The sequence below is a fragment of the Homo sapiens genome, chromosome 18 (genome assembly GCF_000001405.40).
Source record: "Homo sapiens chromosome 18, GRCh38.p14 Primary Assembly".
Lineage (NCBI taxonomy): Eukaryota > Metazoa > Chordata > Mammalia > Primates > Hominidae > Homo > Homo sapiens.
The window spans coordinates 5,692,894-6,714,975 of record NC_000018.10 but is presented as its reverse complement, the minus strand read 5'-3'; the positions used below and the strand labels follow the sequence as shown (position 1 = coordinate 6,714,975).

At 40.0% G+C, this 1,022,082-nt stretch overlaps 2 protein-coding genes, 7 long non-coding RNA genes, 2 other non-coding genes and 4 pseudogenes across 58 annotated transcripts, besides 25 other annotated features; 6 read left to right on the top strand and 9 right to left on the bottom strand.

Annotated features, from left to right (window-relative positions):
* The first annotated feature begins 67,812 nt into the window (after nt 1-67,812).
* LOC107985176 (uncharacterized) lies at nt 67,813-145,997 on the top strand. Of its 5 annotated transcripts, none has more exons than XR_001753338.2 (3): nt 67,813-68,491; nt 76,744-76,832; nt 145,918-145,997. It is a non-coding gene; the product is annotated as an uncharacterized LOC107985176 (long non-coding RNA). The 5 variants fall into 5 exon arrangements; XR_001753340.2 differs by lacking the exon at nt 145,918-145,997 and adding an exon at nt 94,545-94,758; XR_001753339.2 differs by lacking the exon at nt 145,918-145,997 and adding an exon at nt 87,609-89,327.
* Nucleotides 108,617-109,429: an enhancer, noted in NCBI's record as "NANOG-H3K4me1 hESC enhancer chr18:6605546-6606358 (GRCh37/hg19 assembly coordinates)". NCBI's record gives its function as "activates a minimal SCP1, AML or CMV promoter by ChIP-STARR-seq in primed H9 embryonic stem cells {active_cell/tissue: H9 hESC(primed)}" and the evidence as "EXISTENCE:reporter gene assay evidence [ECO:0000049][PMID:30033119]".
* On the bottom strand, nt 113,140-113,436 carry RN7SL282P (RNA, 7SL, cytoplasmic 282, pseudogene; annotated as a pseudogene).
* Nucleotides 124,323-203,560, bottom strand: LINC01387 (long intergenic non-protein coding RNA 1387). The gene is made up of 6 exons (NR_120518.1): nt 203,366-203,560; nt 201,250-201,337; nt 138,872-138,986; nt 126,109-126,165; nt 125,501-125,529; nt 124,323-124,441 (listed from the first exon to the last, which is right to left on the bottom strand). It is a non-coding gene; the product is annotated as a long intergenic non-protein coding RNA 1387 (long non-coding RNA).
* Nucleotides 138,772-138,998: a silencer, noted in NCBI's record as "fragment chr18:6575977-6576203 (GRCh37/hg19 assembly coordinates)". NCBI's record gives its function as "represses an EF-1alpha promoter that drives an FKBP-Casp9 reporter gene in an ReSE screen in K562 erythroleukemia cells {active_cell/tissue: K562}" and the evidence as "EXISTENCE:reporter gene assay evidence [ECO:0000049][PMID:32094911]".
* Nucleotides 143,114-143,904: an enhancer, noted in NCBI's record as "NANOG-H3K27ac-H3K4me1 hESC enhancer chr18:6571071-6571861 (GRCh37/hg19 assembly coordinates)". NCBI's record gives its function as "activates a minimal SCP1, AML or CMV promoter by ChIP-STARR-seq in naive H9 embryonic stem cells {active_cell/tissue: H9 hESC(naive)}" and the evidence as "EXISTENCE:reporter gene assay evidence [ECO:0000049][PMID:30033119]".
* Nucleotides 143,782-157,502, bottom strand: LOC105371972 (uncharacterized). Of its 2 annotated transcripts, none has more exons than XR_935116.4 (3): nt 156,574-157,502; nt 156,307-156,398; nt 143,782-146,443 (listed from the first exon to the last, which is right to left on the bottom strand). It is a non-coding gene; the product is annotated as an uncharacterized LOC105371972 (long non-coding RNA). The 2 variants fall into 2 exon arrangements; XR_001753341.3 differs by lacking the exon at nt 143,782-146,443 and adding an exon at nt 148,282-148,450 and having other exon boundaries at nt 156,574-157,262.
* Nucleotides 143,905-144,694: an enhancer, noted in NCBI's record as "NANOG-H3K27ac-H3K4me1 hESC enhancer chr18:6570281-6571070 (GRCh37/hg19 assembly coordinates)". NCBI's record gives its function as "activates a minimal SCP1, AML or CMV promoter by ChIP-STARR-seq in naive H9 embryonic stem cells {active_cell/tissue: H9 hESC(naive)}" and the evidence as "EXISTENCE:reporter gene assay evidence [ECO:0000049][PMID:30033119]".
* Nucleotides 156,929-157,622: an enhancer, noted in NCBI's record as "OCT4-NANOG-H3K27ac hESC enhancer chr18:6557353-6558046 (GRCh37/hg19 assembly coordinates)". NCBI's record gives its function as "activates a minimal SCP1, AML or CMV promoter by ChIP-STARR-seq in naive and primed H9 embryonic stem cells {active_cell/tissue: H9 hESC(naive and primed)}" and the evidence as "EXISTENCE:reporter gene assay evidence [ECO:0000049][PMID:30033119]".
* Nucleotides 157,623-158,316: an enhancer, noted in NCBI's record as "OCT4-NANOG-H3K27ac hESC enhancer chr18:6556659-6557352 (GRCh37/hg19 assembly coordinates)". NCBI's record gives its function as "activates a minimal SCP1, AML or CMV promoter by ChIP-STARR-seq in naive H9 embryonic stem cells {active_cell/tissue: H9 hESC(naive)}" and the evidence as "EXISTENCE:reporter gene assay evidence [ECO:0000049][PMID:30033119]".
* Nucleotides 232,270-232,329: an enhancer, noted in NCBI's record as "active region_13061". NCBI's record gives its function as "activates an Ori minimal core promoter by ATAC-STARR-seq in GM12878 lymphoblastoid cells {active_cell/tissue: GM12878}" and the evidence as "EXISTENCE:reporter gene assay evidence [ECO:0000049][PMID:35858748]".
* Nucleotides 251,947-252,866, top strand: RPL6P27 (ribosomal protein L6 pseudogene 27; annotated as a pseudogene).
* On the bottom strand, nt 259,908-260,014 carry RNU6-349P (RNA, U6 small nuclear 349, pseudogene; annotated as a pseudogene).
* L3MBTL4 (L3MBTL histone methyl-lysine binding protein 4) lies at nt 299,717-760,259 on the top strand. Of its 31 annotated transcripts, none has more exons than XM_047437914.1 (21): nt 299,717-299,773; nt 402,920-402,978; nt 403,320-403,422; nt 413,019-413,073; nt 450,938-451,029; nt 470,388-470,492; nt 471,547-471,682; nt 473,527-473,618; nt 475,104-475,258; nt 476,936-477,012; nt 499,141-499,226; nt 501,717-501,827; nt 543,034-543,148; nt 576,680-576,782; nt 621,448-621,621; nt 634,025-634,095; nt 668,222-668,248; nt 745,414-745,583; nt 754,820-754,882; nt 757,413-757,533; nt 758,589-760,259. In XM_047437914.1, exons 3-21 carry the CDS (start codon nt 403,351-403,353, stop codon nt 758,717-758,719), a joined length of 1,956 nt encoding a protein of 651 aa, XP_047293870.1. In that variant the 5' UTR covers nt 299,717-299,773; nt 402,920-402,978; nt 403,320-403,350; the 3' UTR covers nt 758,720-760,259. The 31 variants fall into 31 exon arrangements, 25 of the variants coding, with proteins under 25 accessions (XP_047293870.1, NP_001352694.1, XP_011524059.1 ...); XM_011525757.2 differs by lacking the exon at nt 299,717-299,773 and adding an exon at nt 300,065-300,175; XM_011525759.2 differs by lacking the exon at nt 299,717-299,773 and adding an exon at nt 300,065-300,268.
* Nucleotides 300,023-300,562: a silencer, noted in NCBI's record as "silent region_9267". NCBI's record gives its function as "represses an Ori minimal core promoter by ATAC-STARR-seq in GM12878 lymphoblastoid cells {active_cell/tissue: GM12878}" and the evidence as "EXISTENCE:reporter gene assay evidence [ECO:0000049][PMID:35858748]".
* Nucleotides 331,059-331,844: an enhancer, noted in NCBI's record as "H3K27ac-H3K4me1 hESC enhancer chr18:6383131-6383916 (GRCh37/hg19 assembly coordinates)". NCBI's record gives its function as "activates a minimal SCP1, AML or CMV promoter by ChIP-STARR-seq in naive H9 embryonic stem cells {active_cell/tissue: H9 hESC(naive)}" and the evidence as "EXISTENCE:reporter gene assay evidence [ECO:0000049][PMID:30033119]".
* Nucleotides 331,845-332,631: an enhancer, noted in NCBI's record as "H3K27ac-H3K4me1 hESC enhancer chr18:6382344-6383130 (GRCh37/hg19 assembly coordinates)". NCBI's record gives its function as "activates a minimal SCP1, AML or CMV promoter by ChIP-STARR-seq in naive H9 embryonic stem cells {active_cell/tissue: H9 hESC(naive)}" and the evidence as "EXISTENCE:reporter gene assay evidence [ECO:0000049][PMID:30033119]".
* MIR4317 (microRNA 4317) lies at nt 340,551-340,615 on the top strand. The gene has a single exon (NR_036205.1). It is a non-coding gene; the product is annotated as a microRNA 4317 (primary transcript).
* Nucleotides 351,097-351,156: a silencer, noted in NCBI's record as "silent region_9266". NCBI's record gives its function as "represses an Ori minimal core promoter by ATAC-STARR-seq in GM12878 lymphoblastoid cells {active_cell/tissue: GM12878}" and the evidence as "EXISTENCE:reporter gene assay evidence [ECO:0000049][PMID:35858748]".
* LOC124904240 (uncharacterized) lies at nt 356,720-358,456 on the bottom strand. Its single transcript, XR_007066272.1, has 2 exons — nt 358,368-358,456; nt 356,720-357,044 (listed from the first exon to the last, which is right to left on the bottom strand). It is a non-coding gene; the product is annotated as an uncharacterized LOC124904240 (long non-coding RNA).
* Nucleotides 358,930-359,129: an enhancer, noted in NCBI's record as "active region_13060". NCBI's record gives its function as "activates an Ori minimal core promoter by ATAC-STARR-seq in GM12878 lymphoblastoid cells {active_cell/tissue: GM12878}" and the evidence as "EXISTENCE:reporter gene assay evidence [ECO:0000049][PMID:35858748]".
* Nucleotides 454,042-458,232, bottom strand: L3MBTL4-AS1 (L3MBTL4 antisense RNA 1). The gene is made up of 3 exons (NR_110765.1): nt 458,103-458,232; nt 456,180-456,322; nt 454,042-455,816 (listed from the first exon to the last, which is right to left on the bottom strand). It is a non-coding gene; the product is annotated as a L3MBTL4 antisense RNA 1 (long non-coding RNA).
* Nucleotides 495,714-495,763: an enhancer, noted in NCBI's record as "active region_13059". NCBI's record gives its function as "activates an Ori minimal core promoter by ATAC-STARR-seq in GM12878 lymphoblastoid cells {active_cell/tissue: GM12878}" and the evidence as "EXISTENCE:reporter gene assay evidence [ECO:0000049][PMID:35858748]".
* Nucleotides 568,182-568,682: an enhancer, noted in NCBI's record as "H3K4me1 hESC enhancer chr18:6146293-6146793 (GRCh37/hg19 assembly coordinates)". NCBI's record gives its function as "activates a minimal SCP1, AML or CMV promoter by ChIP-STARR-seq in primed H9 embryonic stem cells {active_cell/tissue: H9 hESC(primed)}" and the evidence as "EXISTENCE:reporter gene assay evidence [ECO:0000049][PMID:30033119]".
* Nucleotides 658,872-659,166: an enhancer, noted in NCBI's record as "tiled region #6254; K562 Activating non-DNase unmatched - State 24:Quies". NCBI's record gives its function as "activates a minimal TATA promoter and a strong SV40 promoter by Sharpr-MPRA in K562 cells {active_cell/tissue: K562}" and the evidence as "EXISTENCE:reporter gene assay evidence [ECO:0000049][PMID:27701403]".
* RNU5F-3P (RNA, U5F small nuclear 3, pseudogene) lies at nt 697,137-697,253 on the top strand (annotated as a pseudogene).
* LOC121725015 (uncharacterized) lies at nt 725,602-819,249 on the bottom strand. 2 transcript variants are annotated; one of them, NR_172505.1, is made up of 3 exons: nt 818,890-819,249; nt 729,877-729,973; nt 725,602-728,006 (listed from the first exon to the last, which is right to left on the bottom strand). It is a non-coding gene; the product is annotated as an uncharacterized LOC121725015 (long non-coding RNA). The 2 variants fall into 2 exon arrangements; NR_172504.1 differs by having other exon boundaries at nt 729,877-729,967.
* Nucleotides 734,562-734,651: an enhancer, noted in NCBI's record as "active region_13058". NCBI's record gives its function as "activates an Ori minimal core promoter by ATAC-STARR-seq in GM12878 lymphoblastoid cells {active_cell/tissue: GM12878}" and the evidence as "EXISTENCE:reporter gene assay evidence [ECO:0000049][PMID:35858748]".
* Nucleotides 734,852-735,021: an enhancer, noted in NCBI's record as "active region_13057". NCBI's record gives its function as "activates an Ori minimal core promoter by ATAC-STARR-seq in GM12878 lymphoblastoid cells {active_cell/tissue: GM12878}" and the evidence as "EXISTENCE:reporter gene assay evidence [ECO:0000049][PMID:35858748]".
* Nucleotides 749,497-749,997: an enhancer, noted in NCBI's record as "OCT4-NANOG-H3K4me1 hESC enhancer chr18:5964978-5965478 (GRCh37/hg19 assembly coordinates)". NCBI's record gives its function as "activates a minimal SCP1, AML or CMV promoter by ChIP-STARR-seq in naive H9 embryonic stem cells {active_cell/tissue: H9 hESC(naive)}" and the evidence as "EXISTENCE:reporter gene assay evidence [ECO:0000049][PMID:30033119]".
* Nucleotides 750,356-750,856: an enhancer, noted in NCBI's record as "H3K4me1 hESC enhancer chr18:5964119-5964619 (GRCh37/hg19 assembly coordinates)". NCBI's record gives its function as "activates a minimal SCP1, AML or CMV promoter by ChIP-STARR-seq in naive H9 embryonic stem cells {active_cell/tissue: H9 hESC(naive)}" and the evidence as "EXISTENCE:reporter gene assay evidence [ECO:0000049][PMID:30033119]".
* Nucleotides 772,623-773,131: an enhancer, noted in NCBI's record as "OCT4 hESC enhancer chr18:5941844-5942352 (GRCh37/hg19 assembly coordinates)". NCBI's record gives its function as "activates a minimal SCP1, AML or CMV promoter by ChIP-STARR-seq in primed H9 embryonic stem cells {active_cell/tissue: H9 hESC(primed)}" and the evidence as "EXISTENCE:reporter gene assay evidence [ECO:0000049][PMID:30033119]".
* MIR3976HG (MIR3976 host gene) lies at nt 800,569-966,177 on the bottom strand. 11 transcript variants are annotated; one of them, NR_172498.1, is made up of 12 exons: nt 966,012-966,177; nt 953,929-953,988; nt 952,503-952,678; nt 945,110-945,213; nt 921,234-921,389; nt 847,658-847,863; nt 838,592-838,723; nt 836,357-836,533; nt 834,208-834,405; nt 827,254-827,455; nt 825,803-825,896; nt 804,727-806,025 (listed from the first exon to the last, which is right to left on the bottom strand). It is a non-coding gene; the product is annotated as an MIR3976 host gene (long non-coding RNA). The 11 variants fall into 11 exon arrangements; NR_172503.1 differs by lacking the exons at nt 847,658-847,863; nt 953,929-953,988 and adding an exon at nt 811,344-811,553 and having other exon boundaries at nt 827,254-827,342; NR_172499.1 differs by lacking the exons at nt 804,727-806,025; nt 847,658-847,863; nt 953,929-953,988 and adding exons at nt 825,455-825,703; nt 829,335-829,490 and having other exon boundaries at nt 827,254-827,342.
* Nucleotides 813,783-814,982: an enhancer, noted in NCBI's record as "MED14-independent group 3 enhancer chr18:5899993-5901192 (GRCh37/hg19 assembly coordinates)". NCBI's record gives its function as "activates an origin of replication core promoter dependent on BRD2, BRD4, P300/CBP and CDK7 cofactors, and independent of MED14, by STARR-seq in HCT116 cells {active_cell/tissue: HCT116}" and the evidence as "EXISTENCE:reporter gene assay evidence [ECO:0000049][PMID:35650434]".
* TMEM200C (transmembrane protein 200C) lies at nt 818,802-832,904 on the top strand. 2 transcript variants are annotated; one of them, NM_001080209.3, is made up of 3 exons: nt 818,802-819,121; nt 819,496-819,946; nt 822,819-832,904. In NM_001080209.3, the coding sequence occupies exon 3, from the start codon at nt 822,913-822,915 to the stop codon at nt 824,776-824,778; it is 1,866 nt and encodes a 621-aa protein (NP_001073678.1). In that variant the 5' UTR covers nt 818,802-819,121; nt 819,496-819,946; nt 822,819-822,912; the 3' UTR covers nt 824,779-832,904. The 2 variants fall into 2 exon arrangements, with proteins under 2 accessions (NP_001073678.1, NP_001382329.1); NM_001395400.1 differs by lacking the exon at nt 818,802-819,121 and having other exon boundaries at nt 819,454-819,946.
* Nucleotides 823,149-823,676: an enhancer, noted in NCBI's record as "H3K27ac-H3K4me1 hESC enhancer chr18:5891299-5891826 (GRCh37/hg19 assembly coordinates)". NCBI's record gives its function as "activates a minimal SCP1, AML or CMV promoter by ChIP-STARR-seq in naive H9 embryonic stem cells {active_cell/tissue: H9 hESC(naive)}" and the evidence as "EXISTENCE:reporter gene assay evidence [ECO:0000049][PMID:30033119]".
* Nucleotides 824,194-824,413: a silencer, noted in NCBI's record as "silent region_9265". NCBI's record gives its function as "represses an Ori minimal core promoter by ATAC-STARR-seq in GM12878 lymphoblastoid cells {active_cell/tissue: GM12878}" and the evidence as "EXISTENCE:reporter gene assay evidence [ECO:0000049][PMID:35858748]".
* Nucleotides 846,482-846,531: a silencer, noted in NCBI's record as "silent region_9264". NCBI's record gives its function as "represses an Ori minimal core promoter by ATAC-STARR-seq in GM12878 lymphoblastoid cells {active_cell/tissue: GM12878}" and the evidence as "EXISTENCE:reporter gene assay evidence [ECO:0000049][PMID:35858748]".
* On the bottom strand, nt 874,143-874,281 carry MIR3976 (microRNA 3976). Its single transcript, NR_039772.1, has one exon. It is a non-coding gene; the product is annotated as a microRNA 3976 (primary transcript).
* Nucleotides 981,060-981,592: an enhancer, noted in NCBI's record as "NANOG hESC enhancer chr18:5733383-5733915 (GRCh37/hg19 assembly coordinates)". NCBI's record gives its function as "activates a minimal SCP1, AML or CMV promoter by ChIP-STARR-seq in naive H9 embryonic stem cells {active_cell/tissue: H9 hESC(naive)}" and the evidence as "EXISTENCE:reporter gene assay evidence [ECO:0000049][PMID:30033119]".

The following is a 1,022,082-nucleotide window of genomic DNA, read 5'->3' as shown; positions in this document are numbered from 1 at the left end:
TAGATGAAGGCTAGGGCCAGAGGTGCTAACGTCCTACTTCAGAAATGTGATGCCAATGGAGAAAAACAGAGTAGAGTGGGATGAAAGCCCGGAAAAGGGCAATCTAATTAAGTGGAGAATGAGGCTTTATGAAAAGAAATATCAAGATGATAAATCAATCAAGAAATGCAAATTTTAACGGGGTACAGATTGAACTCTATCAGTTAAAATATATATTAAAAGAGTCATCAGCCATTATTCAATCCCACTCAAAAAAAATTAAGAAGTGAGCTGGAGGACTCAGAGGTTTGATTCATTGTGCCAATTTTTTTTTTGACCGAATAAAACCCACGTGATTTCAGAAGTGGCACAATCCCAGGTATTTGTGTGTATTGTATGTGCTACAGGGGTGGGCAGGGTTTGTGTTTACTGGTGTTGCCCAAGAAATGTCCCAGCAATAGGGCATCTGTTTTCAGAACAGACACCAGTCAAGATAAGGTTTTCTCCAAAACATTTTAAAACAAGATACTGAGAGAACCCAGATGAAGTGGTGGAAGAGTACCCATTCCCCAGTGAAACCACAGTATAGGGGAACTGTCCACATGGAGCATTCATAGAAAAGACTCAAAGAGCTACAAACTGACACAGCCTCCCCTTGGACGGACAAGGCTCAGGACTCAGAGTAGGCTTTGGGCAAATGTTTAAGAAACGGATTAATTTTGTACCAGAGACTTTGACCCAAGAAGCAGACATCTCAGGACAGAGCAGATTTTGAGTTATGGCAGCAATGTGTGGCATGCAGCAGAAAAAGTGGCTGGAGCCAGCAATGAATCACAATGGATAAAGCACTGTCATCAGTTCCTCAGTGAGGAAGAAACAGATACCTGCATAAAACATTCTCTGCCTCCTTTATAGTTAATTTTCCATGTACTAAATCATATGGAGATCTTATTATAGAGTGTGGATTTAGTCATCCTCAATAAATGCTTTTGATGCTTCCATAAACATCCAAGTTAAATATCCCTCTTTGCATGTATTCTGACTGGTTATTAAAATCAGGTGTCTGGTAAAGAAGCACTTGCAGGATTCTTCTCTTTTTGATGAGTACACTAAATGGGCTATATTTATTTATGCCTCTAACGCTCCCATTCCCTATCATCTTTCCAAGTGTGCAATCTCACAGTGGTTCTGAATCTCCTGTGTACCTAGGCTGGGGATGTGGCTTCCTCCGTGTACTGCTCCTGTACAAGTCATCATAGAAGTTCCCCATAGTTGTGCCAGTACTGTGCTGAAGGTGGGTTGTACAGGCTCTGAAGGGCTGTTTGTTTTGTTTTCACTCTTAGAGAGGACATTTATCTCTTTATTGAAGAAATATGTACTTTCTGGACTCTGCCTATTGGCCCTTGTTGCTTTTCATAATTTAAAGAGAGCTTGGCTTCAAGACTGCTACAGAAAAGAGAAAGCAGTAATAATCAATTTATTTTTTTACAGTTGAGTGTTTTTAAGGATGAATATGCACATATCACATTATCTGTGCTAATCAAGAAAATCAGTGTGTTGATCCAAAACTTACTAGCTGTGGCTTTGAAATTATTTTCACACATTTGAAAAAAGATTGAAGTTTGTGATGTTTACAAGAAAATAATACCTTTTTTTCTTTTTACTTTTTAAGAGAACAATATAGCTCACTGGTTAAGGGCACAGATGGAAGAACCAGAGTACCTGTATTTAAAACCCCAAACTGCAGCCTACTAGCTCTATTAGTTGTTTAGATAACCTCTCTGTACTTCAGTTTCTTGACCTGTGAAATGAGCATAATAATTGAATCTATTGCATTGAGTTGTTGTGATAATTAGGCTGGTTGATATATCTGAAGCATTTAAAACAGTGCTTGGCACACAGTGAGTGCTGTATAAGGTTTGACATTTTAATCACTACCATATTACCACCACTGCCACCATCACTACAATTGCTGCTGCTGCACCTGCACAATGTAGTGAATTCAACTGACCTAGAGTTAGTAAAAGTAAACAGTGAAAAAAATCCTGACCTTAGATTCACTCTGGTGCAGAAAAAATTAACTTACCAGAGATCATACAACTTCCATGTTAAAATTGAAAGCAGACGTTACATCTCCTGTAAATATATTCTATTGTTAAGTTGAATGGCTTCTTTCTGAGCTATTGTACTTGAATACATATCTTAGTTAATTAAGCAGTCATCAATTTCCAGATGCTATATGGGTCTTTTATGAAAAAGAATGCTTTTCTTGGCTGAGCACAGGGGCCTGTAATCCCAGCGCTGTGGGAGTCCAAGGCAGGAGGATTGCTTGAGGCCAGTTCAAGACTAGCCTGGGCAACATAGACCCTGTCTGTAAAAAAAAAAGTCAGCCAAGCCTGGTGGTGCATGCCTGTAGTTGCAGCTACTTGGGAGGGCAAGGCAAGAGGATGTCTTGAGCCCAGGAGTTTGAGGCTCCAGTGAGCTATGATTGTGCCAGTGGACTCCAGCCTGGGTGATACAGTCCCTGTCTCTTAAAAAAAATAAAAAGAAGAAGAAGAAAGAATATTTTTCTCCTGCTACAGGTGTATTGTCCAACATGGCAGCCACTAGGCACATGTGTCTATTGAGCATTTGACGCATAACTAGTGCATACTGAGATATGCCGTTAAGTATAAAAGCACATGCCAGATTTGAAAGATTTCATTTGAAAATAACATAAAAATGCACCATTAAAATTTTTCCATTGGTTACAAGTTTAAATTATAACATTTTCGATATATTGAGTTGAATAAAATATTTAAATTAATTTCACCAGCTTTTTATTTATTTTAATGTTTCTAGAAAACTTAAAATTATATATGTGGCTTGCATTATATTTCTTTTGGACAGAGCTACTTTATACAAGACAAATCTTCATGTCCAACTTTGAAAGCTGAAAACATTGCTCCATTTAGTGAGTCTAGAAGTGTTCTTTGCCTCAGTTGGGGGCACTATCATCCACCTAGTCATCCAAGCCAGAAATCTGAAAGATGCTGCTGACTTTTTCCTCTTCCTGTATTCCCCACTCAATAATAGTTGACTCATTTTCAAATCTGTCTATCTCCATCTCTTCTACCAGTGCAGGCCTCACCGTTCAAATGTAGATATTACAAAAGCCTTCACACCAGTCTTCTTGGTTAACAGTCTTGGCTCCCCAAAATCCTACCCCTACATTTCTGCTGGAGTAATATATCTAAAACACAAGTCAGATCACACCACTCCACTGAGAAAAGCCCTTCCATTGGTCCCTATTACCAAGTTCACTAGTGTAACATACCAGTCTCCCTGCTCCCCAGCTTGGACAGTGATTACTCATCAGCTTCATCTCATCTCCTTTTACATTCTGTCTTTTGAAGTGATATACAGAAATTCTTAAGTATGCATATTTTATTGGGTGCTGGGTTGCAATAGGGGTTGGGGAATGGAAGAGAATGAAGAGGAAGACCTGAACAGTGGTATAAAATTATCACTTATTATATGTACTAACTCATTAGTAATTTGGGGAGTATTCTTTTTTTTGAGATGGAATCTCACTCTTGTTACCCTGGCTGGAGTGCAGTGGCACAATCTCAGCTCACTGCAACCTTTGCCTCCCAGGTTCAAGTGATTCTCCTGCCTCAGCCTCCCAAGTAGCGGGGATTACAGATGCCCACCACCACACCCGGCTAATTTTTGTAGCTTTAGTAGAGATGGAGTTTCACCACATTGGCCAGGCTGGTCTTGAATTCCAAACCTCAAGTGATCCGCCCACCTTGGCCTCCCAAAGTTCTGGGATTACAGGCATGAGCCACTGCACCCGGCTTTAATTTTTTTGAATGAGATATAAAACACAGATTCAACATCTTACTGGATGTCCTGGCCAGTGCATTAAAACAAAGGTGGAGACAATCTATGTATGCTTTTATCAGGTACATTTTACTATAGCTCCTCTAATATCTTCAGAACCATAGCCTCCTAGACCTATAGAAGAGGAAAATTATACCTAAGTTATCAAGTTGCTATGACTAGTAAATGAAATCATATATAAAAAGTATAACATAGTGCCTGGGATATAATATATATTTAATTCACAATTACTATTGAAAAATAAACTGAGGCACATTAAAATATTAAAGAGTGAGCAAATAGCAATGCTTGAAGCAGACAACTCCAGACCACAAGCAGTTCAGGACACCTCAGGGAAGCCTTTTTTTTTTTTGATAGGGTGAACTCAGAAGCAAAGGCAAATAAAATATTTGATTGGTTAAAGTAAAGCAGTAGTCTTCTTTGGATCATTCCACTGGAAATTTCCTGTTAGAGGTTGGTTGGTGGTTTCTGACTAATAGTTAAGCTTAAGTTTCCTTTTACAGTGTATATTGTGTTGGGTTTCGCTTTGCTTAGGCAAGTCCCTATGGCACTGGAGCCGCCTCAGTGAAATGGCCTCCCAATTAATTATTTTAACATCACTTTCTAGCTTTTGGCTCACACCTCACCTTCACCAACCCCATCTCCATCATCAGGGATCTTTAGGTGGCAGCCTAGAAGGTGAACATTTAAAAAATAATGGCAAGAGATCACTTGCAAAGCCTTTATGGGGATCACAGACCACCGATTACTATAGAGCTTAAATAGATGTTATTGTATGGAAAAACCTTATTTGTTGAGAATAATGCAGACAGAAAAGAGCCAAGGAGGCAAAGTAAGTAATAATTAGGAAAAAAAGGAAAAACACTTTATGTCTGCTTTCCTGACAAATTAAACAAATAATAAGAAACCATGTGATGGCCATTGTTTATATTTCAAAAATTATATATCACAACATATGGGGACATATTGGAGGATTTCACTTACCATTGACATGAAAATTTCATCTTGTTGAAAGGTAATTTTTTTTCTGGCTAACATTCTCAGTAACTATCCTGCTCAAAAACTAACTTCATTGTCTCTAGTGAATTCTAGAAATTGAAGTGTAATTATATATTGACTGACTTAAACATTTATGTAAAAACCAGTAATTATGAAAACATCACTGGCTCCTTGATGAAAATTGCCATTTTCACTTGAATAATTCCTAAATTGTTTTCCTTCAGGGGTGGAGAGTTAAAATTTTTAATCTTTAAGATTAAAATAAATTTTTAACAATCATCATCCTTGTGACTTAATAAGATTTGTACTCAGACTGATGGATTATTTGAAACAGATCATCAATAATTATTTGTACTATTACCCAAATTAAGATTCATTTACACAACTGAATTTCTCCATTCTGTGACAGTCAAAAACAAACATTTTCATATACTGTTTAAGAAGCTGTCAGTATTTATGGAATCTGCAAGTCTGAAGAATATTTAGAACCCATCAGGCCAGGCGCAGTGGCTCAGGCCTGTATCCCAGCACTTTGGGAGGCCGAGGCGGGTGGATACCTGAGGTCAGGAGTTCGAGACCAGCCTGACCAACATGGTGAAACCCAGTCTCTACTAAATAAAAAAAAAATTTAGCCAGGCATGGTGGCACATGCCTGTAATCCCAGCTACTTGGGAGGCTAAGGCAGGAGAATCGCTTGAACCTGGGAGGTGGAGATTGCAGTGAGTTCAGATTGCGCCATTGCACTACAGCCTGGGCAACAGGAGCAAAACTCCAACTCAAAAAAAAAAAAAAAAAGAAGAAGAACCCACCTAATCCACCTTCAGACTCAATTTGGGCATTTCATTCAATTCATCAAGAGATTTTTCCCTTTTGTTCTCAGATCTAATACATCAGACTTTCATATAATGCTTGCATAGCCCTTATGCTTCCTGTAAGTTTAACCAACAACATGACACTACTGACTAAATTACCGAAGAGGATGATTTCCAAAGTCAGAATTCCCCATTTTGGGAGAGTTATGGCACAGGGTGGGACTTACTCATAACTGCATAAAGATTACCCAAATTTCTGGAAGATTTAGCATTTACTATTCCCACTTGGGCAAGGCAAAAATGAGATCATTCTTCTCTGATTCCCAGAACTCTTGTTTTTCAATAAAAAAGGTCAAGAGGATTCTGATCCAAAATTTATTCCTATAAAATTATAGAAATCATGTTATTTCTATAAAATTATATAAGTGGTAACAGCCATACTAGAAGTCTTAGCTTTTGAGGGTTCTAAAATAGAGACAATGATGTTACTTTGACTTTTGTCTTTACTTTGTAGACGTTGCTGTACTTCTAACACCTTATATCCCCACTTGCTCTCCCACCCCAATTCTTTAATTAAAGCATTGGTAAACCAAGACACATGGGCCAAATTCAGACTGCCACCTGTTTTTGTAAATAAAGTTTTATTGGAACTCAGCCACACTCATTTGTTTACATATTATCTATGGCTGCTTTCATGGTACAATAGCAAAGCTGCATAATTGTGAAATTGTATGATCTGCAAGCTTAAAATATTACAATCTGAACATTTAAGAAAAAGTTTCCTGACCCTTGTTATAGGAGTTATCTCTGAGTCCTCCTATCCCTTCCTCCCTGAAACACACCTGGGGTGGATGATCCAGACGAAGGAATTCTTCCACTTTTTCAAGAAGATGGCAAGTACTTTCATGCCGTGCAAATGCTGCCCTTTGCTAGAAATACCCTCCTTCTTCACCTTCACTTTGTTCCTACTCATCCTTTAAAATCCAGCTACAGTGTTATTTCACTTGAGAGTCTTTGACTATCTCATGAATAACACTCTTTTGTATCATCTTACTACATAAATGCATTTATCAGATTTTATCCCGCCACCACACACACACAATTTTAAACAGAAAGATACCTATAGTATAAAAGTCAAAATATGGGAAAAATATTTTCTGCAAGCCTAAATCAAAAGAATTCTGGAGTGGCTACCAGACAAAGTAGAGTTCAGAACAGGGAATATTTCCCAAGAATAAAGGATATTTACAATAATATAAAGATTAGCTGGGTGCAGTGGCATATGTCCATAGTCTCAGCTACTTGGGAGGTTGAGGTGGGAGGATCGCTTGGGCCCAGGGGTTTGAGACCAGCCGGAGCAACATAACAAGGCCCCGTCTCCCTCTCTCTCTCTCTCTCACGCACACTCACATATGTGTGTGTGTATACACACACACACACACACACACATATATACACACACATTGATTATATATATAAACTGATTATATATAATTATATATAATATCTATTAACGGATTATATACTATATATAATTATATATAAGATATATAATCAGTTTTTAGATATATATGTAATTATATATATATAAAATCAGTTAATCAAGAGGACTTTATCCTAAATGTATATGCACCTAATAACCAAGCTTCAAAATACATAGAACTGAAAGGATAAATATATAAGTCCACAATTAGAGTTGGAGATTAAAACACTTGTCTTTCAGTAATTTACTGAACAAGACCAAAATTAGTAAGGATATAAAACACTTGAAAAACACAGTTAACCAATCTGACCTAACTGACTTCGGAGAATACTGCTTTCAAAAACAGCAGGACACACGTTTTTGGTAAGTGTACATGGATCAGTCACCAAGATAGAACGTATTCTGAGCTATAAAACAAGCAAGCAGTGTATTTAAATGGATTGAAATCATACCAAACACGTTCTCTAACTACAACTGAATTAAATTACAAATCAATAACAAAAAACAATTTGGCAAACCACCACATATTTGTAAATTGAACAAAACACTTCTAAGAAGTGTTTCTTCTAAGAAGAAACCTCAATGGAAAGTTAAAAATATTTAACCAAATGAAACGGAAAATACGACTTACCAATTTGTGGTATACAGATGTACTTATAAGGAACTTTAGAACATTAAATGCTTATAATTGATAAAAAGAAAAGTCTCAAATCAATGATCTAAACTTTCACCTTACAAAACTAGACAAAGAAGAGAAAATTCAATACAAAATAAGCAGAAGAATGAAAAATAACAATGAGCAGAAATAAATTAAAACTAGAAAAACAAGATTGGGCCAGGCAATGTTAGCTCATTCCTGTAATCTCAACACTTCGGGAGGACAAGATGGGAGGCTCACTTGAGGTCATTACAGGAACAGCCTGGGCAACATAGTGTGATTCTGCCTCTACAAAAACAAACAAACAAACAAAGAGTGACAAATAAATGAAATCAAACGTTGGTTCTTTTGTGAAAATCAATAAAATTGACCATTTTCCAGATCATAAGAATAAAAGAGAGAAGATGTAAATACGAATATAATGAATGAAAGAGGAAATAGGACATCATTACAGATCATACAAACATTTAAGTCATAATAAAAGAATATCAGGAATAGGCTAGGCACAGTGGTTCACGCCTGTAATCCCAGCACTTTGGGAGGCTGAGGTGGGCAGATTGCCTGAGGTCAGGAGTTCGAGACCAGCCTGGCCAACATGGTGAAATCTTGTCTCTACTAAAAATACAAATATTACCTGGGCATGGTGGTGGGCACCACCAGCTACTTAGGGGGCTGAGGAAGGAGAATTGCTTGAACCCAGAAGACGAAAACTGCAGTGAGCTGAGATCGTGTCATTGCACTCCAGCCTGGTTACAAGAGCGAAACTCCATCTCAAAAAAAAAAAAAAAAGAATATCAGGAATAATTTCATGTAACAGGTTTTAACAGGTTTGATAGCTTAGATGAAATGGAAAAATTCCTTGTCAGACAAAAACTAGCTCACTAAGGAAGCAATCGATAACCTAATTAGCCCTATATTTATTAACCACATTATATTGATAGGTAAAATCCTTCCAACATAAGAAACCCCTAGGTCCAGATAGTTTCATAAGTGAATTCTACTGAACATTTTTTTTTCCATTTTAAAGTTTATAGAAAATATCAAGTAGCCAGAAATTCTTGGGTTAAAAATATCTGTTTCTTATTCCCAATCTTTCCAAAATTCTCAAATCTAAAAAGACCCTCAGAGCAAAGATCAAATCTACTATGGGATTATATGGTCTTCTGTTTAGACCTCAGAAATATTTTATTTTTTGTTTTTTTATATATATTTATATTTTTATTATACTTTAAGTTCTAGGGTACATGTGCACAACGTGCAGGTTTGTTACATATGTATACATGTGCCATGTTGGTGTGCTGCACTCATTAACTCATCATTTACATTAGGTATATCTCCTAATGCTATCCCTCCCCCGCCCCCCACCCCACGACACGCCCCGGTGTGTGACGTTCACCTTCCTGTTTCCAAGTGTTCTCATTGTTCAATTCCCACCTATGAGTGAGAACATGTGGTGTTTGGTATTTTGTCCTTGCAATAGTTTGCTGAGAATGATGGTTTCCAGCTTCATCCATGTCCCTACAAAGGACATGAACTCATCATTTTTTATGGCTGCATAGTATTCCATGGTGTATATGTGCCACATTTTCTTAATCCAGTCTATCATTGTTGGACATTTGGGTTGGTTCCAAGTCTTTGCTATTGTGAATAGTGCCGCAATAAACATACGTGTGCATGTGTCTTTATAGCAGCATGTTTTACAATCCTTTGGGTATATACCCAGTAATGGGATGGCTGGGTCAAATGGTATTTCTAGTTCGAGATCCCTGAGGAATTGCCACACTGACTTCCACAATAGTTGACCGAGTTTACAGTCCCACCAACAGTGTAAAAGTGTTCCTATTTCTCTACATCCTCTCCAGCACCTGTTGTTTCCTGACTTTTTAATGATCACCATTCTAACTGATGTGAGATGGTATCTCATTGTGGTTTTGATTTGCATTTCTCTGATGGCCAGTGATGACGAGCATTTTTTCATGTGTCTGTTGGCTGCATAAATGTCTTCTTTTGAGAAGTGTCTGTTCATATCCTTTGCCCACTTGTTGATGGGGTTGTTTGTTTTTTCTTGTAAGTTTGTTTGAGTTCTTTGTGTTTCTGGATATTAGCCCTTTGTCAGATGAGTAGATCGCGAAAATTTTCTCCCATTCTGTAGGTTGCCTTTTCACTCTGATGGTAGTTTCTTTTGCTGTGCAGAAGCTCTTTGGTTTAATTAGATTCCATTTGTCAATTCTGGCTTTTGTTGCCATTGCTTTTGGTGTTTTAGACATGAAGTCCTTGCCCATGCCTATGTCCGGAATGGTATTGCCTAGGTTTTCTTCCAGGGTTTTTATGGTTTTAGGTCTAACATTTAAGTCTTTAATCCATCTTGAATTAATTTTTGTATAAGGTGTAAGGAAGGGATCCAGTTTCAGCTTTCTACATATGGCTAGCCAGTTTTCCTAGAACCATTTGTTAAATAGGGAATCCTTTCCCCATTTCTTGTTTTTGCCAGGTTTGTCAAAGATCAGATAGTTGTAGATGTGTGGTATTATTTCTGAGGGCTCTGTTCTGTTCCATTGGTCTATATCTCTGTTTGGTAACAGTGCCATGCTGTTTTGGTTACTGTAGCCTTGTAGTATAGTTTGAAGTCAGGTAGTGTGATGCCTCCAGCTTTGTTCTTTTGCCTTAGGATTGTCTTGGCAATGAGGGCCCATTTTTGGTTCCATATGAACTTTAAAGTAGTTTTTTCCAATTCTGTGAAGAAAGTCATTGGTAGCTTGATGGGGATGGCATTGAATCTATAAATTACGTTGAGCAGTATGGCCATTTTCACGATATTGATTCTTCCTATCCATGAGCATGGAATGTTCTTCCATTTGTTTGTATCCTCTTTTATTTTGTTGAGCAGTGGTTTGTAGTTCTCCTTGAAGAGGTCCTTCACATCCCTTGTAAGTTGGATTCCTAGGTATTTTATTCTCTTTGAAGCAACTGTGAATGGGAGTTCACTCATGATTTGGCTCTCTGTCTGTCTGTAATTGGTGTATAAGAATGCTTGTGATTTTTGCACATTGATTTTGTATCCTGAGACTTTGCTGAAGTTGCTTATCAGCTTAAGGAGATTTTGGGCTGAGATGATGGGGCTTTCTAGATATACAATCATGTCATCTGCAAACAGGGACAATTTGACTTCCTCTTTTCCTAATTGAATACCCTTTATTTCTTTCTCTTGCTTGATTGCCCTGGCCAGAACTTCCAACACTATGTTGAATAGGAGTGGTGAGAGAGGGCATCCCTGTCTTGTGCCAGTTTTCAAAGGGAATGCTTCCAGTTTTTGCCCATTCAGTATGATACTGGCTGTGGGTTTGTCAGGAATAACTCTTATTATTTTGAGATACCTCCGATTAATACCGAATTTATTGAGAGTTTTTAGCATGAAGCGTTGTTGAATTTTGTCGAAGGCCTTTTCCACATCTATTGAGATAATTATGTGGTTTTTGTCTTTGGTTCTGTTTATATGCTGGATTACGTTTATTGATTTGCATATGTTGAACCAGCCTTGCATCCCAGGGATGAAGCCCACTTGATCATTGTAGGTAAGCTTTTTGAAGTGCTGCTGGATTCAGTTTGCCAGTATTTTATTGAGGATTTTTGCATTGATGTTCATCAGGGCTATTGGTCTAAAATTCTCTTTTTTTGTTGTGTCTCTGCCAGGCTTTGGTATCGGGATGATGCTGGCCTCATAAAATGAGTTATGGAGGAGTCCCTCTTTTTCTAGTGATTGGAATAGTTTCAGAAGGAATGGTACCAGCTCCTCCTTGTACTTCTGGTAGAATTCGGCTGTGAATCCGTCTGGTCCTGGACTTTTTTTGGTTGGTAAGCTATTAATTATTGCCTCAATTTCAGAGCCTGTTATTGGTCTATTCAGAGATTCAACTTCTTCCTAGTTTAGTCTTGGGAGGGTGTATGTGTCGAGGAATTTATCCATTTCTTCTACATTTTCTAGTTTATTTGCATAGAGGTGTTTATAGTATTCTCTGATGGTAGTTTGTATTTCTGTGGGATCAGTGGTGATATCCCCTTTATCATTTTTTATTGCATCTATTTGATTCTTCTCTCTTTTCTTCTTTTATTAATCTTGCTAGTGGTCTACCAATTTTGTTGATCTTTTCAAAAAACCAGCACCTGGATTCATTGATTTTTTTGAAGGGTTTTCTGTGTCTATCTCCTTCAGTTGTGCTCTGATCTTAGTTATTTCTTGCCTTCTGCTAGCTTTTGAATGTGTTTGCTCTTGCTTCTCTAGTTCTTTTAATTGTGATGTTAGGGTGTCAATTTTAGATCTTTCCTGCTTTCTATTATGGGCATTTAGTGCTATAAATTTCCCTCTACATACTGCTTTAAATGTGTCCCAGAGATTCTGGTATGTTGTGTCTTTGTTCTCGTTGGTTTCAAAGAACATCTTTATTTCTGCCTTCATTTCATTATGTACCCAGTAGTCACTCAGGAGCAGGTTGTTCAGTTTCCATGTAGTTGAGCGGTTTTGAGTGAGTTTCTTAATCCTGAGTTCTAGTTTGATTGCACTTGTTCTGAGAGACAGTTTGTTATAATTTCTGTTCTTTTACATTTGCTGAGGAGTGCTTTACTTCCAACTATGTGGTCAATTTTGGAATAAGTGCAGTGTGGTGCTGAGAAGAATGTATATTCTGTTGATTTGGGGTGGAGAGTTCTGTAGATGTCTATTAGGTCCACTTGGTGCAGAGCTGAGTTCAGTTCCTGGATATCCTTGTTAACTTTCTGTCTCGTTGATCTGTCTAATGTTGACAGTGGGGTGTGAAAGTCTCCATTATTATTGTGTGGCAGTCTAAGTCTCTTTCTAGGTCTCTTAAGGACTTGCTTTATGAATCTGGGTGCTCCTGTATTGGGTGCATATATATTTAGGATAGTTAGCTCTCCTTGTTGAATTGATCCCTTTACCATTATGTAATGGCCTTCTTTGTCTCTTTTGATCTTTGTTGGTTTCAAGTCTGTTTTATCAGAGACTAGGATTGCAACCCCTGCCTTTTTTTGTTTTCCATTTGCTTGGTAGATCTTCCTCCATCCCTTTATTTTGAGCCTATGGGTGTCTCTGCACGTGAGATGGGTTTCCTGAATACAGCACACTGATGGGTCTTGACTCTTTATCCAATTTGCCAGTCTATGTCTTTTAATTGGAGCATTTAGTCCATTTACATTTAAGGTTAATATTGTTATGTGTGAATTTGATCCTGTCATTATGATGTTAGCTGGTTATTTTGCTCGTTAGTTGATACTGTTTCTTCATAGCATCGATGGTCTTTACAATTTGGCATGTTTTTGCAGTGGCTGGTACCAGTTGTTCCTTTCCATGTTTAGTGCTTCCTTCAGGAGCTCTTTTAGGGCAGGCCTGGTGGTGAAAAAATCTCTCAGCATTTGCTTGTCTGTAAAGGATTTTATTTCTCCTTCACTTATGAAGCTTAGTTTGGCTGGATATGAAATTCTCGGTTGAAAATTCTTTTCTTTAAGAATGTTGAATACTGGACCCCACTCTCTTCTGGCTTGTAGAGTTTCTGCTGAGAGATCAGCTGTTAGTCTGATGGGCTTCCCTTTGTGGGTAACCCAACCTTTCTCTCTTGCTGCCCTTAACGTTTTTTCCTCATTTCAACTTTGGTGAATCTGACAATTATGTGTCTTGGAGTTGCTCTTCTCAAGGAATATCTTTGTGGCATTCTATTTCCTGAATTTGAATGTTGGCCTGCCTTGCTAGGTTGGGGAAGTTCTCCTGGATAATATCCTGCAGAGTGTTTTCCAACTTGGTTCCATTCTCCCCGTCACTTTCAGGTACACCAATCAGACATAGATTTGGTCTTTTTACATAGTCCTCTATTTCTTGGAGGCTTTGATCGTTTCTTTTTATTCTTTTTTTTTTTTTTTCTAAACTTCTCTTCTCTCTTCATTTCATTCATTTGATCTTCAATCACTGATACCCTTTCTTCCAGTTGATCGAATCGGCTACTGAAGCTTGTGCATTCATCACGTAGTTCTCGTGCCTTGGTTTTCAGCTCCATCAGGTCATTTAAGGACTTCTCCACATTGGTTATTCTAGTTAGCCATTCGTCTAATCTTTTTTCAAGGTTTTTAACTTCTTTGCGATGGGTTTGAACTTCCTCCTTTAGCTTGGAGAAGTTTGATCATCTGAAGCCTTCTTCTCTCAACTTGTCAAAGTCATTCTCTGTCCAGCTTTGTTCCATTGCTGGTGAGGAGCTGCATTCCTTTGGAGGAGGAGAGGAGCTCTGATTTTTAGAATTTTCAGTTTTTCTGCTCTGTTTTTTCCCCATCTTTGTGGTTTTAACTACCTTTGGTCTTTGATGATGGTGACGTACAGATGGGGTTTTGGTGTGGATGTCCTTTCTGTTTGTTAGTTTTCCCTCTAACGGTCAGGACCCTCAGCTGCAGGTCTGTTGGAGTTTGCTGGAGGTCCACCCCAGATTCTGTTTGCCTTGGTATCAGCAGCAGAGGCTGCAGAACAGCGAATATTGCTGAACAGCAAATGTTGCTGTCTGATCATTCCTCTGGAAGTTTCGTCTCAGAGGGGTACCCAACCATGTGAGGTGTCAGTCTGCCCCTATTAGGGGTGGTCCCTCCCAGTTAGGCTACTCAGGGATCAGGGACCAACTTGAGGAGGCAGTCTGTCTGTTCTCAGATCTCAAACTCCATGCTGGGAGAACCACTACTCTCTTCAAAGCTGTCAGACAGGGACATTTAAGTCTGCAGAGGTTTCTGCTGTCTTTTGTTTGGCTATGCCCTGCCCCCAGAGGTGGAGTCTATAGAGGCAGGCAGGCCTCCTTGAGCCGTGGTGGGCTCCACTCAGTTCGAGCTTCTGGCCACTTTGTTTACCTACGCAAGCCTCAGCAATGGGGGTGCCCCTCCCCCAGCCTTGCTGCTGCCTTGCAGTTCGGTCTCAGACTGCTGTGCTACCAATGAGCGAGGCTCCGTGGGTGTGGGACCCTCCGAGCCAGGCATGGGATATAATCTCCTGGTGTGCCGTTTGCTAAGACCACTGGAAAAGCACAGTATTAGGGTGGGAGTGACCTGATTTTCCAGGTGCCATCTGTTACAGCTTTGCTTGGCTAGGAATTCCCTGACCCCTTATGCTTCCCAGGTGAGGTGATGCATTGCCCTGCTTCGGCTCACGCTCAGTGTGCTGCACCCATTGTTCTGCACCCACTGTCCAACAAGCCCCAGTGAGATGAACTCAGTACCTCAGTTGGAAATGCAGAAATCACCCATCTTCTGCGTCGCTCATGCTGGGAGCCATAGACTGGAGCTGTTCCTATTCGGCCATCTTGGAAACGCCCAGGAATTCTACCGAACATTAAAAAATATTGCCAACTCAAAACAAACATCCAGAAAAAGGAAGATATAAAACTTTTCAATATTTTTTGTGATATCTGCTTTACCAGAAAGGAAAACCAGGAAAAAACATATAGGAAAAGGAAATTATATGATGATTTCCCTATGAACACAGCCACAAACATCTTTAACAAAATTTTATCAAATTAAATCCAGCAATACATAAAAGGAATAATACATCACTACCACATGAATTTCATCCCAGGGATTTAAGGTTACTTTAGCGTTAAAAGATTAGTTTAACTCATTATATTAAAATGTTAAAAAGGAAAGCCATATGAGCATCTCAGTAGGTTCATGTAAAGTATTTGACAAAATTTGACAGTCCAGTTTGACAATTTGATTTAACAATTGGATTCATATTAAATTCCACATCCATTTTTTTTTCTTTTCTTCTCTTTTTTTTTTGTTTTTTAGACATGGTCTCACTCTGTCATCCAGGCTGGAGTGCAGTGGCACAGTCTCAGCTCACTGTAGCCTCTGCCTCCTGAGTTCAAGTGATTCTCGTGCCTCAGCCTTCTGAGTAGCTGGGACTGCAGGCGTGTACCACCACACCCAGCTAAATTTTGTATTTTTAGTAGAGACAGGGTTTCACCATGTTGCCCAGGCTGGTCTCGAACTCCTGACCTCAAGTGATCCACCCACCTCGGCCTCCCAAAGTGCTGGAATTACAGGCATGAGCCATCACGCCTGGCCTACATTCAATATTCAATCCCATTCATGACAAAGACTCTCAGTAAATTAGGAATAGAGGGAAAACCCCTCTACCTCATTAAAGGGCAATTATGAAACACCTACAGGCATCACCGTAATAATTAATAGTGAAAGACTGATTGCTTTACTCCTAAGATCAGGAATAAGACAGGGACTCCTGCTCTCACCACTTCTATTCAACATTGTACTGGAGATCCTAGCCAGTGGCATAAGAGAGAAAAAAAGAGATAAAAAGCAGAGACTGAAAAGAAAGATATCAAAGTATCTTTATTCATAGACAATATGATTGTCAAGACTTGGTGTTTGCTAAATCAGTAGGGTGACTATAGCTATCATTAATCTGTTGTACATTTCAAAACAGCTAGAAAAGAATAATTCAAATGTTCCTAGCAGGAAGAAAAGATAAATATTTAAAGTGATAGATACCACAATTACCCTGATTTGATTATATGAATATGTCAAATTATCATATGTACCCCTAATATATGTACATCTATTATGTATCAATAATAAAAATGAAAATTCTAATGAATCTAGAGAAAAAAAGCTACTAGAATTAATAAGTGAATATAGCAAGGTTGTAAAATATAAGATTAATATATTAAAATCTATTGTATTTATATATACTAGTAACAACATTTGGAATATAAAATTTAAAAAGCATCTTTTACAATAGTATCAAAAATATGAAATATTACAGAATTCAACAAAACATGTACAAGTCATGTAAACTGAAAATTATAAAATATTCCCAAAAGAAATTAAAGAATACCTATACAAATGGAGAAATGTACTATGTTCATGGATTCAAAGAATCACGTAAAATGTCAATTCTTCCAGAATTGCTTTATAGAATTAACACAATTCTGATCAAAATTCAGAATCAAAATTAAAAAAAGCTTTTTTTTGTATAAATAGACAGATGATTTTACAATTTATATAGAAATGCTAAGGACCTAGACTAGCCAAAATTTTTTGATAAAGAAAGAGGTTGAAGCACTTACACTACCTGATTGTGCTAAGTGAAAGAAACCAGACATAAAATACTACATACTCTATGAATATATTTATATAAAATCCCATAAAGGCAAACTATAAGAAACCACAACAGTAGTCGCCATGGACCAGGGTCAGAAGAAGAATAGCTGCAAAAAGACATAAGGTAACTTTTTAGGGTAAAGAAAATGTTCTATCATGGGCATAATGGTGTTTGCATATGGTGTAACATGTAGTGATGTCACATTTTTCAAAACTCATCAAGTCATACCCATAAAACTGGTCAGTTGTATTGTTTGTAAATTTTATATCACCAAAGCTGATTTTTTAGTGGAAGAAAAATCACTTTAAAATTTAGTTACATATATGAGAGAAAATAGATGGAAGGTACAGAAATAGAAGTTTGAGATATCTGAATATACCTTATTTGGTGTATGTACATATTTTAACATAATTATAAAAAATTAAAAAATAGTCCCTAGGAATTTGATGTACAATAAAACAATCTAACTCTGTATTCACTTGAAGGCATAACTCTCCTTGGGGAACTATTCTATGTGACTCCATAACACAGTGATTTTATTATACATTCCTAGTGGGGCATAGTAATAAAACAAAAATATATCATTTTAGTCTTTTTTTTTTTTTTGAGATAGAGTCTCACTCCGTTGCACCCAGGCTGGAGTGTAGTGGCATGATCTCAGCTCACTGCAACCTTCGCCTCCCCAGTTCAAGTGATTCTCCTGCCTCAGCCTCCCCAGTAGCTGAGACTACAGGCATGTGCCATCATGCTTGGCTAATTTTTGCATTTTTAGTAGAGACGGGGTTTTGCCATATTGGCCAGGCTGGTCTCAAACTCCTAACCTCAGGTAATCCGCCTGCCATGGCCTCCTAAAATGCTGGGATTACAGGCATGAGCCACCACACCCAGCCCATTTTAGTAATCATATTGTTGATGGCCATGTTATTACACAAGCAGCTCAAAATAACTACTAAATTTTATCAAAAGGTAAACTCAGGAGCAAATCTGAATAATCCCCCACTTATCAAAGATGAAACAATATTATATCAATAAAGATAGTAACTGTAATGCACTGAAACACATTAAATTTCTTTAAACCAGTGAATTATTTTTTAAAAAATCCTTTATTATGAAGAGTAGTAAATGAAGGAAAATAGTTTAATATTTATGCTGCCTATATCATAAAAATTGTACCTCAGGATAATAAAATAATTGATGGGGCAATCTTTTCTTATAGAAGTATTCCAATTAATAATTGAAGAGGGAATTAACAGAATTAAATTTTTACTTCTTTACAACTTCTAATGAAACAATGAATCTAAGACAATAATCATCAGTGGCTACTAACATCCCAAAAGAGAGAAACTAGACATTATGTATTTCCTATTAAAGATAAATCATACTACCTGTATTAGTCTGTTCTCATGCTGCTATAAAGAACTGCCTGAGACTGGGTAATTTATAAAGGAAGAGGTTTAATTGACTCACAGTTCCACATGGCTGAGGAGACTTCAGGAAACTGACAATCATGGTGGAAGGGGAAGCAAACACATGCTTCTTCACATGGCAGCAGGAGAGAGAAGTGCTGAGCAAAGAGGGAAAAGCCCTTTATAAAACCATCAAATCTCATGAGAACTCACTCACTATCATGAGAACACCAGCATGGAGTAACCACCCCCATGATTCAATTACCTCCCACCAGGTCCCTCCCATGACACATGGGAATTATGGGAACTATAATTCAAGATGAGATTTGGGTGGGGACATAGCTAAACCATATCAACACCTTTGAAGTATTCTTGTAAAAAAAAAAAAAATCCTAACCTAAATCAGCTCAATCTAGATTTTACTCCCAATGAAATGGACAGAAGAACATGATAAATGATACAATGGGGATGTGATCAGTGGTATCCAGACAAAGGAAAATGCTTCAGAACAAAGACCTGCTGGTTTTTTTGTTTTGTTTTGTTTTGAGATGGCATCTCACTCTGTCACCCAGGCTGGAGTGCAGTGGCATGATCTCAGCTCACTGCAACCTCTGCCTCCTGGGTTCAAGCGATTCTCCTGCCTCAGCCTCCCTAGCAGCTGGGACTACAGGCACACAGCACCACACCCAGCTAATTCTTGTATTTTTCGTAGAGATGAGGTTTCACCATATTGGCCATGCTGGTCCGGAACTCCTGACCTCAAGTGATCCACCCACCTAGGCCTCCCACACTGCCTGGTGCAGCATTTTTTTGAGAAAAGAGAGAGAGAAACTACAATCATCTAACTTTTATTACAGTATATCATCATAATTGTTCTATTTTATTAGTTACTATTTTTAATCTCTTACTGTACATTTTTAAATTAAACTTTATCATAGTTATGTTATGTATAAGAAAAAAATAATATATATAGGGTTTGGTACTATCCTAAGTTTTAAGCATCCAGTGGGGGGTCATGGAACATCCCCCTGAGGATAAGGGGAGACTACTATATAAGGAATGACTGTTAAGTTGAAGGAGTATAATGATGGTATTGGGATAACACTTAAAAAGAGTAGTGTCTATCTTAGCAATACATATAGAAATATTCATAGATCAAATGATATAGTATCTGCGATTTGCACTAAAATAATATGGAGGTGGAGGGGATATAGGTAAATAGTAGAGAAAACAAAAATAGCTATGAGTTGATCATTGTTGAAAGGTAAATGAAGTTCTTCATTGTACTATTTCCTCTACTTAGTATATCTTTGAGATTTTAATTTTATATTGAGACTGAGTCGCACTCTGTCGCCCAGGCTGCAGTGCAGTGGGGTGATCTCGGCTCACTGCAACCTCTGCCTCCTCGGTTCAAGCAATTTTCCTGCCTCAGCCTCCCAGGTAGCTGGGATTACAGGCACCCACCACCAGGCCCAGCTAATTTTTGTAATTTTAGTAGAGACGGGGTTTCATCATGTTGGCCAGGCTGATCTTGAACTCCTGACCTCAAGCAATCCACCTGCCTTGGCCTCCCAAAGTGCTGGGATTACAGGCTTGAGCCACTACGCCTGGCCTTTGAGATTTTAAATAATAAAAAAAGCTAAAAGACACTTGCTGTTATAAAACTATACAATGTTGATTAAACGTAAAGAAGTATAACTAGGAATGATTTTCAAATTCTTTTTGGAAGCCATCTTATACTTGGGATTTATCAAATGAGTCTTTTCAGTGGTGCCACTACATAGCAAATCATTCTCTCAGATTCAGATATTTTTAGAGTACGTTTTAAATTACAGAATCAGAATTGTTTATGAAACTAAGATGGCACACACAAAATGTAATTATATTTTTAATTTGGAAATAGAAACATCAAGAACTCAGAAAGGTACCAAACAGCTTTTTATAAAGCCAGTTACTAATCTTGGTAGTCCCAAAATAGTACTTATTTTCTTACAATGCTGTAGAGAAGAAAGCACTTATCAGGTTGCATTATAAGTGAGGCAAAACATCAAAGCTGAGATCAACTGTGTATTACTGTGTTCTTAGGAGGTTCACCATTGTAAGAACAAAGAATACGTTCTACAGTGAGTATACTAAGTTGAGCTTTGCTAAGGAAAGTAACCTGAAATGAATTTACATAGGCAGCTGCAACCCTACCTATGGAATCAGTGCTATTTGACTGATGTGGGTAGCAGGTGCAATCTTCAGCCTTTGTGGTTCTCATGGCTTCAGGTGCTTCATATTCCCAAACACTCAGCTCCTCTGCTCCATTAAATTCAGCAGAATAGGGGGATTTTGCTAAAATACACCAGATTAGAACCAGCAATTTAACATCAAAACAAGCATTCATAGTTTGCTTCCCAAACCTGTTGATTGATTTCCTTATAACTGAACATGTAGTGCTGTACTGTATTGTCTGGTATTTTTCAGAAATAGTTGTTTTTCTTGTACCCACTCCCCTACCACAAATGCCCACACACCAACAACAGCACATGACTTCAGGGGAGGTTCAATGTGGTGCCTCCATTCACACTGAGTCACAAAAGCAGATATGAAATGCTCTCACTCTACTGTCCTTCATTAAGTTTTCCCAGTTTTACTCAGAAACGTCTCAGACAACAAGGGCCTGGCACGGGGAATGTTAAGGGCTTTTCAGACTAACAGGTTTAGTTATTTTCATAATCTCCAATCAATCAGGCCTCCAAACAAGATTTAGAGATTTCTGTAATAAGGATCCAAATGATAATTTAGTCATTTAATACTTATCCAAAGAAATACACAACTGAAATTCCATCAAAAGTATTTTTGTTGCTAATTATGGGAAGACTTTTACTTAATACTTATTTTGTACCTACTATGAGCTAGGCATTTTTCCCAGTACTTTATAAACATTAATTAACTTAATCTCATAAAACTGTAAGGTAGCTACCATTGCAATAATTTCACTAAACAAGAAATTGAGGCATAAAAAGATTAAATAATTTGTCCAAAGTCACATAGCTAGTAAGTGGCAAAGCGGGATTTGAACTCAGGTTTGGGCTTAACTAAAGTTCATATACTTAACTACTATACTCTGCTGCCTCTCTATTAAACTCCTCTGACACTTCCACTATGCTACAGATCACGACACAGGCTCCGTTTCTCTCTAGAGTCAAATGCTGTATTTTAAAAATATCTATCAACCTAAGAATACGTCAATACAACATGCAAACTGGTTCCTGGAAGACTAAAGGAGTACTACTCCCAGACAGAATTTTAGAAGTACATAGGGGAAACACAGGCCACACTTCCAGTACATGCCCATAGAAAACACACGTGAAAGCCAGTTAGTATGCCATAGCGGAAATTTTGTAAAGTGTAATATGAGCATAGTCTGCACATTTGAAGACAGATTATGTTAGAGACAAGTTATATTGCTATATAATTCACACTTATGTTAGCTTGCTTTACAATTAGTTTGAGAAAATGGTTCAGTGACAGGGACAGTATCTTGTACTTCTTTGTAGCTCACCAACACTCTTCCTACTATCAATTAACTTTCCTACCCCTAAAGACTAGCAATGCCTGAAAATAAAAATATACTAAAGTTTATTTAAATTTCAGGGATTAGACATAGGACTATTCTTGTGCTAGATGGAAGTATCCAATGGGAAAAAAAAGTCTTCAAGAGTCCTGTTCATTTAGACATTATAAGAACAATAGAAGAAGTGAGTAAAATTTCTTAGGTCATTAAGACAGATATAGGGTGTTCTCAAGCAAAGTAGAAGTTCTCTTTACCTTGGGAAATAAAGGGAAATTTAAATGGTCTTAGGGAGAGACTCTTGGAACAAAGGTGGAAACTTTAAGTGGTAAAAAAATCCATTGAAGGTTACAGAAAACCAATGATTTGACTTTTTAAGAAAGAGAAATATAGAATCAATTCACCTGCTCTTAAGATAAAACCTATTAAAAATGTATTTCAGTTCAATATTCAAGCTAGACAAGGGGAAAAGATGATAAAAACTAGGAGAAAGAAAAGATCATCACCTCAGGCCTACTCCAACGATAATTTCTACAATGATAGCAACCACATATTGTATATTTTCTTGAACCCTTCTAGTTTCAAATAGTCTCTATTATTGTTCAGACATGTTCATTTGCATTTATCCACGTTCTAACTGCTAGTTTGGAAAATTGCTGTCAACTGACCTACTTCTACCCTGGCGGCAAATTCACTCCTGCCTAGTCCTGGTTCCTCCTGTCTGACCATTAGCTAGACAAAAGCAATCGTTTGCTTCCCCCTTTTATCATTCCCCTCTTCTTCTTCCCTACACCCAACCAGCCTCCAGCCCTAATCTTTTTCGGCATTGTAATCTTACAAGCTTCCTTCTCTCTAAGGTAGCCAAGATTCCCAATCTGGCCTTGAATTGCGCTCGAGGCTATAAATCCAATCCCTTTCTTACCTCAACTGGATACACTTAGTGTGCTCGGCTCTGTGCCATGGACTCCCTAGTATTCCCAGGTTGCTGCTTTTTTGCCCACAAGTTCTCCTTTTACAAACCTCAATCAAAAATTATTTCTTGGGAATTTACTTCTGCTCATCCAACTAATTTTAGTTCCTCCTTCTCTGAAGCATTCTCTTTCAGTACAGTGAAGATGAGGAAATACTGATATGAAAATCAGTTCAATTTCTCTATCATTCGCTGAGCATATGTTCCATGCAAGCACTACAGTGTACTTGCTGGTGGGGGATGGAATAGACATACCACAAATAAACAAGAAATTTGTTGTTCTCAAAATGCTTAGAATTGAATGGGTGGGGGACAGGGTGAAAAATTATCTAATATATAAGGGTAATTTTAAAGCAAGATTAATCTGGCTCCAACAGCAAAATGGATTGCAGGGGGAAAGAATGAGGTAGGAAAATATTCTTGTCTATGTTGTGAGCACAAAAGAGGAAGCAAGTGCTTCTGACCAGAAGACTGGGAAAGATTTGTTGTGGAAATGGATTTTGGACCAGACCTGGTGGGACAAAGTAGGATTTCAGTAGTGGACAATGAAAGAAAGTACCAAAGAATGCTCTTGGCATCCTTGCCTATGTTGTTATGCCATAAAATCTATCTGGCCACTCTTGCCTATTTTCCAGTGAGGAAGTACGCTAATTTTCTAGGACATGTGGTACTTTCCATAACAAAGTACTACAAACTGAGTGGCTTACATGATAGAAATTTATTGTCTCATCTGGAGAAGAGAATCCCAAGATCAAGGTGTTAGCAGGGTTGGGAGCTTTTGCAGGCTGTGAGGGAGAGTCTGTTCATGCCTCTTACCTAACTTCTGGTAGTTTGCTGACAATCTTTGCTATACCTTCCTTGGTTTGTAGAAGCATGGTCCTAATCTCTGCCTTGATCTTCACATGGCATTCTCCCTGTGTGCAGGTCATTCTCCAATTTTTTCTCTTTCATAAACACACCAGTCCTAGTGGATTAGGTCTGTCCTAATGACCTAACTGTCACTTGATGTCCTCTGTAAGGACCATATCTCCAAATAAGATCACATTCTGAGGTATTGAGCCTTACGACTTCAACATATACATTTGGTGGTAGTGATGGACAGGGAGGACATAATTCAACCCATAGCAGAAATATACTAAAAACATATAATAATATATAAACATTACTAGTTAACATTAAAATATAACACACTGATATGTCAATCAATTAAATCACATGACCAATATAATTATATTAGTACTAAATACATAATAATTATAAATAAAATATGTAATATAGACATAATGATAACAATAAACTTTACTGACAATTTACTATGGTCTAAGTTATTTTTTTCACCTTATTTACTTCTCACAACATTCTATAAGGAAATTAGGACCAGAACTTGCACGTTCATTACACAGTTGCAGATGGCAAAGTTGTACCAAGATTGTTCTATCTCTATACGCTGTACTCTAATAACTACACCAAGTATGGTATTAATGTACATGTGCATTTACAAATGGATAGCTGTAAAGTAATGAAATGGATTCTTCTGTGTAGCTTTATGAAAATCTTTGTATATTTACTGTATATTATGTAGATAAATTAGAAAGTTTACTTGTAGCACAAAGGCATTTTTACATTTACAACTTTTTGTTAGGTAAAATATTGGTTATATTCAAATTCTTCACCTCAAATCCCACAGCACCTTACAGAAACACCTCAAGTTTCATGTTTTTTAGATTCTCTATTTCTGAATCAAAAGAAGGGCACATTTTATGTCTAGGGATTCCAAGTCCACAAACGACTTGTTTTCTTCCCATGAGAGGTAAATGAACAATGGGAACAGATAATGCATTTTGGTACAAACAGAATCCAAATAAAAACATTAGAGAGGCTGGCTCCTGAACAAGTGATAAGATTTAATGCCATCTACTCTTACTGTAAGTACTCTTAATAGGATACCAAGTTTAAAAGGGAGGAAAGCAAATCAGGGTATTTTCATCTTTCCATCAAGGTAACAGGAGTTGTATTAAGACGGAATCATAATGACAATAATAGTGTTGATTTTCATAGTGCTTTGGAATTTTCAAAATGCTCTCACATATTTTATTTCACTTGACTATAACAATCCTGTTCGGTGGGCAAAATAAGTGTAAACGACCCCCGTTTTTCAATAAGGACACTGAAGTCCACAGAGGTTAAGTGGTCTCCCAATGTCATCCAACTAATAAATAGCAGGAAACACAAATAATGTAGTCTGCACCTTCAGAACAGCTGTTTCTTAGCCTTTGGGAATGCTAGCCTTTGAAAACAGCATGTAGCATGGCAGTGTCAAAACTGAACTGACTTAGGAACTTTTAACCTGAAAATCTGTTGCAAAAATATTTCATTGGGAATTTTGTTGGGAACTGTTTGTTTGTCTTTTTAATACTTCATTTTTAAGAGCAGTTTTAGGTTCATAGCAAAATTGAGAGGAAGATACAGAAGCATCCTATGCATTTCCTGCCCTTGCACCTGCATAGCCTTCCTAGTTACCAGCATCCCCCACCACAGGAGTACATTTGCTACAACTGATTAATTTACATTGACACATCATTATCCCCCAGAGGCCACAGTTTACATTTAGGGTTCATTCTTCCTATTGTACATTCAATGGGTCTGGACAAATGTTTAATAACATGTATCCACCATTACAGCATCATACAGAATAGTTTCGCTGCCCTAAAAATCCTCTGGGCCCTGCTTATTCATCCTTATCCTCCCTATCCCCTGGCAAACACTGATTTTTTTTTTTTTTTTACTGACTTCTTAGTTTTGCCTTTCTGAGAATGTCCTATAGTTGGAATTCTATAGTATGTAGCCTTTTCAGATTGACTTCTTTCTTATAGTAACATGGATTTAAGTTTCCTACATATCTTTTCATGGCTTGAGAGTTCTTTTTATCAGTAAATAATATTCCATCGTCTGGATGTACCACAGTATATCCATTTCATTACTTAAGGACATCTCAGTTGCTTCCAAGTTTTGGCAAATATTAATAAAGCTGCTATAAACATCCGTGTGTGGGGTTTTGCATAGACATAAATTTTCAACTACTCTGGATAAATACCAAGGAGACTGGGTGCTGCATCACATAGTTACAGTATGTTTACTTTTGTAAGAAACTGCCAAACTGTCTTCCACAGTGGCTATATCATTTTGCATTGCCATCAACAATGAATGAGAGTTCCTCTTGCTCCACATCCTCATCAGCATTTGGTGCTGTGAATTTTTCCCATTCTAATAGGTACGTAGGGGCATCTTGTTGTTTTAATTTGCGTTTCCCTGATAACATATGTGGAACATCTTTTCATATGTTTATTTGCCATCTGTATATCTTTTTTGACTAGGCGTCTGTTAAGGTCTTTGGCCCATTTTTCAATCTGGTCATTTCCTCATTACTGAGTTTTAAAAGTTCTTCATATATTTTGGATTTCGATAACAGTCCTTTACCAGTTATGTCTTTTGCAAATATTTTTTTCTTGTCTGTGGCTTGTCTTTATTCTGACAGTGTCTTTCACGGAGGAGAAATTATTCTATTCTCTTCCATTCCATTCCATTCCATTCCATTCCATTCCAAGACAGAGTCTCGCTCTGTCGCCTAGGCTGGAGTGCAGTGATGCAATCTTGGCTCACTACAACCTCTGCCTCCCGGGTTAAAGCGATTCTCCTGCCTTGGCCTCCTGAGTAGCTGGGACTACAGGTGCACACCATCACACCTGGCTAATTTTTGTATTTTTTAGTAGAGGTGGGGTTTTACCATATTGACCAGGCTGGTCTTGAACTCCTGACCTCAAATTATCCGCCCACCATGGCCTCCCAAAGTGCTGGGATTACAGGCATGAGCCACTGCACCAGGCCCAGAATTCTTAATTTTTAAAAAAGTACAGCTGATTAATTCCTTCTTTCAGGAATTGAGACTTTGGTGTTGGATGTAAAAAGTCATTGCAGAACATGAGGTCTTCTAGATTTTCTCTTATGTTATCTTCAGGAGTTTTATGGTTTTGTGTTTTACATTTAGGTCTGTGATCAATTTTCAGTTAAGTTTTGTGATGGGTGTAAGGTCTACATTCATCTTTGTGCATGTGGATGTCCAGTTGTTCTGGCATCATTCTGAATTGTTTTTCAGGACAAAATGTTTAATAGCTGTTCAAGCTGGTCCTGATAGAACTTTATATTATTTCATGAATGGCTGCCAAGTATCATATGTAAACAATGAACTACAGAAGAAATAAAATAGCAAAGGACCTAACCAGTTCTGAGATGCAGACTTATGCATATAATTGCCATATTGACATCTCCATTTGAACACCAAAGGTGCCTTTCACAGTGGGAGAAAAAAATTGATTTCTATCACTTCAAATTTGGTCATCTTCCAGGTTCTCCATTTCAATAAATGAAGTACTTATCCTTCATTTTTCCCTTCCCTTTATTATACATCCATATAAAGATATTAGCAAGTTTCTATCTCCAAAATATATGCTATAATCATTCCCTTCTCTCCACCTTTATTGCTACCACCCTAATCCAACTAATCAAGCCCAGAGAAGTTCACACATTTCCTAACTAGAATCCCTGTTGCCACTTTTTCCCTCTTAAATCCAGTTCCATATGGAAAACAGAACGTTCCTTTCAAAATGCAATTCAGATCACTTAACTACCCTGCTTAAAACCCTTCAACAGCTTTTCCTTTTAGATGAAATAAAATTCAAACTCCTTAATATGGCCTACAAGCCTTTCATAACTTGGTCCAAGCTCACCTCTTTGACATCATCTCCGTTCATATTTTTCTACCTGTGGTAGGCAGAATAATGCCTCTTTCCCCCCTCCCCCACCAAAATATCCACATCCTAATCCCTGGAAACTGTGAATATGTTATCTTACATGGCTAAGAAGAATTGAGGTTGCAGATGAAATCAAGGTTACTAATCACTGACCTTAAAATGGGGGGATTATCCTGGACTATCTGGGCAGTCCAATGTAATTAGAAGGGTTCTGAAAATTGAATAGGGAGGCAGAAGAGTCAGAGTCAGAGAAGACATGATGATAGAAGCAAGGCCGTCAAAGCGATGTGGTGTGAGCATCAACCCACGCCACTTGCTTTGAAGATGGAGATGGAGGGCCATGAGCCAATGATTGGGGGCAGCCTCTGGAAGCCAGAAAGGGCAAGGAAACAGATTCTCCCCTAAAGTCTCCAGAAACGAATACCTTGGTTTTAGTCCAGTGAGACCATTTCAGACTTCCGACCCAGAAATGAAAGACAGTAAATCTGTGTTGTTTTAAGCCAAAATTTTGTGGTAATTTATTACAGCAGCAATTGAAAACTAATACTAAGACAAGTCCCACTGGTCTATTTCATGAATCAGTATCTGCCTTGGAGTTTTTATCTTTGTTGTCACCACTACCCTGGAATGCTCTGTTCCCATATGTTAACATGGCTGACCTGGCTCCTTCCTGTCACTCTGATCTCAGCTTCAGAGCATGGTCTTCTCTGACCACCCAATTAAAAATAGCCTACTACTGGCTTTCTATCACATTGTTTTATTTTCTTCATAGCACTTTAACTATATGAAATTATCTTGGACATTTATGGATATCATTGCTTGTCACCTAATTCCCTACTCTAGAATATAATTTCCATAAGAATAGGCTCCTTGGCCTTGTTTACCACTCACTGTATGTATCCTCAGTGCCTGGCACAATGTGCATGTTCAATACATAAATATTGGCCACTGAATGAACGAAAACCCCTGTGGGTGGTTTCACAGACAGTGATGGGGAGAGAGGTGTAAGAAGAGGCTGGAGAAGTAGACTGGGGCCAGTATCTTTGAACTATGGTAAGAACTTTGACCTTTATCCTAAGAACATTGATAGGCCAGGGAAAAACTATAGAAAGGAGAGTGATGTATTTGTATTTCTGATTTAAAAAAATTTGTTGGAGACAGATTGGAGGGGGAACATGGTGTATGTGGATATAAGGAGAATAGTTAGGAAGGATGCTGGTGGTAGTCCAGTCACAAGATGATGGTAAAGTTGGACTGAGGTAATGAAAAAAGCTAAAGTAGTAGAGATACAATTTGAAATTAAAATCAACAGAACTAGATTGCAGACTAGAGTATAAGAGGTCAAGATGAGTTGGTCTCAAGAATGACTTCCAGAATTATAGTCTGAGCAACTTAGAAGACTATGATGCAAATTTCTAACTTGGGAAAAATGAAGAAGAAACACATTTGAGTATATACACTAAGGAGAAAGATAGTTCAGTTTTGGCTTTGTTAAATTTGAGTTGTCTCCAGGATATAAAAGTAGAGACATCATGTAGGCAGTTAAAATTTCAGCCCAGAACTCAATTTAGAAGCAATGGTGGTAGATAATGTGTTTTGAGGATAAAAACACTGAAAGCCATGGGATTGGATGAAATCATCTAGGGAGACAGCATACAGAAGAGGGCTCAGGACACTGCAAGTTCTCCTGCACTGAGAAGTCATCAATCTTCCCCATTGCAACCCAGAAAGCAGACCATCATCCAGCAGGAAAGACGGCTATTTGTAATACTTTGAGACCTTGCATAGCCCATTCAAACTACCATGGATGGAAGTTCCTCCTTCCTACTCTCCTCTGGACATTTAGGCAGAGGTGAAGCCAGTAAAGAAGACTGAAAAAGAACAATCAAGGAGGTTGAGGGAAATCAGGAGAATTTCACTTCATTGAATTTATAATGCCCCCAAAAATGAATAGATAAAGAAACAGTGACTTTTGTGGGATAAATTACTCCTTCCTTATCAGAACATTATGAAGCCAAAGACTGAATACTAGCCTCTCATCCTAAATTCTTACACCAGGAGAAGACTTAGGGAGCATTTATATCATGGAAACATAATTCTTGATGAAACTGCTTCAAGTTTTCCTACAAAAATATTATCAAAAGAATGATTCATCAAAAAACCTTCACCTCCAGTGTATGCTACAAGGCAGGAGCCAAATTCAAGCACCTTGACTTGCTTTGTTGTGGTGGTTGGCTCACTCCTCTGAACTTCCTAATCCAGAGGTTCTCAAAGTGGGGACCCTGTCAGGCAGTCTACCAAGCCAAAACTATTTACATAATAATGGCAAGGTGTCATTATCTTTTTCAGTCTCATTCACTCTGGGGTGGATGGTGAAGTTTTCTAGAGTCTATATGGCTGATCACAACAGACTGAATGTTGAGATAAGAGAATATATTAAAGAAATTTGCAAAAATGTAATATAATGTTACTCTTCTGTTCTGGAAAACAAAGTTATTTTTCAAAAGAATGTTCACATGTAAGGGGTTCATTACTGTTTTAAATAAGGCCGGGAGCAGTGGCTCACACCTGTTTGGGAGGCTGAGGCTGGTGGATCACCTGAGGTCAGGAGTACAAGACTAGCCTGAGCAACATGGTGAAACCCCATCTGTACTAAAAATACAAAAAATTAGCCAGGCGTGGTGGTGGATGCCTGTAATCCCAGCTACTCGGGAGGCTGAGGCAGGAGAATTGCTTGAACCTGGGAGGCAGAGGTTGCAGCGAGCCGAGATCGCGTCATTGCACTCCGGCCTGGGCAACAAGAGCAAAACTCCATCTCAAATAAATAAATAAATAAATAAATAAAAATAAACAAATAAATAAATTGATAGTTTCAGATTTCTCCCTTTTAATTTGTAATACAGTAAATACTGATATATAAAACCCATATGAACAGAAGTTCTTTGGGGTCCTCAGTCATTTTTAAGGATATAAAGAAGTCAGGAAACCAAAGTTTGCAGTGGACTGTCCTAAATGGTCACCACAAGGGTTTTGAAAACTGGGACAATGAACAGCAGATTCGATTCTCCTTTCCTAATATCTAGCTATTCCACCGTATGGATAGGAAGCTCCCTTTGTACTAAAACGTTGGGATTTTCTCCCCAATCTCCAAACGGAGACAGCTGTACCTCTGCACTGACGCTGATCTTGCTTGAAAACCTCAGTTGACTCATGCCTGGTCTGCATCTCAGATCCTCAGCCTCACTTATATCCAAGGTCTCCAGCCTCCGCCCAGCCTACATCTCTGGACACGATTCCCAGTCGTTTTTATGAGAGGGACCTGGAACTCTGTTAACTCTCTTGGAAGGAATGGTACAAATGGGGGAGAAAACGCAGTGGATGTCTGGTGGCAGGGGTAAGGAGGCCCTGAGCTTCAAATCCAGTGCCCAGGAGTGACCGCCAGCCTGGGGCTTACCTCCGCTGGCCCAGGGCTCATCAGGACACTCCCACAGCCGGATCCAGGTCCATCACCGCTTGATCATACTCATTCGGGTATCAGGGCTCAGGAGTCACCCAAGCAGGGCTGTTTTTGTCAATGGCCATCTGTGCAACTACAAGAACGACTTGTCCATACTGCAGTTGGCCCCGTGGCCGTCCTCAAGGTCGGCTTTCTTGAAATCTTGAAGGAATATTCGGGCCCACTGGGTTTGGCAGTTTCGTGGTTCTCTCAGACTGTTCCCTCTCCTCATCTGACTGGACAGGAAAATACGTGGAAAGGTACACTGAAAGCCACACAGTCTGTGTCAACGTGGTGAGGTAGGGACTGACAGCCAGGCACAAGGCTTTGAGTTCTAGCCAAGCCGATTCGGTGGTCAATGGCGGCCTCTGCCTCTGCGCACCAGAGGCAGCGCGGCCCCACCTTCCACTGCCTGCCCAGGGTGGCTGCAAGTGCGGCTGCGCAGAAGCCAGGGGCGGGGCATCCTCAGGCAGGGGCGGGGCACCCTCTCCTGGGAGTGGATTCCAGAAGTCAGGTTCTGTTTAGTGCTGATAAGATTGGATTGATAACAACCGGGAGTATATTTTTGTTTTGTTTCTGCTTTTAGGGGGAGAAAATGTGTTTTAAGATTAGAAGCAAATACTCTAAGGAGCAGAGCATGTTTATACAAGCGTGTATAAACAATAGTTTGAAAGAGAATTGAGCCCGACTTCCCACCTATGGGGCCGGGATTGGGATGAGGGAGACGCATGAGCCGCTGCTGAGTTGGACAAGAACCACGTACGGAGGAGCGGAATGTCAACACTGTACTGAGTTCAGCTGCTGCCAGCCAAGCCCTGGGAATAGCTTGGGGGCAGCCGGTGCCCACTGGTTGTCAGCATCTCAGACATAGCAGTCTGTGGCCCCGCAGGAAAGATTCCTGTCTGCACTTAGGGACTTTTCTCAGCGTGGATGAGACAGCACTCTTTTCACGGCTCCCGGACACTCCAGTCACAGTGGTGATGTGAAACAGAATGCCCCTACACACTGCACATGGGAGGGAATTAAAGGGCCCAGCTCAAGATTTATACATCATTTCTATCCCAAGCCCAAGCTAGAACACTTGGCAAATCTCCCTCCATTACAGGGAAAGGGGCCTGAGCCCAGCGGATCCATCCCACGAGGATCTGATGACAGGCCAAAGAAAGAGCTGTAAATTCAAAGGAGCTAATCAGGGTAGAGTTGACCAGTAGGTTCTGGGAACTTGAGTTGAAAAGGCAGTGGAAACCTTTAATAACTCTCAGAGCAAAAAGTGCTGTGTCACAAATTCCAGACAACTCTGATAGCCTTTCTACCTCCACCCTTGACATTTTCTAATATTATCTATACATCTCTGTACCATCTAATTTAAAAAGAAGCCTTTCTTACAACTTGGCTTTCAAATGTTCAGTCTAGATTGCCTGTTAAGATTTTTTTATATAACTTTTGATGGCAAAGAAGGGTACTTTCAGCAAACCATACTAAGTTCAGAACGATTAGGAAATAACAAATTATAGTTCTGATCCTTCTATTGTTAAGTCTGATGATTTTGTGTAAACAGGGCTATTTGACAGGTGTGTATACAAGTGCCTCTTGAAGTATGATGGAGTTACTTCCAGATAAACTCATCATAAATGGAAAATATCATAAGTTGAAAAGAGCAGACATTGCTGCATCCTAAGTAGTGGAGTGTGCTGAATGTGTATTGCCTTTGCACCATTGTAAAGTTGAAAAATTGTAAGTCAACTCATCGTTAAGTCGGGGATGGTCTGTATATTTAAATATGTGCAATTACTCCCCAGAGTGACATTTACATTTGTTGAAATTCACCTTTTCATGTACCCATGGCCACTTGTAGTGCTAATCAGTGCTAAGTATCTCACATTAAACAAAATAATAACCATATCAAACAATAACCTTCACATCAAAAAAGCAAATCCTAGTTAGAAATTCCAGGGTCAGCTATTCAAAAGCATATGCTTGTGTTTAATATCAAGGCACAGTACAATGCACCTAGCTTTAATGCACAGGAAATGTGAAGGGAATAGCAGGAGAATCTCTAAAGTGCATTCCAGAATCTCATAAAAAGCACTTGGCAACTTTTCAGTAAGTTTGGAGACTCTCAAAAGTTTACCAGTTCTCCATGCCCACCAAGAATTGAGTGATGTCAGACTATGTGTTATGTTCAGTCCTGTTCAACTTTTTCTGTGCAGTTGTATATGAGAATGCAGTAAGGAATTTAGAAAGCTATGTCACAATACATATTTTGACATCTGGGGGACTCTTTTACCTCATCATATTACAAACATTTCAGACACCATTGACAATGACACAGAAATTGTCGAATGTAGACAGATGACTGTGTTCTTAAAGCACAGAAGCTGAAAGAGCAGGCAATTTATCATACACTGCAGAGTCAGCACAGCATCTGGGACTGATGGTGAGCTTTGAAAAGTTTGAGATCAAATACCAGTTTACACAAGAGAAATACTGTACCAAGTCCATGAGGTTTCTTAAAAAATGAGAATTGTCATTGGGTTCTGCCTCTTAGGTTAAACATCATCAAGTAATGATTGATGCAGAAGAAGAAAACTGAATTGAGAGGGAGTGAGAAAGGTGAGAAAGGTGCACCAGAACAGGAAGCAGTATTCTTATTTAGAGATTGACATGGCTCCAAGGTAGAGACTTAAGGCAAGTGGCATGATGGTTAAGTATCAGGACTTGGGAGTCAAACTGCCTGGGTTTGGATCCTGGTCTTCTCACTTCCCAACTTACAATTGGGCAAATTAATTTCAACCTATTTAGTAGGATTATAATGATCGTATCATAAGGATTAAATACAGAGATGCATATAATGCATTTAGCATAGTGCCTGGCACTCAGTACATGCGCTAAAAGGTAGTTAGCATGGAGAGGCAGGACAATGCCACCAGGAGTGAAGTTCTAGACTTAGCCCATCTACAAGCATTAAACTATGCTCATCTCAGCCCCTTGATGGGCCAGACTGCTGTTATAATGGAAGTAGAAGTGACATGATCACAAACAGATGAACATTAGAAACTAACGGTGGATTCACGAAAACACAGACTTTAACATAAGACCAAGTGACAGATTGTCATAGATTATTTGGACTCCATGAGGAAAAAAATGTTGGTGGTACATGATTTTCTCAGCCTTACCCACAAACCTGTGACAAATTGTGAAGGTGTCAGGATGATGTCAGGAAATCTGAACTCTCCACAGCTCTGTGCCATCTTTTAGCTCATTTGATTTTAGGAATGTCACTTAACCCTTCCACTTCTTCAGCCAATAAATGAAAATAATAGAATTTTGACCACTTGTTTAATACATTTTGCTAAGAATATAGAAATAATGATATTGAAGTATTTTGGGAAAAATGAGTTTAGGAGATACAGAATCAAAACCATAATTCGAAGGTTTATTAAGAGGTCAATAAATATTCTTTGAATTGAACTTATTGTGGGTATAAATTTACAGATATGCATAAATACAAATATGAGAAGAAGGTAGAGACCTATTTATGCAACCAGAGCTACAGATTGAGAAGCAGATGGCCGGGTTCCAATGCTGACACTGACTAGCTTGGTGACTTTATTTTACTTTACTTTTAATTTTTTTTGTTGAGACAGAGTTGCTCTCTGTCACCCAGGCTGGAGCGCAGTGGTGCAATCTCGGCTCACTGCAACCACTGCCTCCCAGGTTCAAGTGATTCTCCTGCCTCACCCTCCTGAGTAGCTGGGATTACAGGCACGTGCCACCACACCTGGCTAATTTTTGTATTTTTAGTAGAGACGGAATTTCACCTTTTTGGCCAGGCTGGTCTTGAACTCCTAACATCAAGTGATCAGCCTGCCTCAGCCTCCCAAAATGCTGGGATTACAGGCATCAGCCACTGCACCTGGCCTAAAGCCTGGTGACTTTAAACAAGTTAATTAACCCTTCTTCTCTTTAGTTTTGTCAGCTGAGGAACACAGGTGATAAATTCCTCACTCATGGTATTATTTTGAAAATCAAATATAAATGATTGAACAGTTTATGATGTCCTCTAAAAAATACAAATGTCAGTAATTTATATTAATAGGATATTAATGTGAATAATTGTTTTTTTTTGTTGTTTCTTATTTGACACTCATTTTCCTCACCCTGGAGATATTTTAAGTTTCACCCTCTACCAACTTTTATATCTTCCAATATGATTCCTTTCTCACAACCAGCCTGACGAACTCATTTCTTTCACATCAAATGCAACTTTGCTTTCTTCTAAGAACAGCTGGTTTCTTAACAAAATGAGGAGCATGACAGTAACTATAATAGGCTAGTGCTGTACCAGAGTGACATAAAAAGCCTTTTAACAAATTCAACGTGATCGATGATGGAGTCTCTTAATTTAGCTGTGCAGAGAGAGATTGCAACGACTTGGTTGTCTGTCACTGTGTTCAGAGAAAAGCCACTATTCACAAGAGCTATCATGTCCATTATTATAATTTATTATGTAGCCTACTAAGGTTTACTGTCTCTGTTTTTACAGGGAAAGAAGCTAGCCTAAAACAGAAAGCTATATATATATATATATATATATATGCTATATATATATATATATATATGCTATATATATATATATATATGCTATATATATGCAACTGCTTATTAAAATAGAATTATCTAAACACACATACATTCATGTCATTTATTGGATGTAGTACTCCATAGAGATTAATTGTTGCTTTATTTCAAGGGTTTTTAAAAATACTTACATTATTTTCACCCTTTGTTAGTGAAAATACTTTCCTGTAGCTTTCAACCTTACTGCAGAGAAAAAGTTTAAAGTTTATCTCAAAATCTTTCCAAATAATTTCCTAGAATTGTTTAGATTTTTAAAAAATCTCAAATAAGGAAACACCACTATTTCTTTCTCAGTTTTTGTTTATATGTGGTTTGAACTGTTTTCTCAAATGAGAAGCACATTGAGATACAGGGGATGAAATGAATTTGAGATGAATATCAAGCTGCTTCTAGGGAGAAGCTAGGCACTTGTTTCCCTCTGCAACGCTCTCTCCCAGCTTGAACCAATCATTTTCTCTGCATATTTTAGTAAACTGGCATGAATGATGCAAAGCACAGTATGGATTGTAGTCTGAAAGAGATTTCTTTTCATGACTAGTTTATCACCCTCACCTAGAGGGTGAGATGGTGAACTCCCTCTGTGGGTGCTCAGGGGTCCTTCTCTCTAGGCTCACCCAGTGACTGGGACAGCCTAGCCACACTCATCCTACTTTCTGCTGCTTTGTTTTGAGGCTACATCTATAAAATGACCTCTTTTCAGGGATGCTTTATCTGCTGTGCCATCATATCCCTCTAAGGAGAGTGGAGTACATCCTTCAGTGAAAGGGCAGAAGCAGTATTGCCCCAGGAATCTCCCCATGTCAGAAATAACTATTGCATATATTTCTCTTCCATGCTACCAAGAAAGATGTTCCCAGTCTTCCTGCTCCTAGGAAAAGGAAGATGGCTTAGACCACCTACATGTATCAGACACTGGTTTCCTTCACAGAACACAGGCAGGCTTGTTCCTGGCCTGTACTGTCTGGCATGAGAAAAAGATGACTTATTTCCCCCAAACCTGGTGCTGCTAGCCCAATACTTTGCAGGTCTTTTTGTCCACATCATGCTTGATACTTTTCAATGTAACTTACATATTTTTTCTAATTATGAAAGTAATCCATATCCTATCTGTTGTCATCTATCCCAGGGAAAGAATCTGATATGTGGTTGAATATTTACAACTTTATTCATTGCATCATTATTTATATCAAGAAACTGGATATAATATTCGTGTCTCGCCATAGGGTAGTAACATTTAGCCTTTGTTAAAAATGATGTTTTGAAAGTTACAGATGAGCAAAAAAGCTCCCCATACAATGTTAAGTGAAAAAACAAATACAAAATGAAAATACATGACTTAACACCCAGTGTGAACTCAGGTCTAACACCTGTATGTTCATATCTGGCTACATGGAAAAAATGGAAATGAAATATAACAAAATGTTAGCAGTTGCTTTCTCTAGGTGATAGGGATGCTAGGATAATCTTTGTCTCCTCCATAAACTTATTTCCGTTTTCCAGTTTATCTACAATGGTCTTATATTGCTTTTATAGTCAAGAAAAAAAGCTTTAAAACATTTGGATGTTTGTCCTCTACATTGAACCTCATGTTGAAATTTGATCCTAATGTTTGAGGGGGTGCCCAGTGGGCAGCGGTTAGGTCATGGGAGCAGATCCCTCATGAATAGATTAATGCCCTTTGCAGGAGTAAGTGAGTTCTGACTCTATTAGTTCCCACAATAGCTAATTGTTAAAAAGAACCTGCTATTTCTCCTCTCTTTCTCTTGCTTCCTCTCTACCATGTGATCTCTGCACACTCAGCTCTTCTTGGCCTTCTGCCATTAGTGGAAGCAGCCTGAGGCCCTCACCAGATGCCCAGTCTTGAACCTGCCAGCCAGCAGAATAGTAAGCCGAATAAATCTGTTTTCTTTAAAATTACCCAGCCTCAGGTATTCCATTACTGCAATACAAAATGGACTAGGACAAAGTGTAATAAAAAATAAAGTAAAATTACCCATAATCTCACCCTCCAGAGCTAGCGGCCATTAAAAAAAAAACACCTAATGTATTTTCTTCTGATCTTTTTTCCATAGATACAGCACTATACTATACACTTATTTGGGTTATTTTAACTGAAATGGAAAGAATTGAATCAGCCTACCATTGCTGAGCATATGCCACAGGATGAGTGTTAGATGAGAGGTATGAATTTATAGGCTTTCTATAGTGCAAGATCCTCACCATGCTCAATGTCATTCTAGAGTTTTAAGATAGTTGTGTCATTATTGTTATTGTTTTAATATAGCTACTAAACAGAAACCAACTAATTTACTTGCTGTTCAAATAAGAAACAACAATCTGTTCAAATGTTGGACTTACTGATTAATGGTACTACGCTTACTTCACAGTAGATTGAAATAAAAGTGATTTTCCAAAGATTAGTTTGATTTAAAGCAAATTTCAACTTGGATACTGACACACAGTTATGAGTTACACGTGAGCCACAACTCCACCACCTGCAGCAAGGTCTCCTGGATGTGCCCTGGAAGAGTCAGGGATGTGGTGTTGGGCAGCACTTCCTGCCAGGAGGCTCTGGGCTCTGGACAGCCATGGAATGCTCAGGTGAACCCTCAACCTTCACTGCATGCTCAATACTTAAACAGAGTTACAGGGATAAGCCCGGAACTTCTTGAGGCCTAAAAACTCTATAGGAAAAAAATTGAACTCTGTTTAGGATTCAGGATCAGACACCCACAGATGTGTCTTCTGGACTAGTGGGGTTGATAATAGAGGACTTCAGGGAGAGGCAAGAGGCATCCTGAAAAGCCTCTGATAAGGCAGAAGGCTGGCAGGAAAGATAAGACTCAGGGACAAGGCATCGGTATTGCAGGAGCCCATTGGGTCCAGGTTAAATGTGTGTGTGTGTGTGTGTGTGTGTGTGTGTGTGTGTGTGTGTGTGTGAAAACTCATGGACTCAGGGCTTCTCCCTTCTTCTCAGGAGATGCTGATGGCTATGTAGAAGAAGAATTTGATATAAAATAAAGAACCAGACTACTAGGAGCACAAGCCTTATCCTGTAGGAGGAAAAGTGAGAAAGAGAAAGGAGTGAGTGTCAGGACTAACCAGAGAGAGAAACAAAACCACTGACCACCCAGGGAGGGGAGCAGGGAGTTCATGGGCCAGGGACAGCGGATATGAGAAGTCAAGAGCAGAGTGGCACTGCATGGGCACCCCAGGAAGACCAGCCAGTGACCCCCACACACCAGGAGGCTTGGGGCAGGGGCAAGGAAGCCACCTGTGGGCGGCAGAGGTTGGCATCAGCACAGCCACACCAGACACAGGGGCCAAAGGGTGACAAGACAAGGGCACCAAAAAGGGTGGGAGCAGGGAGGGACATCAGATCGGCTGGTGACAATTCGGATCACCCCCTCCCACTCCCTCCATACACTCACATGCACACCACACCCACATCCACACACCACATATATCACATACTTATACATTCGCATATCACACACCACACATACCCTCACACATCATGCACTCTCACATACACACTCACACCCCACATACACTACACACATTTGCAAACTCCTGAAAAGACATGGGATAGGGAAGTACTGAGATTCTGTAATTTGGTGGGAAGGCAGCTCCTATTCCAGCAAGACGACCCTGCTTAGGATATAGACATGAACACAACTGATGAGTCTAGGAAATGATAGGAGGATGAAACTAGACTATGCTTACAGGAGAGGTTCATGACATTTCTATTTGAAAAAGTTACTGTAAATGTGTCTATATTTATGCTCACTCACAGAGGACATGTTTAATATCCACATCCGTCCCTACATCTATACACACACATGCATATGGTAGCAGATACTGTGATTTCCCCCTCCATCCCGATTCCTGCCCACCTTCAAGACAGGACTGAGCGCTCACTGCCCAGCTGCTGAGAGTGTTGGTGGCTAACAGCTCTTAGCTGAGTCCCTCTGTGGACATTACCCTTGGGCTAAAGAGAGCCATTCACCCAAGTTTATGTCCCTGCTATGGTCTGAATGTTTGTGTCCCCAAAATTCACATCTTGAAATATTAACTCCCAGGATGATGGTATTAGGATGTGGGGCCTTCGAAGGGTGATTAGGCCATGAGGGTGGAGCCCTCATGAATGGAATTAGTGCCATTATAAAAGGCCTGAGGGAGCTCATTTTCCTCTTCCACTAAGTGAGGGCAATAGCTAGAAGGTGGCCTCTATGAGGAACAGGTCTTCGCCAGATGTCAAATCTGCAGGTGGCTTGATCTTGGACTTCCCAACCTCCAGAACTGTGAGAAATCAATTTCTCTGGTTTATAAGCCACCCAATTTATATTTTTATTATAGCAGTCTGAATAAACTAAAACAGCCCCCTTTCTAGGCAGCTTAAATATGATAAATTTTTAGTGGAAGGAGATAAAGCCTGGCACTCCTGCCTGTCTTGACTCTTGGAAGGGCCATTCCAGCTAGAGAGCTCTGCGTGGGATCCATGGAGGCCTTTGTTTTTGCTGTATCTTGGTTCAATTTCTTGCTCTGCTCATTCCCCCTTCCTTCAGTCCCCACCACTCTCCATCCCCAGGGGCTCTCACCAACATATTTCATTCACACAAATCGTTGTCTCACAGTATGATTCCTGAAGAGCCTGGTCTGCAACAGTTGCTGCCAGAAGTGGTTTAAGGAAACAGACACCAAATGGGATTGGGAGCTGGAGCACCTGCTGACCAGCGGCCATGAGGTCCCCATGCTAGGGTAGTAGCCCTGGTAGTAGTAGCAGTGTTAACTGTTAAAACTTTCAGTGGTGGTGAGCTTGGATGGGTTTTGGTGGAAGGTAATGAAGTATTAGGTGCAAGATATTAGGGATTTGAGAGGTTGGGAAGTCTTACTACCTAAGGACTATGGAATTGGATGGCTGTTGCTGAGGGCTGTCACAGCTAAGTTTTCAGAAAGACGGTGAAAAGTATTAGCTTCCTATTGCTGGTATAATGCATTGCTATGAAATTGGTGGCTTAAAACAACCCAAATTTATTACCTTAAAATTCTCAAGGTTAGAAGGTCAAAATGTGTTTCAGTGGGCTAAAATCAATGTATAGACAGGGATGCATTCTTTCTGGAGGCATTAGGGTACACTCCATTTCTTTGCCTTTTCCAATTTCCAGAGGCCGCAGGCATTCCTTGGTTCCTGGCTCCCAGGCAGCAATCATATGTTTCCAACCTCTGCTCCCACCATCCAGGCTCCTTCTGTGACCCCGACCCTCCTCCCCGCTTCCATAAGGACCCTTGGTATTACATTGGGCCTACTCGGATAATTCACACTAATCTCCCATCTCAGAATCTTCAACATCTCAACAACTGTAAAATCTCTTTTCTACAGGTTTCAGGGATTTGAATGTGGACATCTTCAGGGGTTATTATTTTGCCTACCACAGTGATTAATCATTAATTAAGGCTAAGTGTGAAAGCCACCGGGCCTCCTTTGTAGCATATAAAGAGACTCTCATCATCTGCAGCCAGCAGACAAGAAAAAACTGAGTAGGCCCACGACCTAATTAGAATACTGTGCGAGCTACAGAGGAGGTTGACTTCTCAGTCAGACCTGCTACACCCAGGCCAGGCCACAGCTGGAAAGGAGTGTGACATGTTACAGGGATATCTGAGTTGATGCATTTGATAATCTTGAACTCCCAGATTCTCTGAGCCCTCTGAACCAGTACAAGTGGCCACTTTTCTCTGCTATAGGCCTGTGCTATACCCTTTATCTGAAGATGATGAGAGATCTCTGCCCTGCAAGGCAGCACATGCTGCCCACGGTGTCTAACCCCATCTTCCTCCCTGGCCACCAGTGACCTAACTAGAGTTAATCACAGTATACTCACTAGGGATGTGTTGTATTCTTTAAGAGAGAAAAAGCATTATACGCAAAAAGAGCTACAGGATGTAGCTATCACAGACCATGTGGAGCCAAGGGAATATGAATGGCTCTGTGTCCTGAGGGTGATTAATGAAGTGGGCTGGAACATAAAAGTCAGATAAGGAAGATTTTATCCAGAGATGGTGCTAAACTCTGCTTCATGCTTCTAGGGCAGCACTTCAAAGCTTGGAGAAAGCAGTGCTCCACACTGAGTGAATTAGATATGCCAAAATACCCATGGCAGAATGTGGAAGAAGAGATCAAACAGTTTGGAGAGCAGGACCTTCTGGAGTGAATGTGCTATGTAAGGGCTGAAAACCTACCTGACAGCTTTGCTCCAGGAGAAAACCTGGAGGACACCCCATACACCAGAGTGATAAGGAATGCACCCCAGAGAGGCTCGGAGGTGACTATCTTCTACAGGCCAGCGCAATGATGGAAGATGGTGTCACAGAACTGTGCTCCCCGACAGAAGCTTGAAATAAAAGAGGCTAGGTGGCAGTGCTTCAATGCAGAAGAAAGTGGGTGCCATTATAAGTGGCAAGATCACGATTTGTAGGCTATGCAAGTGGCTAACTGAACATGGTACACCTCAAGTATGTTAGGTGGTAAAACAAGGGTTGTCTCAATCTATACAACCAAAAAAGAATCAAGGAGGTATGACCAAAAGACTGAAGGCAGTCATCCAAATAAAAAGTTATAATCCCTTGCCCAGTTTCCAGAGCTGAGCCAGTTTCAAACCCATAGTCCATTGTCTGAATAAGAGCTTAGGTCCCCAGGAGAAAGGATCTTTCAATAGTAAGTAGAGCAATGAGTCTCCTGGTTCTTCCTCAAAGAGACATATGGCTACTTACTCAAGTAACCGTACATGGCAAAAGGGAAAGCCAAAAGTTTCAAGCATTGTTGGACACAGGGTCCGCACTGACACTGGGATAGGAAAACTCATCCCAATCCTCCTGTTCGAGTGGAGTATGAGAAATTTGGAGTCTTGGCCAAGATCCAGCTCATAGTAGATTAGGTAAACAGACCTCACCGTGGTAATTTCCCCAGTCCAAAATTGTTTAATTGGAATGAACACAGTTGACAGATGGCAAGAGCCTCACCCTGGTTCCTGAGCTTGTGGGGTGTTCAAGGCTATTGTAGTGTTCAAGGCTAAGTGGAAACCTCTGAAACAGTCCCCAGTCCTCATCCATGCCATCACATATACACACTGTCACCAAACAGTATCACATTTTTTAGAAAAAGCAGAGTTAGTGGCATACTTAAAGGCCTAAAGGATACAGAGGTGGTAAACCCCTTCTCCATTTAATTCACCACTTTGAACAGTTTAAATGAATCCTGTCAACAATAGACAAAAGCAACTTTGTAAATAACCTGAACACTTCAGTTTAACCAGTGGTAACTTTGCCCTCCTACCTATTGGTTAATTTTTATAGGTCAAATATCAGTGTCATATATTCTCCACATAAATTATTAACTTTATGAATTTAAGACTATGGAGAAACCAAGTCACCTGGTCTCATGAAAATAAAATTTGACATGATATCTCCATATCAACTAGAAAAATAGATTTATCAGTCCACTTTACTGTAATCTACTCTATTTTCACACTTTTTAAAACAGAAATTTTTCATTTCTTCAAAGTGGCTATTTCCAATTTTACTTGAGGACACAAGACTAATTTATATTCTAGGAGAAGCTGTCTAACCAGATGCTATCATAATTATGGAAATGGAAACAATGGGAGTAATTAAGTCTTCAAGAAAATGTATGGACACAGAGAGTGCAGGGATACAAGAGCCACAGAGAAGAGAAAATAGCCCATCAGATTGCAACTTTTTAAAATCGTACTTTAAATTTTATCTTTTGAGGAAAAACCCCTCAAAAATCTTAAAAATCTTTAATGATTTGGTATCAATGTCCTTACAGCCTATGTAAGTCACAGAACAGTGATTATGAGCCATCACTTTGGAGTCACAGACCTAGATTTATCTCAGCTCTACCATTTAGTAGCAAGATACTTAAATTTTATGGTCCTCAGATTTCTTTTATTTTCTTTTTTTAGAGACAGAGTCTCACCCCATTGCCCAGGCTGGAGTGCAATGGCACCATCTCGGCTCACTGCAACCTCCGCCTCCTGGGTTCAAGCGATTCTTCTGCCTCAGCCTCCCGAGTAACTGGGATTACAGGCGCATGCTACCACGCCCAGATAATTTTTTTTTTTTTGTAACTTTAGTAGAGACAGGGTTTCACCATGTTGGCCAGGCTGGTCTCGAACTCCTGACCTTGTCGTCCACCCACCTCTCTCTCCCAAAGTGCTGGGATTACAGGCATGAGATAATGTTTGTAAGTACTTAGCACAATGTCTGTACATAAGAAGTGTCCAACGAAAAGTTAGCTATGGTTGATGAAATTATTCTGATGATGACAATGATTCTCTAGAATGAGGTTAAGAGTTTCTAGTCAGCCAGGTGCAGTGGCTCACACCTGTAATCCCAGCACTTTGAGAGGCCGAGGCGGGCGGATCATCTGAGGACAGGAGTTCGAGACCAGCCTGGCCAACATGGTGAAACCCTGTATGTACTAAAAATACAAAAATTAGCTGGGCGTGGTGGTGCGTGCCTATCATCCCAGCTATTCAGAGGGCTGAGGCAGGAGAATCACTTGGACCTGGGAGGCAGAGTTGCAGTGAGCTGAGAAAGCGGCACTGCACTCCAGTCTGGGCCACAAGATCAGAAAAAAAAAAAGGAGTTTCTAGTCCAAGTGTTTTTCAACTAAATAAAAGAAATCAAGCTTTTGATTTTAATTACTAAAAACCATATCATTCCTTTTTCATTTGCAGGAAAATTGCAGAAAGTAAACTTCTAATGCAAGATTTAAAGCAGTTATATGAGAGGAATAGGAATTCCTTGCTGAAACAACATTGTGTAGTAGAAACATTAGCAACTATTTCTCTTATAAATGATTCTATTTGGCCACCTCATAAACTGTAATGCTGTGACAAAAATTGTCATGGAAATCTTTTCAGTATTTCCACATGGGCTCTGTAGCTTTCAACTTTATATAAAAGATTATTGAAGCCAATAGGAATTGGGATTTGAGAAAGTGTTCTTTGGATCCTAAAGGAAGATAATATTTCTTTTCATGGGGAATGAAAATCTATCTTGAGTGGGCAAAATCTAACTGCTGATGGTTGAGGGCTGAATTTGAGAACTAAACACATTTAAAAAAAATTATTGTGACTTACAATTTTTTTTTTTTTAATAGATGGAGTCTCGCCCTGTCACCCAGGCTGGAGTACAGTGGTGCGATCTCAGCTTACTGCAACCTCTGCCCCCCGGGTTCAAGCCATTCTCCTGCCTCAGCCTCCTGAGTAGCTGGGATTATAGGCACCAGCCACCATGCCCAGCTAATTTTTTTTTGGTATTTTTTAGTAGAGACAGTTTCACCATGTTGGCCAGGCTGGTCTTGAACTCCTGACCTCAGGTAATCCACCGCCTTGGCCTCCTAAAGTGCTGGGATTACAGGCGTGAGCCACCGTGCCCCTGCCTGGGACATATAATTTAAATACACAACAATACAAAAACAACTAGCCACCACCCAGGCCAAGAGATAAAATTATTACCTGGGAAACATCAGATCAGGAAAGAGAAGATTGCCCTAGAACCTGTTCATATCCTGTCTCAATCATAACACCACACCTTTTCCTCCTGGAGAAAACTATTAATCTGATGTTCATTCTTTCAGCAGAAGATATGATGGTTTGCTCTTAATCCTAGTTGGCCATTTCTGGAAATGGAAGGTCTGGATTAATTTTGGAGATCCTTCTTAAATCTTATCATTAGCAGCGGTCAATATGAATACACTCCTGTATGGCTCTCTAACAAAATAAGAGAGAGCTAAGTTGAACTGAAGGCCAAGGACCTCCTTTGGACATTAGACAAAACTCAGTTGACTTGAATGAAGAGAAAAAAACTTGAAAAAAATTATATAATATTCATAAATCTCCCCCCACCCCAGATAAAGTCTAGTAGCTTAGGGAATTATTCATGGCTTGCTCTTTCCTTGAAACTGTCTGATATTAATAAAACCTCCTTCCCTCCCTCTCCTCTCCTGTGCCTCTTCAAATCTCACTCACTCACTCACTCACTCACTCACACTCAGCAATTCTTCAGGGAGCTCTAGCTACTTACTGAATTTTACTTCTGAATTTCAAATTCCATTATAAACAAAGACCCCTTTTCCTATTGATTTTTGTCCCAGTTTTCTGGAAGCTCTAAATGATTCTTGGCTTCGCTACATCAATTTCAGTGTACTCTCTTTTTTTCTCCCCCTCCTTGGAGCTTTTTAAAACAAATCTGTATAATTGTGTCTACTGACTCCTTTAGCATAAAGACTTCATTCTAGTCTTTAAAGCCACCCAATGATTTTAGAAATGTTTTCTTTAGATTTTTGTTGGCTCTTTATTTTTAAAGCAAGTAAAAACAAACAATTCAAATATTTAATTTATTTTTATTAACAAGAAGACCCAGAAAAGAAAAAATCCTTCCTTCCTGAGAGGAAAAGGTCTAAGTGACAATAACATTATTGCTTCAAACATAATTTCTTAAAATATAAGACTAGCCTTTCTTAAGAGACAAGTATACTCAAAGCAGTCCTATTCAGCTGCACTGTGTTAGATGAAATGTATCTCTCCTTCTCTCCAAGATCAATCTAATACCATGCACAAAAGGAAAACCAAGTCCACGTAGACAAAAAGGGAATTTTTCAGAGGGAATTTTGAAACATTAGAGGTTCTGTTTCTTGTTGTAAGTATATGAAACATTATATGTTCTGTTTCTTGTTATATATATTATATATATATTATATATAGAGTCTGGAATATATACATTATGTTGGTGCAAAAGCAACTGCAGTCTTTACCATTAAAAGTAATTGGAAAAATCACAATTACTTTTACACCAACCTAATATTTACAACAAGAAACAGAACATCTAATGTTTCAAAATTTCCTCTGGAAATGGCCACACAGATCCTTGCAGTGGTTGCTTATGATCATAGACAATGGTCAATGTGTCAATTCTACTTTCCATGAGAAAAGAAAAATCATTGTTTGGGTATGTCCAAGGTTCTAGCCCATAAAAGAGATGTTCTGATAGCTTCCCAGAAGAAAAGAAGTCAGATTTGAAAGGCACAATAATGTTCACCACAGTATTTTTTAAAAATCAATAAATCCTGGAAGCAATTTAAAAAATCCATTCATAGGCCAGGCATGGTGGCTCGTACCTGTAATCCCAGCTACTAAGGAGGCTGAGCCAGGAGGATCACTTGAGGCCAGAAGTTCAACACTAGCCTGGGTAACATTGTGAGTCTCTAGTCTATAGAAAAAATCAAAATCAAAGAATAAAAATCCATTAATACAAAATTGATTAAATAAACTGTAGCCTAGCCATATATTCCAATACTGTGTAACTCTTTGATAGATGATGTATATCTATATTCATAGGCAGAGAAAGATTTATATAACATGGTGATTTAAAAGCAGATTATGAAATAATTTAGATAATTCTATTTGTTTGAATTGTGTGCTTCTATATACATATGTGTATGCATAGAGAAATACTTAGAAAGATGTTCCCTCACAAGTTCAGGATGCCTAGCTCTGGGTGGTAGGATTAAGAGTCATGTTTACTTTCTTCATACTGTTTTGAATTTCTTTGTGTGTGTGTGTGTGTGTGTGTGTGTGTGTGTGTGAGATGGAGTCTTCCTCTGTTACCCAGGCTGCAGTGCAGTGGCGTGATCTTGGTTCACCGTAACCTCTGCCTCCCCGGGTTCAAGTGATTCCCCTGCCTCAGCCTCTGGATTAGCTGGGATTACCGGTACCCACCACCACACCTGGCTATATTTTTTTGTATTTTAAGTAGAGACGGGGTTTTACCATGTTGGCCAGGCTGCTCTCAAACTCCTGACCTCAAGTGATCTGCCCACCTTGGCCACCCAAACTGCTGGGATTACAGGCGTGAGCTACCACGCCCAGCCTGTTTTGAGTTTCTTTAAGGTTAAAATTAACTGATTGTTTCGTGACATAGATTTCACAAATATTGCAGTCCGCAAAGGAGTACCTATATGGATTTGATTTTCTCCACAAGCACATATTATACATAAAAATCAGGAAAAAATAGTGAAGTTGCTTTATTTTAGAAAAGAAATATCTAGCTAATTGATACAGTTCTTTATTTTGTTTCAATATTACCAAATTGGCTGTAAAGTAAGATACAGGGATTTAGTGGAAGAATTGCCTTCAGTGTGGACAATGGACAATGGACAATGTCCTAGATAAGCTTATGTACTTCAATTTGTCCAGAAATATTTTACAGCAAATTTTGACTTGGGTATTTCTAAAAAGTATTTTAAAATTTGCATTAAATATAAAAGACAAAATGACAATGAAACAGTTAATTATTACTTGATATTTCTAGAACTATATTATTGATAGATTGTAGCCTTAGCAGAAACTTAGTATTAAAAATGTAAAAAGCACTTTGACTTTTTGTCCTCTTGATTGTTCTATGAAACTATTTTGAAAGACAGCCAAGCATGTGTTCAACACATGTTTTATACTAGAAATGTTTTGCCATAATCATAAACTGATTGAATAACCATGATAATTTCAGTGTTCTTTTGTCCATATGCTTCAACGTTTTGTTCATTTGCTTGAAATATGTACTTTGTTTTTAGCTAAAATCAGGTTCCTATGTGTTGAAAATAAAGAGCTGTAGATTTCTATGGCCATATTGTTGTAACATGAGATCTGTAAAAGATTATGGAAATAAGTTAATAACCACTTGGCATCAAGTGAAAAGAAAGCTATATATGGAATACGTTTTTATAGTAAGAACATTTGATTTTGGTCAAATCCATGTCAAAGAAGAACAAGAATTAATTTTAACTTTGGTATGCCCAGAATATGGACAACCAAATTATCTTAATTGGAAACATATTTTCACATTCAGAATTGCTTACTCTCAGGCACAGAGTTTCCATTTCAAACCTTGCAGCCTCATACGGCAAACCCCTCATTTATCTGAAAACCTCAACTATCCAGATTACCATTGGGAATCAGGAACAAAGTAAAAACAGGCTCCTGAGCACCAAAATAGAAGTCACAAATCCTCCCTGCACATCAGCCCTTCTCTTAGAAGTCTGTAGTAGATTAAGAGCCACAAATTCAGAAAGGAGTCTTAAAAGTCAAACTGAAAATAGTACAAAGTAGTGACTCTTGACATCATGACAGTCAGGGGAATAGCAAAGCCACGCAACAGGCATCATAATCTGGGGCCATTTCATTTAGGATCAACACTCTCTTTAAGGGTGGTAGTGATGACTACAAAGTACAATCATGGATACTGATGATTTGCCCCCCAAATACATATCTTCCAACTGTGTTTCTTGGTTTGTGCCTCCTATGGTTCTCAGTGCTCCAGTGGATTTTGGCTGTGACTTGCTGCTTATGAAGTACACGGACAGTAGTTCTAAAGGGAAGAATCATCCAATTATCTACCCTCGTCAGTTATCCTCCTGTTATCCTCACTGCTGGTATCTCTATGAATTAATAGGATAGAAATATCAAGAACACAGTTTCAGTGCATAGTAACTTACAAGTGAAAATAAGGCTAAAACAAGTGTATATGTGGCCTAGAACATTTTCATATTTATAATGTAAGACATTTCTAGGTTTTCTTATGGAAAAAATTCAGTCAACTAGGATATAACCAGTTTTTAAATATAGCTCACTAAATTATACTGTGATTTTTGTGCATGTATTATTAGGTTCCACTAAGAGAAAGGGGATTTGGGTGAGTTTGCTTTCTTTTTTTTCCCCTGAGATGGAGTCTTGCTCTGTCACCCAGGCTGGAGCGCAGTGGCATGATCTTGGCTCACTGCAACCTCCGCCTCCTGGGTTCAAGCAATTCTCCTGCCTCAGCTTCCCGAGTAGCTGAGATTACAGGTGCCCGCCACCGAGCCCGCCTAATTTTTGTATTTTTAATAGAGACGGGGTTTCACCATGTTGGCCAGGCTAACTCCTGACCTCGTGATCTGCCCACCTAGGCTTCCCAAAGTGCTGGGATTACAGGCGTGAACCACCACACCCGGCCTGGATAAGTTTGTTTTCTAATCAGCAAAGGCAAGTTGAGAAAATGAAGCAGGGATCCTGTCTGGACTTTGCAAACAAGACTTTCTTGTTTAGAAATCACAGAAAGTAGAGGTGAAAGCTATTATTACCATCATTACACTCAAAAGAGCTCACAGACAGCAGGGGCATCTCCCTGAACATGAAGTTGTGCCCTCCTGACCTCCCTGTGTTAGCCACAAATGACAAAGCAAGAGCATATGGGAACTGGTCAAATAAAACTTACAAAAAAAAAATAAATGAGTAGTCACAACAGATACTCTTTCCTTGAGGAATTTTTTTTTTTAAGTACGTGTCTTTTTTACAGAAAAAAGTGAAATTTAACTTAAAAGTGCATTTTGTGGGGTTGAAATTTTATAATGGAAATGTTTAGTGATTGCCTTCTTAGCAATTGCCTTCTGCTGTTGCAGGGGAGGATAGCAACATCTTTCTTTTTATAAACTGGGAATTCCTAGCAAGTGCTAACAAAAGCAATCTCTTTCTCACTTTGCTCTTGTGTGGGTTGCATAACCCTGGATTAAGTGATCAAGTACTACAGCCTGTCTTGGTAAGAGGTGAAACGTGGGTTTCACATGCCTTGGTTTTTATATTGAGGATCAGTTTGGAGCTTACAACAGCCTTGATCAAAATCATATTATTAATTTTTTGGATGAAAATACTACATTCTGAATATTAAGACATTTTTACAGAAAGTAATAAAATAATGAGTGCGAAGAGCAGCCTCTAGCATGTAGAGCAGGCAAGAGTGCTGAGTGAGTAAGACTTACAAGCATCAGAGTGCGCTAGAGAAAACCTACACATGGCTATATTTTTCTTTTCTTCTTTTGAGACAGAATCTGACTCTATTGCCCAGGCTGGAGCACAATGGTGCGATCTTGGCTCACTGCAACCTCCACCTCCTGGGTTCAAGCGATTCTTCTGCCTCAGCCTCCCAAGTAGCTGGGACTACAGGTGTGCGCCACCACGCCCAGCTAATTTTTGTATTTTTAGTAAAGATGGGGTTTCACCATGTTGGTCAGGCTGGTCTTGAACTCCTGGCCTCAGGTGATCCATCCACCTTGGTCTCCCAAAGTGCTGGGATTACAGGCACGAGCTACCGTGCCTGGTCAGGGCTATTTTTTCTGAATATACTTTTCTCCTTGCTTCCCATTACTTAAGCTGCCTTTTCTCCCCAGTGGGGCAACACTGAGGCTGTCAGACACGCTGAGATGACCAAGAGTTTCACAGTAGGCACTTATTCCTGATATGAATTCTGTCCCTGAAAGCAAGCCGGAGTCGGGGTGCAGAGAAAACAGAAACAGAAGAAGAAAAAAGGACAAGAAGTAACAGGAAAAGAATGCGTAAGTTATATTCTGAAAAGTATATTCTGAAATGTAACCGTTCAGACTAACAGTGTTGAATATCAATTCACAGTGATCAAAAGTCCTTTTAAAATTATTGATGCTTGAAATGCTAATTCCAGATTCCATTAGCATATATTTGTAAATATTATTTATACCAGATTTGTCAAGTACACTATTTCCTGCTTCAATAGTCAGAAAAACATTAATGAGGACTTGCAGTACTTCTCTGAATTAATTTTTTTTCTAATTTGTATTTCTCAGAAACAATTAGTTTCCCTGAGCACACATCCCAACTCTCAGAACTCTCAACTAGCTCACTCCTCTTCCTCATCCTCCAGGTCTTCCTGCTTAGATGTCACTTCTTCTAGGAAGATTCCCTGAATCCTCAAGTCTGGACACAGATTCTAAGGGCACGCTTCCTTAGCAACCTGCTCTTAGCCTGTCTGAGCCCTAGCACGCTGTGTTGTAATGTGCTGTCCACTGGTCTCGATTGATCCTCAAACTCTAAGCTCCCTGAGGACAGGAAAGTGATAGTTACGAGCCTGGGCTTTGGAATAATAAAAAGCACATCGTAGTACATCCTATAAGCCAAGTGTAATTCCGATTATTTTACATATAATAACGCACCTAATCTTAACATCCACGTAGGAAATTGGGGCAGAAGCAGGTTATCTTTCCCAAGGTCACATAGCCAGTAAGTGGCAGATCCACAATTTCAACCCTGGCCATTGTTTGCAGAGACCATGCCCTTTCTTGTAATAAGGTGTTGCCAATCAGAGCGGCTTCGTTTCTAGAAAATGTTAGCTACTTAATGACTCAGTTGACCAGGAGTAATTACTTGTTCTAAGTGAATCTCATTTTTCTCATCTAAAAAGTGGGAATAAATAACAGTATTTACATCAAGGAGTTGAGAAGCTTCCATGAGATAGTGCACCTTATAGAAAGTAGATAGTGTACTCAGCATAGTACTTGCCATATAATAAATACTCAATAATTATTTGTCTGCTGACATTTTGGGTTTATCCTATTCTTGTTCTTCTCATTCTCTTCCCTTTCCTCCTCCTTTTTTTTTCTTTCTCTTCTCCTCACTCTTCAGCATTGTGTCTGAGCAGAGGGTTGACATATAGTGGACATTAACAAACATCTCATGAATGAAGGGGTAAAAGAATGGATGAGTGAATGAATGAATGAAACAGCAGGCAGACTTTCTCTAAAATCAATTTGCATCTATCTTCCTTAGCTCTTCATCATATATCTTCCTCTACAGCAGACAGAGGGAGACATCTGCAGCCCTAGATTGCTGGCCTGTTGGGCAGTGACACCATTTCTCCTTCACGACAGCTTGAATTTATACAAAATCTTTACTCTTTTGAAGTCCATAGTTCTAAAATAGCGTCAACATTTTTAAGCTGCCAGATTTTATTGGGCTAAACATGATTAGCAGACATTCCTCGCTGAACACACCCAAAGGTTAAACACAAGCCAGAAACCAACACCAGATGCAGGTCAGGAATTCCTGAATCAAATTCTTCAGTGAAGGAAAAATGATAAAATCTCAGGTCTTCTCATTCTTGACAAGTACTCCTACATTTTCTTGACTAGTGTTTGTTCTTAGGGGCAATTTTTGCGTAAGAGGAATTTCCTATAAAGTGGGAATTTCACTGCTTTATATTTTTTACTACTCCAAAGGAATTTCACAAAACATGTCATTTCCTTCCACAATTGATGGGTAAGATTCCTACATCATTCACACCTGTGCCTGTGTTTCCCTGTGCATCTGGTACAGAGATGGGCATAAGGAGCACCTGTCTTGGAGAGATAGCATGGGGGAATTGGGTCATCTCAGCTGTTTTCAACTGGGGTTTTGCCAGTTCCTCTTTGTCTTTTAGTTCCCTTTGTTGCCCCTGTTTTTCATATGGTTATGCTGCTGTTGTTTCTTGTTATGGTTGTTGGTGGTGGTTTGGTGTTGGGGAATATGTAGTTCCTGGCATTCTTTTTTGGCTTCTGAATCCTAAATAACAAGCCAAAAGGAATTCAAGTTTGTGTAGGGACCACAGGTCTCTTAGGAAAGTCCCTCCCCAGATGGCTTTTCTTGTCCAGGGGGAGCATTCAGAGCCACTGGCAGAGACCGCTCTCGGCAATAAGCATGTTGTTGCTCCTATCAACAACGTTAATGAGCCAGAAATGAATTCTGTGTTTCCAGTAGCTTCTTTGGCATTTTAAATGGGTCGATTCCTTTCAGAAGAGTTCATGTGTTTTAATTCATATTTTGCGTATTACTAAAGAAATTTAAGATTTGCCTTCAGTTTTAGTTTAATTTTTTGGATCCATCCAGAGCCTTGAAAATATGAAGGCAATAGAACTTCTGGAAAAAAAGAAAGAAAGAAGTCATTGCGAGTCAACTTTAAACGTATCAGGTTCATGGAAATTCTTTTTTTTTTTTTAAACCAGTGGAGTATTTTAGAGTAAATACCTCTGCTGTTTTAACAAAAAATCTGTTATCTTTTTTACAAAAAAATCTGTATCGTTATCTAATAAAAACTCAAGCAATTTTCAAACTCTTCACCAATATGTAGAGTTTAAATTGCTTTTTATTATAGAAAATAAAACTTGATTAGATTAATTAAATTAATTGTTTAATTAAACCACAGTTGATGACTTCAACTTGATTTATTGATGTAAATAAATGGGCCATGGGCCAGACCTATGCTAAATTTAAAAATATACCTTAAAAATTAAGTTTAGATAAAAATAATAAAGTTGTGGAAATTGCAAAAAATAAAAACCGTGTCCAAAGACATTCTCTGGAACATGGTTAGTCACAAAGTGCAACGCTTTACTGTACTATGGTTGAGTGCAGACAAATCTCTTAGAAAAGTAAAGTTTCCTGAAATTGGAACTATATTATGGAGAAGAAATTTATAGAATGAAACCTCTTCAGGGTATGTAAGAAATGTACAAAACTTCTGTTTACGTTAAATAGTGTCTAAAAGAAGTGCTAGCAAGTGAATAAAAACACAAAAACTTTAAGCAAACAAATTGAAATATTACTGCATCTGTTCCTGAATAAGTGTTGTGTGTCTTTGGCTGGAAACCTGATCCCTGGACAGTATGTAGGGATAACAGATGTGGCTCTTGAGCAAGAAGAGACATGCTGGAAAGGGCACAAAGGTGAGACCTCCAGCGAAGTCTTGATATTTATAGCATGGGCTTCTATAAGCCACCCGACTCCTCCTTGACACACACACACTTTTTTTTTTCCTTCTATGACTTGCAAACATTTGGAGTCTCTTAATCTCCAGTTCCTATTAATTCCTATCTGTTGTTATCCTTCTCTTAATTCACATTCTTTCTGTTAAAGGTCTATGTATTTATTTGAATATTTTTCTATAGCCTTTTAATTTGGGACTTGTTTTATGCAGTAACTTAACTTTTTCTCTCTTCTCAACTTCCATCCTGTTGGTCGCAGAATCTCAGTGTTGCAAGGGGTCATTAAAGAGATCTACTTGAAACTCCTGCTCAGTGAGGGCTTCTTGGCTTATTATATCCCTAAAGAAGAGTGTTAGGATTTGGCTTCGTTGCTTAGAGAAGTGAAAACTCCCTCAACTGCAGGCCCACCCAAATCTCTGTTGGAAAATCCTGTGTGTCCACTTCTCCTGTTTTCGTTTTCCTTTTAGTCTTTTTGTGGTCTACTACGTGGTTTCCTAAGGTAATATTTTTCATTATGTTATTGGCCATGTCCCTTTCTTTCTCCAACGTTTTCCCATTTCGTTCTCCACCACCCCTTTTAAAAGATTTTAGAGGCCGGGCGTGGTGGCTCAAGCCTGTAATCCCAGCACTTTGGGATGCCAAGGCGGGTGGATCACCTGAGGTCAGGAGTTCTAGACCAGCCTGGGAACATGGCGAAACCCTGCCTCTACTAAAAATACAAAAATTAGCCAGGCTTGGTGGTGTACGCCTGTAATCCCAGCTACTCGGGAGGCTGAGGCAGGAGAATCGCTTGAACCTGGGAGGCGGAGGTTGCAGTGAGCCGAGATCCGAGATTGCGCCACTGCACTCCAGCCTGGGGAATGGAGACAGAGCAAGACTTGGTCAAAAAAAAAAAAAAAAAAAAAAAAAAGAACCTAGAAGTCAGCGGAAGATGGGAGGAGTCTGAGAAACAGCCCCGCCAGACCCAACCCAACCTACCCCCTAGACCCCACTGCACATTAATGCACATTAACCTTCACCTTGAGTGATAAATAAGCACCTGTAGTCTACTGAGAAGATGAGATTTAGGGGATGTTTGTCACAATGGTTATCCTACCCCTGATTAATACAGAAGGTTACTGAAAGTCCACTAGGAAGTGGATGAAGGGACATGTTCCTGAAGATAGTGAGGATTGCTAAGAAGCACATCTATGGGACCAAAGACATAGGAATCCAAATAGGAGCATTTAGTCCTTAATAGGCTAGGAAGCCTGCTGCTTCCAGGTTCCAGCTCCCCGCTGAAGGGCAGATGAGCAGCTGCGGATGTATATAGGAGATCTTCTACACAAAATTGTTCCATGCAGCTGTGCTTTTCCTGCCCAAGTGGAGAGGAGCACATAAAGGGAAAGCCCATCTGCTTGGGGACCGTTAACGTGCCTCTGGGTTCCTAGGTAACACATACCTAAAGAGGGAAGCAGAGAGACTATAACGGTGAGACCTAATTCAGCTTTAGAATGGGGTCTGAAATCCATGGCCCCCTACTGAGATACACAATTCCAAGTCAGAACTTTTTGTTTTAGTAGTTTAGTACTGCTGAAATGATAGGAGTGTTACAATTCTGGCTTACATTGGCCTTAAATTAGTGATAAGTTGTTCTAACCACAAATGTTGTCTTTTCTGTAAAGACTTAAAATTGTTGTTACTTTCTTGAGTGATGCTTAGTGTGGAGGCAACTCTACAGAGGGTTTCTAAGGATTTGGCAATTTGTTGAGATCATTAGGAATAAGGGAAGAAATGGCATAATAGCCAGCGCATTACTTTGGACTTTTTGTTGTACTCATTATGGGGTTGTCTGTAATGTAGTAATTTAATACAGAATGTTTTAATGTTAATGATGTTATTTCCTGGGTATTTGCCCAAAATGAGCAAGTTGGTTCTTACATGGTTTCGGTTTCACAAATGAGACTCAAAATGGTAGGAAAGTGAGCACTGTGGCCCTGGTGAATTTTGGTCCTAAGAAAGGCAGAATGCACCACAGGGTGACAATTCCAGCATCTAATTCCATCCCAGTGGCACAATGACTAGAAGTAGTATAGACCTCAATTTATACAAGGAAAGTTTTTTTTTTTTTTGCTTTTTTTTGCTTTTTTTTGTGGGGGGGGGCGGGGTCAGGGTCTTGCTCTGTCACCCAGGCTAAAGTGCAGTGGTGCCATCATAGCTCTCTGCAGCTTCAAAGTCCTGGGTTCAAGCCATCCTCCTGCCTCAGTCTCCTGTATAGCTGGGATTACTGGCTAATTTTTAAATTTTTTGTAGAGATCGGGCTCTCACTATGTTGACCAGGCTGGTCTTAACTCCTAGCCTTAAGCAGTCCTCCCATCGCAGCTTCCCAAAGTGTTAGGATTACAGGCATGAGCCACTGCACTTGGCCCAAATAAAGTCCTTTGAGTAATTTATTTTAAAATATATGCTCTGCCTCTTTAAATAAAATGAGGAAGAACAAAACAAAGACATGCATTAAAAGGTTAATAAAAGAGAAATAAATAATCAAGACCAAAGAAAGAGAGTTTCCATAAGATAAGCACAATGACTTCATAATGGCTGCTATGGTCGAGTCAGATTTGGCTCTGAGCATCTGGCACTGAAAACAAAGAAGATTTGGTAAATTATAAAATCAAGTTCTACTCAATGGAGCATTCACTGGCCTCCTACTCTAAAAGAAAGTTTGAATCTGGAACTTCCTTTGGGCATCATTGGATAACACAATAATCTTCTTACATACAATTTTATTAAAAACAAAAATTTAAAAACCCACACCAGACTTTGTCAAGGAATATACATAATTGCAATTCAATGAAAGTAACCTGGGGAGGGGAAATTCTAGTGATTCCACCACCTAAAACTTTTCCCAAGACAAGCCCACTAAAATACACATTAAACCATACCCACTGTTTTCTTTTATGATATCTGAAGCAGAGTTTGACTTAAATAACTGTTTATTTAGAATATGATAGCAAATACAATTTTAAATAATCCATGGAAGTTCATTGATACAATTGGAAGTGTTATTGAAGCCCAGGCTATGTTTAATTGCTTAGGCACTGTCTGTGGAGAAATACACAGAGATTCATTGGAAATGACGTATCAGTACTCTATTTCTTTCATTTTTCTTAACTTTTATTTTAAGTTCAGGGGTACATGTACAGGTTTGTTATATTGGTAAACCTGTGTCATGGGGGTTCGTTGTATAGAGTATTTCATCACTCAGGTATTAAGCCTAGTACCCATTCGTTATTTTTCCTGATCCCCTCCCTCCTCCCACTCTCTACCCTCCAATAGACTCCAGTGTCTGTTGTTTCCCAGAACATGAAGTATTTGGTTTTCTGTTCATGCATTAGTTTACTAAGGATAATGGTCTCCAGCTCCACCCCTGTTCCTGCAAAGGACATGATCTCATTATTTTTTATGGCTGCATAGTATTCCATGGTGTATATGTGCCACATTTTCTTTATCCAGTCTACCAGGGATGGGCATTTAGGTTGATTCCATGTCTTTGCTACTGTGAACAGAGCTGCATTGAACACACGTATGCATGTATCTTTATGGTAGAATGATTTATATTCCCTTGGGTATATATCCAGTAATAAGATTGCCAGGTCAAATGGTAGTTCTGTTTTTAGCTCTTTGAGGAATCACCGTACTGCTTTCCACAATGGTTGAACTAATTTACACTCCCACCAACAGTCTGTAAGTGTTCCCTTTTCTCCATAACCTCACCACCATCTATTATTTTTTGACTTTTTAATAATAGCTTTTCTGACTTTTATGAGGGGGTAACTCACTGTGGTGTTGATTTGCGTTTCTCTAATGATCAGTGATGCTGAGCTTTTTTTCATGTGCTTGTTGGCTGCATGTATGTCTTCTTTTGAAAAGTGTCTGTTCATGTCCTTAGCCCACTTTTTAATGTTCTTTTTTTCTTGTAAATTCGTTTAAATTCTTTATAGATGCTGGATATTAGGCCTTTGTTAGATGCATAGTTTGCAAATGTTTTCTCCAATTCTGTAGGTTGTCTGTTTACTCTGTTGATAGTTTCTTTTGGTGTGCAGAAGCTCTTTAGTTTAACCAGATCCCATTTGCTTTTGTTGAGATTGCTTTTGGTGTTTTTGTCATGAAACCTTTGCTCGTTCCTATGTCCAGAATGGGTCTTGCCTAGATTGTCTTCCAGGGTTTTTATAGTTTTAGGTTTACATTTAGGTCTTTAATTCATCTTGAGTTGATCTTTGTATAAAAATAACTTTGTGTAAGAAATGGGTCGGGTTTCAATCTTCTGCATATGGCTATCCAGTTATCCCAGCACCGTTTATTGAATAGAGAGTCCTTTCCCCATTGCTTGTTTTTGTCAGCTTTGTTGAAGATCTTACTTGTGGTCTTACTTCTGGGATCTGTATTCTATTCCCTTGGTTTATGTATCTGTTTTTGTACCAGTACTATGATGTTTTAGTTACTGTAGCCCCAGCTTCATTCTTTTTGCTTAGGATTGCCTTGGCTGTTTCAGCTCTTTTTTGGTACCATATAAATTTTAAGATCGTTTTTTCTAGTTCTGTGAAGAATATCATTGATAGTTTGATGGAAACAGCGTTGAGTCTATAAATTGCTTTGGGCAGTCTGGCCATTTTAACCATATTGATTCTTCCTATCGATGAGTATGGATTGTTTTTCCATTTGTTTGTGTCATCTCTGATATTTTTCAGCAGTGTTTTTTAGTCTTCATTGTAGAGATCTTTTACCTCCCTGGTTAGTTGTACTCCTAGGTATTTTATTCTTTCTGTAGCAATTGTGAATGAGACTGAATTCCTGATTTGGCTCTCAAGGAGGAGTGAAGAGTGTAAATGTAGGGTTGTGGTGAGTCTGCCTGCCTGGCCGAGGATCCATGCAGGTGGGGTTGTCCAGTAGGCAGTTAAATGTGCATACCCGGTGCTCTGGAGATACAGATGTGGAAGTCACCAGCCTGTATGCACATCACCTTCTACAAAATGCTGTTCAAGTATAGGTTCTATCTTAATGGCATGTGATCTGTTCATATACTAGTGAAGCTCTAATCCAGGCAGGTCATTAAGTTTACATTCCTCTCCAGAACTATGATTCTGGGATGCTATGTTTCAGTGTTTTTTTTTTTTTTTTTTTTTGAGATAGAGTTTCCCTCTGTCACCCAGGCTGGAGTACAGTGGTGTGATCTTGGCTCACTGCAACCTCCGCCTCCTGGGTGCAAGCGATTCTCCTGCCTCAACCTCTTGAGTAGCTGGGATTACAGGCACCCGCCACCACACCCGGCCAATTTTTGTATTTTTGGTAGAGCTGGGATTTCACCATATTGGCCAGGCTGGTCTTGAGCTCCTGACCTCAGGTTATCCGCCCACCTTGGCCTCCCAAAGTGCTAGGATTACAGGCGTGAGCCACCACACCTAGCCCAGTTTTCCTTTTTGTCTTTCACTCCTTAGGAAAAGAATTGGTTAAAACATTTCCTTTATGTTCTTGAATTTCTCATCTGCTTTCAAAGAACTAAGCATATTGTTATGGAAGAAACGTCCCCTTTTAAAAATAAACCTGTAAACACACATAAAGGCCTATAAAAATCAAATAAAACAAACACATAGTCTGTCTTGTTGCCACCATATGGTTTTGGTATTTCACCCAAAATAGGCTGTAATAAATTCAGATTGAGAACTCTAACTCTACCCTCCTATTATTAATCCTTGCTGTCATAGAAATTCATGGTTTGGGAAAAGTCTCTGGTTTATAGAGGGCTGAGATGCTTATTAATGTGAATGACCAGATCTGCAGAACCTCCATATTGGGAGGGAAAGATGGAAGAAGCAATCTACATCCTAGGCAAGCTCAGCTAAGGAGAGCAGACAGAAATACAAGCCGAAATCATGTAGTGGGAGGGAATTGATGCCAATATGCCCTGCTAGAGCCCTGTGGTCTTCTGATTACAAAGGGGTAGCCTGCATTCTACACAATGGAGAGTACTGCAGAAATCTTACGAACAACTGCTAAAAAGCAATGCATAGAAAATATTCAATATTAATTTGTATGTCAAAATGTTCCCAATTTTTGTTCTAAAAATAGATAACCTCCAGGTCAACGAAGTGGGTCATTTAAAGCATTTCTGTTTGCAAATTTCACTGCCTCCCACTACCTTCTTTTTCTTTTTTCATCTAGACTTTTGCTCTGTGAGATCTGCTTGCACTGTTGTAAGCAAGCCCACTGCAGAGAAGGACCTTGGCATTTGTCTCATCTGGAAGAGTGTGGCCAGGGCACCATGAGCCAGGTGACCTCTGGGCATGAGCTCAGGCACATAGTCTCCCTTCCAGTCTAGCTCCACCTGGGCCCGGGTGCCAGTGAGACCTTGCACCCTCACTCCTAACTTGCCCCAGTGTTGGCTGAGTTCCAGGGCAGCCAGCCAGGCTTTGCTTCCTTTCTCAACTATAACTCTGCTCCTGAATTCCTACCCCTGAATTTTGTTACAGCTCCTTCCTTCCCTCCTTCCCCGACAGTTGTTCTCCCACCTGTGGGAAACCCCAAGGACAGCCTCCCACAAGCAGTCAGTTCAGGAACTGCTGCTGAATGAATCTCTGGCTTGGGAGATGAGTTTGGCCTATCCAGAGAAGACTCACTCTAGAAAGCCACTTTCTCAATCAACAGCACCATCTAATAAAAGTCTGGAAGTTTGCTGCAGCATCTCAAACCTAATGATGTAAGGCTTAAAGGATACCTGGATTCCAATAGCCAGATTTGCTATTTTGCAAGATAAATCAGGAACCTGATTAGAGACATGTAATTAGAGGCACATTTAAATCTAAACAGCCATATTTAAGCACCATTCTGCAAGGGATGCTATTTTCTGAAAAGCCACTCTGGGTGCCAGATTCCACATCAATTGCTCTTTAAAGAATGAAGATAGACGAATAAAGACGGGAAAATGTGAGTTGTCACAAAATCACCTTACCAGATAACATTCAACTGGACATCTCACTCTTGCAGACTGCCACAATGCTGATCATTAAATGAGTCTCAGCTTTCGGCAACGTGGCCTCTTTTGAATGACATGCTTTTCAAGAAGGTTCTCAATTCTGCCTATGCCTAATTCTGCCTAGGTCCTCCTGAGAGTTTTCCCACATGAGCCATCTGTCCACTGTCTATATTCCTTTGGTCATCTGACCTACCTTTGTGTACTGAATACGTCTTCCTTCTTTCTCATGAGCTCCAGCCATGAGTTTCTACGAACAGCCTGGTTCTGACTACTCTACTGCTCAGTGTCTTTGTATAGGAAGTGTCCTACTTATTTTTTTCCTGCCCTGCTCTGTCCACCAAAGCCACTCCAGGCAAATGCTTTCTTCTTGACCTCCACTCAGGCCTGCCCTGGACCTCAGCTCAGAGTAGCTTGAATGTAATTGGCAGTGATCTTATTTCAGATGACCATCATTCAGAGTATGCTATGGAGGTGTTTTTCTAGGAATTCTATTCAAAGGACTAAACAGCTAATTGAAAGATGAAAACTACTAAAATAACCTTACAGAATAAAGTATATACAGTTCAATATATACTTACTTCTGCCCAAAAACGGTAAATGTGTTATGATGTGAGTCAGGTATTGTGTGTCTTGCTGAAATGCTCAGTTAGGTTTAGCAAAGAAAATTGGGCCTCCGTCATATCCATACTTTCCTGTGTGTTCATGACTTTGTCCCCCATCCAGTTCCTACTCCCTCATGATAAGCACATGCTTTATGCCTTTATACTGACTCTGGGGGAATCCTCAGCCTCTCTCATACTGCAATTTTTCAGTGTTGAGACTTGAAGTACAGTCACTTCATCAGCCATTCATATAGTTTAGTTATCCAAGACTCTACAAGCTATTACACAAATCCCTGCAAATCTCAAACTTAATTGCATTTATTTCCACCAAATTGCTCTCAGCAAAAACATTAGCAGGAGCTATGTATTACTCAAGGATAAATTCTCCACTTTCAGGTTGGATTCTCCTCAGTCCTAACACTTTCTGAATTCCACTACTGGAAATAGTCACTGGGCCTGGCAACCTGAGGGTTTGCTACTTACTCATCTCATATCCAGGTTTTTCATGCTTCCCTGTAATTCTGTTTACCTGATTATGTGAACCAGGAAATTGGCTCCTTGGTGCATGTTGAGATTTGTCTGTGGCCCCAGCAGCAGATCCCCTTGTTCCCACACTCCTACAGCCCTGGATGCTGCTGCCATTGCCTCATCTTCTCTGCCTCTTTTATTTCTAATCTGTGACTTGCTTTTTTCTTTTTCTTTTTCCTTTTCATTTCATTTCTTTTCTTTTTTTTTCTTTTTGGTAGAGATGGGGTTTTGCTGTGTTGCCCAGGCTGGTCTTGAACTTGTGGACTCAAGTGACCTGCCTCCCTGGGCTTTCCAAATTACAGGCATGAGCCACTGAGCCTCACCTTCCCTCTTTTATTTCTAAAAGCATAGCAACTTCTTCCAAAATGCTAAGGAACAAAATAACAAAATGTGAATTGCTAAAATGTTGCATGTTCTCGCATGTAAAATACTGGAGCAGGGATCTTTTAGACACTACCTAATGTGTTCTTTCGGCGGTGTGCTTTATTTCAGTTAAACTGTCTCCCCAATTAGCATGCCAAACACATGCATATGTTACAATTTGATTTGGGTGCTATCATTTTAACACAAACTAGCATAGTTTTTTAAAAACTGAATGATTATTGGTTACATACATGGGTGTGATTTTATATTTTGCCAACCAGCTAAAGATGTGTGTAATAGTGAGAAAATGCAGCTTAGTAATAAAGATTTTTGTTTTACAAGACAACGCCCAGAAACATTGCCATGCCACTGCCAGAAACGAGGAGCAGTGTGGCAAAAATCTTAACAATAGGAAAGTCTCAACATTCTCTGGGTTCTCCCAAAATCAAAAGCTAAACAAAGCAAAGCTCTGTGCCAGTGTTCTATGTGGAAGTGCAACCTCAGGGAAGAAGAGTGAAGGGGAAAGGAGAGTGAGGAAGGGAAGGAGGGAAAGCAAATTCCAGGCTGATTGTTACTCTGTCTCATGGGAACCAGCCAACTCGCTGTTTGAAGCCACCATGTCCACCGGGGAGAAGGAGAGCACCCATTTTGTGACCAGGCTTTTCTCCAACTCCAGCCTGTCCCATGAAGGCTTAACGTTCCTACACTTTGGGTTATGGAATTCAGCATCTCTGGGAACTGCTGGAGACCAGCTCCTCCAGGGGTCCAAGCAGGGCGGACCCGCTGCGGGTCTCACTGCAGCAGGTGCATCAGAGATCATGCCTCAGCCTGGCTCTCGTGTCCCACAAATTCCTGGAAGATTACTGCTGTCAGAAAATGAGGCAATGACAGGGATGGTTCCAGTGCTTTAGGACTGTGGGAACAACACAAGCTGCTGCAGGGGCCATGCTAGCCCTAGTGGAATCCTGGGAAGGCAGATGGGTCGGAACAGATGTGAGAAGAGTCATGAGCATGGCCCGATGCATGAGCAGAGCAGTGCGTGCTCATCATTGATCCCTTGCTTGTCGCTATGTAACCTCGAGAAGGTCAGGTCATCTCTTTGTGCCCCAGTGGTTGGAGCTGCAAATCCTCAGACAGGGAGAGGGAAGGAGCCAAACACTGTCCCTGTGTGAAGGAACAGGGCTGGAAGTTCTCCTAGACTCACAATACTGGAAGGTGATATGTGATAATCTGGTCCAATGCCTTCATTTTCTACACAAGAAGCAGTGTAGAGGAGGGCCTAGTTATTTCAGCTATTTTTCAAGTATCTTACACCCATTGAACATTTAGATTTGACAAAGAACTCTCACAGTTATGATCTCATTTGATTCTTTTCACAGCCGTTAAAGTAAACTCAGTAGATATTATGTGTATCTGACAGTACCAGAAATGGAATCTGTGTCTGGACTGCAAAATAAGGATCTTTCTATTACACTTTCTGTCCTATTTTTCTTGCAGTCCTTTTCAGCTGGACGTGGAAAGGCTTTCTAAGGCATTCTAATCAACCTGCACTTTGTTGTCTAAGGAGCCCAATGGTTTCCTTTCTGTTAACTCATCCAGTACTCAGTGGATAATACATTCTAAGTGTTTTAAGTATTTTGGACAATGTGTTTAATCTGTGTTTCCTGGCAGGGAGTCAGGGTGGATTGGCCCAGGTGGTGTTAGTCCCATGAGCTACATTGTGACAGAGGGAATAGCAATTTGTTATTGGCACACATACAAATAGTAAATATCGATTGGGTCCAAAACAGGATGCCAAGAATCAGAGTTGGAGAATCGTATTTGGAGATGAAATATAGCATCTAAGCCAGCAATGTAAGAGGTAGGTTTTAATGGTTAGAGGGCAGAGCCAAGGGTTCAGGTAACAAGAGCCCAAGGAATAGGGAGGTTGAAATAAAAGAGGAGAGAGATCTGAGTAAATGAACAAGAAGAGATGGTGGCAGGTTTTTGACGTGTTCTGAGAATATACAGCATGGCTGGGCTGAGTCCATTTGAAGAGCCAGACACAGAACAAAAATAATGCATTTTCTGCTGTCTAGTGGAAAATTCTCAATTTGATAATTCTTTATTAAGTGCTTACTTTGGCTAAACATTTAAGGTTCGACTCTTAAAGTGCTTACATTGCATGAAGAAATATAAATTGTATACATATTCCTAAATCACAGGATAGTATAAGTTAAGTACCACATGAATAGTATAAACAACATACTCTAGTTATTCAGAGGAATAAGAGGTCTTTGAAGAGAAGAACATCATGCTTTGTGAATATTTATCTGGAGGCAGAATACAAAATAGATTGCAGATGAAGTGACTGAGATAGAGAAATCAGTTAGGAGATTATGGTAATAGTCCAGGCATGAGAAGAGTTTAGTATATGTCTTAGCAGTAAATATGTTTTGGATTTATCCATTTAAGTTCATCTTGTTTGACTTATTTCCTTAAGGAAAAGGGCAAATATGAAGTACATTTAGCTCATTAAGTCCACACGTAACTGAATATCTTTTTTTTTTCTTGAAACGAAGTCTTGCTCTGTTGCCCAGGCTGGAGTGCAATGGTGCGATCTCGGCTCACTGCAACCTCTGCCTCCCGGGTTCAAGCAATTCTCCTCCCTCAGCCTCCCAAGTAGCTGGGATTACAGGTGCCCGCCGCCATGCTCAGCTCATTTTTGTATTTTTAGTAGAGACAGGGTTTCACCATCTTGGTCAGGCTGGTCTGAATATCTTTTGAGTCAACCTCTCTTCATATACTGGATGTTGCTTTGTTCAGAAGGGCTGGAAATTAGCAGGCAGGTGCCAAATAAAAGAGCAATTGTTTTTGGAGGAGATGGTATGGTAACATATTTGTGCCTACATAAATTTTGAAATCAGACACATCTGAATTCAAACTCCAAATGTGTTTACCAGTTTGTAATCTTGGGTAAATTACTTAAAAGTTATCTGAACCTGTTTTCTCATCTGTAATATGGGAATAATAATATCAACCTAGTTGTCTTAAAGTAAAATTTAAATGAAAGTGCATTATAGCTATCTCTCTGGACAGCCAAAACTCTAGAAATATAAACTCTTGCTACTGTACAATTATTTAACAGGTCACATTTCTGAGTCATCTTACAGGCTAATGATGACTCTGGAAGATGAGCTGTAACTGTGGAGCTCATGGAACTACATTGGGCAAGACTGTATCCTTTTCCTATTATGCATAACTGAAGTTGTTGTGAAAACAAATATTGCATCCATCTATTTCATGCCATGAAGTTTACTTTAAAATCGTGGTAAGTTCCTCATTTTTATACTTGAAACTAAGACTATCAACTCAATAACATATATATCAACACAAAATAATGTTTAAATTCACGTTACCTTTCTTAACAGCTCTAACACTTAAAAATAGTTTTGAAAGGTTTAAATGAAAATACCAGGTACAAAAGTGTATGTTTGCCTTAGCATCTTTTTGAAGGGATTTCTTCTGTGTGTGTCTGTGTGTGAACATGTGAATGCACATAGTTTTGCTGATTAGATCTAAGACATGTCTGAGAATAATTAGGCCTCCAAGAATGTGGAAGAGGATTACCTGTTTCTCCTTAGTTTCATGTGACTAAACCCAATGAAGAAGATAATATCCCTGAAAACACTTTGATGCAGAATTTAGGCTATGAAGGAGGAGGGGGACACGCAAAGCCGAGAGAGACAGAGGTTTGTTAACAGAAGTGGTTGGTATCCGTCGGGTGTTCTGGTCTTTTACCCTGTGATGGCTAAGTAAAATAGACATCTAATGGAATTCAACTGTCACCTTTGGCATTTGCAAGCCCTTCATTAGGGAATCTTTATCCATTCTTCTTCTTCTTTCCTGACCCCCATAACTGGCTGTAAATATCAGCACCCATATACACACAAAGACAAAAATTCTTAGATTAATATCAATCTGAGATTACAAAGCCATTTATTTTTATAAAACAGCATTGGGATTGACGTGGTTTGGCTGTGTCCTCACCCAAATCTCATTTTAAATAGCAGTTCCCATAATCCCCATGTGTCGTGGGAAGGACCAGGTGGAGATAATTGAATTGTGGGGGTGGTTTCCCCCATGCTATTCTCATGATAGTGAATGAGTGCTCATGAGATCTGATGGTTTTATAAGGGGCTTTCCCCTACTTCATTCAGCACTTCCCCTTGCTGCTGCCATGTGCAGAAGGACGTGTTTGCTTCCCCTTCTGCCATGATTGTAAGTTTTCTGAGGCCTCCCCAGCCATGCTGAACTGTGAGTCAATTAAACCTCTTTCCTTTATAAATTACCCAGTCTCGGGTATGTTTTTATTAGCAGTGTGAGAATGGACTAATATAGAGATTCATCCAGAAAACAAAAATGAATTATCTACAAGAACCTACGGTTTTAAACAAATGTCAAAACCCCCTCTTCTATGAGAAGAATGAGGAAAAACTTTAACATATAAAAATATAACTTTTTGGGCCAAATCAGGAAAACTTCAAAAACATGGTAAACCTGTTGGTTTGCAGCACATCTCCAGGAAGCATCCTTCAGACCCATTGGCTCCAGTTTGAGGGGATAGTACAGAAAAGAACAACAACAAAAGAAACTCCCTGAAAAAACTGGCTTATTAAACAACTCACTGAATACTAAGGATAAGGCTTAGTGATCTGTGACTCTACCAGGCACAGACCACCTAGCTTGCATCAGCAAATGCCTTTGATTAGCCTGGCCAGCAGAAATAACCTACTGAGCCTTGAGTAGACGTGGCAGACAGAAATCTAAACATCACCCAAAGCAGTGAAGTCCCAGGCATTAATCTTCAACAAATATTTATTGAAATCTGGCAGTCCAGACATGCTTATTCCAGGAGAAGCTGACAAGTAAAAGAGGGAGAAAGAGAGACAGGCATGCGACCAAGCACAGTTTATTTTCACAAGCTGCATGCTAGCGAACAAAGACCTAGGAGAGCACATCAAAAAAGGCAATATGTTCTGGCTGGGGGCTTGGAGCAGTCTGGAAGAACTCACAGAAGTGATGACATTCAAAGAAGGCCTGAGGAAGTAAAGAAATTCACCGGGCAGAGAAAGAAGGGAAGGACATTTTACATCAGAGTGGGAACAGCACGAGCATATCATGGCAGCGAAGAGCATATGGCACTTTTATGATAGAACGTAAGATGCAGAGGTGGGAAGGTGGCAGAGGACATTCAAAAGTGACGTTGCAGTCATATTCTGAGGGATCTGACAGATGAGCTGTTAAGAAATATGGACTCTGTTCTATCAGTATTATGAAATCATTGAATCATTCATTCATTGAAATGGTATTTTCGGAGGACTTACTATGTGCTAAGTACTGTGTCAGCCTCTGAAGATTAAAATAAAAAGGAAGGCCCTCCAGGGACTCACAGTCTGGTAGGGAGAAAGGCAGGCAAACAGTCACAGTACGGTAAGTTACATGCGAAGACAAAGGGGGTTGTACTGCGGAATTGGGGAGATGAGATTTAGTCTGCCTAAAAAATTCGGGAAGAATCACATAGACTACTATGTACACAGGTTTTTGTGAGTGCTGGGAACTGTTGTACTGCACATGTGCGTATATTCATTTAATTGAACAACCACGCATGAGGTAGGTTCTCTCGTATTCTCATCCTGGTCTTATGTAGGTTGAGACAGAAAAGAGAGTTTCAGTGAGTTGTGTGTTCACATGGCTTGTGGGCAGTAGAAGCAGGATTTTAAGCTGGCAGCCTGGTTTCAAGCCTGGACATTTAAAGACTGCACCCTATTGTCTCTTCAGGAAAAGATTAATTTGATATGAGATTTAGGGTGAGAAAGTTGCCGGCCTTTTGCCTTCGTTCTTTTCTCCTGTCCCTTCCTCTACCTGTCTCCTTCTTTCTCCCTTCTCTCTTTCTTGCTTTCTAAATCCCAAACTACATTCCTCCAAATCCCAGGATTCTCAGAGGTAGGGGCGTGTGTGTGTGTGTGTGTGTGTGTGTGTGTGTGTGTGTGTGTGTATTTAAGTAGACGAGCGAGGCAGTTGGTCGGGGAGGTTCAGAGTCCAGGGAAGTCTCTTCAGCTCTTTGATCCTCACTTCCCAGTTTATGAAGTCAGGGTGGAAAGTGGATCAGAGGAGATGGCCTCCGAGGATCCCTAAGACATTTTGTGCTTGGAACACAAGCTCAACAATGAAATAAAGCTGCTTCCAAAGTAATAATGAGGGAATGCTAATACCTTTCAAGGAAGGAAAGTGTATTATCATCTGCTGAATGTGAAAGAGACTTGGAAACAATAGCCGGTAATCTGCAGGGCCTCCTAGAGATAAATTCTACAGTTTAAAATGAAGGCACCCCTCAAACACGGTGAAATACATGAAATTGAAATGGCACCACACACCTCTCTCAGCACCTATCCTACAGCCTACTCTTTCTTCCAGCTAGCAATCAGCTCATTCCCGTGGATGTGCTAAGTGATGACAGCAGGGAGATTTACTGGTGATGAGGAACTCTTAAACATCAAAAAAACCTCTAAGATCAGAGGGAATAACGGGTTAGTAGAGTGAATCCAGGCATGGTGATGGGCATGAGACAGATACTTGAGAGAGAGGAGTTTGCATAGCACCATTAAATTTATATCCCGTGGAGGGCTCCTAATATGTCTACGTGTACTGCAAGCCCTCCACAGCCACTGTGAATCCTCTGCGTGATGAGGTGGGGCATAACAAAACAAATTCTTTAATTAACCTATTAATATAGTTTGAATATTTTTCCCCACCCGAATCTCATGTTGAATTGTAATCCCCAGTGTCGGAGGTGGGGCCTGGAGGGAGGTGTTTGGATCATGGGGACAGATCCCTCAGGAACAGCTTGGGCCATCGCCTTGGTGATAAATGAGCTCTCTTTCTGAGCTCTCAGGAGATCTGACCATTTAAAAGTGTGTGGCCCTTTCCCTCCCCCAACTCGTTCTCTCTCTCTTGCTCCTGCTTTTGCCATGTGAAGTGCCTGCTCCCCCTGTCCCTTTCACCATGAGTAAAAGTTTCTGGAGTTCCCCCAGAAGCAGATGCTGCTATGCTTCCTGTACAGCCTACAGAACTGTGAGCCAATTAGATTTCTTTTCTAGTAAATTACCCAGTCTCAGGTGTTTCTTTATAGCAGTGCAAGAATGACCTAAGGCACCTATACATTCACATGCTCAGAAAAACTTCAGGATTTCCTGGGAAGACAAACTTGTATTTCAAAAATAAACTTTGGAGCTTGAAAATAAAAGCAGTTTGCTCCTTTCCTGCATTTGGAGGTGAGCCTACATCAGCCCGTGGCCATGAAAACAGGCTCCTGGGAGTTGGTTGGTTTCACAGGATACTGATGGTGGAGAATGACTCCCAGGCCACCAGCACAGGTGCAGGAAGCACAGGCAGTTCATGTTGGAGGGGGGTGTTCATGGCAAAACCTACCAGGGGATTACAAAGTAATACAACCTCATTTATAAAGAAAAGATAAATACAGTGATCTTCAGGCATTTGCTTCAGTGCAGTAAAATAGAAACTCAGTAGCCTTGTTGGCCATAAGGTGAACACAGAAAAGTCCCTTCATCTCTACTAATGTTTTGTTGCCCTAGACATGATGGTTTGCTGGGGAGGAATTTTGTACTAAAAAGCCCCCTTCTTGTTTCTTTTTCAAATCCGGGAAAGGAAAAATTACACATAAGGAGATTGGGTTTCAAAAATTCACAGGTTTAAGTATCAGTTAGCTTTTGCTGAATAACAAACAGCCCCAGAAATTTGTGGCTTAACAAAACAACCATTTACTTAGCTCATGATTCTGTAGGTCAGTAATTTCAGCTCATCCAGGTGACCCTTTGGGTCTTGACTGGGCTCCCTCATGTGTCTAAGGTCAGCTGCCAGATGGGCAGCTCAGCCACTGGGGGCTTCTGGCTGTCAGCAGGGCCAGCAGAAAAACTGCAGGATAGCCTGGGCATGCATATAAGGAGGGGGAGAATTGTGCCTATTTTTGCAACTAACACTGATACTATTGTGTGCCTCTATAATAAGACACAAAAATATTGAGGGTGGAAAAGAAGACAGAAATCTTGACATTACAGCTATTTCTTTATTACTGTTCTTACTGACAGAATCAGTTTCACAAGAAGCTTATTTTCTTTTCACCAGCCTAAATCACCTTAGCATATAAGATGATATAAAATAATATATATTATTATCTATTATGTGTATATAGGAAGAAATATATTAAATATATAGTTGGATTTATATATTATAGAAATATATAATGGATTTCTATATTATAGAAATATATATTTATATGTTTACTATATTTCTGCTTTAATATGTATTTAAAATCTTTCTTCTCAATTATAAATATAATAATTATTATATATTATATATTATAATTCTTATTATAAATATATTAAGAAATAAATTTCTTAATATATAAATAAATATATTAGATGAAATAAATGTATATATTATGTTAATGTAAATATATATCTATATATTATTTAAATCTATTATATATAGTGTGTAGTATTACATTAAAATATACTTTTAGCTTGTTTTCCTTTCTTCCTATGACTTCACCTTACCATTGTCTTTCTAGTCACTTCCATCTAATGTCAAGATTGGGCTATCATTGGAGAGAAAAGAGGGATCAAATTAAAGATTAACATGTATAATTCCTGCTAGCAATGGAATTGTTCATTTAATGCTTAGAAAACATAAACAATTTGTTCAAAGTTGTTTAAATGGGGAAAGAGTACTAAACCCCAACATCTTGATTGTTAGTTTAATGCTCTATTCTTTATACCATGCTGATTGCCTGAGCTGATTTTTATGAAATCAACTTAATGATGTAGTTATTTTATTTTTCAGGGGGCCAGAGTGTTCATGAACGCAGTCTCAGGTCTGAAGGAGAGCTCTGTGCTAGAATAAAACAAAATCACCCAGTAGATCAGAATCTACTCACGAATGCTCCACGTGGCTAATGCTGCTTGCTGGTTTCCGTTGCTCTCGTCAGCTTTGGACCCTCCCCCTGTACTGTTGGCGAGAGTTCTTGGGGGGTTTCGGGGACATTGTAGCTGGCAGTAGTGTTCATGCCTCTACTTTACTGGCAGTAACAATTAGAATTGGTCCAGGCTGTACAAAAGAGAAATCCACAAATACCAATTGCATGAGCATCATTTTCTCATGAAACTTTTCTCGCATCACAGAAGATGAGTTAGGCAGACAGGGCTGGGAAGGGAGGCTCGTAGGTTCATTAGCAACCCAGATTTTGTCTATCTGCAACTTTAGCTTGTCATTTCTATCCTCAAGGGCATCATAAGCTTTTAAAGCTCCAGCCATTCTACCTGCCATCCAAGCAGTGAGAAGAGGAGAGAGAGAGGAAGACAAATAGGAGAAGAGCTTTCTATACAGCATTCCTGGATGTCTCGTCCAACATTTGTTGGATGTTATTGGATGTTCCATCATACTTGTGGGCCAGGACTTAGTTAAATGGCTACACCTTGCTACAAGGAAGTCTGGGAAATACAGTCTTTCAGCTGGATACATCCCCCTGGCCTGAATAAAAGCTGGGTTCTCTTACAAAGCACAAAAAGGGGATTGAATATTGGTTAGGCACCTGTCAATCTTTCATATCAGCCCACGTGAGATAGCCAGGGTTTGGTGAAATAAAATGCTGTTTCTCCTCAAAACACTTCTCTCTTCCTGATTGGGGAGGGACCCTGTTCTCTGCAGAGAAATTCTTTCTCATGACAGGGCCAACATGTCTGCCAAAAGACAGCAATAGGACTTCCCAATCATTCTATATATTTAAGGGAGACTTTTTAAAAACTACAATACGGTTGAACTCATGTGATTTTTTTTTTTGCCATGAAGTTTCTTGTTAAGCATTGAACATTTAAAAGTAAATTTTGACTAATGTGAAATAAAAGAATGTTACTTGAAGCAACAAAAAATGCTAAGTATCATTAGTCATTAGGAAATGCAAACTTTAATGAGATACCATTATATACCTACTGAACTGGCTACAATGAAAAATACTGACTCTGGTATTTTAAAAGATTGTTTATTAACAGTTGTCCAGGGGAGCAATTGGAACCCATGTCATTGCTGGTGGAGAGACGAAATTGTACAGCCATTTTGGAAACCTGACTGGTGGTTTTAAAAGATTAAACTCATTCTTACCATATAACTCCAAAATTCTGCTTCTAGGCATTTAGTTCTTTCCACACAAAGTCTTGAACACCAGTGTCCATAGCAGCCTCAAACTAGAAGAACAGGTGTGTCAGCAGGTGAATGTGCATCAACAGGTGAACAGATAAACAAATTGTATGACAGCCACACAAAGGAATATTACTCAGCACTAAAGAGGGTTGAACTTCTGCCATATGCAATGAAAGTGGTGAATCTCAAAAATGTTAAATTATACTAAGCAAAAGAAGCTAGACACAAGAGTACACACTGTATTCTTCCACTTACAGAGCATTCTGGAAAAGGAAGAATTATTGCAAGAGAGAGCAGATCATTTGTTACAGTAGGCCAAGGGTTGAGGAGACTGATGACAGTGTAATAAGAATGTTCAAATCTTAATTGTGGTGGTAATTATATGAGTATATTATTCGTCAAAATTCATTGAATCGGGTGTAATTTATTGTTTGTAAGTTATACATGAATCAAGCTGATTTTCAAAAGTGGCATCAGGATACTCCGTAAAAGAAGTTACCCACTTGCCCCCAAATAGTCTGTCATTAGCAAGCCTCTTGGTGTCCACTCCAGAACCACATGACCCCTATTAGCTCAGGGATCCTGGACTGCAGAGAAGAACTCCACTTTCCCCAGGAGCTCGGAGCAGTGCAGGTAGTGCCCCAAGGTGCTAAGTGTGTGTCATGGACCGAATTGTGTCCCTTATATTGTGTCCCCATATATTGAAGCCCTAAACCGCAGTACCCCAGAATGTGACTATATTTGGTGATAGGGCATCTTAACAGGTGATTAAGCTGAAATGACACCATTAGATTGTGTCCTAATCCGAGCTGACTTATGCCCCTATAGAAAAAAATATTAAGACACAAGAGACACCAGCAAAATGCACAAAGCAGGAAGATGACTTAAGGTCACAGGGAGAAGGCAGCCATCTACAAGCCACAGAGAGGTCTCAAAAGAAATCTACCCTGCTCACCCTTTGATCTTGGACTTCTAGCCTCCAAAACTGTGAGAGAACAAACTGATGTTGTTTAAGCTACCCAGTCTGTGGTATTTTACTATGGCAACCCTTGGAAACTACTACAGTGTATATTTGAGAGTGGTTAATGAGACAAATCCTTCAGCTGATGTAATGGGAAATTAGCCAGGGGCTGCCTGAAAATTAATTTCTGAGTAGACACCACCCAAAGGACTGTGTGCATGATCATAGCTGTTTCTTTAAACTCTATCTAGCAAGAGTCATGAATGACAAGACTGTCAAATGTTGGGCATAGAAGTGACTACTGGACGCAAGGTATGCAAATGGGCTAAACTCTGGGGCCAGGATGACTCCTGAAGTTTAATGACAGCATCATGTGAACTGCTTACTCCCAGGTCCTAGACATCGTGTCCAAGTGGGGGTTGTACCAGTTTTAGAAAAACTCTAAAGAAATGAGCTATCTGCTTTATACCACTGCGTCTGTCTTTGCATATATTCTTAGGAGATTAGTAAAATCTCTATGACTATTGAAGTGCAGGTGAGCTTGTGGTATAGGTTAAAAGCAACAATTATAGTAACATGGAGATGGGAATGGAAATGATCTTAACTGTGTGGTGTTGACTCATTAAATCAGCTTTTCCCCAGGCCCCACACTTGACTAGGTCCTAGAAGGTCAAATGCATTTGGGAAATGCTACATATTCTAATGTCCTCTTGCAGATTCACAGAGGATATTTGCACATTAAAGAAATTAAAGAGTGCTGTATTTTAAAACTCAAAGACAGTATTTCCCAAACCCTCATGATCAGAACCCCCTTTTTCTCCCCTACCTTTTGTTTCTCACATAGGACATTTTACAATTCCATGAAATGTACCTTAGGAAATACTACATTAAATGAAAAGTTGATTAAATCGCTACAGATGTACTTTCCAAAGGTCACTGCTATATTGGTGTCACATGCATGAAGTGATAACATGCTGATAGGTTTTATGTATGCATTTTACCTTAATTCAGTAATTTTATTTCTATGAAGGTAAGATATGGATGCACATTCAAATACAAAAATTAGTTTCTACATGTAAGGTTAATTTTACAGAGTATAAATTTCTAATTTGCATTCATAATTTGTCCATTTGCAGATGCAAAATTTGGTACCAAAATGATCATGTAGGAAAGCAGTCCGATGCTGGCAAAATAAACTACTCTGGGTATAATTAGCCACCTGGCATTCAATAAGTGCAGTTGACTAACTGGCTGGCTTACAAGTGGAGGCTGGAACTATTTCACTCTGTTTCCTCCCTGATACCATTTGCGGAGAAAATTTTTTAGGCTTAATTTTAAGGGCAAAAATAGGAATACGAGGAAAACATATGAAATCTCCCAAAAGTAGTTGCTTGGTCATCCAGGCTAGAGTGCAGTGGTGGTAACACGGCTTATTGCAGCCTTGACCTCCTGGGCTCAGGTGATTCTCCTGCCTTAGCCCCCCAAGTAGCTGGGACTACAGGCAAGTGCACCATGCCTGGCTCATTTTTGTATTTTATTGTAGAGACGGGGTTTTGCCATGTTGCTCAGGCTGGTTTCAAAATCCTGAGCTCAAGCGATCCTCCTTCCTTGGCCTTCCAAAGTGCTGGGATTACAGGCGTCAATCACCTTGCCCTAAAATAATTTAATGACTGGCAGAAACTTGTTTTGGCCTAAGCCATTTAAAAAACTTTCAAAAGTACAAACAACGTATTTGCTATAGCATATTTATTCCATAATTTTGGTTTTCCTTGTCAGAAGAATATATAGTTTCTCCATATTTATCTGAAAGGGATAGATATTTAACCTTGTTGAGGGGCACTTAAATGTAGTTCCATGATTTATTTTTGTGTTTATGTCTTTAATTTTAAGATCAGTTCATTACGATCATTGATTGATTCCTGCCAGTGGCTTTGGAAAGCACATGCCTATTAAGTCAATAAAGGAACAATGCTAGGATGACCTGAATATAAATATTTAATTAGTTCAAGTATAATCTTGGTGCGGCTTGCTTTCTTAGATCTGGATATGTCTGTGTTTACATAACCATGTAAAAGTGGCCAAAATATGCTTTTCGAAGTTATAGGCAGCTGGTTATGTTCCCTAGTGGCACTCAGAATTCCCAGCTGTTCTGGTACTAAGCCAAGTGTAACCCTGAATTTGATTAGAAACATTAATATTAGAAAAACTGACTACGTGATTATGTCCAACACTAGGCATTACCACAGACCTCGGACAACTCCAATGAGAAAGAAAAAGTCAATTGAATGAGAAAAGAGTAAAAAGAATCAGAGTTAGGAAGCTCTTAATAGTCCACAGTTTTACCGAGTAGACATTAAGTCTTATACCCCTTATCCATTATGTGCAGAAATAACATTACTTCTATCCAGTGTATGTGAGGATGTATAAAAATTTACTTAGATTTTGCATGAAGTCATAACAGACATAAAACACATACCAAAAATTTAGACATTTCTTCCATATCATTTAGGATAGCTGAGAAGTCCGTATCATTTTCAATGCTACCAATGGATGACTGGAAGAAAGGAAAGAATTGGCAGTTTGGACTTCACGCTAGGGGTAAGAGGATTTTCAAAGGGGTTCATTAATTTTAAAAAATGCTTACAATATTGCCTCCACTGAAATGTGTTTATAATTACTCAATCACTATTTTGTGGTTGCAGTGATTTTGAAATATGTAATATGCTTTACACTGGTGCCCTACTGCATGTAGACTCTACTCCAGCTGCTCATTGGAATGGCCAAGCAGGGCTGAGAGTCATGGCTCATACCTGTAATTCCAACACTTTGGGAGGCGGAGTCAGTCAGATCACTTCAACTCAGAAGTTCAAGACCAGCCTGGGTAACGTGGCAAAAGCCCAACTCTACCAAAAATTACAAAAAATTAGCCTGGTGTGCTAATGCATGCCTGTGGTGCCAGCTACCTGGGAGGCTGAGGCAGGAGAATTGCCTAATCCTGGGAGGCAGAGGTTGCAGTGAGCGAAGGTGGTGCCACTGCACTCTAGCCTGGGTGACAAAATGAGACCTAGTGTCAAAAAAAAAAAAAAGGGAAAAAGAAAAAGAATGTCTCAGGGGCCTTTGAAAGGACACCCAGGTACTCCACTACCTCTGCCAGAATAATTAAACCCTCACAGAGGGTAAGCACCAGGCAGGCCTCTGCATTTTCCAAAGATCTGTCTACCCTGCCCTGTGATTCTGTGACCAGAGGGAATGTAGGACTGCTGGACTATAATTCTCAACATTAAAGAATTATCCCATGCAGCCTCATGAATGCTAACCAATAATATTTATGTCTATTTGAGACACTCTTCATTAGAACAAGCTAATACACATTTTAAAAAGTAAATGATGTGCTTGAGTGGATCACAAGGGAAAATCCTAAAATACCCCCAGTAATTGCCCTCATCAGTTTGCCCTAGATTAATTTTCAAAAAATTGAAATGCATATGTTAATGTGATATAAGTCTATGTAAATTATATAACCACATACTTAGCATCTTGAGGTTCTTTGCTAAGTTTCTCTTAAGCTATAGCTGTGAAGCTAAAAATTCTAAAACTGGCTGCAGAGGGAGGATGGTTTCCAATTAGGGTGTTTTCTCTTAACTAAATCATTAAGAGCTCAGTTGATTTTAACAGCCTGTGGGTAAGAAAAGAGAAAAATGGTAATGTCCTCATTAGGGAATAATATGTTCATGCAGGAAAAGAATTAAGAATTCACAAAGATGAAAGAAAGAGAAATGGAAATGGTTTCTAAAGTATGATAGCTCTTTAGTGGAATTCTGTTCCATGCCATCACTTAAAGAGATGAAGAAGTTTTGGCTTCTTCATATATTTGATATTAATCCAAAGTGGTTCATTCTAATTCAGAATGTATCAACTCATTTAGATCTATAGAGATTCAAGGAAAAAACATGTATTGGAAGTAAAATATATTCTCTACAATGTATTCTTTTTTTGTACTAAATAACTGTCCAAATATATTCATAGAGTGAGTTTACTTAGCTTTGACTTTGAGTCACTTAAAAGGGTACACAGTTATTCCAAATATTGCTTATTAAGCTTTAGGCTTTTCTCTAGTTTTTGGCTTCCTTTTTGGATCATATTTGCCCCAGCTACTTTGGGAGATTACGAAGCCTCACACAACCAACTGCAGATTTAACTATTTTAGAATATTATTTATCAGCTGAAAATAATTTTAGGCCAAAAATTCTTGAAACCAGAAATCTCTTTGAATGTGCCAGATTAATTTCAAGGATGAGCTATTCATTGACAGTGTTCTATAAAGGATTGTGGGTTAATTAAATAACTCATCTGATAGAAATCCTGGAATTCAGAGGACACAGTTAATCCAACTTCAAAGAATATGAAAAAATAACATAAACAAGAGGAAATGGAAAATAAATGAACATAAAATGATGCCATAGTTTCCTCCTATAAACTGGTCATGGTTCTTTTCAAATGTCACTTGGTGTCTTTTTCATATTTAGGATGAAAAGATAAGACAAAAGCAGAAAACCCACTCAAGTAGTTAAGTTTCAATGATATTTAAAAGCAGAAGACTACAACAGAATGCTGATGTGGCAGAGTTTAGAAAAGACATGTGCCTCGAGACAGATGTCCAGTTAACAAAAGTTGCCCTTTGTTGTTTTGGTTTTTTGATTCTGTTTCATCCCGAAGGCTCAGGAAAGAAGACAAGAATATTTATGAAAGGAAACAGATCCTACCCAATGATCTCTCAACAACCTTTATTACATTAAGATATCCTTGATGAAAGAGCCAAGTTGACAACTCCGAGACATTTAGGAAAAAATGTGATCAGATTTGAGACTTACCGCAAGAGGCTTCCCATGCAAGATGTAGAGTGAGCCCCAGGTCTCTCTGAAAATTACCAAAAAGATATTTTGAAAAGTATACAACCGTACATGTGCCGTTAGTAGCCCAGAAACATTAAGGAATACCTAGAAGATAGAAGTGGATGGATAAATTTAATGCAAAAAGAAGAGGAAACTGTAGCTAAAGTTTCTGTAGTTAAAGAAATAACACTACCAAGAAGAAGCAAATCTTTGAGGAAAACTGAGAACAAGTAATAGAAAGACCAAGGTGAAAAATCCTCATTACTAATTTCAGAGAAAATAGAATTTGTTCCATAAACAGAATAGAACCTTAAAAATGGTCACAGTGTCTCAGAGAGACTCTGATCTAGAGGATATCACAGTAAAACATGTGAGAACAGGTTATTTGCTTATTTGTTAATTCACCAATTTGACAAATGTGTATTAGTGTCTATCACGTGCCAGGCACCATTCTAGATGTCAGGGATAAGGGAGTAACCAAAACAGAAAAAAATTTCTGCCTTCTTTAAAATTAAACAAGGGCATGATATCCACCAATTAATCAATAAGATGTGGTATATCATCAGTACATAAAATATTATGGAGAAAAATAAAGCAGAGAATGGAGTAAGAGAGTGAACAGTAGGGTTGGAATCTTAAATAGAAGGGCCACAAAAGACGTCGCTGAGATCTGAATGAATTGGGGAAGCAAGTCACACACATATCTGGAGGAAGAGTATTCCAAGTCTAAAGGAGAAGTGCAAACGCCCTGGGGTGAGTGTGGTTGAAATAGAGTGAGGGAGAAGGTGATGTGTCGAAGACATGATAAAAGAAATAGTGGGGGTCCCTATCAAATAAGACTTAGTAGGCCACGGCAAAGACTTCAAATTTTATTCTGAATGAGATGGGAAGCCACTGGAGTATTTTAGGCAGAGGAATGCAGTGACGTTACTTACATTAAAAAAAAAAATCACTCTGAACTTCTTCTAGGTGGAGAACAGACGCTGGGGACAGGGAGGGCAAGGGATACGAGGAGTTAGGTTATTTTCATAGTCAGTTGAAGGCCGGGCGTGGTGGCTCGTGCCTGTAATCTCAGCACTTTGGGAGGCTGAGGCGGGTGGATCACAAGGTCAGGAGTTCAAGATCATCCTGGCCAACAGGGCGAAAGCCCATCACTACTAAAAATAAAAAATTAGCCGGGCGTGGTGGCACGCACCTGTAATCCCAGGTACTCAGGAGGCTGAGGCAGGAGAATCGCTTGAACTCAGGAGGTGGAGGCTGCAGTGAGCCAAGATTGCGCCCCTGCACTCCAGCCTGAGTGACAGAGCGAGACTCTGTATCAGAAAATAAACAGATAAAAATTAAAACAGCCCAGTTGAGGGGTGATGTGACTTAGATCTGGACATTATAGATAAATAAACTTGGTGAGAAGTAATTGAATTCTGGCTAGGTGGAAGTTTGAATAAAGTGTGCTTGGAACTAAAAATATATGATTTCCTGAAACATACATATATAGGTTCGTTTATACATACATCAGTGGATGGGCTGAATTTAAAAACTAGACAATTCATCACACTACTCAGAATGGAAAAAAAAACCGGAGATAAAATTATTAATCTAGAAGGCAAAGTTAAGGAAACATCCCGTTATAGTACCCAAAGACAAAAAGATTAAAATTTAAAAAAACTTTAAAAGCCATAAAGGATAGATGCAGGGGATTAAAAATATATCCAATAGGAATTTTCAGCAAGGAAGAACAGGGAAAAGAGGAGAAGAAATAAGGAAGTAACAGAAAGAAAACTCTTGGAGATTAAAAAACAGAACAGGAATCTTCCAACTGGAATTTCAAACACTAAGCCAGGCTAAGGAAAACAACAAAAAGCTTCTTGGACAGAGAACTCTAGAGAGAAAGCAAGGTCTCTTATAAAGGAATGAGAACAGACTAGCATCAAACTTCTAACTGGAAACCCTAGGTATTATACATTAAAAAAAATTCAAAGTTCTGAGGGAAAAAAATATTTTGATTCTAGAATATCTTCATTCAGTCAAAATAATCAAATGTGAAGGCAAAACAAAACACTTTCAGACATGAAAATTATCATCTTGGGCACATGGATGAAAATATCGCTCTACAGTGCTTGTTAGGAACAATGAAAGGTCTGAGAGTTTACCCTGCTTGCAGCTCAGTTAGTCTACCAATTTCAGAGATGCTGGCAGAAGAAATGAGACTCCCAGTCAGAGACAAACAACTTCATTATTCACCGCACAGCAGGCAGCATGAGCTTCCTGTTTGCATTGGTACCTTTGTGCCTCCATAGGGGAGACGCAGGGCTGCCCGGGCTGGTGCTGTGTTTACAGTGGGTCTGCATTCACAGCCAAGGATCCCTGAGTTTAGGAAACCCCCAATCTTAAGAAGTCTGCCAGTAAACCCAGCCAACTTTTCCTATGGAGGAAGAAGCTATCTTTATTATCCTGGTCAGGAATCAAACTTGCTCTCTGCCTCAGAGGAAGACACTAATCTTGCTGTACAAATGTCCTTGAAAAGAGAGTCTTGGATAACACATGGAGAATTGCCTCCCACCCCTGCAACAATATTCTAGCGAGATAAAGGAAGAATCCAAGAAAGAGGACAATACAGGATACACTTATGTAAAAATTAGTTACAGTTGAATATGACCAGGAGAAATGTATAACATTAGAAAGAAAATAAAATGGAATTGCTGTGAGATGGTTGGAAGACACTCCCTTGACCAGCAGAGTTTAAGTTGCATAGCATTACGTTTACATTTCATTCTATCTGGCTTATGGATGGAACCACATTCTAATTCTATGATGAATAAAGTTTGCATGACTTTTTAATGTGATAAATAATATTTATTTGGTTTGCTTATTCATTTTTTTTTAAAGATTCAACCTTCAGACCAAATCTGGAAGTTCTAATTACAAAACACAATTGCAGCATTACAAACTTAAACTTCCACAGCCAGATGTGACAAAATAAAAAGGATAAAACTTAACTTCCCACCACAAAAAACTAGACAAAAAGGTATGAAAAAATTGTTTCAGACACTGACCAGCAGGCAGCCCAGGACTATGATCTCTAAAAAAGGGGAAAAAAAAAGGAAGCCCTATGATAGTCCCATATTTCTGCAAGCAATTTCCCAAATAAGGCGTAGGTAGGGGAATTCCAAACAGGGCCCAGTGGCCTCAGTGGGTTGAGGAGACAGAGATCAGGGTTAGGAGAGGTTGAGGTAGTCAGAGTTTGAAGGGCAGAGACACAGAAAAGAACAGAGTGATACCGAAGTGAAATTACAGAAATCTGTGCAGTTATGCTGCAGAGTCTTTGCTGACTACTGGGCCATGCCTGCATAGAGGACCTCTCTACAAAGTAGTGCAAAAAATGACTAGGTGAGCTGAACATTTCCAAGATCTCACAGCAGAGAGAAGTTCTAGATCAGAAAGACCAGAATGGAGAGTACTCAGTGATCCCTTAGGACACTTAGTAAAGACCTCAGATGGGTCACTTGTTGGCAGTAACAGAAAGGCTGCACTATTCCTGGAGTAAAACATACTGCATGCTTCTGCTACCAAAAGCTTAAAAAACAGTCCCTGAAGGATCAACTGCCATGTGTGGAAGTTAACTGCATGCCAAAACACAGTTCAGCTCTCTTAAAAGGAAAACAATACAATTTAGAGACTTAATAAAAATGTGCAACCTCTAGACTTACTAGATACACCAAGAAGCAGGAAAATGCAACACATTACCAGAAGAAAAATCAGAAAATAGAAACAGACCCAGAGATTATTGCATTGATAGAGTTACCATACAAGGACATTAAAATAGATTTTATAACTATGTACAAGTATTTAAAAGAAATACGTTCACATTGAACAGAGAAATGAGAGACATAAAGTAGAAGAGAATGGACCTTCTGGAGATGAACACTACAATATCTGAAACAACAAGATAGCTGGATAACATTAATAGCAGATTAGACACTGAAGAAGAAAAGAACGATGAACTTGAAGGAATAGTGATAGAATCTATCCAGAATGTGGCCCATAGAGTGGGGAAAATTCTGAAAAAAAAATGAGAAGAGCCTCAATGACCTGTGAGACAATATTCAATAGTCTAACCATGTATACCTGGTGTTCCAAAAATAGAAAAGAAGAGGAAGCAGAAAAAAATTTGAGGAAACAACGACCAGAAAATTTCCAGATTTGTTGAAAACTTTAAACTCATAGATCCAATCTGTCTTGAATAGATTAAATACAGTGTCCTTTCTCTCTCTCTGTTTCTCTCTCTGCCTATAACACACATACACCCCGAGTCATTTCATAATCAAATGACTGAAAATCAGTGGTAAAGAAAAAAAAATCTTAAAAGCAGAGATAGTTATATCAGCATTAAAAGGAGACATGGAATAATTTCTTAGAACCTTGAAATAGAAAAGGCCTTTCTAAACATGACATGAAATTCAGAAACCATTAAAAAAAGTTGAAAAATTTGAAAATACTCAGTTCTGTGAAAATGATACCATGTTTGCAAATGGTTTCATTTTTCTCCTGGGTGTGAAGAAGACTATATTTCCCACCTCTCTGACAATTTAGGCCAGTGGAATATGGACTGCATTGACATACACCATTTCTAGGACTGGCCCATAAAAGTCTCCCATGCACGATCACAGTCCTCTCCTCTTTCTCCTTTTACAATAAACTTGGAGGTTTCCTGTTGATAATGGCAGTGTCACAGATGGAAAGAGCCTGGCTTTTAAATGACTACAAGTTTCAGAGTCCCTATCAGTGCCCCCCTCCCCTCCTAGCAAACAGTATTGACTATAATGAGAGTAAGCAATAAATTTTATTGTACTAAGCTAAATGAACTATTCAGATCGTATGTTAACAGCAGCTAGCATTTTTTTTTTGCTTTTTCCCGAGACAGAGTCTTGCTCTGTTGCCCAGGCTGGAGTGCAGTGGTGCGATCTCAGCTCACTGCAACCTCTGCCTCCCAGGTTCAATCAATTCTCTTGCCTCAGCCTCCCAAGTAGCTGGGATTACAGGTGGAAGCCACCATGCCTGGCTTTTTTTTTTTTTTTTTTTTTTGTATTTTTAGTAGAGATGGGGTTTCACTGTGTTGGCCAGGCTGGTCTTGAACTCCTGACCTTGTGATCTGCCCGCCTTGGCCTCCCAAAGTGCTGGGATTACAGGCGTGAGCCACCGCACCTGGCCAATAGCAGCTAGCATTTCTTACCCTGACAAACATGCATAATATTTTTAAACTTCTACATGGCAAAAGGAAGATACAAATTGTAAAAATGTGCAATATATATCTCAAAGAGCTGAAAAATCAGTAAGAAAAAAACCAACAACACAATAGAAAAAGAGGCAAAAGTTATGAGCAAAAAGTTTGCAGGAAAAAATGCAAATAGCATTTAGACACACCAGAAGATTCTCAACCTCACTCATCATGAAATAAATTCAAATTAAAATTGTATCGTGGCTTGTATTTTTTAAAGACTCATTTTAAAGCTCATTTTTAACTGAAACAAATACATTTAAAATAATAATTTATAAATTTCAAAAATAAATAAAAATGTCCCTCCAAAATATAAATATGTACTTAGACATATGTTATTACTCTAATATAAAGTCATATCAGGTGAAGTTAACATTGTAAAGTGTTATTTAAGACATTAAATAACATTAAAATTAGAAGCATGTAATTAATCTTGAAAGCATTTTAATGCAAATATATTATTGAATCTTTTAATGTACGATCTTAAGAAAGAAAGTGAATCACAGCACCACTGTTGAGTCATTGAGTGGTATATTGAGCAAATGTGTTCAGCTGCTGAAAAAGCTCTTTCTAACCTCATACCAATCTTGGGATGGTGAGCAAACAGCATTCCAGATATCTTCTATGAACACCATCATCTTCAAACACCTCTATCTTGTTAATATACAGGAGACATTTTTCAACAACTTTTTTTTTTGGTAGCAGAGACTGCTATATTTTCATGAGTAGGAAACTGCAGTCCATCTCTGATTCATCTTTGATTTATTTAATTCCATCAACTAGGGGTGGAATTTCCAATATATTATCAGCCGCAGCATTTTCAACATTGCCTCATTGGTGATTCAATTCTTTGGAAGTCTCTGAACTAGAGTGAGGCTTACGCTTGCAATAGAAGCTTTGTAACGTCGTATCAGACAATTTTCTGGGGCTCATGAGGCCTCAGTCCTATCTCAACTTGCACAGCATATACTCTTTTTTTGAGGGGGGATATAAATTCATATAATTATGTGATTCTGAATTTAGAATGATTCACAAAAATAATGGTTTTTTTGTCATCCCATACCATATTTTACTACTTTAAAAGCACAATATGCTGGAAAATGGGATTAGAAAAACCTAGCATTATAACTTCTTTCATTTTCATATTCTGTAAATTGGCAGTAATAACTCATAGCTTTTGTGGGAGGATTACAGAGAGGATGAAAATAAAATATCTGGTGCACAGAAGGTACTCAATTCATCTTAGTTTGGTTTGTTTTTCTGTTTTTTAAATAAAGATACCAGTACTTCTATAGGACAAATTTGAGGTGGTACAAAAGAAAGGTGGAATTTTAGTCATGCTGGATGTGTACTTCGATCAGCAGTGTTCCCTGCTGAAAACAACACTGTTTTAACAGGGTCTTGTCAGCTCTGTTGAGACTTTCTTCAGTGATGTGTAATATCAATAGAATTGCCCCAGCTGGGCTCAGTGGCTCATCCCTGTAGTCCCAGCTACTTGGGAAGCTAAGGTGGGAGGATCACTTGAGCCCAGGAGTTCGAGTCCAGCCTGAACAACATAGTGAGACCCCATTTCTAAAAAAATAAAAAATAAAGTAAAAGTGTCCCAATAGCAAAGAAAAGGGAGGCAGTTTAAGTCAGAATTCAGTGGTGTTAAAGCTAGGAGTCAAGTTCTCATCATGGTTTTGTATAATTAGAGTGATTTTGGTTGCAGGGATCATCTTACTAAAATGGTATTAATCATGACACTTGCCAAATCTCATTCTCTCTCTGTCTCTGTCTCTCTTTGCCTCTCTGTCTCTCTCTCCCTCTGTCTTCCTCTCTCTCTCTCTCTCTCTCTCACACACACACACACACACACACACATGCTCTAGTGTAAAGACAATTGGTAAATTCATGGAAAGATTTTAAGAAAAGTTAACGTATGAGCATAGTTCTTAATATCATATTTATCAGGAATTATTTCCAAAGATTAAAGAAAAGACAATTTACCATCAACTCGGCCTGATTCAGGACAGACTTTTCAAGCATTTGGAATCAAATTTGAATTTAAGACCAAGGTAGTTTCAAAAACTTGGCTGTCTTGAGTTATCATAGCTACAAGCATGTTCTCACACTGAGACCCTCAACCCCCATCTTACAGTCTATCACAGCTCAAGTAAACAGCACTCCCCACGGCTCACCATATAACTCCCACAGTGTGCTGGTTAGGAAAGAACACCCAAGGCCTGGCAGAATGACAGCAAACACTTCTCCTGTTTTCCCCAACACTCCAGGGATGAATAGCTGCTCTCAAGGTCAGATCTCATTAATAATTACATATTTTAAAAAATTTAAGCAGTTTTTTTCTGCATGACCTTTAATAAAATGGCACATAAGTGATAAAAGCAGGGCATCCTAATAACTCAGAGAGCCACAGGAAACAGCCCAGAACCTGCAAAGGACCCAGCTCATCATGGTCAGTTGACATAATGTTCTGAGTAGAGGAATGTCTTGTTTCAAACAGTCAAACAGTGGCAGATGGAGTTCAGAATAGATGCTATGAAAAATACCCCTAGTCGCAGAGGAGTCCTAAGGAAATTTCAGATCACTTGCCCTGCCACATCTCCATCTATTTTTGTCCGGCTGCACTTGTGGTAACTATGCCACTGGAAACCCCCCGTGTCCTCAGCTATATCTGCCATGCTCCTCTGCTGGCAGCTGGAAGCTTCTGGAAGGAATGTGCCGAGGTCCATTGGAATATCTGCTGACATTATGTTTCTTGTTACTGGAGTCCCAACTCTCAAATCAATGAGTCAGGGTGAAAAATCTTAGGGCAACATACTTCTAAATTGTCATATGAGTATTTGACCTCAAATGCTTCACAAGGGAATCTGTAGGAATTGGAGGGGTTACTAGCTGATATATTCCCACAGAAATGAGTACTTGAATGTTTTGACAAGAGGGGATCTGTAAATGCCTTCTACTTTATTGCAAATTTGTTTTCCCTTTTTTTCTTTTGTTTTTATTTCTTTTTTGTTTGTTTTTTGGCTGGTTGAAGACTGCTTGTCTCTTTTCTGGGGACTCAGGGTACGATCATAATGGGTATGATTTTTATTTTTTAAATATAAAATTATAATATCGAATTTGCTTTACATTGAATATCTTTTTTCTTTTCTACCATTGGATACATCAATGTATAATTTTATATAATTTTCATATACATTTCAGACAATGTAGCTCAAGAGATATGTGGGAGATGATACTGATGTTTTTACATTTGTCCAAAGAAAGATTGAATGAGAAACTTTGATGTGGTCCATATCCTCATTTTATTGGCGGCTCAAAGCGCATGTTACTTGAGAGGTAGAGGCGCCCATGGTAAAGAACAATGACCCAGGGAGAAGCTATCTGGAGTTTGACACCGTGACGATGGTACCTGCCTCCGAGTTGTTTGAGAGTGGCAACTGAGAAAGCATTTGGGAAAACACACGGTTTTTTGCTGGGGTCTAATAGCCGTGAAAACTCAATATACGTGCTTCCATTTACTATTCAACACCACACAAGGAAATATAGGTGAGTGAGAATTGAAACCCGTATCTACACAGAAGACCTGGGAGATGACCTGAATGTTTGCAGAGTCTGAAACATAAACTAGAAATGTTCTCTTGAAGACAACTCAAGTTCTTGTGTTTTGTCACCCTTGGCTTTTTACTCTGTAAACAGAAAAATACTCAGTTATTTGAACTTTCTTGTTACTGAGACTCTAGATAATTAAAGTTTCATATATCCGTCTGGAAAGATAGACATCAGGTACCTTGTTACATGGTGCTTTTCTTGATGGCTATGTGTTTAGTAACATCAAAAGCATGTTTACTAAGCAGGGAAAGGAGAGGCTGGATTGATGTTGGAGTCAGACATCGCTCTCCAATCTCCTCAGAAGGGTGCGGTGGTTTAAGTGTGGCTCAGAGAGTCACTGGAATTTGGAAACTCCCGAATTAAAGTAATAAGCATGTTGGGATTCAAATTTAGGCCGAAGAGAGAGGTTTGTCTGAGAAAACTCAACACCCTATGATATCTACAATTCTGCTCTTTGATATCATTTCATTTTGCAGTTTCATAAGGAGTCTGTGAAAATTCAGTCTCAAGTCAAATAAAAAGATTTTAAAAACAAGACTATATCTTGAAACTGTTTGCAAGTGTTACCAGAACTGGTGGTTCTGAATACTGGAGTTGAATTTCTCGCAGAGTTTCTATTGTTAATTTCCACTGTTAGTTTTACAATTTTGTTCTAGAGGCCTGTTCTGGCCCAAACCTGACCAACAGGTTCCCAATTATGTGTAAATTGAAAACGTGAAGGAGAAACAGCCGGCCATGATTTAGTACACATTTTCATGCTAAAACCAAACCAAACCAAACCAAAACAATGCTAGAGATTGCAGAAACAGAGTGTCTGTCTAGGAACACTGGGATACTTGTGTTTAAATGCAGGCAAGCAGACATGTCACACATGATTCCCATCCACCATCTCCATCCAGAGAGCCCGTGGTGAAGATCATCCCATAAATCAGAGATGGAGGATTTCGAGGCTGATGAGTTTCTCAGAGCCCTTTTGCTGATTTAGATATGGGTTCTGTCTCTCTCCAGTTAAACACTTTCTATTCTCCATTTCAGGATTTGGGGAGATTAGGATTTGGGTGTCTTACCAGGTTCAATACTGTGTACATGCTACTGCTGCTGCTGGTCACTCTACATTTAAGCCTTCTCATAATTCCTTTGATTAGAATTCAGACAGCTTTTTGTGGCCATAAAAAAGAACTGAAGTCATATCCTCTGCAGAAACATGGATGGAGTTGGAGAACATCAGCCTAAGTGCACTAACTCAGTCAGAAACAGAAAACCAAATACCACGTGTTCTCACTGGAAAGTGGGAGCTAAATAACCGGTACACATGGACATAAAGATGGAAATAACAGACACTGGGACTCCAAAGGGAGGAAGTTGGGTGGGAGGGCGAAGGCTGATAAATTACCTCTTGGATACAATATTCATTATTTGAGTAACAGATATTATAACAAGCCTAATCCCCACCAATGCAATACACTCATGTGACAGACATGCACATATGCCCCCTGAATCTAAAAAAAATAATTTTTTTAATATCTAAAAAATATTCATATAGCTTTTGATTTAAAATAAACAAATATTTTCTGATCAAATTACTTTTCTTCATTTTTATTTGTTTGCTGTCTCCTGCTTTGTTGAGCCCAAAAGAAATGAGTTTGCACTGTTTATTTTTTATTACAGCCTCTGCCCCATTTATGCAAACTGGCCCTCCTCGGCCTGTTCTTTTTTTCTAATTTTTCTCTAAGAAAAATGAAGCACATCGTGCCAAGAAAAATATTTCCTTTACTGAACATCTTCCAAGAATCTGAGTTTTTGCTTCTAGTTTCTAAATTATACTTCAGAATCTCAGGAAGCCTCCACATTCTATCTCAACCTTCCATTTGGAAACCTTAGTGCCTTTATCTTTGCTGGAGCAGCAGTTTCCAAATGTCAAGTACAGTTTATTTCATTTTAAGTAAAGGATTTCAACTTAATATCTTTTTTCAAATCTTTATATCTCTTGGCCAAAACTATAGCTCTCCCTTTAATGATTCTTAGATGTGAGTAAGCCTTTTCCCAGGCTTATCATGTAATTACTGACCCCAAAGAACTCTTCCCTGCTCTGCCTTCCCCCACCTCTTTATTCGTCAGAGCTGAAATATCATAGTGGCTAGAATTCCATTCGGTTGATAACATTTGCTCCTAGTGGGTGTTTACCACATGATGATCAAATATTATTGCCAATAGAACTCGATGACTTTGAAAAGGTTTGCAAATCTAGCTGCAGTATTTGAAATTCAAAAAGAGACACATTCATGGATCCTTTTAGAAGGACATAACCTTCTCCTTCTCCAGCACGTTTTCTGTGTGTTTGGCTAGCATGGCAAGAGCTCCCACAGAAAAGGGAGAGATGAAGGAGAGAAGATGGAAAACCCTAAAAAAAAAAAAAAAAAAGACAGAGGCCTAATGGGCAAATATCCAAGAAATGAGGCAACTGTTGGAAAAAGGCAGTCGAACTTTGAGGATTAATCATTCCTTGTCCTCATTTACATATTGCTCATTCTTTGCTTTGAGCCCCTAGCAGGCTAATGTAGACGAAATGAGATACCTTCCTCAGCACTTCTGTCCTGGTGACATTCCTATGATCTTCTCGTGGAGCAGGGACACTGCTCCTCCCCTGTGTTGTCACTGTGGGCACAGCCACTTCAGGACCTACGCCTTTATACCTGATGCTATTGCAGATGGCACATCTAAAGAATGTTGCTTTAAATTTACCCCCTTCAAAATAAGTCTCCACTGGCCGGGCACGGTGGCTCACACCCGTAATCCCAGCACTTTGGGAGGCCGAGGCGGATGGATCACCTGAGGTCAGGAGTTCGAGAGCAGCCTGACTAACGTGGAGAAACCCCATCTCTACTAAAAATACAAAAAAATTAGCTGGGCTTGGTGGCACATGCTTGTAGTCCCAGCTACTCGGGAGGCTGAGGCAGGAGAATCGTTTTGAACCTGGGAGGTGGAGGTTGTGGTGAGCTGAGATCATGCCATTGCACTCCAGCCTGGGCAACAATAGCGAAACTGTCTCAAATAATAATAATAATAATAATAATAATAATAATAATAATAATGTCTCCACTTTCCAATGGATTGTTAGAACATAGATGGAAGGATAGGATCCTCTGTGCTTAACATTCCTGAGGCTGAGCTGTCTGCCTATTGTCCTGTTTTGGTTTCTGTAGTGTGTGCTTCTCAAATTTGGTTACATGACCTCTGGGATATGAAGCAGTCCACAGGATAAATGGCATCAATTTTCCTCAAAAATGTGGGAGGGTGGGGGAGAAATTAAAGCAATATAACTTGTAACTTAAAATGTTTCTGTAATAAAAAGCACAATGGTTATATATTCAGGTGGAATGCAGAATTCCCACTTTCTGTAATAGAACACAGGCTGCAAGGATGATAATAATGTTCAGGAGGTTTGCTTAGAGATGCTTTTCTGATGACTTCGGCAAAAATATTTCAGTGACACTGACTTAAATCAGCATGGCTAAATGCACGTCTTTAGTTATACTTATTTATTAATGGGTGGCAGGTTAAATAACTCTTTTAAAAAAAAGTTGTGATCACAAAGGAGGGAAAAGAGTTTGATGCTGGAGGAGCTGATGTTTCTAGAGGCTGATGGGTGATAGAGATCCACTGAGAACTGTGGGGAGAGAAGAGTTGTTCAAAGAATAGAACCTTGAGAGTAATTTTCATTAAAAGAAAAAATCTACGCCCTCAAATCCCAGGAGCTGTTCCAGTGAAATGAGATCTTACTCCTTTTCATGTACAGTTTCTGGTGGTCTCTGCTCTGCTGTATTTTTATCATTATTTTACTTAATTGGATGTGTTAAAACATTTTCTAATACTTTTTGGCTAAATGTACAATTGCAAATGGTTTACTGAGTTCCTTTGTGATCTCAGGGCCAATTTATTTTCTCTTCATGGAACACAGTGTTGAAATTAAATGTCAATTGAAAGTACGATCCAATTTACAAAGATTTATACTAGATTTCCGCAGAAATTTTATTTGCATTAAGCAAGGTGGCCAAGAGGTGCCTGGGCTTTCCTCTGTGGCTGCTCCCGCCCTCCCACACGGAGGTGCAGGGCTGCACAGGGGACAAAGGATGACAGGACACTCTGCCCCTCTGTGTCTCAAAGTTCTCTTAGGTGGTGTGATTTGAGAGGTACCAGGATTTAGGGGGCAGCCTGTGACCCTAGTTCCTCTCCTGCTGATGCTTCATTCATTCCTTGAAGCTTCAATCAATCCTCTTAAAAAGAAAAGGAAACAAAAAAATTTATTAACATAAATATGTGGAATATATGTGGACTTTGGTGTTATTGACAAATATGGTTTGTATTTCTGATACACCACTTGTAGCAAAGACTTTGTACAAATTGCCTAATCACTTTGGATGAAAATAAAGACTCAGGCTGAGACAGGACTGAATGGTGGTTCTCACCATGCTCCTGGTAAAGGCTGTGTCGTTCTCTAGATATGAAAATAGAGAAGTTTATCAGGCTCTCTTTTTTTCCTGCCATTATAGAGTCACATACTGTTCAGTGGAAGAGGAGGATGAGTAGGAGGAAAGGAACTGGCTCAAAGGCTACGGAAGGATTCAGAAAAGACTTGCAGAGACTAATATCTCAAGGGTGAAGCTTGAGCTGAAGTTTCCATTAAAAGCTTCCATTGAGCAATGACCATGCCAATACTTCATATAGTAGTTTATTGATTCCTCACAGGAACACGATGCAGTAGATATTGTCATGATCATCCCAGCTTTCCAGATGGAGAAATGGAGGCTTCACGAGTTGAATTGGCATGTCTAAAGTCAGCCTGCTCATAAATGGTGAAGCTGTGAATTCAAATCAGACAAGCAGGTGTCCGAGCTTCTGGCTGCCCTGCTGCCACGCTGAATAACGACTGGCCACCCCAAAGTGCCTTCAGTCCCTCTGCAACTGGTTGGCCCAGCAATGGCAGGTGGCCATTTTTGTCTATGTCCAGTGACACCCATGAACTGACCTACTGATGTCCAAAGACAGGAAGACAGAGGAGGAGATGGAAGGATGGGGAGGGCAGAAGGCATGACATGGATGAGGCAAGAATAGCTGGAGTGAGAGACCACAGAGATCTTGGGACCAGCTGGGGCCCTGTTCAGTGTAAGGATCAAGTAGAGTCATAGAGTCACGGGACCCAGCCACGGGAAGGAGCAGGCTGAGGTTCACATTGGCACCTTGGCCCTGATTTGGTCAGAGTTCCTGCAGGCCTGAAATAGAGGGGGAAAGGAAGCCTCCATCTGTCAGAAGCGCTTCCACAGTGGAACTGTAAGCAGCCTCAGGTTTCCTCCTGGCTTCTCTAGTGTTTTCTTAGCACAGACTGCCAATTTTAGCTGTTAAGGAAAATGTATTTTTTTTAATGGAAGGACTTAGATTCTTATTCTTTCTAAAGGTTTTTGTTCATCTTTTGTGATATTCTTGAACATGCTTAGCCTTTTATTTTATACAAAACTCACCCTCTCGCATACATGGAACGTTAAAGTTGTTATAACAGATTATAGATGGGTGTTTTGTTTGTTCTAATGTGAAGTAAGAAATGCATTGGGATGGTGCATTATTTTATTATGATGTAGCTACGTCACATAACAATAAATGTTGGAAAATAAGGGAAATATTAATAACTTCAAGTTACTAATATAAAGACTGTTATAATTTTGGTCTTTTCCTTCCAGTCTATTTTTTTCATATACATGTCATCATAGTATTTGCATAATTTTACACTTCTCCTTTTTTCACTTATTATGTTGAAAGTATGGTTCCATTTGGATACATAGTCCTCATGTTATCATTTAAAAATACGTAATATAGCATTAAGTAGCTACAGCTTTTTCTTAACTATTCTATTATTGGAAATTAAGTGGTGAGGCAAATTTTGATTAATAATATTTGTGGCATTAAAAAAAGACATTGTGACTTTAAGGTAGAAAGCAAAAAATTCTTTGTTAGCTACACTAGACAGCTGATACAGAAATGCTTGTGAAAATAAAACCATGGAATCCTTCTATGGTAACTACTGTTTTTCTTTCATAAGTTACTAGAAATTACAAACAGCTTGTATTTATTGATCACCTACTATGTGTTTGGCAGTAGTTTAAGTGCTTTACAATATTAGCTAATTCATTTTATCCCCACCCTATTTAAGGAAGGCCCTATTTACAGCCTTATATCGATACACATAGATAACACCTCTGAGACACAGAAGGCTGAGTTATTTGCCCAAGTCTATTCAGCTAATAGATGACAGAGTAGGGAACCAAACTTATGCTGCCTGGCTCCACAGTTTATGTTCTTACCACTGTGTTTTTCTTTTATTCTATATTATTTTTCAATTAACAAGTAAAAATTATATATATATATTTATGGAGTACAACATGACATTTTGGTAGATGTACACATTGTGGAAGGGTTAACTCAAGCCATTGGATATAAGCATTACCTCAGAAACTTACCATTTTTTTTTTTTTGCAGTAAGAAAACTTAATGTCTTCTCTTCAGAAATTTTCAAGGTAACATTACATAATGTGTTCTTATTTTTTGCAGTCAAATGAGGTGCAATAGATCTCTTGAACTTATTCCTCCTGCCTACCTGAAATTTTGTGTCGTTAGATCAACATCTCCCAACCTCCCCACCCCAAACCTCTGGTAACCACCATTTTGTCCTCTCTTCCTATGAGATTGACTTTTTTATACTCCATATATAAGTTGGGTTATGTGGTATTTGTCTTTTTGTGCCTGGCTTATTTTACTTAATATGATATCCTCCAGGTTTATCCATGTTGTCACAAATGACAAAATTTCTTTCTTTTTGATGGTTGAATAGTATTCCATTGTGTATGTACAGCACATTTTCTTTATCCATTTGTCCACTGATGGGCACTTAAGTTAATTCCATATCCGGGCTATTGTAAATAGTGCTGCGATGAATGTGGGAGTGCAGGCATCTCTTTGATATACTGATTTCCTTTCCTTTGGATAAATACCCAAGCAGGTGGATTGCTGGATAGTATGGTAATTCTATTTTTACTTTTTTGAGGAACTTCCATGCAGTTTTCCATAATGCTCTACTAATTTACGTTTTCACCAACAGTGTACAAGTTTCCTTTTCCTCCACATTCTCTCCAACATTTGTCACCTTCCATCTATTTGATAACAGCCATTCTGACAGATGTGAGGTAACATCTCATTGCGGTTTTTGTTGTTGTCATTGTTGTTGTTTCTTTCTTTTTTTTTTTGAGATGGAGTCTCGCTCTGTTGCCAGGCTGGAGTACAGTGGCACGATCTCGGCTCACTGCAACCTCTGCTTCCCAGGTTCAAGCGATTCCCCTGCCTCAGCCTTTTGAGTAGCTGAGACTACAGGCGTGCACCACCACACCCGGCTACTTTTTTGTATTTTAGTAGAGACGGAGTTTCACTATGTTGACCAGGCTGGTCTCAATCTCCTGACCTCGTGATCCACTGGCCTTGGCCTCCCAAAGTGCCCCAAAGTGCTGGGATTACAGGTGTTAGCCACTGTGCCCAGCCCTCATTGTGGTTTATAATTTGCATTTTTCTGTTCATTAGTGATGTTGAGCAGCTTTTTCATATACCTGTTGGCCATTTGCATGTCTTTTTTTGAGAAATGTCTATTTAGGCTCTTTGTCTATTTTAATATCATGTTATTTGTCTTCTTACTATTGAGTTGTCTGAGTTCCTTATATGTTTTGGATATTAGTCCCTTATCAGATGCATGGTTTGCAAATGTATTTTCCCATTCTATGGGTTATCTCTTCACTCTGTTGATGGTTTCCTTTGCTGTATGGAAGCTTTCTAGTTTGATTTGGTCCTATTTGTCTATTTTTGCCTTTGTTGCCTGTGCTTCTGGTATCATATCCAAAAAATCTTTGCCTAGACCAATGTCATGGAGCTTTCCCCTTATGTTTTCTTCTAGTAGTTTTACAGTTTCATGTCTTACATTTAACTCTTTAATTCACTTTGAATTGATTTTTGTATATGGTGTGAGATTAGAATCTAATTTCACTCTTCTGCATGTGAATATCCAGTTTTCTCAGGAATATTTGTTGAAGAGACTGTCTTTTGCCCAATTTTGTGTTCTTATTGCCATCTTCATCAAAAACCAATTGGCCATGAGTATGTGGATTTATTTCTGGGCTCTCTATTCTGTCCCATTAGTTTATGTGTCTGTTCTTATGCCATCACCATGCTGTTTTGGCTAACATAGCTTTGTAGCATATTTTCAATACATGTAATATGATGCTTCCAGGTTTGTTCTTTTTGTTAAGGATTGCTTTGGCTATTTGGGGTCTTTTGTGGTTCCATACAAATTTTAGGATTGTTCTTCTGTTTCTGTGAAAAATGTTGATTTTGTATCCTGCAACTTTACTGAGTTTGTTATTAGTTCCAACAGCATGTTTTTAAATTGGCAGAAAACCTGTGCACATTTTTAGAAAGAGCTTGACTTGGCGGGTTACACAGATCTGGATCCAGTTTTGACTCTGCTTCTTATCAGTTGTGAGTGCTTCGGCAAGTTACTAACGCTCTATGAACTTGAGTTTCTTTAGCCATAAAATAAAATTAAATTAATAAATGTGCTATAAGGTATCAATGAAATAATATAAGTAAAGTCCTTGGCACAGTAGTAGATGCCCAACCAATGTTAGTCCCCACCTTTTCCCTGATTACCAGTCTGATCAGCAGCATGAGAAGGAGTGAGAGGACATTTCCCAAAGCTGATAATAGATGCTAAAGAAGCCTAAGCTTGGCCAGAGGTTGACAGCATGCCCAGGCAGTCACCTATTCTTCCAAAGGCTGCTCTGAGATGACTTTTATTACCTAAGGTTTTTTTTATCTGAATAACAGGACAACCTTAATCACTATACAACTCCTCCCCTTACCCCCCTATAACTTCCCCATAGTTTGTCACCCCTACCCCTGCCCCCCAACAACCAGGAGGAGCCTCAAACTCCTGTTCTTTTCAATAGCTCAGGATGCAATATAAGCTTCAATCATCTGACCCTTCTTTGAGTCTCATATTTTTTGGGTCTCCTGAGCAGGGATATGTAATTAAAATTGTCTTTTTCCTCTTGTTTATTTGCCTTATGTTAACTTACTTCATAGCCTAGCCAAAGAGCCTGAAAGGGTGGATGGAAGTCTGTTCGTATTCCCCTACTCTCTTCTCTGGTGGTTAAGACAACTCATTTCTCTGAAATGATTTTATTGTGGTTGTTCCTAATGATAAGTGACCCCTAGAAGTTTGCCTATGGCCTTTTCTGGTCCTGAGGTCAGAAGATTCCACACTAATGTGAGCAGAGATCTAGGGGGTAATTTCTCAGGGATATTTCTCTTCTGGTGTCTTAATCTATGCTGAATGATGGGGTGGAGGTCCTCCTAGGAAGAGGGAGCCACGCTCCAAAATAGGCCCGAGTGATCGATGCTCAGTTTGTTTATGTTCAGACCCTTCATGCTTTTGAAGGATAGCCTTGGCCTTGGGTTGGGCCGGGCTCTCCACTCTATTTTAGAATTGCCCACGACCTTGTGCCATTGTTCTGCTCCTCCTAATCTGGTCTCATACTTCCATGAAATCATGAGTATTTTCTATTTTCAGCAGAGAAATGAACAATGCAGAGAATATTCTCATTCTCTGTAACATGTAAACAAGCAGAGAAGAAAACCGCAGGGCTTTGCCCTCATTTCACTCCAGCCACATCGGCCTGTTTTCTGGTGTTTTCCTTGAGGTCCTTTGCTCATGCTGAAGTGCTTTCCCCTGTCTGGCTCCTCCTATGGTTGGCTTCTTTTCCTTCAAGCTTGGGCTTAGCAATTACATCCTCAGAGAAGTCATCCCTGACTTCACGACCTAAAAGAGTGTCAGGGCTTTATTAACATGTCATAGCACTCAGCTAGATGCCTTATTAGTACTTACTCAATTTGAAACTAATTCACTACCTTTGTGTATGAAAGTGCTGATTTTTCTGCACGTGTCCGCAGACAAAGAGAGGGTGGAATCCGTGTATGTGGCCTTCTGCCCCATCCACCCAGGTGAATGTCATGCTGCAGCCTAGAGAAAAATATGGGGTCCAGAGTGGCTCCCAGCCATGTCAGAGACATTATGGAATGGATGCGGCATGGATTCAGATTGAGTTGACTCAATTAGGAAGTATGAGTTAGTATGCTTTCATTTTAGATTCCGTACTTTTTGATAAACCTAGAAAGAAAGAAACAGGTGAGAGGATTTTATAGCAATTCATATATACTCATGGATTCTTTCGCCACAGTCATATTTTAAAAATACAGTTTTGGCCGGGGGCGGTGGCTCACGCCTGTAATCCCAGCACTTTGGGAGGCTGAGGCAGGTGGATCACCTGAGGTCAGAAGTTCAAGACATGCCTGACCAACATGGCGAAACCCCGTCTCTACTAAAAATACAAATTTAGCTGGGCGTGGTGGTGCATGCCTGTAATCCCAGCTACTTGGAAGGCTGAGGCAGGGGAATTGCTTGAACCTGGGAAGCGGAGGTTGCGGTGAGCTGAGATTGTGCCATTGCACACCAGCCTGCCCAAGAAGGGTGAAACTCTGTCTCAAAAAAAAAAAAAAAAAAAAAAGTACAGTTTTGGTCATGTCCATTGTCCTGCTGAAAATCTTGGTTATTTTCCATCTCTGAAAAAGCAAGTGTGAGACTCACTCCTTCTACATGTGGCAGTCAGTGGGATGCTGCTCCCTGGACATCCCTACCTCCCCTCCTCTGTCTCTTTGCACATGGCCTGCTATTTGCCCAGAGGAGCCTTCCTCCCATTTTCATTTGGTGAAATCTGTTTGTCTTCCAGGGCCTATTTTACTCACAGTAACTCTTCATAGTCTCCCTGATCCTTCAGCTAGGAAATGAGATGTTCCTAATCCATTGTCTCATAGGAAAAGAAAAAGATAAAATGTATTGAGTTTGACTACATATCAGGGGCTATTCTAGTTTTACATATGTTCACAGATATAATTTCCAAAACAACCCCATGAGAGAGGAACCAAGGAGGACACCGAGGCACAAAGAGATGAAATAAATGTCTCCAGGTCACCTAGCTAGTAAGTGGTGGGTTTAGGATTAAAGCCCAGAGAGTCTGGGCCCTTAATGGCTCCCCTTCACAGGCCGAGCATGGTGGCTCACGCCTGTAATCCCAGCACTTTGGGAAGCTGAGGCAGGTGAATCATGAGGTCAGGAGTTCAAGACCAGCCTGGCCAACATGGCAAAGCCCTGTCTCTACTAAAAATACAAAAAATTAGCTGGGTATGGTGGCACGCAGCTGTAATCCCAGCTACTTGGGAGGCTGAGGCAGGAGAATTGCTTGAACCCTGGAGGCGAGGTTGCAGTGAGCCGAGATGGCGCCACTGCACTCCAGCCCGGGCGACAGTACAAGACTGTCTCAAAAAAAAAAAAAAAAAAAAAAAAAAAGACTACCCTTCCTTGGGCTTCTTGGTAAAGTTTGTATTGCCTTTTCCCCCTAGCTTATGGGATTTTTGAGGGCCTGGACTATGTCTTGATGCCTTGTTGATCTTTTTATTTTTCAAGAGCATGCAATAATTGGGGGCTTATAACAGATGATCACTAAATTGCTTAAATGAACACATTAAGTAATATTCAACCTCGGAAAAGCCTAGGTTGAACTTTTCAAAATCACATGAAATATTCAGTCTTCATGTCAAATGTTCTATTGCTCAGGCTGATTCATTTTCTTTTGCCCCCAGGCAAGCTTTCCCACTTCTGCCCAGACTTGGTATTCAGAAGCCCAGACGATGAAGCTCAGCCAGAGTAATAACAGGGGAACAGAGACAAAGCTCCCTCTGACCTCTCTGAAGGAGAGCAGGGATTTTGCTTTGCGGGGTTGGGGGTGGGGGTCAACAGAGTCCTTGCGGTTGTTCTACTCCTCCTAATCTGGTCTCATACTTCCAATAATTTATGAGTATTTTCTATTTTCAGCAGAAGTCTGAATGTTTGTGTCCTCCCAAAATTCATATATTGAAACCTCCCCCCACTCCTCCATTGTGATAGTATTAGGAGGTAGAGCCTTTAGGAGGTAATTAGGTCATGCGGACAGAGCCCTTGTGAATGGGATTAGTGCCATGTGAAGACACAGCCAGAAAGTGCCATCTATGAGGAACAGGCCCTCATCAAACACCAAATCTGCCAGTGTCTGGATCTTGGACTTCCCAGCCTCCAGAACTACAAGAAATAAATGTGTGTTGTTTATAAATCACCCAGGTCATGGTATTCTTGCTGCAGCAACTCAAATGGGCTAAGACAGGCCTGATCACTGACCCACTTCTCCTTTGGCATTTTCATTTTTCTTTAGACCCTCAGCATACTTGGTTCTGCCCACTACTTTCAGGAGTAATTCCAGAGTCGGGATGACAAATGTCTGGCAAGATATTGCCAGTCTTCATCCAACTGTCTTTTTACAGAGATCTCTGATCAACCATAGATCCTCTCTCCTGCTAACCTTTAACAAAACCTTAGAAACTTTCCCAGCCAAGCCACTAGCAATCTAATTGAAATTGACACACCAAATGAAATATATTTGCCATCACTAGCTAGGCTTAAGCAAAGCATTTGGAGGAACCCATTCATGCAAGTAAGCACTACAGTGGCAGCAGCAGATCCTGCAATGTCCTGCCCAGACGCCCCTGTTCTTACAGTTTCAGTGCATGCTTGCTAGATATCCATCTGCAGGCCCCTGAGCTTCTCTGCTTGAGGGTCTTCAATAGCTAAAGGAATCCACTTTGTCATCTCCACACAGTAATCTAGAAATGCTAGGGGATTAATAATAAATGGTTGAATGGCTTGTGAGAATTGGGTATATAAATACCCCAGTTCCCTCATCCCTCACGTATAACAACTGTGTAACGTAGCTCCTGGAGTACTCCAACAGAAGGATTTATGCTCCAGTTACTCAAAGTGGTAATTTGCTTGATAATGAATGTTATTTTTTGGTTCTTTTGCTTTCCTATTTTACATCTCTACTCCCCTACTGTGTTGCCTGGGATTGCCTCCCAAACGAACTACTTGCATTTGAATGGTGGTTTTAGGGTCTGCTTAGGGGAGTACCCCAAGTATCTAAAGAATGACATCACTGTCATGGCCCTCATTATGCTCAAGAAATGTTGATTGGGAGATAAGTGCTTCTGATGGGAGCTCATGAGTAGGGAAGAATGGCATGGGAGGGTGAGAACAAAGGAGGCCTAAAGTCAAGGAAAGTGAAAGGTCAAGGGGTTTGTTCAATAAGTTAGTGCTACTAGAGGTTCAGGGACATGGAAAAGTAATTTGAGCTGTGTAGAGGACAGGAAGCCTGCAACCAAATATTGCCTCCTGGGAAATCATGAAATCTGACTGAAGCAGTCATCCATAAGAGCTCTTTTTTGCTCTATGCCTTTTCTTCTTGGGGAGTTTGCATATTCCCTAAGAAGAGAGATATAAAGCATCTTGAAAAACATTAAGAAGTAAACCATCGTGTAATGCCATTAGTTTTGAAGAACAAGAATTCTATTTTCTTATTTCCTTTGGAAATCTAATTGAATATTCCTTATGAAAAATTGCTTGAAGATAGCGCTTAAAATCTATTGCTCTCCACCCTGCTCCTAATGTTTTCTTGTCATTATTTATGTATGTGAAAAGCATATAGATTAAGATGATGACCTTGTAGCTGACAAGTGAAATTGTATTATGATTGTTTTGATTTGCTCTATTGAATGTGCTGTAGTCTTTACTATAGAAGAAATACCTAGGCCCAAATAATTGCCTAAAAGTCACTAGATCTTTTGACATAAAATGGCAACATCTTTTAATAGTTGATATAATAAGACCAAGTATAAAGTGAGTTCAACAAAAATCAATTGCTATGAGATTGAGTTTGTCTACTTTGATGTTCCTTATCTTTTCTGCTGGGAAGAGGAACAGATATTGTACCAAAACTAAGGATGGAGAAAGCACTGGGGGAGTTCTTTTGTCTTCTTCTGTGCAGGCCTCTCCTAGAGCCTCTTTCTCCATGTGCCTGCGATAGGAGCCCAGCATGCATGTCCATCCTAAGGGAAGGACAGTCTTGGTATAGCTCTCTGTGGAGAAGGAGGCAGGCATGGGGACAGGGATAGAAGTATGTGTGAGAAGATAATACATACTTCTTCTCATGCTAGGGAAAGGGAAGGGAGGAAAGGCAAGAATGGGGAAACCGGGGAGTTGCATGGTAGGGCTTGTAAAATGGGATGTTTGCTTTGGGTTGGAATAGTAAGAATGCGTGCAGCTCCATAGTACATGGTGTGCCCACTAGGGCACACTTCAGTTGGAAGAGCTTAAAGAATGTGAGGAGGGCCACCACGTGTAGAGAATGGTCGAATTTGGAGTGATTTCTGCAAACGCAAGTCAAGCGGATTACCAGTAAGGCTAACAGCACTACCTGGCACGTATTTCAGTGGGACTTTTAAGGTGAAGCTGGAGAAACTATACCCAAAAGACCTTATCTGTGCAATGACTGGGGTGTCTCAGAACGAGCTCTGGCTTGGAGAGAAGCAAAGAGGACGGAACAAGAGGCAAGCTAGAATTACAGAGAACTCTCCCCAACACTCGGCTTAGGTTGATTCCCATCTCGGAAGAGTCAGACTGTGGCATCAAAATGTACAGGTGAGGAAATGCATGCCAGATCACCAAGGTAATGAGTGGTGGAGGAGAAACTCAGCCCAGAACCATCTGGCCTACGTTAGTGCCTCTTCTACATGGCAGTAGAAAAGGTAGAGAGAAAGCTGTAAAATCCAACACAAGATGGACTTGGTGAGGATGCACGCAACCCTGAAGCGTGATAGGTACATTGCACTCCCAGAACTGACCATGGACTGTTGAGCTCTACCACCAGGGGAGGGAGAAGGGAAAGATGTGCCCCAAGGGTGCAGTCTTTGAAGGATCACAGGAGATGGTGGGAGGAAGCGAGGAGAGGGAGCCTCTGGATATCAAACTTGGTCCCCATGTTTTCTGGGCATCATTTTTTCACACAAGTGATAATCCAGTAATAACATGTGCATGACAGACCTGGAGAAAGTGTTGAGACTTGTGAATACATCCACCAGCTCTTCTTCTACTGCTGCTCTTTCTCCCGCCACCCAGAGCACACTTTCCACACCTCCCACACCCTTTGCCTGGCTGGCTCCTCCTCCATGACCTAGCTTGGACTTCTCCTTCTGGAAGCCTGGGCTCTGGCCTCCCATATCTTCACATGTCAGCCTTGATTCCATTATGCATGAGATGGGCATTCTGAATTTCAATGTCTGTCACCTTTTATAAACCTTGAGTCCCTTTAGACCAAGGCAGTGTCGTCAATGTTTGTTTCCCAGCTTTATTGCATAGCAAGTGCTCAACAAATGTTTCCTTTGAACTGCATCGAACTACACGACCTCTTCCTTCATGTACTTTTCATTTCTTCTTTGCTCAATGGAAGAAATAACTCTTCAAAATGATGCTTGTGGCTAGGCGTGGTGGCTCGTGCCTGTAATCCCAGCACTTTGGGAGGCCAAGGCGGGCAAATCACCTGAGGTCAGGAGTTTGAGACTAGCCTGACCAATATGGTGAAATCCTGTCTCTACTAAAAATACAAAATTAGCTGGGCATGGTGGCACATGCCTGTAATCCCAGCTACTCAGGAGGCTGAGGCAGGAGAATAGCTTGAATCTAGGAGGCGGAGGTTTCAGTGAGCCTAGATCGTGCCATTGCACTCCAGCCTGGATGACAGAGCAAGACTCTGTCTCAAAAAAAAAAATGCTGCTTGTGTCCATCATTTTTTAAAGACATTAACCATGATTGTGATCTCAATGTGCATTGACAGAAGGGGTCCAGGCAGATCACTTCACCCAGACACCAATACTTTCATTTGTGTCTCAGACTGGTGAATTTCCACAAAGCTCTTCCCTGAAAAATTTGACAGTGACTTCCCCAGTGCTCAATTACACATGGAGCTTCTGAGTGCAACTTCACAGTCACACCTGACAGATAACTGAGGACCTAGGGGTGAAACTCAGGCATTGGTAGTTTTTAAAGCTTCTCAAGTTATTCTGAGGTGCAGCCAAGGTTAAGAAGTTCTACTTAGACTTAGTCCCTTTGGCTTGCCAAAGATTGTTTCCAGATGGTGCAGTAAGATTGTTTTTCTTTCCTGAAGGATTGAGACCATTTCAGAAGAGAAGCACAATGATCTTGGTGTTCCACATGTCCTGATGGTGGATGCCTTCTCTCAATTCCCACCAGATACAACATCTGCTTTTTTCTCCTGCGGCTATGTGGTGACAAGCCTCATTAATGTTGGAAGACAGCCTGGACCCAGGACTTCCTTATTGGGAAGGATGTGCCAGGACCTGTCTCTGCGATTTACGATGCAAAGGATGTCAGTGTCACCAAGCTTTGTGCTGAAACTTCATGCTATGTTTGGACTCTGACAAAATGAAACACCAATATTTTCCTCCAAGAATTTGTTCTGTACTTTTTGGTGAGCATTAATGAACACTGTGCTGCTAAAATAGCTGAATTTAGTTTGCTGTCTCTGATAAAAATTCTTAAGCTGGTGTAAGATTTGAGTCTCCTTCAGGCTCACTGTCAGCTCATAGGACTGTATTGCTCTCCTAAGTAGTCACGATTGCAAGTCTTATTGTACACACATAGCAAAATAACTCCATGATCATCCACATGACTTTTAAAATGAATACAGTCTACAGAAATAGAAGAGCTTGCTGAATATTTGAAAATAAATGCCATAAGCTTCCAAGTTCCTTGTGGTATGCTCTAACATGGCTGCATCAAAATTGTCAAATCGGCGAAAACTGACAAATCTCTGCTGCCCTTGTGCTTGAAAGAGAATGTGGGTTTTGGAATCACACAGACTCAGGCATCAGGCTTGATTTTGTCACTTATCACTGGGAAAGGGAAAGCTTCTTAAGCGCTTTTTAAAAGTCAGTAGAAAATGGGGTCGTCTTAGCTCTGCTGAGCCTGCCCTTTCTGGAATGCTCTCTTTACAATGCGGGGGCCTCATTTCCCTGCTGCAGCCCAGATGGATTCCCCTCCTCTAGTCACTCCAACATTTGAGACAGCCGGGTGCAGGTTGCTATCCCATTCCTGAAACTAATGTCCCATAGCCACCAAGTTGGCACTTTCAAATTGAGATCTGAAGCCATATTTCAGTTCTAGGCCTGCTCCACCAGTTCTCTCTCCTGGTATTTCTACTTCATGCACTCCAACACTCTTTTTATCTCTGATTCCATATTTTCTTTAGGTTTTATTCCAGCTCCTATAAAATATTTCCAGGCAACCCTATCAGCTAATAGTCTTCCTACTTTCTCCTTATGGGTGTTTTAGAGTGAAGCTTCCTATTGGGCCACATCTTTGCAGGGGACTAACAGTGCCCATCCATGGTTAGTTACGGTGAACCTGGGGAAGCCATATAAAGTAATGGTCAATAACAGGCCTCAGGGCCGACGGGCTCTGTTCTCAGCTCTGCTCCTCCGTGGCTGTGTGACCTTGGGCAAGTGAGCTGACCTTTTCAGGTCTCCTGTCTTCATTTGAAAATAGAAGATTATAGTAACAGTGCCTTTCCTGTAGGATCCTTCGAGAATTAAAGGTGTTTCATGTAAGCAAAGTGTTCAGTGCAGTTCCTATCTTACAGCAAGACCTGTGACCCTTTCAGAGCAGAGGCACCCACTACAGCCGCACAATTGTCCACATTATTTGTACATATCAGACAAATACAAATGTTTGATGAAAGCATAACATTTTTAGCTAGGAGGGATCAGAGGATTACTGTGTCCAGTGCTTCCATTATGGAAGAGAGCAGAGGCGAGACGTTGAATGTAATGCAAGGTCACTGTTAAAAGATAAAGTGAGTCACAATAAAATTTTTAAGAGTTTATTTGAGCAAACATTGATTCACGAATCAGGCAGCACCAAACATAAAGTAGTTAGGGCCCCACTGAAGGAATAGGGAGAAGGTTTTTATAGGGTGAACACAGAAGTAAGCCAAAGAAAGTATTTGATTGATTACATATGTATAGTTGCCTTGTTTGGTCTATCTCATTGGGAAACCCCAAGTTAGATAATTATAGGTTAGTTGGTGGCTTCCAATTGGTTGAGCTTCAGTTTCACTTTTCTCTGAGATGGGCGTTATAAGAAATAGCCCATGTTAAGTTGTAATTGTGTTTGCAAATCAAGCAAGGTTAAGGTCACTTTCCAGGTCTAACTGGCTTCATGTGCGAGGGGATTTCTTCAAGCCTGTTCGCCACTGTATGTTATTTTAATATCACACAGTGGCAATGTTAAGGTAAAAACTTGAGCTTTCCTAGTAAGATGGCTAATTTTATGTGTCAAGTTGAGTGGATCATGAGATGGCCAGATATTTGGTTAAACATTATTTCTGGTTGTGTCTGTGGGGCTGTTTCCAGAAGAAATTAGCATCTGAATGGGTAGATCAAGGAAATGAATTGTCTTTGCCAGTGTGTGTGGGCATGATCTAATCCACTGAGGGCCAGAACAGAGCAAAAAGGTGGAGCAGGTGAGTTCATGCTGCCTGACTGCTCGAGCTGGGACACTGATCTCTTACCCTCGGTACTCCTGGTTCTCAGTCCTTTAGGCCAGACTAGAATCTACACCATTGGCTCTCTGGCTCTCAGGCCTTCAACCTCCTCAGGCCTACCCCACCAGCTTTTCTGGGTCTCCAGCTTGCCAATCGTGGGACTTCTCAGCCTCAATAATTGTGTGAGCAAATACCTTATAATAAATCTCTCAGTAGATACCTTATTGGTTCTGTTTCTCTGGAGAACTCTGACTGATCTATGATATACCTAGCATTCAAATTAAGGCATAGTTGGCCTGCCTGTTATCCCAGGAAAGTCATCGTTACACACCCAGTGGGACAGCAACCTCCCATCATTGCTCAAGCTTCCATGAAATTCAATGAACAATTATTCTCGTCCTCCTCCGTGATTCTAAGCACTTCATACTCACCCCAATTGCCATCATATTGTATTGTTTGCTGGCTTATAGCATCTGTTTCATCAACTGGAATATCTTCAGGACAAGGACTATTTCTCATTCCTCTGTCACTAGCCCAGTAGAGGGACTGGCATAAGGAAAAAAGTTAATAAGTAGTTGTTCAGCAAGGGGTACCATACCCACAAGCTGGGGTGGGATAAGACAAGAATTTATCAACTCAACAAATAATTCAAATAACAAAGCAGAATGGGCTCAGTGCCACTCAGGAGATGCCGACAGAGTTCAAGAGTTCCAGGGAGGCCTTCAGTTTCTGACAAATTGGCAGTTCTCTTTCTGTGTTGTTTCTGTGTTGGCACTGAGCCCTTGGGCATTGCTATCCTTGTTACCTCGGGATGTAGTGGAAACAAATGGTCGCTGGTTAAGCCCTCAGCTGTCAGGTGGCCGAGCAGCTGCTCAGGAGGACTGCCAGGTAGCGTCTGTGCCAGGTGGGGTCCTGGGAAGGAGAGGACATGGCTCCCACAGAAAGGCTGGATATTTAAGGAGCCTGTTCCTCCCCGGCATTTCTCATTGTCTACAGGAAAGTTGGTTGCTGACACTCTTGGTGACCATTTATTGGGTGGATTAATGACATCTCAGTTAACCAAGCAGGCTAGGAGGTGGAGGTCTTATGATAAGGACCTTCTTCAGCTAATAGAAGGAATATTCACTGGTGTTGAGGCCCTGTCTGGCAAAGCTCTCCTTCTCACAGGCACAAGTGTTTCTGTTAATGTTTCAATCTTATATTTACTTCACTTTCTCAACCTCATCTCTTCAGTCTTTTGAAACATCATCAAAATATTTTTAAAGGCTTCGTAAAAGTACAACTTTGGCTTGCCTTTGATGACTTTGTGGTAACAGAATCTTCTTGAGAGAAACCAATATCATTTCTCAGTAGATAGGAAGAGAAAACAGTCCTAGAGGAAAAACATTGATTAGAAAGTAAGCAGTTGCAGTAGCTCCAGAACACAATGGGGGGACTGTTAACACAATGAGCAGTTAGAATGTAAATATCAAGTTGCCTCCTAATCCCTTTGCCTAGCCTGGTTGAATAAACACAATTGAAAAGGTGAAATTATTTTTCCCCTTGAAATCAGAGTTTGAAGGGTAGCCAGCAGAAAACTCCAGAAATCATTGATAATTGTGCTCAGTATATCTGTTATCAACCTAATCTGCTATCCAAAACAGAGATTGGGCCATATCCATGGTAACTCCAGAAGCTGTTTTCTTTTCTCTGTAGTAGGTAGATAAAAAGCTCTCCATGGTGCCTCCTTTGGGGGTATGGCTTTCCCAAGCTCCGTGCTGGGCAGGAAGTTATGTCCTAGCGGTGTAGATCAGTTGAAGATGTTCATTGTCTACATGCTGTATATTCAGGCATGAGGAAATTTACCAAACTCTCTCATTAGAAAATAAAAACATGTTTCCGATTATACTGTAGTAAATTCCAAAATGCCCTGTGGTTCAATTTTTGGATATATTTGTCCTTATTTCCTTTGGGTTCTCTAAAGAACCTAACACTTGGCACAAATTAAGCACTGACTCCATGGCAGCTAAGTCTATGACTACACAGTCATCTAAGTCTATGACTTCAGATGTCTTTGGACGATGGTTATAGCTATAGGAAGAAGGATGGGACTGATTCGGAGGTTTCTGGCTGGGATGAAGAACTGTTGCTGCAATCTCTTGGCCTCCTCAGGAACTGAGCCTTATCTCTCATTTAAATTCTGCTGTCTAACACAAAGCTTGGTCCTGAGGAAGTGCTCGCTAACCCCAAATGTGCAGAGATTCCTCTTCTCTGTCGACATGGGATGGCCTAATGGACTACACTCTGGAGTCGTTAATAAGAGAAATCTTCAAACCTAGGTGCTCAGTTCAGCTACGAGAATAACTTTGGGCAACTCATTCAACTTTTCAGAGCCAAAGTTTTCTAAACTGTAAATTAGGAATAATAAAACTTAGCCTGTAGTGTTATCATCGGAGAGAAATGAGATAAGGTATTTAAAGCCTCTGAGCACTAAGCACTCAATCTGTGTTCCTTCTCTTCCCCCTTCATTCTCACTGGCGATACCTTTCCATCCTCAGTTCTGCTTACCCCTTTGTGGGAGATTGGCTCGTGGTAGCTACAGCTTTTCCCGTTCAAGTTTTAAAATGCCAGCTGCCCCAAATGACTCTGGCTTGTCTACAGCACACACATTTCTGAGGCACTGGATGATTCAGAGAGAAGTTTCTGTGCTTTGCAGGCAGCCAAGAGATCCACTTACCCAGATTTCAGTACACCATGTTTACACAGTGTTGTACATTTTTATGTTAGGCTTGTATTTCAGAATTGACTTTTGTTTTTAATAGGAAGGCAAGATTCTGGCCAACTCTAACTACCAAATTATGATTTATACATCCAAAAATCTATTTTTTTAAACTACAGTTCTGACATCCGAAAAATAAATGTTGCTCTCAGGAAATGTATAGCTACTGTGTAGATTTCAGAGACATAGATGTGGGTGACGTATGGGCAAAGATTGCAGGCCCGCCACTCTGCCCCACCCCTCCATGCTGCCAAGGGATGTCCAGGGCACTGTCCACCATCTGACAGTCACACTGCAACTCTCAAGGTGATAGCCCATGCCAAGGAAGCTTCTTTGATTTCAAACCCTTAGCTGGAAATATAACAAATATTTCTGGTGACTCCTCATTATATTTTATAAAGTACAATGTTATTCAATTATTCAAAATTCCTTGGTAACCAATATGATAGTAGCCATCTCATCCTTTAAAAATTATTATTATTATTTTAGAGACAGGATCTTGCTCTGTTGCCTAGGCTGTAATGCAGTGGCACAATAATAGCTCACTGCAGCCTTGAACTCCTGGGTTCAAGGTATCCTCTCGGCTTAGCCTCCCTAGTAGCTGGGACTACAAGCATGCACCACCATGCCCAGCTATTTTGTAATTTTTTTGTAGAGATAGGATCTGACTATGTAATTCAGAAGAGTCTCAAGCTTTTGGCCACAACCAATCCTCCTCCCTTGGCCTCTCAAAACACTTGGATTACAGCCATAAGCCACTGCACCTGCACCCGCCCTCAATTGTTTAAAAATAACCCAGGACAGGAAATTTGACAGGTTAAAATACAACAATTGAGTCTTTTTGCCTCGAGGGAGTGTTGGGCTGGGCTGGCGGACAGGTAAGGGTATTTGGGCAGCCTTCCAAGGGCCCAGGAAATGCTTGAGTGCAGAAGAAAGTTGCTAAAATGACATGCATATTAGCCAGCTCTAACAGAAGGGATAGGAAAACAGCTTGTCCTCTCAATGTGCTCTGAAAGTATGTGACATTTGTACATATGTTGTATAGATATTATTTTATTTTACAGTATATGCTTGACATTTGAAAGTGCACAGCACATTTTGTTTATTTTCTTTTGTTTTCTTTTTTTTTTTTTTTTTTTTGAGATGGAGTCTCACTCAGCCACCTAGCGGCTGATCTCGGCTCACTGCAACCTCTGCCCCCCAGGTTCAAGTGATTCTCCTGCCTCAGCCTCCCAAGTAGCTGGGACTACAGGCGCACACCACCATGCCCAGCTAATTTTTAATAGAGACTGGGTTTCACCATGTTGGCCAAGAAGGTCTTGATCTCTTGACCTCGTGATCTGCCCACGTCGGCCTCCCAAAGTGCTGGGATTACAAGCATGAGCCACAGTGCCCAGCCTGTTTATTTTTTTAAAGAATTATTACTCATATATTATCTGGTGACTATCAGTTCTCTAAATAAATGTAAATTCTCAAAGACCCTTTCTTAAATGACACTGACAAACTGACATTTGAAGTTCTCAGAATTGTCCCAGGATTTCAGCTGAAGGATGTGTCACAGCTGCAGCTATAAAACCTACTTATGTTCAACTGCCACACTGTATATATTATAGTTACGTTTTTCCAGCGCATCACATGCCGATAAATGGATGGCATTCCCGTAGGCTGTTTGTCAAGTTTTATGTTCTGGGCAAAAGGGTGTTATGTTACCATTTTAGTTGTGATCACAAAACATTCAAAATCAAAGTCCAACAGGGTTTGTTTTATGGGATGCTCACACATGTCTCAGGTTCATTTGTCTTGGGAGTTTATCAGCACACATCATAAAATGTTCCTGAGTGGTACTAATGCCAATCTAATGGAACCTAAGGTCCATAACGTGGCAATATTCATAGTGCAATGTTAGAATAATGTTCAGTGAACAGCTAGATACATAAAGTTTAATTAGTCAGAGAACAAATTTTTCAAGCTCTAAACAACTTAATTATTTGCTGGTTATCAGTATAAGAATTGCTTTCTAAGAAATACTCCCCTGAGGGAAGATGTGCAGGTGATGATAACAACAATAAAACAATCCTGCAGAATTTTTGGAACCTTAAACTTCCCACCATGAGTAGGAGTTCTTTGTCCCCCATCCCCAACCCTACACTCTTCCCTCTTACTGTATCCTGTGGATGTTCTGACCTTCTCTTTGGAGACCATTTGCTATCTGCTCCACCATTCATTCATTCATTCACTCACACATTCACTTAACAGACATTTATTGAGCATCTACCACCTGCCAACTCCCTGGTTCCTGACGCTGTGGAGTTTATAATGCAATGCAGGTCCTCTTAAGTCATCCAGTCTGGTGGCTGCTCAGCTTCCTCTTCCTGTGTCCATTACCAGGTCTGAGGGACACCGCAAAGGTCAAGTGGAGAATTGATGATTTTGCATTGCTGCTTTGAGCCTGAAATACCCTGAAATACCTCATACTGCAAACCTCTGGCTCTCAACTTCCCAACCTCAGGGCCATGGACCAGGCAGGGACAAAGAGAAGCTGGCATGGCCTCCAGTGCTACAGGAGCCAGGTAGGCTTCCAATTTCCAGTTCAGAGCCCAGCTCCCAGCTACACTAAACACTGAGCCCAAGACTGAGCAGGCTCACTTCCGACCTACACTACCTAGGTTAAACTGGCTTAAGAAAGTCTTTCTTTTATACAGTACTCAGTACAACTGTTTGCATCTCTTAGAGGAAATAACCCAAAGTATACTGAAGGGCTAATGACACGTAACTGGGTTCTCCTGGCCTATCAGGCAACTTTATATGCCAATTAGAAAAAGCAAAGGGCTCCCCTCTGGGTGAATGAATTAGAAACATGTGCCCCATTTGGGGTGGGTGTATGCTGCCTCTTGGATGCAGATCAGCCTAATGTCCATGTGCTGGACTCCAGCCCCGGCTTCTCTTCTGCTGGTACCTTCTGCAGCACGGAAACTGCATCCCCCTGAGTGGCAGCCCTGGCTTCTCTCGCTTTAGTGGGAAACATTACTCCGGAAGACAGACTGAGTTTTGGAAGTGTTGCATTCTCTCAGCCTCAGCAGGTCTCTCTTCCAGGAACACCACACCCACACTCAGCCAACTCTCATTGCCTCAACTCCAGGGTCATTGCTGCTGGGGGCTTTGCCCAGAGTGCCTACCCTGGTTTTAGTGGGCCTCCCATGCGATCCTGCACTTACCTCTACCTCAGCCCACAGCACTTTCTATTCCACAGGAAGTCTATTTGCAGGTTTGCTTCATGTGTCTAACAGGGATCCTGCGAGGACAGAGATGTTATTCTACTTAATATTGGTTCTGTCACTCTCAGCTGATGATCTTGTCTCTTGCTGGAAACAACAGAAACAGTTAGGACGGAGCTTATAGATGCTTCTTAAAAATTTTTTAAGAGATAGGGTCCAGACCGGGTGCAGGGGCCCACGCCTGTAATCCTAGCACTTTGGGAGACTGAGGCGGTCAGATCACCTGAGGTCAGGAGTTCCAGATCAACCTGGCCAACATGGCAAAACCCTGTCTCTACTAAGAATACAAAAATTAGCTGGGTGTGGTGGTGCACGCCTGTAATCACAGCTACTTGGGAGGCTGAGGCAGGAGAATCGCTTGAACCCAGGAGACAGAGGTTGCAGTGAGCCAAGATTGCACCATTGCACTCCAGCCTGGGCCACAAGAGCGAAACGCCACCTCAAAAGAAAAAAAAAAAGAGAGAATTAGGTCTGGCTATGTTGCTCAGGCTGGAGTGTAGTGCCTATTCACAGGCAGGATCACAGTACTGATCAGTATGGGAGTTTTGACTTGCTCTGGTTTTGACATGGGCTGGTTCACCCCTCCTTAGGCAACCTTATGGTTTCTGCTCCTGAGAAGTCACCATATTGATGCCAAACCTAGTGTAGACACTTGATTGGCATAGCACACTACGGCCCAGGGCTCCTGGGTTCAAGCCCGTCTCGGGCTTCGGTCTTCCAAGTAGCTGGGACTACAGATGTGTGCCATCACGCCCAGCAGAACTCATACATGCTTCTTGGAGCAAACTTATTACCCACCTGCAACTGTGTTCTACCCTCAATACTATGAAAGCACGGGCTTGTCTCTGGCCACACCCTCTCATCTACTACAGGACAACATTTCCTGCCTATGAATCATCAGGTTTTCTCCCTATCCCCATAAGAATAATAAAATGCTAATAACAGCACTTCACCCATCTCACTAAAAAAAAATCTATCTCCCACTACTGTCCAATTTCTGTTGCATTTTACAGCAAAATTGCTTTAAAGAATTGTGTGTCCTCTGTCTATACTTCTCCTCTTCCCGTTCTCTCTTGGACAGATTCTCATCACTATCACTCCACGGACACTGCTGTCAGTGAGGCCATGGTGGCCTCCATGTTGCCAGATCCAATGTTCTGTTCTCAGTCTTCATCATATTGATCTACTGGCAGCATTGATTGTAAGTAATCAATCTCTTTCTTGAAATGCTTTGTTCATTTGACTTCCAGAGGACTCTCTCCTTTCCTATTTCCCAACTGGGGCTGCTTCTCTGACTCCTGCTGCACCTGGCCGTCTTCCCAATTTCCAAATACTGGAGTACTCCAGGTCTCAGTGCTCTCTTCCAACTACCCTCACGCCTTCTGTAATGTTGTCCAGCTCCAGAGCTTTACAAATAAACTGCAAGCTGGCAATTCTCAAATTTATATCTCAAGCCCAGACTTCACCTCTGAATTCTGGAATCATATTCCCAGATGATTACTCAAGTCCATCACTGGGATTTCTAACAGGCATCTCTAACTTACAATGTCCAGAATTAAACTTTTGGTTGTTTTCTTTTCTCTCTCTTTCTTTTTTAACTCCTAAACAAGTTCTTTCTGAGATCGCATCTTCATAAAATGGTGCCTCTGTGTGTTTCAGTGCTTGGTCCAAAACCTCATTGATTTACCTCATACCTCACCTGCAATTCACCGACAATCCTGTTGGCTCTTCCTTCAAAGTAGATTCAAAATCTGAGGATTTCTCGTCCGTTTCACCTCTATCTTGCAAGCCACTGTTCTATGCCACTTATACCCTTGCCACGCAAAGGGTGGTCTGTGGCCCAGCAGCCCCAGCTTGCCTGGGTGCTTGTTAGAAATGCGAGATCTCAGTCTCACCTCCAACAGAATGAATCAGAATGACATTTTCTGTCAATGCCCAGGTGGTTCATTTGTATGTTACGGTTAGATGTGCTCTGACCTAAACTACAGTGACAGTCCGCGATTGTCTTCTGTCTTTGCCACTCTTTATCCTATTTTTCTGACTGATACAGCAGTTAGAGAGATCTTTAAAAAATATAAGTGTGGGGTCGGGTGCGGTCACTCACGCCTGTAATCCCAACACTTTGGGAGGACAAGGTGGGCAGATCACGAGGTCAGGAGATCGAGACATTCCCGGCCAACGTAGCAAAACCCCATCTCTACCAAAAATACAAAAATTAGCTGGGTGTGGTGATGCACACCTGTAATCCCAGCTACTCGGGAGGCTGAGGCAGGAGAATCGCTTGAACCCAGGAGGCGGAGGTTGCAGTGAGCCAAGATCGTGCCATTGCACTCCAGCCTGGGTGACAGAGTGAGACTCTGTCTCAAAAAAAAAAAAAAAAAAATATATATATGTATATATATGTCCGAGGATGTCACTCTTTTGCCCCAGCCCTCCAATGGCTTTTCCTTCCCTGGGGCGGGGGAGGGGGTAGGGGGGCGGGCAGGATGCTAATGTTCCTAATGGCCCCTAAGCTTCACTTTAATCCATGTCCCTACCTTCTGACCTCATTTCCTACTAGTCTTCCCCTTGATCACTTCACTTCAGCCATGGTGGCCTCCATGACACCTCCGCTATCCCACCTACTAGACAGAAAACTCACAAACTTCAGGATCTTTGCCCTTGTTTCCTGGAACCTCTTCCCCAGATATGGACAACTTATTCCTTCACTTCATTCAGATCTGTTCAAATGACATCTTTATAGCAGAGGCCTTTCATGACATTCTAAATAAAATAATATCCCTCTGTTACTCTCCATCCCTTTTCCTTATCTTATTTTCTGCATATTTCTTTATATCATATACTTATTTGTTTATTGCTACTGTCTGCTCATTAGAATGTAAGTTCCATGAAGTCAGGGACTTTTGCTATTGTGTTAATGCTGTTAGAATAGTGGCTGACACACATAGGTACTCCTTAAATATTTACTGAATGGAAAAACAAATCTCCAGTTTCTCATTGAGTATTATGTTCACTTCATAAGACTAACTCTATTTGGTAAAAGCCTTGGGGTTATTAGATAACGTGCCCTCAGTAGGCTGTGACTTGGGAGAGGGCTTTTAACAGTAAGGATTGCTTTGGAGCTTCGGACTTGTCAATTGATGCATTTATCGCCCATTCTTCCCCAATGGCCTAAGCACAAGATGCAGGAATGGAGACCCAGAGTTGATCAGGGTGGGACAGGATGGCTGGAACAGTCACACTGTGTGACACTGGCCAGCGCTGGCTGGAGGGTTTACTCCTAGAAATGTGGTTAAAAGCCAACCTCAATCCAGCCCCAGGTGTTTCAAGTGCTCACCCCATCTCCCGAGCTGACTTTCCTTTTATTTTAGGCTGAGCTGTAGGTTTACATTCGGCAGCATCCAGCTGAGGTTTTGTAATCAACAGTGAAGGTGAAAAGCCTGAGCAAGCCTGGAGAGACAGCGGAAGGCAGGCTAATGGCACCAGGACGCAGAAGGTCCCAGCAACCAGAAAAGACAGCAGAACCGTAAATAACCCCTAGGTTTGTGGCATCCACAGAACCAGGGCGTAACCCTTTCATCTCTCAGTCATGCAAAGGACCAAAGCTAATGTCCTTAAAAAGCTTAGGAAAGAGCTGCAGCCGGACAGCATCACAATTTTGGATATTTACCGACCAGGGGGAGTAGAGGCCAGAAAGATTGCATTTAACAGGCAGAGTTATTTGGCAGATTTACCTACATTTGATTTGAAATTCTCTTTGGGTGGAATTTGGTTTTTATTTTTTCTCTCTCTAGTGCTTGTAACAAGCTGTTTTCCCTCGCATGTTACTGTTGTTAATTACCTTCTGAGTTTCTTAGTCACATGGCACTGGTGCTGAAGAAGACCTGAGAGGGATTCTTGCCCAGACCCCTTGTTCTGTAGATAAGGTAGCGGAAGTTCAGCAAAGTGAAGCACTCACTCTGTAGCCTGTAAGCGATGACAGTTAGGAATGGTCCATGGGCCTTCTGATGAATATATTAGCCCCATCTGTCACCCAGGGATGAAGCCACACTTAGATATAAGGTGTCTTTGCTTGAAAGCCAAGGCCAGGCATAGTCTTCAGGTTCTACCACCTTTCCTCATCTTTCTCCACCTCCAGCCCCAAGCCCCCAGAGCCCTGATCATGGTCCTTGGCCTGAGGCCCAACGTTGCCCTCCTTTCTTGGCTCCTTGTCTAAGGACAAAGTACAGAGTTCAATCTCTGCCTCTCCAAGCTTCACCCTGGGAAAATTCCTTCATCTCTCAGTTTCCTCCTTTGCAAAATTGGGAATAATGCTACCAACCTTGTAAAGCTGCTGTGTTGCTGTCCACAATAAATGAAATGAGAGAATTTCCTATGACTTTGTAGATACATACCAGGCAGTGTCTCCCCTCCTCCACCAAGTCCCACGTCTTCATTGTCTTGCCTTCAGTTATATTAAGTAGGAAATGACTGTGATAAAAGAACTCACAGCCCGTTTGACCTTCAGCAAGGTGCAAATAAGTGATAAAGCTTAATGTGTTTGAATAGCCAGAGGCTGTTGAGACCCCTTAGCAGAAAGAGTTGGATCTCTTTCCCCAAAGCCCTGAAGTACCAGGCAGGACCTGAGCTGCCCCAAGCCCTGCTGGGACCTACCAGCTGTCTGAAAGAGAAGCCAGGAGAGGTGATGCCGCCAGCTTCACCTCTGAGATTCCTGTTCCCTGTGCATCTTTGATAACAAACGGCCTCTATGCACCTTTCCACCACGCTCCCACGCATTCATTACTGCAGTGGTGTCCAGAAAATTTGTCCAAAACTTTAAAATGGGCGTAAAAGATTACTAAGAAAGGTTTTTCAATGAAATGCTAGATGCACTGTACGAGATTATTCAACTCTATACAGTCTGTGCTCTCATTGTCTTTGAGTTACTTTATACCTCTGTAAATTGTCGAAAACTCACAGTAATTCCAGCGATTCTCATCAATAGAGATGATGCAAATGAATCTTGTCCAGGTGCAGGAGCAATTGACTCCCTTCTGGGCAAGAGGCTGGTTTTGCATCCATTAGCAAACTTATTCTAACATTCCTGGTTGCCTAAATATATCCTTTGGATCTTCTTTGGAATCATTTAAAAATATTGTAATGATTCTATCATTAGTTAATGAGTGGAATAAAATCTTGGACATGTGTTCATTAAATATTTTTAAGATAGTCATGATTTTAGTTTTTCAAAAAGTTATTTATCCTTTGCGGGATGGGGTGGCTCACGCCTGTAATCCCACCACTTTGGGAGGCCAAGGTGGGTGGATCACCTGAGGTCAGGAGTTGGAGATCAGCCTGGCCAACATGGTGAAACCCCACCTCTACTAAAAACACAAACATTAGCTGGGGGTGGTGGCACACATCTGTAATCCTAGCTACTCGGGAGGCTGAGGCAGGAGAATCACTTGAACCTGAGAGGCTGAGGTTGCAGTAAGCCGAGATCGTGCCAGTGCACTCCAGCCTGGGCGACAGAGCAAGACTCTGTCTCAAAAAAAAAAAAAAAAACTTTATCCTTCGACATTAGGGACCTCCTACCCTGCAGAACTTGGCTCACACGAACTTCTTGGAGGAACCCTCCTTGGTTTCATTCACTGAGTCCCAGAAGCTCTTACTGTCCCTACAACACTTTAGGTCCATGGCTTCATCCTAGCATCTTTGTTCCTGCATTACCTCCCCAATAGACCATCATCCCGAAGATCACTGACCACTTGGTGGAATCCTGGATGCCCTTGAAACTCCTAGCCCTATGCCTTGCACAGGATAGATACAGTATTGAGTCAACACTCTTATTTGCCTTACAAAGTCTCAGACATCTTGAAATCCTTGAATTAGTTCCTGATTACTAAATATTGACTAGACATCCAAGTGTTAGTTCGGGTTCAAAAATAATAAGAAATAATAAATGGAAAAATGCCTAGCCCTTGCATATTGTTTACTACATGTCAGAAACTATTGTGAGCATTCTTATGTATGTCTACTTATTTAATCCTCACAATAAGCTTATGAGGTTGTTCTACTCCAACCTGATGTGATAAATAAGGAATTGAGGCAGAGAAAATGTACATAACACACCTGTGTATAGATGTAGATATGAGCAGGCCTTGCAGGGCAGGGCCATGGGCACCAGCAGCCTGTGCTGGCCTCTGGATGGCTCTGAGTCCATGAGGGAGCACATTTAATAACAAACAAAAAGTGCCATCACAGATTAAGAGTGGCCGGGAAGAAAGCAAAACATTGTCTATTTCTGCATTTTAACAGCGCTTTGTTTCTGCCTTTTGAACAAAGGCCCTACATTTTCCATTTTCCATTTGCGTTGGGCCCTGCAAATCTGATAGCTGGTCCTGGCTATAGAGGCTGCCTTATTAGCAGATGAGTGTCTTTTCCTGTCAGTCCGTCAGATCCCAGAACACTCAGTCCTTGTGCCCCCACATGTGCATGTGAGGTTTTCAGATGTTTCTGCATCTGAACTTCAGAAGTAGATAAAGCTTGGGCTGTGCTGGGATCACAGCCTGGACGTGGAAGCGCTCACACAGTGAAAGGAGAGTTTGCCGCTGGCTGTTTACTGTGCTGAGAAGGTTGTGGAGAGTAACAGCTCTGGAGCTGGCCCCCTGAGTTTGTATCCCAGCCTCTGCCATTTACCATCTGTGTTACCTTGGGCAATTTTCTTAGATTTCCTCTGTATATTAGAATGGAAGTAAAAATAGTACTTGCATCCTATGGCTGTGTCTGCAGCATGGTAAGCCTTCAATACCTGTTAGCTGTTTTTATACATTTATTGAACATTTATAAAAGTCTTGGAGCCAGAGAGTTAAGATGTAGAGATAGATAGATAGATAGATAGATAGATAGATAGACAGACAGATAGATAGATAGATACATACATACATACAAATCGTAGATGAGTTAGAGAGATAGATCTGGATATACAGATACAGATACATGTGTGACTCTGCAAAGATTAAACTGACTGGGAGCAGAGGAACCTTTGCAGCAACGAGAAAACGTGCCCTGCCTAAAGGCATTCATATTCAATGTTTAGAAAGAAAACACTGAGTGGTCAAAGAACAAATGTTGCCAAATGTTACGGGTCATATTTTGTCTGTAGGCCATCCTATATGTGAACGTGATTTTTTTTGAAAGATAGGTTTCCTAAGTTGGTGTTTCTTAGCCTGTGATACCAAAATAATATACTAAAATATATTCATTGAATCTATCATTCTAGATAATAGAAATGGCAAAACACCCAATAATATGTTGAGCAATTTTTCCAGGTTTTGAAAAGAAAATAAATCTAGAATATTTAAACTCTTCAATAATGCATTATACAGATTTTTAAATGTTGAGCATGGACACTTCTATCGTTTGAATGGGTGTCCCACCAAATTCATATGTTGGAACCTAAGGCCCCATATGGTAGTACCAAGAGGAGGGGGTTTTAGGAGGTAATTAAGTTATGAGGACTCCAGTTTCATGAATGGGGTTGGTACCCTTAACTAACTGGCCCTTTTGCCCTTCTGCCTTCCCCATGAGCGGGTATAACGTTCGCCCCTTCTGCCATGTGAAGGTCCAGCATCCACCCCTCCGCCAAACAAAGACACAACAAGAAGGCGCCATCTTGAAAGCAGAGAGCAGGCCACACCTGACATGAAGTCTGCCAGTGCCTTGATCTTGGGCTTCCCAGCCTCCAGATCTGTGAAATAAATACGTATTATTTATAAATTACCCTGTCTCAGATATATTGTTATAGCAGCACAAACAGACTAAGACAGACACTTATTTTTTAAGGGAGTTGCTTGTTTTGAAACTAGTTATCTCCAGTGAATGATATAGTTTGGCTCTGTTTCCCTACTCAAATCTCATGTCAAATTATAATCCTCAGTGTTGGAGGAGAGGCCTGGTGGAAGGTGACTTGATCATGGGGATGGATTTCCCCCTTGCTGTTCTCATGATAGTGAGTTCTCACAAGATCTGGTTGTTTTAAAAGTGTGTAGCGCTTCCCCCTTCTTTCTCTTCCTCATTCTCCACCCATGTAAGATGTGCCTGCTTCCCCTTTGCCTTCTGCCATGATTGTAAGTTTCCTGAGGCCTCCCCAACTGTGCTTCTGTATAGCCTGTGGAACTGTGAGTCTTTAAACCTCTTTTCTTCATACATTACCCAATTTCAGGTAGCTCTCCATAGCAATACAAGAATGGACTAATAATGATATTGTCAGCCAAAGATTATACCAGCAGGCACAAGACAGAGGAAAATAATCCACATCCAGAATTTTTGGACTCTTTGCCTCCCTGAGTATAAAACCCCCGACACTGCCCCCAGCAAGGTAGATATCCACAGACTACCCAGATAACTTCTACTCTGATTAACTCCAGATTCTCTCTGCTCTGTACTCACACTGACTCTGGTTCCTTCTCCTGACCCCCCAGCACCATGTGACTACAGTATGTGGGTCCCACCCCTTTTCTGCCTATTGTTAAGCCACTCTGGACTGACTAGCATTTGCAGTCCCCACATCAGCATTCCCCAAACCCACACTTTTAACACACACATAAGATCTGTCTCATCAAGTATAAAAGGGTATAACTCAGAGGTACACATGACTGGGGGAGGGGAGCCATTCATGCCTAAAATACATCAGATCAGATGGATAAGCCATTAGTTTCTGCAGCTAATCTTGTAGTAATCATATATTTAAATCATTATGAATCAGAAGTCCAAGCAGATGTTATGAAACACAAGTTTTTCTGGCTATAAATATTTTAAGTGAGAGAAAAGATGTCAACTGATGTCCAACTATTCATTTCTAAACAATATCACTTTTAAATAAAGATGCCTTTCATGATATAAGCAAATGCATAAAGAATGTATGGTCGATAAGATAGAGGATAAAACACGCAGCAGATTATCTCTGAAGGATATTTCAATTCCCACAGGATATAATGGAAATTCCTAAAACTTCTAGGGAAAGAGATAAAACAATGTGTTCCCTACTTTGATGGATAGGATACTAATGTTTTCTCTTCCGGAGCACACATTCCTTAGGAAACAGAAACACAAGGTAATGGCTTGGATTTTTAACTAAATTGCTGCCTTCCACTCTATGCATTTGCAACTCTGGAAGTTCAGATTTGTTTTGGTTACCTGTTTGCAGAGGAAATTCACTTCCCTGAGGTTTAAATGGCCTTGAGAACTCTCTTTGGTTGTTCCAAAGCTGTATTAGCAAACTCTTATATTTGTAGGTACACACACACATGCACCTCCAACACACACGCACACGCGTGCGCGCACACACACAGAGGAACATGAGCTACCTTGGACTTATACTGCAAGACTGTATTAGGTTTGTGCAAAAGTAATTTTGCGATTTTTGACATTAAATGTAACGGCAAGAAGCACAATTCATTTTGCACCAACCTAATAAAAGGCATGTAGCCCCTGGTTCCCAACACCTGCTTTTTAAACCAGTGAAGAAATGCATGATCAAGATATGTACACTGTTCAACATGGGAACACTTGAAAGAAGGAAGTAAATAAAACACAAGTACAGGTGACTGGCATTACAATAAGCTGGTGACCTTGGAGGTGGAAGGGATTAGATTTACTTAATTTTTTTGGTAAGGCACCTACAAGACAGAGTACCACATTTAGTAAGTCACCCCTGTGAATTTCCCAGAATGCACTGAATCAGCCTTCTCCATCCCTTGCTTTCTGCCCTTGGCTCTATAGCCTTCACTTTCAATGACCCTGAGGGCCAGCTGGAGGAACTGGACTTCCCAAGGTTTTCTGAGATTGTCTCTGTTACTCATGTACACCCTGTGCTTGTAAAGCAGCCAGCTGGGAGCAGCATTCAGAACAGAGAATTGGGCACATTGCTGACATTTAGAAAATGTAAACAGAGAATTCACGCAACTTTGCCAGTTAGCAATCAGTGACTATCAACCCCTCTCACCTTCACCACTGCCCCTCCTTTAAAATGGGCACATAGAGAGTTTCTTGTGAGTTTAACAGTGTAAGATTAAAACCAAAAGAGTCACAACAAGGATCTAGTCATGCCTTGATAACATTTCCCACTTAATAAAGCTGTAAAAATGTATGTGTGTGTGTGTGTACGCGTGCACGTGCATGTGTCTGCATTACAAATAATCTTTTGCAATAAAGATGTTACTCTATTTGATTTTATTTTACTTGGACCCATTTTAACTCCTCAGTTTTAAAAATCTGAGTTCTATTAAATATTAAAGAACAAGACCAAGCATAGCTTCTCACAACCCAACCATGAAGTTGCATTAGTAGCCAAGATAATGTATAGAAGATATAGTCGGATCCCCTTCTATTTTAAATATCTTTCTTGTGTTGTACAATAATAACCATTCTTTTTCTTCTGGCACATGAGTATTCCCAATGTAAAAAACTATGGCTATTCTACAGTAACAAATGTTGATAATTCTAAGAACATTTCTGCATCACCCCATCATACTTCTCCTCTGAGTGTTCAGGGCCAAAAATGCTTTTATGGATTCGCTCATATGGTCTCATCTGTGAAGAAGTAGGTTCCAGGATGATGGCATTTCCAGGAGTAACTATGTACTTAGAAAATGACTAATGGGCCATGAATGCTTTCTCAATTTGAGATTTATTATCTCTGATTTCTTATCAAATTCTCGCAGGTAGTGAGACTACTTAAACCTATGCAATAAAGCTGTCAAAGAGGGAAAGAAAGAGATTCGATGAGAGAAAAACGTAAAAGAAATAAAATTTGTGATGTTTCCCTAAGGTCTTTTAAAAAAAATTTGGAAAAGAAATTGAATGTAAACTTTATGCAGAATATGCAAAACGTGCATTCTTTGGCCTATAGTCAGGTAAGAAAATTGGTGGTGGCCAATGAACATTTTTGCAAAGACAAGTGCACAGATGTACAGATCCAAAGAGCCATCTCAAGTTTGCCAGGTCCTTGCTCCTTGGCCTTAAGCAACCTCCTTAATCTCTTGGCACCTCTGCTGTCTCTACTGTAAAAGGAGACCTCCTTCATAGGGTTACTGAGAAGATTTAAAGAGGAAACATAGCAAAGTGCCTGGTGCAGTGCCTGCTACACAGTAGGCTCTGAGTCTTCTGGGGAAAATGTAGGGGGAAAAAGAACTAGCACAGCAGGACCTTGCTGGAGGGTCAGGCAAAGATGAGCAGTTGGAACTCATGACTGGGTTCCTCAAAAAAGCTCAAACCGAGGTGGGCCGATCATGAGGTCAGGAGATCAAGACCATCCTGGCTGACATGGTGAAACCCTGTCTCTACTAAAAATACAAACAATTAGCAGGGCATGGTGGTGCATGCCTGTAGGCCCAGCTACTTGGGAGGCTGTGGCAGGAGAATCGCTTGAACCCGGGAGGTGGAGGCTGCAGTGAGCCGAGATCCCGAGATCGCGCCATTGCACTCCAGCCTGGGCTACAGAGCCAGACTCCATTAGAAAAAACAACAACAACAAAAAAAAACTCAAACCCTAGGAGGTCATCAAAGACTGATTAAAATAATTAAAATGTCAATGCCTCAGGCTGTGTGTATGGCTTAATGTATGTAAAAGAAAAAACTTAATTATTTAGAAAATCACTCTGCTCTCCACCACTGTTTTAGCTGAGGTTAAGTTCCATTCTGTTTCCACAGCAGAGCCTCTCCATTTGCAGGATCCACACGGACATCCAGCTGCCCCGTGCCTTGACCTTTACTTAGCGGCAGCTGCAAAGAAACAAGAATATTGCTAATAGTTGTATTCTGTTCCTCTCCAATAATAGAAATGGACTTTCCCCACCTCTTACTGGGTATGTTTTTCATTAGGCAATTTCTGAGTTTTGAAATTAAGCATGTTTTACATAGCACAAGAACATCTTAAGTTCAGTCTACCTAATGTCTACTGTGGCTAATACTTTTATTGTATCTTCAACTCAATTTATGGATAAGATACAGACCTTTGATGTCTACTGATGAGAACATGGTTTAAATTTCTTTTTACTTTCTATTCACCATTCCTTCACCACTTAGTCACTCATTATATCATTAATAAGCTGCTTGATGATTCTAACTCTAACAAAATGCTAGAGAACAAACTCTAAGTGGAAAATATCATAATAGAAGATTTTAGAGTTACATCAGATTGCAGTTAATTGAATCCATATAATGTGAAGCATATTTCAGAATGGAATTATTTTACCACAGTTATAAATAGGGGCTGAATAGAGCTCAGACGAAGGAAGTGCAGGCTGCAGAGGCAAGTCTACCAAGGTTCTGATCTCATTTTAAACATTTCAACTTCCCACAAGCTGTGTGACCTATTGCAAATTACTTAACATCTGTATGCCTCAGTGTCTTCAACTATATATTGAGAATAGTCGTACCTACCTAGAGATTAAATGAGATAGCATAGAAACTCTAAAGATTAGAGTTGATAAAAATGGAAAATGATGATAACCACTGAGAACGACTTTTTTTCAGAAAAAAATGATCAGCTGTATATTTTTGATAAAATGTTTAGAGTACTCTTCCAAATCAAGGGATTTGGGCAGTGATGAGACTAGCCAAGTGAATGAAAGTCAAAACTAAGAAAATATATATAACAAAAGTTTGTTGTACAAAATCGGTGCAACAAATCAGTGCCCAGAGATCCACAGAAGGTAGAGATGAAGAATGAGACAAAAGGGATCTCAGGATTAGTCTGACAAACAGTAACAGGCAGCATGGAGAGGCCAAAAGGAACAAGCCAGGAAGCTACCAAATGACACTAACACCAAAACTCAGTACCTTAATTCCAAGGAAACGTTCCTCTTCACCTGCATGAGAACCAAGGAATGTTATTATTAGCATCATCATCATCAACAGATAATATTTGCTAAACACTCACTAAGTGCCAGGTACTAGTAAAACTCTTTGCTTGTATTATGTGTTTCTCTAACAACCTTATAAGGTTGCCACTAGACTTACCAGTCTTATCTGCAGATGAGGAGGCCCAGGTTTAGAGCGTTTAAAGCAACTTACCCAGCATCAAACCTCTATGGCAGAGCCAGTGTTCCTGCCAGATTGGTCTGACATTAAACTCCAACCTCTTAACCAAAACAAACAAATAATGACAATGACAACACGCAGAAAAAGAGGATTTCTGGAGCTTCCAATGTGTGCACAGCAGACTGTAGCAATACTGGCCATTGCAGTACTAGGCCTGGTATGCTGGAGTTGGCTGGATCCAGTTCCCAACTCCATGTTCAGTGACTGCATTGGTAGCATAGCAGGAGTATTTACACTTTGGAAATTGGCAAATACCACAAATTGGGCTTTTTTTTTTATCCTGGTGAGCTGGTTATTAAACACTCCCCAACACACACTGCCCGCAGATCTTTGGTGGTGATACTCACCAACAGTTTGAGGGTCTGGCCAATGAATTCACTTCTGTCCTGTTCATTGTCTCGCTTCTATTTTGAGGAAAGTAAACATCTCAAGTAATTAAATTCCACATGTTCATTTATCCATTCTTTCTTTCCAACAGCTTGTTATTGATTAAAGATAAACTTATTTGAGCCAAAACTCAAGTGATATTTACAGTCTAGGAGCTAGGATGAATAATTCTATGTTTTCAGGAAATATACCATTGATTTTCTGTACTTTATGATACCACACTTCCTGTGAGTTATTATGAATATTAAAAGAAATGTTCTTGAAATTAAATTTCGGTTTTTACTTATAGATACAGAGGGTACATGTGTAGAATTGTTACATGAGTATGTTGGACCCAGGTTCTGAGCATAGTACCCAATAGGCAGTTTTTCAATCCATGCCTTCTTCTCTCCCCCTACTTTTGGGAGTTACAGTGTCTATTGTTCCCATGTTTATGTCCACATGTGCATATGGTATTTGGTTTTCCATTTCTGCATTAATTCACTTAGGATTATGGCCTCCAGACCCATCCAGGTTGCTGCAAAAGACATGATTTCATTCTTTTTTATGGCTGCATAATATTTCATGATGTGTATGTACCACATTTTCTTTATCCAATCCACCATTAATGAGCACCTGGGTTGATTTCATGTCTTTGCTATTGCGAGTATCACAGCGATTAACATACAAGTACATGCGTCTTTTTGGTGTAATGATCTACATATACTCCTTTGAGTATATACCCAGTAATGGGATTGCTGGGTCAAATGGTAGCTCCGTTTTAAGTTCTTTGGGAAATCTCCACACTACTTTCCATAGTGGCTGAACTAACTTACATTCTCACCAATAGTGTATAAGCCTTCCCTTTTCTCTGGAGCCTTGCCAGCATCTGCTGTTTTTTGTCTTTTTAACAATCGCCATTCTGACTGGTATGAGATGAAATGTCACTGTGGTTTTTATTTGCACTTCTCTGATTACTAGTGATGATGAGCATTTTTCATATATTTGTTGTTCACTAGCATGTCTTCTTTTGAGAAGTGTCTTTTCTTGTCTTTTGCCCACTTTTTAATGGAGTTATTTGTCTTTCGCTTGTTGATTTGTTTAAAGTTCTTATAGATTCTGGATATTAACCTTTGTCAGATGCATAGTTTGTGAATATTTTATCCCTTTCTATAGGTTGTCTGTTTACTCTGTTGATGGTTTATTTTGCTGTGCAGAAGCTCTTAAGTTTAATTAGGTCCCACTTGTCAAGTTTTGTTTTTGTAACAATCTTGTTTGGGCACTTGGCCATACATTCATAACCAAGACCAATGTTAACAAGGGTATTTCCTAGCTTTTCCTCTAGAATTTTTATAGTTTGAGGTCTTACATTTAATTTGAATCTTTGATCAATCTTTTCTTTTTTTTTTGAGATGGAGTCTGTCTCTGTTGCCGAGGCTGGAGTGCAGTGGTGCAATCTTGGCTCACTGCAACCTCTTCTTCTCCTGGATTCAAGTGATTCTCCTGCCTCCGACTCCTGAGTAGCTGGGACTACATGAGTGTGCCACCACGCCAGGCTAATCTTTGTATTTTTAGGAGAGATGGGATTTCACCATGTTGGCCAGGGTGGTCTCAATCTCTTGACCTTGTGATCCGCCCACCTCGCCTCCCAAAGTGCTAGGATTACAGGTATGAGCCACCATGCCCAGCCTGATCAATCTTAAGTTAATTTTTGTATATGGTAAAAAGTAAGGGTTTAGTTTCATTCTTCTGCATATGGCTGGCCAGTTATCCCAGCACCATTTATTGAATAGGGTGTCCTTTCCCCATTGCTTGTTTTTGTTGGCCTTGTCAAAGGCCTGATGGTTGTAGGTGTGTGGCTTTAATTCTGAGTTGTTTACTTTGTTCCATTGGTCCGTGGGTCTGTTTTTGTGCCAATACCATGATATTTTGGTTACTGAAGCCTTGAGTAAACTCAGGTAGTGTGATGCCTCCAGTTTTGTTCCTTTTGCCTAGGATTGTTTTGGTTATTCAGGCTCTTTTTTGGTTCCATATGAATTTTAGAATAGATTTTTCTAATTCTGTGAAGAATAATGTTAGTAGTTTGATAGGAATAACATTGAATCTGTACATTTCTGTGAGCAGTATGGCCATTTTAAAGATATTGATTCTTCTAATCCATGAGCATGGGATATTTTTTCATATTTTTGTGTCATCTCTGATTTCTTTCTGCTGTGTTTTGAAGTTCTCCTTGTATAGATCTTTCACCTCCTTTGTTAGCTATATCCCTAGATATTTCATTTTCCTTGTGGCTATTATAAATGGGATCATGTTCTTGATTTGACTCAGCCTGGACATTTTGGTGTATAGAAATGCTACTGATATTTGTACATTGACTTTTGTATACTGAAATCTTGCTAATATCATTTATTGGTTCTAGTAGTCTTTTGATAGAGTCTTTAGGGTTTTCTAAGTATAGAACCATATCAGATAGTTTGACTTCTTTTGCTATTTGGATGCCTTTTGTTTCTTTCTCTTACTTGATTGCTCTAGCTGGGACTTCCAGTACAATGTGGAATAGGAGTGGGGAGAGTGGGCTCCTTGCCTTGCTCCAGTTCTCAAGGGGAATGGTTGTGGCTTCTGCCTGTTCAGTATGATGTTGGCTGTGTGTTTGGCATAGATGACTGTTACTATTTTGAGGTACGTTCCTTCTATAGCCAGTCTGTTGAGGGTTTTTATGATGAAGGGATATTGGATTTTATTGCAAGCTTTTTGTGCATCTATTGAGATGATCACATGGTTTTTGCTTTTAATTCTGCTATGTGATGAATCATATTTATTGATTTGTATATGTTGAACCAAACTTGCATCCCAGTAATAAAGCTACTTGATCATGGTGAATTAACTTTTTGGTGCTGGATTCAATTTACTAGCATTTTGTTGAGGATTTTTGCATCTACGTTCATCAGGGATGTTGGCCTGAAGTTTTCTTTCTTTGTCATGTCAGCCATATTTTGGCAGTAGGCTGATGCTGGCTCCATAAAATAAGTTAGAGAGGAGTCCCTCCTCCTTGATTGTTTGGAATAGTTTCAGGAGGATTGATACTAGTTCTTCTTTATATATTTGGTACTATTAGGCTGTGAATCCATCTGGTTCAGGGCTTCTTTTGGTTGGTAGGTTTTTTTAAGTTACTGACTCAATTTCAGAGCTCAATATTGATCTATTCAGTATTTCAGTCTCTTCTTGATTCAATCTTGGGAGATTGTGTGTTTCCAGGAATTTATCCATTTCCTCTGAATGTTCTAATGTGTGTGCATAGAGTTCATAGTATTCTCTGAGGATTTTTGTATACCTGTAGAATCAGTTGTAATGTCATGTTTGTCATTTCTGATTGTACTTATTTGGATCTTATCTTTTTTTCTTTGTTAATATAGCTAACAGTCTATCAACTTTTTTTGTATAATCAACTTTGGTTTCATTGATCTTTTGTAGAAATTTTTGCATCTCAATTTTATTAAGTTCTCTAATTTTAGTTATTTATTTTCTTCTGCTAGCTTAGAAGTTGGTTTATTCTTTTTGTTTCAGTTCCTTCAGGTGCACAATTAAATTGTTAATTTGAGATCTTTCTAACCCTTTGATAAAGGTATTTAGGGCTGTAAACTTTCCTCTTAACTCTTCTTTGGCTGCATCCTGGAGATTTTGGTAAGTTGTGTATCTATTTTCATTGATTTCAAATAACTTTTTGTTTCTGCCTTAATTTCAGTGTTCATCCAGGAATTATTCAGGAGCATGTTGTTTAATTTCCATGTATTTTTATAGTTTTGAGAGATCTGCTTGATATCAACTTCTATTTTTATTGCACTGTGGTCTGAGAGTGTGCTTGGTGTGATTTCAACTATTTTGAATGTATTGAGACTTGCTTTATGACTTAGCCTGTGGTCAATCTTAGAATATGTTCTGTGTGCAGATAAGAAGAATGTGTGTGGTTGTTGGGTGGAATGTTCTGTAGATCTCTATTAGGTCAAATTGGTCAAGTATCAAGTTCAAGTCCCATTTTTTTTTGTTAGTTTTCTGCCTTGATGATCAGTCTGATGCTGCCAGTGGGGTGTTGAGGTCTCCCACTATTGTTGTGTGGTTGTCTAAGTCTTTTTGTAGGCTAAGAAGAACTTGTTTTATGAATCTGGGTGTTCCAATATTGGGTACATATATATTTAGGATAGTTAAGGCTTCTTGTTGAATTGTGCCATTTATCATCATGGAATGCTTTTCCTTGTCCTTAATTTTTATTGTTTTAAAGTCTGTTTTATCTAATACAGGAATAGCAATGTCTGCTCTTTTTTTTTGTTTTCTGCTTGCATGGTAAGTCTTTCCTCTTCCTTTTACTTTGAGCCTGTGGGTGCCATTACATGTGAGATGGATCTCTTAAAGACAACAGATGGTTGGGTCTTGTTTTTTATGCAACCTGTCATACTTTGTCTTTTAAGTGAGGAATTTTGCCCATTTAGATTCAAGGTTAGTATTTATATCTGTGATTTTGGTCCTGTCATTGTGTTGTTAGCTTGTTGTTATGTAGACTTGATCACATAGTTGCTTTGTAGTGCCTGTGGGCTGTGTGCTTAGGTGTGTTTTTGTGGTAGCAGGTATCATTTTTTTGGATTCCATGTTTAATGCTTCCTTAAGGACCTCTTGTAAGGCTGGTCTAGTTAAGATATACTCTCTCAGCATTTGCTTGTCTGAGAAGAATTTTATTTCTCTTTCACTTATGAAGCTTAGTTTGGCAGAATATAGACTTCTTGGTTGAAATTTCTTTTCTTTAAGGATGTTGAAAATAGGCCCCCAATCTCTTCTGGCTTGTAAGGTTTCTGCTGAGAGGTCTGCTGCTAGCTTGACAAAATTCCCTCTGTATGTGACCCGACCCTTCTCTATAGCTTCCTTGAAGATTTTTTTCTTTTGTATTAGCCTTGGTGAATCTGATGACTATGTGCCTTGGGGATGGTCATCTTTTATAGTATCTAGCTGGGGTTCTCTGTATTTCTTGGATTTGCATATCAACCTCTCTAGTAAGATTAAGGAAATTTTCATGAACTATATCCTAAGATATATTTTTCAAGTTGCCTATTCTCTTTCCTCTTTCAGCTATGCCAGTGAATCATAGGTTTGATCTTTTTACACAATCCCATATTTCTCAGAGGTTTTGTTCATTTTTCTTAATTCTTTTTTCTTTATTTTTGTCTGATTGAATTGATTCAAATAACTGGTCTTTGAGCTCTGAGATTCTTTCCTCTGCTTGTATCTTCTGCTATTAATACTTCTGATTGTGTTATGAAATTCTTATAGTGAGTTTTTCAGCTTTAGAAGTTCAGATTGGTTCTTTCTCACAATGGCTATTTCATCTTTCAGCTTTTGGATTGTTTTAATGGGTTCTTTGGATTCCTTGAATTGGGTTTCAACTGTCTCCCGAATCTCAGTGAGTTTGCTTGCCATCCAGATTCTGACTTCTACATCTATCATTTCAATCATTTCAGACTGGTTAAGAACCATTGCTGGGGAGCTAGTGGACTCACCTGAAGGTAAGGGGACTCTCTGGCTATTTGGGTTGCCAGAGTTCTTGTGCTGATTCTTTCTTATCTGGGGTGGGGGGTATTGGTGTTCCTTTAATTGTGGTGTAAGTTGAGTATAGTCTGTTGGCTTCATTTCTGGATGCTTTCAGAGGGTCACGGCTCTGTACAGGATCTTCATGTATGTGTGAATTCTTGCACTTGGTTTCATGGCTGTATATATTAGCAAGATAAATTTTTCGTGTTGTAGTTTGGCCTGTGATCTAGTCAATGGAGCTTAAGAATAGTGGCCAGTAGCTAGGTTAATACCCAGCCATGCAGCTCTTTTGTCCTTTTCACGTTCACAGGTGTGCTCACCAGGTCCACTCCTGAGCCTTTAGGGAGCCCCTCTGATCCCCGACACTATGCCTCTGTTTCTTTTGTTAGGTTTTCTGAGCCACAGGCCCCTCTGAGGCAGAGGCTGCAGCAGGGAGATATGCCACATTCTTTCTAGACCACCATGTGGAGACAGGCATGCCCTGCTCCTGCCCTGGCCTAGGAACCGATGCATCTCACCCCTCTAAGTGCTCTGAGGGTGGGGAGCTCCTCGCTCACTCAAGTGCCAGCCACAGATCTCTGCTTTGTACTCCCACATTGCGTGTTGCAGCCCTGGAGGCACCAGGATGTCCTGTAGCTTGGGTTTGGGTTCTGGCTGCACTAGGGAATCTGATGTGCTCCTGAGCCACCAGGAAAATACTCAAGTGCAGCAACACCGGCAGAGCTGCAGGAACTGCACTGTGCATCTGCTTCTGCAAGGTGGCTAGGTATGAACCCTGGGAGGGGCCGGCAGGCAGGTGGCCTTTCAGAGCAGTTGTACCCCAGTCCCACAGGGAAGCTGGCCCCACTCTTTCCCGGCTCTGAGGTCAGCTGGGGTCCATGCCTCCCTGATGGGAGTGGGGAGCCCTGGGGGATGAGCATTTATGGCCACTCTCCCCTGGAGTTGCCCAGTGTGCAAGAGCTTCCAGGCTCCATGCCACCCAAAGGCCTGTCTCTGCCTGCTTCCTGGGAGAAACCCCTGCCAGCTCACACATCCATGGGGGGAGGCAGGGTCACCTATAGCTAGGATCCCAAAGGTCTGTGATGAGAGTGAGTCATCCTTCAGTTCCCTCACTCACCCCTTTCCCAGGTTACATTTGGGGTCGGGAACTGGCCCTGGCATCCAGGTACCTTGTGCAGAGATCCCAGCTTCCTTCCTTTTTAGCCTCACCTTCAGTGTTGCCGTCTCATCCACTCTCAACATCTTTCTCCAAAGATCTGCTCAAATTATGGTGGTTTACTCAATAATTTGGTCTCTCTCAGTGGGAGCAGCACTTCCTGGCTGCATCTAGTTGGCCATCTTGTCCCCAGTCCTCAGAAGTGGTATTTTTTAAAGCACCCATTGTTACAAAAACAATGCTGTTTTGGCTGAGTTCTGACTCCTCAGTTAGTATATTGGGGGATTTCTTCACATACGCTGAATGCCGCTCTAAACCAGGGACCCTGTCATTGGCTGGTAATAGAAAGTTCTTATTCTTAAAAATCTGATATTGCATTAATAGGGAGACAGAAACACGAACAACATGTATAATTCCTTGTGCTAAGTGCTGTAAGAGAGGTCTGTATGAAGGATTCTGGGAGACCAGAAGCCATGCACTAACTTGGGTGGGCAAGTCACTGGAAGATAGGAATCCAACGAAGAAAGGCACAGAAAAGGGAAAAAAGACAATGTGATTAAAGATAAAGCAAGCATTGTGTTGCCTGTTAGAGGGCAGTCAGAGTTTCTACTGGAATGATAAATTAGGCCACATCAAGGAGAATCTGGACAATTGGAAAAGAAATGCCTCCTCCATTGCTGCCAATGGGAGATTGCTGTGGTGGTCATATGCAAGGCCGATTAAAGGAGAGAGAGGAGATGGAACGGGAGATACTCAGTCTCCAGAATCAATAATAAGAAACGAAACTCAAGACTGGCAGGGAAGAGAGAATGGATTGGAGGGAGACTTAAAGGGTGTGAATAGGCAACCTTTGATGCCTGACTTGATGGGACGAGGGCATAAAGTAGGAGGTGTGGGTAGTAAAAGCCCAGGCTTCAGAATGCTTTCCTATTCCATAACTTCAGCAATACAGCTGGAACTATGTCCTTCCATGTAAACAAGGACAAACATACCTAACCCACCAGTGATGTGGAGCATCAGATGGCAATAAGGACGACCTGAAATATGCTCCCATTCACTTGGCATTAGGGCATATGACCTTTCTCGTCCCTGGCACATTGCTTGGGACATAATATACCCTCACTAAATCTTTGTTCAGAGAGGAAGAGGGAACAAGGATGGCTCGGAAGACAGAGTTTAAGTAAAAACACGCAGCTAAGTTCCTTAGCTTGTCAAAGGGCGAGCTGCATTTCTGAAAATATGGACAGAATATTGACGTGCTCCTGACATGTGGTTCTAAGTGGTGCTTTCTTCTATTTCAGCTGCTCTAGTTCTACACCAGGGAAGTTCAGAGAGGGTCATTCTATCACAGTGCTTTCCCCTGTAAAGGCTAACCTGTTTATAGTTGAGAGACAACAAAACACCTATTTTTAGAAGCAGCCAAATAATGGATCTTCTAACTACTAATGTGGAGATAAGCTTAGAAGTTTTAAACACAGTCTGTGGCTATAAAATTGCCCATGCATGATGGAACAGGGTAAGTGAAAGCCTCTATTCCCTCTAGACTCATCCTGTCATGGATTGTAGCCTTCTTATTCATGTGTTAAATGTTGATCTCAGAAAGCATAGAGCCATTTCTGCTGGGAGCTGCTATCATCTCTCTGCCACTCAGCCAGTCCATTTTTGTACCTGCATGCTCCTCGATACATATTAAATGATTTTTAGGAGGTGTAGAGGATAGATCAAAGCCTTAGGAAATGGAGGAAGGTAAAATAAAATTTATAATTCAGGGAAAGTATGTGTGGATGGTCTCTTCTTAAGACTGAAAAGCATAGACATCTGGTTTAATCATTTCTAGCCAATTCTCCTTGTAGCCCCTGTGTTTGGAAGACCATCAAACACTCCTACTCTCTTAAAGGCAGAATGTTTAGCTTGAAAGTTTCAACGGACTCTGTTTGTTTCCTTCTCCTCCTATCATAGCAGGCTTTTGTTTTTTAACTATATTGTTTAAGTATGAGAAAATAGACAAATAAAATAGTGGTTTTCCCTGTGCATTTCGAAGGCATTTATCAGAAGCCAGCAATAAATCTTATTTTATTTGACGTTATATCAACCAGTCATCAATCTTCCAAAGACAAGTGTCTTGATGAGCAGAATGCTAAGTGGACCCAACGGTGAATGCGTGGCCATGGCCTTTTCTGTATTAACATTTTCCTCTTTGTCCATTCATAAAATGTAAATTTAATTGTCTTGAAATGCTGTCGAGGTTTTAAAATTTTTCTTTGCGTGGTATTATACCAAGACTCACTTATTCACGTCTTAAACGATGATGCAAGCTTCCTAGCAGTGAATAGCTCTAATTATGATCAGGTCCCTAGCCATTTCATGTTAAATAGCTTTGATAGTCCAACAGATTGGGAGGAAATTGTTCTTCAGTTGATTTGACCCCCTGTTTCTCTCCTCTTTCCCTGAGATTTATTCCCAGACAATTGAGGTGTTTCTGTCATTTGTAATATGTATTATTTTAGCCCTGATTTCAATTCAAACCTCTGAGGCTGCATAACTTGAGGTTAAACTGCAGATTTCCTTCCTGCTTAATACGGGAAACCAGGTTCAAAATATCTGGCCTGGGGACACTGAACCATCCTTTAAAAATAAACCACACAATTTTAAAATAAAAAACATACCTAGTTTCATATACCTAGAAAATTTCCACTTCAAACAGAAATCCTAAATGAAAACAATGGTCTTCAGGTTTTCTTATTTTATTTGAAAAGTAAAGATCAAGTAAGTAATTATTATTCAATAATTTTGCCTTAGGTAATAGAATTTCAGGCAAGGTAAGTGATTGCATAAAAGGAAGGAAATACAGAAGTGGCTGAGAGTCTGAGTCTCGGGGGAAAATATTTGATACATCAACTAACTAGCTTTCCAAATGATTATTTCTAAAGAAAATGGGGAGCCATCCTATCCAGTGACATTCTGATCCAGTTCACTTCATCCCATTCACTGCAGCACACCTCCCTCCCTGATCCCCACACAGGTAGGATCAGAGAGTTAGGTCTTCATGTTCGGTCAGCAGAAATGAACCTGAAAACAACCTGTGAGTTCTCATCTCCCTAGGGTTCCTGAGAAGCAGTCACCCCCTCTCTCCTTGGCATCAAATAGAGATAAAGAGTTTCAAGATTATTATTACAAAAGAATTTGGTTTTTCAAGTTTATTTCTTCCCCTTACAGACACATTCTGCAGTGTGAGGACAATACAGGAGATTTTCTTGAAAGATTAAGCTTGGGAATTTAAACCATTTCGGAATTTACTTAAAGAGATAGGACTCAAGATAGAGATTTACTAATTCCATAGATAATCTGCAATGATTTTCCAAGAAAACCTTTCTTCTTCTTTCAAAGGAAATTAAATGGAAGCAGAATTATCTTTCAGAAAGACTAACTTGGGTAGATTCCCAGTTGCCTTGCCTAGGTAGTCTCCTTACTTGTCAAAGTGCCCAGTCCCCGCTCTCCTAGTCACTTGAGGCCCACCATCTCCTGCTCTTCCACTTGCAAATGTCTCACACTCTGCCTGAGCCTGTGGTGAAAAAATTACACACATCACACCTAGCCAATAAAATGCACTGGGTTCTCTGGTTGACCTCTAGCTTTTCATACATTCTTCATGGCTTGAGATCTGCTTTTTTTCTTCTATCAGGGATGCAACCTACTCATAGAAATGTTTTGAGAATCTCTAATGCATGTATATTTATTTATAAGCTATAAATATATATTACTCTCTGAATATATTGTGTATATTTAAAAATATACACAAAAATGGAACTTTAAAAGTTGTTAGGCCTGGCATGGTGGCTCATGCCTGTAATCCCAGCATTTTGGGAGGCCAAGGTGGGTGGATCACTTGAGGTCAGGAGTTCGAGACCAGCCTGGCCAACATGGTGAAACCCCATCTCTACAAAAAATACAAAAATTAGCCGGTGTGGTGTCAGGCACCTGTAATCCCAGCTACTTGGGAGGCTGAGTCAGGAGAATTGCTTGAACCTGGGAGGCAGGGGTTGCAGTGAGCCAAGATCATGCCACTGCACTCCATCCTGGGAGATAGAACAAGAACCATCTCAAAAAAAAAAAAAGCTGTTAAATAAAATTTATGAAAGGTCACTGCTATGGTTTGAATGTGTCCCCTATATTTCATGTGTAGGAAACTTATTCCCCAATGTGGCTGTATTGAAACATGGGGTCAGTTGCAGTGGTTCATGCTTATAATCTCAGCACTTTGGGAAGCTGAGGCAGGAGGATTGCTTGAGTCCAGGAGTTTGAGACTAGCCTGGGCAATGTGGCAAGACCTTATCTCTACAAAAAAAAAAAAAAAAAAAAGAAACATGGGGCATTTAAGTGGTGATTGTATCATGAGAGCTCTTCCTTCAAGAAGGGATTAATTTATTCATGGATTAATGGGTTATCACAGGAAGAGACGTGGTGGCTTTATAAGAAGGGGAAGGGAGATCTGAGCCAGCACATCACCATGCTCAGCTCCATGTCATGTGATACCCTGCATCACCTGGGGACTTCGCAAAGAGACCTTACCAGGAAGAAGACTGTCACTAGATGCGGCCTCTTGACCTTGGACTTCACAGCCTCCATAACTGTAGGAAGTTAAGTTCCTTTTTTTACATAAATTATCCAGTTTTGGGTACTGTGTTATAAGCAACAGAAAACAGCCTAATACAGCCATCGATTTGGACTGAGCTCCTGCATTAGACCCCAACAAACTAGTCCAAAATGGACTCACTCATTTCATGATGGAGTCCCCTCTGCTTTAACTTATTCAAGAAACGTAACCTGATGTTAACCATTCCGCTTTTTGTACTTGCTGTTTCCTTGTTTCTGTTCAAACTACCTTACAAAAAATGACTGCTGTGCCACACCCAGCAGAGTGCCTGCCTATTCTGTAGACCGAATGCTGCCCAGTTCATGAATCACTGATAAAAGCCAATTTGATCTTTAAAACTCAGTTTGCTGAAATTTTGTTCTTTGGTAAAGTATTAAAGTAACCATAAATAGAAGTTCTAATATTTTCTTTCTTGCATACCTGCTAGGATCTGGGCAGCTGACTTTGCAGGCCACTGAGTAGGACAGTGATCCCAGAGTTGATGGATGACTGAGGTGATGTGGTCCAGGCTGGCAGACTGAGAGCAGGCAACAGTGCTCTTGAGACCTGGTTTGTGATTGGCTGCATCCAAATTCATTCTGAGTCATTTTCGGCCATCTCAACTCCTGCTAAGCTCAATGGTGTCATGCATCCAAATGACTAACAGTTGAGCTAATAATCAATCTATCTAATGGTGCGTGCCTCAGAATTGTTTCAACAAAATGAAAAAATTTTAGGGAATATGACAGTATTCAACTCTGCCTGCTAGAAACATACAGTTCTCCCTCTTTTTCTAAGATACATTGTAAAAATAGACCACTAGAACATGGGAGGGTTATTACCAGAAACTGCAAAACACACAATAAAACAAATATCCTGATGACATTGTAGCACGGATAAAGATTGTGAACTTTCAGAAATTTATTCATTTTAGATAAAACATTTACAGAGACCTATTTTGTTTTCCTTAACATTATTTTAAAAATCATTAAAAGGGTTTGGTTCTTTAACAACAACAAAAAACATGCAGAGCTTTGCTAGTAAAATGTTGAGTTTGTTTGTAGTTGGTTAGAAAAAAATACTATCCCAGATCTCTATTATCTTTATTATCTCTAAAATCATCATTGATCTCTAGGAGATGACAGCAGGCCAATGCTCAGAAAGAAGCCTCGCTTCATGGAGAAATGTGGGGAAAACTGCTTGCTCCAGGAGAAGGATCAAAGGAAGACATTCATATGTCCTCTCGTTTGTTCGCCAGGTTTCTGTGGAATCCCTAAAATGTGTTAGGCATTTAGGGCGCAGAGCTGAGAGAGATGCTGTTCTTAATAAGTTCTCAATGGACTTACAGGCTAGTGGGAGAGAGCAGTAAACTAGCAATTACCTGGGAGAAGACCTCGCCCGCAGGAACGCACAGGGGGCAGTGACGGCCCAGCAGAGCAGCACGGAGCAGATCGCAGCATTTGGGAGGCCCTCCGTCTTGCTGGCTGGGTTGAATTCTAAGGAATATGATAAAGTTATGAAAAAGAGAAATTAATAAACATTGACTTAGCAAGTACTGTGCATCACATACTCTGCTACAAATATAATGAATATAGTTTCATGATAGGAATATACTGATATTAGGGCAGACCTGAGATGCAGACTTCCGGAGTTCATACCCAGCTGCGCATTTAGTTTTTTTTTTTTTTTTGAGACAGAATCTCACTCTGTTGCTCAACCTGGAGTGCAGTGGCATGATCTTGGCTCACTGCAACCTCTGTCTCTTGGGTTCAAGCGATTCTCTTGCGTCAGCCTCCCAAGTAGCTGGGATTACAGGCACCTGCCACCACACCTGGCTAATTTTGTATTTTTAGTAGAGACAGGGTTTCACCATGTTGGTCAGGCTGGTCTCGAACTCCTGACCTCAGGTGATCCACCCGCCTCACCCTCCCAAAGTGTTGGGATTACAGGCATGAGCCACCGCACCCGACCCACATTTACTACTAATAGCTGGGTGTAGTTGGGTAAGTTAGCTCACTTCTCTAAATGTCAATTTTGCCATGTGTTGAATGGGATAATAACAATATCCCATTTAGAGGTAAATAAGATAGCTATGAGGAAGGAACTAGACAATCTATGAGCAGCACTTAGGACTATGCCTAACATGGTAGATATTAGCTATTATATATCTGTCAATCTAGTAACTCATGAGGTAGCTATTACTATTATTGTTATTTTTCTCTCATTTCAAAGACCAGGAAACCGAGGCCTAGGGAGCATTAGTAACTTGCAATGCTACTACTATGGAGTGGAATCCAGGCTGCCTGGGAACTTCCAGGCAGAGGCACTGGCCTAGGAAAGGGAACAGAAACACACATTGATTTAGGGATGAAGGGAATAGGGGATGCTTCAAAAGGAATGATTACCTTGATTATTTGAGGAACAGAAGGCTGAATGTCAAAAAGTAGTAAATCAGAAATATTTTTCCCTATGTGCATGTTAATAATAAGTTGTGTGAATAGATGATCTGCATGAATAGATGAGAAGCAATTATCCTGGAATTTTAGAACTATAGATAGGTTTCAGTATTTTCCACAATTCAACAATCAGAAGGAGAGAGAGAGAGAGAGTGAGAGAGGAGAGGCTTAAGAATCAGATCACAAAACAAAACAAACCAACAGCTGTGCAGCGGAGAGAGGCCTAAATAAGTTTGCAATAGGTCAGCATAAAAAGCTAGTACACAGTATATGCTGAGGTATATCCATTTGTTTTTACTGTTGGTTCCATATTTTGTTGACATTTGACATTTAATTGTAAAGAGTGTACTACCTATTACTTTGCTTTGTCATACCAAAACATTTTTCTTCTTGATTTATACAATTTTGGTTCCCGGAATGTCTTCCTGTCCGGTCCTAAAGCTCAAGTTTCTACACTCTTATGCCACACCCTAAGTTACAGTTCCAGCTCAGGACTGGTGATGGTGACCAGGAAGGTTACATGATCCAACAACACCGAGCACTAGTGACCCCTTTTCCTAGCTGCCACCAACAGGGTGAGCTTATCCACCCAGGTGCCTCTGAAAGGAGCCTTGCTCCTTCTGCAAGGCTGCTCCCATTTTGCTGGGTGACTTTGCACTGTAGACAGCCTCTTGCTTACTCTTTCAAGCTTACTCCTAGGTAATTTATTAAAGGAAAAAAAAGAGAAAAGTATCTGAAACACTAATATTAGTAGTTTTCTGTTTGAATCATAGAAACAACAACAAGGAATCATTACTTCCTTTCATGTATTTACTAACTCACATTTCCTACTAAGATTTAAGAGTGAGAAACATCAAGGTTTGACTGACAATGCTGAAGTTCGATGTCATCTGTGTGGCTCACGACCGTCTTTTTTTTTTTTTTTTTCCTGACAAAGCAGGCGTTGGGCATTGTTTTGATCCCATTAATGACCACCCAAGATAAGGAACTTTTCCATACAACTGGGATGCATTCCTTCTTCACTCAAGGGATTTTTAAATCCCAGAGAGGCTTTGAAAACAAATGCGTAGCTTCTAGGGATCCCAAGGTATAGCCACTAATGAATTATAAATAAATAGAAATTCTCTCTATAATTTTTACTATACAGATAAAATAGAATGGGTCTTTCTTGGACCTGTAATTGCAACGCTCAGGTTTTGCCAGTGGTGTCTCTCAGATTTTGAAGGCCTTCAGCTGAAGTTTACTACATCATAAGAAATGCATGCATCATTTATTTCTATGAATGTTGTAAATGCAATCACTAAACATGACAATTAGTTGAGCAGAAAGTGCATGCAAGCTGACTGAAAGATAAGCTAATGAATAACTTTTCTCTTCAAATTGAGAACACATTTATGTGGCTTAAGATCTGAAAAAAATAAATAAAATGTAAGATCATCTAAAATACTTTTGGTCAAACTGGAGCTCAAATGACCCTCAGTAGAAATAAACGTGTGCAAAAAATACCTCTGGGTACCCAATGTCTCACTGTGGTTTTTCTGTGTTTGCCTCTCAGGGAGAAAGCATTGGTTAGTATGTAGTGTTCTCATATTCCCTGGTGTGTAGTATACCCTGGTGTGTAGTACACACAGTGGTGTGTAGTCACTGAGTTAAAACCTTTGGGAAAGTCACGAGAAGACTAGAGAGACTGTCAATGACTTTGAACATTGCCTCTATAGCGTCTATAGCAACCAGAACAAATCTCCCGGTTGCAGGTAGTGCTGCTTCTGCTCCTTGTTCCCTCCCTCTCTTTCCCCCCACCATCCAGCGCACAGGCAGTGCTGTGTGCTCAAGAGCAACTAAACATTTGCTCAGTGGCTTGTACTTTCCTTAAATTGTCTTAAATAAAGGAAGTAAAAATTAGCTTGCTGCACCTAAAGCTCCAGCTGAGGTTCAATTTGTCCAGCTTCACATGCAATAATATCAACCTGGAGTGTAAGATTGCTGAGAGATTCTAAAGGAGAGATGCTTTAAACTCTTTGGGGAGCAAGAGAGACCTAAGTAAGAAAACAACCAAACATAGGCTAGGCGCGGTGGCTCACGCCTGTAATCCCAGCACTTTGGGAGGCCGAGATGGGCAAATCACCTGAGGTCAGGAGTTCGAGACCAGCCTGGCCAACATGGGGAAACCCTGTTTCTACTAAAATTACAAAATTAGCCAGGCGTGGTGGCACAAGCCTGTAGTCCCAGCTACTTGGGAGACTGAGGCAGGAGAATCAGTTAAACCCGGGAAGCGAAGGTTGTAGTGAGCCGAGATCACACCATTGCACTCCAGCCTGGGAAACAAGAGCAAAATTCTTGTCTCAAAAGAACTATTTATACAGTGTCTGCTCAATAAGCACTTTAAATGCATTATTTTATATGATTCCCATAGCCTCCCTTCAGGTGATATTACCACCTATCTTGGGCAGCAGGCCAGTGACGAAAGCTAAATCTGCACAGGACTGAGTCTGGGGTGTAACGATGTGAGCCTTCCAGCTGTCGTCTCTTTTCACATGGGTCATCCCTGGCATGAGCTTTTCTCTCCAATTCCTTCACTTTGTTTGTTCCTCCAGTGTAGCTTCATCTCTACCTTCACTTTATTTATTTATTTATTTATTTATTTATTTATTTATTTATTATTTATTTATTGAGATAAGTTTTGCTCTTGTTACGCAGGCTGGAGTGCAATGGCACAGTCTTGGCTCACTGCAACCTCTGCCTTCTGGGTTCAAGAGATTCTCCTGCCTCAACCTAGCTGGGATTACAGGCACCCGCCACCATGCCCGGCTAATTTTTGTATTTTTAGTAGAGACGGGGTTTCACCACATTGACCAGGCTGGTCTCAAACTCCTGACCTCAAGTGACCTGCCCTCCTCGGCTTCCCAGGGTGCCAAGATTACAGACATGAGCCACTGTATCCGGCCTCTACCTTCATTTTAACCATCTTTTGAGACACTTTAACTCTCTGAGAATGCACATACATAGGTAACTCGTGGGCCAGACACGATAAAAATGGCGAGACAGCTACTGTCTAGGGAGAAAGATGATGGGATGTGCAGAGAGAAAGGTGTTACATAGGACACTCTAATGAATAGCGAATCTGGCTTTTTGCACAGAATTCAAGACTTGAATTTGCTTTAGTCTTCAGAAGTTTGGGGGCTCATGTATGTGTTTGCGAGGTAACATTTACATTCTCCGTAGATGTATGCTACACAAATGTCACCTAAGAGTTAATGCTGTCCAGAGCATCCCTGAAAGCACAGCCTGATTCCAACCCTGAAGGAAGGCACTTATTTGGTAAAGGAGGGATTGGCATGAGGGGCAGAGAGAGTGGAAGAAGAAAGGAAGGGAAGTTGATACAAGATGCCTCTGGGGCTCGACCCTTGCACTTTCTGAGGAGCTTCTTGAGATGTGCTGAAGGACACGGGGTGCATGGTCCTGTAGGTGTGAACTTTCCTACACTGCCTGGCAGATTTCCTTAGGCATCCATAGTGAACCCTACGGCAGGAAGCCAGAAGCACAGGGAGTGGCCTGCAGCAAGGGGCCGGCAGGTGCCACCTGCTCAAAGCTGGTCAGTGCCTGTAGGAAGCCAGTCACTTCAACAGTGGCCACAGTGGGAATGACAGAGGGCCCAGAGGACTAGCAGGGGCACAGGGGGTGGCCAATAGGGGAGGAGGGTCTGCTGTCACAGCATAAGAATAAAAGTGTAATGCAGGGGAGCAGAGAGAGTTTAAGCCTAAAAGCTTAAACTCATTGATCTTTTTGTTTTCCCTACAATAAATTCCTCTGAAAAACCTTCACATCCATAAAATACTCACAATGTTCTTAAGAGTTTATTGTGAAACACAAAAGACCAAGATATCATGAATATCGGCGGGTATGTGGTAGTCTCCAGCATTCCTTCCATCCCTCACCCATTGTGTAGGATGTGGATTGTAGGAAACTGATCTCATCCTCCACTCCACAGGTGGAACCCTGACTATTTTAACTCAATCAAGGTCATCCCAGCCTCCTTTTCACAAAGATTAATTTAAGGAATTCAGGTTGAAGCCAATCAGTACCTGTTATTCCCATGGTATATGGATTAGTACTAGAGGTTCCAGAAACCTCTTCCCCAGGATGTTGTGTAGATGGATATAAGGCCTGGGAGGACCATACTTATTTTTATCCCCTTGAGTGAAGCCAGCCTAGGACAACACCCACTAAACAGAAGATTGAGAGACAGTCCCTGGATAGAGCCAAACTTGAAGCCATCCCATCCTGGACTTCCAGCTGTGCAGATACCATTTCTTATCGTTTAAGCAATGGTGAATCAGATTTGCAGCCTAAAGTATCTTAACTGACATTTCAACAGTCTTTGCCTCCCCAGCTTTTAATCAATGATTTAATTTCATGGAACATTTCGATTCCAGAGAAGGAAAAGTTGTCCCTTTCTTAGGCTGGGGCAGAATCTTCCTTTGGGTTCACATATTGACTTGTTTGCAGATTGCGTTGGTTTGAGGTCAAGATGGAACTGTTTAGTGTTAGCCCTTCCAGAACTCTTTCAAATTGTCATTTTTTTTCCTACTGAAAGAGTTTGACCAACTAAGCTGCAATTTGCCTTGAAACTATATGTCACCCATAACCTGTACTGTTAGACTGTGTTGATGGAAAAGATTTCAAGGCATTTTCCAAGGAAGAAAAAAAATGCCCGGAACTCAATGTTATTTTTTTTTTAAGCCTCACTTATGTAATACAGTGTATACTCAATTGTTTCCTATTAAGGTAATTCCCATCACATTAATATTTCATATCCCAAGGATTTAGTTTGTTGGCCTTATTTTTTAGTAGTTACCTAGAGAAGTTCTCCTTAATTTATGGGGGGCTCTCAGGAATGCCTCCTTAGTGGAAAGAAGACCAACTTTATAGGCAGGTCCCTGGGGAGAGGCACAGCTTTCCCTATTGCAGAGGATTGTGTTGTAGAAGCTGTTCCTGTGTCATCGTGTCCCTGAGTGTGACTCATTCCTCACAGCCTTTGCAGCAAATCCATTAGAAGCCGAGCAAGGGACCATTTCTGTGTGACAGATACTAGGACAATGAAGCTGGTTCATGCTAAATGTCTATGGCAAGAGACATTCCAAATCTGTCAAATGTTTAGGCAAGATTGTCCACCCTTCCTGCAACTGCAGATTAGGCTTAATGGAATATGACATTTGACTTCACATCTCTGTATGATTATCTGTCAGGTAATTCAAGGTACCTTCAGTTCTTGACTCAGAAAAGCTACTGCGTCAGGAGCTAACAAATGTCAGCTTACTGAAATTCACAAAAGGGGGTTCTAAATATTCACTTTCCATCAATTCATATTCAGTACTATTCAAATTTAAATCAATTTGTTCTAAGAGTTTAGAACTCTTTCAAGTTGTACTTTCTAGATCTAATTCTCTTATGGACTGCTGCATGTATAAATTTTTACTCTCACAAATACATATTCTATTATTTTCAAGGATACTGCATTTAATGCAAGTGTATGAGGCACCAAAGCCCTCCCATGTAGTCAAAACTTATAATTTCACTTTTTCCAGGGACTTGGAAAAAAAGGGGTAGTTTAGTATTGATCTAGCCATATAACAGAGATTCTAAAAGTTTAATTTTCCATGGACTTAGTGACGTTATTATGCCAAAATAACTTAAGCAATAATTCATAAGGGTTTTTTGAGGTGCCCAACAAACAAAGTTTTAAAGAACATCTTATCCTGCCCATCCCTGGGACACAGGGGAGCCAGCACTGGGTTCGAGTCAGAATTCTGGGTCCCAACGTGGGACCCCTGGTCATAGGTCACAGGGCAAGTGAGTCCTCTTCTCTGAACCTTGGTTTCTTTTTGGAGACAATAATACCCTGAAGATGGTTGAAGGAATTAAATGAGGTAACAGTAGATGCTAATTTCCTTTCTCATTTTTCATCCCTTAGAAACACTTCAAGAGAAAGAAAATTGAAGTTTCTGATTTCAAGATTTCTTAAGTCTTCATACCATGCCTTACATGATGTTCTCCTGACAACTTGTGACTACAAACAGAGGATTACCGCAGAATCATAAGCAAACACGGGGACAGATTGATTTTGAGATATTTTCTAAGACAGACAGTTGACTGCAGAAACATGCAGACTGGAGCTTGTGTTTTGAAAACAAGCATGCTAGAGACTAAACAGGACATGAAAGGTTTGCCTTTCTTGGTCTAAAACACATTTCTTTTAAAGATTTACCATCATAAAGACTTCTTTTTGAAAAGCTTTGTTGAAAACCAGCTTGTAAATTTAAAAATGCTCAAGAAAAAATTGTTTGTCGATGCAAAAGTTCAGCCAGGTTGCTTGGAATGATGACCAGATATGTCGCTAGAATTCTCTCTTCTATTTTCTTTCCTCTATTTAGGCTCTGGCTCATGCCTTGGTTTTGGATGACATGAGCTTCACCTTGCGGGGTTTTGGAGGGTGTTATCTGGAAAATACATGACATAGGCATGTCAGAAGAATTCAGATCTTCCTTCTTAGGTAAAAGGGGTTAAAATACTCTTAATTAATCATCTATCAGGGCATTGGGCTGTCAGTACAGATTACAATTTTTTTTTTTTTTTTGAGATGGAGTCTCGTTCTGTCACCCAGCCTGGAGTGCAGTGGCACGATCTTGGCTCACTGCAAACTCTGCCTCCTGGGTTCAAGCAATTCTCCCACCTCAGTCTCCCGAGCAGCTGGGATTACAGGTGTGCACCACCACGTCCAGCTAATTTTTGTCTTTTTAGTAGAAATGGGGGTTTCACCCTGTTGGCCAAGTTGGTCTTGAACTCCTGACCTCAGGTGATCCACCTGCCTCAGCCTCCCAAAATACTGGGATTACAGGCATGAGCCACCATGTCCGACCAACAATGTTTTAAGTAGTTAAGACTGCAGCATTTGGAACCAGGGGCAAATGTTTGAGTGGTCTTGAGCAAGTTACCTAAACTCTCAACAAAGTGGAGACTATACTATATTACCTGATTCACTCAGCTGTTATGAAGACTAAGCAAAGAAAGGTACGTGAAGTGCCTAACCCACATTGTCCAGAATATGCAAAGGCCTCAACACATGGATGAAAATATTGCCTGTCTGTCTGGGTGCCTCGGTTGGATTTATTAGTCAGGCTTGCATTACAGCTATAGAAAACTCCAAGCAGAGTTATTGATTGCTCTTGTAGTCAACACCCCATACCAACAAATACTTTGGAAACTTGTTGGAAAAATACTCTTTCTGGTAGTTCTGGACTATGCTCAGGGATCACTTGGGAGTTCTAGAAGCTGGGAAGAATCTCTCGAAGCTAAAAGATCAAAAACAATACAGGGAAACACGGAGACGAATGGATGTGAGATTCTTCCACGTGGGCGAAACAAGACAGTCATGACTAATGCTAGATTTACTCTTCCTTGGCTGAGAGCATGGTGTTTATTCGAAGTTGAATCTAGAGTGAAAGAGAATATACATGTATGCAAAACATCATAAGGGAGAGTTGTCTTAAAGACAGTGGCTCCTCATCTCAAATTCATTAGCATATACATGCCCACACAAGAACACAAAAGAACTTTCTGCCCCAACCAATTAAAAATATCAAAAAGGAGAAATGAAAACAGATTTTCTGTCTTACCAAAATATTATTTTTATTACTTTCATTTCCTAGGTTATGGGTGTTAATAAATGCTAAAAGCATTTCTAAATCTAGAAATCCATCCCACAAGATGTTTTTCTAGAGTCCACAAAAATCACACAGTTATGTTAATTTGCGAGTAAGGAAACTATGAACAACAGAGGTAGAGTTAATATGAGTAGAGAAAGGGTCTAACACCAAGTGGCACAAATGCAATTAAATCCTGGTTCACGTGACCCCCCCAATTCACAACTTTACTTTTATCAACATCCCACCATTCAGGAAACTTTTAGCGCACTAAATTCCTTTATTTTGTGAAAAAAATTATCATGTGAAATGACTGCTATATAGGACAGTCAATTAAATTTGAGTGTCAAAAACTGACTTTCTTTAAACATAGCAAAACCCTCCAAAGGTAAGCAATCTAAAAGTATTTTTTTCTTGATCAGTAAGTCTAAACTCTGCTATTAACACCATCTATCAGGTTCTCATGATGACATTGCAAGCAATGCCAGAACTAGAGCCCAGGTGGCTATGACTCAACAACTGGGTATCATTGGCAGAAAGAAAGAAATCTGAGGTTTCAAAATGGAATGAGAAAGGAAATGAAGGCCACTTTCCCCTTACTCCACAATGAATGAAGTATTGATACTGGGACTCACCTGGTGCAAGAATGAAGAAACAGCTGGATTTTATTTGTTCCTTTTGCCTGCTCCTTAGAACAATGGAACCTGCACTAACCAGCTTCACAAAGAGCTTTGATTGATGGCAGCTTTTCAGATACCTCTGTGGCTTAGTCTTATCTTGTTTGGTATCTCTATTGTTTCTGAACTGTAAACACCAAAGGAAGGACCCATTCAAAATGCAAGTACTAGGCTTATTCACACGACTCAAGATATTCTTTTCCAAAGTTGAGTAATAGAATGTGTCATAAAGACATCAAAATCTGGTAGATTTGATTTTAAAATTTGATTCATGACTGTCTTGACTGTCTTGTTTCGCCCACGTGGAAGAAGCCCATACTCATTCTCCTCTGTGTTTTCCTACATTGTTTTCAATTGTTTAGCTTTGGGGTGATTCTGCCCAGCTTTTAAGACCCCCAAGTGATCCCTGAGCATAGCCCAGAACTGCCAGAAAGAGTGGCTTCTGAAGTATTTGTCAGTAAGGGGTGTTGACTAGAAGAGCAATCAGGTAGGTATCAAAAAACTGCTTGGAATTTTCTGTAGCTGCAATGCAAGCCTGACTTGAGTAAATCTATCTGAGGTATCCAGACAGACAGGCAATATTTCCATCCATGCAGAGTCATAGACTGACATACATTTTGAGGTCTTTTCATATTCCAGCCATTGCATTAGGTACTTCATGTACATTTGCTTGCTTAGGAGAACTTCGAAATCTTAGGTCTCATTAAGAGTCTTTGATCATTTACCCACATGCATGCATACTCACACACAAACACACACAAAAAGCACTGGACTGGACTGCCTTTGAGTTGAATGCTGATCTTGAGATAACCCCTCGTCTGCATTTTTACCACCCAGATTTCAACTGGTTAAACTTTGTGCCTGTTTCACCTGCTAGAAAATTATTGAGCAATAATGATTTTAGATAACAATTTTAAAAGAATCTGTATATCTCTAATTCCAAAAATTTAAAAACTATTCATACCCATGGGGAAGATGTTTCCCTTACAATTATGTATTCTTTGTAACGTCACCCTTGTAGAACAAAATTCCTTTCTCTTTTTTTTGAGACAGGGTCTTGCTCTGTCACCCAGGATGGAATGCAGTGGAGTGATCTCAGCTCACTGCAACCTTTGTCTCCTGGGTTCAAGTGATTCTCATGCCTCAGCCTCCAAAGTAGCTGGGATTACAGGATCATGCCACCACACATGGCTAATTTTTGTATTTTTAGTAGAGAGAGATTTTCACCATGTTGGCCAGGCTGATCTCAAACTCCTGGCCTCAAGCGACATCCCGCCTTGGCTTCCCAAAGTGTGGGGATTGCAGGTGTGAGCCACCATGCCCAGCCCAAAATTTCTTTGTAGTGTCACCTTAAATATCTCTATGGATGAAACAGAAACTTGCTCAATCTGTTACCTCATTTTTGGTCTGAAGTCTTGAATAATAAGATACCAGGTTTATGAAGCAATATATGAGTTGTTTGGAACACAATGAAACTCTGTTTATTGTATGCAACTTCAGATAAGCTAAATAAGGATTTAAACTAACACTCCTTTTTGTTTGTATATTTGCTATCGCTAGGACTTCCTTTTTCAATTTAAAGATTGTGTCTTATGTGGGAGATCCATTCCAACCAAGCAAAACATCTAGCAGACTACAAAGGATTTAGCTTGTCTTGTTTGTTTACATAACTGAGTTGAGTATTGGACTATTAAATCTTGCATAACATTATTTTGATTAAAAGTAACTGGTTCAACTTGTTGCATGATAAGAATGAAACTTGTCAATATAATGCATTTATTCATGAGAAATGTTCATGTTTCATGTGAAACTTTCTTTTAAAAAATAAAACTTTAAAATATCTTAGTGCTGCTTTTACCTTAATATAATGAAGGAATAGTCTCCCCTGCAGCAGAGGTTGAAAATTAAACTACTCCCAGCGTAAAAAAAGTCTGATTTGTTTATCACATGGGACAAAGCTTATAACCGCAGGAGCTGGAGAGGTCTTATTTCCACACTTAGTTTCCAATCAGAAACAACCAATAACTATGCTATCCCAGCACTTTGGGAGGCCAAGGCCGGTGGATCACTTGAAGTCAGGAGTTTAAGACCACCCTGGCCAACATGGTGAAACCCTGTCTCTAGTAAAAATGCAAAAATTAGCCGGGCGTGGTGGCGCACGCCTGTAATCACAGCTGCTTGGGAGGCTGAGGCATGAAAATCCCTTGAACCTGGGAGGTGGAATTTGCAGTGATCCCAGATCGTAGCACTGCACTCCAGCCTGGGCAATAGAGTGAGACTCTGTCTCAAAAAAAAAAAAAAAAAAGCTGATGACATCATTTAACAAAAGGTTGGGTTCCTTAACGTTACTGACATCACATCAGCCTGGTACTGACCTACTGGCCCTGTATCTTATCCTTGCTCTTACTGGTCTATTCTTGTTAATTCCAAAGTGAGGAAGTTGTTTCAGTGTATTCATTACCACTTTTCCCCTCCAAATCTATACTTCAGAGGTTGTGCAAAGCTCCAAATTTTCCATTCCAACAAATCTTACGGTCTTTTTGCCTCCCTCTGTAGGAAAGGAGGTTATTCTATTTTTCCTGGACACATTAAATGGTGTGACTTGTTTCCCACTGTTCCATTTACATAATCTATGAAACATTCAAAGTATCTGTATCTCAAGTGAAAACAGAAATTCAATTGTACCAAAATTTCCATCAGGGCATTTTATAATAAGTTAAAGATTTTTCTATTACTTTTTACTTACTAGTATAATAGTGTGTTAGAAAAAGCAATTCGGTGAATATACTACAAAATTGTCAAAATTTTAGTGCTTAAAAAACATAATTTCTTTAATGTAACTATCAGAATTTGAGGTAACTATATTATTTTTTCAAGCTTATAGGTAATATTTGAATGGCCTATTTAAGCCTATGGATACCAAAAAATGGTGACTAAAAGCACACAAAATCTTGGGAAGCACTTTTTTCATATGACCTTTTGTTGCATATCATGATTTATAAGAGAACTGTCTTTGGTCACTTCCCTGGGAAACATTCTCTAAGATTTGTGCACTGAGATTACACACTGGAAATTTCTTTCGGAGGCCCCTCTAAGTCAGTGCTATGAGTGAAGGGAGTGCATTTTAGCAGAGGAAGGAGCTGAACTGTGATGTCTGCACAGACGCACACAAAACAAGGCAGAAAACTGAACCTCTCCCAAAGGAAGCTCTGGAGCTAACATCAGAGCTGTCCTGCTTTGAAGCAAGGGCAGAAAATTCTGCACTCCCTCACTTCCCCCAACCCACCCACAGCCGCAGACTCGTAGAAGGAGGCCATCCTTGGGCAAGGTAGCCTAAGATAATTCACGGAGAAGGACTCAGATGAGAATCTTTGACTGCCAATGCTTCCAGCAGCTGGGAAATGAGTGTCCCAGCTGTGAAGGTAACATCTGGATGGAGCACCCCAGTATCCACTCTAACAGTCAAAGGAAAACAAACTAGGTAGACAAGTGGTTTGGTTCATAAGCCCAGGGGATTCACTGCTCTGCATTAAATCCTTCTCTGTCTTCCTTCTGGGAACCATGAAATTGTCTCCATAAAGTCCATCAGCTATTTTAGCCACTTTTTTTTTTGAGACAGAGTCTCACTCTGTTGCCCAGGCTGGCGTGCAGTGGCGCCATCTTGACTCCCTGCAGCCTCTGCCTTCTGGGTTCAAGTGATACTCCTGCCTCAGCCTCCCAAATAGCTGGGATTCCAAGTGCGCACCACCATGCCGGGCTAATATTTGCATTTTTCAGTAGAGACAGGGTTTCACCACGTTGGCCAGGCTGGTCTCAAACTCCTGACCTCAAGTGATCCGCCCACCTCGGCCTCCCAAAGTGCTGGTATTACAGGTGTAAGCAACCGTGCTTGGCCTATTTTAGCCCCTTTTCTAATCTAGCCCCTCCTACTGTCATGAAATAGAACAAATGCAAACTAAGTTAGCAGGCCACATCCCAGGGAGGCTGGTAGAAGACATGAGACTACTGGGAGAGAGACAAAAGGATGGTTTATTTTTCACAGCTATACAGTAGCTGGGACTTCTGCACTTCTGTTGGTTCCCCACTCCCCAGTTCCCACAGGACAATGCAAAGAGGGCCAGAAGACACGTGCAGACACAGCAGTCATGATGTGGTAGAGGAAACTTGAAGGTAGGGAACTCGGACTTTTTAAAGTAGGCACTAAGCATGCCTGCCCTTTGCTTCAGAGACAGTGCCATCTCTGTCTTCCAAGACTATTTGCTATATAAGCATTCTTGAAGATATAGCCCAGAACATAGATGGCTAGTGCCTCTTTTAGCAAAGTGGAGATATGTAGAAACACAAGAGACCCATGAAGAATTTCCACCAGCAGCTCCCGCCTCATCAGCTGCCACAGAGAGAGAGAGCTGTACACCGTAGTGAGTTTAGTGAGCGCATGCGCTAAGGCCAGCTGCTCGAATTTCAGTACTGGTTCTATTACTCCTAAGAATGTGACTTGAGGCAAGTTCCTTAACCTCTGTAAGCCTTAGCTTACTCATCTGTGAAATGGAAATAGTAATAGTACCTATGGCCTATGGGTAGTGTAATCATACACCGAGATAAGCCACATGAAATGGCTGGCATGTGGTAATCAGGTGCCGAGTAAATGGTAATCCTGTTATTACAGTAGACTGGACACAGACCAACTGCCTGGTTATTTTCCCAAAGCAGTATCAGAAATAGGAAAAAAGGTGTTTGAAGGTTTTAGCTAACAGAGAAGTGGCTGACCGCTCATAAGACTCTCTGCAGGCCCTCCTTCACCTTGCATGTGTGTTTAAGTTCCTGCCCCTGCACTCCACAACCATGCGTTTTCACTCAGGTTTGGCCTCAGTAAGGCAGACAGCTGTTTGCGTTTCACATACTGTGACTCGAGTAGTTCCATAAGCCTCTGTGACCTGAAGTGTTCCTCTGGCAGCCAGCCGTAAATCTCTTGCTCAATCTCCTTTTAACTCCTCAAACTTAGAAGCCAAGCTGACATAATCCTTATCTGTGGGCTCAGCCCCACCGCAGCGGCCTGAGCTAATCCTACTCTTGCAAAGAAGAAACACAAAGATCTCTGGTTTTTTTTTTTTTTTTTGACAGGATCTCACTCTGTTGCCCAGGCTAGAATGCAGTTGCACAGTCATGGTTTACTGCAGCCTCAAACTCCTGGGCTCAAGCAGTCCTCCCACCTCAGCCTCCTGAGTAGCTGGGACTACAGGCATGTGCCACCACACCCAGCTAATTTTAAAATTTTTTGTAGAGACAGAGTCTGGCTATGTTTCTCAGGCTCATCTTGAACTCCTGGCCTCAGGTAATCCTCCAGCTTCGGTCTCCCAAAATGCTAGGATTTACAAGCGTAAGTCACCACACCCGGCCTACTCATCAGTTTTAAGTGCCAAGTTTTTTCTCACTGAGGGAGCATATTATCCTGTGGTAGCTGCCAGGGCCTGGAATTACATTTTAAGCCCAATTTGAATTGAATGGAAATGAGACCTAATCTCCCGCTCCAAGGCAGTCGCTTAAGGAACGTATTTTAAAGAGGAGACACTTTTCTTTCAACATCATCACTTTCTCCAAACATGACAAAATCACGTATCAAAACGAAATCTCGAGTTCAAGTTGTCTGTAGAGCTATGTTGTGTTGTAGCAGGGATATAGTAAATCTCACAGGCTTTGACAGGTGGTTAGGTAGTAAGATATCTTTCAGAAGGGATTTAGTTATTCCTTTTCTGTGAAGTCTGGTCTCTAAAATTTTTGCTACAAATACTCTGTCTCTCAGTTTTATAATGACATAAACGTATATCAGAAAATATCTAAAGCAGGCTGGGCGTGGTGGCTTATGCCTGTAATCCCAGCACTTTGGAAGGTCAAGGCGGGCGGATCACCTGAGGTCAGGAGTTCGAGACCAGCCTGGTCAACATGGTGAAACACCGTCTCTACTAAAAAAAAATAGCCAGGCATGGTGGCTAGTGCCTGTAATCCCAGCTACTTGGGAGGCTGAGGCAGAAGAATTGCTTGAACCTGGGAGGCAGAGGTTGCAGTGAGCCAAGATTGCACCACTGCATTCCAGCCTGGGCAACAAGAGTGAAACTCTGTCTCAAAAAAAAAAAAAAAAAAAAAAAGAGTTAATAGATAAATAGATGATAGAGATTTTGCTTTTTTAAACCTCTTCATCCACTGTAATAGACTACATGGTTTGTTAAAGGGGTAAGTATTATCTTTTCATCTCAACCCACATTTCACTCTGAATATTAATGGTTATTCCTAGAATCCTCTTTTTCCCATCCCTGAAAAGCAAATATACTCATATTCTTTGTTTTGGCGAAGGTCTTTATTATAGCCATAAAGGATAATGGATTTATCTAATTCCATCGTTTTTACTAACCAAAGTTATAAAGTTTTAATTCTACCTAGATGTTGCCAGTCAGAGTATAATGTGCCTTCAACCTAAATTATCACAAAGTACATAAAAACTTGGCTTCATAATTCTCATGATAATTTAGGTTATTGGTTTAATCCACCAAAAATACCCTCTGAACTTACAAACTGAAGCATACTATACCTGTTTCCTTTCGTGTTTTAGGTACTATGATAAGTTACCAGTAATTTATAAAAGAATGAACAAAAAAGCCACAATCTCTTTCATATGCTTCTAATTATTTTCAAAATACAAATGTTAAATAGTTTTTTATTTTTAAGGTACTATTTAGTTTTCCTTTTGTTACTTTTCCAAATTTTTTAAAAATTATTTTTTTATTTTGAGATAATTTTAGATTCACATGCAATTATAATAAATAATACAGAGGTATCTCATGTACTTTTTAACCTAGTTTCTCCCAGTGATAACATCTTGTAAAACTGTAGTACAATATCAGAGCCAGGAAATTGACACTAATACAATCCACTGATCTTATTCAGATTTCCCAGTTTTTCCTGTATTCCTTTGTGTGTATGTGTTTATTTCTATGCATAAATGTTCTATTTTTTTCTTCCATTAAGTTTTCAACCATCAGACCTCATTTGTGTTTCTGCTTCTGGAAATAGGAGATAGAGATTTTAGCTACAGCAATCAGAATCCACCCTGGAGTGTGCTGTTTTCCTGTGATAGCAAGAAAATGTTCCATTTGAAAACTGCTCCACAAAGAATCATCAGAAACCACAGAAAACAAATGATGGTGTTGGCGGCTTTTCTGTACAACTCAGTCTTTTATTTCAGAACTCTATATGCTAAAAGGGCAGGATTCTCTCTCATCTCCTCCTTCCTTTTTTTTCTATTTGTTTTTAACAGAGAAAGCAAAAACAGACTTTGGAAAAATCACAACTAAAGTAAATCTATTCTTTGGAGAGTTATATGTGGATGATTAACTTAAGAGAAAACTGGTTAATGGCAAGTACTGAAAGATCTGATCTTTCTAATGAACACATCTAAAAAAAACTTACAAAATAGAAGGTTGTTTATTCTTTAAGGCAAACTTGAAAAACACAAGATTATAAAACGTCTTGGGGAATAAAAATAAAGAACTCATTCCCTATAAACAGTTGTAGTGCTTTCTTACATCTCAGAGAGTGTCCTTACCTCAATACAAATACACAGACAGCACACACATACACACAGACATGCACCCACATTCATACCCACACACATACACACCCACATACACATACACGCACACACCAAGAGCTCAAATACGAAAGGCGAAATCAAACACCCCAGAGAGGGTGGTGATTCTGCCAAACTGCAGATACTGTAGCTCTTACAATAAATGGGAGGAAAAAGGATTGTTGTTGGCAAAGCATGGAGGACAGTGATTATTTTCTCAGGAAAAAAAGGTTAGATGTCATATTTTCCTCTGTTTTAACACAAATGACCGAACATTTAGAAAAACAAGATGCTTAAATCTTGTTAGGATAGAGTAATCTCATCTCATGTTAGCTTAAGAGTAAAACCCCAATTCTGCTTACCCCAGAATTTTTTCCATAAGGGCACGTCACTATCACTTGATAGACTTTTCCCACCAGGCTCTTTTCTTTCCACGCTTTCTGAAGTAGATATGCTTGAGAGGAAAAAAGGAGGGAGACATACTGAAAAAAGGAAAGGGTTGAGAGTGAAACACTCACATAAAACTGCCCATTTGAACTGTTTGTTCATCTTTGAATAATCTGAGAATTTATGCAGCATAGTCTATGAGTATTATCTGCAGAAAGCAGACCACAAGGGCTATCACAGACCTGCTCAATGATGGAGTTTCACCAGGGATCCAGGCTGAACACCCTCTCACAGGGCCACCTCCTGATCTTTAGTTCTGTGAGCCTTTGCTGTTTCGTGCTAGAGCTTTTAGTTGAAAGTAAAATGAAAGAAGTCCTCAGACTTCATGAATTCCAGGTGTCTGTGAAGTGGGACTGGCAACATTTTTTCCTCCCACCATAAAAAAGTTCTCTAGTCGGAGAAAGTATTCTGAAGCTTCTCTGTTCAGACCCTGGTGTTCTGAAACACACTGAGAGGTTCACAGGATGGAAGCAAATGAGGTCAGTGGATTCTCTCTTTGCACTCAGAAAAGAACACCCTGCTGGGCGCTGGCTCACAAAAGCCATGCTCTGAAGTGGCTCCACGCTGCCCTAGAGCATGGGTGGCAGAGATACTGCATCAGCAAAGAAACCGTGTGAAAATCGAAATTTGTCAGCACGAGGTCATTCTGCATCAATAATGAAACAGATAAACCTTTAAAAACCATCCGTTCCTTTTAATTCAGAAGCACATGATAGAGGCAGCAATTTATAAGCCAACCAAATTGTTTTGCAGTTAGGCAGACGTGAGGCCTTTCCTGATGGTTGCAAAGCCAAGCATAACCTGATGGTTGGTTGCCACATGGGATGTGGGAGCCAGAGGCCCCGGCTTTCCTCTGGCCCTGGAGCAAACTGGCTGGCGGATGAGATGGGCCTGTTTCTCATTAGCCCAGTTCACCTAGTTCCAAAGAGGACTGGCTCCTCCTAGATCTGGCAGCATAATTCATGAGACGCCTGGATTTTGAACAGCACCCCAGGGCAGCACTCAGAAGAAAGGTCTCCAACAGTGAAGTCTTCCTAAGGAGAAAACGGAGGAGACAAGCACCCCTTTCTCCACATACTGCACCCGCTTTGGATGATTCGGCTTCTGGTCTGAAAGACGTGGATTAGTGGCTCGCCTTTGAGTTAGAAATTTCCTTAAGTCATTTGCATTCATTTACTGGGGCACTTAAGCCAAATTGATCTGACCAATACATCAAAGCTATGGCCTCCTCAGTTACGGAGACATACCAGCTGAAAATCATCAATCTCGTCAACTGTCGGGAGCCTTAGCTAGTGTTCAGAATCAGAGGCTAGGTTTACGCTTATCTCTGTCCCGCAGGCTGGACACACGCTCCCAGGATGCCAGGCCAGGAGCGGCATTCCAGGGCAGGGGCTGTTTAATGTCAGCAAGGGGTCAGGAGGGCAGGCCACTGCATTCTGACAGCTAAACCACTGGTCTCTTCTGTCTTAGGATTTTCATTCATGTTCCCGAGCAATCGCGCCTCTAGGAAACTGGCAATCTCTCTTTGAAGCTGCGGCGGGCAAATGCCTGCACACCTGCCCGTACACACACACACACACACACACACACACACACACACGCACTCCTACATGTATACATATGCGTTCAGAAAACTCTCTGCTAGTCTACAGTCTTCAGAGCTAATATCTGATCATTCATTGAAGGGACTTGCTGATCACATTCTTCTTTCCTTGAAAATGTATTAAAAATGTACATTTTTTTCCACTGATTATTCTCAGATAAGCATGTGATTTGCAAAAGTACTTAATGCTACAGGAAGCTTTATAAATGCTCAAACACACTAATAAAAAATTCTGATTTCAGTCTTAAATAGAAAGTGTAGTATAGTGGTTAACTATTTAGGAACAGGAACTGGACCCTCTGGGTTCAAAGCTAATTCTGCCATTTATTACAAATAGAGATGTAATTTTGGCCAGACTACTCGTTATCAAGTTCTTGTGCCTTGATTTTCTCATTTTTAGAAAGGGGCTAATATTAACAGTACCTACCTTATACAGCTATTATAATAAGAAGATTAAACGAGTTAATATAGACAAACAGCTTAGAACAGTGCCTGGCACATAGTAAGTAGCTAATGAATGTTGCTGTCCAGGCTATCACTATTATTATTATTGACTAATGTGCTCTACAAGCAGGCTCCTGCAGACACACTTAAGTAACAATTCACTGTTATTTATTTATTTATTTATTGAGGTGGAGTTTCGCTCTTGTTGCCCAGCCTGGAGTGCAATGGTGCCATCTCAACTCACTGCAACCTTGTCCTCCCGGGTTCGAATGATTCTCCTGTCTCAGCATCCTGAGTAGCTGGGATTACAGGTGCGTGCCACCGCACCCGGCTAAGTTTTTTGTATTTTTAGTAGAGACGGGGTTTCGCCATGTTGGCCAGGCTGGTTTTGAACTCCTGACCTCAAATGATCCACTTACCTCGGCCTCCCGAAGTGCTGGGATTACAGGCGTGAGCCAGCGTGCCAGGGTCACAATTCACTGTTTATATCATTACACTATTTTCAAACTATAATCGCATCCATTATCCTGTTCAAATCCTTATCACAGCCTTCCAACGAGTGTGCTGATCATGGGATCTGCATCTACTCACTGCAGAAAATTAATCTCAGAGAGGATAACTTATTTGTTCATGGACAGAAAGCAATTTTCTGAGTCATAACCTTTGGGCCAGCCCTCTTCCAATAACACTGAATTCTTCAACACCTGAATACTCTGCTGTTAATGTAAATTATACTTTTAAATTTTATTTACTTTATAGTCTTCTGGGATGTCTTCTTGGACTCACAAAGGCAAATTATTACTATTTTTCATGTAAACCGGAAAAAGTTCCTAGAATTTGTGCATCCACGTAGAGCCATGAGTTTCAAACAGTGGGCCACCATCCTTTAGTGGATAATGAAATCAATTTAGTATATTATAACCAGAATTTTTAAAGAAAAATGAAATATGATAGAATAGAAAATAACAGAGTGCAATATTATTTTGTGAAGCTCCTATCTGAGTTAATTTTTTCTTTGCATGTGTGTATACTAGGTTGTAATTTAAAATGTAAATCATTTTTTAAAATGTATTCTTCCACACCCACTAGGATGGCTATAATTTTTTTAAAAAACAGAAAATAACAAGTGTTGGTGAGGATGTGAAGAAACTGGAATCCTTGTACATAGGTGGTGGGGATGTAAAATGGTGTGGCTGCTGTTGAAAACAGTCTGGCAGTTCCTCAAACAGTTAAACACAGAATTATCATATGACCCTCCTGAGTATACACCCACAAGAATTAAAAACAGGCATTCAAACAAATACTTGCACATAAAAGTTCACAATAGCCAAAAGTTGGAAACAAATCAAATGTTATCAACAGGGGAATGAATACGCGAATATGGTGTATCCATTCAGTGGAATAGTATTCAGCCACAATGTGGATGAACCTTGAAAACATTTTGCTGAGTGAAAGAAGCCAGACACAAAAACTCACATATTGTATGATTCCATTTATGTGAAACGTTTGGAAAAGGGACATCAATAGAGACAGAAGGCAGATGAGCGGTTGTCAGGAGCTGGGGGGCTCAGGAAATGGGCAGTAATAGCTTACTAGGAATGAGGTGTCCTTTAAGGGTGATGAGAATGTTTTGTTAATAGAACCAGAGAGATGGTGGTTGCACAACACTGTGAATGCACTGAGTGCCACCGAATTATACACTTTACAATAGTTAATTTTATCTTACATGATCTTCACCTCAAATGGAAAAAAAAACCCACCAAATTTCCTCTTCTAGGTCATAGTCAAAAGAATTTGAAATCCATTGAAATGGAGGGTCATGTTCGGTCAGGTGGCCTGTCTTCTCAGCACAGAACTACGATGGTCTCCATCAGTTTCCACCCTGCAGGAGAGAGCAGAGCACCTTCCTTCTTCAGCTCCCATGCCTGCCCTGACTCTGCTTAAGGAAGGGGAGCTGGATTTTAAGAAGAGCTACTACCTATCTTGGATTTTCTCAAGAGCTGAGAGGAATCATAGATTCCTCCCATCTTGAGAGAAACATGCAACGAGAGACAGCAGATGATCTAGAGACAGGGGTCTGGAACATAAAGTCAGACCTAGACTCAAAGACTCAAACCCCAGTTCTACCATAGACTTAATCCATGACCTTGGGCAAATAATGTATCCCTCAGTTTCTTCGTGTGCTAACTTTGCATTGTTGTAACAACAATTAAATGAGATAATGCATGTGAAGCTCACAGAGCATAATAGGTGCTTAATAAACAGCAGCTGCTACTATTATAATTAATATTATGCCAATATTTCAACGATTCTAAGCCTCACATCTTTACATGTTTTAACATCTCCAAAGTCAGGACACATCTTGTAACTGGAAACAATTCATAGTTTAATTGGTCTCATTTAAAAATCTTTTTTAGTGGTACATCTTACAATCGATAGCATTTTGGATTTGATTAAATACAGTATTTGGATAAAAGTGCTCTAGAATAGTGGGTCTCAACCCTATAAAACCAAATGCTTCCTTTTAACTATAATTATTTTGCAATGCCTCTTTACCAAACTGAAGTAAGATTTATAGTTAGCATAACCAACCTAAACACAGAGGTTAAAACCATCAATATGCTACTCTGACGGTCATACACATAAAGAACAAAAAGTAATTTACACTAAAGAATTACACATGTCAATGTGTAAAAGCTTAGGCTTAATTACACCAAAGGGTATAGTGAAGTAGGTAGATATTTTATGCATATGTAAAATCACTCCCAATGTAAAAACTACAAAAATCAGGCTGAATCTGAGTGTTGTATTGATGACTCATGAACTCAAACATGTGATTAACATTGATGATGTCATTTTCTGGAATAGTAAATAACTCTTGATAAGTTCTGAATGAAACAATCTTCTCTGAAAAAATTTAGTGTATATTACACTATACAAAAAATATACCTTGTGACTACACATAAAATAAAGTTCCAGGTTCAGATAATTAAATACAGATTTTTCACTTGCACATGAAGTCTTGGATCATATTCAAGAATTATGAGTACAGGCCGGAGTGATTGTTTACATCTGTAATTTCAGCACTTTTGGAGGGCAAGGAGGGAGGCTCGCTTGAGCCCAGGACATTGACGCTGCAGCAAACAATGATTGCACCACTGCACTCCAGGCTGAGTGACAGAATGAAACTTTGTCTCTCAAAAAAAAAAAAAAAAAAATTCTTTGGTACAAGGGACTTTCCCATACATGGCCAAATGCCTACCATTCTGTCCCACAAATGCCAGTTTACCCCCTAATTGTGGCAACTAAAAATGACTCCACCCATATTTCTAAAGCAGATCCTAGGGTCAATATAGCTTCTGTTGAGAGCCACTGTTCTCAGACTGGTGCCCTGCCTAAATGGCACTCTGCAAGTCACAATGCAGAAAGCCAGATCCTTTAAATATGAAAGGGCCGCTTCTGTGCTGCATAGTGAATAAAAACTGAATTAAATTTGTTACGTATGAAATTGCAAGACCTTTCCGACCCTTCAACTTAACTCCCACCCACCCCATACATGCCTGAAGAGCAGAAAAATGAAGCTCTGAGTGGGGGAATTCAAAAGCTCCTGCCACTGTCCTACCCTCTTGGGGACTCCATAGCCATACAGGTCACACTGGATAACAAAACCTTCTTCATTTACTCCGTCACCTTATAAAGTTAAGGCATCGTGAAGATAAAATAAGGTAGCTGTTGCTGAAAGCATCAGAAAACTCTACCATATTTTATAAATGTTACCTAGTGTTTTTATCACTAGCCAAAAATGTGAGTGTGGAAAAAATTTTAAATAAAACAAAAGGTAGTATATGATACACCAAACTGATGCGATGGTCAGTGAACTCCTGTTAATATCGTTCTCACACAATTTGAGTGGTTCTTTAGGCAATATTTCCTTGGTTTGCTGAAAACCTTACAAAGTGGTGTGACCAACTTTGCCAATTAAGAAAATAACTCTGGCTTGTAAATTATCAAAGTGAAAGTTATGAAGATAAGTTGGGGACTAAGAAAACACTACCTCACAGAATCCTGGCAATAGCATATTTTTCACTCAATAAGGAAAAACATATGCCAGTGACTAGGATGCTAGAGAAAATAATTTAGTACTGTTTTTTTCAAATCCGGTAGCTCTTACTTTAAGTCTGCTAACTCTTCCTTAATCCTCAATAATATGGAGATCCAAGTAACCAGATGGCTTTTCTGTTTCTGTTGGTTTTATTCCTGCTGTTAATAAACACTTGTCTCATTAGAAAGAAAAGGTATGCTGCTTACAGGTGGCTATATGGATAGTCTTAAAAGGATTGATAGATTATTTTGCAAAAATCTGCACTAATCCTAAAATAATTAGTAACTACTAATACAACTGCCACAAAAATTAAGGGAAATTTTTTTGTTCAGAATTTGCCAACAGTGACAATAAAGACTAAAGTAAGAGATAACTAAATTTTTTAATTCACAACTTTCTAAATATCAAAAGATACACCAGAGAGAGAGAGAGAGAGAGCAAATAAAATGTCAAGGACATATATTTATATTTGACATAAAAATAAAGCTGTGTCAACAGTGTTTTCTTATATTTAAAAAACAACAATGGAACAAACCAATACAAATAAAATAAAACAGTTGAAATGGTTACCTATAGGAGGAGGGAAGAAACAGTTGGAGGAGACAGAGATGAATACTAAATTTCTTAAATATGCTTTGGAATCATGCAGATATTTTATATACTATTACACTAAATTTAGCTCAATCAAAGCAAAAATGTAAATCCTCAAAGTAAATGATATAGTTTGGACGGTTTGTCCCCTCCAAATCTCACGTTGAAATGTGATCACTAATGTTGGAGCTGGGGCCTAGTGGGAGGTTATTGGGTCATGGGGGTGGATCTCTCATGAATGGCTTGGTGCCATCCCCTTGGTGATAAGTGGGTTCTCCTGTTCTCGCTCAGTCAGTTCACACAAGATCTGGTCATTTAAGAGTCTGGGACCTCTTCCTTTTCTCTCTCTTGCTTCCTCCTTTGCCATGTGATATGTCAGCTCCCTCTTCACCATCTGCCATGATCATAAGCTTGCTGAGGCCTCACCACAAGCAGATGCCAGCACCATACTTCCTGTGAAGCCTGCAGAACTGTGAGCCCAAACAAACCTCTTTTCTTTATAAAAGTATCCAGCCTCAGGTATTCCTTTATAGCAATGCAAACTTACTGACACAGAAAATTGGTACCAAGGAGTGGGGTGTTGCTATAAGATACCTGAAAATGTGAAGGCAGCTTGGAACTGGGTAACAGGCAGAGGTTGGAAGAGTTTGGAGGGTTCAGAAGAAGACAGGAAGATGAAAGAATGTTAATCTTCTTAGAGACGTGTTAAGTGGTCGTGACCAAAATGATGATAGTGATATGGACAGTGAAGGCCAGGCTGACAGGTCTCAGGTGGAAGCAAGAAACTTATTGGGAACTGGAGCAAAGGTCACCCATGTTACACCTTAGCAAATAATTTGGCTGCATTGTGTCCATGCCCTAGGGATCTGTGGAAGTTCCAACTTACAAGTGATGACCTGGGGTACCTGACAGAAGAAATGTCTAAGCAGCAAAGCATTCAAGAGGTGATCTGGCTGCATCTAACAGCCTACCATCAAATATGGGGGCAAGGAAATGACTTAAATTTGGAACTTATATTTAAAAGGGAAGCAAAGTGTAAAAATTTAGAAAAGTCACAACCTGGCCACATGATAGAGAAGGAAACAGCATTTTCAGGGAAGAAATTCCAGCAGGCTGTGGAATAACCACTTGCTAGAGAGATTGGCATAACTAAAAGGGAGCCAAGTGCTAATATCCAAGACAATGGGGAAAAGCCTGGAAGGCATTTCAGAGACCTTAGAGACAGCCCTTCTCATCACAGGCCCAGAGACCTAAGAGGAAAGAATGGTTTCAGGGGCCAGGCCTGGTCCCGGCTGCTCTGCTCAGCCTGGAGACACTGTTCACTGCATCCCAGCAGCTCTGCTTTCAGCCTTCACTCAAGGACCCCAGATATAGCTTAAGCTGGTGCTTCAGAGGGCCCAAGCCATAAGAGTTGGCAGCTTCCACGTGGTGTCAAGTCTGCAGGCACACAGAATGCAAGCCTGAAGGAGGCTGGACAGCTTCCTTGTAGATTTCAGAGGATGCATCAGAAAGCCCAGGCAGAAGCCTGCCACAAGGGCAGAAAGACTCACTAGGGCAGTGCTGAGGGGAAATGTGAGGTTGGAGCTCCCACACAGAGTCCTCACCAGGGCACTGCCTAGTGGAGCTTTGTGGGGGGCCACTGCCTGCCAGTCCCAAGAATGGTAGAGCCACTGGTAGCTTGCACCCTGTACCTGAAAGGCTGTTGGCACTCAACTCCAGTCCACAAGAGCGGCCACAGGGGCAGACTGCCCAAGGCCTTGAGAGCCCACTCCTTGCACCAGTGTGCCCTGGATGAGGGACATGGAGTCATAGATTATTTTGTTTTGGGTTTTTTTTTCATATACATTTTCTTTTCTTTCTTTATTTTTTCATAAAATATTTCAGGGAAAAGGATTATTTTGGAGCTTTAAAGTTTAATGTCTGCCCTGCTGGGTTTTGGACTTGTCTGGGTTTTGAACTTGCTCCTTTCTTTTGGCTGATTTCTCCCTTTTTGAATGGGAATGTTTATCCAGTGCCTGTACCACAACTGTATCTTGGAAATAACATGTTTTGATTTTACGGGCTCATAGGTGAAAGGAACTTGCCTTGAGTCTCAGGTAAGATTTTGGATTTTGGACTTTTAAGTTGATACTTGGAATGAGTTAAGACTTTGGGAGACTATTGGAAAGGGAATATTGTATTTTGTGATGTGAGGACATGAGATGTGGGGTGGGAGGCAGGAATGGAATTACATGGTTTGGGTGTGTGTCCTCTACAAATCTCATGTTGAAATGTGAACCCCAGTGATGGAGGTGGAGCATAGTGGGTGGTATTGGATCACGGGGGCAGATCCGTCATGAATGCCTTAGTGCCATCCCCTTAGTGATGAGTGATTTCATGCTCAGTTAGTTCATGCAAAAACTGCTGGTTTAAAGAGCCTGGGACCTTCCCCTTCTCTCTTTTCCTCCCTGTCTTGCCATGTGATATGCTTACTCTCTCTTTTCCTTTTGTCATGATTGGAAGCTTCCACCAGGATCAGAGGCTGATACTATGCTTTGGACTGCAGAACCACAAGCCAAAATAAACCTCTTTTCTTTATAAATTACCCAGTTTCAGGGATTCTTTTATAGCAATGCAAAAGGACTAATACAGTTATATATAATATTAAACAATGAACTAAGAATCTGGTTCATGGCATAACCAGACAGAAAACAATACTTAGTGACTTTTCTTTGAATAATTCTAGTAGGCCATACTTTAAGTAAAATAAGAATAACTAATAATAATAGAATAATTTAAAAACTTCTTCTAGTAATCATATTGTTGGTGGGATTGTTTGTGGTGTTGTTCTGTTATTGTATGTATAATGTGAGACAGGGTAAATTAGTAATTATATTTCTATTTTTGAATACTGAGATTTTTGGTGTGGGAGACAAAAGGTAAAAATATAGGATTGATTAATTGCTAAATTTAAAGTGGGAGTGTCAGTATCAACCCCTGATATATTGTATCTTTAAAAAAAACATATTTCCCAGTTCTGCTTGCTGAAAGACTTAGAAACAATGATCAATCCAATAACAATGCACACTCATAGATCCCAGATTGTGTTCTCTATGTATCACATCTAACTGAAAGGAGTCAGGGCTTGGAACATCTTTTCTTTTCTTTCTTCTTCTTCTTCTTTTTTTGATATGGAGTCTCGCTCTGTTGCCCAGGCTGGAGTGTAGTGGCACAATCTCAGCTCACTGCAACCTCTGCCTCCCAGGTTCAAGCGATTCTCCTGCCTCAGCCTCCCGAGTAGCTGGGACTACAGGCATGTGCCACCGTGCATGGCTAATTTTTTGTATTTTTAGTAGAGACAGGGTTTCACTTATTAGCCAGGATGGTCTCGATCTCTTGACCTCATGATCTGCCCGCCTCAGCCTCCCAAAGTGTTGGGATTACAGGCGTGAGCCACTGTGCCCGGCCAGAACATTTTTTCAAACCAGATATCAAACAATCTATTGAATATTACTAGGATCATATCAAAAGGACTCAGTTTATAAATTAAATAAAGTTTATGGGCTAACTATAGGGCACTTTGAGCATCAATAATTATAATGCACTGGATTAAAACATATCAAGTATGTTAAGTGTTTGGTTGTGTTTAAAGACATCAGGGAACCCGCTTATTTTGAAAACTAATAATTAAAGGGAAAGAATCAAGAATTTATCCTGTCTTTCCAATATCAGTTTTATCTCAAATAATCAAATAGTTGTTGAGAGAAGTGTCTCTTTGTAGAACTATTCCACCTGATAAATAATGATGGAATGATAAGATATCATCATTTTGCAAACTCTAGTAGATTAATAAATCCAGGCAATAATTATCAATGTAGCTAACATCATACAGAGAGTCAACCAGATATTATTTATCTCCAGATGGATGTATACAGTACTATCTATGAAGAATTCTTGGGAAGAAAACAAACTGAAATCTAATCAAGCTTTTAGACATTAAATACCATTTCACAGGAAGTACAAGAGAGAAAGGAGCAGATCTGTTCAATGACACCATGGGATGCAATTAGCAAATCCACATTGTGGGAAACTCTGCAGGACAAACAACCCAGTTTATGAGAGAAGGGGTGGAGGTGGGGAGGAGTGTGAGAGCCTGTAAATAAAAGGAGACTTCAATGACTCATTCATCAGAGGCTATGTATGAACAATCAAACTATACAAGACATGTATGTACAATGAGGGAGGTCTGAATACTGACAAGCTGTTTGACAATATTGTGAAATTGCTCTTTGACGGGTAGTTATTGGTATTGTGCTTAGTTAAAAAGGGAAGTACTTGTTTTTTTTAAAACATACATAAGCACACATATGATGCACACATATTTCTCTGATATTCACAGATGATATAATGTGATGGGATGTCTGAAATTTGCTTCCAAATAATTCAGAGAGGAGGCAAGTGGTGTGTCAGAGTACAGAGGAAACAAGACTGGCCATGAGTTGATAATCTTTGAAGCTAGGAGATGAATACATGTTGGTTTATTGTTTCAACTTTTGAACACATTTGGAATTTACCATAATGAAATTTTTTTAATCAAAACCAAAATATTATACGTAAAGCATTCCAAAAATAAACTACCAATAATTGTTAACTAAATGATAACAGAGCCTAGAATAGTCATAGGATAATATGATGGATTTTCAGGATGGGAGTCTTGAAGTGATAAACCATACGGTGCACAAAATTTATGCTTCTAAGGAAGACAGTGAAATCTTTGTTTATGTTAACTGTGTGCCTTTTTGAAAAAGTCACTTAGAAAAATCCTCAGAAAGCAACTAGAGAATTGAATACGCCAAAATTCATGACAAGCTATGAAGCTGGACTTTTACCAAGTTACACATGCCTAAAGAAGATACACAATCTTCACTGTAGTGAAACTGACACTGGAAAATGAAGCTAGTCACTCAAATAGATAAAAAAAAAGTGACATCTTGTGTTACATCTGCGCCATCAAACATTTTAAAACATAGATACATTTATTTGTACAGTTTCCTTTTAAATTAATAGAGAAAACACAATGGAACTTAAATATGAACCCCTGACATAAATGTGTTCTAAGTCAAGAGAAGCTATTGCATTTCTGCAGATACAAGGGAGTCATTGATTCACCCAGCCCCGGTCAGCCAGCCAATCTCTTGAAAAGTGGCCATTAGAAGTGCATGAAGCTTGTAAAGCAAAACCTCTGAAACAGTCCTCTGCATCGCTACTGAGGTTTGCCAAATGAAACTTCTTTTAATAGTTCTTCCACATGCCAAAATAATTCCCCTGGGATATTAACTTACCCAGTTATGAGAAAGAAGAAAGAAGAGGATACCACAATTTACATTTATCCACAGAGTAACTTGGAAAACCATTAAGTGGTACCACGTGGGGATGATGACATGTCCACGTGAAGTGGCCTTTATGCCTTTTCATTTGTAAGAGACAGAACCATGGAAAGCACACTGAGTTGGCATTTGGATACTTGATATAACGCCAAGATTCTACTACTTATTAGCTGTGCAACCTTGAGCTGTTCTGACTTGCCTCATTTATAAACTTAGGACTCCAGGAGTGGAAGAACAGAGTGATAAAGAAGTCTTGTTATTTCTCTTTATATGTTTGCCACAGGTTTTATGCCAGTGAGTTCAACCATGCTTGACTCAATTTTTCATCAATAACAGGAAATACATTAAATGCCCATTAATTTCCAACTACCGTATATGCAAAGTACTAGGATGCAAAGATAAGTAAGAAGTACTCCTTCTGGCTGGGCATGATGGCTCATGCCTGTAATCCCAACATTTTGGGAGGTTGAGGCAGGGGGATTGCTTGAGGACAGGAGTTCGAGGCCAGCCTGGGCCACATGGCCAGACTCTGTCGTACAAAAAATAAAAAATAAATAAAAGAGATAATAATCCTTCCCTGAAACCCGTCAGAGTTCACAAATGAGAGTGGTAAAAATACAGAATGCTTAAAGTGGTCTGATGTAGAAAGTGTTAGGACAGCACAGAAAGTCTCCTTGGAGTAGTGTTTATTTATATTGGACCTTTGAGAATGAGTAGACTGTTAACCAGCAGAGAACGGCAGAGAAGGATGAGGTGGGGAGAAAGGATAGTCAAGGAAAAGGAAAGACTGAGAGACAGAATTCAAGAAAATCTGAGGATATTGAACGGATATCCCAAAGTGGCTTACAGATAGGGAGATGAGACTGAAAATAGGTAGGTTGAGAAGTGACTGTTCAGGGCCAGTACCACCCTGCTGTGGAATTGGGCTTTGTCCTGTAGGCTCTTAGAGACCATCAGAGATTTTTCCACAAGGGAAGCCCATGATCAGTTTGTTGTTCCATTCAATTGACTGACTGATTGATCAATTGATTGACCTTCATTGACTGATCATCTGCTCTTGCCAGCCACTATGCCAACATGACCCTATTTTTCCCATTCAGAAAAAACATAGGCAGCTTTTTACAGAGCACTGTGGGCATGGTTCCCCCATGCTACTAATTTTGATGAAATACAGCTAAAGTTGCTCTTAGTTTATGCAATTACTTTTTAGGATGGGTTTTTATTTTAGACCTTATGTGCACAAAATGCTAAGAAATCCTCCACCAGATTATATAAAGAAAGATTTGTTCATTGTATAATCCCTGCCTCCAGCTCTTTCAAACCATTAAGATTAATTTCATTTCTTGGGTAATATCCAATGTATTTGTTTTCTGAAAGGGTTCATGCAACTCCCAAATGTGTCTAACCTATTCCCTGAGAATACCTGGACTACCATTGAAGAATCTTTCTTATTTAGAGCTAAGAAAGCCTGCATATTTCTAACATCTTTAAACACAGAACTTGCTATGCAAGTCATCAGCTTCACGAAGATTACAAAGAAAGAAAAACAGGAGAAAGTTTGATTTCTGTCCCTGAGGGTTGACAGTCTAGGAGGAGAGGCTGCACAATCACAAATAAAATGATTGAAAACACTTTGCTAAAGATATTTTAAGAAGAAATTTGAAGGTGACATACTTGGAACAAACAAGTTCCCCAAAACAAGGTTTCAACATCTTTTTGGTGTTGTCTTTCCTAGAACATTGTGCCTCTATCAATGCTTTTAAGATAAAACTTGCCTGGGAGAAAAATTTTAACTATGATTTTACTTGGTAAACACTATTATTCTAAATTTGAGCTCATCCTGCCTGCTCTGATATAAGCCTTTTTCTTCATCAAGAGTTATGCTTGGGTACAGAAAATTACCTATTTTCCCCTGCTTTTTATGCAGTCATTTTGTCAGACACAAATTCCAAAATCAAAATCGTCTAGAGGGAGTAGTCAGCATAGCAGTTTACCCAGGATGATGAGAACGATGTGGAAATAAAAGGGGCAGCTCAATGTTCTCCCCACCCCTACTTGGGGCATTCATGCTCATAGGCATATAGGACCATGCATATAGGGCCATGCATATAGGGCCATGCATATAGGACCATGCATATAGGGCCATGCATATAGGGCCATGCATATAGGGCCATGCATATAGGGCCATGAAGACATGGTTTATAAACAGATAGTTCCAACCCACAATCCCTTACCTACAATCCCCAAATCTCCAAAATTCTAAACACCAAGAATTTTTCTAACTCATTTGGTGACATTTGACCTGAACTGATATTTGGATATATTATGTATTCCATTTAGTATGAATATATTTTGCTACAGAAATATAAATGTGTTTTATTATAGAGTGCTGCCCCACACTCACTCAGCCCAAGTATATGATTTAGGTTTTATTTTATTATTTGAAAATTTGAAAAATTCTGGATGACCTGGAAAATTCTGTACTAGCAGTCATTTGAAGCACCTTTTATATGCAAGGTGCTCTACACACAGCATCTCATTCCAAGGTGCTCTACGCACAGCATCTCATTCCATTCTGACCCACGAAGGAGGTATTATTACTATTGCTGCATTAATGATAGGGAAACTGAGGCCTGGCAAAGTTAAGCAATTCATCCAAGATCCCATACCTAGCTAGTGAGGGAGCAAAGACCCAAACTCAGGCTGCTTGATTCCAAAGCTCAAGTTCATTTCACTCTATATAGGGCTTGGTAGCTGCACCCTGCTCGTCATTGTCCTATCCACTGACCCTGTCAAGCCACCGCCTCGATGGTGAGCAACGGTTTCTAGTAATCTTCAGTGCTACGTGGATGCTGAGGGGAAGAAAGGTGTTGAGCATCTATGAACAGACTGTTTTGTTGCCCCTTTGAATTACTAGTGGGCATCTTCTTGCCAGACCTTCATTTTTATGCCAATTCACTGCCATCTAGTGGTTATTTCAATAGCAATTTTACGTAAAATGTTAGGTGACATAGCATCATTTCTAACAGGCTGGAGATTTGGTCCTTAGAGGTCGTAAAAAAATAAATAAATAAAATAAATAAAACCAAGATGTGCAGGAAAAAGGAATCTAATCTAAGTAAACATTTATAAAATAAAGTACATTTTATTTTTCTATTCTTCAGGTAAGGGACTAGCAAGATGAATGGGCTTTGCTAAGGCTTTGTAAAAGCTCATCTTTACGAACTTAACTAAATAATCAGATTAAATCTCTATGTAGGCTGCTTAGGAAAATAAAAGCTTTCTCTGAAAAGATTTCACCAGCCTTTCTTCAAAGATTGCCAGGGATTGTCTCTGCTCTAATTATAATATTTACAATGCAAATTGTTGGTTGCAATGTACGTTTTTTTCATGAAATTAAAAGTAGTCATTCATATCCTCATTTACATATGTTCCTCTCCAAGACAGATAAACTCTCATTCATCTTTGGTAACAATAATATGATTTATAAATTTGAAGTTCTGACAAAAGAAATCAAAATATGCACATCAATAGAAAAGGTTTTTGGCATTGTAAGTACTTATTTAGTGTATTTCAGTTTAATAATATTTATTGAGCTTCTGGAAAGTCCCAAAAAAGATTCAAATATAGACTCAGCAGTTTCTTGGCCCAGTTGCTTAGAACCTAGAGGAGAAAGATTGGCAACATTACAGTTCAGGTGACACGCAGACTGCAGTGCAAGGAAGTCTGTCCAGTATGTTTGGAGATTGTAATAAAACAGGACTAAAATCCTAAAGACGCTCCCCAGCTTGCTGGTTTCAGATGTCAGACTGGGAGCTTCTTAACACCAAAACATCCTCTCAGATAAATTGGGATCAACCTTTAGTACCTATTAAGGGGCCAGTAAGAACGTCAAAGTTGCTTTGAGATTAAAAATGTTTTGGTGAGCAATGCATAGCCTTGTACTTGCAGCCCAATCCTATCGGGAGGAATAGCATGTGAATAACACGTGAATGTCAGGATCCTGTGAGTCTTCTATTACACACTGCCTACAATTTAAACAGCGAGTCTTGTGAGGATGGAATACTAAAATACTCAATTGAAGCAGATCCTTAAAAAATTACTTTATTTTAGCACTATGTGACTTAGAAAAAATAATGAAGCCAGTTATTTGCCTTAATTATAAGAATGTGATGAGGGGCCGCCACCAGCCAGGGGAGCCTAAGGTTTGGGTTTGTTTTTTTTTTTTCTTTTGAGTTGGAGTCTCACTCTATCTCTCAGGCTGGAGTGCAGTGGCGTGACTTCGGCTCACAGCAACCTCTGCCTCCTGGGTGCAAGCGATTCTCCTGCCTCAGCCTCCTGAGTAGCTGGGATTACAGGCACCTGCCACCATGCCTGGCTAATTTTTATATTTTTAGTAGAGACGAGGTTTCACCATTCGGCCCGGCTTCCTCTAACTCCTGATCTTAAGTGATCCGCCCACCTCTGCCTCCCAAAGTGCTGAGATTATGGGCGTGAGCCACTGAATCCAGCTTTTTTTTTCTTTTTCTTTTTTTTGTTTTAATTAGAGCTCCTAAATTATTTTCTTTTTTGAAACTTCACAATGCTTATCACAACTTCGTAATAGCGGATGCCCTTTTCTCTGCTTTTTTTTCCCCTTGGCATGCTTCCCTCATGCCTCTTGTGGTGATAGTGTCTTGCTTTGGTTCAAACATGTATTTATGGGATTGCATTCACAGATTTCATTCCATCCAAACGTAGGTAAAAATGCAGGAGTAATGTCTTTCCTTATTTTTGCCTCTGGGTGTATGATGGCCCCAAAAGAACAAAGGCAACAAAGGGCAAGTCTCAGTACAGAGCAGAAAACCCCGATAATTTGCAACAGGAAAGTGCTCCCCTGTAGGGGGCTCTGGAACCACCACTCCAGGCAGTGTGTAATTTGCAACAGGAAAGTGCTCCCCTGTAGGGGGCTCTGGAACCACCACTCCAGGCAGTGTGTAATTTGCAACAGGAAAGTGCTCCCCTGTAGGGGGCTCTGGAACCACCACTCCAGGCAGTGTGTAATTTGCAACAGGAAAGTGCTCCCCTGTAGGGGGCTCTGGAACCACCACTCCAGGCAGTGTGTAATTTGCAACAGGAAAGTGCTCCCCTGTAGGGGGCTCTGGAACCACCACTCCAGGCAGTGTGTGAGGCTGGGAACAGATGGGAAGGCAGCCGTTCGTAGCAGCCTGTGTCAGACAAGGGACACCTCCAAGTATACAATTGCTCCACTCTTCGCTAAGACCGACTACATCCTGACTTACTCCTGAAACATCTAAACCCTCATTAGAGAAACAGGAAGTTCTCATGTAGCGAAGGCCAGCACACAATGCTGCCCTTTGTCTGTTTGGAAAAATTAAAGTAATAAAATTATCCAAATCATTTCCACAGTTCCGAAGATTTGTATAAACTGCATCTGAGCCCTTTAAAAAGCAAGGCTTTGGATGAGATTTAAAGCTTCGTGATGTATTTACTCACGACACATACAGGAGGCAAATAGATACCTGCATAATTTTCAGGTGATCTAGCTTGTTTTAAGGAGACAGTGGAAAGTCTAATGCGACAAATGTTAGGTGTGTCCTTTGGAAAATTTCCCTTCACATACCAATTGCTTGACTGGGGTTTCTTTGGGAGGCAGTCAGTAATCAATTTAGCATTGAGCTCTCAGAAAATGGCAAAAGTTCTAAAGAACTAGGGCATAAACCTATTCAGGATTCAGTGCAACTTCCTCAATTGTTTTTTATTAAAAATATTTTTTAAATGCCAGCACTCACCAACTGTGCAAAGAAAAAGTCATAAAAAATAAACTCCCAACCTACAGTGTGTACAGGAAATGGTGAGATAAAAATCAATAAAAAAACAAAATCAGGTTTTGGCTTCCACGGAGTTCCACACACCAACAGTATTTGAAAATCTTTTAAAATGATGAAATCAGCAATGTCTGAGACATTCCTAAGAGTTCACTGGTTTATTGGAAACCTAGGAAAGCACATGAACAGCGGAGTACTTGTCACGTGGAGAATGTGAGGGTCGAGGTAATGTTGTAAAATGTTAAGAACTTTTACCAACTTTTGTGAACGTTTTAGAGAAATGGCAGAAACTAAGCCTTAGTGTTCTGCTTAGCTTTTCTTTCCTTCTTTTGTCCACCCTCTCCAGCCTTGGAGAAAAGCACTCTCTCTCTCTCTCTCACACACACACACACACACTCTCTCTCTCTCACACACACACACACACACACTCTCTCTCTCTCCACATGTGTAGGAAGTCCCATTTTGTATCTCCAGCCCACAAGTCTCTCCTCAGCTCATATTCAACCCTGCCCTCCGCATCACCTCAAATCTTACACAATCAGAACAGACCAATCTGCTTTTGTCACAGTCCTGCCCATTGTTAACAAATGACAACTTCATTCTTCTAACTGCTCAGGTGGAAAGCTTTGGAATCATCCTTCATTCCTTTCTTTCTCTCGAAACTCATCAGCTCTGCCTTTAAAATCGATCCTGAATCCGGCCATTTACCACCTGTGTCACAGTCACCTGGCTCGTTGCAATAGCCTTCCAACTGGTCACCCGCTTCCTCAGTTGTTGTCCTTTGATCTGTTTTCAAAACACCAGTTAGGGCCAGGAGTGGTGACTCACACCTCTAATCCCAACACTTTGGAAGGCCAAGGCAGGAGGATCACTTGAGGTCAGAGTTCAAGACCAGCTTGGGCAACGTTGCGAGACCCAGTCTCTGCAAAAAATAAAAAATAAAAAAAATTAGCCAGGTGTGGTGGCACCACCTGTGGTCTCAGCTACTCGGGAGGCTGAGGTGGGAGGATTGCTTGAGTCTGGGAGATGGAGGCTGCAGTGAACTATGATGGCACCACTGCACTCCAGCCTGGGCAACAGAAGGAGAATCTGTCCCAGAAACTAAAACAAAAAAGCCACAAAAAAAGACACCGCCAGTTAGAGTGACTTGGTTTCAATGTTAAGACAGGTCATGTCAAGCTGTTGCCCCAAATCGTCCAATATTTCCCTTCCTGCTCAGTAAGAGCCAACTTCCTTGAAATGGCCAAAGGCCCTGTGCTATCACTGGGTTCTCCGAACTCATCTCTCCTGCTTCCCTCCTCTCTCTCCTGGCTCTGGACACTCGGAACACACTAGGCTTGCCCGCGGGTTGTACTGGCTTTTCCCCCTGCCTGAGACCCACTTTGCTCCAGACAGCTCATTCCCTCCTTGCTCCTTTCTTTTGGTATCTATGTTCTCTCAAGGTGTCTAAGATGCAGAACCCACACTCTCAGCACTTTTTCATCCCCCTCCTTACTCTACTTTTCTTTGGAGCATCTACCATCATCGAATTTATTGCCTATTTTATTTAGGTATCTAACAGCTCACACTCTTAGAATGTAAACTTCCAGAAGTGGAGGGAAGTTTTGTATTCCCAGTGCTCTATCACTGGTACCTAGTAAGAGCTAAGAGGGATGAATCCAGGTTTATGAGGTGGGAAGCTTACATTTCCAAAGGATCTGCTTAAAGAAAAAGAGAACACAAATGTACAAATACAAAATTAGGTATAAAAGTGAATACTTACTTAGAATTAGAAATTACAATAATTATTTTTTTTAATTTTAAAAAATTTTTCTTAGAGATAGGGTCTTGCTCTGTTGCCCAGGCTGGAGTGCAGTGGTACGATCATAGCTCACTGTGACCTTGTGAACTCCTGGGCTCAAGTGATCCTCCTGCCTCAAGTCTCAAAGTGTTGGGATTACAGGCATGAGCCAGCATGCCCAGTCCAAATTATTATTATTATTATTTTTGAGACAGACTTTTGCTCTGTCACCCAGGCTGGAGTGCAGTGGTGTGATCTCAGTTCACTGCAACCTCCGCCTCCCAGATTCAAGCATTTCTCATGCCTCAGCCTCCTGAGTAGCTGAGATTACAGGCACCCGCCACCACTCCTGGCTAATTTTTGTGTTTTTAGTATAGACTGGGTTATAGACGTGAGCCACCTTGGCCAGCCCCAAATTATTTTTTAAATAGCCAACACTAACAAAAAAAATCACAAAGTCCAGAAAAAGGACATAATATGTTCATTAATCAACTACCTATTCATTTCTACAATACCTTTTCTCCACATTTTTGGCTATATCCTCTTTAATCACCTCTTTCTATGATAATAATTTTATATATATTTTTCTATACAAAGAATTAAAATGTAACTCAATCTTTCCTCTAGCATAGTTGAAAGTTTTATTTTGTTTTGTTTTGCTTTTTGGAACTGATTAATTTATTGCTTAGTTTGTATTAATAGCTCAGCTTTACAGTTTGTTACTGGTAATGTCACGTATGTTATTAGGATTGTTGTCTAATTCTGAAACATGATCACCAGGTTTCTTTCATGCAGAGCTATAGGAATTCAGGTCATTTCAAGTATTTTGTGCAGTGACCAGTCTTAAATACTATGAACTGATGACGTTCAACAGTTTGTCATTGACCTCCTCATTGTAATGGCCCAATAGGAGTTTCATATTATCTTTGTCAATATCAGTATTTCATAAGGATAAAGCTTGCAGCTTCACATACAAACTCACTGTTTGTTAGTGCACAACTTTATGCCCTACAAAAATAAGAAATCTTTTAAAACATATTTCATGTATTCTCATCAAAAAGAAAACATTGTTTTGTGCCTTTACAATTTTATCTGTTGCATTTTTCAGTATATTCCTAACCAAAGTGAACTTCTGTTTTGACCAGGGGTCAATGAAAGCTGCGTTTTTTACTTTCAGTTTTACATGACTGGTGGTTGGAAGAACTCTCTAAAGGCTGCCTCTGGCTAGTTTCCCTTCTAGTATCTACATGCCTATGGTGTCAAGCACTGTTGTATTAGTCTGTTTTCATGCTGCTGATAAAGACAAACCTGATATTGGGTAATTTATAAAGAAAAAGAGGTTTAATGGACTCATAATTCCACATGGCTGAGGAGGCCTCAGAATCATGATGGAAGGCAAACGGCACGTCTTACATGGCAGCAGACAAGAGAAAGAATGAGAATGAAGCAAAAGGGGAAACCCCTTGTAAAACCATCAGATCTCATGAGACTTATTTGCTACCAGGAGAACTGCATGGGGGACCTGTCCCCATGATTCAATTATCTCCCACCAGGTCCCTCCCACAAGATGTGGAAATTATGGGAGCTACAATTCACAGTGAGATTTGGGTGAGGACACAGCCAAACCATGTCAACTGTAGGACATATTCACAGTCCACTATGACCTCTGGCCTTGCACTTTCGTGGCAAAACCCTGGGTAGATTGATGCAGCAGGCAGTAGGAGTATTGCTGGAAACCTTCCTATCCCAGGGTGGTTAGTAATGGCCTGACCACCCACGAAAGTGACTGGGAACTACACACAGAGAACCCATGAAACCCAGACTAAATGCGTCCTCAATCAGCTTTCCTTCAGCCAGAACCCCAGCAACGCCTTCAGCCCTCCATTCCCAGGAAACACAAGGGAAAGTCTGAGAGGAAAGAGACAGTGGTCTTAACTGATTCTGGTGAAAAGGTCTTATTACAAGTTTCACAAAAACGTCTGACCAAATGAGTACATTGATAGAGCCTCTCCCAAGACTTTGGGGAGGGTCTGTGCAGGTACAGAGCCTTGAAGACCATTTCCATTAGCTTCATAATAAGTTAACTTTTGACACTCAATAATAAATATTTCTTGAATAAAGGAAGGAAGGAATATGCAGTATCCAATACTCAAAACCAAATCTCCAAAATCTAAAGACCATGCTACTTCTGTAACTCTGCTGGATGTAGTACAATCTTTTGTGACAGGGAAGTCAAGCTACTCACCCACGGAGCCATTGGGAATGCTCTCAGTATCCCCATAGTTAAGGGGATAAAGTTGTGAGGCATATTTTTTGGGGGAGAGGACAGCAAAGAAACACTGAAGAAATTGCGGGGATAGTATTTTAAAACTGGGAAACATTTTATTCATGCCCCTGGAACAGTCCTGGTGTCAGAGAGGCCAGGAGCTGAATGACTGCATGGCTTTTGGCAAATTCCTTTACCTCTCGAAGCCTCAGATTGTCCATCTAAAAAAGGCTGGCCGGTAGAAGGTAGTCAATAAATGGTAGCCACGGGCTGGGCGCGGTGGCTCATGCCCGTAATCCCAGCACTTTGGGAGGTTGAGGAGAGAGGGTTGCTTGAGCCCAGGAGTTCGAGGCTGCAGAGAGCTGTGATCACACTACTGCGCTCCAGCCTGGGTGGTAGAGCAAGACCTTGTCTCTAAAAAAAATTAAAAATACGTTGTAGCCACCATTGTTACTGTTGTTGCTGTAAGGAAAAGCCTGCCTTGATACAAGAATTGATTATTCACCTCGACTTCCTCTGGCCTCACTTCTAGAATTTGCCATTTCTTCTTCTTTAACCTGTGCCCCAAAACAACCAAGATGGGGGTTGGGGGCAGGCATATCTGGCTGTCCCTTGTGCCTGGTACATCTGAGCCCCAAGAATAGGGCCCCTCACAAATCAGGAAATGTACCTTTAAATTATGTTTTTCACCATTTCTGCTTTCATGTTCCAGTGGTTGTTTTTCTCCACAGCTAAGAGCTTTTCCTGAAGCTAATCAAGCTTCTAACTGACTGCCTTACTTAAGTTCTTTGTTGCCTTTTCCAGGAAGTTAGAGTGATACTAGAGAAGGAGGAAAAATATCTAAGCCAAAATGTTTTTCCTGCATACTATGTAAGGGAGAATTTCTAAACTGCCAGATTAATGAGTTTTCACTGGACGCAGCTCACCCAGTGGGCCCCTGGTTGACCAGTCCCTGCTGGCTACATTTTTAGCCTTATATTTTGGAAAAGAAAATGAAATTGAAGTCTCTTGTGATCAAAAAAGACCTACAATTACTGATAAAATATTATAGCAATGAACAAAAAAAGGTGCCCCCGTTAGAGTCAATGATAGTCTTTGTGAATTACACTTCATAGCTAAAGTCTATTTTAATTTAATGGCATTAGAAGCTCTTTATTCATTTCTTCTGTGTGGTGGAAAAGTCCCCAGTTTATGCAGCTGGGGTGTTTTCAGTGGTAGCTGCAATATGAAGGAAGGACTATTATGACCCTCCAGTGGTTAGATGTGGGAGCTTTGGTTGTAGCAATGACAGATGTATCGCTCGACTCTGCCATTATTAGGCTGAAGCTTCTCCAGGCACAAATAGAACTCTTATTATCATCAGACGCAAGTGCACACACAGCCATTGAGAAAAAAATCTGGGGAGCCCTATCTCAGTGATATGAAGATTTAATAAAAATACACAGAAATTATTTGGAAAGCAAAAAATGTGTACTGATAAAACTGTCTCTGAAATTTATATGAATTTTGAAGCAAATACAGACGTCTATTCCAATTACTGTCACTTTTGTAGACTAGTAATTTTAAAATAAAATGATCTTTTCCTTTGTAGCATTTGAGATCCACACATCAAATCTCTAATTTCTGTTTCTGATTTTATGCCCACTTGCTAGCCTTTAACAGTTCAGTGGCCTGTCGGCATGGACAGTTGCCCGTGTTCAGTCTCAAGGCAAGTGATTTTTTTCCAGGTGCATTTTTCTTTTTTTTTTTGGTTTCTAGCAAATTTCATGATCAACTTTGGCCTTAATTATACACTTTCTAAAATCATTGAGAAAGAGTTATGACTCCCTTTTCCTGAAGTAGCGCACAAATTAGTGAGGCAATAGTCTTGTCTAATCTTATATATATATTTTTCTTTCCAGTAATATTGATTGCCCCATTTTTCTCCCTTCTTTCTCTGAAAACTCATGGGAGAGGGAAATGAGGGTGGCTTATTTGTTAAATGAACCCCGCAGCAGATGAAATTCATCTACACTTACTTCCAGAGGCTTTCTCTGCCAGGATTTAAGCCATTTTTTTAGAAACAAAGATCACAAGTGCCAATGATGCATTGAAGATAAAATGAGTCCCAAGACCAAGGATAACAACAATTACAGCGGGTGGCCTGCCACGGGATGCTATTATTTATCCTGAAGGTTGGACCTTAATTTCCAGCAGGAGGTTTTTAAAGGTGTTGCAAAATTAGAACATATTAATTATAACAGTCTATTCTTATAGGCTTTAGCACCTACAAACTAGGCTCACAGTCTAAAAACTCATAAACCTACACCTTCCACCATAGCCTGAGACTATTTGAATAGTCATGGGTAAATAGATCATCCTCTATAGAATTTGCTTTCTTAGATAGGCTGTGGCTTGTGCCTCAAAGGACAAGACTAATGTTTAAAAGGAATATTTCTGAATTCCAAATATTTCTGTTAAAGGGATCAGTTGTCTCTTCCTATCTAAGCACAATTCCCATGCATGGTATGGTAAATGTTAATACCTTTAATATTTGTACTTTGCTATGACAAGAATAATCAATAATGTCATTTCTGGGGAGTTAGTCCATGGCTGAATGCTCTGGCCTGTCACAGAGCAAATACAAGATGCATAGTTAAATTTGAATTTTAATAAACAATGAATAATTTTTCTATATAAGTATAATATTTTGGACATGCTTGTACTAAAAATTTATTCATTGTTTATCTGAAATTCAAATTTAACTAGGTGTCTTGCATTTTATTTGCAAATCTGGAAACCCTATTGCACTCTTTTGATCTAAAGTCTCAAAACATGTGCTATCAGCATTCAGAAAATATGTAACTATCCAACGTCAATACAGGAGAGTTGTATTCATCCATTTTCATGCTGCTGATAAAGACATACCCGAGACTGGGCAATTTACAAAAGAAAGAGGTTTAATGGACTTACAGTTCCATGTGGCTGGGGAGGCCTCTCAGTCACAGTGGAAGGCAAGGAGGAACAAGTCACATCTTACATGGATGGCAGCAGGCAAAGAGAGAGGGCTCATGCTGGGAAACTCCCATTTTTAAAACCATCAGATCTTGTGAGACTTATTCGCTATCACGAGACCAGCATGAGAAAGACCCATCCTCATGATTCAGTTATCTCTCACTGGGTCCCTCCCACAACACGTGGGAATTATGAGAGCTACAAGATGAGATTTGGCTGGGGACACAGAGCCAAAACATATCAAGAGTCAAACTTAAATAGTGTTGACATATGGAAGGGGGATATTCTAGTCCAGTCCCAGATAGCATGTCATTTGAGCAGTTTCTGAAAGATCTAGGTCTTGAGCCAATATTATGTTCTCCCTTTGAATAGTGAGGATTGGTCACCCAAAAGCCATTCACAATTGCTTTTATTCCTGCTTTCTTTTATGACAGGAGTTGGGAAGACAAAATGTTTACTTTTCCAGAATGCCAGTAGCAAGAGGTGACCACATGATCTGGTTCTAGTCAATGAAAGGCAAGTTGGAGTCACTGGGTTATACTTCCAGGAAATCTTTTATGAAAAGGCCAGACCTCATTCACTTGTATCCTTTGGAATTTTTGCTACTTCCCCATTTTTTTCTGCTGAATATGCAATCAAGCAATCATGAGGACATGACATTCAATCATGAGGCTACAAAACCTGAGATGAAAGTCTTTGCACTCCAGTAGGGAAGAAAGAAGGAAAGAGGCAGCCCTCCTAGAACTTCTTGTTACTGGAAATACATAAGCCTTTTACTTGTTGTTGTGGGTTGAATGGTGACCCCCAAGAAGGTAAGTCCACATCCTGAACACTGGAACCTATGAATGTGACCTTATTTTTTTAATGATTTTTCGTGCAGATGTAATAAAGTTAGGAATTCAAAATGAGTGCATCCTGAATTATCTAGGTGGGCCCTAAATACAATGACAAGTACCCTTATAAGAGACAGAAGAGGAGAAGACACAAGTGATGCAGGATTTTTACTCCTTAGTTCAGCTAAATCTGGGTTCTTGTCTCATAACCAGGAAAAATTAGGCATGTGGACACACTGAAAGGTGAAAAGGGCAGAATCTATTAAGCAAAAACAAAGCTCTCAGCAAAGAGAGGGAGTCCTGCCAACAGGTTTCCACCTCTCTAATTGAATATCAGGGTCACCATACACAAACTGAAGAGGCCAGTCTCTTCCCCGCATAAGGTGCAGATTCCTGGTAGTTCCACCCCATTCCCTAGTGCACACGTGGGTATGCCCAGGCAAGCCATAGGTAGTATTGGAAAGGCAACATTCAATTGGCTATAAGGCATTATTCAGAAAGAATCAATGGGGAAAGGGCAGGCAAACTGGGGCAGACATTCTCCCTCTGGATCACAGGTTTCATCTGGGACCAGCAGTCTGGTCTTTCAGCCCTCAGGCTGTTTTAGGCTTGAAGGTGGGGTTTTCACCAGGGACCCTTCCCTATCTGCCTAGGCATTTGTCTGCCTCCTGCCTCTATCACAAGGACAATAAAGACCAACTGAAGACGAAGGTGGAGATTGGAGTGATCCAGCCACAAGCCAAGAAACACCCGAAGCCACCAGAAACTGAAAGAGGCAAGGAAGGATTCTCCTGCAGAGCCTTCAGAGGGAGCATGGCCCTTCAGACACATTGATTTCACATTTCTGGCCTCCAGAACTATAAGAGAATACATTTCTGTTGTTTTAAGCCCTCAAATTTATGGTAAATTGTTATGGCAGCCCTGGGAAACTAATATACTTGCTTATGACCTTTTTTTGTCATATCTTCTGCTATATGCTTCCAAACACAACTTGATACAATTGTCTTTATCATTTTTTCTTTTTTGTCTTTTTCTAAATTCAAATTATAAAAATATATCATGTACTAACGAGAAGAACTGGATAAGTCAAATGAAAAGAAGACACTATATAGTGTAATATTGTTTGTCCTTATGATGAAAATACAGGTTGATATATTTTATAATTATATATTTTCCAATTCTCTCCTTCTCTACACCCCACCTACTCCATATAGGTACATGTGTACATAAACTGCTAGACCACTATTTAAAATATGTACAAATTATTTAAAATATTTAAAATATTTCATCTTTTATGAGCATACACAAAATAATGATTTTATAAAAATGTAAAACATTCCATTTTAAAATCACATTAAAAGAAATCCTGCCTTTAAAATGTAAATATCATCATTAGAATTTTTTTTTTTTTTGAAACAGGGTCTCACTCTGTCACCGAGGCTGGAGTGCAGTGGGGCAATCTCAGCTCATTGCAGCCTCTACCTCCTGGGTTCAAGTGATTCTTGTGCCACAGCCTCCTGAGTAGCTGGAATTACATGCATGCACAACCATGCCCAGCTAATTTTGTATTTTTAATAGAGACGGGGTTTACCATGTTGCCCAGACTGGTCTTGAACTCCTGAGCTCAAGTGATCCACCCACCTCAGCCTCCCATAGTGTTGGGATTACAGGCGTGAGCCACTGCACCCAGCCTAGAAAATAATTTTTAGTCTCATCAAATGTTCAGCAGTGTAGGTACTTCTAAAATGAATTTTAATTGCTAAAAGTGGAACCTATGTTAGATTTACATTAAGAGGTGAAAGGAAGGATAACTTCAGAATTTCACGTTGAATTTTTTCTTGTTTTATAGAATTCTAGAAACTAATATTACTAAAAATAAAAAGACCATTGGAAGGCTGGGTGCAGTGGTTCACACCTGTAATCCTACTGCTTTGGGAGGCCAAGGTGGGAGGATTGCTTAAGGCCAGGAATTTGAGACCAGCCTGGGCAACATAGTAAGACCCCATCTCTAAAAAAATACATAAATAAAAACAATTACTTGGGCATGGTGGCAAGGACCTGTAGTCCTAGCTAATCTGGAGGCTGAGGCAGGAGGTTCTCTTGAGCCCAGGAGTTCAAGGTTACAGTGAGCAATGATCATGCCACTACTCCAGCTTTGGTGACAGAACCAGATCCTGTCTCAAAAAAAAAGAAAAAAAGTATTGCAACATAGAGTCCTTTAGAAGCTAAGGACAGTTAGTCTTCAAGATACTCATCTCACATTCAATGACACCCATAGGCTCAATGTAAAGGAATGGAGAAAGATCTATGAAGCAACAGAAAACAAAAAAGAGCAGGGCTGCTATTCTTACTTCAGACAAAACAGACTTTAAATCAACAACATTCAATAAGAACAAATAAGGACATTACATACTGATAAAGGGTTCGGTTCCACAGGGAGACTTAACTATCCTAAATATATATGCACTTAACACTGGAGTACTTAGATTCACAAAACAAGCTCTTAGAGACCTATGAAAAGACTTCTATAACCACACAATAATAATGGGAGACTTCAACACCCCACTGACAGTGTTAGACAGATCACTGAGGCAGAAAACTAGCAAAGATATTTGACCTAAACTCGACACTTGACCTAAACTCAACACTTGACCAAACCGACCTAATATACATCTACAGAGTATTCCACCCAACAACATAATATACATTTTTCTTATCTGCACATGGCATATACTCTAAGATTGGCCTCATGCTCAGCCATAAAGTTATTCTCAACAAATTCAAAAAAACCAAAATTGTACCAACCACACTCTCAGACCATAGCACAATAAAAATAGAAATCAGCACCAAGAAGATCTCTAAAAACTATACAATTTCATGGAAATTAAGCAACCTGTCCCTGAATGACTTCTGGATAAATAATAAAATTGAGGCAGAAATAAAAAAATTATTTGAAGTAAATGAAAGAAAAAAAAAACACTACAGCATACCAGAATCTCTGGGACACAGCTAAATCAGCATTAGAGGACAGTTTATATTGCTAAATGCCTACATCAAGAAGTTAAAGATCTCAAATTAACAACCTAACATCACATCTAGAGAAGCTAAAAAATACAAGACCAAACCAACCCCAAAGTTAGCAGAAGAAAAGAAATAACCAAAATCAGAGCTGAACTGAATGCAAATGAGACATAAAAATTCATACAAAAGATCAATGAAACCAAAGATTTTTTTTTAGAATAAATAAGATTGATAGACTGCTATCTTGATTAATAGAGGAAAAAGAGAAGATCCAAATGGACTGAATCAGAAACGACAAAGGTGACATTATCACCGACCCCACAGAAGTACAAAAAATGCTCAGAGACTATTATGAACACTTCTATGCACCTCTATGCACAAACTAGAAAACCTACAAGAAATTGATAAATTCCTGGAAACATAAAACCTCTCAAGATTGAACCAGGAATAAGTTGAAATCCTGAACAGACCAATACTGAGCTCTGAAATGGAATCAGTAATAAAAAGCCTCCCAACCAGAAAGGGCCCTGGACCAGATGGATTTACAGCCAAATTCTACCAGATATATAAAAAGGAGCTAGTACCAATCCTACTAAAATTATTCCAAAAAAGCAAGGAGGAAGGACTTTTCCCTAACTCATTCTATGAGGCCAGCATCATTCTGATACCAAAACCTGGCAGAGACATAATGAATAAAGAAAACTTCAGGCCAATATCTCTGATGAACAAAGATGCCAAAATCCTCTCCTGAATGCAGCAGCACATTAAAAAGCTAATCCACCATGATCAAGTAGGTTTTATTCCTGAGATGCAATGTTGATTCAACATATGCAAATCAATAACTTAATAAATGGAAAAGGCTTTTGATTAAAATTCAACATCTCTTCATGTTAAAAGCCCTAGTTCAAAACCCTAGTTTATTAAAAAACAAGCTAGGCATTGAAGGAATACACCTCAAAATAATAAAAGCCATCTATGACAAACCAATAGCCAACATCATACTGAATGGGCAAAAGCTGGAAGTGTTCCCCCTGAGAACTGGAACAAGACAAAGTTGCCCACTCTCACCACTCCTATTCAACACAGTACTAGAAGTCCTAGCCAGAGCAATCAGGCAAGAGAAAGAAATAAAAGGCATCTAAATAGGAAGAGAGTAGGTCAAATTATCTCCCCTCACAGAGGATATGATTCTATACCAAAGATGACTAGGGATAGCAGGTTCAAGAAATGGACATAAGTGTCTGTGTGTGTTGGGGGGACTATTGCTAATTAACCTAGACTAGTGGGTCTTAATCTTGACTACAAATAAGAATCAGTTGGGAAGCTTTACAAAATATGTGGGCCCCACCCGGAAAGATCCTGATTCCATCATTCTGGAGTGGGCACCTGTCAGGGGTATTTGTAAAAGCTTCCAGGCAATTTTCACTCACAGCCAGGTCTAAGACTCACTGATCCAGATTGATGGTGTGGGAAGGTCTCCAGGCCTCGCTTTGAGGAAGGAATACTACAAATACAGGGTAATGACAACAGCCCTGCCATTATTAAGGAGTCATGAGCTGTTTTAGTGTTTTTATGGTTTATTCGCTCCTCACAACAATCATACTAGGTAGATACTGTCTTTATTTTACATATGAGAAAAGTGAGAACCAGGAATTGCAATAACTTGTTCAAAGTCACACTGCTAAAAGCAGTCAAGGCAGGTTTGAATAAAGCTTCACCTTCATCTGAAGGCTGTTCCTTCTCCATTACATTTCCTTGTATGCCCACTATTGCTGGTATTGAGTAAAAGATGTAAAATTTTAATTTGGGGATCACTGCTGACCCTATGAAATGTGTGGAGTTGCCTGCACATTGTAACAAATGAAAGAAATAAAATTCTCATTCCAATTGCAATTTTCATCTTCAAAAGCCAAACTGGCTGATCCTTTTAAAGGTCTGTGAAGGCTTCGGAATGGGTATGCTTGGCTAAGCTGAACTGAAGTCCCAGTTATTCAGTCAGGCACTTTGCCTTTGAAAGGTGTTCTCCTGAATGGGGCAATTAAGTTTTGCCTGTAAAATAGTGACCAGTGCAGACTGGTATTTCCCACTCCACAGGTCTGGTGTCCACATCATGGTGGTTTTGACTTTGTGTGTCCTTGTTCACTATCCAGTTCTTTGCAATAACTGGAAAGCTGTCACTTGGCCCCAATAAACTAAGATAATAGTTATCTCCATCCAGAATCCCTCCTATTCCTGCTTCCCTTCTTGCATTCCCATCTGCAAGGCTTGGCCTTCTCCCAGGTCATAGGCCTGTATGTGTAGGTGACAATTAGACTAGTGTCTCCCAAATTAACTTAGCTGATGACAGGCTGGTGCTCATGGAGCTTAATGAGTGCATTTGATGCTGACTTTGATCCTTTTGTTTTACTCAACCCAGTGTCCGTAGGCTGGACTTCTTACTCAGGTCATGTCAGAAATCTGTGGGTTTTGTCCCAAGTGCAACTGGGCAAGACAGGCCATTGTAAACACATCACTCCTTGGAAAATTAATTCAAGGTATGCGACCAAGGGTGGCCCAGTGGCATCAGCTCAAGCCCTCCTTACACACGAGAAGGAAGTCCAATCTGCAATCTGGAAGTCCAAACCTAGGAGTCCTTCGCATATTTGCATTCTCACAGGAAGTAAAACTTTTTGGTGCTTATTTGTATACTTGGTTTTCTGTTCTGAAGCAATGTCATCTTGATGTCTCAACCTGAGGAGGAATGAAATCAAAGATGGTAGTGTTGGCCAGGCACGGCGGCTCATGCTTGTAATCCCAGCACTTTGGGAGGCCGAGGTGGGTGGATCACCTGAGGACGGAAGTTCAAGACCAGCCTGTCCAACATGGCAAAAGCCTGTCTCTACTAAAAAATACAAAAATTAGCCAGGCGTGGTGGTGGGCTCCTATAATCCCAGCTGCTTGGGAGGCTGAGGCAGGGGGAATTGCTTGAACCCAGGAGGCAGAGGTTGCAGTGAGCCAAGATCGCAATATGGCACTCCAGCCTGAGCGACAGAGTGAGACTCCATCACACACACTAAAAAAGATTACAGTGTTGATGTAAATTTGAATAACCCAGTTTACTCAAGTTCAACATCTTTGCATTTTCAAATTCAATTCCATTTAAATAAGAATGTTTTATTTCTTGTCTAAGATAAGAATTTATGAATATTGCTCTTATCACTAGCCACCTTACTGGATGGTTTGGGGCGAAGCAAAAACATAGCAAAAGGGTATTATCATTCTAAAAACACCTTCTTCTTTAAAGTTCATAGTAATTTTTATAATATGTATTCACATCACAGCCCATTTGAGATTTGTCAATATTCTTTTCTCTATATAGATTCGGGGTGGGGGGAGACAATAAAGAAAACCTAAGCTGAACAAGTTAAGTCAAATGTTATACTTTCATGAGGTAAGTAACGCATTCATTCATTCATTCATTGCGTCATGTATTTAGTGAGTATTTGTTGAGTGCTAGGCTTCAATTACGAAATAATTTGGTTGAGGTGTGTGTGTGTGTACATGAGAAGGATATACTCTAAAAATGCTTTTAATTGTTAACGTATCTGTTATTTTATAGTTTTTATGCATGCATTATTCTTTATTGTTTTACCATTAGGAACAATTAATTTAACATTCTCACACATATAAAATCAAGAAAATCTCGTTCCCTTAGGAAAAAAGCTTCACCCTACCACTCATCTTGAAATAGCAATTTAGTGTGTTAAAATGCCCAAGATTCATATTAGGGAGGCAAAAACAAACACTAAAGCTGCACAAAACAAACACTATTATCAGGCAGATGAATATTTAATCAATTCTTATTTGTTTTCTTGGTCTTTTAGGTGTGGCTAGTGCCTATGTATATGCCCGGCTTTGGACAAATGGAGTCAGTGGAGGCAGTGTTAGCTGAAAAGTCCTATTTAAACAATCAAATTGGACAGCTCCTGAGCTTCAGGCTGTCAGCACAGTCAGGCTGTAAAAGAAACTATTCTTGAGTTTCCCAAGTGTCTGTAAAGCATCCTGCCCTGACTTTTCTGGGCAAAGGCTTCCTCCATGGTAAGAAAGACTATTCTAAGGAAGAGGAGGGAACTTAAATTAAGCAGCAAGACGGGTACAGTGCTTTTTTCAAATCTCGAGTTGTGAAATCAGTGTAGTATGGCATGACCAGCATAGAATGCAATAGAATGGAAGAGACTGAAAAAGGATTGAAAGCATCAGAACGCATAGCATGGCATGGCCAAAGGTAATGTTTCAGGAAAATTTTTTCCTTAATATATAATCTCCTGTATCATCTATTTCTCTCTCTCTACTGAATCTTCCCATTGTTATACACAGAAACATGCAATCTTTTTTTTTTTTTTGAGATGGAGTCTCGCTCTGTCGCCCAGGCTGGAGTGCAGTGACGTGATCTCGGCTCACTGCAACCTCTGTCTCCCGCATTCAAGTGATTCTCCTGCCTCAGCCTCCCAAGTAGCTGGGACTGCAGGTGTGTGCCACCACACCCAGCTAGTTTTTGTATTTTTAGTAAAGACAGGGTTTCTCCATGTTGGCCAGGCTGGTCTCAAACTCCTGACAGGTGATCCATCTGCCTTGGCCTCCCAAAGTGCTAGGATTACAGGCATGAGCCACCACACCTGGCCAACAATCATTTCACTTTAAAACAAAACAAAACCTTTCCTGATCCCACTAATCCCCCTAGTTACTGCTTCAATTCTTTCCTTCGTTTTGAAGCAAATTCCCTGAAAGTGGTACGACATTTTCTCATTTCTCTCCTTCCATTCTGTCTTAACTGTCTTTCCCTTAGGGTTTCAAGCCCATTATTCCAGCAAAATTGCTATCGTCAAAGTCAGCAATGATGTCTACATTTCTAAATTCAAAATTCAATGGTGAATTCTCAGCCCTCATCTTGCCTGGCTGATCAGCAGTACTGAAGATGGTGGTTCACTCTCTCCTCTTTGAAGCACCTCCTCTCATCCCTTCCATTGTTCCCATGATGGTCCAAGCTGCCTTCTGTCTCCACTGTATTATAGAACTAGGCTCCTAACTGCTCTCCCTACTTGCATCCTCACCCACTACCCACATTCCCTTCTATACTATATTCTCAACATAATGGTTAAAACATCTCATTCCTTTGATTAAAACCCTCTACTAAGGCCAGGTGTGGTGGCTCACGCCTGTAATCCCAGTACTTTGGGAGGCCAAGGCATGCGGATCACGAGGTCAGGAGTTCAAGACCAGCCTGGCCAACATGGTGAAACCCCGTCTCTACTAAAAATTCAAAAAAATTAGCCAGCGTGGTGGCACAGGCCTGTAATCCCAGCTACTCAGGAGGCTGAGGCAGGAGAATCACTTGACCCTGGGAGGCGGAGGTTGCGGTGAGCCAAGATTGCACCACTGCACTCCAGCCTGGGTGACAGAGCGAGACTCCATCTCAAAATAAATAAATAAAACCCTCTACTAACTCCCATGTCATTCAGAGTTAAAGCCAGTATCTTTGCAGTAGCCTGCAAGGCCCTATACAACCTGCTCCTGACTCTGACCTTATTGTCCACTGCTCTCATTCTATGCTACCATCTCTGGCCACGCTGACTTTCTCCCTGTTCCTCAAACCTCCGAGGCATGCTCCCCTTGCAGAAGTTCTGCATTTTCTACTCCCATGCCTGGAAGCCTCTCCCCTAAACAGGTGCCTGGCTCACTCCTTAATTTCTACCAGGTCTTGACTCAAATCCACCATCTCTGTGAGGCCCTCCCTGGAAACGCAATATAAACTTTAACACGTGCACTCACTTTACACTCCTCTTCCCTTAGCACTGTCAGGCAAAATTTCAACAAATTTAGTTTAAAAATCACTAGGTAGCCATAGAAATGTATTTTTCAATGTAAGTTGTGGTCAAAAAGTCTCTGGTATAATAAAACACAGCTTGAGCTAAGAACCCAGATGAACCTGGGCTCACACGTGGCACTGAGGACAGTCCTTTGACGGGTTCTCTGAGCTAATGCCCATGTAGCTCCCTTCCTCGAGCCAGAAAGCTCTCTTCTCCACCCCACACTTAAATGGCATAATCAAATTATTCCTTCAAAAGACAGATCATCCATAAAATACTATGTAGTCATTAAAAATCATGTTCTAGAAGAATATTTAATGTTACAAAGTGATAATCCTAGTACAGTACTAAGTAAAAAGTCAATTTATAGCTCCATTTATAAAAGCATGTATTTTGTCCCACAGTTCTTGAGGAGTAATAAATAGTACATAATTAATTTTTCTACGTTAAATTATGATTAGCTTGCCAAGGTGAGAGAAAGTGGAATATCCGTCATGTTTTTGTGACTCCCTTTCCACTCCTATGTGGCCAGGACAGGGAACTCAGATGGCCCAAGAAAATGGCAGTTACTCAACAATCCTGCTCAGTGCTGAAAAGCCTCTCCTCTGGCCCCTTGTAGTTCATCAGAGAAAGAACTGGTGATGCTGACCATGTGCCCTCAGGGAGAGCATCCCTGGACCTCTGTGGTCAGTGCCAGGCTGCCAGAGATCTCCACACCAGCATCTCCCCACCAGGTGGTCTGTGGGTGAGGCCCAGATCTCCATCCCTCCTGGGACCACATACTTAGCCTCCTCTCTGGGTCCTGCTCCAATGACCTGGCTTAAAACCCTTCTGAGGTGAGATCAAAAGCTCACACGCAGACTTTAGACCCTCTCTCTCCACCATAATCCACTCATTTAAAGCAAGAGTCTATGGAGGAGTTTCAAGGCAGCCCATTTCACACACCTGAAACCCCAAAAATGCTATTAACTGTTCCGATTCAAAGGAGCATGGAAGAAAGGCAGGGCTGTACTGTCTTCCAGTGGGAAGGGCAAGGAAAATAATGTGTTAAGTGTTTTGTTAATGAGAGTCTATATAGCTGGAAAACAGATTTATTTTGTAAGTAATACCTACAGTAATTGAGAGGGAGAGAGAGAAAATACATACCTCACCTCTTACTTAGCTGGTGATGAGTTCTAATAATTTAATTGTTTCTTCTCCCATTCATATTGTGTATGGAAATAATAGTGGTGATTTTAGGTAGCATGAGTGACTCAAGGAAGAAAGGGACACGGTTGGGTAGGGAGCCTTCGAGGCTCAGTAGCTCCATGCTTCCTCCATCTATTATTAGAGTAGGTGGGACTAGCAGAGAACTTCTTCAGACATCTTTTCCACAACAAAAGAAGAAACGGTTTTCATAAGGAGAATCTATTGCAGCTAAAATGCAGAACTGAAAAAAATATCCAGGCGTGACATCAGCAAGATGGACTAGAAAGCTCCAGGCCCTCCTTCTGCCACAGAGACATGGAACTAATAGCAATGTATGGACTAGAATACCTTTGTGAGAACTCTAGAGACCCGTTGAGAAGCTACAGCATGCAGGCCAAGGTAAAACCAAGAAGAGATTCCAGCAAATAGAAAAATGCATGTGTGCCATGCATTTCATGTGTGCCCATCAGTGCCTCTCCCTCTACACAGCATAGCACAGGGCAACCAAGAGGAAAACCTCCATACTAAGGTTCCTCCCTCAGAATAAAAATAAAAGAGTAGACCATGTTTCTAACATTCTGGATTGTCTGGGGGCTGCCTGAGAAACTGGCTTCTGTCTCTCCTGACTTGGAGCACTAAAGGAACCAATGATAGAGTTGGAAGATGCTTGAAAAGAGGCAAGCTGTACATTAGAGTTGCAGTTCCACAGGTGGACAGCAGGGGAAGCAAGAGATCAAAAAAGGTTTGAGAGGTCCTAGAACCTCTAGCTGGGCTGATGGGTGAAAGCCTTCCCTGCATGAAGCCAGTATGTAAAGACTGGGAGATGTGGTTGATTTTTCAAATGCCCAAATTTCAACAGATTATAAGGCATAAAAATGAAAAAAGAAAACACAACCTAATCAACAAAACAAAATGAATCTCTCAAAACTGATCCAAAAGAACTGCAAATCTATGAACTCCCTGACAAAGAATTTAAAATAACAGTCATAAAGATGACCAATGAGCTTTAGAAAAAGAGAACACATATACACAATTAAAAAGAAATCAGGAAAACTATGCATGAGCAAAAGGAGAAAATCAACAAAGAGATGGAAACTATAAAAAAAAACCAATCGAGTTTTTATTCTTCCTTTAAAAGACAGTTATTTGAAAAAAAAACCCCCAAAAATATCTGACTAAAAAATTCACTAAAGGGGTTCAACAGTAGACTTGATCAGATAGAAGAAAAAAATCAGTGAATTTGAAGGCAGGTCATTTGAAATCATCCAGTCAAAGGAACAAAAAGAAAAAAGAATGAAGAAAAGTGACATAAGGGACACAATCAAGTGGGCCCAACGTATACATTATAGAAATCCAAGGAGAGAGAGAGAGAGAGAGAGAGAGAGAAAGGAGCAGAGAAATTATTAAAGAAATAATGGCTCCAAACTTTCCAAATTTGAAGAAAGAAATAAATTCAAAAAGCTCTAACTAGCTTTGGGATAAACCTAAAGAAAACTGCACTGAGATACATTGTAGCCAAACTGTCTAAAATCAAAGACAAAGAGAGACTCCTGAAAGCAGCAAGAGGAAGGCAACTTATCACATACAAAAGGAGCTTTCATAAGATTATCAGCAGATTTCCCAGCAGAAACTCTGCAGGCCAAAGGAAGTAGGGTGACATATTCAAAGTGCTGGGGCCAGAGGGAACTTGTCAAACAACAATACTGCATCTGGCAAAATTGTCCTTTGAAAATGAAAGGCTTTCCCAGATAAATAAAACCTAAAGGAGTTTATTACCACTAGACCTTCTCTACAAGAAACACTAACTAGAGTCTTTCAAGTAGAAACAAAAGGATTTAGACAGCAACACAGAGTCATAAGAAAATATAAGGTTCTCAAGCAAGAGTAAAGACATGGATAAATATAATAACTTATATTATTGTTAATTTGGTACACAGAATTTAAATGATGAAAATATTTTAAAAACTACATCTATTGCATAAATATCTTTATACAACACAAATATCTGTGGCATCAATAATAATGGCGATTTTATAGTATGTGATTTAGCACTTTATTAAGTGTTGTATAAAGATATTTATACACATACTGTAAAGCATATTGTATGCTTTGTAAAGCATGTATGTGATTGGAGTTAGGTTATTATCTGTTTAACATAGTATGCTGTTTTCTTTGTCTTTGTAGTCAGAAAAAAATAAAATAAAATAGTGTGCTGTTAAGTTTAAAAGCATTTTATAACATTTAATAAAATGCTATAACTTTTTTGTTTTATGTAATTGCAATGGTAGCTACAAAAAATCTGTAAAATATACAGAAAATGAAATTAAAAGTAAGTCAAAGCATGCCATTACAAAAAAATTTAATGAAACACAAAGGAGGCAGTAAGAGAGGAAAGGAGGAAGAGAAAAGCTACAAGACATACAGAAAAGAATGAACAAAATGGCAATAGTAAGTCCTTCCCTATCAGTAATTACTTTAATGTAACTGGACTAAACTCCCCAATCAAAAGACAGTCATCGAATGGATAAAAAAGTCACAGGATCCAACCATATGCTGTCTATAAGAGCCACTTACATCTAAAGACGACACAGGGTTGGAAGTGAAAGAACGGAAAAAGATATTCCATACCAGTGGCAACCAAAAGAGAGCAGGAGTGGCCATACTAACATCAGACAAAATAGACTTTAAGTCAAAAACAATTACAAAAGACAGTGAAAGACACTATATAATGATAAAAGGGTCAATTCACTAAGAAGATATAACAATTATAAATATTTGTGCAGCAAATCAAAGCCACAAACATGTGAAAGGAATTTTGACAGAATCAAAGAGAGAAATAGACAGCAACATAATAGTAGGAGATTTCAGGACCTCCTCTTTCAGTAATGAATAGAACAACCAGACAGAAGATCAATGAGGAAATAAAGGAATTAAATAACACTATAGACCAATTGACCTGACAAGACATATACAGAATATTTCACTCAATAACAGCAGAATATACATTCTTCTCAAGTATACAGAAAACATTCTCCAAAATAGCCCACATATCTTAACAAATTCAAGAAAGTTGACATTATATAAAATGTCTTTTCTGCAACTACTTTTAACTTCATATGGAAGCAAAAAAGAGTCCGCATAGCCAAGACAATCCTCAGCAAAAAGAACAAAGATGGAGGCATCAAGCTACCTGACTTCAAACTATACTACAAGGCTACAGTAACCAAAACAGCATGGTACTGGTACTAAAACAGATATATAGACCAGTAGAACAGAACAAAGGCCTCAGCAATAACACCACACATCTACAACCATCTGATCTTTGACAAACCTTACACAAACAAGCAATGGGGAAAGGATCCCCTATTTAATAAATGATGTTGGGAAAACTGGCTAGCCGTATGCAGAAAACTGAAACTGGGTCCCTTCCTTACACCTTATACAAAAATGAACTCAAGGTGGATGAAAGACTTAAATGTAAGACCTAAAGCCATAAAAACCCTAGAAGAAAACCTAGGCAATACCATTCAGGACATAGGCATGGGCAAGGACTTCATGTCCAAAACACCAAAAGCAATGGCAACAAAAGCCAAAATTGACAAATGAGATCTAATTAAACTAAAGAGCTTCTGCACAGCAAAAGAAACTATCATCAGAGTGAACAGGCAACCTATAGAACGGGAGAAAATCTTTGCAATATATCCATCTGACAAAGGGCTAATATCCAGAATCTACAAAGAACTTAAACAAATTTACAAGAAAAAAACAAATAATCCCATCAAAAAGTGGGCAAAGAATATAAGCAGACACTTCTCAAAGGAAGACATTTATGCAGCCAACAAACATATGAAAAAATGCTCATCATCACTGGATATTAGAGAAATGCAAATCAAAACCACAATGAGATACCATCTTAACGCCAGTTAGAATGGTGATCATTAAAAAGTCAGCAAACAACAGATGCTGGAGAGGATGTGGAGAAATAGGAATGCTTTTACACTGTTGGTGGGAGTGTAAATTAGTTCAACCATTGTGGAAGACAGTGTGGCAATTCCTCAAGGATCTAGAACTAGAAATACCATTTGACCCAGCAATCCCATTCCTGAGTATATACCCAAAGCATTATAAATCATTCCACTATAAAGACACATGCACCTGTATGTTTATTGTGGCACTATTCACAACAGCAAAGACCTGGAACCAACCCAAATGTCCATCAGTGACAGACTGGATAAAGAAAATGTGTCACATATACACCATCAAATACCATGCAGCCATAAAAAAGGATGAATTCATGTCCTTCGTAGGGACGTAGATGAAGCTGGAAACCATCATTCTCAGTAAACTAACACAAGAACAGAAAATCAAACACCGCATGTTCTTACTGATAAGTGCGAGTTGAACAATGAGAACACATGGACACAGGGAGGGGATCATCACATACAGTGGCCTGTCAGGGGGTGGAGGGCTAGAGAAGGGATAGCAATAGGAGAAATATCTAATGTAGGTAACAGATTGATGGGTGCATCAAACCACCATGGCATTTGTATACCTATGTAACAAAACTGCACGTTCTGCACAGGTACCCCAGAACTTAAAGTATAATAAAAAACAAAAGAAAAAAATAAATCCAGGAAAAATAAGAAAAAAAATTATTTTCTGATCTTAATGGAATAAAACTAGAAATCAAAAGCACAAAGAAAATTAGAAAAATCCTCAAATACGTGGAATTTTAAACATGCTCTTAAACAACCAATGGTTCAAAAAAGAAGTAACAAGATGAATTAGCAAATACCTTGAGACAAATGAAAACAAAAACACAACACAATACAACTTAGGAAATACAGCAAAAGCAGTGCTAAGAGGGGCATTTATAGCTGTAAACACGTATATCAAAAAATTAAAAAGGTCTTAAATCAAACCTAACTTTACACTTCAAGAATCTAGAAAAGAAGAACTTACTAAAACCAAAGCTAACAGAAAGGAGGAAATAATAAAGATTAAAGCAGAGGTAAATAAAATTGACAATAGGAAAACAATTTAAAAATCAATCAAACTAAAGTTGTTTTTTTGAAAAGATCAACAAAATTGACAAATCTTTAGCTAAATTGCGAGGGGAAAAAGAGAAAATTAAAATCAGAAATAAAATATGGGATATTACAGGTAATGCTACCAACATAAAAAGGAATTACAAGAGAGTATTATGATCAATTGTGCATCAACAAATTGTCTAACCTAGAAGAAATGAGTAAATTTCTCGAAACACAGAACCTACCAAGAGTGAATCAGGAAGAAACATAATCTGAACAAACTAGTAACTAGAAAGGAGACTGAATCAGTCATCAAAACCCTCCCAACAAACAAAAGCCCAGGACCAGAATACTTTGCAGAACACTCCACTAAACATTTAAAATTAGGCTGAGCATAGTGGTTCACACCTATAATCTCAGCACTTTGGGAGGCTAAGGCGGGGGAATTACTTGAGCCCAGGGGTTTGAGACCAGCCTGGGCAACATAGAGTGACTCTATCTCTACAAAAAATTAAAAATTAGCTGGGTGTGGTAGCACATGCCTGTGCTCCCAGCTCTGTGGGAGGCTGAGGTGGGAGGATCACTTAAACATGGGAGGTTGAGGCTGCAGTAAGCCATGATTGCACCACTGCATTTCAGCCTGGGTGGCAGAGTAAGACAGTAAGACCTTGTCTCAAAAAGTAAAAACTAAAAATAAAAGAAGAATTAATACCAATCTTCCACAAACTCTTCTAAAATATTGAAAAGCAGGGACCACTTTCAAGCTCATTCTATGAGGCCAGTGTTATCCTTATATCAACATCAGACAAAGACATTACAAGGGAAGAAAACTACAGGCCAATATATCTGACGAATATTGATGCAAAACTATTCCAAAAAAACTAGTAAATTCAATTCCAGAGCACACTCATGAAACACACACACAAACACACACACGACAAACTAGGACTAGAAGAAAACAACCTCAACATGATAAAGCCCAAAGCGAACATCATACTTAAGGTATAAAACTGAAAGCATTTCCTCTAAGATTAGTAACAAAGATGCTCACTCTCACCACTCTTCTTCTCCTCCTCCTCCTTCTCCTCCTCCTCCTCCTCTTCCTTCTTCTTCTCCTTCTCTTCCTCATCCTCCTCCCTCCTCCTCTTCCTCCTCCTCCTCTTCCTCCTCTTTCTTCTTTTTAAGACAGTATCTCACTCTGTTGTCCAGGCTGGGTTGCAATGGTTCAATCACAGTTCACTGTAATTGAGGTCCTGGGATCAAGTGATCCTTCTGCCTCAGCCTCTCAAATAGCTAGCTGCAGGCGCACATCATTGGGCCCAGCTATTTTTTTTTAAGGTAGAGATAGGGTCATGCCATATTGCCCAGGCTGGTCTCAAACTCCTGACTTCAAGTGATCCTCCCACCTCAGCCTCCCAAAGCTCTGGGATTACAGGAGTGAGCCACCATGTCCAGCCTCCCTTTCCACCACTTCTGTTCAACATAGTATCGGAAGTCCTAGATAGGGCATTAGGCAAGAAAAAGACATTAAAGTCATCCAAATGGAAATGAAAGAAGTAAAATAATCTCTGATGCCATGTTCACAGATGACATGATCTTATATGTAGAAAACTCAAAAGATTTCACAAAAAACCTGTTAAAACTAATAAACAAATTCAGCAAAGTTGAAGAATACAAAAGCAATACACAAAAATCAGATACATTTTTATACACTAACAATGAACAATCTGAAAAGGAAATTAAGAAAACAATTCAATTTACTATAGCATCAAAAGGAATAAAATACTTAGGAATAAGCCTCACCAAGGAGATGAAAAACTCATACAGTAAAAACTATAAAACATTGCTGAAAGAAGTTAAAGATAACAAAAATAAATGGACAGCATCTCATTCTCATGGACTGGAAGATTAACATTAGTTGTTAATATATTCATGCTACTCAAAATTATCTGTAAATTCAACACAATCCCTATCAAAATCTCCATGACACTTTTTGCAGAAATAGAAATTTTTATTCTAAAATTTTATGAAATCCCAAGGACCCCCAAATAGCCAAAAACATTTCTGAAAAATAAGGAAGTTGGAAGAATCACATTTCCTGTTTCAAAACATATTACAAAGCTATAGTAACAGAAACAGTATGGTACCAGCATGAAGACAGATATGTAGACCAATAGAACAGAATAGAGAGCCCAGAAAATAAAACTCATGGATGTGGTCAAATGATCCTTGATGAGAGTGTCAAGACAACTCAATGGAAAAAAAGCAGTCTCTTCAACAAATGATATTGGGAAAACTAGACATATGCATGCAAAAGAATGAAGTTTGACCCTTATTTTATACCATATACAAAAATTAACAAAGTGCATTAAAGACTTATATATAAGACCCCAAACTATGAAACTCCTAGAATGAAATATAGGGGGAAAGCTTTTCTGCATTTTATTTGGCAATATTTTTTGGATATGACACCAAAAACACAGGCAACGAAAGCAAAAATAGACACATGGAACTATATCAAACTTAAATGTTTGTGTATCAAAGGATACAATCAACAGAGTGAAAGGCAACTTACAATTCTTTGCAAATCATAGAAAATATTTGCAAATCATACATTTGATGAGTGGTTAATAGGCACTATATATAAAGAATTCTTACAATTAAAAAAAAAAACCCAGAATTAAAAAAACAGGTAAAGGACTTGAATAGTCATTTCTCCAAAGATGACATACAAATAGCCAACAAGCATATGAAAAGATATGCGATATCATTAATCATCAGAGAAATTTGAATCCAAACCACAACGAGATATCACCTCACATCCATTAAGATGGCTATTCTAAAACACAGAAAGTCAGTGTTGGTGAGGATATGGAAAAATTGTAACCCTTGTGCATTGTTGGTGGGATTGCAAAATGGAGCAAATGCCATAGAAAATAGTATGGAAAATCCTCTAAAACTGAAAATAGAAATATCATATGATCCATAAATCCCACTTTTGAGTATATATCCAAAAAATTGAAGATAGTGCTCAAAGAGATATTAGCATTCCTGTGATCATTGCAGCATTATTCACAACAGCCTAGAGGTGAAAACACCTAAATGTTCATTGACAGATAAATGGATAGTCAAACTGTGGTCTCTACATTTGATGGAATATTATTCAGACATCAAAAGGAAGGAAGTTCTGACACATGTTACAGCACGGACATGCTACAGCATGAATGAACCTCGTAGACATTATGCCAAGCAAAATAAGCCAGTCACAAAAAGACAAATGTGGTATGATTATACTTATATGAGGTAAATGCCTGGAAGCGTCAAATTCATGGGAAGTAGAATGGTGGTTCCAGGTACTGAGGGATGGGGAAATGGTGAGCTGCTCTTTAGTGAGTACAGAGTTTCAGTTTTGCATGAAGAAAAGGTTCTGAAGGTCTGTTTTACAACAATGTAAATACACTTAACACTACTAAACTACCCACTTAAAAAGAGTTAAGATGGTAAATTTAATGTTATGTATATTTTACCACAATACAAAAATACAAAGATCACTATATATCTTTAAGAAATTAGTTGGTTGCAGTGGCACACACCTGTAATCTCAGCTACTGAGGTGGGAGGATCCCTTGAGCCCAGAAGTTCAAGACCAGCCTGAGCAACAGAGTTAAGACCCTGTCTAAAAAATAATGAATATCTTTTAAAAGCACATAGGGAATAGGGGCAGATGTTTTCTGAAACAACTATGTGCCCAACATTTCTTTATCAGCTACTAGTTGACTTTCAACTGCCTTTCTTAGTTTCTCCATCTTTTGGGGTCACCGAGGAATCGATTATCAACTTCCACAATCCAGTTCACCGCCTTTAGCTACTTCATATTTTTGTGTCAATTTCTGGGAGAATATGATAAGGCATCATGCTAATTTCTGGATCTCTTTTGTGCACAAAGAAAAGAAAAGCAGATGTCACCTTGGAGGAATTGCAAGTAGTACCAGGGTCCACTCCACTTCAAGTGACTCTTTCCTCAGGGCCTCAGGGGACCTGGAGCTGCCAGAGCCTGGAGAAGCATAATGAGCGTTTCAGGAACAACCTTCTAGGTCTCAAAAGTGGGTGGCTGCCTGCAACCGGTTGTCATTTTTCTCTGCAGTAACCATCTCTATAAAGCTGACTGCTGCTACCGGCTGCTTCAGGGAAGCCAACGCAGACACCAAGCCCCTTGCCAAACACGTAAAATGGATCCCTTTAGTTCTGCTGATCAGCCTGTAGACTTTTTCCTGGAGTGAGGAGGCTGGTGTACCTGGTGAAAACTGCTGTTTAATTCGCTTTTTCTCCCCTGGGGAAGCATAGCTTAGCCAAAAAGGCTAAATTCTGAGAAGATTAAATTAGTTTGCATAAAAGGCAGTGAATTTCTGGGTAATTTGTTCAGGCACCCGTGTGTGCCACTTGGATTACTTTCCCCAATTATGCAGGGTAGTCTGCAGGTCTTTAGGGGATTGGGTTTTAATACCCTCACTTTCCTAATGCTAACATCCTAGGGTTTATGTGCCCCTCCAAAGGAAATGCTGCTTTAGCGGATTTGGGGATGAACTCATGCTGGTTGGAAAGTTTCAAGTGTTGAGTAAACTCTTCCATATTATGAAGGCATGTATAACACTCCCTGTTTAGGATTGGACCACCACAGGTTTGCGTGGCTGTCTGCTACTTTCAGACAATGCTTACAAAATATTTCCTTTTTCTAATTCTTTATCACCATATTAATCGTATACCCCTCTTCACATTCAACTGAACTAAAAACAGACAAAACCAAAACATATAGTTGATCTCCCAGTTCCTGCCACTGCCCATCAGCTGCCTATAATTTCTCAGCTTCACAACTTGTTGTATTTCAGTTAGGATATATTAAAACCCAGAAACTAAGGTACAAGTTGCATTCTTATTCTACAGAGAAGAAGGGCACCCACTCCACCCCTGAGAGGTGGAGGTCCCTTAGACGTTCCTGACCCATGCGATCTCCCCTTCCCTGAAGACAGGGCCAGAACTGACTCCCCACCCCTCCACTGGCTGTACACATATATACACACATAGATACATATATATGTGTAATATACATACACTATATATACACATATATACATGTGTGTTTACATATGTGTGTGTGTATATATATATGTATTTACTTATTTATTTCCAAATATCCCTAGTACACTCTTGTGATTAGAAGCCTCCTGCTTAGGGGGTGGAGTTCGGGGTGGGAGTTGGGTCTGGGTTTTAATCTGGAGCAAAATAAAGACTGGGTTTTAAATTTTAGGATAGAGCAAAGAGGAGGGTTTCAGGAGTGAGAGGTTGAGAGGTGCATCTCGGAGTTAGGTAAGTGTGGCGTGATAGGAGGGGAAGGGTGGAAGTTGCAAGACCTAAAAGGAATATGAAATCTGGGCCCATAGTGTGCTTAGGCTGGTCCTCAAGCTAGGATGATGAGCTACAAGGTTCTTTTTCCCACCACTTTGCCCTTTTCCCACTCATCCCCCAGTTTCCCTCCACTTTACTCCCAGCAAAGCAAGAGGTGTCTACATGGAGAGAGTTGATCAAAACAAAACACATCACTCTGTAGACTGCTGGGGACATACACTGCTGGAGGCTGTAGGTCAGAGGATGCAAACCCAGTTGCCTGCAGTCCAGGCGAGAAGCCTCGGTAAGGGAGGTACTGGGCTCCCACCCACTGTGGGAGGTGGAGAAGCATGGCCAGCCGGAGCTGGTGTGCCCTGCCTGATGTCATTCAATGAAGACAATTCTGCGTTATCAAAATATGTCTCCCTACTGCCCATCTTAAGACCCTGTTGGTCTTCATAACTCATTCTAAACAACCAGCAAGCAGCAGCAGCCCTGAGAATGGTTCTCCTTCCCATGAATGGAAATTCCTGTGCAATCTCACAGGTTGAATGCTGTAATCAATGTACAGGCACCTGGAACACTGCTCAGCACACCGTGGGTTCTCAGTGGAGGTTCAGATGAGACCTGAATGTCACCAACAAAGAGCTCTTCTGCGTGCTCCAGGTATAATCCCCATAAACATCTAAGCATAACTTACCCTGAACTTCGGTGTGAGAAACACGAATCCGTATTGATCCAAGGATACTTAGATCCCATTGTGGCACCGGGTTTTCCAAGACCCCAAGGAAGGGAGGCGCTGGCACCATGTCTGTACATCAGTGTGTGATGTCCACGATTATTACAGGATGAGAGGGCACTGCTCATCCCCAGGACCCAGAGAGCTTTGAAATACTCATCCTGGTAGCTGTTGGACCAGTCTGAAGTGAGTCCTAGTATTATCCCTGAGTTATCCATAGAAGGAAAGGGAAGAACCAAAGAAACAAAGTCTTCTCAGCTTATGTAAAATTTAACTCATTCATTCATGTATTCATCAACTTTGTTTGAACACCTAAGTCCCAGGCATGGTCTAGGTGTGGGGTTCTGTATAAACACAAAACAAATAAAGGTGAGTGAGGGGAAGAGAAGAGCCCTCAGGAAGCAGTCTCTTCAACTGGCCAATGACTTGCATTTTGTGCACAGCAGTCATATGGAGCCCTGCAGTGGAGGCCTTGCCTGCTCCCCCAACCCCTTACCTCCACACCACAAGGCTGCTTACCATGAACACCTGTGACTCTGCCTGAGGGATTATTTTTTTTTCTGATGGCAGGAATACACTTAGCTCTTATCTCCCTTACAAAGCAAGCCAAAGTGCTGCTTTGCAGAAGTGCTGCTTTCTAGAAGCAGCCCTCAAAAGCCGATAAACGGCTGGTGGATACATACCCCAAATGTCTCACCCCTCAATGGGATAACTCTGAGGTGTGCTCTATGCTGCCTGCCAGTGGCTGGGGGACTTTACAGGCTTTATTTTCCCTTTCCTGTCTCGCTTTCCCACTCCCCTACCAGTGTTTCCTGGGTTCATCTCCCAAATAAACTATTTGTATGCAGATCCTTGTCTCAGGATCTGCCTCTGAGGGAACCCAAACCAAAGGACCATATTACTTAGATTTTTCTGGCTAGTGTTAGTTTTAAAAATTCCATCCCACACCACTATATGGCACATTTCAGGTTTAGAAAACCTGTTTGCCATGTGTATAGGCCATAGAAAATATCTATGAAAGAATAATCCTTGTTTGGAATCAATAAAAGCCACCTTATCCCTGCACTGTGGCATGTGCCTCTATGGATAATAGAAATTAAAATATGATAGAAAAGGTTGTTTTAAGATTTTTTTTTTAGTAAGTAATTTTCTTAATATTTCAATTTCTAAAAATGGAGTCTGGCTTTTTTTGCTCCATGCCTAGGATTGTAGGAAATTTTCTAGTATAAAGGTCAAGGCACACCTCTAGCCATGGTAAAGCGTGCTGGGTTAATAAGCCCCACTGGGCTGGCTCGGCTCAGCCCTCACTCCTGTCTGCCTGCCCCTTGCTCTTCTGATGGCCACTGTCACCAAGTACCATGTTACAGAGTCTCCTTGAAGGCAAAAGAAAGAAAAAAAATCATCTTCGTTCCAGACAGCCTGGAAAAAAATACACATAGGGAAACCAATATGGAAAAAAAGATAAACAGCAAGCTTCAGAATTTGTTTAGTGTCATGTTACTTGTCTCCCAAAAGTCTTGATTTTAGCCAGACTTCCCTCAGGCCAGTTTGAAATAAGGACATTTTGAACTGTTGAATCATAGCCAAGCTGCATAAAAAGCCTGCTGATATGCTATTTCTGTGTTTTATGCAAAGGCTAGTGGGGGAAAAACGTTTTTCAAACAGGTCTAACCACAAAGAAGTCACAAAACTTTATGAAAATCTGCTGAAGATATTTGGCTAAGTGCCTTGTCCTATAAGAATTGTGTACATCAGAGAAGACACAATGGCAGAGATAAACACATACACATACACCCCACACCCCACCCGGTTTAACATTTTCTCTGAGGCATATATCAACAAGCAGGACATTGCCTACTTATCTTACAAAAGATAGATTCATCTACAACAGCCACCTACTTGGCATCCCTAAATCCGCTGGAGCAGCCAAAACTGGCTTCCGCCTTCACAGGTGATTCTGAGAGCCTGTCTCCAGGGGTTACACTCGGAAGTGACACAGCAGACAGTTTTAAGAACAGTGACATTGCAATCTCAGCCCCTGAGGAAAAGAAAAGAAAGAAGAGATTACGGAGGAAAGACTAATGGCTTTTGTTAAAATACAGTGACCATCGAACACAAGATAGAACATGCTTAGAACGTGGAAAAGCAAAGGAGAAATGTCTTTACTAATTATGATGAACCAAAACCACTGAAGTTACTGAAACATTAGAAATCGTCAAATACGTAGCACAAGAGTTTTATTTCATGTTGTTTCGAAATCATCATGTGCAGACTTCAGATAAACATTGTTGAAAACACTTTAATTTCTGAAACAAGTGAAAAATCAAAATAGAGGAGGCCGGGTGCAGTGGCTCATACTTGTAATCCCAGCACTTTGGGAGGCCGAAGTGGGTGATCACGAGATCAAGAGATCAAGATCATCCTGGCCAACATGGTGAAACCCCGTCTCTACTAAAAACACAAAATATTAGCCAGGCGTGGTGGCAGGCGCCTGTAGTCCCAGCTACTAGGGAGGCTGAGGCAGGAGAATTGTTTGAACCCAGGAGTCTGAGGTTGCAGTGAGCTGAGATCACTCCACTGCACTCCAGCCTGGTGAGAGAGTGAGACTCTGTCTCAAAAAAAAAAAAAGTCAAAATAGAACTATATTTTTTATGTATGTCGAAATCGGATTAAGGCTGGGTGCAGTGGCTCACGCCTGTAATCCCAGCAGTCTGGGAGGCTGAGGTGGGTGGATCACCTGAGATCAGGAGTTCTAGACCAGCCTGGCCAACATGGTGAAACCCTGTCTCTATGAAAAAAAAAAATTAGCTGGGCATGGTGGCCCATGCCTGTAGTCCCAGCTACTTCGAAGGCTGAGGCAGGAGAATCACTTAAAACCGGGAGGTGGAGGTTGCAGTGAACTGAGATTGCACCACTGCACTCCAGCCTGGGCGACAGAATGAGACTCTGTCTCCCCACTGCCAAAAAAAAAAAAGAGTCCAGTTGTGGTGGCTCACGCCTGTAATCCCAACACTTTGGGAGGCCAAGGCCTGTGGATCATCTGAGGTCAGGAGTTCAAGACTATCCTGGCCAACATGGTGAAACTCTGCCTCTATTAAAAATACAAAAATTAGCCAGGCATGGTGGTGCATGCCTATAGTCCCAGCTACTCAGGGGCAGGGTGCTGAGGCAGGAGAATCGATTGACCCCGAATAGCAGAGGCTGCAGTGAGCCGAGATTACGCCACTGACCTCCAGCCTGGGTGACAGAGCGAGACTCTGTCTCAAAAAAAAAAAAAAGAAAAAAATATCAGGTTAAGACTCACATCACTGAGCCTCTTTCCAAAAGGTAAAATTCAATTCAATTAATTGAATTTAGTGAATATTTACCCAAAACATACCAGGATCTGGATATTCTATGTAACCTCTCCATTCCTCAGTTTCCTTATCTATAAAATGTGCATAGTCATAGTACCCACCTCCTAAGGTTGTTTATTAAGTGAAAAACACTTAGAATAATGCCTGGCAAACAGTGAGAAAAATCTGGGTTAGCATTTGGCAGCAGCAGCACCCACATCATCACCATTATTAGGGAACCGAGCACTGCTGGAGATAGAAAGTGGAGACAGGCACAGCCCTGCCTACATAGGGGTTGGCATTTATCAGGAGAAATACGCTAAAGACACAGATAACTATAACACAAAGCCACACGTGGAAGGTTCCCTCAGTAGCAACCACAGCACACTCACATGTGGAACCGGGCGCCCGTTCAATAAGACAGAATTATGTCAGGGACATTGCTCACCTGGAATCACTCACTCTGGGCATCAGAACTCTGACTCCAACAGTCAAAGGGCCCACCCAGTTCAGGTATCTAACACCAGAAATGTTCTTTTGACTTGGGACTTCATGAAAATGAAAGGGTGGGTTGTTTTTGTTTAGATGTTTTGGTTTTTGAGATAAGGTCTCACACTCTTTCATCTAGTCTGTAGTGCAGTGGCATGATCTTGGCTTACTGCTGCCTCGAACTCTTGGGCTCAAGTCATCTTCCCACTTCAGCCTCCCGAGTAGCTAAGACTGACTGGAAAACAGGTTAGTTGTTCACCGCATTTAGAGTCCGATTAATGACAGTGAGGCCTGGTACAAGAAAAGTGAATTTATTTCCAAAGCTAGCTTGGGGGCAGGACACAAGGTGCACTGTCTTAAATGTACCACTTCGCCTTAGGAGCAAAAAGTGGACTCTTTTATAAGGTTAGAGGGGAAGGGAGCTAGGGCAGGGCTCTACTGGACAGTTGAGTTGGAGCCTTCCTGGGAAGAAATAAGTTATAAAAGTGGCCAAGTGGGCATGCTTTTGACATGCCCTCCTGAGGCGACCTTCTGGAGGTCATGCTCTGATCTGCAAATTGACTGTCGGCTCTGGAGGAGAGATCCATCTTGGCACACATAAATGAACTTGTCCTGTAGGGAATGTCTGGTGAGAGGGAGGTGAGAGGTTATTTTGCATTTTAAAAAGGGCTAAGTAGGAAGCAGGGGGAAAAGAGAAAGGAGAAAAGAAGAAAAAATAATTAAACTACCTGTTAGAAAAATGGATGTACTTGGTTACAGGACTACAGGCGCATGCCACCATACCTGACTAATTTTCTAAATTTTTAAAGAGACAGGGTTTTGCTATGTTGCCTAGGCTGGTCTTGAACTTCTAGTCTTGAGCGATCCTCCTGCCTTGGCCTCTCAAAGTGCTGTGATTACAGCCATGAGCCGCCGTGCCCTTCAAAGGGTTTATTTGAATGAATAAACCTATGCCCTGTTACAAGAACACGTACCCTTATGCACATGAGTAATAAAGGATATACATGCTGGTGACCAGAACCCTTCCTAGGGGTGCTCATCATCAGTTTGCCTCCTCTCCTGTGGTCTCCAGACACTGGAGTGTCTGCTTCTTACTTCAGGGCACTCAGGATTGACCACAGATAGTTTTCAGCTCTTGCTTTTTAACCTGGAAATGGCTGCATAATGAACACTGCAGCTCTGTCTACTATAAGCTCATGTTGAGATCTCCACCTGGCCGCCTGTCTGACCCATCTGCAGGATGAGCAGTTGGCCATCCTGATCACCATGTTCTCGGCCACAGGAAGTATATCACGTGGGTTGGGATGGAAGATGCTACCAAAGCTGTAGGGTTTCAAAGGTGAGAGAGACCACAGGTGCATAGGTTGGTAGATGGAGGTGGAGGTTGGAACATACATCAGGAAAGGCGAAGAAGTAGCATTTGATAAGGTCTTGAAACAATTAATATGAAGATGGAGAAGAGGTGAACTGGGAAGGAGAGAAACATTCTAGACTCTGGCAGCTCCCAGAGAGCAGACCCGCTCTCCACTACACACCTAGCACCTCTCACGGTGGCATATTGTAGGTGCTTGGTAAATACTGAATGAACGAATGAATGAATGAGTCAAGGGAAGAGAACATGAAAGCTGCAATGGTGACCAATGATCAGGCAGAGTTTCACACATTTTAATTATTCTGCTTTGATTCTAATGTGAAAGTCAAGTTGGATTGCAGGAGGAAATTTTAAGTGTTGCTTCATAGTGATACATCACAATAAGCAAAAATCACTTAGTATTTTTAATGTCTAGGCATCAATTTTAAATTTAACCAGAATCTCTTATTTCCTTCTCAATTTCTGTTCTTTATTTCCCCTCCTTTTCTGTTCTCCTCACCCCCACAGTGTTTCATTCTTAAAACGCCTACTATATATTGCTTCATTTACAAAGCACTTATAAAAAATTTAAAACAGAATCTATGCAGCAATGTATCAGTTGTCATAATTTTCTAACAGATGTGATGGACTGTTCCAGACAATGAGACAAAGATGACTCTTCCTTGCCCTTCAAATCACTGTCTTAAAGTCAGCCAAATGGAACGTGGCTCCTAGGATAGATGCTCTGCAAGGTTGGAAATCCTCTATTATGGTTACAAATCTGTGTGTCATAAATAACATTGCATTTACAAATAGACTTGAAAAAGGTCAGTGCATTTTCTCTGCTCTTTTAAATCTGTTCTCTTTATTTATTAAAGTGTTTGGGTTACAGATTAGCTTTCTAACTTTATTGATGTCTTGTCTGCCTTGAAACCAAAACTGTACTTAGAAACAGTGAATGACTTATTTTATTGCATATTTAAGTGCCTTTAAAAATCATTATGTTTGTGATTTTGATTACTGCCTTGGGGGAAAACATTTACCAGCCAAGGAGAGGAGTCAAGAGACAGATCCTAACACTCAGGAAGAAGTGAAGTCTCATCGCAGGAAAATATTAGACAAAAATGTAATCTCATCCCTTGGAAAAACAATTCATGTTTTAAGGGCTCAGTGCTCTGAAAATTTATGTTACAGATAATTAATAATGAAAGTTGAAGTTTCCACAGTTTTTTTAAACCATGACAGTTTATTAGCATACTTTTTGAAAAAACTCCTTGAAAGCAAAAAATGGTGGCTCTACCTAGAGCCCGATGGAGCCTTTGTCCTTTCCTGGGACCAGCTGACTCACCCAGCATCTGAGTCACTCAAACCCTCCCCACACCTCTCAACCCCCACCCTGCCCTGCCCTTGGAAGCAGAAAAGGTCAGTCACTTCAAGAGGTGGCTGGAGCGTCCTCCCTTTACGGGGAAGTCACCTGTGACAGAGCTGGGACTTGAAGCAGCTCTGCAGTTCTCCAGGCCTGCCCAGCAGAGGTGTCGCTTGCTTACCTGCTTGTCTTCCTTCCTCCCTTCCTTCCTTCCTTCCTTCCCTCCTTCCTCCCTTTCCTCCTTCCTTCTATCCCTCACTCTCTCTCCTTCCTTCCTTCCTGTTTCTCTCCTTCCTTCTTTCCTTCCTTCTGAACCAGCCTTGTTGTCTGGGGTGACACCTGAGGTTCTTGGCCTCATAGCCATGGAGATCAAGGACATGGACACATACAAAGAGTGAGGTTTAGAGCAGAATTTTAGTAGGTGAAAGAAAGAGAATAGCTCTTTGTTACAGAGAGGGGTCCCAGAAGAAATGGTTTGCTGATGTGCAGTGAAATGCAAGGGTTTTTATAGATAAGCTATTTGGGAGAGGTGGTATCTGATCTACACAGGGTGTAAAAAACCAGTTAGGACCAGGTGTGTCATATGTATAGGGTGTGAATTTCTGGCAGCCTCCACCCCAATCTTTTATTATGTAGGTGGGTAGTTACCCCATGTTGCTAAAAAAGAGGGGAGGTGGAGCGCCCGTGGTGGACATGCCTGGCCCCAGGTAGCCCCTTCTGTCTGTGCCACTGCCAGCATCCCCTTGTGCAAGCTTCCAGCTTCCTTATCTATGTTTGCAGCTCAATATTTCAAGGAGCTCTTTGTTAGAAAAGAAGTGATTTCAAGGGCTGCTTTTTGTTAGAAGGGAAGTTCTGCTGGGGACTCTTTTGTCCTCACTATCTGTCCAAATAATTTCTTTCTCTCTCCTGTATCACTTCCTTCCTTCCCTTCCCGCCCTCCGTCTCTTCCTTTCCTCCTCCCTTTTTCCCTCCTTTCCTTCCTTCCTTCCTTCCTTCCTTCCTTCCTTCCTTCCTTCCTTCCTTCCTTCCTCCCTCCCTCCTCCCTCCCTTCCTCCTCCCTCCTTTCTCTCTGCCTCTCTCCTCCTCTCTTACTTCCCTCCTTTCCTTTCTTTATCCTCTCTCTCTCCCCTTTTTCTTCCTTCCTTTCAAATTCTCTTCAAATTTTTCTTCAATTTTATAAAACCTATTTTAATTACATAATTAATATAAAAAAACTCCCTGTAGAAAAGTAAAAAATAAAACTCTATCCAAATGTTCCTTGAGCTCTGTCCACATTGCTAGTCTGTCTCCTTAGATGCAGTTACCATTTTCAGTGTGTGGAGAGCCTTTTACACTTTCTGCTATGCAATGACATATTTACAGATGTATGTGGTTTTGTCTGTGTGAACATGTTTACTTAACGAGTGTTATGGTGTGTGCAGTATTCTGCAATTTGCTTTTTAAAAATATTTTAACATTTTATTAAATCTCAAGTAGATATAAATTAGTCTAATGTATGTAAGGTATATAGAATAACACTACAATGGACACCTATGTATCCAAAACCCAGTTTAAGAAATAGAATATTCCTTTTGATTTGGAAGCTCTCTAGTTCCTTTAATCCGATCCGCTTCCCTCCTCTTTGATATGAATTTTGTGTTAATCATTTCTTTACCTTTCTTTATAGTTTTTCCTTATGCATTTCATTCCTGAAGAATGTGTTATGTAATTTTTCACATTTTTTGCACTTTATGCAAATGGGATGAAATGTAGTTATGTATGTGTGTGTTTCTCATGGTTCTGCAGGCTGTACAGGAAGCATAGCAGCTTCTGCTTCTGGGGAGGCCTCAGGAAACTTAATCATGGCAGAAGGTAAAGGGGAAGCAGGCACATCTTACATGGCCAGAATAGGAGGAAGAGAGAGAGGTGCCACATACTTTTAAACAACCAGATCTTGTGAGAACTCACTCACCATCATGGAAACAGCACCAAAGTGACAGTGCTAAAACATTCATGAAGGAACGACTCCCATGATCTAATCACTGCCCACAAGGCCCCACCTCCAACACTGGGGATTACAATTGAACATGAGATTTGGGTGGGGACAAAGATCCAAACTATATCAGTGTGTGTTGCATGTGTAGCTGTAGTTTATTCATTTTCCCTGCTCTATGATAGCCCATTGTATGATTAGACCACTACTGAAGCATACATTCTATTATTGTCTATAATTTAGATTCCTTCCAATTTTTTGCTATACATCTTCTTGTACAAATCCCTTAATGTATGTTTGCAAAGTTTATCTAGAACATATATGTAGGTCCTGCCTAGTCAATGAGTGTGCACATTTTCATCTTAACAGATTTGCTTAACAAAAAGGCAAACTATGAAATATGTAAAGAGGTTTATTCTGAGCCAATATTGAGTGATCATGGCCCAGGGAACAGTCTCAAGAAGTCCTGAGAAAGTGTGCCTGAGGCAATCAAGTTACAACTTGGTTTTATACATTTTTAAGGAGGGAGAAGTTATAGGCAAAGACATAAATCAAACATGTAACGTATATATTGGTTCAGCCCAGAAAGAGAGGACATCTCATGGGAAGTGGGGTTTATAGTCACAGGTCGCAGGTAGACTCAAAGATTTTCTGATTGGCAGTCGGTTGAAAGAGTTAAGCTAAAGGCCTGAAGTCAGAAGAACAAGCAAATGCTTGAGTCAAGATAAGGGGGATTATGGAAGTCATGGTTTTTGTTATGCAGATAAAGCCTCCAGGTAGTAAGCTCCAGAGAAATAGATGGTAAATGTCCCATTTTGGACCTTAAAAGGTGTCAGACTCTTAATTAATCTCTTCCAGATCCAGGAAAGGACTGGTTGCATTACTGGAGATTCTTTACAGATGCAAATTTACCCTACAAAAGATAGCTTTGCAGGGCCATTTTAAAATATGTGAAAAAAATGTATTTTGGGGTAAAATATTTTGATCTCCTTTAGGATCTGCTATCTGTCCTGTGATGTTATACAGAGTCAGGCTGAAATTTGGTATCTTATTGCCAAAGGGTCTGTTCTGTCAGTCTATGATCTCTATTTTAATGTGAATACTGGTCAGTTGTGCCTGAACTCCAAAAGGAGAGTGGTAAAATGAGATGTCTCCAATCTTCCTCCCCATCGTGACCAGGAATTAATTTTTTCAGGTTCTCTGGGGTCCCCTTGCTCAAGAGGGGTTCCATTGAGTTGGCTGGGGAGTTTAGTGTTTAGTTTGGTTCAGAAAGTAATGCCAGGTTGTTTTCTGGAGTGGTTGTAGTGATAGACACTCCTACAAACAGTGTATAGGGCTGTGGCCGCTCCACATCCTGCCCAATACTTGGACATTATCAGATTTCTTAATTTTGGCAATCAGGTGGCTGATTGAGGTGAAATGAGGTGACATAGCACCTCATTGCTTAAATTTTTATTTCCCTGATTGTAAATGTGGTTGGTCATCATTTTCTTTTCTATAAAGGGTCTATTCAAGTTTCAAATCTATTTTTCTAGATGGTAATTTCTCTTTGCAGGGAGACGGGATTATAAGATTTCTTTATTTAACCCTCATTGTTCATGTGTTGCAATCATCTTCCCAGAGTTTTAGCATATCTTTTTACTTTCTTTTGATATCTTATAATGAACGGTTTTTAATTTTAATTTAGTCAAATGTACCAATATTTTCCATTTAAATCTATAACGTTTTGTCTGTTTTTAAAAACTCTCTCTGGAAGATCTAGCCAGAGCAATCAGGCAAGAGAAAGAAATAAAGGGCAACCAAATTGGAAAAGAGGAAGTTAGACTATCTCTGTTTGGTGATGATATGATCATACACCTAGACAACCCTAAAGACTCCTCCAAAAGACTCCTAGATTTGGTAAATGAATTCAGTAAAGTTTCAGGTGACAAAATCAATGTACACAGTAGCATTGTTATACACCAAAAACTATCAAGCTGAGAATTGAATCAAGAATTCCATCTCTTTTACAATAGCTGCAAAAAAAAAAAATTACCCAGGAATATGCTTAACCAAGAAGGTGCCAGATCTCTACAAGGAAAACTACAAAACTCTGCTGAAGAAATCAGAGATGACAGAAACAAATGGAAATACATCCTCTGCTCATGGATTGGAAGAATCAATATCATGAAAATGAACACACTGCCTAAAGCAATCTATAGTTTTTTTTTGTTTGTTTTTTGTTTTTTTTTTTTGAGACAGAGTCTCGCTCTGATGTCCAGGCTGGAGTGCAGTGGCGTGATCTTGGCTCACTGCAGCCTCTGCCTCCCAGATTCAAGCAATTCTCCTGCCTCAGCCTCCCAAGTAGCTGGGACTACAAGCATGTGCCACTATGCCTGGCTAATTTTTATATATTTTTAGTAGAGATGTGGTTTTGCCATGTTGGCCAGGCTGGTCTCAAACTCCTGGCCTCAAGCCATCCTCCCACCTCAGCCTCCCAAAGTGCTAGGATTACAGGCATGAGCCACTGCTCCCGGCCGCAGTCTATAGATTTAATATAATTCTTACCAACATCATTTTTCAAAGAACTAGAAAAAACAATCCGAAAATTAATATGGGACCAAAAAAGAGCCTGAATTGCCACAGCAATCCTAAGCAAAAGTAAGAATTTGGAGTCATTATATTACCTGACCTCAAATTATGCTACAAGGATACAGTTACCAAAACAACATGGTACTGTTATAAAAATAGATACACAGACCAATGGAACAGAATAGAGAACCCAGAAATAAAATCAAATGCTTACAACCAACTGATCTTTGACAAAACATACAAAAACATAAACTGGGGAAAGGACATCCTATTTAATAAATGGTGCTAGAGAAATTGGATAGCCACCTGTAGAAGAATGAAATTGGATCCCTATCTTTTACCATATTCAAAAATTAACTGAAGTTGTATTAAATATTTAAATCTAATACCTGAAACCATAAAAATTCTAGAAGAAAATCTAGGAAAAACACTTTTGGACACTGGTCTAGACAAATAATTTATGACTAAGACCTGAAAAACAAATATAATAAAACAAAAATAAATAAATAGGACCTAATTAAATTAATTACAGTTTCTGCACAGCAAAAGAAATACTCATCAGAGTAAAAAGACAATGCAGAGAATGGGAGAAAATGTTTGCAAATTATACATCTGATAAAGAACTGATATCCAGAATCTACAAGGGACTCAAACAAATCATCAAAAAAAAAAAATCCATTAAAAATGGGCAAATGACATGAATACACATTTCTTAAAAGAAGATATAATACAAATGGCCAAGAAACATGAAATGATGCTCAACATCGCTTATCATCAGGGTGAATGCTAGTCATCACTAATCATTTAATTTGCATCATCTAAATACAAATTAAAACCACAATGAAATATCACCTTACCCAAGCCAAAATGACCATTACTAAAAGAGTCAACAAACAACAGATGTTGGCATGGGTGTGGTGAAATGGAAACACTTATACACTGCTGGTGGGAATGTAAATTATTACAACCTCTATGGAAAACAGGGTGGAAATTTCTCAAGTACCATTCGACCCAGCAATCCCACTGCTGGGTATCTACCCAAAGAAAAAGTAATCACTATATCAAAAAGACACCTGCACAGATATGTTTATCAAAGCACAATTCACAATTGCAAATATATGGAATCAACCTAAATGCCCATCAACTGATGAATGGATAAAGACATATATACTGCAGAATACTACTCAGCCAAAAAAAAAATAAAAAAGAATGAAATAATGTCTTTTGCAGCAACTTGGATGGAACAGGAGGCCATTATTCTAAGTGAAGTAACTCAGGAAACTAAAACAAAAAACTGCATTTTCTCACTTACAAGTGGGGAGCTAAGCTGTGGGTATGCAAAGGCACACAGGCTCAATGTATAATGGACATTGGAGACTCAGAAGGGATGAAGGTGGGAGGAGGATGAGGGATGAAAAACTACCTATTGGGTACAATGCACACTACCCAGGTGATGGGTGCACTAAAATCCCAGACTTCACCACTATACAATTCATCCAGGTAACCAAAAACAGCTTGTACCCCTATAGCTACTGAAATAAAAAAAAATTGTTTTTAAAGAACTCTTTCCTTCCCCTGGGATTATAAAGAGAGTCTCCTTTGGTATTCTATAAATTTATGGTTTTGCCTTTCACATTTAAGTTTTTAATCTTTTTTTGTTTCATGAAAAATAAGATTCCATTTTCACTGTTTCCATCTGGATAATCACTGGACACCACCACATTTGTTGAAAAGGCCATTCTTTCTCTGCTGACTTGCAAAGCCAGCTCTGTCATAACTCAAGTTTTCACACACATGTGGGTGTGTTCCTGGGCTTGATATTTTGTTCTATTTGATTATTTTTCCTGTGCAAATACTACTCAGTCTTAACTGCTACAGATTATTAAGTCTTGATATTTAGTTGGCCAAATCCCCAATCTTGTTTTTCTCGCTTAGTAGTGTTTTGTAATTTTCCTTCTTCATTTTAGAATCACCTTATCAAGTTCCATCAAAAGGAAGCAAAGCCAAAAACTATTGTGACTTTTGCTGGAAAGCATTAAATCTGTAGATTATGCTGGGGGAGAACTGATATGCTTATGTTATTAAATATACCAGTTTATGCACATGACATATGTTTTCATTTATCTTGGTCTGCTTTAACATCTCTCCATCATGTTTTACACCATTTTCATAAAGTTCTTTCTCGTTTTTTGCTAGATTTATTTCTATATAGTTTGTATTTTAATAGTTTAAAAATAATATTTTATTATATGTTATATTTGTCACTGAGGTAGGAGGCGGAACTAGACTCTGGAGGCAGGGTTTGGACACTGGACCAAATTGAAGACTAGCTAAAATAAGTCTGGGGGCTGGGCGGTGGCTCACACCTATAATCCCAGCACTTTGGGAGGCTGAGGCAGGCAGATCACTTGAAGTCAGGAGTTTGAGACCAGCCTGGCCAACATGGTGAAACCCCATCTCTACAAAAATACAAAAATTAGCTGGGCATGATAGCAGGTGCCTGCAATCCCAGCTACTTGGGAGGCTGAGAAAAGAGAATCACTTGAACCCAGGAGGCGGAGGTTGCAGTGAGCTGAGATTGCACCATTGCACTCCAGCCTGGGTGACAGAGCAAGACCCCATCCCAATAACAATAATAATAATAAAATAATAATAAAAAAAGAAACAAGTCTGGGGCAGAAGCACCTCTCTATAAGACACACCCACCAACGTACTGAATCAGCTTACCATTGCCATGGCAACACCCAGAAGTTACTACTGCTTTCCATGGCAACTATTCGACAATCCAGAAGTTACCACCCTCATCTTAGAAATTTCTGCATAAACTGCCCCTTAATTTTCACAAAATTAAAAGTAGGTATAAGTATGAGTGCAGAACTGTCACTGGTCACACCGTCTTTGGGGTGGCCCCACTCTGCAAGGAGCAGTACCTCTACTGCTGCTATATGCTGCCGTTTCAGTAAAAGTTGCTATTTAATACCACCAGCTCACCCCTGAATTCTCTCCTGGGCAAAGCCAAGAACCCTCCCTGGTGAAGCCTCAGTTTTGGAGCTTGCATCATTACTAATGTGCATCATCACTAATGTAATGTAAAACATATGGTTGGTTTCTATATTACTTTTAATAATATAAAATAATCCTGTTCTACTCTCTTATTAATAGTAAAAATATATCTGTGGATTCTTTTGAGTTCTCTATGTAGACAATAATATCATCTGCAAATAATGAGAATTTTGTTCTGTTTCACAATCCTTGTAAACTTTATTTTTCTGGACTCCCTATGTCAGCTGGGATGTCTAATACAATATTGAATAAAATGGCGATAACAGGCTTTAACAGGCTTTAAGTGAAATGTGTTCATGGTAATGTTTCACATATCCTAAAAATAAAGAATTAAAGTCAAAATGGCTGTGGGAGGACCTCAAATGCAATACAACAGACAGTTGAGCCTCATAGTAATACAAATGAAAAACATACCCATACTGAAGAAGGTGGGCTGGGGAGGGAAAAGAACTAACCTAGTAACTTTGGAAAATAGTAACTTGACTGTAAACTCTAAGACAAAAGACTCCACGCATTGCACACAGATCTTGCACTGAGATGGTACATTTGTTTTTCACAGAGGTATGAGTTAGGACTCAAATTATTTTATGTACACAAAGATTGAGAACACAAGTAAATGTAATGTTTATTATGAGTGCTGGGTTTCTCACTGTCAGAGAAAGGAGTGACAAATACAGAAAGAGGGGAAAAGGCCGGAATGAACCCTGGGGTGCTGGATGAACTTGTGTTTTCTGGTATATACAAAGATAGACAGATATAGAAATATCCATGTACCCTTTACACATTTTCAACCCTTCTTTTTCATTATATTAATACACTTTTAAAATATTCTATACCTGTTAAGTATAATATCTGAAATCTTTGTAGACCAGATTTTAGTCATGATTTCCATGACTCTTCCCAATTTCTTTGTTTTCATGAGTGTGTGTGTGTGTATGTGTGTGCGTGCATGCACATAATGATTTTTAAATGTGAGCTCATATTTTTCAGACCTTTATCTGTGGAAGTTCTCAGAAGACTGGGTTAAAGCTGGACCCTTCTGGAGGGTTTATATTTGTATTTGCTGGTTGACTGGGTTCCTTCTCAATCCTGGATCACTTGAATTTAAGTCCCTGGTTTGAGATTTGTTGAATCAACCCAGTAACATAAATTCAGACTCAAAACATGTAGGGTCTAGTTTGTGGTTATGAATTATAGGAATGTACCAAGGTTTGAGATGGGCAAATTTCTTTACTGGGGTGGAAGGGGAGGATACATTTCTGGCTCACCTTCACATTGAAAATTCAGTCCTCTATGGTGCCAGATTTAGGCAGGGGTGAGGGTTGATGTATCCTTATACTCCTCCATTTATCTTTCAGGATAAGTACTGGGCTTTGATTTTTGTACTCATAAGCCTACACACACACACACACACACACACACACACACACACACACTAACACAGGCAAAAAAGGAAGAACACATGCCTTCAACACAAAAGCCAACCTGCCTGCTTTGCTTACCTCTCTGGGTTCCCACTTTCTTTTCGTCTTTGGCTCAGGATTCCTTCACTCTTGCCAGCTCATCCACACAATTTAAAATACATATTTCTATATATTATGCAGAATGTGTAGTTGTTCTTGGCAGAAAGACTGGCGCCATGCTGCCTCTAGCAATGCTAACAAAACCAAATACGTGCTGAGGATTTAACTTATTCCTGGCCTGGGCTTCATGGATGATCTATTCCACAGCAACCCCGTGAGACAGGCAGGATTATTGTTGTTGTTTCACAACCAGTGAGATGGAGCAGAGGCCCCTCTTAGGGGCCTGTGAATCCCCTCTCCTCCAAGCATGGAAATAAAGGAAAATCCTGAGTTCCTTCAAGGAAAGTTCCAGGCAGCTCGCTAGCCCTGAGAAGTAAATGAGCAACTTGATGAGCAAGAAAGTAATAGTAGCCTAAAACGATAGCCAAGAAAGTTAGAATCAGAGGATGTTTGGTTCGCTATAGAAACTAAAGATAAAGTCTTAACATATGTTCTTGAGTTGTTTTTCAGAAACCCAGACCTCCACCAAATGGGGCTGCTAGCACAGAGATCCCAGATGAGGGAGAACTGAGGACCCAACTCTGAGCAGTGTTCTTTGTGTTCTAAATTTCTTCCTGAAGGGACTGGAGGAGGTCACACCCATGAGCCAATGCCAACATTTTTTTCTGCTGATCCCAAATTTTTAGACAAAGCTTTACTTTCTGAGCCAATCACAAGGCAGAAAATCTTTGACTCCATCTGGGACCTGTGGGACCTCAGTTCAAGATGCCCCACCTTTTTAGGTCCAGTTGTTACAGGTAGTTAGACAGGCATGAGCAGGGGCAGGAGAGGGCTCTCCCCCACCCACTAGGCATGTCGGGTGATGGTTCGGCAACAATCACATTGCCTCTCTAAAAGTGATAAATTGGCAGTGGGTGCCAGGGAGAGGCCATTTTCTGATGGTCCACACTTGTTGTACTAAAGTGTTAATTGAATGCAAATGCCAGGGAGAAGCAACTTCCCAGGCGTGTGCATTAAGAGACAAAATGGCATAGCGTGACCTCCCAGGGGCACTCCACTGGCAAAGGGAAGAAAGCCTGAGGTGGGCATGCATACAACTTCCTAAACACACTGCGTGTGCTCCCTTCTCAAGTGCAAGGAGGGCAGTGGGCATGCGGGCAGCCATCCTAAGGGAAGAATCATGGGAAAGTGGCCGGCCTATAAAGCCCTAGGATCAAGGTCAAACACCGCCCTTGTTCTTCAAGTCACCCACTTAGATCTCTCCCAAGTGTACTTTCCTTTCTTTCCTACTCTAAAGCTTTTAAATCAACTTCCACTCCTGCTCTGAAACTTGCCTTGGTCTCTTTTCTGCCTTATGGCCCTCAGTGGAATTCTTTCTTCTGAGGAGGTAAGAACTGAGGTTGTTGCAGACCCATGAGGGATTTGCCGCTGCCGGTAACTTGGACACCTTTTACTGGTAACATATTTGCTGCCATGTGACTCAGATATTTGCCACCAGTAACAAAACCAATGTATAACTTCTGTGTATTGATTTATGGCTTTGGCTGAGGCAGAGGTTACTCTGCTTCCCAGCCTTTAAAAACGCTTACCTGTAAGCCATCTGACAATTCGGGTCTTACGCATTAGCTGCCTGATTCTCCTTGTTTGGCGCCCTGCAAATAAATGCCTTCCTTTCTCCTGCTGCAAACCTCAGTGTGGATGTTTGGGCTTTACTGTATTGCGTGGGGGGACCTCAGTTCAATTTGCTAACACTAGCTTATAAGTACTCATATTTAAATGTTCCATCGTAATATAGTTTAATATAGTAGAATAAAGCTAGATGATGTGATTCTTGGATGTATCAAAGCCAAGAGCTTTCTCTAGTCACAATTATCTTCTAAATAGAACCTACATCAGCACAGGGAGAGAGCTTAAAGATGAGTTAAAATCCTGGCTAAGTACCTCTGAGTGATTTCTTATTGGTTATTAGTGCATCAAAACAAGAATTATTTGACCAGATGGAAAAGCAAGGCACTACCTGAATAAGTAACAAGAAGCAAACATCTCACCTTAGAAGGAAACCAAGGTCCCCTCACAGCTGCCATTGTGAACAGCCTCTAGAGGACTATCCTGCCAAATAGGGAAAATGTCTACTCACTTATGACCCTGGCAAAGTGGAAGATTCAACCTGAAAATTGTCTATTTTTGAGATTGTTTGTCCAGTTAAGTTTCAGTAGAATGCTCAGCATAAATATTTGTGTTTCATCATATTCAGGACATTACTCTTCTTTAAAAGTTAACTTATCACTTTAAAAACAATCCTGGAAAACAAAACAAAAGTAAACAAATATATCCTTGAGAATTGTATAAACTATCAGGAGTAAATAACCCTTTCAGCACACACACTAAATTGAACACTGTGACAGGCATAGCCCGTAGTTATCTTTGTTTCAGGCTACTCTCCATAGAACCTTATTGTAAGAACAAACACTTCAAGCAAAACATAGCACATTGGCTCTGTTTGCTATTCCGATGTCGTTGTGAGTCCAGCTACGATCTGACAAATTTTTACACTTCATGAATAGATTCCCTGGTAAAACTCCTAGGATTTAAACAGTCTCAAAAGCTTCATTGGGATAAAGCTGCTCTTAACTTTTCAGAACTGTGTCACGGGGTAAAATGGGTCTTATTTTTTGGCAGTGATTTATATTTAGTAGAAATTGTAGTTGCCACACACACTTTCGTAGTTCAGTGTACATTTCTATGAGCATAATCTTTATACCATAGCCATCACATATTGGGATGAATATGTTTTAGCACAAGGATAAAACAGTATTTTTAATTCCATCTCTCCCGTATTTTATTTCATGTCACTGTAACAGTCAACACAGCAGAGACTTACTTTCTCATGAAGAAAAGTAATTCATCCATGGAACTTGTCAGGGGAGATAAGAAGCACATATGTGACTGTACCTACTCACGTGTGAAGTTAGAAAGTGACGGACACCACTAAGCACATATATCCTCAAGCCTGCGTTTTCCTGCATTACTTGCATTTGAGTGGAAAGTGGCCACTTAGAAGACCTTTAACTATAGCTAAAGAGCTAGTTCCCGGCCGGGCGCAGTGGCTCACGCCTGTAATCCTAGCATTTTGGGGGGCCGAGGCGGGCGGATTGCCTGAGCTCAGGAGTTCAAGACCACCCTAGGCAACATGGTAAAACCGCATCTCTACTAAAATACAAAAAAATTAGCCAAGTGTGGTGGTGCACGCCTGTAATCCCAGCTATACGGGAGGCTGGGGCAGGAGAACTGCTAGAACCCGGGAGGTGGAGGTTGCAGTGAGCTGAGATCATGCCACTGCATTCCAGACTGGGCGACAGAGTGAAACTCCGTCTCTAAAATAAATAAATAAATAAATAAATAAATAAAGAGCTGGTTCCCTTTACAAAGATGTGGAGCGCCAGCATTTTGAAGAGAGTAAGCCTTAAGATTTTTGACTTAAATGCTTATCTCATTAACAAGGCAAATGAAGTTTAGTTTCAAAGTCATCTGGAACCATTTGAATGATTTAACTCCACATGTTTATCTGCTGTGTGTGCTATATTTTTGGTTATTACATGATATGATGGAGTCACCTGAAATCCTTTTGGGAATAAATCAGAGTATACATCTGCACACACACAAGTTACATGGCACGGTGGCATCTCAATCCAGAAAGGAAAGAAACTTGATGAAGTGCAACTAAAGAAATATTTTTTCCAATTAGATCTCTTAAATTTTGATAAGAGAAATTTTTGAGCCAGGCACAATGGCTCATGCCTATAATCTCAGTGCTCTGGGAGGCCTAGGTTAGAGGATCCCTTGATGTCAGGAGATTCAGGCTACAGTGAGCCATGATCTCACCACTATACTCCAGCCTGGGTGACACAGCAAGACCCTGTCTCCAAAGAAGAAGAAAAAGAAGAAATTGTTTTGATTGTTTTTTTTTTTGTTGTTGTTATTGGTACATAGAGGTCATTTTTCTTTAAATCTTTAAGGACTTTGGCCTTTTTAAAAGAAGTATGCAAAATAATAGTACCTTTAAGAAAACAAAAAGATAGTAAGCAAAATCTGGGTAGCAATATGTGCTGTCTTTGATTCATAAAGAGGATGGCCCTGGACCATCAATAAGATAAATACCATCAATTGCTTTGCCGGGAACAGCGAGGACTGTGCTCTGATGAGCCCCATTCCCCTAACTCCTGTTGTGACCAGTAGCACTAGTTTTTCAGGTGGTCAGCTGAAATTTGGGGCTTTTAGCCACTGCCATATGGGTTGATGTTTTTTTAGGGGATAATTCTTTTTTTTTTTTTTTTTTTTGATGGAGTCTCCCGCTGTCGCCCAGGCTGGAGTGCAGTGGCGTGATCTTGGCTCACTGCAATCTCCACCTCCCGGATTCAAGTGATTCTCCTGCCTCAGCCTCTTGAGCAGCTGGGATTACAGGTGTCTGCCACCATACCTGGCTAATTTTTGCATTTTTAGTAGAGATGGGATTTCACCATGTTGGTCAGGCTGGTCTCGATCTCCTGACCTCGTGATCCACCCACCTCAGCCTCCCAAAGTGCTGGGACAGGGGTTAGTCACCACATCTGGCCTTAAAGCGATAATTCTAATAAAATTAAAGTAATCATTTTGATACCAAAATAGATTATTTGTTTTCAACTAGAAAAATATTTTAAAAATATAGATTATATCCCAACTTATAACCCGAACAGTGACCCACTAACTTATAACTGTATGACTTAAAAAAAAAAAAAGAAAGAAGGAGGAGGAACAGGAAGGGGAAGAGGAAGAGAAAAAGGAGACTGAATGTTGAACACAAATTCACTCTTGTGAAAAGCAGTGTATATGTGTAAAAGATATTGAAGCCATAGAGTTGTAGCAGAGACCCTTAGTTGCCCATAATGCATCTATTGTCTCTTCCTCTCTCTTGTCAGTGGGTCCCAATTTACAGTTTTCATCTAACTATGAGACTATTTGTGCAATCTTCCTTTGCAACAAGAAGATATAAGTAGATGTTTCTTGATGTCCAGGAAGGTCTGCTCCCTGGACATAGTGGAACCAGGATTTCTGATGTTGCTTTGTCCAAATCCCTGATGTCACGGAGCTGCCAATCCAGCTTTGGGGCTGCTTATTTGCGGACTTCTTTTGCATGAGAAAGAAATAAAATTTCCTCTTATTTAAATTGCTATTTGAGAGATTTCTCTTATTTGCAGCAAAACCAAATCCTAACAGTTAAAGCTGCTTAGCACTGTAACTATCATAAAATACTTTCACATTTATTATTTCTCTATAGATTAAAAGTAAACCTATGATATATGTAGAAGAGATATTATTATCTCCACTTTATAGATGAAGAAATGGAGGCTTGGGAAACATAAGTATCGTGTCCAAGGTCAGAAGGCTTATTAGGACAGAAGCAAGTCGAGAATTCATGCCTCTGTCCATAATCTCACTTTCTGCTATTTCGTCAATTCTCTCTGGTCTGCTGGAATTGGCTTACTAGCATCTTCATTGTACAAGTAGTGATTAATATCTATTGACCATTTACTATGTACTAGACATTACTGTAGGTTATTTAGCTGTGTTAATTCAATTAAGATTCACAGTTTCATGAAGTGAATACTATTAATTAGCTCCATTTTATAAGTGGGGGAACTGAAACTAGGTGGGGGAACTGAAAGAGGTGAAATATCTTGAGTTTGACTCGATGATCAATGGCAAGGCTTTGACCTGAAATCAGGCCGACTGATTTCAGAACTGGAGAGCTTCACCTGAGTCCTCTAAGCAGATGACAGAAAATGCAGCATGGCTGATGAACAGTGGAATTTCTCCAGGAGAAAAACTAAACACATACAGTATTATAATCCAAAGTATTGAGAGTATGTATTTGAGAGAACTTCCTTACAGTCAGTGCCAAGAACAAGTACAATTCAGGTATTTTGTAATATTATGTTAATCATTCAGCTGCTTGGTATAAGAGAGAAAAGTAGGGCTCTAAGTTCAATTATCTCTTCTTCCTCCCCCAATTATATGATGTTTTCATCTTTTTGAGTTAATGAAGTTTTTTAGGTCAAGTAGGTGGTAACCTAGGCTATTTGGAGAATAGGGAGATATTTGTAATTCTGAGTTATCCATCCAGAGTTGATCAAATTTTAAAAGTTTAACATTAAATTTAATATATATGTGTATGTATTATATCTAGACAATGCCTGGCATGTAGTAGGTACCCTATAAAAATGGTAGCGATTCTCTAAATTGATCTCTGGATGTTGTACTGTGCACCATCCATCTGTTTGATTAATTGTGTGGTTGCTTAGGCTTCATTCCTCCTTCTTCTGAAAATGCCACCACACCAAACCTGGGTCCACCCAGCCCAGGCGGCAAAGACAAGCACTGATTATAGCAGGATGGCAGTGAGACAAAGCGAGGGGAACTATTATTACCTTTTGGTTATTAGGTTGCTCATATACTTCTCAGGGCTAGCTAGGTGCCTGGAACTTTCCTTGAAGGAACTCAGGATTCTCCTTTATTTCCATGCTTGTGGATGGGGGTGCAGAGGAGGCCCCAGGGGTTCCTGCTCTGTCTCAGTAACAGCAGTTCAATTTTCTATTGAAATCCATTCCTCCTCTTAGTCAATGTGATTCTTCTTCTAGAATTGAACAGGGAGGACTTTTTCAGAGATGAATATATGACCAACAGTTAGTCACCAAGAATTACAGTGAGTGGTTGAAGGATGGGCAGTTAGACCACAGATATTTAGGCCTGTGTAAATACACAGTGACAGAAGCTACAAGGGATTTGGAGGATGGAACTCATTCTCTTGATAAAAGCAAAGTGAGGGTATTTCAATGGGACTGAACATCACGCAGAAATAATGCTGCCATTAAGCATTCAACTTCTAGCAATTTGTATTGGCCTCTCAGTCATTTAAGATTTTCTATAACATGAGTTGTCATAAAGTTTACACATATGATGGACTCATTTTTCCCTTATTTACATTGGGAAAGGTCTTTCTCACTGGAGATAAAGAAACTTTCTCCTGTGTCAACAAAAAGTGTCAAACTCTGTAAAATATTTGAAGAGATTTATTCTGAGCCAAATGTAAGTGACCAATGGACTGTGGCACAGCCTCAGGAGGTCCTGAGAACATGTGCTCAAGGTGGCTAGGCTGCAGCTTGGTTTTATTTATTTTAGGGAGGCATAAGGAACCAACCAATACATGTAAGAAGTACATTGGTTCAGTCTAGAAAAGGGGGAGAACTTGAAGCAGGGGCTTCCAGGTCATAGATAGATTCAAAGGTTTTCTGATTGGCAATTGGTTGAAAGAGTTAAGTTATTGTCTAAAGACCTAGCATCAATAGAAGGGAATATCTGGGTTAAGATAAAGGGTTGTGGAGACCAGGGTTCCCATTATGCAGAGGAAGCCTCCAGGTAGCAGGCTTCAGAGAGAATAGATTGTAAATGTGTCTTATCAGAGATGAGTCTCTCCTGGATCAGGAAAAAGACCTGGAAAGGAACTGAGATTCTCTACAGAATGCAGATTTTCCCCACAAGAGACAGCTTTGCAGGGCCATTTCAAAATATGTCAAAGAAATACACTTTGATTTTTTTCAGGGCCTGCTATCTGTTATGTGATGCCATCCTAGAGTCAGGCTGGAATTTGGTGTCCTATTGCTGCAAAGAGTCTGCTTTGTTAGTCATAAGACCTGTTTTAATGTTAATGCTGGTCAGCTGGGCCTGAATTCCAAAAGGGAGGGGGAGTATCATGAGGCATATCTGACACCCGCTTCCCATCATGGCCTGAACTAGTTTTTCAGGTTAACTTGGGAATGCCCTTGGCCAAGAGGAGAGGTCCATTCAGATGGCTGGGGGTCTTAGAATTTTATTTTTGGTTTACACATACTGTCTCTAGAATACCATCCAGGGAAAAAACCTACATTGACAATGTTGTCATCATGTGTTGGCTATTGGCTTCGGGCTTACTTTCTGCAATAGGCTAGAATTGATCATCAGCAGGACTGAATCCTAATTCTGTTATGAGAATGACATAAAGCTAAATCTACATTCAGAAAGCCTTGCTAAAAAGGTTGTTTGCTTGCTTTCACAGGATGAGATCCAGGCCTCTCAGAACACTCTGGGGGGAATTTTATGCCAGGACTATCTGAAAATTTGCAATTTCAGCAGGCTTTGTAATGTTTACCATTCAAATAACTAGACCCCAGCCTGGTATGACGCATGGTATAGCTGTTGAACAAATGTGGGGGAGGGAGGGAGGAATGAAGGGAACAAGCAAATACCCGACCTGGTTGACATTTCCAACACATACATAATCGTGGTCACATCCTAGAGAGATGTGGGCGAGGGGAAAAAGTTGAGAACCACTGCCTTAAACTTCATTGTCTGTAATCTCTCTATGCACCCTACTGAAACACAATGATTTGTGTGCTAAATTTCTCTGCTTTAGTACGATGTTTCCTTCGTTCTATGGTAGGATTTGTTGCAAGGTGAATTGCATCTGTTGCTAAGGAGATACTCAGGAGTCCTCAAGGTCCAGGCTTCAATAGATGATAGCAAGTGAGTTCTCCTGAAAGCTGAGGGCTAAAGCAAGGCAGGAATGCAAATTCTCCTTGGGGAAAGAGTGGGGCGGGACTACGTTTAGCATAGAGATTGCCTAATAGTTGTGACCAGCTTCACCTGGGAGAATGGGAGTCTAGAAAAAGCAGAGTACTAAGAAAGCAGCAATGCATATTAAAGCTAGGTTTTCAGATTAACTCAGGAGTAGTTATTTAAAAAAGAAAAGGAGAGAGAGGGGCACTGATCTTTTAATCAAGAAAGCAACCTCCCTCCCCAAGTAGCAGATAGACAAGGAAGGTTCCAAGGGTTTGCATACAGTGTGAAATCACAGAGCCTAGAGCCATACATAAGCCTATGGGTTGTTGCCAAGGCCTGAGAGATGTTGCTAAGGATTTCTCTTTTTGAAGCCACAGAGGAGGAAAAGGAGGAATCATAATACTGAAAGATTAGTGAGATGGCTACCAGATTCTGACTTAGACCAGAGATTCTTAAGTGGAAATGTATGCGTCCCCAGGAGGGAGAATCAAAAAGTTTCAGATCCTGTAGCTCATAGAGTGACTTAAAAATCCTTCAATAATTTCCTATTGCTTTAAAAATAAAATCCAAACTCTTTATCACGACCTCCAGGGCTGAGCATGAGCTGGCTCTAAACCTCTTCCCAGCCTCATCTCTCACCTACAGCCTGAATGAAATGAGGCTCACTGTCTGTCTTCTGCCTGACAATTCTGACAAAACCCCACCCCTCCCTCCTTCAAAACTCGTGACTCTTTCTGTGCCATTTCACTCTCACCCTTGGGTCTGGGCTTGTCACTTCTCCCAGGGGATTTCTCTAAACCCTCCTCAAGGTGGCCTCCCTAATTACCTACTTTCTTATCACCCAGCAGTTGTTACACCTGTAATTATTTGGTTTATTCATTGTTCTATCTTTCCCCATTAGAATATTTATTCATTCCAATAGTTATTCATTCAAACTATTTGTATCGAGCCTACCATGTGCCTAGAACAGTGTTTACTTAGGATTTATCAGTGAACAAAACAAAGTTTCTCATACTCAGGGACCTTACCTGAGAGACAGGAGAAATGTATAATAAATAAGTAACACACCTAATATGTCCGATGATGACATTTGCTATGGAAAATGTGAAGCAGGGAAGGTCAGTACAGAGGGCTGGGGGTGGGGGGAGTTGCAATTTGATCAGATTTTGTAACATTTACCACTCTAACAACCAGAGCCCAGCCTGGTGTGAGGCATGGTGTAGCTGTTGCACAAATGTCGGGGAGGGAAGGAGGAAGGAAAAGCAAATTCCCAACCTGGGGACATTTCCACCACATACGTGATCATAGTCACATACTAGAGGAATGTGGGTGAGGGGAAAAAGTTGAGAGCCACTGCCTTAAATTTCATTGTTTGTAGGCTGGGCACAGTGGCTCATGCCTGTAATCCCAGCACTTTGGGAGGCCAAGGAGGGCAGATCACTGGAGGTGAGACCATCCTGGCCAACATGGTGAAACCCTGTCTCTACTAAAAATACAAAAATTAGCTAGGCGTAGTGGCGGGCACCTGCCATCCCAGCTACTTGGGAGGCTGAGGCAGGAGAATCACTTGAACCCGGGAGGCGGAGTTTGCAGTGAGTCGAGATTGTGCCATTGCACTCCAGCCGGGGCGACAAAAGCAAAACTCCGTCTCAATAAACAAACAAACAAACAAACAAACAAAAAAACAAACAAACTTCATTGTTTGTAAACTCACTTCTATGCACCCCACTGAAATACAATGATTTGTGTGCTAAAGTTTCTCTGCTTTTTATGAGGTTTCCTTCGTTATATGCTAGGATTGCTTCCAAGACTCACCAGACAATATGATAGTAAATATTCACATCAAATCTAGGCTGCATTTTGATTTAAGGCATATTAAAATAGAGGAAAATGTTGATCTTCTAATCAAGAAACAATTTTAATTACAGGTAATCAATGGAGAAACCATGATTTTCATTTGGATTTCAGCCAAAGCACTTGCCTTGTAATTCAGCCCCTCAGAAACTCTTGCTGCCTTGCAGGCAGTAAACAGTCCATAGAGGAAAAAGTGCTCATGGAGGGAGAGGCAGGCTTGGATGCTCTATGTGGAAACTCCAGAGGGCTAACAGCAGAGGTTGAAGAGTTCCAAGGCGCTGCTAAGACCGCCTAAGATGCTACATAGGAACCCCACTACTGCAACAAATTTTTCTTGTAGCGGGGAGTTTTAGATATTAATCTCTGAAGAGAAACTTGTACAAGGAGAAATGTCCATTATCGAGAAATTCCAGTGTATTTTGCATTTAAAATGTCCTGTTCCTATTTAAAACTAGTGGATCATCTCCAGAAATGTGTGTGATAAATAAGCCAACAATAACTCTCCCTCCCTGCCAAATGCCACATTAACAATGAAACCATTGATTTGCTCCTAGAACAAGTATGCTTTGTTCACCTGGACGAGAAACAAACTGACTACAGAATGTATTTTCACATGACAATGTTGAAAAATCCAGTGATTATTGCTCAGGGTCAAAACTTGTTATAACAAGCTCTGAGAGAATGCTGTCAGGGTTTGTGTGTCCTACAATTTGGTTGTATTGAATATTGCTTTTAATATGCCATTGCTATTGGCCTGGGAATCGTTCGGTGTAATGGAATTCAGCTTGTAGTTCCTTTAGACTTCTTAATTATTCATGCAAAATAGAGAAGGCTATTAATTATTCAATTAATCCCCCTCTGTGGGAAAATGCTATTTGGATTCTTATTATGCATTTTAGCTACCTAGTTAGACGTAATTAGCCAAATAAATGATAACTTTCGGTTTCCCAGGAACCTTTTATGCATAGTCTTAGTCTCAAGAATAGATTTCTAAATATACTATTATTTACAACAAAATTGCTAAAGTCAGAGTCTAGTAGTGCACTGATAATAAAAAGTGAGTGTGAGGGGAGATACTCTTTTATAGACTATAAAGGCTGAAAAGTCACCCACCTTTATTTATTCCCAGGCTTAGCCAAGCTTCCACATTTTTCCACCTACCCAATCAATCAATAATGCTACAATAATTTAGGAGGTCGTTATAAATCATCTGTAACATGTCCAAACTTTTTATTCCTGAGTAAATACTTGAACTGGGCTCCTGTTGCATGCCATTTCACAATGCTCAAGTTCTGCCTCTCTGAGGACGCTGACAGCTTCTCGCAGGTGCAATCTCACACCTGTGCACGCCTCTTCTTTCTTGCCTTTGGGTGTGATGGCGGCTGCCATGCAGGAGGCACCTTGGAGCACATTCTGGTATTTGCACCTGCATGATCATAACGTGGGGTCCAGCCTCCAATTCCCTGGAGAAGACAGTTCTGAGACATATTTCAAATGGCTCTTCAGAAGATCCAGGCTGGACAGAGCATTGACTGCCTGCCACGGTACCCCATTGGACAACACCTTCTTAATGCAACTTTCCCTCCTTCCCTGTTCTATGCCTCTGTCCCACAATCCTGTCCCTTCAAATAAACAGTCCATTTGTAAGCCTTCATCTCAGGCTCTGCTTCGTGGAGCAACCCAACTGCACACCACTATTTGGCTTATGTCTTTCTGACCAAACAAATATATCATTTTCCCTTCAAAGTCAAAACAGATACAATCAGAATAGAAAACCACTAAGCTAACAAACAGCCTCAGCAAAGTGCTAAGAGTGACTTCAAGAATCAAAAAAGAGGCTGGGCGCGGTGGTTCACGCCTGTAATCCCAGCACTGCGGGAGGCGGACGTGGGCAGATCACGTGGTCAGGAGATCGAGACCATCCTGGCCAACATGATGAAACCCTGTCTCCTCCAAAAATACAAAAATTAGCTGGGCATGGTGGCGGGCGCCTGTAATCCCAGCTACTCGGGAGGCTGAGGCAGGAGAATTGCTTGAACCCGGGAGTCGGAGGTTGCAGTGAGCTGAGATCACTCCACTGCACTCCAACCTGGTGTCAGAGCGAGACCCCGTCTCAAAAAAAAAAAAAAAAAAAAGAAGAAGAAGAAGAAGAAGAAAAAAATCAGAAAAGACGGACCATAGGGGAAGTCCTGGTCCTTTCTTCACCTGGTGAATATGATTGTGCATTTGCCAATCCCAGGCTGTCTGCCAGGGCAGGTACGTGGGGAATGTGAGCTGCTGCAGCCCTGCCACGCTCTCCCAGGCATCTCCACACAGCCAGTAAGTCTAGGACGGGTTGGAGTCTCACCTACAGGGCATGTGATTCTGTATATTGTTACCTTTATTGGATCATACACTCACAACAAAATAATAATTCTCTTCTTACAGTACTTAGAGCAATCATAATGTTTCCTCTGTGTGAGGTCCTGCCTGGCTGAGTCACCTACGCCAGACGGTGGCGAGTAACCCTTCAGACGTCATGTTTCTCCCAGCTTTCTTCACCAGCAAGAGTTATTTTGGCCAACCAGCCATCATTGGTCCCTGCCAGGAGGTCTGTAAGGCGGTCCTTGGGTGGGGCTGGGCCGACCCCGCAGGACCTCCCTGCAGGCCCTTCCCTCGTGAGCCAGCAGATGGTGCTGAGGCAGCACGGGACCCAGGACTGGGGCGGCCACGCACTTCCCAGGGAGCGAGGGTGAAATGCGATTCCTCCTTAGACGCTAAGCAGGGAGTGAATTGTGTAATCCTTAGTATTTCACACTTAAAATCTCCAGGGAATTTGTCTTGAACTAATTTCCAGCATTATTCATCCCAAAAGTTCAAAACCATTTCAAGGTTCTTGGATAACCTATGAAGCCAGAGGCCTTGTCTTGTTTACCCTTGTATGCCTGAGACCTAGCATGAGGCCTGGCACTTAGTAGGAGCTCTAGAAATGCTTCTGAAATGAACAAAGCATCTGCATAGATTCAGAAGGGCAAAAGTGGCTTGTTCAAAGCCACAGCCACAACCTTTAACCTGCCCTGGGCTTAAACCCAGTACTTCCGAAGTCCTGTCTGCTACTGTACCCTATCTGCCTGCAGTTTTCAGAAGAGCTGAATTATTGTCTTTATTATAGTTTATGAACATTTTTAAAGTTTTTCCTACATATGAATTTAACATATAAACCAGTGAGAAATTTGGATTCCATGTACAGAGAAATTCACTTTACAGGGATGTCTGTTTATTAATACATATGTGCCATATTTAATTGAAAGGGACAACTTCACATTAAGGTTCAAAAACTTCAATGTCTTTCTATTTAAAACTTCAGTATGGTATCATTATGCACAGGAGGAGAATTGCCTGATGGTAAAACTTCACTTCTCCAACAGCAGTGAAGATACAATAAGCCAATTCAATTTTTGTAGACCTCAGTGTATTTTTAGAAAATGTTAACCATTTTGAATCGGTAGCTTTCTTAAATGTGGCATGTATTTCTCATCAAGAAAAACGTGGAATAGAATTAAACTGATTCGTTATGGCTGAGCATCCTTTCTGTGTAGTGACAACCTTTGGGGCTACAGAGGCCATGTTTGACACCCTGTTTGCTCTACCCTATTGTCTCAATCCTGTTTTGATAAATAAACAACTCTGGGCTGCCTTATTGTTTCTGTTGCTTGTTTCTGCTTGCGTAGGTTTCTTTTTCTTCTCTTCAGCATCATGCTGTCTGCTCTTCTCCCCACTGTCTCTTTTTCATGTCCCTATGTCCAGTGCCCTTCACTGACAGTCAACCAAAGCCACACACAGCAAACCACTCCTAATCCACTGTGGTTTGTTTATAAGATGCAAATATTGGTAAAACTAGAAGAAGAGTAACATCTAAAACTGAGTGTCTTGCATTAAAACACAGTGCGAGAAATGTTGATAAGATTGTTAGCATGCCATACGTGATCTTTGAGACTTGGACTCGGATTACCTATTTTTGGAGCTCACAGGCTTTTTATTATATTTCCCTTTTTTTAATAGGAGGGTAGGATGGGGAGGGGGAAGGGTTAGGGGTCAAGAAGGGAGAAGGAGGCTAACTGTGTTTTATGTAGTGAGAATGCTGATGAACAACTTCCAGCTCTGTGAAGTTTTCATTTTTCTTGTTTATTGTGATTAATGTGCTTTACTTGTCCATTTAGCTGGTTTTTAAAAGTTTCATGTAAATATTTTTATTTTCATTTTATTATTTTTTAAAATAAATTTTATTGTGTATATTGGAGGTTTACAATTGGATATGGGATACATATAAATAGTAAATTGGTTACTAGAGAGAAACAAATTAACATAACTATCATCTCACATAGTTACAATATTTGTGTGCCAAGAGCAGCTAAAATCTACTTATTTAACAAAACTCTCTAATACAACGTACTTTTATTACCTATAGTCCTCATGTTACACATTAGATCTCTACCCTTGTCCATCCCACGTATCTGCTATTTTGTATCCTTTGACCTACATCTCCCAATTTCCTCCCACTGGTTACCACTGTTTTGTTCTCTATCTCTGCATATATGACCTTTCTGTTTTCTTAGATTCCACATATAAGTGAGATCATGCAATATTTTTCTTTCTCTGTCTGGCTTATTTCACTTCACATAATATCCTCCAGGTTCAACCATGTTGTGGCAAATGGCAGGATCTCCTTCTTTCTAAGGCTGAATTATTCTGTTGTGCGTGTGTTGGAATATTACAGTTTCTTTATCCATTCATCCGTTGACAGTTAGGTTGTTTTCATACCTTGACTGTTGTGAATAATGCTGTAGTGAACATAAGAGTGCAGGTATCTCTACTAGCGGGTGATTTAATCTCCTTTTAGTATAGGATTACTAGGTCATATGGTATGGTAGTTCTATTTTTAATTTCTTTAGAAACCTCCATACTGTTTTCCATAGTGGCTGCAGCAATCTACATTCCCACTAACAATGCATAAGTGTTCCCTTTTCTCCAACCCTCCCAACACTCTCTCCATTTGTTACCTCTTGTTTTTTTGATAATAGCCATCCTAAAGGGTGTGGGGTGGTATCTCATAGTGGTTTCAATTTGCGTTTTTTTTCTTGTTTTATTTATTTATTTATTTTGTTTGTTTGTTTTTCTGAGACAGGGTCTCACTCTGTTGCCCAGGGTGGAGTGCAGTGGTGCGATCATAGCTCACTGCAAACTCCCAGGCTCAAGCAATCCTGTTCTATCCTGCTATATTGCCCAGGCTGATCTCGAACTTCTGGGCTCAAGTGATCCTCCTGTCTCAGCCTCCTCAGTGACATGCGCCACTGTCAGGGCACTATTTCTGAATCAGGTTATTTGTTTTCTACTATTGAGTTTGATTTCTGATCGATTTTGGATATGAACCCCTTATCAGATGCATGGTGTCCAAATATATTCTATCATTCCATAGATTGTCTCTTCACCCTGTTGATTGTTTCCTTTGCTGTACAGAAGTTTTTTAAATTTTGATGACATCGCATTTATTCGTTTTTGCTTTTGTAGCCTGAGCTTTTGGTGTATTGTCAAAACAACAACAACAACAAACAAAACCTTTGCCAATGTCAATATCAAGGAGATTTTCCCCTATGTTCTCTTCTGGGAAATTTGTGGTTTCTTGTCCTATATTTAGGGTTTTTTTTTTTAACTTTGAGTTGATTTTTTTATGTAGTATAAGATAAGAGTCCAATTTCATTCTTTTGCATGTAAAAATCCAGTTTTTCCAGCACCACTCATTTATTTTTTAATTTTTAATTTTTTTAACTTTTATTTTAGGTTCAGGAATACATGTGCATGTTTGTTACATAGGTAAATTGCATGTCACAGGGGTTTGTTGTAAAATTATTTTGCCTATACAGGTAGTAAGCATAGTACCTGATAGGTAATTTTTTGATCCTCACCCTCCTACCTCTTTCCACCCTAAAGTAGCCCTTGGTGTGTGTTGTTCCATTCTTTGTGTCCATGTGTACTCAATGTTTAGCTCCAACTTATAAGTGAGAACATGCAGTATTCACTTTTCTGTTCCTGTGTTAGTTCACTAAGGATAACGGCCTCCAGCTCCATTCACGTTGCTGCAAAAAACAGAATTTCATCTTTTTTATGGCTGTGTAGTAGCCCATGGTATATATGTACCACATTTTTTTTATCCAGTCTACTATTGATGGGCTTTTACGCTGATTCCATGTCTTTGCTATTGTGAATAGCCTAGTATCTTCATTTATTGAAGAGACTATCCTTTTCCCATTGAGTCCTCATTTACCTGACTTTTAACTTTAGTAAGCTCTTGCCTAAATATTTTGGAAGTTCAGCACACCAGTGGTAAAGACAGTTTAAACAACAGTAGTGGACTGTGTGTTTTAAGGACTTAAGGAAAATAAAATCTCACAATTTTTAAATAAAAGAAGCCATGCCATAAATACTTGCCACGGTCCTGGAGAAAAGCCAGTATTTCAGGGGTAGCTATCACTGGAAACTGTAATTTTAGAAAAGGGGCTGAGAATCAAGGGTGCTGGTAGAGGACAGGATGTTCTAAATGTGCCCATACTTTCAGGAATGATGAGCAAATATATGGCCAGACTCCAGACGCCGTTTTTTTCTGAGAAGGACTTCTATTTGTTTGAAGACCTATTTGGCTGTTCAGTAATTACTAGCCTTTTTATCTTAATTTTGGAAGCACACTAGTCTTTCTTTTTATGGGACATGTCACATCCCTGGCTTAATTGCAAAAATTTCCATTTTAAAAAGCCCTATTGTTAACAATATTATTCAGCCAAACATGTTGAACTGAATATTGTCTATACTGCTCTCAATTTTGAAAACTCCAGGGTATATAAAAATCTTTAAGAAAACATAATTTCAATGTGATGCACTTAGCTTCTCTGGTTTTAAATTCTCTGGTCCTCCTCCAGCATCTTCTTTGGCTCTTTGTGGGGTTGGCATCTTAGAGCTTCTTCCTCCCCCAGCCCCAGAAGCAGAGGCTCTCTAAGGCCCGGCCTCTGGCTCTCTGCCGTTTCCACCCACAGGCTCTTTGGAAGCACCCTTTCATGCTCTCGACTCCACCAAGGGTGCGTGCACGAAACTCCCAAGTGGACATTGAGTGCCAGCCATTGTCTCTCAACATCCCTTCAAGGTCAGTTCTCCCAGCCTCCCAGCCACTCAGCCTCAACATCTGGAATAACTGTTGACTCTGTTAACTTTTTCCATAGACTTGGCATGTCAGTTTAAAAACTCACATTAATTTTCTGTTCAAAACGTCTCTAAATCTCATCCCTTTTTGTCCTCCTCTGCTACACCCACGACCATCTCCGCCCAACCCTATAAGTTTCTGGATAATTGTGCCTGACTTCTAAATGGTTTCTCTGACTTTAGTTTTCTCCTCCTTTAATCCCACTTGCATACAACCTGTAGACTAATTTTAAAAATATACTACTTTAATTATATTGCTTCCCTACTTAAAAATCCCCATTGGTTCCCTTTTCACTTCCAGCCATGAATATAAATTCCTCGGCCTGCCCTGCCAGGCTGTTGTTATTAGCCAGGTATAGGCTCCAGGATCAGCAGACACAGTTTCGTATCCAGCTCCAGCACTTACTATGTGTAAAATAGGGACAATCGTACTTGCCTCAGAGGATTTTGTGAAAATTAAATACCATTTGCAATGTCAAGAACAGAACCTGGAAGGTGATAAATGCAAAAGAAACACGAGCCATTTCCCACTCAACTTATTTCTTGATGAGATTGACAACAGTTGCTTTACTGACACTGGGGCAAACTAGGCACTTGTGAAATGTTCTTGGTGAGTGGAGATATGAGCTAGGAATATTGTTCTGAGGGAGTGTTGAGATGGCACAGTTTCAGAGATGATGAGTTCTGCATTAAGACAGTGGCCATGTTTAGCAGAGATGGCAGGGAATGGGGAGGTCACTGGTGAGGATGACTGTGATCTAGGATGACAAGGCTGCTATCCCTCTAATCCAGGGCTTAGTGTGCACATTACTAAAGGCAGGTAGACCAGATGTCATGAGCCTTTTGAACTAATGCAATGTGAGTTCTGCACCATTGCCAATCAAATATTCTAGCCCCAGATTCTTAAGTTGGATCTGTTAAACCTTTAGCTATAATGTCCAGTTTATAGGAAACACAGATGTGGCAACCACACAATGCACAGCTCAAATGTGCTGGTTGTGTAGAGTGAGGTTCACCAAGCTGGATCCGCACCTGCATGGCTGGCTGCTCCCCAGTCAATAACTGGTTATGCCTGTGCATCTGGTGCAGGCCCATTCCTGTCAAATGTGCAGTTCCTCTGGGTGGAGCTTTCTTAGAAGTGCACTGCAGTCTGTGATTGCCCTTCGCAATGCCTTCCTCCTCCTTCTCTCTTATGGGTTCTGACAGCTCACCACACCACCTTTCCCTGCTCTTTCTCATTTATGAGTCAAAGGCATTTACCTCCATAAATATTCTGTGCATCTAATCCCATCTTGGTGCCTACTTCTTAGAGGACTAGAACTAACACAAATGGTACCAGGAGCTGTCCAAGAAAACAGACCACAATGATTCTGCTGAGATGTTGGAAATATCAAATAAAAAAAAAATTGTTGAAAAGAAAATAGACCACATGATGGGATTTGAGAACTGGCTCATTTACCTCTCCGTAAGCAAAGAATGCCATTCTGAGTGTTATGTGAGACAGAGGAGGTTGTCTCTGGCCCGAAGAGGGGCCCAATTGCTAAGGATTTTACTGGTCGTACCTGGGAAAAGTTCCAGAAAGGAGAACACTTTTGCAGGTGAAATTCTTTAGGCATTTGAAAGGCATTGGGGGTCTATGAAGATGGCAGAGTTGACTGGCTACTGCTGAGTTGTATTGCTGTCCTGTGGAGGGACAGTGAGAGACCAAGAGCCATTAGCAAGCTAAGTGTGAGAGGCAGAGCTCTCTTTTGTAGCTTACAAAGATGCCCTTATCTCCTGCAGCACAAGAGTGGACACAGCTGTGCAACAGATGCAGGCCCCGATTTAGAGTCACAAAGCTCCAGAGATGCTTATATGCTCAGCCAGTCTGTTCTGCTGAGGGCAGAGCCAATAGTACACTGGACCTAGCTCTTTTTTAGCTCACAAGAGCCAATTAATCATTAGTGCCTCTTCAGAACTCCTCATTCAATGACATTATAATTGATAGCTTGAAGTCAGCTGTGGTGTGATATTTGCACCGTAGAAATCAGCAAATACTGTATGATTCAGAGGTTTTCTTCATCCCTCTTTTTGAAGAGCTGCTTGTTAAACACTTAGAAGCATACCACTGGCTGGGGCCTTGGCTGGGAAATCCTGAGATCCTGCAACATGGGATGGGGATGTGCAGACATAAAGTCCAGAAAATGTGGGTTCTGTAGACCTGCCTGCACTGTCAGAACCTGCTAAGATTGCCCACCCTCCCTAGGAAGAGGGTGGGAAGAACTGGGCTTCCTCATGCTTAAATGTGCTGCAGAGGCTTCTCTGCAAAGCCATGGAGGCTGCTTCCACCTCCTCCCCTGGCTGCCAAGCTGATAAGGGTAGGGGTTAAATCTCAGCATAACCTACCTGGGGATGCAACTGGCTCTAATAAGGCAAGAAAGCCAATGTGCATGGAAGGGGCTGCAAACATCACCTACATGCCCTGACAGGGGCCAGAGGCCACCCCTGGTATTGAATTTTGAGAGTGCTTGATCAAGGGACATAGATTATATAACTGGATAAGCAAAAATGTATTGGTTTGGGGGACACTTTCTAGGAATACAAGATTTAACACCCTGGCAAGAATCTCAGGGAGGGTTGCTAGATAACATTAAAATGTTTCATATGGTATTGGGGGACACATTTATGCTAAAAAGTATCTGTTGCTTATCTGAAATTTTAATTGAACTGGGCATCTTGTAATTTTATTTGCTAGATCTGGCAACACTAATCTTAAGAGATGGGCAAACTTGCCTCTAAGGGGGTTCTTTGAAGCCCAGAGAAAGTGATGACCAACACTAAGTGAAGGGGAAATGTCTGGGGTGTCCTGCCAGAAGGCGTAAGAAAACACAAAGGGGCCGACACAAGCGGGCATGCTGGAACACAACACGTAAAGCCAGAAGACCCCCCCAGAGGATGATGTTCCACAAGAGGGCCTCAAGGACACCCCATCCATTAAGGCCATGGGCCTTGGTGAGAGGGGCAACAGCATCGCTAGGAAGTTCAGTGGCAGCTCCTCTACAGGCTAGGATGGTGGTGGGAGAGGCGAGCAGAGAGCTGAGCTCATTAACATCCGTGTGTATGATGGAGCCCTAAAGTAGCAAAAGCTGGGTGGTGGCCTTGTAGCCATAGGCTGCAAGTCCCCTAATAACCAATGAGAAACTGCGAAGGGAAATTCTGGAGGTGTTCCCATAAGACAACAAGGAGGCCAGGCACAGTGGCTCATGCCTGTAATCCCAGCACTTTGGGAGGCTGAGGCGGGAGGATTTCTTGAGCCCAGAAGTTCAAGCACAGCCTGGGTGACATAGTGAGACCTCATCTCTACAAAATATCAAAAAATTAGCTGGTGTGGTGGTGCACACCTGTAGTCTTGGCTACTTGGGAGGCTGAGACAGGAGGACCACTTAAGCCCAGGAGATTGAGGCTGCAGCAGCCTGGGTGACAGAGCGAGATCCTGTCTCAAAAAGATAAAAGACAGCAAGGAAACCCAGAATTTCCACTTTCATTTATTCTCATAAATGTGGTTACAAAGACATGAACAAGGGTAACGATTGCAGCATTTTTTCTAATAGTAAAACAATGGAAAAGGCCTAAAGATCTTGGACTACTTAAGTAAATTGTGCCTTCAATCCTAGAATGGACACATGATAGTCGAGAAGATATTCACAATGGAGTGTTAAGTGAAAATCACAGGTAGCGAGACAGTGTTAAATGAGCGTATTCACTTTGAGATAATTTGTCAAGCTGATTTGCGTACTTTTCTTATACGTATATTATACTTTTTAAAAAGTTTGTTGATAAACTGAAAATATGAACGCATGCCCTCATTTTATGAAAGCAAGCATGCATATGAGCACGCACAGGTGTGTGAATCATTACATAGTCACAGGTATGTTTGTATTTGTCCTCATGTGTATGTATTAGTGTAAAGATGTAACTATCAGCCTGTGTGTGTGTATGTACACATGTGCCCAGATGTTCATGTGCCTCTGCCACGTACATGCACATATATGTGCAGGCAGCTGAGGGAACACTCCACTCCATCCCTCTCTTCCTCCCATGACTTTCCTGTGCCTTCTGGAACTCCCACTCAGGAGTCAACATGTGAAAGCGTGAAGGGTGGTTGAGGGGTTGAATTGTGGGGTGAAAAAGATATTTACTTCCAAATGTATTCTCGATTTGAGTTTTTGGCCACTTTTTTCCCTTTTCCATTTACAAGTTAAATTTTATAAACCTCAAAAAATAGAATAGAGAGCTGTGGTCAGGAAGTGGCATTGGAGAATAAAGAGAGGCACAGATTCTCCCTCCCAACCTTGATAAACAGAGTTTGAAGGTAGAAGTGGCTTCTGCCTGAGACAACTGAAGGGGGTCACTGCCTGCAGGGGTTAGACAGGTTTCAATTCAGGCAAAGTGGTAGAGGGAATGTTCAGAAAAGGGTTGGAGGAATTTGCTGATCCCTGAGTGGGAGTCCCAGAAAGCACAGGAAAGTCATGGTGGGGAAAGGGGAATGGAGTGGAGTGTTCATTCACCAGGAAGGATATGCAGAGTAGCGTAGGGATGAGAATGCCGAGAAAGCAGATGACTGTAAGGAGTAAGCTTGCAGATTGAAAGAATCTGAATGGGAGTGTTTAATTGTGATAGCTACTTGAAGGAGGGTTTAGAAGTGAGACCCAATTAGGAAGGGTCCCTGTGTACACTGCTGTCACCTACAGCAAGCATGTGGCTACCTTTGACAGCAGTGAGCAAACAAGCATGAGGTCAAGTCCTTCTTTGGGGTGTGTGGGGAAGATGCATTGGGGCTGGCCATGGAATGGCAGTGACCTAGGCAAGTCCATCCAGTCTCTCTGTTGGATCAACATGCCACCTAATCATGGGGTCACCCTTCTTCAGGACCTCACGCTTTCTTTGCTTTAGGGATGGGGTGACGGGTGGGGTATGTGATCTCCATGCTCTAGTGGGCATAGAATGGTAGGCAATAAGATGGCCTTGTAATGGAGAGGACCCCAAAGGTCATAGAGGAACTGTGAAGTCTAGATGACACATTTTAGGCCCTGGTAAGAGCTTTGGCTCTTACTCTGTGAGTGACATGAACTGTTGTATTTTTAAAGGATTATTCTAAGCCCATTGGACAGCAACTCTCCATTTCTCTCTCTCTACCAGCCTCTGGCAACCACCATTCTGTGAGTCGATAAATTTGGCTATTTTCAGTACCTTACCTAAGTGGTATTATGTAGTATTTGTCCTACTGTCACTGCCTTCTTTTACTTGGCATAATGCCCTGAAGTTTCTTCCATGTTGTCACATATGGTAGGATTTCCTTCTTTTTTTAGTTTGAATAATATTCCATTTTATGTATACACCATATTTTCTTATCCATTCATCCACAGATGGACATTTCAATTGTTTCCACAAATTGGCTACTGTGAATAGTGTTGCAATGTGTATGGGAGTGCTAATATCTCTTTGAGATCCTGATTTCAATTCTTTCGGATAAATACCCAGAAGTGGGATTACTGGATCTTATGGTAGTATGGTAGTTTAATTTTTTGAGAAATTGCCATACTGTTTTCTACAACAGTTACACTATTTTGCATTCTAACCAACATTGTACAAAGGTTCCCTTTTCTCCACATCCTTGAAAACACAGATCTGCTATAAAACATTGTCCCTATAATTACCAACTCTCTAATGTACACTTAAAAATTTGCTGGGAGGCTTAGACAGGTGGATCACAAGATCAGGAGATCAATACCATCCTGGCTAACACGATGAAACCCTGTCTCTACCAAAAATACAAAAATTAGCCAGGCGTGGTGGCAGGTGCCTGTAGTCCCAGCTACTCAGGAGGCTGAGGCAGGAGAATGGCGTGAACGCGGGAGGCGGAGCTTGCAGTGAACCGAGATTGCACCACTGCACTCCAGCCTAGGTGACACAGCGAGACTCTGTCTCAAAAAAAAAAAAAATAAAAATAAAAAATAATAATAAATTGTTAAAAGATTAGATCTCATGTTGTGTTCTTACCAAAATAAACTTTTTTTAAACAAAATCAATCATTTTAGTTATTATATTGGGAATATGCAAAGAAGGAGGTAAAGAAGAAAAAAGACCATTTAGAAATCTATTCAAGGGTTTTCAAAAAAGATGATTGGCTTTGACCAGGGTGATGGGAATTCATATGGTGATAAGTGTTAGGATTCTGGAGATATTATGATGTAGATACAGACAATTGGATTTCATGACAGACTGTGACTTATGATAGTTTGCCCGAGTGACTGGAAGGGTGGAGTTGCCATCAACAGATGGGATCATCAACAAAGATAGGGAAGGCACTGGAGCAACAGGTTTGGAGAGAGATCAGGAGTTCCATGTAGAACAAGACAAATTTGAGAAGTCAACAGACCTTTCAAATGTCAGGAAGAGTTCAGGTTTGAGTTCTAACTTTAAGATACACATTAGGAGTTATTGGTATAAGTGGTACTTAAAGCCAGGTGAGTTAATGGAATTCCAAAAGAGTTATTATAGATAGAGAAGAGGATCAGTAATGAGTCTTGGATGGGGTGATCAATGGTACCGGTTTGCTTGTGATGGAGGGATTTCTGGGACATAGGACTTTAAGTTTGAAAACTGGGAAAGTCCTAAACAGACTGGTCACCCTAGTTCTAGAGTACTTCAGTTGATTAGAGATCCCTCACCTGCAGCAGATATTGAGCTGGAAAGGGCAATTGGAGACAGCTACTTTGGATTTCTGGAACGTGATTGATCACATAGCAACTAGGGGAGTGCTTGATAAAGGGAGAGGCAACTGATTATTTTTAAGTGAGCAGTGTGCATGAACCAGAGATGGTGGCAAATTCCTTAGCCCTGCTGTGAATGTGAGTTAGGAGCATGTGTTTCTGGAGTGGCTATCTGGACCCAGAGTGGGAAGCAGATAACTTGTCTTCCAAAGATACGAGGTTGTGCTTTTGGATTGGTTTGGTAGTGCCTTTAGAGACCAGTACAAATGCTTGCCTTGATTTTGGCACTCTTGCAGCAGCAACTTCCTCCAGCAGCATCTTTCAGGAAAGTTAAAGAGACAAGACAATATTTTTTTTGGAGCCAGACATTCAGGGAAATCTTTGTTAGTTGACCAAAGAGATAAAGGAACACAAATGTCTGTGTTCACACACAATGAGAAATACATGCTTTGCAAAAATAGTTTGGAAAAGTCACAAATGAATGTTTCCAGCCCTCAACAAGCAAAAATCAGCAATCTGTGAGGAGTGGGAAAATCAAATTTCCAGAGTTACCATATTTTAATACTCCAGAAGTGCAGTCTCAACAAAAAATCAGAAAACATACCAAGAAACAGGAAATTATAGCCCATCCACAGGAAAAAACAATTTGACAGAAGTTATTTCTAAAGAATATTAGACATTGGAATAACTAGTTAAATATATCAAGCCAACTGTCTTAAATATGTTGAAAGAGCTAAGAAAAAAAAAAAGCCATGGACAAAGAACAAAGGAAATCAGAAAGCAATGTATGAACAAAAAGGGTCTGTCAAGAAAGAGATACAAATTGTAAAAAAGTACCCAAATAGAAATTGTAGGGGTGAAAAGTACAATAACTGAAATTAGAATTTTACTAGAGACATTCAATAGCAACGTGAACAGTCAGAAGAAAGAATAAAAAAAATTGAAGATAAAAAAATTAAAATTATCCAACCTGACGAATGGAAAAAATGAAGAAAAATGAATGTATCCTAATGAACTTGAGGAAAGGAATCAAGCATAATAACATATGGACCATAGAAGTCCAAGGGGAAGAAAAGAAAATGAAGCAAAAAAAACTTTTTGAAGAAACAATGGCTTAAAATTTCTCAAATCCACTGAAGATGAAAATACACAAACCAAGAATCCAAATAGGATAAACTCAAAGAAATCCAAACCCAGAAACATAATAGCCAAATTGTCAAAATCCAAAAATAAAGATAGAATTTCGAAAGCAGAAAGAAGTGACTCATTATATACCAGATGTCCTCAGTACAATTAACAGCTGGTTTTTCATCAGAAATCATGAAGTCTAGAAGGCGCTGAGATAACAAAGTCTTAAAATAAAAGACAAAACTGTCAACCAAGAATTCTATATCAAGCAAAACTATCACTCAGGGATGAAGGAGAACTTAAGACATTCCCAGATTAAAAAAAAAAAAATGCTGAGGGAGTTTGTTACCAGAAGACCTACCATACAAGAAATGTTAAAGGGAGCACTTCAGGCTGAAATAAAAAGACACTAGGTAGTAACTGGAAGCCATAAGAAACAAAGAAGAACACTAGTAAAGGTAACCATAAATATAAGTAGAAAAGCCAATATTAACATAATTTTGGTTTGAAACCCCTCCTTTTTTTCTATACGATTTAAAAGGTAAAGGCATAAAGCGATAATTATAAATTGAAGTTAACAGGCACAAAATATAAAAAGATGTATTCTGTGGCAATAATAATATAAATGGGTAGGAACAAAGATGTATGGAAATAGGGTATTTGTATACTATTGAAATTAAGTTGGTGTCATTTAAATTAGGTTGTTATAAGTTTAAGGTGTTAATTGTAATACTAAGGCTACCACTAAGAACATAAATATTTAAGGGAATCAAAATGATATACTACAAATGTTAAACTAAGTGTTAAAAAGGCAGTAATTCATGAATTGAGGGACAAAAACATAAACATACAGAAAAGAAGAAGCTAAATGGAAGAAGTAATTCATTTCTTATCAATAATTACTTAAATGTAAATGGATTAAATTGTCTAATCAAATGGCAGAAATTGGAAGATTGGATAAATAACACATGATCAATTTATGTTGTCTAAAAGAGACTCACTTAAGATACAAAACACAAAGAGTTTAAAAGTGAAAAGATGGAAAAAGATAATCTCTGCAAATTGTAAACAAAAGACAAGTGAGTCAGCCAAAATAAACTTAAAGTTAAAAATGTTTACAAGAGACAAAGAAGGACATTACATTTTGATAAAAGTCTCAAGCCAGCAAGAAAATATAATTATAAACATATATACATTTAACAACAGAACCCCCAAATATAGCAAGCTACAATAATTGTTGGAGGTTTAATAGTTGAAGGTTAATAATCAGAACTAGACAGAATATTTACAAAAAAATTAGAGAACTTGAACAAGACTGTAAAACAATTAGAACTAACAAACATACTGAACACTCCACCAAAACCAGTAGAATACACATTCTTCACTAATGTACATGGAACATTTCCTAGAATGGACCATAGGTAAGCCCACATAATAAGTCTCAAGACATATTAAAATATTTTTGAAACAATACTAAATATCTTCTCTGAACACAATGCCATGAGCTAAAAATCAGTAACAGAAGAAAGGCTGGAAGATTTACAAATATATGAAAATTAAATAACACAATTTTGAACAACCAATAGGTCAGAGGAAAACTCACAAAGGAAATTGTGAAATACCCTGAGAAACATAAAAGCAAATGCCATTTTTTATGGGATGCAGTGAAAGCAGTGCTCAGAGAAAAATTCACAGCTGTAAATGTCTACATTAAAAAAGAAGAAAAATATCAAACAACCTAATTATTTCAAAAGGAAATAGAAAAAGAAGAGCAAACTAAATTCATTTCTAGCGGAAGGAAAGAAATAAAAAAAATTAGTGTGTAGCTAAATCAAATATCGAATATAAAAACAATAGAGAAAATTAATAAAACAAAGCTTTTCTTTGAAGATATCAATAAAAATAGACAAAATTTCTGCTGGATTGACTAAGAAAACAGAGAGAAGATTCCTATTGCTCAAATTAGACATAAATATGGTGACATTACTACCAATTTTACAGAAACAAATGGCTTAAAAGAGAATACTATGAACAACTGCATGATAACAAGTTGGATAATCTAGATAAAATGGATAAACTCCTAGACACACACAAACTAGCAAACTAACTTAAGAAGAAATAGAAAATCTGAACAGATCTATAACTATTAAGGAGATTGAATAAGTAGTCAAAAACCTCCAAACAAAGAAATGCCCACAAAAGATAGTTTCACCAAGAAATTCTACCATTTAAAGAAGAGATGGCCGGGAGCAGTGGCTCACGCCTGTTAATTGCAGCACTTTGGGAAGCCGAAGCTAGTGGATTATCTGAGCTCAGGAGTTTGAGATTAGCCTGGCCAACATGGTGAAACCCCTTGTCTAGTAAAAATATAAAAATTAGCCGGAGGTGTCAGTACACGCCTGAAATCCCATCTACTCGGGAGGCTGAGGTGGAGAATCACTTGAACCCAGGAGGCAGAGGCTTCAGTGAGCTGAGATCGCACCACTGCACTTCAGCCTGGGTGACAGAGCAAGACTCCTCTCAAAAAAAAAAAAAAAGAATCAGAAGAAGAAGAGAGAAACATTCCTCTCAAACTTTTCCAAAAAATAGAAAAAAACCCTCTTCCTAATTCATTCTATGAGGCAAGCATTACCTTCACATCAAGGGCAAAGACACCACCAACTACGAAAAACCAAAAAATGGCTGGGCATGGTCTCTCAAACTTTTCCAAAAAATAGAAAAAAACCCTCTTCCTAATTCATTCTATGAGGCAAGCATTACCTTCACATCAAGGGCAAAGACACCACCAACTACGAAAAACCAAAAAATGGCTGGGCATGGTAACTCATGCCTGTAATCCCAGCACTTTGCAAGGCTGAAATTGAAGGACTGCTTGAGCCCAGGGAGTTCAAGACCAGCCTGGGCAGCAGAGCAAGACCGTGTCTCCCCCCCAAAAAATAAAAACTTACCTGGGAATGGTGGCACACACCTATAGTTCCAGCTACTTGGGAGGCTGAGGTGGAAGGGTCACTTGAGCCCAGAAGTTTGAAGCTTCTGTGAGCTATGATCATATCAATGTACTCCAGCCTGGGTAACAGAGTGAGAACTAGTCTCTAAAAAACTACAGGTCAACACTTCTTATGAATATAGACATTATCAATAAAGTACTAGCAGCCTGAATTCAGCAGTACATTAAAAGGATTGCATATAATGGCCAAGGGTATTTAGTCTCAGAATGCAAGAATTGTTCAAGATAAAATCAATCAATGCAACATAGCATGTTAAGGAAAAAAAACATAATAATATAAATAGGTACAAAAAAATTGGACAAAATGTAACACCCTCTCATGATAAAAACAGTAAACTAGGAATCGAAAGGAATTTCATCAATATCATGTGTAAATCTCACAGCTAATGGTGAGCCAATTCAATGGTGAGTGAATGAAAATGGGTTGGGGGCATCCGTGTCAGAAAGGAAGAAATAAAATATCTATCTTTACAGATGATACGAAGTTAAAAAAAAAAAAACAAAAAACTATTAGAGTTAAATGAACTCAGCAAAGTTACAGGGTACAGAATCAATACTCAAAAATCTGTTGTATTTCTAAACACTAGCAATTAACAATTTTAAAAGGAAATTAAGAAAACCATTTCACTTACAATAAGCATCAAAAAGAATAAAATACCCGGGGGTAAATTTAACCAACGAGACAGATAAAAACATTAAAAACTCTTGTGTGGGCCGGGCGCAGTGGCTCATGCCTGTAATCTCAGCACTTTCGTAGGCTGAGACGGGCGGGTCGCGAGGTCAGGAGATGGAGACCATCCTGGCTAACATGGTGAAACCCCGTCTCTACTAAAAACACAAAAAAATTAGCAGGGCGTGGTGGCGGGCGCCTGTAGTCCCAGCTACTCGGGAGGCTGAGGCAGGAGAATGACGTGAACTCGGGAGGCAGAGCTTGCAGTGAGCCGAGATCGCGCCACTGCACTCCAGCCTGGACTACAGAGTGAGACTCTGTCTCAAAAAACAAAACAAAACAAAACAAAACTAACCCAAAAAAACACAAAACACAAAACGCAAACACACACACACACACGTGTGTGTTAAAAACACTGAAAACACTGCTGATTGGCCGGGAACGGTGGCTCATGCCTGCAATTCCAGCACTTTGGAAGGCTGAGGAAGGCGGATCACCGAGGTCAGGAGTTCAAGACCAGCCTGGCCAACATGGCAAAACCCTTCTCTAATAAAAATACAAAAATTATCTGGGCATAGTGGCGTGTGCCTGTAGTCCTAGCTACTCGGAGGCTGAGGCAGGAGAATCACTTGAACCTGGAAGGCAGAGGTTGCAGTGAGCCCAGATCATGCCACTGAACTCCATCTTGGGTGACAGAGCAGGACTCTGTCTCAAAAACCAAACCAAACCAAACCAAAACAAAACCACTGCTGGTAGAAATTAAAGAAGAGTTAAATGGATGGAAAGAAATCCTATATTCATGGATTAGAAGACCAATCCATGATCAATAAGCACATGAAATGATGCTCAACATCATTAGTGATCAAGATGATGTAAATCCAACCAAGATGATGTAAATCCAAACCACATGAGATACCACATCATACTCATAATGATGACTTTTTTTAAAATAGGAAATAACAAATGTTAGCCAGCATATAGAGAGATGGGAAGCCTCATGCATTATTGGTGGAAATATAATATGGTGCAGTGCTATGAAAAACAATCTGTTCGTTCCTCAAAAAGTTAAAGATGGAATTATTATATAATCTGCAATTCCAGTTCTATGAAAATACATTAAAAATTGAAAACATGGACTTGAACAGATATTGCACAACACATATAAGTTAATCATGGAATTATCATATAATCCAGTAATTCCACTCCTAGGTAAATACATAAAAGAATTAAAAACTGTACTTGAACAGATATTGCACACCACATAGCAGCATTATTTACAATACCTAAAAGGTGGAAGCAATAAAAGCCTATTGGTGAATGAATGAATATACAAAATCTGGTATATACATATAATGGAATATTATTCAATCATGAAAAGGAATGAGGTTCTGATGCATACTATGACATGGATGAACTTTGAAAATACAATGCCATGTATGATTCCACTTATATGAGGAGTCTAGAATATGTAAATTCATAGAGACAGAAGGTAGAATAGAGGTTACTAGGGGCTGTTTGGAGAGAGGATTGGGGAGTTATTGTTAACTGGATACATACTTTCTCTTTGAGATTATGAAAAAGTTTGAAAATAATAGTGATAATTACACAACATTAGGAATGTACTTAATGTCACTGAATTGTAAACATAAAATAATCAATATGATAAATTTTATTTTGTGTATATTTTACCACAATTAAAAAGTTACCAAACAAACGAACAGCTACATCCCACAGCCGGCAGAAAAACAAACCCTGAAGAGCTGAAGCATAAGATTTCCAGAGTTATTACATTATAATATTCAGAATAGCCAATTTTCTGTAAAAATTATGAAGCATGCAAAGGAACAAGAAAATATGGCCCTTTCACAGAAGAAATTTGCAGAAATTTTACATGAAGAAGTACAGATGTTGGATTCACTAGACAAAGACAAATCAACTGTCTTACATATGCTCAAGGAGCTAAAGGAGAACAGAAGAGTTATTCATGAGCAAATAGTGAAAATTAATGAGGAGAAAGAAGTTACAAACAAGAGCTAAACAGAAATTCGCAGCCAGAAAAGTACAATAACTGAAATAAAATTCACTAAAGGGTTTCAATGGAAAATATAAGCAGAAGAAATAAAGAATCAGAGAACTTGAAGATAGGCTAATTGAAACTTATGCAGCCTGAGGTACAGAAGGAGAAAGAATAAAGAAAAATGAATGAAGACTAAGAGGTCTGTGGAACACAATCAAGCATGCCAATATACTCACAATTCCAGAATTAAAGGAGAGAAAGGAGCAGAAAGAATATTTGTAGATGTACTGGCGGCTAAATCTTATGAAAGAAAGAAAACTACACATTTCCCAAATCTTATGAAAAAAATAAAACTACACATTCAAGAAACTTGATGAAATTCAATTAAAAAACACAGAGATCCTTGACAAGATACATCACAACCAAATTACTAGAAGCCAAAAATAAAGAGACAATCTTGAAAGCAGCAGGAGAGAAGTGACTCCTCATGTACAAGTGATCCTCAACAAGGAAAACAGCCAATTTCTCATCAGAAACCATGGAGACCAGACACAAATGGGGTGACATTTTTGAAGTCAAGGAAAACAAAATGTCAGTGAAGAATTCCATATCCAGAAAACCTTTGCTTCAAATATGGAAAAATTCAGACTTTTCCAGATAAATAAAATCTGAGGGAATTAATTGCTAATATACTTTCACTACAAGAAATTCTACAGGAAACCCTTTAGGCTGAAATGAAAGGAAACTAGACATTAACCCAAAGGCATATGAGAAAATGAAAAACCTCCATAAAGGAACTACATAGGCAAATGTAAAAGTCAGTATTATTGTATTTTTGTTTTGTGTCTGCATTTTAAAATTTCCTCTGTGATTTAAAAATAGCACATGAAATAATAATTACAAACTGTGTTTATTGGCACACAATATATAAGGATGTAATTTGTGACAATAACAACATAAATGGGAATGGAGCTTTATAGGAGTAGACTTTTTATATGCCATTGAATCTAAGTTGGTATAAATTCAAATTATATTGTTATAACTTACTAATGTAAATTAAAATACTAGAGAAACCACTAAGAAAATATCTAAAATTTATATGCGAAATTAAGTAAGAATGGTATACTACAAAAAAGAAATTAAACACAGAAAAAGCAATAATGAAGGAAATTAGTAATAAAAAGGTATAAGCCATAGAAAACAAATCATAAAATGGCAGAAGTAAGTGCTTTCTTATCTGTAATTACTATGAAAGTAAATAAATTAAGCATTACAATCAAAAGGCAAATATTAGCAGAATGGATTTTAAAAACCGTAGTTTAATTACGTTATCTACAAGAAATTCACATTAGATGCAAATAAACAAATAGGTTAAAAGTGAAAGGGTAGAGAAAAGATATTTCATACAAATGTTAACTAAATGACAGCTGGGATGGCTATGCTAATACATAATACAGGGTTTGAGTAAAATAGCTGCTGAAAGTGACAGAGAAGAACACTAATATTGGTAAAGGGTCCTTTCATCAAGAAGATATAACAATTGTAAACATATATGTCACACAGAAAAGAGTCTAAAAAAGACACTGCTCTTTCCCATCTTGCAAGATGGCAGGTGAAAAAGTTGAGAAGCCAGATACTAAAGAGAAGAAACCCGAAGCCAAGAAGGTTGATGCTGGTGGCAAGGTGAAAAAGGGTAACCTCAAAGCTAAAAAGCCCAAGAAGGGGAAGCCCCATTGCAGCCGCAACCCTGTCCTTGTCAGAGGAATTGGCAGGTATTCCCGATCTGCCATGTATTCCAGAAAGGCCATGTAGAAGAGGAAGTACTCAGCCGCTAAATCCAAGGTTGAAAAGAAAAAGAAGGAGAAGGTTCTTGCAGCTGTTACAAAACCAGTTGGTGGTGACAAGAACGGCGGTACCCGGGTGGTTAAACTTCGCAAAATGCCTAGATAGTATCCTACTGAAGATGTGCCTCGAAAGCTGTTGAGCCACGGCAAAAAACCCTTCAGTCAGCACGTGAGAAAACTGCGAGCCAGCATTACCCCCGGGACCATTCTGATCATCCTCACTGGACGCCACAGGGGCAAGAGGGTGGTTTTCCTGAAGCAGCTGGCTAGTGGCTTATTACTTGTGACTGGACCTCTGGTCCTCAATCGAGTTCCTCTACGAAGAACACACCAGAAATTTGTCATTGCCACCTCAACCAAAATCGATATCAGCAATGTAAAAATCCCAAAACATCTTACTGATGCTTACTTCAAGAAGAAGAAGCTGCGGAAGCCCAGACACCAGGAAGGTGAGATCTTCGACACAGAAAAAGAGAAATATGAGATTACGGAGCAGCGCAAGATTGATCAGAAAGCTGTGGACTCACAAATTTTACCAAAAATCAAAGCTATTCCTCAGCTCCAGGGCTACCTGCGATCTGTGTTTGCTCTGACGAATGGAATTTATCCTCACAAATTGGTGTTCTAAATGTCTTAAGAACCTAATTAAATAGCTGACTACAAAAAAAAAAAAAAAAAAAAAAAGACACTGACAGGATTGAGGGGGAAGTAGACAGTTTCACAGTAATACCTGGAGACCTCAATATCTCACTTTCAATGGTAAATAGAACATATAGACAGAAGATACATGAGAAAATAGAGAACATGGAACAACACTATAACTATCTCAGCCTCATATACAGAACACTCCACGCAATAGCAAACTACACATTCCTTTCAAATGCACATGGAACATTCCCCGGGATAGACTATATATAAGGCCAAAAACTCAGTTACAATAAATTTTTTAAAATTGGAATTATACACAATTTCCCTCCAAAAACAATGGAATGAGCCAGATCACTGCTAGAAATAAACTGGAAAATTCACAAGTACAGGCATGTCTCAGAGATATCGGGGACTCTGTTCCAGACCACCACAATAAAGTGAGTCACATAAGTTTTTTGGTCTCCCAGTGCATGTAAAAGTCATGTTTGTATTATACTGTAGACTATTACGTGTACAGTAGTATTATGTCTTTTAAAAAGTACCTGTTTTAATTTAAAAGTACTTTGTTGCTAAAAAAGTTAATGATCATCTGAGCCTTCAGCAAGTCATAATCTCTTTGCGTGCGGAGGGTCTTGCCTTGATGTTGGTGGCTGCTGACTGATCAAGTTGGTGGTTGCTAAAGGCTAGGGTGGCTATGGCAATTTCTTAAAATAAAAAACAATGAAGTTTACTGCATCAATTGGCTCTTCCCTTCATGAAAGATTTCTCTGTAGCTGTGATGCTGTTTAATAGCATTTTACCCACAGTAGGACTTCTTTCAAAATTGGAACAAGTCCTCTCAAACCCTACCAGTGCTTTATTAACTAAGTTTATGAAATATTCTAAATCCTTTGTTGCTGTTTCAATAGTGTTCACAGAATCTTCATCAGGAGTAGTTTCCATCTTAAGAAACCATCTTCTTTGCTCATCCACGAGAAGCAGATTCTCATCCATTTAAGTTTTCCCATGATATTTCAGCAATTCAGTGACATCTTCAGGCTCCACTTCTAATTCTAGCTCCCTTGTTATTTATACCACATCTGCAACTACGTCTTCCACTGAAGTCTCGAACCCCTCAAAGTTATTCATTAGGGTTGTAATAAACTTCTTTCAAACTCCTGTTAGTGTTAATATTTTGACCTCTTTCCATGAATGCTCTTAATGGCATCCAGGATGGTAAATCCTTCCAGAAGGTTTTCAATTTACTTTGCCCAGATCCATCAGAGGAATCACTACTCATGGCAGCTACTGCCTTACAAAACATACTTCTTAAATAATAAAACTTGAAAGTTGAACGTACTCCTTGATCAATGGATTTCAGATTGGATGTATATTAGCAGGCATGAAAACAGTGTTAATCTCCTTGTACATCTCATCAGAGTTCTTGGGTGATCAGGTGTATTGTCAATGAGCAGCAATATTTTAAAATAATTTTATTTTTCTGAGAAGTAGTTCTCAACAGTGAGAGTAAAATATTCAGTAAACCATGCTATAAACAGATGTGCTAACATTCATGCTTGCTGTTTCATTTATAGAACACAAACAAAGTAGATTTGGTGTAATTCTTAAGGGTCTTAGGATTTTGGAAATGGCAAATGAACAATGACATCGACTTAAAGTCATCAGCTACCATTAGACCCTAGCAAGATATTCAGCCTATCCTTTGAAGCTTTGAAGCCAGGCATTGATTTCTCCTCTCTAGCTGTGAAAGTCCTAGATGCCATCTTCTTTCAATAGAAGGCTATTTTTTCTACACTGAAAACCTGTGATTTAGTGTAGCCACTTTCATCAATGATTTTAGCTAGATCTTCTGTATAACTTGCTGCTGCTTCTCCATTAGCACTTCCTGCTTCACCTTGTACTTTTGGGTTATGGAAATGGATTCTTCCCTTAACTCTCGTGAGTCAACCTCTGCCAGCTCCAAACTTTTCTTCTGCAGCATCCTTACCTCTCTCAGCCTTCATAGAATTGACACATTAGGGCCTTGCTCTGGATTAAGCTTTGGCTTAAGGGAATATTGTGGCTGATTTGATCTTCTATCTAGATCACTAAAACTTTCTTCATATCAGCAGTAAGGCTGTTTTGCTTTCTTACCATTTGTGTGTTCACCGGAGTAGCGCTTTTAATGTCCTTCAATAACTTTTTCTTTACATTCACAACTTGGCTAACTGGCACAAGAGGCCTAACTTTTGACCTGTTTCAGCTTTTGACATGCCTTCTTCATTAAGCTTTATTATTTCTAGCTTTTAATTTAAATTGAGAAACATATGACTCTTCCTTTCACTTGAATACATAGAGGTCATTGCAGTGGTATTAATTGGCCTAATTGCAATATTATTGTGTCTCAAGAAATAGGGCAGCCAAGGAGAAGAAGAGAGATGGAGGAATGGCTGGTTGGTGGAGCAGTCAGAGTGCACACATTTATTAATCAGGTTTGTCATTTTATAAGGGCACGGTTTATGGCACCCCAAAACAATTACAATAGTAACATCAGAGATCACTGATTATATATATTATGATAATAATGAAAAAGTTTGAAATATTGCAAGAATTACCAAAGTGAAACACAGAGACAGGAAGTAAGCATATGATCTTGGAAAAATGGTGCCTGTAGACTTGCTCAATAGAGGGTTGCCACAAACCTTCAACTTGTAAAAAAGAAAAAAAATGCAATATCTGTGAAGCATGATAAAGCAAAAAGCAATAAAACAAGAACATATGCATGTATGTGGAGTTCAAAAACACACTCTCAACCAATGGGTCAAAGACTAAATCACAAGGGAAATTACCGAATACCTTAAGATGAATGAAAATAAAAGCACAATATACTAAAGCTTATGTGATACAGTGAAAATAGTCCTGGGAGAGAAATTTATAGCTGTAAATGCCTACATTATAAAGAAGAAAGATCTCAAATCAATAACTTCACTTACCCTTGAAGAACTAAAAAAGAAGAGAAAAGTAAATTCAAAGCCAGTAGAAGAAAAGAATAATAAAGATTAGAGTAGAATTAATATAAATAGAGATGAGAAAATCAGTAGAAAAAATCAACAAAAACAAAAGTTCATTTTTTGAATATGTAAAAAACATTGACAAACTTCTTAGCTAGACTAAGAAAAAAGAGAGAGAGTACTTAAATAGCAAAAAATGGAATTGAATTGGAGACTTTGTTACCAACCTTCAGCAACACAAATAATTATAAGAGAATATTATGAACAATTGTAGTCCAACAAGTTTAATAACCTACATGAAGTAGACAAACCCCTAGGAACATAAAAACTACCAAACTGACTCAAGAAGAAATAGAAAATCTGAAAAGACCTATAATGAATAAGGAGATTGAATCAATAATCAAAAGCCTTCCAACAAAAGGAGCTTAGGACCAGATGGCTTCACTAGCGAATTTTACCTAACATTTAAAGAAAAATTTAAATCAATCCTTCTCAAACTCTTCCAGAATATAGAACAAGAGGGAATACTTCGTAACTCATTTTAGGAGGCCAGTATTAACCTCATGTCACAAGCAGACAAAAACACTTCAAGAAAAAAAATTTAAGCCAATATCCATTATTATTATGCATGCAAAAATCCTCAACAAAATACTAGCAATCTAAATTCAATATAATATTAATGGGATTATATACCATGAATAAGTGGAGTTATACCCAGAATGGATTTATACTCAATAGGCAAACATGGTTTAACATAAGAAAAACAGTAATATAACATACCATATTAATAGAATAAAGGGGAAAACACATAATAATCTCAATGGATATAGAAGAAGTATTTTTTAAGTTCACCATCCTTTCATGATTAAAAACACTCAGGAAAATAAGAATAGAAGGGAACATCCTCAAAATGCTAAAAGGCACTTATGGTATCCCCATAGCTTACTGGTGGTACTTGAAGGTGAAAGGTTGAAAACTTTTCTCCTAAGATCAGGAACAAGAAATATATTCTCGCTTCCACCACTACTTTCAGCATTATACCAAAGTTCCAGCCAGGGCAATTAGGCAAAGTAAAGAAGTAAAATTCTTCCAAAGTAGAAGAAAGAAGTAAAACTATCCCTATTTGCAGATGACATGATCCCATATATAGAAAACCTCAAAAACACACACAGCAAAGAACTACTAAAGCTATTAAACAAATTCAGCAAAGTTAGAGGGCACAAGAGCAACATGCAAAAATCAGTTGTATTTCTTTTTCCCAGCAATGAACAATCTGAAAAAGTAAATTGAGAAAATTTAACTAAAGAGGCAAAAGATTTAAACACCTAAATTAAAGAAATTAAACACCTAAATAAATGAAAAGATATCTCTTTTGATGGATAGTAAGACATTATTAAGATGCCCATACTATCCAAAGCAATCTATAGATTCAATGGAATCTCTATTTAAATTCCAATGACTTTCTTTCCAGAAATGCAAAAGCCAATTTTCAAATTCATATAAAATTGAAGGGGTTCTATATTGCCAAAATAATCTAGAAGAAAGGAGAACAAATTTAGGGGACTTACACTTCCTGATTTCAAAACTACAAATCTACAGTAATCAAAACAGTGTCGTATTGGCATAAAAAGAGACATATAAGCCAATGGGCTAGAGTAGAGTGTCCAAACATAAACCCTCACATATATGGTCAATTGATTTTCAACAAGCATGCCAAGAACATCCAATGGGGAAAGAGTAATCTCTTTAACAGACCGGACGTGCACGTACAAAAGAATGAAGTTTGACCCTTATCTGACACCATATACAAAAATTAACTAAAAATTGGTCAATGACCTAAAACTATAAAACTCTTAGAAAAAATATAGTGACATTGAATTTGGAAATGAGTTCTGGATATGAAACCAAAAACATGGGCAATAAAAATAAATAAATTGGACATCATCAAAATGTTAAAAATCTTTGTACATTAAAGGACATTATCAAGAAAATGAAAATGAAAAATGACCTACAGAATGAGATAAAGTATTTGTAAATTACATTCCAGATAAGGGTTTAATATCTAGAATATATAAATAATTCTTATACCTCAACATCAACAACAAAAAACCCAACTCAATTAAAAAAATCAGCTAAGGAATTGAATAGAAAGTTCTCCAAATAAGATGTACAAATGCTCAACAAGCACATGAAAAGAACCTCAACACCACTGGTCTTTAGGTAAATGCAAACCCAAACCATAATGAGGTATCGTGTCACACCCTGTAGGAAGGCTATAATGAAAAAAATTTTTTAAGGGAAAATAACAAGTGTTGGCCAAAATGTGGAGAAATTGCAACCTACTCATACTATTGTTGGAAATATAAAATGGTTCAGCCACTGTGGAAAACAGTTTGGCAGTTCCTCAAAAAGTTAAACAGAATTACCATATGACTTAGTAATTATATTCCCAGATACATACTCATACTGGAAACAGAAGTTTAAATGAATTCCTATACATGAATGTTCATAGCAGCATCATTCACAATAACCAAAATGTGGAAATAACCCAGTGTCCTTCAATGGATGAACATATAAAGAACATGTGATAGGCAAGGCGCGCTGGCTCACGCCTGTAATCCCAGCAATTTGGGAGGCCAGGCAGGAGGATCACTTGAGACCAGGAGTTCACGACCAGACTAGCCAACATAGTGGGACCCCATCTCTACAAAAAATAAAATAAGATATAATTAGCCAGGTGTGATGGTGCATGCCCGTAGTCCCAGCTACTAGAAAGACTGAGGCAGGAGGATCACTTGAGCTCAGGAGGTGGAGGCTGCAGTGATCTGTGATCACACCACTGCACTCCAGCCTGGGTGATGGAGGGAGACCCCATCTCAAAAAAACCGAAAAACAAAAGCATGTAATATATCTATACAGTGGCATGTTATTCAGCTATAAAAAGGAAAACAAATACTAATAACATGCTACAATGTAGATGAATTTTGAAAACATGCTAGATGAAAGAAGCATTCACACTAGGCCACATATTGCATAATTTCATTTATATGAAATATTCAGGATAGGTAAGTTCACTGAGACAGAAAGCTGATTAGTGGTTATTAGAGGCTGGGAGGTTGGGAAAATGGGAAGGACTTCTTCAATGAGCATGGAGTTTTATTTTTTGGTGATGAAAGTGTTTTTGGAACTAGATAGATGTGGCGGTAGCACAATATTGAAAATTTACTAAATGCTACTGAATGACCCACTTTAAAATGATTAATTTTATGTTACATGGAATTTTACTTGTATAAAAATAAAGAACAGTGAGAGAATAGGACAAGAGAGACTGGAGGCAGTGAATTCAGACAGTTTTTAAAGGAGTTTTGCTGTAGATGGGAGTGGAGAAATGAAGCTGTAGCTGGTAGAAGTGGAGTAAATAGTAGGTTTTGCTTTATTTTCAGATGGGAGAAAAAATATTTAAAATGACTCTTTGCTCATGAGAATTATGTACAAGAAAGCCGATGACAAAGGGGCAGGAGGAAAGAATCGCTGGGAAGACATCCTTGAGTAAGTGAGAGGGGGTGGTGCCTGTTCCAATATTTACCCTTCACAATATCTGAAAGGGGATTACAAAGTGAGACAACCTTAGGCAAGCAAAAAGATTAACCAAACTTAACCTGCACTGTATAACAAACCCAAAGAGATAAGTACCATGAAGTACATAAAATGTGTGAGTATAGCCCTGTTGTTCTGATGTTACTTGTTCCTGCTGCCTTGAGTGCTGCTAAACTCTCAGTCCAATGCGGGTGGGGAAACAGCTGAAAAGGACCTTTGTTTCCCGTTCCTGGTTCCACAGGTTATAGGTCTACTTGTTGATCTCACACTGGTTGACATCTACCTCATGCTAATCCACAACTGGACAGTTACTATCTTTCTTCTTTTAAATTTTTATTTGGTGTACAAAGAGTTAGCATGGTTGCTTTCATTGGGTGGATTCCTTGGATAATCCATTCAGAGAAGATCACTTAGTCCAACTTAATGAAATCCACATCCTTTGCACACTGATGGAGATACTGGCCACACATAAAAATAGGAACACTCACAAATGTGCGCATCATCCTTGCATAGGGACCATACTAATCTTCTCTGAGTAGGTCCAATTTTAGTATATGTATGGCCAAAGCCAGCACTGGTTACCATCTCTTAGTACAAACTGTGTTCTGTGTCTTATTTGAGTTATTTAAATTTAAGTCTTCAAAGTTCAGATGCCTTTAGTCCCAGCTATATAGAGTTTATCATGGAACTTCCGTTACTATTGTTTTTCAGTTCTTGTAGCATTTTACACATCACGTTATATGTACAACTCTAGAGATGGGACTTTATCTGAATATGAATGCCCTCTGCAGATGCCTTTTGCAAAATACTGCTGTCACTGAATTATTTCCACAGAATGTTTCCTCAGCCAGATTGGGAAGTTGTGTGTGTGTCTGTGGGGTGAGGGCGGGGTCCAGTTCTCATCCTTTCTGAGGTTACCAGGGTGTCACCCACCAGGTTCAGTGCCATCTTGAAGATTCCCCCTGCCTTCAGTGTCTCAGATGTTCTTTCACCGTGTCTGTTTCCTGTATCTCTCTAACACATGCCTCTTGACTATGAAAATTAAGTTAGAAAACTCTCTATTTAGAGTTTCATGAGAATTTACTGGGTTTGTGCCTTTACATGGGGGTTTTACCTGCAGACTCGCAGAAGAGCTTGTCCTGGGGCAGACCACTCTTCATCATTTTCTAGGGATGATTCTGAGCATGATCTCTCCTCAGGAGCCAAAAGGTGCTTAGTTACTGCCTTCTTAGACATTGAGAGGCATTGGAATTTAATCAGCAATGAATGATTCCAAACTACTTACTGCGATGATGTCCACTGAAAACCACAATTACTATCTCTATGAAGTAATTTTTTTCTCCATTGTATATGTTATCGACTGGGTGGGTGCAATGACTCATGCCTGTAATCCCAGAACTTTGGGAGCCTGGGGTGGGTGGATCACTTGAGCCCAGGAGCTGAAGACCAGCCTGGTCAAAATGGTGAAACCCCATTTCTACAAAAAATACAAAAATTAGCCGGACATAGTGGCATGTGCCTGTGGTCTCAGCTACCCAGGAGGCTGAGATGGGAGGATCGCTTGAGTCCAGCAGGTTGAGACTTCAGTGAGCCGTGATTGCACCACTGTACTCCTGCCTGTGCAACAGAGTGAGACACTGTCTCAAAAAAATTACAATTAAAATTAATAAAAGTACATGTTATCGACATGGCAATAGAGGTAGCACAGAAAGTTGTTTTTTTTTTTTAACTGAAGAAGGTATACATCTTCACACAGAGAAAAAACTAAAATTGGAATGCATACATTTTTCCCCATTTTTCTTCTCAATTTTTTTAAAAATAGAGGCAGGGTCTCACTATGTTGCCCAGGCTGGAACTCCTGGGTTGAAGCTACCCTCCCACCCTGACCTCCCAAAATGTTGGGATCACAGGTGTGAGTCACCACGCCAGCTCTGGAATACATTCCATAATTTAGTATATTTCTGGAATTCAGTCTTCTTCATTGTATGGAAGCGAAAATATCTTATGTTTCTAAGTTTAACAAAGGTAAGATAATGACCAAATTCTAGTAAGAATCTGAATATCTTTCTTCTAATTAGTTGTGTCATTAAAATTTTGCTTGGAATCAAAATAAATTTTCTTTTTAGTCTTTACATGGCTCATAAGAAAATTCCCTGTGATTCAACAAGAGTATGGAGATTAGTTCTGATTATACACTGAAGATCCTATACAAGATTTAATCACAAAACTAATTAGAAAGTTAATTAACAAATCATTATTAACCCCACATGAAAGACAACTGAAAATAACTCTTGCTTTCCATTGTGACTAAAGTTTAGAGTTTCCTAGTCATTGGTTAGTTTTTCTAATCTGATTGCAGAAACCAAAAATAAATGCAAAAATTGAATGTTAGTACAGTATTCAAAGAGGATATTGTTTTAGGACAAATACAACTGTGGGTCAACAGTCTAGTGATTTGTGATCATTCACATTTAATATTAAATATTCATGTTAAAATTCTGCAGGTTTTATTTAGAGGTAGGCTGAATAACTCCACTTCATTCAATTATTTTTCTCATATGACAGAGAAAAGAATCTAAATCTATTACAAAGTTACAAGCCCAAAGCCCTACCCAATGAATTAAGAGCTAAGGTACACCAGTCATGGCACTGAGCTTGTCTTAGTCCCATTAAGTGGTTGTCCCTGGATGGGCATATGCGGAGCACGCTGACGGATCTTCAGGGTTCACAAAATGGGCTCTGAAACTTTCATTTTAACTTGATCATCCTCTACTTTTTTTATTTTTTGAAATTCCCATTATATTAAAAATTTTTAATTGCTATAATAATTGCACATACTAATGGGAGACATAGTGATGTTGCAATACATGAAATGTATAGTGGTCAGAAAAAGTAATTAGCATATCCATAGTCTCAAACATTTATCTTCCTTAGGATACATTCAGTTATCCTCCTTCTAGCTATTTTACATTATTGTTAACTATAGTTATCCTACAGTGTTTAATTCCTATTTTTGACCTTAGTTTATCTTCTATTCTCTTTTCTGCATAACCAAAACAGCTTGATAGGCTAATTTTCTGCATTTCCAGATCTTGACCTTTGGTTTGTTTTAGTTGGAATACAAGTCTGCTATAACAAAAGCCAAAACACCAGTGGCTTCAACAAGATAGGGCTGTATTTCTACTTTATATAACAGTGTGAGTGTGAACAGCCCAGAGCTGATACTGTGCCTCTGTGGCATTGAGGACCTAGATTCCTTGCTGTTATCCTGTTCTCAACTAATGACTTCCATCTTGTGTTCTGCTAGCTCCTGCTTCTGTCTACTTTCCTGCCTGTGGGAGGGGGAACACCTCTCCCCTTTAGACACACAACTCAGAAGTTGCACACGTCACAGGGACACATGTTTTGTTGGCTAGAATTTAGTTGCAAGGCCACATAGAGTGGCAAGGGAACTAGGAAATGGAGTTTTTGACTGGGTAGCCATGGGCTCGTCTTAAATTGGGGGTACAGGAAGAAAGAGAGAATGGACAAAGGGAAACACTGGCAGTCTCAGCTACAGATTCTGTTTCCTGGTTTATTAGCAAATATCCCTTGAGGGTGGTGTCTCCATGACCGAACGTTTCCATGTTAAGTGGCTGTTTGAGCCCAGCTCTGGGGATTTCATGCATCCGGATATGGCCTTCACATACAGCCTGTGGCAGGTCTAGCCAGGCCCAACAGGTATAGTCTGGACACAGAATTTAGTACTGTATCTCTGATATAAAGGCATGGTCTAATCATGCAGAATATCCTAACATCTTCACTGACATTTTGATCTTGGACATTTAGATATTGCTTCAGGATAAATGTGTGATAGTTTTGCTCTTGAGGACGCAGTGAAGCAAACATCTTTTGGCAAGCCTGCTTTGCCGGAGAATTACATCATGAGCTCTTGGGGGCCAAGAGAACAGAGAAAGGAATGGAGACCCCACAAAGTGGGCTCGATGGAGATTGTTTGGGTCACTGAATGGAAATGTACAAGCGGTTGTCCAGGAACCGACTGCTTCAGGGGCTTCCTGCCACTTGGAGTGTGCTGAGAGCAGGTGGGCAGCTGCCAGTTTAATTTTTGGTTGAGTGGGAACATTTGGGGCATTGGAAAGGTTACAAAGTCCTTTCATGAGGGCTCTGAGGTCACCTCATTCCAAAAGTGCTTGGTCTTTGCCGAGCAGTAAATCTTGAACAGTTCCCGAAAATGTAGGAATGACAAGCCATGGACCTTTTAATAAAATTAAACATAGCTATCATATAAACTTTTATTCTGAGTCCATAATCACTAAGTTATAATTAAAGTTTAATTAGGCTTTCTAGGGTCTTTCTTGGGAACCATGGTGTGACCGATATTTTCCTTCTCAGGAATGAAAAAGGAGGCTGGCTGGAAATAGGCCCCAAAGCTTTTATTATGGAACTAACCATAAAGCTAAGTAAGAGTCCTCATTTAACTAAAGGCCTCCAGAGTGTACCATACATACCAAGAAATCCTCCAAGGAACTTGGTGACCGGGCTCCAACTCCACCCTCACTTGCACAAAGACTGAGGGTCTTTTTCTTCAGGAGTTACTAGTAACCATCTTCAACTATGTTGCCTGAGCTAAACACAAAAGTTTCTTAAAGCAACCACCTAGTAAATAATTTTAATTAATTTATTTTTTGTTAGAGGCAGGGTCTCCCTCTGTCACCCAGGCTGGAGTGCAGTGATGCAATCATAGCTTACTGCAGCCTCAAACTCCTGGGCTTAAGGGATCCTCCCACCTCAGCCTCCTATAGTTAGGACTACAGGCCAGTGCCAGCACACCCAGTGAATTTTTTTTTTCTTTGTAGAGACAGTGTCTCCCCATCTTTCCTAGGTTTGTCTCAAACTCCTGGGCTCAAGCGATCCTCCTGCCTTGGCCTTCCAACGTACTGGGATTACAGGTGTAAGCCACCATGCCTGGTCTAATTTTAATTTTTAATAACTCAGTTTAAAATATAATAGGCCAGGCTGGGCACAGTGGCTCATGCCTATAATCCTGGTGCTATGGGGAGCCAAGGCAGGAGAATTGCTTGAGGCCAAGTGTTCTAGACCGCCTGAGCAATGTAGTAAGACCTTGCCTCTCCAAAAAAAAACAAAAAAACTCTCTCTCTCTCTCTCGAGATATATATAGATATATAGAGAGATATAGAGAGATATATATAAAATGTATACACACACACACACCTATATAGTAGTCCAAAAAATGTGTGTGAATGCTAAGAGTGAGTTTTTTAAAAAGAATAGATTCAGCAGCTGTGATAAAACTAAAACAGAAAATTCACTGAGCATTAGTAACTAAAGAAGCATACTTTTAGGACCATTTAGATTAAATGTTAATTAATCTTACTCATTTAAATTTGGGAATAGCTGGAGGTATTCAATTTGGAATCAGAAAGGATTGTATGATCTATTTTTAAAAATGGTAATTAAAAAGTGAAGATAAAAGTGTGGTCACAAGAAACAGATGACAGTTACAGTTAAGAACATTTAACTTGATTTAAAACAATGAAACTAAAAGAGGCCTAATGAAAATAGATTGTGTGTGGGGTTTTTTTTGCCATCAGCCTGCCTGATGAGCCTGTCTGTTCCTTGCTCTGTGCTTTTTTCCCTAGAAAACAGTTTGAGGAATGAGCTAGGTAGGCAAGAGAACAATAACTCTCCTAAAATATAAATTTATTTTAATAAAGGCAACAATTCAAGCTATAAAAGGTCTGGAAAATATTAGAAAAATAATTACCCATAATATCATTCCCATAGCACAGTTAATGTTTTATTTTTGGTGGTTTTCTTTTTAAATTGTGCATGTTTTGTTACACTCATTCTTTCAATGTGGTGGTGAACAAGACTGAAAATATCCCTGCCCTCATGGCGCTTGCATTGGTAGAGAAAGACCGTGAACAAATGAATCAATTATGTACTATGTTTGAGCTGATAAGTGCAAGGGAGAAAATAAAACAGGCACAGGGAGATGGGTCGGTGAGGTGCTTTGTAATTTTAATAGAATGGTGCTAGGGTAAAATAGAAACTGAGAAGTGACTTTTGAGCAGAGGCAGGAAGTGGGTGGTCATTCGCTGTGACAACACCTGCGGAAAGATCCAAACAGGAGAATCTGAGATGGCCAAGGCCCTGCTGGGGAGCTTCCCTGGCAAGTCTCAGAGACTCCAGTAACACATGGGCCCTGTCCCGTAGTGATGGAGTGGGCTGGATGGTAACCTGCCTCTGCAGCCAGGCTGCCTCAGTGACCCACAGGTGTAGTGTTCACTTACATTGCTTCATTCTTCTAATCTTTCTACTACTCCATGTTTTCCCAGTTTTTCACTTAGGCCTCAAGGATTTTCATGGTTTTTTTTTTTTTTTTTCGAGACAGGGTCTTGCTCTGTTGTCTAGGCTGTAGTGCACTGGCACAATCAGAGCTCACCACAGCCTTGAACTCCTAGGCTCGAGTGATCCTCCTGCCTCAGCCTACCTAGCAGCTGGGACCCTAGGTACATGCCACTGTGCCCAGCTAAGCCACAACAATGTTTAAGATTGTGTATCCAGGAATACTGTCTATTATTATATCTGTCTACTATTTATTATTAATAATAATAACTTGTTTTAATGACAATTTTTTAAAAATTGGCTATGCCAATATACATGAACACTATTCATTTTAGTATATTTACCTTGTATGTAATTATTTCCTTGAATTTTTAGAATTCTCATAATTTTTCAGTTGATTGTTTTACTACTTCTGGGCTTAAAATTATGCCATCTACAAGAAACAATAATTTTATTATTTTCTTTACATATGCACCTAATGTGTGTTTCATGCTTTCTTGTAATTGTCAAAAACTACCTAAAATATTAAATAACTATCATGGTATTGGGCTCCTTTATTTTATTCTGGATTTTCATGAGATCATTTCCAGTGGTTTGCCATACAATTTTTTTCATTATCTATATAGATGATTATTTTTAAAGTTTCATTTATTGATATGATGTACCAAGATGTAGGCATCTCCTAAAGCTGAACAACTGTCCTTGATACAATGTTTGGTCATGAAGGGAACAGATGATAGTTACAGTGTTGGGCTGCATTCACTGCTATCATGAAGGATGTTCTTCACATCTATAGTAATGCTATAGTTTTCTTTGGGAAGCAGGAATTTGAACAGCATATTAAATAAGTAGGATTTTTTTTTATAGGACCACAAACTAGTCAATATAAGACAGAAACAGCACAAGTAAAGGACATATCCATTGTGTTGAAGCAAGAACCATCTGATTCAGGGTGGCCCCCTGAGAGGGGCGGGAGAAGGGCAAGCCATGGGCTCTTCCCCAGGGGCCGCACGGGGCTGTCAGATTGCAGGCATATGACCCTTCCACACTCTGCTGAAGCAGAACATAGAAGTATGGCAGAGCAGAACGGAGCAAATCCCGCTCTCTTGCTGGCAGAGCCAGAGTACTGGAGCTACTCCACAATCAGTTCGGGGTTTTTGATAAAAGATCATTCTTCACTTTTCAGTTTCTGCTGCCTCTGGCGCTCACTGGCATAATTAATTATTGTCTGGCATAGACAAACAATAATCAGCTTGGGAATGTTTAACTTTGGAGGGCTGTGCTCTGAGCACATGGAAATATATGTCACCTATACAAGATGTCATCCCCTGTAGGCCCTGCAGACAGACGCTGGGCTTTGAGTTACTTTTTTTCTAACAACAATTGTAGAGTTTCATAGAATTGCTTAGAAAATGTGCCCTGAGGAGAGCAGGAGGAAAGCTTTCTCCAAGGAAGTCTCTCCAGGGAGACACTTAGTTTGTTCTATGGTCATTTAATAGTCTTTAAAAAGTTGCTTGCTCACAGAAAGATGGTGAGAAGGTAAATTGGATTAATCCATCTAATGAATATTTATGGAACAGGAACCAGGCACCATACCAGACTTGGAGAACAAAGTCTGGACGTAGTTAATAAGGCAGGTGGGAATTTAAGGTCTCCACTCATCTTGTGCCCTTCCCCTACTTACCTTCTCTTTCTTCCCTACTGCAGGCTGCCTGTGACTCACCGTACTTTAAGTTTCTTCTGAGTACACTGAGCCTGATATGTAATAGTAGTAATAATGATAACAACAGTAGCAGCAATAACAACAGAACCAATAACAAACATTTATTGAACCTATACTTTGTCCTGGCCATTGTTCTAAATGCTCCACATGGATGAACTCACAGACCCTCCCAGCCACCCACAGGGGACACTGCTACGATTATTACACAATATTAAGTTCACAGGGATGGGAAGTATCAGACCAGGATTCCAACTTGACCTCAGTTTTTCTAGCAAATAGTTCCTGAGCCTAGCTCCCAGCAATGTGCTGTGGGTACCTGTGAGGATGTTTCAGGAAGGAATGCAAAGCAAGGGTTAATTTAGTGAGACAAAGTTCTGTTTTCACTCTAGTCTCTACTTTTTTTTAAAAAAGTTTAATTTCCATAAATCTATGGGGTCCAAGGGCAATATTGTTAATATGCATTGATTGTGTAGTGGTCAAACCAGGGCTTTTTAGGCATCTATCACAAGACTAACATACATTTTACCCATTAAGTAATTTCTCCTCATAGTCCCAACTCCTACCCTGGTCTCTACATTTAGAAAGTAACATACAAAATTTGGCTGAAACTACAGAAAACAATAACAGTCCCAAATTACAAACTAATGAAAAACAGGGTTTGTGAAAAATAATATTATTAAGAGTTTGGATTGTTTGATTCATGGAAAAGCAGGCACAGGGATGATCCAAGTGTTCAAGTACACAAAGAACTCTCTTACAGGGTTCTGACAAGTGACTAGCCATTGCTACAGAAGGCATAGTAGAAGGCTGAGACATCTTTAAATAGAAGCAGTAGCTAAGATATAAGGTAGTGCTTACTGACAGTTATGGGAGAACCACTGGAAAACCTGCAAAGGGACATGGGGAATTCATGAGATTTAGAGAAGAGGGCATATATTCCAGATGGTTAATGTGTCATTCTGTCAAAGATTTGGACAAATGAGTAGTTCACAGTGTTTTCTGTGCAGCCTTAGCAGTTAATTTATTCTCTCTCTCCCTCTTTCTCTCTCTACCCCTCCCCCTCTCTCTCTCTGTCTCTCTCTCTCTCTCTCTAAGTTCTTACCATTTGCCAGTTTCTGTGCATGCTGCCCATTGTGGGTCCAGCCTTCACAGATTTTATAGTCTTAATGTGGCATACAGAGAAAAAAATTATTTCCTAATGCATAGAAAACTGCCTGGCTAGATATTTTGATAACACCCCCACCCACCCCAGATGTCCCCTACTTTCCTTTTACTAGGCCAAACATAGCTCACCCCTGCTCATTATCTCAGGAAAGGCTCTGCAGGGCAGAAAACCAGAGATGGTTCCAAGCCTGCTTGCTTTTGTAAAATAGAACCATAAATCCTCAAGGAAGGATGATGCCCTAGGATAGAGGAAGTAGTTAGAGCAGATAGTCCTGCAAATAGGAAGCGATTTCCTTAGGCTTGGGGGAAGGAGGGGGTGAACCATGGTTCCTGGAGAGAGCCCTGTTAGAGGTGACTAGACTACTAAAAGCATGTGGGATCCCAAGAACAGAGGGATCCATGATCTCCCCCGTTTCATGGACCCACTAGAGGACAGTGAGACCACAGAGGGAGAAATAGACCAGGCAGAACAGGTCTGCTTTTTTATCCTGTTTATAGACTAGATTTCAAATAAACAAAGGGTTTGGAGGCTAAAGTTTGGAAATCATGCTGCAAGAAATCATTTCTTATAAGGCTTTATTCTGAGCTATGCCTCAGTCTCAGGCTAAATTAACCCTAAGACGTTAATTTTCACCCCGCACATGCACACCTGCCCCAGCAGCACAACCAGCCCCATGCACAGGTGCATTTCTGTGATCAGTTTCCTCCCCCGAGCTTATGCTTACTCGAAAACTGGTGTAGTGGCGGGACACACACACTGACTGCCCCTGGTGAGCCCGTCCCCTTACTTCTCTGAGCCTTTGAACACTTCCCTCTTAGCTTTAGTTACTGTTATTTACCTACCTTTGCATTGATGGATTGCTTCAGTTAGAAATACATCCACAGAGTATTAGCTTATGTGGTATTTGAATAACTTACATTTTCAGAACAGTGATTTTTCTGAGACAATCATGATAAGAATCATAGTATTTACTGAATGTTTATTTTCTTTTTCTTTTTTCTTTTTTTTTTTTTTTTACCAGTATCAGTCAGGTTAAATGTGTCAAAAGGATAATCTTACTTAATCTCATAATAAACTATATGGAGCAGGCATTTTTATTATCCTCCTACTACAGAGAAGAAAATTAAGACACAGGGATGTTGGGTAATTTGCTCAAGTTCACACAACTGTTAAGTGGCAGGGGTGGAATTTGGATGCCAGTAATTTGATTCCAGAATCGACCCCCTGTTCCTGGGGAGAGGGGAGTGGTCAGGGAGCTTTAGGCTCTCTCCCATGCCCTTCTGAGGCTGAGTGAGGAGCCTCCAGGGTGTAGTCTGAAAGACCAAAAGATGCCCCTTTATCAATTAAGATGAACTCTAAGGTTAAGGAAACAAAACCTCTGGGTTGATGGTTCAGGCCCTGGCTGGCATGGCAAATTTCTAAATTCCTTTGGCTATAAGAAAAACCACACTCCTACTAAACTTCCTAATAATTGGAACTATCAGGCAAATTCCAACTTGGGTTTGCTGCTATGACTCTGACTGGACAGAGGCATGGTCTTTCAAACACTCTTTCCTGATAAGCAACTGTGGACCTTAAGCCAGTTTCAGCAGCTCATACAGGCTGCACACAAAATGTCTTTGTGTCCTATAGTTCACCTTTTGATGTAAACAGCCAAATATCCCACCTCATTTTAATGGTAAAACCCTGCTCAAAAGTGAGCATGGGATGTATGTTACAAGTATGTTTACCCACTGTGCGTGTGTTTGACTCACCTCATAAATATGTGTAGCTTTTCCCCAAGACTTTAACTCTGTTGTGTGATACAGGCCCTGTGAGACATAAAACCCAGCCCACAACTTTCCTCTTTGAAGAGAGAAAATCGACACATACCAGACACTGTCTCTTCCTGATTTGAAAACTGGTATCACCAATAAAGCTCTCCTTTCTACTACGCAGCCATCCTGGTGGTCTTCTGGAAGACAAGGGATTGTCTTAGGCCTGTCTTGGCCTACAACAGCCCTGCCATCAGCACCGTGCCGCAGTTGCTGCAGAATCGAAGGAGAATGTCAAGTCCCGCTTGCTTTAGTGACTATCCTGAGCCTCACAAGTGACCTCTAATCTGGGCTTTCCAAGTTTTCTGAGAGCTCTACTGCTGAATCCACCCACTGCACAACACAGCTTTTGGAGCTCAATTGGTCTCAGTGGAGGGCAGCAAAGCCCAGGGCTTCCTCCTCAGCAACACCTCCAGGGCCCAGCCCAGGGGGCTCTTTTCTATGCTATGAGAAGAGGCTTGCTATTCAAATGTGCTTCCAGTTTACACTGGGACCAAGCATTTCATCTTTCTTTCCATCTCCTAAAAACAAACTATTCTGAGTTCTCTGTTCTCTAGAGCACAAAAGACCTATATCTAGCAGTCCGAAAGGAGAAGAGCAAGGAAACCAAGAAAAGAAATTTAATGATACACCAAAGGGACTTAATATGACAATTATTATCCTGCCACATGAGCTTTCATTTTGATATGGTGTATTCCTAGTCCTGTTTTCTAGCACAAAGAGCCTAACTTGTTTTATATATTTATATTGTTGATAAGAACCTTTATCTTCACCAGTGTCCATATCATATCCTATTTACTATCTGGGTGCTTGGGAAAGTAGGTTAACTTGCATGTGTAGAAAAATTACTCATTACCATGTTCTTATTTATGTATATTGAAGGATGCCTTTGGGAAAGAAAGCATATGGTTAACGATTAGTTATTAAATGTGCATATGAAGTTGAATATTTTCACAACAGAAAAATACCATTTCAACTCTGTTACAGCATATGGGTTAAAATGTAGTGGAGCAATGATTACCAAATCATGCGGGATTTGCTTCAGGTCCCATAGCTCACCGCAGGGAAAGCCAATCACGAGACAACAAGTGTTGCTAGGTGTATTGGGCCAATCTTGCATTGCTATAAAGAAATACCTGAGACTGGGTAATTTGTAGAGAAAGAGGTTTAATTGGCTCATGATTCTGCAGGCTGCACAGGAATCATGACACCAACATATGCTTCTGGGGAGGCCTCAGGAAGCTTCCAATCACAGCGGAAGCCAAAGAGGGAGCAACCACGTCACATGGCAAAAGCAAGAGAGAGTGAGGTGAAAGGTGCCACACACTTCTGAAAAATGAGATCTCCTGTGAACTCAGAGCGAGATATCACTTATCCTCAGAGGATGGTCCAAGCCATTCATAAGAGATCCACCACCATGATCCAAACACCTCCCACTAGGCCCTACCTCCAACATTGGGAATTACGTTCAACACGAGATTTGGGTAGGGACAAATATCCAAACCATATCACTAGGGAAGAAGGATTTTTATTTGGGTGACATCAACTGGGAGAATAGGAGATAAGTCTCGAATCCATCTCCTCCATGAACTAAAATTGAGGGTTTCTATAGCAGGAAGGAATGTAAAACAGGAACTAGAGTGGGGTAAGGAAGAGAAATGAAGGGTCTGGCATCTCATCATCTGGATGTGGTGATCTGGTGAGTTTCAGGCCCTTGACAGAGAGTTGGTTTCCTGAGGAAGAAACTCAGATAGGACAAATACAAGCTTCAGGTTTTAAGACCGGGAGGTTCAATTTCTATATTTATTTTTTAAAAAACATAAATATCAGCTCTATGGGACAATTAAGATGGTTTCACAATCAGTAAAAATGATGAAGTAATGTTTACTTTCTGTACTAATATTTATTTCATTCTTCAAAAATGCATGTAATTTGTTAGTTATTTTTTCAAGAAGTTAGTTTTATCTACAGAAGGGCCTTTAAATCTTATGGTTTATTTTTTCTAATTTATAGGAGAAATTGAGGGACAGAGAATTTAAGTGACTTGCCTAAGGTCATTCAGAAATCAGGATCTTCTGTCTCCCTAGGCGAATCCTCTTGTTATTATACTTTGTTGCCTCTTGTATCAGATTCCTAATTTTATTTATGAGGAAGTGTTGTTTAAGGTATGTGTGAATATATCTGCTAAAGGAGTAGTGGGAAAAAATTCTAACACAGGGACTGAATCCAATTTATTAGTGTCCTTTGTCATATTGTTCTACTGACATAAAATTCAGCAATGTCATTCACAGCCATTCAAAGACATATTCCAGGGCTGTATAAGCCATAAAGGATATGATCAGCATTTAATGTTACTTTTTTTTTTAACACAGTCGATGGTAAACAAAATGGAGCCATTTTTCTCATACATAAAAGTAAACCAGATTGAGCTACTTGATGTTTTCATCCACTTTCAAAAATAATCAGTGATGCAGATCTGAAGATTGAGGAGTGGACTGTGTATTACGGTATCATTATTTTTGGAAGAATTGTTAGCACATCAGATAATGTAACCCAGGGAACATAAATTGACTTGCAAAAAAGGAAAGAAAGAAGAAGGAAGGAAGGAAGGAAGGAAGGAAAGAAAAAAAGAAGGAAAAGAAAGAAAGAAAGAAAGAAAGATTCTACTTAAATGTATGAATGAAAGGGGAGAAGCTGTAAGGAGCCTGGGATGGTGATGGATATCAAGGTTTCTGAAATGGTTATCAGAGTTCTAGAGGATTACTGATTTTGAATGTATAACAGTAACCTATTTGCAGCAAGAGGGGAGAGTTCAAGGATTTCAAATACCATAAAGGATGTTTCCAGCCAAAGGAACATCAGTTTGAAAGCAAAATGCATCTTTTCTAAATTAGTAAATCCCTTTTCTCTTTGCTCAATAGATGAAGAAAAAACCTTTTTGCCAAAGAAGGAACCAGGAAGAAGCTTTGAAGAGAGCAAGGAGGAGAGCTGGTGGAAATGATGCAGTGTCAGGACACATGAGCTCTGCAGCACAACAATCTTTTGACATGTGAGTGGCTGTTGACATAGAGGGTGCGGAAATGGCAAGAGCTCTGCACTGCTTCTTCACTGGTAGAGTGGCAATAATAATCTTTACCCTAAAGAGCTGTTGTGAAGATGAGATGAGGAAATGCCGTGAAAGTTCCTGGTTTATAGTAGGAATTCCAAGAATGTATGCTTATTTTAAGTACACACACAACCAAATTTGAATGCAATCTATTGATGTCTAGTCATGAACTTGGTGCTTAGGCAAGGACTACTATTAACTATTTAGGCCATAAGTTATAAAAATATTCATTATAAAACCATTGCACAATGAGACAGGTTTGGTCTGGAAGTGATAGCTGGCACCCAAGCAGCCCCGCCTTGGACCATGAAGTAGAAGTGATGTGTTGAGTATGGCAGAGTAAAATGATAGAAGAAGACTGGTCCCTGATAACCCTGGAGCTATTATACAACCTGGACAGCCCAACTCTGGTCCACAGTTACATGGGAAAGAAATAAACTTCTGTCTTGTTTCAGCCACTATCCTTTTGGAATTTTGGCAATTAAAGTTGAGCCCAATGCTAACTGACAAAGAGGTTTTATTTTCTGAATAATAGAGTTTAGTGTATAATCTTAGTATAGTGCCTATCCAAAGAGTTTAATAAATCATGGCTATATGAGTTCAAAACTCAAAAAAATGCAGTAAAAATAATCTTTAGAACAAACATATTCAGCAAGGTTGCAGGGATACAAATACACAAAAAAATATTGCATTCCTCTACACAAGCAACAGAAAGCTAGAAAATAAAAGTGATTTCATTCATGACAAAGGCAAGATTTTTTTAAAGTGAAATCTGGGCTGGCATGGTGGCTCACACCTGTAATCCTAGCACTTGGGAGGCTGAGGCAGGAGAATCACTCGAGCTCAGGAGTTTGAGACCAGCCTGGGCAACATGGCAAAAACCCATCTTTATTTAAAAAAAGAAAAAAGTAAAATCCTCATGGGGAAATAAAGGAAGGTAAGAACAAAGAGATTTGATTATCTTTGTAAAGAAAGAAAGATAAAAAAATAGAACAAAGAGAGACAGATTTCATACTCCTGACTAACCTGACTAAAAACACAAAATTAAGAGATCGAGTAGAGTTAGTTATAACAACAATAAACATGTAGAGAACTTACAAGGTGTCTAGCAGTGTTTTCAGTGGTCGAAATATATTAACTCATCTACATACATAAACTCAAGAGTCCTAAAAAGTAGACATTATTACCACATGTGTTTTACAGAAAAGGAAACTGAAGTACAGAGAAACAAAGTAATTTTCCCAAGCTCATACACACACTAGAAGTTTCTCTTTATTGAAATGCACACACGTATGCTCAAAAATATAGCCAAATCCCCAATAACCTAAATAAAAATTCAGTTATGTGTTTATTCTGTCTCCGAAATGTATATAAATCCATGAATATTAAAAAATAGAGCTTAACATTGAAGGTGAATATACCTATTGGATAAATTCAATTATAGAGTAAAATGTGACAAATAGGAAGGAAAACGATATTTTCATGTCACAATTTAAACTTAAATATTCTTTATTATTTTTTTAAGACGGAGTCTCACTGTGTCGCCCAGGCTGGAGTGCAATGGTACAGTCTCGGCTCACTGCAACCCACTCCCCCTGGGTTCAAGTGATTCTCCTGCCTCAGCCTCCTGAGTAGCTGGGACAACAGGCGTGTGCCACCACACCCAGCTACTTTTTGTATTTTTAGTAGAGATGGGGTTTCACTCTCTTGGCCAGGCTTGTCTTGAACTCCTGACCTTGTGATCCACCCGCCTCAGACTCCCAAAGTGCTGGGATTACAGGCGTGAGCCACCACACCAGGCCAAATATTCTTTCACTTCCCATCAGGATGATGTACTACATTCATTCTTTGAAAACTCCCTTAGCTTCAAACGGTTAGTTAGTAACAAATCAATAAAGAATAAAAATGTAAAACCAGAAGGAAAATCTGGGTTCCTAAGCAAGTAAAACCCTTCAATGGATAAAAACCCAAAGACTAACTCAGAGCAGTGAACAGGGATGAAGGCAATCAGTAGCTATATTCCAGGTCTGGAATCAGGAAGTGATGGCCAAGAAGTTCCATTTTCCAGAGGTGGAGGGAGTCTAAGAAGCTCACTCAATGCAGAGGGACCAGAGCAGGCTAGGGAAGGGCTCCCATGCTTCTGAAAGGAGGTGGAAGAAAAAGTTCCTTGTCCATCACTTTAACCTGTTGATTTTAGCAAGCTATGGTCTTAGATACGCAGGGAAACAGACGCAGCCTGGAACCCAGGAACAGAACTATGCCAGCCACTGACTTTAGGACTAGATAGGGGCTATCTCCAATATTCTGAAGACATATATGAGAAGACAAAATTCAAAGCCAGCCATTCTTTTCAAATTAACCCATAAAATAAATGCAAGCATTATTTTTTTCTAGAACTTGATAAACTGATTCTAAAATATATATAAAGGAGTAAAAGACCAAGAATTGACATTAAAATTTTGAAGAACAAAGAAGAGAAGTATTTCTATTAGCTATCAGATATATGATAAGACTAAAGTTTGGTGGAAAACGAATACACCAATCAACAAGAAGAAAGAGCCCCAAAGCACAAATATATATATACACACACATATATGGAAGTTAGATATAGGAAAGAAATAAAACAGTGGGGAAAGGAAACCAGTTGGGGAAGGAATCACTTAATTCAAAAATCAGTCAGTCCCCAGGTTTGGATTCAACCCTTAAGTGTGAAAATGAAAACATAGAAACGTACCTTTATGACCTCAAGTTTCTTAAAGAAGATGTCAAAACCACAAGACATTTAAGAAAATACAGAAAAATGTAACTACTTTAAAACAAAAAAACTTCTGTGTATCAAAAAACACTATACACTAAAAATATAAGCCATAGATTAAAATAATACATGTGTGATGCACATAATCTATGAAAGATTTGTATCTAATATCTATAAAGATCTACACGTTAAGAAAAATGACAAAACAATTCAGCAGAAAAATGTTCCAACTATGTGAACACGCAAGTGACAGAGGCAGAAACTAGAAAGGTATGAAAGACGTTCAGCTTCACTTGCAATCAGGGAAATGAAAAACTGAGATTGGTGAAAAAACGCGAAAGCCTGCCGAGCCTTGGCAGGGATGGTGGAGCAGATACTCCTGGTCAGCTGGTGAAACATCATCTCCAACCTCTGTGCCCTTGGCTGCTCCCTACTAGAGTTTGACCTTCCTTCCGGCTGGAGGAGGACACGAGCCACAGCACTGGGTGTGGAAGTGGGCTGAAGAGCACTGGGAAGCTTTGCCTCTTCTGGCATCCCTCTCTTCGTCCTCCTCTGAGCAGAGAAGTGATGTCTCATATCACTGCAGCCTTCATATAACCTTGGGAGACGAGCATGAAGGTAAAGCCAAGCTCCTCACAGAGACGCTGCTTCTGACCTGATCGATCTGCTCCAGTAGTAGCAGCTGCTTGTCTCCAAAATGTTACGTGAGAAAAGGCAAACTCTTATTAAAGAAGTCACTGTGAGTCAGATGTCCTATACGTGCAATGAAGTGCATTCCTGATTGATACAGATGTAGAGAAAATGAAACTCCTTTACACTATCGGTAGGAAACTAAATAAAATGTAGTGATTTTATAGAGCAATTGGGCAGTAGGAATCAGCCATGTCACTTCTAGGAATATACATGTAAGTTTCACTTTTAGGGATATGCATAGTATGTGTGGATGTGTGTATATACAGTATATGATGATGTACACATGTAGACACAGAAGCATATACACACACATATATATTATAAATGCCTATGTAAATATAAATATATAAAGAGGAGAAAAAGATACAAGAGAATGTTCAGAGTTATGATTTGTAATCTAAAAAAATTAGAAACTGACATGATCTTCAATCAGAAAAAGATAATTTGAAATAATACATAGCCACTAAAATAAATACACTAGATCTACATGTCTCAAAGTGAATTAAACTTAGTATGATCTTGATATAAAAAGAAAAGTTACAACATGACATGTAGAGAAAATATCACTTAAGGGCTGGGCGCGGTGGCTCACGCCTGTAATCCCAGCACTTTGGGAGGCCGAGGTGGGCGGATCATGAGGTCAGGAGTTTGAGACCAGCTGGCCAATATGGTGAAACCCTGTCTCTACCAAAAATACAAAAATTAGCCGGGCATGGTGGTGCACGCCTGTAGTCCCAGCTACTTGGGAGGCTGAGGCAGAAGAATCTCTTGAACCCGGGAGGTGGAGGTTGCAGTGAGCCAAGATTGTGCCACTGCACTCCAGCCTGGGCAATATTGAGACTCCATCTCAAAAAAAAAAAAAAAGAAAAAAGAAAATACCTCTTAAATAATGCTTGAAAACATGTAAAACATGATATTTTTGCTTTACATATATATGTAGGAATAGTATAAAAATGTGAGTGGCTATAATAAACATGACATTTGGAGTGATGTCCTAGAGAATGAGGGAAGGGAACTGAGTCTGAGGGGGTTCCAAAGGGGCTTCAATTACATCAGATGTATTTCATTTCTGAACCTGCCTTATCTGCTTATCAAAAACCAAAACAAGCCCACACGTGGTGGCTCACACCTGTAATCCCAGCACTTTGGGAGGCTGAGGCAGGAGGACTGCTTGAGGCCAAGAGTTGAAGACCAGCCTGGGCAACATAGCAAGACCCCTTCTCTATTAAAAAAAAGCAGAAACAAATAAATACGAAAAAATGCTAAATTTATTTATCTATATAATGTTTTCAGGATATATATTATATTATTTTGTATACATTTCAGTGTGCTCGATGTATCTGATGCTCTTTAAAAAGCTTGCTTTCTAAAATATGCAACTAATTGATACAAATGTATCACATTCCATTTGATAATTGGGTAAAAGAAATTAATGGATCATTCGATAACATGGAACTACAGATAAGAAATCACACAGAATAATGCATATTTATTTAATAAGTGTTTCTAATAATATTAAGATACTATTTTAGGCCGTGCTCTGTGCTTTACACCTGTAATCCCAGCACTTTGGGAGGTCTGGGTGGGAGGATTGCTTGAAGCCAGAAGTTCTCAAAACCAGCTTGACAACAAAGCAAGGCCCTGTCTCTACAAAATAAAAAGTAAAAAATAAAAAACACTATTTTATACTTATCTACTAAATAAATAGGAATTATAAAATATCAGTGCTGTTGTACCTGAGAATGACAAATTTTAAATGTTTTTGATCACATTGCCAATTATTTTAGTTGTTCTGGGAAAAAAATGTGATGAGCTATGAAATTACTGGGTATGATTTGGCACAATAATCTTACTCTCTGGAACATTCTCCAAGGAAATAAACATATTTAGAAGTTATTTACTTAAAAATATTTATAGTAATGCTATTTATGATTGCAAAAACAAAAACGCAGCAGGGAAAAACCCAAATGACTAAGAATAGGAGATGGCAAGCAAAAAGTCATATTACAACAGAAGTTTACTGCAGAGCTATAAAAATGTCAACTGTGAGGTTCATGCTGATGCATAAAAATATGAAATAAAATTAATTTTGTCAAGCTGAGTTATAAAAATGTCAACTTTGAAAACCATGTTGATATATGGAAATATAAATTAAAATTAATTTGGAAAAGCAGCACACAGCATTTCTTGATTTCCTTTCACTATGTGAAAACAACAATATTTGGCAAAGATAAGAAGAAAATTTGGTGGGAAATACATAAACTGAATAGGATTCATTAGATTCTTATTCATTTCTTTAATTTTGCCAAAGTTGACATATATTCTTCAATAAAACAAGACGACAGAGCTTTTCGCAGCAGCGTAACGATTTTATGAATAAACAGACAGATCTGAGCCCACCTGGTGTGGTTAGTAAGCACTTCCCTTCTGTATTCTGACATTTCTCATTCTCCAAACAGGTGACCAGATGACAAACTGGGGAAACATATTTTTTCCACATGTTAAAATTTTTACAATACTAACAGTTTTCTATCATCTTTCTTATTTTGGAAAGAATATGGCACTATACAATAAAATATTAAATCCATTCATATAAGACCAACTTGAACACTTTATAAAAATCATGTCACCTGGAGCCACAAATCTGTATTTCATGAACAGCACCATGGGTCATTCTGTATCATAGCAGATGTTAATCTTCCACCTCAATCAAAATACATGAGTCAAAGGAGCAAATAGCCCACGGACAATCTGGCTTCATCCACCAGCTACAACTCGTCTGTTATAAATGACTGCATGAATGAAATTACAGAGGAGGCAAAATTCTAACAGAAGGACAATATTAGAATAATAAAATTAGCTTTCTAGAGATAGACAAGATGTAAAACATAATTTTTCCAGAAGAACAAAATTATTTTTGAAGCTTCCAGTTTTATCTTAAAAATCCAGGCATATTTTGCCTCCACTCCGTAATATATCCATGTTTATTTTAATATAAAAATAATGCTTTAGATCATCGGCTAAATAATTTTAGTCTCCCTCCTGACAAAGCTAGAGAATAACAGTATTTCATGAAGATGCTCAAGAGTTTATATACTTTCGGCACATGGAAGCCCGTTCCTGGGGGGAACAACCCTCCGATTTGAGAAGCATGGCACAAGAGTGGGAGGATTTGAATGAGAACATTAGTCATGAAAGGACTTTGCTCATAAGATTGTTTTTGCACTTAAGCCTTTTTTCCTTTCCCGAGAAGAAAATGAAACCAGTAAATCTTTTCCAAGGGAAAGAATGTTTATACTTATTATTAGAAAATAGTTTGGACACAGTTTTGTAAATTGTTTTCCAAATGTTGAGTTGAACTTACACTTAGGGAAAAATAATACATAGTATTAACGTTTGCCTCATAATATTACACTGTTGACCTACAAAAATTTTAAAAAGATGCCACTAAGTATTTTGCCAACAAATAGCTGGTTATTGAAAACAGGACATTCTCAAGGTTGGATTGACCAGGCACAGTGGGAGGTCAAGGCAGAAGGATTACTTGAAGCCACAAGTTTGAGATTGGCCTGGCCAACATAGTGAGACCCCGGTCTCTGTAAAAAATTTAAAATTAGCCAACCATGGTGACAAGCACCTGTGGTCCCACCTACTTAGGAGGCTGAGGCAGGAGGGTTGTTTGAGCCCAGGAGTTGAGCTATGATTGTGCCACACTCCAGCCTGGGCAACAGAGAAGAATCGTCTCTAAAATTAAAAAAAAAAAAAGGTTGGATTGTCAGAAATCAGTGAAACCTAATTAATAATAGTGTAGAAAATCAGTGAAACCTAATTAATAATATTGTAGAAAATATAAATAATAATTTTTTTTCCATTTTAAAAATAAGAAAAATGATGCTAATAGCATGATGAGAGCTGATGTGAAGGTTGAGTGAAGCATTTAGAAGAAAGTGCTAAAGGGGCATTGACAATACGATCAAGGGCCAACATTAGACAATTTCAATTTGAATAGTTTGCTACTTAAAAATTTCCCTCAGAGTTTAATTTAAAGATGATAAAGAAGAAGCATCTGAATAAATGTTGACAGAGCCTCTGTGAAGAAGATTATTGCACAAAAATCTTAAAAATCTGATTAGAACATAGTCTGAGTATAGCAAAATATAACTATAGTGTAAGACCTTATCTACATGCTAAGTAGACAATGGAGCAATTCAATGAACACGAATCAGTGCAAGGTATTCTGGCTTATTAGTACTTGTTTACATGAAAAATTTATGTTGATTATTAAGACTGTTAGTGATAAAATAAGAGTCCCACATTTGGATTTCTGTTTGCTGTTTACTTTGGTGGTGGTTCATTTTCAGGTTTAAATCAGATTGAAGAAAGATGAAAGCAGAAGAATATCCTCCAGATTGGAGGGCTGTAATAAAAAACCGATGTGAGTATGGAGATGTATGCATTGAGTTGGAACCCAAGGTAAGATAATTTAAGATTCGAAAAGGGCAATCAGGCCGGGCACAGTGGCTCACACCTGTAATCCCAGCGCTTTGGGAGGCCGAGGTGGGCAGATCACCTGAGGTCAGGAGTTCGAGACCAGCCTAACCAACATGGTGAAACCCCGTCTCTACTAAAATTACAAAAAATTAGCCCTGTGTGTGGTGGTGGGTGCCTGGAATCCCAGCTACCCTGGAGGCTGAGGCACGAGAATCACTTGAACCCAGGAGACGGAGGTTGCAGTGAGCCGAGATCGTGCCACTGCACTCCAGCCTGGGTGACAGAGTGAGACTTCATCTGAAAAAAAGAAAAAAAAAAGGAATCAGACTTTGTTTTAAAAGGTGGAGATTATCAAGTTACATGTCTAGAGCTCTACATAATAGCTTCTGGGACACTCTACAGCCAGAGACAAAAGAGTTGGCACTTAACAGAGACAAAATCTAAAAGCAAAAGAAATAAAAGGTAGAAGGGAGGTGAAGGTAATTTACTAGCCTGAGATGTGGGAGTTATGACCTCTGGAAGGAAGCTTGGTAAAGGAAATTTTGATTAAAAAGGAGACTATGAGTTCAGATAAATAGGCTAGTTACTTGCATACCTTTCACCATAGCAATGATAAGTGAAGGCAGGCAGAGAAAGTATAAAGATATAATAACGAAAGCATATGTAAGAAATATTAAATTGATTCCTTAGAGTTGAATTGTAGAGGAAGCCGCTCTTCTTATATCATCCTTGTTATTTCCGATTGTTTATTGAGTGTGTGGTAACGTCTGTCCTAGTAACTGTCTGAACGTGCCTACCTTTCTTTAGAGCCACTCTATGCATGTGAACAGGGACTGAATCTTGAAATCCTTCACACAGAAAGGATTAATTCATCTAGATCAAAGTGGTATTGATGAATGAACTTCCTCCACAGTATACTTGTGATGAGACTGTACTCAGTTTCCAGTTGATTATGAAATGGGTTCAATTCCAGAAACTTTGTTGGAGACTTACATTCAAAGAACTATGCAAAGTGCTGAAAGAGGGATAAAACCAAAAGAAAACTCACTGAGCTCGTCTTTGAAGCACCCACCCTGATCTAAACATCTCACGCTGAAACAAATTAAAATGGTAAGGTGGTCTTCTCCATGTCCTAGAAACACACACACAGACACACGCACACACACACACACACGCGCACACACACACGCGCGCACACACACACACGCGCGCGCGCGCGCACACACACACACAGTGGAATGCAGGGGCTAAAACTATGCTCCCAGCAGTTTCTAGGTTTTGAAATATCCGAGGTGAGTGGCAGTTCCATTCCTGCCAAAGAGTATTTCACGATGATGAAGGACTGGAGCCAGGCTCAATATCTAAAACTGGACTTTGGGTGTTGCTCTCTAATCTCTGAAAAGAGCCTGAAAGTAGCAACTTTTGCTGCCAGGGAGTACCGCTGATATAAAGTGGTATTCTTGCTTTGCACCCAGAAAGAGAAAGGTACAGGGCCTGGGCCAAGTTCCTCACTGTCTTGGCGACTGTATCTGCAGAACTCTCAGTCTCATGGTAGAATGGAAGGCCAGAGCTGCCAATACAAGGCCTGAAGCTGGACCAGAAGGCAAGGGCCAGGAGAAGGCGGAAGAGGGAGAGGAGGGGAGCGGGAGAGAGAAAACAGCTCACTCCAAGGCCCCAGGACTATAAACACTGAGGAAAAACAAACAACAGTCAGCAAATCAAAATGGGAAGACAAATACAGAGCAATAAAGCAAAAATAAGAGAAGAATATCAAAATGACTTTTAAACAAGTATGTTTAGGATTATCCCAGAAATAAAGAAATAAACTCTATGAAACAAGTCATTATGAAAGGAAAAAGAAAGTGACTTGTCTCAACAGAAGTTGAAAGAGCATCTGATAATATCCAAACGTGTTTATGTAAAAACAAAAACCATAAAAACCTCAAAACAGTAACAAGAGGTAATGGAACTTCCTTAACCTGAAAAAGGGTCTTTACCAGAGCCTGTAGTAAACATGGTAACTTTAACACATTCCCATTAAAGTCAGGAGCAAAATAAGGCCGCCTACAATTCCCTACTATTCAATGGGCGCCAGAGGTTCTAATACACTAAGGTTTTAAAATATTAGAGATTTGGCCAGGCACTGTGGCTCATGCCTGTAATCCCAGCACTCTGGGAGGCCAAGGTGAATGGATTGCTCGAGGCCAGGAGTTCGAGACCAGCCTGGCTAAAATGGCCAAACCCTGTCTCTACAAAAAATACAAAAAATAGCTGGGCATGGTAGCGCATGCCTATAATCCCAACTACTCAGGAGGCTGAGGCAGGAGAATCACTTGAACCTGGGAGGCAGAGGTTGCAGTGAGCTGAGATAGTACCACTGCACTCCAGCCTGGGGGACAGAGCGAGACTCTGTCTCAAAATAAATACGTGAATAAATAAAAATAAAAAAATGAAAATTAGACCAGGAGCGGTGGCTCACGCTGTAATCCCAGCACTTTGGGAAGCAGAGGCCAGAGGATTGCTTGAGGCCATGAATTTGAGACCAGTCTGTGCAACAGAGCAAGACCATATCTCTACAAAAAATTAAAAAAGTGAGCTGGACATGGGTAGTACGTGCCTGCAATAGTCTTAGCTACTCAAGAGGCTGAGGTGAGAGAATCGCTTGAGGCCAAGAGTTCAAAGTTGCAGTGAGTTGTGATCATGCCACTGCACTCCAGCCTGGGTGACAGAGTGAGACCTTATCTCTAAAAACCAACAACAAAACTGTAAGCACCAAGACAAATGTGGTGGCTGAAATATTTCATGTGTAAAGCTCACAGCCTGCACCCTTGCTCCTGCCAGATCAGCTCCATTCTTTCTATTTCCTGCCCAACCCCACCTACCCAGGAAGGGAAGTTTTGCCCCTGACGTTGCTGTTCTTTGGGTGTTTGTAGTACAAGATCAAGAGGGTGGAGGGAGGGATACTGAAAGGGACAGGCTGGAGGTAAAAAGCACAGGCTGAGATTTCTTGAGGGGTTAGTTGATATCCATGGCAAGTGCTGACGTGGGAAAGAGAGGATAGAAGAGAAAAGAGGGAGGGAGAGAGGAGTGTTTCAGCTGGTTCGAAGGGCTGGTGTAGATGAACTATTTGAATCTCTTCAACTGTTCTTCCACAGATAAAAGAATGAAATTTGTTTTTAATTACTTCTACCAGTTGAATTCTTCTCTAATCCATTCTGAAACAAAATTAGTTATGTGGGTGTCCAAGGTAAAAATGTTCACACAAAACTTTATGTCAGGCCGGGCGCGGTGGCTCACAACTGTAATTCCAGCACTTTGGGAGGCTGGGGAAAGTGAATCACCTGAGGTAAGGAGTTCGAGACCAGCCTGGCCAACATGGTGAAACCCTGTCTCTACTAAAAATACAAAAAAAATTAGCCGGGCATGTTGGCGCGGGCCTGTAATCCCAGCTACTTGGGAGGCTGAGGCATGAGAATCGCTTGAACCCGGGAGGCAAAGGTGCAGTAAGCTGAGCTGGCTCCAGCCTGGGTGACAGTGAGACTCCATCTCAACACCAACCAAACAAACAAACAACAAACAAACAAAACAAAAAAGCCCAACTGTATGTCAGGAGTGCTAATATAGCTCTGGAGAGATATGATCAGGTCTTGATGTAGGTAATGGGAGAGGAGGGCAGAATTTTTTTTAAATAAAGTGGAGTGGGGAGAAAATGATAATGTAGAAAAGTGTCAATAACAGTTAGCAATACAGTGAACCTGCAGGGATCAGGGAAAAGGTAATGGCTGGGATGATGGTGGTCTTAAATAAGGGCAGGGGGAGGAGGAGGAGGAAAGAAATAAAAGGATCAGAGAGAAAAAAATGAAGGAGGATTTGGATATGTCGAATGTGGTGAAAAATTCATGCAGAATTAGCAGGCAGCAGGATGGAAATTTGAGTGTGCAACTGCAGAGAATGTCAGGGTAAGATATATAGATTTTGGAGTAAAACAACGACAACAATAAACCAAACAGTTAATGTCATTATCAATGGAACTGAAAGCTCAGGAAAAGAGCCCAGATTTAGAAGGAATAGAATGTTCTCAGCCAGTTGTTGAGGATAAATGGAAGAGGAGGAGGTTGGTGAGGCAGACTGAGATGTGGTCAGAGACGAAGGTGGGGAGTACAGCTGGGACTGCTCCACTAGTGGGAACTAGGCAAGATGCTGGAGGCACATTTGGGGATGCCTACCATTCTGTATTCTATTTATACCAGGCGTGGGCATCTGTGACATTCTGAATGTGTGTCTCTGCCCATTTATGGATTAATAGTAGACATCTGAGTCAAGCTGGGTCCTCTAATCCTTCCCAAGAATGAGAAACTGGAATTCAGTGAAGCAAATCAGTCTGTGAGGTGATTAAACCGGGCCTGGGATGGCTGGGCATGGCCATGGTACCTGCTGAGGCAGAGAAAGACAGCATACAGAGAAACAGAGAGGACAGCATGAAAAGGACCAAGAAAAGGGAGCACCTGGAGTGAGGGAGGGTGACCTTGGCCCCATTGCTGTGCAGGGATGCCAGGCTGAGCTTCCTGACTTTGTAGTGTGGGAAAGACTTCTGACTCTGCCTGAGAAAGTTGTCTTTTTTCCTAAGCAAACTCAAAGGGATTTTGTACCTGCTTAAGGCCAAAGGAGGGGATTTGAAAGTTGTGCTCAGTATCATCAAATGTTACAGAGGAGTCTGGTAATAACAATGACGTGATAAAATAAAGTTGGGCGAAGTGGCTCATGCCTACAATGCCAGTGCTTTGGGAGGCCAAGGCAGGAGGATCACTTGCAGCCAGGAGTTCGAGGCCAGCCTGAGCAACATGGCGAATCCCCATGTCTACCAAAAATACAAAAATTAGCTGGGAGTGGTGTCTCGAGCCTGCACTCTCAGCTACTCAGGAGTCTGAGGTGGAAGGAACGCCTGAACCCAGGAGTTCAAGGCTGCAGTGAGCTAGGATCCTGTCACTGTACTGCAGCCTGGGTGACACAGTGAGATCCTAACTCAAAAATAAATAAAATAAATTTGGACAATTCAAGGGCCATTTATGACCTTTCAGAGAGCTGTTTCAGTAGAGTGCAGGGAGCAGATGTCAGACTGCAGGGAGTTAAAGCGTTAAGTGTCCAAGATAGATAGATTTCTATAGGGTTCTGGTAATTAAAGGAGGAATAGGGAAGACAGAAACAAAGTCAAAGGACCTCTTCTGTTGCTGTCAGTCAGGGTGGAAAACACTTGCATATCTGTGTAAACTGAGTGGGAAGAATTAATAGGAAGGAGAGTATGGCTAGTTAGGGAGAACATAAGAGAAACATTAATGGGCCAACGCTGTATACTGTCTCACATTCGTATAAAACATAGCTGCATTTGCTTCTTGTGACTTTGTCCCTGAAATCACAAATGCTGAACTTACACAACATTCGAGTTTTAGGGGAGCAAAGCACCTAGTTCGGTAATCATTTTACTTCAGGAGAAAAGAAATAATGTTATTTTTAAAGTTTATTTTATTTTTGTAGAGATCAGGTTGTGCTGTGTTGACCAGTCTGGTCTCAAACTCCTGGGCTCAAGGATCCTCCCACCATTGGTTTCCCAAAGTGCTGGGATTCCAGGTGTGAGCTGCTGCGCCTGGCCAGAAACAACATTATTTTAATGTAATAATAAATAAATGTATTGTCTCTCCTAAATATGGCTGTATAAAAAGACATCCCATTAAAATAACGTTATTTTAATGTAATAATCAATAAACCTATTGTCTCACCTAAATATTACTGCATTAAAAAACACTTAAAACACTTGGAGGTTTAACACTATAATCTATTATTTCCCAGGAGTATTTAGATTGGCTGGATGGTTCTGTGGATCTGAGCCAGCTCAGCTAATCTTTCTGGGCTCCTTCATTTATGCTGACCACAGATGGTCAGCTGGTGGGCTGGCTGAGCACTGTGTGATCTCTCATACTAGGGCCTTAAATGGAACAACTGGCTGTGTCCCATTCCCCAGCAGGCAAGCTTATTCTTCTGGCGATCACATAGAATCATGGCATAAATAGGAATAAATAAGGCCTTGGGAGCCTAAGCTGGGAACTGGCACACCATCACTTTGCCCTTTCTACTGGCCTAAGTAAGATATAAGGGCCTCCCTGATTCCTGCCTCATGACGGGAAGAAATGCAAAGGGGTATGGAAAAGGGAGATCACTAATTGAGACCATTAATTACATTGATCCACCATACTTACAAAGACATGTGGGTTTTTTTTTTTCTGTTTAGACAGAGTAAGGTGTTATCTGAGAGGCCCTTATCAACTAAGATGGGCCCTAAGGTTAAATAAAGGCCCAGCTGGCCTGGCCAATTTCTAAATTCTTACAACTATAAGAAAAATCACACTCTTATAAACTCCCTAACAATATGAGCCATCAGGCTGATTTACAACTCTGATGGGACAGAGGACTGGCCTTACCACATACTTATCTGAGAAACGATTGCAGACCTCACACCAGTTTCAGCCAGTGTATAGAGGCTGCACACAAATGGTCTTTGTGTCCTCTAGTTTACCTTTTTCCACCTCATTTTAATACTAAAACTCTGCCCCAAAGTGAACATGGGGTGTATGTTACATATATGTTTACCCATTGCACATGTGTATGGCTCCTCTCACAAATATGCATAGCTTCCCCCTAAACCTGCTAAATCTGTATGACACCAGCCCTGTGAGGCATAAAATCCAACTTGTGCTCCTCCTCTTGAGAGAGAGACCACCTTCCAAGATGGAAACTTTCTCTTCCCAGCTTGCAAGCCAATCTCAACATTAAAGTACTCCTTTCTACTATCTAGCCATCCTGGTGGTCTTTTGAGTGACAAAGGGAATCTCAGAAATATCAACAGTGGTTTCTTAAGGAGATCTTAAGGAACTCAGCAGTTTAGTGCTGAAATACAGGTTGAAAAGCTAAGAACAACTTTCTTACTCTTATATTTTATGTTGTTGGTTCAAGTAGATTAAATTGGTGAGTTTTGTTCCATTCTGGGATATTACAGCTGGGGTGTTTTCCAACACCAACAACCAATTCTCTGATTCCTCTCATATCAACTGGATGTTCAACAATTCGATTCTGGCACTAACTCCATGGAGTTGGTGCAAACCCCACAGCTTACGAGTTCAGTCCCATAAGACTGCCCTCCACTCAGAAGCTAGTCACAAGTCCCAGGCCTCCATACTTCTGACCTAGTGAGTATAAATCAGGGGTTCCCATGACCCCTTCCTCAGGCTCCCGTAATTGGCTAGAATGGCTAACAGCACTCACAAAGCCACTTTAATTACATCTACCCATTAATTATAAAGGGTACAAATGAACCGCTAGATGGAGAGGTACAGAGGGTGAGGTCCAGGAGAATCCTGAGTGCAGGAGTTTCAGGGAGGTGGGGGGAGGGGTTGTCTCCTTATGAATACAAAATGACACTCCTATCACTCCAGAGATTCTGAGAGCTTTAGGTGCTGTGTGACAGAAACCAAAGACAAATATATTTCTTATTATAACACAAGACAGTCATGCATCCATTAATGACAGGTCCTCAGGCAATTTGGTCCAGGTGCAAACATCACAGATTATACATACACAATCCCAGATGGTAGAGCCTTCTGTACACCTAGGCTATATGGTGTGGCCTATTGCTCCTAGTCTACAAACGTGTACAGAAAGGGATTGTACTGATAACTGTAGGCAATTGGAAAACAATGGCAAATATTTGTGTATCTAAACATAGAAAAACTACAGTAAAAATACAGTATGAAAGATTAAAAACGGTACCCCTGTATAGGGCACTTGCGGTATATGGATCTATAGGACTGGAAGTTGCTCTGAGTGAGCCAGTGAGTGGGCAGTGAGTGAATGGACCTTCCTGTTTGCCACCGTAGACTTTATAAACACTGTATGTTTAGGCTACACTAATTTATAAACACTGTACATTTAGGCTACGCTAGTTTATAAAAAATATTTTTCTTTCTTTAATAATAAATTAACTTTAGCTTACTATAACTTTTTTACTTTTAAAGAGTTTTTATAACTTTTTGACTCTTTTGTTATAACACTTAGCTTGAAACACACATTGTACAGCTGTACAAAAACATTTTATTTCTTTATATCCTTATTCTGTAATCTTTCCTTTATTTAAACTCTTTTTAAAATTTAATTTAATTTAATTTTTTATTTTTTGGGAGACAGGGTCTTGCTCTGTTGCCTAGGCTGGAGTACAGTGGTGCAATCCTGGCTCACTGCAGCCTCAAACTCCTGGGCTCCAGTGATCCTCCTGCCTCAGCCTCCTGAGTAGCTGGGACTATAAGCATGGGTCACCACACCCAAGTAATTTTTATTTTTATTTTTGGTAGATACAGGATCGTACGTTGGCCAGGATGGTCTCGAACTCCTGGCCTCAAGGGATCCTCTCGCAAGTGATCTTCCCTCCTTGGCCTCATTTCCCAAAGTGCTGGGATTAGAGGTGTGACTCCTGGTCTTCTTCTTTTTTATTTTTTTTTTAACTTTTTAAATGTTTTTGTGAAAACAAAGACAAAAACACACACATTAGGGTCACCAGTGTGACACAGGATCAAGGTCACCAACATCACTGTCTTACACTTCCACATCTTGTCCCACTTGAAGGTCTTCAGGGGCAATTACACGCATAGAGCTGTCATCTCCTAGGATGACATTGCCTCCTTCTGGAATCCCTCCTGAACGAGCTGCCTAAGGCTATTTTACAGTTAACTCGTTTTCTTAAATAAGTAAAAGTGTGCTCTAAAACAATAAAAAGTATAGTATACTAAATACATAAACCAGTGGCATATTTGTGTATTATTATTGTCAAGTATTATGTACTGTACATGATTTATATGTGTTATATACAACTGACAGTGCAGTACATTTGTTTACACCAGCACTACAAACACTTGAGTAATTCATTGTATGCTACATTACGGCTACAGAGTCACTAGAAATAAGCAATTCTCAGCTCCATTATAATCTTCTGGGACCACTGTCCTATGCAGTTTGTCATCGACCTAAACATCATTATGCAGTGCATGACTGTATATATTTATGTATGTAATATAATATACCCTATTTTCAGGGTAATATTAATAGCTCAACAATATAAAGTAAGTTAGTTGTATTCAATCCAGACATAGGGAAATCTGAAGTATTTAATTTCAATACAAGTGTGTAATACAGTACTCTCACTGTGTATGGGTAATCTGAATATCTAGAGAAACATGCAACTTATATCTTTATGAAGATGGATAAAGTCTTTTTACTTTCTCATGGAAATGTCATGTTAGCAGTTTTAGATCAACTCACATTTCTAAAATTAGAAATCAGTTTTATAAGAATTTGCATTTTGGGCATCAAAATGAAAAAGAACAAATGCATATTCAGTCTGAAAAAATTGGACAGTATTTTTTGATGAAATATGAGGTATTAAGGTAACATACTAAGCAAAAATACTAGTCTTTTTTACTTTGATTAAAGGCTTAATATAAAGGGGAACACTTTAAATGAAAATAATTTGAACAAGTTTGGATTTAGGCTATTAGTACACAAGCAATGACAGTCAGATGCTTTTGGATTTTTGAGGTTGGTTCAAGAAAAAGTAAAGAAAAAGCCATCCTCTGAGAGAGCCAAAAATAAAACATAAGAGAGCTTATCATTCTGCAGAAGTAGCTCTCTCCAAGAGATGGTTTGATATTGCTGATGGAGTTTAAAAAAAACACCTCAATCCAATCAAGTTGGTGACTAGGGAATATCGAAAGCTTAGAATGCAAAAGAACACTGGAGCTCCATGAATAGCGTAATATTCAGCTGACACAGCCCTTGAGTCTCTTGGCTGGAGACATCCCTCTATAACCGTTGTACCAGACAAGTTGTTCCTTGTTGACACTACCCATTAAGAGCAGCCAGCTCTCCTTGTTCTGATTTCATGGTCACTTGGAAATCTTTTAACATAATTTGCCTTCTTTTGTACATTATACTGGTGGGAATGTGCTGACCAGAAAATACTTATCTTCTGGGCATTTACGTCTGTCAGTATAATTAGGCTTCTTGTTTTCAGCTCGTTTCCTTAGACTGATCCCTTTTTGGAGCATTAACAAAGTTACATTTCTGGACCTACAATGCTGAGAATTAAACCTACACCCTGAACTTGGTGATCCCTTAAGTAAGTGGTATGCCCTGAGACACATCTTTGGAGCCAGCTGTTTTCTTTCCATGATGGCTCAAGGACAGAGACAGAAATAGCAGCTACCTTTCCTGACTCCTGGCATGCACTCTATATACAGGTGCACCCCATTTTATTGCATTTCACTGTACTGTGCTTTGCAGATACTGCATTTTTTACAAATGAAGGTTTGTGGCAATCCTGGATCAAGCAAATCTATGAGCACCATTTTTCCAAAAGCAGGTGCTCACTTCCTATCTCTGTGCCACATTTTGGTAACATTTCAAACTTTATTATTATTATTATTATATCTTTTAGGATGATCTGTAACCAGTGATCTTTGATGTTACAATTGTAATTGTTTTGGGGTGCCAGGAACCAAGCCCATACAAAATGACAAACTTAATCAATAAATGTTGTGTGTGTTCTGACTGCTCCCCTGACCAGCCATTTCCCCCATCTCTCTCCTTCTCCTTGGACCTCCCTACTCTCTGAGACACAACAATATAGAAATTAGGCCAATTGGTAATCCTGCAATGATCTCTAAGTGTTCAAGCCAAAAGAAAAGTCCTGTGTCTGTCAGTTTAAATCAAAAACTAGAAAGGATTAAGCTAATTGAGGAAGGCATGTTGAGAGCTCAAATAGAAGGAAAGCTAGGTGTCTCTTGCCAATTACCCAAGTTGTGAACACAAAGAAAAAGTTTTTGAAGGATACTAAAATGCCACTCCAGTAAACACGTGACTGTCAAGAAAGCAAAACAGTCTTATTGCTGATATGGAGAAAGTTTGAGTGGTCTGGATAGAAGATCAAACCAGCCACAACATTCCCTTTAGCCAAAACCTGATCCAGAGTAAGGCCCTAGCTCTTTTCAATTCTATGAAGGCTGAGAGAGGTGGGGAAGCTGCAGAAGAAAAGTTTGGAGCTGGCAGAGGTTGGGTCATGAGGTTTAAGGAAAGAAGCTGTCTCCATAACATAAAAGTGCAAGGTGAAACAGCAAGTGCTGATGCAGAAGCTGCAGCAGGTTATTCAGATGATCTAGCTGAGATCATTAATGAAAGTGGCTACAGCAAACCACAGATTTTCCATGTAGAAGAAACAGCCTTCTATTAGAAAAACATACCATCTAGAACTGTCATAGCTGGAGAGGAGAAGTCAAGGCCTGGCTTCAAAGCTTCAAAGGACAGGCTGACTTTCTTGTTAAGGGCTAATGCAGCTGGTGACTTTAAGTTGAAGCCAATGTTCCAAATGGTAAATTTGGAAAAATCCTGGGGCCTCTAAGGATTATGCTAAATCTACTCTGCCTGTTCTCTATAAATGGGACACCAAGCTTGCATGATGGCACTTCTGTTTACAGCATGGTTTACTGAATATTTTAAGTTCATTGTTGAGACCGATTGCTCAGAAAAAAAATTCCTTTCAAAATATTACTGCTTATTAACAATGCGCCTTGTCACCAAATAGCTGTATGGAGATGTACAAATAGATGAATGTTGTTTTCATGCCTGCAAACACAACATTCATTCTGCAGTCCATGGGTCAAAGAGTAATTTTGACTTTTGAGTCTTTTTATTTATTTAAGAAATATATTTCCTAAGGCTATAGCTGCCATAGATAGTGATTCTTCTGATGAATCTGGAAAAAGTAAATTGAAAACCTTCTGGAAAGGATTTGCCATTTTTGGTACCATTAAGAACATTTGTGATTCATGGGAGGAGGTCAAAATATTAACACTAACAGGAGTTTGAAAGAAGTTTATTCTAACTCTTGTGGATGAATTTGAGAGGAGGTCAAAATATCAACATTAACAGGAGTTTGGAAGAACTTAATTCCAATCCTCATGGATGACTTGAGGTATTCAAGGCTTCAGTGGAAGAAGTCACTACCCATATGGTGGAAACAGCAAGAAAACTAGAATTAGAAGTGGAGCCAGAAGATGTGACTGAATTGTTGCTATCTCATGACAAAACTTGAATTGGTCAGGCATTGTGGCTTACGCTTGTAATCTTAGCACTTTGGGAGGCAGAGGCAGAAGGATCGCTTGAGCCCAAGAGTTTGAGAACTCATCTCTACTTAAAAAAAAATAAAAAAATAAAAACAATTAAAAAAAAGATGGGCATGGTGGCATTTGCCTGTAGTTCCAGCTACTCAGCAGGCTCAGGAGGCTGATGTGGGAGGGATTGCTTGAGTCCAGGAGGTCGAGGCTGCAGTGTGCTGTGTTTGTGGCACTGCATTCCAGCCTGGGCAACAGAGCAAGACCCTGTCTCAAAAAATAAACAAAAACAAAACTTGAGTGGATGGAGAGCACCTTCTTAAGAATAAATAAAGAAAATGGTTCCTTGAGATGGAATCTACTCCTGGTGAAGCTGCTGTGAACACTGAAATGAAAACAAATGATTTAGAATATTATATAAATGTAGCTCATAAATCATTGGCAGGCATTGAGAGGATTAACTCCAATTTTGAAAGAAGTTTTACTTTGGGTAAATTGCTATCAAACAGCATCACATACAACAGACAAATCTTTTGTGAAAGGCAGAGTCAATTGGTGCAGTAAACTTCATTGTTGTCTTATTTTCAGAAATTGCCACAGCCACCCCAGTCTTCCGCAAGCACCAACTCGATCAGTCAGCAGCCATCAACATCAAGACAAGACTTTCCATGGGCAAAGAGATTATGACTTGCTGAAGGCTCAGATGATCATTAGCATTATTTAGCAATAAAGTATTTTAAAATAAAGATATGTACATTTTTAGACACAATGCTATTGCATACTTAATAGACTATAGTATAAACTCCACTTTTTTTTTCTTTTTTTTTTATTATTCCACTTTAAGTTTTAGGGTACATGTGCACATTGTGCAGGTTAGTTACATATGTATACATGTGCCATGCTGGTGCGCTGCACCCACTAACTCGTCATCTAGCATTAGGTATATCTCCCAATGCTATCCCTCCCCCCTCCCCCCACCCCACAACAGTCCCCAGAGTGTGATGTTCCCCTTCCTGTGTCCATGTGTTCTCATTGTTCAATTCCCACCTATGAGTGAGAATATGCGGTGTTTGGTTTTTTGTTCTTGTGATAGTTTACTGAGAATGATGATTTCCAATTTCATCCATGTCCCTACAAAGGACATGAACTCATCATTTTTTATGGCTGCATAGTATTCCATGGTGTATATGTGCCACATTTTCTTAATCCAGTCTATCATTGTTGGACATTTGGGTTGGTTCCAAGTCTTTGCTATCGTGAATAATGCCGCAATAAACATACGTGTGCATGTGTCTTTATAGCAACATGATTTATAGTCCTTTGGGTATATACCCAGTAATGGGATGGCTGGGTCAAATGGTATTTCCAGTTCTAGATCCCTGAGGAATCGTCACACTGACTTCCACAATGGTTGAACTAGTTTACAGTCCCACCAACAGTGTAAAAGTGTTCCTATTTCTCCACATCCTCTCCAGCACCTGTTGTTTCCTGACTTTTTAATGATTGCCATTCTAACTGGTGTGAGATGGTATCTCATTGTGGTTTTGATTTGCATTTCTCTGATGGCCAGTGATGATGAGCATTTTTTCATGTGTTTTTTGGCTGCATAAATGTCTTCTTTTGAGAAGTGTCTGTTCATGTCCTTTGCCCACTTTTTGATGGGGTTGTTTGTTTTTTTCTTGTAAATTTGTTGGAGTTCATTGTAGATTCTGGATATTAGCCGTTTGTCAGATAAGTAGGTTGCGAAAATTTTCTCCCATTTTGTAGGTTGCCTGTTCACTCTGGTGGTAGTTTCTTTTGCTGTGCAGAAGCTCTTTAGTTTAATTAGATCCCATTTGTCAATTTTGTCTTTTGTTGCCATTGCTTTTGGTGTTTTAGACATGAAGTCCTTGCCCATGCCTATTAAACTCCACTTTTATATGTATTGGGAAACCAAAAAATTTGTGTGATTTCCTTCATGCTATATTCATTTTATTGTGGTGGTCTGGAACCAGACTGGTAATATTTCCGAGGTATGTCTGTATTATACTACCTGCTATTTTTAAGAGAATTTGTGTCTAGCTACAGTTAATGGGGGCATATTGCTATTCAAGAATTCCCATCATCAAATTTTCAGGTTTTCTTCTTCCAGATCTTTGACTTTGAGATAGCATGGTTGTACCATCAATAACTATGAAAATAGGATTAAAGAGACTGCTATTTTTCCTTCTGGAGTTTTCATGCCTTTCTTTAAATGCCATTAGCTTATTCGGTATTGGTTGTAGTGGGAAGTGAAGCTTTTTTTTTTTTTATTGACAAGAGGATTCTTATCTTGTTCAGTTTATACAGACTCTAAGCATCATCAGAAAAATTATGTCTATGTTGGATTTTTAAAAATTCAAGGAAGTAGACCTGAAGGGAGTATTTTTAAGCTACTTTTTGATAACTTTGTTCAACTAAAAGAAAGCACAAATGTACAAGTAAGTAGATTTCTATATAGATTTTAAGTCATTTGTTCAAAATCACATAATGTGCATATTATCTTATTTATAAAGCTTTATGATATCATTTATTTAAAATTGGTTTTAGACTGGGCATGGTGGCTCATGTCTGTAATCTCAATACTTTGGGAGGCCAAGGCCGGAGGGTGGCTTGAGGCCAGGATTTCAAGACCAGCCTGGGCAAAACAGTAAGACTCTATCTCTACCAAAGTAAATAAATAAATAAAATTATTTTTAATTATTCAATATAATTTACACTTCTTTCTGAACCAGTATTTACATTTAAATAGTATGCTATGCAATTATTTATACCTCGACCCACTAAAGGAAGCTTAATATTGGACCATCCATGTAGGAAAACACAACTGTAACATAGAAAATTATTAACAGTGGCATTAACATGAAAATAAACTTGATGATAATAGTTGTTGAAGATAGTGACTAATGAAATATTTTTGGTTGCTGTGGAAAATTTGCTTGTCCAAGCAAGTATAGAATTCTGTTAAGATAACTTCTCCTCAGTTATACCAAAGCATATAAAGAAATTCACTCTGTGTTAAATTCTCCCAAATGGTCATATTCAAAATATATGCTAAGAAACAATCTCAAGTCTTAAAAACATATTAAACCCCATCTCTACAAATAGTTTAAAAATTAGCCAGGCATAGTGCTGTACACCTGTGGTCCCAGCTACCCAGGAGGCTGAGGCAGGAGGATCACCTGAGCCCAGAGGTCAAGGCTGCAGTGAGCTGTGGTGGCACCAGTGCACTCCAGCCTGGGTGATAAAGCGAGACCTTGTCTCAAAAAAACACAGAAAAAACCCACACTGCTACCAAGAGCCAATCCTGCTATTGATCAAATAATAAAGCAATGTAATTTAATCCTACTTAGAAAAGAAATATAGGCCAGGCCTTGTGGCTCATGACTGTAATGCCAGCACTTTGGGAGGTTAAGCGGGGAGGATTGCTTGACCCCAGCAATTTGAGACCAGCCTAGGCAATACAGTGAGACCTCCATCGCTACAAAAAAATTTAAAAAATTAGCCAGAAGTGGTGGCACATGCCTGTGGTCCCAGCTTCTCTGGAGGCTGAGGTGGGAGGATCAGTTGAGCTTGGGAGGTGGGGGCTACAGTGAGCCATGATCATACCACTGCACTCTAGCCTGGGTGACAGAGCAAGATCCTGTCTCAAAAAAGAAAAGTAAAGAAAAGAAACATACACAACCAGCCAGAAAAATGTAAACAAGTTTAGCGAAGTTTTTAAAATGGAGAGTTCCTTGGATAAAACCAGTCACTATCTTAGCAGGTGGAAAGTTTCATTTTCATTGACAATAGATGGACACATTATAGGACTGCTGTGCCTGTTATGTTTTGATGACCTCCAGAAAGGGGTTCTCTGTATCATGCCATCAGAAATTTCTATCTTAACAATAAACCATCCTTGTCTATCTGGTCAACTTTGCATTGAGAGTTGGTTGGATTCAACTGAATTATAAAAGTAAAATGCCTAGCAACTACCAATGCTATAAACCCCTTTGCTCATGATGGATCATTAGCAAAGTTATAAAAATCAACAATATGGCTATTTCATTTTAATCTGCAGCCGTTCAGATAAAAGGGATTTACTACAACAGCTTTCAAAAATTTTGTAAGAAGTGTACTAATGCGTTCCTGCTTATATTTCCATAAAATTTGAATAACAGTGTAGTTTAAGACAGATGTCAGCTTCTCTGAACAGAATCATATGTTGTCAGCACTATGCACCTATGCACTTACATTTAAGTAGCTGTAGATGAGGTTTCCTGCCTGTTTCAACTTGTTTCATTGGTGTATCCTTTTCCTTATGTAAACCCAGCCCCTGAAAACAGTGTGTCTGCTTTCATAAACTTAAACCAAATATAGTCAATAAACATGTTATAAAAACAATTGTTTCCCCCCAAGAAGTGAAGATAAGCTGATGTAAATTCACTTTATTTGGATTTCAATCCAGCTTTCTTCTTTGATTTCATATATTATAACATCAATATTCACTTTTCTGAAGGGCTCCTGGAACCAGAAGTGCACTTAACTCTTTCTGTGCTGGGGACATTTTGATATCTCTATTACTAATACCTAGAATCTCCAATGATAAATAAATACCTCTGGGATGGACTGGGGATACACTGCAATAATTGAAGCACTTTATCCTTCACCAAAAATGGTATCCGTGTTCCTGTGAGTAGCAGGGAGGTGGAACTCTCACCTGCTGAGTCCCGTTCTAATTTCATCCAATCTGGTGAACAAGTATCCAACCAAAGGTGGTACCTGCAGGCATGCCCATTGTCACAGTAATGCAACACTGTAAGTCCTTAGCACAATGTTAAAATTGGTTGGAACTGAGTTTCAAATGTTTTCCTCTCGCTACTGAGGTCTTCTACTTCTTTCTTTTTCTCTTTGTCTCTAATATCTTTTTCTTTTTGTTTTTCTTTTTCTTCTTCTTTTTTTTTTTTTTGAGTTGGAGTTTCGCTCTGTTGCCCAGGCTGGAGTGCAGTGGTACTATCTCAGCTCACTGGAGCCTCTGCCTCCCAGGTTCAAGCGATTCTAGTGTCTCAGCCTCCCGAGTAGTTGAGATTACAGGCGCCCGCCACCACACCCAGCTAATTTCGTATTTTTAGTAGAGACAGGGTTTCACCATGTTGGCCAGGCTGGTCTCGAACTCCTGACCTCAAGTGATCCGCCCTCTTCGGCCTCCCAAAGTGCTGGGATTACAGATGTGAGCCGCCATACCTGGCTAATATATTTTTCTTAACTGACTAGAGCACAGAACACAAATCGTGTGTTTGCACTTACAAATTTCTATGATCATTGTTCCTAGTTTAAAAACTTCATTAGCAAAGGGGTTTATATTTCTCTTTTCAGTAAGGACACGAAATTATGTTTCAACAATGCCCAGTCTCACCTAAAAAGCAAGTTTTCATTCTCTGTTTATGGTAGCCCACGACAAACCAAAAAGATCATTTTGGATGGTATCATTGTTAATCCTGCTAAATGATTCAATTTCCTGCTGAAAGCAACAAACTAATACTTATTTAGTACCTACTATTTATTATTTGCATACTAGGGTTTATACACAAGGCGTCCTATGAAAGAACATTTCATTCAAAAGTCACAACATATAGTCTTCAATTATCAGCTACCTTTATTTGTAAGCCAAAATAAATGATTTAATACAGTCCTCCCAAACTGGGAGACAATGCTTTGAGAAAGGCCAAAGCTAGCCAGTAAGGCCATAAGTTCCATGAGGGCAGGATCTACCCAGCTCCTGTTTCCTGCTCAATTCCAAGCAGTTAGAACAGGGTCAGTAAACACTGCTTGCCACTTGGAAAGAGTATTCTTTTATTTGGAAATGGTATCCAGGTACTCGTGAGTAGCAAAGTCAAGAGCAGGAAAGGGGAGTGGGGGAGGTTGCAAAATCGGAGCGAGCAGCAGGACCGAGAGGGATCCGGAGGAGAGAGCCTTCAGACGGTGAACCCCAAGAGCTGGGATGAAGCATGGGTGAGCTACTGGGACTTCGCTGCCAGGGAGCAAGCTGGCAGGCAGGAAGTAGCCAAGATTTGGGGGAATCCTTCCCAGGGAACGAATACAGAGAAGGACGCATCTGAAAATTCCGCCGCAGCCACCTCCCTCCCATGGGAAAGCCCCGACCTCGGCGGGCCCAGCGCCACCCGGCTCCCCGGGGTGTGGAACACTGAGCGAGGCAGGTGCGGCGGGAGCATGCGCGCGGGGCGGGCAGGGGGCGGCTCCCGCGCCCCCACCCCGCGCGTGCACCCTCGCGCCCCTCCCGCCGGGCACCGCGGGGCAGCGGCGCCGCAGCCTGGGCTGGCGGAACCTCGCGCTCCGACTCGCCCCCCGCCTGTAGCTCGGTCGGCGTTGCGGGCAGGCGCCGCTCCGCTGGGGGTAAGAAGGACGCCGCCGCCCGCGTGGGATGGTCGCGAGCCCGCGTGGGTGCCCACGGCCGCCGCCGCGCGGGGTGGCCCCATCCCCGGGCAGGTAGAGGGGCCTGCACGACTCCCGCGGCGAGGGCCGGGCCGGTGGGGGCGGTGGCGGTTGGGGATAGCCCCGGTCCCGGCCCAGGCTCTTTCTCTTTCTCTTTCGCCGCCGGGGCGCGCGCCGGGCTCCCCGCGAGAGGCGCTGCCTCACTTGTCGCCTACTTTGGACGGGCGCGGCCGCCGCAGAGCCCGGCGCCTCGGTCAGCCGCGAGGGCAGGGTCGGGGTGCCAGGCGCGGCTACCTGGGCGCCCTGGAGCCAGCGCAGCCTGGGACCGGGGGAGCGGGACGGGACGGGACTCCTGAGGGCCCCCAGGCAGTCCTCCGGCCATCGAGCGCCCGGCGGTGGGCATTTGGCTTTTGTTTCCTCTGGGGCTAACGCCCCCGTCTGCCCGCGTGTCCCCCTCAGCCGACAAGTGTCGTGTGCCCGGACGGGCGAGCGCTGCCTCCCTCCACCCGCTTTCTGCCCTTGTCTTCCTCTGCGAGTTCTGCCCAGCCTCGGGAGCGGGAGCCCAGGGAGTGCGCGCAGGGCGGGCGGGCGCCTGGCCAGCCTGGGACGGCGGCTCTCAGGCTCCTGCCACCGCCTGGAACTGCGGGGGGCGCGCCGGCCACAGTCGCCCTCGCCTGCTCTCCGGGCCTTCTTGGGCCCGCTTGGTCCCAGGTGGACGCGAGTCGAGCTGGGCACACCTGGGCCAGCGCCGCACTTACCTGCGGGATTGGTGAGAGCGTTTTCGCGAGGTCGCAAATTCCGGGTGGGTATTGTCCCCTGCTTTTGATCTCCCTTAGTCACTGGTTAAAGTGCGAAGTGTGCTTTATCTTACATATGCCTTTAGAGGGACATTCTTAATGCGCCAATGCCCCGAGGTGGAACTAAATAAAGGGAAGGCCTGGTCATTGTTACTGTTGAGACTGCTGTACTTAACAGTCAGAGGAAGGCAGCTGGTCACCACGACCCACTCGGCCATTCCCATGCTGAAGACTCGCTCTCACTTCACACTTGTTTGGACTCCACTATGACTTGCTGGTGGCCCATCTCCTGGATCCTTCTGTTGGAGCTGTTCTAGAAGATGCTTGTGGCAGGCTCCAGTTTCAGTCCTTGGCTGAAATAAGTGTAGTGTGGCTCTTCGGTTTTCTAATCTATTCCACCTAAAAAGGTTAAGGTGACAAACAGGTGGTGGGTACAGTAGAGTTGTTTTTGGCCCTTGGTAATATTAAAAACTTGGAATGCATTCCTTATATTACTACAGAATTAGGAGAAACGGTTGAAAGAGGAGAGGTTTTTTTCTTGGAGTATCCAAAGGGATTGGATTCGACTACACTGACTTGGTGTGTAATGGTTGAGTAGGAAGGAAGATGAACATAAAACTGCTATTAATTATGCTCTTAGATGTGAGGCAACATTGAGGATGTATTGCATGTAACCCTTGACTGCAGAATCACTTAGCACTTTGCTGTACAATATTGGGGTCACAAGAAATGTTCAGCTTGGTTAACCTCTGCAGTGTGCTCTCACTCAGTTTCCAAAGAAAGGGTATTGGTGGGAAGGTGATCTGGTGAAGACAGAGGTAATGAAAGTGAAGGAACTGTGTTAACTTTCACTTTTTAAACATTTTATTTTTATTTTTTAGAGATAGGGTCTCACTCTGTCACCCAGGCTGAAGTGCAGTGGTACCATCATGGCTCACTGCAGCCTTAACCTCCTGGGCTCAAAGGATCCCGCCTCAGCCTATTGACTGGGAGGGTAGCTGTGCACCACCATGCCTGGCTAATTTTCTAATTTTTTTTTTTTTGTAGAGACGGAAACTCATTTAACTTTCACTTTAAAGAGAAGTAAGCTTGCATATTTTAAAGTTCTCATAAGAATCTTAGGTGCTCTGTAACATCTGTATAACTTCATTACAGTACCTGTGTGGTTTATATCTTAAACGACACTTCTTACTCCTTTTTGGTGGTAATAAGCCTCCTTTGCTTGGCATGGGACTTGGCACGTGGGTAAGTGCATGCTCAACAAATACTCGTAGGACCGAGTCCGTATGTGAGCAGACAACTGCTGAGCAGAGGCAGGAGGTGATAAAAGCAACAGTGAGGGAGATCAGGCTGACTCTGAAGGAAGATTTGCTGATGGAAAGCCCTCGAGTTCTTCCTATGAAGAAAAGGCCAACCTGAAAGCCACTTCCAGGAGGCTGCGTAGGAAGCACCAGCACCCAGTCTGACCAAGGAAGCAGAAGCTTCAATCCCTCCTCCCCCCATCACTCCTTCAAGTGGGTTAAGTTTTCTGTTCTCCAGAGAGCCGAAGGAGGGTCTGAAAATCGCCATTAGATAAGTGTTCATTCTTTCAGTTAATTATTATAATTAAGAAAGAATGCTGCTGCTGGTGAAGTGGGGGAGTGAGCAGGAGAGGTAGGTTTGGTGGGCTGGAGGCAGGGTGGAAAGGATAAATTCCATTTATACAACACTGGATTGAGAAAACCAAAGACTGCACGTTCTCACTTACAAGTGGGAACAAAATGATAAGCACACATGGACACATAAAGGGGAACAACATACACTGGGACCTATCGAAGGATGGGAGGAGGGAGGGGATCAGGAAGAATAACTAATGGATACTAGGCTTAATACCTGGGTGATGAAATAATCTGTACAACAAACCCCCAGGAAACAAGTTTACCTATGTAACCAACCTGCACACGTACCCTAACTGAAAAGAAAAGTTAAAACAATGCATTTATCAAATTACTCTACTAAAATATTATTTTAGTAATGCTTATATCATGTATTAATATATTATAGGAAATATATTTTGGTAAAAGCAAAATGATTTTGCGTTGTGAAAAACTAAACATATCATTTGGCTCATCCTTAAACAACAGAAAACCACTGAATTGAAAACCCTGAAATGGCTTTTCAGTGGAGAGAGAAACTCTGATGTTGGATCGGGGGAAAGCCAGTTAGGAAATACTCAGCGACTATGGGGGTGATCCTAAAAAGCATGTGTTAGGGTGACTAAACTAGCATTGAGAGAAAAGAACAGTTCCATGGCTATGGTCCATGCCCAGGAAAGGAGTCAGTGAGAGAAACTAAGAAGTGGTCTGAGGGGGAGGAAAACCAGGTGTCTCAGTCACAGGGAAGCCAGTGGAGAAGTAAGGGAGGGAAGGGAGGGAACAGCGTGGTTAGTCTTGTCAGTTGCTAATAAAAAATAGGCGCTGAGAAGATGAAGTTGAACTTGGCTAAAAAGAGGTGATCTCAGTGGTAACACATCAGTGCAAGCTGTGGGTAAATGTTTTGCTTTCTGTTTGAGGAATACAGATGTCCTCCCTTCATTCGAATAGCATTTTACACTTTACAAAACATTTCCATCTTGTAGCATTGGCAAAAATATTTTGAGGATAGTTTATTATAGGAACATACCTCCAATTGAAGAAAACTACTTAGGTCCATAAAAAAATGCACTATTTACTACAGTGAATAACAGCAAGCAGTATAAATATCGGCATCTTGTACTTAAGCAAAATAAAGCAGAACGATGAAATTAGAAGATGCTTGGGGGAAATGAAGCTCTTCAGTTCACTTATACACATATAATCTTTTGTTTAAGCATTTGCATTAATTTTTTAAAGGATAGTGCCTTAGGATAATTTATCCATATTTTATTATGCAAATACAAACGATTTTTTCCACGGTAGCAATGGAAAAGTGAAACCTTAACTCTGAGCCCATCAGAGTTGTCACAGGTCTGTTCCCTTGACCTATGTGTCCCTTTTGGGGATGATGTCGCCGTAATGGAGGCCCTGCTCAGTGTCACCTGGTGAACCTTCTTCATTTTGTGTTGATCTCAGCTCACATGGGAAACATTCTCTTAATGAGGCTGGAAGTAATGAGGCAAACTCTGACAATGCTTATGTATCCCTCCTGAAGATGGATGTGAAATGATAAAAGTGTGGTCGCTGCCACAATTAATAATTGATTAATAAATTGTTTGAAAAGTATCAGGTGGGGACCGCAGGAGATGAACAGCAGTGCATGCATCTCATTTCTTTTCACTGTAACTAGCCAGAGAGAATGTGTTTAACTAGAGGGACAGATAGAGAGTATAACACTTTTACACCCAGTATTTTGGTATGTAAGCTATTCTGATAGCTTTTAAGATGATCATGACAGGAGCTTTTTAGATTAAATCAGCATTGCTCCAGTCCTTTATTTTTTTTTTGAGTGTATTAAGGAACTTAGGGGTGAGGCATTTTTGTTGGGTGTCCACTGTGTGTATGGGGGTGACTATGCCGACATGACGCTTGCCTTCATGGAGCTTGTAGTCCAGTGAGGGACAGATAGCAACTAATCAGCCAAACATATGTAAGTACAGACTTTAAGTAAGCCTGAAGAAGACCCACGTGAGTGCGTAATGCAGATTTGTGGGCCAGAAAAGGTGCCTGAGGATGAGTATCTGCTAGCCAGGTGGGGAATGGAAGCAAAAGGAAGTTCAGGCAGAGAGAAGCCCCTAAGGCGGTTTGTGGGGAAAAGCTTGGTGCCCTGGAGGAAGGAGAGACGGCCCTGAGACAGGAGGGCAGGGCCTGGGTGGGAGATGGCTGGAGGCCTCTGGAAGACCTCGTTAAGGACTGTGCAGCTTATTTAGACTGGTTAGGATGCCATTGCAGGTATCCAGGTGGGAGTCAGGGAGGTGACCTTGGGCCGGGGAGCGGGGCATGGAAGTGGGTAGAAGTGGAGGGACTTGAGTAATTTGGAGGTGTAATTTATATAATTGCTGATGGGTTAGAGGGTAGGCGAATTGGAAGAATCCAGGATTACTCCTCTGATCTCTAGCATGAGAAGTGGAGTGAATTTTGGAGATGGGGAAGACTGGGGAGAAGTGTACCTGGTAACTTTGCTTGGATCATTTCCCCAGTGTGAGCCCTAGGGGAAATAGGTTATTTTTAAGGTGACAACTTGGTGTAGTTGTGGTGTGTGTCAGGCACTCAGCACTGTGCTAGGCAGATGGTTTTGGAGCTTAGCAAATGTGGGCTTTTCCCCTTTTCGGTGATGGTGGGTTTTGATATTCTGCTTAGGCCCTAGGCCTAACAACCCTCCTGAATTTGAACTCCCAGTCTGTCTGTACATGGGCACATGCACCCAAACACATACAGTCTTAGAGTGTGCCATCAAGAGCCTCTGTGGTAGCTTTTCAGTCCTGATCAGATGGTCTGCATTATTGGATGTGCCGAATGGACCATTTTTATCTCATTTTCCCCTGCAGCATAGAGCCCCAACACTGATGCTGATATTGGGACCTTCCAAGTTCCTGAAGGGTCAATGGTTCTGTAATTATGAGCCATTGCTTAATTTTCATCGTTCCTTCTTTTGTGAGTACTTCCTGGAGTGACAACATATAAAAAATAGTATTTGGTCCTTATTATTGTTATGATGATTTATTTCTAAGTAAAAATCAAGGACCAGATTATAGCCACAATTCCAGGCCTGTATTAATGGATATAGGTTAGTGCTGATGCCAATTAAAGCCCATTCATACAAGAGCAGCTATCTGACTCCTGGCTTTGATTTTCTAATCTGGTTACACCTGGTACACTCACTTGGTGCTGTGTAACAAATGGCGTTAAGATCTAAATCCAGGGCCAACAATTTGGATGTCTAAAGGAAGGTAATAAGGGAAGTAGGCAGACAGAAGAAAATTCAGAGTTCTTTTGGTCTCACTTCCATTTTCCTTACCTTTGAAGACTGGGCAAGGCTGGGCACAGTGGCTCACCCCGGTAACCCCAGAACTTTGGGAGGCCGAGGAGGGTGGATTGCCTGAGTTTAGGAGTTCGAGACCAGCCTGGGTAACATGGCGAAACCCCATCTCTACTAAAAATACAAAAATTAGCCTGGTGTGGCATGCCTATGATCCCAGCTACTCAGGAGGCTGAGGCAGGAGAATCGCTTCAACCCGGGAGGTGGGGGTTGCAGTGAGCCGAGATTGCACAACTGCACTCTAGCCTAGGTGACAGAGCGAGACTCGGTCTCAAAAAAAAAAAAAGAAGAAGAAGAAAAAAAGAAAACTGGACATAGGTATTTGTCTACTGTGAGAAATAGTGAGAAAATCCCCTTAGTGCTTTGGAGGCAGTAGAGAGTGGTGAAGACTGCAGCAAACTGTGGATCTTATATGTTCTAAAGGAGGTGGCTATTATTTAAAAAATAAACAAAACTGAAGTTGGAAATCTGCAGTTTTAAAAATGTGAAGTCTCTGTATTTAAAATACTGGTTTAAATATCTTAGGATACTGCTAAGAGAAACAGAATCTGTCTGCTGACCAGATGCAGTTTTTGGTCCACAATTTATAAGCTCTTGCTGGTGGGGTCAGCTATATAATTAGCTGGATGTACTCTACTTTTAATTAGATTGTTTTTTCTTATTTACCATGAATGTGGACTGTGCATGAACGTACTGGCTTCTTATTGCTGCTGATCCTGCCATTTAATTGTGACTTGATTAAATCTGGGAGTTGGGAGTGGGAAATTTGGCCAAGCCTGAGACTGTGAGCACATCCTGGTGCCAGGTTGAGAACAATGTAAACTTTATAACACTTTCATTCATGTTTCTGTGAATTTTTTTTCACAGTTTTCCATTGTTTAAGTCTGCCTTTTTTACTCCTTGTCTAATGGTTTGTGCAACTCATGGACACCCTCCTTTTTGTGTGTTTGGAGGGGATGGTATCTTCTCTCTCTGGTGGGCTTTTGTACATTTGTGTCTGCTTTTCTTGTGAATTTTGCTCCTCTAAGGAGGCTCCAAGCCTCCTTGAGACTGGACTATACATACTGTGCGCTTTCCTACCACGATGTACTGTTGTCGTCCACAATTGCACTCTGAGGTGTGGAATTTTACTTTTCTATGTTCTCCAGAAAACTTGTTGGGTGGAGTAAGGGCTTGTTGCCATTTATTTCCAGAGCCTAGCAATTGTCTGGCACATGTTAGATGCCCAGTGAATAAAGGATGAGTGATTTTGTGTCAACTAGTGACAAGCTTACTCAGGAAAGAAATCTTACAAAATTCCTAACATTTTGGGATTCTGTGTGTAGGCTTCTAAGACTTTGGGTTCTATTGAAAATTTAAGCACTGACCTTTCAGCTGTTCATTTTATTATAATTATGATCATGTATCAAAGAAAATACAAAGGCAAAGAATATCCTTTAATTCTCTATCATTATAGCCTTTAGTCTTGGCCTTTGATATCATAAAGGTGAATTATTGGAGATGCCAGCATAGTACTTCCAAGTCTATATTTTATGCACTCAATTTCTGAGAATGGTTAGAACAATGATTTTTTTTCCCCTTTCTCTTCTAAAACTATAGGTTGCTGTGATTTTATTCCTAGAAGATATGTGACTGTTTTTGGGCAGGTTCACACATGCAATTCAGCTTAGAAGAGGAACTGTTAAGGTTAACAGACCAAGAACTCGAAGGAGCGTCCCCACTTCAGCAGTTGCTGTGGTCTTTGTGTTTTGTGTGAATCGGTGATGCCCATCTATTTTACTGCAGTCGATCATTAGTAATCTTTAGGGCCACTTTATTCTTTTACTATGAGGACAAGGAGAATATAATTGTCCGTCTTTTCAGAACTGGCTTGCATCTGTGTCCAAAACAAACAATGCCCATCACTGTGGAGTAAAGGGCGAGAGAACAAAGAAAGGAAGCTGTGAAGGGTACAGTTACACATTAATCACCGTGATGCGCAAAGTGTGAGGTTAGTAGGCACTGCTTTGAAAGCTTTACATTGCATTTATTTCCAAACAAATTGTCTTTCAAGATCCTAGAACTTTCAGCCCAGAGTAGCTGTAGGCCAGCTATGGCTTATGAAGAGGTTTCTGATGTCCCACATTTAGCAACTTTGTAAGGCTTTTTTTTCGTAGTTACACATTTGGATTCAGCATTTTTTGAATTTTAGGGAGTTTAAAAATAATCTCATCCAGGGTTTCTCAATCTCGGTACAGTTAACAGGAATTTGTTGTTTCGCATGCTGCCCCATGCCTGGTAGGATGGTAAGCAGCAGTCAGTGTTCCTTGCCTCACCTCACGAGATGTCTGTAGCACCTCCCCCTCCTTAGCTGTGACAACGAAAACTATCTCCAGACACTTCTTCCTGTCCTCTGGGGAGGGGTGGAGGGGTAAAATCACCCGAAGTCCTGAGCTGCTGATTTAACCCAGCCTGTTTTGCAGATGACACATCAGAGGTCCGGTTGTATTATGCAATGTTTCCAGGCTCAGAAGTCACTATGTCAGAATATGAATCGAAAAGCACATTCTCTACAAGGAGGGAACTTTTTATCAATTCAAAACTCCTTTTCTCTTGTAAAATGTTCTAATGATAGTAGATGGTCCCCGTTGATTCTTTCTTGCCATGACTGGCCAAGTACAAGTGTCATGATTGTTAATCAAACTGTGGTGAAGACATAAAATTATCAATAGCAGTTTGAAGACCAATTTGCCCACATTTATCCATCTGAGTAATGGCAGAGTTGGAGCTGTGACTTGGCCTTCCTCACCAGGTTCCAGTCCACGAGGTTTTCTATGATGTCATGTCAACCTTTGTTTTCATAGCCAGATTTTGCAATAAAGTTGTGTTCAGTAGCTTGGTGAATTTCATTCTAGAGTAATAATTAATACTTAGTGCACTTGCACAGTTGGAAATCATGAAGCCAGTAATATAGACAGCTGCTAAGTAAGAGTACATTCATTCATTCCCTGAATGCTTACTTAGTGTGTACTTTGGCCAAGGCTGTGGTAGGTCGTGGAATGTAAATGATATTAGGAGGACCACACAGACACCCAGACTGGACCTGTTCCAGGAAACTCATAACCATGGATAGATTCAAATTTGAGGCTTCTTTGCATGGCAGTACAGGAAAATCACTGGCTTATTAATAGGTTTATTTCTTCAGCTGCATTCCTCAATACCTGTGATGGGTGCTGGCAGGAGGCACTCAGACCTCTCTCCTTAGAAATGCCTTACTATTCACAGTGGCACTGGGAGGGGCTGGAAGAGCTGTTTAGGGGGCCCTCGGGCCCAGCCCCTGTGTTTAGGGGGCCCTCGCGCCCAGCCCCTGTGTTTAGTGGGCCCTCGGGCTCATTTCCTGTATTTAGCAGGCACTCAGGCTCAGCCCCTGGGTTTAGTGGGCCCTCGGGCTCAGGGCCTGTGCTGACACTGAAAGGGAGTGAGTGTGCTTTCCAAAAGTTAGTGAGTGAGAATATCCTTGCCAAGGCCCTAAGTGACAGGCACTATTGTTCTGCACCACAGATGGTACATCAGGAGCTGTTTGTGCAGGTCGCAGAGCGGCAGGGCTGCATTACCTTCACGCCAGCTTTTGTTTTTGTCAGCTGGATCGCATTGCGCTCCCTCCAGAGACCATGTGTTATGGAGGGAAGGAAAAGTGCAAGGTTTTAATAAGTCCCTTGCAAAGAGGAGCTATCTTCATGGTTGTATTATTTCCCTATTGTTTACGTGGCCACTGCTGCCGTAGGGCACAAAAGAAAGATCTGTTTCACTTTTTGAAAACTGAAAAATTTCTGTCCTTGCCTTTGCATGTCCTAGTTGGGTGTTATACTGAAAGTGAAGATCATAAATTCACCAAAACATGTATGCCTTTGTGTATGAGCATTAAAAAAGTTCTTCAAGTTTTCCCTAGCCTAAGCATTTAAACATGTCAGCAAAAATACAAATAAAAAGAAATAGCTAACTGGGTGTGGTGGGTCCCACCTGTAATCCCAGCACTTTGGGAGGCTGAGGTGGGAGGATTGCTTGAGCCCAGGAGTTCAAGACCAGCCTGGCAACGTGGGCAACATAGTGAGACTTCGTCTCTTCAAAAAAAAAAAAAAAATTATCCAGGCACGATGGCATGTACCTGTGGTCCCAGCTACGTGGAGGTTAAGGCAGAAGGATCCCTTGAGCCCAGGAGACCGAGGCAGCAGTGAGCTGTGTTTGAGCCACTTCACTCCAGCCTAGGTGACAGAATGAGACCCTATCTCAAATGAAAAACAAAAATGAAGAAAAAGAAATTGCTTATAAATTATTTTGAGATTATTTACTGACCTTCTTGACATTTTCCTGATTTTTATCCAGTTCCCTTCAAGGTTTCCGTAATGAAGGTCCCCATAGTTAAATAAAAGCACAGGACTAGCATATCCTTCTGTAGAATGGCACTTTTCTACAGGCCACGAAGAGCTTCTCGGACTAAAAATAAGAAATTGAGCAGAACAGAACAGAAATCGAGCTTTTTATCTTTGTTCCCAGAGCCTGAATTTCCCTCCTCCCCTGCCAGGTATACAAATAAATGTGTCAGTGAATGGCTTGGGGTGCACTTGTCCCCTATGCTCTTTTTTCATTTGTTTGTTGAAACTAATATGGAAAGAACCAAGGTGGAAGGACGTTCCTGAGGTTCTGTGGATCAGGGGTTCCAACTTAATCAGACTCTTTTAAAAATTATTTCAACAGCTTTTCGGGGGAACAGGTGGTTTTTATCACATGGGTAAGTTCTTTAGTGGTGATTTGTGAGGTTTTGGTGCACCCATCACCTGAGCAGTGTACACTGTACCCAATGTGTAGTCTTTTATCCCCCACCCTCCTCCCACCCTTCCCCCCAAGTCCCCAAAGTCCATTGTATCATTCTTATGCCTTTGTGTCCTCATAGCTCATCTCTCAGTTAGAAGTGAGAATATTTGATGTTTGGTTTTCCATTCCTGAGTTACTTCACTTAGAATAATGGCCTCCAGCCACATCCAAGTTGCAGCAAAGCCCATTATTTCATTTTCTTTTATGGCTGAGTAGTATTCCATGGTATATATATGCCACATTTTCTTTATCCACTCGTTGGCTGATGGGCATTTAGGTTGGTTCCATATTTTTGCAGTTGTGAATTGTGCTGCTGTAAACATGCATGTGCATGTGGCTTTGTCTTATAATGACTTCTTTTCCTTTGGCTAGATACCCAGTAGTGGGATTGCTGGATCAAATGGTAGTTTTAGTGTTTTGATAACAAATATTTGTAACATTTCTCTAAGTATCCTGAAATGAAATTGACAGGTAAATAACTTACTTATACATACTGTCAGAAAAGTGAATATATAGTGTGCATAAATAATACAATGGAAAAATATATGTGTAATTTATGGTAAAATGATATGTACTTCAAAATGTCTGGACATGACTAACCTAGAGAATAAAATCAAGTAGTTTGATGCTTGTACCTGCATCCAATATATAGATTGTATCCAATATAATAGGTTATAATAGATTCACCGTGAAGGTGACCAGTGAAAATGCTTTATTGGTGGACTACATCGGGGAGGGAGAGTCATTGAACAGCATTGGGTTCCATGATATCATTTTCTGAAATGGTGAACAGTATTTGCTAAAGTTCTGCACAAAACAAAGTAAAGCCTTTACTTAATATACACAGAGTTGCATTCCTGGGAGAGACAGGAATTAGTTAAATATGCAAAAATACTTTCTGATGATATGTAAAATGGAAGTAGGCTTAAGGTTTAGAGAAGCATAAATAGGTTTTTCATACGCATAAATGTCAAGTGGGTTGCTCCAGCTGTGCAAAAGGCAAGATGATATTTTGCTGTGAAGAACTGTCCCACATATGGGAATGCTAGCAGCATTGGCCCTGTGTCCTTTAAATGCCACTCAGGAAACCCCACACATATTTAAAAAATCCCCCTGGGGGTAACCTACTTCCCCCTTCTTTCCTACCTCTGCCTCTGTTGAGCACTACTGGTTTGATAAATAAAGGTAAATAAATTCTACTGATTATTTGCAGTGATGAAAGACAGAGGGTTTGCTGAAGGGCAAATTACTTTCGCTCAGAGTTTAGAATAATCAATTATTCTTTCCCTTTAAGAATATTATTTTATATAAACTAACCTTTTATTCTGTAAGAATTCTGACACTCTCAAACGTTATCATCTTAATTCTTCTAAAACTTCCGCCTTGAAATGAAAATATGAATGGATATTCTATTTTTCGGTGAATGACTAAGCAATACTTAGTCTAAATTAGTCACAGTCAATTTAATCACTAGTGATTAAATTTCTGATTTGTGTACTTTATGTTCAAACCTTGTTCTGTATGGCACCAGAGGTTAAACTTTTTGTTTTTAGCTTAAAGTGAGTAAGTTGTCTAAAGTTGGAATGGGCTGCCTTGTAGATAGATTTTGTAGAATAGAGAGAGGTGTGCAATTGAGTGACCACTTATATGGATGTTATATAATATTTGGTTGTGTGTGTATAAAGAGTTGAACTTGTTATTTAAGACTGAGTTATATTTTATTAAATCATAGATGCTTATATTATTTCTAGAAGGCCAGAATAATTTATTAGAATTGTAAGCGTACTTAGGAACTTTCTATCTTAACTTTCTGGCCAATACAGGAATCATTTCTACATTGTCTTTGAGAGATGGCAATGTAGATTGTGCAATGAATTTAAACAATATTTTTAATAGTGAAACATCAGTGGAATAAATGTATATAGCTCCCCGAGGTACTTATTTTGAAGAGATAAAAATAATCTGAATGTATACACTCTGGAATTTTGTTTTAAGGAAAGTCCTGTTTAGACATTTTATGCCTCTATGCTGATGCAGATATTGATCATTATGAGAAAAACAAGTAACAGAAATTCATGTCTTACCTGCCTAGGCTTACTGCCACTTGAAGCTATGGGCTTAGAGAAGTATAATACTAGCTTGAAAGTTATGTCTCCGCTTCCTTGATTCCACAGCAACTTCTCATTGTGGAGGTTTGGATTGAGGTCACAGCGGCCCCTTGATGGCGCTGCGCCCCTGGTTCTGGTTATGGAGCTCTTCTACACCCTTGCCCTACTGCACCCTTGCACACCGCACACTTGCCTGTACATTTCTTAATGCCTTTGTGCCCACGTTAGCCTGGTCTTGGTGATGCTGGAGGTGTCACCACACAGTATGTGGGGATGCTTTTCAAATATTAGAGCCGCCTTGTGGGTGTGCACAGGGCGCACTTTTCCTATTGACTCTCACCTTTACAAAGTGAGTGCCTTATTATCCTAGAGAAAATTAGTTGTGCTGTGAGGCTTACCCATATATAGTTTGGCTGTAATACACTAATCCTCATGTGCTTTTTCCTCGTTTGAACTTTACCTCTTATAAGCTGTACTTTGCATTCTATAAGCTGTCTTCTTGCCCGGTGCATTTTTTGCCCTGTGCACTTTTCGTGGTTTGGGAAGAGGATGAGGGTGTGATTGGATTCCAGTACATTCTTACAGTGTGAATATGCTGTAAGGAGCAACAAGGACTCAGATTTCCACAAGGTAATATTTTAATGGTTTTTGACATCTAGTCAAAATTCAGAGTCTGCAGCATTACATATAAAATTAATACTTGGTGATATCTATAAACGGTGCTTATAAAGTCTAAAAATTAGTATGTGCCACGTGCTGTTATTAAATACCCACACAACCTCATACGAATACGATCATTTTATTATTGATTTAATAGTCATTATTGCCCGTGAGATGTATAAAGGCATATTCCTCTTAAGTTCAGCTTGCTTGGCACTGTATAATTAGAGCCAAATATAATGTCAGATTGTGTTTGAAGGGTGGGTAGGGCACGTGGTTTTATGAAGTCTTTTGCTAATTAATGATGGGAGATGGAAGTGTGAGTAGGCTGGCAGCATCAGGTAGCTTAGGACAGTGTCCTGCTCTAGGAGTGTACATTGAGGACACCTTGTGAGTCTCAGCTTCGACACTCAGCAGTGCTCAAGAAGAGAACACGAGTTAGGTTTTGCGTCAGTTGCTGTCTGCTCTGCCCGTGGTCAGCACCTGAGGTCTGTAACAGGTGGCTTGTCTCTCTCTGAACCTCTCTGTAGATTACAGTTCCCAGTTGCTTGATTTTGGGAGTGAGCATGAAGCCATTTTCTTGATTATTGCCTGTATGAGCAGAGCTTTTGGGATGCCTCCCAAGTAGTTTACAAAATCCTGTGCCGGGTGTGGTGTCTCACGCCTGTAATCCCAACAATTTGGGAGGCCAAGACAGATAGATTGCTTGAGTCCAGGAATTTGAGACCAGCCTGGGAAATATGTTGAAATCCTGTCTCTACTAAAAATACGAAAAAATTAACCAGGCATGGTGGCATGCGCCTGTAGTCCCAGCTATTTGGGAGGCTGAAGTGGGAGGATCATCTGAGCCCAGGAGGTTGAGGCTACAGTGAGCCATGTTCGCACCACTGCACTGTAGCCTGGATGACAAGGTAAGACCTTGTCTCTAAAACAAAAACACACCTAACCCATGGATTTTTGGTCACTCTTCTTCAATATAACCCCTGGACTTTCTGTCACTTTTTTTGTCTATTTCACTCTATATCTACAGGATAAGTGTGAAAACACCCAGGCAAAGTGCATTCAATGGTTTATCAACTAATTTGGGTTTAGACTTAAACCAGATGCAAAGGAAAGGGAGGAAATTGGCATATTGAATTGTTTTAGTTTCACAAAACTTTTCAATAGTGTAATTTGTGATACATTTAACATAAAACAACTTCTCAAGGTCATGATGCAGAACTTCCTAACTTTAAATTTTCGACCACATTTCTTTATAGCACTATATTAGATGTATTTGTAAAAGCTTGTTTTGTATTTCTGTAGCACTTAATACTTATAGAAATTAATGTAGATTTCAGTTCTTCCTCTTTTTTTTTAAACATGTCCTGATATTGCTACACAGTGATTTCCCAAGGTCAGAGTTATTAGTGGTGGTTAACTCCTAGCCATCAGTTTTGAAGATTTCTGTGTTTGTTTTTATTTAAGAAAATTGTAATTGACTAAAACCATTGTGTTTTTCAGGTAATCAAAAACTCAGAATTTCTGTAATAGAAGAAATGGTTTGGGAAGGAGCCAAAATTATTGGTATTCTGAATATTTCATTATATCATATAGAGACCATGAAGGGTCTTATTAAGGTTAGCTGAACAACATTTGCTCTGTTAATTCTCCATTAGCTATATTACCTAAAATAATGAGAGTTTGCTATTTTCTAAGATGTAAGTATAGCCGACACTTGGCATTTGGTAGCTTTTGGGAAGATGGGAACTGCTGAATATTCTTTGCTAAATTATATCTAGTCAATTGAGATTAAAATGAGTTGGAAATAAATGGTTATGGCTGACAATTACTATGCAGTTAATATACCTTCAAGAACAAAGCCACTTATACAGTTAGGTGCCACTGTTTCCTTTTTTTTTCTTTTTTTCTTTTTTTTGTGATGGAGTCTTGCTCTGCACCTATGCTGGAGTGCAGTGGTTCAGTCTTGGCTCTCTGCAACCTCTGCCTCCCGGGTTCAGGCGATTCTCCTGCCTCAGCCTCCAAGTAGCTGGGACTATAGGCATGCACCACCACACCCGGGTAATTTATGTATTTTTAGTAGACATGGGGTTTCACCATATTGGTCAGGCTGGTCTTGAACGCCTGACCTCGTGATCTCCCCTCCTCGGCCTTCCAACGTGCTGGGATTACAGGCTTGAGCCACCAAGCCCAGTGTCCTTTTTCTTTCCAAAGGTTTGGCTAAGTGTAATTAAAATATAAAGAGGTTTCATGTGGCCTTATTTAGTTCTAGCCAGATTAAAAATAAATAGGAAAAGTACATTGGAAACCAGTTTGAGGTGATGTATTTTGACATGTTTGGTGTGTTATTGAAGCATATGTTCCAACCCACCAGCAGAAAGTGGCTGGTTGTTTTTGGATTGCTGGACAAACACTGGGGTGCTCCCTTGGGGTCCTCAGAGGCTGGCTTCCAGGTCTGGCAGATCCCCTGAGTAGGTAAAGTGGCCTTAGGATGGGAAGCAGTGGTGGCTCATGGTGCCTGGGGCGCATGTCTTTCGGGCCTCTACAATGGACTGCTGCTCTTTGGGAGTTTGAGTCTTCTTTTTTTTTCTCCCCCGCCCCCGCCCCCCCGCAATGAAGTCTGAAATCCAATTAAAAAAATGTGTGTGTAATTTCCTGGGTTTTGGAATAGTGTGAGGCACAATCAAAACATCTATAGGCTGAATGAGGCCAGGATTGCCAGCCTCAGACTTCTGGCATATGCTTTACCAAAACAAGAAGGCGAGGAAGTCAGACAGAGGAAAGGACTATTTCAGAGCCTTTATCCTTTCTTTGCCTCTGTGATGTGCAAAGAACAGATTATGAGCTCAGCTCCCCAGAGAGGCCCTATGCCTGACGTGATCCCAGGCAGCCCTTGTCCTTGCTGTTGGCATTTTGAACCCAGGATGGGATGATGCTCCACTCAGCACCTGCTTGCAAACAGTACACCTCCACCTGCAGATGAGGGTGCTGTCCAGCATTCTTTTGTCTTAACCTGCCACAGGCCATTCATTACAGAGCCACTTCTCCCTTTTCTGTCCTCTGACCTCTTAACACTCAGTATCTGAAGTAGAGGCCTCCACAATTGCGACTGTTTTCTATACCGTTAAAACTATACGTGAGCTTATAGAGAGTTGCCAACTTTTTCTTTTTGTTTTTGGAGTCAGGTCTTGCTCTGCCGCCCAGGCTGGAGTGCAGTGGTGCCCGTCACAGTTCACTGCAGCCTTGAGAGAGTTGCCAACTTTTAATTTTCCACATGCAGACAAAAAACAAACAAGCCACCATTTATTACTTCCCCTTAAGAAGATAACCTTAACAACAAAAATGTAAGAGGGAAACCATCTCAGAATAATGGATTTTTCTTCCCAAGAAAGGGCAGGTGGCAATGTTTAGTGAATGGACACAGTGAAGAGGAGGGGTTACTATGGAACTTCTCAGATGTAAGAAATTTTTTATCTTTTTATTTTTAAATTTTTATTTGAGACAGGGTCTTGCTCTGTCACCCAGGCTGGAGTGCAGTGGTGCAATCATAGCTCACTACAGCCTTGACTTCCTGGGCTCAAGCGTTCCTCCCATCTCAGCCTCTCAAGTAGCTAGAGCTGTAGGTGCAAACCACAATGCCTGGCTAATTTTTTATTTTTTATTTTTTTTGTCAAGACGGGTCTCACTATGTTGCTCAGGATGGTCTCAAACTCCTAAGCTCAAGCGATCCTCCTTCCTCGACCTCCCAAAATGCTGGGATTACAGGCATGAGCCACCGTGCCTAGCCTGAAAAATTTTGATATAGATTTTATAATGATTTTTACGATACCACACTGTGAACAGTTGTTTTCTTGATAGAGATTTTTCAATTTGGGCTCTTCGGACAGTGATATTTGAAATAAAGATTGGATTATGGATTGTCCTGGTACTTTGATTTTTTAAATAAGAACTATTAACAAAACAAATTACACATAGCTATAGACAAAAAAGGACAACAGTTAACATTAGTTTTCTCAGATTGTTATACTCAGCATAGTATAGGCTGCTTGTAGCTCTTAATCGTTTTCTAAATAAGATAATGTGCTTATTTACTTTTTTTCTGTGAACTCTGCAGAGAAGTACATTTACTGTTTTTAATGCTTGTCTCCTGGTCTCGTGCTTTGCATGCTCAAGATGTGACATGCACGCTCTGTGCTTTGGTCCTTCTGTCTGCTCAGTGCGGCCGCTTGCTGCACTCCTTTCCTCTCTGTCTTTGGTGTCTCAGTTCATCTGCATTTCATCTTAGTGTGTATATTTGGCTTCTCTACTCATGCTTCATCAGCATTTTTTGCTTAGTTTCTCAGAATTCCTAAACATCTATTTTTACACTTAAAACGTTTACTTGTTTGACTGAATAAAGAAACATTAAAAAAGTCCTGCCTGGCTTTAACTCATTGGTTAGCCTTTTGTAGGTGTGTGAATGGCAGTAACTTAGTTAGTAATGTGCCTCAGTTCCCTGTAGAAGAGGGTTGTTTTGAAGATCAAATGACTTTATAAGCATAAAACATTTAGAACATAGTATGAAGATAGCTACTGTTAAGTAACTGTCAGAAAGTGATTGTCAGTTGTTAGAAACACTTTTATGGATGGCAATATTGCCCCAATGGGTGATATAGTTAGTAACATGTGCTTATTCCCCAGAAGAATAAATAAACACATACTGAGAGGTACATTCTTTTCTTAGGAAGAACAATGCCACTGATGCCTTTGCCTGTCTAAGTCACAGGGGTGGTTTCCACATGGTCACACATGGTGCTTCCTTACTAGCTGCTGGAGCCTGCACACAAAATCCATACCCTCTTGAACCTTATTTGTAGAGAGAACAATTTGGACTATTCTGGGTGGTTCAAGAGGTGCCAAGCACAGGCCAAACACTTTCCAACCTGGTGGGTGGTAGCAGATGAGGCTCCGGGTGTCTGGGCTGCAGAAGGGGCTGTGCCATCCCTGCCAGGGGCACCTTCCACTGGGATCCCAAGGTCCTGCATGGTCAGTCTAACACTGTGTAGTCAAGAAGTCAGACTAGTCTACATGACGGGGGTTCCTAGGAGCTTTGGATTACCCATGGGCTGTACAATTACTGTTTGTGCATTGTTTGAATGATATTAAAAGAATGATTTAATCTTTATAAGAAGAGCCCTGTTTGAATCTTTATTTGGGAGATGTTTCTCATGACTGAATGCTTAAATACAGAAAATTCAGTTTCAGAATGTGGCTAGCTTCATTTCCTATAATAAGATTAAAATAGCATTTTCTTTCTTATTTTTTTTCTCACCTATACTGGCCATGCAAACATTTTATTTCTTAATTCATATGGATTAGATTTTTTTTAACCCTGGATGGAAGAAAACACAGATTAAGATGCATTGTGAATATGACAGTTTTAGTAGTTAGAAGTGCTTCGGTTGACGTCTTGGTCTTGCTCAGTACTTATTTTAAGACATTGGGAAAGAATCATTTTACGACATTTTGTTCTTTTCCGCATCTTTATTGTAGATAATATCCATGGGAGTTAAATTATAAAATGATCAAAACAAAACCGAGTGTAGAACACCCATGTAATATGGTAATGTATTTAGCTGTTGTGGAGCAAAAATGCTAGCTGCATCTCCATTTTTGCAGTGTTTAATTGTGAATTTACTCCTCCCAAAGTGAAAGTTACCTCAACTTTTCAAATTCTGCTGCTACTAATCATATTATCTGAGACCATGATTAAAATTAATACATCATATGGCAGTGCCTATTTTTTAGGACCGAGAACAGTAAGTTGGGTATTTAGGCACACATTTTGTGTCAGACACATCATTTTACTTAGTAATACACTTTTAAAATAAAAGAGAAAGTTTCCCTTCCTCTTGTTCCCCCCCTTTATATGTCAGTAAAAGGGGGCAATTATTTTGGCCACTTTTGCCAGGAGAAGCCAGAACATTTCGTGAAGCAGGTAGAAAGGAAAGCAGAATGGGATGGATAGGGGTAGGACAGATGGGCAGCTGACCTGCTGCTGTGTGATGGGAGAAATGAGGCTGTGAGTTCATGGATAATGATCATTTGCCCATATTGAAGGTGGTCCTGGATGTAATAGTCTCATATATATATATAAATAAAATATTTTGAGACAGGGTCTCACTTTGCTCACTTTGTTGCCCAGGCTCATGTGCAGTGGTGCCATTATGGCTCAATGCAGCCTAACTTCCTGGCCTCAAGTGATCCTCCTGCCTCTAAAAGTGTTGGGATTACAGGCGTGAGCCACTGCACTCAGCCTCATAATATTTTATGAAGTAACGGAACAAGATATTGGGGAAAGACATCTACATGTATGTCAAGGTATTGAGAATCATTAAATTTCTAAAGAAAGATCTATATTCTTTTGTGTATTGAAGGGAGGATAAATTTATTTTCATGAGATTACATTTGCAAACTGCAAGCAAATGATCTTTTCCCTCTATCTCATATAGTCCCATGGATGTGTGCTGAAGAAAGTTAAAAATAGTCTTGTATGGGAGAATTGAGGACAGTTTATTCTTGGTGGTGAGGTGGGATCTCTCTTTTTTAGGGGTTGATTTTTGCTTTTATTAGATTTATAAAATTTATTTATAGTGGCATTATTTCCAATTAAATCATACAGTATTTGGTGTATAATGCCTAGTTTCTTTATTCCACAAATAATTATTGGGTGCCTGGCGTGTGTCAGGCATTGCTGTAGATGTTTGTGTACATCAGTAAGCAAAACAGGTGAAGGTCCTTTGTGAAGCTTGTGTCCTGGTGGGGGAGAGGCCGTCAATAAGCAAGAAACATAACAAACAGGTAAATAATGTATCGTTTTCTTTTATTATTTTTTATTTTATTTTTTGAGACAGAGTCTTGCTCTGTCACCCAGGCTGGAGTGCAGTGGCACAATCTTGGCTCACTGCAACCTCCACCTCCTGGGTTCAAGTGATTCTCCTGCCTCAGTCTCCTATGTAGCTGGGATTACAGGTGTGCATCACCATACTCGGCTAATTTTTGCATTTTTAATAGAGACTGGGTTTCATCATATTGGCTAGGCTGGTCTCGAACTCCTGACCTCAGGTGATCTGCCCAACTCGGTCTCCCAAAGTGCTGGGATTACAGCCGTGAGCCACCACACTCAGCCATGTTTATCATTTTAAAAGGTGCTAAATGTTATGGAAAAGCAAAGTAACATAGAGTAAAGGTAGTGGCAGCACTGGGCTGGGGGCAGATTGTTGTGTTGAAAGGGTAGTGAGAAGGAGAGGGGAGTAATGTGATGGTGTCTAGGGAAAGAGTTCCAGACAGAAGGAGCAGCTCGAATGGACCTGAGGCCAGCGGGTGTGGGCTTGGTTGAGGAACAGTAAGGAGACCCTTGTGAGCAAGGGGAGAGCGGAAGGTGGTGAGGGAGTAGAGGTGATGGAGTGCTCTGTAGCCACATGAGGGCTCCATATTCATAGTGACGGGGTGCCCTGGCAGGAGTCAGGCAGAGGGTTGACAGGGATGGACCTAGGCTTTATGAGTATCACTGGCCGTGGAGGCCAAGAGCCTGCTGGAGAGGCTATGATCACAATCTGGGTGGGAGATGATGTAGCTCCAACCAGGGCAGTAGCAGCGTCTGTGGTGAGAAGTGACTGTATTCTATATTTATTTTGAAAGGAGAGCCACTGGGATTCCCTGATTGATTGGCTGTGGAAGAGAGAGGAGCCCCCCATGGCTCCAAGGTGTTTGGCTTAAGCAACTGTCCTGAGAGTGTTGCCGCCTGAGATGGAGATAGTCTTGGGTGGAGAACAATGTGAGTTAGCCTGTGGAAAGTGCTTAGAACAGGTCTGCATGCGGTTGGTACTCAATAAATGTTAGCTTCTAGCATTAGCATTAGTTGTTGGAGCATTGTGGGCTTTCATTTCAAGCTTATTCCTGATCCTCTCCCTGTGTCACCACTCATGCTCCCTGTGAGAATTAGGTGGCATAGAACACAATCCAGGAGCCTGGACTCAGCAGGAGTCAGGTGAACCAGGCTTATCCTTTACTTCCGCTGAATTCCGGTTTGGGGCTAAGTTTCTGTCCTAGGAGCATCACAGAAAGCTAACGTGAGATAGTGCACAGAGAAATTAGTTGCATATCTAAAAAAGCAAATATTTGTGATTCATATAATGTGTGATTACATTTGGCCCGTTGAATTCGCATAAATTAAATATGATGTCTGTAGGCTCTATAGGGGGTTTATTATCTTTATAGTTAAAATTTTTTTTTTTATTTCAATCACTTTTGGGTTACAAGTGGTTTTTGGTTACATGGTTGAATTGTATAGTGGTGAATTCTGAGGTTTAATGTACCCATAAGCCAAATAGTATACATTGTATCTGATATGTAGTTTTTTTTGTCTCTCATTTCCTTCCTACTCTCCCCACTTCTGAGTCTCCAAAGTTCTTGATACCACTCTATATGTCTTTGTGTCCTCATAGCTGAGCTCACACTTATAAATGAGAAGATATGGAATTTGGTTTCCCATTCCTGAGTTACTTCACCTAGTTTAATTAGGTTCCATTTATTTAGTTTTGTTCTTGTTGCATTTGCTTCTGAAGTCTTAGTAATAAATTCTTTGCCTAGGCTGATGTTTGGAAGAGTTTTTCCAAGGTTATCTTCTAGAATTTTTTGGTTTCAGGTCTTAAGTCTTTGATACATCTTGAGTTGATTTTTGTATAGGGTGAGAATTAGGGATCCAGTTTCATTCTTCTACATGTGGCTATTCAGTTTTCCCAGCACTATTTATTTATTTATTGAGACAGAGTCTCTCGTTCTGTTGCCCAGGCTGGAGTGCAGTGGCACGATCTTGGCTCACTGCAACCTCTGCCACCCAGGTTCAAATGATTCTGCTGCCTCAGCCTCCTGAGTAGCTGGGATTATAGGCGTGTGCCACCATGCCCAGCTAATTTTTGTATTTTTAGTAGAGATGGAGCTTTGCCATGTTGGCCAGGCTGGTCTTGAACTCCCGATCTCAAGTGATCCACCCACCTTGGCCTCCTAAAGTGCTGGGATTGCGGATGTAAGCCACTGCGCCTGGCTCCAGCACCATTTATTAATAGGGTGTCCTTTCTCCAATTTATGTTGCTGTATGCTTTTGTTGTAAGTATTTGGCTTTATTTCTGGGCTCTCTATTATGTTCCATTGGTTTGTGTGCCTACTTTTATACCAGTACCATGCTGTTTTGGTAACTGTAGACTTATAGTATAATTTGAAGTCTGGTAATGTGATGCCTCCAGATTTATTCTTTATGCTTAGGGTTGTTTTGGCTATTTGGGCTCCTTTTTGGTTCCACATGCCATATGAATTTTAGGATTGTTCTAATTCTATTAAAAATGATATTGGTGTTCTGATAGGAATTGCACTGAATTTGTACTTTGGGCAGTATGGTTATTTTCACAATATTGATTCTTCCCATCCATGAGCATGTGATGTGTTTCCATTTGTTGTGTCATCTGTTATTTATTTCAGCAGTGTTTTGCAGTTATCCTTGTAGAGATCTTTCACCTGCTTGGTTAAGTATAGTCCTAGTAGTAGTAGTAGTAGTAGTAGTAGTTGTTGTTGTTGTTTGCAGATGTTGTAAAGGGATTGCGTTCTTGATTTGAGTCTCGGCTTGGTCATTGTTGGTATTTAGTGGTGCTATTAATCTGTGTACGTTGATTTTGTAACCTGAGACTTTACCAAATTTGCTTATCAAATCTAGGAGCCTTTGGAGGAATCTTTAGGGTTTTCTAGGCATATGATCATATCATAGGTGAACAGTGTTAGTTTGACTCCCTCTTTTCCAATCTGGATCCCCTTTATTTCTTTCTCTTGTCTGATTGCTATGACTAGTGTTACTATCACTATGTTGAATAGAAATGGTGAAAGTGGTCATCCTTGTCTTGTTCTGGTCTCATGGGGAATGCTTTCAACTTTTCTCTATTCAGTGTGATATTGCCTGTGGGTTTTCCATATATGGCTTTTATTGTTTTTAAGTAAATCTCTTCTATGCCTAGTTTGTTGAGGGTTTTTATCATAAAGGATGCTGGATTTTATAAAATGCTTTTTCTGTATCTATTGAGATGATCATATGGTTTTTGTTTTTAATTCTGTTTGTGTGATGTGTCACATTTCTTGACTTATGTATGTTAAAATATTCTTGCATCCCTGGGATGAAACCCACTTGATCATGGTGTATTATCTTTTGATGTGCTGTTGGATTCAATTAGCTAGTATTTTGTTGAAGATTTTTGCATCTGTGTTCATCAGGGATATTTGTCTGTAGACTTTTGTTTTTTTTTGTTATGTCCTTTCCTGGTTGTGGTATCAGGGTGGTACTGGTTTCATCAAATGAATTAGGGAGGATTCCCTTTTTCTCAATCTTTTGGAATAGTTTCAGTAGGATTGGGACCAGTTGTTCTTTGAATGTCTGGTAGAATTCAGCTGTGAATACGTCTGGCCCTAGGTTTTGTTGTTGGTGCTGGTGATTTTTAAATTACTGATTCAGTCTCACTGCTTGTTATTGGTCTGTTCATGGTTTCTGTTTCTTCCTGATTTAATCTAGGAAGGTCGTATGTTTCAAGAATTTATCCATTTCCTCTAGATTTTCTAGTTTGTGTGCATAGAGGTGTGCATAGCAGTCTCGAAGGATTTTTTGTATTTCTGTGGTGTTGGTTGTAATGTCTCCACTTTCATTTCTAATTCAGCTTATTTGAATGTTGTCTCTTCTTTTCTTGGTTAATATAGCTAATAATGGTATATCAATTTTGTTTATCTTTTCAAAGAACCAGGTTTTTGTTTCATTGATCTTTTGTATCTTTGTTTTTCAATTTCACTTCATTCTGTTCTGATCCTTGTTATTTCTTTTCTTCTGCTAGCTTTGAGTTTAGTTTGCTCTTGTTCTCTAGTTCCCTGAAGTGTGACAATAAGTTGTTAATTTGTGAACTTTCAGACTTTTTGATTGGCAATTAGCATTGTAAACTTTACCCTTAGCATTGCTTTCACTGTATCCCAGAAGTTTTGATAACTTGTGTCACTATTATTCATTTCAAAGAATTTTTAAATTTCCATCTTGATTTTATTGTTAACTCAGAAATCATTCAGGAGCAGATTGTTTAACTCCATGTAATATATGTGTGTGTGTGTATATGTATATATATATAGATATATAGTCTTGAGGGCTCCTTTTGGAGTTGATTTCTAGTTTTATTCCACTGTGGTCTGAAAAGATACTTGATATGACTTCAGTTTTTAAAAATATATTGAAACTTGTTTTTTGGCCTATCATATGGTCTGTCTTGGAGAATGCTCCATGTGCTGTTGAGAAGAATATATATTCTGCAGTTCTTGGGTAAAATGTTCTGTAGATACCAGTTAAGTCCATTTGTTCTAGTGTGTAGTTTAAGTCCATTGTTTCTTTGTTGACATTCTGTCTTGATGATCTGTCTAGTCCTGTCAGTGGAGTGTTGAAGTCTCCTACTATTATTGTTTTGCTGTCTGTCTCATTTCTTAGGTGTAGTAGTAATTGTTTTATAAATTTGGAGCTCCAGTGTTAGGTGCATATATATTTAGGGTGATAGTTTCCTGTTGGACTAGTCCGTTTATCATTATATAATGTCCCTCTTTGTCTTTTTTAACTGCTATTGCTTTAAAGTTTGTTTTGTCTGATGTAAGGATAGCTACTCCTGCTCACTTTTGGTTTCCATTTGCATGGAATATTTGTTTCCACCTGTTTATCTTGAGTTTAGATGAATTCTTACATGTTAGATGGGTCTCTTAAAGACAGCAGATATTTGGTTTGTGATTTTTTTTTAAGCATTCTGCCAATCTGTATCTTTTAAGTGGATCATTTAGGCAATTTATGTTCCTTGTTAATATTGAGATGTGATGTATTGTTCCAGTCATCATGTTAATTATTACATAGCTACTTTGTTTTCTTTGTTGTGTTGTTGTTTTACAGGTTTTTATGAGTTTTATGCTTTCAAGAGGTTCTATTCTGGTGTAGATTGAGCTTTTGTTTCAAGATTTGGAACTCCTTTTAGCATTTCTTGTAGGACTATTCTGGTAGTGACGAATTCCCTCAGCATTTGTTTGTCTGAAATGAATTTATTTCTCCTTCATTTGTGAAAGTTAATTTTGCTGGATACAGAATTCTTGGCTGACAGTTCTTCTGTTTAATGAGGGTAAAGGTAGGACCCCAATCCCTTATGGCTTGGAAGGTTTCTGCTGAGTTTATTATTTTTTAAATTCATTATTTTAAAAGTGATACCTGTACCTTGTGACAAATCAGAGCCCAGAAAGGCTTATGATCACAAACGATAGTTTCCTTCCTGACTTTCCTTGTCCCTAGTTTACCCATTCCCTAGAGACCACCTCTTTTCTGTTTTAAGCACCTTTTCTGGTTGCCTCTGCTCCTCCTTCTCTTTTGCCATGCCCTTCCCTGTTAAGTACTATTGACACCTGGACTTCACTGCTCTGTTGCATGTGTTGGGGCCTTAGTAGCCTGTTTGGAAGGACCCAGGGTGTCTCAACACAGCCGGTGTCCATCTGCCTGTGCCTGGCCCCTCAGTTCCACCTCTGAGCTGATAGTCTGGTTCTCAAAAAAGAATACAAAACAAATATCCATGAATGTTTTGTTAATTACACAAATAAACCCATATATACAATATTGCTTAGCCAGATAATTGTATGCTTGCCTTTCTGTGCATTTTCAATTTCTTCTCCATTTTAGCCATTTCCCTCTCTCATCCTTTCCTTCCTCTTTATCCGTACCAGCATCCCCTGGCTCCACTGGAACTCACTTTTCTCACCTGGTAGTTTTCTGAACTCAGCTGGGACAAATTCAGTTCACTGTTTATAAAGGCTGCTAATATTTTATGGTGTGATGATGTACCATAATTTATTCTGAAATTTCTATATTGTTAGGTATCAACTTTTTTACTCTCAAAATTTGTCTGCAAATAATGCTGGCATATCCAGGGACATGTTTTATTCTGCCATTCCCGTATTGCTAAGCAGTACATTTTTTCATGTTTTTCTTCTCAAATAATGCCAGAATAACCATCCTTAATACATTTGTCCTACATCTTAGTGCTTTTATTTTTATGGCATAGATTCCCAGGAGTGGATTGTTGGTACTTGCATTTTTTTATGTTGATAAATCCTTTCAGGTTATTTTCTAAAATCACACCTAACAAAGTACCCTTGCCCTCACATCATAGCTCTTTTTAATTTTTGAACAATCTAATGGGTATAAAAGGGTATCATATTGTTATTTTAATGTGCATTTCCTTGGGCCTGGTGACTCTGAGCACCTTTTTTACCTAATTACTGGCTATTTCATTTACTCCTCCACACTCTAGATAGTGTGTCTATACCTCTGTGACTTCTTAATCAACTTTTATACACTTTTTGTTGACGTTTGCATGGGAAAGGTGAAAACTATCTTTATTTATACTACTTCTGCTCCTCTCTTTTTCAGAATAATTGTCTATGTCTTTTCCCACAAATTTTTGACAGCTTCTTTGGCTCCCTACTCATCACGATTAGGGGCTTTGCAGCCCTTCTTGTCTTGCACCTTCCCCACTGCCACCTTCCACCTATTCTTGGCTGCTCTTACACATTATGAAAGATGCTAACAATTAAATTTTATTTTCCAAAACCACATCTTCGGTATTTTTCCCACTAGATGACTCTCAGGGTTGAAAACTAGTAAAATATACTTAAAACACAGAACATTATAGCTGAAGGGCCCAGAGATGTATTTAAATCAGAACATCTCAAACTCTTCCATTAAAGAATGCCAAATGCCAGTCAAATATGTATGTACTTCTGCTCCCATAAATGCACTTTTGTGTAGATATTTAGGCAGTGTTTTCCCTTTCACTCATACTAGATTTTTGTTTTAATAAATAGAACTAGTAAATATAAATTACCCCTGAGTCTGTTAATACAACTAACTTTCTGGGAAGACTGGTAAGATTGTAGTGTGGCTTGAATGCTCATATGGGTATCCTAGTTTGAGAAACACAAATCTAACCATTTACTTCACTTTGTAGGCAAGGGAATAGTGGTAGCACAGAGACGACAGCCTTAGGTGAAGGCGTCCTGTTTCAGCTTCCCCTGGAGGTTCCCAGACCTCAATTTGGAGGATGATTTTTGATCAGGCCCAGCCTGTAGTTCCAGGCTAATTTTCTCTTGTGTGTGTGTTTTGCCAAAAACCTGGGAGTCATTTCTTTTTCTCTGTAATCCTGTCTGTCGCCAGTCCTGGCTGCTGTACCTTCGAAATGTATCTGGATTCTGGCTCATTCTCCTGCACTCTAATGCTGCCATCTACCCCCAAGCCACCATCCTCTCTCACCTGGATCACTGCTACAGACTCTTCAGTGGCCTCCCTGTTTCCACCCTTGCCTTCCATAGGGTTCCTTAAGTGCTTTCTTCTCTTCCTAACCCTTTAGTCTCATTCTCATGTCATTCATAATAAAATGAAAGTCTGTTCCAGGATCTGCAGGGTTGCCTGCAGTCTGGCCATTTCCTGCCTTTCTGGTCTCATCTCTTGCCTTCTCCCCCTTTGTGCACCCTGCTCTGTCTCCTTGGCTTCTGTTGTTCCTTGAGCAGCTTCATAAGCAGCCATCTCAGGACTTCTACACTTCTCCTTACTGGGAACACTCTTCACACAGGTCAGTTTCCACTCCCTCATTGCTTCGTGTTCAGATCCGCCTGTGGTAGAGGCCTCCCTGACATTAGCACTCATCACAACCTGGCATATGGATTATCTGTGTGTTTCTTTAGGTTCTGTTTTCAGTTAGAATGTGAGCTCTGTGAAGACTGGAACTTTGCTTTGTTTACTGCTTTATCTGCAGTGCCCAGCACAGTGCGTCACATGTAGTAAGTGCTCAGTAAAATAGTTGGCGAATGCATGAAAAGAATCTTGCTATGTTGCTCCTGGCCCTTGATATGTGACCCTTGTCAGACAGAACTGTTTGCAGTCAGTCATCCCTTCCCCAGACATCAATGGCAGGCCGTCTGCACCAAGGCCTATGCTCTTCTCCCTGTCATGCCTTTTGCTCAGTGTTCACATTTTCTCAAATATTTTTTTTCTTTCTCTACTTGTTGGAATCTTTCTCATTCTTTAAGTTCAACTCAAATGCAGTGAAACCTCCAATCTCCTAGTTGTAGTGCAGGCTTTCTCCCCTGTGTGCTTGGTGTGCTATCTGTCATTCTATTTAGTACATTCTGCTTTGATTGCAGTTATTTATATACATGGCTTATCTCTCCTACTGGATGGAAAACACCTTTCTTTAGGAAATTCTAGTCTTCCCTCAGTGCTTGTTCAGGTGCTTTTGAGTGTCACATCCTTGTGAAATGGTTGTTGAAATGAATTATGTGTGATATTTATACCTTTATCTATGGCATTGGCTCAAGTTTAGAGACAGGTTCAAATTTTGATTGACTGAGGGAGATTTTGGTGTTTCCCTAAAGACAATAAGAGAAAGTGAAGGACTAGCTGATAGACCATATAGGAATTGAGTTTATTCCTCATTCGGCCTTTTGGAGAGAGGTTTAGGAATAGGGAAAGGGCATTCTGAAAGTAATGTTGGGCAATCATTCTTGCCTTCAAGAGGATAAAGAATTAATTTATATAACTAATAATTAAGGCTTAATATGTGGAATAACTTTGAATGATTAATTTCAAAGTTGTGAAATATTTTCTTGGAGAGCTTGAAGAGTGGTTAACCAAGTGTTGCTTTGAATGGAGATGGTGGTAGGCTTAAAGGGATGAATTCTAGAACCTCATTGGACATGTTGCTTCTGAATGGTTAAATGAGTCATCTCTGTTTCCTCTGTTTTAGTGACTGTTGGGAATCTTTACCTCTTCTGTTAAGCTTGTTTAATTTTAATTTTAATGTATTATTTATTTACTTTTGAGACAGGGTCTCGCTCTGTCACCCAGGCTGCATTGCAGTGGTGCAGTCACAGCCCACTGCAGCCTCAAACTCCTGTGCTCTAGTGATCCTCCTGCCTCAGCCTCTAGAGTAGCTGGGACTACAGGCACATGCCACTATGCTCAGCCAAATACTATATATTTTTTTGAGATGGGATCTCACTGTGTTGCCCAGGCTGGTCTCGAACTCCTGAACTCCAGCAATTCTCCCACCCTGGCCTCTCGGAGTGCTGGGATTGCAGGCGTGAACCACTGTGGCCTGCCCCTTTAAGCTTTTTATCTCACTCTAATGCCATAGAAATAGTGAGATATTTTGCTTTGAACTTACGAACTTCTCTCCCTTCCGTATCCAAATTTCTGTATCATCTACTTCTCTTTTTTTCTTCCTTCTCTATTCTCCCCCAAAGGAAGACCTGTCACTCCTTCTTTCCAAGGCTGGCAGAACTCTACCTGCTCCCTGTCTCTAGGTATGTCTCTACGAGTTGTCCTTTCTCTTTTGAACATGGCATACCTCTTGCTCTTCTTGTCCCAGGTGAGCCTCTCCACAGACTGCACATACTGTTGAGTGTCCTCATAACATGGCAGCTGGCTTCCCCCAGAGGAGACCATCCGTGACAGACAGCAAGCCAGGGAGAAGTCATCCTTTTATTAACTAGGCTTGGAAGTCACTTCTGCCACATTCTTTTCAGGAGAAGAAGCAAGTCACTGAGTTTGGCCTATATTCAGAACAGGGTGGGGAATTAGAATCCACTTTTGATGCAAGGAATTGTTAAAACATTTGCAGAAATATTTTAAAATCATTGCGGCATTGTTAGAAATAGTGTCCCAGATTCAGTGAAAGAAGAGAGAGTTTTTATAAGTTTATTTGTTTTTCAAAAAGTAAAACATGCACAGGGTATACAATTCAACAGAGAAAAGTGTCTGCCTTCCACCCCATACTCTGGCTACCCCGTTACTCTCCCTGAAGACAGCCATTAGTACCACTTTGTGCCTTTCTTTTCAGAGAGACTCCAATTCCATGTGACTACAGATATATGTATATGGATGTGTCTGTATACATGAACATTTGTATGTATGGTTTGTGTGTGTGTATATATATGTATATATATGAGTGTGTGTGTGTGCATAATCCTCTTAGGCATGATTATATATACAAGAAGAGAATTTTGATGAGGTCGTGGGGAAGGCCTCTGCCTACTCAGGTAAGCAGGTTCTGCACAGTAGGGCAGCAGTGGCTTCCTCCTTCTGATGAGTGAAGAGTGTTCCTCTCTGAGGCAGGACAGCTGTCCCCAGATGTAGTTGAACATCACCATTACAAAGGAAGCTGTTTCTAAAAAGTCAGTTATTGGGCTTCCACCCTTAGAGATTCTGATTTGGTAGGTTTGGAGTGGGGTCTAGGAATTTTTATGTAAAATATTTTCCAAGGATAAAAAGGCACACCCTTGATGAAGGCAATTGGTAATATCTTTAAAAACTGTACCTGATCCTAAAGTCTTACTCACAGGTTTTTTATCCCACAATTAGAGGAGCCAGTGTATGAAATAACATTCATGCAGATTGTACAAGAAACTTACCAAAGCAAAAAACTTAGGAAACACGATTTAATAGGGATTGCTGGCAAGATGGCTGAATAGGAACAGCTCTGGTGTGCAGCTCCCAGTGAGATTGACGCAGAAGGTTGGGTGATTTCTGCATTTCCAACTGAGGTACCCAGTTCATCTCATTGGGATTGGTTGGACAGTGGGTGCAGCCCACAGAGGGCAAGCCGAAACAGGGCAGGGCGTCGCCTCACCCAGGAAGGGCAAGAGGTTGGGGAATTTTCTCCTCTACCCAAGGGAAGCCATGAGGGACTGAGCCTGAGGAACTGTGCACTCCAGCCCAGATACTGCACTTTTCCCATGGTCTTCACAACCTGCAGACCAGGAGATTCCCTCTGGTGCCTACCCCACCAGGGCCCTGAGTTTCAAGCACAAAACTGGGTGGCTGTTTGGGCAGACACAAAACTAGCTGCAGGAGTTTTTTTTTGTATCCCAGTGGCACCTGGAATGCCAGCAAGACAGAACCATTCACTCTCCTGGAAAGGGGAGTGAAGCCAGGGAGCCAAGGAGTCTGGCTCAGCAGGTCCTACCCCCACGGAGCCCAGCAAACTAAGATCCAGTGGGTTGAAATTCTTGCCGTCAGCACAGCAGTCTGAGGTCGACCTGAGACACTTGAGCTTGGTTGGGGGAGGGGCGTCCACCATTGCTGAGGCTTGAGTAGGCAGTTTTACCCTCACAGTGTAAACAAAGCTGCTAGGATGTTCGAACTGGGCAGAGCCTACTGAAACTCAGCAAGGCCGCTGTGGCCAGACTGCCAGAGATTTCTCCTCTCTGGGCAGGGCATCTCTGAAAAAAAACGCAAAGCCCCAGTCAGGGACTTACAGATAAAATCCCCATCTCCCTGGGACAGAGCACCTGGGGGAAGGGGCAGCTGTGGGTGCAGCTTCAGCAGACTTAAACGTCCCTGCCTGGCAGCTCAGAAGAGAGCAGTGGACCTCCCAGCACAGCATTTGAGCTCTGCTAAGGGTCAGACTGCCTCCTCAAGTGGGTCTCTGACCCCTGTGTATCCTGACTGGGAGACATCTCCGAGTAGGGACCGATAGACACCTCATACAGGAGAGCTCTGGCTGACATCTGGCAGGTGCCCCTTTGGAATAAAGCTTCCAGAGGAAAAACAGGCAGCAATCTTTGCTGTTCTGCAGCCTCTGCTGGTGATACCCAGGCAAACAGGGTCTGGAGTGGACCTCTAGCAAACTGCAGCAGACCTGCAGCAGAGGGGCCTGACTGTTAGAAGGAAAACTAACAAACAGAAAGGAATAGCACGTCCACTCAGAGACCCCATCTGAAGGTCACCAACATCAAAGACCAAAGGTAGATAAATCCACAAAGATGGGGAGAAACCAGCGCAAAAAGGCTGAAAATTCCAAAAACTAGAACATCTCTTCCCCAAAGGATCACAACTCCTCGCCAGCAAGGGGACAACACTGGATGGAGAATGAGTCTGATGAATTGACAGAAGTAGGCTTCAGAAGGTGGGTAATAACAAACTCCTCTGAGCTAAAGGAGCATGCTCTAACCCAATGCAAGGAAGCTAAGAACCTTGAAAAAAGGTTAGACAAATTGCTAACTAGAATAATCAGTTTAGAGAAGAACATAAATGAACTGATGGAGCTGAAAAGCACAGCACGAGAACTTCGTGAAGCATACACAAGTATCAATAGCCAAATTGATCAAGTAGAAAAAGGATATCAGAGATTGAAGATCAACTTAATGAAATAAAATGTGAAGACAAGATTAGAGAGAAAAGAATAAAAAGGAATGAACAAAGCCTCCAAGAAATATGGGACTATGTGAAAAGAGCAAATCCATGTTTGATTGTTGTACCTGAAAGTGATGGAGACAATGGAACCAAGCTGGAAAACACTCTCAGGATATTATCCAGGAGAACTTCTCCAATCCAGCAAGACAGGCCAACATTCAAATTCAGGAAATACAGAGAAGACCAGAAAGATACTCCTCAATAACAGCAACTCCAAGACACGTAATTGTCAGATTCACCAAGGTTGAAATGAAGGAAAAAATGTTAAGGGCAGCCAGAGAGAAAGGTTGGGTTACCCACAAACGGAACCCCATCAGACTAACAGCAGATCTCTCTGCAGAAACTCTACAAGCCAGAAGAGTGTGGAGGCCAATATTCAACATTCTTAAAGAGAAGAATTTTGAACCCAGAATTTCATATCCAGCCTAACTAAGCTTCATAAGTGCAGGAGAAATAAAATCCTTTACAGACAAGCAAATGCTGAGAGATTTTGTCACCACCAGGCCTGCCTGGCAAGAGCTCCTGAAGGAAGCACTAAACATGGAAAGGAACAACCGGTACCAACCACAGCAAAAACATAACAAATTGTATAGACCATTGACACTATGAAGAAACTGCTTCAACTAATGGGCAAAATAACCAGCTAGCATCATAGTGAAAGAATCAAATTCACACATAAGAATATTAACCTTAAATGTAAATGGGCTAAATGCCCCAATTAAAAGACACAGGCTGGCAAATTGGATAAAGAGTCAAGACCCATCAGTGTGCTGTATTCAGGAGGCCCATCTCATGTGCAAAGACACACATAGGCTCCAAATAAAGGGATGGAGTAATATTTACCAAGCAAATGGAAAGAAAAAAAATTAAAAATAAAAAAAGCAGGAGTTGCAATCCTAATCTCTGGTAAAACAGACTTTAAACCAACAAAGATCAAAAGAGACAAAGAAGGCCATTACATAATGGTAAAGGGATCAATGCAACAAGAAGAGCTAAGTATCCTAAATATATATGCACCCCATACAGTAGCACCCAGATGCATAAAGCAAGTTCTTAGAGATCTATGAAGAGACTTAGACTCCCACACAATAATAGTGGGAGACTTTAACACCTCACTGTCAATATTAGACAGATCAACAAGACAGAAAATTAACAAGGATATTCAGGACTTGAACTCAGCTCTGGACCAAGTGGACCTAATAGACATCTACAGAACTCTCCACCCCAAATCAACAGAATATACATTATTCTCAGCACCTCGTCGCACTTATTCTAAAATTGACCGTATAATTGGAAGTAAAACATTCCTTAGCAAATGCAAAAGAATGGGAAGCATAATAAACTGTCTCTCAGACCACAGTGCAATCAAATTAGAACTCAGGATTAAGAAACTCACTTAAAACCGCACAACTACATGGAAACTGAACAACCTGCTCCCGAATGACTACTGGGTAAATAATGAAATGAAGGCAGAAATAAAGATGTTCTTTGAAACCAATGAGAACAACAACACAATGTACCAGAATCTCTGGGACACATTTAAAGCAGTGTGTAGAGGGAAATGTATAGCACTAAATGCCCACAAGGGAAAGCAGAAAAGATCTAAAATTGACACCCTAACATCAAAATTAAAAGAACTAGAGAAGCAAGAGCAAACAAATTCAAAAGGTAGCAGAAGACAAGAAATAATGAAGATTAGAGCAGAACTGAAGGAGATAGAGACACGAAAAACCCTTCAAAAAATCAATGAATCCAGGAGTTGGTTTTTTGAAAAGATCAACAAAATAGATAGACTGCTAGCCAGACTAATAAAGAAGACAAGAGAGAAGAATCAAATAGACACAATAAAAATGATATAGGGAATATCACCACTGATCCCACAGAAATACAAACTGCCATCAGAGAATATCATGAACACCTCTACGCAAATAAACTAGAAAATCTAGAAGAGATGGATAAATTCCTGCACATATACACCCTCCCAAGACTAAACCAGGAAGAAGTCGAATCCCTAAAGAGACCAATAACAAATTCTGAAATTGAGGCAGTAATTAATAGCCTACCAACCAAAAAAAGTCCAGGACCAGACGGATTCACAGCTGAATTCTACCAGAGGTACAAGGAGGAGCTGGTACCATTCCTTCTGAAACGATTCCAATCAATAGAAAAAGAGAGAATCCTCCCTAACTCATTTTATGAGGCCAGCATCATTCCGATACCAAAACCTGGCAGAGACAAAACAGAAAAAGAAATTTTCATTCCAATATCCCTGATGAACATTGATGCAAAAATCCTCAATAAAATACTGGCAAAACGAATCCTGCAGCACATCGAAAAGCTTATCCACCACGATCAAGTCGGCTTCATATCTGGGATGCAAGGCTGGTTCAACATATGCAAATCAATAAATGTAATCCATCACATAAACAGAACCAATGACAAAAACCACATGATTATCTCAATAGATGCAGAAAAGGCCTTGGACAAAATTCAACTTGCCTTCATGCTAAAAACTTTCAATAAACTAGGTATCGATGGAACATATATCAAAATAATAAGAGCTATGTATGACAAACCCACAGCCAATATCATACTGAATGGGCAAAAACTGGAACATTTCCTTTGAAAACTGGCACAAGACAAGGATGCCCTATCTCACCACTCCTATTCAACATAGTATTGGAAGTTCTGGCCAGGGCAATGAGGAAAGAGAAAGAAATAAAGGCTATTCAAATAGGAAAAGAGGAAGTCAAATTGTCCCTGTTTGCAGATAACATGATTGTGTATTTAGAAAACCCCATGATCTCAGCCCAAAATCTCCTTAAGCTGATAAGCAACTTCAGTAAAGTCTCAGGATAAAAAATCAATGTGCAAAAATCACAAGCATTCCTATACAACAATAACAGACAAACAGAGCCAAATCATGAGTGAACTCTTATTCACAATTGCTAGTAAGAGAAGAAAATACCTAGGAATACAACTTACAAGGGATGTGAAGGATCTCTTCAAGGAGAACTACAAACCACTGCTCAAGGAAATAAGAGAGGACACAAGTAAATGGAAAAGCATTCTATGCTCATGGATAGGAAGAATCAATACCGTGAAAATGGTGATACTGCCCAAAATAATTTATAGATTCAATGCTATCCCCATCAAGCTACCATTGACTTTCTTCACGGAATTGGAAAAATCTACTTTACACTTCATAGGGAACCAAAAAAGAGCCCATGTAGCCAAGACAATCCTAGGCAAAAAGAACAAACCTGGAGGCATCACAGTACCTGACTTCAAACTATACTACAAGGCTACAGTGACCAAAACAGCACGGTACTGGTACCAAAACAGACATATAGACCAACAGAACAGAACAGAGGCCTCAGAAATAACACCACACATCTACAACCATCTGATCTTTGACAAACCTGACACAAACAAGCAATGGGGAAAGGATTCCCTATTTAATAAATGGTGTTGGGAAAACTGGCTAGCCATATGCAGAAAGCTGAAACTGGACCCCTTCCTTATACCTTATACAAAAATTAACTCAAGATGGATTAAAAACTTAAACATAAGACCTGGGACCATAAAAATACTAGACAAAAACCTAGGCAATACCATTCAGGACATAGGCATGGGCAAAGACTTCATGTCTAAAACACCAAAAGCAATGGCAACAATAGCCAAAATTGACAAATGGGATCTAATTAGACTAGAGAGCTTCTGCACAGCAAAATAAACTCTCATCAGAATGAACAGGCAACCTACAGAATGGGAGAAAAGTTTTGCAATCTATCCATCTGACAAAGGGCTAATATCCAGAATCTACAAAGAACTTAAACAAATTTACAAGAAAAAAACAAACAACCCCATCCAAAAGTGGGCAAAGGATATGAACAGACACTTCTCAAAAGAAGCCATTTATGCAGGCAACAAACATGAAAAATGCTCATCGTCACTGGTCATCAGAGAAATGCAAATCAAAACCACAATGAGATACCATCTTAACACCAGTTAGAATGGCGATCATTAAAAAGTCAGGAAACAACAGGTGCTGGAGAGGATGTGGAGAAATAGGAATGCTTTTACATTGTTGGTGGGATTGTAAATTAGTTCAACTATTGTGGAAGACATGGCAATTCCTCAAGGATCTAGAACTAGAAATACCATTTGACCTAGCCATCCCATTACTGGGTATATACTCAAAGGATCATAAATCATTCTACTCTAAAGACGCATGCACATGTATGTTTATTGTGGCGCTATTCACAATAGCAAAGACTTGGAACCAACCCAAATTTCCATCAATGATAGGCTGGGTAAAGAAAATATGGCACATATACATCATGGAATACTATGCAGCCATAAAAAAGGATGTGTTCATGTCCTTTGCAGAGACATGGATGAAGCTGGAAACCATCATTCTCAGCAAACTAACACAGGAACAGAAAACCAAACACCACATGTTCTCATTCATAAGTGGGAGTTGAACAATGAGAACACATGGACACAGGGAGGGGAACATCACACACCTGGGCCTGTTGAGGGTTGGGAGGCTAGGGGAAGGATAGCATTAGGAGAAATACCTAATGTATGTGACAGGTTGATGGGTGCAGCAAACCACCATGGCACGTGTATACCTATGTAATAAAACTGCACTTTCTGCACATGTACCCTAGAACTTAAAGTATAATACAAATAATAATTAAAAAAACCAACTCAGGAAACTCGTATGAAGAAAAGTGGACACGGCCAGGAGAGGAGGTAAGATTTCTTCACCTATACCTATTTATATGGTCTTAACTTTCGAACGAGATGAGTTTGTCAGTTACTCAGTATGTGAATGGATGAATTTGTAACCAAGCAAATAAACAAAATACAACACAGTGCTCCTGGTGGTCAGCCAGGTTTGTGACCCTTGAGACAGGGGGCCAGGTGAGGATCAGAGAAATCCACTTCCTCTCTTTTCCCTTTTCCTGTTTGTGCTCCGTGCCCTCCTCCAAAGCTTTATTTGCTTTTGGTTGAGAGAACTTTCTGGAATTTGTGATAGTCAGCGTTACTAATGTCCTTAGATAGTTGGCACTGTGTATCACCTTTTGTAAATACACAATGATTTCAGTGTGAGGGCAGGAGAGGACAAATCCCATCTTGCTACCTTCATTCCTCCATTCAGATATTCATTCAACAGATATGATAAGCTATTAGCAAGGGCCATACACTGTTCTAAGTGCTCAGGCTATGCTAGTAAGGAAAGTAGTTGAGGACCCTGACTATGTTTTTTGTTTGTTTTTTGAGACAAGGTCTCACTCTGTCACCCAGGCTGGAGTGCAGTGATGCCATCAAGGCTCACTGCAGCCTCAACCTCCCATGTCCAAGTGATCCTCCCATCTCAGCCTCCCGAGTAGCTGGGACTACAGGTACACACCACCACACTCAGCTAATTTTTGTTGTTGTTGTTGTACAGATGGGGTCTCCCCAGCCCAGGCTGGTCTGAAACTCCTGGTCCCAAGCAATCCTCCCACTTCAACCTCCCAAAGTGCTGGGATTATAGGCATGAGCCACTGTGCGCAGCTGGGGCCTTACTTTATGTACCCTGTAGATAGGATAGACAGACAACAAATATGCAAAACAAATGAACAGACAGTGTAATTTCATCAAGTGTTTAGTGATTAAACTAAAACAGACTGATGTGACAGCGAGTCAGGGGGTGCTACTGTGGATAATTTTCACGACTGACAGGAGGAGGTGATGTTTGAAGTGGGACCTACATTAAGAGAAGCAGGAAGCCCTGCAAGGATTTGGGTGCCGTGCTCCAGGTGGGCTGCAGTGAGTGCACAGGTGCTGAGGAGCATTTTGCTGGGCACCTCTGGGGACAGTGGGAGGGCCACTGTTGCCAGTGAGGCGAGCAGGGAGAAAGCAGACTGAGACAGTGGGGTCGGAGAGCTTGAGGGGCTAGACCCAGTCCATATGTGGCCTTGTAGGACTCAGTGACGAGTTTGGAGTTTCCTTAATGTGCTGGGAAGCTACTGGCAACTTGAGCAGGGCAGGGATGAGTTCTTAGCCACAACACTGTAGCCACATGTTTTGGGACACCTCATGTTTTTAGCGTGTCTAAACCTAAACTAGTGCCCTCGCCTGAGTTTGTGCTTTTGCCTATTTCTTGTTGAGTGGCTCTGCTCACATTGCTGCCCCAGTGGAGATTTGACATCCAGGCCAGGCCCTTCTTTCTTTATTATTGCCCATGTCTGTTCTGTCACCAGGTCCTATTGGATTCCACCCCATTCTTTTTGGGTTCTTCTCTATTTCTCATCCTGACTGTTGCAGTTAAGCCATTGTCATCTCATTTACTAAATTGGTATTGACGACCTCCTGTGCCCCAGACGTTATTCCAGGTGCTGGAGATACAGTGACAAAGAGCCCTCTCGGAGGGCTCAAGTAAAGGAACTAGGATGAAAAGTGCTGAGTGTCATGCTAAGGGAAGCGCTGGCTGTGGAAGTGTCCCTCACCTAGCCTGGGATCGGGGTGGTGGTTGCAGGAGGCATCCAAGGAAATGACATTTACACGGAGGTCTGAGGGGCAGCGAGGTGGTGGGAAGGTGGCTCCAGGTAGGAGGTGAGAAGAGAGCGCACAAAGTCAGGTTGTAGCACAGTCTGGCTGGGAAGAGAAGTCGGCTGGTCAGGTGGGGAGCCAGGTCAGGAGGTGCCTCAGAAGCCGTGGCAGCCTGGACTTTATCCTTAGGGCGGGAGAGCCATGGAGGGGCCATAAATGGGGGAGAGAGAGCCAAGCCGTAGAGGCATTTTAGGTCCACATATGGACAGTAAGTTTGGAAGGTATAAAGACTGGAGTTCCTGTATCGACTGGGGCAGATGCAGTGATCTAGGTGGCCGCCAGTGGAAGGCACCTGTGAGTCAGGGTTTGCAGTTCCTGTGTGGACGTCTGAATTAATTCTGCAGATCAGACTGCGTTACACTGCAAGAGCAGCCCGAGTTTCCCAATGCACCAAAGCAGAAGCTTTTTGGAAACCTATATATTTTTTCATACTATTGGGAATTTCTTCAGAATATGAAGGCTTTATCGAATTGTGTCTGAAATGAATTTCATTTAAATACTGAATTAATTGAAAGCTTTGCTTCTGAATATTTTTCCATAGATTTCACGGTGCTTTAGAAATTTCATTTTGCCTCATGTTTTAGTACTGGCAATAACTGCCAGTAATAGAAGTGGCAGTGTTGAGGGAAATGGTGGTGGCGAGTGTGGGATGGTCTCAGTGGGCAGCTTTCTTACGATGAGGAGAGGCGGGGCGTGACTGGTTCTATCGTGTTTTCACTGGGACCAGGACTCACTGTGGAAGGGCAGGAAGTACCACTTAGTGGTGAGAACAGCACGCAGGCTCCAGTTTACCATTCTGGTGATTTGACTTTAATGAAGCCCTTTGGAATTTTGACTGTAATCATGGAAGAGGTCATTTGCTTCTTTATTTGTACAGCTTTTTGTATCCATCTGTCCCACGAATATTTGTTGACACTCACTTCCTGTTAGGCACAATCCCACAAAAGAAATGTGGACTTTGCGGATGAAGTAGACCTCAATGTTGCCTTGCATCTAAAAGGCGAGACATTGCCAGGGAGTTTATTTTGTAGCTCTCTTGATAAAATGTTTTAGCAAACACTAGCGTGCCAGGCTTGGTCCTAAGCCCTTTGCCGGTGTTAACCCATGTAATCCTCGTGACAGCTCTGTGTGCTTGGTGCTGTTGTTATTGGCATTTTACACAAAAAAGAACCAGAGCACAGGGGATAAGTGACTCGCCCAAGTCACAGCTGTTCAGTGGCAGTGACTGGATTTGAACCCAGCCACTGCCACTCCAGAGCTGGATTTTCAGGAAGATGTAGCAGGAGTGTGAAGGGCGGGCATGTACATCTGCTGTTTGTGTGTTCACAGGGGAAATGTGGGCAACCAGGGAGGGCTTTTATTTTACTTGAATTCTTCAGAGACCACTGATACACATGGAAGATGAAAAATTACAACAATGAAGAAAAGTCCTCTCTTAAACCCAAAAATTTTGTTTCTGCTATGAATTTCTAAGACCTTCCTTAAAAAAACCCCAATAATTTAGCTTTGTCAGTATCTTAGGAAACAAAACAAAACAAAATAACACAGTTTTTCCTTTGAGTAATCTGTCACATTCAAGTTTATTATTATTATATTTTAACATTTTAGTTTATGGAAGTGGTAAAGTGGGTTTTTTTTTTTTATCAATTCACTTGACATTTGGGCAGATCTGATGGAGTTTGTAAAGCAAGGCCTGCACTATAATTCCCTTGTACTTTCTGTGGGATTTTCCTACTGTGATTCACTCGAAGATGTATTTTGTACGGTGCATAATCTGTTTAATTGAGAGTTTGCTTTGCCAACACTGGGTTGGCTTCCTTGTTGGCAGGGTACATTTGGGTAGAGCGACTTCTCTTTGCACTTTGTCAAAGCTCTAAGATCTCACTGTGTGTAGGGGTGTGTGCAGGGCAGATAGGAATAGGGGTTTGGTGAAGAACTAGGCATGGCTGCTGCCCCTACAGCAGATCAGCTAGAGAGGAGTCAATGTCAAGGACGTCTAGTGGAGTGTTGGTCTGCGTTTTTATGCAAGTAGGAATGGAAGGGACTTTACTCCTGTTAAACCTGTTGGAGAGCATGCATAGGGTAGCTGAAACCTCAGCCTTTTGACTGCCCTTTGGGAAGGTTTGATAAAAGACTACTTTGTTTCAGGTTGTTTCTTTACTGTGCAAGAGACAAGCTCTCCAGTTCCCAGCACGGATGAGGTTGCAGAGACAAGGATGCGCAAACTGGATAGCTTCCCAGAATCTGCAGAGTCACATCTTCATGGTGCGGCCTCATTATATTTCTTAGAGAAATTTTTTTCCCCAGAATATTGTGGGGGAGAGAACCATGTTTAAATATTAACATAACATTTAATGAAAGATCAGATGTATGTGATTTTTTGCATCATTCTGTTTTGGATGACAGTTTTCAAAAAGGAAAAAATAGTGTATATTTAAATGTGCTTTGCAACAATAAAGCACTTAACAACCATTGATTGTCATCTTGCTTCAAGAGGATACTGAATTTAAACTTTCTTCCCATTATTTGCAAAATATAATTATGGTGGGTTAAGTTCCTGCAGGAAAACATGTTTTAAGTGAAAGAATTGGAGTCAGACTGTTGTTCCTTTTTTTGTTTTTAAAGAAAAATGATCACAAAGAAAACACTGAAGCAATTTACATATTTTCAGCAATTACATATCTGTCCATTGGGTTATAAGTAGGGTGATCATATAATTTAATGTACAGGTGAGGACACTTTGGAGAGTGAAAGGGGGCACTTACTGGATTGGAAACAGTAGGTCAGCAGGTGTGAACTGGGATTGCTTTGTGCAAGACCAGGAGCTTTCACCACTCATAGTTTAAGAGGCCTTGCGGAAGAATGGATATTGAAAAGAGGAAAATGAAATAAAGAGTTGCAAATTTCTATTTAATATTGAAGAGAATTATAGTTGGTTCTGGGATTTGATCTTACCTTGCTTTCAAACTAATAAGACACTGTTACAAATAAGCCTGTGTTATTTGTCATGGGTGCTGGCAGAGGACACAAGACTCCTGGGTCAGAGGCAAAGGGGTGTCTAATTCTTGATACAGCAAGCACACCAGCATCGGCATATTTATGTCAGTTTCCCTTGCCCCACACATCCCCATAGGGCAGCTTGCTATGGACCAGGTGGATGCTGGGCATGCAGTGTATTTGCATCATAGCAGAGTTGCACATCTAGGCAGGGGCAGCCACCACTTTTTTAGCAAGCAGTAAATAAGCCTAGTCTTTCCCAGGGGCTGAGAGAGGGAGGTGGAGAAAGGAGGAAAGAAGTTAACTCATCTTTCAAAGTTACCAGCTGCATAAACAACCTTAGGAAATGGCCTGGGTGGAGGGGTGGTCAGGGCCTGCAGTCTTGGCACCCCTGACAAGATGTGTAGGGGCCCAAGGGCCCAGGAGCACTGTCTCTCCCAACAGTTCTGAGTTGTGACATGTATCTTCTTTATGGCTTCAGGCCTGTGTTCATTGCGTCAAGGTAGACATTGAAGAGAGGCTATTGTGGAGAGCCTCATGGAATTCATGTATGTCTTTATGGTGATATTGATAAGCTTCTTGAGAAACTGAGCCTGGAATTAAAATAATGATTTCTTACAGTGTTCTGAAACCAAGAACAAGATCAAATTATTAGGTTTTCTGCTTTATTATAGGTTGGCATCTATTTTCTTAACCACAGTTCAGTGACATATGCATTTGTAGCTAAATTAGGAAAGTTCTCTAAGCATTATTTGTTATTACCAAGCACCAGTGCCCTGCCTTAACAATTCAGTAACATTTGGGGCGGGAATTGTAAGGCCATTTTTTGGAAGATATGCTCTGTGGTAGTAAGGGTTTTGGTGAAATTTTGGAGGATGATTTGCCAGGCAGAGTTGGCTTTCCTCAGGATCGTGCAGTGCTTTATGCTTGAATTTCCTGGGTGTGTTGCTCTTTCCCAACATGAGGCTGGGCTGCCCTGGGCACTTAGCTTCCTCTGAGAGGCTCTCCCCGCAGGGTCTCGCTTACAGAGTAACCAGCCCTGGTGCTGTCTTCCACCCTCATCAAAACTTGCTTTTCACAGGCATTTCCAGAACTCCGCTCTGTGTGTTCTGCCAAGTTCTCTGATGGTTTGTATTCTGGTTCATCAGCTCACAGTACAGGTGTAAGCCAGGGGGTGGCAAGCCATAGCCTAGTGGCCACATCTGGCCCGCCGCCAGTTTTGTCAGTATTTTTACTGGCACGCAGCCATGCCCATTTGTTTTCATATTGTGTGGCTCCCCTCATGCTCTCATGGCAGAGTTTAAGTAATTACCGCAGGGACTATGACCCTCAAAGCCTTAATATTTACAGTCTGGACTTTAAAAAAACAAAACAAAACTGTGCTGACCCTGGGTCTAAGTTAATAAATCAACTGGACAGAACCCTCCTTGGCGCGACTAAGACTTGCTCCTGTGCATTCCCCACAATGCTCTGTGCACAGAAAGTGCTGGATCTGCATTTGATAAGTGAGGAAAGATAAGCGCTGGTTGGTGAAATGTGCATGAAAAGCGCTGGCCTCCAGTCATGGAAACCCAAACGTCTTTTCTTACAAATTTTTAATTTTTTTAAATTTTTCTGAGTCGGCTTGCTTGGTGGGGGCAGTGCTTCAGCCCTGTCCCTGTCAACTGGGGACAGTGTGGCCTGTGGGTTTATCAGAGCAGCTGCGTCTACCTCCCGGCTCAGTCTCCCAACAGGGAGGACTCTTCACCACCGCCAAACCTTTGAATCATACACACATTTAACTTAGGTGACTTCATCTCTTTTGGCCACCAGTAGTGGGTGTGATTCTGCCACTGCCCTGGGTGGGAGGGGGGACCTGCTGTACCCTCATGTGTGCTGGGTTCTGTAGGCCCCCAAGGGACTGTGCTGTGCTGAACGGGAGGCGTGGTTTCCCACAGCTGCTCATAGACGGGCGGCTGGTGATTCCATCTGGGTTCCCATTGAAGAACCTGCAGTGTCTCCCCTGCTGGAACAAAAGCTGACTTCATTGCTCCTTTAGAGGCATTTATCATTTTCCAAGTCTGATTTGATTGTATGTAATTTTTCCCTTTGCATGAGGACATTATAGCCAATCTGCTATGTTTATGATTTATGCATCAGGATTTATGCCTGCTCTCTGCTAGGCACTGTCCTGGGTGCACAAGCAAGAGAGGAAGACCGACCGGATAAAAATCTCACCTATGCCTTCCCTTCACCCTTGTGTCCAATAGTAAGCCAGGTCAGTGCTTTCTTTTTTTTTTTTTTTTTTTTTGAGACCGAGTCTCACTCTGTCACACAGGCTGGAGTGCAGTGGCATGATCTCTGCTCACTGCAACCTCTGCCTCCCAGGTTCAAGCAATTCTCGTGCCTCAGCCTCCCAAGTAGCTGAGACTACAGGCACGTGCCACCATGGCCAGCTAATTTTTGTATTTTCAGTAGAGACAGGGATTCACCATGTTGGCCAGGCTGGTCTCAAACTCTTGACCTCAAGTGATCCACCTGCCTCGGCCTCCCAAAGTGCTAGGATTATAGGCGTGAGCCACTGTGCCCCACTGGTGCTTTCTTTATAAGGCATTTTACTACCATTTCTCCTCTTTAACCAGAAACTGCTGGTTACTTTGCACCTGGGCTATTCTAGCAAATCTTCCAGCTGGGTTCTGGGACTCCCTGACTCTTGAGTTCTTGTCCTGTGAATGTCATCCCAGGTCTGTTGCATATCCCCCTTTCCAACCAAATCCAGCTGTAATCCTGCTTGGCTTTCACAGCCCTCCATGAAGCCTTCCTGGGCAACATGATTTCCTCTTATTCCTCATGAGAAATTGCCTTCCGTGTATCTGAGCTCTTTTCTGTTTCTAAGCCATGGCCTGTGTTATTTCCCTTGTATAGAGTGATCCCTTCTAAATATTCTCCTTCCTCTGTATAAGGCTTCTCAGCCTTAGCACCATTGACAGTTTTGGACCAGAGAGTTCTTTGTGGTGAGGGGCTGTCCTGTGCATTGTGGGATGTTTAACAGCATTGCTGGCCTCCGCACACCACATGCCCCCAGCATCCCTCCCTGCCCGTCCCCTGGAGGACACATTCCCTTGCTTTCAACCTACTTTCTTATATCTTCTGTTAGTTTCTTATTTACAGCATATTGATGAATTATGATTTTTATACAGATGGCTGATTTCTGTCTTTTAATTTGTGTAATTTTGAGAACCACTGCTCTCAAACCGTATGTGGGGGACACACTGCCCCAAGCTGTAGCCCCGCTTCTCCAGGAAGCATCTGTTGACTGCAGCCCTCGCTCACCTTCTCTTCCTTGGACTAATGTAGTGCTTGTGCATAACAGGCATTGACTTTTTTTTTTTTTTTAATTTTTGAGACCGAGTCTGTCTGTGTCACCCAGGCTGGAGTGCAGTGGCGAGATCTCGGCTCACTGCAGCCTCCACCTTCCGAGTTCAATTGATTCTCCCACCTCATTTTCCTGAGTAGCTGGGACTACAGGTGTGCGCCATCACACCCGACTAATTTTTGAATTTTCAGTAGAGACGGGGTTTCACCATGTTGGCCAGGCTGGTCTCAAACTCCTGACCTCAAGTGATCTGCCCGCCTCGGCCTCCCAAAGTGCTGGGATTACAGGCGTGAGCCACCACACCCAGCCTCCAGACGTTGACTTTTATTAATATTAATAATTGGACAGCACTGTTTGCCAGTTGCTTAAAGTGAATTAATCTTGTTGCCATAATTGTGTCGTAGGCTCCTAAAGTCAAGGGACCACTTGGTATACTACTTTCCTGTGACTTTTTGGAAGTCTCTTAAACTTTCTGTGGCTCCATTTTCTCATCTGCAAAATGAAGATAATAATACCTATACCTCAGGGTTGTCTTGAAGTTCCACGAGTTAATGCATGGAAAGTGCTTAGCAGGGACCTTGGCAGACAGTAAGCACACACTCAGCAGCTGTCTACCTGCTGTGACTACTGTTTATCACCCAGGGTCCCTAGCAAAGTAGATAATCCAATGGGTAGTCAAGTTAGTTCACTTTTACTTCTTTAGGGAAGTGAGTGGAATGGGAGCATGTGGGCTGCAGCCTCAACAAAGATCTTCTGGTGTTTTCTCTCCCTTGCTCGCACCCCAAGTATTTTTATGCTGTTGACATCAGTTAAAAGTAAGCACCGACGGCCGCCTCACTGTGAGTCATGGAGAAGCAGCACAGAGCAGGTCTTGGTGGATGCCGGTGACTGGAGAGAGTGTAGAGGGTGAAGGGAAGATGGCGCTACCATTGCCTGTGCTGAGGGGAGGCCTGAGGTCTTTATGCATTTGTGTGTTTACTCTCTTGTGGCTTTCTTGTGAGCTCCAGGGAAATCATGCTGGCTTGGTATCCCTCAGCAACTCAGAGCTGAGGTGTGTTCAGCCACATCTTCCTTCCAAGCATGTTCCTCCCAGGACTTGGTTTTGAATTCATGTTTCACGAGCTTTGTGACTGTAACTTATAGAACTTTCATTTCTTTATAAAATGGGAATGATTCTACTATCTCCTTGGGGTTGAAGTGAGGGCTAAAAGAGGTAATGCCGAATCCGTATCTTGTAAGTAAAGCTCATGGCGTCTGTTAAAAGGCAAATCACCATCCTTTGTGACCATTAGTGCTGTTTATGATGTGCCTTCCTAGTGGTCATGGGAAATCTGGAAGTGGGTGGCATTCTGACCTCAGCCTTGGCCTCACAGTGCTTTATCTGAGTGCTCTGACTTTAGGTCGGGTGGCTTCTGGGGCCTTCTGAGGAACATGCACAAGCTGCTACAGCTACTGGTAAAGGGGTGTGAAAAGATTGTCAGGGATTGCCCTGACCCCAGCTTTTGAGAGCAGGTGCAGCGTGTTTTTCTCATTCAGTGGGCAAGGCCAGGTGAAAGAGCTCTGTGTGAAGACATTCTCTGTGGGCCAGGGTGGAGAGCACCCTGAGGAGGCAGCACTGATGTGGTTAATCCATTGGCCTCCTAGACTTGGTGGGAAGCCTGTTCTCAGCGGGAGGCCACTCATTTTCTAGGAAGGACACACTGGCTAAGTAGCTTAGGCCTTCGGCAAGAGTTTATTTTAAAGTGAGGTAATGGCAATGGTAACAGGAGTGTCTGTGAGGCTGTCTTCTTGGCCTTCACAGTGATGGTTTCTAGGTAAGTTTTGAAAATAGCACATTTCTGTGTTTTACTGCAGATTGAAGGGTTTTCTAGGCACATATGTAAGGAATAAGATTCCTGCCCACTCAGAAAAGATGGCATGGCATATGCAATCAGAGGGACCCGACAGAAAGGTAGGCTCCAGGGTTAGACTGTCGGGCTTGGGATCCTCTTAGCTCCTGCTGGGGGAGCCCCCCTCCTGGCCTTGCCTTCTGGCACCTGCTGTGGGCTTTCCTAGGGACTTGTGTTTTGTGCCCTGCTTGGGTTCGGTGAGTCAGGTCACTGCCAGGCACTGCTGCTGCTCCTCTTTCTAATGCAGAGATCTGCTCCACAGTCTCTTTGGCTAGAGTAAAAGGAGATCTTCCTGTAGGTATACAATACATTCACGAATTTCCTTTTAAAGCACTCATTTACATCCTTGAATGTTTTGGAAAAAGGCAGGCAAATGATGAGAGAAAGTCTGGCATTTTGATGGCTTCCCAGGCTCCTTGGCATTAAACAAACATCTGCACTTAGCTGAGTTTTCCTGTCACAACATAGTCCATTCAACTAGATTCTGGCTGGGAATAGTCTTTTTGGGAATGTGTGAAATTAGACACCTATTTAAAGTTGTATCCACAGCTTTGCTTTACAATACTAATAGAGATATGTAGAATTCATGAATATCAATTCCTTGTATAGATATTCACAGATCTCTAGTCCCTATATTATGAACTTATTTCCTTCATTTTGAAAGAACTACTCCTAGATAATATCATTATTTAAAAACACGAACTTTTCTGTCTTAAGAATTCAGTGATACTGTGAACACTTTCAGATGTTGGAAGATGGCCTTAAAATAGACATTGATGCTATTATGTTATCTTTCTCTAGACATAGTAGCCACAATTTGTTCTCTGACATGAGCGTTTGTCTGTATTTTCTGTATGGCTACAGTTTTAGGAGCTCAGCATGTTGCAATGTTGTTTAAAGAAGAATGTGCTGATCATCTGTGGACAGACATTTTCAAGTTAATACTGTGTCAGGGAATACATATTAAATTACTTGTCTGTTCTATATGGAGGAATTATTAAATTTAGTTATTAAGTTTATAAATTTTAGACATAATTTTTAAGTTTATGCACTTAGAGAAGGAAAAGACTATAGAATTAAATAAAAGGTTGGAAGTTTCTTTCCTTAATCTAGCCCAGGCATGTATATAATTGAGGTTACAGAAGTATGCCACGGCCACCTTCCCATCTGTGCTCCTAACAGAGTGCACCCTGTTTGCTGTGCCCTTGTGAGGTGCATTTGGCTAAGGCTGTGTGATTTTTTTTCAAAGCTTGTGCATACATTGACAGTGTCTGTCCTCTTTATTTAATATAAGAGTGTAATATTGCTTAAGTGAATTCAGCTTAGGTAATTATTATTTAACAAGAGTGACTTAGGGCAAACTCTAATGTCCCTTGAAGAACTAGTGATAATTTGAAAATCATTTTGCTTGCAAACAATACAGTGTTTCAAGTAACTTTTCAAAAGCTGGCATTTTTGCAGAAGATGGAAGGGACTGTGGAGCCAATTTGTATTAGAGATAGTAGCCTGGATTTTGTTCTTTCTTTGACTTTACAAGCTCTTCTTGCTCTGTGGGTATTGTTTTTCTTATCTGGAATGTGGGATCTGATGATTTAAACCACACTATTGTTGCTGCCTTATCTTCCTATAAGAAACCTGAACCATTTTCTTCTTTAGATGGCTAAAATGTCTGTTTTCAAATAGGACATGGCCAGTAGAATAAATCTTCCATTTATTTCTTCTGAGGATAAAGCAGACAGAATAAGTTAGAGCATTATCATGTGCAATTATGGTTAACCTACTTTTATTTCTTCTTGAGTTCATAAAGTATGTCTTTATGTCACAAAGCTGGGAGGAAAATAACAGCTCCTTAGACATTCCATTGAACAGTGACTTTATTATCTTTTCCTCTCTGTTTCTCTTCCTCTCTTTTTTTGCCTGTGTAAAACATAATGTTTATACATTTTGTAACCTTTCTAAAGCTTTTTGTGTGGAGGGAAGCATGTTTATTCCATAAAACATATTCATAGGTGCTTGATATCAAGATATGATAATCTCAGCATTTAATAAATATTTTAGTGATAATTTTGATTGCATTGATTATACATATAAATATTCAAGCTTAAGTTTAAAAAGATACAGAAATATATGTAGTAACAACAGCATGAATAAACATTTTATTTAATTTGAAAGCTTACATTACACTTTTGATTTTTTTTGCTATAATATATATTTTAAAAATAAACAATTGTCCTCATTCTTGGTTACTAGTCTTTTTTCTATTGGTATGGAAGTTAATAGTATCCATTTTTTGTGTAGCTGCTTTTGAAATCTGCCTTAAATTTTGTTTATAAATATAACCTAAATTGCCTAGATGTTAAAGACTTTACTGACATCTGAGATTACAGTTATGAAAGTATTAGGCATCGTGTAGAAAGTATATATGATAGATACAAGTTTAGAGTGTTATAATTAATCCTAATGAGTTTTAAAGATGCCACAAAATATATCATTTTGATTACGCTTATGTGTAAATTTGTGTTATGTATAAATTTATGATGAAATCTAATTTCATCAGTTTTAAAGTTTAGCAGTTTATTTAATGATGAAAAAATGTGTAAAAAGAAATGTTACCAGTGACTCTTTTACTTCGGAGGTAACAATAAAGCTTTTAGGTTTGAATTGTGGACTCTCTGTTCTCTATAGAAATAAAGGACTAATTTGTATATTTTAAGACTGGAGTTCTTAACTTTTTGGTCTCAGGATCCTGTTATATTTTTAAAAACTACTAAGGACCCAAAGGTGCTTTTAGTATTATGCATGTCTTATATATCAATATTTATGGCATTATAAATTATAATGGAAAAAATTAAGAATATTTATTAGTTTATTTAAAAATAACAATATAATCATTACTTAACATAAATAATATTTTAATGAAAATAGTTATATTCTCTGAAACAAAAATATTTAGTGACTAGAGCGGCGTTGTTTCACATTTTTGCAAGTTTTTAATGTCTGGCTTAATAGAAGGCAGCCAAATTCTTATATGTGTTTCTGCATTGCAGTCTGTTGCAATGTGTTGTGTTGGTTGAAGTATAAGAAGAAAATCCAGGCACGCGTAGATACAAGGACCAAAAAGAGAGGATGTCGAGGACCCCTTAAAAATATCATAGAGACCCCCAGGAGCCCTTGGACCACAGTTTGAGAATCAGTTTTAAGACAATGGGTAGAGGTTTAGTGATAGCCTCTTTTTTTTTTCCCAGCTGTTAGATGTCGAGGGAGCATGGTAATAATGAGAAGTCATCTGAACTTGGAGTAAGGCTTGCTGCTGTTAGTGGTTATGTGAATTAAGCATGTAATAACTTTGAAGCTCGGTGTCTGTTTTTGCAGTGTGATTCGGAGCAGCATAGTGGTTAAGTGGGCATGGGAGCTCCTGGGTTCAAAGCTGGGCTCCTTCACTGAGTGGCTTAAGTTGGGGCAAGTTTCTTAATCTCTGTAAACTTCAATTCGTTCCTCTCTAATATGGGAATAGAAAGAGTCGTTTCTTCTTGGAATTACTGTGAGGCTTAAGGGGTTAACTCATATGAAGTATTTGAAAGTTTGGCAAGGAGTAAGCCCTCAGCAAGTTAGCTGTTAGTATTTTTGTTACATCTGGGTTTCCAAAAGTAGCTTAATGGGTATGGTAGGTAGTAAAACCATTTTCTTTATCTTTGTCACTTCTGACATCACGCTTTCAGTTTGCTTTTTAATACACGTACTTGAGTGGACTTTCCCTGTCAACTCTCATAACATTGCAGTTTGGAGGTGGTGGGAAGTGGTTGAAAAGACACGGGGCTTCCTGGAGGGGGACTAGGGCACCCGGGGGGCCTGGGAGTCGGGTGTGGGCGTGTAGTGAGCCATCAGGGGCTGCCCCTGGACGGTTCATACCTGGGTTTTCCATGAAGGGGTTTGTTAGAAGAAATGCTTCCAAAGTTAAACCAAGTGTGAAATCCACTTACTGCCACAATTTACGAACTCAGGAAACGGAGACTTGACCGTTTTTTGGCGATTTTTCTCTCCTTCTTTTTCCCACTAGGAATAGAAGAATGTCTGTGTCTAGCATTTAACTTCATCCCCGATATATGTCCTAGACTATTATCTCTGTCAGAGTTCATAGAAAACAGCCCCTCCATTTTTCACAGGAGCTATGGGAAAAGTGTTTTAGAATGGAGACCTTTCCTCTGCGGTTCACGGTAGATGAGTGCTTTCCGCGGGCATCAGAGTATGGCGACTGAAAGGCAGTGCGCATGCGCCCACACTTCCTTCTCCAGCCTTCTCTCCGAAAAACCCAGTACAGCCTGGGATTTGGGATTTAACATTTCTAATAAAAACTTGCATTTGTTTTTCCTGTATCTTTTATTGCTTTCTCTTCCCACTACTTTCCAATACCCTGTACAGAAAGTGCTGAGTAAATATTGGTTCATGAGTTGTTACTAAGATGTTGTAAGTTACCAGGGAGGGAAAGTGTTTTATTGGAAAAAGTGCACATTTTAAAGTCAGAGATACTTGGGTGCAGATACTGGCAGTATCATTTCTTGGTGTTGTGATTTGTGGCAAGATACTTAATTTCTCTGAGCCTCATTTAAAAAATACTTATAATGAGACTTCACAGGGATGTGGTAGAATACCAGATTACATAAATGAAGGTAGCCATCCTCCACTAGACCCAGGTGGCTGGGGAAGGAGCAGTTTTCCAGCAGAGAGGGGCTCTGTTAGCAGAAGGAGAGAGGGCTGCTGAGCAGACAAAAGTATAAAGATGGTCTACGTGAGCTCTCCTAGTGCTGGTCTCTTCATGTCCTTTTCTTTTCTTTTCTCTTCTTTTCTTCTTTCTTTTCTTTTCTTTCTTTCCTCCCTCTTCCTCTTTCTTTCTCTTCTTTCTTTTTCTTCTTTTCCTTTCCTTTCCTTTCCCTTTCCTTTCCTTTCAGTCCCCTCCCCTCCCCTCCCTCCCTCCTTCCCTCCCTCCCTTCCTTCCTTCCTTCCTTTCTTCTTTCCTTCCTTCTCTTCCCCCCCTCCCCTCCCCTCTCCTCTCCTCTTTTCTTTTCTTCTTTTTTTGATAGTGTCTTGCCCTGTCACCGAGGCTGGAGTACAGTGGTGTGATCATGGCTCACTGCAACCTTGAAATCTTGGGCTCAAGGGATCCACCCACCTCAGCCTCTCAAGTAGCTGGGACTACAGGTGTCTACCACCATGCCTGCCTAATTTTTAGTAGGGATGGGGGTCTCACTATGTTTCTCAGGCTGGTCTCAAACTCTTGGAGTCAAGCGGTCACCCTGCGTCTGCCTCCCAAAGTGCTGGGACTGCAACCACGCCCAGCCACAACTTGTTTCTACTACTTAGGTCCCTCAGTTGCTCAGAGCAGAGGCCCACTAGAGAAAGCCTAAGGAAAGAGACGACGTACATGGAATTCTTTGGAGGTCATCTGTGGAACCCCTGCATAGGACTGCAGCCAGCTGAAGAAGCAGAACCTGGCATTGGCACACTGTCCAGGACTGTCTCTTTAAAGATCGCCTTCATTTTCCTTTCCCACTGCAGTCTGGTTTCCTCCATTTCCACATGAGGAAAATAGGTTCTGCCAACAATTTCCAGCCTGTGTGTTACAATCTAGCCTCTCAGAGAAGGATTAATCTGATCTACCTTAGTTCCTATTACAGATTCCTTGGTACGGAATCTGATTTGTCCAGCTTGAGTCTGGAGGCCACCCCTGGATCTGTGGGCTGTTGCTGGGGCTATGATCATGTGGGTACAGGGCAACTTCCCATGCAAAAATTTGCACGGTTGGGGCAGACGGCGGTGGGGAGACACAGCAGTTCCTAAGAAAGAGATGTTGGCAAGAGAGCCTGGTAGACTGTCATTACTATTTATACTGGAAAGAGGACTGAATTTAGTGTGAGAAGATCTGTGTTTGAGTCTTGGCTCTGCTCTTTTGAGCTACCGTGGTCCTGAGCATTTCTCTTAATGGGGGTGGGACTCTCAGTGTCCTGCTGGGTATCACATGCTTCACCCATTGTAGGCCACAGTTAAAACATCAATAAGGCCTGTTACTATTGCTGCTGCTGCTGTTTCTGTGACTACTGGTGTTGTTATAATCATCATTATTACTTACTTTGCCTACCCAGTATCTTTTTTTTTTTTTTTTTTAATCAGGTAGAGTCTTATTCTCTTGCCTAGGCTGGAGGGCAGTGGCACAATCACAGCTCACTGCAGCCTTGGACTAGACTCCTTGGCTCAAGCAATCCTACCTCCTAAGTCTCCCAGGTAGCTGAGACTACAAAAGTATGCTACCATGCCCAGCTAATTTTTTAAATTTAAATTTAAATTTAAATTTCTTTTTTGTAGAGATGAGGTCTTGGTATGTTACTCAGGCTGGTCTTGAACTCCTGGCCTCAAGCAGTTCATTTGCCTTGTCCTCTCAAAGTGTTGGGTTTACAGGCGTGAGCTAGCACTGCACTGCACTCTGCCCCAGTATCATTCTTGAGAGCATCAAATCAGATAATGTATGGGAAAGCAGTTTAACCCCATACACATGCACATTGGGGATTATGATTTGATCACCATCTCGTGGTCTAATGTCATTCTCTTCATTCTTCCTGCTCAACCTTTGATCTCTCAGTTTATCTCTGTGTAACATTAAAGTGATAAATCTCCTTTCTGAGTTAATTAGCTTTTGTAAAGTTTTTGGATGTTTGATATATAAGATCCTAGAAAAGTGAAAACCTCTAGAATAGTGGATAGAAGAGTGACTGATTTAATTTCCTGTCTCATCTGGCTTTATTTAAAATTTTTGTTTTGAGACAGGGTCTTACTCTTTCACCTAGGCTGGAGTGCAGTGACACAGTCATAGCTCACTGCAGCCTAGAACTCCTGAGCTTAAGGGATCCCCCCGTGTCAGTCTCCTGAGTAGCTGGGACTACAGTGCACACCTCCACACCCCGCTAAATTTTGTATTTTTTTGTAGTGATGGGGGTCTCACTATGTAGCCCAGGCTGGTCTTGAACTCCTGACCTCAAACTACCTTCCCACCTTGGCCTCTGAAAATGTTGGGATTATAGGCATGAGCCACTGCTCCTAGCCTCAACTGGCTTTAACATTCTCCTTATAGAGTTCTGTTTCTCTATAAGTACTGTATTCATGAAACAGAGAATTACCTTTTACTTGCCAGCTTGTTGTTAGTATGTCATGTGGTGCTTCTGAATTATTAACTCATACTTAAGTAATTATGAAAGCAAGAAGGGAGGAAAAAAGGGAAGACCATGACTTTCCAATTCATACAACCCTTTAACCCACTGTGTCTGCTGCCTTCTGCTTGCCCCCCACACTAGGAGGAATATGAAGGGTGAGATGCAGAGAATGTACAGTCTCTTTCATTGAAAACATAAGTCTGTAAAGCACTCACAGGTCTCCTTTGCGTAAGGATCTGCTTTGGTCACCTAGTACTTCAACAGAGTGCTAGAATCTCAGTCTGTCCAACTCTCTGGGAATTTTTGAGAGTTTAAAATAGATTTGGTGTAAGATTTTCCCTAGAAATCCCTAGAACAAACAACTTATTTAGAATGCTTTAGAATTTTTTTTTTAGATATGTCATAGTTTCACCCTCTTCTAAGAGTTATCTGTGCTGAAATGAAAAAAAAAGTGTTTAGAGAAAACTTATTTTAGCCATTTTCTCAAGATTATACTAAGTAATTGTTTGAGGTCATGTTTATTTATTTATTTTTTTGAGCTGGAGTCTCACTGTGTTGCCCAGGCTGGAATGCAGTGGCATGATCTCAGCTCACTGCAACCTCTGCCTCCCGGATTCAAGCCATTCTCCTGCCTCAGCCTCCCAAATAGCTGGGATTACAGGCATGTGCCACCATGCCTGGCTAGCAGAGACAGGGTTTCACCATGTTGCCCAGGCTGGTCTTGAACTCCTGACCTCAGTTGATCTGTCTACTTTGGCTTCCCAAAGTGCTGAGATTACAGGCATGAGCCGCCGTGCCCAGCTGTGTTTGAGGTTATGATGTATTATTAAATGTTGGCCTGAGAATTAAGTAAGTTACTCAATTTTATACCTTTAAATAGTTTCAGAATGTCTTAAATGACTGATTAAGCTTGTGTTGCAGGTCTGGGCTATGAAAGTAACTGGCACAAAATGAAAACACTAGATTTGAATCAGTAAATACGATATGAAAAGACCCAAAAATGTGATTCTTTGCAAGACATTTTCATAAACTGAAATCATACCTGGGCTATCCACTGGAATATGGAACAATGCAGAAATAGACATGGCAAGTTCTCCACTTGGTCCCCATCTGCACAGGGCTCTCCTGTGGAGCCCTCAGGCCAGTGCTTCTGCTCATTCCTCTTGCCATTGGTTACCTTGCTTCAGGGAACTGGCCTCTCACTGCTTTCCACGTGCAAAAGGGGCAGTCTCCTGTGTGTTTGAAGAGCCAAGTTTCCTGAGGGTAGACATTGTAAACTTAGATGACACAGACTTTCTGAAACTTGTGCTGGTTAGATCCTAGGAGGTCTTGGATTTGGTTTGAGGAGCACAGGAAGGTGGGCTGGGGAACTGGAGTAGCTTGACCAGGTGTCACTTTCTTATCCGTAAGCCTTAGACTTTTGCTACAGCTGTCTTTCTTTTTGGGTGACTTCCTTTAATGCTCTGTTCTAAAACTGCAGGGTTTTGGAGGGAACTGCTTTGAAGTGGAGCAACATTGATCATGTGATACCTTTTTGGAGGGGACTTTTGACTAGGTAGTGGGCCAAGGTGCAGGAAGCCCTGGAGTGTGTGAGCTCAGCCCAGGGCTGTATCCCTGAGCCTGTGGTCAGCTAGCTGCGTGACCTTGTCTCATTTCTTTGGCCTTCAGTTTTTCTTTCTGTAAAATAAGAAGGTTGGATTAATTTGCGTCCATCTTCCAAAAAAGCTTTTTCATCACAAGTTTATTTAATCGGCACTCTTAGTAAAGTGTAAGTTAGACCCGGAAAAGGTCTTAAAGGTCATTTTCTAGGATAGTCTCATCCACTGATTTTACAAATGAGGTTGTTAACTCCCAGCATAGTGAAGCACTTGCTTTAAGGCTGCATAATTTATGGAAAGTTGATTTTCTCCACCTTGATGGGGGAAGGGTAGGCCAGGCTGCGGATGAGACAGACACTTTTCGTGATGTGTGCTCCGCTTTGTCTTCATCTGTCCAAGGCTTGGTCAAAGGCATTTTCTAGTGGTGATGGTTTTGTGTCTTCCCAAGGAACTGAAAGAAAACAATGAGATAATGAGATTACGTTCTGAACTTTGAAGCACTAAATGAAGTCAGCCTGGAGATAAAGCTTTTAATGATGCATGCAGGAGTAATTTCATTGTGATAGCTGTATCACAATTTATGCTTTTTACATAATCCACAAGGCTTAGGCAACTGACTTATCCATGAAGTGACCAGAAAATCCTGCCATTCTCTGTCGTATATGCATATGGTTTGAATTTTCTCAAATGATATTGTTTTTTTTCAAAAGTCTTGATGGTGACAATTAGGCCCCAGTCATGGAGGGGAATTTTCACAGTTGCTTATGTGTATGTAGTGTCTTGATGAGAGTGATTTAAAACCTGGCAGTCAGCATTTGGAGGACTTGTGCATTCCTGTTAAGAACAAGAGGAATCTCTTTTTCTCTCAAACATTTACTACATAGAATTAGAATAGATCATTGGTAGGGGATGATGGGGGTGGCTGGTTTTATAGAAAAGATACCAAAATTAAACGAGCTGCAGAATGGAAAGAAGGTACTAGTTATTTCACTGTTCAGGACTTTTTTGTTTGGTGCTTTTACATATTACTAAATTTTTTCTTCTGAAGTTCCACCCAATAAATACTTAGGAATTTCACAGAATGTCTCAAGATTTGATGAGAAAGTCAACAAGAAAATATATAGTAGTGTCAAAGACTCCAGCCTGTTGTCACCATTTCTTTTCAAGATAAATGGAGTTTCTTAATTACAATTTTGGGGGATAGACTTAAGCAGACTGAAACAAGGTTTCAGGTGGGAGCTAACTTGATAAGATATCAACGCTTTGGATGAGATACAGCAAAAGTCAGATAAAGTCACGTGGTGCACAATGACGTTTTCATCAGTGACGGACTGCATATATGACACCCATATGCATATATGATCACGTAAGATTATAACAGAGCTGAAAGATTCCTGTCACCCAGTGACAGTGGGCAGCTGTGGCAGTGTTGTAGCCCATTGCATTACTCATGTGTTTGTGGTGATGCTGGTGTAAACAAACCTACTTTATACTTCATAAAGTAAAAACTTATAGTAAGCTAAGACCAACTTATCATTGAAGAAAGAAAAACTGTTTTTAATAAATTTGGCATAGCTTAAGTATACAGTGTTCATAAAGTCTACAGCAGTGTACGGCAACGTCCCAGCCTTCCCATTCACTCACCGCTCATTCACTGATCCACCCAGAGCAACTCCCAGTACTGCAAGCTCCATTCATGGTAAGTGACCTCCATTTTTTATCTTTTATACCGTATTTTTTATTGTACTTTTTCTATATTTAGAGAAATACTTACCATTGCATTACAATTGCCTGCAGTATTCAGTACGGGTTTGTAGACTAGGAGCCATAGGCCATTCCATATAGCCTGAGTGTAGTAGGCTCTACCCAGTAGGTTTGTGTAATTGCACTATGATGTTTATGCTAATAACGCATTTCTTAGAACAAATCCTGTTGTTAAGTGACACATGACTGTATGTTTATGTTGATCCAGGCAATCAGGAAAAGAAAATCCATCTGTGAGCAGGATGAGCACATGATATTTAAGCTGTGGGACAAATAGAGTTTGGCAGAATGCCGTAACTCTGTTATGTTGATTGCCATCTCCTCTTCGAGGTTTGGCCTGTGGGTTCTCCATGAGTGGGAGCGGTGTCCTCTCTCTCTCTCCAAGGCATTCTTTGGAGTGTAAATGTCATCTTGCACCAGGTACTGGGATGCTGACTCTGTGCAAACACAGAGAATACTACAGAATTATTTTGGATTTTAAAAGGTACAGACACAGAAAGCCCAGGTGACTCATAGGACTTGTATTAGTCACTAGAAAGAGAGCTGACGGCATCATTGCTGTCTGAAGTTCAGGCCTCTTTTTTGAGGGCTGTGATTGAGCTGTGGAGGAGCTCTAGAGGTCTCAAGCCTGCTACTATGGTGGCCGTTGATTGTGGTGTCATAGAAATGGAGGTGACCAACCCTGCTGGGGATGAATCATGCACACGCTGGTGAATCACTTATCGTGCACATGGTACTAGCTTCAGAGGTCACTGCTTTGTTTGTTTTTTTTTTTTATAAATTTGAATGAGAAAAGTAATTCAAATGAGGATAAAATGAGGGTGCTAAAGTTTATCTTTACCTAGCACACTGTTTACTCGTAAATCATGTAAGTTAATGGGTTTTTAATATTGCAGGAGGTTGACTTACATACAGTTGATAGATTTTAAGTCATTGAGATGAACTTATTGAAGCTAGCCATATGTATTTAAATGTAATCAAATGATAATTATTTAGAACAATTCCATTTTCCAGGCCTTTGTATTCAGATAGTTGTTTCTGGCTGGTAGATTGTTCACATTGATAAGCATCTTGACAAGTCATCTATTTTGCTCAAGTTCTGAAGTGCTTTGTAGACAAAATGGATGAAGATTACTACTGTTATCCAGTTCTTTGACTTTCAGGTTTTTCTTTTCCAAAGAAAAAAAAAAATCAACAAATATGCTTGCCTTATCATAGTATTATTGAAAACATTACAGGTGAATAAAGAGTTAATTTATTAGAAATCTTAAAAATTTTTTTATTTTAATTTTTGTGGGTACATAGTCGATGTATATATTTATGGGAGACATGAGATGTTTTGATACAGGCATGCAATGCATAATAATCACATCATGTGGAAAGGAGTATCTGTGCTCTCAAGCATTTATCCTTTGCGTTACACACAATCCATATTGTTATTTAAAAAACATAAAAAAGCATAGTGACTTCCAGTTCTATCCATGTTGTTGGAAATGACAGGATCTCATTTTTATTATGGCTGAATAGTACTCCACTGTGTATAAGTACCACATTTACTTTATCTGTTCATCTCCTGATGGACACTTAGGTTGCTTCCAAATTTTGGCTATTGTGAACAGTGCTACAACAAACATGGGAGTGCAAAAATCTCTTTGATATGCTCATTTCCTTTCTTTTGGGTATATACCCAGCAGAAGGACTGCTGGATTATATGGTAACTCTATTTTTAATTTTTTTTGTGGGACCTCCAAACTGTTCTCCATAGTGGTTGTACTAATTTACATTCCTGCCAACAGTATACGAGGGTTCCCTTTTCTCCACATCCTCACCAGTGTTTGTTATTGCTCATCTTTTGGATAAAAGCCATTTTAACTTAGATGAGATGATATCTCATTCTAGTTTTGATTTACATTTCTCTGATGATCAGTGGTGTTGACTTCCTTTTCATATGCCCATTTGCCATTTGTATGTCTTCTTTTGAGAAATGTCTATTTAAATCTTTTATGCATTTTTAAATTGGATTATTAGATTTTTTCTTATTGAGTTGCTTGAGCTCCTTATTTATTCTGGTTATTAGTTCCTTGTCAGCTGGGAAGTTTGCAAATATTCTCTCCCATTCTGTGGGTTGTCTCTTCACTTTGTTGTTTGTTTCCTTTGCTCTGTAGAAGCTTTTTAACTTGATGTGATCCCATTTGTCCATTTTGCTTTGGTTGCCTGTGCTTGTGGGATATTAGTCAAGACATTTTTGCCCAGACCAATGTAGAGAGTTTCGCTGATGTTTTCTCATAGTAGTTTCATAGTTTTAGGCCTTAGATTTAAATCTTTAATTTGTTTTCATGTGATTTTTGTATGTGGTGACAGATAGGGGTCTAGTTTCATTCTTCTGCATATGGATATCCACTTTTCCCAACACCATTTATTGAAGAGACTGTCTTTTCCCCAGTGTGTGTTCTTGGGACCTTTGTTGAAAACAAGTTCACTGTAGGTATGTGGATTTGTTTCTGGGTTCTGTATTCTACTCCATTGGTCTATGTGTCTTTTTCAGAGCCAGTCCCTTGCTATTTTGGTTACTGTAGCTCTGTAGTATAATTTGCAGTCAGGTAACATGATTCCTTCAGGTTTGTTCTTTTTGTTTAGGTTGTCTTTGTCTATTCTGGGTCTTTTGTGCTTCCATATAAATTTTAGGATTCTTTTTTCTATTTCTGTGAATAATGTCAGTGGTATTTTTGAAAGAGATTGCATTGCATCTGTAGATTGCTTTGGGTAGTATGGACATTTTAACAATATTGATTTTTCCAGTAAAAAAATGGAATATCTTTCCATTTTTTGGTATCCTCTTCAATTTCTTTCATCAGTGTTTTATAATTTTCATTATAGAGATCTTTCACTTCTTTGGTTAATTCCTAGGTATTTAATTTTATTTCTACCTATTGTAAAAGGGATTTTAAAAAAATTCTCTTTCAGATTGTTCACTGTTGGCATATAGAAATGCTACTGATTTTTGTAGGTTGATTTAGTATCCTGCAACTTTACTCAATTTATCATTTCTAATAGATTTTTTTGTGGAGTCTTTAGGTTTTTCCAAATATAAGATCATATCTCCAAACAAAGATAGTAAAAATCTTTTAAGAAACTTGCTGAGTGTGTTCCTGACAGAATTCATTTTAAAAACATATCACTGATATTTTTATTTAATTACATCTGCTTAACCAGTGTCCACAGAATTCTTGCCTTATCATGCATAAATTCAAAATTCTGTAGTAAGGATGCTTATTGAAATTGATGAGTAGAATATTATATAAGTGATGAGCAGCAAATAAGCATTTTTTTTTTTTTTTGCTTTCATCATGGTCTCTTGAAAGTTTTGGTTTTAGAGCTACCTCATGAACTGTATGAACTGTGAGTTGCGTTGATTTGTATCATACTGTGAGTGTGTCAATGGCAGAAAGCCATTATATTTTCCACCATAGTTTTTCAAGTGTGTATTTAATAGAGACAAAATATGTGGAAAGCTTATGAAACAGAATGTGCCTTTTTAAAGAAACACTGCACTAGGTTGCATTTACTTGTGGTAAGTTATAATTTACATATGTTTAGTTTAATTTATTGAAAAACTATAATTTTGTTCATTTAGTTTATTTTAAAAGGTTACGGGAGGTATTTGTCTTTTAAAATAAGAATTTATATAAACTGTATGATATTTATTCTTTCAAATGGTTTGAAGAACAATTTAGGATAAAAATAGAAGGAAAATATTTTTGACCATTTAAAGTTCCTGAAAAATGTCTCTTTTCAGTTTCTTCCACTTTTGAGGCTACCAACTAGATTTCCTTTTTTTTTCTTTAAGGTTCTCAGCACATAGGAAAGACAGCTAAGAAATAGATAAATTGTATGGTCATGATATAGCATCCCTTTGCATTTTCCTGGCAGAAACAAGGTCACTGTCTGTATCCTACCTTCAGGGTAGTGTGGTTGCAAGATTTTCTGGCCTCTGCCTTGGAGAAGGCAGGACTCATAATGTGGGGAATGATCTAGATGTTAAGTACCTGGCAGTGACAAATAGTCACAATAAAGTTCATAGTAATCTCATCAACCACTTTTTATTTTTCCTCTAGATCAGAAGATAGAGCATGTGATATGGAAGTTTTCTTAGCTACCATGAGAATATTTACCATCTCCTTTTATCATAATAGGCTCTCAATAAATTTTGAATGACTAAAGGTAAATATTTATAATTTATTGAGAGCCTTCTGTGGAATGGACTGTTCTAAGTGAATGCATTAATTTATAGATCTAAACTCAGCCAAAAGATTCAGCTCATAAAGATGAGGAGATTGGGTTTGTAGAAGAGGAGGTAATTACTTTGAGGTGAAATGATCATGATGTGTTGGGATCTTTGGTTGTGTCTTTTAAGTGGCTAGGTGCTCCAGATTTTAAAAGATTTGGCAGAGAATGCTGAGAGTGACCACATTTTGAGTAATTACTAGCAGTGAGAAGGGAGAGAAGCAAAAAAATTTAAACCCACCTGTCTTTCCTTCTTGGCAGGGGGAAATTCACTTATAGTAGCAGCTATTAGTATAATACCCAGAAAATAATATAAGCACAATAAACTTTTTATAAAGAAATCAACTTTTGACTTGAGTGGTGGCTCATGCCTGTCATCCCAGCACTTTGTGGGGCTGAGGCAGGAGGATTGCTTGAGGCCAGGAGTTTGAGACCAGCATGGGCAACATATTGAGACCCTGTCTCTTAAAAAAATCAACATTTAGGCTGGGCGCGGTTGCTCACGCCTGTAATCCCAGCACTTTGGGAGGCTGAGGCGGGCGGATCACGAGGTCAGGAGATTGAGACCATCCTGGCTAACATGGTGAAACCCCGTCTCTACTAAAAATACAAAAAATTAGCCGGGGGTGGTGGCAGGCGCCTGTGGTCCCAGCTACTCGGGAGGCTGAGGCAGGAGAATGGCGTGAACCCGGGAGGCGGAGCTTGCAGTGAGCCGAGATCACGCCACTGCACTCCAGCCTGGGCGACAGAGCGAGACTCCATCTCAAAAAAAAAAATAAAAAATCCACATTTAAAAATTGCGGTATAATATACATAATACAAAATTTACTTAACCATTTTCAGTGATCACTCAGTGGCATTAAGCACATTCACATTGTTGTGCAGCCACCACTACCATCCACCTCCAGAACTTTTTTGTCATCCCAAACTGCAATTCTGTATTCAGTAAACAATCAATCCCCATTGCCTTCTCCCCCAGACCCTGGTAGCTACCATTCTACTTTCCGTCTTTATGAATTTGACAATTCTAGGTACCTCATATAAGTGGAATAATACAATATTTGTTCTTTAGTATCTGGCTTATTTTGCTTAGCATAATGTTTTCAAGATTCATTTATGTTGTAGTATGCGCTTTTTTCGAGATGGAGTCTCGCTGCATCTCCCAGGCTGGAGTGCAGTGGCGTGATTTTGGCTCACTGCAACCTCCGCCTCCCTCGTTCAAGTGATTCTTCTGCCTCAGCCTCTTGAGTAGCTGGGATTACAGGTGCGTGCCACCACACTTGGCTAATTTTTAAAAATATTTTTAGGAGAGATGGGGTTTCACCATGTTGGCTAGGCTGGTCTTGAACTCCTGACCTCAGGTGATCTGTCCGCTTTAGCCTCCCAAAGTGCTGGGATTTCAGGCATGAGCCACTGTGCCTGGCCTAGAATTTCATTTTTTAAGGCTGAATAATATTCCATTGTATGTTTATACTACATTTTCTTTATCGATTCATCCATAATGGACATGTAGGTTGTTTCTACTCTTTGGCTATTGTGAATAATGTTGCCATTTACATTGGTGCACTAATTTCTGTTTGGGTCCCTGCTTTCACTTCTTTTCAGTTTATACCTAGAAGTGAAATTGCTATGTCATATGGTAACTCTATGCTTTATTATTTTAGGAACCACCATACCGTTTTCTATAGTGGCTGTACCATTTTACATTCCCACTTGCAATGCACAGGGTATTCACTTCTCCACATCTTTATCAACACTTTTTGTTTTCCGTTTTTTTTTTTCTTTTTTATATTAGCCATCCTATGTGTAAAGTGGTATCTCATTGTGGTTTTGATTTGTATTTTTTCATGATTATTGGCTATTAGAATATCCTCTTTGGAGAAATGTCTGTTCAAGTTCTTTGCCCATTTTTCAACTGAGTCATTTGTATTTTGTTGTTGAGATTATGAGTTCTTTATATATTCTGGATATTAATCCCTTATGAGATACATGATTTGCAAATATTTTCTCCCATTCGGTGGATTGCCTTCCACTCTCTTGGTATTGTTCTCTTATGCACAAACGTTTTCAGCTTTGATGGAGTCAAATTTATTTACTTATTCTTTGGTTGCTTGCGTTTTTGACATCATTGTTGTTGCCAAATCCAATGCCGTGAGGGTTTTCACTTATGTTTTCTTCTAGGAGTTTTATAGTTTCAGCTATTATGTTTAGGTCTTTTGTTCATTTTAAACTAATTTTTGTATATGGTGTAAGGTAAAGGACCAGCTCCATTATTTTGCATGTGAATATCCAGTTTTCTCAATGCCATTTGTGGACTCAAACTTAAGTAAGCTTTTTATTAAACTATGACATACACAAATGTATGTATAATGTAAGAATACAGTGTAGTGGATTTTATTTATTTTTTTTATGAAGTGAACACATCTGGAAAACCAGCATTCAGATCAAGAAACATTACATTAGTAGGACCCTAGAAGCCTTCTCCCTTCTTGCTCCTTCCAGTGACTGCTCCCAAAGCCCCTCCCACCACAGGTGATTACTCTCCCTCAGTTGGATTTGCATATTCTTGAGCTTATATCAGTCAAATCAGTGTGTATTCTTTTTTTTTCTTTTTTGAAACAGGGTCTCATTCTGTCACCCAGGTTGGAGTACAGTGGTGCAATCACAACTCACTGCAGCCTCAATCCCCTGAGCTCAAGTGATTCTCCTGCCTCAGCCTCCCAAGTAGCTAGGTGCATGCCACCACACCTAGCTAATTTATTCACTGTTTTAGGGGAGACAGGTTCTCAATGTGTTGCTCGGGCTGGTCTCGATCTGGCCTCAAGCGATCCTCCCACCTCGGCCTCCCGAAGTGCTTTGATTATAGACATGAGTCACCGCACCAAGCCAGTGTGTATTCTTTCGTGTTTGGCTTCTTTTGTTTAGCATAATGTCTCTAAGATTCAGTGGCACTATTCTATATAGCAGTAGTTTAAAAATTTTTTCTGTAGTATTTTATTGTATGAATACACCACACATTACTTATTCATTCTACTATAAATGGATGTTTTGATTATTTCCAGTTTGGAATATTAAGAATGATGCTGCTGTGGACATTATTATATATGTCTTTTGGTGAATACATTTGTTGAGTTAACAGCTAGGAGTAGAATTGTTAGGTCATAGGATATGTTTATGTTCAGTTGTAATAGTTACTTCCAAATGGTTTTCTGAAGTGGTTGTTCTAATTTACATGACAACTGCACTGTAGTAGTTAACGAGAGTTTTAATTGCTTCTTCTGTCTAGCACTTGGTGTTGTTCATTTTAACCATTTTGGTGGCTGTGTAATGGTGTAACTTTGTAGTTTTAATTAGAATTTTCCTGTTGAAAACTGAAGTTAAGCATCTTTTCAAATGTTTACTGGCCACTTGCATGCTTTCTTTTGTCAAGTTCCCATTCAAAGCTTTTGCCCATTTCTCTACGGGTTATTTGCTATCATCGTCAATTTGTAGGATTTCTTGATATTTTCTGGATGAGTGTCCATGTGACCAATGTGTTGCAGATACATTTTCCTACTTTTTGGATTGCCTTTTCACTTTCTTAATGGAGCCTCTTAATGAACAGATGGTCATAATTTTAATGTACTCTGGTGTATATACTTTTTTATTTTTTGGTTGGTACCTTTTTGTATATTATTCAAGTAATTGTTACCTAAGGCCATGAAGATATTTGCCAGTTTTGTTTTTTTCTCTAAGCTTTGTTGCTGTACTTTTTAACATTTAGATCTACAATGCATCTGGACTTCCTTTTGGTGTATGGGTTATATTGGCCCCAGTACTATTCATTCAAGATCATCTTTTTCAATCACATTCCCTATTGTATTTCCTTATTTAAAATTATGTATCTGTTTCTGAACTTTCTAATCTGTTTCATTGGTGCCTGTTTATCTTTCTGTTGGGGTCATGCTGTTGTAATTATTAGAACTTTGTAATATCATGCTATCTGGTAGTGCAAGCCATCTAGATTTGTTCTTCTTCTTCTCATATTTGTATTTCCATATAACTGTTAGGATCAATCTAACCAATTTCTTTAAAAATCCCTCTATACTTATTAGGATTTTTAGCAGGTCAGTTTGGGCATAATTGTCACCTTTACTGTACTGAATCTTCTAATCCATATATATGGTATTTTTTTCATTTACTTTGGTGTTTAAAATTTTTTCTTAATAATGTTCTATATAGTTTTCAGTTTAAAGTTCTCATTCATCTTTTGTTAGATTTAGTATTAGGTCTTTAATAGGAATCAATGCTATTGTAAATGGCATTTTCAAATTTTATTTTTTGTTGCTGATATATGGAAACAAGATTGACTCTTTGTATGGATCTTGTATTTATTAATTTTGGTAAATTCTCTTATTTCTGGTAGTTAGTCAATTTAATTTTTTTGTGTTCAGATCCTGTTGTCTGGAAGTGTTTAGAATTTTCTTTTTTTTCCCCTTCCAATCCTTATGATTGTTTTTCTATTTTTCTTGCATCATTACACTAGTTAGGACATCTAGTGTAATATTAATAGAAGTGATGATAGCGGGCATCCACATAATTTCCAACTCAGAAGAAAAGCTGTCAATAATTCACCATCATGTATGATGTTTGCTGCAGATCTATGATAGATACTCTTTATCAGAATTAGGTGGTTCTTGTCTATTTCTGTTTCATAACAGTTTTTTTTTTAAAAAGTTATGAATTGGTGTTAATTTATGTCAGTTGGTTTTTTGTATCTGTTGAAGTCATATATTTTCCTCCCATGTTTTAATTAATTAATTAATTTTAGAATATTGAGGTATGATTGACATATAAAAAGATATATATATATTATATCTTGATGAGTTTGGAGAATATATACAACTATGAAAACATTATCACTATAAAGGCCATAAACATAGCCATCACCTCCCTAAATTTTCTCTTACTCTCTTTTTAAATTATTATTATGTTTTTCTTCTTTTTTGGGGGTAAGAACACTTAACATAAGATCTACCCTCTTAACAGACTTTAACCATACAATACAGTATTGTTAGTTATAGTAGCTAATGCTACTATACTGTATGGTAGGTTTTCAGGACTAATTTATCCTACATAACTAAAACTTTGTACCCTTTATCCATCACCTCCCAATTTCCCCCTTTCCTCAGCTCCCGGCACCATCATTTCACCCTCTGTTTCTGCAAATTTAAGTATTTTGGATCTCACATATAAAGAGATCATACAGGATTTATCATCTGTTTGGCTTATTCCACTTTATGTAATGCCCTCTGGATCCATCCATGTTGTTGCAAATGGCAGGATTTCCTTCTTTTTAAAGGCTGAGTAATGCTGCATTGTATATGTGTACCACATTTTCTTTATCGCTTCAACTGTCAGTAGAAATTTAGGTTGTTTCCACATCTTGGCTATTGTGAATATTGCTGCAGTGAATATGGGAGTACAAATATTTCTTTGGATACTGATTTTAGTTCCTTTAAATATATGCCCAGATGTGGGATTGCTGGATCATATGGTAGTCATATTTTTAGTATTTTGAGGAGTAGCCATGCTGCTTTTCATACATTCCCACCAATTGTATACAAGGGTTCCCTTTTCTCCACATATTTGCCAATATTTATTATTTTTTCTAAATTATGTAGTAGCCATCCTGACAGTGTGAAGTGATATCTCATTGTGGTTTTTATTTGTATTTCCTTGATGATTAGTAATGCTGAGCACCTTTTTCTATACTTGTTGGATATTTGTATATCTTCTTTGGATAAATGTCTGTTCAAGACCTTTGCCCAATTTAATATCAGGTTTTTAAATTTTTTTTGTAGTTGAATTATATGAGTTGCTTATATATTTTGTATATTAGCCCCTTATCAAATGTATGGTTTGCCAATATTTTCTCCCATTTCATAGGTCATCGCTTGATTTTGGTGATTGATTTCCTTTGCCGTGTAGAAGTTTTTTGGTTTGAGGTAATCCCACTTATTTATTTTTGCTTTCATTGCCTGTGCTTTCAGTGTCAAATCCAAAAAAATCATTGTCAAGACCAATGTGAAGACACTTTTCCCTTACATTTTCTTCTACCAGTTTTACAGTTTCAGGTCTTATATTTAAGTCTTCAATCTATTTTGAATTGATTTTTATGTATTGTGTAAAATAAGATCTTCATTTTGCATATATACATCCATATATATATATATATATATATATATATATTCCAACATCATTTCTTGAAGAGACTGTCCTTTCTCCATTGTGTATTCTCACTGCCGTTGTCAAAAAATTAGTTGACTGTATATGCATAGGTTTATTTCTTGGCGCTCCATTCTGTTCCGTTGGTCTATATATCTGTTTTTATGCTACTACCATACTTTATGATTATTATAGATTTGCAATGTAATTTGAAATAGGAATTGTGATGCCTCTAGTTTTGTTCTTCTTGCTCAATATCTCTTTGGCTATTAGTGGTCTTTTGTGGTTCCATATTAATTTTAGGATAGTTTTTCCTATTTCTGTGAAAAATGCCATTGGAATTTTGATAAGGAATGCATTGAATATGTAGATCAGTTTGAGTAGTGTGAATATTTTAACAGTATTAATTTTTACAATCTGTGAAAAGGGAGTATGTTTCTCTGTATTTGTGTCTACTTTAATATCTTTCATCAGTGTTTTACAGCTTTCAGTGTAGATTTTTCACCCTCTTGGTTAAATTTATACCTCATAATTTTATTCTTTTTGATGTTATTGTTAAGGGGATTGTTTTTAAATTCTATTGGATAGTTTGTTGTCAGTGTATAGCAACAACTCATTTTTGTATGTTGGTTTCATATTCTGCAAATTTACCGAATTTTTAAAATTAGTTCAAACAGTTTTTGGTGGAATCTTTATGGTTTTTTTTGTTTGTTTGTTTGTTTGTTTGTTTTTGAGACGGAGTCTTACTCTGTTGCCAGGCTGGAGTGCAGTGGCACCATCTCGGCTCACTGCAACCTCCGCCTCACGGGTTAAAGCAATTCTCCTGCCTCAGCTTCCCATATAGCTGGGACTACAGGCGCATGCTGCCATGCCCGGCTCTTTTTTTTTTTCTTTTTTTTTTTTTTTTTTTTTGTATTTTAGTAGAGATGGGGTTTCACCATCGGTGCCCAGGCTGGTCTCAAACTACTGAGCTCAGGCAATCCACCCACCTAGGCCTCCCAAAGTGCTAGGATTACATGCATGAGCTACCGTGCCTGGCCTATGGTTTTCTATATATAAGACATGTGACTTGCAAAGACAGACAATTTTACTTCTTTCTTTCTGACTTGGATGCCTTTTTTTGTTTTTCTTTTGCCTAAGTGCTCTGACTAGGACTTCTAGTACCATGTCGAGAGTGGGCATCTTTATTTTGTTCCTAACTTTTCACCATTATAAATGATGTTACCTGTGGGCTTGTCATATATGGCCTTTATTGTTTTGAGGTCCATTCCCTCTATACCTAATTTGTTGAGAGTTTTTTTTTAATCATGAAAAATGCTTTTTCTGCATTTATTGAAATGATCACGATTTTTATCCTTCATTCTGTTAATGTAGCATATGACATTTATTGATTTTGATATGTTGAACCATCCTTGCATACCAGGGATAAGTCCCACTTGATGAGAGTGTATAATTCTCTTAATGTGCTGTTAAATTTGCCAGTATTTTGTTGAGTATTTTTGTATGTGTTCATCAGGGATATTACCTTGTAATTTTAGTATATTGGAATGACCTTGTCTGTCTTTGCTATCAGGGTAATGCTGGCTTCATGAGATGAATTTGAAAGTGTTGTCTCTACTCTTCAATTTTTTGGAAGGGTTTGAGAAGGATTGGTGTTAGTTCTTCTTAAAATGTTTGTAGAATTTACCAACGAAGTGACCAGATACTGGGCTTTCTTTATTGGGAAGTTTTAAATTACTGATTTAATATTACTTGTTCTTTGTTCAGATTCTCTATTTCTTTATGTTCAGTTTGGGTAGATTGTATATTTCTAGGAACTTATCCATTTCTTCTAGGTCATCCAATATGTTGGCAAATAATTGTTCATAGTAGTGTTATGATCGCTTAAATTTGTATTTCTGTGCTATCTGTTGTAATGTCTCTTATTTCATTTATGATTTTATTTATTGGAATCATCTCTTTTTTTCATTGTTAGTATGGCTAAAGGTTTGTCAAGTTGATCGTCTCACATAATCAATTCTTAGTTTTATTTGTCTTTTTAATTGTTTTTCTAGTGTCTATTTTATTTATTTTTGTTCTAATCTTTATTCCTTCCTTCTGCCGTTTGGGCCTATTTTTTTTTTTTTTTTTCCTCTAGCTCCTTGAAGTATAAAGCTGGACTGTTTATTTGACATCATTCTTATTTTGTAATGGAGGCATTTATTGCTGTAAACTTTTAGCACTGCTTTTGCTGCCTCCCATAAGTTTTAATATGTTGTATGTTTCCATATTTGTTTGTCTCAAGATATTTTTGATTTCCCTTTTGGTTTCTTATTTGACCAATTGGTTATTCAGGAGCATGTTGCTTAAGTTACACATATTTGTGAATTTTCCAATTTTCCTCTTGTTATTGATTTTTAGTTTCATACCATTGTGGCTGAAAAAGTTACTTGACATGATTTACAACTTCTTTTTTTTTTTTTTTTTGATATGGTGTCTCGCTCTGTTGCCAAGGCTGGAGTGCAGTGGTGCGATCTTGACTCGCTGCAAGCTCTGCCTCTTGGGTTCACGCCATTCTCCTGCCTCAGCCTCCCAAATAGCTGGGACTACAGGTGCCCACCATGCCCGGCTAATTTTTTTTGTATTTTTAGTAGAGACGGGGTTTCACCATGTTAGTCAGGATGGTCTCAATCTCCTGATCTTGTGATCTGCCCGCCTCGGCCTCCCAGAGTGCTGGGATTACAGGCATGAGCCACCGCACCCAGCCGATTTACAACTTCTTAAATTTGTTAAGACTTGTCTTGTGTCCTAACATATTATCTACCCTGGAGAATGTTATGTGTATGCTTGAAAAGAATGTGTATTCTGCTGCTATTGGATGGAATGTTCTCTATATATCTGTTAGGTCCATTTGGTTTATAGTGTTGCTGAATTTCGTTGTTCCCTTATTGATTTTCTGTCTGGAGGAAGTAGGGGTTGTTGAAAGTGAGGTATCAAAGTTCCCTATTACTATTGCATTGCTGTCTATTTCTCCCTTCAGTCCCTTCAGTTCTGTTAATATTTGCTTTATATGTTTATTTGCTCTTATGTTGGGTGCATATATAATTGTTATATCCTCTTGATGCATGGACCCCTTTATCAATATGTAACAACATTTGTTTTCTTCTGTGACAATTTTTTACTTAAAGTGAAGTTTTTTTTCTGATATAAGTATAGCTACTCCTGCTCTCCTTCGGTTACTATTTGCATGGAATATTTTTTTTTCTGTCCTTTTACTTTCAGCCTAAGTGTGTTCTTAAAGCTAATGTCAGTCTCTTAGAAACAGCTCATAGTTGGATCTTTTTTTAAAAAAAATTCAGTTGCTCTTTGTTTTTGGATTAGAGAATTTATATTGAAATTTAAAATAATTATTGATAGGCAAGGACTTACTAAAAATATTTCAGTAATTGTTTTTTTCACTGTTTTGTAGTTTATTTATTTGTTCCTTTCTTCCTCTGTTGCCATTTCCTTTCATTGATGATTTTTTTTGTGGTAGTATGTTTTGATTCCTCTATCTTTCTCTTTTAAATACCTAACACATCGGCTTTCTTTGTGGTTACCATAAGGCTCACATAAAACACTTACAGTTACAGCAGTCTATTTTAAGCTGATAACAACTTTAGTTCAATTGCATTAAAAAACTCAATACATTTACTTCACCCCACAAAATTTTATGTTTTTGGTGTCACAATTTACAACTTTTTTCCTTTTTTAATATAATAAATCTATCTTTACTGCATTCGGATATTTTACAACTTTTTATATTGCATATCCATTAACAAATTTTGTAGCTATAGTTATTTTTAATACTTTTGCCTTTTAACTTTTATAGTAGAGTAAAAGTGATTTATTCACCTTCATTATAGTATTAAAGTATTCTGAATTTGATTATGTGCTTACCTTTACCAGTGAGGTTTATACTTTCATATGTTTTCACATTGCTAATTAGTGTCCTTTTGTTTAAACTTTGAAGAACTCTTTTAGCATATCTTGTAAGGCAAATCTAGTGATGATGAACTCCCACAGCTTTTGTTTTTCTAGGAAAGAGTTTCTGTCTCTATTTCTTAAGGACACCTTTTGTTGTATTTTTAGTTGGCTGCTTTTTTCTTTCAGCACTTTGAATATATCATCCCACTCTCTCTTGAACTGCAAGGTTTCTGCTGATAAATTCATTCACAGTCTTATGGTGTTTCCCTTATATGTGATGAGTTGTTTTTCTCTTACTACTTTCAAACTTCTTTTTTTTTCATTTTTGACAATTTGATTATAATGTATCTTGGTGGAGACATTTTTATATTCTACCATTTGAGGTTCTTTGGACTTCCTGGATCTTAATGTTCATTTCCCTCCAAGATTTGGGAAGTTTTCTGTCTTAATTTTTAAAATAACTTTGCTTTCTCTTTGTCCCTCTTCTCTTTCTCTGCTGCTTCTAGGACTCCTATAATTTCTATGTTTGTTCACATGATGCTGTTCTATAAGTCCTGTAGACTTTCTTTATTCTTTTTCATTCTTGTTTTATTTTTATTCCTCTGACTACTTTTAAATAACCTGTCTTTGAGTTCACTGATTCTTTCTTCTGCTTGATTGAGTCTGCCATTGAAGCTCTCAGTTGAATTTTTGAGTTCAGGTGTTGTATTCTTCATTTCCAGAATTTATGTTTGGTTCTTTTTAAAGGTGTGTATCTTTTTGTTGAAATTCTAACTTCACATATGCATTGTTTCCCTTATATAATTTAGTTTTCTATCATTTTCTTCTCTTGTGGCTCACTGAGTTTTATTAAAGATAATTACTTTGAATTCTTTGTTGGGCAATTCATAGGTATCCATTTTTTTTAAGATCAGTCTCTGGAGCTTTATTTTGTTCTTTTGGTGGTATTGTGTTTTTTTGATTCTTTGTTTTCCTAGAAGCATTGCATTGTTTCTTTGCATTTGAATAAGTAGTCACCTCTTCCAGCCTTTACTGACTGGCTTCAAGAGAGAAAGACCTTCACCAGTGAGCTTGTCACTGGTGAGAGCTTCGTTAGTGAGACTCTCTAGATTCTGGAGGTCTCGAGACCTTATCAATGGACGCCCATACTCTACTGCTCTTGTTCCTTCTTACAGGAGAAGTCTTAGGATTGTGTGCCTTTTTTCAATCCCACAAAGCCAGGCCTGGAATGAGGGCCTCCTATTTATTTTCCCTAGTGCAGTGACCTGATGTGTTCAGATTGCACACATTATCCCAATCTAGCAGAGTTGGATTGGCTGCTAAGATCTGCACCTACTGTTGAGATGTGTGTGCTATCTGTAGGGGGCTCATGTGCATCATTGTGGGGACCTATAGGGGACTGTGCTTGGGGATGTGTGGGGCACAGGCCATTGTGGGAGTATGATGTGCCAGTGGTGTGGGTCAACTGGGTGCAAGGGCCCACAGGAGAGTCATTTTGAGGGATTTGTCAGTGAGTCTCTTGGTGGAGTTTGCTAGCTGATTAGCAGGATCCATGGCTGGCTGTTGTGATCTGTGCACTGGTTGCAGTGAGCCCCTGCCCCTTTGCCATGCTCTCAGCTGTCCCCAGATGATGCTATTGTACTCATCCCCTCAATATTCTTGGTTAGCAAGACAGAAGTGGGCCTGCTAGACAGCATGCCACAAGGCTGGAGAAGCTGGGTGCTCACTTTGCTCTTAGTTCCCCCTGTGGGAGAAATTCTGCGCCAAGGAGGCTTCTCTTGGCACTGAGCTGTGCCACCTTGGGGGAGAAGTGATGTGGGTAATGTGAAATTGCTTTTCACCCTTTTTAATGCATCTACTGTCAGATTTTTTTGCTTATCAAGCTGCTAGAAACTTAGCTAGACTCTGGGGTTCTCACAAAGTTATTTTTGTTTGTGGATAGTTGCCAAAATTGGTGTTTTTGTGGCAGTATGAGGGCTGGCATTTGCTATTCTGCCATCTTGCTTACATCCCTCCCTCTTTTTAAAAGGATTTTTAAAAAAGATGTTCATAAAAATTTGGTCTGTAATTTTCTCATAATGTTCTTAGGTTTTTAGGCTGTTGTTATTTTGGCCTCATAAAATAGATTGAGAAGGTTAATCCTTTTCTGTTCTCTGGAAGAATGTGAGCTTTGTGTTATTTTTAAAAAAATATTTGGAAGAATTCACTAGTGAAGCTCTCTGGGCTTGGAGATTTCTTTATAGAAAGATTTTAATAAGAGCTTCAATTTATTTTATGGACAAAGTAGAATTCAGATTTTTAACATTTTCTTGATTTGATATTTCATTTTTAAGAAATTTTATTCTATAATTTAATTTTTCAGATTAGTGAGAAGTTGTTTATGATGTTTTTATTACGTCTTTAATATATGTATGATCTGTAATCATATCCTTCCTTTCCCTGCCTGATATTGTCAGTTTGTATTTTCTTTTCTTTTGCTTTTTGTCTTGCCTTGAGTTTATCACTTTTATTAATCTTTTTAAAGAATAAACCTTTGGCTTTGTCTATTGTGCATTTTATTTCCATTCCATTGATATTTTCTCTTATAAAAATGATTTTCTTTTTAAAAAACTTTGCTTGCATTTGATTTTCTGTTCCTTTTCTAGCTCATGATGATAATCCATTTAAGGCTATACTTTCTTTCTAAGCACGAGATTTAGCTGCATCTCACAAATTGTGGTTTATCATATCTGAATTATTCAGTTGAAGCTATTTTCACATTTCTATTGTGATTTATTCTTTGATTATTTTGATATTAGAAGCATTCAATTTCCAAGCAGTTGAGGATTTTCTGTTAAATATTTCTGATTGATTTCTTGCTTGATTACATTGTGTTTAGATAATATTTTTTGAGTGACTATAATTAAACTTTTTTGAAGTCTGCTTTATGACCCAGCATACATAGTCAATTTTGGTAAATGTTTCAAGTGCTTTTGAAGGACATTTTTTTATTTTCTTTGTTGGTGCAGTGTTGTATACATGGACAAACTTGTGAACCGCATCATGTGGCCCTAATGATATGATGTTTGGGTCGGCGGAAGGGGCGGATCTGGTTGTTTTATAAGCTATTGATAGTGATAAGTCTCCAATATATTTGTGGGTTTGTTCATTTCTCCCTTTAGCAGTCAATTTTTGCTTTACATGTTTTGAAATTCTGTTAATGAGTACACAGTAATAGAGAATTCTTATTTTTTCATAAGGGATTATTGCCTCATATACTTATGAGGTGTTCTTTTAAAAAGTATTTGGTAATATTTCTTGCCTTACAGTCTAGGTTTTCTGGTATTAGTATAGTTTTATCAATCTTTTAAAAAGTTAGTTTTTTTCATGGTATGTCTTTTTATGTTAAAACATATTTTTCAAGTCTTTTATGTCTTTATATTTAAAGCATTTGTCCTGTAGGTAAACAAGTTTACTGTTTAGGTTTCTAACATCCACTCTGATAATTTTGGTTTTTTAATTAGAGTATTTGACTCCTTTACATTTAATAAAATTAATGACATTTGTTCATATTTGTCACCAACTCTTTGTCTTCTACTTGATACATTCTTTTGACCTGATATTTATCTATTTTTTTACTGGCCTTTGTGTTTACTATAATGATTAGAAATCTCTATCCTTTCTTTATAATTATATGAAACAATTTGTTGCTTAGTTTCCTTCTTTTTCCTTAGAAAATGTCAATTTAATTTTCCTTGTCATCTTTTGTATTATTGTTGATATGGATATTAATTCTAGACATAAGTATAACTCAGGACCCAATATTATTGTTTATCAGCATTGATTTATGTTTACCCACATGTTTACCTTTGTTGTTTTCATTTCTTTTTGCATTTCTGTGTTCTGTTGGGGATCATTTTTCTTCTACCTGAAGAACTCTCTCCTCTCCTCTCCACCATTCATTTTCCTTCTTTCCCTCCTTCTCCTCCTCCGCTTTTCTTCTCTCTTCCTCCTCCTCCTCCTCTTTCTCCTTCTCCATTTTCTTCTTCTTTTAGTATGGTTCTGTCGTCAGTGGATTGTTAAAGTTTTTGTTTGTTCAAAAACATCTTCATTTCAATTTTTATTTTTTGATAATATATTCATTGTTATAAAATTCTTGGTGAGTACTTAGGGTTTTTTTGGTTTGTTTTAAAACACTTTAACAAGGCCATTCTATTGTCTTATGGCTTTCATTGTTCCTGTTAGAAGTCAGCTCTATGTCTTATTGTTATTCATTGAAAGTAATGTATTCCCTTCTCCTTCCTCTCCATCCCATATTACTTTTAAGATTTTTTTCTTTGTGTTTATATTAGTACTCTTATTAGCATATGGTTAGATTTGGATTTCTTTATAGTTATCTTACTTAGGGTTTATAGAGCTTCTTTCATTTAAGTAAACTAGTCGCTGAACTTAAACATATATCTGTAAAAGTTCATCGAACATACGTGTTCAGCTTAGTGAGTTTTCACAAAGTAAACACATCCATGTGTCCAGCAACTATATTAAAAACAGAACATTCCCAGTACTTTAGAAACCCTTTCTTAGGTACTATTTTCTACAGATACTATTTTCTAAAGGTAATAGCTGTCTTGACTTCCCATGCTTTAGGTTAGTTTTGCCTGTTATTGAACTTTATATAAATAGCATTATATGGTATGCATCCCTTCAAGTCAAAATAATGTTTATGGTATTTATTGATGTAGATACATGTAGTTATAGTTTGTTTATTCTCATTACTATACATTGCTTGTTCATTCTGTTTAATGACTGTATCATAATTTATCCATTCTTCTCCTGAACATTTTGTTATTATAAGTACACTGTGAACATTCCTATATGTCTTTTGTTTGATATTTGTATGCATTTCCGTTCTAGGAATGTTGGTGAGAGTCTATTGTTTGGTGTTTTTCTCAGTTTTGGAACATTTTTGGCATTTTTCTCTTCAAAGGTCGATTCATTAGTTTTCTCATTTTTTTCCTTTTTGGGATCCCAATTACATTTTATGTCTTTTTATTGTGCCCTATATATTTTATGCTCCTTTTCTTTCCTTTTTATTCTTCCTCTCTGTTTAGTTTGGATATGTTCTACTGACTTGTTATGCAGATTACTGCAATGTCAATCTGTCGTTAAACCCATCCATCAATGAGTTTCAGATATTGTATTTTCCAGTTCTAGAATTTCCATTTGGTTCTTTTTACACATTCCAGATATCTGGTGAAATATACTGTCTTTCATTAATTTAATTTAATTTTCCTTAATTTTCTTGAACATAATTATTTTAAGGTCTTTGGTATTAGCTCTAATATCTGAATCACCTATGGATCTGTTCTAGTTTTAAGTCATATTATCTTACCTCTTACTACGCCTGTAATTTTTTATTGAATGCTAGGCTTTGAGTATAAAAAGTTATAGAGGTTGTAAATGTTACAAATTGATATTATTTTCCTCTCAAGAGAGTTCACCCTTTTTTCTGCAAGGCAGATGAATTTGGGGGATGTATCACCTTAAGCTAGCTGAGGTGAAGTTAGGTTACAGTTTCTGTAAGCCTCAGTCTATCTCTGGTTGGACCTTATTCCTCAAGCATTCCCCTCCACGAATTTACTGAGAATTCTGTTGTGTTCACCTCTTCTCCTTGTTGAGTTTTCATTGTTGATCTTTAGTCTTCATAGTACTATGTGACTGGTAGAAAAACTCTACTTTGCATTATAATGTTTATGGCTTAGCTTTTTTGCTTACCTTGCTAAATATTAGAGTAACACTCTTCATGTGTTTGAGGGTCTTCAAGTCTCCAATTTCGATCCTCTGGCCTCCGAAGATCACGTAAACTCTGCCATGGTCCTTTACCTGTGTAAATATAACCAGGAAAATGTCATATATTGACAGATTATCTCTCTGAGTTTCTCCTTTTTTTTTTGCTTTTAGGTAATCTTATACTTTCTAGTTCTTATTTCTTTCATAGCTCTCCAATGCCTTTATTAGTTTAGTATTTTATGTAGTCTCTTTTGTCATTCAAGAAAGTATTGGTTAGTCTGCCTTAAAGTATTACATCCTACTTAGATACCCTCAAAGAATGTTTATTTGCAAAATTAAACAGCATTTAGAAGCACTTGACATCACAGGGCTGGCCTGTGACTACTTGTGACCTTTCTTTTGAACCGTTAACTACTAGATTTGATTTAATACATGAATGAAGGAATTAAGGAGTGACTACATACAGCTTGTATTAGTCCGTTTTCACACTGCTATAAAGATATTACCTGAGACTGGGTAATTTATAAACAAAGGAGGTTTAATTGACTCACAATTCCACATGGCTGGGGAGGCCTCAGGAGACTTAAAATCCTTGTGGAAGGAGAAGCAGGCACCTTCTTCACAAGATGGCAGAAGAGAGTGGGAGTGTGTGAAGGAGGTATTGTCAAATGCTTATAAAACCATCAGATCTTGTGAGAATTCACTCACCATCAGAACAGCATGGCAGAAACTGCCCACATGATCCAATCACCTCCCACCAGGTCCCTCCCTTGACATGTGGAGGATTAGGGGGATTATAATTCAAGATAAGATTTGGGTGGGAACACAGAGCCAAACCATATCACAGCTGTTGGAAGAATAACCCAGATTTGATAGGTGATCTTTAATGCATATCATTACAGCAAAGAAGCATGCATTATTTTTATTTTGCAAATTGATTTTAGAGTAGTCATGACACTCTAATACCCATATAATTAGTTTGCTGTGATAGCATATTATTTTTATCTCTAAAAGAGCAATTGAGGACAGGCGCAGTGGCTCATACCTGTAATCCCAGCACTTTGGGAGGCTGAGGCGGGTGGATCACCTGAGGTCAGGTATTTGAGACCAGCCTGGCCAATGTGGTGAAACCCTGTCTCTACTAAACATGCAAAAATTAGCTGGGCGTGGTGGTGAGTGCCTGTAATCCCAACTACTCAGGAGGCTGAGGTAGGACAATTGCTTGAACCCAGGAGACGGAGGTTGCAGTGAGCTGATATCGTGCCACTGCACTGTAGCCTGGGCAACAGAGCAAGACTCCATCTCAAAAAATGAATAAATAAAGTAAAATAAAATAAGAGAGCAATTGATTTCTGAGAGCCTTGATACTTTAGAAAGACAAGCTTTGGAGAGACAAAGGTAAACCATTAACGGTTCAAGAGAGGTCTTGGTACATGCTTTTTTTAGTGTTGCTAGAGTTAGATTTTTCTTTCAGTGATTTTGGACGTATATAAAGGGGACATTTCAGAAATATATTTAATGATCTTATTTAAATCCAGACACAGATTTGACAGAGCAAAGATAAAAATACATAATTGTCAATAGACAGTTAAAATTACATGGGCAATATGGTAAGGAAATCAGCTCATATGTTTTTGGGAATCACAAAGAAATCTCCTTACCCCCAAACAAACTATATCTTTCATAAACTAGAAGGTAGATTTGCTATGTATGACATTCCTGTAAAAATTACTGTGTTTCCTCCACTATATTATTGCCTGTAAGCTGCTTCATTATTTTAAGGACCACTAGTAAGAAAAAACAATGCCAATTAAACAATTATATTTTGATGTTTTTAATCATGAGGAATGTATGTTCCTTTTTGAAGGAACTCCCCTTTACTTTTTAAACATATTTTTATTATCATTTTTGAACATATTTAAGAGAAAATTATTAGTTTAATAAACTAGACTTTTTTTAAAAAAACTTTGTCACCTTCCGAGTCTGAGTACTGAATCACTTTTGACTTAGAGTCACTGATGCCTGTGTTTTCCTGTAGAGTATCACCCTTTGTGCCCTTAGGGGTGTTAATGTTGAATCATTTCTTAAGAGGGTGTTTTAATATTGTCTCTGGGTTTTTCTTCCAAGCTATTGACATGCATTCCGCATGTGATGGTATCATCAGATAGTTTACCTGACACCAACTGGGACTCCTGTTCCTTTTTCAAATGGTCTTAGGTCAACGTTTGTTGACCTGAGCATCAAAAGGTTGCAGATGTTCTGTCAAGCTGCCAAGAGACACAGCCAAACCTGTGCTTAGGCAGGCAGTGATGACTACATAAGAACCACTACCTGGTTAGCAGCACTGCAAGACCGTCTTGATTTCACATGTGTCAAAATGTACAGAATGTGCTTTCTCAATCAAATATTGCATCGTTTGGAATGCTTTATGGCCACTTAATATCTGGCTACCTCATACATGATGTGTTCTATATTTCTGGCTAGAACACAGATAGTACAGATATATGTAACTTCTTGCAGACAGAATGGAGAGAAAGGATGAGTTCAGTGCACTTATTGGCATATTAATATTTGATATTTGAGGGTTACGGGGAAGATCATTGTAACATTATTGAGTGACTAGGAACATAAAGAGACACAGAGACCTTGAAAGTTGATGACAGAAAAAAGATGTCTTGTTTCCATTGATTTGCTGATTTGTTTGTGGTTGTTCTCTTACGGCTGGAGCTATGCTCCCAGTTATGTAAACACATACGTGTACATCTCTTCCCACCCCACCTGCATCCTGCTTCTCCATGCTAATCTTATTCATAAACAATTAGGTTTTTTTTTTTTTTTTTGAGATGGAGTCTCACTTTGTCGCCAGGCTGGAGTGCAGTGGCGCGATCTTGGCTCACTGCAACCTCCGCCTCCCAGGTTCAATTGATTCTCCTGCCTCAGCCTCCCACGTAGCTGGGACTACAGGCATGTGCCACACTGCACCTGGCTAATTTTTGTATTGTTAGTAGAGATGGGGTTTCACCATGTTGGCCAGGATGGTCTCGATCTCTTGACCTCGTGATCTGCCCGCCTCAGCCTCCCAAAGTGTTGGGATTACAGGCATGAGCCACCACGCCTGGCCCAATTAGATGTTGTTTTCTTTTTGGCACCAAAGCCTTACCTCTTTTTGCTTCTTCATTTTCTAAAACCCATTCATTATCATTATTATTGATTCCTACCCTTGAAAGTTTTCATACTTTTATTTTGTGGCAGCTCTTAATTTTCCTAAAATTTTAAATGCCATATGTTTTTTTTTTACATTTTAACTAATTAAAAAGAATTTTGTTTTAAATTGTTGTTTATATTTTTTTGAGGTCTTTTAAGGTAGTTGGAAGAACTCTTAAGACATTACAGAATGGAAATTGCATTCACAAAGTAGGGTATAGTTAATGAGTTAGAGTAACGTTGGGATTACAATCCAAATCTTTCTCAGTGTTTTAAATTGGAGAACTATTTACAGAGCATCTATTCTCATACTGTTGCTGCTGCTACTGCTACTGCTGCTTTCTAGCTTTCAACATTTTTATTAGTCTGGATTCTTCTAGTTGCAAAAAACAGAAATGGCTGAACCAGAAAAGGGAAGTTATTAGCTCACAAAACTGAGCAGCAGTACTGGGGTGGAGCTGGACCAGTCATGGCTGACTCTAGAGGCTAGTCACTCCCAACACTTGGTTCCACCTTCCTCTGCATTGTCTTTGGTCTGAATGGACCTTTCTTTTACTTAGCGGCCCCTGCAGATCTAGGCTTACATTCTATGAATCTAACAGTCCTAGATAAAGAGGTTCTTCTGCACAGTATTTCTGATAAGAATCCTAGAATTGAATCTCTTTGGTTTTGGTTAGGTTACATATCCATCCCTGAACCAATGACTGTGGCCAGGAGGGTAAATTTTATTGAATGGGCCCTTTCTGAGTTACCTGCCTACCCTGGAACCATGTGACTCAGCATGAAACTCCCCAAACTAAAAATCAGGTAGCTGGACAAAGAAAGAGGATGTTGGGCTGGCTAAACCGATAGGTTCTTCTTAACGCATTGTATTCTATGAGCAGCCCAGTGGTCTTCAGAACGTGTCAACTCTTTGGCTTATTTTAACCAAGAGGAGGATAGTTAAAACTTCAGTAGTGAGTCTTAATTAGATTCAGCAAAGTAGATCCTTACCTCAGCTCTGACTCGCTCAGGGCTTGTAGGGTAGCATTATTTCCCTGCTTTCAAATTATGTCAGTTCAAACCTGAAGGGTGAGAAGCTGATGACATGATATGAAGGCAGAATGTCAAGGTGAGAAGAGCCTTTCCCTGGGAGTCATGAGTCCTGAGTGCTATTTTCAGCTCTGAGAACATAGGCCAGTGATTTTTCTGCTGGATTGTGAGCTCCTGGAGGTCAGGGACTGTGCTTAATCTTGCTTTTTACATATTTCCTCTTTTTTTTTTTTTAATCTCGCCTTGTAAATCTACTGTTGGATATAAGTTATCTTAATTTATCCTCTATGTCTCTTCTCCTTGATACTTTTTAGCGCTTGATCTTCTTGTGCTTTATTTTGGGTGATTGTCTCCAATATACCAGTTTTCACTTCTAAAAAGTAAACTTATTTGACATACCTACAGATGCTTTCATACTGTATTATGCATTTTATTTCCAGATTTTGTATTTACTTCTTTTTCACATTTGCTCTTTTTAAAACCAAAAAATTGTTCGTATCTTACCAAGTTTGTTTTGTCACGTATTTCCTCACGAGTTTATACATACTTGATTTTAAGTTCCTCTAGGCTTTTTCTATTATAAAAATGTCTAGGGTATTCATGCTTCTGTTTGTTGCTTCTTATGACACTTAGGTTGGTGAGCTTCATTGTGGGCTTTCTAGTTTTAGTCCAAGAACTTATCTTCAGTGAGACTTTTTTTTCATACTAATTTTGAGAGCATCCCAGGTTGTTGAGGTATTGCTATGGGGCAGTTTTGTTATAATTGATTTGAGCTTTCTGCATTGCTGGGTAGGGGGAATTGGACCTCCACACCTATGTTTAGTACAAGCTTGGATCTCTGATCTCTCAGCGATTCTTGTTCCAACAGTGTTTTAATGGGGTGGTCCACCTCTGTGATACTGTCTAAGCCAGTGAGTGAAGGTTTATTAGTCATTAATCAAAGATAGGACAACCTTTTGGATGATGGAGACAATTTCTATCTCAAACCATGCATTTAGCTTATGGCTTCAGTTTCTATCCCCAGATAGGAATAAAAAGCAAAGCCCCTAATATGTATATCTGATTTAGTTCCTCAGTTGTTTTTTGTTTGTTTCTGACATTTCTGTTTTTTAATAATCCAGAACTGAGTTGTGTAATATAAATAATTTTGCTGTATTTTCCTAGTATTTCTTTTTTTCTCTGCATCTGCTCAGTTGACCTCTTGACCAGAAGTCACTTATTTTATATTTCTGTAGCCCCTAGTGTATTGTGTTGCACCAAGTGGAAAATAACTAGATATAGATTTACAACTTTTAAAATGTATTTTAATGTTTAGTAACTGCAAAAAGATTTTTTCTAGTTAGAATTATAAGGCTAACAAGAAATCAGATCTGCTACATAGAAAGAAAGAAGCTTGATTTTGTTTTATTATTATATAAAGTGTTTGTAGTAGAAGTTTTAAAAACACTTTCAGAATATATGCATACTATGGGAGGTAGAATCTTGACCCTCAAAGATGTCGATATCCTGCTCCTTGGAGCCTGTGAATATTATGTTGTATGGAAAGGTGGAAATAAGGTTGCCAATGAAATGAAGGTTGCTGATCAGCTGACTTTAAGGGAGATATTCTGGATTATTCAGGCGGACCCATGTAATTGCATAGTTCCTTTAAATGTGGAAGAGGGAAGCAGAAGAATCTGTGTCTGGGTGACATATCCTAAGAAGACTTGATCAGCCATTGCTGGCTTTGAAGATGGAGGAAGGGGTCACGAGCCAAGGAATGCTGGAAGCCTCTGGAACTGTGAAAGGCAAGAAAATGGATTATCTTCTAGAGCTTCTGGGCACACCCTTGGTGAAACCTTGATTTTTAGCCTAGTGGGATCTATTTAGGACTTTTGACCTCCTTAACTGTAAGATAATACATTTGTGTTGTTTTAGGCCACCAAGTTGGGGTAAATTGTTACAGCAGCAATAGGAAAGTAATTCACATACTCTGTGACATGAGAGTTCCACTCCTAGGCATGGACTTAACAGAAATGTACTGAATGTATGTTTCAGCAAAATAAGTATAGTAGATTGTTTAAGTAGCATTATTTGTAGTATCCCAAAGCTAGAAATTACTCAAATACTCATCAGCAACAAAAGGGATAAATGTGTTTTACACACTCTACTACAATACTATACAAGAGGAAAGGTGAACTGTCTACATCTGCATACAACAGTATGGATGGGTGTCACAAACATTATGTTAGTAAAAGAAATGAGACACAGAAAACTATGCATACTGATATGATTTGAATGTTTGTCCCCTCCAAAACTCCTGTCGAAACTTAATCCCTAATATGGCAATATTGAGAGGTGCTCAGCATTTAAAAGGCAAGAGCCTTGAATGGATTAATCCACTTGTGGATTAATAGATTAATGGGTGAATGGATTAATGGGTTATCATGGGAGTGGAAATGGTGACTTCATAAGAAGAGGAAGGAGACATGAGCCAACGTGCTCAGCCCCCTCACCATGTCATACCTGTGCACCTTGGGACACTGTAGACAGTTCCCACCGCAAGAAGGCCCTCACCAGATGTGCCCCACTCAACCTTGAACTTCTCAGCCTCCATAAGTGTAAGAAATAAATTCCTTTTCTTTATAAATTACCCAGTTTCATGTGTTATGTTATAAGCAACAGAAAATGGACAAAGACAAATACTCTGTAATTCCATTTCTAGAGTGTATAAAAAGAAACAGAAGGCTGGGTGCGGTGGCTCAGGCCTGTAATCCGAGCACTTTGGGAGGCTGAGGCGGGTGGATCGTGAGGTCAGGAGATAGAGACCATCCTGGCTAACAGGATGAAACCCCGTCTCTACTAAAAATACAAAAAATTAGCCGGGCGTGGTGGTGAGAACCTGTAGTCCCAGCTACTCGGGAGGCTGAGGCAGGAGAATGGCGTGAACCCAGGAGGCGGAGCTTGCAGTGAGCCGAGATCGCACCACTGCACTCCAGCCTGGGCGACAAAGCCAAACTCCGTCTCAAAAAAAAAAAAAAAAAAAAGAAAAGAAAAAAAGAAACAAAAGAAACAGAAGTCATCTATTGTGTTGGAAGGTGGGACAACCATCAAGATTTGCCTTGATTGAAGTAGTGACCAAGGGTACACATTCACATGTTCTGTTTCTTGATTTGGAAGCTAGTTACATGTGTTCAGTGCATGAAAATTTATTGAGCTGTGGCCTAAGCTGTTATGCATTTTTCTGCATGTATGTTACACTTCAATTTTTAAAAATAATATATTCCCAAACGTGGTCCCATTTTCCAGCAGAGCTCTGTGTATTCAGTGTGGGTGAGGCTTCATGAGGCTGTGATTTGCCTTTGTCTCCCTGCCAGCTAAGCTGGAGAGTCAGAGCTAGAACTTGTGTGACTGGATGACTTTTCCACTACTTCATTCTGACTTCTCGCCTGTCACCACATCAGATTAGAAAAAGTTTCCGTGGTACTAGTTTTTTATTTGCTGAATGAAAATTCTAATTAATAAATTCACAAAAATCTAATGCTATTCTGAAATGCTCCTAGTAGAGACATGTTCTAGCAACAAAATAGTTTGATTTTATTTCTGCATATAGCGTGTTTTCATGTCATTTAATGTTGTATGTCATTTTGGCAGCAGTGCTAGTTGTCATGATTCAGTGCCAGTGTATTAAAGATATTCCTGGAAGGCAGTTTATTTGAACAGTGCTTAGTGGTGTGATATTAGGAACATTCAATTTTGGCAAGGCTTCAGAGAGGCATTTGTTGGAAAATCTGTTGTAATGAGTATAGTCTGTCCTTCTCAATAAGCTATGAAGTGGTCTATTGTTTAAAATTTAGATTCCAGTTCTAGCTCTGCTACCAGCTAGTCACATGAGCTTAGGCAAGTCATTGATTTACACACTTTCCCACTAACTACCTGACAGTCAAATATGTATGTTAATATTACTCCTATGCATGAAACACATGCTTTGCTACTATAATGTAGCCAGGGGCAGCAGCAATATACTTTTAGAAATGGAGCCATTAGGTAAGGTGTTACATGTTGGAGATAGACAAATTGCAGCTTTGCTGTTACTGGCAGTGTCACCTTGAGCTACTTCAGTGTAAAGAGGCTGTTGCCAGGCTGCCACCATGTGCTTGGCACACAGTAGGAACTTACTTAATAAATGCAGTTACAGGGATGATGATAATTATGATTTGTTAAATGTCTTCATTGTTTTTTAAGGTTCTGAGCAAATGATTGCTGTTGAGGGAGTACATAACGTGGTTACTTGATGATGATATTCAGGGGCAAATGAGACCTCTAAAGAAATAAATATGAGAACGTATAAAATTCCTCCTATAACCTACCCCTAATGTTGAATTTTTGTTTTAAATATTCAAATATGCAGTGAAGTATAGAGAATAAGAAAATGAACAACTCTACGCTGGCTGTCCAGATTTACTAATCTCAGTATTTTGCCGCACTTGCTTCTGCTTTTTGAAAGAAGTGAAGCATTGCAATTACACTTGAAGTCTCCTGTCCCCAAACCTGTATATCTTCATCCCTCCTGAGACATAATTGCTATGCTGTCGTTGGTCTCCTTTTCAGCAGTGTTGTTACATTTTAACCTGATGTGTGTGTGTATCTATAAGCAAACATTACATAAATGATATATGGCATGTATCATCCTGCACCCTTTTCTCTTGGTTCAAATATATTTTATAGAGTTATCTGTGATAGAATATATATCACTGTAGCTCTTTTAAGTGCTGTATAATATTCCATTTTTGAATATATCACAATTTATTTATTCATTTTCCTACTGATGGGTGTTTGGGTATTATCATATATTTCCTGTTACAGACAAAAGCCACGATAAACATTGTACCTTTTGCACATGTGCTAGAGGTTTTCTATCTATCTAGAAACAGCCAGGTTCTAGGCATGCATAGTTCCAGCCTTACTCAGCTTTGTTAGATATTCCCAAGTGCTTCATCAAGTAGTTGTACCAATTTTCACCTCCTCAGCAGGATGTGAGAGCTCCTGATGCTTGCTTCACACTCGCTTCAACACTTGGTGAGCCTTACCTTTACCAGTCATTTTCCTGGGTAGAAGAGGATACTTATATTTAATACGCATTTCCCTGCTTTCTAGTAATAGTGCGTTTCTTTTCCTGTGTTTATTATTTTTCCTTTTTCTAAGTGTTGCCTGTATTCTTTTACAGTTATTTTCCCCTGTGCATAACTGAAAGATCATGTATGTAGTTATTACAGTTAAATCAGGGTCATTGGAAGGAGTAGACAAATTAATGAACATACAATGCTTAATGTACTGTCTGTCCTATAGTAAGAAGAAATTAATATTGCTGACGCCCTTGGAATGCCCAATAATGACATCATCAATAACAATACTTATCAGTGGAACAGAATTTCAGACCTCGGCAACCATTCTACATTCCTCTTACATTGTAGCCATGCAGTTGGATATGACAAGTATGCACAACTAGCTGATGACATCTCATAGCCCAGAGTGGGAAGCAGCCTTTCCTCCTCTACTCATCATCCATCTCTCTTACTCATAGAACCCTGCTTTCCTTTATGGGAATTATGAGAGAAGACTTAGGGTTTTCCAGGAGGCAGATCCTCCATTTCCCCATGGCTTTGTCCAAGAGTGCAGGAAGAAGATCTAAGATTGGTCAATTGGATGCTCTTTCCCAGGACTTTGGCTTGAGGGACAGAGACTCTAGCAAGAAGGGAACAGGTAAATTAGTTAGTTCACTCATTCCAGGGGCTTCAGCAGCAGAAGAAATGGGGTGCCATGCTGATCAGGCTGGTTTAGCCATGGGATGTTTGGTCTGCCATCTGCTTTCTTGATCACTTTGTTTCTGTCTGATCTTGTCACAGATGTTAAATCTCTGAGCCTTGGATATTCTTACAGTAGACACCTTTTTTGCTTAAGAGAGCCAGAGTCAGTTTATCTTTCTTGTGATTTCCGTATTTTGTCTCTGCTCAGATTTCATTCAGTGGAGTTAGAAATGCCAGGGCGCAGCTTATGCCCTGTGTCAAGAAGGAGTAAGATGGAGGAGGCTGATGCCCTGGTTCAGTCATAGACTCCTCCTTCCTTCAGAATAGTGTGATCTAATGAAGGTGGATGGTTAGGAGCAGTGCATGCACCCTATCTTCTGCCTGTTACTGACTGTACATGGTATGTTCTTACAAAAGATCTGGTGAGATACTTGTTTTTCCCAATCAGAAAAGGAGCAAGCCTTGCTGAAAAAGGGGTTTCAAAGCAGAAAAATGGACTGTTCAGTTAAAAGAAAACATACTGTGTCCACTATTTTACCTGTATCAACTTTTCTTTCTTACATTAGATGACTAGGGTACACCATTTCAAAGGACTTTAAGAAATCTTATAATATTGTATTTATACAAGGCAACATACATATTTCAATATGTAAGTCATGAAGTATAATAAATGTATATCTATAAAGCCACCATCCAGCTTAAGAATGAAAACATGATACTAATTTTCCTCCCCAACTGCTATGCTGAATTTTTTGTTTCCTATTTCCATGCTTCTTCAAAAAATCTTTACTGTATAAGTAAAAAGGCAGTTTACTTTATATATACTACTTATATAGTTTGCCGTATATATCTAAGGTACATATTAAGGGCTTTTGCTTGATTTTGTATTTTAAAAATGGTAGTATAAAGCTGGGCATGGTGGCATGCACCTGTAATCTCAGTTACTGGGGAGGCTGAGTCAGGCGGATCACTTGAGCTCAGGAGTTTGAGTTCAGCCTGGGCAACATAGCAAGATACCATCTCTCAACAAAAGTAGTATATAGTCTTTTGGCTTGCTTTGCTCATTCAACATTATTGATAATATTTATATTCTTGCATATGTAGTCGCAGTTGATTTATTTTCATTGTGTAATGTTATATTGTCTGAATATGCCACAGTTTATTTTCTCAGATTCCTGTTGATAATTGTTTTCATTTTTTTCCCATTAACATGAACTTATCTCTTAATTTTGTGTAATTGCTGGAGCCCTGGGGTCATGGAATTTGCTGGAATTATCTTCAACTTTCAAGTTCATGCTGAGTTGCTTTTTTATGGGTTGCAACATTTAATCTTCTTCCAGCAGAGTATGAGAGTTGTCATTGCTCCTCAACCTTGCCAACATCTAGTAGTGACAGACTTCTTAATTTTTGTCATTCTAGTGGGGATGCATTGGTAGCTCATTGTGGTTTCTTTCTCATTTTCCTGATTACTAATGAAGTTAAGCAACTTTTCATAAATTTTGGTGTGAAGTGCATATTCAAAGCTTTGCCCTTTTTTTGTGTAGATTGTTCTGTCTGCTATTGCTATAAAAATACTTCAAAATTCAATGTCTTAAAATAACACATTAGTAGATCTTTAGGCCACTCATGATTGGGCTGATGATCCAGGCTGGGCTTGACTGCATGGTTTTATAAAAGGCTTCATTTCAGGCTCCGGTGTGTTCTACCTGTGTTTGCTCTGGGGGCCCACTCTAAAGGAGCAGAGGCTAACTAAAGCGTGATCTTTTTAATGGTAAGTAACTGCAGTGCCATGAGCTGAAAACAAGCTGCACACCCACATTTTAAGCGTCAGCTTGCCCTGCATCTGCCATTGGTCAAAGCAAGTCATAGCACAAGCCTGAGTTGAGTGCCTTTGGTCCAACAAGGACTCAGGAGCCTCAGCTCCTATGACTTTGCAAGGTTCAGCCCCTGTGGCTGCTCTCAGGGCCTGGCACTGAGTGCCTGCAGCTTTTCCAGGAGCATCGTGCAAGCTGTAGGTTGCTTTACCATTCCAGGGTCTAGAGGGCAGTGGCCTTCTTCTCATAGCTCCACTAGTCAGTGTTCCAGTGAGTACTCTGTGAGACCTCCAACCCCACATTTCCCCTCTGCACTGCCCTAGCAGAGGTTTTCTGTGAGGACTCCACCACTGCAGCAGGCTTTTGCCTGAATGTCTAGGCTTTTCCATACGTTGTCTGAAATCTAGGTAGAGGCTCCTGAGCCTCAATTCTGTGCACCTGTGGGCTTAACACCATGTGGAAGCTGCCAAGGCTTATGGCCTGTACCCACTGAAGTAGTGGCACAAGCTGTATATGAGCCCCTTTGAGCCATGGCTGGAGCTGGAGTGGCTGGGATGCAGGGAGCAGTGTCCTGAGGCTGCACAGGGCAGCAGAGGCCCCTGGGTGTGACGCACAAAACCATTCTTCCCTCCTTGGCCTCCAGGCCTGTGATGGGAGGGGCTGCCAGGAATGTCTCTGAAATGCTTTCAGGGCCTTTTCCCTATTGTCTTAGCTATTAGGATCTGGCTCCTCTTTTCTATGCAAATTTCTGTAGCCTGCTTGAATTCTTTCCCTGAAAATGGTCTTTTCTTTTCTACCACATGGCCAGGCTGCAAATTTTCCAAACTTTTACACTCTGCTTCCTTTTTAAATATAACTTCCAATTTCAGGTCATATCTTTGCTCACACATATGAGCATAGGCTGTTATATGAGCCTAGGCTGTTAGAAGCAGCCAGGCCACCTCTTGAAGGCTTTGCTCCTTAGGAACTTTTTCCACCAGATACCCTAAGTCATACCTCAAGTTCAAAGTTCCAGAGATCCTTAAGGCAAGGTCACAATGCAGCAAAGCTCTTCGCTAGTGCTTAACAAAGTGACCTTTGCTTCATTTCCCAATAACTTCATTTCCATCTGAGATCTCCTCAGCTTGTACTTCAGTGTCCATATCACTATCAGCATTTTTGTCACAACCATTCAAGAAGTCTCTAGGAAGTTCCAAACTTTCCTTCATCTTCTTATCTTCTTCTGAGCCCCCTAGACTCTTCCAGCCTCTGCCTGTTATCCAGTTCCAAAGCTGTTTCCACATTTTCAGGTATCTCTATAGCAATGCTCCACTCCTTGGTATGAATTTTCTGTGTTAGTTCATTCTTGCATTGCTATAAAGAAATACCTGAGACTGGGTAATTTATTAAGAAAAGAGGTTTAATTGGCTCATGGTTCTACAGTCTGTACAGGAAGCATGGTGGCATCAACTTCTGGGGAGGCCTCAGGAAACTTACAGTCATGGCAGAAAACAAAGGAGAAGCAGGCATTACTTACATAGCTGGAGCAGGAGGAAGATAGAGAATGGGGAGGTGCTACACACTTTTAAACAATCGTATCTCATGAGAACTTACTCACTGTTACCAAGACAATACCAAGGGGGAATTCTGCCCTCATGATCCAATCACCTCCCACAAGGCCCCACCTCCAACACTGAGGATTACAATTCAACATGAGATTTGGGCAGGGACACAGATCCAAACCGTATTTACTGAAGTCACCCTGTTGTGCTATCAAATACTAGATCTTATTCTTTCTAACTATTTTTTGGTACCCATTTACCATCCTCAGTTCTGCATCACCCTCCACTACCCTTCCCAGCCTTTGGTAACTATAATTCAGTTCCACCCATGTTGTTGCAAATGACAGGATCTCACTTTTTATGGTTGAATAATACTCTGTTGTGTATATGTACCTCATTTTCTTTATTCATTCATCTGTTCATGGATACTTAGGTTGCTTCCAAATCTTGGCCCTTATGAGTAGTGGTTCAGTAAACATGGGAGTGCAGATATCTCTTTGATATACTGTTTGTTTGTTTTTTTTTTCCTTCTTTCCTTCCTTCCTTCCTTCCTTCCTTCCTTCCTTCCTTCCTTCCTTCCATCCTTCCTTCTTTCCTTCCTCCCTCCCTGCCTCCATTCTCTCTTCCTTTCCTTTCCTTTCCTTTCATTTTCTTTCTTTTTCTTTTTCTTTCCTCTCTTTCTCTTTCTTTTCTTTTTTTGAGACAGGGTCTCACTCTGTCACCCAGAATGGAGTGGAGTGCCATGATCCTGGCTCACTGAAGTCTTGACCTCCAATGCTCATGCAATCCTCCCACCTCAGCATCTCATGTGCTGCCATGCCTGGCTAATTTTTTTTTAAATTTGTATATATGAGGTTTCACTGTGTTGCCCACGCTGGTCTTGAACTGCTAGGTTCAAGCAGTTCTCCTGCCTGTGCCTCCCAAAGTTCTAGTATTACAGATGTGAGCCACCATGCCCATCCTTATTTCCTTTCCTTTTATAAAAAAATATTTTTATTACAATAGCTTTTAGTTTTTGATTACCTGGATAAATTGTATAGTGGTGAAGTCTGAGATTTTAGTTCATCCATTACCTGAGTAGTGTACATTATACCAAATATGTAGTTTTTTTTTCTCCCTCACCCCCTTTCTAGCCTCCCCGTTCTGAGTCTCCAAAGGTCATTATACCACAGAGTATGCCTTTGTGTCCATAGCTTGGCTACCACTTATAAGTGAGAACATGTGGTACTTGGTTTTCCATTCCTGAGTTATGTCACTTAGAATAATATCCTACAGCTCCATCCAAGTTGCTGCAAAAGACATTATCTCATTCATTTTTATGGCTGAGTGGTATTCCATGGTGTATATATACCACATTTTATTTATTCACCCACTGAACGATGGTACTTAGGTTGGTTCCATATCTTTGCAATTGTGAATTGTGCTTCAATAAACAATGTATATGTCTTTTTGATATGACTTCTTTTCCTTTGGCTAGATACCCAGTAGTGGGATTGCTGAATTGAATAGATCTTTTAGTTTTTAAAGAACTCTCCATAGTGTTTTCCATAGAGGTTGTATTAACTTACATTCCCACAAGCAGTGTATAAATGTCCTCTTTCCACCACATCCACACCAACATCTATTGTTTTTGATGGGATTATTTGTTTTTTTCTTGCTGACTTGTTTGTGTTCCTTGTAGATTCTGGATATTAGTCCTTTGTTGGATGCATAGTTTGCAAATATCTTCTCCCATTCTCTGGGTTGTCTGTTTATTCTGATGATTATGCCTTTTGCTGTACAGAAGCTTTTTTGTTTAATTAGGTCCCATTTATTTATTTTTGTTTTTGTTACATTTGCTTTTGGGGTCGTAGTCATAAATTTTCTGCCTAGGCCAGTGTCTGCAAGAGATTTTCCAGGTTATGTTGTAGAATTTTTATAGCTTCAGGTCATAGACTTAAATCTTTGATTATCTTGAGTTGATTTTTGTGTAAGGCGAGAGAGAGGGATCCTGTTTCATTCTTCTACATGTGGCTATCCAGTTTTCCCAGCACCATTTATTAAATAGGGTGGCCCTTCCCCAGTTATGTTTTTGTATCCTTTGTTGGTTTTAAGTATTTGGCTTTATTTCTGGGTTCTCTATTCTGTTACATTGGTCCTCATGCCTATTTTTATACCAGTACCATGCTGTTATGGTAACTATAGCCTTTTGGTATAATTTGAAGTTCAGTAATGTGATACCTCTGGATTTATTATTTTTGCTTAGGGTTGCTTTGGTTATTTTGGCCCATTTTTGGTTCCATATGAATTTTAGGATTGTTTTTCCTAATTTTGTGAAAAATAATGTTGGTATTTAGATAAGAATTACATTGAATTTGTAGATTGTTTTGAGCAGTATGGTCATTTTCATGATATTGATCCTTCCAATTCATGAGCATGGGATGTATTTCCATTTGTGTCATCTGTGATTTCTTTCAGCAGTGTTTTTTAGTTCTCTTCATAGAGATCATTCATCTCCTTGGTTGCATGCAGCTATTATAAAGGCGTTTGGGTTCCTGATTTGATTCTGCTTGGTCATTGTTTGTGTATAGCAGTGCTATTGACTCGTATACTTTGATTTTGTAACCTGAGACTTTACCGAATTAATTTATCAAATCTAGGAGACTTCTGGAGGAGTCTTTAGGGTTTTCTAGATATATAGTCATTTATTTTGACTTGGTCTCTTCCAATGTGGATGCCCTTTATTTCTTCCTCTTGACTGATTGCTATGGCTATGATTCCAATACTCTGTTGAGTAGAAGGGATGAAAGTGGGCATCCTTGTTTTAGTTCTCAAGGGCGAATGCTTTCAACTTTTCCCCATTTAGTATGATGTTGGCTGTAAGTATGTCATACATGGCTCTTGTTATTTTGAGGTGTGTCCCTTCTATGTCTAGTTTGTTGAGGGTTTTTTATCATAAAGGGATACTGGAGTTTTTATAATTTATTTTTTCTACCTATATTGAAATGATCATATGGCTTTTGTTTTTAATTTTGTTTATGTGATATATTACATTTATTAACTTGCATGTGTTAAATCATCCCTCCGTCTCTGGAATAAAACCCACTTGTTCATGGTGTATTATCTTTTGATGTGCTGTTGGATTTGCTTAGCTAGCATTTTGTTGAGGATTTTTGCATCTATGTTCATCAGGGATATTGATTTGCAGTTTTCTTTTCCTTTATTTATTTATTTTTTGATATGCCCTTTCCTCATTTTGGTATCAGTGTTACTGGTTTCCTAGAATGAGTTAGGGAGGATTTCCTCTTTCTCAGTCTTTCAGAATAGTTTCAGAAGGACTGGCACCAATTCTTTGAATGTCTGGTAAAATTCAAGCTGTGAATTCATCTTGCTCTGTGCTTTTTTTTGTTGACATTTTAAATATTACGATTGAAACTTACTGCTTGTTACTGGTCTGTTCAAGGTTTCTATTTCTTCCTGATTTAATCTAGGAGGGGTGTATGTTTCTAGGAATTTATCCATTTCCTCTAGATTTTCTAGTTTGTGTACATAGAGGTGTTAACAGTAGTCACAAATGATTTTATATATTTCTATGGTTTTGGTCGTAATGTCATCATTTTCATTTCTAATTGAGTTTATTTGAATCTTTTTATTGTATTTTATTTTTATTTTTGGTTAATCTAGCTAATAATGGTCTATCAATTTTGTTCATATTTTCAAAGAAGCAGCCTTTGGTTTCATCGACTTTTTTGTTGTTGTTGTTGTTTCTATTTCACTTAGTTCTACTCTGATCTTTGTCATTTCTTCTGCTAGCTTTGGATTTAGTTCTTCTCTCATAGTTCCTTGAGGTGTGACATTAGGTTGTCAGTCTGTGAACTTTCAGACTTTCTTATGGGCATTAACATTGTAAACTGTACTCTTAGCATTGCTTTTGCTATATCCCAGAGGTCTTAATAATTTGTGTCACTGTTGTCACTCATGTCAAAGAATTTTTAAATTTCCATCTTGGTTTCGTTGTTAACCCCAAAATAATTCATGGGCAGATTGTTTACTTTCCATGTATTTATATAGCTTTGAGGTTCTTTGTTGAGTTAATTTCCAGTTTTATTCTACTGTGGTCTTGGAAGATACTTAATATGATTTTGATATGTTAAAATGTATCAAGACTTGTTTTGTGGCCTGTTATATGGTCTATCTTGGAGAATGCTCCATATGCTGATGAGAAGAATGTATATTCTGCAGTTCTTCGGTAGAGTGTTCTATAAATATATGTTAGCTTCATTTGTTCTATCATGTAGTTTAATTTCATTGCTTCCTTGTTGACCTTCTGTCTCGATGAGCTGTCTAGTGCTGTCAGTGCGGTGTTGAAGTCCCCCAGTATTATTGTGTTGCTGTTCTATCTCATTTTTTAGGTCTAATAGTAATTGTTTTATGAATCTGGGAGCTCCAGAGTTAGGGGCATGTAAATTTAGGATTGTAATATCCTCTTGTTGGATTGATCCTTTTATTATTATATAATGACCTTCTTTGTCTTTTTTTTTTTTTTTTTTTTTTTTTTTTTTTACTATTGTTGTTTGAAAGTCTGTTTTATCTGATATAAGGATAGTAACTCCTGCTAGCTTTTGGTTTCCATTTGTGTGGAATATCTTTTTTCACCACTTTACCTTGAATTTATATGAATCTTTACATATTAAGTGGGTTTCTAAAATACAGATATTTGGTTTATGATTTTTCTATCCATTCTGCCAATCTGTATCTTTTAAGTGGAGCATTTACACCATTTACTTTCAACATTAATATTGAGATGTGAGGTACTGTTCCAGTCATCATGTTAATTGTTACCTAGATGGTTTGTTTTCTTATTGTGTTATTGTTTTATAGGCCCTGTGAGTTTTATGCTTTCAAGAGATTCTATTCTAGTGCATACTGAGCTTCTGTTTGAAGATTTATAACTCCTTTTAACCTTTCTCGTAGGGCTGGTCTGGGGTACTGACAAATTCCCTCGGCATTTGTTTGTCTGAAAATGACTTTATTTCTCCTTCATTTTGAAATTTAGTTTTGCTGGATACAGAATTCTTGGCTCTCAGTTATTCTGTTTAAAGAGGCTAAAAATAAAATCCCAATTCCTTCTGGCTTTTAAGATTTCTGCTAAGAAGACTGCTGTTAGTTTGATAGATTTTTCTTTATATGTTACCTATTGCATTTTGTCTCACTGCTCTTAGAATTCTTTCCTTCATGTTGACTTTAGATAGCTTGATGACTATATACCTTGGTGATGTCCTTTTTGCAGTGAGTCTCCCAGGAATTTTTGAGCTTCTTGTGTTTGGACATCTAAATCTCTAGCAAGACCAGGGATGTATTCCTCTATTATTCCATCAAGTAATTTTTCTAAACATTTTGTTTTCTCTTCTCCCTCAGGAACACCAGTTATTTTTAGGATTGGACCTTTTACATAATCCCAAGTTCCCTGGAGAGTTTGTTCATTCCTTCTTATTTATTTTTTAAATTTTTGTTTGATTGGGTGAACAAAAGCCTTATCTTCGAGCTCTGAAATTTTTTCTTCTACTTGATCAGGTCTGTTGTTAAAGTTTCCCATGCATTTTTAAACTCCCTAAGTGTGTCTTTCATTTCCAGATGTTCTGATTGGTTTTTCTTTAAAATATGTATCTCTTTATAACATTTTTCATTTATATCTTGAATTTTTTTTTCATTTCTTTATGTTAGTTTTCACCTTTCTCTGGTATCTGCTTGAGTAGCTTAGTAATCAACCTTTTGAATTTTTTATCTGGTATTTCAGAAGGATGTGACTTACATGTTTATAGTTTATTATAGCCTAATTTGGCTCTTAGTGCTTTTAGTACTGAGTAATTTGTATGGGTTCCTTGGTTATAGTGAATCTTTGTATTGTGGCTTTCCCAGACGCCTCTTGTAGTAACAATGTGCTCAGTGTGTGAACAAGTTCAGCATCTCCTATGGGGTTGGAATGGCAGAGATCTCTTGAAGCTTATCTTGTTTCCCCACAGTGTGCATTTATTTATTTATTTATTTATTTATTTTGTACCAGTATTTTATTTATTTACTGGGTTGAATAGTTAAAGCTTCAGGCCAGTATGGGAAGTATCCCTGGGTAGAAACTGGTTGTGGCTAAAGCAGGTGGCTAAATGCAGTACCCAATAGTGGGCAGATGTCCCAGCCCTGACAGAGGTGGCTGGGGGAGCTTTCAGTGAAAAACACTGAGGTCTCATCAGGGGGAAGGGTGGGAGCCACCTTAGTTCTTCTGCCAGGCCAGCAGGAAAGTGATCCAACTCCCAGATGCACTCCTGACCCAATGTTCCAGCTATTCCTATCAGACAGGCACCTGTTTTCATGTCTAGGAATGTTGATGTTCCAAGTAGAGAGGAGTTGTGACCACCTCTTGTGTAAGCCTGAATCTGGAGGGCACTCCTAATGTGAGGATGCTGTCACCCTAAAGTGTTCCAGAAAGGCTGTCTATAGATACACCCATATCAAGCTCTTGTGGGAGAAGCCCCAGCTGTGTTTGCAGTAATGGATAAGAGAGAAAAGAAGTCCCCTTCTCCAAGACCCTTCACGAGCACCAGCATTGCACTAATGCCTCTGCTGAAAGAAACTTCCCGTGAGCAGAATGTTCTGGGACTCAAGGCCTGGTATCCAGACTCTTTTGTCCTATGGGGTGTTCCCTTGATGTGGTGCACTTCCCCTTCCCCTAGGAGTTGGTGTCCCTGAGAGCCAGACCACTGTGAACACTGCTATTCCTCTGGGTGTAGCCACCCCATAGGGCTGCCACATTTCAGGCTGTTGGTGAAGATTATCTGCAAGGGGTCCAGTGATGTGACCTGTCCTTATGTCTCCCAGCAGTAGGCACCGGCACTAGCTCCGATGGGGGTGGCAGGGGAGTGGCATGGACTCCGTGAGAGTGACGTAACTGTTTCCTTATGTCTCCCAGCAGTAGGCACCAGCACTAGCTCCGATGGGGGTGGCAGGGGAGTGGCATGGACTCCGTGAGAGTGACGTAACTGTTTAGAAAGTTCTGAGCTGCAGACAACCTCTGTTGATACCCTTTGGACCCTGAATCTTGGGACTTCCTGTGCTATTCTCATAAAGTATTATGCAAGACTTATGGGTGCAGAATTAATACATAATTAACTATTAATATTTTAAGATTCCAAAATAGGTAATAAAGGCAAAATTTTTTAAAAAATGAGAGTAGGTGGCTGCCATGACATAAGGAAAGTGACAATATGAAGCCACTATGCAGACAGGCTCCACATGAGGGCGAGTGGTTCCCACAGGACGTTTGGTGTCAGTTTCTGACTTAAATCATTGTGTGTGGCAAGGATTTGGCTAGCGTACTGAGTGGTTAAGTTTCAGATAACTAAACTTGCAATATAGTTAAAAAAGCTACAGCATAGTATGGTGTTCAAAGAGGGACCCCAGAATTGTACTGTCTGGTTACTTGCCTGTTGCATAACCTTGGACAAGTTACTTAACCCCTTGGTGTTTCCTCTTCTGTGAAATGAGGGTGACAGTGGTACACATATTGTCGGGCTGTCATAAGTATTAATTGAAAGTGTATACGTAGAGGACTGATAGCTATGCCTGGTACATGAGGACTCAAGTAATGTTAGCTACTATTAATACAATTAAGAAGGATCAATTATTCATGCATAAGTTATCAAAATGCATTCATTTGTAATCATTTATTAATTTATTCAAACATTATGAATTATTAACATCGAGTATCAACTGGATGAATAAATTCTAGGCTGGCAGTATCTTTGAAATAGTGGGAAATCAGTTCAGTGATCAGAAATTTGTATTCGATATTTTGGTGATAAATTCATTTAAGATCTGTGCAGTGTCCTAGAACCAGCAGAAATGTTCTTTCACTGTGCATGTCGTTAGACATAGTGTCCCTCCTGTGAACACCCAGGCCACTCTGTAATTTTTTAATGGCATGTATTACATTTCTTATTCATTTATGTATATTTCTTACCTATATGGTACCAATATGATTTATTGTTTAAACTGGGATATTTTGGGGGAGTGAAAGCAGTGCTGTTAATCCTTATGCCAGGATGAGTGGCAGAAGACAGACGTACCTTGGGTTATCCAGGACATGTGGCTGCTATACTTATCTCCCTTTAGCGGGTGTGTGATTAATCAGCTTCATATTCCTCAAGGTACCTGTGACTATATTGGTGGTTAATAGATGATCATTAAAATGTTTTTGAAAGAATTACCAAATAGCACCTTGACATAGACAGACAGTGAATTATTTTAGTTATTTATAGACTCCTTCAATTTGAAGTATTCAGATGCTTTCTAAGTATCAATCTAATTTATCTCCTTAGTATTTGGCAACATGCAGACAGATAATTCTACTATGAAGGGAAATTAAACTCATTTAGAGGATTAAATTGAAAAATTAGTACACTATTTTCAATTTTTATACAGAAATACAAATCATTTATATGTAGTTATCTATGTTGTTTTTTAAATCTAAAACACTATTTAGAAGCTTCTCTAATTAAAATCACTGAACATCACGTTGTCTATGGTAGGTGGTGCTCGGGCATTGTCACAAAGCCAGAGGACACCGGGCACAGCTCAGTCTAGTTGGTATATACCTTTACTTTCCCTGGATAATGTGTTTCTTTGATGTGTTTTATAATTTGACATTATTCTTTTTTTAACTCTAAAAACTTTATATATTTTTTCAAAGCTCAACAAGGAGACATGTGGCTGATGTGACATTTGGGGCTTCCTGGGAGTAGGCCATATATCATGGACAGTCAGAGTAATCCATGTATTTTGATACCATGCCAAGGACATCAAGTTAGGTTTATTTCAAAAGAAATGTCCTATTCGGTTGAGTAGAATATGCTCTTTGCATTGACATTATAAAGGATTATACAAAATCTCTCTTTAAGTCTGTTTTTCTGTGTGTTAGACTATCTATCTATCTATCTATCTATCTATCTATCTATCTATCTATCTATCATCTGCCATCCATCTGTATAACATTCATCTCCTATGTATTTAATGGTCTCTTGTATTTGATTCCTTTTTTGTCTGGCAGCAAAATCTTACATGGATTGTTTGGTGACTTTTATATTTTTGCTTTATTATTTCTAAATTCAGAGGAAATTCATTATTACCAAATTGTATGTTGAAATTTCTCCTCAGTGTAAAAACTTTCATTTTTTTTTCCTGATATAAAATAATGTGAATTCAGGCTTTCTTGCTGTTTTAAACAAATCAAGGTTATTGAGATAATTGCAGGGATTATCAAGGCAGATCATTTTTGATGGTGAGGAGAAAAATGCCAGTAGCCAGATGATTTCAGTTTGACAAGTCATGGGGTATTATTTGTCGTGAAAGTCAGGCCAGCTTTGGCAGTGCTTGTGTCTTGTGCAATAATACTTCGCTACAGGCATCAAGTCTATGCTGTTCATTTGCATAGATGTTCAGAGTATTACCAGAAGCTAGGCATGAAACATTGTATTTACATTCTACAAAATGAATGTAATGTTATTGAATTTAGTACATAAGTGCCTGTCTTAAGGACATAAATATCATCTGACTAGAAGCAAAAGGATATGTGGAAAAGAAGTGTTTTTTTGTTTATTTTTTGTTTTGTATATTAAAGAAAAAGGGAAAGGAATTAACTTTGAAAACAGTGCTCACTCTAGTCATACAGCATTCTAAAGGATAATGTATGGATCGAGAACTAATATTCACTGGATTTAAGGGCTTGAGGCTTCTCTGTAATTCAGAGAGACATGTTTATGTAGTTGGAGTCAATAAACACATATTGAGAGACTTCTGTGAGCCAGGTAATATCTAGACAGCGGAAAATAAGGATCAGTAATTCACAGTCCTTGTCATCGGGATGGTTACAGCCTCATAAAGGGAGGCATATCTGCAAACAAAAACTACAATAAAGGTATGCACAAGAAATGCAATGTAGAAAAGACACACTTGGTTTACTTGGAGCAGGAGGTAGGCAAGGAAGACCTTTCTGAAGGCTGTGAAGTCTCTTTTAGTGGGGTCAGAAAGGACGAGTTCAAATTAGATAAGTTGAAAAAGGGAGGGCAGGCAATGGGGAAGGTGTTCAGAGGTTGAGGGACCAGCAGAAGTATGGAGTGGAGAAGCAGCAGGAACCTTGCTTTGCAAAGAACTTTAAGACTTTTGGATTGACTGCAACATAAAATTGGAATGATCAGAGTTAATAGGAGTAGAGGAAGAAGGTAAATTCAATAAATGTTTAGTAAATTAAATATCAACAAAACCTGATGACAATATGTACGGTGTGATATAAAGGATGAAATGATGGAAACTCCTAGTTCTCTGGCTCAGACATTAGCCCAGAAGTAGTATTGTTTGAATGAGAAAAAGATGCATTTTCTCCTGGGATGATGCAGGCCAGTGGCAGGTGAACCGTGGGTGTAGAGCCCATGGTGGATTTCAGCCTCCACTTGCCCCTTGGCTTGGTGCTCTTGGGTGGTGTACAGTCTGAACAACTGTAAGAGGAAGCTCTGGGCAAATGGGTGGCCAGTTATCAGTGCAAAGAGGAGGAGAGCCTAGAACTGGGAGGCAGTGTGGAGGGAGATGAGCTCAGTTGCAAATATGTTACATTTACCATATTTGGAGTGTCGTTGTTCAGGTGGAAATATCAATAAAGAAGTTGGATATATCATCGTAAAGCACTGGGGACTATAGATGATTTAGGGCTATTAAAAGTTTTAAAAAATTATATTTCAATTGTTAACATTATTTCAAAGTGAATGACTTCTGAATTATAGCTCCAGCGGAACTCGTTTGGTATTGATGGTTGGTTCTCCAAAACGGTTGGCCTGCCCTGTAAAAAATCTCATTTCAAATAACTTTTCAAAGAATGTCTACCACTGTTTATGAATATACAGAAGAATGATCATGATTAATTGGATTGGTGAAATTTTTTCTTATTTTCTGTTTCAGATTGCTATGCTATGCCTTGTATGACTAAGACCTCTTACCAAGAATACGTGTCAGACCATGTGAGTACAGAAGCTGTGCAGGCTGATTGCAGTGAATCCTAATTGGTTAGGTCAGCTAAGCAAAAAAGCAAACATTTTATCCCAGATAAGACCAAAAGCAATAATATCTATTTTCCCCATGATATAAATTCTAGATGAGGTAGTAAACGCATTGCCCTCCCCCTTGTCTTATTATTATATTAAGTACTATAAAACCAATTGCAAAGTTTTTGTCAACTTATCAGGTTATTTATAGTAACCAACTATGAGAAGTATAATTGAAAGCATTTTCTTGTTTGCTTCTGTAATTCTGAAGGGGTCACACCCCCATCCCCAACTTCTTATGTAACCCTGTTTTACAGAAAACCACTGCCAAGGAGTGCGGGGGTGGCAATGAAACAGCCCAACAGGAAAAGGAAGCTTAATATGGATTCCAAAGAGCGTTTGGATCAGGACGGACGCTTGGTAAGATGTCCATCCCTGGACCCTTCCTCACAGTGTGTGATCGCTACCAAAATGCACCATGGAATAGTAGAGTTCACATAACCACACTCAGGGGCTTTTCAGTCACTTGAAACGATGTGGCTTCTGCTTGAGCTTTATGTGTAGGGGTATAGAATATAAGTGTTCTTAAAGTCTGATATATATTTTAAAAGGTGATCTTAACTTTAAAGGTGAAAGGAGACCTTTTCTTTTACAAAGGTGGAGGTAATCAATCATTCTCAAGTAAGAGAACGGAAGCTGTAAACTGCATGGGGTTACATTAGGGTTCTCCAGAGAAACAGGACCCCCTAGGATGACCGTATGTGTATATGTGTGTGATATTTTTGTGTTTGTGTACACACACACACAGAGCGAGAGAGAGCTAGCAAGCGAGAGAGAGGGTGAGAGAGAGAGAGACTTATCTTAAAAAGAGGAATTGATTGAGGCAGGTTGTGGGGGCTGACACGTCTGAAATATGCAGGGCAGCCTGATAGGCAGGAGGCCCAGGGAGGAGTTGGTGCTGCAGTCTTGAGTCCAGGTCAGTCTGCAGGCAGAATTCCTTCTTCCTTGGGGGACCTGTTTTTTCTCTTAAGGCCTTCAACTGATTAAATGAGACCCACCCTCATTACAGAGTGATCTACTTTGATCGAAGCCTGCTGATTTGAATATTAATCATATCTAAAAACATACCTTCACAGCAACATCTAGATACTTAGAAGGTATAATGTTCACTATGCCTGTAGTCACCATGCCTGTTCTGTTTCCTTATGACAGCTTTATGTATTCCTGCAAATTTAAAAGTTAGCAGAATGACCAGAAGACCTCCATGGTGATTATTTTTGGGGATGGTGGGCCATTACAGCATTCTCATCTGTGACCCTTCATTGGTTCTTAGCATGTATTTGGATGTGGATTTTGGGGTCTTCGTGTGGTTTGTGGTTATACATTTACACATTGCCGTTGCTGAAGTGACATCATGTAATACATTTTCTTTTGGTTCAGTTCCAGGTTAGGTGTGGTTTGATGAACTCCAGACATTACATGAGACATCTCAAAGAATGATCTGGTTTGAGGTTGGTTTCAAGATGTTCAGAATAGGTCTGTGCCAAGCTCTAGAGCCATTCCTTCAGGATTAGCCTCACTGGGCAATGGGGTGATTAACATTGGGCCAGGGGCCAGTTCCCTGGGTCCAGATTGGTTGCTTTTCTTAGATCAGTTCCAGGAGAGTTTAGAGCTCTAAATGTATAAGGGAAGAACTTTCTATTTAAGAGGTGTCTTGGACCAGACTTGGGCAGGCCTGCATCTGTCTTGGCTTAGGTGAAGATGTCATTCTTTGTGTTCTGCTGTGTCGTGTCCTCTGAGGAATCAGAGCACGAGGAGACTCAGGATTTGATGTGTTCAGAGTTATTCTGGGTACTTCTCCACATGTGGTCCCTGGACCAGCAGCATCAGCATCACCTGGAGGTTTGTTAGAAATGCAGATTCCTGGGCCCTAGTCCAGATCTTCTGAATCAGCTACTCTAGGGGTGGGGCCCAGCAATCTGTTTTAACAATCCAGGTGATTCTGAAGCCCACTCATGTTTGAGAACCATTGTCCTAGGGAAGTGGCTAGATGCATCTTACCGCTAAGCATGTTACAGTTAATCAATATTTTTCTTAAATTTTTTTGTTTAACATTTGAGACCACCTTCCCCCATCCACATGTATTTTATATTAATTGTCAGTATCATTTCTCTTTAAGCTGCTGAGATTGTTACCCCCCTATCTTAGTACTCGGTTATCTTACTCTACAATCTGAGTATTTAACCGTTTGCCTCTTCTGCATTAGCACAAATCCCAATTTCCTCTTAAAGACCAACTCAGTTTCTAACTTAATCCTGATGTGTTTACCATTATTTCTACCCCACATTGGGACTTTCCCTTTATTGGACTCCAGAAGTGCTTAACACTTAGATATGCTTTTAGTGCAGGGCTTGCATAGCTAGATTTTCAAAAATATCTGTTAAATGATGTTCCTGGTGCTTAATGACATCTCCATGCAAATGAATTTTTTCAATCATTAGTAACAAAATAATATTTTAAAGGGCCATATTCTTAGTCTACCTTTTGAGATGTTTGGGACATATCATTATTTTAAAGCATGTTCACACATAATTGAAAAGATGCACATTTAGTCCACGTTGCACTGTCAGTTTGGGGCTCATTGCCAGTAACAATGTTCATTTTCATTAGTCAGATTTAACAGTTTAATACAGTAGGCTGTATTCACACCTGGGGCTGCATTCACTGTGGAAAGAAGGGTTGAGTCATGCTTGAATTTTGCTAGACTCCTTGAAATATTGGTAACATCCTTTATTTTGTGTATTACCCTTCTGGTTTACAAGCGACGTTTCTAGTCAACTAAATAACATCCCATTGGCAGATCATGCACATGAAACATCAAGCAAATGCACAGTTGGGTGTTTCGGAACATTTTCTTCTGAGAGAGTAATTTCATACCTTGGATATCTAATAATTTTAGATGATAATATTAATATCTGTCAGTGAATGTCTTTCTAGACTAATATTTTCTATGTATTTCTAGATAGAATGTAAAAAATATTTTCTTATGCTTTTCAGAACGTAGGCATATGGTTAAAAAATAAAACAGTACAGACAGGCAGTAAAGTAAGAATTAAATTATCCACCGTATCCCCTCACACATACACTAAACCCCTAAATATTTTCCTAACCGTGTGACCACTGTGTACAGTTTCTCGTATGTCTACATAAGAAAAAAAAAGACAGCTAAAAATTCCAAACCTTTTATGCACATATACACATACATACACACATCCCAAATGGGCGCACATTCTGCTCGTTGTTCTGCTTCTTGCTTTTTTTGCACTTAATTATGAATGTCTTGGAGATACAGGTCTTATTCTTTTCAGTGCTGCATAGTATTTCATTTTATGAATGTACCATAATTTATTTTAACAGTGCCCTACTGTGAACATTTACATTATTTTAATTTTTATGGTTATACACAATGTTATATCCAATGTTCTTATTCATATATCCTTTTTATACGTGAATACTTTTGCAGTTCATTCATAGGTACTATCACTGCAGTGAAATTATTGTACCAAAGGATATGCTCGTAAATTTTGATAAACCACTAGGTATCATCCTCCAAAGAGATCACCCTAGTTTATCCTCTCCCTAACAGCATCTGAGAGAGTGCCTCTTTTCCTTGGGATTTGTTATATGTTTTACATCTTTGCTTCTACCGTATGGGTAAACCTCTGTTTATGATCTGGTCCCTGTAGTGCTGCTGCAGACTTGAAGAGGGTTTTTCTCTGTCCCTTTAGACTCCTTGACGTATTTTGTCTTTTCACAACTTCCAACACAAAGATAAGTGTCATTTTTGGTGCCCTTTACTAGATTTTTCTGCTCACCAGCTTGCTTTAGAACTGACTAGCAAAGTAGGCACGTGGTGATTGGGGAAATGAAGTCTGTTTTTTTTCAGGGTGATTTCATTGATGTCTAGTGTGTATGTAAGCGTTCTGCGCACAAAACCCCAAAATAATATACAGGCTGTGAAATTTCAAATTTCCTACATCAAAATGCAAGTTTCACAAAAGAAAAAGGAAATTTTGTTTGAATATACAAAATGAATATACAAAAATGAAATATATGATCTCTGTGTATATAAAATATTTGATACTGAAAAAATGTTAATTCCCATTCTCCCTCTCCCTGTGAACCTCTTAACATCAATGGATCTTTATCTAAATAGTGAGTTATGAACTTTGAGAGATAGAAATATGAGACATTTTTCATTCTCAAAAGGATCTTAGACTATTGCTGAATAAAGGAAAACTAACTTATGTAGAGTAATGGAAAACAACTAAGTACATATGTAGCCCATTTGTGCTCTAAGGTATGGTCACCCTTCAGAGAAAGGTAGAGTCATCGGGAGCTTGAGTCTGACCTTGAAGGATGAAGAATATCTAAGATATTTACCTTGAATGCATTGTTATTCTGTTGTAACAAACAGCTTATAAATCCAACCTGGTAAATCTAATTGGAGAGAATATAACTTTTTTTTTTTTTTTTTTGAGACGGAGTCTTGCTCTGTCACCAGGCTGGAGTGCAGTGGCGCAATCTCGGCTCACTGCAATCTCCGTCTCCCAGGTTCAAGCGATTCTCTTGCCTCAGCCTCCCGAGTAGCTGGGACTACAGGTGCGCACCACCACGTTCAGCTCATTTTTTTTTTTGTATTTTTAATAGAAATGGGGTTTCACCATGTTGGCCAGCATGGTCTCAATCTCTTGACCTTGTGATCCGCCTGCCTCGGCCTCCCAAAGTGCTGGGAATACAGGTGTGAGCCACTGTGTCTGGCCATATAACTTTTTAATATATTAACATCTAGATGCTCTCTAACCTTGAGAGGTAAGAAAGTTGAGGGGTAAGAGTGGGAATTATCTGGGCCCCTTAAGGAGGCAGCATGAGCAAAGGTATGGGGTTGGAAGAGAAGGTGACGTGTGTGATATATGGCTGGACCTTAATGACTTATCTGATTCGAGCAGATGTTGCTATTAGCAGTATAGTAGGTGAGCATTGGATGGGGTTGGGGCATGGGTCAGGAGATTCAGGTTTTATTCTTTAGCTGTGCTGCTTATTAGCTGTGTGGCAAAAGACAAGTCACTTCACTGGGCTGGGCTCAGCTTCTTTGTCTGTAGAACAACAGTCTTAGATTGCAAGAACTTTATGGGTCTTTCCATTTCAGTAAGTATAAGGTTTGCTGTGCAATTAGATTGCAGGGTGACTGGGGTAGGTCTGGCTGGTCACACTTGGTGAGGCTTGATGGCCAAGCAGAGAAAGTTGTACTTGAGATGGTGGCCACTGGCCTTTAAAGAATGACATCAAAGGCCATGGTTGAACTCAACTTTTGCAGAGGGTAATGCAATCTTTCTGTAATATCCTTAAATAGATACTGAGAAAATGTTTGGGGTGAGTTTATTTTGGTTTCTATTTTTAAGTAATAGTTAATTCTTTACATTTTGTTGCCTCATAGAAGACTGATGCCAGTTTACAACAGTCAGTAAAATTCATGTATTTATAAGGCTTTGTTATATTTTTTGCTTTTTGTTTTTTGTATGTGTCTTAGCAAACACTTTAGAGAGATTTCATTTGGAGACTGTAGCTATATTATCAAGTATTTGAACAAAATGGAAGTATTTCATTCTCCCTGAGTGTGTCTGAATTCCAGTAGAGTGATGGAGAAAAGTCCCACAAATTTCTTTACTTTTATCCAATAGGCAAATTCTATTTATCTTCAGTTTATATCCCACATTGGATCAGAGCAAAAAAGAAGTTGAAAAGTGGACTTGAACTAGCAGGTGAAATTCAAATAGCAGTTTGTCACTGGGGTTATTAAATAGGATTTCACTGTTTTCTACAGTCCATGAAACCAATGTGTATCACCCTCTGGGGCACAGATAGCAGGTTCTTATGGAACAAGAACAGCAGGGTTCTCAGAAATCCTTGAGTGTTCAGGAGTCTTTGGTCTGACAGCAAAGGAGAGCAAAGGGGTATTATCTGGCAGTTCCAAGGTGATGAATCAAAATTGCCAACCACAAATCAGTAGCTGAAAATCCTGTTTTGTTCCCTTGATTGGAATTCATAGACAGAGAAACGTAGACACTAATTAATTAGAAAACGTCACTGTGCCTTGTAGTAAAAGCATGTGATGCGTCCAGTGCCAGCAGGAGGGAACAGAACATTAAGCCTTTTTGGTTATTTTCCCACTTCATAATCCTGTCTTCCAAAATGATGGATTTTAACCTGGTGAGTGGAAATGTACCATAGCAAAGACTTATTTTATGTTCCTTAAACCATTATCTCCCTGTTTTTCAGAACGCTATTTTTTTCTGGAACTTTATTTTCAGTTTTCAGAATTAAAGTTTGAAACCTGAGAAATCGCAGTAATGGTTTTATTTTTCGCATTTTGTATTGATTTCCTTTAGTGGTCTGTCTGCAAGGATAAGATAAAGCGCTAATTTTTTCTTTTGTTTTTTAAAATTCACTCTCTGTTCATTAATAGCAGTGTAGATTTATTACCTTTATGAAATAATTAATTAGCTAGACAGAAGAAAGAATGTTAAAGCTAGCAGGAACTTTGGAGAACATTTAGTCCAATTTCTTTATTTTAACAGATGAGAAAAATCAGGTCTAGAGAATGTAGGTCATTTGTTCAAAGTTAAATAGCTTTTAGTGGTGGGTTGAGATTTGACCTTAGGTCACCTAGCCCTAAATTCAGCATTTTCCCTGCTCTACCATATGATACTAAATACTTTTCCATTTGCAAAATTGTTTAAACATAGGTCAGTATGTTATAGATATATATGTTTATTCTGATATACACAATATAATCTTTCGTGTGTATATGTGTATGTTTACCTGTCTATAACCTTGATCCACCTAAAGAACGTACAGATGTTGGAAGCTTAGGCAATTTAAATCCAAAGTGAGAGGTAATGTTGTTTTTGTGTGGAATATTTTTTCTTTCTAGGCAGAATTTCAGTAGCAAATACAGAAGTGTGAACCAAACACTCACTGAGCGACAGATAGCATATTATATATTTCTTTTTATTTTTGAATGACACAGTGATTATAAAAATGCTTCAGTAGCTGTAGTGTGAACATAATCAACTCTCGAATGCTGTTTCTTTTTACTGTTTTAGGTTTTGCAGTAGAAGGGAGTCTCTTTGTTTTGAATTACATATGTAAATTTCCTGTGTATTGAGTGAATGAACAGGGGTGGAACTGGGGTAAAGTGCTACCATGGAAAATTAGACCCAAGACAGGAGTTCATCGTCTCACTTGCAGTAGAACAGGGTAGATATGATTGCGTGACTGTTTCCACTCCCACTGCATGCCCTGCTAAAAGGTGGTGGCTTTGCCACTCACAGTGAGGGCCGTATACTTTTGGCAGTAGCATCTGCTGGGAGCTTGTTGGAATTTGTAATCTAAGGCTCTACCCTAGAGCCACTGAATCAAGGTCTGCATTTTAGTAAGATTCCCAGATGATTCAAATGCATGTTAAGAAGCATTGGCTTATAGTACATTTTAGCAGAATGCTACTTTGTTAATTGCACGAAGATATCCATGATAACTTTGGATGTGAAATCTACCAGGCAGAAAAGCACTCTTCTTGAACCTTTCATTCTTGCCTTCATGCATCAAATATTTGTCGACCTAGACTAGATACCAGACTATGTTTTGGGGATGAAAGACAATTAAGACACTGATACATTTTGTTACTATACAAATTATCTTTTATACCTTAAAACCATAGACTTGAAAAAGGAACTAAAAAAAGGTAGGAAAATGAAATTAATAGTATTTATTTCATCAGTTAAAAACTAGTTTGCTTTCATTAAAATATTAGTATACATGACTCATTTTTGAAAACCTGGTTTAGAGCTTTGTGATACCACTATGTGCAGTCTTTTTTTTTTGTTTTTTTTTTTTTTTGAGATGGAGTTTAGCTCTTGTTGCCCACGCTGGAGTGCAACGGCGTGATCTCAGCTCGCTGCAACCTCCGCCTTCCGGGTTCAAGCGATTCTCCTGTCTCAGCCTCCTGAGTAGCTGGGATTACAGGTGCCCGCCACTACGCCCGGCTAATTTTTGGTATTTATAGTAGAGACAGGGTTTCAGTATGTTGGCCAGGCTGGTCTCGAACTCCTGACCTCAGGTGATCCTCCCGCGTCAGCCTTCCAAATGTGCAGTCTATTTTTTAGATTTGGTTTTTATGGTTGTCAAAGCTAGGGTGACCAAGCCTCCTCATTTGCCTAGGACTCAGGAGTTTCCCCAGATGTGGGGCTTTTCAAAGTGCTATGAACAGGTCTGCCCCATGCAGACTGGGACTGACAGCCACACTAGCCATAACTTAAAAAGATCTATCCCAAAACTATATAAGAATAAATTGAAGAAATATTTTTTGATCAAACTTACTAATTCATAACACTCATTTTTCAGCAAAAGTTTTTGTATAAATCAGCTGCTAAATTTTCACATTCTCTGATGATAATTAGTTGTTCTTGGAAATAATGAAAACTATTACATATTGGCCAGGCGCAGTGGTGCATGCCTGTAATCCCAGCACTTTGGGAGGCCGAGGTGGGCAGATCACTTGAGGTCAGGAGTTTGAGACCAGCCTGGCCAATATAGTGAAACCCCATCATTACTAAAAATACAAAAATTAGCCGAGTGTGGTGGTGTGCACCTGTAATCCTAGCTGGAGGCTGAGGCAGGAGAATCACTTGAACCTGGGAGGTGGTGGTTGCAGTGAGCCGAGATTGTGCCACTGAACTACAGCCTGGGTGACAGAGCAAGACTTCATCTCAAAAACAGACAAAAAAACCCCAAAAAACTATTGTATATTTATGTTTCCAAAAATAAGTTCAAAGCCTGCTTGAAACCCTTCATTTAAAAGATTTTAAAATTGGGAAATTCCGTTCCCAATTTTTAAGTACATAATTATTACAATTTTTTTTTTGAGACAGAATCTCACTCTGCCACCCAGCCAGGAGTGCAGAGGCACAATCTTGGCTCACTGCAACCTCCGCCTCCCAGATTCAAGCAGTTCTTCAGCCTCAGCCTCCTGAGTAGCTGGGGTTTCAGGCACATGCCACCACGTCCAGCTTATTTTTTCTTTTTTGTATTTTTAGTAGAGACGGATTTTCACCATGTTGGCCAGGTTGATTTCGAACTCCTTTCCTCGTGATCCACCTACCTTGGCCTCCCAAAGTGCTGGGATTACAGGTGTGAGCCACTGTGGCTGGCCACAAATTTTTAATAGGTGGAATACATTTTGATGGCCACAAAATGACATAAAGAAGACACATATCTGGATACCCACTTTCAAAATGCTCTTTGTTATTGTGTCTTTCAAAAGAGAAAGCCACTTTCCTAGTCTTTGTTGAATGGTAAATGTTCCTTCAAGAGTTGCAGGAAGAGCATGCCTTGCTTGCGCCATGGGGTGGGGCTGCACCATCTTGCTTGCTGCGTGTGCTTGTATTGTTCATCATACACAATTCATGGTTTCTTTTCAGGAATTTTTGAAGTCGCTTGTCCATTCTATGAAGGTCAGTTTGGTTAAAATTAAAGCATTTTAACTGAGTACTTACAAACTGTAGTAGACCCAGATAGGCTGAAAGCAAAAGTAGGATGGAGGGCTTGGCTTCGGTGAGGACCAAGCCTCTTCTGTCAGCCACTCCTGTGCGACTGTCAGGCCCAGGGATCCACTCAGGGAAGGTACCTGTGTCAACCTCAATATTAACTGTTATCAAAGCTTCCTGTCTCTTTTATTTTAGCCAGAAGCAATACTTTTAATGGATTCCTTCCACGTCCAAATGGATCATGTGTACCCCTCCTGGGCACCCACCGGAAGACTCTGGGTATTGTGTGCGTTGTCCGCCTCAGTGACGAGGATCTTCATAACTTTCCTTCCTGCAAAAAGGAACATTAGTTTTCAGTGTTTCCAACAATTATCCAGCAATACCATCTAAACACCATTTTCTGTATTCTAGGAGCAAGCTGAAGAGGAAAAGAAGCCCAAGGATAGCACAACCCCTTTGAGTCACGGTAATTATCACCAATATTTACAGTGGTAGTTCACAGTGAACAAATTTTAAGTGAATTTTTATTAGATTGCTTAGTTGTTTTAGGTTTATTAATTAAAATATGTGATAATAATATCTACCATTTATTCAGGGTATTGCATACTCTTCTGCAGACTTTATCAGTGTCATCTAAGGTTTTCAAATATATGCTTCAAAAACATCTGAAGCTCTTGTTATCTCATTTATTTGCCTTTTAAAAAGGCTTTAAATAAAACAACTTATTTGTAAATTTTCTCTGTGAACAAGAAAATAAAGAGATGCTATTTAGTTTTTTAATAATCCTTTGTGTGAGCTTTTCCCAGACTGATTTGATCTTCTAATGATTGCATTGTATTGAAGTCATGTTGTAGAGGAGATTGTGCATTTTCTCTAAAATGAATACTCCTCATTATGGTTATTAATACATCAATAGGTTTTAGATAATAGCCTTTTCATATTCAACTAATTCTCTGATGCTTTAAATTTAAACCAACAGATGAAGATGCGATTTTCTGGAAATATACATTCCACATATTTTATGATTATTGCTACACAAGGAGACAGCTGTTACTAAATTTTCTATCAAATGTAGTAGAATGTCCAACAACATTTGTGTTATTATCTACGGAAAGGAAGCATATAAATATGATAATGGTCCTCTAATTAACTTTTAAAGTACCTTAACATTTTGTTGAGGAAGCTTTTGTGTTTATTTTTAAATAATGGAAACACCTAAAAATACCTTGAAAAAAATGACAAATAAGAATTGAGATTTTTAAAGTCCATTTTCTATGGCTTAGTCTTGGGATGAAATATTGAGAATTTGTGATTTTTCTCCCTAAATGATTTTAAAAATAAAAGCTATGTTTTTTTATTTTAAACAAATGGGTGGTGCTTTAAATTTCTTTTCTTCTCTTGCCGCCTCCCCAGGCCTGTCATGTTCTTTGCTGAAAAATCAAAACAGAATGCAGTAGTTTGATAATTATATAACTTGATGTTCAGCTCTATCAAAATATACCTCAGTTATGTAACACTGGGATTTTAGAAATGAATTGGACTGTACCTGGCCCTAACAGCAGGGGGTTTTTAAAACAATTTTTTTCTTCTCAGAGAGAGGTTGTGATTTATGATGTTGTTGTATCTCCCCTGCAGCTATATTTTCACACTAATGTAAATTGTTTTAGGTTGTCTTATTCTGTGGTCGAAACATTTACTCTAGAAAAAGAAAAGCAGACTGAGGCCAACAATGTAAAAATATTCAGTCCTTCAAACTAACGTTTTTTACTGATTTAGTATTTACGGTTTCATTACATCCAGGTATATATTTATCTCAAATAGCTTTTTGGTTTTATTTATTTGTTCTTGTTTTTAACAAGTCTGGGAGCGTCCAGTTGGAAGCTTTTCAGTTTTAACAGAAAGTAACTTTTTGCTGTGTTTTTTCATTGTTGGACTTGTTTTATAGTTAATGGTCCATTGTCAAAAGTTCGCACCGTGGCTGACTCTTCTTTAAATCTGATAATATATTGTTCCTGTTTTCCCCAGCTGTAGAACATAACAAATGTTTAGGAAAAGGTTGAGATTTGGTTTGTGTATGTAGATACTATGAACTGCTAGTTGTCGTGCAAATTGGATTATTTGAGGGCTTTTTGAGGTAATTTATATTTTTACCATTTTTAGTAGGACAAAGGAACTAATTTCCAAATTGCTTACTGTGCTAGCATTATAATGGGGATTTTTCTCTATGAAAATAGTTTAGTTTTTTATTGAGGATGCTTATAAAACAAAATAGATTTAGTCTCTTACCTCATGTCTTAGAAATAGTAACAAAAAAAATACTAAACAAAAACCCCACACAGAACTGTGTATGTACACATAGTATATTTATATGTGAACAGAAAATTGTATTGAAAAATAGGTCAGGCGTGGTGGCTCATGCCCGTAATGCTAGCACTTTGGGAGACCAAGGCGGGTGGATCTCTTGAGCTTGGGAGTTCAAGACCAGCCCTGGCAACATGGTGAAACCCCATCTCTACCACAAATACAAAAAAAATAGCCGGGTCTGGTGGTGTGCACCTGTAGTCCCAGCTACTTGTGGGGCTGAGGCAAGAGGATAGCTTGAACTCAGAAGGTCGAGGCTGTAGTGAGCCAAGATCTTGTCCCTGCACTCCAGCCTGGGGGACAAAGTGAGACCCTGTATATAAAAAAAATATATCTATATTGCAAAATAAACCTTAATTCTTAGTAGTGATTTTATAACAAGCATGTGTTTCTTTGGAAATCATTGTTAAAACATTTTATTGAGTGCCCAGTCTGTGCGACTGATACTGAAGCCCGTGTTACAGCTGATGAAGCTTTAAGAGGCCATTTGACTTATTTGAGGTAAACTTAACTGGTTAGTGGTGCATCCAGAATTTGAACCCACATCTAGCAAGTTCTAAAGCCTGTGCTCATTTCACTTTACCTTTATGTTCTTTCTACATTAACATTCTTCTTTCTTTGTAGCTATTAACACAAAGGCAGAGAAAACTAGAATCTTGATGAGAAATGGGATGGGAAAAAATAACTGCTAATAATTAAAGTATTAATGGTGTCTGCTACACCCCTCTGTGTTCTTGGAGACTGGCTGAACTAGATTTTCCCTGACATAGTCATGCTGAGATTGAGTTTTTGATTATTTTGGAAACTCTCTGAGATAAACTCTTCATAGTAATTCTAAAAACTTAACTAAGATAGCTCTAAGAGAAGGCTTGTTTCAGTAAGTATTACTTCTTAATGACTGTGTGTGATTAAATTTTAGAATTAGTATTGCCAATCACCGTGTAATCCCAGACCTATATGCCTTTACGTTTGAATATCTAAAATAAAAACAACAGATTTATTCAGTTGAACAAGTGAACTGGCTTCTCTCCTTCTAAATGTGTAAGTGCTCTTTTTAACTAACACAGTATTAGTATTTGTTTGGTTGAGTGTTGGGGCATTGAGGGTTTGTTTTGTTTTGTTTTGTTTTTTTTTGGACAGAATTTCCCTCTTGTTGCTGAGTCTGGAGTGCAATGGCGCAATCTTGGCTCACTGCAACCTCCGCCTCCCGGGTTCAAGTGATTCTCCTGCCTCAGCCTCCCGAGTAACTGGGATTACAGGTGCCTGCCACCACGCCTGGCTAATTTTTTGTATTTGTAGTAGAGATGGGGTTTCACCATATCGGCCAGGCTGGTCTCAAACTCCTGACCTCAGGTGATCCACCCGCCTTGGCCTCCCAAAGTGCTGGGATTACAGGCATGAGCCACTGCGCCTGGCCCTGGCAGTGAGGATTTTATAAACATAAAAGGAGTATAAGAAATTGTAAAAGAAAATTAGGTGTATGCATATCTAAATTAAACTCTCTACATTAAAGTACATCATAATAAACAAGATTAAAAGGGAAACAACAAACTAGCAAAGATTATCCGCAACTATAGCTAATGAAAGGTCAATAATAGATAAAGGAATTAGAAAAAAATAATGAGATACACAAGATCTCAGTCCAAAAACAGGCAAAGGGCATAAACAGGTAATTCAGATAAGAAGAAATCAAAGTGGCTAAAAATGAATATATTAAAAATATTTAGTCTCATTAAAATGCAAATAAATATAAATTTATAAGTAGTGATGATATTTTTTAACTTACCAAATTAACGACAATTTAAAAAAACTGCTCATACTCCTTGCTGGTGGGATGGGGGAGACTGAGTCTTGGCATACTGCTACTAGGAGTAGAATTAGGTTCTGTTGTTTGGAGGACATACCGACAGTATTTATCAAAAGTGCTGAGTAAACATTTCCTTCAAGTCCACTTTTTGACATTTCTCCTAATGATATCAGCATGTGCATTCCATTTATGCATATGATAGTCATTGTGGTACTATTTGTAAATAATGAACAGTTGGAAATATTAATAATCCAAATGTCCAACAACTTAGGAAATAGGTACAACATTGTGTGTAGACAAGTATGTAGTCACTTAAATGCTTTGAAGAAATTTAAATTACACAAGAGGAAAAGCTTATGATAAAATATTAAGGGGAAGAGACCCCCAGGGGACTGGTCTGAATGATGGCTAAAATGAATTCACTTACCTGTAGAGTAAGAAAAGATGTTAACAATTATCATCTCTAAGTTGTTAGATAAAAAGTATATTGTCTATATTTTCCAATTATTATATTGCAAGTAGTATTTAATCATGTTGTAATCAGACAAACATTATTTAAAAATAAATTCAGAAACTCCTGAACTAAAAACTTTAATTTGTAAAATAGGGAGTGTTGTTGGAATATCTGTTCTTAGATATTTCTGAGTAAACTTTTATTTTTGGAAAAATTTTAGGATTACAGAAAAGTGGCAAATATAGTGTAGAAATAGTCCTGCATACCCTTCACCCAGTTTCTCCTAACATTAATATCTTAGGTGACCATGGAACATTTGTCAGAACTAAGTAACATTGACATCACTATTCACTAAACTATAGACTTCATTCAGATATCACCAGTTTTTCTACTAGTGTCCTTTTTCTGTCCCAAGACAGCCCAGAATATCACTTGGTATTTAGCATTGCATGTAGGTTTCTTCTACCGTTTATTCTTGTTTTGTTCTCTCATGTCCAGAAGTCGCCAGTAGCATCTAAGTTTCTTAAGAGCAACAGTATTTCCTCATCTGCCATCAACTCACCATGTCCCCACCATCTGTGTCTATAATCATCATTGCACTGAAACTATTCTTGTGTAGCTCACCAGCGCCTCATGGATAATCACTAATATTGTGTTAATTGATGGAACCAAGGACCTCCCAAATCAATGGAAGCTTTCATGCTCTTATTTTTCTTCCACTTGAAGATTGACTTAGACATTAAAACCGAACTCACTTTTGTTCCCCAGTGTTCAGTCTGCTTCTCTTATAATCCCTCGTCCTGTAGCACCATCATCAACCTGCAGTCAAACTAGAGTCCTGGAGACATCCTTACTCCTCCCTCCCATTTACCTGTGACTCCAACCCAGTGCCTTTTCTCAACTCATCCTTCTTGACATCTCTCAAATAATGTCTCCCCACCTTTGATTAGTTCCTGGTCACTTTTCAGTCTTTCTATACCCTCTTTTCCCCAACTAAGATTTATCTGAAATTCTGTTACTGGAGTGCCTCATAACCCCCCTTCCCTAGAATGTTACTGGAGACCCCTCACCACCTGGCACTTGTTTGTCACCTGCCACCAGGACCCCTGTCTGCTTTGCTGCAGCTGTATAGAACATGCAGTCTAGAACTTACTGTCTGAAGAAGTGCTTTCTCTGCCTGGAGGGGCTTTCTTCTGGCTGACTCCTTCAAAACCTCATTATCTTCTTAACTTTTCTTATTTTGTATTTTTCTCTCTATTTTATTTCTTCTCAGCATATCCTAGGGCAATTTGGTTTTTTAAAAAATAATCAGTTACGTAATATGCCAAATCTCCTACCTAAGTTAGATGTCTTTTAAGAAGGCATAGAATCAGTCCAATCAGACCAATAAAATCTATCCTTTACTATACTGAAGTCATAATTTACTAAAGCTCTAGAGTATTAATTAGCTAAAAGGCCTGAAGAAGCACAGATTCTAAAAGTGGTTAACTTATTATCAGGGAGTAGTTTTGGTGCCGGGGGATATGGCTTATTAAATGATTCTAGAAGCTTCAAAGGTGACTCCTTGAATAGTATCCTGGAGTCTTTTGTTGGAGGAGCTAGTTTACTTCCCGGGTGTAATGAGAGAAGCACTTTCTTGCAAAGTAATTATATGTCAGTGGATCTAATGTTGGTATTTTCTAAACTTTGTGAGGGACCTGTTCATTCCCACTGAGGTAATTCCTTACCTGAGAATGGGTATTAACAATAAAAAGGGGAAAACCAAATCAGTTTTACTTTATTCAAGTCCTATTAATACAGATGCCATTTACTATCATTAAGTAAACAGTTAAATATTTAGGCTGAACCGTTCATGAGAACTCTGCCCCCATGATCTAGTCACCTCCCACCAGGCCCACCTCCAGCACTGGAGATTACAGTTGTACATGAGATTTAGTGGGGACACAGATTCAAACCATATCAGCTACTTTGAACCTAAAGAATTATATTTCCACTGAGCCATGACACTCAGTGGAGGATTAACAGGGGACTTCTTTCTAAGTAAAGAACTTTTTGCAGGGGCACTTCAATAATTGAAGCCTCCACGTGCATTTTAATGAAAACACTACTTTCTAACAAGTAGTTTTCAGTATGTTCAAATAATTTCTTTGCTCTTGATACTGGTTTATAAGAGCTAAGCTTTCTACTTTTCTGATTCAAGGGCCCCCCTCCGTAGGATTCTGTCTCTTTTGGGTGAATTCGTGCTGGGAATAAAGATGCTTATAAAGGGAAGGAACATGTTTGTTTTCTTCCTGGAGTCAATCAGTAATAGCATCAATGAATTAAATTGTATAAAGCACAAAGATAGGCCAAGTGCTTGTATTCATAAAGGCTGTATATATATATATATATATATATATAGAGAGAGAGAGAGAGAGAGAGAGAGAGAGAGAGAGAGTTGTTGTTGTTGTTGTTGTTGCTGTTGTTTTGTTTTTGAGACAGAGTTTCACTCTTGTTGCCCAGGCTGGAGTGCAGTGGCACTATCCCGGCTCATTGCAACTTCCGCCTCCCAGGTTCAAACGATTCTCCTGCCCTAGCCTCCCAAGTAGCTAGGATTACAGGTGCCCGCCACCATGCCCAGATAATTTTTGTATTTTTAGTAGAAATGGGGTTTCACTGTGTTGTCCAGCCTGGTCTCAAACTCTTGACCTCGTGAACTGTCCACAATGGCTTCCCAAAATGCTGGGATTACAAGCGTGAACCACCGTGCCTGGCCTCTTAAAGGCTGTTTTATGAAAACAGTTTTTATGTGCCGGAGGAATTCATTAATATATGAAAGCAAACACCGTATTAAAATCTTTGCCTTATTAAAGAACTTCCTGTGACACCTTCAGATTATTAACGCCTTCATGCCATCCTACAGAGGAACCCCCTCTGAAGACAATACTAAGTCTCTCCTACATCTGTGATTAGAGGTCCCTGGTGGATAGTAAGAGTGCTGAACTCTGGAAAAGGGACTGAGTACCCTGTTTTGTTTTGTTTTGTTTTGTTTTGATTGATTGAGCAAAAGACAATGTCACAGAGCAGCACTTAGTTCTAGTGGAGACATTTGGGAAGCCTTCAAGCCCTGTAGGCAGTGCACTTACGTAGGGAGGGCCTGGTGGTGGCCAGACACCGTCTCCTGCTGAGTAAACATCCCCATCTTCCTTCCTGTGGGTTTTGCTCATTCTCTTCCTAAAGCCAGAGGTTTCTGTTTCATTTTGAGTTTGAATAAAGGATTCTTTTCATTAACATGCTTGATTTTTTAAAGCATATTTGATTTTTGCTCAGCATAATTACCTTCTGCTGCTGAAATTGAAGCTGCCACTTTGGTGCATTTTAATGCTCGCTCAGACCTAAACTTTTCATGTGAATATTTGGACCATGAGCTTATTTGCTGACATGCCTATTTTAAATGACTGCATCATCTCCCTGTGTGCTCTCTCTTAGCGCCACAGAGTGATCTTCTTCTCCTTTTTTAATTGATATTTTGTAAAGATTGGAAACTTTTTATATCAAACTTATAAAAAAGGCTGCAAATACAGGACAAAGATTTTTTTTTCTCCTGAATTAGAGAGTAAGTTGTCAATCCGATACCTCATCACCCCCGATACATTATTATGTATTTCCTACATATAAGAACATGCCCTGCCCAACCACAGTACGACCAATCCTTCCAAGCAGGAAATTAGCATTGATACATTACTCCCATCCAAGCTTCAAGCCTCATTTCAAGTTTCACCAGTTACTCCAGTAACATCCTTTATAGGAAACGGATTAGCTCAGAATCATATGTCACATTAAATTGTTGTGTATCTCCCGTCCCCTCAATCTGGAACAGTTCCTCAGCCTTTCCTGAACTTTTATGACCTGGACACTCTTGAAGATTACAGGCCAATTATTTTGTAAAATGTCTGTCAGTTTGGATTTGTCTGATACTGCCTCATGATTAAATTCAGGTTATGTATCTTGGGGGAAATATCACAGAAGGGATGCTTCCGTCGCCACTGCATCACAGTAGATGTCACATGATTTTGGGATGTCCCATTTATGAGGATAACTTTGATTTCTTGATTAAGGTAGTGTCTTCCAGGTTTTTCCACTATAAAGTCACAATTTTTCCTTTGGAATTAGTAAGTGTTTTATAGGGTGGTAATTCAAAACTAGAAATATCATTTTTTTTTTACAAATTTCTTTTTATTTATTTCTTAATGGACTCATGGCTTCTTATTTTATTCAGTGGATTTTAATCCTTTTTTTTCATTATTTTGGTGCTAAGGTTGTCCCCAGTTTGGCCAGTGAGTCCCCTTCAAGCTGGTTTTGGTGTCCTTTTGATTGTTTCTATTATTCTTCGAGCACTTCGACGTTTTCTGACACAAGATGTTTTAGGCTTATCTTGAACTCTCCTTGCCCCAGACGTTGAATCAGTCATTTCTCTAAAGAGCTGTGGCTCTTTTTATGTGGCCAGGGCTAGGTGTGTTCATTGCTATTAGGATGTCATTGCTCCCAGGCCCTCTCAGTGGACAGAGCTAAGGAAAGTCTGTTTGTATATTTATGAACACAGATGTCTATATGTTGAAGTTGAGTAAACTACAGAGATGAATTTCTATATTTAAAATGTTTTATTTGGGAAGAAAGAATTATAGTTGGGGTATACACTATAGTTGGGGTATGCACACAGACTGGGTGGTCTTTGTTATGTGTGAAGAACAAAGAGAAGGTTGGAGGTTTCATAAGAAGGAGGAAAGTTAGGTATTGCTTTAAAAGAAAGTTTTTTGGCACTAGTAAAGTTTTGGGGAACTGGCAAGCCCTGATTGGTGAGTGATGGCAGAGGGTAGAACTAGTCTTAGAGTTGGAGGAGGTGGTTTCAGTAGCCATTAAATAAAACTGGTTGCAGGTTATGGCACGTGGCTTCAGCAGCCAGGCTTTCAGAGATTAATATGCTTGGAGCAATGTTGTGTTCCCTGAGTACTTTGTCCTCCTGGCTTCTTGACTCTGTCTTAGTTGGTTATGACAAGAATGACCCAGTTTATGTGATTAACTTTCACATTTCCCCCTTTTGATCAAAACCTGTTTCTGAAAGTATTGGTGACAAACTATTTTGAAGTTAGGTTAATTGTCCCTTGATAGTAGGACCTATCCTAGTTGTCTCTGTCCTACAATAGGGGGAAGGTATGGGGGTCTATATCAGGGATCTGGGCCATATCTGAGTAACAAAGAGGCCAGAAGGAAAATTTTTCTCAGATTTGTTTGGAATCCAGCATCAAATTCCTGCTTGTCAGTTTCATAGGCATCGGCAGTCATCTCCAGGTGTTGAGCCAACATTATTCTATTAGGAGAGTCGACTTTACAAATATTAGACAGGAAATGAGAACAATGTGTAGAAATCATAATGCAAAAAATAATTAGCAACAATGTAATAAATCTAGTTTGAATAATAATTCAAAACCTCAAACCTAATTTTGAAGGTAATCAACTAAAGAAACCTGAAGACCATGGGAGAAACTTGGTGAAACCTGTCGTAGCCATTGAGTAGCGTTTTATGACTGTGTTGAATTTATTTTTTTATTTTTAATTGATGCATGCTACATGTACGTAGTTTGTAGCACATGTGATAATTTAATAGATTGATATAATTTGTAAAGATCAAAATTAGTCTACTGGAGATATCCATCGCTTTAAATATGTCTTCATGCTTAGAAATATTTGAATTATTCTCTTCTAGCTATGTTAGTGGTGTTGGTGTTGAATTGCTTGAGCTCCTTACATATTTGTCAGATGGATAGTTTGAAAATGTTTTCCCCCATTCTGTGGGTTGTCTCTTCACTTTGTTGATGGTTCCTTTCGCTGTACAGAAAGTTTTTAGCTTGGTATAATCCCATTTGTCTATTTTTGATTTGGTTGTCTGTGCTTTTGAGGTCTTACAAAGAAAATCTTTGCCCAGACTAATGTTCTGGAGCATTTCTTCAATGTTTTCTTCTAGTAGCTTCATAGTTTCAGGTCTTAGATTTTTGTCTTTAATCCATTTTGATTTGATTTCTGTGTATGGTGAGAGATACGGGTCCAGTTTCATTCCTCTGCATATGGATATCCAGTTTCCCCAGCACCATTTATTGAAGCGAATGTCCTTTCCCCATTGTATGTTCTTGGTGCATTTTGTTGAAGATAAGTTGGCTATAAGTGCATGGATTTATACCTGGGTTCTCTGTTGTGTTCCATCAGTCTGTGTGTCTGTTTCTATGCCAGTACCATGCTGATTTGGTTACTATAGTTTTATAGTAAATTTTGAAGTCAGGTAGTGAGATGCCTCCAGCTTTGCTCTTTTTGCTCAGGATTGCTTTGGCTGTTTGGGGTCTTTTGTGGTTGACTGGGTTGAATTAAAGCGAACAATGACAACTCTACTAAAGGGATCAGCAGTACAATTTGAATACACAGTCATGTCAGGGATATTGTCAAGGTTGCCAACTAGATGAACTGAAAGGATTTCTTAGGCTGGAGTTTGTCAAGTTACCTATAGCATTTACTAATTGGGAAATTTTAATTGCAGCATTATTTTGTCAAGTCAGAAAGGTAGAAAAAGGGGCGAGATTCCATGTGGTAGGGAGCCTTGTTCCCGTATCTTGAGAAAAGCTGTCTACAACGTGAAAAATGTCAGTTTCTCATCCTGGTTTGCAATTTGAATGTCTCTAGTTACAGCTTTGGGCAGTTTGGTGAACTTTCTGTGTGGCCTCTACATCAGGCACAAGACTTGTTCCTTAAAATTTATTTAGTTTAAGTTTATATAGGGCTTCAGAATACAGCAGTACCTGTTTTAGTAATTTTATATTAGAAAGTTGGATGGGATGAACCTAGAACTTAGGATCTAGTCTAGACCATAGGTAGATAATAAGAACTTGCAGCTCGCTGGGCATGGTGGCTCACTCCTGTAATCCTAGTAGTTTGGGAGGCCGAGACGGGTGGATCACCTGAGGTCAGGAGTTCGAGACAAGCCTGGCCAACATGATGAAACCCTGTCTCTACTAAAAATACAAAAATTAGCTGGGCATGGTGGTGTATGCCTGTAGTCCCAGCTAATTGGGAGGCTGAGGCAGGAGAATTGGTTGAACCTGGGAGGTTGAGGTTGCAATGAGCTGAGATGGCACCACTGCTCTCCAACCTGGGTGATAGAGCGAGACTCTGTCTCAAAAAATTAAAAAAAAAAAATAAAAGAATTCCAGTCAGTTCACTTGTAAAATTAAAGTCATTCATGTAGCCATAGTGATAATCAAAAAGCTGTGAAAAGCAATACAGAGAATTAAATGGAAAACATCCTTAATTCTTTTAAAGCTTAGTTTTTGTTTTGTTTAGTTTTTAAGTAATCAAAAACCTAATAAAGGCAACACAGGAAATTATATTGATAAACTATACACTCTGTTTCTTAGGCAAGCTACCAAAAAGGTAAAAAAAAAAAAAAACCCTTCTGCAGTCTGATTGTTCCTTTTTATAGGAAGCTCATTTAGGTAACCTGGAAGTAGGCTGGGCACGGCACCTCATGCCTGTAACCCAGGCACTTTGGGAGATCCAGGTGGTAGGATCGTTTGAGCCCAGGAGATCAGCCTGGGCAACCTAGTGAGACCTTGTCTCTACAAGAAATAAACAAAATTAGCCGGGTGTGGTGACACGTGTCTGTGGTCCCAGCCACTCAGGAGGCTGAGGCCAGAGGATTCCTTGAGCTCAAGAGGTTGAAGCTGTGAGTTATGATCACACCATTGCACTCAAGCCTAGGCAACAGAGCAAGTCCCTGTCTCAAACAAACAAAAACAAAAAACAAAGAAACAAAAAGATAACCTGGAAGTGAAATCTGATGAAAGGTTACTTGATCAGATACAGGAAAAATGTGTCCAAGGTTATGTATGTAGCAATTCATGAGGACAGAATCAAGTTATACTGCATGAAAACATTGCTTTTCCAAGCCTTCAAGATAAACATTTCACTGTCAGGCCATAACAGCTGAGTTAGAATTGTACTGACAAGTTACAGGATCTGAAAAAAAAAAGTTGAAGTAGAGAGTTGTCATCCCAGTCCTTCTCAAGGGGAGAACAAGCTGAAGGCAGTGATGTCTGACCTATAAATCACATGCAGGGAGATACAGCAAAGATTAACCTCTGAGACAGGAATCTGAGAAATTTTAAAAGGAAAACTTTACCTAAAGAAATCAAATTACCATTTTAAATGAAGAGGACAACATTTTAAACTTGAAACTAGGGAAACTAAAAGGATCTCATGAAGAAAAGTGTTAGGAATAGGAATTGCGCAGTTTAGAAGATGGCTGTTAAACAGATTTTATAAATAAAAATCAAAACCTGTTGTAATTTTTTAAAGAGCAGATCAATATTTCAAAAAAACCTTGTTGTTTTAAATATAGAGGACTAGACTCTGGTCCTGTATCAGTGCACCCCTCACACTAACATTTAATTTTTAGAAATTTTAGAAAAACAAGCAAATTTTTCCCAATCTCTTTAAACCCAGTCACACATAAAATGTCCTTCCTAAGACCCATTCTTTATAAATCTTTTTAAACTTGTTTAGACCTTTATCATTTTCCCCAATCCTCAGTCTCAGTCCTACAATTTTTCTCTTTTTAAAAAAACTTTGGGACAACCAATCATTTTATCTTAGGACAACAACTTACTATATAAGATTCTTTCTCATACAAATTTTTTTCTTTAAATTTATATTTTGATTATTAGACCTAAGTATATTTGGTCTTTTTATAAAATTTAAGGACGCAAGAAGGGACTTATATTTATTCAGCAATTTGTTTCAGTTTTTATCTTATTTGGATACGACCCAGAAACTTAATGATTTATTATTTAACAATAATATAAATTTAATATTTTAAATTATATGAAAATTTCATTTGTAAACTTTATTCCATTTACCATTACCTAACATTTATTTTTAAAATTACTATACCTGGATTACTTATGAAAAGTGAGATATTAGAGCTAGTTATTATTTCAAGTTTTTTTTTATTAACCAATTTTACATCCTGTTAATACCAGGTATTTACCTAAGTAAACCTTAAAGTTAAATACATGGGTATCTTAATGATAACTCAGAAGACAACTGTTTTTATTAAATCAATAACATTAAATTGATCTTATTTATCAACGAATTGCATAAACAAGATCATTTTGTTTTAGGCTGGGTTCATAGGTTCATGACCTTAAAACATTTAGCAGATGTTTACTGTCTGACCAGTAAGCTCAGGCAAAAATATATGTTGACAATTTTGAAGATATTTCTAATTTACCAAAAGTTTAAAAACCAATTAATTTATCAAAGATTTACTTAAGTCATGTGAACTAAAAATAAACATTTGGGTTAGTTAGCATATATTTTATATGAGCACTCATTTATTTAAATCAATTGGAATAAAATTTCTTAAGGGATTTCTTGATGACTATGCCAGATTTTATTATGTTGACACAACATACAACATAATACATTTACATATGTATAAACACATTCTAAACACATATACATACACAGAGAGATTGTATAGCTTTTACTTTAGAATTTCAGTTATGAGATTATAAAACATGTACACTCACCAGTTTATAATATAAAGACAGTTGGATCCAGATTATTTTTCTGACAAAATGGGATAGGGTCAAACTTTAAGATTTCTCTTTTATTTTGTTGAGACAGAGTCTCGTTTTGTCACCCAGGCTGGAGTGCAGCGATGTGACTACAGCTCACTGTAGCCTTGACCTTCTGGGCTCAAGTGATCCTCCTCCCTCAGCCTCCTGAGTAGCTGGGACCTCAGGCATGTAGCTACCATACCTGGCTAATTTCTAAATTTTTATAGAGACAGGGTCTCATTATGTTGCTCAGGGTAAGATTTATTTAAATAGGTAATCTTATAAAGGCTGTGAACCAAATTTTGGATAAAGCAGTTTGAATCCGATACCAATATCCTGTATTGGCAAAAGGATAGTCAACTGTGAAATGTGACTAAATGATATCAGGAGGCCCACAAGCTAAGAGTTAGCCTACCAAGGTCTGCATAGTATTTTCTTGGTCTTGACTCTTTGTCCTTGAAGATAAGAATGTTGCTATTCCTTTTAGTGTAGAGAGGGTGTTATTTACATGGGAGTTTCACGTTTTGCTTTTAAGAAACAGCACAGCGATCAAAATGATTTTCTTCTCTATCTGCTGGCTTTTAAGTGTCTTGCTTGTATAGTATGCCAGAATAGCTGAGGAGTTTTGGAAAAAGGGAATTTAGTTTAGAGAAGGAGAAAGAGGAGAAATTTTAGGATTTTAGGAAGGGAAGGGAAAGCATCAGAGAAGAAAGAGCCTTAAGACAGTCTTTTGTAGTGAGGCAGTCTTTGAGTCTTTTTTCTTTTTTTTCTGGAGCCTCGTGTATCAATTGAGGTGTGAGTCTTATTTGGAGTGTATAATTTTATAGCTGTGGTCTTTTAGTTTAAAGAAAAACAGCCTGTTTAAATGATCCCTATAATGTTTAAGCATGCTATCAGCTGGAGTCCTAGAAAATATCTTGGCATGCCTTTCAACTTTGAAAGCCCATTTGTAACTAAATTTATCTAGGTGATTCAGTTTAATGCCAAATACACAAAAGCCAATTAAAATGCAAGCACTGACTACACAAAAGTCAAATTAATATGCAGGCGCCTATGGAAAAGAAAATACAGACTTACCAAGAAGGACCATAAGCTGCCTTATCCAACTGAAGGGGAAAAGTTCCTTCACTGAAGCCTCAATCTGAGGGCTGAAAAATTCCTTCATTCAGCTCTCTGATGAAAAGAACCCTTGTGAACAGAGCTCCCAACCAGAGGTGGAAAGACCCCTCTCAAATAGGAGGGGGAAGACCCCTTCACAGCCGACTCCCAGATGAAACAGAGCGACAATCAGGAGTTCAGCCTAAGAGAGACTCAGTGTGGGTGGGGAGAGAGAGGTGACCTGGAGGGAAACAGTTGTGGGTGGGTCCCTTACTTTGTGATTCCAAAGCTGGTGATTCTTGCTAGTGTGAGTCAGCTTTGGAACCTTGCTTCTGACATCAGGTATGGTGAAATGAAATAAAATATGGAGATTTAAAATGTTTCCTTTTAAAACGTTTTATTTGGGAAGCGAGAATTGCAGTTTGGGGCATACACACAGACCAGCTGGTGTTTGGTATGTCTGAAGAACAAAGAGAACCTTAGAGGTTTTATTTTTTTATTATTTTTTAAATTATTATTATTATTATTACTATTATTATTTTTGAGATGGAGTCTCACTCTGTCGCCCAGGCGAGTGCAGTGGCGTGATCTCGGCTCACTGCAACCTCTGCCTCCTGGGTTCAAGCGATTCTTCCGCCTCAGCCTCCTGAGTAGCTGGGATTACAGGTGCATGCCACCATGCCCAGCTAATTCTTGTATTTTTAGTAGAGATGGGGTTTCACCATATTGGCAGTGCTGATCTCAAACTCCAGACCTCAAGTCATCTGCCCTCCTTGGCCTCCCAAAGTGCTGGGATTACAGGTGTGAGCCACCGTGCCTGGCTGGAGGTTTTATAAGAAGGGGAAATGTTAGGTATTGTTTTGAAAGAAAGTTCAGGCCGGGCATGGTGGCTCACGCCTTTAATCCCAGCACTTTGGGAGGCCGAGGCGGGCGGATCACGAGGTCAAGAAATTGAGACCAGCATGGCCAACATGGTGAAACTCCGTCTCTACTAGAAATACAAAAATTAGCTGGGCGTGGTGGCACGCACCTGTGATCCCAGCTACTGGGGAGGCTGAGGCAGAAGAATCGCTTGAACCCGGGAGGCGGAGGTTGCAGTGAGCCGAGATTGCACCACTGCACTCCAGCCTGGTGACAGAGTGAGACTCGTCTTAGGAAAATAATAATAATAATAATAATAATAATAATAATAATATATCTTTTAAAAAAGTTCATTGGTCCTAGTAAAGTTTTGGGGAGCTGGCAAGCTCTGATTGGTGAAAGACAGGGTGGGTCAAACTAGTCTTAGAGTCACAGCAGCTTGCTTCAGTATCCATCAGGTAAAACTGGCCTCAGGTTGCAGCAGGTGACTTCAGCAGCAGGGCTTGCAGGGAATTACATCTTTGGAGCAATGGTATGTGCCCTGGGTGCTTTTTCCCTGACTTCTTGGCTCTGTTTTAGTTGGAAATGACAAGAATGGCCCAATTTATATGATGACTTTCACATATACTTACAAATTGCTATACACACACACACACACACTTTATAGCACTATTTTAATATAGGTGCATCTCTATATATTGAAATCTCACATGGAAATCGGAATTAACAGTGATACCTCCAATTCCAGTCCCATCCCACAGGATTCATTCTAGTAACAGTTCTCCCTCTTTGTATATTTGAATCCCAGTCTTTGCCAGTGAGAAACGTGGCTCTGTTCCCCTTAGTTGTATAGTTGCTTATTTGTTCAGTGCCCCCACCATCCTTCAGTGCTGCCACCAACCCCTCCCTGGCATCCATGGCCACCTCATCCCACGTGGGCTCCACCATCCGGCTGCCTCCCTGTGGATGTCATCTTCAAGCTCCTTTGCTCCAAGAGCTGGCAGAGGCCACCCCTCTGCGGACGCCTCCTCGCCCTGAGTGGGCGTTAATACCGCACCAGGCTGCCCCGCAGAAGCCGTCCTCTCGACGCCCTCCGGAAACTGGACTCCCCTCGCTGGGTCAGCCTCCAGGTGGGTGCCCTCAACGCCTTGTTTAGGGTTCATTCCCGCCCCCGCCCATGCCAGGCTGCCCTGCCAGGCTCTGAGGCCTGTGCCTACTCCCCAACTTGTGGATGTTTTCCCTCCCCGTTCCGGGCTCCGACTGCCCACGCTGGGCGGCCCCTGTGCAGATGCCCTCCTACCAGTTTGGGCTCCTCCAGCGGGCTCGAGGCCAAGGTCGCTCTAGCTGCCTCCACCCATGTCCTCCCACCTTGCTCTGTTGCACAGAGTGGCTTCAGCATGGGATCATAGAATTGCTCAGGAGGGAAAGAGAAGGGAAAGGAGAAGGCCGAGAGGATGAGGCAGAATAGGATACTGCCCTGAAGAAGGGCACAGATGACATGGAGGAGAGCCTGATGTGGAAGAAAAGCGACCGGGGGCTTGGGAACAGCCTGCGTGCGCAGCCGGCCAGTGCGTCCCCTCCAAGGTGGCGGCGCTGCGGCGGTGTGGGAGCCAGCGAGGGAGCTGAGTGCCTGCCTCCCGCCTCGCCCGGCTGAGCTGAGCTGCGGGCCCTTTCCTCCTCCCGGCCCTTTTGCTTGGCCTCGTCTTTGGCTTCGACTTTCCCAGGAGGGACAGCCATGTGATGGTCGTGTTTTGAGTCTCGACGCCCGGGTGGGTCTGACATGTGGGCTCCGTGAGAGCCCCTGTGGATTTCCCTCTGCAGCAGGAAGGAGATAGGAATTGGTGATGTGGCTTTGCTGTTTTGCTAAATTGCTGTTATTTCAGCGTGTAAGCACGGAGCTGTATTTGTATGGTAGCTCACTTTGTAGAATAGACTAATTCCTTAAAAATTCACTTGGAAATGAATGTTCACTCCTGGAATCTTATTTTTCTCCTGACTTCGTATGCATAATTGAATGATACCAAACAACAACAACAAAGATTTTCCCCTAAGACAGCATCTAACTCACAATTAAAGCATTATAGTGCAATACACAGAAATTTCCCTAATGTTTAGGCCAGTGCGTGGCTGCCGGCCACATACGTAGAGAATGATCGCCCAGACTTTGGTTATTTAGCTGTGGTTTTGTCTTTTAGAAATCTTACCTTTTAGAAATCTGAACTTTTAGTTATTCCTTCTGAAGAGTGACTTCTTTTTATATTTGAAAGGAAGTGTAGAGTGTGTGTGCTTAGAATCAAACAGACCTTGTCTGAATTTTGGTTTTGCCACTTAATTGGCATGTTGTGGCTTTCAACAAGTGATTATACTTAGCTTTTCCAAGCCTCAATTCTCTTGCTTGTGAAATGGGAGTAATAGATAATATATCTTACCCCATAAAATTGTCAAGATTAAATGAGAAAATGTTTGTAATGTGTTTGACTCTAGGGAGATACTAATAAATGGTATTTTTTGGAACAGCTTAAATAGGGAATTTATTCATTTTTAAAATAACTTTGAGGCTCTTTTTGGTGTAGATGCTCATATTTTGCTTAGGAGGTTCCTATAGGACTGTTTTTAAAACTATTTAGAGAATTAAATAGTTTTAATTAAATTAAATAATATTTCCTTTAGTATTTTTATCCTGCTTAGGAAAGAACTTATTTTTCTTTGAGGAGTAGTCAGAGTTGAAGTCTAAACCTTTAAAAACTCATTTGGTTTTTCTTTTCTTACATAACCAGAAATAGTACAATATGTTTCTCACAAGCCTTTCCTGAAGCCTCTTTGGGATGTAGCTATGTGTAGAAAATAACTTTTTCAAAAAGCACTTTAAGTGAAAATAGATTTTTGCCAATAGTTTGTGACTGTCCTGATGAAAGTGAAGAGCATGGGAAAATGACAGAGGCATGTGCTTGGCCTTTAGTAAGTTGAACAGATTTAACAGATATATAGGATTATAAAAATATACAAACTTTCAGAAAGCATGAGAAATGTGTTAATTATTTTGGGATGAAAGGGCTCTTACATGCTGGATTTAACGTCACTCTCATCTTAGGAAAGCCTGTACCTGTGGGTCTTGGAGAGGAGGCGTTGCTCCCAAGATCAGTGAATGCACTGCCCATCAGCAGCACAAGCCAGGACCTCAGGGGCTGCCTGGAGGTTCAAGGGACCTTTTTCTTTTTTTACTTCCCTTGGGCAATCTGACAAGGGAGGCTGTTGCTTCTGTTTCTGGAACATTTCTCATCTGTCCACTTATTTTCGTCTTCCCTGTGCCACTTGAGTCCAAGCTGTCACCCCGTGCTTGGACTTCGCAGTTGATCTCCCCAGGCCTGCTCTTGGTACTCCCTAATCCAGGTGCACAATGCCAGCTGCATTGTTCTTTTCAGTACATGAGCCTGATCCTGTCCACCTGCCTACCTTTCCTTTGCTTAAAACCTTTCCAGTGCTTCCCATTGCCTGTAGGATAGGATGTGGGCGAAATTCTTACTAAGGCCTCCAAGCTCTGAAGCATCTTGCCCTTTCCGGTCTCCCGAGCCTCGTCTCCTGCAATGTGCCCCTTCTTTCCTCCTGCTCCCACAGTGCTGGCCTTATTTGAGGTCCTGCCGTGGAACCCTTGTACCTGCCATCCTTTCTGCCTGAAATGTCCCTCCTCTCCCTCTCCAAGTCCTTCCTTTGCCTAATTATAGGTACATGTGTTGCTAAAAGCTCTGGCTTCCATGCCACTTGTCAGGGAAGCTTTTCCTGATTTCTCAGACAAGTCTTGGGCTCCTATTCTGTGCTCTCATGGCCTTGTATTCTGTAAAAGCACTTACTTAGTATGGTTTGCAATTATATCAGATTATTTGATCCCTCTCCAGTAGATTTTAAAGCTCGTGAGGGAAGTGTGATGGACAATTTTGTTTCCTTTTGTGCCCATAGAGCCTAGTACACAGTAGGTCCTCCATGAGTATTGGTTTAATTAGTAACTAGAGAGAACAGTTGATGAGGCTGAAAGTTGGTTTAGACTCATGGAGAAGCACTTTGTTTGCTGTGCTCAGCTGGTTGGACGCTATCCCATAGTTAATAAAAGGACTTTGAAGCTTTCAGCAGGAATGTGATAGCGTCTCTTGTGGAGAGACAGCTCTGTATTGGTAATAGATAACCCAGAATGAATCTGTCCGGGTGATAATGGATTTTCAAGTAGAAATGTATTTGTTCCCCAAATAAGCATCAAGTTATCTAAAGCCAGTTTTTAAAAGTTTATGATACTAATATTTTAATTTTGCTATATGTTGATAACTACATTACCATGGTTTGCTATTTTCCTAGCACTTCTATTTACCTGTAGTTGTCTTCATTGTGCTTAGGATTTTAGGAGAAAATATTTGTAATTTTTCTCAGCTAGTTGTTGTCGTAATTAATTTTTTATAATAGCAAATCTGAATTAAGTAGGTCAGGATTTAATTTCACAAGAAAATTCTATTTTGTTTATGATTTTTAAAACACAGAAAGGATGCTTGAGAACTGAAACCAGTTATTCAAATCAGTGGCACATTTATGGCTTATTAGGGTAATTGGTCCATGAAATAAGACATTACTGCCACAAGTAAACCTTGGGGGAAATCATCCTTTTTATGTTTAAAATGGTTACCTGATTTGTTAAATATATTTCAGCCCTGACAATTTATGACAGTATTTAAAACTATTTTGGAGAATTAACACCATAAGCTTTATGTACAAAAACAGTAGGATAGTGAAGGCTTCTTTGGTGCCGTCTATGTATGTATCATTAATTATTTCCCTGAACATCAGCTCAAAGAGAGGAAAATGTTAGCTATGGATGCTTTGTTTTGTATTTCATACAGTGAACCTGAGTTCAAATCAGAGAATACAGTACCTACCATGTGACAACTATTATGTTAAACTAATTTATTCTTTATGCATTACTTTTTATTTTTCAGGCAGATTAAATATGACTATTTTGTCAATTTTCCCAGTTACTGAGCATTTGGAAACTTTTTGGTGGTGAGTTTGAACAGTTTACTAAATATCAGCAGTGATTATTCCTGATGTACATTCTGTATTAATTTCCTCTTCCTGCCATCAACACAGACATAGCGGCTCAAGCAGTAGAAATTTATTATCTTACAGTTCTGTAGGTTAGAAGTGTGATGTGGGTCTCTGTGGGCCAGAGTCAAGGTGTGAGGAGGGCTGCTTCCTTCTGAAGGCTCAAGGGGAGGATCTGTTTCCTTTTCTTTTCCAGCTTTTGCATTCCTTGGCTCATGGCCCCTTCCTCCATCTTCAAAACTAGCAAGGTCGGATCTCTCTTGTGCTCCTGTTGTGGTCACTTTTTCCTCTGGCCACAGCTGGGAAAGCTCTTCCACTGAGGACTCCTGTGATTACACTGGGGCCACTGGGATAATCCAAGACACTCTCTCCATCTCAAGGACCTTAGCTTAACCACCTCTGCAAAATTATTTTGCCATGTCAGATAATGAATTCACAGTTTCTAAGGATAAGGATGTGGACATCTTTGGAAGGCCGTTATCCTACCTATCACACATTTGAAGCTACAGAACAATCACTTTAGGTTTCCTTGAAGGAAATGGGAATTACTTGTATCTGTTGCTAAGGGAACAGTACTATTATGCAGCTCTGTTAGCACACAGTTTAGGGCTTTCAGTCATTAGGTCTAACAGCTATTGCACTTTCTGGTTACATTGACACAACATTGTAATTCAAGTCAGGGCAAAGGGACTCTCATTCCAAAAGAGTCATAAAAAGCTCAGTGGGGAAAATGCCCCTGTGAACTAATAGAACTCTTCACTGGCTGCTTCGAATGCACTTTCCAGGGATTTCATTTTATGAAACTGTTTTAGATGATTTTACATTAGATTTTTCTTTTAAACAGTGCTAATTTAACTTTCAACTAATAAAAATACCCTCCTTTTACCTCAAGTGATCTGCTAGTGAACTGAAATTCAGTGTTCCTTTACGGATTTTAAATTTACATTCATTGAGAATGACTAGTGTTTTGAAAGGTTAGCGAGCTGTGGAGTTGAGATATGATTTTGAAAAGAATTTATTTGAAACATTTTTACTGTCAAGGGAAAAAATAATCTTGAATAATATTTTAAGTGTGTCCATTAATTGAAGCCCACCAGGGGATGTCTTGAATAGAGGAAAATCTAAATTCTGACTCACAGAGTCAAATTAATGAAAGTAGCAGTAATAACCGGAGCTATATTATATTTAATCTATTACATTCGGTGGCTCTAGGATATATAGAGGAAAAAGGTCAAGGGAAATATGTAGTTAAGTACTTTATGAAGTGAATACTGCCATCTCATATAGGTGGTTGTTAATCTGATGACTTACAGGGTGGTATTCATGAGGGATTATCTTAATATTAACCTCCTAATTATATGGAGTATATTTTATGGAGTCTCAGTGATGCAAATTACATTCATAGACCTTCCTTCCCCACATCTACTACATGGCAAGGGAGAAATCAGTTAACAGTGGGAAATCTGCACACAGATGTGCTCTTTACTGCAGACTTCACCATCACATGAATATCCCAGTAAGAAATCTGAGATCTCTTTGTTCTTGATTCCTCTCTAGTGACAGGACTGGGCCCATTCAGGAATTCTGTTCAGCATTCAGTCCTGCTGTTAAAGTGATCCTCCATCTGTTTGGCAGTTTCTTCTTGTCTTCATCCCTGTGTCCACATTCACCCATCTGACGTTCAAGTGAGGTGTTGACTATTTCCTCTCCTTCTCCTTCCCCTCTCTTTCCCCCTCCTCTTCTCCTCACTCTTCTCTTGTTCTTTACTTGTAATCTGACATATCAGTCTGTCCTAGCTTTTATGTCTCAATGCTTTTTGTTTTATCAATTCTTCACTCTCTGCCTTCCATTTACATGTTGGGATTCCCTTGTGTTTCAACTATGTTTTCTTCTCATTTTGCACTTTTTCTCTGGGTGACTTTTGTTATCATCTTGTTTCTATTCTGGTTATGCTACTTAGCTGCAGATTTAAGTCTCAACTCTATGCTGAAAGTGAATTCCACTTGGCTGTCCTTCATCCTTATCAAATCACCGCCCCTGCCCCCAATTTTTTCTCTACGTTCCTGGTCACTTTTAACCCTGTCACTGTTTACCCATTCTTGTAGGCCAGAAACCAGTATGTTCCATATGATCTTAAGTTTAATTACTAAACAAGAAGGGGAAAACCAAAGATGTGGAAGAAGTTTTTTTTTTTTTTAAGTAAAAGCGAGAAAGAATAATACATATATCCCTATAGAAATTAATTTGAACACCTGGAAGGACCAGGTGATTTCCTAGCAAACTAAAGATTATCACAGGGCACTCAGGAAAAGGTTGAACATTTGAATAGACCAGTAGAAGACATTGATAAGTGAGGGCCAGAGGGGCTCACAGCAGCACTGATCTTTATCTTTAAAAGAACAGATAATTCCAATGATAGTCAAACTCTTCCAGGTCACAGAAAAAGGTGAAAGTTTCTTTGTAAAGCCAAGAAATGAAACCCGAGGAAGATAGTACAAAAAGCAAAACTAGACTATAGATGCATATCACATATAAATACAAATATGAAATTCTAGATAGATATTGGCAAATATAATCCAGCAATATATTAGAAGAATGATATCCTGGTATATTACTAAGGAGGTATAATGATGAGTAATGTAAAATTCAGTGATAACACAGGGTTCAATTTTATAAAATCTGCCAACATAATATATACAGCCATAAATTAAACTACATGACTCGCCATGTAATGATCTCTAGATACTAAAATGGCTTTCGATAAAATTTAACTTCCATTCTTTGCAAAGCAACTTATGTAAAATAGGATTGAATATAATAAAAATTATTTACCATAATGTAACAGCAAATATATAGCAAAACATTAAAACCCTTCAATTCAATTCAGGAAACAGCCGGGGATACCACTATCATCATTAATATTCATTATTGTCTTGGAATTTTTAGCAAATGAAATAAGCAAGAAAATTAAATGAGCACTACAAACTTTGGAAAGAAGAGATTAAAAAATACATATATATGTGTTTATATATACATAGATATGTATTTGTATATATGTATACATGTATATATAAACACATAGGTATGGTTCCTCCACTTAGCTGCATATTTACAGATGATAAGACACATATTTACACATGATAAGATTTTATACCTAGAAAACCCAGGAGAATCTAATGATAAACTATTGGAATTAATACAAGAATGTTGAAGTGGTGGGATATAAGATAAATACAAAAACTTATTATTACCTTTTCTGTATTTCAACCATCAGCACTTAGAAATTAAAAAAGGAAAAATATTCCATTCATAATAGCAATACAATATAAAATATTTAGAGTAAGTTGAATAAGACATGGGAAGGGCCTTATATGAAGAAAACTGAAAAATCCTACTGAAGGATAGAAATTACTATTTGAATAAATGGAAAGCTATACCACAAACATGACAGCTCTCCCACATTAATATTTATTTCACTTGTAAAACAGAATCTCAACTGGTTTTAATTTCAATTGAATAAAATATTTTTATGCCTAAATCCCCAACGTTCTGGTGGTATAGTAATAGAAACAGGAATCTGTGGAACAGGATAGAGAAACCAGAAGGAGATATGTGAGCATGTAATATACGAGAAAGATGGTAAATCAGCTCAGGAGGACACAGCATAGATTTTTTATTTAATTGGTTATGCTTGCCCAAGTGGCCTTTTTCCGTGTAAAAATAAATTTCAAATAGATTAAAGACTTAGAAAATGTTTTATAAGAATATTTTTTTATTATACTTTAAGTTTTAGGGTACATGTGCACATTGTGCAGGTTAGTTACATATGTATACATGTGCCATGCTGGTGCGCTGCACCCACTAACTCGTCATCTAGCATTAGGTATATCTCCCAATACTATCCCTCCCCCGTCCCCCCACCCCACAACAGTCCCCAGAGTGTGATGTTCCCCTTCCTTATGAGAATATTTTTAAGAGACATAATAAACACTCTAGGGTAAGGAAGAACTCAGTCAAGAGTGGAAACTTGTACTCTAGAAATGAAATTATAGACATGTAAAAATCATTTTTTATTTAATCTGAAAATTTTGTTATTTTACTCTCATTTTTGAAGGATGTTTTCATTGGATGTATAATTCTTACTTGACAGTTTTATGGCTTTCAGTGCTTTAAAGATGCAATTCCGTTCTTTTCTTGTCTTCCTTATTTCTCATAAGTCACCACATCGGAAATTTATAGAGCCGCTAACTGCTAGCATTTCCTATTTCTTTTCTTTGTCTTTATTTTTCTTCTTAACACTTACTGTTGTCTGACATGCCATGTATTTTACTTATTTGTCTTGTTTATTGTCTGTCTTCACCCACTAGAATTTATGATGGATACAGGTAGGGTTTTTTTTTTTTTTTTAATGCTTTGTTTTGTGCTGGACTATAAGCTCTGAGCACATAGTAAGCATTCAATTAATATTTTTGGAATGAAAAATGAGGACTGGATGAATACTGTCCTCATGACAATGCTGATTACTCTGTCCACTGTATTCTTAGCCCTTAGCTCATATGTTTGCAATTGGATTTTCCTTGTATGATAGTTATCTAGTTCCTCCACTAAGCTGCAAGCTCTTTAGGGGCAAGAACCATATCTTATCCTTATTTGAGTCATTGTCACCTAACACAGGGTCTGTCTCATAGAAGGTACTGTAAGCCAAAAGGTACTGGAGACAGGTCTCAATCAATTTAAAAATTATTTTGCCAAGGTTAAGGCTGCGCCCTCAGGAGGTCCTGATGACATGGGCCTGAGGTGGTCCAGGCACAGCTTCATTTTATACATTTTAGGGAGACATAAGACATCAGTCAATATATGTAAGATGTACCTTGGCTTGATCTGGAAAGGCGGGACACCTCGAAGCAGGGAGGGAGCTCCTAGGTCATAGGTAGGTAAGAGACAAATGGTTGCATTTCTCTGAGTTTCTAATTAGCCTTTCCAAAGGAAGCAATCAGATACACATTTATCTCAGTGAGCAGAGGGATGACTTTGAGTTCTGTCTGTCCTTTGTCCACGAGGAATTTCCTTGTGGACAAATTGTGAGGGAGGTATGTGGCTTTTTATCTTTGTAGCTATCTTATTTAGGAACAGAGTGGGAAGCAGGTTTGCCCTAAGCAGTTCCCAGCTTGACCTTTCCCTTTGGCTTAGTGATTGTGGGGTCCTGAGTTTTCTTTTCCTTTCACAGTACTTAATAAGTGTTGGCTGAACCAATGAGCACCTCGCTTGGATTTTTTTCCCTTTGTCTTGTCATACATGAATAAAACATTGATGATTTCCCTATTGATGCAATCTCATGATTGAGTATGGCTAAAAAACCTTGATAATTTCCCATTAATGCAATGTCGTGATTGAGTTTGCCACATGTGAAGGTACCATTTTAGTGCATGTTTCCACATGCACACCTGTGAGCCTCGTCCTCATCACAAACTGTCCTCCAGCCTTCTCCTGCTTACCTGCAGGCCTGCCTGCATCAGCACACATTCCCTGTTTTTTCAGTGGAAACGATCCCGAGGCAAACCCTCCCACTTGCCCCTGATGTCACCTCTTTCTCCAGCCTCACATCCCTACTTTTTCCTGCATCTTCAGTCAAGCACTGTAGTCAGCCTCAGGTAAAGGCCACTGATGTCTTTCTAGCTAACTGAATTCAGTTGTCTTTGTTCAGTCCTCATGCTGTTTTACTTTTTAAATCAAATTTGACAGTGAAGTTCTCTACTTGAAAGCATTTCCACCTGCATTCCTCCCGTTTCTCTGGCTGCCCCTTCTCACTATCCTTTATGGTTGTTTTTCCTCCACCCACATCTTAAATGCTGCAGGTCACTAGGCTCCTCCTCTTGGCCCTACCAACCCCATGCTACACACACTCCCTGGGATTTCCTCTGCTTTAGTACCCTGCACACTGATGGGCACTAGATCCATGGTTCTAGCCTTGAACTTTCTCCTGCAATGTCTCTAGAGGGTTCCTCCTAAGTCTCCTTTAGATGCCTTTGGATTTCAAAGATTCAGCGTCTCTGAAAATGTACTAAGCCCCCTCCTCTAGTTTTGTCTTGCATAGTGGCAGGCATAATCATAAATTCACTCTCCTAAGCTAGAAATGTCAGAGTCCTCTTTCTCATGTCATTGATTGTCCAGTTTTTTCACGTCTCATTCAGATGGCTCTCTGCATTCTTTCTGCTCCTGTCAATCCTCACAGCATGGGGAAAGGGAGAGCTATCTCAAATCGAGACCTCGTCATATCATGCCTGCGTGCGCCATGATCTCCTTCCTGATATTTCTATGATCAGTCTTCCTTTCTTATTCTATACCGTGATCCCTAAAATTGCCATCAGTAGTATCTTTTTTAAAAAAATCAAAACATCCACAAAAACAATAGGCAGGGAAGAGGAGAAACAAGTCCAAAACTTACTGTGACATTTCTTTGCTTAAAGCATCCACTGGCTTCACAGTACATATAGACTGAAGACTGAAATTCTAAGCATGGTGTTTAATCAGATGCTTTCTTTTGCAAGGAACAGAAATCACTCAAGCTTGCTCAAGTAATGGGCTGTAGTGCAAAAATGCATGTTTGGGGAGGATGGAGACTCATGGAAATTCAAGAACAGGGACTGTAGTCGGAATTCTGAGGCTATCCTGTCTGTAGGGCCACCTGCAACTGGAAACTGGCCCTCATAGGGAGCAATAGTTCTTAAAGTTAGCTGCATCAGAATCACCTGGAGGGCTTGTGGAAACAGATTGCTGGGCCCTACTCCCAGAGTTTTTGATTCAGCAGAGGCCCACATTTTCACTGATGCTCCCAAATTTTTACTTCTAGCAATTTTCTGGGTGACACTGATGCTGCTGGTTTGGGTATCACACTTTGAGAACCTTAATCTTTAAGGCATGTAACATGGTTTGGGAAACCTTTGATGAGCTCCTTCAGAATTATTTGTTCCTTTCCTTTTCAGGTTTCTTCACATTATAGTAGAACAATGATTCTCAAACTTTAACATGCATTGTAATCACCTGGAAGGATTGTTTTAGTGGATTGCTGGTCCCAATCACAGTTTCTGATTCATTAAATCTGAGGTGTGGTCCCCACATTTGCGTTTCTAACAAGTTTGCAGGGATGACCACACTTTGCACTGGATGAATAAACTGTTGAGTCACCAGATCTTCACTCCGAAGTTCCCTTCTTGATCATACCCTCACACCTCCCAGCTCTTCCCTCTCCTTCAATTCTGTGGAATCTTATAAAAAATCCTGTTTTGTATTTTAGCTTTTCCATTCTTTCTTGTTCTTTGTTGGTTGTCTTCTGACTTCCTTTGCCTCCCAGGCCAGTTGGGACTCTTCAGGCATTTTATCTCACATTCTCATGGCTTAGAGCCTCTCAGCCACTTGGCCATCTCCTCTTCAGCCCCCAGCTGTCCGCAAATGTAACCGCCTGCTCCCACTTCCGACTGTCATGAGCTGTTGGAGAAAGTCCCCTGGTGCTGGTCGCCTCCTCTGTAGAACCACCAGTTTAATGCAGTGGGGCTGTCAGAACTGTTCTGTATTCCTTATATTCAGTCCTAGTTGAATTTGCACAACTCTCCCTTTCCCCGTGCTCCTGAAGGCACCGCTCTGTAGAACCACCAGTTTAATGCAGTGGGGCTGTCAGAACTGTTCTGTATTCCTTATATTCAGTCCTAGTTGAATTTGCACAACTCTCCCTTTCCCCGTGCTCCTGAAGGCACCGCTCTGTAGAACCACCAGTTTAATGCAGTGGGGCTGTCAGAACTGTTCTGTATTCCTTATATTCAGTCCTAGTTGAATTTGCACAACTCTCCCTTTCCCCGTGCTCCTGAAGGCACCGCTCTGTAGAACCACCAGTTTAATGCAGTGGGGCTGTCAGAACTGTTCTGTATTCCTTATATTCAGTCCTAGTTGAATTTGCACAACTCTCCCTTTCCCCGTGCTCCTGAAGGCACCGCTCTGTAGAACCACCAGTTTAATGCAGTGGGGCTGTCAGAACTGTTCTGTATTCCTTATATTCAGTCCTAGTTGAATTTGCACAACTCTCCCTTTCCCCGTGCTCCTGAAGGCACCGCTCTGTAGAACCACCAGTTTAATGCAGTGGGGCTGTCAGAACTCTTCTGTATTCCTTATATTCAGTCCTAGTTGAATCTGCACAACTCCCCCTTTCCCCATGCTCCTGAAGGCACCACTCTGTAGAACCACCAGTTTAATGCAGTGGGGCTGTCAGAACTGTTCTGTATTCCTTATATTCAGTCCTAGTTGAATTTGCACAACTCTCCCTTTCCCCGTGCTCCTGAAGGCACCGCTCTGTAGAACCACCAGTTTAATGCAGTGGGGCTGTCAGAACTGTTCTGTATTCCTTATATTCAGTCCTAGTTGAATTTGCACAACTCCCCCTTTCCCCGTGCTCCTGAAGGCGCCGCTCTGTAGAACCACCAGTTTAATGCAGTGGGGCTGTCAGAACTCTTCTGTGTTCCTTATATTCAGTCCTAGTTGAATCTGCACAACTCCCCCTTTCCCCGTGCTCCTGAAGGCGCCGCTCTGTAGAACCACCAGTTTAATGCAGTGGGGCTGTCAGAACTGTTCTGTGTTCCTTATATTCAGTCCTAGTTGAATCTGCACAACTCCCCCTTTCCCCGTGCTCCTGAAGGCGTCGCTGTGACCTTTACTCTTAGCAGACGCCATCCTACCTCATGAAGGAGGTGAGGGTATTTGGTAGGGTGCCCTCCCATCTTCTTCCCTAGCAGCCTAAAACTCCTCTGCTTTTAACCTCATTCACCACCCGCCTTTTTATCTCAGGGTCCTCCCCCTACCTGTGTTCCCAATGCTACCTGTCTGTTCTGCTTCTCTCTCCCGTCGATTATCCCTCTTTTCTGAGAGGCTTCTTTTTTCCTCTCTCTCTGGGTGCATTTCCCTCAACGGAAGAACTGAGACGTCCCGTCTCCTGATACGCTTAACAGCAACAGTCAACGAAGACTTCCTTTCTCTTTTTCCCCGTCAAGAGCTTATGTCATCTGCCTCCCAGTTCATTTGCAAACTTCTCCAGGTGTTCCTTTCACGCTTTGACCTCTGCAGTCTGACTTTTGATCTCATCGCTCTGCTGAAATCTCTGCCTCTGCGGTCCCGGTGACACCCTGGCTGTCAGATCCAGCAGTGTCTCCCATCTGCATCTTACTTGGGCGAGCAGAGCCTTTAACGCTGCTGATCTCCCTGCCCCGTGAAAACCCTCTCCCAGGAGCCCCCAGGTCTCTGTCGCCTCCTTCCAACGCTGCCTCCCTCGTGCGCCTCCCCGACCTCACTCAGGTGCGAGGAAGCGCCTCCCCTGACCTCGGCTCTTCTTCCTCGGTGTCATCCCCATGGCTGCCTCTGTTTGAAGAGCTTTGCATTGCCTTTGCTAAGAATGTGTGTTTTTTACAGATTATTACGTACACTTATCGTAGATTATTCCGGATACCAAAAGTTTAACGTCTCGGAAAATGACTCACACTTTCCTCCGCGTTCTGCGCTGGTCCCTCCACCTTTTCGGCCCTGCCTGGTGCCCGGCAGCTTCGGGACTATTTTGCCTTCTCCCTTTGCCGCCCCACCCTGTGCCTGTTGATCGAATTTCTGCATTTTCTCTCAATTTCCTTTCTACCTTTCTTTTTTATTGTAAATTGACAACTTATAAATTGTGTTACTTTAGTGTGTACAAAGTGATACTATAATTTATAAATACAATGTGGAATAATTAAATAAAACTAGTTAACGCGCCATCACCTCAAATACTTAACATGTTTTTGCAGAGAGGACATTTGAAATTTACTTTCTTAGCAGTTTTGAAATGTACAATACTCTATTAACCACATTCACCATGGTGTGCAATAGAACTGAAAACCAAACAAAAACAAAAACAAACGAAAAACAAAACCAACCCCAAACCACTGCTGCGGTCTAACAGAGACTTTGTACCCTTCGACATTCATTTCACCGTTCCCCTCATGCCCCGCGGGCTCTGTAACCACAGAGGGCACTGCATGCCCCCCTTTGTTTAGGTCACACCCACACTGTCACTTGTTTGGACTATTGTGTTGCCATTCTCAGTCTCCACTGCCTGTCTCTCCATCCTTTTCATCCTTACCTAGTGCTGATTCATAGAGGAAGTTCTGCTGATATCACCTACCACTCGAAAGTCTCCAAGTGGTTCTCTAAACCATAAGATTAAAGACCAAACCTGCTAGGCCAACTTTGAGGAAGCTGCATGGTCTCACGTTTGCCCCTCCAGCCCCTGCAGTGCAGCCTACTGCTGAGTGGATCCCTGCAAACTTTGTGCTGAACCCTTCCCAGACTCTGGCATTTGCAGAAGCAGCTCTTTCTTTCCACTCTCCTGGCTTTGCCCATGCTGCTTCTCCCTGGATTGCTTGCCAAATTTCTCTTCGTCTCAAAGAGAATTGTCCTCCGGGGAGCTTTCTGTGTTCAGAGTAAATCCTCCTTCATTTTGATTCCAGACACATTGTTTGGGTTTCTTAACTGTGCATATTAGCACTTGTGTCTGCCTGTTTATTCGTCGAAACACTGAGTCCCACCATATGTCAGGTTATGGGTGATGTTTATCTGTCTACACGCCTGCCTCCCCAACTCGAGTAAATGCGGTGTGAGGGAGAAGTTGGATTCTCTCAGTACCTGCTTTGCCTGGGGAGACGAGCACTACATGAATTTAAATTCGGTAGTACTGAAATGAAAAGCAGCCTGACTGCGCACGTGAAAAATGTAGGGAGAGCATGGAAAGGGTCCCGTCACAGTGACCTGGCAGAGGGACTAAAATGTGAGTCTGCAGCTGTGGCCTAAGCGGGGTATTGTTCAGCAGTGATCAGTTGTTCAGATTGGGAAGATCGTATCATTTCCAGTTGGTACCACAAAAGAAGGCGCTATTTATAACAGTGTGGTTGGTTGCCACTGACAGTTGTTTCTCACATATTCTAAGGCATTTCCTGATGAAGTCACGTGCAGCATAACTTTTGAAATGAAATGGAAATATCACCATGAAGGGTTGTGTTTATGGCTAATGGAATTGGGAAAGGGCCACTCTTAAGATATACCTGGTTGTATCCTTAAGAATGACAGTTGATTCATTCTTTACCCCTGCCATTTGCATTTTGGGTTCATAAAATTACTGATAAGTACTGTGCAGTTTCCTAGAACTGGATGTTCTTGTGGCCAAATCTGTCAGCCTTTGTCTTGCTTCACGAATCTCATTGCCTTAACACATGGTCTTCGTTTTTTTCTTATGATTTGTATTTGTATATAAACATGTGCAGTTCTAAAGACAATGTTCATATAAACTGCGCTTAATTCATATTTAAAAAGTAATGTGTGATCATAACGATAATTTGACTTCTATTGTTGGATATTTAGATATTTTTCCAACTTTGTACTGTTGTAAAGGCTGAATTTATTCCTTTTGCATTGTTAGAATAAAATATTAAAGTTGGGATGAATAGATCAGTGAATTGTAACATCTTAATTTTTGGCTATAAATATATATTGTCGACATGACTTTCAAAAGTTTTTTGTTTGTTTTTTTTGTTTGTTTTTTGAGGCAGAGTCTCGCTCCGTCACCCAAGCTGGAGTGTAGTGGTGCGATCTTGGCTCACTGTACACTCTCCTTCCCGGGTTCACGCCATTCTCCTGCCTCAGCCTCCCGAGTAGCTGGAACTACAGGCACCCACCACCATTCCTGGCTAATTTTTTGTATTTTTAGTAGAGATGGGGTTTCACCATGTTAGGATGGTCTCGATCTCCTGACCTCGTGATCCGCCCGCCTCAGCCTCCCAAGTGCTGGGATTACAGGCGTGAGCCACCGCGCCTGGCAACTTTCAAAAGTTTTAATCAAATTTACAAAGCCACCATCCATGAGCGACCTTATTCATTTTCCTGCAAACTTAATTTTATGGTGCTTTTAAACTTAAAAGTTACTAATTAAATTGGAATTTCTGTTCCATTTTGACTGTGTGTGCTAGAGTGAGTCAGCGGTGTCTAGTGGGGGTGCCCGAGCTAGGGATTTTGTTTACATACAGAGTTTTCCAAATGTGTGAACTGTGTGATCTCCATGAGCTTCAGCTTTTCAGAACAATAAAATAGGGCTATTAATCTAATATTCAATATTGTAAATAACAAGTGAATATGTATACATTCACACATATGTGCTCACACACACACACACGTATACACATACACATATCCCAATCAGTACCTGGTATACATATGTATATATTAAGTGACAGGTAATATTTAATCAAATATATTTTGTTTATTATATAATGTTTGGCAGAAGGTTAATAATTGGAACATTTTGCTATAGCCAATGAATATAGTGAGAAGAAATGGAATTTAGGGTTTATGAAGTTGGTTTATGGAATATCTAATATTCCATAAAATGAGTGCCATATCTGTAGTATGTCTGAGAAAACAGCAGAAAAAATAAATTTAGTGACTGAAGCAGTGTTGTCTCATAGCTGGTTCCTTCTGTCCAGGAAACTGAGAAATGAATTGGTCAAAATAGACACATTTGAATTCATGTTTAAGGCCCAGAGTGCTATTCTGCCTGTCTTCCTTTCCTTTAATTCATTAAACAATTTTTTTTTTGAGACAGAGTTTTGTTCTTATTGCCCAGGCTGGAGTGCAATGGCGCCATCTCGGCTCATTGCAATCTCTGCCTCCCGGGTTCAAGCAATTCTCCTGTCTCAGCCTCCTGAGTAGCTGGGATTACAGTCTCCTGTCACTATGCCCGGCTAATTTTTGGTATTTTTAGTAGAAGCGGGGTTTCACCGTGTTGGCCAGGCTGGTCTCGAACTCCTGACCTCAGGTGATTCAACCGCCTTGGCCTCCCAAAATGCTGGGATTACAGGTGTGAGCCACCACTCCCGGGCCATTAAACAAATATTTATGGCAAGGCATGATTGTAGCTCCAGAGAAACAATGATGAAAATACCACGACAGTTTCCCCTCCTTTTTAGAAGCTTATATTCTACTTCCAAGTAGAATATGGTTAATTTCAGCTAAAGTGCTTTCTGTGAAAAATAAAACAACATGGTGAGAAACAGAGGTGAGAGAATGCCTTTATAATTCAGTGACCAGGGAGGACCCGTCTACAGGCTCTGAGGTGCAAGCAAACTTGGTATTCCCTCATCTCACTTGCAGGCATGATGTTACTGAGTAATCCTCTTGCTTCACCAAAATATGCAATTCAATGAAAGCTTTTATTGCTTGATATTATGTATTCTTATTTTTGATCAATTTTAAAAGGTTCTTTGGTACATATGTGATCATAAAAGGAGGCCTTAGATAGTTTACTTTCGGTGAAGTGATAATGCATGACAATTGGAAATATGACTAAATGGAGAAATTACATGCAATCTTTTAAAGAACACAGCTGTTGTAGAAAATGAGATATCTGTATTTGCTTTAGAGCCAACACTGCTGTAATGTTTTTTGTAAAGCACATAACTGTAATGCAGCAAAATGCTTGTGTGGAAATTGGGATGTTGAATAGTCTTCCTGGAGCATCTTCAGGGTTTGTCAGATTGCTTTCTCTCTCTGGCAAAATAAAACATCTCGTGGCAGAAACAGTGCAAACCTTTAGGCGTTCTAATGGGCCAATGGACTGTGAGCTCCTTGATGGAAATCACACCATGACGTCTCAGTATTTCCAAACAATACAAGAAAATCCATCGATGACAATTCTGGTGTCTTATTTGATGATTAAAATGCTTTAAAAATTTCTCATACATTAGTAAGTGTATCTAGCAATAACGAGTTAGTGTTGTGACAGATAGTGAATATTAATGTCCATGCTTTTTTGAGTCTAATTTTTAGCTATAAATTGATATGATGTTTTTCTTTATTAGCTATGTTTAAATTACTTCCCTTTGTTGTCAATAACATATATGGGTAGCAAAAGAAATAAAGTATATATGATTTATTTTTCATCTACTAGACAGCAGATTTTACTCACTTTAGTGGAAATGGATAAAATTTCCACGTAACATTTTCCTGCACACTTGTCACATTAACAGGGGCTCAGAAATTATTATTATTACTATTATTATTATTATTATTTTATTTTTTTCTGAGACGGAGTTTCACTCTGTCGCCCAGGCTGGAGTGCAATGGCACGATCTTCACTCACTGCAACCTCTGCCTCCCAGGTTCAAGCAATTCTCCTGCCTCAGCCTCCCAAGTAGCTGGGATTATAGGCATGCACCATTATACCTGGCTAATTTTGTATTTTTAGGAGAGATGGGGTTTCACCATGTTGACCAGGCTGGTCTCGAACTCCTGATCTCCGGTGATTCACCTGCCTCAGCTTCCCAAGTGCTGGGATTACAGGTGTAAGCCACTGCACCTGGCCAGAAATTTTTTAACGACAAAAAGTTTACGTGAATTATTCCTGCCCAATTGATGGATTTTGTGTTTGTTATTCAGTCACATTGTTGTATTGTCTCGAGAGGTTTCAAATGTTCTAGTGAGAGGTGCATCTTACCTCCTGTCATCTCTGGTGCTGATGCAGCACTGACCTTTTACCATCTGCATCTTCTTCTGGAACATTCACAGCAAAGATAGATGCTAAAATTAGGACTCAGCGTTTTCTGATGAGTATTCTCCAAGGATGTGTGTGTGTATAGCTAAGTAGTAATACTTGCAGATAATTTTTAAAATATAGATTGTGTTAAATAAAGAAAGAATATTTATGTCAATCTTGCCATCCACATGTAGCCACTGTTAGTATTCTGCTGTTTCTTTCCAATTGCTTTTCTACGTGAATGTGTTTGGTTGTGTGGACATACATATGCCTGTTGCTTAGCACATAGAAGTTGCTGTATAAATATGTGAATAAATGAATGTCTTAATATATGGAATAACTTGTATAATATATATGTATGTATGTTTTTTTATTTTTAAATGAGAAATAATTGTATATATTTATGGGGTAAAATGTAATTTTTGAAATATGCTTGTGGAATGATTATATCAAGTGAATTAACATATCCGTCACCTCACATACTTATGTTTTTTGTCATGAGAATATTTAAAATCTATTCTTTTTAGCAGTTTTGAGGTATATAACATTATTCACTATAGTCAGCATGCTGTGGAACATATCTCTAAAGCTTATGCCTGCTGTCTAACTGGAACGTTGTATCCTTTGGGCAACATCTCCCCATTCCCGATTCCTTTGTCATCCAGCCTCTGGTAACCACCTTTCTAAGCACTGCTTCAATGAGTTTGACTTTTTTTTATTGCATGTCTATAAGATCATGCAGTATTTATTTTTCTGTGCCTAACTTATTTCACTGTGCCTAACTTATTTCACTTAGCATAAGTAAGGACACAAAACAGCAGATATGATCTAAATAGACACCGTTTTGTGTCTTTACTTAGTTTTTTTACTTAACCCAGATAATTCTCAAAATATATTAAATACATAAAGCATAAAAATATAGTTTTCGATAACCTCAGAATCATATATGTATGTATATACAATAGTTTCTTTAACCTCCTTCCCATATTAATACTACTTTGCATTTTGCTGTTATTTTGTGATGTACATTTTTACCATCAACTTTTATCAGTGCTTAACTACTCTCTTAGTATGTAATCCTAGAGAAGAAGTACTGGGGAGTAGAATGTAAACCTGAGATAACTATTAATCCTTTTTGCCAGCTTTTGTTATTCAAAAATGATAATTTTGTTGAATTACAAAGATTAGCTATTCATCTAGAAAATTTGGAAAGCAGAAAAAGAAAGCACAAAGAAAATTGGGAAGGAATTATTTATAATTCTGGCACTTAAGATGATTTCATTTGAATGTTTTTGATTTATGTAAGTTTAGTCTTATTTAATCTATTACACATTTACCAAAAATGATCATTTAATCTATTACACATTTACCAAAAATGATCAATTTGTTTCCTTAACTGCTTCTTTTTCCTACTTAGTAGTATATCATTACATAGTCCTTCTCTGCCTTTAGACAGTTGTCTACAAAGCAATTTACTGGCTGGTTTTGAAAGGGCATGTCCATGTAACGCGTTTAATTACCTCCTCCTTTGTGGACCTTTACTTTGTTTCCAGTGTTTAATTTGATGTGGGATTCTAGGAAAAAAACTCTTGTGTTTTGCCCCTTGGGCGTGTCTACTGCGATTGCATTAAGACAAATTCCTAGGAGAATTGCTGGTTCGACTTTTAGGAACGATTTTTTTTTCCCCAAGATGAGATTTCGCTCTTGTGGCCCAGGCTGGAGTGCAGTAGTGCGATCTCGGCTCACTGCAACCTCCACCTCCTGGGTTCAAGCAATTCTCCTGCTTCAGCTTTCCAAGTAGCTGGGATTACAGGCACCCGCCACGATGCCCAGCTAATTTTTGTATTTTTAGTAGAGACGGGGTTTCACCATATTGGCCAGGCGGGTCTCAAACTCTTGACCTCAGGTGATCCACCTGCCTTGGCCTCCCGAAGTGCTGGGATTACAGGCGTGAGTCACCACGCCAGGCCAGGAACGATTTTTAAGCTTTGACAAATACTGCCACATTAGCTTTCCACAGGTTGTGCCAATTGACATTCACAGCAAAAAGAAGTATGAAAGTGGAAGGAGATTATAAAAAACTTTAGACTATTAACTGTAAAATTAGCTAAATCACTTTCCAGAAAGCCTGTGCCTGTTCACCCTCTTAGAGAGGAGCAAGATGGTACCTAACTTGAGAGTTCACTAGGCATTTTCTAGAGGGTGAGACATATTCATTAGCCTGGTCCGAAACAGGAAGAGCTGAATATGGAGTGGTTAGGTGATTTTACTAAATGTTCATATGAATTGAGAGAGAAGACTCTTCTTAGTTGCTGGGTCTTTCAACTACCAATTTAACTAATTAGCCTGCTTCTTGAGTTTATTGTCAAGTAAGTTTTATTATTTTCCTGTCACTAATCATTTTGAGAAAAGTCATTGTGTTTTCTCTTCCAGTCCCTTCAGCGGCTGCACAGGGAGCATGGTCTTGGGAGTGGTACTTGAAAGAACAGAAGGCTGTCGCAGCACCTGTTGAGCTGTTTTCCAAGGTCAGCCACTGAAGGACTTATATTTTTGCAAGGAAGCAACACTTAAGAGGTTTAGTTTAAATGAAATGACTTTCCTAGATAGCCCATCAACTTATTTGAATTATTTGTAGGCTCTGCTGGAAAATGACCCCACAAACCTAATCAGAGCTTTAGTGTTTCAGAGTGGGCTGGAGCCCGGCGCCGCCACCTGCCAGCTCTGTGACCTTGGGCAAGTCATTCAGTTCAGTTTCCTCATCCATGAGGTAGGAAAGGTTCCCTACCTTTCTCCTTGGGTGGTTGGAGGACTAAATCAGTTGTACCCGTAAAGGATATAGGATGCAATGTGCATACTATAAATGCTCAAGAAAGTGTTAGGTTTTACTTCTATTAGCCAGTATTACCTGCAGTTAGAGGGATCTGTTTGGATGTGTTTCTAAGAGTGGTGAGTCAAGCAAGATGTTAGAGAAGACATTGAAACCCCTGAATCCTGGCATACATGACTAGAAAGGTGAACAGAGCAGCTGGTGTAGACTTCCTTGACCATCTGGGCCTTACAGGGGATCATCTTTACCCAAGACACCAAATCTTCTGATAGTCTTTTTGTTCTTCTTGGTCTGAGTTTTAGATGTTTTGGGGAAATTTATGTGCATCAGATTTACCTCGTTACTTTACTTTTTTTTTTCTTTTTTTTTTTTTTTGTGAGACGGAGTCTGGCTCTATCGCCAGGCTGGAGTGTAGTGGCATGATCTTGGCTCGTGGCAACCTCCAACTCCCTGGTTCAAGCGATTCTCCTGCCTCAGCATCTGAGAAGCTGGGATTACAGATGCGTGCCACCATGCCCAGCTAATTTTTGTATTAGTAGAGACAGGGTTTTGCTGTGTTGGCCAGGGTGGTCTCCATCTCCTGACCTCATGATCCGCCTGCCTCGGCCTCCCAAAGTGCCGGGGATTACAGGCGTAAGCCGCCGTGCCCAGCCCATTTCTTTACAGCAGGAAACTACAACTTTTTATTTGGTTTACTTTTCATGACATCTGTTGAGTTACATCTAGTAACTCATGTTAGCATGTGAAAGGGCCAGCATTTGTAATCCTGGATATGGCAGTGGGACAGGGAAGAAGAGGTATAGCGAAGAAGAAAAGAAAGGGAAACCAAATGCAGACCCCTCGTGTTCAAGAAATGATGCATGTCCTTTTGTTGTCTAGGTGGTATGCTTCACTAACAAACAGTATGAAGGTCATACCATGGAAAATGAGACCATCTAGAGCAGCATTCTTAACCCAGCCTTTGCACCATCTACTTTTGTGAGCTTTGGAGAGCACAGCGTGGGTCTTCCTGAGACCTACTAAATCAGACCCTCAGGGGCTGGGCCTGGAAATGTGTAGCTTGAGAACCTCCTGCATTCTTTGTGCAGGTTTGAGGCTGACTACCATAGAAGGTTTAAGAACTGTACAGTTTCTGTCTAGGAGTCAGGTCCATGTTTCCCCACATTGCTTTCACCTGATAAGACTTAGGGGGTTTCTTCCATCAAAAGGTGCAAGCTCAGTAAGGTAAGGGATTTTCCTACATGTATCCCGGCAGTGCCTGCTGTGTTGAGTGTGCTCAGATGATCAGTCGCTGTTGAGTGACTTCTAGGGAAACTCTTCTCGCTTCTGAGTGTAAAGATCTTTGAAGGTGGTTGGCTGGGACCAGGGCAGTTCAGTGTAGCTCACAGTCACCTTGCCCTTTCCCCGCTGCGCCTTCCTGCCCTTGCCACAGAGCCACTGCAGGTTGGGAGGGGAGAACAGAGTGGGCCAAAACAGGAGCTGCCTGAGAACTATCAGGCACTGTGACACCCAAGGGCAGAGGTAGCGGGGTCAAGGTCCAGGATTTGAGGTTGAGCCAAAGAACATAGGTGAGGTTTGCGCCCCGATGGCTGCTGTGGCTTAGGAGTCACACCTGTGCCGTGTCCTCAGATCAGGGTCCCAGGGCAAGGGTCCTCTCTTACACCCCACCCCCCCACTCTGCCGCCAGAATTAAATCAGATGTTTGGGTGTTAAGGGTGAAGTGTGGACTAATTTTCAGAGCAAGGAAAGTTTTGGCTGATGGCAGCCAAGTGCTAGATTCCCTGTCCAGCTCCTGTGTTGCCCCACATCTCAGCCCGTCAGGGTATTAACATTATTCTAGAGCTTCTTCTCTGAGATCCTTTAAGCCCCATCAGCCAGAGCAAGAACACCTGCAGGATTGAGAATTTCTCCTTCAGATTTTCCCTTATGACCTGGTGTTAACTAAAAAAAGACCAAAAGAACACACGTGGGATTTCTGTTCCTGAAATAAATCCTCATGATGGTGTTGGGAATGGTGTGATCATAGGCTCTGGGTCATGTAGCTTTCCCCCTTGACTTTATAGAGGGATGACAAAAGAGGTGCTGGAAGGCAGTAAGTGGGAGGGGCACAACGTTGTGGGACATACAGACAGGAGTGGGCCCCCTTGGCAGGGTGGAGAGAGTTGGAGAGACTCTTTGAAGGAGGCGGGTGGTGAGCAGGTGATGCACCCTTTGATGATTCTTTGGCTAAGGACTTTCTCAAGCTTTTGAACTCTAATATTTGTCATCTCTGAAAGTAACAGCAAAGTGTTAGTGTGTGAGAAAACAGACATGTTTGACATGTTGGACTGCCTTTCTCTCCAGTCATAATCTAACACTCAAGCTGCCCACGTGTTTAAGACTCTGTGTGTGCAAAGTGCCATGTAAGACTGGCCAAAACACTAAAGAACGTATGACATGGTGTCTTAGGATCTTGTGGGCTAGTTGGGATATGATATGCCCATAATAACACAGCAACAATCTGAGGTAGAATGTTAATTGCCCACAAGTAATGAATTTATGAGGAATTCCATGTGTGAGATGAGACCTCATTCGACCCTGAATGCAGAGAGAATTAAGCTCACCAATTATTCCGTCTGATTTGCCCTAATAACTAAAGAAGATGCTTGTGTTCAAGATCACAGTGTTACTCTAACTTGAATTTGTATTTTCAGATGAAATAAGCATTGTCTATAGTTAAAAATAGGTTTTAATATAATCAAAAAGGCAGATGGTTCATGTCAGCTTTCCAAGAAGGAGCATCAGACTAAACTCAATTTTATATTGACATTGTGTTTTTGACTATTAATGTTCATTTTCATTGTGTAAATATTAGTATAATGTTGTTCAGGTCAGCCAGCTGAGATGGAACGCTTCAGCTTTTGACACCGAAATGTTGAAAATAAAACTTAATTCTATGCTTAGAAAACCCTAAAGATTCTGCCAAAAGGCTCCTGGGACTGATAAATGAATTCAGTAAAGTTTCAGGATACAAAATCAGTGTACAAAAGTCAGTAGCATTTCTATACACCAATAATGTTCAAGCTGAGAGAAAATCAAGAACACAATCCCAATTACAATAGGCACACACAGAGAAAAATATCTAGGAATACATTTAACCAAGAAGGTGAAAGATCTTTTCAAGGAGAACTACAAAACACGGCTAAAAGAAATCAAAGATGACATATAAACAACTGGAAAAACATTCCATGCTCATGGGTGGGAAGAATCAATATCATTAAGGTGGCCATACTCCCCAAAGCAATCTATAGATTAAACATTATTCCTATCAAACTACCAATGTCATTTTTCACAGAACCAAAAAAACTTACTCTAAAATTCACAAGGAACTAAAAAAGAGCCCAAATAGTGAAAGCAATCCTAAGCAAAAATAACAAAGCATCGTATTACCTGACTTCAGACTATACTGCAAGGCTACAGAAACCAAACAGCATGGTACTGGTACAAAAACACATACATAGAACAATGGAACAGAATAAAGAGCCCAGAAATAAAGCTGCACATGTACAGCCATCTTATCTTTGACAAAGCTGACAGAAAAAAAGCAATGGGGAAAGGACTCCCTATTCAATAAATGGTGCTGGGATAGCTGGCTAGCCATATACAGAAGATTAAAACTAGACCCCCTACCTTTCACCATATACAAAAACTAAATCAAGATGAATTAATAATTTAAATGTAAGACCTCAAACTATAAGAGTTCTAAAAGAAAACCTAGGAGACACCATTCTCAGCATTGGTCTTGAGAAAGAATTTATGACTAAATCCTCAAAAGCAATTACAGCAAAAACAAAATTTGACAACTGAGACCTAATTAAACTAAAGGGCTTCTGCACAGCAAAAGAAACCATCAACAGAGTAAAGAGACAACCTACAGAATGGGAGAAAATATTCACAAACTATGCAGATGACAAAGATCTAATATATCCAGAATCTATAAGGAACTAGATTCAATAAGCAAAAACCAATTAACCCATTAAAAATGGGCAAAAGAAGAATGAAGGAGATGGAGAAGGAGAAAGGAGAAGAAAAAAGAAGAAAAAGTAAAAAATAAAAAATGGGCAAAAGACATGAACAGACACTTCTCAAAAGAAGACATACAAGTGGCCAACAAACATAAAAAAATGCTCAACATCACTAATCATCAGAGAAATGCAAATTAAAACCACAACGAGATACCATCTCACACAAGCCAGAATGCTTATTATTATAAAGTCAAAAAACAACAGATACTTGCAAGGCTGCAGAGAAAGAAAGGCACATGGAGTTGCATGTTCATTGCAGCACTATTCACTATAGCAAAGACATTGAATTGACCTAGGTGCCCATCAATGGTGTCATCCTCTTTCCATTGTTGTTCCTGTTCTGTTTCTGACCCTGGTCTGAGTGACTTCTCATGGGTTGTCTCTCTCCCAAATTATTCTTCTGTGGCCTTTGCAGTCCTGCCTGTGGTAAAACAAATTATGCAATTTTCCCAAGAGCTCAACACGTCATTCCCTCCTCCCTGTGGCCAGGTGCACACCTGCTTCCCCCCGGGCACTCTGCCTCCTGGGTGCCCCTGTGCCACGTCCACTTCTCCCTCTGGGTGCAGGCAGGCCTAGCCTACTCCAGCTCCCAACCACTCCTTTCTTACCCTATTTCTACTTGCATGCCCAACCCTCCCTTCTTGGTGATTTATGCAGTCGTAACACTGCTATTTCCACTCTTGCTGCCTCAATAGGGTGTGTGTGCATGTGTGTCTGCTCACACTGTTCACCTCCCTCTGCTCTCTCCCCTCCTCCACCCTCTCCCACCCAGTCCCGTTCTCACCCTGGGACATTTCTTTGCCCATGTGACAGTCCATCCACCTCCTAAGACCTTGGGTGCCTCCATGCCAGGAACCGGTGCCCCCTTTTCAGTTCAACCCATCTGCCTTCGTGACCACACTGGCATAAGTCACAGTTGAACCTCCTCTGCAATGGTAAACTTTAATCTCACCATCTGATTTTGTCCACTGTCTTTCCAGACTTTTCTGTCCCTTATTCTTACAGCACCACTTTTTCTTTTAAGACTTGTAGTTCCTTTGTTGTCTCCCTCCTGGCTTCACATTTTCCCTGGCCAGCTCAGCCCAGTTCCCTCATGTCAGCCATTCTCTTGCCAGGATCTTCAGTCCGTTGCCTCCCTGCTATCCTCTCCCCATCCATGCCCACCGCAATCCCAGCTCCTGACTAATGCGTATTCACTGCCTACCTTCTCTACCCCAGGTGCCAAGCACTGCTGAGTAGGAACCATGAGGCCTTGCAGATAGCTGTGGCCCTGCAGATGCACAGCCTCAGCGTGCAGGCATTGTCTGGCCGTCCTTCTGTGTTGTTAGTCTGGGCTCTCCCTGCTCCCTAGGAAAGCAGGTCTATGCTGGCAGGCATCTTTCCTCCCACCTGAAGCTTTCAGTCCCTTACTGCATGTGGTGAGACCTTCCACTGCCCCCTGCAGACCATCACTCAGCACACCTCTTCCTGCCTCTTTCCCCTGTGGTCCTGGAAGAAGTGTCCCTTCTCTCCAGCCTCCTGCACCTGTGCTCTGCATCCTTTCCATTCCTGCCTTTCTAGAGATCTTACTCCATCAGTTATCTCAGGGCCTGCCTGTAAGCTGACGTTTCTTCTCTTTTGAACATTTCCTTTTAGAGCCCGGCGATGTGGCTCATGCCTCTAATCCCAGCACTTTGGGAGGCCGAGGTGGGTGGATCACCTGAGGTTGGGAGTTAGAGACCAGCCTGACCAACATGGAGAAACCCCGTCTCTACTAAAAATACAAAATTAGCTGGGTGTAGTGGTGCATGCCTGTAATCCCAGCTGCTCCGGAGGCTGAGGCAGGAGAATCGCTTGAACCCGGGAAGCGGAGGTTGCGGTGAGCCAAGATTGCGCCATTGCACTCCAGCCTGGGCAACAAGAGCGAAACTCCATTTAAAAAAAAAAAAAAAAAAAGAAAAAGAAAAAGAAAAAGAAAAAAGAAAAGAACATTTCCTTTTAGAATGCAAATATGCTTAAGTCTGTTCCATCTTTATGAAAAAATAATGTCCCTTGGTTCTGCATTTTCCTCCCTAACTCATCTCCTTAGTCCAGACTGGCTTCTTGAAATTTTAGACTGCATTTTCTCTTTCTGGATTTTTCCAACCTTCTTTCCCACCTCCAGCCTCCGCAACCTGACCTTTGGGTCAGTTCATCCAGCTCCTTAACTGCCTTAACCTGTGCCATTCTGTGTGGTTACGTGTGGGTGTATTTTGTCTCTCGGTGAAATTGTGATCTCCTGGAAGCCTGACTTGGGTTTCTTTCTTCTTGTTTTAGTTCCTCTCTGCCCTCTGGTTCCCGGGAGAGGTTCGTATTGTTTGCTGTGCTTTTACCTGCGCTGCCTCAGTAAGCCCTCCACTGCTTCCCCTCACTGTGTGGAGGCACCTCCCTGACTCTTAGTTGATTTAACTGAAAACAGCAGATAATATCACCTACTTCTCAGGGATTTTCCTGAAGAATTCCACATCGTGTATATCAAGTGTCCAGCGTACTACAGTGCCTGGCATATAGATGACTTGCTTAAATACAAGCGGTTCTCAAAATCACTCTTTCTCTCGTCCCTTGCTTTTCCCACTGCCTTTTCTCAGCCCCTCTTGGTAGCCCTGTGTGCTCTGACCACCGACCCCCTGTTTATTCAGAACACTAGCCCAGCCTGGCCTCGGCAGACCTTGTCCTTGCCACAACTTGCCTTGGTTCGACCACAGTCCTCTATCCTTCCAGCCTGGCCTGCCCACGGCGGGTGTTCCTGTCTTAGTCTCCCGATCTGCACTTAAGAGTGGGTGCCCAGCGGGAAACCCACTGTCCTTGGAGCAGAATCCTTAGTGGGTCACGTTGTTCCCAGCCTCCTCTCTCCTGCCTGATGACTCACCAACTTTATTCACGATGAAAACAGAAGTGGTTCCTCATTTCATCCCCTTTCTCTCTAAACAAGGCACAATCGTGGCGTTCCCACCTCCCCCCACTTTCTTGTCCTGCTCTACCTCCTTCCCCTCTTCATAGCTATTATTATAATCTAGTATGATTTCAGAAAGAAAGACTTTATGTCCTGAAAAGGAAATTCCAGCCTTCTGCAGGATGATAAGGTTGCATTTATTTTTGGGAGGGGCTGGGGGTTGTTGGAGGAACAGAGGCACCTTCCTGGTTTAACCTCCTAATTGTCCTAGAAACAAGACAGCCTTATTTGAACACATTCCTATTCTCTCTTTGTCTTCCTTACTTGAAATCTGAGTAAAGGGAATTCACCCTACCCCAAATTTAAGTTCTTCACCTATGCCTGAATTATATTTTAAAAATGGAATTTTTCTATCTATGCCTATACATTAAATAGAATCTGAAAGACGTGCACATGTGCATTTTGTTTTTGATAGGTGCATTTTGTTTTTGATAGTCTGAATTTGTATTTAGCCCTGCAGGTGCAGGAAGATTGTTCTGTGGAAATTCCTATTTGTTAAAACTCCTTGTGAAACTTTGAGATACCCAGAAGCTTTCCAGCCAGAAGAGTTTAGTCAGATACCAAGTGTTTGTGCTGTGAACATGGTTCCAAATTACTTGACAGTCACTGAGAATACTATCACTGTTTTAATATAGATGCTTCTTAGTACTTTAAATATTAATCATAAGCCAAATGATGACCATGTCTGGCTTTTTAGTACTTTTATAAAATGCAGTGAAATACTTTATGCATTCTGATATGCTTGGAACCAAATTATAGCCTGAGTCTGTGTCCTCTTTTCAATTGCCTAAACTGTTTGCTTGTCTACCTATTCTTTTTTTTTTTTTTTTGCCTTTTATATGTATTTTGTTGCCTTCAGTTTTAAGGTAACTTCACTGGTATTTAACAGTACTCCCAGGGGGAAAAAAAGCATTTTTTGAAAGAATACTGTGTGCATTATATTGAGATGTTTGGTTGGAGTTTAAATCACAAGGCATATCGAGACGAAAGAAGGAACTGTATTTTAAAAATAGAGTGTGGCCTTGTGACATGAAGTCATTTAAGATGATTAATTGCTGGGGCTCTGAAGGGCAGAAAGAATTCCCATTCATGCTCATTTCCCGTAGTTTCTAAAGGTCTAAGTTCTGGGGCAGAATTGAAGATACATCCTGATGTGGTTCAGATGCTTTTCCTACATTTAGAATCTGTGTCTCTGAAATGGTGATTGAAAGTACCAGGGTTGCTGGGAAATAGTTGAGCAGATCTGAAGTCTGGAACCAGACAGTCAGATCAGGACTGCTTTTTAGTTCCTGGTAGGGGTATGAAGCACTTGTAACAGGCTGCTTATCTGCAGTTCCAGCTGGAAGCTGAATGTCAAGTTCAGAGCTCTTCAGAAGGAGGAGGAATTAAAGAGGAAAATGGTGGCATTTGGAATCAAGGGTAGACACGACTTCTTGTTTAGTTAAAGGAAATATGTATTAGAAGTATCCTTGTCTATTTTCTCTGGGAAGAGTTTAGTCATTGGGGGAAAAATATGTGAGTTTATTGTTTTAGACACTAGACTCAGGATTTGTGGAATCAGTTCGGTGATGGCCAGTGAATTATCAAACAATTTGAGAAGTTATTTTAAAAAGTTCTTTCTGTGCAGTCCTGTATTATGAATGGTGTGGGTTCTTTTTCTTTGTTCATAAATGATCTTTGCTGGTCTAAGGTTGCCTAGACCTAGTAGTGTTTTATCTGCTCCGGTACGTGCTTTGTTTTTGTTTCTGAGACCGTAATTCAGTCAGTGGTTAGGATGCACATTAAAATGTTTATTGTGCAGCCAAATTTCTTACTATTAGTAGCTTCTGGGGAAATGAGGATTTTGCAATTGAAATTCTAGCAGAATGGATTCACAGAAAGCCAATAAGAACTGCATTCACTTAACTTATTAAAGTATATTTTTGTTGAGCCCTGAGTTCTGTTTCTCTATTTGAAGAATGCCTCTTGCTACAATCTTGGCAGCAGTTTAGGATTCTAAGTTCAGAATTAATCTATGAAAAATGTTCAAAATAACAAGGAAGTAGTCTCTAAAATGAAAGTTTAAAAATACACAATCAGCCATCCTTCACTGCCATCTTAACTGCAGCTTTGTAGCAAGTTCTGTTTAATTATGTAGGTGATGATTTTCCCCATCAGCCAAACAAATAGATGGCAAAAAAAAAAAAAAAAAAAAAAAGGTGTCACTTTGAAAAAGCGGAATTTGAAGCATGCCTTGCTGCTTGGCCTGTATCCCCATGATGAACAACTGCAGTGAACTGCTGTGTTCTGCTTACTGAAGGCTTCCAAATGTGTATTATTATTTAGTCAGTGGGTTGATTAATGACAAATCCCCTTGAAGGGTAGCCATGTGGCTCTTAATCTGTTTTTGGGTCTTAGACCTCTTTGAATATCTAATGAAAGCTATTGATAATATCCTCAGGGAATTAGGGTATCCTTAGGGAATAATAATATCCTTGGGGAAATGCTTATATCCATTTGCACCCAAAATTTTGTATAAAATTCAAGAGGATTCTAGAACGCCCGAAGACATCATGAACCCCACTCTGACTCCACTATTAAAAACAGCTATATTAAGGTGTAGTCTGAACAAGAATAGAAAAAGAGCAAATGTGTACATGTGGTGAGTGTGTGCGTGTATTAGTGTATATAATATTTTAAGTTCTCTGTTTTCTGTGATTAAAACAAGAGAAAGCCAGAAGAAAATCTAACATTCCTGCTAAGTGCCACTGTTAACTCAGGTAAAGATCATAAAGTTTCTCAAGGAAAAAGCAAGGAAGGAGCTTCATAACCTCTCATAGTCTTCCATTGTCTTGCAGTAAATAGACTTTTATGATGAAAAGATTTATTGCAAGATTCCTGGAAGAACATTGGAGCTGTAATAATGCAACAGAAGGTTGGAAGGATGCAGCCTGTGGTTGTCCATGAGCTTCCCATGAAGTCTTTGAAAGTGTTGGTAGATATCATTCCCATTATCAAGGTGAAAATTAGCATTATGGAAAATTTGACAATTTATTTCAAGCCTGAAATGTGGGCACCACCTTAAAATCCTCTGCCTCCCTTGTCCTCTGCCTCCAGCCAGGCATCAGGCACTGCCCATTTTACCCCCTAAGTATGTACTGAATCTGGCCACTTCCCCCATTCCCAGTCCTACTTGCACTGGCTGAGGTCCTCATTATCAGTTGTCAAGGCTGTTGCAACTTTCTAAATGTAATAGAACTTGGGAGTTAAGTGCACAGGCCAAGGCCTGAATTTGAATTCCAGGTTTTGTATTGACCAGTGTGCAAACAGAGCAATTTGTGAACAACTGTGAGCCTTAGTTCTTCATGTGTGAAATGGGGATTGTCATAGTTCCAATATAGGGTTTTTTGTTTGTTTGTTTGTTTGTTTTGAGACGGAGTCTTGCTCTGTTGCCAGGCTGGAGTGCAGTGGTGTGATCTTGGCTCATTGCAACCTCCACCTCCCAGGCTCAAGCGATTCTTCTGCCTCAGCCTCCCGAGTAGCTGGGACCACAGGTGCACACCTCCACACCCAGCTAATTTTTGTATTTTTAGTAGAGACGGGGTTTCACCACGTTGGCCAGGATGGTCTTGATCTCTTGACCTCATGATCTGCTCGCCTCGGCCTCCCAAAGTGCTGGGATTACAGGCGTGAGCCACCGCACCCGGCCCCAGGGGGTTTTAAGGCTTAAGTAGTTGACTTAGACACTGTACATGGCATATGGCAGATTCTTAATAATTGACAGATACTTAAAGCCTTTTTAACGTCTTCTACTTCTAGTCTTGCCACCTTTCTAATCAGTTTCCCACACCGCTGCTAATAAGATGCAAGAATATTTTTTGCATCTTTTGCTGGTGCTTTATCAATTAAGAATGAAATAAAATTTTCTTAGCAGGACATATGAGTCTTATCATGGCCTGCGTCCTGCCTGCTCATTTAGTATCACCATCACTTGATTATGTGTATGTGTTGATTTTTTAAGAATTACTATGTCATTTAACATTTTTAACAAGACAGAAGGGTATAAAAATAAAAGGGTCTCTCTCTGTCTGTTCTCCTCTCTAGATGAACCACTCAAAATAATTTGATGTAAATCTTTCCAGATCTGTATATATGTAGCTATGTAGATATGTAAATCATGTTTATGTAAATAGCTGTGTTTTTTTTGATAAAAAATGAAAACACACCATATGCTTATCTAACACTTGCTTGATATTGATTATGGCTGTCATTCTGCCTCGGCAGATGCAGTGATGTGTCTTGCTTTTTTCTTTTTTCTGAGACAGAGTCTTGCTCTGTCACCGAGGCTGGAGTGCAGTGGTGCAATCTTGGCTCACTGCAACCTCTGCCTCCCAGGTTCAAGCAATTCTCCTGCCTCAGCCTCCCAAGTAGCTGGGATTACAGGTGCCCACCACCACACCCGGCTAATTTTTTGTATTTTTAGTAGAGACGGGGTTTAGCCATGTTGGCCAGGCTCTTCTTGAACTCCTGACCTCAGGTGATCCACCCACCTTGGCCTCCCAAAGTGCTGGGATTGCAGGCGTGAGCCACCGTGCCCGGCCTGTCTTGCTTTTTTTGAGCAGCCGCATTGTATTCCATGGTCATGTCTATTACTTCTCCATCTAAAAGTATTTTTGTATATGATATTGTGGTGGGAATCTACCTGAATTGTTCTTTCCAAATTGGTAGTCGTGTGTTCTGATGCCATCTTCTTTGCTCTGCAGTGTGCAGTGCTACCTTTATTTATATTAAATTCCCACATTTAGGAATGCCTTTTATAGACTCCCCTTGGCACTGTTTTCACACTTTTGGCAGCTGGGGATTACTTAATGGCCATAGGTGGTACATATTAGACCACCAATTTTAGATATTTGAAACATTTATTATATTTATAATTATGAAATAAAAAGTTAAAAATTATGAAGTCTTTAATTAGCAAGGGGGATGGTGATGCTTATAACTTTTGGTAATATTCTAGCATCCAGACCAATCACTCAAACAGGAAAGCCAGATACACTTACACTGTGGCCTTGGGCATATCATCTGTAAAATGTGCATAATAACACTGCATAGGGTTTTTATGATGATTTAATGTGTTAATATTTGTAAGTACTTAAAACAGTATCTGGCGCAATGTTAAAAGGCATCTATGTATGGCTTGATAAAGGACAGCTTAGGCTCTATAACTATTCCTTCTCTATCTTATATTCTTCCTTTCTCTTACTGAGAAAATTGTATCTAACCATTCTAGGTTTCTGGCTACAACAGCAAGTGTTTGGCGGTTTCTCGCACAGTTCTCAATCATGCTGTTTATTCAGACCAAACATAAAATCTTTTCCTTTTGCTTCATCAAAGGCAGAGCTGACAAGACTCTCACACTCAAAACCTTGCAAGTTGATGCTCCCTATTTTAGCGAAGCCTGCAAGGGCCTTCCTAACTTTCTCTTTGGTTGTATTCATCCTGGAAAATACTTCTTCATGTTCTCTTCTGTAGCATTTGAATTATTTTTGACATTACTGATAGCATGATTGATTTTTTTTTCCATTGAGTGAAGAAAGTCATCAAATTTTGTCAAAGAGTTAAATTCTCTGTGGTCAAGCTGTTTATATCACAGTTCGCCTATGTAAGACTTCCTCATATTTCACCCTTTACATTTAAAATAGTGACATTTTGTCCCCCAAGGGACACATTGGAACAATTTTATATGTGGAAGATGTTGCTGAGATAAACCATTTGAGCAGGCTGCTGAATTCATGGCAAAGGCCTTTGTGTAGTAAGAAATTTTGTTTTTGTCATCTGCATATAAAATTCCTCCTGTGAACATCTTTCCCTTTGAGAGCTATCGTGTGAAGGTTTAGAAATCAGTGGCCTGAGGTCCTTGCCCAGTTCTTTGTATAACATGTTAAAATGTGTGCCTCGGTGGCCAGGATTTGATTGCAGGCCCAATTTCCCCCACCTCTCTCAATGCTGAATTAAAATGAGGAAAATATTTTTGACTGCCTACCCGTGCCTTTGAATAACATAGACTATTGAGGGGCATTCAGTTGGAATCTTGCAGCTATATCACTTGAGCGCTCTTCCGTGATACACCCCTAGCTGATGCTCTGCCAGCACTGATGGCCACAGACCTTCCCCATTCTACTGTGGTTCACAAAATAATCATGACAAAGCATCATCTATTCGATCTCATAATGTGGAGTGGATGGCACACACATATAATAATTATTGCTTTTAGGAATTTCACCAGTAGCTTGTCTTCAGTTTCTCTAGGCATGGTGACGGTGTTTTGTTTGTGTGTTTGTTTTGTTTTTTCCTCATGTTATGGCCCATTTTACAAGCATTTTAAATAATAGTATATAATTTGTACCTGCTTTTGTCAAGAGGTGTGGAACTTTGAATAATGTTTCTTTTCCTTTATTAGTGACAAAATCAATTTCATATGAGAAAATGTTATTTTGTGGCTTTTTGGGAAAAGAAAATGACAAAGCAAAACACCTTAACTTTTGTACTCAAGAGCACTGGCGCTTCTTTGGAAATGTCCTTGGGGCCTTCCATGGCCTCTAGCCAGGTTTCGTTTTGCCTGTTTAGTTGCCACTTCTGTCCCTTTATGTGGAACACACAGCTGGCAGGTTTTCACAAGACACAGGCCCTTAGTTGTACTAGGCTACTAAACTAGCTGTGTGACCTAGAGAAAGTTTATTCACCCTTCTGGGCTCGAGTCGATCTGTAATTTTTTCCAGGTCTCTGAACCTTATAATTTTTTATGACTGAATTTAATGGGCCTATTGTTTGCTTTAAGTATGTAACTCTAGTTATCTTTTCTTACCATAAAATATAATCTTATAAGCACAGTATCAATTATATTAATGAAACATAAGATTTTTAAAAAGGAAAAAATTTTTAAAACCTGTCAGTTCATGAATAAACCATTTAACAGAGAAGAGAGACTGATGAAAGGCAGTGATATTTCTCACTAAATGTTGCCTTTCAGATTGTTAAAATGAACGTTTTATTTTTTATTTTGAAACCCTCCAAGAAATGCTGAGTCTGTTTTAGCTATGTAATGTTACTTGCAACATTATGGAAAGCTCCCAAATGTTCCATTGGGAAACCAATTTGAAAGGCTGACAAGAGTAACATTGATCATCTTAACTTCTGGCTGGGAAGTATTGTCAATGTCTCAAATTTATCAATCACGTGTGATAAGACAGTATAGTTTGCTCAACATAACACTGTTTCCTCCCCACCCCTAATTTTGCAGTGTTTCAGTTTTGTTAAAACATGAACAATGTTCTTTCAGTTTCTATGGCTTCTTAAGTTTCCTCTCAGCATTAGTAACATTCTCTCCCTGTGGTCTACCTTTTTCATTGCATTTTGTCAGCGTTGTGTGCATGTGTATTTGTATATGTGTATGGCACTTTTGAAGTTAACCGAGAAATTTCAAAGCAGTGAACAGGAGGTAGTCACACAAAACTTGTTAAATACAATCTGCTGGAAAACATAGTAGATGTGAGAAGAAGGCTGGGAGAGTTAAACACACACATGACATTTATTTTTATAGAAATAAAATATTCCTGAGAAATCATTCATTCTTGCCATTTCATTTTGGGGTTTGTCATCTTTTAAGTTTTTCCTTAGAAGCTTCTAAAATGACCTCAGAATGTAAGAAAAATTTAACGATATTTTACAAGCCAATTCATAGGTTTTACAATTATTCCATGCTTATATAAAAAAGGCTTGCATCCAAGTATAGAAGAAGGTTGAATGAGCTGGGGTACCTATACACAGAGGAGTACAATGCAGCTGTGAAAAAGAGTACGTGTAATAGTTGGGAATGGACATGGAGTGGTTTCCAAGAGACATTAGTAATGCAAAAAGCCACGTGCAAAAGAGCATGTATAGTATGCTGCCTTTTGTGTGAGAAAGAAGGGGAAATAAGAAAAACCTACATATAACTGCTTATCTTTACAAAAAGAAGCTTCGGAAGCATAAACCAGAAAACAGTGAAGTTGGTGACCTCCACGAGGTGGTGTGAGGGAATGCGGTGGATAGAATATGGGAGGAAGAGATACATTTTTGAGTAACTTTTGCTAATTTTAACTTTTGGAAGCATGTTAATATTCTACATATTTAAAAAATCATTAAGAACTGAAAGCAAATTGAACAAATTTGAACTCAATTGTATTTCAAATGGATATTGTAACTTTACTGAAGAGAGAACAAATAGGAACCCAAGTAGTTCACGAGCACAGTTTTTAACAATATACTCCATTCTTGGATGACACAGGAGGGAGGGAAAGTTGCAAAGAAATCTTGAACTTTTAAAATAGGTTTTCTTATTATGACAGTATGGGTAAAACAGTTCTGAAACTGTAAGAGGCCCTGTAGGATTTGTTAAATGAGTAAATGTGTCGACTTTGCTCAAGGAGAAACACAAAGTGGATGCAGGAGGGCAGAACAAACCTTTTGGGGGGGGATTAGTCTTAGACATATCTGTTTGAACTTATGATTTATAAAATATATGTGTATGTTTGTATGGGTATACATGTGTACATGTCTATGTGTTAATGTACATATATGTGCATTTTGTATGTAACTAGTGAAGAAATTGGACAACACTGTGATTGAATGATCAAAACTACCATCACCAGTGAGGGACAGAAGGACATCATGTGCCTCTGAATGCGATACCCTGAGAAGGACACAACACATCCATGTAGTATTCTGGCAAAAAAATATACCACCTGAATCAAATCTTGAGGAAGCATCAGACAGACCCAAAACCAGGAATGTTCTAGTCAAAAAATCAGAGGAAGGGCCTGTAATCCCAGCACTTTGGGAGACCGAGGCAGGTGGATCACCAGAGGACAGGAGTTCTAGACTAGCCTGGCCAACATGGTGAGACCCTGGCTCTACTGAAAAAATACAAAAAAAAAAAAAAAAAAATTAGCCGGGCATGGTGGCTTACACCTATAATCCCAGCTACTCGGGATGCTGAGGCAGGAGAATCGCTTGAACCTGGGAGCCGGAGGTTGCAGTGAGCTGAGATGGCACCATTGCGCTCCAGCCTGGGTGACACAGCGAGACTCCATCTAAAAAAAAAAAAAAAAAAAAAAAAAAAAAAATCAGAGGAGGGGGAAGTCTGCATTCTTAAAAACATGTCAGTGCTATACAAGACAATGACACAGTATGGGAAAATTTTCTGATTAAGGAAGACTGAAGAGGCTCGTCAACTCGTAACATCCGACCCTAGACTGGCTCCTGCTTTGCAGGCGGTGTATGGGGGTGAGTGTTGGAAAGCATATTGTTGGATAAATGGACAAAATTGGAATATGAATGGAAGATTAGAAAAAGTATTGTATAAATGTTAAATTTACAGTTAATAACTGAGTTATGGTTTTGCAAGAGAATGTTCTATTCTTAGGGAAAATACACTACTCTTAGGGAAAATTATTTTGGGGTAAAGGGCCTTCAAAATGTTAAGAAAAAAATTTATATCCACATGTTTCTCTATCTATGTATATGCTCACAGAGACATATGAGAGATAGAGTAAGTACAAATGGTAAAGCAAAGCAGGTGAAATGTAGCAATGAGTGAATCTAGGCAAAGTCTATCTATGCATGTGCTCTCTACACTGTCTTGTTGTTGCAACTTTTAAATTTCCCAGTGGAATAATTTTTTTTTTTTTAGTTGGAGTTTCACTCTGTCATCCAGGCTGGAGTGCAGTGGCCCAATCTTGGCTCACCGCAACCTCCGTCTCTTGGGTTCAAGCGATTCTCCTGCCTCAGCCTCCAGAGTAGCTGGGATTACAGGCACACACCATCACACCTGGCTAATTCTTGTATTTTTAGTAGAGATGGGGTTTCGCCATGTTGGCCAGGCTGGTCTCGAACTCCTGACCTCAGACGATCCACCTGCCTTGGCCTCCCAAAGTGCTGGGATTACAGGCATGAGCCACGTGCCCAGCCCCTGGAATAATTTTTGAAAAGAATAAATTTTAACCCCAAAATAGGCATTCAGATGTTAAGCAATATTAAATAATAATACAATTAGTGATTAAATGCAGCTCTAGATCTAATAGATCTAGGTTCTACTCATCATTTTCCATTAGTATATGATTATTTGCAATTAACAATAAAGTGACTAGTAATGGTGAATCTGTTCAAAACTGTGTGCTTAAAGAAAATAATGATGAATTGGAGCAAATTAGGAAGTCTGCTGTGAAAATATTACAGTAAAAATAGCTATAAACATTCAAAGGTATCTAGAAATAAATATAGCAAAGTATATTGGCAGTTTTATGTGAAAATTGAAAAACACTTTTGACAGATAAAAATGATTAGATCAAATGGGAGAGAGAACAAGTTTCTGAATTTAAAAAACTTAATATGGAAATGATTGCTTTCTAAATAGAAAGGCTCATTATAAGCAAATAAAACTGTGTGATATAGGCAAATAAGTCAATGAAACATAAGAGAGGGGTCAGAAATAAGACCTACAAGTATGTAGAAACCATATATGACAGAGCTGACTTTGCCAATCAATTCAAGTATGGACTATTCAAAACGCTTTTCTTGAATGATTTGTTTTCCATGTGAAAAAAGTAGGCCTCTACCTGACACCATAGAAAACTCAATTTCAATTGTACTACAAATTTAAATATGAAGAAAGAAACTTCAACAGTTCTTAAAAAATACTAGGGACAGGTGCAGTGGCTCACACCTATATTCCTAGCCCTTTGGGAGGCTCAGGAGGGTGGATCATTTGAGGTCAGGAGTTCAAGACCAGCCTGGCCTACATGGTGAAACCCCGTCACTACTAAAAATACAAAAATTAGCCAGGCCGTAGTGGTGCACACTTGTAATCCCAGCTACTTGGGAGGCTGAGGCAGGAGAATTGCTTGAACCTGGGAGGCGGAGGTTGCAGTGAGCTGAGATCATGTCACTGCACTGCAGTCTGGGTGACAGAGTGAGACCTTGTCTCAGAAAAAAAAAAAAAAAAAGGAAAATACCTATGTAGCTTCAGAGTTAAGAAGGATTTCATAGGCTGGGTATGTAGAATGTATAGAAAATAATTGATATATTTTACTACCTTAAAATTATAAGTTTATCTGCAACAAAGTCACTGTAAACACAGTGAAGAGCCAAGTCACAGACTGAGAGTAGGTAATCCATATAATAAAGTGATGCTATCCAGGGTACAGGAAGGAAAAATGGGCAAAAGGAATAAATGGGAAGTTCATAGGACACACAACTTCATGGAGGTACTATTTCAAAGCATATTAACATAATGAAACCATCCTTGAGCACTAACTACATATAAGAACAGTCTTCCATCTTTAGCCACATCACTGAGCTTCTAAACTATACAGTGAATTCTTTCAAAAAATTCTTATTTGGGCTGGGCGTGGTGGCCTGTAATCCCAGCACTTTGGGAGGCCAAGGCGGGTAGATCACAAGGTCAGGAGTTCAAGACCAGCCTAGCCAAGATGGTGAAACCCCGTCTCTACTAAAACTGCAAAAATTAGCTGGGCGCAGTATGTAATCCTAGCTATTCGGGAGGCTGAGACAGGAGAATCACTTGAACCCGGGAGGTGGAGGTTGCAGTGAGCCAAGATCGTGCCAATACACTCCAGCAAGAGTCCATCTCAAAAAAAATTCTTATTTGATTTATGTTTTTGACAAATTATAATCATATATAACCCTGGGGTAGACAGTGATGTTATGCTGTATGTACACAGTGTGGAATGATTGAATCAAGCATACTCACACATCCATCACCTTAAATACTTACCATTTATTCCTCCTTTCTAACTGCCACTTTATACCCTTTGACCAGCATCTCCCCATTCCCTCAACTTCCAGCCTCTGGTAGACACCATTCTACTCTCTGTTTCTATGAGTTCAATTGTTTTAGACTTCACCTAGAGGTGACACCAAATATCTTAATATAAAACTGTGATGAAATCTCAGTGGCTAATGTTATGTCGTGAAATTTTGTAGGATCAGTCCTTTCCAGAGCATGAAAATGGTTTTCAGATTGGAATGAGATTAGAAGGCATTGATCCCCGACATCCATCGGTATTCTGTGTGCTTTCTGTAGCGGAGGTAAGAGGTGGTGTTACTGTCTTGGGCTAATTGCCTAGTGACAGAAAGATAATTTTCTAGAAAATAACAAATTTGTTTGATATTTATTATGAAGAAGTTCCAGTGCATTATGGATTTATTTTAGTCAGCGATGGGTGAAACTATGTTTCTTAGTGAATTTTTTTCCTTCTCTGAAGATGAATTTTCTAAAAAGTCCTTCATCAACTAGCATTTATTCTTGACTTAATTGGTAAATAATTTTCACTTGAGGTTGCTAACAATCTGTGAATCCCAGTGGTATTTTAACCTATTAACAGAGATGTACTTATTCACATTTTAGCTGAACTAATGAGAAATGTGTATGAATAATATTAATGCATATGAATTATATATTTATATAAATACATTCACTTTATGAAAATTATTTAGAGTGGAGAGCTCTTGATGAATGGCTTATAAAATGTAATACTTACTAAATATATTATTAAATCCATAAAAGATCTTTATATTTCTGATAGCATTGAACATAACAGTCACATTTATTTACTTTACTGATTGATTATAGCTATTAAAGTTGTACCACATGTCTAGAGGATGTATTTCTCAGACCATTTTATTATTCTCTTTATTGAGTGTGCTGGATACATATGTTAGAGTTGAAACAAGGCCATGCTTATTTTAGTTGTGCTTTGTACTTTAGCTTACACTGTCTTGGAATGTGAATCCAGGCCAGAGGGCAGAAGATAGGGTTGCTGAAGGGAATATTTGACAGGTATTGAATTAATAAATAAACCAGTTAATTAATGAATACATAAACTGACCCTCAGATTCCTAGATTGGGTAAAAGGGTCACTATTTTGCAGAATGCACTAGATACCTGTAAGACAGGGTCTAATTTCATTAGAGCTTAATCAGAGGTCATCCATAAATTTCTTCTTTAATGGAAACATTTGGATAGAAGGGTTGGCTCTTATATGTTGATAGTACTGACAAAATATATGAATATTTTGTGAATTTTGTGTCTACTCCAAATATATGACACTTAACGAATGATTGTAAACTTTCTATCTTGCAGGTTTGTGGTTACCGTCTAAGACTTCATTTTGATGGTTATTTAAGTTGCTATGATTTTTGGACCAATGCTGGTTCCCCTGACATTCATCCAGTAGGATGGTGTGAAAAGACCAAACATGAACTGCACATCCCTAAGGGTAAGCCAGGATACATTTACCAACTGGAAAGAGAATCAATTGGTATTTCACTTATATTTTAACAATACTTTATGAAATTCGAAGAAGAGATCCTGGTGTGGATTGATTTCCAAAATGAAATTGTGTTCCATAAAGAGTAGTAAGACTATAATGGTACCATTTTTAGAAGTAAATGTCTTTAAAGAAAAGCATAAATGACTATTTAGGTCAAATATTCTGATAATGTACAGAAGGCAGAAATAAAATATTATGAAAGCATTTTATTTTATTTTATATAAAGTTTATTAAACCTTATAAGCAGTGCAGACTAATATTTAAATCATGGTTGAAACAAAATATCTAATCAATGATACAGCAAGGTGAGGAAACTTGATTCACTGTAAGTAATTTGTTTCAGACTTAGGAATCACGGAAAACAAAGAACTATGAAAAAAATCACTATTTTCTTTCGATGGGAATGAAAAATATCATGGTTTTGTTATGTGCTAGAGGAGTCTGGGCCAGGCAGATGTGACCAAAACCTTTTCGATTTGCTGTGTGCAAGTGAGGTGGGGATGTGGTCAAGGATGATGCTGACGGGCTCATATCTTTGCACAGCAAACTTCTGTACATTGTCTCTGGCTTGGATGTCAGACTGTTCGATGTCTGTGGCAACTTCTGGAGTCAGTATACAGTCCTTTATTCCTAGTTATCCACTCAGGGTGTCCCTTGGGATCCTCCCCTGAGGCTGATGGCAGAGTCCTTGAGGTTGCTGGTTTGGAGGAAGCTGGTGACAGGCTACAGGCTCATTCATTCAGTAGGTATTTATGGAGCCCTTACCACGTGAGGCACTGAGGGCCAGTAGCAAGTAAAGCAATGTCTCTATCTCCACGGGGCTTCATTTCAGAGGAGAAGGATAATGGCGGTGGCTGCAGGGACACTCTTTCAGAAAGCATGGGGGAGAAAGGCCTCTCTGTGGACATAATGTTCCAAAGAGACGTGGGTGAAATGACAGAGGAAGCAGTGTGGTGTCTGGGTAAGCCCTCCAAGGGAAGAACAGGAGCAGGCGCCGGGGCAGGAGTGCGCTTTGCGAGGATGAGTCATCTCAGGGAGACAGCAGAGAAGCGCCCAGGTGGGAAGGTCGGGGACGAAGAGGGTGGTGTTCCCAGGCCTGGAAGGCTGTGCAGGGAGTTTGACTTCTGTTCCAAGGCTGGTGCTCAGAACCATATTTTGAGCCTGTACTGTTTGGCCAGCACTGTGTGAGAGCCACGCCAGGGCATGCGAATGGGAGGATGCAGCAGTTTTTAATGGGAGACTAGTAAAGATGCGGCGCAGAAAGCTGGAGCTGTGGAGTGGGCATTGGATTGAGAAGGCGTTTCTGTGCCTGGCATCCTGGATGGCTGCACCCTCAGGACCTCTGATGGTCTCTGTAAAGTCTCTTCCTCAGGAGTGGGGACAGGTACGGGAACTCTGGTCTCATCCCTTTGCCCATTCAGGAAAGCCTTAATGGGCGATGAGACTCCCATCAGGCCACCAGAGTACTGACTCCGTATCAGAGCATGTGAAATTGTATCGGGAATGATGCGCGTGATGGGGAAGCACTATCAACAGTTTTGCACATAATACATTTTAAAAAGGTGAAACAATTTGGAGATTTTAATTTAAATCTTTTGTGGGTGCTAAGGACGTTGAATTTATGGCAGGACACTAATAATAACCATATGAGGTTGGTGCAAAAGTAATTGCGTTTTTTTTCCATTAAAAGTAATGGCCAAAACCGCACTTACTTTTGCACCAACCTAATATATTTAATATGCATGTGATTACATCTTTTGGGTATTTTGAGTAATCTGTGCTTTTTTTAGGTTATAGAAAAGATAAATTTGTTTGGATGGATTACTTGAAGGCCTGCAAATTGCAAAATGCTCCAAAGAAATTATTCAGAAACAGAAGTCCTGTAAGTATTTTCTTTCCCAGCATAAATCAAATTTCCCCCAAGCTTAAATTTCTTAAAATTCACTATATATTCTGTTTTATTTTAATCCTTTAAGAAGTTATGGAAACTGTTAACTTCCTGTCACTTTTCTCACCTAATTCGTCAGTTTCTTGTGGGCATATCTTGGTTTTCTTCCTTTAAAAGTATAATTAAATACTTCAATTAGATGAGAAAAAGTTGGGAAAACTTAAAAACTTTATGTTTAAAGCCTACTAAAATTGAAAGTGTCTTTTAAAAATGTTTTCCCTTACAGGGAGTTAATCCTTTAATCTTGCTTTTGGTGTTTTGAAACCAGCAGATACTCTAAGTAGGCTTTGAATGTACCCAGCCTAGATATATTTAAGTGTAATGAAAATGAGAGTAACATTTTGTACTAATTGAAGGGGTGTTCTGCGGATCTGGGTAGATCACACTTCTTATGCCATCCGTGTCCCCAGAAATCTAGTGAACCTTCAGTGGAGGAGAATAAATTGCAACTCCAGAAGTCGGCTCTGCCACTGGCAGGCGGTGTCACTGTGCAGGCCACTCACTGAATTTCTCCAGACATCACTTCTGTGATCTTGAAAGCAGTGTTATACAATCGTTAAATATGTTTCCTAGATTTGTATCAAGAAAAGGAGCTATTAAAACGTGAAGTTGCTGTAAAAATAGAATGTGCTGAAGGAGAATAAAAATCAGGGTTTGATGAAAGAGAAGTAGAGAAAAACACCCTCTTTCAGTTCCCGGATACTGTATGTACTCCCTAAATCCCAGGATTGGCTAATTATAGATATATGAAGGGTGGGTTTGTAATTGTTATGTTATTGTAAATCATAGTTCATAGTATTTTTATACTAAGAAAAGCACAGATAGTAAAAAAGCACTCACATTTTAAAATTATAAATTTAAATTATATGTTAAATATATATAAATTATATATAAATACACATTTTAAATTATAATTTTATTTAAGCATGTATTTCTTAAATATTGAAAAAGCCACTTATTTTCAGATTGAGTAATCAAATTAACAGGATACTTTGGTGCTAATTAGAGCATATCTTCACCACTTTTTCAAATAGTGGCATTTGGAAACTTCAAAAGCCTATGGGAAGCAGAGAAGGTTATTTGATACTATTGTGTTCAGTAAACATCATATTTTAAAATTAATACAAATTATTCTAAGAAAAAAGAGGGAAATATGAAGATGATAAGGGAAAGAAAACCTCCCTGCACAACAAAAGGCAAAAGCACAAAGGAAAGCTAGTTTCCTGGGCCTTTGTTATGAATATAAACTGTGTGACAGTTGCCGGATATTTTTACAGGCATTTGATGGCTTTGTCCAGAGGCTAAGTGCTGACACCTGTAGACTTTGCTGTTGCTAAACATAGAAGTTTTGACAGTGGCTCAGTCCTATTTGGTGTCCTGTTTCTTTTTGTGCTTCTTCCCCTGCTGGTGCTGCGTTAGAATGGGCCAATGTCTAAAGAATTTCAGGTTGGAATGAAGCTGGAGGCCGTGGACAGGAAGAACCCTTCCTTGGTGTGTGTGGCGACCATAGCAGATATTGTTGAAGATCGCTTACTAGTGCATTTTGACAACTGGGATGATAGTTACGATTACTGGTGAGATATGAATGTGTGTTTTATTTTTGTGTATTCATATGTTTGATGTTAAGAATTTGTTTTCATTCTAGCACTGTTGCTGTTTTTGCTCTTCTAATAGTGATGAGCATTAGGAATTTGGTGGTTGACTGTTCATTACCTTCTCTTCCATGTGAATTACTGAATTAAAGAGCCCTAGAAACTTCTCCATCTGTAGAGGTTACCCAGTGAAGCCTCATCTGAAATAATATAACCTGTTCAGGACACTTTGCTGTATTTTGTCTAATTTGTGAGGACAGCATTTCTGTGAAGAGGAAGCTAAAAACTTTCAGCATTTTTTTTTTTTTGTCTAAAAAATCTTAAATGTACCTTATCACATTTTTTTTTTTTTTTTTTTTGAGACGGAGTCTCGCTCTGTCGCCCAGGCTGGAGTGCAGTGGCGGGATCTCGGCTCACTGCAAGCTTCGCCTCCCGGGTTCACGCCATTCTCCTGCCTCAGCCTCCCAAGTAGCTGGGACTACAGGCGCCCGCCACTACGCCCGGCTAATTTTTTGTATTTTTAGTAGAGACAGGGTTTCACCGTTTTAGCCGGGATGGTCTCGATCTCCTGACCTCGTGATCCGCCCGCCTCGGCCTCCCAAAGTGCTGGGATTACAGGCGTGAGCCACCGCGCCTGGCCACCTTATCACATTTTTAAAAGGAAAGATTCTGGGACAATGGGAGTGAATTCTTCGAAAGCCTATGGGGAGCAGAGAAAATGTATGCTACCATGCATGCCATTAAAATAACATGACATGAGTTGAAAGGGTTTTTTTTTTTGATTAAAAACCTGAAATATGCAAGAGGTCATGGCAAAAATAATTTTTATAGCATTTCTCCACATATGTCCCTCCACATATGTCCCTGCCTGAGGCAGTGGTTCTTTATGTGCCTGATGGGCCCTGTCTTCTCCTTTGAACTCAGAGGCAAAGCAGAGAGGTATTGTTGTATATGTGTCTTAGGCAGAATATTCTGGGTTCTTTGAAAAGGACAAGGAGGAAAGATGTCATCTGGAGTCTGATTGGACTGTCCTATTAATATTTTCTCTTGCTGCCAGCAAGAAGTGGTAGAAGTTTATTAAAATGCTCACTCACTTTTTTGGGAACATCACTGGCAGCTCATTCAGGCCCTTGGCAATCCTCTGTTAATTTTATACTTTTTTTTTTTGAGATGGAATCTCGCTCTGTTGCCCAGGCTGGAGTGCAGTGGCGCGATCTTGGCTCACTGTGAGCTCCGCCTCCCGGGTTCACGCCATTCTCCAGCCTCAGCCTCCCGAGTAGCTGGGACTACAGGCGCCCGCCACCACACCTGGCTAATTTTTTGTATTTTTAGTGGAGACGGGGTTTCACCATGTTAGCCAGGATGGTCTCGATCTCCTGACCTCATGATCCGCCTGTCTCGGCCTCCCGAAATGCTGGGATTACAGGCGTGAGCCACCGCGCCCAGCCAATTTTATACTTTTAAATTTCAAGAAGCTTATGTGAAAGAGAAGCTTGGTAACAGCCTACTAATGCAGTACTGAAAATTCCTTCTAATTCTCTCCAGCTATGAAGTACTGTTTTCTGTGGTATCTGTTGATATCCAGAATGATTGTTACTCTTGAATTCTTTCTCTGGCATGAAGTAAAACGGAACGTAATATAGAGCTCTGTTTTTGCAGGTGCGATGTTAATAGCCCTTATGTCCAGCCAGTTGGTTGGTGTCAGGAGAATGGAAGAACTCTGATAGCACCCCAAGGTGAGTGGACTGCCTGGGTTTTCTTTGAAGTCATCTCTGTGTGAGTGGCAGTCCTCATTTTTATTTTGTTTATGAAGACCAGATTTTAATACATATCTATTTAATATGATAAAAACACTATGTGAGATTCTGTTGACCACCAAGTGTCTGAAACCTGCATTTCCTTACCCATAATGAAGACGAACTGTGTTTATAAAGATGCATTAGGTGCTGGGTGTGGTGGCTCATCCCTGTAATCCTAGCACTTTGGGAGGCCAAGGTGGGCGGATCACCTGAGGTCAGGAGTTCAAGACCAGCCTGGCCAATATGGTGAAACCCCATCTCTACTAAAAATACAAAAATTAGCTGGGTGTGGTGGTGGGCACCTGTAATCCCAGCTACTTGGGAGGCTGAGGCAGGAGAATTGCTTGAACCTGGGAGGCGGAGGTTGCAGTGAGCCGAGATCGTGTCACTGCACACCAGCCTGGGTGACAGAGTGAGACTCTGTCTCAAAAAAAAAAAAAAAAAAAAAAAAAAAAGATGTACTAGGCAGCCATTGAAACAAAGTTGCTAAAAATTTTTATCCAACTAAATGAGTACCATTGTTGAATACTGATACTTAAAACTAGCTATTTCTACTTACATAATTTATCTAATAACAATTCATTAATTGAATGCTATGATTATTAAATATAATTAACTTTGGAGTTCAATGTAGAAGTACAGAAATCTAAAGCAGTAAGACTAACTTAACAATGGGTCTCCAAACTTGCCAGACTTCCTTCCCCAAACCAAATTAACATCTTAGCTAAACATTTAAATAAGGACTCTATCTAGTTAGTTATTTTTTTCATTACAGAAATGTTATGAAATGTTTAGAGACTTGCTCTGTCAAATCCCTTTGTTTTTAATTTAAAATGAATTAGAAATACAGGCTGTATAATCTTAGTATTTTTAACACAAGTGTTCAAGCAGACAGATATTTTCTTTCAATAAAAAATGTACAGAAAGAAATGTAGAGTAAGGGATGTGCCATTCCAGAATGGAACAAATGTTGTTTTGATTCAAATGATTCATACTTTTGCTGTTTTTTAATGTTTTCGCCTTAAATATAGAAAAATATTAGGACTTCTCATCAAATTCTTGAATTTAGTGAAGATAATTTCAAGAATTAAAAACAATAAAGAAGCCAAATCAAAATCACAAATTATTCAAAAATGCCTGTTTGGTCTAGAAAGGTTTATGAAATATTTAACACCTTAAATTTTGATTTTGATATATAGAGAGATTTGGAGTCATTTGTTTTATTTTTCTGTAAAAGTGGCTAAAACTAACTTTAGAATGATGTTCCTTAAGATGAGATGAAATGCTTGTCAGATCTGAGTGTGTGGTTTGAGTTGGTGTGCCTAGAGACATGGAATGCTTCTTCCCATTTTCATCTGGTGAAATATCTTCTTCTCTGCTTCCAGCTTATTTTCACTACACTTCATGAATAGGCTCAGTGTGTAAGTCTCTTGGCGTTGTGTGAGCCTAGAAAAATTCTGCGCAGCACATTTGGAATTAGAGTTCCAGGATTATGCCATCATTAACATGCTAGTTCTGTCTGCAAAAGCATTGCCTAATCTAAGGTCATAAAGATTTGTTACAAAAGACTATTATTTCCCTATTGTCACCCTTATTGAAAATCCATTGCTCATAGAGTGTGAGTTTATTTCAGGTCCCTCAGTTCTTTTTCATTGGTTCGTATGTCCAATTTATACCAGTATCATGCTTTGATTACTGTAGCTTTGTAGTAAATTTCCAAATTGGAACACATGAGTCCTCCAGCACCGTTCTTTTTCACAATTGTTTTTGCTCTTCTCAGTCCCTTGCATTTCTATCTGAATTTTAGAATTAACTTGTGAATTTCTGCAAAAAAGCCAGCTGGGGTTTTGATAGTGGTGCACTGAATCTGTAGATCAATTGGTGGAGTATTGTCATCTTCACAATATTAAGTTTCTCTTCCCATGAACACAGGACTTCTTTCCATTTATAAAGGCCTTTTAAAATTTTCTTTCAATTATAATTTGTAGTTTTCAGTTTACAAATCTAGTACTTACTTTATTAAATTTGCTACTATTTTATTCTTCTTTTATTGATGTAAAATTCACACAGCATACAGTTAACCATTTTAAAGTGTGCAATTTGGTGGTATTTAATGTATTCACAATGTTATGCAACCACCAGCTCTCTCTAGTTTCAAAACTTTTTTATTCCCTGTAAAAACTTCTGTGATTATTAAGTAGACATTCCCTATACCCGTCCATACCCCTATTTCCCTGGCACCTTTAATCAGCTTTCCACCTCTATGACTTTGCCTATTCTTGATATATTACATGAAAGGAATCATACAATATGTGACCTTTTGTATCTAGCTTCTTTCACTTGACATCGTATTTTCAAGGTTCATCCAAGTTGTGGCATGTCTCAGTACTTCATTCCTTTTTATGGCTGAATAACATTCCATTGTATGTACATACCACAGTTTGTTTACCCATCGATTTGTGGATGAACATTTGGTTTAGTTGTACCTTTTGGTTATTATTAGAAATGCCACTGTAAGCATTCATGTACAATTTTCTCTGTGGACATACGTCTTTATTTCTTTTTTAAAATTTGTATTTATTATGTTACTTTAAGTTCTAGGGTACATGTGCACAATGTGCGGGTTTGTTACGTATGTATACATGTGCCATGTTGATTTGCTGCACCCATTAACTCGTCATTTACATTAGGTATTTCTCCTAATGCTATCCCTCCCCCATGCTCCCAACCCCACAACAGGCCCCGGTGTGTGATGTTCCCCACCCTGTGTCCAAGTGTTCTCATTGTTCAATTCCCACCTATGAGTGAGAAAATGTGGTGTTTGGCTTTCTGTCCTTGGGATAGTTTGCTCAGAATGATGGTTTCCAGCTTCATCCATGTTCCTAAAAAATGACATGATCTCATCTTTTTTTATGGCTGCATAGTATTTCATGGTGTATATGTGCCACATTTTCTTAATTCAGTCTATGACTGATGGTCATTTGGGCTGGTTCCAAGTCTTTGCTGTTGTGAATAGTGCCGTAATAAACATACATGTGCATGTGTCTTTACAGTAGCATGATTTATAATCCTTTGGGTATATACCCAGTGATGGGATCGCTGGGTCAAATGGTATTTCTAGTTCTAGATCCTTGAGGAATCGCCACACTGTCTTCCACAATGGTTGAACTAGTTTACAGTCCCACCAACAGTGTAAAAGTGTTCCTATTTCTCCACATCCTCTCCAGCACTTGATGTTTCCTGACTTTTTAATGATCGCCATTCTAACTGGCATGAGATGGCATCTCATTGCGGTTTTGATTTGCATTTCTCTGATGGTCAGTGATGATGAGCATTTTTTTGTGTGTCCATTGGCTGCATAAATATCTTCTTTTGAGAAGTGTCTGTTCATATTCTTTGCCCACTTTTTGATGGGGTTGTTTGTTTTTTTCTTGTAAATTTGTTTGAGTTCATTGTAGATTCTGGATATTAGCCCTTTGTCAGATGAGTAGATTGCAAACATTTTCTCCCATTCTGTAGGTTGCCTGTTCACTCTAATGGTAGTTACTTTTGCTGTGCAGAAGCTCTTTAGTTTAATTAAATCCCATTTGTCAATTTTGGCTTTTGTTGCCATTGCTTTTGGTGTTTTAGACATGAAGTCCTTGCCCATGCCTATGTCCTGAATGGTACTGCCTAGGTTTTCTTGTAGGGTTTTTATGGTTTTAGGTCTAACATGTAAGTCTTTAATCCATCTTGGATTAATTTTTGTGTAAGGGGTAAGGAAGGGATCCAGTTTCAGCTTTCTACATGTCGCTAGCCAGTTTTCCCAGCACCATTTATTAAATGGGAATCCTTTCCCCATTTCTTGTTTTTGTCAGGTTTGTCAAAGATCAGATGGTTGTAGATGTGTGGTATTATTTCTGAGGGCTCTGTTCTGTTCCACTGGTCTATATCTCTGTTTTGGTACCAGTACCATGCTGTTATGGTTACTGTAGTCTTGTAGTATAGTTTGAAGTCAGGTAGTGTGATGCCTCCAGCTTTGTTCTTTTGGCTTAGGATTGTCTTGACAATGCAGGCCCTTTTTTGGTTCCATATGAACCTTAAAGTAGTTTTTCCCAATTCTGTGAAGAAAGTCATTGGTAGCTTGATGGGGATGGCATTGAATCTGTAAATTACCTGGGGCAGTATGGCCATTTTCACGATATTGATTCTTCCTACCCATGAGCATGGAATGTTCTTCCATTTGTTTGTTTCCTCTTTTATTTCATTGAGCAGTGGTTTGTAGTTCTCCTTGAAGAAGTCCTTCACATCCCTTGTAAGTTGGATTCCTAGGTATTTTATTCTCTTGGAAGCAATTGTGAATGGGAGTTCACTCATGATTTGGCTCTCTGTCTGTTATTGGTGTATAAGAATGCTTGTGATTTTTGCACATTTATTTTGTATTCTGAGACTTTGCTGAAGTTGCTTGTCAGCTTAAGGAGATTTTGGGCTGAGATGATAGGGTTTTCTAAATATACAATCACGTCATCTGCAAACAGGGACAATTTGCCTTCCTCTTTTCCTAATTGAATATCCTTTATTTCTTTCTCCTGCCTGATTGCCTTGGCCAGAACTTCCAACACTATGTTGAATAGGAGTGGTGAGAGAGGGCATCCCTGCCTTGTGCCAGTTTTCAGAGGGAATGCTTCCAGTTTTTGCCCATTCAGTATGATATTGGCTGTGGGTTTGTTATAAATAGCTCTTATTATTTTTAGGTACGTCCCATCAATACCTAATTTATTGAGAGTTTTTAGCGTGAAGGGTTGTTGAATTTTGTCAAAGGCCTTTTCTGCATCTATTGAGATAATCATGTGGTTTTTGTCTTTGGTTCTGTTTATATGCTGGATTACGTTTATTGATTTGCGTATCTTGAACCAGCCTTGCATCCCAGGGATGAAGCCCACTTGATCATGGTGGATTAGCTTTTTGATGTGCTGCTGAATTTGGTTTGCCAGTATTTTATTGAGTTCTTATAAATAATGATCGGGAGGAAATCCTTTCAAAAAATTATATATGTTAGTTATTTTTTATGACTGTTGTAAGTAGAATTACTAGATTACTGAGTATGGAAAAAAATTTTAAGTATTTCATAAATATTTTCAGAGTATCCTCCATAAACTTTTTTTTCTTCTGATAACAATATTAGAAAATTCAGACATAACAAAGAAAATAAAATGAATAAAACTGGATTTTTCTAAGGTAGGCACAATTTTCTGTGAACCTTGTGTGAGCAAGGACTATGTTTTGCTCACATTTTATTCATGACTCCTGCTTCATAAAATATGCAATAAATCATATTTATTTTATTAAAATATTCTAACTAAAATGATTCATAGATTGAATCAGTAATACAAAAACCTCCTGACAAAGAAAAGCCCTAGGCTTGACTAGTGAATTCTAGCAAACATTTTAAGAACCAGTACCACTCCCTCTCAAACTTTTCCAAAAAACAGAAGATGAGGGAACACTTCCTAACTTATTTTATGAGGCCAACATAATTACCATAATACCAAAGCCAAACAAAGAAACAAAAAGAAAACTGTAGACCAATATTCTTCAGGAACACTGATGCAAAAATCCTCAATAAAATACTAGAAAACCCAAAATCAACAGTATATGAAAAAGATTACATACACCATAACCAAGTGGGATTTATTACTGAAATGCAAGGATGGCTCAACATATGAAAATTAATCAGTGTAATATACCACGGCAACAAAATGTAGAGAAAAAACCACATGCTATTGCAATTAAGGCAGAAAAGCATTTGACAAGATTCAACACCCTTTCATGACAAAAACATTCAACAAGGTAGAGACAGAAGGGAACTACCTCAGCATAATAAAGGATATATATGAAAACCCACAGGGAATATCATACTCAATGGTGAATGTCTGAAAGCTTTTCCTGTAAGATCAGGAACAAGGTAAAGATACCCACTTTCATCATTTTGTTTCAGCATAGATCTAGCCTGACTAATTTGGTAAGAAAGTGAAATAAAAGGCATCCTAACGGAAAGGGAGAGGTAAAATCATATCTGTTAGAAGCCAAAATTATTATGTGTGTAGATAACCCTAACATAAAAAAATCTGGTAGAACTAATAAACCAATTCAACAAAATGGCAGGATACAAAATCAACACACAAAAATCAGTTGCATTTCTTTACTGTAACAATAAACAATCAGAAAGGGAAATTAAGAAAACACCTCAATTTGCAGTAGCATCAGAAATAATAAAATACTTAGGAATTAACCAAGAAGTAAAAGATTTGTACACTGAAAAGTATACAACATTGCTGAAAGAACTTCAGGGTGACACAAATGAGTGGAAAGCCATGTTCGTGTATTAGAAAATGTGATATTGTTAAGGCATCCCATTGCCAGACTTCAAACTATACAAGTCTACTGTAACCAAAACAGCATGGTACTGGTACAAAAACAGACACATAGACCAATGTAACAGAATAGAGAGCCCAGAAATAAAGCCATACACCTACAACTATCTGATCTTTGATAAGTAGGCAAAAACAAGCAATGGATGGAAGGACTCCCTCTTCAATAAAAGGTGCAGTGATAGATGGCTAGCCATATACAGAAGATTGAAGCTGGACCCCTTCATTATACCATGTACAAAAATCAACTCAAGATGGTTTAAACACTTAAAAGTAAAACCTACAAGTATAAAAACTATGGAAGATAACCTATGAAATACCATCCTGGATATAGGCCCTGGCAAAGATTTGATGACAGAGACACCAAAAGCAACTTCAGCAAAACCAAAAATTGACAAATGGGACCTAATTAAACTAAAAAGCTTCTGCATAGCAAAAGAAATTATAAAGAGTAAACAGACAACCTACAGAATGAGAGAAAATATTTGCAAACTATGCATTGACAAAAGTCTAATATCTGGAATCCATAAGGAACTTAAACTAACAAGCAAAAAACAAACAACCCCATTAAAAAAGTGGACAAAGGACATGAACAGACATTTTTTCAAAAGACATATATGTAGCTGACAAGCATATGAAAATATGCTCACTCATTAGAGAAATGCAAATCAAAAACCACAATGAGAGACTATCTCACACCAGTCAGAATGGCTATTATTAAAAAGTCAAAAAAATAACAGATGCTGGTGAGGTTGCAGAGAAAAGTGAACACTTATACATTGCGGGTGGGAATGTAAATTAGTTCAGCCATTGTGGAAAGCAGTGTAGTGATTTCTCAAAGAACTCAAAGTAGTGTTAGTAGTATTACCATTCAATCTAGCAGTCCTGATATTGAGTATATACCCAAAGGAATATAAATTGTTCTTCCATAAAGACACATGCATGTGTATGCTCATCTCAGCGCTATTCACAATCTCAAAGACATGGAGTCAACTCAAATGCCTGTCAATGGTAGATTGGATAAATAAACTGTGGTGCATATTCACCATGGAATACTACACAGTCATCCAAAAGAATGAGATCATGTCCTTTATAGCAATGTGGATGGAGCTGGAGACCATTATCCTAAGTGAACTACCAGAGGAGCAGAAAACAGAATATCCCATGTTCTCACTTGCAAGTGGGAGCTAAACATTGAGTATACATGGACAGAAATAAAACAACAAGAGACACTGGGGGGATTCTTGAGGGTGGAGAGTGGGAGGAGAGAGATCGAAAATCTACCTGGGATAGTTTTTACCTCTCTTATTACCTGAGTGATGAAATGATGTTTACACCAGGCCCCTGTGACATGTAATTTACCTGTATAACAAACCTGCACATGTATGCCTGAACCTAAAATAAAAGTTTAAAAAAAGTCAACCTACCCTAAGCGATATAAGCAGATTCAACTTAATCTTTATCAAAATTCCAAAGACATTTTGAGAATAAAAAGAAAAATCCATCCTAAAATTTATATTGACTCTCAAGGGACCCTGAATAGTCTATACAATCATGAAAAAGAACAAAGTTGGAGGACTCACACTTCCTGATTTCAGAACTTACCGAAAAGCTACAGCAATCAAAACAGTGTGGTCCTCACATGGGGATAGAGATGGAATAGAGAGTGGAGTAGAATAGAGAGCTCACAAATACACCCTTGCAGTTATGGTGAAATGATTTTCAACAAGGGAGCCAAGACTATTCAGTGGGGAAAAGAGAGTCTTCAACAAGTGGTGCTGGGAAAACTGGATATTCACATGGAAAAGAATGAAATTGGACTCTTATACAAAAACTGACTCAAAATGAATCAAAGACCTAAACATAAGAAAACCTAAGAACTAAAACTATTGAAGTTCTTAAAAGAAAACGTAGAGAAAAAGCTTCATGACATTGGATTTGGCAATGATTTCTTGAATATGACAGCAAGGGCACAGGTAACAAAAGAAAAAATAGACAAATTGGACTTCATGAAAATTAAAAACTTCCATACATCGAAGGACAATGAGTATCAACAGTGTGAAAAGGCAGCCTACAGAGTGGAAAAAATTTGCATATCATATATCTGATAAGGGATTAATATCCAGGGTATATATAGAGTTTCTAAAACTCAACAATAAAAACCCAAACAACCACAATTTAAAAAAACTTGAAAACAATTACCCACATACTTAGTTGTATTACAAGTCTTATAGATAAAAAACAGCATTCTTCTTCCCAACAGGGGCAAGCCTGTTACTTTTGATGTTTATCACTGTGTTCCTCAAGTATGTGTTCATACAGCTCCATTTTCCAGTACTGTCTCTTAATTTCTACTATTCACACGAACACTAACTTCCAACATTAATATTTAATTTTAAAAATATTTAGTGCATCTATTATAAGTATGAAAATTTTTTTAGCTTAGAGTTTCCTGTGATTCCATTTTCTTTCTTCTACCACTTTTATTTTCCCTGGAGTTAATAGTTACCTATTTGCCTTGTGTAGTTTTCTGTTTCTGGTATTAAGTCACTCTCACATTCTCCATCAGAAGAAAATTCAGATTAAAAATATTTTCCCCTCAGAGCTTTGAAGATATTGCTTTGTTGCTTTCTAACTTCAAGTTAGGCATTTGATGTCACTTCTGATCCTTTGTCCATGACAATGACCCCCATGTGCCCTGCTCCTGGAGGCACTCAGGGTCTTCTCTCCCCGCATCTCCATGATGGGACATTTCACAGGCTCTCCTGCGGCAGGAGAAAATACAGCTTTTCTGTAAGTGTGTGGTGGTGTTTCACTGTGGTTTTGTTTTGCCATTTCCCTAATAATTAATGATCTTAAGTAACATTTCATGTACTTATATGCTCTCCTTGAGTTAAATATGTATTCAAATCTTTTGTCCATTTTTTAAGAATTATTTTTCTTATTATTGAGTTTTGAGAGTTCTTAATATATTCTGGAGACAGTTTATTTACCAGATATGTATTTTGCAAATATTTTCTCTCAGTCTGTGGTTCATCTTTTCATTTTCTGAACAATATTGTTCAAAAAGCAGATTTTAAAAATTTTGATGATGCCCAATTAATTAATTTTTAAATGAGTCTCAGCTTTTTTGTGTACTAAGAAATCTTTTCCTATCAGAAGTTCACAATATTTTCTTTTATTCTAGTGAAGTTTTATATTTGTGAGTTTTACAATGAGATCTTTTTATATATGGTGCACTGTAGGGGCCAAGGTTTGATTTTTGTTTGGAATATGGATTTCAAGTTGTTTCAGGAACATTTGTGGAAAACGCTATTTGTTCTCCTTTGAATTACCTTGGCATCTTTATGGAAAATTAATTGACAATGTATGTCTAGGTCTACGTTTGGACTTTGTATTCTGTTCTATTGATTTATGCCTGTAACTTTACATTAATACCACGTTGTCAAGCTTATATAGCTTTACGGTGGCCTGTATCAGATAGTGTACAACTATTATGTGTCAGTTTTGAAAAAGCTGTTCTTGTCCTGGCATGATGGCTCATGCTTATAATCCCAGCATCTTGGGAGGCCAAGGCAGGAAGATCGCTTGAGGCCAGGAGTTTAAGACCAGACTGGGCAACATGGCAAGACTATATCTCTATTAAAAAAAAATTAGCTAGGTGTGGCGGCATGCACCTGCAGTCCCAGCTACTCAGAAACTGAGGTGGGAGGATCGCTTGAGCCCAGGAGTTCTAGGCTGGAGTGAGTTATGATTTGATTTCCTTGCAGTTTATTGATTTTAACACCCATATTTGTGAAGGATATTTGTCTGGAGTTTTCTTTTCTTAATTTTTAAAACTGGTTTTTGTATCAGAAAATGGTGATCTCACAAATGAATTGGAAATATTCCTCTCTTGGTGTACATTTTCTGGAACAGCAGGTTTAAAATTAGTATTATTTATTCTTGAAGTATTTGGTAAAAGTCATAAGTGAAGCCATCTGGGCTTGAGGTTTTGTTTCTGGGAAGGTTTTAGCTATGAATTCAATTTTGCTAATTTAATTTTGTTATCAAACAATGTACTTTGTATTATTTCAGTTCTTTAAAACATAATTTTCCCCTCCATGGCTCAGAATGTGTTTTTTCTTGTGAATGTTACACATCCATGAAAACAATGTGTATTTTGCTGTTGTTGGGTGGAGTGTTCCATCAATAATCAATTAGTTCAAGTCGGTTGAGTGTTGTTCATGTCTTCTGTGTTCTTACCAATTTTCTGTTTACTTTTTCCATTGATTACTGAGAGAGGATTAAGTCATCTGTAAGTGTGGATTTGTGTATTTCCCCTTTTTATTCTATAGTTTTTTGCTTTGTATATTTTGAAGCACTCTTATTAGGTGCACACACTTATAGAATGATTTTGTTCTCTTAAAGAATTGTCCCCTTTATTTTTATGTATTTTTCTTTTTCATCCCTGGTAACATTTCTTTAGCCATTTTAACTTTCTTTTGATTAATGCTTGTATTGCATATCTTTTTCCATACTTTTTAACCTACAATTTACCTATTTGTATATTTATATTTAAAGTGGGTTTCCAAAAATATGTAACATATTTATGTGTATGACTGAATTTAAATCCCTCATCTTGGTGTTAGTGTTCTATTTATCCATTATGGTTTTGGTTTTTTTAAATATTTTCCTGACTTTTTAAAGATTTTATTGGGTATTATTTAATGCTTCCATTTTACCTTCAGTATTGACTTTTTAATTATGCCTCTTAAAAATATTTATCAGTTGCTCTACAGTTTATGATATACCTATTATCGCAGTCTACTTTATTATATCACTTTTCCCACAGTGTGAGAAATAGTATAGCTGTTCCCATAGTACAACAGTTTATTTCCATTTTCTTTCCTGCCATTTCTCCTCTTGTTGTCTTTAGTTCTAGATGACTATTTTTCTTATAAAATGAGCAAATAAGGAAAACATGAAGTAAAAGCAATTTTACCTTCTATATGTTCTATATCTCGTAAAGGCTGTTACCGTATTTGTTTTAGATTATGACATTATCTTTTGTTTGTTTATTTTTTATTTTATTATTATTATTTGGAGGCAGAATCTCACTCTGTTCCTCAGTCTGGAGTGCAATGGTGCGATCTAGGCTCACTGCAACCTCTGCCTCCCAGTTGCAAGTGATTCTTGTGCCTCAGCCTCCTGAGTAGCTGGGATTACAGGTGTGCACCATGACACTCAGCTATTTTTGTACTTTTAGTAGAGATGGGGTTTCGCCATGTTGGCCAGGCTGGTCTCAAACTCCTGACGTCAAGTAATCCACCTGCCTCTGCCTCCGAAAGTGTTGGGATTACAGCATGGGCCACCACATCTGGCGGACATTATCTTTTACAGTGATTTATATTAAGCAGGTGTATTTTATTTTTACCTTTATGTTCACCATTTTCAGCACTTTTTATGTCTTTGTATGTATCCAAATTTCCATCTGGTGTTATGTTCCTTCTCTCTGAAGAACTTTCTTTATAATTTCCTGTAGCTTAAATTTGGTGGAAATGCATTATGTCAGTTTTTATTTGCCTGGAAAAGCCTTTATTTTGCCTTAACATTGTACAGACATTTTTGCTGGGTATATAATTCTGGGTTGAAAGGTTTCCTGTTCATTTTTTTTTTAAGGTGTCACTGTCTTATCTTCTGACTTGCATAGTTTCTGAGTAGAAGTCTACTGTAGTTCCTATGTTCCCCTTAATTTTTTTTTTTTTTTTTTAGATAGGCTGGAGTGCAGTGGCACGACCTTGGCTCACTGCAATTTCTGCCTCCCAGGCTCAGGCACTTCTCCCACCTCAGCCTCCTGAGTAGCTGGGACTACAGGTGTGTACGACCACACCCAGTTAATGTTTGTATTTTTGGTAAAGATGGTGTTTTGCCATGTTTCCCAGGCTTATCTTGAACACCTGAGCTCAACCTATCCACCTGCCTTGGCCTCCCAAAGTGCTGGGATTATAGGTGTAAGCCACTGTGCCTGGCCACCCTTAATGTATTTTTTATTTTCCTTGTGCTGCCTTAACATTTTTTCTTTACCTTTGGTGCTCTGGAAGGGAGCTTTCTCCAGTTTTGTGCTTCACTCCTAACCTTTCCCTTGAGCACTTGGGCAGGCCCATTATTCCAGACTGACAGGCTAGCCCCACTTGGCCTTTAAGTCTTTACTAAAATGTAAGCTGATTTCTTTTTACCCACTTGTATAGAATCACTGCTTCCTCGTATGCTCTGCTACAGGCAAAATACTTTGAGTTTCTCTATCTGTCCCTCTTTGGATTTCTCTTTACTTTGTTGCTTTGGAACTTTAGATCTCCTGTGGGCTCAAGAAAGTTTATGATCATTGTTAGGGAGCGAGTAACAGTCTTCAGTGGCTTTCTACATTCTACACAGAAATGGGAACGCTCCCCCCTACTTTCCAATAGCACTCTTATCTTATGGATCCTCTGTGATCTCTCTAAGGATATTCAATAAAGGTTTATTTTTAAAACTTTTTGGTTTAAATCTTCCTCACTTTATGTTTTCCTTGTTTTTTTTTTCGAATTTCCTTTTTTATTTGTTTTTGTATCTATTTATTGTGGTCCTCAAATATCTAGTTCATCTTAGTTATACTTTGATGTTTAAGAATAAGCTCCTGACAAGCTGGGTAAAATCTCTGGGTGCCCTGATGGAGCTTGTCAGCTTGTGAGCCTTCCTGTAGGGTGTTCAGATGGAAACCACGTGTTTTGTTTCTACACCCCCAAATAACATAACTAGGACTCTTGGGTCAGTTTCCACAGGCAAGGTTCCTCCATTCCTCTGACTGGTGTGTATGGTGAGAATGGATGACTTGGGAGGGTGCTGCTAGCTCTCTGAGATCCTGGCCATGGGAGTGGGTAGAGAGGTCATTGTTCTGTGAGTGGGTTTCATTAGCGCCTAAGATTTCCACATCTGTAACTTCTCTGTTTCAATCTATCTAGAGATTAAAACCTCCAGCCTTTTGCCTTAATGCATGAGGGATGGTTCCCCCGTTGTGTTGGGCAAGGTAGATGACTTCGTGGGGTCTACCAGACTTTAAGACCAGTGTCTGTGTTTAGCCCCACACTGCTGCCATTAGAAATATTTGGTGCCTGCAATTCCCAAGCTTTCCTGGATTCTATAACATAAACTAGCTACTTCTTATGTTAACAGATTTATGTGTTCTTCTTTAACAGATTTATGTTTTAGCTTTGTAAAGTTTTGTTAAGTCAGTTTTCATTTGTTGGTTTCTTTTTTACACTTCCAGGGATTTTTGTTGACATTTCTCATTTGCATTTGGCTTTTTACCTGTTCGCCTTGGGGCTTTATGTCTTCATATTAGTTTTGTTTTTATTTTTATTTTTTGCATAAATAACATTATATTCGTACTATTTTATAATTGCAGAGTTTTCTCACTTAGTGCCCCTTGGTTTCTCCTTCCACCCAGGTTAATTACTCCCACCGAGCAAATGGTAACTGATGCTAATCCCTTAATATTAGTCACCTTGAGCTAACTAGTATATCGAACCGCTCCAAAATGTTAGTGCTTTTAGCACATTTAAGATTTTGTTTCTTGCTCCTGTCACAGTATAATCATGGCTGATAGGGGCTAGTTCTGTTCCATGCAATTATTCTGGGATTATCCTCCAATTTCTTGGTAATCTTTCCATTTCAGCCGGAGAATAGAAAGAAGCTGATGGTTGTACATGGGAGGGCCAAACTTGGAGGTAGCTTATTACATCATTTCTACTCACATGGGTTGGCCTGAATTCAGTCACAGGACTACATGTAGCTACATAGGAGTCTAGGAAATGCAGTTCAGCCTTCTTACCAAGAGGAAAAGCCATCATCTTATACTGTACGTATTTTGTGGATTCTCATGATTGCATATCCATGTGCACATACATGCTCATATCCATGTGTTCATAAGCCCATGTTTTTTTTGTCATTGTTTGTGCTGTAAAAATTGGATTATATTAGGTACTTACTTTACATCATTTTTAACTTTGCTCAACTATGTCTCATGGCAAATTCCTTCCAACTCATCTGTATAGTTCAAATTCTTTCTTTATAATAACTGCATAATATTTCATAATGTGTTATATCAAAATTAACTCAGCATTTTTGTGTTAAACATTCATTTAAAAATGCCTTTATTGATACCTGTTGGCATTTAGAAGGGAACACAGCTAAAAGTATGTGTTTATTTCCGCATTTTTAAACTGGAAATTGAGCATTCAAACCTGTTGGCTGAATGAACATTTATTATTAGGGAATAAAGCTATAATAATTGGTATTTTGGGAGGTAATGAAATGTACTTTGTAGAAATAACACAGTTGGTTTTTTTAGATTCTCTAGAATCACCAATTGGCTGGACCTACTTAGTAGATATTCTAGATGTTTCATGAACACATAGAAATATTTAGCTTTGCAAATTAATATTTTGATACCCAATGACCACTTTACCTCATAATTTCCTTGCAAAGCTTATATTATATTATATTATATTATATTATATTATAATAGAAAAATTTACAGTCCAAAGAAATCCTTCCTTTAGTTGCAACCTTAGCCATTAACTTTTTTTTAGCCAAACAAAAGATTACTGTATTTTAAATGGAACTGTGCTAGTTTCTATAGATAGATTCTGTTGGCATAAGGAAGGTAAGAGTTCAGAGGATAATATAAATTATTAATTAATGAATTGAACGATATGAATTGAGTGCCTACCAAATGTGAGGCACAGCTAGGAGCTGAGGATGTAATAAAGAACAATAAAGATATAACGTGAGGATTGCTAGGTCTGTAATAGAGTGTCACTCAGTGGAATATGATACGGTTAGAGAAACTAAGAGAAAAACAACCCTAGCTTTTTATTTTAAAATCTTAAGTATTGAGAGACAGAGAGAAATAGAACTCATTACTCTGTCTCAAATGCCTGCCAAAACATTGGGTTAGATTAGATCCCGCATGAGCCATGGTATTGAAGACAGTTCTGCTGGGCGCTCAGCCAGTGCAACACAGATAGGTTGTTTTCTGGTGATCTCGCCAGACACAAAAGAGAGTTTATTTCTTTACATAGTGTATTCTGGATATAGTACAGCTCAGCCATACTTTGAGCAAAACAATCAATTATAAAATGAGCTCTTTGACAAGCTCCTGAGGTGCTGATATTTCATACTGTAGATCAAAGAATTCTCCCTATGCTTTAGAAACTAATTAATGATCAAGTAAAAAATCTGACGTACTGCTGTAAATGTTAGAGAGTCTAACTTATGTTCTTTTGCCAGAAAGATATTTTAACTTTAATTGTTATGAGCTGAATATGAATGTAAGACTTCTAATATCTAAGGCACCGTAAATGTGAGGTCATTTTCAACATGTGTTTTGAAACAATAAAGGGTGAACCTGAATTAGGCTTGGCCACGATTGAAGCATCTGATTTTCTTCAAATCTTGTATTTCTGAGTCATGTACTGAACAGCATGCCACTATTTCATACAAGACAATTAGTGACCACTTGGTCCTATGATTGTTTCCATGAAGGGCCCTTCTGTATGTGCAGAACCTACTAGCAGAATGACAGCTTTCAGGTAGTGTAACTTTCCTCAATCTCTATCATTGGAGGCCCGGATATTTGGATGACTCACTGCCCTGCCTTGTGAGAGACACTTGAAACAAATGAATAAGTGGCCTCTGAGGGGCTTTCTTATATAATTCAGGTTCTTAAAATGATAGTGAAAGCTAGCCAGGGCCGCACTGGTACTAGTCACATAATCCTAATTATTCTATTGATGCTTTCTCTGAGACTTCAGGCCCAGCAGCCTAGAGCACTCAGTAAACCTCAAAGTAGCTCTTTAGAAGTTTTGATTTCTACAAATTGCAAGTCAGGAGACACAGGCTCTAGCTTTGACTTCGTTGTTAGTTGCCTTGCCTTGTATGAGTCACTTAAAATGCCAGGTCTCACTTTCCTCATCAGTAGAATTGAGTTTGATGAAGTGTCCATCCAGCATGTGTGTTCATGCTGAACATTCTGTCTATTGTGATAGACCCTTGGCAGATCCAATAGACAGATAGATTTGTCTATTGTGATAGACCCTTGGCAGATCCCTTTTATTGCTGCTTATTAAATAGGACTATTGGCCATTACTTAAAACCTGCTTGTCATACAGCAATGATTTTGTTTCCTGAATTGGCCACCAGTATAATTGTGGTTGTTCTGCTTCTCTAGTTCCTAAGGGACAGGTCACCCAGACTAGTCAGGAACTTAAGGACTTGTGCTATTGATTCATGAGCTCAATTCTTTAGAAAGAATGTTCCAGTGGAAAAAATAGGTTGCTGCTTAGGCTGTTGTTCCTAGAGGAAAAATAATCGAGGGTGCCTTTAAAAAAAAATCTGAAACCAGTATTACACCTTCTTACATGGCCTTCTAATATGGAAAAAAAAACTGAGGAGTATTACATTTGCATTGTATAGATGCCACAGATCAGACGGCTTTTTCTTGGCATCATCCAGTTTACAGTGCTGTTGGAACATTAGCCAGTATTGACACACCAGCACCATTTTGTTCAAATGGTACCTCTGATGCCACCAGTACCAGCAGGCAAAAAACTTTGTATCAGAGTTTCATTCAGAATTTTGGGGCTAGACTGGTATCATTTTGGCTTGTATCTCTATCATTCTTGGCCACCAAAATGTAAAATGTAAATGTTTCAGGAAATATATTTTATTCATTCAACAAATATTTACCAAATACTTACTGAATACCAGCTGTATGTTGTGAGGAAATAACAGTGAAGTGAACATATTCCTATCATAAGGCAGCCTATGTTCTAATGGAGCAAGAGAAATGAAATATTCACAACACACACTGTGTTAGGTGTCAATAAGTGCTGTGGAGAAGAATAAGGCAAGTAATGGGGTTAGGAAGGGCACATACATTTGGGAGGGGGGCTCCCTATTATATAGAGAGTCAGGGTGGGACTGAGCGAGAAGGTGACAGTTGAGTGGCATTTGAGATAAGGTGACAAGTCTGGAGGATATCTACAGATAACTCTCCAGGTAAAGGAACAACAAGTACAAGAACTTGAAGAGGGAGGATGTCTGCAGTGTTCTAGTTACAGCAGGAGTGTAGTGAACAGGAGATGAGGTCAGAGCGGTAGTGGGGCCAAGTTCTGTAGGGCCCTGTAGGTCATGGTAAGCACTTGCTTTTCCCCTGTGTAATCGAGGAAGCCATTGGAATGACATGGTAGAGAAGGTTTTAACTTATATTTACCATTGTTTAACCCTTACATGTTTCCTTTTTTGCTTCCATATTTGCATCCTCCAGAAGGGCTTTTTCTTGACCCTGAATGCGTTCCACTCCAGGTTCTGGAAGTAATCTCCCTAGATCTCAGTTTCTTCTTTTTATTTTTATTTTTTAAATTGTGTTTTAAAATAGAGGTGAGGTCTCGTTATGTTCCTAGGCTGGTCTTGAACTCAGCGGCTCAAGTGATCCTCCCACTCCAGCTTCCTGAGTAGCTGGGACTACAGGTGTGTGCCGCCATGTCCAGCTGATCCCAGCTTTTTCACACAGGGCCTCCTCCTTTGTCCCTCTCGAGGCCACCACTTCCCTGCAGCCTGTAAAGGAGACGGCTTATTTTGCCACATCCCAAGTAGTTCTCCTCGTCTTCTAAAACAGTTCTCAGCTGTTTGGAAAATCCCCTTCTTCCTGAGCGTTCAGGCTGTTCTGCTTCACTCCATCTCACCCCTAATTTTGCCACCATCCAGATGATTTTTAATTATTCTTCATCATTAACTGAAGATATTTGTCACCCAGATCTACCGTTTTACCGGAAGAATTGCTGGCACCATGAGGAAATCCAGGGCTGAGTGGCCGACGCCCTAGCTCAGTACTTCCTTGATCCTAATTTCTGTGACACTTTTTCCACGCTTTGGTTCAGCCACCCATGCCCACAGCCACAGCTTGGACCTAAAGAATGAGGTCCAAGCTGTGGCTGTGGGCATGGGTGGCTGAACCAAAGCATGCAAGTTTTTAACTCAAAATGGCATGGAATGAGGTGGGACATGAATAAATAATTTAAACAATATAGCCCAGTCTCCAGTCCAGCAGTTTACAGTCCCGCCCTCTCGCTGTCGCAGTTCTATGCCTTGGCCTCCAGAGGGAGCTCAGCATCTCAGTCCTGAGGCCTGAAAGGGGCTGCCTTGGATCATGGATGCGCTGGGTTTTCAGTCTCAGCAGGACGAAGTGATAAGTATGAGGTTGATGGAGCCACGCGTCATTGTTCAGATACCATTTCTTCCACTTTCTAACTGTATAGCACTTGGCAGGCTGCTCAAGGCTCAAGTTCTCACCTAAAAAATGTAGATAAAAGTGTACCTCACAGGGATAGATGAGGAATAACTGACTTCATGTAAGTGAGTACAGTGCTTACCTATAAATGGAAGCCAGTTAGAGGTGGGTTTTCATTGAGAGGGGTGAAGAGGTTAAAGGCTGTTCTTGTTCCATGGGGCGGTCTCCTGTATTTCATTCTTGTCTCAAGTAGGAATTTAAATCGTTGGAAAGCTTCTTCCACGGTATTGCTGCACTGCTGTGTGCATGGACCTGGCCCCTCCCACTCCCCCTGCAGCCCTACTTCTTGCTTCCCAAGGTCTACCAGGACTCAGGGCTGGGGTCGGAAGGAAGAAAGTTGGAGTACGTGGCTTTTGCAACTCTCCCTGGGCCATATGACATTCTTCTCTCTTTGGGTTCATTGAACAGGGAATATACAGGTACAATATTTTCCCTTTTTTGCATGTACATAGCTCATTTCTGAGAGTGGCATAGACGCAATTGCTGCTTAAGAGCCATTTAAAACGGTCACAGCCTTTAATTTTCACCTGTTTTTCACAAAAAGGGGAAGAAGGATAGTGACTCTCACAGTAGCATGCCAAGTCTCTTTACCAGGCTGGGACAGGACCAGGTACTGTCTCTCTTACTTACCTCACATCCAGTCCTTAGTCCCCTACACTCAGGTTTCCTTTCGCTCTATCCAACCATATGTACTGGTCAGGTGCCTGGGTGAAGAAGCCCAGCATGGAAGGGGCCAGGTGTGGGCATGGTTCAAAATCTACACAGAAATGTGGAGATCCAAAATGTGATAAATGGATTTGGATGATTTTAAAAAGTATCAGCTATAAAAGTAAATGCAGAGTTGGGTGTGGTATCATGTGCCTGTAGTCCCAGCTACTCAGAAGGCGGAGGTGAGAGAACAACATGAGCCCAGGAGTTTGAGGCTGCAGTCCTCTATGACTGTGTCAGAAGAGCCACCGCATTCCAGCCCGGGCAGCCTAGAGAAACCTCATCTCTTGAAAAAGAAAAAGTAAATGCAACTGCAGAAATACTTATTGAAACATAAAATATATAGTATAACTCATAAAGGAAAGGATAGAAAGCAAAGGAAACCTCAAGAGAGCTTAAAAAAAATTCAGCTTAAAACATGTTTACAGAAATTAGATTAAAAAACTAGTGGTGAAAACAAATGTAAATTAATTTAAAAGTCCATTTAGAAAGTGATTAAAATAGATATGTCTGGAACAAAATAATATAAAAGTAAAAACGATGGGTAAAATATTATCAGCAAACACAAACAGAAAATAATAGGGTGGCAATATAATTTTTAGTAAAAATAATTTGAGACAAAATACATAAATGTATCCAAAAGGGAAAGGGAAATTTTCTCTATATCAAGAATAAATAGAAAGCACAACTCATGCCAAACATTTTATGTACAGAATGATGTAACATCAAAATATGAAGCAAAGTACTCCATGATCTAGCAGTGTTACTCCTGGATGCATTCCAACATAAATGTATACTTCTTATCACTAAAAAGAATATACCAGAATGTTCATAGCAGCATTTTTAATAATAGCTCCCAAATGGAAACCACCCAAATGACCACAATCAGTAGAATAGATAGATAAATTGTGAAATACTCACATAATGGAATATTATACAACAATGAAAATGAATGTTCTGAAGGCAATAATCCACCTGACCCTCACATTCGGAATGCAGAGCAAAAGATGTTCACCACAAAGGAGCACATGCTGTGTGATTGCATTTACGTAAAGGGAAAAACAGAAGAAAACAAATCTCTGTGGTTGGAAGCGAGGGTAGGGATTTCTCTTTGAGGAGGGTGGTATGGTGCCTAGAAGGGACGATGATGGGGAGGGGATCCTGGAGCTCTGGAAATGTCCTGGTTTAGATCTGTGTCTGGTTATGCTGGTATGCTAGTTTTTTGAAAAATGTTCAGTCTATCCACTTGATTTGTGTACTTTCCTTTAAATATATTTTTATTAAAAAGCATAAAAATGAAGGAAAAATGATCAGAAATATGGGGGAATTGTAAAAAAATACTTATTTTAGAGAATTGAGCATATTGCTTCAGACTTTCTGCTTAAAGGACAGATTTTTGCATAATATAGCTAGATTGTATTACTGAAAATGCTAACATACTTTAAAATACATATATACTCTGTTTTTTAAAAATTGTTGACTCTATTTTATACTAAAAAGAAATCCTCAAACCTCAAAAGCAGGAATTCTATATGTCACATGACATTCTGAAACTATTATGTAGTAAACTAGATATTAGTGTTACTATTTTAAACAAATATGAAAATTACTTGGAGTATCTCAAATAAATATTTAAGGATTAAATCAAGACAACACAGATTACAATTATAATTGGTTTCTAGAAAATAAAAAGTGAGAAGAATACATATTTTTAAAAAATGTGTCCAGCTGTCTAAACCTGAATTTAGTGGCAACAATGGCAGGTTCATTGTCTATTTCATTTTAAATGAAAATAAGTTATGTTTATAATTCAATTTGACAAAACAAATATAAAATAAACTGAAGAGATGTAGGAGGGAGGAAGTAATAAGAGTAAAAGCAGTAAACAATATAATTAGAAAAGAAAAAAGAAGAAAAAATAGAGCTGATGAATAAATCTAAATACTTATTGCGTGGAAAGATAAATAAAACTATACTATATAGATCTCTAGCAAATTTAATTAGGAATGAAAGAACACAAACATAAAGAGAAACAAGAAGGAAATTTGAAATAGAGTTCTTTATATCATGTTCAATATATAGTTTTAACTGCAATTTTAGGAAATTGTAATTACAAAGATTTAATAATGAGACTAAAGCTTTAATAGATATAGAATGATTAGAGAAATTTGAAAGATTTTCAGAGTCTTTTTTTTCCAATTCATGGTATGAGGTCAGATGGTTGCTTGTAAGTGTTTTCAAACTGCTAAGGAGCCTTCTGTTGGAGCTTGGGAGTCAGAAACCTGGGTCTCACCTGGCTCTGTGAAGTACTCACATGGCCTTTGACCTTGGCCAACTCACTTAACCTTGTTGAGTGAATGAGAGTACCATGGAGTAAGTGCTTGAGTGCAGGCATGCCTTTGCCTTCTCAGAGGTTATGGTTAAGTGAATTAATATATCTGAAGTTCTTAGCATCAGGTCTGTTTAATGGTGAGCATTCAATTAACATTAGGTGTCATATCATCCAACGTTTTGTAGTATACGGGAATCAGAATATCTATGAGTAATCTTTTGCTATTTATATATATATATTTTCAGGTTATCCCAATCCAGAAAATTTTTCCTGGACAGAATACCTGGAAGCTACTCAAACCAATGCAGTTCCTGCCAAAGTTTTTAAAATGGTAAGTTCTATGTGGGTACAAACTCTCACCTTTAAACAACGTTTGTATTGAGTCATGCCTACATTTGGCAGTTTAAAATTATTCTAGTTTTTTCTTTCTAAATTCAAGTAGTAATTTCATAACCAATATGCTTTTCTTTTAGTTAAAAATACAAAGTAGGTGACTCATCTGCTATTGTTCCCATATAGAAATGTAGATGATGGTTTCCTTCCTTGAAAAATGGCAAATCAGAGGTACAATTGAAAACACCTCATCAACTGCTGATGATCCATTCCTTACATTTCTGGTTCTATTAGTCTGCTGAGTGAGAACTCTGAATTTTCACAGTACCACTCTCTCAGGGACTGTTTGACTGTCCATGATGCCATAACAAAATTGTTGAATGCATAGCCTTTGTGTGGATAATGTTATATATTTTGAGGTAAACCTTTCTTTCAGCATTTGTTAGAATACTGATTTTTAAATTTGTACTTATATATTTATTCCAGGATTGAACTAAGTATAAATTAATTTCTAAAATAAAGTACATAGGTAGTACAGTTAAAGATATTTATATCCTAAACCTAAACCAGCGGTTTTCAAACTCTATTCCCTTTCAGTTCTCTGTGTGTTTCATGTTCCCCAACTTGTCTTTAATCAGAATTTTATATATTGGGCTTCTGCATATAATTTCATTTACTGAAAATTGTCTAGAGATCAAGAGCGGCTTGAAACAAAATGATATTTCATTTTTTGAAAAAATTGATTATAATTAACAGTATTTGGGGGGAAATGTCCATATAATAAAATCAGGAAAGTAGAAGTGTTGGAGTACTAGGAAGGGTTTAAAAAGAGCAAAGGTTCAGCAAGCAAAAATGCTTATTGTACTTGACTTTTCCAAGAGGAAAATGACAAGAAAATAAAATTCTGAAAAGTAGCTAAGAAGGCAACTTCCAAGCTCTGTCCTGGGTTATTGTGGATTCAGCTCAGGGATGTACCTTAGGCGTGTACAATACTAAACTCTTCTACCTCTGTTGTTCAGGACAGTGATGTTGGGGAGAACAGAAAGATTCTCCGGGATGAAAGACCTAATTACAGTCAGTATACTCCATTTAGTAGATGTGATAATGCATCTTACAAAGAAAATGTGTTTCTACAAAAGCTGGAGAGAAACACACCAGATATTGCAGAAAGATTTGACTGTTTATTACTGACATATTAGTTGGGTTTTATTTTCCTTTTGCCATTTCTGAACTTGAAAAATTCAAAACACTTTTGTTTCCAATAAAACCAATTGAACACTTTTATGTGTAATAGCTTTCAAAGTGAAACTTTTTGCCAACCTATAGAAACTATCAGAGTTGCTTTTGATTTTGATTTTTGAGAGTTGAATTTCCTTAGTTTCTGTGATTTGGTTAAGTCCAGTGTCTTTTTTCTTACTCCGTGATTATGAATCCCTGTGTGTCTGTGGTTATAGACTCTTGGTTCCTAGCAAGATCACCTCAGGTGATCTGCCCACCTCGGCCTCCCAAAGTGCTGGGATTACAGGCATGAGCCTGTGGTTTCTTCCTTTCAAGTGAAAGAAACCATAACACAGATCACCTGTCTCTTGTTACAGATGAAATGACAAAAGCATAGGCTATGGCTTTAAAGTACATCATAGTATGCTTTTAAAACAGTTTAACAGCTGAAATTACACAGCTTTTATCTAAGCATATTTTAGATTTATAAAGGATCGTGTTTCTCCTTTCTGAGTTTTTATTAAAGAATTTTGCCTTCTGTGCCATACAGTTTGAAACTGGGCAATGAGAATAGTCAATAGTTTCTGAAATTATAAGGTCAATATCAGAAAGAAGGAAAAAAACTAAACTAATATAGGAACTGTAATAAGATGCTTTTTGAACTTTAGTGTAATCATTAACAAATTTATGATATAATCTGTCTTTGTCTTTTTAGTTATCTTTAAAATGGCCAAAAAATTATTTTTTCTCTCACAGGTTTTTGTGAATCGGATGAAATAATATGCATACAGTCCTATGTGCTCTTAAAACTAAGTTCTGGCTGGGCATGATGGCTCACGCCTGTAATCCCAGCACTTTGGGATGCCGAGGTGGGCAGATCACCTGAGGTCAAGGGTTCAAGACCAGCCTGGCCAACATGGTGAAACCCTGTCTCTACTTATAACACAAAATTAGCTGGGCATGGTGGTGCATGCCTGTAATCCCAGCTACTTGGGAGGCTGAGGCAGGAGAATCGCTTGAACCCGGAAGGTGGAGGTTGCAGTGAGCTGAGATCGTACCATTGCACTCCAGCCTGGGCAACAAGAGTGAAACTCCATCTCAAAAAACAAACAAAAACAAAAACAAAAAAGCAAAACAAAAAACACTAAATTCCAGTTGTATTGAAGATCTGCATATTAAAACTAAAACAGTAGTATTTTAGAAAAAATTAGTAGGATATCTGAATTACTGAATTTTGCATGATTTGTTGTACTTATAATAACATTTACAGAGGTTGCCTCATGGTTTTCTGCCAAATATGAAACTTGAAGTTGTGGATAAACGGAACCCCAGGTTAATTCGTGTTGCTACGATTGTAGATGTTGATGACCAAAGAGTAAAGGTACATATTTTAAATTATTATGTTATTATATCAATATTTTTCCTACATTACTTTTGTTTCCTCTACCCTCCCATTCTCTGAACCTTTCTCGTTTTTTAATTCATCTGCACAATAATTTTCTGGGGGGAAAAGCGTTCTGGATTTGACCTTGAAGATTGACCCTGGCCAAGATGGGACTAGAGGATCCCTAAAAAAGGAGAGTGTATAACTCACACCTTAAACTGGCCACAGAGGCTCTGATTCTTTTGGTGCAGCAGAAGAATAAAACTGCCCCTGGCTTAATTTCTAGTCACATGTCTTTGGATGGAGTGATTCCCAGCTTATGTGTATGTGCAGGGGGAAATCTGTAGATGAGACATGACTGACTTTGAGAGATATTCTAATACTTTTCTGTTTGGATTTGCTGTTTTGACTTTTACTGTCAGTTCTTTTTATTAAGCTTCTTTTTATTGGCATTATTCTATTTCGCTTGAAATCATTGTTATTAAACAGCTTACCAAGAACAATTAAAACTTTGTTTCCTGCTTTTCTTTGTCAAATAAAAAAATTAAAAACACTTTATTCACTGTGGCTAAAAACAAAAGGTTAGATTTTGAATTAAAGATTTGATTAAAAGATTTCTATACTGTATTTTTCTCAGAGAGCTGAAAGCATCTGTAGAATTTATTAAATTTTCTACAACATATTACAGCTCAAAAGTTATTTTCCATGCAAGTATAGTTTCTTTTCATAATAATAAAGATTGAAGTCAACTAATTTTAATAGGCACTAACTTAAAAGATAGATTTAGGTTCGATATAATTTAAAAGAAATCTTATTTGCCGTATCCCTAATTTGAAAATAATATCTGATTCAATTTATAGAGAATAGTCAGTACATACATTTTAGTAAAATTTAGAGATGAGTGTCCAGCTTGGCAATAGATTATCAAAAGAATGTACACTGGCAATGTCCATTATTCTTCTGATGAATGAAAACAAAAACTATGTTAAATAATATTCAGGAATAACATAGGTATTTTACCATATACCTTCTTATTAATGTTTTAAGTTTAATTTTAAACATATTGCTTTAACTCTTATTTATTTCTGGAATTTTACTGTTTACTCTTATGGCATTTTCAATGGAAATGACTTTTGCATATCATAATTGCTTTGTTAATTCAGTGACATTTTATTATTAACTTTCATTTTAAAAGTAGGCCGGGCACAGTGGTTCACGCCTGCAATCCCAGCATTTTGGGAGGCTGAGGCGGGCGTATCACCTGAGGTCAGGAGTTTGAGACCAGCCTGGCCAACATAGTGAAACTCCATCTCTACTAAAAATACAAAAATTAGCTGGGTGTGGTGTCACGTGCCTGTAATCCCAGCTACTTGGGAGACTGAGGCAGAAGAATCGCTTGAGCCTGGGAGGCAGAGGTTGCAGTGAGCCGAGATCATGCCACTGCACTCCAGCCTGGGCGACAGAGCTGGACTCTGTCTCAAAAAAAAAAAAAAAAGTATTTCATTTCTAAGATAAGCTCAGTCATAATAGCACATCAAATCTGACTTAGATTTTTAGTTGACAGACTGTTTTCTTATTATTCATAAGATATTTACTGTAGCATCGATTGATCATTTGTTGCCAGTTTATGAGCAAGCAATTGAAGTTTTTCTTCTCTCAGCTTTGCCCAGTACATTCCTCTATTCTTCAATTAACGTGTTGATCATATTGTTCATATTGTTCTGTTATTCTCTAATTTTCTTTTTAAAGTCAGTATTTTTCAAAGGAAATCTTTATCCCAGCACATAATAGATGCTTACTGTATGCATGAGTGAATTAAGGAGGGTGTGGAGGAGTGAATGGCACTGAATGTACCTTGGCACTCTGACTGTTGTCTGAATATGTAGAAATAATTGTGTTGGTCAACAGGCACTCTTCTCTTATTTTCAAATATTTTCATAATTACTCTTCTCTTGGACATCTGGAGTAATAATTATTGGAAAATGCCCTCGGACAAGACTGATCTGGGTTCAAATTCCAGCACTGACTTATTTGACTGTGTGGTAACTTGGTGAAGTTACTCAACATATTTGAACTTTCCTTATCTGTAAAGTGATGGCGTCAACAATACCTGCCTCACAGGCTTGTTGTGAAAATTCAATGAGGTCATGTATGGAAAATTCCTGAAACTCTACCTGGCTCTTTATATTATAGGTACTTCAGCAGTAGCTGCTGCTGTAATTAGTTGATACAAGTACCCTGTGCTGCCCTCCCTGGGTGTATTTATTTTCTGTATTAATGAAGGGACCTCAAGGAAGCAATTGTCATCAGTAGATGGACAAAGAACAAGCCTACACTCCTTGGTTCAAAAAGCAGGAAGTTTGATTGGAATTACATGGGGAATGTTAACAGGAACAGATGTTACTGTGCTGCATGCCTGTGTTTGTGAGAGCAGAGTCAGCCTGTTCTAACAATGAGAACTACATTTTCAACAATGCCTATGGTGGTCATGGCACTTAGTCTTTGTCACACACTGTTCTAAGGGCTTTACATGAGTTAACATATCTTCCTGCAACCATGTGAAATAAGGTACTGTTGTTATACCCGTTATGTAGATGAAGAAACTGAAACCACAGAGATTAAGTAATTGGTCCAAGGTCACAAGATAGTATATATGGGAACAGGGTTTTAAACCCCAGCTTCCAAACAGATGTTTTCAACTCTAGAGCTTATAGCATTCCTACTCTTCCTACTCTGTGTTCTAATTTTTATCCTAAATAACTCACTTCCTAGTGGGAGAGCAGATGTGTAGGATGAGGAGTTGTGACTGCCCATGACCCCACTCACTTTGTCGCTTGTGCCCAAGCCCACATTGTCTGTCCTACCTGGAGGGTCCTGTGTGGTACTGGCAGTTCTTGACAGAGCGCAGCAGATCCACTAAAGACAACTTCATTTCCTTCTGCCACTCCCCAAATATGTAGTTGGCCTTATGTATTTTATTAGTTCTATTTTTATTATACCTTTTTTGAGATACAATTCACGTACCTTAAAATTCAGTGGTCTTGAGTATATTCACAAAGTTGTGCAACCATCACCACTAAATTTAAACATTTTCATCACCCTAGAAAGCAACCTTGTACCCATTAGCAGCCACCTCATTCTACCCTCCTTCTACCCAACCAAGCCCCTGGTAGTCACTAATCTACTTTCCATAGTGTCTATGGATTTGTCTAGTCTGGGCAATTAATATAAACAGAATCCTATAATATGTGATCTTTTGATTGGCTTCTTTCACCTGGCATAATGTTTTCAAGGTTCATCCATACTGTAGTAAATATCAGTACTTCATTCCTTTTTATTTCTGAATAATAGCCATTGTATGGATATACCACATTTTATTTATCTCCTTATCAGTTGATGGACATTTGGGTTGTTTATTTTGGGCTATTTTGATTATTGCTGGGATAAACATTTACATATGTTTTTGTGTGGACGTATGTTTTCATTTCTTTTGGATATATAACTACGAGTGGAATTGCTGGGTCATATGATAACTCTATATTTCAGATTTTGAGGAAAAGCCAAAATGTTTTCTGAAGTGGCTGCACTGTTTTACTTTCCCATTAGCGGTATATGAGGACTCCAATTTCTCCACATCTTCACTGCCACCTGTTATTGTCTGGTTTTTGTTTTGTTTTGTTTTGGCTTTTTTTTTTTTTTTGCCAGTTTAGTGGGCCTTATGGGCTTCGGGTCTAAAGAAATCAGGATTATCATTATTTATATGTGCTCAGTAATAATATCCCGGCTAAGAGAATTGGGATGAAATACCTTGCCCAGTGTTTGTAATAGTAGAAGTAGTAACAGTAGTGGATGTAGCAGTGCAAGTATCAGAAGTAATAGAAGTAGTAATAGTAGAGTGGACACTTAGCAAGTATGTTATATATCACATTTTTGGCTTCACATCAACTCTTTTAGGTAGATGTTATTTTTGCTGTGCAGTTGGGATGGAGAACTTAAGTAATTTGATGAAGATTTCAAAGATATCCATGTTTCTATTCAGAAGCCAGTATTCTCTATGTTTTCGCAATTGCCCTGTAGCTGTGATAAGCCATTGGAATTGGAGATCATACATGGTCAGTGCTGGGGGATAGGACCATGAGCAGCCTCATCCAAGATCCTCTACTCGCTCACCCTCATAAATCCACTTAAACTAGTCAGGTCAGATTTTCTGATTTTTATACTGAAAATATTCATTTGGTGATATGTGGTTCATTGGCAGTTGAGTGGTGAAGTTTTTCATGCCATGGCAGGGTTTTAAGATGCTAGGTTTATTAATTATGATGGTTGCTCTCTAATAAGCGTTTATGATGTACTCAGTGTATCTTGTTCAATTTATAGCCAGCTATTATGTTTAATAATTATTCTTTTGTTTGGTTGTACAGTGTGTGCTGTTATATCTGAAAGCCCATTACTGTTGCCTTATCAGAAAATGCACATTAAATTACAGTAGATGGGTGGATGCTTTTAGGAAGTTTAGCCATTATTTGTGGGAAAAAGTATTCTACAAATAAAGATAAAGGAAGGACTTAAAACAGAGTAACATTTGATAAATATTTGCCCTGTGGGAAATGCAGCTAAGCTGTGAAATGAATTATAAATGAATTTCAAATAGATGCTTTAATAAGTTCTACTGAATCATTAATAAATTGAGTCTCTTCAACAAGTCTTTTCCTATTTAATGCATTAACTGGACATATTTGTGGCATTTCACAATGAAATTAGAGCATCATGACCAAGAGAAATTGTTATGGCTGTCTAGTTATGTAACTAGAAACTATTTTGGGTTTTATGTCAGACCAATAAGTTCAAAAGCTCTTGTTTGAGAAAAACCTGCAGGAGTATTAATGCAAAACAAAAGTCCAGATATGAGTTAGTGATGTTCACTTTACTAAGGGTTGCCTGTGCTTCCAGAAAGCCACCTGACCTCTATCTAACTGGAATGCATTATTTATTTATTTATTTATTTATTTATTTATTTATTTATTTATTTTTTAGACAGGGTCTTGTTTTGTCGCCTAGGCTAAAGTGCAGTGGCACAATCATGGCCTGCCGCAGCCTTGACCTCCATGGGCTCACACAATTCTCACACCTCAGCCTCCTGAGTAGCTGAGACTACAGTGTGCGCCACCACACCTAGCTAATTTTTGTTAATTTTTTTTTTCTTTGCGGAGATGGGGGTTTGCAGTGTTGCCCAGGCTGGTCTTGAACTCCTGAGCTGAAGTGATCCACCTGCCTCGGCTCCCAAAGTTCTGGGATTATAGGTGTGAGACGTCGCACCTGGCCTGGGATGCATTTTTGAAAAGGGCTTTGAAATACGAGGATAGAGCAAGATACCAACATTAAAAATATATGTCCTTTGAGCTAAGCTTGTAATTAATGGTCATCACAGTGTCACAGTGATTGATGGCTGTCTTCATTTGGGAAGGAGACTGGGACAATTTTCAGAAGTGTTATGACCCATCAATGAAAAGATGATTTTTTGAGTAGGTAAAACTATAAATTAGTGTCAGCCATGAATTCCAGAAAAGTTGAAGCAGAGAGAGTGCTCAACCAGGTGAACGTGCCTCAGTTAATTCCAGGTAAAATGAAGAAGAGCAGTGACAGTACTAGAGCTGGCTCACTCAAACCCCCATGCTGCTGTGTCCTTGCTTCCCATTTTCTTACTCTTATTCTTCACAGCAACCCAATAAAGTAGCATATGTAAGGAAATAGGCGCAGAAAGCTTAAAAGACTTGGCCAAGGTTGCACAGCTTATAAGTGGTAGAGCCAGGTGGGAACCAGTTGGCCTGGTTCTTCAGCCTGAGCTCTTAAACCAGGTGGCAGTGCCTTTTTTGTAAGGAGCCAGAGAGTAAATATTTCAGGCTTTGTGGGCCATGTGGTCTCTGCAGTAACTGCTCGACTCTGCTGTTCATCACAAAAACAGCCAGAGACAATATATAAACAAATAAATGACTCTGAAATTTGCATCACACATACTTTTCACATGTCATGAAACAATCTTCTCTTGACTTTCTCCCCAGCCATTCAGAAATGTAAAAAACATTTTTAGCTCATGGGACTCACAGAAACAGGTGGTAATAAGGGTCTTTTTGGCCTGTGGGCTGTAATCTGCCAACCCCTGTCTTAAGAGATACTGTACTGGTTAGACTATTAGATGAATTTATTAGTTGTTACCTTTAGTATAAATAGTTTTGTATCCTTGTCTTATTTTTTCCAATATCTGATTTTTGGACCAAATCACATCTATATTTACTTTTCAATCTAGTTTTAGATCAATTTTAGCTATTAAGTAAAAAAAGGTAGAAGAAATGCGGGCTACCATGTAATCAACAGCTTCTAGATTTAAAAGAAATACATATTTTTTTCTCCTATCAGTTGATAACCCTCTTTTTATTTGGTTTTCAGTGTGAAAGTAGCCAAGCCCCTGAAAGGATGTATAGTCTCTCACTGTATTTGTATTCTCCAAGAACTGTAGTAGGGACTTACCTTTCACATTTTTATTAAAGTCAGCATACCAATAACGGAAACACGGGCCGAGCAGCACTACGGAAACATGTGGCCTTGGTGATGAATTGGCGCCTACTCTAGAACTCCCTGGATAACTCCCCCACCCTGTACCCATCTTACCAGCCTGACCTGCGAGATCTAGTGAGATCCTGACATGATTATTTGGCTAGAGACATCAGCTCAGTCATGAGCCAGATAGAATAGAAATAGAATGTTTCACAGTTTTCTATGCACAACACTGTGTAGAAACTTCTTAAATAAAAGATGATGATGTAGCACTAGTTGTTCTTAACTCTTCTTTTTTAGGGATATACATTTCTTTGAGTGTCTGAGGGATGCTACAGATAGCTCCAATGCAAAATGCACATATAAGTGTACACCAATACAGGATTATATTTGTGTTTCAAGGGTTAATGGACCTTTGAGTAAGGACCTTATTTTAGACTAACAGTTCTTGATAAAGCAGATTCTTCGTTCTGCATACTCTTGGCCCTTCATTCAAAGCTTTATATTTGCTCAAAAAGTATAAGACCTCTGACCTGCTGTGATAATGAAGCCTCCTCATTTCCCAGACCTTCAGTCAGAATGTGCAATATGTACTCACTCTATTCCTTCAGAGAAAACAAGAGTCTGTGGAATTTGTCTTAGCTTTGGAGGAGACATACACATTCTCTGCCATTTTCCTGAACAGAAGTGTACTATTTCTGACCAGCTGCAGTTCTGACATTCCAAATGCCCTTACTAATACTGATACTTAGCTAATTATGCCAAACATCGTCTCTTTTGCTCACATCCTGCTTTGTAGGCACTCTATTTTTAACCACTGGAAGAATATCTTTCAAAAATAAATAAGTGAATAATGGACTAACGAAGCAAGATGGTGACCACATTCTCCCCCATTCCTTCTTCCAAAATCTATGCCATTTCTTGTGATATAAGAAAGGATGATGGACTCAGGGGAAGGAGAGTTGTCTTTGAGAAGAGGATGAGTAGATTTTTATACAAGATTAATATATTTCCAGAATGTAGTTGTTTTACTTTCCTATTACTACTTTAACAAGTTACTACAAATGTGGTGGTGACAGGTTGATAGGTGCAACAAACCACCATGGCACATGTATACCTATGCAACAAACATTCATGTTATATACATGTATCCCAGAACTTAAATAAAATAAAAAACAAAAATAAAAACACCACAAATTTACTATGTTACATTTCTCTAGGTCAGAAGTGTCACTGGTCTAAAATGAAGGTGTCCGCAAGGCTGGTTCCTTCTGGAAGCTCTGGAGAAGAATCTGTTTCCTTGTCTTTTCTGTCTTCTAGAGGCCACCTTTACTCCTTGGCTTCTGGCCCCTTTCTCCATCCATATTCAAAGCCAGCAGCGTAGCACCTTCAAACCTCTGCCTCTGACACTCCTATTTTCCTCTTCTCAGCACTGTAGTAATTTCTTTGAGCTCGCTGAATAATCCAGGACGATCCCTCGTCTCAAGATCCTTAACTTGACCACTCTTGCAAAAATCTGCCTTGCCATGTTACGGGACCTATTCACAGCTTTCAGGGATTAGAATTTCGACATCTTTGGGAGCCTATTATTCTGCCTTATGCAATTGTTTTACATAAAAGTAAAATATTCAGTAAAAAGGAGTAGAAGAGATGAGGTCTACTGTGTAATCAACAGCTTTCCTTTACTGAACACTGCTAAGGTAGAAGAAAGAGACCATCCCAGGAGCTGTGGGCCCTATGGATATGATGCATACCTGGAACCTGCCCTGACCATCTAGCTGGAGAGCAAGGATAGTGTGACAGTTCAGTGTAATAGTGCAGGGCACAAACCCTCAAGTACTGTAAAAGCCATTGCAAATGCAGGGAGCATTGTGCTCAAAGATGCTGAGGGGCAGATGGCTTCTCAAGAACAGTTTTTCTCCTCTTAGAAAAAGTATATAACATGCCTTGTTTTATTTGCATTTCCAAACACCAAATGCTTTTATTTACTATCATGTAGAGACAAAAGAGACTTTGGGTTTAATTTGTTTTAATGTGTATCTATGTATACATGCATGTATATATGGATGCACATATATGTTTTTTTCTTTTAAAACTATGGAAAGCCCCTTTGTCAGGTGGTATATGCAAGATCTTTATTTGGATTGTGACCAGAGGAATCATGGGGAGTTACACGGCTGCTGGAGCCATCAGGGCTCAGCTGTGGGAGAAGGGGTGGGGGCCCCAGCCCAAGCAGTAGCCACAGAGCTTTTTCTTTTCCTCCTGCTACTTGGTAAAGACTCATTCCCAACTTCTCCAGCCCAGGACTCCATCTAGAGTCCTGTGTGTGTCCTTGAGTTCTTGGCACGGCCAGTGCTAGGCCATGGAAACAATAGGACCAGGCCATATTCATGGGGAAGTGTCTTCCTCCAACCCCAAGGGGTGTGGCAATAGAAAAAAGGAGGTGTGTAGATCCTGTAAACACAGAGGATGGAGTGGTGTTTCAGGGTTGTTGGACCAAACTGAGGGGATGGATCAAAGCTGAACCAAAGCTGGGGCCCCGAGGAGCAGGCTGGGCAGCATGCCAGTCCCAGGAACAGGTGGTGACATGAGGCAGGCTGGGCACACACCCTAAACGGGCACGGCAGAAGGTGTTCAGGCAGATTTCATGCCCAGGCTTAGGGCAGCCATGTGGCAGCTGAGGCTTCATTCCAGAGCTGAATGTGGCCTTGGAAAGGCTTGGTACAGGTAGGGCTCTCTAGAGACTTCCCAGTCAAGAGCAGCAGAATGTAGTGTCTGCATCACCTGGGAGCTGGTTAGAAACGTAGAATCTGGGTCAGCACCCCAGATTCCCAGAATCAGAATCTGTGTTTTAACGAGATCCCACCTGGTTTGTATGTGCACTGAAGTTTGCAATGCCTGTTCTTAAACAGGAGCAAGGAATACCTGTTTGCTCCTAGGGCAGGAGGGACTGGCTGTTCTTTTCCCTGGTTTGTAATACCTTTCTCCACGTTAACCAAGGAGGGTGGTAGGTTTTGCTGCCCTCCACAGTGAGTCAGGTATGAGTGGCTTCTTTTGGCTCTGAATTCAGCAGACATCAGGCTCTCCCAACTCAATACTGTTATAAGGTTCTCTGGAAAGTCCTTCCACCTCAACAGTGTTGTAAGTAAAGGAAGTCTAGTCAACTTTATGAGCCAATTACACCCTAATTTTGGAATAAACTTCAGGTAAGCTTGAAATGTATACTCCCTGCTTTGGGCTGGAATGTGAGGCTCTATGTTAGAGAGCTGGGCTGGATGATGTGGGAGGAGTCGGCTATCCTACCTCAATCAGCGTTTCCCTATCTAGCCTGTTTTTTTGTGGAGGGAACTGGGGTAGTAATTATTATCATACATTCTGTGCCATTATGTTTACTTGTTTTCTTCGACCTCATTGTTCCTTTTGAGTCCTGTTGTTGGCTTCTCTGCTTTTCTTAACCTCTGAAGACTGGCACTGGCCAAGGCATTGGTCCTGGGCCTTTTGTTGTTTCTTCTCTATGCTGTGTGCTCAAGCCTGACTGCATGAAGTGCCCAGCAGGCATCAGCATTTGGTACAGCTCTCCCAGGTGATTTTAATACATGCCTGGGCTGAGAATGTCTGCTCAGTTCTCTCTCTTAAGTGAGGTCATCCATTCCCTTGGTTTTCAGCACTTTATATTTTCCAATAACTTTAAAAATTGTATCTACTGCTGTGACCTCTCCCAGAGCTCCAGGGTTAGGTATGTAACTGGTACTTTTGACATCTTTTGTATGTCTACGTTAATTTTTCCTGGACTGAACTCCTCAATACACAAACCTTTTTCTTCCCTAGGCATCCTCAGCTTAGTAAACGGTAGCCTGATCTACCAAATTGCTTAAAACAGAAACCTGGGAGTCATTCTTACAGTCTACCCATCTCAGAGTTACCACACATGGTCAACCGCCGTAGTCAATGGACACTAACTCCAGACAATATATTCCTAGTCTCCTTACCTCTCTCCATTCCTATGACTGCAGTCCCCTTGATTGCCACCCTAATAAAAGCCAGCAGCATATCTCACCTGGACCACTGAAGACACCTCCTAGCTTGTTTCTCTGCACCTGCTGCAGACCCTCTCAATCTTCGCTACCCAAAGATGCCAAAGTGATCTTAAACATATGGACTGGACCACATGACTCCCTTGCATACATTCTTCCATGACATCTCATTGCATTTAGGTAAAAAAGAATCAGCTCTTCAGTGTGTCCTACTAGATCCTGCATAATCAAGTCCTGACTTACTCCTCCAACCTGTTGTTCAAAGACAAACTTTAAACAAATTTAACAGAGTTTGCTTGAATGAAGAATGATTCACAAATCGGGTAGCCCTAGAACCAGAAGAAGTTCAGGGTGACTCTGTGCTGCCACATGGTCAGAGATGATTTACGGACAGAAGATGGAAAGTGATGTGCAGAAAAGGGAAGGGAGGTACAGAAACAGCTGGATTGGTTGCAGCTCTGTGTTTGCCTTATTTGAATGTGGTGTGAACAGTTGTCTGCCTTTGACTGGCTGAAAGTTGGTGACTGGCACAAGAGTAGGTTACAGTCTGTTTACATATCCAATTAGTTGCACTTCACTGTGTACAGAGAAACCTTTAGGCTGGACATAAAATATGTAAGGAGGCAGCTTTAGACTCAACCTAACTTAACACTATCTTATTCCACACTTTTTTGGGATACATTATATTTGTACATATTTATGGGGTGCAATTTTGTACATATTTATGGGGTATTTATATTTATGCAATATTTGTACATATTTATGGGGTGCAATTTTATGTGAAATTTTGTCTCAAGCATAGAATGTGTAATGATTAAGTCAGGTTGTTGCACACTCTATCATGTTGAATATAAATTTGCATTTTTCTTTCCAAATTGGTTGTCTTTTCCTTCTCTTTGAGTCTCTCTGTAATCCCTTACTTCATTGGGAATGTAATTTTTGTCTATTCTCACATAATTGCCTGATTATAAATTTCCGAGTGAGCCAAAATTTAATCTTGTGGCTAGAGAAACACAGAGAGCCATTCTGAGAGATTTGCCTTCAAATTTTTCTCTACAAATGTCCAAGACAGCCCTAAGCCCATTCCTGGCATTCTGATCATTTCATGTTCTTGTTCTCCAAGAGAACTGTTTCACACACCCTCGCTCCTCACAGCCTTCTCCTCATTCTCTTCTCATGATCTTCCCTCTCGTTCACTGGGAAAGGAGAAACTCATGGTAAAATTGCCGATATTCCCATGACCAAACCCACCTCTTAATCCGTGTCTGAACGTGTACACTTGGAGTTTCTACTTGTTGCAGTGGGAGAATTATTCCTGCTAATATTGAAGCAATTCACTGTCTTCTTACATGAATTTAGTTTTCATCATAGGTATTTATGGTTATCTGACATTAGATTATATATTTGTTTTATTTATTTATACTTTGTTTTGCCTCTAGAATGTAAGTTAGTGGAAGGAGCATTTTTATCCCTTGATTACCCGAGTACTCTTGATATCCCTAGTGCCTATGGAATAGCACCTGGCATTTCATGGGTACTCAATAAATATTTGCCAAATGAATGGAGAAAGGAATGAATGTGAGTTGTAAATAAGAGTGTACTGATAGGTTATTTATTGGTGCAAATTACTGTTTATTAAGGATTATTTATTCCTTATGCAAAACAAATGTGCACTAGCCTTTGGCATTAACTAAACACTCCCTACATATTTCTTAAAAGAGGAGCTATTTCTAACATCACATAGAAAATTGAATTCATTGGTGTTTCTCTATTATGAATATACCTTTAAGAAGCAATATGCTTACTTTAAGCATGGGTGAGAATTACATAATATTTGAATAATTTAAATCATGTATTATTTTATATGATGCTTCCTCCCTTGAAATATTGACAGAGTGAACCATGGCAGAATTGTAATAGTGTCAAAGAAGCATAGCCCATTATGAGGCCATTATACTAATAACATATGACAAACAGTGGGACTGTGGAGTAGTAATGGATAGATAATGGATAATAAATGGCTGGAATTCTGAACAGTAATGTTTGCTAGTGATTTTCCGGTAATAATAACCTCCTTCTCTTAAAATAAATGTAATTCTAATGGCAAAAACTGCCGGTAGCATGAAGGATTCAGATTGTTTTTTGAGTGTGGCCTACTTCACTTGGCTTAAGGCACCTGGAGAACCAAGTTAATCTCTCTGCTTCCTGGCCAGCTAGGAGAGTTCCTCCTACAGCGTGTGCCCACAATGACTCTAGTGTGTGCTTATCAGTGTACGAGCATGGTGTATTTTAATACATGAAAAATCCCAAAGCCCCAAATTGATATACAAAATATAATTGCATCTTCTTATTCACTGTGTCCCACAGTGATTATTTCTCATTTGCACCTAAGATTCCAAAATGAAGAAACAGGTTTGCACCCCTGTGCTTTGCTGCTGCCTTCAGGAAATTTGCAGTAGTGGCCTCTGTGAATATATCCCTTAACCCCTCTTCTTTACCACTCCTTGTTGTCACTGAGCTTCCATCAGTGGCTTCTGCTGGCAGCTTCCTCCTTCCAGGGGTGTTGTCCATCACTGGGCTGGCATTCCTGCCTGTCCTGCCTGACAGCTTTCTGTAGGACACTTCCAGAGCTCTTTCACTGCCCTTGGGCCCTGGGTATTGCAGTGAGAGCCCAGAGATTTATACTCTGCTCTGATCATTTTTTATAATTCTCTGCTATCACCCGTAAGCAAATTTTGTGCTACAACATTACTTCTTTGTGTTTAAGCTCATTTGAGTTTTTTCATTTCAGCTGCCTCCGTAAACTACATTTATTCAAGAACAAGGTCATAGAGGTCTCTTTCTGACCCCCAAAGCTATCTTTCTCCCTTACCCTTCAGATTTCCCCTTCTGCCCGGAGCTGTGGATAGCATAGCTGCTTCCTGCCCTGGATCCTGCCTTTCTTCCCGTCTCATGGCAATAGGGCTTAGGATCTTAGCTTTTAGCTTTTCACCCACTTGTCCAGGCAGTAAATTCTACTTATATGTACTACTGGTGGTCTCTATACAGTAATCCCATTGCCTAGGCCAGTGCTGTCCAGCAGAACTTCCTGCAGTGACGGACATGGCATCTCTCTGTTCTCTCCAGTACATTGGCCACTCGCTGCATGTGGCTGTTGGGCACTTGAAGTGTGGCTAGTGAGGCTGAGGACCTGGAGTCTTCATTTCAGTTGAGTTTAATGAATTTAAGTGGAAATAGCCACATATGGGCAGTGGCTGTTACGTTGGATGGTGTAGCTTTAGGGTGTCCAGTTGCAAGTAGAAATAGTGGCCAGTGCACATCCACCTTAAGAAGCCCCATGTAGGCATGAGGGGGCTGATTACCTGCTCCTAGGAAGCTGATGCTGTGTTGGATTTGGGGTTAGCCATAGTTTATTCATTTGTCTTCTCTGTCAACTTGTCTCTTTAGGTCAACTATTTGCTGTCTCTTTAACATCACTAGTGAACATCATAAGCTTAAAAAGTTTAACAGATTTTTCCCTCTTTAGAAATCAAAAATGTAATTTAAATGAGTGGGGAGAAATTGGTTAAACATTTGGAAAAATCAGTAATTACATAATGATTAATTTCCGAGCTTGAAAATTATCTAAATATTTAAATTGGCCTTTCTATTTCTACCCTAAAATATATTTTCAGGATTGTGAACATCATAATAAATAGATGCTACCTCATCAGACTAAGAGAACATGTCTGAGTTCAGTAGTTTAGTAACTATTCTCTAGTATTACATGTGACCAGCCTATCACTGTCAACACTTAAATTCCTTGTCAGTTAGACAGTGATTACACTGTCCCCTTTGAATAGGCTGAGATATCTTCATTTAATACTTCTTATGACACATGGTCATTTCCTCTCATCATTTCAGACTGATTTATGGAATTTTAGAATTTATGTTTTTTGGGGGATTGATTTTGATGAAGCTTAAAGCAGGTGGCTTGGAATGGAGAAACAGACAAAGGAACGTGAAGAAAAATACACACTAGAAATTAACGTCTTTAGATCCATGGTTATTCTTGAAAAATATGCATTATACAGCCAGCATCGGACTATGGTGCAAGATACAGAAATAAGACAAAAGACTTCCTTAGACATGAAATCCCACTAAAAATTAGGATAAATGAAGTATATTGAGAGTGGTACAGAATTTCTGGGTTTCGATGTAGTGTTCTCTCTTTCTCTGGTAAATATCAGAAATCTTACTATAAACAGGGAATAAATCAGATTAGCATGTGGGGAAATGAAACAGACAAATGGAGCCAAAATAGTGCTTCACTACTGTTGAGAGTGAGTGGTTGCAACCCTGAGATAAGCTTGGTGCAGGGATTATTCTGTGTTCAAGTTGTGTTTTTCACCTTTTCATTGTGAAGATATGTTGGCCACAAATAAGATAATTTTTCATCAGCAGTAAAATACCCACAAGGAGAGACTGAAGAAAGATGAAAGCAATATTTAGATTAGCTTAGGCAATCACAGTGGCATCAAGAAAGGGAGAGGGGTGGTCAAAGAAACAGGCTGAATTAAGACGCACTGAAAGTGGATGAGTAGAGAAGGGAGAGAAGGTGCGCCACCCCAGCCCCAGTTCTGTCTGACCTGCACCACTTAACCTAACAGACGCTTCTGGGCTGCGGGCTCAACAGTGTCAAAGCTTCGCATTACTTCCTTCAAATACTTGCGAGGGCAGCAGTGATAGCAAATGAGTTTGTACCTATAGAAATCTGGGTCTGGCAGGAACCTTGGCTAAGTGGAAGTCTGGGTCACCAGGACGAGGTGGATGACAGAATCACAGACAGTCTGCAGCTACACAGACGAAGGCTGCCCCAGGAAGGCCAGTGTTGGCAAAAGGCAAGCTGTACCTAGAACCAAGTAGGGACCTGGTTAGCACAGTCAAGACTGGGATATATACCCAAAGGAATACAAATTATTCTATCACAAAGACACACGCACACGTATGTTCATTGCAGCACTATTCACAATAGCAAAGACGTGGAATCAACCCAAATGCCCATCAATGATAGACTGGAAAAAGAAAATGTGGTACATATACACCATGGAATACTATGCAGCCATAAAGAGGAACAAAATCATGTCCTTTACAGGGACATGGATGGAGCTGGAAGCCATTATCCTCAGCAAACTAATGCAGGAACAGAAAACCAAACACTGCGTGTTCTCACTTATACGTGGGAGCTGAACAATGAGAACACGTGGACACAGGGAGGGGAACAACACACACTGGGGCCTGTCAGGGGTTGGATGTGGGGAGGGAAAGCTTTGGGAAAAATAGCTAATGCATGCTATGCTTAATACCTAGGTGATGGGTTGGCAGGTGCAGCAAACCACCATGGCACACGTTTACTTATGTAATAAACCTGCACATCCTGCACATCTACCCCAGAACATAAAATAAAAGTTTTTAAAAAAAGAATAGTTGAAGCCTGAGAGCTTTTAACACCAACTACCATAGCTATCTGGCTTAGACCCACTTTTCTAGTTTTATCTGTAAGCTGTTCAGGGCCCTGCTTGGCCTTGCCTTTTGGATGGAACTTCAGATTATGGAGGAATTGTTTAAGGAATATCTGTCAAGGTTCTTCTGTTGCAAGTGAGAGAAAGCCGGGGCTGACCTAGCCTGAAAAGGAAAGGACCCTAGTTTGTTGGCTCCCTGAATAGGAGGACATGGGTCTGGCTACAGGCATAGCTGAATCCAGGGTCTCAAACAACATGGTTGTGGCTTCCTCCTGCTTCTCCAGCCTCATTGGAACACCCTTAGGCTTATTACTGAGATAGTAAGATGTTCAGAATATTCAGGCTCTGCATTTAGGTCTCTCAGCCCCTCTTTGAGCATTTTTCACACTGAGAAGGGGATCAGAGTTTTATAGTTAAAAGGCTTTGGACATTTTCTTTTGGATAGATAGCCCCATGGGAGCAAGTAGGTTTCATAAATGATGTGACTTTTCTAGTGAATATTCAATTCAGAATTTGAACCAAAGCCCCAAATTTTAAGAGGAAGAATTATGTGCATTCAGAGTCAAGTTAAGATCATAGGGTTGTATTTAAGAGGAACTCTAGGCCGGGCACGGTGGCTCATGCCTGTAATCCCAGCATTTTGGGAGGCCAGGGTGGGCAGATCATGAGGTCAGGAGATCAAGACCATCCTGGCCAACACGGTGAAACCGCGTCTTTACTAAAAATACAAAAAATTAGACGGGCGTGGTGGCGGGCGCCTGTAGTCCCAGCTACTTGGGAGGCTGAGGCAGGAGAATGGCGTGAACCCGGGAGGTGGAGCTTGCAGTGAGCTGAGATCATGCCACTGCAGTACAGCCTGGGCAACAGAGCGAGACTCAGTCTCAAAAAAAAAAAAAAAAAAGAGGAACTCTAGATAGGCACAAATGAGGCTGTTTCTTGGAGTTGTGGGGAAGCAGATATCAGTGGAGCTGTTGGTGATGTAGATGTTCTCCTGGGTGTGTGGCAGGCGCTCTGGCTGGTTACTGTGTGAATGTGGAATAGGAGGAGAGTGTGGGTGAGACAGGGAGAGGGGATGAGGAATGAAGAGGGCTAGGGCGAAGGGAGCTGTTGAATGAAGAAGACTGAGAGGAGTGGAACTAAGCCGACACAGCTTCTCGTCTGCTCAAGTGTCCACCAAAATATTACATTGTCTGCTCTGGGGTGGTTTGCAAAGAGTTGTGAAAAACCCTGCTCTCTTATTCTGGTACAGGGAAGCCAAGCTTTATGGGGCAACCAATAAGGCCAATCAGATAAGCAACAGACAGCTGCAGAAATTAATCTGAACATGGGTAGTGATTGCATGGGATTCTAAAAATGTTTTCCGCTCAGCCACAAAATATTTTATCCTTAAAATAATGTTTTTGTAATAAAAACAAATTTCTGCCTTTTTCAACTGCAAAAATTGTGGTGAGGCTTTCTCTGAGTGTGCTGTTTGCAGACATTTGTGTGCATGTTCCTCCAACAGTCTGAGGCTTGTAGGGGAATAACTTATGCCAGTCTATCTGCCCCACATGGAATTCATGTCAGAAAATATCCTGCAGCTTCCGCGAGCCACACACAACTCTACCACTGAACAGAAAGCCTTGCAAATCAGGGAGCTCTCAGCAGTTACAGGCAAGTAATCAAGTACCTAGTAGTGGGATATTAGCCCATCTTCAGAGTGCAGGGGCACAGGGTAGCGGACATCCACATGTGCAATTGATGGGGAATTCCGTGGCTGAATGCAAACCTGCCCCCTTCTCTCCTCCAGAACATGGCTCATGTAGGTTTGCCAGGACAGACCCTGGTTACTGATGGACTGGCAGCTCAGATCATGGTCTCTTGAACTGTGTTGCTCTCAACCCAACATCAGAAGATTTCTTTTCCTGCCTTTATGTGATAATATCATCATCCATGATCATTACCTCCTGAGTACCTACTCTACACTTTTGTACATTACACCCATTAGTTAGAAACTTTACACTTATGGGCAAATTTGGTATCATTCCCTTCATTCTACAGGTGAGGAAAAAGGAAGATCAGCTTGTATAAGTCTGTTGCTCAAGGTCACTTAGCTAGCAAGAGGCAGAACTTCAATTTCATGTAGGTCTGTCTGTTTTGAGCAGACTCCTCCTGCCCTGTGCTGGGAGAAGCTAGTCCTTGGCAATGGCATTCCTTCTGCTTTGGCACTGAGAGCTCTTCTCCACCCCAAGGACCTGGGCAGGGCCCCTCAATGCTGGATGGCAATTCATCGGGGATGCTGCCATGCCTTTCCTGTCACCTGTGTCTTCGTTGCTGGTTTCTTGTCTGTACTCCAGTGAGGAAGGAGTGCTGGGGGCTGGCTTCTCTTCTGATCCTTTGGCATTCTGTCTGACTGTGACTTGCAGTTCAAAGTTAGGGACCACAGCACATGGAAGGGAGAAGGGGAACTTTCTGTTCGATGTTCTGCTTCTGCTGGGATAATAGTGAAGTGTGCCATTGTTTGGACTGCACCACACATGGGCTATAATTAATTAAATGGGCCACTTCCCACGGTGCTTTCTTTTAAATTGGTAATAACTGTGATGCCTTAGTTGATGCTTTACTGAAAAAATATTTTAAAAATAAATGGTAACGACGGCTGTGATGGTGGCATTTAGCAGCCTACATGTTGTGTTCATTCCAAATGTAGCTTCACGTCAGGCCGGTTTACAGAGGCGGGAAGGCTGCCGTGACCATCGCCACGCCCTGTGGGAGAGTGGGCTCATTCAGACTCCCTCGCTGAGTCACTGTCCTCATTTGAATTCTGGGATATTTACTTATTTCAGTGGCGATGTGGGAAGGTGTGCTACTGAATTTCAATAATGCAGGAAGCTGATCACTGTACGGTGGGAGTTTAACTTTCACTGGCACCTAAAATTTTCCAAAGTTAAAATTGCAGTTTTTTTTATTTTGTTTTTCCAATGAGGAAGGATTTAAATAGGCTCCAATCTTTGTTCCCCTCCTTGAATTCATTTTGGAAAGCTTGACTGGAGGACATTTAATGGGGTGTACTTCTTCCTTCTTCGACCCCACAAAGTACTGCCATGAATGCAGCAAGCTCCTGCTGGGTTTTATTATATATTAGCAAGTTGGAAGACTCATTTGTCCTGCTATTCCCTGGTGTGCTTTTTGGTCAAATAGCTCAAGTTAGGAGGTGTGCAGTGAATTTGTGCTGGTAAAAGGGCATTTAAGCATGTTCAAGAGAGTGGCCCATATGCCTGGACTATGACTCAATCTCTCCAGTCGGCCTCACTTTCATCCACAAAAGCCACAGGGAAGATGCAGGCACTCACTCCCCACTGACCCATCAAACTCACAGCCTGGCACCACCTGCTCCTTTGATCCCACCAGCCCAACTGTATCTCGCCCTTTATCCGCAGTGATGTCAGTTTGATCAAGAAGCCCAGACTGCAAGGTCACCGTTCAACTCTGCCCCGTCCCGGCTCTCCACGCTTTGCCTTGTGCCTCTGGACCCTCTTTTCTGAAGGTTCTCTTCACTTTCTGCTCTGCCTGTTTCTCACTGAGGATATTGCTGCTCTGCAGCCCTTGCACATGGGCCCTTTGGGGGCTGGAGGTGAGAGATTTGTACTCTTTGCTCCTCGTGGTTATTTCCAGACCTTTTCCCTTTCCCTCCCTAAAGCCCTCTGGGTTTGACTCTCGTGTCTTCAAACTGTATTTGCCACTATTCCTCGTATTTATAGGCTACTACACATGCCCCTGCTTGGTTATTTTAGCTGTTGGCTTCTGGTCACTCTCACCAACATGACTCTGATTTTCATTCTTGGTGGTTTTAGTACACATGCAGGCGATCCTTCAAGCACCCTGCTTTCTCAGTCCCTTGCCCTTCTCTCTTGGATGTCCTTGCCCTCCACTTGACTTCAGCCACTGACCCCTGTTGTGGGCCATTAACAATAATGTAACCCTTTTTGTGATTGCAGTTTCTCACATCCTTTCTGACCACCGCCATCTTTTTTCTAGATAATTTCTTTGAATATCCCAACTCCGTCAATCTGCAGCCCTCAGGGCCTCTAATCCGTTGATTGTACTGCATTTTCATCTTCACTGCCCCTCACTTTCTTGTTTTCTTTTTTTCTCTTTACACGGCATGAACTCCATGTACAATAGATATAATTGGATCATTGCATAAACCTTTAGCTCTTCTGTCCTTCCACTCCTCTCCCTTTCTTGTCAAAACCATGGCCCTGGAGAAGTTTGCTCTCTGCCTGCTCTGTACCTGCCTCCCGGAGTGAGGCATGGCTAGAGAGACACAGTCCCCTGACTGGTCCTCCTGCATAACTGCAAAACGTAGTGTTACCTGAACCTTGGTGCTGACTGGCAGTCATTGAGTTTCCCTAATTCTTTGACTCTCCCATTCTCCTAGATAACGATTTCACATCTTTTTTTCCCTCTCCTAAAATTTCCCATTCCTCTTGCCTCACTCTCGTTCTCAGCCGATGATGCCTATTACCTCCTATCCCACCTAGAAAGCAGAAGCCATCAGAATGGAACTCTAGGACTCACACATATTGCCAGCACCACCCGCTGCACCTGCCTGCTCCTGTTGCCACACATCTCCCTGCCACTGCCTTCCTGTTGCTATGGATGAACCTTCCACATTTCTAATGAAGCACCCCCTTATCTACATGCCCATCCTCTCCTGCCTGCTCTGCCACCTTTCAGCAACTCACTGCTCTTCCTTATCCTTCGTTTTTCCCTTTCCGTAAGACAATTTCCATCAACAAATATGGTATTATGTCTGCCATCTTGAAAACATCATTTTCTGACTCCACTTCTTCATTCATTTTTCTGCTGCCATTTAAAGGAGACCTCTTTGAAAGAGCTGTCTATACCTCTGCTAACAGTTTCTTCACGTGGCTTCCAGGGCACCGCATTCTCTTCGTTGTTTCCTGCCTCACCAGCAGCTCCTTCTCACACACCTTCTATTGATTCCCCCTTCTCTCTTGAATATTTTTTTTCTTTTCTCTTTTTCTTTCTTTCTTTCTTTTTTTTTTTGAGGGGGGGGAGGAGGGGACAGGGATACTCGCTCTATCACCCAGGCTGCAGTGCAGTAGTGCAAACCTAGCTCACTGCAGCCCCAAACTCCTGGGCTCAAGTGATCTTCCCACCTCTGCTTCCTGAGGAGCTGGGACTATAGGTGCGTGCCACCACACCCAGCTAATTTAAAAAATTTTTTGTAGTGACAAAGGTCCCATTATGGTGTGCAGGCTGGTCTTGAACTCCTGGACTCAAGCAATCATCCTGCCACAGCCTCCAAAGTGTTGGGATTATAAGTGTGAACCACTGCACCTAGCCCAATGCCGAGTCATATCAGTGTGCACTGGGGCTCGTCACTGGACCTCTGCTCTTCCCTAACTGTATTTATTCTCTTTGTGGTTTCCTCAAATGGCACTGCTTTAAATATCACCTATATGTTGATGAACTGCAAACTCCTATATCAGTCTACCTACTCGACTTGTCCGTTTTATGTCGAATAGATATCTCAATCTCAACATGTCCAAAGTTTGACTGATCTTCCTCTCTAACCCTTTCCCACTGCTACCTCCTCCATCTCAAGCAATGGCCATTCCGTCTTTCCCATCGCTCAAGTCAAAAATGTGGAGTCATCTTTGACTGCTGGCTTCCTATCACAGCTAATATTCTAATTCACCAGCAAACTGTTGACTACAGCTTTGAGATGTGTACAGAAGCAGGCCTCTTTCCCCACTTCTGTTGATACTGCTATAGTCCAGAATACATCACCTCTTGCCTGGATTATTATAGCAGCTACCCACCTGCTCTTCTAGCTTCCACTCCAGCCACCTCCCTCTGCCCCAGTTCTCTCTCAAAGAAGCAGCCAGGCTGGTTCTTGTAAAACACAAGTCAGATCATGTCATGTGACCATGTCATCATATCATCTTTGTGCCTTTACGCAAAATCCTCTAGTCTCTCTTCCTGTCTCCCCAAGAATAAAAGCCAAATCCCATAAGACCCTACCTCATACTGTACCTGTGTTCCCCCTCTGACCTTAACTCTTACCGCCTTTTCCCATGTGCTGTCTACTCCAGCCAAACTAGACTTCTTGCTTTTCCTACACATGTTGGACTGCTACCTCAGGATCTCTACTCTGGCTGTTCCCTTTGGCTGTAATATTCTTCCCCATACGCCCAAATCTCTAACCCCCACACCTCTTTTAAGCCTATCTTTTCCACTTCATTTTCAATTTCAGCAAGACTCTCCTGGCACACTCCTACTCCCCCTAACTCGGCTCTCACCTTTCCAGCTTTTACCAACTTTTAATATGCAAAACATTCACTTATTTGATATTATTTGATTATCCCTACTAGAATTTAAGCTTCAAAAGGCAAGGAATTTTTTCCCCTGTTTTGTTCACTGATATATCCCTGGTGCCTAAAATAGTCCCAGACATGTAGTAAGTATGCAATTAATATTTGTGGCTTAAATGAATACATGAATAATTATTTAGAACTCTACTGATAAATTCTGAATCGATCTCATTATGACTGGCAAGCATGTCATAATGGGGCAAATATTTGCAGACCCATTCCTGTTGTTTTATAAAGGAAGGGATAATTTACGTATAGTTACATACACAATTTAAGTGTACAGCTCAGTGAATTTTTACATATGTATCTACCCGTAACTATCATCCAGGTCAAAACAGAGAACATTTCTATCATTCAAAAACTTCTCTCAAAGCCTCGTCAGCCAACACTACAGCCCTTTCCCATACCTTTCCAGAGGTAACCACATCCTGTTTTATTATAGATTAATTTTGCCTGTTCTTATTAATGGAGTCATGTATTTCTTATGAATGCGGTCATACAGTATGTACTCTTTCATGTCATGTTTCTTTTCGTGCTTTTTATTTAGTCTGGCAATCTCTATATCTTTTGTTTTTGCCTTAATGTGCTGAGGTGAGTTTTTCTTTTTCCTTTTCTTTTTTTTGCCCCCATGTTTGGGATTGACTACGTTTCTTGAACATGTGGGTTGATATTCATTACACATTTTGGAAAATTCTCAGCCATCATCTCTTCAGACATTGATTCTGCCCATTTTCTATCTCCTCTCCTTATGGGATAATCGTTGCATATCTGTTAGAGTATTTGAGGGGTTCTCACACGTCTCTCATGAACTCTTCTACTTTTACCTATTCTTTTTTCTTTTTGTGCTTCAGATAATTTCTATTGATCTGTCTTTTATGCCACTTGCCTTTTTTTCTGCTATTTTCAGTCTGCTAAAACACATTTAATGAATTCTTAATTTCAGATATGGAATTTTAAATTCTGGAATATCCATTTTGTTCCTTTTTAGATCATTTTTCTGTTAAATTTCTCCAACTTTATATCCATTTTCTTTACTTAAAAAAATTTTACATTTATAGTAATTAATGTTCTTTTTTGCTAGTTTTAACATCTGGATCATCTGTGTATTTGCTTCTATTGGCTGTATTTTCTCTTGATTACAAGTTACATTGTCTTGTTTCTTTTTTCATGTATGCTGGATGTTGTGAATAAAAGAGCCAAAGAGACTGCAGTAGGCATTGTTTTCCCTCAGAAAGGGCCGTGCCTTTTCTTCTGTTAGGTGGCTAGTGTGAGGGCCTATAGTGGGTTGCATGGTGGTCCACAAAAGATTCGTCCACCTCTTGACCTCCAGAACCTGTGATTGTGACTTTATTTGAGAAAATGATATTTGAAGATTTAATTAAGTTAAGGATCTTGAGATGAGCTCATCCTGGGTTTCATGAGTGGGTCATAAATCCAATGACAAGTATCCTTATAAGAGACAAAAGAGGAAAAGGCACAAAAGAAGAGGAGAAGGCAATGTGAAAAATGGAGGCAGAGATTGGAGTGATGCAATGTGAAGCCAGGAAACCACCTGCAGCCACAGGGTACTGGAAAAGGCAAGGAGTGATGTTCCCAGATGGAGTGTGGCCCTACCATGCTTTGATTTCAGATTCTGGCCCCCAGAACTGTGAGAGAATAAATTTCTGTCTTTTGAAGACACCAAGTTTGTGGTAATTTTGTTATGGTGGACCTAGGAAGCAAATGCAGAGATGGATCCCTTTGATCCAGTTAAGAATGAAGCAGGTTGCAGTTTTAGCTTTAGTTCATCTCTGGTTTCAAATGTGTTGATAGAAAGGACTTCCCTGTACTCCCTCTAGTGATCCCAGGACCAGGAGATTACAGGGGTCTCCCTGGGCCTTCCAGGCCCTCCCCACAGCCTCTGTGCTGGTAAGCACTCAATGACAGCCAGCTCAGGGTCTGGGGTTTCGGCAGATCTCAACACAGCCAGCCAGCCCCTATGGCTTCTGAAAACTGCACTGGCTGTGTCTTCCTCTGTCAAAGTCCATCCCCCTGTGTCAGGTTTGATCTTCAGCTCCTCCAGGTACAAACTCAGCACAGGCCCCTGAGCTGGAGGAAGTGGCTGATCTCTCTGCTCACTTAGGAAAGGGCCCTCCTTTTCCATCAGTCAGATAATTTAGACTTCATTTAGACTTCTTAGTATCCACAGTGAGTTCAGAAATTATGGTTTTATATATTTTTAGTTTCTAGACATTTTCTAGTTCTAATACTTCTAATTGTCCTGTTCTGAAGTTCAACATCCTAACTAGAAGCAGAACTCCCTAAAATATCAGTGTATTTATTAATTTATTAATAATTACACTTTTAATATTAATTATATTATAGAGTATATATAAATTTTTATATAATTACATTAAATTATACTTGTAAAAATATGTGGTTAATTGGAAATATAACTAATTAATTGTCAGTACCATCCTACATGATCTGTGTGGAGGTTGGTGGGGTTGGTGTGTGATCTTTGTGAAGGCCAATAGTTTCTCATTTCAGATTCCAGACCCCAGGATTCCAAGGTAGAAAAGTGAGGGAGGCGGGGAATTAATGGATAGACTTGAAATACTCAGGAACATCAGGAACATAAGTGCTGAAATACTGGACATAGCATTCAGCTGGACAACAATGATTTTTTTTTTTGTTTTGATCTAAAATAAATTAAGTAGAAAACTAGCCCTAGATAATTAGATCTTTGATTATTTTAATTTAGGTTATGTTTAGCTCTCACTACACACAAAATTGTAGAGAGCAGACACCACTTTTTTTTTTTTTTTTTGGTACCAAGAGCCTTGTGGACAATAAGTATAATTTCAATGGGAATAATTTAGACTTCTGACATTGAATTATAGAAAAAAATTAAAAGTATGAACAAACATGTTAATTGCAAACATTCATTCTCCTCCATTGCTTGAAAGTCATTCACTGGCTTGAACATTATTTTCTTTAGAAAGTCAATCCATTTTCAGAACACCTCGTTCTGGCTGAGGTAATTACTCAGTTATACATGAAAAAGAGGGGAAGGCTCTGCAGTCAGCTGGATAAATTACCTGTTTCAGAGGGTGCAGTACATGTAAACATGAGCCATTTGTGCAGAATTTTAAATTTACAACACAGTTTTAAGCAAAATCTTCTTATTCCTCAGAAGCAACATGCATTTATTTTAATGACCCAGCACACTTCATAGGAGGTGAATATAATCAGTATGTAAATAGAAACATAGATTTTATTGTTGAAATAGAGCCAAGATTTTCATCTACTATGATGTGATATTTTAAATGAAAACTTTGGAATTCGAGTAATGTTAGATATCCTGTAGGCACTTGAAATTATAACTTCTTTTGTAGAAGAAACCACAGCCACCAAAAAAAGTCAAAACTCAAAAATATATGCTAAAAAAAAGCATCTACTCCAAGTTTAAAACTCATATATGCTAAAAACAGCATCTACCTTGAGTTTAAAACTCAAATATATATGCTAAAAACAAGCATCTACTCTGAGTAGGAACAGAAGGTCATATCAGTTTTCTAAGTGGACCTCTGTTTTTACCCATATCATCTATAACTGAGATTGGATACAGAAAGCATAGAATTGTTGAAGCCTAGACCTTGGGCATCGTCCTGTCCCTCCACCTGCCCCGTCTCCATGTTTGAGGCCTTAGCATCACACAGGACAGCACCTTCTCTAAGATTTCGAGCTCTGAATCTTGGTTTCTGAGCAGAGCCTTCTGTCTCTGTAGCCCTCTCGATTGCTTGTCTTGCTCTTCAGCCTCTTGCAGGCCCCCAAGCCACCCCTCACAGCCCCCACATCTGCTGGCCTCCCACGGCTTCCCTGCCTAGAGCACTTGGGAAGCCATCACTGGGCAAACACCCTCAGTGCGGCTCTCTGCGTACCCTGACCTTCTTCAGATCTTTATCCACCAACCGGAAGGAAGGTGCGTTTGCTGGTTTATGATTTACTGCCACAACTTGCCTTTCTGCCCTTGGACTGCCCTCCACCTCCACCAGTGGCCTTGCCTCCTGTTTGCCTGAGAAACTAGAAGTTGCCTTGCGGTTCTCCTCCCTCCTGCTTTCCCATGCTTACTGTGTCTTCCTTGCATCTGAGAGAGCTGAGGCTTCTCATTTCCGAAACTCTTTCTCTTGTTTATCCCATGTCCTCCCCATTTCTTCGGTCCCATTTTCAGTCTCTCGGCAGGGCCTTCCATTAGTGTAAGATCAAGTCTCCATGGCTCCATGCGTCCTTCCTAGGGGAGCTTCTTTGCTCACTTCCTCATGGCCACCACAGTTATTAAAAATGCCCTTTTTGGCCAGGCATGGTGGCTCATGCCTGTAATCCCAGCACTTTGGGAGGCCAAGGTGGGCAGATCACCTGAGGTCAGGAGTTCGAGACCAGCCTGGCCAACATGGTGAAACCTCGTCTCTACTAAATACAAAAATCTACTAAATACAAAATACTAAATACAAAAATCAGCCAGGCATGGTGGTGGGCACCTGTAGTCCCGGCTACTTGGGAGGCTGAGGCAGGAGAATTGCTTGAGCCTGGGAGACAGAGTTTGCAGTGAGCTGAGACTGCACCACTGCACTCCAGCCTGGTTAACAAGAGCTGAACTCCATTTCTAAAATAAAATAAAATAAAATAAAATATAAAATAATAAAATAAAATAAAATAAAATAAAATAAAATAAAGAAAGTGCCCTTTTTGGTTTTCACTTCTGCCACCTATTCAGTCTTCTGGCTGAGTCAGCCCAGATCCGGGCCCCTTGCAGTGGCTGCCTTGCTGAACTTGGCATAGTCATTTCTCACATGTCTATTTGGCAGCCTCAGCACAGTTGACCCCAGCCCCTGTTGAAATTGCCCTCCTTCGGTGGCCTCTTTACCACTCGGTCTTGATTAGAGTTCTTGTCTTAGAGTTCTTTATTGCTTCTTATTGCTCCACTTTTTAAATAAAATTCCTCAGGATTTCTTGTAGACTTGTGTATCAGTCAGGGTCCTGCAGGAACCAGCAGGCACATCATACAGACTTTAGTAGAGGCCTGTTTATGACGTTTGGGCAGGGTTGAGAGGGTGAGGGGTGGGACTGGGAGAACCCAGGATAGCTCAGTACAGGAGCCAACCACAAGCAGGAGCACCACCCTCCGGTGGGACTTCAGCCACTGCCAGCCTGCAGCCTGCAGTGAGGGAGGTCTGAGCATGCCTTCCCCAGCCTCCCTCTCCTCCTGTCTTCATGAGTCCTTTGGCTACTTCTCATTGGCCAAAACCAAAGGCTACTGATACCATCCATAAAGGGCTGTGTCCTTGGCACCGTATGGATCTGGAGGGGAGAAGGGAGCATATTGGGTCCAGCACTGCGGTATTTCCCACTTGAGTCCTCACTCCCTTTCTTTGTCAGCACGTGTCAGCATGTGTATGGCCCTGGCTCCGCCTTCCCTCTGTTTGTTTATGACTCCTAAATCAATGCCTTAGATTTTTCAGTCAAGATCCAGGAATGACTTTTCATTTGTCTGCTGGACGTTTTGACCTGCATATCCTGTAAGCACTTGGAATTTAATATGATCAAAATGGAATTCATCAAATTTACCCTTCAACAACAAAATTAACCAAACCAAAGAAAAATCAAAACCCTGCTTCTTTTCCTGTATTTCTCATCTGGCGATGACATAGCCATTAACTAGGTTGCCCAAGTTATACTGGCACAAAGTGCAAAAAATAATGCTGCAAGTTTTGTTTGGGAAACCCTTGTCCCAAGACCTCTTTCACATTTTTTTCCTTAGCTGATTTCTGTGTTGTTTATCCTTGAGACTCTAAACATGGGTTTGGTTTGCAACTTCTTCACTTTTACGCGGGGTTCTGACTGTATGAGATGTGGGTGGAGCTCTCGTTTCTCCCCTGGCCCCTTCCACGTATGCACTCTTCTCTTCACCCATCCTCAATATGGCTGGATCATAATTGTAGTTAGATCAAAATCCTTGTTTACCCACTACATCTTAGTCATTATAGCCAAGAGGAACATGTGCCTGTTTTTGTATTCTAAAAGAAGAAATGGCTTAAAAGAATCTCAGGAACTTTCATGTTATAGAATGTCATATTTCTTGAATAACAATGTTGGTAATTGAAAAGATAGATAAGTCTGTAAAAGAAATGGATAAATCAGCTGGTTTGGGTTAATCTTAAATAAATCCTTTAGACGTATTTGTTTGGTAGTGTTTATATAATTTGAATGGACATATTTGGATTTATACATTCATTTATTCATTCATTTGTCCAATGAGTGTTAATGCTTCAACAAATATGCTCTGGATATTATCTGGTATTGGAAACAAAAAAAATAGAAAATACGGTTTCTGTCCTCAAATAATAGTCGAATTACCGTGACGGATGTAAAATCAGAGTCTAAATGATCGGAAGTGAACAGGAAATTATTTATATGACCAATTTAGAAATTACTAATAAGATTAATGTTGTACTAATACATAAATTATTAGAATGGATAGGGAAAATATGTAACCTACCCATGACTTTGAATAGTGTACATGATGCATTCATTTTGTAAGTACATCTCTGTGTGTGTATACTTCCATTTTGCTTATACTACCCATGTAGATATTATGTAATTACATAAATTATTGTGCAGGCACTATATCATATTGTCCATCATGTTGTTCAAGGTTCCTTATATAACTGTGCAATAAATTTCTATTAGGGGAAATTTTGCAACGTTAGACTAACGTGTATTTTTTTAATGTTATAATGAGAATTGTATAATATTTCCCCTTTGCTATTGGCTTACTGGGAATTGAATGTTTATAGCAGTCTCATCCTTAGAATACTTAGAGTTATTGAATATCCTGGATTACATGGTTAGTCCTGGAGTCCGCCTACTGTAATTGTCTAATGATTAATAGTGTTCCCTTTTACTCTCAAAAATATCCCTTTTGGACAATATCCTCTCTCTGTATAACCAACTTTTCTTAGTTTGACATTCTTCACATCTTACTGTTCTTATTTAGAAATCCTATGTCTTCTTTATTGTAAACAGTGTAAGTCCTTCTTCATGTGATTTAGTAGAAAAACTGTGATGATTTGCTATAGGATCCAAGGTGGAAATTCAGAATCTCAGGACAAATCAAGAGTGCATATTGAAACAATGTCGCCTGAAAAGGCCTTTGTCCTGAAGAGAAGACAGAGGGTAGAGGCCTGGTGAACAGTTACAAAGGCAACGACCTTTACATCAGCAGTGAAGGCGCAGCGTCGGCCACGGTGGTCCAGTTCACCACCTCAGTGCTTCAAATTGTTTAAGCTTTTGGGCAGAGATTATGGAAATATTTATGTTAGTCATAGCCGTAAACTGATTTGGAGATCATTTGTCTTTACACTGGTTATGAAGGAGGTTTTTCTTGCAAAGATATCACCCACAGACATGTAGTCGCAGAGCCCCAAGTAGGGCTGGTATGCCTAACTCTGATGAAATATTTAAAGATTTCTTAACAAGAATTAAAACCCTGGGGATTCTATTAGAAATTTGGCATTTTTATTTCTTGTGCAAATCTTATCTGAAAAACACATCTTATGGGAAAAACTAATTCTATTTCTTATAACTGTAACCATAGAAATAGAAAAATGGAAACTTATGTAGATATATTTATCACAAATGGAAACCTTTAGAGTTGAGTGGTCCTCTGCATCAGGCCTTCAATCAGATTTCTCTTGGTTCATTGCATTATAAAATTAAGAATGGTTTCTGACTATTTAAATAAGTTATTTTCAGTGGCATTAGATAGAACTGTGGGTTTAATGGCAAAGTCAGTTGATAACCCTAAAAAAGCATTTGAAAAGATTTTATCTAAAGGACTCCCCTATTCAATAACTGGTGCTGAGATAACTGGCTAGCCATATGCAGAAGATTGAAACTAGACCTCTTCCTTACACCATGTACAAAAATAAACTCAAGATGGATTAAAAACTTAAATGTGAAATCTAAAACTACAAAAGTCCTGGAAGACAACCTAGGAAATACTATTCCGTATATAGAACCTGGCAAAGATTTCATGATGAAGACACCAAAAGCAATTGCAACAAAAATAAAAATTGACAAATTGGACCTAATTAAGCTAAAGGGCTTCTGCACTGCAAAAGAAACTATTAACAGAGTAAATGGACAGCCTACAGAATGGGAGAAAATATTTGCAAACTATGCATCCAACAAAGGTGATATCCAGAAACGCATCAACAAGCAAACAATCAAACAACCCCATTAAAAAGTGGGCAAATGATTTTAAACAAATCAACAAGTAGGCAACAAATGACCCCATTAAAAAGTGGGCAAAGTATATGAACAGACACTTTTCAAAAAGAGACACACACACAGTCAACATGCATATGAAAAATGCTCAACATCACTAATTATTAGAGAAATGCTAATCAAAACCACAGTGAGAGACCATCTCACACCAGTCAGAATGGCTATTATTAAAAAGTCAAAAAATAACAGATACTGGCAAGATTGTGGAGAAAAGGGAATGCTTATACACTGCTGGTGGGAATGTAAATTAGTTCAATTATTGTAGAAAGCAGTGTAGCAATTTCTCAAAGAACTCGAAGCAGAATTGCCATTCAACCCAGCAGTCCCATTATTGGGGGAATATAAATCGTTCTACCATAAAGACACATGCAAGTGCATGTTCATCACGGCACTACTTACAGTAGCAAAGACACAGAATCAACCCAAATGCCTAACAGTGGTAGACTGGATAAAGAAAATGTAGTACATATACACCATGGAATGCTAGACAACCATAAAAAAGAAGGAGATCATGTCCTTTATAGCAACAGAGATGGAGCTGGAGACCGTTATCCTAAGTGAACTAATATAGAAACCGAAAAACAAATACCACGTATTCTCACTTATAAGTGAAAGCTAAACATTGAGTATGTGTGGATACAAAGAGAACAAGAGATGCTGGGGCCTACTTGAAGGTGGAGGGTGGGAGGAGGCAGAGCATTGAAAAACTACCCAGCATGGCCGGGTGTGGTGGCTCACACCTGTAATCCCAGCACTTTGAGAGGCCAAGGTGGGCGGATAACTTGAGGTCAGGAGTTCGAGACCAGGCTGGCCAACATGTTGAAACCCCCACTCTACTAAAAATACAAAGAAAAATTAGCTGGGCATGGTGGCACGCACCTGTAATCCCAGCTACACAGGAGGCTGAGGCAGGAGAATTGCTTGAACCCAGGAAACAGAGGTTGCAGTGAGCTGAGACAGTGCCACTGCACTCCAGCCTGGGTGACAAGGTGAGACTCTGTCTCAAAAAAAACAAAAAAAAAGAAGAAAAACTACCTATCAGGTACTATGCCTATTACCTGGACGGCAAAATAATCTGCATACCAAACCCCTGTGACATGTAATTGACCTGTATAAAAAACCTGTATTTGTACCCTTGAACCTAATATAAAAGTTTTTAAAAAAGAATGTAAAATGCAAAAAAAAAAAAATTGTCCTCACCTCAAACAGAAAGTCCGTACCCAAAAACCAGTAATTCCCCAGTCCTACCTCCCTGCAGACCCTATTAACCTCTAATCTACTTTTGGTCCCTATGAATTTGCCTATTCTAGATATAAGTAGATATTTGTCCTTTTGTGCCTGGCTTACTTTGCTTATCATGATGTTCATCTGTGTTGTAGCATGTCAGAACGTCGTTCCTTTTGGTGGCTGAATAATATTCCATTGCGTGTACATACCACATACCCATTCATCAGTTGACGGACACTTGGATTGTTACCACTTTTTGGCCATTGTGAATGCTGTTGCCATGAACATTGGCATACAAGCATGGAAAAACAGCAAATAATCTAGGGTTTGTGGTTAAAAAATACAGATTTTGACCTTCATTCTTGACTCCCACTGAATTAGATCTTGGTTGGAGGAGAGGATGGTTCATATTTTGCTTAATAAATTTTGAAAAACACTGCTTTAAGAAACCTGATGAATTTGGGCAGTGGCCTTACAAATAAAAATAGGTTTAGAATACCTATAGTGAAAACTATTAATTTTCCAACTTAGTGATTAAAAGTTTTTCTATGATATTTGTTATGGGAAAGGATTAAATGGAAGATGGAAGCAACTATATTTGTGGAAAAGCAGATGAGTTTGAGGGAGGTTAGCAGGGACAAGGAGTTGAGTTAATTGACCATAAGTGAGTGTGGAAGCAGTGGTAAGGAACAAACCTAGGGGCAGCCGGTTCCAAAACCACAGAACAGCACTTCAGGCATGTGGCCTGGGGGAGAGGGAGGGTTTAGGAGTCACAGTCATCTGGAAATTGGGGGCATATTTCATAATCCCTGTCTCAGTAGCCTTATATGTAAAATGGGGATAATAACATGAGAGTAAGGTGTTTTGAAGGTATATATATATTTTTCCTTTCCTTCATGCTCTCTCCTTCATTACCCTTGTCTGCAAGCAGATGGACTGAATGTGGAGTTAATGTTTACTGTGGAAAAGTATGGGTAGCTCTGGACTATATCCCTCATTTAGTCAGTTATATTGTTTTCCTGATTTATTTTCTTGCATGGTTCTCTCAGTAAACTGTTCTCAGGTTAAGTCTGTTTTTGCCATTTACTGGCTTATGATCTTGGCAAACCTCTTAACATCTGTGAGGCCCCTATTAATCATCTATTAAAATAGTACTGTGAACATTAAATGAGGCGCTATATAGGGCCGCACTCAGTGCCTCATGCCTGTAATCCCAGAGCTTTGGGAGGCTGAGGCAGGAGGATCACTTGAGAACAGGAGTTTGAGACCAACCTGAGCAACATAGCAAGACCTTGACTCTACAAAAAAACAAAATAAAATAATTGAGTGGTGTGGTGTGGTGGCATGCGCCTGTAGTTCCAGCTATTTGGGAGGCAGGAGGATCACTTGAGCCCAGGAGTTTGAGGCTGCAGTGAGCTGTGGCTGTGCCATGTCTGTGTATGTGTGTCCACACACACACATTACAACTATCCCTGGAATATATGTGTACAATAAAAGTGTGTCCCCTGCCATACCCAACACTCTTGCTCTTGGATTATGATAGTATTCTGTAAAGGCACGGTGCAAGCATTCTTGCCCCACAGCAGGGCAGATGTCTTGCCTCAGTACTATCCCTGAACCCACCTTTGCCATCCCTCAACAGAGCCCAGAGCCTGGCATCACAGGAAGTAAGATGAACTATAATCTTATTAGCACCAATAGTTATGAGCAATAGGTATCAGGAAAACATATTAAAACCCAGTTCTCCTCTCTAGAATGAAACTTAAGCCTAGTTAACTCAAAATGTATTAAATTAAAGCTAGAAGAGTTCAGGCACAATACAGGCTGTTTCTGAAGAAGTTAACATCATGTCTGCGCTTACAATTTGTTTGCCATAAGCATGTAAAATAGATTTGAGGACTCTGACAGTAAAACAAACGTATCCAATAAGCCTATTAAAGTGGAAATTAAAAATTTAAAAAAGGTTTATAGCAAAATAAAACAATGTAATAGTCACTTAGGCTAATAAAATTATTGTGACTGAGCATTCAATTTAGCCCCAATGTTCCTAGGTATTATAATAACTTCCTCGTCTTCCAATTGCCCAAAAGAACAATGAGAAGATGTGATTACTGTCTTGCATCTTATTCAGACAATGGGCTTTGAGCCTTTAAAATCTGTGAGACACAGGGCTAAGTGCCATGGGAGCAGCGAACATGACTGAGGCGTTGGGGTACATTTAAGGGGCTCAGGGCAAGTCCTACTGTGGGCATTGGGAAGTAAAGATAAGGAAAAGCAGAGACTGTGTTGGTGCAGACGGCTGGAAGTGTGGGATTTATGCCAAGGAGTTTTTCCTTGTTGTTGTTGTTTTTAATATGCTGATCTAACTTTTAAATTTCCAAGTTATTTCTTACCGCTCTTTAATAGCTAATGTGTAACGTTAATACCATTAGGACACATTCCTGTCTGTTGAAGGATAAGAACTTGAGACAGTGGTTGATTCAGTGATCTGACCTTTGTTTTCTAGTTTATCAAAGCTTGAGCAAGAAGGGTCTACATGTTTATTTTATGCAAACCCAGATATGTGAAAAATAATAAATGTATGAAATATAATGTTGAGATGATTTGGTTTTCAAAATGAGGCTTTGCTTTACAAAAGGACTCTTGGTAAATAGACTTAAAATGCCAGTCTCCTCTATTAACTTGACCATCTGGTTAGAATTTTTTAAATCGGATTTTTATTCCACAGATCCAAAGATATGATCCAAAGATATGAAAATATCTTTCATAAGGATGTATTCTACATAGGCACAGATTTTGATTATAAATTCAGAGTTTAGACAGCCCTTGTTGGGGAGGGGAGAATCACATCATTGGATTGGGAGGCTATTTTTAATTTCCATGGTTTCATTGTAAGCAGTTATAGACAATCCTGGAAATGATAATTTAATATTTATTAATGAACATAAGAGGAAAATGTTGAATAGGGTATGTAAAAATATTGTACCTGCTGTCAAAAAAAATTGAAAAAGATTTTTTTTTTCACTTCTTCAGTTGAGACCTAATTCTGCAGTCGGATTCCCAGGTCCACCACAATAGTTAAAATAGAAAGACCTAACTCCTCAAAGCAGGACCTTGCTGGGGTATTTGTCCTGTCCTGTTTGTGCTTTGACACAACTTCCTTGCTTTTGAAACATAAAAAAATTGCACCCCAGACTTAAAAGGGGAAGGGCATTGAAATTAGTTGAAGCTTGGGAAATTTATTTCTTCTTCACTCCATTATATGGACTTACACAAACTTCTTCCTATTGGTAATTCCAGAGCAGGAGGCATCATTCCAAAAAGGAACACCAGTGTTGCCTGTTCACACCTTGAATATTCAGTGGCCTGGTACTGACAGTCCTAGGGTGCCTGGCTATGTCTTGAGCACTGCAACATCGCCATCAGTAGAAGATAGTAGGAGACAGAGCAGCCACATGTGACAGCAGCTGAATGTAGAAATGTTTTAAATAAAGTAACTATATTGAGATGTAATTTGCAAATGATAAGATGTACAGATTTCATGCACGCATTTTGATGAGTGTTGAAAAATGTATAATATATCCTGCATAGCCACCATCCCAGTCGAGATGTAGAACACTTCCAACAACACAGAAGCTTCCTTTGTGCTCCTTCTCAGCCAGTCCTGCTCCCATCCTTCTCCCAGACAACCATGGACCTGGTTTCTATTGCCTGTTGTCAGATTTCCTATCAGTGGGGTCATGCAGCATGCACTGTTGTGTCTGCCTCATTGCTCAACATGAAGTCTGTTGTTCCCATGTTCATGCATGTGTAAACAGTTTATCCCTTTTTATTGCTGAACTAGCATTCGTTTTATGGACATTGCACACTTGTTTGTGAATGAATGTTCACCTGTTGGGCATTTGGGTTGTTTTCAGGTTTGGGCTATTATGAATAAAACTGCAAGGGGCATTTGTTTACACAACTTTATATTTTCATCACTTTTGTTGGAATTACTAGGAGTCACAGGGTAGGCACACGGTTTAAGCTTCTTTAAAAAGTAGTATAACATTATTGAAAGTGGTTGTGCAATTTTACACCCCTGCCGACATTGGTATGAATGCTTCAGGAGCTCCACAGCCTCGGCAGTAACTGATGTTGGGAAATTTTGTCTGTCATTTAAATCACTCGAGTGGGTATGCGGTAGTAATTCATTTTGGTTTCTCTGGTGAAGAGTGATATTGAGATGTTAAAAGTTTGTTTATTGATCATTCATGAATTTTTTTTCCAAAATGTTCATTGAGTCTTTTGCTCATTTTTTACATTGAATTTTTTGTCAAGTCTCTTGTCAGATAAATGTATTGCAAATGCCTGTGGCTCACTTCATATTTTTCTTGGTGATTTTGAAAAACAAAAGTTTTTGAGTCAGGTAAAAAATGAATTTATTAATTTATTATTATATGGGTAGTGCCTTCTGTGTGCTAATAAATCCTTGAATATTCCAATATCATGAAGACTTTATCTTAAAGTTTTCTTCTTGGGTTTTGTAGTTTTAGCTTTTATGTTTTGTTTATGTTTCATTTCAAATACTTGTGTATGTGTGATGTGAGGTAGAAGTCAGCTGGCTCATTTTTTTTCACATGTTGATGTTCAAGCATTCTGGTGCCATTTGTTGAAAAGACTGTACTTTCTTCATTCAATACTCTTGTCATGTTTTTGAAAATCAATTGACTGCATATATATGGATCAATTTATATGCAGTATTTTGTTTTATTAATATATTTGTCTATCCTAAGCCAGTACAACATGGTCCTAATAACTGTGCCTTTGTAGTAATTCTAAAATTCAGATAGTATCAGTTCTCCAACTTTGTTAATTTTTTTTACAAAATTGTTTTGGGTAAGCTAGGTCATTTTTCATTCCTTTATAATGTTAGAATCTGCTTGTCAAATGATACAAAACAAAAGGCCTACCTTTTTGAGTAGGATTAAATTGAATTTATGGAACAATCTGGGAAGAGATGACATATCAATAATAATATTGAGTCTTCCAGCCTGTGGGCATGATAGTTCTCTTCACTTGTGTGGGATCATCTTTTAATTTCTCTTAGGAATGTTTTCTAGCTTTCACATTTTCTTATTTTCTCAGATGTTTTGCTAAGTTCTTCATTTTTAATGTTATTCTAAAGGAAATTTTTAAAAAATTAATATTTTTTAAATTTTTTTGTTGCCAGTATATATTAATAGAATTGATTGTTTTATGTTGACTTATTTTGCAAGTTTCATGCCTTTTATTAATATTTCTTTCTCTTGCCTAATTGCACTACATTACAATGTTGACTAGAAACAGTAAGAATGAATAAACTTGCCTTATTCTTGATTTTGGGGATGAAGCATTCAATAAAGTATTACTTAGTCTGATATTACCTGTGTTTCATAGATGCCTTTTATCAAACTGAGGGAGTTCCCTTCTATTTCTAGTTTACTGAAGTATTTGTCATTGTGTATTGAACTTTGTCAAATACTTTTTCTGTATCCACTGAGATGACCACATTACTTTTCTTCTTCTTCTGTGGTGTAATGAATTAATCAATTACAGAACACGGAACTAGCCTTGCATATTTCCCCGCATATTTGCTGTTGCTAGTACTCTTCATGTAGATCGTAGTTTTCATCTGGCATCACTTAGCATCAGCCTGAAATACTCCCTGTAATATTTCTTACAGTATAAATCTATAAGTGCGTATTCTTTTTTTTTGTTTATCTGAAAATTTCTCTGTTTTAGTCTTTTTTGAAGGATATTTTTTGTAGGAATTGAAATTCTGTGTTGACAGTTTTTTATGTTTCCTGTTAGCGTTTTAAAGATGTCATTTTATTATCTTCTTGCCTGCACTGTTTCTGGTGAGAAGGTGGCCCACTTTCCCATCGTGGCTCTGCTCTTTGCAATGTGTTGCATTGTGTCCGGTTGCTTTCAGGGTTTCCCTTTAGCTTTCATTTTCAGTGGTCTATGATTTGCCTAGTTTTCATTTCCTTTGTATTTATTATGCTCAGGTTTTGTCATTCTTAAGCTTGCAAATTGGTATTTTTGGCCAAATTAGGGAGATTTTTTGTTTTAACCATTATCCTTTCTGCGTTGGTTTTGTTTGACCACTATTCCTGCTCCATTCTCTCTGTGTCCTCTCCTTCTAGAATCCAAATATGCGTATGTTAGATGAGTTGATATTATCAGGCTCTATTTATTATTTAAATCTTGTATCATCTTTTTTTTTTTTTTTTTTGACAGAGTTTCGCTCTGTCACCCAGGCTGAGTGCAGTGCCGCAATTTCGGCTCACTGCAAACTCCGCTTCCCATGTTCAAGCCATCCTTGTGCTTCAGCCTCCCAAGTAGCTGGGAATACAGGCATGCATCACCACACCAGCTGATTTTTGCATTTTAGTAGAGATGGGGCTTCACCGTGTTGGCCAGGCTAGTCTTAACCCCCTGGCTCTAAGTGATCTGCCTGCCTTAGCCTCCCAAAGTGCTGGGATTATAGGTGTGAGCCATCACACCGGAACATCATCTGTTCTTTAGGTTAATAACTTCTATGAATCTGTTTTTATATTTTATATTCACTCATCTGTTTTTCTGCCATCTCCAATCTCCTATTATTGCCATCCAGCAATAATATTGTCATCCAGCAATATTTAAGATATTTTGCTATTGACTTCTAGAATTTCTATGTGCTTCTCTTTTATAGTTTCCATTTCTCTCCTGAAATTCTCTGTTCACTCATTTAGACCATTTCAATTAAGTTTTTGAACATATTTTCCTAACTACTTTGCAATCCTTTTCTGCTAATTACAACATCTAGGTTATCTTAGGTTCTATTTCTGTTGACCACTTCTTCACAAATTGAGTATGGCTCACAATCATCTGCTTATTTACATGTTTAATAAACTTTTGTATGTTATATGTAATGAATGATACAGCATATAGTGGGAGTTTTTTTTTTTTTTTAAGAGTAGAGTTCGTTCTATCAGGGAGTTCATTACTGGTAATTCTTCATCTGGCTAAGGCTTGATTTTACCCCTTTTTTAGGGTTGTTCATGAGTAATTATTAATCTAGAGCATCTTTCTTTCCCCAAAATGTGAACTTTGTGGTGTCTCAGTCAAATTGTCAAAGTGTTAATTGAGGTTTCTCCACATTAGTCTCTCCCCTCTCCCCGGAACTTGTGACCTCTAGTATCTTTGTTTCATTCTCAGCCCCGTATCAGCTACTCTCTGCTTGGCTTCAGAAAGTCTTACCTGGTACATGGGCAGTCCAGCCCTTGGTCAAGGTCTTGTGAATAACCTCCCATGGACTTTTTGGTCCCCCACTTTATTGAGACAGGGTCTTGCTGTGCCGTCCAGGCTGCAGTGCAGTGGCATGATCATGGTTCACTGCAGCCTCAACCTCCCCAGGCTGAGGTGATTCTTCTATTTCAGCCTCCTGAGTAGCTGGGACCACAGGTGCACACCACACACCTGGCTAGTTTTTGTATTTTTTGTAGAGATGAGGTTTCACCATGTTGTCCAGGCTGGTCTGGAACTCCTGGGCTCAAGAGATCCTCCTTCCTTGGCCTCCCAAAGTGCTGGGATGACAGGCATGAGCTACTGCACCCTGCCTTTGGTTCCCCCTTTTTTGTAGTTCTGTCTTTTCCAATACTTTGTCTTTTAACTTCCAGCTGCATCATGCACTCTGATCTGCAATCTCTGTCTCTCTGACTGCATAACTGCTTTCTTTATGTTTCTTCTCTGTGTGCTGCAATCAGGAAATTGTCTCCAGGCTGATGTTAAGGGCTCATCTGGGATGTTTTCCTTTACTTAGGGATTGCATTTCTGTGCTGCCTATTGTCCGATGTCCGAAAATATTCCCTGCATATGTCCAGTTTTATGGTTATTACTATGAAAGGGCACTCTGTCATGGTCAGGAACCTAAGTTCAGTAGAAATGTACTTTTGAAAGTTATTACTGTAATCTCTGGTTCTCAGACTTTAGCATATAACAGATTCATGTAGAACACTTGTTAACACACAGTGTTAGGCTCTACCTTTAGAGTTTCTGATTCAGTAGGGTTGAGGTGGAGCCAAGAATTTGCATTTTTAACAAGTGCCTAGGTCGGTGATGCTGATAGTCTAAGAATCACACTTTGAAAACCACTTGCTTAGAAAGACGACTCTTGAGAAAAAATATTGGGAGTTTATTTGGGACTGAATATATAGAATTTTGCTTTTTTGGTCTTAAGTTCTGCATAATGGATTTATATTTCAGATTGGCTTATTACAGCACTAGGCATCTTGCTCTTTTTATTCAAATATGATTTTCAAAAACTTAAGTGGGCTTCTTTGCATTAGAAAGGATATAGATTTTTTAAAAGAAATAATTATTTTTAAGAAATAATTATTTGATTTTTGTTTCAGAAATTGGGATTTATTTAATTATTCTTATATGTGTGCATGGTATGTGTGTGTGTGTTTTGCAGATAAGATGCAAGATAAATTATCCTTGCAATAATTAGCCTTGTTGGAGCCTATACCAGTAGGATGGCTGGACCTGGGGATGGCTGGATCTTCTTCAGAAGATTTCTTAATAGCTTACCCTTGGCCTTTAAATAGCTCTTATGGCAGCTATTAAAATCTATCTACCTACCCCCTAGCATATTTTGTCTACTGTTTTTGCCTCCATGGTTCCAATGGGCCCGTCTCTCATTTGTGAGGTTTTAGGGATTGATTGTTTCTTTATACTCTAATCTGTGTATTTCCCATCAGTATAGCACTTGTACTAATGTCAAGTTGGTGACTCTTACTGTTGATGATGCTGACATGGTTCTTGAAGTGGTTAATAGGACAGTCGCTCAGGACAAAGAGTATCCCCTCAACAGCATTCCAGTACGTGTCTTAGTTGAGAAAATGGATTGGCCTTACTTCTTCAGATTCTGGTCAATCCCTGACAAAGTTTTCGTTTACCAACCACTTTAATTTCTTTGAAAATTTGGTACAATTGCCTTTGTTGGCTGGATTAGAAGGCTATAGAATGGCACATATTAAATATTATTTCAACTGCAAGGTGTGATCAATAAAATTTCAATCTCAGCTTCAGACATCTGTATTCAAATATTTTGATACAGGAATAGTGAAATCCTAATTACTAAATGCTAATCATTCAAAACTCGTTTTAACAGGTTCATTTTGATGGTTGGGACCATAAGTATGACTACTGGGTGGAGGCAGACAGCCCTGATATCCACCCGATCGGATGGTGTGATGTCACAGGGCATCCACTGGAAGTGCCACAGCGTGAGTACTTTGCTCTTTGTTGTTGCTTTTTAAATACTTGGCCTGATTTCCAGCCGTAATGTTGCTTATTCATGCCATTACAGGCATTTGAAAGCTAAACATCACATAGGCGAATTAATCACTACAGCTACACTGAAAGCCGATTATTTACAATTAAGCCTCAAAGGGCATGCGTTATGTTAATGAAAAGTGATAATCTTTAAAAAATTATTTTGATAGTGTTTTCCAAAGGAATCTTTATTTTCTACATTTGAGTTTGGAAAACTGAGCTAGCACATCTAAATCCATCTAATTTTGGTCATTGGTTTTAACAAGTTCATCTTATTTTTTTAAACATCTGATCTTTATTTTATAGAATAGACTACACAAAGTCTTTTGGAAAATTAAAATATTTTAACTTCCAACAATTTTCAGATTTTACTTATAAAAAAATTTAAAATCCTCTACTTTACTCGCATCTTTATTATTTCTGACTTTCTAGCTACTTAAAGTTAAGGAGGAAATTAACCTCTCTAAATTTTAATGAGCCTCAACCCAAAATACCTTATTTTTTTGTCTGAAGGAGTCCTCTGATCTGATTAGGCTGACATGACTAATAACCAGTTCCAGACACAAGTGCAAGTGTTCTCCATTCTCATGTTTGTTTTGTTCCCTCACTGCTTCACTTTCCCTCCCATTGGTTTCTTAGCATGAAGCTAGAATGCTTTTCTATTAATGAGGATATCTTACATGGAGCCAGCCTAATGATGCTTGAACCTTAGACCCCAAAGGACTTCTTGTAAAAATGAGAAGAATCCCTGACTAAATAATTGGACAAACAGTTCTACATTGTGCTAGGTTCTTCAAAAACTACAAAATCAAAGAGATGAAGGCCCTTCTGGAGCCTACAGTGTATTGGCACACATAGGACCAGTACCCTAAGAGTGTAGAATGAAGAGGACCATGGTCAGCACCATATGGGGGACTCCAAGTAGGGAAGGGCGCCAGCATTTGTGCTTTGTGGTTTCCTCTGGTCTCGCTTTTTATCCTCCCTGGTTTCACACCCCAGCATGTCACGGAGATGGTTCTCACTTTATGTGAACCCCCCCCAATACACCCCTGTACATCCATGCCTCAGCCAGTAACTTTCTCAAGTACGAACGATTTCCGCTGGGGTAGGCGTGGACCAGCATTGCAGATACAGGGACAGCTCTCTTCACTCCACTCCAAGCATTGTCTGCTCCTTTGTCACTCTACCCACCTGGCTTTTCTACCTGAATGTCTCAGAAGCATCCCAGAGTCTATGCATCAAACCAAACCTCCATCCCAAGCCAAAAACTTGCTCTTTCTACCGTTTGCTTCCTAAGTTGCCATTCCAGACTCTGCTCCCTCTTGACCCCTTCCTCAACCCACACATATAAACAGTCACCAAGTGTCCTGCTGGTTCTTTCTTAATTATACAGAATCTATCTTTGACCCCCAATGCTTTGACCCCCAGTGCATCTTCTCAATGCTATTGCATTATTTTGAGGTGTCATCATAGTTACGGATGCTTCTCAGAATGTGGCCTGTAGTCTGCTAGTGAGTTGCACAGGTTCTCCTGATGAGCCTAGGATAAATCTAAAATCTAGAGCAGTATAGACTAGTGGTTAAAAATGAGAAAACTGGAGTCAGAATGCTGGGCTTTGAATCTCAGTTTAAAGCTTGCTTAGTGTGTGCCTCTCTATGCCTCAGTTTCCTCATCTATAAAATAAAGATAATATTAATATCTATCGCATGAATTTATAATTATTAAATGAGATAAATGAATGGATAGAATTCAGAAACTGCCTGCCCCGTAGCATGTGCTCAATTAAATCTTCTCTCAGGAAATAATGTGACATTCTCTAGATTTTCATTCTTATGTAAGTTATTAAGTGGGAGTTACTAAGAGTTCCAGATTTGAAATTGAGCTAAAATTAATGTGATTAGGGTTTTCCAAATACTTTAATTAAATTTTTCTTTTATTATTATTATTATTATTATACTTTAAGTTTTAGGGTAGATGTGCACAACGTGCAGGTTTGTTACATATGTGTACATGTGCCATGTTGGTGTGCTGCACCCATTAACTCGCCATTTAGCATTAGGTATATCTCCTAATGCTATCCCTCCCCCTCCCCCCACCCCACAACAGTCCCCAGTGTGTGATGTTCCCCTTCCTGTGTCCATGTGTTCTCATTGTTCAATTCCCACCTATGAGTGAGAACATGCGGTGTTTGGTTTTTTGTCCTTGTGATGGGTGGCTGAGAATGATGGTTTCCAGCTTCATCCATGTTCCTACAAAGGACATGAACTCATCGTTTTATATGGCTGCATAGTATTCCATGGTGTATATGTGCCACATTTTCTTAATGCAGTCTATCATTGTTGGACATTTGGGTTGGTTCCAAGTCTTTGCTATTGTGAATAGTGCCGCAATAAACATACATGTGCATGTGTCTTTATAGCAGCATGTTTTGTAATTCTTTGAGTATATACCCAGTAATGGGATGGCTGGGTCAAATGGTATTTCTAGTTCCAGATCCCTGAGGAATTGCCACCCTGTCTTCCACAATGGTTGAACTAGTTTACAGTCCCACCAACAGTGTAAAAGTGTTCCCATTTCTCCACATCCTCTCCAGCACCTGTTTTTTCCTGACTTTTTAATGATCGCCATTCTAACTGGTGTGAGATGGTATCTCATTGTGGTTTTGATTTGCATTTCTCTGATGACCAGTGACGATAAGCAGTTTTTCATGTGTTTTTTGGCTGCATAAATGTCTTCTTTTGAGAAGTGTCTGTTCATATTCTTTGCCCACTTTTTGATGGGGTTGTTTGTTTTTTTCTTGTAAATTTGTTGGAGTTCATTGTAGATTCTGGATATTAGCCCTTTGTCAGATGAGTAGGTTGCAAAAATTTTCTCCCATTCTGTAGGTTGCCTGTTCACTCTGATGGTGGTTTCTTTTGCTGTGCAGAAAGCTCTTTAGTTTAGTTAGATCCCATTTGTCAATTTTGGCTTCTGTTGCCATTGCTTTTGGTGTTTTAGACATGAAGTCCTTGCCCATGCCTATGTCCTGAATGGTAATGCCTAGGTTTTCTTCTAGGGTTTTTATGGTTTTAGGTCTAACATGTAAGTCTTTAATCCATCTTGAATTAATTTTTGTATAAGGTGTAAGGAAGGGATCCAGTTTCAGCTTTCTACATATGGCTAGCCAGTTTTCCCAGCACCATTTATTAAATAGGGAATCCTTTCCCCATTGCTTTTTTTCTCAGGTTTGTCAAAGATCAGATAGTTGTAGATATGCAGCATTATTTCTGAGGGCTCTGTTCTGTTCCATTGGTCTGTATCTCTGTTTTGGTACCAGTACCATGCTGTTTTGGTTACTGTAGCCTTGTAGTATAGTTTGAAGTCAGGTAGTGTGATGCCTCCAGCTTTGTTCTTTTGGCTTAGGATTGACTTGGCAATGCGGGCTCTTTTTTGGTTCCATATGAACTTTAAAGTAGCTTTTTTCCAATTTTGTGAAGAAGGTCATTGGTAGCTTGATGGGGATGGCATTGAATCTGTAAATTACCTTGGGCAGTATGGCCATTTTCACGATATTGATTCTTCCTACCCATGAGCATGGAATGTTCTTCCATTTGTTTGTATCCTCTTTTATTTCATTGAGCAGTGGTTTGTAGTTCTCCTTGAAGAGGTCCTTCACATCCCTTGTAAGTTGGATTCCTATTTATTTTATTCTCTTTGAAGCAATTGTGAATGGGAGTTCACTCATGATTTGGCTCTCTGTTTGTCTGTTATTGGTGTATAAGAATGCTTGTGATTTTTGCACATTGATTTTGTATCCTGAGACTTTGCTGAAGTTGCTTATCAGCTTAAGGAGATTTTGGGCTGAGATGATGTGGTTTTCTAGATATGCAATCATGTCATCTGCAAACAGGAAATTTGACTTCCTGTTTTCCTAATTGAATGCCCTTTATTTCCTTCTTCTGCCTGATTGCCCTGGCCAGAACTTCCAATACTATGTTGAATAGGAGTGGTGAGAGAGGGCATCCCTGTCTTGTGCCAGTTTTCAAAGGGAATGCTTCCAGTTTTTGTCCATTCAGTATGATATTGGCTGTGGGTTTGTCATAGATAGCTCTTATTATTTTGAGATATGTCCCATCAATACCTAATTTATTGAGAGCTTTTAGCATGAAGGGTTGTTGAATTTTGTCACATGCCTTTTCTGTCTCTATTGAGATAATCATGTGGTTTTTGTCTTTGGTTCTGTTTATATGTTGGATTACATTTATTGATTTGCGTATGTTGAACCAGCCTTGCATCCCAGGGATGAAGCCCATTTGATCATGGTGGATAAGCTTTTTGATGTGCTGCTGGATTCACTTTGCCAGTATTCTATTGAGGATTTTTGCATGAATGTTCATCAAGGATATTGGTCTAAAATTCTATTTTTTTGTCGTGTCTCTGCCAGGCTTTGGTATCAGGATGATGCTGGCCTCATAAAATGAGTTAGGGAGGATTCCCTCTTTTTCTATTGATTGGAATAGTTTCAGGAAGAATGCTACCAGCTCCTCCTTGTACCTCTGGTAGAATTCAGCTGTGAATCCATCTTGTCCTGGACTCTTTTTGGTTGGTAAGCTATTAATTATTGCCTCAATTTCAGAGCCTGTTATTGATCTATTCAGAGATTCAACTTCTTCCTGGTTTAGTCTTGGGAGGGTGTATGTGTACAGGAATTTATCCATTTCTTCTAGATTTTCTAGTTTATTTGTGTAGAGGTATTTATAGTATTTTCTGATGGTAGTTTGTATTTCTGTGGGATCGGTGGTGATATCCCCTTTGTCATTTTTTATTGCGTCTATTTGATTCTTCTCTCTTTTCTTCTTTATTAGTCTTGCTAGCGGTCTATCAATTTTGTTGATCTTTTCAAAAATCCAGCTCCTGGATTCATTGATTTTTTGAAGGGTTTTTTATGTCTATTTCCTTGTGTTCTGCTCTGATCTTAGTTATTTCTTTCCTTCTGCTAGCTTTTGAATGTGTTTGCTCTTGCTTCTCTAGTTCTTTTAATTGTTATGTTAGGGTGTCAATTTTTGATCTTTCCTGCTTTCTCTTGTGGGCATTTAGTGCTATAAGTTTCCCTCTACACACTGCTTTGAATGTGTCCCAGAGATTCTGGTATGTTGTGTCTTTGTTCTCGTTGGTTTCAAAGAACATCTTTATCTCTGCCTTCATTTTGTTATGTACCCAGTAGTCATTCAGGAGCAGGTTGTTCAGTTTCCATGTAGTTGAGCAGTTTTGAGTGAGTTTCTTAATTCTGAGTTCTAGTTTGATTGCACTGTGGTCTGAGAGACAGTTTGTTATAATTTCTGTTCTTTTACATTTGCTGAGGAGTGCTTTACTTCCAACTATGTGGTCAATTTTGGAATAGGTGTGATGTGGTGCTGAAAAAAATGTATATTCTGTTGTTTGGGGTGGAGAGTTCTGTAGATGTCTATTAGGTCCGCTTGGTGCAGAGCTGAGTTCAATTCCTGGATATCCTTGTTAACTTTCTGTCTCATTGATCTGTCTAATGTTGACAGCGGGGTGTTAAAGTCTCCCATTATTATTGTTTGGGAGTCTAAGTCTCTTTGTAGGTCACTAAGGACTTGCTTTATGAATCTGGGTGCTCCTGTATTGGGTGCATATATATTTAGGATAGTTAGCTCTTCTTGTTGAATTGATCCCTTTACCATTATGTAATGACCTTCTTTGTCTCTTGATCTTTGTTGGTTTGAAGTCTGTTTTATCTGAGACTAGGATTGCAACCCCTGCCTTTTTTTGTTTTCCATTTGCTTGGTAGATCTTCCTCCATCCCTTTATTTTGAGCCTATGTGTGTCTCTGCACGTGAGATGGGTTTCCTGAATACAGCACACTGATGGGTCTTGACTGTTTATCCAATTTGCCAGTCTGTGTCTTTTAATTGGAGCATTTAGCCGATTTACATTTAAGGTTAATATTGTTATATGTGAATTTGATCCTGTCATTATGATGTTAGCTGGTTATTTTGCTCATTAGTTGATGCAGTTTCTTCCTAGCCTTGATGGTCTTTACAATTTGGCATGTTTTTGCAGTGGTTGGTACCAGTCGTTCCTTTCCATGTTTAGTGCTTCCTTCAGGAGCTCTTTTAGGGCAGGCCTGGTGGTGACAAAATCTCTCAGTGTTTGCTTGTCTGTAAAGTATTTTATTTCTCCTTCAGTTATGAAGCTTAGTTTGGCTGGATATGAAATTTTGGGTTGAAAATTCTTTTTTTAAGAATGTTGAATATTGGCCCCCACTCTCTTCTGGCTTGTAGAATTTCTGCCGAGAGATCAGTTGTTAGTCTGACGGGCTTCCCTTTGTGGGTAACCCGACCTTTCTCTCTGGCTGCCCTTACCATTTTTTTCTTCATTTCAACTTTGGTGAATCTGACAATTATGTGTCTTGGAATTGCTCTTCTCGAGGAGTATCTTTGTGGCATTCTCTGTATTTCCTGAATTTGAATGTTGGCCTGCCTTGCTAGATTGGGGAAGTTCTCCTGGATAATATCCTGCAGAGTGTTTTCCAACTTGGTTCCATTCTCCCCGTCACTTTCAGGTACACCAATCAGATGTAGATTTGGTCTTTTCACATAGTCCCATATTTCTTGGAGGCTTTGTTCATTTCTTTTTATTCTTTTTTCTCTAAACTTCTCTTCTTAGTTCATGTCATTCATTTTGCCTTCCATTGCTGATACCCTTTCTTCCAGTTGATCGCATCAGCTACTGAGGCTTGTGCATTCGTCACGTAGTTCTTGTGCCATGGTTTTCAGCTCCATCAGGTCCTTTAAGGACTTCTCCACGTTGATTATTCTAGTTAGCCATTCGTCTAATCTTTTTTCAAGGTTTTTAACTTCTTTGCCATTGGTTCAAACTTCTTCCTTTAGCTCAGAGTAGTTTGATCTTCTGAAGCCTTCTTCTCTCAACTTGTCAAAGTCATTCTCTGTCCAGCTTTGTTCCGTTGCTGGTGAGGAGCTGCGTTCCTTTGGAGGAGGAGAGGCACTCTGATTTTTTAGGGTTTCCGGTTTTTCTGCTCTGTTTTTTACCCATCTTTGTGGTTTCATCTACCTTTGGTCTTTGATGATGGTGACGTACAGATGGGTTTTTGGTGTGGATGTCCTTTCTTTTTGTTAGTTTTCCTTCTAATGGTCAGGACCCTCAGCTGCAAGTCTGTTGGAGTTTGTTGGAGGTCCACTCCAGACCCTGTTTGCCTGGGTATCAGCAGCGGTGGCTGCAGAACAGCGTACATTGGTGAACTGCAAATGCTGCTGCCTGATCGTTCCTCTGGAAGTTTTGTCTTAGAGGAGTACCCAGCCGTGTGAGGTGTCAGTCTGCCCCTAGCGGGGGGTGCCTCCCAGTTAGGCTACTCGGGGGTCAGGGACCCACTTGAGGATGCAGTCTGCCCATTCTCAGATCTCAAGCTGCGTGCTGGGAGAACCACTACTCTCTTCAAAGCTGTCAGACAGGGACGTTTAAGTCTGCAGAGGTTACTGCTGCCTTTTGTTTGTCTGTGCCCTGCCCCCAGAGGTGGAGCCTACAGAGGCAGGCAGGCCTCCTTGAGCTGTGGTGGGCTCCACCCAGTTCCAGCTTCCTGGCCTCTTTGTTTACCTACTCAAGCCTCTGCAATGGTGGGCGCCCCTACCCCAGCCTCACTGCTGCCTTGCAGTTTGATCTCAGACTGCTGTGCTAGCAATGAGCGAGGCTCCGTGGGCATAGGACCTTCCAAGCCAGGTGCAGGATATAATCTCCTGGTGTGCCGTTTGTTAAGCCTGTTGGAAAAGTGCAGTATTAGTGTGGGAGTGACCCGATTTTCCAGGTGCCATCTGTCACCCTTTTCTTTGACTAGGAAAGGGAATTCCCTGACCCCTTGTGCTTCCCGGGTGAGTTGATGCCTCGCCCTGCTTCAGCTCACACACAGTGCACTGCACCCACTGTCCTGCACCCACTGTCCAGCGTTCCCCAGTGTGATGAACCCGGTACCTCAGTTGGAAATGCAGAAATTTCCTGTCTTCTGCGTCACTCATGCTGGGAGCTGTAGACTGGAGCTGTTCCTATTTGGCCATCTTGGCTTCACCCTCTAATTCACTTTTTCTTAAGAAGTTTGAGTTCCATGTGTTGTTGGCAGTATTACAAGATGTGTATTTTGTGTATTCACAGACAGGTAATTACAGTCCCTAGAATTTGGGGGAAAGACAACTTGTAATTGGCTGTCTTTGGTTGGTTATGATTTTCAGTTTTTGCTGTTTGACTTTTTTGTTATAAACTTGTTTGTTTAGATTAATCAAGATTAATATAGCTTATTATAGGTTGTTTGGTTAATCTTATGGTTTTAATTATCTTTATCTGCACCATAAATATTTATGTTTTATTGATTTTGAAATACCTATACTTTAAGACATGCTTGTGATGTGGTTCAATATATGTCATCCCTGCCCCTATTGTGAAAGCAAAAATACACACCCACCCACACACACACACACACACACACACACACACACACCCACCCCCCCCCCACACACACACACCCGTAGACAAACACACCCCTACTCCAAAACCGATTCTGTTACTTATTTTTTTATTTATCACTGAATTCTTTTTCCACTGGGAAGTAGAAACAAATGGTTGCTCCAGGCACTCTAACAAAACAACATTTGAGGGCCTGTCATTGACCGTTGCAGTGGTGTTATGATTGTCTTTTCTCTCTTCTTTCCTGGAATAGTCCATATAAAACCCCAAACTCACCTCGTTTTCCACGTTATTAAAACTCTTCTTTGGCATGGAGTATCCTATCAACCTGAGACTCCTTTGCATGCACACAAAGCCCTTCACAGTCAATGCATTACTCACCTATCGTCCACCATTTTCCTCTCAAAACCTTTCATTTACACCTCACATTTACTCACAGCACCTTGAACACTGGCCTCCTAAGAATCTGAAGACAATATCTTACCTTTCTATAGCTGTCCTCTGTATCTTCACTTTTCTTACGGGAAAATCACACCGCTCAGTTGTTGTCAAATGCCTGTGTGGCATGGAGGCTTCAGGGCATTTGCTCTACAGAGGAGTCACATGTACCACCCTTTTACTGTGTCTTTTATCTATGATATGTGTACAAACAATCACATCCAATCATCTTTTATTCTGAGTGCCAGTTGAGTCAATGGGTTAATCTTATTTACTCATATAATTCAAACTAAACTTTTCTCACTATAATGTCCAGTATCTTTTAAAATCAGATCAAAATAGAGTTTGTAAGTAGATCTATACAACCACACGCAGTATTTTATCATATATGAATAAAGTCAGCTGGCCAACATTAATTTCCAGATATTTTAGAAGTATTTTAAGATAGTTTAACTTTCGGATTTTTTTTTGAACTCTTTTGTTTTATTTTTGTTGTATTTATGTGACTCAACAATTGTGTTAGGTACTTATCTATGATAACTTTATTGGTCAAATACTACAAAGACTACTAAAAGTTGAGGGCTTGGGAAAATGATCTTAGAGATCATGGAATCTACTCTATATTTTATAGAGGTGGAATCTGACTTGAATGTTATTTTATTGATTTACTTTAGTGGATTTTTACAAAAGATATCACAGTAGGTTGTCTACCAGTGATATTATATGAAAAAAGAATGATCAAAAGAAAATATGAGGTAGAGAGTTTTTTAATCTATTATTCTCATCTGTTTTTCTTTATGAATATTTTCCCTTTTTTCAACAAATTAGTAGCTGTTATTGTAATAAAAACCTTGGAAACAAAGGAAGAAAAATGCGTACATACACACACACACACAGGTATATTCTCTCTTAGCTTTCTTAGATATATATATATATTTTATATATAAGAATTATATGTATTTTTTCAGTGAGCTTCCAATTTGTGTCTGAAGGGACTGTGGTTTACAAATGTATGAAATAGAATAAAATCACACAGCTGCCCATGGATGAGTAAAAATGAAATCTAGATTGCTACTGTTGTTTTACAGAGTGAGCAGAATGCAGTGGGGTGAGCCCAGGAAGGAACCTCGGGGCAGTGTTGAGCCGGGCTCAGATGAGCACGCCGGGCCTGAAATAGTTAGTGGCAGCCTCTCTAGAGGTGAAAATGGCACAAGTGTAGGCAACACTAGAACTTGCTGGTTCTCTATACACATTTTATTAGAACTTATTAAAATTTTAGGTCTTTCTAAACAAGTGATAATCCCTTTAGTTTGTTTCTATTTTTCTAGTGCCATTTAATCTCATTGCAGACATTGAGCCAAGGTAGAGTGCACACCGTGGATCTCAGCTTCTGCAGAAATACTTGTGCAGTAAATTTGAGCCAAGACCATAATATTCAAGCCCTAAGGCCCAGTGTAAGTTCTTGAAAAGTTAACAGGGAAAAGCCTCTTGAGAATGAAAACTTAAATGTTCCCATTCAACTGAAAAGAGTCCAATTTTGTATGACCAGGTGATGACAGCTTCCTCTTAGCTGCTGTTCCTAACTACAGATGATCACCTGCAATTCACCCTGGTACCCTGCTGCCAGATTAAGCTCTCCTTTTCTCATCCATGAGGACGCGATTTGTCTGCTTTATTTGACATAGAGTCCCTCATGGTGGGCTTTTCCTACAGTTAGAATTGAAACTAAATACTGATGTCTTAGCACTGTTGAATTGTCAAGATCTTTCTATCATGCTTTGTGTTTCTGGAATGTCCTTTAAAAATATGAAAATATCAGAACCTAAAAACCATGCCTGCTCTGGTCATCTAACTGGGTCATATTTTGGCAATCTTTTTAGTCACATCATTTGGAAACTGTAATCCCAGTCACACTTGATGTAAATTTTCTTTAAATGGAGCTCATTTCTTTTACTATATTGGTAATTATTCACACACAGATTACCTACTCCATTGGACAATGGGATGTCCAGTTTTTCTTGCGTGGGAAATTAACCAAGTTTGAGAAGCTAGATGATAGACTCTGGAGTTAGGAAGACTTGGATGTCCATTTCCTTTCTGCTCTGATTAACTCCGTGCTTTTTTTTTTTTTTTTTTTGAGACGGATCTTTATTCTCGTCACCCAAGCTGGGGTGTAATGGTGCGATTTCAGCTCACTGCAACCTCCGCCTCCCAAGTTCAAGTGATTCTCCTGTCTCATACTCTTGGGTAGCTGGGATTACAGACCCCGCCACCAAGCCCGGCTAATTTTTGTATTTTTAGTAGAGACTGGGTTTCACCATGTTGGCCAGGCTGGTCTTGAACTCCTGACCTCAGGTGATCCGCCCACCTTGGCCTCCCAAAGTGTTGGGATTACAGGCGTGAGCCACCGCCCCTGGCCAACTCTGTGCGTTTGGATGAGTTCCATGACCTCTGGAATCTGCAGGCCTGTGAGATTAAACAAGGTTTTGGCTCCGAACACTCCTGACTTGTAACACTGCTGACTTGCAACACTGTTGACTTGCAACACTGACTCCGAACACTCCTGACTCCAAACACTGCTGACTTGCAACACAAAAGGTAGTCACTGAGTAAGGGAATGAACGCCGGCTCCTCTTTTAATCCAGGAGATCCCCTAGGGTGGGGTCTTTGTATTTTCACCCTTGCTCCTCACTCTGTGGAACCTCTGTAGCTCTTGCAGGTGCTTAGCTCATGTCCGGAAACACTTGGTGAAGGCTCCAGGATGGAATGTGCCAGTCCACCAGCAGGGCAGCCCCCCAGGACTGCATGACTCTCCATGCTGTGGATGAGAACGGCTGTACTTACGTCACCCTTCCTGCCCCTTCAGCCCTTGTTTTAAACACTCTTTCAGAAATCAGAGCTAAACAATGCAGAATAAAATATTTGATTATGTAGAAATGCTTTTAAATGTTTTAAAGTAGGAATAAAAACAACAAAATAAAAATGTGACATGTCCCAGTGCTTCTAATAAGATAGATATAGCTTGAGACAAAATATTCATTTTTTAATTAAATGCAGATTTGGCTGCACCACTTAGTAACTAACAGACTTTTCTCACCAGGGTATATATAAAGTGTTTGTTATGAAATGACAAAAAACTGAGGTGCCGCGACAAGGGCTGGTGGGGTATGGAGTGGCCTGGTGGTGCTGGCCCTTCAGGGAGAGCCATGTGGCATGCCCTGGAGCCTCCCGTGCAGGGACCATCGCGTCAGATTAAGCTGGGCTCTTGTTTATGATGGGAACACTTTGCATCTCCAACTTAAGAAGAACAAAGCTGCTCGCTCAGCTTGGGTATAGATATAAATAGATGCAGGAGAGGTGTTTCGATTCATCTTCTCTTATCCTAGTCACCAAAGATAGGGGTGTGGAATATGAAACTGATGGAATCCTAGGACTTATCAGATCCAAACCTCTCATCCAGAGGTGAGGCAACTCAATGATTCACACAGCTTGTTAGAGCCAGAGTGGGGTCTCTGGTCCTGGTCAGAATGTATTCTTACTTGCCTAAACCCTGCAATATGCACTTTTATAATCAGATGTGTTGCCCTCTGGTTATCCCGTCTCTGAACAGAAAAGTGGGTAACCCAGCCAGTGAGAGGTCCCAACCTGGGGCGAGGCCTATGGAAGTGCTGAGGTTGGGTTTCCAGCAAGGGATGGTATCCTCTGTTTTGCAGCATCAGCAATGCTGCATGAGGCATGAGGGGAAGAGGGCAGCAAAGCCCAAAAATAGATGACATTGCAGCATAGCCTCATACCTGGGTCGCCTGCAGTGACTTCACATCATTCCTGATCATCAGCAGCTCACAGGGCACACTCTTCCCAGGAAGATGGAGCCTTACCTTTTCATAAAGAGACATCCCTGATGGGTCTTGCTCAAGATCCTTCCTCCAAGGAGGAAGAGCTGTTTGCTCTAATCCCCAAGCCACTCTGTATGTGGCTTTTATATCTTGACACCAGATTTCTGCTCACCTACCAGCCCTTTTAGAGACCCCGTGCTTCCTTACTGAGGCACGTAAGAACTTCTGGGTCCCCTCCATGTACCACACAGGCTGTGCTGAAATGGAAGTACAGCCTTGGGCTCATTAACTTGGCCACTGACCTTCTACCATGTGTAAGTAGCCATGTGGGATCTCTTTCTACAGATGTACAGCTGTCCCTTAGTATTGCCACAGCCTTGTTTTAAGACCTCCTATTTATAAATAGATGCCCACTCCAATGCCAGCATGAAGGAAGGGTAAATGAAAACAGAGGGGGAGTAAATGAAAACAGAAGAGAGGAGTGTGCACATACACACCTCTTGCCTCCTTGTCTTCCTTAAGCCTCTCATTCACTACGCTTATTCCTTTCTCTCAATTGGTGAACACAAACTCTTTCCACCCTAAGGCCTTTGTATATATATGCTGTCTTCTCTGTTCAGAATGGTCTATCTGCTCTTCTACCAGATGGCTCTTTCTCACCCTTTAGAATACATCTTGAATGGTCCCTTCTTAGAAAGGCCTCCATGGGCCATATTATCTAAAGAATAGCAATCACTATTATTTTTCATTTGACCACTTCCTTATCTCCGCAGTGCAAAATACAATATGTAATCATCTCAGTTGTCATTAGTTCTTATGAAACCATAAGCTTCATGAATGGAAGGACGGTGGTATCTCTTAGTGTTTTTCCATGGTCTGACTTCCAAAAAACATTTGTCTATATATTCTTCTCTCTATAATGTGTTGGTTAGTCACATAATGCAAAACCAACATGCATCTGTAGAGGCCACCTTGGGCTCTCGCCTGCCACCTTAATGGAGTGAGTGAGTTCTTGAGTAGTAGCTATGGAATTGGTCTAGTCAAGCCTAGTAGGAGAGACACAGGCCAAGAATAACCCTCCCTAAGTGACCAAGGAAACTTTCCTAAATAGGAAGTTGATAGGCAGAAAAATGAGATTTCTTAGCTAGCTTCCATGTCTAAATAATTGTGTCATTGTTCTTTCTTTAGCTTCTGTTTGATTTTTATTTGGAAGTAATTATAATGCTTGATTACAAAGTAAATTAAATTATCATTATGAAGTTAAAGTGTATATTAATAGAGTAATAATACAAACTAAAATATATATATCCTTTGTAATTTATATTAATGACTTTGAGAACATTGCTAATTTATTTAACAGTTAAACATAAACAGGCATAATAGCACATAACTTGATAAAAGGTATAGTTCATTTTTATCCAATTTCATTTAATATACTGCACGTATATAAATACAACAGAATGACTTGTAAATACACCATATGGCTGGTACATTGTTTATCCTGATGAGTGAGATAAAATTCTTAATCTACACTAAGCAATGAATGATTAATAATGCCATCTTTTATGAGCATTGAAACTCTGTGGAATTAGAAAAATTTTATTCAGAGATGGAAATTCACTTAGATTATAAAATAAAAGTTAATGCAATTTTTTGGCCAGATGTGAAGCAATTAATATGATGATGGATGGATGTCATTCCGAGGAAAAAATATTGTTAGCCTAACCAGGTAATAGCACATTTTCAATTTCATTCTGTTTTAAAGAGAATTTCACAAGGAATCTTTAGTACTTGTTCTTCCAAATTACAGCAAGCAAGTAATCAGCAGTTTTAAGAGTCCCTAAGTACTCATTGACTTAATAGACAATTACAGCATATTGTGTTTTTTAAAAAGGTAGCTATTTTCAAAGTCCCTAATTACAGATCTACATGATAGACTTATCGAGAAAAAAATAATACGTTTCAAAATGTACTTACAGTCATAATGATATTGTCTGTTTTAAATGTTCCTTGTTGAAGTGCTTATCCTGCGTCTCTACCTTCTGGAGGTGTGAGGGCAGAATCCATTTACTTGATTCTATAACTTAGTTGTTGGATGCCTAGTGGCTAGCTCAGAACAATTCTGCAGATTATTTTCTCATTCTAGCTTGAAGACTTTGTTCACAGTTGCGATGCAGTGTGGCATAGCAGTTTCTGTCATCACATGTACAGACCATCATAGATTGTATTAAATAAAGCACAGCTCTGTGCGAATTTACAGACCTTTAAAATAGGTACAATAGCCCGTCCCTTCTAAAATGGATGAAACAACTCAGTGGTTTGACAGTAAGGCTCGCCAGATTCTCACCCTATCCCAATTTATGACTCATATCTGGCTATAGATTTATGCAAGTCAGCATATGGACGTTGAGTAGAGATCCTGAGTTCACGCAGAGACTTTTCAGCTTTTTCTCAGAGAGATTTAACCCTTTCAGAAGACAATGATGCCTTCCATGGCAGGGGAAGGGAACTGGATGCAATTGTTATGTATCTATATCCCTGCCCTACGTCACCCTACAATACCTGGTTAATGGAAACCTTGAGCAGTTGAGCAATCAACTGACTGTCTGAAAATATTACATGAGGAAGAGTTTTATCATCTCATTGTTGTTGTGGTAATTGAATAGAGATTTATTTGGTATCTCTAATGTACTAACTGCTGTTCTAGGGTTTGCAAAGTCCTATGGGAAATAGTTCTACACTTATGGCCATGATGATAAAGGCACCAGAAGGAGAGATAGTCCTGTGAACACTCATGGCGTGGTAGTGCCATAGTGAAGATATTCACAGAGAAGTCAATGTCTGGCTATTTTGGCTACTTCATGCACTAGTATTTAGTGTTAAAAGATTAAAATTCCTCCTCTTAAAGATGCTTTTTCTTATTTATAGCAATTATTCTTTCAAAATTGGGGGTCAAGGAGAATGAGAAGTGGGCAAGGGCAGCTATCTGTGTTGCTTTAAGGACAAGCTTAATGGTATTAGCATCTTGGAAAATCTTTCATTTTTTTTGTCTTTCATGGTATTAGAAACATTTAAAAATACGTCATAGTTTTATTTTACAAGTAGAGGTATCCTTAAATGACTCCTAGGAATGAACACAGAGTCAAGTATTTTTAATGTAAACATTATGTATTTGCATTCTGAAAGAGAGCTGTATAAAGATTATGATTTTTTTCATTTCACTCTGCATTCTAAGCAACCAAGAATCAAGAAGTTGCAAATATACACAAACCTAAAATTCAATGAGCGCTAAATGACAGACTTAGAGAACTGAAAATTTTTCATCATATTTAAGAAGTAAGAGACTTTGGCTTTTATGTTACTTTTCGTTTATGCTTTGGTATTCATTTCAAATCAGAGAGTAAAAATTGGAATTTGTTTTCCTTAGCAAAGCAGTAAGTTTCACTTCAGCACATAAGTTTACCATAATTAGAGGGGATGGCAGAATACTATACCCAAGTCTTTGGGATAACAGCTCTGTGCACCTGTGCATCCAGCCATGAGAACCATAGATCTTTTCTTCTATGGCCCACTCACAGGATGGCATATTTGGGAGCTTCTCATCCTAGGTGTTGCAGATACAAAGTCAGACCTTCTCTGAGCAGCCAGTAGCCTCGCCCTACTATGTTTGAAGTGACCCTCTAGATTTCTGGCAGTGCAGTCTTCTGCTACATCTCACTCACTCTATAGCATTCTTTAGAATACTCCTAATTTTATTTGCGTTCAGTGCTTCATAAAAATTTTCTGTATGTAGTGTTATTTCTATAACCACCAATGAGCTGAAAGCCATGTAGAGGAGGATACAGCTGCTGACCACATAGTCCTTTTTCTCCTGCATTACCAAACCTCTTCTCCAAGGCATTATTCTCCTTGACTAATCCACATTCTCCTTGTTGCTATTTGACTTGACTCTTTTCTTGAACATTAAAAGCTTTTATTGTTCCAAAGAATTATAAAACAGAGTAAAAGAAATATGGTTATGGAAGTTTTTATACTTTAATGAGCAGTTTATATTTTTTAGATTGACAAGAACATTTTCCGTAATTTTCTTTGAAGTCATCGTTATTCTTTTCATGTCAATGGACCTATTTTGTAATGGAGGTCATTAGAAAAGGAGAGGAATCTTTTATGTAATCCCTCTCATCAAATTGTATATAATGCCAGACAGCCAAGGAAAATTCTTTCACACAGTGGAGTCACATTTTATTCTAGGATTAGGGTCTAAATTCAGCGAGTAATGCAAAAAATCATGTTTAATCACAATTACTGAAAAGTGTGTCTCAGTAAGCCCACCAGAGTGGATTACCTCCATCACTGAACTGTACAGTTGGCGTTGTTGAGCATTAGGTGAAGTCATTGGTGTGAATTGAGGGTCATGCTGTACGATAATCACACTGCACTTTTAAATACCAGGTTGTTTGCACATTCAGAAGACTGCTCACACTGGAGGAACATATTGAGACTGAGGAGAAGAGTAGTAGTCTCTGACTTCTATCTCGTGCTCATACCCAGATTCCATTCTTGAGTACTGTAGTAGGATCACCTATACTTGTAGCTACTAGAGTACATTTCTTTCCCCCTTTTTCATATATATTTGAATTTGGACATATGGTAGAACTCCATTCTATTCATTTCAGATATTTGACTGTCTTGATGTGCATGACTACCCTTGCTATCTTTTAAAGCTAGGAATAGTTGCAACAAGAAGTTGGTGTACATAAACATATAAAAATTTTGATTATTATGTAAAGCAAATATTAAGAGATGTGAATAGAGAAATAGACAGCAATACACTAATAGTATTGGACTTCAGTATCCACTCTCAACAGTGGATAGATCATCCAGATAGAAAATCAGAAACAAGACACGGGTGCCTACTTTAGCTCACATCTATTCAACATAGTATTGGAAATCCAAGCCATAGTAATTAGAGAAGAAAAAGAAATGAAAGGCATTCACATTAGAAAGGAACAAGTTACATTGTCTCTGTTTGCTGATACTGTAATCTTTTGTGCATATAGAAAACTGTATTAGTCTGTTTTCACACTGCTATAAAGAGCTTCTCTGAGACTGGGTAATTTATAAAGGAAGGGGTTTAATTGACTCACAGTTCTGCATGGCTGAGGAGGTCTCAGGAAACTTACAATCATGGCAGAAGGGGAAGCAGGCATCTTCTTCACAAGGTGGCAGGAGAGAGAACAGTGAAAGCACAGTGAAAACTGTCATTTATAAAACCACCAGATCTCATGAGAACTCACTCACTATCATGAGAACAGCATGGGGAAAACCACCCTTATGATCCAATCACCTTCCTCCCTCAACACATGGGGATTGCAATTTGAGATGAGATTTGGGTGGGGACACCGAGCCAAACCATATCAAAATCCCTAAAGAGTCTACAAAGAAACTCTTAGACTTAATAAATAAATTCAGTAAAGTTGCAGGATACAAAATCAATATACAAAAATCAGTTGGGTCTTTATACACTAACAATGAGCTATCCAAATTCCATTTACAATAGCATCAAAAAGAACATAATGCTTAGGAATAAATTTAACCAAGGAGGTGAAATATCTGCCTGCTGAAAACTTTTAAGAAATTGAAAAAAATTGTAGAAGACAAAAATAAATGGGAAGATATCCCATATTCGTGGACTGGAAGACTTAATGTTAAAATTCATACTACTCAAAACAGTTTACAGATTCAGTGCAATCTGTATCAAAATTCCAATGGCATTTTTCACAGAAATAGAAATAACTGTCTCATGGAGCTACAAAAGACCCCAAGTAGCTTGAGCAGTTTTAAGAAAGAAGAACAAAGCTGGAGACATTACATTCCCTGATTTCAAAGTACAGCACAAAGCTATAGTAATCAAAATAGTATGTTAGTAGCATAAAAAGAGACACATAGACCAATGAAACAGAAGAAAGCCCAGAAATAAACCCATGTATATGGTCAAGTAATCTTTGACAAAGGCACCAAGAATATATAATAGGGAAAGGAAATCTCTTTAATAAGTGGTTCTGGGAAAACTACATATCCACATGCAGAAGAATGAAATTGGACCCTTGTCTTGCACCACATACAAAAATTAACTTGAAATGGATTAAAGACTTAAATCTAAGATCTGAAACCATAAAACTCTTAGAAGAGAACATAAGGAAAAGCTTTATCAAGACATTGGTTTTGATAGTGAGTTTTTAAATATGACAACAAAAGCAAAAATAAACAAAGACTACATCAAATTATAAAGCTTCTGCACAGCAAAGGAAACAGTCAATAGAATGAAGAAACAACCTATGGAATGGGAGAAAATAGATACAAACCCGACATCTGATAAAGGGTTATCTCCATGTATATAAGGAATTCATCTAACTCAATAGCAAAAAACCAAAAATCTGATTAAATAATTAAAAATGGGCAAAGGACTTGGATGGACTTTTTTTTCTGAAGAAGCCATACAGATGGACAGCAGGGCCATAGCTGTATGAAAAGGTGCTCAGCATCACTAATTGTCAGAGAAATGCAAATCAAAACTACAGTGAGATATCACCTAACACCTGTTAGGATGATTGTTATCAAAAAGACAAAAGATAACAAGAATTGGCCAGGATGTGGAGAAAAGAGAGAACCCTTGTACACTGTTAATAGGAATATAAATTGGTATAGCTGTTATGGAAAAAAAAAATGGAGGTTCCTTTAAAAATTGCAAATAGAACTACCATGAGATCCAGCAATCCCTCTTTTGGGTATGTATCCAAATGAAATGAAATAAGTATCTCTAAGAGATACCTGTACCCCTATGTTCATTGCGTCATTATTCACAATAGCAAAGATAGGGAATCTACCTAATTGCCCATCAGTGGATGAATGGATAAAGAACATACGGTATTGTACATACAATGGAATATTTTTCATCCATAAAAAGAAAGAAATCCTGTCATTTCCAATATCATGGATAAACTGGAGTGCTTTATGCTAAGTGAAATAAGCCATGCACATAAAAACAAATACTGTATGATCCTACCTATATGAAATCTAAAAAAGTCTAACTAATAGAAGTGGAGAGCAGAATGATGTTTACCAGGGGCTGAGGGGTAACAGAAATGGAGAAATGTTGGCCAAATGTACAAACTTGCAGTTACAAAATGAACAAGTTCCAGGAATATTATGTACAGCATGGGTGGTGATGTGTTAATTTGATTGTGGTAATCATCACACAATATATATGTTTATCACATCACCATGTCATACATCTTGAATATATATTATCTTTGTCAATTACATATTTTAAAATTAGTCTGGGCACGGTGGCTCACATCTGTAATCCCAGCACTTTGGGAGGTCGAGGCGGGTGGATCACCTGAGGTCAGGAGTTGGAGACCTGCCTGGACAACATGGTGAAACCCCGTCTCTACTAAAAATACAAAAAAATTAGCCGTGCCTGGTGGCGCGTGCCTGTAATCCCAGCTACTTGAGAGGCTGAGACAGGAGAAGTGCTTGAATCTGGGAGGCAGAGGTTGCAGTGAGTCGAGATCGTGCCACTGCACTTCAGCCTGGGCAACAAGAGTGAAAACTCCATCTCAAATATATATATATGAAAATTAAAAAAATTAATTGTAGCAGTTGCTTATTGTGTATCATAGCAGAGTCAAAAAAGTACAGATCTGCAAGTTACAAACCTTGAATTTTTGTCCCAAATACCATAATATGACTTATGAGTTGGCACAAATTATGTGACCACATAAACCTTTATTTTGTTATTTACAAAAATAAGTGGGTGGACTGGGTCAGTGGTTCACAACCTGAATGGGGAACACATAAATGATTCACAAGCTTGCCACTGGAATTCTGATTTTGTGGGATCTGGAAGCTTCAATCTTTAAGTCCCTTCCAGTTTTGTATGCCAGTAAGGGGATCCGTTTTCTTCTAGTAGACTCCCAGGCTCTCCTGGTCCTGCTGTGTCTGTGGCCTCTGACCTTGTGGAGCCTGGCGCTGCTGTAGTCTGTACTGGGATGGCACTCCGTGCGGTCCCTGGCACTGAGACACTCACTAAGGCATTGGAAAGTTAGAATTTGAATGGTTAGACTGTATCATGGGAGCTTTCTCTCCTTCTCTGAATGGAGTGCCTTTATACCCAAGGTGCCAGCGAACATTTTTATTTGCTGATTTGACCAGGCAGAAGGTAGGAAGTCTGGTTTCTTACATCTCCTTGCAAGAAGCTCCCTTGGGGCAGCACTAACACTGAGACTCAGTTAGGGCTTGTTCTCTCTCAGTTCTACAGTCTGGACAAATTCAAAGCCACCAGTGAATCAACTAGTACAGGGGAGTTGGAGGGAAGGCAATTTGCTCCTTTTACGTTATCGAAGCATCTGTTACAGACATCAGGTGGAGAATTTTCCTTCCATTTAGAAACTTGGCAGTTCTGCCAAGTTTCTGAATGTCAATAATGAAATGTCATTAATTGTAGAGTTAGATTTCAGGAAGAAGCCATGGAGAGAAATGTAATTAGAATTATACATTGTGTAATTGTGTGTGTGTATGTGCGTGTGTGTGTGTGTGTGTGTGTATTCTCAAACAACTCATAACATTTTCTGTTAAGAATGCCCAAAAGCAGCTTACTGGTCATGAGAACTTTTAATGTGGCCCTGTTAGGCTAGTTTGAGAAGGGATTATGGACACCATAGTTCCCGCTTTAGATGTACTTTTCAGGTTATTGGAAAAATGATATAGTCACTCCACTTGGGAGTATGTTTCAATCTTATGGGTAACTTTCATATTTATACATATTTGGTTATGAGAACATATATGACATTTCTATCAGCAACTAACCAGCTTGACATTTTTAGTCCGAAAATTGTATGTGACACCATCAATGAAACTAGATGTACTAAATTTCTCTTTTAGTAAAAGAGAGGAAAAACAGTTCAAGAGCTGGGGATGCTCAAAACCAATTCATAAGCTACCTGGATATGCTTATAGCTTTTGACCTGTCTCTTATCTCCCCTTACATGAATAAGTACAATCCTAGGACTTAGGAGTATACACGTTATCATCCCAGTTTAGTGTCAATTTGCTTAAGGCAATGTGGAGGAATGGGGAGAGAGAGAGAATGAGTGAATGAATGAGAGAGAGAAAGAGAGAAGGGGGATGGTTTTGCAGCATTTTCACTTGAGTAAAATGGGAATAATTCAATTACATAAACCAAGTACCAAATTAGGTGGGTTTTCTTAAAGGCTGATTTCTCATAAAAGGCTAAAGGAGGTTTAGGGCAAAATAAAGTTAAAAAGTCCTTAGGATGTGGAGAAATAGGAACATTTTTGCACTGTTGGTGGGTCCGTAAACTAGTTCAACCATTGTGGAAGTCAGTGTGGCGATTCCTCAGGGATCTAGAACTAGAAATACCATTTGACCCAGTCATCCCATTACTGGGTATATACCCAAAGGATTATAAATCATGCTGCTATAAAGACACATGCACACGTATGTTTATTGCGGCACTATTCACAATAGCAAAGACTTGGAACCAACCCAAATGTCCAACAATGATAGACTGGATTAAGAAAATGTGGCACATATACACCATGGAATACTATGCAGCCATAAAAAATGATGAGTTCATGTCCTTTGTAGGGACATGTATGAAACTGGAAACCATCATTCTCAGCAAACTATCGCAAGGACAAAAAACCAAACACCATATGTTCTCACTCATAGGTGGGAATTGAACAATGAAAACACATGGACACAGGAAGGGGAACATCACACACTGGGGACTGTTGTGGGGTGGGGGGAGGGGGGAGGGATAGCATTGGGAGATATACCTAATGCTAAATGACGAGTTGATAGGTGCGGCACACCAACATGGCACGTGTATACATATGTAACAAGCCTGCATGTTGTGCACATGTACCCTAAAACTTAAAGTATAATAATAATAAAAAAATTTTTAAAAACTCCTCTTATTTCTTTATAATTTCTTTGAGAGACAATTTTCATAAGGGTAAAGTTTAAAAGATAAATATATTTTAATCACTGTCTTATTTATTTCTTAAAAATAATGAAAAAAATGGAACAGGGCTATCTAGTGAAATAGTATTCACATTAAAAACCCTTAGGTGCCATTTAACTCTTTAGTTCCTCACAGTAAGTCTAATGTTAGTTAAGGGTAGGCTTAATACAGTTTATTTATATGTAAAACATTTTTTTGTGTATGCCAATAACTCTTAACATTTTTTCTATTCTTAAAATTCTGTGCTTTATGGTTGGGCATGGTAGCTCATGCCTGTAATCCCAGCACTCTTGGAAGCTGAAGTGGGAGAATCACTTGAGCCCAGGAGGTCAAGACTGTCCTAGGCAACATAGCATGACCCCCCTCACTACAAAATAAACATAGAAAAATTAGCTGGGCATGGTGGTGTGCAACTGTGGTCCCAGCTACCCAGCAGGCTGAGGCAGAAGGATCATTTGAGCCCAGGAAGTTGATGCTGCAGTGAACCGTGATAGCAGCACCGCAGTCCAGCCTGGGTGATACCAGCCAACAAGTCTCATAAAAAGAAAAAACAAAATCTTATGCTTCTACATTGTCTATGTGGACCTCTCACAATTTTATCCCTTCTGTAGATCAACAAAAAGGTCATTCTCCTGATTTTTGAAAGGTTAAAAACTGAGTAATAAAACAATCCAACATTTTACAAAGGCCTATTCTGTAATATAAAAAGAGCTTAGTTTTGTTGTATTTAAGTGGTTGTGGTATAAATACTTTAAAATACTAATGTGACATTTTTGAATGGGGAGATATCTAAAATTGAATCTACAATTTTCTCTTCTTTATTGTCATTTTATCCATATATCAGTAAAACTATATGTGTAACTTCTTCACTTTCTTGTTCCTAATCCTTACAATGGCTCATACCAATACACACCAGATCTCAGATGCTTCGACTGGAGTCTACAGGTCAAATCATTCCATTTTCCATCAAACCTCTGATCTCCCTGATACTGTACTCATATTTAAATATGAGGTCATCCTTTTCTGGGATCCTCATTTAATTAGCCAATTACCCATTATCTTATTAACTCTTAATTAAAGCTGAACATATGATAAATGCATTTTACTATATTTTGTTAAGAAAATATTTGCCAGTTCTTTATTAAGGAAGTGGTCTTCTGTCTCATTTCAAAATAATAAGCAAAGGCCAGTACCACATGATATTTTTGCCTTAACTGCTCTGAAGCTATGTCAGATCTGTGAAAGAGACTTTTGGAGTCTGCATTCTTTTCTTACTGTGTGATTGTTTCTGAGTGGAAGATAAGTATTATTATTATATCGATTCATCTCTTTCAGGAATTTACCACATTTCTAAACATATCCCTATGTCAGGCAGATGGTTAGATTGCCTTTCTCTACTAATATTGCCATCGTGGTACTTTAAAGATTTTTCTAGATTGTCAAGTAAGTATAAAATTGACATTTTTAGGAACCTTTTAAAATTCTTTTTTTTGCATTTTCATTTCACAAAATTGTTGTTCTATTTTATTTATGTATTATGAAATATGATGTCCTGAAACCCAGGTACAAGCAAACATGGTGTTTGGTTATATTATTTTCTTCTTCTATTTGAGACACTAATTATTATAGCACAATGGATATTTATTTTCCCTAATTTCATTAGGAGGAGGAGAATAGGTATGATTAACCTATAATTTTAGTTTGAAAGATAATGCTTATTATTTGCATTCTCCAATGTTCAAGGGTAATTATTTCATTAAATCTTCTTAGCAAACTATAATACAAATTTCCTGTGGGGTGGCAGGGAAAAAACCAAGATACTAACCTAAACATTTCCAGTCCAAAGTAAAGATAGTAAAATCTTAATTATTTGAAATGGGAAAGAGTGCATAATTGAACAGTTTGCTTTATTGATTTTTAGTTCACATTTCATACCTTGCTCCACTGCTGCATTCTCAAGCTCAGCTGTCGAGCTTACTGCCTGTTTCACCGAGAACATAAAAGCTGTCAGTGGAGAAATTTGTCTTCCTTCTGCCATCGAGCCCACTAGCGCCCCATCATCTGCACACATAGGTTTTGCCTTCGCCAGGACTGGGACTACTGACAGTCCCTGATCGCCCCACTGCTCATCCTCACTGGGATACTGGCCTATCACCCCGTCCTCACTCAATGACTTTTTCCCACATTTAAACCCCTCCCTACATTATCAAATTTTCCCTGTACTGAAATATTCTCATCATCACTCAAACAAAAACAATAATAGAAATACCATTTGGGGCATAAATCCACTTTTTTATAACCACTTTATACAACCTTTTATATAAAAACTTCTTAATAAGTTGTTTAAACTATAGCTTCTCCCTTTTTCCTCTTCCACTTTCCCGTGAACCTCCATCAGGCTTGCTCACACCTTTTCACTGAAAGCATTCTTGCCGCAGGCCTGGCAGCCTGGCACTTTGCGAAACCCAGCGGCCAGGTGCAGGTTCAACCGTTGCATGGACTGAGCGCCTTCTCCGCAGCTTCCTCGTAGCGCTTCCTCTACTCGCTGAGTTCCTCGCTCTCAGCCGCCTCGCTCACTCTTTCTTTCTGCTCTCTACATCTCGGTGTTCCCAGAGTTCAGTCCTCAGACTTCTCTTCTTCATGGACACGAACTCGCCATGGGGCTCACCTAGCCCCAGCTGTAAATAGCGGTGTGGATGCTGCCTGTGTGGGCTCTGAAGGGCTGACTCCAGTCGCAGCCACGATGCAGAGCGCACAGCAGGTCCCGAGCAGCGAGGTAGGTGTGTTCTCACCGATCCCCTCTCCACGCAGTGCTTGCCAGTGTCTCCCAGCCAACCCAGAATAAACAAGAGACTCTTTGGCCCACGCCGTCTCATCTCCCGCCACCCTTCCCCTCACCCAGGCCTTCTGGCTGTTGTCCCAGCGTGTCCCGTGCTCTCACTTCAAGTAGGATTCTGCTCAAATATCAGCACTCCTTCTCTGCCTCCCCGTCTTAAAAATCTCCCCACGTCCCCCACTCACTGTCTCTTCCTTACCCCACTTCATGTATCTGCCTAACATCATCACTCTGACTTGCTGTCATGCTTCTTACCTGATGGCTTATTCCATCTTTGGCACCAGAAGGTAAGCTCCCGGGGCAGGGCCTTTCTCTGGTTTGCCGCCATATCCCTAGCAAAGGGAACAGCAGCGTCTAATAAACCTGCAGTATCCCTTTAATTGAATGGATAACCCTCAGTAATTAATTTTATGTTAAAAATAAGAAAAAATAAAATCTTGACTGTTATCTGTGACATTTAAATCTATTTCCCTTTTCAAAGAAGCAGTGTTTGTACATCTTCTAGTGGATATTATCACCCAATGCTAATGTCATTTCTCTATTACAAAAAAAAAAAAAACTTGCTAAATGAATCAGGTTGAATCGAGTACTGTTTCAGCAGTGAGTAATTAGTATTGAAATAAAGATAGGAATGCTCCTGATTCTTCTTCTTCTTTTTTTTTGATGCTGGCCAACATCAATCCATAACTCATCTATATATTTAAATGAGTAGACCATCTTAATTTGCTTCAGGGTCAGCATTATCACTGTGCTATGGGCGTCTGTATACCAAATAAAATTACAGTTCTGAGAAGAGAGTACATTCTTAGAAGGAGGAGGATGTTCTCAGTCTGTAACCCATTTTAGGTATAATAATAAGCATTTTCATTTACATCACCCAGAGTCACCAATTTGGGCCATTTTGGAATAAGAAAAGACAGTTCCCTTTTTCATTTTCTAGAGATAAGTACAATCTCTTTTATTTCTCGATTTTTGCCTTGATCTTTTACATCATCTTTACATGACAATATGTCTGAAATACATACGCAACTTGAGTGTTTTCTTTTAAGGACAATTGCTTGATTTCACAAAAGAAAAATCAAAATAAAATTGCTGTTTTATCCTAGAAATTTTTATCAGCAAGTAACACAAAAATTAAACCATAGAGTTTAATCAAAGAGAGGGATATCATTCTTGCATGACAGATCACTGGTGTAACAGGTCCAAGGATGGCAGTGTTGTGGGCCCAGGCTCTTTCTTCCTTTTTTCTCTTCTTCCCTCAACACCTTTGCATTTGTCTCTGTGCTTATCATCTCATGAGTGTTTACATCTGCATTCCAGGGAGTCCAAAGATGGGGGAAATGAGCAAAGCAGCACCAGTCTCATCTTCGCCCTTTTAACAGGAAAGAAAAGCATTTGTCTTTACGGTGCCTTTCCCTTCGGTCCTGTTATCCAGGACAGTTTCAAGTGACCATGACCAGATTTAAGAGAGGCTGGGAATGAGGGTGTGTGTAGCTGGGCACATTGTTGCCCTGAGCAAAATCAGAGTTTGGTTGGCAAGGAAAGAGGGCTGTGTGTAGTAACCATGCATTGTATGTGAATGGGGAATCCCATGAGGACATCTTACAATAGTATCATGTTAGGGTAAAGCATTATTCATTATTCAGATAATTCTTAGTTTACAAGCATATTTTCTTTCCTTTTTGTCCTTTCCTAAAGAACCTTGCCATTAGATTTACTCCTGCCTGAGTAAAAGATTTCTTAGAAGACTTGCAATGAACTAGGAGTTATTCATGCTGCTTGATATAGCAAGTAGCTCATGGTATTTAGAAACAGAAGATCAGAGAGGGATTTCAGACAAGCTGAGCTCTGAAATGAGAATAAAATAGTGATGATCTCACAGCATTGTGATAAAATAGTGCTTCCAGGTATTAATTGTTGCTGTCTTTTTTTTTTTTTTTTTTTTTTTTGGAGATGGAGTCTCACTCTGTCGCCCAGGCTGGAGTGCAGTGGTGTGATCTCAGCTCACTGCAAGCTCCACCTTCCAGGTTCACGCCATTCTCTTGCCTCAGCCTCTCCAGTAGCTGGGACTACAGGGCCTGCCACCATGCCCAGCCAATTCTTTGTATTTTTAGTAGAGACGGGGTTTCACCGTGTTAGCCAGGATAGTCTCGATCTCCTGACCTTGTGATCCGCCACCCTTGGCCTCCCAAAATGCTGGGATTACAGGCGTGAGCCACCGCGCCCAGCCGTTGCTGTCTTTATTATCATTTTCCCACTCATAAAACATACTTGTTGAGTATCTATTATCTGCCAGTCGCTGTTCTGGCAGATAATAGGTGCTGGGGATACAGTGGTAGACAAGTTAGATAAGGTAAATGTCCTCACTCTAGTGAAGGGAGACAGGTGATAGAAGCAGATAAACTACAAAACTAATTTCAGGAAAAGTGGTAAAAATAAGACAAGAATGGGTCATATGGTCAGAGATGCTCTTTCTGAAAAAGTGATTTAGAGCTGAGGACATTTCTTCTTGAGACCTAATTGTCTAAATATCCAAATTATAGTAAGCTATTCTTGGCAAAAATACGATTATTTTCTGAACAAAAACATTCGTTTGATGGTAGGTTTCCTTTATCTTAGAGTAATAATGTGAACTGTTGCAGAATTTGCAGGTTTCTTTTCCCTAGTGGATGGCTTCTTGTCTCATTTGCCATTGATTCAACCTATTATACTTCATCATACAAAATTTAATGAGGAAATTGCTAGGTCCCATGCATTTTTATTTCCTGTTTTTCTTGACTCTTTCTTTGTTATGTCTTTTGCTGCAGTTCTTAATGCAATGGCTCTTCTCCCATAGTTGAGGTCATGCCTTTCCTTCCAGCTCTACCTGGGAGAGAATGATGGTACCTATCAGGGATATGGAGATAAATATGCATTGATAAATATTAAAAACATCAGTTTAAACCTTAATTTAATAAAGTACATTAAAATAGTACTGAAAACAATATTAAGTAGCATTCATTGAAAGATCACTCTGTGTGTAGGATGTTGTCCACACAGAGTTACATCTGGGTTAGCTGATGGAGAGTATTTTTTGTTTTTTTAATTTGTGGGTTTAATATTACAGACCTTTGTAATGATAGCTTGCATAATGTATTGTGAGATGCAGTTTAGAGAAAACTGTTTATATACTATATGTTTCTTTTCTGGTAGATCCTTTTATTTACTGAATGACACAAGCATATTTCTTAATGAAGGATTTGTTTACAATTTTTTTTTTGAGATACAGTCTCACTGTCTCCCAGACTGGTTGAACTCCTGGGCTCAAGAGATCCTCCCATTTTAGCCTTCAGAGTAGCTAGGACTATCGGTACATGCCACCATGCCCAAATAACTTTTAAGATTATTTTTTTGTAGAAATAAGGTCTATGTTACCCAGGCAGGTTTCAAATTCCTGACCTCAAGCGATCCTCCCACCTCAAACTCCCAAAGTTCTGGGATTACATGCGTGGGCCACCATGCCTATCCTGTTTACAGTTTTCAAACATCACTTCCTCTGATTCGTTTAAAAGTTGTTTTTTTAAAAAAAGCTGTTTCCAAAGCTGGCTTTGAATAGGGTAGCTCTATTTTTCTTTATTTATGCTTCAATGTGTTTCACAAAGTCATAAGAACATAAGATGTGCTTAAGACATACTTTCAGTAAATGTAATGAAAATATATTTGAGGCTTAAATATTTGTTTTAATATCATGACACATTGGGACCTAAACTCAGTCAGTATTTCCATGCAACCTAATTTCACTGTAATTCAAATTTGCTGTTTATATATAAGCTGCTTTTCTGGACTATGAGTGTCTCTCAAAGGAAGAACTGTGGAACACTCACCTGTTCCACAAACACTGAGCACTAACTATGTGTTGGGCTAGATACTGGTGACACAGTGGTGAACTAGACTCATGCCTGTAGCTTATGGTCTAATAAGAGAGATAGACATTAAACAAATAATTATTTACTTTGTAATTGAGGTAGGTGCTATATAAAATGAGGACGTAACCTCCTCTCAGAAGTTAGCATGAGGAAGTGAAATATAAGCCAAGATGTGAAAGATAATAAGAAGTTATCCAAGGGGACACAGTGGAATGTTCTTGCCAGCATGCAAATGCCCTGATGTAGGAAAGAACTGGCAGGTTCAAGGAATAGGAGAAGGCCAGCATGGATGCAGAATCCTGAATGAGGAGAAAAATCAAGTCCAATCATAAATCATGTAGGCCAGGGTAAAAATTCGAGTTTTCATCCTAACAGCAATGAGAAGCCATTGAAATGTGCTAAGAGAGAAGTGATATGATTGTATCTGTGATTTGAAAAGATTGCTCTGGTTGCAAGATGGAAAATAGATTAGGAAGAGTGAAGAATGGCTATCGCAATTCTTCAAGAAGGAAGATGGCTTTGGATTAGGCCAGTCATAGTAGTGATGAAGATAAGTTGGTAGGTAAAAGAAATATTTGAAAAATTGAGGACCGATTGATAGGGTGGCATGAAATGAGGGAGAGGTGATGTGAAGGATCCAGCGAGAAATGATGTCAAGGATCCAGGCTCCTGGATGGAGGGTAATGCAGTCACGGAGATGAGCTGCTCTACGGGAGAAGAAGGCTAGGGGGACAAGACGATAGGTTCAGTCTGAACATGTTGACTTTGAAATGACTTTAAGAAATAACTACAGAGACATCAAGTGGAAAGGTGGATACATTGGTCTGGAACTTCAAGAATGCCTGGGCTGTAGACTGTGAGCATCTGTAGCATGCAGTTGGTAAATGAAGCCGTGGAAATGAATGGCCCAGGAGCAAACCTTGAGGATGTTGCCTGAAATTTCAGGTTGACTAGAGGAGGAAATGCTGGCAAAGGAGATTACAAAAGAATCCTCATATGCAGAAGGAAAACTGTCAGAGTGTGATGTTGCCAAAGCCAGTGGACAACAGCAATTCCAGAAGGAGACTGCAAACTATATATTGAACTACATCCTGTAGCACATAGTACAGTATGTAGTTTCAGTAAATACTTATTCCGCAAGCACTTACTGAGCACACAGTTAGTGCTCAGTAAGTGCTTGCGGAATAGGTGAGTATTCCATAGTTCTTCCTTTCAGAGGCACTCATAGTCTAGAAAAGAAGCTTATATATAAACCATAAATTTGTGTTACAGTGTAATTAGATTTCATGAAAATACTGACTGAGTCTAGGTCCCAGTGTGTGGTGATATTAAAACAAATGTGCCTCAGGAAAGGAGCCCTGAGGAGAAGGAGATAATTACTTTGAGAGGTTTGCTCTGAACAAGAAGCAGGGAACAGCAGCTAAGAGGGGATGTGGGATCTAAGTAGAGTTGTAAGCTTTTGTTTTCTCTTTTGTCTTTGTTTTTATGATGGAGAAACTGGAGTATGTTTAAATGTTGGTCAATAGTCAAGGAGTGATTAAAATACCTCATAGCTTACAGATCCTGGAGAATGGGAGGTGATGAGATCAAGCACAGATGGTGAGGGATTTGCTTTGGAGAGGGGAAAGTGCGTCCCACACTGCAGTGGAAAGGAAGGAGGGGAAGTGCTGGGCAGGCGGTGAGGAGGCGCTCTGCTCTGTCCATGGGCTCCTGGTCCTCAGCAGGGCTGAGGGTGCAGGCCAGTGGCAGTGTGGGACACCGGTGTTTTGATAACACCTCGTCTGCACAATGTGCATTTTTTTCCCAGGAGAACTTAGTTATGCAAAACATAGAGCAGCAGGTTGTTTCGGGCCATCCATGGTTGGCTCTTTCCCACCTTCGCGCCACAGCCAGACATGATTGAAAAGTCAGAGAGCAAGGGAGTTTAAGTTCCTAGCAGCAGAGGGTCAAATAACAGTTGATAGAATCTAAGTTAGACAAGGGAAGTGGGTTATGGCCCCTCAGAAGGGGCTGAGGAAGAGAAGAAGGGAAATTAGTGGCCTGGAACCTCCACTGATGTTGAAAACATCAGCAGCAGTTGGGCACCTGATCACGCAGTATGGGAGGATACGATTTTGTGGTCAGGTGGGGCTTTAGAAGCAAAGCCATTTTGGGTGATGACAAGACCCAGAGGGTTTTGTTTGTGTGGCCCAGATGGGTTGGGGGCCACTAGCTCGAGGAAGTGACTGACGTGCTGGGGTGGCAGAGTGGCAGGGTGAGCACATGGGGCCTGAGTGTGCCTGAGCATTTGCCAGAGTTGGGACAGAGCAGAACATGGAGAGCCAGTGCCAAAGTCTTCCCTGAGTGATGTGGAAACAGTGGGCAGATAGTGGAAGCCCAAGGCATCAGACTCAGAAGAGGAGCCTCAGAGGTGTGGCCCTGAGGAGGCACAGAGAGGAAGACGGTCCCTGACTTCCCTGCCTCTCTGGAGGCATGTGACCCCTGTGGAGGGCTGTGGGAAGCCATGTCTTCAGCCCCATGAAACCAGGGCTGGGAAATGGGGAATATTGAGATGAGGAGGAGGAAGTAGGGAATTTGTTGAACAGGAAATGGAAGTCTGAGAGCTGGGAGGGGAGAAGGAAAGTGTGGGATTGTCAGAGAAGTAAGGCCCAGAACAGCAGGAGGTATGGGATGGGACGTTCCAGGAACTGATATGTGTGAGTGTGCGTGTGTGTGTGTGCACATGTGTATGTGTGTGTGTGTGTGCATGTGTGTTTAGGGGGCGGAGAATACTGAGGAAGATCACAGAACAGGGCATGGAGGTTTTGCTACTGATAATATTGAGATGTAGACTGCCTCTTGGGCTTGACAGAATGCTTGGCATGGTTAGAGTACAGTGCATTGCAATGCAGTACAGTACGGTATATAGTACAATATAGCACAGTGTAGCATATAGTATGGTGTAGCATAGAGTATAGTATATAGTACACTGTAGCTTATAGTACAGTGTAGTATATAGCATAGTATATAGTACAGTGTAGCATATAGTATGGTGTAGTGTATGGTACAGTATAGTGTATGATGTAGCATATAGTACAGTGTAGCGTATAGTACTGCATAGCATATGGTACAGTAGAGCAGTAGTATAGAGTAGCATAATGTCAGTTCTTTCTTTGCCTAGCTTTGAAAGCCACTTGAGTAAGTGTGCTGTGGGGCCATGTTTGCCATCTTCAGCACGCCCCATTTGCTGGCCCAGTTTCTGTCCAGTATTCTAAGATCCTTGCTGTGGTTGAGTGGAGGCTTCACTGAGGACCAGAAAGCAGACCTTACGTATTCGCATTCTCAGCTCGTGGCTGTATTGTCTTTGCCATTATTAATCTCTGAAAGAAATAAGTGAATGTTCTCATATCTATTTTTAAAAATTTCTCACACCTGTAATCCCAGTACTTTGGGAGGCTGAGGTGGGCAGATTGCCTGAGGTCAGGAGTTCGAGACCAGCCTGGCCAACGTGGTGAAACCCTGTCTCTACTAAAAATACAAAAATTAGCTGGGCGTGGTGGTGCTTGCCTGCAATTCCAGCTACTCAGGAGGCTGAGGCAGGAGAATTGCTTGAACTCGGGAGGCAGAGGTTGCAGTGAGCCGAGATGCGCCACTGCATTCCAGCCTGGGCAACAGAGTGAGACTTAGTCTCAAAAATAAAAAAAGAAATTCTTCAATGCCTATTCATTTATTCATTTTCCTCTCTCTCTGATATGGGTTGTGCTGTTGGTGTTATTTATCACAGCACTGGTATTTTCTGCTAAATAATTTAATATTAATAATACATCGTAAGTCACCTGTAAGTGGTTTTTGGTGATGGTTTGTTTTTAATTTGTAAAGTCTTAATTAGCATCATTTACATATTTCAGATTTGCAGTCTTCTTTAATGAGGGTGTTTTCAAGGCATGTTCTTTTACTTCCTGAAGGAACGAATGACCTGAAGATCCTTCCAGGTCAAGCTGTCTGTCCTACTCCCGGGTGCCGAGGAATAGGCCATATCCGTGGTCCACGTTATTCGGGACATCACAGGTAACATTTTTCTTATTTAAGTTATTTCCTGGATGAATGGAAACATTCTGCAGATTAGCAGCTACATGGAGCATCATAAATGAGTCTCATGGAGCCAGCTGCCCCTGTGACACTCCCACCTCTGTGTTGCTGAGGCCTTTCCTTGACATTTTCCTCTGCCTGCCAACTCTGCCCTTCTAGAACCTTCTTGGAATTATGAGGCATTTCCCAGACCCACTTCATGTCCCAGAATCTCTGTTTTCTAATAATTTTCCTACCAAATGCACACTGTCATACACACCCACCACCCTGTCCTGAGACTTGCTTTCTTCTAGAGAAATTCCAGAGCCTCTTGCCTTTTCTACTCATTTTCTATTTCTTGCCTCTATTTCTTTTTCTGTCTTTCTTATTCATTTGGAGTTAATTCTATAAAAGAATAGAAAACTAGTGTGAAGTTATGTTGCAGAATATGCCCATGTTTTAATTATTTGACAATATCCATATGAACAGATGTTGCTTTTGAAGAAAAATAATACGAATAAATATGTAAGCCTTTGCTTCTTTGTCTATCCTCATCAATTGGTAAATAATGTATAGATAAATTATTTATATTGGTGATCTAGAAACATATATAAATTAAGACTGAAAGAATTAATATCAAATTTGTTCAAATACACAAATATGTAAACAAACATAGAAAAGTTTACTGTAAAGAGAAAAGAATAAGTCATATAATACATGAAGCAAGAAAACATTTGTTTGAATAAAGGATCTAAGCATAATACAGGAAGTCCATGCTTTATCAGGCAATCCTGGAAACTAGTGCCTAAAACATTTTTAACTGAATAAAAGGAAATGCCACTGTAATAGTGATAAGCACTCCCAAATCACATACATGAATATAAATGTGATATGTGTAAATCTATTAACACTTAAAAGAAAAAAATATAGCATTCATAAAAAAAGAAAGACATGAAGACTGCTTGGCGACTTGTGAAAATCTGTGGGACTCAGACTGTGAATGTGGAGCTGGACCCGGAGGAGATGTCTTAGTCCCAGCAGTGTCAAGTCTGTAAGGAGTCTGCAGTAACTCAATTCTTGCCTCCTCAGAGGAAAGAGTTTGTCCCAGGGGCATAAGGCAGAGTGAGAGACCAAAGCAAGTTTTTGAGCAAGAGTGAAATGTTATTAAAAAGTTTTAGAGCAGGAGCAAAAGGAAGTAAAGTGCACTTGGAAGAAGGCCAGGAGGGCAACTTGAGAAAGTCAAGTGAGCCATTTAGGCCTTGCCTTGGGGTTTTTATACATTGGCATAATTCTAGGCGCTGCATTTCTTCTGTCCTCGTTACTGGTGGAGGGTGTCCAAGTTCTTGGTGTCTGGCACAAAGAAATGGACAAAACACACAAACAAAGCAAGGAAAGAATGAAGCAATGAAAGCAGAGATGTATTGAAAGTGAAAGTACACTCCATAGAGTGGGAGCACACCCAAGCACAGGGCCTCAAGATCCCCATTACAGAATTTTTAGGGGGGTTAAATACCCTCTAAAGGTTTCCCATTGGTTACTTGGTACACTCTATGTAGGTGAAGTAGTGGGCCACAGTCAGTCTGATCGGTTGTGGAAAGCAACCAATCAGAGGCTGAAGTGAAGTTGCAAAGTTACACTCCTATGCAAACATCTGATTGGTTGCTCTCCACATCTGGTTGCTGTCTACAACCAATCAGAGATACTTTCAATTTTCCATCTTTCATGCAGAAAAGCAGGGGGTGAGGGGTGCAAAGGGAGTAGCCTCTGGTCCTTTTGTTACTTTAGTGTGGAAAGTTGGGGGTTTTCTTTTCGTTTAGTTCTAGGAAGTCAGCGTGAATTGGCCTTAGGTTCCCTGCCTCCAGACCCTATTCTCCTGAGTCACCCTGATTCTTCCTTGGAGTGGACTGTCCACATGTGCAGTGGCCTGCCAGCACTTGGGAGGGGCTGTGATATGGTTTGGCTGTATCCTCACTCAAATCTCAACTTGAATTGTATCTCCCAAAATTCCCACATGTTGTGGGAGGGACCCAGGGAGAGGTAATTGAATCATGGGGCCCAGTATTTCCCGTGCTATTCTTGTGATAGTGAATAAGTCTCACAAGATCTGATGGGTTTATCAGGGGTTTCCACTTTTGCTTTCTTCCTCATTTTCCCTTGCTGCCACCATGTAAGATGTGCCTTTCACCTCCCACCATGATTCTGAGGCTTCCCCAGCCATGTGGAACTGTAAGTCCAATTAAACCTCTTTTTCTTTCCCAGTCCCCTGTATGTCTTTATCAGCAGTGTGAAAACAGAATAATACAGTACAATTGGTACCATTAGAGTGGGACACTGCTGAAAAGGTACAAGCAAATGTGGAAACAACTTTGGAACTGTGTAAAGGGCAGAGGTTGGAACAGTTTGGAGGGCTCAGAAGAAGACAGGAAAATGTGGTAAAGTTTGGAACCTCCCAGAGACTTGTCGAGTGGCTTTGACAAAAATGCTGATAGTGATATGAACAATAAGGCTGAGGTGGTCTCAGATGGAGATGAGGAACTTGTTGGGAACTGGAGCAAAGGTGACTCTTGTTATGTTTTAGCAAAGAGACTGGCAGCATCTTGCCCTTGCCCTAGAGATTTGTGGAACTTTGAACTTGAGAAAGATGATTTAGGGTATCTGGTGGAAGAAATTTCTAAGCAGCAAAGCATTCAAAAGTTGACTTGGGTGCTGTTAAAAGCATCCCATTTTAAAAGGAAAACAGAGCATAAAAGTTCAGAAAATTTGCAGCCTGATGATGCAGTAGAAAAGAAAAACCCATTTTTTGAGGAGAAATTCAAGCTGGCTGCAGAAATTTGCATAAGTAGCAAGGAGCCTAATGATAATCCCCAAGACCATGGGGAAAATGTCTCCAGGCCATGTCAGGGACCTTTACGGCACCCTCTCCCATCACAGGCCTGGAGGCCCAGGAGGAAAAAGTGGTTTTGTGGGTTGGGCCCAGTTGTGTGCAGCCTAGAGTCTTGGTACCCTGTTTCCCAGCTGCTCCAGCTGTGGCTGAAAGGGGCCAACATAAGGCTTGGGCTATGGCTTCAGAGGGTGGAAGTCCCAAGCCTTGGCAGCTTCCACATGGTGTTGAGCCTGTGGGTGTATGGAAGTCAAGATTGAGGTTTGGGAACCTCCGCCTAGATTTAAGAAGATGTATGGAAATGCCTGGATGCCCAAGCAAAAGTTTGCTGCAGGGGCAGGGATCTCATGGAGAACCTCTGCTAGGGCAGTGTGGAAGGGAAATGTGGGGTCAGAGCCCCCACACCGAGTCCCTACTGGGGCACTGCCTAGTGGAGCTGTGAGAAGAGGGCCTCTGTCCTCCAGACCCCAGAATGGTAGATCCGCTGACAGCTTGTACCATGCACCTGGAAAGGCTGCAGGCACTCAACACCAGCCTATGAAAGCAGCCAGGAGGGAGGCTGTACCCTGCAAAGCCACAGGGGTGGAGCTGCCCAAGACCATAGGAACCCACCTGTTGCATCAGCGTGGCTTGGATGTGAGACCTGGAGTCAAAGGAGATCATTTGAGAGCTTTAAAATTTGACTGCCCTGCTGGATATCAGACTTGCATGGGCCCTGTAACCCCTTTGTTTTGGCCAATTTCTCCCATTTGGAACAGCTGTATTTACCCAGTACCTGTACCCCCATTGTATCTAGGAAGTAACTAGCTTGCTTTTGATTTTACAGGCTCATAGGCAGAAGGGACTTGCTATGTTTCAGATGAGACTTTGGACTGTGGACTTTTGGGTTAATGCTGAAATGAGTTAAGACTTTGGGGAACTGTTGGGAAGGCATGATGGGTTTTGAAATGTGAGGACCTGAGATTTGGAGGGGCCGGGGTGGAATGATATGGTTTGGCTGTGTCCCCTCTGAAATCTCAACTTGAATTGTATCTCTCAGAATTCCCGAGTGTTGTGGGAAGGACCCAGGGGGAAGTAATTGAATCATGGGGGCAGGTCTTTCCCATGCTATTCTTGTGATAGTGAACAAGTCTCACGATATCTGATGGGTTTATCAGGGGTTTCTGCTTTGGTTTCTCCCTCACTTTCTCTTGCTCCCACCATGTAAGAAGTGCCTTTCACCCTCTGCCATGAATATGAGGCCTCCCCAGCCATGTGGAACTGCATGTCCAACTGAACCTCTTTTTCCTTCCCAGTCTCGGGTATGTCTTTATCAGCAGAGTGAAAATGGACTAATACAGGCCATATGCACAATGTGTTTACTGAAGATTGTGTACGTGCTCATTTGAGGCATTTTTCCCTTACCAGTTGAATGTTCCTAGAGGAAGGTCATGTGCCAGTTAAACTCCACCATTTTGCCTCTTAGTGAACAGGCTGGGGCCCACTCACCCAACTCCTGAGATCTTATCAGGAAGCGGCTGGTACCAGTTTCAGGTGTTTCCCATCTACTGGGAGGCTGCCTTTCCCTGGCACCTCCCAGCTGTGACCAATTATTATTTTAGAGAGACAGTCGAACAACCACCTGACCATCACCTGATGGTTGCCTGACATTCCTGGGGTAGGGGGCCTTTCCCGCCCTGCTCATGTCTGCCTAGCTACCCACATTTTTTTTCACAATCTGTTCAATGTCTTATACCTGCTGTAACATTAGTGCTCTGTGAGGGGAGGAGGAAACCAGGAAAAAGGAAAGATGAGGGAGGGAAGGGGAGAGGAGGGGAGAAGCCCATGATTAGGAGGGTGCCCTGTATTAGCGAGGACTCTGCTGGAGTTGATGGAGCCACTTCCTAGACAAGCACTAGGAGTATATAGCCATGGAGATCATCTTCCTCAGGCCTTCTGTTTGTGTGTGGGGGGAGTGTGTGTGTGTGTGTGTGTGTGTGATCTAGAGCTGTAACACCCACTATGGTACTCGTTAGTCCCCTGCCTCTGTGTTCCTCACACACGCTTGGCCATATTTCACATGCTCAGCAGCCCTTGTGACTAGTGGCTACTGTATTGGACAGCAAAGATATGGAACGGTTCCATCATCCCTGAGAGTTCTGTCAGACAGCCCTCAGAGAGCCTGGCACACTGTGCCCTCTCATTGTAGTATTTTGAGCGACAGGTACTTCTGTGAAGTGACTGGCCATCTTAATGCCTCCTTCAAAACTTGAATCATTATCGTCAAAGTTCGTCACACCATGGTATTGCAATTTGTCTGTCCCTTAGAGCTCTCTGCTGATACCCCTCCCGTGGAACTGGTGCTAAAATAACACCGACCATTCTTGGACTGCTTTTTAAGGTAGCAGAGCATCTCACACAAGCCTCTCTTTCCACTTCAGCAAAGCCAGCTTGCCTCCTGCGCTGGGCGTGTGTGTTTCTGACTGACCTCTCCCTACTAGATTCTGAGAAGGCTGTGGACACAGACACAATGGGCATGCTGCACTTTGTTCCAGCAGCTTCTCTGAACTTTCTCTCATCTGACATAATGTAAATGGGGTCTAATTGATGTTCTTCTTTGTATTATCTAATTATCAAGAGAATATTTGACTTAAGTTTATCTACTAAGTAGCCTTTAAAGGTTGGCCTCAGAATTTCTGAATGAATGAGAAGAATATAAAAAAGAAAGGTTTAAAGAAAAGCATTATATGAAGCTTAGAGAAAAAAATGAAATACTGAAGGTGTGATAGTGAGAAGAATGGGGCATTTTTAGGGAGACAGCAGGCCTGAGAAGCGATCCTGTCTCCAGGCCTCACACATGCTCAGGGCTGCTGGGGTGATGAATTCTATCAGCTCTTCTCCAGTTCCAGACCTCATTATTAGAGAGCGAACTCAAGTAAGAGCAAGGTCTCCAAAAGCTTCATGATTCCAGGGTCTCAGAAATGAAAATGAAAGGCAATGAGTACCTGCAGCTAGCATCTATCTAGAATGGAGAAGACAAAAATTAGAGAACTGGATGTTTCTCGACCTTGCGTTTTATAAAGGGGAGTTATGAAACATGTAAACCATCAGGTAAATACATTTTAACTTATCTGTGAAAGGAAATGCAAACAAATTTTATTATATTAAACACTATTTTGTCTTAATACAAGGAATTCAAAATTCCTTGTATTCAAGGAATGAGGATAAATCCTTGATGGAGTTACTGTTGGCTGAAAGGGTATCATTGGAGAGTGTGGATCATGAGTAATGTAGGTTAGCTCTAGGAAATGCTGGGGATGTCTCTCTTGTTTTAATCATATAATCACTGTTTTTTACCCAGTTAATCAATTTACAAATGTAACTGTGGTACAACTTAAGAATTTACTAAAATTCTCTTGCAATTAACTGTAAAAAATTGATATCATTCATAATCCCTGCATTTTTCTTATATTTTTACTGCTGTCATAGTCTAAATTTATATAGCTCTAAAAGATTAAAAGTGTTGTTCTTCAGTACCAACCTTGGATAGTATCTTTTGAGAATATTATATACATGCACTTGCGCACACACACATGCATGCCTGCTAGAAATTTTCCATAAAACACCTGAGGTTATCATTATACATTTTGTTCTTTTATGTCAGAGATGGTGAGGAAGAGATAAAATTTTTAAATCTTTGCTGTATTCTCCCAGATTCCTAGGTGTACTATTAATATAATCATCATTTCTAGCTTGAGTTTCCTAATGAATTTAAATGAGTAAAACTTGTGTATTCCAAAATAAAAGGTTTTTTCCTCTTGTCATAGATATGTACCTTTACCAGAGAGGCATCATTTTACAAGACACTTCTTGCAGTCTCTAGTCCAGAAGATTCTCAGACAAATATTCTTATATTTAAGAAAAAGAAGAATAAAAGAAAACAACAGAACAAAAGACCAAGCCCCTCCGGTTTGGCTGGGACTGGTATAAAACAACTTAGTTGACTTCTGCTTCCAAACCCTGGGGAAAGCGTGAAAATGTAGTGCTCCACTTTAAGAAGGTGGCAATTTCAGCTGCTTTTCTAGAAAATGCTCCCAGGCAGTGGAGTGCTTGCAAGCAGAATGTTGTTTTTACCATTTCAAATCAGAATTTCTGATTCTGATATTGAAGCCTTGGTGTTTTGAAAGGAAGTAAACAGTATTCTTAATATAAGTTGTCAGCATCTTATTTTGTACAGCTGACAAAGAGAACGATGACATCAAAATATTGCTAAGGACATTTGAAAATACTACCTCACTTTGATAGGTGAGGTGGACCCTGGGTGTCCTTTTTAGATGGATGTCAGACAAGTTTATTTTAGTTTTTGTTAAAATAGGGGGTTAGCAATAATACTCAAACTTGTATGGAATTCATGTAGAATATGGATAAATTATTATTTGAAATAAATTGCATCAGTTCTTATCTGTATGAAAATAGGACTTTTGGCACACAATTTACATTTTATTTGCATGAATTTACATAGAGAATAAAGTGAAGTAGGTGTATTTGTTAACATAGGAATATTTAAAGATGACAATATTGGGACTACAAGATGTAAATTTACTTTTGAGTCAAGGTCCAGGATTAGATACGAAATTTTTTTTTCCAAATGAGTAGAACACAGACTCCAGAAGACTTGATCTACCTCTGTGTCATAAAACATACACAGGTAATTTATTGAAGAACCAATAATTATATTATTTACATTGAGAGCCAGATATTGTTACAATGTGAAGGCCTCTTGCCCTAGAACTCCTGTGTGGGACACAGGGCACAGCATACATGACTGAAGTGTCAAACCTGAAACAATACAAATAGAAGAGGAGCATTTACTGCTCAGAAGTTGGGGGGGCGGGTATCAGATAAATCTAATATATTTTTGGGTGCTCTTAGTGGAAACTTATAGGACAACTCACCCTCTATTCAGGATTTACCTGGAATTGTTCGGTCAGCCCAAAAATAATGATGGAAATTATTTTAGATGTTTTCTTCTTTTCACGTCTGTTCCCCTTTGTGAGTGAATGTGTGTGTGTGGCGGGTGGGGGGTGTCAGTCTCACTAGTCAGGTTTAAGGCCTGGAACTCACCTGAACTGGACATCCAGACTGACCGCTCACTCTGCAGTATGAGGCAAATCGCCCCACTATTCCTAACTTCATTTCTTCATCTGTAAATGAGAGCTCTTTACACTACAAAAGATTCAATTTTATGATGAGATTCAAACAGACATAGTCTTTATTCACTAAAGAGTATAATATCATGTTTTGGGAAGTACAATGGCAGAAAATATAAGGAGAAATAAAATAATATAAGGAGACTTTAATTCACCCATTTCAGAGAGTGATGGAGTAAACAGGCAAAACAGACATAAGAATATACAGAATCTGAATAACATGATTTAAGAAAAGGAGGAAGAGTGACTAAAGATATACATCAAGTTGAAAACAGAATAAATCTGCCTAAAAGCACTTTTCAAAACTCTACCGTTAGGCCACACACAACTCAGTAAATTCTCAAAACAAAACATCAGACCTACTCTTTGATCAAAATGCAATGAAATAAGAAATTGTTGAGAAAAAGTCCAGTCACCTAGAACAAATGCAAAAACGTTTATAACTATCACTCTAGCACTTAAGCAATCATGGGATCAGAGGAGAACCCAGACCTGAATCTCAGAAAATCTAGACTTAGTATAATGAGAACACTGAAGAGATAAACTTTTAGGATATCATAGTACATATGTTCAGAGAGAAATCTATACCTTACTCAGTAAGAAATAATGAAAGTGAACTAATTCAACTTTCAACTCAAAAAGTTATACAAATTTTTAAAAATGATTACCAAAGGGAAGAAATACCAAACTTAATGATGAAATGAGTGAATTGGAACACACACACACACACACACACACACACACACACACACACAGAGAGAATTCCAGTAAATTGTTAAGAGTATCCATGCATTGATATTTTGAAGCAAAATAATAATACTACAACAATAAAGCAATAGGTACACGTATAGCTGATAAACTGTTTTGGATGGTCCATGCATTATTCTGAGACTTAAGACACCCCTTCTGGAAGGAACTAGAGGTGCAGCTCTTGGAATTCTTGTTCGGTTGGTCTGACTTTACATGTAATCGTTTGTTTTGCATCATTGACCTTCCTTTTAATTGAGGCCTGTGGGAACACTTTGGGCCCCTGATCTCTTAGGCATGTATCTCTTGTTATCCTTGGAAGTAGCCTTTCCCATTTCCTCAGCCATCCTCCTGCTTGTTGGGTTGGCTTTGACTGAACACCCTCTGGTTGTATCACAATGTGACCTAAAAATACAAACTTCTCCATTTGGCTTTTGACTCAGCTACAGCCAGACACATCAGGGGGTCCATTAATCCGCCTCTCACCTCAAAGATAGCCCTCTGCCCTTCCTCCGTCTGAACTGCTTTCTCTCCAGACCTGCTGCACAGCTGCCTTCCAGGTCTTTCCTCCATCTTGGAATTCCCTTTATCTCCCTTTCCTTGGAGCTTCTATTCCTGGCTTGGAGAGCTCTTTTCACCAATTTATGTTCTTCATTTCCTGACTTTTTGGGACAGAGTTTGTGCGAGGGAGTTACTTTTCTAACTAAAATAGCTTGTGTGTCTCCTCAGCCATGGGTACAATTCCAGTTGGAAGTCCTTTTCCTTCAGAATATTGAAGGCATCATTCCATGTTATGTTTACCGTTTTGTTGTTGAGGAGTCTGCTTTCGTTCAAATTTAAATCCACCCATGGGACTGTTCCTCTTCCCACGCTCTATCATGTCACTCCCCTCCCCTCTGCAAGAACTGCACCTCCCTGGGCATTTTTAGGGCTTTTTTTAATTTATCCCTGGTGACTTGAAATTGGCCTTTTGTCCATTCATTGTTTCAATCTGGAGACTCACCTCTTTTATTTATGGGAGGTGTTCTCATTTTATTTGTCAATAATACTCTCTTTTCTATTTGCTCTGTTTGCTTTCCTCAACTGATGCTCAGAACTTTTTCACTCCTTGTCTTTTATTCTCTTTTATGAAATATCTCCTCAAGTTTGTCTTCTAATCCTTCAGTTGAAGTTTTTGATTATACTGTGTTTTTTTTTTTCAGTTTCTGAGAACACATTCTTATTCTCTGATTTGTTTTTATTGTATCCTGTTCTTGCTGGATAGATTGTGTAGCTTTTCTTACCTCTCTGATAATGTTTGGAGTTGTTTTTTCTGCTCCCTGCATTGACTCTTCCCCCGCCCCACCCAATATTTTTGTTTTGATTCGTTTTTGGTTAGGTTGGTTGGCTTCTTCCCATTATACTAAAGGCATTTCTCAAATTCTGGTAGTCTTTGTTTTGTTCACTTTTTAGAGTGAGGCACCAAAAAAAGCTGGCGTGAGGCTTTGTGTGCACTGCTGGAGCCCATCAATGGTGAACTTCTGGGAGGGTGGCTGGCAGGGCCCAGGCACACTGCAGAAGAGCCTCCCCTCCACCACCATCAGGAGATCTTGTCCTTTGAGTAAGAAAGTTACTTCCAAAAAAGAAGACGGTTCCAAACTTTTCCTGGTGTGTTTTTATAGCATCCTCTATCTGCAGACTCTTGGCTCTCAGCTTATCTGTTTTCTATCTTCAAAAATGTGTTCACTTCTCTCATCTGCCAGCATCGTGCTTTGTCTTTTATTCATTTATTGCTATTTTAGTAGAGAGAGAAAGGATTTATTCGCAAGGACAAAGGATGAATTCAATTTTCCAATCTGCTATGTATTCTCTAACTTATTCTTAAAACTTCATTTACCTACCAAATAATAATTCACCTAATAGTTTATGGTTTTATTTCGTATTCTCTCTAGTTGTTCTAAGTCATCACAATAACATGTTCATCATGTAGAACTGGGGTGTCCAATTTTTTGGCTTCCCTGGGCCACTCTGGAAGAAGAAGCATCGTCTTGGGCCACACACAAAATATACTACCACTAACGACAGCTGACGAGCTAAAAAAATTCATAATTTATAATGTTTTAAGAAAGCTTACAGATTTGTCTAGGGCTGCATTCAGAGCCATCCTAGGCCACATGCAGCCCATGGGCCGCAAGTTGGACAAGCTTGATATAGAAAGTAAAAGCTCTCATAAATTTACTTTGTGTTTAGTTTGGCTCCGTAAATTTTGTGAATTTACAGTGGCTGATTGAAACACTGTGTTCAAAAGGGTTCCCAAAGGCACGGCTTTAATTTTTATGCACAGTACTTCTTAATTTGGTGTCACCTTCAGTTAAAACTTTTATCATGCCAGGAAAGCACCTCAGTGACACGTGCTTACATTTATCTGATTCCTTTGTCACTTGGTCTGTCATTTTCCTTGACATCCTGTTACCACACAGTGAAATTGAACTGGGTGGAAATTTAAAAATAAACTTGCAGATGTATTTTTACTTTAATAAGCAAAAGGAAAAAGAGTATCTGATTTTAAAGAACCTTTTAATTCTCAAAGTGACATGATTAATTACCCAATTTAGTAAAAGCATTGATAATGTAACAAAAGATCAGTCATGGATCTTTAAATCAGTTCTACCCATTACTATAAAATTCTTCAAGGTTAATGTATAGGTCTGATTTTACTGAACTGGGAAATAATTATGTGAGAATTCAATGATTTTTTTTTCTAAATTCTTTAAGAAAAAATTGCACATGAAATGCTTAATTTTGTAGCAACTATGGCACTGATTTCCAAAGGTACTATATTATTTGATACATTCTAAGGATTTTATTAAGTGCAACATTCTAAATTACATAAATTGCCAAGGTTGTAGGAACTGTATCCTTATGAGGAAAGCAGATATGGCTTTGGTTTATTTCTGTGTGAGAAAGAGCAGTACATTGATTAAGGAGAAGCTGAAATGATGAAATCTGGTAATTTTAAGTCACCTTGAGAACCAAAATCAGAGTAAATATAAACAAAGAAAATTCATTCTCTTTAAAAAGTTAGAAATATTGCAATTATACATTATTTTAAAATGATACCATTTTATTACAAGATTAGTCTATGGTCAATACCGAAAATTTAGACAATATAAAGAAGCATTTAAAAATAAATAAAAACCACTTATAGTCCCATAATCCAAGTACTAAGTTATATGCCTTTAATCTGTGTCTTTTTTGTTTTTTTCCACATATATACATATATAGTTTTTCATGGGTAGAATCAGACAGAATATACAGATTTTTTTTGTCATTTGTCCTTCAATAAAATATAAAATAGTCTCCCATGTTGTTAAAAATTCCTGAGTTACATTGATCACATATTTGGTCCATAAATGATTGGTCCACATATTATTTTGTCCATAAATTCGTGTCTTTGGTCTGGATTCTATGTTAGTTAGAAATGACTCTTAGTCCTGTGTTTTCCCTTGACTACTTCTTTGTCTCATATTAATAGTGCCAAACAAAATTCATGTGTGTGCATGTGAATGTTCAAAAATTAGTTGTCTGTTCTATTATTTTTAGCTTTTCATGGTATTTTATTCAGGTATGCTTTTTATGAAAAGCATATATAACTGTCTTAAAAAGAAGGTCAGGCACAGTGGCTCACATGTGTAATTCCAACACTTTGGGAGGCCAAGGCAGGAGGATTGCTTGAGCCCAGCAGTTCGAGACCAGCCTGGACAACATAGTAAGACCTCATCTCTACAAAAAATACATGACATTAGTGGGGTGTGGTGGTGTGTGCCTGTAGTCCTAGCTACTCAGCAGGCTGAGGTGGGAGGATCGCCTGAGCCCAGGAGGTTGACGCTGCAGTGAGCCAAGATCACGCCACTACACTCCAGCCTGGGTGACAGAATGAGAACCTGTTTCCAAAAGAACAAAACAAAACAAAAATTATTTAATTAACAAAACTATTTTTTTAAAAAGAAAGAAAATCCCATCCAAGAGCCTTTTCCTGTTGATAAGAGAGTTTAACCTATTTGCAGTTATTGTTAAAATTATAACATAACTTGTACATATGCCAATTTGCTTTATGCCTTAAATATTTTGTTTCTTTTGTTGTGTTCTTGCTACTAGTGGTAGGACAAAGGAGGGGACCTTCCTTTCCCCTCCCTCCCCTCCCTTCCTTCCTTCCTTTCCTCCTTCCTTCCGCATTTTGTTAGTTAATAATTTCTAGTTTAGGAGTAAGAGCATCTATCCACCCAAATGTTTTTTATTATTCTATTGGTTATTCTAATGTTTTTTTCAGATGCGTTTCTAAACCTACATTTACTTACTTATCAAAGTCATTAGAGAATATTAATCTTTGGCTTTCTTTTGGGAAAGAGGCAATGCTAAATATTTATCTTTTCTTTTCCTAATTCAGTATATCTATTGTGTTAATTAGATTTGAGAATACATACCTTACTCTTTTTTTCCTTCCATTTTTAAAGCAATAGAGATCAATTCGTGGAAAGAAAAAAAGGAACACAAACAATTTTTTCAATCATATTTAAAACTACCATGCACCTTTACTGATTCCAGTGGTAATCTCTCATCCTTTCCAGCCTCAATTTCCTCCTTATTTCTTTACTTAATTTCCTTTATTCCTTGTTCCAGCACACTTCAAGAGTTGTTTTGATTTGTCTAGGTGCCTGCATATTACATTTAAAATCTTTGCATATTAGAAAATGCATTTCACCCTTGAAAGCAATTTGATGGGAGACAGGTGTTTAAGCCCAGACCTTTTTCTTTCAGAGCTCTCTCTGTCCTGTTGCTTGCTATCATCTTCTAGTTTTTACCATGATAACAAAGTCTCCTGCTACCATGTATTGATAGTGTACTGCATGTATTGGTGTGTATATATAATTGTATATATAATTTTTATATATACATATATATAATAATATAACTGTATATATAATTTAAAATCCCCCTATATATGTCTATATATAGTTTTTTTCATTAAATTTACCTCTAATACTCTTTTCTCAGTTTGAGACTAATGTCCTCCTTTGTACGAGACCATTTTTTCCTCTGAGTATTTTTTCAAGTTCTATTTCTATTCCAGATATATTCTCTCTAGAATTTCTATTAAATGACATTGGAACCTCTACATCTATCCCTCGTGACTCCATCTTTTCTCTCATCATTTTCCATTCTTCGTCCTGTCCCTCTGAATACTAGGAAAATCACTTGAATGAATGTTCTAAATTGCTAGTTTGATCTCTCATCCCTCCACTGAGATGTTTTCATGTGGTGACTGCCTTATGCCTCCTGGGCAGCTTTTCTGGCCTCTGTTCTTACCATCTTCATCACCATTTACCAGCCTGATGTGGGCCTTCCTTACACCTGGTATGATGGAATACATGGCAGCTACAAAGTCTTTACCCCAAGGAGTTCACACACTCGTTGATCCCAACACATAAACATCACTGGAATGGAAACTGTCATTTCGTCACTTATTTTTTCAAAGTAAAAACAGTTTCAGGTGGGCCTAGCCCTTAACTAAAAGTAATTTAAGAATAACTGTTGTAATGCCAGGTAGTAGGACAAAGGACAAATTCACATAATCTCTAGGCCTTGGTTTCTTTATCTGCAAAACAAGATGATTGGATTAGGTGATTTCTCACTTCGTTTTTAGTTAAAATATCTGTGATATTCATATTAATCTGTTCTCACGCTGCTAATAAAGACATACCAAAGACTGGATAATTTATAAAGAAAAGGAGGTTTAATGGACTCACAGTTTCACATGGCTGGGGAGGCCTCACAATCATGGTGGAAGGCGAAGGAGTAGCAAAGGCACATCTTACATGGTGGCTGGCAAGAGAGCCTATGCAGGGGAACAGCCCTGTATAAAACCATCAGATCTCATGAGAATTATTCACTATCATGAGAACAGCACAGAAAGGACCTGCCCCCATGATTCAATTACCTCCCACTGGGTCCCTCCCATGATACGTGGGGATTGTGGGAGCTACAATTCAAGATTAGATTGAGTGGGTAAACAGCCAAACCATCTCAATATTGTTTAAGAGATACATCACAACATAATTCTCTAAGATCAACAGCATACTGCCTGGACATGACTTTTTCCAGTTGCAAGAAACTTATTCTATGTGCATTTCACTGTTTAATAAAATGTAAATATCATGAGTCCAGGATCTATATTCCAAATGTAAGGCCCATAATTGCAAAACTATTGCTAGCAGCAAGAACTGGGTTAGAATAACCCCCTTTCCTAAAGATGCCTCAAGAATCAAGATTAATGACCCTTCCATTATCTACTAGGCACAGGAAAAAAGAAAATATAATCTTTTAATTAACATGCTGTGATTTCCTGGAATTACTCAAATTGTTGAAGATTTATCCTAGTTAAAATGAATTCATGGAAAACTCTGTAATGTGCATTAAAATGGATTATTTTTTCTAAGAAATAACATTCCTAAGTTTAGGAAGTTTGTCACTTTCTATAGTTTCTTCCTTATATATGAGTTAGATTTAAATATATAATTCTCATGGAGATTCTGTTTTCTTAAATTTTTGGATAAACACCATTCTTTAAAGATAATGGCTATAATTCAAAGAGATAATACGGCCTTGGCCAATCTTCCTTTTATGAATGAGGGTAAGGTTGTGTATTAGTCCATTTTCATGCTGCTGATAAAGACATACCCAAGACTGCGCAATTTACAAAAGAAGGAGGGTTTAATTTGACTTACAGTTCCACATGGCTGGGGAGGCCTCACAATCATGGTGGAAGGCAAGGAAGAGCAAGTCATGTCTTACATGGATGGTGGCAGGCAAAAAGAGAGCTTGTGCAGAGAAACTCCCTCTTATATTACCATCAGATATTGTGAGACTTATTCACTCTCATGAGAACATCATGGCAAAGACCTGCTCCCAGGATTCAGTTACCTCCAACTGGGTCCCTCCCACAACATGTGGGAATTCAAGATGAGATTTGGGTGGGGACACAGCCAAATCATATCAAGTTGATAGTACAACTTATTTTTGGAAGTTACTTGTAGTGCAGACAATTGGGCAAAATTTGATTCAAAGTTTGAATGTTGATGTTTTTTCCTTTGGAAAGTGTCTATTGTACAAGTTAATAATAACAATCATAATAATATGTTATATTTGTGTATAATTTAACCACTAACAGAATGTTTTCACATATATTATTTAATACACAGAGCAGCCCTGTGATGTAAGTTTTATTATTTCTATTTTATGAATTAAAAAAGCGAGCCTTGGACAGATAGTGTCTTCCCATCACTGCACAACTCATAAGTGGTAGAGCTGATTTTAAATTAAATGTCTTCTAACTACTCATCTGATACTCTTTCTCCTATTCCCGGATGTATATGCAGAACTGGAGTGGTAGTTGAAATTATGCCTCTCACTTGTAGATTAGGAAGATTTTAGATCAGAAAGGGAAATTGATCCTAAATGACGCACAAACCTGCTACATCTGGATAATCAGTTGTTAAGGAGACTGTTAAGAACAGTTTTCTCACTTGAGACAAGGCCAAGACGAAATGATCCTCAGAATTCTTTTCAAACCATGAACTTTTGATTCCCAACTCCAAAATACAAACATGCACACACACATACACACACACACACACACACACACACACACACACGGGGAAACAATGCTAGTTGTTATGATTTATTTAAAAAATAAAGAAAAAGAATCTACTTGAATGTCTGCTTCCCCTTTGGTGTGTAGGGCTGTGAAAGTGCTCCTTGTAAGACATGAAATATCAATAAGAAACTTGCAAATCAGCAATCTGGAATAAAAGCTTTAGTTATGAAAATATTAAGCTGGGCATGATGATTTTAATTATCCCTTCATCTCATTCTCATTTTGATGATATGATAATTATAGCATCATATTCCAATTTCTGTTGTTATAATTCAGTGCCTGCATATGTCAGATTTAATATTCATTTGCCTATCTTTATGTGGGGCCAGATGGAAGAGGTGCATCGCCTATTTATAAGAACTAGTTGTTATTACTGAATTTTCTTAATTTCTTCTTGATAGCAGTGGCTGAGGTGGAGGGTGATTTAGGATTGCGTTAGAAATGCCAGGGCAATAATCCAAAGTAAATAATGTGGTGCTGTGCATCTGTAAATGAACATGCTGCTTACTAAAATAGATACAGTGGCATTGACCTCAGTTATAATAGTACATGCTGCAGAAAGTTCAAGAATGAATGGACAACAGATAATTCTTTGTGTAATTAATGGAGACTTGACCTTGGGGCTTTTTTATAGAATGTTGTAAACATCACTTATCTAGTAGATGCCAAAAATAACTTCAAGAAATATGGCAATCCTATTCCTAGTCATATGTCCAAGAAGTACGTGCGTCAGCTCACCAAAAGACATGCACCAGAATGTTTGTAGCAGCGCTATTTATAATAGCTCCTACTTGAATCTACCCAAACACCCATCAACAGTGCATAGATAAATTGTGTCCTGTTCACACAGTGGGATGCTGTACTGCATTGAGAATGAGTGGCTCTAACTACACATAACCTGGATGAAGCTCACAGGTGTAAAGCTCATTGAAAGAAGCCAAACACCAATAGTAATTACTGAATGACCCCATTCATATAAGGTACAAAAGCAGGAAACATGAGTCTCTTAAGGATTAAGATTCAGCCTGGTAATTACCCCTACAGGGAGTGACTGGAAGAGGAGGAATGGAGGGGCCTCTGGGTTTATGTTCTGTTTTCTGACTTAGTGGTTGTTCTAGGAGCATGGTCAGTTGTGAAGAAGACAACTTATAATCTGGGCACTCTATATAAAGTTCTACTTCAATTTTAAAAAGTTTTTCAAACAAAAATGACCTCAAGAAAATCAGAGTAGCCTTCCTAACGTTACTCACAAGTTTCTCCACAAGCTGGCCCTTGCAACACAGGCAACAGTCTGATATATTAGGTTAGTAACGCCAAGCTGGGAGGTGGCATCCTGTCTTCCTTCCCTCTCCATAGCCACCTCATGACACTCCAGAGGAAACAGTAATGACTGGTGTAAAGGCCATTAGCAAGCAGGCCCCGGGCCCCTGGGCTTGTAGACCACCTTAGGAGGCACGTGGTCGGTTCCGAGACTGACCTGGGAGGACCGAGTGTTGCACAGTTGAGTGAGGTTAAAAACACATCTGTACTGTTTCAGGCCCTCAGTGTGTTGCACAGTTTAGTGAGGTTGAAAACACATCTGTGCTGTTTCAGGCCCTCAGTGGTGTTTCACAGTCCATAAGACTCAGCTTGGGCTTTAGTCTGCTTTGCAAGTCTCTGTCATGAATTGAAAATGAGTGAACAGAACAGAGTGAAATGTTTAAATTTCCCTGAATTAGGAATTAGGAGACCTCGCTTTTCAGCCTTGTGTTCTGGAGACAATTACCCAGTTGGTGGTCTGTTTTTGCTTCCTTTATGCTTAGCTTTTAGTCTTCTAACTACTCATCTGATACTCTTTCTCCTATTCCCAGACATATATGCAGAACTAGGGTAGAGAAATGTTTTTTCTTTCTATGAGACAACAGGTCTTGCAGAGAGACATATCAGACATATCAGAAAAAATCCTGGTCTTTTACCTTGAATTAAACCTGGGACACATACACCTCCACATACATGAGAGAGCCATGGTCTTCTATCAAATAATATTCCTTAGGCCTGGCTTCTGTACTGTTTAAACTAGATTACAAAATAGATCATAAAAATCTTAGGAGGAATAAAATAGCAGATATCCCTATTTTGAGTATTTCCTGAACAGCGATCCATACGCATTCAAGCCTAACACCCTGCCTCTTTCTCTCACCCCTACCACCCACACGTTTATCTAAGAATTCTTTGCTGCTAATTCACAAACACTAAAAAAGACTTTTTGAAAAGGATTAAAAACCATGTTGTGTTAAGCAGCAAACTGATGTTACATCCTGGGCACGAGGAAAATCTGTGTGTTAGACTGTGCCTAGCATTTAGGTGCCATCTGCAATTGTTCGGCTGTTTGCATTTTCATGGTTCCTTTTGACAGTAGTTCCAAACAGCTCCTAATTTTTGTTCACAGAGATAAGTGCTAAGGATTTTAGTACAGTGCTCCTGGCTGTCATATTTCTAAAAAAATCAAGTCAGCAGCTGGTGGCAAATAAACCAGTGCTCTCTCTTTCACTACCTGTAACTTGGTATGATTGTAATTGTTAATAACTGGTGAAAATACAGGGATAAGCTGGCTGTGAGCCACCCAGCAGAGGTGGACTCAGCCTTGCAAAGGAAGCTCTTTGAAGGGAGGGATACTGTTCTAGTCAAAAAAAAAAAAAAAAAAAAAAAAAGAAACCAAAAAAAACTGTGCCAAATCTATTAGAAAGTTCTGGTAAAATTGAAATATGTAATTTTACCTTGATGTGAACATTTGGGCCAAATGATCAAAGTACTGTTCTTCTGTAATATATGCAAACACATTGCAAACCCCTAAAAGAATAAAACACTTGATGTTCCTTTAGTTAACCACTTTTGGTGTTACTTACCAGTATTTTAAAACAAGGTCATGTAAGTAGTTAATGAAATTTTTATGTTATGTTTTTAAGGGTTTCTTCTGAGTAGAAGAGCTAGCTAGGTACTTTAGAGAAAAACACTGTAGAAACTTAAGATTTGTGAAAAAGTAAAAGAGTTTGCATTAATATCTTCAATAAAAATAATTACTTAAGTCTTCAACAAAACTATATCACCTGGAAATGGTTTATGTTCCTTTCTTTTCTCTGAGTTTTTTTTCTTTCACTGAACAAGCATGTATTGAATGCCCTTAAGCATCCAGCACTGTGCTAGGTATAAGATCTATCTCTGTTTCCAGAAGCTCAGTCAGGGAAGGAGATGAATGATACCTAGAAAGTTAATTCAGTGGTGCAGAAAGGTATGTTTTGAGTGCCATAGGTGGTCCTGTGAACATCTCTGGATCCAGTTGAGGAATTTCCAGAAAAGTTTCCGGGGAAAGGTGGTATCTTTGATGAGTCCTGAAGGATGAGTAAGAGTTAACCAAACAAAGGGGGATAGGAGGGATATTCCAGCAAGAGGGAGTAGCTGACACAGAGCAAGTGCTCGTGTGTGTGTGTGTGTGTGTTTGTGTGTGTTTAAGAGACAGAGAGAGAGAGAGAGAGTGAGTTTGCATGCAGTTTCAAATACCTGAAGCTTGGGGTTAGGTGGTGATAGTGGGGCATGGGGAAGAGGCCACAGATGGGGCAGAGGAGGTGACAGGAGCCTCTACAACTTGGTTCTGAGACTTTGTAAGCTTTTACCCTCAGAGATCAGAGGTTGGGAGTGTGGCCTGAGTGTGTTCAGCCTGGCTGTGTTCTCAGGCACCTGAGCCTGTGGTTGACAGGTGGCCTTCATGGCACATTTGATGCAGTAAACATAAGGGCTGGCATTTCTGTCTTGTGTTATTAATACAGAGAATTGGAAATTCTTTCTGTGAGTTTATTCAGCATTAGTCCAATATGTGAATATTAAGAATATGTCATTACTAACAATGACATTGCAGTTTTATTGTTAATAATCTATTAAGAATGTCTTTTTTTGATACTTCAAATATTGGGTTTCTGTTGTGTGCCAAGATTTTAACATAGGACGCTGTACTTATCACACAAATGTTTTACGACAAATCTTATCTCCAATTTTTTAGATGAGGAAACAGGTTCAGAAGGATCAGCTATCTTGCTGATTCCTAGTAAGTAGCAGATTCAGCATTTGAACTTACATCCTTTAACTCCACCAGTTTCACAGCTTTTCCCATCCTCCTGCCCTCCTACCAAAGATGGGATGCTGATGGCAGCCTGAGGGAATTATCCACTCAAATCAGTTGCTGTTGGCAGCTTAGAGCCGTGTTCTGTGGCTCTGCTCAGACCTCAGCTCTCTCTGGGAGGTCTCTTAACTTCCCTTACAGTAGCTATTTTGTAGAATTTCTGGGTTATTTCCCTTTCCCACTTCATGAGACAGACCTCAGCTCCTACTTTGCTGAAAAAATAATTGCCACCCAATCATGACTCCCTCATCCTGGCAGGACAAAACCAAGTCCTTCCTTCTGTTTCATGCCAGTCTCTGACCTCACCCCACCTTTGTCAGTCACCTGTCTATAAATTAGTCCCGCTTATTGACCCTCAGTCTCTTCCATTCTAAGGGATTTTTCCACAAGATCTCTGACTATATTTGTACAAAGGAAAACTATGCAGCCATGCAAAGGAATAAGCTGCAGCCAGACACAACAATATGCGTGGATCTCACAAACATCACGTTGTGTGAAAACTACTGCAACACCAAAGCAATGCATATGGTGTAATGCAAAGGATAGGAAGTTCTGGAACCCACAAAACTAAGCAGTGTTGCATAGGGATACATGCATAGATGGTAACAGTACGAATGAAAGCAAAGAAGTGACCGAGCAAAGGTCAACACAGGGTTTGGAAGGCACATGGGGCTTTTGTAAGGCTGGAAGTATTTAGTTTCTTGACCATGATGCTGGCTACACAGGTATTTGCTTTATAATTATGTTATAAACAGCATGCGTATGTATTATGCCTTTTTATTTGGGATATATTCAACAAAAAAACTTAATCATGTCCAAATCTCTCTAAAAACAAACAACTTTTCTCTACTTCAAGATAACTTTTGTGCCTGGGCATGGTGACTCATGCCTGTAATCCTAGCACTTTGGGAAGCCGAGGCAGGTGGATCACCTAAGGTCAGGAGTTTGAGACCAGCCTGACCAACAGGGCAAAACCCTGTCTCTGCTAAAAATACAAAAATTAGCTGGGCAGGGTGGTGCATGCCGGTAATCCTAGATAATTGGGAGGCTGAAGCAGGAGCATCGCTTGAACCCGGGAGGCGGAGGTTGCTGTGAACTGAGATCGTGTGCCACTTGCACTTCAGCCTGAGCTACAGAGTAAGACTCCATCTCAAAAAAAAAAAAAAAAAAACCAGCAACAACCACAACAACAATGTAACGCATCCTAGAGGGACAGAGGGATGGCCTGTCCTCCCGTTCCCATGCCCCCAGCACTTCTTGGAGCCCTGTCACATGACTCTGGTTACAGTGCCACTCCCAGCTCTGGCCAGGTCACCTTAAGCCTCCTTGTTGCTGAACCCTGTGGTCCTTTTAAAACCCCTTTATGTCCTGCTCTTCTGCGGCACTATTGGTGTTGATTTTGCTCCAGTTTCACTACCACTTTAGCTATTAGAGCATCTCTGTCCAGCTTTCTATGATCTTGCCTTCTCTTGTTGTTCTCTCTTGCTCCTTAGTCTGCCTTGTCCCACTTGACCCACTCCCAAGATGCTGTTGCTCAGGGTTCTTTCTGGTCCTCCTCTCTGCCCAACCCATGCAGAAATTCCTCACACTGGCTGTGCATGGATCACAAGGACTGCGCCGAGCAAACAGAGGCCTGGGCCCCACCTCCCAGGGCATCTGTATTGACTTGAGGTGGAGCCCAGATACTGAGGTTGCTTTAAAATTCTCTGGGTGGCTCTGATGTACACAGGTCTGAAGACGACTTCGTGGCCATGCTTACTCTGAAGTCCTCTGAGTGATTCTAATGCACATGAAGGATGAAGATTACTTCATGCCATGCTTACTCTGTAAACCCTCCTTGAGTCTTCCCATGGTTTCATTTTGACCACGGCTTCAGACACATTTAAATGTGCTCGGCTTCTGATAGACACCTCTGGCACAGGCTCCCTTGAACAGAGACCCATATATTCAACTGTCCAATGAGCATCGCCTTGTAGGTAGTTGCTGGCTTCTCATATTCAAAGCTGACCTCATTCCCTCCACCCAAATGGGTGGGATGGGTAGAATCATGTGTCCAGTTATGAAACCTGTAAAGTGAGATGTCATTATTAACCCATTCCCTCTCTTACCCCGATGGTGAATCATCCAGTCTTGTCAATAGATTCTGATTATGACTAAATTCTTCCAGATTTGCCTCTTCATCGCCATATTCACCTGTGCTTTAGTTCATGCCCATTCTACTGAATCACTCAGCACCCTCCTTACTGGGCCACCAGGTTGTTTTCCTCACTGCAGTCAGACCAATCATTCCCAAATGTGAATCTCACTGTCCCACCACTCTGCTTTAAGCACCTCCCAATGGCTGCCCATTTCTCAAAAACCATTCAAACAGCTTATAAGGCCCATCAACACTGTAGCTGCACTCAAGCTCTGGAATGTGCTACACGCCATCTCCTTCAAAATGAGCTTGCTTCTCTGGCTGCTGAAGAGCCTGTCACTGTCCCAATCTCACCGACACTTCACTTGGTGAACCCCCAACCATTATAATACAATGTACACATCACTTACCAGGTTTCCATGGCTGCCCTTCCGCTGTGTTCTCCTCTCCGCTGTGTGACCTCCTCTGTGTCTCCCAAAGCACTGTGTCTCCACCCCTAAGTGAACCTGCACCACCGTTGCAGGTATCCTTTGACTCATCCTCCCTCAGCACTGAAGGCAGCAGTATGTAGTGACCATCACTGGGTCCTGCATCCTCACAGAGTGCCTGGCACACCAGTGGATGGAAACCAATAAGATAGCTTTTGTAAGCTTTTTTGAAAAATAGATTTGAGAATCCTAATATTAAGAAGCAAATAATGGAAAAAAGGTTTCAGATAAATCAAATGGCAGATATTGAGCAAGGAGTGATGCAATTCTGGAAATGCAATTTTGCTTCATTGATATTCTTGACTGATTATTTATTCTGGAAACATTGGTTGAAATATTGCTGTGTCCAAGGCACTATGACAGAATCTACAAGAAATGATAAAGGGAGTATACATACTATCAAGGAGCTTGTATAATAATGTTGAAAGTATACAAAATATATGAATACAGATAACTTAATACAAAAGAACAAATTATGAGTATTTTAAAAGAAGCACAGAAAAAGATACCCAGGGTTTTAGTACTAAAGAGGGAGAGATAAATTTCAAGTGGAGTCGTGACAGGAAGCTTCCTAGAGGAAGTGATGGTCACTGTGGCATATTAGTGGAGTCAGCCAACTGCATTAAATAAGAAGGTGGCAGGGAAGGGCTGTTTATTAGCAGAGGGGAGGCCCAGCCCTGCTCTTATCTCCTTCAAGTTCCTTCAGTGAGGCCATTGGCACACACAGGAGCATGGGCATGCTGCTCCCTGCTTTACTCACTGTCATCTGAATCTGTATGTTTACATGTTAATCTTATTTTATGTAGATGTCTGTGTGTGTGTCTGTGTGTGTTTGTGTGTAGCTCACCACAGTATCTCCAATGCCTACAACAGTTCTTGGCATCAAGTAGGTGCTCAATTAATATTGGAAGAAAGCAAAAGGAGGAAGGACGAGAGGGAAGGATTTCATTTGGATTAGGTCTTAATCTCCAAGTAGGTAGACTGTGGACAAACATCAGTGATGACATTGTATTCCAGATGCAGGACAATTCCAAACATTGTGCAAGTGTACATTGGAACAACTTAAAACACCTTGTTTCATTATTGGTGTTACTGGGCGTTCAATATCCAGTGTTTGAAAAAGTAAGTATAGCCATGAACTCAAGTTATCTTTGAGTTGTTCATTATTAGTAGGATGTGAAAAGAAAAGCACCCTAGGAGTGGAGTAGAGGAAGGTAGCAGGTTAGTGATCTTGAATCAAGTGAATTGGTAAATATGTTTCAGAAAACTTTTTCCATTTTTACCAAATAAAGCAAAATAAACACTTAGAGGGTTCAAAGGAGCCTACAGGAGCCACTGTCACATCATTCTATGTAATCTTTCAGCATTTTGGAAGTGAAGTGTTATATTAATACAAGTTGCTACTTTTTGTTTTTTATTTGCTTTTTTTTTTTTTTTTTTTGCCCACACTTGCCTCCAATTAATACACTGTCACAGTTTACAGAGCTTTATCAGGTTTGTTATATAATGTAGCATTTTCAAACTATTTTGAATAAGCCTTCTTTTACAGTCTTTGTTATCCTCTATATCACAGTTTCTAAAAACAGAAGATACAATTCCCGTTTCCATGAATGAATGTGTTAGTCTTTAATACTAATCAGATATGAGTTAGTTGCCTACAAAACATGAAGACTAATCTTTGTTTTTCCCAAGACTCCAGTCCATCTTCTTTGTTTTTGTTATCAATATATCCAGTTTCATATTTTCTTATAATGTTATCATCCCTGAAATTGCTTTTTGGGAAACACTGAGTGAAAGATGCAGTATACAAACAAATTGGATTAAATATGGAAGACAGATGATATGGGCTCTGTTCTGCGATGTGCCGGGGAGTTAACCAGGCACAGCTCATTAACACTAATGAAAAAATTCATCACTTACCATGTGCATTCCCGGACACTATAGAGGCAATTTCTCCCCCTAATTAGCTATATAATTTGATTAATTCTAAATGTACTAAGAACTGAAAGGAAGCTATTGTATCAATCATGCATCTTAAAGATTACCTTTCATTAATTTAAATTTGAATCCCATTGAGAAATTGAGAAGAGACTTCCTCTCCAAAAGCCAATTTCTTTTTTTATAAATATAACTATGACATCCTAAACACTATATTCTTTAAACTTCCAAATAATGAGTAGTATATACCTGCCATATTTTAAATGTAACTTATACTTTTATTGTATTTTAAGTATTGCTGGAGATTCAGACAAAAATTGGGTATTCTCAATTTCAGGTTCAGAATCTGAATACGGAGCAGAGATTTTAAAATAGGGACATCCTGCGCTTATCCAGAGATTAGTTATTTGCAGATTTGTGTATGTAGAGCAAAGCTGAGACACAGGGAGTAAGCTGGAAGAGGCCTCTGTGCAGCCAGAGAACATGCACAGCATCTTTGTGCCTTCCTTACAGGCTATAGTTGTGATGCACTCAATTTTAATACCTAAAGACATGCTTATCCGCTTTCCCAGTCAGTCAGTGTGACGTGCCAGTGCAGCAAAGGGAGAGATTTCACTGGAAGGTAGACTAACTATGGAGAAAAGATGCGATCCTCGGTTGTCAAAGAATGTAATGTTAGGATCAATTCCTTTTAAAAATAGGTTTAAAAGTCTATAATTTTAGAGACAGAACAGGACTGTCTTGACAGTGACTTGAGGTCATTAGTTCAGTTCACATTGATGTGTGTGCGTGTGTGTGTGCGTTTGCAGTAGTCAGGAAGTTGTTTAGCCTTGTTAAGCAAGTGGGCATCTCTACTAGTTAATTGTTTTCACCTAATAAAATTTATTTAGCAAAGATAAATACTGAATGAGCTCACTTTATGGGATCTAAAAACGCTGAACTCATAGAAGCAGAGGGTAGAAAGGTGATTACCAGGGACTGGGTGGGGTTACGGAGATGTTGGCACAAAATTTCAGTTACAAGAATAAGTCAAGGAGATATATTGCACAACATGTCGACTCTAGTTAATAACAATGTGTTGTATTCTTGAAAATTGCTAAGAGAGTAGATTTTAATTGTTATCACCATAAAAAATAAGTATGAGAGGTAATACATATGTTAATTAGCTAGATTGAATCATTCTCCAATGTATCCATATTTGAAGACATCATACTGTGCACAGTAAATATATATATATGTATATACATCTATATAATTTTGTCAATTATAAATAAATAAAATGTGTTCCAGCACTCAGAAGAGAAGGGCAGATGCTCAGTCGTTCACACGCTGGAGAGACTGAGCAGACACCCTTTGCAGCGGGCTGTTTCTTCTCTTCTGTCTCTCCCTTTCGCATTTTCAGCTTCCTCTTGGATTCTCCATCTCTAGTGACAAGGAAAGGCCATGTGCCATGGAACCTCAATATGCAAGTGATATCATGGGCTGAAGTGGGGCTCTTAGCAGAGCAGCATTGCTCTGCATAAAGTTGGCCCAGGGACTAGTGTGCTTAAAAAATAATAATAATTGTTTTAAAAAATCCTAAGTCACTTTTATTAAAATAACAACTTTATTACATTATAATTCAAATATAATGCAGTTCACTCATTTAAAGTGGTTATTTACACCCATTCAATGGTTTTTAATGAATTCACAGAGTTGTACAACCATCACCACGATTTTAGAACACTCTCATCAGCCCCAAAGAAAACCCTTATCCATTTGCATCTTCCTTTCATTTTCACTCCTTTGCAGCACTATTTATCTCATTTCTCTTTCTCACCTCTCCGGCTCCATCTTATTCTCTTTTTCTGATCCTTCTCTTCCTGCTTGCTTCTCTTCTTAGGTTCTTTCTTTTCCTTGCAAATGGTGAATGCAACTCTTGGTCTAGGCATTGTTCATTGCTAAGGAAGAAAAGGAGGGCAGAGGAGAGATAGGACCTGGGGGGTGGGAGGAAGGGGAACAAAGGGGTATAAGGAGGAAAGGAACCATTTATACACAGGTCTGAGACCAGCTGGAAATGGGCATGAACAAAATTCCACGAACACACAGAAAATTAGAAAATGAGAATGCGTCTATCCAGCACTTTCCTCCTCTCTTACCCTTGTTCTTTTATTACTCTACAAAATAGTAACTGTAGGCAGACAAGTGATGCTCATGTATAGCTGTCATTGACCATGTCCTCTCTGATGCATACAGAAACCACACATACATGTGTACACCCACATGCACACACTCACATCCTGCACAATACACATGTACAACCACCTGCAAACACACCACACACATACACATGTGCACCCACATGTACACACCCACCCCCCCATGCCACACATACAACCCCCCACGTACACATGTACACCCACATACACACACCACACATATACATGTACACCCATGTGCACACAGCCACACACCCCGCACACGTGTACAACCACATGTACACACCCACCCACCCATGCCACACATACAACCCCCCACATACACATGTATACATGTGGATACACACACATATTCACATGCACACACACATGCAGCCCCCACACATACATGTGTCCACTGACATGCACGCACACACGCATACAGACACCACACACGAGAGAGAGAGATACAAAAGCAGACCAGGTATGTGTATGTGTGTGTAAAAACTGACTCTCATAAATGTACAGATGACATTTCCAAAATAATGGTAAGTGCAACATATTTTCACTCTACTACCAGTGGATTAAATTTTGAAACTCAATAGGGGTCTGAGATGTAAATGGCATTAGAGTTTCCCGTTAGAAGCAGAGACACTCCCAGCCTGGGAGGGAGTATGTAGACTGAGTTATTATACTTCACCACAAAGTTGTTTTAAATCATATCTGTGGGCCATTAGTAAATAACTGTGTTAAGGCACGTCCTTGGCTCTACAGACTGATGCCATCCACTCCTCCTTCACCCCGTGTGCGAGTCCACCTCGGCCTGCCCTGGTCCAGATCCAGAGTCTATCAGCCCCAGTGCACGTGGGCTGACAGATGACTCAGTGCCTGGAGGGTGCACTGACCTTCCACTTCTCTTTTATTTAAGGGAAAAAGGAAATATTAGAAAAAGACCAAATGAAAGTTTGAAGAAGTAATGAAAATCTCTCTCATTTTTAAATAAAGAGAGGATCGGGGACCCATAGTTGTTAGGGATCCTCTGCATGTTGAGACTCTCCCTGGCCTCCTGGCATCTTCTGGGGTGCACGGGCAGCTTCCAAGGGGGCTGTGAGCTCACTGACAGATCTGCTGGTTTTGTGTAGGTTTGCACGTGGGCATTTGTTTAGCCAGGGGCTCCACAATGTTCAGCAGATTCTCACAAGGATTTTGACCCCAAACAGGCTCTGGAATGGTATTAATGAATCATTCAGAAAGGGCCTCCAAGAAGAGCATGTAGCCTATTAGAGGGGTGCTCAGGCCAGCAAAGGGGCAGGGACGTCCTGGACAGCTACTGTGTCACCCACAGGGCTGTCACTGGTGCCCAGGAACTTGGAGTTGATTATCCTAGAAACGAGAAATGCAAGCCTCATAACAATGGTTATGACAATGACTAAATCTGTCTACATACATGCACACACATAATGCCTGCGCACATGGTATAAAAAAATAAAATCAGAAGGAAACAGAAAAACGTTTCTTAAAAAGTGGTCCAGTCTTGATCTAAATTCATGGTTAAAAATTGGTCCACTATTGATCTAAAAGATATTGGCCATTTTTCAGAGAAAAGATCATGTGATCTATTGAGAAAGAGACTGCATGTTATAAAACCAAAAAGAAATCCTGATGTACCTTCACTAGTTTTCTTCCTCCAGACCATCCCTACCTTAAACTCCCTCTAAAAGTACACATCTGCATAGACTCATAGTCCCTTGAAAGTCTCAATTCAGCCATTCCTTGGTACCCATAGGACATTGGTTCCAGGACCCTGGAGAATACCAATATTTGAAGATGCTCAGTCCCTTATATAAAGTGGTGTAGTATTTGCCTATAACATATACATATTCTTCTGTACACTTTAAATCATCTCTAGATTCCTTGTAATACCTACTATAAAGTAAATGCTAAGTAAATAGTTGTTATACTATATTTGTTTTTTTGTGTTATTTTTAATTGTTTGAGTTTCTTTTTCAAAGATTTTTTATCTGTGGTTGGTTGAATCTGAGGATGTGGAGAGCCACATGTACCCCAAAAAGCAAAAGAGGGGGCCCTCAGAAGGCCCAGAGGAGGAGAAATGGGACAGGCATTGAGCTAGTGCTTCTGAGCTCTAGAAATGCCCTGAGATTGACTGTTTCAATTAATTTTTTTTTAATGGATGGACTCCTAGTCAGTGACTCTAGCTGTGAAATCCCATTCTATAAAATCATGATGAGAGCAGTTCATGGTCCTGAATAATATATATTATTGCAAATTGGACCTAGTTCCAGTCTTCATAGATTGTATAACTAACACATCTAGAGAGCTTAATATACCAGCTTATCCACACAGATTTGCCAACAACACATGCAACTGGAAAATTTCTATTGTAACTGTTTTTTTATAGACAGTTTTTTAAATTGACGAATTTAAAGACAAAAGAAAACTTTTTCTGCTGTTTTGAATATTATTTCCCCTCAGTGCCAGGCACAAGTCCCACATCCTCCTGGAGTCTTCCCCTGGCTGCAGTGATGTTGTTCATGTCTGAAAGTATCTTTAGACTAAGGCATATGTGCTCGACCATTTATGGCTGTCATTAACTATCCACAACCTGGACTGCAGTTGGAGACCAGGGACCATGCGTGACACTCCTGTTTTAGTTAGTGTAGCAAGGGCTGAGAGTCTCCTTGCTCAAATTAGATGAGAACCCCACTCCAGGAGTGTGTTGCAAGTGACGTAGATGGGGGAGGAAGCCTCTTCAGACCAGCTCCTTCCTGTTGGCATGGCACGCGATTTTTGGGGGAGCTCAAGTGGTTAATCCTGTTTCTCACTTGTCACTTGGGCAAAGTAAACAAGGTACAAAGTAAACAAGTGGTGTTCGGTAAAACCTTTGGAGATTTCCAGGCAATATTAAATAGATACACGAAATGTGCAGTGGCCAATCTGTGAGCAGGCTGAAACTTTGAGAATGCATCTATCTTCTGCTTCAGCCACAGGCATCTGCTGGTGGTGCCCCAAAAGTCATCTTCATGTCCGAGTTTTCTACCTCTGCTCACCTGCAGAATGAATCCAGAATTATATGGCAGTCCTGTCACTTAAAATGTTAGTAACAACGTTTATTATCTTAGCTCCACATCAGCATCTCTGCCCTCCCATCTTTATCATCACACTCATGAGTTTCCATTCCATTGTTTTCTTTAACAACTCCCAAATTTATTAAGCTTCCAAGTACCACTATTTTTGTAGAGTGTGTTCAGATCCAACAACTCCTTCTGTTGCAGCCACTTACCCAGACCGCCTGCATGCTGTCCAGGTCCTGTCCCCATCCCTCAGGCTGCTCCTCACAGCCCGCGCAGTGAGGATGATCTTCCAGACCGTTGTCTAGACACTTTCCCAATTCGAGAGCCAACTGAATCTGTGATCAGTTGAGCTCCTAGCCAGACATTGTCCTCTGGTCCCCATCACAAGGAAGGGTCCTTCCCAGGCCCACCCCTCAGCCCATTGGCTCTGTCTCCTCTCTTGAACTGATTGAGGCTAGTCCTATTTCAAGAACCTGCCTCTGCCTCCTCTGCAGCAAACTAGGAAACAACAAGGGCGGCAACAGGAGCAATTTTATGAAAACTTAACTTCTTTATATTATATTTATTTAATGAAATAATGTGCACTATTAATGAAATCATAAGCACTATTCTAATGCCTGGTTTTATATTAAATGCTTAATAAGTATATATGCCTATTGTTATGATATATCATTTTTAAACATATACATAATTATAATAAACAGCAATATTTGCCTACATTTGCCTTTCAGGTTTGTAATTCACATTTTTTGTAGTCCCCAGGTCAAAGCCCCTTGAGGTGGGACCCTTGCCATATTTGGGGCACCACATCCCTAGTCCAGGGCTGTGCATACAGGGACATTCTACAGAGATTTGTGGATGGATTTAAATGGCAGAGGCTTTTGCTTCCTAATCCTGACTTTAACCAAAATAGGATACTATTTGGATGCTTGTAAAGCTGTGTAAGGTAAAATGTTGTATTTGACTGGGTAGGTGCAGCTTTAGTATGTGTATATGTGGGTATGAAATATTTAAATTTCCATTTAAAACTTGCTAGGATAGAGCTTTAAAGCCTTTTTCTGGCAGAAAGTCAAGGCTCTCTCTTCTCTATTTTCTTCTCTTTTCTCAGGGTTTTATAAATTACAGCTTGTCCCCATAAGAAATTATCCAGATGGCCAGTTCTCCACATTACAGTTCATCCCATGCAGAGAATGTGCCTTTGTTCTAAAGAATTCCTTTTTCACCATGTTTTATTCTTGCAGCAACTCAGTACATTCGGGAATGAAATTTTAAAAACACTAAACAGCTCAAATTCCCTCAAAGTATTCTATGTTCCCTACTCATTCTTCTCCATATACAACCACCAATACCAAGGGTGTTATATAAATATGTTAATATCATCAGTATCCATTTGGCAAAGTACCTAGTATGTACAAGGCATTGTGCCAGGTGTTTCATAATTTTTATTTTCTGTAATGTCTTCAGAGAAAAATCTAGCCCCAGAAGCAGTTTGGCAGAGTAGTTAAAAGACTAGACCCTGGCATCAAGCTGCCTGGGGATTCAGTCCTATCTGTATAACTTCTTAGCTGTTTGGCCTACAATGACTTCTTTAACCTCTGTACCCCAGTTCCTTCATCCATAAAATGCAGATAATAACAGTCCCTACTTCACAGGGGTATTTTGAGAATTGCATGAGCTAATATATAAAGGAAACTTAATTCAGGGTATCATGTATAGTAAAAACTATGGCACTATGACCTGTTGTTGCTCTTAATATTAGACTAATCAAGTTGTGTTTTGATGGTATCTTTCTTTGATTTTTCTATAATTTTACTACCTAAATTTAATAGAAATGAAAATATCTATTCATATATTTTAGGTTAGACTGAGAGTCTTTTTTCATTTTTTTTTTTTTTTTTGAGACAGAGTTTCACTCTTGTTGCCCATGCTGGAGTGCAATGGCACTATATTAGCTCACTGCAACTTCCACCTCCCAGGTTCAAGTGATTCTCCAGGCTTAGCCTCCAGAGTAGCTGGGATTACAGGCACCCGCCATCACTCCTGGCTAATTTTTTGTATTTTTAGTAGAGACGGGGTTTCATCATGTTGGCCAGGCTGTTCTCAAACTCCTGACCTCAGGAGATCTGCCTGCCTTGGCCTCCCAAAGTGCTGAGATTACAGGCGTGAGCCACTGCGCCCTGCCTAGACTGATAGTCTTTTATAAAATATTGGCTGGGTGCAGTGGCTCAAGCCTGTAATCCCAGCACTTCGGGAGATCGAGGCAGGAGAATCACCTGAGATCAGGAGTTCGAGACCAGCCTGGCCAACATGGTGAAACCCCATCTCTACTAAAAATTCAAAAATTAGCCAGGCATGGTGGCATGTGCCTGTAATCCTGCTACTTGGGAGGCTGAGGCAGAAGAATCGCTTGAACCCTGGAGGCGGAGGTTGCCGTGAGCTGAGATCATGCCACTGCACTCTAGCCTGGGAGACAGAGCGAGATTCTGTCTCAAAAAAAAAAAAAAAAAAAAAAAAATTGGTGGTGTTCTCAACAACATATACTTGAAAAACCAATTATTTGAATAATAATTTAGAATAGTGTATGGCAGAAAAAGTAATATTGATCATATTCTCTTGAAAGAAATAGACGTTCATCCTTATCACCAATTATATTAATGCCCCCAATCTTTTAATATCTCAGGGTCGTTTTGTCTTTTTAAAACAGCTGTTTTTAAAGAGCTCCCTTTAAGATTTCATGAAGATTTCTAATTTGGGTTCTTATTTCTATCAAGGACAATATTGCTTTACAAACTCTAAATTACAAAATACATTTGCCTTCGATGTGTTAATTAATTTGGAAAGAATATAATTGGCAACCAACTTCTTTAATATGGAATATATCTATACATATATGAATCTACAAATCAGTGTTTATCTGAAGACTATGGAATGATAAAAGGTCAACTTTTTCTTTTTCTCAATTGTGGTAAAAACAATATGAGATCTATCTTCGTAACAATATTTTAATGTACAAATACAGTATTGCTTACTATAGGCACAATGTTATACAGCAGATCTCTAGAACTTAATCATCTGGGTAACTAAAACTTTATACCTGTTGAACAGCAACTCCCCATTTTCCCTCCCTGCAGCCTCTGGCAACCACCATTCTACTTTCTGCTTCTTAAGTCTTTATCTACATAAGATACCTCATATATGTGGAACCATGCAGTATTTGTTCTTCAGTGACTGGCTTATTTTATTTAGCATAAAGTCCTCATGGTTCAACTATGTTGTCACATGTGGCAGGATTCCCTTTTTATTAAGGCTTAATAATATACCATTGTATGTATATACCATATCTTCTTTATCCTTTTGTGCATCAATGGCCATTTAGATTCTTTCCACCTCTTGTCTATTATGAATAATTCTGCAATGAATGCAGGTGTACAAATATCTCTTTGACGTGCTCATTTCAGTTCTTTTGGATAAATATCCAGAAGTGGGATTGCTGGATCATATGTAATTTTTAATTTTTTTAGGAACCTCTATACTGTTTTCTAAAGAGGCTGAATTATTTTACATCCTCACCAGAAGGGTTCCAGTTTTTTCACATCCTCACCAATACTTGTTATCTCTTGTTTTAACTCTGACCCAAGGAGGAGCTGGGCCACCTTTTGAATTGAGATCCGAAATGCATGCTTTTGCAGTGCCCCACAGGACTCCGCAGAGCATGGCTTGTTGTGGGGAGGGCAGCAGGACCTCTGCAAATCTTCTTGTAGCTGTTAGTGTTTGGGAACACTCGGCCCAGGCAGTTGAAAGATGGGCTAGTCTGGCTTTTCTTTTTCTGCCACACAGACTGCACTTCTAATCTCAGTGCATAGGTTTGTCAAGATAACTGTGAATTTATCACTTTGAGAAAGAACTTTCAAAACATTTCAGGGTGCTGTTGGCATTGGTTCAATATTAATGTTTAACACACAGGTTAGATGCTTGCGGGTATACATAAATATATACCTATGTAAACATATTCTCATGCATATTCAGGAAACTGTTAACAATTTCATTTAAATTCAGTATATTGAACTTAGGGCCTTCCAAAAGATGGAATTATGATTCATTGCCAAAATGCATACTTTTAATTCATGAATAATTTTTGAAATTGTGCTTGAAGGCATTTTGAGTTATTTTCCAGGTGTCCTTTGAACAACTTCCAAGATAAATGCTTTCACTCCTGTGACATTTTGTTTAAAAACAATGCATTTTTTTAAAAAAGAGGAAAAACATACTGTAAAGGTTTTTGCAGAAAATATTTTTAAAACTAGAATATTTCAATTAAAACTAATCTTGACATGTTCATACCACTTAACCAAAATGTTACAATTAAAAAGGTGAAAACAATTTGTATATACTAAGAAAAAAGTTCATTTTAATAACAGACACAAACTTATCACTATAATTGTTTCAATTGAGTTAGTAATGTAGCATTTTAATAACTTCATTTGTTTAATTTAGTGCTTAATGTTAACTGTGTAGTTAGAGTTTTGGTAAAAAATTTTAAACTGCAGATTCTATTCATCAGATCTTCTCCATGCATAAATTAGACAAATTACTTACAGTACATTAAACTGGTTTCAGCATAAATTTTGTAAAGGCCATTAGTGTTGCTACATAGCACGCTATTACATTCCTTGAGTGTACTTTATACCTTGGAAGTTTCTAGTAATCATACACTAAGATATTCTAGAGGAAGGGTAGTATACACACACACACTCTCGCTCTCTCTTTCACCTTCACTCTTAATGCATTTTTTCCTTCCTGTCTAGTTTGCTGAAACTATTACCTATAACAAACAGCATAGATAATGTGCCAGCCCAATTAAAGGGTATCTCTTAATGCATACCAATTAAATATCACATCTTGGGTTTGACTTTTTGGTACTTGAGCAGACATTAATGAAATGATTAAGCTCATAGCTCCAGTGGAGGTTGCCCTTCATGTTCATCTATTTCTGTGTGCACCAGCTGCAGAGTTCATCTTCTTGCCATGTGCTCTAGTCTTTACACTTTCAAATTTGTGAATATTTTCACAACCATACCAGGAGCCCAGTGGGCTAAATTGTGATAGAAGATAAATGTGCTCCAGGATGGGGATAGTTCTCCAGTTTTGCAGTTGGGCTTTTGTTGTTTCTTCTAGAAAATGGATACAGGAGTCAGAATGTGAGAAAGGCTTGATTAATCTTTCTAGAAGGACAAAGGTAGCTCCTCAGAGGAAGAAGTTGACCTGGGATGGCTAAATAGGGGGACTGGAAAGAGAGGAACAAACATGGCCTGAGTTTGGAGACACTGATTAAGGGAGTGAGATGAGAGACTGAGAACAAGTTCTGCACTGATTGAGATATGGGAAAGCTTTTCGCTAGATGTCTAAGCTTAAAATCTTGCTTGGCATCAATTTGAGTGACATCAATAAATAGATAACTTGCCATATACCAGATACATGACTGGTATTTCTTTAGACACTGATGTGCTGCTGAGCTGCTGAAGCATGAAATAGCCCAATTTTACTCAGTTCAAGCTGATAAACAATTACAGCCTCTGATTTTAAGAAATTTAGTTATAGTAGAGAAGATGGATATATACAAACAATACTATAATGAGGAAACTATAATAAAAGTTGGGAGGTGTGCGTTAAAACTGGAGGGCAGTGATTATTTTGATGTGACCAGAGCTTAGGTTTTATAGGGAGTGAAGATGGGAATGTCTTGAAAAGGTGGCCTGGGGTCAGATGGAAGGGGTCTTTCAATGCCATGCAAAAGAATTTCGACTTCGGTCTAAGGGCACATATTTATAACAAGTGGAAGGAAAGGAAGAAAGAAATAATGGCTCCTTCTTCTGGAATGCTTCTGCAATGTGAAAATTGAATACCTGTAATCAACAGGAACATGAATTATAGAAAGATAAATTAGAGTTGGAGAGAAATCGCATTTATTGAATGCACATATGCCATGAAATGTACTTAGTCCTCTCCATTCAGAGCACCTCTTAGACTGACACATGAGTGGATTCGAGTCTGCAGGTTGCAGCAGAGGAAACTGTGAGCTGGAGAGGGTAAGGATTGGGCTTAGAAGCAGGATTGAAACTCAGTCTGGCCTGTACTGAAAGCCTCTTTTGTTACCACAGTCCTTCGTGGGTGCTTTAGTTAAGTAGAACAAGTTCTTCATTTAGAAAGAGAAGTAGGGAGAGGGTGCTTGTTTAGGAGGAGTCTCCAATAAAATCCTTAACATTAAAAGGATCATTAGGGGACCTCTGCTTCCAGAAAAGGGGAATAGACATATTTTTCTCTATTCCTCCCACGCAAACCTGGACATTATACATCAAGCAAACAGAGGAAGACTTTGAAAGGTGGAGAGAAGGACGCAGACCAGCTGGGGACCTGGAGACCCAGGGAACAGCACAGTAGTGAGATCCCTGTGTTTTCTTTCTCCTCATATATCCTGGACTGGTTGTTGGAGAAGCGGAAAACCTGGAAAAGCCAATGGAACAGGCAAAAATAGCCCCGAGAAGAGGCTTATCTCTCTAGTTAAAGGACCAGCAAAGGGGCAGTGTAGCAAGATGGAAACTTTAGACAATAACCACCTTTCTCTGACCAAACACCCCAGGAAACACCTTCATCCCCACAGAAGACTGAGTGTGGATCCGGAACAAGGGGCCCCAACTCATCTCCCCCAATGAAAGGCAAAGGCTGAGTGGGAAATGGGGCTTTCATCCATGCTGGGTGGTTACAGCCTGCCCCCAGCATCAGTGGAGATCACATGGGGAGCCTGGGCCTACGCCCTCATCCAGTGGTAGTGCAGTGTCCCCTCCCAGCTCTGCTAGGGTGGTGTCGCAGGAGGCCAGTGGAGTCAGGACTTTCCCTGCAGCCCAACATTAACAGGGCCACTGCTCCCCCACTCCCCACCTGGTGCCAATGGAAGCCACATGGATCTGTGTCCTCTCAGCCAGGGTGGCATCCAGGGGTGCCTAGGGAGGATGTTTACCTCCACATGGCAACTACGAGGAAGTGCCCCCCTTCCCCTACTGAAGCAGTGTGAAAGGAGGCCTGCCAATCAGAAAGTTGAATAGGAGCTAGAGTCCCACAATATAATCCCCAAAATGTCCAGGTGTCAACCCCAAATCACTCATTATACCAAGAACCAGGAAAATTTCAACTTGAGTGAGAAAAGGCCATGAACAGATGACACAGATGTGAGAATCATCTCACAAGAATTAAAGCAGCTCTTATAAAGATGATTCAACAAGCAATTTTAATAAATATGAAACAAATGACAGAATAGAAAGTCTTACCAAAGAAATGGAAAATAAAAGAAGAACCAAATGGAAATTTTAGAATTGAAAAATACAATAACCACAATAAATGGGATAATTAGTATTTTGTATCAGAATAGGCCTTTTTAAAATTAAAAACTTATGAGCATTTAATTTGTGCTGGTCACTATGTGAGGCCTTGCATGGATTATCTCATTTAGTTTTCACAAAAAAACCCTGTAAGATATTATTATCACCATGTTATAGATGAGGAAATGAAAAACAGAGGAGTTGAATGACTTGCCCAAGGTTATAGAGCGAGTAGCTTTCTTCCAATTTTCTCTAATTCTCAACTCCACACTTTTCACCACTATACTAAACGGATTACAATGCTTAATTTAGGTAGTAATTATCTTCCAGCTTCCTAAGTGGCCACATACAGAAGATTATAATATCCAGGATTTCACAAGCTGTGTTAACCCAGGGAAATGTATTTTTAGAATCAAATGCATTTCATCCAACTCTTTGAACTCATTGAGTCATAGATAGATAGTTAGGTAGATAGATATAGATATATAGATTTATTTTGACTCTTATGAAACTTTAAAAAGCATTTATACTTTTTTCTTACTCTGTGTGTACTAAATTTTTGAGTACATAAAGTGACAATTAAGTGACAGTGTCAGCTATTTTATGGACAAAAGTTAGTTGCAATAAGAGAAAAATATCTTAGGTGAACTGATTTTACAGCCACAGGAATTTGAAGAAAATTGACCTTGAGACCTGAAAATCTCCTCTCTCTCTCTCCATATATATATATATATATATATTTACATTATCTATCTATCTATAGATATATAAAAATTTAGGTTTTGCCTATGTCTGTGTTTGAGGACAATGTAATAAAAATCATGTCACATCCTCAGCAGATGTTAAAAACTCATGATGGCTCTTACTTCCCAGTCCATATCCCAACATGTATTATCTGTACTTGCTGTTACTCTTCATAGAGGTAAAATTAGCAACAATTTCAGTCAGATGAAAAGTACTATCACTGTTCAATAACTTCAATAATCTGCATTTTGGTATTTATTATGTCTTTTGGTGCCATTTGGCCAATCAGTATTTTCTAAGAATAAAAGATATTCACTTAACATCCTTATACTGTGTGAGAGTAGACTACTGCATACTAAAGACAATACAGTTCTGAAATGGGGCGGGTTATTTTTATGAAGTGAAAGGGCAGGGAGGGAAACAGCGTGTGGGGAAGGCATTGCTTTCCCGGGGCGGGAGGTGGTCATGCTGCGTGCAGCTTCCCAGAATCCTCCGAAAGAGCTGCCTGCTGCTGCCATCAGGACCTGAGGCCACATGGTGAGGCAGGCAGCATATACCTCTTCCTTCTCATTTCCATCGCTGAGCCCCTTTCTCTGCCAAGTCTCAGTGCCCTCTCTCCTTATCTGATAGGTATGACTATTCATGCTTCCTCCTGTCCTTTGGTTCTGGGAGGCCTCCTACCTACTCCTTCATAAAGGCTTCCACATGGAGATGCCCCCGGCCCACCCAGACACAGTACCTGTTAGAATCTGACCTCTCAGTTAAGAGAGGACTCTTCAGTCTTGTCTTATCTGCCTCTTGAAGGAAAATAATATAATTGGTTAGCAAAATAATTGAGACTAAACTATAAAATACTCTAGGCTTCATGAGGGGTGAGTTAGTTGCATTTAGAGAACCCTTTACAGTCTGTGTGTCTAATTCCTGGGCTATAGGAAGCCACGTTTCCACATCTGAGCCCCTCTTGGGAGATACTTGCCTATTTTGGGCGACTTTACTTTTCAGGATCACAAGAAAGGTTGTCAACAACTTGACACTCTTCCCGAAATACTGCTGACTTCTGGGTTATTTATTTATGTTTTGAACTGCAGCACTCAAGAGGCTATTACATCTTTGCCATTTTGCTTAAATTTGTCATGCTTCCCAACTTTTTAAATGTCACGTCACAGAGAAAAAATGACCATTGGCGTTTGGGAACAAGAGGGGGCTTAGAGCCTAGAGGTTGCTGGAGGCTGGAAGGACTGGTCTGGGACTCTGGTGCCCCAGGGCCCCCTGGTCACCTGAGGGTGTAGCCGCACACAGGCTGGGAAGCTACCCTTAGGTAAGTCGTGACAACTTGGTTATAACCTCCTGCTGTGAACTGTCCACCTCCAGGATGTCACAGAGCACCACCCACCCTTTTAGCAGAACAGGGCTCTCAGAGAGAAGTGGGAATCAAGTCTCCTGCCTGGGTAGGAGAAAATGAAACATTGTTGATGCAAGAGGAGAGTATAGCTGAGGAGCAGAATCTGGTATCCAAGGGGTTTGGCAACAGTAATCACCATCTAGACTCTTGGAATCAGAGCCACATAGGAAGAGTTCAAGAGGAAGGGAGGGATCCCAATTGGCGGGCACAGCACCTGGCAGGGAATAATTCGGGGTGAGAAGCACATAGAAGACTGGCCAGGTGGCATCTGGGAAGTGGAGCCTCACATCCTAGGTTTAAGAGTAAGAGGCAGAAGTCGTGTCATGGGAAGGGGATGGCAAAAACAAAGTAGGAACTTAGGGTGTCCATACCAGGAAGGCACCTGAGTCTAGTCAAAGCAGAGGGCAAGACATTTAGAAACAGGGATCAAAGTGGATGCTGAGTTAGAGGAACCGGAGCCCACAAGGCTGACTAGGGCTTCTGAGCATGGCATTTGCACAGACATCAGACCGGGGCACTGCTTCAGCTGGAACTGCTGGACTTTAAGATGGAGGACTGAGCTTAATGGATTACCTGTGACCTCACATCAGGATAAGTCCTGGGAATACAGGGAAACTGTCCCAACTGGTGGAATCAGGTACCCCTGCCGTGGAAAGAAGGAGAGAAGATTCAGTCTGAGGAGCCTCCTGGACCACACCCAAAATGCAGGGGTCCAGCCTCAGGGGCTCAGTGTTGCTGCTTTGCAAACCCTAACGTCATTAAAACTCAGAGACAGAAACATGTTCAGGAATGCTGCTCTTAGAATGAATAAAATTTACTTTTTCATTTGTCATCAGATATTAAAAATTATGCTTCCATATTCTTTTAAATTGTAATCACTCTGTTTCCTTCCATTATAAAGAAAGAGGACTACTTGTATCTGTCAAAACATTTTTCTTTTAAAACTTTGTCTGCAATGGTCTGGCAACTTTTTGTTTATTTAGCGTATATCCTCTCTTCAACTGCTTCACTGTTGATGAGGTTGGGGCTGACATTTTTGGTAAATTATTTGGTAGAACCATGCAAAATTTCTGATACTCAACTGTCTTTGACATTTAAAAACTGCAATTTTGTGTGGGTCAAGCTAATAGCTGCTGCTGTCTCTTCCTTTCCTGCAAATGACAGATTCTTCTGTGAATTAAGGAGGAATGGAGAAATGCTCTTCTGAATCAAAAGAGCCAGGACTCCAGCAGAGACACTGTGGCTCAGCACTCCCCTCTCAGCCTGCAGTTTCTAAGCTTGCTTGTCTCCATGCATAATCAACCAACTGGAATTTGAATATATTACTCCCTACCAATCAGACACTGACAGTTTACTTTGACCAACAGAACTTTAAGTCATAGAAACTTCAGCTTAGCTCAAATACTTTCTGAAGAGACTATGTCAGAACAGTACTTCCCCAATATTTGGCTAAATCCAAAGCTTTCAAAAGTGGTTTTATCATACCTAGCCTGTCCACTTCAGTCTTCTTTTTTTCAATGTGAATAGATTTATACAGAATCATGCATCTCTTAAACACACACACACATGCATGCGTACGTGCATGCACATAAGCACCAGTAAGAGTCTGAGTGTGCAAGAAGGCAGGCAAAAGTTGGGGATGCCATCTCCTTAATGTAGCTATTTCTCTGCAAAGAACCAAGTGAGCACAGTGTTGCAACTTGGTCACAGTAGATTCTCAGAACCCAGATTCTAAGGTTCAAAATGGTGCAGATAAGTCACATGATTTGCCTCATAGAATCAGGAATTGTTCCATTCTAGCAATGCTCTGGGGTTCCATTTGATTTTGCCTTCCTTACTACCAGAGAGACAAAAAAGGAACTAGGAGGAAATTAGAAATAGGTGAATGATTGAATGACCAGAGAGACTGATTCATGAATGAAGACTGAGGGAAACAGAACATCTCTCGACATCAGCAAATACTGATGACTATAACAGCTCACTGTGGAGGGGTCTGTGGTAGCTGTCTACAGATGCTGGACAGATAAGTAAGCCTTAGGAAGAGGCAGCATTAGTGCCATGTAGCATGAACCACATAGGGGTAGTGACACGAAATTACAAAAAAAAAAATTCATGGTTATAATGATCATTTAAAAAACTCAAATTGGGAGTGTGTGCTAGATGGATAGCAAAACTTCTGAGTCATAGTATCTTAATGAAAACTCGGCTGTCTTTGAAAAAGATATTTCTCAGTCTCTCTTAAGTTAGCCTAATGCCTTCCAACTTTTGCCTACAGAAAGTTCTTTCTGAAATTTTCCTTAAATCCCATACGGTGCAGCTTAACCAGATCGCTCTTGCTCTGCTGCTGTTGGGAATAGTGCTTCATCCCAGGACTCAAGCGTATGCTGGCCTGCTCTTCCCCACCAGCAACCAGGACAAACCAAGCCTGCATTAGCCTGTAAATACTTGCCTCTGGGTCTCTCTGCACAAGGACTGTGCTATGGTTTCCTTCATATTTTCTTTTTTTGATGGTGTTAAAAACCATGTCCCCGGCCGGGTGCGGTGGCTCACGCTTGTAATCCCAGCACTTCGGGAGGCCGAGGTGGGCGGATCATGAGGTCAGGAGATCGAGACCGTCCTGGCTAACACGTTGAAACCCCGTCTCTACTAAAAATACAAAAAATTAGCCGGGTGTGGTTGTGGGCACCTGTAGTCCCAGCTACTTGGGAGGCTGAGGCAGGAGAATGGCGTGAACCCGGGAGGCGGAGCTTGCAGTGAGCCGAGATCATCGCACCACTGCACTCCAGCCTGGGCGACGGAGCGAGACTCCATCTCAAAAAAAAAAAAAAAAAAACCATGTTCCCCTTCTTCAGCCTGATTAGTGCCAATAGTTAAGTGATTTGTTTTGGGACTTCCCAAGAAAGTGCCACAAGGCCTTGGTAAAGTTGCTTACACTGTGTGAGCCTGTTGTCTTACCAGTAAAATAAATACGCTAATACCTTTGGGTATTCAGTCAAAAATATATATTCATTAGAAATAATACATGTAAAACACCCTGTATAATAGTGGGCCTATAGCATACATTCAATAGGGGTAGCTTTTTAATTCTTATTATAAATTGTACTTTTTGGTACGTATGTCTTAACGTCTTCACTGAATTTATATTCTCTATAGTACCTAGCATGTAGCAGATGCTTATGGATTGTTGAATCAATACCTGAATAGATTAATAAACCAATAGATCAATACTGATTATTACAAATTACAGAACATGCATGTAAAGGCGCCCTTCTCTCTGTAGCAAAGGTTGCTGATACAGGTATAGATCATGCTGGGCCAGGCTGATATCATCTTAGCCATCCTGTCCCCAGTTCCAGAGTCCATTCTAGATATTGGTACTAAAGTCCTTTTGGGGTTAGAATGCATATGGCCTTCTCCAGAAGATCCAGTTTATTTTTATTATGTTCGCTGGACTCATGATAAAATTGTGGACCAGAAATCTGTTCTAGTCCACAATTTTATCATGACCTTAAAATAAAAGAAAGCTTTCATGTATTCAGAATGGATTTACTTTGTACTATGTATCAGCAAATTCATAGTGAGTAGGAAGTGAATGCTCAGAAAAGAATCAACTGCCTCGATATTGATGTATTTGGCCACGTGCTCCTCTAGGTGTAGCCGGTGATAACACTATGATGGCAATAACAGCTACCATTTCATGATGTGTGTGTGTTTGTGTGTGGCATGTGTTTGTGAATTCTTAGGGTCACACTAACCCTTATGAGTTGGATCTCCTTTGCTCATTTCACTGGGGAGAATCTCTGAAGCTCTGGCAGGAAGTACCTTCCCCAGGGTAATGTACAAGTGACCTGTCTTGGGTGTGTCTTCCCTGGTATAGCAACCTCATTTCTAGCAGCGGCAGAGTTTTGGGGCCTCTTTGGAGACAGGGACGTGGGCACAGGGATCTAATGGAGACAGCCCATCAGCCTGCAGAAGGAACCAGGTCATTGGCCCTGGCAGATCCTTCTGCCCATAGCCTGCTATTGGGTTCTGATAACATCCAGGACTCAGGACTCAGCTTTGACTTGTGAGGGGAGATAATAGACTCAGCAGACCTGGGCTTGGGCCTCTCCTCTCTCACCTACAATGTATCCTTTCACACCCCAGCCCAAAACTTCCCAGCAAAGCTCTGGAGGATTAAGCAGATCTGCAGATAGAGTGTTTCTGCATACATGAATATTAAGAAATGAAAACGCAATATTCTCTGATACCAGTAAATATGCTTAGTTACCCATAGTCTTTTCTGATACAGTCAAACCAGGGAATGCATATTGAGGATACAAACTGAGTTAAGTGTTATGTGACATTTGCATTGTTCCATTGGAAGTACATCTGTATGCTATTCTTAGATTTTTAAGTTTCTAAAATTATAAATGCCGTATGTGTTGATGAATCTATCTATAATTCTTTGTTGACCAGTGTCTGTGGTTCTAGAACCTGAGATTTTCTCAAAAGGCAATATGAAAAGAAACTATTATTTGAGTGTGCTCAGGGAAAGAAGAATGTTTCTATGCAATTTTTAAATATTAGGTGTAAGTCTGCTCTAATGACAATGGATCCCTGATTTATCACTGTATACTGATGACTGTGCTCTCATTTTTATACAAACCAGTGCTTTTGGCTGCCCGTATTCAGACATGAACTTGAAAAAGGAGGCAACACTTCACGATCGTTTGAGAGAACAAACACAGGCAAATTTGGAATCAGACTCTTCACATTCAAAATCAAAAAGCCTCTGTAGTTTGAACTTCAATGGAAAACATGAAAAGGTGAACAGTCAGCCCAGGTAAGAAACTTCTTAAAAATGTGAGCCAGAAAGTAAACCATGTAGAATAGTAAAAGAACAATTTTGTTAATAGTAATAGTTTCTATTTCTTTCTTCAAAAGAATTATTTTTATTTCTGGATATTATTAGGTTCGCTGGGCTGATAAAATTCATCTAAGCCTTGATCTTCATTTAAAAAATATTTTATTTTGCTTCATCCTTAAATATTTGAATTTACCTTTTTCTAAATGTACATATTGTATGTAAGCAGTAGAAAGTATATCTCATTTGTACCATTCCAAAAGATTCCCTTTTATCTTAAAAAGTCTTTATTCTTTTGAATCGTTTCATAGATATTACCTCTTTTGGCACATGGACAAGTATCTGTATCTTCTTAGTCATATCAAGATTTCGTCTCTTATCTCTTACTTGTCTTTGTCATCTTTAATACAAATGTACCTCAGATATAATTTCTTCTTACACAGAATAGTTTCCATTTTAATTTATTGACAACACATCTTCCCTCTGTTCCTAAATGTAAACTCGTGATTCTAAATACCAGTTCTCATTTTTGTTTATATATAACTATATTCTAAGGAGCTGCAAGTACAGCCTTGTGTGATATTTTTTAACCTAAATGAGTAAAATAATTTAAATAACATCTTTTCTCCAAAAAGCTCTATTCTCCATGCTGGGAATTATAAATACAGAAAAGTCTAACACTAAGTAAATAACTGGAGACCAGACAGAGACTGAGCCAAGAAAGGCTAGACAGAGAGATGAGAAATGGGTGTTTTCCTGACCCTGCCACAGGCAAAAGGCAATCATGTTCAAGACCTTGAGCACCCTAGACCCTGACTGTGCAAGATTTGAAGGGACGACTGCTTCTCCTAAGCCTCAGAGCCTTGCTCTTTGCATTCAGCAGGTGTAAAATAAAGACACATAGGCCTCTCTGTGTGTGCAGAGTTTCCACTGAAATCACTGCCAGCATTTGCACCTCCATCCCAGGTGGGGAGGTGCTCCTTCTCTTCAAGGGGGCGCCAGTTTATTCGGAGAATTTGGCTCATAGGATACACTTTTCACATGGGTTTTACATCCTGGACTGTGGATTTTTATTTTTATTCATGCACATGTTATTTTAGAGCATTTGGGTGACATTTCATTTTTTGTTAAATTTTGAATATTTTGACTTGATCTCTGTGCACATGACTGTAGATTAGTGCTTCTCTCTATTGCATGATCTATTTCCTATGGATACACATGCTTCTCTATTTTTATAGCTGTATCTTGCATTTTTATTATTTGCTATACACCTACTCCTGTTGTTGCAACTTCACAGGGTCTCGTTGTTCTTTACTGCTGTTTCACACCCACACTGTTTACAACTTTACGTAGTTGAGAGCTTGAATGTCTTTCCATTTCCTAATTGAGAGAGAATTTTTTCTTTTTTAACTATTTCCAAGGAACAGTGCTTATTTATTCCAGAATCATAGAGACCAGTACATCCGTTCGCCCTTAATCTTTTTGCTATAATCTGTTGTATTTTTTCAAATAAAAACCTAGTCAGTTTCACTTGTAAATATTTTAGACATTCATCCTCAATGTCAAAAATCACAGAAATGAAACAGATCTTTGAACTGCCTTAAAAAAAATGATTGCTCTCAGAGGTTAGCTAAGCTTTTCTTTCTAGCAAACACAGATATGTTGCCTCCCTATCTTGAACTCCTCTTAGGAGTTTAGCCTTTTAAACTAATTGTTACGTGCTTTATTATTTATGAAGGAGCTTTGCACTGAAATATGCCAAATAGGAATAATTACTACAGATAGAAGGAGTCGAGAATGTTAGTTGATAATCAAGCAGACAAATCACCGGTTGTCCTGTTCTGCCAAATCCTATGTTGCCTGTAATTAGCTGTGGGGGCAGGAGGTGTATGTTACACATCATGAATCCTCAAGCCTACTTTTGCTTTTACATCTCAAGACCAAAGCCATCCTTGCATTCCAATATCTGTCCACTTTTTTTCCTAACCAATCATCCTAATAATGTTTGGATAAATCGTATTAGCAGTCATTCCCTTTTCGAGTCTACCCTCATCTCCATGGCATCCTGTTCATAGTCTTAAATTCCAGGGCAAGGGAACAAAAGAGAACAAAGGAATCGACAAGGAATGATATGTAGGTTAATTATGTACAGATAAAACATATTTTAACTCTCTCCACAGCTTACTTGTAGTACTGTCCCGAGGCTGCCTTTTCTCTAACCCAAATCTTTGCTCTTGAAATCACTAGCTATTAGATACAGGTGATGGAGAATATTTAAATTCTATCTTTCCTCTTTTGCATGTTGAGCAGAAATAACTTTTACTTGGCTGCTGTCCAAAAATAGTGATGGGGGTTAAATTGGTGAAAATCAGAGCTATAATTTCCACTGGCCTCCAGTCAAGCCATCCACCATTGAGCTCTGGACAGGCCTTCTGTAATTTTTTTATACAAGCAACATTTGTCACATTAGAATATCCAGAGTTCCAGTCTGGGCAACATCATGAAACCCCATCTCTACAAAAAATACAAAAAAAAAAAAAAAATAGGTGGGTGTGGTGGCATGTGCCTGTAGTCCCAGCTACTCAGGAGGCTGAGGTGGGAGGATCACTTGAGCCTGGGAAGCAGAGGCTGCAGTGAGCTATCACACCATTGCATTCTAGCTTAGGTGACAGAGTGAGACCCTGTCTCAAAAAAAAAAAAAGAAATATATGTGTGTGTGTGTGTGTGTGTGTGTGTGTGTATATATATAATATATATACACATATATTTATATATATCCAGACTTCTTGTAATTCAAGTGAAAAATATAAAATTAACTTTGATAAGCTTCCAAATTTGGTTAGATATTGCCCAACAATTTGGATAATTTTTTCTTTTCCTTAACTGCAACCCAATTTTTTGATTATTTTTAAAAAACATGTTTGCTCTTATATTAATCTTTGTATCAGGGTTATAATTAGTAAATATATGACTCCACTGCATGATTTAGTGGTAGAAATAGTCTATTTATGTTCACATTTTTTAGTAGAGAGTCATGTTTTTATTTTGAGAGATTTATATATGTACTGCTAGACGTTTGCAAGAGTTATCTTTATAACAGTAAGATACAGATGTTATATTAACTGTAAAGAGTCATACTCACAATATCACAGTAAGTCACCATTTACTGAAAACCCATATATATTCCTTTTTTATTTGTGCTAATAGAGTGGGTAGTATTACATTCGTGGTGCATTAAATGGAGGTGAATAGCTTACACTTGAGTTTCTTTCATTTGGGTACATATAGTAGAGTAGAAAATACCTTAATCCATTTAACCATTTATAGTTTGCACATACATAACCTTTGGAGCTTCCCATAATTTTGTAATTTAGGCAAAGCAGACATTATTCTCATCATAATATTGCCATTTATAGGTGAGGAAATAGTAAGCTGGTAAGCTTATCTGGGACTGAAACATAGGTCGTCTGATTAAATACAGCATATTTTCAGTACAGTACATTAGCAATCATATTGCCAGAAATATCAATGATAATAACTATCTACTATTAATAGCACATACTTACTTGGGGCTGCAAAGCGTTATGCTAAACAATTTGTGTACATCATAGTGTTAATTTTATTTCATCCTCCCAACAACCCTGTATGTGGTAAGTTTTCTTATTCAGATTTTATAACATAGGCATCTAAAAGTTCAGAGAGGTTAGGTAGTGTCTGAGGTCATGCAGATGATAAGTAGAAAAAAATCCCACGTGCAATTCAACTACGTTAGACTAGTGAAAGAATGACAGCTTAAGGCTTTGAAAAAGCCCAGCTAGGTTCATATTTAGTCTTACTTTCTACTGATGTCTAGGATTCTCAGAGTCACCTTATGATGCGTCTGTTTCTTATTTTGTGAAAATAGAACCTGCACGTTCTGCACATATACTCCAGAACTTAAAGTTTAATAATAATAATAGAACTACTGAAGGGAAGAATCTTACCATGTTTTCCCCAAACTGATGTTTCTTATTTATACTATATATAATACAAAATGTCCGTCTTGAGCACGTTTTATTATAGTATACTAAAGGCTTCTACCTGCAACAAGAGAATATAATGAGTCATTAAAACATTTTCATCATAAAGAAAATTACTTTGGAATGCAGCTCCCCTCTACTCCCCATATTGTCTATTAGCTGGTTTCCCCAGGCCTGAGGGGGACTTTTTTTTCAGGCATTTTTTTACCTGCCTAAGTGTTCTTTAATAACTTCCTTTGCCTCCCAGAAGCATTGTTTAATATATTCTAATTCACACAATTGATAGCACCACCATTCGTTAAAATACCTGTCATATTCTATCATTGCTATTAAGAAAATCTAAGAAAATGCCTAATAAAGCTCACTTTGTTTTTCCTGATGCCTGCCATATTATAAATTTCACGCACTTTTTGAAAGCTAATATTAGTAATAAAAATGCCTGGGGAAAATTGTGGTAATCAGAAAGGATGGCATGTAGTGGAATAGTTCCTTAATGATCTTGGTGATAAACTGCACTGCCATGAGCCAACTAGTTTATTTTGGCTGCAACATAAGTACCTTCTATGATCTCCACCCTCAGAATTATAACAATGTTAGTTGGTTGTCCCACACATTCACCTTCCAAGTGAGTAAATAGGTTCTTTAATCCACCAGCCTTTTTCTCACTTCTTACTTTCACTTTCTCACTCCTCAATTTCACTTTCTCTCAATTCTCTGCTTTGGGAGGTAGAGTCTACTTACTGGCCCCACTCACTCCCCATCATCGCCTGCAGTGTTGTTTTCATTCCTGCACTGTGCCTTTGTTTCCTTTCTTGGTACCTCATTTACTCCTGCCTGCATCTCCTCCCTTTCCCACGGCTCACCTCTCTCTTGGAGTTCTGTGGCAGTTCCAATCTGTAAGAGCTTCTTGAAGTTGGAGTTTGTGTTTTATGTGTCTCTCTATTTCTAACACTTATTGCAATACCTGACACATACTAGACACTCAACAAGTTAAATAGATTTTGAGCAACCTACTAGGTGCCAAGGATGGTGGCCAGCCCTGAGAGGCCAGTCCTATCCTTGCTAAGTCCAGTCCAGTCCTATCCTTGCTAAGGCCAGTCCTATCCTTTCTCAGAGCCAGTCCTATCCTTGCTCTCAGCATCCCTCTCTCCTTTTGGTCCACACCACATATCAGCAGCTTATTTGTGTGTCTGCATGTACCTTTTTAATAGTTTGTTGTGCATATGCCATGTCTTCTCAAAAAGACTATAGGCTGCTAAAGGGAAGAAACAATTTATGCTTTTGCTTTTTCTTCTTTATGTTTCACATTATAGATCTTTAGTGTACCTAAGTTGATTGATTTCATCATATACATCTGTTTTTCTCTTAGAGTCTCCATTCCTTCACCTGTAAAATGGTCATAAATGTGAGGCTTATATAAGATTTAGAGTATAGGAATATAGATGTAGGTAGATATAGACATTGATATTGCTATAGATATATGAATGGGCCTGGCACATAGAAGAGACTATTGAAATAATAGTTCCATGTCTTTTCTCCATTTTTATGAAAACCATTGATTTTAAAGTCTTGCAGTTGGACCAGTTCTAGCGGTGTGTATATCACACACCTCAACACCAACCACAGGAATTTAGACCTTTATTTATTTGGTCTAAGATAATACTCAGTATCTATAACTAAATTAAGCCCCTTAATCAAGAAAGTAGTGATCAAAACACCATGACAAACCAGAGTTCTTCTTGCCCTATAGGGGGTTTTGGCTGGACAGGAAATCCCAAGGCCTTTCAGAGCAGCCCCCCTCCAGCTCCCCACCTCCACTCAGACTCTGAGGAGCCACTAGCCAGGCATGACAACCTAGGAGCTCTACGGAGGGAAAGGACTCAAGAGATTAATTCAACTTCTGCAATGTGGAGACAAGGACACCAATGCCAAAGAATTTTGCTATTTCATCAGCACTGTTGATGGTGGCCCCTTTGAGCCCTCTGACTCCCAGCTCATTGCTCTCCTCACTGTTCCATACCACCACCTGCCCTAGAATTAAGATGCAGTCAGAATGGAATTTGGTTTTGGTATGTAGTTAGCTGACTAACACTTATCTTGCTGAATTCAGCACCGTGACCATAGCCAGGTCCCGAAATTAGACATATTCATTCATTCAACCTTTGTCTGTTGAATAAATATTTAGAAAATACTGTTCCAAACTCTAGTGATAGAGCAGGGAACAAAACAGACAAAAATCCTTGTTCTTATCAAGCTTTTCCTTGGTGATAAGAAAATCACCCAAACTAGTAAGTGTCAGGACAAGGATTTGAACTTAGGTGGGATGGCTCCTGTCTGTGCAGACTTGGCAGTAGGCATGCTGATTCGCTCATGACATCGATATTCATTCACTCCACAAGTATGTGTGGAGCTGCTGCTGTTGCCAAGTGGTGTGTTAGGTGCTAGGGATGTGGAGGTGAGCAAACCAGTTCCATCTTTGTGTGGAGCCAATTTTCAGGTAGGGGAGATGGAAGAGGAATAAAGAAAGCAAACCATAAATGAAGAGAAAATCACAGTTGGTTGACAGGTGCCATAGGGAAGTAATGCGGAGTAGAAAGGGTGATGCTCAAAATGTTTTCAGTAATCACCTATCATAAAGGGCCCAGCCACTAAGGGAAAAAAGGTTCTGTTGAATATTGTGCATATGGAAAACGAAATGAGTTGTGCCCGGATCAGCTCAGGGGCATGGAGAGGATCTGGGATGAGATGGAAGGGCCCAGCTCTTGCCAGTCTCCACCTGCCTCACTTTTTAGGCACCTCACTGGAGTCTCTAGAGTCTTGTATTTCCTAAATGAATGTACAGTTATGCTGAAACGTTATGAAATAACCCATGGATGCCATGCCATGTCTTCAAAATATTTTTCCGAGCTGATTCTCGTAAAGAATTTTAAAATTTATTCTTAATCTCTGGATTTCTGGAATCCTGCCTTGGCTCAGGCTTTCAGTGACTAAATGCCACAGAACAGTGTGTCCTACAATGTCCACAGCAACTTGTGTAGAGGAAATATTAGTGTTCCCGCACCCCAGAAAAATAAAACCTTGCAGCCTGAGCACCAGCAAGCATTTTATCATCTGTATACTTAACCTGGTTTGAAAATAATTATTTCTTACTCATTGTAAAGAGTAAAGTGGGACTTTAACATGATCTTTTTCTCATTATTACAGCAGTACTTGCTTATTATGGGAAAAGAAAAAATACAGTTGAGTAGAAAGAAGAAAATAAAAACTAAAAACATTAACAATATCCACACCTTTTTCTATCAAACAGCATAACATATAGATGTTTGGAAAAATATAAGAAAATGTCCACCTTAATAATTCCAGTAATGTAGAAGTTTTAAGAAATTAAGAATTTCTCATTCTCCACTCCTAACTCTGATGCTGCATGCTTAGGTCACTAGGGTTAACAGATTGCCACCTGTTCTCTGTACCTTTTTGATGTTCATGTATGCACATGTGTATGTAGATGTATGTATTAGTCCATTTTCATGTTGTTATAAAAAACTGCCTGAGACTGGGTGCTTTATAAAGGAAAGAGGTTTAACTGACTTACAGTCCAGCATGGCTGGAGAGGCCTCAGGAAACTTACAATCATGGTGGAAGGCAAAGGGGAAGCAAGGCACCTTCTTCACAGGGTGTCAGGAAGGAGAATGAACACAGGAGGAACTACCAAACACTAATAAAACCATCAGATCTTATGAGTACTCACTATCATGAGAACAGCATGGGGAAACTGCCCCCATGATTTAGTTACCTGCACCTCGTCTCTACCTTGACACATGGGGATTATAAGGATTACAATTCAAAATGAGATTTGGGTGGGAAACCACAGCCTAACCATATCAATGTACATTCACTCTTTTAAAATAATTTATATTAACATTTTGTTAATCTGCAATGTGTTTTATTTCATTTAACAATATGTCATGGGTAAATTGTCATATCAACACAAACAGACCCAATGCATTATTTTTAACAACTGCATTGTATTCCATGGTGTAGGCATACCGAACTCATTCAACCATTCCCCTAATGACCATGGTTTCCAGTATTTCTCCTCTTGTAAATAATGCTGCAGTAAACATTTTCATATGAATATTATGGAACTTATTATTTGCTGATGCTTTTTACTGCTATATTTTAAAAGGGTTCATTACTTTTTATTTGCAAACTAAACATACTGTATGAATCCTCAAATTGATAGAATCTCACAGGTCATTGGTCCATTTTGCTTGACTGAGAATAAATAAATTCGCATATCCAAACCTACACACATGCGTGGGAACATAGAAAGCTTGTGCAGGCCCCATAATTTGTCCTAGCTCCACGTCTTACCTCATTGCACACCACACCCCATTGCTAATTCTCCTCACCCACACTCGCCCTCCACCTGCAGTGGCCCTCTCTGTGTTTCCTGTGATAAAATTTGTATTGAGGCCCAGTTCAAACTCATCTCCTGAAGGCTTTTTCTACCATCTCTCACCTTGTATGCAGAAAATGTCCTCCTGTTGTATGATCCAATAGCACATCCTCTGTCTCTCTGATGTAGCCCTTTCTTGGTCTGCTTTGTGTAGAATCTGCCCTTGCACAAGTCTGCATCCCCTAATAGATCATGAGTCTTTTGGTGGCAGAAACCATCTCTGCAGAATGCAACAGCTGCAGGCAGGAAAATCTCAGAGAAATGTTGATTGAGTTTGGAGAATTTGCCTAAAAATAGAAGAGTCAGAGCCCAGTGTCTGCCTGTTAAGCCTTAAGTTATAACTAAACACAGTTATTGTGGCAGTTTGGGGAGCAGCTTCCCAGATAAGACAATCACATTCCGTGTGTTTTTTGAACTTATGGACCATTTTTTTTTTAACTTCTAGAACAAGGGTCAGATAGCTTATTTTTTGTAAAGAGCCGGATGGTAAATATTTTAGGTGTGGCCAGCTATAAAGGTCTCTGCTACAACTACTCAGTTCAGCCATCGTAGTGAAAGCAGCCCTAGACAGTAAGTAGAGAAGTGACCGTGGCTGTGTTCTAGTGAAACTTTGTTTACAAAAACAAGCAATGGGCAGGATTCGACTTACGGGGCATAGTTTGCTAACTCTTGTTCTAGAAGGTGTCTAGGTACAGTTAGACTAACCTGAATTAAATTCAAATCCTAGTTCTTCTACTTATTATGTGACTTTTTAAGACTCCTTAACTTGCCTTTTGAACACATAAATAGAAGATTAATATTTCCTACTTCATGTTAAGCATCCAGTTCAGGGCCTAGCACTTAATGAGCACAGAAATGATAGCCACTAGTATTGTCTTGTGAAGGGGAATGGAAGCCTAGAAAGAGGGTCAGAGAGGATGCAGGCCCTTTCTTCCAACTGGAAGTAGGAAATCCTAGGGAAAGAACACATTGAAAAACAATGGATAGCAGAGACTCTTGGGTGACAGTGACAGCTACAGCTTTTGCCTTTAGGTCATATGCACCTCTTTATGGAATAAATCAGGTATAAACAGATACACAGGTCTCTTGACACTTGCGACAGCAACAGCAACGCTATTAATAAAATACACTGAAGATTGTTTAGGATGCCCGGAGCTATTATGACTATATAAAAGCTATGGGCCAGGCTTCAGGAGGAATAATTGGTGCAACAGTAGTACATCCCTGGAGATTTAGACAGAGATTGAGACTATTTTAGCTAAAACACAAATGAAATATTAATCTTTGGCTCATGACTGGCCTAGTCATTTCCAAACATGTCTACTGGCTGTATGCAGTGGATTCTTTTGAAATACAAATTCCTCTGTGACTTTTCCCACTGCCCACAAGATGAAGTCCACATCCTCGAGAACCCATGCAAGGCCCTCCATGGCTGGCTTCAGTTTGTTCTGTCAAGCTGCCTTTCGTTGCATGGTGCTTCAGCCAAACAAGTCGATTAGCTTATTCAGGTCCTCAAAACACTTCCCCGTCCCACGTTACTTATGCTCGTTCTGTTCCACCCTAATTCTCGAGACTTTTGGAAACCCATCTCCATTCTCTGAAGACCCCACTGGCCCAGCAACAGTCAAGTCTCTGCCTGTGACTTCCCTTTATCCGTGCCTTCCATAAATAATCAGTAAACTGTACGCTATTGGAAGGTGATGTGTAAAGCAGAAAGAAACCTGGATTTGGAGTCCAAAGACTTGAGATTGGACTTCATTTTGGCTCCATTAAGACCTGATTTTGGCTCCATTATCGACCCACTTTGTGCCCAAGATGGGGCAGGTTGTTGAATGTCTCTGAGCCCAGTCTCTCAATGTGTAAAACAAGAGTACTATCCCAACCTTGTAGAGTTTTTGTGAGAATGAAATGGGAAATGAAAAGGCTAGGAGTCCTTAGTATGTACCTACCTCCTGGGAGTTCCCAGGAAATGCTACCTGAATCTGAACTACTCACAGGATTTGGCTTGGCATATCTCTCTACTGATGTAATCATTTGAAAGCAAGACTATACTGAAATATACCCATGATCAATTGAAGAACTCCGCATTATTTTTAAAAAGCACCCAACAAATTTATTTGATTTATTTTAAAATGTTTTTTAAAATACCCATAAAAGTTTTATATGTGGCAGACTGGCTTCTATTTTTTAACTTTGTAAGACAGAAGCAAGATCTTGATTAGCATATATTGCAGAAGGGGGCTTTAAGATGGCTTGAAAATCAACTTGAAGTTTCATAAAATTTGTAAAATTGAGGGGGAAATACCTAAAGATTTGCCAAAAATCATGTAAACACAGCTAAAATTGTTCTTTCCCCCGCCCCAAATTATTCTTTGGAAAATGGCTAGGCTGCACTACTTACCTTATGTGCTGTGTCCCAGCATCCTGTTTGACCCATGCTCTCTACCAGATACTCACTGCTTACATTTAAGCCACTTTTCTATAGTTTATATTTTCTCCTACAAGAATGTAAATATCAAAGCATGATATAAGCAAAAAAAAAGAATGTAAACAAATCCTGATGATACATATGTTGAATATAATTAAAATTATATATATTGAATCGATGAGAATATTACACATATTCTTATGCACGTCCATGATGCATAAGCGTTTTTACACTGGTTTTTAACATACTATTTCACTAGTTGCTCTGAACAACCCAGTGAGGCAGGTACTGTGTCCATTTAACAGATTGGAAGCTAAGATTGAGCATTTAAATATTCACTCTGGATCACAAACCTAGGGGCTGCATCCTAGGCGTGAACTCAAGTTTTCGCACACTGAATGTACTGTCTCTGCATTGCCCCCCAGGTGATTAAGTACATGTGGTTAGTATGCTCCACAGTAGCCTTGTAGGACCTATGGTAAAGTCCAAAGTTGGAGTTCAATAGAAATTTTCTCGGTTTCTTGCTTTTTTGATAAAAAGTCTTGATGATTAAGAGATCTCTAACTGATAGAACATTTCTGCCATGATATACTTGTGTAAACATACAAATAAACATATAGATACAATTATCTCAAATTCTGTAAGTCATTTAGGTTTCTATGTAGGATTTTGGTAACTGAATCGGTTTCCTCATCTAGCACAGAAATTAAAACAGTACTTCCATGACCAACTCAAAGGCTTGTTAGTGAAAATGAAATGAGAGACTTGCTGTTCAAATACAGTAAGAAAATACATGTGCAAAGCAAGATATAAATTTCATTAAAATATATACAAATAAATTACTTGATTATCTCACAGGCCTATCTACCTAAAATTAATTACTGACTAATTAGCAATCCTGGAAAAGTTTTATTGTAGAAACTTCCATATTCATTATAAAGTATGAGCCTCAAGTTTTAATGAAGTTCCATGATAAAAGAATAACAGAATTAGGCCGTACTACATACTGCAGCATTTTAAAAGTTAATTAATTCCCTGACATTCAGCAATGTAACTAAATTACTTTATACAGTTGTTTGAGCACAGTGTCTATAATCTTCTGATTAAAATAATGAGCCTTAAAATCATCAGTAGCAATTATTATTTACTTACCTACCATCCCATCACCCACCATCCTGCTAGCTCCTCCTTAGAATCTGAAGAGATTATTCTCCAGAGAGTTTTGGAAACTTTTTACTGTAATAGAATGAGGGGGGAAAGGCCTTTTAAATTTCAGGGTTCAAAGTCAGAGTTTCTGAACAGAAGTGTGTTTTTAAAATCTTAAACTTAAAATTCTAACAAGGCTCTGTGCAGCAAAATACCTGCCAATTCACTATTGTTTACCCTGCAGTTTCTATTTAAATTTGTGCTGCTATCATGATTTCTTCCTACCTCACAGGATAATGAATCTAGATTTTATTTCTGTTCTTTGCCCAGACTTGTACAGCAGGCAAAGTGTTTGAAAATCAAAGGAAAAGAAGATATTGACTTGGATAATCTCTTCAGAGGTAAAAACAAAAACACTAGCAAAACACAGAATATACTTTTTGTTGTGCAGAATGTCTTATTTGTTTGACTGTTTGGTTTTATCATTCCAACAGGGAATGGTAGAAAGAGCCTAACTAGAAGTCAAAAGAGACTTGTGTTCTAGTTCCCGCCCTGTGAATGAGTCCCTTCACTTCACTACTCAAACCTTCATTTTCTCATTTTAAAAGTAAAAGGACTGGACTCTATGATCTCTATGGTCCCCACTCATGATAGGAAAAGTGTAAACCAACAGAAGTTAGAGGTTCAATGGTTGAATCCCACTCTGCCATCTGCAGAGGCCATGGAGGGAAACCAGGAGTGTCTCACTGAACTTGTGAAGGTGGGAGACTGTGAGATGCACCTCATTAGTAAGAAAGGCTAGAAGAGTATTAGGCAAAAAATTAAACCATCAGAGCTGAGGAATCTGTTGGAGTCTAGGAAGAAGAATTGCATGTGTTCTTTTAGTTACGTTTCTTTCCAATGAAGGCTCCATATAGACAGAATTTTGAGGTTGGATTATATTGTACCAAGCTAAGGAATCAGTTTTCTCCAGGTTCCGTTTTGATTTAGTCAGATGCAAACATTGATAATTTCTATTAGCCCACCTGCAGCCTTGGCAGCTCTGTACATTTGTGTCTCCCGGAAGATGTAGGAGATCTGTCTGCCTTCTAGAGGGAAGGAACATTGCTGAGCTTTCTACTGACCTGGTAGAAGTCCAGTGAATTAGCACACTGTGCTGGACTGTGCCATCTCGTTACCCATTGGACTTTTCTTAAGAGAAGGAGAGGGTGCTTGGCAGTCATTGAACAAAAGGGCCGGGAGGCCAGGGAGCAGTGCTGAACTGCTCACTTCAGGCAGAGATGGAGCTCTTGCTTGTGTTGGAGGAATTGTGGATTTCATCTCAGCCACACGAGGCCTTTTCCTCAGAAAAGAGAGGGCAGTTGAATTACTTTGGATTCATTGTGCAGCTACATGTTTCTCCCTCATAAGAAGAATTTCTATGTAATATAACCAGAGCTCAAGTCTGCTTTAAATAAAATAAATCACTGATATTTTAGAAACTGTTCCATACAAATGTTCTCATCCATCTTACCAAGCCTTCATTCTGTAAACGACATGTTTTGGAACCATGTAAGAAGCCTTAAAAAAAAAGTGCCAGTGTTGTAATTCATAGTTTGACACTTTTGAAAATATCTCCACAGAGTAATTATGTATATGTTCTTGTTCAAACAGATACACAATTTTGTAGTTCATATCATAAATGTAGTAATGAGGATCATCCTTACAAAAATAGAAAATGTCATAGCAAAATGCATTTGCATACTGTGAAAGATGAAATCTCTTCCAAGATGCTCAGAATGCACTTGTTCTTTTCTGCATCATGTATAAGGAGTTTACACCCATATGCTTTTATTTATTCATGCATTTACTGTGCTCTTTAATTTAAACATATCCGTTTCCTCACAGCAGAGGTCTGTGCTATCAGATATGGCATTTATGTCAGAAGAGTGTGAGGTGGGAGGAGCAGTCGGCCTTAGGTGGAGCACACGGCTGCCTGTGGACCCAGACCACTGTGTGTTGGGGAAGTGCAGGTGGGGTTCATTCCATCCCATGAAAATTGGCAGGCTGTGGTTAACGCCTGCTTTCTAGTCTAGCCTTTTGTCAATCAAAGTGGCTCTTCCTTGTATGTCCGGAGTCCCCAACACCTAGGCTACAGACCGGTCTGTAGCCTGTTAGGAACTGGGCTGCATAGCAGGAGGTGAGCAGAGGGCAGGCGAGGGAGCAAAGCTTTATCTGCATTCACAGCTGCTCTCCATTGCTCACATTACCACCTGAGCTCGGCCTCCTGTCAGATCAGCTGCAGCATTAGATCCTCATAGGAGCACGAACAGTATTGCGACCTGCACATGTGAGGGATCTAGATTGCGTGTTCCTTATGAGAATCTAATACCTGACGATCTGTCACTGTCTCCCATCACCCCCAGATGGGACTGTCTAGTTGCAGAAAAACAAGCTCAGGGCTCCCACTGATTCTACATTATGGTGAGTTACATAATTATTTCATTATCTATTACAATGTAATAATAATAGAAATAAAGTGCACAATAAATGTAATGCACTTGAATCATCCTGAAACCATCCCCCCACCCCTGGTCTGTGGAAAAATTGTCTTCCATGAAACCAGTTCCTGGTGCCACTAAAGGTTGGGGACCGCTGTACTTTGGGACTAATCCCCATTATTATAAAGCATATTTGCTTTCGTTCTAACGTGGCTGAGACAAAATAATGAAAATAAATATGTTCTTATGGTGATATTAAACGATTATTTAATATTTTATTTCATTTTTCTTAAGCCTGCAAATCTGATCATAATATCCAGTACCCATGTCCTTCCTTTTTTTCCCCTTTTTTTTTTTTTTTTGTTTTTTTTTTTTGAGGTGGACTCTCCCTCTGTTGCCCAGGCTGGAGTGCAGTGGCGCGACCTTGGCTCACTGCAATCTCCACTTCCTGGGTTCAAGTGATTCTCCTGTCTCAGCCTCTCAAGTAACTGGGATTACAGGCTCACACCGCCACATCCGGCTAACTTTTTGTAGTTTAGCAGAGATGGGGTTTCACCATGTTGCCCAGGCTGTTTTTGAACTCTTGAGCTCAGGTGATCCATCCTCCTCAGCCTCCCAAAGTGCTGGGATTACAGGTGTGAGCCACTGCACCCAGCCTTTTCCCCTGCCAGCTTTTTTTTTTTTTTTTTGGTCTGGGCATAGATTTGAATGAGTGCCTTCTTCATTCATCAGGAGTCTTTTATTTATTATTTATTTATTGTTCATTTATTTATTGAGACGAAGTCTTGCTCTGTCACACAAGCTGGAGTGCAGTGGCGCGATCTTGGCTCACTGTAACCTCTGCTTCAGGGTTCAAGCAATTCTTCTGCCTCAGCCTCCCGAGTAGCTGGAACTACAGGTGCACGCCACCATGCCCAGCTAATTTTTGTATTTTTAGTAGAGACGGGGTTTCACTATGTTGGCCAGGCTGGTCTCGAACTCCTGACCTCGTGATCCACTGACCTCGGCCTCCCAAAGTGCTGGGATTACAGGCGTGAGCCACTGCGCCCAGCCAGGAGTCTTCCATTTTTTTTTTTTTTTTAAGGAAAATGGGCTAAAATTTGTGCTCTATTTCTTCTATGAGGGGAGGTTATATACACTGGATTTTTGGAAATTGTATACACACATGTATAGATGCACACGCAGATTCTGTTTTTTATATCTTGGGCATGTTTTCCATTTTCACTGGAAAACTTCTTTTAAAAATCATTTTATTCACCATATGTATGCTTGGCATATATAATAAAAATATTTTAAAGACTACCCATCATTTTCAAGTGTAATTCTTAGCTACTGAACACACTTTTTTCAATACGTAAACATATATCGCAATAATATATAAACGTAAGATTGGATAAACATATATAACAACAACAATATATAAACATAAGATTGGATGATAAAAATTTTAATTACTTTGTAATGATAAAAGTCTGTAGAGGAAACCATGATTATGTTAAAAGGATGTTGGTTGTGCATAACAGGGGCAAGTTGAAATTTGTCTTACTAATCCAAGGTTTACAGGTAAGCTTATTGAGTGTTACTCCTAAGACATGACAAGTGATAATTATTCTTTGGGCCTTTTGCGAAGTAAAATAATGCATGAACATAGAGTTTATGTGTTTGGCAACACCGCGAGCCCCTTCTCCAGGACGGAGCTGGGCCTCTGTGCCTTTTGAGTTGTTCCTTTGCTCAATGAGTGTTCCACAGAGAATGGGACAGAACCTGCTCCCTGAGCACAAGCTGAGGGAGGTGAATTAAAGTGCATTTGCATTCATGAGGAAGGATCTGCTCATCCAGGTGCTCTGTCCTGTCGCCGTTAGACGCTCCTTGGTCCCTCAAAGAGATGTCACTCTCACGGCCACTGCATTGCACCACCTGTGAGATACCTTTGGAATTGTGGAAAGTTCAGCTAGAAAGTTGTTTCTTTTTAATATTTATTCTTTTGGTCCCAAACCTTTAATTAATGCTCATTTTCTAAAAATCCCCAAATTTCATAAAATGAAAAATAAAAATTGAAAGAGATAAGCATTGTTGATAAATCCTTAATGGATTTATTTTGGATATAATAATTCACATTTTTTTTTACCAGTGCAGAATCATATTATATTTGGTGATCTACAATCAGCTTTTCCTCCCTCACTTATTGATATATTGTGGTTACCTTTCTAAGTCAGTACATATACATCTTCCGGGTTATTTCTGTTATAAGTAAAAATTTTAGCCAAGTGCACAGAGATCATACCCATTTAATCATCACTAAGATCAAGAAACATATGACCAGAAGCTCACCTCAAGCTTCTGACCCCTATCATTCCTCCTGCCAGGGTAACTATTCTGATTTTGCTCACTCTCAGTTACTTTTGCCCTGTTTGCAAAATTTTATAAATGGAATCAGATGTTATGTACACTTTTATGTCTGACTTCTTTTGCTAACATTGTTTATAAGATCCATTCAAATCATAGTTTGCTTATTCTCATTGCTACATATTATTCAGTTTTGTGAAGATACCACAATTTATCCATTTTTAGGTTGATTGTTTTCAGTTTTGCACTGTTTCCACTAGGAACATTCTAGTATGTGATTTGGTAGATATGTGTATGCATTTTTGTAGGATAAATATCTATGAGTGGAATTTCTGGGCAATTGGGTTTGCAGAAATTCAATTTCAGCAGTTAGTGTCAAATATTTTTACAAAGTGGTTGTACCAGGATGTTCCTACCAGCACAGTATGGAAATTGCAGGTACTCTGCATCTTTCCCAGTAGTTACTATTTGTCAGTCTCTTTCATTGTAGCCATTCTTTTGGGCTTACAGTGGTATTTAATTTTGCTTTAATTTTGGTTTCCTTCTGAGGCCTAATGAGCTTGAACATATTTTCATGTTTATTGGCTATTTGAATATCTTCTTTTATGAAGTATCTTTCTCATTTGTCTTTTACATTGTCTTTTTTTATTGATATGTAGGAGTTCTTTGGATCAATATATGAGTTCATTGTTTTATAATTGTATTACAGATATCTTCTCCAGTCTACCATTTGCCTTTTCACACTCTTAATGATGCCTTGTGATGAATGCAAATTCCAGATTTTAATATAGTCTATCAGTTCTATTTTGATTAATGCTTTTAGTGTGCCATTTATAGTTTTTGTCAACCACATGTTCATTTTGCTGATTTTTATTCTAGAATCTTTATTTTTTTATCTTTCACATTTAGATCTACAGTGTACCTATAAGTGATTTTATGCATGGTGTAACATAGAGGCGAAGATTTACTTTTTCTTTGAATATTCAGTTGACCCAGCACCATTTATTAAAAAGTCATTTCCCTATTGCTCAGTAGTAACACAAGTAGTTCATACTTGTCATAAATCGAGTAACCATTTATGTGTGGGTCTGTTTCTGGACTCCGTTCTATTCCATTGGTTTACTTGGCTATTCTTGTGCCAATACTATGGTGTCTTGATTACATAACTTTATATGATAAATTCTGATAGCTAAGAATGCCGCTCCTCCATTTTTGTTCTTTTTCTTTGAGATTGCCCTAACTATTCTTGTTCCTTTACATTTCTTATCAGCTTGTTCACTTACACACACACATCATACAAACTACTCTGATTTTAATTAGAATTGCATTGAATGTATAGTTTTATTTCAGGTGAATTGGCATCTTCCAATTCATGAACATGATCATCCTTCTGTTTGATTAGGTATTCTTTAATACCTAATTGATGCTTGATGTAGTTTTTTATAATGCTGCATAGTGGATTGAGGAAATTGCCTCCATTTCTAGTTTTTCTTTTTATATATGTTCCTGAATTTTATCAAATGCTTTTTCTGCTTGTATAGAGATGATCATGTGAATTTTCTCCTTTATTCTTTTAATGTGCTGAATTATATTAAAATAATTTCCAAGGAAATTTTTAGCTGGAATATGTCATAAGTTGGGAAAATGTAAAAATGATACTGTATTGCTGAATGAATCTGAACAAAACAAACATCTATGTACCAGCACCCAGATCAAGAAAGAACCAATGTCTTTACTTGTATAGGTAGACCTCACTTTGCATGCTTCTAATATGAATGAATTTCAGTTACCACCATTTAGTTAAATAACACCAGTCCCCCAACAACATAGTCAGGCTTCATTTACCAAGATATGTTAACTGCGAGTGATTGATTGCACAAAGCACTGGCTCTTTAGTTTACAAATCATTACATAAATAACAGCTCTCATCATCATCAGTGACCAATAACATTACCTCTTTCAAAGTCTGTTGGTGATTGGTCACAGCATTGACCAATCAGTGTTGTTCAGTTCACACACGGACAACATGACAGCCAAGTATATAGTTGTGTAGCCTGCTTGTCACCCAGTGATAAACCCACATAACATTTTACAAAACTGGACACTCCAGAGAGGGCATTGGCCAACAAATATGAAAGTACAGTAAAGAAGAAAGGAAGGGATAACACTGGAAGTGAAATTCTAATCGAATGTAAACATATTCAAAGGAAAAATAGCCAACCATAGAAATGCTGACCCTACCTCCATTCAAGATTCTAGACGTGCGGCCAGGGAACTTAGTGACGGTAAGCTCATTGACATAAATGAAGAAAGGGGTTATGACGAACAGCATGAAGATGTCCCACAGAAAGTGATGCTGGCAAAAAACAAACAAAAAAACAAAACAAACAAACAAAAAAACACTTCACATTAAAGGAACTCTCAGAGATATTTCACAACATTGTAAGTGCAAAGGATAAAATGTTAGAAGTGAATCTAACTTAGGAATATGACAGTTTACCAAGGAATGGAAAAGATGCTGTCTTCATTCACAGCTATATGACAAAAAGAAAGCAAACACTCCTCAGAAAACTCGTGATAAGTTTTTTTTTAACAAAGAAACAAAACACCTTATCTCAATGTATTAAATGTTATAAACCACAGCATACTAATTAAATATTACTTTTACTAGTTAAAAGAGTTGTTAATATTTTGACCAAAATTTGTGAAGTTCGTGAAAAAAGAATTACAATTTTCCCCATTGATTATTAAGCTCAGTTTGCATGGCTTCAGCTTGCATCGTCAATTTTATACCCCCTGACTACCATGCTAAGTGAGAACTCCCTGTGTTTTATTAAGGACTGTTTCAAATATGTTCACAGGAGAAGCTGATCTGTAGTTTTCCTTCTTGTAATGTCTTCTTCATCTCGTTTTGATATTCCCTCTTTCTCCATTATCACCAAGAGTTTATGTAAGATTCACAACATTTCTTTTTTAACTGTTTAGATGAATTCACAGACAGGAAAAAAACTGAAGTTTTTTTTATTGAAAGAATTTTAATTGTAGATTCAATTTCTTTAATAGATTGAGGACTTTAGATTTTTAAAATTTCTTCTTGTATTAGTTTTTCTAGGAATTTGTATATTTCATTTAAATTTTCAAGTCTGTTGCTATTGAGTTGTTTATAATACCCTCTGATTAGCTTTTCAGTGTCTGCAGATTCTATAGTTATGTTCCTTTTTCATTCCTGAAATTGATGTTTATGTGCTTGTGCGTTTTCTCTCCCCCTCTGTCTCTCTCACTCTCTCTCTCTCTGTTTTTGCCTCTGTCTGTTTCAATTAATCCTGCTAAAGGTTTACTTATCTTTACAATGGACCAATTTTTGGCTGTGTTGATTTTCTCTAGTGTGCATTTGTTTTCTCTGTTATTAATTTCTGCTATTATATTTCTGCCTTCCTGCCTTCCACTCTCTTTGGCTTTAATTTACCGTCATTTTTCTAACTTCTTTAAATTATTACTTAGATATTTTGTTTTTAAATATGTATGTGTGTATATATATATATATATATATATATATATATATATATATATATATTTTTTTTTTTTTTTTTGAGACGGAGTCTCTCTCTCTGTCACCCAGGCTAGAGTGCTGGAGTGCAGTGGCACGATCTGGGCTCATTGCAAGCTCCACCTCCCGGGTTCATGCCATACTCCTGCTTCAGCCTCCCGAGTAGCTGGGACTACAGGGGCCCGCCACTACGCCCAGCTAATTTTTTTTTGTGTGTGTGTGTGTGTTTTTTAGTAGAGACAGGGTTTCACTGTGTTAGCCAGGATGGTCTGGATCTCCTGACCTCATGATTCACCCGCCTCGGCCTCCCAGAGTGCTGGGATTACAAGCGTGAGCCACCGCTCCCGGCCTTTAAATATATTTTAATATATGCACCTAAAACTATATTAGCGTTAATTTAAGCATGGCTTTTCCTGCATTCCATGAGTTTTGATTTGTCAGATTTCATAATAATTTAATTCAAAATATTTTCTCATTTACATTGTTTTTCTTTTATATGTGGTATGAAGAAATATACTGATTCATTTCCAGATATTTGGGGATTTTATTAACTTTTTGTTATTGATTTTGAATTTTATTCCACTGTGGTCAGAGAGTATACTCTGAGCAATTGTTAATCATACCGTTAGATCTTTATTATCTTTACTGATACATTTCTTCCTGCTTATTCATTTGATTCCTGAAAAAATGTGTTAAAGTCCTCTACTATGGTTGTGATATTACCTGGTTTTCCTTTTATTATACACATTTTTAGGCTATATTACTAGGCTCATGAAAATTAGAACATTAGAATATTAGTAATCAATTGACCCTTCAACATTTTGAAATATGTATTTTATTTCTCCAATTGCTTCTTACCTTTGTTTCCTTTGTCTGATATTAGCAGTATTATTTTGATTAGTATTTGTTTGTTATATTTATTTCCGTCCTTTTATATGCTCCATCATTGTCCTTATATTTAATGTGACACTTCCAAGTGGCGTGTGATTTTTATGTGTAAATCCAATCTAATAACAATCTTTCTTCCTTCCTTCCTTTCTTCCTTCCTCCCTCCCTCCCTCTCTCTCTTTCTCTTTCTTTCTTTCTTTCTTTCCTTTCTTTCTTTTTCTTTCTTTCTTTCTTTCTTTCTTTCTTTCTTTCTTTCTTTTTTTCTTTCTTTCTTTCCTTCCTTCTTTCTTTCCTTCTTTCTTTCCTTCTTTCTTTCTTTCTTTCTTTCTTTCTTTCTCTCTTTCTTTTTTTCCTTCTTTCTTTCTTCTTTTTCTTTCTTTCTTTTTTATGGGATCTATCTCTGTCACCCCAGACTGGAGAGCAGTGGCGTGATTATGGCTTACTGCAACCTTGGCCTCCCAGACTCAAGCAATCCTCTTACCTCAGCCTCTCAAAGTGCTGGGATTACAGGTGTGAGTCACTGCACCCAGTCAACAGGAGTCTCTTAATTGAAGGATTTAATACATTTCTATCTAATGTTATTAGTGTTAAGTTGGACTTAGGGCTACTATCTTTTTTTTTTTTTTTTTAATTGAAAGAGTCTCACTCTGTCTCCCAGCTGAAGTGCAGTGGTGTAATCCTGGCTTCCTGCAACCTCCACCTCCTGGGTTCAAGTGATTCTGATGCCTCAGCCTCACAAGTAGCTGGGATTACAGATGTGTACCACCATGCCCAGCTAATTTTTGTGTTTTTAGTAGAGACAGGGTTTCACCATGTTGGCCAGGCTGGTCTCAAACTCCTAGCCTCAAGTGATCTCCCCACCTTGGCCTCCCAAAGTGCTGGGATAACAGGTATAAGCCACTGTGTCCAGCCTATTGCTACCATCTCTATAATTGTTTTCTATTTTTCTCAGTAGTTTGTATTCAATTTTATATTTTTGCTGTATCTTTTTAAACCAAAATTCATGTGAGTATACCATTCTCCCTCTATTAGCTTGTTGTTTATTTATTTTTAATATTCTGTTAGTAGATATCCCAGCTACTACAAAATGCATCTTTATCTTTATATAGAATCATTTTTCCTCTATCTGAAAAATTATCTTTTGTACTTCATTCATAGTGTCTTCTAGTTATTATTATTTTTTTAGACAGGGTTTCACTCTGTCACCCAGGCTGGAGTGCAGTGGTGCGATCACAGCTCAATGCAGCCTCAACCTGCGGGGCTCAAGTGATCCTCCCACCTCAGCCTCTGGAGTAGCTGGGCCTACAGGTGTGTGCCACCATGCCCGGCTAATTTTTGTTTTTTTTGTTTTTTGTTTTTTGTTTTTTGTAAAGATGGGATCTCACTATGTTGCTCAGGCTTTTCTCAAACTCCTGGGTTCAAACAATCTGCCCACTTTGACCTCCCAAAGTGTGGGATTACACACATGAGCCACTGCGCTTGGCCTAGCTGATTTTTTTTTTTTTTTTGAGTAAGTTTTTCTTTGTCCAGAAATATCCTTTTTTCACCCAAACTTTTGAAGAATATTTTTACAGGTTATAGAATTCTAGATTGGCAGTTAATTTTTTTTCAGGCTTTAAATATGGTAATCCGTTGGCTTCTGACTTCTATTGTTTCTCTCAAGAAGTCAGCTGTAGCTTTATTGTGTCTGTTTGAAAGGAGTATGTCTTGGAGTGTGTCACATTTTATCTGATTACTTATAAGATTTTTCTGTTGTCTTTCATTTTTAGCAGTTTTACTATGAAGTGCCTTATATTTGTCTCTTTAGGATTCATAGTGCTTAAATCTGTGGGTGTATGGCTTTTTACCACTTTGAAAAATTTGACCATTATCTCCTCAAATATTGTTTATGCTCCATTCTCTCTCATTTCCCCTATTGAGACTCCATCTGCGAATATATTAGACTTTCTTAGTTATGTCTTAAGAGCTCTTTTCATTATTTCCCCTCCGTTTTTAGTACATGCTTCAGCCTGGATATTTTTCTAGTGGCCTATTTTCAAGATCAGTGATTCTCTCTTCAGCTGTCTCCAAACTGCTATTACACTCATGTAATTAATTTTTAATTAAATTATTGTTTATTTCTTAGTTTAGCAATTTACCTATGTATGATTTTAATAGACCTTAGTTCTTGAGTAAAATTCTCTATCTTGCCATCTAATTTTGTAAACACATTAGTCACCGTTATTTATCTGAGTCATCTTTTGCCTTTGTTATTGGAGCACTGAGTGAGTGATATCAGCCTCGCCAACTGCATGGGAGCTGGGTGAGGCTTACTGCTGCCTGCTCCTCCCCACTACCTTTGTGAACTCTTCTGTGCAGAAGAGGCAGTTATACTCCCTTCTGGAACATTAGCCCAGTGGCCTGAGAACCACCTCCCAATCCTCACAGTGGCCGCAGCTAGCCCAGCTCAAGAAGAGTCAGAGCACAGACCCGCCTAACCCTGCCCTCACTTGGTTGTGCCCCTTCACCCACCCTGGTAGCTTAACACAAAGGACATAAACTTTGGGGAACTTTATAGCCCTGCCTGTCACCTGAGGAAAAAAAAAAACAACACTTTCCTGCAGCAACTTATGGCAAGCTTAAATCCCACTGCTACTACTGCAGCTGGTTGCTCTTTTGCAAATGCCACCTCGTGGCTGGAGGCCATCCAACACAGTCCATTAAGCACCTCTAGGTAGAATGCGCCCAGGAAGGAGAAAATGACTATGTGACCTCAGATATCACCACTGCGTACAACACCCTGACTAACCAGAGGTCCTGAGCCTGTCCATGTGGCAAGTTCACTGCAATTGTAACTCTCATTTGAGAAATCCAGCACACTAAGCCTTATCTCCAACCAAGAAATCTCACAGAGTGTATGTAACTGCCCTGCCATCTCCATCAAAGATGGTGCTGGTGTACACTGCTGGGAGACTTGAAATTAGTTCACATTTCTGGATCCCTTGCAGACATTCCCCAGCATCAGCTCAAAGTGTGGTAGTCCCACTGGGTATCTAGACCCAGAAGAGCACTAACAATCACTGTGGTCTGGGTCTCAGGAAGTCTCATTCCTAGGGGAAGGGGGAGAGCATCACATCAAGGGAACATCCCATGGGAAAAAGAATCTGAATGGCAGGCCTTGAGTCCCAGATCTTTCCACTAGTGGGACGTTTCTTATAGCAGAGACACAATTGCAGTGCTGGGTGCAGTAAAGAAAGTCTACACCTCTACCCCAACAATCAGGCAGCATCTCTGATCATAAAGGGGCTTGGAAAGGGGGTCCTTTTCCCACTGGTACACCACTGCACACACAGCTGGGGCTTCTCCCAGAGGAATGCAGTGTAGATGCACATATAGATGGCCTTCCAGGAACAATTTAGGGTGATTGCATCCCCACAGGAGGAGCACTTCTCAAATTCAGGCTTGCAGAGTCACAACTCCTCTCTACTTGGAACATCAACATTCCTACAGATGCAAAGAGTTACCTGTCTGATCTGAATAGCTGGAATACTGGGACAGGAAGGTGGATAGCTTTCCTGCTTGCCTGGCAGGGGAGCTGAGGTGGCTTCCACCCTTCACTCTGATAAAACCTCAGCACATTTAATTTAGAGCTCCCCCAGGCACCTTCATCAAGGCTGGGACCTCTGCCCACCATTAGATATATCTATGCATCTCTTTAGCTACCACCAATACCTACCCCAGGGATACCTCTCCTATTGGCCTGAAGGCTGAATCATCAGCTTAGTAAATAAAATACTGGGAAAAAATTAAATAAATAAAAAGGTGTACACCATGGGAGAATGAGATAAGCTTCAAGAGATCCTAGCCATTCCAACCCTACAGGAGACAGTGAACTTACCCACAGGCCAAATGCATGGTTACTGCAACCAGCGTCTGGGAAAGCCAGCGCACAAAAACTCTCTTTAAGGAACTCCTACAGAGTCTTCCCCACTAAAAGCATTAAGAATCAAATTAGGCTATAATAAATGATAAACATTAAAGTCAGATCCTTAAGAGGGAAAAGAAGAAATTAAAGAAAAAAACACAGTCAAATCAAAAATAAATTTAAGAACAATTTGAAGAAATGGTCCACCCAAAATAAGAAGAAACCAGAAAAGTAATTCTGGTAATATGACAAAATGGGGTTCTACAGCATCCGCAAGAAATCACACTAGCTTTCAGCAATGGATCCAAACCAAGATTAAATCTTTGAAATACCAGATAAAGAATTCAGAAGGTTGCTTATTAAATTACTCAAGGAGATACTAGAGAAAGGTAAAAAACAACATAAAGAAATTTTTTTTTTAAATTTAGGATATGAATGAAAATTTTCCAGAGAGATTGATGTCATGAAGTAAAACCAGTCAGAACTTCTGGAAATGAAAGTCACACTTAGGGAAATGCAAAATACAGTGGAAAAGTTTCTTCAATAGACTAGAAAGAATCTTGGAGCTCAAAGATCAGGCTCTAGAATTAACCCAGTCAAAGATGAAGAAAAAAGAATCTCAAGAAATGAATAAAGTGTACAAGAAATATGGGATCATGTAAAATGGCCAAATCTAAGAATAATTGGTGTTCCTGAGGGAAAAGAGAAGTCTAAATGTTTAGACAACTTATTTGAGGGAATAATTGAGGAAAACTTCCTTGGCCTTGGTAGAGCTCTATATATCCAAATACAGAAAACTCAAGGAACTCCTGGGAAATTCATTGCAAAAAGATCATCACCAAGGCACATAGTCATCAGGCTATCTAAAGTCTACATGAAGGAATGAGTTTTAAGAGCTGTGAGACAAAAGCATAAGGTGACCTATAAAGGAAAACCTATCCAACTAACAGCAGATTTCTCAGCAGAAACCCTACAAGCCAGAAGGGACTGGGGTCCTATCTTTGGCTTCCTTAAGCAAAATAATTGTAAGCCAAGAATTTTGTATCCAGAAAAACTAAGCTTCATAAATGAAGGAGAGATAAAGTCTTTCTCAGACAAACAAATGCTGACAAACAAATATGCACCAAAACAGAACTTCCTTAAAGCACAAATCTCACAAGTCCTATAAAACAATAACACAATGAAAAAAAAAAAAACAAAGTATCTAGGCAACATCTAATATGATCACTAGAACAGTACCTCACATCTCAATAATAATGCTGAACGTAAACGGCCTAAGTGTTCTACTTAAAAGATACAGAATGGCAGAATGCATAAAAAAATCAACCAAATATCTGCTATGTTCAAGAGACCCACCTAACACATAAGGAGTCACATAAACTTAAGGTAAAGGGGTGGAAAAAAATATGCTATGCAACTGGAAACAAAAGTGAGCAGAAGTAGCTATTCTTATATCACACAAAACAGACTTTAAAGCAACAACAGTTAAAAAAAGACAGTTAAAGAATGACATTATGTAATGATAAGAGGATTAGTCCAACAAGAAGATATTACAATCCTAAATTTATATGCACCTAACCCTAGAGCTCTCAGATTTATAAAATAATTACTACTAGACCCAAGAAATAAGGTAGACAGCAACACACTAATAGTGGGGCACTTTAATACTTCACCAACAGTACTAGAAGATCATCAAGACAGAAACTCAACAAAGAAACACCAGACTTAAACTATACCCTAGAACAAATGGACTTAACAGGTGTTTACAGAACAGTCTTCCCAAATACAGAATATACATTCTATTCATCAGCACATGGAGCATTCTCCAAGATAGACCATATGATAGACCATAAAACAAGTCTCAATAAATTTTTAAAAATCGAAATCATAACAAGGGTCTTCTGAAACCACTGTGGAATAAAACTGGAAATCAACTCCAAAAGGAATTCTCAAAACTATACGAATACATGGAAGTTAAATAATTTGCTCTTGAATAATTTTTGGTTTAACAATGAAATCAAGGTCTAAATTAGAAAATTCTTGAAAATGAATGATAATAATGACAGAACTTATCAAAGCCTCTGGGATACAGCAAAAGCAGCCCAAACAGGAAAGTTCATAGTATTAAATGTGTACATCAAAAAGTCTGAAACAGCACAAAATGACAACCTAATATCACTTCTCAAGAAACTAGAGTAAAAGAACAAATTAAACCCAAACCCAAGAGAAGAAAAGAAATATTAAAGATCAGAGCAGAACTAAATGAAATTGAAACAAAAAGAACATTACAAAAGATAAATGAAACTAAGAGCTGGTTCTTTGAAAAGATAAACAAATTTGATAGACCATTAGTAAGATTAACCAAGAAAAAAAGAGAATATCCATATATGCTCAATTATTCAGTGGAAATGAAACTGGATATATTATAATTGATACCACAGAAACACAAAATATCATTCAAGGCTACTATGAACACTTTTATGCACACAAACTAGAAACCCTAGAGGAAATGGATAAAGTCCTGAGACATAAAACCATCCTAGATTAAATCAGGAAGAAATAGAAGCCCTGAACAGACCAACAACAGGCATCAAGATTTAATCAGTAATACAAAAATTGCCGTCAACAACAAAAAAGTCCAGGACCAGATGGATTTACAGCTGAAGTCTACCAAACATTCGAAGAAGAATTGGTACCAATTCTACTGAAACAGTTCCAAAAGATAAAGAAGGAATCCTTCCTAAATCATTCTATGAAGCCAGTATCACCCTAATACCGAAACCAGGAAAGGACATAACAAAAAAAAGAAAACTACAATATCCTTGATGAACATAGATGCAAAAATCCTCAACAAAATACTAACTGACCAAATCCAACAGCACATCAAAAAATAATAATAATACATTATGATCAAGTAGATTTCATCCCAGGGTTGCAGGTATGGTTTAACATATGCAAGTCAATAGATGTGATACATCATATAGATAGAATTAAAAACAAAAACCATATGATCATCTCAATAGACACAGAAAAAGCATTCTATAAAATTCAACATCCCTTTATTCTAAAACCCTCAAAAAAATACACATAGAAGGGGCTTACCTCAAAATAACAAAAGCCATATAAGGTAAACCCACAGGCAACATTACGCTGAATGGCGAAGAGTTTAAAGCATTCCCCCTGAGAACTGGAACAAGACAAGGATGCCCACTTTTACCGCTTCTATTCAACATAATACTGGAAGTCCTAACCAGAGCAATCAAACAAGGGAAAGAAATAAAAAGCATCTGAAGTGGAAAAGAATAACTCAGATTGTCACGATTCATCAATGATATGATAATATGCTTAGAAAACCCTAAAGACTCATCCAAAAAGCTCCTAGATCTCATAAACAAATTCAGTAAGGTCTCAGGCTACAAAATCAATGTACACAAATCAGTAGGCACCAACAATGACTAAGCCAAAAATAAAATCAAGAACTCAATCCCTTTTCAACTGCTGCTGAAAAAAAAAAAAAACCTAGGAATATACTTAATCAAGGAGGTGAAAGACTTCTGCAAGGAAAATGACAAAGCACTGCTGAGAGAAATCATAGATGGCACAAACATGTGGAAACACATCCCATGCTCATGGATGGGAAGAATCAATATTGTGAAAATGACTATACTGCCAAAAGCAATCTACAGATTCAATGCAATTCCCATCAAAATACCATCATCATTCTTTACAGAACTAGAAAAACCCATTCTAAAATTCATATGGAATGAAAAGAGAGCCTGCATAGCCAAAGCAATACTAAGCAAAAAGAACAAATATGGAGGCATCACATTACCCAACTTCAAATTATACTACAAGGCTGTAATTATCAAAGCGGCATGGTACTGGTATAAAAAATAGGCATGTAGAACAATGGAACTGAATAGAGAACCCAGAAATAAAGTCAAATACTTACAGCCAAGTAATCTTCAACAAAGCATACAAAAACATAAATTGGGGAAAGGGCACCCTATTCAATAAACGGTGCTGGGAAAACTGGCAAACCACATGTAGAAGAATGAAACTGGATCCCCATCTTTCACCTTATACAAAAATCAACTCAAGATAGATCAAAAACTTAAATCTAAGACCTGAAACCATAAAAATTATAGAAGATAACTTTGGAAAAACTCTTCTGGACATTAGCTTAGGCAAAGAATTCAAGACTAAGACCCCAGAAGCAAATACAGCAAAAACAAAAATAAATAAATGGGACCTAATTAAACTAAAAAGTGTCTGTGCAACAAAAGAAATAATCAGCAGAGTAAACAGACAACCTACAGAGTGGGAGAAAATATTTGCAAACTATGCATTTAACAAAGGACTAGTATCCAGAATTTACAGGGTACTCAAACAAATCAGCAAGAAAAAAAAATAATAATCTCATCAAAAAGTGGGCAAAGGACATGAATAGACATTTCTCAAAAGAAGACATACAAACTGCCAACAGACATATGAAAAAATGCTCAATATCACTAATCATCAGGGAAATGCAATGAGATACCACCTTACTCCTGCAAGAATGGCCCTAATTAAAAAGTCAAAAAAACAATAGATGTTGGCATGGATGTGGTGAAAAGGGAACACTTTTACACTGCTGGTGGGAGTGTAAACTAGTGCAACCACTAGGAAAAACAGTATGGAGATTCTTTAAAGAACTAAAAGTAGAACTACCATTTGATCCAGCAATTCCACTACTGGGTATCTACCCAAAGGCAAATAAGTCATTATATTAAAAAGATACACACACACACACACACACACACACACACACACACACAGATATTTATAGTAGCGCAAGTCTCAGTTGCAAAGATATAGTACTAACCTAAGTGCCATTGACCAATGACTGGATAAAGGAAATGTGGTATATATACACCACGGAATACTACTCAGCCATAAAAAGAAAGAAATGAAATAATGCCTTTTGTAGCAACTTGTGCAGAGCTGGAGGCCATTATTCTAAGTGAACTAACTGAGTAATGGAAAACCAAATATCATATGTTCTCACTTAAAAGAGGGAGCTAAGCTATGAGGATGCAAAGACACAAGAGTGATATAATGGACTCTGGGGACTCAGGGAGGAAGGTTGAGAGGGGAGTAAGGGATAAAAGATTGACTGCATATTAGGTACAGTTTACACTGCTTAGATGACGGGTGCACTAAAATCTCAGGAATCACCACTAAAAAACATCCATGTAACCAAAAACCACCTGTATCCCCAAAACTATTGAAATTAAAAAAAAAAAAATTGGAAATGCTAGTATTCAAAAACAAAATAACAGAAATGAAGAATGCCTTTGACGGGCTCGTTAACAGAGTCAACATGACTGAAGAAAGCATCAGTGGGCTTTAAGCTGTGTCCGTAGAACTTCCCAATCTAAAAAGCAAAGAGAAAAAAAAGATGAAAAAGACATTACAGAATATCCGTGAACTGTGAGAACTGTGGGATAATTACAAAGGGTAAACGTGCAATGGGAATACCAGAAAGAGAAGAAAGAAGAAAAGGAGCAGAAGAAATATTTGAAATGATAATGGCTGAGAATTTTTCAAAATTAATGGCAGACACTAAAACACATATCCAGTAAGCACAAAGAATACCAAGAAGGATAAATATCAAAACATCTGAACCTACATATGTCATATTCACACTATACAAAATCAAAGATGAAGAGAAAATCTTGAAAGAAGCCAGAGGAAAATAATCACCTTACCCATAGAGGAGCAGTGATAAGAATTACACTGGACTTCTCTTCAGAAACTATGTGAGCCAGAAGAGAGTAGAGCGAAATGTTTAAAGCATTGAAATTTCCCACAACCTATAATTCTGTATGCGGTAAAACTATTCTTCAAAAGTGAAGGAAGAATAAAGACTTTCTCAGACAAACAAAAACTGGGGAAATTTGTCTCCAGTAGAACTGCCTTGCAAGAAATTTTAAAATAAGTTTTCCAGAGAGAAGGAAAATTATATGGGTCAGAAACCCGGAACTACTTAAAGGAAGAGCATTAGAGAAGGAAAAATAAAGGTAACATAAAATATTTTACTTTTTATAGTCTTAATTGATAACAGTTTGTTCAACTATTTTTTAATAACAATAGCAAAAATTAATTAGGTGAGTATAGCTTATGGAGAGGTGAAATGAATGCCGGCAATAACATAAGGGATGAGAGGGAGAATTGGGGAATATTCTGCTATAAGGTGCTTGCATGGTATAGCGCTAGTAGAAAGAGGACTTAGGTAAGTTGTAAGTGTATAGTGCAAACTTCAGGGCAATCACTAAAAACGTTTTTTAATTTAGAAGTATAATTGATATGATAAGAGAGAAGAGAAAATTGAATCGTATAAAGTGCTCAATTAAAATCAGAGAAGGGAGAAAAAGAGAGGAAGACTAGAAAAGAAAGAACAAGTGCAACAAATTCAAAATGAAACAAACTCAGGATGGATCATGGATCTAAATGTAAAATGCAAAACAATAAAATTTCTAGAAGATAACAAAGGAGAAAATCTAGGTGGCCTTCAGTTTGGTGATTATTAGAATAAACACCGAAAGCACAAACCATGAAAAAGAAACTAGATAAGTTGGACTTTATTAAAACTAAACATTTCTGTTATATGAAAGAATCATTAAGCAAATGAAAAAAATGAGTCCCAGAATGGAACAAAAGATTTGCAAAACATATATCTAAGAAAGGAATTGTACGCAAAATGTACAAAGAACTGCTAATATTCAACAGTAAGAAAGCAATCCAATTTTTCAAAGGCCAAAGATCTGAACAGACATATCAGCAGACACAAATGATAAATAAGCATATTAAAAGATCAACATCATATATCACTTGGGAATTGTAAATTAAAATGAGATACCACTACAAAACCTGCTAGAAGGGCTAAAATCAAAACACTGACATACTAATGTGAAGCAACAGGGACTCTGTCATCCATTGCTGGTAGGGAAGCAAAATGGTACAGCCGCTTTGAAAGATAGTTTGGTAGTTTCTTGCAAAGTTTCTTACGAAAGTAAAACAGACTTAACATATGATCCAGCAATCACATTTCTAGGCATTTATGCAAATGAATTTAAAACTTATATTTGTACAAAAACCTCCACATGAATGTTTACAGCAGCTTTATTTATAATTGTCAAAACCGGAAGCAACCAAGATGTCCTTCAATAGGTGAATGGATAATAGGTGAGTCTGTGGATATATTCATACAAAGGAATATTATTCAGTGATAAAAAGAAATTAGCACCAAAAAGACATGAAGGAGCCTTAATTGCATATTGCTAAGTGAAAGAAGCCAGCCTGAAAGGGCTACATACATAATTCCAAGCCTATGCAATATACTTGAATATGGATATTTTGTAAAAGACAAAGCTACAGAGATAGCAAAAAGACAATAGTGGATACATGTCATTATGCATTTGTCAGAACCCATAGAAATGTACAATATAAAGCCCTAATGTAAACTAAGGACTTTTAGTTGATAATATTAATAATATATCAATATTGGTACATTAATTGTGAGAAATGTACCACACTAATGTAAGATAATAATAGGGGAAGACATGGGATTAGGGGTAAAGGGGGCATATGGGAAATCTCTGTACTGTCTGTTAAATTTTTTTTTTATAAACCTAAAACTGCCCTGAAAAATAAAAGATCAATTTTAAAAAGAAAAAAAAAAAAGCTGATTGCGAGTACTTCGTATCTTCATAATGACTCAGCAGTATTTGGTGTACCTGAATGCGTTTTAATGTTTTAGGCATAGAGGAATAGGACAAACTGGAGTAGCGGGGAGAGGAAAGGAATTATTTGCAGTGGACTGAAAGATCATTCTAAGGGAAGGAGCTGGATAACCACATAGCTCAAGGATGCTATTCTGACAATTAAGAAAAAGAAACTGATGGCATAATGAGAGTATGTAATGAATATTCTCCATTTTAGCCTAGAAAAAATTAAATATCTATTATAAATGACAATAGAGTTGTAAGACAACATAAACAAGATACTGGTTCTTATGGAACACAGATATTGCATCTGTTATTGATAATACTCTCCTGCAGCACTCTACTACTTTCTTTAGATGTCAATTAAAATATTAATAACAAAAGCTTACAAGATAGAATAGAATGTAGTCAGTTTCTCATTACAATGGATAGCTTTTAGCCTTACTTCACTTAGAAAAAATAAATACTAGAGAACTTTATCCCAGGTTAGACACCAGCTGCCATTCTAATGGCCTCTAGGCATTCTAATGGCCTCTAGGCTTGGAGGTGCTAAGATTGAAATGATTAATTTGTTTCCCTGACAGATCTTCTGAAACACCTCCACTCACAGCTCTGCTAGAAGCGTCATCACAGCAGCCAATGAGGCTTTAAGTGAGAAGAAGATTCTTGGAACTGAGTGGAGGGGTCTGGGTGCCCTCTTAGTCTCCTTTCTAGGATATCAGGCTTTTTTTTTAGCTTGGTTTTTAATATATTCTGTATTATCCTTCAAAAAAATCCATTTGCCCTTCTTTTCATACAAAATTTTTTCTTATCAAATTCCAGAAATACATGAAAATGAGAAAGCCAGTTTTCTTGCTGGAATACAAGACTTTGGTTTAAGGTTTATGGATTATGATTTATGGATTTTTAAGAATTATAAACATTATTGACAAAATATTTTGAAATTGTAAATGTGAAGAAAAGTTATACTGCAAGAATAAGAAAGTCTGAGTAAAAATAAACCTGCTTTAATACGTAGATACTTATTTTTAGGTACAAGGCTTGAGGGAGTGACAACTCTGAACACCACATTCCACAGCAACAAGTCTGGTGCATGTGGGCAGCCACGCCAGAGGCTTCCTTGGAGTATTCCAGAAATAACCCTCTCGAACTGGAGTCTGTCTCTGACACATCCTCTTCTCCATACTGACACTGTCTCTGGTTATAATAGAATGCAGCTTCACCTTTCCACATCACTCCAGACTAGATGCGTAATCAGTCCCTCTGACACTGCTGCTGGAATAGTAATCTGACACCTGCCGTCAGCTGAGGGTCCTTGGCTATTGACTGTGCAGAGCTGTGGGAGAGTGGACAGCCCAGAGACAACCGGAGAAGCAGATCTTATTACTGGAATAATTGCACCTTTGTGTTCCAACACTGCACAGTATTTTTCTCAGGAGCCAAAACTGGCTTCTAAGATTCTTGGATTCCAGGCTCACCATTCCAGGCAAGGTGATAGGGAATTGTAATAACTTCACCTTATTCCCGGTATCAGATTAACATGCATGTTGGCTTTGAAAGATGTGGCATTTCCATCCTTAGAGTCTATGAACATGTACGGATTATTTATGGGTGTAGAGGATGCCCCCCAAAGTAAAGCAGTTCTCTCCTTTATTCATCATTCCTCCCACAGCACTGCCAGGCTTTGTCTTCTTTGTCTCTAATTGCAGTGCTAAAGGGAAATGTCCCCAGGCCAGAGCAAAGAACCTTTACCTTCAAATATACCTTGGATCAAAGAGAGAAAGCCCCTGCATCCCTCCATCAGATTGATAGTGTGAGACACTTTTTCTCTTGATTATGGGTACCGTGGACTTGAAAAAAAACAACAAAAACAAACAAAAACTTCCCTGATTCATAGTCTCCTTGGGGAGACAGGCCTGTTTTGTACGAAAAAGTTTTCTAAACCTGAGATTTATACTCCATAAAGACACAGACAATGAGGAACAATTCAAGGCTTGTTCTAAAGGATGCAGCAAAAGTGTTAGGTAGAAGGTTCAGGGTACTGGAGCAATGTAGAGAATGAGGCCGTGGAATTCCTTTTCTTAAAAACCTTCAGACAAAGATTGCCCTGGGATTCTCTACCCAGACAGCACTGCTATTTTGACATTTCATTAAATTTCTAAGAGATAAAACTTATAAATAGTAATGCCAAGCACCTTATGTCTAAGGAGAAGAATCAGGATTTGATGTCTTGATTCCCACACGTATCATTGGACAATCTGTTTCAGTTCAACTGAAATTCATTACTGAGAACTAGAAAATGAGAGTTGTTGCTGGTTCCAGCATACTTGAGTTAAGTCATGTTGATTATTACAAAAGTTAAGACACAAGAAATTTTTATCTCTTTATAAATTAAAGGAATAGCTATTATGAGCAATTTTAGATAAGGAAGGGGCATAAAATATTTCAATACCATATGAAAATAGGCTTAGGAACTATACCTGATATATGTTAAGTATTTGGTTGAGTCACTCTGAGTACACTGCTTGTCTTGTTGCTATGGTTACTGCTGCCTTGTGGGGGTACACCGTGTATCATTTTTGTCATGGACTTTATTTATTAGCACAGACAACTCTTTCTTCTATTATTTACGTGGTTCTCCCTCGTTCATTATTTTTTAATGTTTTTCATTGTTGATTTGTTTTCTTTTTTTGAATACTTTTTAGTTGATGCATTTTTTTCTTCACATTTTGACTGCCAAGTTTTCAGTGATTTTGAGGTTCAGAAAAAGTCAGATTATAAAATAATCACAAAAAAATTAATAAAGTAAACAAGAAGTATTTAAAGAAAGTAGAAACTAAACAGAGAGAGAAGTTTCCTGAGTTTTTTAGATATAGGTATTTTGATGACATTTTTCTCTTTTATTTGCCTTTAGAAAGAGATAATTAAAAAATAAAAACCAATTTTCCCCAGTGGTGATAGATTGTTATACACTCTTGCCTAGTTTTTATTCTGTTATTATGAAAAACATACTTTTGGCCAGGCGCAATGGCCCATGCCTGTAATCCTAGCACTTTGGGAGCCCAAGGCAGGCAGATCACGATCACCTTAGGTCAGGAGTTTGAGACCAGCCTGGCCAACGTGGCAAAAACCCATCTCTACTAAAAATACAAAAATTAGCTGGGCGTGGTGGCATGCCTGTAATCCCAGATACTCGAGAGGCTGAGGCAGGAGAATCGCTTGAGCCTGGGAGGCAGAGGTTGCAGTGAACCAATATTGTGCCACTGCACTCCAGCCTGGATGAGAGAGCGAGATTCCATCTTAAAAAAAAAAAGAAAAAGAAAGAAAGAAAGAAAAGAAAAATTAGCAGTGGCATCAAATAACTGTTTTCTTAATATGTTCACTATGATAGTAATACTGATAATAACAATATGTTCATCTAGCAGTTTTCATTTATAAATTACTTTCATGTCTGTCCCATTTTTCCTCTGAAAGATTGTGGTTTCTGTTTTACTGTTGAGGCACTTGATCTGCAGAGCAGGTGATTTACCCAACGTCACACAGCTCAATAATGACAGAGTTGCAGCTTAGAGTGACCTCTGCAAATCCAGAGCTTTTCCCCCATGGCCTACCATTTCATCAGGACACCCACGGAGTTAACTGACTGTGTGGTTTCACGGAAAGTGCCATTAGAAGTGGGGTTGGAGACCTGACTTTAAGCCCAGCCACAAACTCGCTTTGTGGCTGAGCCCTGGGGGTGGGCCTGAGTCTCCTTGCCTGTCGCATAGAGAGCCTTTCTCTACCTCTCAAAGCAGCTGAGTGCATAAGAAAGGGCATTAAAAATAAGGCACACTATATATAAAGGTCTGACCAGCACTCAGACATTTCTCCATAAATTCATTGGAAGTAGGCTAATAACACTTCAGAGGGAGCCTCCTGCCCAGTGCCTCCTGCCTAGCAGGGGCCCATGTGGTGTGTGTGCTCAGGATGCAGTGACTTTTGCTTCCTGTCTGACTACTGCTGAGTTCTTGCTCAAACACAAAAGCAAACTTCTGCTGAAACTTTGAGAATTTTGCTTTGTGCTGAATAGATTGGCGCTGAAGTCCGAAGGCAAAAGCCATTTCAGTGTCTCTGACATGCTTGTTTGTTTAATGACAGTCTCTTTTTTCTTAAGAAGAATGCCTTTCTGCTTGGCCAGAAATTTCTTCTTGGAAATGACAGAATCGCTGTCTCACTGTTAATGAATTTTACAGCCCAGATTCCTTTTAGTTTAATGAAATATGGACATATCAACCCAAATCCATGCTTTAAAACAAAGTAGAGGAAACTACCACTCCCCCCGAAACACTGAGGCGTTTTCCGCCTGGCTGACCAGTGCAACTCTGAGGTCATCGCCTTATAGCCACTTGCATAGTGATTAGATTATGGTTCACAGTTGATATTAGTATGCTTTAAAAATAAACACAAAGTCCCTTATACAGAGAAGAGGCTGAGGACAAAAGCTTAGTCATCTGTGATTCACATACATATCATGAAGTATAATAGTGGAAGGATCCTTCCCTGGGGGTCTGAGAATCTGGGTTCCAACTCAGTCACTGTTTCTCTGGCACTGGGCACCCCTCCCCCGGACCACTGTGAGATGATGCTTTGTGCTTGGCTAAATTGCAGAGGTTTTTAATTGTTTCCTTATTATATTTTGTATCAAAAGATGGTTTTTAAAATCACTTCTGTTAACATGAGGGTTGGAGAATAACAAGTTTTCAAAGTTGTAACTCTTGTTTGAGCATTGTTTTCTATTTAGCCTTAATATAAAAAACCTTTGCTGACCAAGCTGTCTAGATTGCCCCAGCAAAAAAATCAATCAGTCAATCAATCAATCAATCTGTGCCTTTAACATACTATCGAAGAAAACTTACTTTCAAATATATCTGGTCAGGTGAATGGTTCTTCCTCTTAACGGTTGGGGCATAGAACCCTACACCTCTATCCCAGCCTTGACAACTTTTAAGCCTAGTGATTTGAAAGATAATGAGGTCTGAGCAAAGTGAACATGGTCATAATATCAGATGTCATTAACAATATAAATTAATCAGAGAATGAATGTCCAAAATGTCAGAAATTTTCTTTGGGGGGCTTCATTGTGCCAAAGGTTAAAATATCTTTAAACATCATGAACATCTAGGAAATTCATAAGAGAAGTTGGGATGACTAAAATGGTTTCTCTTTCATATGTAACTCAGGATGATATAACTAGTCACTGAAAATAGGCATGAGATGAAATTTGACTTGCTTCTCCAAATGGACAGCGCTAAGGTATCTAGTCATACTGTCTCACAGATTCCTGAGGTTAAAGGTGCAATTCCTCTGAACGAGGCTTAAAACCAGGTGTTTTCAACTGTATTTTAGTGTCTTCCAGTGGATTCATGTGGAATAACCTGTAAGTGAAGCAGAGGGAAGCTGAGCTTCAGGGAAAGGGAAAAAGAGCCCGAAGCCCAGTTGTGTGGTGCCACCTCCCTGGCCATGCAGGGGCCTTGCGGCATTTCCACAGAACCATGTCTGTGGTCCCAGCATCATTCATGGGTTCATCCAGGACATATTCTTTACATACCCAGCATTATTCTAGGCACAGGCCATACCACAGTAAATAAGAGCAGCGCTGGTCTGAGCTGTTGTGGAGCTCTGTGGCGAAGCGTTAATCTGTTTGAGGTTACAGCTGAGATAAGTGCCAGGCAAGGGCAGCACAGGGCTGGGAGATCAGGGCCTGTCTCTGGGAAAGTGACATGGCCCAGATCCAAAGGATGAGGGGAATGAAGTGTCAGGGAAGGGGCGGGGGCGAGGGCAGAGGGCCTCGGAGGAAAAGAAGGATGTTTGCTAAGTGGTTCCATTCACTGGCAGTAAGAGTACTGAGTGTGGTAAACCCCTGGAGGGAGTATCTGATTTGATATTCTCACAGAGAGAGGAAACTAAGGTACAGGAATTGACTTTCATACCCCTGACTCCACACCTCAGGGATGGAGCCAGGGACTGAATCCAGGTCTTACTACAGAGCCTGTACTGGACTGCCATCCTGCACTGCCTCCTAATGCGAGCCGGTGGGCACTCTGGGGGACTTAAGTGACAGCAATGTATGAGACAATCTGTTTGCCAAGAAAAAAAAATTGTGACGATGCAGGCTGAGTCAGGTGTCTCAGTCCATCAGTTTCGCATACTAAGATCTACAGTGCTGTAAAGATGGAGTTTAGAGAGTCTTTAGTGGGGAAGATGTTATCACTAAGAATGGACAAACACACAAAAGCATTGAGAGCCTCTATCTCCCAGGTAGGAAAGAAGCAGAGGGACTTGAAGAGCAACATCAGAAGAGAGGTGTTGTGTTTGCTAGCACCTGGCAAAAACAGGCAAAAAATGTCTTTTATACATTCTGAAGTATAGAACTTAACCTAAGCATGTCAATTAGACTTTGCAAAAGCATTTGCACGCCATGATTTTTTTCAGTCACTTTTCACATATTTAGGTCATCTGCCTTTATTGAACATATCATTTATGTGCCCACTAGACTGTGAACTTCCCATCAACTTAAAATAACAACAGAGGGAGACAAGCTCTCCAAAGAAAGAGTTTACTGGGGAATAGCAAGAAATTGTCATTAGGATACGCATGCTGCAGTGGACCATAGGCGCAACCAGAGAAGCAAAGGAAGGCAAGGTTTTTAAAGGGGAAAGGAGGGCAGTTGCATTCGTTGTTTTGAAGCAACTATCCTTGGCTACAAGTATTAATAACAAGGGTGAGTCAGTCTATTAGTGAACAGGCCATTAATGAGCAGGCATCCTCACAGAAGTAATCTTTGTGCAAGGTTGCGATGGCCTTTGTGAAGGTTGTGGTGTTGGCAGCCTTTTGTGATAGTACCAGTTATCAGACAAATGTGCATGAGGGCCTTCCCTTCATGGCCTCCTGTATCCATTTCGTTAGGATTGGACATAAGTGACTCCATTTTGGTACCAGCAACTTTCACATTCTTATAAGCAGGAAATCTTCACTTATTTTCGCATCCTCTTAGTCTAACCCAGTTCCAGTCCTGCAGTGGAAACTCAGTACTGAGTGAATTTTGTAGCATTTCTGAAAATAAGTCCCTTGCCTCTTTCTCTATGTTTATTGCCATCACAAATTAGTATTTTAGCTATGCAAGCAGATGCTTTACTAACACACCTAACTAGATTAGAAATTATTTTACTGTCTTAGCATAGTGTATTGTGAAGAGCCAACACTAGCTGGAAATGCATGACACTCCTTCTACCATTTAAAAATAGAAAGACACAATGAACAAGGACTGGTTGATAATCAACGTTTGTTTATTGGACTTGTTCTTCCGAATGATAAATTTGTTCTGGGAAATACAAATTAACGGGACGTCCTGCTGGAATCCTCTGAATTGTGAATGTTTCTGCCTTGCCAACAAGTGTGCACTGTAGTTTAGGGATTTACAGCACTCCATTTGTATAGCACGATTTCGTCCACTGCAGTACATTTTCCATTTTGTTGGCCTGTTCTTTCCCTGAGAACTAGCAGTGTTGGAATTCTTTATGTCCATTAGCCTACTAACGCACTGAGTCTTGAAACAGAAAATTCTCCACTATTGGCAAAGTAAGAAAAAGTGAGCCATTTGCAAAACGTAAATTCAGATTCTCTTTCTTTCCTCAGAAGATTAGATGGAAAAATACATAAGAATTGTGTAACTTGCCCTTTCAGCTGCAAAGGGCAAACAAGGATATTTGACCTTTATTTTCATTTGCTTAAATGTTTGAAGACTGATATTTGTTATTCCACAAGAGGCGTAGAAGTGCAGTAAGCCCCACTGTTCACTGTAGCCAGCAACTGGCAGGGAGTAAGTACTGATTCATAGTTATTACAATCCAATATATTTCTTTATTAAAAGTTAGCTATATATAAACTGCCATATTCTGAAAATGTGTAATTAATTTGATACTGAAAAATGCTGAACATATTTGTATTGCTTTGTGATTCAGAAAGCACTCTGTAGACTTAACTTCAGAGCCATTGTTTTAACATCACTTTAAATTGTATTTATCCATGCGACCATGCCAGTTAATAGGAATTTCCAGTTGGTAGCATGCTATCAGTAGCTATGTATATTCATAATTTAAAAATCAAAACATCAAAGAGAAAATGCTTATGAAGTCGACTTAAAGGAAATTTTTAGTCATTACTAAATATTTCTCTAAGTTCTTACAAAGCCTTTGGAGCTGCCTCCAGTTGCTTTTCAAAAAACCCATTTCTAAAGTAGAAATGTTCTCACTGAACAATTGGTATTAGGGAAACTGCAAGGGAAACACCTCAGAGCTCAATAGCCAAAGACGCACCATCAATGTTGAATGAGACAGAGTCTCTACTGATGGGAAATTCTACAAGACTCCTCTGGTGTTTTCTGTGATATCTGTTCCAGCCCCACAGTGGCCACTTTCAGTTCTCCCCCACTATTAACACTCATCCTGCCAAGCCAAGAATTCTTAAGGTAGTGTAGTGAACGCCATGCTGAAAAATAGGCTCTTACGGTGCCGGGGTCCGTGAACACAGCTCACCACTCCGAGGAGGAAACCTTCCCTTAGCACAGGCACCACCTCCTCAGACAGTCCCACAAATACAGGAAGGTGGTGGCTCCACCCAGGGCCACAGTCATTGTCTCCACCACAGTCACAGAACACGCCCAATCCACTGCCGACATTTTGAAGAAAGGGCCGCAATCATCCACTGAATCTGTCCTACCAAGGAAAGCAAATCAAGCTTGCTGCCCTATTCGTTTCTTCCTTTTTTTTTTTTTGAGACAGAGCCTTGCTGCGCCGCCCAGGCTGGAATGCAATGGCATGATCTCAGCTCACTGCAACCTCCGCCCCGCAAGTTCAAGCGATTCTCCTGCCTCAGCCTCCTGAGTAGCTGGGATTACAGGCATGCGCCATCATGCCTGGCTAGTTTTTGTATTTTTAGTAGAGACGGGGTTTCACCATGTTGGCCAGGCTGGTCTCGAACTCCTGACCTCGGGTGATCCATCCACCACAGCCTCCGAAAGTGCTGGGATTACAGGCGTGAGCCACTGCGCCCGGCCTGCTGCCTTATTCTTGAATGGAGATATTCATGCAGACTGTCATGACCTCAGCGGCATCTCATTGCCCCAGAGTCGGCAGAATTTTAGTCAGGATCCTTCTGGACTGGCAACCAAATTAGCTTGGTGCTCTGTGTTCTGTTGACTAGCATACACTAAAGACACAGTGTGGAATACTAGCAAAAGGAGTTCTGCGGGATGTGCCTCCCTCAGGCTGAGAAGGTGTCCATGCATCAACATCACAGGCTCTTGCAGCCTAGCACTGACCTGGCGGCAGCTGCCACCAGCACCTCTCACATCGGCTTCCCCAGAGACCTGAGGCCAGAGAAAAACAGGATCACAAACTGTGTTGATATCACATGTCCAGAATTCTTCAATATGTAGCACATTAAGAACAGATCAATACACATTCTACAACAAAATTTGCTTCTTATTCTATTTTTCCCATTATGAGCTGGGAGGAATAAAAAATTCCCCCCCTTAGCTTTGTCTCCCTCTCTCCAGAACTCATTTCAGACCCATGCTATTTCCCTAAGAGAAGAAGAGAAAAAATTTCATTAAAAAACGGAAGTCATACACTTCACAGCAGCAGCCCATGGAGCTACTGAATTTTATTCAAATAGAAAATATGAGAGCACACTGGCATCAGATTATATTTGCATTTTGGAAAATATTAGGCATTGATTTTGTTGAGTTGCCCTAAGCTATATACTTTAGAAATTATTGTGCACAGGTAATAATAGAGGGTATAACCATTTATAAAGACTATGGAACTTTGCTCTTAAATTGTAAAAATTACACAGTGAATTTATTAATATTTTTATCATTATAAAGTCTACAAGGTTAATTGCTTTTCAGAATGGTGAATGTAACTAGTTTTTACAGTTTCTATTCAAAGGAAAATGCTAAAGCTAAATCAGCCAGGATTTTATATGGTCCTAAAGCGTTTCCCTGACATCGTGTGGGAGAGTATGAGGGGAGAACAGGATTTGGTGAGAAGTCAGATTACGCAAGTTCTTTATCCAGAGGAAAGGGATACAGATAATTAACTTTGCATCCATCTTTTGACCCAGTACCCTCCCATGTCGCATTGTCACTATGTCACTTTATAATTTTTTTAAAAAAAGTTTGGCCTCTTATTATGCCCAATTGAGTAGCATGAGTATTGTGGGTAATTTCTTACTTATAATACTCAGTATCCTGTATTTACTGCCTTCCTGAACTCTCACCTATGTTTTGCGATAGAATTTTGCTAGCTCACATCCTGATCAGTTAAAAATTTGTATTAACAAATAAAGAACATGAGAGAATTGCAGAGGTGTGCTCTGTGCAATTACAAATTGAGCTTTGTGTGCAGTTACTTTCCTTTTTCAAAATAATTTCAACTTTTATTTTCAATTCAAGGGTTACATGTACAGGTTTGTTATACGGATATATTACATGATGCTGAGGTTTGGGGCGTGAATAATCCCATCACCCAAGTACTGAACATAACACCCAATAGTTAGTTTTTCAACCTTTGCCCCCTTTCCTCCCTCCTCCCTCTATTAGTTTCCAGTATCTATTTTTGCCACCTTTATGTCCATGAGTACGTGATATTTAACTCCCACTTATAACCACGTACATGCAGTATTTGATCTTCTGTTCTGGTGTTAATTCACTTAAGATAATGGCCTCCAGCTGCATCCACGTTGTTGCAAAAGATATGATTTCATTTTTTATGGCTGCATAGTATTCCATGATATATATGTACCAGATATTCTTTATCCAATCCACTGTTGATGGGTACTTGTATGTTTTCTATTGAGGAATGTCTGTTCATGCATTTTGCCTACTTTTTAATGGGGTTATTTGATTTTTGCTTGTTGATTTGTTTAAGTTCCTTATAGATTCTGGACATTAAACCTTTGTTGGATGCACAGTATGAGAATATTTTCTCCCATTTTGTAGGTTGTCTGTTTATTGATAATTTCTTTTGCTGTGCAGAAACTTCTTAGTTTAATTAGGTCCCACTTGTCAGATTTTGTTTTCGTTGCAATTGCTTTTTAGTCAAATTCAAGGCCAATATTCAGAAAATGGTGTTTCCTAGGTCTTCTTCTAAGATTCTTTTCTATTTTGCCTTTTTTTTTCTTTTGTTTGGAGAACGGGGTCTTCCTCTGTTGCCCAGGCAAGTCTCAAACGCCTGGGCTCAAGCTCTCCCCTCACCTCTGCCTCCCTGAGTGCTGGAATTACATGTGTGAACCACCATGCTGAGGTTTTACATTTAAATCTTTAATCCATCTTGAGTTAATTTTTGCATATAGTGAAATGTAGTGGTCTAGTTTCATTCTGCATATGGCTAGTCAGCTATCCCAGCTTTACTGAATAAAGTCTTTTCCCCATTGCTTGTTTCTGTTGACTTTGTTGAAGATCACATGGCTGGAGGTATACACTGTACCAGTACCATGCTGTTTGGGATTTTTTTTTTTTTTGAGATGGAGTCTTACTCGGTTGCCCAGGCTGGAGTGCAGTGGTGTGATCTTGGCTCACTGCAGCCTCCGCCTCCCGGGTTCAAGCGATTCTCCCACCTTAGTGTCCCTAGTAGCTGGAATTATAGGTGCCCGCCACCACACCCGGCTAATTTTTAGTAGAGACGGGGTTTCATCATGTTGGCCAGGCTGGTCTTGAACTCCTGACCTTAAGTGAGCCACCTGCCTTGACCTCCCACAGTGCTGGGATGACAGATGTGAGCCACCATGCCCAGCCAATGCTATTCTGATTACTGTTGCCTTACAGTATAATTTGAAGTTGGGTAATGTGATGCCTCCAGTTTTGTTCTTTTTGCTTAAGGGTACTCTGGCTATTTGGGCTATTTTTGGTTCCAAATACATTTCAGAATTATATTTTTTAATTCTGTGAAAAATAACATTGGTAGTTTGATAGGGATAGCATTGAATCTGTAAATTGCCTGGGGCAGTATGGCCATTTTAATGATACTAATTTTTCCAATCCATGAACATGGAATGTTTTTCCATTTGTTTATATCATGTATGATTTCCTTCAGCAGTGTTTTGTAGTTCTTTATAGAGATCTTTCACCTCCTAGGTACTCCTAGCTATTTTATTTTTATTGTAGCTATTTGAAATGATTTGGCTCTCAGCTTGAATGTTATTGGTGTGTACAAATGCTACTGATTTTTCTACATTGGTTTTTGCATCCTGAAATTTTACTGAAGTTGTTTACCTGTTCTAGGAGGCTTTTGGTAGAGTCTTTAGGGTTTTCTAGGTGTAGAATCGTACTGTCAGCAAAGAGAGATAATTTGACTTATTCTTTTCCTATTTGGATGCCTTTTATTTCTTTCTCTTGCCTGATTGCTCTGGCTAGGACTTCCAGTACTATGTTAAATAGGAGTGGTGAGAGTGGGCATCTTTGCCTTGTTCCAGTTCTCAAGAGGAATGCTTCCAGCTTCCAGCTTTCGCCCATTCAGATGTTGGCTGTGGGTTTGTCACAGATGGCTTTTATTATTTTGAGGTATTTTCCTTTGATGACTAGTCTGTTGAGGGTTTTTAACATGAAAGGATGTTGGATTTTATCAAAGGCTTTTTCTGCATTTATTGAGGTGATCATATGATTTTTGTTTTTAATTCTGTTTATGCTGTGAATCACATTTATTGATTTGCATTTGTTGAACCAACCTTGCATCCCAGGAATGAAGCCTACTTGATTCTGGTGAATTAACTTTTTGATGTATTGCTGGATTCAGTTTGCTAGTATTTTGCTGAGGATTTTTGTGTCTATATTTATCAGGTATATTGGCCTGAAATCTTTTTTTTCATTGTGTTTTTGCCAGATTTTGGTATCAGGGTGATGCTGGCTATGTAGAATCAGTTAGGGAGGAGTCAGTCTCTCCTCCTCAATTTTTTGGAATTGCTTCTGTAGGATTGGTACTAGCTCTTCTTTGTACATCTGGTAGAATTTGGCTGTGAATCCATCTGCTCCAGGGCTTTTTTTGGTTGGTAAGATTTTTATTACCAGTTCAATTTTGGGACTAGATGTTGGTCTGCTCAAGGTTTCAATTTCTTCCTGATTCAATCTGGGGAGGTTATGTGTTTCCAGGAATACATCAGTTTCCTCTAGATTTTCCAGATTGTGTGCATAGAGATGTTCATAATAGTCTCTGAGGATTTTTTTTTATTTCCGTGGGATTGGTTGTAGTGTCATCTATGTCATTTCTGATTGTGCTTATTTGGATTTTCTGTTTCTTTGTTAATTTAGCTAGCTGTCTATCAATCTTGTTTATCTGTTCAAATAACTAACTTTTGGTTTGTTGATTCTTTGTATGTATGTTTGGGTCTAAATTTTGTTCAGTTCTGCTCTGATTTTAGTCAATTCTTTTCTTCTGCTAGTTTTGGGGTTAGTTTATACTTGTTTTTCTAGTTCCTCTAGATGTGATATTAGATTGTTAGTTTGAGATCTTGCTAACTTTTTGAGGTAAGTGTTTATGTCATAAACTTTTCTCTTCACAGTGCTTGTGCTGCATCCCAGAGGTTTGGGTAAGTTGTATCTCTGTTTTCATTTATTTCAAAGACTTTTTTTTACTTCTGCCTTAGTTTTGTTATTTACCTAAAAGTCATTCAGGTGCAAGTTTTCTAATTTCCATGTAATGTGTGGTTTTGGGAGATCTTGGTATTGATTTCTATTTTAATTCCACCGTGGTCTGAGAGTACTGTTGGTATGATTACTAATTTTTTTTAATTTATTGAGACTTGCTTTATGGCCAATCATGTAGTTTATCTTGGAATGTGTTCTGTGTGCAAATGAGAATAATGCATATTCTGTTTTGATTGGTGGAGTATTCTGTAGATGCCTATTAGGTCTACTTGGTCAACTATCAAATTCAAGTCCAGAATTTATTTGTTAGTTTTCTGCCTTGATGATCTGTCTAACACTGTCAGTGGCATGTTAAAGTCCTCCAGTACTATTGTGGGATGGTGTAAGTCTTTCTGTAGGTCTAGAAGTAGTTGTTTCATGAATCTGGGTGCCCCAGTGTTGGGTGCATATGTGTTTAGGATAGCTAAGTCTTCTAGTTGACTTGAACTCTTTATCATTATGTAATACCCTACTTTGCCATCCACTTTTTTTTTAACTGTTGTTGGTTTAAAGTCTGTTTTATCTAATATGGGAATAACAACCTCTGCTATTCTTATATTATTTTTGTTTCCTGCTTGCATGATAGATCTTTCTCCACCTCTTTACTTTGATTCTGTGGGTGTCATTATGTGTCAGATGGGCCTCTTGAAGAGAGCAGATGGAATTATCATGTTTCTTTGTCCAATTTGCAACTCTGTGCCTTCTAAGTGGAGAGTTTTAGACTATTTGCATTCAGGGTTAATGTTGATATATGAGATTTTGATCCTACTGCGAAGTTGTTAGCTGGTTGCTTTGTAGTTCCTATTGTGTGGTTGCTTTTTAGGGTCTATGGGCTATGTACATAACTGTGTTTTTGTGGTAGAAGATATTGTTCTTTAATTTCCATGTGTAGGCTTCTGATGTAGTTTGGCTGTGTCCTTACCCAAATCTCATCTTGAATTCCCACATGTTGTGGGAGGGACCCAGTGGGAGGTGACTGAGTCATGGAGGCAGGTCTTTCCTATGCTGTTCTCATGATGGTGAGTCTCATGAGGTCTGATGATTTTAAAAATGGGAGATTCCCTGCACAAACCGTCTTTGCCTGCTGCCATCCACATAAGATGTGACTTGCTCCTCCTTGCCTTCCACCGTAATTATGAGGCCTCCCCAGCCACGTGGAACTGTAAGTCCAATAAACTTCTTTCTTTTGTAAATTGCCCAGTCTCAGGTATGTCCTTATCAGCCACGTGAAAACAGATTAATACACCTTCCTTAAGGATCTCTTGTAAGGCTGGTCTAGATGCAACAAATTCCTTAGCAGTTGCTTATATGGAAAAGATTTTATTTCTTCTTTGCCTTTGAAGTTTAATTTGGTGAGATACGAAATTCTTGGTTGAAATATCTTTTACTTAAGAGTGCTGAAAGTAGGCCCCCAATCCCTTTTGGCTCATAAGGTTTCTGCTGAACGGTCTGCTGTTAGCCTGATGGGGTTCCCTCTGTATATGATCTGGTGCAAAGTTACTTTTCTGAAACTGTACTTTAATAATACAAACTGCAAAGCCACTATTGTTTTTGCTTTCTTCTTTTCCAAGCACTAGTCAGAAAAATGGAGAAAGGAAGGAAAAAAGGATGCAAGGCTTATGAGCTATAGTGGTGGTTGTCAGCTAGAACTGTTGTCCACCAGCAGGTGGCCTGAGGGCTTATTAAGACACTTAGTAAGTCTTCTGGGGAGATGTAAAGTAAATGCACAGGAAAATAGATTGTGGAGAGTTGAACTGGAAAAAATAGCTTAGTTATTTGAAAGCAAAATTCTATGGTCTTTAGGTACAAAAGTTACTCTTCTAATAAACCACTTAAGGATGGGAAGAAGACATGGTGAAGGCAGGGCAGACCTCTTCTGTGCTAGGCTTCATGGTGCTTATTCCCACAGCTCTCCAAGATGACTCATATTTTTTTCTTCCCCTCCTCTTCTTCCTCTTTTTCTTCCTTGTTCCCTCCCTGTTTTCCCCTTTCTTTTTCTTTTCTTTTAACCATGGAGAAACTGCAGTGCAGAGAGTGTAGATAACCTTCATAGTCCCACACAACTCATGGCTGGCTACTGGCACCAACACCTCTACTTCTTATTCACCATGGAAGCCAGCATGTTGGCTAGTGTCCTGTTTGGCAGCAGAGGCTGGAGTCTCCAACGTTAGTTAACTCCACTTGAGAAACACCTTCTTACATGCCAGTTTGAGACAAAAAAAGAGATAGATAGGGCAGTTCCCCACCACATCCATTTGTGACCATGGCATGAACACAGACTCAAATGAAAGATGTGTATTTTCATCAGAGGGTAAGGAATCATCGACGTGTTTTCACTTTGCTTCAGAGAACTAGTGCTGTATATCAATATTAATGTTCTTTTAGCACATTTTTATACAGATTATTCTTAAAGCAGTCATCTGAGCACTTATATTCCAAACACAATTCCGAATCTTGCCTACTCCCAAGGTCCCCTAAAAACAAAAGTAGCTATCCCTTACTAATGCTCTTGAGAAGACATTCATATTTAAACTTTGATTCAATGAATATACATTATAAAATAATGAACCTGCTAAAGGATCCTTTTACTCAAGTCTTTTGCTCAGCCATTCAACATATATTTTATGGAGCAAGTACCCTGTGTGCAAAACTGAATTTCAGACAGTCAACCAAACTGTAGTGAGGTCAAAGGAAAGAAATACAGAAGTGCATGATTTTTTAGGGGAAAAGCTTTGGAAAATCCTGGTCATGAGAAGTGAGATTTAAAAAGTCATTTTCCTATAATTTAACTCAAAAACATAGATCTGTATTTGCATTGTGGTTAAGAGCACAAGTATTGGAGCTCATTCATTCATTTATTTAATAAACATTTATAGATAATCTACTACTTAGTAAGTACTGTGTTAGGCATTGGGGTACATTGCTTACCCAAACCAGGTATCGAACCTGTCTTCACTGAATCTTACATTGTAGTGGGGCAGATAGATTAATCGATTGACCGTATTGAAAGACATCAACCTGCACCTGTGGCAGTGCTATAATGAAGATTGCATAGGAGGCTCTTAAGAGCCTATTTATTCCAAAGATATTTAATATAATTGAGGAATTGAGATGAAATTGCTGGAGGAAGTGATATCTGATCTAATATATAAGGGATGAGCAGCAGGTGATGAGGCCTGGGGAGGGAAGAAAGAGCCTAGCACGGAGAGCAGCATGCATGGCCTGTCAAGGTGAACAGTAGAATCCCAGGCCTGGAATACTGCCTGTGGGGAGAGAGTGAGTGGCTCTGAGGAAAGCAAGTCTCAAATTGAACCGAGACAGGGAGAGTCTGGCCTTTGTTCTGAATACAGTGGTGAGGCATCCACAAGTTTAAAGCAGGGAGAGTAAATGATCAGGGAGTGGACAGAACAGATACACATTGATCAGCTGGAAACCCACTGAAGTGTCCTAGGATGGAGGTAATGATGCTCAGACTTGTGCAGTGGTATAGAAAAGATGAAGAGGATACATTCAAGATGTATTTCAGAGGTGAGCATCAACAGGACTTGGATAATGGGGGTGTGAGACAGGAAGTATTAAGGATGGCTTGGACAACTGAATAGATGGGGGTGCTTTTCACTAAGATAAGGAAGCTTGAAAAGGATTAGGTTTGGGATTTGGAGATAGCAGGAGAAGGGATGAGAATATTGAGTTACGTCTTAATGTGTACCATTTTGAGAGGCCTTTGAGAAAGCCAAGAGGAAATGTCAAGTAGCAAGGATATGGGTCAGAACCTCTGAAGTGAGGTTTGAGCGGGAGATTAACATTTGCAGATAGTGTGCACAGAGGTGGCAGTTGAACTCCTGCATCTGGATGTGATTGCTTAGCAAAAGGGTGTTCCAGAAAGGCCTAGACCTAAGACCTGAGAGACTAACACTCAAAGGCTTGGCCAAAGGAAGAAGGGTTTGACTGGAAAGGCAGGAGGAGAGGCAAAGGCCACTGTTTCCCAAGTACGGAGAGAAAAAGCTAGAGGAAAAAGAGGTCTCAGTACTGGACAATGCTGAGGGCTCATGTAGGACGGAAAACCCATTGTGTTGGATTGAATAACATTGAGGTCTTTGGGGACACTGGTGAAAGCTGTGGCAGAGTCATGGGTCAGATTGAGTGATTGAGGGTGGGGTAGGTGGGAGGTATGGAAGTGGCTGAGAAGTTCAGGGGAGAGAGGGTGAGGACTGGAGGCAGGTGTGGATTTACGTGCTTGGTGTGTGTGTATGTGTCTGTGTGTGTGCACGTATGTGTGTGTGTATGTTTTGTAAGTGAGGGCACTTAGTGTTCCAGTGTCAATGGGAAGGATCCTGGTGAGAAGGAGAGGTTGAACTTACCCAAGACAGAAGGGTCATTGAGGTCATAAGGTTTCTGAGACAACTCAAGAGATGGGATTAACCTTGGGTGGGAGGAGGAACGGCTTCTGTAAACTTTGAATTAGTGAGGTATCTCACTTTGGTGGCTTCTATTTTCTCTGTAAAGCATGAGGCCACATCCTCTGTGGGGAGGGCTTGGGGAGGTATGGCAGTTGGGGAAACCTGTATGGGAATATTGAAGGAAGCGGAAGTTCGAAATGGTTCACAGATGGCCGGGTGGTAGTTCATGCCCATAATCCCACTACTTTGGGAGGCCAAGGCAGGAGGATCACTTGAAGCCAAGAGTTCAAGACCAGCCTGGGCAACGTAGTGAGACCCCCATCCATACCAAAAAAAAAATTAGCCAGGCATGGTGGCACACACCTATAGTCCCAGCTACTCAGGAGGTTGAGATGGGAAGATCACTTGAGCCTGGGAGGTTCAGGCTGTAGTAAGCCACAGTTGTGCCATTGAACTCCCGCCTAGGCAACAGGGTGAGACCCCATCTAAAAAAAATAAAAGAAGAATGAAACAGTCCACTGGGCGCATAGAAAAGCAGGTAAACCAAAGCAAGGGTATATAGTGTGGCTGCGAGTGCTGGACCTCTCTGTGCTTGGTAAGCAGGAACCATTTGTGGACACGTTCTGCCTTCATGACAGCCTATGCACGCACAGGAAGAGCAGGTAGTGAGGCTCTTCCCGACTGCCATTTTTGCCAAATGATCACAAAGAAAAGACAGAGAAATAAGGGGATGTGGAGCATTTGCAAGACAAAAAAAAAAAAAAAAAAGTCAATTTCAGCCTAAGCTGAAGAAAAGGACAATGAAGAAAGAAGATTAATAGGTTGGAGAAATTAGGGGGGGCCAGTCCATTGAAGACCCCAATGGGTGCTCACCTGTTGGAAGCAAGTTGGTGAAGACGAGATGGCAGATGTGGTGGGCATGGCCTGAGATTCACTCTGCAGCATGCTCACCTGGGCAGTAAGGTAGATCCAGAAGCGGCTGGCTCCACAGCTGCAGGCCCAATGGCAGGGATCTCCTGGTTCCACCACTGATAGACTGCATGTACTGGGCAGTCCGCCCCCATCTCCAGACCTTAGTGTCCTTGCTGAGATTTGGGGCCAGCTATGCCATCTTTTCAGGTTGGGAGGATTGAATAATGTGATAGAGGTGAAACAGCACAACCCCTGACTCCTGATTGGGAATCTGTCAAAAGTGTCAGCCACTGCTATTTCTTTGTTGTGACACATTTTCTGAACAGATCACAAGTTTTGCTGTTGTTCTTGTTTTACTTTTTTAAATTCTAGGAATCAAGGCAAAAAACAACTCAAATTTTATAGAAATTATGTGATTTGTAAATATATTATTATGTTGACTTAATCTCCTCCCCTGTGACCCTACAACTGAGAGTGGAGAGCAGAAGGCCAGCCATGGGAATGGCAGGATAAGGGTCGAGTGGAGCCAAGAATAGGATGGTTTAGGGGCTTGCCACCTTCAGGTGTCTCTCTTTCTCAGACTAGGACTAATGTAGGTTCTTTTCATAAACCTTGAAATGAAGGTTTCAAGCACTGAGTGACTTAAGCCACTCAAAGGACTCCTTGTCTCAAAAGAGATGTGAGTAAAAAGTTTACTCATTTAGGTTTATGTACTTGTCTATCACCCACACTCAACAGAGATGGGACTGAATTATATTTATCTTTGTATATACAGACCCACGGCAGGTACTCAGTAATTGTTTGCAGTATGGAGTAGACTGTAATTAGTAAAGTTTTTGGTTCTGTAATGGATTGGTGCAGGATATCTCTATCTCAATGCTATAGACATTTTGGGTCAGATAATTCTTAATTATTGGAACAGGATATATAGCAGCATCCCTGGTTTCTACCCGCTAGATGCCAGAGGCAACCCTCCCACCCCAAGATGTGACAACCAAAAGTGCTTCTGGATATTGCTGAATATCTCCAGGATGAAGGGGACAAAATTGCTTCTGGTTGAAAGACCACTGGTTTAGAGGAAATCTTTAATGTGATCTCTTGTGTTGAATTTTTAAAAGTTTATTTATTTATTTGCACAGGAAAAAAAAATGAACTACAATTCAAAATACCTTGCAGGGTATATTTCTGAGAAGTAAGATTCCAAGTATTTTTAATTTCTTTCTATATTCTTCTGGCCTTTTGAAATTTCTCATGTTTCCTACTGTACATGCATTACTCTTATAAGTTGAAAGGGAGAGAATGAAAAAAGTTTAATATTTGAAAACGAGTTTTTGAAAATACATAATTTTTCCTGCTATCCTGACATTCTCGATAATCATATTACTTAAGCTAATGAACATTGTGTTATTTTTATTATTGTAAGTTTTGTTTCATCGTCTAATTTTTCAGATACTTTTACTTATTTATTTCAATCAGCAGTATCATAATCAACTATTAATTCTAGTTCTAGATATTGGTACAAAGTCATTGGTTAGCCAGGCACTGGAGTTTAGTTTCAAAGACACTTGACCCTTTTCTAGAAAGGCGGAAGCTTACCCAGCATGAAGGGACTTTGAGATAACCACGCTGGTCAAGTGTCACTGTGAGAGGCTTAGGGCCCAGGAAACAGGATGGAAGAGGGTATGCGTGTATGTGTGTGCATAAATCCACTGGCATACTTAATTTTTAAAATATCAGTCAACTAAGAGAATCTGCACAACTCCAAATAAGAGAAATATCCAAAAGAAAGGATCTAGGGCACTCTTTCCTTACCCTTTCATTTGCATTGGTTTAAATTGGGGGAAACTCAAAAAGTGAAGGCTCTTTTCTTTAGCACAGACATTCAGAAAGGGATTGGGGTGAATAGTCCTTAGAGAATATGTGGGAAGATAAAGAGCCGACTCTAGCATTAAAATGTGGGTGGAGCAGCGTATTTTCTTTTTAAAAGCAGAGAAAATTTTCTTATTTTTCCTTCAGTGTTTTAATCACAGGCAATCCTAGATAGCAACTGTATTAGTCAGCTCAGGCTGCCAAGACAGAATACCACAGTCTGGGTGGCTTTATCAACAGAAATTTACTTTTCACAGTTGTGGAGGCTAGAAGGTCAAGATCACAGTTTGGGGAGGGTAGGTTTGATTCTGGGGCCTCTTCTCTTGGCTTGTAGACTACTACCATCTGTCTGTGTGCTCCTGTGACCTCTTCTTTGTATGTGTATGCATGGGGCTGGGGGAGAGAGGGTTGGGGAAGAGGGAGGAAGGGAGGTTGGGGGAGAGAGAAAGAAAGAGAGAGAGTAGGTGCTCTCTGGTGTCTTTTCTTATAGGGCACTAATCCCATCATGAGGGATCCACCCTTATGACCCCATATAACCCCTAATTTCCTTCCCAAATCCTCATCTCCAAAAACCGTAGGGGGTTAAGATTTCACCATATGAATTTTGGGGGAACACAGACATTCAATCCACAATACCTAATTAATGATAACATGCAAAAATGGGTGACAAAATTGCTAATTATTTATGAGGCAAAGACTGTCAAGTTTTCTCTTGAATAATATTTGTAGTTCAGTGGAATGTAGGCATTTTTGTTGTTGTTGTTTTTTATTTCTCTTAGATGCCTCCTCACATTGCTGCACTATACTTCTTAACAGAAGTGCCGCTCTCCCCCATCAATGTTGCTGTCTTTTACTAGGATCACCAAGTCAGGTTACCAGTCAAAAAATGATCCAGAGGCCAGGTGCAGTGGCTTATGCCTGTAATCCCAGCACTTTGGGAGGCCGAGGCAGGAGGATCATGAGGTCAGGAGATCGAGACCATCCTGGCTAACACAGTGAAACCCCGTCTCTACTAAAAATACAAAAAAGTTAACCGGTCGCGGTGGCGGACGCCTATAGTCCCAACTACTCCGGAGGCTGAGGCAGGAGAATGGCGTGAACCCGAGAGGCGGAGCTTGCAGTGAGCCGAGATTGCATCACTGCACTCCAGCTTGGGCGACAGAGCAAGACTCTGTCTCAAAAAAAAAAAAAAAAAAAAGATCCAGAAATGGATTTCTAGTATCCTCTAGAATTTTTTTCTGGTATCTCTGTTAAAAATATGTCTAAGTAAGTTATTTTATCTGCATCAATATTGATTAAATCTCATTGTGACATAAATATTCAATCAGTATCCCTGCCCTTCTCTCTCTGTCATTGAACTAGAACATTACACAGATACTTCCCACTCCTTTTTTATCCACTTATCTTAACCTGTTCCAAAGTACGTATTCTCCTGTCTGTGGGTGCAAGAGTTATTTCACCCCGTTATCCTCTCTCCAAGTTATCCTATCAACTTCTTTCTTCCCAGTGCCAATTACTCATCAGGAGCCTACTCCTCCTTTTATTTCCCTGTTCAGAGCAACCAGCACTTTAATACATTAGCCAAACATCTAAATATTCCCTAATATTTATTATTAAGCCTCTCCTATATGATTTCAAATGTCATTATGCAGAAGGACAGAGTAAAATTTTCTAAACCACAATCCTTTAAGCCTGTGTTAACAGAGGCTACAGTTGGTTGCAGTTATGTTGGCTATAGTTACACATTTGTGTTCTACCAGTTATCTGTTTGCATACTGCAAGCAGAATACTTCACCTGTTAGTAGATGTGAAGCTAATTTAACCCGAGATTTACAGAAATCAAGTTTCTAGTCTTGCATTATACTTCCAAGGGAAGTGCCCTGCACAAATTTCCATGTAGAGCGTGGTGGCCTTTTTTAATGAATTTCTCCACTGCAAGAATGAGATGCTTCTTGGGAGAAGATTCTGGAAGATACTGGAGTAGGAATCACTAGGAATCCTCCCTTTGTAGACAATAACTGCACTGGCAGAATCTGTCTGATGCAATTGTTTTGGAACTCCAGAGTCTTGGAGTCTATCAAAGCCTTGCAACTTCCAGAGAAAGGCTTGCTTGGACAATAAATAGTGGTTAACATGGTAAACTGCAGTTACGTTCAGTCGTTCCACCTCTTATCTTAGCACAGTAGTAGTTACCCATTTCACACTCCCACCCCTGTGGCAGGCAGGTATGCATGCGTTCCTGGAGCAGCTTACACACTGCTCGTGGGAGCAAGGGTGGGCAAAAAGGGTCTTGTCTTCCAAAGGTCAGGGATCTGTGCTCTGACTGCTGATTGCTGCTTCCGATCACAGAAGTGCAAAGAGGTGGTGAGCATTGTTGTCACATCTCCCCGCATTGTTGCAAGCCCCACCAACTGAAGTGACTCAGGGAATATAAAAAGCCAGTGCACTTTTATTTTTTACCCCCTTCCCGTCATTTTTCTCTTTTCTTCTTTTGGGACCAGACATTAAAGACTAAAACATCCAAAAGCAACCATGTGTATGGAGAAGTTAGAAAATGACTATGTATGGCCCGGGAAAGGTACAGGCCCAGGAAAGACCTAAGGAGACCTTATGTTTATACCTCAGGCTAATCCTTGGCACAGAGACAGCCTACAACAATCAAACAACAACAATTTTAAATATAAAAAATTAGCAAACTCTGGGGAAAGAATCTGATTTCCAGAGTCACCACATTTTAGATTTAAATGCTCAGTTTTCAATAAGTAATCACAAAACTTACAAGAAACAGGAAAGTTTGGCTCATTCAAATGAATAAAAATAAGTCAATAAGAAAATGTGCCTGAAAAAGAGCCTGATGAGATTTCCACCAAAGACTTTAAAGCAACTGTCTTCAAGATGTTCAAAGTAGGGGAAGATGTAGAGAAACTCAAGAGAACAATGTATTAACAAAATGGAAATATCAATAGAGAAATAGAAAACCTAAAAAGAAACCAAAAAGAAATTTTGAAGCTGAAAAGCACAATAGCTGAAGTGAAAATTTTACTAGAGGGCTTCAAAGGGAGATTTGAGCAGGAAAAAAAAACAGAATCAGCAAACTTGAAGTTAGGATAGTAGAAATTATTGAGTCTGAGATTCAGCTTATGCATTGTGAGAATTTCAGAGGATGAAAGAGAGAAAGGGGTATAGAGAATGTTTAAAGAAATAATTGCTGAGAATTTCCAAAATTAGTAGAAGACATGAATATAAACATCCAAGAAGCTCAATGAACTCTAAGAGAAACTCAAAGATCCAAACCGAAACACTAATCGTACTTTCAAAAGACAGAGAATGTTGAAAGCAGCAAGAAAGAGGCATCACATACAAGGGATCCTTAAGCTTATCCTCAAATTTCTCGTCAGAAACCTTGGTGGCCAGAGATAATGGGCCAATATTCAGTACTAAAAAACACAAAGATACTGTCAACCAAGAATTTTTCATCCAGAAATACCATCCTTTAAAAGCAAGGGAGGTTTTAGTTATTTCTTGCCTTCTGCTAGCTTTTGAATGTGTTTGCTCTTGCTTTTCTAGTTCTTTTAATTGTGATGTTAGGGTGTCAATTTTGGATCTTTCCTGCTTTCTCTTGTGGGCATTTAGTGCTATAAATTTCCCTCTACACACTGTTTTGCATGCTCATGGGTAGGAAGAATCAATATCGTGAAAATGGCCATACTGCTCAAGGTAATTTACAGATTCAATGCCATCCCCATCAAGCTACCAATGACTTTCTTCACAGAATTGGAAAAAACTACTTTAAAGTTCATATGGAACCAAAAAAGAGCCTGCATCACCAAGTCAATCCTAAGCCAAAAGAACAAAGCCAGAGGCATCACACTACCTGACTTCAAACTATACTACAAGGCTACAGTAACCAAAACAGCATGGTACTGGTACCAAAACAGAGATATAGATCAATGGAACAGAACAGAGCCCTCAGAAATAACGCCGCATATCTACAACTATCTGATCTTTGACAAACCTGAGAAAAACAAGCAATGGGGAAAGGATTCCCTATTTAATAAATGGTGCTGGGAAAACTGGCTAGCCATATGTACAAAGCTGAAACTGGATCCCTTCCTTACACCTTATACAAAATTCAATTCAAGATGGACTAAAGACTTAAACGTTAGACCTAAAACCATAAAAACCCTAGAAGAAAACCTAGGCATTACCATTCAGGACATAGGCATGGGCAAGGACTTCATGTCTAAAACAGCAAAAGCAATGGCAACAAAAGCCAAAATTGACAAATGGGATCTAATTAAACTAAAGAGCTTCTGCACAGCAAAAGAAACTACCATCAGAGTGAACAGGCAACCCACAAAATGGGAGAAAATTTTCGCAACCTACTCATCTGACAAAGGGCTAATATCCAGAATCTACAATGAATTCAAACAAATTTACAAGAAAAAAACAAACAACCCCATCAAAAAGTGGGCAAAGGACATGAACAGACACTTCTCAAAAGAAGACATTTATGCAGCCAAAAAACACATGAAAAAATGCTCATCATCACTGGCCATCAGAGAAATGCAAATCAAAACCACAATGAGATACCATCTCACACCAGTTAGAATGGCAATCATTAAAAAGTCAGGAAACAACAGGTGCTGGAGAGGATGTGGAGAAATAGGAACACTTTTACACTGTTGGTGGGACTGTAAACTAGTTCAACCCTTGTGGAAGTCAGTGTGGCGAGTCCTCAGGGATCTAAGACTAGAAATACCATTTGACCCAGCCATCCCATTACTGGGTATATACCCAAAGGACTATAAATCATGCTGCTATAAAGACACATGCACACGTATGTTTATTGTGGCACTATTTACAATAGCAAAGACTTGGAACCAACCCAAATGTCCAACAATGATAGACTGGATTAAGAAAATGTGGCACATATACACCATGGAATACTATGCAGCCATAAAAAATGATGAGTTCATGTCGTTTGTAGGGACAGGGATGAAATTGCAAATCATCATTCTCAGTAAACTATCACAAGAACAAAAAACCAAACACCGCATATTCTTACTCATAGGTGGGAATTGAACAATGAGAACACATGGACACAGGAAAGGGAACTTCACACTCTGGGGACTGTTGTGGGGTGGGGGGAGCGGGGAGGGATAACATTGGGAGATATACCTAATGCTAGATGACGAGTTAGTGGGTGCAGCGCACCAGCATGGCACATGTATACATATGTAACTAACCTGCACATTGTGCACATGTACCTAAAACTTAAAGTATAATAATAATTAAAAAAAAAAGCGAGGGAGAAATTAAGACATTCCCTTATAAACAAAACTGAGGGAGTTCATAACCACCAGACGTGCCCTGCAAGAAATGCTCAAAGAAGTCCTGCACATTGAAATGAAAAGACACTAGAGAGTGATTCAAAGCCATGTGAAGAAATAAAGATCTCAATAAAGGTAAATACCTTAAACAACTATAATAGGTAGTCTTAGTATAACAATGGTTTGTAACTCCATATTTTTTCACAACTTAACAGACTATGCATTTAAAATAATTAGTTTATGGTTTGGGGCATACAGTGTATAAAGATATAATTTTGGAACATCAACAACCAAAAAGGGTGAGAGCAGAGTTTTTGTGTGTCATCGGACTTAAGCTGATATAAATTTAAAGTGCTGTAACTTTAGTAATCCTATAGCAACCACAAAGAAAACAGCTATAGAATATACACAAAAGAAAGTGGAAAAGGATTTTTTGCAACATTTCATTACAAAAACTCAACTAAACGTTAATGAGAGTAATATAGGAAGTAGGAAAACAAAACTAATGTAATTGTAATTACAAGAAATGTAATCGTAATTACAAGTAATGTAATCGTAATTACATGTAATATAATTGTAATGCAATTGTAAGGCACATGAAAAACTAGTAGCAAGATGACGTAAGTCTCTATCACTAATTATTTTAGATGTAAACAGATTAAACTCTCCAATCAAAAGACAGAGGTTGGCAGAATAGGTTTAAAAGAAAAACGAGATCCAACTATATGCTGTCTTCAAAAGACTCACTTTAGATCCAAAGACACAAGAGATTAAAAATAAAAAGATGGAAAAGGCATTTCATGCAAATAGTTACCAAAAGAGAGCAGAGGTAGCTATGCTAATACCAGAAGAAAATAGATCATAAAATGTTACAATAGGCAAAGACATTATATATTAATAAAATATTTAATACCACAAAAGGATATAACAATTATAAACATTTGTGCACCTAATAACAGACCATCAAAACATATAAAACAAAAACTGAAAGAATGGAAGGGAGAAGTAGACAGTTATATGGTAATAATGGATGGAAAAATCACACATACATAAGGAAATAGAGGACTTAACACAATGAAGCAGCTATCTAACCGATACATACAGGACACTACCCAACAGCGGCATACAGTCTTCTTAAGTGCACAAGAAACATTCTCCAGGACAAAACATAGGTTAGGTCACAAATTAAGTCAAAATGAGGCATATACATACAACGGAATATTATTCAGCCTAACAAAGGAAGGCAATTTGCACATATGCTACAAAACGGATGAACTGTGAGATGAAATAAGCCAGTAACAAAAAGACAAATACTTTATGATTCCACTCATATGAGGTACTTATAATAGTCAAAATCATAGAGACAGAAAGTAGAGTGGGGCTTGCCAGGGCTGGGAGGAGGGGAGAATGGAGAATTGTTTACTGGGTCAGAGTTTGAGTTTAACATGTTGAAGAGTTCTAGAGATGGATGGCAGTGATGGTTGCATAACATTAGGGATGTATTTAATACCACTGAACTATATACTTAAAATGGTTAAGACGGTAAATATTGTGTGTATTTTACCACAATAAAAAAAAAACAGGATAAAAAACAATTCAACAGTACAGTACAAAGGACCCCATGTGCTGATTACCAGCCCCCACAATCACAACCCGTGGTCAGTTCTGCCCCCCTCGACCTGTATTATTTTGATGCAGATTGTGTGTGTGTGTGTGTGTGTGTGTGTGTGTAACATATTTCATGAAAACGCAGATTCCATTCAGTGATATAAAACAGCACATCATAAGCTTTTTTGCACGTAACTTGTTGTTAGTTCTTTTTTTTTTTTTTTTAATTTAAGGCCGAGTGCGGTGGCTCATGCCTGTAATCCCAGCACTTTGGGAGGCCGAGGCAGGCAGATCACGAGATCAGGAGATCAAGACCATCCTGGCCAACGCAGTGAAACCCCGTCTCTACCAAAAATACAAAAAATTAGCCAGGCGTGGTGGCGGGTGCCTATAGTCCCACCTACTGGGGAAGCTGAGGCAGGAGAATTGCTTGAACCTGGGAGGCAGAGATTACACTGACCTGAGATTGCACCACTGCACTCCAGCCTGGGCAACAGAGCAAGACTCCGTCTCAAAAAAAAAAAGAAAGAAAGAAAAAATGGTGGAAAGGGTGGAGAAATTCCTTTTAATGGGTACAAACCACACAATGCAGGTGACCATTACTCTAAAAGCCCAGGCTTCATCACTATGCAATATATCTGTGTAACAAAACTGTACTTGTGCCTGCTAAATCTGTGAAATTAAAAAAAAAAAAAAACCATGAATCTGATTTGCCTTTAGTCACCAGATGACTGCAGATAGGCACACAGAGGTGTGAGACAGCACTTTCCATTTGCCCTTCATCTCTTGTTCCTCTGCCATTCCCCATGAAGCCGTGCTGGGGCTGACCTGCTGGAGGATGAGACCTGTGAAGCTGAGTCAGCTGCCCTGGTCATCCCAGCCAAGGCCATGTCCTCTCTGCTCAGCCAACAACTGTCCAACAAACATGTGAATGAGCCCTGCTGAAATCAGAACTGACCGGCCCACCTGAGCCTAAATTCCTGACAAACAGATGTGTGAACTAAGTAAATACTTAAAAAAATGAGATGCTGATGGTCCCTGAATTTCTCAAGAGGCAAAGAATGGTCCCACCTCGCAACTTATAAATGTTCAGAAGTTAGACGGCCACAAAGAAGTAGCACCTCATATACATTCTCTTGCTATCTACAATAAGGTGAAGGAAGGCATTTATCTTCTCTGCAACCAGAAAACCTATAACCCAAATGCCCAGGAACACAAGAACACTGTTCACCATTCTGCTGTGCTTATTAGCAGAAGATATATCAGCTCACAAAATCCCCTTTGAAACAGAAACTAAAATAATGCTCAATGATCATTCTACTCCCACGGGGGAGGAGGGAGAGGAGCATAAATCAGGACAAGAGCTGGGTTTAGAACTTGGATCACGTGTGGCTTTTCTCCATGATCACAAACCCCAGCTTCCTATAATTAATAATTGGATGTATTAAGTGTTTTATGGAGCAGTCCAGCCAGAGAGCAACTATAAAATGGAAACATGGACCAGCTTGGTAAAGGGAAAGATGAAATTGTAGAATTAATTTGTTTGTTCGTTCATTGAGTATTTCATAACAATAAACTTATTGTATTTATAAAGGGAAAAACCTCTGGGTGTAATTTGGCTGCCTGGTTGTTTATATCCTACAGTGCAGTTTCAGTATGTTTCATGTTAGTGTGCCTGTTTTAAAATGTTTTACTTCATTATCGTAAGACGTTTTTAATGCAATGAAACTTCAAGCCAGAAAAATCTTAGAAAATTAACGAAATAGGGAGTAGAGAGAAATGGAGATAGCATTAAACTAAATACAAAGAAAAAATTGAAACAAATTTTTTTATTTGACAAAAATTAGCCGGGTGTGGTGGCAGGCACCTGTAATCCCAGCTACTCAGGAAGCTGAGGCGAGAGAATCGCTTGAACCTGGGAGGTGGAGGCAGTGAGCTGAGATCGTGCCACTGTACATCACCAGCCTGGGCGACAGAGTGAGACTCCTTCTCCAAAAAAAAAAAAAAGAGTCTCTTCATTAAAATAAACCTAATACTTCACTTGTTTAGTAAAGCAATGCAAATTAATACCTGATGATAAAGTCAGAAGATGTATATATGTTTGTGTTCCTGCTTTCTTTCATTTCACAGTCTAATTCTCCCAGACTAGGATTTTTGCTAGCTATTTGTTCTATCACCCAGAATTTTGAGAAGGCTTAAAAGCATATTATTGATTTGTGCATTTGGTGCAAAATTCAACAGGTATAAGGGGGTATCTCTCCCTGAACCTGATCCTCAGCCTTCAGTTTCCTCCCTTGGAATAATCACTGTATACTTCTCTTGTGTGTCTTTCTAAAAATATGTTCTGTTTATTTAAATATATGTGTGTATGTGTATTTACACAAGTGATGGCATACCACATACATTGTTAAACAGTTTCCTCGTGTCCTTTAGCAATAAAATCTGACGAGCAGTTCTTAACACATGGAGCGGCACACTATAAGTGACCAGTCCCTGCCCATGGCCATCTGGATGGTTTTCATGTTGCTGTGTAAAGGAGGCTTCAAAGTGTCTTCTGTAGGTGTCAGCTTGACTGGAAAATAAAAAGTGTCTTCTGTACTCATCACTCATGCTTGTGAGAATCTACAGGATAGATTCTGTGTGTGAATCTATCCTATTCTAATCCTTTTCGGCATTTCCTCAGCTACCCTTACTCGTTCATTTTTCCAAATGAACTTTAATATCAGTTTTTCTGGTACAACTTTTTTCCATTCCAGTTGGTTAATTTTTGGATTGCAATAAATTTATGATTTAACTTTTAATTTTACCCTTTGTGAACTTGACCATAGTAAGCTGTTCCCATACTCAAATATTTCCTGTCCTGTAATTGCATTTTAAGTTTTCCTTTATGTAGAACTTGCGTCCTTCTTACGAAGTTTATTCCTAAGCAGTTTATCGTTTTTGTTGCTGCAATAAATGGACGTATTTCTTCCTTGATGTCCTCCACCTAAGATTGTCTGTATGGAAAGATTGTATATTTCTGTGTATTACATTTAATCCTGCCACTGTAATCTCTTCTAATTTGTAATTTTTTTCATGTAATTATTTTGGGTTTCTAGGTAAATAAACATGTCACCTACAAATAATTGTCATTTTACCTATTGAAAGTTCTTTATTCTAATTTTCCCCTTGAACTGAAATATCTTAATTACTTTATAATAGTGTATTTAAGCATACTCCTGGGCAGACAGGGTCAGGGCCCTCTGCGATTGTAGGTGACTGTGTCTCCTGTGTGGCCAGCAAGAACCCTCTAATGCCTTCACTTAATTCTACTTTTGCTTTAATTTTAGTTCTGTTGGCTGTTCTTTTATTTGCTGATAGAAATTACAGTAATTCAATCCTCATATTTGTTTAGTGTTAAAGAACAGTGGGTGAGAAGTAGTCATGGTTTCGGTGATTTAAACTTTCACTTTTTAGGTTTCTTTACAAATTCTGTTTAACATTCAGAGAAAGCAAAATAAGTCACAGCAGTTTAAAATTATCCAGTTTAAAAGGTATGGAGTATTATTTTAATATTGAGTCTATTTTACTCTGGTCTTATTATCTGAAAACTGATAATCTTGTGGGGAACCGAATTAATTCTTTTCTTTCTTCTATAACTTAATTCAGTGGTGACTCCAGTATCACAATGCTGTTAAGTCTCATTAGTATAAACACTAGCTGTGAACTCCCATTCACAATTGCTACAATGAGAATAAAATACCTGGGAATACAAGTTGTGAAGGACCTCTTCAAGAAGAACTACAAACCACTGCTCAAGGAAATAAGAGAGGACACAAACAAATGGAAAAACATTCCATGCTTATGGATAGGAAGAATCAATATCATGAAAATGGCCATACTGCCCAAAGTAATTTATGGATTCAATGCTATTCCCATTAAGCTACCATTGACTTTCTTCACAGAATTAGATAAAACTACTTTAAATTTCATATGGAACCAGAAAAGAGCCCATATATCCAAGACAATCCTAAGCAGAAAGAACTAAGCTGGAGGCATCACGCTACCTGACTTCAAACTATACTGCAAGGCTACAGTAACTGAAACAGCATGGTACTGTTACCAAAACAGATATAAGGTCTGATGGAACAGAGCAGAGACCTCAGAAATAACACCACACATCTACAACCATTTGATCTTCAACAAACCTGACAAAACAACAATGGGAAAGGATTCCCTATTTAATAAATGGTGCTGGGAAACTGGCTAACTGTATGCAAAAAACAGAAACTGGACCCCTTCCTTACACCTTATACAAAAATTAACTCAAGATGGATTAATTAAGACTTAAACGTAAAACCCAAAACCATAAAAACCCTAGAAGAAAACCTGGGCAATACCATTCACGACATATACATGGGCAAAGACTTCATGACTAAAACATCAACAGCAATTGCAACAAAAGCCAAAATTGACAAATGGGATCTAGTCAAACAAAAGAGCTTCTGCACAATGCAAGAAATTATCATCAGAGTGAGTAGGCAACCTACAGAATGGGAGAAAATTTTTGCAAACTACCCATCTAACAAAGGTCTAATATCCAGAATTTACAAGGAACTTAAACAAATTTATGAGAAAAAATCAAACAACCCCATCAAAAAGTGGGCAAAGGATATGAACAGACACTTCTCTAAAGAAGACATTTCTGCGGACAACAAACATATGAAAAAAGCTTATCATCACTGGTCATTAGAGAAATGCAAATAAAAACCACAGTGAGATACCATCTCACGCCAGTTAGAATGGTGATCATTAAAAAGTCAGGAAACAACAGATGCTGAAGAGGCTGTGGAGAAATAGGAATGTTTTTACACTGTTGGTGGGAGCGTGAATTAGTTCAACCGTTGTGGAAGACAGTGTGGCAATTCCTCAAGGATCAAGAACCAGAAATACCATTTGACCCAGCAATCCCATTACTGGGTTTACACCCAAAGAATTATAAATCATTCTACCATAAAGACACATGCACACATATGTTTATTGCAGCACTATTTACAGTAGCAAAGACTTAGAACCAACCCAAATGTCCATCAATGATAGACTGGACAAAGAAAATGTGGCACATATGGACCATGGAATACTATGCACCCATAAACATGAGTGAGTTCATGTCCTTTGCAGGGACCATGCATGAAGCTGGAAGCCATTATTCTTAGCAAACTAACACGGGAACAGAAAACCAAACATGGCATGTTCTCACTCATAGGTGGGAGTTGAACAATGAGAACACATGGACACAGGGAGGGGAACATCATACAGTAGCACCTGTTGCGGGGGTGGGGTCAAGGGAGGGAGAGCATTAGGACAAATACCTAATGCATGTGGGGCTTAAAACCTAGATAATGAATTGATTGGTGCAGCAAACCACCATGGCACATGTATACCTGTGTAAAAACCTGCACGTTCTGCACATGTATCCCAGAACTTAAAGTAAAAAACAAACAAACAAACAAAACACCAGCTGTTTTACTGGTGAGTGGATGTGCAAGTTAATTAAGATTCCTGGTTGCAAGAATATTAATAATCTAGGTTTTATTGTTGTTAAATTTAACATAACATGAGGAAAATTAAGGCAATAAATTATAGATTTGATCTTAGCTTAGAAACCAATTCGTTATGTGACCTTTGGTAAGCCATTTAACCTCTCTACTTAGATATTTTCAACTTATGAATGTGACTGTTATTAAACATTCAATATTAAAGTAAATGTTAATTAATATTCAATATTCAACCCCTTATGTTTGTAATCATACTCTCAGTCACTATTATAAGTCCTCACTAAACAGCCCATGGTGTTGATAGTGTTACTCAGTGTGGTTATTCTGATCCTCACGTGACATTTTAGATGTTGAAATTGAATAGGTGTTCATGACTTCTTCCTTAGCTCTTCAGCAGATTGAGGGAGTGGCTGGGATTAAAACCCACAGTCATATGTTTTTAATCACCTGCTGTCTTTAGCTCACCGTAAGTTCATCAGACTGTCTCCCACAGCTTATTGTCTACCACTTTCTCAGGAAGTTGGTAAAGATTAACTCTTACTTCTTGCTAAAGTCATTACAAATTGGAAATGTTGAATAATACAAATACAAGTTGACCTCCTGGAGATAAGACACTGGCATTGTAAAACACAGTGATGATATTGTAAAATATTTTAACTAAGGAAAATAACCCCACTTGAAATAATGGTCAAAGGGGCACCCACCTAATTTTCTTTAAATTCTATATACCAAGCCTTTTCCTTTCTTCTAATCTAGGACACCAGAATTTGTCTTTTGTTCTAACCATACTTTGTTATGATGTCCTATTTTTATATTTCTAAGGCTAAAAGAATGTTCATTGTAGAAAGAATCAATGGGAGGAAAAGACACATGAGAGAAGTCAGTCGTATCATGATGAATCTGCCAATTTACTGAGTTTTTGTTCATCTGCAGCTGACGTAGTTTAAGTGATAATGTATGACCAACATTTTTTACCCTAACAGCCATCAGATAGATAGAAGCAAAATATTCACTAAAATTTTAGAACAGGGGTCCCCAACCTACAGGCCATGGACAGGTACTGGCCCAAGGCCTTTTAGGAACCAGGCTGCGCAGCAGGAAGTGAGCGGCAGGCTGGTGAGCATTACTGCCTGAGCTCCACCTCCTGTCAGATCAGCGATGGCATTAGATTCTCATAGGAGCGTGAACCCTATTGTGAACTGCACATGCGAGGGATCTAGGTTGCACACTCCATATGGGACTCTAATGCCTAATGACCTGCGATGCAACAGTTTTATCCCAAAACCACCCCTCGCCCAAGCCCCTGTCTGTGGAAAAAATGTCTTCCACGAATCTGGTCCCTGGTGCCAAAAAGATTGGGAACCACTGTTTTAGAATATAGAGCAGCAGTCCTGAAACTAATCAGCAATACAAAACTACACATAGTAAAGGTCTGGAAGAGTTAAACAGAGTGAATGTTTTTAGAAATGGAGAAAAACTGAAATATATTCACACACAAATGCATTAATCAGACACTGATAGCATGAAAAGGCGTAGGCATGTCTGAAGTTTATGATTTGTTTTGAAAAGATGAGATGAACCTTGGTTTTCATTCGATGCGGTGAGGTCTGTGGGGTTTGGGGCCAGTGGATGCCCTGTCTGAATTTAGAGACCTCTCAAAGGAGAGGCAGAGGTGACTCTTCTTAACCAAAAAGATAGTGTCTTTAAAGTAGATATTTTTGTGACATTTACCTGGGCGATCAGTGCTGCAGCTATCCAATGGATGCTTAGCTATGTGTTCCAGTTCTGGAATGTCATTTTTCCAGGATGATGTCTTGTTTTGTTTTTACCAGAACCAGGATGCTTGTTTTCTCATGCTCTCTGCAAAATTGTAACTTTACTGAGGAATTTGGAGAGATCCTATCAGTATGATCTCCCTGAGGTGCTGAGAGGAGGTGCTGATGGGAAGTCATGAGTAAACAGGGAAAAGAAAAGCCTCTTGGAAGGGAGGGCTATAAATTATTTTTAAACCCCCTCTGTGATTATTTAGCTAAATGCAGGAGGCGTAGTGAACTTTATTTTCAAGTGTGTGACCTTTTCACAGTCATAAACTGCATACCAGAATGTGCAGTGGTTTTAATTAACCACCCTGTTGTGTGAAACCAAAAACCAAACTGAATATGAGGGTCTTTTTTAATACTCATTGATTTGAGTAATTAGAAAAAAAAGGAAGCATTGTAAGCAGCATTCTGCAGCTGAATTTATCCCTGTCTTTTTACTTTTAACTAGAGTTGGAGAAAAAAATGTAAATTATACTATTTGGTTTCATTTCTTAGTTTGGAAAAATGAGTATGACCAGCAGTAATTAATTAGCAGAGGCACTATTTATGTAATGGTTTCCTTCAGATAGTGTACCTTGAGGGGGGAAAGTAGGAAGTTTGCATATTTTGTGGGCTTTAGTGACTATAATTTAGCAAAACAATATCCTGGAATGTATTAGGAAATAAAAATGACAGATTCATCTTGCTGTATTTTCTGCCCTGAAAAGCTATTTATGTAAGTGTAAATGTTGTATTTGTATTGTAGTACAAAGATAGCTGCAAAAGATGGGCTCCTTAGTCACTGTTTTTGAGATGACAGTAAAACAGGGAAAACCAGGAGACCACCACCTGTGTTGTGATTATCAACTCCATATAAAACATGCATGGATATGCTCTCATTTTAAGAAATTCCAATCGATGACCATCCAAACTTCAAAATGCGTAAGTGAGGGTAGTTGTGAACATTGCAAAAGAATGCTGTCAAAGAAGTAATAAGGCCGGACGTGGTGGCTCACACCTGTAATCCCAGCACTTTGGGAGGCTGAGGCGGGCGGATCACCTGAGGTCAGGAGTTCAAGACCAGCCTGGCCAACATGGTGAAACCCGGTGTCTACTAAAAATACAAAAATTAGCTGGGTATCTTTATTTTTAATCTTGGTGGGACTTCTTCCAGTGTGGGAAAAGTGATCAAATAAGTCACACAGGTAGGTTTTTTAAAGGAGACTGACAGACTTGTAAAAAGCGTAATAGCTATGTATTCGCACAGGCATTTTGTTGCAGCTGAACTGCATTGGGTTCAAATAATAAATCTACCACTGAAACACTGCACGAACTTGGGCAAATTACCTAAGTTTTAAACTTCAGATCCCACTTGGAACATACAGGATAATTGTACTCTTCCCCGCGTGGCTGAAGACAGGTGAGGTGTGAAAGGTACAGCCCCACACAGGCACACAGTTTATTATCACGGTATATGACTAGGTTTTCAGTTACAATTACTTTAAATACCTCTTCCAGGCAACTTCAATAGTTGTAAACTATTAAACTCTCCCCTTCTTTTTACATATTTCCCACAATGTCCAGCATGGTGCTTATCAAAACGGGGTACTTGGTAAATGCTTGTAGCATGTTGAATTATTTGATCCTGATTTATTTACTTTCTCATTTCATAGAAAGCTAAATTAGTCCACAGGAAATTAGCCATGTATTTCTACACCTTCCACTGGAATGTTCTTCGTTCTATCAAAAGGAAAGAAAAGCTGGCTCACTTTCTGCAGATTTTTTACTTTTCCATTTGCGTTTTAAGGACTATTAAAAAAAATAGGACTTTCTTTTATCTTTCCACATCATGAATCAGTGCACTCAGATGCAAAGATCATTTTCCACTTTTCTGATCTTTTCCAGTTTTATTATCATCTCCAAAGCTAATGAGAGCCACTGCTCCCTATCTATTCTCTGCTACAGAAGTCAGTATGTCTAGCCACATAAATGATTTCTTTTAAACTCTTAGTATAGCCACGCCTTTACTGGAAAGGAGCAGGAAACAGCGCCCAGGGAGCGACCTCACTGTATTGAGCTCTGGCCTCCTACCAGGCATGCCTTCCTCAGGGCTTTGCATCTGTAACCTCACTTATCCTCACAGCATCCCACAGGCCCTTGTTTTACCAGTGAGTAACCAGAGGCCTAATGGGATTAAGAAATTTACGCAAGGTCAGGAGGCTCAAAAGTGAGGGTGGGAAGAGTCAAACCCGAGCAGTGTGACTCCAAGGCAGGAATCTTAACCACTGCCTGAGGACTAACAGCAGCACCTCTGCCTTTGTACAGAAGGCACAAATATGTGCTCAGTGATACTTCTTGATACATAAAAGTAAAAAAGAGAAAACATTTTGAAATGCATAAACTTTGGATTTCACTCCTGCCTTACTTATGGCCGGGTGACCCTAAGCCAAATCACGTAGACTTTGTGCCTTAATTTTCTCAAATCAACAACAAATTAAAATATACACCTTACAGAGATGTTGTTGGGATTCGATGTGATAATCCTTATAAAGCAAGTAAGTAGCACTATGCTTGGCACACAGGTGGATGATGAAGCTACTGTAAGACTCATTTTTAAAGACCTTTTGAGCAGTGCTAAATTAGAGCATCAGCTATAATCTGTTGGCAGTAAGAAATCATTGGATGTCTATAAACTTGTCCCAGAGGTACATGATCAGATTTGTGTTGTTGAAAAAATGACTTTAAAAGCATTGTGGAGGCTGTAGTGAGTGGGAGCAGAATCAGAGATAAGGCACGTGGTCAGAGGCTTCCCTGAGGTCTGGGCAAAAGGAGGTGAAGGTTTGAGCAGAACGGTGGTCATAGACACAGAAGCACAGCTCCATGAATACTGCAGAGAAGCAACTAAAGGGATTGAGCTGCCATTTGGAGGTAAGAAAAGGAAGTGGTTACACATGGCCTTGTAATAGCAGCTGAGCATATGGTGAATATGGTGATGCTATTAACCACAAAAAAGAAATACTTGTGGAGAAATAGATTGTACAGTGAAGATCATGAGGCTAATTTGAGAAAGGCTGAATTTTAGATTTCCTACCAAAAATCACAGAGAAAATGTTTATTAGAAATTGGCCCAGGGTACAGAAGTTACATCTGAGACACAGACCAACATTTGGGATTAATAGAGAGAGTGGCAGAAGATGCCTGGTAGTAAATGACTATCAGCAGCATCACCACTACCACACTGGGTGTCCCAGCAGCGCTCAGCACATCTTTGTGGCAGGAGGAGGAGGTAGAAGGGAAGGACTAGAGAGTGTGTGTAATGCCTGAAGAGAAAGTGCCTTGGAGAGGAGAGAGGCAGGGGAGGCAGGAAGAGCTGGCAGGGAGGCTGATAAACCCGCCACCCCCCCACCCCGCTGCACCAGGAGAACTGGGACCAGAGGTGCGCCATGCAATGGCTTCGATTCTCAACTTACCTCCGTTTGTCTATATTGAAGAAGATTTCACAGAAACCCCAAGGATCAGTGTCTTCCCTTTTGCGCACTCCTCACGAATAGTCTGAATGCTGCTATTTAGTCAATTCCATGCAGGGAGGGCCGCAAAAGGCAGTTGCCCCACTGGGGAGCAGTTCCTGTTGCAGGTTACAAAGGGGAACAGGATGGCACGCCGCGGTGCTTCCAACAGATTGTGTCTGAAAATGAGTGACTCATGGTCTTAGCTCTTTGTCACCTTCAGTCTATTTTTCCATTGTCCTTTTTCTGAATTTCTTCACCAAGCTTTATGCTACCCTTCAGATATATTTATTGGCAGTGCCTCCCACAGCTACATGGAAATACCCTGAAAAAGGGAAAAAAAGTTTCACCATCCTCTGCATTTCAATGAGGAGACTTGGGTTCAAGATATTCCTTTGCCTCTGCAGAGCTCCTCCCCGCCCTCAGCCTACAGCAGGCTAGCTCCTCTATCCTCACAGCCTGGCCCTGCTGTCAAGGTGCCCACTGAGCACCTCATTGCAAAACTCGAGGACTGTGTCCAGGGCTTCACTTACTTGACCGTGGAAAAGCGTTGGGCCCGGTGAGACCATTCCCACCTTCTTGAAATCTACTTTGGCTTCCCAGACATCATCCTAGACTCAATTTTCTCCCATCTGGCCTTTCCTTCTTTCTCAGATTCCTTTGCTGCCTCCTCTTTCTCTATCCGACTTCAAATATTATTTCATGGAGCTCTCTTCTCTCCCAGTCTCTGAGTAATTTCACTCAGTCTTATGGCTAATGGCTTCCAAAGTTCTGTCTCCAGCTCCTATCCCCACCTTGACCTTCCTCTGCTTAGTGAGCACGTCCACCCCAGACATATGAAACTAGTCCAAACCAAATTTATTATCCTATCTTCCAAGCCTAGATCAGAAAATGGCTCCACCATCTAACCAATTGCTCAAGCCAGTAACCTAGGAGCGTCCTTGACTCCTCTCCTTCACAAATCACCTATAACCAATTAGAAACCAAACCTATTGATTTTGCCTCCAAAGTCTTCTCTCCCTCTCTGCTTTTGCAACCTAGTGCAGGCCCGAAGAGTCTCCCTCACTTTGACTACAGGATGGTGTCTCCTTATCTGGTCTTCCTGTCTCTCTGCTTACTTCCCTACATCTTATTCTCCTTGTTGCAGTTAAAGTGATCTTTCAAATCTAATCATGGCACTGAATGCTGAAATCCCTTCAGCAGCCTCTCCAGCTGCCTCAGAATAACCAGCTTTCTGGGACCTTCATGACCTGGTCCTTGCTCACGTCTCTATCCCCATCTGTCTCCTCTGCCTGCCCTCTCACCTCTTGCCTTTGCACATACTGTTTCCTCTTTCCAGAACCTGCTTTCCCCCTTCTTCTCACCTCCACCCAATACCTGACTATATCACAGCCAGCCCTCTCACCTCAGCCTGGACGTCTCTTCCCTCTTTAGTCTGAATCATTCCTAGCTCCCCCTCCCTCCATCCTTCCCTACAATATGAAAAGGAGCTTTGCTGGTTAATCTCATAAATCCTATAATCCCTATACTTCTCCCGTCATAGCATTTATTATACTCTATTTTAATTATTTAACTGTCTCTCCTGTAGAATGTGAGCTCCATGAGGGCAGGGAGCATGTGTGTCTTGTTCCTCCCTATATCTGCATTGCCCAACTTAGGGTCTGGCACACAGTAGGTACTCAAGACACTTCCGAATAAATGATGCACCCTGGGAACGCAGAGATGGACAAGAGGACATGCCTCCTGTTTTCAAGGACACAAACTTTTAAAGAAAGAAACATGAATAATTATCACATCACAAGTACTGTAATAGAAACACACATGATCTAAATTTGCACAGAAAAGGGAGTGGCTAACTTTGTCTGGAAGACATGAGTTGATCTTTAAAAGTGTGAGGAGCCAATATAAGATCCATCTTTGGACTTAGCTCTGCTACTAATTAGCTTTTCATCTTGGGTGAATTAACCTGACTTCTCTGAATTGTAATTTCATTCTCTACAAAAGTGGAGATAATACCTCACTTTACAAAACTGTAGGGAGGATTAAATAGACTAATTTAAGTGACATATATGAAACCTGGCACCTAGTAGATGCTCAGTAGATAGTAGCTATTTTATCATTTGATTGAATTTCATTTACACAATGCTTCTTGAACTAATTAATGCACCTGAAGACGAACGAAGAAAAAAGAATACATTTCTTGAATGTGACTAAAATTACAACTTCAGCTGGGTCAACATGAGGGGGTTTCTAAACTACAGTCTAATGTATAATTTATCATTTGCCTCCATTAAACTCTAATGAACTATTGAGAACCAAGGGGACAGTCCTTACACAAAAAGTCTTATTTTACCACAACTTAGGGAATTATTTGCACTATTGCCTTCATGCTTAGAGTAACTTACTAGCTCTGGGTCATCTTTATTCATCCAGATATTGATTCTACATAATATCACATAATAAGCTCTCGCCTCATCAGCCTAGTATACTTAGGGAGGTATACTTTAATGGTATAAAATCTGTGACTGTCCGTGAAGCAGCAGAAATGCATTTGAAGACATTTGCAATGAATATAATTCTGATTAAAAGCTGTAGGTAATATCCATGCATCTCCCTTTGTTTCCTTGGGGGAAGACTAATGCACTATAAGCCTATCTTTTTGATGTTGATGATTAATCCTAAGAGATAATATTATGACATTTCTATCAACCACTTTCACCTCACTTTCAGGATGCCAACAAGTTGATTTCAGTTAGTTTGGGGTCCCTGAGATGTTGTTAAGTCATTAATTAACTTGCGTAGCCTCAGGCATCTTTGCTGGAATCCTTGCTGCTGTCTCTTCCTGTGCTAATCAGAATCTTTGCTCTGATTGCTTCCAGACCTTAACTCTTTCAGAGCACAGACATGTCATTGGTTTGACAGTTCCTAAAAATTATCCAGTTGTCTAATAATTCATGCTACTGTTTAGATATTCAGAAGTCATTTGTTTACAAGAAGAACAAATTCCAACTGGCCCTCAGAATTCAGAGTAGAGCGGAAATGGTAGGTCTTTCCCTGTTTTAGAACATTTAAGGAATCACACAGTATGCCCACAGCACACGGAACGTCTTTCACTTCTGGATGTAGCTGATGCCACTAAGTCTTTAGTACATGGTCAGTGGTAATGGCCATTCTAGAATCTACCAGGCTTTCCGTGGGTAGGAAAAGGGGTTGGTGTCATCCTTTACTTCAGAATTTCCCATGGTTCTAGCCTTTGCAGTGGGGGCTCAGCCCTGCTGTTCATCAGAATCACCCGTGCAGCCTTTGCTCACGTGCACATGCTCAAGCCCCACCTGAGACCAGTTCTGGAAACGGAGCCAAGTGTTGGTATATTTTTCACTTTTAGGGGTGATTTGGATAAACAGGTATGGTTGGGAGTCACTGTCCTTGGGGTGGGCAGCCTCGGTTCGACTTTCCAGCTTCCTCTCCTGCTGCACTCAGGACTCTGCCCGATCAATCACTTGCACATCTCCATCTTCATGGTGTCACCTCTACCGTGAGTCTCCTCTTCCTCTCTACTGAAATCCCAAACATTTCTTGAAATAGTGGCTCTTATACCTTACTATGCATAAGAAAAACCCTGGAGCATCTGAAAGAGTTCTGTTTCCAGCTCTCCCTGCCCTAGAGGTTCTGCTTCACTGGGGCTGGGATAGGATGTGCACAGGACATTTTTTTGTAAGCTGTCCAGTCAACTCCAAGACAATCATGGCTCTGGTCTGAAAACGACTGCTTTCCGCTTTTCTCTGCACAACCTTCCCCAAATCCAGCTCTCAGAATTAATTGCTCTCAAGCTCTGGTTTCTTGTCAGAACGACTACATCTTTCACCTTTTACTAAAGATTCCCATGGAGAGGGACAGTTGTGAGTTCATAACCAAACTTTTTAAGGCCTTGCTTAGGCAGGGCTAAATGAAAAGTTTAAAAAAAAATAAAAGAATTAATTGCTCTTTCCTCTGATCAGAGCGCTTCACTCATCCCACTGGTGTGCACTCTCTGCATGATATTATGGGCTGTTACCCAAGAGTCTGCCTCCTCATTTAACGGGCAGTCGTCAAGGGCAGGGGCCATGCTATCCTCAATTTTGTGTTCCTGCCCTTAATTCAGTGTCTGGCACAATTCAGAAAATGTATGTCAAATAGACAGTAGTGTTTTGTGACATAATATGTATTTATAATTTAAAATTACAGTGTAAAACTCTAGAAAAAGTAAATAAAATTCCACAGCTGCTGCTCTGTGACTCAGCGTCAGTGTCAAGAGGAGACTGTTTTCTTCTAGATTTGGGGCGGCTGTGGCGCGCCAGCATCTCTCACGCTGTCACTGCTTGAGAAGTGTCTCCAATCAGCAGCAGGCCCAGACTGTCCACTCTCATTTCAACTGCATTTAAATCCATTTTGCATGTTTCTTTCAACATCAGCTTTTGAAATCATTTTCCAAGAAGAAAACAATCTCTGCTGGAGATGCTGAATGCTTGTGGCCATTTTCTTCTTTCTTTTTGCCAGATTTCTGTAATGGGCAGGACCAGCATCCCGTGAAGGGTGTTGTGTTCACCTCATGACCACGGGCTCCAGGGAGATGGTGGGCTTCATCCCTCAGCTCAGGTGGGCCATTTACCACCCCCTCTGCTCTGGGCCATTTACCACTCCCTCTGCTCAGCTCTGCCCTGAGAGGCGGATGGTCAGGAGGCGGTGGTACCCCTGGCCTGGCTGCTTCTCCATGCCCCTTCCCCACAGGCTCTCTCTCCACAGCGTCTTTTCTCTGCCTGCTGCACCCCTGCCCTCTGCCCACCACTTGGCTCTTCACCCTTCAGGTCTCCGTTCAGCTATCATCCTCACCAGGAAAACTTCCCAATCCTCCTAAAACGAAGTCAGGGGCTCCCATGTTCTCCTATTTGTTTATCATAGGTTTTGTAGACTTAGCAAATCATGCTATTAGTTAAATCACCTGTTTGCCAAGCATGCAGAGTGGTATAATAGACTTTGGAGACTCAGAACGGGAGCAGGAAGGGGATAAAGGATAAAAAGCTACATATTGGGTACAATGTACACTACTCGGTGTGTCTCTTTGCACAGAGACTGAGCTTTGTGCTTCCATTCCTGGCCTTCATGGGCCACAAAGGTGTCTTTGCAGTTTCATTCCTATGAAGAATATTTGAGTTAGAGATACTGAGCTAGTCCCTGTGGAACAATCAAAGGATAAAAACACATGCCCCTTACCTGCAGATTGCTTTCAGAGAAATTAAAGCCATAATCACACAGGTAAGATTACACAGATCAGAGCCAAATGGTGCCTAAGGAGTGACCATTGTAGTTGGCGTCCCAGTATCTGCAGCATGTAGTTCGAAATTCCAGCCGTCTCTCAAAGTCCACCTCCATCTGACCCCTTCCAAAGGCTCCATCCGTGCCCCTGCTGCTCCCCCGGAAGAGTCCTCCTCTCTAAACACATGGTCTGTTCCTTGCCCTCCAGATAAACCATGCCAACCCCACTTCCACACCTTCCAAGCAGTGAAGCTCCACCTGGAGTATTTCCCTTGCTCTGTCTCCTGACATGCCCTGTCCTGTAGTGGAGGCCTGCCCTGACCATCCAGCCAAGCGTTCATCTTCCGCAGTGGTCACAGGACACTCAGTAGAGACTGCACCGAGTTGTGAATTTTTATTTTTCTTTTTTATTTTTGAGACAGAGTCTTGCTCTGCCATGCAGGCTGGAGTGCAGTGGTGCGATCTTGGCTCACTGCAACCTCCGCGTCCCGGATTCAAGCGATTCTCCTGCCTCAGCCTCCTGAGTAGCTGGGACTACAGGTGCATGCCATCATGCCCAGCTAACTTTTTTTGTATTTTTAATAGAGACGGGGTTTCACTGTGTTAGCCAGGATGGTCTCGATCTCCTGACCTCATGATTCTCCTACCTCGGCCTCCCAAAGTGCTGGGGTTACAGGCGTGAGCCACCGCACCCAGCCATGATTAATTTTTTTGTAAGTGCTTTCTCCCCTCAAGCACCATAGTTTATTTCTTTTACAATTCCCAGTGCTCGGTGCAAAGAGTACTGGCTCAACAAATATTTGGAGATGGTAGTCACTTCTGGCTGGAGAAGTCAACAAAGATTCCTAGAGGATGTAACATAAAGGAAGTGTTGTTCTAGATCCCCCAAAGGCTCCTGGGACCTAAAACTCCAAGTTCCACATTTTTGGTATTGTGATGAGAAGAGTCTCTGGGTTTAGGTCTTATCTCTGGGTGGCACTGAGTGTTGACCATGGCTTGCCATCCACCCCCACCTTCTGCAATCTTCTCAAACACCATGTCCTTCTGGCTTCCCTCCCACATAACCGCCCCTTCTTCTTCTTGGACTCCGTAACTCAAAATTTGATTACTAGGCACCCTTTCCTTTCTCCAGACCTTATGTCTTCTCTACACAGTCCCCCTGGGGCACATCATCTACTCCATGGCCTCAGTTAGCAGTGTTTGTGCAGAATACTTTGAAATCTACCTGTGTCTTCAGCCCTCATCTCTATCCTGAGCTCCTAACTCACAAATTCAGCTGCTTGCTAAATACTCCATTTGTATGACCCCAAGCACTTCCCTCATCATCTTTCCTCCCCGCAAACCTCCCCTTCCTCCCTGATCTCTGGGTCGGTAAAGGCATCCCCTTATATCCACCCCACTTCAGTCCACTCCTACTGTGACTGCCTGAATCTAAGCCACCAGGATTTCTCACTTGATTTCTACAAGGGCCAGTCCTCCCGCTCTTCCTGTTTCCACCATTGCCCTGTGTAACTAATCCTTTCTTCACACTGCCCACCAAAGTGACATTTTTGAAAGTCAGATGTAATCAAGTAATGTTTCTGCTTGAAGCTCGCCAAAGTTTCCCCAATATTCTTGGGGTAAGGTCAAGTTTTCTTAACAAAACCCTTTGTCCTCTATTCCCTTCTAGCTCCTCTTCCCCTATTCACCATCTCCTCTGCTTCCTGCCCCACTCTGAGCTCCAGCCATGTGGACTCTCTGTTCTGTTATTCTAGTCCTCCAGGCTCCTCTCACCTCTGGCTTCTGATCACATGCACACACGCCCCTCACTTTGCCATCCCCTGCTAATCGAGATTTGGATGCCAGTGCAGACTTCACTTACCCTGCAGCCATCTCTAACCTCATGGTCTGGATGGGGCACGCTTTGCTTTTCTGCCTGAGCAGCCTCTACTTCTCCTCTCCAGGACCTTACCATTCTGTATTGTAGTTGCTTGCATAATTGTGTGCTCAGTAACAATTTGCCTACAGGATGGATGGATGGATGATCTGTTTACTGAAAAGGTAGCTTCTGTGAAAATCAGGCTTCTTCAAAGAAGAAGGCCCACATTATAGAGAATTCATCAGTGGTAGGTGAAATTTTAAGAGACGGTAGAGAAGTGCCACAAAGTATTTTACTTTAAGGATGCATTATGTTTGTGTAACCATTATCTTTATACAGCACCTTTAAAACTCAGTTTTGTCCCAACAACAGCCCCATAGGAGGCAGAAGAAGCAGAAAGAATTGATTTTCATTTACCAAAGAGAAAATCGAGGCCCAGAGTAATGAAGTCTCTGGCCAAAGGTCATACTGGGCTCTTGACCTTGAACTAGAAGAGAAGTCTTCTCATTGCCAGCCACAAGCCTCCACAGACCACTTCCCAGGCTGCCTGCCCTCAGAGTGGCTATGAGAAAACGGAGTGACTTTCTTCTCTCTACCAGGAAAGACCTGGTACCAAGAGAAGGAGAAAATAGTTGAGAAAGCATATCACAAGAATAGAACAAATATCAGATCAATCCCTTTTATCACTCACTCATTCAGCAAATATTTCTGGTTGCCTAATATGTGCCAGATTTGAGGATCATCATAGACAAAACTGGAAGCTATGTCTGCCTCATATGTACAGTAGGAAAGCCAGACTAATCAAAAACATGGCAAATCATGCAAAATTCGAATTGCAAGACCCCTGAAAGGCAGGCATATGCAGTACTTCAAGAGCAGATGGCAGGGACGTTGGACCAGTCACAGAGGGCCGAGGACGCGCTAAGGAACTTAGGCGTTCACTGGGCAAGGGTGGGGCTAGGGCTGCCAAGGGTATGAGCAGAGTGAGAAGATGGGGAGAGACGGTGAGCAGGAATCTATGAGTGTCTTGGAAGTGGAAGGATGAGAAGAAGAGCACAGCTCCTCATCATCATAGAAAAGTGAAGGAAGTATTTAACTGAAAGTTTTTTACACATTGCGTTCTGAGTCAGCCAAAGACTGTGTTCCAGCCAATTGTAGCTGACAAGTGAGGGGAAGAGCAAGACAATGCAGGAAGCTGGAAGGAGAGAGAGCTGGCACGGAGAAGGAGCGGGTGAGTCTTCCCTTCACTATGATGTTCTAACTTTAAAAAGCTGCCTCCCATTGCCAGCGGGGCTGGGGTTCACCTGCCAGTGCCTGCCTCTAGGTCCTCATTGCAAGTCAGTCCACACTGAGACATTCCTTCTGGCATCAGAATTGGACCTACAGGGACCCTGCAGTGAGTGACTGGAAGGTTTGATTATTTGTTTCCCCTTAAAAGAGTGAGCCTGTGTTTGAGGGAACCACTTGGTCACACTGCTCCATCAGGCGAGGAAAACAAAGCCAAGACCTGAGGAACTGTGCTGCGATGGGGACCTCTGGCTGCCCCTTGGAGAAGAAAAATGGGAGAAGCAGAAAGGAGAAGAGAGGAGAGGTGCCAGAAGCAAATTAGAGATGGAACGAGAGACAAGCTTGCACAGAGAGTAAAGGCACAGCATGTTTATAAAAGTGCACAGACCCACAAGAAACTGCACGTGTTCCCATGGATTCTTACAGAGTTTTTGTTCGTTTATTTGTTTGTTTCTTAGAGACAGGGTCTTGCTCTGTGGTGTAGGCTGGAGTGCAATGGCGCAGTCATAGCTCACTGCAGCCCCAAACTCCTGGGCTCAATCGGCTAATTTTTTTTTTTTTTAATTTTGTAGAGACAAGGTCTCACTATGTTGCCCAGGCTGGTCTTGAACTCCCAGCCTCAGGTAGTCCTCCAACCTTGTCCTCCCAAAGTGCTGGGATTATAGGCATGAGCCACTGCGCCCAGACTCTTACAGAGAACTTAATACAGAAAATGCCAGGGCATGCCATCACCACTAATCAAAAGAGAAACATGGTTAATCCTGTTGATTTCTGACAAAACTGACATTAAAATCTGATGTTTGTGTATGCTTTTAAAATTATCTACACCAGAGATTTGAAACCTGCAGTTCTTCTTTATCTCCTTTTTGTCGATTTGCTTGTTTCCTAAGAGATTTTTCTCCTCGTTGATATTTATTTCATCAGTTGGCAAACATAACTATACATCCCTCAGTGCATTTGCTGTGGCCCTCCCTGACAGCTCTTAGGATAACCTTTCCTCCATTCTTCATCTTGATTGTTTTGTGATCTTCACTCCGTGTTTTCTGCTTTTCCTCTAATCTGTGTCCAGTTTCTAGATGTTAGCTGTGCCAGGCTTTACAGCACAGGTACCTGAGCTGACTCCTGAAATGTCTCTCCTCCCATCTTCGTAGTCCAGCAGCCCGCAGGTTTAAGGAGTTATTTCAGATTTTATTTTTAAGGAAAACTTGAATTTAATGTGCTTCAAGCCAAAGAACAAAAGAAAAGGTTTCTGTCCAGAAGCAAAGTTTACTACTAATGGGAATCGGAAAAGCAGCCCAGGCCATTGTTTCAATAAACAGTGATGACTTTTCCTTTACTTAAAAATATCCCTTTAACAATTCAACTTCAGCCAAAACTCCTGTCACTTTTTACTATATATTTGTGTTATTACAAGAAACCAGGAACATAGGGGAAACAGGCCTCTGTCCTCCATGTCTAATGGGTCTGTTGTATGCCTAAAAGCCACCGTGTTTCCTTTGAGCTGGTCTGATTAATTGCTAGTGACTACTTGCTTGTTGAGGATGGAGAAGGAGTGGAGAGGCACCGAAGGGTATGATATGTCGCTGCCTTCACAAGGGTAAATAAATGCTGGCAACACCTTGGGGTGGGGAGTAGTTCATTTTGAGTAGACTGAGAGAGAAGTAAAAAGCCTTAGTTTCCAGGAAATATTAGAATGGGTAAATAAAAATTCAGATGGGGCTCAGTCAGAATACTACTCGATTAATACCACAGACTGAGCTTGTCACCTGTCCCCTCCCCTAATTTTCCCTTGAATTCCATAGAGCTGTCTATGTCAGGTATCTGTGTACAGAAACTTTGGCCTCACCAGCAAATACTATAATTATTTTGAGGTCATGGGAGGATCTACCTTTATCTCTTGATCCTTTTTTTTTATTGTTTATCTTTCTGAATATGCTATCATGGCTGACAGACTAAATGAGAACTTGTCACATGTCACTTTAGCTTGTCTTCTTGTGTATTTTCAGCCAGCATTAAAAACACATAGAGTGGTAATTAAGTCTTCTTTAGAAATCATTTCTTACTGGTGATGTGCTTTTGGTCCCTTGATGAGACACCATAAGTTGATAAATTATTCTGTTGACAGCAGTAACAACAACAGAGTCTGCATAATTATAAACCCTTCCCATGCCGGCACTTAGCAAAGTCATTATCCAGGTTGACTTCCCCACTTTGGAATAAGGAGACCAACATTAGCAGATTATCAGAAATATTCTTGCATTCTGTATTTTGGAAGGTGTCACTGAATCATTTGACAAGTGAAGGGTGATTCTAAAGTCATGGGCATATTAAAGAAATGTTCTTCTTGATGTTTAGCCTTGCCTCATACTGATATTTTATTAAATTTGCTGTCGTAGTGAGGGCTGGTTAGGTATAAACCCACAGGGAAGATCCTATGTTTTATTTTGTGAGGAAAGACTTTCTATTTATTTTACTTCCATTTTGCTTTTTTTAAAAAAATAAATAAATAAATTAGACTTCTTCAAGGAAAAAGATGTTATATTATGTAAATAAAAGGAGACAGATGGGTTAAAGCGGGTTGCGGGGAGGATATTTCCATTTTAGCTCAGCTTTGGAAATCTAGGCCAACACTGATAAAAATTGAAGAAACACAGATTGAAACCAGATCTGTCATACAGGAGAAATGTGCAGTATTAATACCGCACATGCAAGTGGCGCTGACTACAGCGATCATTTATGCAGGTGGTGGGGAGGCTCCTTTCCAGTTGTACTTGTTGAGGCTTCATTTTTTTTAATAAGTTGAGTCATCACTGATTAAAAGGAATCACAAACCATTTTTCATGTGAAATTTGGAGGACATTTTGAAGGCACAGCACAGTTCCTCTCTGAGCTGCCTGATCCTTCACATTCATCCTGGGTTTCTTATTAGATTAGCAACATTTTAAACTCTAAACTCCAACTTGGTGAGATTTTCATTAGCATTTCTTATTTCATGTTCTGGCTTTTATATTTTAATGCCTGTCTTATCAAGAAAGAGAGAATAGAGGCTTCTTAATCAGAAATGTATTACTTTCAGTTTACCACCTTAAAAAAAAAACACTTCGCACCTTGTTGAACATCCAGTCAAAACTAGAATTTAAAAGCATCATGGAAAACACGACAAGGATACAGAAGGGAAACATCGATTTTAAAGAGCCAAAAAAGACTGGTGATGGAGGGTTAAAGTATGTTTCTTAAAGTCTAGATAAGATGACTAAGGAACTAATGAAATATGATTCTTAAGTGCATAGCTGACTCATAAGAGATAATGGGCAGCTTTGTTTGTAGTCTCATTTAAGGCTAAATAGAATAGAACCAAATTAGATTGATTTAAATATCAAAGATGGAAGTTGTGCTAAGAATTCTCACACACATTTACAGGAAGCCGTTTGTGTCCTTACCTGCAACCACAGATTCAACCAACTGCTGACTGAAAACATTCAAAACAAGTAAATAAATAAAAGTAACATACAACAATAAAAATAACACAAGTAAAAAACTATACAGTACAATATTTGCATTATGTTAGGTATTATTAGTAATCTAGAGATGATTACAGGTATACGGGAGGGTGTGCATAGGTTGTGTGCAGATACACACCATTTTATATAAGGGACTCAAGCATCCTGTCAATGGTATCCAAAGGGGTCCTGGAACCAATTTCCCCATGAATACCAAGGGGCAGTGGTACTAAAACTGGCCTTTAGGACCTTGACTTCTCCGTGGACTTTGGAAGCATAAGCATTGTAATGTGTCGAGTTAGAGAGCCTTGAGTTCCTGGTGGAAACAGGGAAATTCAAGGCTCCTGGGCAGCCTGGACCCAGACCCTCAGGTCTTCACCCAGTCTGTCCTCTGCTGCCTGAGGACCAGAGACTGGCCTCATCCTGACTGGTCATTGCTCCTCCAAGGCACATGGTGCTACTAACACCTACCTGTACTGTCAGCCTGAGGCCCCAACTCCTGGACTCACTCTCTGGCCCTTACGTTTAGGTTGCCATAGACCTCTTGTCCTGCCTGCCCATCTGCCTTTCTGTAACTAAGAATCTTTGCCTGCCAGATGCTCACCTTTCTTGCCACCCCTAGCCAAGGTCATTCTGTCTGAGGTCTGAACCCGCCTTATAGCTCACCCCTCCCGAGGTCTGTGTGGTTCCTCACCACACCTCTGAGCCACTTGTGCCGAACAAGAATCACTGGTATTTATAGCTGGACAATAAGTAATTCCCATCCCACTGAGAGTGTTAAACCCTGAAATGGGTTCCTAAAGGAGGTCTATTGAAGTAGGAGAGGCTCTCCATTTGTCTGAAATGGTTTATGTCAATCCGTCAGACAACACACAGACTGTTGCCTCATTCCTAGACTTAGCAAACATCAGGTTGTATAAAGGCATTGGCAAAAGAAAAGAGCCACATTGTAATAAACAGTATGCAGTTTAGGAATTTATACAAAATCCAAACCCGTGATACTCTGGACTGAATGTTTCTGTTTTCCCAAATTCATGTGTTGAAGCCCTAATCCCCAATGAGGGTAGTAGGAAGTGGGGCCTTCAGGAGGCATTTAGGTTCAGATGTGGCCATGAGGGTGAAGCCCCCAGACACGATTATGCCCTTGTAAGAAAAGGAAGAAACATAAGAGCTCTTTCTCCTTCCACACACACACCTAGGAAAGGCCACGTGAGGATGCAAGAACTTCCCTCCCATCATCACAGCCTCTCCTCACAGGGCTTCCTCAGGTGGTGTTGAAGCCACCAATCTATAGTATTTTGTTGTAGCCCAAATTAAGACACCTGGATAGAAAGTTGTAACATCTCATATTGTTGAGGAGCCCACAGACATCTCTTGTCAGATACAGATCGACCTTCCTTGAGCTGTCACGTGCCTCTAGAACAGCAAAAACCAAGCCAAGGCCGAGGTCACAGCCTTCCTGCAGAGGAAGAGTGGGGTCTGTAGTTACAGAGCGGAGTGTGGAGGAGGGCTCAGTGTGCTGGGGAGGAGGTCTCCCATTCTCACTCTGCAAGGATAGATCCCCGTGGCCACTTACCATTGGGATCAAAGAAAGGTCATATTTCCTTATGATTTCTCCAGATCAAGCAATGAGATAACAAAAGAAACCACATCTTACAGATCCTCTGGTAAAGCAAAACATAAAACACAACTATCTTAGCATTTTGTTTTGCCTTTTTAATTTGATTTTTGAATAGGTAGCCAGTTCACATGGTACAAAAGTCTCATGTATCCTTGAGTTTCTTTAGGCATAAGCAAGCAAACTTAGTAGATTTTCTTACCCTCACCGTTTTTTAACACAATAAGTAGCATGCTGTATGTACTGTGCTCCCTGGAATTTTTTTCACATAACAGTATATCCTGTGAATTTCAACCCACTCATAAAAAAGGGAGCCTCTTCTTAGTGCCTAGAGGGTAGTTTTATAGCTCCATGGTAGTGTTCCACTGGATGGATATATCATTATATTACCACTCCTCCACTGTGGACGTTTGGGTATTTCCAGTCTTCTGTTATTACAAACAATGCTATGGTGAATAACCATGTACATGTGTTATTTTGCACATGTGCTAGTAGGCCTACAGGATAAATTCCCAAAAGTGGAATGGCAGAATGAAACAGAATATACATTTGTTACTTTAATAACCAATCACCCAACATACATAATATATTGATTTACATTCTTTCCTGTAATTATTGAGAATGCTTTTTTCTGAGTACCAATAAAACATGTTATCAAACATTTGAATTTTTTTCCAACAAGGTAAATTGAAAAATTTTATCTTGGTATAAATTTAATTTGCATTTTCTTATCGTGAGTTTTTTTTTAATTACAAGTAAGTTTTTGTATTATGAGCATTTTTTTCATATGTTTAAGGGTCATTTGTGTTTGATTGGGCAATCTTTCTGTTGCCACGTTAGTTTTTTTCTTAGCAGTTTCTAAGAGCTCTTTATCTTTATGCTTTAGGACACTAGATTTTTCTCCGTGATATGAGTCGCAAATGGTTTTTTTTAAAACCCCATTTTGTTGTCTGGCTTTTGACTTTACTTTTTTGTGAGCGTTATGTTTGTTTATTTAGTTGGTTGGCTGATTTAGGCTTCAGTTGCCCTTGTTTACCATTTTTTTATTTACTCTTGGATTTAATAACATAGAGAGATCTTTTCCATGCTATGATAGAATTCTGCTATATTTTCTTCAACTTTTTTTATGGGTTGTATTGTTTACCTGAAATCTTTTAGCCATTTGGAATTTATCCTGTAATATCATGTCAGCTATGAACCCAACTTAATTTTATTTGTTTTTTGTTCAGAAAGATACCCTGATTCAACACTGTTTACATCATTTCCTTACTAACTTGAGATGCCTCCTTAGCATGTACTAAATTTCCATAAATACTTGGTCTATTTGTGAACTTCCTATTCTGCTCTGTTGGTCTGTCTATGTACTTGTGCCACATTATTTAACTATTGAAGTTTCTTAACATGCTTTAATATCTGCTAGATCAGTTGTAGGAGTGAAGAGAATTTTCCTTACTCTCCTTTCTGAAGGTTTGATAATTTGAGCCTATAAAACATCTGGCCCTCATTGGGTTATGGGGTAGTCATTTGCCTGCAATTCCTTCATGCTTATGTACGTTACTAAATTTGTATGCCAGTTTTTTTATATTAGTGAGAAAAATGATGTTTTCTTCTCCTCCCCTTCACACCAGATTTTACTCAATAATATTGCCTTAACGGATGTTTGTCTTTATACTATTAAATTTCTGTGTACTTCTGTTATTTGATTTGTTGGCTTTGTATGATATTCTTTGACTCATAGTTCTTATATATCAAGCAGTCAAGGAGCATATTCTGTCTTTGACCTCATGCCTCCCTTTTTTCTCCAGTGTTCTCCATTGTCGGAACTCATGTTCTTGAACTGTTCTGTCCCCTTTGTCTTCTTTGTGTTTTAGACTTATACATACTCAGTGTTCGGCATCAGCCTTCTTGCTGCAGGGCTTCCCCTCTAGAGATATCCTCCAGAAGCACTAATGGGAACCATATTTCTTGAGTTTGTGCATGTTTAAAACAGTCCGTAACCTGTATATTTGAAGGACAACTTAGACATAAAATTCATTCTTATGCTTTCTTTCCTTGCATATGTTATAGATGTGGCTTCAGTGTCTTCTGTTTTTTTTTTTAAATTATGGTAAAATATACACAATATAAAATTTACCATTTCAAATGCTTATACACTGCTAGTGGGAATGTAAATTAGTTCAGCCATTGTGGAAAGCAGTGTGGCGATTTCTGAAAGAGCTTAAAACATAATTACTTTTCAACCCAGCAATCCCATTTTCAGGTACATACCCAAAGGAACATAAATTTTTCTACCATCAAGATACATGCATGCATATGTTCATCACAGCACTATTCACAATAACGAAAATGTGGAATCAACCTAAATGCCCATCAACAGTAGACTGGATAAAGACGATGTGGTACATATACACCATGGAATACTACATGGCCGTAAAAAAAATGAAGTCACGTCCTTTGCAGAAACATAGATGAAGCGGGACACCATTATCTTAAGTGAACTAACACAGGAACAGAAAACCAAATACCACATGTTCTCACTTATTAGTGGGAGCTAAACATCGAGTTCATATGGACACAAGGAAGAGAACCACAGACAGCAGGGCCTACTTAAGGGTGGAGATAGGAGGAGAGAGAAGATCTAAAAACTACTTATCAGGTACTATGTTTATTATCTGGGTGGTGAAATAATCTGTACCCCAAACCCTCATGACATGCAATTTACCTATATAACAAACCCGTACATGTGCTCCTTTTTGTTGTGTTTGTGAGACAGTGTCTCACTGTGTCGCCCAGGCTGGAGTACAGTGGTGTGATCTCAGCTCACTGCAACCTCTGCCTCCCGGGTTCAAGCAATTCTCCTGCTTCAGCTTCCTGAGTAGCTGGGACTACACAGGCACAAGCCACAATACCTGGCTAATTTTTGTATTTTTAGTAGAGATGGGGTTTCACCATGTTGGCCAGGCTGGTGTCAAACCCCTGACTTCAAGTTATCCACCCACCTCAGCCTTCCAAAGTGCTAGGATTACGGGTGTGAGCCATTGTGCCCAGCTGACAAACCCACACACGTACTCCTGAACTAAAAGTAAAAAAAAAAAAAAAAAAAAAAAAAAAAAATTATCATCTTAACCATTTTTATGTGTACACTTTGGTGGCATTAAGAATATTTTTGTTGTTGTGAGACCAGCATCACCATCCATCTCCAGAAGTTAGTCATCACCTGAAACTGAAACTCTTCACCCGTTAAACAATAATTCCCCATTGCCGCTCCCTGCAGGCCCTGGTAACCACTGTTCTACTCTCTGTCTCTATGAATTTGACTACTCTCACTATCTCATATAAACAGAATCATACAATATTTGTCCTTTTGTGTTCACTTAATGTCATGTCTTCAAGGTTCACCCATGTTGAAGTACATATTGGAATTTCATTCCTTTTTAAAGGTAAATAATATCCCGTTGGATATATATGACATAATTTATCTGTTCATCTATCAGTGGACATGTTAGGATTTCTTCGGTTTTCTACATGTAAGATCATGTCATCTGTGAAGAGAGATAATTCTCCTTCTTCCTTTTCTATTTGAATGCCTTTCTATGAGTTAGAAAGTGTTCCCCCTCTTCAGTTTTCTGTAAAAGTTTGAGAAAAATTGATGATAGTTCTTTAAATATTTGGTAAAATTCACCAGTGAAGCAGTCTCGTCCAGGGCTTATCTTTAACAAGGGGGTGTTGATTACTGACTCAATCTCCTAACTAGCTATAGGTCCATTCAGATTTTCTGTTTCTTTATGAGTAAGTCATGGTGGGTTTTGTGTTTCTGAGAATTTGTCCATATCATCTGTGTTATCCAACTTGTTGGCAGACAGTCGTTCACACTACTCTCTTATAATCCTTTTCATTTCTATAGAATCAGTATGAATATCCTCACTTTCATTTGTGATTTTAGTAATTTGAGTATTCGTTTTTTTTCTTAGTCAATCTAGCTAAAGTTTTGCCAACTTTGCTAATTGTTTTTGAAAAATCAACTCTTGGTTTCATTAATTTTCTCTTTTATTTTTCTCCTCTTATTTTATTTTATTTTCTCCACTATAATCTTTAATTCTCTTCATTCTGGAAGCTTTGGGTTTAATTTGTTTTTCTTTTTCTGGGTCCTTCAGGTATAAAGTCAGGTTGTTGGCTTAAAATCTTTCTTCTTTTCTAATGTAAGCATTTACAGCTATAAATCTGCCTCTTATCATTGTTTATGCTTCATCACATAAGTTATGAGGTGTTTTTATGTAAATTTGTCTCTCAATATTTCTGATTTCCTTTGTGATTTCCTCTTTGACCCATTGATTATTTAAAAATGTGTTGTTTAATCTCCAGTTTTTCTTCTGTTATTGACTTTTAATTTCACCTAATTGTGGTCAGAGGAGATACATTATATGATATCCATCTTTTTCAATCTATTGAAACATGATTTGTGGCTTAATATATAGTCTATCCTGGAGAATGCCTCATGTGCAATTGAGAATAATATATATCCTGCTGGTTAAAGTGTCCTGTTTATGCCTGTTAGCTCTCATTGGTTTATTGTGTCATACAAGTCCTCTGTTTATTTACTTATCTTCTATTTGGTTGATCTATCCATTATTGAGAGTGAAGTATTGAAGTCACAAGTCATTATTTGAGAATAGTCTATTTATCTTTTCAGTTATGTTCATTTTTGTGTCCTGTATTCTGAGAGTCCTTTATTAGATGTATGTTTATAATTGTTATATCTTCCTGTTGTATTTTACCTTTTATTAATATATCACACCCTTCTGTTTCTCTTGTAACCTTTTTTATTTAAAGCTTATTTTGTCTGATAGTAATATAAGTGCCCCATTCTTCTTTGGTTACTGTTTGTGTATGGAATATCCTTTTTTATAGAGATACTATATTTTATATAGTATCTCTATAAATAGAGATACTATATTTTATATAGTATCTCTATAAATAGAGATACTATATTTTATATAGTATCTCTATAAATAGAGATACTATATTTTATATAGTATCTCTATAAATAGAGATACTATATTTTATATAGTATCTCTATAAATAGAGATACTTTTTGCATGGAATATCCTTTTACATCTTTTCCCTTTCAAACTGTTTGTGTCTTTGGATCTAAGATGAGTATGAGTATCTTATAGATAGAATATAAGTGGCTTATGGTTTTTATCCACTCTGCCAATCTTTGTTTTTTGATTAGAGAGTTTAGTTCATTTACATTTAAAGTAATTGCTAAGAAGGAGGGACTTACTGCCTCCATTTTACTGTTTGTTTTCTATATACCATATAGGATTTCTAGCCTTCATTTTCTACATTATTGTATTCTTTTGTGTTTAGTGAATTTTTGTTGTGACAATTTGAAATTCCTTTTTCAGTTCTTTTTGTATATACTCTGTACTTATTTTCTTTGTGATGACCATGTACATTATACACTTAACACCCTAAAATTGTAGCTCTTTAATTTGAATTTCTACCCGTTTAATTTCAATAGCATACAAAAATTCCGCTCCTATATAGCTCCATTCTCACTACTTTTCAGTTACTTGTATCACAAATTACATCTTTATGTTTTACGTGTCCAAAAACATAGGCTAATAATTGTTTTTATGCATTAGTCTTTTAAATGATGTAGAAAATAAGAAGCAAAGTGACGAACCAAAATTACAGTAATACTGTTTTTTAAATATTTGTCTATGTATTTTTGTTTACCAGAGAACTTTATATTCTCATATGCCTTCAAATTAGTGTCTAGAGTCCTTCATTTCAACTTGAAGGACTCCCTTTAGCATTTCTTACAAGGCAGGTCTACTGAAAATGAATGCCTTCAACTTTTGTTTGTCTGGAAATTACTAAGTTTCTCTCAAATTTTGCAAGAGAGTTTGGCTTATATAGAATTCTAGGTTGATGATTTTATTTTTTTCTTTCAGCACTTTAAGTATATCATTCTACTGCATTCTGGCCAGCAAAGTTTTGGCTAAGAAATTCTTCGATAACTTTCTTGAAGATTCCTGTAATGATGAGTCACTTTTGTTCTGGTGCTTTCAGGATTCCTTCTTTGTATTTGGCTTTTGAAAGTTCGATTATAGTATGTCTCATTGTGGGTCTTCTTGAGGTTTACTTTACTTGGAGTTTGTTGAGCATCTTAGATTTGTAAATCTGTGACTTTCCTTAAATTTGGGAAGCTTTTAGCCATTGTTTCTCCAAATTGTCTCTGTGCTCTTTGCTCCCTCTCTTTTTTCCTTCAGAAACTCCTGCAATGTGTATATTGGTCTGCTTATGCTGTCCTACAGATCCCTTAGACTCTTCACTTTTCTTTAATCTTACTGCTTTATATTCCTCATACTCAATTTCAATTGTCTTATCTTCAAATTCACTAATTCTTACTTCTACTCAAATCTGCTTTAGTATCCCTCTAGTGAATTTTTCATTCTAGTTATTTTTCTGTTGATTTTTTTCCTTTGAGTGGGTCATACTTTCCTGTTTTCATATACCACGTATTTTTTTGTTGTTGAAACTGACCATTTGAATCTCATAATATAGTATCTCTATTAATCAGATTCCCCGCCTTCCCCAGGGTTTGCTGCTTCTGATTTTGGTTTTTGTTTGTTTGGGGTTTTTTAATTGTTTTATGGTAGCTCCATGCCAGACATCAGCATGAGGTGTAAACTTAAGGTCTTCTCAGGTCATTTCTGAGCCCACTGCTTTCCTTGGTCGTGCATGGTGACTTACTAAATTCCCTTGTATATGTTATTGCTTTTAAATGTGCTAATCCTTAAATGTTTGGCTCCCCAGAAGGGGAAAACTGGACGGAAATTTTTTTAAGGCAATTATCTTCACATACCCTGGAAGCCACTTTAGGCAATGGGGATTGCTATAAAGGCCTCTGGCCTGCACCTTCATAGTCAGTTATGAGGACACAGATCCTCAATATTTGGAGGACAAGGTACTTATTGCCCACCCTGGTTCTTGAAAGCCACATGCAAGTTGCACCCAGATTGTTGGCACAGCTGCCTGCCACAGGGCTGGAGGATGGGAAGTGAGTAGTTGCTACTGTTCTAAGAGCTGAAATTGACCAAAATTAGCCATGATTTACCACCATCTAAGCTGACCTCCGGAAGCTGCAAGACTCCAGAGATCCAAAATAGTTCTATCAGTCAGATTCTGCCAGTGCAATTGTTGTCTAGGCAGAGAGACAGATTCCTGGCACTTCCTACCCACCATCTTCCCTAACATCACTCCTGTCCTTTGTTTTTGAAAGTTTTGAGACAATATGTGATGCTTGACTGGATGCTGTAATGAGTGTTTATCTTTAAGCTCCAAAAACTTTACTAAGATAGGTCTTGTTATTGCATTCCAATTCACTGAATGTGGCACATGGTATGCCCTTATGATATATAGATTCAAGTACATTCACATATATAGATTTAGGAAAGGGTTGTTTTTATTATATATTTAAATATTTGCTCTGTTTCATTGTTTTGATTTTTCCTCAGACACACTAATTATGTATGTGTTGAATCACCTTCTCTAATGTTTTTTAAGTTCTTTTTAAATTTAAATTTCATTTTGCTTGACTTTCTCATTTTTATCTTTTATGAGTATAATCCTGACTCCGGGTTATGCAAGGTCCATTCTCCCTTTCTGCTCCTTCGAGTTCCATCTCTATTCCTGTAATGGTTTTATTTTTCTCCTCTACTTCTTTCTGGAGTTCTGCATTGCCTTTTATTGACTTGCTGTCTCTTCCTCGAATTGTCACATTTCTACTTTATTTTCTTCCTTCCTAGAGATAATTGCCTCACTAAGCTTTATTTTGTGTTTCCAAACATGTCAGAATGTCTGATCACTCTTTCATCTCCTCAGTGGCAATATTTTTATGGATACATTTTAAAAATTTAATAGATTTTACTGGTCTCATTCACATTTTTCTCATGGCATCTTTATAACAACACCATATCATTTTTTTTTCTTTTTCTTCTTTCTTTTTTCTGAGCTCACTCATTACTTAATGAGTTCAATTTTCCTGAACTAACTATTCACACACATCTATATTGACAGGAAATGAGGGCTAGGCTTTCCAACTAAAAGGTTTCTCTCTCTTGCCTGACACTGAGACAGAGTGCTTCCTGCAAACATGGCTCCTCTGGACTATTCTCTGTGTAGCCCTGAAAACTCTAACTCCTTGAACAAAACTAAGTCCAGTAGGGCTTCTTTTATACCAACCCTGCTCACCCAAGGTCCTGTCCCCATTTGTACAAGCAAGGAATGTGCCTTTGCATTCTGGCAGTGGCCACCCAGGAGATCGGCCACCACTCAGCCCTTCTTTTCTTCCCTTCCCCTGCATATCTTCTAGCCAATCACAGTTGCTTCTGGCCCTTTTTACAGATATATTGAATCTAGGGAATTTATCTGCCTTCTAGTTTCACTGAAAATGGAATTTATGGTGTTTCCTTTATTTTCTTCGTTGTTTGTTTTTGTATGATTCTAGGAGGATGAGGAGAAATGCTCACAGCCATATTCCTTGCTGATTAGCATGTTTAAAATGACTTTAATAGAAAAACATGTTCTTTTCTTTCATTCCATTCAACACATTTTTATGAAGCACAGCACACTCTGAGGAAGGTAGGGCGTGCTCAGAAGAAAGAGTGAGCCCTTCCTTGGTGGGGGCATAAAGGTGGAAACAGCTATTACAGTTACAGGGTAGCATAGGGTAAGTGCTGCTTTGCAACCTCAAACCAAGACATTTGGAAGAGGGAAACCAATTGATTCTCTTTGTGGGAATCAGACATTTTCAGGAGAAGATAGCATCTGAACTAGGCCATAAATAGTGGGTGGAATTTCAATAAATATAAATATGAGAAAAATGTTTCTGCTAGGCAGATTTGATAATCAAAAGCAGAGAACTAGGACAGCATCCTCAAGGCTCTGTGGCTATCTGGCTGCACTACACCAGAGACACATCTGAGACAGAAAGAAACTTGTGGTGAGGCAGTAGGTGGGACTGTGAGTCAGGTGTCTTGGACACCATGCTAAAGAGTGTTCCTTCATCCTCTGCTTAATGAGAGAAAGTTCAGGAATCATCTTAACTGAGTATCTGGTTTGTTTGTCATTTCATTTTGTCTTGATTTTGAGGAGAATAACTTAGTTAGATTTATGGCAGAGAAAAATTCTGAGGGCAGGTTGGAGGAGACTTGGAATAGAGGAGCCTGAAGGCAGAGACTATCCCAGGTGACTGCAAGTGGCAGCTGGCCAGGCTGCTGACAGTGAGGACAGAAAGGAGGGGACAGGAACAGACAATGTTGACTTTTACCTGACCCTTAGGGATCCTGGAAAACAGCAAAGGTTGAGTAATCACCCCAACCTTTGTGTCCTGGAAAATGACTGATTGCAAAGAACGCCCCTTCCCCACGTGACTTAGAGAAGTCTGGTGGATCACCCCTTGACTGCCTCAGACAAGGCCAGACACAGTCCTTCCAAATGCCCTTTCTTTGCCTCATAAATGATTAGCTGACCTCTTTTGCCAAATGGGGACAAAGTACTTGTTAACCACCCTTTGGTTAAGTGACTTTCCTTCCCCCAGGCCCACCCTCAGCCTGAGCAAGCAGACAGCCTTCCTGAAGGGCCCCTCCAGGAAAATAGGTTGTCCTCAGGCGAAACATTCTCTGAGGCTAACAGACCAGGCTTCTTCCACCAGGCCTCTCCTTTATAGCCTTGTTTTCTCCCATCTAGCCACAGAGCCTCTGCAGACGCAGCGCAGGGGAGGGGGCTTCTCCCTGTTCCTAGTCCCCCTCCCGCTATGGCAGCAGTTTGTTACACCTTTGCAGTAATTCTTTCAGATGAAGTGCCTCTTTTCTTGCCTTTCATTTGACAGTAGCAAGTATTTAGGATGCAGCATCGGCCATACCTGGCCACCTAATGGATGAGAGTTTGGGGCAGGAAGGATCAGGCAGGGCTGAGATTTGGAGCCAGGGTGTCCCTGAGGGAGGAAGCACCATGAAAAACCACGCTGCTGCTGTTTTGTATCTATGGTTTTAGTTTGGTTTGTTGTAGGTAGAGGCTAAATTCTTTATTTTAACTTTTGGAAAGAAAACACAACTAAGGAAAAATCTCTGTGGCTCTTATATCCCCTGATATCCCTGGGGGATTGGTTCCAGGACCCCCATGGATACCAAAAGCAGCTACTCGAGTCCCTGATATAAGGTGGAGTAATACTTACATATAACCCACAAACATCCACCATTATACTTGTGAACTCAAAATATCTGAGACAGGTCTCAACCAATTTAGAAAGTTTATTTTGCCAAGGTTAAGGACGCGTTGGTGACACAGCCTCAGGAGGTCCTGAGGACATGTGCCCAAGGTGATCAGGGCACAGCTTGGCTTTATACATTTTAGGAGACATGAGACATCAATCAGTATGTGTAAGATTTACATTGGTTCCGTCTGGAAAGGTGGGACAACTCAAGGTGGGGGAGGGGGCTTCCAGCTAGATAAGAGACAAATGGTTGCATTCTTTTGAGTCTCTGATTAGCTTTTCTTGAAATACACAATTTACATGTGAGAGGAAGGTAGAGGGATAGTCACTTATGCCTTGTTCTGGTTCAGTGAAACCACAGGGCTGAGGAAGCAATCAGATATGCATTTGTCTCATGCATTTGTCAGTGAGGCCCACTGGGATGACTTTGAGTTCTGTCTGTCCTTTGTCCACAAGGAATTTCCTGATGGGCAAATTGTGAGGAAGGTGTGTAGCTTTTGAATCTCTGTCACTATTTTGTTTAGGAATAAGATGGGAGGCGAGTTTGCCTGACATAGTTCACAGCTTGAGTGTTCCCAGCTTTACTTTTCCCTTGATTTAGTGATTTTGGGGACCTGAGATTTATTTTCCTTTCACATACTTAAAATCATCTCTAGATTACTTATACCTAACACAGCGTAAATGCAAAGTACACAGTTATTATATTAATACTTAATTGCTTTTTTACTTGTAGTGTTTTTACTATTGTAATGTTTTTTATTGTTTAGTTTTTTCCCAAGTATTTTCAACCTGCAATTGGTTGAATCCATGACATGGATACTGAGGATCAATTGTGCTTCTAAAATGCACCCCTCCTGAGTTAGTCTCCCCACCTCTCTTTTAAATCCCCAAATGAACTGGATCGGGAGGGAAAATAAAACTATTAAGAGCTACTTTTGATATTGGTGGTTTTAGCTTCATTTCCTTTGATCCATGTAAGGAATTCATTAATTTAGTATCTAAATAGGGCTTAAGTCCTGCCCCTTATAAAGAAACTCCTGCTGCCCCTCAGTCCCCTGCCCTTCAATGCTCCACTGGTCCACAGCTGACTTTCTGCTGCTTTCTGGATTCACATCATTGTCTTGATGTGCTCACTCTTGGCATCTTCTACATACTTCATAACCTGCACTGATGGTGTGGTCAGGCCCAGTCTTTTCCCACGGAAAAGCTTCTCTGAGCTTCATGTTAGGGATGATGATGGAGAGAGCAAGCACACTGAGTAGAACCCCAGAGCGCACCTACCATAGCCACAGCTGCTAGAGTGCTGCATGCTGGTCCCGGCGTCTGGCCCAGATCGGTGTTTCTTAGCCCAGACCCCCTTTTAACCCTTCTCTTGTTTGGAAAACAAAAACAAAAACAAAAACGTACAGCTCACTGCCAGCGCTCCATTTTACATAAACATGCTCTTTGAGGCTGAAGCAAATCTTACTGATTTTCAGTGTGGAGATGAAATATAAAAACTGTTCTTGGAGTTATTGCTAAACAGAACTAACATCAAGATCGTCTGAATCATCAGAATCATCTATTTCGGAAAAAATCAGATTCATCAAGTGAATCTTTGGCCAACCACTGTTCCAGAACGATGTTAACATCATGTGTAGGAATGCTACATTTTCTAGGATTTGACATTTTTAGCTGTCGAGAATTACTATATTTTGTAAATGGAAATATCACTAGTTAGAATGCTATAAATAGAATGATGTCTTTTGTTTCCAAAGTCGATATGCTAGAGTGATGCAAAAATAATAATAAAAGCAAAATATTTGCAGTAAAGTTATCAATACTGCAGCCACACACGCCTCCAGCTGGTGAGTATTCTCAGGGCAAACTGGAAAAGGGTTAATAAACAAAAATCTCCTGCCCTTTTTTCATGGAAATTGAAAACTCAAAATAACAAAGACAGCGTTGCTAAGTAGCGGGGATCAATGGACCCAGCTTGGCTTCTCCCTACCAGCCATGCCCTGTAGGGTGGCATTTTCCTGCTAAGTAGTGGGGATCAGTGGACCCAGCCTCACTCCTTCCTGCCAGCCATGCTCTTAGGGTAACATTTTCCTGCCCCTTCTCCTCTGCTGTCATTTTACTGCACGAGTTCTTAGAACTCCCAAATCTGTCTTTTGAGTATTCCCTCAGCTCTATTTGCAGAGTTCTGTCTCTCCAGAAGTGCGAAGGCTCATTCTTGGTCGCATGGGTGAAATAATCATCCAAACTTCCCTGAAAACAGAAAGAAAAGAGCAAAGCTAGGTACACATCTAGCTTACTTGAAAGCATCTCCTTCACGATAACCTTGGCTGGATTCAGAGTTCCCATTTTCTTATTTTCACAAATGAAATTGTCATAAATCAGAAAGACTACCTTGTAAATAACTCTTCAAAAATAGCTAGTCTGTAGTATGTTGAATAAGAAAAAAAAATGGTTCAGGCTTTGGCCCCCGGCATGGCTTCACAGGGCAGTAAACGTGGAGCCCAGCGTCACTGTCACCGTCACCATGCAGGGACACACAATGGCGAGAATGTTCAGATTTAATCAACCCAGGAGCCCACTGCCATGTTATTTCGTAAGTCCTTGATTGCATCTTTACCTTGCAGTATCCCTGCATGGCGTGGTCGCCGCTGTGGAAAGCACAGATGGTGATTGTCAGACCCATGCATCAAACACGTAGCCCTCCTGGACGCACATGTTTCTCTAGCTGGCGCTATGAGTGTGTCTGTTTTCCAACCATTTTGAAAATTAGCTTTCAATATACTTTGGAAAAGTCACATTTCTGTATGCATCCTCTTCTAGTAATTATAAAGTCTCACTAAATCAGAATGATGAACAAAAGGGAGGCTTATCTCAGTGTAGAGGGGATAAAACACCCTGAATAATTGTAGAACATTTGTAAAGGCATATAAATGTGTGACATCTAAATCTACAAGATTATGGTTTTTATGTGGAAGAGAAAATTTACAATTTCAAGGGTATTCCTGAGAGCAGAACTGGGACAAAATGATAGAAGTTGAAGGAGACAGTTTTACTTCAGTCTAAGGAGAACCCAGCAAGTATTGGGGCCCCTGCTTGGTGGAGTCGCTTACCTCCTGGAGGTGACCTCTTGGAGGTAACTCTCTGTCGCTGGAGGCAGTCTGGTCCCTATCTTTCCAAGAGAGCAGTACAGTGGCATGGGAGCCAGCGTTAGTGGAGACTGAGCCCACCATGCCTGGCTTCAAATCTTACTTTTACTATTAATACTTATTAACTTTGCAACTGTGGGCAAATTTACCCCTCTGTGCCTGCCCCACCTGCTTCCCTCGTAATGGGGCTGATAATTTTGAGTTGATATTTGGAAAAATTAGAACAAGAAGTGGCAGGTACATAGTAAGTGCCATGTGAGCATCTAAGGTAAGTAAGGGAAATATTTTCTAAGGTGTCTGAGAGATATCAAAGAAGGTCTTTTTTGAGCACCTGCTTTGTGCTAAGCATTAAACCAGACACTGAAGACATAGCAGTAAGTGAGACGGACACAGGCCCAGCCTCCACGCAGCTCACAATTGTGCTAGAGAAAGACAAAAAGCAGATGCCTGGCCGGTAGAGGCACTTTGGTGACAGGGGATGCCCTGGGTCTGGGGTTCACTGCGCAGTGCCTAGGCTTTCCGGAGGAGGGCTTCAGAGGAAGTACCTGCATGCCCCAGGAGCAGAGGGCCTGGTGGACAGGGAGGTAGATGGTGCAGATTATGTTCCTGGAAGAGAAAGGGGCATGAACCACAAAAGCCGGGTTCCAGCGTCGCCAGTGGCTGCAGGCACTTTGAGGCTCTGGTGATTTTGTTTGGGACCGTTGTTCCTTTGAACCCCTGGCTTATTCATTCATTCCTTCATCTAACTTTACTAACATAATAGAGTCTAAAACTTAGTGCAAAAACATGTATTTTTTTTAACTTTACCCAGAAAGAACTGCATTGTTACAAATTCCATTCCTGTGCCATTTGAATAAAACTATTGGGGAAAATACAGTATCTATTCACATTGTGTCCTTGTAGGAAATAATGGCTATAACCACAATTCAATTTTTTCATTACTTTTCCTACATAGGCTGAAATAACCAACATAATTGTATAATGATTATTATTATAATGCATAATTTTGTAAAATTTTTGCTTGAAGGATCTCTTAGTGGAATTATTTTCTTTGGTGAGCAACAAGTAGTAAAAGTCATTTGGTGTAAATTAACGACTCTGTTTATGCCTAATCCTAAAATAATGGGAAAAAAAACTTGCTCTAGAAGAGCTTGTCCAGGTTAGCTCATCATATTTTAGTTCAGAAATAGAGTGAAATACCAAAAGCTGTTTCACGACCCAAAATAGTGGGCATATGCTCTGTCAATTGAGTAAAATTGTTAAAGCTCTTCTTGGTTTAATTTGCAGAGACCCGTGGCTTGCTCAGTGACACCTAGACAGGCTGTTCTTCAGCCCATTTTCACCCAGCTGTGCTTTGTGCCCAGATTTATCTGGAAAAGTCATTCCATTTGGGAAGAAAGGGTTATTTCTTTGGAAAGAGTTACTTGGAGACATGGATGTCTCTATGGAGAGGTTTATGTGGAAATGTTGCTGTGTAGAAACAGAGGACGGTGTTTATGGGAGGCTTCCTCCTCCTGACAGATACACCTGTGCTCACTTTGGTGTGAGCGCTGGAAAGAGAACAGGCCACGAGGTCACCAGGGCCACCTTTCTTGGAACTTTCAGACATAGCTGGCTGCATAAGATGCTCATTTTTCTCTCAGTCTTGCATTCCACCAACCCATCATCTGTGCCCCCAGGTGATCTTTCTGGAATCGAAATCAGATCGACTTCTCCATTCATGAAACTCTACCTAGCTCCTTGTGTTAGGCTGTTGTTGCATTGCTACTAGGAAATACCAGAGACTGAGTAATTTATAAAGAAAAGAGGTCATATTGGCTCACGGTTCTGCAGGCTGTACAGGAAGCATGGCGACGGCACCTGCGTGGCTTCTGGGGAGGCCTCAGGGAGCTTTTACTCATGGCGGAAGGCGAAGTGGGAGCAGACATGTCACATTACAAAAGCAGGAGCAAGAGGGAGAGAGTGGGGGTGGAGGGTGCCACACACTTTTAAATGACCACATCTCGTGTGAACTCAGAGTGAGAGCTCACTTATCACCAAGGGGATGGCCCAAGCCGCTCATGAGGGATCTTCCTCCATAATTCAGACACTTCCCACCAGGCCCCACCTCCAACACTGGGGATTATATTTCAGCATGAGATTTGGGTGGGGGCAGGCATCCAAACTATATCGCTCCCCGTGAGCTTCCAGGAGTTGTTCAAAGTACTTAATGTTCTTGGGGGATTTCCTGGTCTCCACCCACCTCACTCTCCAGCCTCATGCCCCACACTGTCCCCGCATAATGGGGGATATGATAGTGTGGGGGCACTCTATCAAACATCGTATCATACTACAGGTTTGATACACCCTGTGGCCCAGGCCCCCATAACCAGGCGCCATGTGTACCTCTGCCTGAAAGACCTCAAGCCCCGTCTGCCTAACAGGCTTCTGTCCACCTGAGGGCCCAGCTCAAACCTCCCCTCCCGGGGCTCCTCATCATGCCCTATTGTCAGCCTGAACTCAGCACATCACCCTGTCCTCCTCGCACGTACCTCGTTGCTGCAACCGATTCTTTCCACATATGCCCTTCCTGCTGGACCATGAGTTCATGAGGGTAAAAAATAAGTCTCCTTCATCTTTGTGTCCCAAGAACCTGGTATAATGTTGGATAGATGGATGGATGGATGGATGGATGGATGGATGGATGGATGGATGCACTGGATGGATGTACTGTTGGCCAAAAGCCACAGCCCAGGGCTACACAATAGAGGTTTCTCGGTGAGAGTTGGGGGAAGAGGAGAAGTGTGGGAAATCCCTCCAGGGCAGTGGACATTCACCTCCTGGGGTTGGCTGGGCTCAGCATGTCACTAGGTTCAGCCAGTGTTGATTTTTTTCAGATGACCTGGTATTTTACAGCTGAGCAGGACTCCACAGAACAGAAGTATCTCCCAAACATTCTAATGTGGCTAAACTTTATATATTAACATTTGATTACAGAAATTTTAAAGGTGGGGCTGGCTAATTCTTTGTTCTTTTAAATTCAATTTTTTAAAAATCTTGACACGGCAGCTGTGAATTTTTTGTTATTTTACCTCTAAGATCTTCCTCTTTCCTCGCTCTAGTTATAGAGCAGTGTAAGTGTGAGAATAATTAAACAGGTTACTATTATAGCAGCTTTAGTGTAGACAAAAGATGCCAGGTAGCAAGTGACCAACCTGCCATGTGACTTGATGGGAGTCATTTAGAGTCAATCAACAGAATGTTTATGTGCCTCTTAAAGGCAAAGCCGTGTTCATCTTGAGGACTGAATAAGAGACAGACTCTTCCCTAAACGACTCATTTGCTTAACATGTATTTATTAAGCCCCTACTGTATGCAAGGCACTGGCAAGGCTTACAGTAATGGGAATACAGACAAACTTGCACATACTAAGTACTGACTGTGATAGGAAACATGATGAAAAAGATAGTGTGCTACAGGAGAGAATGAAAGTCATGTACGGGCATGGAAAGAACCTCAATTATATTTGAGGGTCAGCATGGGCCTGTCTGTGGAAGTGCCATTTAATCTGAACTTCTAGGAGTCAGCCAAGCAAAGAGAAGAGGGGTGGGCATTCCAGGAGGAAAGAACAACAGAGGCTACCAGCAAGATGCATTCAGGGGACCAAGAGGAGGCCTGCTGTGGTCAGGACACGGAAACAAGGTGGACTGGGCAAGAGACGAGATCAGAGAGATGGGGAGACAGATGAGTGAATCAGAGAGGAAGAAAATGATATTCCAAGCCTAGGCCCTGTGTGCTTTACACATGTATCTCACTTAATCTTCACGACCATCCCTTACTGCTGCTGTCATGTAAAAGGTACCATTGGTGAGTACTGGGACTGAAGAGTAGCCCATCACACACACACACACACACACACACACACACACACCCACATGAACCCTACTAAAGTTTGAAAGGAATTCCTTCAGGGCTTAGACTTTGTAATAGCTCTCTGGCTGAGCTGATGTCTATATTTGCTAGCTAAGTCTAGATGATGTTTTATAGAGGAAACATGGGACTCAATTACTATCCACGCACATAAGCAAAATTAATATTGATGGCATGTGGAGAGTAGAACACATTCATTCTCTTCATCCCAGCCCTTTTTCATATATATGATACAGATGATTCTGGGTTTGTGACTAAATTCCATTTGTTTGGAGGTGAAATTGTCCACTTTTAGTGAAGTGCAAGAAATTCTTTTCTACAAGTGTTTTCAGTGTATCCTGAAGTCCCCCATGTGAATTAATAACATGCCAAACATTTTCTCTTTGTACTATTGCTTTGTTTGGATTTATTTTGTAAGGAGACATAGATTTCTTTGAGTTAAAGGCCCTCAGAAATCTATATATAACTAGGCACTTAAACAAGAGCAGAGTTATAAAGTAGTTGCCATTTTAGAAGATTTATTTTGTGTGGCAAGTATGGAAAATCGATAGTCCAGCAATACACGTAACCTTCCTGTAGAACAAGATCACCTTTTTATAACCCTACTTTGATCATCTTACTTCCCTGCCCAAAGGCCTTCCCTGGTTCCCCACAGCCAAAGGGAAACAATGCAAGCCCTTCTGAGTGAGTGGCATTCAGAGGCCTCGTTTTGAGCCTGCTTATCTTGAGGATGGACTCTTAGGGATCCCGGAGAGAACGCAAGCTCATCTCACGCCACCTGTCACCTGGTTGTATCTTTGCCCCCAACCAGAGTATAAGGCCCACTCTACTTGCCTTGTGCCCTCACGCTCTCACCCTCACCTCCAGTGGTGCCTGCCCAGCCCTGCACTTGGCCTGCAAAGGGGACCTTCCAAGTGGATTCGTTCCCTCAGTTGCTCAGGACCTACCAGAAATGGTGAGAAAAGACAGGGTGCAGCCTCCAGGAGCAAACAGTCTTATTGTTTGACATGTGAAGTGATTGTGGCCAGTAACATTAGCCTCACCTGAGAGCACATAATAACTGCGGAATCTCAGCTTTCCCTCCCTGCCCCAATTCTGCATAAACAAGATTCCCAAGTGATCTGCCTTGCATGGTAGGGCTTGAGAACCTCTTTAAGGCCCACAGAGGGTCAAATTGGGTGGGTGGGTTGGTTGATTGATCAGTTTTTGTTTGCATGTTTGCTCTACAATGGTTTTACATCTGTGGATTTAAACTGTCCTTCATTTAGCACACTGCTTTTAAAGGCCTGTTAATGTTATGCCATTAGGTTCTGGAGAGCACAACTAAATTATAAGTAAGCAAATACAGATTTATCTATATGGTTTAAAAAATAAAACTTTCCACATACTGCTCATGCTGCATTCTGCCAATATTTTTTTATTTATGCCTTTTTTCAGGATATTGTGCTAGTTCAGAGGTAGTAAATTAGCATTTTGTAGGCCATGTTTGGTCACATACATGATTGTTTGGACAACACAGTTTTGATAAATTTTTAATTCATTGCAAGCATTTAAAAATCAAGAGGTTTTCACATAGAAAGCAGATTTCTAGCTTCTCTTGAAAGCCAGGCAGCCATGGGCCCACATTCCTGATGGCACAGTGGGCTGGAGCTGGGAGATCTCCTAGAAGTGGGGCCTGTAGCCTCCAGTTCCCCACAGGCCCCCACCTCTCTGTCTCCATACTGGCCTCATAGAACCTAGGCGAGTAGTGGAAGTCCTCAAAGGTGCACCACTGGATGACTTGGTGGAGTTTGTCTCTTTCTAGTTACCTTCAGGGTCTTAGTATAGAAGCGCTCCTCACAGAAGGAGAGAAGAGAATGAACTGGTGGTAAGGACAAGTTACAGGACTCTAAGCTATGGTGTCTCAACCCTGGTGACAGGGACCTTGTAAAACTACCAGTTCCCACTTTCCATCCACACCCCTAGAAACTCTTTTAATTGGTATGGGCATCGCCAGATGCCCACATCTCCTCAGATGATTCTAATCTGACTTGACAACCCCTGATCTAGCCCACCTATATTACTTACAAAGAAAAGTGAAATGTGTCAAAAGAGTGATTTTTTTAAATGCATATACATACGTACATACATATATTGACTCATTACTCTGGACATTGATGATTGAAGATGTATGATAATTTTGTCTAGTGGCCTAACATTTACCTTACTTATCTACAGAAAAAAAGAGTTAGCTAAGCAAATGAGTATTATATGCAAGATTGCTCCAAATGCTTTATAGAAAGTAGATTTTTTTAGTGATTTAAATTCAAACATAGACTTAAGCTAAATATAATTTACATTTTCTATTTAAAAAAACAAAGATTTGGAAGAGATGAGCAAGATCTGAATATATCATACAGGGCCCCTCCAACAATCGTAGAATTGTTTTTATCTCATGATCTGTTATCCCATAGCCTAAAATTTTATTTGTATTTTAATTAGCTTAGAATAATTGTTTTGACTGTTGGAATTTAGCTGTGTATGACATAGAAGTATTCATCTAAGAATGACTTTAGAGGGTAACTTTCTGTGATGCTGCAGCTTAAATGGAAAACCACCTCCTTCCCAAGTCCACTGATTTGCTGATGGACTACGTTGTCTTGGCAAGTGAAGTCTCTGCCATCTCTGGCAGCTCTTTCTGATTAGGGATCTGACAAGCACCTAAGTAATTCATGCAATGACTTTATGCAAGAAATTTCATTATTTCTAATAACTTACAGTGTTTTAATATTTTAATGTATTTATGCTTAATTATATATTGTAATATGCATTAGCAGAGCTTCGTCTCTGGATCTAAGTAAAATACAACTAATGCAAAATTTTCTTCCAGTTTTTTTTTTTAAACAGGGAATTAAGTCCTGAAATGAAACTACATGCAAAGACAGCAAGCAATCTCTTGCCAGAGAAAATATTGGCATAATAGATTTGAATGTCCCAGTTTATCAGTTCACTTCACTAAATCCCCAAATCATACACTGGTTTAATTTTTTTTTCAGAAGTTGTATTGCTCACCTTTCCACTAACCTATTTTTAGTAAATTCTGTTTTGTTTTATGAACTTTTACTAAAAGGCAATCTGAGCGAGGGAGACATTGAGAAAGATATATCAAAGAATGTGATTTATGATAATGGCTGCTAAAGGTGGAGAGGGGAGGAGCTGGAACCAGTGCCAAGGTGAGGTTTGGGGATTTATTTATCTGTGTTGCTCGTTGTAGGAGGATGCTAAAGACAGATACAAGTAGCAAGAACTGAAATATAGCTGGCTCCTGTTGAGTGCATCCACACGTGGCCACGGGTCTGTGTGGGGTTTGCGAGTACATTCCCACACTGCTGGGCTTCGCCCCATGGTTGGGGCTGGAGTGAGGGAGGGGACAGTGCAAAAGTGTTAGATTAATGTGAATTTGTGAAGCACTATGTGGCTTTTGAGAAATAAACACATTTTAGAAGACCCTCCATTCTCTCTTTTTCCTTCATTCCTCTTTTAACTTCATAGCACATTTTCCCTTCCCTAGGGAAGTCAAAAGAAGACAAAAGAAGGGAACAAAATGGGGGCATCAGACCCCTCTCCGTCCTGAGCCTCCTACAAGCACTGATGAGGCAGCTGCTCCTTGAGGTCGCTGTAGGCTTGGTCGCCTGAGGCTGGGGCAGACCTTCAGGGTCAGCGAAGCAGCAAGATGCAAAGGCACCACAGACAGCTCAGCCATCCCACTGATGGTGGGAGAGACCTGCTTGCTTTTTCATTTGGGAGTTACCTGCTCCCTGGCCTGGAGGAGAAGGGAGAAAACAGAAAAAGGAGTAATTCCTAACATTTGCATAGCACAATCTCATACAAGGGATTTAATTTCCTTAGCAATCCTATGTTAGTAACTGTGAAGCCTCTTAAAAAATGAGGCTCTGGGAAGTCAGATGTCTGGATGAAGTTTCACAGCAAAGGCACAGTGTAGTTGGACTCGGGCCCATGCCCACTGCCCAAGCCCCTGTACATTCCTCTAGGCTATTGCATGGAAGGCACAGGCTCACTGGCATCGGTTCCAACCAGACAGACTCACTCAGGCAGTTCCCCAATATAGGGAAGGCTCGCTCTGGCACAGAACTATTGGTTTTGTTTTTAGCAGAATTTAACAGTGCCTATTTTGAAATCTTTGCTTAAGGGCACATTTTAAAGTTTAAGAAAAGAAAAATTAACAGCCATCAAAGGCAATGAAGGGAGATGAAAGCTCCAAGCTAGAAGCTCCCAAGGAATGTTTATTAAAGATGACCTCATCATATGATGTTGCATGCAAACACTGAAGTATAAACTTCATAGAGACGAAAAAGCAGAATATTAAGTTAATGGAAAGAGCAGTGAAATGGAAGTCAGGTTCCGGGTTTGATTCCCACCTCATATCATTTGCTAGCTCTATGGCTTCTGAGGCAATCTGCATATCAGTTTCCTCATTTGAACATGGGAACATGGTATAATATCTCACAAGACTACTGGGGGCTCAAATACCATCGTATATGAAATGACTTTTAAACCTCTAGGTGAAAGGTATTCTCATTCATACATGCTCACTTGTTAGGAGACTCAGGGGAACAAGTCAAAGGCAGGCATCTCTTTCGGCCTCTCAGCACCTTCTTATTTCATTCTCAGGTAAATCAGCTGCTCCACCAATACAATTTTTGTGGATTGGTTGCTCTCTCTGGCCAGGTCACTTTTCATTTCCAGACCTCAGCCAAGACTGCATTCTTGCTCAGCACCCCTGGTTGCTGGTCCTAGACACACCTGCCCAGAGTCATACCTGCTGTTGCCCTCTGACCCTCTACAGCATCCCTCTCCAAGATCCCAACCACAAAATACCTCCTTTGAATTAGCTTCTCTCCTGGTCCATTTGTAGCATCATCCCCATCCCTCACTTCTACTGTGTGTGATCTCTGTTTTTTGTCCTCAACTTGAGCTGTCTTTCCCTAGTCTCGTGCTCTAAAACCACCCCATGGACATCACACCTTAAGACTTTGCCCTTACTCCCAGGTAGGTAGGTAAATAATTCCCTCAGCATGTCATCTCCCTAAGCCCTCATCTCCAGACCATTTTTTGCCTATTTGTTAAGAACCTTCCTTTATAACTTAAACATCCTTCGGGAATATAACGTAGGGTCCAGAGCACAGACCTGGGAGCCAGGCAGCCTCATTAGGAGTCCTGACTGTGCTACCTTCGGGCAAATCTCTTAGGCAAATTCCATTCCCTTTTTGTGCCTCCTTTTCCTTACTTAAAATCCTTACAACAGTGCCTGGCATGTAGTAAGCACTGCCTGAGTGTTGGGCCATGGAGGACGTGTTCAGGCTTGGTCAGACAAAGGGAAGGAGGACTGGATTTTAGTTACTGGGAACAGAACAAGCAGAGATTTTTGCCCCAATATTTAATAATCTATTCTTTACCTGCAACATTATGTTACCTCCAGGGCTATTCAGGTCAGCCTTAACAAAAATCTGCCTTCCGGTTTCCCACTGATTCCCTAGTATCATCTCTCCCATTCTTGCCTCTGCTTCAATCCATTATGCACTTCTTTCCCAGCTTGTGTTTCTCCTTTGTATCTTCACTAGTTTGCTAGCACTCTCATTTGAACCTTGAGTAGGTAAGAGCTTTTTACTTACATTTCAGAGCAGTTTATAAATAGGCTGCTTAGTTTCAGCCAGCAGGTACAAGCTTTCATTAAATTCTTCCTCCTTCCCATAGTGCTGTTATCTGGAGCTCCCAGGAAAAAAAAAAATGGAAAAGTTGAGAATTATGTTTTCCTAGTCATTAAGACAGCATAGTTTGAGGCCCAAGCAGCAGTTTTTATTTTCCTTACCAAGAATTGACCAATGATTTTGACCAATAATCTATACCTATAAAAATTTTCCCTTCTGAAAAAAATACTCCTAAAGACACGTAGATCATTAGCTATGATTAAGAAAGCCAAGGTCCAAAAATAATTCAGAAACAACATTCAGATTCACTCTGGATGAAAATTACTCTAGCGTATCAATTAATTTTCTCACCAAGAAAGAAATGAGAACATGAGCAGCAATGCTACCTTTGATAGAAATAATGTATCAAGGTGGGGGAAGGGGGACTCCCTTTTCTGTTCAAAATCTGAAATGGAATTACCTCTGGAATATTTTAAAAAGCTTCCCCCCCAAAAAAATATTCAGTTATCTGAAGAATTTCCTGCATTGTGACAGCAACATAATTAAGCATATTTAACATTTTCTTTGGATTTCTATTCATCTGTCGTCATTTTCAGTTTTGAATAGCATAATGGAAGCCACTAAAAAGAGGAAGCCATTAAAGAGAAATCATTTTTCTGTGGTATATGAAAGTTGTCACCATAGTGTTAAGATGGGAAATATTCTACAATAAAGTATGGCTCAATAATGGGATTCAGCAATACTATCATACTTCAGAAATGTGGCCACAATCATTTATCCTTGCATTCCTCCAAAGAATTAACACCAGTATGTCTTAATAAATTTACATGGCCTTTAAATAAATTTCAGATGGGCAGGGTGCGGTGGCTCATGCCTATAATCCCAGCACTTTGGGAGGCTGAGGCAGGCAGATCACCTGAGGTCAGGAGTTCAAGACCAGCCTGGCCAACATGGTGAAAACCCATCTGTACTAAAAATACAAAACTTACTCAGGCACAGTGATATGCACCTGTAGTCCCAGCTACTTGGGAGGCTGAGGCAGGAGAATTGCTTGAACCTAGCAGACAGAGGATGCAGTGAGCCTAGATTACATAATTGCACTCCAGCCTGGGTGTTAGAGGAAGACTCCATCTCAAAAAAAATAAAATTCAGATGATCTTGCCATTCCCAGGTTAGAATAAAATATGACACAATGAAGCCTCACTGTATCATTGAGGAGTGTTTAGTATGAGGAAATCAGCCTACAGAAAGACTGAAAAATCAGAGGCAGTAAGTTCCCTGAAGAGTCCTGGGCTATTTGGGAAGTGGGAGGGGTCACCTAGCCTCAGAAACTTGCTGTGTCTGGTTTTCATCACTGCCATTGTGTTCCGTCACTCCTCAATCCTGTGCTCAGTGTTTTCCCTTTCAAATGGCTTATTAGAGGCTCTGCAGAATGTTCCTAAATATTACCCGTGATAACCAACAGGATCTTGAGAGTGTGGTGACAGCCTACTCGAGTCAGTCTTCTTCAAACGCTAGCTTCAGGAAAGTTGTTCTATTCCCTAACACTGTTTTTTTTTTAATCCCCACCCACACAAACACACACGTTAGCAGCTTGCCTTTTATAGTTGATAATTAAGAAAAGGGTTGTGTTGGGGTTTCAAGTGTTGGTGTTACCACTGACTTCTCTAATTCACTAGCAGTGATTCGGTTATCTACGACTGGGTAGTCTTTAAGCATTTGCTCCTTAAAATGTAACTGTATTCTAGTGACAGCACTTCCACAGTGGCTATTCCTGAAGTAGAAAGTAGCCGTGTAGAGAAAATTACGGATTCCAAATGCAGTTATTTCCCACAGCAGTGTAAAACAGGTTTGAATACAAGTGTCATTTACTTGAAGAAGAGGCTTACCATATCGTTACAAGTAAGGAGTTTCCTTCATGCTGGAAACGAAGGCCTTAATTTACAAGACTGTGTTTCCTCGTGACGTGAGCAACTTGAGCCTCCCTTAACAAAATCGCATCAGTTTTCATATTACTGTCCATGGTAGGAGTAAAAGACTTAAGGAAATTGTCATCTTTCTGCTGAGGTGATGAAGCCTTCAGCCGGTTTCCTCAATTGCCCCTCGGTTGTTACTGGCATTTCTGATATGATAGCTTTAAACCAGTTACTAAGAAATAATTACTTAGTAGTTATATTTACTAATATGGATAGAAAACATCATTTTCAAATTCTGCATCTTTTGGCCTATTCACATAAATGGGAAAACATAGTAAATTAATTAATTTCAGGGTAAATCATATCATCTCTTATCCCTCTTAAGCATATGTGTGATGAATATAGTAGCTTTGATCCAATCTCTGGACTTTTTTAAAATAGCAATGAGATAGATGTCATTTTTGCCAGCTATTATGAGTATAAAATTAGCATCTGAAATGAACTAATTTATAGCACGTTTCTCAATGTGTATTTTCTGAAACTATGCCGTTGACTCTGTACGGGGCATTTTCCATGACCTCTGGGAGTCTTTATGAAACCCAGGCTTCTGAGTGGCTCTGTCTGTGGTTTCTCTGCTTCTGTGCTTCTGCAAAAAATTCTAATTGAAAGGTGTGAATTTCATGTGACAGAGACCTTGCTTCAGACTAATTGAATGTTCTTGGCTCCTATGCTGACCTGTCATGAGGAAACAACCTCTGGCTGTGTCCACAGCTGGGTAGACCTGGGAAGTCTATTCTGCACTGTAAAGAAAGCCAGAAGCTCAATGAAGAGGCCAGATTGTTTAGGCCGTCTATCAAGTTTAAGAAAAGGGTGGGGTGGCAGGAGCTGGGCCAAAGTGCAGGGGAGTGGGCACCCTGTGTGGGAAGCAGGAGTGCAGGTCTCACTCCGGTGGGAGCTCGTAGCTCCACTAGCAGGACTCTCTTTAAATAGGAGGTTGAAACGCAACATAGAGGGGCTAATTCTATTCCTTCATTATCCCTTTGCTTCATAATTTGTTCTTTAACTTATGCAAGTTACTTGTTCCTGCCATTTAAACATTTCAAGTGTTTTGCTTTCGTTCTTCCTTTTTTTTCCCAAAACACACACACACACACACACACACACACACACACAGAATATTGAAACCTTTTTGTTCCTTTGACTGTTGATAAATAGGAAAAAGATACAGTGTCTGTGCATGTTGCATCGGGAGATATTTATTCTAGAAGAGAATAATAGATGACAGAACAGAATAGCTTTTGTGTGACTTGGAACTGGAGTTTATTTTTAAAAAAAAAATTTTTTTTTTGAGATGAGATGTCACTTTGTCCCTCAGCCTGGAGTACAGTGGCACAATCGCAGCTCACTGCAACCTCAAACTCCTGGACTCAAGTGTCTTCGGAGTAGCTGGGACTACAAGCAGGAGCCACCAAGGCTGGCTTTTTTTTTTTTTCCTCAAAGAAAGGAGTCTTGCTGTGTTGCCCAGGCTGGTCTTAAACTCCTGGTTTCAAGGGATCCTCCTACTTTGGCCTCCCAAAGCACTGGGGTTACAGGTATGAGCCACTGCACCTAGCCCTTGGAACTTAGTTTCCGACAGGACCTGAATCCCATAACGAAGAGCACAGAGCCTTTTGCATGTTTGATCTCACTTCAGTCTTCTTAAAAGTTAGTGTCATTCATTGTTTCTTTTTTCATAATTCTAATAATTTTTAAAGAAAAGACTGAAGTCTATGGAATACCAAGAATACTCATTTCTTTTACTTGTATAACAAAGAACTTTTCATAGTTCTAATAATTTTTAAAGACTGAAGTCTGTGAAATAGTAAGAATACTCATTTCTTCTTTTACTTGCATAACAAAGAAGACTAGCCTTAATTTTATTTTCTATTTGACCCATATATTTTCTAATCATCACAGCCCACTGTGCTTGCTGCCTGTAATTAGCATAAGGTGAGACCAGGCCAAGGAGCCCAGAGAACACCAAGAGGTCAGTGGTGGGAGAGCATATTTGAGTACACACATTTGATTTGTGTGAACAGAGAGAAACCTGAAAAACAGGCAGGAGGGCCTCCTCAGAAAGCTAAGCAGAGGGAAATTTGGTGTGGGCACAGACACCTGGGCATGCTTCCCCAAGCAGCACAGCCAGCAATTGCCATCCTCCGCCTCACTAGCCTTGGTGTATGCGAGAGGGAACACAAATCAGCCCAGGCAAGGGCGGCTTGAGGAGCAACTCATCCTGTGTGCACCGCTGCTTCTGGCTTCTCTGCAAAGCCAGGAAAATGCTGGAAATATGCACAACTCCTACAAGAAGAAAATAGCCCATGAGCTACTTCTTCATTGAGTTTGCCCAAAAGTGAAATGTGAAAAGAAGTGCACAGGCCGGGCACTGTGGCTCATGCTTGTAATCCTGGCACTTTGGGAGGCCGAGGTGGGCAGATCACCTGAGGTCAGGAGTTCGAGACCAGCCTGGCCAACATGACAAAATCCTTTCTCTACTAAAAATATAAAAATTATCAAGGGGTGGTGGTGCAAGCCTGTAATCCCAGCTACTCAGGCAGCTGAGGCAGGAGAATCGCTTGAACCCAGGAGGCAGAGGTTGCAGTGAGCTGAGATCATGCCATTGCAATCCAGCCTGGGCGACAAAAGTAAAACTCCATCTCAAAAAAAAAAAAAAAAAAGCGCAAACTAATTTATTTATACGTTTTCAACAAAAGAATCAAAAGTATACAATATGGTGTACACCTGAGACGGGGATGCTTTGTTTCACTTCCTGGGGGGAATCCTGGCCTCTCACCCTCCCAGAGTGGGTGGGATGACACGTGGCCTTAGGCCTAGGAGAGTTTCTGCTGAGAAGCAGGAAGAGCTGTCTGCAGGGTGCAGGGAGCACATAAGCCTGTGAAAACAGGTGGTTCCCAGAACAAGCCACTTGGCCCTGAGAGCACCCCACAACGCAGACTGACTTTTCTATGTCTGTCAGCACGTCAGCCACTCCATGAGGGGAGCCCTCGGCGGTGCCTAGGAGCCAGCATCTGTGCTGAGCTCTGTGCCAGGGACAAGGCAGCTTTCTGTGCCAGGGACAAGCAGGGTGAGCAGCAGCCCTGTTTTCCCAGAGAGGTGAGTGTGGCCCCTGGAGGCGACGTGTGCCTTTACTGCCTGCCAGGCAGAGCCCAGGTGGCTGTCATTCCTGTACCCTAAGGTGCTCCTTTGACTAGGTCTCCAAGGGTCCCACGCAGGATCCCTGGAAGCAATGTTTATTTTGAGATAAATCTGACAATACCTCCAGGGACCTGTCTTGAGATTCAGATGCTGAGTATTGCAACACAGAGGCTTACCTTGCTAAAGAAGAGACAACCCTTCTTTTCAGGATTATCTGGCCACACCCTGCCCCCAAAGTGTGACTTCTGCCTGTCACCTTCTAAACAGGAATGTACAGGCAGTGTGAGAAATAACCCACTATTGAAGGATTGGAGGAAAAAAATGCCCCTGGTGTGGTAGGCTCTAGGATCAGCACCCCAGCTCCACCCTGGGCTGCTGAATCACTTTTGTCAAGTTACATTGTGTCTCTGAGACTGCTGTGTTATCTGTCAGAGAGGGCTAATAGCACCATCCTTCATGAAGTCACTTGGAGTGAATAAAGCAGATGATTAAGAGGGGCCCAGCACAGGCTTGTTCCCTGGCCTCTGGCAGGGATCATTCCATTTGATCCCAGACTTGTCATTCTGATTGTACACTCCTGGATGACAGGCACGGTGCTGTGCCCTGGGCTGGCTGTGTGTCCACATGAGCCTGGGAACCTTGGAGACACACTGGACCTCAAGAGTTTTTTCAGTCAGGGGTCTCTCTGTTCAAGTTGACCCCTGTGGACCCTCTGCTCAAATGGTGTGCCCAGGGGTCGGGAATGGGGCACATTCCCAGAGAAAAGGGAGGCACAATCCATGAGGCATTCATTCATAGCATGGACAGAGTTGGGGGAGCTCCAGGCTTTCCTTCATCCAAGAAGGATCCACTCTTTTGCCCCTTCCCAAGAGTTATTCCTGCCCCGTTGGTTGTCAGCAAACAGCTATTGAGCACCTCTGTGTACCAGGTGCTGTGCCGGGGGGTGGAGGTTACAAAAACAAATAGAATATGGTGTCTGCCCTCCCAGAGGTAGGTCGTGCTCAGATTTTAAGGCTGATAGCTTATATTCGTTCCCCTGCCCCTCCCGTTGTGGGAGTTGAGAGAGCAGCACGCAGACCTGCTCAGGCTTTTGGACTGGTTGCACTGCCCTCCACCGTAGGCCTGGGTGCCCATATAGCTGAAGCCAGGGCTAACTTCCACATCCATTAGCTCCTCACAACCAGTGCTACATCTACTGTTGGAATTAAAGTACAATTAAACCACGTCCTCAGGCACTGTAATGGCTTATTTTGTGTCCTACTCACAGATGTATAAGGGAGTAGGGCCTTTCAGTTTTGTGCATGCCCAACCCAGCAGGACTTGTTGCTCAGTATCTGCACGTGGAGAGCAGGGTAGGAAGTGACCGGGCAGGAGGATGCCTAAAAAGAAGAAACTTCAAAATAAGAGCCACTCCAGTCTCCTGGTCAGGTTGATGCTGGTGTTCCTTCAGTTATGGTGTCTCCTCTGCCAGTAAAGGTCTAAAAATACATGCTGGGTGATTGGGGTGTAGTATCGATCAAAATAAGTTAATTAATGATGTCTCAAGCTGTGTGAAGCAGATAATAAACTAAAAGATTGCTCTCTAGCCATCAAAAAATAAGCTGCATGGAGGTCTTGTATTGGATGACTAACCTATCAAAAGTTACTATGGATTTTCCTGCACTTTTGTGAAGATGACCCCAGGACTATCTGCTGCTCGTGTATGAAATTGAGGAGTGGGTGAGATTTCATGTTACAAACAACTCCCAGCCTTTTCAGCAATGAGTATATTTGACAAGTAAGACACCACAGGATAAAAACTCACTGTTTTCACTGGTGCAGAATAAGTCAGCATTTGCCACTGCCTTATCTATCCCTGCAGTACAATTCCTCTGAAGGCGCCACAGTCCCATTATGTGTTAAGCACCCCTGCTACACCGCACCATGTGTCAGGTTCACGCTCTGCCATGCAGCTCTGGGGATGAATGGGAAATGGCTGCCCTTGACTTCTTACTCTGTTCATGAGGGCTGAAAAAATAAATGGACAATTTCCATAAAGGGTAGCCAGTGGCAGGGTACCCAGGGGCAGCCTTGGGGAGGCAGGACTTACCTCCTCCTGGGCTGAGGGATGCCACAGAGGGTGATGAGGCCTGAGGGTGGCAAGGAGTCTGTGCCCCAGCCCAAGTGCTCTGGACAGGGCCTGTGCACCTGGAACCCCAAACCTCTGGGTCTAGAGAACCCTAAAGATAGACTTCTGGGATTGGGGATCCCTTGAAAAAGTGCTTGTTGGAATAGTATCAACAGCAGGAACTCAAACCCTGCCCTCAGGAATGAAAGCTGGAGGCTGAGCTCCTTCCTAGAGTCGTGACTGCCTCCTGCTCTAGGACGTGTCTTATCTGCCACTTCCCTGCATATTAAGTGACTTATTCCCTCAGGATGCTACTGTGTTTGCCAATCAGCCCCTTGCAAGAGCCTGCATTGGGGCAGCAAGGCACAGGGAGCCTGATGCTCCAGGCCAGTCAGCCTGGGTGGGAGAAGCGCAGAGGACAGGGGAGGCCATGGCAGCCCCTTGGGGAGGGAGGGAGCTGACTCAGTTCCTGGATGGAACCAAGGAAGGAGACAGAGATGTGCAGAGGTGAGTGGAAGACTCTGGGGCCTAGTTTGGGTAGCCACTGAGGAAACCATGAGGAGACGGAGGCCTGCCTGGAGGAACAGCCGCAGCTTGCAGGGAGGAGCTGGGCACCACAGGGCACATGCCCGCCTGGGAGGAGGGGCCTCTCAGTCCTCAGAGATGCCACTGTGTGGAGCAGGCAGTGGGGCTGAGGCTGGCCTGAGTGCAGAGGGACCACTTCTCCCTGGATGAGGGAGCAGGACTGAGGTGGGAAGGTTACCCATTGAGAGCTGTTGTAAAGCCTGACAGCCGGAGCCCCAAGGATCTGGCTGTCCCCTGGAGGTTGGAGAGGAATGCCTGAAAGATGCCCTCCGGAGTCCAGAGACTCCTAAACTCGGTTCCCTCAGTCCTCCCTGCCAGGACACAAGACCTGGTAAGGAAACAGCAGCTGGGTTGCCGCACACTCCTTTAGCATTGAGTGATTTGGGGTTGGGCAGCGACACTTTTAGAGAAAGTGGCTCTAACTCTGAACAGTTCCTAACCTAGTTTTGAAAGTCATTCTTTGCTTTTGTAGTAAATGAAAAATATCCCTGCCTTCTGGCCTGCGTGCGTTCATTCAGCCTTCATTCATCCACTCAACAGGTATTTGTTGAGCATCAGTTATAAGCCAGACAAACACATGGCTCAGAGTCTCAGGGCAAATGAACCATGGAACCAACACAAGCACCCAAGTCATCCCCCAGACAGACTCTTCCGCTCCTCTAGACTGTCCATGACCTCCTGTCTTCACGCCTTCTGTTATTGGATTTCTGGGGCAGGGTGTAATCCAGGCTACTCAAGCCCTGTTATCATTACTCCACAAGAGTCATGTTAATTGGATCCAGCCACCCAGCCTCTTCCTGCACCCAGGGTGGGTCTGGAGAGAGGCCATGGGCTCAGCACTCTTCTGGACACACACCATCCCAGCAGAAGCAGAATGCTGGCTACTTACAGAGTTTGAAAGTTTCTACTGGCCGTATTTAACGTAATCAGAAGAAACAAGTAAAATTAGTTTTGACGACATATTCTATTTCACCCAATAGATCCAAAACATCATTTCAACATGTAAATCAAGATTCAAAAAATTATTAAGGAGATATTTTACATTCTGCTTTTTCTACTAAGTGATCAAAATCCAGGAGGTACTATAGCACATCTCAGTTTGCACGCTTCACATTTCAGGTGCTCTGTAGTGTGGCTAGTGGCTACTGTTATTGGATAGTACACAGGTGTGGGGCATCCAAGGCTCTTCATTCAACTTCTAACCCTCTCGATAGCCCACTAAGCAGTGGACAATCTCTGACTCTTGTGTGCTTCATCTCCCATATTTATATAAAATTGGTTAAGAGACTGCTTGTGATGAGGGAAGACCAATAGCTAAAATTAGAAAACTGCAGATATTCGTTTATGAATTCTGGATAATAAGGGTATGAGAAACAGAAGACAGTGCAGCAGACAGGCCATGCCCATGTCTGAGGAGCAATATGACTTGGCATCTAAGAAACAGCATGTGCTGAGTGCCTGCTGTCAGAGAGAGGAGCGTTCCTGAGGAGCTCCTGTTCCCATACGGAAATAGACAGTTGTCCTGCACATCATGGTGAAGCCTCTCTTGTTCTGCTTTTTACTTTTGTTTTGTGGATAAAGAAATGGAAATGAAGGGGAATGAGTAGACTCAGAAGCATCAAAATCAAGAGAAGAAAGTGCAGCTGAGAAATGATAGCTTCAAGCACGTTCAGTACGCAGGGCATGAGAACAGGTGATCGTGGGAAGAAAACAACGTTCCCAGCTGAAAAGCCATCTCTGAACATTTCCTTGCTTCTCCAGCAGAAGTCACTATGGAAGCACAGGTCCTGGGTGGAGTAACTTCTCAGTCAGTGCCAGATAAATTGATGGGACTTGGTCGGTGACTGTCACAGATTACACAGTGGGTGAGAGCAATCACATAATTGGATTTGGGGACCGACTGCATTTTTTTTATTTCCTCCTTTTTGCAGCAGAGAACACAGTAGAACTGCTACCCCTTTCATTGAAGAGAAGGTTACTTGTGAAATGGGTCTCCGTTTTTAGTGGGATTAAAAATAACTCAAGGCCCAGTCATGCAGACTGTGGTTTACCATTTATGACTCACTTGCTTCAGTTTTGTTTTGTGAGGCTTTTGTGAAGAAACAGACATATTTTTAAAGAACATTTCCATAAAGGATTTTCCTTCTCATTTGTCAGGGTAGAGCAGAGGTGGGAAGGATGGGTGAGAGGGCAGAGAAGAAATCAGGGACCTACCATTATGTTATTTTCAGACAAAATTAAATCCTTTAGTTTCTAAAAAATATTCTTCCTCTTTTTAAAAAAAAAAAACAAAACAATAGAGACAGGGTTTCTCTGTCACCCAAACTGGGATGCAGTGGTGCGATCATAACTCATTGCAGCTTTGACCTCCTGAACTCAAGTGATCCTCCTGCCTCAGCCTCCCAAGTAGCCAAGACTACAGGTGCATGTCACCATGCCCAGCTAATTTTTTCTTTTTTGTAGAGACAGGGTCTCACCGTGTTGTCAAGTCTGGTCTTGAACTCCTGGCCTCAAGCAATCCTCCCAACTTGGCCTCCCAAAGTGCTGAAATTACAAGTGTGAGCCACTGCACCTGGCTGAATACTTTTCTTTTTAATCTGTGGAATGGGAAGCAGACGGTGCTCTGCCTCGTGTCGCAAGTCTGTTTGGTCGTTTCACTGGAAAGGCAGCCCTAGGTCACACGCTGTCCACAACTGGCAGGTCTGGCTGTCTCAGGCACTCTGGAAAAATTGGCCTTCCCCTGGCTGTGGCGTTCTGACTTTTAAAGGCAGATAGACTTACCAGTGGACTTGCATCTCATCAGGGAATCAACCAGGTTCCAGTGTGTTTATTGCCTCTATAGGAAGGGCAAGCAATGACTTTTCTTTGGAGATGGGTTACTCCTCTCTGAGTGCTGCTAGACTCAAGATCCATGGCCAAGTCTTCCAGTGCTGTGGTCCAGGGCCTCTTCAGACCCTGCAGCTGGACACAGAGCTGAACATATCTGAACATATTGGCCTTGGAAACTTGAGGGTACAGTATATCTGTAAGCACCTTGAATGAAATCTTTAAGCTCTTCATCATATATTTTTTTAAAGGCCATAAAATCCAAAAGAAACACCCATAGCAAGGAAAATGGTAGCAAAACAATTCTTTCAACCAAATCCCCCAATGACAAACCACTGACATTACAAGTTTTATGTATTCTGTTTTCTAGAAGGAGAAGGCATCCTACACGTAAGGACATCTTTATTTATTGTCACATTGGTGTTAGAGGCAAAGGCAGTATTACATATACATTTCATTTTCTGGTGCAGAGAACATTTTGATTAATTAAAATGTTAAAACCTCCAGTAGGAGGGCTGCTTTTGCAGGCTGAATTTCCTTGGCTGACTTTTAGGGGAGCTGGATAGGAGTCATGACGGCAATGAGGTCGTGCAACTGGGAAGCATCTCATGTCCCTCAGCTGTGTTAGGTGGAAACAGGGCTGTGATGCCAGCTCTGGTGGATGAAGTACACAAGTGACCCTTCTGCCCTGTCATTGTGGCAAACATCCTTATCAAATCTGGAAGGCTCCATTTACCCAAAATGCCCAAGATAGAAGAATCTGATCCGTCTGATTTGATGAGAATGGTTTCTGGAAACGGTCTATGCCTTCATCATCAGCTTATGTTCTTTAATTTATTAACAACTTTTTAGTGAGTATCTGATGTGACATAAATCGTGCTGGGCTTTGTAAAAAAAAGTTAAAATCAGTATATTCGCATATTACAAAAATTTATGCAAATTTTAAGTGGATATTTTCAAAAGTGTAATTTTATGCACAGAATTTAAAATAATGCAAATCACCCTAACTTTTAAAAGCCTGTCAACAGTCACATAATTTCTAAGCTGGCAGGCCAAGAGCATTTTAGCATCTGACACGGTTGCCACACATCGGCAACAGGCTGCCTGGGAAGCAGATGTCCACCCTGCAGTGGCAGATCTCACTTCCTTCCACTAGGACTTCTGCAAATGATTTCAGTGGCCACTGCACTGTCATTCCAGGACCACTCAGGTGTGAAATCTGAACACAGCCCTCAAGACCCTGAATCTCAGTCCGGATTTCACATTTTGTGAGTTTCAGACACATTAGCCACACTGGCTTTGGAAGTGGTGTATGTCCCCACATTCACTATCATTACAACTTAAAATACCTTTATAACTTGTAACAGTAACATAATATCTGACATGTATTGAACACGTTATGTACCAGGAGCTGTCCAAATCACAACTCAATGAGGTATAAGTTTTGCTCTTACTCCGTTCTATTCTATTCTATTCTATTCTATTCTATTCTATTCTATTCTATTCTATTCTATTCTATTCTATTCTATTCTATTCTATTCTCTTCTGTTCTATTCTATTCTATTCTATTCTATACTATTCTATTTTTTGTCTCCCTCCTATTACCCCATTTTAGAGTTAGAAAACCTTGATATGTAGAAATTAAGTACCTAATCCCAGGTCACTCAGCTATTATGTAGGGAGATCACTAGGCCACAGAGCTCCTGAGGCAAGTACACACAAGCATTTTTTCAGCTAGACCTGACTATCCCGCCCCAAAATCATCAGCTGTAGAAGACATTAGACCTGCTAAAGAGTACAAAGAAGGCAAAACAGCCCCCGCGAAACACTCCCCAAATGCAAATTAGTCTTGCGTTGTGTTAATTTAGAATCAGGCCGCTTCCCTTTCTCAATCCTGACCTCAAGAGGTTTGCAAATCGCAGTTAAAGTAGTACCTGCCACTGAGTATTCACAACACACTGGGGACCTTGCCAAGCACCTTCTGCCAACTTCTCCTTTTCCCTCACACCAGCCCTGCATGACAGACACTGTCACCTCCAGTCCCATGTCTTCGAGATGACAGAATGGTTATTCCAGATTCCCTATCCAGGGACTCCCTCCTAGACCAACTCAGGTCTTTATGAGTTTTCAAAAGCTCAACTTTAAAACTTTCTGTCTCATGATGTATAATTGATATGGTAAAATTGATAATAGTAAAACATTATCTGTGTTCAACATATAACAGATTCTGGCAAGCATTTCCCAGAACTTGAGGTTGCCTGTAAACAGACACAAGCCCTTATGCCTAGTGAAAACTCTGAACCCCAGGTAGGGGATCCACAGCTCAGCAAGTGCCTGTAGGTCTTTCCCCAGTGCCCATGCAGGACTCCCTTTGGCATATACAGCCTATTCCCCACAGCTTTCCTGCACTCCCAAATTCAGTTTTATTCAGGCTTCCCTTCAAATAGTTTGATTTAATAGGGACACAGGTAACTGTATTCAAAAGCCATAGATAATATAAAGCTAACCTGAGTTCAAATGCACAGCATAAAGCTAGAACTCCATCTCTTTCGTTGTGACCTAAAGGCCATCTTGCTACTTGGACTAACTGAATTCCCCATCTGTCATCTTCCAGAGCCCAGAACCAGCCCTGAGAGTGGCAAGCAGTGGACTGAGGAGCCCCTGGACTGTTCAGCCACACATTAGGTGTCTTTCCAAGAGTCTGCCCCAGCACCCAAAGCAGATAATTTGCTTCCAGAATTATGGTGTGGGAAATTTTCCTGCTGGGGAGCACACAGCTTTCCGGTTTTTGTGTGTCTTTTTTTCTTTTACATTTTTAATGACTTCAGCTTTCATTTGGGAATCACAGAAATCTAATCACCATCACTTGACATATTTGTTCTTCCAATATATAAGATTCTTTCACTGTGTCTTTTCAGAGTCCTATATATTTTGGAAACTATGCATGATTAATTTACCCAGGGCATGAGTTTGAGATACATATATGTTGAGTTTAAGTCCACACTATTTCAGCAAAAACAACTGATTGAGTGATGTGGTTATTCTTTTCCAGAATACAGCCCAGTTTTGGCCCAGGTCTTAATCCCTAAGAGTGCAGGGCTTTAACTCCTGGCTTCCCAGCAAGGTCTTGATCATTTCTGTGTCACTGCAACTGCAGACTGACCCTGTGACTTTCCCACTCCGGGTTTCAAGGGCTTGTTTTGTACATGCCCCTTGTCCAGCCTGACAACTTCATTAAAAAACATTCACATTTGCCAACATACTGCCTTTTCAAGGAAGATGTGAAGTTTCCTTTCAGAACCTGCAGGCTTACATACTGTTGGCTGAACTACACAGAAGAGATAACCTATTTACATACTAAAAAGGTCAGTGTTGGACAATCAGCAGTTAGAGAGGAATTTGCTGCTGCTTGCACCTGGAGCATAAGAATTGGGGAGAAGCTGGCAATTTTGCTGTCTCTTTATCTGTGTAGACAGCAAGCACTGTTAAATATGAGGATGTCTGTTCCGATCCACGAGAGTGGTGTTGCACAGAGAAGCCCAGTGATGGACAAGCTCGCTCGTAGTTTAGAACCTTTCTGATTACTAATGAGTATATGTGACTGTGATCATGCAGGTCAGCCTCACCTACTAAAAGCTGTAATTAATTTGAGGTGGAAATATTTGCATAATGGTTTTTCAGATTCTGTTAGTAAAACAAAAACCATCATAATAGACCTTAAATTATGTGCCTACTGCTTATTTAACCTTCTCTTTGCATTATAAAAGGTAGACTTCTGGAGGGCTTAAAACATTTCCTTTTGTGGTCTTTTCAAAGTCTCTTCTAATATCAGCAGTTTTATTTTGCTAATGTGTGTTGAAAGTATCTTAAAAGATGTCCTTATAAAGGCATTGGTTTTCTCTGAAATCTCTGTAATATTTTTGCTCCTTATCCATTTGTAGATTTAAACTAAATAATTAGGGAATTGAGACCTTTTCCTTAAATGTTGAGATGTAACATAAGATTAAAGTCACTTTTGAAGACAGGAAACCAGCACAGAAGGCTGTTGATAAGTGTGGGGCTGAAGTGCATGGAGATCCCGTTGAAGTCTCACTCCTTGGTTGCAGCAGCCAATCTTGTGCAAACAAACAGCCATTGTCCTTTGTACTTTATAACCATGGTACATTCAGAGCTGCTCAGAAAAGAGCACCCCATCTAAGAGTGCCTGTGTTAGGGAGGTCATGTCTCAGCTTCCGCTGCTTTCCAAAGTCCCTGGCTGCCACAGGATGTCACCCCAGGTGAGGTCATGGTGCGCTGCTGGGGATCTGCAGCAGCAGCAGCTGATATCACCCAGCTTCTCATGGGGACCCTTGCTACATGTCATGTTCAGTATCACTCAGGGGATTTATGAAGCCAGATGTGGACTGAGGCTCATTCTGTCTTTAGAGACTCATGAGGCTGTTTCCAGGAAGAAATTATTCTTTGTGTACATACACATCCCAGATGGTTTGGTGTGCCAATCTGCTTATTAGTCAAATTCTGCACGGTTCCTTGATTCCTCTGACTCCTGATTTAAGGAGAGAGAAGCCAGTGGCAGTGACAAGCGAGCCCTTCATTGGCCATCAAACAGCATCTCATAGAGATTATTTGAATGTGGCTGGCACACAGCCACAGTCTTCTGGGCATGGGTAACATCTGTCTATGACCACTGCTCAAAAACAGACTGGTGGCATAGGGTATGCTTGGGGGTGATGCTGTACGATCAGAAGACGCGGGTTCTGGTGGTGTCTGCACTTTCCGTCCCCTGACTTGGGCCCTCCGGACTGCGGGGCTGACACAGCAGTGCTTGCTCTCTGGGAGCCTGAGCCTCACCCCACCCCACCTCTCTTACAGAATACTCGGTGGAGCAGGCGCAGCAGGTGCTTCACCAGTCAGTGTCCATGTCCACGGTGTCAGCCCACCCTTTTCGGGACCTTCCCCTCGGCAGGGAGCAACACTGCAAGTTGCTTCCAGGCGTGGCTGACATCCGGGCCAGCCAAGTGGCACGTTGGACTGTGGATGAGGTGAGTGGAGCTGCTGGGGGGCCAGGGCTGGGGTGTGCCTGCTGCTGAGAAATAGGCGGAAGGTGCCCACTGACCATTCTTTGATGTCTGGGACAGCGCCCTTTTTCTCTTAGGCATCGCATCTGCCATGTAAACTTTAAAACCTAAATTAGAGGGAGAAGCCAGATATGATTCTGAGGAGATGAGGAAAGCCCACCACTTGCCCAGATGGTTTTGCACCTCCCCTCCGCAGCCTTATTCCAGTGCCCCCCGAGGCCCAGAGCTATCAGCTGGGGCTAATTCAAGCAGAGGGGCTTAAGCCTCCAATTCCATATCAGAGATTTAATTTGGGCAAGCACAAATGTGCAAGCATCTGAGGCTTGCATCCTAGGCACGTGTGCTCTGGGAAAGGTGCCCAGCCCAGGACATCCTGCACCTCAAGGATCCATTTGCCAGTTGCCCTGTGGTCTTATGGGATCCAGGCACACTCATGGCAGAGCAGGCCCCTGCTGCAGGTTTGCTCATCTAAAGCTACAAGATGAGCAGGCCCACCTTCGCTTCATTTATAAAGTATATTTGGTCACAACATTGTATGAGAAGCTGCACAGAGGGGGCAAGTTGGATCAGATTTCATTATAAACATGCCTTACAATATTGGTTATTTTACATTTTATTTTATTTTATTTTATTTTATTTTATTTTATTTTATTTTATTTAGAGACAAGGTCTTGCTCTGTTACCCAGGCTAGAGGGTAGTGGCATGATCATAGCTCACTGCAGCCTTGAACTCCTGGACTCTAGCGATCCTCCCACTTCAACCTCCTGAGTAGCTAGGACTATAGGCATGTGCCACCACACCTAGCTAATTTTTTTTGTTTTGTGGATACGGGGTCTCATTATGTTGCCCATGCTAGTCTCGAACTCCTGGCCTCAAGCGGTTCTCCCACCTCAGCCTCCCAAAGCACTGGGATTACTTGCAGGAGCCACCTTGCCTAGCTTCAATATTGGTTATTAATAAGGAACAGTTAAGCCCCATTGCTTTACAATAATGCTGTAGAAATGCTTCATATTTAAAATGTATTATTTAAGGAATATACCACTTACCTGTAATTCCTTTGGATAAAGATACTGTTTTTACTAGTCAGGCCTTAGAGAAACTGTTGTTTAAGTGAAGGAAAACCCTGGGTCACTCTGAGGGCAAGATTAGAGCTACAGCTGCAGTTAAATTAGTCACACAATGTTCCTGGAGCACTTACTTCAGTCAGCTTAATCTTGGTTTAAGTCCGCCTTCCCAGCCTTGGGCCAAGGAACAGGCAGGCCAAAGCCCACCCAGAAATTGGAGACACTGAGTGTGTCTCCTCTGCCCTCTTTGTCACTGGGCTCATGGCCCCCTGGCATCATGGCCCCAGTTCCATTCCCACCTGTGTGTGCAGAGCAACAGAGTCCAGATCGTGAGGAACGTGGTGGAGAAGGCAGAATTCTGGGCATGTCTCTGCCCAGCTTACAACAATCCCTGGCTCCCCCTGGCGCCCTTCACAAGTCCCCTTTTCCACCCTTGCTTGTCCTGCCATTCTTGCCGTCCCCTCCTGCCCCAGGGAGTCCTGCTGCCCCGGCCTGTTCTTACACTCAAACAGTCCCGCCTTCTCCCACTCTGCCCACTGCCAGCAGCAGCCTGGGGCTCCATGCTCACTTCCAACTCTTGCGGATCCTCGGTCTGAGCCAGAGGTCACCTCTGGCAGGGCATCTGCACTCTGGCCTGACCTCGCACTCACTTGGCATGACATCTTGAGAACCCCTCACTACACTCTGCACTTAATAGGCACCTGGTAAATGTGTGTTGAATGAATGTTGAATGACAAGGAAATCAATTGTGAACTGAATTTTGAAAAAAAATGGAATGTATCTAATCAGAAACAAAGAAGGGAAGCCATTTCAGTTGATGGGGAAACAGAGGTGGCTGCATGGAAGTGAGTTTCACAGACTTAGTGATGGCAGACGTGCACCACGCCCTGTGCAGGCATTAATCATGATAAACCAGCTATATGAATATAATGACAGTAAGGCGGATACTCACTTTCCCATTTTACTCATGGGGAAGTTGAGATACCCAGAGACGAAGTGACTTGCATCAGGCCACAGTCAGAACCAGGCCATGAGCTGACTTCCTGCCCACCATGCTCATTGTGGCCCTGGGCACAGAGGAAAGTAACCCAGGACCGGGAGATGGGCCTGGTTTGAAAGGCCGCAGAGGCAGGGCAGAAAGTGTGCACAGCCCACAGTCTGCTGGACAGAGCCGTTCTGGGTTCTTATGCGGAAAGTCACTTTGTGAAGATGGCGTTTCAGGAAGATGAGAATTGCACAGATCTGTAGAGAATAAGACGAGAAGAGGTGGATGAGAAGGAGACACCCAGGAAGTGGAACCATCAGGGCCTTGGTGGGGCACTGCCAAGAAAAGAACTCAGATTCAATAGACATTTCAAAGGCACAGGCAGTAGCACAGGGAGGTAGATCAGACATAGAAGAAGAAAAAGTGAGACGTGCCAAATGCCATTCCATTTACAGTCTCAGCACTAAACAGTTTAGTACTTAATTGGGGTAATAATATGTGAGAGCTGAAAGACCCAAAGAGTTCATCTGAAGGAATGGGGAAAGAGTGGTGCCATTAGAAGTGAAATTTGGGGCAAAGTCCAGTTTGGGGCCAGGAGGATAACGTGATGACTGCATTATTGGACACGTGACTCATGGTTAGCAGTCCCTGTGAATCACAGTAGTGGATATAGAGATGTCCCAGTGGACATAAACTCAAGATGGGTGCCCTTAAAGGCTGCAGGCAGAGGTTACCAAGGTGCATTTCCCAAGGTGTGAGTGTCCAGAGATAGGGTGAGGATGGGTCGGCAGGGCCCCAGTTAGAAAGAGGAAAGAAGAGCCGCAAAGGGGCACTGACTTCCAAGGAGTCCCTGGAAGCCGGGTGTCAGGGGAAGATGAAACCAGAGTGTGCGGTGCAGCAGGACAGGTGTCAGAGCTGGTCGGGTTTTGAGGCTGGGTTCCTGGAGTTGTGCCTCAGGGAATTTGGAAAAATTGTGTACAGTATATGCATTTTTAATGGATAAGGGCCAGAGCTTTTATTAACTTCTCAGGGGTGCCATTATGCAATAAGAATAGACACCACTGTTAGGGACATTAGCAGTGACTAGAAAATGGGAGCTATGATTGGACAGATTTCAAGCGTGGCACTTAACAGAAACAAAATCACGGGATTGGGAGGTGATTCAAGGGAAGTAGCTGGTCTAGGTGAAAGTGTCATTAGGACAGAGAAGATCTCAGAAGGAGGACCAGAGAAAGAGAAGCTGTTAGGAAGATGAGAGCCCCGGTCTTTAGTTCTCTGTTGTGGGTACAGGTGGAATCTCAGCCCTTGCTGCTGGGAGAGGCCTTAGAGCTTTTCTAGATTTAAAATATGAGCCATGGGAAAGTCTAAGTGCCTCGCATACAATGCTCCTGCACCTGTTGCTTCCATAACCTTGTCTTCCGTCAGGGATGCACTCCAGGGAAAACCATTTTCATTATTCCCTACTGTTGAGCATATCTTAGTCTTGCTGTCTCCCCAACTAGATGCCCTGAGGACAAGGACCGCATCCTGAATTTCTTTCCATGTCCTCACACACTACAGCACATTTCCCAGTACCAACATAGGTCCTCAGGAATAGTCTCTGATGGGTTGAAAATGGGGGCTTTGTGATTGCTGTGTTTGTATCTTTGAAAATAAGGGAGCTACTTAGGGGACCCCAGTGAGTACCTACCCACAGCAGAGTGTGGGGCTGCTTAGAGAGGCCACAGTAAAAATGACGAGCAGGGCAGCAATGATGTGAATGGCAGTTCAGGGCTGAGCTGGACTGGTGGGGGCTCAGGGGTGCTTTTGCGCTTTGTCAGCACTGGGTGTTTCGGAGAGGAGCCTCCGCAGCCAGGGATGGGGCGTGTTGGAATGAACTGGGCATCCTTCGGGAAGACTTAAAACAGCGTGTCTGCAGCAGAAGGTTAAGTGAAAGCACAGCCTCTTTATCTGCCTTCCTGGCCTGGGAGGAAGACCTCTGCTGTGCTTATGCCACCTGTGAAGAGAGGCTAGCGCAGGGCCTTTGTAACACTCCACAGAGCTGTGAGCTGCCTCTTAACTCCTTTGTTACTATGGCTGTCTCTCTTAGAGCAGTGTTTTTCAAAGTGTAGGTAGGCTTTGAAGTCAACTTAGTGGTTATAAAATGAAAGACCAGACGAGATGAGAGCACTTCATAGGTTATAAGGATTGTTGCTTTGTTAAACTTTGGTGAGGGATGTGTGTGGGTGTGCACATGTGATAAGTTGTGGAGGTGTAAAGTATGTGTCTTACTCTGGGTCATGAAAATATCTTGTACAGGAGTATAAGCTTTTATGAGTAGGGACTAATATAGTTTCATATATTTTTATATCTTTGAATCTTTTGCTATCTTATTGCAAAGCATCTTGCACAGAAGAGGTGTTTGACAAATGTTCGAGTGAGTAGATGAGTTCATGAATGAATAGGCAGGTGGGTTTTATGTAGTCTGTTCCCTGATTCTGCCAGGTATATATGTGTAGGCACACGCGGGCAGGCAGGGCGTGATATGTGGTGTGCACATTTACCCCCCTAGGTATGACTCAGGTATGCTTGGTGCACGTATGGGTACTTTTATTTCTCTTATTAAAAACCACTTCTTAAAGCACCACATATAAATTGCCCTAGCCTCAACCAAGTGCTCCCTAAATGTTCATTAACTTTGAAAGATGGCAGTCACTTTAAAAGCAGCCTTTACACAGGAAGGGGTGATTTGAAAAATTCGGGGTATTGCTCATAAGCAGAGCAGCCTTATACAATTGGGCCCTTAGAAAAAAAAAAGGCAAATAAACTCTGCTGTTAAAGAATAAGACTCAGGCTGGAAACATGGTCCCCAGTGGACGATTAGCCAGTAGAGTCAGGCACATATCTACAGGCTCAGCGAGATAGAGAACACCAGCATTTGGAAAGATTTAAAGCAGCGGCAGCCCCACGGAAGAACATGAGTCCTGCTGAGCTCCAGCGATGATGCCAGGGAAAGTAGGTCGTGGGGGAAGTGAGGTCGGCTGGCAGGATGGGCTCCTCTCAGAGCCTGGGCAGTGTCATCCCTCCCAGTCTCCCCAGACTGCTGTCTCATACTTAGAATTAACTTTCTCAGTGTCCTTCCAAAACAAAACAGGGATTTTAGCTGTAGGACACTGCGTGCCTGAGAATGTGGGAAGTGCTGGTGTGTCAGTGGTCACAGCACTGTGGGGGACACCTCCCAGAGCCAAGGCCAAGGGGAGACACCCACATGGCAGCCCCCATGCCACCAGGCACTGCCCAGAGCCAAAGCCAAGGCCCAGGCCACCCACTGGGCTCCAACAGCATGATCACCCCCTTTGAAAAAGGAGATGACCCCACTGCCATGGCTTCTGTGGGTGCAGGGCAAGTGGATGGTCGTTTCCTCTTCTGCAGAGGTCATGCCCCTCTGGACAGCTGTCCACATTTTACCACAAACTTGAAGAAAAAAAATCTCTCTCTTTTAAAGGGAGAATGAGAGGGAAACTTCTTGATATTACTCTATTCTATGCTAAAGCTCACCACTTTCATTGAGAAAATCTGTGGCAGAACTTTCTATGAAAGCTCAAAATACAATTTATTTGTAGGGGAAGTAATTACCGACTAATAATACTGAATCAAGGCCTTTGCATATTTTAAAATTCTTGGCCAGAGAAGTCTGCTTAATACAGTTCATGGAACTTTTTCCTTACTTTGGAAAAAGACAGATAGGCCGAATCAAATGGGAATCTCTTTCCAAAATGGCAGAGCCTTTCAGAGGAGTGTGAAGCCGAGGAGGGTGGCCAGGTGGAGGATGAGGTGGAGGTGGCAGGTGCTGCTTGCGGGCCAGGTGGAGGCCACCACGGGGCAGGGCCGCGTCTGCTCTGTTGACGCTTTGGTTTAACACATTATTTATTCCCTTTAAAAAAATCCAGTCTACCTTTCAGACATTGACAATGATTTCTTGGCTAATGATACTGAGAAGGGAGACTGTGGTCCTTTTTTTGTTTGCCCAGAAAAGGACAGTTTAACATAGGCAAATCATCAAAGCAACTTGCAACACTTCTGCTGTGAACAGTCCTTTGGGCAAGTATGGAAAAGAGACCATGTTTCTAACCAACCACTTCTTTCCCTACCAGTGGGGAAGCCACTGTCCCTGTGCTGACTTGGCTTTCCCACTGCAGTGAGTGGTTGACATCTGACAAAACATGGGTCGTTAGCTAGTTACTGGTCCCTTGTCTCTATTTCTATTATTTCCTCCTATGACACTATGAAAAAGTGAGCCCAGCAGAAGAACTGGGGCAATGTTGCCCCCCAGGGGCATTTGGCAATATCTGGGCATATTTTTGGTTGTTACAACTCAGAAGGGGACTTTCCTACTGGCACCTAGTGAGTAGAGGGCAGGGATACCGTTAAACATCCCACCCCACCCAGGACAGCCCTCACAGCAAAGAATTACCTGGCCCGAGGTGTCAGTATTGAGGTTGAGGAACTTGGCTTTACAGCATTTTCCTGCGCTCATCTTTGATTCCTGCCCTGCCTAGCCCTGAGGCTCAGCATGAGTCTGTACAGACCCTGCTGGACCATTTCTCTAGCTTCCTGCAGCGCTGTGGTCCTTGGCCCTCAGTGCACACTGGAACCAACTGGGAAGCTCTAAAAATATCTACCCAGTGCTTGGACCCAATCCAACTCCATTAATTTATCATCTGTGTGGTGTGATGCCTGGACTGCAGTCAGCGTGAAAGCTCTGCAGAGGATTCCAGCGTCCCACCAGGGTGGAGTGCCAAGGCTCAGGGCTCCCCGCTGCTGTGGAGGAAGTACAGACCCACACCTGGAACCACGTGGCCCTCCCTCTTCCCGCCACTCCCTGTCTACTCCTCAGCTCAGCCAAACTGCATTCCTCCTGCTGCTCACACCCACCCTTTGGCCCTGTGTTGTCCTGCTTTGGGGTTTGCTGGGATTCTCTATGCCTAGAATTTCTTCCCCGTACATCCACCCCAAATCGCCGTGGTGGAAATACTATGAATCCAACAGTGAACCTCTCACAGACCCCCTTCTTCCTGATGACCTTCCTGAAGTCCCACCTAAGATTTGTGCAGTCCCTTCCTAACACCCATAGCCTTCCTACCTCTCTCAAGGGTGTTAGCATGTTTGAACACATGTTGTGGTCAGTGATAAGCTTTCCTGTCCTCCCTGTTCCCCTCAATCCTCCACCGCTAATCAAATCAACTCATTGAAAATTCAAGCACCACCAGCTCCCAGGGCAGCTCTTCCAGCAGCCAGCATGAGGCCTCACACATAGACAGGGTTGGAGTATATATAGCCAGCACAGTTGTCTGAGGAATGACGGAGCCAGGCCACCCTCAGTGTCCTGGGCCCCAGCCATCTGCCACCAACAGCACTGCCACTGCCATCACCTGCCCCAGTTGCCCTGTCTCTGCAGCTTGACCAGCGGCATTCCACAGCTTTCACTAGCTCCCAGCAAATACTGAGCACGTGCTCTACATGCTTCCTTCTCACCTAGAACAAGAAAACTGTATTAGCCCAACAAACAGCTCGGCTTCCTCTGCCTGAACTGCCAGAGTGTCAGGTTCTCAGGTGAATTAGCTCGTAATACTAAGAGCCCGGGCCAGCAGAGGCACTCACTAGCACAGATGCTCCTGGAGCTTGGAGGTGTCCTTGCATGACAACAATATGGCTGGTGTGGGAGGTTTTTTTGTTTGTTTGTTTTAATCCTTATCACTCCAAACTTTAGGTGAAGATTGTAAAATGACTCATGAATGTATTTGTAGCACCAGGGTTGAGTAAAGCAGACATGGACATGCTGATCACCCCTAAAAAAAGATATTCTGAACTCTTCACATTTGCACAGACTAAATATAGCTGTGAGACCACAGGGGACAGAGCTCAGGAGGGGGCACAGGTGTCCAGCCCTAGGGTATGCCCTGAGGGAGTTGGCCCTGACTGCTCTGTCACCTGGGATCAGCAAACACCTGGTGCTGTCTCCTGCACCGTCAGGGGCAGCGTCTGCTGACTTCTCCTGGAGAGGCTTGGAGGGAGCCTGTGCTCACAGAGCTCTCTGAGGGTGGGACGTGTTGATAACTGCGCTCTCCAGCCTCAAGAACCTTTCCCGTGAAACCAGGGAGAGGAGAAGGGCCAGCACACACAATTCGGTTGACACAAGAAGCAGAGAGCCAAAAAGAATAAAACAAGCAAAACAGTTCCCCTAGAAGTATCACCTCCCAAGATTACATTTACTGTTGCACTTCATTCAGCCTGCCTTTCATCCCCTGCTGCGACAGGACTGGAGCTAGCCAGTAGTGCAGACCACTCAGTTGTCATTTCTGCTGTTGGGAGTCTACCCTTTATCAGGTTTGTTCAATCGGCTTCCCAAAGGTATCTATTAGGAACACTCAGTGGCTTCCCGAGCTGATAGCCAGATCTTTGCCTGAGCTCTCTCTTATTAAAAGGATATCTGGGGGCATGTGGGGGCATGGTGAGGGTGAGAAGTTGAAATGAAGAGACTGATTCTCCAGAACTTAGGGCCTAGAGATAGCAAACCCGAATTCCAAAATGTCTCTGCTACTTATCAACCGTATGTGGCCTTGGGTAAGTACTGAACCTCTTTTGGCTTCAGCTTCATCATTTATGTGGGAATTCAGCTCCACATAGATTCTCTGATCTCCTGTGATTCACCATGCTCCAGGTAAGGGACTGGGCCACAGAGATGAGCAGGAGAAGGCCTTGCCTTCGGGTCTGCCTTTTAAAGGCAAGTGAGCAGGTCCTTACTCCTAATGGTCGCTGTGATGACTGCTGCACAAGACCACTGGCCTCGCCCTCACTGACCCCATGGGGGAGTCAGGAGAATCAGATGCAGAAGCTTGCAGAATGCCAGAGCTTCACATATGGAGGCTATTACTGTCGTCATTATAACCATAACCCTCTGCAGGTCAGCCCGGTAATAAGAGGACAGAAAAAATACTGGGGGCTGGTCTAATTTCTGAGTTGACAAATGCTAATGCAACTTGATAGTTACTATTTAATTCCCAAGAGTTTGAGAGATTTTAAGTATATTTTACTTAAATGTTGGATTACTGCAACCCCCAAATTATTTCAGGTGCATGTATTAAATTAGGCTTTTCATCTCGCACTGTAGGTGGCTGAGTTTGTACAGTCTCTTCTGGGCTGTGAAGAGCATGCCAAGTGCTTTAAGAAAGAGGTAAGAGATGCAAAAATTATATATATATATATGTATATATATATATATGTGTGTGTATATATATATATGTATATATATATATGTATGTATTTCTATACTTCTAGACCCAGAAGTGTTTTGTTTTCATTTACTTAAGTGTAAATAAGTACAATTTGGGGGCAGCAAGACAAAGGAGATCCAGCAGGAATAGAGCCCAATTATGCAGTGTGAGACCAAGCTGGGTCAGTCTCCGCCTTCAGTCCTCTTACATTTTGCTAGGTTTTGTTGCAGAATGCCATGGTGCTTGGTGCATACAGCATGCTCAGTACGTATACTATTTGCTGGAAGAGTAAATGAAAAAGATAATTAATTAATACCTATCAGTGTCATGAGGCCTCTCCATTGGTGGCTTGAAGCCATTTGCGGGAAGGCAGGAATCCTCCCTTGGGATTGCACCTGGGAAAGATTGGGGATTTGTCTACTCCAAAGTCAGCATGGGACCCTCCTATCTATCCCTGCCCTGCATTTGCTTCCAGAGCAGCCCCAAATCCTTCTACGGGGTTTCTATCTCCTGTCCCCTCTTGGTTGGGAATGTACTGAACTGCTTCGCATATTTCCTGGAATTAGTATCCATAGCTATAGGGGCCCCGGAAGAGACTGGACCAGCTACAGAATGATGCACATACTAATCCCAGTGCTTGTGTATCAGGGGCTTGCCATGTGCCAGGCATGGTGCTAAGCATTTTACAACCATTATCCTTTGATCCTTGTGACAACACTACAATGGCAGCTTACCGATGAAGAAGCTCAGGCCCAGGAAGGTGAGGCAGAGCAAGAAAAGGGCAAGAAAAGTCGGATTCCAGCTCATATCCATCTGAGAGCTCAGAGCCTCCATCGCTGCTCTAGAACTTTCCAAGAAAACCATCCTCATAGAAACTGAAAGGCAGCACATACCTCTCCCTCTCTCAGGTTCAGAGCATGCATGAGTTAAGGAAGTGCTGAGTTTTGGGTTCTGGACCCCTCCGAGCACAGTAGAGGAACTCAGCATCAAGGTCAGATAGCCTCAGTCTGGGTAGCTGCTACCTGTGGGGTTCGCCTGGCTCTGCCTGAGCTCAGCATGGCTTGGGCATAGTTGGCCACGTTCACACATACAGTCTACTCTGCAGGTAGCGATGATCAAGGCTTGCTTTGTCCTCAAGTCTGTCCACGTAGGGTAAGAGGGAGTGGCTTTTTGCAGGTTGAATTGCTTATATTTGGCACTCACTGACCAGTACTGTCACTTTAGGCAGATTGCTGAACCCCTCTTATCCCTCCTCTCTGAAACACAGATTTACGAGAGGGGCCCTTAAAGATTAGGGTGAGCATGTTTGAAGCACCGAGCCCTGTTCTTGTCCCAAAGTAGGGGCTTAATAAAGGCAGCAGTATATAGCAGAGGGTCTCCTCTGGGCTCCAACAAGCTCTGCCAGAAATCCCAACTTTGCCCCTTAGAAGCTGCATGAGCTTGGGCAAGTCATTAAGCTTGCAATTCCAGGTTTCCTCACCTATATTACAGGGTTATCAGGAGGATCAAACCCATATAATAGATTACTGTAGCTCCATAAATGTTAGCTGTTGTTGTCACCATCACGACCTTATTCTTAGGACAATGGGGTATTTGGACAGCAATTTTTGCCTGAAAATGCTGGAGCTTAGCCAGGTCAGGGTATGGATGTAGGCTCATTCTCCTCTGCCTTGGGGAAAATGCCTTTTCCGAGGGAAAAAGTGTTTCCTCCTCTAGATGGATGAGTCCTTATCAGACAATATATCATAAATGCACAGGAAGGTTTTAAAAACTTTTTTAAATATTATAACTTCAAAACGCTACCCTTGGGGTCCCAGGGTAATTCTATCAGTGAGACATTGACACTACAGGATTTTTCTTCCTCTTCTTCTTCGTCGTCTTCTTCTTCTTCTTGTTCTTCTTCTTCTTCTTCTTCTTCTTCTTTTTCTTCTTCTTCTTCTTCTTCTTCTTCTTCTTCTTCTTCTTCTTCTTCTTCTTCTTCTTCTTCTTCTCCTTCTCCTTCTCCTTCTCCTCCTCCTCCTCCTCTTTCTCCTTCTCCTCCTCCTCCTTCTCCTTCCTTCTTTTTCCTTCTTCTTCCCTTCTTTTTTTTTTTTTGAGGTGGAGTCTCTATCTGTTGCCCAGGCTGGAATGCATTGGGATGATCTTGTCTCACTGCAACCTCTGCCTCCCAAGTTCAAGCAATTCTCCTGCCTGAGTAGCTGGGACTACAGGCGCATGCCACTACGCCTGGCTAATTTTTGTATTTTCAGTAGAGATGGAGCAGGGGCGGGGGGTCTCACCATGTTGGCCAGGCTGGTCTCAAACTCGTGACCTCAATTGATCTGCCCACCTCGGCCTCCCAAAGTGCTGGGATTACAGACATGAGCCACCATGACTGGCTGGGGTTTGTATTATTAAATTTGAAAAGGTTTAGAACCACAGTTCTAAGTTCGTGGAAGAATGTTTCCATAGAAAACCCTTCCATTCCTGCCTTCTTGGTTCTGGAGCCAGGAATCATCTGAGCCAGGCTGTGTCAATCAGAGACGCTGCAGTAGTCCCTGGAGTTGTGCTGAGGTCACTGGGGCATCCAGAAGCTGGGGAAAGCAGCCTACACGGTGGCCACTGCCATCCTGTGAGTCTCGGGGAAGCTATTACTTTCATGCTGTAATATCTTTTTAATTTAAAAATATTTAATTGTCAAAACAAGATTGAATACATTCAAAGTGTATAATGTGATGATTTGATATACATATACAATGCGTGATGATTACCAAAGTCAAATTCACTCTTTCCATTACCACCCATGCCATACATCAGAGCCCCAGATCTTGTTCATCTGGAGCCAGGAATCATTCTGTGCAAGTTTTGAAATGTATTTTTAAAGTTTAATAAATAAAACATTTATTTTATGTGTATTTTTGCTTATAATGGTATGTATTCTTTAAAAAATTTAAATACAGGAAAGTTGAAAGGATTAAATAAAAACTAACCACTATTCTACATCCAAAGATAATTTCAGTTAACATTTGGTGTAAAGACTTCAAAATATTTTAAATATGCATATGTATACATGCAGCCATGCATGTTTAATTGTACAAAGTAAAACTGAAATCTTTCTCTATCATATACCATGTTCTGTTGTTTACTGATCTATAAAAAAAAAATTCCTAAATCATTAAATGTTTCAAGAGAGTTGATTTTGGGTGACTGCATAGTAGCCCACTCTGACTATAGTATTATTTACTTCTGATATTATTGGGAACAGTGGGTTGCTTTCAAGATTTCAGTATTATAAATAATACTAGCATATACACATTGCACATTATTCTCTTGGGAAAAATTCCTGGAGATTTACTTGGTTTTAAGGCTCTTGATACAAATTCAAGCCAACCTTTTTAAAAGACAACAATAGAAATGTAGCCTGGGAACAGTTCGTGTATATTGAATTCGTATTTAACAGCATGAGCATCTTTTCAATTTAACTTCAAAGTTCTAGAAGAAAGAATTGGAGTGGAGCAATGGTTGTAACTAAGCCGAGTGAGAGCTACCGTCATTCTCTCTCACTGGTGAGCTCAACACGGAGGCTATGACGGGTTCCACATCACACTCAGAACCAAAGTGTTACTGGTGAGTAAACAGGCTTCCGTGGCAAAACATTTTTATTTGTGTCTATTTATGTATTTGCAGCAGATCGATGGCAAAGCCTTCCTGCTTCTGACACAGACGGACATTGTCAAAGTGATGAAGATCAAACTGGGCCCAGCACTGAAGATTTACAACTCTATCCTGATGTTCAGGCATTCCCAGGAACTCCCTGAAGAAGATATTGCCTCAGGCCAAGAAGTCAGGGGATGAATGGGCTCCCTGAACTTCCTCTGGCACCAAGACCTGCGCTCTTTCAGCAATAAAAGTGGAGCACATTAATTTGATGTGAATGTCCCCATGGCCGTATCCACACTGAATCTGGACTTTTTAAAGTGTCTGTGATTTGTTTACATGTTTAGAGGATTTTGATGACTGGTCCAGTGCCAATGACTCAGAGGCTTAGGCCCATCTGTGGGTTTGGTTTACGAACATTGTTATCTTTGGTGGGATCCGCTCAGCTCTGATTTGTTTGCAAGACAGACCAAAGAAGCCCACACATCCACCTTTATTCTTCTCCGTCACCAGAAAAGAAACCATTTTCCATCTTACAAGCATAACACTCTCAAGTGGTGAAATATTAGAAAAGCAGTGTTCATGAATACATCGTTAATGTTTTTACCAGAGCAACATCGAGCTTGGCTCAGATCTGCCATGGAGCACAGCTAGTCTAAGAGCTAGAGGCCTGGTGCTTTCAAAAGACTTCATGTGAGATTTTTGTGTACTTTACTCAGGAAAGTGTGAATCTCTAAAAAATAATAATAATAAGCACATGTTTTCATGATTCATTAATTCTCCTTTTTGTTCCATTAACCATTTCTTGGTTGTGCTCCCAAGCTTTCCTGGAGCCTCCACAAAGGAGAGTAGCCAGGAGTAATGAGAGGACGGTCAGGTGGGCACTTCCAAAAGCTGGAGAGACCCTTCTGAGGACCCTCCACCATCAGCGGGGCCTCAGGGGACCCTGTCCTAACACTGGTGTGGCTGCTGGGCCAGACGCTCACCTGCACAGAACTCCTCCCTGCTCCCACTCTGAAGGGCGTTTCAGAATTGACTCATTTCCACTGCAGTCTGCCAGAACCCCTGTAATAAGGAGCTGTGTTATATTACATCTGGGGCTGTGTGCATCTTTACAAATGGAGACACACTATTCAAAGGGAAGATCTCTAAAGTAGGGAGCGTGGTACTTATTCTTTGTTTGAAACATTCCGATTTGTTGTCAGGCCTTATTTGTTTTTTGTAAGTGATTGTATCGGAGGCTTAAGTTGTGTGGAATCAGTCCCACAGTGTTGAAAGACAAGTACCTCTTTTCTGACACTTCTTACTACTTTTACAGGTAGTAACAGCTACAAATACTCTCCCAGAAGTGGAGGGACACCATTTGTGGGTGGGGAGAAAGAGGGAGAGGTTCTATGTCCACTTGCTTCATTAAGAATGTTAAGGTTTAAGAAAGTTGATTCTGCTTGGAGAATTTCTCAAGCTTTACATTTTTTTTTCACTGAAGAAAATAAACAAACTCTAAGAGGTGTGCATATATAACATTTCTTTAGATCTTTACCTAAAAGGAATTTTAATATATTATTGGTTGATGTAAATTTTGTTTCTGTGGAGTTTTGTTTGTTTTGCTTTTTGTAGACTGCCATGTGCAAGTAAAATTCCTGCTTCTGCCATGTTAAAATTTTAATATATTTTAAATGATAATAAACAGAGAAAACAAAATTTATACCTCACTACCTTAATGCATATGTTGATATGACCTGTGCCCATGCCACAGCATGGAGTCTGTTTTTTGTCAGCCATGGAAGAACAGAGGTAACGGCCCACATTAGCTAGCAAGGAAGTCAGCCATTTTGGAGTGCTGTCTTTCTTGGGATATATTTCCCAAGGGAAGCAGGTTTAGGTGTTAATAATTTGAGAGATTAAATGGGAGTTTTTAAAATTAATAAAAACCTCAAAATTGCTTATTGTATAGGTTCCATGGAAGACCTGAGATTTGTGGTTTGTATATCTAACACATGTCATTTCAGCAGTAGGGCCTTGAACAGGTTGCATAATACCAAATCAAATGGAGTTGAACTATTGTGCTCCTAGGAGACAGTGTGATCAGACAGAAAGGGATCGATCCAGGTATCTAGCTGCCTGCCAGACACCCCCACGTTGTCACTCAAGCACCTCAACCTTGAGGTATTCAACAGGGAGCTTTGATCCCTCCATTCTAATACTCCTTACCAAGTGAACGACGCCATCATCAGAGCAGCTGCTCAGCCAGCCTGGAAACTCAAATCACCTGCCTTTTTGTCCCTTTCTGTGGTAGAATTCTTCTTCTACCAACACAAAATCACTGGAGTTAGGAGGAGATGTGCAGACAGCACTGGAGAGCTGGCCCAGGCAGGCCCTGGCACACTGCAGACATCACAACCCAGCCAGTGCCCACCTTTTAGACATCTTCTGTTCCTGTCCACATCCAGGCTGGATTTGCACTGAGCTTCTTTATTTCTCCAAACTCACCCTGCTCCCAGGCCCCACTTTGTATTTGTGGGTCCTCTGCCTGAGGCCATCTCACCCTTCCTCTTCCCACTTCTCACTAGTCTTTCTGGACTCCATCACTATTCGGTTCCTGACTCACTTAAGAGCCCCACAGCAGCCTGCTCCTCCCCGTTGCATTGCTGTTCACTATTGTTATTACTTGTCTCTCATCCTTAGCCTAGAAGATCTGAGGGGACAAAGACTGGGTCTGGCATGCACATCATTTATTCTAAGCACCTAGCATAGGATCTGGCACTTACTTGGCACACAGTAAGTGATTTCTTGTATCAATGAACAAAGCGAGCCAACCCAAATCAATGCAAATCTCAGCTCTGCAACTTCCTAAATAGGTGTAACCTCTCTATAAATGAGAAAATAATACCTTCTCCAGGGTTTTGTAAAATTTTATTTTGCGGATGTCTGCATGGATGTGAGTGTAAACAGCACATATAAGGTGCTGACACCTGACAGCAGCCATTAAATAGGCATCAGGAAAACAACAGGAACAAAAATCCATTCCTTTAAGTCAACGGAAGACCAGACTTCCAGGAATCTCCTGGAACAAACCCCTTACGTTTGCATCAAGCCTGACACAGCCTTCAAGGACCCCTCAGGGCCCACTCTTCTAGGTGTCACTCATGTTTGGAGGAGCCCCTGGGGTGCTGTCAAGGGGCCCCAACTGCCTTGGACCACCTACATCCAGCTTCCTCCACCCAGCTCCCTTCCCCTTCTCCTGATGCTCTGCAGGAAGGTTTGCAACATAAGAGTTGAGATTGTTCACTCTGCCAGGAGGACCCCCACCACTCAGGGGCCAAGCAGCACCCAGAAATGGCACAGGTGGCTTGAAGACCTTGCTGCTCGTGGGCACAGCCTCAGCCTCTAACTCTGCTCCTCTTTTCCTGATCCCCTGGAATGTGAATTGAGTCAGGGACAAAGGAAAAAATTATCAACAGGGCTTCAAGAAACACGAACTTCCAGGTTATTAGAAAGAGTTCCCCCCAAGGACCATTTGTACATCACAATCATAAGTACACACCATGATGCTGGAAATTAGATCATTAGCATGAATCCTAAGGGAGCTTAGGACTTCTGAGACTAGAGTCTTTGAAAGCCTGTAATTTTAGATAACTCTTGCAAAAAAAAAAATAAATTTCTCTCACTTCCAGCAGCCCTAGGATATTAAAAAAAAACTATCATTCACAATCTTTGAACACCGCTTCTCCCCTGTGATTAGAATTCCTGACCTTGTAGAACCCACGTACCAAAGCATTTCTAAGACTGACAGCAAAAGAGATTGACTCGTTGTTAACACAGGATTCCAAGTCATGACAGCTTTCTTTTGCTCAGCACTGACTTTCAAATACACCTGGGATTTCTTGGACAAGTCATCTTTGTCCAAAGAATCTCCAACTTTTGAGTAAGAGTTGGAGGCGGTGAAGGATCATGGAAAGTGCTGGGGCTTTGGAGTGAGGCCCAGGGTTGAACCCTGAGTCCTACACCTTGTCTTGTTGTAGAAGTCAGTCTTAACCACCCAGCACATGACTGACTTGCCATATTTACTTATTTCTTTTGGAATGTTGAATTTTGCTTCATTTTAAGGAATATTCAGTTTGTCTCTGCAATTCCTAAGGCTGAAGAATGTGTTCTAGACTATGAAGTGTTCCTATGAATATATTCTTAATATTTGAGAATATATTCTTTGTGAATATTTTCTCTTGTAAATATTCCTCTTAAAAACACTCTTATCAATATATTCATGAAGAATATAATTGTTAATTGATTCTTAAATATTCAGAATTCTTATATATTCTTCCTATGAGTAAATATATTAATGAATAATATATTCATAAGAAATCTTTCTTCAAAAATACATTCTTGCTAAACTCTCTCAGTCTCTGTTTCTCTCTACCCTTCAGTTTCCAGCTGCAACAGGAGCTGGGACAGCTCAATGTCTCTACAGTGATGCTGTGAAGACAAAACAAAAACCGATTAACTGAAACTCAAGAGTTGCCAAGTAAATTTGCTGACTGAGTTAACAAGTAAATCCGCTGACTGAGCCATTTGGTGAATTGGCGATCAACAATTTGATTTCTCAGTGAAATTGCCTGCTTCCAGTCTTCGCACCATATATTCCTTTCAGGCAGACAATGGACTTTGAATCTAGTGATCAATAAAACACACCCCTGATGCCACTGACAGGCTGGGATGTACAGGTGTGTCCAGAGAGTGGTTAAGAGGCTGTGAAGGCTCAGCTCTTGAATGATGAGAGCAGAGGACCAAGCCAGCATGCTAACAGCAGGTGTCTCCCTCCCTTGGGCCCACAGTGTGCTGAGGGACAAAGCTGCAGATACCCCAATCACTGTGTGTGATGCTGGCACACAGGAATGACAGGAAAATCGAGGCAGGTCAGAGAGAAGGGTGGCAGGGTAATAAAGTTTAAGAACAACCTTTAAAAGGAAATGAAAAGCAAAAGGTGGCAGAAATGGGACTTTGAGTTTAAAATACTGAGTTTATTTTTCTCCATATAGTTTTATTTCATGGGATCAGACTAGTTGCTTTGTGCTTTGTTTTGCCTACAAGGCAATACCCATCAATTCCTCGTTTACTTCAGTTTGAAATTAGATTACGTTCCCTTTGATTTAGGAATCTAGGCATCAAGGCAAATTGATGCATGAAGAACACAAAGTGCTGAGAAATCCCAGGTTAAACTTAGATATTCCTACAATACATTGAACTGCAACCATCGAACTGCAACTAATGGCTGTTGTGTTAAATATGCATGGAGATTATTTGGATATGCAGGAGCCTGTATTTTACTGTGAAATGCTGGGGCCTGAAAGGTCTTTCAGTAGGAAAAAAAAACCCATCAAGAATTATTAGCTAATATTAACTCAATTTCATTTAAAAAATAAATAAGGTGTTTTTACAGGATCTCTACCTGAAAACGCACAGGTGTCTCCACCAGCTAGTTATGTGCATGGGTCAGATTTGTGTGGCATCTGGCTTCCGTGGAGGCAGTTGTTTATAAATTGCTTCATGATTTGAGGTTAGGATCTTCTCTGATAATTTGCCTCAGAAGGGAGTGAAGGTTTTGTTTTGTTTTGTTTCCAAGAAGAAGCAATTTGAATTTAATTTGGTCTGGCTTCTCCAATAAGAGTCAACAAGCCAATCAAAAATTCTTTTATTAAAGAAAAACTCACTCAGACAGGTTACTTGGTGTTGGTAATTGAATTCTTCTTTCATTCATTTTTTTTTCAACCAATTTGCAAACTTATCCTCCAGAGCAGCCAGCTTTTCTTTACAAAAAATTTTTTTAAATGTCTTTCACAAGCCCCTGTTAACTATCAATTTAAAACCAGATGTTGTCCTTCCAGGACCTTCAAAGAGATTTAGCCCTGTGTCTTTTAGGCTGGGAAAATTAAATATAAGAATAGAAGAAAAAATATCATCTATATACATCTATATTGATTCTGAAGTTTCCTTCAAACACATCAGCAAATTCATCTGAACAGATGTCCCCATCTGTCCATTGTGGAAATGGTTAAATTCATTCATTCAGCAAATATTTATTGCGAGTCCACTGTGTGCCAGGGTCTGTTGGCATTTGGGATATATCTGTCAACAAATCACATAAAAATCCCTCCTTTCATGAAGCTTAAATTCAAGTGGGTGCAAATGGAGAATATTTAATAAGCATAAAAATATGAGGGTGAATAGAGGAAGAATAAATATGGCCTTATGTGATGAGGATATGAACTTGCCGGTCCACAGATCTCACAGAAAATATGGTTAGGCGGTGCTGTTCAGCGCAATCCCTTGGCGTCTAGGTTTGCATTCACAAGGCACATAACTGCACATCCCCGGATGTTGCTGTGGTTCTCTCTAGGTCTTGTGCATGCCCTGCAGTTTGTGAACTGTGGAGATGTTCTCCTATCTCCCCAGAGGGCCTAGAACAATCCTTCACACAGAGGTGCCTCTCAGCACATATTGCTAACCAACTGGCTCATGGGTGTGGATATTATTATTTTATTTTTATTTTTATTTTATTTTATTTTTTTGAGACGGAGTCTCGCTCTGTCGCCCAGGCTGGAGTGCAGTGGCTCAGTCTCGGCTCACTGCAAGCTCCGCCTCCCGGGTTCACGCCATTCTCCTGCATCAGCCTCCCGAGTAGCTGGGACTACAGGCGCCCGCCACCACGCCCGGCTAATTTTTTGTACTTTTAGTAGAGATGGGGTTTCACTGTGTTAGCCAGGATGGTCTCGATCTCCTGACCTCGTGATCCGCCCGCCTCGGCATCCCAAAGTGCTGGGATTACAGGCGTGAGCCACCGCGCCCGGCTCGGGTGTGAATATTATTTTAAATACCAGTTTGAATGTTAGGAATTAAGCAACCTGTTAACCTGGAAATTTCTAGATCTTTTTCCCCCTGGATTATAAGTAGTAATTAACAAGAAGTAATCAGACAGACTTCTAATGTGATTAACTAAAATTGTCATCAGGCAGGTAATTTTAAATACTGCCATGCTTCAAACACAGACTCATTAATTTTAGCTCAGTGGTGTTCTAATATTTATTAAGCATACATAAGAATTTTAAGTATGCATATGTTTTCACATAGCTGTGCTTGGTAATCCTGCCACCCCCAGAAATTATCCAACACTTGATTCTCACAGCCCTCCAATAGGGTAGCTACAGATTAATGATATGATTTGAAAGTGGATATGATACTGAACTAAAAAGGATAACATCTTGACAATGTCTGGTTCAAGAAGGTGAGAAGACTGACCCTTTATGTGAGTCAACAGTAAGTACCTAGAACAGGTCCTGCCTTAGAATTCTTTTCAATGTCCCCCACAGGACAGACTTTTCAGATTAGTCATGTTGGTGCATGTTAATTTGAAAATTGCTTTCCCTTACAGGACACACAATGTTAGTCAAAGCAAGTTATTTGTTTTAAATTTATTTTGCTCTAGGCAAGTCCTCTTAAGTGGAAAAGTCTGTAAGTCATAACCCTTTGTTAAGATCTGAGCTAGGAGCAGACTTCTAGTCATAATCTTTTGAGAAAAAGACCAATTTTGCAAGTCTGGGTAGTCGTTTGAAATTTGAGAAGTCATTTGGAATTTGTGACAACTCTTAGTAGAGTTGGGTTGACAGAAACTTATTTCACAATTCAATCTATGTTATGTGCAGACAATTGGAATGTCTGCCTTCAGGAGGAAACAAGAGATAACAAAAGAAATAAGACTCTGAAAAATTTTAAGCTCCAAGTTATATACTTCACTTTTTACTGGTTTTAAGCTGGTTTTTCTTCCATTTCTCCATAGACAATAAATCATTACACACATCCTCCTCAGAAGAAACTTCATAGCATTCTCAACCCTGATGAAGACCTGAACATAAAGTAATAGATGAACATGACTGGAATCGTTGACTCCTGTGGTTATACTCATTTTCATTATGCCATTTCCAAAAAGTCCCCAGGAAAAGCAATTATATGAGCTCCTCCAGGGACTCATTCAATGTAGCCCCTTGAAGAGAAAGATTATGTCTTATAAAATTTTCCACCCTTGTAAGTGCTAGCACAGTGAATTGCACTAGCTGGGTAAATAGAATTTTATAATTAACAACTGTGTGGTACAGACGAGGCACTCAATAAATAGTTATTGAATAAACAAAAAAGAAATAAAGATGCACTTTTTCCTATCCAGTTTCTATTCTTCAAACTTCTGCTTAACATGTAAAACAGCTGGTCTCTCCTATTCCTATAAAATCATCTTTTATATTTTTTGAAGACCCTAATGAAATCATCACTTAGTCTTCTCTTTTCTAGACTAAATCCTCTTTTTATCATTTAGTATGGGTTTGTTTGTTTGTTTTGTTTTGTTTTTAATTCTAAAATTTTCAAGTTTTGCCTCTACTATTATTTTTACTTTTTTTCTAATCCTCATCTCATTTATCTTCACAGCTGTTTGCTCCATTAGAAAGCCCTCTCCCTATCTCCTGGTCCTTTGGAGGCCAGTTGTTATCACTCTGACCGGTGTCTTGTTTTCTGCCAACAATGCCATAGATATTTTCACTCTTTCAGTCCAACTCTTGCAAAAGTGTAATCAGTGGGACAGGAGATGGAAACAGCCCAGAAAGCCACTGAGACATGCAGCGATGAACATACTAAGCCTGCTAATGCTCAAAGACAAATCCCAGAGACTGTTATGTTGCTAATGGTTTGTGGAATGTTGCACCAAACAAGCCCCTTAATGAAGAGGCTTTAGGCAAATTAGAATAAATTAGAATGCAGCTTTTAGGCATTAAGGATGTTACCTGAGACCTTCTGCATTGCCTGTGTTTGGTGTCCTACGTGTCTAGCTATTTGAAGACTTTTCCACTGGACTCATTTCATATTTTTTTCTGCCCAATCTGAACGTCTTTCTCACTTATCATTAGTATTGCATGATCTAAGCACCTCTGATACTTTTTCAATATTTCCTGCAGCACCTTGCCCAAGGCTGAGAACATAGTAACTCAATAAGTAATAGCTGAGTTACATAAAGTTGGTTATGTAGAGAATTAAAATGATTTTTTAAGACCTGACTTTCAATCTTGGAACTGTTAATAAAATAACTTGCTTTAAATAAAGCTAACCCGTGTCAGCCAAATTATTTATGGTTCTATCTTTTTTGAGTGACTTATGTCATGGCAAGGCACCCAGGCCAATGTGACCTGTGATAACATGGATGTCACCAGAATCTGCATGGCCTAATCCAAACCAAGCAGACACCTCACTTGGATGAGAGCATTAGCAAAGGAGAAAGTCCTGCCTTGGTTGTCACTGAGCTTAGGATGTGCATGTAAGTATTCTTGGTTGATTCTACTCCAAGTAATTATTTAATTAGGAGCTTGGGGATAGGTGAGAAGAAAAACTAGTTTATAAAAATAATCTAGGGAAAACTAGGCAAAGCACTATTTATTAAGTAATTTAATCATTCATTCATTCATCCATCACATATTGAGCATTTACATACATCAGTCACTATGCTTATCAGATAAGCACAAGTAATTACATGTAATTTTCTACCTTTGACTATGTAATGAATAAATAATTGAATCATCAAATACGTGAACAAAAGTCAGAATTACAATATAACTTTTAAACAGTAAAAAGCCTTTAATAGTTCACACAAATTCTGATAAAATGTCTCAGAAAGTCTGAAAGATCTGAACCACTTAAGGTAGGGGTTTTCCAATGTTTTGGATGACATCCCCCAGAAAGAGACATGTCTTAAACACAACAGGCATGCACAAGTTTCTGCTCAATTGAGTTGGTTTCAGTTGTTGTTGTTTGTTTGTTTTTAACTCTGGTCCCAAGCCATTAAGTTGATTTCCTAACCGAAGGGTTGTGACCAAAAGTTGGAAAATGCTGCCATGGGTTACTTGACAGTGGTGGCTCTCGGCCCTGGCTCCACATCAGAATCAGTGAGAACTTTTGTAAAAAATGCCATTGCCTGGGCCCTAACACAGCCAAATTGAATTAGAATCTGGAGGCAAGTGCTGAGACCTGGTGTCTTTCCAAAGCTCCCTATATGATTCTAATGAGCAGAGAGGGTTACAAATCAGTACTCAATATAATGGAAATGTTCTTTTAAAATAACTATTTTTAATCATATAAGTAATATTTGCACCTGTGGAAAAATTCAAATAGCATAGATGAGTATAACATGAAAATACATCTTTGGCTCAAGTCTTTACCCCTCACTTCCACTGCTAAGAGGTGAATATTATAAACAGCTTCTTGTGTATCCTCCCCAATATTACTGGGTTATTAATGGATTATTGCATACGGGAGTCTATGGAGTTTCCTCAAACTTATGTTTCCAAGTAACTTTAATACTTTATCAAGATATAAAAGTGCCTGTTGGCATTTTGATGAGGATTAAATTGGATCTATGGATTTAATTTAGGGTAAACTTATGCATTTACAGTATTGAATCTTCCTACCCAAGAATATGATAGGTCTTTGACAGGTCTTTCTACTTATTTATTTTTATTTTTTTTTTGTCCTTCAAGAAGTGTTACACGTTGTTGTTTTATTTAATAGCCCCCCATTTATTTTTAGAGATAGGGTCTCACTCTGTCACCCAGGCTGGAGTGCAGTGGCACAATCAGATCTCTACAGCCTCAAACTCCTGGGCTCAAACAATCCTCCTGCCTCAGACTCCACAATAGCTGAGATGACAGGCATGCACACCATGCCGAGCTAATTTTATTTTTTTGTAGAGTTGGGGTCTCACGGTCTCAAACTCTTGGGTTCAAGGGATCCTCCAGCCCTCCAAAGTCTTGAGATTATGGGCATGAGCCAACATACCTAGCCTATATTTTTAATTAAATTTATGTCTAGGCACATTATCTTTTTTATGCTATTATAAATGAGATAATTTGCTCCATTATATTTTATAGCTGAATACTATTTGTTTACTGAAATGCCACTGAATGTGGATATTCATTGTGAAACCAATCCACCTAACTGAACTATCTTCTGCTGGTAACAGAATTCCTCCAATTGATTCTTTTGCAGTTTCTAGGTAAATAACTACATTGTTTGAAAACAGTAATAATTTTGCCTCCGTGGTTGAAGTATTTATGTCTCATTTTTTCCCTTATGTAATTGCATTGATTAGTACTTTCAGAACAATGGGTTTTAATTTGAGAGGCTTGCAGAAAATAGCATCTATTATAAAAATGACTTACAGCTAAGAATTATGTACATAATATATATAGGCATGTTAAGACTGAGAAAAAATACAAAGAACTTGGTAAAATCACTGTTGATAATTTCTTCAACTGCCTTTTTTCTCTAAAAAGTCTGTCGATTTTAAAGAAAATATCATTCCCCCATGTTTGTGAATATCACAGTAAGATTTTATCATGAATATTCACCACTGTTTTGCCCACATTTTTTAACTCTCCTTGTCAGGTTTGACTTCAGTCTTTGTAGCTTTATAAAAATGTCTTAGAAGCTGTTTTTTTATGCTTTGGAATCATTTAAATAGAGTTGAAAATATTGCTTGAATTTAATTCATACGCTTTACCTGAAACTTCTGATCTTGATGTTTTTAAAGCTTTTGACAAGTTCCTATTGTTTCTCCACAATAATTTATCTGTTTTAATAGATCGGCCAGTTAAAATGCAGGATTTCCAATTAAATTTGAATTTCAGAATAACAACCAATGACTTTTTTTTTTTTTTAGTAAAAGTATGTCCTAACTGTTGCGTAAGACATACTAAAAAATTATTTATCTAAAATTCAAATTTCTGTATACTAATTCTGGCAACTCTAGTAGTAGACTCTCTTGTAGAGTAAACCTTGGTCATAAATATTTTACTGGAAAAATTTAATTGGTATTTAGGTTTTCAAAAGTTTCAACATAGCATTGAGCAGAGTGGTCTCTTGAAATATTTTCTCATTCCTAATTTTGTGACTGCTCCCATTTTCTTTATTGGGTCAGTTAAGGGTTTGTTATTTTATTGGTTAAATGAAAAGCAACTCTTGGAATCATTATCTGTTCTTTCTACTTTTCTAATTAACAAAATAAAAATACCTAGGTTTATGTCTATTTTTTCCTTCCTTGTACATTCTTTAGGTTAATTTTGCCATTCCTAGGGGAGATTCCAGATAGAGACAAAATTCTGGAGTTCCCAGAGAGTGGTTTATACTGTGCTGAGTAAGTAGGGGGTGAGAAGAGAAGACGACTCAACTGTGTAACATTCCTTAAAAAATTCTAACATTTACAGACGTGGTAAGAGAAGAATGAACTCAAAAGGAAGCCTGAAGGAGTAGCCAGCAAGGCAGATAGATCCAGGAGAATATTAAATCCCTCCAGCACTTTAAGTCTGGGCTCATTCATTCATAAAATGGGAATAATATTATCTGCATGCAAAATATTAAATGCGTGCAAAATTCCCAACGTATAGCAGATGTTCGAGCATCGTCATTAACTGCCAGTCCCTCTGCTGCTGGGATAAGGTCCTCTGCTGCCCATGCCCAGGTCTAAGTCCTGTCGGTTTTCTCCACTCATCTTGCTTATCGTCTCAGGGGCTCTCTGCCTGCCCTCTGCATTAACTTCCTGCTCCATCATTGTTCTCAGAGCCTGCCACTCATAACTTGGAGACTTCATTGCTGCCGCTGCTACTGCTGCAGTTTCTGCCCTGCTCTTGGCTGCCTGCCCATTTCTCCTCAGAGCTTGGTTTCCTGCAGGCTCATTTTCATCTGCTGTCCTCTCATCTCTCCTTGAGGCTTCCCTTTTTCTTTGGTCTTTTGACTCAGGACAGCTACTGAGCCTCTAGTACCTACAAAGAACCCCTACCAGGAGCGTGGCCACATTGGCGACTCCTTCCTGCATTACACTGATCAAGAACCGCAGCCCTGGGACCAGTCCAGTGTTCACCCAACACCAGCTCCCATCTACTCTGTCTCTTCAGGCTTTAGGGTGACTCGTGGATCTGACATCTAAGCAAACCCCATGATCATCACCTCAAAAGCCTAGAAGAAATTATTGTCTTTCCCTTTGACTTTAGACTTGAAGGAAGAGCTTCCAGGTAGAAATATTACTTACTTTAGGAGACAACATATTTTTTGAAATGTGATCTTGATCTCATTCCTCTTTTAAAAAAAGTAGACTGAGCTAGGCATGGTGGTTCATGCCTGTAATCCCAACACTTTGGGAGGTTGAGGCAGGAGGATCATGTGAGGCCAGGAGTTCAAGATCACCCTGGGCAACATAGCAAGACTCCATCTCTAAAAAAAAATTGAAAAGAAATAAAGTAGACTGCTACTCCCACAGCTGAAAGATGAAACAGAAAATGGTCATCCCAAATATTCATAAAACATCATTGCCACTGACACATAAACTGCTCCTGTGGAAGGGGAACATCACTCTTCAGAACTTTTAGGCTCTTCCTTTTCCATCTTATCTGTGTGATGCATTCAGTCAACATCTGTGGATGCTACTTACAGTTTGTTTTGCTATTGCTCTCATGCACCTGCCAATACTGTAGCCACAGACCACACGTGGCCATTTAAATTTAAATTAACAGTGAAGTTAACTCAGTTCCACAGTCACAGCAGCCCCACTTCCAGCGCTCAATAGCCACGTGTGGCTCGTGGCTGCCAGATGTGCAGCACAGATTAGAGAAGGCTTCCATCACCACAGAAAGTTCTGTTGGGCAGCGCTGCCCTCAGCTATTACTGTGGATGCAGAGCCAAAGAGCTTTACGCTGTCACCCTTGGAGAGCAAAATCAGGCAGATTAACCCCCTGAGTCTTGCCATCCTTATTTCCAGAAATGACAGCAGTTTGCTGCTACTGGAGATTGAAAGAGCCCAGAAGTGTCAACCCAGAAAACAGATCTTTTATTCAAAATTTTTCCATGTGGAAAGGAAAATGTCATACGATGTCATCCGAACTTTGGTTTCAGAGTTCCTTTTATATTTTAAAGAGAAAACAAAAGAGACAATGATTCTTGTTTTCCTTTCTATTTTTTTTCCTTCTTAGTCTTTAAGCAGTGAAGCAGACTTGAGAACAATGCTCTTTTCTCTGCATCCAGCCTACTTCCCAGCTTCTGGGATCAGAGGAGAAGAACAGGTGAAAAAAACACAAAGTCACCTTGTCCCTTATGAAATACTTATGTAACATTGCATGGATCCAATGTACATAGCACGGCAGTGTTCAAATGCAGCCTGCTCTGTGAATGCCAAGATGGAAGGAGGAAGCAAGCATCTTCCCCCTTCTCCCCTCTCCTCTCAGTTCTTTTCTCATGCAAATGGAAGCTGGCAAAGCCTCCTGCTCCTTCTCCTCTGAGCACTGAAGTCTTTTGCTCAGCCCAAACATCATCACTGCACTGCAGTGAGGGGCCACATGGAACGGAGCAACCATCTGCCTTGTGCCTGGGGAGGGTTCCCTCTGTGGAGGCAGCATTTTATGGTAGCAGGGAGAGTTCTGCGGAAAGGTTTGGCTCTGTAGACAGGAGGGCTGGAAATCAGAGATGTGACTTCCTGGAGTTTTACAAGATCATCTGCCTTCTCTTGGAAATTCTCAGGTTGGAATGTGAGGCTTGGCAGCTGCTGCCACTGCTGCTTACAGTGATAATAACATCAATAATACGAATATTCACCACCTTTTCACCCGCCAACTTACTTCATTCTCATAGCAACTCTACGAGGTAGGTCCTTTTACCACCCTCACTTTACAGATGCGGAACTTGGCACAGGCAGCTCATATCACCTGCTCAAGATCACACAGGCAGGGAGCAGGATTTGAACCCAGGTATTCTGGATGTACAGGCCACACAAACCACTATGCTGGTAGCATGGCAGCAAATGGTGCTGAACAAAACCCTGAGAAAAATAGCCAAATTTGCCACCATTCCTCATTCTGCATTTCAAATTGTTTTCTAATGATCTGGCCCAGCTAGTTGCTAACAAATCCCATAGGGCCAGTCAGCTTGGTACAGGGTAGACTTTGCAAAGACACATCACACGGTGCACTCCCAACCTCCCTGTCCTAGTCTGTTTGTGCTGCTGTAACAAAATGCCACAGATTCAGTAATTTATAAAGAATAGAAATTTATTTCTTATGGTTCTGGAGGCTCTGAAGTCCAAGATCAAGGTACCAGCAGATTCAGTGCCTGTTGAGGGCCTGGGCCTTTTTGCTATATCCTCATGTGCTGAAGAGGCAAAAAGGGATGCATGTTGTGTTTTCACAGCAGAAGAGATGGGAAGGCCAGGCCAGGCTATTGTCTGAAACTATTGTGTGTGTGTGTGTGTGTGTGTGTGTGTGTGACAAGGTCTCACGCTGTTGCCTAGGCCGAAGTGCGGTGGTGCAATCATAGCTCACTGCAGCCTCAACCTCCTGGGCTCAAGTGATCCTCCTGCCTCAGCTTCCAAAGTAGCTGAGACTACAGGTGCACCGCACCATGCCCAGCTAATGTTTTACTTTTAATAGAGATAGGGTCTCATTATGTTGCCCAGGCTAGTTTTGAAATCCTAGGCTCAATGATCCTCTCATCTCAGCCTGTCAAAGTACTGGGATTACATGCATAAGCCACTGCACCTGGCCTGAAGCTTCTTTTATAAAGAGGCCTCGTGACTTACTCACTTCCCGAAAGTCTCTACCTCTTAATACCACCACAATGGGCATTAAGTGTCAACATGAATTTTGGAGGGACACAAATAGTCAAACCATCACCCTTGCCCAGCAAAATCACCCTGAACCATGCATTTATGGTGTACAGAGAGAGTCAAGAAAGAGTGGGGATGGTGCAGTCCAAACCCTTGTGCTCGTTGGGGAACAAAAAGTGCACAGTTGATGAATAGTCCAATGTTTGGTTACAGGAAAGACATCCAGGTTTATTCCTTTATTGCACAACATTGATTGAGGGCTCAGGATGTGTTAGTTGTGGTGTTATGCTCTGTGAGGTAGCATGTCCATTGTCAAGTGATCAGGCCCTGGGTCAGCCTTCTTTCAGCCTCCTGGATGCCTACACATCCGGGGTCACATCCAACTGGGCACTCCTCTCGTGGTTCTTCCTTAACACAACCTCTTCAAGCTCCTCCCCTAGATGACACCATGTTGAGCTCAGCTGCAGCAGCAGTGAATTATACAGGGTGGGTGCTCACTGAACAATTTCTAAATGACTGAGTGAAGAAGTGAAGACAGCTGTGTCCTGGATGCCTCCACTGAGACCAAAGGTATCTTGGGGCTTTTGAGAACAACTTCAGTGGCCTCTATGCTCCTGCCTTTTCCCTCTCACAGGAAACTCACATGGCTGAGCCTCTGGATCCTGGCTTTGAGAACTGCTTCTCAGAGCTTCTCATCTGCAGATTGCATCCCCTGCCAGCCAAGGGCCCCGAAGTCTGTCTTTAAGGAGCTGAACATCTGGTTAATCATGGGCCCAAGAAGCAGGTGCATGGCCCACAGCTGCAAGATCATGTGGCTGCTGAGGGCCTGAAGTCGCAAGTCTAGCTCCATCTATGTGCCCACCGCCTTCCCAGAACAGCACTCCTCCTTGCTTCTCTGGGCCTGCATCGGTTGGCAATGGGCAGTCTGAAAGCAAAAGCCCATGATGGTTTTCAGCCACAGGATCTCAGCAAGGCTTTCTTCCCACCATGGCATGGCTGGTTTTCTGAGCCCGCTAGGCTTTCTGCAAACAGTGCTTCAGTAAAACCTAGGATGCAAGCAGAGGCCGTGCTGTCCCCCCAGGGAGTCTCCTCTTCCCCAAGGGGCTCAAACTGTTGCTGCTCACTTTTCTATTAAGACTCTATAATCCAATGAGAGATTTTATAACATAAAGTTAGGAAATAATTCTATATGTTACAAGCAGTAATAAAATTAATACTGTGAAAATGTGTTTGCCTTAAATATAACTGCAAAGAGGTTATGATATAGAAATATGTCTTCAAAATTAATAACATCATGGTTAATCTAACAGACTATCAGGCAATGGACATAAATAACGTAAGCAAAATTACACATAGCCATAAGAGGAAATATTTACTATTACTAGTAATCAAATAAATGTCAAAGGTTCAAATAATAAAACACCATATATATGTATAAATATATATAAATATATATGTATTATATATATATATATATATTTTTTTTTTTTTGAGACAGAGTCTTGCTCTGTTACCAAGGCTAGAGTGCAGTGGCGCGACCTCGGCTCACTGCAACCTCTGTCTCCCAGGTTCAAGTGATTCTTCTGTCTCAGTTTCCTGAGTAGCTGGGACTACAGGCATGCACCACCATGCCGGGCTAATTTTTGTATTTTAGTAAATACAAAATACAAAATACATGGTTTCACCATGTTAGCCAGGCTGGTCTCGAACTCCTGACCTCAGGCAATCAGCCCGCCTCGGCCTCCCAAAGTGCTGGGATTCCAGGAGTGAGCCACCGTGCTTGGCTAAAACACCGTATTTTGATGCTGAAACATTTGTCAAATGATGCAAAGGCTATGAGGCCAGTGGACAGGGAGGCAGACACACTCACACTCCATCCTCTGGCCCTTAGAAGGACACACTTCTTGAAAGACTTGTTGAACTCTTTGTCTTTCTTTCCTGACCCCAATAACACAAGTCAACACCTAGCATGATGGCGCCTTCCTCCACCTTTCCTAGCATCTGTGCTACCAAAAATGACCACTGAGCACCTTCTTAAATCCAATGGAGACTTTTCCACTATCATTTGAAGTGATTTGTCAACCACAGTGTCACTGATATCCAACTCTGTACTTTTATACCTTCACACCATGGACTTCTGTGGCCTCACTGCAGCCCTCCTCCTGGGCTGACTGCTCCTTTGTAAGCTTCCCGGCCTTTGTCCGTGTCTGCTGGCCTCCCTGGCTCTGTGTCAACTCATAGGGCCATCTCAGTGGCCTGTATGGTGGGATGTATCTGAGGCAGGTGCTGCAGGAGGGCTGTCCCTTTGGCGACCCTTCCAACAAAATAATCTGTAACTAATTGCTCAACCTGTATTCAAGACCAAAGCTTGCAAAGCTTCCCAGAAAAGCCAATGCCCCTAGAGCTGATCAGACACCCTCCCCAGAGGAAGACTTTTGATTCTCTGTCCTTGATGGTCTCACCGCCTCACCCCAAATGACAGACCAGAACATTTCTCCCTGAGGGAAGGTCTTGAGAACATAATTGTCTCTTATTGGTGCTTTTTAGCCCCCTTTCTAGGTTAGGTGCCGGGTCACAGTTGCTGGCCTGCTCCTCGCTCCATCTCAGTTCAGATCAATGACTCCCAACATATTGTCTTCATCCTGTAGTTCCCCCTGCCCCCTAGCTCCAGACCTGTAGCTATAAGAGCTCACTGCCTCCCCTTGAATTTCCCCTTCAAATGTGGTAGATTCAAAGTGAAACAAACTCAACTCACCAAGCACCTGCTCTCTGCACACCTCCAGCCATCTCCTGTGCCTGTGTGCCCTCTCTGCCTGCCTGGGGCCACCACCCACCCAGTCATACACATAGGACAAGCTCAAGAGCCCTCCAACTCACTTAGTCACTTCCCCCAAATCAGATGTGACTGAATCCTATCGATTTTGCTTCCTAAATAGCCTGGGAACAGCCCCTCTCCACTCTGGCTGCCATTTTCCTATGGAAATGACAGTGTTTCTCACCTAGATTACTTTCACCACCTCCCACATAGCCTCCCTGCCTCCAGCCTTCTCCCTTCTTGGATATGCACCAAAGTGACCTTTATCTAATACCCAGGGTTAATCACTTCCCACTCCTACTGAGAACATTTCAATGGCTCCTTATTGCCCCCCAGTTTCTCAAATGCCTTAGATCAGTGGTCACCAACCATTTTGGCACAAGGGACCAGTTTCATGGAAGACAATTTTGCTACAGACCAGGGGTTGCGGGGAGATAGTTTCGGGATGAAACTATTCCACCTCAGATCATCAGGCATTACATTCTCATAAGGAGCATGCGCCCTAGATCCCCTGTGTGCACAGTTCACAATAGTGTTTGCGCATCTGTGAGAGTCTAATGCCACTGCTGATCTGACAGGAGGCAGAGGTCAGGCGGCAATGCTCGCTCATCTGCTGCTCACCTCCTGCTGTGGGCCCTGTTCCTAATAGGCCACAAACTGGTACTGATCTGTGTCTCGGGGGTTGGGGACCCCTGCCTTAGATGATACTAATAATATGGCCTAGTTTGTCTCTGCAAACTCCTCTCTCTAACACCTTACTATTCAGTATTATTGTGCTCCTTTCAGTAACTTGAATTCCCCTATACTTTCTCTCAAAAATCCTTGTACATCCCCTTTGGACAGACTGCCCGGGCACCCTGTCTCCTCCTGCTCCCCTCGGCTCCTGCATACTCTCCTCAGGCCTCAGCCTGGATGTCCTTTCTTCAGCAGCATCAGAGCCCCCCGTTTCAGGGGCAGGCATTCTAGTTCTTCTGCTAGTGCTGTCTGACAACACCAGGGGCTTCACACATCTCGCACCCAAATGAAACACCCTATTGTAAGTGCTTCTAAACTTTCTCTGTTTCCTGCAGACCTATGAGCTACAGAGGTCAAGCAGTCCTGCCTCTTTCCTCTCTAGCTACAGGGCCCAGGACCCTGTATAGTCTGGGCATTACCATCAACCCACATTCACTAAGATAAAGAAAGGAATACACTATGAACTTCTAAAATGTACACGCCCTAAGAATCTGTCCAAGAAAGTCATTAGAAATATGGACCAAAGTTTTCTGTACAAATATGTTTAAAAGTCATTTATAATAGAAACATACTGGTAATAACATAAATGTAAAACAGAAAAAGAACATCCAAGTGAATGAGATGCATCTATGTAGAAAAATGCTGTAAGTAACCAGTATAATATTATCTGTCGCAAAATAGGGAAAATATTAGGATGCACAGTTGTATACGACAATTTAGTAATATTTTACATCTGTATAGGAAAAGACAGGAAAGGAACAAGCCAAAATATGAATAGGTTTTACTTGTAAGTAATGCGATCGTGGATCATTTTCTTTTTTTTTTTCTATGCACTTTTCTGTATTTCCCGAACTTTCTTAATTGAACTTTGATAAGCAATACTTTTCTAATTGCAATTACGCATGTGTGCATGCTCATGAGCACACACAGGCACGTGTCCTTGGACTTCACAGCATCTAAAGATCAGACTCAATGGGCAGGGCTTTGGGTCCCTCTTTGAGAGTGACTGTGCTGGGGACAAGCTGTGAGGTTCTAGAAGGATGTGCCCATCACATCACAATCCGGCTGCATGCTTCTTCTGCTTCCTTATTAAGTTCAGATGCCACTGTGAATACCAATCATCCTTCCCTCTGTACATCCACACTTAGGGACCCCTGTCCTTCAGCCCAGAACTCTTCTCCACCTTTTAAGTCAGCCTCATCCAACATGCATGCTGATGTTCCCCAAGTTCTTGAATTGCACCTGAACCAAATGCACCTTTTTGTCAGATTTTTATCTTTCCTTTGTTTAATAATGGAGACAACCACTAGCCTTGAACCTACTAAGCAGCTAGCTGTGCTGCTGACTCGGGGAAGGTGGATGCTTACAGCTGAAAGGTATGTTCTGCATCATCAGTATCAGTCCTTTATTTCATAAATGAGAGAACTAAGGGCACACATAGCAAGAAAGAATGAAGCTTAAAGCAGATGGTATGTCTGTGGGTTGTATCTGCTATATATATATGTGTGTGTATATATATGTATATACACACACACATATATATACATATATATATATACATACATATATATATATATATATATTTTTAGAGATGGAGTCTTGCTCTCTCACCCAGGCCGGAGTGCAGTATCATGATCTCAGCTCACTGCAACCTCTGCCTCCCGAGTTCAAGCAATTCTCCTGCCTCAGCCTCCCGAGTAGCTGGGATTACAGGTGTGCGCCACCACACCTGGCTAATTTTTGTACTTTTAGTAGAGACGGGGTTTCACCATGTTGGCCAGGCTGGTCTTGAACTCCTAACCTCGTGATCTGCCCACCTCAGCCTTCCAAAGTGCCAGGATTACAGGCGTGAGACACCTCACCCGGCCTATCTGCTATATATTATGTGATGGTCTAACATGGCCTCTAACCTATGTTTTCCTTTAAAAAAGTATCTAATTCTTTTAAGAACCAAACCTTTAACATGCTGATTAACTTCAAGGCATTTACCCAGGGTGGGTCTGAGAGAAAAATGGAGCATTTGGGCCACTCATTCTGAGTTTACATTCTACAGAGATACTCATAAAAATGATATAAATGGGAAGGCTGAAAAGCAAGATCAGCGAATTACTCAGGGGTCTCAACCATTCTCCTACCCTCTAGAGCTCTTCTGGATATTCCCAATGAGTTCTCTTGGCTATTCTGTTCTGTTAAGTTCTGTTCTAGAGCACTGGCCATTTGGCTCCTCTCTGGCTCCAGCCTCCATCATTGCTGACACTAAAACCATCAGTTATACTTCTAGTGCTTGCCAAAGTTGCGGACTGCCAACCACAGCTGGTACTGTCCAGGGCCTGCCCTGAGCACACTGACATCTGCCCGTGCTGAAGATGCAAAGCCTGTTGCAGCAGGAGCTGCTGGCACCAGCCCTGATCATTCCCTCCTTTTGCAATGCCTCAGCTCTTTTATTTCCATCTGTTGTTCTATGATAGGCTGCTCTCCCCACGTTTCTGATGTGAGTCCATGTGACCCAGGCTCAGGGACAATGCAGAGGTGGATATTTACACTCTTCAGATACCTCCACCCCTCTAAAATACCCTCTAAAATACCCTCTTCAGATACCTCCATCCCTCTGAAATACCTCTAGATGGATGGAGGTAAGATACCCGCCATGACCTCAATGAAATGTATCCTGCTCAAGGACCCTTTCTTTCTGTCTGCCTTCTTTTCCAAGGTTTTCCTTGGTTCCTCATACAAATAAGTCCTGAGCAGTCCTACCCTGCTCCAGGATTCCAGTCACCCAGACACAGCTAAATCCTGAAGCGATTCAATTGAGAATTCTCACCACATCTTGATACCTGTGATGGGTCAAAAACTCTGAACGTACGAGTATCCCTGGCATCCCTCCCTGTCCAGTCAGGTTCCCCTCTCTACCTGCACTCGGGAACAATCTGCTTCACTAGCTTTGTTCTTAGGCTTGCATGATGCAGACTCAGGAGAATTAAGAGGAAAAGAAAGAGGCACCCAGATCAGAATTGGGAAGAACTTACTGATGGTTGCAAAAACGAGAAACAGGAAGAGTGGCTGCCGGCCACCTGAGTTATTTTTTAATTTGTTTGTTTGTTCTCATGGTGTGCTTCTTTTTTCTGGGCAATCTCTCTTACGTTGGATTATGTGTGGTTCACGTGAATCTTGGCTTCAATAGAATGACTTATTATTTGTTGGAAATGTACTAGTGACTACTGGAAATGATTTACCCCTATTTTCCTCCATAATGTATATGTCAAAAAAGCATAATAATATGCCATGTCTACAATGTTACTTGGATTTGGGGGCAACATGTTAGATATCTGCATGAAATAAATAACGTTCTAAAGAAAACCACTACCACTTTTGTGTATTGAACATCCTAGAAATGCTACAGAATAGTCAGAGCATTAAACTTCAGACTGGGCGCGGTGGCTCACACCTGTAATCCCAACACTTTGAAAGGCTGAGGTGGGTGGATCACCTGAGATCTGGAGTTTGAGACCAGCCTGGTCAACCTGGAGAAACCCCGTCTTTACTAAAAATACAAAAATTAGCCAGGTGTGGTAGTGGGTACCTGTAATCCCAGCTGCTCGGTTGGCTGAGGCAGGAAAATTGCTTGAACCCAGGAGGCAGAGGTTGCAGTGAGCCAAGATCACGCTACTGTGCTCCAGCCTGGGTGACAGAGCAAGACTCCGTCTCAAAACAAACAAACACACTAACAAACAAACAAAAAAACCCTTCAATGCCAGCACTCGGGACCAGAGTGTGAAACATTAGACTCAATAGCAATCTTGCTTTTCTCATCAGACAAGAGGATATAAGTCACTACAATACTGTACAGAACTTTCGAGTTGCCAAGTAATTTCTTACATATTAGCTAATCTGGATGTTCATAACAGCCTGGGAAGAGATGGAATATATAATTAACTTAACTTGAAGATGAAAATACTGAGGTTCAGAAACATGTTAAATAACTTAGTCAAGGTCACATGGCCAGAAGGAGCTGCTGCTGATGATGGAAAAGTTGTTCAGAATCCAGATGAGCCAAATATCCCTGAAGCCCTGATGAAATTCTGTTGAATGACTCAAGTGCCTTCGATACTGTCAGAAGAGTGGGAGTACTTATTAGTTGATTGGGAATGGAGAGATTGAGATTAATGTAGATGTTCAGACATGAAAGTGAAGAAAATAAGGTTGCTGTTAGTTTAATGACTTCACACAGCGATTATGTAATACTCTGGGCTCCCCATGCCCCATGCTGACAGCTCCATCAATAGGACATGGGAAAGTGTGCAAATTCCTGCAGTAACTTTGCGTTTTGATAATAATTTATAATGATTGAGTGAAATTTCTGAACTTATCAACCAGACAGGAGGAGGAGGCTGAAAATTCTTAATCCAGGAACTTTGCAAAGTTGCTGACAATAGATTTTACAGCCAAACTGTCTTTTTACATCAAAGTCATTTGAGTCTGCATTGGCAAGAAGAGGGGAAAACTGTCCTAAAAATTTATTTAGTTGATTGATACAAAAATACAGGCAAAAAAATGCTATGAGGGTGGTGGCTGATGTTTTCTGACCTGAACAGCATGACAGAACCATTCTCCAGTTGGTTATTGGGTTTCATGTGCATAACTGTGTGTAGCAAGGGAAACCCAGGTTTATCTCTTTTGGTATAAATTGTAATCTCAAAATTACTTGGAAAAAACTGTCCCATTAAATACATTAACAGTCAGAGTCCTGGGTAAAATCTACATATCTTAGGAATGACCTTGACCTACGTCCATGCTAACTTGCAGCATGATCTTGGAGATGTCCTAAAAATCTAACTGCTCTTCACTTAGCCTGCCTAACACATGGACTCCTCCTCCTCTTTGGAGAGAGGAGAAAAGAGTCTGTGAACTAGTGGTTATTTTGAGGATGTCGAAGGACATGATAAGATGAAAAGCAAGAGATGACTATCTGCATTCCCTGGACACATTGACTACCCTCCTCACTAGGTGGCTGTGAGCCCATCTCCATGACTTTCCAGGGAACCCCATAAGTGAGGAAGCACTAAACTGGCTACTCCACTCCCTTTCTCTATATTTTAAGAACGTCTACTCATCTACCACTTCCTCCTTCTGAAAGCTTTTCCACTCCCCAAAATGATCTTTTCATGTTTACCCCTCTCTGATTTTACAACTCACAACTCTTTACCTCTAATTTAGAATATTTCTTATGACACATCTTGAATTTTCATCCTTTACTGGTGGCAGAAGCACATGGAATCATAGGAATTTACCAAGTTTTTCTTCTTTACCTTCTAATGAGGGTGGGTCTCCCATGAGATCCTTGTTTTGCCAAACTCTCAAGAACATCTGAAGAAATGGGAACACAGAGCTCACATGAGGCATGAGAGGGAAGGATAAAGAAAAAAGGGACAGAAGGAAAGGAAAGAGAAGAGACAAGAAGCATGCTATGGGAGAAATAATTTGGGGGAAGAGAAAAATATTCAAAGAGGATTTTTAGAAAGTTTGGCTGCATAATGTGAGATGTAACTTCCTTCCTTGTCTCCTGGTATTCACCCTTCAGAAACCTTTAATCAGAATCTTCAATAGGTTCTGTGTGTGTGTGTGTGTGTGTGTATTTTGATGCGATGATGTGCTGAGACTGAAGTTAAGGGAAAAACATGACAGCCTGGATACAATCAAATTCTACACTGTTATACATTTTCTTATGTAACTTTTCATGTGTGCATGTTTTGCATCTCTCTCTAAATTACAAACTTATTGAAGATAATAATTTGAGGCTAGACAATTATTCTCTGTATCTAACATATTGCCTATCACCATGCCTTACATGTGAAAAATACACATTAAATATTTTATTCGTTGATTGACAAGAAAAGCATGTTTGGTAAGAATTATGATTTGGTATAGTAGGAGCCAACAATAGGAAATCAAAAACTTCTGCAAAAGAACACACTTGTGTTGGGATCTTTTCAAAAAGATCCTCTAATGTCAAGGCATAATTGTATTCATAATAACCTGGAATAAAAACCTTAATACTTAGTCTTATGCTAAGAGAAACATAAATGCCTATAAGCCTCTGAATCCAACTGGTGTCATTACCTCCCAGTCAAATTGTGCACTGCAAACAGAGCAGTCTCTGAGACGACCCTGCTTCAGGCTATGGCAGGTTGTCTGAGGGGAAATTAACTGTGGATTGAGTATTCTGAGCAGTGGAATGCTGGTAACTCTTTAACAACTGACTTTTCAGAGGGAAAACAAAGCCCTAGTCTATAGCATTTGCCAATTTCCATGGTGAAAATACTCATCATGGCTGATTTCAAGCTCCCAATATGGCGTCACTGAATATTAGACTTGGAAAAAGATACCCCAAGCCAGCTCTTCCAAGCCAGTGTAAGTTAGCTCCAGCACACCACTGATTCTAAGGCTGTCCTTTTGTGGACATCCAAAAAGCAAGTATGCAAACTGCAGAGGAAGATGGGCTCATGTGTGTGTGTGTGCACACAAGCTTCTTTCAGAAACATGAGGCCAAGATTTAGAAAAGTGACACGAAGCACTAAGAATTATTTGTAAAGCATGAGAGAAGGAAAAAAATATACACAAATATAAGGCTAGTCAACCAGCTAATAAAATATATCCACTTTTGGTACTATATTTGCAAAACCTTCTGAAGTTCCATTAGCCAGCCAGGCTGATGTGATTGTATCAGGAGAGCCAGAACCCCAGAATTATAGACCATTAATCCCTCAGGGGTCATTCAACTAGCTCCTGCAAGGTGTGAGATTTTATTAAGGTAGGTATAGAATGAGAAATGTGCCAGTATCTGAACTTGGGTCAAACACCTGAAGATTTGTCTTTTGCTTGGTCCAAATCCTTTTGCATCGGATACTCCATTGTTCTTTGTTGTGCTTTGTTTCCCCAGGACCTAACTACGAAGTGCAAACATGTACAGGTCTGGTGACCCACAACACTGGGAACAAGCTTAAAACAATTGAGAGCTTGTTGCAAGTCAATTTAGTTTGTCTTTTAAAACAATCTCTTTCTGGTAGGTGTATTGCAAGTGGTGTGCATGCATGTGTGTGTGTGTGTGTGTGTGTGTGTGTGTGCAGGCATATACCTGGACATCTGTACTATTTCACCAAGGCCCTGCCACTCCCTCCTCCCCAGCCTAATCCCTGTACCTACATCAGAGAGAAGAGGCATGGATGGGGGCTCACTAAGGGTTCTCATTCATCATGAGAAGGCTGGCCTTTTAAATTTAATTAATTGAAAGACCTACTCTGAAAGGTTATATGTACCTCATTGGTATGACTTATGCACAATAATAATCCCAACAAAAGCTATAAAAAAAGCTCCCAGGTTTGAGTGTGTCAGCCTGGTAAGAAAAGGTGCACAATAGGCTCTTTCCATGTCAGACAAAAGAGGCCATCAACTGTGCTGTGTGAGGGGTACTGTATCCCTGCTTCCACGTATTTCTGTTATCCTGACTCCAGAATGTCTGTCTTTAACCCAGAACGTGTTGGGCTTTCAGAATTCAGCCTCTCAGAAAAGACAGCTGGATTCATAATAACAATACCAAAAGGTCTGTCTTAGTCTTTTTGGGCTGCTATAACAAAATACCACATACTGAGTAGCTTATAAACAAAAGAAACATTTCTCACAGTTCTGGAGGCTGGGAAGTCCAAGATCAGGACATCAGTAGATTCAGTGTCTGTTGAGGGCCTGCTTCCTAGGTGGCAGTCTTTTCACTATAACCTCACATGGCAGAAGGAAAGACCCAGCTCTCTGGGCTCCATTTTATTAGGGCACTGATATTAATCACAAGGGCTCAGCCCTCATAACCTAATCACTTTGCAAAGGCTCCATCTCCTAATACTATCACCTTGGGGATTGGAATTTCAACATAATAATTTTGACATGAACACAAACAATCAGACCACAGCAAGGTCATTTTGAATAAACCTTTGCAGTTCACATACTTTCACTGTAAATTAGATGACATAATGAATGTATGTTGTGTCAGAAAAATAATCTACAACAACCTGCTGCTCCTGACACTGGAACAAATAGATGTTATAGAAGAGCTTGGTCACTCTCTTTAATTCTAACCCTAAAGGTTAAGAATATACACACAAAACTTTCTTAATAACAAATGTGGTTTTGTATTTCATTTATCTAACTAAAAATTTTAGACTATACTAATTTTTTCAGCCAAGATGAACCATGTCAGCCAAATTTTAACTCTACATATAAATAAAACAATTTCCTAAGTCTAGCTTTTAAAATTTCAAGGGAGTGCTTAGCCAGGAGTTTAATACAATTTATTAAATTGAATAAAACTAAAGCTCATGAACATAGTTTTATAAATGCTAATCATGTCTGTCTTTCAGCCCTAATTTCTATATCAAAAAGTTCACAATTGCTACAGCTTCTTATCTGATTATATATTTTATCACTGTTTTGCTGTTAATAATTTTCCCCTTAAATTCTATTTGCCTCATATTAATGCTGCTACATCAGCTATATTTTAAAATTTGGTCAGTATTATTTACCTAGTATACCTTTTTTCTCTACATATCTGTATCATTTTGTTTTATATGTCCTTTTAAAGTAGCATATGGTTGGATTTTGTTTTTAATTCATTCCCATAGTCTTTATCTTAAGCTAATGGATAGAGATAATCCATCATTGTAATTCGTCTTATATATGAATTTATACCTACATTTCACATTGTTTTTTCTGTTATCATCCTTTTCATCTGCTTCTTCACTTCCCCATTCCTGTCTTCTGTTGAATTGATAGGATTTTCTATATCCCCAACTTTTGTCTTCCATGGAAAGTATGGAAACTAGAGTTATATTTATATTATTTTTAACTTTTTATTGGGAGATAATTATAGATCTACATGGACTTGTAAGAAATAATACAGAGAGATCCTGTAAACACTTAATTTTCCTCAGTGGTAGTATCTTTCATAACTGTAAGGATAATATCACAACCAGGATATCAACATTGTTAAAATCCAGTGACCTTATGCAGATTTCATCGTTTTTACATGCATTCGTGTGTATGTGTTCACTTCTGTGTGATTTTATCCCATGTGCAGATTCATGTATTTTCGTAATGACTTTAAATGTATAACATACACACCAAACTATAAACTTGCATATTTGACTAATTAGAGTTAGGGTTCTTTTGCTTTACTGAAATCATATGCTGTAGTTATTTGTACTTTATAATCTATTGTTAATTACGTTTACTAGCATATTTTATTAATTCCTATGTTTATTGCTTTTTTTTCTGTCGCTTGGATTTCCTTTCTTCTTGAATAGATACAACCTTTAACAGTGAAGGTCTGTGCTTGGTTAACTCTCCTTTTATTATGCATAAAAATGTCTCTATTATTTTGCATTCAATCTTGAATGATAATTTAGATGGGTATAAAATTCATGATTGAAAATGATATCCCTTAGTATTTTGAAATTTTAAATCCAGTTTTCTGGCATTTATCATTGATGAGAAATCTCTCTTTGTATCATATCTTTGCCAATAATCTGTCTTAAAGGTTTATCCCTGTGTAACTCACACACCAATGATAGATCATTTCCATCACAGCAGAAAGTTTTATTCTGCTGTGTGCAGTTGACTCTGCCTCCACCTCCTGCTCTCAACAAGCACTGATCTGCTGTCACTGTAGATAACTTGTTCTAGAATGCCATATAAATGAACTCATATAGCATGTACTCATTTGTGTCTGCCTTATTTTACTCAGCATAATGCTTTTGGGATTCATCATGTTGTTATATATATCAGTAGCTTGCACCTTTTTTAAATTGCTGAGTAGTTATTCGTTATATGGATGTATCACATTTTATTTGTCCATTCATAAGTTGATGGATAGTTGGGGTTAATATTAATAAAGCTGCCATGAATAGTCACATACAAAAAAAAAAATCTTTTTTTTCTCCCTGGTAGTTTCTAGGATTTTATTTTTTATTTCTGATTGTCTACATGTTCATTCTGACGTTAAGTTATAGATTTATTTTAGTTTATCTTTATTAGCATTTAATAAGTACTTTCAATTTGTGGACACATTTCTTAAAATCTGGAAAGGTTTTAGCTATTACCTCTTTCAATATTGTTTTCTTCCATTCCCTCTTGCTTCTCTTCTGAAATTTCAACTGACATTTGTTGGAGCCTATCAGTCTATCCACCGTGTATCTGAACCTCTCTTTCGTATTTTACTCTGGGCTCTCTATGCTTCATTCCAGGGTAATTCTTTCAGCACTACTCTCCAGTTCATTGATTCTTTATTTGTGTCCAGCCTGTTGTTTAAATTGTTTATTACATTTAAAAATATTAATAACATTTTTTTATGTCGAGAATTTCAAACTGAATGTTAGTATAGCTAGATGACCTTGTTTTTATTTTTGCCTCTTTTTCTTTCACATATTGTTCTTTTTATGAGTATTATGGGCATACTAAATATACCTATTTTAATATATTTCTCAGACTGATAGACTGTTTTAACTTCTGGACTTAATTCATGTTAATTATCAATTTTTTTGTTGTTAGCATCAAATGTCTTTGTGAATTTTACAAACCAAAAAGTCTTTTGAAAGATTTGCAGGATTATTTCGAAGTTTTAGTTTGGTTGTTTTGTTTTGATTTCTCCCTTCCTCTGTGCTCCAAACTTCCTGTCTAGAAGTTTAGGAGTTGCCCTCATCCACCTGTCTGAGCCACAGCCCAAAGTTAGGTCTTATATTATTATCCAGACCTGCTTTTCAGTATAATTATCTTCATTTCTGTCTCCTGGTCAACAGGACATTTCATGAGGCTCCGTGTTGTCCCACTATGCCTGCAATCCCCCTTGGTTACGTAAGCTGTAGATGTTAGCAGCAGTTTTTTACAGCTTCTCCTCATGAGAAATGGGTTAGCACCCAGGCTTCAAACACTGACGTTGGTGCTAGACTCCACCTCAGGTGAAGGGCTTTGGTCTCCCTTATTCTGCAGGAACCAGACTGCACCTACCCCTGCCTGCTTCCAATCCCAAAAGCAGTGAACCCACATCTCCAACCTAACTGCTGTTTTACATTGTTATTCCATTTCTGGTCTCGGGAAATTTCATAGGGAATTGTAAGCCAGCTTTGGTTATTTGCCTTTTCCTTTTATTTTATTTATTTATTTTGGAAACAAGGTCTCTCTATGTTGCCCAGGCTGGCTTCCAACTCCTGGGTTCAAGAAATCCTCCCACCTCAGCCTCTAGAGTAACTGGAACTACAAAAGTACACCACTGCATCCTTCTTCTATTTTATCTTCTATTTTGTCAATCATTTCTGTATGCTTAGAGCACAGAGAATACTTCAAAGTCTGAGTTTACTGCACCATCCTACCCATTTACAACAATGAAAATTAACATTTGCTCAACATTTGTGTGCCAGGCATTCTTCTTAGTCTTTTTATATCTTACTTCACTTAATACTTAAAACACCTTCTGTGAGGCAGGTGCTCTCCTATATCAACATTTAAATGAGAGTAAATAAATACTCTCCAGAATTTAAATAACTTGTTTTATATAAGTATTCTGGCAAGTGGAAAAATGGGCTTCAAGTCCAGGATGTCAGACTCCAAAGCCTCAATATAATAAAGACATGATAATGTCTCCTCTTAATAACCTGAAATTACTGGCTTTATGGCCCTATAGAAGAATCTACAGGAGTAGGAATGGCATGAGCTGTGAATCTGCATTACTGGTTTCTAGTTAGAGCTTGATGTTCCTGCCCAAATCTCATGTTGAAATGTAATCCCCAGTGTTGGAGGTGGGGGCTGTAGAAGCTGATTGGATCATGGAGGTGGATTCCTCATGAATGATGTCATATCATCTCCTTGGTGCTGTCCTCAAAATAGCGAGTTCGTGTGAGATCTGGTCATTTAAAAGTGTGTGGCACCCTCCCTCTCTCTCTTGCCATGTGACATGCCTGCTCCCTCTTCACCGTCCAACATGATTGTCAGTTTCCTGAGGCCTCCCCAGAAGCCAAGCAGATACCAGCATCATGCTTCCTGTACAGTCTGCAGAACCATTAGCCAATTAAACCTCTTTTCTTTATAAATTACCCATTGTTCGGTATTTCTTTATAGAAATATAGCCTAACACAGAGTTATTTTACTAACTACCAGATGGGAAAGTCACTGAAGCAACTTGCGTCTTTACTTTTTTATAAAATGGGATTAGTAACAAGTAATTTTTCTCCCTGATTCCTTATGAAGGTCAAAAAATAATGAATTTAAAGCATCTTTTAAAAATATGCTATATATTCATAATGTTTTACATCGATGTCAAGCTTTTATTCCTGTATTGAAACCAAGAGATGTCATCAGCAAAGCTTATATTATTTTGTCCGACTATATTGCCTTGCAGTTGCCCACGCCATAGCTCATTTTCTGCTTCTCTACCCACTCAGGAAATCTCATGAGATCTTACTATGGTTTATCCCTGTCAGTTTGACATTTCACTTCCATCTTTAATTTTGGAGATCTCACTGTATACTCTCCAATCCAAATCACTTATGAAACAATTAAACGAACTCTTAAAATTTTTCTGTCTAGAGAAACAATCTTTTTTTTCTACCTTTGGTTTCCTATTAAGCAAATTCTTTATCTATAGCAAAATAAATACCACTCCCACATCACTCCCTGGCTGGTGGTTAATATCTTGACCATTCCACAGATTTTTTGTTTCAGCATTCCTTTCCTTATCAAGGGGGAACATCATAGGAAAGACCAGACTATGGAGTCAAATCCACCTGCTTTGTCATCAACTAGTGGCCCAACCAGGGCCAGGCACTTAGCATCCTCAAGCTTCAGTTTTTTTCATCTATAAGGTGAAGATAATATGTCAATCCTAAAGGAAGGATGCAATGGTTTTGTAAGGCAAAGTATACCAAGTGTCACATAGAGTATCTGGCACATAGTAGGTTTTTGATAAATAAAACCCATCCTTATCAGAATCGGAAGCCCGAAAGCATTGACTTGATGCAAATGTTGAAAAAGCATGTGTTGACTACATTAACCATACTCCAGTGATGCAAATAACTTGCTTCTTTTTTTTCACTTTTATTGTACTGTCAGGTTCAATAATGCAACAACATAGTCTAATTTTCAATGTTGATAGATGATGATGACTCATTTCAAACTCCAACAAACATGTAGGCCTCATTTTCCAGATAGGCAGTGTTTCTTTTCAAGCTACTTTGATGTCTTTGAAGGGAAAGAAGTGTAGGATCTTGAGTAATGATGGTGAGTGTGATGAAGCCTGCAGAAGTGTCCATTCCGAACCTGGGGACCACGAGTGCTGTCCTTTACAAACCATGTACAAGCTGTTGATTCATTGGTGGCTAGAATGTGCTGTCCAGCCAAATGCAAATCTCTCCTTGAAGAATCACTGACCTCCTCCATTCAGACATGGCATATATTTATTTATTTTTATTTTATTTTGAGACTGAGTCTCACTCTGTCACCCAGGCTGGAGTGCAGTGGCATGATCTTGGCTCACTGCAAGCTCCACCTCCCGGGTTCATGCCATTCTCCTGCCTCAGCCTCCCGAGTAGCTGGGACTACAGGCGCCTGCCACCACGCCCAGCTAATTTTTTATATTTTTAGTAGAGATGGGGTTTCACCGTGTTAGCCAGGATGGTCTCAATCTCCTGACCTCGTGATATGCCCCCCTCAGCCTCCCAAAGTGTTGGGATTACAGGTGTGAGCCACTGTGCCTGGCCCAGACATAGCATTTTATTTGAAATGAGCTTCACATTTTTTTGTGATCATTTTCATAACCTCCATGAGTACAAGACAGAAAGAGTTTCAGCCTGAATATAACTTTAAACCTTTGGCCTAAGCTTTCCTAGACTGAGCAAATACAGGTGCATGTGTATGTGTGTGTGTGTGTGAGAGAGAGAGAGAGAGAGAGAGACAGAGAGAGAGAGAGAGAGAGAGAGAGAGAGAGAGAGAGAGAGAAACAACTACTCAGGGAAAAAGGAACTAACTCGGGGGAGGGGAAAGAGACAAGGGAAGCAGGAGAAAGGAGAGGAAAGCACAGAGAGTTTCATCACTGTCTCCCTTTATCTTCCTCTTAAAGAAATGTCCCCACCACCACAGATGTGTTACCTCGTTAACTGCATATTTCCAGAAAGATGCTCTGTAAAGCAGCAACATACCCTAATTTTCAACACTGATAGATCATGATGACTCATTGCAAACTGCAACCAACATGTAGGCTTCATTTCCCACATAAGCAATGGTCCCTTTCAATGTTAACTTGTTAGCAGCATATTTCCAGAAAGTTGTACAGATTACCGTTGCCATCATATACTATAGGAAGTAGAATTATTTCTTCCTAGAGGAAAGGAGATATAATTGCCCCTTGTTTTTTCATAACTATCTATATTTGTTTGCTCAGTAGATTTCTCTCCAAGTCCCTGAGTCATATCTTCCCAGAACACAAAACTTAAACCTTCTTTGCTTTTTATCAGAAGACTGACATTCTCATATAACATTTCATAATAACGTATTCAAAGGACACATTTAAAATATATGAAATGTATATGAAATAAACTTGTTGAAAACTAAAGATATTACAAGCCTCAAGTTATCTTAATAAAGAGCCACATTAGCTTGCAGAATCAAAATTCAGACTAAGGCCCAGGATGAAGTCCCTTTTCCACTTCTCATACAGGTGGGTTTCAATATTTTCAGGTGATGCCCCAGGATATGATTTTTAATCAGATTACTTCAAATCTGTTTTCCCCTACTTAAATAAAAATGTGCTATGTGGAAAAAAATGTGCTATGTGGAATAATACAATCAAATTTAAAATATGATGACTTCATAGCTGCCATTTATATTCCTCTGAGCTTGGCATCAAACTGAAAATTCCAATAACTTCTGAAAGACTAACATCTCTCTGCTCACCACTTACAGCTATTTCTCAAATGTTTGTGAAACCATTATCCTATCACATTTTAGGGAATTTTCTTCAGTGAAACTAAATTTATGTCTCTATTATTTCTGAACATATGTACAGGTAGGAATTTTATAAAACTATAGTGAAAAATGTTCTGGTATTGATGTGCAGCATTAAAGACCATCTGTCTTCCATATAAAGACGTGTATAACAATAAGATAAAAGCTATGGCTTCCCAATTAAATATTACCCTCAGCTGAAAACCAACAGCTTTCAGTATCAGAATACACTAAAATAAGTTCTTCACTACATCTTCCCACCCACGACCCCTGGAGGCTTCTAAGGAGCCATAATCCAGATATCACTGTGACTTCGTGGCCTCTGTAAGAACTGTATTGGATTAGATTGAGGTCCCTGTGCACCTCCAAGGGCTTGTATTCTCATGGCCACTTTTCCCCTTGTTTTGCTAAACAGACATGAAATTCAGGCCCTTTCTTGGTTTACACACACCCATACCCATACACAATTATGCAAAGCCAACTGTATTGAAGGTTGGAGGACCATTAGGGAAGGTCATATATTCAGTGTATTTCCAACAACTTAGTATCCCACAGTATGTATTCCTGTCCTTAAATATCCCTTGTCCACCCTTTCTCCACCCTCTCCTATCAAGGAGGTTTCTCACTGACCCCTTACCCATGCATTACCCAGCTTCTTCTCCTCATTCCCACCTCTTATACTTCCTGTGCCACCCTTCAAATTCTTTCCCCCAGTTCTTCCTGCAGGTTTGCAGAGCAGTTCCACTCACTCCAGGTCCTGCTCCCTAATGCACTGAAGTGCTCCACGCACAATAGCACCACTGGATCACAGGGACACACTCCTTAGAAAGACCATGAGGTTATACACATCATTTTCCCATTCTACAGTATACATTTCTCCTAAGTTTTGGATTTTTCAAATCATTTTATTTTTCTACAGCTTTTTCATTTTTTTTGTCAGAGACCATCAAATCTTTTTGCAGTTTATAAGAGTTCAGTCTCACATTCTATTGACATAACAAATAAACTGATTTGCTCCCCAAATGGAAATTTTAGAGAATGATACATTTTGTCTCACAAGTTGACTGATAGTTAAATTGCCTGCAGTGAGACTGATAGTAAATTTTCTCTTTTTTATAGGTCCTATTTGTGTTGCCATGATACTTTCTTAAGTCTTGATAAACAAATGCAGAGTCTCCTGCGACTTTGAGAAGCTTAGGAAAACAAATTCTCTCATATCCAAGGAGTAAGGAACTACCGTTAATCAACGCCTGACTCTAAACTAGGTGTTTGCGTCATTACCACATTAAAGTCAGTATGTAGTTTTGGGAAATGTTCCAGAAATGTATAATGAACAACTGTCTCAGCATACACTAGTGTCATCTTTTTGTATCATGTAGCATTTTAAAAAATATAGTGCCCCCATGTAATAGTTATTTTCCTTTCATGATGGAATTCATCCTTTTCACAAACTTTCAAGTATCAGGACCACATTTTAACATCAAAAACTTTCATAGACCACTGTTAATTGGAAAAAGCATTCCAAATGACTGCAACCAATTATGACTTTGGCAGCATTTTCAAATTAATTTTCATTTTATTAGTCACTATGGTACTTACATTAGATACCCAGTCCCTGTAGATGGGATTGTTAGGAGAGGCCTCTCTGTGGAGCTGACGTCTGAGCTGAGAAGTGAAGGAGCTGTCATGGGAAGACCAGAGGAGTATCAAGTGCAAAGGTCTGGAGGTGAGTATAGGCCTGGGACATTCAGAAAAGAGGAAGAGGCCAGTGTAGCTGGATGTAATCAGCCAGGATCAGCATTCAGGAGGCTGGTGTGGACCCGACACTGCAGGGCTTTGAAGCTACTGTAGTCCTTTGAGGGTACTATAACAAAGTACTATAGACTAAGTGGCTTTTAAGCAACAAACATTTGTTTCTCACAGTGCTGGAGGCTGGAGTCTAAGATCGGGTCCCAGCATGGTCAGGTTCCAGTGAGGGCTTTCTTCCAGGTTGTAGACTGTCGTCTTCTTGTTGTAGTCTCACATGGCAGAAAGAGAAGCATGGGAGATCTCTGGACTCTATTTATGAGGGCACTAATCCCATTCATGAGGGCTCCACTCTCACAACCTATTCAACCCCCAAAGGCCCCATCCATCTCCTAATACCTTCACACTGGGGGTTAGGTTTCAACATAGGAATTCTGGGGGGACATAAATGATCAGTTCATAACAGAAGTCAAGGTAAGAAGAAGAAACTTTACTGTAAGGGAAATGAAAAATCATGATAGGATTGAAGCAGAAGAGTGGCATTGATCTGATTTAAGTTTTTACAAGATCACTCTGGCTGCTGCTAGGAGAGACTGTTGGGGGCAAGGGAGAAGGCAGATCTATCAGGGGTTCACTGCCTTAGCCCAGGGGAGAAATGATGGGGCTTGGCCTAGAGTGGGAGCTTCTGAAGGGAGAGAGGAGGGTGTAATGGGGGTATAGGGCATGCACGTGTGTGGCACACAGCATGTGGATCAAGTGTGCACTGTGATGATGATGCTGCTGCACGGACAGCGGGAAGCAGTATCCACTTGACGTATTCATATGTATGGTTACATAGGTGCCTTTTGATAGCACCAGGTCCCTCTTGAGAACGACTGCTTTAAAATACAGCAGTAGGTGTGGCAAGAGACACATTTCCTCCTTTCCATCATCAGGTGAACTTTCTGAAGTACTGCATGAACTATTTTCATCTGCAGAATATTGAAGGTAATTCTTTCACATCAGTGCCTGATGAGGATTAATTAGTGAATGCTTACAGGGTGGTTTAAAATGAAAAATGAAAAAGTATTTAAATGTCAGCTATAGCTCTCACTGTATCATAAGCACTGAGCTCTGACGCTTGCTGAGAATTCCCCTTTCCACAGCTATGCTCACAAGGTGGTAGGAAAGCAGGAGCAGTTTTTTCTAACTGCAATAAACCATCCATCTATCACTCCACACCATTTTCCAGGAAGAAAACAGGAATCAAGTCCCACAGACGGATTCTTCATTATCTTCTAGAAAACTACATAAAATGGTCATTTTTTCCTTTTTGTGAGTCTCACTCTTTTGCCCAGACTAGAGTGCAGTGGCACAGACATAGCTCACTGCAGCCTCGATATCCCAGGCTCAAGTGAGCTGGGATCTGTAGTCCCAGCTACTCAGGAGGCTAAGGTGGGAGGGTCATCAAGGAAAACTGTAGCTTTCCTTGGCTCATGACTTCCTTCCATCTTTAAAACCAGCAGTGTAACATTTTCAAGCCTCGATCTGACTCTGACACTCTGCTTTTGTCATTACTTCTCCTGCTCTGACTTCTTTAGAGACCCTTGTGATGACATTGAGTCCTTGTGATGACACTAGGACCACCAGAGAATCCAGGATAACCTCCCGATCTCAGGTCTTTCACCATGTCTGCCTTGCAAGGGATCCCATTCCAGATTGAGGCAGGGGCGGGGATTAGGATGCAGATGTCATTGGAATTATTCTACCTGCCACACCCACAATCACCAAGCATGAGACTCTTCAGTATTGTGTTGGACATGGAAACAGGTAGTTTATAATTTTTTAAAACATTGCCCAATTCCTTAGAGTTCAAAAGGAACCAACAATCTAAACCACTTAAGGAAAGTGGAGTGATCTCCTCTCTGTTTAAGTAAGGATTCATCTGTACTTCCTGTCAGGGCGTAGGGACTCAGAGGGCTCTCTTACTTCCACTACACCCAGAGAGGCCCATTGAGGAGACTCCTCCCTACCCAAGTGGCTACAGTGCTGTCTGAGTGGATCTGGTGGCAAGCTTGACTACACTGCAGAGACTGCTGTGTGCTGGGCATGAGCTCTGTCCTCCATATGATCAGCTGGCTAGAGGCACCTATATTCAAATTCCATCTGGCTCATTGTTTTACCTGTATGAAATACAGAGGTAGAATGTGTATTCCTGTGTTAATAATCTCTGTTAACTGCATAGCAGCATTATTCTAAAACTTGGTTAATTGAATTAAAAAGTATTTCAGATTTACACTGAAAAAGGAAAAACATTATCAAGCCACACAAATCCAGAACTACACTTTCATTCAGTCACATATTTGTATGGAGCACACTGTGTGCTGGGGAAATAGAAATGAACAAGAGAGATGAAGTCTCAGCCCTTCATGTGATTGGTAGTTGGCATCAGAGCCACGAAGTACATCAGAACGCTGGGGTTGCCTGCTAGATGAACTTCAGGGAAGGCCTCTCTAAGTCAGCACAGCTACTCTGAGCTCTGAAAGATCAAAAGGCAACCATGTGAAGAGTCAGGCAGACCGCTCTAGACAGTTCTAGACCATTCCAAGTAACAGATGCAAAGATCCTGAGGCAGAAAAGACATGAGGATGTTGAAGGAATAATTTAAAATGTCAGTTTGGTGGAGGATGGTGGGCAACAGGGGAAGAGGAAGAAACAACAGGACCAATCAAACAGAGCCTGATCATTTCAGTTTTATTTGAAGATAAATAAGAAATCATTAAAGTTTCAAGCAGAGGAATGACATGGAGAGACTGACATTTGTCTACGACCATTCTGGCTGCTGTATGGAGATGAGCTTGGACACGAGCAAGGGTGGAGACAGGAAGACCCCGTAGGTGGCCAGCACAATCCCCCAGGCAAGACGGCCGATAGTGCCCATGGAGACGACCCGACGGGGACATAGCCAGCATCCTAGTCTGAAGGTGGAATGGACAGGGAGTGCTCCTGGATTACATGTGGTGGGTAGGACAGATGAAGACTTCAGAATGAGTTTTAAGTTTTGGCTTATCAACATGGCAGATGGTAGTCTCATTTATGAAGAAGAGGAAGATCGGGGCAAAACAGATTTGCGGGAGAAAGTTAACACTTCTCTTTTGGATGTTTATTATTAAGAAGCCTGTTAGACACAGAGGTTGAAATGTCAAATAGATTGCTGAATAGACAGTCAGGACAGTAGGACACCAAATGCAAAACTAACATTGTTTCGGCACAGAGTTCCACCTTCCCTGGGCATCACTCTGTCGCCATAGGAGATTTGTTTGTTTGAGATGGAGGTTTGCTCTTGTTGCCCAGGCTGGAGTGCAATGGAGCAGTTTCAGCTCACCGCAACCTCTGCCTCCAGGGTTCAAGCGATTCTCCTGCCTCAGCCTCCCGAGTAGCTGGGATTACAGGCACCCACTACCACGCCCAGCTATTTCTTTTTGGGTTTTTTTGTATTTTTAGTAGAGACCGGGTTTCACCATGTTGGCCAGGCTGGTCTTGAACTCCTGACCTCAGATGATCCACCTGCTTTGGCCTCCCAAAGTACTGGGATTACAAGTGTGAGCCACTGAGCCTGGCCCATAGGAGTTTCTAACAAATTTACCCCACTTCTGGGGATGACCCAGGTTTGCTAGTTGATGAAGGAGACACCCCTGAGTATTACAAATCTGTTTGACCCTTAGGCCTCAGAGCCATCAGTATGAAGTCACTAGTACTGAATATCCAAAACTGTCTTTGGGTACTTGTATATATTTAGTGTGTGACTGGAACAAAGTTTCTAGCACAAGAAGGTACACAAAGTTTTGTTGAATGAATGGTTTCCTTTAATTGCCTTATTTTTTATTGGAGTGAGAATGAGATTAGCAAGTATGAGTCTAACTTTCCATCAAACAAGAAAAGTGGCTGGGCATGGTGGCTCATGCCTGTAATCCCTGCAACTCTGGAGGCTGAGGCAGGAGGATCGCTTGAGCCCCGGAGTTTCAGGCTGCAGTGAGCTATGATCACGCCACTGCACTGGGGCCTGGGTGACTGAGAGAGACGCTGTTTCAAAAAAGACAAGTGACTTACGAATCTGCAGGATAGGCCAGTGCTTCTGAGACCTTAATGCACAATCACTGGGGATCTTGTTGAAATGCAGATTCTGACTCAGTCAGTCCTGGGTCGTGCTTGAGATTCTGCAGGTCTAACAGGCTCCCAGGTGTTGCTGAAGTTGCTAGCTCTCAAATCACACTCAAGTAGCAAGGGAATATGACTTACCCCACTTTTCTCCCATTTCATCAGGCAACCTTTTGTGAAACAAACAACATTCAGTGGGCAAGGCTTCCACAACCAAATATGACCCCAGACTGCTGTTGCCTGTGGACTTCCACAGCAACTGTTTCTGATGCTATCATTTGACATTCAACATTTATTGCCTTATATTTTTAATTGTCATCCCATGCCTATATGTCTTATTTTCCAAACAAAACTAAAAGTGTCTAGAGATCAAGGACAAAGCTCTGTGATTTTTTTGTGTATCTAGCTCCAAGGCTCCATTCTCATACCTTGCACAAGGCGGCTCCCCAAGGAATATTTGTTGATTGACTAATGATGAATTCCTCTGGTAGGGACTGTGGATCCATGAGCATTAGTTAGACTCATGCAGAAATAGAAATATGACTTTGGCCATAAAACTTAAACTTTAAATCTGATAGATTTTAGTTATCCCGACATGCAATAAAGAGATAAAAAGTGTATGTCTATGTGGAATAATTGGCATTAGCTGTAAAACAGGAGTCTTCTAAATGTTGGGCAATTGAAAAAAAGAAAGTATTTCAGAGCACTTGGACCTCTAATTCCTTCTCAATTACAAAAGGATTACATAAAGCTGTACATTCATATTAAAAACACATTAAATAATAATCATGAATATAATCTAAAATAATAAAGTAACTGTAAGTTACTTGATTGATGTGAATTATCTGTAACATTTTCGTGATTATTCCTTAATTTATTGCTCCATAATATGGAAGCTTTTCTGCCTTTCAGTACGCATGGCAGTCTAATCTTATATTTCCTTCCCCTGAACTCACTCACAGCTGAACAGTTTGCTCATATACCATGGCAATGAAAAGAACATTGAGTTATGTGGGAAAACAACCTCAGTGTGGCTGCCACTTGGAACCTAGTGCTGAATTACATACTGCAATTAAGATGAAGACCATTGTCGGAGTGACTGGCATCTCTCCAGGGCCCAGCACTTTCCTTCTGTGCTCCCTGGGAAGGAGTTCCTGGCACAGAACTCAGGATGGTCAGCTTCGGTCTTGGTCCATCTGCGTATATTAGAGGGGCTACTCCTAACGGTAGCTGAGTCCCAGTAACAGCAGAGGGGAAGCAACCACACCTGACTTTTCTCCCCACTTTTTAGGCGTGTCACTTACCCAGTCATTCTTTAACAGCATTTTGAAAGGATCTCTTCTGGGTATAGTGCTGTGCTAGGCTCTATGTGAGATACAGGGATGGGATCTCCCTCTCTAGGAGCTCAGAGTCTACCAAAATGAGCTCTGAGGAGGCTGGGGTCTCACCTGGCTTGGTCACACTGTATCCCCAAATCCCGGAAGGTGCTTGGCTCACAACAGGTGTTCAAAAATGTTTATCAAATGAATAAATGAATAAGACAATGGATGAATAAGTTTAGTGGGTAGCTCAGATATATAAACGATCAGCTTCTGCCTAATAGAGTGCTTATGCAAAATAATACCAAACCTACAATTTGTGGAGCCCTCACTAAGCTGCATGCCACACACTGTTCTACGGACTTTGCACATTATCTATTTTCATCCTTACAACTACCTCTGAGTAGTTGTGATTTTTACACCATTGCACATGTGAGTGGATGGTGTGAAGAGATGGCAAGCATTGTGTCCAAGCTCTCACAGTTAGTGATAAAGTGATAACTCAGATTTAGGTCTGCTGATGCTTGAGGTCCTAACCAATGCACTCTATTGCTCTCTCCAGACTTTATTAATAGCCAGAGATTCCAAGTTGAGGATCCCAGTTTAAGAAGGAAAAGCAGTGGGTAATTTTTAGCCATGGGACATGATAACAAAAACAATCTTTATCCTGCTGTTAGATCATCCTGCTTTCCACAGGGCTTCCCACAGTCCGAGTCCAAGGAAGATGCAGAGAAGAGGCCCTGAGCTGACTCATCCACTGGTCAGAAGATTCTAGATGACAGAGCTTTCCTCAGAGAATTCCAATTTTCATTAGCAGGCTGAAGACAGGTGGTACTCCTTCAAGACAGGCTACAACAGAATACCTTGCTTTGAGCACTTTTAAATATGAGAATCTCCTAATGACAGCAGAATTAAAGAGTGGGGACAAAAATAGTCAAGATTTTTTAAAAAGTAAACTTTTTTCAGTGCACTAATTTCTATATAATGTAACAGATATTTCTATATCATATGACAAAGGAAGCTGTCATATACACCATGAATATTTGATATAAATCACAGACTTATAAATTCTAAGATTATAATCAGATTACTTAACCAGCATTTACTTGGGGCATGACTGCAGAGCTAGCTGCAGATGCAATGGTGCAGGTCTGACTGGAGAGCAGGAGTTGGGGACATTGCAGAGTCAGAGAATCCCCAGAGTCCCCAGCATCTGGGATGGGAACAGCTTAGAATGAGAGGTGGGACAACACCCAAAACAAATGTTACTTCCCTTACAGTTGTGCCCATTAGATGTTTTGGAATATCCTTTCTCTACGCTGAGCCACTGCCTCACGTTTTTAGACTCCGCAGCTTCGCTCCCTGGAGGGGAACATTGTAGGTTGAGGGGTGGTGCCTCTCTCTCGGCATTGTGTGATAGTCCAGGACAGTTGGGCCCGTGGAATTGTATTAAATCAGTGGAAGGAGGGTTTACTACACTTAGCTTAGCAAATGGCTTACGTGGTTCTCAAAGTCATCCCCACATCAGCAGCATCAGTTAAGCCAGGGGTCTGCAATTTTTTCTTTAACAGTCTAGAGAATAAATACTTTAGGCTTTGTGGGCCAAGAAACAAAATTGAGCATCTTATCTGGGTAGTTATTATATAACAAGGGAGAAAAACAAAATTCCACTAAGTTTTCATTGATGAAATTCAAACTGTAATATTGGGTACAATTTTTGTGTAATGCAGGTCTACTAATGAAAAGAATGTAATTGTGAGGGGGGACAGAATTTTGCTTAATTGGGGTTCAAAATTAGTGTTGCCTATCATGGAATCATTTGCAAAGGTTCATCTGTAAAAACTATTACTAATTTGCAGACCTTACAAAAACAGGTGAAAACATGGATTTGGCCCTAGGGCTAGACCTGGGAACTGGTTAGAAATGCAAATTATAAGGCCCACTCCAGATCTACTAAATTAGAAAGTCTGGGGGTGGGGCTGGTAACTTGTTTCTTAACAAGCCCTCTAGGGTATTCCGATGCACGCTACTATTTGAGAACTACTGGTTTAAAATAAATGTGGAAGGGCCAGAGTTAGCCTTGCCCACCCTGTTATTACCATGGTAACGTGCATTTCTCAATCACGGTCTTCAGCTCAATCTTCCCATTACCATTATTTCAATGAGTTTGGGTGTATATTTACATTTTTAAAAATAACCTTTTGGGTCTTAGGCAACTTAAGAAACATGGCACGCCCACACCCACTCTGCAATTTCTAAACAGAGGAGCAGGAACTCCTCTGGGAAGTGGCTCAAAGCCAGCAAGGAGAAAGCACTTCTCACCAATGCTGGGAGCATAAGCTCTCAGGCAAGTCGTCCTCAGTAGGTATCCCTAGATATCCGTAATAGAAGTTGTGACTTCTCACCTTTACAATTGTTACCTCAGCACTACCTCTGGCCAGTGAAAAATAAATGGAGCTACAACATAGAGGCTGTTTCTTGATTGAATTGGCGGGCTCAGTGTTATCACCATTTCAAATGATTTATAAATAATATTTTTGTAGCAAACTCAGAGGGAAGAACTATAGAGACTGTCCCCTGGGTTAATTCCCTTCCCACTCTGACTCATGTTTTTCTCTCTAAACCTCTGCCTCCATTTCTCCATGTGTATGATGGAAACAATCAATAAAACCTCATTGACAGGTTTGTCTTGAGAATAAAATTAGGTTTGGGAAGGTCTCAGCAGTTGATGAATGCTGAGAATTATTCTTACATATGATCGACCTAACAGACTGACAAGCTGATGTTGACGTTGACAAAAAGCGGGTAGAGAACCTATTATCCATGCAGTATCTCTCCTGTGGCTAAACACACCACTTCCTTCTCCATCTGGCATCTTTTAGGCATACAGAATTTTTTTTGCCACAAAATTCAAATAGCTCTTTCGACCCATTGGGCAGGAAGCCGGTGCAAACATTTCAAATAGGTTCCCCACCAGCCTGACCCCACCACTACTCACTCTGAAATTCAGATCCCTTGAGTCGCTTGGGGGTTAGATAACAAAAGGAGAAGGTGGAGGCCATTGTCTGTGGGAGAGCTTGGCAAGTCTTCTAGGAGCAGCTTCCAGAAGATTCCTCTTAATATAATTAATTGATCAAATTACCTGGATAACACCTAAGAAGTCCTATAGAGTCAGACCCAAGTGGATGAGAGGTGGGATTTTTACTATTCTTGTTTTAGAATTATGGGGTAAAACCGGGAAGGCTGCAGACATCAGAGGAGAGCTCTATATTCTCCTACTTTAAAATGTTGCCTAAGACAAGCAACAAACTCAATGTACTTTGCCCTCTGAGAGAGCTCAGAATCCTTGTCCTCAGGAATCATGCGATCAATGCAAAGGTAAGACAAAAACCCCCAAGTAGGCAATGTCTAAGTGAGGGTTGATGGAGGTGCTTTTAACAGGAGGTGGAAACTGAGGAGGTGGAGGAGAATTTGGAAAATGTATCCTGAGGCAAAAATTTAGCTCTGCATCTACTTAAAAAATCAAACTAGCTAGAGTACAACTTCTTTTAACTGGCACTGAAACTGAAGAAAACAAGAAGGAGAAATAATAATGATTTGAAGAAAATTAAGCTGTGAAAAGAACTCCATAGAACACGACTATAAAAGACTTCTTTAAAAAAAAAGGACATACTGGAATTATGGGTGAATCCATAATTGTCTCAAAATGTTTTGTCTTAATAGATGACACTGTTAATTATTATTTTTGAATTCCCACTTCATGCTAAGCTTGGTACTGAGGTTGTATCCATGGTGTATATTTGTTATCTTCGATTCTTTTATTATGAAACTGAGATGAAGCAGGGACCCCTGCTTTCAAAGGAAAATCTTGAGTTCCTTCAAGGGAAATTCCAGGCACCTAGCTATTCCTAAGAAGTAAATGAGCAACTTGGTAAGTGAGAAGGTAACAGTAGCTTAAAACAATAGCCAAGGAAGCTAGAATCAGGAGACATTGGTTCCCTCGAGAAAGTGAAGATAATGTTATAATATATGTCCCTGAGTTTTCAGAAACTCAGACCCCCACCAAATGGACCCACTGGCACGGAGACCTCAGATGACGGGGGGCTGTAGACTGAACTCTGACTGCCATGCGTTGTTCGAAGTTTCTTTCTGAGGGGCGTGGAGGAAGCAACAACCACGAGTCAGATCTCATATTCTTTTCTGCTGATTCCAAGTCTTTAGACAAAGATTCCCTTCTTTAACCAATTGCAAATCAGAAAATCTTTGAATCTGTCTATGACCTGTAAGACCCCACTTCAAGATATTCTGCCTTTTTAGGCCAAACCAATGTATAACTTCCATATATTGATTTATGATTTTGCCTATAATTTGTTTTCCTGAAATTTATCCCTTCTGTTAAAAACCCTTACCTGCAAGCCATTGGGGAGTTTGAGTCTTAAGTGTGAGCTGCTGTATTCTCCTTGCTTGGCACTCTGCAAATAAAACACCTTCTTTTCTCCCACTGCATAAACTCAGTGTGCATGTTTGGCCTTACTGCACTGGGCAAGCAGGCCCCAGTTTGGCTGGGTAACAAAAGCCAAGAATTTTAAAACAGAAAGTACCTCAGTCTATTCCCAGAAATAATTCAGGTGGCTTTTAGATGTCAACTTATTTCAGGCCTGTATTAGTCTATTTGTACACTACTATAAAGAACTACCTGAGACTGGGTTATTTATATAGAAAAGAGATTTAATTGACTCACAGTTCCATAGGCTTATCAGGAAGCACAACTGGGAGGCCTCAGGAAACGTACAATCATGGCAGAAAGCAAAGGGGAAGCAGGCACCTTCTTCACATGGCAGCATGAGAGAGGAAGAGAGAGCGAAGATGGAAGTGCCACAAAAGTTTTAAACCCTAAGATCTTTGAGAACTCAGTCACTATCATGAGAACAGCAAGAGGGAAATCTGCCCCCATGATCCAATCACCTCCCACCAGGCCCCTCCTCTAATTCGACATGAGATTTGGGTGGGGACACAAATCCAAACCATATCAAGGCCCGATTGTATCAGGAGCTAACTGGTTCTGAGAATCTTCTAATCCCGAGCCTCTGGTAAAGCAATGAACATTGACCACTGACGACAAACAATGCTTTTGTTCTAATTTGTTTCCTAACTTGCAAGCAAGTAGTGATAAGAGGGAATGGACAAAAATGGAGTTTTCAAAAGTGAATTCTAGCCACGGGCTAAGTAAGCCTTGCTTCCTCCCCAGCTTCAGAATCCTGAAATGACTTTGGCTAAACTGCAAAGTTTCATGTGGCTCTGTTTCTTTATTTGAAAATGGCTTTGGTATTTTATATTTTGCAGTTATATATTAATTATCTTGTAGTTAGCTTAAGAGTTCTCACTGTTCTTAGTAACATTTTGTTTTTTATTATAATTACAAAAGGTATCTATGGTCTCTTTAATAACGTTTGACAATAAAAGAAAAATACACAAAGAAATTTTAAAAATATTACCCATGAAGTCCCATCACCCAAGATATATATGCCAAGCAATTTTTAAATGGGTTTCTTTACTGTCTCTTTGATTCTGAGCTCTAGTAAATGGAAAACTAAAGTTCTGAGAAGCCAGAGCTTGTCTGATGCAACAGTGTGAATGTGGAATTCCCCTTCTATTTTGTTTGAGTTAAGGAATGCATTTGGATGCAAGTCACCAAAAAAACCCTATCAATAATGACTTAATCAAAGAAGGGAGGGTTGCTTTTCACATAATAAGAAATTGGAAATCGGTGGGGCAGGATTGAGACACTGGCACAGGGATGCACCAGGAACTCAGGCTCTCTTCTGTGCTGTATTGTTCTAAGCAAGCTGGAATTTATTCCCAGGCTAGAAGGTTAAATTTAAATAATAAATACAAGTTTTCTCAGAAGCCATCCCCTGCAGACTTCTGCTTCTAACATGTAGTCAGAACTGGGCCACAGAGCTCAGTGATGTGATGTGAGATAATGTGGATATCTGGCTTCCCAACCTGTAGAGCAGAAGACAAGGAAAGGTTTAGCAGCAACTTTTAGGTAGCCAAACAGCAGTATCTGTTGCACACACCTATAAGTTTCCAATTTCCAAAATCATTTACATTTGAATTATACATTTTTTAATTCTAATATTCTCTTTTCACTTAGTATATCATGAACATTTCATGTCAACATTATATGTAGTTACTCTACAGCAGGGATCAGCAAGCTATGAACTATAAGGCAAAGCCATCGCATTGCCTGTTTTTGCAAATAAACGTATTGAAACACACCCACACATCACTCATTCTTACACATTGCCCATGGCTGCTTTTGCACTACAGTGGCAGAGTTGAATATTCTGATAGAGACCATAGGGTGGGCAAAGCCTAAAATAGTTACTGTCTGTTTTTTTTGCAGAAACAGTTTGCTGACCTTAACTCTACAGCATTGTTTTTAATGGATGCTGATTTTTTCATACAATAGATGGATAGAGATGGATAGCTTATAAATGATCTAACCAATTCTCTACTTTTCAAAATTGAAGTTTTTCTAGTTTTCACCATTTTCAAGAAAGTAATGATGAACATCAATGTACATAAATTTTTGCATGTCTAATTGTTTTTATAGGAAACAAGGGAATATAGCTCAGTTGTTAAAAATGTGTTCTCTAGAGTTTGGCTGCTTACGTTCAAATCCTGACTCTACCAATTTGTTAGCTGTGACCTTGGGTAAATGATTTAACTTCTATGGACCTCAGTTTTCTCTTTTGCTGTTCTATTGGGAATATAGAAATAGCTCGTCAACATCTTAATTTGCATTTTCCTAATGGCTAGTGATGTTGAACATCTTTTCATAGACTTATGTGTCATCTATAAATCCTCTTTGATAAAATGTTCATTTTATAGCCCATTTTCCTATCAGATTGTTTTTTCTTTTACTGTTGAGTTTTAAGGGCTCTTTATATATTCTAAATAAGAGTCAGACATGCGGTTTACAAATATTTTCTCACGATCTGTAACTTATCTTTTGATTCTCTTAACAGGGTCTCCTGCAAAGCAAACGTTTTAATTTTGATAACGCTCAACTTATCAATTATTTTTTCATTTATGGATTGTGCTTTTGGTGTCATGTTGAAGAACTCTTCAAGCCCCATGTCCCACAGATTTTTTCCCATGTTCTAAACATTTTATAGTTTTATTTTGCTTTTAAATCTGATTCATTTTGGGTTATTTGTTTAAGCAGTGAGGTTTTTTGTCTAGATTGGTTTGCTCATTATTGCTGAAAAAAAAAAAAGACTGTGGAGGACAGAGAGCTTTATTTTCTTAAAAAATGTCTGCAGACTGGGGAGGCACAGCTTTCAATACAAGTGAAAATGTGCTCGCCTAAGAACAAAGGGAGGGTCTGGCTTAAACAGGGAAAGTTTCTCACCCCGATTCTCAATCAGGTCCACGTATGCAAATGAAAGATTTAAACTTGTGCCAGTCTGATTGGGTGGCTTCCAAGCCCCAAACTAGAAGTCTTTGTAAGATAGTTCTTCGGCCGGGTGGTGGGGAGAGGGTGTTTCTGGCCACAGTTTATCTAGGCACCATCAGAAACTGGTTTGGCTTGATCATACAAAGGGAGGCCCTGTGACACTTTTGCAACACCTTTCTGAGAATACTGACTATATGACCACCACCCCCTCACGCAGCCATGGCAGACTGGTTCTGTTTTAACTTTCAGCACCTCTGTTGGTTACAGAGAATCTGTTTTATCTGTTGGCCAGGAACCTACCTAACTCTAATATGGACTCATGGATTCTTATTTTATTCAATTGCTGTTATTATTCATTTTGTGTACACCTTTAATCCAGAAATTCTCCTTCTAAGACTTTTCCCAAAGGTAATAATTAGTATCCCATCACTACTTTTTTTTTTCTCTAAAAGTGCCTTGGCTACTCATACCTCTCTATTCTTACACATAATCTTTAAAATATTCTATTTTACTTTGTTAAGACATGATTTACATAGCACAAAATTCATCAGTTTTAAGCGTACAATTCAATGGACTTTGGTGTATTTAAAGACTTGTGTAACCATCATCATGGTTTCATTTCAGAACATTTTCATCACTCCCCTCACCAAAAAAAAAAAATGGGGAAGAACCTTTTGTGTGCACTTGCAGTCACTCCTCAATCCCACTCCAACCCCTGGGCAACTACTAATCTAGTTCTATCACTCTAGATTTGCCTTTTCTAGACTTTCACTACAAATGGAGTGATACATTCCAATATGTAGTTTTTTGTGTCTGGTTTATTTCACTGAGCATAATGCTTTTGAAATCATCCATGTTGTGGCAAGTAATTGTATTCCATTTCTTTTTATTGTTGAGTAATATTCCATTGCATGGATATGTCACATTTTGAGGATCCATTCACTAGCTGATGGGTATTTGCATTGGTTCTACTTTTTAAGCTACCATGAATAATGCTGTTATGAATATTCACCTACAAGTTTTATGTGAAAATTTGTCTTCATGTCTCTTGAGTAGATCCCTAGAGTAATGTTGATAAGTTAAAAAGACAAATCCAGTCGGATGTTGATTGGAATTGCATTAAACAAAAGGAATGATTGACATATTTATAATATTGGTTTTCTATTCAGAAATAAGGCATTTTCCTGTACTTATTCAACAGTTAAAACCTCCTTCTAGTTCTTCTTACTTATATAGGCTACTTGATTAACAGGTTGCTCTCTAATAATTTTAATGCATTTTTGGAGACTCCCCTTTGCCCACCAATCTGTTCACTGTCCAGTACATGGAAGGAGTGCAATAGATATTGGCCAGTCACTTTCCTTGGTGTGAAGGATGCAGCAGTGAAAAAGATGACGTAGCTGCTCTTATTGAGCTTACTTTCTAGCTGACTAAAGGAAGAATTTGCCTGAAATCTTAAAATAGGTGAAGAGTGCTGAAGCAGTGGAAGTAGTTAGTGAATGAGAATGAGAAATGGTGGAATTCTAGGTTCTAGGTAGGGGCCAGGGCCATCTTTTCAATCTAGAATGTCTCTGAGATACAAATCACTCACATTTTTTTAGACTAGCATGCAACTAAGGTTTTGTCCGGCTCTTCAAGCACACAGTACTAGGAAGATCTATGACAAAGATCTATGTAGTCTTTGCTAATTGTAGGACAGGAGGGAAGATGGGTGAGCCACACTCTCAGAAATAAAGTTAACTGCAATAAAGCCAATGTGACTTCTATTTACAACCTCATCAGTTGGTAAGATCTTGTAATCCCTGTAATTCCTCAGGTGTATTACTTACATTATGCAAGCTACTGGCTCATGAGATTGACAGCAAAACTCTAAAAAATGTTATTGCATTTAGTTGGAGGATATGAGAAAAGTGGTAGCCTAGCCAGGAAAATGCCCACAGGTGAGAGTAGAAGCTAGCAGAGTTCCTAGAAGATGAAAAGGAACACCCAGAGAGGCTGCGTAGATGAACAGTGGGGTCTCGCATGGGAAGAAGTGCTTCCTCCAGAGGCACAGGGTTGATAACCCTTCTGCCTGAGAATCCTACCAAGAGTGGGGGCTGCAGGAAGAAGAGCCTCCAAAGCCTCCTAGAGAGTTTTGCAAACAGCTAGTCCATCATGATCAGCCTCACACAGAGATACTGTGTTGAAAAAGTTAGGTAATCTATCGAATGAACAGTAATGATAAAATGCTGAAGACAGAAGTACAATAGAAGTGTTTGAACTAGATGTAAGCATATCACCTGGATTAGGTAGAGAAATATTTCATAGAATGTTTCTTTAAAAATAGACTCAAAGTGGGTTAACCTCTTTCTCTGTCTTGAAACAATACAGGGCCCTAGGTACTTGTCCCTCTGTGGATAATGAGATCTTGAATACAGATAACTAGAAGATGAATTCCCCTGGTGATCCTGAGCTTCTGCGGGTTCACTAACGATCAGGAGAAGGGAGTAAACAGAACCCTAACAAATGGTGAGACAAAACGAAGAAGGTGTCATAGACACTGGAAGGATAGAGAAATGATAGCAAAGCGTTTGTTTTCCTTGGATGAAGAAAATGCACTAGGATAAACTAAGTGACACTCAGCTAGGAAAAAAATGCCAGCTAATATCTCTGGGGTATTGTCTAGAGAAACAAGGTAGTTAATGAGCTAAATAAACCTGAACAGCCATGTTGCTGAAAGAAGGTAGAAAGAGCAGTGAATAAGAAAGCAGGTAGGTGTTTGCAGTGTGATTGCAAAGGTCAATATGTTAAGTGGCAAAACCAAAAATAATGGCCGAAGACAGAGATTCTTAGTACCTAACCATTCAATAGCTAAGACCATGTTTTTTAAAATTATATTCTTTGAGAAATACTGGTTTTCCATAACTAGGTCAAGATGTCCCATGGCTCAAATAGAATGAGTGTGTTCTTTTCCAATTTTTAGGAGAAATAATGTTATCAGACAAAGGTTCATAGCTTTAAGGTTTTCTTCTATAAGTATTCCTTACATATTTGATGTCTACTATATTTCTATGTAAGAATCGAATGTCAGATGGTTTCGTGATAGATACAATCAAAATCGTATGTGAATTTATTTTAAGTTTGATATTTCATAATATTCCAAGAAGCACTCTGAGATTTTCAAATGTCCCACCTCCTGAAGAGATTTGCGAATCGCAACTCCAACTGGGGACAAAGTACAAACCCAAACCAGTAGCTTCTGTGTGTTGTGGGAATTGTAATTTTACCATGTTTTGTATAAACCAATGTTTCTGGTTGCACAAGAGAAGCAGAAAAAGTGGGCTAATGAGCGTTACCTGAAGGACCTATCCCGAGTTTCCACAGCTTTAAGTGAGAATATGAGGGCTCAGAGAACAGGAAGGAATCTTAAAAGCCATCTAGTACTTTTTTAAACTACATCATTTGATACCAACTATTCAACATTATGCACCATTTAAATAGTGCATTAATATGTATTGGGTCCAACAGGTTATGCAATATGCCCTTGAGATTTTCATGGCTGAAAAAGCAACGAAGGAATGAAATTATCTAGTTTGACTTTCTGCATCTTTTAAATAAATAGGACATTTCAAGTCTCCTCCTCACCTATGAGGTGAAGAGATCATCCAGGGAAAAGATTCAATACTTTGACATAGTTTAGAACCTGTCTTGCTTAGAGACAGAAACTAGCTGACATTTTGATATCTCCGCAGGCCAATAGAGACAGGAACAGAAAATCGGAGCACTAGCTCCATTGATGAAATCCTGTAGTCTCGTAACTTCCTCAGAGGTGAGCAGCATGGCCCCCTGACCCCAGTCCAACTGGGATTCCTCACCTCACCTTCCGCTGCGATAGGCTGCAGGGCAATTCCTTTACTGCTTACAAAACGAAGCTGCAGAAATTCTGAGTTCCCACATTTCTAGAATAAGCCATTAAACCTATCTGCGTTCTGATGAGTAAGCTCGAGGTAACTGCTGTAAATTACGATCTTTTCTCATTCTCCTCCCTTGGGTTGCGGATTCTTAGCCTTGATCATACACATATTTATCTCTGTAAATGGAAAAAACATTTCTTAACCCCTCCCTGCTCCGAAAAAAGTGGAGCTATAACACTGATTGGTATCAAATTTCTAGAAAGTATAATCTTTCTATCATTGCATTAATATTAATGTCATCAAAAGTCAGAAGCTGTAAGTGATTGGGAGGAATTTGGAGGAAATCTGTGACACAGCCTCTTTGTAAGGTGAATATACTAAGTTCTTACACAATTTGCTGTAAATACTTACCTCTCTCTCTCCCTCTCTCTGTAAATTTTTCAGTAATCAAGCCCTGATCCTTGTGGGGCATGGCTTTGGAAAATAATGAAATTCAGAAATATTTTGAAATATTATCTCTGATTTTTCTGCATATCATTTTCCAATACACCATACCATTATTTTGCCTCTATAGAAAGCTATGTAATCACTTTGCTTTGCCTGTCAAGAAGTGATGTTGGCATCTTTCTCACTAGAAAAGAAATATTTGTGATGCTTTTCTGATGTATTGATACTTTAATCTTCTTTAGTGTAAAGAAGCCAGCTCAGATTGTAAGAGTTTATCTTCTTTAGTATGAAGAAGCCAGCTCAGTTTGTAAGATTTTATAGAAATTCAGGACTAAATTTAGTGTGAAAAATGTTGTGTGCATTTTTCCTTCTGAGAATATACACATATATGTGTGTGTGTGTGTGTGTGTGTATGTATACACACATACTATTTATTACTTTAGTGCATTTTAATCATTTAACATATCTTTTATGGTTGGGATAAGATCATAAGAGTTTCATTGGATAAAAACACATCATCAGTGTTGATTTATTGGTTTTATATATTAGACATATATATGCTTTGTGATGATAATTTGAGGGAGGCAGTTTTCACTTTCACTATGACTCTGTATTTACACCCCTAAAGAATATAAATGTCTTACAGATGTTGCCATGGGGTCATCTGAAAGTTGTGTGCAAAAAGAAGGGTTGGCACTGCTTCAAATGTGAAATTTCATGCCACAGTGTGACCCTTTGCTCCCTTACACGTTGAGTTACATGTTTAATAACTCAGTAGTGGAGATTTCCAAACACTGTGGAGATACTAGAGGCCGCCCCTGATTCCTAAATGGTGGGACTCACAGGATGCTCCAATGGCATGGGTCTGAGATTTAAGGAAACCTAAGCCTATTGCAAAACACAATTGCTCTCGGAGGGTGAGGCTCAGAAGATAAGGAGGTGAGAGAGTGGAGACCAGGAAGCCACTGCCGCCTGGCTGGGACTCATTCAGAACTACAAAGCATTCTGGGGAACCATCGTGTATCTTTCAGATCTGACCCAAACTTCATAGGTAGCACTTGACCTTGACTGCATCTCCAGTACCCAGCACAGTGCCCAATAGGGAATGGCCACTCTGTAACTATTCACCATCATCATCACACCACCATTAACGTCTAAATAATACTTTACAGGCCTCATCGCCCATACCCCAAGCAACATCTGTAGTGGCAGCTCCATGATTTCTGTATGGAATAGGCTTAGGGACAGTGATATATACCTAGCCAGTACTCATCTTTTTCTTCCATCTATTCACTTGGTGGGGCCCTGGAGGGACAGTGGAGATGAGGCAGGACCAGACTTCCCCTTCTCCACAAATAACTGATGCTGCCACTGCCACTGATGATCTCATTTCTTCCTCACAACTACCCTGAAAAAGAGTTACAAGTCACCCTCGTAGACAATACAACTATATGCAGAGACTTAAGTGACCTGCTCAAGGTCATATGACTGGAAGGGGCTTAATTACTCGGGTACAAATGGTCTAAATCCAAAGAGTAATCCCAAAGTAAATTCGATCTCCCGGAAAGCTGAATTAAGGCCCCAAATTCACCAAGTCTGTTTCCTAAACAGATGCATAGATCTGAAAAAGCCACCAAATTTTAACTTTCCTCTTCTACTCTAGCTAAAAAAAACATGCTGCTGCCCTACGTAAGAAACATACATTTAGCCACAGGTGTCACAGACCTCCAGGTTCACTATTTGAAATACATATTTAAAAGCAAAATATTCTCTTTCTTACACACACACACACCCTCCACAAGCCTAGGATGGTAAAGATGGGGATCATTTAAATTCTGTTACCCTATCCCTAAAATGAGAAAATTGGAATACAGCAGTGGTTCTTGAGGTTTAACATGCATGCAAATCACCTGAGCATCTTGTGAAAATGAAGATTTGGAATCATCAGGTTTGCAATGGACCCCAAGATTCTATACTGCTAACCACCTCCCAGGTGGCACTGATGCTGCTGGTTCTTGGATTATAATTTGAGCATTAAGTACCTTAAGGCCCCTTCCCACTCTACGTTTCTTACCATCTCTGTCAATGGCACACTTAGCTGCCTGCTACCTAGGCCATCATGTCTTCCCTGCCACCTTGTGTGGCCCTGTACACCAATCAAAGAAGTTATGCCCCACCCTATCCCTTTCCTCCACTCACCCAAATCCATGCCAGGTCAAGCCGGGGGGGATCCAGACTCATGAAGTATTCCCTAACTAATTGTCTCCCTCAATGATCTTTTTCTTCTTTTTTGCCTAAGGTGTACTGATGAATCTAATTAGATTATATGATAATAACACCGTGTCCTTTATTATTTTTTCCCCAGGAATACTTTCAAGTGATCGACTCCTTTTCAGCTTTCAGTTCTCAGTGGAATGACACTTCTTGGAGAAGCCTTCCCTGAATTCCCAATCTAAATTGTTCTCTCTTGCTGCCCGTGTGACCAGTCACAGCAACCTCTTTTAATTTCTTCGTACCGCTCACCAAGATTTGAAATTTTCTCACTTGTTTATTTACTTGTTTTTTATCTCAAACTCCCACCACTGAGAGTGACTGTGTTTGCACAGATCACCACTACTTTATCCCTACTGCCTAGAACGATAACGATAACACAATAGACACTCAGTAAATATTTGTTGAGTGAATGATGCAAGAATCATAGGGTGGGGTACACAGAGGTGCTTAAGAAAATCCTTACTGGATGAATCAGAGCTCTGCCACCCAAGTAGCAATCCAGGAATTGCTACTTGGAATTCTTGGGTTTCTTTCTTTACGTTTGAAAACTAGTTCTTTATCTGTGTGTATCCTTTTTCCTGCGGTGTATACACAGCAGCTCATATCACAATTAATTTTGAAAGCAGATCAGACATGTGAGCAATTAGCTCTCAGTAGGACAAGTCATCTCTCCATGCGCTTGTAGATTATACAAAATGATATGAATGACATTAGTGTGGACATTTAGGATATGTTTTGGGAACACAGGGCACATTCAGCTGTGGGTCTCATCTTGGCTGCTCCATTGATGGAGCCCTCCCTGCAAAGTTTTTTCCAGGCTCAGCTTTGATCTGCTTTCAGGCCTGCCAACAAACTCTAGTTTCTCATCTCAGACCTCAATTATTTCGTAAGAATCGCACAGAATCCAGCTTTGATGGTGTACATGAAAAATGGTAGAAAATTCAGGCTATTGGGGAAAACTGAATGTATAAAAATGAACCCCACTTATTAGAGACACCACCCCTGATAGGTCTGTCACTGAGAAAGACAAATGAATGGGGCTGAAGACAGAGATAGAAGCTGTCATTGCTACATGCTATTGACCTGGAACGGAGGCAGCAGAATCTGCCTGATGTGTTCTAAGGAAGGCTCTTTAGATCTTGCACCATTTCTTTTTTCCACTGTTTCTGTGGTGGAAGTGTTTGGGCTTGAACTTCTTTGATTCCTCTCAGAAATACAAGAAATGAGCTTGATCTTGATCTTGACACTAGCATGAGTTTATCCTTGGTTTCAAAGCTGAAGTTCTTGAAAGTGAGTTGAGCTCTATCTCTTCAGAAGTTCATTTGTGGGACCCTGGGGACTGCATGCAGGAGCAACTGCCTGTCCCTCTAGCATGGCAGTGTTCCATAGGAAAGGGCTAGAAACACAAACCATGCAACCTCTAACTATGAGAAACCCCAAGGCTAAGCCCAGCCCAGCTTGGAAACACTATCCTCAGGCTTTGAAGTTCTGTTGTTCCATCCAGGCTTTGCTTGTTTTTTTTTTTTCTGCTTATTCTCTTCTAAAATAAATTTAATGTTGCATTTCATGTTTTCTGTCTTATCGGGCTCTTTTGTCCTTTGCATGTTCCATGAGAAAATTGAGAGGCTATCAGGTACACTGTGGTGGGGCTGCAAATAACATATAGGATGCCTAGTTAAATCCGAATTTTAGGTAAACAACAAAGAGTTTTTTAGTGGAAGTATATCCCACGCAATAGTTTTATTTGCTAAATCTAGTGACTCTAGTTGTATGCTTATTGTTTTATTTTGTCATGCTTTTTTGTCATTTTGTTTTTTATTGGCAGAGGTATGAAAAGGGTAAGGAAGGAATGAAGAGAAGGAGTTATTTTGTATCCTGTTTTTGATCTGGGGTTGACCGTTTCTGTCTTCTTATATAGAGATGTCATACCAAGGTTTGAAGGTCCTTTCTATGAAATCTTCCAACTTCTGGTCTGAAGAATGTCTCTTGGTTGTGTTTTTGCAAATTTCTAATTTGACTACAGTGTGTCATGAGTTTGAAATCTGAGTTATTGAGCAAATTGAAATTAAAGGGTCCCGGTTAATTGCAAAATGAGCAAAGTTGCAATGGAGAAAAGTGTTTTCATTCTCATATGGAGCAAGCTTTCTGGAGTGGCATTGGACCTATGTCATCTGGGTAGGGGTAGTTCAATCACAGCAGCTGATCCTGTAAGCCTACTTCAGAGATAATAAGTACAGATACAGTTCCATGTGGATCCCAGAAAATATGAATGGAACAGGAGAGTGAGGGTATCAAGCTGGGAGATGTTAGGACCAATAAGGTGATAGCTAAGTTTAATGAGTGCTTACTACGTGCTAAGCATTAGCCTACACTGACTACACTCTTTTAATCTTTACTACAATGCTATGAATAAGGTATCAGTGTCATTATCCCCATTACAGATGGGGAAATTGAGGCAGACAAGATTAAGTAATTTAGTTAGTGGAGGAGATAAACTGGCTCCAGAACTCACAACACTAAACTACTTATTTCTGCAGCCTGCACTATCTGTGAGAGAAAGGTGTGTGCAGAGGCAGGAGGTGCTGAGCTGTTGGTATAAGCAGACTTCCCTTCTCTGGCACACTCCTGGAGACCAAGAAGGTCCTGTGTGTGCCCATGACGCTGTCTTCCCCTACGCAGCCCTGGGAGCACAGGCAGGCGAGTCAAGCACACCAGGCTAGGTTGGTGAAATGATCCAGGAAGTAAATGAGTTGTGAATAAATTATGAGACTGAATAAATTATATAAGGATTTTTTTTTAAGATAGAGCAAATGAAAGGTTGCAGGTCAGAATTTAATCCAACTAAACTAAGCTAATCTTCATCCTCTTCTCTTACTTTCCCAGGGCCTTCATTATGTTCCCTGCTACAAGGTCAGAAGGCTGTGCTGAGCTCCAAAATCTGGAGACACTAGTGAATTATTAAGACTAGGTAGTTGTAGCCTTTCAGTCCTTAGCACGGTGAAAGTGGGGTCCCACAGTCTCGGAAATCATCCAAACTGAAATGGCCAGGGAGATTAGAAGGAAAATAACGCCAGAAGGGCCAAGAGTATCCTTGTTCCTTTAAAAATAACTCTAATAACTTGAAAGCCCCTGGGAATGTATGTTGATTCTGTATTACAGAGGGGATAACGGACTCCGCTGGAAACAGATGTGATCTGCTTGATTTCCTCTGATACCATGAGCTGAAAACAAAGAAAACTACTGAACGTGATAACATTCAGGTTAAACAGTTCAAAGTTCCAAAAAGCGCAGTTTGGAAGGAAGCCTTTGAGTAATAAGCCATAAATTTTGTTGCAATCATCAACATAAGACAAAACTAGCTATGTCCCAAGGCCCTTTGTCTAGAAAAGAATTCTTTTCTTCTCCAAATCCCTCAAATGAGTTTTAAATGTGCAAATGATGGCTATAATTTACACAGAAACTTGAAACTATTAGCAGTTTAATCCACCTAAAATCCTAATGAAGTTCTGCAGTATTATTCCTGTTTGTACAGCCCAGCAAACAGAGCACAGGAACTGCCGCCCATAGACTCTGGCAGCTAGCTGTGCAATGAAATGAGACTGTAGGCCCAATCTTTGTAAAAAATACCAGATTATTATTGGGATTCAGGAGATCTGGAAGTTCAGAGCCAAAAAGGCTTTAGAAAACGACAACTAGATCTTATTATTTTTCCTTTGCAGTGATTTCTCTAAAAGGAAACAACCCAATGTGGGATTTAAAACTTTCCCTTCATTATGGTTTGTTTTCTAATAGCCTGAATCTGAGCATGAATAGGTAGGGGGAAGGCGGTGGGTTCCGGACACCCTGATCATCATTCAGATTCGTTATTTGCTTGAAAAGGGTGACAGAGGCCACCTTTCCAACAGGTGAATGCAGGGTTGCCTTTTAGAAAACACTTCTGCTTCGTTCCCTCCTGTCCCCCACCGTCTCTATCCCCATCTCTTAGATCACTGTTCACATTTATATCATTGAACTTGTAAATTGGTTGTCTTTATTGTTCTTTTTGAAAAGTGTCTGCTCTAGATTTAAGCACAAGTGAATGCTGTGTATGTGGGGAACAATCTTGTAACAGGAGCTGCGGGCAGCAGAGCCCTCCTGTGTGGGTTTTGTGGACCCCTAAGCAGCAAAACTCAGAATATATAACACCCACCACCACCAAAATATTTATCTGGATCCAAAATTTCAGACAGCACTTGCTTCATCTGCTCTTCTGTTCCTTTCTTCCTGAATCCTGGCTGCCTCATTTCAATAGATAAATGAAATCTTTCTCACTTTCTCAATACTCTTTGGGGAAATTCCACTTTGAAATTCTCTTTTCCCTGTCATTTTTACTTTACAGTTGAGAAGACAGGGATGAACTAGGAAACAGGATCTCGATCTCTTTCTCTCTCTCTCTCGCCTTCTCTCTTTTTTAAATGACGTAGGGAGTTTGGACATCCTCCCTACCCCCACCTCCCCTCTCTGATTCCAACCCTGATTCCTGATTCCTGGAGAATTATAGTTTTCCTTTTAATGCTTGCTGATTACCGCACCGGGGAGGAGCAGGAGGGGCTGCCCAAGGAAGAGCCCCGGAGCCCATTCTGATCTCCGAGGAGCCCCAGCTGCCGGGTCCCGGTCAGGCTGGTCACAAAGCCCGGCGGGGCTGGAGCGCGAGCGCATCTGGCAGAGGCTTCCAAGCGTCCCGCGGTGCGCCCGTCCCGGCGGGGGCGGCTCCACTCCGCCCGGGCCCGAGTTCGCTGGGGGACAACTTACTGTGCTTGCCGAGCGTCCACACTGCAAACTCCCAAGCGGGAGGGGGAAGAGAGCCCAGGCTGCGCCGTGCCGAGGAGTAGAGGCAACAAAAGACCGAGGCACGAGGGGAGGGAGGCAGGCACGGAGGGACCGCGGACTCTGGCCCCTAGCTCCCCGAGAGCGCCCCTCGGATGCTGCTGGGGAGACCCTCCGGGCCTCTCTTTGGGGCCTCTGGGGCCCGCGGCTCAGACAGGTAGTTGGAGGAAAGAAGAACAAAGCTGCCCGCGGAGGCAGGCGGCGGTCTCGGGGCGCCCCGGGGCGGGGAGAGCCGAGGCCGAGGAGGCACCCCGCGCCCCCTGCCCCGCGGCCCGAGCGCCCCGTGCCGGCTGCCTCCGCCGCCTCCCCTCACGCCTCCTCCTCCCCGAGGAATCGGCGCTTCCGAAGGGACGGGCGGCGGGCGGCGGAGGACGCGGGGGAGCGGGGAAGGCCGGCGGCGTGGGGGGGGGCGCCGGAGGAGGGGGTGGGGCGGGGGGCGGGGGCGGGGGCGCCCCCCGACTCCGCCGAGCCGGGCGGGCCCCGACCGCCACCCTGCCGCAATTTCCCTGTGTCATGGCTCCGGTCTCTTAGCAACAGCCGCCAGTCCGGCCGCCCCGAGCCGCCGCCGCGGGCTCAACTCCACCCGGCGGAGCCCGGCGCGCCGCAGCCACACAAAAGAGGCGCGAGGGCCGGCGGCGCGGCCGCAGGGGCCCGCCCGGGAGCGCCGCGCTAGGGGACGCCGGGAGCTGGAGGATGAGCGGCGGAGAGGAGGGCTCCGAGGCGGGATGCGGGATGCGGGATGCGGAGGACCTGACACTTCTTGGAAACTCTTGGAAATGGCTCCCGCCACAGCGCCGGCGGGGACTGCGAGCCTGGGGCGGGCGCTCGCCCCCGCGGGGCTGCTGAGTCGCGCTCGGATGCGGGGCCCCGGGGCGCTGTCCCTGCGCTCCGCCGTCGGCTCGGGCTGAAAAAGTTTCTCCATGGTTCCTTTGTGTCGCCCGAGCGCCCGTTCGCCGGCCCCGACCTCCCTCGGTCTCCCTGGGTAAGTGAGCGATCTTGCGTGCGGAGAGTGCTGCCATTTTGAGCAATTCTGCCAGTCCCCAGCCCTTGGGGGCCCCTCCCCGCCCCTCGGGTCCCCGAGTCCCCGCGCCCCGGGCTGGTGTTCGGTGAGAGGCTTTTTCCCGGGCTGGCTACACGGGATGCGCTGCCCAGAAAAAGCTAGTTCAGGATTGCCCTCACTTGGCTCCTGCCTGTCTTCTTTCCAGAGGCGGACTCCCAGCTGCTGCACTCATGTGACTCCAGCTAACATCAATAAGCAGACCAAAGCCAGGGGCCAGGGGGTCGCCGCCCTGCCAGTGAGGGGCCGGGGTCGAGGACCTGGGTTGGGTACCGGGCACAGCACAGCGCTCCCAGCCTGTGGGATCCGAGCCTCCGAGCCTCAGAGTGGGGCTTAATCCATCTTGAGCGGAGAACTTGAATGTCTCTCTTGGAAGCAGTTGTATTTTTAGACATCCCTCCTTTGCTTCCCCCATCCTCCATTCTTTAACCACGGTAAGACCAGCTCCAGGCAGTAAATTGCGAGGGCAGCCAAGCTTGACTGCTAAGTTTGTTTTCTTTCATTAGGTATAAAGGAAAACCTCAAAGGTGGGTCTCCCGTGGCATCTGACCTTTGTCTGTATTTCGTGTCAGATGATGATACATTAAAAGGGAGTACAGCCTTCAACAGAGCTGAAGGAATAATAAACGAGGGAGTTAATTACTAGCTATTAAACTCATTTTAAAGATGTGCGGTAAAGGACTGTTGAAATCCATTCCAACCTTCCTTACATTCTACCGGAGCCAAAGCTGCCTTGCTGAGGAGAAATCCAAGTGGGTTTCCTCCTCCCCCAAGGCATCCAGCCTCCCGGCGCACCTGATCAATGCCCAACAAAACATGTAGCCTTTCTGCGGTGGGAGAGCCACCCTGCCAACTGAGTCTGAGTTCGCTTCTAAAAAATGTCTGGTCCTTAAAGCCTTCTTAAGATAACCACGGATCTCCAGATTATTTAAGATGCTGGACTCCAAGGATCACTTAAAACAACAGTCTCTATGTTACAACCACATAATAAATGTGCTTACTTATTTGGGATTAGAGATAGACAGTAAGCTCTTTTTTTTGTTTGTTTCAATCTGTACTTACTGGTGCAGCTTAAAGGTTTATAGATGTATTCTCTATACTGACCCCTCTCTTATCTACCTGGTGCTTCTCTTTACTGAAACCCAGCTAAGTCCCAAAGAGATATTGATTTGCAAATATTGCAAAGAGCTGATTACCATTTACATTCCCACTGATGGAGAAAAGATCCTGCCTATATTGATATAATGGAGGAACTCAAGGGCCAAAGCCTTTCACCCAATCACCAATTAAAAGCAAAATTCTACCTACCACACATTTTCAAGGGGGAATTTATTCTAAAACATGAATTATCTGATAAAGGATAGAAGAGCAAAAGGCTTGGGCGTGATATCTAAGTCTTTCAGTTCATACAATGTCCTTGATTTTAGCATCTCATAGGAGGGAAAACAACTAATGGGACAGAAAATGTTCTACTCTGGAGATACAGCAAGACTGTAATTTTTAGAGGCTGCCGAATAACTACAAATATGCATTTGTGAATTTTCCTACCCAGGCTTTTACAAACAACTAAATAAACTTCCTAAGAGTAGTCCATTGATTGTTGCCACCCTCCCTTCCTAAAAATGACCTCATGAGAAAGGGATAAGGGGGAAAAACAAAACAAAACAAAACAGTTTTGGCTTGGGGGAAATGTCATTCTACAAATCATCATATTATGTAGACTGCTTTACCTAGTTAGTTGCCTACTCATTTGAATACTGGGACTCTGTAGCATGCTCTTGGCACCTTAATAAGGGGTCAGAAAGCTATTATGGCAGAGTGTTAGTTTTTTTAATTGTAATTTTCCCATATGAGAAAAAGATCTTTCTCTTGGAGATTCCAGGGGACTTCTCAAATTCCCTGATGAAATCTGACACATGATACCTTTAAGGGAGTTCCTCTGAGGGAGGAAAGAAGGCCAGAAGGAAGAGCTCAGTTACATAAGCAGTTACCTAAAACTAAATATTCCACCCCAAGAAGCTGTCCAGATGTTGCTGAGAGGAGAGAAGAAGGCTGTGCAAGGGATCTGCCTGCACATAGCTGTAGGAACAGGCATAGGTGGGAGACAACTTTGTGAAGGGATTTATTGTCAGAGTATTGCAATATCTCTGCTGCTTCCCCAGTGGTGAACTCTCTATTAATTATCTGAAGTAAATAAACCGCCTGCCTGCCATTATATGACCTTTGATTTTCATCCAGTGAAATAAATTCCTTTGTCTTTATACAGTAGTAACTTTCCTGACTGTTTTAGTGACTTTGGGCCACACATTGACAGATTCCCCAGCTTAGAGAGACTTGAAACTCCTGTGACAGCTCCCTTGAAAAATCTTCCAATTCCTGAAGGACTGAGGGAAAGAATCTTGACAGGGAGGTCCTTAACCACTACTTTGAGTCCCTACATTTAGGTTTTACTAATGGTTGGAACTCCATTGTTCATTTCAAACCCTCATATTACCATGGAGTGTGTGGAGGAGATGGGTGGGGAGCGAGGAGAAGAAGGCATATTCTCAGATGGTTTTATCACCACATATTAGTTATTGCAATGTTTTATAACCACCTATTAGTTGTTGCAACAACGTTTCCCTTCCCTAGTGTCTACCTGGCTCCAGCCTCTGTACACGGCCTTGTTTCAGTTAGTGGATAAAGGCCCTGGGGTGGGGGGCACACACGGAGTGGGATCTGGGAGTAGGGCAGCTGCAGCGTGAGATGTCACTGCAGCCAAGCTGACACCCTCTGACTGTCTTCCTCTGCTTTGCAGCAGGAGGAGGTGGCTGAGCAGCTAGTGGGCAGTTGGCGCCCTCCCTGTGCAAGCCTCCATCCCAGAGGCTAGTCCTGCACTCCAGGAGCTCGCCATGATCGCCACCGGCGGCCTGCTAAGGATTTCCGCCAGAAAGCAGGATCCACTCCGCCCCCCAAGCCAGATACCCAAGCGCAAGCGGAAAGCCAAGAAGAGGCGCAAGAACGACGTGGTGGTGGTGAAAGGCAAGCTGAAGCTGTGCTCCATCTCAGGGCTCATCGCCCTCTGTGGGATCCTGGTGCTGCTGGTGGGCATAGCCATGGCGGTGGTGGGCTACTGGCCCAAGGCCACCGGGACCAATCGGGAGGGGGGTAAGCAGCTGCCGCCTGCGGGCAGCAGCCACCGGGTCCCAACCACGGCCAACAGCAGTAGCAGTGGCAGCAAAAACCGGTCCAGGAGCCACCCTAGGGCTCCAGGGGGTGTCAACTCCAGTTCCGCGGGCGCGCCCAGGAGCACGCCTCCAGCACGAGCCGCCTCCCCGTCCTCCTCCTCCACGTCCGTGGGCTTCTTCTTCCGCATCTTCTCTGGCTACCTGCACTCTGACAAGCTCAAGGTCTTCGGGCCCCTCATCATGGGCATCGGCATCTTCCTCTTCATCTGCGCAAACGCGGTCCTCCACGAGAACCGGGACAAGAAGACCAAAATCATCAACCTGCGGGACCTCTACTCCACCGTCATCGACGTGCACAGCCTCCGCGCCAAAGACCTGGCGGCCGCCGCGGCCGCCGCCGCGGCCGCCGCCGCCTCTTCGTCGTCGTCTGCCCCCGCCGCGGCGCCCCCCGGGGCCATACCGCTCAACGGCTTCCTCAGCTACGTGCAGTCGCGGGGCCTGGAGCTGAAGCCCGGGGGCTGCGGTGGCTCCGGGGACGCCTTCGGAGCGGCGGCGATGCTGGCCAAGGGCTCGTGGCCTCCTCACCCCGCGGCGCCGAGCGGCGGCCGCCCTCGGGGCGCCGCGTCCCCGCCGGACCTGGCCTCTTCCCCGCGCTGTCCGCGGGAGCCCCCGAGCCTGGCCGAGGCCGTGTACAGCGTCTACCGCGAGCGCTCGGGCGTGGCAGGCAGTCGCCGGGCCGCCGCTGCCACCGCCGCCGCAGCCGCTAGCAGCTGCAGCAGTCCGGCGCCCTGCAGCCCACCCGAGAGCTGGGGGCGCCAGAGCACGGCCAGCTCCTTCGTGGACTCCTCGCTGAGCGCCTTCGCGCTGCTGCCCTTGCAAGGGGGCCGCGATAGGGGCGGGGACGCGGAGGGCGCGAGCTGCAGCTGGCAGAGGCCTCCGGGGGAACGCGGCTCCCAGGAGATCCCGAGGGGCGAGCTCGACCTGAGCATGACCAACCTCCGCGGCGCAGAGGGCAGCATGCGCGGGGCGCGCCGGGAGCCGGAGGAGCCCGAGGGCGCGGTAGCGGCGCGCGCCGCCAGGGGGCAGGGCGGCCGCCTGCCCAGGACCGGCAGGTACGCGGCCTTGCGGCGCCGCAGCACCAGCGGGCTCCCGGACTACCGGGCGCCGCCGTCCCCCGAGCCCCCGCCCTCCCCGGGGAGTGCGGACCCGGACTCCAGCCCTCTGGCCAAGGCCGCCTCCCCCTCGCCACCCCTGCGGCTGGAGGGCTCGCCCCCCACCAGGCGGGACTCCGGGAGCTCCCAGTCGGATGACCCATCCAGCAGCAATAAGGGCTACACACCCCTGCGGGAGGCCGGCACCTCCACCGAGTCGGTCTTGGACGCAGTAGCTGGTCAAACGCGAGACTCTGCTGTGGCCGCCCCCGTTCTGGGTGCGGAGCAGAGCTCGCCGGAGGGTGCCAGCCAGGAGCCACCCACGGCCGAGCAACCTCAGCCGGTGCAGAGGCAGTTTACAAACAAGGAGAAACTCATCATGATTTCCAGGTCTCATGCCATAGGGGTAGAAGAAGAACTGGAAAGCACAGGCATTTAGAGAAAGGGGTGGGTTGGGGAGGAGGAAAGAGAAAATGGGAGAAACGCCCACTTGAATCAGTGCATTAACAGGTCCCTGTTTCTTTTGTGGACTGATCCGAGGACATCATTCAATATCCAAAGAGCTGCAGAATGTTATCCTTGAATTGCGTCCACAAGATTCCTGTAGATAACTCCAAGGATTTTTTTTTTTAAGCAAACTAGTCTTTTTATGTCCGATGGTGATTGTATGTTCAATGAAAACCAAATGTATTAAAAGGTCAGCAATCTAGTCCATTAGATAAAATCTTTTAATTTTCTTAGGATCAAAATAATATATTTTTGACAGTAACTGTGCACTTTACTCCGACTTTTTTTTTTAATCCCTCATTTCCCGACCCCTGTACTCTGCGCTGGTTTTGCCCACAGCTGCTTGCGAATGGCAGGCTTTTTTCTCCATTCCTTTGCGGAACATAGAAGAGTTTGTCTCAGTTCTCTTAGAATTGATGTTACTAACTGAAGTCAAAGCCAAAAGCATGAATAATTCAGGAACGAGCACTTTCCTTGCCCCACCCCACTGTGCTCACCCAATGCCCAAAAGCTTCTTCATTTTTAAACGGGTGTGTACGTTTTGCTACTAGGCTATGTGGTGGAGACTGGAGGGGACCAGGAACTAGATGGACTGTTACATTCCGAAATTTATATCAAGTACACCATGCTTTATTGAGTGTTATCACACCTGTATTGAAAATAGCATTAATATTTAAAATCTTTTTTAATAAAAGAAGTTTCCGAACAAACAGTTAAACATAATATTGCCTCATTTGCCTTGGAGCTAGCTCATCTGGTACCTCTGAAATATTTTGCTGTGACACTGCTACCAGGACTGTTGTGATCTTCCCCCAAAGTACTCAGCACCATTGTCGCATGTCCAGCGTATTTTTAAGCTTAAAATGTAGGGTAGTATTTAACATTTGGGAATTTCTCTTTCAAATAGAATGAAACGTTAAGTAAATAGTAATATGCCTATGATACTTCTCATTTACCTGCAAGTATTAATTTGCAGAGCACCAGGCTTAATATTCTCTTCCCATCCTCTTGGCTATCACTGATTATAAGTTAATGGTCTTGATCCATGGCCTACATAGACAAAAAGATAATGTTTTAATAATTTGGTAGATTGTTTACACTTGATGTCATTAAAAGTGAATTAGTTAATTTTCAAGACCAGGAGACAAGATGTCTTCATTTTGGTCTCCTTGGGCAAAGCGCTAGTCCTGTAGACAGAGTGCAGATTCCGAGCTGAGATTGGACCCAGCTGTTGGCATCTCCTAGCTGTGAGGCCTTGTACAAGTCACAAACTCTGAGTCTCAGTCATCTTTCTGTAAAATGAAGAGAACCAGACATATCTCATGGAGCTATGAGAGGAATAGAACAGGGTCAGGGTCAGAGGAGGGTTTATATGTGTGGAGTTTACCAGAACCCTTGGCCCACAGGATGTATTCAATAGATGGGGGTTATTGTAATTATTATTACCATTGTAATATATTGCTGAATGCATAGTGTAGAAGAATGGACCTTCCTTGAACTTGAGCTCAAGAAAGTCTAGTCTGAAATCTGGGATATCCACCTATTATCTGTATAACCTTAGACAAATCACTTAATCCCTCTGGGCCTCTGGTAGATGATATAATCTCTATGATCTTCAGCTCTAAAAGCCTTACTTAAATTCAGGCTCTTGTCCTGGATGTAATCATATCACATTTGTACCTACAACTTGGCAAAGAGTGAATATACGTCGTCAATTACCATTAGCTCAACATTCTGTAATACACTTTAAAAGGGCCTAATTTATTCTCAGATTGGATCTGCATTAAACCGGTAACTCACTTTAAGGCTGTAGATTAATATATTGGGCTCTTCTATAAAGCAAAAGTGAGTTTGCACTAAGGAGTGACATGCAAGTGTAATAAGACCTCAAGGTAGTGTTAAATTTCAACAGTCTCAATTGCTTTATCACACTTCCAAAGTAAATGTCAAACTTCCTTAGGTTTTCTTCTCCATTACCTTGGGTACTGGGTAATTTATATACTGAGATAGCGTGTTACTTCAAGGGGAAAACAGGTTCTGGTGTTCTACAATACTGTTTCCAGTCCTCGGAGAATGCACTGTAAATGTTACATTTATCAAATGCTAAGTGACATTTAGCAAATAATAAAGCTAATACCTCTTAGCTTAACTAAGGAGGGGTGGACAGAATACTGTTTATATCTCACAAACTTAGTTCCATATCAGATAATATCTAACTTAACCATTGAACAATTTAACTAGATTTTTTTTCTGAAGATAGACAAAGATGAGCTCAATTTTCCAAATCTTGGGAGGAGCCTGTGATTTCTTTAGACTTCAGAGGAAGTGTATAAGTGTAGTAATTCACAATCGTAACTTTCATAGGAGCAGAAATCTGCAATAATGCTAATTTTCACTCAGTACTTACTGTGGGTTCAGTACTATTGTAGGAGCTTGGTACACATGATCTCAGTGAATCCTCACAGCAACTCTATTGAAGTAGGATCATTCTTACCGCTGTTTTGCAGAGAAAGACACTGAGGTCAGAAAGATGGAATTGTTGTCCAGGGTTACACAGCTGGTAAATGGTGGATCCAGGATTTACACAGAGTTTGGAAGATTAGGTAGACCTGTCGGCAGATGCTGAGTTGAAATGGGCATTTCTGGAGACCATCAAAATACTTTATATATTCTTTATTTCCTGCCAGATCCCTTTCCAGACCATTCTTAGAGAAATGCAGAAAATTGTCAGAATGCACAGTCAGATAAAAAGCTGGAGTTCGTAAATCTTCAGACGGGCATGAACAAGTTTTTTTGTAAGTGACTTTTCAGGGGTTTTTGTACACAATAAATAAGAGTATTTGAAAGGGCCTTATAGATGATAGAATCCCCCCACCTTTAATTTATAAATGAGGTTTCTAAGATTTAGAAAGATGGAACAATTTATTCTGAGACAAACAGCAGTGGCAGGACTCGAATGTTAAATTAAAATAATTGCAACAATTGGTGTGATGGTATTTTTTCCCTGAATTTCTGTCATGTACCAGCTGGGTGACCATGGACAAGTTACATAGTCTCTCTGTGTCTCAATTTCCTTTTCCACACTATAGGAATAATAATGTCCCTATCTTACAGGACTGGAGTAAAGATTAAATGAACTAATATTTGTGTAAAGTGCTTATAATGGGCTTGGAACATAGAGAGTATTATACAAAGGTTTGTTCCTTTTATTTAAAATAGAATCAACTGCTAAACAATTACTTCATATGACCTTCCTTTTTATTAATAGAATAATTTTAGGCTTAAAAATCTAAAGTATAAGGCAACATAGCATAGTGGCTCAAAGTGTGACTTAGGGGGTTATATAACATTATAACTGGGTCTTCACATCTAGTAAATGGAGATAATAAATGGAATTTGGCACATAGAATTAATTATTTAAATGAGGACTAAATAAACTAATATAATTAAAGGACTTAGAACAACTCCTGGCACATAAAAATATTCAGTAAATGTTAACTACTATTATTAAGGCAAAATACAGAAAAGCAATTAGTAGGCTAAATTTACTACTCAGTAGTTAGGGACAACCATAAACTTAATGTACTAAAAAGTCTTTAAAATTTAGGTATATCAGAAAGAAAAGTTAGACCTTAAAACATGAGGGCTTATGCTGCTGCAATGCCTCCTGGTAGAACATAGAACTATCAAGAGCTAGACATATGCTCCTTATGGTCCCAGGATCATAATATTATATAACAATGAATGAACGCCCAAACTGGCACACTTGGCTATATTTAGCCACAATTATTGCATTTCCATTTATTGAGGCTAGCCGTATCAGAAAGGCCAGTGAAGTCCTTGAGGTCTCAGCCCCCTATTAGGCTTCAAGTAAAGATCAGGTGCTCTATTGAGTTATTTAAATTGTCTAGACAAAAGTTTTTTCTATATTAATTTTTTTCTTCAGTAATTTTGAGTTCTTTAAGATGCAGTTTTGATTTTTTTTTGAGCTAGAGAACTTAAGAAAAACCCTCTGACACATAAAATTAGTACAGACTAAGTATATGGACTTGTATTTGGATTAGGATAGTATTTTTGCCACGATATAAAAATACATTTTATAAATAAGATCTTCTTGTATTAAGGGTTGCAGTTTAAGATGGATATTTTTCTTACTTATAACAAAGAATAGGTTGATGTTTACGGAGTTTGTTTTCCATAAACCCAGACTATTTTAAAATTTTTATTGCTATTTGGAAGGGAGGAATAAAACTCATTGGGTGAATATTTAGACTAAATTTTTGAATGACTAACTCTGAAAAACAATCTAAGACACCCCACCCTACCCCAGGGAAGTTATCTTTGGGGTTTTTTCTTCAAAAAGGAATGAGATTCTTCTTTAAATTGATAAGAAAATTCAATGTTTTATCTATTAAGCCACCACCAGTTAAGGAGTCCAACTTTAGTCAAACTACCTGCAACTCTGCCAAGACCTGAGAAGCTCCTTACTTTCTGTATGCCATCCGTTCATCTATGACATCAGAAAAGCACTGTGCTAGTGCTGAGCCCACATGGGTGTGAACTACAGTAGGAGTTACAAATGCCAGCCATCCTAAGGACTTAGCCTTCATCCCAGAGCCAGAAGCATTTCAGGATTTCCACCACCTGGAAAGATATTGTTATTCCACTTGAAATGGGCTCTTAGCTGTTGCCCCTTTAATAATGCCAGCTATGACATGGACATGGGCTGATTCGTTAGTAAGATAACATACTGTCATTGCTGGTGAAAAGACCGAAAAAGATTATGCAGATTCTCCTGGAGTGTTACAAAGTATGGGCCTGTCTCAATAACCTGTGCTTTCTGATCCTACATTGTGACCAAGTCCCACGAAGGCTGACTGTCAATAACAAGGGAGGAAAATAGGCAGGCCCAGGGGTGGAAGAAAAAGAGCATCCTGCCGAAAGAAAAAAAAAGATAGGCCAGAATCACTAGGGAAGCTTTTTGTTTCATAAAGGAGCATTTGGTTACTCTTGTTTACAGATCATTTTGTATGTAAAGTGTCTTAAAAATTGCAATAACTTTTATTCCTTAGCAAATATTCTTTTTGCAAATGCATGGCTAGACATTAATTCATATATTTTTTAATATTTAAGAAATTCAACACAACATTGTATTATTGATGCAAACCCACTTGATACTAGTAAATGCTAAACACCTAATAATATTTAATAATTGAAAATAAATTTATGGGCAAATTTATGAACAATTTATTTTAAGTTGAGAAACTCCAGTATCTTTAAACTATGTCTATATGTCTAAAGAAAAAAAAATCTAAAAGTTATTAATGACTGATATAACTAGGTCAGTCGAAGCAAACCGGATCAGAAAATGACTTTGTCTCAGTGGAGGACTTTTGCTATTGTTTTATGTGGCTAATTGCCTTTTCACTCCCTTTTGTATAGACACAACCTAAAAAACACCTGATTTCACCTGTATAGTAAGCAGCTGTGTTTCAAGCTTCTGCCCTTTTGGTAAACTACACAAATTGCTTTCAGATGAGTTTCAGATATATTATACTCTGCCTATCATGAGTCAGATAGGCACTGTGGTAGGTAGAAAGGACAAAAATATCCTTTTTGTGTCTGTGAAAGACACAATTTCTGACCACAGAATCTTGTAATAGTATTGTTTCTGAGACAGGCACATAAACCATAATTTTACTATAATGTGAATATTACAAGAGAGTTATGATACAAATCTTCCAGCTGAGTCTTGAGAAATGAAGAAAATGTCAGATAGGTACAAAAAGCTGGGAAAGGTGTGTTGGCCAGTGGGGCCAGCATGAGCAAATGCAGAACACAAAACACAATTTAAAAAGCCAGATGTTCATAAGGTAATTGATATTTAATTATTACCTAGTATCTCCATAGCATAGAGGTGTTTATTTTGGAAAAAAACAACAAAAACAAAACAAACTATATATCTCTGATCTATAGATATAGATAAATAGATGTCTCCTTTATAAGTAGCAGAAGGATATTCGAAATTAAAATTACGATGGTTTGGCATTAAAATGCTCAAAATATATATACCTACATTCTATATTTAATGATTCATTTTTAACTGACCTTCACTAGCAGGGCTTCTTAACTGAGAAGTATCAGTACATAGAACTAACAAACTAAATTCTTATTGGACCTAAGCTATCTTTATGAGCAAGAATGATTTTTGCTGAATTATACATTGCTTTAAAATTACCATTAAATTTGAAATTTCAGATTCTGGAAATCATTTCCCTAGACGTGTGTATAAGGAGATAAAACTGAGAGGAGAATCTGTCACTTGGCAACACTGTTTGCATCATGGATCAAGTGTGTTGATCCATGTACCGTAAAGACTGGAGACAGCATAAACTTGGGGGTTGTTCTATCAAGCCACAGGTCATTTTTCAGAATCTACACATGATAACTGAATATATTTCTACAGATTTCTACATCAATTTTGCAGCAGCATTTATATCAGGAAACATAAATAATTTATCTTTGTTAATAATAAACATCCGTTTTTTTGTTCCTCACGTATGCGTTCATAGCAAAAGGAAAGGTTAAGACCCAGACATACTGTCGCAAATGTGTATGAGTATTGTTTGTGGACTGGCACCAAAAACACTATGCCTTTTGATTTTTAAACAGCCAGTCATTTTGAGATAGTCACTGAAAACAGATTTGGCCAGAATAGCAAAGTATAGATGCAGCTTAATACTTTGTTTATGCACAAAGCTGCAAACAAAAAGATACAGGCAAAAAACCTGCTTTTCAAAACAAATATTCTATTAAAGTAAAAAAAAAATAATTTTATTAACAAAAGTATAATTTTGTTAGTTTGAATTCCTCACATAATTACTTGATTTCTTCAAAATCTTTTTAGTGCATAAACACAGTCAAGGCAAACATATAAAATGTGTTTTCTAATCCATGAAAGTGAGAATTCTGCAAAACCACTTTGCATTATAGATAAAATTTAATAGATATCATCAGTTATGGTTTATTGTCAGAGCCACTAATAATTCTTCCATAAGGTTATATCTATTGGTAAGAAGATTAAAAATTGGAAATGCTGGTAGATAAAGTGCTGTGGTTAATATGTCATGGTAAATGATATCAGGAAGCACATAGAATTCTTGATAAAGAGCAAGAAAATTCAAAAGACTAATTTGGTGACCTAAATACTAATCCTTCTGCTTATGTAACCATTGCAGGTTAATGTGTTTGGAGCACTAAATACGACTTGAGTGCTTGCTCATTTGATTGTACAATTTATTCTCTTTGTATTTCTAGTTTTATTTCAGCTTCATGCCTGAGAACATCTCTTGATTTATTAATCTTGCTTGGGATTACTACTTTAAAAAATTGAATGCATTTATAGTGATAGTAATAGTAATAATAATAATAGTCTTAAAAAAGACCGAAAAGTAATTTGAGCACTAATAATAAGTAATTGTTTGCGTCCCAATTTTTTATATCTTCTCAAATAGAGAGTAAATTGACTGATATCTTCTGGAAACATGTGCCACTGAAAAGCCAAAACACAATTGAAGTGCATGTTTGCAATCTCCTCGTTCCTCAAATCCCATGGATGTCCAAAACTAGAACCTTTCTTTGATTCATGTAGGATATTCTGACTAAGTCAGAGAGATGCTGGTGAATGCTTTCCAAGATTTCTTTTATTATAAAGTGAATGGAAAGGACATTTAATAATGCTATACCTGCCTGAAAAAAATGCCAGCTTTCATTAAGTCAGTGGCAATTAAATGCAACACTTGGCAAATAAATTGAACAAAGCATCTGGCTAGCCTGTAAGTATGAATCATCTTCAATGGAAGTACCAAATTATAGCAAAAAAAAATAAAGGGATATAAAAAGGAAAATAAAATTCAGACATGATTAGGGCCATGAGTAAAAATAATCCAAGTTGATATGTGGCAACTTGTAATGCAGCATAATTTTAGAAAATTATTTAGTGAATGTATAAATGTGACATGCCTGAAAAATGTTAATTAAACTGGTTTACGCAATGGTGGAGATGTATAATTATTTAGACATGCTCCCATAGTCCTTTGGAAGAAAATTGTAAATTCCAGCTCTACAAGGCTGTTTGGATTATAACCCCTGGTGCTGAGGGTTGAATGCAAAGCCTTTTTATCCACTGAAAATGATGAGATCCCGGAAGTGTCACAGGCTTGCCTCACTCTTCTCTGATTTCATTCACTCAGATTAGAAAGGGCAACTTGAACAGCAAGGAGCATCTATATCTTTAATGCTTTCTCTTTTACCAACATCTTTCAGCACATTTAAGTCATGGAGGAAAGACAGCAAAAAGATGCTAGTTTGGGTCTCATAAGGAGTAATCCATCCATTGTATCTTTTAATTTATAGGCAGTCCTTATAATCTTAAAGACAGAAGAAGGGGGAAGATTGTCTATTAAAATCCGGAACATTCTTCCATCATGTCTAAAACTAATATGCCTGCCTGAGATTGATTTCTGAGTCTTGGCCTGAATTACAGATTTGGGAATCAGGCTATTGCAATAAAAATTAGAATTGATGATAGAAATATTAGTGGAAGGATACCTGGGACTTTGAATTGCAAATGTTATGGGCTGAAGGAGATCCTGGAGGTGTGATTAGTGTTCATGTATGTGCACACACACATGTGCATCAATGAACGAACTATTGAAACTTAAAGCAAGTCAATTTTGTAACTTACTGATTTTGAAGTCTGTGAACAAAAATAAATACTTTTGAGAATAAATCATCACATGCCATAGCAAGAAAACCTTTGCTTCAAGCAGATAATAGGACTGACAAGCTATGTATGCCATAGTTCTAATGACATAGGCTGTGACCTTAAGAAAAATTGAAAAATTCCAAAACAAAATTTATATGTCATAGAATTTGGTCATGGCCCAGGCTTAGGAAGAAACTTGATCATATTTATACTAGCAAAGCGATACATAAGACTTGATGAATTCCATGGAGAGTTTTTATATTATATTTTGGTTTTCATGTGAAATTGTTTGGATTCTCATTATGCCCACCATAATCAGAATTATCAGCCTAAGTGAAGACTGAAGTATTTTGGAGCTCTGGTCCTTGCTACATGGGTTTAATTAGACAAGAAAATGCCCTGAAAGTGAGGTGAACCAAACAAATGTCAACTTTACAGGCATTGAAATTGATTTCAAAATGTTTGCATCATTAAATTAAAATAATAACAATTCATTAGCCAATTACATTGCTCAATTTGAATATACAGGATTTTTCCTCCTAGATTCAAATTAAAAAATTCAGAGATGGTCAAAATAATTTTGAAAGAACTTACGTTTGTTCTGATGCCAGGTGGGGGTCTTCTGAGGGAGGATTTGCTATGAAGAGTGTTCCAAGAACACTCCAAGTGTAAAGCCATAAACATTCATTTGTGGAGATGTCATACACTTTAAGATAACTCGATTTTCTCTAGTTTGGTCTTCATAAAACTAGACTGTGACTTTCTCCTTGCACTCCAAAGCAGAATATAATCCTTGTTTACAAAATAAGCAAAACATACCTTTATAGCAATACACATTTTATCTTATCACACTATATTATGCCTAGGGAATTTCAATTAAATGGTACCATTAGTTTTCCCTTCAATTTTGGTTTTCTTTAGACCACAAAGTGTTCAAGGCTGGGTCTAATTGGCATAAATGTGGTGTGAATTTTACCACTAAAGAGCAAATCTGTTATTATTATTATTATTTTTGAGACGGATTCTTGCTCTGTCACCCAGGCTGGAATGCAGTGGCGTAATCTCGGCTCACTGCAACCTCTGCCTCCCGGGTTCAAGCAATTCTCCTGCCTCAGCCTCCCAAATATCTGGGATTACAGAGGCCTGCCACCACCCCCAGCTAAATTTTGTATTTTTAGTAGAGACAGGGTTTCAACATGTTGGCCGGGCTGGCCTTGAACTCCTGACCTCAGGTGATCCACCCGCCTTGACCTCCCAAAGTGCTGGGATTACAGACATGAGCCACCACACCTGGCCCAAATCTGCTGATTTAGGTTAAAAAACAACGTATCCTACTCTATCCTTATTGAAAACCTATACTGATCATTGCCCAATTTTCCCTTGAGTGTGTGCTAGAATGCTAGGGCTCTACTGAGAAATTTCAAAAACCATTTTATTTTTTTATTCATATAAATTTAAAGAGTACAAGTGCAATTTTGATACATGGATATCTTGAATAATGATGAAGTCTGAGCTTTTACTGTGTCCATCACCTGAATAATGTACCTGGTACCCATTAAGTAATTTCTCATCACCCATTCCCTCTCACCCTCCCACTCTTTCAAGTATCCAATTCAAAACTATTTTAAGTTAAGGAGTTAGTATTTAAAATATATCAATAGCCCATTTCAGACAGCTTTGTGTCAAATCACTTTCCCATGCTTTTATCCCTAGATGACTCAGTTGTCTTCACATTTTTTGTCCAGTGTAAAATTTTAGATTTCCCTGCATCTTGCTCCCCCTACTGCCAAGTAGGTGTATGTGCTCCTTAAAGTAAAAACAAATGCCACATTCCAAAGTACTTTTTGAAATGCTTTTTCTATAAAATGCATGCCCTTCCCTGTTGTCCCTGACCTCCCACCAAAATGTGAAGTGATCTGGATAATAACATTTTCTTTTTATCACCATTGCTCCCATTAATAGCATATGCTTACTCTGTATTCTTTCTGAATTCTTTTATGTAGCTAGGCTCCCATCCTGGAAATGTGAACAAATGTCGGTCGCAAGACTCACTGCCAGTTTTCTTTAACCAGAAGTACTAATGCCGGCCACACTTCTCACCACTGTTCCTTCTATTCATCAATTTCTTTAGCAAACATTTATCATAGACCTTCTAATTTTCAGACTCTGTCTTTAAGAATGAAGATATCAAAAATATGTACTTTTTGACCTTGAAATGTCATATTCTAGTAGAGGACACTGATATGTAAACAAATAATTTCAATGTGTGACATGTGGAGGAGAATTTTATGAAAATAGCATAGTCAAGAGTGTACATTTTCAGCACTGAGCTAGCTCTAAAAACTTTCTCACCTGCAAAATAGGACAAGTACCTACCTCAGCAGGTTTTTGTGAGTATTAAATGGCACAAGGCATATAAGGCCGTGTGTCTGGCATATGGTGGGTGCTCAGTAAATGCCGGCTACTATTATTACTAGTTAATAATGACATGATAATAACCAGCAATTATTTGGTTTCCAGGAGTAGGAACTATTCTCTCAATCACTCACCACTTGGAAGTTTCTTCCCCTGGTGTGATACAGAATTTTGAATCATTCAGGGTTCACTCAGAAAGCAGAGGCACTGTGAGCTCTCTATGGCACAAGGGATTTAGTTCAAGAATGGGACGTTGTCTGGTCGTAGGAGGATCTGGGGAAAGTGATGTTCCAGGAAGGAATTTGGAGTTTCGGGGGAAGTCACCAACCTGAGAAGTTAAGCACGTCCAAGCACCGAAATAAGGCTGCAAACTGAAGACACGGGGAAGCCATCGGAAGCTGTGCTTCTGTATCGCTACCATCTCTGTGGATCTGCCACCTGGAGTGAGGTGGGGGGCCTAGGGCTGCTCTTATTCCAGGTGGTCATCCTTCAGAAGAAGAGCTGGCTGCGGAGAGGGGGAGAGTAAGGACAGGCTGGAGCCCACTGGTGCCACTGCATCTGCTGTAACCTCATCGAACGCAATGACCCCCAAGGGCAACAACTGCTGTGTTACTTCCACCTTCTTCAAATTGGTCTTCTGGCTGACTCTAACTCAGAATCCTACAGAGCGGTATATTCTGAGAAAATAGGTCTAACCTAACCAAGTCCACATGGTTAAAAAACACCAGAGTCCATCTGTTGTCAGTTTGGCATCCATATGCACCTCTTTAACTATATTTAATTTCTAAATAAGGACATAAGCAACATCATGCTTCTACCTAATGTGATGTAGCTGTCTCTCACACACCTGAAAACACAGCAAAACTCTCTACAAAAAAGAGTACAAACTCAGTCTTCTTTAGTGATGCTCATTCTTGTAGCTAGTTCACCCCCAACCCTTTGCCACCCTGTAGTTTAAGTATTGAGGTATATAATCAAGTGAACTACTATTAACGTATCATAAGTTAGACAAAAGAAGAGTCAGAGCAAGGAAGAAAGAAATAAGTTTTCATATTTTCTATTCTCTTCACTTTGAGCAAGAACATTGGCTGGTTGTGATTCCCTTTCTGGCAGGTGACCTAAGCCTTCCTTCTTGAAAGGTCTGTGCCCAGAGCTGTTCTGCCTATATGGGGTTGCTGTAGTTTTTCCTTATAGGACATAGTAATTCTAACAGGCACTATCAGGTTCTCCTGCATTCGGGACAGCCTCCTTACCCACACTGTGGAGTAGCAAACCAATTTCCACTTGATAGTCAGAATAGTCACATCAGCTAGTACAGGCACTCCTTTCTTTGCCAAGATGACAATCTCAACTTCCAGTTTAATGGAACCAACACTTTGTGCTTCATGGAAGCATCCCTGTCTTTGGAACTAAGATCTTTAGACTAGCATAGCCCAGAATTGCAGCTACGGGAAGCAAAAATTTCACATACGAGTGAAATTCACTTACTAGTCATTAGAGGTAACAGTGGGAGGAATCACTTCCATTTCTACCCCTTCATCATTAGACACGTGAATCATAACTATGGGAAAGGCATCAAGGCATACTGTTTGCTGACTTGGAGAATATACCATATTCTAGAGAATGTTACCCCAGCCTGCAAAGTGTTGCCACACAGCTGGTGTTACAACTAAGCCTTCAAAAGGCCATTCCATCATTCCTTCAGGCTAGTTGTTTAGATGACTGAAACTGGTGAATTTCATGAACATGAGCCCATTGACAAACCACATTTACTGTAAAATTAGTTCTATTGGCAGAATCAGAACTATGTGGAATATCATGATGATGAAAAAGACATTCTGGAATCCACAGATGGTGGTTTTGGCAGAAGCATTTCAGTAGGGAAGGCAAATCTATATCCAGGGTAGGTGTCTATGCCAGTGAGAATAACACACTCTCCCTCCCATGATGAGAGTGGTCCAATGTGATCAACCTGCCACTCATACTGGGGGCTTATTATTGTCTCTGCTGCCATGGCAACTTTGTTCATGAGCCCAATGGGAAAAAATACAGTATGCATATACCCATGTTCATAACAGCATTATTCATAATAGCTAAAAGGTAGAAACAACCCAGGTGTCCATAGATAGATGCATGGATAAACATAATGTGGGATATACCCACAGTGGAATATTATTCAGCCTTAAAAAAGGAAGGAAACTCTGACACATGCTGCAACATCAATGAACCTTGAAGACATTCTGCTAAGTGAAATAAGCCAGTCACAGAAGGACAAACACTGTATTATTCCAGTTATACGATGTCACTAGAGAAGGCAAATTTATGCAGACACAGAGTAAATTAGAAATTACCAGGAGTTGGGGGAAGGAAGGAATGGGAAGTTGTTTAATGAGTACAAAGTTTCAGTTGGAAAAGGTTTAAAAGTTCTGCAGACAGACGGTGGTGATAGTTGCATAGCAATGTGAATGTAATTAATGCCACAGAACTGTACACATAAAAGTGGCTAATAAGGTAAATTTTATGTAATGTACTTTTTACTAAAAATCTAGAGATTAGGTCTTACTCTGTCACGCCCAGGCTGGAGTGCAGTGGCACGGTCATAGCTTGCTGTAGCCTCGAACTCCTAGGCTCAAGTGATCTTCTTGCTTCAGTCGCCCAAGTCGCTGAGACCACAGGTGCAAGCCACTGTATCCGGCTGTTTTACCAAAATGTAAAAAATAATTTAAAAATACAGTAAACAAAGGGCTGTCAGTTATTCACTCCTCAGTATGAATTAAGCCAGATACATTCGTGTAAATACCTGTGCTTTAGGAACGAGGGTTAAGACTAAATAGGAGAAAACAAAGGTTGTAAGTCTGGCACCTGTGGTGCTACTCTAGGAGAGCACATTAAGAGGGGGATAAAGTGGAAGGTGATGCTTAATTTATCAAAGTCTTTCAGAGTAAAATGGCAGAGGAGTGTAGTAAATGCCACTTGAGACAGCTGCCTGACTTGCAGTTCCTTCATCCTTCTGTTCACACCTGGCCGTAGCTAATTGACCTAGGTATTGACACCAGACCTGAGCTTGGCCAGTCACATTTTCTTTCCCATATGTTTAACATGTGGAGGAAGGAGAACCAGAGAACAAGAGCCCTTGAGGTTGGGTCTCATTGTGTTAACCACAGTGCTCCAAATAGTAGGTCCCCAAAATCTTGTCACTGAGGTTCCTGAAGCTGCCCTGGCTCCTGCAAGGGTAAGCCTGATTTTGCTGTCATTGCTGTTGTTGTTAGACATAACAGATTATTCCAGTTCTCCTTCCTCTCAATTTGTTTTCTTTTGTTTTTGCTTATTAGCTAGAGTTGGCTATTGTGCTTACAATGAAAATACCTGAAACTTACAAGGAAGCACAGGAGATTCCTTATTGCCAGAGTTTAATGGGTATCTCTCTCCTCCTCACATTGCCCTTGGTATTCAATGTCAGGTGTGCAAGTGAGTGGCAGTACACTCAGCACCCAATTAACAAGAATATTTTATTTATTAATTTTTATTGGGGTAAAATACACATATATACTTTACTATTTTAACCATTTTAAGTGTGCAGTTCGCTGGTAATAAATACAATTATATTCCTTTGTTCTAGGAATTTTTGACAAATTGACACCACTTGCTCTCATAACAAAGACTAAACATTTATTGAGTATCTTCACACACACAAGAATACTCCCAAGTCACAATCAATGGTCACTCAAATAATAATTGATAAAACTCTTCTAGAACAAACCACTTTGAACTGTCCCTTCAATTTTACTATAAGAAGAGTCGACACTGCTAGCCCTTTTTTTGTTCCTGTGGCTCAATATAAGTTTAGTGCTTCTAATTGTAGGAATAGAAACTCTATGTAAATTGAATTATCATAATTAGCTTACAGATCACTGTAGTACTTATACACTTTTCTTCCCTTTGAGGGTTTTTTAAGAGAAAGTCACACAATAAGGAAAAAAACCAATAAAATTTAAATAGTATGTTTGTTGTTCATTTGCGTTAAAGACAAATGTTTGCTAAATGGAATTTTTTAGAATGTCTTTTTACTGGATAGAGTTGGCCTCCTCAGCAGCTTCATCTGAGGAAAAATTTAATCACAGCAGCATACCTTTTTCTGAAACTCTCTAAGACAACATTTACCCCAACCTAGGCCTAATTTAAAATGCAGGTACAACACACACACACACACACACACACCCCTATTCTGTCTGCTGTGGTGAGTAAAGGTGGTTAGAGCTGGAGCCAGAGAATTGTGAACAAATAATGTTTCCTTGTGTTCCATTGCCCTAGGTGATGGTTCTCAAAATACTTGAAACAGCAGCACCAGCATCACCTGGGAGTTTGTTCAAAATGCAGCTTCTCAGGCCTACCCCTAGGACTGTTGAATCAGAAATTCTGGAGGTGGGACCCAGCAATCTGTGTTCTAACAAGTTTAACAAATGCTCCAGGTGATTCTGATACATGCTCAAGATTAGGAACCATGACACTAGACTACCATGAATGCTGATCAGTCATTTTTCAAAAATGTTATCTTTTGGTTCCAAAAACTCTGACAAGGGAATATGCATGGATGAGGAGATAGGTCACTCTGAGTGGACAAAAACATCAACAACAAAAATGAATGTGTAACACCTTCTTGGGGGCATGGGAGGGCAGGGAAACAGGAGGGAGAAGCTGTCATCAGAATCACCTTAAATCCAATGCTCCTTTTGATTCCATCACAATGACTGATGGGGAAAACTCAGACTTACCTCAACTGCCAGGGTGCTAAAGGGATTTCAGAATCATGTAGTTCATCTCTGCCTTCTTGGTTCAAGGTTAAGATAGCCTCATCACAGCCCCTGTGGGTGACTTTCTTCCCACTGATCCCGTCCCCTTGAGTGCAAATATAAAGTAGAGCATACCCAGTGCATTAGTCTGCTAGGGATGCATAACAAAATACCGCAGGGTAAGTGGCTTAAACAACAGAAATTTATTATTTTTTTTCATAGTTCTGGAGGCTAGAAACCCAAGACAAAGCATCTGGCAGGTTTGTTTTCTCCTGGGCTTCTCTCCGCAGCTTGCAGGTGGCCATCTTCTCCCTGTGTCTTCATATGGTCTCACAGAGGCATGGTCTCTGTCTCTATGTCCAAATTTCCCCTTCATATAAGGACACTGGTCAGATTGGATTAGGACCCATCCTAATTACCCCACTTCAACTTAATCAGCCCTTTAAAGGCTCTATCTCCAAATGTGATCACATTCTAAAGTCCTGGGGGTTAGGACTTCAGCATGTGAATTTTGGGGAGATGCAATTCTGCCCATAACACCCAGAAAGAAATAAGTTCTGCTGGGGCAGCCTTCCATGAAGCCTCCTGCTTAGCTACCTTCTCATTGAAGACACCAAAACCTTCCCTGTCCCTGTCACTTATTTATAACAATACCTGAAAGAGTTCTTTAACTCAGGGCTTTATAAAGACAATAAAAAGATTGAAAATGATTGATCAAATTTCATGGTATGAGAATGAAATAGACTTTCCAGTTTTCATAAGTATAGTTATACTTACATGTACACACATAAAAGTGTCATGCAGTACAATTCCAGTATAAATATAACTTAATAAAAATTGGGGAAATTCTAAACTGTCAATCTAAAATGAGTGACAGAGACCAACTCTTCAAAGCAAAGAATTCATTCAGGAAGAGCAAGGGATTGCAATGAAAGATATGTGTGCTATGGCAGACCATAGGCACATCAAAGTGGAATGGGGAAAGTGAAAGCTCTTAAGAAAAAAAGGAGTCCGCAGAAGCTGTTTTGAAACAAACCATTGGTTACAGGGCCTTGTTGCAGGAGCTGGCATTAGCTCATGGGTGGAGGCAGCTGTTGTGAGGAAAGTTTCTTTGTGCAACCGGCTTATCTGGAATGCTGCAGCTTTGAGGAATTCCTTGCACAACTGCCATCATAGGCAGGCGTGCAGGAGGTCCCTCTTTCATGGCCTCCTGGCTTCATGTATTAAGATTTGACATTGGTGACTCCACTTTGATACTGATAATTTTCCCAAAACTATTTGTGGCTAAGTAAATTGTTTCTCTCTGAATTCTTTTTTCATCATCCAGGTGTAGTGTCCAGAGCTCTCATCACCTTTTCTGTGCCTTTCTGCACCCTGCAGGAGGGTCTCCACTACCAATGGCAAAAAGGACTTTGCCTTTGGTCTTATAATTGCTTCAAGCATGTAATGCAAATCCCCACATTCATTCACTGCTAAAAATTTTGCTTCTTCCAGGGAACTCTGCTTCTTCCAGTAGACAGCATGCAAAATGCCTGCTGTCAGTTGCTTATTACCCAGGAAGTGGGCCTCTCTGTCTGGGTGTAAATCAACTGCTTTCTCTATCTTTGTTGTGCTGTAGGGGTGGGAGGGTGATATAGTCCACAGCTTTTGGTTGGTGGAGTGACTATCTTCATCTTGGTAACCCATTGAAAACAGAGCCTGAGACATGGATTTGCGTGGAGATTGTTCATTACCTTCTTCTACAACTGCCTTCCTCTACAACTGCCTTCCTGGCCAAGAGTTGAGAGCTGATAGTGTGAATGTCCTAACCTGCTGGTTTGGATCAAATAACCTCAACTAGCTAAAGGCTAGACTCCTTACCTGCTCGAAAAGCACATAGTGCAAAACTGAAGCCCACACTTCGCTGAAAGATCAGGGCCTCTGAATTGGCCTGGAGATCTTTAAATGTTAACTTAATTTTAATCAACATATTTTCATTGGCATAGGTCCTTGAGTTCTCCAAGTATTATAATGGTATGTGAGTTTTGAGGAGCCACTTTTAACCCCTTTGACCTCACACACATATATTACAGCTGGGGTGAATGGCATGTGGGTGCAGCACAGAACCCCTGAGAAGGTAAAGAGCACCTGTTTAGCAATTTCAGTTCTCCTGCATGCTGTGTCCCATGGGAGTTAAGAACCTAAACCAATATGTACTGAAAATAAAGTTTTAAATCATATGCACCAGAACTTCTGAAAACCAAAGCAAATACTGCCTAAATAGACTAATACTGAAAAAAAAAAAAAAAAACAGATGTGAGCACATAGTGTATGGACAGAATGGAAAACCTAGATTTGGAGATAATTCCAGGTACAAGGAAGCAGAGAGATGAACCCACAGGAAGAGTTGAAAAAGCCTGCAGTTTTCAAAGGGAAGTTCTTATTTTCTGTAACTATTTCTATAGCTGCTGCTTTTCTGCTGTTGTGATTATTTATAGACAGTCAAAAGAGTCTCTCTTTTTCATGTGTACGTTCCAATTAAAATCTGGCAGCAATTCATCAGACCTGTGAAGGCAATGCTGTAACTGTGTCAGCATCACAGATAACTTGTGCAACCTGGTGCCAGCTCCTCAAATTCAGTTTCTTTCTCAGTAAAAAATAAATATTTGGAGCCCTTTATTGATAAGGTAAGCAGTGAAAGGGCTTGGCCATGGGACAAAATATTTTGACAAAGTCTTCATGGTGGTTTTCATCGTCGGTCTCTCCATGTGTGTCCAGTTCCAGAAACAAAAGTTCTACCCCAATGTTGTGCTCCCGCTTTGAGCAAAAATATTATTTCTGTGGAATATAAATTTTCTTTCAGCTTCTCACAGTTCAATGATTCCTGGCAACATCAAAGAACTGAGACAACAAAATGAGATGCTTTCTGAACACAAAGAAGCCGGGTCCTTCAGTTTCTTTCAAGAAATAATGGTGTCAGCAACACCTCTCAGCTGAGATTATCATCATCACAAATGGCCCTAACCAACTGGAGAAATGCCGAGTGGTTATAGCATGGGCAGACATGATATTTTCAAGCCAGAACACATCTAGCATTTGAAGATATTAAGATTTCCTGTTATTTTGTAATGATTACTGCATCTTACATACTTGGGAGAGAAGAACAATGAAATATAAGAAAAACCTGAAAATGAATAATTGTTGGGAAGAATGATTTGTTTAAATAATAAAGAGCATCCGTGGGGAATGCTGTTCCACAAATATTACCCCAAAACTGTGTGACTTGAGGAATGGCACAGGAGATGGATTTTTCTTTTGTGTGTGAACAAAAGCGAGATAAATCCCAACAAATTGCACAATGCCTCTTCCATTCTCATCCACGTATGTAACCTCGTTTCCTTCTCTTTGGAACTGACCACCATGACCATGTCCTGGCCTCATGGAGCCAGATACAAGTCAGTAAATGTAACTTTGGGAAACAAAACAAGAAAAGCTGACTGCTTCCTAAGGCTCATGCGTGTCCACATTCAGTGATGAGGGATGGACTTCCTGTTCCTCAGCAGAGAAGTATGGAGTCCACCCACAAGTTGGTATGTGAACTTATTATTCAAGCCAAGTAAGTTAATCCACGTGGGGATATAAATTTATTCAAGCAGATTTGAGTCAGTGTTGATCTGAAAAGGTAGGTGTTGATACCAAGTACCAGAGTTCCCACCTAAAATAAATCCACACTTATCACAGATCAGCGGTTCTCAATGAGGGGTGATTTTTTGGTCCCCCAGGGAACACTTGGCAATGTCTGGAGACATTTTTGGTTGTCACAGCTGGTGAGTGTGTGTGCAAGTGTGCATGCGTGCACTTGCTCATGCTTCTGGTATCTAATTGGTAGAGGCCAGGGGTGTTGTTAAATACCCCATAATACACAGGACAGCCCTCTCCCCTCCACCCAACAAAGAATTATTTGGCCCAAAATGTCAACTGGTGTTCAGGATAAGAAATGCTGTGATATGTTAAAGATAGCCGCAAATGTTTTTCAGCTTCTTTCATCAGGAATGGAATTTATTCCTGCCTGTGACTTGCCCTGACTACTAGAATGCAGTGGGTGTCATGTTCAAATGCCAGAGCTGAAATCTCAAGGGGCCTTTTAGCTTCTGCTTTTGCCCCTTGGGGATGCTGCCCTGAGACCATCATACCAGAAAGAAGCCCAAGATGAAAGTCCAGGAGATTAAAAGACCCATTTGTCCCACATACACCTACAAGGTCAGCCGACTGAACCCCCAGCCAACCCACAGCATAGTGAGAAATAATACATGACTGTCTTAAGCCAACAAAATGTGGGTCATCATGCTATACAGCAATAGATAACTGAAACAGTTCTAATAAAAGATAACTTGAGTGTGGATAGAGCTTAATTTCCCCAGTGTTTCCTAAGCAATGGGTCATCAGATATTTCTAATAGGCCCAATGGAAGTGGCCCCAAGAATGCAGCATGTAAAGCAATTGCTCCTTTTCCTCCATTGACACAACCAATCACATTGTGTGGGAATTTCTGGGAAAATCTCTCTTCACTAGTGAAAATATTCTAACTACCACTGGGTCTTGCTTTCACTTCTTCCTCTTTGTCTTGAGTCAGCAGTGACTGGGATGTCTTTAGGGGAAGAGAAGAGGATAGAAAAGCATCACAGTGAAGAATGGAAATCCCTGGTAAGTCATTTTGTGGTTGTATCCTTCTTGCATTCCACATTCAGTCCTTGGGAGAACCCCAAAGAGATTGTGATTCCACCCAAAAGCACTAGAAGATGGTCCTTTGCAGTCGCTCACACCCCTGTGAGCTGTAAACTCAGCAAGATGCCAAGGACCCGCTCGAATGTGGCCTGAAGGACATTGGGAGTGAAGAGGAGCACAGGTATCTTCTGCACTCTTGTCGGGCAGAGGATTCCCAGCCCTGCAGGGGCTGACAAAGCTCTCTCCTCTCCTCTCTGCCTCCTGAGAAGCTCTAGTTCTCTACTCCGGCCCACAATTGTGCAGCGTAAGAAATCAGGTGCAGAGCTTCCTCCACCCCAACGTCCTGTCCCACAAGAGCAGAACCTTTTTGAAAGCTGGCTGAGGGGAATCTGGGGCTGAGGTGCTTCATCATCAACAATGAGCGTCCTCCGGGATGGGGCTGACTGCAGTGTGGAATAAGGAGGCCTCTGTGTTGTGAGGCAATCGTTTTGCAAAACAGCTGAGTGAACCACGATTGACTGTAGCCTCAAGCGCCTCTGCTCCAGCCCTGCTCTGTGCTTCAGGGGTGGGTGGAGGAGGCAGGGCAGTCAGTGTCTTTCCCAGGTGAGTCTACCGAGTGGGGAAGGAGGCTCACTGATGTGAGTACGGAGCAGGAGGCACATGGAGAGTCGCCGGCAGTTGAACCAGATCTTTGAGGGAATGAAAGAGACCAGCATGGCCCCTGCCAATTACGCATGGCACCTGCGGTCAGGTCGCTTTCAGTTCCCTCATGCGTCAGGGATTCTCAACCCTGGCTACACATTAGAATAGTCTGGGATTTTTTTTTTTTTCTCTAGACCCATCTCTAGAGAATCTGATAAAAATGATCTGAGCTGAGATCCTGGCTTCAGTAGCTCCTAATGTGCACATATTTGTTTGTTACTTTGTTTGGGGGTGGAAAACAACTATTCTTTCATTCTGTGTTCTGGATTAAGGCTCTTGCCTTCTTCAGACCTTGGACAGCTCACAGAGGGTTACACCCTCGGCCTTAGTGCCAGGAAAAACTCACAAGAGTCCTACTGCGCCCTCTTGTGTCAGCCATGATACCGTACAGTTCCTAAGGAAAACGTTTTATTACACAAGTTACCGCCAGAGAAGAAAAACATACAAAAAAGAAAAAAATATACAAGTAACCTGTAATCCTCACTGTTAGACAACATATGTATATCTTTGCAGAATTTTTGATAAATTTTGTTCTTTCCAAAAATAGAAGGTTGTGTACGCTGTCTTGTTAACATTTTACTTAATAACCATGAATATGTTTTCGTGTAAATGAATTTAAATTCTGTATTATTTTAATTGCTTGTGCAACTGAATAGTATTTCACATGCAATGGTAGCAAAAATATTTAACATTTATTGGGCACTTACTACATGCCAGGAACTGTAGTTAGTACTTGGCATAGATAATCTCATTGTATATGCACAGCATCCATATGAAGTAGGTATTAAAATTATTCCCATTTTATAGATAAGGACATCGATGTTAATTTCCCTAAGTGGCATAACCAGAATGCAACATAAGCATTTTACTCTATATTACCAGGTACATTCAATCTATCCCTTACTGTCGTCGTATTGTTGCTTCCTTTGGAAATTGTCTTCTTTTCTTTCTCTCTCTCTCTCTCTCTCTCTCTCACACACACACACACACACACACACACACACACACGCCATAGGACTGTTTCCTTATTCCTTATGCTAGACTCTTGGATGGATTCATGGATTAAAGGTATGAATTTTAATGGTTTTACATCTCTTACCAAAATTTCTTCTAAAAATGACACATTATACTCTCAGCAGAAGGCTAATGGAATGTATGTTGTGTATTCTTGTGTTTTAAAAAGTATCAGCTTTAATTTCTAACATAGTATGGGATATACTAGTATATACTAAATTGGAATACACTATTTTACATACACGTAAACAAATGCGTTTTAGGGTCTAAGTAATTTTTAAGAGTGTAAAAGATTTCTGATGCCAAAAGCTTAGAGCACTGCTGCCCTAGGAAGAGAAGCCAGAGTCCATTTGTATGCCCGCCACCTGCGCATCAACACCCTCTTCTCCTACTCCTCTCTTTTTGGTCCATAGACTCACCTTGGCTGTAGGAGCCACTCTTTCCTGTCAAAAAGGCCTTTTTAATTATTTGCATTTTTATGTCCATCCCTCACTTGTGTCAATAGGTGTAGCAACCATGCAGCCCTACATTTTCAGACACAGTTTTGTTCTTCTATTACTCTCTCTTAGCCTTCCAAGAATGCTGAGATAGGATCAGCCTGTGTCCGAGGAGGAGCAACATGGTGCTGTGGAAAGAGAATTGGGTGTGAACAGCACTTCTATTAGTGACCAGTTTGGAAACTATGGGTAGGTTACTTAATCACTTTACTCTAGGTTTCCTTATCCATAAAAATGAGAACATTATCTACATTTTTAGGATAGAGAAAATTAAATGAATTAGATATTTAGTGCCAAGCTAGGCAGAGAACAGGAATTGGACAATGTCTAGTATTTCCCTGAGTCTGTATTCATCCCTTTATTTTCAACTTTTTAAAATGCCTTTGTGTTTTACATATGGCTCTTGTAAATATCATATAGCTGGATTTTTAAAACATCCAACCTGACAATCTCAGTATAACTGGAGAGTTTTATTCATTAACTTGCTTTTCTTTTTCATTTTATCACCTACTCATGTATGCTTCTTCAATGTATTGTTTAGTCTTGGTTTTTTGAATTTACAAAATTGCCATCACACTAAATTGACTCCTCTGTGAATTTGCTTCTTGCACTCTCCATTATGTTTTGAGATCATGCATATTATTGTGTGAAGCCATAGTTTATTCAATTTCTTCAGTGTGTAGCTCATTCTGTGACTATATCAAAATGTATCTCTCTGTTGTGTTGAGTTAGATATCTGGATTACCTCTGGTAGCATTATATATATATACACACACACATATATACACACATGTGTGTATAGATACACATACACACATACACACGTGTGTGTATATATATATATACTCATGTATATATACACACACATACACACACACACACACACACACACACATATATATATTCATTCATTCATGCTGGTATGATAAATACCCCCATGAGAATGTCTCCCAGTGCATATGTGCAGGATTTTCTAGAAGTGAAATTGCAGACCCCAGGGTAGACATATGTTCTATTTACCAGGCAATGCTACACTGTTTTTTTTTTTCTTTTTTACCTCTGTGACATACAATGATTTTGTGTAACAATTATAATTATTAATGATAACACACACTAAATCATATCAGAATTATAGGAGTTTCCCATTATTTTGGAACACATATCAGTAACATATTTATACAAATCAGCTCAAAGAAAGCCAAACAGCATTTCATATTTGACAATGCTTCCTGTGTGATCTTTATACCAAATAAGCCAAATTTCACCCTTTGCATTAGTGTACTATTAATGTCAACCCGAATTCTTAATAACATCTTATAGACAAATCTATCCAATCTTAATCAGTTTGAGCATAAGGTAAGATTCTCATAAACCTTTTATAACCGGTTACAATTTTCATTAAAGAGCAGATCAGTGTTCTAAGAAAACCCCTTTATTTATTTATTATTATTATTTTATTATTTATTGTGATATATATTTTAATATTATATACCATATAATATGACATATTGTATTATATTAATATGATATATTATATCTTATTATTTTATCATTTTATTGTTTATTATTAATTAATAATTAATTTTATTTATCTTATTTTATATTTGCTTTTATTTTAATATTCAATTTACAGAAAAAGTGAGTAATACCCCTTTAACTTTAGCAAATATGTTCACACACAGAATCTCTTTTACAATTAATTCTTTATAAACCTTCCACAACTTGTTCAAACGTTTAGATATTTTCTATCTCACTTAAAACAATCCTTTAACTCTCTAAACTTAAGCAGGAAATGCACATTCCCTTGGCTTCTTATAGTCTTTTACTAAAAGTATATTCTGCTTTCCTTACATGCCTTGTGTGTAGAACTGTTTCTCTAGTAGTCTCAGATACATGTTACAATGTTAACTCTTAGCAACGTTTACTTTTGGTGAAAAATCTGGTTAGTAAGCAATTGTGTGAAGCCTAGGACAGCAGACAAAAGTGCAGATAAGGCCTGACTCTTTCCAACATGCTAGGGGGTATGGCTAACTCCACATGTCCCCAGGCCTTATCTAGAATCTAATACTCCAAAGTAGGTAAACTGAACAATTTTTAAAACTTAAAGAAGCAGTTTATGACCTTAAAGCATTTAGGACACCTAATATCTGACCTGCCTAATTTAGACCAAATATCTAAATTTTGAAGACATTTTAATTTTACCAATAACCTTTAAAACTGTCTTTATTTCCCAAAGCTTACTAAAGTCAGATGAACCAAAAGACACTGTAGCTTTTCTTTGTCTGACAAAATATGTGATTTAAGCTCTTATTACTTTTAAACCAATTAATCAAAACTCTTTCACATATAAACAGCACACACACAACACATACAAATAGACAGACAGAAGAGGATACAGTAGTTGTATAATTTTTCATTCACCAGTTTCTTTCTTTTTGTTTTAATTAATTCTAGGGTACATGTGCATAACGTGCAGATTTGTTACATAGGTATACATGTGCCATATTGGTTTGCTGCACCCATCAACTCGTCATTTACATTAGATATTTCTCCTAATGCTATCCCTCCCCCAGCTCCCCACCCCCCAACAGGCCCCAAGTGTGATGTTCCACACCCTGTGTCCAAGTGTTCTCCTTGTTCAGTTCCCACCTATGAGTGAAAACATCCAGTGTTTGGTTTTTGTCCTTGTGACAGTTTGCCGAGAATGATGGTTTCCAGCTTTATCCATGTTCCGCGAAGTACGTGAACTCATCCTTTTTTTTATGGCTGCATAGTATACCATGGTGTATATGTGCCATATTTTCTTAATCCAGTCTATCTTTGACGGACATTTGGGTTGGTTCCAAGTCTTTGCTATTGTGAATAGTCCTACAATAAACATACGTGTGCGTGTGTCTTTATAGTGGCATGATTTATAATCCTTTGGGTTTATACTCAGTAATAGGATCACTGGGTCAAATGGTATTTCTAGTTCTAGATTCTTGAGGAATCGCCACTGTCTTCCACAATGGTTGAACTAATTTACACTCCCACCAACCGTGTAAAAGTGTTCCTATTTCTCCACATCCTCTCCAGCATCTGTTGTTTCCTGACTTTTTAATGATCACCATTCTAACTGGAGTGAGATGGTATCTCATTGTGGTTTTGATTTGCATTTCTCTGATGACCAGTGATGATGAACTTTTTCATGTGTCTGTTGACTGCATAAATATCTTCTTTTGAGAAGTGTCTGTTCATATTCTTTGCCCACATTTTGATGGGGTTGTTTGTTTTTTACTTGTAAATTTGTTTAAGTTCTTTGTAGATTCTGGATATTAGCCCTTTGTCAGGTGGGTAGACTGCAAAAATTTTCTCACATTCTGCAGGTTGCCTGTTCACTCTGATGGTGGTTTCTTTTGCTGTGCAGAAGCTCTTTAGTTTAATTAGATCCCATTTGTCTATTTGGCTTTTGTTGCCATTGCTTTTGGTATTTTAGTCATGAAATATTTGCCCATGCCTATGTCCTGAATGGTATTGCCTAGGTTTTCTTCTAGGGTTTTTATGGTTTTAGATCTTACATTTAGGTCTTTAATCCATCTTGAGTTAATTTTTGCATAAGGTGTAAGGAAGGGATCCAGTTTCAGCTTTCTACATATGGCTAGCCAGTTTTCCCAGCACCATTTATTAAATAGGGAATCCTTTCCCCATTTCTTGTTTTGGTCAGGTTTGTCAAAGATCGGATGGTTGTAGATGTGTGGTGTCATTTCTGAGGGCTCTGTTCTGTTCTATTGGTCTGTATATCTGTTTTGGTAGCAGTACCATGCTGTTTTGGTTACTGTAGCCTTGTAGTACAGTTTGAAGTCAGGTAGTGTGATATCTCCAGCTTTGTTCTTTTTGCTTAGAATTGTCTTGGCTATGTGGGCTCTTTTTTGGTTCTATATGAACTTTAAAGTAGTTTTTTCCAATTCTGAAGAAAGTCATTGGTAGCTTGATGGGGATAGCATTGAATCTATAAATTATCTTGGGCAGTATGGCCATTTTCACGATATTGATTCTTCCTATCCAGGAGTGTGGAACATTTTTCCATTTGTTTATGTCCTCTTTTATTTCATTGAGCAGTGGTTTATAGTTCTCCTTGAAGAGATCCTTCACATCCCTGTAAGTTGGATTCCTAGGTATTTTATTCTCTTTGTAGCAATTGTGAATGGGAGTTCACTCATGATTGGGTTCTCTTTTTGTCTGTTATTGGTGTGTAGGAATGCTTGTGATTTTTGCACATTGATTTTGTATCCTGAGACATTGCTGAAGTTGCTTATCAGCTTAAGGAGATTTTGGGCTGAGATAATGGGGTTTTCTAAATATACAATCATGTCATCTGCAAACAGGGACAATTTGACTTCCTCTTTTCCTAAGTGAATACTCTTTATTTCTTTCTCTTGCCTGATAGCCCTGGCCAGAACTTACAACACTATGTTGAATAGGAGTGGTGAGAGAGGGCATCCCTGTCTTGTGCTGGTTTTCAAAGGGAATGCTTCCAGTTTTTGCCCATTCAGTTATGATATTGGCTGTGGGTTTGCCATAAATAGCTCTTATTATTTTGAGATACGTTCCATCAATACCTAGTTTATTGAGAGTTTTTAGCATGAAGGGCTGTTGAATTTTGTTGAAGGTCTTTTCTGCATCTACTGAGATAATCATGGTTTTTGTCATTGGTTCTGTTTATGTGATGGATTATGTTTATTGATTTCCATATATTGAACCAGCCTTGCATCCCAGGGATGAAGCCAACTTCATTGTGGTGGATAAGCTTTTTGATGTGCTGTTGGATTTGGTTTGCCAGTTTCTTAACTGAATTACTAGCTTCAGGGCAGAGCCCTTGGATGAACAGGGCCAGGAAAGCATGCATTTCCTATGGCCTAATAAGCAGGCACAGCCAAAGCCAGTCAATTGGTGTTGCATGCAGATGATTTTCCTTTGGGTCAGAGGTATCTTAAATATAATCCCCTCATGGTTTGCCAGAAAAATGTTACTGGAAAGGGGTCCTGATCCAGACCCCAAAAGAGGGTTCTTGGATCTCACACAAGAAAGAATTCGATGCTGAGCATGGTGGCTCACACCTGTAATCCCAGCACTTTGGAAGGCTGAGGCAGGTGGATCATGAGGTCAGGAGTTTGAGACCAGCCTGGCCAAGAGACCAGCCTGGCCAATATGGTGAAACCCTGTCTCTACTAAGGCATGGTGGCTGGTGCCTATAATCCCAGCTACTCGGAAGGCTGAGGTGGGAGAATTGCTTGAACCCAGGAGGCAGAGGTTGCAGTGAGCTGAGATTGCGCCATTCTACTCCAGCATGGACAACAGACTGAGACTGCTACTCAAAAAAAAAAAAAAAGAAAAGAAAAGAAAGAATTCGAGGCAAATCAATACAGTAAAGTGAAAGCAAGTTTATTAAGAAAGTAAATGAATAAACAATGGCCACTCCATAAGGCAGAGCAGCCTGCATTGTTTTCCAAAGTGATTATACAAATGTACACTCCTATTATAAACTGATGAAAGTTCCTTTTGCTCCATATCCTCACCAATACTTGATATCTGGGTTTTAATTATCTTTGTCAGTCTGAAGGATGAGAAATAAAATAATATTGTGGTAAGAATTCTAATTTCTCAGATTAATAATAAAGTTGAGTGTCTTGTTATTTGCCTATAATCTTTTGTATTTCTTTTTCTGTGAAATGCATTTTCATGTTCTTCGTCCATCCTTTTAGGTAGGAGTTAAGCATTCTGGATAACATTTTCTCATCTATTATGTGTGTGGCAAATTTCTTTTTAGAGTCTGTGATTGGTATTTTCACTCCCTTTTTGACATCTTTTTATAACCATGAGTTCATAGTATCAAAATAGTCAAGCTTTTCTTTGCAGTTTGTGTCTTGTATAAGAAATTCTTCCCTATTTCAAGACATAAAAAGTCATTAAAATATTTTTCCATATTATCTTCTCAAAATTGCATAGTTTTGATTTGTACGTGTTACTCTTAATCTATGTGGAAATTGTTTTGTGTTTGGTGAAAGTAGGAATCCAATTTCTTCTTTTGTCTATGTAGATAACCAGTTTTCTTAACACTATTTTTAAAAAATTTTAAATTTTGTGAGTATTAATAATACCTACGAGGTATTAACATTTATGAGGTACATGAGCTATTTTGATGAGGGCATACAGTGCATAATAATCACATCATGGAGAATGGGGGTTATCCATTCCCTCAGGCACTTATCCCTTGTGTTACAAACAATCCAGTTGTACACTTTTAGTTATTTAAAAATGTACAATTAAATTATTTTGACTATAGTCAACCTGTTGTGCTATCAAACACTAGGTCTTGCTGTTTTTTTTCTAATTATTTTTTGTAGCATTAACCATCCTCACCTCCCCCTGGTCTCCCACTACCCTTCCCAGCCTCTGGTAACTATCCTTCTACTGTCTCTCTCCATGAGTTCTATTATTTTAATTTTTAGATCCCACAAATAAGTGAGAACATTCAATATTTATCTTTCTGTTCCTGGCTTATTTCACTTAACAATAATGACCTCCAGTTTCATTCATGTTGTTGCAAAGGACAGGATCTCGTTATTTTTTATGTCTGAATAGTACTCCATTGTGTGTATGTACCACATTTTCTTTATCCATTCATCTGATGATGCACACTTAGGTTGCTTTCAAATCTTGGCTGCTGTGAACAGAGCTGTAACAAATATGAGAGTGTGAATACCTCTTTGATATATTGATTTCCTTTCTTTTGGGTATATATCCAGCAGAAGGATTGCTGGATCACATTGTAGCTCTATGTTTAGTTTTTTGAGGAACCTCCAAACTGTTCTCCATAGTGGTGATACTAATTTACATTTCCACCAACAGTGTACAAGGGCTCCCTTTTCTCCACATCTTGCCAGCATTTGTTATTGCCTGTTTTTTGGATGTAAGCCATCTTAACCATGGTGAGATGATATCTCATTGCTGTTTTGATTTTACATTTCTCTGATGATCCATTAGTGATGTTGAGCACTTTTTCATATGCCTGTTTGCCATTTGTTTGTATTATTTTGAGAAATGCCTATTCAAAGCTTTTGCCCATTTTTAAATTGGATTATTAGATTCTTTTCCTATAGAGTTGCTTGAGCTCCTTACATATTCTGGTTATTAATCCCTTGTCAGATGAGTAGTTTGCAAATATTTTATCCCATCTGTGGGTTGTCCCTTCACTTTGCTAGTTGTTTCCTTTGCTGTGCAGAAGCTTTTTAACTTGGTATGATCTCTATTCATGTATTGAATAACTCATCCTGATTGGAAAAAAAAGTCTTCATTATGTAGGCTATCTTTAACATTTTCCAATAAAAAGTTTTATACTTTTCTCCATGTACTACTTACACATATTTTATTAGACAAATGCAAAGTAATTTAATCTTACTGTTATAAATGATATATTTTATAGTTTAATTTTCTAACGGATTGTTGCTTGTATGTAGAAATACAATTAACTTTCATATATGGAGTTTGCATTCAGAAACCTTCCTACGCTTTTATTAATTACAGCCACTTCTGTAGATTAATTGAATTTTCAATGCTATCATCTCTAAATAATGAGTTTTGTATTTTCATTTCCAAACACATACTTTTTTTTTTTTTGCTTACCTCATTGTATTCACTAGACTCTCCTATATAATGTAAAACATATGATAGAGGGCATCTTTGTCTTGTTATTGGCTGCAAAGGGAATCTTTTCAATATGCCATTTTATTATTATTATTATACTTTAAGTTCTAGGGTACATGTGCAGAATGGAAATTATAACAAACAGTCTCTCAGACCACAGTGCAATCAAATTAGATCTCAGGAATAAGAAACTCACTCAAAACCACTCAACTACATGGAAACTGAACAACCTGCTCCTGAATGACTACTGGGTAAATAACGAAATGAAGGCAGAAATAAAGATGTTCTTTGAAACCAATGAGAACAAAGACACAACGTACCAGAATTTCTGGGACACATTTAAAGCAGTGTGTAGAGGGAAATTTATAGCACTAAATGCCCACAAGAGAAAGCAGGAAAGATCTAAAATCAACACCCTAACATCAAAATTAAAAGAATTAGAGAAGCAAGAGCAAACAAACTCAAAAGCTAGCAGAAGTCAAGAGATGACTAAGATCAGAGCAGAACTGAAGGAGATAGAGACACGAAAAACTGTTCAAAAAATCAATGAATCGAGGAGCTGGTTTTTTGAAAAGATTAATAAAATAGACCGCTAGTCAGACTGATAAAGAAAAGAGAGAAGAATCAAATAGACGCAATAAAAATGATAAAGGGGATATCACCACTGATCCCACAGAAATACAAATTACCATCAGAGAATACTACAAACACCTCTATGCAAATAAACTAGAAAATATAGAAGAAATGGATAAATTCCTGGACACAAACACCCTCCCAAGACTAAACCAGGAAGAAGTCAAGTCCCTGAATAGACCAATAACAAGTTCTGAAATTGACACAATAATTAATAGCCTACCAACCAAAAAAAGTCCAGGACCAGATGGATTCACAGCTGATTTCTACCAGAGGTACAAAGAGGAGCTGTTACCATTCCTTCTGAAACTGTTTCAATATGCCATTATTAAGAATGATGCTTGCTATAGGGTTTCTCCTTTTTAAAAAATGTCCTCTGTCAGATTATGGAACACTTGCAGAACTTCTCATCATGAAAAGAGATTTTTCACTGACTGCTTTTTCTCCATCTATTGAGACGGTGACATGATTTTCTTCCTTTAAACTGTTAATTCAATTATTTCAGTGAATTGTTTTCCTAATGTTAAACCAATCCTTTGATTCCTGAGACAAACATTTCTAGGTGATAATATATTATCTTTTTTTTTTTTTTAGGACACTGCTTGATTCAGTTTGCTGATATTTTATCTAGATTTTTTTTTTTGGTTTTATGTTTTTCCCCACTTTCTTGTTTGGTTTTGGTATTAAGACTACACTGGCCGTTATTCTCTGGAAGAGTTTGTGTAAACTTGAAATTAATTGTTCCTTGAATTTTCCTGTAAAGTCCAATGGGCCTGAAGATTTTTGTGTGTGTGTGGTTCTGTTGATGGATCCAATTTTGTTAATACTTATAAAAATTTGCAGATTTTCTACTCCTTCTAAAATTAGTGTAGAAAGTTGTATTTTCAAAATTATGCCATTATGCCTAAATTTTCAAATTAACGGGCTTAAAATTGGCTATAGTACATTCTTACCTATTACATTTCTGATGTATTGATAGTTAAGTACTTTTTTATCCTAATACTTCTCGTCTTTTCTCTCTTTCCTCTTACCCTTTTGAGAGTCTTGTCTGTTTTATTCATCTTTTCCAAAGAACCAACTTTTGCCCTTTGTTCTCTCATTTATGTTTATTTTCTCTTGCATTAATTGTGGCTTTTTTCTATATGATTACCTTCCTTCATTCTACTTCCTTTGGACTTAATTTGCTGGGTTTTGTCTAGCTTCTTATGTAGGATGATTAATGCCTGATGACCTTGACCTTTTTGATCCTTTTTCTTTTAAATGAAAGCATTAACAATTATTAAATTTCCCTACAAGTACCATAGCATTTCACAAGTTTGACATAGTATTTTGCTTCTCCTTTGATCCGTGAGTTATTTAGTAGTTTTAAAATTTCCAAATATATGGAATTTATTTCTAGTTTTGTTTTAACTCATTCTTAGCTTAATTGCGTTTTGCCCAGAGAACGTTTCTGTGGTGTTTGTTTCTGTTGAGGCTAGCTTTATGACCTCACAGGTGATCAACTCTTGAAAATGTCCCCACCTACTTGAAGAATGTGCATTCACTAGCTGTTGTGTGCAATGCTGCATGTATGTAAACTTGCAAATTGTACTGTTAAATCTTCTATATCATTATTCATGTTTTCTCTGCTTGAACCATTAATTTCTGAGAGAGGTGTGTTCACATATTCAACTATGTATTTGTTTTCTCCTCTTGCAGTTCTATTTTCTGAAAATTAAATTATGCTTTTAGGTGAAATTTTAGAACTCCATATCTTCCTAATGAATTGAACCTTCTATCATTCTGAAGTGAAACTCCACCACTTGTAATGCTTTATTTCCCTTTTAAAAAACGTTTTCATCAGATATTACCTAGCTATGCCTAGTCTTTTCTGGCATACTTGATTAATATTTTCTTTTTGGTTAATGATTTCCATTCTGCATTAGTCTTTGAGTTCTTATGATTTGGGTATAAGTAGCATATAGCTGGATTTAAAAATATTCACTTAAGTGGATTTTTAAGAATTTCTTTCAGCAAAGCTTCTGGCTAGCAAATCCAGAAAATCACCAGTTTCTATTTATCTTATTTTGCCTTCATTCTTAGAAAATGCTCTCTGAGTATAGAATTCCAGATTGTCAGTTCTCATCACCCCAAAGCTACTAGTCCACTGTTTTCTGGCTTCCATTGCTGTCCTTGAGAAGTCAGACATTAATCTAAATGCCAGTTCTTCCTTGGTCTTAGTCCATCTTTTCTCTCTGGCCTCTAAAATCTTCTCTATTTGGCATTCTGAAGTCTCATTATATGTCTATATTTTTTAAAAAGCCCACTATCTATTCTGCTCTTCACTGGGTTTCTTGGATCTGATATTTTCTCCCCAAATTTTGTCTCTGTTTGTTCTTATCTCCCTCTGAAACCTCAGTTAACCATGTTAAATTTCACTCAACTCTCCTTGTGTCAACCTTTATTTTGTCTTTTTCATCTCTATCTCTATACTACATTCTGGATAGATCGATCTGTCTCACTCATTCACTGATTTTCTCAGTAGCGTAATTTGTTTAATGTGTCCAAGTTGTAAATTTTTAATTATTATAACTTTCAGTTCTAGAAGTTTGTTTAGTTCTCTTTCAAATCTGCATGGGCCTTCTTAATAGACTGTTTTCTGTTCATATTTCAATCTTCTCTTTTATTTCCTTAAATGTATTGAAGTTCTCATGTAGTCTGGATAATCTCTTCCCATTGTCTGTTGATTCTGTCCTCCTCATTCGCGCATGTTCCTTTTGGGTGAAAGCTGCTCACTTTCTTAGAACTAGGTTGCTAGGAATTCTCTGAGGTGTGAGTTGAGGTTCAGTTCTTCCGGAGAACATTTGTTTGCTTCTCTCTGCTGCTTTAGGATTCCGCTAACACTGTTCTGTTCTAAATTATCAGTTTGAAGTCTTTTTGGAACATTTTGCTACTATAACCTTAGACCAAAAACCTGCATGAGGACAAATTTATGAACATGAATCCTCAGGGAAGATTTCCTCCCTTTACCCAGCACCAAGGGCAAGACAGTCTGTTTCACTGTGGGCCTCTCACTAACCTTGAAGCTAAGGATGTAGCTCTGTGAGATCACAAATTTATGCAGACTGCTTCTATTAAATTTTTCCACCTTGAGCAGACCCTGGGATCTTATGATTACCTCCTGTGTGGTGGCCAAAGGGTGGGGGCGATGTGCTGCCTAAGCTCTCCAGGTCCAGCAGAAACCCTCAGGGTGAAATCTGGCTTTGGTGTATCCATGTCTTTCTGGATTCCTGCTTTCACTTAACTTTGGGGATCTATGGATTTATTAATCTTATACCATCTCATATTCCATATTCTGTGCATTTAAATAATTTATTTTTGTCTTATCCAAACTTCTACTAATTTGTATTGAGAAGGTCATCTCAGGTATCAAATCATTTATAAATACAAAAATTAGTAGGGCGTGGTGGTGGGCGCCTGTAGTCCCAGCTACTTGGGAGGCTGAGGCAGGAGAATCACTTGAACCTGGGAGGTGGAGGTTGCAGTGAGCTGAGATGGTGCCACTGCGCTCCAGCCTGGGAAACAGAGCAAGACTCTGTCTCAAAAATAAAAAATAGATAAATAAATAAATATCATTTATACAGCCAGAAATAGAAATCCTAGACTTGACCCAAGCTTCTTGCTTTGTGCCTTCTATTTGTCCTCCATTTTCCATGATTTTTTTTTTTTTCAACTTTTTTGTTTTTATTTTTCCCTTTCTCCTTGTACTGATTTGTGATTCATTGTTTCTGTGTTTTTAGTATTTACCCTCAAAATGTTACCTGCATCTCTACTTTAACCTTGCTTCTGAACAATAACAAGGCTTAGAAGATTAAATCCAATTACCCCTCTTTCAATTTACATGGTATTTTTAAAAAATCAGTATCTTAGCTCGTTATTTAATTTCACAATTTAAATATTTTAATTTTCTATACAAAAATTTTTTCAGGCTGGGTGCGGTGGCTCACGTCTGTAATCCCAGCACTTTGGGAGGCCGAGGTGGGAGGATCACTTGAGACAAGGAGTTTGAGACCAGCCTGCCCAACATGGTGAAATTCTGTCTCTACTTAAAATACAAAAATGTGCCAGATGTGGTGGCTGGCACCTTGGGAGGCTGAGGCAAGAGAATCGCTTGAACCCAGGAGGCACAGCAGGTATATAGTTACGAGTTGCCAGTTGTTTTTTTCTTAGCACTTTGAAGGTGTTATTATCCAGTCTTTTAGCTTCTATTATTTCTGCTGTGACCCCCACAATTTGTTTTTCTCCTCTATCCGCCCCCCTATGTTCTGCACTTTTTCTTCTCAAATACTGATGACATTTATGTTTCAGCCTTCTCATTGTGCCCTCCACATAATCTTTTTTCTTTAACTCCTTATCTCCTGGCTGCATTCTGGGTAACTTGGATTTATCTTGATGTTTATTATTTTTTCCCTTCTTTCAGGAGGTGCAGGGCTTCCTTTTAAATTGAATGATAAATTCAACGATTTAATGATTAAATTGTATGATATTAATTCTCTCTTCATCTGTGCATAACATGCTGTCTAGAACATTTCAAGAATTATACTTTTTATTTCATCTGCATTTTTGATAGTCCTTAGTTCCTGCTTATTTTTAAAAATTCTATTTTGGATTGTAATAGTTCTTTCCTATTTCAAATCTGATCATGCCAATCATCTGAAGTCTTTGTTCAGAAAGTAAAATACTCTATACTGATGAATTGCTTTTGCAAACTCTCACTCTGCTGGTTTGTTTCCTTAGGTATATGAAGATTGTGTGTTTGACTATGTTTGACCACACAATCCATGAGAGTTCTGTGTTCTTGGGTTGCTTTCCTCCACAGATAATGTGCCTACAAGGAACTCCTAACATTTCAACTTTATCCACTTTCAGAGGTGGGTCCCAGGTCCAAATCTACTCCTGGTGTGGGCGTCTGCCCCCAGGAAAAATCCAGCTTCTTGCTATGCTCAAGTCCAGTCTTAGCCCACTGTTATGTTCTCTTGTTTGCAGTTGTTTTTGTTTGCTTGTTTTGGCCTTGAAAACTCTGCGTTTGCTTATGAGGTCAGCAATGCTTGAAAAATCGTGCTTTTTATAATCTATTCAGAATCTATCGGTACTTTAGCTAATCGACTCTTCATAATGTCTAGTCTGCCGGATTGTTAGATGTCAGAAGTCTAATAAATGACAGTTATTATTGATTCAGAAAATACAGCTTTTATACCACGGGGCCATGTGGGATCCAGTCTTGGAGTGCTGAGAAATTAATAAACAGTTATTCAAAGAGGTTGACAAACATAATTGATTGTTGCTGAGTTACACAGATTTTTGAATCAGCATTTTCGAAATTGGAATTAGGTCTTCATAATGTAAATTTGTTTTGACACAGCTGCCATTTCAGATTCAAATGACAGAATTTGGTCTGGAGGAAGCAGCATACACTGTTCAGTTGTTCAACAAGGCGGTACTGATGCCACTGATAACACGGCTTCCTGCGGCAAGTCTTTCTGCCAGTTCACATCAAAATATGCATCTAGCATGACGGAAAAAGTGACCTTTTGGATCCCCAAGTTCATTTTCTTATTGTCTCCTTCTCTCCCTTTTCTCCTCTTGCTGGCTGGCAAAACTACATCTAGATCTTAAGTTTAAACCCCAAAGGGAAGCAAACCATTAAGAATCGAATGGGTGCTTGTCCGAGAATCTTAGGCCCTCCAACATCAGAAATTTACAAGACAGAAAATAAAAGAATGTGCCTTTTCGGTGGGAATAAAGATGGTTTTGTAGTGTATCCTGTGTGCTGGAATAACTAATCTAGTTGAGGTCTTCATAATAAGATGCACCCTTCTATTTTCACTCATCTCAGATATGAATTATTAAAGACTGTCTTATTGTTCCTCTGTAAGTTCTGCATATAATGTAGAACTCATCTTGAAAAAAAGGAAAAACTGGAAGTAACAGAAAGAAAAATAATGCATCTGGAGCTTATGACTCCCGCCCATCGTTAAATCACTTCTTGTACTTTTGTACCAAAACATTTTCCCCATTTTATTTCCATCTTGTGCAGAAGGTAATTACCCTTCAGAGACACCTGCAGGGAGAGGCTACGAGGATGTCTGATAATTTTTAATGTGTTTGTCTCTATATTTTCTTTCCAACATTCTACTAAGTCAAGCACATCTGCTGTAAAGCGTCAGTGGAGGATGACTTCATTAAATGTTAAATACTGTTTTCTGCCTTTACAAGTGTTTGTCCTACACAAAATCCTCAAATGGTAGGGGCAAGCAGGAGGGTCACAAAAATCTTTATGAACCCCAAACTGCCCCTTGCAATAGGCCACCCACTGCGATGCTGTTCGTTTCTTACAAGCGTTAACCACCCGCTGCTTTTCCCAGTAGAACAACTGTTATAATAATATCTCTACATAATCATTTTAATGATAACTTGAGACAATATATTTGTTGACTAGAAACAATCTTTAGGATGTGTAAAACTTATTTGTACCACAGCCGATCATTCAAAATGAAAAAAAAAGTAGACATAAGCCTTATATTGCTTTTCCCAAAATCTATTTCTTTGCCTTTACATATATAATCAGAAATATAGATTTCAATCTATTTTATATTCACTTTGGAATCTTCCCGTTCTATAATTTTAAGCCCTAGGAAAATCTGAGACTGTTAGTTTTCCTTTTAGTGCCATCTGCTGGTCTAGTTATTCTGACTGGGTTCTAGTTTGTTCACTAGAGAAACTCAGGGTTTTCATACAATGAAAAATTTTCACGCAGAAATCTTGCTAAAAGATTTTTATTTCACATGAACCTAATATTTGTTATATTTGAATTTGGAGATCTTTTTTACTTAATCCCCAAAGTTATAATTATCATGACTTAAAGTAATTTTTTATGTGTATCCATATCTATGTTATTTTATATTATATGTTATTACAATGTATTGAGTCTGACAAGCTGACTTTTCTATTTCCCTTGATAGTTACAAAAGTTTGGAAAGTTAACATTAATGTTTAATTACTTAATTTCAAAGAATGAAAATTTAAGGCTACAGAAAAAAATTGATAACTTGAACATTTTATATGATTTCAGTGAACTGTTTCTAACCTCAGAAAAAAACATTTACACTTAACCATATACACTATTAAAAATGTGGGTTTTGAACTGGCGAGTCTTGGATACTTTCTGCATTATCATATTTAGTTATGAGCAATTTTGTTCTGGTTTTCTGTAGTCTATGACTGACACCTACCAAAATCCCAGATGTTCATTTATTGTATTGTTTCAAATAGATGTCTATCCACAATTTGCAATCCATATGGCTTTCCAATAAAGGGTATTTCTCCAGCTCTGTGCTTGCATCCAGATCTGGAGGGTGCCCAGTGGTTTGCTTGCTGTGCCTCTGGCATGTTCACCATCTCAGTGGTTAGCCGAACACTGGAAAACATCCTCTCTTTCCTCTGCTCACTGATGAGATATAATTTATGTTGATTCAACTCTTCACAAATTGCCATCTGTCAGCTTTGTTTTTTCTAATCCCTCATCTCCTTCCTCCATTATAATTGTTCAAACTGGCAGAAGCTCAGGTATTGGCTTAGAGCAAAGGCTCTCTGTCAACAGAGAAGATCTCATTTGAAATCCACACCTCACTCATAAATTGCCTTCTTTTCAATCTTAACTGTGGCAATATTTTCATTTGGTTTCTCATCGTCCTCCGATTCACAGGAAATAAAACAGCAGCACCCACTGACATCTCTGGCTTCTGAGACTGGATTGAGAAGCACTTTGGCATCCATGTCTTCCAAATAATCTGCCTTCCTTGGTATTCTCTGGTCTTGTTTTAGGTTTCCAGGGGCTAGACATATGGAATATTGACAGTGAGAATACCCAGATTCCTGCTTCTTTGTGTGCCTGGGGCACAGATCAATTTTACTGAAGATTTTTGTCCGAAAGGGACTAACTTCTTATTCTTCATATAGATCTTTAAAAAATCTTTCTATAGCCCTGGAATATAGGAAAAGTCATTTAATGCTAATTAGAAAGTAGACAAGCACCATTTAATTAATAAGAATATTAAAACGTGATGAAAATCTTCATGTCAACAGACTAAAATTAAGCATAAGTAAATCTTAATGTTTTCAGAAGTGCTTTCCTTAAGCTGAAATTTCTCAACCTTGACACTACTGACATTTTGGGCCAGACAGTTATTGGTTGCGTGGGTCCTTCTAGTCACCGTGGGATGTTTAGCAACAACCCTGGCTTCTATCTACTGGCTCCTGCTAGTATCCCTGTCGCCCAGGTTGTGACAACCAAGAATGTCCCCAGACATTGCCAGATATCCCTTGGGAGATAAAAGTTACCCCTCCAACTGAGAAACAAAATCATTATATATGAACATTAATGAAAGAAAAATACTAAAATATGAGCGATTATCCAGAAGTCCAGGTGGTTTTGTTTAGCTTTCAAATGACCACACTGTAAGAGCAATGTCAAAGGAATTAAAACATGACACAAAAATACAGAATTTCAAAGGAGAGAGGAATATAAAAATATTTATTCCAGAAATGAAGAGCTAGGATGTAGCTCATGACCACAGACTGTGGACATCTTCCCAGCAAAACGTGAGGCCCGAACACAGGACTCATTAGTCAAATATTCTAACAGAGATGTTTCCAATGACGTTATTTTTTATTTTATAAGAAATCAGAAACCTGTGAAAACTTGTGATGTATTGCTGTTAGTGGCAAACTGCTTTTAAAACCACTGATCTGATGCATACAATCTGAGTGATAAAAGAAGGAAAAGTCTCTAATGGGTTATGTTAATGTCATGGTTCTTGGCCACAAGCCTTCCGAACACACCCTCATCGATGACCTGTCTATACTTGAGTTTTATGCATTTCCTGGAAGCAGAGTCCCTATGCTCCAAGTATGCACCAGATTATCTGGCAGCTTGTTACAGTGTTCAGCCTGATCCCCATTAAGCATGGGAGTCATACATTTGTAGTTCTGAGGAAGCTTTTCCGATGGACATGTTAATACATACCATGGCATTCTATTATAGCAAGTTTCCTTACTTCATGCAGTTGGATGTACCATGAGCTAAATCATGCCCTTGAAATATAAAATCTCATGCGATACAAATTTGATATAACATGGTTAGTTCTGAAATAGAAGTGTTAGGTCCAACCCAAATCCTTGCCTTATAAAGGAATTACATTTTAAACAATCATTCATACTGTATCATATCTACCACTTAAACTAGTGTCTGACTTTGTAGTTTAGGGCTAATGGAATCAATCATGCCCATTATGGTTGGTGGAGACAATATCTTAGAGCAGTTAAAACAATGGGTGACCTGACTTTGCTTACCTGTTTCTGCATCTATAAAATGGAGGATAATAATAGTTCCTGTGCCTCCTAGGTTTGTTATGAGGGTTAAATGAGATACTAGATATGAAACGTATAGTTCTGTATCTGGCATGTAGTAGTAAAGGCTCAATAGTTCTTAGCCACTAGTACTTTATTTAATTACATAATAAATATTTTTATGGAGGCCACCAGGTGACTGTGATAGTCTCTTTTACTCCAAATACTTCAATAGGTAACCTATTGAAGTAGAACTAGGGAAATTAACACCTAAAAAAAGTGGTTAGCCTTCTTAGAAGTAACCCAAGACATTTTGAGTGCTTGGTAGAAGAGATTGGCAAACTCTTAGGTAAAGTAACTGAAATTTTATAGAGAAATGTAGGACCAATATATTATATCCTAGCATACAACCAACAGGACATCGAAAGTCATCTTGGGATATTTAAAACAATTTAAGAAGGAGAAGGAGGTGAAACAGCAAGGATTTCAGTTTCTTTCCAACAGTGACGAGGGTCTTAACAAGCAGCTGTACCATTTCTGATCCCTGTGGTGGGTAGATGGTGGAAGCTGCCACACTGGACTATCACAGCTGAATTGCTGGATTGCTAAGATATGCTGCTGCTCTGATTCCTGCTTGCCAAAACCACCTTCTGAGAATCATTTGACTTCCCTTGTAGACTTCCCACTGGGACAATATGTCCTGGCATACACACATTGATGTTGTGGTCCACCTGGAAGTTATAGGGCTCACTGTAAATGACACCTTTGCATGCTTTGGGGGTCTGGTAAGTCTGTGACAGTTCAGAAAATGCCTCAAGAATGAGAAGCAGCACAGGACATGCAAAGCTAAGAACTCGGTCTCTGAAGATTGATCTGACCACAGGCGTTTGTACAGAACAACGTACTTTAAGTGATCTCTAGCTCAGTGATCTCAATATCTCTTCAATGCCTGAATACTTTGCTCTTTGCCACTCACTCAATGTGGGAACTGAGTCTGTTAGTCTTACTGGTAACTATAATCATTGACAGAGTGAGGATTCTAGGCTTCTGAACATGGTCAGCCCTCTCCCTTAAACAGTGAGAAACTGAGCAGCAATTTAATTATTAAACATGTATACATACATCTATAAAATTCACTGCATTATAGAATTATGAGAAAATTGTCTTCTATCTTTGGAGGGTGAAAGGCCCTAGGAGAAGTATCTAAAAATATCTCAAAGATATTTCTAAAGAAAAAATTTAATGCACTGAATACCTATAAAAAGAAAGTCAATTGTTAAGTGTTAGATAAATTTTTTAAAAAGCTTAGCACAAAAGAGGTAGCAGATGGCATAAAAATATTTTGAATGTCTTGATACTTATAAAGGTAATATGAAATAGAAATGTAAGAATTATTAGCTATTAGTCCAGGAAAACTGTTCAAATACCACTACATGGTGTACCATCATTAGGAACTTCCATAAAGGTTTGAGATTTGGGCTGGCAATCTTTCTTGTCACATAACTGCCACTACTTTCCAGAAGCTTATGCCCTACAGTGTAGTTTGGCATTCTATTACATGTCTGTTGGGTCACACTAGTGAAGAAGGAAAGAAAAGAAGGAAGGAAGGAAGGAAGGTCATTATTGGGGGGTAAAAAACCAACACAAACTTGTATGTTCACTGGTGGCCAAAAACAGGGTCAAAATGACCTATTCCACAGGTCAAAGAGCATTTGTCTCAAGACTATGAGGTGAAAGGAGTGTGTGTGTGTGTGTGTGTGTGTGTGTGTGTGTGTGTGTTTTGGGATGGGAGACTGTGACTTGATGTTCTTCTGAAGGTTGTTTGGTACCTCAATTTTTTTATAAAATATGCCAAGCCTGTAAACTAGGACATCTTAGCCAAGGGGATTTTCATTTTGGCTGTGGAAGAACACTTTTTAGAAACACTAGTGCTTGGAGACTTCCACCAAAATAAGCTGAATAATTGTGATTTTTGTTTTTTTAAACTAATAGAGAGCTAATAATGCAAAGAAGCTTAAATTAGTTGAATTTCAGAAAGTGACGAGCCCTTGCCGGGAGATGAGAGACCCATGACTTCTTTCTTACCTGTGGAGTGGCAGGAAGGGTAGGAGCCCTCTGTAAAGGGGAGTCAGGAAAAGCCGGCTGTGACAGTCTGCTCAGGCTGGCATGACCAGCACCACAGGCTGGGTGGAAGTCCCAGATCAAGGTGTTGTAGGGTTGGTTACATCCTGATGTCTCTGTCTTTGGATAGTAGATGGCTGTCTTCCTCCAAGCCTCCACAAGGTCTTCCCTCTGTGTCTGTGCCTTAATGCCCTGTTCTTAGAAGGACACCAGTCTTATTGGATATGGTCCTGTCTACCATAATTACCTCTGTAAAGATCTTATCTTTAAATAGAGTTAATCTCTGAGATGCTGGGATTAGGGATTCAACATATTAATTTTGTGAGGACACAATTCATCCCAACACCACCAGCCCAACTCTTAATGAGCTTTTAATACCCAGAGGTAGTCTGCTTCACACAGTCAGAATTCCATAGGCCTAGGCACAAAGCAACTTTTCCCACCTGCAACTCTTTCCCCCAGGTCTTTACTGAATGTTTAGGGGGAGTACATCCATTTCCTGTTTCTGCAGTGATAAAAGACCACAGACTTATTGGCTCAGAACAAGATAAATGTATCATCTAACAGTCTGCAGGTCAGAAGTCTGACACAGTCTCACTAAAATCAAGGTGTCCACAGGGCTGCCCCATGAAGGCTTGAAGTGTCTCCCCCAGGGGCAAGGCAGTTGCCCTCCAAAAGAGATAGGAAGGCAGGAAGCCAAGGGGCCTCCACAGAATAGAAGGCAGTGCTGAGCAGGGCTGGAGAGCACAACCTCCCCAAGATTCCAGAGCAGCTGGCAGCTGGGATGGAAAGTGAAGAAAAGTCTCCCAACTAACCAGAAAGCTGGCCAGTTCAGCTGTCAAGGAAAAGAGCTTTCCAGGATCTCACCAGTGCTTGTATCCCTGGCCCTGAAGAAGAACAAGGTCTGATTCTGACCTAAAACACTGGAAACTGGTGGTAAACTGACTCAAACTCAAGTTTCCACAAAGCTCACACCCAGCATGACTGCAGATGAGACAGAATCAGTCTGGAGTCAGTGTTATTTACTTCTGTCTCTACCATTCTTTCATACAAAATGTTCAAGTAAAAGCCAATATTACAAGACACACAGAGAGGAAAGAAAATGTGACCTATGGTCAAAACCAGGAATGAGTCAACAGCAGCAGACCCAGAAGGCCTAGACATTGGAATGAGCAGATAGGAACTTTACAGTGACTCCGATGAAGATGCCAAAAGATAAAGACACCAGGGACTGCATACAACCACTGACTGACTTCTAACTAACTTCTAGTTAGAAGATTTGTTTCTTACAAGGTTTTGGGTTGGCTATTCTGAAACTAATTTATATATGTATTAGGGTTAAACATATAAAAATATTATCAATAATGAGAGTCAGGCTTCTCACCATCCAAGAAAAAATTATGAATTAGGAAAGGAGGAAGGCAAGAATGAAACATGAGGTGTTGGATTGCAATAGGAGAAATTAGTATGAATTCATGAACATTTTTTTAAAAAGTATATTCAGTAGAGAGATATAGAAACTAATAGATGTGTGTATGCAAGGGTGGGTATGCATACATATATTTCCAAACTCTACCGCTGAGAGGGACTGGAGGCAGTGATTCCACAGCAGCGATGAGCACACCTGGTGCCCAGATCTTGGTTTCTAAATCCCATTCTCCATAAAAGGAACCACAGCTCCTTGAAAAAAAGTTTGATTCTAAGGCAGGGTTAGGGAAAATATAAGATAAAACAGGAGCATCTTCTGGTACCAAAAAGTAAGGAAGTATCTGAAAGATGATGGGAATATATCAAGAGGCACAGACACCAACATGAAAAAAGCTCCCAGTGGCCAAAGGTGGAACCATTTAAGAAATAAAATAATAATAATATTTTATTCAAATACATAGAATGAAATAAATATTTATGAGCACATACTGATATAAATAAATAATTGAATAAATGGGAGAAGAGCTCTTTCTTAGAGAATTCTAATTAATAAATGTAGAAGAAATAAGGGGAATCAAATATTACTGATAGAATACTGCAGTAAGATTGTTGTAGGAAAGATTCACCAATGGATGCTAAAATTAGTGGACAAAAGTTTAAAAAGAAACAGTGTATTTGCACAGTCTCAATGTACCTCCCCAAGGAATGTTTGAAAACTTTAGAGTGAAGAAATCCAGAACCCAACACCATTACCATCACTAGTAATAAGACATATCAACATTACATATCACTGCTATAGCTATAATACATTGAGAGAGGTACTCCACTTCTGCAGAGTTCACTGAAAATGCATTACTTCAATCTAATCATGAGAAAACATCAGACAAAGCCAAACTGAGGGACAATCTGCAAAAACCAGAATTCTTCATCAGTGTCAAGGTCATGAAAGACAAGGAAACACAGAAGGACTATCACAGACTGGGGAGACTATGGCAATAAGACAACTAAATGTGGCGGGGCATGGTGGATCATGCCTATAATTCCAGCACTTTGAGAGGCCGAGGAAGCCTCTCACTTGAGGCCAGGCGTTTGAGACCAGCCTGGCCAACATGGTGAAACCCCACCTCTACTAAAAATACAAAAATTAGCCGGGTGTGTGGTGCATGTCTGTGGTCCCAGCTACCTGGGAGTCTGAGGCACGAGAATATCTTGAACCTGGGAGGCAGAGGTTGCAGTGAGCTGAGATCATGCCACAGCACTCCAGCCTGGGCAACAGAGTGTGACCTTGTCTCAGGAAAAAAAAAAAAAAAAAAAAAAAAGACAACTAAATGCAAGGTGGGGCCCTATATTGAATCCTTAAACAGAAAAAGGATATAACTAGAAAAACCTAGTGATATCCAAATAAAGTCTATAGTTTTGTTAATAGTAATGCACCAGCATTAATGTTTTAGTTCTGATAATTGTACTATGGCTATACCAAATTAAGGGTATTCAGGTTCTCTGCTGTTCTTGAAATTTAGTATAAGTCTAAGATTTCAAAATAAAATGAAAAAGAAAAAAGGTGCCAAAGAATCTGGTGGAAAAGGTTGACAATATCCTTGTAGAGATGGACAATTTCCACAAAGATATAGAAACTATTAAAAAAGAACCACATAGAGATGTCAGAACTAAAAAATACCAATTGCTGGGTCTTACACAGCAGAAATCCTGATGTAATTGGTCTGAGACTGAGTACAGGCAGTTGGAGTAATGTGTGTGTGTAATTTCCTGGGTAATTCTAATTATAGCCAAGGTTGGGAACTAGTGGGCTAGCCTAACCAAGTTAGCATTAAAATATAAAGAAACCATATAGTGTGTTGTGGGTCCCTAAGACTACCCTAATACTTGGAGTTTCTCTAGAAGAACTCATGGGGATCATTTAGTTTGAATCATGGCTAAGATTCCTTCCAGCAACATAGTAATGATATACAGCCAGACTGTAAGAGAAAAAGCCATGGTGGAGTCTTGAGAAACCAATGTGCAGGCTTCCTCATGCTTTCTCCCTCCTGCGAGGGGACACCCAAGAGCATGCTTCTTTCTTCAGCAACAAGCATCTGCTGATTCTGCCCAGGGATGCCCATTAGATAAGTCAAGGTTCTCATTAGAAAAGCCCAAGGTTTTTATGGGGAGCTGGTCACATAAGCACCCTCTGCCTAACATGTAACCAGTTCAGACTCCCAGAAGGAAAGCAGGTGTTCAGTGTAAAACCACATTGTGTATAGGCACAGGGAGTCACTCTTCTCAGTTAGGAAAAGTTGAAATCATCATAAGGAACTGTGTACCAGTCAAATTCTCCGACGCAAGGCAAGGGACAACCCCAATCCCTATGATAACTCCATGGGGTGGATATTATCTTACTTAACAGCTGATGGAATTTGAAGCTTAGAGATTTTTCTTTTACCCCAAGAGATAACTTACCCCAACATCACAGCCAGAAAGTAATTATCCAAACCCACAGTTCAGTTCTGATACATTCTGTTCTGAATCTTTGTTTTTTTTCATTGAAGTTAGAGATAGAAAATAGTTTTCCCTCTCTTTACCATAGAGCATTTTTGAACAAAAGAGACGATGTCTTCACAAGTACCTAGAAAGATAATACGCGAATCCTATTCTTTCCATGGTTATCATCAATGTAGGTAGTTTTAACAAAAAGAAGGGCCTTGGGTATATCAATAAATATGACATTTGAACAATCAGCTTTAGGAGTTTCCTGAATCTTTTTTCTACATAAAAGTAGTATATGAAAGTATAAATTTTCCAAATTATTGTTAGTTTGCTTTTTATTTTAAATGTAAGTATCTGGGAATTTGTTTTTCATACATTTGTTTCCTCTTATTCCTGGACCATGTGAAATTTTTTGTAAGCAGTTACACGATTCAAAGCTGCTGGCAGTTAACCAACTTGTACAAAACATGTGCTTCTACCACCTCTCTGGTAGTTCTATTTCAATAACCATTAAGCTTGGTTTTACTACCAAGACTCCTACATGTAGTTCAGCACCTGGAAACCAAAAGGTGAAAGAAAAGGCCTATTCTATTCTCTACTGGAACAAATCCTCCCTTTGTACCATGCCCTAGAGGGCACCCATGGTCTCTCCCTGGATCCTGGGAGCAGGACTTCGCTGGCTGATCCAGAGATCGACTGTAAAAACTTCAAAGAGGAGCCGTCCTTGTGGTTGGGTTCTTGTGGTAGAATCATCTCTCATAGGACAAGCCATGGCTGCTGCAAAATTGATGCTGATGGAAGCAAAGATGCTGATTTAGGATTTCCACTAAATGATAGCCTTAATTAAGAGTCTAAGTTTCTAGAATAGGAGTCAGCAAACTTACTGAAAGGGCCAGATAGTAAATATATTAGGTTTTGCAGGCCATATGGTGTCTGTCTCCATGACTCAGCTCTGCTGTTGCAAGAAGCCTTAAACAATACGCAAACACATGGGCATGGCTGTGTTTTAATAAAACTTTATTCACAAAAACAGGCAGCCAGTTGGATTCGATTTACAGGCTGCAATTTGCCAGCACCTGTTCATTAGCAGACTTTGCTATCTGTGTGCTTTCCTCTAATTTAAGATATCTAGGGAACTGTTACCTTCTTTATCCGTAGTGTACCTAATTATTCCTTCCTAGAGCATAAGCACAGTCTCTGTATACTAATACAAGAAGTGTCATGAGATTGGTTTACATACTTAATTTTCTTTGTAATGGACATCAGTACTCATCATTCTTAAATACAGAAATGCAGATAGAGCCTGTGTGTGTTAATCAACAGCACAAGAACCACTGTGTCTGTCACACTTCCACATCCTACATGAAGAACAGCTGGCATCTGACTGCTTTTGCAAAATGCATTTCAGGTACAATGTCAAAGAACTATCTCCAGATCCCTATATACTGTACTACATCTGGAAAAAAAAACTAAGTTGTAGAATCACCAGAAATCATATTGGCCCCACCATGCAGAAATTCTTGGAAGACCAAACTTTACAAATACAAGTAAAATCTAAGTAAGGCATTCTGGTTCACAGTAGCTTTTTTCCTAAATGCAGTCTGAATTTCAAAATGTAGCTTAGCTTATTCAGTGATTGATTTGCACAAAATATGAATGCCATAAAACACGATTTGAATTTTAACTGTAGATGTCTTGGGTATTCTCCGTTTGCATTAAAACCATGGCCAGTTGTATCATATAGTAATTACAACCAGTAGATGGCATCTAATAGCTAGAATAATATTTTGGAACTATTTTTAACAACAGACTTGCTGATTTATGAGGGTTCACCCTCTGGTGTTATTTATACTGGATCATTTTAATTTTTAGCCTTCATCATCACAGTTGAATTTTAAAATTTCCATCCAATGAATTTATATAAAGGGTTACAAAAAGAAGAAAAACCTCCTCAATTTCAACTGGATAGTTTTATTGCACTTCCACATAATAAGCAGATTAATGTTCTGAATTTAAAAATTGATATAACTTGAAGACATTAAACACTGAGCACAGGCATTTCAAATATAGTTGGCTCTCTATGATTGAATAAAGCTGAGTTGCTAATTTCTGGACCAGGACCAAAAAATATATAATGAGTGTAACACCATACACCAACCAACTTGAACAAATTCAATGAGTCAATTGAGTTTAAAAGTTTCACAAATAATTAAATTACTGAATAGGATAGACCAGAAGGAGAAAACCAAATTATTTAATTCTGTTCCTTAGAGCTCAATTTGCTTTTTAGCTGACTGTATTTAGCTATCTGCAACTAAAACAAACTAATATCATTAAAAACCCATCTATTTTCTTATGCAACCTCAACAAAATATCAATGGGTTTCACCACTTGCAGATAGTATACTTTTTAAAAGGAGGTAAAATCTGCCAGTCTCAACTCTTTCTTTCCCTGCAATGCTCATCAAAGCTAGCATTTTAGATTATAAATAATCTGAGGCCAAGAATAAAAAGAATGCTTCTTTATGTTGTCTAGGTTGTGATCTACATATTTTGGTGTCTGAGTTAGATGGATTGCATAAATAAAATAGCATTCTTGGAAATATGAAGGACAGAGGTCTGTGGGGGAAAAAGAATCATCTAATCAGAGACTTGTTTCTTACTTTAATCATGAGCCATAAAAACAGCCAAATCCCATGTCATGCTGCAGTAAAGGTTACATCAGCACTTCATACAATATTTATTGTGTAAAGGAAGCCCTGCAGTCCAACTCCAATATGACATTAATCTTCCTGCTCTCTATATCCCTCATTCCATCCTCCCGCCTCACGCCCACCCCTTCCCTCAGTTAAATGTGCTGGTTGGTGCCGCTTATATAGTGGAGATACCTGATGGGAGGGCACTGATATAACAAGAAATCTAGACGACAAAACAAACAGAGAAATAGATCCAATCCTAGGAAAGCTGCATTATACCTTTTAAGAAAGGGGGGGGGGGTCAATCATTTCAGTTTGCCCTAGTTCGAGGGGATTCCTGGATGTGGGACTTCCAGTGCTAGGGCCAACAATGTCTTAGACAAACCAGAAAAAGTTCGTGACCTAATGTTTAACAGGCTTATGGCTTCAGAATGTGAAGGCATCATTCAAAATTATTTATTACACCCTAGTCGTATAAGAAATCACCAAAACCAAGACATGGTACTGGGCTGTGCTACTTAAAGCCTGCTGCTACTGAGACAAAGGTCAGGGTTTAATTTCCAGAAAAGCCAGACAGCTTTTCTATGATCTCAGACTTCTTCATTACACCCAACCATCTAGGCTCATGGGTTTAGGGAGGGTGAGACAGGGCTTTAGAGAGCTAACAATTCAAGGAACTAAATAGCTACATTGGGACCAGCATCTAAAATCAGAGCTTACTGGCAGTATTTTCCTGTGGTATTGCCCATTCTGTAATACTCATTGAAAACTTATTTATACTCAAAAGAATGCATCAGAGCAGCTGAAAAGCCATGCAGGCGTAAGGATTCAATCAACCTAATTACTGTTCTTCTCCATGAAGCTGCTCTGGATAACTTGAGGACCGTCAGGTGGGATTAGAAAGCTTTGCTGCCTGGAAGTCTATGCTCATTTTTTGAAAAGCTCTCTCTCTGACTCCTGGTAAACAAGTGATGAAGAAAGGTACTGCAATGGGATGCAAGTTATATCATCACCTTTACTGCAACAATCTAGGGAATGGCAATATATGATCTAGCAATTGAATAGCCGAAGTTATTAAAAGGTCCCCTTGGTAATTGTACACTGAAAACTCAAAACTAGCATTGTTCCATTTAGTACAAACCATGTCACAGAAAATGACTTTGTTTTAACAGAATCCCTTCTGATAACGTCTGCTCACATTAGGCCAGGTAGAGAAAGAAGAGAGAAGATTTCCCCCTTTTGCCTGTGCTCCACTCTAGTTATTCCATTTCCCCATTCATGTCTTATAAGCCCCCTCACCTTTCATCCACATTCGCCTTCCCCGAGATCAGCACCAGCTCAGAGACTTCACTCACTAGAGTCTTGTTGCTTTTTAGCAACCCTTCTTCTGAGGGGACCGTGGAGCATCTCATTATTCTTCTTCGGAAACTGGATTTGTGGAAAAGCGTGGCCAGCCCTGCCCTGTATGTGTGTGGTGTGCACACTTGTGCACAGAGGCCTCTGCCAGAAGAAGTGGCAGATTGGCTGTGTAGGCAGCAGTTTCATGGAGCCCAGAAATAAGTTCTGCGGCATATGCAAATGTAAGCAATGGGGGCAGCAGAACGGGCCTCTAGGTTCAAAAATGGCAGTTGTCTCCAAGAGGCCAGCCTTTTTCAAAAGCAGACCACTAAAAGTTATTCTTACGAAAAATGCCTCCCTCTGAATGAATCTCAAGTTTCTACTAGTAGGTCACTGGTGACTTCTTAAAAAGCCGTAAGTAGCTTACAAAAATATGTTATCCTGGAAAGGTAATGATTAGCAATGTATTACATGTAGTTATTCCAGAGTTCAAGAGATAGTGAGAACAGATGGATACATTTTGACTCCAGGTCCCTATGAATAGGTGTTTGAAAACAGTCCCAGGGAACCAACGGCTAGGAGTTGGGGGATAAGGGTTACAGGTAGTCTACCTGATAATCTTATCAAAGGCCAATAGCCCCTCCTCTCTTTTGCCTTCTTTTCCTATGAAGGGAAAAGGTGAAAAAGACTCACACCTGGTACAGCCTTACCAGCCATGGTGCCACAGGGATTTCAAACAAAATGTCCCCATCAAAGAGAGAAACAAACCTTTTTCCTTTTCTACTTTCACACAACACTTTCAACACTTCTACAATTCAGTTCAATTATCGGGCAGACACCAACTGGGTGTCCTACAATTTAACACAATTCTGACACAATCTACCTGGAAATAGTATCAGATCCCCCAGGTTAAGGGATCGGTCCCATAGGACTAACTCCACTCAGACACCAGTCACAGGTCCAGGTGTCACCTGTGCTTCTGATAGACCAGCTATAAATGGGGGCCCCCATGACTCCCTCCTCGGGTTGGATAATTTGTTGTAACGGCTCACAGAACTCAGGAAAACAGTTTACTTACTAGATTCCAGATTTTTTATAAAAAGGAACACAACTTAGGAGCAGCCAGATGAAAGAAATGTATAGAGCAAGCTATGGGAGATGGGGCTGTAAGCTTCCACGTCCTCTCTGGGTGCAGTTACCCTCCCAGCACCTCCACGTGTTCATCAACCTAGAAGCTCTCCAAACCTCCTCGTTAGGGATTTTTAATAGATGATTTATTATATAGATATGACTGATTAAATCATTGGCCATTGGTGATTAGGTCACTCTCCAGCCCCTCTCCCCTCCCCAGAGGTTGATGAGTGGGGCTGCAAGTTCTGAGCCTTTAATCCTGTGGTTTGTTTCCCCTGGCAACCAGCCCCCATCCTTAGGGGCTTTCCAAAAGTTATCACATCAACATAAGCTCAGGTGTAGATGAAAGGGGATTGTTATGAATAACAAAAGATGCTCCTTTCACCTTTATCACTCTTATCACTTAGGAAATTAAAAGGGTTTTAGGAGCTCTGGGCAGAAACCTGGGAATGAGGACCAAATACGTACTTTGGATTATATCCTAATACCACAGCATCATGTATCTGAATCTATTTAGTCCTAGCCCTTGGAAAGCAAGGGAGGTGTTTGAGAGTAGCTAAATATTATAAGTCATTTTTAATGAAGATAGGTCTTAATATAGATTTGGATACCTGGAAAGAAAATATTTGCAGCCCAGTAATTTAAAAACCAATATGCGAGCCTTTTCTTTCTTCCTTTTTTAATTAGAAACGACGGATTGTCATTCACCTTTTCTAGAGGATAAATCATTCTATGAAAAAGGTGTAGTGAAATGATTAAGAATAGAGGCTCTGTAGTTGGACTATCTAGGTTCATATCCTAGTTCTGCCACTTTAGTGTGTGGAACCCAAAGCTATTTGCAATTTAATTAAGTTAAAGATACTGGAGGTTCCTACAACATAGTGTGCTTGAAGTGTGAATAAATACATGGTTAGAATTATAATTGGCACATAGCAAATTCTTGTTATTTGTTATAATTGTCATTATTGAAATCATCACCCTTTGTGAAATTGGGTAGAGGTTTTCACTAAGATAGTAGAAGAAAGGAATTTTACTTATTCCTGGAGGAAGGAAAAAATGATGCAGCAGTGATTTTTAATTGTATGTTAGTACAATATCCTGACTAGGAAACAGTGTTCAGTAAATGGATGTTATACAAATCACTGGCTGTATTTATTGCTTCTGTGACAACACATTTCAGATTTTTCTGGGATCATTTTATAACATTTAACACATTCTGTTTCTATATTGCTATACACTTCTGGAATATCTCAGATATTCCAAACTTATGGCCTTTTCATGCAAAGGGAACTTAAAATTCCTCTAAGTTCTTGCTTTCTGATTTTAGCTTGAAAATATAATATGACCACCTCAGTACACTTTCCACTGTACTCCTGGGCTTTTGCCAGTTTCTTTCTGGGTCACACAATTCCAGCTCATACTGATAACACAACTGTGCTTATGTATTACTTATTTGATTCTTTAGAAGTTCAAGTCTATTTCAAGGCTATTCAAGAGAATGTTGGACCTTTGTCAAGAAGCTTACAGAATTAAAACAAACCTCAGTAGAACATTCACAAAAGCAAAGGAATTATTTCAAATGAGACTATGATGTGTTCATAAGGAGATTATTCTATTCTGTATTCAAGACCCAGCTCAAAGATCACCTACTTTGTTAGTCTTTCTCAATTTTCCCAATTGTGTTTGTTCCCATATTTGAAGTTGGCAGTACTCTCGTCACACTTTAATTATGGCATTTGTCATATTGTAGCTTATCTATCTGCAAGTTGTCATTCAAAAGACCACCAGGATAGCTGAATAGTAGAAAGGAGAGCTTTGCTGGAGATACCGGTTTGCAAGCTGGGAAGAGAAAGCCTCCACCTTGGACTGAAGAGGGAAAGGACAGGTTTTAAGTCTCACAGGGCCAGTATCATACATACTCAGCAGGCTTGGTGGGAAAATAATACATGTTTATGAGAGGAGTAAATGCATGCACAACGGGTAAACGTATATGTAACCTACTCTGCCATGTTCAATTTGGGGTGGGGTTTTAGCATTAAAATGAGGTAGAATTTGGCTCATGTCAAAAGGTGAACTATAGGCCACAACGACAGCTTGTGTGCAGTCTCTATCCACTGGCTGAAACTTGAAGTCTGTAATAGCTTATCAGAAAAGACTGTTTGTAAGACCAGTCCCCTGTCCAATCAGAGTTGCAGTGGTCTGGGTTGTAAATCAGCCTGATAATTCCTTTTGGTAGGGGGTTAAATAAGAGTGGGGTTTTTCTTACAGTCACAGGAATTTAGAAATTTGCCATGCCATGGCATCCAGGCCCTGAACCCTTGACCAATAGGTAACTGTTTCCTTAACCATAGGGTCTTAGTTGATATAGTCTCTCACATCACAAAGTCTAACCCCTTCCCTCTTCTTCTACTCCCTGTCTCCCCCACAGCCTATGCATGCTCCAGTGTAGGGACTTCTGTGGGTAGTCTCAGCCACCAGTACAGTATATAGCACAGAATGGGTGCCCCCAAGATGTTTATTATATATGGTGGTGCTAACCATCATCAGGTTCATCTCTCCTCCATTGTACACAGAGGACCATGATTCCTAGATCACTTGCAACCAAGGCCCATGTGCAGTTCTTTCCACTGGGATGAGAGCAGAAGTGATGAGCGTCACTTTAGGTTGACACCTAGAGAGTGTGAGATCCCAAAGCTGTGGCAAACACTGAAGTGACATATAGAGGTGGCAGTGCTTCCAGTAGCCCAGGTTCCAGAGTAACCCAGGAGCAGAGCTCCTTGCTGCTCACTTTGGAGGTGATTAGAAAGGTAAACCTTTATGGTTTAGCCACTGAGATTCGAGGGGCTTTGTTACCACAGCATATCCTATCCTATCCTATCCTGACTAATACACAATGGATGACAAAGATTTTGACTTTTTTAGATTCAGACATCAGACTGGAAGCATCTTAGCATCACGGGAAAACACCCTATCAGGAGTCAGAAAATAAAATATGTGCAAGCATGCACATGCACTTGTATTTTAGTCACCGACAAAGTCCTGGCATTTTTACTTCCTTGGGGTTAAAACTAGGGGGCTGAACTGGAATGATTCTAAGTCCCATATACTGTAATCCCACGAATTTGAAGAAATTAATTTCAAGGTTAAATGCTCAAATTTAAGACATCATTGATCATGAGCTATAAGTCAAAAAAGGTCACTGGTCACTACAAATCCAGGGTAGAATCTCATTTATAGTTCCTTAGCAAGAATACTTCCCTCTATCACCTGCTTCCAAAAGAAAATGGTTTCTATACAATTATACAGCCTATCATCTGGCTATCTAAATCATCTGGTGATTCAAGACAGATTTTTGTCGGCCACACTCAACCTTCTAGGCAAATTGGCATTATAGAAATAGGAGGTCCTAAGCTTAGCCTGCGTAGTGCAAACCATCCCAAGGGAAATGTCAGCTCTTTGGAAGAATGAGACTGTAGGTTTAACTAAATGGGCAGGTCCAATCTGGCTGTCTGTCTGTCAGGCAGGTGGCTTTGAAGTAATGCAGACAGATTGGTGAGTTCATGGTTGATGTTAAGGCCCATTAAGTGCAACTGGGCTCTGCCACATTGTTCTCTGATTATATGGTTTGGCTCTGTATCCCCATCCAAATCTCATCTCAAATTGTAATTACCATGTGTCAAGGGAGGGACCTAGTGGGAGGTGACTGGTTCCCCCCATGCTGTTCTCATGATAGTGAGTGAATTCTCACAAGATCTGGTTGTTTGATAAGTGTAGGGCTCTTTCCCCTTCATGCACTCTTTTTCTCTCTCCTGCTGACCTGTGAAGAAGGTGCCTGCTTCCCCTTCCACCATGATTGTAAGTTTTTTGAGGCCTCCCCAGCCATGCATAACTGTAAGTCAATTGAACCTCTTTATAAATTACCCAGTCTCAGGGAGGTTCTTTATGGCAGTGCGAAGATGGTCTAATACATCTGGATATTTCATGGTTTTTATATAAGGGGTAGGTTTAACAATTGCAGCTTAGGTCCTCCATCACTAGAGATGCACTGTATCCATCCATCACTAGAGATGCACTCTCTGCAGAATTTCACCAAGGAGAAGATCCAGGAACTTGCTCTCTGTTGACCCTGCTCTTGAGAGAGCAATGCCCATGGAGATGACGTCCAGGTTCTGAGCAATGGTCCTTGTCTTGTTCTTTAGAAGACAGTTGTGCAAAGCAGCTGATCCACCCTCCACCTGCTTTGTATAGAAGTGGCTCATTGTGCTGCTGAAAATGAGAGCTGCCACTACTAATCTTGGGGTGGATTCCCATGGGTCCCAGCCTGGGATGCTCATGTAAATCACCTAAGGACCAACCTGACAGCTTGACTGAATAGGCCATGGTGGGGCCTGGCCTCTGTATTTCTTATAGTGTTCCTGGATTGAGCACCAGGGCTTTGCTCTGAGGTAAATTAGAATAACTTTTTTCCCATTTCTGTGCTCTAAGTTACCATTGGTAGGCTATAAACAAGCCCAAGGCTATAAACAAGCCCAAGGCTATCAGCACTGGAGCTCAGTTCTGTTTTTAATGGAGGAACCTTTAGGAGCAGTTTATGTTTTGAGCCCCAGGGGAGAGGCTGATGCAGAGGCCACTGCAGCACTGAGCATAGAAGCACCTCTGTGCCCTCAACATGGCAACTGCTTACCTGGAGGCCTGGAGCTCAGGTTCCAGGAGGCTGAGTCCTCCTGAGAGCCTGAGGAATGCATCAGGATCCTTTGGTACAGGCCAGTTCCTGTGGCTGTCATCTTACAGTCTTCAGTAAAGTCCTGGGGAGTTTGTGAGACTGACAGTTCATCATTTGGTTGTGTAAGAATTTGTTTTTTAAAAAGGAGCCTTTCTTTTACTTCCTACCAATTTCAAAAAGGCTTTCCACATTATTTCATTGCTTTGAGGAAACCCCTTTGATATTGGGGTTTGCATCTTAGCCTCTTAATTATGTGTACATCCTGGAGCCTGGGGGAAAGAACAGAGCCACCTTCCTGTCTTAGTTTCTGCTGCTGAAACAAATTACCATAGGTTTAAACAACAAACGTTTATTTCTCAAGTTCTAGAGGCTGAGAAGTCCAAGATCAAAGTGCTGACAGATCCAGCATCTGGTGAAGGCCCTCTTCCTGGTTTGCAGATGGCTGTCTTCTCATTGTGTCCTCACATGGCCAAGAACAGAGAGAGAAAGTAAGTTGTCTCATGTCTCCTCTTTTACAGGAACTAATCCCATCATGAGGGCTCCACTCTCATGACCTAATCACTCCCTTAAGGCCCCGCCATCTCACTGAGGGTCTGAGTGTCCATAATACTGCCTAAGGTCTGGAACCAGTCACCAAACACTGGCCACCTCCCATGCAGCCTGGGCATATTCATGCCACCCAGTGCTTTCCCAGGGTGTCTGGAATGTGCCTCTCTTCTTGCAGTTGAAAAGCATGAATACCTTTGGGTTAATATCATCAAGCACATGCATTGGCTATTTGCCATAGATGAGAGACCTGTTGAACCCTTTAAAAATATTGAAATTTAATCTCCACAATAACTCGTGGGATATTCTATAGCAGAGGAAGAAAGTGAAACTCAGAGCATTTACGTGTTTTTCGAAAGGATGCTAGGAAGCAGTGGAGAGGAATCCACACTTATATCCTACAGACCCACATCCATGGAACCTGGGGGGTTGATATGGTTTGGCTGTCCCCACCCAAATTTCATCTTGAACTGTAGTTCCCATAATCCCCATGTGTCATGGGAGGGACCTGGTGGGAGGTAATTGAATCATGAGGGCAGTTACACCCATGCTGCTGTTCCCATGTTAGTGAGTGAGTTCTCATGAGATTTGATGGTTTTATAACGAGGTTTTCCCCCTTTTTGCTCAGCACTTCTCCTTGCTGCTACCATGTGAAGGACGTTTTTGCTTCCCCCTCCACCATGACTGTAAGTTTCCTGAGGCCTCCCCAGCCATGCTGAACTGTGAGTCAGTGAATCCTTTTTCCTTTATAAATTACCCAGTTTTAGGTATGTATTTATTAGCAGCATGAGAATGAACTAATACAGGGGTCCTAGCCTAATTCAGGTCCTAGCCTTTGCACTCTTCATAACAACAGTGACATATGTAATGTAGATACAGTGCCACAGTCCATGGGATTGTTACACATTCCACTCCTGGTGGGAAGGGCAGCATTCAGGCACTGGGGACCAAAGGACTCATGGGTTGACTCTTCCAGTTGCTTCTGACTTGAGGGCAGTTCACAAGATCACTTATCTCCATTTGTGTTGGTGCAGGCTTCCTCAGTGGGGGTGGGGAGAGATGCAAGTTGAGAATTTTCACAAAAAAGTGTGATTTTTTTTTTTTTTTTCTGAGACAAGGTCTCACTCTGTTGCCTAGGCTGGAGTGCAGTGGCACTATACAATTTTGAGAGCAAGAACCCATCATGGCTCACTGCAGCCTTGACCTCCCAGGCTCAAGTGATCCTCCCTTCTCCCATGTCAATCTCCCTGGTAGCTGGGAATACAAGCATGTTCCACCACGATCGGACAATTTTTTTTTTAATTTTTTGTAAAGACAAGGTCTCATTATGTTTCCCAGACTGGTCTCCACCTCTTGGGCGCAAGTGATCCTCCTGCCTCTGCCTTATAAAGTTCTGGGATTATAGGCATGAGCCACCACACCCAGCACATTGTGGTGTTTCTTATACATGATAAGACTTTGGAAATATGGATGTGTAAACGTTTTAAAAAGAAAACTCAAAATGAAAAATTGATATTTGGGGCAGAGACATTAGGAACTGAATTTAACAGACCCACCTGCAGCATCTGGGATAGGCCTTGAAACTGTGGGGCTGCGGGGCCCTGGGGAGGAGCTGGCCCCTCTGCGGTCAACCGAGAACCAAATTCTCAACTTGCACCACTCCCCACTCCCACTGAGGAATCCTGTACCATCACAAGAAAGGTCACCTCACAGACCTCCTGGGGCTCTGCACAGCCGCCCCCTAGAATGGCCCTCTGAGGCCCAGAGTGGAAGTGGGGGAAGAGTATGACTTCCTTTCAAAGTAGTTCTACTCTGCTTACTCTGCTGCTGTAATCTTATGAGTTGGGAAGCTGAAAATTAGGGGAATAACCCACCCTTTCTTTTCTTTTCCTTTCTTTTCTTTTCTCTTTTCTTTTCCTTCCTTCCTTCCTTCCTTCCTTCCTTCCTTCCTTCCTTCTTTCCTTCCTTTCTTTCTTTCTTTCCTTCTTTCTTTTTCTTTCTTTTCTTTCCTTCTTTTCTTTTCTCTTTTCTTTCCTTCCTTCCTTCCTTCCTTCCTTCCTTCCTTCCTTCCTTCCTTCCTTTCTTTCCTTCTTTCTTTTTCTTTCTTTTCTTTCCTTCTTTCTTTTATTTTCTTTGGAGTCTTGCTCTGTTGCCCAGGCGGGAGTGCAGTGGCACAATCTCAGCTCACTGCAACCTCCGCTTCCCAGGTTCAAGCAATTCTCCTGCCTCAGCCTCCAGAGTAGCTGAGATTATAGGCGCACACCACAATGCCCGGCTAATTTTTGTATTTTTAGTAGAGACAGTATTTCACCATGTTGGTCAGGCTGGTCTCAAACTCCTGACCTTGTGATCCGCCTGCCTTGGCCTCCCAAAGTTCTGGGACTGCAGGTGTGAGGTCACATTTTCTTTTAAGAAGAAATCTAATATACATTTAATACAAGAGGATATGTGAGGACTAACTGATGAGGAAGGTTGCTGAAGTTACCTTTAATTTGAATACAAAACATGAACGTAAAATCTCCTGGTGGCATCTCTGGCCCTCAGGAGCATCTCATTCTGCACCGAAGAGGTGAAGGCAGGGAGGCCCCCCTGGAAGTCAAGGCAGGACTTGAGCTCAGTCCAGAGTTCCAGGAGGGGGAGGGAGAAGTGGGCAGACACTGCACTTGAGCAATAATCACCTCTCTCCTTTTTTTCTTGTGTCAACTTGGCTACCCCTGCTGCTTAACCAAGGAAGGTTTGTCTTTGATGCTTTAGGGGCAAGAAGAAATGACCTCAGCCCAGCACAGTGGCACATGCCTGTAATGTCAGCTACTTGAAGCTGAGGCAAGAGGTTCACTTGAGCTTGGGAGTTTGAGGCTGCAGTGAGCTGTGATCATGCCACTGCACTGTAGCCTGGGAGGGAATGCATGGAAATACATAGCGAGACCTCATCTCTTAAAAAGGAAAAAAGAAAAAGAAATGACCTAAAGAATACTGTGAGGATATCATATCACCTTCTTGTTCCCTTCAGCTCTGTAAGTGCCCATCTCAAAACCCAGAGCCCAGTTTGGGAAAGTGCTCAGTGTAAACTGAGGACTAGCAAAAGCAAACGCTCACTGCTGATTCACGTTGGAGCCACAGCCTCTCCTGGGAATAACAGCCTTCTGGAAACATAACAGGTAAACGGACAGCTGAGGATAGGTGACACATGCCCACCACTTCCTGGGAGTCATTGATTGGAGCCTCTATAGGAGAGTTGGGTTGTATTTTCCATTGCATAGATGAGGAGTCCACAGCACCAAGGAGAGCTCTAACTCACGTTTGAAGGGTATTTTAATGCAATCCAATAAAGTTGCTTCCTGGGGCATACATAGTGCAAACCTATCCTGAAGTTCACCTTTAGGGAAACACACACACACACACACACACACACACACACACACACACAGAGCCAGCGGTTATTTAGGAGAACAAATGAACCATTCCAGGTTCATCTGCTGAGCCATAAACCTGAGCATTACTTAATTGCTTGCTCTCAAAATAGTATGCAGCCTTGGGAGAGCACAATTTGAGTCATTGCACCCAACTAGCAAAAGGCCTTCTATTTCTACTTTAAGCTGTTGAGAGGCCCCTGGGTAGAATGTTCACAGGAAGAGGCCAACAGCTGAATTTCCTGACTTGTGCTTTCTCCATGGATGGGAGGCTCCTGAGGGACACCACCGGGAATAATTCCCACTAGAGGAGAGTCCAGAGATCCACAGTCAGCAGCACCTCAAAAAATGTTTCCCTAGAGCACTGTGGAAGTTTACAGTTTCCTTCTTTTCCCTATAAACCTACCTTCTTTTCCCTCCAGAGTGAATATTACATAAAAGTATGACCACCAAAAACTGTTTTACACAGAACTGTTTAAGATGATAGATGAACCAAGACTGATTTTATACAAATGACAAAGCAGTGTCAGGGCCCTGCCCAGTGTCTGCTGTTCTTCAGACACCTTCATGAATATCACTGGGTTGCAAAAGCGGCCCATCCCATGAAATATTCTATTAAGAAGTTTACTTTGCAAAAGTCCTTCTACTTCAGTTTATCTCTGTTCCAGTGCCAGGGACCCCTGGTGAAAGATATGTACAAAATAGAACCATTAGGCATATGAAGACTGCCAGATTGTCCTTTCTTCCTGCGAGACAAAGTGAAACAATAGCTCACAGAGGTTCCAGGGACTCAGAAAGGAATACTTATCCTCAGGGAATACATGAAAATACTTAGTGGTAATATTGTGAACAATGCCCCCAAGATCAGTAAGTTCTTCTGACTGCTACCCCCAAGTCCAAACTACAATATCTTCCAAGGCTAGACACATAGTGTGCTGCTGCAAACACAGGCTCCTGCAAACACTGGCAAAAGAATGCCAGCTGCCATTTGCCTATTAATAAAGGATGCACAAGTCGTTAAATGCTGTGAGATAGACCAGAGACTAGAATTTTCTAATCAGAACTAATCCCTCCAGGCATATAGCATTTGATACATCAAAGGCTTAATATTTGATACATCAAAGGCCTTCTCAGTAATTCTTTTGAGGAATCAAAAAACTATGCTAATGAATGTATGAGTTCTGGACTATTTAATCGGAACTTTTTTTTCTGACTTCGGATAAACTTTTCATAGCTTCTTTCGGTTGATGAAGCCTCTGCATATGTGCTATGATTAAAGAAGATCCAAGAGAACCAATTGTTCCCAAATACCTTCCCTGCCAGCTCACCGCCCCCACCTTAGTGAATCTCTTAGGTTAAGGATTTGAGAGCCCTATTAAAATACATGTTGCCCCAGAGACATAATGGAAAGACACAATCACCCCTTAATACATTAGGATAGACTCACTATCCAATCAGCTCAGATGTCGCTTTAGTGACATTGAAGGATTTGAACCCTCAATTGATACCTTTGATGGAGCTTGATTAGGCTGTAGGAGTTCATTACTTGGGGGTATTGGTTCCTGGTAGAAGGGGGAAACATCCAAAGAGAAAAGAATAAAGGACTATAAAAGGGCATAGGATCACCTGAAGCAGGTGGATTCTGATCATATCAATCAGATAATTCTTGATTTGAGCACTCCAAGAGAAATGGGGCTTTGAAAGAGACTTACCTTTTCTCCACCCACTCCTAACTAAGCTGCCAATCTCTAACCCCTCTGGGGTTTATTTGTATGTTCTGTAAACTTTGTTGCAACACTAATTATACACGATCACCTTTTTTGTTCATGTGACTGGCTTCCTACCTGCTGTATCCTGAAATAGTAAGGACCACTTGCTTCCCCAAGCACCTCGGCCAATGGTCAATGCCTGACCCAAAGGAGTCAGGTAAAAGTTTTGTGAGTGATTTCATCACTATCCAGTTAACTTCCTACACACAGATAGGATCTAAATAATTTTGATTTTTCTTCCCTTTCACGTTGAATGAGGGTACTTTCTTTTTCTTTGATAACAAGGGCTTGTCACCAAGGCATCCACTTGCGTGTGCCATGCATTTACGGAATTACATCTTCTAGGTGGGCAAACAGCTTTCTCCAGAGCACGCAAGGCTGGCTGGGTGGGTTTCAGCCCGTGCACTTTCCCCCCCAGGCACTTTGTAAAGATACACACAATGTGTGGTGTGCTAGCCTGCTTCTCAGCTTGCCCGTTGCCTTAGTTCATGAAGCGACCACTGATTGTGTATCTGACCACACTGAATATAACAAGAACATCTGAAGAGTTTTATGGATGTGGTTTAAAACATGTATTTTAAGACTCTAAAATAAGATACTGTACATATGAATCTATGGAAGAAAAATACCTGTATAAAAGTATAATATGGCCCTTCCAAGTTTTAGAACACATCCTTACAACCACATACAAGCTAGTAGACTTACACCAAAGTCTTAGATGATGATGATTGCTAATTTGTGCAAGTTTTAATGAAAACACTTTAATGAGCCCTATAATTCCCAGCAAAGATCACTCTCCTGTATAAACATCAGGAGGTTGATGAGGAAGCGTTTACTCCAGAGCATAATTCTTCTCCCACTTAACTTCTACCAAAGAAGAGAGAAACAGTGATTAGAAGGGATTTCATTCTGGGTTTTGTGAGTGTGGAAAAGTCGGGCACCCAAAGTTCAATAATCTCATGCCACTTTGACTTTACAGCCTATCAAAGAGTCACTGGGAACCCAACTGCATACTGAATGTGTCAAAAACACAAGACCTTGACCTGTAGTGTCCATGGAGGCCTGCTTGTCTCCCAAAGAGGAATGCTGGCCTCCGATCCCAATAAAGAGACAAAATTTTCTTTCCTAAGCTGGATGCTCTTAGTTTTGTGTTCTGTTAGATTCTTTTGCATGCAATAATGTATTTCACCCATTACTGTTTAAATGTATTGAGTTCCACTTATATTCTCTTCCCTGATGCTTTTCTGGCCAGCAAAGAACTGCCCACCAAATTCATTGATGGACGGAGGGAAACTGTTTTTATCAAAAGTATATTCCCCTTTTTTTCCCTTAAATATATCACACTTCTTTTTTTGTACCAGTTAATGCTGTCTATTCTAAATCCTCAACACCATTTTTCACACACACACACACACACTCATTTACCATGTATCTGTTCTCAACCCTTCACAAGCTTTAATCATAGCTCTTCCTCCACCTGAAAGCCCTTCTCACTATTCTCTCAAGTGACATAAAGCTAAAAATTTGATTTAAAGTTCATTCTGTGGAAAGCAAGGACAGGTAGGTGGAAAACACTTCTCATTTATCTTTCCTAATAGGGCCTTCAGAGGTTTGGAGTCCTGGCACTGAGTCAACACAGGACCTCTTGGCTTGCATATACTGAATAGTTTAACTATTTGGGCAACGAGAATTATTCTACAGTCCATTTAGAAAGCCCCTGAAAGAACTTAAGGTGGCTTAATAAAATTAGCCAAGAGTGCCGAACTTGAAAATGGAAGAGTTCTGCAGAGCCGGTTATCACTGACATATTGAATGGTTTATTTCAAATAGAAGCTCCAAGAATTTAATGGCCACTATTTTTTCTTGTTATTTTGTCTTAAAAGGAAGGGGTACAACTTTAAGTATTGCTAAAATCCCTAAGCTTTTATTTTAATAATACACACCAAAGATTATATTCACATAATTGCTCAGAATGATTAAAGAAAAAAACGGCAAAATTGATTACTCATTGATTACTAAAATTTCTCACAGTCATCAAATTCATTGATCGCCATTCTTCCTCTTCTTGACACCAGCAAAATGGAGGCTTCAGTCTCATTAAGAAAGAAAAATCGACTTTGACATATTTTTCTTTACTGTAGCTGGACACTCCTAATCTTGTTACCCAATTGGCCAATGCCAATTGACATTGAAAATTGATGCCGAATGCCAGGTATAGTAAAAAAAAAAATACAAAAAAACCTGCTCTGGGCAGCTCTTTGTAAACTAGATTAATGATCAAGGGAAGACAATGTATTGCTGAACACCATTCCCTTGGTCCCTAATTCATTGGTCTAAGAAATTAACTATTTTCTGTATGTTGAAGGTTCCACTCATATATCCCATTGACAACTTGCTGCTGTCTAGATATATAGGTGTAAAGAAAGTAATTTGGACCTGAAGATTTAATAGTACTAAGTATCTAATTTTCCTTGCTTTTTATACTTTTTATTCTTTTTTATGCTTTTTATTTGTGTGTGCTCAAGATTACATATATACGGCTCCCTTATATTTATACCGATTATGTGAATTCCTGTTAAGTATGAGTTCTAAATGCTATGCCAAAAAAGAAGGAAGCAAAGGATTATGCCTAAACATATTTCCTCAAATGGTTTGTTAAAACAATTGAAGCTGTGAAAACATATTGAGTGCAAACTTGTATACAGCTAAAAGAGTTCTCACTTTTGCACTTCATCATCAATCTTGAGTTGAGTGATGATCATGGGTGACATGTGTCATCTGCTTTGGGGTCAGTGCTTGCAGCAGTTGGAGAAGCTGACGTTTAGTTTTATCCACAATCTATCTACAAAGCTGCACAGGGAGAGAAAAGACAGCAGATCTACTTTGCTTCAATCAGAGTATCTTTTGTGATCCAGAGACATTTTATTGTTTGCTAGAGAAGCATGGTGAAAGGAAAGGTGAATGGGAGTCAGTTTACCTGAGAAAAGCAAATGATACAAAATCAGGGACTAGCCAATAGCAAAGAAGACTTCAGGAAACATCACAGGAAGACAGAGCCCTGAATAGGAACTGATACCTGGGCGGGTTCTAATGGTTAGCAACCACTTTCAGTAAAAAAGGAAGAGGAAGAACAAGGCATAGCCAGAGCTCTATCAGTTCAGCGTGTGGAAGGTAGGAAAACAAAAAGGCAGCCCTCCAAAATGCTAATCTAGCTGTTTTGATGCCTCTCACTGAGGGCTCTGAATTTAAATATGTTTTAAATGGGAAGCTGATCAGCTACCTTCCCTGATATGCTCTTGGCGCTTCCAGCAGAACCTGCCAGGTGGGTTTCACTGAGAGGCGCACAAAAGCAGAGACCATTGCTTGCTGCCATGATGCTAGTGTTGATCTGCAGATCTCTACTTGTCATCTGCTAAACAACTGTGAGCTGTCACTCCAGCCGTGAGAAGGCAGCTTCCTTGTCATGGCACTTAGATTCCAGGCTCTGACTTTAATGCCTGCATGAGTTTGTTTAAAGCAGCTTGTCCAAAATTTGACTGCAACCTGTACACATAATCTTTTCCTGAAAAAAGCCACCTACATTTAACACAGGCAACTGTGCACATGGGCAGAAGGGTAGCTATCTGGAACCTAGAGAAAAATATTGCTGCCTGGCCCCAAATATTACACCATTCCCCAATTCCTGACATTTTTAGCTCAAAGTCCTTTATTTGGGCTAAAACAACATCTTCCCAAAGGCTTAAATTAAAATGCAAATATGTTACCTGGAAGGGGAAATTATTCAAGTTTACTAACGCATTAGTGAGGATTGGTTTTTCTGATTAGAAAAAGTGTCTTTTTAAAATGCAGCATCCTAAAAGACTAGAATATACCCTTTGGATGGTTGGTTGGGGTGAGGGAGAGGGAGAGAAAGGACCCAGCACCCAAGATTTTAACTAGAGAGAGTGAATGGCATATCAGCTGAGCATGTTCTGAACGTCAGGGGCCTTTACATATTTTAGTTAATCTTTATACCAACCATACGAGGTACATTTAGCATCTTCACCTTATAGATAAGGAAACCAAGGCTCAGGCATTTAAAATAACTCTGATAAGTAGATATAGAGCCAAGAGTTATGCCTGGTTTGTTAGACTACAAAGCTAGTGTCCCAGGAAATGTCTGAAGGGGTTGGAGGGCTACCAGTGAGTAGATGAATTGACGGCAGCCTCTGCCTTTTCTATTCATCCAAACACCAAGGAGGAAGGAGGTAAAGTGAAGATGACCACACACTCCCAGAAAATTTAGACTATAGAAGATGTGTGGAAAGATAGACCTGTTACATTTTACTATTGTAAAATGTCACATGACTTTGTAGGGTGATGACAATATTGTATATCTTGATTCCAGTGTTTTTTATACATTTGTTACAACTTATCTAACTGTACACGTAGGACCTCTGCCTTTGAAGGCATATAATTATACTATGAAAATAAGTCATAGGTTTTACTTAAATCAAATACTTTTAGGACCAACTTCCAGGGTCTATGCTGGCTCTTACTTTCCCTCTTTGGTCACAATAGAGAAAAACAATTTCTTCAATTAAGGGAGTAAGATAGATCTTTGACTTGTACATGGCTACTACAGATGTCAGGAAAGAGTATTTTTTAATAGGGTCCGTGGAAGTTTGTGTGCCTTCCGATATCTCACTCATGAGCCTGGTGATAACCATGGCAGGAATTCATGCAGAAAAATTCTCTGTGATGATGGTCCTAGACTACAAAGAAAATCAATGTTAATTTGATAAGCATTAATTTGTAATCCAACATCCAAAGTAAATTCATGCATCCCTTGAATGTCAAATTCATTTAAAAAATAATGCTAACCGGATTCTCTTTCAAAAGTCTAAATATAGTTAAATAAGGCTTGTAGTGCAATGCTTGTAGAACAATGTAATTATTGTGGTCTTCATATACTTGCTTATTAATTGACTATTGAAATTGGAAAAGCATTTCCATAATTAATCTCATGTCATTTTCCAATTATAAATTTGCTATAGCGAATTTATAATTCACTGATGCAGCCTCAAAGGAACTGAAGGTGATGGCTTGTTTTGGGGAATGGAGTATTTTCTGAGACAATCCAGGATAGTTGCCTGATCAATACAGTATTTTGCTTTTTGAAATCCTATGCACAGAGGGAGTAAAGTGAAAGCAGCGTGAAAGTATTGTTTCAAGCTATCTTTGAATAGGTTGAAAAAGGTGAGATTTTGTGGGAAGAGTGGAAACCCAGTGTGATCAGATATACTGTAGAGTTTATCTAGACAGCTCAGAACATGCTCTGAAGCTGAACGGCACACCAGCTGCAATATAAGCTCTTTACACCTCAATGTGTTAAATTTGCCGTAGGCCACCCAAGATGCCAAAGGCTTAAGAGTAGATGAAAAAAGATGGTGTATTAGTCTGTTTTCATGCTGCTAATAAAGACATACCTGAGACTGGGTAATTTATAACGGAACGAGATTTAATTGACTCACAGTTCCACATGGCTGGGGAGGCCTCACAATCATGATGGGAGGTGAATGAAGAGCAAATTCATGTCTTAATGGCATCAAGCAAGAAAGCTTGTGTGGGGGAACTCCCCTTTATAAAATCATCTGATCTTGTGAGACTTATTCACTATCACAAGAACAGCATGGGAAAGACTCACCCCCGTGATTCAATTACCTCCCACCCAGTCCTTCCCACTGCATGTGGGAATTATGGGAGCTACAATTCAAGATGAGATTTGGGTGGGGACACAGCAAAACCATATCAGATGGTGACCATCTCTTTGAAATCTGAAGAACACCATGATGACCACCTGTATCTATCCAGTAAATCTAAGCCTTTTAGTTTGGTCAAAATAAGCCAAAGATTAAAGGTCTTTATTATATTGCAGTAAAAACAGTTAACATGAGATTTACCCTCTGAATAAATTTTTAAGTATGTAATTCATTATTGTTGACTATAGGTATAATGCTGTACAGCACATCACCAGAGCTTGTTCATCTTGCTTGACTGAAACTTTACACCATATGATTAACAACTCCCATTTCCCCCTCTCCCCAGCTCCTGACAACCATCATTCTATTATTTGATTCTATGAACCTGACTATTTTAGATACCTCATATAAGTGGAATCATGTACTTTCTATGACTGGCTTATTTCGCTTAGCATGATTTCCTCAAGTTTCATGTATGTTGTTGCATTTTGCAGAATTTCCTTCTTTTTTCAGGCTGAATAACAATTTATTGCATGTGTGTACCACATTTTGTTTATATATTCATCTGTTGATAGAGATTTAGGTTGCTTCCACATCTTGCTATTGTGAATCATGCTGCAATGAACACAAAAGTACTAATAACTTTTCAAGATCTGATTTCAATTCTTTTGGAAAAACACCCAAAAGTAGGATTGCCAGATCATGTGGTATTTTCTATTATTAACTTTTTGAGGAAACTTCATGTTGTTTTACACAATATTTATACTACTTTATACACCCACCAACAGTGTATGAGGGTTGATGAGGATAAAACCATATCATCACCAACACTTATTGTCTCATCTTTTTTGATAATAGCCATTGTAATAGGTGTGAGGTGACCTCTCGTTGGGATTTGTTTTGCCTTTCCCTGATGATTAGTGACACTGAACATTTTTTTTCCCAGATACCTGTTGGCCATTTATATGTCTTCTTTGGAGAAATGTCTACCCAAATCTTCAGCTCATTTATGTTTGTGGTTGTTGTTGTTTTATTATTGAGTCGTAGGAGGTTTTTTTTATATATTTTGGAGATTGAGCACTTATCAGATATATGGTTTGGAAGACTTAGCATTGTGAACATGTTCATATTACCCAAAGTGATCTACAAATTCAATGCAATCCGTATCAAAATCCTAGTGGCATTTTTCACAGAAACAGAAGAAACAATTCTAAAATTTATATAGAACCACAAAAGACTATGAATTGCCAAATCAATCTTAAGATAAAGGAACAAAACTAGAAGAATCATATTTTCTGATTTCCATGTATACTATAAAACTATAGTAATTAAAGCTGTGTGGTGCTTGCATCAAGACAGGTATATAGACCGGTGAAACAGAATAGCAAACCCAGAAATAAATTCATGTATATCAAGTCAATTGATCTTTGACAAGGGTGCCAAGAATACACAATAGAGAAAGGACAGTCCTTTAACAAATGGTGTTGGCAAACCTGGTTGTGCACTTGCAAAATAATGAAATTAGATCCTTATCTTATGCCATACACAAAAATCAACTCAAATGACTTGATTGAAGACTAAGTGTAAGACTTGAAACTGTGAAAGTCATGGGAGAAAACACAGGAGAAAACTTTATGTCACTGGTCTTGGCAATGATTTCATGAATATGATACCAAATCACAGGTAACAAAACCAAAAATAAGCAAGTGGGGCTATATCAAGCTGAAAAGCTTCTGCACAACAAATGAAACAATCAACAGAGTGAAAAGACAACCTACAGAATGGGAGAAAATATGTCTTATTTTATCTTCCAAAGATAGTCACTCAGAATGCCCAAGAGACTCCTGAAAGAGGAAAGGGAGTAGAAGACTGGCTTATTACTATTAAAATATTACCTATCACCTATTAGGAAACAAATACATTAGGCTAACATGTTTTTGATTACCAACTTGGAGCTAGGCTAGGCTCTGAGATGATGGGACTGAGAAGTTGTGAAATTAGAGATAGAGAAGCAGAGGGGCAATGTGAAAAGCACAGGGCGCTGTCCAAAATGCTGCAGGAATTTCAGTCTATGCTTTGGAGAGTCCTCTGGTCAATGCAACCTCAGGGGCAACCGTAGAAGAGATGTGCGTAGGGGCCCTGATGCCCAATTTCACTTCCAGAAGGGGTTGGCCCTTGCATTTAACAACCCACGAATGAAAACCAATGTTTAGTTTAAAGGGCGAAACTGTTCACAGTATCCCAGCTCCTGGTAAGCTGGACACGGGGGACAGAGTCTAGGAAATAAAGAGACTCAAATTCAGGTTTTGGATTTGCTACCCCAGTGTTTGAGTGAGTACTTTGCTTTAACTCTGGAGACTTCAGTTTTCCCAGCTACACCATAAGATATGAAAGTAAATGATCTGTCAGGACCCTTCTGCTTTAGTATTGAATATTTATGTTTTTTTCTCAAGGAGAACAGGCCTTGGGATAGGACTGGAGAAGTGATAAAACATTTTTTCACTATTAATATACAATCCACATCCTTTATTTGTAGACTATTTCACAGGTTCTCATGTTCTTTGCTATGGGTTGAATTATATCTTCCTCAAATCCATATGTTGAAGTCATAACATGCAGTATCTCAGAATCTGATCTTATTCGAAATAGGTCATTGTAGGTGCAATTAGTTAAGATGAGGTAAAAGAAAGACATAAAAGGTATTCAAATAGGAGAGAAAGAAGGGAAATTGCTACTGTTTGCTGATGACATGATCTTATATATAGAAAATCCTACAGACTATACTGAAAAAATCTGTTAGAATTAATAAATGAATACAGTAGAGTTGCAGGATACAAATTCAACACGCAAAATCAGTAGACTTTCTATACACTGACAACAAATTATCTAAAAAAGAAATCAAGAGAGCAATCTCATTTATAATAGCTATGAAAAAATACTTAAGAATAAATTTAACCAGGGAGATGAAACACTTGTACACTGAACACTATAAAACATCAATAAAAGAAATTAAAGAAGACACAAATAAATGGAAAGATATCCTGTGTTCATGGATTAGGATAATTAATATTGTTAAAATGTCCATACTACCCAAAATGACATATAGATTCAATGTAGTCCTTATCAAAATTTCAGCATTATTTTTCATAGAAATAGAAAATAATCCTAAAATTTATATTGAAACAAAAAACTTTGGTAACAAAGGCAAGGCAATTATGAAGGAAAAGAACAAAGGTGGAAGTGCCACCTACCTCATTTCAAACTAAACTACATGGCTGTAGTAATTAAAATAGCATGGTATTACCACCTGCCCCCCCACCTCCCCACCCCCCACCACAAAATAAAAAGATACATTGACCAAGAGAACAGAAAAGAGAGACCAGAAATGAACTCATACATTTACAATCAACTGATTTTTGACCATAGAAAAACTGGATATCCACATGCAGAAGAATGAAATTAGATCCTTATCTTACAGCATATACAAAAATCACCTCAAAATGGATTAAAGACTTAATTGTAAGACCAGAAATTCTAAAACTACTAGATGAAAACATAGGGGAAAAGCTATATGACATTACTGTGGGTAGTACATTTTAGATTTGACCCCAAATGTACAGGCAACAAAAGCAAAAATAGACAAATGGGATTACAACAAAGTGAATGTTTTCTTTGCTGCACAGAAGCTTTTAACAGTGTGCAGCAACAATCTATGGACTGGGAGAAAATATTTGTAAGCCATACATCTGATAAGGGGTTAATATCCAAAATATAAAAGGAGCTCATAGACCTGAATAGCAAGAAAGCAAAAACCCAGCTGAAAAATGATCAAGGGACTTGAATATACATTTCTTAAAAGAAAATACAATAATGGCTAACAGATATATACAAAAGGTTCAACATCATTAATCATTAGGAAATCACAAATTAAACCACAATGAGATATAATCTCAAATCTGTTGGAAAAACTTTTTTTCAAAAGATGAAAATAACTGGTTGGCGAGGATGTGGAGAAAGGGGAGTCCTCATACACTGTTGGTGGGAATGTAAATTAGTACAACCACTATGGAGAACAGTTTAGAGGTTCCTCAAAAACTAAAAATAGAATTACCATATGATCCAACAGTTTCACTTCTGGGAATTTACTCAAAAGACCTGAAACCACTTTGTCAAAGAGATGTCTGCTTCCTCATGTTCATTGCAGCTCTAATTATAATAGCCAAGTTATGGAATCAACTTAAGTGTCCATCAACAGATGAATGCATAAATAAAATGTGGTATATATGCACAATGGAATACTATTCAGCCTTCAATAAAATAAGGAAATTCTGTCATTGTGATAACATTGATGGGACTGGAGAACATTATCCTAAGTGAAGTCAGGCACAGAAAGACAAACACCATGTGTTCTCATTTATATGTGGAATGTAAACAATTGAACTCATCGAAGCAGAGAGTAGAGTGGTAGTTAAAGACGCTGGACGCTGGCAGGGTTGGGGAATGGGGAGGGGACTGTCAAAGGGTACAAAATCTCAGACAGGAAGAATATGTTTTTCTTCTTTTTTTGAATTCCATTACACAGCATGGTGAATACAGTTAATAACAGAGTATTGTACATTTCAAAATTTCAAATGTTCTCACCAGAAAAATGTTAAGTATTTTAGGTAATGGATATATTAGCTTAGTTTAATTATTTCACATTATATGTATGAATTATAATACCACTTTGTACTCTGTAAATTTATATGATCATAAATTGTCAATTTATAATTTTAAAATGAGGTTATACTGGAGTAGGATGAGCCTCATCTAACATGACTGGTGTCTTCATGAAAAGCGGAAATTTGCACACAGAAAGAAACATGCTCACTGGGAGAATGCCATGTGGTGACGGGAGTGATGCTGCCATAAGCCAAGGTCCTACTTAAATCTGGGATAGAAGCCTGGGACAGATCCTGCCCTAGATCCTTTAGAAGAAGCATGGCCCTGTCCATACCTTGATCTTGGACTTCTAGCCGCTAGAATTGTGGTGCTTTGCTGTGGCAGCCCTAGCAAACTAACACATTTCTCCACCTTGCTTTTATGCACGTCACTTTCTTAGCAAATTCTAACCAACACTTGTCACTCAATTCTTCTAGAAACTCAGGTCTTCATTTTTTCCCTTCAGGCCAAACAATGTTTTTGCCACATCAAGAGGCCTTTTCCATAAATTTGGATGGCCACTTGTCATTTGATTTTAGTAAGCAGAGCATAGGGTTAGGCCATTAAATTATCTATTCAATCATGAAAATTAAATTTAAGTCTGTCTACATATATACTGTGTTCCATTACCTAAAATGCAAAATTTGTTTAAAAAATGATGGCAGTGACGGCAGATGATACCAACAGTGATGGTAGTAATAAATAAGACATCCTGGAATAAACATAAGACATTACAACATTTCCAATATAAACCTTTTTTTCTCCCAAAGATTGCTAAGCATTTTCTGTTAGGCCCTATGCCAGTTTCCTTTACAGAATATTGAACTGGATCTACTGAGACTTAATGCACCTGTCCATTAGATTTGATGTTTCACCAACCACCTCACTCTCCAAGGAAGTGTTACTTTTAGAAATTAAGGCAGAAATCTGAGATATAGCATATGTCAGCCACTTAGAGGAAAAAATGCCCCCATAAAAGTATAAAGCAGAAAAGTATAAGAAGAGCATGATTTAATTTAAAATTGTGGCTTTATAATTTATAGATTAATTTAAAACTACCCTCCCTCAGGTACTCAAAGTCCCTTAGAAAGGGAATCTCTCCTTATTACACAAAATGGGCACACACAAATTCAGGGCTTAAAACATTGCATTAAATGATAGTAACAAATCTAAAAATAAACTATCCTAGATCAGTGCTTCTCAAACTTTCATATGCAAAAGAATCACTTGAATTATCGTTTAAATGCAGATTCCCAGATATTCTGGTATATTCTGATGCAGTAGAAGCTACGCATCTGCATTTTATTTTATTTTATTTTATTTTATTTTGAGGTAGAGTCTCACTCTGTCACCCAGGCTGGAATGCGGTGGTGCGATCTTAGATCACTGCAACCTCTGCTCACTGGGCTGAAGCCATTCTCCCATCTCAGCCTCTAGAGTAGCTGGGACAATAGACTCGCACCACACACTCAGCTATTTTTTTTTTTTTTTTGTATTTTTAGTAGAGACAGGGTCCTGCCATGTTGCCCAGTCTGGTCTTGAACTCCTGAGCTCAAGCAATCTACCTGCCTTGGCCTCCCAAAGTGCTGGGATTACAAGCATGAGCCACCGCGCCTGGCTTCATCTGCATTTTAAAGAGCATCCTGAAACAGGAAACAATGATCTCTATGTCATGTAACATTTTTTTCTAATAAAAAGTTATTCCTTAACTGTCACCTTTTATAATAATCTTTTAAGTAAATATTCAAATCAGATTTTTTTTAAAAATCCATCAGAAAATATATTCTGACTTTTAGCTTAGAACCCATGGTCACTATAAAATGTAGTACCATTTCAGCCTTATGAGTCACAAAGATTTACAAATAGGACCAGAGCTCACCAAGGAAAAGACATAAATTCACTAATATCCTTGCAATGGGAGGTAACTAGAGCCAAAGGGTGGGGACAGACATTTTGAGGAGTGTTCTGGATAGAAAACCCTTTTCTCAGTTTGCTTGAGCATCTAGTGTTTGAACACACTTGTCTCTTAAATAAGGAGAACAGCTCCATTTTTTACACCCCCCACAGGCTCAGTGAAATACTACATTGCTCTATTTTTATGTTACTTTATAGCTACATAGTGCTATCTCATTTCATCCTACATTTAATTTTAATATGAAAATGTTATGTAAATTCAGTTCCAACATCTTCTTTTGGTGAATTATAACCTAAATATCTGGATTTACAAACTCTTCTGCATTCTGGGTATCACTGCTGATTTTCTAATAGATATTTATGCTTGGATGTCTCCCAGGCATCCCAAGCTTAACACAGAAATTATTGCCTCTTTGGGCTCCAGACCTGCTCCTTCTCCTATATTGCTTGCCCAGTGAACAACAAAGATATCCATGCTGTATTTAACTCCAATTTTGACTTGAGAGTCAACATAAACTTGTGGTCCTCTGATTCACTTCCGGTTGGTCATCAGGTTCTGTTGGTTCTTCCTTCCAAATATCTCTTGAATCCCTTCCTCTCTACCGTATCCCTAATGCCACTGCTTCAGTTCAGAGTCTCACTGCTTCTCACCTAGATCAGTGCTTCTCAAACTTCAGCATGTGTCAGAATCACACAAAGCTCTTGTAAAAGCACAGATTTCTGGGTCTCACTCCAAGAGATTCTGATTCAGTAGGTCTAGGATGAGCCTTGTTCTATGCATTTCTAACCATCTCCCAGGTGATACTCATGTTGCTGGTCCATGGTGCACACTTTGATCAGAATCAGTGTCACCTGGTGCTCCTCAGCCCAGACGCCTGCTCAAATCTTCTTACACAGCACACATCTCAGTCCCCTTGCTCTCAGTCAACAAAGCTGCTTGAAGAAGCCTCATCATGGCCCTGCCAATGATGCATTTTGTGAGGATTCAGTCACCTCAGGAGACAGACCAGCTCTGGTCTATCTAAGAACCCATGGCATGCTGGGCCTTGCAAAGCAATGGGGAAGACAGGTTTCTTCCAACTGTTTCAGCTCTATCTGCATGCAGGATCTTATCAGTTCTCTTATAACAAAAATCCCACCCAGGCAAAATATCTGTTACAAAATACTGTGATGGGAAGATGATGAAAAATGGAATCATTGTTAGAGAATGATTTTGCCCCTAGAACAGGGGTCCCAACCCCTGGCAATGGACCAGTACTTGTTAGGAAGCAGGCCTCACAGCAGGAGGTGAGTGGCAGGCGAGCCAGCAAAGCTTCATTGGTAGTTACAGCCAAGCCACTCCCTTTCACTCGCATTACCGCCTGAGCTCCGCCTCCTCTCAGATCAGCTGTGGCATTAGATTATCATAGGAGCACAAACCCTGTTGTCAACTGCGCATGCTAGGGATCTAAGTGCGTGCCCCTTGTGAGAATCTAATACCCCCCTCTCCCTTCCCTCTGGTCCGTGGCAAAGTTGTCTTCCACCGAACCGGTTCCTGGTGCTAAAAAGGTTGGGGACCGCTGCCCTAGAAAACTGCTGCTCAGGAGACCGTTGGTCCTTGTGAGGTCCTACTGTTCCTACTTAAAAGTCCTGACCAAGTAAATGCCCAACAGAAGCGGAACACAAAGCAGGAAAATCTAATGGTTTCCATTAATTATTCTTTGTGGAAAAAATGCTTCTATAGGGACTGTAGCAGAAAATAATAAATAAATCATTATGGTAATAAAGTAAGACTAGAGAATGCAGTGTCTAAATTCATGCTTCTTTGTAGGAAGATGGAATGATGCAGGGTTTAAGAATATGGGCTTCAGAGTCACACAAACTTGAGTTCAAATCTCAAGCATATCACTTAGTCATGTAGATTCGGTTATTTAACTGCTCTTAGACTCAGTTATTTCATCTCTAAAATTGAGCTAAGATCACCTACTCTTAGGATTGTTGTTAGAATCAAGCATATCTATGCAAATCTCCACATATACTATATATCTTTATATATATGTCCTATATACCTCCATATCTATCTCCATATGGATATCCCCCATATATCCATATATGTATTACACATAAACCATACACACACACAAACACACACACACACATATATATATTATATATATATATGTATACAGACACATATATACATATATGTTAGTAGTATACTGCCTGGGATGTAGTAAATGTTCCATAAATGGTAGAGGTAGTAGTAGTGTATGATTATTAATAAGGAATGAGATAGAATGACCAACTTAAACCTCTAAAACTTGAGAAATAACTTTCCTTACTGATACTTCATCTTGTTTGTTCTTGGTATATTTCCTTAAGCATACCAGTAAGTTATTTATTTATTGAGTATGTATTGTGTGCCAGCCATTATGAATACAAAGTCACATGAGGCATAATCCAGGCTCCCTTTATTTCTAACTCTTTACTCTCACTCCCCTTAACTCACCATCAAATTTTTTCTCCTTAATTTGAATGAGGTGAAACTGCTGGTAAGTAGCATTGGGACTCTCTTGGTTTGGACATTGAAAAGTGTCAGCTTCTCTTGCTGATACTTGTTTACATGGTTCTGCCATCTTGCAGTGTAGCTTTTGCTCAATCAAGCCTGGTGCAGCCTTATCATGTCTTTGCAATCAAGTAATTTCTGCAAAAGGTGTATCATATTTCCTTGAGTGATTTCCTTATCCCATCGCTGCCTTTTTAATCAATTCTTCCTCTTGAATTTTGAAGAGACTTTCTGCTCTGCCATATCTGTCTCATGGTGATATTGCTGTCGATTTGGGTCCACAATGTTTAGGACTTCCTTGTCCTTGTCCTTGTTCTCGGATTGTTAACTTGTCATATTCTGCCTCTGACATGGCTGTTCTGTGGCTTTCATCTGAAGGCTCACTTCCTTCTGGAAATGGTACTGATAGTCTTAGTCAAACCATTCTCATCAGTGCTTGGGTCTTGGTTCTTTAAGATGCTCTCATTTAGGAATAGATTCTCCCCATTTAAATGCTGTTCTTGCTGCCCAGTGTAATCTTTATTGCACTTTCACTTGGGCTTATGGCAATGCTCTTTTCTTCTCCAAAATGATTGTCTTCTCTTCTAGGCATTTTAATATTTTTATTTTTTTTCTTTCCAACTTCTATTTTAAGTTCAGGGGTACATGTGCAGGATGTCAGGTTTGTTACGTAAGTAAACGTGTGCCATGGTGGTTTGCTGCACAGATCATCCAGTCACTTATGTATTAAGCCCAGCATCCTTCTGAATAGCCCAGCTATTCTTCCTGATGCTCTCCCTCTCCCATCTCCCACCTTCTGCCAGGCCCCAGTGTGTGTAGTGTTATTTTCTACCATGTGTGCATGTGCTCTCATCATTCAGCTCCCACTTACAGTGAGAACACGCAGTGTTTGGTTTTCTGTTCCTGTGTTAGTTTGCTGAGGATAATGGCTTCCAGCTCCAAGTAGCAGTTGGAACTAAAGATATTTTTACTAACAAACAACCTGGGCTTTTAACATTCTACCAGAAAAACTTGATGGCTAATACTATGATAAGCTGAAATCAGAAGAGTGATCTAGTAAAACAGACTATGTCAGGCAGGAGAGAGCACTGTGAACTTTCATACCTTCAATCTTTGGTAGGGTAAAAAAAATACAGTTTTGACACTCAAATAGGCTATTCTATTTCTCTCATATTTGATATAGTCCCAAGATCCAATAGAAGGCACCTTCATCTAGTGAGATTAAGCTTCAAATGACTTTGTGTTCAAATCCTACTCTTACTTCTGTGACAACTTAGAATTTCCTCCATATTTCCTAACACAGATGAACATTTTTTCAAATTTTAATTTAAATTTTAAGTTACAGGGGGCATGTGCAGGATGTGCAGGTTTGTTACATAGGTAACATGAAATCTTTAAAGGAAAAAAACTGATCATATTTATTTTTATACTTACAGTATTTGGCATACAATTCCTGTTCAGTAAATATCAACTGAAGCATGAGAGAAACGCTACCTAAATGACATGGTTATTGAAGTACTTAACAATAATATAAAAAACATATGTAGAACTACAAACTGTAACACACTGGAGATTAACTTCTGCCATAACAGTATGAGGAGCTCCACTGACCTGTTACCCAGTAAAAGTGGTGAAAATTATAAAGCAAACAAACAACATATTTAAATGCTCTGGAAATGATTCTAAGGACAAACAGTGAAGAAGCATCTATTCAAGAAAATTCAGTAAGAAATTTGAAAGTCTGTGGTATGTGAACCAAGACTACTTACTCCACTCTTCCCCCTATAAAGCAGAGACTCCACTCCAGACTGCTGCAGCCAAGACCACAGGGCTTCCTTGCCCCACCAGCTTCTAGTCAGAGAGGCCTTTATTCCCAGGAGGAGCAGGACTTCAGTGTTTCTCATCTTGCCCCAGCTATCTGTTACTGCAGCTATGTTCCAGATCAGTGGAAATGAGTAGTAAGAGCTCTTTTCTTCTGCCCAGCCCCACCACTTGTGGAATGGAGGCTGTACCGGGGCATGACGTGCTAAGAACACTGGGGTGCTGATTGCCTTTCCCTGGCTTGTGAAGTGGTGGTCCCACACAGGAGCTACAAACTCATATGACCTCAGGCTCCTGCTCCACTCCCCTGCACAAAATATAAAGTTCCTAGAGTGAGAATATCACTAGGAGAGAAGCTTGCCACTATCCTCACACCCAGCTTCAAAACCTTGGCTCAGATCATTTTACCTGGAAAGGAAAACAAGCATTAAAATAGATATCTCTTAATCCTTTCTCCCAAAATCTGGACTTAATTTGCAATAGGGTGTGGAGAAGTTTAAACTTAACAGTGCTCTCAAGAACAGTGGATGTTATGGGAAAAGGTAATTGAGAGGAAATTCATGGATTTAATGACTGTAGACAACTAGTTTGCAGGAGAGAAGCAGGAATAAGCCTGCTAGAAAGAGCCTTCCTGAGGGCAGAAGAAATATCAAATACTGACTTCAAAAACTATTTATTTAGGGAGGGTGGTGGGAGGGGGGTAAAGAACGAAAAACTACCTCTTGGTTACGATGTACACTACTTGGGTGATGGGTGCACTAAAATCCCTAACTTCACCACTATAAAATTTATGCATGTAACTAAAAACCACTTGTACCCCTAAAACCACTGAAATAAAAAATGAAAATAAAAAAGAAACTATTTCCTTAAAGGAGTCACAATTTGATGAGATCTATTCATAGAGCTAGTTTGCAGAGTTTGGTTCTCAGACCTAAAGGAAAGTACAATTAAAGAAGTAAAGGATCTCTCATTAAAAGAGATTTCCCACTAATCACTTTCATCGGAATGGTGGGGCAGGGGGAGAAATCTGCCCCACCATTCCGATGAAAGTGATTAGCGGGAAGTCTCTTTTTATTTTATTATTACTTTTTTAGAGATATGGTCTCACTATGTTAAGAAGGCTGGTCTGGAATGCCTAATCTCAAATAATCCCCCCACTTCAGACCCCCAAGTAGCCGGCATTACAGGTACTGATAAAAAAAATAGACACATAGATGTATGGAACAGAATATAGTATCCAGAAATAAAGTCACAAATTTACAGCCATCTGATTTTTGACAAAGTTGACAAAAACATACAATGAGGAAAGGACACCGTTTTCAAAAATGGTGCTGGGAAAATTGGATTGCTATATGAAGAAAAAAACTGGATCCCTATCTTGCACCATATTCACAAATCAACTTAAGAAGGATTAAAGACTTAAATGTAAGACCTCAGCCTACAAAAATACTAGAAGAAAACCTAAGGAAAACTCTTTTGCACATTGTTCCAGACAAAGAATTCATGACTAAGACCTCAAAAGCACAGGCAGCAAAAGTGAAAATAGACAAATGGGACTTAATTAAAGTAAAACACTTCTGCACAACAAAAGAAATAATCAATAGAGTGAAAAGACCACCTGCAGAATGGGAGAAAATATTTGCAAACTATGCATCTGAAGGGGGACTAATATCCAGAATTTACAAGGAACTCAAACAACACAACAACAATAAAACAAATAATACCATTAAAATATGGGCAAAGGACGTGAATAGGCATTTTCAAAAGAAGACATACAACTGACCAACAGGCATATGCAAAATTCTCAATGCCACTGATCAGAGAAATGCAAATTAACACCATAAAGAGATATCAACTTACATTAGTCAGTATGACTATTATAAAAAGACAAAAAATAGCAGACATTGGTAGGGATGCAGAGAAAGGGGAACACTGTTGGTGGGAATGTAAATTAGTACAACCTCTATGGGAAACAGTGTGAAGGTTTCTCAATGAACTAAAAATAGAACTACCATTCAATCCAGAAATCTCACTACTGAGTATCTATGCGAAGGAAAATTTATTATATCAGAAACATACCTGCACCCATATGTTAATCACAGCACTATTCACAGTAGCAAAGATAATCAATTTAATTGATTATCAACAGATAAATGGTTAAAGAAAATGTGGTATATACAGGAAAAAAAAAACAACCCCATCAAAAAGCGGGCAAAGGATATGAACAGTCACTTCTCAAAAGAAGACATTTATGGGGCCAACAAATATATGAAAAAAAGCTCATCATGACTGGTCATTAGATAAATGCAAATCAAAACCACAATGAGATACCATCTCATGCCAGTTAGAATGGCGATCATTAAAAAGTCAGGAAACAACAGATGCTGGAGAGGATGTGGAGAAATAGGAATGCTTTTTACACTGTTGGTGAGAGTGTAAATTAGTTCAACCATTGTGGAAGACAGTGTTGCTATTCCTCAAGGATCTAGAACCAGAAATGCCATTTGACCCAGCAATACTATTACTGGCTATATACCCAAAGGATTATAAATCATTCCACTATAAAGGCACATACACACGTATGTTTATTGCAGCACTGTTCACAATACCAAAGACTTGAAACCAACCCAAATGCTCATCAATAGTAGATGGGTTAAAGAAAATGTGGCACATATGCACCATGGAATACTATGCAGCCATAAAAAAGGATGAGTTAATGTCCTTTGGAGGGACATGGATGAAGCTGGAAACCATCATTCTCAGCAAACTAACACAGGAACAGAAAAACAAACAACACATGTTCTAGCTCATAAGCGGGACTTGAACAATGAGAACACATGGTCACAGGGAAGGGACATCACACACTGGGACCTGTCTGGGGTGGGGGGCTAGGGGAGAGATAGCATTAGGAGAAATACCTAATGTAGATAATGGGTTGATGGGTACAGCAAACCACTATGGCATGTGTATACCTATGTAACAAACCTGCATGTTCTGCATGTGTATCCCAGAACTTAAAGTATGCTAATAATAATACAAATAAATAAATAAATAAAATGGGAACACTTGGAACAAAAATGACAATATATTAAAAATAATTATTTCTGGGTGATTGTTACATGTTTAACTGTTATTAATTTGTTGTTTCTCTGTAATTACTATATATACTTGTTTAAGTCTATATATATTGTATGCATATCATTGCAAACATAAGAAAATAAAAAGAATTCTCGTGACTATAAAAAAAAAGAAAATGTGGTATATATACACAATGGAATACTATTCAGCCAGACAAAAGAGTACAATTGTGTCATTTGCAGCAACTTGGGTGAAGGTGGAGGCCATTATCTTAAGTTAAAGAAATTAGTCACAGAAAGACAAATACCACATGCTCTTACTTATAAGTGGGAGCTAAATAATGTGTACATGTGCTTGGAGAGTGTGGAGTGATAAACAATTGAGACTAGATGAGTGCTGGGGTGGGAGGGGGTGGATGATGAGAAATTATATAATGGACACAATATATATTATTTGAGTGATGGATACCCTAAAAGCCCTGACTTCACTTGTATGTAGTCTATCCATGTAACAAAATTACACTTAGATCCCATAAATAAGCCCCATAAATTTATACAAATTTTTAAAAAAGAAAGGAAAGCATGATGAAAATGTTACATCAAATAGAGAATATCAATGAAAAGATAGAAATTATTTTAAAAAATGAAAATTTTGGAATTGAAAATTACAATAACTAAAAGAAAAATTAATTCAAAAGAAAAGAACAGAGAGTCAGAAAAATGTGAAATAACATTAAGCAAATCAGTATCTGTGTAATGGTAATACTAGGAGAACAGAGAATGAGGGAAGAGCAGACAAACTTTTTTGAAAAAATAGTTTGAAAACTCCCCAAATCGATTAAAAATAATATACTACACATCTAGGAAGCTCGACAAACTTCAAGTAAGTTAAACATAAAGAGATTCACAAACAGACACAACATAGTAAAAATACTGAAAGTCAAAACAAGGAGAAAATCTTGAAAGTAGTAGGAGGAAAACCAATCGTCACTTGTAAGACAATTCCAATGAGATTAGCAGCTGACTTCTTATTAGAAACAATGAAGGCCACAAGAGAGTAGGATAACGTATTCAAAGTGCTCAAAGGAAAAAACCATCAACTTGGCTGGGCACAGTGGCTCACACCTGTAATCCCAATACTTTGGGACGCCAAGGTGGGTGGATTACCTGAGGTCAGGAGTTCAAGACCAGCCTGGCTAACATGGTGAAACCCATCTCTACTAAAAAATACAAAAAATTAGCTGGGCGCAGTGGCATGTGCCTGTAATCCCAGCTCCATGGGAGGCTGAGGCAGGAGAATAGCTTGAACCTGGGAGACAGAAGTTGCAGTGAGCTGAGATTGTGCCACTGCACTCCAGCATGAATGACATTGTGCAACTTTGATGCAAAAAAAAAAAGAAAAGAAAGAAAACCATCAACCAAGAATCCTAGATCCATCCAGCAAAACCATCATTAAACAAGCAAAATACACAAAAATTTTCAAATAAACAAAAATTGAGAGAATTGATTGCTGGCAGATCCTCTTTACAAAAACGACTAATGGAGTTTTTGAGTTTGAAAGCAAATGATCCTCGACAGTAATTCAAACTCACATAACAAAACAAAGAGCAATGGTAACGGTAATTATGTAATTATGAAAGACAATGTAAATGCATACTTTTCCTTCTTTATTCTCTTAAGTGATTTGAAAAGCAATTGTATAAGATAATGTGTATGTAATGTAATATTGGGCCTATAACACAAGAATAAAACATATGTATAATATAGTTGCTAATAACAGTACAAAGTAGGTTTGTAGGAGCAAAGCTGTATTGGGCTAAGGAAATCACTCAGATGGCAAAATAATAATTATAACAAGGTACTGCTGTGTTTGTAACATAGTGGATGTAATATGTGAAATAATAAACCACACAAATAGGAAAAAGAAATAGAGCTATACATGAGTAAGATTTCCATATATCCCTAGAATTAAGCTAGTAAAACTCTGAAGCAGATTCTGATAAGTTAAGATGTATATTGTAAACCCTACAGGAACCATTTTTAATAGCTTTAAAAAAAAGTAAAAAAATTACTAAAGAAATTAAAATGTTCCTGAAGAAAATATTCACTTAAGCAGAAGAAATTATTAAAAGAGAAATAAAGGAACAAACATACATGAGACGTTTAGAAAACAAACAGGAAAATGATGGATACAAATCCAATTATATTAATAATAATATAAAATGTGAATGGATTCAATAATCAAATCAAAAAATAAAGTTTTTCAGAGATACAATTGTCTAAGGAAATAATTACAATGGAATACAATTAGGAAATAATAGCAGAGAAATTTTGGGAAACACCCAAATATGTGGATGTTAAACAATATATTTCTAAATAACCAATGGATCAAGGAAGATATCAAAAGAGAAATCAGAAAATATTTTGAGATGAATTAAAATGAAAACACGACATACCCAAACTTTTGGGATGCAGCTAAAACAATGTTTAGGGGAAATTTATAGTTTTAAATTTCTATATTATAATGAGAAAGATCTCAAATTTTGTAATCTAAACTTTTCCCTAAAACAGTGAAAAAAAGAAGAGCAAGCTAAATATAAAGCAAGCAGGAAGGCAGAGCATTATAAAGATTAAGTTGAAAATTAATGATATAGATAATGGAAATACAGAGGAATTCAATGAAACCAAAAACTGGTTAAAAATATCAAAAAATCACAAAACTGTAGCTAGATTGACCAAAAAACAAGACTCAAGTTACTAAAATTAGAACTAAAAAAGAGATATTTCTTCTGACCTTATGGAAATACAAAGGTTCATAAATGAATCCTATGAATATTTGTTGTATTAGTCCATTTCATGTTGCTATAAAGAAATATCTCAGGTTAATTTTTTTAAAAAAAGAGGTTTATTTGGCTCACAGTTCTGCAGATTGTATAAGAAGCATGGTGTCAGCATCTGCTTCTAGTAAGGGCTTCAGAGAGCTCCAGTTATGATGAAAGTGGACGGATACTCAGCAGCATGTGACATGGCAAGACAGGAGGAAAGAGAGAGAAAGTGCTATGATCTTTTGAACACCCAGCTCTCACATGAATAGAAATGAGTTCTAATAAAGATTATTACAGAAGAGCACCAAGACATCCACGAGGGACCCACTTCCATGACACAAACACATCTCAGTAGGCCCCATCTCCAACATGGGGGTCACATTTTAACATGAGATTTGGAGAGGATAAATATCCAGATCATATTAGTTGTATGACAACAAATTAGATTACTTAAATGAAATAGATACATTCCTAGAAAGACACAAATTACTGTGACTGATTTCAGCAGAAATAGACAATCTGAATAGACTTTTAACAAATGAAGAGACTGAATTAGTGACCCAAAAACTACCCACAAAGGAAAGCCCAGGTCCAGAAGCCTTCATGGGTGAAGTCTGCAAAACATTTTAGGAACCCTTAATACTGACTTTTCATAAACTCTTCCAAAAAAGCAGAAAAGGATTAAATACTTCCTGTATTAATTTGTTCTCACACTGCTATGAAGAACTACCCGAGACTGGGTAATTTATGAAGAAAAGAGGTTTAGTTAACTCACAGTTCCACAGGCTTAACAGGAAACATGACCGGGAGGCCTCAGAAGCAGGAGAAGCATGCATCTGCTTCACATGGAGGCAGGAGAAAGAGAGGGAGAGAGGGCAAGGAGAAAACTTCCATACATTTTTAAACTGTCAGATCTTGTAAGAACTCACTCACTATCATGAGAACAGCATGGGGGAAATCCATCCCCATGATCCAATTACCTCCCACCAGATCCCTCCCACAACATTGGGAATTACAATTCAACATGAGATTTGGGTGGGAATACAGAGCCAAACCATACCATTACACCCCTGGCCACCCCCAAATTTCATGTTCTCATGTTTGAAAACATAATCATGCCTTCTCAATCGTCCCCCAAAGTCTTAATTCATTTCAGCATTAAATCAAAAGTCCAAGTCCAAAGTATGATCTGAGACAAGGCAAGTTCCTTCTGCCTATGAGCCCGTAGAATAAAAATCATGTCAGTTACTTCCAAGATACAATGAGGGTACAGGTATTGGGTAAATGCTCCTGTTCCAAATGGGAGAAATTGGCCAAAACAAAGGGACTACAGGCCCCATGCAAGTCTGAAACCCTGCAAGATAGTCATTAAATCTTAAAGCTCCAAAATAATTTCCTTTGACTCCATGTCTGACATTCAGGGCATGCTGATGCAAGGAGTGGGTTCCTGAAGCCTTGGGCAGTTCTGCCCCTGCAGTGTACAGCCCCCTTGGCTACTTTCATGGGCTAGCACTGAGTGTCTGCAGCTCAGTGCAAGCTGTTGGTGGATCTACCATTCTAGGATCTGGAGTATGGTGGCTGTCTTCTCATAGCTCCACCAGGCAATGTCTCAGTGGAGATTCTGTGTGGGGGCTCCAACCCCACATTTCCCCTCTGCATTACCCTAGTAGATGTCCTCCACGAGGGCTCCACTTTTGCAGCAGACTTCTGCCTGGACATTCAAGCATTTCCATACATTTTCTGGAATCTGAAATCTAGGCAGAGACCCCCAAATCTCAATTCTTACCTTCTGTATAGGCCCAACACCATGTGGAAGCTGCCACGGCTTGGCAGGGCTTTCACTCTCTGAATCTATGGCCTGAACTGTACCTTGGCAGCTTTTAGCCATGGCTGGAGCTGGAGCAACTGGGACACAAGGTGCCATGTCCTGAGGCTGCACAGTGCAGCTGCGCCCTGAGCCTGACCCATGAAACCATTTTTCCCTCCTAGGCCTCTGGACCTATGATGGGAGGGATTGCTGTGAAGACCTCTGAAATGCCCTGGGGATGTTTTCCCCATTGTCTTGGCTATTAACATTCAGCTCTGCCTTACTTATGCAAATTTCTGCAGCCAGCTTGAAAAATGAGTTTTTATTTTCTACCACATGGTCAGGCTGCAAATTCTCCAAACTTTTACACTCTGCTTCCCTTTTAAATATAAGTTCTCTTTGCTTATGCAAATGAGTGTAGGCTTTTAGGAGCAGCTGGGCCACATCTCGAATGCTTTGCTGCTTAGAAATTTCTTCTGCCAGATACACTAAATCATCTCTCTTAAGTTCAAAGATCTACAGATCCCTAGAGCAGGGGCACAATGCCTTGTTTTTTTGCTAAAGTATAATAAGAGTGATCTTTGCTCTAGTTCCCAATAAGTTCCTCCCTTCCATCTGAGACCACCTCGTCCTGGACTTCATTGTCCATATCACTATCAGTATTTTCATTACAACCATCCAACAAGTCTCTATGAAGTTTCCAAACTTTCCCACATCTTCCTATCTTCCTCTGAGTCCTCCAAACTGATCCATCCTCTGCCCATTACAAAGTTCCAAAGTTGCTTCCACATTTATGGGTATCTTTATAGAAATACCCTACTTCTAGTATCAGTTTTCTGTATTAGTGCATTCTCACACTGCTATAAAGAACTACCCAAGAGTGGGTAATTTGTGAAGAAAAGAGGTTTAATTGACTCATAGTTCCTCAGGTCTAACAGGAGCATGACTAGGAGACCTCAGGAAACTTATAATTATGGCAGAAGGTGAAGGGGAAGCAAGTACCTTCTTCACATGGCAGCAGGAGAGAGAGAGAGAGAGAAAGAGCAAAGGGGGAAGTGCCACATACTTTTAAAACATCAGATCTCATGGGAACTCACTGATTGTCACAAGAACAGCATGAGGGAAATCTGCCCCCATGATCCAATCACCTCCCACTAGGTCCCTCCCCCAACATTGAATTAGAATTCAACATGAGATTTGGATGGGGACACAGAGTCAAATCACATCACTTCATAACTCATTTTATGAGGCCAGTATTATCCTGATATACAAACAAGATAAATACATCACACAAAAAATAGACCAATATATCTTATAAATATGGATGTAAAAATACTCAACAAAACACAAACAAACTGACCACATGATTATAAAAAGAACCATGACCGTGACCAAATGGGATTTATCCCAGGAATGTAAGGTTGGTTCAAAATTCAAAAATCAATTAATCTAATACAGTATCACACTACAATTTTTTTAAAACTCACTTTATCATCTCAAAAAAACACAGAAAATGCATTTCACAAAATCCAACATCCTTTAATAATAGGAACACTAAAAAAAGAAGAAAATATTATCAACTTGATAAAGTCCGTCTACAAAAAATTCACAGCTAGTGTCATACTGAACAGTGAAAGAATGGATGCTTTTCCTCCTGAAATCAGTAATAAGAAAAAAATGTTCTTTCTCACTACTTCTATTTTACATTTTATTAGAGGTTTTAGCCAGGCAAATTAGGCAAGAAAAAGAAATAAAAGATCAATCCAATTGGAAAGGAAGAAGTAAAATTATCTCTATTCTCAGATAACATAATCTTATATATAAAAAATTGTAAGAAATCTGCTAAAAAGTGATTAGAGCCAATAAATGAGTTCAGCAAGGTTATAGATGTAAGAACAATATACAAAAAAATCAACTGTAGTTCTGTAGACTTACAATGAGCAATCTGAAAATTAAATTAAAAAGTAATTTTTTTCACAATAGCATCAAAAAGAATACATAGTAATAAATTTAACAAAAGAAGTGTAAAACCTATGGTGTGAAAACTACAAAATGTAATTTAAAGAAGTTAAAGGTCTAAATAGATGGAAAAATATTCCACACTCATGGATCAGAAGACTTAACATTGTTAAGATGGCAATACTCCCTAAACTGATCTACAGATTCAACAAAATTTCTATTAGAATTTCAGCTGACTTACCTGTAGAAACTGACAAGATGATTGTAACATTCATATGGAATTGCAACAGACCCATAATATCTAAAACAATTCTGAAAAAGGGCAAAGGAGGAGGACTTTAACTTCCCAATTTGAAAACTCACCATAAGCAACAGTAATCAAGACAGTGGTTCTGGCACAAGGACAGACATATAAGTCAGTGAAATAAAATTGAGGGAATACCAAGAAATAAACCCATACCTGTATGACCAGTGAGACAGGGTGGAGTGGAGTGGCGCAAACACAGCTCACTGCAGCCTCAACTTCCCGGCTTAAGTGACCCTCCTGACTCAACCCTCCACATAGCTGGGACTACAGGCATGTACCACCCCTGCCTGAGTGTATTTTTTGTAGAGATAGGGTTTCACCATGTTGCCCAGGCTGGTCTCAAACTCCTGAGCTCAAGTGATTCGTCCACCTCAGCATCCCAAAGTTCTGGAATTACATGCATGATCCACTGCGCTCAGCTCCAGCTGATTTTTTGACAAGGGTACCAAGAACATTCAATGAGTAAAGAATAGACTTCTCAATAAATGCTGCTGGAAAAATGGAGAGCCATATGCAAAAGAATAGGATTAGCACTTTACCTCATACTATATGCAAAAATCAACTCAAAATGGATCAGAGCCCTAAAGATAAGAGCTAAAACTAAAAAACGTATAGAAAAATTATAGGCATAAATCTTTATGACCTCAGATTTGGCAAAGGATTCTTAGCTATGACACCAAAAGCATGTGCAATGAAAGAAAAAATAAATGGAATTTTATTAAAATTAAAAACTCTTGTGCTTCAGCAGACACCATCAAGAAAGTGAAATATTTACAGAATGGAATAAAATATTTGCCATATATCTAATAAGGGACTTGTATCTAGAATATATAAAGAACTCTTACAACTCAATAAAAAGACAAATAACCCAATTTAAAAATGGGCAGAAGATCAGAACATGCATTTCTCCAAGAAAGATAATACAAATGACCAATAAGCATATGAAAAGATACTTGACATTATTAGCCAGGACAGAAGTGCAAATTAAAACCACAACGAGATACCATTTCACACACATCAGGATAGCTAGAATAAAAAAGACATAAATAAGTTTGGTGAGAATGTGAAGAAATCAAAACATGCATTCACTGCCGGTAGGAATGTAAAATGGTGTAGCCATTTTGGAAAACAGTCTGGAATTCCTCAAACAATTAAACAGAGAATTACCATATGATCCAGCATTTCCATCCTTGGGGATACACCCAAGAGAAATGAAAACATTTCCACATAAACACTTAGATATTATAGATAATGATGCTGTAAACATTAGTGTACCTGATCCCAAATGTTAATCCACAGACAAATGGGTAAAAGAAATGTGATATACCCAAACAATGGAATATTATTTGGCTATAAAAGAGAATCATACTGATACATTCTAACATGTGGATGAACTTTGAAAACATATTAAGTGAAATAGTCACAAAAGATCACATGTGATATAATTCTGTTCATACGAAAGTTCGAAATAGGAAAATCTATAGACATAGATTAGTTGTTGATTAGAGCTGAGGAAGTTGGGATGGAGGTAGAGGGGTGATAGCTAAAATGTATGGAGTTTCTTTCTGAGGCAATAAAAATGTTCTAAAATTAACTGTGATGGTGGTTTCATATATCTGCAAATATACCAAAAACAGTTGAATTGCACACTTTGAGTAAATTATATCTCAATAAGGCTGTTTATGAGAATCTGTCAGGTACTGTCCAAATGGAAGCTAATATCGTTTCTTTTTTCTTGAGTTACATGACATTTAAAAGGCTAGTTATGCAATGTCATTACAGCCCTCAGAAATAAATTTTTCTTAATGTTCAAGGAAATCATTAAAATTATAAAATATATCAAGACCATTAGGTGAGAATTTCTTCATGTTATTGTTATAAGCAATCATCATCTTACACAGAATTTGTTATTTAAAATTGAAAGATATTTGGTTCTATTTTATTGAAAATCTATATTCTTAATATTAGCCTAATGGTTTCCTTTCTGAGCAGAAAGATAATTCCAGGGAAAGGTGTATTTGGCTTCTGGTTTGATAGTCTTCATAAATGTGTTCTAGTTTGTTACACTTTGCTCATGTCATCATCTTCTAAATGTAGCACATTATATAATATTTATTGTTTTTCAAACGTGAGATAAAATAATTTTGCAGAAATAACAGAGAACTTTTACATAGGATTGGAATTTTAATTTATAAATATAGAAAAATATTTTTCTTATCTGCAAATTTAATGGCTTTTTTTCTAAAAAATTTTGGCTTTGTAACAAATTTTAAACATAAATAAGTGTTTATCTGTTCTAGAAAATAATATCCAAAGACGAAATGGGGAATAGTTAGTACAGAAACAGCCCAGTATGCATTTTCAAATAATTTTCTAATATTAGCAATTGTAAGGAAGCTGGTGGCCATTCTCCTCTTTGTCCATGATCAATTGAAAATTAAAAAGATAAATGATGCTCCAAATTGGTCTTCTAGAAGGATGCCCAGATGGCTCCATATATGGAAACCTGTGTCTTTATTCTCCAGGTAAGACAAGTCATTAGTTGTGGGACTTAGAGTCTGAGGCAAGGGTAGGATATTCCATGAGATACATGTTATGATTAGTAATATTAAATGATGCTTACAGATAAGAAGTTTGAGAATGACTTTAAAATTATTCTGTTTTTATGTTGCTGCACCATGAACCAATGCTTAACAATGCTGAATAAAACAACATTCAAGTATCTTATGTCAGTCACTAACCTATGATTACATTACTCAAACATGGCCAGGAAGAGGACCTGACTTACATTTGGAAGCATATTTAAGTGATTAATATAACAACACAGCAAATAGTGGTCTCTAGAGTTGGCCCAGTTGCATGCTGCTTTTCTATTCCTGGCCTGAAACACAAGATCCAAATGTTGCTGTTTTCCTTCACTGTGGCAAATGAGATTTTTCAGACCTGATTGCTTAGTGACTTTTAACATATGTAGCTTAATCTAAAAGAAAATAATCAATGAGCTTTCCCAGTTCCTTAAAATCCCTAGGCCAAATAGTCTTGAATCAAAGCAGCTCAGGCTAAATCAGATGAAAAGATCACAGAAAAACTATGTAGGCATCTGAGAATCTGGGAGGGTTTGAGTGATGGAGCATGGCCCAGGAGTTGGCCCTAATTGGACAATCAAAGAACATTTCCAAAGCACAGTCTATTGATTCGGAAGTTGAATGTTCTTTGATTATGTAATAACTGATTGATAATGGCAGCTTAGGTGTCTTTTTTTCTTCAAGCATTTTCTTCAAGTTGGAAAATATTCACTATCAGGTAACAGTTTCAAGGATAATTGATAAACTATGGTCAATTAACAATCTTAGCAGAATTCTCTCCTCATCAGTAATTTCACCCAATAATTCTAACGTGGAGTTGTAGGAAGCCATCAAGTCAACCTCAATAAGACCAAGTGGCTTGACCTTGGTCATATTGATGATTAATTAGAAGAGATTCCGGGTGCCACAATTCCTAGTGGAAGCTCTTACTACTCTATCACCAATATCTTTTCTATGGTTCTCAAAGTGTGGTCTCTGAATCAGCAGCTCCAACATCACCTGGAATGTTCTAACAGAAATACAAATGTTAGAAATGCAAACCTCAACCTTGGTCTGCTGAATCAGAAACTCTTGGGGGTGGGGCCTAGCAATCTAGGGTTTCATAAACCCTCCAAATGATTCTAGTGCACACTGATGTTTAATAGCTACTTCTACATATACCCTGGTAACTGCATATCTATCTAATAACTTCAGTGCATATCAAGATATAAACTATTTCCCGAAACAAAGATTCTAAATTACATGCCACACAGGTTTAGTATGCAGGGACACTCTCTTGCATTCTACTTGCTTGAAAAATGCCTTTACTCAGGGAGATTTGATTAAGACTGTAGCAGATGGAGAACTTACTGCATTTGTAACTTATCACACAACATTGGGTTTCTCAAGGTAAGCTGTTCATTCAGATACTTGTCAAACAGTTACATTCAGCTTATGAACTGTTGGCTGTCATCGCCACAGGAACTGGAATATTTACCCAAAGTGAACATTTTAATTAACTCAGAACACCATCTAGTCCTTTTCTCCAAACGTACAGTAACCTCCCCATCAGCACAGAACTGTGGTCTTTTTAATTAAGGCCATTGTTTAAAAGGGGTGGGGGGAACGCCTTGCTACATCATTTAAGATCCTGATTTCGTTATTTAACTAGTAAGTTGTTTTCCCCTGAAGGCTTTGCAGACACTGGCTCACCAGGAGATTTCTGCCTTTAATTTACCTACTCAGGCTCATTTGAGAAACACATTTTCAGCAAGTTTTCACTCAATTTCCATATTGTCTAATTCAGCCAAACCAGTCACTAGAAGCTTATATAGGATTAAAACATTCGTATTCTCTTACATCGTGGTCCAGGGATAAACTCTCTATCTAGCTAAATTAAGGTGACAATACCAGCTACTGAAGCACTATTGAAACACCGGGGATGATTTCCTGTAAACTTCGCCCTCCCATCCCACCCCCCACCAACCCATGGCATGAGGCTAGAGAACACAGGGAACCTTGTTTCAATCTACACAGGTTAGGAGCAAACATCACATCTTTTATCCCCTTTCATGTTAATTTTAGTGGGTGGCATTTTGGCTCTTCATTTATTTGGCGAAGGAGGAGCATGGCAAGACTTTTGGCAGGACGCAGGGGACAAGACTCCCAAATCTCAGGTGCTTCAGGTACCCTCTCCTGCAAGCTCTTACTTCTCTTTTTTTTTTCTCCCCGAGACGGAGTCTCGCTCTGTCGCCCAGGCTGGAGTGCAGTGGCGCGATCTCAGCTCACTGCGAGCTCCGCCTCCCGGGTTCACGCCATTCTCCTGCCTCAGCCTCCCGAGTAGCTGGGACTACAGGCGCCCTCCACCACGCCCAGCTAATTTTTTGTATTTTTTAGTCGAGACGGGGTTTCACCGTGTTAGCCAGGATGGTCTCGATCTCCTGACCTCGTGATCCAGCCCGCCTCAGCCTCCCAAAGTGCTGGGATTACAGGCGTGAGCCACCGCGCCCAGCCTCTCACTTCTCTTTCTACCTGCTCTGCACGTTCTCACTTCCCTCCTTGTAGCCTCCCAGGGTGCATCCAACGAATTTGTTTTCACGGGGAATAAACAGGTGTCCCTCATGAACAGAACATGGGCTGATTTGCACAACCAGAATTAAAATAAAGGGCCCCAAAGGGAAGCCTTTCGTAAAATGAACTATGTTCAAAACATGATCCAGGAGAGCAGGCTTGTTTAATTTAAGGAGAGATGGAGAGCTTTATTTTATTAACAAAATACCTGAAGGAATTCTGCTCCCAGTTCAGACTCTTTAATCACATCAATGTTAGCACTGAGGGTTGGTCTAGCTCAGATGCTGGAGATGATGTTTTGACAAATTCAGGGGAGATACAGCTTGGCAAGTATTCACTAGGTTCACACTGCTTCCATTTCATCCGTTCTCTCCACATTTGCTAGTTCTTCTGAATCTTCTATTTTTTGGTTACTATCAGTAGATTTAATAAGAATTTTTAATATAGCATTTCTAATCTAATGCCATATTAGTATTCCTGAAAAACCTTATGGTCTGCATAATTACATGCTAAAAACTACACGACTTATGGAAAAGAAACAGGATTACAGTGGATCATTCAAAACCTATAGAACCTTGTAATCAGGAAGTAACAAAACATTAGTAATCCTAATTAAAATATTGGTACAGTTAATTCTCCACTGAGATTTGCACCTAGATTCATTCCAAACATGGTTGTAGCCTGATATGCCTAGGACTCATGTTTTCTTCCTCAGGCTGAAGTTCTTGAAGCCATTTACTTCTGATAATGAGACCAGTTTCATAAACATTAAAAACATGATCCGAAGGTCACCCTCATCAGTCAATTTTTGTTGACATAGAAAAATTTGTAGCTTCTTCATCTGCATTTGCAGCTTCTCCAGATAGCTTAATGTAGTGCACTGGTTGTCAAAGTGTGGTCCTCAGACCAGCAGCTTCATGCAGAAATTTGTTAGAAATGCCAATCGTTAGGTGGTATTTCAGACCCATGGAAACAGAAACCCTCTGGGAATGGGGGTTGGCCAAGAGGGGGAGCCCAGACTTCTGTGTTTTAACAAGTTTTCTAGGTAATTGTGATGTACTAACGTCTTAGAACAACGGACATACTGAAAAATGTCACTGTTCTTGAAGCCACCATACTAGCCACTTCTTGCGGAAGGCATTTCTGCGTAATTTCAGGTTTCTTTCCATAAAAGTCTCCATATATTGATAAGACTTTGATTTAATGGTGAGAAAGCTGGCTTCTGATCTTGTCACAACATTGTCATACTGGAAAAATAAACTGTTTGCTGACAAGACCAACAAAATTCACATCAATTCCCTACTGACCAATAGCATATGAACTGAGTCACATTAAATAATATCATGTTGTAGTTAAACAGATTGATACAACAAAATTGTTAGGTACAGTGGAAAGAGCATTGGCTTTAGAGAGCAACTGACTGAGTCTGAAAAGTCACTTCATCTCTCAATGCCTCTCATCCTCCATCTACAAATTGGGGATAGTAACCTCTGCATTGTGGAGTGCCAAGGTGTGTGAAGGAGACGATGGACATAAAATGTCTAGAATACAGCAGATGCTTGAGTAGATTCTAATTCCCTGCCCTTCATTGTTTTTCTTATAAAGTACTTTACTAAAAGAAAATGAAAAATAGAGGCAGAATACATTTATAGAGATATGATAGCTGATTTCTTTCAAGTTTGTTCTGTTTTTCCTTGTCTGGTTCTTGTAGGTGATGACTTACGTCAGACTGGGATGAGCAATGTGAATCAAACTGAAAGTAAAAACACTAATGGAATTGAGAGTGATTGTATTATTTTCTACAAACTCACCTGGGAATGAAATAAATCATTTAACAATTACAAAGGTGCCCCAAATATTATAACATTACACAGGATATTAATGGTTACACAAATAATGATTTCATTTAAACATCTACAAATTTTATATTAGTAGTCGATGTTAAAGTAGTCGTTCTAATAACATGACTGTGGTAGCAACACTTTCATGTTACAGTTATGAAAGCAGAGGTAAAGTCTGCCATGACCACAGCTATATTCACCAGCACCTGACACAGCACCAGGAAGGACGTATATGTTCAACAAATACTTGTTGAATGAATAAATGTCATGTTTTAGGTAATTCAAAGTAATTTCATACATATTTTATCTGAATCCCTAGAACACTAACACTTGGTAGGCTGAGAAGATTATGAATTCCATTTTATAAGTATGAAAGGTAAAATGACAGATAGAAAGGAAAAATGACAGATAGAAACTCAGAGATGTAAAGGTCAAGGTCTTAAAATTTTGGCAGAGGTTCAGACTTTCACAACTTACTTAATCTACAGAGACACAATCTGCTCTGAAATATTTACAGTCTGTGCATGAGCTTTCTTCCAAATGAGGCTTTCTTCTATTTGAAGTTCATATTTGGTGCGATGTGCAGCTGGCTGCCAACATATGCATTGACCGAACTCTTGGGTCAGAGGTCCCCTGTAGAAGGATTCAAGAGAGGATAAGAGATAATGGAATTTTTCCTCTGGGCTTAGTCAGAGCTGAAACCTTCTGCCTAGTATCATATTATTTTTACTTAAAATACATAATTTAAAAACTTCTAGTAAAATAGATTGTTCTAAGAATATTGGCATTCTTCTGCTCTCATGACTACATTGAACCTGTGATCTTATCAAGAGAGGATCATTTCCATTTGCTTAAGGTGTATGTGTAACTTTATTGCTAGACAAATCTTCAGTCTAAAGAAATACCAGGCTGTAAACAGACCTCCCATAATTTCATTACTATAGATAAAACATACATAACTTCCCCAACGAATACGCCAATAGTTACGGACTTATGGGCAATGACAAGAGTCAAGGAACTGAGCAAAATCTGTGAGGTAATGAAATCCAAGAGGCATAGAATCAAACATTACTGAGTTAAGAAAACAGTAGCTACAATTTTAAAGCATAGAGCAGTATCTGAATAGGCATAGGATATAAAATGGTTGCACTGTCACAGATAATATGGAAGACAAAAACACACACAGACACTCAAGTAGAAAGTGTGAAAATTATTTATGCAGCTTAATTTAACATGTTCTTGTTTATTCTTCCTAAAAGCATTTGATTTCTCTGAGTGCTGGTAAAAATAAATTATAGTAGTCAGTAAAACACTATTCCAGTCCAGTGGAAAATTATACTTAAGCGTAAAGAATGATTTACTTGGAACTAGTAGCCAATAATTCTTTTTCCTTCTCTCTTTTTCTTTGTTTTAGTTTCACGGGTGCCAGCTTTTTATATTGGTAAACTCATGTCATGGGTGTCTGTTGTACAGATTATTTCATCATGCAGGTACTAAGCTTAGTACCCAATAGTTACTTTTTCTGCTCCTCTCCCTCCTCCCACTCTTCATCCTCTGATAGGCCTCAGTGCCTGTTGTTTTCCTCTTTGTGTCCATGTGTTCTCATTATTTAGCTCCTACTTATAAGTGAGAGCATTTAGTATCTGGTTTTCTGTTCCTGCTTTAGTTTGCTAAGGATATCATTATCCAGCTCCATCCATGTTTCTGCAAAAGACATGATGTTGTTCTTTTTTATGGCTGCATAGTATTCCACGGTATATATGTACCACGTTTTCTTTATACAGTCTACCTCTCTTTAATAATGTTTATACAACTTTAAATAAACTTATATAACTTTAAATACATTTGTATAAAAACAACTTTAATAAGATGTTTTATTAAAGTCATTTTGTTTGCTTGAAATTTTAATTTTGTAAGTTTTTTAGTTTGACTGAAAGATGCATTTCCAAACTGGAGACCTGGAGCTGGGATTCTGCTAAGCAGGCCAGTCAACATTCTGCTGTTGCTCATGCTTGTGGGCCTGACTTCAGAATGATTGCACGATCTCAAAATCTCAGTGTGCTTTTCTGCACAGTTAGAAGAATTAGAAGTAGTTAAAATTTAGAAACTGCATTAAATATCATGTATTTAAATCTGAAACACTGAGGAGACTTCTAAGAGCTGATCTTGTTGGATAGGAAAAAAATAGAAAGGATTATTATCTCCCACTTCAATTCATGTGAAGCTCAGGAAAATCTCATTCGATTTTGTTCAAATTATGCTCTCGCTCTGTGTGAATGATATATGCTATTTGAGAAAATGAGGGAAATGATCAGCTCTACGTTAATAGTCCATGAAAAGATGCGCTTATTGTGTGTGTGTGCACATACGTGTGTGTGTGTGTGTGTGTGTGTGAGCTTTTATAAAAGAGATGGCTTATTTTTTTGCAAAAAGACGATAGTTAAGATTGTAGTTTAGGGAATATGAAGAGATTTATGGTCAAGTTTAGTAGGAGTAACCTTAAATAGTAATTAATTTGTGGCACGGTTATCATTTTGGTTAATTTAGCCCTTCCCTATGCACAAGGGGTGCTGGGAGCTCCATGTTAACAGCCCTTTGAATTACTGTTTCATGTTTTTTGGTACTGGAGTTGAAAAGCCCTTTTAAATCACTATGGTATGTCAAGCCAAGTATTTTCTTCAGTTCGGTTTCTAATTAAAGTTAAAAGAGGGCTTATCAGTCAGTCACTGAAAAGTAAGAAATACACTGAACAAAAAATAATTTTATTCCAAACTTTTGTCCCTGACAATGATAAGAAGTTGTCCTTAGAAAGAAATAGGAGGTCTGGGCATGGTGGCTCATGCCTGTAATCCGAGCACATTGGGAAGTGGAGGCGGGCAGATCACTTGAGGCCAGGAGTTCGAGACCAGCCTGGTCAACATGGCAAAACCCTGTCTCTACTAAAAATACAAAAATTAGCTGGGCGTGCCTCACTTCCCAGCTACTTGGTTCAAGTCAGGGTATGGCACTGGGCAGCTCTTGATCTAGTCAAGAACTTCCCCCTCCTGCCTTAGACACAACCTGTGCCCTAGGCTCTCAGATCCTCCATCCCCACGGAGTCCTGTCTCCCCTCCTATTCCCTTAGGTCTTGTGCTCTCTAGAACAATGGGGGAGTCCATAGGAGTAAGGAGGTTGATGCCCTACTGATCCGGAGCCCCAGCTGAACCACTGGCACTTTGATTGGACCTCCAAAAAAACATTCAGGGACATTTTAAAAAATGCCTTTCTCTATGGCAAGACTTCCCATAGTGGTTAGACATTGGAAGCAAGGAAACATTATAAAGCAAAACCTTTTGAATGTATTCATTCATGTATTGACTTATTCATAGTCATTTATTTCTTTTTTTAAGTCAACAAACATTTTCCCACTATATTAGTTGCCTATTGTTGCTGTAACAAATTACCACAAACTCAGTAGTTCAAGACAACACAGAACTAATTTTCTTACACTCTGGAGGTCAGAAGTTCAAATTCAGTTTAACTGGGCTAAGGTGAAAGTGTTCACAGGGCAGGTTCCTTCTGGAGGAAATAGGGAGAATCTATTTCCTTGTCTTTTTCTGTTTCCAGCAGCCCTCTCCATTCCTTGGCTTGTGGCCACTTCCTCCATCTTCAAAGCATGTGATTTCATTCTCTGCTTCCATTGTCACATTGCCTTCTCCTCTCACCCCAATTCCTCCTGGCTCCCTCTTACAAGGATTGTGTGATTACATCAGATCCATTCAGATAATCTAGGATAATCTCATCTCAAGACCCTCAGTTTAGTCACACTTGCAAAAACCCTGTTGTCATGTAATATAAGGCAATATTCACAGGGGATTAGGACATGGACATATTTGGGGGCCATTATTCAGCTCACCACAAGCATGGCTGTGGTGCTTGCTGTTAGCAATGCAAAACCTGTCAGATTAAAGTCTATCCCAAAAGTCTTATGATTTAGGAAGATGAGATATATGTATTAGTAGCAGATTGAAAAGATATGCAGCAAGATCAACACAGATGGAAAGCCATGTATGTTCAGAAGAGGGAGAAATTTCTTCTGTGTCTGGGCAAATGGCAGCCTTCCACCCGAAGTAGTATTTGAGGCTTCAAGAAAAATAATGTAGTTGCAAGGACCACAAAATGCAAGAAGAGGGCAAACAGATGATTGTTAGGGAGGGCAGAACACATAAGGCCTAAAATTTCATGCAAAATGGGGTAGTGGGAAATAAGTTCTAAAGGAGAGTTCATGACTTCTAGGTGAGGGGGTTGTATTATGTTGGGTAGACAGCAGGAGAACCATTGAAACACATGTATTGAGATGTGCTGTAGAAAGATTATTCTGCTGACGGCAATGTGCATTATGGGCATTGGTACTTTGTGGTCTACACATGTGAGTGCGAGTCCAACCAAGGAACACACCAAAAGCCAAGCATCTCAAGCCAGTTGACAAGGGCCTACAGATTCAAGAATGAACTCTAACATATTCCCTTCCTTGGTCTTATGCACATTGTGTACATTGAGAGAGAATCAACAGAATGCTTTAAAACTGAAGATATCTCCCCAGCCTGTCAGATGCTCTCTTCATCCAATCCTCTTAAGATGTAGGATTGGGGTCAGTAGCATTTGATCATCTTTGTGATGTAGTTAAAAAGAAATAAAAAACGTGGCATCTTAAGAGAGAAGACCATTGTATCTGTATCTGTAGCATTACAACTTGCTAGTGTTGGGGCTCAGAAAACAATACCCTGCAATGAAAGTCTCAGAAGCAAAAGTTATTCTCTGATCTTCTCCTGCCCTCCTGTATCTCAGTCCCATTTTCCTTTAAGGCTATATAGAAACTAGAATCCCTCTTCCCCACAGCGGGTCATAGAAACCAGAATCTCCTTCCCCCAAAGCCAGCCATAAAACCTTAAAACACTACTCTAACTTCCCCTCCACCTTTCTGTGTAAAAAATGGCTGTTAAGAAATAGTCTGACTTACCTTATTTGACTGTAGGTCCTAATACCCCCATTCCAGAGAGGGTCCTGCCCCATACTTTGAAGGAAGAAATGCGTGTCCAGGGAGGCCAAGAAGAATCTAGACAGACAGGCCCTTGCTGGGTTTCCTCACTCAGTCTATTAGCATTAGATTGTACGTTTTTTGTCCAATCACAGTTCTACAGGGCTGTCCATGCTTTGTTAAACCTAAGCATAAAAAATGTCAATTTCCGGCTGGGTGCAGTGGCTCACACCTGTAATCCTAGCACTTTGGGAGGCTGAGGCAGGCAGATCACTTGAGGTCAGGAGTTCAAAACCAGCTTGGTTTACCTGGTGAAACCCCGTCTCTACTAAAAATACAAAAAATTAGCCAGGCATGGTGGGTGCATGCCTGTAATCCCAGCTCCTTGGGAGGCTGAGGCAGGAGAGTCGCTTGAACCCAGGCAGTGGAGGTTGCAGTGAGCCGAGATCGTGCCACTGCACTCCAGCACAGCCTGGGCAACAGAGCGAGACTCTGTCTTTAAAAAAAAAAAAAAAAAGTCACTTTCCCTGTATCATTGGGTCTTCATTCTAAAGGCTCCCACGTATACACTTTAAATATATTTGCATGCCTTTTCTCCAACTAATCTGCCTTTTATGAGTAGATTTTTCAGCAAAACTTCAGAGAGCCAAGGGGAAGATTCTCCTTAGTTCCTATAGTTTCTATAGTTTGATGTCACAGACAAGATGATCAAAGTCCCACCCTTCTGGAAGCCTCAGTTAAGGGAATCCGGGAACCTGATTAGCTGCAAAAGGGTAAGAATTTCTAGCCATCCAGGCTTCCAGCCTCTTTCTCTGTGCAATCCAGTTGAGTGGATGGTAAAAATCACTGTTTCTCTGCAAAATTTTGATTAATAGGACCAAAAGATTTGTGTGTGACTAGCTTTGCTGTAGCAACTCTGGTGTACTTTTGGATTCTTTGTGGTATGAATAGTCATGTTATTTGACCCCTTTCCTCCCAGAAATAGTCTTTTCCTTTGTCTTTCTATGTTGTTTGTAACAAGAGGTACTGGATAAAGTTTCCTCTTATCTTGTTTGATTTATCTGAGAGTGTGACCTGTGACCAAGCAGGAGCACTCTGTCGGTCTCTGCCACCTGCTGGGCATGATTTTCAGGTCATGTCAGGTGGTCAGTCTGAAAATGGCTAGCAACCTGAAACTTTTGTTCAGAATATGTCAAGCTCTCAGGAAAGTTTGTCTTAATAAGAAGTCTTGTTGTGGGGTGGGGGGAGGGGGAGGGATAGCATTAGGAGATATACCTAATGTTAAATGACGAGTTAATGGGTGCAGCACACCAACATGGCACATGTATACATATGTAACAGACCTGCACGTTGTGCACACGTACCCTAAAACTTAAGGTAGAATAATAATAATAAAAAAAGAAGTCCTGTCCATAAGGAACTTTTGTTATCTCAACCCTTGTTGCCTGTGTAGTGCTGGAAAAGTCCAGTCCCAAGAGGGCCTGCCTAGTATCACAGATTAACAGGTCTGTGACTGGTGGCACCCCATAAATTTGTGGGTTACTGAAGGCAAACACTATCATTAACTGTCAGTGGCAACAAGAATCTTTTGCTATCTTAGCCTATTCCTAGGAGTGAATTTTCTGGAGGGAGTCTTTGGAATTGCTTCTTCTCTGAAGTTGAATTGGGTTGCTATTGAGGTGCTATAAATACACCATGGGAAGTTCTAATTGTCAATGGCCAAAAGATGGATGCTTTAAATTAAACTCCTAAATTAAAAAAAAAAAAAGAGATCTCTTATTCTAAACAATTGATTGGAAGACCAAATTAAAAGAAAGACATTAAAAAATATCATGCCTAGCCTTAGAAATTCTCCCTATAAAAAGCAAAAATTGGACCTAAAACAAAGCCAAAATATTTGTACAAACTGCCTGCTTTAGATCCCTGCGAGAATGATAATAGAGGCCACTCCCTGTGGCCTAGTAGTTAAAATTCCTGGCTTTCATAGCTGTTGCCTGGGTTCAGTTCCTGACCAGAGATCAGTCTTTCCAGTTTTGATATTTGTGTGACTTTTGACTTTTGGGGGTACCCGTTTGTTATTGATCATTTTGATTTCCTGTGTTTTTCCTTTTTTTTTTTTGAGACGGAGTCTCGCTCTGTCAACCAGGCTGGAGTGCAGTGGTGCAATCTCGGCTCGCTGCAAGCTCCGCCTCTCAGGTTCAAGCGATTCTTGTGTCTCAGCCTCCCAAGTAGCTGGGATTATAGGCGCCCACCACTACGCCCAGCTAATTTTTGTATTTTTAGTACAGATGGGGTTTCACCATGTTGGCCACGCTGGTCTCAAACTTCTGACTTCAAGTGATCCACCTGCCTCAGCCTCCCAAAATGCTGGGATTATAGGCGTGAGCCACTGAACCCGGCCCCTGTCTTTTCCTCTCTGTGGGGGCACGCAAGGTTTGAGGGCCTTTGGTGTAGACCATCAGCTGAGAAACTGAGACTCTGAAAGAATATGGCTAGACAGAAATGTGGACTTGACCTCGTTTGTGGCCAGCAAACGTTTTCGTTTTTTAAGCTGTCTTTGAGGTGGTTCTGGATCTTGTGAGGAGTGCTTTCCTCTCTTTGGAGACACCTCTTGCATCCTTGCTTATATTATAACCATGGTTAGTGTTCAACTTAAAAGGAATCTTTGGCTTAAGAAAAAAAGGTTCAAAAACTAGAAATATTGGCCATTTGTCCCCGCTAAAATCTAATAATAAGAGATTTAAAAGATTTTTTTAGGAGCTATATAGTCAAAAGTCAACTATATTAAAACTGATATTTAGGCCATATATGTACACATATAGATATAGGTTTAATGCCTCTGTTCTCTCTCTCTAAAAAGTCTCTGTCCACTGAATTTCCCTCTTCCTGAACCCCTGCTAACCATACATGCTCCTTTGGTGTGTTTCTCCAATTACTTCTGTCTGTGCCTCCTGCCTCTCCACCCTTCATGGCACATGGGGACACCTAAGACAATTTCTAACACCCTGAAATCTCTAAGGAAAGCAGCAAAGGCACCACAGACTTCTCTTTTGGGGAAAAATGTCTGTTTTTCCTCGTAAAACCCCAATAGTTGTCAAGTGGACAAATTCCTCTTAAATCTAAAGCTTTACTATCTTCTGCATTAAACTCCTTGATCAATTTGGCTTTTAGATACATACATATATATGTTATACGTTGTGTCTACATGTATGTGTATGTCTATACAGATGTTTATATACTGTCTACATATGGTACCAAATTAACTTAAAGATAAATGAGTACTCCTAAATAGCTAGCCCAAATAAATGCTTTTCAAGTTCATGTGACTTCAATAATCTTTGATAAATAAATGTAGTTTTAATATTATTGGTAAAATAAAATAGAAACATCTTCAGAATTTAATTTAGATATTTTTACCTGTGTCTATTGATCAGACAGGTTTATACTGATAGGTATTTTAAGGTCATAAAATAGTTGCTTCTATGATTTTATTAATATGTGAGCTTCTATCTCTGATTTGCACCTCTAGGCCATGATGAGGCCCAAGGATGCAGGAACTGCTCCTTCCTAGCCCATCTGTGCCTTTTAGCCACACTGGGAAGGATTCAATCCTCCAGGCATTGTCCTTTGTCCTAGGCTCTGTATCAGTTATATAATTAAAATTGCTTATTTCCTGGATTTTTCACTGAAAATAAGGATTACTAAGAACTAACATTAAAACTAATACGTGTAATTAAAACCTACCACATATAAGAGAAGCAATTCTATTTACAAAGAATATAAGAAAAGTAAGATGCCTTTTTGGTTTAAAAAATTATGTAAAAAAACCCATAAAATACGGTGTTTCTTTTTTGTTAAAGGAAAATTAATTTTGTCTAGTTTAGAGGATTTTAAAAGTTGCTTTAAATTACAGGGGAAAATGATAAATAAAACTGAATGGATATAAAAAGTTGGGAAAATAAAAAATGGAAAAAACTATAAGAGGTTATTAAAGGTTTATAAAAATCTTATTTTATATGGTCAAAAAGATTAGATTAGCTTATTTATAAGGTTTTATCAAAATTAACTTTAACATTAATAATATACTAATACAAAAGTAAATTTTTATTTTATCTTTTGAACAAGATTTTCATGTAATGTTGATATGAGATAGTAACAGCTTTTTTTCTTTTCTTTTTCTTTTTTTTTTTTTTTTTACCTTTTAAGTAAACTACATAAAGGAAAAACAAAGAGGGAAGAGAGAAAGAGACAGACTCAGTTTGCCTCATTTTGCCTTTATCAGGTCTTATGATTGTTTGGGAAACTGAGTGTTCTGTCTATCAAAGAGTAAAGGTTTTCACTTTTAAAAATCTTTGAATTACCTCGTTGGCTAAATGAGTGACTTATTTTCCACTGACCTGTGATTCAATTTTGAGCAAGTGCTTAAAACACTTATAGTTGACAAACTTTCCAAAATCAGAATGTCAAATTCTATATTCAGTCAGTCTTTTTGGCCTCAAACTAGCTTTTTGGATATTAGAACCCCCGGAAGTCCAAGAAAGACATATTAGCCTTATTTGGTATGCTAAGATCGTACAGGAAGCATTGTCAATTAATAAATTGTATGGCCAGGTGTGATGGCTCATACCTGTAATTACAGCACTTTGGACAGCCAAGGTGGGAGGATCACTGGAGGCCAGGAGTTTGAGACCAACCTGGGCCACATAGTGAGAGCCTGTCTCTACAAAAATGAAAAATAAAAAATTTAGTCATGTATGCTGGCATGTGCCTGTAGCCTTACCTATTTGGGAGGCTGAGGTAGTAGGATTACTTCAGCTCCAGAGTTCAAGGCTGCAGTGAGCTATGATCTTGCTACTGTACTCTAGTCTGGGTGACAGAGTGAGACCCTGTATCTAAAAAATTAAAATATCCTACACATGTACCCTAGAACTTAGAATAAAAAATAAAATAAATTTAAAAATAAAAATAGAAAGGAAAAGAAATCATGTTTAACTTTCTTTGGATTATTTAATATTTGTATGAATGTGTTATTAATTTGTGTTCCAAAATTGTATAACATTCCTGAAATTCTGACATCTCAGTACATGTTAACATTAATTGTGATTGTTATGTCAAATGTTATACGCCACAGAAATAACAAAATTTCCTCATCAATTGTGTCTTTAACCATGGCTATTCTGTCTTTTGTCATCCGCAGAAAATTATTGTTTTACTTTGATTCTTCTCAAAAAGCAGTTTATAATTGCTATAGTCCAAAATTTGCCTCTTTAAGGATATTCGTGGAAAAGGCTGGCAAGTACTCTTGAATACAGGTTTCTGATAACTTCAGAGATTGTACCATTGGACTATAACTAAAAAGACTTCTTTCTCTTTTGGGCTATTTATAGTTTACAATAAATTGGTTAAAGTATATTTTTGTAAACACAAATTTGAAGCATTTTCTTTATCTCTAGCTGATTTCTTCAGAAACTGGAAACTATTTATGAGTATTCTTAATTTATGGCAATATCTTTTTTTTCATAAATTCAATAAGAATCTGTTTTCTTTTGTAACAGGGCATAACTGGAGACACTGATTGTTCTACCAAAGCTTTGACTGGAATGGCATATTTTCAGGTACATCCAGACTATTTTGAGCAGTTGAGGTTGACTTAATAAAGCTGATAAAAAGCCCCTGTAAAGACTGACCTGTTGCCTTGTCTACATCATTCCTTTACAAGGTTCCTGACTTGTGGTAAGAAAAGAATTTGTCACTTTCTAACTGGGACAGAAACCTCAAGTTATTTTGGTAATTTGAGAAAAGAGAAATGTCCCCAATGTGAACAAGAATTACAGGCACAGTTTAATGACAAATCCTTGGCTTACAGAGGCTTTAAAAAGGCTAATCTGAAAATTCCATTAAAAACAGTTCCAGCAAAGACAACTTTATGAAAGTCTATATGACCAATCACTATTCTTGTGACACCTTATGCAAATAATCAGGCCCAATGTAGTAAGAGGAAAACTCATTTTTCAAATAAATTGATCCTACTATGATTTGTCTTTGGTAGGAATTGGGGACTGGAAAGAGAAAAATTATGTCTTAAAAGAAAACTATAGTACACCTGTTATTAGAGTCTAGTCTTGTCCGCTTTTTTTTTTTTTTTGAGCCTACAACTTCAACTGAATCCTAAGTTATTTCCTGGCTACATGTCTCCAAACTAATGTTTCCAATTATTTGCCCATTTTTTTTTTATTTGAAATCTCTGAAATTAAAACTGCTTTTCCCTAAAGCCCTGCAAGATGAGGCTAGACAACTTGATAGAAATTTTGAAAAATCATTACAGCACTTAATATATGAATAGTTTAATATATGAACAACTTAACATATGATTGTGCCTGTTGACATATAGTCTACTCAGAAAGTTCACTGGAACACCTGGTGAAACTACAAACCAGGGAAAATGTGTCAGAGGGCCACTATCTGCTCTCACTTCATCTGAAGATGCTGAGCCCAACATATAAAAATCTTCACTGGCTGCCTGCTCTCTGGATTTAAAATTTGAGTTTGTAGTTTGTTCTAACCATTCAGCTTTGTTTTACATTCATTTCCATTGAAATGACTCTTACTAAACATCTAATTTCTCAGATCATAAAAAGGCTTGACTCTGGTCAAAGCCCATTTGTAGCACACTTGCCTGAAATGAGACACAACTATTAACTGTTTAATTGGATTGGCCTATTCTCAGGACTGAGAGATTGGTTTGATGACTTATGAGACAATTCACAAATCTGATATTGGCACTCTGAAACTTCTTTAGGAAGTTTCATTTTGGGGAATGCTGGGGCTCAGAAAATAATACCCCAAAATGAAGGCCTCAGAAACAGCCACAGAAGCAGAAGTTTTTCTCTGACCTTCTCCTGCCCTCTTATCTCTCAGTCCCATTCTTCTCTAAGGCTAGCCATAGAAACTGGAATCCCTTTCCACAAAGCAAGTGGTAGAAACCAGACTCCCTTTTCGCCAAAGCCAGCCATCAGATGTAACAATATCATATTACTCTAACTTTCCCTCCATCCTTCTGTGTAAAAACTGGCCATAAGGAAATTATCTAATCTACTTTGTTTTACTGTAGGGGGTCCTACCTTACACTTAGAGGAAGGAATGCAAGCTCAGAGAGCCCAAGAAGAATCTAGATGGACAGATCTTGCTGGATTTCTCCAATTAGTCTACTAGCATTAGATCATATCTTTTCTGTACAGTTGTATTTCGACATGACTCTTTATACTTTGACAAACTTAAGCGTGTAAATGGACAATTTCCCCTGTATCTTTGGGTCTTCATTCTGAAGGCTCCAGTGTGTACACATTAAATAAATATCTATGCCTTTTCTCCAGTTAATCTGCCTTTTATGAGTTGATTTTTCAGTAAAACTTCAGAGAGCTAAAGGGAAAGCTCCTCCTTGGCTCCTACACTTCTTCTGTGACATTAAACAAAGTCCCTTTAACCTCTCTGAACTTCAGTTATAATGATACTATGGGTTTTACCTAACTCACTGGATTATTTTAATGTAAGGATCAATGAGATGATAGATGAAGATGCTTTGTACATTGGAAAGGATATTACAAAAATTAACTTGCATTCCAAAAAAATGGTGTGGAGTCTATCATTTCTCAAGAAAGTGTTCCTCATTGTGAGTTGCTGTATTGACTAGGAGGCAGATTGAATTAGGAGAGTAAATTGTGACCTTTGAGGTGTTGATCCCCTAAACTGGAGCATCTAAGGTTGTCTGATGTCATGGGGCCTGTACATCCATAGGGCTGGTTTTCGTCTTGAGAAGTCATGAGGTGGACTTACCACAGGCAATGTGACTTGAGGAAGAGAGAAATAGAGAGATAGAGATGATATACATAGATAGATAGATAGATAGATAGATAGATAGATAGATAGATAATGATAAATCAGGAATTTAATTAGCTGAGTGACTCAGATGGGAATAGTGAAGTCTAACTGGGTTTCTGTTTATGGTAAACAGATGTGATTTGTAATCTAACTCAATTAGCCAGAAATTAAATGCATCTTGAGGCAGAAATATCATGGATTTAAATATTCTCTTGGGTTGGGGAACACTCAGTAAAATGACAACTTTTAATTTTTGTCATCAGAGTCCTAACTTAGAGATGCTCTGCCTTCTCTCAGGGCACAAATGGTCATCCTCTTGCCCAACCCAACACCACCTCTGTTCTTGCTTCAATTATAATGGAAGGTGGCATTTCCTTACTGCCCCAAAGTACTCATGGTTGGACACTTACAGATAATATGGTAAATGAATTCCTGCTAATATCTTGGCAGTTACTCCAGTGTGTTCATAACTACTCTTCCAATGTAGGTAAAAGAAAAATCGAAGAAGGATATTTCTCTATAAGCGGTGCTACTATCAATGGACTCTCTATGGGCACAATGAAGCAGGTGTCGTTGGAGAAGTCATCCTCCCATATGATGCAAAAGCAAGCTAAGCTTCAACTGAACCGCCGAAGTGTGTTTCCACCTCTTATAGGAGAATTCGTTTTTTATCAGTGTCACCTGGGGGCAAAACTTTGAGGTGGAGGCTGAATCCACACAAAATTTTGATTGAAGAGCAATTCAGGGTCTCCACTTTGGGGGCTTCTCTACTGTGACCCAGAAATCCAGACCTTCTGCTCAAAATCCATTACATGTTTTCCTGTCTGCATCCTCACCGCCACCAAACAGGACCTGAGACATTGACACATGAGCCACAACCCTGCCAACAAAGCTGCCTGAGAGAAAGAAGCACATTCCTGGGGATGAACACATGTGGGGCAGGTCCTTGGGAGACATAGATCGACCCAGGTCCCTAGCACCAGCCTCTCCAGCTCCTGTTATGTGTCTTCCCTTGCCCTTCTTTGATCCCAAAGTCCTTCCTCTGGGCTAGGGAAGAGGAAGGTAAGATTCAGATCTATTTCTCTGGGGTGCATATTGCCATGTGGGGAAAGCAGTTGCTAATTCTGAGTGGTGAGCACAAGGGGAAGGGGACTCTGTGATTGAGGTTCTTCCAGAGCTCAGAGTGGAAGGCTGCTGAGGAGCAGGGCTCCTGATGTGGGGGGAGCACGTGGAGGAGAATGACCAGCTCTCATGCTGGGGCAGGCATTGAGCTTCCAGGGAGAATGAACACAGTTCTTACCCTGACTCTGGACCTGCTTCTGGCTGACCCTCTCCTCTTCCACCAAGGCCAAATTATGTCCTTAAGCCTCCTTTTCGCCCCTGGAGGGAAAGGTCATTTTCCACAGCATGTTTGGCCCTCCCAGTTTGGCCCCCAGAGCCTCCCACCCCTCTTCCCACCCCTCACTAGTATCTATCTTCTCCCCACTCTTCCTGGCCCTTGCTTCTAGGCTTCTCTCTTGGCCTCTCCATTCTGCCTCCTTGCATTATCTCAGAACAAAGAACTTTATTAGCCTTCTTATTTTATTGCTGCCCTGACACCTGGCATCACTGTGTGACCTGCATGCCCCTGCTTCCAAAGCCCTTAACCAAGAAGGCTGTGCCAACTTAACCCTTCTTGGGGCTCAGCCCTGTCTGAAACTCCAGGACCAATTCTTGTTTTTTAAGAAATTTATTTTTAATTTTTGTGGCTACATAAAAATTAAAGGAGGTGTGTATATTTATGAGGTACATGAAATGTTTTGATAAAAGGATGCATAATAATCACATCATGGTAAATAGGGTACCCATCCCCTCAAGCATTTATCCTTTGTGTTTAAACAATCCAATTGTACCCTTTTAGTTATTTTTAAATGTACAATTAAATTAGTATTGATTCTCTCTCTATATATATAGTCATATATATAGTCATATATAGTCATATATATAGTCATATATGTAGTAATATATATAGTCATATATGTATATATAGTCATATATATAGTCATATATGTATATATATCTACATATATAGTCACCCCGTTGTACTATCAATTACTAGGTCTTATTCATTCATTCTAATTATTCTTTGTACCCATTAACCATCCCCACTTCCTTTCACTCTGCCACTATCCCTCCCAGCCCTCAGTAATCGTCCTTCTACTCTCTATCTCCATGAGTTCAGTATTTTGATTTTTAGATTCCACAAATAAGTGAGAATATGTGATGTTTTTCTTTCTGTATCTGGCTTGTTTCATTTAACAATAATGACCTCCAGTTCCATCCATGTTGCTGTAAATGACAGGATCTCATTCTTTTTACGGCTGACTAGTACTCCATTATGTGTATGTACCATATTTTCTTTATCTATTATTCTGTTGATGAGCACTTAGGTTGCTTTCAAATGTTGGCTATTAGGAAGAGTGCTGCAATAAATGCAGGTGTGGAGGTATTACTTCAATATCCTGATTTCCTTTCTTTTGGGTGTATGCCTATCAGGGATATTACTGGATTATATGGTGGCTTTATTTTTAGTTTTCTGATGAACCTCCAAACTGTTCTCCATAGTGGTTGTACTAATTTACATTCCTACCAACAGTGTACAAGAGTTCCCTTTTCTCTATATCTTCTCCAGCCTTTGTTATTGCCAGAGATTCTTTTTCTTTTTCACCAGGACCAATTCTGATTCCCATCAGGGAATACATAAGTACCCTTTTCAAGTCAGATCGCTCTACAAGCAAGCTTTCCTGCCTCACACAAAACACCCTAATCATCCACGTGGTAGCCCATATCTAGGAATATCGATTTTCATATCTATGAGATTCCGACTGAAGGTCTTTAGGGGAGAACAGCCCATTTGTGGCTCAAGTAGAACCCTGGGTGTGTCCCTCTTTAGACTACTGACAGAAAATTCTTATGAAATTACTTTAAGGCAGCTGTTCTCTATAGCTAACATTGTAAGGTTTCCTTGTAATTAAGAAGTTATATTACTAAGATACAGTAGACATGATCTGGCTATTCCCATTTAAGGAAAGTTGGCAAAACTTAGACTGATGTACACAGATACTACTACTACTGCCCTTGATTGTGTGACCTTGTGGAAGGTCACTTAATCTCTCTGGGCCTCAGGTTCCTGGAAAGTGGAGTGGAAGGAGATTAGAAAATCACTGAGGTTCATTCTAGCATAAAAATTTTGTCATGGATTGCCACAGGAATCCTTGTGAGTGAACAACTATGGAACTGGGCATAAGGCAGGGCTGCATGTCTGACATGTCTGCTGATAGCCCTCCCTCCCATGCTTAGCTATAGCTCAGAATTTATATGAGCCAGTATTAAAAAGAAAAATGATCTCAAATCAATAATCTAACTTTGTACCTTAAGAAACTATAGAAAGTAAAGCAAATTAAACCAAAATATGCAGAAGGAAGGAAATGATAAAGACTAGAGCAGAAATAATTGAAATAGAGAATAGAAAAGCAGTAGAAAAAAATTAATGAAATCAAATGTTGTGTCTTTGAAAGATCAATGAAATTAACAAATGTTTAGCCAGAGTGGCCAAGAAATAAAAAACAAAACCTCCAATTAGTAAAATCAGAAATGAGAGAGGAAATATCACTACTGGATTATAAGAGAATACTATGAACAATTGTATGCCAGCAAATTAGATATCCTACATAAAATGGGCAATTTCTTAGATGCAAGTTACTGAAACTGACTCACAAAGAGATATAAAAACTGAATAGACCTATGACAAGTAAAAAAATTGAATTAGCATTCATAAAACTTCCCATAAAAAAAGCCAAGCCCCAGGTGGCTTCACTGATGAATTTTACCATGGGTAAAACATTAAGACAAAATTACCACCAATCCTTTACAAACTCTTTTATAAAATAAAAGACGAGCTACCACTTCCCCAACTCATTCTTTGAGATCACTATTACCGTAATATCAAGGGCAGATTAAGACATTATAAGAAAACTATATACCGATACTCCTGATGAATGTAACATAAAAATCTTCAAAATATTACCAAACCGAATACAGCAGCGTATTAAAAGGATTATATATCATGGCAAAGTGGGATTTATCACAAAAACATAAGAGTGGTTCAACAAAAATCAATCAATGTAATAGATTCATTAGTAGAATAAAGGGGGAAAAGCACATGATCATCTCAACAGATGGAGAAAAAGCATTTGACAAAATCCAACACCCCCTTCAGGATAAAAACAAACAAACATTCAGCAAACTAGCAAAGAAAGGGAACTCCTCAATATGATAAAGACTGTAAAAAACCGATAGCTAACATCAGATGAAGAAATGATGCTTTCTCCCTAAGATCAGAAACATGATGAGGACATTTACTCTTGCCACCTCTATTAACATTGTACTGGAGGTTCTAGCCAGGGCAATCAGCCAGGAAAAAGAAAAGGTATATAGATAGGAAATGAAGCAATAAAACCATCTCTATTCAGAGATGATATAATCTTGCATAAAGATAATTTTAAGAAATCCATTAGAGTACTATTAGAAATAATAAGCAAGTTCAGTAAGTTTACATGCTCAATATACAAAAATCAACTATATTTCTACACACTAAAAATGAACAATCCAAAAATAAAAACAAGAAAACAATTCAATTCACAGTATCAACAAATATAATAAATACTTAGGAATAAATTTAAAAGAAAGAACTACAAAACCTATACTCTGAAAACTATAAAATATAATTGAAAGGAAGAAGATATAAATAAATGGAAAGACAACTCATGTTCATGGATTACAAAACTTAATATTGTTAAATGGTAATATTCCCTAAATTGATCTGCAGATACAATGCATTTTTATGAAGCTCCCAGCTGGCTTTTCTTCTTTCTGGACCTTTTCTTTCTTTCTTTCTTTTTTAACCTACTGCTTAGAAATACAAGGGGCTCAGAATAACCAACATAGCCTTGAAAATAAAGAACAAAGTTATAGAACTCCCATTTCCGAGTTTCAAAACTCACTACTACAGTAAGCCGTATTGCACTGGCTTACACAGATATATCAATGGGATAGAATTGACAGCCCAGAAATAAACCTGTACATTTATGGTCAATTGATTTTCAACAAGGGTGCCAAGGCCATTCAATGGGAAAAAGAATAGTCTTCTCAACAAGTGATGCTAGGAAAATAGGATATCCACAGGCTAATGAATAAAGTTGAGCCCCTACTTCACACCATGTAGAAAAGTTAACTCAAAATGGATGGGACATAAATGTAAGAGCTAAAAGTATAAAACTTTTTGGGGATGAGGGGAAAACCATGAGAGTAAATCTTTGTGACCTCAGATTAGACAATGACTTATTAGATATAACATGAAAAGTATGAGTGACAAAAGGAAAAAAAAAGATAAATTGAATTTCATGAAATTCAAAAATTTTGTCCTTCAAAGGACCACATAAAAATGTGAAAGGACAATACACACAGTGGGAGAAAATAATGTTTGCAAATCATATACCCAGTAAGGGTCGTGTGTCTAGACTATCTAAAAAACCCTTATAACTGAACAATAAAATGAGAGGTAAAATAATTTGAAAATGGGCAAAGGATTTGAATAGATATTTCTTCAAATAATGTATACAAATGGCCAAAAAACACATGAAATATGCTCAACCTCATTATTCACTAGAAAAATGCAAATCAAAACCACAATGAGATATCAATCCCCATTAGCATGGTTATGATTTAAAAGACAATTTTAAGTCTTGGTGAGTAGTGGAGAGATTTGAACCCCCATACATTGCTGGTGGGAATGTAAATGGTTCAATGGTCTTGAGAAACAATTTGACAGCTCTTAAAATGTTAAACTGCTAGGTATATCATCAGGAGAATTCAAATCAAATGTCCACACAAAAACTTGTACATGAATGTTTATAGCAGCAGTAATCATAATGGCCAAAAATGGAACTAACACATATGTCCATCAACTGAGAAACAAAATGTGGTATATCCATACAATAAAATATTATTTGAACATAAAAAAGAGAGTAGTTTTGACATATGTTACAACATGAATAATCATTGAAAGCATGCTAAGTGAAAGAAGCCAGACAGAAAATGTCATATATTCTAGGATTCTGTCTATATGAAATGTCCAGAATAGGCAAATAAATAGAGACAGAAAAGCAAATTTGTGTTAGCCAGGTGCTGGGGCAGTGAGGGGAGTGGGGAGTGACTGCTGATGGGTATAGGGTTTCAAATTGGTGTGATCTAAATGGTCTAGAATTAGATAGTGGTGATGGATGCACAGCTCTTGGAATATACCCCAAACCACTGAATCACACGCTTTATCTTTTTTTTTTTGACTTGTATTTTAAGTTCCGGGGTACATGTGCAGGATGTGCAGATTTGTTACATAGGTAAACGTGTGCCATGGTGGTTTGCTGCACAGATCAACCCATTACCTAGGTATTAAGCCCAGCATCCATTAGCTATTCTCCCTCCCACAACCCCTGACCAACAGGGCCCAGTGTGTGTTGTTCCCCCCATGTGTCCATGTGAATCACACACTTTAAAAGTGTGCACTTGATGGTATATAAATCGTCTCTCAGTAAAGCTGTTATTTAAAAAGAAGCCTCCAGTGGTTCCCAAGTCCAAGCTCCATGACAGCATGGGGGGTCCTGCTTTTCCACTCCACTGTCAGCTTCGCTCATGTGAATCTGACAGTCTAGCAATGTCAAGCACCCTGTAGGTCCCAGAGCCTACCACACTGATTCTTACCTCCATGCCTAAGAGCTCATGTGATGCCTTGCATTAGAATGTCCTTCCCCTTCTTGTCAAATTGCTATTTTATTTTCTTTAATAAAATTTTTTTTGATAAAATTTTTTGAGCATGCAGAAGAATACAAAGACTGGTACAATGAAGACCCACTACCTAGATCCAACAATTCCTTTTTCATATGTAACTCTCTAGTGTCATCTAATGCACAGTTCAGGCTTCACTTTGACCAGTTAGCCCCAAGAATCCTTTACAGCTTTTCTTTTTTTTCCAAACCAGGCTCTCACACGGAGAAACACACACTACATTTGATTGTTATATGTCTTAAGTCTTTTTCACAATCAAGACCATTTTTCCCATCACCTTCCCTGGTTTTTGAGAATAATATTTAAGTCTCTTATATTAAGTTTCATATTTAAGAGATTGGGCCAGTTGTGTTACAGAGTGTCCCAGAGTCTAAATTTGTATGATTGTTTCCTTTGGGTATTCTTTAACTTGTTTCTCTAGTCTCTGAACTTTCTGTAAAGTAGAAGTTAGATCTAAATGTTAATTAAATATAACTTTTTTTAGAAAGAGGCTGGGTGCCGTGGCTCACGCTTGTAATCCCAGCACTTTGGGAGGCCGAGGTGGGTGGATCACCTGAGGTCAGGAGTTCGAGACCAGCCTGGTCAACACGGTGAAGCCCCATCTCTACTAAAATAAAAACTAGCCGGGTGTGGCGGTGGGTGCCTGTAATCCCAGCTACTCGGGAGGCTGTGCCAGGAGAATTGCTTGAACCCAGGAGACAGAGTTTGCAGTGAGCTGAAATGGTACCACTGCACTCCTGCCTCGGTGGCAGAGTGAGACTCCTTCTCAAAAAAAAGAAAAAAAAAGAAAAAAAAATAAAGAATATGTCGTGGACTTCATATTATATCATATTAAGAGGCACCTACTGTTATTAGGGTTCATGCTGGCCAACTCATAAAGCTTTTCTTGTTATAGTATCCCTTTAGTTGCTAATTTGTTGTGTGTATGTTCGGGGATGGGGGGTGTATTTTGGCATAAAGTTAATTCAGAGCTATAACTCTGGGCTTCTTCCTTAAAAGATGGTATTGTCTCCCAGACTCATTGAGGACAAGCACTGTGTTAGCCATGGGATATAAACAGATGAATGAAGGACAGCCCCTGTGCTCAGGGATAGGACAGCACATACATGCACATACATACAGAGTCCTGAAGCACCGTTGTGTAGACAAGGATAATGCATTCAACAACGTTGAGCAGTGACTGATTGGAGCCTAACCCAATTTCCAACCCCCAACCTCCAAACTCACAGGAAACTGCAGCCTGGGAAGCTCCCCCGTCCCTGCCCTCTCCTACCTAGGTCCACTGTACTTAGGGCCTGACATGCAGGAAGGCTGAAAGCTCAGAGAGTTAAAAAAAATATTAAAAAGCAATGAAATAATGTCTGACTGTTCCTTGAACATCAGACATAGGACTTGGCTCCTGCTGTCTCAATGTTTACATTAAGAAAAATAGTTTCACACTGCACACCAGGCAGGCATGCATGCGTGCTGTTGTTAAGTCTAAGCAAAAACCCAATTTGCTTTCTACTCACTAGGCTGTATGGAACCAGATTAGAACGAGCCAAGATTTTCTTACTCCGTGGTCACCACGAAAGCCAGAAGCAACTGAATTCTATTCAGCACAGACCTGGGACTTGCTTCTGTGCCAGCATAGAAGCCCCATTTCACGGCATTCTTTCAACATTCAACCACCATGCAGGGTTTATATACCGATCACTCGGTAAAGTCAGTGTGATTGGTTTGATCCCTGAAGGCCTAATCACGATTGATTTTAGAAACGTAGCCATGTCTGGAATTGCTAAAAGAAAATATGCTAGAAAAGGGAAGCCAGCACTATTTGTACAATTATCATGACAAGTAAACAAGAGCATTCCTGCAATTCCTTGATCCTGCTGCACTCCATCTGGAAATGGTCAGCGATTCCCAGTGCAAATCCCTGTGACGTGCCTCCTCTCACTAGATGATTCCCTGGCATAGCCCTGGACGCTCTCTGAAGAAAGTGAGATTGATGCAAGGGGCTCTGATCCACGTAAATGACCTACATAGTGGCTTTGCTCCTGATGAAGTGGTGCTGATTGCTTTCTGCACGTATCTTTCATCATTACTAGGCCCCAGCTCCCCTTCTCCAGATAAAGATATTAAAAACAACACACTGAGCAGAGAAAGCTGAAGAGGCACAATTCAGCCAAGCATCACAGACACAAAAAAGGCAGCACAAAGTGATAAAATGAAAGCAACGCATTTGAAACCTGGCAATGTGGATGGCAAATCTTGATCATCGTTGCCTGCATCCCCTCCACCCATCAGAGACACACCAGCCACACTTCGTCTGAGAACCCATCTCTTGCTTAACATTCCTTCTGGGGAAGTATCTTTCAGATACTTTTTTTTATTGCCAGGTGGTGAAATAAATGGCTCCTTGGTAAATCAAGGCATATAGCAACTCTATAAAATCTTTATTATAATATTCATCTTTCTACTTCTGGTGAAAGACCAAAATAAAGCCCCAAGTTGTTTGACAAAATGGCATGCAGCTCTGAAAACCATAGTCTGAGTCGACAGGATATGTTATATATATTTTTATTTCTCAAGAACTTGAGTTTAAAAGTTATGTGGCTGGTCGTGCTTATCCCTCCTGGGAAAATAGCTCACGACGACCAGGAGGGAGAAGCCCCATGAATTACGACTTCCATTCTCTCTACGGTCATCAAAAATGAATTTCCCCTGGCAAATGGTTTATTTTGCAAATGAGTTTAAGTGATTCATAGGCTGCTGAAAAATAGCATCTTGAAATTTATTCTTAAACATGCTGCTTTATAAACTTAGTTCACACATATGGTGTTTCCCAGGCAAACATTCAAAGACACAGGGATCTAGAAGCCCGTGGCGAGGATGAAACCGGGAGGCCAGAACAGAGCAGCTCTCTGTAATCTACTGGGAAGTAAGACCACATGTGGCCTCCCTAGGACAGGCAGACTCAGGCAGGTTGTGCTGTTATGATATATACATATGTTTTCATCCGCAGTTCCTGGCTCATAACCCCCACAGCCCCGTTACAGATTTGTGTTATAATTTTGGGTGTGTGGGGCCTCAGGAAACAGAATCTCTCTGACCTCCTCCTACCCTCCTTTCACCTGCACAAAGGCAGGACTCTAATCTTCCCTGCCTTTCTGACTGTGGGTTGAGACCCTCCCCAGAGAGGATCCAGCCCTATACCTGGGGGGAAGGAATGCTGGGGTCATGAAGCTTCCATAAAAACCCAGGAGGACTGGGTTTGGAGCACTGCTGAATAGTTGAACACACGGAGTTTCCTGGAGGGTGGCATCCAGGGACAGCATGAAAGCTCTGTGCCTTTCCCCCATACCTCACCCTACACATCTCTTCATCTGTATCCTTTGCAATATTCTTTATAATAAATAGCAAATGCAAGTATTTCCCAAATTAGTCAAACACAAAGAGGGGGTCATGGGAACCCCAACTTGAAGCCAGTTGGTTAGAAGTTTTGGAGGTCCAGATTTCTGACTGGTGTCTGGCAGGGAGTGGTCTTGGGGACTGAGCCCTCAATCTGTGGGATCTGACGCTTTCTCTGGGTAGAAAGTGTCAGAATGGAATTGGAGGACATCCTGCTGGTGTCCGCTGCTTGATGTGTGGGAAATCCCCCCAGCATTTGGCCACACAAGTCTTCTGTATGGATGATTAGTGTTGTGGTGATGTGAGAGCAGAGAGAAAACCAATTTGAGAGTTTTTCCAAAACCCAGGTGCATATAAGGCAACTGATCTAGAACTCAAAGGGGATGAAATCAGAGGGAAGGGAAGGGAAGGGACCACTCCTCCCCTTTCCCCCCTCATCCTCTTTACCCTACGTCTCAAAACAAAAAGGATCATTTTCGTTGCTTTGTGTTTTGTATGAAAACCCCCAAATTATTTTGAAAGGTTCACAGAGCAAGAGTCACATGTCGTCTGAAGCACACCCAGAATGCTGGTATCTTGAGGGTGTGCAGATGGCAGGATTCAGAAACAGAAGGAAGCTCAGTAACTCCAGAAACAGGGTCAGACACCTGGAGACGGGAATGCAGTGACTAAAAAGCTAGCCTGAGGCTGCACTCCAGAGTCTGGGCAGGAAAGCTTCTAGAGAGAAAAGGGAGTGCCCTGCTGGACAGAAGTCAACTGTGAATCTGCCACAGTAGGAACACAGCGTCTCTCAGCTAGCAGGCTTCCTTGGTCTTCTGAGAGTCAGTGGTGCCATGTGGAAAAACAATTTGTCTGTACCCAGAAGACCTGTGTTCCAGTCCTAAGTAAGTCACTTAACCTTAGTTTGGATCTCATTTTCTTCCCCTGTAAAATCTGCCTCACAGGGCTCTGGTGAGTCCTCTACAGATAAATCATCTTTACTGCACCCAACTCACGAATACAAGAAAGTGGAAGAAAGTTCCGAGAAATCCCCAAGTTTTAGAACTTAAAGAAACTGAGCATTCCCCTAAGTGATGAGAGGCAAAGGTGGGGCTAACCCACACATCTCCTCATCACAGAGCAGTGCTCTTTCTATGGCAACAATGAATGGAAGCACAGTAGCAGAGTAGGGGCGACAGAAGCCCACCTCTTTTCCAAGTCGATTTCCCTCTTCCTTGTCACCCTGCTGCTGAAGGGGCCCAGAAGTGTGGATGGTAGCAGTGAACAGTTCTCTCTCCACGGCTGTGAATGCTGGAAGGAACAGCGAATACTGATGCATTATTTAGAGCAATAAAAACAAAATAACAATAGCCAACTTCTATTGGGCATTTGCTGTATTCTGTGCACTAAGTGTTCCAAATGCATCATTTATTTCAGATGCCTCCTAACAATCTTATGAGGTGGATACTAACATTATTCCAATTTTTACAGGTAAAGAAGCAGTGTTGGGGAGCTATTTGTTCCAAATGACACCGTAGGTCCCTGAGGAAGCCGTGATGCTGCCTCCAGAGGCTGAGCTTGTCCCCAGTGTCTCTTCAGTAGGAAAGTGCCTGTGCAGGAGAGGATGGGGCTGTAACCCCCAACCCCAAACCTTCATGAAGAAGAGAGCATGACAGGCTGTCAGCCTGCAAGATAGATTTGGGGGACAGTGGGAACTGTATTCACCATTTCTCTCCATTCCTCAGCCACACAATGTCCCAGCCCCAAACCTACAGAAAAGTAAGAAGAAATGGGACATCCAACTAGAATAGGAAAGGATTGAGATCTGGAAGGGGACAGAAGGATGTCATTGTCATCTTTAGGTATGAGAAGATAACTTCCCAAGCTCCCTAGGAAGCCCTCTCCTCTCTTCCCAGTAAGGAGAGTACAGCAAGAAATGCCCTCAAGTTGCAGTCCTAAGAAACTGATGGAGAAGAGAGCATTTTGTGATGCAGCTGTTGACCACTGGAAGCTGCTGGAAAGGGAGCTCCTGGCAGGAGAGGACAATTTTGCGTGCCAGTGTGTCTCTGTTCATTACAACATTGAAAAATTTTAAATCAAAAATGAGATTTCCAGAAATGTGCTTTCCTAAATTCTTCTCACACGGGTGTCCTATTAATATGGAAATGAGGAAAGATTTAATCATGTTTGACTGTTTGCTGGAAAGAAAGCAAACATGCTGATATGCTAAGTATCATCAGATTTGTTAAACAGGGTCAGGATTACAGGGCTGATAGGGGACTGATGGATTTCTTGCTGCTCATTATCCCTATTGAATGGTTGGAATACATTCAACACTGAGCGAGGCAGGTCAGGGTGGGGCCCCGAGTGCTCCTGCACCTGGTGCAGTGCTCCTGGGAAGCGTGGGCCTTGGCAGTGACCTGGAAGGCTGCCCTCTCACAGAGGGTCTGCACCTGCTCGACCACTGAGCCCGGCCCACTCACTGCAGGGTGGGTGCATGGCTCTGAGCAGATCAAAGTGCAGGATCAAATAAGGGTTCTTCTCTCTCTCATATATAATTGATTACTTTTAACAAAGCATCTCTGCATGCGTGGAATCAGTTAATCTTACTAAGATTCCAATAAGAAAGGAAAGATAGATATTTTTATCTGCCCAATTTATAGGTCAATAAATAAGGCCTAGAGAGGTGAAGGAATTTGTCCAGTGTTGCTCAGCTCAAGGGAACAGATAGAACCCAGGACCCAGCCCACTGCCTGCCCCATGCCAGTGAGTCCACTGCATGCCTGCTCCCATCTCCAGCCTCCAAGTCCCACGTCGGCTCCTGTCCCAATCAGACTCACTTGGAAACACATCTGGGGCTCATCTTGCTCCCAGCCACAGGGGAGGTAGCAGCCTCAGTGTTGTCAACTGAAGAATGATGAGGTTTATAAATTTGGAATGGAGAGCTTATTTTTCATAAAAGGTTGCAGCCTCCAGGGTTGCACAGCCTCCTGCCAGAAGCCAGAAACAGGCACTTTGACAGTGGAAAGACTAAGATGGGGATTTATGCTGAATGAGGTGGCCAACTACGGATATTCAATGAGCTATAGGAGGAGTCATGAATATTTATGAAAGGAGAAACATATGCATGGGAAATTGAGCTTCATGCCTCTCCATGGGACCCATGTTCTTGATCTCTTCAAGAAAGAAAGACATACTGTGTGGCCATCATCTAGCCCTGGGAAGACCACAGTGAACAAGAAAGAAAAGCTCTTATCTTCATAGAGTTTATAGTGAGGACTGTGCTCTTCAGACTTTAATGTGTGTGTGAATCACCCAGGGATTCTGGTAAAAGCAGATTCTGATTCAGTAGCTCTGGGCTGGAGCCTGAGGTGCTGCAGTCCTAACAGGTGATGGCAGTGCTGCTGGCCCCTGGACCACACTTTGAGTGGCAAGGCCATAAGGCTGGATGGAAGAAACTGTTAACAGAGGATGACAATAGGATATGATAGTCCTAAGGCTGGGAGTTTGTAGGATGATCTAAGGTGACACAACCGGAGAATCCACTGCAGAACGGAGAAATCGGATAAGGCTCCCTGGGGGGAAAGGAAGGCTATGTTGAAAGCTGGTCTCCACCAGCTTTCCTCATGCCAATGTCGTGAGTGGAAAAGACGGTCCACTCCAAGTCATGATATCTGTGTGCAAAGTCCTATGAGCAAAAATGAAAGCACAAAGCTTGCTAGCTTGTGAGAGTTTCCTCTGACTTAAGAAGATACCAAGGGAGAGCAGAGAGGGGTTCCCAGGACCCAGAGGTATGGTCAAGGAGCTGCATTTGTAGCTCAGGGCAATGGGGAGGTATTGAAAGGTCTGAAGCAGGACACTGACTGGTAAGGTTTGCTCTTTTCAAAGCTCACTCAGGCTGCCTCGAGGAGAATAGATTGGAGGGGGGCTCGAATTAGAGGGAGAATCAGGAGGCTGTGTTCTAGTAATATAGGTGAAGGGTGTGGGTGGCTTGAACTGGGGCTGTGGCCATAGGGTGGGTTAGAAATGGGCAGATTAAAGGTATGTGATGTGGGAGGTGCCCTCAGCTTGATCACTGATTGGACAAGTGTGTGTCTTCTGTGCTGGGTGCGGTGGTGGAGGATGTGCTGCCCACTATGCCCTTGACCTTCTTCTGTAGTTCCTAAAACCAGGTGTTTATTTTTTCCCCTTTTCTTCAATATGACTAAGCTTTTGTTTATCCAGCAATAGTATTCATCATATTTTCTGAAACATGTGGAGGTTTTTTCCTACCTGTCTCCTTACCTCTTCTCCCTACCTGTTCTCTTAGGCACTGAAGCCCCAGCCCCCTGCCACTGCCCATAACTTGCTTCTAGACTCTCTTAATGTTTTCCACTTGTCCATCCCAACTTCTTTCCATCCTGAACTGCTAGGTCTCAGCCATTACAGGGAAAGTACATCCTACCGTTGATTGGTTGGGTCAGAACATGGGAATGTGTCCAATCAGAGCTCTGCTAGAATTCAATGCATTCAATTCCTAAGCAATGAGGTCTATTTTTTGAACTTTTATTCTATATTTTTTTTGTAGAGATGGGGTCTTGCTATGTGGCCCAGGCTGGTCTCAAACTTCTTCCCTCAAGTGATTTTCCTATCTCAGTGTCCCAAAGTGCTGATTTCAGGCAGAAGCCACCAGGCCCAGCCTAGGAGGTATATTTTAAGCCAAGTGAACCTCTTAATAAGATATTAGTTTTATTTACAGTCAGTTATGAAGAAGAGCATACTTGTTCCACTGAGGGTAAACATCTCTCTGTACTATTCTTTGAGTCCCACTTTTATCCGCTAATGAATTTATTAAAAGGTAGGAAAATTGTGTCTGCCTATGAGCATCACACTGTTAATCAGATTTTTTTATGTAAATGAATGTCCTGAGATCATTACTGAAATTGAGAAGAACCAGCTGAGACCAAGAACAGTCATTCAGCTTTCCAAAGTATGGAATGTAGGTGCAAGGACTGAAGAATCACATAAAAACATGATCAGAAATCTCAAGAGCACAAAAAAAAGTCCATTGTAGGGACATCCACCATTACAAGCCTGCATTTCCCGCATATGTGTTAGCATTTGGAGACATGGAAGATAACCCCAGAAATCCAGACGTAAGATTTCAGAAACCTGTGGAAGACCTGCAGATTTGCATCCCAACTGGAGGCCCACGGCAATGACTTCGACCTTCAGTTTAAGAAACACTTCTTGTCAAGAGCACATCCTTAGCAAAGAAGTCTGTTTATTACCTACTTAAAAATGGTCTCCCACTATTGGGTGCTGATGAAAGATAATCTGTTTTTATATCTTACCCAAACTTCAGCCTTCTCCTTCTATTCAAGCGTGGGAATAATGAGCCACTCGTGACATTGCATATATTAAAAAATAGGCTTTCCTCACATGCAAACCAGAAGATAAAAGGATTTGGATTTAAAAACACTCCTCTGATTTTTTTGTTTGCAAGTAGCATTTCTTCTTGGAACCACAACACTTTGAGCTCATCAGCTGGAGGAGAAATTACTATTGTGGATGAAAGGGGAAAAAACCGGCAGCCATAGCACTAGAGTTTTCACAACACAATCCCTGCATCAAAGAAAGCAGGCTTTCTTTTTCTTGAAGGTCATATATAGAGAGCTGTAAGAAAGGACCTTGAAACAGATATAGTTTGTTGTAACTTCATCTCTCTTCATCCCCAGCGTATCTTGTAAAGGGTTCTGGGGCCTTCCTAGAGAGCATGGCATATACTAACTATTCTTAGACTCTAATGCTCACCTTCTCTTCTTACCTGGGGTTTGGTCTTGTGGCTCTGAGTGTCACCCTTATTTGATTATTTATTTATTTATAATAAATAAATAAATGCCTAAATAAATGACAGAGTCTCACTCTGTCATTAGGTTGGAGTGCAGTGGCGTGATCATGGCTCACTGCAGCCTCAAACTTCTGGCTCAATTGATCCCCCCACCTTAGCCTTCTAAGTAGCTGGGACTACAGGCACGCACTACTATGCCGGGCTAGTTTTTAAATTTTTTATAGAGACAGGGGCTTGCTATGTTGCCCAGGCTAGTCTTGAACTCTTGGTTTCAAGTGATCCTCCTGCCTTGGCCTCCCAAAGCACTGGGATTACAGGCTTGAGCCACTGTGCCTGGCCACCCTCATTTTGAATTGCAATTCAAAACTCACCTCTTTGAAGTAGCTTTTTTAAAAAAAGAAATTCTGACAAACTTTTGTACTGTCCAAGTAGACACTGTAAGCTCTGCCTTTCATTCTCTCCTTCTCCTTAACACACCCACCATCATGTGCATTGATGATGCATGTGGAAAGGGATTCTTACCAGGAGTTACCCTTAGCAATTTTTACATCATGACAACTTTATGAAAAAAAGCTTAGTTCGCATGGGACTGTTCTAGGAATAAAAGCCATGGGTAGAATTTAATAGTAACAATTATTATTTAACATGCAGTTGATATATACATATGAAATTCAAGCTCATTCTCTTTTACTTAAAAGTAATAATGATAGACTTCAACTAAGCTAATAAGCTAAATAAATAACAATAGATTGACCCTAATTAATAAATTTGTTAAAAGCCTTTCCCTGTTAATGGGTCCTTAAGCAAAGATGAGTTTTAAGATACACATTTTTAGAATAGAGATAATGATATAAGTTTTAGAATATAAATTTCAGGTATGTTGATAATATGTGTAGAAATATAAAAGATCCAACTCAACAAATGTATATCACTCACTGTGTACTCATTCCTGATGGGTACAAAGATGCTCTTAAGGCTCGTGTCACCTGGAGAAGATGACTTGAAGATATGTCTACATTAAGAGTGAAGAGGAGATAGAAAAGCTGAAAATACAAAGCAGATGAAGTAAACTATTGGAGAAGGCAGTGGAGAACAAAGTTTGGGAAGGGAGGTTGACCTTGAACTGAAAAGAAGACAGCCTTTTGTCTGAAAATGAAAGAAAGGAATGAAGTTTGGGTCGCAATAACAATAGATGTGTAGTTGAAATTCTTCATGCCCTATTGCTTTCATTTTCCTGATAATATAGGAGTCATGCAGTTTGCTAAGGGTGAGAACACTGAAGGGGGTGAGGGATGCTTGAGGAAAGTGGAAAAATATTAAAATGGTAGCTGACAAAACAGAAGGAAATTGTTTCTGTGCACTCAAGGTCCAGCCAAGGCAGGAGATCAAGAACCTTTAGTGATGCCAACCAGCAGGTTGATAAACCTTCTCCAGTAGGGCTAGCAGCCTGGTAGTAGATAATTTATGGAATGGATGCCTTATTATAGGTTTGTTGGACAGATGCAAAAGAAGACGTCCTCCAGAAAGGATTGGGACAGAGATGAAGCAAGGAGTTATGCATGCTCATAAGCCATGCTCAGCTCCACGTTGTGTTAGAAGGAAAGAGAGGCCTCATGGAGACCAACAGGAGAGCAGCAGCACTAGCAACCTGTCTCCAGAAGAGCAGGTGTTGTGGTGAGGAGGCCGTGAGAATGGGAAATTAGAGGTGAAGAGTTCTAAATTAGAGCAGTTCTTGGCAATGGTAGGTTCCTCGGTGGAAGTCTGGGCATATGTGACAAGAGTAACATAGAGGTAGAAGTCTCTAGATTTGAGGCGCTCAAGGAACTGTGAGGTGAAGATGTCTGATGGACCATTTATGAGGATACAGAAATCCTTGGTGATGCTAGCAGAACAAGGTACAGGAAAAGTCTGTGGGGGAGCGCCTAACAAACAGGAGAAGGAGTAACCTGGAGACTGGGAGACAGAAGTAACAAGGAAAGGTAGCGGGTGATTGTAGCAACTGACTGGTAGGACAGAATCTGTCTGGCAAATCCTCCATCTTAGGAGGTGGAGACTTCCTTTCATTATGAAATTGGGATCGTATTCTCAGACTCCCTGGCAGGTGCATACAGATATGTGAATAGGCTCTGCCAATCAGACATGCCTCCCTTAACTTGCAGCAGGAAGCTCAACTTTGTACCCATTGTGCAGGAGCCACTCTGGAAAGGGACCGCTGCCAAATCTGCATGCACAATTACCACCTGCAGAGGCACTGGCATAGACAGCAGCCTCCAGGAGTGTCTGGTGCCAAGTGGGCTGTGGGTTTTCAGCAGACAACATCTGCAGATTGGTTTGGGGCATTGTTCCTGGTTTCATAGCCTGGGAACCTGGTTCTTCAGTCATGCCTCTCACCCCATCCCATTGCACCATCCCCATGATTCTGTGGCTCTCCAGCATTTTTTGAATACATTCATTTTCAGGCTACATCAGCCAGCCAGTTTCTGTTGTTTACATCCAAGGGAATTTTGACTGACACTGTGATAGAGCCAGATTGATAGTCTCTCAAAGGAGGAAGGGTTTTCACACAAGGGTGCAAGAGGAATGACTTGGAAGAGGATTTGGGAGGTGAGGGATGCTGACCATACCTGATCTCATCCTTGTAGATCGTCTCTGTTCTCTCATCCCAGTACTTCTCTGTGCTTCCTGGAGGACATCACTTTCCCTATTGTCCTCTGAGGCAGAGAAGTTCATGCTGCCACCCTAGAGTTTCCTTCAGAAGGGTAGGACTTACTTTCAGGTGCTGAGCAGGTCTGGGTGGTGGTGCCTGGGGTCCATAGGTTGGTCAGTCCCACATCAAGTCTGGCATTGTATCCAGAGGGTGTCCTCTATGGTCATGGCAGCAGTTCCTCTCCAGGTGCTGTGCTGTGGAGGGTGTGGTTGGTCTCCTCTACCAATACAGCTGGGCACCTGGAGAGAAATCCCAAATTTTAGTTGAATCAACCCGGTTCAGGAATCCTTACATACAAGAACTGAAGGGATCCCTGAACTTGGGACTTAAAATAGATAATAAAGGCCTTAAAATAGATAATAAAGAACTTGCACTTGAACTTGAACTCCCAGTGAAGAGTGAAGAAATGGGTCTTACTGAATCATGCATTACTTAATCAGAATTGTAAGTAAAGATAGAAATAATGTGTAAATATAGCATTTTAAGTACCAATGTGGTTCTGGTATGAACAGTCTTAGCCATGGGTGATCAGAGAATATCCTAGTGTGGGTTCCATTGAAATCCTTTTTCTAGTAAGTCATGTATAGTGAGTTCTTTTCTGCATTCTATTAGGTCCAGGCCAATTAAAATCAAGCACTATTTATTATATGCCCATTATCTGGTAGGCACTTTGCTAAGTACTGGGATACCACAGTGAAGGCAGCCCAGTTTTCTTGAAGGGAGCTTACAGTCTATCTAGGGAGAAAGGCAATTACATTACGCAGAGACATGCAGGCTGGTGGAACTGTGAGCATGCACAGGTCGCGTGGGTGCAGGTCAGCCTGGCCCTTTCTCTGTATCATCATGATACATTATGAAAAGAATGATCAGCTGACTTTTCTGAAATGATTCAAAATCTACATGTTAATACTATTTCTATTGTCCTCTCAATTTCTTCCTCTGTTTGCTATTTCACAAGTGTATGCTGGAACCCAGAGCAACTGAAACTGCGGTTCAATTCTCTCCCAATGCAAAATACTCTGTGGATGTTCTCTGCAAATGCCTCCTTCAAAATGCATCCTGGGAATACCTCTGTGACTCAGTAGGGAGGGTTTTATAGTCTTTGCCGGATGTAAGTTTGAGAAGAACCTCTCCAGTTATGGCTGCTCTGAGCTATTTCCCCATCCTGGGGGACAATTTCTCATTTCCCACCAGCTACCCACCGGCTTCCTTTACATAAGGCAAAATGCTGCCTTGCCAGATGTTTGCTGTTTCTCTGGTTTATCTCTATGATATATGGGTTCCAAAAGTATTTGAAAACTGAAGTTTCAAAATTTTTATGTGTTTTCCCTTGACAATGTTCCCCTCTGCCCGCTCGTTAAATAAAAGCATTGTCTCCAATTTAATCTTTCCTTCTCTGCACTCTCCCTCTGCTCCCTGTTCCTTGGTAATCTCCTGCACAGAGGCTCATAGGCTGTTGGAATTTGGAAGGGATATTGAGATCACTTACTGTAATGGTTCCCAACTTCCTTTTGCTATTCTCAATGAGATCCTTTCTGCAAAGCAGGTCCTGTAGAGTCCAATATATAAACCAAAGACAATGCTTCTGTGTTTGAAATGGGGGTCAGGGCCCACGCCCTGTCTGTTGCCCCTTCCCACACCCACACAGAGTCCCTAAGACACCCGTGACACCCTAAACGGGGCTTCTCAAAGTAGGCTGGTGTCAGGCTCTCCCTCCCACATGCTTGTTAGCAGACATAGCTTCTGCATCCCATGCCCCTGCCTGCAACCCACCGAATGAAACTCTCAGGTGGGAGCCTGGGAATCCTCATTTTACCAAGATCCTCCACTGAGTCTCATATTCATAAAATTTCAGAATCACTGCCCATTACTCCAAGAGCATAATTTAAAAACTGCTCTTCTGGGACAACCCCGTTATTTTACAGAGACACTCTTTGAATTCCAGAAGGCTGGAGCCAGACCTCCCCAACAGAGTACAGCTTTCTTTTCACCTCCACGTAAAAAGGTGCTCAGTCTATGTTAGACTCCCAGTGACCAGTCCTAGCTGCCTACAGGAGCTATCATCGACATTTCAAGCTGCAGAGTCAGACTGACTCTGCATTCTGTTCCTGCTACGCCCGCCATCCCAGGATCACAGTGGCTTCTGGAGGTCCCAAGCCTGGCCTTCGGATCTCAGGTCCTGTTTCCAGCCAATGACTCTAGGTGACCCCCAGCTCCTCTGTGGTTTCTCTATGAAAGTCCATCTCTTGTCATGGTCACCATGTTGAACTGGACTCATCTTTACAGAGCCTGCTATACACTACATCCCTGAAGAAAGACCCACTGTGCTCACAGCTGCACTGATACCTCCACTCTCTGTCCCTCTTAACAGACTCAATGCTGTACACATTGGTGGTTTCCAGGCTTGGGAGAACATTAGCACCACTGGGGAGGGTGTGCTTTTGAAAATACCCACCTAGTCCCACCCAGAGATTCTCCTTTAACTGGCCTGGGATGGGCATTTGGCATTGGCATTTTTAGAAAGCTTTTGCCACTGCCCTCTTCCTCCCTCTTCGGGGACTCTGACGTAAAACAAAGGTTGAGAACTATTGCTGTAATTTGAGTAGAGTTAATTAGAGGCACGTCTGTCTCCCTGGCAAGACTGTAAGACTTGCCAGGATATGAACAATGCCCTGTTCACCTTCATATTGCATTTCTTCCTTCCTTCCTTTTTGTAATTACTGAAGGTTTACTGAGCCCCTACAGTATGCTAAGACACTATGCTGGGCTCACTCTCTTGCACAGAGATAGAAAATTTATACAGATATAATACATTATTATTGTCATCATTTGTCCCTCTTGGACTGTAATCTCCTGAAAGATCTATGCCTCGCTTTAACATATAACCTATATTCTGAAGGAGGGGCAGTGTGCAGTGCAAAGTATACCTACTTTGGTGTCTGGCTGGCCGACCTGTGTTCATATTCAAGATCTGACATTTCTTAGCTACATGGTTGAGCAGGTAACTTAATCTCTCTCTGAACCTCAATTTCCTTGGCCATTAAAAATATTATCTATCTGTGGGATTGCTGTGAGAATTGCAGATGGATAAGGAGCCGGCAAGGGGCTGCCAGTTACTGCCCAATCAATGCGGAGCTTTCTCTTTCCACTTGCAGAGAGCAGTCAGACTTGCTGGGCACATCCCAGGCTGCCTAGATCTTACCGGAGAAAACAGGAGGGAGTGGCTTCTCTCCACATGTGGGACAAAGCCAAGCAGAAAGGATACCTGGTAATTTACCAGTGATTTTTTAAAAAGTTAAATGACAAAATGTTTGCATGTTTAAACATGCTGCAGTTTTAAGGCTTCCAGAAAAGTTTAGGTGGTGATGTTGTTCAAAACAATGGGAAGGATGGCAACAATCTTTGAAGAAAACAGCATTTGAAATAAAAGAGTTGCCTTAATTTGCAAAAATCCATATAGGCTGGGAAGGGGGAGAGTAGTCCTGGCTCAGCTAGTAACCAGCTGTGTAGCTTTGGAATGCTCTGAACTGCATTTTACTCATTGGTTAAATCTTTAAAAATACAAAGCCAAATAAAAATGTTAGCCATTTTAAATCCACTTTCGGAGAGTGTAAAGCAAATGAGACTTAAAAAACAAACAAACACAGGTCTAAATACTGATATTTGACCACATGACACCAACATTTCTTTCCTGATACTTGTTCCATGATTCTCCCTCTAGGTGTGAGTAGGAGCAAATGTATATTCTGGATTGGGTGTCATGAATCCCTGAATCTAGGTTAGAGAGTTTTGCAAAAGCCTAATCTTTCTTATACCTAAAATGAACTCAAGAATTGCTTCTAGACTTCCAAGATGAAGACCTTTATGTTTTAAATGGTTTCTAGCATACTGATATCATTTGACTTCCACAGAAAATGTCATTTTTTATCATTGTTATTCTTATTTTGTTCAGTTAGATGCTTATGGAAGTGGTTAATTGTTTAAGAACTATGCTAAGAGTAGCTTGGGTGCCATTTTACACCTTTATTTCCATTTATGTTTCCTTTCTTTACCAGTGCATTTAAACTGCAGAGTAATATAGTCCTTCCTTTTGTAAGAGAAGTAAAAATACTTTGCACACCTGCACAATTTTATAACAGAAAAGCTTGAAACTCCATTTTTTAAAGTACCCATATTGTATTTTATCCCAAACCATTAAAATTGTTTATTCCTTACCTTCCCTAAGCTAAAATGCAAAGCCATCATTCTGATTCACAAACCCCTGTCAGTTTGGCTGTATAAAAGCAACAACAGGGTGTGTTATACAGGCAAGACAATCTCTGCAAATTACTTGAGGCTTCACATCTAAGACCTAAACTCCCTGGAGACTGGTGGCTCTTCCTTGAGATGGCCCTGCCACTTACTGCTTCCTGATGTGGCTGAAATCGAGAGAGTAACATGATTATCATTATTTTCCAGTCAGAAATTTAAAACCAGACAGTGACAAATCAATTCTCAAGGCATACATTTCCATTTGTGAAAGTGAAAAAAATAATCCCGAGAATCCCCTGTTGCTAGCCTTGAAAGTGAAAATACAACAAATCTCTCAGTGTCAGGGATTTTAAAAATCTCTCTCAGACTATTTTTCAAATGAAAACTGGTGGCAAACTGGATGACATTTCCACTGGGTATGGTGAGACCTCCGAACAAGAGGAGGGCGGTGCTGAGACCAGGGTTTACCAAGAGTCCTGAATAGCTGTATTAGAATAGCCATGGATCAATGTGAAACTTAATACTTTAATGACTGAGCTTCTCTTGAGCTCTTGTTTTTAATTCTCTGGTCTCAAGAGAATCATTTTCTTCTCTCAATCTAATCTTACTGGGAGGAGGAGATAGCCAGGGTATAACTGTGACTCAGGAAAAGCTGAGAAAGAGTTTCCAGTGGGTGAGGACAATGTCCCACTCCCGGCGCAGGCAGCAGAGGGTTAAGCAGGTGGCCAAGCCCTCAAATTCAGAAATGTAGACTTCTCCCCACCTGTATAACTTGGGCTGAGTTACTTAACTGCTGGAAATCTCTATTTCCTCCTCTATTTCCTGCCCCCGAATGGTTAGCATCACATAAAGCATTTAGTGCAGTGCTTGGTACATAGTGAGCACTTACTAATTATTGGGAATTTTAATGATTTTATCTTCTCAGTGTTTAACAGCTTGCATCATGACTATCAGGGGGCTTGGTACATTTTGGGTGAATAAATGACATATGATGGCACTCTGAATTGGTCACTGCTGGAACTGGCTAGTGAACTCATCATCATTGTCATAAGTTTTTGATATATGGAGGTAACCTGTGTGCACAAGCATCTTCTCTGCAGTACCACAGCATTCATCCAGGATGTGTCTATGAGAAGTATGGCGGCTCTGACCTTGAAAGATCCAGGACCCCCAAAAAGAAATGAAATTGGCCCAATAAAATTTATCAGTAATCAGAAACCCTAGAAATGAAATGACCACTATTTTCTCTTCCAAATGTGTTGCGAAATGTGTGCTATCATATGCTCCGAACAGCGCAAAGCTCTTCCAGTTGAGTCAGATCAGTCAATGTGTATCTGCATAGCCACAGAGAAATCAGCAGCAGACGATGTGCTTCTTTGGCCATTCTCCTCTTAACCTTCTGGCGAGAGGTCAATTTGGGGAAATTGAGGCAGTTTAACATCTTTCAAAGGAAAATTTGAGCTGAAAAGGAAATAGAATTCCATATGTGCCCAGGAACTGTAGCATTGCATAGAAACATGCCACACATGTGATATTCCCAATATGAAATCCTGAAATCATACCAGAACCTATCTAGGATATGAACAACAGAAAATTATTAAAAATCTGCTATATGTCAAGCATGGAGGTACAAAGACAAAACACAGTCTCTACCTGAAAGGGTGCAGAATCAAGAGGAGGACAGACTTGTAAACAGACAAGTACAATAAAATCTACTATGCGGGAGGAGGAAGAGTGGGGGATAGAGGAGCCAATTCTTCGGAAAAGGATTAGAATGGGGTCAGTAAGCCTTGAACTGACTCTTGAAAGGTGACGGTTTTCTAGGCAGTCAGGGGGAGAAGGGATTATCCAGACAAAGAGGAAAGTATAAACAAAGGTGCAGAGGAAAGAAAGCCTGACCTCTGTAGGCATCAAGAGCTGGTTTGGCTAAAGCTTGGCTGAAGTGTATGGTGGGCAGGCAGTGGTGGCTTTAGCTCCCATCCCTGCTCCCTCATCTCCATTTGTCCTCTTCTACCAGGCAGGATTCTTGTTACTGCCACCAGAATCCAACTTGGGCTGTTCTAGGCACAGGAGAAGGAGGGGTTTCTGGCAACACAGGGTGAATTGAATAAAGTGCTTACCTGTGACCCCTACTGAAACTCCACTAGATGTGCAGTAAGACAGTAAGGAACCTTTCTAATGGCAGAAACACACAAGACAATAAAAATGGGAAAAGAGATAAGATCAAAAATCATTAAGAAGCTGGAAAGAAAGGTTTACTGGTATCTAACTCAGAAGACAGACCTAAGGAAACAGAAATCTTTCTATAGACAGATAAAGGGAAGAAAAGCTATTATACAATTTTGTCTGCACCCTAGAAGTCCCAAAGGGCATAGGAATTGGTGGCACAAAGTAACTCTGGAAGTGGGGTAAAGGTGGGGCTGAAACAGAAAGATGGGCTTAAATCTGTTGAGTAGGAATTGGACCTCAAAATCCCTCCTCGACTCTGAAGAGCCAGGTAGCTGCCCCTCACCATCTCCAATCAGAAAATGGCATTTGTTCTTTGAAGAAGGTAAAACTGGAATCTCTGCACTGGAGGACAATGGGCACAGATGAGGGTGCAAAGACGGGAATGAGGAAATGAATAATGGTTTATGAATAGAATAACCTCAGCCTCAGTCCTCTTCCTATAGTTAGCACCCAGAATGCTGGTGCTCAGGCATGCAGATGGAAATTTTTTATTTTTATTTTTATTTATTTATTTTTTAATCAGCCCAAGAGAAAAGACCTATAGATGCCAACATGGTAATACAATGGCCAGGTGAAACTCCTCACAGTGAAACCCGCTCCTATCCAGCCCCACCCATATGGGGCTTCCATATCAGCTTTCAGTGCCCTGCTCTTACACATAAGATAATGGTCTCTGTCACATGCCAGACACTTGAGGAAAGCTCTGACATGATGCCAGAGACTGTTACAGCATGAATTGTGTGCCCACAAAATTCATATATTGAAGTCCTAACCCCCAGTACCTGAGAATATGACATTATTTGGAAGTAGGGGGGGTCACAGATATAATTAGTTAAGGTAAGTTTATACTAGAGGAAGGTGGGCCCTAATCCAATACATATGTCCTTATAAAAAAGAATGCCATATGGGCCAGGTGTGGTGGGTCACACCTGTAATCCCAGCACTTTGGGAAGCAGAGTAGGCAGATCACTTGAGCTCAGGAGTTTGAGACAAGCCTAGCCAACATGGTGAACCCGGTGTCTACTAAAAATACAAAAAATAGCCAGGCTTGGGGGTGCATGCCTGTAATCCCAGCTACCAGGGTGGCTGAGGCAGGAGAATTGCTGCCTCTGACCAGGAGTCAGAGGTTGCAGTGAGCCGAGATCATTCCACTGCATTCCAGCCTGGGCGGCAGAGTGAGACTCTGTCTCAAAAAATAAAAGAATGCCATATGAAGGGGACACACATAGAGGGAAGAAAATGCACACAGAGGCAGAGATGAGCCTCTATGAGTCAAAGAGAGAGAGGCCCGAAACAGATCTTTTCCTCATAGCCCTCAGAAGGAACCAACCCTGCTGACATCTTGATTTCAGACGTCTAGCTTCCAAAACCGTGAGACAATAAATTTCTGTGTTTTAAGCCACCCAGTTTGGGGTACTTTGTTATGGTAGCCCCAGCAGACTAATACAGAGACCAAGATCGATAACCAGGATAGAGAAACATGGGGAAAAACAAAATAAGTTCTTTACTAGAATACCTACCAACCGACAAACCCACTATTACTAATATCCTCAGAGAACTGAGAAGATATTCCATCCATAAAACTAGAACAGTGTACTTTTTAAAAAAAGCATTCAGAGAAGTAAAATAAACCATTGGAAATTAAAAATTAAATTAAAATATTTGTAAAAGCTTAATGGGAAGAATAAAAAGAAGAGTGAAGTTGATTTTCTAGAACACAGATAAAAAAATCAAAATGATTGAAAAATGCAGGAAATTATAAAATAGTTAAGAGTAAATCTAGGAAGTATGATACACAAATAACAAGAGTTCCAGAAAGAGAGAACAGAGAAAAGGTAGTGAAGAGTATCATCAATGCAAAAATTCAAAGACATTTCCCAAAATGACAGCTCCTGTATTTCTAGATTGAAAGGGCCCACCCATCGGACAACATGATAGATGAACCCACAACAAAGAGTAGCATCATAAAAACTTAGAACACTGAAGTCCAAGTGAATATTTTAAAAGATTCAAGAGGAAAAAATGGATTATGTACAAAATATGAAGAATTAGAATGGTACCAGGCTTCTTAAGAGTAACTTGGGAGATAGATGACAATGAATCAATGTTTTCAAAATTCCATGCTAACTGGGCAGGGTGGCTCATGCCTGTAATCCCAGCACTTTGGGAGGCTGAGGCAGGCAGATCCCTTAAGCCCAGGAGTTTGAGACCAGCCTGGCAAACATGGTGAAACCCCATCTCTACCAAGAAAAGAAAAATACAAAAGTTAGCCAGTATGATGGTGCTCCCCTGTAGTCCCAGCTACTCAGGAGGCTGAGGTGGGAGGTTCACTTGAGCCAGGAGGCAAAGGCTGCAGTGAGCTGTGATTGTGCCATTGCACTTCAGCCTGAGCAAGAGAGTGGGACCCTGTCATACACACAAAAAATATTTTGCAAAAGGCTTCCTAACCTTGAATTCTATTCTCAATCAAGCTGTCAATCGAGTGTGAGACAAAATGCATCAGAAATTTTACCTCTCAAATGCTTCTCAAAAGTTTCTGAAGGATTTGTTTAATCAGAATAAACAAAGAAAGAGGGAAAAGGAAAAGCTATTCAAGAAATGAGGGATCCAACACCAGAGGAAGAGAAAAAGAAAGAATATTAACCTATGGGAGAATGGTGAGGAAGGATCCCAGGATAAAACCTGTGCATCAGGCCTAGAAAACAATTAGAGCAAAGAAGTAGGGAAGAGAATAGAGGGCTTCCAAAGGTATATCTCCAAGACAGATGGATAGGTAGGCAGAATGGATATGTTTCTTAATGTGTTCTAATGTGTCAAGAAGAGATTTACAGATCTATCATCAGGTTTGGCAATAGTGATAGATACATAGAGCACCATGCAAAAAAATCAAGAAGGCAATTATTAACTCCAGATGAGAGGAGTTATAAAAGAAAGGAATTGTAACTGTGACATAGTAAATACAAAGCTGTAAGTAACTTTTCATGCTCCTAAAAATATAAACATTGAGAATTTCATCAAAAACTAAATGAATCACATTGTGAGGAATGGGGTGAAAGATATGAGTGTATGGGAAGGTGGTGGAGAAGGAGGAGAGCTGCTTTTAAAATAATGAGTATTTTAGAACTATTTAACTCTTCAAATGGTGGACATCAATGTAAATAAAAACTTGGGCACGTATTGAAGATAGCTGAGTTTACAGGTGCAATTTTTTCCTTGCAACCTCATTTACTTCCCCAAAACTTAGTGGTGAAAGGTAGGTAGTATTGTTCATTTCCCCAGAACTCATCGGTGGTAAGTATTATTATCTCCATTGAATAAGCAAAAAATTGAGGCAGGGATCACAGGAAACTGGAAACTCCATCTGCAAGATGGGAAGTGAAGATGAGCTTGCTTTAGGGCAGGAGCCAGGCTGATGCCCGCATCAGCATCAGGCTCAGTGGCTTTCTGCCTCTGTCCAAGGCGAAGTGCACATAAGGTCTGCTTGTGTTTGGCTCTGGAGCAACCATGAGTGGAATTCATCCACTTTCCTTCTTAGGAAACAGAGGGTCTTTGCATGTCAGGGGTGATTCAGAGGAGCACCTTTATTCTCAACATCTACTTTCATTGGAAGAACGTTTTACTTTTGCTATTCTTTACTATCATCCACTCACTAATTCATTCAAAGATATTTGTTGAGTGTCCACTGCATGCCAGGCTGTATGCCAGGTGCTAAGGATACAAAAATGAACTGCTTCCAGGAGCTCACAGTCCATGGGAGGTGACAGGCCCAGGAGCAGAGCATGGTGACACAATGATGCTGGTGCGCCACAGGAAAAAAAAAGGCTCTATGGGATATAAGGGGAACTGGTCCCAGCCTGAAGAGGTCAGACAAGTCCCCTGCAGCAGGAGAACTTGTGAGGACTAAAGATGTTCTGCAGGACAGGAAGGGGTCTTTCAAAAGTATCATGCCATAGGTAGGAAACACTACAAGAGGCTGTACCCAAGATATTCTTCTAGCTTTACCCAACACATCCTTCTTACAGCATAAGAGATTGGGAGGATGAAGGAAAGAGTCTCTAGCTTTCATCCTTCCTCAGTGCCTTTCCCCTTAAAATAGTGGTTTGGGAGTTTCCAGTGATCCACACACGTTACTTACTGTGAGACATCACAGTATGTAAACCTGTGACTGGAACTCAGTCTATAAACCTAAGACTGGAACTCAGACCTTTCAGTCCAACCCACTTGGAAATAAGCTAGGAAATGGCCAAGGGGGAAAAGGTCCCAGCATCAAGGGTAGCAGGACTGAATCTCTTTTGATCTCAGATCTCTGCAGAAAGGGAAGAGTTAAAAAAGGTTATTACATTAGTGTGGGAAAGGAAATGTGTTTTGTTTGAACATAATTCGGGGCGCAGGTGTTTTCATTTACTTTCCTACTTCAAACAGTGAATAGAACCCTTTTCTAATTATAATTAGAAAAGTGTACCTTAGTGTACCTCCTGGCATGTTTTGAGGACCAGCTCCTTGGAATTCCCAGTGGATATGAGATAGGGATAATTGAGCTGCCCAGCAGGTTTGGGTAAACTTCCCTGAAGAACTTGCACGCTTTGCTCATTCTTACTGTTGAGCTCCTGTTGACTGGGCTGTGGAACTCAGCTAACGGGTCTCCTTTGACCTGCACTTGTTTCATCAGGTTATTAGTGGGGTGGAAAGTTCATTCATGTAGACTTCCAGGTGTGAGATGAGCTAGAGAGTGGACGGTGGGGGAATGGGGAGATGAGATTTGAGGAGACAGGGAGCTTTCAGGTAGCTTAAGGTCATTTTCCACTGATGAAGAAGCAGAAAGTTTCCTAGAGCTTAAAGGCATTTGCCTTTAGGGTGACACGGGTACCCCAGAGTCAGAGAAGTAACTGACTTGAGCAGAGAGGAGAGTGGCTTGTTGTGGGCTATACCAAAACCCCAACTCTTTCGTGGGGCTGGTTGTGAGAGCAATAAAGCAGATGTGTTAGATGAAGGCACATCACAGTCCCATGGTTCCAGGAACTGGTTTAATGTAATTACACTGTTACAGCCAACTGCAGGCAAGAAAAGCCAGAATTTACAACCTGTGTTCTCACACACACACACAATCAACACCTCCCATTAACCGTCTACCATAAATTTCCTGCGGATTCACCTCTAATCATCTGGAAGTGCAGTCAGGCTGACCTCTATTCTTTCATAAAAAGATGGCTGCCAGGAAACTCACTGGATGGCATCAGCAGAGAAGCCTTGAGCTGAGTGGTCACTCATGATTTCTTTCTGCAATAGGGTGGTGATGGTGGGAGCCCAGTTAGATCTGATAGTGGGATCAGGGTATACCTGAGCTCTCAGCTCTGTGTACCTTTCCAGTCTGGCTCATGGAGACAGTAGTAAGTATGACAGTTCTGGCAGCCGCTGACCTCTGCTCAACATCAGCCCATTGGAGCTCTTTGCTGAATTCAGAATTAACCGGGAAAGCCATGTAGCAAGCAATGAATTTGACTAGGACAAGATTGGAAGCTTATTCAGAATGGCACCACAGTATTAATCAACTACAATTGTCATGCTGTCCGAGTTTGGTAGAGTGGGTTTTAATAGCCTAGATGTGGTGAATCTATGGATTATTACAGTCAATGATTCTGTGGAATAACAAAAAATTTTTTCCAATTAGATATGGACCAAGTTAATGTGAATCTGAGACACAATTAGGTATTTTCTTCTTACAAAGACAAAGCCAAGTGGGGATTTAAAGCTACTAATCAGTTCCACAGAACCCCAAATCCATAAAGATGACTTCATGGAAAGCTGAGCTGCAGGCTTCATTCTGTAACCTTTGATGAGAAGCAAAGTCACTCTCCTCCCTGTTTGTTCAGTTCAGTTCCTGCTGCCGACATCAGCCAGTTGTCTGAGAGATGGGCACAGCTATTCGTGCTTCATTGGTGTGTGACGGGGCCGGTTTTCCAGCATCTTCATCATTCTCAGGCTATATCAGAAACTCCCCTGGTGACCCATTCCTAACACTCAGGTTAACACAGATATTATAACGAATAACCCCTAGATCCTGAATCTATACCATCACCCCCATTCCTTTTAAACATGGCCCCATTATCTGTTGGGTTATAAAAGCAAGGGAAACCAGTGGCAGGTGTCGGAAATATGACTTTGATAGATCTGTCTCTGGATCTGAAAGGTCCGTTTACATCTCTCAAGCATATGAGAAAGTGATTTTGTCCATCCAACTCATGATTTCACACGTCCACTTTCATTAACAGGAAAGAGAAAATATTACTTATTGTTACTTAGTTATCTAGGATCTATTTTCCACAGAGTTCAATGCACTGCACACTGGGAAGTTAGTGCTTAAAATGTCAGGATATATTAAAGCTGTTAGGTCACAGTATACTTATTCAGAGGATCATTGCTGTGCTAATGTCCCCTGCCCAAACACTGACCATAGTTATGTATGAGGCCATGTTTAGATGGAATAGGAGCAATGGTGTATACTCCCATCAAGCCCAGCTACCATTTCTCCTCTTTTAGAACCACAACTAACTTCTTGCTTTTATGCTATGAGCTACCCAATCACAATTACAATAGAGCAGTTGCAATATTGTAATCTTCAGTTTTTCTTAGTTGTGCTTTTTATTTCACAAAAATTTGAATTTGTTTATTCCCTGACGCTGTTTTCCAGATTTAGGATTCTTTTGGGGAACTGAATTTTCCAGAAGGCTGGATTATGGAAGTGTTATTATAGATTATTAATTACCATAGTATTGGTGGCGAACCAAGTTGCCAAGCATGATGACATTAAAAATCAATTCTTAAATACATTTGATGATTGACAAACCAAATCATTGATAAGAAACCATTATAATTATTTTGAATAATTGCTGTTATAATCCAGTAGTTTCATATTGTGTTAGTTATCTATTTTTGCATAACAGTATTGCCACAATTTTAGCAGCTTAAAACAATTCACATTTATTATTTCACAGTTTCTGTGAGTCAGGAATCTGGGTACAGCTTAGCTGTGTTGCCCGCTCCAGGGTCTGTCATAGGCTATAACCAAGGTGTTGGGCAGGGCTAGAATCTCACCTGAAGCTTGACTGAGGAAGAATCTGCTTCAGCTTCAGTTTCTTGTGAGTTGTGGGTCTGAGGGATTCAGTTCCTTGCTGGCTGTTGATCAGAGGTCCCCCTTAATTATTCGTCTTGTGGATCCCTTCATATAGCAGCTTACACTCAATCAGAAAGAGAGAGAGTTAATGGAGAGGGTCTACTAGCAAGATAGAAGTCATAATCTTATGTGACATAATAATGACAGTGACATCATATCATCTTTGTCATAATTTACTGTTTAGAAACAACTTACAGGTCCCACCTATACTCACAGTAAAAGGATCATACAATAGTATGAATACTACCAAGGGAGGATAATCAGAGGGCTGTCCTAGATCTGTCCCCCAGGAAAATATTCAGAAAGGACAAAATATTTGATCTCTTTAGGAAAACCCCCTTTAAAAGTTTAGGTCTACACATGAAGGAAAAGGATTAGTTAAAAAAAAAATTTTAGTTCTAAACCATAAAGAAGGGAAAAAGGATATTGGTTGCAGGAGCTCAAAATATATATTTTTTAAAAATTTAAGCTGGGAAACATAGATTCAAGTTGCCCCAAATAGATACTCCCTAGAACATAATTTTTCTCTAAGAGCAAGAAAGTAATAACTATACAGGACATATTCATCAGATGGAAGGGAAAGAAGAGAAATTAAGTAGTTATTCTTTGTTAAAAAAAAAAAACACAAAAAACAAAAAAAGTAAGGCCAAAGCAAGCCAGAATAATTCAATGCAACACATAATTATTGAGTATCTCTGCAACTTGGACTCTACTATGTGCTGTGGAGAGTGAGGAGATTGTGGAAACACAAAGGAAGAGAAAAGTAAATAATACGTATTATTTTTCCCCTCAAGTTGCTTGTAACAATAGCAAGCATTTATGTTGATTTCATACTATTCCAGAGAGAAATCTTTACCAACTTTACATGTGTCAGATAATTTCACCTTCAAAACAACCCTGTGAAGCAGGTGTTATTCTTCCCATGATGATGGGAAAACTAATGGGCAGAGAGGTTAGTGACTTGCCCAAGTACACAAAGCCAGGAAGTGAGGCCATGTGGCTCCAAAGTCCATGCTCTGCACCAAGAGTCAGCAAACTACAACCTGTAGGTCAAATCTGGCCAGCTGCTGTGTATGTAAATAAAGTTCTACTGGAACACAACCGTGACTATCTGATTCCATATTGTCTATGGCTGATTTTACAATACAATTGCAGAATTGAGAAGTTACCACTAGGGCCTGAAAAGTCTAAAATCTTTACAATTTGGGTGTTTACAGAAAAAAGTTTCCAACCCGTACTATAAACTATTACAGCATAGTGCCTCTTTGAAGACAAACATACATATTATGTACCCAGACTTCTAAAGGGCAAGGCGAAGTAAGAACTACATATGTAAAGAGGTATAAAGAAAATGGGAGAATGTTACTGTGTCTTTCCTGGACACAATGGTGGTGAATGAGTGTGGGAAGCAGGGAAAGATGAGAGGTTTAAGGTTCTCTGGATATAAAGCTGGTGTAATTTCCTCAACAGTGGAAGCAAGAGCAGCCTAAGTAAAGACTAAACATAGGTAGCTAGATTCAGCAGTTGGAGGGAAAAAGAACAGTTGGGATAAAATATTTATAACCTATACTTACTACAAGTAACTATAATATTATGTTTTTATGCAAATAAAGTAAAAACAAAGTAATTAAATATCTTGAGTTTCAATAGCCAATTTCACCTTTAAATTTCAACAGTCATATTGAAAGCAGTTTCTGTCAACAGAATTAGGCAAGTGGCAGGTAGAGATCATGTGTTGTCTGAGACTCCAGGGTGTTGTACAAATATGAAACAGTCATTGTGAGTTCTAAGAAACCTCAGGGGACATCACAGATAAGCTGAGTACTTAAGCACGTTAGTCATCATGACATCCATCTGCACCTCCTTTGTTCAATTTCTTTAACTCTCGCTCCCGGGTAGACATTTTGTATTTATTCATCACTTAGCTAATTCATACCAAGGGGTTCAGCAAGGGAAGAGTCTTCTTCAAAGCATTTAGCACTGGATGAATATTCGCTTTGATCTCCCGTTTCTTTACTCATTTGCTAATGATAAGAACCGGATGGCAATGCGGAAATTCTGTCCTGTCTGGCACCACAGTTCCCTGGTGGGTGGGACTGGTCCCAAACAGAAACAACCACCCACCTGTGGGTATTTCTTGAAAATGCAACTTATTTCTCTGATAGTAAACACAACATTGAGATAAAGCTGAAAACGAAGAGTTCAATAAAATAAGGAGATATTTTACCCTTCTTCTCTAAAGCTTCAGAAATAGCTGAGATTTTCATAGGTAGTGCGTGGCATGGCACAGGCTTATCCAAAAGATTGAGAGGGTCCCAGCACAGTGGCTCACGCTTGTAATCCTAACACTTTGGGAGGCTGAGGCGGGTGCATCACTTGAGGTCAGGAGTTGGAGACCAGCCTGGCCAACATGGTGTCACACCATCTCTACTAAAAATACAAAAATTAGCAGGCGTGGTGGTGCACACCTGTGATCCTAGCTACTCAGGAGGTGGAGGCAGGAGAATTGATTGAACCCTGGAGGCGGAGGTTGCAGTGAGCTGAGATCATACCACTCTGCACTCCAGCTTGGGTGACAGAGCAAGACTCCGTCTCAAAAAAAAAAAAAACAAAAAACATTGACAGGATTTCATGACTCTGATGTTCCCCTCGGTGATCATGACTGTGAAGTTTCACTGCTTGCTGAATTGTCATTACACAATGCCTGCCTTTTCAGTCTATTTTGCACTTACATTCATCTAGTTTTAATTCTAATTTTATTTTTTTGGCACAATAGAGGTAAGTCAAATGGGGTTGCAGGCACTTGGATTCAATTGAAGATCAGAGCCTCATTTCCAAAAGGAAAAATAAGTCTCTTGTGCATTTGCTGACCATAGGCATTTTAAAAGAGGCTCTTTACCTTGTCACATGCCCCCAGCTTTGTCTCAGCTGCACTCCCTGCCATTCCTGGTCACACACTTCTGTTCTTTAAATATCATCCCATTTCCAAAGAGAAGTTCCGATTATGCCTCAAAGCTGCAGGTACAATTTTAACATTTGCTTTTAAGAAAGCAGATGTTAATTGAATTATTGTATAAGTGCTGTGATCTCACCTACCTTTCAGTTCTTCAGGTTTTCTGTCCATTTCACTTTAAAATGAGGGAAGGATGAGGTTTACCCCACCCACCCCCGCCAAAAAAGGCTGAGTTAAATTTCTTATTAGAGTCTTGATTTTGGAGAACTTGGTGAAGGCAGGAATCAGGAGAGTGAATGATCAACCCACCCAGTAAAACCTCCCTTTTTCTTTTAAAAATGGGATGTTAATGGTCTGTAGAAGGCATTAAATACAGAACTTCTCCACTAGAAACAGAAGGCTGGGTTTTCTCCTGATTTGCATTTATCTCTCTCTTGCATAGATAAAGCCTAACTTTAGTAAGAAGAAAATTCGTGCAAGTATAAAAGATATCAAAGAATATCATGAAACATCAGAAGATGACTCCAAGGGCTGGGCATGGGTGAAAAGGGAATTAAAGCCCACAGAGGAGCAAGGCAGCTGCAGACTAGTCTGGAGACTCACTCTCTCAGACACAGTGCTTTTTAGTCTCAGGGTACTGCCTCAGCTCATAGAGCCCTGGTTTTCCCAAGAATAAAATTAGAGTCATATTTTCCGTTTAACTCCCAGACCTTACCAAAATACGCAAGCAAGAAAACTCCCTTTAGTTCATCTACCAAAAGCATGCAACACCTATGTATTATGATATTTCAAAGTATTGATCCCTTTCCCATAGGCATCTTTACGTGGATGTCTCCCTGTGAGAGGATCACACATCTTGGCCCTGTTGATATCATGTTACTTGCTTTGACCAACGAAATAGAAGCAGAAATGAGGTGTGCTCCTTCTGAGCAGAGCAAGAACTCTCTCATCCTTGGCCATGCTCTCATTCTCTCTGCGAAGAGACAAGCAATGTTGGAATGGGGACCCTTACAACAGCCTGGGTCTCAGATGAAGAAGACATGCAGCTGACTTACAATAGGCATGTAACATGAGCAATAAATAAACCGTTATTGTGTCAGCTGCTGAGAGTCTGAGGATGTTTGTTACTGTAGTATGCTCAGCCTAAGCTAACAGATACATATTGTTGGGGAAATTCTGAAGCCTATGAACAGGTCCAGCAGAAGTCTATAGCATTTATATTGCCCTCATCCTATGCATTTTGATAAGTATTGTCTCTTCTTACCCACCCAGGTATATATTTATTCAATCCATCATTCAATAAATATTTCTTGTGTCTTGAGTGCTTGCCATGTGCATTCCATACTGCCAGGACATAGGAGTAAAGTTTGAACACAAAGATACAATATCTGCCTTGGGGAGCACACCACCTAGAGGAGAAGATGGACATTCAGCAGACAACACTACAAATAAACGCAAAATTACTAATTGTGAAACTACTATAGAGAAAAAAATAAAGGGCTCCATGAGAGATTGTAACAGGACACTTAAGTTAGATTGGGCTATCAGAAAGTTTGCACTGTGGATCAGAAGCACATCCTGAGGCTGAGTAGAATCTGGCCTGAGAGGAGCACAAGTGTTCCAGGCAGGAAGAGCAGTATGTGCAGATGCTCTACAGTCAGAGACAATTGGACATTTGAGGAACAGAAAGAAGGCCAATGTTGTTAGAGCATCATGAGTGGTGCTGGTACGGGGAGAAGCAAAAGAAAGTGGAAAGGTAGATGGGGCAAGGTCACAGAAGGCCCTGGGGGGACCACCCAGCCCAGTGTGCCCCAGAGAGTCCCAGCAATGATGCCCCCTTTCTCTCTCAAGGTACCTCTGTTGAGATAACAAAGTATGTGTCCACATTACTCATCAGACATTTAAAAGATTTTGGATTTTATGCTAAGAGCAATGGGAAGCCTTTGAAGGAGAGTGAGTGAAACGGAGCCGTATTTTTAAAAGATAACTGGCTGCTGTGTGGAAGATGGCAAGAGTGAACAAAACGGAGACCAACGTGGAGACTAAGGACATGGACCAGGAGAAAGAGTGTGGTGGAAATGGAGAGTAGTGGACACATGGGAGCTGTATTTTTATTTTTATTTATCTATTTTTTGAGATGGTGGTCTCGTTCTGTTGTCCAGGCTAAAGGGTAGTGGCATGATCATGACTCACTGTAGCCTCCACCTCCTGGGTTCCAATGATCCTCCCACCTCAGCCTCCCAGAGTAGCTGGGACTACAGGTGTGTGCCACCATTCTTGGCTAATGTTTTTATTTTTAATTTTTGTAGATATAGGGTCTCATTATGCTGCACATGGCAGTCTCAAATGCCTGGCCTCAAGCAATTCTCCCTCCACAGCCTCCCAAAGTACTGAGATTACAGGTGTAAGTCACCACACTTAACTCAGGAGCTATGTTTTTACTAGCAAATCACCACTATGCTCTTCCATTGTTTTCCTTATTGCTGGCTGCAGGACCACAAAGTGAGCCTCCTCAGATGAAGAAGTGAACCATCAACTTTGTTTTCCATTATTCCTATGCCAATCCCCATTGCCTTCACATTTAATTTCTCTACCTTCCCATGAAAAAGAAACAAATGGCTTTATGTATAATACCAACATTTTACTTTTTATGGAGCACAAATTGGCTGCTTGCATCTTCACAACATTCTTCTTTCCTTGGCCCGATCTTCTTCCGTCCCATCAGAACACTTCCACGTTGTTTTTCCTCTCTTCTACACTTTCCTTTTCTACTCTTAGAGAATAAAGAGAAAACAGAAAATAGTTTGTATATATAAGATCAAGAAATATATATATAACATATAAATATGTGTTTTCCATTTAACACAGTTTATATTTTATCAAATAACATAACTACTCACAATGAATAATTTATTGATATAGTCTTTCCTCTTATTTATTGACCAGATTCCCATCAAACAATGTCAGAAAAGCTTGGTATTGAGAGGTGCATAGGAAACCAGGTTAAGATTTATCTCTTAGGGAATGTGAAAACACCTCTCAGGTTTCAGTTTTTCTACCTGTCACAAAATGAGGCTCAACAAATCATTTTCAAGGAATATCTAATTTCATTACTCTATGATGCCATTCTAATAAATTAATCTGAAGGTTATCTCAAAATGCTCTAGAAGTAGTTGGAGCTCAAACACCAGACCTTAAAGACTCATGTCATCCAGTTACATCTCAAGTTTGCCCATTTTTACTGAAATGAGTATCATTTGTGAAAAAAGTATGTCTCTCAAAGATACAGCAACCAAGTCAGAATGAAATATTCCAGTCCTTCAAATTCAAGAAAGAAAAAGACCTTCCTTTGGCAGTAATCCCAAGCCATGAACAAGAGCTCACCAGAATCAACTTCAGGCTCAACCCAGTTGATCAAGGACAACTTATTTACATGAATATATTAATACTTATGAAAGTCAGCCAATCTGTGGCAGCCACACATATCCGAAAGTCAACCAATCAGCAAAAGCCTCACTCCAGTAGCCTTTCTTCCACAAGCCTCAGCCAGGTCAATCAATTCATACACATTTCCATTAATGAAAGTCCACGAGTCCTTGGATGCCACCCTTCCCGAACTCTTTATAAGATCAGTGGTTTACTTTGACCATAGAGACTGTGCCTTACAAGAGTATTGTCTCTTATTTGGCAAGAAACACATTCAAATACTGACTCATGGCCTTTTCTTTCAAGAAATGGAATTTATGGGACTTCCTTCAATACGTCTGGAATTTCTTCAAAATTACATATAATTCTGTTCTTCTTAAACAGAGGCAATTTGTTAAATATGTAGCCAGTGTAATATAAATGTTTTACTAATGAATGCAGCTATGAAGACCTGCATTTTAAATCCCGATCAGAATAAGTATTCAAAGTTTAGACACGGAAAATACAGAAACATCATTGAGAGGACAGAATTCTAGGAGTTTGGGAAATTTAGACCAGAGGCATGGCTCAGCTTTAAGCAGTTATTTGTCTGTGAAAGGAAGGTGCTCGGGTGGTCTGTTTCTATAGGGAAGGAAACACATGGAGCCTGAGAGTGTGGGAAGAAAAAAAAATCCAGGCAAGATGGGGTGCAAAATTTTGGAAAGTTCTTTTCTGATCTTAAGTATTCCTCGGCTCAGTCTCAGACGTATGAATATTTTTATGCTGTTTTAATTTTCTATAATTATTTCCTCTTGTTTCCACTTCATTCTGCAGTAACATCCTTTTTGAAAACGTCAGCCTGCCCTAGCTCTGCTATAGAAGACAAGGGAAAAAGAGAAGGTGGACGTTCAGTGAGTCTCCCCTGAAGACCAGTCCCCCAGGGGATGACTGGGGAGCTAAAAATTCAAGGGGATGTGAAAGTACTGTGAATTTAAACAGCTGTAAAAAGACTTTCACCTTTCAAATTGGCAAGCTAAATATAATATTCCCAATAAGCGAATGTGTTAGTAAATGGTCACTCTTATGTTCTTCTGATACAAATACAAAATAATTCATTTTTTAGAGGACAATATTTTTGATGTTATATATCATAATATTTATCAAAAAGGCTTAGAACATGCATAAGAGCTGAGGTAGTGCCAGAACCCATGATAGATATGGATGAGGCATAGGTAGAAGGGTGTTCTGATATAGAATAAGGACTGGGAGGACGTACTTCCCAATGTTAACAGTGCTTATATCCAGTCTGTGGATTTAGTGTGAGTTTTTATATCTTCATCTTTTTAGTTAATGGTTTCTAAATTGTTGAGAATTTGTTTCTTGTGGTAAGGAGGGAAATATATTTAAGAAAAAACAGAGGGAAATTTTGTCCCTTCCAGCCTCCTTTTCCTCACAGGTAACATTTCCGTCTGTTGACAGTGGGCTTCCCTGTCATATTGATGCTAGGGGAGTAAACTTAACATTGGGAGTTCGATGTTAGATAGGAGATGAGGGGTTTCCATGGGAGCAGACAGGTAAGAGAATTAGAGTTGGGCAATTTGAGCCTTCTTGTGGCCTTACTATGTAATGTGCTTGTAACTGGTCAGGTATTATTCTGTAGAAAATACCCATTGAGTTCCTCAACCTACAGAGATTCTCCAAGAACTCAGGACCAAAGAGTTAAGAGGGCACATGACATTCACCCGAGGCCCAGGGTCACTTTCCATTTGGCTCGCAGCCTGCTTTCCTTCAGACTTCTTCTGAGGCCTTTCAGCCTAGGGTCCGTGGACCAGTGCCACTTCCATGGCTGGGTTAACTTCCTCTCCAGTTGGGTGTTTTTCTTTGCTGCTGTTTCCTTGATTCTGTCTTGTTCCCGAGGACTCATTAAGCCACATATGCAAACCAGATCTAAGGGGCTGTGCAGCTGCAGAGGCCCATTGATATTTAGTGGTGAACAAATCTCTACATTTTTAAAACTCAGCTGTTTGAAATGTGCTGAATGCAAAAATCATTGGTGAGTTACAATATGTTAAATGAGTCTAATTAAATGCCTTATATTATGGCACGGTTCATGATATTTTATTGCGGAAATGATAGCTGGAGCACCTAGAGTGAGGAACACTATATTCTTTGTCCCTTTATATTGGAAAGAATGATTCAAAGACAACTTTGAAAGATAATTGTTATAGGAATAGTTTCACCATTTGAATTCTGTTAGCCTCTTTATAACCTTTAGCAAATGATTTTTCTACAATATTGTCCACTGTCCCCATGCTTTCCATCTATTTAACAGAAGAATAGGGAGCAAATTACATTTAAACAAAATTTCCAGCAGATGATAGTTTCTAGATAACTGGTCTGTTGTTGTTTTTCTAATTTGGGGTTGTTTGTTTGTTTGTTTTTTCATAAAGCAGTTGTGAAAACAAGACATGAAATATAAAACCCTCATGAATTCAATCTAAAATGAGCAGCTTGGGAGAATAACTTCTCGACCCATTCCTAGAAGCACACTTAAACTTTCTTATTAAATAAAAACTCTGGCAATTTCCCAAGATCTCTCATTAGTATTTCTCTATGTTGTACCTGGAAACCTCTATTTAATACAAACTGTTCTCTTTCCCTTGTGCATAACTCTGAGTTTGACTCTATTCCTGCTAAAAATCTATGTTGGAGGACTAGTTCTCTATCATTTCCATAAGTGGTTGAATGACATTTTCAGTGTATTGTTAAATACAAATCATAAGATTGATATTTGCCTTTTAGCTCAGCCAACTTATAATATTCTATTAAAGCCTAATTTATGAACCTGATTTGACAAACTTTTTAGTGCAGTCAATTATTCAGATTGTCAGTAGGTATCCTGCTTGAGCAAGGACTGTAGCATTGAGCTATTGTGGATGATAAATAGTCTGGATTTCAGTCCTGTTACTGCCATTGACATTCTGAATGAATCTTTTTATCTTTGTGTTCTCAAGGAGAAAGCATGGCTCATGAAGGCAAACCTGTTCTCAAGGATACAGAAGGAATAAACATAATCATTGTAAAATGCTTTATAAATAGACAGTGAAATGGCTTACTACATCCTGAACTTGATATTTCATTTTTAATTCCAGAGTGGAAGCCAAAAACTTCTGTCTCAATTGAGAAAACTGGTTCCATACCTCACTTATGGCAGTGGTTCTCCACTTCCAATTTCACTGAAGACGTACAGTTGCCCAGGCCTCACACTGAATCAGAGTACTTGGGGGTGGTTTATGGGCACCTCAATGTGTGATTCTTTCATCTTCTTTCAAGGGAAATGAAGAGTCATTGTCCAACCACAATCGGCCTTGAAGGGTGCTAGTGTTTCACTGAGCTCTCTCATTTAGTCTTCAAACAATACTGTTAGGCTTATTTTACAGGTGAGGAAATAGAGATTTAGGATGCAGCCACTTCAGCTTGCCAAGGTCACAGTTTTCAAATGCAAAGCGAGAAAGAATATAACCAGGTTTGTTCCTCTGCTATTCTGCGTCTAAAAGTGAGCATTTACAAATTTGGCAAAGAAAAAGAAATTGGCAAAGAATTGGAAGGAAGCAGCAGTGTCTTAATATCAACACCAGTTCCATCTGCTGTTTTCACCTGAGTTTCCAGAGCTTACGAACCAGCAGGGAGTATTCCAGGAGGTGCAGTCCCTTGATTGACGGTCAGTGACTCAGGTTCCCACCACCGCTTATCTTTGCTGCCTTCTGTGGCTCTGTGTAGACAAGCTCAAGGCTCATAACAGATGCCATTTGAACATAGAGTTCTGTTTAAGCAACATATTTCTGTGTGTGGCCAATAGTAACAATGATTTGCTGATCTGGTTTCAAAAAATTCTACTAAAATGAAAATCCCGTAGAACAGATGGACTCCTAAGTCTCTGTCCACAGTGGAGTAAATATTTACAACAAAAAGTTTGTTTTGATGCTTAAATTTGTGCTGTGACTGCACTTGAAGGCAGTGAGAGATTTTTTCCAAAAGATATTTATTTGCTTTTGAAAAAGATGTATCTGTGCTTGTTGGTTTAATCACAAGTCTTCCCAGAGAGAGGAAGACAGGTGTCAGCAGGGGCCAACAGGCATGGGGCAGAGCGAGCCAAAGGTGAATCCTGTGTACAAGGGGAAGGGTAATAGCAATGAGAAAAAGTCTTAACTGGAGAACAATGCTATACAATGGAAAGGCATGAGCTTTGTAATTTAAAAATCTGGGTTCAAATCCTGACTTTGCCTTACATAAAAAATTATTTATTTAATGAGTTTTAATCCTGTGCCAGATACTGTGTTAGGCATCAGGGATACTGAGATCAGTGAGGAATAGTTTCTGTGAGCACACAAAGATTTAAAAATGCTTGATGGCTAAGCACAATGACAAGGACCTACATTCATTAGTAGGGAGGCACAGAAAAGGAACATCTAAAAAGTCAAAGGGAGGTGGCAGCCAGGAAGCTTTGCTAACCACTGGTGACTTTGGGTGAGTTACTTAATTTTTTCAAGCTGATAAAATCCATCTTGCTGGATTGTTATGAGGATTAAATTAAATAAGCTATATACAAGGTCTACCATGGGACCAGGTAAATCGAATTTCTATAAGTAGTTATAGTATTAATAATGATGATTGTGATGATAAAGATGATGTTGACATTAAGGAGAAATGGGTCAAAGAACAAGCAGCTCTGGAAGTGGCTGGAAGAGCCAGCTGCTTTGATGCTCTAAAATTAGGTTAATTATCCATTATCCCTCCTCTATGTCCTGAGCATGCTGCACTGAAGGGCTGTTTCATGCTATTAAGTTAGGACAGGGAGCACACCCGCCTTATGTACCATTGTATTCTCAGGACTAGCCCTGAGCTTAAAACATGCAAGTCGCTACAAACCTGCTTATGGATGGAAGAGAGTGAATGAGAAAGAAAAGATGGAAAGAGAAACAGAAGAACAGAAGAGAGAAGTCAGGTGAAATCATTGTTCAAGGACGTTACGTTCTGCTGCCCCCCCCAACTCCATTTCATGTTTTCTGGAAATGCCTTCCATTACCAAACTCATCATTCCATTGTTCATCACTGCACCCTGTGCACCCTGCACAGTCTCAAACCTCATTTCCTTTTTATCTTTCTTTTCTTTCCTTCCCAGAGGGTTGAAATTCTAGCCAGGCCACATACTGAGCTGCACGGTCTGATGTAAGTTTTTAATACTTTTAAATTAAGTGACGATGATCGAAGTCCAGCTAAATATGGCATATTGAAACATACATTTAGTCCACTTCTTCCTAAAATGTTATAATTATAGTGAACAGGTTTTTTTTTTAAATGGGAGAGGTGATAAATTCAAAAGGACAAAGATGACAACAGGGAAGAGTGGTTAAACATCTTTGAAAGTTGGAAAGCTCGTGGAATGAAGGTAAGTGGTTGAAACTTCAGACTGCAAGAGGGGAAACCAATAATCAGCAAGCTGACCCATTACACTGGCCTGCAGAAATGCGCAGAAGTTGACCCATTACACTGACCTGCAGAAATACTCAGAAATTGCAGGTACTTGGAATTTCTGAAGACAAAGGTAAGGATGAGGCTTTAATTTTTTTTTAAGGAGGATGTATTGAACGTCTATAAAGATCACCAAAGATTTCCTCCTCGGTCTGTGCCACCAGGCTGCTGCCCTCCAATACCCTAACCGAAATCTGGAGGTTTCTTCTCTAGAGAGCCTGACCAATGATGTTCTAGGCTTGGAACACCAGGAAGAACCAAGTTTGGGAATACCGCACCATGCTAAAACTAGAAGGAATAAATGGAAGTCTATATATATTGTGGTGTGACACTCCCCTAATCCTTCTCCCCCAGTCCCTCAATGGCCAGGCTCTTACCACCAGAAAGTGATTATAGGATTCCTCTCAGGGAAACTCAGCCAAAGAAAAAAAGTTCTACAGACAGTGATTCAGGAGTCCCCCAGCAAAACTGCCTAAGAGAAAGGCATATTCAATCTAGAATTCCATATTCAAACTATCACTCAAGTGTAGGAGTAGAATGAAAATATTTTCAGACATTCAAGTTCTCAAAAAATTACTCCCATGAACCTGTTCTGAGTTAGCCACTGGATGTCTTTCCACAATATCAAAAGACAGATGGTAGGGAAAGCAAAGAAAAATGAAGACGGAAATACAGTTAACCCTTGAACACTGCAAGAGTTAAGGGCATGAATCCCTCATACAGCTAAAAATTCACATATAACTTTTGACTCCCCCAAAACCTAACTACTAATAGCTTACTATTAACTGGAAGCTTTGCCAATAATATAAACAGTAGATTAACACATATTTTGAATGTTATATGTACTATATGCTTTATGCTTACAATAAAGTAAGCTAGAGAAAACAAATGTTGTTAAGAACATCATAAAGAGGAGAAAATATACTGACTATTCATTAAGTGGAAGTGAATGATCATAAAGTCTTCATCTTTGTCATCTTCATGTTGGGTAGCTGAGGAGTAGGAAGAGAAGGGGCTGGTCTTCCTGCCTCAAGCGTGGCAGGAGTGGAAGAAAATTCATGTGTAAGTGGACTCATGCAGTTCAAACCCATGTTGTTCAAGGGTCAACCGTAGTGGTTCTAATACAGAAGGAAAGATGAAGGATGGTGGTAAAAGATGTCTCAAGCTGGTAGCTGTGCATCAGGGTAGGAATGGCCAATCTGGATTATAGGAGGATGTTGGGCTTCCTCCTATAATGGGTAGGAATGTCTTCTAATGTTTTTTAAAAAGGGAAACTGATAATATTGTCTTCTGCACTGTAATGTATTGGGTGCAGACTTACTGTTGTATTAGAAATGAATTAGTGATAAATCTATAGAAAAATAAACCAAGTCATGTTAGTATTAACTCCAGAGGGGGAAAACATTTCAAAAGAAAGAAGTAAAATGGTTATATGCTATGTGGCTCAGGTATAGATGATACTATATGCATATGAATAATATAAACATTGCTTATTCTGTTAACTAGAAATGGTGATATAACTACTATACCAGGAAAATATAGGTGAAGGGAGGAGTGAATGGAGTGGAAGGAGTGGAGGAGGAAGAGCTAAACCCTTATTACCCACTGTAAAAAAATAACTAAATGAAAGAGAATGAATAAAGCTGAAAAGTCAACAAATCACAGTATAAGGAGAATATTTAGAAAAATGGGGGAAATGCCAGAAGAAACAGCTAAAGTGTTTGAAAAGGATTATTTCATTTGAGGAGAAATTACAGAAGACAAGGAACAAGTCTATATATGTATTATTTAAATGAATATCAAATGTGTCATGCACAAAGTTCCTAGCCATTGCATGGCACACAATAGGAACTTGACAAGTGGTTATAATTGATTCTTGGTCGTAGAAACCTCAGCCTGAAGTTGATTCTGTTGAAGGCTGCCCACAGCCCCTCTGGAAGAACTCAGAGGAGCTGGGAGTGAAGGTAGGTAGAGATCCAGGGGAAAAAAGAATCATCATTAATAGATTTCCACTTTGGTTTTTAAAATATGATAGTGTAACTGAATGTATGTTTATAATATAGAACATAAATACACACAGGTATGACATAAAGAATAAACACATTCCCTAGTATCTGGTGCCCAGTGAATTTACCTGCTCTAAAGTTGGGGGACACTGGTAGAAAAGAGAAGTCTATTTTGTTAGTTTTATTTGCATAAATTTAAAGGGTACAAATGCTGTTATGTAACATGGATATATTGCATAGTGCTGAAGTCTGTGCTTTTAGTGTAACTATCACAAGTAATGTACGTTGTACCTATTAAGTAATTCATCACCCCTCACCTCCACCCTTCTGAGTCTCCAGCTCACTATTCCTCCCTCCATTTCCATGTGTACACATTACTGACCTTCCACTTATAAGTAAGATCATGTGATATTTGGCTTTCTGTTTCTGAGTTGTTTCCTTTAAGACAATGGCTACCAGTTCCATCCATGTTGCTGCAAAAGATATGATTTCACTTTTTTTGATGGCTGAGTAGTATTCCATGGTGTATACGTACCACGTTCATTTTATCTAATCACGTGCTGATGGACACTTACACTTGGGTGGATTCCATATCTTTGTTATTGTAAATTATGCAGTGATAAACACACAAGTGCAGGCATCTTTTTTATATAACTGTTTTTCCCTTTGGTTAAATAGCCAGTAGTGGGATTGCTGGATTGAAGTGTAGTTTTATTTTTAGTTCTTCGAGAAACCTCCATCCTGTTTTCCATACAGGCTGTATCATTTACATCTCCACCTTCAGTATATAATCTTTCCCTTTTCTCCACACCAGTGCCATCATCTTTCTGAAGGATCAGTTGCTTCCTTCAGACTTGACTTAAAAGCCATTGTTATAGCAGTCAAGTAGGGTCCATTGGAAACCAAAGTGAAGAAAGAAGTCTTATCCATTAGGATGGAGATTCTTACATATTTTTTTTTCTCCTGAAGTTTCAAGAGCTTGAAGCTATAATAAGACATAGAGGGGAACTAGGCTGCTGCCTCTGCCATGGAACTCTTCTCAGCCAGGGTGATCAGCAGCTTATCCTCCTTGTCATTCTGCCTCCTTGATAAGCTAAAAATCAAAAACAAAAACAACTCCTTTTACTACTATTGCTACCATTATCACTATTACTTTTTCCACAAATTTAATCTGTTCTGTACTCCCACAATGCACATACAAGACTAGAGTTTTTTTTGGAAAGAAAACAACATCTGCAAGTGCAAGACAAGAAAGCAAATATTAAGTAAAATGGAATTTGCAATGTAGTAGGGAGCTTTCTGCTCAGATTTATAACATCAAAGCAAGGCATTCCGGTTGATGTGTTACTTGTTATTCTAAGGCCTATTCTTCACTCACTGGGAGAGGTGTTGAACCATGACACAGAGTCATGCTGTGCCAATGACCAGCAGAGAAAACGAAAGCTGTAGCCTCAAGATGGTACCTTCTGAAGACCTTCTGCGGGTCTTCATCAGCCAGTCTACAGAATCAGAGTGAGCACACGGGATTTTAACTGTCATAAGCTCTGGGCTGGGGTTGGGACACTTGCATCTTTCTCCTAGCTCTGCCCTCAGAGATGTGCATCTTTGCAGAAGTCATGTCTCTGAAAGCTGAATCTTACAAGTCAGAACATGTGACTGTGGGCTCTCATGTCCTTCAGTGAAGGGAGATAGTTGGACGCTCTGTGAGTTTCAACTTCCTTCCTGTTCCGCCCCTGCTCTTCAATCCAAACCAACAAGGAGAGGCCAAAAACAGGGGTCTGGGTCAAACATGGCTGGATCCTGGCCCAGCTCCAGCTTGTCTTGTAACCTTGGGAAGCTCTCTGCCTCTCTGAACCTTAATTTCCTTCTCTTTAAGGGGGAAAAACAACAATTCTTTTCCCATAGTGCCCTTATGGAATTAAATGTGATAATAGAGGTATAGGGTGGCCACACTGCCTGGCACAGAGTAAGTTTTAGTAAGTTTCCACAAACTTGATGTTCATGCATTTCCTCATTTCTTTTATGCCAGCAGAGGCCATGGAGGAAGAAGGGCTGGTGAGGGCTGCCTCAGAAGTGTTACCTCATGGACTTACAGCTACTAGTTTGCTGAATCCTCTGGGGAGGAGCTGGGTGGGGGAGTGAGCATGGGCATCATTGGGGCAAAACTCCCCTACCTGAAAAGATAGAACCACAGAGAAACAGTGCTGATGTGGACTGCACGTTCTACAAAGACAGCCTAGATGGTTAAGCAACCTGGTGGCCTGCTCTGGGGGAGCCTGGAGGAGACGAGATGAACCGCTCACAGCTGTAAATACGCATTCTGCCCCTAGAGCTGTTGGCAAGGGCTACGCACACACATACACACATGCACACATGTTCACACAATTCACACACATGCTCTCACACATACCCACACATTCACATACACAAGCTTACTCATACACTCACACACATGCTCACACACACACATATCCTCCCACCACATGTTCACACACTCTCACACACACATGCCCTCTGTCCCAAACACATACGCTCACACATACAGGCTCAACCACACATGCTCACATACACACTCATATATGGCTCACAAACACATGCCCTCTCCCACGTGCAAACATGCTCTCACACACAAGCTCATACACGCTCACACACATGTTTTCACACCCACCCTTTGGCACATTCACATGCTCATACACATTCACACCACGCATGCCTTCCCCTACACACATAAATGCTCACACCCTCACATAATGCTGTCACACACATTAACACCATTAACACGCATGCTCACACACACTGGGAGACACATGCGCTCATGGTTGGAGCTCTAACCAGGCTGGACTCATCTGGTTGCTGGTTCTGGCAAAGTTACAGTCACGTTCATTATTCATAAACTATAGTAAATGTCCATGCTGCTTTACAATGGATGAGGCTGATCTGAATAATAACAATAACCAGACAAAAAGGCCACATTCTTGCCCCAAGGAACTTACAGTTTGAACCCTGACTCATTAAGACTGAGGCTAGACCTGCGCTAGCCTCCTGGCACCTAGAAATGATCTCTCTATATACTATAAACTCCTAGTAGAGAGGTGCAGATGCAGTTGTGTACAGCTTTTCCAGGAGGATGTTGAAGTTTTATAAGTAGCGGCTAAAGTTGTGTGAATCTATTGCTATCTCAGTTAAAAAAAAAAAAAAAAAAAGGCCAGGCGCAGTGGCTCACGCCTGTAATCCCAGCATTTTGGGAGGCCGAGGCGGGCAGATTACGAGGTGAGGAGATGGAGACCATCCTGGCTAACACAGTGAAACCCTGTCTTTACTAAAAATACAAAAAATTAGCCAGGCGTACTGGCGGGCGCTTGTAGTCCCAGCTACTTGGGAGGCTGAGGCAGAAGAATGGCGTGAACCCAGGAGGCGGAGCTTGCAGTGAGCTGAGATGGGCCACTGCACTCCAGCCTGGGTGACAGAGTGAGACTGTCTCAAAAAAAAAAAAAAAAAAAAAAAAAGGAAGACTTAGAGAAAATAAATGTGGCCCAGTGCTAAATGTTCTCTGGCATCTGGGAACTTTCATCCAGTCTAGAAATTCATGGCTTCTAGGTGTCTCCTTTCAGGAATGAGAATGGCTAAAGACAGAGCATGGCTATGGGCCAGGCAGGTCCACACATCCTGCATGGTCTCCTCTGTTTCTTAGAAAAACTCTGTGAGTTAGGCAGGCTCCATTCTTCGGGCCATGGAGCGGTGCCCTGCATGCCCAAGATCATAGCAGGAGGCAAAGCTTTAACCGGAGCCCCCTGCTCCAAAGCCCTCCCAGTACACCATGCTACTGCCTCGTCCTTGGACTATATAGTACAATTGCAAATATTCGTCTTTTTCTTGTTCTTCCAGTTCATCTACTTGCTCAAATCCAACAGGAAAACTATAAGGAGGTACTGCAGTTGAGTCAGGGAAGACATTCAACACAGGCAATATACATTATTATCAGCTCTGCTCGCAGAAGGGAAACAGAGTGCCCTCCCAGGCTACACTGGGCTGATTCACCCAGTGTGAAAGTGCACATGGCTGAGGTGATCATTCCAGGGTCAGTCTTAGAGGGTCAGGAGGGGTTGGAGGAAAAGGGCAGTTAGCCTGACTCTACATTATTGCTTAGGGCAAATGATAACATCAACAAACACACTTATTGATTGACTGATGGACTACCCTCAGCCAGTCCCTGCAAGTGTGTATAACACTTATCCCCAAAAAGAGCTGTCCAAGCCAGGCACAGTGGTTCATGTCTGTAGTCCCTGCTGCTCAGGAGGCTGAGGTGGGAGGATTGCTTGAGGCCAGGAGTTCGAGGCCAGCCTGGGCAACATAGACAGACCCTGTTTCAAAATAAATAAACACAATAAAAATGTGTGTGTTTTTTTTTTAAAGAGCTATTTCCAAGTGGTGGATGGATCAGAAGCATAGGCAGAGTTCAAGCCTGCTTGGGAGGCACTGTTTTGGGAGTTACAACACCTCAGTCCCCAAATAAACATTCTTCTGCTGGCTCATCCTTGAACTTCCACTCTCTGAGCTCCCTGACTTTAGCCTCCTTCATTCACATTGCTGATTTGGATGGTACCCCATGGCAGGCCCAAGGCTGGGCTGGGGATACAGGTAGGGAGGTGAGAGTCTGCCTACTGTCCCAGGAGGGAGACAGCAATGGAAGCATAAGAGTGAGCCAGGAAGGCAGCAAGGGTGGAAATGTGCAGGAGGAAGGGAGTTGTCAGCAGAGACGTGTATGAGCTCAGCCTGAAATGGGCTCAGAGGATGAAGCCAGGCGGGGAGCCAGGTCCCAAGACTCTGCTCTGCTGGGCGGAGGATTCTGGAAGGGGAAGATGTTGCACAAGGGAGTGATATCACTGCATTCGTATGTTAAAATGCAAATGAGGACGAAATTGAGGAGATTGGACTATGTAATCTATTATGTCACTTCTGTTCTAATGTGATAAACATCCTTAGAGGGGTAATGATTTTGAAACAAGTTATGTATTCTTTGGAGTGAATAAGAGATCTAGTTTTTATAAAAAGGACTAGTTTTGATATCCAGAGAGGAAGAATAACAAAACAGGTGTGAGCACCTAAGAGAAGTGGAAAAGGGAGGAGATAATGGAAAAAAGGTGGAAATTGTGTAGGAGAAACACATGATTTTCTTACTCCCATCTGGCCAGCCGTGGTAACAGGAGGGACATAAATTATATAAACTCATTAGTTTTACTTTAGCAGAAATTATTATTTTATGAATTTAAAACCCAGTTTTAATCAAAAATACAGTATTATAACAATGGCAGTAATAGACACTGGACACTACTAGAAAGAGGAGGTGGAGGGGGAAGGGTATTGGGTACTGTGCTCAGTACCTGGGTGATAAGATCAGTCATACCCCAAACCACCGCACATCATGCAATACACTTGGGTAACAAAGCTGCACATGTACCCCCTGAATCTAAAATAAAAGTTGAAATAAACAAATCATAACGTATATTTAAAAAAATATTTATAGCGGAATTAGTCCTACATGAAAGATAAAATTTGAAGGAAGTTTTTGTACTTTTGGTTTAGTATAGTCCCCTGAAGAAATTATTAAAGTTGAATTTACTCATACAGTTAGTTGAAGGGCAGTTAAAGTCTGTCAAGCAATCGTCAGCCAGCCTGTAACTGTTTCTGGTGTTGGCTTCTGAAGGTTTTTGGTTTGTATGGGAAGTACAGCCTTAACATGGCAGAGGAAAAGTATGAGTCCGTGAATTTTCACCAAGTGTGTACCACGCAGCAGGCACCATGGCAGGTCCAGAAGATGGGGTGCTGAGCAAGAGAGGGATGGCCTGAAACCTCCTGGCTCTCAAACTCCAGTTAGGGAAATTGAATAACTCAATTAAATAAAAAGGTGAATAGAATCACCAGCACTGAGAACGAAAAGCTAAGAGACAGTTTAACAAGGTAGCAGGATGCATGGACACCAATTTCACATAAGGAGGTCAAGAAAGGCTTCAAAAGGAAGTGGTACTTAAGCTAAGAACTGGACTGAAAAAAGAACCAGCTTGGGGTAGTGGGAGAAAAAGTGGTCTGAGCAGAGAAAAAGCTTGTGTAAAGCAACGCCATGGTGGCTGAGCTTGGGAGAAGCAGGAGGTACAGAAGGAGGTCGGAGGAAGAAAGCCATCAAAACCGTGGAAGATGAAAGCCAACTGGTAAGTGTGAAGAGTTGGCCTTCACCCCAGCAGGCTTGCTGTGAAGGGGATCTTCAATTCTCTGATAACAGTGTGGAGTCTGTTGTTTACAGTGTGGAGTCTGTTGTTTACATGACTGTACGCATCTCAAAACTCATCAGTTAACACAAAAGACCATTCCCCGTGGTAAAATATTCCTTAACACTGTCTTAAGTAATTTGGAAAAACAAACAAATGGGAAATGCTGAGAGTTAATTCTTAGTGGGCCAATCAATATTCCATTATGATTGTATAGAGCGAACAGGAGATCAAAAAATTCTGCCGGAAAAAAATAAACAAGCATGCACAGGAAATTTGGATGAAATGACAGATCTGTCCTATTATTTCCCGTGAATTGATGACATTGCAACTGAATTTAATTTTGTGTTCAGAGATGAAGGAATTCTGTAATCTTTTTCTTTTTCTTAAAAAGAAAGAGAAACCCACTCTCAGGTTCCAGATTGCTCACCCTTAGGGAAATGTTACTGAACTGCCAGGAGGAAGGAGCTTCCAAGGAAATAAGTAGAGCGTAAACTGCCCCTGAAGTATGGATGTCTTTCTACATCTGAGATTCAGAAAAGGAGCTCTCAAATTGTGTGTGGGAATAAAAATAGGCTTCAGTTATCAGTTTGAGGTACATAGAAATGAAAGAACTCTCTCTGATACCTTGTAATTTTACTCTACATTTTCCTCACTTCCCAAAAATCAAGGCAGCCATCCTATTACCATCTGAACTGCTTAACTGGCTAGAGGGGTTATCAGTTTTAGGGAGTATATTAGTCCCCATTTAGTATCTAAGTCATTGCTTTCCTAAGGCTCAAAGCCATAACCTTACAACCAGGTCATGGTGAACGCTGGCACTTTAAGGCTTCTTTTAGATCACACAGTATTGAAAATGACCTTCATTTTCACTCTGATATAGCCACAAAATTGGAAGCCAAGTGGCATTCCATATGAATTATTAGAAGGTCACCTGAAGAAAAATTTTTAACATTCTTCCTCCAAAACATTTCCTCTGATCTTTCAATATTCTTTTAATTTTTCCTTCATTTTGTAAGATTGTGACAGATAACTACCTATCATCTAAACACTGAGATCACAGCAAGTCATTCTAAGTGTCAGAGGGGTTGCCATTTCTAATGGATATCTCCAGGAAATGAGAGAGCACTTTTGGTTGAGAAGAGTGGGTCTTTCTTGCAAAAGCTTCTTAGAGCCTAGTGCATTTCAAAATGAAAACCTGACATCACATCAATAAGGAATGTGGAACTATTTACCTCTGCCCCCTCTCAACTTCTCATGTCAGAATAATGAAAAGCTCCATGCCTCTTTGACTGAAGGCTGACATTCTGTCCTTCATGGATAACTTACTTGCCATAGAAGGAAATGAAGAAATAATTTTCAGAGTTCCTATTGATCTGGCATTGCATTACCTATCTGCTGAGCCAAGCTATTTATTGACTAACTGCTGGCTGGCCACTTCTAATTAGCTCAGCGTTCCCTAGCAGATTTTAGGATGGGATGAAAAAAACACCAGAACCAGATTCTCTGAGGCTGTCACAGAGCTATCTATGTGAAACCTTAAAGTCTTTCTTCACATTTTAAATAACTGCAAGGCAAGGTTTTGTTCTTATGTATAAACAGCCACTTGCAAGAAGGAATGTGAAAGTGTTCCTGGAAACAAATGGCTGAGCCACCTGAAATGAAAGTTCTTCATTTTGTCCAGTGAAATGGTGGAATTCGTATGGTAAGACCAAGTCTTTCTCTGTGTGGGGATTTCATTTCTCTTTTAGTCATCAACCTCATGTAAGAAATATCCTCTTGGGTATTTTTGAAACACTTTAGAATCTCAAAGAGAATCAGAGAGCAGCACGATTTTTTAAAAGTAAATTCTCTATTGAAATATAAGTTACATACAAGAAACTTCCCAAATTGTAAGTGAACAGTTTTGTGTATTTTTACAAAGTGACACACCCGTCGTGTAACCAGAACACAGATTAAGAAACAGAGCATTTTCAGAACTTCAAAAAGTGTCCCCTGTCACTTCCTGCTACTGTCCCCTCAAAGGGCAACCGCTATCTGGATGCCTAACACCATAGGTTAGTTTTGCCTGCTTTTTCACTTTATATAAATGGAATAATATAAGAAATAAATCTTTGGTTCTAGCTCTCTTCACTCGATATTTTCTTTGTAAGATTCAACCAAGAACAGAATTGTGAGGTTGAGTTACATGAGTGATCATATCTGGTCTGTAATTTTGGGGGCCTGATTTTGACAGGTTTTTATGAAAAGCAAAGACCAAAAGCCTGAACCTTTATTAAGAGGAGGTTAGCAGACATCCCAAACTAGTGCAGATGATCTTGAATAGAATACTTGGAGTAAATAGAAACTGCCAACTCACATTACTTCATAAACATTCAAATAGTTGTGTGGGTCCCAGTCCAACAGAATAATGGTAACTACTGACATAATTTCAAGTTTGACATTTATGGATTTCTATCCATGGTATGACAGTGACTCCCTGCTTTAAAAACTTTGCAAAATTTTTCTAAGCTTCTTAAATTCCCTGCAGCTTAGAGCTACTACATAAATATTCACAGGATTTTCCAAGGCAGAAATTGCTGCTTTTCTTGGCTCCTGACAAGCAAACTGACAAGAGACTTTACTGGAACAAGATGCAAAGCACAATCATATTGAATTTGAACATCAACTTTAAAAGCAACTCTTCATAATTTCTGGAGCTAGTAATCAGAGAAGCAGAATATTAATGAGACAACGTCAGATAGTTTAGCTGTTATAGTTGAAATTTGCTTCTGCTTTTAAAAATAAAAATAACCTGTGTAAAAATGTTTTCCTTCATATCGTAACATAAAAGTCAAAATTACTCTTTTATGACAATGAAAATTATATTTTTTCATTTTTGTAGATATGTTTTTCTCTTGCCTGAAAAAGGAACACTAGAAAGAGATCTGTAGAAAAGCTCCCACACTCTGAACTGGTGTTGAAGAGATCCATACGAACATAAGATAAAACTGAAAAGGGATGGAGAATCCAAAATTAGCATAGTTTCAATGCCCAGTTCAGTCTCGAAAACTAAGATGGAGCATTGTATATATCTGGAAGCGGCCCATTCATTCACTCATTCATTCAATCCTTCCTTTACAAAGATCTATTGTGTATGTACTTACCATGCATTAAGCACTATTAGTAATAGTTTACCAAATGAATTAAATTTCCTACTATAGTAAAAAAAAATGCATACTTGGAACCAATGGTGTGTTGATAAATAGGCTCTCTGGAGGGAAAAAAATCTCTACTTTTACTGTTTGCCAAGTTCTGTGATGTCAATATGTTCCCAATGGCTGATTTCAAGACACCAGTGTAAAGTCACCAAACTGGGGTTGGGATGAGATGCACAGATTCGATTCGGCTCTTGTGAGCTGGTAGGAGCCATCTCCAACACACTACTGCTTTAAACGAATGTTTTTAGTGATGGAAAAATTTGCACTTGAAACAGAATAAAGGCAACATAAACAGTATTAGAACTTATCAATTAATCAAAGAAAACTGAGTGTGCATTGTAGGACTCTGAAAGCCCACATATATGGCATCTTTCCAAGTCTAATGGAACTGAAAAGCAAGTAATGGTTTTCCAAGGGGAAGGCAACACAAGGAAAATAATCACCCCTGGGCAGTGATTTGGAAGAGTGCCGAAAGTTCTGATGGCTCCAAATATCTCCCAGTACAATTTTGCCATGTCTGAAATTCCCATAGTTGGCATCTTTCTTTTAGGTTAAATCACTGTGTCTCAGAAGGGCCTTTTAAAAGTGTGTGTGCCCTGAGAGAAGTACAAGCCGAGCCCCAGTAAGCCAGCAAGCAGCTCAGTATAGTGAAAAGAACTCTGAGAGGTCAAAGGGAGGTTCTATTCCTGGCTCGTGAATGACTGGTTGTGTGCCATGGGGCGAGTCACTTTACATTTTTGAGCATTTGTCTCCTCTTGGACCCGATGTCGTCCCCTTTCATTTCCATCTGACATGCTGCAAATCGCCTCTACATCAAGTAGCCCTTCCAGTCTGGACTAGGACATCACATTTGTTGGCTCCTCTGTGTTAGAAAGTCCAATGCTTTGACAATTTTGTTTGCTTTGTTTGGCATGGGGAGACTAGATATGGTGACAGAAATGGATGTCCATTTTTTTAATGTTATTTTCTGTAAATAATTCACAACAAGCCTGGATGAAGTGGTCCTTTTCTCTCAGGGGCTTTTGTGATGATCAATAGCTCTTACTAATACTTTAAAAAGGTTCCCGAGATTCCCAAAGATAGATGTCATGCAATCATCAACATCAAGGAGTCTAAGGACAACGTGGAAATTGTAAGATACAAGAGGAGTCACATTAAACAGAAGCGTATGAGAAAGGCCCAGAATTTTCAATATCACAAACCAAGGTCAACAGCTAGTTAGATTAAACAATTTTAATCCAGTAAAATGGGCATGGATTTTTGAAAGTCAGTTTCCCGGCACTCCCTCACATCACATCCTCCAGATGCCTGAAGTATATGGATGTGCATTTTCATCGTTCTCTGAAGTATCTTAAAAGTTACAGCCTAGTTATCGCAGACCAGAATTCATTTTGGTCAGCAGTAATTGGAGAACAGAGCTGTGCTAATTTCATCCTGCTCGTCATAACTGTACCCCAACTCACGATAGATCAGGCGATGCGTAAAACAGCCTGGGCAGCCTAGTGCCCTCCAGTGCCCTTCAGAGCTTGGGCCCATGGGGCCTCCTACCATGTCAGTGCCATTGCCCTGGTTCCTTACTCCTATTTAGAGAAACAAAAATGTTACCAAACCTCTTGAAATAATAATACTAATAAAAAAGAGCCCCCCCCCCACCCCGCCCAAAACTTGTTCTCCAACCATTTTAAGGCAAAGAAATGTGTTTTTCTAAATACTTGCTTATTCCTGGTGAGGAGGCGTTTTTCTGTCAGGGAACATTTTAGTAGGCTTTAAAATTTTAACACACTAAATTTGTGCATGGGCATCTTGCATGAACTGACATCAGCATGGCTGTGATAGCCAGTTGGCATTAGAGCCCCAGGGCAAGAGGTGGGAACATTAAAAGGAAATTGTCAGGAGTAAAGGCCATTTGAGGTCTTGCAGCCCTAGCTGCATCCGACTTTTTCCAGAGACAGACAGCAGTATCTATTGATTGATGGAGCACAATGGGCATGCATGGGCAGAGAAGCTTCTTCATTTACCTGTTTATATTTACATCAAAATTTCTGATTATGAAAGAAATGCAAGCTTGTAACAATGCAAATGGTAAAAAATAAAAGAAATGAAATGAAACGTTCTCTATAATCACACACTCCAGAAATAATCACATTTTATGTAGACTTCCTTGAGTTTTTATACATGCATAGTATATATGCACGCACATATACGTGTATATATACACATATATGTGTATGTGTGTTGTGTGTGTGTATATATATATACACACACACAGACATATATATATATACATGTACAAAATGTTTTACAACTTGCCTTTCTCCCCAGCTATCCCAGACATCTCTCTACGTTTGTCTACAAAGTTCTATGCCCTTCTTTTAAATGAGCCTCTCAGCATGGTGGAAAGACCTCTCAGGTCAAAGGGGGCTTCTATTCCTGGCTTATGAGTAACTTGTTGTGTGCGGTGTGGTGAGGCACATTTTTGAGCCTTTGTCTCCACATGGACCCAATGTTGTCCCCCTAAAGGAAGATCCTGAAGAATCTTCCTTTAGGATATATGCATCATTGTAATTTCTTTGTGAGGGGAGCATGGGGCAGGCAGTGCCTCATTTCACAGGTGGATAAATGGAGATGCAGGGAGGATGCTTGGCCCTCCCAGAGCCCAGATGACACCCATGGGCCAGCAGGGCTGAGACCTTCCCACCTTGGACTTTCAGGCAAACGTCCCTTCCCCGGTACCAGACCATTACCTCCCCTCTCTCAAAATATAAGTTGCAATGATCACTTTTGAACAGGCTAAGCTGTGCCAACCACAGATAGATTTTGCAGGTTACTGCCAAAAAGGATACTCAAATAATCTTTAAACCACAGGGGATGGTCATTCATCCCTATAGGAACTAAAAATAAAGCCACTGGGTTTTCTCTGTTCTGTTCCCCTACAGAAACTCAAAACTAACCAATGATACATCTGCTCAGAAATGCTTGTGTCGGTTCCCTTATGAAAAACAAGTGTTTGGAAATTATGGCTATTTCTCATTCCCCGTTAAGACGCAGATGCCATTATAAGCATTTCATTCTCTAATGACTGAGAAGACGGCCTATCATTTCAGGGTGAGAAGATGTCTGAAGCCGGGGACAGCCGGGACTGCGTCCCTGAGCAGGGCTGGAGCATCCTGCACTCCCACTCCAGGCTCTTGCGGTCCTGACCACCCGAGTCTGGGGTCCCTGTCCCTGGGCCCCCGATCATCTGGCAGCGTTCCTTGCCTTCTGCCAGGCTCCACTCAGATCCCTCCTGCTCCCTCAAGCCTTTAAGCCCTGCTCCTCCAAGCTTCTTCTGGAGCTCCCAGGTTCGCCCAGGGCCCTGGCCATCCCCCGCCTGTTACAGCACCTCAGAGACTCCCAAGCTGGATCTCACAGCGTTATTTTTGGTCTTTTCCCTCCCCATCATTGCTGCGGGCAGGCTGTCCCCATGGGCCTTACCCACTGATGTGTTCTTGTTTGCTGTCAGTCCCCGCATTCTGCTGCCTCTTGGATAGGGCGGGCCCCTGCTCTCTGTGTCAATTCCACTTCTCACTTCAACCCTGGTCTTACCAGGAGTTGTTCCACGTACACCATCCTAGTCCCTAATCATACCAGACAAACCCTGTCCCTGTTCTTCCTTCAGTAAAGCCTCCGCAGTGCAGCTCTGATCACACCCCTTCTCTCTTGAAAACATTGCAGTAGAGCTATGCCCATTTGCTCTGTGCTGAGACACAGAGATGAATAGCACCTCCATCCTTCTCCATGGAGGCCCAGTGTCTAACCTACAGGGTGGGAACGTCCTTGCCTCAGCCGTGCCATTATTGTGGAATAGGTCCAGGATGGAGGCAGCCAGGGCTTCTGAGGGAACTCCGAACCCAGGCTGGGGGTCAGCAGAGGCTCAGTGGCTGGGACACAGACCATAAGCAAGGCCTGAAGGAGGATTGGGATTCAGCCAGGTGGCAGAGGGACTCATAGTCCCCACAGTCTGTCCTGAGGTTCTCCCAACCTCTCTTCCCCTCTAGCACCATTCTGCCACTGTTTCTTAGCCAGAGGGACATTGTCTCTGCCTAGATGGTAAAGCTCCCACTGCTTAGAAATCCTCGTTCTGTTGTGGCCACTTCATTTCTACTCTCTCCTTTCAGATCTAACCCCTCTTGTGCAAGCCATAATCAACCCTTCCTCCCTCTCTACCTCATTCATTCATTTTATAGTGACTCGGCATGTTGGCTGCTGCTTTGTCAGGTACTGATCTACAGCTGAACGGATACATGGGGGGAAAATTCCTTAGTCCCTATCCTAAGAAAACCATAATTTGTTATTCTAATCAGCTGACTCCCACACCTGAATGTTGTCATTTATACGGCATATGGCTGGGCACAGTGGCTCACACCTCTCCTAGAGCTTTGGGAGGCCAAAGTGGGAGGATGGCTAGAGGCCAGGAGTTTGAGACCAGCCTGGGAAATATAGTGAGATCCACTGTCTCTACAAAAAAAATCAAAAAGTTAGCTGGGCATGGTGATGCATGTCTGTTGTCCCAGCTACTAGGAAGACTGAGGCAGGAGGGTGGCTTGAGCCCAGGAGTTCAAGGCTACAGGGAGCCATGATCATGCCACTACATTCTAGCCTGGGTGACAGAGAAAGACCTTGTCTCTAAAAATAAATAAACAAATAAAAATCTTAAAAATTCTAAATATATATATGACATGTAACAAGTTAGTTTATATTATCCACCTGATTCTCATTTCATTAGTTAGCTTCTGCTTTCTCCTCCTTCTCTTCTCTTCCTCTCCATTTACATTCTTCTTAATTCCTGTTCTAATTGATGTCTTTACTGCCATGTATTACTGATTTTCTTTATTTGCATCTTCTTTCTCTAACTCAATTGTAAGCACCTTTTGGCCAGGAACCTCTTCTTTTACTGTATTCCCCATAATGCCTAGCAAAGTGCCCAGTACATATTTATCCTAGAACATTTTGGGGCACCTGCAATGTGCCAGGCATTCACAATTAAGGTTCTTGGCCTCTAGCATCCCCCAGCTAAGCCTCTAGGGCCCCCAGCTAACCAGGAAATAGATCGCATGTGCGGAGAGGGTACTTGGAGACAACAGATACTCGCCGTGCAGTGCCCTGGCATGGACAGCATTTATTGTTATAAAGTGCGTGAGCGAAGAGACATCAGTCGCCACAGCAGTGCACAGCCTTGGTGTGCAGCCGTCTCACTTCCTCCCCTGTGCCGCCTCTGTGTCTTCATCACCAGCTGTTCATGGAGAAAAGTCTGCTTCCTTCTCCAGGCTCATTCTGTCATCATCAGTGCACCCTGGCATTTCTACTGTTCAAAGCTGGACTCACTGGCACAAGTCACCATCTAATTCAATAAATTCCTTTTATTACTAAGCCAGAGCTGCAGTAATTTATCTCAGGCTCTCAAATCATTTTGACTCTCACGTATACTTAAATTATAAACCATGTCATGAAAATATCTCATTTTCCATAAGTAGTAATAGTCAGGTTTAAAGATTCCAGGATAATATCTTATAGAGAAAAGGTTGTTGAACTTTGTCATTTCCTCTCTACGCCTGAACTATGTTATACAAATATAATAGGATTTTTATTTTCCAGTGATGTTGGAAAACATTTCAATGGGAACTGTTTCCTCTTTCTTTCAAAGCAGAACTTTAAATTCCATAGAATTTAGGAAACATTTTGGAAAGTTCCACCTTGTTTTTGGTTGAGGGTTGCTGATGAGCTGATGTTTAAATTTAATTGAAAAAGAAATACCAAATTAAATTTCTTCTGGATTCTCTCCTTTCTCACCAAAATTTTAATGAGCCTTACATGTGGAAACTTGAGAGTGGATAAATAAATAATAATTTCAGCCACAGTCACATTTGTAGAAGAGTTACCAATGCCATGGGTTATGAGAAATATTTGTTACATATAAAGATACGTAGATGAATAGATAGATAGATAAATGAAGTTTAAATAGAACCAAAGACCTAGTAGTTACCAGAATATTTTGGCAATTTCCTTCCCATATGTCATTTTTTGGTAATAAAATATTTATAAAATCAACTTCAGGACATTTTCAAACACAGCAAAGGTAGGACTGATGATAGCTACAACTTATACTTTTTACACTTCTTACCTTGAGCAGAAAATGGAATTTTAAAGAACTAGAGTTGCTATAAGAGAAACATCTGTTTCTCTATTTATAAAGCAATTGAAAACAAAACATAAAATTCAGTGGGTATTACTCAAAAAATAACATTCTTCAAGAAAACAGTTCAGTTTATCAATTTTATTTCATTACTCACAGGGTCATTTCAACTGTGGAATATTAAGATTCATTTCCCATTATCACCATTAATTGGAATATGGAGTCCCACATGCTGATGATTTTGACAAATTTGTGTGGCTAATAAAATGAAAATCATATTTGTTTGCAACCAAATCATAGGTTATTACTGCCTTCATAACATGCGAGTTGAATTTTACTTCTTTTCAAAACCCTGGAACGCAAGAGCTGTATTTTCTCTGTTATCTTGGATCAAAATTGTCAGTAGGATATTTCATATTGCTCTGTAACACATCGGTATCACTGAATGTAGTGGATAGCATGAAGTGAGGTTAATTGGATTGATAACATGGCAACATCCAAATGGCTGAATATTTTAGCATTATATTTACTGGAAATTTGATAGCATTCTTCATTTCCTACCTCATTTCTGATTAGAAGATATCAATCCCAAAGTTTTACAGCATAACCTTGTAAATCCGACCTCTTTCCTCAAGTGTTTAACTAGTCACCTTGGCACTGACCAGTGACTAATTCACATGGAATAGCAGAGCCAGTCTCATTTTGTTTTACGAGGATGGAGGAGAGAGAGGATTTTCCACAGGGCAGCACTGGTTGATTTGTTTTTCCATCGCTTTTCAGAAGCTCTGTTCTTTCAATGCCCAGGGAAAGGGAAGGTTTATTTCTGTGCTGACAAAACGGCTCATGTGCAATGGGGCCGTGTGCTTCAGGTGCCCACTGGGCATGGCTATCTGGAAACCGGCAACCCGTTACAGCCAGGTGTCTGCTTATCCAGTTTGTGGTTTTGGTGCATGCATTACAGCCCCCACCAGGGATGGCTTGCAATGAGAATCTGGTCTTGAAACCCCACAGCTAAATCCAGATTTCCCACCACAAGTGCTGGCCAGCACTCTGGCCAGCAAGACTTTCTCATGCTCATCCACCAAAACTCACTAACCCTCACTGCATGCCAGGTCTGAGGTGCAGTGGCCAAGAGTGGATGCATTAACTGGCCAGTCACCCGGCTGACATTTACAGAGGGGCTCCTAGTCTCTATGTTTTGAGAATGCACAAATGAACAAGATTCAAATCTACCCTTCTTGGAGTTTAGAGTTGGAATCTCTCTGACCAGAAGTTCAGATTACACAGTTCTGCTTGTCGTGGATGCCACTTTATGATGCTGTTCTGGGGCGCATGGTGTCCTGGAAACAGGGAACAAGCGGGAACAGATAAAGAAACTTTTACAAAGAGGAAGAAATAACCTGCTGTGGAGTAGCTAATGCAGCACCCAAGCTCCAACACCTTCCTGGTGCTGGATCCAAAGGATGACACAAGTCAGCAGTACTGGACCCCAAGCCACAGGGCAACTGATGTTATTAAATGATGACTATGTACCTAAGGTACATTTCTCATTTAATCATCAATACAATTTTGTAAGTTGATACTATAATCCCACTTTACAGATAAGAAACCGATTTAATAACTTTCCTAAAGTCTCTCACCTACTAAATATGAGAATCAGGATTTGATCCCTAAGTTTTAAGTCTTATTTTTTCCACTGAGCCAGATTGCCTTCCTAAGAAGACACAATAGGCTCCTAGCAAGCACTGAGTATTTCTGCTCAAGTTTCTGAGCAATTGGATGGCTCCTGAGAGCCCCCATCCTTCATGCTCTAATTCAGTGGATCCCCCCATCTGGAGTTTCCCCAAGCCAATCAGGCTGGGCAGCCCTGGTATTTGCAGTTGGCTCTTTTCTGTCCCATATGGATGGGTGTGCTTGGGTTGCTGGACCATCTGCTCTTCCAGCCACTGCCAATCCAGAATTTCCCTCCATCTCCCTCTAGCCACCCTGGCAGTTTCTACAACTCCTTCCCCTCTGTCTCCTAATCCAATGGCTTTCTTCATTCAGTCTTCCTCCTGGAGGCTGCTGGTTACCTCCCAGTTCATCTACTTGTCTGGCTTCTAAAGATTATTCTTGTCGGTCCAACATTTTGAGGCCACTGACATGTTATGTTTCGGAGCCAAAGGATCTAAAAATTACGGTTCTGCTACTTAACAACTGAGCAACCTTGGGCAAGTGGCTTTATCTCCTCTATAAAAAGGACATCATAATGACCCTCTCATAGGCTGGTTGCAAGGACTCTGGGCTTCCTTTTGCAAAGAACACAGAATAACACTTGATACCAAGACTACCACATTGCACTATATCAGGCTAGGATAAGAAGAGTGCCCTTCATGGTGATGAAGGGTTGTGCAGTGCACAGCCTCTACAACTGTATATAACAACCTTGCCTGGGATACAGACAATAATCAGTAAATCATTTTCTTTCCTTTCTGCTAGTAGCTGTTTTGGGTAACAAATTGCAATAGGCCTTTAAGGTATCCCATGTGGGGTCCGGAGAGCAGCTAGAGTCAATGGCACATGGTTAAAGTGAAGGTTTGAAGAAAATAGCTACACTATTCTGCTCATCCATGTGAATGTTTAAGAAAAACTGTCATGTAGAAAGCAGGGAGCTAGAAGCTCTGTTGATATCTTCCGGAAGTCCACTGCTCTGTCCAGCATGAGGAATGGTGGGGGGCACTGACTCATTCAACCCTTCCTTTAGCCCAAGGGAAACCCTTTGACAACGGTGCAGCCACAGCACTCCTAGGTGCTCTGCCCTCCTCCTATCTGACAATCCAGCTGTTGACATCAGACAGCAAACTTCCACACAGTACACTTTTGCCAAAAAGTCTTGTATATTGAATAAACATTTATACAATAAATGTATATTTCCCAATAAGTCCCTCTGGGTTCACTGCAACACCAGAGAACATTCTATGCAAGTGGCAAGGTCTCCAAAAAAGGGAATAATCTGAGCTTTTCCAACCCAAGCTCTGTAAGTTCCCAATTTAGCATTATTATTTCCCTAACCCATTGCCTGATAATAAATATCCTTGTGATCTCCTGACCTAGACATGGTTCTTCCAATTAGTGTCCTATTTTTACCTTCTCTTCCTAGCCAAATTCCTTAGCTATGTGATCCATAACTATTCTCTCCATTTTATCTGCTTCCTATACACTAGACTCTAAAGCTTCTAGTTCTTTCTCTTGAAGTGCTTGCTTGTCTTGTTTTATAGGCTCTTCCTTTTTTGAGCATCTCTCCAGACTCCCCGAGGGTTTTTTTGTTTTGTTTTATTTTTCCTTTGAGGTCACCAATGACTTCTTCCTGGTTAAATGCAGGCCTTACTAGGCACCAGATAAATCCAAATGGGGAAAATCTTTTCACGAGTAGTTCTGGAACAACTGGAAGTCAACACAGGAAAAAATAAACATTAACCCCTCCTTCACAATTTTAACTTATATACCAAAAAATAATTAGAACAGGACATAAAGTCTAAATCTATAAATTTCTAGGAGGAAACACAGAAGAGATTCTTTTAACCTTAAAATAAGCAAAGATTTCTTAGACAGGAAACAAAAAACATTACTATCAAAGAAAAAGATTAACAAATTGGACTTCATCAAAATTGTAAGCTTCTTCTGAACAAGAAAACTTCATGATGAACATGAAATGGCAAGTCAGAAACTGTCAGAAAATATTCCAATAAATATATCTGACAATTCATATTTAGAATACATAACTCTTAAAAAAATTTTATTTCAATAGCTTTAGGGGTGCAAGTGGTTTTTTGGTTACATGGGTGAATTGTCTAGCAGTGAAGCCTGGGATTTTAGTGCACCTTCATCAGGATAGCATATATTGTACCCAATATGTAGCTTTTCATTCCTCATCCCCTGCCAACTCTTCCCTTTTCTGAGTTTCAAATGTCCATTATACCAATCTGTATGTCTTTTCATAAGCATAGCTTAGCTCTATAAGTGAGAACATGCAGTATTTGATTTTCCATTCCTGAGTGACTTCACTTAGAATAATGGCCTCCAGCTCCATCCAAGTTCCTGCAAATGACATTATTTCATTCTTTTTTATGGCTTAATAGTATTTCATGGAATATGTGTGTGTGTGTGTGTGTGTGTGTGTGTGTGTGTGTGTGTGTGTGTATGTATCACATTTTCTTTATCCATTCATCTTCTGATGGGTACTCAGGTTGATTCTGTATCTAAAATACATATAGAACCCTTACAACCTAACAGTCAAGAGCAAAAACACCAATAAACATGGCCAAAAAAAACCTTTAACAGACTGAGAAACAGCAAATAAATGCATGAAAAAGTGTTCAATATTGCCATCAGCCATTAGGGAAATGAAAATTTAAAAGACTAACAATACCAAAGTTGGAGAGAGGCAGAACAATTATAACCCATACATTGCTGGCAGGAATGTTAAAATGGTGCAACCACTTTTGGCAACTCTCAGACAGTTTCTCATAATGCTAAACATATAACAATATTATTCCCAGCACTTCTGCTCCTTAGTATTGCCACAAAAAAAATAAAAGTATATATCCAAATAAAGACTTGTACAAGAATGCTTGTGACTGCTTTACTAACAGTAGCCAAAACTGGGTGAAAAAAACACAAGTGGAAACAAATGATGATTAAGAGAAGGATGAATTTTACAAGTGCAGTACAGCAGTGCAATGGAACACTACTCAGAATGAAAAGGAATAGTACATATAATGACAAAGATGGTCCTCAACAACATGCTGAGTGTAAGGAGGCAGACATCAGAGAGGATCTGCTATGTGATTCCATTCACGACGTGGCCAAAACACACCAAACTAAGCTGTGCTGACAGAAATCAGAACAATGGTGTCCTCTGAGGTGGTGTAGGGGTGGGGTGCAGGGACTGACTACTTAGGAGCACAAGAGAACTTTCTGGAGTGATGGAAGTGTTCTGAATCTTGGTAGGAAAGTGGGTTGCATCTGAGAGTATGCCTCTGTCAAAATGCTTTGAGCCATCCACTTAAGATCTATGAATTTCACTGAAAATAATAATTCAATAAAAGTGATTTTCCTAAAAAGCAAAACTTCCTCTCCCAGACATTCTGCTATTATTGAATATCCATTCTAACCCTATAAGCTTGATTTTGTGGGCTCCTCTTTCTGCTCCCAGCCCCTCATTCCATGGGCTGCCAAAAGGCTGGCCCTCATTCCTTTCTTCTTTCCCCTTTGCGTTCTCTCATTTACTCATTCATTCCCAGAATATCCACTCTTAAGATACAGTACAACTAGATCTATAAATTCAAGACTGATTTCCCAGCAAGGTTGGAGAACATTTCTTCTGTAGCCTGTGACGTGGGAGAATATGTCCCAGTTGTTCACATACCCTGCCCCTGCTGTTCAACTCACTCCCTCACATCTCCCCGCTGAAACCAAGTGTAACCAAATTGCTTATCTGGAGATGTCATGAGACCCACAAATATCAGAGCCAGCCTGGCACATGGTGCCATCTGAACCCCCTGCCATGATGCCATCCTTGCTTTCTGCAAATAGGCGGCCTCCTTTGGTTTGAATCCTGCCATATTCAGAGTCTGACTTCACTAGAGAGTGATGACAGCGAATTCTGGTTTCCCAGTGGCGTCTAAGTGCATTGCTGATGTTCAATTAATATTAATAAATAATAACAACTGCGCGTGAGTAAACGACTCAAGCCCCTGGCACAATGAGACCAGAAAAACTGAACAACACATTCTGATGTGTTCTACGGCTTTTAATTAAGATTTGAAAGCTAACAAGCGCTATAAAAAATATGATTTTTTATATGCAGGCGTAGAAATGCCTAAAATTATTTACTTTTACTGGTTTCTCTATGTTTTATTTTATTGTCTTTGTGTTTTTGAAGAGGAACCTTAACTCAGGCAGCCATAATGGAAAGTCATTAGAAACAACAACTAAAACACACACAGCTGTTATTTCCTTAGCTAAACTTTATTACTCAGCTACTACTCTAGCAATACGCAAAAGGATAAAGGGTTATGGAGATTATGACAAGGGGTCTGGCTGAAACATTTTTTAAAACAATTATCCAGACCAAGCAGTTTTATTTTCCCAGCTCTTTGTAGCAAAAACAGTGAATGGTTTGTTCTAGAAATATTTTTGTCTGTTTCTCTGAAGCTTTTCCTATATGACTTAAAAGTTGTATTTAGATATCATTACTGCTTTTATGCCTACTATTAAAGAAATGCCTAATGCTTGGGTATCTTTTAATAACCCACATATTGTTTTACAGAATTGAAATCAATGAGCCACTGGGGAAGTGTTTCTCCAGGTAAAAGGATGCAAACTTCTGAGCTAGATAAATTACCCTGTGAGTTTAGCAGTAGAAAAAAATAGTGCTTTTAACAAGAGATGGTGGAGAGGAGAAACAAAGACCAAGGAAGGTCTCATAGCGACAGTGTATTCGAATTGGACCTGGAAGGTTGATGAGGTCTGCGTTATGTGGATGTTGAAGGCATGAGCTTGCGCACTACAGCAGAGCATAGGATCCATGAAGGGCTTCAATTGTCCACCATTCTTCTAAATGGCCTGCTCCTACGTTCTCCTTTGCTGCTTCTCCTCTTATTCCTTTCTACTTGTCCATTATGCTTAATTTATTCTAGCCTTTCTTTCAGTTCTTTGACGTGAAATTTTTCACCGTCTTTCTGCAATCCTCTTCTCCCAGGTCTTGATATGGTTGTCTCCTCTTCATTCAGGTCATCATTCTGCCTTCCCTGGCCATCCTAGCAAACTCTGCCTGGGCACCCTTGCCCTTTTGCCTTATGAAGTGTCCTCTATAGCACACATCACTAACTGAAAACAATCTTAGCTATTTTATTGCACATTTCTTATCAGCTCCATGAGGACTGAGCATTGTCTGCCTGTTCATATCTCTATCTTCAACACCTAGAACAACCTCTGTTGTAGAGTAAGTGTTCATTGATGGAATGAATTAGTGAAAGGAGAAAAAGGCAAGGACTAATGAGGATTGGGGTAGTTCGCTTTGCATACAGTTTAGTCTGGATACAAAAAAGGCTTGACAGCTGAGGTTGGAAAGTGAGATTGAGGCCTGATTTTGGCCACATTTTAGATGTGGATGAGTGAGCTTGGAAGCAAGGTTCAGCTGGCAGATGGAGTGTGGCACATGAAAACATACATGAAACACATAGGCAGGAGCCTAGGCAAAGCATGTAACAGTGAACCCATGCATGCTTTTGACTGCAGTAGCAACGTGATCAGAGCCATGCCTAGGGAAGATTAAAGTAGGGATAGTGTGTAGGATGGATCTTTGGGAGGAATAAGAGGAAGCGAGACTAATGGTAATAATAATGACAAATGGAAACCACAATTTACTGAGGGCTCATTGGATGCGAGGCCCATTTCTAGGCATGTTCATTATGCTATGTCAGCTGTCCTTGCAGCAAGTTCATGAGGTAGCTAATAGAGTTCCCACTCCACAGAAAAGAAAACTGAAGCACGAAGAGGCTAAGTAACTTGGTGACAGTCACACCACTAGAACAAGAAAACTGGGAGAAATCTGGGAAGAGTCTCGTTTGAAGGGTAGTATGATATTCATTTGTGCTTTCCACCAGATATTTCTGGCTGCCATCTTTCCAGGCATCCTCCAAGTGGGCTTAATCATGAGACTTGTGATGCCCAGTGGGATGTCAGTGAGAGTCATAGATGTCCCTTCCAGGTGGAAGCTTGGAGAACCAGCGTGTAATTCACCTGAGGTTTCTTTTCTTCTGCCACAGACACCAATAATATCCCGTGTGGCTGTTCTGGAGCCAAGGTCCTGAAGTATTTCATGCAAAGTAAAGACCTGTGACTGACCTATGGTATGGGTTGCTTTAAACCACGGAGATTTGACTGTTGTTGGTTCTTTTTTTTAAAATACAGCATAATCTGGCCTGCCTTGCTTTATCCAAGGAGTATCCCCACAGTGCTCTGTAGACAAGGGCAGGGTCTCTGCAATTGCCCTGAAAGAACAGCACCACAAAAGTGTTTACTTTCTCATAGAAACATTCTGGAAATTTTGCCACATCCTTTTATTTCTGCACCTTTACATGCCACCCTTCTTTTTGGAGCTTAAGCATAGAAGGTTGAATAAACCTCACTGCTTGATCATTATAATTCTCCTTGGTATTATCAAGACTGACCAATGCAAGGTTCTTCATGATTTTTCTCCTTCAACCTGATCCCAAAATATATTTATCCTTAAATATGCATGTGGCCCTGTAAAATATTTCTATGAGTATACATTTTTAATTTAGATAATCAGTATTATACTGTAATTCCTGTTCTACTTCTTAAGTCATTTTATTATGGTTTTTGCTCCACACGGGTCTCCCCATGTGGCTGTTGGCACATTTGGTGTGTTGCTTCTCATGGCTTCATTGTATCCCATGCTGGGTCATCTGCCACCTGTCACCTGGCCATGGCCCTAATGATGGGCACAAGGTTGTTATCCTCTCTCCTTTCCTACACAATGCCAGAATGAAATCCAACACACGCACCCCTTAGAAAATTTTGCAAGAATTGCTCTGGGATATGTAGGTGCAAGTGAAGTCATTGGGTCATAAGTTTGGGCATACTTAATTCTGCTAAATGCTATCAGATTGCCACATATTTCAAAATGACTGTATAAAGTGGTGCCAAGAGTACCAGTTCCCTCCGTGCTAATCAGTGCCTGCTTTTATCCACACTTGTAAAGTAATTTTGCCCAATTCTTTGCCTGTCACTTCCTTGGAGATAGCCCTGATGAGGAGCCTGTGAGCTGACTTAGTGCAGTGCTGACCTGGCCTGATGTCATGTCTTGGGCATGAGGCCTCTGCAAGGCACCTCTCCTGGACTGATAGGCTCAGCCCAGCAGGTGTCTCTGCACTGTAGAAGGGTCGCCCAGGGTTAACGACTGTGCTGCTTGTCATTGAAGCGCAGTGCCTGGTCTGGAGTGTAGTAGGCCCTCAGGAATATTTATGGCTTTGATGACTTTATCACAAGAGATTTGGTAATTTACCATTTCAGGACCCTACTAAATTGTTCAGTGTGACTGCTTGAGAGACAGTATGAAATTTCCCAAGATGCCGAAGTCCCTGGGTGACTTCCGCAATGGGAAGCTATACATTTGAATTATTCCAAGGACACTCTGCCTGGTCAGGATCTCTCTACCCGAAGCACTTGCCCCAAGCCTGGATTTATGTGATCATGTCTGATTTTGATGGTGAGAATCACTCACATCCCATTTTCTTCTCTCCTCCTTTTCTCAAGAGGATTTGAACCATAATCCCTCCTTACGTTACAAATGAGAAGTGAGCATATTTAGAAGTTTAGGTTATGAAACAAACTGCAGCAGCAAAACCCACAAAAGCAATCTGAGAGGAACAAGATATCAGGCTCTGGGCTCCCGAGGGGATGAGCCACCAGCGAGTGGTCAACCAGGCCTGCCCACTTCTCCTCCAGGAGAAGGGGAAGCATTTTTATGGCTCACCACAATTAAATGTAAAGACGCGTATTTCCCCAGCTAAAAAAAAAATTAGTGCCAACGCCAGGTAAATATTCTGGGAGGCTAATTAGTGCTGTGGTTGGCTTCCTCCCCACCTCTTCTGTACTCTGTCCTGCAGAGCTACTGGGTTATTTGCCCAGGTCCGCTGCGTTCACCAGCCTCCTCTTGGCATTTTCTTCTATATTTGTCAATGTCATCAGAATGATGCATCAATTAAAAAAAAAAAAAGCAAATCTGTGAGTGCAGTAAAGCCTTGATTGAGAGAAATGTGTGGGCAATGGAGTATTTTGATTAATTCCATGTTCTAGGTAACTGAGAGTTAAGTAACAGATCCTTTCCACTTCAATCCTTGTGACTGAAAATATTTTCAAAATGTACTGCTCCATTCTATCTTCATAAGCACAGAAGAGTGAATGCAGTGGAATCTTCCTTTGATGTTGGAAGGTCAGCAGTAATTCACGGCCATCATTTCTGACTGTCGATTATCAGATCATTCACTTAGATTTAGTAGATGTAGAAGCTGGGCTAGGTATAAATAAAACCCTCATAGACTCTAGGATTGAGATTTAGGAATAGATCTTTCCATTTCCTTTTTATAATTTGCCATCGATGGTATGAAGAGGGGTCTGGTTAATTGATGACCTTGATTAGTTGGATCCTAGGTATTAAAGTCTTGGTTTTCATGTGGACCCTTAGTGAACAGCTTTTGCTTTACTTTCTGATTTACTAGGATTGTTTTCCAGGCTCTTGTGTCTATAGAGTCATGTTCTTCTGTAGACAAGAAGACCTCACACAAATAGTGAATGTTATCCAGACAGTGTTCGGTATAATTTTTGTTCAATATAAATTTGGTTCATATTATACATGTAGGAGGAACGTTGGCTATTTAAACACTCATGATTTTTTTTAACTCCAATAACCTTAATTTACCAAAACATATAACAAAAACTTCTGTTTTGGAGGTAGTGTAGTATAATAGACCGGGTTTTGGCTTTGGAGTTAGACACAGCTCAGTGAAATTGCAGGTCTGCCATGGTTGTGTGGCCATGAGAAAATTAGTTAACCTCTCTAAACTTTGACTTCCTCAACTGAAAAAGAAAATAAAAATCCCTCCCTTATGGGGCCAGAGTGGAGATTAAATCAGAGAGTATGTGTAAGTGCCCAGTAGTGTGCCTAGTAGGTGATGAAGAAGAGTCAGGTCTTCCCCCATGACTTAAAAATAAATTGTATCATGTATTGTATCGACCAAAACCAAACACTCTTTCTATTTGTTTCAGAATTGTGACAGTGTCTACTCAGGCCATCCCTGCTGCAGGCTCCAATTTAGGGAGCAGTTCTCTACTAACCCACCTGGATTAGCACCATCGATTTAGAAGATGTGTGGCCTTCCCAAGATACCTGCTCACACCCCTCACCTGATTCTTTTCAACAACCTTGCAGACTGCTGCTCCAGAACCACCAACATGTGAGTTTTCAAGGCATTTTTACCCAAAAGTCATCTCACTGTTTTTATAAGTTACCTTCAACGTGGCAAAACTAATTTCAGTGTGATGTTAGAAACTGAAATCTGTGTTCACATACGTTAAAAGAAATAAGCAATGTAAATGATGACATTTTTCTTGCAGGTCTTTGAGACAAGCCCTTTTATTACAGGACTTATATTTATATCTGACTGCAGGGAGAAATGAGACCAAACCTTGCTTGATAAACAGGCTTTAAATTGGTATCCTCATACAAGTGCACAGGTCTTCATGCCTCAGCCCCTGCTCTGCAAACAGCAAGTTTAGGTGGAAGACAGAAAGGTTCTCTGAGGCTCTTCCTGCCTCTCTCCTTGGCCATCACCCAAAGCTAAGAGCACAGACACTGAATCCTAGTGCAGAGGGTTATTAACGGTGAGAAGAGAGTATTACTTAACTTTCTTGGTCTGTTAAAAGGAAATAAAAATACCTGCTTCGCAGGGTTGTGACATTTAAAGTAAATGTTTGCTTAATAGGCATATAGGAGGCCATCGAGAAATGGTAAGCATTTGCTGCAGGCACAGGGAGTAGACACAGGAAACAGACAATCAGTTGACCTTTAAAAACCTGTGCTTGAATTTGAGAGAATGTGGAGCAACTGGAATTCTCATGCACTGTTGGTGGGGTGTAAAATGGGATCAACATTTTGGAAAATTGTTTGGCAGTTTCTAATAAAGTTGACTATGATCCTACTCTCTGATCCAGCAATAGTACTCCTAGACATTTATCCAAGAGAAATGAGTATGTATGTCCTCAAAAAAGACATGTGCAAGAATATTCATGTATGCCTTTATTTATAACAGCTAAAAATTAAAACCAGACCAAATGTCCATTGACCGGTGAATGGATAGACAAATTATGCTATATCCACATAAAGGAATATGACTCAGGTATAAAGAAGAAGCAGTGTCTGAAACTTGCAGCAGTGTGAGTGAATCTCAAAAATATTATGTCAAACAACAGGTGCCAGAAACAAAAGCATTCATACTATATAACCCCAACGTTCAAGACTGTCGGTGCTACATGACAAAATAGTGGTTCTGGGAGGATGGAGAGGAGGCATTGAGAGGAAAGGGGACTGAAAGAAGTTTCTGGGGTGATGGGTATATCCTAAACATTGATCTGGGTGATGCTGCACAGATAGCTACAAACTCATCAAGCTGTCGGTTGGTAAGTGAACTTCATACTTGTCAATTACACCTTAAAGATAGACTTAAGATTCCCTTTGGAATCTTAATTTGAAGTTAAGCATTTCATGTCTCTCTGATATCAGATATATCCAGAAATTAAGCAGCTGTGATCATGTTTCCGTCCTGTCCCAGCATGGTGCTAGGCACTGTGATGGGACACACAAGGAATACAATAGTGTCACTTCCTTCAGGATTTTCCAATATGATTACACAAAGCTTCTGACTTGATGCTGGGATATATATTTTCAGGTGCATATTTTGTTCCAGCTGGTGTTTTGCCTAAGAACATTGGGAATTTGACATATATAACTCAGGGGAGCAGTAGCCAGAGACTCACCAGAGGGGACTTTTCTTTGTAAGGCAGTCCAATTGCAGACCCAATCCACCAGGGATGGCTGGGAGTCCTCACATCCTGAATCCTCCATCTGGGACTTGGATGGTTTTCCTAACACACCATTTCACTTTTTCTTCTGGCTTCAGAGAGTTTTAAAACATACTCATGAATTACTTACTTTTGTGGAACCTATTAAATTTGAAGTTTTTATCTTAGTAGAACCAGTAGATTAAAATTTGAGTAATTTCATGGTCTACAAAGACAGTGAAATGTTTACTTGAGTCAGTAAGGCATGCTATTATGTGTGTTCTTAAAGCAAAAGCATATTTATTATGAATGAGGAATTGCTATCTGTAGGCAGAATGCTGGTAGTGGAGAGGGTGCTGGTTACCCTGCCCTCCAAAAATGGGGCCATCAAACACTGCCCACATGCTCTGGGCCTCAGGGCAGAGATGAGTATTGACTTGGAGGACCTGGGTAATCTTTTAGGATCAAAATCATCCTGCATTGAATTTAGCATAACTTGTGTACAAATACCTCCCTCACAATTGCTCTCAGAAGGTAATGATTATTAACGACATCTACTATTTCTGAGTGACTACTGTGACTTGGGAAATGCATTGGTCACTTTATAGGCATTGTATTATTTAATCTTTACAACAGCTCTATGCAATTGAGCTCATTATTTTAGGGGCTAATATTTAGTCAACACTTAAGAAGTCCCAGGCATTTAATCCTTGCAACAATCTCATGAAGAGGGAACAATTGTCCTGTTCCCTTAGCTGATGAGAAATTTGAAGTTTAAAAGGCCATGCAACTTGACTGAAGGTCACACAGATGTGAGCTGTGGAGGCCTGACTAAAACTGAGTTCAGTCTAACACCGGCATCTGAGCTCTTCACCCCCCAACCCCGATCTCACAGACCAAGTTCATGTCACCATCAGTGACAGAAAAGAGGAGCCAAGTGGGGTTGGGCAGAGGCCAGTTACCTGGGGATGGGTATGGCAGGGGCTGGAGAAATCAGATGTAGCCACAGAGCCTGGGACTGGAGAAGGACAAAAGAAATTAGCTCAACAAGCTCAATGGCCATGTGTATGTGTGCATTCATGCATGCATTGTGCGCGCGTGTGTGTGTGCATGCATGCATTGTGCATGTGTGTGCATGTCTGTGTGTGCATACATATGTGTGTGTGTGTGTGCATGTGTGTCCATGTCTGCCTGTGTGCACACGTGCACTGCTTGTTTGGAGGTTATGACTGTGGAGGTGGTGATGTGCGTGGTGCTGGGGTGGAGAGGGCTCCACAGTTTCTGTCCTAATTTTGGAAATAGGTATTCTGTTTCCATGGTGGCTAGTGCCTCAGAGAAGAGTCTGGTGGTTTTCTTTCCTAGAGAATTAAAGTGCTTGGGGACAAAAACCAAAACCCGACTCTACGTCCCAAAATTGCACAGGAAATTTTTAACATGGCAATTTATTTTGAAATTTTAATAGTCTCTGCCTGGAATTATAAAACATTTCTGTGCATATCATTAATTTTCCCAAATGGAACTAGGAGGCCTGCATGGCAGCCCCTGTCACTGCCTGCCCAAGGTCCCCACTCCAGGCACTCCTAATGAACACGTAGGCATGGCACAGGACATGCTTGGCCTAGGGGTGTTCTCTGCCCTGAGCCTGCTCTGCCTGAGTGAGGGCTGGGCCACAGACTCAAGGCAGGCCACGCCCTCCAGGAGCAGCCCTCAACCAGTGGTTGACAGGAGTGACCCCTGGCCCTCTATAAGGAACACAGAGGCATGGTCTACTCTTTCCCCTAACTCTCCAGAGGGTGGCTGGTGGTCAAGAACTCAAACTTTATCTCTTTCCTTTCTTTCACTTTCTCATATCGCCAGTCCCCTACCAGGGCGTCTTAGGATCAACTCCCAAATAAACTTGCTGCCCTGGAATCCTGGTTGCAGTTTTCAGCTTCTGATAGAAAACAAACTAAGATAACATGCACTCAAGTCTTTGGGACTTGGCACCTGGATCAGCGGTTCCTTCTCACAGTGTGGGCACCAGCAGTGGGAGCTAGTTAGAAATGCACATTCTCAGGCCCCACTCCAGACCTCTGGAGTCAGAAACGCATGGCTGGGATCTGGCAACCTGTGTTTGAACAGCCCTCCAGATCATTCTGGTGCATCATAAATTTTTACCTGACTAGAGGTAAAATAACTATGTGTCTATTGCATGAATAAGAGTATGCAGGAAGGGACCGGGTGCGGTGGCTCACGCCTGTAATCCCAGCACTTTGGGAGGCCGAGACAGGCGGATCACGAGGTCAGGAGATCGAGACCATCCTGGCTAACACGATGAAACCCAATCTGTACTAAAAATACAAAAAATTAGCCTGGCGTGGTGAAGGGTGCCTGTAGTCCCAGCTACTCAGGAGGCTGAGGTAGGAGAATCACTGGAACCCGGGAGGCAGAACGTGCAGTGAGCCGAGATCACGCCACTGCACTCCAGCCTGGGCGACAGAGCGAGACTCCATCTCAAAAAAAAAAAAAAAAAAAAAAGAGAGAGAGTATGAAGGAAGGGAAGAGGAATCTGCCTTAGTCACTGACTGGTCTGAGAGAACCACACGCCTCAGAACCTTCCTGGAGGTGTCTGAAGAGTCTTTCAGGTTGGAGAAGATCGAGAAGTATCATAATCTGCCTCACGTAATGGCTTTTTCTGTGACTCAGCTGACCCCAGGCAAGCAGTGGAACTTCAATTCCAGATGATTGCATCGGAATGGTCAGTCTCTTTGACACTGCATTTTATTTAACAAGGTTTCATCTTTGCTTAGGATTCAGTGGCTGACAGTCAGCCTTGTGTTCCGTATTAATTATCTTTTGAGGATTTATGTTTTCTCTTGCCTAAACTAAGATCTTCCTTTGAGTCTAGAAGATGATGACTCTGCCATTCAACAGGCTTGACCATGGCTCGGTATTGGAAGTGATCACAGTGCAGGTGCTTCAGTGAGAGGCAGCAGGGGTGCCCTGCACATAGGAAGGAGGTTGTGCCGAGTCTGTGACTCATGATGAGTGCTCTTCGTGTCTCCCTGGCCCACCACCCATTGCTCCAACTTCTCTACCAGATATCGTTCCATCACATCCAGAAGAAGAGGTCAGGACAGATGGCCTGGCAGGTCTCAGAGTGGATGGACAGGATGGAAAGTAGAGCCCAGAAGTGACTGAGGTGTTGGAGAAAGAGATGAGGTAGGCAAGGCCATGAGGACATCAGCAGGTGGCGAGCCCTGAGCACTGCAATTCCTTGCCTGCTTTGCTCTCCCCTAGTAGAGGACTCCTCATTCAGAGCACTGTTCTAAAGCCAAAATCAGTGGAACCCACAAGGAGAGGTCACTCAGTGGAACCCACAGGCACAGGTCACTCAGCACACCAGGGTGCACACCTTGCAGAATGGGACGTTCAGACCTTGCCACCAAGTTGTGTAATGTTGGAGAGATCACTTTCCTCTCTGGACCTCAGAATTGAGACCAGCAGTTCTCATCATGTTTTTGCAGATCTGTGATTGTTTACTCCCACTAATTCTCTCCCACAGAAGTTTCTTTATGAGGTAGCAGGGCAGGGAGCTCCCTGTGCAGGCAGCAAAGCCAGCAACCCTGGGAAAGCTTGAGAATTGGGTGTGTGGCTGAACATGCTCTGAGGCCATCATGCTGGGATAGCCTCCTGATCCTGGGTCTTGTGTGTCTCATAGACATCAAGGTTTATTAATGACACAGCCTGCCTGGTGGAGAGTGGCTCTTCCAAACATCACTCCCTCTGGGACCAAGAGATCGAAGGACTCTCCTGATGCACAGACTCTTGCCCCTGCACTAATGGGATAATGGGATGGAGTATTTTGCCTTTGGCCTTCTGACTCCCAGGGCCCACATTTGTGCATCAGTAATGCTAATGGAAGCCATAGCTTGGGGAAGGGCCGCAAATCACCTAGGGTCAGTAACCTCACGCTTTGCCTCTTTATAAGTAAAAGCAAAGCAAATGCTAATAGATATTACAGGAGCTGGCTGAAGCCTAGACCTATTTTAGGGATATCCAAGGTTCTGTTTTAAATGGATGTCAGGGAGGGTCCCCCAAATCTTCAGAGGTAACTTCCGTGTATTGTTTCCTGGCCTTTCTTACAAGAAAGTGTGTCACTGCAAACTCTGTGATCTTCAGGAAGAAGCAACTTTGGAAATCTCAGGACTCCTAGACTGCTCTGTGTTAACCCGAGAACTTGCCTACTTTGGAATGACCAGGGCTGCTGGAGCCACTTCAGACATTTGTAATCACATCTCCCTTCAGACAGATTCAGAGCAGCATGGTGGGAGTCCGCATTTTTATTTCAAATGGCAACTTTTGCCACACTAACTGCCACCAACTCATGACTTTTTGCTTTGAAACCATTCTAAATTTTGAAGTCCTTTGCTCAGCTGCTTTGTTTGATCCAGTGTCTGTAGCTACAAATGTGTCTTTCTGATAAGACATTTTTTAAATTAAATTTATTTTATTTTATTTATTTTTATTTTATTTATTTATTTATTTATTTATTTATTTATTTGTTTGTTTATTTTGAGATGGAGTTTTGCTCTTGTTGCCCAGGCTGGAGTGCAACGGCACGATCTCGGCTCACTGCAACCTTCGCCTCCCGGGTTCAAGTGATTCTCCTGCCTCAGCCTCCCCAGTAGCTGGGATTACAGGCGTGCACCACTACACCCAGCTAATTTTTGTATTTTTAGTAGAGAACAGTTTTCACCATGTTGGCCAGGCTGGACTCGAACTCCTGACCTCAGGTGATGACCCGCCTCAGCATCCCAAAGGGGATTACAGACATGAGCCATTGCGCCTGGCCTGATAAGAAATTTGGGAAATAAATAATTGACATAAAACTGCTGTGGCCCGAAGAAGTGCAGCACACAAAAAAGGAGCGTGCCATTGCCTCTGTCTTCAAAGACAGGCAAAGCAGGGCCTTCCACTTGTTGAACAGAGCAGTATGCACAGTAATGTCATTGTATTCGCTTATCTATTATGTTTCAGGAAATTTCTTATGACAAAGGCTAAACGAGTTATTCTATTAATACCCTTCAGTCAGTGGAGTGCAGCCTACTGAGTCAGCCTGCCCAAGTTTAAGCCTTGCCCCACCACTTGGGACAAGATACTTACTCTTCCTGTGCTTCAATTTCCTCATTAAAAGTTATAATGTTTGAATTCATTGTGTTTAGAGCATGATAATATGAGAATTTCAAATTAGCGTGGGGAAACGATGCCAAAGGAAAATGGTCCCAGGATAATCAGTTAACTATTTACGTAAAATATTTTAGTGTGAAATGTAAATAAAAAGAAAAAAAATTAATAGACAAGTGAGTTAGAAGATAATTTAAATAAATGTTTGGAACATAAATATAACTTTTTTTGATAGACTTGAGATGTAAAAAATTAACAATTGAAAAACAAAATTGAATGCCAAATGATAAACAACAAAAAATGCTTTCAATATAAATGTATAACAAATAGATGCTATCCTTATAAAAAGAACTCTTAAAATCAGTATGAAAACAATGAACACTCCAATAGAAAACAGACAAAAGAACAGGAAATTCACAGTAGAAATGATGTTAATTAGCTTGTTTTAATCTTGCCACACTGTATACATTTATCAAAACATCACATTGTACCCCCAAAATATACATAATTGTGATTTTCCAATCAAAAATAATATTAAAAATACATTTTAAAATACATTTAAAATAAAACAACAAAATCTGTGACAACTATCAATTATGAAAAGCATCAGAAAAATGCATATAAAAATATTCAATTACAAAAAGAATCAGACAAATACAAATAAAAAATAAAAATGAGATTTCATTTTGTAATTATCCAATCTTCAATACTTACAAAAAGCAATAATAACATGATTTGGTAAAGGTTTGGAAAAATAGATATTCCCATACATGCCTGATAGGAGCATAAATTTAGTAAAGAAAATCTTCGGTTTCAATACAATTTCAACAAATATTTGAGCATTTATTATTATGTGCCCAGCACTGGGGATGTAGCAGTCAATAAGACTGTAAAGAATCCTGCACTTCTTGGAGCCTTCAATTCAGTTATGAGAGGTTGAAGGGAAGGAGGAAATATATATATAGAGAGAACAATTAGAACACGCTTAGTATATACTAGCTAATACCATAAAGATATAACATTAATATTCAAATTTCACAGGCTTAATAACCCCCACCTGGGTAGCTGTAGAACTTCAGGGAGAACCTCCATCCATACCCATCTCCTTTCAGCTTCTTCAGACTTCCCTCAGGTTCTTGAAGGGGCGTTCCCGGGAAATTACTCACATATTCAGAAAAAAAATTGTCAAAATCCTTTCATTCCTATCTCTTTGTTGTCCTCTCCTTCCCCTAAATTAGTTAAGTGGGGCTGCACTGGCCCCTCCAACAATAATCCTGCACTGCATTCTCTCTGATACCCTCAAAGCCATAAAACAGTTCCAGTGAAGATTCTGCTCTATTCAGGCCTTCTTTCCCCCAAAAGAGTCATGCCCTATTCTATAAAGAAATATGGACTATCAGATTTCTTCCCAGGGCCAACCCTACAGGAGTTACAGAAGCAAGAGGAAAGTATAAATTCCATGCACTTTTTAAAAGCGAGAACACCCTGAGGTGACTGAAGGTTGTGTTGAACTAATGTATGAGAGAGGCAGGTGGCTGGTGGCAGCAATGAGATGAAGGAAGGTGAAGGAAGAGTTTGGTTTCCACCTTCACTCCTTCCCTGAGTTGTCCTGAGACTAGCCTTGCTGCTCCTTCTCCAAGTCAACAGCAAAAGTCCAGGTCACTGGTACCAACAGGGTGCTGTCGGGGTGGCAAGTTGATGAAAAAACAGAAAATGGGGGAAAAATAATATCCATTACAACCCTCAGCTAAAATTCTAGATAATAGTAACTTGATAGGGAGAAGAGTGGAAAAGTGAGGGGGATCAAAAGGACAAGAGAGCTTGTCCAAATACTTACTAGTTAGTGGGAAGATAAATATATTGTTGGCTTTTTAAAAAATCAATACATGTAAATAATCATGAACAGTTTTAGGTTACAGACTGAACACATAAGGACAAGAAAGAAATGTTTAGCTTTTAAACCAGCAGAAGAAAATTCAATTTATCTAAAGAAAATAGATAGAAGAAGAAAACAAAAGCAAAATAGAGCAAATGTAAGTGAACATGAAATAGAATTGCAAAACCAATTTATAATATAATAGTAATCAATGCAGCCATAAAAAAGAATGAGATCATGCCCTTTGCAGGGACATGGATGAAGCTGGAAACCATCTTTCTCAGCAAACTAACACAGGAACAGAAAACCAAACACCGCATGTTCTCACTCATAAGTGGGAGTTGAACAATGAGAACACATGGACACAGGGAGGGAACATCACACACCGGGGCTTATTGCGGGGTGGGGACAAGGGGAGGGAGAGCATTACAACAAACACCTAATGCATGCATGGCTTAAAACCTAGATGACAGGGTGATAGGTGCAGCAAACTACCATGGCACATGTACACCAATGTAACAAAACTGCATGTTCTTTCTGCACATGTATCCTAGAATGAAAAGTATAATAAAAAAATAGTAATCAATAAATGTAAATGGGTTAAACTTGCATATTAAAAGATGGAAATCTTCGGATTTGACTTAACAAGAACAAAAGTTAGTAGTATATTGTCTGCAAGAGAATGTTTTAAAAGAAGACAGAGAAAGGATGGGAAAAGTTAAAAGAAGCAAATTTTAAGCAAAAGTAATCAATATCTGACAGATAATATAAATGAAAAACATGAAAGGGACTCAGAGGAGGTGTCTGGTAAGTCAGTTGAAAGAAGAAGAAGAAAATATAGAACTCATATGCACCCATATACCTAAATGCAGCCTTAAACTATATCAAGTAACACTGACAGAACATCAGGAAGAAATGGATAAAGCAACAATTTTATTTTTCAGTGTTACAGTAAAACTATGTAAAAATATAATAACCAAAAAATTCCATATGGTAAAAACATCAAGATTCAAGAAGCTCTAAGGAAATTCTCCAAATAAATACAAAAACATATCTCAGTTATAAGTGCTGAAAAACAAAAATCAAGAGAAAAATCTTTAAGTCATCTAGAGAAAAAAGATATATTATTCTCAGAAGAACAACATTAAAATCAACCCCTCACTTCTAACGGAAACCAAAAGAAGATGCAAGGTCATAATAAAGTATTGAAAGAAAATAGCTGGCTCTCTAGAATTCTATATTCAGTGAAAATGTCCTATCCATTTTTTTACAAAAAAAAATCCACAAAAGTTTTGAGCAGACCTTTCTCAAAAGAAGATACTTAAATGGTCAATAAGCACAAGAAAAAATGTTATACACCACAGATCACCAGGAAAATGAAAACTGAAACCATAATGAGATACCACTACATGCTGCCAAAATGGATAATTATATTTTTTAAATATCAAAATTAAGTGTGCTGAGGTTGCAGAGCAATTAAAACTTTCATTAATTTTGGTGAGAATATAGAATAATACAACCACTTTGGGTAAAGTTCTGACAGTTTATTTTTATAAAACTAACTAAACATAAATCCATGTTCCAGCCATTTCATGTCTAGGTTATTTACCCAAAAGAAATGAAAACATATGTTCACCCAAAGACTTGAACAAGGATGTTCATAGCAGCTTTATTCATAAAATCCAAAAAACTGGACATAGCTCAAGTGTCCACCAATAAGAGAAAAGAATAACAAATTCATAGAATGGAATACTGATTGACAATAAAAAGTCACTAATTTCTACTGATGCAAGACCATGGATGCATCTCAAAAAACATTATGCCAAGTGAAAAAAAGCTTTACACAAAAAAACTATATACTGTATGATTTCATTGTTATGATTTTTTTCACTGTGGATAAGCTTTGTCCATTTGGATGTTCCTATAAATGGACTTATCAACAGAATAATTGTTGACCTCTATTTAGGGATATAAATGCTCAAGTATTGGGAAAGTATACTGATGTCTACAATTTACTTTGAAATGCACCCAAAATGAGATAAATTAATAAACAGATACAGAGATAGATGAATAGATATGCAAACTTTTATTGGGTAAATAAAATGTAGAATAGTAGTGACAGGATCTAGGTGGGGGTTATATAAGTGTTAACTATACTTCTAAAAATTTTCTATATGTCTGGAAATTTTTATATTTATAATATTGAAAAACTACAATATGGTGAAGATTGCTTAACTTTACTAAAAGCTATAGGAGATTTTATTATTAAATGCAAAGACATTCCATGTTTTGTCATGGAATAATATAATATGAGGATGTAAATTCTCCCCCAAATTAATCTACAAATTAAATGTAATCTTAATAAAAATTCCGGTGTATTTTTTAACTCAATAATCTTAGATTAAATTTTCTATGGAAGAACAAATATCCAAGAGTAACTAACTCAACTTTGAAAAAGAAGAGTAAAGTGTGAGAATTTGTCTAGCAGATTTCTTAAGAGATTATAAAGCCACAGTAATAATAGCATGCAATATTGACGCAAGAACAGACAGACTGGCCAAAATGGGGAGCTTAGAGACAGATCCAGATAGGCCCATGGCTCCATCATAGATGGCAGTTGTAGCCTCGTAAATCCCCTGGGAAAGGATGAGTTGTTTAGTACAGCAGTCCCCAACCTTTTTGGCACCAGGGACCAGTTTCACGTAAGGCAATTTTTCCAGACTGGGAGTAGTGGGGGGATGGTTTCGGGATGATTCAAGCGCATTACATTTACTGTGCATTTTATTTCTATTATTATTACATTGTAATATATAACGAAACAATTATACAACCTACCCTAACATAGAATCAGTGAGAGCTCTGAGCTTGTTTTCCTGGGACTAGATGGTCCCATCTGGAGGTGATGGGAGACAGTGACAGATCATCAGGCATTAGATTCTCACAAGGAGCACACAACCTGGACCCCTCACATGTGCAGTTCACAATAGGGTTTGTTCTCCTAAGAGAATCTAATGCTACTGCTGATCTGATAGGAGGCAGAGCTCAGGTGGTAATGTGAGTGTTGGAGAGTGGCTATCAATACAGATGAAGCTTCACTTGCTCACCCACCGCTCACTTCCTGCTGTGTGGCCCAGTTCTTAACAGGCCACAGACCAGTACCAGCCCATGGCCCTGGCGGCTGGGGACCCCTTGTTTAGTGGATGGTGTTTGTGATGCTGGCTCACTAACTGGGGAAAAAGGAAGCCGAATTCCTCCCTGACATCATATACAAAATGAGTACTAGATACATTAGATGTGAAACGTAAAAGCTATAGTGTTATCAGAAGACAATGCAGAAGACTGTCTTTGTGACCTAAGGACAGGGAAGGACTTCTTAGAGAAGTTCAAACCTCGAACAAACACATTCAGGTCTCCATTTCCTACTTTTCTGCTTCTGCCCCAGTACCCTGTGATCACAACTTGTCTCCAATCATATCAGCTCATGAAAACAGATACTGGAGGGTTGGATGCCATCATGTCAGTAATCCCAGTTTATAATCAGCTAAACCACTCTGCCCTCATATATATATTTTATCTCTCTCTCTCTCTCTCTCTCTCTCTCTCTATATATATATATAAATGCATATGTGTGTGTATATATATATAGATATGGACACAGGGAGTCATATATATTTATATTTATATATGTAAGTATATTATATATAATATGTATATTTATTTATTACTTATATATGAATATAAATATATATAGAAATATATATGTGTGTGTATATATATACATTTAAAACCAGAATGTCAACATTGTATATGAAAATCATATTATCTTAAATTTTAAAAACACTGGAAGGACGAACACCATAATGTGAACAACAGATCTGTTTTGTTAATGGTAAGATTATGTGTTGTTTGGCTGGGCGAGTGGCTCACGCCTGCAATCCCAGCACTTTGGGAGGCCAAGGTAGGCAGATGACTTAAGCCCAGAAGTTCAAAACCAGGCTGGGCAATATAGTGAGACCTTGTATCTTATTTTTTTAAATAAGTTAAAAAATGATAATAATGAATAAATAAAAAGATTGTGTATTGTTTGATTTTGCTTGTGTGTTTTTATGTATCTAATAAATTTTTGGCAGTGATCAGATAGTACCTTTGTAATTATGAGGAAAAACTTACATCTCCAAATGGCCAGGTAAAATGGGGACATTACTTTGGGTGGGTGGGTGACAGCAGTGTCCTAAAGGAAAAGAGGAGGTGTTAACAGGCTGCACCCACACAAAATAAAATGCTGGGCTGCAAGTTCTTTTGTATTCGCCACACTCCTGAACATCACATTAAACACTCAATAAATGTGGATGGACTTGACTTGTTTGACCCTGAAATCACATCTACTAGGACTGCAAGAGCGCCTGCCTGGAAGTGTGTACTTTTATTTGTAAAGTCTAGCCGATACACCTGCATGCACAACACACACACGCTCCCTCCTCTGGATTCTGGACAGCCTGTGAATCTGTCCTGATGGTGCACTGATCACAAGGGTTACTGGGGCTCCTTTTTTCAGAAATATCTCATTCTGCCAGTTTGTCTGTACCTGGGAGTAGAAGGAGTTTAGTTCACTGAATTAAAAATATCCCTCTACTTGGATGATCTCTCTCCTTAAAAATATATATACATGTGTTTCTATAAAAAAAAATTAAATGTCAGTTGTTGATTTTCAACTCTACGATACTTATATTTTAAGAGATCCTTGTTATCAGATTTGAAATCTGACAAGTAACTTCTAAATCAATGATTATGTGGTTAATATTGGTATAAAATATGCACCATCTTAAAGATGAGGTCCATTAGCACTGGAGGTTAGATGAATGAAGATTAATCCATATACTGATGCCTTTTTTTTACATTATTGGCTTTGTTTTTAAGTTAGGATTGGTATCCTTATGAATCTGCCTTTTGGAAGTGGAATCTGAAGAGATGCTTTGTATATATGGAGAGGTATAGAGAACTAAAAGGGGCATTACCGGATTTGCAACGTTAGGATGCTTTTTGCAAGATAGAATATCTCTCTATATTAGTCAAGCATGTTTTTGGCATCTATTTTTAAACAAGCACTGTACCAGACTCTGGTGTTTCAGGAACAGCCACATCCTGTCTTCTTTTATCTTTTGCCTCCCTCTTCCTTTCCCTTCCTCGTTCCATCTCTCTCTTCTTCTATTTCTATCCTTCTGCAATTATTTAACCAAGAAACTTCCACATGCTTAGCAATCTGCTACCTATTTTATCTGTTTTGAAAATACAAAGAATGATTCTTCTCCTGCTTCCAGGAACATGGAATCTAGTTAAAGTGACTATGGTTCTGCGCACGCACATCAAAAGTTAGAATCTAATATAAGTGCAACATAAAAACTCTATGGCATTAGGTTACAAAATAGAACAGATGTTACGAGGTAGTAGGATAAAATAGAAATGAAATAGATGGCCTATAGACAGTGGGAGAATAGGGAGATCACTCAGCTGGAGAAAGCTTTCCACTGCCCTAGCCAGTTAAACAAGTGAACATCACAGAGCACCTGGTAAGAGACAGAAATGGTGTTTATGTGAAATGAATCACACTGATCCTTGGGCAAGCTTAGATCTCAGATGGAGTATGAATGGTGGTTACTTGGCGTGGTGGCAGTGAACAGGGAAGGCACGTGCTACAGCTGGGAAAAGAGCATGCCAATCTGACTGGGACACAAGCTCCTGCAGGGAAATGCTGGACAAAGGCAGGTTTGCCGTCTGCCTCCTTTGTCTTAGGGAATGCGAATTAGAAACTGGACAGGAGCCTAGAGGAGTGTGCTGGACAACTCATTTTCAATATTGCATCATGTTTAAGTATGCCAAACAATGTTCCCAGAGTGTTCATAACTAACTTTTTCCCTGAACCCAACTTACTTGGCTATCAGAATTAAGAGGAAAGAAAATTCTCAAGGGGTCTGTCTCGGGAGAATGATGCATCAGGCCAGGTCTTTTTCACTGAGTGGCTATTGGATTCACAATTTAAACAGTTCCAATCACAGAATCCATGTTTTAATTTAATAATATGCTTTGGAGCATTTTTCCATGTTGATATAAATTGAAAACAACAAGCAGCTTACAGTAAGTGTGGGACAATATATTTTCTCCATGTCTGTACCATAAGCCTTTTATTTTTTACTTTTTATTTATTTATTTTTTGAGACGAAGTCTCGCTCTGTCACCCAGGCTGGAGTGCAGTGGCATGATCTCAGCTCACTGCAACCTCTGCCTCCTGGTTTCAAGTGATTCTCCTGCCTCAGCCTCCCGAGTAGCTGGGATTACAGACATGTGCCACCATGCTCGGCTAATTTTTTGTATTTTCAGTAGAGACGGGGTTTCATCATATTGGTCAGGCTGGTCTTGAACTTCTGATCTCTTGATCCACCCGCCTTGGCCTCCCAAAGTGCTGGGATTACAGATGTCAGCCACCGTGCCCGGCCAAGCCTTTTATTCTAGAAAACCTAGGGTAACTTCTAGAAGGTGTTAAGCAACCACAACTATTTAAAGAAGCTTACTAAATAAAAAAAAAAAAAAGATGTGTCCTATCTGACCTATCTTAGTAATATAAAGCAGTCTTGCATTACATGTCTAATTGTCTTAATGAACTTTAGGCAGTCATATTAAAAGTATCTAGAGACTTAATTAGAATATTTTATGCTCTTTTTTTTTTTTTTTTTTTTGAGCTCTGTTGCCCAGGCTGGAGATGGCACGATCTTGGCTCACTGCAACCTCTGCCTTCCA

Bases quoted from the DNA above. Each gene is read 5' to 3' on its own strand.
- L3MBTL4 (XM_047437914.1), top strand. From the start codon at position 403,351: ATGAAACAGCCCAACAGGAAAAGGAAGCTTAATATGGATTCCAAAGAG. The intron at 473,619-475,103 runs GTAAGTATTTTC...GTGCTGCGTTAG, and splicing joins TATTCAGAAACAGAAGTCCT to AATGGGCCAATGTCTAAAGA. The intron at 501,828-543,033 runs GTACATATTTTA...TCGTTTTAACAG, and splicing joins TTGATGACCAAAGAGTAAAG to GTTCATTTTGATGGTTGGGA.
- TMEM200C (NM_001080209.3), top strand. From the start codon at position 822,913: ATGATCGCCACCGGCGGCCTGCTAAGGATTTCCGCCAGAAAGCAGGAT.